This window comes from Ambystoma mexicanum, chromosome 9, assembly GCF_040938575.1.
Source record: "Ambystoma mexicanum isolate Mex_15411 chromosome 9, UKY_AmexF1_1, whole genome shotgun sequence".
Taxonomy (NCBI): domain Eukaryota; kingdom Metazoa; phylum Chordata; class Amphibia; order Caudata; family Ambystomatidae; genus Ambystoma; species Ambystoma mexicanum.
This window is the reverse complement of record NC_090931.1, coordinates 1,466,601,662-1,467,752,567: the sequence shown is the minus strand read 5'-3', so window position 1 is coordinate 1,467,752,567 and position 1,150,906 is coordinate 1,466,601,662. Positions and strand designations below refer to the sequence as shown.

The 1,150,906-nt window shown below is 47.0% G+C and overlaps 1 protein-coding gene and 2 long non-coding RNA genes across 3 annotated transcripts; 2 read left to right on the top strand and 1 right to left on the bottom strand.

Moving 5' to 3' along the window:
* Positions 1 to 218,211: 218,211 nt before the first annotated feature.
* On the bottom strand, positions 218,212 to 1,015,303 carry LOC138489231 (beta-galactosidase-like). The gene is made up of 17 exons (XM_069616908.1): positions 1,014,880 to 1,015,303; positions 1,014,290 to 1,014,482; positions 967,147 to 967,316; positions 908,388 to 908,538; positions 907,881 to 907,941; positions 811,969 to 812,063; positions 811,332 to 811,512; positions 757,755 to 757,813; positions 668,530 to 668,651; positions 547,777 to 547,817; positions 445,968 to 446,086; positions 438,986 to 439,060; positions 344,353 to 344,442; positions 343,268 to 343,381; positions 241,689 to 241,820; positions 239,112 to 239,345; positions 218,212 to 219,557 (listed from the first exon to the last, which is right to left on the bottom strand). The coding sequence occupies exons 2-17, from the start codon at positions 1,014,341 to 1,014,343 to the stop codon at positions 219,333 to 219,335; spliced, it is 1,923 nt and encodes a 640-aa protein (XP_069473009.1). The 5' UTR covers positions 1,014,344 to 1,014,482; positions 1,014,880 to 1,015,303; the 3' UTR covers positions 218,212 to 219,332.
* Positions 1,015,304 to 1,015,317: 14 nt separating this feature from the next.
* On the top strand, positions 1,015,318 to 1,087,351 carry LOC138489233 (uncharacterized). Its single transcript, XR_011274759.1, has 3 exons — positions 1,015,318 to 1,015,367; positions 1,059,512 to 1,059,585; positions 1,087,265 to 1,087,351. It is a non-coding gene; the product is annotated as an uncharacterized lncRNA (long non-coding RNA).
* Positions 1,087,352 to 1,138,603: 51,252 nt separating this feature from the next.
* Positions 1,138,604 to 1,140,000, top strand: LOC138489817 (uncharacterized). The gene is made up of 3 exons (XR_011274923.1): positions 1,138,604 to 1,139,105; positions 1,139,199 to 1,139,309; positions 1,139,790 to 1,140,000. It is a non-coding gene; the product is annotated as an uncharacterized lncRNA (long non-coding RNA).
* Positions 1,140,001 to 1,150,906: the final 10,906 nt, after the last annotated feature.

Genomic DNA, 1,150,906 nt, shown 5'->3' with positions numbered 1-1,150,906 from the left:
GTCACTGGACCAGGTGTGTCTGCATGCATTATATGTGTAGGCCCAACCTTTATTAACCCCTTACTTTGCCTTATCCGCCAACCCTGTCTCCGGCGTTTAAAAGGATTTTCTGAAACAAGTGCTGTGTGTGATTGATTTCTAACAACATCCATTTCAAGCTCAGGTATCTTCCCCTATTTTTTTGGGACAGGAATAACTATGTAGGGTCTAGGCCACCTTGTAGTTGCCACGCTCACCTTTTCCTTCTGCTCAGAAACATATACAGGAGTCTTGGCCCCATGTGCTCCTATATAAAATGCAGTTCTCACTGTCGGTGAAAGCAATATGAGTATAAATACAATGCATGTGTATATGACACAAAGGTATGTCACTTTGCATCTGCTTCTTGGTCAATGTGTGTGTCTGTCCTCATGGGGCAACACAACGTTACTGTTGAAATTCCCCATCTTGATCATTTGATGCTAAGGAAGGAAAAACAAATGTTAATGGCTCTGCATTTTAGATTGTTTTCTGGAAGCTGTTGTCTTCATTCAGCATTCGTCCTCGATCAACTATCTGCTTTCTGGATACATTAAGAAATGACTTTCTCTTTCTCTCTGGAACCAGTTTTTTCACCAGTCAGGATGCAAATGTTCCTTTATCATGAAGAAAAATGACCTATGAGTTCTGCTTCATATATCAGCTCCCAATCGATGCCTCGAATCTGCTTCAGTCCAGATGACATGTTGCCTCCCTGTCAGCATGAACAAAACGTTTTGTCTTTTATTCACTTCCTCGATCTGTCCCTCGGAGGAAAGTTTATACACCACTCTGTGATTTCTTTCAGAATAGATTCTCACCTGGATGATGATACCTTTCAAGATTACATTCAAGTTTGCAGTGTTTCTTGGATCTCTCAGAAAGGTTACCTCATCCGTGTGTCTTCCAACAAGATGCAGGTATTCTTCAATTAGACGAAAGAACATCACACTGACCAGTCTATGTGCTGCGTCGGCTGATAAGGGCATTTGTGTTTTCTTCACTGTACTCGGGTAACTTCAAGAGTTCTTCAGTGATGTTTGTAAGCAATCTTCTTATGATTTTCTCATTGTCAGGATCTCGAATGAAAGCTAGAATGCAGCAAGTTCTCCCCACCAGTGACGGATAAGAACGCAACACCAACTCAAAATACGTGAGTTTGTTCCTGCAAAGGTCATCACTGGGTAACACCATGAGTAGATCCAAACAAGAACACTGTTTGGAAAGAATCTGGGTATTGTACCCTCTTCCAATTGCTGTGTCCACGATCAGAATCTGGCATACTCTTATTCTTACTTCTTTAAACAAGAAAGAGAGATAAAAGGGTATGTGCCACCAGCATACCCTTAACATCAAGGGGTTCACCCTTAAGATTTTACGACAATAGAGCTGGTGCTCAGTGTTGCTACCCACTGGCTTTAGACCTATTGGCCCTAGACCATATTATTGTCCTATAGCCACTTTAGGCAGAAAGTCAGACTCCAGTAGACACAAGGTAGTAAAAAAAATCTATATTTTATTTTATCAATTTGCGCTCAAATTTAAGAACATCATCAGTGTCGGCACTATAATATTTGATAGTCCTTCACCAAACGTTTAAAACCAACAATTCATTGACAGAAACAAATGCAAAAGCTCATAGAATCAAATTCTAAAGTTGTTTAAGCTTATCAGAAAGATGTGCTGTGTTGTTTCAGGCATTCAACCATACGTCCGACCCCCACCGCATTTGTTTGTGGTGCCTGGGTGAGTCGCACGACACTGACGACAGCTCGAAATGGCAGTCGCTGACTGCAAAGCCTTGCGGGAGCGGAAGGGGATGCTCCAGCTAGTTAAGGGCTCGAAGCCTGTTAAGTCCCGGAATTCTGAGTCCAAGGGGGTTTCTACCGACGACTCCGGAGGAATGGGCGGCGTTTAAGAAATCCATGATGGCGATTTTTGAATCGCAGGACACGGGTCCGGTCGTGCCTTCTAATGAAGCTGGCCAGGATCGGTCTTGTTCCGTGGCTCGCACACCTTCGGGCTCGGGTTCGCGACGCGACACACATCGGGAGCCGTCGAGGTCCCGTACGGACAAGGAATCGAAAGGTTGCAAGAGACGTGTCTCTAGGTCTCGGTCCTCGTCGAGACCGCAGTTACCTACAGTGGGCTTGGTACCGGCGTCGACTCGGTCGGCGCTGGCGTCGACTCGGTCGGCGCCGTATCCCTCCGACTCAGACATCGATGATTTGCCTTCATACCAGCCCACGTTGGCGTCTGTGTCGACGTCAACACCGAAACCCTCGGCGATCACGACGTCGAGGTTGTCGACGCTATCGACGTCGAAGTCTTCAGGGATATTTTCTCGGAATTTGCCTCTGGAGTACCCGGATATTGTGGCTCCTCTGAGGAAGGCTACTGGGAATTCTACTGGGAATTCTGTGCGGCCTGTTTTCGCCTCCAGGTCCTCTTCTGTGCCCAGGCCTGGGTTTCAACTCCCACTGGATGATATTTATGAAGAGGAGGAATGGTCTGAGGTTGGGGACCTTGGTGACCTTGAGGATGCTCCACTTTTTTCTGGAGATAGTCAGTTGGAGGAGTTGCGCCAGACCCTCCATGATGCCAGTGGGTTCTCGTACAGGAGGCTCGTACAGGAGGCTCATGGCGAGGGTATCAGAGTACCTGGGCTGGTCCAGTCCTCCTGAAGACTTTGTGCAGGATGACCTGACGGATATTTTAGATCAGGGTCCGTCCTCTGACCCTGTTTTGCCATTTCATCTTATCTTGCAGAAAATGGTGGCAGCTGCTTGGCAGTCCCCGGAATCTCTTCCGGCTGTGAATAAAGCTCTAACTAAGAAATACCGCCCTTCCGTTAGCGACCCCAGCTATCTGTCTACTCACCCCACTCCTGAGAGTTTGGTGGTTCAGGCGGCTACGGCCACCTCGAGGCAGGCCGCGTTCCCTACCATCCCTCCGGATAGGGACGACCAGCGCTTCGACGGTTGGGTCCGGAAGGTATTTTCTGCTGGGAGCATGGCCTTCAAATCGGCCAACTCCATGTGTGCCTTGGCAAAGTTTTCACACACTCTGTGGAATTGTGTTTCTTTGGCGGCTGAGCATATTCCCGAGGGGGAAGAAAGGGATGGGTTTCTTGATCTCATGCAGGACGGCAAGGATGCCATGTGCGAATCCCTTCAGTCGGGTTTGGATACGGCTGACAGTGTTAGCCGATCCATGGCTGCGAGCACCGTTATACGCAGATTTGTGTGGTTGCGGAAGTCGGGGTTTGCTCCGGATATGCAGACCCGCCTTCTCAACATGCCCTTTGATGGTGCACATTTATTTGGCAGCAAGGCTGACGAGAGCCTTGAGAGGTTGCAGACCTCAAAAGCGGCGGCAAAATCTTGGAGCGCTGCGGTGCGTCAACCTCCGGCTTTTCGTCCTAGGGCACAGCAGTGGAGGGGAGGTTCTTTTCGTTACTACTCCTCCTTTGGTAGAACGAGAGGGACCACCAGTCAAAGGAGCCAACGAAAAAGTACCCGTGGTGGTCGTGAAAATCGCGGTGCCAGGGCCGCTCAGGCAGCTGCCTCTTTGCCTTCAGGCACTGCCGCAGCCGCTTCCAAACAGTCATGAGGCCATGTCCCATGGTTCGCCGGTTACAAGCAGACTGTTGCAGCATCTTGAAGAATGGCAGGCCATTACTTCAGATGCGTGGGTGTTGGATAGCATAGCCCACGGCTACTGTCTTCCCTTCCTTCAGAGGCCTCACGACAATCCACAGGGGAAACATCTTTGAAGCTTCCGGATCCGCTCCTTGCGCAGGAAATTTTGTCCCTGCTGGAGAAAAGCGCTATAGAACTGGTGCCTATAGCGGAGAGGAACAAGGGATGGTATTCCCCTTATTTTTTCATCCCGAAGAAAGACGGGGGATTGAGACCCATCATGGACTTGCGTTGGTTGAACAAACTCCTCAGGAAGGACACGTTCAAGATGGTCACTCTTTCTCAAGTCCTCCAGGCCCTTCAACTTCAGGATTGGTTGGTCTCTCTGGACCTCAAGGATGCTTACTTCCATGTGCCGATCCATCCCGCACACAGGAAGTACCTGAGGTTTGCGGCTGGCGACTCGCACATTCAGCTTCGGGTCCTGCCGTACGGATTGACCTCCACCCCGAAGGTCTTCACCAAGCTCATGGTGGTGGTGGCAGCGTACCTCAGGCGAGGGGGGATTCACATCTACCCCTACCTGGATGACTGGCTGAACCGGGCACGCTCTCTCAAGCTAGCTTTGGATCATCTCAGTGTCACATGCCGCACCCTCCACAGGCTGGGCTTCTCCCTGAATTTCAAGAGGTCGCACCTGACACCTTCCCAACAGCTCCAGTACATCAGGGCTGTCTTAGACACAGCCTTGGGGAAATGTTTGCCTCCCAAGGTGAGGGCTCATCACATTGTGCAGATGGTGGACAAGTTTCAACATGCCCAGAGTCTCCCGGCTTTCGAATTCTTAAGGTTGCTCGGCCTCATGGTATCCTGCATTTTTCTGGTGCCAGAGGCCAGACTGCGGATGAGATCTCTGCAATGGGCTCTCAAGATGCAGTGGTCACAGTTCTCCGGCAAGATGTCGGATCCTGTTCTGATTCCACTCTCGGTCTCCCAGGATCTTCTCTGGTGGGCCAACGAAGGGAACCTGATGCGGAGGGAACAGTTTTGGCAAGCATGGCCGGAGGTGACTGTAGTGACGGACGCTTCCTTCACAGGATGGAGCGCTCATGCCAACGACTTGACCGCCAGCAGTTGTTGGTCTCCGTCGGAGTCCAGACTCCACATCAATCTGTTAGAGCTGAGAGCCATCAGGCTAGCTCTGAAAGCTTTTCTGCCCTCTGTACGGGGGAGGAGTGTCCTGATCATGACTGACAACACAGTGGCCATGTATTACCTCAACAAAAAAGGGGGGGTAGGGTCGCTCCCGTTGTGCAGAGAGGCGATGCAGCTCTGGTTCTGGGCCATCCAGCAGGAAATTTCGATCTCGGCAGTTCATCTGGCCGGAGACGAAAATGCAGCGGCGGACGCTCTGAGCAGACAAAGCACAGTCTCTCATGAGTGGGAGCTGGCTCAGGAAGTCCTTCAGGAGATTGTTGCCCTTTGGGGAACCCTACCAAGTGGATCTCTTCGCCATCAGTGTCAACCGGAAGTGCGTGAGATTTTGCTCAAGGGCATTTCCTCCAAGAGGAGCCTTAGGAGACACGTTTGTGGTGGATTGGTCATTCCCGCTGCTTTACGCGTTTCATCCAGTCCCCGTCATTCCTCAAGTGTTGCAGAGGTTACTGAGGTTCGGTTCCCACATGATCCTCATTGCTCTGGATTGGGCCAGGAGAGCGTGGTACCCGGACCTTCTAGACCTGTCCATCTGCCCTCCTCGTCGTCTTCCCTGCCGAGAGTATCTGGTCTCCCGGGCGGGGGGGGGTCGGGGTTGTCCATTCAGAGGTCAAGACTCTCAACCTTCATGCTTGGTATCTGAAAGGTTGAGGTATAAGGATTGGGACCTCCCGGATGACGTGATTGAGGTGTTGCTTTCGGCCAGGCGGCCTGCAACAAAATCCCTGTACCGTTACCGTTAGTTCTGCGGCTGGTGCAGAGATCACAATGTTTATCCTTTTCAGTGCTCCATTCCTATGGTTTTGTCTTTTTTACTTTCTTTGGCCCACAGGGGCCTTCAAGTGGGTACCATTAAGGGTTACCTGGCGGCACTGTCTGTCTTTAAGCGCACGTCTGAAGAATGTTCTTACTTTAAGATTCCTTTGAGTTCTCAGTTTCTTAAAGGACTGACTAATGTATTCCCGCCGTCCCCTTTCCAGGTGCCGGTTTGGGATTTGAATTTGGTTTTGAGATTTCTCATGGGTGTTCCGTTTGAACCTTTGCACTCTTGTCCTTTGAGATTACTGTCCTTCAAGACTGTGTTCTTGGTTGCGGTTACTTCCGCTCGCAGAGTGAGTGAATTGCAGGCACTTTCATCTAAGCCACCCTTTACTGTGTTTCACAAGGACAGGGTTGTACTGCGAGTACGTCCCTCTTTTCTACCTAAGGTAGTCTCGGATTATCATTTGAGTCAAAAGGTGGTTCTTCCATCTTTCTACCCTCCTCCTCATCCTGGTAAGGAAGAGGAGCGTCTCCATCGGTTGGATCCTAGGAGAGCTCTTAGCTTTTACATATCCAGGGTCAGAGTGGACGATCAACTCTTTGTAGGATATGCTGGCCACCGATTGGGCCAGGCTGTTACCAAACAGACCATGTCCAGGTGGATTATCCTTACCATTACGGAGTGTTACCGGTTGGCGGGTAAAGACCCTCCTGAAGGGTTGAGAGCTCATTCCACTAGGGGCGTGGCTATTTCCGCCGCCCTCCAGCGGGGTGTTCCTATTAGGAATATTTGTGATGCCGCTACTTGGACTTCAATCCATACATTTGCAAAACATTATTCCCTGGATACAATCCATGGTCAGGATATGGCCTTTGGGAAGGCGGTTCTTTATTCCGCAATCTAATTGGGTACTCTAAATTCTTTTCCCTCCTCCATTTACTGCTACTGCTTTGGGAGTCTGCCAAAGATGTGGAATGCGTTAGAGGACACAATCCATTCGAAGAACAAGTTACTTACCAACTGGTAACATTCTTTCGACTGGATGTTCCTCCAACACATTCCACATCGCCCTCCCAGCCTGCCCCTCAGGAGAATTTCCTATGCGATTGCAGCTTCCGTTTCCGCAAGGCTAAGTGCAGTCCAGCAGGCATCAGACTGGTGCCACACGTTCTGGGGAAAAAAACATAAACTGAGGCTACGGGCGCCGTGCATCCTATTTATAACATCCTGTGACGTCGTCCTCGACAGAGGCCTTCGAGGGACATGGACCCGACGCCATCGACGCAGGACACCCTCTGCCGAAAAAGTTTCCGAAGTGCATAGCTGTGGACATTACATGTCAAAGATGTGGAATGTGTTGGAGGAACATCCAGTCGAAAGAACGTTACCGGTTGGTAAGTAACTTGTTCTTCTCGCACTAAAAATGTTGCTGCACAGGTAGAGTCTGGGTGTGTGCATGGACCTGCCTCTATCCTTCTTGAGAAAGGACACACTACAAAAAGCAAGTATCTATATCCATTGCATACTTGTATCATGTCGATATGCAAGTGCTGAAAAGGGCCATTGGGTCTTGGAATGACTCCCCTCACTATGCGCAGTGTATGCCCAGCCGTGAATTGTTGGCAAACAATACAATTTACCATAAAAAATGCAACATATGTTCCATTAGGTTCGGCACCAACCAATCCTCAGCAATAGTTACAGCAAGATTCTCCCTAGTTGTATGCGCTGGGTAGTGTAGCTGTTCCAGCGCCACCCTTAATAAGGCTATAGGCATCACTGGTTTACCGGTGCTGTCTTGTCGCCACAATGCTTCAGAGGGGTTTAAAGAACACCCTCTTCGCTTCCACAAATTCTTTTCCTCTTGCTGTGCCTCCCATTGGAGCTCCATTATCTGTGTTTTAGGCATATGATTATATCTTTCAACCACAGTCATCATTTCATTCATCCTTTCATTCACATCAAGGGTCTCAACATTCATCATCCCTATATCTGTATTTGATAATCGCTTGGCTTCAGCGTCTGCTGCTTGATTTCCGCGCAAGATAAAATCTGTCCCTTTCGTGTGAGCTGCGCATTTAACGACTGCTATGCCCACTGGGAGTTGTAGTGCCTTAATAAGCCTGTCCAATAAGGCTGAGTGCTGTATTGGTCGTGCCGTCCGTTCGGAGGTAGCCCCTCCTTTTCCAGTGCGCTAATCCTGCGTGCCCCGTCGACACCACATAGGCGGAGTCGCTGTACACAGTTACTTCCTGGTCTGCGTGATTCTCGATCGCGAGTATCAACGCCAATAATTCTGCAGCTTGTGCTGAATAATGAGATGGCAATCGAGTACTAACGAGCACTCGAAATTCTCCATTTGCCAGTTGTTTCACCACAGCGGCACCTGTGTATCTTTGTCCATCATTTTGATCGATTCTCGAAGACCCGTCAATGAAAAAAATCTCTCCCTCTGCTAGTGCATTCTCCTTAACTCTAGGGATCTCATCACAGAACTCTTGATAGTTTGCACAATCGTGCATGGGCTCTCCTTCTGTGATTGGCTCAGCTATAAACATAGCTGGGTTCACTATTTTACATCAAGCTATTTTAATTGCTGGATTTGATATGACTACCTCATAGGCAGAAGCCTGTTGAGAAGTCAACGTGCCTTTCGGTTTTTCCAAAATGGCAAATAGTGCGTGTTCACAAATAACGTCATAGAACATCTCATCACTATGCTTGTAGCCTTTTCTATGGCGAACGCGGTGGCTGCCAAACTTTCTTCGCATGGAAAGTGACCTCTAATTACTGGGTCTAAGATTCCACTGTAATAGGCAAGGGGCGTGTACCCCAATGTGGTTTTCTGTGTGAGTACTGCTGTCATAAAAGTACCATCTGTATGCAAGAATAAAAATAATTCCTCTGCATAATTGGGGATCCCTAGAACTGGGGCTGTGCTTTTTTCAATTCATCAAACCCTTCTTCCATTGCTTTAGTCTACATGATTTATTCTTGTGTTTCCTGTGCTTTCTTCAAGGCCGTGTATATGAGCTGTAATCAAAGACCCATGCCCTGACATAATTACATAGTCCCAAAAAACTCTGCATCTGTTTTATCGTGTGTGACTTAGCTGTTTTTTAAAATGGCCTCAGCTCTTTCAGGGGTGACCTTCTTTCCCTCATGTGAAATTAATTAGCCTATGTACAACACTTCTTGTTGACAATATTGTAACTTTTCTTTGTCAACCTTCTAATCATCAGCTGAACAGAATTGCGTCTGCACTCTTCTTCTGTGGTGCTGCAAACTAAAATGTCATCTACGTATTGCAGCACAACGCTTTCTAAGGCAATATTGCTCAAGTCTATCTGGAGGATTCTGTTGAAAATTGATGGAGACTGCAGCCTTTTGCTTTTTAATAGCACTTGTCTAAAAGTAAACAATGTCAAATCTTGTGAGTCTTTGTGCAATGGGATTGAGAAAAACGCACTTTTTTAAGTCATATCACCGTGAAATATCCTGCATCAACAGGTATATTACATAGAATTGTAGATGGTTTTGGGACTAAAGGGAACTCAGCCTCTACAATTTCATTTATTGGTCTCAAATCTTGTATTAGTTTCCAAGACTCCCCCTTAGATTTCTTGATAGGATAAACTGACGTATTACAGGGTGATTCGGACGTCACTAAAATACCTTGGTCCATCATGGCGGAAATCGTCTTGAAAAGGCCTTCATCTGCCTCTCCATACATGGGATATTGTCGTGCTTGAGGTTAAATTGCTCCTGGTTTCAATTTAATCTTCACCTCCCCAACCCCTTTCAGTAAGCCTACGTCATAGGGGCCAGTGGTCCATAATGAAACTGGCACTTTCGCCATATCTTCATAAAAATATTCAGGACGCTTCTGTGCTAGCATCATTCTCTGCGGAACTGCTCTCTTGATCGCCTTTACCCAATAAGTAATGCACATTTCAAATATCACAAAATCATCAGATGGGTAATCTCCAAACAATTCCTCATCAGTTACATCTGTCACTCTGCAGCCTTCTTCGATGGCAATTATTGTGCTACATTGTCTACCCTTATCATCAGTTGCATCAAGTAAAGCCATATTTCCTCAGACTATAGCTGCTTCTATGTCTAAGGGAAAAATCTGCCCCTCCTCTTGATCCATGGGTATCTGAGGCCCAAATAGAAACTCATATGGTATCCTCATGGTTCTACCTACTAGACCTGGTAGCCATGTTGACGGAATACGTATCCCATAATGGAACACCTCGGGTTCAAGCGGTAATGCCATGATCATTTCGCACACGATTGAATAATGCATTCCCGGTGTTGAGCATACTATGCCTTTGTCTGTAAATGAAATGGTCATATTCAATTTTGTCATCAAATCTCGTCCTAATATGTTGACAGGTTTTTGCCTCGAATAAAGCAGTGGCACCTTCATATTGCATTCTCCTATGTAGACTGGTAATTCCTCTGTGAAACCCTGAGTATTCATCGCATTGCCAGACATTAAAAATGTGCCCTCCTGTAAAAACGAGCGCATTTCACCCGTGTCCACTAAGAAAGAAAAAGCTTTGCTGCCTATATTTACGTCTATCCTCGGTTCCTCATGAGGATTCAGCGTTATAGATAGGACTGAACACAGATCTCCCAGTGAGCTGTCCTATTGCGGGTACAGTCTCACTCCATCACTCGTGAATGGATTTCCTCCATCAAGAGTGATACCTCCTATTCTACAAGTCATTGGCGGTTATGTGTTTGTGTTCTGCTGAAGTTGCATATGAGATTGCTGCAATTGTCCTTGCAGTTGGTTACCTGCCATTTGCTGTGATTGCAAACCTTGCTGCACTCTCGGCGCTTGCTGCTGCACTGTTTGATTTTGCGCAAATCAATTTCCGCTATCCTGTGAATATGCAGGTGGATTTGGCATTCCCTGTCTTGAAAACTGATCATTTTGCACCATCCCTTGGCTTCTACACATACGAGCCATGTGCCCCGTCATTCCACATGTCCAACATATGACTATTCTGCCAATTCCCTGGATTACCTTGCCAACCTCTTCCTCGATATCCCCTTCTTCGCAGAGCATATCCACCATTTGTCTGATCAAACTGTCTTTGGTCATTCACTTGTGGCATGTTCACTGCCTGCTGCGAATTTGATCCGTCTACGCTAGTTAACATTGCCCCTTCAATGGCATACTTGGAAAGATTTTTCTGAACCAATTTTGCTTCCTCACCTTTTCGAGTATTGTCTTTTTTGCAATTCTTTTCTTGCAGGAGTTTGCAGTAATGTGCAATGGTTAACTGGATTTCCGACCACGGTTTGGCTTCTATACTCACTAATTTCTTGAGCTGCTTCTGTACTTGCTCTGGCAGCCCTTGGCATAATATATGATGAAATACAGGTATAGATTTTCCCCAAGCCACCCTAGTCTCGAGCGTCCAGGTGTTTTGGGAATTATGAATGTAAACTAACGGATCATCTCCTTCCTTCATCTTTTTTGTCATTATAGCTCCCATATCGGACGTGTCCGGATATAGTACTTGTAGCGCTTTCCAAATTGCTTCTCTGCAGTTATTAAATGGCGCTCCATCATGCGCAGTGTTGACTATAGTCACACCAGGGTTGCCTGCCCGTGTCCATACGTCATCAGCTCTCACCAAGTATGGTGTTGAGAAGACCTTTAATATCCCCTATCGCTAATGTATTCCCTCCCGTCATTTTTTCTAACTCATGTATCCATTTTCCAGCGCCGTAAGTTAAACTCGGGAGTTTGCACTTTAAATTGTCTGTCCATCTGGGGCCACAGTATGTAGTGCGGCCTGGCCGCTCCCTTTTCTAGCTAGGGGAATTGTGACGCCCCAAACTCATTCTCATCTCTCATCATTTGTCTATCTACTGTCGGGGTAATATTCCCACATCGCCGCCTACCTGGCAATGATCTTAACCTGCTTACATAAGGTTGGGACTCCCCCTCTGATCGTGGGGTTGCCCCTTATGTCGGTCTGACTGTGTCAGTGGGTCTGGTGCCTTAGACGTAGGTATTTTTAAATCTGACCACCTTACTCCCTTATCCATAGCCGAATATCCCTCTGGACCACCTACATTACTTCTCTCTTCCCTTTGGAAGGTTTCCCTTTCTTTGTCTGATACTTCTTGTGCCCAACTCGTGTGACTTCTCTCATCATCATCTCTATTTAATGTTAGTCTGTCTAAAGACAGCTCCTTGTGTCTCGCACTACAGGAGGCTTCCTCCGTATCATACAACTGAGTGCTCTGGAGACGATCATTTTTTCCCTTCCCTTGTGATTCTTTCTGGGCTTGCATTTCGTGGTATACTCTATCGATCGCTTCCCCAATACTCCGCGAGTCAAATTCATCTTCTAGATTTACTCTAGACGTGCCTGGTAATGACTCAGTTTCCTCTGTCTTCCCATGCTACTTGTGGATTGGGATTTCTTACTTCCCTTTCCAAATAATTGAGGTCGCATGCTCTCTGCCTTCTTTTGCGTTCCATGTCGTCATCGACTTCTTTGCGCTTTCTCGCTTCTTCTCTCACTCTGTCTTCCTCTTTCTTTTTCATTTCCTTTCGTTCATCGGCCCTTCGTATCTCCTCATCCCTTTGTCTCTGTATTCTTTTCTCTATTATCCTTTCCTGTTCATCATCTTCTATTCCTTTTCTTCCTAGCCTTTCCTGTTCATCGGCTGTTCTTTGTCTATTGTCACGTTTTCTTTGCTCTTCTGCTCTATCCCGTTCCCTTTTTTGTTCATCTTGATATGACTGTTCTCGTCTTTGTCTATCCTTTCTTTTCGCTCCCTCATCTTTCAATCGTTCCTCTTTTTCTTTGTCTTTTCTGTCTTGTTCGTCTTGATGTCCCCTTTGTCTTACATCTTTGATACTTTTGCCATCGAGTTTAAGTAAAATCTGACCTCCCATCCATTTGTTCTGTTTTATCCTTGTCTCCTTTCCATCTCTTTATTTCTCTCCTTATATCTAGAGATGTACTTGCTCGATCACTTCTCTCCTTATCCCTCGGGACTTTGGAGGTTGTATCTTTCTCGGTATCTTTTTTTGGTCACTCGTCACTACTTTGCGTAGGTGACTCATATGACGGATTGCTGTATCCCATCACTGCATTAAGTTCCCTTAATGGGTATAACCCTTCGTCATTCTTAGTTTCGTCTTTTATTTCAGACAGGGCGGGCGGAGCAGAAGGCTCTTCACACCCCTCTTTGCATATGTTGAGTATCCAATCTAAAGGAAGCTCCTCCTCCTTTTCTTGTTCATACATTTTCCAAAGTTCTGGACTCGCGAGGCGCTTTTCTAACTTTTTCCTGTATACGATGCATGCAAATATGTCATCATATGCTGCAGAACTGCCTTCGATAATGATCCGCCTAGTGGCCATGGCATAAACATTTTATCTTTGGTTCCTTTAACCCATTCTGCACTGTATTGTTTAAGTTTAAGCGCATGCTTCGGCAGCTGTTTGCAAAGATGCACTAATGGAGTAACTTCCATTTTTAACCTTAATTTTTCTCTTTGCTACCACTCGCTTATGCTTGAATTACAGTTTCCAAATTAAGTCTGAATCAAGATACACTTATGAGCGAGCACCAATCGTTGCAAGCTCCAATCTGGTCAAAACACAATTTTTTACTTTAATCTTGCTAAAAAACAGCCATCAAAGTTCAATTTTAAAACAATCAATTTTCGTGTCTCAACTTCACGCTTCTCTATTGCATAAAAATGTGTCTTTCATCACACCTTTCAATTACATAAAACAAACAGACAGACTTGACCGACCACATGTACTGTTCACGATCTTCTTCTTAAGACTTGACTTGCCCTCTAAGATTGCTCCGATTGGAACTTAAACCGATCTCTTTCTGGATCGTCTTTAATCGATCCCGTCTCCTACGTCATCCACTTATGGGACTCTAGATAAAAGGTTTCTGCTAGCACTCTTCAAAGTCTAGGAACAGGGCGTATTCTCTTATCGTGGCCTCACTCACGACTATTCTTCTTTATATATTGCTCGGCCACACTCAAATCAATATCTTGTTTCCCATATACAAATATATTACACTCTTACTCATGTGTTACTCTCCGTTATTTACTATATACGCATCCCTTTGCCACACTCTTTGGTCTATTTACTCACCGTTCACATGTTTTTCACATGTTTTTCTTTTTCAGACCCTCGGGATCACCGCCTTCGTTACCGCCTCTTCGAGCCACTCTTCGATCCGCTTTTCGTAGATGTGGGAGGGGTTTCTATCTGAAAATAGGGGTCCCGTCAAACCGTCCCTTGCAAGGGGTTGACTATTCTATCCAGTTCTACGGGGAGCTTCACGTCCTGTCAGCCAAATGGCAAAGGTCATGCAATATTGCAGAGACTCTAAAGTTACTTATGTCAACGGCCAATGGTTATCTTATCTAACCATCCAACTCTGCTACCAAGTGAGCTGGGTGTTCTCTCAGACAGCCCTTTAAGATGAGTAGCAATACCCTGGAGATGAATGGGGATGCAGATTTTATTCATACATCAATAATCAAGACAACACAAATAGCTTGGCAAAGTTTGTTTGTTTTAATATCAAGTATCTAAAACAGGGAGTACAACGAACATCATCAATCGCTCGATCCTCTGACTCTACTTACTTCATAAAAAAACGGGGCTTTTGTACCCAACATTGGTCATCATTGACGTTTTGACCTGCGTCATTACCAACGTCATCCTACGTGGCAAACTACACAAATCTAACAGAGGGTGTGATTGGGTCTAAGTGAAGTTCTAAATATAAGCTCTACATCTGTATGGAGTAACAAAAGAAGGTGGTAGGATAATTAACATCAGGTGGGGCAACTAAACCCTCCCCTTAAAAGGGCCACTATGAACGTCACTAAATGTACGACGTGCCATTGGCTACACAAGCTATAGGACCCCCAACTACGTGGTCCCCTACAATTGGTTAGCTCCCAACCCCCGTCAGTACTTTTCCACCTACGTCTAGCAGCACGCAGACTGAGCAACCAGGTGCGGGTGAGCTCGTCTTAGCACCAGCTTCCCACCAATTAGCACATCATCCATCATCACCTCAATGGTCCAGTGTCTATTAGTGCTTTGAAGTTGGCCTTGAGTCTGTACTGTTCTCTGAGGATTTTTAGGGAGTATGGGCACCAGCCGGCCTTTGTGCGTAGGTGTGATAATCTCGTTATCCAATTTCCCTCTATCATGTGACTGGACACCATGAATTTGAGCCTTTTCGTGTATTTGATTTTATTCTCCAATAGTCTTTTGTTTTTGCTTGACCTCTCTGTACAAGAGCCTCTGTTATTCCACATTAATTGTATCCAATGTCAGCCAATTCCAGTTTGATAAGACCTTGGCTTTCTTGGCTCAGTCAACTCCTTAGCTGAGCTTTATTCTGTTTAATTCAATTGCTTTTCTTAACTGCGACACTGAAATTAGGCCTTCTTGCTTGGTTCAGTACGGCTTATATGCGTAGTGGAAGCATCCATCCTTTACTTGCCCATATGTTTCTATATATGTGTATGTTGGCGCTTGCCGCGGTCTAACTATTTCAAAAGCATGTGGTTAGCGTCATGATTGCTTTTGCTGCTTGCGTTTTCTTGCATCTGTACACGTTTAACCCTTTAAGTGCCATGGGTATTTCCCCCCAGTGCCAGGGCCTTTTTTGGTGATTTCGGTATGTGGCCATTCAATGCTTTATAACTTTTTTGTTACATGAGATATCTCGGCCAAATTTTGCTCCTTTTTTTCCCACATGTAGGCGGTCGTAATGCCACCCAGGAATCCTAGGTTGCTGTAGGGGGGTGAGAGAAAATAAGCAAAAAGGGGGAAAATTTGGGTTTTTTTCAAAAAATGCCAATAAAATGATGTACAAAGAAGCCTCTGGTTTTTTCCTTGTAAGACCTAGGAACACATGGTTTGCTGTGCTGAATTCCCCAATTTCCTGGCTTTCAAGAACAGGTTGAGTGGAAACGAAAAGAAATTATTTTGATGTGGTTATCAACTGTTTTGTGAGAGGTAGACGATTTTTTGCCATTTTTGCCAATTGGACATGCATGGACGGAATGGAAGAAAAGGGTAGGAAAGCCGAATTGGAGGACAGAAAGGCATATATTTCTGAAAAGTAGACAAAATTCCAAGTTTAGGAAGGGGTGATTTGCGTAGGTCAGGCAACAACTAGGTAGGAGAAAATGCCATAAATTGGGGGAAAAGCGGGAAAATGACCCAAAAAAAGGTATGTGTTGGACATGGTTGGCTTGGTACGGCAATGTCTTCTATGAATTTTGAGAAAAGCAATGCTCCGCTACATTCCGCCGACTCCTGCAGTTAGGAAAGCACACATTTTTTGTAGTGTTTTACAAAACAAGCAATACCACAAGCCAAACACTGAGCCATGGTACACAGGAGTTTTACGCGCACGGCCTGAACAGACGCACTTAGCATGTGTAAATCGGGAAAACCAATGTGGTGAGGAACGTCAAGCATACATTTTTTGAAAGAGTACAGGCAGACCTTTTCAAGTGTAGGTGACTTGTGCAGGTTACAAAAGTGTATGGTGCCTAAAGCAGCGACTAAATGTAGGTCACATTTGGGAAATGAAAGGGTTGTGTGACAAACGGCACCAACAAATGGGTCAAAACGTTATGAAAACCACACAAACACAACAAATGTTATACCTTCCCGCGTTCCCACAGGTGTCCCGATAAAAACGGTACCTCACATGTGTGGGTGCACCCACCTGGGTGCCAATGGGAAAGCCTAAAACAAATAACCCCAAGTGTGTTTTGACACCTGAATTTCAGACTCTCTGCCGATCGGCACACCATACAGATATGGGCCTCGGGTGTCCAAGCCACCAAGGAAAACAGGGAACCCCATGCATTTCCAAAAAGAGGACACCCGTGGGAATCCGCAGAGGTATGATTTGCGCAAATCGGCCCAGAATTTATTACCCAGACACCCCCGCAAAGTCCAAAATGTGGGGAAAAAAACGCAGTTTACGCACATTTCGCTCGGCTCACCCATCGAAACACGCCCCCAACAACACATGGCCTACCGTCCCGCGTTCCCACAGGTGTCCCAATGAAAACGGTACCTCACATGTGTGGGTGCACCCACCTGGGCGCCAAGGGGAAAGCCTAAAACACAAGTAACCCCAAGTCTGTTTTGACACCTGAATTTCAGACTCTGCCGACCGGCACACCATACAGATATGGGCCTCGGGTGTCGAAGCCACCAAGGAAAACAGGGAAACCCATGCATTTCCGAAAGGAGGACACCCGTGGGAATCTGCAGAGGTATGATTTTGCGCAAATCGGCCCAGAATTTATTACCCAGAAGCTTCGGCAAAGTCCGAAATGTGCTGAAAAAAAACCCATTTTTCACTTTGTCGGGGGTTCTGGGTAAAACATTCTGGTCCGCTTTGCGCAAGTTGGACCTCTGTGGATTCCTACTGGTGCCCTCTTTTCAGAAATGCATGGGGTTCCCAGTTTTCCTTGATGGCTTGGGCACCCTGTGCCCAAATCTGTAGGTTATCTCCCCAAACCCTTTTCAGGTTATCAGTGGGTTAGCCTTTTCCCTTTGCGGCTAGATTGGTGAACCCACACATGTGAGGTACCGGTTTCGTTGGGACACCTGTGGGAACGCAGGAAGGTATGACATCTGTTGTTGGCAGCGTGTTTCGGTGGTTGAGCAGAGTGAAATGTCTGGAAATTGTGTTTTTTTACCCCCAAATTTGGAATTTGCCGGGGGTTCTGGGTAGTAGATTCTGGGCCGATTTGCGCAAGTCAGACCTCTGTGGATTCCCACGGGTGTCCTCTTTTGAGAAATGCATGGGGTTTCCTGTTTTCCTTGCTGGCTTCGACACCCTAGGCCCAAATCTGTAGGTTGCCCACATGAACAAATTGTGCTGTGGCGAAAGGCTTGGGGTTACCAGCGGGTTACCCTTTTCCTTTTGCGCCCCGGTAGGTGCACCTACACATGTGAGGTACCTTTTCCGTCGGGACACCTGTGGGAACGCGAGAAGGTATGACATCTGTTGTTGGCGACGTGTTTCGGTGAGTGGACACAGGGAAATGTCTCTGAAATTGGCTGGAAATGAAGACAATTCTCAAACATTTCGCTCTGGCCGCCCACCGAAACACACCGCCAACAACACACGGCCTACCTTCCCGCGTCCCCACACGTGTCCCGATGAAAACGGTACCTCACATGTGTGGGTGCACCTACCGGGGGCGCAAAAGGAAAAGGGTAACCCACTGGTAACCCCAAGCCTTTCGCCACTGATCATTTTGTTCATGTGGGCAACCTACAGATTTGGGCCTAGGGTGTCGAAGCCAGCAAGGAAAACGGGGAACCCCATGCATTTCCCAAAAGAGGACACCCGTGGGAATCCACAGAGGTCTGATGTATGCAAATCAAACCAGAATTTATTACCCAGAACCCCCAGCAAAGACCCACATGGGAGAAGGGTGCCCAAGGCCAGGGATATTACCGCCGACTTTGCTGGAGCCCCTGGCTGCCCTGCGTTACAGCTTCTCCCCACCAAGGAGTCTCAGCAGTGTGCCAATACCTCCCCGAAGGGAAAAGCTGCAATGCAGCCCAGCCGCAACTCCAGGACAGTTGGAGGTGATATGCCCAGACGGGCCATTCCCACCCACACCACCAACAATCCAGCCCCAGTCTCACCCACCCCACTGACAGTGGGCCCTAACCATAGAATAATAAAAAAAAACAGTACTCAAATAACGTTGCAGCTGCTCGGGTAGAAAAAGCTGGAAACAAAACAAAAAACATGTTACCTACGGTCACACCAGCAAAATGTAGCCCTCCCCGGGGGCAGATAAGGGGGGGGCTGTCCTGCACTCCTCCCTGGGGTCAGGCGTCCCTTCCTAGGAGCAGATATCTGGTCCCAGGGAGGGCTGCATGACATGGCACCCACTCCATTGCGGGTGGGGGGGGTCAACGCCCCATCCCATTAGAAAATTCCCCGACCCTTTGTGGTGCCCCACCACCCCAACCCCTAAAAAGCATTCCACCATTTTCACATTTTTCCTTTGGTAACCCAACTCCCCTTGGTGCAGAGAGGCCCATTGATGTGCCAATCTGGCCCCAGGGTGCCCAAACCTTACTGCCCCACCCACTGGGGGGCCTGTCCTACCATTTTTGCGGGCCCTCACCAAAAATGGGTGGCGGGGTACCTCATGCAGGTCTCCCTGGGCCTCCTACAAACGGCTGCGTGAGGTACACCCCCCTCTATTTGAGGTGGGGGGGGCCCAAAAATGGTGGGACAGGCCCACCAGTGGGTGGGGCAGTAAGGTTTGGGCACCCCAGTGCCAGATTGGCACACCAATGTGCCCCTCTGCGCCAAGGCAGGTATAGTAAACAAAGAACACAATTCAAAATGGCAGGCTGCCCTTTAGCGGGGGGCGGAGGGGCCCCCTACACCGCTGTGGAATTTTCTAATGTGAAGGGGGGTGCACCTCTCCACTCCCACCCCAATTGGAGGGGCGGTCCATCTCATGTAGCCCTCCCCAGGGGCACATAAGGGGGGGGGGCTGTCCTTCACTCCTCGCTGGGCTCAGGCGTCCGTTCCTAGGAGCAGATATCTGGTCCCAGGGAGGGCTGCATGACATGGCACCCACTCCATTGCCGGTGGGGCGGAGGGGGTCAACACCCCATACCATTAGAAAATTCCCCGACCCTTTGTGGTGCCCCACCGCCCCCCCTAAAAAGTGTTCCACCATTTTCACTTTTTTCTTTGGTAACCCAACTCCCATTGGTGCAGAGAGGCACATTGATGTGCCATTCTGGCCCCGCGGTGCCCAAACCTTACTGCCCCACCCACTGGGGGGCCTGTCCCGCCATTTTTGGGGGCCCTCTCACCCCAAATGGGTAGCGGGGGCACCTCATGCAGGCCTCCCTGGGCCTCCTACAAACGGCTGCGTGAGGTACACCCCCCTCCATTTGGGGTGGGGGGAGAGGGCCCCCAAAAATGGTGGGACAGCCCCCCAGTGGGTGGGGCAGTAAGATTTGGGCACCCCGGCGCCAGATTGGCACACCAATGTGACCCTCTGCGCCAAGGCAAGCTTCGTAAACAAAGAAAAAAATGGAAAAGGTACACTACACTTTAGGGCGGGCTGAGGGGCACCCTAAACCGCCAGATAATTTTCTAATGTAATGGGGGGTGACCCTCTACCCCCTACACCAAATGCAGGGGGGCATCTCATTCAGCCCTCCCTGGGGGCAGATAAGATGGGGGCATCTCATGCAGCCCTCCCTGGGGTCAGATGCCCCTTCCTAGGAGCAGATATCTGCCCCTAGGGAGGGCTACAAGGGGTGTCCCCATTTCCCCTTGGCGTGAGGGGGAGAGGGCCACCCCTCCTTTCTGTAAAATATATCCCTGGTGGCTAGTGGCCCCCCAATCCCACCCAAAATTCCCTTTTGTTATTGTCTCTTTTTTTTTTTTGCCTCCTTCCCTGGGGGCAGATGATCGGCCATCTGCCCCCAGGGGGGCTAACCTGCAGGCCCCATCCTTTGGGGGGCCTGCACACTAATTTCTGGTGGCCCACCCCCCAATTGGATGGGGGGCCACCTCATGTACTCCTGCCTGGGGGCATAAATCTGCCCCCAGGGAGGGCTACAAGGGGTGGCCCCCCTTTCCACTTGGTGGGGGAGGGCCACCGCCATTTCAGGGGACAAAAAAATCCCAGGCCCCCCCCACCCGCACCCCCATCCCCGTTGCTTTCTGTTTTTTTTGCCCCCTTCCCTGGGGGCAGATGATCAGCCATCTGCCCCCAGGGTTGTACACATATGTGCCCCCATGCTTTGGGGGCCGGGGGTGGTGAGGGCTGCTTACTGTAAGCAGCCCTCACCTCCCCCCCGCATTCAAAGGCATCCCTGGTGTCTAGTTGCCATTGCTGCCCGCGCATCGAGAATCGCCCCTTTCCAAGGACACCCTTTCCGAAAAAATCACTGGTGGCTAGGGCCCCTGAAACCCCCTCCCCCCTTCCCATCACTTTTTTTTGTTCCCGATTTTAGTTTTTTTTTATGCCCCCACCCCTGGGGGCAGATGGTCCCCTGTCTGCCCCAGGGGTCTTAATATATGGGCCCCCATGCTTTGGGGGTTTGGTGGCGGCGCTTACCTAGTAAGCACCCCCCTCCCCCCGCGTCACAAACGGATCTCCATTGATCCAGTGACATTGCTGCCCACGGATCGCGCGCCCTGCGCCCGATCATCCGTGAGCAGCAATGCCACACAATGGGTATCGTTTGAAAGGGGAGAATCTCCCCTTTCCAACGATACCCACCTCGATCTCCGGCTTGAAATACAGCCGGAGATCGAGGCTGACAAAGAAGGGCACTCACCTTCTTTCTTCACTGCAGTAGCCGAAAATAGCTGGTGCAGTGATTTTACTTTCAGTTTCACGCCGACTGAAACTGAAGGTAATCCAGCCCCCTGGCAGTGAGGGGGGACCTCCCCCTCACATAGCCCGGGGGTTGGATTACTGTTTTGATCGCTCAAAACAAGGTGCCAAAAAGGACGAGCTATCTCGTCCTTGGCACTGCACATGCAATTCCAAGGACGAGATATCTCGTCTTTGGCACTGAAGGGGTTAAACTAAGTATTTTCATCAGGTCTGTGGCATAAGCTTCTTCACCTTGAACCCAAGATGTCACTTATCCTTGGTATTTGTTTGTGTTTTATGAATCGTCTGCCTCTCTGGTCTGGTTATCTTTCTATATTGGTGTTGATTCAACTTTGTATGATGTCACCATTCATCTTTGCTACTTAGTTTCTCTACTTCTTCAGGAATCTCGTTCAAATGGCCATCATATTGTCTTGTATGCAGGTATGGTTTCCTGGATGGGTACTTTACCTCCCATATTCTCTTAGGTATAGGTATTCTTATGGGTACTGCACAGAAACCACGCTCTTCTCCTTGCTGGTTTCATTGTTCAGTATACGTCACATACTTTGGTTCATACTTTTCAGGTAATGTAGGCGGGGCAGTTGGAATGGGGGTACTTGGCTCCTCCTCTACACCATCCATTCCCAACGGATGGAATCAAATGCTTTTTCGGCATCCAGTGATAGGACCGCACAATCCTGATGCTTGAAAGTTAATGGGGGCCGGAGGGCAGATATATGCCTTCCCAGATATTCTGGATCCAAGACACTGTCCTGATAGTAATTCAACATTCTCATGGAGCTGTTCTATACAGGGCAGTAGTCGATATAATAGGCAATCCCCCTTGTTAGGAAGAGTCTTTTTACACCTCATTTATAGGGCCCGGATATATCAACCGATTTGGTTCAAAGGCAGTTGCTGAATCTCTGCTAGAATGGCCAGAGCAGTCAAGGCAACCCTCGGAAGGTTTGAACTGGTTTAAAAGTTCAGTAAATACATTTTCTTATCCAACCATAATAAAAGGTCCACACAATTTGTAAAAAAAATTTCTTTATTATAGCGTTGTGCATAGGAAATAGTAAATATGTATAGCTAAGTAAATCAAACGAATTTTAGAATATAGCAAAAACAGACACAAGTTCAGCACCTGCTCAGGTAATCAACAGACTTCTCTCTCTGCTGAACAGCCAGCAGCGGAGCCACACCATATCTTAAGCATCTGCAGTGCCTACCACACCGCCTGTTGTCCTGGTCAGACCAGTGGTAAAGGGCCCTCTCCATAGCCCAATGGAGATATCCACCGGGGTACAGGAGAGCTGCAGGAGGCTGGGGAAGGGAACCCATAGAACCAGTTACTTTGTTTCCGATTAAGTCAGCACCACCTTAGAACACTCAGGGTTGACTGGGCAGTCCTGTGTCGTCTGATGCAGCCATACACAGGCTGTTACCAGATTTCAGCACTGGAGACTGGGGGACTTTAGGTATTTATTGGGGGGGTATTTATTGAGCACAGACCTAGCCCGAAGAAGGTATTAATGGGTTAATAGGAATATAGGTAAGGTGCCACAAGCTGCAAGAGGAATGTGTATCATACAATGAATAAGTAATTAGCGGTGAGGAGAGCTCGTCGGCAAGTAGTATCTAGTGTGTCTACGGTGCATGAAGAAGGTGCTTCTTGAGGAGGCGGGTCTTGAGCTCCTTTCGGAAATGCAGGAGTATGGGTGCAAGCCTGTAAGGTTGATGGGTATGAGATTCCAATGCCAGGAAGTGTAGAAAAGGCTGGTTTCCTGTTTTCTTCGGGGTGTGGGGGATTTCTGGAGCTCTAATGTAGTCCTGTCCTGGCTTCTTGTGGTGTGTTGGCTGCCTGAGATGGTGACCTTGTTGGCTAGCTACTAGGGGGCATGCAAAGTGATGGCTTTTGTAAATGATGCAGCTGGCCTAGAAGGTGATTCATGCTTGTAAGGGCAACTAATGTAATTCCATGAGTGTGAGTGTACTGTGGTCAATTCGAGTAGGCCTTTGATGAGGCGGGATGAAACAAGTAGGACGTTTCTCATTGGTGGCAGGGTGGAGGTGGGTATTGTTTTTTGACGGTCCAGATGAGAAAGGAAGAGGGGCTATACTGTTGATCGTGAGTTATTGTCGGGAAAGAAGGGCTTGATTTTCTGGAAAAGTGAGTTGGTACAAAGCAGTCTGTGTTTTCTTTTCTGTGCACTTTTTGAAGGAGAGATGGGGGTCAGTGTGGAATCCCAGGGATGTGGTACACAGTATCAGAAGTCATGTGAAGCCCACTAAATTAATGGTCGGCAGCTAGGTCTAGATGTGGGTGTGTTCAGTGTTATTGGAGAGGTGGAAGAACTTGCTTTAGTGAGCCTAAATTTGAGATATGCGCTGACATCCAGGTTTACACCAGGATAAGGCAGGCATTGAGTTTGTGGATATCTTTAATGGAAGATATTTTGAGGTAGAATTAAATATTGTCTGTATTTGTGGATGCATCTCAGAGACTTCAAGTAGAGTTTGAAGGTCAAGGTAAGAGGGTGGATATTGTGGGATTTGTGACCAGATCATGCATATGACCCTGTAGAGGTTGAAGGTCAAGGTAAGAGGGTGGATATTGTGGGATTTGTGACCGGCTCATGCATATGACCCTGTCACAGCGGTCCAGGGGTAGGTGACTTACCAGGGCAGAGCCAGCCCTACACTATGGGTGCTGTGAGAGAGTTGAGCAGGACCCTGGTCTGACTCGCCTGCATTTTCTTTGTATTTGCTACCATTGTTTCCATCTATGTGCCTACTACCCTCTGTCCTAGCGATGTCTTTCTCTCTGTGTTAAAGATGATCTCACAGACCCATGGGGACCAGAGCTTTCCAGTATTACGTTGCTAGACCTCAAATGAGAAAGTACCACAAGTACATTGGTCCAACAGCCAAAGCCTTGATCAGAAAGAGAGAAATGGTTGCCTTGATGTTGGTGGTCTCTCTCCACCCATAAAGGAGCCAAATGGGATATGCAACACTTGCCCCAGGGTCCCTGAACTTGCTACAAGGGAACAGCGATGTCAAAGCTAGAACCAGCAAGGAGCTATACAGCAGAAGGGGAAAAGCAGGGAGCACTCCCAACACACTATGGGCAGTAACTTGCCTGAAACAGGACAAGGAGAACAGAGAGCAAATGACACCAAGAACAGCATGGCATGGTGGAAGAAAATGGAGGCTGAAAGGGGTGCAAGGCTAAAGGCCTTTATCCTTTAAGACACATTAGACGCATTCACTCGTACCTCTTCACGCTTAGACGAGTGTCAGTATACATTTATCAAGATTAATCTTGATTGTAACACCACCATTGGAATACTTACTCTTTATCGACCTCCCAAGACTACACCATTATTTGAGGAACAATTACTAATGATTATTGGATATTTTATGAAGTCTTCCTCACATCTCCTTATACAAGGTGATTTTAACTACGGGGCTTATCATGAAGATTATCATGAAGCTTGTTCTCTCCTTTTGTCCCTTCAGGCCACTGGGCTCTCTCAATGGGTGAAAGATTCTACCCACAAGGAAGGACATATATTAGATTGGGTTTGGCCTATAACACCACTGCTTGCCCGTGGTCCGATCATTATCTGGTCACTTTTTCACTCTTGCTTCCTTTTAAGTTAGCCAAAATTAATACTAATCCTAGAACTGTTACTAAAGTCAGGAATACTCTCAGGATTTCTCCTGAAGCTTTTTCAAACACAACCCACCCCTTGCTGAGTGATCTCATCTACTCTACTGAGATTTGCTCTCTTATGGAGCAATTTCTAGATGTCACCACCAATGTAATTGACATCCTAGCTCCTGTAGTGATCAAGAGGATCAAAACAGAAACCTTGGGTAAAACCTAGTTTTCTGACAATCTTCTTGAGCGCTGAAAGAGTTTGGCAGAAATCGCCTTGCCGATTGAATCTTACCACATACCACAACACGGTTGCTGATTACAAGAATTCTATTATTCCTGCCAAACGGCATCACTTTGAAGAAAGAATCTTATGTGCTAAATCTTGTCAGAAAGAACTTTTTTCTATCCTCAAAGAATTCAAGGGCAAGACTAGCACCTTCCTGTGGTTCTCCGAAATCCAACAAGGTTTTGCTTTTAAACTCAACTCTCATCGAGCTAAGAAGCTCAGATTATAAACCTAGATCACACGGACAAGGGTGGCAACAGTTCTGAATCCATTTAGTCAGCTGTGCCCCTCCAGACTGAGGAGTTTTCCTTCAGCAAAATCTCGGAAGGTGATCTAATATAGGTTGTCAACTATCTCAAACCCTCTTCTTGCCAAGGTGATGTATGCCCAGCTAGCATAATTAAGGATGCTATTGGCTGTCTGGCACCTTTTATCACCAAAATTGTTAATTCTTAATTTCTATCTTCGGTGATGCTGGCTATTCTTAAAAATGCATGGATTACTCCCAGCCTTAAAAAGGAAACGCTAGATCCTAAGATTCTGAGTAACTATCGTTCCATCACCATCATTCCTTTTTTGTTAAAATATTTATATAGAACAGCATACCTGCAGTTTCAGAATTACATTGAAAAATATAATCTCCTGGGATACTTGCAGTCAGGCTTTCGTGCCAAGTACGGCACAGAGACCGCCATGCTCGACTTTAGAGCCATCCTGACCAATATTGTGGACTCAGGACGGATGGCCTTGCTCATGCTGCTCGATCTCTCGGCAGCTTTCGATCTCGTTGATCATGCCTTGCTTCTTGAGAGATTAGACAAAAATGTTAAATGGTCTAAACCGGCATAATTGTGGTTGGCCTCCTTCATGGAACCTAGAACTGCCAGGGTAGCATCTGGAGGATTTAAGTCTCCATCGGAAGTACTCTCCTGCGGCATTCAGCAGGGAGCCTGCCTTTCCCCTACTCTTTTTAACCTATGCACCCTTCCTCTCTTTGACCTCCTGTATGCTTGCGGCATAAAATATACTAATTATGCCGATGATACTCATGTGGTCCTAGAGTTGACGGGTGATTATGACAGGGACTCGCAGACTATTGATCAGGCATATGACACCATCCAAAGATGGATAAATGCTAACTCTCTCACCTTAAATGGCAAGAAGACAGAGTTTATGCTAGTTCGCTCAAGCCAGCGCTTGTCCAAGCTTGCTGTTAAATATGGGCAATTTACTATTGCAGATTGTGTCATCAAAACAAGTTTGTGGGTTCAAACACTTGTCATCTTTTTGGACGACAACCTTAACATGAAAAGGCATGTAACACATGTTAAGGTCATATGTGCACATACTACTAAACTCATAAGACCGATTAAGCCATACCTGTCTGATGCTAATGTTGCAGCGCTTGCTACCGCACTAGTGAACTCAAAAATGGACTACTGCAATAGCCTCCTCGCTGGCACTTCTAAATACAATGTGAAGACGCTACAGGATGCCCAGAATAGCACAGTTGAAACGGTCTGCGGACTTGTGAGAGTAGACCATATCACTCAAGCTCGCAGATCCCTGCACTGGCTTCCGGTTAAAAACTGCATAACTTATAAAATACAGGGGGGGGTGGCTCAAGAGCCATGAGATAGGACGTGATTCCGAGAGCTCTGGCTGATCCTCCATGATCCTGAATGAATGCAGCAATCAAGAGAAGACCCAGCGTATAAAATTGGAAGAGCGTGCAGGCGAAGTAACAAGGAACACAATGCTTATAATGGCGCATTGACTTGAGTCGCGGCCCGAGAGAAGTAAGCCGGTGAAACAACGGAGCGTCTCATTAGAAACAAAGACAAGATGGCGGCTGGACCGCAACAAACGAATCGTTAAAGGATCAGTGAAAACGAAGGGTGCCACGAATGAGCTGAGGGAAGGCTCAACAAGCTGGAAAGCGTGGCTGCATGGCGACGGGTGATGGATCTGCAGTTGCGCGGTGATAATGGGCACCAGAGCCCCCGGTGACACTGGAGAGTGAATAGGGTGTTACGCGCAAGGAGAATAGACCCCGACGAGCAGGAGCTGCGTGTGCTCGAGCCTGAAGCTGCAGGTGGCCGGGACCGATGAGAAACGGCATGAAGAAACAGACGAGGAAGTTCGGCAGCAAGCAATGACGCAGAGCCTAATAGACACAGTTGTAGCAAGATACACGGCTACAGAGTATCCAACACACACGAGATTCATTGCAACAACAAGCAGGCTTGGAGACCGCAGATGCAGAGCACATGGAATTGAGTTTAGACACTTCCCTGGGAAACAATAAGCTCAGTGAAGATACTGTAAGGGCAAGACGGAGGTCAGCACACGCGGATCACGGGCTGAGTGGTCCGAAAGGAATAGTGATTAATCCGGAGGAAAAGAAACAAGTGCACACAATCCCATGAGATACCAAGGGAAAGCAACAAAGGAGGACATTTCCGCGGACGTGAGAGGGATAAGAAGAGGCGGAAACACAGAGCAACGGCTGCTCTCTGAGGAAGCGTAGATGCAGTAATTTAGTTGTGCTGCCCGGCGGCACCCAGGCAGGTGGCACTGACCGGCCTGGGTGGGCTCCGAGTGGTGAAGCGTCCTACCGGAGCTGAAGGGACAGTCCGGCGCTCTCAGTCTGAACGGACCTGGGCAGACAAAAGGACCCAGAAGTCAAAACCGAGTTCTCTAACACGCCGGAGGCATCGCAAGCACACAACAGCGCCACGGATTGGCATGATATGCTGAAGGCTAAGCAGACAACATAGTACCATACGGAGGGCTGGCTCAATAGCAGCTTAAAGGTAGAATTCTGCTACCACACAGGGACAGCGTGTGCCGAATCTGCAACATTTTCGCGCTTTGGCTGCAATCCTAAGGAGACGCAGGGGAGCCCAGCCCATGCAAAGGTGGAGTGCCTACAAGAGCTAACTAAGTGCAAGTGTGCATGGCTACAGGGCCACGTAGAAGGCGGTGCAACCTAGGTGCTCCTGCGAATCCAGCCCTAATCCGGACAATAAACAACACATGACACTGGCAAACAAGTCTTATAAATTACCCACGAAGGTGCGACCACACCAGAGATATAGTGGTGATATGCCTGTGAATACCTGCGGCACGACAACGGGAAGTGGACTTAGGTAGTTGGGGGAGCCCAGACTGCAGATAGAATGAAGACGGCGCTGTGAAGACAAAGAAGTGGTAAGGCAAGATCGTGTAGCCGTTTGCAGTGTCGACCCGCAATCTTAAGCGAGGCTACCACCCGCAGCAGCAAAGGTGAACCCCCACACTAGCAAGTCACTGGATGAAAACAGCAGGGAGCGCCGCATGAGACTGGACGGACAGGCATAGAGTTCTGAGTGAGGCAGTGCTGGTTATGAGGAAGAGAGACACCCAGATACTGTGCATGACGCAGACATTGGCCCTCCGGTGGACAAGATAGCAGATCAAGGCTGGGCGCTGAGAGGTGCTAACATACACAGAATTGGTCCACCCCAAGTAAAGATACTGCCCCTGGGTCCAATATGGCCTCCAAACTGGCCAAAGTAAAGGGGAAGCAGCCAACGATAGAGTAGTACACTAAATCGCCACAAACATCAGAGGTTGGCAAGTCCAAAGGGCAAAACACAAGGAGCAAAGCAGCCCCGACAAGAAACGATCAGCAGATACTTGAGGCAATTGCGGACCTGAAGGCATCATGGGAAGCTAAGCTTGGGACTGCGATGGCTGCGCAACAGACCTCATTGGTGTTTAAGATAGACGCGGTAAAGCTGGATGTCAATCTGCTACGACAGGATGTGAGGACACTGGCGGAACGCACAAGTGGTTTAGAGATGGAAGTGAAGACAAATACGGCCACCTGTGCGGCGAACACCACGGAAGTGCATACATTGCGTCAGCAAGTGCGGAACTTATGGGACCGGGCCGAAGAAGCGGAAGGGCGCGCACAGAGAAACAACATATGAATTGTGGGGCTCCCGGTGGGGAAAGAAGGACCAGACCCGACCAACTATATCGAGACCATGCTATTGCAGGAAATCGATGGTGGGGCCCTCACACAGGGATTATTCGCAGTGGAGAGAGCGCACAGAGCCCTGATTAGGAGGCTGTCACCGGGCCCCCCCCCCCCACATCCGGTCATTGCTAAGATGTTAAATTACAAGGACAGAGAGAAGATCCTGGAGAACTTACGTAAAGGGGGAACAATAAACAGAGCGTCAGCAACCATCACAGCATACCCAGATTACACTTTTCTGCTACAGCGACGGCGACTGAACTACGGGGCGATCAAGAGGAGGCTGCGTTAAGCAGGCTACAGATACATGTTGATGTACCCAGCGAAACTTAGTGTTTCATAACAATAAGGCCCTTTTTTTTTAGACTCCGGAGGATGCGACAGAGTGGTTGGACGCACAGAACTGTCCAGCGGAGCAGATGGCCAGACGGAGAGCGGAATGGATAAGTGAAATTGTACTTTCCTGTGCTGTTACGTTGTATGAGAAATAGACTTTGGGACTTGACTATAGCATAAGTTTAAAATAGTGCCGGGAGAGAAGCTACGCATAAAGATGTAATTTAAGCGGCAGACTGCTAGCTTAATGCAGGAGACACATATGCAGCGTAGTATAATCGGCGCTAAGGGACACACTATCACCCCCCCATAGGTAGTTTAGTTGAGATACTGGTAGTACGGTATCCTCCTGCTGGGCTCCGAGTAGCGGTTACACCAGGAAAGGGCTAGATGCGGGATAGCCTGAGATCCAGGGATGGAGCTGGGCAACAGTTGGGAGGGGCGGGGAGGGGAGTTGGGAAAGTTGGGGGGGAGGCTTGGGAAGGGCATCAGTTGGGGAAGGTGGGGTTGGGCAAGCGGGCGAGAGGGAAGGGAGATGGGGAGTTTGAGGAATTTGTAGGGAACGAGCTTACACCCACGCGCTACTGCGCATGAAGCGGAGGACAAGGGAGGACAGGGGCGGGACTGGGTATGGATGAGAGATGGGTGACCTTAAGATAGCAACCTGGAATCTCAGGGGCCTCAATAGTTACCTGAAGAGGAATAAGGTCATAGTGCCTAGTTACTATACAGGGTCATCTACAAATCACAGCTTTGGCATTTCCCTTCCAGTTATTCTTGGCATATCTCTTGTCACAGTTCCATTATTCATGGTAGGTAGTTTATATACAGGGCAAACAGTGCTGGGTCCAGGAGGCAGCCCTGCTTCACACATGTTGTACTAAAGGGCTGACTTTGCCTACCATGAAGAGAAATGTTTTTCGAGGGGATTGGGTCCTCCGACGTATTCCATATCTGACAGGTAATCACCACAGCTGTGCTGCTTCGGAAAATGTCCTGCGTCGATGACGTCGATACGCTGTCCTCGAGGGCCTCCGTTGAGCCGACGTCACCGAATGTTATAAGTAGGACGCACAACGCCCATAGCCTCAGTTCTGTTTTTTCCGCAAACGTGTTCGCTTCGGAGATCTCGGCGCGCCTCGGTTCTTCTGAGTTCTATTCTTTCGGTTCTTCCAACCTGTTCGTTTGTGAAGATATTCCATGATGTCTTCGTCTTCTTCTACCCCGCGGCCGGGTTTCAAGAAGTGTTGGGACTGCGGTTCCAAGATGTCGCTGACGGACCAGCACAACGCCTGCCTCTGGTGCCTCGGTGAGGACCACGCCACGGACGATTGTGACGATTGCCAGTTGTTAACTTCGAAGGCCTTGTGGGAGCGTAAGAAGAAGCTTTCTGTCGGTAAGGTGGCCAAGCCCCGAAAGTCCAAATCCACTGGGCTTTCGACTGACGATTCGAGGGGCGACTCTCCGCATCGTCGGTGTAAGTCCGGGGGGGTCTCGGTCCTGGAGTGGGTCCCTCCATTCCTCCGCCTCTTCGAGGCACTCATGGAAGCGCCGTCATCGGTCGCCTTCCCGTCCTCATCCGAAGACTCCGCCCATTGGCGGGTTGCTTGTTCCAACAAGCTTTCCACTCCTGCGGAATGGGATTAATTTCGGCAGGAGATGATGGCGATTTTTCAGACGCAGGGCTCCGTTCCGTCCGTGCCGTCGAAAGACGCCGGCCATGACCGTGCTACAGCCACCACTCGCACGCCTTCGGGCTCGGGTGGTCGGCGCGATCCTCGAGCTCCTTCGAGGTCTCGATCAAGGTGGATCGCTCTAGACATGCCCGCTCCAGGTCCCGGTCCTCGACGCCCTCGAGACCGTCTGAGCCTGTGGTCTTCGAAGGTTTGCCAAAAAACAAACCCTTTAGGCTCTCAACACAGATGTTACTCTTTCTCCTAAACTCGGCTCATTCCCACGTTATCTTCAGGAATGTCAACACTTTAAAAGCATAAATTTAAAGAAAGGCGAGCCTTTGCCTCCTTATATTACAGCCCCCCACTCGCTAGCACACTGGGGCTGGATCTCAATGTTTAAACACTATTCACAATTTGCATGACAATTACTCGTAACATTTTTCCTGCCCTCATGCCAAAATAGAGCGAGAACTTTTACTTTGCAATCCAAATTACAACTTTAACTGGGAAAACCGCATGAAGAAATTCTTTCCTAATTGAACATAAATCTTTCTTCACCATTCTTCGGAGCGCTTTGAACATAGCCATTTCCCGCTTCTTCATTGCTTCCTGCTCCCTAGCTTCATTCCCAAGCAGTAAGTCAGCCACGACTGATTTACTGAAGGGGAAAGTCTTAATCACACAAGCTATCGGCCGCGGCAGGCCGACGCATGTGCTGTCTTTTGGCTGTATCAGAGCTGCAGTGAGACGACCAAGGAAATGCGACAGCCTGCTCCTCAATCTGCACTGTGTTCTCTCACACAATTTATCATTTCACAGCAAGGCACTGCTCTGCACAAACCCCACTTCTGGTACCAAATGTCTTGAAAAGGGGAAAATCTTCCTCGGGACCAGCCCTTATTAGCATAAATTACCCAATTCAGCCCAAATTACAGGTCCTATCGCGCTGAGCAGTGATCTCATGCTAGTGAAAAATGACACCTTCAGAATAACTGTAGCATTTATTAGACAAAACGCATAAACAGTAAATTTAGCAGCACTTTGGAATTCAAGTTAGAGAACATTACAAAGCTCATTCTAGCAATCACAAAACATAGAGAAACACAAAACTTAGAGAAACACAGTCTTACGTCCCTTAATCAGCGCTAGGAGACCCTGGCCCTCATAAGCTAGCTGTTGCCAGCCCCGTTCAGATGACAGCGCTGCAGGGTGCCGACAGAGCATCAGGTTCCGGACACTCGCTCTTGCTTGAACCAAGTACACGGATCGATCTCCCGCCCAGTTCTGGGTGAGTGCACCTTTTGTGCTCTTGTGCCGTCAATCAACATGACGCACATTGCCAGAACCTTCCCTGTGCAAAATATAGGTTTGCCCATGGAAAAACCCAGCTCTCTCTGAGATGCTCTCTGCTCCTAGCCCTCCCTACTTGGAGCCCATCTGCGCGAAAGCACTGGAATGTTCTTATCAGCGTTTGGGCAAGGCCGTACCAGGCCTTCTCAGGGAAAGAGGATTTGTTTACATAGCCATGCAGAGCTACAGAAAGGCAGAATATTCTAACAGAAGCCGAGATGAATTAACCCCATGTGAGCAAGCTCTACCAGGCCTGCACTCCTAGCTTAGTGCCCATAGCGCTTCAAAGATCTAAGTGCTATATAGGTGCTATAATGCTCCAAACCCTCCAATAATGTCTCTATTAGCTACAGAACTGGGGCCTCCGCCCTGCCCGTCTATGCACAATGCATAATGTGACCTGCCACCTCTACTAGGCTTGCATATTCCTTGTAGCTCACTAAAGCGTAATGGAGGCGCTACCACACATTACTTTCAGCATTACTTTCAGCATTTAGCACATACTATTGGCTTTCAGCGGCTAATGCTGTCATCTGAAGCCCTAATTGGCAAATTGGCACTTTGTATTTCACGACAGATGGTGAACATCTTTTTGGCAGACGAGAGCCTTGAGAGATTGCAGACCTCCAAAGCTGCAGCAAAGTCGTTGAGCGCTGCAGTTCGCCAACCTCAGCCTTTTCGTCCTAGGGGACAGCAATGGAGGGGAGGTTCCTTTCGATATTACTCATCCTTTGGTAGATCGAGAGGAGCTGCAAATCAAAGGGGCCACCGTAGGAGTACCAGAGGTGGAAAGCAAGGTACTCGAGGTGCCAAGGCCGCTCGGGCAGTTGCCTCTTTACCCTCAGGCAATGCCGCAGCCGCTTCAGCTCAGTCATGGGCCATGTCCCATGGTTCGCCGGTTGAGGGAAGGCTGGCGCAGCATTTTTTTTTCAAACAATTTTTATTGATTTTATTTCAACAACCAACACAAACCAAACTTACAGCGTTCATAACAACATCAATACTCATCATTTTGTCTTGTCCACTGTATTTCACCCCTTCCCACCCTCCCCCAAGCCTACTTTCCTTTCTATTCTGTTTCCTCATCATATGGTAGGGTTTCTGTATCGATTACTTCTGGTGGGTCCTGGTCACTAGCCCAGTCCTTTGTGGGCCCAAATAATTCTGCAATTAGTTGTTTCCATGCCATAAAGGTTCCTGCTTCCTCCCCCCCCCCCCCCAACATTACTCGCCTCTTGCCATACTGTTTCCGTCTCTGCCCATTTTTGCAGATCCTTCCACCGCATTTTTATTCTTGGTCTGTGACATGCTTTCCATCATTGCAATTTTCCTTTTTGCTAGTACATACACCAGGTCTTTCAATTTGCTCACATGCTTTAGCTTGTGTGGTCTAGTAAACCCTCCCAGTAGGCATGCCCATGCTGTGTCTATCTCTACCCTGATCCCTTCATCTTCCATCCTGTGTGCTACTTCGCCCCAAAAACATTCTACTTCTGGGCATGACCAGAACATGTGCACCATTCCAGCATTTTCTTCATTATATTTGGGGCATGCTTGTCGCCCCGCATTTTTAAATTTAGCTATCCTTTGCGGCGTCATATACGCCCTATGGGTGATATATAACTGTATCTGCTGTAACCTAGCATTCCTTGACACTTTTTTGTGATACTGTTGAGCACACTCCCACATCCCATCACTCATTGGGGTCCCCACTTCTTCTTCCCAATCTTGTCTAAGTTGTGTCACTTCTCTTGCCACCTTGGTCATCCCCAGCTCATATAGTCTTGAGATTTCGTGGCCCCCCCTGCTATGTCGTATATCATGTCTATGGCAGTGTCAGGTTAACTCGATAGTTTGTCTTCCGACCACGTCTCTTTGATCCGCTGCACCACCCTGTGATACGTAATATACTGTCCTGCATGTACCCCTGTTTCCTCCACCAATCCCTTGAAATCCCTTATATTCCCCTCTTCCCATATGTCTCCCAGAGTTGCTATCCCCGCAGACTCCCAGTGCCTCCTGATCTGTAATCTGAGTTGTGTTTCTTTTCCCGCCAAAGCTACCAATGGCACCTGCATGGAACATGGGTAAGGGTCCTCCATCATTTTACAAGCTCTTCGCCATATCTCCCACCATAGTACCATCATCCTCGGGCGCCCCTCCAGGTCTACTTTAGGTAACCACATCATCTCTTTAAGGAAAAACAGGGCACAATCTTGTTGGAACAACCTGGTCTCCGAGGTCGGCTCTTCAGAAAGCCATTTAGCTACGTACTGGAGTTGGCTTGCTATATAATAGACCTCATAATTTGGTAGTTTGATGCCTCCCTTCTCGTATGAGTTTTGCAGTTTCCAAAGGGCCATTCTGTTCCTTGTCCCCTGCCAGAGGAATTCCCTGCATATACTGCTCAGCCTAGCAAAGAATTGCTTAGATATTAGGTATGGGATATTCACAAAGTAATGTAACAGTCTTGGCAGGACCACCATTTTAAGCATTGCCCCTCTGCCCATCATCGCCAGGGGGAGTTTCACCCAAAAACTCATACTATTTTCTATGTTTCGTACAGCCTTCTCCGTATTGTTCTGGTGCTCTGCTTCTACCGTATGATATATGTCTATTCCCAGATATCGAAACGTGTTGACCTCCCATGGTATCTGGAGGATCGGTAATTGCTCTAATGGGATCCCTTTATACCTCCCCAGTGGAAACACACAAGACTACTTGGGATTCACTGCTATGCCCGAGAGCCCCGCAAACCGGTCCAGCACTTCCAGGACATACTGTAGATTGTCTTCCGGGTAGCGCAGATACAGCAACATGTCATCGGCATACAAGGAAATTGAGTGCGATTCTCCCTTAATGACGATGCCTATTGCGTCATATTGCTGCCTTAAGAATATCGCCAAAGGCTCCAAGGCCAGGATATACAGCATGGGGGACCACGGGCATCCCTGTCTGGTGCCCCTACCAAGCCTCCACCTCTCTGATATAACCGACCCTGTCTTCACTCTGGCCAGCGGTTCACTATATAGCAATGTGGCCCATCTCAGATACCCCGGCCCTATGCCATATTTTGTAAAGGCGGCAATCAACCAGGGCCATTTGACCGAGTCAAAGGCCTTAATTGCATCCAGCGACACTATTGCCATTTCATCTGTCTCTTTGTTAGCATAGTCAATGACTCGGTGGAGTCGCCTAAGATTGTTGGATATGTTCCTATCAGGGACATAACCAGTTTGATCAGGATGTATTAATTTAGTAATGACTCTCCTCATTCTGTTTGCCAGGACAGCCGTCAATATTTTACTGTCCTGATTCAGCATCGACAAGGGTCTGTAGGATCCGCACTCACCGCCAGGTTTATTGGGTTTCGGGAGCGGTACGATTATCGCTTCTCTCAAGGATTCTGGTAACTTCGTATGATTCGTTAAGCATTTCCAGAAGTGGCGGGAGCACCTCATTTTTATACATTTTGTAGAATTCACTGGGGAGCCCATCGGCTCCCGGGGTCTTACAATTGGGTAGCTGCCTCACCACTTCTTCCAGTTCCTCTAGAGTAATTGGCGCATCTAGCTCCTCTCGTTCTTCAGCACTAATCTGCGGCAATCCTATATCCTCTAAAATGTTGCTTATTGCATTGTCACTATCCTCCACGTCTCCATACAGGACACGGTAATAGTTTGCAAATTCTAAATTCACGTCCTCCTGGGTATCTGCTATACTCCCGTTTTCTTTCACTATCGTCCTGATCACTGGTCTAGGAGTCTCGTTTTTGTATAACCATGCCAGAACTCTCCCTGGTTTATCTCCCCCCGCATGCTGTCTCTCTATGTATTTTTTATAGGTTAGATTGCATAGCCTTTCCCAGTATCCCGCGCATTTCTGTTGCAACCTAAGTATTGCTTCATTATCATCTTTGGTGCCACCGCCCCCTTTCAACGCCTCTTCCAGCTCCCTTTCCGCTTCTTGTAAATCCGTTATGATTCCTCCTTGCAACCCCTTAGACTTGGCTATTGCTATCCATCTCACCACTACTTTAAAGGCTTCCCAGAGAACCCCGGCCGACTTCACGCTACCTGTATTGATCTCGAAGTAGCTTATTATTTCCTCCCTCATGTCTTCTCTGAAGATGTTGTCCTTAAGCACTTCCGCTCTGAGTCGCCATGTCGGTATTTTCACTCTCGGGGGTCGATACTGCCATGTCAGTAGAAGCGGCGAATAGTCCGATAGGACCCTCGCTTTGTATTCTATCTGTGCTATCTCTGTCGTCAGCGCATGCGTGACAAACACGTAGTCTAATCTAGTGTGCAGTTTCTGGGGGGCTGAAAAATCTGAATATTGGCGATCTTGTGGGTAGTGTGCTCTCCATGCGTCCTCCAACCCAAAGTCTGTTATCAAGGACTTCAGTATCTTAGCTGCTGGGGTCGGTCTATCAATTTTAGAGTCTGATCTATCTATCCTTGGATCTATTACGCAATTAAAATCTCCCCCCCCAAATCACCGCCTCTCCCAGGCTTGCACTGAGTTTACTATATAGGGTTCTGAAGTATACCGCTGTATCTTGATTCGGGGCATAGGTGTTAATCACACAAATCTCCTTGTTTTCCATCAATCCCTTTAATATTACCATCCTCCCATCTGCCTCCACCGTAGATTGCAATAGTTGAAACGGTACATGCGGTGCCACCCAAGTGATTACTCCCCTAGCATACGCCGAGTATGTTGCCCCCACCACAGTCCCTCTCCACTTTTTCCGGACCACCTCCAATTTTTCTTTCGTCAGGTGCGTCTCTTGCAACAGGGCTATGTCTACTTTCGGTCTGCGCAGATACATCATAACCTTATTTCTTTTTAAATAGCTATTGAGCCCTCTCACGTTCCAGGTAACTATTTTGAGGTCTCCCATAGCATAATCGGGTCTCTCCCCTCCTTCCCCAGGTACCCTCCAGTTCCACCAAATCTCAGATATTCCCTTATTATATGCAGGCTTGTCCCAACTATTAACTTCCCCACGCCCCCCCCTCTTGTCCCCCCTGCCCCCTTCCCCACCCCAACTCGCTCCCCAACTTTCCCCCAACTCTCCCTCTTCCGCCCACCCTCCCTAGCCCCAACTCGCCCTGTTTCCCCAACTGTTGCCCAGCTCCATCCCTGGATCTCAGGCACCCCTGCATCTAGCCCTTTCTGGCAGTTGCCTTACTCGTAGCTCAGCAGGGAGGCATCGCCCTAGTGGCGGTCCTCCTAATCTAACTTTTGGGGGTAGGTTGTCTCCGTCCTTTGCTCCCTATTCAAAAATCAGGTTCATCGCACCTCCCCTCTCCTTACTTTCGTTACGCGTTCTATATTCCAGTCCAACATGTCCAAATGTCTCACGATATAACCACCCTCTGCCCCATTTCATTAATCTCGATATACTTGGCTAACAGGTCACTTATCATTACTTCCAGAACCCTGCTCCTCATTCTGCTCCGGACAGCCATGTGCATCCAACCACGCCGCTGCGTCCCCTGGGGTTTCAGAAAAAAGTGCGCTTTGTCTTAATAAAGGATCTTGAGCTTAGCGGGGTACAGCAACATATATTTCAATCCAGCCGTGCGCAGCCTTCTCTTGATTGCAACGTAACTGAAGCGTTGTTTCTGGACTAGCATAGTATAGTCGGGATATGCAGTTATGGTCGCTGATGCTCTCTTGATTGTCCCTCCTTTCCTGAAGAACTCCAAGATCTTTTCCCTGTCTCTGTAATTCAGGATCTTCGCTATAATTGCTCTCGGCGGGGTTCCGGGTTGCGGTTTTCTCATCAAGGACCTGTGCGCACGTTCCACCGCAAATCCTTGGGTGAGCCTATTTGCACCTATCTCCTGCAAGAACATGTTTTCCGCATAATTTGTAGGGTCCTGGCCTTCCTCTCCTTCCGGTAAGCCAACCACGCGTATATTGTTGCGTCTGGCTCTTCCTTCTGCTTCCTCCGCTCGACTCTCCAGGTTGGCTACCTGCTGCTTCAATATGTGCACCGCCTTAGAGTTGTCTTTGCTAGTATCTGCGTTAATTTTCACAGCACTCTCCAGGCCGCTGGTTCTTTCCGCCAGTGTTCTTACATCTTGCCTTAGCAGGTTGACCTCCACCCCAACCGCATCTATTTTTGCTTCCAGTGCGGTCCTTAATTCTGCCATTGTCGCCCCCCACGAGGCTTTCAGCTCTGTTATGGCTGCCAGAATCATATGATTGTCATTTGGCATTGCCGCTCCAGTGGGCGCAGTGGTCTCGCTGTGCGTGGGGGGGGTGGGCGAATGCTGCGATTTGGCAAAAATGTAAATTGTAGGCTGTTTGCCTTTAGCCTTGCCTTCTCTGACCGACATTCCCGCCTTGTTGGTTGTTACTGTCAGCTTGCGGGTCAGATCTCAGCTCTTGCCATCTCTCTTGCCATCTCTCGGTATATTAATTTCGGCGTCCCCGCCTTTCGCCACAGTTCTCAAGCCAAGCTGCGGAGGGTTAATTCAGGATGGTTTGCGCTCTCAGGCTCCGTGTCCCTGATGTGCTGTGGCTCATGATATGGCCTTCCTGTGCCTCAGCCAGCCTGCGGTTTTGTGTCCATTCTTCTTGAGCAATGCACTGTCCATATGTCACGGTCACCAGCCCCCTTTATTACACGTGTGCCCAAAGGTGTTGTACCACCGACCTCTCCTCTGGGCCCCCAGCAACCGGGTCCAGGGGGGGTCGGGGCACGTGGCGCAGCCCACGCTGTTTCCTGTGCTCCAAGTGGGGTGCTCCTCCTCCGTATCCCAGCCACAGGCGCTTCGGGCCTCAGCCTCACAAGCTCACACTATATCCCATCCAGAGCTAATATTGTTGTTTGCTGCCTCAAGCATTTCCACAATACAGGGTCAGGTGGTTCTGTTCCTTGTATCATTTGGGTCTTGCACTTTCAGGGGCAGCGAGGTCACGACTAGCCCTCCAGCATGCCGGACGTCTCTTTGTTTGGATGTCTGTGTGCTTTTCCGTGTCCCCATGAGCGCACTTATTCGTTTTGCCGTGCCACGTATCAGTTATATTTCTGTGCAGCTGCGTCCACGCTAATCACGTTGGCAGACCCACCGGGCGCTCCGTGTGCTCCTAGCAGGGAGCCACAGACCGCTTCGCGCACTCGTATGTATCAAAGGCGGGTCCGCCGGCGCCCGCAATGTCCTCCTCTGCGTTCAAGGAAGGTTGGGCCCCTCCACACCACGCTAGCCTCTCGCACACGCGAGCCGTCCTTCCCTCATAGACAGCCGCGCATCATTACTGCTTTGACACTTGTTATGATTGCCGCGATATAGGCTCCCAGAGATTTCTTTGTTCCCCCTCCGCCGCCATTTTGTAGCCAACCTTTTCTTCCTCGGCGGGGCTACAATGTGACAAAACTTCAAATCCCAACGTCTGATCCTGGCGTAAGGTGCTGCATTCAGCGCCGCTTTTCTTCTTGTAGATTCTCGATCGCTTTCCTTTCAAAGTTAGTTGCTGAGAGTCGTGCAAATCCACGGATCGATGGACGGATCTGGGAGCTCCGACTAAGAGCAGCCTGTTACATGGCTGCCAGGCCACGCCACAAGGCTGGTGCAGCATCTTGTAGAATGGCGGGCCATTACTTCAGATGTGTGTGTTCTGGAGATCATAGCCCACGGCTACTCTCTTCCTTTCCGGCAGAGGCCTCACGACAATCCACCAAGGAATCTCTCTTTGAAGAGTACTGATCCGATCCTTGCGCAGGAAATACAAGCCCTGCTGGAGAAAGGCACCATAGAACTGGTGCCTGTAGCGGAGAGGAACAAGGGATGGTATTCCCCTTATTTTTTTATTTCAAAGAAAGACAGAGGATTGAGACCCATCATGGACTTGCGTGGTTTGAACAAGCTCCTCAGGAAGGACAAGTTCAAGATGGTTACTCTCTCTCAAGTCCTCCAGGCCCTTCAACTTCAGGACTGGTTGGTGTCTCTCGACCTCAAGGACGCTTACTTTCATGTGCCGATCCATCCCAAGCACAAGAAGTACCTGAGGTTCGCGGTTGGCGACTCTTCAGTTTCGGGTCCTGCCGTTCGGATTGACCTGCACCCAGAGGGTTTTCACCAAGCTCATGGTGGTGGTGGCAGCGTATCTCAGGAAAGGGGGGATTCACATATACCCCTACCTGGACGACTGGTTGATCAGGGCGTGCTCTCCCGAGCAAGTCCTGGATCATCTGTCAGTCACCTGCCACTCCCTTCACAAGCTCGGCTTCTCCCTCAACTTAAAGAAGTCCCACTTGACGCCAACTCAGCAGCTCCAGTACATCGGAGCAGTGCTCGACACGTCCCTGGGGCAGTGTTTCCCTCCCCAGGTGAGGGCTCATCACATTCAGCAGATGGTGCAAAAATTTCAACATGCCCAGAGTCTCCCGGTGTTCTAGTTCTTGAGGTTGCTCGGCCTCATGGCATCCTGCATTCTTCTGGTGCCAGAGGCCAGGTTGCGGATGAGATCTCTGCAATGGGCTCTCAAGATGCAGTGGTCACAATCCTCCGGCAAGATGTCGGACCCCGTTCAGGTGCCGCCCTCGGTCGCCCAGGACCTTCTGTGGTGGGCCGTCGAAGGCAATCTGATGAGGGGGGCTCCATTTTGGCTACCCTGGCCGGAGGTGACGATCGTGACGGACGCATCCCTTATGGGATGGGGAGCTCATGCCAACGAGTTGACAGTCAGCGGTCGTTGGTCTCCGTCGGAGTCCAGACTCCATATCAATCTGTTGGAGCTGAGGGCCGTCAGGCTTGCCCTGAAGGCTTTTCTGCCGACTGTGCGAGGAAAGGATGTCCTGATTCTGACGGACAACACAGTAGCCATGCACTACCTCAACAAAAGGGGGGGGGGTCACTTCCTCTGTGCAGGAAGGCGATGCAGCTCTGGTTCTGGGCCATCCAGCAGGAAATTTCGATCTTGGCAGTTCATCTGGCCGGAGACGAAAACGAGATGGCGGACGCTCTGAGCAGGCAGAGCGCGATCTCTCATGAGTGGGAGCTGGCTCAGGAGATTCTCCTGGCGATCTTCGCCCTTTGGGGGACCCCACAAGTGGATCTCTTCGCCTCCAGTGTCAACCGGAAGTGCAAAAGGTTCTGCTTGCAGGAATTTCCTCCAAGAGGAGCCTTAGGGGACGCGTTCGTGGTGGTGTGGTCCTTCCCAGTGCTGTATGCGTTTCCTCCAGTCCCCGTCATCCCGCAAGTGCTACGGAGGTTCGGTTCCGGGATGATCCTCATTGCTCCGGCATCGGCCCGGAGAACGTGGTACCCGGACCTTCTTGACTTGTCCATCTGCCCTCCACGCCGTCTTCCCTACCGAGACGATCTGCTCTCACGGGAGGGGGGTCAGGTTCTCCATCCAGAGGTCAGATCTCTCAACCTTCACGCTTGGCTTCTGAAAGGTTGAGGTATAAGGATTGGGACCTCCCTGAAGACATGATCGAGGTGTTGCTTTCGGCCAGACGGCCTGCATCAAATCCCTGTACCGTTGCCGTTGGAGAAAGTTCTGCGACTGGTGCAGGGTCAAGAATGTGGATCCTTTTTCATGTGACATTCCTGTGGTTCTGTCTTTTTTGCTTTCGTTAGCCCACAAGGGCCTGCAAGTGGGTACCATTAAAGGTTACCTGGCAGCGCTGTCTATATTTAAGCGCTCGTCTGAGGAGTGTTCTTAATTCAAAATTCCTTTAATTTCTCAGTTTCTGAAAGGGCTCACTAATATGTTTCCACCGTCACCTTTCCAGGTGCCCGGTTGGGATTTGAACCTTGTTCTAAAGTTCCTAATGGGTGCTCCATTTGAGCCTTTACATTCCTGTCCTTTGAGACTGTTAACCCTTAAAACTGTATTTTTAGTTGCGGTTACTTCTGCTGGCAGAGTGAGTGAGTTGCAGGCATTTCTGTTAAGCCACCCTTCACGGTGTTTCATAAGGACAGAGTTGTCCTTAGGGTTCGTCCTTCCTTTCTTCCGAAAGTGGTGTCGGAATTTCATTTAAGCCAGAAGGTCATTCTTCTGCCATTTTATCCTCCTCCGCATCCTGGTAAGGAAGAGGAGAGGCTCCATAGGTTGGATCCTAGGAGAGCTTTAAGTTTCTACATTTCACGCATGTCCCGGGTCAGAGTGGACGATCAGCTCTTCACAGGTTACGCTGGAAGGTGTTTGGGACAAGCTGTTACTAAGCAGACTTTGTCTAGATGGATTATCTTGGCAATTTTTTAATGTTACCGCTTGGCGGGTAAGGACCCTCCGTTAGGTTTACGGGCCTAGTCTACTAGGGGAATGGCTGCCTCTACTGCCCTGCAGAGGGGTGTTCCTATTCATAACATTTGTGAAGCAGCCACTTGGGCTTCAGTCCATACTTTTGTGAGACACTACTCCCTAGATTCTATCCATGGGCAGGATCTGGCCTTTGGCAAGGTGGTCCTTTACTCTGCAATTTGATTGGGCATTCTAAATTCTATATTCTAAATTCTTTTCCCTCCTCCATACGTTGGTACTGCTTTGGGAGTCTGTCATAGATATGGAATACGTCAGAGGACCCAATCCCCTCGAAGAACAAGTTACTCTCTTACCTGGTAACGTTCTTTCGATGGGATGGTCCGACGACGTATTCCATATCGCTCCCTCCTTACCTGCCCCGCTACAGAATTTCTTTTGCGATTGCAGCTTACGTTTCCGCAAGGCTTTCTGTGGTCATACTGGCAGAAGATTGGTGCCACACGTTCTGGGAAAAAACTACAACTGAGGCTACGGGCGTCGTGCGTCCTACTTATAACATCCGGTGACGTCGGCTCGACGGAGGCCCTCGAGGACAGCGTATCGACGTCATCGACGCAGGACGCAGATGCCGAAATTTTCCGAAGCAGCACAGCTGTGGTGATTACCTGTCATAGATATGGAATACGTCATCTGACCATCCCATCGAAAGAATGTTACCAGGTAAGAGAGTAACTTGTTCATCTGTTACGTAGTGTCCCAATAATGAAACTAGGTCAAGGGGTGGCCACCTTCGGGTCTCCAGATGTTTTGCACTACACCTCCCATCATACCTAAGAAGGCAGAGAATAGACATTGCCCTATTACAAGAAACTCACCTCACAAGAGAAAAACAGGAGGTGATAAGGAAGAAATGGAAGGGGACCACCATAGGGGCAACGTATTCAGCATACGCCAGAGGGGTAATTACTTAGATAGCACCACATGTCCCCTTTCAGTTGTTACAGTCCACTGTGGAGTCAGATGGGAGGATGGTGGCAATACGGGTATTGATAGAAAATAGAGAGTTATGGATCATTAATACATATGCCCTGAAACAAGATAATGTGGCCCATTTCAAGACCTTATATAGCAAAGTTAGCCCGTACCTCGTGGGTGCAGTTATATGGGGAGGAGACTTTAATTGCACGCTGGATCCCAGGGTGGACAGATCAGACCGAAAGCTAGGTAGGCCTTCCCCTGCAGCCAAGACCTTGAGGACCCTGTTGGGAGACTTTCATCTGGAGGATGTATGGAGAAAGCACCACCCACATGAAAGACAGCATTCTAATTACTCGGCCCCACAAAACTTGTACACACGGCTAGACTATATGTTTGCTACTCCGGAGCTGACGGGGGAACTAGTGCGGTCGGAATACAAAGCGAGGGTCCTCTCCGACCACTCGCCACTGATCTTAACATGGCAATACTTGCCTCCTAGAGCTAGGATCCCAACGTGGAGGCTCAGAGCTGAAGCATTGAAAGACAGTGTTCAGAGGGGACTTGAGAAAAGAAATTGTAGAATATTTTGAAAATAACACTGGAAGCGTAGATTCGGCTGGCACTCTATGGGAGGCATTTAAGGTGGTGGTGAGGGGAGCAGCTATATCTAAATCCAAGGGTCTGCAAGGAGGTATAACGCAGAGGCGAAACCTGAGGCAATTATGCGTAGAGGAGAGAACTCCCTTGAGGAAGCCGAAATCCTAAGTCAATTGCAGCAGGAGTGTGGAGGGCACTGGGAGAGATTATGCAACTTGAATTACAAGAAACACATAGAGAGGCAGCATGCTGGTGGGGACAAACCGGGGAGGTTGCTAGCATGGTTGTATAAAAAAGAGACACCCAGACCAACAATCAGAGCAATAAAGGGCGAGAATGGTCAAATACTTGACACCCAAGAGGGCGTGAACGGCGAGTTCCTTGAGTTCTACCAGCAACTGTATGGAGACGTAGCAGGGGGTGAATGGAGTGAGATGGTCGAAACACTGGAGGATATGGGCTTGCCTAAATTGGGAACTGAAGGGAGGGAGAACCTAGAGGCCCCCATCACGGTGGAGGAACTAGAAGCAGTGATTAAGCTATTGCTACTAGCAAAGCCCCGGGAGCGGACGTACGGACTCCCCAGTGAGTTCTACAAAACATATAAGACGGAAGTGCTCCCCCCGTTACTGGCAATGTTGAACGAAGCGTTAGAAATAGGGATACTGCCGGAATCCCTGAGAGAGGCAATTATTATTCTGCTTCTCAAACCTGACAAGCCGAGCACGGACTGCGGGTCGTATAGACCGCTATCCATGCTGAACCAAGACAGCAAGATACTCATGGCTGTGCTGGCAAATAGACTGAGACAAGTTATTCACAAACTCATACATCCTGACCAGACCGGATATGTTCCGCACAGAAGCATATCCTACAATCTCAGGAAGCTCCACCATGTCATAGAGCAAACGGAAAGGGACACGCACGAAGTTGCAATTATTTCATTAGACGCGGTGAAGGCCTTCGACTCTGTCAAATGGCCTTGGCTGATGGCAGCCCTAAAAGAATATGGAATTGGGCCCGGGTATCTGAAGTGGGTGAAACTTCTGTACAGTAAACCACTAGCTAGAGTCAAGACGGGCGCGATCATCTCAGATAGGTGGCAACTTAGTAGGGGCACCAGACAGGGATTCCTTTGGTCCCCGATGCTGTTATCCTAGCACTGGAACCTCTAGCGATATATCTGAGGCAACAATATGAGGAGGTGGGGATCTACACGAAAGGAGGGCCACATTTAATATCAATGTATGCTGATGATATGCTGTTATACTTGAAGTATCCTGAGGAAAACCTGCAATATATCCTAGAAGTTATGGAGCGATTTGCGCTGCTCTCTGGCATTACTGTCAATCCTAAAAAATCATGCATATTCCCCCTGGGGAGATATTAGGGGATTCTGCGAGAAAATCTACCAGTACTACAAATACATTGGGAGACCAGAACCTTTAGATACCTAGGGATTGATATCTATCATACGGTAGAGGATGAATACAAGCATAACACAGAGAAGGCAGTGGCAAACATTGAAAATAGCATGAGATTCTGGGCTAAGCTCCCTTTGGCCATGGTAGGGAGGGTGGCATTGTTGAAGATGGTGGTATTGCCGAGGTTGTTACACTTTTTCGGGAATATACCATATATGATACCCAAGAGATTCTTTGTTAAACTTCGAAATATATGTAGAGGGTTCATATGGCACAATACCAGGAATAGAATAGCCCTGTGGAAACTGCAGAACATGTATGATAAAGGGGGCATAAAATTGCCCAAATTTGAGGTCTATTATTTGGCCAGTCAACTACAATATGTGGCTAAGTGGCTAAAGGAAGACTCAACATCGGAGTCTAGATTGCTGAGGTCTGAATGTGTTTCGTTCTTTTTGAAGGAATGGATATGACTGCCAAAACCAGAGCTAAAGGGTGTATGAGGATGTTAGAACTGGGATGGAAGATGTGGCGTAAGGCTTGCCAGGTCATGGAGAACCCGACCCTGTGTTCTCCGCAAGTGCTGCTAGTGGCATTGACCGGAGTGGACGAACAGCTGAGGAAGACAATTCGTAAGCACTGGGAACCGGTGGGCATTGCAACGTTGGGAGATGTATGGCAAGATGGAAAGGTAATGGAATTTAACGTACTGGTAGAGGAAACAGGTTTACACTCAGGGCAGTATATTACTTACACCAGACTGGTACGGCGGGTTAAAGAGACATGGTCTGAAATAGCGCTGGAAGACCAACCCGACACGGCCATAGAAACAATTTATGATATCTCAGAGAGGGGGAGGGGGGGCACGAGGTCTCTCAAATTTTGGAACTGCTGATGTCCAGGGTGGGGAAGGAGGTGACCCAGCTGAGACGGGACTGGGAAGAGGAAGCCGGGGAACCCATGAATGATGGGTTGTGGGCGAGGGTTCAGAGTTACCACAAAAAAGTGTCCAGGAATGCGAGGCTGCAACAGATCCAGCTATATGCTACTCACAGAGCGTACATGACCCCCACAGAGGATCGCTCAATTCAAGAACGCAGAAGTACAAACATGTCTCAAATGTGGGGAAGTGAACGCAGGGATGATACATATGTTCTGGGCATGCCTGGAAATTGGGAAGAAGCCCACCGCTTAACCGAGAAAGGGATCACGTTAGATGTGGAATCTGTGTGGGCATGCATGGTAGGGTGGTTTTCACTACCGCGCAAACTGAAACACGTGAGTAAACTCAAGGACTTGGCATATATACTTGCCAAGCGCAGAATAGCCATGGGTTGGAAAGCAAACAATAGACCAAATGTAGAGGTTTGGTGGCATGATCTCCAGAAATGGGCAGAAGTGGAAACAGCGGTATGGAATGAGGCGGCCAATAGGGGAGGGATGAGGAAGCAGAATCTCTGATGGCCTGGAGACACTTAGTGGCCACACTGTCTGAGTCCACCCAGCCCTGCCTAAACGAACATGATTCCTCCAAGAATACAGAGGGGGAGGAGCCCCTAGAGGAAACAACGGCGGACGGCGTAGTGGAGTAGGCTCGAGTTGGGGGGGGGGGGCAGGGTAATGGGGAAGCAGTGGACATGTCACGATATTGTATATGATGCTTGAAGTTATATGTTATGCACTGTTGGGTTCGTTTTCTTTTTTGTTGATTGGTTGTTGTAAAAGTTAATAAAAATGTATTTAAAAAAAAACAAACAAAAAAAACTTATAAAATACTATCCTTGAGCCATAAGTGCCTGGCTAATCAAGCCCCTGTGTATTTATCAAGGAGAATTCGGAAGGCTCGAATTACTCTATCTCTTCAGTCGAACAACCTTAAATTATTCCAGCCTCGCTTTAAGTTACAGAATTTTGGGGCAACCAGCTTTGATGCTTCCGCCCCCTGTCTTGAGAAATATTCCGGATTTTATCCATTTTAAGAGGGCTATTAAAGCCTTTCTTTTCAATTCAAAAGATTAAAGCGCCTTTAGTTTCCACTCTGACAGCGACCAGGTTTCTGACCCCTGACTTTTCTCTATGGTGTGTATGCTTTGTACCTGTGCGCACTGAGGCCTTTGGGCATGTTGCGCCTTATAACAAATTCATAATAATAATTGTGAAATCTCCCAGTGAAACTTCCATCCCACAAGAAAATATGGTAGAAGGGGTTTGGTTATAAAAGGTCAGGAGAGGCAGTGTTCAGGGAGAGGTTCGGTGAGGTTGAAGGAGGATCAAGAAGTCAGAGATGAGTGTGAAGTAGGTTGAAGGAGAGTACTGGCATGTATGGAGAGAATGAAGTTAAAGTGTTGGGATTTAGAGCATGGTAAACATTTGGTGTGAGAATGATTGAGGGTCATTTAGGAAGAAGAACAGGTAGGGTTTGAGTGTAGGAGTGTGAGAGGAAGAGTGGAGAATAGCGAGGAGGAGTAAGAGACAGAGTAAAAAGAGGATTAAAAGGAGGTGTGACAACAGCGAGATAAGAGGTGTAAAAGAGGTGAGATGCAGAACGATTAAGAAGAGTGGGAGGAGTTGCAAGAGCATATTGGAGTGGGAGAAGTATTAGGAGGAAGAATCTGTGAAGACTAGAGAAATGGAGGGAGAAAAGACAAGATTGAGAGGGAAAGGGAAGACTGTGAATCACCCTGAGGGGGACCATCCCGGTTAGGTAACGTAGGAATTCCTGGAGGGCGGGAGACAAGGCCACATCTTTTAGGCCGTCGTACAGATAGGGAAAGATGAGAAAGTACGTCAACCCTGCCTGTAATCGGTCAACCAGTGAATACCCAGCTGGTGATAGGTGGACCAGGGCTGAGGAAATGCGAGACCCAAATGTTGAGGGATAGATTTAGGGAACCACCCCTAGACCTGGTGCTCCACCCTTGTGTACAAGTAGCAATAAAAAGCATTTAACTATTGTCTTGGTCTGAATGAGTTATTGAAGACTAGTCACAGATTCCACAGCTGACGAATGGGGATGTGGGGGGTGTAATCTTGAGGTATCAATCTGGACAAATTTGTGACTCACTTCTAGGTATGAGGTGAAACACTGAAGGACAGCCTCACCGATTCTCATGCAGTTGTGTAGTATGCCACTGTGGGCTTGATGATCTACTGTGGAGAGATTGAGGTGTACCAGGAGGCAGGGATGGAGGAACCAGTGAGCATAGTCTACCACTGGAATGGTCGCAGTCTCTATCCTCGGTCTGGTCTAAAGCCAGATTGGTAGGTCTGTAGGGGGTTGTTGGTGTGGATATGTGCTAGAAGTTGAGTGGCTGTGGCTCTTTTGAGGATCTTTTTTTATTTTATTTATTTATTACATTTGTTGAACGCCCAAACTCTCGGGTATCACAGTGTTGTTACAGACATAATACAAATAACATAATTGCAAATACATCAAGAAAGCACTGATACAGAAAGTTCCATAGGTTAAGGCATTACATGGTCACTTACATCGTTTACTGATTCTGGTGACAATCTACCCCAAGGAGGCATGTATTAAGGCCTCGGGGCCATGACTAGGCAGCTGCTGCCATCTGCTCTGGAGCTTTGCCAAGGGAAAGGAAGATGTGTGATGAGATAGTTGCTGAGGTCATCAGGTTTTATTTTTTTAACAAGTAGAGTATTTCCCCCGTTTTGAGGGTAGTGGACACCTTTCCTTTTGTGTGGGATGCATTCACGATAGCCAGGAATGGGCAGATTTACATAGTAGAGACCCTCGGGTGAAATGACTGGGAATATGTGGAACGCAAGAGTAATGGACACCCCCTCAGACTGACCAGGTTTTAAGAGTATCACATAAAGGGCCTGATTCATGGAAGTGTTTTATAATGGCATAATCCCATAGGAAAACGTTCCATGAATCGGGCCCAAAATCTGTTTGGTGATGTTGCCACTCTGAAAATCATTTTTAAGAGGTTTTGTTTTTCATTTGATCAGTGCAAGTGTGTTCCTTTTTTAAAATGTTTGATTTTAGCATGCTCAGAGTTGTTCTGTAAGTGAAACAAGCATTGGAAAAGTCAATAGGTTTAACGTTGTGAAGGTAGATGGTAGGATTCTTTTTGCAAAGCTCCCAAATGACACAGAAGGGTTGCACTATTTATTTGAAGAGTTAGACATATTGACGTGGCCTATGCATACTATTGTAGATGTTGCCCTTGCCAGATTGCCAGCCTTATTCTGTCATCCTCATCTTCCTCCTCTGCCCAACCTCGGGGCCCCTCTACCACCTGCGCAGGGTGTACCTCAAGCCTGTACCCCTCCACGTAAGTTTTTCGAATGTGGCAACCTGCTCTACGTCGCTACTCTCAACTCTCGTTCTGCTGTCAAACACTCCATCAGACACCTCCTCGAAGAACTCGACCTAGATGTCCTTGCTCTCACCGAGACATGGTTTACGGGCAGTACTGTCACGAGTTTTGACACTCTCCTTCCTGTGGGCAACAAGATCATCTCTGAACCCAGAACCAACCAACCTGGAGGTGGAGTGGCCCAGATCTTTCCGGAGTCGGTCCCAGCGTCTGTCATCCCTACGCAGGCCTACTCCTACTTTCTCTATCTCTCCTGGCCTCTCTCTAACTGTAGCCACCATCTACAGGCCACCTATCCAGGTCGTCCTCTTCCTCTCTGAATGGGCCGACCTCTCCTCTTCTCTACTTGCCTCTACTTCTCAACTTCTCCTCCTCTGAGATCTCAACATCCACCTGGATGCTTCTAATCCCTCCTCTGGGCTTTTCCGCAACCTCTGCAACACTCTCTCTTTCCATTCTGCCCTCTGGCCCGACACGCTCTGCCGTACATACTTTGGATGTTCTCACCACCTCAGACACCCCCCTCTCTAACCCTCTGACCACTCCTCTGTCTTGGACTGACCACTTTCTACTCTCCTCTCATCTGAAACTATCCCTCAGGCAAAGCCACCTTCTCGGCCATTCGTCCCATGAAGCGTGTGTCAGTGGATGCTTTTGCCTCTACTTTCTCTGCTCCTCCTACTACTGTGGCTGACTTACACCATGACACAACTCTTCCTAAGCTGCATCATTCTATTTCCAACAACCTGGACATCCTTGCCCCCATCATGATAATCCGGCTGAAGCCTACCTCCAAGTGCAACTCTTGGTATGATTCCGACCTCATCATCCTGAAACGCAAGTGCAGGTTGGCTTAGAGGAAGTGGAGGGCTTCGGGCGCATCCTGTGACAAACTGGTCTGCCGTCTGCTCCAAAGGCAATGCAGACTCTCTATCCTGTTCAAGAAGAGAGCACACATTCAAGCCTGCGTCTCTGCGGCCTTTAACAACACGGCCAAACTCTTTCAAATCTGCAAGGAACTGGCCAATCCTGTTGCAGTCTCTACCTCTCCTGTTCCCTCCAAGGCCCTCTGTATGACTCTGGCCTATCACTTTTCTGCTAAAACTCAGGACATACTGTCCTCTATCTCCTCTTCCTCTCCCTCTTCCTCTCTTGGCCCCCTTTGCCCATCTCCCCTTCTCCTCCTTTCTCCTTTGTCTCTCTGACAACACCTGACCAGGTTTCTAGACAATTCCAATCTATGAACGTGTCGTCCAAACAGGTGCTCCCCTGCTCCTCCAGTACCACCAAGGACCATATTGACACCATTGCTCCAGCCTTGGCTGATTTCTGTAATCACTCTTTCGCCACTGGAACTTCCCCTTTCTCCTTAAGCACTCCCTTGTGCACCCCATCCTCAAGAAGCCATCTGCCGATCCTACCGGCCTGGCAAACTATCTCCCAGTCTCCATCACCCCTTTCCTGGGCAAACTCCTGGAAAAGCTGGCCATCTCCCAGCTTACTCGCCACACTGAATCTGTTGGTTGTCTCCATGACCATCACTCTGGCTACAGAGCTGCCAAAGGCATGAAAACCTCTCTCCAGAACACCCGTGAAGATCTTCTCTCTAACCTTGATTCCAGCATTCCTTCTTTCCTCATCCTGCTTGATCTTTCTTCTGCTTTCGACATGGTCAATCATGCCATCCTGATCAATCGACTCCGTGAGAACCTGGGCATCACGGATCAGGCCTTGGAGTGGCTGACCTCCTTCCTCTTGGACCGCCCCTCCCAGGTCCAACTTGATCCCTTTCTTTCTGCCACCTCTCTCTCTACCTGTGGCGTTCCCCAGTGCTCTACCCTCTCAAGCTGGTTTTTCAACCTCTACTTGGCCCCTTTGGCCCACCTGACCTTTACCTTCTCTAACTTTCAGTGTTATGCGGATGACACTCAGCTTGGTTTGGAGTGGTTTGTTCGCCTGATAATTGGTTGCGGCGAACTGTTCGAAATAAAACTGCTTGCATGCGAACAATCATCAGATGAACAAACGTAAACCAAAATGCAGCTCGCCCCCCTCCCCTACTTACATGGTTGCTCGCTTCACCCCTGCAGCGGCAGATCCGTCCCACTAACGCGGGTCGGATCCGACCCCGCAGGGTCACTTTTTCTTTTTTTCGGTACCCCGCCTCACATGTTGAGGAAGTGCAGGACACCCCAGCAACCCCCGCTCCACATATTCACATATTCGGTATGTATTAGCCTAATTGTTTATAATCGATCAAATAGTACTGGCTGAATTCGATCAATTAAAAACTAACTATTAGGATAATACCTTCCTTCAGGCTTCCCTCAGCCTCCTCTCCTCTCTCGCTCATTCCTGACTGTCTATCCACGATTCATGATTGGTGCGCCTCCAACGATCTCTGCCTTAATGCCAGTAAGATGGAGATCCTTCTCTCCTGCCCATGCTTTCCCTCTCTCACTCTGGCCATCTGCGTTGGGCCCTCTTCCTTCGCCTTCCTGCGAGACAAAAAACCTTGGTGTCATATTCCACTCCACTCTCTCTTTCTCTCCTCAAATCTCGGATGTCGCCAAGAAGTCCCACTACCAGCTGCGCCTCCTCAAAGGGACTCTTCCCTTTCTCACTTTCCCTCAGAAGCTCACGGTCTCCAGAGCCCTGGTTCTCTCTAGGCTGGACTGCTGCAACAGCCTCTTTCTCAATCTGTCTTCCTCTACTCTCCGCCCTCTGCAACTAATCCAGAACAGGACTGCAAGACTTATCCTTGGCCTCAAGCCCAGGGACCATATCTCTCCAGCCCTGAAATCTCTCCACTGGCTCCGAGTTGCTGCAAGGATCAAGTTCAAGACCCTTTGCATTGTCCACAAGACTTTCTGGGGCCTGGCCCTGCACTACATCCACCACTCTCATCCAAAATACCTTCCTTCTCGAGCCCTTCGTTCAGCTATCTCCAACTCTCTAAGGCCTAGAATCTTCTCCAGGTAGAGCTTGGGGGGTAGATCTCTCTCCTCTGCAGATGCCTCCCTCTGAAATGGCCTTCCTGCCCCTCTCAAACTTGAGCCGGACCACCTGAAGTTCCGGAATCAGCTCAAAATGTTCCTCTTCTCCTCTGCTTTCTCTTTCTCCCTTCCCTGCTGACCTACCTGTCTGCTGTACCGACTGGTTGCTTGGCTACGCTCAGAGTCTCACTGGGTACCAGGCTCTTTCTTGATCAGTCACCCTTGCACTGCCTCCGGGTCTACCACGCACTTAGGGGCTGTAACTGTAACCTTACAGTCCCTTGTTCTCCTTGCACTACCCAGAGCTGCACTGCCTTGCCTGCACTTACTCAGAGCATTGCTGCCCTGATTTCCCCTCCTTGCACTTCCCCCCTCCCTTTCCCCTTGCAGTTCTCGTATGATTTGAATGACACAAGGCCTAATAAGATAGTTTGTCATGTCCTCACTTTGTCTTCTCTCCCTTGTCTTGTCGCGCATAGAAACACTTGTGTACAGGCGCGTTATAAATGACTTATCATAGCATTTGTATTTTCATTTCTCTGACTAGCAACTAGTGTGCGTGTTCCAGAAATCATGTGCATACCCATGAATCCATGTTGTTTTCTAAATGCCCACGATACTAACAGAAACTGGGGCCCGCTACATCCCTTCTAGAAACCTGTGTTGGGCCAAACTAAGTTCAAACAACACAAATGTGGTCAAATGTTAGGGGTAGCAGACCTTAAATCAACCAAGCCACTAAATAAACTCAAAGTAGCACAATTCGGAGAGGCTTTTTACCAATTTAGCACTGAGACGGTATTCCCCAAAATGGATCGGCTCGACCCTGCTACGCAAGTTAAGAGCCTGAGCGAAGTGATGTTCTCTTAATGCTGGTGGTAGTGGTATTAGGAGATGCTGTCACTGCTGAGCCCCTGTTTTAGAAAGACTGTGTGTGGCAGTAGAGGTGGCAAATGCAAATAAACATACAATAATACTAAGGACCAATGGGGTATAGGAGCAGTGATGCTTCACTGCACTGTTCCTTCAAGCAGGAGCCAAGAGAGTTCCTCACCCAACAAATCAACACTGTCTGAATGTTACAAATGAGTTTCTAATGTACTTGCTCTCTCGCGTACCCAAGGTTGAATGGGGAGGGTGTCACTTAGTAATATATTTTTGACTTGATAAAAAATCTAGTTTTATGTACCCCTTTCTTGTGGTCACGTTTGGAATAAATGTTGCCTTATTCTCATGCTAGATGTTCAACCTAACTGATGCACTCGTGTGTCCCTTAGGGCATGGGTCTCACATGTGTGCCTACGCAGAGCACATGTAAAACTAGTAACTGCATTAGGCTTAAAAATGATGCTCCATGCTAGAATTGCAGTTCCTGTTTCCTCTGAAAGCTCTGGATAATACACATCATGAAATGAAGCTCTCACCCCTTACAGAAACCTCTATCCTAGAACCCTACCTTAGCAAATCAGGGCCTGCCACCAGATTTCTCCCACCCTGTCAGGGATGCAAACATAGGGAGTACCTAATAGTGCCATCTCCTTCTGACACTCCTCACAGGATGCATATCACGGCCATGCCTGCCCACTAGGAGGGAATGCCCATGACGCCCCTCACTCATTTTAAAGAAGCAGAGCCCAGTGTAATCTAGCCGCTGTAGGGAACATCTGATTTTCCCCCCACAACTAATTGTGTGTGCTGCATGCAGCAATGTAAACGATTTAGAGTGCCCCCCAAATGGTTCCAATAGTGCGGTGACCCCAGGGAAATCGCCAGACCAGTCGCACTGTCTGTCCTGCTCATTAATAAAAATGGATCGGATGCGTAACCACTGGTGTACTCTGGCCTCCGGCACCGAGAACATGAATGGTCATTGCACAGAATCAAAAGCATTAATTTGGCAAATGCCAGCAGCTGCTGATACAGAAGTGTCAACACATTGAATAACCCTGACTGGTCAGGCACCATTCTTAATGATAGTAGTGGCAGGAGCTGGTGAGGCAGTACGTTGACCAGGATTTACTGTTTAAATTAAGTAATGGCAGTGGATGGTAGGGTTGGTGTTCTCCTTGCTGGGTTTCAAGAGTTCTGTTATTAGGTCCTCTGTGGTAGACAGTGGATGGACCCCATTTGTGAGGGCCTCCTGTTAGCGCATTTTTAATTAAGGTGCTGTAACCTGAGCAAACGCCTTGTAAAACTCTATGGTAATTCTATCCGTCCGAAGGGCCTTACTGGAAGCAAAGTCACAAATGGCATCTAATATTTCCTTGACCGCCATGGGTGTGTTAGGAATTTCTCTGTACGAGACATCCAGGCAGAACAAGTTGTGGGCTACATTGACCCACTGAACAGAATTTCGCCAAAACCAAGCTGCATTTGCGCAGAAACAGCAAAATGGTTGCGCTGACTCCTGTGAGCACCATGGCATTAAAACTGCGTTTTGCAGCAACAAAAAGATGCCTGCACCATCTTGCCAAGCATACATTGGGCAGGATGGACCAAGAGGACACACTGAGGGAGCGGAGCGTGCCAGTGTGTTCTGACATATACAGATGGAATAAAGTGAAAAGTCAGCACTGCTTTGCTGAAAGCCCAAAATCCCCATTAAAAAGGAAACTTTTTCACCTTTAAAAATGCTGCTCTGACGCGGTTTCCATCTGTTCTTCCTTAAACCACCATGATTAATAAGGCCCTGCCATGCCCAGTATATCTCATTGTGCTTCAGCAAAACCAGGCATCATTTCTGAACGACAGGCTGTGTCAAAAGAAAACTCAACAAAGAGCTTCACTTTTCCCGCACGGGGAAACGCGTTCATTTTCTTTACAATGTATCAAAGCTCAGTAGTTCAAAGAAACTCCAGCTATCTGAGCCATGTCAATTTTAATACATCTGTGCTTCAAACAAAACTCCTGCATACAAGGAAACAACTATAGCTGAAAGACAGTGTGGGAATCCAGAGGGAGATGCAAAACCGAATTTAAAAAGAAATGCCAGCTTTTCACCACACATGTAAAATGGGCTTTGAAAACTCAAGGAGAGAAAGGCCTGTTTTAAAAGTAAACTGTTGAATGAAAGCCTGCCATTATCTAGCAATGTGAAGGGCGTTGTTGCTGGGGAAAATACACACATGGGTTATTTTATTCAACTGGCTTGTTTAATTCAGAACCAAATATAAGAAAGTAAAACTGTTAAACTATATTGACTGGATTTTGCAAGTCCCAAAAGAAAAATCGGTTTTCTGCTTGGGGGGGATGCTACCAACAAAGGGGCCTCTCTCAGCAGATACTAACACCACAGTGATAATTATTAGGTTGGACAGAATCTAGTCTAGGCTGAACCCACTGACAATGGGACTTCCAGGACAAGAAAGTGTGAAATGGGGAAGGGGCAGTAAACCTTCAATCCAGATGGGAAACCCCCACCTTGCTCTGGAGGAAATGACAGTTGGTGGCAGCTGAAGAAAGAAAAGAATGGCCCAGTGACAAAGGACTGCCATTTGCTTCCAAAGACCATTTATGAATAAAAATGTAAAGACGTTTATCTCTGCAGCAAACTTTGTAAAAATGTAAAAATGCAGTTTAAAAGTGATTTTTTGGGCTTTCATTTAAGACGTGGTAGAATTCACTGACCCTTTGGGAATGGAAATGGCAAAGAATCAGGGATTACAAGGAAAGTATCCATGATGCCAATGCAGATTTTTATACTTGCATCCCTTATGTTAATCCACACGTGTATAAAGTATTGGAATTGTAGGCTGAATCGTTCATACTCCAAATTACCAAAAAGTATTACAAGGGCGAAACAATGTTGCACGGATTGCAGAGTTGGAGTGTTATGCTCTACATAAAATATGTAGCCTGTGTATATAATTTGCTAAGAGATTTCCACTGTATAAATGTACCATTTGTGGCAAAATCGGATTTTGGCTAAAATAACTGTAGGAGGTTTTTTGAACATTGTAAACTCACACCATAAATCTGCCCTCCTGCTTTGAAATCCAACCAGTTGAGAGCGAGGCAGAGACTAGCTCCCCTGGCCAGTCCCGTCAGTTAGAGGTGTGCTTAGCTAAGCCTGCCCAGCCATATACTTGGATGATGTAACTGTGTATTATAAATAAGAGTCCCTGACAAGACTCTAGACAGACACACTCTTGTTGATTTTCCTGTGCCGGCGTTCCTGTCCATTCATCCTGCTGACTCCAGATCCCAACTACAAGGCCAAAGCATTGCTGACCCTACTCCAGGGCCCACTGCAAACCCCAAGCAGTGCTGATCCTATTCCCAGCAAGGCCATTGATCCAGAATCAACCCACTAATCTCCCATTAAAAAGCGGAAAGCTGTGGTACCTTTTGCATCCTGAACCAGCCTGGCCCACTAACTGCTTGCCCACTAACTGCATCCAGAGGTACCTGTGCCATCCAGTGACCAGAATTACCATCCAGTGACCCGACCCTGCCCAGCTGTCCTTTGCCAGGCACTGCCGTGTAGTGACCAGAACCATTGATGGTCCAAAATCCCAAAACTAAAAGTGAACTATAAGTATAATCCCTACCCCATAGAAATCCGTAGCCTACCTTGTTTTGCATTTGTCCTTATCCCAATCTCTAAGCCATCCTATTCTTATCCGGGTAACTTGTTAAAACTGTCAGAATTCTCTGTGTTCTTGCCCTTGATCTGCAAGCGTTAGCGCCACTTTTCTCTTCATTCCTGTCTTGCATAGATCATAAATCATTAGCGATATTGTGTTTAAATAAATTAATTTGCCCTAAAGAAAAGGGGTACACTGCGTGAAGGGTTACATCTGCAGCGTAACTTTCATATTCACGGGTGGCGTTCCTCTTTTCTTAGCCATTAAATCTAGTTTAAGTAAAATTTGCCTTTCACTTTTTAAAAAACGAGTTTCTCTTTTTCACTGCTATATTTTCCTAAAAACGAACCTCACTCTACCTTCCAAATCTCTCTCAATTCACCAGATAGAGACCTATTTTCACCTCTATGTTGTACCTGTGATATATATCTATCCCCAACCCAAAAACCGCACTCCAAATCAGAGTATTTCACCCGTTTTTATAAAAAACCGTTTGAGTAAATTTACACGGAAATCGAAAGAAAATGCAACTTTTACACGTGTCATTTTGCTGCAATCTGCTTTAAACTTTCTACTTAGTTTTCAATTGTATGCTCTTTGTAATCCATTGCTGGTGATTGTTGGTGTCTATGCATTGTTGCTTTAGTGAGAAATTGCATTTACCTTAAAGTTTTTAACACACATTAATTAATTATTTGTCTATTTCCGAGTGTCATTTCATAACATTGCAAGGGGCTTAAAATCCGTTTTCCACTGTTATTTGGTGAGGAAAGGTCAGATTTTGATTCCGTTTTCTGCCTCTCATTCCTGATTACCTGCTGTGTCTTTCTATCCATTCAGAATTGATTATTTGTGGGTTGAGGGAACATTGCAAGAGGAAATCCTAACTTGGGTGCTATCTTTCCTAAATCCAAAAGTGCTCCTATTCCCTGGTGTTTTGTATAGGTTCCACTAGAAGGTTAAATCAAGTGTATTGCTTACATCCTCATTGTAATTATCACCCCATTGGTGATTGCTGCCCCATATTACATTTTTTTTTTATGATTTCTTTTGAATTTTAAAATAAATAAATATTGCATTTACCAACTAGCCTGGTTCATGGTCCATAGTGACCCGGGGTATTTGAAAAGGGTGTGTGATGCGAGTTGTGTACCATCTCAAATGGAATCTGCATAAAATAAGGAGTAAAGCATCTCAGTTGTGCGCTACATACTAGGCCGAGACCAAGGTGTGTGTCGCCTGATTGAAATCCTTAACACATCTGGGGGATTGTGCCGGGGATTCGAGTTTGGTTGTCACCCGTGACAGTCTAACACAGCAGACTAACCTGCAATGTATTGATACTTTGTGGTTGGAATACTGTGTTACACTGTACAAGCGCCTCCCAAAAACAAATACTCTAAGTACCAGGCCTGGTTCTAAAAGTAAAACTAAAATCGACCCCAAAATAGACAGAAAAGCAATAGAATACAGGTTACCCTTACATAAATAAATAAATTAATAAAGAAAGAACATGTCCAAAATAACTGTAGTAGAAATCAATATGGCTAGGGAGCACCTTCTGCATAAGCTATTTGTCAGAGGTGAGTGGCCAGAACAGGATGAAAAAGTCTGGCTACAAGAAATAACACAACAGGTCACCGCCATGAACCCGGACATGTGGCAGGACGGTGGCCTATTACACCATGCTTTGAATGAATTATATATGACCCAAAAAATTAAAGAGGAGCAAATCAAAATTGCCAGAATCACAGCCTAAATGTATCTCCACATGGGAGTGATGCGGGAAAGGCATGAGGAAAACACGACTCTTGGGCAGAATCAAGTTGAACTATTAAATAAAACCAGACTGATCTGAATTTAGCAGAAAAAAAATTACAGAAGAGCCAAGAGTTGGAGGTAGAATCTGGAAATTATGTCATAAAATTAAAAGATTTGGCTCTATAACAGCAAAATAATGCAGATCAAGAGACCCAATTAGAGGCATAGAAAGAGGAGTGTAAGGAAAAGGTTGACTCTCTGCACGAGAGTCAACAGAAGTTAAATCAACAGATACATTTTAATAGAGCTTGCACAGAGCATATAGTTACCCTACAAGATCAGATAGAGAAATTGAAAGAGGAAAATAACAAATTCATTATGAGAAACCTCCACTCTCAAGCAGAATTTGATCAAGAGCGCCAGAAATTCAATACCGTCAAGAAACAAAGGGATGACCTGGCTGAACAGAGGGACACCCTAAATCAGGAGAAAGACGCCCTAAACCAGGAAATAAGCAAGTTAAAAACAGAGTTACAGGGAAGTGAGGTAGCCCTCCAAAAACTAAATGAACTCAAAACAGAGTATGGGCATCTACTGGAACACGCCTGATGGGTATGTTTATGTTTATTAGGTTTATATAGCGCTTTAATCCAAAGCGCTTTACAATATAACAACAAGGTACAATAATGAAAGAAGCATATTTACATTCATGAAACAACCTGTGAGACAATATTTAGAACAATTTACTTAGATGGAGGAGGAGAGGGAAGGGTGAGGAGGAAGGGAGAGGAAGTAGTCAAGGGAGGGAGGAACAATATTTCAAATAACTGATGCAATGCAAGTGGGTGTGAGAAGGAAGGGGAAGGGAGGGTAGAAAGGGGATAGGAGGGGAACATGGAAGCTGGAGAAGAGAGATTGTAGGGAAGGAAAGTCAGGGGGGAGTGGAGAAGAAGGGCCTTCAAGGAGGTGCGGAAGGAGGTGTAGGTGGGGATGGAGCGGATAGAGAGAGGTAAGGAGTTCCAATGTAGGGGGGCCAAGAGCCGAAAGGAACGGAAGCGTGAGGAGGCACATGGGGACGGGTAGAAGGTGCTCTGGAAGAGAACACCCAAACCAAAGATGCACAAACTCAGGAGGTGAGTCTCCTGCAACAGAAATCGTCTCATTATTCTCAAACCATACTGGAAGTGCAGAGAGACAATGAGGCCCTCTGTGAAAAGAATGATGGGCTGCACAAACAAGTGGCAGCGCAAGAGCAGGTCATAGAGGCCAGAAAAGCCCTGATAGCTGAGCAAAAGGCTAAGATCTGTGCTTATTATCAAGAAATAGGGGCTGAGAAGCAGAACCTAGCAAGGTTGGAAGAAGAGGGTGCTAGGTTTAATCCTAACTGGAGGGACCCTGAACAGGTAGAAGGGGACAGGGCAACCCCTGATCATAGCATAAGGACCTCTGTACTAAGGGACTCAAACCCATTTAACACTTTCTACACTGCTGACTTCATGGCTGCCGGTTCACATGAGCCGGAAACCATGAGGCCATCAGAATTTAATAGACCAAGCATGATGGAAATGACAGGTCAGCGCCCCCCAGAAATGGATGGACGGGCGTCCCTGTATAGATACCCAAACATTAAGGCTGATGTCTCTGACAAGGAAGTCTCCTATGAGGGGAGAGTCAGGGAATTAGATCCATAGAAATACTACTTTCCAAGGGACCAGTTGGTTCAATGTGATGAAAAACCAAAGGAAATGAGACCCAAAAAGAGCATCCTGAAGACCTCTACCCATTTAGGGCAGTAGGGGGATACTCTGCCAACCCTGGGAGCATGGAAGAGTCAGAAGACTACTCTCCTGAGCACCACAGGAATGGAGAAACTAGGCCCGACCATTCTGCGAGCCCCTCTCAAGCTCACAGAATCATGGAGTGCCTAGATGATCATGAGGGGACCTCAAGTAGTAGCGCCTCTGAGTCTGAGGACGAGTGGACTCGGGTGACTAGGCCAAAGAAGGCAAATAAACTCGAGAGTTATGACAAAAGACCCCATTAGGCAGATTAAGGCCATTAGGAGTGTCATAATCCCATACCATAAAAACGCAAAATATTCTGTTTGAGAACACTTGGAACTCTATGAGCAGATGATGGACACTTAATCTAAAAGACAACCAGAACTGCATAAAGTGTGTAAAATGAACCTTCTCCCCTGAGTACTCCAGCGTCTTTGCTGGAATGGAGGACCAGAACCATTCAGATGGTCCACCTACAGGGCGGTCATCTTGAAACACTTTTCCGCCCACAGAAACCCCCAAGAGGCTTGCAAAGCGGCCTACAATCTGCAGTGCGGGGAAGATCAGGCCCCACGAGAACTTGTGCAGGAGCTGAAACGCGCCAAACCACTAGGAGGGTGCACACGGATAGCAGGGAGTTTATAACCACCTTCTTTCATGCACTCCCCAAGTATATCATGATCCAGCTGGTGAGGGATTTCCATGACAAAAGATCCCTGGACTGGGTCATAGAGCAGGCGACCCGCATTTATGAGGTCCAAAAACCTGCAGAAATAAAAAATCTGGCCAAAAACCCCAAACCAACCAACAGCTGTGCTGCTGCTACGGTGAAGAAGGTGAAGATTGCCCCCATTTTAGACCTAGAGATGGGCGGCCCTAAAAATGTACCTACCCAAAATCAGCGAAATCACAGGCCTAGAAGGCCTTCAGGGCAATCTCAAACAGGTGGCAGTCAGGGAGGTAATCCCACTAATGGGACCCCTACATCCCCTGATTATATCAGTCCCCGATACAAGGGCAACCGACCAATCTTGGGGAACGTATGGACTCCCCCAGCCCAAGGGGGGATCCCATCAGGTAAGTACTACCCCAGGAAACCTCCCTCCTAACTTCCCCCAGGAGGGCAGTAATTCCCCAAATGCTGGTTTAAGTTTCTTCCCCCGATACTCACAAAACCCCAACCTGCAGGACAACCCTCCTTTTATTCCCCGATTTCAGGAACCCAGACAACCCACTCCGGGACAGGGGAGGCCAAGGGCAGGGAGAGCGGAGGCCAAGGGTGGAGGGTTAGCAAAATTCACCACATTCAGGGTACTACGGGAGAAGGGATAGTTACCCTTCCCGTGATCCACCTAGATTGGAACAAAGACCCCCGTACCAGCCGGAACGGGTGTCCCAACTGGAGCGCCAGGCCAAGAACCTAACACAGGATCTGGGTTGCATGTTGAGGGCTCAACAGAACCCTCAGATGAACATGGCGGCTCAGAACCCCACAAACCAAGGGTCTGGTACCCTAGAAAAATGACGGGGCAAGAACCCTGTCAACTCACCGGTTCCAGAGGAGGAGGCATGGGGGAAGGGAGGTGTAAAGCCCTCGAGGAAGTTTCCTTCCTTACTCGTGAAAAGTCCCTGGGCACCCAGGATCCGGAACAAAAATCTCCTACCCCCGAAAATCTGCGACCCAAGGAACAGAGGGTGGGTCGGAGAAATAAAGAACTCAAAAAGGCCCATTTTGTGGAAGAAGTTAGTGTCCTCCAATTTGAATGGGAAGAATCCTTAGAGGATTCTGGGAAAAAGATCTTCTCCTTCAAGGACAGGGGGACTCCTCCCAAAGACAAATGGGTCCCAAGAGATCTAAATGAAGACTGGGTGGGTGTGGGGACTGAGTTAGAATCGCCCATCCTTGAACCCCGCGAAGGAGCATCCAGGAAACCCAATAGTAACAGAGGGATCCCAAACCTCATTCTGATGACTGCCTCCAAAAAGAGGGGGGCAGCCCAGAATCAGAAAAAGTGGATGCCCAAATATCCGAATGTAAAATTTTTCTTTCAGATCCCCAAACTCCGACACAGAATTATGCCCAAACTACACCTGTTTCGTAGTCAAAAATAAGAAAATTGACCACCCAGCTTGCCCAAAATGCACATTACCTTTGCCCATTGGAGGAGAAAGAGGGTAGATTTTATGCCCCGGTCCAGGTGCAAGGGCAATGTACATTTTCGGCGCTGGTGGACACTGGATCCCAAGCTACTCTTCTGTCAAAAAGGGCCTTTGAGCAGCTAAATTCAGGAAGGGGGGAGAGATACCAGATCCCTCTCACCCCTCTTCCTGGACAACTCCAGAACTTCGATGGGAATGAAATTCTTGTCGAGGGGACTGCGGATTTGGAAATAAAAATTGGGCGACACAAAGTGAAACACCCGGTCATAGTCGTGACTTCTGAGGGCACACCCTGTCTACTACGTAATGACATCCTGCGTAGGTTGTCCCCCCTAATAGACTGTGAACAAGGTCTTCTGGACTCAGACTAACAGGCCAATAAAATTGAAGCAGAGTGTCAACGATGTTAGTTTAAATGGCACATGCCACATGGTTGAACAAAAACCTATTCATATTGAGTTTCATTTCCAGAACAATCAAATACCTGACATGACAGTAATTGCTGTAGGACAACAAACTGGTGATAGGAACTCCTCTCCATTCCTGAAAATCAACCTTCCTTCCAGTTTCAAGTGGCATTCCACACTGGAAGGAAATACTTTGAAATTCTATACCAATTCACAATCTGAAAATACCAATTATATAGCCAAAATTGATAACAAACCAGCACAAAGTGTAGCTGGCATTCAGAAGAAGGGCAAACAGCTCTTCTTCCCCATTCAGTTAAATGACGTGAAGGAGTCTGTGCTCGCCTGAGTTGACTTGAATAGCGAAGAAAGCTTCATCAGCGAAGTATTATTCAGGAAACTCCCAAAAGACCAGACCCTGCCCGCTGTGGAGTCAGTTTATCAGTGGGTATGGGGCCTGGAAATTCCCTGCTCCAAACATCTTCTGCTTAGCAGTTGTATGATAAAAATTTCTATAGTTGACAAAAGCATAGAACATCATTGTTGGGTCGTGCAAGGTGTTCCTTCCGCCTTTTACATGGGCAGTCATATCCTCAACCGACTCGAAATTAATTTGAATCCGAGTTATTGCCAAGCCTGGTCCCAGCTGCAGAGTAAATCTCAGGGCCCTGGCAGTCCTAAAGAAAGCCTTCCGGTCAGCCCCATTGTCCCCGTAGGCAATTGAAGTTCAAAAATGGAGAAGAGGTCACCATCCCAGGACTAGCCTACAGATTCCGCATCCCCAAAGGCGAATTGACAGAAGAGAAATGGGTCCATGTTAATCAGCTAAAGAGTTGTCACCATAGGCACACTTTGCAGCAAATTGAGGAGCCAAGAGAGAATCAAATAGAGGAGACATCTGAAGCATGAAAATAAGAAAAAGAAGAATCAGAAGGGAGCGAGGGAGTTATAAATATAATTATGTAACAGGGAGTATTTTTCTTCACTATCTATTGTCATTATTGAATGCATGTGTGTCCCACTGCTGTCAACCCTATTGGAAGGCAGTTAGTGGGAAAATTAAGTAACCAGTTTTGATTTATTTAATAGATTCGTGCTGGTTGTGCCGATTCAAAGACGAAGGAGGACCTTCCCGGCGACCTGGAAGGGAGAAATCAGAGAAAATCTGGGAGTGTCGCTCAACACCATAAAGGAAGATCCATGAGAAAGCTGGGGGTGTCGTTCCACACTCCAACGCGAGACAGCGAGAGGATCAGGGCGTTCCGCTTTCTGATGGAATAAGGACTCCTGGCTGATGAAGCCCACCTTGCCCGACTCTCCCTCTACAAGGATCTCAGAAAAGTCGGTAGTGGGGGGGAATCTGTGGGCTACATTGACCCACTGAACAGAATTTCGCCAAAACCAAGCTGCATTTGCGCAGAAACAGTATGGTTGCGCTGGCTCCTGTGAGCACCATGGCATTAAACTGCGTTTTGCAGCAACAAAAAGATGCCTGCACCGTCTTGCCAAGCATACATTGGGCAGGATGGAACAAGGGGACACACTGAGCGTTCCAGTGTGTTCTGACAAATACAGATGGAATAAAGTGATAAGGCAGAACTGCTTTGCTGAAAGCCCAAAATCCCCATTAAAAAAGAAACTTTTTCACCTTTAAAAATGCTGCTCTGATGCTGTTTCCATCTGTTCTTCCTTAAACCACTGTGATTAATAAGGCCCTGCCATGCCAAGTATATCTCATTGTGCTTCAGCAAAACCAGGCATGATTTCTGAATGACAGGCTCTGTCAAATCAACTCTGAGACAACTCAACAAGGAGCTTCACTTTTCCCGCACGGGAAAATGCGTTCATTTTCTTTGCAATGGATCAAAGCTCAGTAGTTCAAAGAAACTCCAGCTATCTGAGCCATGTCAATTTCAATACATCTGTGCTTCAAACAAAACTCCTGCATACAAGGAACCAACTATAGCTGCAGGACAGTGTGGAAATCCAGAGGGAGATGCAAAACCAAATTTAAAAAGAAATGCCAGCTTTTCACCACACATGTAAAATGGGCTTTGAAAACTCGAGGAGAGAAAAGCCCGTTTTAAAAGTAAACTGTTGAATGAAAGGCTGCCATTATCTAGCAATGTGAAGGGGTTTGTTGCTGGCGGAAAATACACACATGGGTTATTTTATTCAACTGGCTTGCTTAATTCAAACCAAATATAAGAAAGTAAAACTGTTAAACTATATTGGCTGGATTTTGCAAGTTCCAAAAGAAAAATAGGTTTTCTGCTTGGGGGGGGGGGAATGCTACCAACAAAAGGGCCTCTCTCAGCAGATACTAACACCCCAGTGATAATTATTAGGTTGGACAAAATCTAGTCTAGGCTGAACCCACTGACAATGGGACGTCCAGGACAAGGAAGTGTGAAGTGGGGAGGGGGGCAGTAAACCTTCAATCCAGATTGGAAACCCCCACCTTGCTCTGGAGGAAATGACAGTTGGTGGCAGCTGAGGAAAGAAAAGAATGGCCCAGTGACGGACAAAGGACTGCCATTTGCTTCTAAAGACTATTTATGAATAAAAATGTAAAGACTTTTATCTCTGCAGCAAGACTTTGTAAAAATGTAAACATTTCACAGTTTAAAAGTGATTTTTTGGGGCTTTCATTTAAGACGTGGTAGAATTCACTGACCCGTTGAATGGAAATGGCAAAGAATCAGGGATTACAAGGAAAGTATCCATGATGCCAATGCAAATGTTTATACTTACATTCCTTATGTTAATCCACCCATGTGTATAAAGTTTTGGAATTTTAGGCTGAATCGTTCATACTCAAAATAACCAAAAAGTATTTGACGGGCGAAACAATGTCGCACGGATTGCAGAGTTGAAGTGCTATGCTCTACATAAAATATGTAGCCTGTGTATATAATTTGCTAAGGGATTTCCACTGTATAAATGTACCGTTTGTGGCAAAATCGGATTTTGGCTAAAATAACTGTAGGAGGTTTTCTGAACATTGTAAACTCACACCATAAATCTGCCCTCCTGCTTTGAAATCCAACCAGTTCAGAGAGAGGCGGAGACTAGCTCCCCTGGCCAATCCCGTCAGTTAGAGGTGTGCTTAGCTAAGCCTGCCCAGCCATATACTTGGATGATGTCACTGTGTATTATAAATAAGAGTCCCTGACAAGACTGTAGACAGACACACTCTTGCTGATTTTCCTGCCCCGGCGTTCCTGTCTATTCAGCCTGCTGAGTCCAGATCCCAACTACAAGGCCAAATAATTGCTGACCCTACTCCAGGGCCCACTACAAAACCCAAGCAGTGCTGATCCTATTCCCAGTAAGGCCATTGATCCAGAATCAACCCACTAATCTCCCATTAAAAAGAGGAAAGCTGTGGTACCTTTTGCATCCTGAACCATCCTGGCCTTGCGGCCCACTAACTGCTTGCCCACTACCTGCATCCAGAGGTACCTGTGCCATCCAGTGACCAGAATTACCATCCGGTGACCCGACCCTGCCAAGCTGTCCTTTGCCAGGTTGCTGCCGTGTAGTGACCAGAACCATTGACGGTCCAAAATCCCCAAACTAAAAGTGGACTGTAAGTATAATCCCTACCCCATAGAAATCCGTAGCCTACCTTGTCTTGCATTTGTCATTATCCCAATCTCTAAGCCATCCTATCCTTATCCGGTTACTTGTTAAAACTGTCAGAATTCTCTGTGTTCATGCCCTTGATCTCCAAGCGTTAGCGCCACTTTTCTCTTCATTCCTGTCTTGCATAGATCATAAATCATTAGCGATATTGTGTTTAAATAAATTAATTTTCCCTAAAGAAAAGGGGTACACTGCGTGAAGGGTTACAACTGCAGCGTAACTTTAATATTCACGGGTGTCGTTTCTCTTTTCTTAGCCATTAAATCTAGTTTAAGTAAAATTTGCCTTTCACTTTTTAAAAAACGAGTTTCTCTTTTTCACTGCTATATTTTCCTAAAAATTAACCTCTCTACCTTCCAAATCTCTCTCAATTCATCAGCTAGAGAACTATTTTCACCTCTATGTTGTACATGTGATATATATCCCCAACCCAAAAACCGTACTCCAAATCAGTGTATTTCACCCGTTTTTATTAAAAACCGTTTGAGTAAATTTACACGGAAATCGAAAGGAAATGCAACTTTTACACCTGTCATTTTGCTGCAATCTGCTTTAAACTTTCTACTTAGTTTTCAATTGTATGCTCTTTGTAATCCATTGCTGGTGATTGTTAGTGTCTATGCATTGTTGCTTTAGTGAGAAATTGTATTTACCTTAAAGTTTTTAACATACATTAATTAATTATTTGCCCAAATCCGAGTGTCATTTCATAACATTGAAAGGGGCTTAAAATCCGTTTTCCACTCTTATTTGGTGAGGGAAGGTCGGATTTGGATTCCGTTTTCTTCATCTTCTTCCTGAGTACCTGCTGTATCTTTCTATCCATTCAGAATTGATTATTTGTGGGATGAGGGAACATTGCAAGAGGAAATCCTAACTTGGGTGCTATCTTTCCTAAATCAAAAAGTGCTCCAATTCCCTGGTGTTTTGTATAGGTTCCACTAGAAGGTTAAACCAAGTGTATTGCTTACATCCTCATTGTAATTATCACCCCATTGGTGATTGCTGCCCCATGTTAAAAAAAATGGTATGATTTCTTTTTAATTTAAAAACAAATAAATAAATATTGCATTTTACCAACTAGCCTGGTTCATGGTCCATAGTGACCCGGGGTATTTGAAAAGGGGGTGTGATGCGAGTTGTGTACCATCTCAAATGGAATCTGCATAAAATAAGGAGAAAAGCATCTCAGTTGTGCGCTACATACTAGGCCGAGACCAAGGTGTGTGTTGCCTGATTGAAATCCTTAACAAATTCCACTCGATGCGGATCGGTCTCTAGCTCTGCCACAAAATAATGTGCTCTGAAGGTATAGAGAGTCTGGCGGTATAATTTTGAATACATCATTACCCTCCCTGCTGCTCCTATATCTAACCCAATCTGGTGGAAGAACCCCATCAATATCCCCACCTCTTATCAGGGCCTGTTAAATATGTCAACCGGAAGGTTATGGCCAGGAAGTACCAGCCAAGAGATCGCTGGTTGATCCCAAGGCTGGTACTTCCTGGCCATAACCTTCCGGTTGATATATTTAATTTCCTCGGCAGCTAATTTGCAAACTGGAAGTAGCTTTTCTTTAATCTGGGCAGGAATCACTGCTCTGCTTGTGGTTTCAAATTGTATCTATGGCCTCCACAGGTCTGACTGCAAGCAGTTCAATTCCATGAGGATCACTCGAAGTACACAGACATCCTTTGAAATGCTCTTTCCCCTCGGAAACACCTATAAGGTTTTCCAGACAATAAGGTTTCCCAGAACATGGAAAACTCTGGAACTCTTCCCTGCATTCGTCAAAAACCATTATGGTTTTTCCTCTTTCAACATGGGCAGATCTGCCAGTGTGTCAGAGGTAAGCCTCCATCTGCTTATGCCGGGATGACATCTACCTAATGCTATGTTAACAAGTGATGGGGAGTGATCGGATAGTTCACTGAAGAATTACTGGTTCCTTAGTGAACTGTAGAATTCCCAAGACAGCTCAACCATGGATTCAGTCTAGAAGACATGTCTTGAACTGTCAAGTGATGAATTTCTTTTTTAAAACATGCTTCCTCACATCTTCTAGTCGCAAAAATACCAATTTTTTTCTGATTTACTCCGGTGAATTGTACAAACCCTTATCAATGGACATATTAAGTATAGTTTTGGAGTCCACACTTCCACCTAATATCCCGTACCAAGAAGCGTGTTGCATCTGGTAAAGACTGCTGTCTAAATTTAGAGAGAGTCAAAGTTGAGAGCATAGACTTTCACAAACGTAATGACGACACACGCTTTCATCCATGAGATGATGACATATCGGTTATGGTTTTGTACCAGTGGAACTGCAGATTGCAATGAACAAAGTTGACGCCCTCTCCCATAAAGTATGAATAATAACTAGAAAACCACCTTTCAGTATCACATCTTTTGGCAAAATAATAAAAACTTCTATCCAATAAAGGAGTTTTCTGTAAGCATGCCAATTTAATGTGATGCATATCCATATCATTGCAGCCATATGTTACCACACAAGACTTTGCTTGAACGTTGAGCGACCCCACCTATACCGCAGGTGTGATCTGATCGTCAAGCATTGTGCTTGTGATTACATGGCTTTCACTCTAGCTGAAATATCCCTCATATGCCTTGCCCACCTTGTACCACACTGGCAAATCCCTAGTGGGCTGTACCCAAGCACAATACACCAGTCTCTATAAATCCTGACATTACACAATGTGAGGGAACCCTGAGAACCCCCATCCACCCTTTTAAATCATATTAACTTGATGCTTGACAATGTAGGTACCCCATGTCACAAACTGATTGATGGATGAGATCTGAGCCCCAATAGTGGAAAACTGTAGCCACGATTGGGTGAGGCAGAAGGCATGGGCATGGATGGCGGCCCAAGGATCTAGGCACCTGTTCAATCTGGAAATGAGCAGAGAAGACAGATTTGCTAAGAGGGAAAGAAGCATCTTCTCAAGAAAAGTTTCCATGAAGTCTGAGTGGATTTTGGAAGTGTAAAAAATTATGATGTTGAATTCCCAGGGCCTGTTTTCGAGGTCCCCCCCATTCTTGGATCGAGCTACCTCCAAATCCTTCCATAGTGCCAAAGCACTATTTATTTCTAACAGCTGCATTGTTTACTTGTACATCTTGTACATTTGTAACCTCTGCTCAGATTCTGTCATCAGTCCACCTAGTTGCTCGATCTTGTTGTGTGACGAGTGGAACTTGTAGTAATGGCATCTAATTTATGGTCAACGGTGGTCATATTTTTCTGGAGCAGCAGCATAATTAGTGGCCAGTCAAGTTGTGGAGTTTCCTTGAGCCGTGGGCCAGGGGTCTGCTGATCACTCTCACCTTTCGATGTGTCCATCTTCAATGAGCCCCTCTATTTGTATTTCATTAGATTTATCTAGCCCTTTTGCCAAACGCTGTACAATATAAAACATTGGTACAAAAGTATGAAATGGCAATAAATGAACAATTATAATGAATACAATTCATAGGTCAGAGACAGAGGAAAGAAGATGAGATGTTATGTTATGATCATTTGTAGAGCGTGCATTTGTCGCCAGGATGCGGCATGGCGCTAGAAACAGCCATCAGCCCAGAGTGTTAAGATGTGAAAACAAATGGGTTTTCAGACCCTTCCTGAATAGCAGAACATTAGATAATGATTTTATACATAGTGGGAGAAGGTTCCACAGCTGTGCTGCAGCAATAGAAAAGCCTGCCCCCCTACTCGGGTCAATCGAAAACAGTGACACAGAGCATGGCCGTATTCGCTGACCGCAGGGGGCGGTTAGGGACATAGCGCACGAACTTTGCGACCAGATATTCAGCTCCCTGGTCATGGAGAGCACAGTGAACGATACGCAGTGCTTTAAATTGAATGCGCTGGGCCACTGGGAGCCAATGAAGGGAACGCAAAAGAGGAGAAATGTGGGACCCATAAGGGGTACCCGTTGCCACCCAGGCCACCAGATTCTGGAGACGTAGCCGGCCGACCAAGCCCTTAGGCTTGGCAAGATAAAGGGAATTACAGTAGTCCAGCCTGCTCAGAATCATGGAGATGTAGGAGGAGCGCATAAAATAGCAAAAGATGGAGAGGACTGAATAGTTAGTGACAGTTCATTCCAGTCTTTAAGTGCAAAAAAAGAGAGAGTGAAAGCAAGATTGAGCACAGGGTGGTAGGGGGTGTGGGGAAGGTTTAGGGACAGGGAGGAGTCTTGAGTGAAAACGAAGCAAACAAAAAGATTGATAGAGGGTGACCATGGAGGAAATATAGAGTGGGGCGAGACCATGGATAGTTTTATACACTATGCATAGAAAGGTAAAAAGGATACAGGCGTGGAAAGGAAGCCAAGAAATCAAAATGAGAGAAGAAAACAGGAGTACGAGAAGGAGAAAAAATGACGTATGGCAAAGTTAAAGACTGAGCAATGTGTGTGTGACAGGAAACCCGATTAAGAGAGCAGAACAATAGTCACGTTGGTAGAAGATAAGTGAGGAAATAAGGAGGTTATCACCATTAAAGAGAGAAATTGTCAAGCTTTGTGGATATTAGGAAACTGGAAGAGTGGAGTTGAAGAGAATGCCAAGATTATAAGCGGTAGTAGAGAAGGACAGGGAGGAAAGGAAAGAGCAGGAGGAGGTAAGGATGGAGGTACAGATGAGATGGTAAAGAATAGCACCTTGTTTTTAGCACGGTTATGGTGAAGAACATGGAAGTTCATCCAAGACTGGATAGCAAGAAGGCATTTAAAGTAACAGAGAGAATTAGAAAAGAAAAGTAAAATTTGGGAGTTGCCAGCATAAGAGTGGCATGAGAGATGAGAAGAAATAGGGGCGGTGAGGGGAATAGTGTAGAGCGAGAAGAGGAGAGGGCCAATGACAGAGCCCTGAGGTACCCTGAATTGGAGAGGAAGAAAAAAGAAAAACGTGCCAGCCCAAGAAACTGAGTAGGCCCGCCATATCATTTAAGTAGGGGCGAAACCATCAGAGAACAGATTATTGTTATTATTAGGGTATTTATTGAGCACGGACCTACCTTCGGGAAGTGACAGAGCACTTTACAATCATAGGGGGAATAACACAGTGAGGGAAACCGAAAAAGAAGCGGAGAGCTAACTGGGGAGGGTGGGCAATTGGCAGCATGGGGGAGGACAGTGGGGAGCAGATCAGAGTCTCTGGTAGGGTGAGGAGTGCAGGGTGTATGGACCTTGGTCTTAAGGAGGTTCCAGTAGATCTGAACCTCAAAACTGCAATGTTCAGCCAACTGCATCACGCATCTCACCTGAGGCTGTTCCTGATATGGGAATTGAGGAAGCAGTGTTCCTGTTGTATCCCTTGAATGGCCCTCACGGCATGAAACCATTCAGTATCTCCTCGCACATTTTTCCCGCTCTTTTCTGAGCTTGCCCACTGTTTACAATATTTTGAAAACAATACTGAGATAGTTAAAGCCAAGTGAAAAGAGTTCAAAGGAGGGTGAAATTATCGACAGTGTTAAGAGCTACAGGGTGGAATAATCAACAGTGTCAAGAGCTGCAGAAAGGTCTAAGCGAATGAGAATAGGAGATCATTTAGCCTGATGAGCTAAGAGCAGAGAATTTGTGATGTGGAGTAGAGTTGTTTCAGTGAATTGAAAAGGATGCCATCCAGACTGGTAGAGAGGGAGAAGGGAGTGTTGAACCAGGAATGAGGAAACCTAAGCATAGACCACACGCTCGGGCACTCTGGAAAGACAAGAAAAAAGAGAAATAGGATGGTAATTAGCAGGAAGATTAAGGGCAAGAGAGGTGTTTCTTAGCACAGGGAGAACAATGACATGTTTGAAGATAGAAGGAAGATGCAGTAAGGTGAGTCCTTGATCAGAAAGCAGCAGTGTTGGAATAAGAAAGAGGCGAAAAGGAGGAGGATGGGGAGGGTGAAAGAGAGAAAAGCAGAACATCCGAGTGGGTAGAGGAGGAAGCAAATGACGAGCATAGAAGAGGAACTCGAGGTAAAGCAGTAGCAAAATCAAAATAGGAAAGTGAATAAGATGAAGGATTGGGAAAAGGACGTATACAATATGACTGAGGAGCTGAAACAAGTGCTGGGTGTAAGAGGAGAGAGACAGAGCAAGAACAGGGAAACAGTGTGTTTAGCTGGAATTAGTAGGGAATCATCGGAGGAAGGAAGGAAGGGTGAGATCAGGAGTTGAGTTGAGTTTCCTACTGCCTTTCAGCATGAGTGGTAGCCTGAAGGATGGAAGAGCAGGAGAGAGCCAGGTTTGAGGAGATTTCCAGCAGGAGTAAAAGTTCAAGAGGAAAAGAGTGAGACATGAATAGAAAGAAGTCCGGAATACTAGGGTGAAGTAGCCAAGTCGCTTGCAAGAAGAGAGAAATGATTGGGTGACGGGAGTGATGGGTGAAGGAAAGTTTTGTGTGGTCAAAGTGACGTCGATTACAATGAGAAAAAAATGAAGTAGAAGGAAGGAGCAAGGGGAGAAAGAAGAAAGCAAATAGTGGTCTGAGGAGCAAATTGTGAAGGCCGAAAAGAAAGAACAAAAATGAGGTTAAGAGTAGAAGGAGATTGAACAAGATGATAAGAGTCGAGAAGAGAGAGAAAATGAGAATAACAATGCAGGCAATATTCTGATATGGAAGCAGGGAGCTGTTAAATTGTTTAACAAGGCCTCCCAGACTGTTGTGATGGGTTTGTCCGATGACTAACTAAAGATCTTCACCTCAGAACCACATTTCTATCGTGGGAACCTTTAAATACAGCACAATTCCTCCAGATACAAGATATTGCTGGGAACTTTAGGCCAAAGAGATCTGCATTCACTAAAAAGGCTAAACTACCAGAATTTGTTGAGGTACAGTGACTAAAGCAGATCTAGAAGAATTGGCTAAAAGATCATAAAATGAGTCTATCAGATTGAAGGAGAGTTGATGGTGCCTACTTTGATGACAAAGGATCCTAGAGCTTTCTGGAAATTATTAAATGATGATTCTGGTTTCCAGAAATCTTCTCAAGTAAACCCAATCTCTTAGAATGAATGGATTGGCTATTTGACTAGTATGTATTTTTTTTATTTTTTTTTATTATACTGACATATATTCAGGGAATGCCTGAATTTTATCAAAGTTTCCGTTTCTGTTAAAATGTCCTGCTGTCGGGTTTCACAGAAAAAGCTTCCTACTGATCTTCCAAAACCTCTGCGCTGGTCAGAAAACACAGTTTTCTCAACAAAACCGGGTCTATGTGAGCCTCTAAATCGTAGTAGAGAGGGTGGAGGGAGGATGCCTCGTTGATCTGTTCGAATGCTAGTTCGATTAAATTTGCCATGTCCACCGTCCACCTGGTGGTTTCTCCAGATATCAGTCTATTCCATAGATCATCTTCTTGGAACATCCACGGATTCAAAATCAGAGGTAACAGGTAGGTAGATCTGTTTTGTTTGGTGTTGGGGCAGCTTACGACCAGATGTTTGTGTTTCCACCACCTCTGTTTTTTTGCAAAGCCGGTAACCCTGTTTGCCTACGTACCCTCGGATTGTTAGAATTTCTTGTGTTAGGAGTACGTTTAATCTTGCTTTCATAAACAGGATTATTTTCCTTTTATCTGGGAATTTGTCGGCGTATTTCAGAGGCTTTTTCACTTTGTTAAACGTGGGAGGAAGGTGGGTTAAAGGTTTATTTTCTACTGCTTTCTGTATCATGCTGATCCAGTCCATTTCTTCGATTTTCTGTTTGATTCTGTCCGGGTTTTCTTTTAGATCAATGTCTGTGCATACTATTTCGGACAACCTTTCTTTTCTGATTTTGACCCACTTTTTGAGTGCTTCACATTTACCGTTTTCCAGTTCTTCTTTGATGATGGTATAGGCAGGTAACGAGTCTGCCAGGATTATTTTTCTGTAAAGTCTCATGGCGCTTTGGTCAACTATCGAGGCTAGGGAAACTAGACCCAGTTCTCTTTGAATAGCCGCCATTGAAGTTGAGTTCGGTAGGCCGAGGACGGCTTTCCAGACCTTCCAACTTGTTCCATAATGTCTGGGGGATGAAGAGTGAAGCCTCCATTCCATACGCCAGCGCTGGTACAACTTTTGTCTTGTAAAAGTTGATTGCAAGCCTTAGTGAGAACTTACCGAACTTCCTATCAACAGTTCTCATTTGCGATGTTAGTCTTTTTGCTCTCTCCCAGAGCAAGCCTTGCATTGCCATGTCCGTTCGTGAGTTGTCTATTTGCACACCCAGGTATCTGATATTTTTTATCTTTTCGATCTTAGTATTATCTAGATGCCACGACTCCTGTTTCGAAAGTTTGTTCGGGAGTTTCTCAAAAGTCATGATTTTTTTTTTTGTTTTTGTTTATTTCAAGGGGATTTTCATCGATGAATTTTGCCAGGTTCGTTAATTTGCGCTGGAGTCCGACTTTCGTCTGGACAATCAGTATGACGTCGTCCGTGTACAGCAGTCGCGGTATGAAGGTTTTTCCTATTTTCGGTGGAAAAGTCCTGATGTTGATTTCGGAGTGTTGGAAATCTCCCAAGAATGCAATAAAGAGCGCAGGGGCCAGGGGGCAACCCTGTTTAACCCCCCCTTTTGACATTGATTTCCTCTGAAAGTGTTCCTTGTTGATTTAGCTTCACTCTTATGGTGGTTTGCGAGTGAAGCGCTTTGAGAGGGTCGAGTACTGCTTGAGGGCAATTCCAAGTTTCGAGTTTCGACCACAGCATATTACGGTCTATCTTATCAAATGCTTTCGACAAGTCAACGAAAGCTAAATAGACCTTTGGTGCCCCTTCCTTGACTTTTGCTTTGAGGATGTTGATTATCAGGATGTTGATTGCTGTGGTGCCATTTTTTTGGAACCCTGTTTGCAGAATGTCGTTGCATGGGCCAGTTTTTTCCCAGGCTCTGAAATGGTCCAGTAGAAGAGTTGAGAACATTTTTCCTATAATATCAAGGAGTGGAATCAGCCTGTAGTTTTCAGGGTCTTCCCGGCTGCCCATCTTATAAATCGGGACGATGACAGCTTTCTGCCATGTCTCGGGAATTTGATGTTTTCTCTCACATTCCCCAAAGATCTTCCCGATCACGGTTGACCACTCTTTCGGGAATTGTTTGAGGTTAATGTTTGTCAGGCCATCCGGCCCCAGAGCTCTAGATGTTTTAAGATTTCTAATTTTTGTTTCAATGTCTTCCGAATTCGAGACGTTCACCCAGGACTGGTTAGCGTTACGTTCCGTCTCGCCGAGAGTTTCCTTTGGGTCGTCGAACTCATTCGAGAAGTACTCTATCCATTTGGCTTCTGAAACTGCATTGCTCAATGTTGTGCTCGATGTGGGGTTGGTGTTTTTTATAAGCGACCAAAGTTTGCTTGATTTCTTGGTTGCCAATCTTTTCATCATTTCTTCCGCGTCCTGTTGGTATGGTGCTGCTCTTTGTTGCTTCCGCCAGCCATCGTATCTTTTTTTTTCCCCGCTGCCAAGATGACCAGTCTTCTTTGGTGTTTGTTTTCTTGGCCCTTCTTTTTAATTGTCGCCCAAGTTTCCTTTGCTCCACCAGATCTTTATTGTACGCATGGTTAGGCTGGTCTTGTCTCATCCATCTTCCTACAGCTGGTTTCTGGTAAGGTAATAGGAGCGGCAGGTAGTTAGGTCTCTCATTTGCCATGCTTGACTGGTTATACAGAATTTTTTCGTCCCAGGACGCTTTAATTTTCAAGATGTCTGCTTCTGTTAAGCTTAGCCGTGTTTGTTGGCAGTTTACTTCGGTGGCGACAAGATAGGCTGCTTTTTCTGGTCTCCGTCCTTGCCAGGTACATGCGAGTAAGTTGTGATCGCTATTAGCCGTTTTTAGAACCTTGAAGCTCACAATATTGGGTATGAGGCCTGCTGTGATGAATATATAATCTAAGGTCGCTTTCGAGGAAAAGCGTTCCCAAGTAGGGATGTTTGTTTGTTTCGGAAAAAGTGTGGCTATGTTTTGTATGTTTCTTGAACTGATTAGTTCCATCCATGCTTTCCCACGTTCCCAGGTTGCGTTCCATAGCTCATGGTGTTGTTTGGCAGTAGACTGTCCCTGTTGGTCTTCGTTACAGTTTGCGTTGAAATTTCTGCATACCATGATTTCAATTTCCTCAAACTCTCCATAGAGATGGTCAATGGTCGCTCCCATGGTTGAGCAGAATGCTTTTGATGTCGTCCGTTGGGGGTTCCAGTAGCAATTTATAATTGCTAAAAGGTTCAACCGACCTCCTTGTTTCTTCCAGGTGAGTTGAGACCATGTTGCCAGGATCATCAGCATTTCGTAGGTTTCCTTCCACTTCCGGGGTTCTGCAAGACCAAGGCCTATTTTAATGGCTGTTAATAGGCCCGACGACGGTCTTCCTAGGATGCCCTTGACCGCTGGAGAAATGTCTACAGAGAAACCGTCAAGCGTAGGTTTGTCTAACAGCCATGTCTCTTGGAGACAGTATATCATATTCGCCTAAGTTCACATCTCCAAAAGTTGTTAAATGCATATGACCTCTCGTGTTCCAAGATCCTAGGATAAACTTATCCTTGTCATGTCGCTCCTCTCCGCTCAATGCAACGGTGAGTTTCTTGAGGGCCGGCCCTGGTCGCTGCTATTTAACGATTTTCTTGGTCCAGGTCGATGTGAACCAATCCCACAGGCCTTTCAGCTGTGTGGAATCTGATGTCTTTGTGATGGTCTTTGGGTCGGAAACTTTTGAAGTGAAATCGCTTCTTAGGTGGGGTTCCTCGTCTTCCTTTCTTCTAGTTCTTATGGATCGATTTTCCTGGTCATGATACTTTCTTTCTGAGGCACGCCTTTGCCAAATTTTTTCGCCTTTATCTTTCCGAATACGATCGAATTGTCGATTATCATTTCTTTGGTCATGCAGGGTCCCTCCCCGAGCTGCTTCATCCGCCCTTGGCCTTTTCCATCGATTGTGGCGATAGAGGTCTTCTGTTTTGGAATGATAGTGCGATTCATGCTGTCTTGGTCTTTTCTTTTCTATGTCTCGCTCATTTCTTTCAAGCTTGTTTATTTCAGTCAAGCGGAATCCCATCAGGGCTAGTTCTTTGAATGCCGACTGGTCCATTTGTGTGATTCCTGCTGCTTTTACATGAAGGTATGTTTTGGCCTTATTATCCTTATGGTATGGTTCCACTAACTTGAGGTCCTCAGTTCTTATACACCATAACGATTTGGCTCGCTTCATTATCTGCAAGACTGTTGGTCGGTTTAATATTAGATATTCTTTTTTTGAGTCCAATTGCTCGAGCTTGAATAGGCGGGTCTGTTTGTTTCTTTTGGAGTCCCTTTTCTCCATTTCTCTTGATGATTTCTGATGACCAGGGCTGCCTCTGGGTCTTGACCTTGCTCTTGGGATTGTCTGTTGTTCCTCTTTCCGGGGTTCGCGGCTGCTCTGATCGACATCCCCTTTTTTCGTTGCAGTCGCATTCCGGTTCACGTTTTGCCAATGATCATTCTCTTTGATGGATTTCATTACTTCTCCAGCGTTTTTTTTTTTGGGTGTTAGGTTTGTTGGACATCTTTATGTCATCTTCTTTTGCTTCTGATGGATTTTTTCCCCAATGTTGTGATAAATTCATTAACGCCGAGTTTGTCAAAAAGTCCTCCACTGTTCTCAGTGATCTTAGAGAGATGTCCTCATGTGGAGTTTCTTCGTCGAGAATTTGGATTTCTTCTACATGCGACCCTGTTTTCTTGAGTTTTAGCACTGGTTGCTCCCTTGACGTCATATGACCCGCCGGTGGCTTTTTGGTTGAGGTGGTTGGCAAGTCCTTTATTTTATTTTGAAGAAGTTTCTCTTCATTTTTCTCAACCGTTATAGCCGGTATTTTGCTTTCTTTGTTCGCCATCTGGGGTTGTGCTTCGTACTGTTTGTCTAACTGCGAAGGGTGGGGTGTTGAAAATGTTCTGGTCAACAACTCCATACTTTCAATTTGTCTTTCGAGGGCTTCGATTTTAGTTTCCCAAGCTTTTTGAGGGATACTTTTGTGGTCCTCCACGGCCGTAATATAGCTTTCTACATGTGACATTTTTGATATCATATTTGTAAGAATTGCCGTATTATCTTGGATTTCTTCTTTTATGGCTTCATACAGTTTGCAAAATGGTGCTAGTACGATGGACATCGCGGACATGATTGCGATCATGTCCGGCTTCTTGTTTGGGGAGTCTTTCTGTATGGTTGCGGCTATGTCACTTAAGCGGCGATTTTTTGGGTAAGTGTGAATTTTCTCTGGTCTTTTTGAGATAGCTGAAATGCCCAAAGCCGCACGGTCCATTGAGGAGCTTAGGTCCTGATCCGTCCCTGGTTGAACCGCCGAGGATCTTTGGTTCGTGTGCGGGGAATCTCGCTGACGTCCATCCTCCTTCCCAGACTTTGAAGGAGGCGTAGTTAGGAGACCCGTCACCAAGTGGTGCTTTGTCCATGCGAGTCGATGCTCATTTTCTCTCACGGCACTGTCCCACCGTTGGGCTTCCTCCAGTGGTTGGATAGACCGTGTCGGATCTTTTATGTCGGCTAAGTTCGTCTGCGCCACCTTTTTGTTCGCTGTGAGTATGTCTTTTGACACTATTGCTTTCGGGGCAGAGACGTTTTCTGTTATGCCGGGGGCCGATTGCTCATCCCCCCTTTTCTTTTTAGGGGTTAAATTTTCACCCATAGTGCTTTTGTTCAAGTTTCCTGGGTGTTGGATCTCTTCCTCCGCCGGTGTTACCTTTGGGGTCCAAATAGAGTCCATTTTCCTCAGTTTTAACCCCGGCAGGTTTTCTTGTGCCACTTCAAGCATTTCTGCATCAGAAACCTCAGTTTCTGCCATCAACTTTCGTTTGTATTGTTGGGTGAAAAAGGCCTTTAGTGGGCACGATAGTAGTGGAGAAGACAGGTTTCTAGGCATAGATCCTCTCCTTTTTATCACCTTTACTCCATCCCTCCACCTGTCTTTCAGATCCTTACTCAACAGTTTATTTTCTTGGTTCGGATTAGTCTTTGTTGGTTTTTGCCCCTTTTTTGTTTTAGTTCTTTTCTTTCTTTGTTGATTCGCTGACAACTTTAGTTGCTCCCCCTCCGTTTCCTTATTAGAATCCTCTGGTTCGCTAGCCGAGATACCCTCTGAGATTTTGTCTCCATCTTCAAAGACGTCATCGTTCTCTCTTTCTGAATTAGATTCACTTGTGTGAATCTCAATGTTCTTTTTGTTTCCCTTTTCCGACTTTTTCTCCTCAGCAGCCACTTTGGCCCTGTTCGGAAAATAGGGGCCTTGGCATTTGCTGGCAGAATGAATCATCGCCTTGGTTTTGATTGTCTTCTGCATGACCTCCGTGGTATCTGTAGATTCCAAAGGCGTTGTTGCTAAAAATGTTTTTGTTTTATTTTGATGCTGCGGGCTTAACCTGTGCTCTAAAAGTTCGCCGCATTTTATTCCCCTTTGCTGCCCTTCTTCACTTTAGTCCAACAAGTGTGGGCTCTCTTCTGGGGTTGCCTGTCCCTCTGATGTAGTTGGTTTGCTGAGGGGTTTGCTGAGGGTGGGAGGGAGGAGGTCTCCTTTTCCTCGCCCATCCGCTGGGGTGCCGGCAGGGGTGCCGCATTGGCGGCGGTGTCCTCCCTCCTTACCTCCCCGGGTTCGACTCCTGCAGTCCCGTCCTTCCCACTCTCCCCACTGCCGAGGTTCCGCTTAGATCCCGGCAAGGGCCGTCCTTCGACAGCCCTAGCATCGGAACCACTCGTCCCAAGGACGGATGGCGGGGTACCCACGGCAGCAGAGGTAGACGAGGTGGGAGTGGGGCGCGGGCCTCTTTCTTCTGCCGCGAGTTCTTCAGCGGCGCTGAACTCCTTGCGCTCGCGGTCGCAGGCCTCCGCCTGCGCCTGTGCTCCCGCTCCAGCCCCCCGGCTGTGATGGTCCTCCCCGCCGGCGACGTTGGAGAGCTGGGGGGAACCTTCCGTGGGACTTTCGCTGATGGCCACAATGCAGGTAACAACTGTCTCACTTGGTTCTTGGCTCTAGGCCCTCCGGGCACTTCCATATGGGAGTCCACTGCTTCCCGGGAGCCTTCCTGGTTCTTGGGTTCGATGAAACTTTTACTCGGCGGCGGCTTCTTATTCAGGCCCAGTATGTATTTATCTTCGGTGCCTACAGTAATGATGGCCAGGCAGGGGTCAGCTTTGTGGATACTCAAATTTGATAGAGATGACTTGGAGCAACTCATTAGGAAGGCTAAGCCTTCAAGAGCTGCAGGACCGGATGGGGTGTCCAATCTGGTTTTCAAAGCTGACCCTCCACTGTGGTCTGACATCTTGGACTCAATCTTTAAGAACATAATTGCTAGCAAGATCATTCCAGAATCTTGGAGGACTGCCATTCTGGTCCCTATTTACAAGAAGGGCGATAGGCTTCAACCAATCAATTATTGGCCTATTGCCTTTATTGATTGTAGTCGTCAAATATTCGCCTCTGTAGTGTTAAAGGCGTTGAGTGAGTGAACTGTTGAGGCCATGAAATATGAGTGGCAATCTGGTTTTATAAGGGGTCTGGGGACGCAATTGAATGGCTTCACTGTTATGACCCAAGACGACCTTTCCTCCCTCTCTTCCACACCACAGCATACACCAACACCGGCGCCTCCTTTGCCCCCTCCCCCACATACCCTCTCCTCTCTCACCCGTCACACCTGATGAGGTCACCAGACAAGTCCAGCCTCCAAGGCCTCATCCAAACAGGTGGGCCCCTGCCCCTCTAAAACCATCAAGGACAATATTGACTCCTTCCCCCCACCCTTGGCTGATCTCTGCAATCTCTCCTTTTCCACTGGAGTTTTCCCAACTACGCTTAAGCACTCCCTTGTGCACCCTCTACTCAAGAAACCCTCTGCCGACCACTCGATTCTGGCAAACTACCGCCCTATCGATATCACTCCCTTCCTGGCTAAACTGGAGAAGTTGGCTATCTCTCAGCTGACCCCCCACGCTGAATCTATTGGTTGCTTCCATGACCAGCAGTCTGGCTTTAGAGCATCCAGAGGCACAGAAACTGCTCTTCTGAACACCCATGAAGAGCTGCTCTCAAATCTTGACACTAACACTCCCTCTGTCCTCATTCCCCTTGACCTCTCCTCTGCCTTTGACATGGTTAACCACAACATCCTGATCGCACGTCTCTGTGACACCCTGGGAATCACAGGTCAGGCTCTGGCATGATTAACCTCCTTTCTCTCTGACCGCCCATCCCTGGTGGAACTCAGTCTTTCTGTCAATTATAGCTCTTTCAACCCCAGGGATCTAATCTATCCCCCTGCTTCTTCAACGTCTATATGGCTTCCCTGGCACTTGTGGTTGCCACTTTCACCTCTAACTTCCAGTGTTACGCGGATGACACGCAACTATCTTTCAGGCTACCCTCAGCCTCCTCCTCCTCGCTCATTTCCGACTGTCTGTCTGATATTCAGTCATGGTGCGCTGGAAATTACCTCTGGCTCAACGCTAGTAAGACTGAGATCGTTCACATTAGGACCCCTGCTCCTGCTCTCCCACTTTCACTCTGGCTGGCCTCCCTTGGCCCTGCGCCCACACCCACATGCGAGGCAAAAAACCTTGGGGTCATCTTCGACTCCACTCTCTCCTTCTCCTCTCACATTTCTGACATCTCTAAAAAGTCTAACTATCAGCTACACCTCCTCAGAGGTACTCTACCTTTTCTCACTTTCCCCCAACGGCTCACTGTCTCCAGAGCCCTGGTTCTCTCTAGGCTGTACTATTGCAACAGCCTTATCCTCAACCTTCCTTCTTCTGCCCTGCGCCCTCTGCAACTCGCCCAGAACAGAACCGCAAGACTTATCCTTGGCCTCAAGCCCAGGGACCGCATCTTTCCGGCACTGAAATCCCTTCACTGGCTCCCCGTGGCTGCAAGGATCAAGCTCAAGACCCTCTGCATTGTCCACAAGGCTTTCTGGGGCCTGGGACCTACCTACCTAACGCTGCCTACCTAAACACTGTCCCTCATGAGCCCTCCGCTCCTCTACCTCCAACCTTCTGCGAGTGAGCCGGTTCTCCAAGCAGAGATTTGGAGGGAGATCCTTATCCTCAGCAGGTACCTCCCCTTGGAACAGCCTCCGTGCTGCCCTCTGTCTTGAGCCTGATCTTCTGTTTCGGAAACTCCTCAAGACCTTCCTTTTCTCCTCTTCCTTCTCTCTCCCTCTGTCCTGCTAACGTAGCTAATGACTCTTTCCCTCTCTCCCTCCCCCCCTAACAGCTTGCTGACTGGCCGCCTGGTGTACCTCAGAGTCTCACCGGTCCCGGGCCCCTCCGCCAGTCCACTCTCGCATTTGCCTCAGGGCCCTACACCCCACCCACCTTCACTGCACTGGAGAATAACCCAAGAGAGTGGATCTCTCTGCACTTACTCCAGTCTCCACCGACCGGGTGCACTTGGACCTCCCCCTCCCAGTCACTGTCTGTGTACTTGCACAATCAGAATGCACCGTGCCTGAAGATTGTCTGTCTGTTCTCTCTGTCTTCACCCCTAATTGCACTGTTAAAACTGCAGAATTGCCTTGAGGCCTATTTGCTGTGAGTCAACTTGTTAAAAATGTATTATACGCGCCTACTCTGCCTGTACGGTTTATTATCGTCTCAGAATTTCAAGGGCTCTGAGCGACTGTTGTTTTTACCCATGTTCCCACCCTCCTTGAGCGCTTTGAAACACTTGCCTGTGTATAGCCGCTATATAAATAAACAATACCATACCATACCTACCATGCTTATAAAGGAAATTAAGTTAAAAAGGAAGCCGTTGTACTTGGTGCTCGTTGATCTATGCTCCGCCTTTGATGGGGTAAAGAGAGATATTCTCTGGGGCAAATTAAAAAGTTGGGGACTACCAAATTCTGTATTGGACATTCTGATTGCTCTCCATGCAGGCTCGACAGTAAGTGTTAGGTTAGATGGTAATGGCACCCTATCCGGTCCAGTTAATACTGGGTGTGGAGTTCAGCAGGTGTGTGTGTTAGCACCTCCTCTATTTAATCTTTATCTTGCAGATCTAGCGGTCTGGCTATGCTAATGCTTTTCCCCAAAATTGGGCTCTACGGTGATATTGATTTTGATTATTTCTTACCGCACCAAGCAGAATAAACTGCATTCGGGCGCAGCTGTTAACTATGATTCGACTTTTAACTGTGAAGCGCTGTTCTCGCCCCTACCTCTTAGGTTCACTTAAATAGGAAAGTTTTAAGTTCCTTTCTAAAGCCTTCTAATGATGGACGGTGTGTCAATATCGTGCATATGCAGATGACCTGATTATATGCGATCAAACTCCTGTGGTTCTCCAGTGGTCACTGAACACTCTGAATGTTTTTATGATCAAGCACATCAACATTTTCAAAAATAAGGTTATGATTTGCGGCCCAAAAAATGATGAGGCATTCTTTTGTATGGGAAATTAACAATAAGCTGGATGTTGTAACCCAGTACAAGTATTTCGAGTCCACTCCATACGTCTCTCTCCCCTGCTGCCCCATTGAGCTCGGATGAGCCTGTCATCCAGGGCCGCAAACACTGTCTGAACCAGTGTGTTCCACACTGTCACATCACTACTGACCCCCTTTGTCCCCTGTACACCGCCCTGTGCCATAGCACCGTCCCGGCTTCTGCCCATTTCTTTAAGTCTCCCAACCATACCTCAATGCGGGGTCCCTCCACTGACTTCCATGCTAGCGCAATTCGTCTTTTGGCCAAGACACAAATTAGGTCTTTCATTATAGTCGGGTGTGCTTCCCCCCCTCTGCCATGGGAACAGGCATGCCCCAGGTGACCACACCCGCATATCTATCCCCCCTCCCTTGACTCTTCCTGCAATGTTCTGCCAGAAGACCCTAATCACCGGACATGACCAAAACATGTTTAACATCCCTGCCGAGTCATTTGCACATCTGGGACATCTGTGAACCTCGACTCCTGGGAATTGTGAAATGGCTTGTGGGGTCAGGTATGCTCTATGTGGGACTTGTAGCTGTACCTGTTTAAATCTAGTGTTCCTAGACACTTTCCTTGTGTATACCAGCACCCTATCCCATTCCCTGTCTATGAAAGGCCGCTCCAGGTCTCCCTCCCATTGAGTTCTCATATAAGGCTCTGTCTGACCAAGTGCATCTAGTACAATTTCGTAAAGCTTTGAAATTGTGTGTCCCCATTCTGCCACATCGTTAAGTGCATTCAGCATGGCGTCCCCTTCCCCACCCTCGGCCACCTGTTTTCAGCAGTCTTCATTACCCTATGATACAAGAAAAATTCACCTTCCTCCATAGTCTGCTCCAAATTATCCGTCCCAGAGTTATAAGTGCCTATGTCTCCTGCAGACCGATGTCCCCGACCCAGAGTGCTTCCCTCGAGTAATATGGTCCGAACTCGCCCCGCAGCAGCCCTGTACCCAGTGAGCCTTCATCCGCTAGCCAAGTCGTAATGAACAGCAGTTATCCTGCCAGGTAGTATGCCTCGAAGTTCGGCAGTCTGATTCCCTCATTCCCATAATCTCTGCTCAGTTTGCCCAGCAATATCTTGCACCTCCCTCCTCCCCAGATGAATCCTCTCGCCAATGAGTTCTGCCCCGGGATATCACACAGTATATTAACAAAATGTATAGCAGGTGTAGCAAGCACAGCAGTACCACCATCTTTAGTACCGCAGCTCGGCCCATCATAGACAACGGTAGACTCTGCCAGAATTCCATAGATTTTCAACCTCCTGTAGCACCCTAAATGTGTTCAGTTCGTGTTCCTTCTCAGGGTCACAGTAAGCATCCACTCACAGATAGCTAAAGGTCTACACCGCCCACATCAGACCCAGATTCGGTAAGCGCTTTTGCTCCAGCCCTGCAAGGCCCGCTAATGGGAATAACCTTGACTTCTTCTTGCTGATGATTATGCCTGACAACCTTGCGAGCCTGTCGAGGAACTCTACCATGTATGGTAGGTTTACCTTGGGGTTCTGTATATATATATAGCAGCATGTCGTCCACATACAGCGGGATCACATGCACGTGCCACGCTTTCATATACCCGCTTCCTTAAAATCCACCCTATGGAGAGCTGCCAAGGGTTCCAGTGCTAAGATGAACAACATCCGAGAAAGTGGACACCCCTGTTTGGTTCCCCTGCCCAGTTCCCATGCCTATGAGATGTGTTTTCCCACTTTTACCATGGACATTGGTCTCCTGTATAGCAGTTGCACCCACCGTAAGAGTCCTGGGCCAGGGCAAATTGTTTGTAAAAAATTTCCGAATGCGTGATTTGGCCAATTTTCAGCCGTTCCAAAATTCCGAACGGCTGAAAAGTTTGACCAGATCACGCATTCGGTGCTGGGGGCTGCAAGGGTGTCCCCCGCACCATTGCTCACTATATTTTGAGCAGGGGTTTTCGGGGTGTCCCCCGGAGCCATCCCAACAAAAAAATGAAAACAAAACAAAAAAGACAGCAGGCGCTGCGGGGGACACCCCTGCAGCTGTACCGCAGTTGAGAAAAAGAAAAACAAAAAAGGTCTGCGGTTGTGTCCCCCGCAACCTCTGCTCGCTATACTGTGAGCGGGGGTAGCAGGGGTATCCCCTGCTGCTGCCCCGCAGTCACAAAAGAAAAAAAAGGAACGGGCCCTGCAGCGCCCGTTCCCGATCATGAAAGTAAAAGGGAACAGGCGTTGCAGGAACACAGCACGTCGGAATGAAAGATAAGTAGGGAGGTGTGGGGTGGGGGGTGTTGGGGGTATGGGCGGGGGTGTGGCAGGGGATGGCCAAGTGTGAAATGTTCAGGGGAGAAAAGATGGAAGGTTATTTCGAACAAATAACCTTCAGTCATTTCTCCCTCGAACATTTTTACCTCGGTCACTCAACCCCAAATCCCTCAACACCGCTTGCAACCATTCCCACTGCACTCAAATGCTTTAATCACATCTAGCAAAGCCCCCACATACAATTCCTTTCCCTCCCTGGTTTTGTCAATTATGTGATGTAATCTGCGCAAGTTCCAAGATGTGCATCTTCCGGGTACATATCCCGTCTGGTCAGGATATATCACAGCATTAATCACTCTGCAGAGACTGTTTGCTAAGAGCGCAGCTAGAACTTTGCAATCCTGGTTTATCATAGAGAGCGATCTGTAGGAGCCGCAGGCAAGCAAAGATTTGCCCTGTTTTAGTATTGGAACAATAGTCGACTCTCGTATACTCGCAGGAATCAGACCCGTTTCAAATGCCTCTTCCAGCTCACTCACATATTCCCTGTAAAATTCTGCCTGGAGGCCGTCGGCCCCCATCGTTTTGCCAGTGGGCAGCAAGAGTATTATTGCCCTCAATTCCTCCTCTGTCAGCGGTGCATCTCTGCTTGCTCTATGTCCACCTGGGTCTCCTCCATTTCCAGCGGCGTCCACTCCCCCACCCGCGTTGTACTACTGCTGATAGAATCTGCCAATGGTTGCCTTAATTTGACTCTGGGCCTGCTACTCCTCTCCACATTCATCCCTGATGGAGCTGATCATTTCCCTCTTCCCCTCTGTGCGACACAGCCAGGCCGCTACCCTCCCGGGTTTGCCCCCACTTAGAGTTAGCCTCTCCCAGTATCTAGTGTAATCATGTTTTCCCAACTGCTCCCAATGCGTTATGCAAGTCTGTCGAAGCCTAGTGAGTTCTTCCTCGCACCCCCTGGATGTTCCTGCCCCTCTACTAGTGCCTCCATATGCGCCTCTATGCTGGCAATACTGTGCAGCAGTTCTCTACAGATGCCCCCCATTTGACCAATCGCCTCCCCTCTCATCACCACTTTAAAGGCCTCCCACATGTCTGTCTATGCTCCCCGGGTTTTGGGCAAAGAACTCCTCTATCTTCTCCCCCATGTGGGCTCTGAACTGCTCGTCCAGTAGCGCTTCTGCTCTCAGCCTCCGCGTCGGGTTTGGGGGCTTAATCACAGCGGTGCATGGTCCAAGAGAACCCTTGCTTTGTACTCTGAGGCAACAAACTCTCTTAGTGTTTCATCTCCCGTAAACCTATAATCTATGCGTGTGTGCACACTTTGCGGGCTCGAATAACAGGAGGAGCCCCTGCCTTCTCCATGCTGCTCCCTTCATATGTCTCGAATGCCCAGATCCCTCAATGTGGTGCTCAATGCTTTTGCCTGTGGCGCCTGTTTCTTGTGCCTATCGTCCGATCTATCCAAGGTAGGATCTAGTGTACAATTGAAGGACCCCCCCATATCCACCTGGCGCCTCTATACAGGGCCAATCTGGGGCCAAGTGCCCTGAAAAGTGCAGTAGCATTGTGGTTTGGGCCATACTTGTTAATAATGCAGTTCTCCCTCTGCTCTAGAAACCTGTGCAAAACCACCATCCTGCCCTCATTGTTACGCTTACATTTCATCAGTCTGAAGGGCACTGAGGGGGCCATCCATATAAGAGTCCCCCGGGCATACATGGAATAAGTTGAACCATACATCTGCCCTCCCCACTTCTTGGTGATCGTGGCTTTTCTAGCTTCTGTGACATGTGTTTCCTGCAAGAGGGCTATGTGTGCCCCTTTCCCCTTCAAATATGTGTGCACTCTGTTCCTCTTCTGAAAACTGTTTAGTCCCCTAATATACCAGGTGATGACTGTAATATTGTGTATTCCTGGCATCAGCTCCCCCCTATCCGAAGGTGTCCCACTCGCCTTAACCCTCTTTCCACTTCTTCCACCTCCAGACCGGCAGGCCCAATCCGAAACCACCTCAGTACAACTTTGGGCCTCCCTTCTCTTTGATGAGCTTCAACCCCTGTGCCCCCCTCTACCTATGTGTGCCCTATGTAGCGGTGGGGCTGTGTGGGCCCGTGTGGGCCCTTCAGCAGTTTAGCATGCATTGTGATTTAACAAGCAACTGAACTTCAAACTCCCCCCAACTCCCCAACATCCTAAGGATTGCCCAACAACACTCGGCTCGTTCAGGCTCGGCCGCATCTCACACTCCACCGGTCGTCCCCCCACCCATCGGTCTTGCATGCAGAGGCTGGGTGTCTACAACTGGCATCTTGAAGAACTCAGAGGCTAAAGTGTGGATATATACACTGATTACTGCATAGCCGCTAATCCCATCTCTGCATTGTCAGTCTGTCACCGTCTCGGCCTCCCCACTGAACATCTACGCTCCCCCTCTTGCCATTTGTAGAACTCATACGTCCCTACCACATGCCTCTTCCAGGCCAGACTCCTCGTCTCCTGTCAAGTCTCTGTGCCGCGTCTCCCCTGGGGGTGGGGGGTTACTACTACCAGAGTGTCCATCCAGGTGTGCTCTCCTTCCGTATTGTCAAAAAAGTGAGAGGTGCTGTTGTGTATGACCTTGAGCTTTTCAGCGTAAATAAACATATATTTGAAGCCAGCATTCTGGAGTCTTGCCTTGGTGGGGCCAAACGCTGTACTCTGCCTCTGAACCGTCAGCATGTAGTCGGGGTATACCGCAATCTTGGCAGACCCTCTTTCAATGATGACTCCTTGTCTTGAAAACACAAGGATTTTCTCTTTGTCTCTGTAATTCAGGATTTTCGCTTTCACTGGTCTCAGTGGTGCCCCTGGCTGGGGTTTTCTGGCGAGGGACTTATAGGCCTTTTCTACTGTGAAAGCCTGCGATAGGTTGCCCGTCCCTACCTCCTGTAACAGCATATTTTCCACAAAGGCTGTGGGATTCCTGTCCTTCAGGCAGGCCCAAAATCATGATATTGTTCCGACGCGCCCTTCCTTCAGCGTCTATTCTAACCTTGTCTGTCTTCTCCTCCAGAGTTGTTTGGAGCGCTGGTATGGCCTTCAAAATTTGATTTTCTTTGGTTCTAGTCTCTGTTTGCTCATTGCTGCTCTCCTGCGATGGTCCGCCATGCTCTCTCCCTTGCGTGTGAAGGCTTCCATTCTGGTCTGCCTAGTCTTCCCCTTGTACAGTTTATCAGGCATGTGAGCGGAATTCCACCCTTTGCTGTTCTGTACTCGTCCCCTATTTCGTGTTTGGGCGCATGCCCTTGTGTTCTTGCCTGCTTGTACACTCTGTAGGGTCATACGTCTCCTCCCTGGGCGGGGCAGCCTCTGCGCAGAGTGCAATTTCTTTGCTTCCTCCCCTACTCCGCCACAGTCAGTTGTACCTATTTCTTCCCCTCTGCGTGTAACTCGCCCAAGGCTCACCCCCACCTCAGTATAGTGCTTGCTGGGGTTTGTCTGGTGGCCCCTGTGGTGGTGTTTGTCCTGTGCAGCCGGTCACTCCTGCGGCACCCAGCCCCTCCTGGTGTGCTAGGCTCCCCTGCTGACCTGTACTTCGGCTTATCCCACAGTGCTGCTCCAGCTTACCAACCTACAACCGCTGCTGTGAACTTCAGTGGTGCCGGCCTCTTGCCCAGTGGCGTTCGCTGTCTGCCCTGCGGTGCAACTCCTCTCTCCTGCCACCTTTACTTCTCCTTTGGCGTCCAGCCGAGGTATATTGCCTCCCAGTAGCCAGCTGCTAATGCGTGGCCACAACTCCCCTCTGCACACCTCTTCCAGAACCTTCCGGCCTCTATGTGGCAACCGCCTCTCGTTCCCTTCTGCCCAGGTGCTGGCCTCCACTGCATGTGCCGCTATGGGTTTGCACTCTGCTGCCAGCCTATGTCTTCCTCAATCGCCTGCACGCCAGGCCCCCTCTTACTTATTTATGGTACAGGTCCTCCTGCTCCAGCCTTAGACCACCTCTTTCCTCCAGCTCCTCATGGCCCATGCCCAGGGGTTTTAATTCCCCTGGCTTCCCGATTGAAGCAGGCTGTATCCCTGCACTTCTGCTTCCCTTATTGCTGGCACTCATGCTGCTGAATTCCAGCAGTCTTTTAGTCTGCCCAGTGAAGCTTTGCCGTCATCCTCTGCTCCTCTGATCTCTGCAGCAACCCATGCCTGTCTGTCCATTTCCCTGTTGCTCACCACAGGGGCTGGCTCATCCCTTGCATTCCCAGCTGCTGTGCCGCTCACTGCCTTCCTCCGCACTGTAGGCGGCGTCCTGGCCCGCTCCGCTGGGCCATTCTGCCCCCTGCTGGGTGCTCCGTCACTCCGCTGCCTCTCAGCCGCAGCAGCACACCGGCAACCCCGGTCCCCGGCTCTTGCACCTGGCTTTGCCTCTTCACATCGCTGCCGGCCTCTGCATTCAGCAGCGCACATCTCTCCCCGGCGGATGGCCAGTTCCTCTGGCAGCTCCCACTGCGCTCGCTTCACTTCCAGGCGGCATTTTCCTGCTGCGAGCTCCGCTCTCGTCCGGCCCAGCTTTCTCAGCTCCCCCCATGGCTTCCACATTACGCCTTGCAGTAATGGGGGTAGGTTAATTTCCTGCTGCTTATAGCGGTTTTTCCCGCTGTAGGGCTTATCTTTATTTACGGATCCAGCGGGAGCGCTCTGGGCTCACGTCTTCACAGCATGGCCGCTGGAAACAGCCCCTACGAGGGGTATGTACTAGTATGGAAAGAGTTAAGAGAATGTGTAAATCTGTTGAGACATTAGAACATCTTTTAACATTGTGTACCGATACTCTTGCCCAGTGATGTAAATATTTCATAACATTTTTGTATGAAAAAAGTGTGAAGAATTGGAGATGATTATCCCCAGAAATCTGGTCTGGAACCCTACTCATGTGGCCAGGGAAAGGCAGACACTTCCTGACCATGGCGGTGGTGTACTGCGGGAGGATCACATGGGGAGGGGGAACAGACCAGGTAGACTGGGATGACCCCCTATTTAACTTTCCCCGTAATCCCTCACTTTTAATGGCTATTTGCCAAACTGCAGAAGTTGAAACACCTAACTTAGAACAAACTACAAGTCCCAGAATCCTAGAGTGACTGAGGCCACTGAAGAGGCATGAAGATGTAGCATTCAGGCACCTAAGCCTAGTAGCCATGGCAGTAGTCCGGCAATTGAGGCTAATATCCCACACCTGAAGTCAATTACTAAACCTGAGAGGCATAAAAGCCCCCCCAGGAAAAAAGGAGTAGAAGGAGCTGGAAGGCTGGCTGTAGTAGTAGTAGCAGAGGAGAATCACGGGGCTGGCAAATAACGAGGAAGTGGGAGCACAGAAGGGACACCGGAACGTGGAGACAGCAGATTTCACCTGCAAGTTCTGAGACAGTCCTGTTCTCCCAAAACCTGAATTGAAGAGGCTGTGCAGCAGAAGACATGCTGGAGTTTTCTCTACATGAGCTGTGTTGCTCTGATTGCCAAGATGAGAACGCGCAGGAGACTTGAAAGGTCTCGGGAGGAAAAAGGAACTCCCAATTGAAGTTGCCGAACTGGAGAAACCTGTGCTGGAAAAGGGTGTGGATCCCCAGTGAGCCAGCAGTAGTAGCAGAGGTCGAGGAAGTAGGGAAAGCAGTGCAACCTGCAAAATCAGTGTCCCTGAAGCCAGAGAATGAAGAACAGCGTTCAAATAAACTACGCAAGCCTTGCCAGTAACTAGCCAGCGCCTAGTGGCTTGTATATTGTCTAGTTTAAGGAAAAGCTGTTCGTTTACCTGAAGTTCTATTCACAATGGAATAGTAGTACTCGTGTATATTATAAAAGACCTGATACTCACGTGAGAGCTAAAGTCATTAAAACTCCATTGTTGAATTCTTTAAAACTGTTGCTGCCTAACGGAAAGGTCGAGTGTCCTCAATTAAGGAAAAGGAACGCCTTGTAAACCATTACCGAATACCTAACGCTGACCATATATAAGTTACAAGTAACAAAGAGTGAGAAACTACATCAGGGGAAGGCACGTGTGTGCCCAATTGTGTTTCCCAAAGAAAGTAAGGGTTCATCCTTTAGCGTTACATGGAAATACAATGCTTTCTCTTACTTTAAACTTAAAAAATTCTACTTGAAAGGAAGGTTGCGTGTGCCCAATAGTGTTTACACTTGAAAGACTGAATCCTATACTATATCCAGAAGTAACATTCTTACCATTTCTAAGGATTAAATAGTTTAAACTGGTTAAGAGAAGAACAAGCATTGCCCAAGCTAAGAGGCGCCTCCTTTGTAGAGTGAAATTCGCCTTGCCAAGAGTTGAAGAGCCATCTTTCTCCGGCTCTACCAGAAATGTCGTCAGGCCTAGTACGGTAGTCGCATGTCTGTTCCCATTTCCTTCTCACTCTCCCCCTCCCTTCCTTATCTATGTCTTAGGTCTTGCACTATCTGAAATGTCCTCAGGCCGAGTACGATAGTTTCACATCCTTACTCTTCATGGCCTGTAAGAATGTCATTGTATTTTCCCTTGTTTTCTCCCTTGCCTTGAAGCGCTTTGAAACACATTGTGTATAGGCGCTATATAAATAAACTATCATAAACTATCATAAACTATAAAGTTGTCAACAGTCAAGTGGCCTAATATACAAGTGTTGCATTATTATCTGAAGCTGAAAGAGTGGCACTACTGTGTCTGGGTAATTACCTGGGCTTATGACTGGTGAAAAGGTGTGAGCAAAGCTGGAGAAGGGGAGTTAATTGCTTGTGAAGAATATTCTGAAGCTGTAGTTGTTAGAAGACAGGAGAGGCAAAGAGGCTGTCCCTTTTGAGGAAGCCATCAAAAGGAAGAGTGCCTTGCCTACCGTAAGGGTAGTATAGCTCAGTGGCAATGCGCTTGTCTTGCAAGCAAGACAAGGCAGAGCACCACAGGTTCGAGCCCGGGTCTGCGCTTAAAAGCTCTTTGTTATTAAGCTCGTTATAAATAACCAATAATAATTAAGAGGTTGAAGTGTATCCTGTTGAAGCCCGTCTGACAATTCAAAGTACTGAGCTGTAGTAATAACATTTAAACTGTGGTGGTATAAGACGTTGTCAGTAGATGTCACATTGAAGTGGTATGAAGTAGTAACGTACTGTGGGACAAAGGAGACTGTTCTCATGGTACCAGCAGTAGAAGGGTGGTTGCTGAAAGAGAAGCAGCAGCCCAAAGAAAGCATCCTGATAAATATACCAATGTACAGTTGTAACTAAAGTTGATCTGAAGAAGTATTTTAAATAATTGTTTACTATTGTCATTGAGGAAATATTACACCTTCTTTTGAACTGTTATAAGTGGTCTGGAAGCAGAGACAATTTATCATAGCCAGCATTACCATTGGTGCTATTTCTTTTCTGGAAACTGGAAGAGGATCTTGCATCCAGGAATACAGATGTACTACCAGTGGATTGTTGTTTGATGTCATTTTTCTTTAACTTGGAACTATCAAGAGGTGGTTCAAGACTTACCTTTTCCTTTGAAGGACATTTTGAGTCAACTTTGAATCCTGGGGAAGGGATTCTACCCAGAATAGAAAAGGTCATTTTGACATTGAGTTAATGTTGTTTATTTCATAGTGTTGCTATATAATTTCTTTGTATGTTGTTTAGTGTGAGGGCCAGTTTGCCCATGCTAGAACTGCCCCCTTAGCTTCTAGACTAGGCAGGGACTTCCTCACTAGAGTAGTGCAAGCAGGGCTTTATTTTCAATTAATTACTTTAATAAAATGGCATATTTGGAAAAATCTAAAAGCAGTTGTCCGCCTCGCATTACTGACCCCTTAGAGAAGGTTTTATAATTCATCTGATTTTTGGAATGAAATGGTGCTTGGGGACCAAATACCCCTGATGATTGCAGCTACTAGATGTGTTGATAAAATGTTAGACTTGTCCTGACTAATTGGTGCTAGCTTTTATCCTTGTGATTGCTGCTGGTTGTATTCTTGATGTATACTCTCAACTATGAATTGATAGTATTTGTTATTTTGTTACAATTTGTTTAATTGTTGAATTGATGGTTATTTGCTATTTTGTTATTTTGTAATAATTTGCAGGCTTATTTGTAGCCATGTGCACAAAAATAACAAAAATTAAAATTGAAAAAAAGAATGAGAATAGGAATGAGGGCGAAGGCGGCTGACACCATGGGGGTCATTACGAGATTTGCGGTAAAAAAACAGTTTTTACCGGCATGGAGCAAATATCGTGTCCGTGTAGCAAAGACGCCGCTAACAGCTGCCAATTACGAGTATGCGTGCACGCGCGTAGCGGCATGCCGGTATCGACAATACCGGCTTGCCGAAAAAAAGTCCCAAAAAGCCCCCTTAGCGGCATCATGGGAAGCGCAGACAGCACTACCGCCGCCGTCCACCTCTAAATAACGGGCACAGCATCAATGGATACGGCATTAGCGGCCACCGCTATTAGCGGGCACCGCTAATAGCGGAACCGGAAGTAACGTCATTGCGCCGGAACAGGAAACGGCACAGCGGCCATCTTGAAAAACACAATCCATTGCCATCCTCACTACACAGGAACTGGAGCCTCAATCCGACACAAGAAAATCTTCTACTCCACCAGCATCATGCCAAAGGCAGTTAAGAAAGGGGCATCCCAGCAGCGGAAAGAGCGGTTCGCGGAGGATGAACTGACAATGCTTGCAGACACTCTTGCTGAAAATGCTGAGGTGGTCTTTGCAAATGACCTGAAAAGAGCAGCCCAGCTAAAGAATAAAGAGATTTGGGAGCAAGTAGCCCATAAAGTGAGTGTGGTTGGGAACACTCCCCGCACAGTGAAGGACGTCCGTAAACGTTGGGACGACCTGCGCCTCAGAGTGCGCAACATCTTGTCGGCCAACCGGAGCCAGGGCCTGGCTACTGGCGGTGGCTCTAGCTCTCCAATAAAACTCAGCCGCTGGGTGGAAACCTGCGCCAGCACAATCGCCATTGAGTCGATCGAAGGTGTGGGCGAGATGGAACATGGAGCCATGTCATCGACAGATGGAGGTGAGTGTCCTAAGAAAACACTGTAATGCAAAGTATGATGATAGTCCACCAATGTGACCGTGCCATGAGGCAATGCATGGCCCCTTACACACACATGGACACATCCCTGCCTAGATGCCATCCTCAGCACTGACACATCCACATGCATGCAGCATGCCAATGCCATACCTGAGACACACCCCACAAACATGGAAACGGCATGTGTCACACTGCACGCAGTCCACAACAGAAAGGCATGTCACACAGCATACACCACCTCAAGCATGTGTGAACCTGACGGATGCCTGCATGATCCCCCCATATAGCAAGCAACCTGAATGTCAAAACTCCAATACCGAATCCCCTCAAATGTGTAGAACTGCAACAATAACAATGTATGCATGATGCATGCAGAACCATCACTGATGCCGTCCCTCTCTGTCCCCCACAGGCTCAGATCCTGACAGCGAGGCCCGGGACTCTGCGGCACAGGCAACGACTCCCAGGAAGAAGGGCAGGGAAGAAGGCAACAGGCCTTCTACATCAAAAGGCCTAGGCAAGGCACAACTGCCACAGAAGGCGAAGGCACCCCAGGATGCTAAATCACTGGGGCGGCTAAGGGCCACTGCCACAGCAACAGTGCCCACAACAGCTGTATCCACTGCACAGGAGCCAGTGGCCGATGGGGCCCTTTCTGCTGCCAACAGCTCTGTCGGGGAGGCGGCAGCTACGGCATCACAGAGTGACGATGAGGTACAGAGCCAAGGCCAGGTGTGTGTCCCTGTGGAGGACGTGTCATCAGACCTACCTGGCACACCCAGCCCCACACCATCACCCCAGATCACCCCATTCAGCACCACCAATGACAGCACACAGGAGCAGTCTGGAGGGGAGCCAGGGCAAGGGAGCTGGAGCCCCATAGAGGACCCACATGATTTGGGACCCTTGCCACATGCAGCATCCACCTCCACTGGTGTCCGGGATGGGGAGCAGCAAAGGGCACTGACGGAGCAGCGCCAGGAGGAGCTGACAGGTCTAGTCAGACAGTTTGTATCTGATGGTGCCCAGGCAAGGCAGGAGGGCCGGGACAACACAGCGTCCTTGAAAGTGGCCATTGAGGCGAGCACAACTCTCATCTGCGAGGAGTTGTCTGCAGTGAGGCAGGTCCTTTGCCGAATTGCGGATGCCTTGGAGGCACAGCGTCCTGCCCCGAGACTGGAGCAAGCGGGCACGGCCTCCTCTTTGAGCTCCACACAGACCAGCCCCCTGCGCAGGTCTGTGCGCACCTTGGGGCGCTCAGACATGCTGCCACCAGAGGCGGGAAGTGGCCAAAGGTAGCAGGGGCAGCCTGAATATGGCAATTGATGCAGAAACCTGCAGCATTCGATTGCACACCATGTGTGGGGGAGTTGTGGGGGTAGGGGGTGGGGGGAGAGGGTGTGTGGGGGAGTTGTGGGGGAGGGGCGAGAGGGTGTGTGGGGGAGTTGTGGGGGGAGGGGGAGGAGGGAGAGGGTGTGTGGGGGAGTTGCGGGGGTAGGGGGGAGGGGGGAGGGGGGAGAGGGTGTGTGGGGGAGTTGTGGGGAGAGGGGGGAGGGTGTGTGTTTGAGGTGGAGGGTATGAGCACTTTTTACTTTTTACTGTTTAATACACCCGTTGTGTACCAGAAAAAATACTTGACTGGACATTCCTTATTGTGTATGTGTCATTTATTGGTTTACAGTGCATAGTGTCCATCTACTCGCACACCCAGTGCCCTCAGTCCCACATTCATGGCACCCTCTGCACCCATGTGTCTTAGAAATATTGGCCAATCACAGACTGGCGCACAGCACGTCCCTCCTGTGCATCGCCACCGCGATGATGTGCGCCCACATCTTCTTCATCTTCACCTGGTGGTTGCTGTTCAATGTCAGGGGGCAGGGGCACATTCCGTCGAATGCACATGTTGTGCAGCATGACACATGCCATGATGATCTTGGCCACCTTCTCATGCCTGTACGGGAGTGCCCCACCCGACCGGCTAAGACAGCGAAAACGTGCCTTCAACAGGCCAAAGGTCTGCTCAATGACCACACGGGTACGGGTATGGGAACGATTGTAGTCCTCTTCGTGCCTGTTCTGCAGGTTCCGGACAGGGGTGAGGAGCCACGTCTTCAAGGGATAGCCACTATCACCTGCATGGGTGCAAAATAAGGTATGTGTTAGTCAATTCATGATGGACACCTGTACTTATCACACATGCCTGCAGATATTTGTGGTTCACGTGCACATGTCCCTGGTTGTATGCACACATTTTACCTTGCCACAATGTGTGCAGTGCCATGGTCTTATGGTGTGGATTGCGTCTTCAAGATGATACACGGTGTACACTGCCTTGATGTTGCTCATGCACTGTGGACGCATACCGCTGTGTTTGTTTTACATATGTGATGTGTAGTGATCAGTATGCTCGTCTCTGCATTATTTATCATTCAGCGCTTATTATTCTCATGGTGACATGCTGCGCTACTGTGGTGGGGGCCCTGTGACAAGCAGTGGGCTCCCTTGGTGGTTTTGATTTGTGCACTCTCATGGATGCTTGTCCTGTGTAGTGAATTGCTGTAGACATTTACATTGTGCATACTCACAGCATGTTGCTGGATTGCGTTACGGAGGGTGAGGTCTGATGATGGGTGGCAGACGTGTTGTGGGATGTGGGGTGTTGTAAGTTTGGCATGTTGTGATTGGTGCGCAGCTTCCATCATTGCTATGGGAATTGGTTGTCATGTTCAGTTTGGGATGCTTTGAGGCACAGTGTTTCGGATGTGGACATCGTGCTGTCACCACAACAATGACGCCATAGTGGTGTGTGCATCTCTCCCCCCATTACACTGCCATGTGCCTGTCATGCAATTTACCAAACAGCCAGGCACGTTGTCCTGCATGTCGCTCCATGTAGCATGGTAGCATGGAGTTGCGCAGGACCATTGAGTCATGAGTTGATCCGGGAAATCGGGCACAACAATGTGTGATGATCTTGCTGGAGTCACATACCATCTGTACATTGATGGAGTGATATAGCTTACGATTGCGGTACAACACCTCCGTTGCATGCGGGACAACCAATTCCACATGGATGCAGTCAAGTGCACCAATACAATTTGGCATGCCTGCCACTGCATGGAAGCCAACTTTCGTGTCAAAGATCTCCTGGGCAGTCCGTGGTAGGGATATGTAGTTCCTGGAGTGCTTCAGGAGGGCATCCAGCACTTGGTTCAGCATGCGAGAAAATAAGGGTTGTGTTATGCCATGCATGTGCCCCTGTGTGCTGGTAGGTGCCTGTGGCCAGGAAGTAGAGCACAGACACTACCTTCAGTAGAGGTGGGATGACGGTGCGGATTTCAATCAGGCTGACAATGTCGTTGTGTATCATGTCCACAATGGTGGTGATGGTGTCCCGATCCAGACGGTACAGGGTGTGGATCTGCTCAGGGGTTAGGTTGAATGGACTGGCTCTGATGCGAGGGATTGGGGGCTGCCTGCGTGGTACCACTGGCTGCACTGGTGGGGCTTGCTGGGCCTGTCACACCCTCCTTCTCCTCCTGCGTCTCCTCTGTGGTGCCTGTTGTTGTTGCTGGTGTAGCAATGCAAGCATGTCCTCCAGCCCCAGTATTGCTACTACAAGTGGAATCATTTTGGTGTGGTAAGGGGTGTGGTGTGTGGGTGTGCTCCTTTTGTGCTGGGCCAGACTCCATTGCCTCCACCTGTGCTGATTGTGTGCACCTGTGGCAGTTGGGAACACTGCACATTGCTGTTTGCGGGTGGTTCGCGATGCCGGTATTGCCGGCATCCCTTATTATCGCCTTCATGATCCCAGTATTTGCATGTCCGCCTGACTTGTGATGTCCTCCTGTTAGCGCCATCCCGGTATTGCCGGGCCCAAGGGCCGCGTGCCCGCGCGCATGCCAGTACGGGGGAGCATGGTATCAGCGGTGGCGCTAATACCGGGTTGTTGAGTCAGAATAGCCCGGAGCGGTGTGCGGTGCCGGTAATCCCTTACCGGCATCGTTTTTCCATTACCTCCAACCTCGTAATGACCCCCATGTCTCTGAGATGCCCTTGATGCACTCCAGCCTTATCTGCAGTTATCACCAAGAAGAATGGACTATAATTCTCAAAATGACCCAAGGTACCAGAAGGAGGTCTCAAGGACTTTAAAGCTCGGACCAACATGTTCTACCAGTAACCACTGCTAGAAATTGTTCTATTGGTAGGCACTGCAGGGTATGTGTGTGGTTTTGCAACTTTCATGGTTTGTCAAATAGTAGAAAGGTCTGCCTTTCTGTGAAAACATCAGAACAGGCCATTCAATTATCTAGGCAACATGGCTGTCTGTTCAGTAATAAATGGCCCGGTTTTCAGGGCTGTATCTGGCTGTCTTTGCGGTGTGTGATGTTGTAACAAGTGGCTTGACCTGGCTTCCTCTGAACCACCACCTTAACTCAGCAGAAATGGATGCTGGTTGGGGGTTAAGTGGACCCTGGATAGTATGGAAATCCAGGCGGGGGACGGGGTCAGGATGATATTACTCAACATCTGGTGCCATGACTCGGCGACTGGAATTTGTAATGGGAACTGCATCAAAACACTGCTAAGCTTCCTTTTGAATGATTATGTAATATTTGATATTCTGTAATGGATAGTATATATGGAAGTAAGATACGTTCTGAAATCCTGGGGGGATTCAGAACGCTTCTTGCTCAACATATGATCCCGTGACCCAGTGAGTGGAGGTCCCTCCTTCCAGTTGTAATGGGAACTGCGCTCCGAAACACTCTAAGCTTCTTTTTGAATGATTATGTAACGGATAGAACATCAGGAAGTCTCAAAGAACACCTCCATATTATTCCTGAGACATTTTGAATCCTAATTGGTAGTCAATGCCACTGGTAAGGGATGACTGATTCAGATTACAGACTTTCCTAAAGCAAAGGAGAGCATACCTGCCTAGGAGCTGGTAGCTGTTACGGGCATGCCCCCAGATTCTGGAAGACTGTGCCATAGAAATATGTACAAAACTAGGGCGAATAGAGGATATATTGCAGGGTGCATATTAGAAATGGCCTGTGTTAGACTACTCTCCAAGTTTATTTTCATGACATACCTTATGAAGCATGTTACGCGAGTGTCCTGTGGGCGACTCATTTCTTAGAAGTAGATGCGCTTAGTGGGTGAGGAGTGGGCGATTGTCTTGAGTCACGACGGAAGGGGTTAATAGGATGCCCTGATTGAGTGAAATTATTGCATGATGCCCAGATGGAATGCAAAGAGGTCTGCAACTGTTATGGGCCGACGTTCACCTCGTCCTGTGCGGAAGGCCCTGCCACCTGCATCCTTAGCAGTTCAGCTTCCTAGTGCAGTCGGTTTCCCAAGTACGGCTACCAGGAAGGTCAGGAGGGTTGTAGCGCTCCCCAAAGGGATACGGCATAATGCTGCTCCATTCTATGCAAGGTGGCAGCTACCGTGGAAATTAGCAACACGAAACTACACTTCCCAGAAAACCTAGCTCTGTGCGGTAGTTCGGCTGTGGAGCCTCGCATTGGCTTGCCCCGCCTCCTTCACTGATGTACTCCGCGGTTGCAGCCAGGACGCTGCTTCTGTTTACAGCTACTCCCGGCAACTGTAAGTTCCTCCTTCAAGTGCCAACCCTTGATTCTTTACGGTATCGACCCGGATTTGTTTACTGGACTCGTTATTGGATTTCTCTGGCTAACCTGTCTTCCCATGTACCGGACCTTTGCTTATCTTCCTGGAACCCGCACTAACGTTTTGCCATTGTTCCTGTACGTACGTGTACCGAACCCCTGCTTTGCTTCCACGGACTCCGCAAGAAAAGGTTCTGTCTTTGTTTTTTGCCTGCACGTGTACCAGACCCCTGTTTGCTCCCGGACTGCTCTTCTAAACGTTTTTGCCATGGTTGTTGCCCGCTAGTGTGCCAGACCCTGCCTCCCTTCGACCTACCTTTCTTCTTGAACTACCATTCCGTCTGGTTGTTACCTTCATTCTACAGTCACCAGTGGTAAGACTATTCTGCTTTGCAAACCGAACTTTTGGATTGAACTTTGTTTTGCTTGTGCACTTAAGGACGCTCTTCAGCTGTGCACCATCCCGAAACCAGTGCGACCCTCGTGCCGCCCGGGTATTAGTATCCTACTAACATTTCCCTTTTTCTTATTTTATCCCTGCCGTTGTTTTCTGATCTCCTCCAATCCTTCAGTCCTTCTCCACTGGTAAGATCCTGTCCACCTCCTGCTTTATGTCATAGCTTAATCCAGTTAGTTTCTAAGTCTTGTTATTTTCCCAGGTGATTCCCTGTATTGTGCCATACTTTCCATACAACGGGGGAAACGCTCAGGTATTCCATTGGCTAGTAAGACTTTCAGGGGATAAGTGCTACCTCCAAAATACTTACTTGTTGTTCTTTCCTTTGCAGCCTGGTTCGTGGCGGTGCGTTCTCCCCGCTCTTTTGGGTGATCGGTCCACTTGCCTGGTTTTAGACAGCAAGAGGTCATATCATTTAGAAGGTCTTATTCCCTCACAGAAAGGAGGCTTGGGTGGAGGCTCCACCCAAAGCTCTTCAAGCAACTTCCCGGTTGTCGGTTCTATTCTCCGGTTTCACGCACTCATCTCACCGGTGAGTAACAAAAACAGAAGCCATGGAAGAAGCCGATCCTTTGACCGCCTTGTTTCGTTTAGTGTCCGAGTTACAGTCTGACATGACGATGGCTCATGACGCCATGCACCAGAGGATCGATAGTTTACGGAGTGTTCAATCTCCGCCAACACTGGGGGTAGACATGGCGGGCGCGGCCGCATCAGGTTCTGGTTTACCTCCAGCTTCTGCTTCAGGGTTTTCTACGGCCCCGGTTTTGATGGCCACACAATTCCTGTTGGCCCCTCCTGAACGCTTCACCGGAGACCCAAAGCAATACCGGACTTTCATAAACCAATGCAAGTTACACTTTTTGTGTCGGCCCACCGCTTTTCCAAACTCCACCACCAACGCAGCCTTTATTCTTTCCCATCTCGGGGGTACGGCGGCTGTGTGGGCCAACCCTTTGCTTGAGTCTAACAGCTACGTCCTCTATGACTGTGATGAACTCATTTCGGCCATGAATAAGGTGTTTGATAACCGCTATAAGTCTCAAGCATCAGACCTGGAGTTGCTGAGTCTACGACAAGGCACGTCTTCTCTTTTTTCTTATCTCACCAGATTCAATCAGCTAGCTGCTGAAACGGACTGGCCCGAAGAGAAGAAATCAGCCGTATTTTACAAGGGGTTGTCTGAAGAATTAAAAGACATCCTAGCCACAGTTCCGGTTGTCCCAACCTCCTTCGGTGAACTGTTAGACTTGGTGTTACAAATAGATGCCAGAAGGTCAGAAAGAAGAGGGGAACGTAAAACCCCGGTCCTTACCCCCTCTCCAGTGGACGTAGTCACCCCTCCTACTCCAACTCCAGAACCCATGCAGATAGGAGCGGTGAGGGGCCCTCTGACTCCCGCACAACACGAATATCGACGTTCACATGGTTTGTGCATGTATTGTGGGTCATCAGAACACCAGTTGAAGGACTGTCCTAAAAAAACAGTCAAAAAGGCGGCAGACGCCAAATCCCGGCGATAGAGTCCCTATGCCGGGAGTGTTTTCTTTGGACTCACATGGTGTTTCCTCTGCTCCTGTCAGTCTTCCAGTGTTCTTTGCCACGACGAATGATGCTACATTCTCCTCTTTGGCTATCATCGATTCAGGAGCTACAGGGAACTACATGGACTATGACTATGCTGCAAAAAACAATATATCCATACTACCCAAGGCACAACCCGAGAGGGTTCATACAGTGGATGGTACATCTCTGGTATCCGGCTTAGTTACACAGAATACTTCCCTTGTCAGTATGAAAACCGAAGACGGACACATTGAATCGATTTCGTTCTATTTAATTAAGGCTCCTCAATACCAGGTCATATTGGGTATTCCGTGGTTACAACACCACAACCCTGCTATTGATTGGGTAAAGAAGAGCGTTGGCTTCCCTTCTTTGGAGTGTAATGAACACTGTTTTCAGGACACGTGTGTATGCCTGGAGTCTTCTTGTCAGGCTCTGGTGGCTTCCTTGTCTATTATAGGCAACATCACTCATGACGCCAGTATAAACATTCCTCCTGAATACGAATCCTTTCGGGATGTGTTCGACAAAGGTAGGGCAGATCAATTGCCTCCTCATAGACCCTATTATTCCCCTAGACCTGTTACCAGGGGCCAAGATACCAGCCGGCAGAGTCTATTCCCTTACCTTACCTGAGGACAAGATTTTGAAGGAATACATAGATAAAGCCCTGGCCACAGGCTTTATTAGGCCTTCAAAGTCCCCTGCGGCATCTCCACTTTTTTTCGTCCCTAAGAAGGAGGGGGACCTGCGCCCTTGTATAGACTACAGGGCATTGAATGCAATTACTGTAAAAAACCAGTACCCCCTTCCGTTGATATCAGTGCTTTTGGATCAACTTCGTTCGTCAGTGGTGTTCACTAAACTTGACCTTAGGGGTGCCTATAATCTCGTTCGGATTAGAGCGGGTGACGAGTGGAAAACTGCCTTCAAGACACGATATGGGTTATTTGAATACCTAGTGATGCCGTTCGGGCTCTGTAATGCCCCGGCCACCTTCCAGGCATTCATGAACGACATCTTCCGTGACTGCCTGGACCAATTTGTTGTGGTTTATCTGGATGATATCCTTATCTACTCATCCTCTATGAAGGAACACAACGAACATGTACGTTTTGTGTTGCAAAGATTGAGGGAGAACCACCTATACGTCAAGGCAGAGAAGTGTGTTTTTAATTCCACCGAGGTGGAATTCCTTGGTAATGACTTGACCAGCCAAGGCATTCGAATGAGTCGCTCCAAGGTTAGAGCAATTCTGGAATGGCCCATCCCTACCTCTGTCAAGGCGTTGCAGTCCTTCTTGGGGTTCTCCAACTTTTATCAGCGTTTATCCATTCATTTTCATCAATCTCTGCTCCTTTGACGGCACTGACCAGCTCCAAGAAACCGTATGCGTGGAATCCGATGCACAGCGGGCCTTTGGGACTCTGAAGGCTGCCTTCTCGACGGCACCGGTCTTACAACACCCGGACCCTCTCCACCCTTTCCTAGTGGAGGCGGATGCCTCCAGCTCAGCTATCGAGGCAGTGTTGTCACAGGAGTGTCCTGATTCGGGGGAAATCCATCCAGTTGCATATTTCTCCAGGAAATTGACCCCGTACGAACGCAATATCCTATTATAGAGCGTGAGTTATTAGCCATCAGAGACACCTTTGCAGAATGGCGTCTCCATCTGTTGGGTGCCCGTCATCAAGTCACTGTTTATTCGGACCATCACAGCCTCCTTGCATTTAAATCAATGAAATGCCTTGCGGCCCGACAAGCTCGGTGGCATCTCTTCTTTTCCCAGTTTAATTTTGTCATCACATACCGACCGGCCCGTCTCAATGCCTGTGCTGACGCTCTTTCAAGGTTATTCCAGGGTACTTGTCTTTCTAAGGACGATCGTCCCCTGTTGTTACCTAAGAGGGTGGTTTGTGCTTGTACTCCTCAGCCTTCACTTCGTGCCCTTATCTCGTCCTGGGTGACATCAAATATGAAGGAATGCGACTTATTAAACCTCGACATTGTGCAGGGCTTACCTTATATCCAGGGTTGTCTCTTTATACCTCCTGGGGAAGCACGTCTTCGGGCCCTTGCCTGGTCACACGATTCCCTGATGGCGGCCCATCCAGGGCAACAAAAGACGCTGGGCGCATTGCGCCGCTGGGCTTGGTGGTCATCAATGTCCAGGGATGTTATCGATTATGTGGCCTCTTGCTCGGTGTGTGCTCAATGCAAAGTCTCTAGATCCAAGCCTATGGGCCTTTTGCGTCCCCTTCCGGTGCCACACAAACCATGGTACATGGTCTCCATGGACTTCATTGTGGACCTACATCCTCTAAACGGTTATGATACTGTCTGGGTAGTCATCGACTACTTCTTTAAGATGGCTCTGTTTGTTCCCTGCTCGGGTTTGCCTTCGGCCCCCGTCTTGGCTTCTTTGTTCCTCAAGCACATCTTTCGTTTCTTTGGGCTCCCTTCGATCATTGTTTCAGACCGCGGCCCTCAGTTTACGTCTCGCTTCTGGAGGGCTTTGACTTCTTCACTTCACATTGACGATCGTTTCAGCTCTGCATATCATCCACAAACAGATGGGCAGACTGAAAGGGCTAATGCCACTCTTGAGCAATTCCTCCGATGCCTTTGTCTCCAATTTCAGTCTACCTGGTTGGAAATGCTTGCCCCTGCTGAATTTGCCTACAATAATTCGGTGCACTCTGCGTCGGGTGTGTCCCCGTTTTTGGCCTTATATGGATTTCATCCACGGTCTTTGCCTTTGGATCCGGCGCTCCCCATCGACAACCCGGCCGCTCAGGCTTATGTGAGAGAATTGGAGTCAGTCCGTATGGCGGTTCGATCCCACCTTCTGCTTGCCCAGGAGAGGGCCAAAAAGTACGCTGACCGACATAGGGTTGCAGCCCCGGAATACAGAGTGGGCATGAGAGTTTGGCTGTCTACGCGTTATCTGCGCATTCCTGGCAAACGTATGCTGCTGCCAAAATTCGTGGGTCCTTTTCCCATTACGGGCGTTTTGAATCCTGTGGCAGTGCGTCTTTCTTTGCCTGCTTCATGGAAACTACATGCAGTGTTCCATGTCTGTCTCCTCAAGCCTTGCCTTCCCTCTACGCGTCTACCTGCGTGACCTCGCCCTGTTCGTGTGGATGGCGGGGACGAATATGAGGTTGCTGATATCTTGGACTTTCAACTCCGCAGGGGTCGTCCATTCTATCTGGTCGACTGGAAAGGGTATGGTCCCGAGGACAGGTCTTGGAAACCCTTGGGCAATATTCACTCACCAATGCTCCTGCGCCGCTTCCACACCCGCAGGGGGTTGTCGCTGCCTTTGGGGGTGGATGCTGTTATGGGCCGACGTTCACATCGTCCTGTGCGGAAGGCCCTGCCACCTGCATCCTTAGCAGTTCGGCTTCCTAGTGCAGTCGGTTTCCCAAGTACGGCTACCAGGAAGGTCAGGAGGGTTGTAGCGCTCCCCAAAGGGATACGGCATAATGCTGCTCCATTCTATGCAAGGTGGCAGCTACCGTGGAAGTTAGCAACACTAAACTACACTTCCCAGAAAACCTAGCTCCGTGCGGTAGTTCGGCTGTGGAGCCTCGCATTGGCTTGCCCCGCCTCCTTCACTGATGTACTCCGCGGTTGCAGCCAGGACGCTGCTTCTGTTTACAGCTACTCCCGGCAACTAGAAGTTCCTCCTTCAAGTACCAACCCTTGATTCTTTACGGTATCGACCCGGATTTGTTTACTGGACTCGTTATTGGATTTCCCTGGCTAACTTGTCTTCCCGTGTACCGGACCTTTGCTTATCTTCCTGGAACCCGCACTAACGTTTTGCCATTGTTCCTGTACGTACGTGTACCGAACCCCTGCTTTGCTTCCACGGACTCCGCAAGAAAAGGTTCTGTCTTTGTTTTTTGCCTGCACGTGTACCAGACCCCTGTTTGCTCCCGGACTGCTCTTCTAAACGTTTTTGCCATGGTTGTTGCCCGCTAGTGTGCCAGACCTTGCCTGCCTTCGACCTACCTTTCTTCTTGAACTACCATTCCGTCTGGTTGTTACCTTCATTCTACAGTCACCAGTGGTAAGACTATTCTGCTTTGCAAACCGAACTTTTGGATTGAACTTTGTTTTGCTTGTGCACTTAAGGACGCTCTTCAGCTGTGCACCATCCCGAAACCAGTGCGACCCTCGTGCCGCCCGGGTATTAGTATCCTACTAACATTTCCCTTTTTCTTATTTTATCCCTGCCGTTGTTTTCTGATCTCCTCCAATCCTTCAGTCCTTCTCCACTGGTAAGATCCTGTCCACCTCCTGCTTTATGTCATAGCTTAATCCAGTTAGTTTCTAAGTCTTGTTATTTTCCCAGGTGATTCCCTGTATTGTGCCATACTTTCCATACAACGGGGGAAACGCTCAGGTATTCCATTGGCTAGTAAGACTTTCAGGGGATAAGTGCTACCTCCAAAATACTTACTTGTTGTTCTTTCCTTTGCAGCCTGGTTCGTGGCGGTGCGTTCTCCCCGCTCTTTTGGGTGATCGGTCCACTTGCCTTGTTATTAGACAGCAAGAGGTCATATCATTTAGAAGGTCTTATTCCCTCACAGAGAGGAGGCTTGGGTGGAGGCTCCACCCAAAGCTCTTCAAGCAACTTCCCGGTTTTCGGTTCTATTCTCCGGTTTCACGCACTCATCTCACCGGTGAGTAACAGCAACCAGTGGTTCTCCATATGTTTTGGACTACGGCTCCCATGATCCCTCACCATTGACTAGCCTGGCTAGGGTTGATCGAAGTTGTAGTTTAAAACTTCTGGATAGTCAAACATTTCAGCCCCTGGCATAGGGTATAATATGCGTCCAAGACAGTGAAGAATATGTTCGTGTTCTCCGATGTCACAGTGACATACAAATCCATCCAGAACAAAGTGTATTACTTTAAATCACTCATATTTAAAATTGCAAAATGTATGTGGGGATGTAAAAAGAAATGCAATCATTTGGGACCATGTAAAGCAAGATTTTCTTGGACAAAGAAGAAATATTTTGTTCTGTCCTGCATTGGAATAATGTATATTTTAATAGGCAAAACGTACAAAAATGCTAATATGACAATTTGGTTTAAAACTTACATTCTACATAAATGTACATTTCCATGAATACATCCTAGATACTGTTAACGCTTTATTTTCTGTTACTGTTCCTCTTTTCAAGAATACCAACGAACAGATTAAAACAAAATTATGCACTGCCTTCTAGGATTATAGGATAGGGAAAATACCAGAGTCAACCCATTCAAGTCCTACTAGCTGCCCTTCTGTGAAAAATATAGCACTGCGGCAAGGGGTGCGTTAGCTTTATAAGCAACTCTGCCCCGTGTGCATTGTGTGTACACTCTGACCAAATTCACTGAATAGAAAGAAAGAAGCCGCAGATCAATGCATCGAGAACGTACAGACACTTTAGTACTTACCTGTTTTGAAGCTTTTAAATCACTTCTCAAAAGGTAAGTGGTAAAAATGCAATTCTTTATGCAACATAAGTGCTTCAAAGGAAAATAAAGGCAAATGAATGATGGAGAGTTTTTTTGTAAACATTTACAAAGTGCCTAATTTAGGGTGGGTGATTGAGATAGCCCAATGGGTTGGCCACTGGCTGCTGGGATATTTGTAAAAGAGTGTGTGAAGAGTCGTGCATAGCTAAACATTACAATATGAACAGTTTTCGGGTCCTTCCAGGCACAACAGAATTGTCTAGTTGTGAAACCGCACATGCATTCAATCTGTATCTAAGAGCTCACAATTTTATTAAATGGGAGAAGCGAGCAAGTACAAATTAGCTGCTTGCCCAGAATCACACCAAAGGTGCTCAAGCAGGGATGATGGGATTTTGGCAAAGATCCTTTGGCTCAGGTTTGCAACTTGCATATTGTACCACACAGCTTTGCCACCTGTGCTACCTGCAAGTCACAGGTTCAAGTCCCGGCAAGTGCATTTCCCACCTGATCATTCTACTGTAGCGTGAACATCTACACTTACCCTACCTTTGTGGCCATACCATCAGCTGGATGGCTTCATTGCATGTCTCTGGTACCTGTTGATTAGTTAAAATACACCTCCTTTCCATACATTAAGCTGATGTTTATTATGACATGACACAGTAGTCGTTAAGGTTTTTTTGACTATAGAATTAAATTTAAGAACTTTGTTCCTTTACTCACAGATACTATTTGAGTTCATAGCACCTGAAGAAGAGTCAGATACTCGAAACGTGTAGTGATAGCACACCTTTCAACAGAACTACTTTCCATACACGGTTCAGGACCATCTTTTAAATGGACTCATATTATCCCTTGAGGTTTCCTTTAACCTGATGAATAGTCAGATGTCTGTTTATGTTAGATAGACACATTATGTGAAGACAACATATTTTGTATTAATGAATTAGGTGAATTTGTATTACATTGTGTTGTATCATGTGAAATATGAACACAGATTATGATTTGTAATGTTTGTTTGTTTAGTATTTATTATGCGCACCAGACCCTGGAGTATAAGGGCGCAGAAGGTAAGAAGATGTACAGCTTAGAGCACGGTTACAGGTTACAGGTTACAAAGGTCATTGGTTACAGGCGTGTAATACATGTGACAGGTAACAGTCAAGTGGGAACAAGTTCATGCATTCATTTAACATTTGTTGTCGTCAACCAGTTGATCACATTTTGCCTGAATTTGGTAAAAGATTGTTCTAGCCTCACAGTGATGGGTAGTTCATTCCACAATTGAGCAGCTTTGACTGCGAAGCTAGCTCCGCCTATGGTGGCAAGTTTAAATCGGGGTACTTGGAGGCGGTTGGTGTTGGCTAGTCTAGTTTGTCTGTGGAATGTGTTCTGGTGAATCTGTCCTTTAAATATTGTGGGGCTTTATTATGAAGTGATTTGTGTGTGAGGGATACGGTTTTGAGTCTAATTTTCTCGTGGGTTGAGAGCCATTTATGTTTCCTTCTTGTTTCTGAGATGTGTTCTCTCTTGGGAATGTTCAATGCAGCTCGGAGGGCATTGTTTTGCTGTATCTGAATTTCGTTAATGGTGGATTTGGTCGCTCCTATGTACAATGCATTACAGTAGTCTAATTTGGAGATGATTAGGGCTCTGGCTAATGTTAGACAACTGTGCTGGGATAAGAATTGTTTTCCTGCTCTAATTAGTTTACATGTGTAAGCTGTTGATGAGGCTAGGGAGTTTACCTGTTTGGAGAATGATAAGGTGGAGTCAAGGTAAATACCTAGCGTTTTTACTTCTTTGGCTACTTGTATGCAGTTTCCATCGATGTAAGTTTGTACTTAGTTTATTAATGAGGGAAGCGGTACCTAGGATAAGAAGCTCAGTTTTATCATCGTTCAGGCATAAGCCGTGGGTTGCCATCCATGCCTGAACGATGCTGTAAATTTTGTTCACTTGTGTATAGGCGCGTTACAAATACCATATCATATCATATCATATCACTAGAGCTAAATCCTTTTCGTAATCCCCTGTGAGTGGTAGGAGGATCTGGGTATCATCGGCGTAGTTGGTATACGTGATACCCAGATGGTTCAGGTCATCAAACAGGGGCTTAGTGAAAATGTTATATAGCGTTGGTGAAACGCACGATCCCTGTGGCACGCCGCAGGTGATGGGGATGGGGTCTGCAGCTGCTGTAGGTGAAAAGACCCTCATGGTACGGTCACTAAGGAATGATTGGATCCACACTATAGCCTCAGTGGAGAAGTGTGCTGCTGTATCTAAGTGGTTACACAAGACTTTATGATCCACTAAGTCAAATGCGGCAGATAAGTCTAATAGCAGGAGAAGTGCTGGTTTTCCAGAGTCTCGTACTTTGTCTATTTGGGCTTTTAGATCAATCAATGCAGTTTCTGTGCCGTGCAGTGGACGGAAGCCGGATTGACGGGAGCCTAGTAGTTGGTTTTGTTCCAGGAAGTTCTGGATTTGGATATAAGCCACCTTATCCATAATCTTCAAGAGGAACGGTACGGTAGTAATCGGTCTATGATTAGTGGGTATAGCCAGGTCTAAGGTTGCCTTTTTAAGGAGAGGGAGCACCCAGGACTCTTTTAGGTTGCTCGGGATGGTACCCGTGGTAAAGGAGGTATTAATCAACTTTGTGATGAACGGTGCTAGGTCTCGTGCAGCATCTTTGATGAGTTATAGTTATTATAACCGATTGAATTGTGAATCCAGACACCATCCATTAAATTGATCATATTATTTATTACACTTCACAAACTGTTTATTAATTCTGTCCTCAAATATTCACTGAGGGATTCTTTTCCCTCTTTGTTGAGTGCACTGCAATTTGTCTGATTAACTTCAGATGACACACCTTTTGTACCAGTTGATTAGTTCCCTTAAACCATATGAAATTCCCCATGAAACTCGATACCAGGTGCTTCTTTAGGGCATTGACTATAATGTGGCTTTTGGGAACTACAACTGCCCCTCATGCTTTTTTGGGGGGAAAGCAGATACATGTTGACGAACATTAGTGTTATAAAAAACTAATTATTTTCATATGAATTTAACATTTATGTCCATTTGAAAAACAAATTTTAAAGATTGTCACATCATAAATGTGATCACATGTTTCCAAACAGTTGCAAGCAAGGTAAAATAAAATGACATAATCACATGCATTTATTTTTTCCTACGGTTGGATATATAATTAGATCTAAAAGCAGAAGTGTAGTGCTGGCCATGTCTCTTCAATGTTCCCAAGAGTAGTATCTGCCAGGCTCTAGAAAACTGGAAAGACGGGTATCAATTGGTGGGGAGTGACTGAGCTGAAGACCAAGCAGAGAATACACGTTTGGGTGTGGGGGTGTCTGTCTGAAATATAAATATAGTAGTAGGGAATAGGTTTCTTTTTTTTGTACGTTGGCATTCTTTGCAATACACATTTGATGGTATGGCAACAATACCTCCCTCGGAAAAATATATTTAAAAAAACTTGTAAGCTACAGCGACCAGTGCTGCTTTTTAGTAGCCGCTGGCTCCTGAAATAAGTGGTCTTGATAAGTCATGTGGAAATATGAATCATAACCTTCTATTCCAAATGTATGCGTGATATCAGGTGTGATGTGGAGGCATTATTTCTGGATTGGCCTTGCCACAGTGCATGTCTTGTGAAGGAGCCCTGTGATCTGCATTCTGGCATTAGTGTTTTAGTTTATAGGAACATCTCACATAGCTCTGTTCAGCTCAGCAGCCTCTCCCAGTGCCTTTGTGGGGTGCCTTGAACATGCCCTGGTGAGATCAATATGAACCTCAATTAAATTCTCACCACCGCGCATTACCTGTGGACCCATTGTGTGATAGATTAATGCTTGGAAGACATTCCCTTTCAATTAGAAGTGTGATGATAATGTCTGAACAAAGGCAGAGCTGGAAGCTGTGTATTGACTGCTATTACAGCAGCCTTTGAAATGAGCAGAGTTAATGGATATGCCAATCTACTAAATATATGTATAGTATATATTTGATTTAATGGTATGTAGTTTTCTGCTGCTCTTACCCATGCCAGCTCCGCTGCTGGCCTTGCACCCTTCTTGCAACTCCCAGGGTGTGGCCCCTTTGTACAGTGCTCTCTTGCATCTTAGCTAGGTTTGCGCTTTTTAATTCCCATAGATACATATGGTATTTCCATGGATGGAGAATGGCATTATACTATGACACTGATGAGCAGGGAGACGTTTTTAAAAAGACTGTGTTCCACCAGTTTAAGTATAGTGGATATATGTATGTATAGGCATATATTGCATACATTACCGTAATTGTATTTCTGATGCTTGTATCTGCTTAGATGCACATGCTTTGCATAGGCCGACATCTAGTGGTAGGTGCAGAGTATTTCAGGACTTTCATGACTTGTTTTCGAAGTTCGAAGTTCGAAAAGGGACGTTGACTGGGTGCGTTTGTAATACTATCTTTAGTGTGATGTGTACTGTACCCATGGTCCTTCACGCAACAAGGTCCCTCAGATTTTATTTTTATTTCTGACATAAAGTGTATGTGTGAGAGCAGAGAGTACAGAGAAGAAAAAGAAAGGTGTATGATGTCTGTGTACCTTCAACTGCATGTCTCTGGTACCAGTTGATTAGTTAAAATACAACTCCAAGATATGATATGTCATTTATATTGCGCCTATACACAAGTGTTTCCAGGTGCGAAGGCGGGAGAAAGGGTGGGCAAATCTGAATCTAAGCAGATACAAGCATCAGAAATACGATTATGGTAAGTAATGTATGCTTTGCATAGACTAGCAAGCAGTACCTGGAGAAGGTGGTGGGTTGTTTGAAGGTACAGTGGCAAAAAGATGTATTAACACTGCTTGTCCCACCTGTGAATCGTAGTTTGAATGTGTATTTAAGGAGTAGTGTTGGGTGAATGTGTGAATTCAGCACCAAGTAGCTGCTTTGCAAATGGCATCTAAAGGTACATTTGCAAGAAATGCTAGAGTAGCCCCTATACCTCGAGTTAAATGTGCTCTAGACGTGAAAGTTAAAGTTTTCTTGGATAAAGAATAGCATAATTGAATGCATCGTATAATCTACTTTGAAATAGCTGATTTAGAGACTGTGTCACCTTCTCTTCCAGTAGCTATGGATACAAAGCACAGGTCTCTTTTCCTTAGTGGTTTTGTCTTGTTTAGATAATGCATGACCGCCCTTATGACATCTAGTGTATGAAGGCATTTCTCAGCTGAATTAGTAGGATTTTGAAAGAAAGCTGGCAGTTCTATAGATTTGTTAACAGGCAACTTTGAGATAAATTTAGGCGAGAATCGTGGATGTGTTCACAGAACCACCTTGTCCTTGTGAATACCTAGAATTGGGTCTTGAACTGAAATGACTTGCAGTTCACTAATTCTTATAGAAGTAATTGCCATGAGAAATGCAGTCTTGTAAGTGAGATGTAAGACTGGTTTTGTGCATTGTCTCAAAAGGGTGACCCATAAGTTTGGTAAGTACAATATTCAAGTCCCAGCCGGACGTTATTTATTTGTTTATTTTATTTATTTATTACATTTGTTACATGGCCAGACCCTGGGGTATCACGGCGTGGTTACAGCCAACTTTGGCATTAATATTCAAATACTTACATGTGGATAGATAGTAATATACAAAGAAATTACAGAGCTATTTACATACATAGGTTAAAACAGTACAAGAATCATACGTATTTACATTTTTCTGGATCGGGCCTCCGGTGGGGAGGCGACTTTCTGGCCTTGAGAAAGCAGACTAGTGTTGGCCATAATGTCAATTTACTAAAATTGGTTAAATAACCAAGTTTTTATCAATTTTGTTAAAGCCGTGGAAGGATTCCTCATTTTTAATGTTAAAAGGGAGGGAGTTCCAGTGTTCAGGGGCCAAGACTTGAAAGCTGCTACCCCCAGCTCTGGTATTTTTGTAGCATGAGATCACATGGAGCAGATTGTTGTTGGATCTCAGCGATCTGATGGGGTCTTTTTTATTTATGGCGTTATTCAAATAGATGTTTTTTTTTGTAGAGGCATTTGTAGGTGATACACAATGTTTTAAAGATGATTCTAGCTTTAATGGGTAGCCAGTGGGACTCCCTCCTAATGTTGGAGATATGGTCAGACTTTTTTATTCCTGTCACGCTTACCTCTGGTGCCCTGCAGGAGTGCCTGGTTCGGTCTGTACCGATGCATAGCCCCCTCGCTGGCTGCCTTCACCCTGACGCTCCTTCCCCCACTGGTCGACAGGGGATTAGCTCCCAGGGGACTGTGAGGTTGGGAGGGACCTGGGTGGTTTCAGGACTTTGGGTCTGTATCGTTCTGGGGGTCAGTGTGACCTAAAGGTAAGTGCAGGGTAAGTATAAGCGCAGTACCTTCCCTTCTGCCCCTCCCCTCCAGACCCTGGGTTGTCTGGCTGGCGCGAAGCAAGTGCTGCTCACCGTATTGTTTGCGACTACGGTCGCGATCCTCAGGTCTGTATCGTCCTCCAAATACTTCACTAAAGGTGCATGGTCCGGGCCGGCTGTGACACACAGGATACGATGGTGAACAGGTAAGTCTTGATTTAAACTTGGGAACAGGTAAGTCTTGGTTAAACATGAGTGTCCAACTTGCTGTTCTTGCAAACTTGGTCTGAGCTTACTTTCACAATGTCTTTGTCTTTCTTCTTCACAGGAGCTGAGCGACTGAAGGCCGACACCGCAATGAGATGCTGACGGAACAGAGCTGGAGTCAATGCGCAGGTGAGCACACTAGGCACTGGGACGGGCGGAGTTCGAAGAACGGAATGGGATCTCTCACGCTGTTGCTTTGCCTTTCAGGTCTTTGGATGCTGTGGGATGACCCCAGTCGGAGGAACGAGGAAGAACCAAGATGAGTGGTGATGAAGCACCTATGTCCAAGATGAGCAGGAGATGAAGAACCAATGTCAAAGATGAGCAGGAGATGAAGAACCAATGTCCAAGATGAACAGCCCCACCGGTAGACTCCGAGTGCTGTTCGGAAGAAACAAAAATGAACACAGAGACCGAGCCTTTACGCAAGAGCGTGGATCTTCGTTTCAGGTAAGTTTCCTCAGGTGAGTTTCCCATCCATGTAAAGTTGTCAGTAGATGCACTGAGAGCAGGAGCGGTAAGCGAGACACTGTTCTTGCAAAGACCAGAAGAAACGCTAAGCACAGGGTGCGGTCCGGGGCGTGGTTTTATAGCCTTGAGCCACGCCCTGTCAGCGTTAGACTGCCAGGGGCGTTGGTTCTTCGCATGTGCTCTGCGCTCCTTTGCACGTGCTGGGCGTTCTCTCTCTCTCTCTCTTGGTAGGTGCGTTGGTGCAGATTGTGGCCTCGCCCCATTCTACCCGCTTACGCCACCCAGCAACCATACTTGTCCACCACCTCCCTACTCTATCACGGGGGAATACCCTTCTCCCTTGGGCCCGACCGCACTGGGTCTGTAATGGGATTGTGACAGCACTCCCCTCCAAAGCCCCCCCAAGGAGGACCACCCCGGGTCCTGGCTTGTTGGGATGGTTGTGGTGAAATCGGGCTACTAATTGTGGGGCATGAATGTTTTCTTCGGGTTCCCATGTGTTATCTTGGGTACTGTACCCTTTCCAATACACTAGGTAATATAAACGCTGTCTGCCCATTTTGGAATCTAAGATGTCTTTTACTTCATATTCCTTTTCCCCCCAGAGGACCTTTATTGGAGGAGGGTTAGTCAAGGAATTTTGTGTGCCTGGGTACACGGGCCTGAGCAGTGATACATGAAAGACTGGGTGAATTTTCATTGCCGATGGGAGTTCAAGTTTGAGTGCAACAGGATTAATGATAGCTGTGACTGGGTACGGACCGATAAATTTGAGGTGGAATCTTTTTGGGCCTTTTAATCGAATGTACTTGGTAGAAAGCCAAACCCTGTCGCACACCTGGTACTCTGGTGCCTCCTTCCTTCGTTTGTCGGCAAATAATTTTTGGGCGTTCTTTGTGTCGCGTAGGGTTTGGATGGCTTTTTGTAAGGTTTCTTGGATGTTGGCATGTAACGATGTGACTGTGGGCATTTACAGAGCCGTGGGTGGGTCGAGGGCTGTGGTCTGTGGGTTTCGTCCATAGAGGAAGTAGAAAGGTGAGAACCCCGTGGAACTATGGATGCTGTTTTTGTAGGCATATTCTGCTGCCCAGAGAAGATCTACCCACCCATCGTCGGCTTGAGGAAACATACACAGCAAATACTGTTCCAGGGTTTGGTTCGTTCTCTCGGTCTGTCCATCCATTTGCGGATGGTGACTGGTGGACAGCCAGATATCAATTTGGGCCTTGGTGCAGCAGTGCTTCCAAAATTTCAATATAAATTGGCTTCCTCGATCCGAAATGATGATTGAAGGGAAGCCATGTACTTGCACTATGTTTTTTAAGAAGGTCTGCGCAAGGGTTCCTGCATTTGGTAGGCCCTTCAGTGCTATGAAGTGTGCCATCTTGGTCAGCAAGTCCACAACCACCATGACGGTATTGTATCCATTACGCGGGGGAATTCTGTGATGTAATCCAGGGAAATGGTGTGCCATGGGGCCGGCGGTATAGGTAAGGGGTGGAGCAACCCTCAAGGTTTGGTTTTAGGCGTCTTGCTGCGGGCACATACATCGCAAGTCTTGATATAGCGAATCATGTCCTTTTGCCACGTAGGCTACCAATAATATTGCCAAATCTTTCCTAGGGTTTTGGTGATTCCTGGATGACCCGCTGTAAGGGTGTCATGGTAGTTATGTAGTATTTCATCTTGCATTATGGGCTCCGGGACATATAACCTTCCCTGGTACTAAGGGAGCCCGCCTTCGATGGTTCGTTGTGGATCTTGGGTAACCCATTCCTGCCATTGTTCCGGGTTCAACGATAGCTGGATGTCACGATGGAACTGGTCTAAGGGCGGTAACGTGGAACTGGTCAAGCCCAGCAACTTGCTCCCTGGGATGATGGACACGGGTTCTGGAACTGCGTAGGCATCCCTTCCCTCTAGACTCCATCCGATGCGCAATAGGGCACCTGCCTTCCCATTCTTAACCCCCGGGCGGAGCATTACGACAAAGTCGTACGGCGAGAGAAATTGGGCCCACCGGAGTTGACGTGGGGACTGGGCTTGCGCCGTTTGCAGGTACTGCAGATTCCGATGGTCAGTATACACCATGATGGTATGTCGCGTGCCTAACAGATGGTTACGCCACTCCTTGAACGCTGGCTTGATGGGCAGTAACTGTTTGTCGGTTATCAAGTAATTTAGTTCTGCTGGTGAAAACATTTTTGACCAAAATGCCACGGGATGTAGGTGAGTGGTCGTCAGGTCCCTTTGAGACAACACTGCTCCCATCGCAACACTGGAAGCATCTGTTTCAACCAAGAACGGTAGCCCTGGGTTTGGATGCTTCAAAATGGGTGCTGTCGTGAATTGCGAAGATAGCGAAGCCCAGGAAGATTGGCACGGTCTTGAGCGATGTAGGCGAAGACCAGTTCAAAATTGCCTCCACTTTCCTATTATCCATTTGGATGCCATGTGGGGTTAGTATAAAGCCAAGGAACTCCACTGTGGTTACGTGAAAAACGCATTTCTCCAGTTTTGCGTACAAGTGATGCTGGTAGAGCTTTTCTAGGATGGCCCTTACATGATGTACGTGTTCCTCTTCGGTCGCAGAGTAGATTAATATATCGTCGATATAGACCATAGCGCAGATGTCCAATAACTCCCGCAGTACATCCGTCATGAAGAACTGAAAGGCCGCCGAGGCATTACATAGCCCTAAGGGCATTACAGTGTATTCAAACAGCCTGTACTTCGTGCAGAAGGCCATCTTCCATCCGTCCCCCTCTTTAATACCGACTAATTGGTATGCCCCACGCAGATCAAATTTGGAGTATATTTTTGCGTCCTTAAAGGCATAGTCAAGTAAAAAAATGTATTGTCCCTACGGGTTGGCCATGTTTTTTTAAGCCTAAGTGGCTCGATTTTAGAAAACTTTCCTATGGACCTTACCCGAGTTTTCGTCCATTAAACGCACGCGAAAACAGGCACCAGGGAGCTGCCATTTTGTGATAATCCTATCACTTGCTGCATCGCCCTGGCTGACCTGCTTCTGCGGCACTAAATTAATTCCCCCGCCCCTGAGCCTGTCATCAGAAGACTCGTACCGGCCATTTTCCAACGCCAAAGCATGTCTTGTGTCAACATTCGCTGCGCTTCAGCTAATGACGTGTCGCCATGGAAATGGCAGGACGCCTCTTTCCTCAATAAGTATAAACGGACCATTTCACAACACACAGCAGCAGATTTTCAATTCCATTCCTCTCTCTGTGTTAGAGTATTTTGTGACTCATTTCTGTGCTCTGGTCAGCTACCTTTGCCGCTTGTAGCCCGTGTGAACACCTGTACCATCTCGGTAAATTATTTTACTTTGTTTACCACACAATGGCTACAATAATGCCCTACATGTACGAGCCCGAGTATACCGAGGAGGAACTACTGGAAAGGGAAGCACGCGAAAACGATGGGGTTTCGGATGGTAGTTGGCAGGACGAATCAACAGATGAAGAGCCTGGGCCTAGTCGCATGGACGGCGTCTCCACATGGTGCACATGCAATCGGTGCGAGCTAATGCCAACCGAGGAGGAGAACTGCTGCTGCCGAGAAAACTCTGGATGCCTGGCCTACATTTCAGAAGGCGAGCCACGACCGCAATGCATCACCGAGCTGCCAGACTTCAGGGCAGCCTGCCTCACACGGGCCGTGTTGAGAATAATGATGGTGCTTATGCACGAACTTCGCGCAACTGTTCGTCCTCGTAATCCGAGTAACGAGTAAGTATACTCTGCCTGTCATGCCACTCCTATTTCATGTTCTTCTACTATATCCAAAATTATATATTCATATCATAGTAACGCATGAAAGTCGTTCAATAGTGTGCATTGTCTAGATAGCATTTGTCCGTGCAGAATGCCATTAGTTACAAGAGTTGTCATTGACAACAAACGTTTATTAAACTTATCTTGGTCATTTAAAAACAGTTTGTTTCATTCCTTTTCACAGGTGGTACAGGCTTGTGGCCTATCGTTCCTTTACATGGTGGCTCCACGGGAGGCTTGGACACCGCGTTCGAAGACTGATACCCGCCTGTGCCGTTCGTGCCATAAGAGAAACGTTCCCGAGTGACAGCGGTCAGTACAGGGGATTTTCTCTCGCTGTGCTGCAACCTGACCTGTATAATCTTTAAAGTCTTGTATTTTTGTGTCATGAAAATAAGATACAAAATAAAACACCACATATATTTTAACAACGGTTGTTTCGATTTTTTAAATGAATCAAGTGTGTCTCCATTCAAGGATGGACGTCAGACATCTATGCTCCGAATGGGTGAAGGTCTAGTTGCTGTGAAGCAGGGTGGTCACTATCTATCTAAGCTAACATAACATATTCTCGATAATGCATGCACTAAATAACACTTGTTCAAAGTCTTTCAGTAGGTTATGTCTCTATAAAAGTCACACATATATCTATACTAACAATTACCATTGCATTATACAGGCCTTAGGGTCTTGACCACTATAATATACCGGTTGAAGTGTGGGTCTGTGCTCACAATAATCTCCGGTATGTGGCATTTGTTATTGATAAGCAACGATATACTATCAAAGGCGGTTCGCGCCAGTGGATGAGCGCTGGCATGGGGGGCTGTCACGGGCGCGAAAGGCCAAGGTGCCAAACTGCATGTACACTTCAAAAGGTATCCTACACCCAGGGGCCATCGGTCACATGGCCTCCTCAGACCCCGTGTCTCCAGCCAGGCCTCCCCTTGAAGCAGGCCGCCCCCCTGCAATCCACATAAGTGTGTCTCCATTCAGCAGTCTTCCTGTGCCTTATCTGCACGCCCCAGGACCCTCCATCCCACCCACCCTCTATCAAAGGCGGTTCGCGCCAGTGGATGCGCGCTGTCAGGGGCGCGAAAGGCCAAGGTGCCAAACTACATGTACACTTCAAAAGGTATCCCACGCCAAGGGGCCATCGGTCACATGGCCTCCTCAGACCCCGTGTCTCCAGCCAGGCCTCCCCTTGAATCAGGCCGCCCCCCTAATACCACGACATACATACGTCATTCATTCACAAACACACCCCTGTTTCTAATACTTTACAAACCACTTGACATGTCTCATGAGAACATCTTTGTGCTTTGCAAGTCAACTCCTGAACGTGCTACCTGGCAACCACTGAGATCTACGCTAATCTGCTCGTCGTCGTGCTATCCGTGAACTTCTGTGACCGCTTAGAGCATACCCATCAGTGCGCTACCTGTGGCCACCCACCTATTCTCCTGCAACATACTGCTCTGCTTGCTGAATCCAACTGTTTGTTGGTCAAGGTAAGGCCATGTATCCTAGTCATATTTCGCAGATTTTTAAATTTCTATCGATTTGCGAGTAGAGTACACAATAGTGCTATGTTCATTGGTCTCATTGCTATTGACTTGAGTTTCCATTGCTATGCTATCAATAGATCTATTTATTTTCATCTGTGTCTATTGTCATCGAATTGCATCCTTCGGGGGTCCAGTCTATAATGTAAGCATGTTTCCTTCTCGTGCAAGACAGAACATCCAAGGGACGAGTCACATGTTCAGATTTTAGTCACATCATTTATACATTTCTGCAATTTATGCAAATACTAAGCCGCACATAATGAACTGGTATAGTTCCTGCGACCAAAACAAACCTTGCATTGATCATTGTATGATTCATTTACTTTTGTATCAAATCTTTATTCTTGAAGATTTTATAATAATGTTGATATTTACTTTTCAGATTTACCAACAATGCCTGCCTGTTCGATTAGCGGTTGCCCTTCGAAGAACCATGCGAAATCTGAAGGCACTACAATGCATGTATTCCCGAAAACTGTTGATCGAATAAGAGAATGGGTCAGACATTGCGGATATCCACTGGATGAGCTGGAAAGTAGAGTCCAACAAGTCTTACAGGACAAGAGGGGTGATCGATACCGCATCTGCAGCCGGCACTTTTCCTTGGACATGTACACAACATCTTGGGTAACAAAGAAGAATAAACGACGAATGACACGGAAATTGCTCAAACGCTATTCCCACTCTATTCGTCCACATTCCGCCACCGGTGAATCAGGTGCCCGGATTTAGCTTTTGGCCTTGCTGTAGTGTGTAGGTAGCCGAATGGATTAATTGATATTGTAGGTGTTCTATCCCTTGTAATAATTGATATTGATATGAGTGTATAGTTTTTTGAATAATGACATTTATCAATATATTCTTTTTCGATTTCATAACCCACAAACGCAATGTATATATATGGGAACAGGGAACTGTGCTGTATTGAGCATTTTTCAAGTATTCTGTCGCCTTACATGGCTATTTTTAATATTGGCATTTCATTATCAATCATTAATTTACCTTTACAACTTCTTGACTATCCCTTGAATCTGAAGCAAGAACATTCTACATCCTTGACGTGGTCGCAGTTATCAACCACTTCTAGCGCGTATCAGGTAATCTTACTAGGCTAATCCGCTACAGACTTGTTTTATGCATGTCAAGTAATAGTTTTATTCTAGCGTGTAATTATTTTACTGAATGTTTGGTTAGTGCTTTCCAATTGATATACACCTTAGTTATCGTCCACTGGTGTTTGTTTTCAGTTATAATTAGTGTTATCCATACTAATGCAAGTACTGTCTTTCAGGGAGATGCTGAAGCATCCGCCACATCTACAACATTTCTAGATGTTCTTCACCCGCAGGAGGTATGGATACTGACAGCTCCATCGAGCGTCATCATCAGAGCTGGAATTCTTGTCGTTTGATTGTTCTACACAATGTTTCATTCGTGGTTAGCCGTTGCTATGTACCTGTGCTGTCGACCCCAGGTGTGTGTTATGTTTTCACTATTGTAATCCTCACTAATGCAAGTACTATGTTTCAGGCAGTTGATGGAGCGTCAACCCCTGCACTTGATGCAGAGCCTGACATTCAAGTAATTCCAGGGGAAGTGGAAGCGGGACCATGCGTATACGAATCGGCGCAACAACTTTTGGAAGTGCGCACTACATTTGCAACATCCATAGATATTCTTCAGCAGCACGAGGTATGGATACTGACAGCTCCATCATGCGTGATCATATAACGTGATTCCATTTGCTATACTTTCTTCCTGATTAACGCAAGTGCTGTGTTTCAGGGAGACGACGGAGCTTCCACTACAATCACAACATCCCATTTAGATGATGCAGATGTAAATAAATCGGAGAAATAAGTCAATGAAATGTGATCATATTTAGATTTTCCTTGATTCTTTTAGACAATGCATCATTTGTGGTTATCTCTTTATATGTACCTGTGCGTTCGACCCCAAGTGTGTGTTATGTTTCCAATATTGAAAACCATACTAATGCAAGTACTGTGTTTCAGGGAGACTTCGGAGCTTCCACTACAATCACAACATCCCATTTTGATGATGCAGATGTAAAGGAATCGGAGAAATAAGTCGATGAAATCTGCATATTTATATTTTCCTTGATTGTTTTAGGCAATGCATCATTTGTGGTTATCTCTTTATATGTACCTGTGCCGTCGACCCCAAGTGCGTGTTATGTTTCCAATATTGAAAACCATACTAATGGAAGTACTGTGTTTCATGGAGATGCTGATGCCTCCTCTCCAATACAACCATTCATGGCAGTCCATGCAGAGCCAGAGGTATGGATACTGACGGCTCCATCGAAATAGATCATCACTGGTCGAATACTTGTCGCTTGATTGTTGCACACAATGTTTAAATCGTGTTTGGCTATTGAGATGTACCTGTGTGTTCGTCCTCGCGTGTGTTTTATGCTAACAATATTTTGATACATAGTAATGAAAGTACTATGTTTCAGGGAGACGATGGAGCCTCATTCTGTGCTGTCTATGCGGATACAGAAAATATAGTCGTTGCAGCGCAAGAGGAAGGGAGGACATGCGGAAATGAATCGGAGCTACTGCTTGCAGATGTTGAAGGTAGAGTCAAAAAAGTTGCAAAGAAAAAAAACCAAAAAAAGGTTAGTTAAAAACAGTTCATAACTTTAAAAAAATGTTTGTGCTGGGGACTATTTTATGTTTTTTTCCAGTCAATTGGACTACACTTTATCTTGTGTTTAAACTGAACATCCCTTTTCCAATCTCTCCTCTAGTTACCCGTGGGTGTCAGAACTATACATACACAGACAGTGAAGCGAATGAGAGATGTTGCTTGCCAGACCATGTACACTATGGAGGAACTATTAATTGAGGCGAGGCGTGTTCAGGCTCGAGATGCTCATGTCCAATTGCCAGAACATGAATTAACTGTGTTTGGAGAATACAGCAAAGTTGCATTGGACCATTGCTACAGTGCGACCGCACCACCACAAGAAGATGATATTGAATGTATTGAAGATAGCTCTGAAGTAGCTGCAGATAAATTCACACAATCTACACCCGCCAAAAAATTGCCACCCAAAAACCTGTCGACATTGTTGTGTTCTCCCATCAATGTTGAAGTAACAGATGTCGAAATGACAGAGAATGAACCAGCCGCAGCATCCATAGACGCATCAGAACTTGATATCAGCGATATTACTTTCCAATGTGTTGAAATCTCCGCAACGTCACAGGCCGAAACAAGGTTGACGCAGGATGACAGTCTAATGAAAGAGAGCAAATACATTGTATTCGACAGTTGTTTGATGGAAATTATAAGTATGCTGAAATGTGTGCATTCCGTTAGAGGGAAAGTATGTGGGAAGCCATTGATTAATGTGACTCGTCAAATAAAAGGCAGTAACGTCAAAATAAATGCCGCCTGTAGATTAAATCATAGGTTCTCATGGTCTGCACAAACGATGCTGGGGAAAATGCCAGCAGGCAATCTACTGTGTGCAGCTGCATCACTTTTTAGTGGCTCCAGTTTTAGAAAGTTAGAGGCTTTCTTTCAGTTTGTGGGACTCCATTTCATTTCTAAATCACTGTACTACATATACCAACGTGATTATCTATTTCCGGCCATTAGTGATGCTTGGAAAATTGAACAATTGTCTCTAGTAAGTACATTCGAAGGGAAACGTTTCAGGCTAGCTGGCGATGGACAGTGCGACAGCCCTGGATTTTCTGCCAAGTACTGCACCTACCACTTTCAGGACATGGATAGTAAGAAAATTGTGAGTTTGGTGGTCGTGCAGGTAACACAATGTACATCCTCAGTGGCCATGGAGAAACTAGGATTTATAAAATCAGTGCAATATCTACAATCAAGGGGAATGCACATCGACCTCATAGCCACGGACAGACACGTTTCAATTGCCAAGACAATGAGAGAGCAGTTCCCACATATTAATCATCAATTTGACGTATGGCATCTTGCTAAATCAATCAGTAAGAAAATCTCGGCTGCAGGAAAAAAAAAAGGTTTTGAAAGTATTTTGCAGTGGTCCCAGTCTATCACCAACCATCTTTGGTGGAGCTCAAAAACTTGTGAAGGGTCAGTGGAAATACAACTTAAAAAATGGCGGTCACTGATGCACCACTGTACCAACGTTCACCGCTGGACAGAAAACCAACATTTCCACTAATGTGAACATGGCCCTTTGTCCCCAGAGGAGGCACGGAAGAAGAAGTGGTTGATTCCATCTTCACCGACACACAAAGCCATTGAGAAGATTGTTTTCGACAAAACTCTATCAAGAGATTTGAGAGGACTGACAGAATTCTGTCACACAGGAGATTTGGAGGTGTTCCACAATATGTGCCTAAAGTACAGGCCAAAGCGCTTGCATTTTAGCTTTCGGGGCATGAAACATCGCACTCTACTAGCGGTCTTGGCCCATAACTGCAATGTCGGACGTGAACAATCTAGGACTGGGGCAAAGTAAGGATGCCTCGCTACACTAAGGTGTTTTCAAAACAAAGTAAGCAATGGGTGATCAAACCAGTCTATGATGAAATGCAGTTCGACTTTGTGAAAGGCCTTATTGTTGCTGTGTTAGAGAAGCACAGATATGGAATTTTGGACGTTTCTGTGCAGAGCAGTGATCCATTGCCACCGAACATTGCAACTGTGCCATGTCCACCCGAAGCACAGCTGGTTGTGAAGTACAAATCCCGTTTTAAATAATTGCAATAAGATTGTCTTTTTGTAAATAAATGTTATTGTACAGTCTACCTGTAACCCTAACCCCTACCTTCACCATCATGGGTGGCGAACAAGCTGGGTGTCATCTTTGAATTCTCTCTATTCACCTCATATATGTGTATGTATATATTTTTCTCATGTCTCATCTCATGTAAATATAAATGCTGCGCACTGTTAACGGAGGGGAGGCTTGCGTATTGCAAATAATAAAACAAACAAACAATAAATCTCACTTTTAACTCAACTCCTGTGGTACTTTATACTTTCCCTGACCTTGCGTCAAAAATTAAATGTCTCCATAGTTATGATTTTTTGGGGCTGCAAAGCTCGCAGACAACGAGGACAAAATTGGGGGCCTTAGAACGCACCAAGAGGGCCGTGGCATTTGGGAGAGAAGCCAGTTCGCATTTGCACATTGAGACACACTACATAGAGGGATTCTAAACTTCAAGTTCTCACAGATACCTTTACTACGTGATGTTGCAAATAAAGAATGCGAAGGACAGCGGCTTTGATTTGCAGCTCGCGCCCAGAAGAGGCCCACAAGTCGCACTGGAAGTATAAGGGTCTATTGTTTTTTGACCTTGAGACAGGGACCATGCCGAAAGAACTACATTTGAAGGGGGTGCCCAATAACGTAAGAGACGATAAGGCAGAAAATTCAGAAACTAGACCGAGTTTCATTTTAGTTCAGTATACGAAAAACCGTTGTCAAGAGCACGGTCCGTTTTACAGAGTGCATTACGAAGAGACACAATGGAAATTTCAAATATAATGTGAGTAAATCTTTAGAGGCTTTTATACCATAATGAAGAATTAATGAATGGATGCATGAATAAATGAATGAATGAAGAGCTAGGAAAAGCAAGGAAAACGTGTTCGTAGTGGGCACATGGTCATGCAGGTCCACTGGTCTCACCGATCTCGGTCCTTGGCCCAGCCACTTTTCCCTGCACTGCCTACCTGCACTACAGGACAGTCTCTGTATCCTTCAGCCCCTTCTCCCGGCATTTACCTTGCACTTGCCACCAGCTGGCCCTATTATTTATCTTGTATTCGACTAACCCTGTACAGCACTTTTACCCCCCTTCCCCATGCGCGATCTGAAAGACACCTGGCCTAGTAGGATCGTTGTCTGTCTGCCCTTGTTCCCCCCCTGCCTCGTCGCACCTTGAAACACTTGTGTATAGGCGCGTTACAAATGCTATATCATATATCATATCATTCCACACGCATGTAGACTAACTGTCGTTTATCATTGTGTGTTGGCCTCGATTTATTTAGTTACTTTTCGCATTGATTTTAGAGCCGAACATACTCCATTGAACTATCCTTGCAAGCAAATAGTTTCTGATCGGCCGTAATAAATAAAATGAGTAATATTAATGAAGATCGGCTGGCGAGACTAATTGTAATTTTTTTGTTTTCATAACAGGTATTTGCTCCCCTTCTGCTACTGTCATCGGTTTGAGACACCGGCAGACGGTTTTTTCGTGAGACACCTGCAGCTTCGTGTGAACAACTGGAGCACACTGACAATTTTATGGGACGATCGCCAAGGGCCCACATGCCCTTACGCTGGACTAGTGGCTAGAAGCAACATATCAACCTTTACGATGGACTAGTGCCTAGTTGATGGAACAGCCTTGCGGTTCACCGTGCTTCCAAAGTGCTTCTTTTAACGAAAAGCAACACCCTGTGTACCATTGCGGATACAGATAAAAGAAAATAAATGGCTTTCAGAGTTCATATGGCAATTGCTGAATATTCTCTAAACATTTAATGTCAAATAAATGTACTTTACCAAATGTACCATGTTGCTGTTTGATTTTAAAGTACAGTTTCATATTCCGAATTGTGGCGCGCTGTGTTGTGAGATGGTCTGTGTGGGTTTCTGGGTTCTGTGTGGAGTCGCGTAGAAGACGACTGGGCGCGTTTGCCTCTGCAGCACAGTAACGTCACGGAGAGAGGCGGGGAATGTGAATGTTTTGTTAATTTCAGGTTCAGGGGCGGGGGAATTGATTTAGTGCCGCAGAAGCAGGTCAGCCAGGGCGATGCGGCAAGTGATAGGATTCACACAAAATGGCGGCTCCCTGGTGCCTGTTTTCGCATGCGTTTATTGGACGAAAACTCGGGTAAGGTCCATAGGAAAGTTTTCTAAAATCGAGCCACTTAGGCTTAAAAAAACATGACCGACCCGTAGGGACAATAAAAATGTTTACTGGACTATGCCTTTAACTTGGTCCAGTAGTGTGGGAATTAACGGTAAGGGGTACCGGTTCTTCACAGTGATTTTATTGAGCCCTCGATAGTCGATGCACGTCCTGAGGTCCCCTTTCTTCTGTATGAAAAACAGGGCGGAGGATGGCGGGGACTTGGGCGGCCGGATAAACCCGATGGCCAGATACTGGTCTAGATATTCCCCGCAGATGTTGGTTCTCTTTTTCTGTGAGCGCATAGATGCGACTGCACGGAGGCTGTGCCCCTGGTATTAGATCAATTTGGCAATCATACGGTCTATGGGGTGGAAGGGTGTTGGCTGATTCTTTCCGAAACACGTCCTCAAATTCTTGGTACCTGGGAGGTAATTGTCTTGCCATGCTGGGGAAGGCAGCTGCTCCTAACCTTTGCGCTCTATGGACTGGTGGTAGGTACGGGTAACAAGTGCGCAGGCATTCAGATGGAAAAATCACTGTGTGTGTTTTCCAATTAATGACGGAATTATGCCGTTCTAGCCACGGCATGCCAAGTATGAGTTGAAAAGGTGGGGCACTAATCAAGTCGAAAGTAATGCGCTCTCGGTGGCCGTCTTTGCATAATAATTCCACTTCTTCTGTGCACTGCATTACGGGTCCAGATGACAGTGGAGACCCGTCTACTGAAACAATGTTGTCAATCTTCCCCTTTGGCTGCCCCGATATGCCCAGCCTTCGAGCTACTCCGATATCAATGGAGTTGCCGATGGCCCCGCAATCAATATGAGCCTCAAGGGCGTGCATCCGGTGAGGTTGTCCTGGCCTGATCAGAATGACAGGAAAGGTTAGTTGTGACACCGTGGTTACTTTAGTTTCCCTCGACAAGCCGATTCCTACTCTTGTCGAGTCCAGGAGTTTTACGACAGCTGTGTGGGATCCTCTGGACTGGTCACTGCCTCCCCCAATGGCACTCAGGGCCCGTTTATTCAGCTTACTAGGGCAGTCTTTCAGAAAGTGGTCCGCCTTGCCACAATATAGACACAATTGTTGCTGCCGGCGTCTCTCTCTTTCCTCCTTCGAGAGTGGTCCCCTCGCACTGCCCAACTGCATGGGTTCTGGGGTATTTTCTTTGGGACGCACTTGTACTTCACGTGGGCACACATAAATGGGCCGGGCTACCGCCCTTGTTCGATCTGCCTTTCTCTCTTGCAAACGATGATTCAGCTGTATCACTAAGTCTATATAGTCTGCACAGCGTACAGGTGGGTTGACTACTTGAGCTAAAACGTCTTTCAGCTCACCCCTGAGGCCTTGATAGAAGAGGGTGGTTCTTTTTTCTTCCGCCCAATTTGTTTCAGCCACGAGCTGATTGAATGTCGTGATGTATACCAATAGATCTTGGGACCCTTGCCGTAGGCCTAGCAGTTCTCTGTCTAAGGCTGCCCCTTGATTTCTACAGGCAAATAGCTTGTCCAGCTCTTGCTGAAATGCGCCAAAGTTATGTAAGACTGGGGCATCTCGGTTCACTAGCGGTACCGACCAATTAGTGGCGTGACCCCCCACCAGGTAAGACAAGACAAAGGCCACCTTGGCTTGATCCGAGGGAAAGGCTCCTGGTCGGCACAGGAAGTGCAACTTACACTAGTTCATAAATGTGGCGTACCTCTGGGGGTCACTTAGGAAGCATTCAGGAGGGGCTAAGGGAACAGAGGGGGGTGGTGTTGTGACCTGAATTTGGGGCACCCCCTCTGCTACTCTGTCTGAAGGACCTGGTAGAGGAACCTGGCCGGCCTGAGTGACCAATAGCCACTTGGCCAAATCCTCAGTCTTCTCTCTATTGACTACCACCTCCCTCCTGATTGCATTGGTCTCTGAGCGGGCCTCGTGCACCTCGGCCCGCAATTACCCCAAAAGAGTGGACAACTGGTCTACCCCTGGATCCATGGCACTCGGGCAGGGCTTGTGACGTGGTCTTAGCGTTTTGTCATGCTTACCTCTGGTGCCCTGCAGGAGTGCCTGGTCCGGACTGTACCAATGCATAGCCCCCTCGCTGGCTGCCTTCACCCTGACGTTCACCCCAGCCACTCCTTCCCCCACTGGTCGACTGGGGATTAACTCCCAGGGGACCGTGAGGTTGGGAGGGACCTGGGAGGGACCTGGGTGGTTTCGGGACTTTGGGTCTGTATCGTTCTGGGGCTCAGGGTGACCTAAAGGTAAGTGAAGGGTAAGTATAAGCGCAGTACCTTCCCTTCTGCCCCTCCCCTCCAGACCCTGGGTTGGCTGGCTGGCGCGAAGCGAGCGCTGCTCACCGTATTGTTTGCGACTACTGTCGCGGTCCTGAGGTCTGTATCGTCCTCCAGTTACTTCACTAAAGGTGCATGGTCCGGGCCGGCTGTGACACACAGGATACGACGGTGAACAGGTAAGTCTTGATTTAAACGTGGGAACAGGTAAGTCTTGGTTAAACACGAGTGTCCAACTTGCTGTGCTTGCAAACTTGGTCTGAGCTTACTTTCACAATGTGTTTGTCATTCTTCTTCACAGGAGCTGAGCGACTGAAGACCGACACTGCGATGAGATGCTGATGGAACAGAGCTGGACTCAATGCGCAGGTGACCACACTAGGTACTGGGATGGGCGGTGATCGATGAATGGACTGGGATCTCTCACGCTGTTGCTTTGCCTTTCAGGTCCTTGGATGCTGCGGGAAGACCCCAGTCGGAGGAATGAGGAAGAACCAAGATGAGCGGCGATAAAGCACCAATGTCCAAGATGAGCAGCCCCACCAGTAGACTCCGGGTGCTGTTCGGAAGAAACAAAAATGAACACAGAGACCGAGCCTTTATGCGAGAGCATGGATCCTCGTTTCAGGTAAGTTTCCTCAGGTGAGTTTCCACTGCTTCCCATCCATGTAAAGTTGTCAGTAGATGCACTGAGAGCAGGAGCAGTAAGCGAGACACTGTTCTGGCAAAGAGCAGAAGAAACACTAAGCACAGGGTGTGGTCCAGGGTGTGGTTTTATAGCCTTGGGCCACGCCCTGTCAGCGTTAGACTGCCAGGGGCGTTGGTTCTTCGCACGTGCTCGGCGCTCCTTTGCACGTGCCGGGCATTCTCTCTCTCTTGGTAGGCGCGCTGGTGCAGATTGTGGCCTTGCTCCATTCTACCCGCTTACGCCAGCCAGCCACCATACTTGTCCACCACCTCCCTACTCTATCATGGGGGAATACCCTTCTTCCTTGGGCCCAACCGCTCTGGGTCCGTGATGGGATCGTGACAATTCCTAAGGCTGCCCGTAGTGCTTTGTTTTGCATTAGTTGTAATTTACTAAGGTTGGTGTTGGAAGTCCCTAGTAATAACGCATTACAATAATCCAACTTTGACAAGATCAGTGCCCTGGCCAAAGTAATACAGTTAGTGGGTGTGAGAAATAGGCGGCTTAAGGCAATTCATTTAGAAGTATACGGTGTGGACAATGAGAGTTCACTTATGTGTTTAGTCATTGTGAGGTTGGCATCTAAGTACACTCCTAAGGTTTTTACTTGTTTAAGTACTAGAATCAACATACCATCAATGTGGATTGAGGAGTAGTCTGAATGGAGGGCACCTATTTTAGTTTGGGATCCCACAATGAGAATCTCTGTCTTCTCATCGTTAAGGCAGAGGCTGTTCAAAGCCATCCAGTTTTGGATTATAGCATACATTTTATTGATGGTCAAAGTGTCCTGGTCGTAGTTCCCTGAGATTGGGATGAGGATCTGAGTTTCATCTGCAAAGTTGGTGTAGATGACACCCATGTCGTCTAATGGCGAGAAGAGAAGCTTTGTGTAAGCATTATAGAGGGTTGGTGAGAGACAAGACCCTGGGGTTACCCTAATGGGGTCTGGTATGGGATCGGCAGCTTCTTTCCCTATGGATACTCAAGACGTGTGTTCGGCTAGGAAGGATTTCAGCCAAAGGGTGGCATCTTTAGAAAAATTGAAATCATTATCTAGGGTAGTGCACAATTTGTCGTGATCCTCAAGGTCGAACGTTGCAGACAGGTCTAACAGCAGAAGTATGCAGAGTTTCCCTAAGTCCCTAATGGTATCCATCTGGATTTTCAGGTCAAGGAGTGTTATTGGTCGGTAGTTCGTAGGCACGATTGGGTCAAGGGTTGTTTTTTTTTAGAAATGGGGTAACCCAGGCTTCTTTGATACTGGCCGGGACCATGTTAGTATTGAAGGAAGCATTGACAAAATTGGTTATAATAAGGGTGAGGGTGGGTGCACTAATTTAACTAAGTGAGCTCGGACGTTATCCCCTTTACAGTTAGAGGCTTTTAATTTGGAGATAGTATCAGTCACTAGTTCTTGTGTGACTGGGGTGAAGTGGAATAGTAAATTAGTATTTTCATTAGATTTTGTGAGGGTGTTGTTAGGGGCATTTTTTTCAGCTAATATTTGTCTTTTAGTGATTATTTTGTTTTGTAACAAGGCAATCTTGGAGGCTAAGGCATCTTGAATGGTGATGCACCATTATTTGCTGGAATTTGCAGGGGCCGTGACTTGGGTGGGGTTTTCCAATTCTCTAAGGATGGAGAAACGCTCTTTAGAGTCCGACGAGGCGTTACTAATGCGAGTGTTATATGGATTAGCTTTGTGGGGAATAATTGCTGCTTTGTAGGTTTTGTTTGCAGCCTTAAAAGCATTTGCAGAATCTATAGTGGGAAGTTTTTTGTGGGTGTGTTCAAGAGATCGTTTAGTTCGCCTTAGCGATACTAGCTCTTCGTTGAACCAGAAGCACAATCTTTTTTCAGCATGTCGTGTTTTAGTTGTTAAAGGTGCTACCGCGTCAATAGTGGCAGTGAGGCATTTGTGGTAGGAATCTGCAAGGAGGCATGGGTTGTCACTGGTGACCAAATTAGTTTCTAGTGCTTTGCTAAGGATAGGGTTCAAAATTCTCAGCTGTGAGCCTGCAAGTGTTTCTGACTTCGTAGGTGTCCATTGTTTTGGTCTTAGGAGGGCATGTTTCATTACACGTAAGGGTGAATTTTATACTGTGGTGGTCCGTCCAGACAAGGGGTGTGATTGATTCAATAACTAACGTAGTGTTAAGTGAGAGAATCCAACCCAGTGTTCTGCCATTAATATAGGTTGGGGCATTCACAAGTTGTGTGAAATTCATATCCTTAAGTGCTGAGTGTAGGGCTTCTGCTTTATGGTCTTGGTTGTCATTGAAGCCTAAATTCAAATCACCAAGGATAATGCATTTAGTGTTTGGTTTAATGAGCGGGGCTAGTAGCAAATGTATATCTACTTCTGGATAAGTATTGGGTGATCTGTAGATCACCACAAAGTTAATTGTGGTTTTCTTATTCGTTGCGAATTTGACTAGTAGGAGTTTGTAGCCCGCTATATCTTCGAGGGGCAAGATCTTAATTGTAAGTTGGTTTTAGCTACAATGGCTACACCACCTCCTTGAGTATTGATCGATCGGTCCTAAGGATGGTGTATTCTGGTGGGATGGTGAGAGCTAGCAAAGATCCAGATGCTTGGTGAAGCCAGGATTCTGTGACTACTAGAAGGACCAATTGTTGTTCAATAATGAGGTCATGTATCTCAATGGCATGGGCTCCTAGAGATCGGGCGTTGATAAGGGCACCTTTAAAGTTAGTTGGCGGCTCAAGTTCAGATGCAGCAGAGGTAGTGGGAATCCGTACGTGTGAGGCGCTGGGAGCTTGTTTGGTGATCACTGCCATAGGTGTCTTGTACTTTTTGTTGTACAGGTAAGCTTTAGGCTTGGGCAGTTTAGGTGTCACAAAAGCTGGAGTGTGGTAGTGAGGGCGTATTGTGGTACGTGATCTCAGCGATAAAGTCGTGTTGCCCTGTATAGGATAAGTATGAGGGTCTGTAGTATTTAGAATGTGAATGGGAGCCGTCATGTATGAGATGGTGGTTGGCTCTGGAGTAAGAGTGCTTCTAGTAGAACTGGAGATATGGGCATAATCTTGAATGGGCGGAAATGGTGACTTAGATGGTAGGAATGGAGTGGGGCAGGGAATGGGGTGATGCCGGTAACAAACCAGTCTAGTAAGCCCATTTCTATAGCTAAGGAAAGGGCTACCTGTACAGGGTAGGCAGTTTTGTACAACACAGAATGGGAACATGGTGATGAATAGCCAGCCTAACATGACTATGTTCAATGTGGGATGTGGCTAAAGTCGTTCTAGTACCTAAGGCACTTGTAGCATCAAAAGCCCCTTATGAAAATAAGCCGCTATACAATGCTAGGAGCATAGTATGGCAGACTGAATTATGAGTTAGCTTTTCTTTGGTGATCTGCGCATAAATAATGCGGCATAGTACAATTTAAATAAACATTGACCATGCAGCGCAATACATTACGAGTTATCAGCAGTGGTAACCATATGTATAGTGGGATCAAATTGTCATGCCCTTTTACAACTTACAATGAGTGAAAACACTAGCGTTACACAAATGTCAATTCTAAAACTTTGAACTAGCATGGTGCAGTTTGGCACAGAGCAGATAGTAGTTAGGTATTACAGGTTCCATTTGGTATGACTTAGTAATGGTGCATTGTGCAAAATAATAGTGAAAAACAGGCAGTATTATGAATCAAAGAACACGTGCATTTATAGTATTAGCAATATGGTTAGGCAAAACAAACTCTGTAATAAATGAGCGTTATAGAGATGACGAGTGCATCATAAGGGTCATACGGTGGTCCTGCAGTACGCACAGTGTATAGCACAGTAATCTGTGGGTATTTTATGAGGCAACGTTAATGCACTGAGTCATTAAATACACAGTAATAACAATAAATGTGTGAGTAAATCAAGTACGCGGGCCCAGAACCCTTACAGAGGCAATGGGCTGAAAGATGGTACATTCAGTGCTATCTTAGTTCACTATATACAATACGGTACACCTGAGTATGCCACGACCTTGTGTTCCACCGAAAGGTCAATTATGTTTCACCGCATCGGGCAGTGACTTGCTACTGATAAGGGTCATTGATGCTGGATGGACCTGATTGCAGCGATGGCAAACCGCACACAGATAAAAAGTCACCAGGGTAGTAGAGGTCCGAACATTTTATTTTTGGTAATTTAATTAGGCATCATTGGATACTAGATGTTGCATAATATATATGTAAGATTAACACAATATGGAAGCTACAAATAGATAGAGCAGAGCTCACGCAGTGTACTCACAATTGTGAATGCGAGGAGATGGTAGCAAAATGACCAGGCAACGGCCCGTCACAGACAGGCACAGACAGGCCCTTTTCAGCGGCCTTCTCCGAAAGGCCGGGATCCGCCTCCCGGTTCGGGTAGTGGGCGGAAGTAGTAGCGGGCAGCCAATCGGGAGCTGCGCCGCGATCATTCAAAGATGCGTGAATGTCTGACACGGCCATTACACATGTTACCAGTAATGGCGCCTTGCGGATCAGATGGTTGCGACACCGGCTGTGTGTCGTTTTAGGCGCTGGGGCGCTTCGGTAGCACTGTTAGAGTGCTTCTCTGCTCAAAGTAGAATTAATCAATTAAAAATAGCAAAGGCTCCTGACTCCAGTCGGAGATCACTATCTCACCATGTTGTTAGTGGGGTGCTGATGGGACTCCTCCGTAGTATGCAGTAGCAGGACGGTTGGGGAGAGAAGGCTCCTGCCCTCTCCTCCCGGCTGCTGGGCTGAATGAGATTTTTAGGTTGGATTTGCCATCGGGGGAGGGGGTCATATTTTAACCTCTTCCATAAAGGCTTTAACTACTGGAACCTTCCACCAAGAAGCCTTACTTTTGAGAAGTGGTGTATGCAGAAAGTGCTCCCAGATGAACTCTAAGGGAGTTAAAGACTAACCCTGAGTCTAACAGATAAAGTACTATGTGGGATTGTGAGCAGTCAGTAGGATTGATGCTGCATGTCTTTCAACAAATGACAAAGCATTTCCACTTGTTGAAGTAGCAATGTCTCGTGTTGGGTTTGCTTGCTTCTTTGAGGATGTTCATGCTAGGCCTTTACTTAGCCAATGTGGCTTTTACCTGAGATAGTGTGCACCCTGTGAGAGATGCGTCTGTGGATATAGTGGCTTGTACCTCAGGAGTGTTGAATGATTTCCCCATGAGACGGTTTCCTCTTGTCCACCACTGCAGAGATTGAACAAGGGACTACGAAACGACCACTAGATCATCCCATGCTTGTACCATTGTTTCGCTAGCCATTCTTGTATCGGACACATGAGCTAGGATTTTACCTGTGGCAAGTTTAAATGTCCAAACTCTATGAGCCAAGCTGCCAAGTTCAGTGCTTGAAGACGTGGATGAAGTGTCATTCCCTGATGCTGAGACAGCATGTTGTAAGGGGATGGAAGTTTGACTGGTGTGCAAAGAGACATCTTGAGTAGGTGGAAAGACCATGGTTGACGAAGCCCACATTGGTGCTATTAGAATACATTTTACTTGTTCCTGGTGCATCTTGTGGACTATTTTCTTCAGAAGTGGTGTTGGGGGGTGGGGAGAAAGCTTATGCAAATCTCCCTGACCAGTTCATCCACAGAGCATTCCCTTTGGACTCTGTCTGGGGATTCCGTATGTGAAGTCTGGGCATTGTGCGTTTTCTTGTGCTGTGAAGAGATCTATGTCTGCTTGACCCCAGTTTGTGAAAGCGTCATCAAGGATGTCTTTGTGCACCATCAATCTGTGCTCTGAAGGAAGCAGTAAGTTCCTACTTAGCACGTCGGCTAGACAGTTGTGTTCTCCTAGAACATGTTGAGACAGTAGGTATATGTTGTGACAAAGTGCCCACAGCCATATGTTCTGGGCTGGTTTGGACAGACATGGAGTGTGTTCCCTCCTGTTTGCTGATGTAGTACATCGCTGTGGTGCCGTCTGTGGGGACTAGAACTGTCATGTTCTGAAGTTGGTGTTGAACGTCTTTTAGGGCCTTGAACACTGCCAGTAGCTCTAGAACATCGATGTGCTTTTTTGCCATAGTTTGTGTCCACACTCCGTGTGCGGTGTGTTGGAGATAGTGTGCAACCCACCCTGTGAGAAATGTGTCTGTGGACAGAGTGGCTTGCACCTCTAGAGTGTTGAATGATTTCCCCTTGCGAAGAGTTTCTCTTGTCCACCCTTGCAGAGAGTGAACCAGGGACTGCAAAATGACCACTAGATCATCCCATTGACCGTTTGCTTGTGACCATTGTTTCGCTAGCCACTCTTGCATAGGGAACATGCGCAACCGAGAGTGTGGCACCAGGTAAATGCACAAGGCCATCATCCCGAGACGACCCATTGCTTTTTGTATGGTTACCTGACGACTGGCTACATATTGTGGGATTTGGAAGAGCATGTTTTGTACCCTCTCGGAGGGGAAGACTAAAGCGTCTTCTGATCTAATGAATGCCCCGAGAAATTGTTTCACCTGGCTTAGGACAAGACTTGATTTCTTTCTCGTTGATTGAGAAGCCTGGTTTGTAAAGCAGATCAATAGTCTGTTGGGTATTTTGTAGACAAGCTTGTGGCGTGCCTCCTGTTATCAGCCAGTGGTCGAGGTAAAGGTACACTGGGATTAACTGCCTGTGCATGTGTGCTGCTACAACTGTGAGCACTTTGTAGAATACCTTGGCACTGAGGCTATGCCGAATGGTAGCACCCTGAATTGGTAGTGTGTTGTTCCTAATTTGAACCTTAGATATTTTATGTGTGATAGCAACATTGAAATATGAAAGTATGCATCTTTAATATCCAATGTTGCCATGTATTTGTATTTATTGTTTTTATAGAGCTCTTTAATCCAAAGCGTTTTACAGTTTAACAACAAGAATACATAAAACATGAAACAGTAGAAGCAATAACAGTATATATGAATCAAACCAGTAAAACAGCATGTAGAACAATTTGCATATGAAGATGAAGGATGGAGGAAGAGGTGGGGAAGGAAAGGAGGAGGGAGAAGGTCAAGGGGGTAGGATGAGGCAGAAGGAAGAAGGAAAGAGTTAGGAGAGAAGGGCGAAGGTAGAGAGAGTTAAGATAGGGGTAAAAGAGGGGAAAGGGAGAAAGGTGGAAGGGGTAAAGGTGTCAGGGGGGGATGTAATCCCCTTGTTTTAGAAGTGGGATTACTTCCTGTAGCGTAGCCATCGTGAATCTCTGTGGTTTGGCATACCTGATTGCAGGATGCGCATCTAATACATGGTGCATGGTTAGGTGCTTTTTGGGTACAAGCAAGTACACTCAATAGATACCCTCTTGAACAGGGATGAGTTCTATTGCTTCTTTTTGTAGTTAAGTTCTATTTCCGCTTGTGGGATGAGCTGGTCTTCTTGTGACATTCTTCTTGCTCTTGGCAGATGGTGTCGTGTTTTGTGAAGGAATTCGATGGAATATCCATTGGCGACCATTGTTAGCACCCACTTATCTGATGCTACCTCCTCCATTGTGCGGGTGAATTGAGTAATACAGCATCCTACTGGGGATGCGTGGGAGGGGACCCTGACGGGTGAGTCATTTGATGGTGCTGGCGCTTCTACCCCAATCTTTTCCTCATCTAAAGCCTTGCAGTTGGGAGGTTTGGAAGTGAGATGATGCTACCTGTGATGAGCACCTGGGAGAAGAGCCAGAGGAGAACCCTCTTTGGGTCTTGGGAAAGCATTGGAACAAAATGGCCGGCAGGTATTCAGTACCCTGTGTTGGACATATGGTTTGTTGGAGATGTGTCAATGTTTTGTGTTCTTTATTAGCTTTTTCTAAGGAATCGTCTACAGCTTTACCTAAAAAGACTGATTCGTCTACCGGCATATTAATGAGGGGGGGGCCTGAGTTTCTATTTTAAAACCGGAATTACAAAGTCATGAGTGCTGTTTTGATAAAGTTCCCAAGAATGCTGCCTGTTGTCTCCACAGAATCAAGAGTGTTCTTTAAAATATTGTGTGTGACCTAACTTCCTTTTTTAACGATCTTTAGTAATTGAGACTTTGTTGGCTTGGGACATTGCATAAATTGTCTTGAAGGAATCCCCACTGAGCGTTATTATAACCAGCTAAAATAATATTATTTGCAATGCGCGTAGAGTAAGCAGCATATGTTGTTACTCTTTTCCCTAACGCGTAAAGCGTTTTACAATCTTTATCTGGAGGTGCTTCTGCATTTCATAAAGAGACCCCTGCACATTTTTTTAGTAGTTGTAACCACTAGAGAATCTGATTTAACGTAGCCCCGGATGTAAAGAGGGTCTGAAAGTGCGGGGTTGAATAAGGTGCAATTCTCTTTTTAATGGTATTCAACAAAGGAATCGATTGGCTGATGGGCCTTTTTTCTTTCAGAATGGCATCAACAAAATTAGAGTCTGGTACTGACTCTTGAGTTTGAATTTGGAAATGTTCAGCTGCCCTTTTAAGCAAGTCATTAAAAAGAAGCTGGTCATCTATAGGAGATGTGTTGCTGGGCTGATCTATAGGAACATCATCCCCAACAATTATTTCTGGCTCACCTGCATCCTCATGAGTGGGAGTAGCTGGCCATGTACCCTGACCATCATCCCCCTGGTCTCGTTGCAATTGTTCATAATAATGGTAATCTTGGTCATCCAGAAATATATTGGACGGCTGATCTGTGATAGGAATAACTGAATGTCTAGGAGATAACTGGAGTCTAGGTGACTTTGGAAGTGGGTTACCCTCTTTCAGAAGAAGTGTTTACTGTTTAATTGGGAATTTATCCATACATGTGTCCATGGTTTGCTCAAATCTATCTCTAGTTCATGTACCTGTATTAGGGGTATCTGGAAGGGGAAAACCATTTCTTCTGGGTACACAGCTTTTTTCTTGTGATCTAGAGACTGAGACATCATTTATACCCAGGAGAATTTAATGGTGTAGTGAAAGACTGTGATTTAGGGGACCCAGTAGCCCCAACACATGTAGGAAGTTGTTCTGGTTTCTGTGTGTTTTTCCTTTTGTTTTGGATGAAAATGTTGTTTCGACAGCTGTTTCGGCAGCATGGAAACAGGAACCGTCGAGATGTTATGGGCGGCAACGTGCATTTCTTTTGTTTTGGAGTCATGCGCTGGACATGAGTGCGGAAGCGCAGCGGGCTCAGAGCGTCAGGGTTCTGAAGATTTCGTTGAAACCGCTGCTGCAAGAGCCTTTTTTGACACAACCATTGAAGATTGCCATGGGGTTGTGTGCTTATTATGCATACCTCCTTGTGTATGAGAGTGAGTGTCCCTGTTGCCAGAAGATTTCCCAGTGGCAGAGCGTTTGGCTTGCCTTGTCGGGCTGGGGACTGACACGTGGGAGTCTACCGACTCCTCTATTATGTCATCGGCCTCCGAAAAGGAGCCGCTGCTGCCTTGTTACTCGTCTTCTGAGGCATCAGCACCAGTGGGAGACATGGATTCGGCCTGCATAGTGTAGGCTGCCTACCATTTTGTGCGTCACTCCTTGAGCGTCTTAGGGCGAAAGAGCCTGCACGACAGGCAATGTTCCTGAGAGTGATCACAGGGAAGACAGTGGTTACAGACCCGATGGGTGTCTTTCCATATGAACATTTTGTTACAGGAGGGACCAAACTTAAAGGGAGTCCTTTCCATGATGGTAAATGAATATTAAGGCAGCTAGACAAGAGTAAAAGCAAGTGGGAAAAGGCATTCTCTAATGAAAATGTAAGAATGTTGAAAACCCCTAATCTCCATACTGTAAGGCCGAAGCCTGGTGTAGGCCGCAGCCGGTAGTTGAGGAATTCGTTGAGATGTTCTGCTGGCGATGGCTTCCGTCGAGATATTTGTCGAAGAAGCATCTGTCGAAGGCCGAACAACACAAAGAAAGTTAGGATTATAGGCAAGATTAAGTAGCAGCGCTACGAGCTCTGCATAAAGTGACCGACCACTATGGCAGAAAAAAACAATCTGAGGGACCTCAACAGGTGAAGTACTATGCGTACAGTACACGTCACATTAGGGATAGTATTACAAACACGCCCAGTTTATCTTCCCTTTTCGAACTTTCAAAACAAGTCATGTAAAACGCAGCACCTACCACTAGATGTCGGCCTGTGCAAAGCATGTGATTCTAAGCAGATCCACAAGCCTCAGAAATATATATTATAGTGCAGTGACCACCGCACTATAGTGAGGTGAATAGCATGATCCATAAGAAACCCGAAAATGGATTTGCTAATAACTTTTGACTTGCATGACAGATTGGGCTGATATTTTGCAAACAAAAAGGTTGTCCCGGGCTCCCTCCAAACTCCCCCCTCCGACTGGGAATTATGGGAATTATTAGTTAAAAAATGAAAAACTTATTAAGAAATAATTAATTAAGAAAGCAAATAAATGCTGTTTTTGACCTACTCCCATTCATTTTCCCATAGATACATTCCAAATATTGGCACAGCACAGAGCAAAAACCGCTGCACGGAATTGGACAATTCAGGCATGAAGTGTTGAATCAATTTCCCGAGAGGGGTTTGGAGTTATTCTTTCCAGCAGTTTATAAAATATTTGCTGGGGAATGGGATGCCCCCATTTCCCAAAATTATAGCTATATCACCCATGGTGCTTTGCAGCTGAGAGGCTTTTCATAAATGTAAAAGCAAACATTTTTTCCCAAAGTTCTATTGCTAATAACGTTTTGATGACATTTTCAAAACCAAACGTTTGCCAAACTGGACATTTTCGGAAAAATACATTAAAAAATGAAAAAGCTGTTAGAAAACAGAACACCACTATTTTCAGCCCATTCATTTTCTCATGTAGAGGGGCAGTTTTTAAACCATTGTAGACAGAAAACCGCTGGGTAGATTTGGACCAAATAAGAAACAACTTGGGCACAAAGCATTGATGTAATTTCCTTGGCTGGTCTGGGGTCCATCCATCCAGTAGTTTTAAAAATATTAGACCGATACCCCCGCTCCATAAAAACTTGATATCTGCTTGGTGCTTTGCAGCAGAGAGGCTGAGCGAGGCAAATAAAATTTGACTTGCTGGATGGATTTGGGTGACATTTTCCAAACAAAAAAAGTTGTCAAGCCCCTCTGCCCCAAGCTGAAAATGTTGGGAACAATTTATATACTGCTGTATACATGTACTCCTGCAATAATCTAATAACCTGCACCGAATGTATACCCTGTATAACATGCACCAAGTGAATATCCTGTAACAGCGCCACAATGCCTCCGGGCCGCTGGGCGCTTTATAAATCCAAATAAATAAAAATAAATAAATTGAAAAAACATAAAAATACAGTTTTCAGCATACTCCTATTAGTTTTCTCTTAAAGGGAAAACGTGCAGTTTTTGAACAGCCGTAGCATAAAAACCACTTGACAGATTTGGACCAAACTTTGGAATGAACTCCCCCATGGCCTTACAGAGTCTAATAACATTCTCGACATCAGAAAGAGACTCAAAACACTTCTGTCTATGTAGTCACTCCTAGGGGAACACTGACTTGAACGGCAGCGCCTAAATGGCCTGGCTGTAATACCAATAGCAATCCCAACAGGCTAGAAGTCGGGAGTGGGAAAGAAGACACCATGTTAAGTTGGAGATTTGGGGGTGGGTTGGGAAGCCAGTTACGGGTAGACATTTTTCAGTTTATCAGGGGAAGACTGTGTGAATCTCACAAGATTACAGCGGAAACGCTGCAAGATGCGCTGTGCATCACACGAAGAGATGAGTGATAGGGGGTAATGGGAGAGGGTTAGGGAGGGAAAAAGCAATTGAGTGAGGGGGCCTGGAAAATAGAAGGGGGACACATGTTGAGCACATGTGAGGTTAATTCTGAGCAAGTTTTCCCGTTATTGCGGTAATCAGCGAACCGCCACCCTACCGCAGGAATTTCTGTTGTTGGAAATGATTACTGTGAAATTATTGCAGGAATAAGGAGTTTGAAAAAAAGGTTTAACATCTCCAATACGTACATCTACTGGGCAGGGGGCAATTGGTGTTTGGTAACAAATTAATAGTGTGACATGGCCAGTGGCTATGGCTAGTGGGCCCAAAAGAAAGCTATTGGTGCAACACGCCCAGAGGGCACGGCCAAAGGCCATAGCTAGTGAGACCTCAGAAAACTATGCAAGATGTTCGGCTGTGGCTGAAGGCCATGGCTAGTGGGCCCAAAAGAAAACTATTGCTACAACATGTACAGTGGCCAAGGCAGAAGGCCATGGCTAGTGGGCCCAGAGGAAACTAAGGTATAACAGAACCCTTGAAATTCAAAAACCATTTGTTAAGAGAGAGTTAAGGTGATCAAATTTAAAGCAATAAACTCCCTGAAATTCAACACTTGCATTTCAATCAAGTCCACCTCGGAGAAGAAAAGGCGTCACACGAACCAAACAGTGATGGGAGATAATGGCCAGCAGTGGGCCAGGGAGACAAAAAGCAATTTAGGAGACTGGGGGACCAATGGAAATATGTGGGGGGCGCTTGGTTAGTGCGTGTGAGCACAGGGAAGAGTTTGGGATTTTCAGTCGTTGTCGGGGGAATCCCGTGGGCATGGGTAGTTCAATGCCGCTGTACGCGCAGTTCGTTGCCATTATTGGGGATCCCACAGGAATGGGGAGAGCGTGAACAAAAAATGTATTTATCACCTACCGTGATCACATATCCTAGGCAAGGAGTAATGGGTCTCTGGGCCGAAGGTAATGGCTCCCCAAAGAAACCTATTGTTCAACATGTGCAGAGGCCACGACCAAGGGCGGTGTCCAAAGGCCATGGTTAGTGGGCCCCAATGAAACCTATTGGTGCAACATGGCAGAAGGCCATAAAGAAACCTATTGGTGCAACATATACAGCGGCCACGGCCAGTGGCCCCGAAGAAACTATAGTATAACAAAACCCTTGAAATTCAGTGAAATAACTTTACTTAGGAGTTGTGGTGATCAGATTTAACGTGAAAAATACACAGCAACCAAACCCTTGAAATTCAGTGAGAAAAACCTTGGTTGAGAGAGAGTTCCCATTTAGGAAAACAGCTGGAGAAGAACTACAGACTCAATGTGAATTCCATTTTTTATGTAGACCAGAGTTCTTCCTAATTGAAGTGTCCAAGATGGGGGTTGTTCCATCTTGCGTATAGGGCAATAGGCCCAAAGCCGAACCAAAAACTCAAAATGCTGGCGTAGGCCAGTTTTTTGGGTCAAAGTAGCCAATTTTTTGGGCCAATTTGGGCCAGTTTGATGAGCTAATTCACTCTGTGGCTAATAGTTTTGACCAGTGTTGCTGAAAAAATATTCTTTAAAATGCACAATTTGCATCACACTTTATCAAAAAACTCCCCCTTGGTTACTGTTCAAACAGTGTCACAAAAGGAATGAATGGCTAGTGGCCCTCAAAGAAACCTATTGGTCAACATGTACTGAGGCCACGGCCAAAGGCTGTGTCCAAAGGCCATGGTTAGTGGGCCCCAATGAAACCTATTTGTGCAATATGAACAGTGGCCATGGCTAGTGGGTTCCAAAGAAACCTATTGGTGCAACATATAAAGCGGCCACGGCCAAAGACCATGGACAATGGCCATGGCTGAAGACCATGCTACTGGGCCCCAAAGAAACCTATCAGTGCAATATGTACAGTGGCCACGGGCCAAAGGCCAGAACTAGTGGGCCAGACAAAACTATAGTATAAAAAAAACTTTAAATTCAGTGAAAGAACTTTACTTAGCAGTTGTGGTGTTGACAACCTGGTTCTTATGGGCTGGACGGGATGGTCGTCCTTCCCCATGTTTTCTGAGGACATGGTGCTTGCCGCCATCCTTAAGATCAAATCTTGCGCTCCTTCGGATGCAGTTCCTTTGGCGATTATGAAGAACATCTCCCCTGACATCCTGATAGAGATCACAGCAGCGATTAATGATTCTTGCCAGACAAGGCAGGTTCCGATAGAGCTCAAATCTGCTTTGGTTATCCCTCTTCTGAAAAAGCGATCACTAGACCCTTCCGTTCTGTCAAATTTTCGTCCCATCTCTCTGCTTCCCTTCCTCACTAAGCTCCTGGAGTCCACGGTATCACCCCTACTCTCCACGTATCTAGAATCTTCTCTCCTCTTGGACCCTGCCCAGTCGGGCTTTAGTCTCTGTACAGGACGACATGGCCAGGCTGGTGGACGAAGGTGGGGTGGGCAGCTTGATTTTGTTAGATCTGTCAGCGGCGTTCAACACTGTTGACCACCCCATCCTGCTGTCCCGTCTTGCCCAGATGGGTATATCTGGGCAGGTACTGGCCTGGTTCTCCTCGGTCCTGGCGGATTGTACCCAGGCTCTCTCTATGCCCCCGTTTCTATCCACCCCCTGCAATCTGAGCTGTGGGGTGCCGCATGGTTCCTCCTTGTCTCCGATTCTTTTCAATATATACATCTGGACACTTGTGTGTCTCATCCGCTCCTTCAGCGTCAGGTGCTACTCTTATGCCGACGACACCCAGATCCTGATCCGTTTAGATCTTGATCAGGCTGAGGTGTCATTTTGCCTTCAGAGGTGCCTGGTGGCCGTGGGTGAGTGGATGAACCACAAATGGGTAAAATTGAACGGAGACAAGACAGAGGTTTTGGTGGTGTGCTGTCCCCCTGATCCCTCACTTTGGGTGTCCTCGTTTTAGCCTTCCTCTCTTGGCCCACTTCCTGCTCCGGCGGTGAAGGTGAAAAACGTGGGCGTTGTCCTATCAGTGTCCCTGTCTATGGATGCCCAAGCTGGACATTTTCAGCTTAAACTTCTGAAAAAAGCACTTCCCATGATGCCTGCCGCCATCCGTCCTCCGGTGGTGGCCGCCATGTTGCTTAGCTTAGTTGTCTTGACAATTGCAACTCCCTCTACCTGGCCCATACTAAGGGGTTGATTCTACGACTTCAGCGCCTACAAAATTTATCAGCGCGTGTCGCTACAGGTACGCCTTATGAAGCCCATATCTCACCGGTGCTGTTGGCCCTGCATTGACTCCCAGTGGCCCAGTGCATTAGGCTCAAGGCTTTATGCATTGTCCATCGAGCAACTGCATTAACTTGGTGCGGAATATGTCCGCACAGAGTTTACTCGGTACTGCCCTAAACACGGTTTTCGATCCGCTTCTGCCAACCTGCATTGTGTTCCTTCCTTCCGTCGCATGCGGATTGGGGGTTGAGCCTTTTCCATAGCAGCGGCTCAGCTATGGAACAAGCTCCCTCTTTCCATAAAAGGTCTTTCTAACCATCTGGCCTTTAAAAAGGCTGTCAAAACATATCTGTTTTAATTGCGGGGATGCTATGGCTGTGGCTGTTTGCCTTGTTCTCTCTAGCGCCAAGGTACCTTCGGTTGGCCGTGCGCTGTAGAAATGTTCATAACATCGGATTTTACGTGAAAAATTCAAAGCAACAAAACCTTTGAAATTCAGGGAGAAAAACCTTGGTTAAGAGAGAGTTAAAGTGATCAGATTTAACGAAAAACAAAACCGTTGAAATTCAGCAACTGCATTTCGAGCAAGTCCACCTTAACTATGCACCCCCTGTTGCGCAGCATATGACCACAATGATGACATCACTGGTGACATTGCTAATTACATCATGCAGGACATCACTTATGTCACTGGTTTGATTAATGACATTTTGAAATATGACAACTATTTATCTGTTTTTTAACATAACATATATGTACATAATTCATACTTACTTAGTACAATGTATTCTGCCCTTTTTCTTTAAATGTAACGTGCAGTACACAATTATGTAGTACAACTGTTTTTTGTGTGCATTTTAACCAAACTTTGAGTTCTTAGATTATATATGATCACAATGCACACAGGCACATACTTTCTTTTCTATGCGATTATTGATTTTAATAGAACTTGCCATTTAGAAAAGAATGTGTTCATGTAATGTTATTACAGTGAGAATTGTAACTTTAAATGTGAACATTGACTATTTTCATAACACTTACTGAACATGTTTCTACTGCTATTTATTCTTATTTTTCTTTAATAGTACATACACTCATATATATTATGTTAGAAATGCCTGAAATAGATTTACCAGAATCGGGTGCTTTCCCTGCAATGAAGTATCATAATCGTTTACTAATACATAAAATTCAAGCCATTTGCAGAACATTACATATTTTTCTTTTAAAGTTTATACGTTGAGAAGTACTACAAATGAATGCACCACAAGTAATCGTAGCAGACTTATGTATCAGTGTATTGTTCCATGTCATGTTATTGTTATTGCTAACTGTAATGAGAGAACACATGTATCAAGAGGTCAACACAAATATTCTAGCTTATTTAATCAGTAATGTCACATTTGATGTAAATATTGATCTCATCGCTGATGTCATTCATGTATGATGTAATTGGTGATGTCATCATTGTGGTCATATGCTGCGCAACAGGGGCCGCATGGTTAAGGAGGACTTGCTCGAAATGCGATTGCTGAATTTCAGGGTGTTGTATGCATTACATCTGATCACCTGAACTCTCTCTTAACCAAGGTTTCTTTCACTGAAAGAAAAAAGAGATATATATGTCTATGATTTACATTTCCAAAATAAAACGGTGTGAGGTGGTTGATGAGCCTAGCATTGCATTGATTGATCAGCCTCCACAAGACCAACCAGAACACAACACGCAAACACGCTCACAGTCCCCAGAGTTAAGAGGGCCCGAGCCGGGGGTGCTAGCTTCCCTTACCTTTCAGCTCTGCAATGGAACACACTACCACCACCCTTAAGAGGCGAAATCTCCCACCGAGCATTCCGCAAAGCCATGAAAACGGTGCTCTTCACTTAAATCCTGCCCAGACGCAATGTTCTGAAAGACAATTGCACTAATCCCTATATATATATATGGATGATGTCAGGAAGTACGTCCCCTGTATTATGTTCCGCTTGAGTATGCTATGCCAAATGCATTGGCAATTGTATTGTACTCCGTGTGAATTTTGTAACTAAGCATGCCACAAGTAACAGCGCCGCAATGCCCTCGGGCTGTATGTGCGCTATAAAAATGCAATACATAAATAAATAAATAAATAAATACATCGGCACACTGTCTGGAGACATGCTGGCACAGCCCACACAGTTCAACAGGTGAATTCCTCTTTCTGAACATAAGGGTAAAGCAGCAATGGAGTAAACACTCACAGTTCCCAGAAGAAACTGGATATTGTGCAGGGCATCTGCTGTGCATCAGGCCCGCGCATGAACAAGTTACAGTGTTTCCACTGGGCAATGCCTGCAGAGGAAGTTTCCCATTTAGGAAAACAGCTGGAGAAGAACTACAGACTCAATGTGAATACCATGTTTTATGTAGACCAGAGTCCTTCCTAACTGAAGTGTCCAAGATGGAGGTTGTTCCATCTTGCGTCACAGGGTATGCAGTTGCTTGGTCTGTGCTGTTGGTGACGCATTTTAAAGGATGTTTCTTTTTTAAGAAAGATTTGGAAAGATGTTTGATGGGTGGCAGGTTTCCCAGGAGGTGGACGGGGAGTTATTGGAATTAAAGCAGGGTAATAGGGATTTGGTGGGCCACATAACTCATTTTAATTCCCTGATTCTGGGGTGTGTGTGTGGCCAGAAGAAAAGAGGGCGTTGTTGTACTACATGGGTTTACGGGAAGATTTGCAGAATGCCTTGACTGTTGTTGTGAAGGCCAAGCTCTTCCCCTGAGTGGATGCAAGCAATAATGCATAAGGGTTTACTTAGATGCCAGAGCTAGCCATAGAGGAGGGAACTTTAAAGGGGTGTTGGGAGTAAGGGAGTTCAGACCCACCTTCCCCACCGGGGGAGTAGAATCTCAGGCTAGGATTAGCGGTTCGTTGACTAAAGAGAGAGAATAGAGATAAGAATATCTTGTATATATATAGAGGCAAGGAAGTGCATTTTCTTGAGGATTGCCCCAGAATATTCTTCAATCCCCAGTAATTCACATCACAGCAAATATATCCTGGTGTGATCAACTGTCGGGCCACTTGGAATTTTACTGTGTGGGTGTGTCCCCGGGATGCGCCAGACTTTCCAAAAATGTTTGTCAGAACCATGATTGAGTGCGACCAAAAATTACATTTATTGTAGGTGAGAACAGACACTTATTACGTTGTCATAAGTGCCCATCACATTATGCCCACATGTTAACACGTGTTTCGGCCTTACTATGACCTTTCTCAAAACAGGACTAATTGTAATATGCCCACATAATTTGCGCAATACATGAGAAAATAGGTAAAAGTAAAGAGATGCAAAGTGCAATGCAAACATGCAACGTGAAGAACAAAACGTAAAATAAACAGATGAACATATAGTCACAGAGATCAGAGGGTTGGATAATGGGAAAATTGGTAGTTAGACGAGAGAATCAAAGGAAAAAGCATTAAGGGTAAAACACATCTTATATATATATATTCGAGGCATGAGTGCCTAACAAGGAATGTACTAGCCCCATGCTAAACAAACGTTGTTATTAAAACGTATCTTGCAGGTTTAAAGAGCATAAGTGCCTGACATGCAGTCCAATCGTCTCATGCTGCTCACAAGTAGTTATTGTGTACCATATTTTAACCTGACATCCAACCATATGACATATTGTCTCAGAACCACTGCCGTGCCCCCCCCCTCCCCCCCCCCCCCCCCCTCTGCTGTTCACATGTTGGGAATAAGAAAAAGAAAAAGCTCCCCAATATCTCTTCATTTCCATTAAGAAAAGTGTCTGGTCACCATCATTAGGCGTTTCTTCCGTTGCACATGCATTAGTCAAGGACAAGAGCGTGGAGATCCCAGAGTGTGGTATTACCCTCTACTGGAAATATTCTGCCATACACTGCTCTGCATGCATGCTTACCTTGTATATTGAAAACGGTCCTAAAATGGTTGTAGTGCAAATGCACAGACTGCAAATAAATCCGGGATTGTTCCCTTCTCCTAAACAGAACACAATTCATAGTGCTCTGTAGCTAAACTCTCTGCCTTCTTAGAAAATACTGCCACTCTATCCCATCCGTTATGAAAGAGGCAACAGCATGCAAAACTCTGGGTGTGTGGCCCCCAGGAGGGATACATCTAGAGAAAACACCATAAACCATTTCTTCAACCTTACTATATCACACGGTTAGGAAATTATACAATGGTATACAGTCACCCACCCGATGTGGTGAGCTCAGCCTCCCTGACTCACAAACAGCTTGCCACCAACCTATTAAGTACATGAATTACATTGTGCCCACATGTGTGAAAAGACAGATGACCTATACCAGGGGAGACCTAGACCGTCCCAATTCATGTTGGAATATTGTACTCTCCTTCCTACATGGAAATGACACCTCTTAGCGGTGGTCCGCATGCGCGTTAGCGTGCGATCACCATTTTGTATTCTAATTAAATAGTATAAACAATGGCTGATGTCATGCGTCGTACGTGTGACATAAGACGCAATGTGTCTATTGCTGCCGTCCCGTTAGTCATTAAGAGGCCCCCGTGTCTCACATTAGTATCCATCTGTCTTACGCCCCATAGCTTCAAAACGGGATTATTTGTGTCTAAATGTTATATGTGTTTATATCAAATACTTGGAATGAAATATGTCTCTATTAATTCTGCTTCCCCGATTAGGTGGGTAATTTTGAACATGCCCTGGATGCTGATGTGGCACCTGTCTAGAAGTGGGAAGACCATATTGGAGTGATGCATGCTGAAGTCATCTAAAACGTCATTTCCAAAAGCTACCTGTCCTCCAGTAAAAAGCAAAATGTTGTATCAGATATTTGAAAAGTGCATGAGTGGTGCATATATAGTTGGTGCCCAGGTCATTTGGACTGCCCTTTAGCAGTGCCAAAGCGATACAGGATTATTCCACTGATGAATCATTAATGACATTACAATGCCTCAAAGGAAAATCCCCATCTCATGGTCTGTGTTCAAACCAATTTCAGTTGCTCGTAGTTTACAGATCATCTTGGCCTCCATCTGTCTGAGCTTCAACTCTTTGTTGCCTCCCCTTTTGCTCAGGGAGATCTTTTGAGACTTTTTCTTATCTTCCATTTGATGGGTTTTTTGCATGTGTACAGCCAACGGTAATCTAGGATCCTGGCTGTTAGGCAGAATCATATGCAGTACCCTTTGGGAACACCACACACAATTAAGACTACAAGTGACAATACAAATTCACCTTTGGTACAAGCCTGTACTACACAGTAAAGTGGTAGCGGTGGCTGAGCAGCCAGACTTATCTCAAGAGCAAGTGAGCAGTACCAATAGTTACACAAAGTACAGCAATCACTATGATTCAAACAAACACTGACTCGAGGTTTCTGAGTAAAAGAATATACATTTATTTACACATCAGTTGTAAAACATTTCACTAAAGTAAGGCAGTTGAAAAATCACACTCTCAATACACCACACCACTCCCAATAGATTCTGGACAAGTTAAGCTCAAAAATGAAGTATGAACAAAATGGCACTCCAATAATTTAAAAGGGAGGGAAAGACAAAGTTAGACTGAAATTGACCAGCACCAACAGGTAAGTAAGCAGGGCAATCTAGAAAGAGGAACTACAGTGAGGGAATCAAATCAAAAAGGCTTAGGGCCAAAGTCAATAGGACAAAAGTCTTTTGCTCAAGATCACACAGTTCAGGGTAGTTTGCGGTTAAGTCTTTGCCAAGAGTTCCGGACGAAGTTGGTCGGCAGAATAGTTAGTTTAAAGAGTAGAGAAGGACGAGCCTCCGGATTGGCGAAAGGTTTCAAGCATCTTCGCCGCGACTCGACGAAACGAACAACCGGATTTGCACAGTACCTTTAAATGGAGAAGAAGCTGTAGCTGAGGCGGACGTTCCTGGCAGGTCCTGAAGGCTCACGGTTCCTGAAGCGTCTGTCGGACTGACATGAAGTAGGAAGACTGGAGGGTCCTGCACTGCCCAGGGAAGAAACCAGCAGCAGAGCAAAGCAACGAATAAAGGATGCGCTCCTTAAAACCCAAGCAGGGTCTGTCCTTCCTGGCTATCCGGTTCACTGTAGCTCTGTACAGCAAATTAGACCAGAGGAGGGAGTCCTGGCTTACAGTTTGGGCAAACCGGTTGGCCCCACCAGCTATGGGGAAGAAGATTCCTGGTAGATCTTCTCTGTCGTTGGAGTCTGAAGATTCGGACCTGCAGCAGGGCTTCACCGGGCAGTTCAGTCATTGTAGGTGTCCTCTTCTGTCAGCTCCTCGTCGGTTCTTTCGTTCCAGTGGCGACTCTGCCTTTCCAGTCCCAGAGACCTGCTTTTTATGCAGTTTTCCCCCATTCACACATCCTGGCTGTCAATCACCCAGCAGGGTGACTGTCCCGATGGGACAGTCACCTAGCCAATCAAACAGGAGTGCAACTTGGGTTACCAAGGGAACCCAGGGCAGGGTTCCTAAAACCCCTCCCTCACATCCTGCCTACCCAGACTTTCAGGCGCCTAAGGAGGGCTTCTGTGTAGAAGGCAGTGAAAGGACGGTGAACAAAGGAACCAAACCTGGTTTGGCGCGCAGAGTAAAACACGAGAAAGACATTTTCAAAAAGAAATGGCGAATAAACCCAGCCGGAACCGTATAAAAACGTATATATGGTCTAGCGGGCTTAAGTTCGAGGCTACCAAGATAGCCTAAAACAATACCAAGTTTATTTAAGATAACCGCGGTAGGAGAACTAGGGTAGTTACCACTGCCACCAGCCAAGTCTTGATGAAAAGGGAGCGAAACAGTGCTCCAAGAGAAACAGACAAAAAGGGATAAGTATTAACCCTTTTCAGTACTCAATGTAAGATAGTTTGTACTGGGTCTGTGGATTTAAAGAGACTAATAAAGTCAATGGCAACTTTACATGTTCTGGGAGACAGTAGTCAGTCCCAGAAAATGGAGTCTGAGTTGGGAAGTCTAAAAGACAACCCTGTGTCACTGCACTGAAGGTGCTGTGTAACACACAGTAAAAAGATGATGCCTGGGGAGTAGGTGAGGCTCCACAGTCTATGAACACAAATAATGTAATACACACATAGCAAAACACATGTAAGAGTGGGAAAAAAGGCTCACACTCTTACCAGGTGAAAAAAAGAATTCCTAGAAATCCAGCAAAGCTGCTGAGGGACTTAGTAGGTAAGGGAAATTAGCCATTCTCCATTCTGGAGAATTCTCCCTAACACTCGCCCCCACCCCCAAGACTAAGGGACAGGAGGATTTAATCCACTCCTGGATGAATCTCTACCTCTAGTCGGTAAAAAACATCCTAGAGATACCATCAACATTTTGGTGGTGACATCCTACTCTGTGCTCAATGGTGAAATCAAATCCTTGCAGGCAGATTGACCATCTCAGAAGTTTTGGGTTTTCCCCTTTCATTTGCATTTACCATCTCAAGGGTTGGTGGGCTGTCTGAATCACAAAAGTAGATCCATACAAGTATGGTCTAAACTTCTTCAGAGACCACACAATGGCAAAACATTCACGCTCTATGGTTGCCCACCTTGTTTCTGGTTCCTTCAGTTTCCTACTGATGAAGCAAATGGGGTGCTCCCTACCTTTCTCATCCATTTGACTAAGGACTGCACCTATACCTGTATTGGAGGCATATGTCTGCACAATGAAGGGTTGGTGATAATCAGGAGCTCTTAGGACTGGAGCTTGACAAAGGGCTTTCTTCAGGCTTTCAAAGGCTTGAGTGCACTCCTCATTCCATCTAACCTTTTTAGGGAATTTTGGAGAGGAGATCACATTCAAGGGAGAAGCTATGGTCCCATAGTTCTCTATGAAATTCCTGTAGTACCCAGTGAGACTTAGGAAAGCTCTCACTTGGGTTTTAGTAGTAGGGATGGCCCCGTTTTGTACAGCTTGTACTTTGCAAGGCAATGGCCTTATTTCACCTCCTCCTACCTCATGACCAAGGTAGACCACTTTGCTCTGACCAATTTGACATTTGCTTGCCTTTATGGTGAGATGGGCCTGTTCAAGAGCCTGCAAAACATATCCTAAGTGGTCAATGTGTTATTTCCATGTAGGGCTGAACACTGCAATCTCATCCAAGTATGCCATGCAGAAGTCCTCCATCCCATTCAGAACTTGATTGACCATGTAGCAGGTGCATTCTTTAATCCAAAAGGCATAACCTTGAACTGGTAGAGGCCTGCTGGGGTTGAGAATGCAGTTGTCTCCTGGTCTGTCAATAGCCTGAGGTAAGGTCAAATGTACTAAGGTACTTGGCTGAACAAAGCCTTTCCACCAGTTCATATGTCCTTGGCAAAGGATGGGCATCAGTCTTAGTGACTGCATTTAGAGCTCTATAGTCCACACAGAATCTCAACCCCTTGGATCCTGCCTTAGATACTAGCACAGCTGGACTAGACCATGGACTGGTAGAGGGCTCTATAACCCCGAGATCAAGCATCTTGTTGACCTCTCCTTTGATGTGGGATCTCACATGTTCTGACATTCTGTAACCTCTGCTTTTCACAGGTAGACAGTCACCAGTGAGAATATCATGCTGGCCCCAAGGGGTCAGGCCTGGTGAAAGTGAAAACAGGGGAGAAAACTGATTTAACAGAACTTTGCACTCCTCTTGTTGTTCGGATGTCAGTTGAGAAGAGAGATTGACTCCTTCTATTTTCTCATCCAAAGGTTGGCCTCTGAGGAGGTCAGGTAGAGGTTCGCTCTCCTCCTCCTCATGAGCTGAAGCTAGAAGCACAGCTCCCACTTCTGGTCTCGAGACATATGCCTTCAAACGGTTGGTGTGAAAGACTCTGGGAGCCTCCTTAGGTCTGCCTAAGTCCACCAAATAGTTCACCTCTCCAAGTTTGCCCACAACCTTGAAGGGTCCTATCCATTTGTTCTGCAAGGCCCTCTGCCTTGTTGGCACCATAACTAATACAAGCTGGTCTTGAGTAAACTCAACCATGCTGGCCTTCTGGTCATGCCAATGTTTGACCAGAGCCTGACCTGCTTTTCAGTTATCTCTTGCTTCTGCCATCATGTGTGACATTATCCTCCGGAGACCTATCACATAGTCAGTCACTCTGACTGGCTTGGGGGATGGAGCACTCTCCAGTCCCTCCTTAATCAGGGCCAATGGACCTCTGACTGGATGGCCATAAAGAAGTTCAAAGGGACTGTAACCAACTCCCTCCTGAGGGACTTCTCTATAAACAAAGAGAGGGAATGGCAGTAGAAGGTCCCACTTCCTTTTAAGGGGTTCCTATAAAAGCACCTATCATGCTCTTCATAGTACGATTAAACCTCTCTACCAGTCCATTTGTCTGTGGATGGTAGGCTGTAGAGAACTTGTAAGTGACACCACAGTTTTTCCACATGGCTTGCATGTAGTGGGACATACAATTGGATCCCCTGTTGGATATCACTTCCTTAGGAAGCCCTACTCTGGTAAAGATACCAAGTAGAGCCTTAGCCACAGCCTGAGCCGTAACAGTTCTCATAGGTATGGCTTCTTGGTATCTTGTAGCATGGTCTACTACAACCAGGATAAACCTGTTCCCTGAAGATGTGGGAGGGTCAAGTGAACCGACAATGTCGATGCCCACCCTCTCAAAAGGAACTCCCACCACTGGGAGAGGCACCAGGGGTGCCACATTCTTGGCTCCACTCTTGCCAGAGGTTTGGCAAGTGTGACAGCTCCTACAGAATTTGTCAACTTCTGAACCCATTTTAGGCCAGTAGAAGTATAAGGAGAGCCTTTCCTTGGTCTTTTTGAAACTCAAATGACCAGCCAAAGGTATCTCATGGGCTAACTGTAAGAACTGGAGTCTGTTGGCAAGGGGCACTACAATTCTTTTGCAGTCCCCAGGGATAGACTCAGTCGGTTTGCTGTAGAAGAGGCCATCTTCCCAGCTTAACCTATGCTTTCCAACTTCTTGCCCATCAAGTTGATTAGCAGCCTGTTGTCGAACACCCTCGAGAGTAGGACACTCTCGTTGTCCTCTGCTGAACTCTGCCCTGTTGGGTCCACCTTATGCCAGTAAAGACTGCAGCTCAGGATGGTCAACAGGGTCAAGATCTCCAACCAAAACAGTGTCTTCTTCCAGATTTGACTCTTCAGAAACTTGCTCAACCACACAGGGTTGTACCTCACACTCTGCCTCAGTAGGTGGAGGGATCACAGGTGTGACCTTGGAAAATCTTGGGGATGTCCTTGTTGGTAGCACAGGGGTGCTATCTGATTTTTTCCTCGAGGTCTTGGGTTTCCCCTTTGCCTCTTTCTTTCCAGAAATAGCAGTGAGCAACTCCTGTGGAGTGGGTGTGATAGTTTCCTCTATCAACTCCTCTGGAGAGCGAGCCTCTCAAGGTCCTCTCCCTTGCAGGCCTATTAAGTTCCTGTCTCCTCTTACTGGGAGGCCTGGGGGTACTTGACACAACTCCAAGGGTTTTCAGGTCATTACCCAATAGAACTCTCCCAGGCACTTCACTCTGCACACTAACAGGTATTTTGACAGTCATATCATTACACTGGATGAGAGCTGGTAACTGGGGAAGCATTTGCACAGGGCCTCCAGCTAACTTGGTGAGGTGTTTGGGTGCCTTAGCAACACCGTCCACCTTTAAAAATGATTCATCCACCACAGTTATGCTGGCTCCAGTGTCTCTGATGGCAGGGGTCGCCTGTCCATTCACAAGAACACTATCTTTATAATACTCTTTAGTATTATCTGGGATGGAATTATAGACCTCTAAATTCTGTTGTTCCCACAAGCCCATGGACACTAAAGAAACACTAGCTGAGACTCTCATGGGTTCATTAGCCAGTAGGTGAAAGTTTCCACTTGCCATAGGTACTTCTTCCTCTGGGGAGAAGGCTAAGGAGACAGTGTGGACCCCTGATGGTTTACCCTTACATCTGGGATCCCCTTTCACATGGTCAGTTGACCCACAAACATAACATTTCCCAAATTTCTTGATGAATGGGGGTTTGTTCTGACCTCAATCTGGTTTGGGTCCAGATGGTGCACTAGCCTGATTCAGTTTTCCCTGTGGTTTACCCTTATGTTGCTGTTTGTGGCCCTCTTTTGGATTGGAGGTATTATAATTCTCCTTGTTATCTTTCTTTGTCTGCTTTCCCTCATCCTTCTTCTGAGTTGCCCCAGAATCCTTGTGAGTAGCCCTGTTGGCAACCCACAAGTCAGTAGCCTTAGCTAACTTTTTTGGATCTATCTTCTTTGAATCAGCCAAGTGCTGTCTGAGCTCAGGAGAGCAGGCATCATAAATTGACTCCAACATAACAAGATTCCTCATACCTTCATAAGTGTTTACTCTGTAACCCTTAACCCAACCATCTAAGTCTTTCAAACATTCACACACCCAGGTAGCCCAAGGAGTACCATCATGCTTTCTAAGGGTTTTAAACCTCTTAAGGTACTGGGAAGGGGTCTTCCCAAATCTAGCAATTAAAGCTAGCTTCACACACTCATAATCCATCCTATCCACCTCCCCCAACTCCATCACAACATCAGATGCAACAGTGGGTAGCCTAGAGAAGAGCCAGGGAAGCAAATGATTCCCTGTAATGTCTTGAATCCCATGGTTATATTCAAACATTGCCAACCAATCCAAAATATCAAGCTTAACCTCATACATACCCACAATTTCTTTAGGCATACGGGGTCTCTTAGGACTGGAAGACCTAGAAGACTCTGGGAGAGAAGCATTTTCAATAGACAACCTTTTCATTTCTAAGGCATGGTTCATCTCCATTTCTCTGAGCTTAAGTTCTTGATGCTTTTGTTCAGTTTGAGCATTAATTCGTCTAAGTTCCAATTCAAGCCTCATCTTTTCTAGATGAATGAATTCAGGACTGAGTGTATGACCTGGTGTGGTCCCAGTGGACAAGGGTTGAGGTTGTTGAGCAGGCAAGGGAACAGTGAGGCCTACATTATGAGACACATCTGTCTCTTCCAACTCATCAGTAACAGACATATTATCATCCTCAATACTTTCCACATTTGCTGAAGGGTTAGGTATTTCAGACCCATCCTCCAGACTTTGGTTCTCTAGCAACCTTTCAATCAATTCAGACGTTTTGCCCTTAACAGAGAAATTCCCATTCCTACACAGATTTTTCAGATAATCCACAGTGTAACTAAGGAGGGTCTCCTGACTGTAGCTTTTCATATCAGACATGATTAATATTGCTTTTTTTTTTTAAACTTTGGTTTTTATTAGCATTTTGTAAAACATAAAAACAGAAAACGGGGCCTAACTGAGGCCCCCCTGCCCCCCCTTTCACGGCCCTCCCCCTCCCACCCCCTCACCATATCCAAACCAAACATAACAGCAAAAAAGAGAGCAAACTTTCACATATTTTCCTAGGTCTTTGGAGCGCCGCAACATGTGACCCATTCAGTTACTGGCCAGAAGCCGACATCGCCCCAGGCCGTGGGGACCCCCCGATTGGGTGCTGTCCTTCACTGCGGTGGTCGTGCCCCGGCCACCCGGGGACACGATTTCGGGACTAGTGGACATCCCATCCCCATGCCTGCTGGACTCCGTACCATTCAGCGAGGAATGAGCTTGAGTCATTGTTCACCAATGCAGTCAGTTTGTCCATCAGGAACATGTTCTTAAGTTTTTTGGTCCAGTCGTCTTTGCAAGGTGTTTCCGGGCTCTTCCACCTCTGGGCCAGGGCTACTCTACCTGCTCTCAACATGGTTTCCCACATCCTAGGGTACCGGTGTATTTCCGTTTCCTCCGGGGGGGAGGCCCAGCAGCATGGTCAGCGGGTTGAGGGGTAGAGGGTCGTCAGTTACCTCTGCTATCCAATCTCTCACCGCTTCCCAATAGGTTTGTACCTTCGGACATAACCACCACATATGACTTCTAGTCCCTAACTGGCCGCAGCCCCTCGGGCATTCAGGGGATACCCGTGCAAACATTTTCGAGAGTTTTACTGGATCCCTGTGCCACCCCTGCAGGATTTTAAAGTTGTGTTCCATGTCTGAGGTAAAAAGATTGCCATGAAACGATATCTTGAAAATGCGAGCCCAGGCGTCCTCAGATATCTCCTCCCCCGCCAGGTCACTCCAAAAACCCCGGACTCCTCGCCTAGCCTGGAGGTCATGAGTATTTAGGACAGTGTACATGCGGGAGACCGCTCCCTTTCTAGAGGTTGCTGAGTCAAGGAGTTTCTCGAAGGGCGTTAGTTGTCTCCGCAGGTTAGGGCCCCACACGGGGTCGTTGAGGATGCCCTTGAGGCAGAGGTATTCGAAGATGGAGAGGGTCCCGCCTCCCAGTCCCTCCCGGAGGTCCTCATAACTCAAGAATTCTCCCTCCCTGAACAGCTGGCCCGCCCATTCCATTCCCGCATCTGACCAACTCTGGGATTGTCTGAACCCTCTGCTGCCCAATTTCAGGGACGGCCATGAAGAAAGATGTGCTGTCCGGGGGCACTCCCTCCAAATGTCCCAGAGAACACCCAAGGTCGGGTGGGATAGAGCTTGCTTCGGGATCGACCTGCGAGGAGCCCACAAGAGGTCACAGACTTTTAGAGGGTGGACATCCATGTCCTCTAGGTATGACCAATATGTCCGTAAACCTTCCTTTGTGTTCTAGAAGGACCCGCAGTTGCGCTGCGTGATAGTACAGTTGGAAATCTGGGAGACCAAAACCCCCCTCCTCTCTCGGAAGCGTCAAGGTGGCCCTGCCAACCCGCGGGGTTTTCCCCTGCCAAATGAAATCTCGGACCCCCTTGTGTAGGTCTATAAATGTTTGAGCGGGTACTCGGGTAGGGAGGGCTTTAAAAAGGTACAGAAGCCGAGGCAGTATGTTCATTTTGACTGCCGTCATCCAACCGTACCATGAGAGGATCATTCCTCCCCATCTTCTCACATCAGCGGCGATCTCAGATAGCATGGGTTCATAGTTGGAGGACCCTAGTTTTGTTAAATCCCTAGTGAGGAGAACCCCCAGGTATTTTATTTTGTTTTTGCTCACCGCTATCCCATGAAACCTAGTCATCGGGTCTAGTACCGGGTCCACCAGTCGCGTCGGAAGGAGGACAGACTTGGCAGTGTTTATTTTTAGGCCTGAGAACCTCCCGAACGAACCAACCAGGGACAGGAGGGGAGGGACCGAAGAGCCCGGGTCCACCAGATATGCTAGGATATCATCCGCAAATAGGAATAGCTTGAATTCCACCTCTCCCCTTCCGATACCCCTGATGTCTGGGTGGGACCTAACCGCTATGGCCAAAGCTTCCATCGTGAGGACATACAGGAGGGGGGAAAGAGGGCAGCCCTGTCTAGTTCCTCGAGTAAGGGGGAAGGATTTTGACAGCACTCCATTCACCTGGACCCTTGCTGTAGGGGCTCTGTAGAGTGCGGCGACCCAGCTCAGGATGTGCGACCCAAAGCCCATTCGTTGGAGAAGGAGGGTCATGTATCTCCACTCTACTCTGTCGAAAGCTTTTTCCGAGTCTAGGGACAGGATGCATGCCTCAAGATCAGAATTTTGGGCGAAGTGAACCAAGTCTATCGTTTTGCGGATATTATCCGAACCCTGTCTGCCCCTAATGAAACCCACCTGGTCCCTGTGGATTAGCATCTGCATTATCCCCTACATCCTCCTACCCACCACCTTAGCCAAGATCTTGACGTCGATATTGAGCAGCGATATGGGTCGGTAGGACGAACACTCCCTTGGGTCTTTTCCTTCCTTGGGAAGGACCACTATATTGGCTCCCATCATGGTGTCGGGGAGAGTGCTCCCCCTCCAACACCGAGTTGAAAACTTTCGCCAGGTATGGAGACAGGGTGGATCGGAACCTCTTATAGAAATACACCGAGAAGCCATCCTCCCCCGGGGAAGTCCCCACCTTCATCCCATTAATCGCCTTCTCCACTTCCTCCTCGGTCACCCGTCCCTCCAGCCCCTCTGCCTGATCTCGTGAGAGGGAAGGTATCTGTATGGAGTCGAGGAACTCTTCGATATGGGCATCGCCGCCGTCGTATTCGGAGGTATATAGTGTCTCATAATATTGACGGAAGGCTTCGCTTATATGGGGGGTGTCAAATCCCATTGTGCCCCTGCTGTCCCTCACTCCCTTCACCATTCTGCTTCTCTGGACCTCCCTCAGTTTCCAGGCCAGGATCCTGTCCGCTCTGTCCCCCTTCGCGTAGTATTTCTGTTTGACCATTTGGATGTTTTTCTCCGTTTTATGGAGGAGTAGGTTTTTCAATTGGAGCCTGTAATCCTCCAGGGTGGCCATGCGGTCACGCTCTAGGGTTCGTGCCGGGGAGCCCCCCGGTTGGAGGCGCGCTATTTTTTCCCTCAGAGTTCTCTCCTGGGTCTCCCTTTCCCTTTTATGTCGGGAACCAATTTTTATGAGCACTCCTCTTAGTGTTGCCTTAAAGGCGTCCCAGAGAGTATGCGTGCCCACCTCCCCATTATCGTTAAGCTCGAAGAACTCTGTGATGGCCTCCAGAACAGTCTGGGCATGGACCTCGTCTCTCAAGATGTCGTCATTGCATCTCCAGCGTCCCCTCCGTTCTTTGCACCAGTCCCCTGCCAAGGTCACCCTGACCAAGTCGTGGTCTGACCATGGGACGGGATCTATCCTGTAACCCGCTATGTGTGGTCGGAGTACCTCATCTGCAAGGATATAATCTATTCTGGAGAAGGCTTTGTGTGTGGAGGAGTAGTATGAGAAAGAGTGAGTCCCCTCTCGGGGGGTGGGTAACGTGTCCACCAGGTTCAGGTCATCATTCAGGTCACAGGAAGGACCCAGCAGCCAAATCCCTTGACTCAGCCCTCAAGGCTCTAGGGAACAATAACACCATATTTAGCCCAACCCACACCCAGGGCAGAACCCTTTACTGGATTGCGCAACATAACTGCCCACTCATCATCACTGGAAACTCTCCCACCCCATGGTCAGACCACCACATCATCACCTTCAGCATCCTCACCACCTGCTCCACCACCCCCCCACCCCAGCCACTGCCACCCTGCCTTGCCAGAAGCTCCCGCCAACTCACTAAGGAAAAGCTACTGCCTTTCCTCCAAGGCCCAGCCTTCAGACCCCCTTTCTCCACAGACCCAGAAACATTCGCAACAGCCTACGAAGTTGCCATCAAAGCAGCCATTAATTCCATTGCCCCCCTTAAACCCTGTAAGTCCAAACCCACCACCCACTCCAACTCCTGGTTCACTCCGGACCTCCTCGCACTCCGTATTGAAAAAAAGGCCGCTCTCACTCAGTCCGACAAAAACAAGATGACTTTTAAATCATGCTCCACTAGATATAAAAAGCAATCACCCTAGCTAAGGCCAAATCCTTTGAATCCAGAATCTCTGAAGCACAATCCAGCACTAAAGAAATCTTTGCCATTTTTAGGGAGCTTGAAACACCTACGCCCGCTCCCCAGAACTTCACCAAAGACAAGGCCTGGTGTGATGATATACAAACAGCCATGAAAAATAAATTAAGCCTGCTCCAAAACAAAATACTAGCCACAAAGCAAGCCCTACCCAACACACACACCCCTGTCCCACCACCAGCCCCGGACCGCCCCCAACCTTTCTCATTCAAACCCATTCTAGAAAAAGACATCACCAACATAATGAGGAACATCAAACCCTCCAATTGCAAAGGTGATGCATGCCCAGCCACCATTATCAAAGACTGCGCCGGAGCGCTAGCTCCTTTCCTTACAGCCTTTGTAAACGCCTCCTTTGCTACTGGGAAAGTCCCTGCCTCCCTCAAGGAAGCCTGGGTCCGCCCTCTCCTAAAAAAACCTACTCTCGACCCCACATCCCCCAACAATTATAGACCTATCACCACTGTCCCTTTCCTCCTCAAAATACTGGACAAAGCAGCCTACCTGCAGGTTCAACACTTCATTGAAGAGAACAAACTCCTAGGACTCCGCCAATCAGGCTTCCGCCCTAGACACGGGACTGAAACCGCCCTACTTGACCTGAAAAAACAAATGGAGGATGCCAGAGACATGGGCAAACCAGCACTTCTCTTACTTCTTGACCTATTCGCGGCTTTCGACCTCGTGGATCATGACGTCCTATGCCACCACCTCTCCTCTACTGCCAAATTCTCCCCTGAAGCCACAGCATGGATCACCTCCTTCCTACAAGACAGAACCATGCAAGTATTCTCGGATTTAGCATCCGCATCACCAACCATCATTCTCTGCGGTGTGCCCCAAGGCTCCTGCCTTTCACCCACCTCTACAACATCTTCACACAACCACTTTTTCTCATCCTCGATGCGATGGCATTTCATACACTAACTACGCCGACGACACACAGATCCTCCTCACTCTCACTGGCAACTATGACACTGACTCCATGACCCTCAACAACCTCTACAACACCATCCAAGCCTGGATGGCAGACAATGGACTATGCCTCAACTCAGACAAGACCGAACTCCTTCTGGTAGGCTCACCCGACACGCTGAAAAATCTAGACTCTCAATTCAGTCATTTCACCATTGACTCCATCAAAATACCTGTCTCAGAATCAGTCAAAACCCTTGGTGTCTACTTGGATTCCAACCTATCCATGGATAAACAAGTCAACGCTATAGCCTCGGCAGCTGCATACCATGCCAAACTTATCAACGCAGTCAGGCCCTTTCTCTCCAGAGAGAACTGCACTAACATAGCCAGAGCCATCACTGGATCTAGGCTTGACTATTGTAATGTACTCTTTCTAGGCACCTCTAACAAAAACCTAGAGAGGCTACAAATCATTCAGAATAGTGCTCTCCGGGCAGCCCAAGGCATTGCCAAAAGAGAACACATCTCGGAGGCTAGAAAACTAGCACACTGGCTCCCAATAAAAGAAAGGATCATCTTCAAGACTCTGACACTGACCCACAAGTGCATTCACCTTACTGCCCCTGACTACCTCTCCCAAAGGATCCATCCCGTCTCTTCTACGAGACCAACCAGATCACCATATACTAACATGCTCTCTGTGCCATTAGTAAAAAAAAGTCAGAGCGGGCGGATCCAGCTTCCCATATCTTGCACGCACTCACTAGAACGCCTTACCCCCCACAATCCGAGGTGAGGCCTCCCTCAGCACCTTCCGCAAAACCATGAAAACCATCTTATTCACATAAGATGCCTCGCACCAGTCGAATACATCTCATTTGTAACTAATGCATAAACTGTACTGTAATGACCAACTGTACCAACCAAAATGTCAGCTCTATGCTTTGTCGAATGCATAATGTACCACTGAATGACTCTATGCCTGTAACTAAGCTCTTGCAAGTAACAGTGCCTCAATGCCCATGGGTTACTTGCGCGCTATATAAATTTAAATAAATAAATAAAATAAATTCACCCATTGGAAGCAGCGAGACGTGGCGTCTCCAGCGGGTCTGGGGCTTGGAGCACCTACCCGTTGTCTATCTCTGGATGGGTCTAAGACCATATTAAAATCGCCTCCCACCACCAATGGGCCTAGGACAAAGGTTTTCAGTCTTTCCCCCGTTCCCTCACAGAATTGGGCCTGGCCCTCGTTCGGGGCGTATACAACCGCCAGGGTTATGGGTGATCCTTGTAGGGAGCCTCGTACGAAGAGGTAACGGCCTTCGGGGTCCCTTAGGATGGAGTCTTTCTCGAAATTCAGCCCCCTTGCAATCAAAATTGCAACCCCTCTTTTCTTCCCTTTGTGAGATGCATAGAATATCTCTTCAATTCCACCACCCCGCAACCAGGGCTCCCTCCCCCTCGCCCAGTGTGTTTCCTGCACAAAAAGCAGGTCCAGCTTGGCACTCCTAAATTCCCTACTGATTAGGGATCTTTTCGTGAGTGTGTTCAAGCCCCGCACATTCAAGGTTCCCACCGCTAGGGCCGGTCGGTCGTCAGCCATAGTCGCTGTCGCCTTTCCCCTTGGTCACCGGTGTCGCAAGGGCGCTCCCTCCCTGCTTACTGTATTTTCTTGTTTGGATCTCTTTGAAACGTTTCCCCAACATTCCCCCCAACGCATTCCCCACCCTAAAACCACCAACATGTGAACAAACCCCCACCTCCCTCCCCGGCGTCCAGCCATGTAGTTCTTCCATTCCTGGGTTGTTGGCTGGACCACCAGCCGATGCCCCCTCAGCCAGGCGTCAGATCCCAAGCTCGCTACCTTGAGCCCCGGCCCCCCTCTCTTCGCTCCCCCGGACCTCCTATTTTAGTTACTCTCCCGGGCCTTGGTTGGTGCATCACTCGGTTCCCACAGTTATGGTCCCCTCTATGCCCCCTTATACTTGCAGTTCAAGGGGGTGCAGCAAACCAGGCATCTCCAGTGTCATTCTGCATTCTAGGCCCGATGATCTCCGTGGGGTCGCTGGTGTCACCCCTCTGAGTCGGCCCGGTCATCCTCCATTGGCGTTGGTGGTGTGTTCAGTTTCTTGAACTTTCTCGCGCCGGTTTTTCTCCTTCTGGGGTTGAGCTGCCCGGGGGTGCCCCCTCTGAGCACCTCCGGACCCACTGGTTCCCTCCGGGGGGTGGGTTCGCCCACATAATCTTGAATAGCGCCTTTAATGTCCTCTTCGGTTACCAGCGTTGTGCGTTGGCCAGAGTATTCAAAGGACAGGGAGAAGGGATATCCCCATCTGTAGCGGACCCCCTTCTCTTTCATTTGTTGTGTTAGAGGGCGGGACATCCTCCGTTTGGCTAGGGTGTAAGCAGAGAGGTCTTGAAAAATGGCGATCTGTGCGCCGTTATAGGTTATCGCCCCCGCTTTCCTCGCAGCCTCTTGAACTTTGGCTTTCTCCGTGTAATAGTGGAAGCGGGCCAGAACCGTTCTGGGGCCCCCCGCTCTTCCCCCGGCCCTGTGTACCCGGTCAAACGTGAGTTCCGTTGTCATTTCCTCAGCAAACAAGAGGGTGATGATGTCTCTCACCACTCGAGTCAGATCTCTCTCCGTCTCACCCTCCGTCTCCGGAATTCCAAAGAACCTTAGATTGTTCCGCCTTTCCCTATTTACATAGTCGTCCATGATCCTGGCTCTCTCTTCGTCCCTCTTCTCCAAGGCTGCAAGCCGTGTGTCAAATTGGATTTCTTGAGATGTGGAGGATGTTTGATAGTTTTCCATTTGTAGGACCCTATCCTCAATTTTGTCTACCCTTTGGTCCAGCTTCTCGAACTTCTGGGCAATGTCGGATCTCATTTCTCTGATCTCCTGAAGGATGGAGGCAAAGCCCTTTTCCATCGTCATTGTGGGTTGGCCCGCGGGTTCCGTGTGGGCCATAGCGCCGGGGACAGTGGGGACCTCAGTCGTGTTTGGTGTTTCTTGGAAGCAAAACGTTTGTAGGGCCTTCTTCCAGCTCATGGGGTGTCGTTGGTCCTTTGCGCGGGGTCCGCTGCAGTCCGGGGGGCCCTAGGGGGGAGTGCTGTGCCACCCTTGGATCAGTCCGTAGTGCGTCACGCCCGTGAGTTTTGTGGTCGTTGGGATGTCCCCTGCGGGGGGCTGGGGTAGCCCTTCAGGCGGGCACACGCCCTGCCAACTGGGGACGGGGACCTCTCACCTGGGTCTCGGGCAGCCTGTGAGTTCAAGGTGGGCCGGGGGTGCAATGGTGCGGTGGACGCCGGGGGTGTGCGTCAGTTCACTCGGGCGGCGTGATCGTGGGTTCTCCCTCCGGGGCTAGTGTGTTTATTGCCCCCCAGCTGCTTGGTGGGCCCCTGAGGGTATGCTGCGCTGACCCGGGATGTTGTGGGTCTCTGGGGCGTGGGTTCCGGTCCTAGTTTAAGGTGGGGCAGTCCCCCAATCGGGCCTGTTGAGCGGGAGGGGGCCTCTGGGCGGGCACTCGCCCCACCGGGTCCCGGCGGGGGCCACACACCCAGGTTAGCCTCTTTAGGTGTTTCGGTCCTGACAGACTGCCTCGCGGTGTCTGGGGGGTCTTCTCTGGGTGGGTACACGCCCGGTATCCTCTGGGCCTCCGCCACACTCTTAGGTCCTCCTTGCAGGGGGAGGTGGGCTTGGTCGCCGTGCGGTGGCAGGTGGCGGGCCCGACCAGCGCCCGCCGCCTGTAGTCCTCCCTGGCGGTGGGGCTGGGGGTCCAAGGCTGGCGGGCGGGAGAAGGTTGGGAAGCCGCCGCCTCCCTCGCGGGTGATCCGCAAGCCTCCCCAGGGGGCCTGTGCCGGCACCCACGCCTCTCCGGAGGCCGATCGGGGCCGGCGCTCTCTTTTTCCGTTCTGGGCGCGTGTCACACGCGGCCCGCGCCCTCTTCGCCCGGGGGGTGCAGGCGGCCCAAACCCCTAGGCGGATTCTCTGGATTCCCCCTCCGAGCGCCACCTCAGTGGGGGACGGCACGCTGCAGTGCAGGAGGACAAACCCACCCGTCTCCAACTCCTGTGTCGGTGGGCTGCGATTTTATCTTCCGGGTTTACGGCCGCCCGGGTCCTCTGCGGCGCACCCGCTGACAAGTCCACAGCGCCTGTTCTCCGCTCTCCCGGGGTCCTCGGACCCTGCTGTTTCGATCGGTGGGGGCCCCGGGGGTTCCCCCGCACTCCAGCTTCCTCTCTTGCTGAGGGGGGGTGTCGGGGGGTGCTCAATCCCTCTTGCGACCCGGCTGTTGGAGGAGCACGCGAATCAGGCAGCCATTGCCTGCGCGCCCCCTGGTGGCCTCTCCCTAATATTGCTTTTTAGTGATGTTTAGCCTTGTGGTTAGTTGATCGAAGGTAATAGCAGCACTCTAAGTGTAATCACTATACTTGATCCTCACCGCTGTACACCAGTGTTAGGCAGAATTATATGCATTACCCTTTGTGAACACCACACACAATTAAGACTACAAGTGACAGTACAAATTCACCTTTGGTACAAGCCTGTACTACACAGTAAAGTGGTAGCGATGGCTGAGCAGCCAGACCTATCTCAAGACTAAGTGAGCAGTATCAATAGTTAGACAAAGGACAGCAATTTCTATGATTCAAACAAACACTGACTCAAGGTTTCTGAGTAAAAGAATATACATTTATTTACACATCAATTGTAAAACATTTCACTAAGTAAAAACAGTTGAAAAATCATGTTACCAATACACCACACCACTCCCAATAGATTCTGGACAAGTTTAAACTCAAAATGAAGTAAGAGCAAAATGGCACTCCAGCAATTTAAAAAGGGAGGGAAAAACAAAGTTAGGCAGAAATTGAGCAGCACCAACAGGTAAGTAAGCAGAGGAAATCAGATCAAAAAAGGCTTAGGGCCAAAGTCAATAGGACAAAAGTCTTTTGTTTAAGATCACACGGTTTAGGGTAGTTCGCGGTTAAATCTTTGCCAAGAGTTCCGGACGAAGTTGGTCGGCAGAAAAGTTAGTTTAAAGAGAAGAGAAGGACAAGCCCTCGGATTGGCAAAAGGTTTCAAACACCTTCACCGCGGCTGAACGAAACGAACAACCGGATTTGCACAGTACCTTTTAAATGGAGAAGAAGCTGTAGCTGAGGCGGACGTTGCTGGCAGGTCCTGCAGGCTCACGGTTCCTGAAGCGACTGTCGGACTGACATGAAGTAGGAAGACTGGAGGATCCTGCACTGCCCAGGGAAGAAACCAGCAGCAGAGCAAAGCAACAAATAAAAGGTGCGCTCCTTAAAACCCAAGCAGGGTCCGACCTTCCTGGCTATAGGGTTCACTGAAGCTCTGTACAGCAAATTCGACCAGAGGAGGGAGTCCTGGCTTGCAGTTTGGGCGGACTGGTTGGTCCCACCAGCTCAGGGGAAGAAGATTCTTGGTAGATCTTCTCTGTCGTTGGAGTCTGAAGATTCGGACCTGCAGCAGGGCTTCACCGGGTGGTTCAGTCGTTGTAGGGGTCCTCTTCTGTCAGCTCCTCGTCGGTTCTTTCATTGCAGTGGCGACTCTGCCTTTCCAGCCCAATAGACCTGCTTTTTATGCAGTTTTCCCCCTTTCACACAGCTTGGCTGTCAATCACCCAGCAGGGTGGCTGTCCCGGCGGCACAGTCACCTAGCCAATCAAACAGGAGTGCGACTTGGGTTATCAAGGGAACCCATGGCAGGGGTCCTAAAACCCCTCCCTCACATCCTGCCTACCCAGACTTTCAGGCGCCTAAGGAGGGATTCTGTGTAGAAGCCCGTGAAAGGACGGTGAACAAAGGAACCAAACATGGTTTGGCGCGCAGAGTAAAACACGAGAAAGACATTTTCAAAAAGAAATGGCGAATAAACCCAGCCGGAACTGTATAAAAATGTATATTGTCTAGCAGGCTTAAGTTTGAGGCTACCAAGATAGTCTAAAACAATACCAAGGTTATTTAAGATAACCGCGGTAGGAAAAATAGGGTAGTTACCACTGCCACCAGCCAAGTCTTGATGAAAAGAGAGCGAAACAGTACTCTATGTAAGATAGTTTGTACTGGGTTTGTGGATTTAAAGAGACTAATAAAGTCAATGGCAACTTTACATGCTCTGGGAGACAGTAGTCAGTCCCAGAAAATGGAGTCTGAGTTGGGAAGCCAAAAAGACAACCCTGTGTCACTGCACTGAAGGTGCTGTGTAAAACACAGTAAAAAGATGATGCCTGTGGAGTAGGTGAGGCTCCACAGTCTATGAACACAATAAAATGTTAAACACACAGCAAAACACATGTAAGAGTGGGAAAAAAGGCTCACACTCTTACCAGGTGAAAAAAATAAACCCCAGAAATCCAGCAAAGCTGCTGAGGAACTCAGTAGGTAAGGGAAATTAGCCATTCTGGAGAATTCTCCCTAACACTGGCTCCCAATAGATGCCAGGTGTTCCCGTAGCCTTGTTCTGAGTTCTCTGATAGTGCTGCCTGAGTAAGACCTTCAGCAGACACATTTAATTCCATAAATCAGAAATTTAGATCTCCAATTTATGTTTTCTGATATTCGAATTGTGGTGCCTCCTGAGTCGAATTCTTGTGTGTCTGAATGTGCGTATTTGTACATTCTGCAAGTCCCACACTTGGCAAAACCCTTCCTACGGTGCTCCGGGGCTTCTCGTGTGATGTTCGGTAAGAACGAGGGGCTAAGCCTGTTCTTCAAAGTTTGTGCACGAGTAAAGATAATTTGTGGTTTAGGATCAAGATGCTCTTTCAGATGTTTGCCCAAGTGCAGCAGGTGCCAGTGTTTGTTCGATATGTTGATGATACATTTATGATGTTTGCAGAATTTGGTAATCAGTCTGGTCTTATTAAGGCCTATGCGATCTTCCCTGGTCCTCTGTTCTATGGTTGTATTCCTTTCCACATTAAAGCTATCTTGTGTGCTCTCGATATACATTTTGGGGAGCACCCTTGAGGAACCTGGAGGAAAGAAGATTGCACTCTTAAGTGAAAGCCATTTCATCCTCACAATTACGACTGGCTGGAATAAACTCCCTGGTGGGTAGGTTGTTCATGACCGATGGATTGTGGCAACTGCTGGCAAAGAGGGTTGAGTTCAGCCCATCGGTTTCCTATAGGTACGTGTGTTTTTTAGTTTCCCATCAGCCACATAGATTGTAAGCTCAACGAAGTCGCGCATTCGACAAGTGCTCGCAAGTGCTGCTTTGATGCTCACTCTGCCTGGAGTTCAAACTGAAAATGCATTTGATTCTGTGTTATTGCTTTTGGATATTTGCTTGTTTTGAACATCTAAGCTCCGCCCACCTACCCAGCACCCTTACTTAATCCATGCACGCACACGGCTGCTTTGCTGCTCTCTCTGCCTGGAGTTCAAACAGAACATGGATTTGGTACGCTTCATAAACCCTTCCTGCTTGGATTTGGACTTTTGAAATTGCTCAAATAGCAACTTTGGGGTGTTTTCTAATTGCATATGTGTGCTTTTCCTTTGTTTTAGATTCCGTGTTATTGCTTTTGGATATTTGCTTGTTTTGAGCATCTAAGCTCTGCCCACCTATCTACCCATCACCGTTACTTAATTCTCGTGTGCACGCGCATCTGAGAAGTGCTCGGAAGTGCTGGATTGCTGCTTCGCAGTGACTAGCGACTTCCCTGCTCCTCTATTAACCTCATAATCAGGCAAGTGCACATTCCTTTATTCTATCTCAAAACGTAATACACAAACTCCTCACAGCCATCTGATCAGTGGTTGTTAGCAGATTCTCCACCTTGAGCATGCTGTCAGGCGTATATACACTTAAAACTACCATGCCCTCTCATAAAGATATACATGCCAACATTCAGAGCCACCTGGGAGGGAGATTTCCACAGGGAAATCGGGAGACCTACATTTTCCCATAGGAATGCATTGAGGCTACAGTAATTTTAGGTGGGAGAATGTGAAAAATAATTATATTTTTCACCGAAGAATCGGGAGTCTCCCGTCTAAATCGGGAGGGTTGGCATGTATGTAAAGAGACCAATAAACTCTCCAGGTCTCTGAAACGTACACCCCCTAGGAGTACTTCTACGCTCAACTCTGTGAAGGCCCATCTTGCTTCTCTTCGAACACGAGCACATTCGCTAACATCTGACATCCAAGATTTCTACGCTCCTGAAGCCACAGTCACCACAATGCCAGTGTGACTCACGGGCGAGCAGAGTCAACTTCCCTTTTCCAATCCATCAACTAATATAAACATACATGCCAACATTCCGACGCACCTGGTAGGGATATTTTGTCAGGGAAATCGGGAGATGTAAATTTCCCCATAGGAATGCATTGGGGCTACAATGATTACAGACGGGAGAACATGAAAAATAGATCAATTTCTTACTTAAAAGTTGGGAGTCTCCCGCCTAAATCGGGAGGGTTGGCATGTATGTATAAATGACACTGCCTCATTCACAAATGACGTCATGTCCCTGCCTGACTCCTTTAATGGTGGCTGACTTCACGACGACGTCTAGGGATCCGCTCTTGTCATTGACTGCAATGCCAACCGATATCAGTTCAGTTACTGAGAGCCAGGAACTGATGACCACAGCCAAACCTGTGCCCACAAGCACTTTGGCGACAATCCACAGTGAGCCCTGGGTGCCTACTCCCCCGTGAGGTTTTGCCTCGTCCTTCTGTTGATCAGGATGACGTTTTATTCATTCATTCCAATTCAGGCGACATCCAGGAACCGAGGCAAGTTTTAGACCACTCGAATCCCCCCCCGGGATTAATCACATGAGTCCTCTCACCACAGTGATTACAGCGATGCCCTGTATTCAGAGCTCGCCCCCTCTTCCATGCGCCACTAACCTCTCACAATCCCAATCATATTTGCCCACTCGACACACAATTCGTCTGCATTATCTTTATCTTTTGCTCATCCGACACCTAGAAAGTTAGCTAACCTTCCTACCATGCAGTGTGCAACTTCACCACAGCTGACTATAACTTCTGGACATAACCCTCACTGCCATGAATACAGCATTAATGTCCTTAACCAAGTTGTTTACGAGTATGGATAACAAAATAAACCACCAAACGTCCCTTATCTCACAACTCGTGTACAACGAGGCAAAAACTCAACAAAAATCTTAAACTCCAGCACAATCTTATAACTCGTCGGCCCACTTTAGATTCCTTTTCCACATCGTATAGTACACAGACATCTCCACCACAAATAGAACACCCTCACAGAACTGCTAACTTAGTGTCAGTCTGGTTAGAGTCCACACAAAGTAGCAAACACGGCTGCAGATCTTCCAACCTCAACCTGCACTTTGGACAAGCCCACTTTCACCATATTCTCGCACGCCAAGAAAAAATGCGGGAAACCACCCCTGGCAACCAAAAAGCCTAAAAACATAAAATCAAGTGCCATGCAAGTAGGCTTGAGTTCAAAGCGGTTTATTCGATCGATATCTACACCTAACAAGCAAATGGAAATAGCAAAGACAGCTGTCATCAATAAATATGCAACGTTAGCATTTAAGAAAAAATCCAACAGTAATTCAGTCTGAGTTGCCGCGCAAAAATATAAGCCGCGTGATGATCTTGTATATATAGCCTCAAATCAACAAGAGTCAAACTTGCCTCTCATGATCTCCTCTCATTCGTGCAAGTTACTAGGTCCAGAAATCCTTCCCACAATACTCCATCCAGAGAGATATACTAATTTCCTAACATTGGAGCAGAGACATGAGAAAATAGAACAATCAGTTGCTCTTTACGTCAGCACGTCACAAAATTCAGCCTCCAACTTTCAGAGGAAACGCAGCACAATCCTTTTACCATTTCAGGATGAGCTGATCCATCCCAACAGCAAGAATGCCACTTCGGTTCTTGCCTTGCTCACAAAGCGACACTCGTTCTGCGAGTAGAGATTTGAAATCTTCTATTCCACTGCATCCCCAAAATGATATTCTACACTCTATGCAAAACAAGCACCAAGCTCAGGGCGCACACTACCATCATTTAACTATACAGTGCCATGCAAGCCTGTACCCGACATATGATTTAAACAGATCAAGCATTCTCAACATCTTTGCGGATGTTCCCAGTATAGAAGACATTTCTTCATTTGATATGAACAGAGTTGAATTTCCAAAAGACACAGATCGGTCATTAGCAAGACTATAGATACAGTCTGGAGTAGTCCTTAATACAGTGTGGCAAGCTAGAGCAACTATTTTTGACCTGGGGTTCTTACTTTCACAAGACTGTTCTGTTTCCACACCTACAGACTCAGAATCAATTAACTGTCACAAACTACCATCAACTTTACCACCATCATTAAAAATAACATGTATAACCACAGCCCTTCGTCTGGTTCTTGAATTGGACACATCTGCTAATAACCCAAATAATAGCCCAAATCGCGCATTCACCAGATTCATGACCAATAATCATAATGGCTCTGCTCCAGTTCATTGCGGAGAACTCATATTTCCAATTCCACAACAAGTTTTTTCTACAAGTCTCCGGGACATCTATGGGTGCCACCATGGCACCGTTTTATGCGAACTGCTTTATGCATAAATTTGAAATGGACAATATACTTCAAAAGCATGAATGGAACAAGTACATACACTTGTGGACACGATACATCGACAATGTTTTTGGAATTTGGACAGACACAGAAGCTACTTTCAATATTTTCTTCGAATATCTGAATACCATCGACCGTCGGATCCAATTTACCAGCGAAATATCCAAAGATATGATCACATTTTTGGACGTCCAAATAACAAAGAGTGGGATCTGTTACAGTACTACACTCTTTCGCAAACCAACGGATTGCAATAATTTATTGCACAGATTGAGTTTCCACCAACCAAGTCTTCTAAGGAACTTGCCATATAGCCAATTGCTGCGTGTTAAAAAAATTGTGAGTGATCTAGAAGATTGCTTAGCCCAACAATTGACAATGAAGGAGAAATTTCTAGCTGGTGGCTACAAAAAATCAGAAATAAACTCAGCATCTCAGAAAGTGAATGCCCAAGACAGTAGCACCTTGCTATCTAACACTGCTAAATCCCCAAGGGAACTCAAATCACCAGTATATATTTCAAGATTCTCTGTTCAAAGCAATAAAGTTAAAAATTCAATCAAAAAACATTGGAACATCTTCAAAAACGATGTAAGAGTACAGAATTTGTTTGATCAACTACCGGTTTATGCATACCAGAGGAGCAGGAATTTGCAAGGTGAACTTGTTCATACACGACCCTCGTTGAAAGAACCTATCACCCAACGGACTGGGACATATCCCTGTCTTCACTGTGCCAACTGCAATCTGGTGTTGAAGGGCAATATGATATACCATCCACGTACTGGCCAGAAAATTTTTCTAAAGACATTTGGAACTTGCGATAGTACCAACATTATATATGGTATTAAGTGCCCCTGTGGGAAGTATTACGTAGGCCAATCTACAAGAACAGCAAAAGCACGTTGGAATGAACATCGCTCCTGCATCCGTAATTCTAATCCAAATTCAGCAGTGGCTCGCCATTGGAATGAAAAGAGACACAACCTTACCCAAATCAGATTCCTGATCCTAGAAGTATTGAACAAAGTCAACCCACATGAAGATTTGGGCCAACGACTGAACAGGAGAGAAACTTTTTGGATAGATAAACTGGGGAGCCTGTTTCCTAATGGGCTCAATGAAGAAATCAATTACCATTGCTACATTTGAGTCTTAGATCGTGATATCATGTATTGGTTTTACAAATACTCAAGGCTTCGAACACTGTGGACTCATGATGTGGTTTTCCTTAGGTTTTTGTCTTTAGGGTCCGATGTACCACGCTTTTCGTAAGACAGTGGTATACTGTCTATGTTACTCAAGTTGTTTCATAATGATTTGACTTGCCGACTGGGATTCTAGGTGGCATCCACCATATGCCACCACCTGAGACATTGTTGCATGTTTATATATCCACCATGTTGCATCTTTCTGTTTTGTATCTCCATTACTATTCTCTGTTTCTTACTTACTCTGCATTTACATTTCAATTTTATTTCATATACCATGTTGTTGCTAAAAAAACATCCCAGACTTGCTGTCTGGGTCCCAAGGTGGCATCCACTGTATGTCACTATTTGCGTATTTCGCCTACTTTGCATGTACAGTTCAATACTATATTACATACCCCATGCTGTCGCACCTCCCGGACCTCCAGTCTGGGACCCAAGGTGGCATTTACCTAATGTCACCACTTGCGACATGTTCAATCTCAATTTCCCTTATTGTTGATTGTCTGCATAGTATCATTTTTTCCTTTTCGTCTTTTTATTTATTTTTGTTGCACCCATTGAGTATTTCTTTTATGTTTATGGTTTTTTTGATTTCCAGTTTTTCGTTGTTATCATCCTCATTTTTACTTATTGACCGTTGTTAGGTCATATAAATATTTTGTTTACATAGCATCAGTCCCATTCCTCTGATTGCAGAGATACTCTCTATCTTCCCGCATCGCGCCTCCCCTAGACGCGATGCGGTCACGTGGTTATTTAAGTAACCGTCTCCCTAGCAACGCCTCAACACGGCGATGCTAAGCGGCGTTCAGACGGCTCCCCTGCCGGCCACGCTGCTGAAACAGGTATTCCAACGTTCTGTCATGTCTCCTTCTGTAACTCAGTTCACTTGTGTTCATACAGGCGATACATTTACTGAATCCTATTGCTTTCAGAACGCCAACAATTAATTGTCCTTTAATGGACTGTGTGTGCTTTCCTCATCAACACGCCTGCTATTGAAACGGCTACCCTTGGCTACACATCACGTTAGAGGTACTTTTTAGCCCTACACTTTCTTTGTACCACCCATCTTCGTTTTCTGTTAACTCACAGCACTTTTCTTGTTGTTTTTTCTCCATTATGTATCTCAACGTTATTTTGAACATCCCTACATCTTGGTATGTGTTTATACTTTATGTACATTTGTGATGTTTTTGCAATTGTGTTCATGTTTTGCATTTTTATTTATGTGATGACATTTCATTATTACATTGTTACTATTTAGACTTGCCCTGACGGCATTTAAAGTCGATACTCACCATGAGATGTGTTAGCCGCATCCACACTAAGATTGTATTAGTGTTTGGTTTTCATTACTTTTCTTGTTGATAAATTACGATTCAACTCATCTCAAACTTGGATTATCTCTGAGCGTTATTTTGAAACTGGACATTGGTTACTCCTTTTGATACTATAACATTCTGGAGGAATATTTCACTAAATCACACAACCCAGATTGGGTACAACGGAGAGCGGCTGTGTGACTAAGTCGGCCAAAACTTAGTCTTCTGCTTCACTTCATGACCCAAGCATAACCCATCAGTGATAACAGAAAAGTCTACCAACTCACAAATAATCTAAACGACTATGAGATCGTAGCCCTTCAGAAGATATGGCTATGCTATCCACCAAGCTGGGATGGTCATGATCTCTTAATAGTGCCGGCAAAAACTCCTCACTCGGGTCGACCAGTGGTAGGAATGTTAGTTGCAACAAAATTTGCTATCGGTCTCCATCTAGAACCCTGGGCAGCCCCAAACGCTTATATGCAGCTGGTTAAGATTAGAAGCCCGACGAACACAATCGCCTTAATCAATATTTACTGGAGTCATGCAGCCCTGGATACGGATATGTTCTTTCGTGATCTTGAAACCATTTTAGATCTTGTTACTACACAAACATCTAAAACACATACCATATTATTAGGTGACTTGAATCTTCATTGCTTTTCTGACGTCACGGGTATAGAGCACATGACTAAACAACGATTGCTTACACTTATGAAGGATTGGCATCTAGTGATGCTTAATAGAGTGCTACCCGGTGACATACCACCTCAAAGCACCTGGCGACGACACTCCCAGGATGCCATAATTGATTACATATACACTGACGAAAGCCTATTTTCTGTAGCAAAATCTCTTGAAGTCAAAGTGCAAAATTACAGCGACCACAAATTATTGTTTTACTTGGAGATGGCAAAATCAGTCATCCCAACCAGTTGCAGCCGCCTACAACAGTAACATCATTGTATCTGGGGGAACAAATCGCTTCCGATGGACAGAGAAGGCTTTAAAAGAACTAAATGACTGTTTAGTAGCAAAGCCTGCCTCCAAAGCATCAACTAAAGCTTGTTATGTCACAGCTTTACTGATGTTCAGCCAACAGCCTTCCATGACAACAAGAACAATTCACAAGCATAAACACACACATATGATCACGAAGTACAAGACAAGAAGGCAGCTTATCGCCGAGGTAAGAGGAAGACTGCCTCGCTGCCCTTCCCTTTAAGAGCTGCTAGTCTCAGGCAGCTTAATACCCAGTATAAAAACTGGATCCGAGCAAGAAAAGCGTTAATATTGCAGAAAGATGGAAAATGCATGCTTGCAGCTATAGTGACCAAAAACTTGGCTTCCATATGGAGCTTACTAAACAAGGAGACCCACAATATGCAGGTTCCGGTTCAGATAAACGCTGTTTTCGAACAACAATGGTGCAATCACTACACTGCATTATATGCCCCTACCTCTGACAGTACATGCCCTCATGCTAACCATATAGCCACTAACATTGACCTCAGATTTGATGAAGATGAAATCATACATTTTATTTCAAAAGCAAGTTCCTCTAGAGCCCCAGGACCTGATGGTCTTAACAATCGCATGCTCAAAGAACATCCCGACACTTGGGCCAAAAGGCTTGCTTCTATATTTGCACATATATTAACTACGAACATCATTCCTCCTTCGTCGTTGAAATCGTTAGTCGTCCCTATTTTCAAAAAAGGTGATCGGCAATGTCCAACCAACCATAGACCAATTGCCCTTTTGGATGCCCCGGGCAAGAGTTTTGCTCGTTTCGTCCTACGAGACTTTAATCGCTGAATAAGTGATCATAATTTACAAGATCCTTTTCAAATAGGATGTGTCTCTGGTCTGGGCACCGGAATCAATTTACTTATCATCCGTGCTATCAAAGCCCACAATCGCTCACAAAAGCAGCCTATGTACATGGCCTTCAAGGACTTTAAAACCGCTTTCAATTCGGTACCCAGAGAACTGCTTATGACTAAGCTTATTGAGGCTAGTTGCCCCTGTTCTATCCGTACCTTAATTAACCAGCTACATACAAATACAACCATTGTAATCCGTCTTTTGCTGGATGGGAAATTATCTGTCCCAATCCCGACTTATCAACGCCTCAAGCAGGGATGTATCCTTGCCTCCTCCCTCTTTAACTTTTTCATTTCTGATCTTGGGAAAAAACTTGGGCTTTGTGCAGATTCACCTAAATCGGGAGAGCCCTTGATCTCATGGCTGCTCTACGCGAACGATTTAGTTCTGCTATCAAATACCCCTAGAGACCTAAAGACGCTCCTAACTGCTTTAGGAGAATATGCTCAAGAAAAGAAGCTATCAATGAATATAAACAAAACACAAATCGTGCACTGCGGGAGGAGGCACAATGACAAGGACTCCTATAAATGGATTCTCATGGTTCATGAATATCGTATTCTGGGTATCACTCATGGTTCATGAATATCGTATTCTGGGTATCAACATGAATGATCACATTTCTGATTGCCCGTATATTACAGAACTAAATCTAAAATGACCACAGCGATTTCACAAGCTCGAATAATACATGCCAAATATGGCACATTTTCTTGCATACTGGTTCTAACTTTTTACAATCAGAAAGTTGTCCCAACGATTTTGTATGGTGCTGAAACCAAAACATGGAGATAGGAATCATTTTGACTCAAACTCGAAGGAATGTTTTGGAAAAGTGTTTTGCTGCTCCCTGCAAGCCACCCGATGCCCATAATCGGACATGAACTAGGAATATTGTCTTTGTATAGTTTATATGCCTGGAAACTGTGCACCTTATACCGGAAATGTTTATTGTCCGCAAAGTCAGGATCGTTCCTATACATGCTATCTCTTTATGTGAAGTATTCAAGTCACCAGTTCATATTGACATGGAAGTCCAAAACGCAAAACATCATGAACACAGCAGACATTTCAACTGAACTCCTATTGAACAATTCAACTCGCGCCAAAGAGAAGCTCTGGTGACAAGATTGGATTAACACCAGACAAATGTGTCTACGATACAAAGACTTTAAGACAAATCCCTTTGCTCTGAAGAAGTATAGTACTCTCGAAGCGTACTTGGTAAAATCACCATGTCTAATCCTAAAACAAGCATTCCTACGATTCAACCTCAATATCTGGTGCACAAAGGAAGTACTAGAAAAGGGGAAACTCATTGGCAAATAGGATAATATGTGCAGATTCTGTCAACAATCAGACTAGCCTGAAACCTTAAGGCATTTAATTACAGCTTGCCCTATGCTGATCCGCGCACGTCACTTTTATTTGAAGATACATTTTAAAGATTTTAAAATCTTAACACCTGAGATATTCTGGAATTAACTATTTTGCACTAGAAGAACAACTGTCAGGATTGCAATTATCAAATTTCTTTTATCGCTGAACATGAGTGAAGCTTGTTTTTAATTCTAAACCTTTTTCATGCAATTGGCTAAATCTTCCATCTAAATGTTTCTTTTTATTTGTTTAACAATTGCTGTTTCTCTTCTTGTGTATATATTTTCTCACTTTTCCATTTAGATGAAAGTGCATTCTTTGGTAACCATGTTATTATTGTAGATGCTAATTGAAAGATTGATGTTGTTGTATGATCAACCATATCAGTAAAAAGAAATGTTAAAAAAAGAACTCTATTTCCTTATCATGAAGGTTGAAAATAAATCATTGTGATTCAAGGTGGATACAAATTGCTCCAAACTGTGGAGGGTTCGCCTTTCCATATTAAGAATATATCATTGATATATCTATACCATGCTATTGCATGTTCAGCGTAAAATTGATTTCTGCACACCACAGTATCCTCAAAATAGCCCATAAAGAGGTTTGCCAGTGCCTGTGCATATTTTGCACCAATGGCGACTCCCATTGTTTGCTGATAATAGACCTTGTCAAATATGAATTTGTTGTGGGTAAGAGTGGTCTGAAGCATTTCCTTGAGCATTTCGACATGTTGATAATGGGAAGCTCAGCTTTCCCTAAATGTGTATTCAAGAGTTTTGATTGCCAAATCGTGTTGAATTGATGTATATAGAGACTTGACATCCAAGATTACCAACTTAAAGTCTGATTCCCAACCAATATCTTTGATAATTCTCAGAACCTGCATTGTGTCTTTAATATAGGACAGAAGCTTCAGAACAAAACGGCATAAAATATTGTCTATATATTCGGAAAAATTGGCTCTGTGACCCACCCATGCCACTTAGAATCGGTCTAGCTTCAGGAATTGTCAAAAACTGTTTATGAATCTTGAGTAAGAAATACATAGTAGGTAGTATGGGTTCTTTGACCTGTAGAAATGCCTTCTATGTGTCTGTCAGGAGGCCTCGCCTATGCCATTTCAGAATATGGTCGCTGATTTCAGATGCTGCTTCCTTTCTTGGATATGTTGGTAGTATCTCATAGCAACCTGGTATTTCTAAATGTGTTAGGGCCATTGTAATGTAATCTTGGCGATTCATAATCATGATGTTGCCCCCCCTTGTCAGCTTCTTTGATCACAATGGATCTGTCGCTAGCCAAATTGGTGCATGCTTGAAATTCTTTCCTTGACAAGTTGTCTTCTTTGTCTGTGTTGCTTCTCCATAGCCTTGTTTATATCATTGACTACTGCTTTATTAAAGGAGTCGATTACGTTCTCAGTTGGCATCACTGAAATGAACCTTGATCTTGGTTTGAGATCCTTCATCTCTAGATTCCGTGGTCTAATGTTTAATTCATGTTAAATATCCCTCACTTCAAAGGAGTCACCTTTTTCCAAAGACCTCAGTAAAAGCAAATTTTCAACACCTGATATAGTGAGTGCACTGGGGTATAGTCTATGTCCTGGTTCATCGCTCGAAGTTGATGTGGTAGCAAAACAACTTTTCTAGCTTGAGTTTTCAGATGAACTTAAATAAATCTATTTGTAATTCTATTGGATCAAAGCAGGTTGTTAGTCCTAAGCTCAAGCCTCTGTTTAATAAAAAAAATCTCCTTCAATGTCATTGTTCTTGATGATAAATTAATGACCAAGTTGTTGATATCCTGATTTAGGTGCATACCTTGGTGCTCGCTCTGGTCACTCTCCTTGTTGAATCAATTGATTGATTTGGGTCCACTAGGCCTCCTGTCCCCACTTCCATTTGCTGGAATTGTGATAATTGGGTTGCTGGGTAATTGAAAACAGACCTGCTTAAATGGTATACTCTTGTTACCTTTTTTAAAACGTTTAATTTGGTTCATTAACCCTTTCCTTGCCTGGGGTTCTGGTCCCCGATTACGATCAGTAGCACTTATAGCTCAGTCTGGTTCAGATTCAACATCATAGCTGCCCGGTGATGAGGCTAGAGTGCTTTCCTTAGATGTGGGACGAGATGGTTGGTTAAATGTATCCTGAAAGGTATACACACGGTCTTCCAGGAAGTCTCTGTCATCAGGAAATAATGTCCTCATTTTCTTCAGTATTACCTCATATTGGTAGTCTTTTAAGATGTCATACATTTTTTGATAGTTACTGCACTTGGAATTTTATGTTTTGGAGATTGGCTATATCTATGGGAATTCCTTTCTCTCAGAAAATCAGAATAGACCATATTAGGGCAGTAGATGGTTCACAACTCTCTTCAGGACCAATTATGCATGAGACCCTTTGATGTCGGCGCTAGCAGGAGGGCATAGGGAAAAGTTGGTGCTTGAGTTGATGGATGTCCCCAATTGTTGATTTTAGTTGTACCGTGCCTTACTTTACATAACCCTAGTATAGATCGGGAGAAGAGGGCAGTAAGCTTTGATTCTACCTATTGTACTGGGAATTGTTTTGTGAAAGATCCCTCTAGCCAGATGGAAATTATTGGGTATGAGGTAGGAATTTGTTTGGTGCAAGGACAGGAACAATCCCATTTTATCAGAGCAGCGGTGGATGTTGCTGGTTTGTTATCAGGAGTTCTGTGACATATTTGATGAGTTTGAGATTGGGGAGCTTCCTCCCCACCAGCCTTATGATTGTAAAAGTGATTTAGAAGTTAGAGCCCCTATCCGTTATATCTAGATCTACACCATCACTGAGAAAGAAAATGAACACCAGAAAGAATAGTTGAGGGAAAACTTTGCTAAGTTCCATTTGCTGCTCTCAGTAACTGGTGGCCTCACCACTATTCTTTGTGCCTAAAAAGGATGGATCTTTGTGGACTTGCATCGACTATGAAGCCTACAATAAAATCACGATCAAAAACAATTACCCTCTTCCTTTGCTATTGGTAATGTTGGATCAAATTCAAGGTGTCACCATTTTACCAAGCTGGATTTACAATTGGTTTACCATTTAATTTGAGTCCGACTAGAGGATGAGTGGTAGATGACTTTCCATAAACATTTTGGAATTTCTGAATTCCAAATGTTTCCAAATGACTTCCTCCAAGAGTTGTGGATGCAATTGTGTACATTGATGATATGTTGATTTGTTTTCCCCTCCAGTATCTCATACAGCATCAAGGCTAGTACTGCAGAAACTGAGAGAGAACCATTTGTTCGCAAACTTGGAGAAGAATACATTTCACACTGAGGTCATAGAGTTCCTTCTGGACACAATATCACCTAAAGCGTTGAAGATTGATACCCATAAAGTACAGGTGATCCGAGATTGGCCTTTTCCCTCCAGAATGCAAGGGGTACAGAGTTTCTTGGATTTTGCGCAGAAGGTCCCTCCATTATGAAACTAGCTATGTTGGGGGTGAAGTTTTGTTGGACAAAAGAGGCTGAGTCAACATTCAAATTGCTGAAGAACGGTTTTATTTTGGATCTTATTTTGTTTCACCCGGACGTTACTCAAACCTTTTTTTGTTGAAGCTGATTCTTCTAATCTCGCTTGGGGATGGTGCTCTCTCCTAGACATCGGAAAACTGGTCCATTGCATCCTGTGGCGTTTGTTCTAAGATGTGGTCTCATGCAAAAATCGATTATACCATCAATGATCCTCAACTCCTACCATTCAAGAAGGAAGGCACTATCTTTTGGAAGTCAGACATACTGTGACAGAACTTGTTCTTGAAACCCGCAAAGACCTTGACACCACAGCAATTACATTGGAACTTATTTCTTCCAAATTTTAATTTGTAATAATGTTCAAACCAGGGTGGCAGGATTGGAAAGCGTATGCTCTTTCTCATCCATTTCCTGAGAGCCAGAAGACAAGAGTAGATGGTACAGTACCCTTGATTTTGGAAGAGTACTGCGTTTCTACAGCATTCTATGAGGTGGATTATTAGCAGAAGGTTTGACAGAGTAAGATGTTGGCCCAGATGTTGGTTTGGTTCAAAAATGATAAGGTGCATCAGGTGAATGAAAGCCTACCACTGGTTGATACAATGTAATTTCTACCTACTGATGAACTTAGTGAAGCAGTGCTTAAGGAATGTCAAGAATCCTTTTTAACCGGAAAGGTCAGTCACCATCAGATCTTGGAGCTAGCATGCAGATGTTTTTGGTGGGAGGGCATGAGGAGCTGACATTTTCGTACAACATGCGAGGTCTATGCAATCTCTAAGGCAAATAGTGGAAAAAGTGGGTCTGTTAACCCCATTCTGAAAACACCTCATCCTTGGCACACTATCTCATTAGATTTCACTATAGATTTACCCAAGGATCAGGGGTGTTCCTCGATTTTGGTGGTGGTAGACCATTTATCGAAAGTAGGGCATTGTATTCCTATGACAGGAGCGGTAATAGCCGCAAGTCAGTTGCAGGTTTTTTTTGAAGGGAGTAATGCATCTTCAGAGTTTGTCTACTCAGATAGTTTCACATCGGGGTCTCAATTAGTGTCCAGGTTTTAGACAGCATTCTGTAAAGAGTTGTCAGGTCTAGCAGAGGGTCAGTGGTGGTACATATCAGGACTGGTCACAAGTGTTCCACAGGAACTGATGCTGACCCCACAGACCCTGGTGAGCATCTCGTGTGCCACTGAAACTTTAAGTATGCTGTGTAATTCGGGAAAGGGGAATTGGAGATAATAACAAACTCAGACATTCCTCACCTCTTGAACATCTGTACCAAAAAGAAGAGAACAATTAGTTCTTATTGTTCACTGAATTAGCCCACATACTTTCTTTTTTCCTTCTTTCATCTACCTAACTTGCTCCCCTATTTACCTGAAGTGTCTCTGCTAAACACCTTGAGACCATGAGCAAAGGTTTATTCTATTCTTGTACTCATTACTTCTCAGTTGGTTGCTGTGACGTTGTCCATTAAAGTTAATTGGTTCTAATATGCAACATAAATTCCTGTCTCCTTTACTGAAGAGTACAGAAACCTTTCTTTTAGGTTCATAACTGTTCTTCTTTGCTTCTTTTTGAGATTAACTATTAATTTCTAAATAACATTTTACAAGAGGATCATGTGTATTTATATGTATATATACACAGAATATAGCCTTATCTAATATTGTTCAAATGCTTTCTACTATAAATCAGTCTTTCTGGATGAAAGGTAGACTAGAGTTTATTCCTCACAATATTGGGCCTCATTACGAGCGACGGTGTGGGAAAGATAATCGGTGGGAATGAGGTGCTAATTCAGTTACCACTGCATTCCCGCATCGCTGAACTACGAGATTGGCGGTAGGGGGTCGGATTTACCTCCAACAAAAAGCTGGAGGTAAATCTGACCCCCCTACCTGCAATTATAGCAGAATTACCTTGGCAGAACTACCGCTGGTGGTAGTTCTGCCAAAAAAAACCTGGAGTCCTACGAACTCCGAAAATGGGGATTTACAGCACCATGCCGCCACTTGCAATCCCATGGTAAACCTACAGGACCAAGTGGAGTTAATGGTAATTGATTTTGGCAGTAGTTCGGGGGAAATACTGCCGAACTACTGCCAAACTTGTGATGAGGGTCGTGTGCGAGAAATGCCGGATGTGCTCTTTCAAGTACAGCTTAAGTCTAGGAGTATTCAAGCGCTATTTTCTTCTGAAAATTCTTTTCTACACTAAGCGCTTCTACCAGCAAACTATTAGTTCAAGTTAAACATCACAATAGCACATAAATAACTTCTTCTACTTCATACATTGTTACAATTAATTTCCACTTTGCTAATGTTTTTCAGTGGCTCTTGCTGTGTCTTCATCAAAGTCCTCATGGGCATGTCCCTCATAGAAACCTAGCTGATGTCAGTCTGTTGGATTCCTGAATATTTTGTATCTTCAAATCTCCTTACTGAATTCAGGAAAACATTACCATTTCCTGATCTGAACTAGACAAAAGGCAGTTTAGAACCCTGCTGAAGGTTCCATGTTGCCTGCCTTAACGCAGGACCAGTCAGTTGTCAAAAACACCCCCACCATCTTGGGTCTCTGGAGAAAGGTAATTAAGGAAAGAACCTTAGAAGTAAAGGAAAACACCTAACAACTAATCCACTGACAGTACACAAGATTGGGGATTTTTTTCCATGGAATTATAGGATGAGAAGGAATCTATGTATATAAAATGCTTAGGTATGTTTCCTGATGCAATTTATCAGTGTTAGGTTGCCCTCTGTTGTCCAAATGCAAATGGCAAAATGCACCTCTGTGTGCTCTTTCAATTCAACAACAGCTATCATTTTATTTATTTTTTGTGTTATTGGTTAATTAAACCTTTTAAAATGTACACAATTTTTATACAATATGAATCATCAATTTTTAAAATAAACGTTCATTTTTTTCTAAAATACATGAAATGAAATAGCTATAATAACTCAATCAAAAACCTAAAATCCCAGTTCCACCTTAAAATATAAATATAAAAATCCTACCATCAATTACCAACACATATAATCACAATTATGTACACGTTTTTCTCGATCAACAGATAAAAATCACATTCAATCAATTTTATCAGTAAAAAAATCAATTCCTAATATCTTCTAAAATCAATTTTCTCATAAATTCAATATCTTACATGCAGTTCGTTCACACATATGAAATAACACAACATTTAAAACAATGCTTTCTCCACAGTATGTATGGCTCCATATTTGGTCTGTTTGGTAGTCATCAATTTGGTATCTTAGGTTTGAAATGGCTTTTATATGGATATCTTGTACTTTAATACATTTTGTAAGGTGTCTAGATGTCTCAGCCTCCTCACCACACAATCTACACAGTCTGTCCACATAGTTCATATTCATCCATGCCCCTGTACAAGATAATGTGGGTAATTGCTCCAACCTTTACAGAAGGATAAATCTTCTCACCTTACGATTAAAATGTTTTGTTAGGTATCTACATGGTGTGTCTGGCAGAAATCCCTGTTTAACATAGCACTTATATTTCCTTAATTTTCATAATTTTGATAGTGTAACATTTCTGTTCCACACATTTGCAATTCTTTTTTAACCTATTCTCATTTTCTGAGATAAGCAGCTCATTCTTAAATTCGTAACCTATTTCTTCAAAGAATGCATTCATTTCCATTACCCATTTTCTCAGGGCATTTCCCACATCACAATATTGTAGCATCTCTTTAAAATTTGTAAGTATAGATTCACTAGAGACATTGGGCCTCATTATGATACTGGCGGTATAATCTTTTTTTCCGGCGCCCGCGAATGGGCAATTACCGGGTCATTATGGCCTTGCCAGACCCAGTAATTGCCCATTTGCGGGCGCCGGAAGATATTCTTCCCCATTCCCATTGAGCCCTATAGGGCTTGAGCATGCTGTCAGGCGTATATACACTTAAAACTACCATGCACGCTCATAAATAGGGCTCAATGGGAATGGGTAAGCCGGATGTACTGTCACCATTCGTGAATGGAGCCGGTGCATCCGACATGCTTTGCTCGCGGCTGCCGGTATGCCCGCCAGGTCAGACCTGGTGGGTGAAAAGGCACCCGCGAGCAGAACTCGTAATTTGCCGGTCCCGTAGTAACGGCGCGGGCAGCTTACCGGCGCTGTTACAACCGGACCAGCAAACTTATAATGAGGCCCATTGTCACTTAGCCTAATAAGAAAAAAATCCCCTCGAGATCTTACATTGTGTGGTTAAGTAGATAGTTCCCAATTCAAAATGTATAGCCTCCATTGAGGTACTTCGAGGCAATCCCAGAACTCTTTTCCAAAGTTTGCCTTCAATTTTTTAAATCCACTCAGTTTCAAGAACCCTTCTATTGAATACCCACCTTTACTTTTGATGAAATTCAAAATTGTAATGAAACTTCTTTCTAATTTCAATGAAACATATCTCTCAATTTCCTTAATATTCATTGAATCTGAGATCAGCAAGCCTAGGTATACGTAAGATCCCACAATTTCGATATTTTTCCTTTCACCAAGTTGGATTACCATCATTTCATTTTGTTTTCTGATGATTTATGATAAGACTTTTTCCTTGAGTACTTGTTTAATGCGTCCATACTCCGATGTAGGCCTATTTGTGTCTTATCTATTAATAAGGTATCATCAGCGTAACCCAGCCAGGAAATTTCTTTTGCTCATTTATTTTGGGGGGGAAAGTTATGGCAAAGATCCAGATAAGGACCCATATCAGAAACATGCAAGTTATATAGGGTTGGTGCTAGCGGACAACCCTGCTTTAAGCCGAAGTTTCTATCATTTTAACAAACAGAATGCGAACGGTTCTACTCGGTCACCTTCACCTTTCACTATCGGAAACATTCGGAATATTTTCAAGTTACTTCTTTCCACCCCCACTTCTCTTCACACAGGGCACATCGATTCCAGTGTCAATGAACAGTTCATTAGCGGAACAAAGTTTCAGTCTCTAAAGAGCGTAACGCTGTAGGACGAATACCTGCTCATGAACTAAAACTGAAAGTAGGTGCTGTAAATATGCTACAACGCAATCTTATGCCATCACAGGGACTCTGCAATAGAACAAAGACAGATCATTGAGGCCTGTGTAATCGATGGAACTTGGATACTGTTCTTGTACCATGCATACCTCTCAGTCCATCTGGTACAAATATGCATTTCAAATTCAAAAGAAGACAGCTACCTATACATTTAGCTGTTTCAATGACCATTAATAAGTCACAGGGACCTACGCCCCCTTCCTGGAAGCAATCAGTGGTAATTCCGATATTTAGGAAGGGGGACAGTAGTGACCCTATGAATTACCGACCAATGTTGACCTTTAAGATATGCTAGAACTATGTATGTCATGCCGGGAACGGCTAGTATTTTATTATTTATTTTTCTTTAACTATAGTTATCAGAGTTTCAGGTGGGCCCAGTCCAAGATGGAGGGAGAAGCCAGGCCCAGATAGAATGTAATTCCTTTTGGGATTCTTTAACTGCCTTTCATCTGATGTGTTGGACCAGCAGGACCTGTTTGTGAGGTGCTCTGTGAAAGGAGGCCACAACTTTGAAAATGAAAAGTGTTGGGAAGTGGGGGCGATCGTCCCAGGCCCACAAGTGGTTTTGGATGAGGCAGAGGCCTGAAAGAGTGTTGTAGGGGTCCGGTAGAGGTGCTAGGAGGAGGGAGGTGTCCATAGAAGCCGCATTGTGGGTAGGTTAGTGCAGTATAGATCGCACTGGGAGTGAAACGGCATCTTACAAAATAGCAACCATATTGAAATAGAGGCCTAACGCTGTGCTGCAGCCAGGGCAGTAGGCCCAGGCCATGAACGTGGAAATAAGGGTGTGCATGCAGGAGTAGGTTGCAAAATGGGCAGTAGTGAGAAGGACCAAGGCCACAAGAGATTCATAAACCTTTAATTGTCTCATACTGTCAGCATTCGTATTCTAGAAGGAGAGAGCTCCCTGCGAAAAGTTATCCCACGAGAAGGAGGGCACAGGCCTCATACCTTCCCCAGTCCCAACCCTAAGTTATAGCACCAAAATGCCCCAGCCCCAAGGCCCCAGAATTCCAAGGTACCAGCCAGCCCCAGACAACCGACCATAAAGGTGCCCCCACCATTGGGTCATGTGATTTGTACTGCAAGGTGCCAGGAGGAGAAAAGCCACAAACCTAAACCCAGGGTGGGAATATTTGGAACAGCGCTGACACATCTGGGATCGAGCTGGGGTTTGTACGTTATAGTGACCTCAAAAGTATCCTCTGCACCCATGTCTGCAGTACCAGGTGCACCTCAGGCTGTAAATAGAGAATGCAATGTTTCTATGCTTCTAATTGCCAATTAGGAACTGTGAGCCCGATGACATGCAACGAAGAATCCCACGTGGAAGAAGATGGGCGAGAGAGACTCGGACCAATGACCTGGCATCCCATATGGAGCAGATCACACCAACCTGCTACGTGTATATGTAACCTATGTAATGTACGTCAGTTGTGACGCTTTACACCTTTATAAGTTATCGTCCATGTTGATTTCCATGTCCTTGGCACGTTTTTGTCTTTTATGGAAATAAACCTTGTTTTCCTTGCAAGAGGTGTGCTGGACCTTTTTCCCTAGCAGGTTGTATTTTTTCTTGTGTGAGCGTTGAGGGGCTACTCTACAGAAGAAAAGACTTCAGTCTTAATTTATCATAGAAAAAGAAGCTTACGGTTGGAGCGCAGGGTTCATGTGCTAGCCAGGAATAAGAAACTTTTAAGACTAAGTATTAAATAAGAGATTGGAGCAAAATAGTTTAAAGCTGTAAATAGTTTCTTTTAGATGGTTACAATACTAAAGTTGTGTATATAAATATATATTGCATCTAAGTCCAGTTAAGAGTGAAACTAGAATTTAGACAAGAATAATAATCCTCACAAAGGAAAGGAAATGTGCTGTGGAAATCTTAATAAGGAGTCAAATCAGTGTATATCATAGTTTCACTCTGGGGCAGTTACCAGAGGGGGGAGGGTGGTGGGGGTGCGAGTGATACCAGTAGGTAAATAGCTATGGGTTAGCTGCAAAACCTGCTATTTTAATGTTGTGTTAGAAGTCTCAGTATTGAACCGTTGTTCGGGGTGGGAGCAGCAGCTTCAGCTTGCGATAGGCGAGTCACGTCTAGCAGGACCAGCGATGAGAGGGAGGCAATGCAGCAGGGTTTGCGCACGTCCAGGGGAGTAGTGTTGTGTTGATTGAAATAAACCAGGAAGTGAGGCAGCAGCACATAACAGGAGAGCTGTGCAGTTCAGATACAAGAGAAGACATCTGTAAGAGAAGACTACGGGGGTCATTACGACCTTGGAGGTAGCCATGCCGCTATTTGCGGCATGGCTACCCCCATTCCGGGTACCGGGTCCGGGTTCCTGGAATGGGGAAATACCGGGCCATTCCGACCTGGGAGGGCCCGGTATTTCCCCATTCCAGGAACCCATCCCCATTCCAGCCCCCATAGGGCTCAATGGGAATGGGGAGCATGCTAACAACGGGCCCGTTAATAACAGGCCCGTTGTTAGCATGCTGGACCGCTCGCGGAACCCGCTAAGGACGCCTGGTAAAATTGGGACTCGTAATGCGGCGGTAGGGGGTTAACAGGGCCGGCAGCTCTACCGTTAACCCCCTACTGCCAGGGTTGTAATGACCCCCAATACCACAGGGGGAAAAGTGTGCGCAAGCGGGTTCACTTGAGAAGGAAGTCTCTAAACACTTATTTACAATTGAAAGGATCAGACCTTAAAAAGAAGCGCACAGCAAAGAAAAAGGCTGAGGATACATATACATAAATATGACAAATATTACATACATGCAATCGTCTTTCTGATGCTTGCATCTGCGTAAATTCACATGCTTTGCATATGCCGAAATCTAGTGGTTGGTGTGGAGTATTGCATGATTTTTTTCCAAATTCAAAAAGGGACATGTCTGTAATACTTTGCCTGCTGTGCAGTGCACTATACCCATGGACCTTCACACGTCAAGGTCCTCAGATTGTTTTGTTTCTGACATGAGGATGCATGAAGTGTGTGTTGGAGTACAGGAAAGTGATGCAGGTGTACGTTGTCTATGTACCTTCAACTCCCATTGAGGGGACGAAGAGTGGTTGCATGTGAATCTAAGCACATACAAGCATCAGAAAAATGATAACAGGTATGTAATATTCGTCTTCTGATGCCTGTATATCTGCTTAGAGTCACATGCTTTGCATAGCTGTACCAGGAGAAGAAGGTGGGTTGCTAGAAGGAACAGAGGCAAAGAGATGTTTTAACTGCCTGTTCCACCTGAGAATCGCTTCTTGCTTGAGTATTGCAAGGATGCAGAACTAGACCTGGGACACAAAGGTGGCATGTTTGTTGGCAGTCTGAGTCACTGCCCTGCAGCTGCACAGTGGAGGATCGTTTCTCTCTGTGTATTACAAGATTGGTTTCCTTGTAAGCACGAGTGGATTTTCTCCATGCCTTTGTGCATAATGTCATTTACAACCCACTGCTGAGTGGGCATGAACGCAGGACGTTCTGTTTTTCACCACTGACCACACCAATGAGACTCGCCCTGATGAAGGAAATAATTTCCGAAATGCATTGGCTTTTTTAGTCTAATACATGTGGATTGTGGCAACTGCTTCCTCACTAAGGATTATTAGTGATAGCCTTTTGTTTGAACTGCTATGGATAAATCATTTTTGATATGAATCAGAAAGACTCATCTTCCTTTTTCTAAGAAGTATGGTATATTATGGATACTTGAACATATTGTCGTGAACCAGATATAAATACGTGCCCATCTTGGGCCCCATATGAGAGCGGTTGTGTGACCCAGTATTATTACTTGGTCTCCAGCGTGTGTTGCAATTATAAGTCCGGGTGTCTCCAGACTTGTCACAGCCAGCTCCTTTTCAATTGGATGTATATTCTTTTTTTGAAACATTTGATTTTTGCTTGAATATTCTGAACATTTTTGAATACGTGGTGGTGCCCACTCTCTTCTCTGTATGTTTGTTGGCACACACATTTAATGAACAGAAAATAAGGAAAACCCCTAACTGTGCCTATAACTAAGAGGGGTTTCCCTGGCTCAACCAAAACTAAGGATAATGTCAGAATGCCCGTCAAAAACAAATAGTCCACTGTCCTATGTCCCAAACCTATTTCTGTCCCTTACACTTCAAAAGAAACCTATAAAGTAGACTACACCCTGGTTATAACAGGATGACTTCCTTCTTCGGGTTGTTTTAGGCAGTTCATAAATGATGGGTGAATATCCTTCTTCCCCTGGCCTTTACTAGGCTTTTCCGTATTGTTCCCCACAGACGGGGAGGAGGTCTCTCTCTCCAAACCTCCTCAGGTGGTTTGTCCAAGTTCCAAAACAAGATTGGGAAGGTGTCTCCCTTCTCCCAAGCCATTCGCAGGTCCCTTCAAACTGCGTCAATATTATCCATCTCTTGCTTAAAGTTCCAAATCCCAGAGCTTCTCAGGTGGTTTGTTAAAGTTCCAAGTTCTAAAACAAAATTGGGAAGGCATCTCCCTTCCCCAAGCCTTTCTCAGGCCCTCTTTCAACAGCCTTATCGTTGTTCAACTTTCTTCCAAAGGATATAACTTCCTTCCTCTGGTCTTCTCATAACTTGTGCTAAAGGATCTCTTTTTCTTCCCCTGGACTTCTCATGAGTTCTTATGTCGGTCTCAGACCTCCCTTCCCAGCTCTGTAATGTCTCTTGTTAAAGCCTGGTTCGCAATCCTGCCAGACGTTACCTCGCTTGTGCAACTCCGTTTCTCACTGCTCAGGTCCCAGACCCCTCTCTCAGCTTTATAGTGGGCCTCATCACGAGTTGGGCGCTATCCTGGCAGTATTACTGCCGGGATACCGCCCAGGCTAGTAGCGTTACCGCCACTCGGTCCGGCGCTATTAGCACCAGATCAAGGGATGGGCTGTAATGGGTATTCCCCATTCCCCTTTGGGTCCATTGGCTTAGAGCTGGGGGTAAATGCTGCCAGACTCGTAATTGGGTGGACCCTTAAATGCGGCGGTAATAGCGTTACGGCTGCATTTAAGGACTACCACCCAACTCGTGATGAGGCCAGTGTCTCTTAACTAGGCCCGGTTCACTATTCTGCCAGACCTCTCTTAGCGTCTCTTAAGGGTGCTCTCTCCCCCACTGTATTCTCAACTGTTCTCTCTGTTTGGTCCTAGTGGGCCGAGGAAGATGATTCTGCAACCCCTCCCAACCACAGCCTCTGCAGTTCACCAGTGTCTTCCCGGACCCCCTCCGCTTATCTTTCCACTTGGTCCGCAAGGGTTCTGTCCTCGGCAACATTGGTAAGCTTCTGCACCTTCCCATGGGATCTTGTGTTCTTCCTTTGGCTTTCGGCAGCTGCACCACGCAGGTTTCTCCCTGCACGTCAGGTCTCCCCTGGACCACTCGGGTTGTTCCCGTTCTGCCACCGGATGTCAGGTTCCCCAGCTTTCAGGTAAGTTGTGGCTCTTATCCGCCTTCTAGTTTCCAGCCTTTCCCTTCCAGGCGTGCGGGTCTGCAGCACCTCCTCTCCATGCAGTTTTGTTCTGCAGCGTGATGCTCCTCTTGGGCAGGACTGACATCGAGGAGAGTCCTTCGTTAGTTTTTATGGCGGATTGACTTTCTAGCTTCAAATAGCTACTATGTTCGTATCAGTTCCGCGTAGCGCTCTTCATCGCCCTGCTCTTCTTCGTGTCCGTACTTTTGAAGTCATCCATACTCACTCTTCTTTCACTGCTCCTCGTCACAGTATCATCTGCCTGATATACATAGCTGCTATGTATGAGGAAATTAGAAAAAAAAGGAGACAGAGAGGATGGGCTGCTTGGGCCCTACTCATATGGTTGGCTGAATTATGTCTGGCAGCATGGTGGTGTACATACCGCGCTCTCCCTCGATAGATCCTCCCGCTGAGTTTCACCCCCAGGGGGTTTATCGGGTAGTGGCCTCACCTCCCTGGCACCCTGGGAGGGGTACACCTCCCAGGTAGAAGTGACATCCCCAAAGCACTCGCCACAGTATCCACACAGTAATGTTGAGTCTCACGAGCCAAGCTGATAAATTGAGTGTCTGGGTGTGGATGGAGGGTTGCTCCCTGATGCTGTGTTAACATGTTGTAAGGGCTTGGTAGTTTCATTGGTGGGCAAACTGACATCTTGAGTAGGTGCGAGAACCAGGCTTGTCGCACCCACATTGGAGCTATTAAGATCATAGTCAGATGTTCCTGAAGTGGTGTTGGTGGAAAATGCAAATCTCCTTGACCAACTGATCCACAGTGCGTTCCCCTTGGACTTCCAGGGGAAACCTGGATGCGTAAACGTGGCATTTTGCGTTCTCTTGTGTTGTGAACAGATCTATGTCTGGATGCCTCCATTTTGCAATGACCATGGTGGTGGGACATGTCAGGCATACGGCTCTGGTGTTAGTCCATTGTCGCTCACGGTGAACTGTCCATGAGAACATTTTCGTGTCCGGAAAGGGGGTGGGGGGTTGAGTCTCTAGGTATCCTGGTAGGATGGGGAAAAGGTGTTACAGTAAAGGGGATATCGCGTCTCACCCTTCTGTGTCCCACTTCCACTCCCCAAAGACCCCTCATCCAGGTGATCCTCCTGCATTGGCCACCCCCAGGAACTGGTTCCAATAGCAATGGCCGTGTCCTGGCCACCTGGATGACAGATCCCCGGGCACTAGCAGGTGAGACACCTTCAGGTTTCTCACAGGAAGCCTGTGAGGGAATCTGTATGTGTGAGTCATTGCTTTGCTGGGGTGGCTAAGCCTTTAGTGGCTTGGCCTCTGCCCCAAGCCTATCCCCTTCTAAGGATGAGGGTTGCCCCTGACTGTAATAGTAGAGGTAGTACTTGGGGAAGAATTTGACTGATGCCAATGAATTCCTTGTCCACAAAAAGTACAACGGATATTAAATGTTCCCTGTTGCATACATGGCTTGTTGGAAATCTGTTCTAGGAACGTAAGGGTTTCCTGCTCCTTCTTTGCTGTCTCTAGTGCATCGTCAACAGCCTTCCCAAAGAGTACACCACTCTCAATAGGCATGTTGATCAAGGTGGCTTGTGTTTCAGGCTTAAAGCCTGAATTTATAAGCCAGGAATGACACTTAATGAGCTCTGCCAATATCCTTCCAGCTGCGTCTGCCACATCAAGGGAATTCTTGATGATAGCATTGGCAGTTTGTTTGCCCTCTGTCAATGTTTTCAGAATCTGTGACTGTAAGGGTTCAGGTACCCCATCTACTTGTTCCACCTGGTCCCACTGTGCCCTGTTATAGCTTGCCATAACGGTGCTGTTATTCGAAATTCTCAATTGGAAAGCAGCGGACATCGCCACTTTCTTCCCTAGAGCGTACATCTTTTTGTTCTCCTTATCGGGAGGGGCCTCTGAGGTGGCTCAGGGAGTGTCTGCCCTCTTACGTGTAGTTGCGATTACCAGAGAGTCTGGTTTAAGATGACCTCTATCAGTTGGAGCTGGTATAAAGTGCTTTTCTATGTGCGGATTAACTGGCTTGGTAAGAGCGGGAGTAGATAGAGTTGGTAGCTGGCGCTTTTTGATTGACTGTAATAATGGTATATATTGGGCCACAGGCTTCCTCTCATTCAAAATATCCACAAAGTCAGTGTCCTCCTCTGACTGATGCATATTTATTATGATCAAAAGCTCTCTTTAGCAAGTTGTTATAGAGTAGCTCATCAATTGGTGAGTTAGCTACTGTCTCCTGGGGAACATCTGGAGGCTGAATAAAGTATTCTTCTGGGTCATCTAAATCTGTCCCAGGATCATCTTCAATGAAGATGTCCTCTCCCTCTTCTTCATCCAGTGCAATGACAGATTAATCATATGGGTACGAGGCATCTACACTAAGGGTTTTAGCTGGTGGCTCTCCCAGCCCCTGGGAAATGTATTTTTGTTTAATAGGGTGTTTCCCTAAAAAAACCTACAAATGATGCCACTTTGTCCACAGTGGTCTCGAACATCTCCCGGGTCTATGACCCTGTAACTGGGGTGTTTTTAAGTGGAAAATATATTTCCTCTGGGTTGGTAGTGTAAGAGCTCCCATGTGATGCCTGGGACAATGGGCAGGTAAATCTAGTATTTTGTGATCCCTGACAAACTATTTCTGTCTGCATTTGTGTATGTGTCTGTTCCGGCACAGGTGCCTGTTTTGGTGTTTGTTTCGTCATGGGCGTCTCACTAGATGCCAAAGATTTTAACACAGTACCAGTAGTTGTTGGTCGTTGTTTCGTCTTTGAGACAAATGCGTCGAGGGCAGAGCAACAGGTGCAGAGGTCATCTTTAGCGGCGAACCGCTTGCCGAAACGGTAGGCTCGGGTACCGTGGATCTACTTTTCACTGGTTTCGCTGAAGTATGGCTAGGGCCACTAATGTGTGTGGCGTATTTGTGGTGTGTGACCCCCATGCTGATGTTTGTGAGCGAGTGTGCTACTGGCGCCAGGGGATGTCTCCATAACAGTGCGTGACGCCTGACCTTCGGAGCTGGGGACGAGTATGGAGGAGTCTTCTGGCTCCTGCATACTGTCTTCAGCATCACTACTGGTGCCGATGATGTCCCATTGTACATCAAACTCCTCCACACTGGCGGGGTAGTCTTAAGAAGCCTCCGCCTGCATGGCATAAGGCCACCCAACATTTCAACTGCCGATCCTTCGTCTTGGAACTAAAAAGCTTGCCGGCTTTACACCGCATTTCCTGGTGATCCCGAGGGAGACAATGATTACACACCTTGTGTGTAACTTGGGGTTACAGGATGGAAAGAACTTAAATGGAGTTCTCTCCATGGTAAATGTCGAAAGACAGCCAGATAGGGAGTAAATGGGGAAAGGTGAATGGAGACATTCTCTAAAAGTGAATCCAGTATGTGATTTCCCCCCCGCCCCCACTCCCCAATCTCCCTACTGTGTAGGCGGAAGCCTGATGAAGGGCCTTTGAAGAAAGGCCGTTGAGAAGGCAGTCCGCCCGGACAGCTATCCCTTCATCGAGCACTGGTGAATAGGTCCAGCGTCAATGCAGAGCATCGAGGCAGTGGCAGTAATAATCAATAAAGTATAATATTAACAATCGGTTAAGTTAGCTGGTAAAGCTAAGAACTCTGCGTAATGCGACCAACGCTGATGGTGGAAAAAAACTATCCGAGGACCTAGAGACATGAAGGATCATGCAAACAGTGCACATCACAGTAGGGATAGTATTACAGACACTACCTGTCGACGTCCCTTTTCGAATTTTGAAAACAAGTCATGCAATACTCACTAACCACTAGATGCCGGCCCATGCAAAGCATGTGATTCTAACCCGATCCACAAGCCTCAGAAAGAAATACATATATATATATATATATATATGATAAAAAAGAAACTTGATGTAAATAGTTGTTGAGGAAAAACAAAATAGAAGTTTAGTTCATCTAGCCAATTAATAGGAAATAAGAATATTCAAATACAAGAACAAGGAGAACAAGTTCAGACAACTCAGTTACTTACAGGAAGCAAGGAGAAAGCAATTCAGTCATATGGCATTTGGAGTAGAAAACTTGTCAAACGTATTTTGGACTGAACATTCTCCTCTAGGCATCAGCAGAGGAGTAGAAGGTAACACAGGGACTACAGAATGGGGAGAGATATTAAGGAAGTAGGTAGATCAGGAATCAGAGAATTAATTTGGGATTTATAAAGTGCAATTTAGACCCGAGGGTTATCTTGGCACTGAGGGCAAGATGCACAGTGAGGGACACAGAAAAACTGATCACCCGAAAAGGAAGAGGTTTTTGTTCGCCTACAGAAAAAGAAACATCTTCAGCTCATTCCTGAAACCTAGATGATCAGGGATGGCACACAGAGAGTAGGGCAAAGAATTCCACAGTGTGGGAGCGGCCGCCGAGAAGGACCTTCCCTCCTACCGTGGCCTGGGTGAAGCAGGGCACAGATAGCAGTAGCTTGTTAGCCGAGCGCAGCTGTCTCGAAGTAACATATTTGACAAATGTGTCACAGAGATAGACTGCCCCGGTGCCCCAATAGGCATGATGACCCCTACACAATGATTTAAAGGAGATCTGTGCACCCACTGGGAGCCAATGTAGGTTCCGTAGTACAGAGGAAACATGGGCAAATGTAGGTAAGCCCATAGCCAAGCACTAAGCAGCAGCAGAGTTCTGTAGTACTTGTAGGTGCTGGATCAAAAACGTTGGCTGGGCAAGTAGTGTGGAGTTGCAATATCCAGTGTCCCTGAGATAGTTGCAGATAGCACAGCACTACACAAATGGGTCGGGATGAAGTGAATCATCTTTCTCAGAACTCGCAACTTGAGATGGCCCGACGCACACCTAGCACTAACTTGCGGTAATGGGGAGAGGGAGGAGGCAATCTTAATTCCAAGATTCTTAACCAGCGAGACCGGGTAGGTGGTGGGCCAGAAATCAGAGGTCCACAAAGATTGAATATGTGCAGAGCGGCTGAAAACCAGGACCTCGGTCTTCTCAGCATTTAATTTCAGCCAATTGGCATTCATCCAGCTACCCACATCAGTGGGGCAATTCCTGAAGCGAGATGCTGCAGCATCATTCTCACGATAAATTCTCAATATCAGCTGCGTGTCGTCATCGTAGGCATAGAAAAGACACGCGCAAGAATGAATTAGTCTGGCAAGTGGTGAAACATAGATATTGAAAAGCATTGGAGAAATGGCTGAGCCCTGTGGAACCTCAAAGGTAACAGGAGAAGGAACCCCAAAAAATAAAGGAAAAGTATGTGTGTCCTATTGGTAAGGAATTATTGAAGCCACCCAAGAGCAGATCCTCCAATGCCAATTTCCTCGAGGCGAGGACACAGATCGAGAGGGTCAAATGTGTCAAATGCTGCAGAAAGATCTAACAAAATATAGCATGCATACTCGTCCCTGGTCCGCCATCATAGTTAGGTCATCTATGACAGAGACTAGCACGGATTCCGTGCCCATTCCAGGTCAAAACCCTAACTGGAATGTGTGCAGAGAATTGGAATCTTCAAGAAAGTCTCAAAGCTGGGGCATAACAATCGCATCCAATACCTGCATTAAAACCAAGAGAAGGAAGATTGGTCTGAAGTTGGCCAGCACTTCCGGATCCAACCTCTGTTTCTTCAAAATGAGAGAGACGATGGAGCATTTCAGGTCTGATGGGATGGCTCCAGTAACCAGTGAGTGGTTCAAGGCAACCGTCCGTATTGGCACGATATCAGCACCTACCTCCTTAATTGTGTTCAGAGGTATGGGATCTAGAGGAGATGAGGACCTAAGTTGTGTGATAATATTTAGAACTTGGTCTTCAGTAGTCTGGTGGAAGGCGGGCAGTGGTACCGCCACCTGACTAGAAGTACTTTCTGAAAACACAGGGAGGCAGAGAGGGTCTTGTGTGAATCCAGAAATATTTCTCTGAATATTAACTATTTTCTCAATCAAGAAAACCGAAAGAGCGTTACATAAAACTTGGGTTGCTGGGATGGCTACCGTGGCAGATGCTGGGGTAAAAAGTTTCTGAGTGACCACGAAAGGCTCTTTGGACTGATTACTTGCTGACAAAATGCTGGTTGAAAAATAGCAAATGTCTGCTTCCGTAACAGCCATGTGATGGGTCAGGTGACACATTTTTAAGAATGCTCTATGTTGATCAGAATAGAATCGCCGCCACCCCTGCTCTGCCTGCTTATTTTGCACTTTGAGAGCCTTTAAGTGGGTAGTGAACCAAGGGGCAGAGCAACAAACAGGTTTTTATATCATTTATCAGTGGCTAACCTGAAAGCTGTTTGCAGGGTGTAGAGAGGGTCTGTGCCGGGTACAGCAAGTGCTGATTTAAAATTGTGAGAGATCGATGTAGCCAGACTGCTAGGCTCCATCCGGTTCCATGCTCGAGAAGATTAGAGCAGAGGCTTGCGGCAGGTAGTTGCCCTAGGGATAAGGCAGGTAAATGGGACAATATGGTGGTCAGACCATTCCACAGGAATTACAGGATGTGCTATCATACTTCCAGCCTCAGCAACAATTGGGTCCAGAGTATTCTCTTGTAGGTGAGTTGAGTCAGAAGATAATTGGTCAAGCTCAAGGTCTGCCATGGTACTCAGCAAGTAAGCTGCTAAAGCCTCAGTAGGGTCTTTCACCCACAGGTTAAAATCCCCTGCAATAAATAAACATAGATATTTCAGTAGCAGTGTGGCAACAAAGTCTGCAAAAGCTACCGAAAAAAAGAAGGGTCGTAGGAAGGGGGGCGGTAAATAACAAAAAAATAGTCATGATGGGGGAAAAAGAAATCCAGACTAGAAGAGATTCCATTTTAATTGCTGAAACAGTACATTCCACATTTTGTTTAAAAACAAATGCCACTCCTCCACCCAGGGGAACTGAATCTCTGTTGGCTCGTAAAATTGCAAATGGTGCAGGTATAGCATGGGGCAGCTCAGGGGTAGAGGAGTCCCCTAGCCATGTATCTGTGATACAGAGAAAGTCTGGGTCCTGGGTATCTAATAAGTCAAGTCATATATGTGGAACTTGTGTCGCACCATAGAGCGACAATTGCACAGGAGACCATATAAAGGCAACTTGCCTGAAAAGGAAGCAGGAGAATGTGACACAACCTCTCTTCCAACCAACAGGCTAGTTCAAAGAAGGGGGATCCAGGTTACAGAGAAATTCTCTAGAGTATGCAATTATTCCAGTTGTTGAAAAAGTATTAGGTGCCCAAGCCCCGGCCGGGGCCCGAACAGGCGCAGACAGGGTTACCTTTTGAACGCTTTTGGTGCACCTGCAGGCGTGGCCGCTGTGGCCGTCCGGTGTGCGGGTGGTCCCTCCAGCACATAAAAGCCAGGAGGAGAAGGAAATTAGAAGAACACTAATAGACTTTTCACTCTTCTCTAATCTGCATGTTTATAAGTTTGAGAAAATAGAAGGCGAGCCTGTGTTCTTTATTATTTTGTCAATTTCCCCCTTTCCCATTGTGGTGAACCACATTTAGTATAATTTTGAGCCTAAAGGTGGTGTGCTTTGAGGAGGTAGCAGGGCTAGCAGCCCCTATGGATGAAGAAGCCGGGTCCTGACAAGTTGGGAATGGGAGTAAAATTATCATTGGCATATCACCCACCGATCAATGGGCAGAAGGAATGGGTAAATCAGGAATTGAAGAAGTCAGTGAAGTGTTTTTTCAGGCAGATGGTAGTTTGGTGGATCTAGTCTGGTTAGCTCAGTTCTGTAGTAACAATTATTATTATTTCTTATTTTATTTTTAATTGTGTATTTAGTTGAATAACTTTTACACAAAAGAAACTTACAATCTTAAATATTAATCATAAAAATACATCATCAATTTACATCTTATAGTACATTTAAAAAATCAAATCTGTTTAAAAAATGCCATAAAAAGTACATACAAAATTATATTTCATTATATATCCACTTCCTCAAACAATTAAGCGAGTATTCTCAATACGATTAATTATAGACACCTACTCTCATTCTAGAATCAGATAAGATTGAATTCAACTAATTTAGGCGCAGCAGCTTTCCAAACCTGGACAATAGCTATTAACAATCCTCTTCTAAAACCAAATTTTGATCACTACTGATCTCAATTATATGCTCAACATGTGTACCATAATAAAGGAGATCAGATGAATACATGGCTAGGCATTTGTGTCGTAACATGCCCGATTTAATCTATCTTTTGCTCGTCATCGCATAATCGACATGTACGTTTCTCTTTAGAGATACCAAGCCATGCTCCTCTATTATCTAAAACTTCAAGTTTGTTAAACCTAAGTAACATGAAGAGTCTTCTAGTAGTAGGTGATGGTACAAGTGTAATGTAATCTTGGGATTATTTTAAGATAAAAAAACATTTGTTCTAAAGTAATGAGTGAACGCTTACTGGCAACTATTTCAAGGATATTCAGAGTCCCATTTTTCAGCTGACTTTTTGAATAGTTTCAACAAAGCGCCCAGGCCGTGTGCCCATGGGCGGGTCCAGCCAATCAGTCAAAATAACTCTTCATTTAGCCTTTTAAAAGGATTGTAATATGCCGTTATTATGGCTCTTCAATGCGGTCTTAACAATGCCCAACAATATTTCCTCATTTACAAACATTATTTTAATTTAAAGTCTACCCTTACATTACTTGGGACTGTATCTGTACCCATACCATCCCCCATTCCCTCATTTTCTTCTTTTTATGCACTTATCAGACTTACCCAGTTCTGCTGCCGTAAACACAGCACTTGCCACTTGCTGGCTACACTACCCCTGTTAATTGCTCCAGTATATATTTTATTTGTATTTATTATTATTTATATGTTTATCCTCTGCTCTGCACTTTCCACTCTCCCCCATCCATGCACTTTTCTCCTTTCCCTTTCCTATGCACTTGCACGATCTCAATGTCACTGGGCCTAGTAAGATCGTTGTTTTGTTCTCCCCTGTTCCCATCCCTTGCCTTGTTGCGCTCTGAAACACTTGTGTACGAGCGCAATACAAATAAAATATCATATCATACACCCTGATTACTTTCTACCATGGTAGGCAGTGATATCAACCCCAGCTCTAGTCGCGCAGCTTCAATTGGTGTTGAATTCGTGAGTCCCATTACTTTCCTCCATATTGCACCCTCAACTCTTTTTGCCTAAGTGGTATAGTCATTAAATGATGATTCTAGAGCATAGAGGAGACAAGTTTGTTTGTAAATATTAACAACACCGATTAAGGTGTAACCAGCTGTGCTTCTTGAGAACTGTCCAGTAGCTGCCATAATGGACATGTCCTTAGAGCGTTTTTTCCTCAAGAGTATATGAGGGAGCCTATCTACTTCAATCTCAGGGCCTAGGTAAGAATAGTTCAGCACTCTCTCTGTATGACCTTATGCACATTCAATCTGATATCTAGCAGCACATTTCTCACCAACCCCCATCAGTTGTGTTTTTTTCAAACTCACAGTAAGACCATTATTTTCAGCGTACAACAAGATGACTCAGGTACTGCAAAAAATACCCATATAGGTATTGTCAAAAAAAGAAAAGTGGTCAGCATACATGAGCCAGCCTATTTTAGCGTGGCCTAATTTAGGGGGTGCATTGTTAACATTCTCCAGGGCTTGACCCAAATCCGATGCAAAACAATTAAAAAGTAGGGGAGCCAAGACACATCCTTGTCTTACTCCCCGCCTACTGGGGACCAGATTAGAACGTCCCCCCCAGACTATTCAGTTTTAGACAGGCCTTATTATCTTGGTATAAAAGGCATAACGCAAACCAGGAGGAAGACCCATTCTTTACAATTTGGTCCACAATGTAGGTCCGTCTATTGCATCAAATGCCGATGAAAAATCTACAAACAATATATATAATGGTAGAACGTTTCGATGAATGTATTTACAACAAGTATGTTCACACTGATTGAGAGCCACTTCCTAAAGCTGGTATGTAAGCAGCTAAGAGCAGGGTTATTCTCCAGCCAATCATTTAGTCCCCTTGACAAAAAGGTTGGGAACATTTTACTGGCAACATCTGACATAGCCAGTAATCTGTAGTTCTCAGGATTATCTATTTTACCCTTTTTATAAATGGGAATAAGATGTGTTTTTCTTCATGAATCCGGAACTACACCCCAGGCTACTATCATATTAAATAGGACTGAAAGGATACCTGCCCAAAGTAATGGGTTAGCTTTTAATACAATATTACAAATCCCATCTGGTCCTGGATCCTGTGATTGTTTCAAGCCCTTTATGATATAGACCAGAGAACAATGAGAAAATGTAAGATTAAACTTTTATGAATAGCAGGCTGTTCATTTCTGGAAAAAAATGTTAGCTAAAAAATTAAGCCAAATTTCTTCACAAAGGACAGGCTGTTTTTTTCGCATGATCTTCTTAAGGACCAGAGTTTTTTAAATTATCACCAGCAATCAAATCTTTCAACATATTTTGCCAAACAACATTCAGTGTGCATGGTATTTATTTACTGGGCATCTATGAAAGATGTCCAGTTAAAAAAAAAAAAAAAAACATTTCTTACCCCAGTGCACCACAGATACACAATTACATGCATCGTGTGTGTGTGTGGGGCACAGGGGGCAGGCATGGCATTTTTTACTTTGTATGCCCAGTAAGGAATGCCAGCCCAGTCTGCTGGGATTCCTGGTGCCTCACATGCATTGTCAAGCATGACTCCTGGGCCCCCTCAGCGCCTTGCATGTACACACAATTGATTATCTGTGCATGTGAGACGCTGGAGAACAATGAGGGAAAAATGCCATTTATTAATGGGTATCTGATAGATGCCCAGTAAATAATACCATCACTGGGCCCCCAGCACCTTGCATGCACACAATTAATGTGTGCTGTGAGGCGCTCGGGGCCTCAGGGGGAGGACGTGGCAGTTTTTCCTTGACATCGATGCCCAATAGAAAATGCCATGACTGTACCCTGTGACCCCTGCTCCTGACACGCATCTGCCCTCTGGTCCCCCCAGTGCCTCGCAATCACACATAATCACATTAATCATTAATGTGATTATGTCTGACTGCAAGGCACTGGCACACCATCGAGCAGGCATGGCATTTTTTACTGCGCCTGGTTGATAAAGCAAGCATGATAAGTGCTATGATGTACCTAGGCTTGCATTTTTATGCAACTAGTCTACCCATTTCTTACGAGGCATGACATTTTGTATTGGGCATCTTTGATAAAAACAAGCAGAATCAGTGGAATTATTCTTACTGTGGCATGACATTTTGTATTAGGCATATTTGGTAAAACAAGCATAAGTGTTATTATGTAGCTAGAATGGCATTCCAATGCAGCCAGTCTAGCCATTTCTTAATGTGGTGTGAGATTTTATATTGGGGTGCTTTGATAATGCAAGCATGATCAGTGGTATTATTCTTTCTGTGGCATAACATTTTGTATTGGGCATCTTTGGTAAAGGAAGCATAAGTCTTATTATGTAGCTCGACTGGCATTTTAGTACAGCCTGTTTGGACATAGTATCATATTTTGGCATGCATTTCTAATGGTAATGCCAAGTGGAGTACGTTCTCACGTGGGGATACTGCCATATATTGGCAGAACAAACACAGACATGTTTTCTTATAGTATCATTACTGGCATTATACACCAAGCAAACATGAGTATGTTCTTATAAGGGAATAATAGGGTATAATGGTGCAGTCAGCATGGAAATGTATGGGCACAGCCGGTGTGAAAATGTTTTATACTGGCACATATTGTGGGACAAGGCATCATGAAGATGTGTTGGAGAAATGCTCTTGTGCGTCATTGGTGACTTGCATCTATTGGATTATTTTCATGAGTTACCCTACGAAACCCAATTGCAAACTGTTTGGCTTGTTACCCAATATTTCAAAGAAGTGAGCTCTAAAATGCACAAATTTCACCCATTATTTAAAACACATTCGGGGTGGGGGGAGGGTCCACCCAAAACCCCCCTTGAGTGGAGCGGGCGCCCTCACAATGCTTGGTCGCTCTGGCATATCTGGGACAAATATTTACACGCCTCCAGTAAAACAATTCACCAGACGCCACTGGCCTTATTGAGCTTTACCCAGTTGACATGCTTGTTCCTAACCTTCTTAGGAGCAACTTTTCTCTTTCCAGAATTTGCAGTCAGCGTGATGTCACAAAGTTCTCGACGCATTGATCTCTTAGCTTGCCATATCTTTTTATCAAATACCTTCCTAGAATGTCTTCCTTCCTTCCTTGGGGAAGTTAGTCACCCATGGCAAGGAATTTGAAAGCAATTGAGGTCATCCAGATTACCAGATCATTTGAGGTAACAAAATATTTATAGTCCATCTAGGCCTGAAAACATGAAATTGTTGATCTTATCAAGATTTTTGTCCGTCCAACACAACCTATTTTCATCAGAATTAACTTTAACCGCACACACGTTATCATACCTCTTGGATCTTAACCTAGGCAGCTCACAATTTAAGGTTAAGATGGCATGCCCACTAAAGTTAGTGAAGGACGAATTTAGTTCTACCATAGCCCCAAGAATGTTATCACAGCCAAAGTTGTAATCTATTAGTGTCATTTTTCCACGTAGGTGCAACAGTAATATCCCCCTTCACTATACCAACAAGCATATGTAACACAAGGTCTTGGAAGAATTGGGCCCATGTAGCAGCATTTTCCTTTCTAATAGATCTCAGTCTGAATCTTAAGCCATTAGACAATGTATCATTCCTAAACATAGGAGGTAAGCAGACAACATTCAAGTCACCACAAATAATGGTTCTTTTGTCTTGGTGCAGAACAGTTCTAGAACACAGCATTTCATAAATACTATGTTGTATACATGGGGTCATCTTACTCCACCGGAGGATCATAAATGTTCACAATTAGTCATTTGCTTTGATCTGTAATAGCCACTTCAACCATTCAAACATTTGCATTACCACTCTGAAAAGAACCTCCTTAGACTTTATTCTATTGGAAGATAAAGTGCCGAGGCCGCCAAACGGGCATCTTCTCTCCCCCTTTTGTGCGTTATTTAAGTAGCATGTGTAACCATCAAACACTCCTCTCCTAATAACCATGTCTCCTGGAGTAATAGGAGGTCTGCTTGTAAAAGAGACTGAAATGATCCATCTTATCTAAACAGATGGGAATGACCCGTAATATTCAGGATTTTGCAATCATAGGTGGGAGAAAAAAGCATAGCCAGCCCCAATGGGATTTTGAAACAGGATCACAAACTGCAACTGAGGTTGTTGCAATGGCCAGAGCCGGAGCAGATTGTTTGCGTTAACTTTTCTTTAAACATGTCAGACTGATTTCCTTTTGTTTTCCAACTACGGAGGCAGCTTATCGTCCACTGCACAGTCTAGATCGAAGCCCCCACTTAAGTTTGCTCGACCAGTGAGGCTACTTTGGTAGAGCGACAATGCACTCCTGTTATAGGGATTGAACTTAACGGTATTTGTTCCACAAAGTTGAAGTTTTCGCTTTTCAAAACACAGAGCGGAGGAACATGACCTAATATGTTCAACAATCCACTACGGTTGATGGGGATCTTGTTGCCTTCAAAGAGGTTAGATATGGTAAATGTAGTGGGTGGTAATGTCTTCATATTCACTGGATGCTGGTGCGCAGCGGGGCTCGTAGAAGGGCATTTAACATTCACAATGTCACTGTCATTGACTGATAGACAGGTGTTATCATGTGTAGAGAACTCTGAGTGACTCTCTTCATGAATTGGAGCATGGGCGGAGCACGCCTCTTGCTGATGTTTAACAGTAGACCCTCTTTTCCCGTTTTGCTCATGTGCCAATACGTTAGGTTACCCACTTTACTGGTTGCTCCCTTCCTTGCTTTCTTGGAGCCAGATCGTTTTTTAATGTTCTGATCATTAATTTGTTCTGTACAGCTTACTTCATTTTGGGAGAACCTAACTATGGCTGTTTCAGGATTTTGGCTTTTTTAAGTTCCTCCTTTTTTTCTGGACGATAGGGAACTCTCAACACTGTTAGCACTGACCTTGAGAACATCTACTTTTGTACATTCCAAAACATCATTACATTGTGCTACTCGGGCAGTCTGGTAATATAGATGTATTCAGATACGATGCACCGTGGGAGTCTGGTCCCAACGCAACATCATTCTGTGCAACAGCACAATTCATGTTCACCAAGTCCTCCAACAATATTGAGTTTGGTTGCACTGGGGTATTGATGTTATGCAGAGCTTTAGTAGGATTTTCAAGGCAAAGTTAGTAACCACATTGTGTGCTTCCAAGGCAGCATTAATACCGTTGGTTACTGTTTGGCCACGGATCGCTTCAACAGTCCTCGACTGCGAGTCAGGAGAGGTAGAGTGAGGGGGAGACGGATTATCAACCAGGCCCGCAAGGCAAGACGAGGTGTACCTGACAATCTCTCCATGTGTACATTAGACTGGTCACATGTCGTGGTTACCATTTTTTCTATGACAGAGGGAACTTCAGTTCTCTCCACATCAGGTCCTCAACACCCTGTACCTCACTCTGGAGGCAATAACATAAATTAAGAAGAGAGGTGTTATTATCTACGCTGCAGGACTGCAAATGAGGTTCAATGTTATGAACATGGTGAACAGGTCCAGTTGCAAGGCCATTGAAAGAGTTGCTAATCTTGCCTCGTTTTACAGAGGGCACAGGGTGCACTGCCGGCTTAATGTAAAGCGCAGTCTTTCCCACGGCAGCCATTGTCTGTTTGGGAACATTCCAAAGGTTATATATTTTTGTTTTTAACCTTACCTGGCATTCTGCAATTCACAAACACAGCGATGGGCACTAAAGACCCAGGGATTCAAACTTGCAAGGAACCGTCAGTTCTCAGTCTTTTTCGTCGCGCTTCTTCGAGTGGGTAAATAACACCACCTTACAGCACTACACACCGCCACAGACCACCGATAGGTCCTGTGAAGGCAACTCTATTGGCGGAACTGCCGGGCTGGACGCCTTCTCTCCACAGCGAGGAAAAGCTTTTCGAGGCACTTCACCAATTTATTTTGACATTTGGTAAGCGCACTTAGACCATGGGCATCTAGGCGCTAGTTACAGAAGCGTGCTGGTTACAATATTTCCATAATACCTTAGGTTACAGTCAGTGCAAGTTACATGAAAAGACAAGTTAATCTACAAGTGTTACAGGTTACAAGGTACAGGCTATGAAGTAGGATGCCAAAGAGCATTTGAGGTGCGTTGGGCAGTAAGGTACAGGCTATGAAGTAGGATGCCAAATAAGGTACAGGCTATGAAGTAGGGTGCCAAAGAGCATTTGAGGTGCGTTGGGCAGTAAGGTACAGGCTATGAAGTAGGGTGCCAAAGAGCATTTGAGGTGCGTTGGGCAGTAAGGTACAGGCTATGAAGTAGGATGCCAAAGAGCCTTTGAGGTGCGTTGGGCAGTAAGGTACAGGCTATGAAGCAGGGTGCCAAAGAGCATTTGAGGTGTAGGGTGCCAAAGAGCCTTTGAGGTGCGTTGGGCAGTAAGGTACAGGCTATGAAGTAGGATGCCAAAGAGCCTTTGAGGTGCATTGGGCAGTAAGGTACAGGCTATGAAGTAGGGTGCCAAAGAGCCGTTGAGGTGCGTTGGGCAGTAAGGTACAGGCTATGAAGTAGGGTGCCAAAGAGCATTTGAGGTGCGTTGGGCAGTAAGGTACAGGCTATGAAGTAGGCTGCCAAAGAGCCTTTGAGGTGTAGGGTGCCAAAGAGCCTTTGAGGTGCGTTGGGCAGTAAGGTACAGGCTATGAAGTAGGATGCCAAAGAGCCTTTGAGGTGCGTTGGGCAGTAAGGTACAGGCTATGAAGTAGGATGCCAAAGAGCCTTTGAGGTGCGTTGGGCAGTAAGGTACAGGCTATGAAGTAGGGTGCCAAAGAGCATTTGAGGTGCGTTGGGCAGTAAGGTACAGGCTATGAAGTAGGATGCCAAAGAGCCTTTGAGGTGTAGGGTGCCAAAGAGCCTTTGAGGTGCGTTGGGCAGTAAGGTACAGGCTATGAAGTAGGGTGCCAAAGAGCCTTTGAGGTGCGTTGGGCAGTAAGGTACAGGCTATGAAGTAGGATGCCAAAGAGCCTTTGAGGTGCGTTGGGCAGTAAGGTACAGGCTATGAAGTAGGATGCCAAAGAGCCTTTGAGGTGCGTTGGGCAGTAAGGTACAGGCTATGAAGTAGGGTGCCAAAGAGCCTTTGAGGTGCGTTGGGCAGTAGTGGATGAGGCTGCAGCAAGTGGGGGCGTTTGTATGGACCATGTGCTACTCGTTACCTTGGCAGAAGAGCCAAATTGTAAATAAAATAAAAAAGCAATAGAGGTGTATAAGTTGCTCTTCTGAACAGGCGAATGCTGATAGTAAAGTAACAGGTGGGGTCCATGCAGCTGGTTTTTATTTAATGAGCCCTTTTACCTTGATAGAAGCACCACATGTCCAAAAGCACAGCTGTTGAAGCCGCTTAAAAGAATATAGGGTGAATCAGATCCAGTTGTATTGCGGCAAAGAAAACCGTTGTCTCCCGATACCATGTAGGTTCATGAATGAAAAAAGTCAAAGGAGACAGGCAGTCAAGTGCGACGGATGTAGGCCTTGTTTAATAAATGCCTCAGGAAAGCCAATGTGTTGCAAACACACAAAGTCAGCTTCACTGGTACTGGCAGAATCGTACACTATCAAAAGCAGTGACGGCTAATGAAGGGATGCATTTTCATTGAGTAAAAGCTTAAGATAAATTAAATTGCTGCTGGTTTCAGTTGCAGTCTCATGCGAGATACAAATGGCATCAGTCACTGCTCCCCGCCGACTTCAGATGGTGTTCTCACGGCGCTGAGGGACAGAGACCTGCATCCGCTTACCAGATGTCCCTGCAAGGGACCCCCGCCCCCACCCAATTTCTTCCTCCTCTGTTGAACTACCGCACCCGAGTATACCCTGCAGGTTCTTCTGAGGCGCTGGAGCTCGGAGCAGCGGTCTTCAATCTGCTGCAGCCTCTCCCGGGCTTGATTAGAGAAAAGGTTGTACAACGTTCTACATAACAATTTCTTTTTTTTTTTTTTATAGAGGAAAAGATTCTTTTTAGTCGCAAAAATCTCGACAGTCTAGGCTCTTCTGTTTACACAGGGTCTTCGGTAGGCTGGGCTTCATTTCCTACTTTCTCTGTACAAGATGGACTATCTGCCATAAATAGGCTAAAAGCTGCTTCCCCCTTGGACCCTAGTCCTCTTTCAATTCTGAAGGATATCTCTGTCAATATTGGCCCCTGGATCACATTGGCAATGAATGACTCCCTTGCCTCAGGTCGTATCCCTAATGATCTAAAACACTCTCTGGTGATTCCCCCACTGAAGAAGCTCTCTCTGGACCCCGCAGTGCTCTCGAATTTCTGTCCTATTTCTCTTCTACCGTTCACTATGAAGGTGCTTGAATCTCTTATTTTCCCACTTCTTGGCAATTTTCTAGAATCGTCTCACTTTTGCGATCCTTTTCAGTCTGGGTTTCGCCCTGGTAGAGGAACTGAGTCAGTGCTTGTGGTGGATGATCTTAAACGGCTGGTGGACCAGGGTGGGGTTGGAGCACTGATTCTTTTAGATCGATCAGCAGCCTTCGACACAGTTGACCACCCCACCCTGGTTGCCCACCTCTCCTCTGCTGGCCTATCTGGCACAGTGCTCAAGTGGTTCACCTCCTTCCTCGCAGGACAATCCCAATCAGTCTCCTTGCCCTCTTTAAAATCCAAATCTACACCTCTGTCATGCGGAGTGCCTCATGGCTCCTCAGTATCCCCTATTCTTTTCAACATTTGCATTCAGCCTCTTCTTGGTATCATCCAGTCTCACGGCTTCCTATGCTACTCCTACGCCGACGACACACAGATTCTCCTTTGGCTCGATCTTTCCTGCTCCGACACTGCTATTCGGCTTAGGGGCTGCTTGTAGGATGTGGGTGAATGGATGTCCAGGAATTGGCTGAAGTTAAACACTGATAAAACGGAGGTACCGGTTGTGGGTACAACGGATCCCTCACGGTACTGGACCTCTGAGTTTTGGCAATCTAATTCGGGCCCTTTTCCTTCTCCGTTCTCCTCGGTGAAGGATATAGTATAGGTGTTAACATTTTTAACACCTTATCAATGTCCGAACAGATATCAGCCATTTGAAAACCTGGTAATTTTAAGCCGATGGTCCTCCATAAGGTTCTTCCTTATATCCCTGCACATTTACATGCTCCTGTAGTCTCTTTTTTGGTAATGAGCAAAGGTATTTGGCACAACCTGCCTATCTATTACGCCAACTTAAGCTACTACAAAACATGGCTGCTAGAGCGGTCACCCACCCTCCCTATGGTGCGCACATGTCTCCTCTTCCTCATCAACTGCACTGGCTTCCGGATGAGAAGAGTGTGTTGTTCAAGTCTCTCTCTATTGTGCATAAAGCCTTCTACAAGCAGGGGGCTGCATAACTTCAGGCTACATTTCTCCACAAAACTCCATTTAGAGCACTCCACTCTCAAACCTCTCTGACTATCCAAATTCCCCAGACCAAGCTCTCCTGTGTTGGTGGAGGCGCATTCTCTGTGACGCCCTGCCCTACGTTTTACGTGAAAGGGAGGATCATTTTCCTTTTCGTCGAGCGTTAAAAACCTATCTTTTCTAATCTTTCTACTACTCATTATGCTCCCCATCAGCTCTCCTTTCTGGTCAGCGCCAGGATGCCCTCGGGTGAACGCCACACTCTACAAATTCCTATGACATAATTATATGAAGAACCCAAACACGTCCCCATACTTTTTCCACCAAGTTAATCAACCTAGTTTCCCATGAACATAAATGAGCAAAGAAGTTTCCTGCTCCGAAGTGGAGAGTAGATTAAGAACTATTAAAGACAATCTGTAGCACGCAATCATAGCCTTGCAAGTGAGTAAATAAAAGATGAAGAGATGTGCGGATCATTCTAGGCGTCGGGAGTCAGCAGCTTTGTGGGCGAGAAGGTGTGGTTGTCCACTAAGCATCTCCCATTGAAGGAGAGGAATCTATTTAGCCCCTGGTAACTAATGAGGAGGGTTCTGGAGAACATGAAGGTAGGACTATTTTGGATTCCAGTAGGTGTAGGGGACCCAGAACCCTCCTGGGGGAAGGTGGATGGAACAGATAAATTTAAAAAACACAGCTTCTTCATATTGGTCATCTAACTCACTTCAGAAATCTGCAGCAAAAAAGGGTGAACAAGAGAATTCAAATAAGAACACAGTTACTGTAGCCTTTCGAGTTGTGTCCCTTACTTCTCAACCAACCTCTCCCTCCAGGCCTTCCAATGACCTGTGTTATTCCGGTTGAGTGATAATATTCTATATTTTTCTTCTTTCCTTTAGTAGTTCTGTCAGTATATTGTGTGTACATCTCCATGTATTCTTTGGTTTTCCCTATGGCAATGCAGAAAAAACGATCTAAACGTATATACAATATTCATTCTTACTTGTCTACTGTACAGTTAAACTATGAAAACAAAATTTCTTTATAAAACTGATTCTTTTTCCTAGGCATTCATTTTTTCAGAATAATTAATGAGGTTCTTTTTGGGGATGGCGAGTTTCAGTTGTCTCACAGGAATGAATGTCCCTTTCTTTACACAAAGCGATTGGATCTCTTTGCAGCGCTCAGCCAGTTAATTCTCTTCTCTGCATTTCTGCGCGTGTGCACCAAAATCAAATATTTAAAAAACGAACTCTAAAGACATGCGCACTTTACTCAAAGTTCCTTAGCTCCTCCGCAACCCAATGCTCACCGTTTCCAAGTAGTGTCACCAGGAAGTCCCTCTATAGTAATCGAGCCCTTGTGGAAACGACCGGCAGTCTTTGAAAAAGAAATAGAGTCTCCGATGGTGAAGCACGAGCACATGACCTTGAAGACGCTTTCTGAAATGATACGCGGCTTGACCGACCTTCAGGTGTTTGTAGTAAGCTTTACAGAAAAAGTCAATGTTTTCAGCAACCTTGCCCCTTCAAACATCAATTAATCATTTCTTTAGTGCTCACCCTCTCTGGTATAAAGCGAGTATAGAAGACCACTTCTAGCTTCCCATTACGCTACGCTCCCACTGTAATCTCTTCCGAGATGATTTCCATGACGAATTTCACTCACCAATGCTATAATTCCTCTTCCTTACTCAGCTTTTCTGTGAATATCTTCTTAAGGGGGCTCTTCTTCAGGAGCCCAAAAGAAGCTGGATCAAACACTATGATGAGAGGCAGTTTAGAATTCCCCACCAACAGTGTTCTTTCCTGCACACTGTTCCAGTATCTTAAGCAGTATCTTCAGAGCTCTGGATTGTTATCTACATTTTGGATTGGGAATTGGAATCCCTCCTGAAAGATGGTTAAGGAAAAACTCTAAAGTACTTTTCAAAACCATCTCTAAACCACCTTTCCAGAAACCTCTTTCCCAAGCAGTATCACTTTGTTCTCCTAAGGGTGAAACATCCCCCCCTCTGTACCATGACTAAATCCCTGCAGGAGCTGACACTAGTTTCCTCGCTACTATAACTCACCCTCTCTTATGTCTGCCCTTCATTAAAGTGACTGCAGTAATTACCACCCTAGTGTGACTTTCCTTCAGCAGGCAGAGCATCCCCTCCTCGCTCTTGGAGCACACAATTACATAATTTGGATCAAGACTTACCAAGGTTAAAGGCAGTCCATGGTGATTGGAACTGCCATGTGGCCAAAGTACAAGGCAGCTGCTTGGGGCGTCAGCAAACAGACTGTCAGGTCCTGCTAAAGTCAGATCACAATAGTTATGCTAAAGTCAGGTCACAATTTTTATTTAAGGTGGTGGGGGAGTTGAGCGGATATTGAATTTGCTGTGCAATTTCTATATTTGTATATATGTATGTATATCTTTATATAGAGATTGTTCCTTAATAACCTGTCAGGAGGATTTCCAGTCCCCAATTCAAGAGGAAGGGGACAATACAGGAGTGTAAAGGATTTGCAGAATGAGGCAGGAAGGAACATTGTGAGCATTCTAAGCTTTCTTTCATCTTAGCCTGTTAATGGGAAGGCCCTTTTTCCTTGGGGCCCCTACGTGGGGCTCCTACGTAGGACTCAATTGAAAGGTTGAAGAATAATGCAGACCAGAATTAGAGAATTGAAAATAAGAAGCACCTCAGAAGCGTTGGACGCACCATGGGACATTGCCTGGAGAAATCACAGTTGATGCACAGCTAATTTTGTTGCTGTTATAACTGTGAACACAGCGCATGGAACTCCATGAGATTGCGCACGATTCATATTGCCTTTCCAGAAGTGAGGAAAGAGAGGTCTGACTAGAGAACCATGTGTGTTCGTATGATACTTTCACGACAGGTTCAACTGCGGGAAATGCGTTGCGCCTCAGTGTTTGGAATAGCATCACAAACACACTCCATTATCAGCGACAGTCTCTGTAGGAGCGAGCATCACATTAGATTCAGATGTGGCACTATTGCCAGGACGCTACTCTTATGCTTGTCATAGCGATGAGCAGCCAGAACACTGTTCTCCAAGTGTGTATTCCGCTCTGCAGCGTGTGTCTGTGTGCGTGTGAGGCACTGAGAAAACATTCATCTTGGTGTATATTTAAGAGATCACAGAAGGGAATTTTAAATCTCACCAGTAGCCGCACATTAGTCATCCAATCTACTAGCAGTACACTAGGCAAGAACCCAAAAGATTCTAGATCTTGGACAGTTTGTTTAAAAGAAGGTCATACATCCACAAACATTACCAGAGTGGTTGATTCCTGAACTAAATGTGCTTCAGAATGTTGGTAACAAAACATACATTGGTGGAAACAAGATGTTGCACATAGTTAACAAGTTGACATGAACTAATTGAAAGCAAAGAGGTGTTGCAGGACGTATTTTTCTTGGACAATATCGGGAATCATAAGAGACAGTGTCAGATTGCAGGAATTATAATTCTGATGAGATATTACTCCTGTAGATGTTTCGAGGTGTAACACATGTAAAAGAAAATAAGGAGAGGGTTAAAATAGCACAAGAGAAGTAACTGTTTTGTTTATTCATCATGTTCCCCTCTACTTACCTGTAGGTCTCAAGCTAAGAGAAAAAAGAAAATCCTGGGTTCCTTTTTTATTTTGTCCCATTCCCCTTTCCCGAGGGGTGTTGAGAGGACAACTGTTCTCATTCACCTGTAAATTCAACATCAGTGAGAGTTTGTGGGGTTCAGCAGCTCCTGCGAATTCAGGCAACTCAGGATCTTGCACAGACTCAGCAGTTACATGTTTGCACTACACTTTTCAGCATGGAGCATTATGAAAGTAAGTCTGATTAGCAGAGGTCCCTTTCAGCTGCAGAATTACTAGTGTCATTTTCAATTAACAATCAAAAAGGTCCAGGCTAGTTTGCCCACACAGATGGCATTCTGTCATAACTATCAACACCATGATCTCTACCTCACTGATGTCTGTAGAAGCAGCAGCTTTCAAATTAAATAAAGTATGGATGCATACAATTCAGCATGGGGATCTTGGCATCAATGCTACCACTGGTGATGGGTTTCTCAGATTTGGGGGCTCCATAGATGCCAATGCGTTCCCGAGACCAGTATCCCTCTCTCCATGTCCTTGGCAACAACGTCCTCCTCATAACTGATGTCAGATCTGCTGTTGGCGGGTTCTAAACAGCTGTTAATTTCAGTGACCATAGATGATCAGATTTCGAAGGTTTCCTCCAGAAAGGTTGCTTTTCCTTGGACCTTTGCCCGCTTCACCATTAATTTATTTGTTAGTATTTTATTACCCTTTTTTTCACCTTTGGGATTATGTAAAACAGCCAACACACTCCTTTTTCCCTATATGGTTCTTAACAGGAGAACAACGTGACAAAGGTAACAGGCATCTGCATCACGCAGGCAAAGACACTAAATACAATTTTCATATTGGTGGTTTCCCTGACTGAGACAAAAGACTCTGTTCCGGCATTTAAAGGTGTCTGCAGAGCATTCAACAAAAATTAAGTGTCCTAAAAATAGCAATATTCTGAAGAAAATGGACTGAGAAGAAGCGCTGTGTAGTGGTGCCTCTTGCTAAGGGATGAACAAGGATCTGTTAGTTGGGACCTCAGGTGACCCTGTGATTGGAGGTGGATAGGCTGGCATGAGTTCATAAACCTATTTGCATGCATAAAACGTATTTAAACATATTTTGTTGTAACAGTATAGTTTGCAAAGTTTCAAGGGATCCCAGCCTAAGAGATGGGAATATTCAAATTATGTGAACTTATAAAAGACCCAATACTGGGGATGACGTTCTGGAATTATTTTATTCTATGTAAAACAGAGAAACTCTGCAGGTTAACTGCAAAGAGGCACATTAGTCACTGATTGTCTTCTTCTCCAAGCTCACAGGAAAGACTCCAATAGAAACCATGGGGCTGTGGTTTTGCCCCAGTGTGTCCTGGTTTTTAAAAAGTAGAGAGATGAGAAGAAACAAGCTTAACGTTTGAATCCCCAGGGAAAAAAGACAGAGGGATCTCTTCTAAACTCAGACGAGAAGAAAAGGCTTGGTCAAGAAAAGCCACAATCGACGCAAAAGGGGAATCAACAGGTACCCCACTTTTGTAATTAACTGTGTGCAAGCAATAAAACATTTGAGAGTATCCTGACACACCCTACTCTGCCCATCAGTTGCAATACAGTCATGGAAAAACAGTTTTTAATTAAACCTTTATTGAACTGCTTCGGAATTAGTCATAGCAATGTTCTAATACAAAACAGCATAAATGGCACAAAGAGATAATTATTGACACAATTTTGATCACGATCACGCAACGAGTAGGTAACCAGCCTAATGGGCAGTGTTGTGTCGAAGAAAAGAATGCAACTGTGTTCTAATGTTCAGCCAACGATTTCCATTGTCCGAGAAGTCGTGGAATCACCCAGCGTCCAGGACCGGAGGGCATAAAGGGGCTGCACTGTAATCCTGAGCAAGCAACTTCACTGTTGTGTACAGTAGCAGAGCAGGGTGCATACACAAACATTCAGAGGAGGATCTGGTGAGATTACATTATCCTTGTACACATTAACAGCATTCTCCGCCCGCCCCCTCCCAGCATTCCAGGTACGTACCCACCTATTCTCATGGATTTGACTGGAAGTGGCTCAACCACAACCGCCTGATCTAGAAATGATGCAAGAAACCTCTATAACCATCCAGTGAGATCTGCTGCTACTCCCCTGGCAGTCGAGGGGGCCCTGGCTGACTCTAGACTGGAGGGCTGTGATGTCATAGAATCCGAGACAGACTGCACTGTAAATAAAATCAAAAGGAGGTGCACCTGTGCTCCTGCCCCATATCCGATATCGGAACCTTAGTTTGCTCCTAATCCTCCACATGCACTTGGTGGCTCCTGAGTGGCTCATACAGTGGGAGAGTTATTCATTTACATTGAACGATCACTCATCCGAAGGGCCTAAGTTGATCTCCTGGAGTGCACCATAAAACCTCTGCCACAATCTGCTATATGTCATCTTAGGAGGCCTGCCCCAATGTTATGTCACAGATTTTGGAGCATTTGTGTTGCACAGCGAGGACCCTCTACAATGTACAGGATGATGGGCGATCAGTAAGAAAAATTGTGACAGTATTGTATGTTTCATGCAGCAATGTTGGAGCACGTGCTATGATAGTGCAGTCACCTGCATTTTAGAGTTCTGTCCCCTAAAGTCTTGGCAAATCCAATCATAGGTGCATTTGGTGGCTGTATTCTTCCAGGCAGACATTGAGTGCTTGCATTATTAGCTCCTTCCCCCATGCTGATGCCTCATTGTTGCTCAGTTAAGCACTATGGTAACTGTTCTTTTAGTCCCAGTTCCGTTTAGAATGGGGCGGTCGATAAAGAGAGCCCAACGTTTGGCCGGAGCCTCCATTAGCTCAAGCAGGGTGATGTTATTTGGGCGACTGGCTTCCAGGAGAGTAGCTGGCACAAAGAGGGTCTTCTGTGGACCTTTGGCTGGCCAGTAACGTCCAAGGTTAAAACCGTTTATCCAGACCTGGCCCTATTAGAAAGAGAAGAGGAGAACAAATTAGCACAAATTGGTCATTGGCCATTGTAGCATTGCAGGTGAGGAGCCCAACTGCCTCTGGACCACAGATTAAACTCTGAAGAACAGACAAGACACCCTGCATCCTAGAAAGCGTTAATAACCTGTGCACCAGAACTATGAACTCAAAGCAGTGCATAATAACGCTTTAAGACAGACAAGTGGCCCAACACCTAAACAATGATCCATAAATAGACCTCATGGCATGGCTCCCAACACATGAGACTGTCTGAACCACCTATGCTCCAAACACTGAGCTCAAGAAATATAGAGCACTATCGAAAGTTAGCCCAATTCCTAAGAACACTCAACAACTGATGCCTCCCATAATCCGCTCACTGAGTTCAGTCACTTCCAGAGAACTGCAGGACAAGACCGAAACACCTGAGTGGAGTGAGCCAACAACTGCTTCAGGGGCTAATGAAACCATGACTTTGGAGAACTACAGTGCTGAAGGAAGGGAACTCAACAATAAAGATATCCACCTTAACACATTCTGCACCACATACTAAACTCTCTGGTCCCAGAGCATCCTGGGATAGGATTCGCAACACGTTATGTTATAATGTTTTTGTACTGTGCCAGTCGCTACCATAGTAGTCTGACAATGCTGAGGCTTGTCCAGGAGGTGGCAAATTGTACCCCTTCAGCGGTCTTCAAACCTTTGATGCAGAGGAATGGAGAAGTAAATAAAGGGGTTATAGGGGTAGTGGGGTGGTAAGTGAAAGCAGGAATTTAAACTGACTTGAGAGAGTTGTAAACATACTAAGATGGAAGAAAAGTAGGGGTATAGTTTGTGATAGCTTGCACACGTGAAGAAACGATCAGGGCAAGAAGCTCTACGGGAGAAAGGCTCACTCAAGGAATTCCAGAGAACGAGAGTTGGCCAGTAGCGCAGCCTCCAAGTACTGAAAACCTAGAAAGTAAATGTGTGTGTGATGGATTGCAGTTGTGCTCAAGCAAACCCCTAAAGTATGAGGGCTTATCAGTCGGTAAAGTGTTAACCGTAACATATTAGACCTCCATACTGAGAATCTCAGGTTTATATATTTTTTGTTTTCTTGTTAGGCGCTTATACAATAAGAAAATACTGTTTCAAAGTGCTCACAGGGCAGGGAGGGAGCACGGTTGGGAAATACATTACAACCAAAATATTTAAGAGCAGAGCAGGGAAGTGATGAACCTACTATGCCTTGTGAGTACTCAGAACATGCAAGTGCAGAGGGAAGAGGGGGTAAGTGCTGGGGGATCCTGGCTCGTGGGTGAGCCATAGACGAAGTGCTAGGAATGTTGAGTGCTACATGGCCTGGGCCGCGGGAGGTATAAGTGCGAGCTTCCAGGGCGGAGGGTGTGCAGATGCAAGTGGTGTGGATAGATGGGAGCTGGGCAGAATTGGTATTGGAGGTCAAGGAGCTGAGAATGCACAAGGGCCCAGGACATTGATCGCAGCAACTGTGGGACTATCAGAGGAGAGAAGAAGAGAAGGAGAAGGAAAAGAGGAAAGTCTTAAGGCGCTTCCGGAATTTGAGAAGATCCTGCTCAAGGCGCAGAGGGAGGGAGAGGCTATTCTAGAGGAGGGAGCCCGCAGAGGAAAGTGAGCAAGCCCCTGCCCTCTGTTTAGCAAATCGTTTTATACACAAAGAGTTGGTGCCAGAGGAACGAAGTGGTCTAGAGGGAGAGTATTTAGTGAGATAATGTTGAAGATAGTGTGGTCCCCAACTGGGTTGCCCAGCCAGCTGCGCAGTGTGAAAGTTGAGTGTGATGCTTTCCTCCATCATGCTCAAAGCCCTTCTTGAGCATGACCAGCTGACGATCTGCAGTAGAGAGTGAGCTTGCCCTTAGAAAAGAGAAGGGGATAGATTTCAGAGACTAGTTAAGACACAAGGGACACAATAGCAGTCTCCAGTTAAATAGAGGCAGGGTGATGCAGCAAGTGTTCTCGGCATCAAAGGACTCTAACAATAGTTTTGAAGTTCACCAAGTTACAGCAACTTGGAGCATCTAATAATGGCATTCTGCATCCCATGGTGATGTGAGCTGCCAAGAGCTGCACAGAAGGCAAATGATCGTTGAGTTTGGTCTATTGGCATCTTTTCTCTCTCCTTCGAGTCCATCTCAAACTACCTCTCATGAAATGTCCACCTTCCCCATAGTTCTGCTGCCAGGGCATGCAGAGACATGGAATGTCCACGTGTGGACCCCAGGTCCCGCCATAACTCAGGGAATCCCAAATGGTGGTTCCAGGCCCCAACACATTTTAGTGCACTGCAGGAAACGACCAAAGCCAGATGTGTGACAGGCAGATGTGGCCAATATCTCACTACATAATGGTTGTGTTGAGCTATCCCTTGATAGTGCGCCGAAAAATAATGGAATGGCAAGTAGTGATGATTAATCAATTCCTGTTTATTTTTGTGATGTTAGAGCCTTTGTGGATGACACGTGTTTCGGCAGAGCTGCCTTTATCGAATCCAGGCTATATAGATAGCTCATAAGTCACTGCATAATGCATAAAGGTGCTGAAGTTCACAGGGATGAATCCCTCCTGATACAAAGAAGTCCTCCGTATGTCAGTGTCATCCACAAAGGCTCTAACATCACAAAAATAAACAGGAATTGATTAATCATCACTGATTAATCATCACTACTTGCCATTCCATTATTTTTCGGCGCACTATCAAGGGATAGCTCAACACAACCATTATATATTGTCACAAACGGAGTGGAGGGACTCTAAGTCTCCGTAGTAGCTAAACCTGGTGCGACGCAAGATCTTTAACATCACCTCAACTCTCATGGACAAACCCTTTTAATTTAACGGGGCGCGTAGGTACTGCAGCAGGTGTCATCACAAACAGTCCCTCACCAAGAATGCAATATCTCACTACATAAACAACCCAGAGCGTGTCCAGAGAGATCTCAAAACCTGACATGCGACAGGTGCGCAGGTCTAATATTCAGGAGAATGGCCCCAGAGCTTTGAAGGATGGAGTCCTACACCTGAGGGAAAATTCAACAATCTCTGCACCCTTAACTCAGCTCAACTATCCGGAGAGCAAACCAGCCCCAGCACAAGGGGGCGCAGATGGAAGGATAACAGCAGATCATGGTGCATCACAGACCTGTGTTACTTAAAGCGGGCACTACACAGAATTATCCACTGACTCCACTCCTCACCTAAACACTAGCAAAAACTCTCAAGTCCTAGGGACCTGAGAATTTAGCTCAGTGAATTACTCTGCAACTTTTGGACACACTATCATCCCCAGCACCCTAAAATAATCTGAATGATATTTAGTAACTGCAAGAAGTGCCCCTGCCATGCCAAAAACTGAGGAAAATCCCAAACTGCCTTGATTGCAAGATGAATAGCCCACCCCTATGTTTAAGGTGTGGGGGTACCAGGCAAACTGGCAATACCAAATCTTTCCTTGGTTTGCATTCTGGTACAGTGGTCGCACTATCAAGGGCAACTCTTAAGAGTGTGATGGACAAGGACACAAGATAACAGCAGTTCACTAAATAAAGGAATGTCCACTGTGATGATTCACCTACTCTCATCACTTCTCCCCAAAGGAGAGCCCCCTTCCATGAAGCTAGGGTGGTGAGGCCGCAAACCGATAGTCCCCCTAGGGGTGGTAAAAAGCGGCAGGACCTCATGGAGGGGAACTTCCCTCCTGGGGACAAGGACACATGTCTGGGGCAAGGCCTTGTAACACCCCAACCCCACAGGCCAATAATAACACCAGATCCTGATAGGGGTAAGAATTCCCGTCCCATGATGGACCCTAATCGCTCTTTCACGCTTGAGACCCTGAAGCTTATAAGAACAATGAAAAGCTCTTCCGAATGTGCCAGTGTAAACTGTTGCCATATCCTTTCTTCTAAGTCTGTTGTTCATAATGCTATTAGGAAGCCTAAGATAGAGCGTTTAGCTAATTCTAGCTTTTTTGTTAACCGTGCTTGGCACCATGCAACACAATGGACTGGAAAGAAGAGGAGTGACTAAACAACACAGTTATTGAGTGTAGAAAAGTCTGAGATGAACAGCACAAACCCAGTACAAGAAAGCGTGAAGAGGGCTTTCACAGCGCCTGACAATCCAAACAACGTTACGCAGGGGAGGTCCAATCTATATATAGTAAAGACTGTGAAGGGACAAAAGAGTAAAGGAGAAAGAGGAAAGAGAGCAGTGTGTGGGTACAACCATCCGAAAGGTTCAAGCCTGGGAGCTGGAGTCTCAAAATCAGGATTACTGTGCAGAGGGACTGGTGTCTCACCAACTCAGCTCAGGAACCTGTAACACCGAGCTGGGGAAGTCCCAAGTGGATCTCAATCCTTTGGAGAGTGAAGTTGGAAGAAGGAGTTCTTAGTCATCCTCTGACCAGTCCAGCAATGGCCCGTGCGGTTCTGGCAAGCCGGAAGCTGTGATACGACCAGCAGGAGAACCAGGCAACCAAAGAGGCCTTAGTGAAACCTGGAAATATGAGGCAGGCCTTCGGGAGACTACAATGAGGCTCCTCTCCAAGGCTTAGAACAGGAATAGCTTGACACCCGACAAGTGTCTTGCGAGTCGGTTGGGAACCGGCGTGATAAACCTGCAGAGACTGAGAGGTGGTGGCACGCCCTGTTGTGGGTGGACGGGGTGGTCCAACAACGGTGCTGAGACTGCCTACCGCAGTCTACGGGAGAACCGCGTAGGCGATTATTAGGAGAAGGCGAGGGACCGTGGAGGAGACGTAACCTGTCACGGCGGGACCGAGGGTTCCGACAGCTACGCCGAGGCAGTTCACAACAATTCGAGGTGGAGAGAGATGAGAAATGGAGGACTACTAAAGGAAGAAGTTGATGTAGGAATAGGAAACCTGCGACCTCTGGCGAAACCAGTGAAGTTCCCCAGGAGAAGATAACGGGAACACGTACAAGTCCGGGGGGCCGGGAAATTATGAAACTGTAAACCATAAAGAAATAGAGAGATAACGGGAACACGTACGGGTAGCCGGGAAGTTATGAGACTGTAAACTATAAAGAAATAGAGAAATAGAGAGAACAGTAAAGCATTTGGTGATACAGTTCCCAGGTCGCTTTCACAAAAGGGTGATAATGGAAAGTCAAGAGGTACTCCAGGAACGGCTTCATTGTCCCAGTGAGGGCGGTGCAAGAGGGGCAAAACCCAGAGATGGTGAAAAGCGCCATAATGGAACTACAAACCTTTTTGAGAACTGTGGAAGACATTGGGGAACCAGCTAGGAGAAGGGAGTCACTCTCCTAGGCCCACAAGAACTTTATGTAACTATTTGATTTTCTGTTGGGTTACAGAGAACCCAAACGTTTGTGGAACATTTGTTTTGAACAACTCAGGAGTCGTTTTGGTGCTTTGCAACCAGGAGAAGGGAGCCATTCTCCTTGATTACAAACAGTAGCTGGACTTTATGGTGTTTTATTGTAAAGACAGAGTAGGAGCATTTGTGACTGGGACGGTACTTTTTTGTTTTGACTCACACAGACTTCCTGACGAGCACCCGAGTTTCTTAGGGAGATCCTCTTAGAGTTATGGATAGATCGGTTTGGTTTTTCATTTAATGAAGGTCTATAGCAATCACTATGGCACCACTTGGTCAGTCTCTTCATTCCTTGTCGCCAGACCACACAGGGGTATAAGGAAAACAGATTTGATCTCCTGTAAACGTATGCAAGGTGCTGATGTAAAGAAATTTAAATTCAGAAATGTTCTTAGGATCGCTCTTAGGTCTTGGCCATATTTGTTACGGTCTACCAATAAATTAAATCTATGTTAAAGACTAGCCCATTCTACAGAAAGGACTTTGCTTTTAGACCACCCAAGCACCTGTCCGATGGTGAGCTGAGTGGTGGGAGCTTACCGGTTTGGTATCTTTGGCAATTTCCAACTGCTGCCAGTGTCTGTTCATGTTCTGAGGGAAGGCTGGTGGTGGTGGTTCTGACTGTCTCGTGATCCTGCACTGGTTCTACTTCAGCCTAAGAAGATATTTACACAGGACAACTGTGGAATCACTAGGGATTTAACTCAATCGATGAAGATGAAGAAATGCTGGAATGGAGGTGCAGTGCAGCGGACAGGTTCGTTGAAGCAGCCCCATGTCAGAAGGTGCAGACAGTATCAAGCGGAGGCTGTTTAGGTACAAGATGTACATCAAGAGCACCAAAGTTAGAGTTTCTTCTGGGTTATAGCTTCGTTTTTTCTTTTGTAGAAACCGCAGTTTGAGTTGTGCACTTGGTGTCCGGTGCCTCTCTTTTGCCATGTAGGTTTCATGCAGAGACTGGTCAGCAAAGATGCTGGGAGCATGGAATCAAGACAGCTTGCGACTTGCCTGGTCACATCAGATCAAGGGGAGGTACCACTACTTCTCAGTCTCTCTCCAGTAACGGGAGGTCTGGTAAAGGTGGTAATGTCATGGAAGTTCTCCATCAGGAGGGGTCCTAGAAGGTTGTAGATTCAGACAAAACTCCTTAATCAGTCTGGGAGTTGGAGGCTTCAATTGTGCTTCAGACTTGGCCCTTGGGGGTTAGTATACTAAGGGTGTAGACCCTCATCATTAAGGGTTATTAGAGTTACGTTGGGAGCCTGTGTCTCAATTACAGGTTTTCTCGCATTCAAACACTTTGGCGGCCATTTTGACGGTCACCCCATCAGTTGTGTCTGCCACATTCAACTTTTTCTGCCTTTCACTTAGTAATCAATTCAGGTTTGAACCTCAGACCACATTCACTCAGTTGGTCAGATCTGGTGCTGGCAACTGAATCCCTTGCTCTTGAAGGCAGGCTGTAGACATGGCCCAATATGGACACACATATTTCCCACATACACTCTAGTAGGAAGGAGGTCTGGCCATTGTACTTGATACTGGATAAACACGGAGGTCCACTAGATCCCTGCCTAAAGTCTCCTCCCAGGTGGCCAGTGTTAGGCAAGAATAGATGTAGTAACACTGTGTGAGACTACACAACACTTGTCTACTTGGTATTAGGTAACCCACCTTTTGGTATAGGGCTGGACTACACAGGTTGTTAGTGTGACTGAGCAGCCAGGCTCAAGAGGGGTAAATGTGAGCTGTAGAAACAAAATTTGCAAATACAAGTAACCAAGTAACACTTACACTCAAGGTTTCAGTTATAAATAGTTATTTATTTTTTTAACATCAATTTTTAAATAAGCGTTCGTTCAAAAGGGCAAGATATGTAACTATCAAATATACTTTTCCAGAATCAGCACAATTTTGGTGGGTACTCTTTGGATGAACAAGTTACTCTCTTACCTGGTAACGTTCTTTCGATGGGATGGTCCGACGACGCATTCCATATCTATGACAGTAATCACCACAGCTGTGCTGCTTCGGAAAATCTTTCGGCGTCTGCGTCCTGCGTCGATGACGTCGATACGCTGTTCTCGAGGGCCTCCGTCGAGCCGACGTCACCGGATGTTATAAGTAGGACGCCCGACGCCCGTAGCCTCAGTTGTAGTTTTTTCCTAGAACGTGTGGCACCAATCTTCTGCAAGTATGACCACAGAAAGTCTTGCGGAAACGTAAGCTGCAATCGCATAAGAAATTCTGTAGCGGGGTAGGCAGGGAGGGAGCGATATGGAATACGTCGTCGGACCATCCCATCGAAAGAACGCTACCAGGTAAGAGAGTATCTTGTTCTTCGAGGGGATTGGGTCCTTAAACGTATTCCATATCTTGACAGACTCCCAAAGCAGTACCAACGTAAGGAGGTGGGAAAATAATTTAGAAAATACAAATTTAGAATGTCCAATCAAATTGCAGCGTAAAGGACCGCCTTGCCAAAGGCCAGATCCTGCCCATGGATAGAATCGAGGGAGTAGTGACGTACAAAAGTATGGACCGAAGCCCAGGTGGCTGCATCATAGATGTTACGAATAGGAGCACCCCTCTGCAGGGCAGTAGAGGCAGCCATACCCCTTGTAGAATGGGCCCGTAAGCCTACCGGAGGGTCCTTACCCGCCAAGAGGTAACATTCAGAAATTGCCAAGATAATCCATCGAGACAAAGTCTGCTTAGTAACAGCTTGTCCCAAACGCCTTCCAGCGTAACCAATAAAGAGCTGATTGTCCACTCTGACCCGGGACATGCGTGAAATGTAGAAGCTTAAAGCTCTCCTAGGATCCAGCCTATGGAGACTCTCCTCTTCCTTACCAGGATGTGGAGGAGGATAAAATGCCGGAAGAACAACCTTCTGGCTTAAATGAAATTCCGACACCACCTTCGGAAGAAAGGAAGGACGAACTCTAAGGACAACCCTGTCCTTATGAAACACAGTGAAGGGTGGCTTAACTGAAAGTGCCTGTAACTCACTCACTCACTCACTCTGCGAGCGGAAGTGACCGCAACTAAAAATACAGTTTTAAGGGTTAACATTCTCAAAGGACAAGAATGCAAAGGCTCAAATGGAGCACCCATTAGAAACTTGAGAACAAGGTTCAGATCCCAACCGGGCACCTGGAAAGGCGACGGAGGGAACACATTAGTGAGCCCCTTCAGAAACTGAGAAATTAAAGGTATTTTAAAATAAGAACACTCCTCAGACGAGCGCTTAAAGATAGACAGTGCCGCCAGGTAACCTTTAATGGTACCCACTTGCAGGCCCTTGTGGGCCAAAGAAAGCAAAAAAGACAGAACGACAGGAATGTCACATGAAAAAGGGTCCACATTCTTAACCCTGCACCCGCAGAACTTTCTCCAACGGCAACGGTACAGGGACTTTGTTGCCGGCCGTCTGGCCGAAAGCATCACGTCTTCAGGGAGGTTCCCAATCCTTATACCTCAACCTTTCAGAAGCCAAGCGTGAAGGTTGAGGGACCTGACCTCTGGATAGAGAACCTGACCCCCCTCCCGTGAGAGCAGATCGTCTCGGTAGGGAAGACGACGTGGAGGGCAGATGGACAAGTCGAGAAGGTCCGGGTACCACGTCCTCCTGGCCCATGCCAGCGCAATGAGGATCATCCGGAAACCGAACCTCCGTGACCTCTGCAGCACTTGCGGGATGACGGGGACTGGAGGAAACACGTACAGCAGTGGGAAGGACCACTCCACCACGAACGCTTCTCCTAAGGCTCCTATTGGAGGAAATTCCTGCGAGCAGAACCTTTCGCACTTCCGGTTGACACTGGAGGCGAAGAGATCCACCTGACGGGTCCCCCCAAAGGGTGAAGATCTCCAGGAGAATCTCCTGAGCCAGCTCCCACTCGTGAGAGATTGCGCTCTGCCTGCTCAGAGCGTCCGCCGTCTCGTTTTCGTCTCCAGCCAGAGGAAATGCCAAGATCGAAATTTCCTGCTGGATGGCCCAGAACCAGAGCTGCATCGCCTCCCTGCACAGAGGAAGTGACCCTGCCCCCCCCCCCTTTTTGTTGAGGTAGTGCATGGCCACTGTGTTGTCCGTCAGAATCAGGACATTCTTTCCTTGCACAGTCGGCAGAAAAGCCTTCAGGGCAAGCCTGACGGCCCTCAGCTCCAACAGATTGATATGGAGTTCGGACTCCGACGGAGACCAACGACCGCTGACTGTCAACTCGTTGGCATGAGCTCCCCATCCCGTGAGGGATGCGTCCGTCACAATCGTCACCTCCGGCCAGGGCAGCCAAAACAGAGCCCCCCCTCATCAGATTCCCTTCGTCGGCCCACCACAGAAGGTCCTGGGCGACCGAGGGCGGCACCTGAACGGGGTCCGACATCCTGCCGGAGGACTGTGACCACTGCATCTTGAGAGCCCACTGCAAAGATCTCATCCACAGTCGAGCCTCTGGCTCCAGAAGAATGCAGGATGCCATGAGGCCGAGCAGCCTCAAGAACTCGAACGCCGGGAGACTCTGGGCATGTCAAAACTTGTGTACCATCTGTTGAATGTGAAGAGCCCTCACCTGGGGAGGAAAACACTGCCCCAGGGAAGTGTCAAGCACTGCTCCGATGTACTGGAGCTGCTGAGTTGGTGTCAAGTGGGACTTCTTTAAGTTGAGGGAGAAGCCCAGCTTGTGGAGGGAGTGGAAGGTGACAGACAGTTGATCCAGGACTTGCTCGGGAGAGCTTGCCCTGATCAACCAATCGTCCAGGTAGGGGTAGACGTTAATCCCCCCTTTCCTGAGATGTGCTGCCACCACCACCATGAGCTTGGTGAAAACTCTCGGGTGGAGGTCAATCCGAACGGCAGGACCCGAAACGGAAAGTGCGAGTCGCCAACCGCGAACCTCAGGTACTTCTTGTGCTTGGGATGGATCGGCACATGAAAGTAAGCGTCCTTGAGGTCGAGAGACACCAACCAGTTCTGAAGTTGAAGGGCCTGGAGGACTTGAGAGAGAGTAACCATCTTGAACTTGTCCTTCCTGAGGAGTTTGTGCAAACCGCGCAAGTCCATGATGGGTCTCAATCCCCCGTCTTTCTTGGAAATCAAAAAATAAGGGGAATACCATCCCTTGTTCCTCTCCGCTACAGGCACCAGTTCTATGGCGCCTTTCTCCAGCAGGGCTTGTAATTCCTGCGCAAGGAGCAGAACCGGACTCTTCAAAGAGAGATTCCCTGGTGGATTGTCTTTAGGGCTCTGCCAAAAAGGAAGACAGTAGCCACGGGCTATGATCTCCAGAACCCAGACATCTGAAGTAATGGCACGCCATTCTACAAGATGCTGCGCCAGCCTTCCCCCAACCGGCGAACCATGGGACATGGCCTCATGACTGAGCTGGAGCGGCTGCGGCATTGCCTGAGGGCAAAAAGGCAACTGCCCGAGCAGCCTTGGCACCTCGAGTACCCTGTTTTCCACCTCTGGCACTCCTACGGTGGCCCCTTTGACTTGCAGCTCCTCTCGCTTTACTAAAGGATGAGTAATAATGAAAGTAACCTCCCCTCCATTGCTGTCCCCTAGGACGAAAAGGCGGAGGTTGGCGATCTGCAGCACCCAATGACTTTGCTGCCGCTTTTGAGGTCTGCAACCTCTCAAGGCTCTCGTCACCCTTGCTGCCAAAAAGATGTTCACCATCAAAGGGCATGTTGAGGAGCCCGGCTTGCACATCAGGAGCAAACCCCGACTTCCGCAATCACGCAAACCTGCGTATTACGGTGCTGGACGGTATTTTCACGGCAAAGACTTGCTCACTGCCGGGAGACTCTCTGGGGCAGTCCAAGCCGCTGCCACCCTTCTATGCAAGGCCATATGGAAAGGCAGTATCGGGTCAGTCGGTGGACCCTGGTCGAGGATATCCGTCAGGTCATCCTGGACAAAATCCAATGGCGGGGCAGACCACCCCAAGTATTCCGTGACCCTCGACATAAGGCGCTGGTACGAGGACTCGGCATGGGTCTCCGGAGAGGTGTCCAGACCGTTGGTGTCGTGCAGCGACTGACGCAGGTCCTCAATGTGGCTAGGACCAGAAATAATGTCGTCTGGTACCGTGTCAGGAACCAATCCATCTTCAGAACCCTCATCCACCTCAGAAATATAATCCAGAGGCTGGAAAGTGGGCACAGAATAAGGGAGAAAGAAATGTTTTGCCTTGGCCAGAGCCTTTCTAGGGTGGTTCCACCGTGCCACGGGGTACCTCCGACAGAACAGCCTCAAAAGGCGTTGAGGGTGTCGACGGAATCGGCGTCGACGTCGAGCGCGGCACCGACAGCATCGACGGCTTCGACACAGGCCTCGAGGGCGGAGCCCCGAGCGTGTCTCTTGACAGCCTAGGCGCCGACGACTTCCTCAGAGGTGGGGCCTCGAGAGAGTCCATCGACGACCTCGGCGCCGCAGGCGTCGATGTCTTCTTCGAAGACTTCACAGGTTCACGCGGTCTCGAGGGCGTCGAGGGCCGGGAACGGGCATGACTAGAACGATTCCCCTTGTCCGAGCGGGACCTCTCCAACGAATCGTGCCGACCACCCGAGCCCGAAGGCGTACGAGCGGTGTCTCTAGTACGGTGATGGCCGACCCCTCTCGGAGGCGCGGATGGACAGGAGCCCAATGATTCAAAAATCGCCAACATCTCCTTACGGAAGGAAGCCCATTCCTCAGGAGTCGAATGCTTGGTGGGACAAGCAACCCGCCGACGGGCGGCGTCCTCAGAAGAGGACCGGGAGGGCGACCGATGACGGCGCTTCCGTGAGTGCCTCGAAGAGGCAGAGGAATGGCGGGACCTACTCCGGGACCGAGACCTCTCAGACTGACGACGACGACGCTGCTGAGATTTGCCCCTCGAATCGTCCGTCGAAAGCCCAGAGGACCTCGACTTACGAGCCTTGGTCACCTTACCTACAGAAAGCTTCTCCTTACGCTCCCGCAAGGCCTTCGAAGTAAGCGACTGGCAGTCCACACAGTCCGTATCGTGGTCCTCACCGAGGCACCAGAGGCAAGCGTTGTGCGAATCCGTTAACGACATCTTGGACATGCAGTCCCGACACTTCTTAAAACCCGGCCGCGGGGCAGAAGAAGACGAAGACATCATACGATACTTCACAAACGAACAGGTTCGAGGAATCGAAAGAACAGAACTCAGAAGAGTCGAGGCGTTCGCGAAAAAAACTGAACTGAGGCTACGGGTGTCGTGCGTCCTACTTATAACATCCGGTGACGTCGGCTCGACGGAGGCCCTCGAGGACAGCGTATCGACGTCATCGACGCAGGACGCAGACGCTGAAAGATTTTCCGAAGCAGCACAGCTGTGGTGATTATGGTCATAGATATGGAATACGTCGGAGGACCCAATCCCCTCGAAATGCTTATTACACACTTCCTACACCCGCGGGGTGATTTAATTCACAAGGACAGTAATGGCATTTATATATCACTAGTTATACTTTGCAGATTCTGAGGTTGCAGAACGGAAAAGTAAAAGGAAGGAAAAAGGTTAAACAGGTTCTCAGGACATGTGAGTAAACTTACATCTTCCAATGAGGTCTAGACAAGCCTTTCTCAGCAATAATAGTTTAAAACAGGTTACCACCTATGAGGGAAAGAAATATCAAAGTCAATGGACTAGAAGAGTCTGCAGGGAGCCAGGACAGCCAAAGTCAATTGGAGCATAGTCTTTGGAGCTGAGGCACTTCTTGGGTAATAAAAGTCTTGCAAAGTTAGAGGGTTTGTAGAAATCACTTGTAAGGTCTCAAGCTGTTACGTCTGTGAAAAGCAGAGTTGGAACAACTCTAAGGGTAAGCCAATGCAAGTCTCAACTGAGAAAAGCACAGCTCAAAGACACTGAGGTAAGTACCCCAAGTCTAAACAGTAACTCTGGTTTGAAGAAGAGTGGTCCAGCTGGATTCTGTCCTGTTGCAGCAGTGCAGACCCTGGGTTCATGAGTCTCAGTCGTGGGGACAATAAGGAGGACGTCTGGAGGGCTCCTGTGGCGGCAATTCGGAGGTCGTCTGCAGCTACGGCCTCTTTTCGGATCAGCGCCACTTTGCGGTTTCAGCGCTCTATAAACAGCACCACCGCGGATCTCGGATATCGGTTGGGCTTCCTTCACTCCCTGGGACCTGCACTCTGTTGAGGGGACTCGAGCTCTGGCCGTCCTGCTTCTGGAGGGTCCTTAGGAGACTCGTGGAGCTTCTAGCCGGACTACAGATGTTTCACTCGAATACGGATTTCTTGCAGCAGGGAAGAAGTACAGCCAATCGGGGAGATGGTCCAGTGGAGTTCGTCTCGGGGTTAGTTGGTCCCACTAACCCAAGGTGAAGAAGTCGTCCGTTCCGGAGCTTCTCTTGTTGATCAGAAAAAAGAGTTTCAGCACCGCAGCAGGGCTTCACCAGGCAATTCAAAGGTCCAGGAGAAGGCAGCAAGCTCCGTTCACGGTTTCTTTTTCGGGTGTTGTACCCAGTGGTCGACTCTGCCTCTAGTCGCAAAACCCTCGCCTTTTAAGCAGGTTTCTCCCATTGATGCACAGCCTAGGCTGTTATTCACACAGCAGGGTGGCTGTCCTGAAAGGACAGCCAGCCAATCAGGACCGGTTGCATTCAGGCATTCCTAAAGACAAAGGACAGGCGAGTTTCGGGATCCTCCATCACATCCTGTCATCCCAGACACACTGGAGCCAGAGGCGGGTTTCAGTACTGAAGCCCGCCAATGGCAAAACGAACAAAGGGCTCAACTCGGCTTTGACGCACAGAGTAAAACCCAAGAAAGACCTCACAAACAGAAAATGGTGAAAAAAGAAGACTCGGGCCAGCCAACCCATGGGTGCTGTACTGCACCTGAGGATTCAGCCTGTGGTAGAAAAGCACAATGGTAGGAAAATTAAAACACTGCCACCAGCCATTTAAATTAGTGAGGGTAACATACAAAATGTTACACGAGAGAGTAGGATAAGGGGCTACTAGGTAACCCCCCAGCACTCCACATAAAACGGTGCGTGCTGGACCTACAAAAGGGAAAAGGAAAGGAAAGTCAATTTCACTTAACTATTCTTGAGAAGTTCACACAAGAGAAGGTATTTAAACCTTATGAAAAATCTAAAGGATTTCTCTGTGACACTGCATTGAAGGTGTTGTGTATCAGCATACAAAAAGTAGATGCCTATTGAGCTTGTCAGACTGAAAAACAAAGGAAACACATAATCCAAACCAGGTCAAAACACATGAGAGAGTGAGAAAAAGGGCTCACTCACTTGAGGGTGAAAAGGAAAAAGTCCTAAAGTCCAGCAAAAGAGCTGGGGGTCCAGGGCTTTAAGTGGGCCGGGGCCTGCTGGGGCTGGGCCCCGGCAGGCTCCGAAATTTCGTTTTGAGGCGGGGCACTGCCGGGGCCCACTAATCTCCCCTGGCAGCCCCAGCCAATACATGAAAAGGCTTTTTTTCTACAGCCTGAAGCTCTCGCTCGTGTGCGAGAACTTCAGGCTTCAGAAAAAAATGCCTTTCAGCCATAATGGTGGCGCCGCACCTGCGAGGCATCCCTTTAATCAAGGGATGCCTGTGGGCCGGCGCCACCATTATGGAGAAAACGTGAGGCCGCTGGAAGCAGAGACTTTGCTTTCTTAATACTGAAGCGCCCGCGGATTCGCGGGAGTTTCAGTATTTAGGTAAAAAGGCCTCTGCTTCCAGTGGCCTCACCCTTTCAGCCTTGATGGTGACGCTGCCCCTCCCCAGCTGGCGAAGGGCAGCGCCACCATTAAGGCTGAATAGGCGAGGTGCTGTCCCCTGCTAGGCAAGCCTATAGAAAATAAATGCAGAGATCAGCACCCTCTCCCACATGGGGAGAGGGTGCTGATCTCTACAAAAGGCTGCCTGGCAGGGGTGCCAGTAGCCCATTGAGCCGAGGCTTGTCAATGGGGCGTGGCCTCACGGCCCAGCAGGACCCCCGCTGTTAGGCCACGCCCCCTCGATGAGCCCTGGCTCGATTTGTAGTGCCACTTAAGGCACTGTGGGGGTCTCAAAAGGTTGAAGGGAATTAGCACAGAAATGAGAATGCTCCCTAACAGCCAGGTAAATGCAGACACTTTCTGATCCTGACCTTGGCGTGGTGTCCTGCGGGAGGATCACCTGGGAGGAGAAAAGACCCAGGGAAACGAGGGGACTCTGTGGGATGAGACACAGTATTTTTTTTCCCTTAGGAAGGATGTTTCCTCAATGTCAAAATATGTAATGGCTTGTTTTGTTCTGAAAAAATACACATATAATGGGGGTGAAAACAATCACAAACTCCTAGACCCGGGGAGAAATACAAATCCTTCCAAAATCCCGGAAACTTGTAAATCAAGTGCAGGCAGCCCAGGCAGAAGCTGGAGGAGAGAGAAGACGCTGGGACCACTGTTTGGCAGATATCAGCTGCCGGTCCTGAGATTGTCTGTGCCTCCCGAAATCTGAAGTGCAGAAATTTTGCAGCGGGAAGCATGCAAGGGGGAAGCTTGCCCTCTGGAGATCTGTCCTGCAGAGGCTGCGCAGCGGAAAGCAAAAGCGAAGGAAGCTTTCCTTCCCAGAAGGCTATCTCCGGACGCTGGCATGCAACCGAGGGCCTCAAGGATATCTCTGATGGCTGTATTGCACCAGGGAGCCTCAGGAGCAAAGGGAGCTCTGGTAGCAGGAGGCGCGGGCAAAGGCGGACTAAAAGAAGCAGTCTGTCGAGTCGCGAGGAGCCACAGAAGCAGAGGTCCTTTGCACGCCTTACCCGGTGAGTTCACAAACAAGCAGTGACCCTGGAGAGCTCTGCACCCGTTCGCGTGTTGAAGGCAGGCATTCAGCAGGTGAGCAGCACTCGTGTATGAAAGTCGTTTTGGAAGTACTTTTGAATACCTCGCGTATGAGTGAAAGTGGGTCTCAAAGCATTTCTGAATACCAAACTGTTGAAAAGCAGCGAAGCCCATATATAACAAAACCAAATGACTGTAACTTTAAACTTGTGAGTCTGTATAAAACCCAGAAACCCAATGGTGCAATATCGTTAAGAGTCAAGACTTACAACAAGCATTGCCCAAGTCGAGAGACACCAAGATCAAGGCAAATACTATCCAGCAGATATTGCCAATGGCAAATAGGGGTTAAGGAAAGGTCCCAAAGTTGTGAAACCTGTTGGCCATACTTTGCACAACATATGATAAAAGCTGGTGTAAACTCACACTGCCAAAGTCAAGGGAGAAGCAGAATAAGACTCTATGCTAGTCAGTATTTGGTTAACGGAGCAGTGGGGAAACAAAAGTGTCAGAAAAGCTGCCTTGTGTAAAGATATTCAGAGGGAGAGGAGCATTATTTACAGGAGAGTATTAAAGAGCACCAATGCAAATCTTGTTGTCCCTGAAGGGTTGTCAAAAATTCTGAAGCTGCAAATTGTTGAATACTATGACATTGTTTTGAATCATTTGTCAGTTGATTTTGACCACAAAAGCACGTGTTGGTGTGAAACGATGTTCGGGCAGGAGAGTATACCCGGGCAGCAAATCTGTGGAGAAGAGAGGCCTGGCATGGGAGTAAACCAGGTGGAAGTTGAAGAAATTCTACAAAGTGGTCTTGACAAATAACTATTTATATTGTTTGTGGTGCTGAAAGAAGAACGGTATAAAGCTGTTACAAAGAAGTTGTATTTCTGTACAACTTATCGGTTGTGGCCATTCATCCTGACTAAGACAATTATTGTTGCTATTGATGAACTGCGAAAAGTTCCTTTTCCCTAGGAGAATAAATCACATACTTGTTCAAGGAAGAGGAAGAGCCTTCTATGGTCTTTGTTGAATGACTGGAGTATTGGAACTTTCTATTGACGAGTTGCAGTTGCAAAAGAACTATGATGGAACTTTCTATTGATAAGTTGAAGTTGCATAGAAGTGTGTTGGAACTTTGTTGCAAACCAGGATTTCCTTTTTTTTTTTCTCTTGAACTGTCAAGCAGTTAAATCTCCAACTTAAATCTGGAGAAGGGGAATTTGCCCAAGTTATCAGGAGAGAGTGTGGTTATATTACAAATTCAATCATTAATGTTTTGAACTGCCATGCATATCCTTGTTTCTTTATTATATGTATAAGTGTGAGGGACTGACATCCTTTTTTAGAGTGTTTCCTTTAGTTTATTTTAGGCAGGGAAATCCTTGTCTGGGTAGGGATAGTGAGGCGTTTATCCAACCTTGTGATTTAATAAAATAGCATTTGTTGAGAAATCTTTACAACGTTGTCTGCCTCCCATTTCTGACCCCCTACAGTGCACACCTAACAGCAGCCATCAGGCTGTACCCCACCAGAATCATACAAAGGCTGCCACCAACCAGTGGCGAAAACACCTCTAGCTAGAGAAAACAGGGTCCTAAGAGGATTTAGGGTACCTAAGAGAGCACAGCTGTATTTGCTGATGGGGCCTCAGTTGAAATATCCTCTGGAAAAAGCAGGACAACCTAGGTAGGGAAAACCAAAAACACTCACTCCTCTTGCGAGAGGGACAGCATGGAACTTTTGGTCTCAAACGTGGCACCCACAATTCCCCACTAACACATGGGCAAAACCCCATCCTTAATGCCCAGTTTACAGGTTGTGAGCGCTATTGAAATCGGGGGGAACTCAACAAGGACACCCAAGGGGTAACCTAACAAGGGCCACAGCAAGAACCAGCTGCAGACAATCTAGATCATCTGTGTGAAAAGGCTGAGCCCTTGTGGGACATTTAAACTCTGAGCGAGCACAAGGTACACTTAAGCATCTCTGGATACTAAACACTGGGGATACGCCCCGACAACCTATGCATCCAAACACATCTCAATAAAGCGGCTATGATTGATAAGTAAACAAATGTGCCTCTTGCATAGATCCGTGTGTAACCGTCAGGTCGGAGCACAGAATCCAAAAATGGCTGACTCTTTTATACTTGCCACACAGTACTGACTCTGCCTCAGGAATATATGCCTTTTAGAGGCACCACCATGTAAAGATATAAGACAAAACCTTCCCCCTCAAAACTGAGGGCTGGGGGACTGCTACTCTGATGAGCAACCACACAAAATATTGCTCAAATGTTCAACCCAAGAACATCATTGCTGCAGAATTTTGCCAATGTAGACCTAGATTCCCTGATGAGCCTAACAAGTGGTATAACAACAGACAAGGTATTGGTTCAACCGCTGCACATAGACCATTGATCAATCCTCTACTTAATATACAATTTTATCATAGGTATCAGTATTCTTTCCAATTTTTCGCAAATGAGTTTTCAACAGATTCTTCACGTTCAAATTTAATTTCAACTGGTGATTAATATGCTCCTGCCAACACGTGTTTCGACCTTACAGAACACAGGTCTTCTTCAGGGCCAATGTATCATCTTTCTCGTGTGGAGCAGACCACTGCAGGCATCATCAACACACTATTGGAAGCATTATAAAAGATTAAGAAGCACAACTCCAATCCAAGGAGAAAGAATTGTTTTTCTGAATAAACAAAGGGGATTCGATCTCTTAGTCCAGCGAGCAAGTTATATGTAAGCTGCTGGACATTGTTCAATCATTTAGTTAGAATATTTAAACAGTAGAAAGGTGATACATTGGCCCTGAAGAAGACCTGTGTTCTGTAAGGTTGAAACACATGTTGGCAGGAGCATATCAATCACCAATTGAAATTAAATTTGAAGGTGAAGAATCTGTAGAAAACTCATTTGTGAAAAATTGGAAAGAATACTGGTACCTACTGATAAAATTGTATATTAAGGAGGGGGTTGATCAATGGTCTATGCGCAGTGGTTGAACCAATACCTTGTCTCTTGTCATGCAAAGATATAGCTCACTTTCGCTATAGGTCAGTCCACCTCTGCCCTCCCTTTTATATAGAGCACCATTCTATGCACGCATTGCCATTCTGCAGTGGGTTGTGTTGGTGAATGTAGTGTGGTGCATGCACTGCGGGTCGATTAGCTTACTGATTAAGAGACGGGGTAAACTTCTCACTAAACATTTATGAAGAACAGAATTAAGGGTTGACTGGAGCTGGTAACATCTGTTCAGCTTCATTAGTGTCATATAAGCTCTAGCAGTACAAACCTGGGGACCCCCAGCCTTTGTCGTCAAGCATCGCCCTGGCCTTACCTTGGTCCAGTTCGGGAGCTTCAAGAAGGTGTCGTGGTTGGGCCCTGGAAGCTGAAAGCACGCGGTGTAGAAGGCAGGCCCTGTGGAAGCCACAAGGCTGTGTTGCTTCTTCTGTGGCTTATCCCGTATCATGGACTGGATCCACCCCATCCTGACGGGGCCATCGATATCCAAGGAGTAAATCTCCCAGCCCTCCAGAATGATGGGGCCCAGAGAAAGATTTCGAACCAAACCCTGGAAGAAACATACCAGTAGATATCAAAACACAAGCAGATGGCCGGCATATAAAGTGGCCCAGAGGGAGTCTCGTCGAGGGGACAAGGGACCTCAATGCATCCCTCTTCAGCCGAGCATTTTATACAGTGAAACAGAACCATTGGGGATTAGACTCCCCTTACAATTCTAGAGACAGCTTATAGGGCCTTTATTGATGTAGATCTAGCATAAATCCATGCCATAATGATTGATTTTGATTTTGAATATTTCTTAAGCGCACCAGGCAGAATAAACTGCATTCGGGCGCAAATGTTAACTATGGTTTGTACCTTGATCAGCGTATAGCGACTGTGATATCAATCACCCAGGTTCACTTAAATAGGAAGGTTTTTAGTGCTTTTCTAAACCTTTCCAATGATAGCAATGGACAGATAGTCAACGGTAGTTGGTTCCATAACTTAGGACCAAAGACCGAGAACCTCCTATCTCCCTTTGAGATCAGTTTAGTCCGGGGTATAGTCAACCCCAGTTCAATATAATGTGAAATGTATTTTGAGTAGCTGCCCAAAAATAAAGATCTTTTTTGCAGAGTGAAAATATTATGATGTTGGTGACTCAGTTACGTTTGAGATGCACCTATTTGGTATGCTGATGAAATCGGAGAGGATTTAATAACTCCTATGTTTTAAATGAATTAAATGATTGGGCAAATGTTTAGGAAACTGAGTTTTAGAATCCCTGTATATGGAGGATATCCCTTCTTTATTGTTAAACCTATTGATGAGCCCGGCAATTTTAAATGTCCTGCTGTTTTATCAGTCCATGGAGACACAGTATCGCAGAATGGGGTCTTGTTTACAGCCCCAGCCAGTCTACATACATATAGAGGTGGTTAATAGCATGTCTAGGGCCTCAGAATGTTTACTATCATCACTACACTCGCAAAAATATAACAGACTAGATCTTTTTGCGCTTGTAAAATGAGCAAAGATCCCTTTCACGGTAGCGTTGATGTGATCAGGGAACTGGGGTGGATTATCTGTACAGCAAACACACACACTTTCTTCTAGACTTTCATAGCCATTGGCAAAAAAGGTAAAGAGAGTGGAAGAGTAATCAGTCATTGGCTCGCTCTCAAGCTTTACTGATTTCAGTGGCAGTCGGCTGCCTCTCGCCCATAAGATATACTAGGAGAGAAGCAGATAGCCAAGTGTCCATATTTCGTTGGCTGACAACGATGAGTGTGGTCTGCGCAGGCCTAGGGAGGTATGACGGCTATCCACTTGAGGAAGAACTGTGGAGCATGGCCGGCATACTGGTATAGACACCCGCCTTAAAAAAGCTTCTCAAGTGGTTGTATATTCCAGACCAACCACTAAATTGCGGCCTATGCACAATATGTGAATCTGAAATCGATCGACCCTGCAAAACTGCAAATGTCTGACAGAAGTGGCCAACCCTGAAGCGCTCGACTTGTAAATGCGGTGTTCTCTGTTGCTCAAGAAACAGCAAAACAAATGCACCCTGGCAAGTGCCCTAAGATCGCCTTTGGTGTGCCCTAGGAGCTCCACATGCCGTGATGCAAAGGGCAGTGTTGTGGTGCAAGATTTTGGTTTTCTTTTTGTTAGGGGAGGTAAATCATTCAGTCTTTCTGGTGTCCTGACATTTTTTGGTCAGCAGTGAGACTCTTTGCATGGTCTCACTGAAGACTTCAATTCACCTTTTAACATCCTACACTGACTGGCTTTGCTTTTCAGTCTGAACGGTTGAGGGAGCACACAGCTAGACAGGGGGGCAGGGGGAATTTCAGATGCAGGGGGGTGCCTGGTGAATGACCCACCAGAATGGCTTTGAGAGGAGTGTGGAACCCATACACCTTTTCAGTCTGATGTAAAGCATTCACGTTATAGGGACACAATGCCCTCAAGTTGGTACCTCACTTCCAAAGCCTGCAACTATGCTTTCATGAGTAGTATTAATGGGTGTTACCAATGATAAGATATGATAGGTTATTTATAATGCGCTTAATACCCAGAGGTTTCTAAGCGCAGACCCGGGGATCGAACCTGTGCTGCTCTATGTCGCCTTGCTTCCAAGGCGAGCACATTGCAACTGAGCTATCCTCCCGAGACTGCAACAGGCGATGGCTATGCCAGAAGTGCGGTGGTGTGCCAGCACTTGGAGACCTCCAGCAGATCCCCAGAAACATCCAATGTCAACGAGACTCGGGGGCTGCCGGTGATAGGGGGGCCAGATCTTATGACACTCCGCAGCAATCCATGGCACATTCTGATCACCTGACCATAAATCTAATGAAGGGATTTTCTTCAAATGCCGTGCACAATCCTTGCTTTTCCTTACCTTGAAGTCATTGAAGTCTGCACCAAAATTGAGCCGCCCCATGTTCTCCACCAGAATGTCCAGTGTGTCTCCAATTCTGCCTGTGACGTGGATGACGAGGGACTCCTCTCTCTCCAGCACCCCCACGTACTCCTGGGGAAAGGGAGAAAACAGTCTTGGTGAGTCTCAAACCCATCATTAATTTAAAAAAAACACTGGTTTGAGGGAATGTTAGCACTCAAGTGAGACAGGTGAGTAAAATGAAGAGAGAAAAGTTGTGCCATCCATTAAAACATTCGCCTAAAACAGAAGTTTGGAGATCTGGAGAAGTAGGGAAGAGAGAGGGGTGGGCGGGAGTAGGAAGGAGAGGAAGGGGAAGGAACGGCACAGAGGAAAAGTACAAGTTGCTCATTGTTGGGGCTTGTGTACTCCTCATCTCCCAAACTCATAGGATATCCGATACCCTCTGATCTGAGGCAGAGAACCCATTTAGGAACTGCACAAGCTGAATTCAAGAAATTATCTGATACAGAGAATGATGGTCTCCGCCGGGATCATCTAGCGAATATTCCGATGTTTTACTTGGATTTATGTGAAGGCCTGGCCTGGTCTTCCATGAACACTGGAAGGACCATTATCAACAATGAGGAATCTAGGGTGGGCATAGTTATACATTGCGTCACTTTTAACATGGCTAACTGGACTCAACCGATGGAATAAGCCCAATTTAGCTTTAGGTCTTGGTTGATTTCCTGAGAGTCCATTCTGAACTTTATCTTTTGCCTTGTGCTATATTTTGTTCAATGTATTTTGTTGAGTTTCAAATTGTAATGTATACAACTCCCAAGCCATCAAACAAATGTCAAAAGCAGGAATTCATTTAACCCCACTCCTACCCACACCTCTGCCACCATACCCCTGCTTAAATATAAAAGCATGACATAATCTATAACAAACATTATGAGGTTAAAAGACAATTAAAGAACATGGGTAGGAGCATTATAGAAGTTGCAGTAAACATTGGGCATGCTCATTACATATATGACGCAACAAATCTTGAGAGCCATTTTGTGCGGCAGCGTTGGCAAAATGATCCAGGGTTCTCTCAAGTCCACTTGGCACAGCAGCACACGGTCCTGATTGAGAGAGAAACGAAAACAGTGGAGGCCATGCATCATGGCATTTCTGGGATTACTCTCTGATGTTTACAGTGAGGAGTTCCATTGCCATTTGCCACAATTTCAGAAACCATAGGCCAGACCTTGGTGCCTTCTATTTGCCCCACAGTACTGCAATTGTGAGTTTGGCCCCCATTAGTGACTTAGCGGCCAGCCCGTGTATCACAGAGGTATCCTGATCATCACCGCTCGTGGGCATACCCAGAACTCCTCCTCCCTGATCCCGCGAAATTGTGACATTCAGAAGGCTAGCTACTGTATTGTGAGGCCTCTTTCCAAGAAGACTCAACCCAATGGAAGGACCACCAGATGTGGAGACGAGGGCGTAGACCCTGCATTCTCTCTAGACATCTAACTAAACTAACAGGGTCAACCGCCCTAGGCCTTGTTGGTTTGGCATACCCTATACATTAAGGGTCTGCGCGTTTGGCTCTGCAGATATTTTGAACTACTGCTCCCATCAGCCTTTTCCAGCAAATTAATGGTGAGGGATAATGGAACTTTTAGTACAGGACATCTGGAGAGCCACAGGTTTTGTCATGATGCCTACCTCCAAGGAGCCAGGTCCGACCCAGCAACCCCAGAGGCAGGCATCATTTCCACCAGGGGAGTGCCAGCGGGCCCAAGCTGGGGCCCTTTGGACGCAGTCCTGGCGCCTTAGGCGCCAGGCTCATGTTGGACCTCTGTCCTGGCGCCTTAGGCGCCAGGCTCATAAAGCTAGACATGTGTTCAAGTGTTTTAATGTGCACTTACCTGATGCAGAGCATGCTGCCACATCCAGGCCCTCTTGAGGCCTGAATAGGAACTACTTTACCTGTGGGACTACTTTCCACCCGGGTGTGGTCGGGGGAAGGATACATACCTGATCGGAGGAAGGATACACACTTGGAACTTCTTCCAAAGCTATTTAAACCACACCCGATCAGCAACTCACGCTTTGCGTTGTTCTGCTCCTCGCAGCTGGACGCTCACCGTGTCAGCTCCTGCATCTGGACTTCAGCCACGCCTGTCAGCATCCTGGGTCACCTGCAAAGGAAGACAAGAGACCTTCCAGCTAATCTGAACCACAGAGACATCACCGACGATCCTGAAAGGGAAGACATCATTTTTAAAAGCATTTCGTTACGATCGCTGCAGCGCTGCATTTCACTCACCTTTCCTGGGTTCCTCCATCTTCAGCAGCGATCATCCGGATACACAGCCACTTCCCAGAGCCTAGAGAAAAAGACAAGAATAAGAGGTGAGAGAAGGAAGGGAATAGGAAAAGCTCAGTTTCCTTCTAAGACTTACCTGTTGGGTCATTCCCATTTCATTTCGGGTCTTGCTGCTTCCAAGCATTTTCCGGACCCCGGCCCCTATGGGGAAAAAAGACAAAGACATTAGATGAGCGAATGCAAAAACATTACCTGAGCGCTCATCTAGGACTTACCAGATCTTTACTGGAACTGCACGTTTCACTTCGGGTCGGCGCCATATCTCCGGCATTCCGAACCCCGGCCCCTATGGGGAAAAGACATCAACATTAGCGCTTTGTTGCAAGAAGTCTCCAAAGGAATCTTCATTCATCACCTGAAAAAAGACAATGAACATTATTATTTAAAGCTTGAACTTTTGAACTTGCAACAGAACTTTTAAAGCGCCTTACCAGTATAATCAAGCTTACCTGAACTCCCATCCAACCTCAATCCAGTGAAGTAACTGGGTTCAACGCGCCCCTGCGTCAGAAGCAGGATGGAGAGCTCGTCCATTCAGACCCTAAGGTGAGACTTCACGGGGAATCGTGGAAGGGTATCGTGGAGGGTTGGAAGAGAGTGGGAGGCTTGAGCATAACTCAGTCAGTAGGTAATACTCCCTTTTCACGCACAGGGGTATATTCCTACGAGCCGGAGAAGCCAGAGTAGAGGGCCCTTCCTGTCCATCTTCAGAGTCCTGCGCTTCACCATTGAAGAAGCATCAGCACTCGAAGCCAGACCTGCGCCTCTGTGGGAACCAGGTGAGCATTACAGAACGCGAAGCCTACCCACAATTTCCCACCCGGGCGCTATGGGGACTTCCGAGACTGACCAGCTGGCCCAGCTTTTGGGGGAATTACGGGCAGAGGTGCACTCAGCCCGCCAGGAGACTAACGCTCTCAAAAGAGAACTGATCTTATCTAAGGAAAGAACTGATGACCTAGCCAAAAGGTTATTACAGGCCCAGGCAGGGCACACTCCTTTACCTAATTCTGGAGACATTTCCACATCAATGGGTTTGAGTAACCCGGTACAAATTAATCTACTTGGACACATGCCTTTGGCCCCGCCTGAACGTTTTGCGGGGGATCCCAAGAAATATGCCGTCTTTATGAACCAATGTCGTTTACACTTTCTATGCAGACCTGGAGTCTTCCCTAACGACCAGACCAAGGTAGCCTTTATACTATCTTACCTCAGTGGCAGTGCTGCTGATTGGTCTATTCCATTGGTAAATCAGGATGATCCCATTCTCCAGAATTTTCAGGGCTTCCAGGCCAGCATGGAAAGATTGTTTGCTCGACACTCTCAAGGACAGGCCCTTGATAACGAACTGCTATCCTTACGACAAGGTAATCAGGATCTTCTGTCCTACATAGCCACCTTTAACTGACTGGTTGTGGAAACTGGATGGCCAGAAAGCAAAAGGATCACATTGTTTCATCGAGGCCTGCGCGGAGAGCTTAAGGATGTTCTAGCTCAGATAGTAAACCCACCCCAGGTCTGCGCAGACTACATTGACTTGGTGGTTCAACTTGATCACAGACTTCAAAATAGAAAAGCAGGTCGGTTCAAGTATGAAAACCGAGCACCGATCAAAACCCACGCTACCTCCAAGAGTACCGACGTATCTGAACCTATGCAAATCGGTGGTGTTAAAGGACCATTAACGCAGAAAGAACGAGAGAGAAGGCGGCAAATGCAACTTTGTCTGTATTGCGGGACTTCCGGTCACTTTCTTCGAAATTGTCCAGTTAAACCACTTAAGAAGGTGGTTGGAGCTACTGATAACGAATTAGTGACACCTGTTTCGGGAAACGACCTAGCCCGGCAAGCGTAGGGGTCCGCTTGCCGAGCTTGAAAACTAACTCTTTGACCTCGCATTTCGTCATGCCAATGGTGCTCGTGGACCCAAAACAGCCCCAGCAGTTGCATGCTATAAAAGCATACATCGACAGTGGAGCTATTGGAAATTACATAGACCGTGAATTGGCTTCCAGGATTAAGCTTCCTCTCCGCCCGAAAGTAACCCAAGATGTCATTACTACAGTAGATGGAACCGAAATAGCCTCAGGGCCTGTAACGCATTCCACTGTTGAAGTGACACTGGTGGGTCAGGATGGACATCGGGAAGCAATCGTGTTTGATGTGATCGAGGCCCCACAATTTCAAGTAATTCTTGGAATTCCTTGGTTAGAAACACATAATCCCAGAATTGACTGGCGAGCAAAGAAGATAGGTTTTCCTGATTGTGAACCAACTTGTTATCCAAGAAATCCAGCTATGGGTCTAGCCACAGCAACTTCCACCCCTATACAGCTACAGTCTGAATACCAAGAATTCCAAGACGTTTTTCAGAAAGAACAGGCTAACACGTTACCTCCCCATCGGTCTTATGATTGCCAGATCGATCTGGTACCCAATGCTCAACTACCTTGTAGTAGGATTTATGCTCTTACGGAACCTGAGAACCTGCATTTGCGTCAGTATTTAGATCAGTACCTAGCCAATGGTTTTATTCGCCCGTCCAAGTCACCTGTCTCTTCAGCTCTGTTCTTCGTGCCAAAAAAAGAAGGCGACCTTAGAACGTGTATAGACTATCGTGCCCTAAATCAAATAACGATTAAGAATCGTTATCCTCTGCCCTTGATCCCTGAGCTTATCGACCAGGTGAAAGACGCTTGTGTGTACACCAAGTTAGATCTCCGAGGAGCTTATCACCTGGTGCGCATAAAAGAAGGCGACGAATGGAAGACTGCATTCCGCACCAAATTTGGGCTCTTCGAATATCAGGTGATGCCCTTTGGTTTGTGCAATGCACCTGCCGCCTTTCAGTACTTTATGAATTATGTTCTTCGGGAACTTATCGATGTCTGTGTCATTGTTTACATTGACGACATCCTGGTGTACTCTTCTTCAGAATCTGATCACAGAAAACATGTTAGGGCAGTTCTTGAGAAACTGCGCCAGCACAGACTATTTGCAAAACTCGAAAAATGCGTTTTTCATACCACAGAAGTTGAGTTTCTCGGATTCATCCTGACACCTCAAGGAGTCCGAATGGACTCGCGAAAGGTGGACGCCATCCTCAAATGGCCATCTCCAAGCTCGGTGAAGGGAGTTCCGAGCATGCTCGGCTTTGCCAATTTCTATCGAAGATTCATCCCGGAATTTTCCCGAACAGTCCAACCCATCACCGCTCTCCTAAAGACATCCTTTGGATCGCAGAATATGCATACAACAATTCAGTGCATTCTGGAACCGGACAAACCCCCTTTTATACTTTGTATGGTCACCATCCTCGGACCTCTGACCTAGATCCACCTCTGACCCTGGAAATGCCCGCAGTAAATCATCTGCATTCCACAATAACCGAGCCTTCAAAGAAGGTGCAACTCATTTACAGCAAGCCAAGAAAAAGTATAAAGAAAACGCTGATTTGCACCGAAGTAAAACTCCTCCTTACCAAGTAGGAGACCAGGTATGGCTAGCAACTAAACATTTACCCCTCAAGGGCCCGCGAACCTTCAATCCCAGATTCATAGGACCTTATCCCATCAAAGCTATAATCAACCCAGTGGCCTTTAAACTGGATCTACCGTCCAACATGCGTATTCATCCAGTTTTTCATGCATCACTTTTGAAGCCAGTACAACCAGGAACCCGATTGTCCAAGCCTCCAGATCCAGTTCAAATTGAAGGGGAATTAGAATTCGAAGTTAAAGACATTTTAGACTTCAAGGTGGTAAAGTCGAAACTCTTCTATCTTGTTGACTGGAAGGGATATGGACCTCAGGAGAGATCGTGGGAGCCTAGTAACCATGTCCACGCACCTCGATTAGTACAAAGGTTTCACCGGAGATTTCCGAACAAGCCCAAACCCCCGGAGGGAAGAACCTTGGGAGGGGCCTTGAGGGGGGGTACTGTCATGATGCCTACCTCCAAGGAGCCAGGTCCGACCCAGCAACCCCAGAGGCAGGCATCATTTCCCCCGGGGAGTGCCAGCGGGCCCAAGCTGGGGCCCTTTGGACGCAGTCCTGGCGCCTTAGGCGCCAGGCTCATGTTGGACCTCTGTCCTGGCGCCTTAGGCGCCAGGCTCATAAAGCTAAACATGTGTTCAAGTGTTTTAATGTGCACTTACCTGATGCAGACCATGCTGCCACATCCAGGCCCTCTTGAGGCCTGAATAGGAACTACTTTACCTGTGGGACTACTTTCCACCCGGGTGTGGTCGGGGAAGGATACATACCTGATCGGAGGAAGGATACACACTTGGAACTTCTTCCAAAGCTATTTAAACCACACCCGATCAGCAACTCACGCTTCGCGTTGTTCTGCTCCTCGCAGCTGGACGCTCACCGTGTCAGCTCCTGCATCTGGACTTCAGCCATGCCTGTCAGCATCCTGGGTCACCTGCAAAGGGAGACAAGAGACCTTCCAGCTAATCTGAACCACAGAGACATCACCGACGATCCTGAAAGGGAAGACATCATTTTTAAAAGCATTTCGTTACGATCGCCGCAGCGCTGCATTTCACTCACCTTTCCTGGTTTCCTCCATCTTCAGCAGCGATCATCCGGATACACAGCCACTTCCCAGAGCCTAGAGAAAAAGACAAGAATAAGAGGTGAGAGAAGGAAGGGAATAGGAAAAGCTCAGTTTCCTTCTAAGACTTACCTGTTGGGTCATTCCCATTTCATTTCGGGTCTTGCTGCTTCCAAGCATTTTCCAGACCCCGGCCCCTATGGGGAAAAAAGACAAAGACATTAGATGAGCGAATGCAAAAACATTACCTCAGCGCTCATCTAGGACTTACCAGATCTTTACTGGAACTGTACGTTTCATTTCGGGTCGGCGCCATATCTCCGGCATTCCGAACCCCGGCCCCTATGGGGAAAAGACATCAACATTAGCGCTTTGTTGCAAGAAGTCTCCAAAGGAATCTTCATTCATCACCTGAAAAAAGACAATGAACATTATTATTTAAAGCTTGAACTTTTGAACTTGCAATAGAACTTTTAAAGCGCCTTACCAGTATAATCAAGCTTACCTGAACTCCCATCCAACCTCAATCCAGTGAAGTAACTGGGTTCAACGCGCCCCTGCGTCAGAAGCAGGATGGAGAGCTCGTCCTTTCAGACCCTAAGGTGAGACTTCACGGGGAATCGTGGAAGGGTATCGTGGAGGGTTGGAAGAGAGTGGGAGGCTTGAGCATAACTCAGTCAGTAGGTAATACTCCCTTTCCTACGAGCCGGAGAAGCCAGAGTAGAGGGCCCTTCCTGTCCATCTTCAGAGTCCTGCGCTTCACCATTGAAGAAGCATCAGCACTCGAAGCCAGACCTGCGCCTCCGTGGGAACCAGGTGAGCGTTACAGGTTTCAGATAAATACAATAACTCATATCCTAGCTACTTGGGCTGTCTGCATACAGGTGCTCACTCAATCCCTACCCAGAAGCTTTCCTAAATTTTAGAGGGAATCTGCTCATCTTCCCAGTTTGACATGTACTTCAATTTTTGATCAGCTGATGGCATAGCACAAACCCCGTATTTGGTACAAATGGTACCCCAAGGATCAGACATATGTTTTAAAGTGTTCTCGAATACGTGTTAGGTGCCTGTTGGTTGCTTTCCTACTGTGAGACTATTACCCCTGCTTCCAACATATCAGTAAACCTTATACAATCTCCAATTTTCCATCTGTGGAAAAAACCTCCACCAGGCAGGCAAGGAGGGAGTGAAGTCTGGGATTTATGTGAAGCAGAATGTGTGGTGATGCAAAGGCTGCAAGCATCCTATTCTCCACGAGGCCATCCCATACCTTTAATAGTGACTAATGGACCAAATTAATATAGAGGGTGGCTGGTCTATGCGGTTCATGAAGCCATACAATCTTCCATAATTACCTACCTGCCATCCATTTCCCAACAACGCGTGAAACATATCCTCCTGCACCACTCCCCCAGAAACCTTAACTGGGCAGCCTGGAAATAGGTGTCACTATCTAGGCATGCTAAACTCCCCACTCCTCCCCACTTTTTAGGTAAGCACAATAATTGTATGAAATAAATTGGGATAGTTTGCCTTATAAATACACAACAAGTTGTTGTTAGGGATATTTAGACCATATTTAATATTTTTTCCCTACTTAAACAGGCGCATTAGGGGAGTTGTGGATAACCTGTGGCCCTGCAGCTTCTTTGGCCTACGACTCCCATGGTCCCTCACAATTGAATATGCTGGATATGGCTAACGGGAGTTGTAGGCTAAAACATCTGAAGGGCTGCAGATTGCCCATCATTGCATTAGGTCCTAGAAAGAAGTGTTGGCATCCACAAGGAGTCCAGCATATTGTCTGCACCCTGACGGAAAATGGTTCCATATACAGGCCAATGGTTTCATGTACAATCAAAAAAAGGAGGGATGTGAGAGGAAACCCTACCATGTTTCTTTTATTGAAAAGATTTACAGACAGCCATGAATTCCTATCCTCAAGGATGGGGAACGGCATTACCGAAAAGCGATCTGCATATTGTGGACCCAGAATTCATCCTGTTCACCAAAAACCACCATTCAACCCAATCAAACGCCTTTTGGCAGAGTGAAGCTCCAACCAGTGGGCCTTCAATAAATCTCATCATTTTGTCAATAAAATGTATTGTCTTTCGCACCTTGTCAAATGTTTGCTAAACCATTGTTAATCCAGTTTGATCAGAGTTGTCTAGACACACCAAGAGTTTCTCTACACAAGCACCTTTGAGCATAACTCAGCACGCAGGGTCAGCAGCACTATTGGTCTGTACTGACTGGCATTCTTAAACATCTTTACCTGGCATCAGCCCTGAGCTAATGATTGCATCAGCCACAGAGTGTGCAGTCCTACCAGTTTATACAAAGGAGTTGAAAAGGTCACACAAAGGCTGTTGCAAGAAAGGGAAGATTGTTTATAAAACAAAGCAGTAAAGCCATCCAGCTCTAAAGCCCCAGGGAGCCAATTACAAGTAGACATTTCTTGCATGGGGGTTTCAATCAACTGTAACAAGTCTTGCCTTAGTTTGTGTAACTCAATTGCATCTAGGCAAGTTGCCTAATCTTTCTCTTTAAGGTAATCCAATTTATATAAGATGCTGTAAAAATGCCTAGATTCAAACAGCTTTTCCCTATCGTAGAGATGACCCCCACAATTTTCCCTTGTTGCAGGCCAAGCGCCAGGAGGCTGCCTGTTATTTTAGTTTTGGCTATTAACTGGTGCTTAGCGCCACCTATACGCTGTGCATACATTGAGGTACAGCTAGGAGGGAGATGGGATATGAAGAGGGACACAAAGCTTGTTGTTGGTGTTTTTATACCCACTCATTGACTGCCCATGGCAATGCTATTCCTTTTGGACATTCGCTCCAACTATTTCCCCCATCCTCCCCAAAACATCATCCTGGGATCTCTTTGAGCTAGCTTCATCAAGCATTAATATTAAACATTGGGTTTGCCTACCAGTGTTATTGCAAAGCTGTCTTCTGAGAGTTAATAGCTTTATTGGAGCTGTAAATGTGCTACTGATGTAATACAAATGTCTTAACCAAGGGTGCCTTCAATTATTTGCGTTATAAGCAGTATGCATGTCCTTCACTGAAGTCCAATTAAAAAGAATGTGGCTTGTGTATTAGACCGGCGTTTGCAAGGGACTCCTATTATATGCCCAGTGGCAAGGGAGTTTTTGTACTACCCTCTGTTGATGATGCTACAGCAACCAACCTTAGGGGGAAGGATAAAACAACTGACGAGCAAGGGAAGCCAAATCTGTCTTATACACGCGTATCATGGGCAGAGCGACAAGGCTCGTCTCTCAGGTAGGGGTATGAGGTTGATACAGAGGTACAATTAGCCCACACCCATAACTCCAGAAAATATAATACACTGATCTACAGAAACATAAATACTTTATTCAAGTAACCAATATGATACTATCAGGTCAAATAAGTCTTCACATATTATTACAAATTAATGCATATGTTATGTTAAGCTGTCTTATACTGCGCACTGTTAACATTAGTATGGTCTCCAAGCATTTGCGTGGCTCTGTAAGGAAGAGGGCGGGGTGGGTTAGTGAGGGATGAGGGCTAGTATAGAGGTTGTGCTCTTCTGTTGATGCTTGCAGAACATTGCCGTTGGTGCTCATCGGCTTTCTACTTGAGTTTCGACTGTGTCCACTGGCTTGTTGTATCCAATTGGGTAAGGTCCAGTGTCTGACATTGTTTGTTGTATATTATGCTGGGTGTGTGTTTGGTTTGGCTGTCCCATAGGGCGTGTGTGGTACTTGGGAGGTATGGGTGCCTTTGTAGAGAGTGCAATAGTGAATGTAAATGAAGGTGTGAGTGACTGGTGGGTGAATGAGAAGTGGTGTGATGTGTATTTTTGAATGTTCTGGGTGTGTCGAGAATTCAATGAGTGAATGTAAGAGAAGGTGTGAGTGACTGGTAGGTGAATGAGAAGTAATGTGATGTGGTGTGTGTTTTGGAATGTTCTGGTTAGGTGGGTGTATGCCTGTGTAGGGAATGCAATGAGTGAATGTAAGAGAAGGTGTGAGTGACTGGTGGGTGAATGAGAAGTAATGTGATGTGGTGTGTGTTTTGGAATGTTCTGGTTAGGTGGGTGTATGCCTGTGTAGGGAATGCAATGAGTGGATGTAAGAGAAGGTGTTAGTGACTGGTGGGTGAATGAGAAGTGATGTGATGTGGTGTGTGTTTTGGAATGTTCTGGTTAGGTGGGTGTATGCCTGTGTAGGGAATGCAATGAGTGGATGTAAGAGAAGGTGCGAGTGACTGGTGGGTGAATGAGAAGTGATGTGATGTGTGTTTTTTTAATGATCTGGGTGGGTGTGATTGTGTAGAGAATGTAATGCATGGATGCAAGAGAAAGTGCAAGTGACCGGTGAGTGAATGAGTGATTACACAGAATCTTGTTGTTGACAATGTAGAAGGCAGCGTAGAGATCAAGGAGAAGGAGTTCCAGTTTTCCCTCATCCCTATGTCGTCCATCTGATTTTTCAGGTCGAGCAAAGTGGATTCCTTCCATGTCCTGGCCTGAAGCCAGACTGACGCATACCCAGAATATGGTAGGTCTCTAGGTAGTGCTAGATCTGAAGGAATGCTGCTCTGTCCAGGATTTTAAAGAGGAATGGGACTGTGGTAATAGGACGGTAATTATTGGGGGTTGTCAGGTCGAAGGTCGTTTTTTTCAGCAAGAGGCCTATCCATGCTTCTTTGAATCTGGAGGGTATGCATTGGTTGTGAAGGAGACCTTGATGAAGGAGGCTATAAAGGGGGCTAAGGTCTCGGAACAGTGCTTGATGATGGGGCAGATATCACCTTTGCATTTCAAAGGTTTCAGGCTTTTTAGTAAGGCATTCACCTCGGTTACTGAGGTGCATTTGAATTGAAACAATGGTGTATTCAAAAAGGGAGTGGGGTGCTGAGGTGAGTGCTTCAGGAAGTTGTCAGGTTTGAGGGTGGCTTGTTTGAGGGTGATTTTGATGTTTAGGGAGTCGATTTTATGAAGGAGGGCTTTCTGTATGTTGGAGCCAGCCTCATCTTTCAGGATGATAAAAGGGGGAGGTGGTGGTGCTTATAATTCTCTGAGAATGGAGACGATTGCTCTAGTATTGGATTTAGCATTCTCGATTGTAGAATTGTATGTAGAGCCTTTAGCACATATGGTCTGCTTGTAGCGCTTGGTTGCGGTGCTGAAGTGATGTTTGTGCATGTCAGAGGGTGCTTTTTTCCATTTGGACTCTGCTTTTTGTTTTCTGGTGCGGAGAAGTGTACTATAGGTTTGGGTTTTCGCTGGGTCAGTGGGGCGATGGTGTGAATGGCTCCAGAAAGGGTCTTGATGTATGCACTGGCAAGCTCATTCGGGTCAGATGTGTTAGGTAGGTCAACTGACTGGAGTGAGCTAAGTAATGTTAGGATTTTCTCTTTGGTGAGGTTCTTGTGGCTACGTGTGAGTGTAGGGGGCAAAGCAGTGGTGGAGGACCTAGGAGTCTAGTGGGTTACATGGTGAAGGACAATACATTGTGATCAGACCAAGGGACGGGGTATTGGAGGAGATGGTAACTTTGCAGTTAAGATCTGCAATCCAGTCTAAGATTCGTCCTTTGGAATGGGTGGAGGTATTGATGCAATGTTTGAAGCCTAATGCGCTGAGGAACATTGAAGCCAAGATTAAGATCTCATAGGAGGATGGATTTGGAGGTTGCTTTGATGTTAGAGCCCAGTGTATGTAGTAGGTTATCTTCGAAGGAGAGGACTGGGCGTGGGGGGCTGTAAATGACATGGACAGTGATAGTGTCAGTGTTAGAGATGGCCTGTTTAGCTCTGAGGAGGTCGCAGTGCGAAACGTGGTCTGTATAGGTTTGTCTGAAAGGGAGTGTGATCTTAGTTATCAGAGCAACTCCACTACCTCTGGCATTGTGTCCGTCACTCCTGAGGATCGTGAAGCCGGGGGAAAGGCCAATAGGTAAGGCGGGACCAGGCGCAGCAGGAAGTCAAGGTCGTGAGTTGAGATTAGGTCACAAATGTCTAGGGCATGTGCAGGTATAGACCTTGCATTCACTAGTGCGCCTTCGAGTGGGGGGAAAGAAGGCAGGTACAAGGTGTATGTGGATGTTGTGAGGTGGCTTTCGTCGTCGACTTTTCTTTTTGGCATGCTGTTGGTGTTAGTGGGTTTCCTGGTGTGGTTAGATAAGGGGAACGCTAGAGCGGGCTCCTACACACAGATTTCAAAGCCTTGGGGCTCTGGTGTTCGATTTGGGGAATGTGTGTTTTTTAGTAGGCAGTTTGGGTGTCTGATGCGAGACATGGCCGTACTGAGAGGGTGCCACTTTGATGGAATAAAGATTAGATTTCCTTTGCAGTAACCAGGGTTTAGGCAATCCTGAGGTAGGTGCTGTGAGCAGAGGTACGGTGGCCACGAGTGTTTGTGCTTTCCGACGCGTCATCGGGCTAGAGGGGGGTAACATGGATTTGGCGAGATTCCAAACAGAGGGAGTGCGTGTGCAGAGGAGTCTGTTTCTTCAAGACGTTGAAGGCGTGTAGGAGGAGGCATGATTGGGAAAGCTGTGCTGTTGATGGGACAGCAGTAAGCTGGCAGGGATCACACTGTGGTGAGTGGAATAATCATCATATAAAGGAGCATTATAGTCCTGGCGTGTTTCGTGGACAAGGTATGATCTTGAGCGCAGATAGTGGTTTCTCTGTGCCGAAGTGGCAGGGCGGGAGGAGACACCGGGGGTGGAACTGGTTGGCGATAAATGGGGATTTGGCAAAGTGGTTTTCCAGATGGATGGCAACCCAGCTTTGGTGAATTCACCAGAGCGGATACTGGTTGAAAGGCTATAGGTGGTGGGAACGAGTAGGACAATAGGTGGTATGAAGCGGGCCGGAGGAACAAGCTCCGATCGAGGGAGGCTTAAAAGAGACCTTAGGTAGTACGGGTACAAGGCTACTAGAGCCGTGAACATACCTTAGGTCACTCGGCGTAATGTGTCCCTCTTGTCCCGGACAGGCCCAGACAGGCATGTCCTGTGGCCTTACGTGTCGGCCGTGGGTTTGTTTTGGACGGCCAGCAGAGGCCATTGGCCATCTTTGTGAGCCCCACGGGCCAATCGGAAGCAGGCAAAACGAAGGCTTGGCGCCGTACACCAGGGCCAGCCGAATTTGGAGCTTGTGACGGCGGCCATGTTATTATGGCCGATCTCCTGCTTTTGGGGAATAATCTGAGGTACACAAACAGCGTTGCAGAGCAAGATTACTTCAGGAGGGGTCAATTTGTTGAACGTCACTGAAATTAAAGGCTGCTTCCATGTCTCAAGTTGAGCACATGGGACTATTCTGTTTTGTAATCCCTGCTGGATAGCTGTTCGATGACGCAGCTGCGTCTGCTGGAAGCTGTTTATCTTCTGGGCTCAGGATTAGTCTTCAATTCTCTTAAAGTTAATCTAGCTGCACTTTCAGATTACACCTCCTATCAAAAGTAAAGTATCATGGTGGAGAGTTCCAGTGGTTAAAGCCTCTGTGGAGGCGGTTACAAGACTATACCCCCAATTTCAAATCCAACTCCCAGATGGCACTTGAATGTTGTCCTTACCAAACTCATGGGACCCCCTTTTGAGTAATGCACAAAACCAGTCTTAGACATCTCACTTATAAGACTGCTTTTTCTGCAACCATCACCTCAATAAGGAGGGTCACTGAACTCAAGCCCTTTCAGTTCAAGAAGAACAAGTTACTCTCTTACCTGGTAACGTTTTTTCGATGGGATGGTCCGACGACGTATTCCATATCTATGACAGTAATCACCACAGCTGTGCTGCTTCGGAAAATCTTCGGCGTCTGCGTCCTGCGTCGATGACGTCGACACGCCACCCTGGAGGACCTCCTCCGACGTCACTGGATGTTATAAGTAGGACGCACGACACCCGTAGCCTTAGTTGTAGTTTTTTCCCAGAACGTGTGCCACCAGTCTTCTGCCAGTCTGACACACAAAGCCTTGCGGAAACGTAAGCTGCAATCGCATAAGAAATTCTGTAGCGGGGAAGGTGGGGAGGGAGCGATATGGAATACGTCGTCGGACCATCCCATCGAAAGAACGTTACCAGGTAAGAGAGTAACTTGTTCTTCGAGGGGATTGGGTCCTCCGACGTATTCCATATCTATGACAGGTTACCAAAGCAGTACCAATGCAAGGAGGTGGGAAAAGAATTTACAAAATAGAAATTTAGCATGCCCAATCAAATTGCGGAGTAAAGGACTGCCTTGCCAAAGGCCAGATCCTGCCCCCGGATGGAATCGAGGGAATAGTGACGTACAAAAGTATGTACCGAAGCCCAGGTGGCTGCATCACAGATGTTGCGAATAGGAACACCCCTCTGCAGGGCAGTAAAGGCAGCCATACCCCTGGTAGAATTGGCCCGTAAGCCGACCGGTGGGTCCTTACCCGCCAAGCGGTAACACTCAGAGATAGCTAAAATAATCCAGCGAGACAAAGTCTGTTTCGTCACAGCCTGCCCCAAACGCTTTCCAGCGTAACCAATAAAGAGCTGATCATCCACTCTGACCCGGGACATGCGTGAAATATAAAAGCTTAACGCTCTCCTAAGATCAAGCCTATGGAGCCTCCCTCTCCTCTTTCTCATCAGGATGTGGAGGAGGATAAAATGCCGAAAGAACAACCTTCTGGCCTAAATGAAATTCCGACACCACCTTCGGAAGAAAAGAATGATGAACTCTAAGGACAACCCTGTCCTTATGAAATACAGTGAAGGGAGGCTTAACTGAAAGCGCCTGTAACTCACTCACTCTGCGAGCGGAAGTGACCGCAACTAAAAATACAGTTTTCAGAGTTAACAGTCTCAAAGGGCATGAATGCAAAGGCTCAAACGGAGCACCCATCAGAAACTTGAGAACAAGGTTCAAATCCCAACCGGGCACCTGGAAAGTGACGGAGGGAACACATTAGTGAGCCCTTTCGGAAACTGAGAAATTAAAGGAATTTTAAAATAGGAACACTCTTCAGACGAGCGCTTAAATATGGACAGCGCCGCCAGGTAACCTTTAATGGTACCCACTTGAAGGCCCCTGTGGGCCAAAGAAAGCAAAAAAGACAGAACCATGGGAATTTCACATGCAAAAGGATCCACATTCTTAACCCTGCACCAGTCGCAGAACTTCCTCCAACGGCAACGGTACAGGGACTTTGTTGGGGGCCTTCTGGCCGATAGCAACCCCTCCATCACGTCTTCAGGGAGGTCCCAATCCTTGTACCTCAACCTTTCAGAAACCAAGCGTGAAGGTTGAGGGACCTGACCTCTGGATGGAGAACCTGACCCCCCTCCCGTGAGAGCAGATCGTCTCAGTAGGGAAGACGATGTGGAGGGCAGATGGACAAGTCGAGAAGGTCCGGGTACCAAGTCCTCCGGGCCCACGCCGGAGCAATGAGGATCATCCGGGAACCGAACCTCCGTAACCTCCGCAGCACTTGCGGGATGACAGGGACTGCAGGAAACGCGTACAGCAGTGGGAATGACCACTCCCCCACGAACGCGTCTCCTAAGGCACCATTTGGAGGAAATTCCCACGAGCAGAACCTCTCGCACTTCCGGTTGACACTGGAGGCGAATAGATCCACTTGAGGGGTCCCCCAAAGGGCGAAGATCTCCAGGAGAATCTCCTGAGCCAACTCCCACTCGTGAGAGATCGCGCTCTGCCTGCTCAGAGCGTCCGCCGTCTCGTTTTCGTCTCCTGCCAGATGAACTGCTGAGATCGAAACTTCCTGCTGTATTGCTCAGAACCAGAGCTGCATCGCCTCTCTGCACAGAGGAAGTGACCCTGCCCCCCCCTTTTTGTTGAGGTAGTGCATGGCCACCATGTTGTCCGTCAGGACGAGGACATTCTTTCCTCGCACAGTCGGCAGAAAAGCCTTCAGGGCTAGCCTGACGGCCCTCAGCTCCAACAGATTGATATGGTGTCTGGACTCCGATGGAGACCAACGACTGCTGACTGTCAACTCGTTGGCATGAGTTCCCCATCCCATGAGGGATGCGTCCGTCACGATCGACACCTCCGGCCAGGGCAGCCAAAATGGAGCTCCCCTCATCAGATTGCCTTCGACGGCCCACCACAGAAGGTCCTGGGCGACCGAAGACGGCACCTGAACAGGGTCAGAGATCCTGCTGAAGGACTGAGACCACTGGAGCTTGAGTGCCCATTGCAAAGATCTCATACGCAACCTGGCCTCTGGCACCAGAAGAATGCAGGATGCCATGAGGCCGAGCAGTCTCAAGAACTCGAACGCTGGGAGTCTGGGCAAGTTGAAACTTGTGCACCATCTGCTGAATGTGATGAGCCCTCACCTGGGGAGGAAAACACTGCCCCAGGGACGTGTCGAGCACTGCTCCGATGTACTGGAGCCTCTGAGTTGGTGTCAAATGGGACTTTAAGTTGAGGGTGAAGCCCAGCTTATGGAGGGAGTGGCAGGTGACTGACAGATGATCCAGGACTTGCTCGGGAGAGCGTGCCCTGATCAGCCAATCGTCCAGGTAGGGGTAGACGTGAATCCCCCCTTTCCTGAGGTGTGCTGCCACCACTACCATGAGCTTGGTGAAGACCCTTGGGGTGGAGGTCAATCCGAACGGCAGGACCCGAAACTGAAAGTGCGAGTCGCCAACCGCAAACCTCAGGTACTTCTTGTGCTTTGGATGGATCGGCACATGAATATAAGCGTCCTTGAGGTCGAGAGAAACCAACCAGTCCTGAAGTTGAAGGGCCTGGAAGACTTGAGAGAGAGTAATCATCTTGAATTTGTCCTTCCTGAGGAGTTTGTGCAAACCGCGCAAGTCCATGATGGGTCTCAATCCCCCGTCTTTCTTGGAAATCAAAAAATAAGGGGAATACCATCCCTTGTTCCTCTCCGCTACAGGCACCAGTTCTATGGTGCCTTTCTCCAGCAGGGATTGAATTTCCTGCGCAAGGAGCGGATCCGGACTCTTCAAAGAGAGATTCCCCGGTGGATTGTCTTGAGGCCTCTGCCGGAAAGGAAGACAGTAGCCGTGGGTTATGATCTCCAGAACCCACACATCTGAAGTAATGGCACGACACTCTGCAAGATGCTGCGCCAGCCTTCCCCCAACCGGCGAACCATGGGACATGGCCTCATGACTGAGCTGAAGCGGCTGCGGCGTTGCCTGAGGGCAAAGAGGAAACAGCCCGAGCGGCCTTGGCACCTCGAGTACCTTGTTTTCCACCTCTGGCACTCCTACAGTGGCCCCTTTGACTGGCAGCTCCTCTCGCTTTACCAATGGATGAGTAATAACGAAAGGAACCTCCCCTCCATTGCTGTCCCCTAGGACGAAAAGGCGGAGGTTGTCGAACTGCAGCGCCCAACGACTTTGCTGCAGCTTTGGAGGTCTGCAACCTCTCAAGGCTCTCGTCAGCCTTGCTGCCAAAAAGATGTCCCCCGTCAAAGGGCATGTTGAGGAGCCGGACCTGCACATCAGGAGCAAACCCCGACTTCCGCAACCACGCAAACTTGCGTATCACGATGCTCGCCGCCATGGACCGGCTGACGCAATCTGCCATGTCCAAACCCGACTGAACGGCCTCACACATAGCATGCTTGCCATCCTGAACCATGGCAAGGAAACCATCCCGTTCATCCCCATTGGGAATATGTTCAGCCGCCAAGGAAACACAGTTCCACAGAGTGTGCGTGAAACGAGACAAGGCACAAATGGAGTTGGCCGCCTGAAGCGCCATACCCCCTGCAGAAAACACTTTCTTCGCCCAGCCGTCAAAACGCTTGTCGTCCCCATCAGGATGGATGGTAGGGTACGACGCCTGCTTTGCCGGGGCCGTAGCCGCCTGCACCACCAAACTCTCCGGAGTAGGGTGCTTGGAGAAGTAGCAGGGGTCACTACTGGCTGGGCGGTATTTTCGCGGCAAAGACTTGCTCACTGCCGGGAGACTCTCCGGAGCAGTCCAAGCCGCTGCCACCCTTCTTTGTAGAGCCATATGGAATGGCAGTACCGGGTCAGTTGGCGGACCAATGTCGAGGATATCCGTAAGGTCATCCTGAACAAACTCTCCTGGGGGAGCAGACCATCCTAAGTACTCGGTGACCCATGAAATAAGTCGCCGGTACGAAGAATCGGCATGAGTGCCAGGCTCAGGCCTACAAAACTCCACCTCCAGAGAGGTGTCCAGCCCACTAGCATCATGCAAGGACTGCCTCAAACTGGCTAGGGCCCGAGAAAATCTCGTCAGGCACCGTGTCAGGCACCATGCCATCATCAGAGCCCTCATCCACCTCTGAAATGAATTCCAGATGGCGGTAAGAAGGCACAGAACTGGAACCAAAGCCATGCTTGACCTTGGCCAGAGCCTTCCTAGGTGGTTCCCCTGAGCCACGGGGTACCCCCATCGACACAGCCCCGAAAGGCATCAAGTGAACTGGCGCCGACGTTGAGAGAATCGGCGTCGACGACAGACGCGGCGCCGACAGCATCGACGGCGTCGACACAGGCCTCGAGGGAGGAGCCCCAAGCGTGTCCCTCGACATCCTGGGCGCCAACAGCGTCGACGACTTCCTCAGAGGTGGAGCCTCGAAAGTCCGTTGACGACCTCGGCGCCACAGGCGTCGATGTCTTCTTCAAAGACTTCACAGGTCCACGCGGTCTCGAGCGCGTCGAGGACCGGCACCTGGACCGGGCATGCCGAGAATGATTCCACTTGTCCCCGCGAATTGTGACGACCACCCGAGCCCGAAGGCGTGCGAGCGGCGTCTCTTGGCTGATCTCGACTGACCCCACTCGGAGGCGCGGACGGACCAGTGCCCTGCGATTCGAGAATCGCCACCCGAAGGAAGCCCATTCCTCCGGTGTCGCATGCTTGGTGGGGTAAGCGACCCGCCGACGGGCGGAGTCCTCGGATGAGGACGGGGAAGGCGACCGATGACGGCGCTTCCGGGAGTGACTCGAAGAGGCAGAGGAGTGGCGAGACCGACTCCGGGACTGAGACCCACTGGACTTCCGACGACGACGCGGAGAGTCGCCCCTCGAGTCGTCCGTCGAAAGCCCCGCAGACCTCGACTTCCAGGGCTTGGACACCTTACCTACTGATAACTTCTTCGTTCGCTCCCGCAAGGCTTTCGACGTGAGCGACTGGCAGTCGACACAGTCATCTGTGTCATGGGCCTCCCCGAGGCACCAGAGGCAGGCGTCGTGTGAGTCCGTGACCGACATCTTGGACCCACAGTCCCAGCACTTCTTAAAGCCCAGACGCGGTGTGGAAGACGAGGTAGACATCTTCACGAAGAATAACTTCACAAACGAGTCGAGGTGTACCGAGATTCACGAAGCGAACAAGTTCACGGAAAAAACGGAACTGAGGCTACCGGCGTCGTGCATCCTACTTATAACATCCAGTGACGGCCGTCGGAGGAGGAGGTCCTCGAGGGCGGCGTGTCGACGTCATCGACGCAGGACGCAGACGGCGAAGATTTTCCGAAGCAGCACAGCTGTGGTGATTACTGTCATAGATATGGAATACGTCGGAGGACCCAATCCCCTCGAACCTTTGGTTATTATTCACAAGGACAAAGTAGTGTTATGTACACATCCACTTTTTTCTCCTAAATTGATTTCAAAGTTCCATCTCAATCAATCTATAGAACTTTCAGCTTTCTTCCCAAACCCACAGAATTCAGCAGAGAAAAGCCTCCATACACTAGACGTCAGGAGGGCTGTAATGTACTACATAAACAAGACTAGGCCACTTAGGAAAACGGATCAATTCTTTGTTTCCCTAGCCTCAGGAAGACAAGGGGATCCTGTCTCGAAATCTGCCGTTGTAAAATGGATTATCAAGTTATTTTATTCTCTGTATAAGAGAACATTAACATACACGCCCAGAGCACACTCAACTTTAGCTTTCATTGCAAACGTTCCATTAGATGCTATTTGCAGAGCAGCTACTTGCAGTTCAAGGAAAAGGGGAACTTTTCCTTAGAGAAAGTGTAAAAACTTAAACGCATGGAGAAGCTCAAGTGAGAGGCCAGGCTGTTACGGTTATCCCCCTTGAACAAATGGAAAATGCGACCAAGTGACCTGTTAATTACCAGAAGAAATGTAATGGGAAGGGAGTCCCCTTTTCCTGGTGTACCTTTATTTATTTCTTTTCTACACTTTCGATCTTTCTGTTTGGAACTCTGAAGGAAATCTACAAATACATAGCTTATGGAAACCCCCCTTGTGCACATTATATTGAGTTTAGAGTTTAGAGTGTAATGGTTAGTTCAGGGTTTGGACACAGGATGGAGGACAAACTTTTTGTTAACATCCTGACACAGACGTTCTTTAGTTTTGTTGAGGCAGGGAAACCCATCTTAGAGTTAGGGATAGATGGGAATCCCCCCAACTGGCTTATTATTTTTAAAATAAGTCTATTATCAACATTCAACATTCCACTGTGTCCGAGACTTACTCTTGATCCCTTACAACCCGCTGTATGGAAGTTGGGTGCAGGGCAGGAAAATAGCCACTGATTCGGACATAGGCACACATCTAGTCCATAGCTACGAATTGTAATTAGTGCATATCTGGGGCATGGCCAATGTATCGCACTAAGAAGATTTTACCACGATAGCTAATGTGTTGCACTAAGAGGATTTATAAGGGTTGCCAACGTGGTGTACCTAGAAGAGCCCATGAGGGTGGCCAATGTGTTGCGCTTGGAAGATTTTATGGGGTTGGCCAATGTACTGCACGAAGATTTCACGAGGGTAGCTAATGTATCAGACATGGAGGATTTATAAGGGTTGCCAATGCGTTGCACTTAGAAGATTTGTGAAGGGTAGCCAATACACAGCACCTAGAAAAATCTTCGAGGGTGGCCAATGTATTACACTTGGAAGATTTGTGAAAGTTAGCCAGTGTATCACACATAGACGAATTTTGAAGGCTAGCCAATATATTGCACTTAGTAGCCAATTCACTAACCACCCCAGCTCCTGTTCCTCTCCAGCATATCTCCCACGGCAGCCAACTTCTCTCCTGAGGCCACGGCCTGGATTGCTTCAGATCAATCAGTCTTTGCTGACAATGCCTCTGCCCAAGCGACTCCCATCTTCTTTGGGGTGCCCCAATACTCCTGTGTTTCCCCCACCCTCTACAAAATTTTTACAAAGCCCTTATTTTTCCTTCTAGACGCCATCAGCATATCATACATGAATTATGCCGATGACATTCAAATTCTCCTCCCGCTCTCAGGCAACTACAGACAGGACACAGAAACCCTAAACTTAGTATACCTGACCATCCAGGCTTGGATGGCCACCCACTGCTTGTGCCTGAATGATGATAAGACTGAGATCCTCCTAGTAGGTCTGGAAGCAGGGATCAAAAATCTTAACCCTTGCTACTCTTCCTTCATTACTGACGGAATCTCCATCCCAGTCTCCCCAGGGTGAAGACACTGGGTTTATACCTTGATGCCACCCTCACCTTCACCCATCAAGTGAACGTTATTGCCTCTTCTGCCGCCTCCATGTCAAAGTTGATCAATGCTGCCATACCCTTTCTCACTGAGGACAGCTGCCTGACTATTGCGCGTGCAGCCATAGGCTCAAGACTTGACTATTACAATGCTCTGTTTGAAGGTAGTTCAGCAACCAACACTTAAAAATGCAAATCATACAGAATAATGCCCTCCCTGCAGCCCTCAACATCCCCAGGAGGGATCACATTTCAGCAACCAGAAAATCTGTGCATTGGATCCCATTAAACTAATTATGTTCAAAACCTTATCTATAGCACATAGATGTTTATCCAATTCGGCTCCTCCTTATCTTTCACAGAGGATCAGCAAAGTCCAATCCACTAGGCCTACCAGATCAGCCTATGCACACCGTCTTACCCTGCCTAAAGGCGGCAAGGCAGGTGGGTCGGGTTTCCCCGCCATGGCAGCCAAACATTGGAACACACTCCCGCCCGCCATAAGGGCTGTACCCTCATACTGGGTTTTCCGAAAGAGCCATCAAAACATGGCTGTTTGTGTAACTTGTCCCTAAAGCTTCCTTCCTGCCTCAACCTGCAATCTATTCTACACTCTTTGCACTGCAAGTAACTTGGCTGTTCCATGTAACTTATCCAGGTTGTTGTCCTCGTGCCTCAAGCAGCAATCTCTTATGCATTCCAATCATTGTGAGTAACATGTATGTTTTCAGCACATTGATGCCCCTGGGCTTAGCACGCTTTATGAATGTAAAATCAAATAAATAAAGCAGATAATGTACTATATATGAAGGTGAGCAGTCAATGGGGTTGATGCTGCATGTTTGCAACATAAGACAAAGCGTTTCCATTTGTTGAAATAGCAATGTCCAGTGTTGGGCTTACATGCCTCTTAAGATGTGAACACATCTTTGGGGAAAAATTCTAAGATTTCAGGAGCCAAGCTGCCAAGTTCAGTGTTTCTGGACATGGATGGTGCATTGTCCCCTGATGCTGGGATAACGTGTTTTAAGAGCACAATAGTCTGAATGGCATTTTCAACAGGTGTGAGAATCACGTTTCGCATGCCCACATTGGCACTATTAGGATCATCTTTCTGGTGCAATATTTTGGATTACTCTGTTCAGAATGGTGTTGGGGAAAAGCGTCCCTCACCAATTCACCCACAGTGTGTTTCCCTTGCACCCTGTCTGGGGATACATGGATGCGTAGTCTTGGCATTGTGCATTCTCTAGTGTTACAAAGAGATATATGTCTGGATTGCCCAAGTCTTTGCAGAAGTTGTGTAGAATGTCTGAGTGTAACTGCCATTCGTGCTCTGAGGGAAGTTGCATGTTTCTGCTTAGCACACCTGCTAGACAGTTGTGTTCCCCTGGAACATGTTCTGACAGGAGAAACATGTGTTTGAGGGCCCAATTCCAGAGGTTCTGGGTTAGTTTGAACAGACCTGGAGAGTGTATCCCGCCCTGTTTGTAATACATGGCTGTACTGCTTTCTGTCAGGACTAGCACGGTTTTCCCTGGTAGCTGATTTCGAAACGCTTGTAAAGCTTTGAATTTTGTTAATAACTCTAGCAGGTTGATGTTTGTTTGACATTGCTTACGTCGACACACTACACGATTTAAAGGAGAAAGTGTGCTCCTCACCCTGACAGCAATATGGCCTGCTGGACTGGTAAATAATTTGCCATTTCAAAGATTTCACTTTGTCCACCATTGCAGTGATTAAACGAGAGGTTGTGAAACCACCACTAGATCGTCCCATAGACCGTTTGCTTGCAACCATTGTTTGGCTAGCCACTCTTGCGTAGGACAGATGTGCAATTGTGCGTGTGGTACCAGTTAGTGCATGAAGTCATCCTTCTGAGAAGATGCATGGCCTTTCGTATGGTTATCTGATGGCAGGCTACATACTGTGGAACTTGAAATAGCATGATTTTAACCTCCTCGTTGGAGGGAAAGACTATGGCGGCGTCAGGTCCTGCAGGTGGCCAATAGTGTTCCTTAGAATAGGACTATGTTTTGGCAGGGCTAAGTGCAAAAGGTGGGGAATGTACAGGTAGAGTTTGTGCATTGTTTCATTATTTCCTTTTCATTAACTAAAGTTAATGCAGGATGCCCAAACCAAGATGGAGAAGCAGTGACCTAAGCGGATTGTCTCAGTGAACAAAGCAATGGAATGTACTTTGAAATCTCCAACTGCCTGTTATTTAAAGCTCCTTAATTTTAGGGCCCAATTTAGTAATCTGATGGAAATCACCTGAAGAAAGAACACTGTAGCAGTAAGGCTATCACCCAGAGACTCTGAATATTCAGGTGGGAGCGCAGAAGTTAGTGGGACTGTGTTTGATATTAACTTTGGTACTGTCATTTGTTTAGCAGCACCAGTGTTTGCCACTGAACTGTAAATAATTAATTGATACTCTGCAAGGACTTGCCCAAGCAAGCGGAAGCATGAAACAAAAAATTAGCATATGAAAAGTTTAATTTCCATGAACTTTGTGGTGACGCTCTTATCCACAAATATTACCGGATGTGAGCGGCACCCGAGTCATCTGACAAGAGAGACTTTTCCGATCGCAGGAGAGTGTGCTCAAGCTGATATGTTCCGATCAGCGAATAGAAAGACAACGAAAACTCAAGCTTTCTCGTCCGGCGAGAGAGAAGGCGTTTGCAATATCGAAACATCACGCATGTGTGAAAATGCAGAAAGCACTCGGCCCTCTTCAACTCAGGTGCGAGATGGCTTGAGCGAAAAGGACTACTCGTCACAGTGTTTTACTTTTTTTTGGAAAGTAAGGAAGGAAAAGTGCACACAAGCAGGAACTAAGTCACAGGAATAAAAGAGTGTCCAGTAAGAAATAAGTACACCAAGAAAGAAAAGAAAGGGAAGAAGATAACATTAAAGAATACAGTTTTTTGAATAATTTAAGAGTTTGGAAATAGAGTAGCTCAGGGGCAACGTGCTCGCCTTGTTAGCAAGACGAAGCAGAGCAACACAGATTCAATCACTGTGTCCACGCTTAGAAACCTCTGGGTATTAAGCGCGTTATAAATAACTAATTAAATTAGTTAGGTATAGTTGGCATAGGAACTTCAATACGGAGTGAAAATTAAGAATTCAAAGTTTGTTTGGCAAACGAGAGGGCATCAGTTTCTCTCAAGAAATGCCTCTCAGCTTCAAGCAGAGGCAAAACAGGTAAACAGTGAATAATTGTAGGAAGGAGAAAATTATGTATGTGAAATTAATTCTGAGTTTGTTCTATTTCCACTGCATATCCCATTCCAAGAGTCCAGGAGTGAGGAGTGTCTGTAGTTTATTACTTTATCCACTACCTATTGCGCTTACCTGGGGTTGCCAAATCCGCTGTAGAATCAAGGAGGGTTGAGTTGGGAACGTCCAGAGAGGCTCTGTGGGTTCAGCAGCTTGTGCGGAGTTGGGCAAATCGTACCTGACAGGATGAAAGGCCCACGATAAAATATCCACCTGAGCTGTGATGGATCCCACAGAGGCCTTAGCTGGTTCTTTGGGAGACTTGATTAGAGAACTTAAAGAGGAGATGCAGGCTTATAGACGGGAAAATCTTGCATTGAAGGCTGGAGGAGTTGAATTTAAACATGTACAATTTACAAGCTGAAGGGGTAGCAGAAGCGTCTTTACAAAGTGAGGAGAACCTGGTCCTTGAACCTCCGGAGTTGGTTAGAACAGATTTAATAGGAAGCGCGGAACAAGGGGAAAGTAGCAAATGGAGAATAAGGTCACAGCTAGCTCCTAAGCTTCTAGCACCCCCAGACTGCTTTGGAGGAGATGTTAAGACCTGTCAGATATGCCTAACTCAGTGGGAGCTTCACTTCCTTTGCAGACCAGAGGCTTTTGCTTCTGAGATGAAAAACAGGCCTCTTTGTTCTATAGGGGCCTTAAAGACGATTTGAAGGATGCCTTAGCCACTATTGCAGATAGACCCATTGAATGAGAGGCTGCGATTAATCTGGTTATGCAGGAAGATTATCGCCTTGGAGAAAGTGAAGCAGATCGTAGAAGAGGGGCTATTTAGACTAGAGTCTTCAGTAGAAGTGGGAGGGATAGAGAAAAGGTTGGAGGTGTATCTGAGGTCAGGGATTTGCAACCAGGGAACCTAGAGGTATCAGGCAAATTTAGAGGCCCATTGTCCAAGGAAGAGAAGGAGCGGCATAGATAGAATAAAGTCTGTATGTCTTGTGGGAAGACAGGGCATTTTGTTGGAAATTGTCTGTGGTGCCCTAAAACCTTTCAGTCATCAAGCTCAAGATATCAACAAGTAGCCAACACCATTCAGGCGGCTGTTACTCACATCACCCTTAATGTATCCTTATCTGTAAAGGGAGTATTGAAAGGAGTGGTCCAGTAGTGATAGACTCAGGGGCTACCAGGAATTCTATGGACTGGAATGAGGTTAGAGCTATGAATATACCTTTTGTTCTCAAGGAAAGGGCAGAGCAAGTTAGAGCAGTCAATAGGTTGCAGTTAACTTCAGGTCTTATTACCCATGAAACAGTAATTGTAGAAATTGAAATGCCAGGAGGTAATTGGGAGGAACTAATCGACACTCCCCAGTTGAAGGTACTTTTAGAAATGCTCTTGTTGATTTACCACAATCCCAGAATAGATTAGGGTAGAAGGGTGGTGGAGTTTTCTTCAATCTTCTGCAATGAATATTGTTTGAAAGAGAATTAAGAGCAGGACAATTCAAAGGGGTCTACTGAAGTGGTGATCCCAGTCTCAGTAGCACATATGATAAGAGCTGCTGTTGGAATCTTGCCAGTGTTATCAAGAACGTAGTGATGTTTTTGGTGAGATTTAGACCAATGAATTACCACCTCATCGGGATTATGATTCTAAGATTGACCTTGAACCCTGCATTGTGCACAAGGATTTCTGGGGCCTGGGTCCAAAATACCTTCAGCTATCCCTCCACAAATACCTCCCCTCTCGAGCTCTTTGCTCCTCTACCTCCAACTCCCTCGCGGTCAGTCGTTTTTCTAAGAAACGAGCTGGGGGTAGATCTCTGTCTTCGGCTGGGGCCTCCCTCTGGAACAGCCTCCCTGCCACTCTAAAACTTGAGGAGAACCATCTCCGGTTCCGGAAGCACCTCAAGACCTTCCTCTTTTCTTCTGCCTTCGCTTCCCCTCTCCCATGATGATCTGTTCTCTCTTGGCACCATGCACCTGGCCACTCTCTGTCCTTTGGGCCCAGGTACCTGCTCATCCTGCCACCCTCCCGCACTGCCTCCGGGCCACCCCTTGCACTGTGGTCTGTATCTGTACCCATACAGCCCCCCTTTTTCTTCCTGCACTTATCAGACCTACCCTGTCTGCTGCCTTAAACCTAGCACTTGCAAATTGCTGGCTGCATTACCACTGTTTGTTGCCTTTATTATTTATTTATTGTTATTTATCTGTTTCTCCTCTGCTTCGCATTTTCCACCTCTCCCCCCTTCCATGCACTTTTCCCCTCCCCCCTCTCCCATGCACTTGCGCATTCTCAATGTCACTGGCCTAGTAAGATCGCTGTTTTGTTCTCCCCTGTTCCCCTCCCTTGCCTTGTCGCGCTCTGAAACACTTGTGTACGAGCGCCATAAAAATAAAATATCAATCAATCAAAAAAAAAAACAGAGCCCAGATTCCATGCAGTCGTATTTACGATCTGATGGACAAAGGAGAATAAGCATTTAAAGGAATACATTTAGGAAAATCTAGCTAAAGGATTCATCGGGCATTGCCAGTCTCCCGCAGCATCCCCATTGTTTTTTGTCCCTAAGAAGGAAGGAAACATTATTGATTACCGAGCTTTGACTAAGATTACCATCAAGAACAGATACCCGCTACCACTAATCTCTGTATTATTGGATCAAATTCAAGGAGTTACATAATCACCAAGTTAGATTTGCGAGGAGCTTATTACTTGGTTAGTCAGCGGGATACATGGACGACAGCTTTCCATACAAAATTTGGTTTGAATACCAGGTTATGCACTTTGGCCTGTGTAATGCGCCAGCAGCAGCTCCATTTTTTATCAATGAAGTGCTGCAAGAGTTTTTAGACATTTATGTTGCAGTATACATTGACGACATTTTGATATTTTACAAAGTCATCATCAACATAAGGAACATGGTCGGCTAGTGTTACAGAGATTGAGGGAGTAGAAACTATTCGCCAAGTTAGAAAAGAGTCAATTCCACTGTGAAAATTGAGTTTTTGGGATTCATAATCTCACTAAAAGGGATGGAGAGAGACTCTTGAAAGGTTAAGGCAGTGAAGGAGTGGCCGTCGCCCACGTGTGTGAAGGATGTTCAAAGTTTCCTTGGCTTTGCAAACTTTTACCATAGATTCATTAAAGACTTCTCACAGACTGTAACACCTATAACTGCACTCTTTAAGAAGGAAGCCAAGTTTGGTTGGACGCAATAAACTGAAGAGGCCTTTTTGAAGTTATAAGGAAGTTTCATTTCTGGTCCGATTCTTTTACACCCTGATCCCTTGCAACCTTTTTTTGTGCAAGTTGATATGTCTAATCTCGCCATTGGAGCCTTACTTCCGTAGAGATATATTGAGACGGGACAATTATATCCAGTAGCCTACCTGTCTAAGAAGTTGCTTCCAGCTGAAACGAACTATACAATCACTGACCGAGAATTTCTAGCAGTTAAGGCGGCTTTTCAGAAACTGTTTTACTTGACAAGGGAACAAGATTAGATTTTTTCTTGTTGATTGAGAAACCCAACTGAAATAAGAGGTTGATTTCTTCTTCAGTGCTCTGTACATTTGAGGTGTATCCTCTTTTATTAGCCAGTCAGTTAGACAAGGGTACACTGCAATGGACTGCCTGGGCAAGTGGGCTGCAACTACTGCGAAGGGAAGAACTTAGAATTGGTAGTAAACTGACCCTACCTTGAACCATAGGTATTTCCTGTGCACTGGCAACATTGAAATATGAACGTATGCATCTTTCATGTCCAATGTTGCCATGTAATTTATTTATTATTATTTGGTTTTTTTAAAGAAGGTGGATTATTTCCTGCATGGTTGCCATCCTGATTTGTTTCTATTTGACATACATGTCTACAGGACGCAGGTCTAACACAGGGTGCATAGTTAGATCCTTTTTTGGAACAAGGAAGCAAATTGAATACATACCTTTGTTTACCTCTAGAAGTGGAACCAGCTCTATTACTTTTTTCTGTAGAAGTGTTTGAATCTCTGCTTGTAGTATCAACTGATGCTCTTGCAACATTCTTCCTGATCTTGGCGGATGGTGGCAAGGTTTTTCTAAGAATTCAATGGACTATCCATTGGTAACTGTTGACAACACCCACTGGTCTGATGTTATGCCCTCACATTCGAGGGCGAAAAGAGTAATGCGATCTGCTACTGGGGATACATGGTAGGGACGTGAACGAATGTGCCATTTGTTGGAGGGGGCAGTGGAGCCTCTTGAGGCTGCACTTCTGCCGCAACCTTTTACCTCGCCGAAACCCTCTTTGATTGGAGGATTGAAAGGTGGTTGATTGACCTTGAGTTGAGTACCAGAGGCAGGAGGCTGCTCCAAAACCTGACTGCGTGGACCATGAATGACCTTGGGCGTAACGTTTATTGGATAATTGACCTAACATCTTTAAAGTCTCTTGTTCCTCTTTTGCAGTTTCAAGCGCGTCATCAACTGCTTTACCAAATAGGACAGAGTCCTCTATTGGCATGTTAATTAGGGTGGCTTGTGTCTCTGGCTTAAAGCCGGAATTACATAGCCAGAAGTGGCGTTTTAGTAGGGCACCCTGTACTACTCTTCTGCCCGCAGTTAAGGGTGCTTTTAAGAATAATATGAGCCACCTGTTTCCCCTCATTAACAGTTTTAGGTAACTGTGACTTGAATATAATCCAACTTGTTTTGCACTGAGTCCCATTGGGTACTATTGTAGCTTGAAAGCAATGTAGAGTTATTAGCAAGCACATACAATAGGCTGCTGACATAGCTACTATTTTCCCAAGGGTGTAACGTTTTTGACACTCCTTATATGGAGGGAGCTTTAGCATTAGACACAAGGACCCCCGCGCTCTTCCTGGTAGTGGTAACGACCAATTAATCTAGTTTTAAATGGCACCTAACATAACATGGGTCTGTAGGTGCAGGTTTAAAACCTTTTCCACTTTAGGGTCTACCGCCCTTTTAAGGGATGGTGTAGTCAAGGAAGGTTGGATATGTTTTTTTTTATAGAATGTAGCAATGGTATTGATTGGCTAACCAATTTATTTCTCATTTATAATACTATCTACAATGTCTCTGTCTTCCACAGACTCATGTGAGTTTTGAAATGATCTGCAAGTTTTCAGGGCAGATCATTAAATAAATGTTGGTCAGTGTTAGGCAGAAACCTGTGCAGTTTCCTTAGGGACCACTGCAAAAAGTTTAAGACTACAGGAGTAAGCAGTAAACCCAATTGGTAGCAGTCTGCACCACCCAGATTTACCTGGTAGCTGTGGCTGAGCAGTCAGACTTCTCTCAAGAAGAGTTAGGCAGTATATAGAGTATACACAATAGGGCTAAAAATACAGTAGAACAAGCAAACACTGACCAGTACTTTGGTATAAAAGTATGAAAATACACTGGCACTAATATATCAAGCAAGTTCAAACACAGTCACTATAAGTATATACCCCTCCCTAGTTAATTATTCGACAAGCATAGGTTAAGACACCACTTATTTAGCAAAACAGAGGTGAGCGCGTAACCGTAGATGGCACTACAATAATTTGTTTAAAAAGGGAGAGAAAAGGCAGAGTATGGAAATAACACAGTACCAACACTTTTAAGAAACCACAGCAAGTCAAGAAAGGCAGGGTCTACTGTAGAGCCAAAAGTTCATAGGCCATGCCCACTCTTGGAGAGAGCAAGGCGGAATGTGCCCAAGATCACACAGTGGAAATGCACTCAAAGTCTTTGCAGAAAAGTCAAAAAGAGGTTGGATCGGTTCAGAAAGGCAAAGTTAGCAGGTCTGAGGTCTACCCAGTTAGAAAGTCAAGGATTTACGGGACACCTTTGGACAATCTGTTGCAAGGGAGACCAGGCGGGACACAGTACCTGAAATGGTGAGAAAGCTCCAGCAGTGGCAGTTGTTCCTGGGAGCGGGTGCAAGTCATGGCTTCGACCAGAGGAAGAGATGATCTCGATGAGGAAGAAAGCTGGAAGTCGTTGCACTGCCAGGGAAGAAACCAGCCGCAGAGTTCCCGATTAAAAGGTACGACCCTTTTATTCACGGTAGTGGTGAAGCGTGGCTATCCGGCCGTCAGGGTGCTTGGCACGGGCGATTCGATCACGAGACATCTAGGAAGGCGAAAAAGGCGAGCTGGTTGGTCCCAATAGCTCAAAGGGAAGAAGACTCTCCTGGAAGAAGATCTCCTCTGTCGTCGGGGAAGTGGTGAGTTCGTACAGCAGGGCTCCACCGGTGGTGTCGTCGTTGTAGATGGCTCAGCTTCTCCCCTCTTCGGATTCTTTAGGTCCTGTGGCGACTTCTGAAGTTCCAGTCCCCAAAGCCCTGCTTTTATGCAGAACAACCCCCATTCAACAGCCTAGCTGTCACTCAAACATGGTAAGTGGTGAGCAGGGCGGCTCACCACTGGGCCAATCACGCAAGAGTGCGACTTGAGTTGCCAAGGCAACTCTGTCCAGGGTGCCTAATCCCCCTCCCACACATCCTGTAAACCCCAGACAGAGTGGCACCATTTGGAGGGCTTCTGTGCAGAAGCCTGCCAAAAAGTGGAACAAAGGGCTCGACTTGGGTTAGAGTTTAAGAGGCGAACACAAACGCCATTTTAAAACCGAGTCCTGGCAAAAAGACCCAACCGGGGATTAAATATTAAATAAATAACCCGGCGGTATCTTTAACATTGCACCAAAAAGTGGTGTGTTTAAAATCAATGGGAAAACAGACCAACGGGCAATCGAATTACCCCTACCAATACTTCCACAATATGATGGTTTGTACTGGTTCTGTTCACAATTTGAGACTAGTACAGCCAATGGTGACTTTACATGCCCTGGGAGACAGTAGTCAGTCCCAGGGTATGGAGTCTATGTTTGGGGTTCACTATGACACCCCTGTGTTCCTGAGGGTGCTGCGTAACACACATACCGAAAACACATGAAGCCCTATGGAGTAAAAGACCCCATAGCCGATAAAACACATTTACAGTCAAAGGACATTCTCAAATCATGCCTAAGAGTGGGAGAAAAAGAGTCTCACTCTTAGCAGGAGAAAAAAATAAACCCCAAAAATCCAGCAAAGCTGCTGGGGGACTGGGGGACTCACTAGGTTTGGGAAATTAGCCTTAACATAGAATTCTCCCTAACAGTCATCAATAGGAGAGCTGGTTCTAAGATCCACTGTGACTTTGGGAGACTGCAAGATACAAACATCAGGGTCATAGTAGGTGGGATCACTAGGATCATCATACCATGTACCCTGGTTATCAGTGCCCTGAACATCTTGATCATCCTGAAAGGTGTCATGTTATGCGTCCTCAGTAACATCAATAATGTTGTGAGATGGCGATGTATGCATTGTGTATTCTATGGGACTTAGCTGGTGGTTCCCCTTCTGTTGTATATATAGACTTTTGTCTTACAGGGTGAAGTTCCATAAAAGTGACAAAGGAGGAAACTTTATCCATTGTCTCCTCAAAACAGGCTCTGGTCCATGTTCCAGACCTGGGTGTTACTGGTAGTGGAAAAACTATTTCCTCTGGATTAACAGTAAGTTGCTTTTTTTGAAGAGAAAAAGACAACGGGAACTAGCCTTACTGTAACAAAATTAACAATTATATTCAAGGTGTCAGTTATAAATAGTTATTTATTTAACGTCAGTTTTAAATAAGCATTCTTTAAAAAGGGAAATTTGTTGGAAGAATTCGTTGTAACAATTCAGACACTTCAAAATTACTTTTCAGAGTCAAATAAAGCCGGTGGATAATCTTTGGATATGCTTCATACACTACTCCTGCACCCTGAGGTGACTTGATATGAAAGGTTATTTATAACGCGCTTAATACCCAGAGGTTTCTAAGCGCGGACCCGGGGATCGAACCTATGTTGCTCTGTGTCATCTTACTTCCAAGGCGAGCATGTTGCCGCTGAGCTATCCTCCCGAGACTTCAATCATAAGGATAGTATTTGCATTTATATATCAAACCAATACTCTTTTGTAGACTCTGAGTTGCCGAAAGGAAAGGGTTAGGGAAGTAAAAAATGTTAGAACAATTTCTCAGAAATTGTGAGACAACTGAATCCTACAATGAAGTCTAGATAAGTCTTTCCCAGCAGTACCAATATACAACAAGCTACCACCCATGGAGGGACAAACAGTATCAAAGTCAATGGATTTAGAACAGTGCCTTTAGTGAGCCAGGACTGCCAAAGCAACTTGGACACAGTCTACGGATCTGATGCACTTCTTGGAGAAAAGTCTTGCACAAAGTTAGAGTTCAGAAAAATCACACCTGTTAAACTTGTGAGAAGGGAGTTGAAATCAACTTGAAAAAGGTAAGCAAAGGCAATTCCCCAGTGAGAAAAGCATGGCTAAAGGCAACAAGGTAAGCACCCCAAGCCTAAACAGTACCTCTGGTTAGAAGAAGAGTGGTCCACCTGTCTTGGTACAGCGAGGAAGACTCTGGTTCCTGAGCCTCAGTCGTGGGGACAAGAGGGAGGAGGTCTACAGGGCTCCTGCAGCAGTACTCTGGAGGTCGTCGGCAGCTAGGAGCCCTTTTGGGTTCGGCAGCACTTTGCGGTTTCAGCACTTAGCAAACAGCACTGATGCGGATCACAGACACCGGTTGGACTTCCTTCACTCGCTCGATCCTGCACTCTGGTGAGGGGTCTCTGGAACTGGAGGTCCTGCTTCTGGAGGGTCCTTTGGAGGCTCCTGGAACTTCTAGCCAGATTCGTTGCGCGGCAGACATTGCACTCGATTACAGACACTCGACCACAGGCATTGGGCTCTCGCAGCAACAGAGGCACAGCAAGTTGGGGATGGTGGTCCAGTGGAGTTCGTCTCGGGGTTAGCTGGTCCCACTAACCCAAGGGGAGAAGTCGTCCCGTCCGGAGCTTCTCTGTTGAGGTGAAAAAGGAGGTCAGCACAGCAGCAGGGCTTCACCGGGCACTTCAAAGGTCTTGGAAGTTGCAGCAAGCTTCGTTCACATTTTCTACGTCGGGTGTTTCTCCCAGTGGTCGACTTTGCCTGTAGACCCAGAAACCCTCGCCTTTTAAGCAGTTTCTCCCTTTCATGCACAGCCTAGGCTGTCAATAACACAGCGTGGTGGCTGTCCTCCAGGACACCTAGCTGGCCAATCGGGACTAGTTGCATTCAGGCATTGCTAGAGACAATGGATGTGATCCTCCCTCACATCCGGTCCTTCCAGACACACTGGGGCGGGCTTCAGGGCTGAAACCCGTCAAAGGCAAGACAAACAAAGGCCTCAAACCTGTCTCAACGCACAGTGTAAAACCCAAGACAGACCTCACAAACAGAAAATGGCAAAAAAAGGTCACCCATGAGTGCTGTACTGCAGCTGAGTGTTCAGCCTGCGGTAGAAAAGCACAATGGTTGGAAAAAGTAAACCACTGCCGCCAGCCATTTTAAGTAGTAAGGGTAACATACAAATGTAATGTAAAAAGATGCCACCACGCAGTCCGCGCCAGTTTAAATACGATTGTTTTTTGTTGTAACCTGTTCTAAAAGCGCCCTTTTACCTCTGTGTCTGGAGCACTATATACATAAAATAAACGAACAAACAAACAAACAAATACGTTTCATTCGCTGATCCAAATGATCATGTCCAAAATGTTTAGTACATAACAGGTATCCAGTCGATTGACACGTGTTTCGGCCTGTAGCCTTCTTCAGAACTGGACTACAAGTAATTCCAACATTGTCAACCCTTTATACCATGAAATAATGGCATCATATAAATCATCACAAAAAATGGCAATTGTAAATGCATTGAATCATAGAAAAAATAGAGACAGAGATTGAAGGGTTGGGCAAGGGTGGGATATGTTGGGTGACCAGAGAAACACTAAGACAAAAGAACAAAATAATGAATCACCACAGAAGTGACAATGTGGTGTTAAAAACATGAAATCATATGTAAGTACATGTTCTCTGGGTATTACCGATGGATGGAATTCTGATATACAGGACTCATGAGAAAATCAATTGCATGTTCCAATATATCGTTCTCTCTTTGCCACTTAATGTGAGATAACACTTGTTCAAATGGTCGTCAAAGTCTGTTTGATAATAGTATAATACACTAGCCTCTATGCGAATTAGTTTAATTGCTTTATTCCCTCATTCGAAGTGGGTGAATGATCTATATGTGAGCCTGTGACACGTTGTGCTATTAAACAGTACATACTTATGGTCAAAGACGCAAACTTACCAATATGGGCATTAATGAGACCACCTTCAGTCGCTAATATCAAATTCAGTGTTCAGGTGTATAATCACCATATCTGTAAATGTAATCAAGTAATCAAGAAAAATACTACTCATAATACAATTTCTGTATCTAGTTGGCAGTTGTATGAGCAGGGCTTGCCTAGTGCCGTTTTCTACTGGTTGAGTCCAAGAAATTCAAGCCATCCCACTTTGGAATAGTTGTAATGGTTATTATTAATTGGATTTGGTGAACCCTAATTCTGACTGGCATTTCCTCTTTCAACTTGTTTAAGTGCTACCTGTGCGGAAAGCATAATATAATTGGAAAACTCGGAAAATCTGTTTGTGAGGTCCTAGACGTATAACTGATACTGATAACAGCACGGCCCGTGTCGCATTCTGTCAACAGTGCATTGACTGTGTTCTAATTCAGCAGGGGATTCCTTCTGAAGCACGGTCTACCCGTGAGAAATGTTATTCCGTAAAAATACTTGTCACGGATAGATTCCTAACAAACCCGATAAATTAAGTTAAACGTTTGTTTCGCCAGATAAACATATTCTGCTCATTTGAGCATTGCACTAAATTAGTCATGGGTAAGAATGAAGTTAACCGCATTTAAATGTTTTCGGAAATCTAGGGCTTAATGCAATATGTTAAGGCCTCACCTAGTTCATGGAGTTCCGTTCTCCTCGCTTGTGGTTTGGAAAAAGAGGTTTGCGGCGGCCTTGCCTAAGTATAAAAATAGAGACACACCTTCCTCTTGATTGTTTTTTCCTCTGAGGGTTTCAGACCAATCAGTGAGACTGAGTTGCTCTGTTGCTGGGATACGCGGTTCATGCTGTCTATGTAACTGACGAAGTGTGTGTTTAGTGAAACATTAGTATTGCTCTGTCTGATGAACAGCCTGTAATCGTTGCCACTGAGTTTAGAGGTTGCATTAGTTCTTTAGTTAGTTAAAGTTCAATAGTTAAACATGACGCCATTGCGAGTTACATAGTTTGAATAGTTCTTTGTAAATGACTTATGTGCCACTAAGAAATTAAAGCACATGATAATGCTTGTGTAAAGTACATTCTCAGGTTTTTTCAACACCTATGAAGACGCATAGTCATTGATGAAAGGCACATGTAGCCTGTGACACTTACAAAACTAGTTAGCAACTGAAACGTTTACACTCTGAGCCTGTAATAATCACTTCTGGTTTGGCAGAATGCGCTATTTGTGTCTACTTATAAGTTGGAAATTCCAAGAGAAAGACAACTTTAAATGATCAAAGAGGTCAATAATTTAAAACTCTGAATAAACTTGTCAGTTAGAACCCCTGTTTTTAACAATACATCTACGGAAAAAAGAATTTTTGTGAACAAAATGTACTTTCCCCAGTTTGCATACTCATAATGTATTGACCACAAAACATATTTGATGCAACATAACCTGTGTTATAAATGTGATTTGAACTTGTTGTAAACCATTCCACTTGAAAGAGTACTGATGAGAAGAACTTCCTCAGTCAGAATACACACATTGACTTCACCATAAATCCAATTACAATTTCAAAGGAACAACCATATCTCATGATCAGAATTTAGACCCATTTCCGTTGCTCGAAAGTAGCAAATTAGTTTTGCTTACATTTGTCTAAGAGCACGTTCAGTGCTAACCCCTCTAACATTCTTCTTGACCTTTTTTAGTCCGATGAACCTCTAGCTGTCTTTGTTGTGCCATTGATGTTCCCGTTGCCAATGCATTGACTAGTTGACTCCCTTCTTTCCACTTGTAATTATTCAAAATATTGAGTAAACCTATTCAATCCTTTAAATAGGATCTGGTTTTAGGAACATGAGGTGCCAGTAGTTCATCTATGTATTGTGACATAGGGCCTCATTACACGGAAGGCGGTAAGGTAATGATACCGGTGACCGTTAACCCTTACCACCTTACTACGAGGTCCCTTTGCGGGTTGGTACTTTAACGCCTGCAATTTGCGGTACCGTAATTAGCACCTTCCCCATTCCCACTATGCCCTATGGGGCGGAATGGGGAAGGGCAATGGGGGAATGGGGAATTACCGCCCTGCCAACCTTGGAATAGGGCGGTAATTCCCCTTTCCTCCAAGGCGGTGCAGTATTTTACCGGCATGGACCAAGGTGCTAATAGCACCTTGGTCCACCGCCTACCGTGTAATGAGGCCCATAGGCTCTGTGGCCCAGCCTATGCCACTGAGTATTGGTCTTGCATCTGGGATCCGTACAAAAGGTTTATGTAGCTTGGGTAAAAAGTACACAGATGGTAATGTTGGCTTCTTAATGGCTAGGAATGTTTTTTCCTCCTCTGAGATCATACCTTGTCTGTGCCATTTTAGTATTGATTCTTGTAGGATGATGACCACCTCCTTTGTGGGGTTGGTGCGTAAGATCTGATAATACCCGGGGGTCTCAAGATGTTTGTGTGCCATCTGTATGTAGTCTTCCCGGTTCTGGATGACTATATTGCCCCTTTGTCGGCTTCCTTAATCACGATTCCTGGATCGTATTGGAGTGTCCTCAGAGCTAAGCTTTCATTCCTGGTTTAATTTTAATGAAGTTTTGGACTTCATCCTGTCATGTTTCCAACTTGTACTCCGGACATTGATGTCTTTGGTTACAGCGTTGCAAAAGGTATCTATAAAGTTCTCTTGACTCAGTTGTGGTGTGAATTTGGAGTTTACTCTTAATTCTCACATGTTGATGTTAGAAGGATTGACCTTTAATTCACTTAGAAGATTCCGCATTTCATAGTTATCTTCTTGAATTGAACTTAAGAGAAAAGTGTTTTCTGTATCTGATATTGTTAGGTGACTTCCTTGCTAGTTTCAACTTTTGTTTCAAATTTCTTTTTCAATGTTATCTTCCGGGTGAATTTGAAAAGGTCCATTTTGAATCTCTATTGGATCTAGTGACGCACTGGGTGCAAAAGAGAAGCCCCTGTTGAGCACATTGCGTTCATCTATGGTAAGTTCTCTGTTTGATAGATTGTAGACCAGATTGTTCAGCTGCGTTGGTTGCCCAGGAATTTCGTGTTTGCCCTCATCAATCTTTTGTTGGTTTCTGGTTCGTTTCCTGATTTTGTTAGGGTGCTTGCACCCCCTCCTTCCTCTCCTCCTACTAGTAGAATTGGTGCGGTAATAGGAGATGGTATCTGAAAACGGACTTGCTTGGTCTGAGATGCCCCATTTCCTTTTTTATACCTTTTAATTAGATTCATGAACCCCTTGTTAGGGACCAGAATGATGTTGCTCCCTGAGGCAGTACTTCGGGATCTGATTCGACGTCTTCGCTTGCTGCTGAGACATTCGGGGTGGTTGCACCTGAGCCCGTTAGTACTTTGGAATTGTATTTAGACTGAAAGGTGTAAATGCGGTATTGCTGGTAATCACGGTAGTCTCGATAGTATTTTCTAATTTTCCTCATTTTTACTTCGTCCTGATGTTCTTTCAGCATTTCATACATTTTGTTGTCGTTTTTTTCTTTGGTTGCTTGCGAAGATTTCATTTCAGCAATCTCTTTATTTAGGACTTCAATTTGGTCTTATGTTCCCTGGTTGCATGTTCTATCAGCAACCCTAGCATTACCTTTGAACTGGTATTTAAATTCTCCTCCAACTTGTCGGCGCAATCGGTGTCTTCACCATTATGGAAGTCTGGAAAAATTAAGATCCTTAGACCTCTTGGGATTTGGTTGAGTTGGATATAATGCTTCAATGAGACCATCTTCCAATATCTGTTAATCTCTCGAATTGATGCGCTTTCCAATTTGATGAATTTGAAACATAAGTCTTCTCTAATTCTAGTTGGAGGTCTAAAAGCATGATCAGTACTGCCTCTGGGCGTAAATAATTTGTCTGCATTCTCATCTCCGGATAGGAGATATTCCGCCATGGTCAACTGTGTGTGCACTGGGATCCTCTTTCCAATAATGAGGAGAAATGTGCGATGATTGAGAGGTATCTTAGCGTGACATGATCCGTGAGACGAATTTCACTTGTCGAAAATGTGTCGAGAACGTTTTTGTCGAAAGACGCATCAAATATAGATATTAACTTGAAGTTACAATATCAAAAGTAGCGAAAAGCTATGTGAAGTCTGCATATGAGCGACCGACGATGGAGGAAAGAACAATCTGAGGCCCTTGACGCGTGGAGGTCCATGGTTACAGTACACGTCACACAAGGGATAGTATTACAAACATGCACTGTTGACGTCCCTTTTTGAACTTCGAAAACGAGTAATGCAATACTCTGCACCCATCACTAGATGTTGGCCTATGCAAAGCAGCTGATTATTAGCAGATACACAAGCCTCTGAAAAAACATATATACAGTCACAATACATATACAAGTCATATACAATGCATACAGTTCACCAAATACCAAAAAGGAAAGGTAAGTAGTTAGGCAATTGTATCAAAAGTCCATACTTTAAAATAAAAGTGCAACCCTAAGTTGAATGGGGCTTTGTGCCCAAATGTTTACAAAGTACCTTTAGAAGTTGGGACAAAAATAGGAAATGCTGCCAAAGTCTTTCAAAGGGATTTACATCTAAGCAAATTACTTTTCTTAGCTTCTAGAGCAGCTTTTTCAACAAACATTTTAAAAGCAACGGAATGGACTCCGATTTTCCCAAAGGATTTAGCAGGTCGAATGGGGGTCGCTGGAGGTAGGTTTTCACGCCGTTGGGTCCGGTAGAAGATGCACAGGAGCTGCAGGTGCAAGGAAGTTTGCAGCTGGGCCCAGGAGCTGAGTGGAACCTTTTCCAGCGAAGAAATGCAGCAGGCCCCTATGCAGGGCTCTTCAGGACACTCTACCAGACGGGGGATGGCCAGTTCCAGTGACAGTCACCGCGCATGGGTGACAGCAGGCGACACAGCAGTCGCGAACAAAGAAAGCCTTGCAGAACAGGACTGGTCGAAGCTGGGACGCTGAAACTTGGCAGGAAGGCGACTTGCAGGGCTAGCTGGACCCACTGACTGGTGGCACTTCTAGCACAGTAGCCCAAAACGGAGCTGGTCAGTCCACGTGGTGGTCCAGGGACACTTACGATGGCTCCAGGTTGCAAGATTGTGAGACAGCGTAGCGACTGGTTGGTCCCACCAGTCCAAAACTTCGAAGCACCAGCAAGGGTCTTCTGTGATCAGATAGTCCAGAAGGGCTTCACCGGGACAGCAGCTTCACCGGTTGCCAGGCCTTTTCAGGATTCATTCTCAGGTCTTCTGTCGTCTGCAAAGCTACAGAGGATACTTGGCTCTTCTTCTGATCTGCAGTAATGGCTGCAGGACTTCTCTTCTTGTTCTAAATTCAAGTGAGTGATCAAACTCATCTCTCCAATAGCAAGATCTGCCCCACACATGCACACGAGCTGTGGTCCAATCAGGGACCACCGTGGGGCTGACTCATGCATGTCCACTAAACATACTGGCACCACTATGTGTAATGCGACGATTCTAAACAAAAATGATCAAGGCCTATGTATCAGACAGACCAGGCCAGGCATACTACACACACAACTACCCCATAATTGTTACTTTATTGATGTTTACCTAATATTTAAACCATATAAATACAAATTTCCTTTTGACACAAACAATGCACATTATTCAAACACCACTAGTCAAAAGGATTTGAAAAAATGAAAAAAATGAACAAACGTTAAACAGTACAACACTAATACATAGTGATACCTATAATACAAAACAACGGCCAATATATTATTTACATCAAAAAAATCATGACAATCAAAAAACAGTCAGGATGAAGGGAACACACACAACTTAAATGTTTTACAATTTACCTATTAGGACAAAACACCCCTTCTTACCTGGGGGAGAATACTTGATAGAGACGATTCACAACACCTGCATCCTTTTACCAATGTGTATATATATGGACAAAATTGCAATCAGAAACATAATGACTGATATACCGTGTCTACGAGACACACCATATATTCCAACCTTTTTTTCCGCATTGTGTAGAGATTCTCTTGGTAGATAATCTGGCAGGCAAAAAAGGTGGTTTGAAACTCACACAGTTCTCTGGAACTAGTCTGCGATATGCACGGACACGGAAGGTCCAACAATGCACCTCTAACTAGTGCCCTTCCCCTTCTAACAGTCCAGATTCAAAGGTGGAATATATACACACCGCCTGCCTCACACACATATTTATCACACATGTTTCCGTTCCTTCAACATGTAAGTGAATGCTTTCTGACTTACTCGAACAATGCTTACAGCGAGGCGTTCGCAGGGGCCAACTGAGCTCACCAGTCATATGAATACTGCGTAGGAACTGCGATATGGGCCAGAATGATGAACAGCCCTCACTTAATCCCTCTTCCATCGATTGCGAAGACGGACTGTGCTAGACTACCTGATTCAAACGAAGTAATGACGGACTATCCCGTCATGATGTAACAACTAAAAAGTATATTTTCATACGCCTCCGTAACATACTAAATGCATTACAACTCAGATTAGTAGACGCTCCTCGAGCACAAAGCGTAAGTGTGGACAGGCGGCGCAACTGAACAATACTTGCCATGTTGAGTCATTAGAGCACGCCTAAAGGGCAGATTGCTGATAACCTACACATGGCTTGCACTCAGAGCTATTACTGAGTGAAGGAAACACTTATCCTTATTGTGACCACCAGACACGCCAACCAAGATAGCTGGACCACTCCAGGGCAGGGGAATTAACATATAATTGATATAGAGCAATGGAGGGGAGTCTATGTAATCACCTCACCCTGAGTCCAAGATCTAATTGTTCCACTCCAAACAAATATTTAATCTCGGATTAACTGTATCCAACCGGTAAATCCATCTTTGTTCCAGTTTGTACAGCTCTGTACCTTTATCGCCACCCTGAGGAGGTGGCCTTAACATCTGAAGTATAAACTATTTAAGATCTTTGTTGTCATGTCCTTTAATTTTGTAGTGGTCGGCAAGAGGATTATCACAGACATAATTGCGGATACACGATCTGTGTTACGAAATACGTTGTTTTATGGAGCAAATAGTTTTACCCACACATAGCAGATTACAGGGACACTGATGTAAATCACTTTTCTGCTCTTACAGTTAGTGTGCTATCTTAACTCCCATTTAATCCTGCAATATTCAAAAAGATGGTTTGTCTCTGAAATTACATGCAACTTTTACCACACCTATGATGTCCCGTAACAGGAGGCAGACCGCACAGTGAAAGGACTGTGCGTGCTCCTACAGGAACTTTGTATGTGTGCACTAATTTCTGTTTTAAATTGAATTTGTTCTTAAATGCAAACAAAAGGTTTCTTGTTAAGTGTACCTTGGTATTTCACCAAGTGCCAGTGCTTTTGAATAATACTTTCAATTTGATTGCTCACGGGGCTGTACGTGGTCACGCATACTAATCTGTCTACTGGAGATGTAGGGGGTGATGTCAAACATACCTCTCCGTTAGTGTTAGCTCCTCTTCTCAAATTACTTTTAAGCACTTTTCTTGACTGTCCCAGCCCACTTCAAGAGCCCATACACACATGGCAAGCACAGGCCCGCGAAAACAGCAGCTTTTCTGGCCAAATGCAGGAACATAAAAGGGAACTCCTGACCTGAGAAGGCAGGAAGAAGTACAAAGATCAAAATGACCAGAGAACAAGCAAATAATGTTGTGGCACTGCCACTGCCATCGTAGGACACTAACCACTGTTAGTAGCTAAACATGGTAAACGTGAATGAGCTACAAATATAGCAAAAATGATAGAAATATAACTGCTGCCACCAGCTTGTCTTCAGGCACATTTAAAAGTAACCAAAAATCCCTTTGGTGTGTAAGTTTAGGGCGATACAAAAGTATCCCATTGCACTGCATTGGAACATGCTGTGCGCAATATAAAAAACAATCCCAAACTGGGAACATGACAAAAGGGAAACATAGTTTCCCAGTACTGACAGTCTCAAGGACTCGTCAGTTTCCCCATGACAAATGAGCAAAACGCCAGTTCTACAAAAACTCAGGACAAGGTGTAAAACAAAAGCAAAATGTTTAGGGGTCCATAGACTATGGAGGGAAAGTTGCCTAAAAGAGGAATCTTTCCTAACATGTGGGGGTTAGGGAAGAACCAGGAAACCATAAACCCTAACAAGAATGTAAGAACCCAGTAGTCTGCACAACTAATTATAGTGTCCCAAATACACCACCCAACCCTAGTACACGTGGAAGGTTCCAGAGCTGATGGTCAGCGTCTTACACTCTTTATTTTCCACAATAGGGAGGTGAGTCCAGAGTGCAGCTTTAATCCGCTGCTGTGCCCATATACTTGCTTTTTTTTGTGGTAGTTTGTTTGAAAATCGCAGGCTTTGTTCCTTTGAATAACGGCTTTTACCTGCTCCAACCTCCTGTCCCCACTTCCTGATTCACCTGCCCTCCCGCCTCCCTCCCTGCCCACCCCATCCCTGATTGGTCAAAATCTCCCTGCCCTGCAGGCCTAGTCCTCTGCAGCGGCCCACGCTCGCTTCTTTTTCCACAATAGCGAGATGAGTGCAGAGTGCAGCTTTAATCCGCCGCTGTGCCCGTAAATGTGCTTTTTTTTTTGTCGTTTATTAGAAAATCGCGGGCTCCGTACCCTTTGAATAAATGCTTTTACCTGCTCCAACCTCCCGCTCCCACTTCCTGATTCGCCTGCCCTCGCTTCACCTCGCTCCCCGCCCACCCCATCCCTGATTGGTCAGATCACCGGCCTTAACCAACTCTCCCAGGGCAGCCCCCTGCCCCTGCAGCTGCTGCGGCTAAGGGCCCTGTGGCAAAGGGTGGCTCACACAGAGGCGACTCCTGATCGTGTCTGCAGGTGTCAGCAGGGGAAGCCAGTGGCCAGCCGTCAACCAGCAACGACCAACAAGGCAAGTGTAGCTGAGACGGCTCTCTCCTTACAAAATGTACATTCCCGTTACATGTTAATCTATGCCAAAACCTCCTGAACCACCATGTATTAAAATAATATATCATAGACTCCTAGACCATACCCTCCTAACACTTGTCTCACTTCTAGATTGTGCGCTTAAAAGTACTGTGTGGTATTCCTCCCTCCTAGAACTGCCTCACATCTAGATTGTGCTCTTAAAGATATCTGTGTTGTATTCTGCCCTCCTAAGAGTGTCCACTCAAAGATTGTAATGTTGTCATCTGCCCTCTTAAGTATGTCTTGCATCTAGACTGTGCGCTAAAGAGTACTGTGTTCTATTGCACCCTCTTAGACTTAATCACATCTAGATTGTGCACTCAATGACTACTGTGTTGTATTCTGACCTCTGAACTCTGGCTCACATCTGGACTGTGCATACAAAGAGTACTGTGTTGTATTATACCCTCTTAAGATTGTTCACTCAAAGATTTTAATGTTGTATTCTGCCCTCTTTAGACTGTCTTGCATCTAGTTGGTACACTGAAATTGACTGTGTTGTATTCTAGTCCCCTTTGTGCGCTCAAAGAGTATAGTGCTATATTCTCCCCTCTCAAGACTGTCACACATGTAGATAGTGCGTCCAAGACTACTGTGTTGTATTCTGCCAGTCTACCCCCTTAGCCTGTTCCACACCTAGATAGTGAAACCAAGATATAACTGTGTGGTTTCTACCTCTCACTCATACTTAGAATCGTTGCTCCTTAGCTACTACTGTTTCCTGCCAGTCTAAAAATGCCTATCCATAAAGTATTCCTATTAGCCTATCCAACTCCCTGACTAGTAGATTCAGGACCCTTCAGGACCTCCACTAGCTCAACAATCCCAGCTTCACAACACCAAATGGAGACCCCAGCTGACAAGAACCCCCCTCTCGCATCCACCCTGATTCCTAGAATCCCCCACTCCCCCTCCTCACTCATTCCCCTTGTCCCCCGATCTGCTCTCTAGCACCCACCTTCTCAGACCCCTACACCGTCCCTGCCCTGAGCTCAATCGTTGAAACCCACCCACGCCCTTCACCGCAGCCCAAAGTGACTCGCCCACTCTCCTACCATGACTCGCCCACTCTCCTACCAGCACCCTACATCCAACTCAAAACTCAGAGGTGCACTTTGGCGCGCAAAGGACCTCCATCTGCAGAAGCATATTCCCCTCCACCCTTCTCATCCAAACCCATCACCCCCCCAATCTCCCTCTGACTGCTATTGAGAACTCCCTAATACCCCACCCCAAGACACCTCGCCCCCTAGCAAACTCCCAAACCAGAGGAGCCCGCTGGCGCTCCAACCAGCCCAAACCCGCACCCTCTTCCACCCCTTCCATGCACCCCCATCGAACATCCCTCCCTCCCATGCACCCACCTTACCCCCAAGTCCCCCTCCCCTGACCCACCACAGAACCACCCCCCTTAACCCCTCACCGACCCCCATCTCCCATAAAGCACCTCAGAACTACCCACTATCGACCCCCACCAACTACCTCCCCCCTCATATCCTTTCCCCTCTCTAATAGCAGCAAGTCTTGCCCTCGCACGAACAGTAGCTTCATCTCCATCACCCTCTGTCCCCCCACCATCTCTCACACACCCATTGCTCCAAAACCTGTGAAAAGTAGGAAACTAGCGTGGTCCCCCTCCGCAACTGTTTACTCCTCACCACTTCTACCTCAACCCAACCTCCCAATCTCCCCATCGCCTACTCCATCACATTCCCCCTCGCCCTGCTTCCACCCCCTTACCCTTGACTTCTCTCGCACACCAGACCCCCCGAGCCCCACTCCAATCCCTCCCTCCTGAATCTGCCTCACACCCACTGACCATCTGTCCCCTCGCCCTGCCCTACTGGACTCTATCCTCACCCCTCACATATCCTCCTCTGCCCGCCTACTATTCCCAGCCTCCGCCGATGTAACCAATCTAACGCCACGGCCCACCACTCAAATTGTGCGGGCACCGTACCCCCTCACTAACCCACCAGGCTCAATAAATCAGAATGTCCCACTACCCCCCTCCCACCCTCAAACCCCCCAAGCTCCTCCAGCTCACATCCTGATGTCCTCCTACATGACCACAATGCACACTGTAGTTAACTGCATCCTCTTTAATGCCCTCTCTCTAACGAAAAACAGACGGCATCTTCGACCTCCTCTCCTCTGACAAACCAGACCTAGTCTTTATCACCGAAACCTGGTTCTTTGATGACTTTGCCCCTGTTGCACATGAAGCATTCCCCTCCGGCTACTCGCTCATCCCGCTCAATAGACCTTCCAGAGGAGGCGGCGTGGCAGTCCTTCAAATCTCACTTCTCTGTCTCACTTGTAGAATCTCAGACATGCATTGCATCATGTGAATCCCTTCTAGTTCAACTCTCGCTACTTCCGACTTTCTGCCACAGCTTCCTACTCATCTACAGACCCCCCAGTTACGACAGACATTTCTCAAACAACCTCTGTGATTCTGTAGCCACCATTCAAGTAAATCACCCCTCTCTAACTCTCCTAGGTGACTTCAATATCTGGCTGGACATTCCCACCAACCCCATGACCCATCCACTGGTCGACAGCCTTGACGCGTTCAACCTCTCACTGCTTCTGAACGGTCCAACCCACTCTAGGGGGCATCCCCTTGATTCAATCTTCAGCTCCCATGACCTGATTCATCTATCCCCCCATACCCCTCATCTGGTCTGACCACTTTGCCATCCCTTACTCCATCCTCTCCCCCGTCCCTCCCGCTACACCACCACTGGCCTCCCCCGAGACCTCAAATGCTGGAATGAAGTAAAGATCCTCCCTGATCTAGCCGAAGCCCTACTTCTTAGATCCCCTACAATCCCCCCCCGCAGACAGATCCCTAACCATCGACTCCTTTGACTCCTGGCTCAATGAATCATTAATTCCTCTCACCCGCTTCCTCCCGCAATGGACCATTTCCCAAATGGTTGACGTCTGAACTAAAACGCCAAAAAACAAAAACTTCTGGAACGCAAGTGGCGAGCCTCAAAGACAGATCTCAGCAGATACGTTTTTGCCTTGCAGCATCGCAACTACAAAGCCAAAATCCGGAATGCCAAAAAAGCCTATTACAACAAACGAATTCTCAACCGTGGAAACAGCAGTAAAGAACTCCATAGAATAATTTCTGAATTCCTCAAACCCACTTGCACCTCTACCCAATCTGCCCCATCACAATCTCTCTGTGACACACTATTGATACACTTCTACACCACCGTTCTTGACAAGACGACCGCCTTTAACAAGAAACTGTCCCTCCTCCCCCCTCAATGACCAAGCAACCCTACAGCCCCCCACCCTCCTCCACCCCAACTCCTGATCCACCCACCTCGAACTCGTTCAGACCCATCTCCAAAGATGAGTTTCTTGACCTACTATCTGCTAGAAAACCCCCTTGACCCCTGCCCCGCCTCTGTCCTAAAAGAAATATTCTCATCCACCTGCGCAGGAGAACACGCGAGAACCATATTGAATGATTCTCTCACCTCTAGCATCTTCCCCGATGCCTTCAAAATTGTGCATGTCAAGCCTCTTCTTAAAAAACCATCCCTCGACCCCCTTGACCCCAAAAACTACAGACCCATCTCGAACACCAGATTCCTTGCAAAACTCATCGACCAAACAGCGTACTCCCAGCTAAAGGCCTTTGTTGAATCCAACAACCTCCTCGGCCACGCACAATCAGGCTTCGGCCACAATATGGAACTGAAACCATGCCGACTTCAATTTAAGATGACCTTAAGATCACTGCAGACTCTGAAGGATGTGCTGCACTAATTCTCCTCGACCTCTGCAGCCTTTGACACTATTAACCACTCAATCCTCCTTGACCATCTCCACTCCCTTGGAATCTGTGGCACCACCTTCAAATGGATTGCCTCCTTCCTCAGCAATGGAAAACAATAACCCTCCTCTCCCCTTATATCTCAGTTGCTCGCTCGGTTAATACTGGAGTACCGCAAGGCGCATGTCTATCTGCCCTCCTATTCAACCTCTATATGTCCACCCTTCCTGGAATCATCCTCCCACACAACATATCGTGCTACAACTACGCTGATGATACCCAAATCATCCTTAAAATCCACAACTCAGACACCAACCCCCAGCCCGACCTTCAAGCTTGTCTCCTAAATATCGACCGATGGATGACAATAAACCACCTCCTCCTAAACCCCACAAAAAACAAATTCATGGTGTGCAGAAACACTGCGCTTCTACCGCATCCTCTCCCTTGGCCCCCTTCCCTGGGCCAAACCCCTCCCCCTCCGACACAGTAAAAAACCTAGGCTGCGCTATGTACTCTGGCTTAACCCTCTCCCGGCAGATCAACAATGTGTCTAGCCACTACCATCTCAAACTTCTCAGACGCATCTTCCCCTACCTCTCCTTCCCAAAAAGACTTGCCGCAGTTATGTCCATCATAATATCGAGAATGGACTATGCGAACTCCCTATACCTAGGAGTCTCGGCATACCACCTTAAACTCCAAAGAGCGCAAAACGCTGCTGTGAAGCTTCTCCTCACCCTAGGCCCAAGAGACAACACCTCTCCTGCTCTCCGAACCCTCCACTTGCTCCCAGTCGGAGGAAGAACCACTTTCAAGATCCTGTGCATCACTTACCGTGCAGTGCACAAGACCAGCCCATTATACCTGCAAGAAAAGCTAAAACCTTACCTCCCATCGCGCACCCTAAAATCAAGCACTGCCTTCCTTTTAGTGATCCCTACCACTGTCAGGATTGGAGGTTCTGCTTTCTCAGTCTTGGCCCCAACTCTGTGGAACTCGCTTCCCCCACAAATTCGACACACCCAAGACTATTTGACATTCCGCAAAGTACTAAAAACGTGGCTCTTCCCATAACAAAGACCTCATCCCAAGAAACGATTGAATTTCCAAGACACTGAGAGACTAAATACAATGTGACCCAACCATGGGCCTCATCACGACTTTGGCGGTAACCCTTAAATCTGGCGGTAGCGCTATTACCGCCGGATTTAAGGGTTCGACAAATCAGGACTTCGGTGGATTTCCCCCCAGCCCTTGGCTGGGGGGAAATCCGCCAAAGATTCGCGCTATTACCGCCGGCGGGAAATCCGCCGGCGGTAAGAGCGCGAATTTTCCCCATTGAGCCCAATGGGGAATGGGCTCAATGGGGAATGGGGACTCCCAAGTCCGCCAAAGTCGTGATCCCGCGCTATTAGCGCCGGGGGCTATGGCGGTCGCGCTAATAGCCCCCGCGCTAATAGCGTTACCGTTACCGCCCAAGTCGTGATGAGGCCCCATGTCAGCAAAGAACACGATTATCGACTCTGCCATAGACATCACTATCCCTGAAAACTGAATAATGGATATCCTTAGATCATCACTCCTCCAAAGCTGTGTACTCCAGCCCATTTGACCCGTCCCATCACTCTATGCCCCCGCCCAGGATCCCAGTGATATCACCCGGGATCATCGCGTGATCACTGTGTAGCCCTACCCAATACTGCCGCTACACACACCATCCGCCCCAGCGGACTGCGTATCACTACGTGCCCCTTAGTCGCTGTGTCTCACTCTCCCCACCCCTAAGCCCCCGTTTTGTCACTGCACACCCCACCCTCACTCAGGTGAATGACTATGTACCCTCGTGCTGTCATAAAGTGCTCTAGCCATTTACCTCTCTCTTTCCCGGGATATCGCTGTCTGCCCAACCATCTAGTCCCGTGATGTTCGATATACCCAGCCCATTGTCCCTGTACTGCCTGTGTCCCCTGCCCACTTACTACCCCATATTCATTGTAACCAAACCCATGCTATTGCTATACACCCAACCCCTCCATGCCCCTCAAGTCGCTTCAACACACCTAGCCCTGTGATCTCGCATTGTACCCTGTGTGTCGCTGTATACCCCTACCCCCTGCTGCCGTGATGTGCTATGCATTCGTCTGTATTGCCTTCCCCTCCAGTCCCCGTGATGTTGCTGTATGCCCACAGCGCCCGTGTGTCGCTTTGTTCCCTGCCCTCTTCCCCACATCGTTATATATCCCTCTAGCCGTTCCGTCCTATCACTACCGCCTAGCCCTCTTGTCTCTGTGTGCCCCTCTGTACCCGTTTGTCGCTATGTACCCCTGCCCTCCAAATCCTGCAATACCGCTATATATCCCTCTGTGTCGCCCACCCCTCTAGTCCCCATAATCCCACTGTGTGCCCCACTGTGCCTGTGTATCGCTATGCACTATGCCTTTATGTTTCCAAGATGTCGCTATGTACCTTTCTCACCCGCCCGGTCCAATCGCAGTAAGCTCAGCCATCCGCTGCTGATGGCCCAGTGTGTCGCTGTGTTCCCCAGCCCTCCTACTCCCGCGACATCGCTATATTTCCCCCTGAAGTATCCCATTGCCTCAAGTTCCGGCGATGTTGCTGTATCACCCACAGCGCTCCTGTGTCTCTTGTACCCTGGCCCCCCGTCCCGGTGCTGCAAGCCCATCCTTCCAATCACTGTGTATCCGTCTGGCACCATGCCCTGACACAATAAACCCAGTCCTCTAATCCTGCGATGTCCCTGAGCACCCCTACCCCACAGCTCCTGCGTTGTTGCTGTGCACGCCTGCCCCACAGGCCCGCCCTGGACCCCTCTGGACCCTGTGACTGTACACCCAGCCGCTAGTCCCTGCGAAATCCCTCTTGTGCCCTACCACTCCAGCCTCCGGGCCGTTGATGCACCACCTCCTGTGATATCTCTGTGCACCCATACCCCTCTCCTGCCCCACGTACTGACGGCCTGCCCAGGCCTCTAAAGTCCCCTTATGGCACTGTATACCCAGCCCTTTCGCCCCCGGTATCCTTGCCCCTGCATGCTTACCACACCACTTGCTTGAAGCGCATTATCCTTAGGCGCCTCATGCATGCACCTTCATATCATATCAACAGGCTTACTCTCTTCTCTACACCACCACTCAATTAAAGTACAGCTATACCCCTCGATAAATACAGCCTAGCTGCTCACATACGAACACTACCCCACGAACACCTCATCACTCTTAATAAAACGCACCTATATCCCATGACAAACCGGCCTAGCTGCTCACGTAAGCGTCCTACAGGCATAACGCAGCCAGAACCCAGTCCACCCATCCAGACTGCACACATTCACCTGATATCTCCACCACCACACCTAATGCTAGAATGCAGCTATCATCAGGCCATTACACCAGCTGCACACATAACTGGTGCACCCACGCACCCTACAACACTAACTCTCTCTACTCGCTCTACTGACCTTGACTGTGGCCCCAAGGGCGTTCAACCTACCAGCGCTTTGAGGTCATACCAATGATATATAGAGCGTTATATAAATGCCAAATAACATAACATATGGCAGGATATAGAATTAATAATGGAAACGCAATTTTATCCAAGGGCAAATGGGGTAAAATCCCTAAGGACTAAAACACAATTCACTGTTAGGACTGATTTGCTATGATCTGGCCCGGTGGAGAGATGTATAGAAGGCCAACCTATATTGTGACAGGGACAACTCTGGGGAGCTGTAGCCAAACCAGTTCAGGTAGCAGTGACGGGCGGTCTATACCACGTTCTTCAGAGGTGCTGATCTTGTAAAGGGTCCACAATGAGTTCACACAATGGGAATCACAGATTACACTTAGACAGGATGCATTCGAATAGTTATTATTTATTGGCCAAAACACACTATAGAAAGAAATGACTACTGGCAAGTAGAGTTATCACACAACACTGATACAAATCGATATATATATACATTCACATATTATAGGGCATAATACATATCACAAACTCCTGAAAAGGAAAGGTAAGTTTAGTATTATGCACTTAAGAATGACCCCTAATTTAAATTGTCTAAGTTGTCTGGGGCCTTTTGCCCGATAGTTCAGGTAAAAGTTCCACAGAAACTTTGAAGCAGGAATAAATGCAGGTAGGGTCTCTGGGGTCCAGTGAAGGGTTCTTATGGTTATAGTACAACTTAAACTAGCTAACAGAAGTAGCCCCAACTTTCAGAAGTCTTGCACAAGCAAGTAATGGCAAAGCCAAAAGTGTTACAATAAAGTTTATTATAAGCCCATTGGCTTATAATGGGAGTATAGGGGTAGGTAGGAAGCTCTGTAACGTACCCCCGTACTCTGATTCTTCCCCAGACTTGGCAGAACAAAGGAAGAGGGCCTGAGGTTGCTTTTCCCACCAAAAGTCGCAGTCCTTGATATTATTATTAGAAACCCCCATCTCTTTTTGCTGGACTTTAAATTTCTAACCTGGAGGGAGTGAGACCTTTTTCCCACTCTCTCGTGTATTTTTCTGATTTGGACTCTGTGTTTCTTTTGACTCTGGCGTCTGACAAACTCCATAGGCATCATCTTTTACATTGTGATACACAGCACCTTCAGTGCAGTGGCACAGGGGAGTCTCTTAGATTTCCCAAAGGTTTAAATACCTTCTCTTGGTAAAACTACTGTTTCCAAGAGCAGTGAAGTGAAATTGACTTTACTTACATTGTGTAACTTTCTAGACCCAGCACACACTATCTTACCATAGGGTACTGGAGGGGTTACTTAGTATCCCCTTTGTCTAGTTTCTCATGTAACATTTTTCTATGTTAGCCTTTCTACAATTAATGGCTTGTGGCAGTAGTTTACTTTTTCCTACTATTGTGTGTTTCTACCGCGAGCTGCAATTGCAGCTGGAATAAAGCACCCATGGGTGCTCCTTTTGTCAAAATGGCCTGGTCTTCTTTTTTCGCCATTTCTTGTTGGATATGTACTTCTTGAGATTTACTCAACTAGCCAAACCAGGTTTGGTCCCTTTGTTTGTTTTGTCTTTGGCAGGATTCACGAGTGAAGCCTGACTCTGGCTCCAGCGTGTCTAGCAGGGCAGGGCAGGAAGCGAGGGAGGTGCCTGAAACTCCCTGTGCTTAGTCTCCTTGGTTACAGGAATGCACCCAAGGCTGATTGGTTGGAGGGCTGTCCTCAGAAGACCGCCACCCTGCTGTGTGAGTGACAGATAGGCTGCAAATTAATGGGAGAAACCTGCATAAAAGGCGAGGCTTTTTGCTTGGAGGGCAGAGTCAACCACTGGACGAAGGAATCCGAAGAAGAACTTGGAAGTGACGCCTGATGCAACTCCGGGGCCGTTGGTTTGCCCGGTGAAGCGCTGCTGCAGTGATGAAGCTCCGAATTTGCCTCGCCTAGAGAAGTCCTCCAAAGGACGACTTCTTCCCTTGGGTTGGTGGGACCAATCAACCCCAAGACAAGCTCTTCTGGAAATCCTCTCGGAGCTGGCTAGCATTGCAGCTGCAGGAACCAAAGTGCTAGGGAGAGGAACACCAGAATCGAGTGAGTGTAAGTTGGATCCGAGCTCCAGGAAGATCTTCCGGACTCCCAAGAAGCAGGACTGACCAAGCCTGAGCCCATTCAACAGACTGCTGGACCCCAGATGCGAGGAAAGTCCAAAGTGGTATCCGAGAACCGCAGTTTTGCTATTTGCATGAGACGCGAGGAGCTGAAACCGCGAAGCGCCACTGATCTGAAGTTTGCCCATTGCTGCCGCTGACCTTCAATTCGTAGTGCAGGAGTCCCCAGACGTCCTCCCTCTTGTCTCCATGACTGAGGCCCAGGAACTAAAGGATCTGCAGACCTACACAGGAAAAGGAGCCAACTGCAACCAATTTCTTCTAACCAAAGGTACTGTAAAACTAAGGGGACTTACCTCTTGTCATGTAGCCTTGCAAGTTCTCAGTTGAGACGTGTCTTGGTTGCTTTTGCAGAGTTGATTGCCGCTTTGCTCCTCACAAGCCTCCCAGCTTGTGGCCCTACAGTGATTTTTTACAAAGACTTCTAAAACATTGTGCAAGACTTTTACTTACCTGCAAGAAGTGCTTCAGCTCACCTAGACTTTTGCTCAATGAACATTGGCTGGCCTGGCTCCCTGAAAGACTCTTGTTACCTGTTGTGCTTTACCTTTCTTCCAGGAAAGGGTTAATTTACTTTGCATTGGGGGGGGGGGGTTAAAAAGTACTAACCTGCTTCAGAATATTTGTGTAAGGAACAAGTTACTTACCTGTAACTGTTGTTCTCCAGCATGGGTCTGGCATGGATTCACATGCTCATGAATATTCCCTGTCGTAAGGCCGGGAATCCTCGGTAAAGAAAAAAATCAGTATCAGTTTAGTTTCTGATCTGTCTTTCTTCGTAGTAACCAATTACTGATCTCTGGGTCATACTGCCCCCAGCCAATGACTGCCCTCTCCCTAAGCCCCTCCCCTGGCAGCCATCCTCAGATTTGGTAGCACGTAAAGTTGCAGTATGACCAAGTGAAGAGCCGCAGAGGGGTAGGAGGGAGGGTTCGCATGTGAATCCATGCCAGACCCATGCTGGAGAACAACAGTTACAGGTAAGTAACTTGTTCCTTCTCCAGCATGGGGTCTGGCATGGATTCACATACTCATGAATATAAGAATGCATAGCAGTACACACATGCACAACCACGGGAGGTGGCAAAGGCTCAACATTAAGCATTACATAAACTCAACATTAAGCACTCTTACCTCCTCACCAGGCCCACCTTCAGGCGAACAGGTTGCGCAGCACTGCTTGGCCGACTCAGGACTCCTCCCTGGAATCCCGGTCGACGCAGTAGAATCTCGTGAAGGTGTGCGTCGACCCCCACATAGCAGCCCTGCAGATGTCCAGCAGGGGCACACCAGACAAGAATGCCGTGGTAGCAGCGATCGCTGCTCAGACGGCCGGGCAACGGTCGGTTTGCTAACCGGTGACGGTGCATGATGCAGCCGGAGAGCCATCTGGAAATGGAAGCCTCCGAGAGAGCCTTCCCTTGGTTCACAGGTCCAAAGCTCACAAATAGCTGTGACGTCTTCCGAAAACTCTTTGTGCGGTCCACGTAGAACGTCAGCGCTCTAGCCACATCCAGCGAGTGGAAAGTCCTCTCGGCCGACGACAAAGGCGACGGGAAGAAAACTGGTAACACCAAGGGCTCGTTGAGGTGGAAGAAAGACAGCACCTTGGGCATAAAGGAGGGGGGCGTCCTCAGCACCACCCTCGTGTCGTGAAAAGTCAAGTATGGAGGCTTGCAGGATAGGGCCTGGATCTCTCCCACTCGTCGTGCGGAGGTGATGGCCACAAGAAATGCTGTCTTCCACGACAGGAACTTCAACGGCGCCGAATGCAGAGTCTCAAATGGCACCCCCATGAGCCTAGACAGCACCATGTTGAGTTCCCACGCCGGGGCAGGAGCCTTCACCGGCGGGAACGATCGGAACAGTCCCTTCATAAATTCCTTCACCAGGCGATGAGACCACAAGGACGCCCGTCCCGTAGTTCTGGTGATCGGGAGATCGCAGCCAGATGTATCTTGATGGAAGCGTGAGCTAGTCCAGCCTTGGCCAGCGACAGTAGGTACAGCAGTACTTGAGGGGCCGTAATCCAAAGAGGATTAATCTTATGTGCACGGCACCAGACAGAGAACCTCTTCCACTTATGTCCATAGCACTTGAGAGTTGAGGACGCCCTGGCCTTTGCAAGAACCTCTCTGCAGTCAGCAGGGATATCGTACCCTCCGAACTATAGTGCTGCAGGAGCCAGGCCTGCAAGTTCAACGACTCCGGGTCGTGATGAAGGATGGCGCCTCCTTCTCTGGAGAGAAGATCTGCGTCCGTCGACAGCATGACTGGTGGGGACGCTGACAAGTCCAGAAGGTCTGGGAACCAGATCTGTCTCGGCCACGCCGGTGCGACGAGGATCATTCTGCACCGGGACCTCTTGAGCTGGTCGATGAGTCGGAGCAGCAACGGCAACGGAGGAAACGCATATAGGAACAGGCCGTCCCAGGGGAACGAGGAAGCATCGCCCATGCTCCTCGGTTGGGGAAACCTGCTGGCGAACCTCTGGCACTTGGAGTTTGTCGCTGTCGCGAACAGGTCGATTTGGGGTTTGCCCCATCGCTGAAAGAGTCGGTCCACTTGATCCTGGCGTAGTTCCCACTCGTGGCACGAGCACAGCTCTCTGCTGAGTGAGTCGGCAATGGTGTTTTTTATCCCTGCCAGATGAAACGGCACTAGAAACATCCCTTGAGCAACGGCCCAATGCCACAGGTCCTGGGCTTCCTTGGATAGGGCAGGGGATCTGGTTCCGCCCTGCTTCCGGATGTAGAACATCGTGGTGGTGTTGTCGGTGAAGATCCTCACCACCTTGCCCTTGAGGGAAGGGAGAAAGGACCTGAGGGCCCAGAACACTGCACGGAGCTCCAGGATGTTGATGTGGAGCTGCTTCTCCTCCGGGAGCCAAAGACCTCTCGCGTGAAGATCTCCGGTGTGGGCTCCCCACCCCTCCAGGGAGGCATCCGTCGTCCCTGTCGCCTGGTGGGCCGGGGTCTGAAAGTCTGTCCCCGCCACTAGATGAGCGCGGGTGCCCCACCACCGGATCGCTCGTCGGAAGGTCTCGTTAAGAGGGATCCTGTCCTCGAAGCTGCCCGTCGCTTGAATCCAGCGGGCGTCGAGGAACTCCTGTAGAGGGCGCATCCGAAGCCTGCACAGGCGCACGAGATACAAGCAAGATGACATCATCCCGAGGAGGGACTTGATGGACCTCACTCTGGCCACGTCCGTGGCCAGCAGACGCAGCACCTTGCCTAGGATGGCCTTTGTCCTTTCCTCCGACGGCGAGGCCAGACGCGCCACTGTGTCGAGCTTAGCTCCCAGAAACAGTGCGACTTGAGACGGGACCAGGTGGGACTTGGGGAAGTTGATGGAGAACCCCAGGTCCGTGAGCAGCTGGACGGTCTTCGCTGTGTGTTCTACGGCGAGCTCCCTTGTCCTTGCGCGGATGAGCCAATCGTCCAGGTAGGGGTAGATGTGGATCCCCTGCAGGCGCAGCCGCGCCGCCACTGGAGCTAGGCACTTGGTGAAAACCCTGGGTGCCGACTTCTATCCGAACGGGAGGGCCTTGAACTGGTAGTGCCGCCCTTGGAACACAAACCTGAGGAACTTCCGGTGCCCTTTTAGAATGGGATTGTGAAAGTATGCATCCTCCAAATCCAACAACAACAGGAAATCGCCCTCCTCCAGCTGTCCCAGCACGTGCTGAAGGGTGACCATCCGGAACTTCTGTGCCTTGATGTACTTGTTCAGTCGTCGCAGGTCTATGATGGGTCGCCACCCTCCTGTCTTCTTTTTCACGAAGAAGTATCTTGTGTATACTCCGGAGCCCTGGAGCCTCTTTGAGACGAGCTCGATGGCACCTTTCTTGATCATCGCCCTTACCTCCAACAGCAGTTGAGGGACATGGTTTTCTTTCCTGGCCACGGAAGGAATGCGGAGGCACTTTTTTAGAAATTCGACGGCGTGCCCCTGGGCCAGGGCGTCCAGCACCCACGGTCGGTGGAGATGGACTCCCACACGCTGACGAACTTCGCCAGCCGGCCTCCCACCAGGGTGCTTCGTTGGGGGCCCCGACGCCACGATCGGTTTAATCTTGCTTGGAGGACGCTTGCCGCCTTGGCCTCCCTGGCGACGACAGTGGGATCCACCCGACTTGCCTCGTCCTCTATAGGCTTCCTGCGACGAGGAGCGGGCCGCTTGGCGGTACGTAGAGGAGCCACCACCGAATCCCTTGGAGGCACCCTGCTTGCCTCCAGAGCTCCGAAAGGACGGCCTTCGTTGCTGGAGAACTCCCAGGGCCTTAGCTGTCTCCGTGTCCGCCTTGATGGCTTGGAGGGACTCATCCACTGTTTTCCCAAACAGGTTGTTCCCGTTGAACGGCATGTACAAAACCTTGGCTTGTACGTCCTGGTGGAAATCCGTCGCCTCGAGCCACCCTCGTCGCCCCCCCCCCTCTTTTTCTGCCGGAGTCTTCACGGGGGTCTTCTTGATGGGCCTGAAAGAGGCTTCCCTCCGCTGTGGCAGGGAAACTCTGGGCCCCGAGGTCGTCTCCACTGGTGTAGCCTCCTCAGGCTGCGCCAGGGCCGTCGCGACTTCCTCAATAGAGGCATTGGTCGGGTGAAACAAGGCCTTCACCGCCTTCTGCGGGCCTGTGGCCTTCACCTTGGGGGGAGGGTTACCGCCTTGGTCCCCCTCAGCTGGATCCTTCGAGATCGACCGGGGCCTCTCCAGAAGCTTCGCCGGGGTCTCAGCCTTCCTCTTCCCTGAGCCAGAGCGTTGGCTCGTGGTTGATGGCGCTGGAGAGGATGCGCCCTGCCTGGCAGCCGAGGAGCCCGACCGTTCAGAGCTCCCGGTGCCCACGGACTCGCAGTGCTTTGCCTTCTGTTGGGCCCCCATCGCCGGGGCGCCCTCACAGGACTTAGAAGACCGCTCGGACTTCTTCTTCTTCTTCTCACCTGATGGGCTCTTTCTTTCCAGACAGTTGGAGAGACGAAGGTGCCGGTCCCTGATGGTCCGTTCCGACATGTCCCCGCAAAACGCACAGTCCTTCTCCACGTGCGTTTTGTCCTCATGAAGGCAGTAGAGACATTTCGAGTGCTCGTCCTCCTTGAACACGTTCTGCAGCTGGAATCCAGGGCAAACCCTGAACAGCTTTCCGGGCGTCGAACTTCCTTTCTCCTGGGCCATGTCCAGGTAGGCCGCAGAAACTTCTGGACTCCTCCAAGAAGCGTAACTCGACGAAAACTTCACCCTTGAGGGGCGTAGAAAATCCGAAACAGGTCCCCGTTGATCGGATGTAGACACGGTGGAGCTTGAGGCTCTATTTGACCGAAAATGAGAAAATCTCTTTGAAAAAGCGCGAAAACGCAGCAAAAGCTCGAGAGCTAAACACGAGGACTCCCAACACTTCAGCATGCGGTAAAAATCTGAGGATGGCTGCCAGGGGAGGGTCTTAGGGAGAGGGCAGTCATTGGCTGGGGGCAGTATGACCCAGAGATCAGTGATTGGTTACTACAAAGAAAGACAGATCAGAAACGAAACTGATACTGATTCCCGGCCTGACGACGGGGAATATTCATGAGCATGTGAATCCATGCCAGACCCCATGATGGAGAATCTTTGTTTTATTCCCAAACCTTTTTGACACCAAATTCAGTATTGCTCTAAATGTACCAGTGATATATTAATGCCCACAATGTCCTAGTTATCTAAGTCACCTCAGGGTATAGGAACCATCTGTGTGCCATCACAAATGGGTACTTGCTGATTTGGAGAAACTATGAGTGTGTATCCACATATTGGCACTTTGAAAAGATGGGTGCATTTACATGTGCAAATCCAATTTCACTACCTTGTAGATGTTTGTCATTGCCAGTTTCCTATTATGTGCAGCTCCCTCAGTTGACTATCTCTAGTTAGACACTATTTATTCCTTCCCCCACCCCTTCTCGTTTCCAGTCTGGCTTCTGCTCCACTGTCTATTCCTGTATTCCCAGTGTAGAACTGTCCCCATCTCTGTCCTGGCTCAAACGCAGATTCCCTGGCTCACTATATCCTCTCTCCCTATAGTCCCAGTTACACTCTTCCCTTGTTCCTTCTCCCTCACTAGTGCCAGTTATGCTTTCCCCTTGTTCTCGCTTTCACCCTAGCCGCAGTTACTCTTCCCTAGTTTTTGCTCTCTCTCTAGACATAGTTACGCTCTTCCCTTGTTCTCTCTCTCTCTAGTCCCAGTTGCCCTCTTCACTTGTGTTCTCTCTCTCGCATCCCAAATACACTCTTCCCTTGTGTTCTCCCTCTCTCTCCCTCCCTCTCTCTCTCTCTACCTCTCTCTGTTTCTCTGACCATTCCCTAGTCTACCCCGGCCTAGTCATCTCGTTCTTTGCATTTACACTAGTCTACATCTTTCTATGTGTGAATGCTCCACCTGCATTCTCAATCTTTAACTCCTCTTTCTCTCTAACCTGTTAAATCTAGAAATAAGATGTGCTGTTATCAACCTTCCAGGTGCCTACGATCTCGGAATCTGCTGCTTTTGACCGTTCCTCCATCAATATGTGTATCGAGAAGAGACAGAAGATTTGCAGTTGATATGATATGATATTTATAATGTGCTTAATACCCAGAGGTTTCTAAGCGCGGACCCAGGGAGCGAACCTGTGGTGCTCCGAGTCGTCTTGCTTCCAATGTGAGCACGTTTCCCCTGAGCTATCCTCCCGAGTTTCCCAAGTTTTTGGTCCAAAGTTTTGGAACTGCATCCTGAGAGAAATTAGGATTCCTGAGACATGATATCAGTTCCGTAGAGCACTTAAGATGTTTCTGTTCAAATAGAGGGGCAAAGAGATGTTGTGAGAAGGCGGGGAGGGCAACCTTTTAAAAAATGGTCTTTGGTTTATACATTGCTCTGGTGATTTTCTATTAACAGCTGCTCTGCTATACAGTAAAGTCTGTCATGAGCGCGTGTTAAACAGCAGGCAAGACAGGCGGTAAGAGTTAACCAAAAAGACCTTTATTCAGGTTCACCGTCACCTCCGTGACACAAAGAAAACGAAAAATCAATTAGCAGGAGGAAACTTGACGTTGCTCAGCCTGTCGTCACTTCCTCGTTTGAGCTTATCAGGGGTTTGAGCATACAGTTTTCCTTTCACACGGCTCTCCGCTTCCTAGTATGCCCAGTGAAAACCTTTGTCTTCTCTCCACTCTCAGTCGTTGGTCGTGGCTGGTTCTTTCGAAACACAGAGAACAACCTCCCATCACTCTCTGCTAGTTTTAACACACACACCCCTCCTCCCCTTTCATCCTCATGTGTTCCTAATCCCCACAGTTGCTCCTGACCGAGCCCCTCCCTCCTCAGTCCTCTGCACCGTAGCAGACTTTCTGATGTTTTAACTGAGGTCTGACAGTGCCCACCCCCGGACCTTGCTTCTCCATAACCTCTGGCATACGGTAGGAGCTTCGGTCCATCACTCCAGGCCACCCTCAGCTCCTCTGTGCTGCTCAAAAACAGGAACCAGGAAGCTGGGAGAACTTCCTGGTTCCTGTATATGAGCCGTGAGTAATACAGAGGAGAAGGGGTTGGTGTTAAACATGCCACAATCAGTTCCAACCTCTACTGTTCCCCCGGCCCAGCCTTCACCCTGGAGGTTCCGATGAAAAATATTTTGTCCCCAACAAATTTAATTTGGCAGCATGACAGCACAGGAAAGGTGGTAACGCCGGAAAAAGTGTTGAAAGTGGCAGTAGAACAGCTTCACTACCCTGCCCATGTTTCGAACGAGCATTCGGCTATAGGTATAAGTGAAGATTGGTTTGTGCCAGTGTATACGAAAATGTTTCTGAATTTGTAAATAACTGCATGATATGCCAAAATTCCTCTCAGGTCATGCTTGACAGTTGTGAGGGGAAGGCTGCAGCGCCCAGATGGGCCCTTCCGGCACGGCACTTGCAAATCGACTATGTCGATATATGCACAAGAGATTTACCTCTTACAGGTATATGCTTGTAGTTGTATGTCTATTCTCACGTTGGCTTGGGGCTGGTCCCTGTGCCCATAGTAACACCCACTGCGCAGCTAAATTCTTGGTGAGGGAGGCGTTCCCATGGTGGGGTTATCCCAGAGGAAATGTGTTCAGACAATGGTCAGCATTTTGCAAATGATTTAATTAAAGAAATCATAGCCCTCCTGGGGATAAGGCATACATTATCGATGGTTTACCACCCACAAGCCAACGGTTTGGTAGAAAAGATGAATGGCCTGCTAAGAATGCATCTAGCTAAGCGTACGCAAATGCTTGAAAAATCCTGGGTGCATTGCTTGCCTGTTGCACTTTTCGTTATTCATCTGAACAAGATCACCATCTCCGTACTCATGAGATTGTTACAGGGTGGATAATGCATGCGCTTATACCTCCACCATGTACAATCTCTGACGCTCAATCATCTTCAAGTGTTCTGGGGAGAATTTGATACATATCTCACAGAAATTGCTTCAATATATATCAAGGTAGAAAAGGCACAGAGCAAACGAGTGATCAAAGAGGGCAATTTCCACAAGTGGCACTTCTCTACCCAGGAGATAGGGTATACATCAAAATTCACGCCAGAAAGTGGAAAGAAGAGCCCTTCACTGGGCCCCACACCGTAACATACTCAATACCGATGCCGTAAAGATGGGTGGGTCCACATCACCGACATGCGGAAAGACAAGAGCACCACCTCCCATTGACAAGAGAAGCAGAGCACAGCATAATGGGAAGTATTTACAAACTTTCATTAACATTTTTTTCAGCAGTCAGATGTTACAAAAAGCCAGCAAAAGAGGAAGGGGAGAATGTTTTTAAAGACAATGTCATTATGAAGAGACAACAAAACATTTCGACAATGTAAATAGTGAAAAGAGGAGATTAATGGTTGAAGAGGGTTTTCACAATGACACTGAAAAAGGTCAAAGTTTATCATCTGGAAACGTTTGGTATGTCTGTTGACTCATCCCACATGAAATATGGGCGCCCAAGCTTTTCCTGCAACAGGGTGTGTCTTATGAGGAAGCAGGATGCCGAATGCACCTATCCCCCTGCAAAACTAGAGGTTTATTTGAAGGAGCAAATGTAACAGTACAATCGGTAGAAGAAGAGGAAAATGTATATGCTGACAATTACGTGAAACTAAACAAAATGGCTGAAAAAAGAGACCAAAACATATGATAGGGCAATATATAATGGAAGATTCTAAAAGGAGCTAAAAATAAGTGAACACAAAAGACTGCAGAGCATAAATAAGGAATGTCAAATTATTCCTTGGTGTCACACAAGACCATTTATCATAATAAAAGGGGTAGTGTGGTATCATGGGCATTGGGAGGCGGGAATAATGCAATGTTGTGTTGAAGGGTTGGTGAGATATGAACAGAGCGTGGCAGTCAAAGTGAATGACAGTTGTAAGGCAATTTGGGGAAAATATGTACATCATTGACCTCATCAGTTAACATAAAGAGCTTTACACGATTTACTCCATGTTTGAGGTCAAGTGGGTCTATCTATCTGGGGACTAACACAGGCTGCGCCAAAGTGATGAGGGGTGATGCGCTGATGCAGGGGACTGCAGCTGTAATGGACGTGTGTTGGGCCTGTGGATCGAAGGCCTATGTCCAGCTTCCGTCCGATTGGAGTGGGCTCTGTGCAACCGTCACTCTGCACAGCCCTGCCCTGGTGGTGCCTTGAAACATTACTGCTGTGGAACTTGCACTGCAGGAAAAATTGGCACTGCAAAGTGAGAAGCAAAAATCACTGAGCAGAAGGAAAAGGAAGAATAATTATTTTTCAGAAAAGAGTACTGAAAATCTGGTTGCTTTCCCTGACAAATTCCGCTTATTCTCCAAGGCTGCAACATTCTTCACGTCCCTGTTGCTTCCAGGTGTGCAGGCTGCAACTAACGCAAAACAGCTTCAATTCACTTGCTATGCGATGCTGCAGCTGGCCAATTCAACAGCAAAAGGCCTAGATGCAATAAAGGAAGAGATGAGGGCACTACGTTTGGTGGCCCTCCCAAATCGTGCTTGGCAGTTTAACTGCTATTGAAGGTGGAGTTTGTGCAAACTTTAAAAGCACCTGTTGCAGCGTAATACCCGATGGAAGGCTTTGAATGGAACATTGAAAGCAGCTATAAGGGAAATACAGACACTACAAAAAAATGACGCTAATGGAGTGCAGTCAAGTAACTGACTGGACAGCATTTTCAAATGGGTGCCCACCTGGCTTTCTGGAGTATTTCAAGTGACTGTCACCAGTGACTGTCACCACGTTGGTCCTCATTTTAGTCACCTTCTGCATTGGCAAACTTCTTTTGTGACTTTATACCAACGAACAAAGAGGACCATTTATGTGTCATGATCTCTGCTTCCAAAAGGTCAGGGTTTTCCCAACTCCCTTGGAAGCAGATCCATAACCCAGCTTCCGAGTGCCAACCAGTCCCAATTGGGACCTTTTGGACCCAGTCCTGGCGCCAGTGGCACCAGGCTCATAAATATGCCCAGTCCCAGCGCTGGAAGCGCCGGGCTCATAATGCTTGGGTGGACTTACCTTCAGCAGACCATGCTGCTTACTTGCCTGCCAGTTGAGCCTCTGATCCTCTTCTGTTTGGAACTACTTTTCCTGTTGGGTGGGGCTGGAGCCACTCCCTAGATTCAGAACACTGGAACTCTTCTGGAAGGCAGGAACTCTTTTCTTACCAGGAACTCTTTTCTTACTTAGGCGTGGCTGTGGAAGGAGACACCTAAGCACTACAGGAGGCTATTTAAACCACACCCGGTGGATGAATCTTGCTTTGCGTTATTCTGCAACCTCTGCAGCAGAACGCTCATCGTGTCTTCTGCATCCGGTCCTGGGCCTAAGGAAAAAGGCTTACCATCCTGAATCCAGTCTTCAGCAACACCTATAAAGACAAGAAAGAACAGGTTAGCATTCCGGCATCTGAAAGGCAAAGGCTTACCATCCTGAATCCAGTCTTCAGCAACACCTATAAAGACAAGAAAGAACAGGTTAGCATTCCGGCATCTGAAAGGCAAGTTTACCAACTCTTCGCACGCTCCGGAGGCCTTCGGCGCTGCATCCCGCATCTGAAAGACAAAACAAGGTGCGTTTAAAGACATTGGGGAACTTTAATACTCACGTGCCATTGCTCCTTTCCACATCTAATCCAGTGGGTATTCCGGCACCCTGCAGCCGCTCCGAACTCGTACCTGCAAAATAAAAAGACAGTTAGAGCGCATAGTGAAGCAGGCAACAAGCGCTTACTTACGTGCTTCCAGGCGCTTCTATTCATCACACGGGCTCCATCTTCAACTCACTTCAGCCCGTCATCCGCCATCGCCGGAACCCTGCAAAACAAGAGACATCATTACTAAAGACTTTAAAGACATTTGAATGACTCGAAACTTACCGTTCGTGCAGTAAACGACGGACAGCAGTCCTCTGAAGTCAAGAGGCCTGCGCTACCTATCCAGTGAAGAAACTGGTTACAGCACCCTGCCCCGAGGCAGATGGAGAGCTCGGCATTCACTTACCTAAGGTGAGAGCGTTAACCTTTGGGGGTCTACAGGAGAGGAGAAGAGGAAAGAGATAGGGACACCCCAATAACCCCAGTTCATTAACCCCATATTTTCTATCTGCAGACATCTTACTCTACACGTCAGGCATACAGTGCACAGAGGTCCAGCCCAAAGAGCCAACCGGGTGCTACACATCACCTTTGAAGATATGGTAGTCGCCCAGTCAAGACCGGCGCCTCTGCGAGAATCAGGTGAGCGTTACATTATGTTGCCCATGAGCAAGTAGCAGAAAGGGAACAGGAGTAGGAAATGATTATGATTGGTGATTTATGACACGCTTAATACCCAGAGGTTTCTAATCGCGGACCCGGGGATTGAACCTGTATTGCTCTGCGTCGTCTTGATTCCAGGGCGAGCGCGTTGCCACTGAGCTATACTCCCGAGACAAAAAAGAGTTAGTTATTGATTGTCAGTGCTGCGGGCTGGAATAGGCCTGTAGTGATTCACAGGATAGGAGGTTGTCTCTTTAAGAGTTGGTTTTCCAAGTTAAGATAGAGGAATGCTGAGCTAATCTGATTGGCTGGGAGAACAATGGTTTGGATATTTGGTTAGTGTGCAGGATTCTACAACTGCCTTTCATTCCCTAGAACCTCAGAGACAGGTTGTGTGTTAAAGTTTTCCTCAATATAAGGCCTTACCCAGAGACCAGAGAAAGCATCAGAAGTAAGAGGCTATGTTATTTTGGGCAGTGCGAGAGAAAAGCGCGTGTGTTTTAAGTGCGCATGCTTCATCTGAAGTTGAGCGCGAGTTCGGAACAAAGTAAATGCGCGTGTTATGAAGCGCAGTGTTTTGAAGCGCAGGAATTTTTGGGCCGTCGCAAGTGCGAGGCTAGGTTATTTGTGCAGCACGAGAAAGAAGCGCGTGTATTTTAATTGCGCGTCCTACATCTGAAGTTGGGCGCGAGTTCAGAGTAATTGAATGCGTGTGTTTTGAAGCGCATGGATTTTTGGAGTAACTGCGAGCGAGAGGCCACGTTATGTTGACAGCGTGAGAGAGAGGCGCGTGTAAATGGAACATTTTTTAAGTAGCATGCGATTTTCTTGTGCGCGCGTCTGAGAGGATTTGTTTTGCACACGTTCTACTTTTCCACGGAGTATAAACATTACATGCAAATGAATTCTCATATACTTTATTATCTTGCTAAAACTGCTACTTTTCTAAAGCAGAGCAATAGAAAGAGGATAGCAATTCTAAAAGGAGTTTCTTATTCTTAAAAGAAAAGGTTTAAGTGACATTACTTATTCATTTACCAGAAGAGATGTTAAGCAGAATACAAGAGTTCATTCAACAGAAGTAGAAAACAAAAAGAACTTTGGCTGTTCAGCATAATGAGCAAAAGATAAGTAGAGTATTCAATTTCTACTATCTCAATCTGGTTGTAATGCACAGTTACAGAACTGATCCAGTTTGTTGATATTGTGTGTATAGAGTCAAACCTTTGAACTCATAATTTCTAGTAGAGAAGAAACAGGAAACTCATTTTTCACATGTTAAAAGTCTAAAGTGAACAATTCAGGCTCTAAGCAGTTAGCAGAGGCTCAGCAGGAAAACATCTTTCACTTAAGTAAAATTTACCCAAAAGATATTAGTTACACAGTATAATTATAACCAGGTACATATTTAACTACAGATTCCAAGTACTGCCAGGAGGTTGAGAGTCTGCAGTTTTCTCGTTTGTTATTTTCTCCACTACTCCGTTCCCTTCCTAGGGGTTTTTCCTCTCAGCTACATTTTAGTTAAGTTGAGCAGGGAACTCTTTGTGAGGGTCTGTGGGATCAGCATCAGCTTCTGCGGAATTACGTCACGCCAGTCATGACAGAATAAAAAGCCCACAATAAAATTTCTGCCTGACCTGAGATGGATCCCACAGAGGTTTTAGCAAGTTCCATTAGGGACATGTTTTCAGAATTAAAGGAGTGAAAATCAGAACTTGCAAGTATGCTTTGAGGAGTTGAATGTTATAGTTACATCTTTAAGTGGTGAAGGAACATCTCGGGTGACGAGGGATCTGGAGAATCCTAGTACTAGTAGAGAGTTACCAGTATTGGTTAGGGAAGATTTGGTTGAGGGCGCAGGTGTTCAGGAGGAGAACAAGGGAAGTAATAATACATTTAGGTACAGTTCCTTTAGCACCAGGTGAATGTTTTGGAGGGGATGTAATTTTTTTTGAGTCAATGCGAACTTCATTTTCTTTGCAGACCAGAGGCTTTTAGCACAGATACTACCAAGATAGCTTTAATGTTTGTCATATTTCACAGGGGAAGCAGCAGCCTGGTCTGTATTACTAGTTGGTCAGGGAAGTTCGATTTAAAGGATTTGTCAGCTTTTAAGCTAGAATTTAAGAAGATGTTTGATAGACGTCAATTGTCGCAAGAAGTTGATGGCAAATTATTAGAGTTGAAACAGCAAACTGAGTAGTGACTTATATTAATCAGTTTAAATCCTTAGTATTGGAGAGTAGTTGGCCTGAGGAGAAGCAAGCATCTCTGTTTTATCGAGGACTGAGGGAGGAGTTAAAGGACGCTTTAGCTACTATAGTACATAGGCCTACCTCTTGCGAGGCTCCGATTGATTTAGTAATGCAGTTAGATTATCGCTTAGGAGAGCGTAGAGCAGAGCGTAGGAGCGGAGGAACTGAGACAAGAATCTTTTCTCGAGTGGATAGAAGAAGAGGGGAACAGATGGTGAATAGAGAGTTAAAACCAGGGAGTGTGGAAAGGGTTGGAAAACCTAGAGGTCCTTTGACCAAAGTGGAAAAGGAGAAGAGAAGGTTGACTAATGTAGGCATGCATTGTGGCAAGTCAGGACATTTTGTAGGTTATTGCCCTTGGTGCCCAAAGACCCCTTCATCAACCAGCAGTTCTCGAAATCAGCAAGTGGCCAACACAATTCAAGCAGCCATGCCACATATTACCTTGAATGTATCCTTGTTTGTTGAGGGAGAATTAAAGGGTACAGGTCCAGTGGTAATTGACTCTGGAGCTACAGGGAATTTTATGAATTGGAATGTAGTTAAGCCAATGAATGTACCATGTTTTAAAGGATAGGGCCGAGCAAGTGAGAGCAGTGGATGAGTCACAATTAACTTCTGGTTTGATTACCCACAAAACAATTCAATTGAAGATGGAGATTACTGGTGGGCTTAGAGAAGAAATTGTTTTTGATTTAATTGACACCCGACAGTTGAAGGTGATTCTGGGAATGTCTTGGTTGATGCATTACAACCCTCGAATAGATTGCAGTAGAAGAATTGTGGAAATTAATTCATCATTTTGTACTGAAAATTGTTTAAGGAAGAGTTCAAGAAAGTAGCTTAAGTAATTGTTCAGTGATAGTACATGGTTTGGTGGACATGGGTGCAGTAGAGCATTCAATAGGAGTAGTAGTTGGAGAATTACCAAGTTGCTATCAGGATTTTAGCAATGTCTTCAGTGAGAAGGAAGCCAATGAGTTACCCCGTCATTGTGATTATGATTGTAAGATAGATTTGGAACCAGGAGCTCCTATTCCTTGTAGCCGCATGTATGCTCTGACAGAGAAGGAAAATTAACATTTGAAGGATTATATTCAAGAGAACTTGGCAAAGGGATTTATTAGACACTCCCAATCCTCTGTGGTGTCTGCATTATTCTTTGTTCCTAAGAAAGAAGGCACTTTACGGACTTGTATTGATTATAGGGCTTTGAATAAGATCACTATCAAAAACAGATATCCATTGCCATTGATCTCCGTGATGTTAGATTAGATCAGTGTTCACAAAACTTGATCTTCGCAGTGCCTATCATTTAGTGAGAGTGTGTCAGGGGGATGAGTGGAAGACAGCATTTCAAACAAAATTTAGACTGTTTGAATATCAGGTTATGCCGTTTGGGTTGTGTAACGCCCCCGGCGGCTTTCCAAATTTGTTATTAATGAAGTGTTAAGAGATTTTCTAGACATTTTTGTAGTAGTGTATATAGATGATATTCTCATTTTTTCTAAGGATATACAGCAGCATGAAGAGCATGTTAGAAGAGTTTTACAGCGATTAAGAGAAAATAAGTTATTAGCAAAATTGGAGAAAAGCCAATTTCACACTAAAGATGTGGAATTTTTGTGCTTTATCATCTCACCTAAGGGGTTGGAAATGGATGAGAAGAAGATCAAGGCAGTAAAAGAGAGGCCATCACCATCGTGTGTGAAGGATATTCAGAGTTTCCTCGGTTTTGTGGATTTTTATAGGAGGCTCATTAAGGATTTTTCACAAATTGTTCCACCCATTACCAGGCTTTTAAAAAAAGGAATTCAATTTGAATGGACACAAGAGGCTGAACAAGCTTTTGGAAGATTAAAGGAAAAGTTTATTTCAGGACCAATTTTGTTACACCCAAATCCTTTACAACCGTATTTTGTGGAGGCTGATGCTTCCAATTCAGCGATTGGAGCAGTACTTTCTCAAAGGCATCCGGAAACGGGGTAATTACATCCAGCGGGCTATTTGTCTAAAAAATTGCTTCCATCGGTGATGAACTATATGATTACAGACTTCTGGCTATTAAGAAGGCTTTTCAAGAATGGAGGCATTATTTGTTGGGAGCCAGATTTACAATAACAGCTTTGACTGACCATAGGAATCTCTTGTTCTTAAAATCAGCCAGAACTTTGTCGCCTCAGCAATTGAGATGGTCATTATTCTTTTCGGACTATGATTTCATAATACATTTTAAGCCTGGTCGGTTGAATGGAAAAGCTGATGCTTTATCTCGACTGGGTTCCTCAGAAGAGACAGACGGCAAGTTTGTTTTTGAACCAGTAATTGCGGAGAATAGATTCATTTTAAGTATCACAAGGAATGATGATTTGTTTTTGAAGAAAAGTTTGAAGGAGTTTCCTGAGGAAAAGGTTCAATCTTGGCTTGCAGAAAAACCAGGCAGACAATTGATAGATGGTTTTCCATGTTTTGATTCCAAAGTGTATCTTCCCATTAAGGAGTTACAGGTAGAGATTTTACAAGAATGTCACGAATCAGAGTTTGCAGGTCATCCTGGGATTAGTAAAACAATAGAAATGGTGGAAAGGAAATTCTGGTGGGAAGGAATGCGACAGGATATTGAAGATTATGTGAAGACTTGTGAGATTTGTGCTAGATCCAAGTCGGGAGGGGGGAAACCATCTGGATTACTCATTCCGTTGCCAGTTCCTCCCAGTCCTTGGTTTACAATATCTATGGATTATATTGTAGATCTTCTTAAGGATCAGGGCTGTTCTGCAGTGTTGGTGGTAGTGGACTTGTTGACCAAGGCTGGGCACTTCATTCCTGTAAAAGGGGAAGCTTCAGCAAAGAACTTGGCATAAAGTTTTCTACAGGAATGGGCAAACAGAACGGATAAATCAGGAGTTTGAGAAATACATAAGGGCTTATTGGCAGGAAAAGAGGTGTTGGTATGATCTTTTGTGGTTGGCTGAGTTTAGTTATAACAATTCAGTTAAGGACTCTACTAAGTATTCTCCCTTCTTCAGTAATTATGGTTTCCATTCCTGATTTTTAAAGGAAATTGTACCTTCAGAATATTCAATTCCAGAAGTAGACCAACGATTGACTAGCATTAGAGAAGGGCTAGCAAAGGTCAAGGGAGCTCTTGAAAAAAGTAAATTGAGGTATAAGGCATTTACAGATCGGAAGTGTCAGAATGGTCCACAGTATCAAGTAGGACAAAAGGTTTGGTTGTCTACAAAGAACTTACATCTGAAAGGGAGAACGAAATTTAGTCCAAGGTTTGTTGGTCCGTTTGAAGTTGAAAGAGTGATTAATCCAGTGGCTGTCAGATTAAAATTGCCTCCTAACATCAGAAGTCAACCTACTTTTCATGTGAGTTTATTAAAACCCTGCGTGAAGGGAGTTCGTTTTAGGCAAACCTCCACCGGCTGTTATTACTGAGGACAATGGGGAAGAGTTTGAGGTTAAGGAGATTCTTGATTGTAGGTTGGTTAGAGGACATCTTCAATATCTCATTGATTGGAAATGGTATGGGCCGGAAGAAAGATCTTGGGAAGATCAGGTAGATGTACATGCCCCTCGGTTGGTGAGAAGATTTCATAGAAGGTTCCCTACTAAACCATGTCCTGGGACAGGGCTTTGTGGAGGGGGTACTGTCAGGGCTGGGGGCTGGAATAGGCCTGTAGTGATTCACAGGATAGGAGGTTGTTTCTTTAAGAGTTGGTTTTCCAAGTTAAGATGGAGGAATGCAGGATTTCCCAAGTTAAGACGGAAGAATGCTGAGCTTATCTGATTGGCTGGGAGAACAATGGTTTGGGTACTTGGTTAGTGTGCAGGATTCTATAACTGCCTTTCATTCCCTAGAACCTCAGAGACAGGTTGTGTGTTAAAGTTTTCCTTAATTTAAGGCCTTATCCAGAGACCAGAGAAAGCAACAGAAGTAAGAAATCAAAAGTAGCTGAGGCAATCGTTTTTCTGAAGACTGCAGGTGGGAGCGTTACTTTTTGAATACAAATAAATCCGAGGAAGTAATATAATCTCACTAGCTGTTCAAAGTAAATTTTAAAGTATAAGAAACTGAATCTATATTTAAAAGAAGTTAAGCTGAGAAGTTTGTGGTCGGCAGCTTACGCTACTGTAAATACGTTATTTTGGCAGCGTGAGAGAAAAGCGCGTGTATTTTAAGTGTGCGTGCTTCATCTGAAGTTGAGCGTGAGTTCGGAACAAAGTAAATGCGTGTGTTTTGATGCGTGTGAATTTTTGTGCCGTCGCGAGCGCAAAGCTACGTTATTTGGGCAGCGCGAGAGAGAAGCGCATGTGTTTTAATTGCATGTGCTACATCTAAAGTTGGGCGCGAGTTCAGAGTAATTGAATGCAAGTGTTTTGAAGTGCGTGGATTTTTGGAGTAATCACAAGCACAAGGCTACGTTATGTTGACAGCGCGAGAAAGAGCCGCGTGTAAATGGAACATTTTTTAAGTAGTGTGCGGTTTTCTTGTGCTTGCGTCTTTGCGAGGATTTGTTTTGCGCGCGTTCTACTTTTCCACAAAGTATAAACATTACGTGCAAATAAATTCTCATATACTTTATTATCTTGCTAAAACTGCTGCGGTGGTGTCAATTTTCAATTCACTTTCAGTCTTCACTTATTTGAGTTCCCTTTAATTTGTAATCTGTTTTCAATGTTAATTGATGTTTATGCCTAATATTCCCCTCATATTCCTTAACTATCTTTTTATCAGAGGGAGAGTGTCCCAATCTAGCATGGTGGGAAGGAAGGAGGGAATCAATCAGGGATCTGATTGGTAGCCAAGATGATACATTGTGATTGGAAGCTAAGGAGACATGGGAGCAGTTTCAAGGTTCTAAACTGCCTTTCATTGTCCAGCCTTCATCAGGAAGGTCCTGTATTTAGCTATTCTGAGTTTTGGTTAAAGTTTAAATTATTTAAAGAACATAAAACTTCTTATGTAGCAGGTTTGGTGTTTGATCTTCGAGGGATAAAACATGCAGAGTTTTGGTGGGAGCTCAGCGCTCAAGTCAATTTAATAAGACAGTAAATCTGTTATTTGAAAATTTCATTGAACTCAAGTCAAGTTAAGGATAAACATTTTTAAGCGCTTTCAATTTGACACTACTTTTAGATATTTAGCTAGGTGATTAGATTCCTGAAAAATACTTTGAATTCTGGTTTTCTTCAATTGAAAGTAATTTCAGCTTTGTTTTTTTTCAAAGTTTAAGCAACTGAAACCTGATTCGGAATTAATATATTTCAAAGACAGTTCCTTACTGCTTTAATGGGATTTATTGTTAAAGTCTTCAGGTGTAAAATATAACAGTGTTAAAATATATTTATTGCTAAAACGCTAATCTTTCGCGCATGCTAGATAAGGAAAGCGTATTTTGACTAAGCGCGATTAACTTGTGAACTCAGAAGTTAAAATGTATTTATAATGTGAATCTGTTGACGTTATTTCCTGTAAGTACGCATGTCGCTATCTTCCTGTTCTGAAACTGTTCATTAGCACATGCTCGGAAGGGAACAGTTATCCGAGTATGCGCAGAGAAGAAGTGTAATGTATTAATGTAACTGCATACTCTTAGAATTATATTTTCACCCACCGCGGTGATAAAAGTGGAATCACTCGCATGTGCAGTGTATATTTGGTAGAAATCTGCTCATTTAAAATAAGTTAGCGTTACAGCATCGAGTGTTGGGTTTCACTCGCCATGGACATTACGCTGGTCCTGCACGCATGCGCAGTCATTCTTGGAAACAAAACTTTCAATACGCAAGCGTATGTTCAGTACAGAAGATGTCCACACACATGCGCAGTTTATATTTAAGTTAAGAGAAAGTGCAAAGAGACAGTATCCTTGAAATTTATGAAAAGAAACTTGCTAAAGACTTTTAAATCAAAGAACGGCATTATCTTTTAATCTTCTTTTCTAAGCAACAGCATTGTTTCAACCTTCCAAGACTAAAATTGAGAAAGAGACACTTTTAAGTAACATGTTTAAAGAATGCAGCATCTCATTCTGGTAATGAAATCAAAAGTTTAAAGAAACAACTGCAACTTGAACTATTTAGGAGAAATCTCGTGAACTTTTATTTGAAGAGTCATGAAAAGTAAAATCTCAGAATACATGCATTCTGAAGTTTACTACAGTTTTCATCATATCATTCTGAGGTTATAATATTTCAAGCCTTCCAGCTCTTCAGGGAGGCAATACAGGTATATTAATTTATTTATGGGGGTTGGAGAAAGAACAGTAAAGAACAGTATTTAGTTTATGTGAATTAAATGTATTTTCTTTACACTTTGCAGGTTCTCGACATCAAGAAGAGTTACCTGTGTCTTTTGTTATTTTCTCCACTTCCCCCTTTCCCTTTGATTTGTTGAAATTTATGCTGTTTTAATTCAGTAGTTGACTGTACAGCTCGGGGGGTTTGTGGGGGCTCAGCAGCTTCTGCAGACACAGGTACAGGACCGGACAGGTGGCAAGATACTTTCTAAAGGATTCTGCAAGACTAAGAACTTTGAAAGTAGAGCAATAGAAAGAAGACAGAAATTCTAAAATGGGTTTCTTATTGTTAAAAGACATTACTTATTCATTTACCAGAAGGGATGTTGAGCAGAAACCAGAGTTCATGCAACAGAAGTAGAAAACAAAAATAACTTTGCCTGCTCAGCATAATAAGCAAAAGATAAGTAGAACATTCAATGTCTACAATCTCAATCTGGTTGTAATGCACAGTTACAGAACTGACCCAGTTTGTTAATATTGTGTGTATAGAGTCAAAACTTTGAACTCATAATTTCTAGTACAGAAGAAACTGGAAACTCATTTTTCACATGTTAAAAGTCTAAAGTGAACAATTCAGCCTCTAAGCAGTTAGCAGAGGCTCAGCAGGTAAAAGTCTTTCACTTAAGTAACATTTACCCAAAAGATATTAGTTACACAGTATAATTATAACCAGGTACATATTATTTCACTACAGATTCCAAAGACTGCCAGGAGGTAGACAGTCTGCAGTTTTCTCATTTGTTATTTTCTCCACTACCCCTTTTCCCTTCCTAGGGGTTTTTGTCAGGGCTGGCTGGAGCAGTAATCGGGAAGAGTTTGTACATAGAATTAACACTGTGGTTGCCCAAGTCAAGATGGAGAGAGAGAAACTTAAGCTGATTGGTTAAAGGAACAATGATATGTTTGGTTTGTCTGATTGGTGGAAATGATAATGGGTTGGATTCTTGGGAGGTGAGCAAGATTCTAAACTGCCTTTCATCCATAGTAATTCAGTGGCTGGTTGTATTAGTTGAGCTCCTTAAGTAAGGCCTTTCACAGTTCAGAAGATTTACAAAAGAAGTAAGAAAATCGTTTGCTGAGCCAGGGTGAATAAGAAGACATGAGGTGGGAGCGTTCCTTTTAAAAGCTTAAAGATTTTCACAGTGAACTTCCATTTTTCTTATAAGAAACTTAAAGTGTTCACAAGTTTTAAAGTTTACTGAGTGAAAAGACGTTTTATAGTTTTATTACAACAAGGAAACAAGTGTAAAGACTGGGCACTAAAGTTTAAAAGTTGTTAACTGCGTGAAATATGTTTCAAGACTGTTCAATGCATGCGCGAGTCCTCGTGACTTCGTTAACGTCATTTTGGGAGTGCGCGAGTATGCTGAGCGATAGAGCGCGTGTCCTAATGAATAGCGCAAGTAGTTTTTAGTGCGTGCACAATTTTCACGTGAGTGATGTTGCGTAAGATAGCGCGTGTTGGGTTGCGATAGAGCGCGAGTCCATTTTAACTAAGCGTGAGTTGTTTTTAACGCGTGTGCAATTTTCACGTTAGTGACGTTGTGTAGAACCGCGTGTGTTCAGTTGCGATAGAGCGCGAGTCCATTTTTAACTTAGCACAAGTTGTTTTTTGTAGTGCGTACACGTGTTTTCACGCGTGCGTGTATTTGTTAAGATGCGCGTGTGATTTTTCTACGCGAGGACAATTTTTCACGTCTTGTGATTTCGCGTGTTAATCGCAATGGCGCGTCAAAAAAGTAACTATACGTTCGTACGTGTAAAAAGGAAAAGGTTCACACGCAGAAGGAGAGCAGCATTCAAGGAAGTTTATGAGTTTCTACTTAATGTAATTTTCACGCAAATGGGAATTCAATACTTCAAAGAAAGACTGCATTTTGCAAAAGCATTTAAAACTCAAACTTCATAGAGTTAAATGAACTTTAAAAGCAAAGAAGAATATCTATGTTTGTAAGGTGCTTGCAAGGGTCATTACTTAGGATTCTAAGAGACTTGAATGGCCAGAGACAATATGCACTAAGCATGATAATAGTTTACCAGCTATTCCATACAGATAATTAACCTCTAAGTCTTAAACGGAGGTTTGAGAGGTAAAGAAGTTAGAGTTTGTTTAAAAATAATTTAAGAAAAGAAGTTTGCATTAACATATAAGTAACCAAGTGTATTTGTTTACTACAAATACCAGAGCCTATGTCAGGTTCCATAGTAAATAGGTGGTAATTAAAGAATTATTATCCTTATGTTCTTTGTTTATTTCATTGTTAGGTTTAAAAACTAATTATAGTCCTTTCACTGTTAAAATGTTTGGGCCTTAACTTCCATATTCAGAGTACTGCAGATACCCCAAGCCAAGATGGAGGGCAGAGGCAGGAGTTCTGATTGGGTGGCAGGTTGACAATGGTGTGACTCCCAACATTCTAAACTGCCTTTCATTAGTTTAGTTTCCTGAGCTGGTCATGTTTCTGTTTATCTCCTATGTTTTGGGCCTTGGAAAACGCTTAAGAAAATATCTTCAACACTAAAAGAAAAAGAAACAACTCATTCAAGTTACATCTACTCTAAAGAAATTAATTTTCCCTGTGGAAGAAAATTCTGAGAGGTCTTCTAAAGCAAAAAATAAGCTAAGTACTCTTTATGTAAGTAATCTAAATGAACTGCCAAAGTTAGCCTTATCTTCTGTTATTTTCTCCTCTGAAGTGCAAGGATTAAAAGATGTGTTGTGAAGCCAGTGTTTTTACATGGCAAACTCATTCATCAGAGATTAAGTCATGAAAACATGATATTTAAAGGCTATTAAAGTTAATAACTGCACAGGCAACCTTGTTTTTTAAAAGCAGCACCAAGAAGGATATTTATTTTTGGGCCAAGGTATTTTTAACAAAGAGGAAAATATATAAGACTTGTTTACCATATTATATGAGGAATCTTCCAAATGCATCTCATTACATGCAAAGACGTTTTTGAGGAATAACTTACTTTAAAACAGCACTCAGCATTAGATGGTATTTCCTTTGGTTGTTGAACTATTTCCATAAAGAGAGGTAAATGAAATGGAATGAACTGATTAAGGAAATAGTATCATTTTAAGGAAAACAAAAGATTATTTCTGTGTTTTCAACTATTTTTTCAAGTGTGCTTCATTCAAAAGACTCATCTTCTTGAGACATTCTGGAGTTTGTGTTCACAGTTTTATTGACATTGTTTGGAAACACATTTTCTTTTCTTCAAGTTCATTTATTTCCACAAGGAACCTCCATCAGTTTAGTCACTTGTAATGACATTCAGTTCATTGGTTTTCAGCAGCACAGTTATGAAACATGACCACCAAAGTTTGCTTTTAGGGTAAAAGAGTTGGAGTTATTTCAAAACTAAAAATAATATATAGAAATAATTATCATCCTCTGGGCTTTTTGCAGAGGGTATTCAGGTAGGATTGTTGATATTCATAAAATAATAGTTATTTAGTTTTGTTATATTATTTAATGCTTAACAATTTTCATTCATGCAGAGACCGGATGAAGATAGAAGATCCAGTGTCTGATTTGTTATTTTATCCACTTTTCCCCCTTCCCCCAGGGGTGTCTAGTACTCAGCTGTTCAGTTTAGTTGTGAGCTAGACATCTTAGTGGGATCGTGGGACTCAGCAGCCCCTGCGTTGGATGTGGATATTACCAGCCTGACAGAATGAAAGGCCCAAGTAGTTAACTTCGCCTGAGCTGCTGAGACCACTTTCCAGAATAATTATGGAAGCCTTGGGGGATATGATTAAGGAGTTGAGGGAAGAATTAAGGGTTTCTATAAATGAGAATGTCTTTTTAAATAAAAAGATTGAGGAGATAAATATTAAGGTAACACATATTCAGGAAATGCCAGAAGAAAGGTTGGTAGGTAGGAGAGAAGAACAGATTTTGGAACCTCCAGTTCTGGAAAGGGAAGGTTCTAGACAGAGAGGAAATTCTGGGTTAGGAGCAATTGGAGGTTTAAAGTCTTTAATTTTACCGGTGCCTCTGGCACCACCTGAACGTTTTTTCTGGTGAGGATAAAAGATTTCAAACATTTTTCACTCAATGTGAATTACATTTTTTAAGTAGGCCGGAAGTGTATTCTTCTGCTATGTCAAAGATAACATTTATGATATCTTATCTTTCAGGGGAGGCTGCTAGTTGGGCAGGAGTGTTGGTTAAACAAAAAGATTTAGCTTTGTATGATTTTAAATTATTTAAGGAGGAGTTCAGTAAGTTATTTGATAAACGTCAGGAATCCTTACAAGTTGATGGTGAACTGCTTGAGTTAAAACAGGGGAATCGAGAGTTAGTAAGTTATAATACCCAATTTAAGACTCTAGTTGTTGAAAGTAACTGGCCAGAAGAGAAGAGAGCATCCCTTTTTTACAGAGGTTTAAGGGATGAATTGAAAGACGCCTTGTCTGGGGTGGTAAATAGACCAACTTCTTGTGACGCCTTGATGGATTTAGTTGTACAGTTAGATTTTCGCCTCTATGAAAGAAGATTGGAGCGTAGGAGGGGAGACAATAAACAAGAGAATAAATCTAATCCTAGATTTGATAGACCTAGGCTGGAGTTTGTAAATAGAGATTTTAGGTCAAAAAATTCAGAACGTTCAGGAAGAATTAGAGGACCTCTTTCTAAGGAGGAAAGAGATAGGCAAAGAAATAATAATCTCTGTCTTTATTGCGGAAGGAGTTGACATTTTCTTGGGAACTGCCCTTACACTCCAAAGAAAGTACAAAATCCTGACGGCAAGAATCATCAAGTAGCCAATACTCTTCAGGCGGCAGTTCCTCACTTAACAATTAATGTATCCTTGATTTTTTAAAAGAAATTGGTGGGTAGTGGTCCTGTGATTATTGATTCAGGAGCAACTGGGAATTTTATGGATTGGGGAGTAGCAAAGAGTTTAGGTATTCCCTTAGTGAAGAAGGTTTTATCTGAGCAGGTTAGTTCAGTGGATGGATCAGAATTAACTTCAGGACCAATCACACATGAAACCTCTCCCTTACTAATGATTATGGCAGGGAACCATGGAGAGGAGTTGATTTTTGAGATTATCGATGCTCCACAATTGAAGATTATTTTAGGCATGCCCTGGCTTACACATCATAATCCTTTGATTGATTGGGGCAGAAGGGTGATTGAATTAAATTCCAATTTTTGTAAGGAACATTGTTTTGAAGGTAAATCCCTTGAAGATACTCAGATTGATGATGTTAAGGGTGCAAGGTTCTTAGGAGAGGTTGGAGCTCTTTTTCACTCTCATACTATTGGAGCTGTTATGGGAGAGTTACCTGATTGCTACAAAGAATTCAGTGATGTCTTTGATGAGGTAGTGGCAGGTGGTCTTCCTCCTCATAGACCATTTGATTGTAAGATAGAACTTGAACCAGGAGCCACTTTACCTTGTAGCAGGGTTTATGCACTTACTGAAAAGGAAAACGATTACCTTAAGGAGTATTTAACTGAAAATTTAGCAAAGGGTTTCATTAGACATTCCAAGTCCCCGGTGGCATCTCCTTTATTTTTTGTGCCTAAAAAAGAGGGAACATTGAGGACTTGTATTGATTATAGAGCTCTAAATAAGGTAACCATCAAAAACAGATATCCACTTCCTTTAATTTCAGTTATGTTAGATCAGATACAAGGAGCTGAAATATTTTCTAAATTGGATTTGAGAGGTGCTGATCATCTTGTTAGAGTAAAAGAGGGAGATGAATGGAAGACAGCTTTCAAGACTAAGTATGGATTATTTGAATATTTAGTGATGCCTTTCGGATTATGTAATGCCCCAGCTTCATTTCAGTTTTTTATTAATGAAGTTCTACGTGAGTTTCTGGACATTTTTGTTGTAGTCTACATCGATGATATTTTGATTTATTCACAAGATTTGAAACATCAAAGTCATGTAAAATTGGTCCTACAAAAATTGAGAGAAAACCATTTATTTGCAAAATTGGAAAAAAGCCAATTTCATACTTCTTCAGTTGAATTCCTTGGTTTTGTGATTACTCCTGGTGGGTTGGAGATGGATTTAAAGAAAATTAAGGCTGTCAAAGACTGGCCATCTCCGACTAAAGTTAAGGAGGTGCAGAGTTTTTTGGGCTTTGCCAATTTTTATAGGAGATTTATCGAAGGATTCTCTCAAATCATTACTCCTATTACTAAACATCTTAAGAAAGGAGTAAAATTCATTTGGAGTGAAGAAGCTGAAGAGGCTTTTCAGGTTTTGAAAGATCGTTTCATTACAGGACCTGTGCTTTTACATCCTGATCCTTCTAAGCCTTTTTTTGTTGAGGCAGACGCCTCCAATCTGGCTATGGGAGCGGTTTTATCTCAAAGGCATGAAAACACTGGACAATTGCATCCAGTTGCTTATTTTTCCAAAAAATTTTCTTCAGCTGAAATCAATTATACCATCATGGATCGTGAGCTTTTAGCGATCAAGGCAGCCTTTGCGGAATGGCGCCATTAATTAAATGGAGCTAGACACACTGTGACAGTTTTGACTGATCACCAAAATCTTTTATTTTTAAAATCAGCTAAAACTTTAACACCCAGACAATTAAGATGGTCATTATTCTTTTCAGATTATGATTTTGTAATTACTTTTAAACCTGGAAGTCAAAATGGAAAGGCAGATGCTTTGTCTCGTCAGTTTCCTGGTAGTGAACAATTGAAGGACATTGATCAACAACCTGTGATTTCCTCTGAACATTTTATTGTGGCGGGAGTTTTTGATGAAGGAAGTTTTTCTAAAGAAATTCAAGACTGTATGACTTCTGAACAAATGGATGAATGGGTGAGACAGGACCCAGTGAGAAAAATTAAAAATGGTTTACCATATTTCGACACTAGATTATATCTTCCTTCAGAGAAGCTCTGTGAAAAAATTTTGATTGATTGTCATGAATCAAAACTCTCAGGTCATCCAGGGTTTAGAAAATCTTTAGAGTTGGTCAGGAGGGAATTTTGGTGGGATACAATGAGAAGTGACATTTTAAACTTTGTTAAGACTTGTGAGACTTGTATTAGAGCCAAGTCACATGTGGGTAAACCAATGGGTTTATTAGAACCTCTTCCAATTCCGCCGCATCCGTGGAATACTATTTCTATGGATTTTATAGTTGATCTCCCTAAGGATCAGGGTTGTTCTACAATTTTGGTTGTTGTTGATTTACTTACTAAAGAAAGTCATTTTATTCCAATTAAAGGGGAAGTTACTGCAGAAAGTTTGGCACAGCATTTTTCTCAAGGCATTGTTCGGCTGCATGGTTTACCTAGTCAGGTGATTTCCGATAGAGGTTCTCAGTTTATTTCAAAATTTTGGAGGGCCTTTTGTAGAAGTCTTGGTGTGGAAGTTAAATTAACATCTGGATATCATCCCGAGACTAATGGTCAAGTGGAACGTGTTAATCAAGAGTTGGAAAAGTACTTAAGATGTTACTTGCAAGCAGGAGACAGTTGGGTAGATCTAATTTGGATAGCAGAATTTGCATATAATAATTCTATGAAGGATTCTACTTCTATGTCACCTTTTTTCTGTAGTCGTGGTTTCCATCCTCGTTTCCTCAGAGAACAGATAGAGAAAGACATTGGTAGTCCAGCAGTTGAGATTAGATTACAGACTATGAAGGAAAATTTGGTACGAGCAGTCAAGGCACTTCAATTGAGTAAGGCTAGTTATAAGAGATTTGCTGATGTTAAACGCAAGCCTGGGCCAGAATTTTGTGTTGGGAATAAAGTCTGGTTGTCTACCAAGAATTTGAAAATCAAGGGTCGAACTAAATTTAGTCCAAGATTTATAGGTCCTTTTGAGATTGAGACTGTGATAAATCCAGTTGCAGTTAGATTGAAACTTCCCGAAAATTTAAAAGTACATCCAACATTTCACATTAGTCAGTTAAAACCATTTGTTGATGGAACTAGATTAGGAGTTCCTCCTAGTCCAGTTTTAGTGGAGAATCAATCTGAAGAATTTGAGGTCAGAGCAATTTTGGACTCTAGAAGAAGTCGTGGAAAACTTCAGTATTTAATAGACTGGAAAGGTTTTGGGCCTGAGGAACGCTCTTGGGAATTTGCTAGTGATGTCCATGCTCCAATTTTTGTCGCCAAATTTCATAGGAAGTATCCTTTCAAGCCTGGTCCGGGAGGGAGGGCTTGGACAGGGGGTACTGTCAGGTTCCATAGTAAATAGGTGGTAATTAAAGAATTATTATCCTTATGTTCTTTGTTTATTTCATTGTTAGGTTTAAAAACTAAATATAGTCCTTTCACTGTTAATATGGTTGGGCCTTAACTTCCATATTCAGAGTACTGCAGATACCCCAAGCCAAGATGGAGGGCAGAGGCAGGAGTTCTGATTGGGTGGCAGGTTGACAATGGTGTGACTCCAAACATTCTAAACTGCCTTTCATTAGTTTAGTTTCCTGAGCTGGTCATGTTTCTGTTTATCTCCTATGTTTTGGGCCTTGGAAAACGCTTAAGAAAATATCTTCAACACTAAAAGAAAAAGAAACAACTCATTCAAGTTACATCTACTCTAAAGAAATTAATTTTCCCTGTGGAAGAAAATGCTTAGAGGTCTTCTAAAGCAAAAAATAAGCTAAGTACTTTTAATGTAATTAATCTAAATGAACTGCCAAAGTTAGCCTTATCTTCTGTTATTTTCTCCTCTGAAGTGCAAGGATTAAAAGACGTCGAGTTGTGAAGCCAGTGTTTTTACATGGCAAACTCATTCATCAGAGATTAAGTCATGAAAACATGATATTTAAAGGCTATTAAAGTTAATGACTGCACAGGCAACCTTGTTTTTTAAAAGCAGCACCAAGAAGGATATTTATTTTTGGGCCAAGGTATTTTTAACAAAGAGGAAAATATATAAGACTTGTTTACCATATTATATGAGGAATCTTCCAAATGCATCTCATTACATGCAAAGACGTTTTTGAGGAATAACTTACTTTAAAACAGCACTCAACATTAGATGGTATTTCCTTTGGTTGTTGAACTATTTCCATAAAGAGAGGTAAATGAAATGGAATGAACTGATTAAGGAAATAGTATCATTTTAAGGAAAACAAAAGATTATTTCTGTGTTTTCAACTATTTTTTCAAGTGTGCTTCATTCAAAAGACTCATCTTCTTGAGACATTCTGGAGTTTGTGTTCACAGTTTTATTGACATTGTTTGGAAACACATTTTCTTTTCTTCAAGTTCATTTATTTCCACAAGGAACCTCCATCAGTTTAGTCACTTGCAATGACATTCAGTTCATTGGTTTTCAGCAGCTCAGTTATGGAACATGACCACCAAAGTTTGCTTTTAGGGTAAAAGAGTTGGAGTTATTTCAAAACTAAAAAAAAATATATAGAAATAATTATCATCCTCTGGGCTTTTTGCAGAGGGTATTCAGGTAGGATTGTTGATATTCATAAAATAATAGTTGTTTAGTTTTGTAATATTATTTAATGCTTAACAATTTTCATTCATGCAGAGACCGGATGAAGATAGAAGATCCAGTGTCTGATTTGTTATTTTATCCACTTTTCCCCCTTCCCCTCAGGGGTTTCTAGTACTCAGCTGTTCAGTTTAGTTGTGAGCTAGACATCTTAGTGGGATCGTGGGACTCAGCAGCTCCTGCGTTGGATGTGGATATTACCAGCCTGACAGCCTACCAGAAGGTTGCAGGGCTGCAGTGTCTCTGTTGTTATTTCTCCAAATTCCCCTTTACCTTTCTTGGGGTTCTCAGCTCAGCTTTTACTTTAGGGTTGAGAGGTGAACTCCTGGTGAGGGTCTGTGGGGCCAGCATCAGCTCCTGTGGAATTCAGTCGAGCCGGACCCTGACAGTTTTCTTCTCAGCTACATTTTAGTTAAGTTGAGCAGGGAACTCTTTGTGAGGGTCTGTGGGATCAGCATCAGCTCCTGCGCAATTACGCCACGCCAGTCCTGACATTGATAGATCAATAAAAGGGGGAATAATGTGGTAAAATTACAAGTTCAGCGTGCTAAAAAGGTGCTAACTTACCAGCTGCGGGAGCAGCACTCTGAACGGCGAGGGGGCTTCCTTTATAGCCATACAGTGATTTGAACTAGGCTGGAGAATGCCCTAAATAAACAGTGTCTCACGTTAAACAAACAGACAATAAAGATGGGTCACAGATAAGTTCATAAAATGTAGCATTAGGCTGAGGCGCTGCAAACAGGCCTCAAAGTATGCTTTTTCAGAAACATCTGCTCGTTTCATTGAATTGCTAGAAGCTGCAGTAGTTAATAGCAGATTGCAAATCCCACGATCCAGGATCACATGGTAGAAAGTAAACAACGTTGGTTACTTTCGAGGTCATAAACCAGAGCTCACGGGTCCCACCGAAAGGCATTGAATGCACAGCCATTTTATAATTCAGTGTATTTAATTTACAAAGCCTGATCTACTGACAGTTTCAGAAAGCCGTTGGCGGTTTCAAATTGCCCCCGACTTCATTTCTACCTGGGAAGAAGGGCCAATAGTTCTCAATGTGCTACAGTTGCACTGTAACTTGTTCTTGGCAAAGGCTCGGATAGTGCGATGGTAGAAGGCTTTCTCATGAGAACCAAGATGTGATGACCGGGACAGATAAATAAAGTGCAGCTGGCCATCTCAAATGTGTCAATAAATTTGCACTATGATGTGGGAATTGGAGGTTGGATTGTGACATCACAGGGAAGAACCAGGGGTGGTGTGGTAAGGTCTGCGGGACCCAATCATAGAAAGTAATGTATGCCCTTCTATAGGGGTTTGTTATGCAATCACCAATCAGCTGCTTGTGGGGAGACTTTTCATGTTGCAAAGTGACTGATGTTAATTAGCTTAGGCGATTATAAAAGCTTTTGATTTAGGGGCGTTTCTTGGACAGTGCCTTTTCATGCAGTTCTGTTGCGCCTTCTGTTTGAATATTGCTGTTCCAGCTGCATCTGGGGCCCTGAATTAAATTGCGATACTTCTTGCCTGGCGTACTCTGCTTTTTGACTACTTTTGTAATTTGTTACTGGTGAGTTTCAAGGCGACCCCCTGAACAGCACGATGAAAGCTTTCGAACAGCCCTTCAGTAGATAACGGGTATCCCACTACTATGCTTGCTGTTTTCCTAGAGGTGCGCCTTAGAAGGGAGTGAGGGTTTAGGTCATTCAAATGCCCCCATTTTTCAATATTTGAAACAAACAAGCATTGTCTTTTTCTTAGACGGTACACAAATAATACGACTAAAATAGGTTCACCAGACGTCCCTGTTATTCCGGGAATGACGCAGAATCCGTCCCTCTGCCCCCACTCCCCAGTCTGAGGTTTTTTCATTTAAAAACCTGATCCCAGTTTTGGGGAAAGGGAAGGTGACAACTTAACCACAGCAATTATAAACTTAGTAAACACTGCAATACTTTCAGAAGGTTGCCATCGCAGGATGGGCTCAAACACTCAACTTTTCAGGTACCAGCTTCATGAGTTAACTGACTGTGACACAAAGACCGGTTGGGAAGCGAATATACAGCAAAGTCTGTCATATAAAATAAGAGCAAAAGATCCTTTTTTATTAACATACTTACAACCAGTCAAAACTGCACAATTTAATGGGGAAATAGTACTAGAAATAACGTGGGCTCTCAGGAGTGTGGGGGCGGGTTGAGTGGGGTAGTCCTTTTATGTTGTTGGCCGTCCCGGTTTTGCATCTTGAAAATCTGGTCACCATACTATAAAAGTGACAAACATTTACTCTTTGCAAGAGTCTAGAGCTCAGATGGTCAGTTATTGCCTCCTTTGCTCTGAATATTTCATCTCACTGCAGGGTGGTGTGAGGGGTCAGTAATGTGAGACTCACAACTGTTTAGTCAAGGTTCGACATTTTTCTTTTAAACAAAATAAACCCTAACTAAACGTACTCTACCAGGGGATTCCCTTCCTAGTCTAGGATCTAAGGGAAAACCACCTAGCATACACAAAACTAACCCTCACACTAAACAACTGTAATGAACCAGGAAATCTTCAAAGTTATCACTAGCCTTAAACCTTCTAGGTGCCAAAGTGAACTGTGCCCGGCCACTGTTATTAAGGACTGGGCCCTAGAACTCACCCCATTGAGCACAAGCCTAATTAACGCCTCATTTGCCAACAATAATGTCCCCAAAGACCTTAAAAACGCTTGAGTGCACTCCCTCCTACAAAACCTTCCTTGGACACAAATATACCAACCAACTACAGCCCATCACCACAGCGCCATTCTTACTGAAAATATTAGACACGAGTGGAATATCTAAATACAAAATTGTCTGGAAGACATTAACCTCCTTCGCAAATGACAATCTGGCTTCCGCCCTAGACATGGGACGGAAACAGCTCTCTTGGACCTATTAATCTAGCTCTACTGCTCCTATTGGACCTATCTGCAGCATTTCATCTTGTTGACCACAATATCCTATGCAGACACCTAGCGCCAGCGGCTCACTTCTCGCCTAACGCCACCCAATGGATAAAATCATTCCCTTTCAGACAGAACCACAAGAGTTTTCTCCCCTACGGCAGAAGCTCAACCACCCCAATCACATGCGGAGCAACTCAAGGCTCCTGCGTCTCGCCAACGCTATACAACATTTTTACCAAACCTCTTTTTGACCGTCTTGATGATTTGGGTGTCACCTATAACAATTATGCAGACGACACCCAAATCCTCATCCCCATAACAGGCGACCATGACTCAGACTCTGCCACACTCAACTCCATTTATATGACCATCCAAGCCTGCATGGCTCATCATGGTCTATGCCTTAACGACGATAAGACTGAGTTGCTCTTCATAGGCTCACAACAACGGCTCATTAAACTAAACAACGCCTGTAGAACTTTTAACATTGATGGTAACATTATAAAAGTGTCCAAGGAAATGAAAACCCTTGAGTTTATCTCTCACCCTAGCGAAACAACTGAACGTCACTGCGTCAGCAACAGCCTACACTTGTCATTAACGCATGAAGACCCTTCTTGTCATCGGATAGCTGCATTACTCTAGCCAGAGCCCTCATTTTAACTACACTGGATTACCTTACGCAGGTACCAACTCCCAAAACATAAAAAAACTTCAGGTTCTTCAAAACAAAGCCTTGAGAGCGGCACTCAACATTCCCAAAGCCACCCACACATCTACTACTAGACATAATGCTCATTGGCTACCAGTGCAAGAACCCATCGAATGCAAAGCTCTCACCTTCACACACAAATGTCTGTCCAAAACAGCACCCAGATATATTGCAGACAAAGTGGCCACATCTCAGGCCACGCGGTCAGCCAACCTGAACCTACTAACCAATCCCAGATTCAAATTACAAAAAGCAGGGGGTAACAGCTTCCCCGCAATAGCAGCGAAATAATGGAATGCCCTACTGATACAGAAATGTGCTACTTCCTCTCTACCTTAGAGACCCTCAGCACTTTTGCTGGACTCTAGGACTTTTTCATTTTTAACCTGGAGAGAGCGAGACATTTTTCCCCACTCTCTCATGTATGTTTATGTGATTTTGAACACTGTGCTTTCTTTTGGTTGTGGAGTTTGACAAACTCCATAAGCATCATCTTTTACATTGTGTTCCACAGCCCCTTCAGTGCAATGGCATAGGGAAGTCTTTCAGATTTCCCAGAGATTTAAATACCTTACTCTTGGATAACTACTATTTCCAACAGCAGTAAAGTGAAATTGACTTTACTTACATTTTTAACTTTCTAGACCAAGCACACACTATCTTACAAAAGGATGCTGGAGGGGTTACTTAGTATCCCCTTTGTTTAGGATACCATGTAACAATGTTATGTCACCCTTTCCTCGATGAATGGCTGGTGGCAGTGGTTTACTTTTTACTACCATTGTGGGTTTTTACCGCGGGCTGCGTTCGCAGTCACAGTAAAGCACCCATAGGTGCCATTGTTGTCAAAATGGCCCTGGTCTTCTTTTTTCGCCATTCCTTTGTGGAAAGGTCCTTCTTGAGATTTACTCTGCGAGCCAAACCAGGTTTGGTCCCTTTGCTCATTTTGTCTTTGGCAGAATTCACAAGTGAAGCCCGTCTCTGGCTCCAGGCTATCTGGCGTGGGCAGGAAGCGAGGGAGGTGCCCGAACTCCCTGTGCTTAGTGTCCTAGGAGACAGGAATGCACTCTTAGGTGATTGGCCGGCTGGCTGTCCGGTAAGGACAGCCACCCTGCTGGTAGATTGACAGCTAGGCTGGAATAAATGGGAGAAACCTGCATAAAAGGCAAGGCTTTTGGCTTGGAGTCGACCGCTAAACGAAGGAATCTGAAGAAGAACTTGGAAGAGACGCCTGCTGCAACTCCTGCACCTTTGGTTTGCCTGGTGAAGCCCTGCTTCTGTGCTGAAGCTGCAAATTTGTTTCGACTAGAGAAGCCCTGCCAGGACGACTACTCCCATTGAGTTGGTGAGACCAATCAATTCCAAAATAAGCCACCTGGACATCCTCTGAAAGCTGGTTGAATTTCCACTGCAGTCGCTGCTGGAACCGAATAGCCAGGGAGAGGAACACCAGATCATGTGTGTTGCTTTTAAGCTGGCTAAGAGTTCCAGGAATATCCTCCGGACTCCAAGGATGCAGGACTGACCGAGCTGGAGCCCCCTCAACAGAATGCGGGACCCCAGAGGCAAGGAAAGCCCATCTCGACAGCCAGTCGCCGCGTTGGTGCTATTTGCGGTAGACGCGAGGAGCTGAAACACTGAAGTGCCACTTGCTTGAAGATTGCCGGTTGCGGATGCTGACCGTCCCGTTGCAGAGCAGGAGTCCCCAGAAGTCCTCCCTCTTGTCCCCACGACTGAGGCCCAGGAACAACAGAATCTGCAGAGCTGCACAGGAACAGAAGTTGCCTGCTGCACTTTCCTTCAACCTAAAGGTACTGTACAGTCTAAGAGAACGTACCTCTTGTCTTGCAATCTTGCTTGATCTCAGTTGGGACTTGCCTTGGTTGCTCCTGTAGTTTCTTGCATCTTCTACTAACAGGCATAGCAGCTTGTGACCCTACATTTGAGTCTACTTTTTCTACCAAGATTTTCTAAAAACATTGTGCAAGACTTTTACCCACCTGCAAGTGCTTCAGTTCACCTTGACCTTTGCTACCTAAACATTGGCTGGCCTGGCTCCCTGAATGACTTTTCTCTCCTCTGCATATGTGTTTTTCATTCCTTCCAGGAAAGGGTTAACTGACTTTGCATTGGGGGGTTACTGAAAGTACTTACCGGGTTAAGAATAATTGTGTGAATACTTGTTTTATTCTGAACCCTCTTTTCTTTGACACTCCTCTCAAGATTATTCTAAATGCAACAGTGATACATTAATATCAACAGCACCCTAGCTATTGAAGTCACCTGAGGGTATAGGAAGTGTCTGTGTGCCATCCCAAATGGGTATTTGGTGATTTAGAAAGCTAAGAGTATGTATTTTTAAAGTATATTTTTGTGTTGCTTTACATTGCTCCCTTCTGAAGAAGGCTTATTCTAACTGACTGTTAAATAAATGAATACTTGTTTAATCAAGAAACCTTGTGTGTAATAGTTTATTTAAATAGTTGTCACTGTGAATCTCTGTGTAACTCCCCTATAGCTCACATTGACCTCTCCTGAGATAGGCCTGGCTACTCGACCACACTACCAACCTGTGTAGTACAGACTTATACCAAAGGTTGGGTTCCTATTGCCAGGAGGTCAGGGTTGTTGTAGTGCACCCAAAAGGGTACTGCATACAATCTTGCCTAACACCTACCCACCAAACGAAGAGCAGAAAACTCATTCTGGACCTTTCGCAAACAACTGCGAACGCACCTCTTCACTCAGGGGATCTGCAACTAAATCACCCCCCTCACCTTACACCTCACTTTTTCAGTGTTAACAAATTTGTAAATAATCTATGATAATGATACAACTTGTAACCTGCTACCATGGTGCTGGACTGCAACTCTTTGCAATTAGCAACAAAGCATGGTGTTGGCAGATCTGTAAATAATGTACGATAATGTTGCAACCTGTAACTTGCTACTACTGTGACGGACTGCATTTGATTGTAACTCTATGTATCAAGTACCAATTTAACCAATTTCTTAAGCTAAATGCGCTTAGTTACCTCAGGGCTTTGTGCGCTATATAAATGACAAAATAAAGAAATAAATAGAAACATTTAAAGCAACATAGAAACAACATAAATGAAAGGTTACTAAACAACTAGTGTCTTGGATGACTTCTACTTGTCCTGGCAAGATCTTGCTCCCCAAGAATGTCACAAAGTCAATTTCTTCTAAGAAAATAAGTCTTAAATCAAGTCTTGCAAAGTGCCAAAGAAACAGATCTTTACACAAATAAAAATCCACTGGTAATAGTTCCTTCTTTGCCTGGTGAAAAGATTCCTTTTCCGTTCCACAAAGAAAACAGTACCAATGGTATTCCTGGATAACCTTCCAGGAAAGAATAGGTCAAGATTAACACAAAGTACCACTTCTGCTTAGCAACATCTCTTCTTCTTGCAACTTCTGCAGCGTCTTTAAATACAGTGGTCAGGATGCTTCTGCTTAGGGGTTGCTCCTTCTCTAGCAACTCCCATCTGCCAATGATACTGTGAGAGGAGACTCCCTTACTCCACAGTCGACTTCTGCTTCTTCTACATTCAATTGATACAGATCTGACAAAGGTATCAACCACCACAGTTCTACAGCTGCTTATACTTTTAGGCAAATTCCACAAGACTCTTCGAACTCTATAGGTGGGCAAGACACTCTTCTCTCTTGTATGGTAAGAGAGGGCAGTCTCTTTGCCTTTCCCTTGGTATTGCAGATGGTACAACATCTGTATTTACTTCAAGCAACTTAATCTGTCTTTACTTCAGGCAACTTCACCAAGACTCTTCGACCTCTACAGGTGGACAAGGCACGCTTCGCCCTTGTATGACAAGAGAGGGCAACCTCTTTGCCTTTCCTTCTGTCTTGCAGCTACCGGAAAATCTGTCTTTGGCTTCCAGACTGTTTCTTCTCGACTTAAATAGTCTCAGCTCTGCAGATTGTATTAAATGTCATATCTTTTTCCTCCAGTAGTTGCCCCTCAGCTGTAGTGCTGTTACACTTACCTGGTATCCACGGGGACGCCACCCAGCCAGTTGGTCGCTGGTATCCTTCTCAGTGATTCCCTGGTATGGTTGGCAAGCTCTCTGTCCTGCTTTCTGGGCAGGGGTGTGTTGTCTTTCGTGGGCGTGTGCGGTCCAGTTACTTCACTGACAGCGGCCCAAGTAATGGCTTTCAGGTACGTCTTATTGCTGTTTATTAAGTTGTTATTCTTGCATGCCTTTCTCTGTTTGATCATGTCTATTTTTATCTCCCTTAGATGTGCAGAGCGTCCGCATGGTGAACTGGCTAATCTGGGCCTCGCCGGTAAATGATGGCGCACAATAAGTGCTATGATGTGGTAAGTAAGCGCTTTGCGCAGCTCTGCGATGTCTTGTCTTCGCTGACCTGTGTTCTCTCCCTTTTTTCGTAGGTCGCGGTGTGCTCCCAGCACGTGTGGATTCCCGGAGCGATGGCGGCCGAAAGGCGATCAGCCAGGTAAGTCTTTTAAGCAATTTGTGGTTGAAATGTCTCTAGTACTTCCTTTAATTATGTCTTTTCTTCCTTTTTCAGGTCCTTTGGTCCGGGCGGAGCGCAGGTCCAACAGAGCTACACAGGGGCTGCGAGCAGTGAAGGATGGAGAGCACAGGTAAGATGCTGCTGCTAACGATGTCCTTTTGTCTTTCTGCAGGTTCTGATTTCCCAGGCTCGTGAGTAAGCTGGACACGGTGAGCGCCACGTTGCTAGCTGCAAAGTAACGCGAAGCGTGTTGTCTTGTTCGGGTGTGGTTTAAATAGCCTCTGCAAAGTAGTCCAGGTAAAGTAGTCCCTAGGCCACCACACCCAAAACACTATACCGCATAGCTTGGTTCTTAGGAATCAAGCTATGTAGATGCCTCCATGTTGGATGAAAGCCTAAATAAAGTAGTTCCCTGAGCAGATGTCTTTCAATGTGTAGATGCCAGGCCTTATTTGAGATCTGAGTCCTGATTCCACCTGGCCAATGGGCTTGCCAGTGGGGATCAGGGCTGAGGGTCATGACAGCACTCCCCCCAAGGCCCCTCCCACAGTGTTTCTCCTGTCTGGTCCAGGTTTAGTTAGGAAGTTCCAATGAAACTTCCTGATCAGACGTGGTGCGTGGATGTTCTCACTGGGCTCCCAGGATCTATCTTGGGGTCCAAATCCCTTCCAGTCGACGAGATAGTATAACTTGGCTCTAGAGTATTTAGAGTCCAGGATGCCTTTAACTTCGAATTCAGGTTCTCCATCAATAAGTATGGGTTTTGGTGGTGTCTCAATTCGTGTACCGGGTTGCATTGGTTTTAAGGGGGACACATGAAATACCGGATGGATTTGTAGATTAGGTGGTAAGTCCAATTTGGCGGCTGCCGGGTTGATAATGGCCTTGATGGGATAGGGTTCTAAGTATCGTGGATGGAAAATTCTGGTTCCCTTTGATGGGTACAAATTTTGGAGGCTAACTAAACCTTGTCTCCCAATTGATAGTCTGGGGCCTTTTTCCGACTTTGGTCGGCGAAGTGCTTTTGCTTTTCCTTAGCTTGAATGAGATGTTCCTTCGCCTTTCTGAAAGCCTGAGTGATGGTTGTGTGGAGAGTCTTTACTGCAGGCATTTCCAAGCTGGCTGGAAAATCGAGTTCTGAGGTACGTGGATGCCTGCCATACAGGGTGTAAAAAGGTATTTGTCCTGTTCTAGAATGTACGGAATTGTTTTATGCATACTCGGCTATCCAAAGTAAGTCTTTCCAATCTCTTAATTCATGGTGCAGCATGCACCGTAAATACTGCTCGAGGGTCTGATTGGTCCTCTCGGTTTGGCCGTCCGTTTGGGGATGGTGACTGGTAGATAACCGGACGTCAATCTGCGCCATTGCACAACATTTTCTCCAAAAGTTGGATACAAACTATACAAACTGGCTGCCTCGATCAGAGACCAGAACTGATGGGAAGCCATGTAGCATAACAATGTCCTCCAGAAACACTTTTGCTAAGGTGGATGTGTCTGGGAGGCCTTTGATAGGAATAAAGTGTGCCATTTTAGAGAATAAGTCAACGACTACAAGAATGGTGTTAAACCCTTGACTGGGAGGCAGATCAGTGATTAAGTCAAGGGAGAGACTGTGCCATATGTCCAATGGTTGTAGGAGACCCGATGGTTTTTGTTTTTGTGATTTATTTTGTGCGCAGACACCGCAAGATTGAATATACTGGACGACGTCCTTACGCCAGGTAGGCCACCAAAAGTTCTGTTTCACTTTAGCTAAGATTTTGGCGATCGCAGGGTGTCCTTCTTGGGTACATATGGCCAGTCTCTAAAGAAGGGCAATTGATTCTTGATGCAATATTGTTCTCCTTGAGTTGCCATGCGAGGAAAGCATCAGAGTACATCGCCCGTCGAATTTTGTTTCGTAATTCTGCTTGTGTTAAGGCTGTCGTGATGCCCAAGAGTTTGTCTTCAGGTATGATAGGTACTGGGTCTGGGGTTGTATATACCGTTTCATTGATGCCCATAGAAGATAAGACATCAGCCTTTCCATTCTTGATCCCTGGTCGAAACGTGATTACATAGTCATATTCGGCAAAGAAAAGGGCCCACCGCAACTGGCGCGAGGACTGGGCCTTGGCTGTTTTGAGATATTGCAGGTTTCGGTGGTCTGTGATGACTGTAATGGTGTGTCTAACCCCCAGAAGATAGTGTCACCACGCCTTGAAAGCGGATTTGACGGCCAGGAGTTCTTTGTCCATGATGGCATAATTAATCTCCGGAGGCGAGAACTTTTTTGACCAGAAGGCCACAGGATGCAGCTGGCCAGTTTCTGGGTCCCTCTGTGAAAGGACAGCTCCCATTGCCATACTGGAAGCATCAGTTTCCATGACATAAGGGAGGTCTGGACGAGGATGTCGCAGGATTGGGGCGGAGATAAATCTTCCTTTCAGTTCCTGAAAAGCTTTTTCCGCTTCTTCGGTCCAAGCAAACCTTTTATTGTTTTTTCGTAGCAGTACAGTGATCGGATGCACAACCTGACAGAAGTCTGGGATAAACCGGCGGTAGAAGTTCGCAAAGCCCAGCATGCTCTGTATCCCTTTCAGAGATGTTGGTGATGGCCATTTTAGAATGGCGTTTACTTTGTGAACATCCATTCTGATGCCTCCTGGCGTAAGGATGAAACCAAGAAACTCTACTTCGGTGACGTGAAAAAATCATTTCTCAAGCTTTGCATATAAACGATGTTGACGGAGCTTGGTGAGGACTGAACGAACATGCTTGATATGATCTTGTTTCAAGGCTAAGTACACTAAGATGTTGTCTATGTACACTAAGGCGCAAACGTCAATCCATTCTCTCAAGACGTCATTCATGAAATATTGAAATGCTGCGGGAGCGTTGCACAACCCGAAAGGCATGACTTGATATTCATACAAGCCATATTTGGTACGGAAAGCGGTTTTCCACTCAACTCCTCTTCTAACTCGGACCAGATGGTACGCTCCTCGAAGGTCCAATATGGTATAAATCCGGGCATCTTTGACTTGGTCAGCATTTCAGGGATAAGTGGCAAGGGGTAGCGGTTCTTCACGGTGATCTGGTTTATTGCGCGGTAATCAATACAGGTTCTCAAGTCCCCTCCTTTCTTCGGTACAAAGAACAAAGGACTGGCTGCCGGGGACTTTGATGGGCAGATAAATCCGTTTGCAAGGTACTGGTCTAAATAGGATTTTAAATGAAGGTTTTCTGGTTCGGTGAGAGCGTAGATCCTGCCGCAAGGGATTTGTGCACCAGGAACAAGGTCAATCTGACAGTCATATGGCCTGTGCGGCTGCAATGTGTTAGCCTGGTCCTTTTGGAATGCATCCTGAAAATCGTGGTATTCATGTGGCAAGGTATTAGTTACTCCTAGAGATACAGAAGTCGGGTTCCGGCTCTGGATAATAGCATGCCGGGGAGCAGTTGCCGGGGAAGGTTAATTTCCATGCCCACCAGTCTATCAAAGGGTTGTGAGCAAGTAACCATGGCATCCCTAGTATTAACCGGAACTGAGGTGCCTTAATGAGATCGAACGAAATACACTCCTGATGTCCATCCTGGCACAGCAAGGTTGGACCGGAGGCGATTTATGTCCCATCCACGGTAGTTACCTTGTCCCTGGTTGACTTGCAACATAAAGGAAGCCCATCTCTGCTGCCAGCTCTTGATCAATATAATTGCCAACTGCTCCGCTGTCGATGTACGCTTCTATGGCATGCATCTTTGATGACCGTTGGTGGTTTATTAAGATCACTGGTACTGCAAAGTGCGAGGTCGGTGGCTCTTTCTTCTCACTCGACAAACTGACCTCTACGGTTGCCGAGCTTGGTAGTTTTCCGATTCCTTAACTTCATCCTTTTCTGTGGCCCAGACTGTTCTCCTTGGGTGTTTTACTAGGCAGTCCTTCAGGAAATGTCCTGGTTTTCCACAATACAAACAAAGTTGTTGTTGTCGTCTTTTATCCCGCTCTTGTTTTGTTAATGGAGGTCGTATCCCTCCGATCTGCATGGGTTCTACAGCGTTTTCTGGTACCCGTGGTGCGTTGTCCCTTGATCGAACATAAACCACGCGAGAGTCTGTTTTGGACAGGTCTGCTTTTCGGTCCTGCAACCGGTGATCTAGCTGCACGACCAGATTTATGAATTCGGTACAGTCTCTGGGGGGGATCAACTACCTCGGCTAAGACGTCTTTTAGTTCGCCTCGCAACCCTTGATGGTATAACGTGGTTCTTTTGTTTTCTGGCCACCTGGCTTCGCAACCAGTCTATTAAAGGTAGCAATGTACGTCAATAAGTCCTGATTCCCCTGCCGGAGGGATAAGAGTTTGTTGTGAACTGCTTGTTCCTGGATATGGCGAGCAAAAAGTGTTTCCACTTCTCTCTGGAACCCCCCATAGTCATGTAACAGTGGATCATCATGGGTCACCAACGGCACCGACCAATCCACTGCGCTTCCACTCAAGTATGATAAGACAAAAGCTACCCGAGCTTGGTTGTTTGGAAATGCTCCAGGGCGACAAAGGAAATGAAGGCGACACTGATTTATGAATGCTGCATACATCCGTGGGTCGCCTGAAAACCTTTCTGGTGGTGCCAGGGGAACTGTTCCAGGTAACGTGATCTGTACTGGAGTAGGGGTAAAAGATGAGGAGGTGGGATTTTGCATCGATGGATTTCCCCCAGGCAGAGGAGTCTGTCTTGCCTGTGATTGCAAGAACTGTCTACGATCTCCTCGGTGCGATCTTTGGTCACTATTAGGTCTCTTCAGAGTGCATTAGTCTCTTGCCGGGCAGAATGAACCTCGGAACGAGGGTCCCCGCACAAATGGGCCAATTGGTGAATTTCCGATGTCTCCATGGCGCCCGGGTGGATTAGTTATGGTAGGCTTCGTGTTCTGTTACGCTCAACTGGTATCCACGGGGACGCCACCCAGCCATTTGGTAGCTGGTATCCTTCTCAGTGATTCCCTGGTATGGTTCTCGGTGGAAGTTCCGCCTTGTTGTAGAAGTTGGCAAGCTCTCTGTCCTGCTTTCTGGGCAGGGGCGCTTTGTCTTTCATGGGCGTGTGCGGTCCAGTTACTTCACTGACAGCGGCCAAAGTAATGTCTTTCAGGTAGGTCTTAATGCTGGTTATTGAGTTGTTATTCTTGCATGCCTTTCTCTGTTTGATAATGTCTCTTTTTATCTCCCTTAGATGTGCGGCACGTCCGCGTGGCGAAATGGCTAAGATGGGCCTCACCGGTAAATGATGACGCACAATAAGCGCTATGATGCGGTAAGTAAGCGCTTTGCGCAACGCTGCGATGTCTTGTCTTCACTGACCTGTGTTTTCCCGTTTTTTCGTAGGTTGCGGTGTGCTCCCAGTCCGTGTGGATTGCCGGAGCGATGCCGGCCGAAAGGCAATCAGCCAGGAAAGTATTTTAAGCAATTTGTGGTTGAAATGTCTCTAATACCTCCTATAATTATGTCTTTTCTTCCTTTTCAGGTCCTTTGGTCCAGGCGGAACGCAGGTCCAACAGAGCTACCCAGGAGCTGCGAGCAGTGAAGGATGGAGATCGCAGGTAAGATGCTGCTGCTAATGATGTCCTTTTGTCTTTCTGCAGGTTCTGATTTCCCAGGCTCGTGAGTAAGCTGGACACGGTGAGCGTCACGTTGCTAGCTGCAAAGTAACGCGAAGCGTGTTGTCTTGTTCGGGTGTGGTTTAAATAACCTCTGCAAAGTAGTCCAGGTAAAGTAGTCCCTAGGCCACCACACCCAAAACACTATACCGCATAGCTTGGTTCTTAGGAATCAAGCTATGTGGATGCCTCCATGTTGGATGAAAGCCTAAATAAAGTATTTCCCTGACCAGATGTCTTTCACTGTGTATGAGCCCAAGAGGGCCTGAGAAGTAGATGCCAGGCCTTATTTGAGATCCGAGTCCTGATTCCACCTGGCCAATGGGCTTGCCAGTGGGGATCAGGGCTGAGGGTCGTGACAAGTGCCGCTGTTTCAGCCTTGGACAACCTTGTCCCCCTTGTCACCCTCGTATCAGAGGACCTGGGGTTACAATAGCATTAGCGACTTTAAAATAGTGATGTTTCGTTCTTAAATGTGCTGGTTTCACTTTAACCGAGTTTGGTCTACTGGCTTCAGTAATACTTGCTCTTAATTCAGCTTCAGCCACTTCTACAACAATCTTCGGTATATTACAAGTGGCAAGTTTCTTAATGGAAATAAAATTAGGTGTACGCAATTTCGTTCGGATGTTGAAATTCCACTTCAAAAGGATAAGCGTTGCCACCTTTCGGTCAGCGTTAAGCTTCCAAGGCAATCGGGAACACTGTTTCATGAGCGACCTCTTCTGATGTTGAATATATTTGTAATACTGCAGGAAAGAAAAATTTGGCTTCATTAGGGTTACCAGCAACATTTTCTTCTTTAACGAGAGACATGCAACAGCTCTGTAACAGGTTATATCTAACACTGGGGAAAATAGATGCTTCTCTTCACGCGCTTTGTTTATATACGCGTGTGATACAATTCCTTTGTTAGAAGGACTTCCCACTTCTCTTAACAACTTTGACTCGCTTTTATGTGCATGCAAGTATAAAATAAACTGGCTACAGTTACCAGCAAGATATTCTTGATGGTGTGGAGTACAGAGCTTGCCTTTACCGACTCCACAATCTTCGCGACTGCGGGCTGCCTCTGCTTCCCGGCTTGGTTTCTTCTACTGCTACTGCTACAGCTATAGGCACTCTTGGGACCCCCACCCCTCTGCTGCACGGGTGTTTCCGAGTCAGCCTCATGAAAGGAGAGCCTTCCAGCTTCCCTTCAGCTTTCTTCTGCACACGGAACTTGGGTGGATGCACAACCTCAGTTCTGCATTCACAGCAATTAGGCGCACCTGGAAAGACTGCCTGTTTCTTCCAGCCTCTTCCAATGCTGCCACAGCCAAACTGGGTTTGTGAGCACAGGACCAACTCAGATCCTGGAGGTGAAATATGCTCTTATTCTGCTCCGGCGTCCCTTCTGTGGTCACACTTCCTAGTGAACTGCCAGCCTCGTGGTCTGCTTCTTCAGCTTCTGCCAACCTTCCAGCTCCTGCTTCTTTCCACAGCCCCCTCCTGCTGCAGCTTTTTATGCCTCTCAGGTGAGGCAATTGGTTTCAGTTGCAGGCCCTTAGTGTTTATTGCCTGACCATGCCAAGGGCTGTTAGGCTGGCCTGCCTGTCCTTTAACCATACATGCCACTTTGGGCCTCTCCTTCGTCACAGTCCATGAGGGATTCAGGGACATGTAGTCTATTTTAAGGAAATTCAGTTGTCCTACTTCTTTACTATTTTGAACAGTGATTTTATTTCCTCTGATGTTGTTAAAAGAAGGAGTGTAGGGTTGTAGGGTTTAACCTTTTTAGAAATAGAATAGAAAAGGCTGCATTCCTGTCATTCGGTTTGGTATACTTATGGCGTTGGGGGGGGGGGTGATATTTGATTTTAGAGGTACCAAATACCTTTTCTTTGAATACAACACTTTGTTGGATTATACCTTTGGAGTGTAATTATTCCATCCTTAATAGGAGGTTGAGCTATATCAAAATGACAATAAGCCAGTTCCTCCTTCATCCCAGTGGTAAGAGTATCCCTCTCCAAGGAGAAATACGGTGTCTCACCCTGCAAAGTCTGCCCACTACCCTGGGCCTTGTCTCCACCGAGGTGATCCTCCCGCAGTACCCACCCCTCCCCTGGATTGGGATCAGGGAGCGTCTGCCCTCTCTTGGCCCCCTGGGAGGAGACTCTAGGTAGGATTTTAGTGGGGGATCCGCAGGATTCTCCACAGAGTTCACTGAATGGAACTGTTTTTAGAAATGATCAGCACAGTGACTCAAGGGTTAGCCCAAGTGTAGATTTTGAATGAATATGTGATATTGCCATTATGTGGTTCTGTTGAAAGTGAGGTTGCACTTTCCATCTTGACGGAAAGGGGAGTGCATGCAGAGTGTGTGTGGGCTTAAGTGCTGTTTTCACTTTCTAGTGAGAATTCAGCAGAGAAAGTTTCCAGAAGGGTCTCAAGGAAGGCGGTGCCCACAAAAATGAACTGTCATCTGAGTGGGATCTGAATGTATTCTGAAAACAATTAGGTTTTACCTTGCTGCTGGAAATCAACAGTGGCCACCAGATACTAAAAGAAAGACATGAAGAGCAAACTTCCATCAACTCTTAATATAACAATATCACTTTTTTATGAAGCACTAGTGAAGTAATTCCTCTCACTGCTAAATGCTGTACTGATTTTATTTGTACCCAATTAAACATTAGCCAATGTATCGGCAGTGAAGGAAAAGGCTGTCATTCAAACCTGTAATTGATGGTGTACACAAATACTTGAAGTGAAAAGTCCAATAACCTGAGCTGTGTAAGTAATGTTTAACTGGCTCTGGGACCCAGAGGGATTGGTGGAGGATAAAGAAGCACAGAAATAGGGAGGTGGGGAGAGGTATGTGGAGGCAGATAATCTCAGAGAGGTAGGGAGAGGGATGGAAAAGGTGGAGCAAGGAAAGAATCCCAGAAAGAGCGGGATATTGTTGACTACAGAAGAGAAACTGAGGACCTATAGGGAAAGGATGGTGACATCTGGAGATCCACAGAGACGCTGTTTCCATGCAAGGAAAGAATATAATAGCCCAAGTGAGAACCACCAACTATATTACCCACACTTTACCCATTCTGCTCAGCTCACCCATGTCATTGTTCCCATGCCCATACACCACACTGTCTCTCATGTCATATCATAATCGACATACCTTAGCATGTTCACTATGTATTGCACTATTCACAACACAACAGACAGTTTGGTGTGCCATGAATAAATGTAGTCAACTCTCCCATCCCCCCTGCCTTCTCATGTTTGCACATTGTACATCGTTCTCTATGCCTTGCCCAATCACCATTCTTCTCCCCGATACGCATGGTGTGACTAGCACTCCTGCCCTTATGCCCGTCACCCGCCATTTCCCAGTCACCAGACTTTACTGCATTCACCATACACTTCCCTGTTCACCATTACTTACGTGGATTAACATGACATCCACTCTGCATTTCTCCGCTGGATATGTTGTTCATAGTGAACCATGCCTTGGAATTATCAGTGTGACTTAACCAATTCACCCAGCCTTACTGCGTACACTGTACCTTCATCAGGCCCTGCCCTGCTCACCATATCATTTTCAGTTACAATGCCTTACCCCTTTGACCATCACATAGCCCAGGTCATGCACCGCATTGCGTGGGGCCATCAGCGGTGTGGGCTTGAGGACATCTAGAGGGAACCTGGTCCGGTATAGTACGAATCCGAAATACTGTAACAGAAACAGAAGTGCAAGTCAGATACCGGTCTCCTCAGACAACACTGGTTAGCCCTTAGAAGCAGCACAATGACATCAACCACATGGCAACAGCGCCCTAAATTATGAGCTCACCCCACAAATGAAATGCCCCAAAAAGGGAATACAGGCATGCAAGGTGGCCTTCTCCAGACTAGGTGGGGAATGCTAAGCGGCAGAGCTGTGGAAATGGAAGCCAGGCATGTTGTTCCCTGAGCTTTTATGTCCAAGAGTCAGCCCATATTGAATCTAGGTGGGCAATTACACTTCCATTTACGGTTCCAAATATAAATCCCTACACGCATGCTACTTTCAAGATCACAGCGATTGCCACCATTCATTGACCCAATGACCCCCCCCCACCCCCACATCCCCTTTAAATCTCAGCATTCTTATAGTGAACTATGGGACCCACAATGGGTGCAATACAGCTTCACATAATAACTACAATTCTTATCTACAGATATTTTAAATTTAAAAAACAAGTGTATACCATCTTCATCTTGCAAGGATATAGCATTCTAAGCAACATAGCTACATTCCTCAGGCACTTATTGAAGACATTGCTGCTTTATAGACCGGCAGTCTATGTAATAATGCCAGCATGTTATAGGAAAGGAAATATATTGCTTGCATGAATAAGGAGGAGCAACTTGCACGCAACATACAGATCAATTACCTGCAAGAAAGAGCAAGTGTGATGGAGATTGTCTTATTGTGAACCTTACTGCAGCATAATGGGTACACTCTTTTGTAACAGGTAAATTACATGGGGTGCAGAATTCAGCAGTTGCACACTGTTCTAGCTAACATGGTGCCCCAGCAATTTTCAATTCTCACGTACAGACCTAGTTTGACTATTCCTTGCACTAGATTGGCTTCTTCCATAATTGGACCTGCAGCGCCCTCCCTCCTCCGCCTCACTGTGTAGTAATTACTACACTTACCTGCTTCAGATGCTCAAAGGTCAGAGGGAACACCGACACCACTGGAGGAAAAGGTGACAACACGTCTAGGAATTCCAGGAGAGCTCCATTCTATGGAAGAACAAATCATCAACCTCACAAAGATGAATTAAGACAATTTTTGGGGAAAACTGACAATGACAGCCTATAGTATGGGATGGAGGCCAACTCCCAAACCAGGAAATAATGACACCTCCTTCGCAAAGCAACCTCCATCTATTGCCAGATGTTCAGTGTCAAGCCTTTCGCGCTATCCTGATGAGGTGAATAGCAATCAAGCGGAGTAAGCAGGGCTAGGGCCAGGGGTAATGTATGCAGCACCCTCCAGAGCACAAAAGAGGAAAAACAAGCAACCAGCATAAAGGAATAGTCCGTCTTCACATGTTTTTCACTTCTTCATATTAATACTGCCAGGCTCCGCCCACCTGCAGGATCTGGCATTATAAACCTGAAGAAGAGACTCAGAGAAATAGTGGCAAGAAGCTTGAGCTTCTGCGTGAGATGTACGGGATAATTCACATTCATTTAATTTTGTTTCTATAATAAAGGTTGCTTTTTTAAATGTCGATATTGCCCAACTGAACATTTCATTGCTTTTAGAAAAAAATAGATACTGACATTTGTTATACAGGGAAAGAGGGTGGGCAAAGACCTCTCAATCCAGTCGTTGTCAATATTTAACATAAGGGAGTGTTAAGAATCACAGTTGGGTCCATCTTCGTTTTTAGGGTTTACACACATTATACAATTCAATTTTTACATTTAAGTTCAGATTGTTAAGACCATGCACATTGTTTCTATGTCATGCTCAATTTCACAGCTTATTTAAGTATACCTGTGTTAAGAAAGACTATCTTTTTGCTGCTCTCGCGCCAATAACATGCATTAAGCACCCAACATTTTGCTGAACTTCTCCTGACCTTTGGAGGTATGTAAACGTTCACTTCTAAGCTCATCTGTTTGGAAGGCACTGATCAGTCCCCATTACTATCGTGTAGGGGGACTGTGTCCTACATTGTGAAATTCCTTATTTATTTTAAACTGCACAGATCACCTTAGATTGAGGTGTGGTAGGGATATGTTGTGTCCCTTTAACGCTGTCTTTCACAACTTTATGGTTACTTGCATCATATGTCAAAGATGGGCTGGAGTTTTCTTTACATTATTGCATGCACTTTTACAACATAATGCCTTTTAGAGTACCATATATTCTAGAATGGCCGTGCCACAAGACTTTGCCTCGTCCTTTGGCCATTTTGTCATTTAGCTTTCTTGCTGTCCTCTTAGGGCTGGATTTGCATATTTATAGTCATTTCTTTTTATTTTTTATTTTTTTCATTTAATGAGCTAATTTTAACAAAAACCTTTTTTCATTATATAGCATGAATCTGTTCCAGGTGTTAAAATCAAGACGGAAAAAAAGGAAATAAAGAAAATAAAAAACAATTTAAGTTATTCTGTGCGATCTAATGAAATAGTTTTTCTGTTTCTTCATTCCGAATTCCTCAGCTTGATTCCCACTTGATAGAGTCATTTCACATGCAAAGCCTCTGCTTTCCTGGTGTCAGGTCTGATAAGATGGGAGGGTGTTTCAGATACAGGGGGGTCATAGTTAGGGATTTTATGCCCTTATGGAAGTTTATTTCTCACATGTGGATTGAATAGGGGAATCAGGAATTTAGGAAAAAATATAAAATCTTAAGCAGTCTTGCGCAGGAACAGGAGGCCTTCACAAAGCAATATGGAGAAGGAGCACATTCCCATTGATAGGCTAAGACCATATGTGAGGCTTTTCTTCAGAATTCTAAACTGCCTTTCATAGCTGATTCCAGACAGGAAGGTTCAGTGTTTAGTTTCCCTCTACAGGTTAGGCCCCATCGACTATCTGGAACCTTGAAATTCAAGTTTGGGCAAAAAGAGCAGGTTTGGAGCCTTCATGGGACAGCAAGAGTGTTATGGTGGGAGAACAGCGTTTTCTGGCAGTGATCTTTTAGAACTTTCTAGTCAAATCCATATAGAAGTGCTCTGACCATACAATTCAGCATTGTGAAGATGTATGTGAACAGTTGGACTGGGTGTGCTAAAAGTGAACACTGCAGCACATTTATTGTTGGTCCATGAAAGAAAGGAGCTTGCTGTGAACTTTTCATGTTGGAGCTTGGATGCTGATGGGCCTCATCACAAGTGTGCCGGTAAGCCTACCTTACAGCTCACATTGACTCCTCTTGAGATAAGCTTGGCTGCTAAGCCACACTATCAACCTGTGTAGTACAGACGTATACCAAAGGTTTGGTTACCTATTGCCAGGAGGACAGAGTCGGTGTAGTCTCCCAAAGGGTACTGCCCCCAATCTTGCCTAACAGGGAGGATCACCTGGATGGGGGGTCCTTGGGGAGTGGGAAACTGACTGGTGAGACGCGGTATCCCCTTCCTTTAACACCTTTTCCCCATCCTCTCACGTAGGACATTCCAAACCACTGCCACCCCCCCTTTCCAACACGACACTTCGCACAACACAAAGGACCGGGGGAATACCAGAGCCGTTTACTTGACATGTCCCAATAGAAGGGTCAGGCAAAGTCCGGCAATTGATCAGAATCACACACACACCTGATGGCCCGTTCCCTTCCCCACTGGGCTAAAAGGGGGAGCCAGTGTTAGGCAAGAATTGGAGTAGTAACCCTGTGGGAGACTACACAACACTTGTCCTCTTGGTATTAGGTAACCTACCTATTGGTATAGGTCTGTACTACACAAGTTGGTAGCGTGACTGAGCAGCCAGACTTATCTCAAGAGGGGTAAATGTGAGCTGTAGAGCTGTAGCATTAAAATCCACAATTACAAGTATCCAAATAACACTTACACTCAAGGTTTTCTAGTAAAATAATTATTTATATATTTAACAGTCAGTTTTAAATAATCAGTCTTCAAAAATGGCAATGTGCAACAATAAAAACACAGTTCAAAATATGTTCTTAGAACCAAGATAAGCGAGTAGACACTCTTTAGAGATGTTTAATACACACTTCCTAATCCCTGAGGTGACTTCACTAACTAGGACAGTAATGGCATTTATATATCACTTTTGTACTTAGTATATTCTGATGTTGGTCAAAAAGGAAAGGTTAAAGGAAGGAAGGTGGTTTACAGGTTCTCAGAGGATGTGACCACTTTTACAATCTCCCAACAAAGTCTAGATAAAACCTTATCCTAGCAATATTAGTTCAAAACCAATATATCACCTATGAGGGACAGTTAGAATCAAAGTCAATGGACTAGAAGAGTCTGCAGGGAGCCATGAAAGCCAAAGTCAATTGGAGCAATGTCTATGGAGCTGAGGCACTTCTTGGGTAGCAAAAGGTATTGCACAAAGTTAGAAAGTGTGTTGTAGAAAATCACTGTTGGGTCACAAGCTGAGTTATAGCTAGAATAACTCTAGAAAGGCAGCTACTGCAAATCTCAACTGAGACAAGCAAGCTACTGGCAAAGAGGTAAGTACCCTTGAGTCAGAACAGTACCTCAAGGTAGAAGAGGATCCAGCTGGCTTCTGTCCTGGTTGCAGGTTTGCAGATCCTGTGTTCCTGGGCCTCAGTCGTGGGGGCAAGAGGGAGGACGTCTGGAGGATTCCTGCACAGCACTTCGGAGGCAGCTACAGGCTCTTTTCAGTTCAGCTGCACTTCGCGGTTTCAGATACTGGCAAATAGCACCACTGCAGATCTTGGACACTGGATGGGCTTCCTTCACTCCTTCAGTCCAGCACTCTGGTGTGGTGAGTCGAGCTTGGGTTGTCCTGCTTCGGGAGGGTCCTCAGGATCTTACCTGAGCTTCGGTCTGGCTTAAAGGCATTCCACTCTACTACAGATTTCTCAAACCCTGGCACTCGGTTCCAGCAACAGCAGCAAAGTAGTGCAGCGAGTTTGGGAAGGTCTTCCAGCAAAGTTCGTCTTGGGGTTAGTTGGTTCCACTAACCCAATGGAAGAAGTTGTCCTTTCCAGAGCTTCTTGTTGGGAAGGAGCCTAGTGCTTTCCTACAATTCCAAACTTTCCTAGCGCTTTAGAATTAGGCAAGACTTCTGTTAACTGTTTTCTAAGCACTACAAAAGTCCAGTGGGGAGGAGGGTCACAAAATAAAGATAGTTAGGATTAAAATTCACACAGACACCGGCATTACTGTTTTCAGTTGATGCCGAAAAAGCATTCCACCGGGTTGAGTGGTCGCTGCTGTTTAAAACCTTAAAAAGCATGGGCTTCGGGGACCAGTACATAGCAATGATAAGAGCCAACTACAATACTTCGACAATCAGGATTGCCATCAATGGGGAGGTCTCAGGGAGGGTGGATATCTCGAGAGGTACGAAGCAGGGATGCCCGCTTTCCCCTCTCCCATATGCAATATTCCTGGAACCATTCTTAATTAAACTGAGAGAATCCACGCACATTAAGGGAATAGAAATGGCAGGCACACAGCACTATGCGGATGACATGCTAATAGCACTAGGAGATCCGGTGAGGGCACTGGCGGCTACAGTTAGAGAACTAGAGTCTTTTGGGGTAATCTCTGGTATCAAAATCAATAGGAGAAAATCAGAAATACTGATTCTGGCTGGTAACCGAGAAGAGGTAGAAAGGGAAGCAGCAGCTTTAGATCTCAAGATTGCAGACATAGGGATCAAATACCTAGGAATAACACTAACACACCGGGTAAATCTCCTGTACAATGCCAACTATCCCCCATTCTTAGAACGTATAAGGAGGGACCTGGAGAGATGGAACCCCCTGACAGTTTCATGGTGGGGCCGAATACAGTCGATCAAGATGAACATTCTCCCGAGGCTATTGTATTATTTCCAGGCACTCCCAATCAGGGTTCCTCGATCGTTCTTCAAAGCACTATTGAAAGCGGTAGCATCCTACATTTGGAAAAGGAAACCCCTGAGGGTCGCCAGGGCGGTTCTCACAGCACCTACTCGAGAGGGGGGGTTGGCCCTCCCCCACTTTCAGAAATACTTTCAGGCGGCGCAGCTCAGGATCCTTTGGGAATGGATGGGGGATGATCCTCAAACTATCTGGGCAATACAATATAGAGCAGTCGCCAGATCCCCGCTGGTGGAGCTATTGTGGTAAGCTAAACAGCACATGCACCCGAACCTCCAGATCAGTGAAGTTATGAAGACCACAATAGAGGCTTTGGATGACCAAACGTGAAGGGGTATAATGTCCACGGTGGAAGGCCCCTTCACACCCATCTGTCGGAACCCCCTTATTCCACCCGGAATGGAGAAGGGGGCCTTCGAGAAATGGGAAGCAGCGGGGTTCACAGAAATCGGGGAAATGTTCCAAGACGAGGAAATTAGATCATAAGAGGCATGCAAATCCATTATGAACCTCACTCAGGGCGACAAGTACAAATACGACCAACTCAGGCACTGGCTGGGGTCACCTGCAATTAAAACGGCGACAACAAGAAACCTATGTTACTACCAACTCAGGGGCTAAGAAATGGGTCTCAACGCTATACTCCTTCATAAACTCCCAAGACGAGGAGATCAAGTGGGCATACATGTCAAAGTGGGAGAAAACACTGGGGGAGGAAATCCCAAGGCATCAATGGGTAGACTTGTGGATTCAAATCCAAAAAATGACCCGCTCAGCCGAAACAAGGGAAATGTGGGTAAAAGTTCTAACCCAACGGCATTATACCCCAGAAAGACTGCACATAATGTACCCACAAGCTTTGGACCAATGCTGGAGAGGGTGTGCAGAGTTGGGAACGTGGAAACACATTTGGTGGGACTGCAAGGTAATCAGTGGCTTCTGGGCGGAACTGAGGACGGAGATGGGGAAAATGTTTCCAGAAGCAGAACAGTTGGGGGAAAAGGTATGGCTTTGTGGAATGAAAGACAAGGCAGGAAATACACAAAGTCACAGTGGAGGAGCGTTATGGGCCTACTTATTGCGGCATGGACAGCAATTGCCCAAAATTGGAAAAAGCGAGACCCACCACTAGTTTTCACTTGGCTCCAGAAGGTATGGTCCCATATGGCAATGGAAAAGCTAACCCACACAATTCAAGGCACAGGTGGATCCTTCACAAAGGAATGGGGGATGGTCCAAAACTACCTGTAGTCAGACTACATGGAGCAATGGAGCACAAAATTAAAATTACAGAGATTTTCAGTGCATAATGTTCCCCCATTCAGAAAGACTCCAACATCCTTCCGGGGAGGGGAGGGGGGAGGCTTTATGTTTGATGTTGAGTATTATGTCTGTATTTGAAAACAAACATTTATAAAAAAAATAAAAAAATAAATTCCTTAAAGGATGAAATAAAAGAAGAAAAAAGAAATATAAGGTGCAAATAACTATTTAGGTAGATATATTTGTAAAACTGTTAAATTGTACTTATAGGCAGGCTGGCAGAGAGCACGAGGTAACTCGGCAGCTTTTCCTGTTCATCAATAGCCCAACCAGACTAAGAATAGGAGTGTACAGAGTCAAGGCACGTCATACAGAATTATGAAATCAGGTTTAAAAGAGATTGTAGGACCTCATACAAATATGAGTAAGATGTGTGGAGTATGAATACAAATTAGTTATAAAAATGTAAATCTCCAGGGCAGCAGTGTGCGTCTATGTAAGGTATTCATATGTTAAGTAGCATGGCTGCCAGGAATTGCTCATGATGAAGAAAGGAAGACTTTGCAGAATCCCTTGTATGGCAAGAAGAACAGTTTTGGATGTGTTCTGCCGGTATCCAGTAAATAAGTCAAGAGTATTTAAGCTCCAGGCACAGCACCAGTCTTCAGGGCCTGAGAGCCAGCCACGGACGACAGAATGCTGGTCGGAAATGGCAGAGTCCTCCGCCATTCCCCCAATCCTCATGATCTGTAAAGATTAAAATGTGTCATCTCTTGCAAGATAGACTAATGAACCTAATTCCCTAGAAGGGTGTATTCATTCTGGTTTGAGCGTGATCAGGGGGTACCCCAAAATAATAAAGGGGTGCTCCTGTAAGTTGGGGTTCACTTTCAGTGGTGATGACCCGAGTTGTTACTTAGTTTCTTGCCTTCGTACTTTGCAAAGCCCAAGGCAGGTCAGCCACCCCCATCTGTAGTGATCAGACTCCTAAATAAAAAAAAAAACATGTATCCTGAGTGACTTTTGTAGAAGCCATTTTAAAAAATTATTTCTGCTCACTGGAGCAGGGCGTGGCTCCAGAATTACAGGCCAGCATCGGACTTCGTAACGGAGGGAAACTCAAGCGAAGCACGCCCAGGTGACGATACTCTTGCAACTGATAACAAAATGGGAACAGGTATGTAATATATGGTGATGTGAACAAAATATTTGGTTATGTGAATGCTACTATGATGAAGTAGAGGATGTTGTACAAGGTCAATGGAATAGATAGAATAGGACTTGGTGATGTATTATGGCATAGGACTTTTGGTGATGTAGTATTGGTGATACAGTATAAATTAGGACTTTTGGTGATGAGGAATAAGATTGGATTTCAGGTGATGTGTAAAGGAGTAGATTGGATAAGAAGTGGGTCATGTATTGAAATTGTCACATATTTCTGTTTTTCTACTTTTTATAAAGGGAAGGGAAGGGATCCCCAACTTATAAGGACTGGGAGGTAAGGGTACCACACATTATTCTTCTTATGACGATAAAAGCACTAAGTGGTATTACAAAAGTAGTGGCTCGGTATAAGGAATGAGCCTTGATTTTAGTCCATTTTTTATATTTTCTCTTGCTGTCTTTTGTGGTAAAAAAGGAAGGAAGGTGGGTGAGTCGCGGTGTGTGTGGATGAAATCCAAGTGTGAAAAAGTAAGGGGGTGGGGGAAAAAGTAAGCATGTGCAGCATAGGGACGCGCGCAACATTATGGAGGAAGAAACTCCAATAAAACACATGCATACCACTGTATTGTGACAGAATAAATAAACAATGGATAGTAGAAACAAAGGAAGGGGGGAATGTCCTGCTCCTGGCCAGAGCAGAGTTCCATAACAGAAACATGCTAGAAAAGATGTCCATCTTTGTAGCAGCAAAATATGAAGGGAACAAGTCCCAAAAAATAGAAGAGAATCTAGATCTCTGGCAATTAGTTGAGGATATGGAAGATCTGGAAGGTGAAAAAGAGATGCAATGTTACAAGAACCTGAAGCAGTATGACCAGAAATAAGGGCACCGGTAAAGAAAATAGGGGATTGGCAGTCAGGAGATTTTTTGGTTAGCTTTAACCCTGGGCCAATAAAAAATGTTTGTGTTGAAAATATTGATAGGTAGAGGGCATGGGCGGTCCTGGGACAAGAAGTAGATCAAGCAAGGCAAAATGGAGGGGAAGATCATTATTTCTACCACCTTGAAGAGGTAGGGCAAGAAGGAGATCAAGGAGAGGAGGCAGTGAGAAACCCGTTCCTGCCACAAGAGGTAGTGGGGAGGGACAGACCAAGAAATAGACCAGATTTAATCATGGTAGTTCAAGATCAGCAGAAGAATACTAAATGGGTAGAAAACAAAATAGGTATACACATGCCTCTAATACATAAAGAAGTAGGGATAACGCAGCATGTGCCACAGCCTCAAATGGACAAAAATAATTTGATGAAAGCTCTCCCCCAGTTTACAGCCGGAGCTAGTAAATGGATCTATGAATTTGAAAAACAAACAGCAGGGGTGGCCTTAGCACTAGGAGACTTTAAGAGTTTACTGGTCACCATAGTCAAGGACCAGGCTGGGGACATATGGGCAAGGGCTGGGGTAAGTCTTGCAGATAATGAACATGATGGAGCAGCCTTTGGTGAGGTAAGGGCAAGGGTATAGGCTGCCCTATGAAGGATGTACCCAGATACCCCCTACTTACATTCTTTAATGCAGTGCACAATGGGTGATGATGAGGACCCAGTTAGGTTTATTCTTAAATTACAGGAAATGTGGAGAGTTGAGACGGTACAATTTTTCTATTTTATTGTAAAGAGGGGACTACCAAAAGAGGTCCAGAGGCACTAGATAAAATTGTGGGAATTGAAGCCAAAGTGTAGGCAGAGATACAAAGTATAATAGTCCACAATTGTAAGAGAATCAAGGAGCAGGGAGACAACCCAGAGGGAGCAAACTTACGAGGCAAAACTAGTGGAAAAGAAACTAAACAAGGTTGTCGTTCAAGCACCAGTGAAGGCACCGGCTCAGGGGGAAAGGACAGGAGATACTCAACAAATTGGGAATGCAACAACTGCGGCACTATGGGGTGAAGGAGGACAGGGACAATGGAGTGGGGTGGCAGTACCCCAACCCACAGTGGCAGTGTGAAGGAGCACCAAGGGGAAAAGGAGGTTTCGAGGAGCAAGAGCCGGAGGCTTTGGGGGATAGGGCCCCCGGGGAGGAGGATTGGGAACATCACATTGCTGGTGTTGCGGGAAATGGGGGCATTTTTCAGGGGAGTGCAGGAACAGGCCTGGCATGAGATTTAATTATGGACCATCACCTCCAGGGCAGGGATCCCAAGGGCATCAAGAAAGGAGACAACAGCAATTTGGGCGAGGGGGTCAAAATCTATTCTCCTATGGGGCTGATAGGTAAGGGAAACTACAGCAGGGTGAGGGAACACAGTTTAACAGAATGGCAGGGGGAACAGGCGCCCCATTGCAAGGAGTTACAATGACAGAGGCGGCGAGGATAAATACATATTCTGATTAGGACAGTCCACCAAGAGCACTTGCATGTCCAATCCTATTGATAACTGCACACTCTGAAGAGGAGCCCTTGGTGGAGGAGGAAATAGGAAACAGGCAATTTATATTTATGGTTCATTCAGGTGCAACCAAATCATGCATCATGGAGGGGAACTTGCCATTATCAGGTAAAACTCTTTACATGCAGGGATTCTCTGGGACTATTTCTACAGTTCCATACACTGAGGAGCTGGATATAAAAGTGGGAAGGTAGGTAGTACAAGCCCCCTTGTTATATTCAGAGAGTTCCCCTGTGAACTTGTTGGGCAGGGATCTGCTCAGTACAATAAATATAACTATTATTCACAGCTCAAGGGGTAGTGTGTTCCACTCCATGGATGTGTGTAACTCAAGATGAAACATCAGGGTAATTCAAAAATAACAAAAATAGGACTTCTTTCATTCCATAGCCATTACATCAACACTGTTGTATCACAATACAAACGGTTCTTAGGAGAAACAATTTACAAGCTCATATCATAAAGCAGCGGCTTGGGTAAATGAAGGTGGGGACAACAACATGTTGCTATCTAACCTTGTTGGAAGAACACCCTGTCCTAAACGAGGGTGACGCCTATCTAATAGGGATAGGATTGGAGAGAAACTGGAGAGTTAACCAAATGTGTGGATCTCTCAACCTGCTTTAATGCTTGTTTTTGAAATGAAAAGCCTTTCTAAAATAGAGCAACCAGCAAAAACACCCCACAAATCCTGTGTTTCTTGTGCGACAGGACTGGTTATTAGATCACTGTCAAACCCAGATAAATAGCTTGCATGAGCATTTAAATAACCATAGGATTTTCTGTCCGTATTTTATTCACCCTAAGGAGATTTAGTTTAACCTCATGCTGGAGTAGTGGATGTTATTAACATCTAAAAAGGGCAATAGATTTTTTATATAAGTGCCCGTTATAACGCTATAAAAGGCTCACAACATGTGAGTAATACACTGGTGTTACATTTCTTATGGGATATCACCCTCACTGTTGGGGATATCTGAAAATGGTCATGGGACCACCCATGACCAATAAGGTCGACCGGTTTCGATGGAAAAAGGGAATTCAAACCATCTTCTACAGGACCATCTAATCTATTGTGCAATGAGTCTGTCTTCCATCCGTACCCATGTCTAAAGGCAGGCGATGGACTGTCTGCTCCGTCTCCTGCAGAGGAGACAAAAGCAGATACACCAAAGCAGGGTGTAAATAAACCCCTTTGGCTATCTCAAAAACGGTGGGGGGAGGGAGGGGAGGGCCAGGGGGAAAAAGGCAGGAACAAAATCCCAAAAATCAGGACATAATAAACTGGATAGTGCAAGAACTGAGTATAAAAAATATATAATGATGATAAAAAAAGAAGCCAATTTTGGCAGTGCCTTGCCAAAGGGAGGAGAACCAAAAGTCATAGAATGAAAAAAAGAATGCAACAAAAGGGGGGGGGGGGGGAATGAAGCGCATCAGTGTGTATTATACGGATCCGTACGGTCAAAAAGGCAGATCGCAAAATACACTAATGGAATGGCGCCAAATGAGTCCTAGGGGAAGACGGCAGTGGATTGGTGGTAAAGCAGATGATTGGAACCCATCAACGGGTAATTTGCAAAAAAGCACAAAGATGTGCTGGTCCATGGCTGCGGTGGAAAGGTGGCATAAAGATATATATAAATATAAAAGAATGTGGATGTAAGAGGCACACAGTGAGGCTCATGATGCCAAGCTGTAAGTAAGGTTCATCTGATGGACTAAGATGCCTGCTAGGGAGGAACCATAGGCGGTCCGGTAAGGGCTCAATGTGTGGGAATACCTGAAAGATTTTATTTGTTGTAAAGAGGACTCCCGGGTCGTAAAACGGGGGCGGTTATATAAGATGGGTTTTAGCATCTTATGACCGCCAATTCTTGCCACTGGATGCATTCATTAACGACTTTGTGGCAAGTGTCCAATTTAAAAATCCACTTCTGTTATAACCTGAACAAGATGTCATTGGAATTACCCCCTCGTATGGGTGGGTTGACTTTTTCTAGTATAGTCCATTCGAATGTATCTGCTGTATGCTCCTCGGCTATAAAGTGTGAGACCAGGGGTGCAGTTATTTTCCCTGTTCTAATGGAGGACCGATGTTCAATCATCTTTATTTTGGATGCTTGGGCTGTCATTCCTGTGTATTTCAACCCATATGGGCACGTGGTCATGTATAGGACACCTCTACTGTTGCAGTTGGTAAAATGCTTCTGCACCCAAAGGGTGTGCCAACCTATATCGATGGTCGTGGTTCTTCTAGTCTGAGCGCACATTAAGCATTGGCCACAGGGTGCATGTACTGTCGGTGGATTGGAGTTCCATAGTCTGGCCTGTGCCAGAGGTGATGGATTTGGTGAGGGAAAGCTTTTAACTAATTTATCCCTAACGTTTTGTCGCCTCTTTAGTGCAAAACGGGGCTCGGGTAGAATACATTTCCCCGTGTTCAGGATGGGCCATAGTTTTTGTACTTCTCTTTTGATTTTATTTAAAAGAGGTGAGTAGCTAAAAATGGCTGTGATGACCATATCGTCCTCTGCTTTGCTGTGCTGTTCAAGGGTGACTGATCTGGGGATGTTCTTAGCCCTTTTATATGTTTGCTTCACAATCCTAAGGGGGTAACCTCATGCCGCAAGTTGTTTTTGTAAACCTTTTGCTTGGGACGTGTAATCGATGGTGTTAGTACACAGCCTCTGATAGCGAAGGAACTGGCCAAAGGGAAGATTGTCTTTAAGGGCCTTCGGATGATAACTTGAATAACTCAGTAACGAGTTTGTCTGTTTTTTTCTTGTAAACCTTGGAAATTGGTTTTATTAATTACAAAGCCAGCGCGAGTGAAGTGTACATAGATCTGGAACAACTAATACTCATTGGACACCAGATAAACTCAGGATTGCCCTCCAGATCAAGAGAAAACAAGAGACACAACATTGGCGCTTACAATGCCCAAAGTGTGAAGTCGAGCCCGCACTGGGCTAATAATCAATTTTTGACTACAGAAACACAGAAAGGCAACCCTACAAAAAGAGAGAGTAAGGACTAAAGAGGAAACAGAGCCTAATGATTACCTAAGATTTTGAATATAAATCTGGACACTGAAGGTTTCCACTAGAGAGATACTCATTACCACCAAGACATCAAAGAATACAGAAGCCATCCATAATAAATCAGACTCAGACACCGGCTAAAAAATCTCTCAAGTAAACCAGAGAACCACCTGGCATTACACAAAACTTGGGGATATTACAGACCGAACAAGAAACAGGTCGGTAATACTGCATACTAGCTGAACCAGACCACCGATGAAAATTCCTAATTCTTTAGGGCATACCATCTGCCAGAGACTAACTTCACGCTCAATTACACCATACAGACAAAATGAACAATTCTCAACCACAAGAAAAATGTTTGATATAACTGTGTTGAACTGTATGTTTTAATGTTACCACAACTAATGTGACCAATCTCCTGACGAATGTTCCGATATCTACAAAAGAGAACAGAAACATGCTGAGTTTTATGTTCTAGTATATAGGTGGACTACAAATAGATAATAGACTCTATTTTAGAGTATGACAACTGTATATTAGCATATGCTTTGAATGCTGTCTAAAACAAACTGTTTATTAACTCAACACAAGCTCTCACTTTTGAGGACATATAGTCACTATTAGGATTGTTTTTTAGTGTGTTTTACAATAATACTGACAACTGAATTGATCTTCGGGTCATTTTTTATACCCATGATTTTTTGAATGAAGTTAATATTTTGTATTGTGAATGTATATAAACTAATTGAATCATTTGGTCTAACTGTTGAATGATTTGCTAATTACCTCCCATAATATTTAATGCCTAACTACCCCAAAATAAGGTAGAGCGTCCACTTGAAGTGGGCTAATTTGGGGTTTCCCCATAATATATGGAGCAGTATAGGGAGGTATAGTGCCCCCTGGTGGCAGTGGTAACTCAGATGTTTTTATTTTTGAGGAGGACATGCGATATGTGCCAGCACAATTATGGACTGTTAATCCACATGACGTTGGGTTACTGAGAGATGTGACCCCAGTACAGATTACATTGAAGTCAGGTGCTTGGCACAATCATCCAGTATATGGATGATCAGTTGGTATGTAGTAAAAAGGGTCATCAGTGCAGGAGGGGTTATGTTGAATTTTTGCAATTGCTGGCACACAAAGGGTGCAAAGCAGATAAAAAAGAAGGTATAATACAGCCAACAAGAGGGACTATACTTGGGACAACACATTTTTGTAATGGGGAAAAAAATATCAGATAGGGCGGCGGCAGTACGCAACGTCCCTAGGCCCAGTACTGTGAAGGAAATGTATGGTTTTTTTGGGCTTATGTAATTAATGTAAGGCATGGATCCTAGACTACGCAGTCTACACTGGGCCACTGTTACAAAGTCTCATGGAAGGACAGAGGACTTAAAAGTACATTATCATGGATTGACAAAATGATTAGACAATTTGAGGACTTAAGCTGTTTGCACGGCCTCTGTTTTAGCAACTCCGGATTATTTACAGGAGTTTTATTTATTTTCCCACTCTGTTGAACGGCTCATGCATTGAAGGAAGGATACATATTATATGCTGATGGGTCATAAATAATTGACCTGGGGACTGGACGGAAGCACACCAGAGCGGTAGTGGCGTGCGGTAAAGGGGGCCGGGGGAATAGTGACCACCCCTGTAGAAAACAAGACCATAGTTCCATACACAGCATTGCCCATATTACAACTGGACCATTATTATCTGGGGAACTGATCAGCCCTGGGTTTAAAGGTCCATATGAGGTGGTGTTCTGTACTCCTCTCGCTGTCCGTATGAAGGAGTTCGATATTGGGTGCATCTCTCGGATGTCTGAAGAGCACCCGAGACAAGGCAAAGTTTAGTAAGGGCATAGCCAAAGAAGAGACATTTTTGAAGATCCATGCCAGGGTGGTGTGCAGTGGCACACACCTGATTTTTTTATTTTTTTTTATTGTTTTTACATTTTTATCTTTTTTTAATTTACTTTTTGATTTTTCAAAGGTCCAGGCCCCGGTCGGCCCTGATGGAAAAAGTGTCTCCCTCTCCCTCTCTTTCTTTCTCTTTGTCTTGCTCTCTCTTTCTTGATAACCTTTTTTATCCTCTCCAGGAATAAGCAAAGATGGCTGACCGACCTCTCTGTTATGTAGGGATTAGATTAAGACAAAAGTAATTTGTTCTAGGAACTATGTATTATATAAAGTACTATGTTGCTTTGTATGACACTGGTTGTGGTTGTTGGAGTGGATGAAGGTATGTTTGTTATATGGGGTGGGCATATAAGGGGGGGTGGGCAGTTGGAAAATAATGCTAGTATAAATATATCTATGAGACAAACACACAATCACAAAATGTCTCACTTTTTGCCGGCCACACCTACAAGTTTTCTTAGACGAATGAAACGGGAAGTATGAATGACGTATGATTTATATAAGGAGTTGGGTTTTGATATTATTTCTGACATCCAGCATTTAGAAACATTGAATAGCTAGTACTCTGATATGCGCATTGCTGGAAGGAATGTAATCAATGAAAGATGTTACCTGTGTGCACTTATCCCGCACACATCAGGGGCTCCTAAGGTTTTTAGTTCCACATCCAGTCCCAATTACTGAGGCACAAAGCTTGGCACATCTTGCACTATAAGGGATAAAGGGCACATTTCAGGAGCACGCTGTGCAGTTGAGGAGCATTGATCTATACCCAGCATTATGAAATGGCAACACAAAATACCGCCAGTGTCTACAAGAACCATATGTCTCCTTGGGAGGTTACTCAAATGACAACGACAAATGGCACGGCACCACAACGATGTGCCTGGCAGATGGGCTGCTCGAGTACAGTGGAGAAGCGATATCCCAAATAGAGACTATGTGTGGGAAAATATGGTCCCAACACATCAGAAGGCTGACAGTGCGAATAAATAGAGCCAAAAATGTTGAACTTTATTTTAGCAATGAAGGAACAGTTCCTGGTGGCGCAAAAACGCAGTGCAACCACACTCTTGTGATCCCTTGTATGACAAAAGGTACAGCAGCAGTGATGGATTACTACTGGGTTTGTGGCAAACAAGCCTACCTGCAGCTCCTACTATCTTGGAGGGGCAAGTGTTAACTGGCCACACTGAACTCCGTGCTACTAGTAATCCTGGAGGAACACCTGAAGGGAGAAGAAATGCCCGTTGAGGTGCCAACAGCCACTCTAGCACCTAAAGAAGCAGAAAGAAGCTTGCAGATCAGACAACAATTTGGTATGCTGCCAGAAAAAGGACGATTTCAACGACGGGGAAGAAAGAAAAGCTCAAACTGTCTCAAAAGACTGTTCCGTACTGCTCAGAGGAATACCTGACAAGTATTGACTTTTTAGCTCAGCAGAGACTTTCTTTTTCAACTTTTTTGGCTCCTGGGTTACAAGCAGCTGCTACACTTTTCTACCCCCGGAGGATGCTGAGAATGGGTCACTATCCCACGTCATCATGGCCGTGCACAATCTAGGTGTTCAAATGAAGAAAGAAGGTGAAGTTCAGAACACAGATTGGCAATTGCTTCCCTTTGATTGGGTCCCGTCATGGCTGGGGGGAGCAGTAAAATTACTGATTCCTGTGATCGTGTTCTTCTTGGTTCTCCTCTGCACGTGCCAATGGGGTCTCCTATGATGTGTTCCTATAGTCCCTAACAGGGCAAAGATGATGCTATCAATTGGGGGGTCTAAAACACCTTGCCATTCAATAAACAGCGTAACTCAAACCAATATTTCTGGGGTTGTAGATATGTGGGGTGGGGATGAGTTTGTTACTGTAGAAGTAACGAAAGGGGGGAATGTTGGGAAGGAGCCTAGTGCTTTCCTTAATTTCTAAACTTTTCAAGCGCTTTAGAATTAGGCAAGACTTCTGCTAACCGTTTTCTAAGCACTACAAGAGTCCAGGGTGGAGGAGGGTCACTAAATAAAGATAGTTACGATTGAACTATAAGGTGCAAAGAACTATTTAGATGGATATATTTGTAAAACTGTTAAATTGTAGTACGTTTTGCTCAAAGTACACAGTGAATTCAGCCTGTGCTAGAAATAGACTATAGGCAGGCTGGCAGAGAGCACGAGGTAACCCAGCAGCTGTTCCTGTTCATCAATAGCCCATGCAGACTAAGAATAGGAGTATACAAAGTCAATGCACGACATACAGAATTATGGAATCAGGTTTAAAAGAGATTGTAGGACCACATAAAAATATGAGTAAGATGTGTGGAGTATGAATGAAAATTAGTTCAAAAAATGTTTTTACTGAGGGCTACGCCTCAAAGTTTGTAAAAATCTGCAGGGCAGCACTGTTTGTCTATGTAAGGTATTCATGTGTTAAGTAGCATGGAATTGCTGATGATGAAGAAAGGAAGACTTTGCAGAATCCCGTGTATGGCAAGAACAACAGTTTTGGATGAGCTCTGATGGTATCCAGTAACCAAGTCAAGAATATTTAAGCTCCAGGCCGAGCACCAGTCTTGAGGACCTGAGAGCCAGCCACGGACGACAGAATGCTGGTCGGAAATGGCAGAGTCCTCTGCCTTTCCCCCAATCCTCATGATCCATAAATATTAAAATGTGTCATCTCTTGCAAGATAGACTCATGACCTTAATTCCCTAGAGGGGTGTATTTATTCTGGTCTGAGCGTGATCAGGGGGTACCCCAAAATATTTAAGGAGTGCTCCTGTAAGTTGGGGTTCACTTTCAGTGGTGACGACCCAAGGTGATATTTAGTTTCTTGCCTCTGTAGTTTGCAAAGCCCAAGGCAGGTCAGCCACGCCCATCTGTAGTGATCAGACTCCTAAATAAAAAAAAACATGTATCCTGAGCGACTTTAGTAGAAGCCATTTTAAAAGAAATCCTTTCTGCTCACTGTAGCAGGGCGTGGCTCCAGAATTACAGGCCAGCATGGGACTTCGTAACGGAGGAAAACTCAAGTGAAGCACGCCCAGGTGACAATACTCTTGCAAGTTATAACAAAACGTGAACAGGTACGTATGATATGGTTATGTGAACAAAATATTTGGTGATGTGAATGCTACTATGATTCTCTTGTCGATTCGGAAAAGGAGTTTCATCACAGCAGCAGGGCTTCACTGGGCAGTTCAACGGTCCAGGAGGATGCAGCAAGCTTCTCTTCATGATTCCTTCATCAGATGTTTCGTCCAATGGTCAACTCTGTCCTCAGTTCAAGAAGCCTGTCCTTTTATGCAGGTTTCTCCCATTCATGTACTGTCCGGTCCTGGCGTCTGCGTCTGCAGGAGATGCTGAGCCCCACAGATCTCTCAAGAACGTTTGATCAACAACTGTCTTAAACCCAGTTGAAGAACTAACACTCCCAAGGGAAAAGGGGAAGTGGAGAAAATAACAAACGACAGACGCCTACTTCTGGTGGGCTGCAATCTGTAGAAGGAGACATTAATGTTTATTAAATAATGAAGACATGCATTAAATTAACTCAATCTCTAAATATCAAATAATTTAATATCTAAACCCATACCTGTCCAATCTCCGAAATAACCTTGGAGATTAATTAACTTCTTTTTCACAAAGACCCATTGAGAATGTATCTTGCACAGTCAATGTTCAATTTCAGAAGGGCAATGTGAATTTAAGAATGCATTTTGTTCCTCAACCAAAATTGCTCAAAATAATGAGTTCAAGAATATGCAATCTTCTTAAATTAAACAGGAAATCACTTTCGAGTGTTCATTCATTCAATTGCATTTCATCCTTTCTCAAGCACATTGTATTCCTGTTCAGATGTTCCTTCTACTTTAGTAACAAATGCGCAATTAAGAGTTCAGATGGTATTTTAAAACTTTTAACAAGAACAATAAGAATGAATTCAGATCCTGTTCAATCTTTGAAGCACATGCGCAATGCTAATGGAATCCGAAGCTTTGCTTTTGACTTAAGCACTGTAAATGAGTTCAGATGCTGTTTACCTTTTGAGCACATGCGCAATGCTAACGAAGACAACTGCTTTTGCCTTTGACATGCGCACAATAGACAAGTTCAGGTGCTGCCTTATCCTTCAGAAACATGTGCTATGCTCATGAAATCAATGTGTCTTTACTTTCCACATGCGCACAGTGAATATTTTTAGATGCCACCTTATATAATGGCGCGCAAGCGTAATTAAAAGCCTTATGAATTCAAGTTAAACAACATCAAAAACTTAGGCTCAGGTATTTTCCTTAAGCAATCTTCACTCACGCAACCGTACTGAAACTGACAGACTTGAAGTCAGATCAGATACGAGACACAGCAGTAAAACAAGGACACTTCTCCTTCGCGCATGCGTGAAACAAAAATGAAGGCTCTGAAGCACTGATCTAAGAAAACTGCGCAGTTAAAATTCCAAACGCTTCTTCCTTCAGTACAACGTCAGAAATTCAAAACCGTGTCAATTACACGGAGTCATAAAAAGTCAAGCAGATTTTTGAAGTAAAATGAAACAAATCTAAATACCTACTAAATAAATACCTAACATGAATAAAGTGATAAAAATAAAGCAACTTTTCTCCAGCTTGAGAAAAAGCGACGCTCCCACCAAATTATCAGCTGAGCTTGTCCCACGTTGACCAGCTTCTCAGGAAACAATATTTATCTTTGTAAACTTCACCAGAATCTCATCAAAAGGCCTTGACGCAGGAACTTAATCAAAACAGGACCTTCCTTCTTGAAGGTGAACAATGAAAGGCAGTTTAGAATTGTATGGAAGGTCAGAGGTTCATGAAACTTCCAATCAGGAACTGGCACTACTGCCACCATGTTGGTTTGGGGAGTTAGCACTCTGATGAACAGAAGTTAAGATCAACAACCCAAAATCAGATTAAAACAATAAATTAATTAAATCTATAATCTAATTTCATTTATAAAGTACACCTACCTAACCTGGGACCTGACAGTACCCCCTCCTTAAGCCCTGACCTCAGGGCCAGGTTTATTTGGATTTCTTCTGTGAAACTTAGATACTAATCTTTCCGCATGAATATCAGATTCTGACTCCCAACTTCTTTCATCAGGACCAAACCCCTTCCAATCAATAAGATATTGAATCTTTCCCCTTACTTTTCTAGAATCAAGTATTCTTTTAACCTCAAATTCTTCTGAATTAGTTTCCAAAACAATTGGTTTAGGAACTGGTCTCATTCTGATTCCATTTGACACTGGTTTTAATAAACTTACATGAAATACTGGATGAATTTTCAAATTAGTAGTCAATTTACGTTTGACTGATACTGGTCCTATCACTTCCTCAATCTCAAAAGGACCCAAAAACTTAGGACAAAATTTATTTTTTCCTTTCAATTTAATATTTTTTGCTGATAACCAGACTAAATCACCTTTAGCATAACTTGGGACTTTTCTTTCTTTTAAAATCTGCAAATCTTTTATACTCAGACTTACTTTTTTGTAACATTTCTTTTGCTTTAGCCCAACCTTTCTGAATTATTTCAGTTATATCTTTCACAGCTGGACATGTCTCATTTACTCCATCATTCTCACATAGAAACCGAGGATTATAACCTCTTCCACAAAAAAAAGGTGACATGGAAGTAGAGGTTTTAGTAGAATTATTATATGCAAATTTCGCTGTCCACAACAAATCCACCCACTCAAACTCTCCTTCGACAAAACATCTTAAATATTTTTCTAATTCCTGATTGATTCTTTCTACTTGACCATTAGCCTCTGGGTGATATCCTGATGTTAATTTTATCTTCAAACCCAATCTCCTACAAAATTCCTTCCAAAATCTCGACACAAATTGAGACCCCCTATCTGAAATAACTTGACTGGGAACTCCATGCAATCGTACAATTTCTTGAATGAATTTTTTAGCTAGACTTGAAGCTGTAACTCCTCCTTTCATGGGAATAAAATGACTCTCTTTAGAGAAACAATCTACCACTACCAGAATTGTGGAGAATCCTCTATCGTTAGGTAAATCTACAATAAAATCTAAACAAATTGTATGCCAAGGCCGAGGAGGAATAGGCAAGGGTTCAAGAAGTCCAGCAGGTTTTCCAGTCTCATGTTTTGACTTAGCACAGACTTCACAAGTCTTTACATAATTTAAGACATCTTTCTTAATACTTTCCCACCAGAAATGCCGTAGAACTAAATCCAAAGTCTTATGAAAACCTGGATGTCCAGCTAAAACTGAATCATGACAATCTTGTAAAATTTTCTCTCTAAGGTCCTCACTCGGGAGATACAACTTATCCTCAAAATAAGGTAAACCATTTTTAATAGTTCTTTTAACATCCAACTGTGCCCATTCTTTCATCTTCTGAATATTCAGATTTATTTTAATTAACTCCTGCAAATCTTCTTTTTTAGAAGAGTTAGCTGAAACAAAATGTTCTTCAGGAATTACAGGTTCAGGTCTTAACTCCAATTCTTTTTCACAACCAGGAAATTGTCTGGATAAAGCATCCGCTTTACCATTTAATTTCCCAGGTCTGTATGTCACTACAAAGTCAAAATCTGCAAAAAATAATGACCAACGTAACTGTCTGGGAGTAAGAGTCTTAGCTGACTTAAGAAAAAGTAAATTTCGGTGATCAGTAAGACTTTTTTTTTAAAAGTCTAGTGATAGGAGGAATAATGGATGAAAAATCTTTGATAAATCTCCTATAAAAATTAGCAAAACCTAAAAAACTTTGCACTTCCTTGATCTTAGTGGGAGTCGGCCAATCTTTCACTGCTCTGACTTTTTTTTTATCCATTTCCAACCCTTGAGGAGAAATCACGAAACCCAGAAACTCCACCACTTCAGTATGAAATTGACTCTTATCAAGACTAGCAAAAAGATGATGATCGTGTAACTTCTTCAAAACTTGTCTTACATGTTGATAATATTGCTCCAAATTATGTGAAAAAATCAAAATGTCATCAATATAAACTACGACAAAAAGATCTAGAAATTCTTTCAAAACATCATTAATAAAGAATTGAAAAGCCGCTGGAGCATTACATAATCCGAATGGCATCACAAGGTATTCAAACAAACCAAAACGTGCTTTGAAAGCAGTCTTCCACTCGTCTCCCTCCCTAACCCTAACCAAATGGTAAGCTCCTCTCAAATCCAATTTAGTAAAAATGGTTGCTCCTTGAATTTGGTTTAACATTTCTGGAATCAATGGCAAAGGATAGCGATTCTTAACAGTGACTTTATTCAAAGATCTATAATCAATGCAAGCTCCGAGCTTCCCTCCCTTCTTGGGTACAAAAAACAATGGTGAAGCTGCAGGAGATTGTGAGTGTCTAATAAACTCTTTTTTGAGATTTTCCTCAATGTATTCCTTCAAGTAATAATTTTCCTTCTCGGTCAAGGCATACACCCTACTACTAGGTAAGATTGCTCCATCCTCTAAATCAATTTTGCAATCATATGATCGATGTGGAGGTAACTCCCCTGCTTCAACCTCATCAAACACACAAGTAAACTCTTTATAACACTCAGGCAACAAACCCATCACAGCTCCAATAGAATGTTCTTCAAATCCATTTTGAGCTAAAGCCACCACTCTTCCACTTTCAATACTCTCATCTCTGATCTCATACTTACAATTGAAACAATGTTCCTTACAAATTTCTGATCGAAAATCTAATATTCTTCTTCCCCAGTCAATTGTGGGATTATGATTAGTCAACCAAGGCATTCCCAAAATGATTTGTAGCTGAGGAGCATCAATAAGTTCAAAGACAATATACTCAGAGTGATCTTTAACCAGTGTCATAAACAAAGGAACAGTTTCATGAGTGATGGGTCCCGAGGTTAACTGAGAACCATCTACTGCTCTTACTTGCTCTACTGCTATTTTTTCAACTAATGGAATTTTCATAGACCGAGCCAATCCCCAATCCATAAAATTACCAGTTGCCCCTGAATCAATCATGGCTGGTCCTGATCCTTTTAAAACATCATCCAAGAATAAGGATACGTTAATTGTTACATGAGGTACAGCCGCTTGAAGGGTATTCGCCACCTGTTGAGATCGAGAAACATTGGACTGCCCTCTTTTGGGAGTGTAAGGACAATTCCCTAGAAAATGACCACTACGCCCACAATATAAACACAAGTGATTAGCTCTTCTCCTATCCTTCTCCTCTTTAGATAATGGTCCTCTTATTTTGCCTGACTGTTCACTGACTTTACTCCTTTCTTCCATTCTAGGTTTTTCAAAACGCTGACCCACCTTGACCTCTCCAAAACCCTTTCTACGTTCATTTCTTCTTTCTCCCAATCGAAAATCTATTCGCATAACTAAGTCAATTAAGGCATCACAAGAAGTGGGACGATCAACCATGGTTGATAAAGCGTCTTTAAATTCGTCCCTTAAACCTCTGTAAAATAAGGACGATCTCTTGTCCTCTGGCCACCCTGTTTCCAAAACTAGAGCTCTAAAAGCTGTTACATAACTCACTAAGTCCTTATTTCCTTGTTTTAAATCTAACAGTTCCCCATCTAACTCTTGTGAAATCATTCTTCTTCCAAACATCTTCCGAAACTCTTCTTTAAATAGAACAACATCTTTCAAAATTGGATTCTCTTGAGCAACCAAAAGAACTGCCCAAGATGATGCATCCCCAGTTAAATAAGATAACATAAATGCAATTTTAGCCATGTCAGTTCTAAAACTCTCAGGACGACACAAGAAATGTAACTCACACTGTGTAACAAAAGTTGAAAATGTTTTAACATCTCCACTAAAACGTTCTGGGGACGCTAAAGGAACTGATGTCTGACTCAAAATGTGTCTTCCTACTCTATCTTCATCTCTCCCGTCTGCTCTTTCCAGAACTGGGGGTTGTTGTTCACTGTTCCCTGTAGCTCCCAACTCCGAAGACAATCCTTCCCCAGAATACCCTACTCTCTGGGTTCTAGATTCCCCAATGGATTCTTGAATCCGAGTCATCTTAACTCCCAACTCCTCCACCTTTTTATGTAATTTTGAATTCTCTAAATGAGAAACTCTTAATTCTTCTCTCAGTTCTTGGATTACTTCTCCCAACTGTTCCATGATGAAATCTGTGAGACTCAACAAACCAGGCAGACTATTTTTAGGCCTTTCATCTGTCCGGTCCTGGAGTCTGCGTCTGCAGGAGATGCTGAGCCCCACAGATCTCTCAAGAACGTTTGATCAACAACTGTCTTAAACCCAGTTGAAGAACTAACACTCCCAAGGGAAAAGGGGAAGTGGAGAAAATAACAAACGACAGACGCCTACTTCTGGTGGGCTGCAATCTGTAGAAGGAGACATTAATGTTTATTAAATAATGAAGACATGCATTAAATTAACTCAATCTCTAAATATCAAATAATTTAATATCTAAACCCATACCTGTCCAATCTCCGAAATAACCTTGGAGATTAATTAACTTCTTTTTCACAAAGACCCATTGAGAATTTATCTTGCACAGTCAATGTTCAATTTCAGAAGGGCAATGTGAATTTAAGAATGCATTTTGTTCCTCAACCAAAATTGCTCAAAATAATGAGTTCAAGAATATGCAATCTTCTTAAATTAAACAGGAAATCACTTTCGAGTGTTCATTCATTCAATTGCATTTCATCCTTTCTCAAGCACATTGTATTCCTGTTCAGATGTTCCTTCTACTTTAGTAACAAATGCGCAATTAAGAGTTCAGATGGTATTTTAAAACTTTTAACAAGAACAATAAGAATGAATTCAGATCCTGTTCAACCTTTGAAGCACATGCGCAATGCTAATGGAATCCGAAGCTTTTTGACTTAAGCACTGTAAATGAGTTCAGATGCTGTTTACCTTTTGAGCACATGCGCAATGCTAACGAAAACAACTGCTTTTGCCTTTGACATGCGCACAATAGACAAGTTCAGGTGCTGCCTTATCCTTCAGAAACATGTGCTATGCTCATGAAATCAATGTGTCTTTACTTTCCACATGCGCACAGTGAATATTTTTAGATGCCACCTTATATAATGGCGCGCAAGCGTAATTAAAAGCCTTATGAATACAAGTTAAACAACATCAAAAACTTAGGCTCAGGTATTTTCCTTAAGCAATCTTCACTCACGCAACCGTACTGAAACTGACAGACTTGAAGTCAGATCAGATACGAGACGCAGCAGTAAAACAAGGACACTTCTCCTTCGCGCATGCGTGAAACAAAAATGAAGGCTCTGAAGCACTGATCTAAGAAAACTGCGCAGTTAAAATTCCAAACGCTTCTTCCTTCAGTACAACGTCAGAAATTCAAAACCGTGTCAATTACACGGAGTCATAAAAAGTCAAGCAGATTTTTGAAGTAAAATGAAACGAATCTAAATACCTAAACTAAATAAATACCTAACATGAATAAAGTGATAAAAATAAAGCAACTTTTCTCCAGCTTGAGAAAAAGCGACGCTCCCACCAAATTATCAGCTGAGCTTGTCCCACGTTGACCAGCTTCTCAGGAAACAATATTTATCTTTGTAAACTTCACCAGAATCTCATCAAAAGGCCTTGACGCAGGAACTTAATCAAAACAGGACCTTCCTTCTTGAAGGTGAACAATGAAAGGCAGTTTAGAATTGTATGGAAGGTCAGAGGTTCATGAAACTTCCAATCAGGAACTGGCACTACTGCCACCATGTTGGTTTGGGGAGTTAGCACTCTGATGAACAGAAGTTAAGATCAACAACCCAAAATCAGATTAAAACAATAAATTAATAAAATATATAATCTAATTTCATTTACAAAGTACACCTACCTAACCTGGGACCTGACATGTACAGCCTAGCTGTCATTCACACAGCAGGATGGCTGTCCTTGCAGCCAGCCAATCAGGACTCGATGCATTCAGGTAACCAAGGAGACAAAGGAGAGGGGAGTTTCAGGCACCTCCCTGGCTTCCTGCCCTTCCAGACACACTGGAGCCAGAAGTGGGTTTCAGTACTAAAGCCCGCCAAAGGCAAAAAAAACAAATGGCTTAAACTTGGTTAGCCGCGCAGAGTAAAACCCAAGACCGACCTCACAAACAAGAAATGGCAAAAAAAGAAGACCGGGGCCATTTTGACACAATGGTCGCGCATGGGTGCTATAATGCAGCTGAGGATTCAGCCTGCGGTAGAAAAGCACATTGGTAGGAAAATTAAACCACTGCCACTATCCATTAAAAGTAGTGAGGGTAACATAACATTTTTACATGAGTAAGTAGAAAAAGGGGTTACTAAGTAACGCGCCAGCACTCCCCATGAGATGGGGTGTGCTGGGTCTACAGAGAGAAAACCCAAGTAAAGTCAATTTCACTTTACTATTCTTGGGAACAGTGGTTCTCACACAAAAAAGGTACACAAACCTTATGAGAAATCTAAAGGATTTCTCTGTGATACTGCACTGCGGGTTCTGTGTGTCACCATACAAAAAGTAGATGGCTATGTCAGACTCCAAAAACAAAGGAAACAGATGATCCAAATCAGATCAAAAATACATGAGAGAAAAAGGGCTCACTCTCCAGGGTGAAAATTAAAAAGTCCTAAAGTCCAGCAAATGGAGGTTGAAGGGAATTAGCACCGAAATTAGAATTCTCCCCAACACTCGTCCTCCCCAGACTAATTGACAGGAGGATGTAATCCACTACTGGATGAATCTCCTAATCCAGTTGGTAATACTTTCTGGAGTCACCATCAACATGTTGGTAATTAAGCTCTGACATGTGTTCTATGGTGAAATCAAACCTTTGGAGAACGATTGACTACCTTAACAATATTGGATTCTCACCCTTCATCTGCATTGACCATCTCAAGGGTTGGTGGTCTGTCTGAATAACAAAAGTAGAACAATAAAAGTATGGTCTCAACATCTTCAGAGACCACACAATGGAAAAACACTCATGTTCAATAGTTGTCCACCTTGTCTCATGGTCCTTCAGTTTCGTACTGATGAAGCAGAGTGTTACCTGCCTTTCTCCTCCAGTTGACTCAAAACTGCACCTACAATGAAGGATTGGTTGTAGTCAGGAGCTCTCAAGACTTGAGCTTGACAAAGGACTTTCTTCAGTCATTCAAAAGCCTTAGTTCACTCCTCATTCCACCTGACCTTCTTGGGGAATATGAGTGAGGAGATCACATTCAAGGAGAAGCTATGGTCCCAAAGTTCTCTATGAAGTTCCTGTAGTACCCAGTGAGACCTAGAAAGGCTCTCATTTGGGTCCGAGTAGTAGGGGTGGCCCAGTCTTGTACAGCTTGTACCTTGCTAGGCAATGGCCTTATTTCGCCTCCTACCTTTTTATTTTTCTTATTTTTTTATTTCTAACGGTTGAATTAAATCAACCTTTCAAATATAAAAGATCATAAAACAAAATTACATTAAAAACTATTTTAAACAATATCTATTAAATAAACAAGACTGTCGATCATGAATAGACAAACATGCAACCACAAGATAACACTATACATGTCACCATGGATATACATTAATGATGAGCATATATATGGTGTCCACAAAATTGCAGTATAGATATCACCTCTAAACAAACAGCCCTTTTACAAGAGGAGGTAACAACTCAAAGTTATTAAAATATATTGAACATAGTGCACTATTTAGATATCAGTAAGATGTTAAAATAACAGAAAGTAGGAGATTATTCAGGATGTCATACCGCTGTGTCATCTACTCCATCTTCTAATTTTAAACTAGTCAAGAAATTGATAGTTGCTATTTGCAGGGGCATATTGCCTGAACTTAGAATAATGGACCAACATTCCTGTTGTGCTACGCTCCCCAAGTGCTTGCAATGTCTAGTGAAAAAGATCTCTCTCATGGGCCGGAGGATGCTGCACTCAGTGATCAAATGTGCTAAAGTTTCTCGAGTATTACCATCTAAGCAGAAACGACAGATGTTACTATAAGTTGGCAGAAGTCTGAGCTTTACTTTTATGTCGTTGGTAATCCAAAGATTAAAGCGTAGACGTAGTATGTCAGTGCATAATTTAGATGAGGGAGAACGTACCAAATATGGAGGTAGAGTGCAGACTTTTTTTGGGGGGAAACGAATTACATCCCCATCATGGTAAGTTAAACATATTTCTCTAGTTTTGATCCAATCTACCTGGTGGATCTTAAACTTGGCTTTGTCCGGATTACCGAGCAGTAGCTCGAGAGAGATCTCTGCTTCAGATTTGATAGACTTTCCAGAGCCAATTACTTATAAAGGTGTGATTCACTGAAAACATATTGAGATAGTATTTTCAAAATAACATTCAACTCTGCTGATAACAAGCATTTCTTGAATAGAGAGCACAGTCGCCAATTATAGTGCGCCTGGAGCGAAACCAGCCCGAGCTCATATCTAATCCAAGCCGCAGGTGTACATTGAGGCAGATGTAATACGTTTCACCAAAATGTGGCTTCCCACTTTATAAATTGAAAGGGAGAATCGCTAGGCAGGGTTTCCAATCCATACAGAAAAGATGGTACAATTTTCATGTTCCAGAAATGCCAAGCAGGCATGATCGAAAGGTTTTCATATCTGTACATGATGATACGAGCTTTGGAAGTAGCTGAGGATAGTTTGGACTCCACACGCTCTAGCTGATCCTGTGCCTTTGTCTTGCCCTCAAACAACATTCCCAGATAGTTATAGTGTGGTACTACCATAACTGGGGACTGATTGATGGCCCAGACGTGAGCTAGCGGCCCAAAACGCCTGGGCGAGTAGTGTACAATTTTTGTTTTCACTATGTTGGTTTTTAACTCATTCAACTGTATGGAGTCATGAAATAATAACAAGGTCATCAGCATACATTAACATTTGTATCGGGTGATTATTGAATTTAGGGGAATCTGACACGACATTAGATAATGATGCTCTAACGTCATGGATAAAATAGTTACAGATGGCAGAGGCCAACGAACAGCTCTGCTTCAAACCTCATTCAGTGAAGATATTCTCTGAAAGTAGACCATCCATTGTGATGCGAATTCGGATGGAAGTGGTTGAATGCAACGAGTGAATGATATCATAGAGTGTAGATGGACAGTGATCCCGCCGTAGTTTGGACATAAGTAAAAGGCAGCTAACTGAGTCAAATGCGGCGTGAAGATGATGAACGCAAAGAAAACTTGTTGCTTTTGCATCCGACATTGGGCTTTGATGGCATTGAGGGCAAGTAAGCTGATATTGGTGCCCATACCAGCCACAAAGCCAGTTTGATTAGGATCACGTAGATGACATTTCATAGGAGTAGGATAGCTTAACGGCAACATGCGCGCCTTGGAAGCAAGACGACACGAAGCAACACAGGTTCGATCCCTGGGTCCGCGCTTAGAAACCCCTGGGTGTTAAAGCGCGTTATAAATATGCAACTAAGATTAACAAAAAGAATTATGCAACTAAAAAAACAAACAATTCCTGTAACAGAGCCTCGATGCCTGTGGGCTGTGTGAGCGCTTTAAAAATGCAAATAAATAAATAGTCCAAGCATTAAAGTCATGCAAAACCAATTTGGTGAAGATCTTGCCCGCAGCGTCCAAAAACACAATTGGGCGATAGTTTGAAGGGACGCTCCGGTCACTCTTTTTGAAAATGGGTATAATGATAGAGGTTTTCCAAGAAGGCGGAATGAGTCGCATATATAATATGCCTCTGAAGATGGTTTCAAGAATATGCGCCCATTCATGGGTATTTGTTTTTAACATATGATTGGATAACCCATCAGAGCCCATGGCTCTAGAAGCGCTAATCTTCAATATGAGAGCATAAATTGTATCATAGCAAGACTCAATCTGCCATGATGTAGATACTGGCTCATATTGAAGCTTTGCATATTGAGGGTCGGCATACAGAGCCGTGAAATGGGTAATCCAATTTCCTTCTTGCACACCGTGAATTTGAGAATCACCTTGCTGATGATAGGTATGTTTGTTTAAAAGGTGCCACATACCTGCAGAATATTTGTTAGACATTGCAGCTGCCATAGATTCACTATCTTGTTGACATATGTGAGCTCTCCGACCCCTTAACTAATTTTTGTACCTGCATTTGGCAGTTTTAAGATCTTGCCAACGGGACGGAAGGGTGGATGCAAAAAGCTGTTTTTTTATTTTCCTAAACTCAGCTCTGATGCGATGGGTTTTCTGGATCAAAGACGTGAGAGTGACAGATTTTATTGTGATATGGAACTGTGATTGTTTTTACAAAAGTGTGCAATAATTTTGAGTACTGTTCAGGTTGAGCTGATATGGAGTTATAATCAACCACACTCTTAAACGTGTTTAAAGATTTCACATTCCAACGCATGCGAGAACGTACTGAGTTTACAATGAGTTCAGACTGATGGAAATATTTTTTGTCTGAGAAAAATTCCAGTCAAGCTGTAATGTCAAAAGGCTATGATCACTATGCAATTGGTCTCTTACAGTTAGTTTTTTTTACATTCTGGAAGAGATTGTGATCAACATATATGCAATCAATAATGCTGGAGCTCAAGCCACAATGCCACGTATAATGCAGAGGCGGATCACCCGGTACTGCACCATTAACCATATGAAGGTTACCTCCTCCTACCTCATGTCCAAGGTAGACCACTTTGCTCTGACCAATTTGACATTTGCTAGCCTTTATGGTCAGATGGGCCTGCTCAAGAGCCTACAAAACATATCCTAGGTGCTGAAGATGCTCTTCCCAGGTGTGGCTGAACACTACAATATCATCCAAGTATGTCATGCAGAAGTCCTTCATCCCATTCAAAACTTGATTCACCATCCTCTGAAATGTAGCAGGTGCATTTGTGAGTCCAAAAGGCATAACCTTAAAGTGGTAGAAGCCTCCTGTAGTAGAAAATGCAGTTTTCTTCTTGGCACGGTCTGTCAGAGCTATTTGCCAATACCCTGAGGTCAGGTCAAATGTACTGAGGAACTTGGCTGAACCAAGTTTGTCCACCAGTTCACCTGTCCTGGGTAAAGGATGGGCAGCAGTTGTGGTGACTGCATTAGGAGCTCTATAGTACACACAGATCTCAATTCCTTGGTTCCTGCTTTTGGCACTGGTACAACTGGACTAGCCCATTCACTTGTACATGGCTCAATAACCCCAAGATCAAGCATATTCTTGACCTCGTTCTGTATGTGGGATCTTACATGATCTGACATCCTGTAACCCCTGCTTTTGACAGGGAGACTGTCAACAGTGAGAATATTATGCTGGACCCAAGGAGTCAAGCCTGGTGTCAGTGAAAACAGGGAGGCAAACCGATTTAACAGAGCCTTGCAATCCTCCTGTTGTTGCAGAGTCAGATCTGAAGAGAGTTTCACTCCTTCAATTATCTCATCTGATGGTTGTCCCCTGAGGAGATCAGGGAGAGGCTCACTCTCCTCCTCCTCTTGATCAGAGTCTAGAAGCAAAGCTCCTAGTTCTGGCTTGGAAACTTAAGCCTTCAGACAATTCGTATGATAGACCCTAGGAGGCCTCCTTGGGATTGCCTAAGTACACTAAATAATTGGCTTCTCCAAGTTTACCCACAACCTTGAAGGGGCCAATCCATTTGTCCTGTTAGGCCCTCTGCCTTGTAGGTACCATAAATAAAACAAGCTGGTCTGGAGCAAACTCCACCATGTTGGCCTTTTGGTCATGCCAATGCTTGACCAGAGCCTGGCCTGCTTTTAGGTTATCAGAAGCTCCTGTCATGAGTGTCATTCTCCTCTAGAGACCTAGCACATAGTCAGTGACTCCCACTGGCTGTAGGGAAGGAGCACTCTCCAAGCCTTCCTTGATCGGGCCAAAGGGCCTCTAACCGGATGACCAGAGATCAGTTCAAAGGGGCTGTATCCAACCCCTGCTTGACTGACTTCTCTATAAGCAAAGAGAAGGCATGGCAGTAGAAGGTCCCACTTTCTTCTAAGGGGTTCCTCTAAAGCACCTATCATGCTCTTCATGGTTCTATTGAACCTCTCCACCAATCCATTGGTTTGGAAATGATAAGCTGTTGAGAACTTGTAGGTCACTGTACAGTTTTTCCACATGGTCTGCGTGAAGTGAGACATACAATTTGACCCCCTGTCAGAGATGACCTCCTTAGGAAAAGCTACTCTGATAAAGATACCAAGGAGGGCCTTAGCCACTGCCTGAGCAGTAACATGCAGTATGGCTTCAGGATATGTGGTAGCATGGTCTACCCCAACCAATATAAATCGGTTGCCTGAAGAAGGTGGACCAACAACGTCTATCCCCACCCTCTCAAAAGGGACGCCCACCACAGGGAGGGGCACTAAAGGTGCCACATTCTTGGCTCCACTTTTGCCAGAAATCTGATAAGTGCGGCAGCTCTAACAGAATTTTTCCACATCAGCCCCCATCTTGGGCCAGTAGAAATACAGAGATAGCCTCTCTTTGGTCCTCTTGAAACTCAAGTGGCCAGATAAAGGAATATCCTGGGATAACTGTAAGAACTTTTGTCTCCTGGGGCACTACACGTCTCCTGCAGTCTCCTGGCTTAGACTCAGTAGGTTCACTGTAGAGGAGGCCATCCTCCCAGTACAGCCTGTGCTTCCCTGGCTCTGGCCCTTCCAGCTGGGAAGCTGTCTGTTGGCGAGTCTGCCCTAGAGGGTCCACCTTCTGAAAATAAAGTTTGCAGCTAAGAATGGTCTTTAGGATCCAGATCTCCAACATAGGGAAGGTTTTCTTCCAGCACTGTGTCACCAGAAGCTGACTCTTCTGAGTTTGGTTGGTCCTCTCACTCAGCCTCAGCTGGGGGAGCGGTCACTGGGGTGACCTGAGACTGTCCTCTTGGGGATGTCCTTATCCTAAGAACAGGTTTAGGCTTAAGACCTTTCTTTTCCCCTGAGACCTTGGGTTTCCCTTTTGTCTATTTCTTTGGCTTGGTAATAGAAGATTGTCCTTCCTGTAGACTGGGGGTATTGTAACTCCACTGGGAGTCTCTCAATGCAGCTTCTCTAGCCAATCTTGTTTGCTCCTGCTTCCTTTTACTGGGAGGCCTAGGGGTACTGGATACAACTCCAATAGTTTTCAAATCATTTTGCAACAGGACTCTCCCAGACACTTCATTCTGTACACTGACAGGTATTCTAACAGTCATAGTATTGCACTGTATGAGAGCTGGCAGAATAGGAACCATTTGGATAGCGCCTCCTGCAGAGTTAGTGAGACCTTTGGGCACCTTAGCTACATCCTCCGGTTTGAAGAAACTTTCATCAACCATTGTAATGCTTGCCCCAGTGTCTCTAATGGCTGGGGTCTCCTGACCATTTACAAGTACACCGTCCTTATAATATTCCTTTGTGTTATCTGTTATGGAGTTGTACACATCCAAATTCTGTTGTTTCCACAGACCCAGGGACACTAAAGAAACACTGGCTTGAACTCCAATGGGGTCTTCAGCCAGTAATTAAAAGTTGCCACTTGCCATTTGAACTTCTCCCTCAGGGATTGTTAGGAAAGATTGTATGTAGTACCTGTGGGAGACTGCACCAGCCTTGTCCTCTTGGCAATACTTAACCCAACCTTTGGGATAAGCATGTACTACACAAGTTGGTAGAGGGACTGAGCACCCCGGCTTATCTCACAAGGGGTAAATGTGGGCTGTAGGGTTGTAAAAGAGTTTTGCAGTGACAAGTATCCAAATAAACACTTACACTCAAGGTTTCTTGATTAAACAATTATTTATTAATTTAACGACAGTTGAAGGACAAGTTACTCACCTTTAACTGTTGTTCTCCAGCATGGATCTGGCATGGATTCACATGCTCATGAATATTCCCCGTCGTCAGGCTTGGAATCCTCGGTAAACAAAAGAAATCAGTTTCATTTCTGAACTGTCTTTCTCCTAACAACTAATCACTGAGCTCTGGGTCATACTGCCCCAGCCAATGACTGCCCTCTACCTAAGCCCGTCCTCTACCTAGGCCCCTTCTCTGGCAGCCATCTTCAGATTTGGTAGCAAGTAAAGTGGAAGTAGGACCAAGAGAAGAGCCACAGAGGGGTAGGCGGGAGGGTTCTCATGTGAATCCATGCCAGACCCATGCAGGAGAACAACAGTTACAGGTAAGTAACTTGTTCCTTCTCCAGCATGGGGTCTGGCATGGATTCACATGCTCATGAATAAAGAATACATACCAGTACACACATGCACAACCATGGGAGGTGGCAAGGCTCAACAGAAGCAATCTCTTACCTCCTCACCAGGCACACCTTCAAGCAAACAGGTTGCGCAGCACTGCTTGGCCGACTCTGGGGTCCTCCCTGGAATCCCTGTCGACGCAGTAGAATCTCGTGAAGGTGTGCGTCGACCTCCACGTAGCAGCCCTGCAGATGTCCAGGAGGGGCACACCAGACAGGAACGCTGTTGTAGCAGCGATCGCTCTGGTGGAATTGGCTCTCGGGCGGCCAAGCAACCATATGTTGGCCAACCGGTGACAGTGAGTGATACAGCCAGAGAGCCACCTGGAAAAGGAAGCCTTGGACAGGGCCTTCTCATGGTTCACAGGACCAAAGTTCACAAAAAGCTGAAGTTTTCCGGAAACTCTTTGTGAAGGCCACATAATACTTCAGCGCTCGAGCCACAGCCAGCGAATGCAAAGTCCTCTCAGCCGATGACGAAGGCGTCGTAAAAAACACAGGTAACACCAAGGGTTCGTTGAGGTGGAATTCCGCCAGAACCTTGGGAATAAAGGAGGGGTGCGTCCGCAGCACCAACCTCGTCTCGTGAAAAGTCAAGTAAGGCCGCTTGCATGACAGGGCCAGGATCTCACCTACTCTTCTTGCGGAGGTGATGGCCATGAGGAAAGCTGTCTTCCACAACAGAAACTTGAGCGGAGCTGAGTGCATAGTAATAATAATAATAATAAAATTTGGCATTTAATAATAATAATTTAATCATAATAATAATAATAATTTAATGATAATAATGAATAATTTAATAATAATAATTTGGCATTTATATAGCCACATTATGATTAAATTATTATTATTAATAAGCCATAGGTCCGAATGGGGCCCCCCATGAGCCTAGTCAGCACCACATTGAGTTCCCATGCCGAGGCTGGGGCCTTCACCAGCAGGAATAAGCGGAACAGTCCTTTGATGAACTCCTGAACTAGATGTTGCAACCACAGAGAAGACCGTCCCAGCGACCTGGTGTAGCGGGAGATAGCCACCAGATGTACCTTAATGGAGGCATGAGCCAGTCCCGATTTAGCCAACGAGAGTAAATACGGAAGTACTCGAGGGGCCGTGATCGGCAGAGGGTTGATCTTCTGAGAACGCCGACAAATTGCAAAGTGCTTCCATTTGTGTCCATAGCATTTTAAAGTAGATAGGTTGATCTTCTGAGCACGGCACCAAATTGCAAAACGCTTCCATTTGTGTCCGTAGCATTTTAAAGTAGAGGACGCCCTGGTCTTGGCAAGAATCTCTTTGCAGTCCGCCGGAAGATAGTAGCCACCGAACTCTAATGCTGCATGAGCCAGGCCTTCAGGTTCAGAGACCCCAGGCCGTGGTGTAGAATGGCGCCTCCTTCCCTGGTGAGAAGATCTGCGACCACTGGCAGCTTGACTAGCGGTGATGCGGACATGCTGAGAAGCTCCGGGTACTAGATCCGCCTCGGCCACGCAGGTGTGACGAGGATCATCCTGCACTGGTACCGTCTGAGTTGATTAATGACTCGAAGAAGAAATGGCAACTGAGGGAACGCATTCAGAAACAGGCCTTCCCAAGGGAATGAGAATGCGCCCCCCATGCTCCCCGGCTGGGAGGACCTGCTGGCGAACCTCCGGCACTTGGTGTTCGTCGCCGTCACAAACAGACTGATCTGGGGATTGCCTCACTTGAGGAAAAGACAGTCCACTTGATCCTGCCAAAGCTCTAATTCGTGGCAAAAGCGTAGTTCCCTGCAGAGGGAGTCGGCGATAGTGTTCTTTACTCCTGCCAGGTGAAAAGGAATGAGGAACATCCCCCGGGCGACGGCCCAGGGCCACAAGTCCTGTGCCTCTTTGCATAGCGGATCCGGTGCCCCCTTGTTTCCAGATGTAAAACATTGTGGTGGTACTGTCTATGAAGACCCTCACCATCTTGCCCCTAAGGGATGGCAGAAACGACTCGAGGGCCCAAAACACAGCCCGCAGTTCCAGGATGTTGATATGTAACGTCTTCTCCTCCGGTAAACACAGGCCTGGCATGAAGAAGGCCGGTAAGGGCTCCCCATCCTTCCAGGGAAGCGTCTGTCGTGACGGTCCCCTGGTACGTGGGGGTCTGAAAGTCTGTGCCTCTGGTTAGATTGGAGCACATGCCCCACCACCTTATTGATTTAGGATTCTAAAGAGACTTGAGTGGCTTGGACTATATGCACAACACAAGATATATTTACAAGATATTCCACACAGATTACTAGCCTCTAGATCTTTTACTGAGGTTTAAGAGGTAAAGAGTTTAGAGTTTATTTAGAATAATTTTAGAAAATAAGTTTTTCTTATCATATAAATAACCAGGTGTATTTGTTTACCACAGATACCAGAGCCACCAGACGGTTGAAGGGCAGCAGTGTCTCCGTTGTTATTTTCTCCAAATTCCCCTTTCCCTTTCTTGGGGTTTTCAGCTCAGTTTATATTTAAGGGTTGAGAGGTGAACTCCTGGTGAGGCTCTGTGGGGCCAGCATCAGCTCCTGTGGAATTCAGTCAAGCCGGACCCTGACAACGGCAATGTATCTTGATCTGGCCCGGATGAGCCAGTCGTCCAATTAAGGGTAGACGTGGATCCCTTGCAGTCGTAGATGGGCCACCACCGGCGCCAGGGACTTGGTGAAGACTCTGGGAGCTGGGCCTTGAATTGCTAATGCTTCCCTTGAACAACGAAGTGCAGAAACTTGGAAGTAGGCGTCCTCTAGGTCCAACAACAGAAAATCTCCTTCCTCCAGTTGGCCGAGCACGTGTTGAGTGACCATTCTGAACTTCGGGGACTTTATATATTTGCTCAGTCGTCATAAATCGAGAATGGGCCTCCAACCCCTGGTCTTCTTTCGTACGAGGAAGTACCTTAAGTAAACTCCTGGGCCCTGGACCCCCATTTGGAACTAGCCCTATCGCCCCCTTCTATAACATGGCCGGAACTTCCAGCCAGGATGCATTGGTGGGGGCCCGACGTCCTGGCCGGCTCATTCTTGCTTAGAGGTCAACGGGCCGCCTTGCAGACTCTCACAACGATGGTGAATGCCCCCGGAGGCCTTGGAGCTGCCCCTGTTGACTTCCTGGGTTGAGGAGCGTGACGGTTGGCGGTAAGAGGCGGAGCCCCTGCCAAAACCCCTTGAAGACCGGCTACACTTTCCTCCTGAGGAATAAAAGGACGGCCATCGTTGTTGTAGCGTGCCTAGGGCACGTGCCATCCCTGCGTCCGCTTTGATGGCCTGGAGGGATTCATCCACAGCCTTTACGAACAGGTTGTCCCTGTCAAAGGGCATGTCCATCACCCTTATCTAGACTTCCTGCCTAAAGTTGGTGACCTTGAGCCAGCCACGACAGCGAAGGCAGATGCCATTTCCCATCTGTCGGAATCCACGTCCACAATGTCGATGGCCATCGTGATGGCGTGATCCGATGCCACCTCGCCTTCTTGAAGGATTTCCAAAGCCTCAACCAGCTTGTCGTAGGGCAGAAAGACCAGAAGCGGAGCTAGCTTAAACCACAGCTCCCGATCGTATCTGGCCACGATCGCGAGGACGTTGGCAGCCTTGACCGTAGTCGCTGCAGGGTAGATAACCTTTCTACCCATCAAATCCAATTTCTTCCCCTCATTGTCCAGAGGGGTGGATGACGCAGAAGACGTCAAGCTTGACGATTTCTTCCTGGCGGCCACCGATACCGAGTCCGGAGACCGTTGAGACAGCAAACACTTGGGTGCAGAATCCGGCACCCTGTACTTCTTCTCCAGCTGGTCTCTTCGCTGGGGCTGTAGAGGGGTTCTTCATCAGAGCCAGCCCTTCATCCTAAACAACGTCCAGGAACGGGACCGAAAGGATGGTCTTCCTCTTCGCCTCCCAGCGCTGATATAAGAAGATATAAGAAGCCTTCCTTCTTCTTTTCCTCTGGCGTGAGCTGAAAAAGCTCTGATGCTCGGGTGATTATTACATGGAGCAATCCTATCTTGTCCGGAGGAGAGGCTCTGGGCGGAGGCGACAGGAGGTCCCCCAGCCTGCCGTCGGCATCCATGCCCGTCGTCGCTGTGTCCGATTCCGTCTCCCTTGGGGGGGATAAGGGGGAGAGGGTGGCGAAGGGTGGCATGGCGGCATCAGGGGTCGCAAGAGGAGCGGATGGCGGGGTTGCCGGTATCCTCCTCTGTAACTCCAACACCAGCGAGTTAAGGACCGAGAGGATGTCCAGTGAAAAGTCTCTAGGTGGCATCTGGGGGTGTAGGGGTAGGGCCTGGGCCCCCGTTATCTTGGGGCGCCCGTCATCTTGGGGCCCCTCGTCGTCGCCTCCATCGATGGTATCCCTGTTGTCATCACCATCGGCGTCACCCTCATTGTGGGGCGAGTCCCCGGTGTCTCCTTCGTCGTCATCGCCCTCATAGACGGTATGGACGGAAATGATCTCATCATCATCAGCCGAAGAAATATCTCTCCCTGAAGGCCTTCAACGCCCCCCGCCCCCTTTCTTCGGGTCCAGAGCGGTCAGTCTCGGGCTGCGGTCCGTCATCCTCTTCTCCGAAGTCTTTTCAACCGGGATTGTCGCCGGGACATCCTGCGGGTCCGCCCCTACAGCCTTTGAAAGTGACAACGCCACCACCACCTCGAGGGAGGGTGAACATTTCGCCTGGTGCACCTGGGCCTTCACGGAGGGCCGGGCCCCTTGTCCTGCTTGGCCTTGCCCTTCAAGGCCGGATCGGAGGTCTTGTCCTGTTTGGCCTTCTCCTTCAGGGCCGGACCCTTTGTCTCCTTTGGCCTTCTCTGTCACAGGTAGGTCGGGACCCGTACCCTGCTTGGCCTTCTCCTGCCTGGTCTTCTCCGGGTTCTCCCTTAGTTTACCCGGGTTATCTGACTTTCACATGGATGAGCAACCACAGCGTTGACTGGAGATCGACCAGATGGGTAGGACGGCCATGCCCTGACCGTCGCAGGACCCACAGCAGCAGCGACCCCGACGGAAGCGGACTTGTGGTGCTTGGCCTTGTGTTGGGCTCCCACAGGTGGGGCGCCCTCAAAGGCCTTAAAAGCCTGCTCAACTTTCCCAGTTCCGGGAGAGGCATGCCGCTGGGTACCACCCAATGCAGAGGCATTGGCCTGCAGCCACGCTTGCAACCGTTGGTGTCAGTCCTTCAGCGTACGCTTCGAGAAGCCACAACAAAACACACAATCTTCCTCCTTACGTGTCGGGTGCAAGCAATTGTCAGGTCCCTGAGTAAATGGATTGGTAATAAAAAGCATTATTAATATTACGTTCTTATTTTATTTTATTATTTCAAGTTTTATGTTTAGTAATTGTCCTTTTCATTTTTAGATTGGTTTGGGCCTTAACCTTTATTTTCAGAGTGCAGGAGGGACCCCAAGCCAATATGGAGGGCAGAGGCAGGAGTGTTGATTGGGTGGCAGGAAGACAATGGTCAAATCCCAACATTCTAAACTGCCTTTCATTTGTTATGCCTTCAGTGCAGGTCATATTTTTGTTTCTCTCCTGAGTTTTTGGCCTAGAACCTCTTAAGAAAACATTTGTTATGTAGATTTATCATCACAGGCAAGTTACAGCTCTTTAAGAAGAAAACTTCTAAACCGTAATGAATAATTGTCAGGTACTGTTAGGATACAGTGACATAATCTGAGACATTAGGTCTGGGGAAAATTAGTATAGAAAGGTTTTTGGAAGTTATTATGAGTTTAATTTTAAAACAGCCAATTTTGCCCTTAACATTCATTGCAGTCTATGGAGAATGCCCCAAGCCAAGATGGAGGTCCTCAGTCTAAGTTCTGATTGGCTGGTGATTGTTTATAGGGAAGACAATGAACATTCTAAACTGCCTTTCTTCGTCTTTGCCCAGCTGAGAGGTCGCGTATTAAGCTGCTCCTGCTTAACTTGTTCAGGGGTTTCAAGTTTCAAGCGGTCGAGCGGCTTATTTGGAAAAGCAAACAGGAATCTTGCGGAGATTCATTTTGGCACTGAACAGGAGTAAGAAGATTTCGTGTTATCCAAGAAAAAAGAAAGGTTTCAAAGACTCTCCACAAGATAAGTCCTTTTAAAACTCAAGACTCTTTCTATAATGTCATTGTAGAAGATTTAATCTGATTTTCAAGTTCATATGAAAAATATTTACTAAGAACTTTATTGCTGTCGCATGTTTGGCTTTGTTACGCTACGTTTTCTATCAAGCGCGTGGTTTTTTCGTTAACAGAAGCCTGCGCGTGAGAGACTTCGCTTGAGTATCTAGCGCGAGCTCTTTGGTGTCGCGTGATACTCTAGTGCGTGTGTTTTTTACCCGCGGTTGAACTTCAGCGCGTGTGCTCGCATATTGGATTAAGCGCGTGTGGATTTTTACCCGCGGTTTGTCGTCAGCGCGTGTGCTCGCATATTGGACTAAGCGCGTGTGGATTTTTACCCGCGGTTTGTCGTCAGCGCGTGTGCTCGCATATTGGATTAAGCGCGTGTGGATTTTTACCCGAGGTTTGTCGTCAGCGCGTGTACTCGCATATTGGACTAAGCGCGTGTGGATTTTTACCCGCGGTTTGTCGTCAGCGCGTGTGCTCGCATCTTGGACTAAGCGCGTGTGGATTTTTACCCGCGGTTTGTCGTCAGCGCGTGTGTTCGCATCCTGGACTAAGCGCGTGTGGATTTTTTCCCGCGGTTGAACTTCAGCGCGTGTGCGTGCTTTCGTTTAATCGCGTGTGGATTTTTTCTGTGGTTTAATCTACAGCGCTTCAACGATCTTCACTCAGTTTGGATCCCTATGCGAATTCAATAGATTTCTACGTGAGATTTTTGACGCAAGTTTCAAGAACTGTTAATTTAAGTAAAAACACTCTAAAAAGAAATTTATAAGAAGAAATATAAATACTTTCCAGAAACACTAGAACTTCCATTTACTTTCAATGAACTTAAGACTTTGTTCAAGCTTCTTGAGTTTAAAGAAGATTACCTGCAAAGTTAATTTCACATTCATGGACCTACTAAGAAGGCTGAATGATCGTTGAGATTCAAGTCAACTAGTAAGGAAGTCTAGTCAGCTTATCACTTCTCTGGGCATATTGTAGAGAAGTTCCAGGTATGGTTTTTACTTTATTTGGTAAAGGATATTGATACTTAAGGTTAGTATAGTGCCTCATGAATAACAAGGTGTATTATATGTTTATGTTTTACCACAGGTGAAGAACCAGCTAGTCTTAGCTTCCAGCCTGGTGTTTGTTAATTTGTCCCTTCCCCCTTTCCCCTGGAAGTGAGGTAAACTGAGCAGTTTATAGTATCAGCTCAGAGTGCCACATTTTGGGTGGATTGTCGGGGGCTCAGCAGCTTCTGCAGACACCAGGATCTCAGCCTGACAATAATATGCTGACAAGTCTTCAACTTCAGTTTAAAAGCTAAGTATTCAAAAAAGTTGTAAATATACTTTGTACTTACTAGTTTCAATAAGCTATTTCAAGTTGCTGTTTCCTGTTTTAAACTTTTCTCCAGATGTGCTGGGGTTAATGCTTCATCTGTTTTGGAAACACTAATGAGAAGGAATGCTACGTCCTAAGTGAAATGATCGCGCGCGCGTGTGTGTGAATCTTTGCTAACTTATTAATGCTTACCCTGTTAGTATCGTCGTGTACGGATCCCGTAAGAGGACGGCTGCAGCGTCGCGTTTCGTTTATCCTCCGAGGTGAGAGATGTTCCCGCGGTGATCGTTTTTCTTCGCACCTGCTAGATAAGAAAAGGAGATTCGTTTCCTTTGCATCTTGAAGGTGAGAGAGGGAGATTCTTTTCATGTGCCCATCCGGAACAAGGTAAGCTTACGAGTTTGTTTTTGTTGCTTTGTGTTGTTTTTCCGGTTTCCTGATTGCGCGGTAAAACTTTTAAAAGACTAAAGCTTTACAAACTTTAAAGGCAACAAGGTCTGTATCAGCACAAGCACGTATTATATGTGGAAACTATTTTTCAGTTAAAGGAACGTTTTGAACATGTCTTGCATCAACAACATTTTTTCCACATTTGTAATGTATATCATTCCATGTAAATAACGTTCAACTTTCAACATCATTTTTTCTCGTACGTTGAGCAAGCATCCATTTAAGAGATTCAAATCTGGAGTGAACTTGTAAAGATTCTAAAGGTTAAAGGAGAGTAATTATTTAAAAATCCAATTTAGCAACTCATCTGAAAACTTAAGAAAATAGGTTCTTCATAGGTCTCTCAGAACACAATCTACAGTGCCTCAGATGTTCTATGTGTTCAAATAAGGAACTCATTCAATTGAGACTTCAAAGGTGACTCTTAAATGAACTCTGGTTCCTGCTGCACATTTAAACAAGAGTTTGGTATTGGGTTTGAAGAGGGTCAGGAGGCAATCAGTTTTGAACACATTAAAGAATAAAGTTTATTTCCTCTAAGCTATTGCAGAGGATAATCAGGTAGGATTGTCAGATGTTAGTTTAATATATATGTTTGGTAAGTTAGAATAATATATATTTAATGCTTCACGAATTCTCATTTATGCAGAGACCGGATGAAGACAGAAGATCCAGTGTCTGAGTTTATTATTTTCTCCACTTTCCACCTTCCCCCGGGGTGTCTCGAACTCAGCTGTTTTTAGTTCAGTTGTGAGCGCGACATCTTAGTGGGACTAAGAGACCGTGGGACTCAGCAGCTCCTGCGTTGGATTGAGGACAATGCATGACAGAATGAAAGGTCCAAGTAATTAACTTCACCTGAGCTGCTGAGACCACGTCCCAGATTTTATTATGGAGGCCTTGGGGGATATGATTAAGGAGTTGAGGGAATAGTTGAGGGCATCAATAAATGAGAATGTTCTTTTAAATAAAAAGGTTGAGGAGTTAAATATTAAGATAACACACATGCAGGAAAAGTCAGAGGAAAGGTTGGTTGGAAGGATAGAAGAACAGATTTTGGAACCTCCAGTGTTGGAAAGAGAAGGGTCCAGGCAGAGAACTAATTCTGGGTTGGGAGCAATAGGAGGTTTGAAATCTTTGACTTTACCGGTGCCTCTGGCACCAACAGAACGTTTTACTGGTGAGGCTAGAAAATTCCAAACATTTTTTACTCAATGTGAACTACATTTTCTGAGTAGACCAGATGTTTTCTCTTCTGACACTTCAAAAATAACATTCATGTTATCTTACCTTTCAGGGGAAGCTGCAAGCTGGGCAGGATTGTTGGTAAAACAAAGAGATTCTGCATTGTATGATTTCAGGTTATTTAAGGAGGAGTTTAGTAAGTTATTTGATAAACGTCAGGAATCTTTAGAGGTGGATGGTGAACTGCTTGAGTTAAAGGCTATGTCCCTGCAGGAGCAGCGGACCCACGGAAGAATACACATGCCCAGCTGTATTATACATGATACTCGGTAAGCGCTGATGTCTTCCGCGCAACGGATCGAAAAAATGCCACAATAGCCCCTGTTTTACTGCAGGCGAGCTCCCTCTAAATTTGGAATGCAAAAGGCTTTATTTGCATCATTCTTTACCCTGAAAGGCTAAAGTAAGCCCCTCGCCGCCATTAAGGTACACGAGGTACCTAATCATTTGAAGATGGCCGCCCGCCTGATGCCTGCTGCCCTTTCTGCCTAACCAGCCTTCCAGTAGCCAGCTGATTGGCTTACTGGCCTATCTTTACTCCCATTGGCTGCCGGCAGGTGAAGCCGGCCCACTCCCTCCAAGGCCCACAGGAGGCAAGGCTGTTACCTGTTTCGAACCTGTTTGGAGCCGTGACTGCCGTCTGCCAGACCCCCTGGCCCTCTTCATACAAGGTACACTTCCACCCCCCCTGAGCCGTTGCCCTGCCATAACGGTCTAACTTTGCCCCACTGTACGTATGTGCGACCACTTTCACAAAGAACTGCTGGTCTATGCAATAACTGTCTGCTCTGACCATGCCTCCAGCCCGAGTACCATTATCCCTTCCTTATTCATCCACCCCACTGCCTAAATGTGCGTGCACAGTCCCCCCACCATCACCTCCAGTGACTAACTAGACTCTGAGCACATTGCTGCTTTTGCTTTTGCTTCCCCGATTCGTGCCTCACTGTGCATGTATCTGCCGTTCGTACCTATGCATGCCCTTATGTCTGAAATGATGTCTACTGCGTGATTTACAGACATACTGCATTTTGCACTCCTGCAGCCAACTGAACGTGCCCATTCTTGCATTGCACTAGCCTCCATTGACTACTGCCTATGAGTAAATACACCTGTACTAATCCCACATTGACTCTGTTACTGCCCTAGCACCCTAACCTAACTGCGCCACCTAAACCCTGGCGTTGCTTTATTGTATCATAGCTAAACTATGTTAAGCACCTGGTTTATCTTGTCTTATTGCGCCCAGCTAGTGCCCACTGCTCATCACATTATTACATTATGTATTCCACCTAATGTGTCTCACTATGCTCAATTGCTGTATCAACGCATTCCACCCAAAGGTATAATTTTGCATCTAGGTGCTACCCATTACACTATACCTAACTATGCTCTCTCAAACTTAGGAATTACGCCTCTGCATTTTAGCCAGTGCATAACGCCATTGCATTTGTGTTTTGCACTGACTAGCTTAGATGTGCCCTGCGCCTACAACTGCATTTAGCCTATCTGTGTTTTGCACAGACTAGCTTAAATATGCCCTATGCCTACAATTGCATTTAGCCTATCTGTGTTTTGCATTGACTAGCCTAGATGTGCCCTGCGCCTACAATTGCATCTAGCCTATCTGTGTTTTGCACTGACCAGTTTAGATGTGTCCTGTGCCTACAATTGCATTGAGCTTATCTGTGTTTTGCCTTAACCAGCCTAGACGTGATCCAACTACAACTAGTATCTCTTAGGTATAGCACAGAAAGACTAGCTTAGATGTGCCCTGTGCCTACAATTACATTTAGTGCCTATCTGTGTTTTGCACTGACCAGTTTAGATGTGCCCTGTGCCTACAATTGCATTTAGCCTATCTGTGTTTTGCCTTAACCAGCCTAGATGTGATCCAACTACAACTAGCATCTCTTAGGTATAGCACAGAAATCCCACCACTCCTTCATCTACACTGAATTAATCACTTAAATGTTAGTATGACCTCAGCATAGTTTGACAATGACCTCTACCTACTTAACTAAACCAGCCCAAACGGCACTACTTACCTGTGCCATCATAATTATTATGGCCACTGCCATCTTAACAACCCCCCCTAAGGATAGGAACCTGAGACTTAGGACTAGACTGTCCCCTATCTACGAACCTTATAGAAACCTACCCAACAACGCAAATAATCAAACTATTACCCAGACTAAGAAGCCCTCTTCCATATTAACGCAAACCACCAATACCACTGACCAAACTCCCCCCAAAAATGACACCTCCCGAGATACCCTTTCTCACAAAATATCGCCACCTGCCAACCCTGACAGTACTCTAATGCTAACAGGGTCCCTCATAAACTCTAGATCAGTGGTAGCCCATGCTACTGAAATTGCAGACATTTTAAACAATGATAATCTCGATTTACTGGCCATAACAGACTTGGCTACATGAGGCCGCAGGACCAACTCTCGTGTTAGCAGTACCTGACAACTACCAAATCATTAGAGTGGACCGGCCTAATGCCAGAGGTGGTGGCCTAGCCATCATCTTCAAAACAACTCACCCCATTAGACTTGCCACCACAGCTCCCTTCACATCCTGTGAAGTACTTACTGCCAAATTGCCCCTCTCCAACAACCGTACTCCAACTATCCACTTGATATATAGACACCCTGGGCGTCTAGGCACCTTCGAAGATGACCTAAACAGCCTTCTAGCCAACAACACCAAAAATCACTCTCAAACACTACTGTTGGGAGACTTCAATCTAGGCTTTAATGATACTGACAACAAACATGCTGAATCTATTGCAACCCTACTAAACGACCACGGCCTTACGCAAAAAGTCCTCTCAGCAACGCATATCAAAGCAAGGACCTTTGACTGGGTATACAAACTAAACTGCAATCTCAGCATCACTGATACTGTCCTACAATCATGGACAGATCATCACTTAATAAACTTCTCCGCCGCATTAGACCTCCTTAGCCCCAAGCCTAATAACATGGCACCACCTCTCCCCACCAGAAGTAAGAAGGATATTACTGCTGTAAAACGTATCCCCCTTCTCCTCCCTGCCATCTCTGGAATGGAAAATAACCCCGACGCATTGGTAAATACCATCAACAATGCTATGACTATGGAACTGGACTTGATTGCCCCTGTCAAACTGCGCAAAGCTAGGCAAGTAGCGCACCTGAATGCCTGGTTCACCCCCCCAACTTAAATACTTAAGATCACAAAAAAGGAAACTCCAATCTACTTGGCGCCACTCCCCCTTTGAAAATAACAAAAACAACCTAACGGATTTTGCAAAAATTTACAAAAAAGAAATAACTAAAGCCAAAAAGAATACCTTCAATGATAGGATTGAGAAAGCTAAATACAACACTAAAGAATTATTCTCCATCCTCCGCGAACTAGAATCCCCAATCCAACTGGTAGACAATGCCCCAAAGGATGAAGTATGGTGTACTAATATACAAAATGCCCTATCGAATAAAACTTCGGCATTACAATGCAAAATTGCTATAAAAAAAAAGGCCTCATTACCACTCACTGACCAACAAACTACTTACTCAACCCGCAGTGACTAGGACAACCACACCCTTTAGATTCAAGACCATCTCCATTACTGAAACAGAAAAAATAATACTCTCCCTCAAACCTTCTAATTGTAAAGGCGACACGTGCCCAGCACAGATAATATAGGATGCAGCTAGAGACCTAGCCCCGTTTATCTCCAAGTTGATAAATTCCTCATTTAAAACTAATACAGTACCAGCCAACCTTAAAGAATCTTGGGTTCTACCATTACTAAAAAAACAAACTCTGGATCCCTCTATCCCCACCAATAACAGACCCATCACCCCTCTGCCATTTCTTCTTAAAATCTTAGATAGAGCTGCTTACATACAAATTCAGGACTATCTGGAAGCCAACCACTTACTTGGCTCATGACAATCAGGCTTCCGCCCTCTCCATGGCACTGAAATAGCGCTGCTAGACCTTAAGACTCAAATTGAAGAATTAAAGGACAATGGAAAGATAGCTTTGCTACTCCTACTGGACTTGTCGGCAGCGTTTGACTTGGTGGACCATGCAGTGTTATGCAACCACCTCCAATCGGCCGCCAACTTCACCAATGATGCTACAACTTGGGTCCAATCCTTCTTAGCCAACCGGACCATGAGAGTCTTCTCTACTTCAGCCTATGCCGACCCCATTAAAATAACCTGCGGGGTCCCACAAGGTTCCTGCGTATCCCCTACTATGTATAATATCTTCACCAAGCCTTTGTTTGACAATTTGGATAGACTGGGTGTCACCTACACTAATTATGCAGGTGACACACAGATCCTCATACCCCTTTCGGGCAACTTTGAGGCGGACTCAGCCTTGGTGAACAAAATATACACCCTCATTCAGGCATGGATGGCATCCCATGGCCTCTGCCTGAATGACGAAAAAACAGAGTTACTAATCTTAGGCTTATAAGTCAATATCCAAAAACTCAGCCCAAACTACACATCCTTCAACATTGATAACAACCCTATCAAGGTGATGTCTGTAGTTAAAACTTTAGGATTCTATTTGGACTCCTCTCTTACTCTCAAAAAGCAAGTCAATTCCCTTGCCTCATCCACAACGTACACCTGCAAACTTATCAGAGCCTCCAGACCTTACCTCTCGAGAGCGGGCTGCACCACACTAGCCAATGCTCTTATTATGTCAAGATTAGATTACTGTAATGCCCTGTACTCAGGAGCCAACAAATATATTACAGACAAAATTCAAAGACTGCAGAATAACGCCCTGAGGGCAGCATTGAACATCCCCTACAGAGAGCATATTACCAAATTCAGGAAAGAGGTTAACTGGCTGAAAATAACGGACAGAACTCTCCTCAAAACAGCATCCCTCACCTCCAAATGCTTGAATAACTTAGCACCTCCATACCTAATGGATAAAATTACTAGGAGAACAGCTACCCGCCCTACGAGATCCGCCAACTCATTTATGTTGGAGGTTCCGAGGTTCAAATGCTCGACAGCAGGAGGAACCAGCTTCCCTGTTAAAGCTGCACAATGTTGGAACAAACTACCCGTCGACCTCAGACTAGTACAACTCTACCCTAAATTCAGACACAAGATACTTAATTGGCTACACAACAATGACACCTAACTGACGAAGTACACTTCCACCTCTCCAGCCCCTGCACGATCCTTTGTTTCCATCAGACCACACCGTAGCTTGGTTAACTGTGCACGCAGTGTATATGTAGGCGTGTTTATACTGACACTCTTGATAATGCTTCCTTGACCTACCAAGACTATTGCTTTGTATTTAATGTATCTTTTACCTTGTACCTGGTTCCTATTGCAATCACTGCTCTATGTATTGCTACCTTTGCACTGTAACTAAGTTTTAAGACTTCTTCTTGTTTCTGTTGCGCCCGTCTACCCAAGGGTTTGGTGCGCATTACCAAACAAATAAACAAACAAATAAACAAACAAAACAGGAAAATCGAGAGTTAATAAGTTATATAACTCAATTTAAAACTTTAGTTATAGAAAGTCACTGGCCAGAAGAGAAGAGAGCATCCTTATTTTACAGAGGTCTGAGGGATGAATTAAAGGACGCCTTGTCGGGGGTGGTTAATAGACCAACTTCTTGTGATGCCTTGATGGACTTAGTTGTACAGTTAGATTTTTGTTTAAATGAAAGAAGATTGGGGCGTAGGTGGTGGGACAATAAACAGGAGAATAAATCTACCCCTCGATTAGATAGACCTAGGTTGGAGTTTGTAAACAGAGACTTCAGGTCTAGGAATTCAGAGGTTTCTTGAAGAGTTATAGGACCTCTTTCTAAGGAGGAAAGAGAGAGGCAAAGGGCTAATAACCTCTGTCTTTATTGCGGAAGGAGTAGACATTTTCTTGGAAACTGCCCTTACACCCCAAAGAAGGTTCACACTTCCGATGGCAAGAATCATCAAGTTGCCAATACTCTCAGGCAGCAGTTCCTCATATAACCATTAATGTATTCTTGATTTTTTAGAAGAAATTGGTGGCTAGTGGTCCGGTGGTTATTGATTCAGGGGCCACTGTGAATTTTATGGATTGGGGAGTAGCAAAGAGTTTAGGTATTCCTTTGGTGAAGAAGGTTTTGTTCGAGCAGGTTAGCTCAGTGGATGGATCAAAATTAACTTCAGGACCTCTTACACATGAAACATCCCCCTTGTTAATGATCATGGCAGGTAATAACGGGGAGTAGTTGATTTTTGAGATTATAGATGCACCACAACTAAAGATTATTTTAGGTATGCCTTGGCTTACTCATCATAATCCTTTGATTGACTGTGGAAGACGTGTAATTGAGGTAAATTCCAATTTTTGTAAATAACATTGTTTTGAATTCAAGACACTTGATGGTATGCAGATTCCAGATGATAAAGGTGTGAGAAGTTTAGGGGAGGTAGAAGCTCTTTTACATTCTCATACTATTGGAGCTGTAATGGGAGAGTTACCTGATTGTTACAAGGAATTCAGTGATGTCTTTGATGAGTTGGTGGCTGGTGGGCTTCCTTCTCATAGGCCATTTGATTGTAAAATTGAACTTGAGCCAGGAGCCAACTTACCTTGTAGCAGGATTTACGCCCTTACTGAAAAGGAGAATGATTACCTTATGGAGTATTTGGCTGACAATTTAGCAAAGGGTTTCATTTGACATTCACAGTACCCGGTGGCATCCCCTTTATTTTTTGTACCTAAGAAAGAGGGCACACCTAGGACTTGTATAGATTATAGAGCTATCAACAAAGTAACCATCAAGAACAGATATCCACTTCCTTTGATTTTTGTTATGTTAGATCAGATACAAGGAGCAGACATTTTTTCTAAATTGGACCTTAGAGGTGCTTACCATCTTGTTCGAGTAAAAGAAGGAGATGAATGGAAGACAGCTTTCAAGACTAAGGGCCTCATCACGAGTTTGGCGGTAACCCTTAAATCCGGCGGTATCGCTGTTACAGCCGGATTTAAGGGTCTGCCAAATCAGGGCTTCCGCTGATTTTCCCCAGCTGCAAGCTGGGGGAAATCTGCCGAAATTTGAAATCCGCCGGCGGTAAGAGCACGAAATTTCCCCATTGAGCCCAATGGGGAATGGGGCAAACCCGAATGGGCTCAATGGGGATTTCCCGTTCCGCCAAACCCATGATCCGGCGCTAATAGCGCTGGTGGGTTTGGCGGTAGGGCAGATAACGCCAGCGCCATTAGCGTCGGCGTTACCGCCCAACTCATGATGTACAAAGTATGGATTATTTGAATATTTAGTGATGCCATTCGGATTATGTAATGCTCCAGCTTCATTTCAGTTTTTTTATTAATGAAGTACAATGTGAATTTTTGGACATTTTTGTTGTTGTCTACATTGATGATATTTTGATTTATTCACAAGGTTTGGAAAAACATCAAAATCATGTTAAATTAATTCTAAAGAAATTGAGAGAAAATCATTTATTTGCAAAATTGGAAAAGAGCCAATTTCATACTACTACAGTAGAATTTCTTGGCTTTGTGATTTCTCCTAGGGGTTTGGAGATGGATTCAAAGAAGATTCAAGCAGTTAGAGATTGGCCATCCCCGACTAAAGTGAAGGAGGTGCAGAGTTTTTTGGGTTTTGCTAATTTTTATAGAGGATTTATTGACGGATTCTCTCAAATTATAACTCCTATTACTAAACTTCTGAGAAAAGGAGAAAAATGTGTTTGGAGTTCAGAAGCTGAAAGTGCTTTTCAGGTTTTGAAAGATCGCTTCACTACTGGACCAGTGCTTTTGCATCCTGATCCCTCCAAGCCATTTTTTGTGGAGGCGGACGCTTCCAATCTGGCTATGGGAGCGGTGTTATCTCAAAGACATGAAACCACTGGACAATTGCATCCAGTTGCTTTTTTTTCTAAGAAGTTTTCTTCAGCAGAAGTCAATTATACCATCATGGATTGTGAGCTTTTAGCTATTAAATCTGCTTTCGAGGAGTGGGGTCTTTATTTAAATGAAGCCAGACACACAGTAACAGTTTTAACAGATCTTTTACTTTTAAAATCAGCTAAAACTTTAACACCCAGACAATTGAGATGGTCATTGTTCTTTTCCAATTATGATTTTGTAGTTACTTTTAAACCTGGAAGATTAAATGGAAAGGCGGACGCTTTGTCTCGTCAGTTCCCGGGTTGTGAACAAGTGATGGAGATAAATCAACAACCTTTAATCTCTTCTGAACGTTTTATTGTGGCTGGAGTATCAGAAGAAGGAAGCTTTTCCAAAGAGATTCAAGACTGCATGACTCTTGATCAAATGGATGAATGGGCGAGGCAGGATCCGGTTAGAAAGATAAAAAGATCTTCCATCTGAGAAGCTTTGTGAAAGAGTTTTGATAGATTGTCATCAATCAAAACTCTCAGGTCATCTAGGGTTTAGAAAAACTTTAGAGTTGGTCAGGAGAGAGTTTTGGTGGAATACTATAAGAATAGACACTTTAAATTTGGTTAAGACTTGTGAGATTTGTACTAGAGCCAAGTCTCAAGTGGGAAAACCGATGGGTTTTCTAGAACCTCTTCCAATTCCGCCTCATCCGTGGCATACGATTTCCATGGATTTTATAGTTGATCTCCCAAAGGATCAGGGTTGTTCTACTATTTTGGTAGTTGTAGATTTACTTACTAAAGAAGGTCATTTCATCCCAATTAAAGGGGAGGTTACTGCAGAAAAATTGGCACAGCATTTTTCTCAAGGCATTGTTAGACTGCATGGATTACCTAGTCAGGTGATTTCTGATAGAGGTTCCCAGTTTATTTCAAAGTTTTGGAGGGCTTTTTGTAGGAGTCTTGGAGTGGATGTAAGGTTAACATCTGTATATCATCCCAAGACTAAAAGGCAAGTAGAACGTGTAAATCAAGAGTTGGAAAAGTATTTCAGATGTTATTTACAAGCAGGTGACAGTTGGTTGGATTTTATTTGGATAGCAGAGTTTGCGTACAATAATTCCATGAAGGATTCTATTACCATGTCACCTTTTTTCGGTAGTCGAGGATTTCATCCTCGTTTTCTTAGGGAACAGATTGAGAAAGAGATTGGTAGTCCAGCAGTGGAGATTAGACTACAGTCAATGAAGGAGAATTTGGTACGAGCGGTCAAGGCACTTCAAATGAGTAAGGCTAGTTATAAGAGATTTGCTGATGCTAAGCGCAAGTCTGGGCCAGATTTTAGTGTTGGGGATAAGGTCTGGTTGTCTACAAAGAATTTGAGAATCAAGTGTAGAACCAAGTTTAGTCCACGATTTGTGGGACCTTTTGTTGTGGATACTGTGATCAATCCTGTTGCTGTAAGATTGAAATTACCTGAAAATTTGAAGGTGCATCCAACATTTCACATTAGCCAGATAAAAACATTCCTTGCTGGTACCAGGTTAGGAGTTCCTCCTAGTCCAATTTTAGTTGAGAATCAATCAGAAGAATTTGAGGTAAGAGCGATTTTGGACTCTAGAAGAAGTCGTGGAAAATTACAGTACCTAATAGACTAGAAGGGGTTTGGGCCAGAGGAACGTTCTTGGGAACTTGCAGGTGATGTCCATGCTCCTATTTTAGTCGCCAGATTTCATAGGAGGTATCCTTTCAAGCCTGGTCCCGGAGGGAGGGCTTGAAGAGGGGGTACTGTCAGGTCCCTGAGTAAATAGATTGGTAATAAAAAGCATTATTAATATTACGGTCTTATTTTATTTTATTATTTCAAGGTTTTATGTTTAGTAATTGTCCTTTTCATTTTAAGATTGGTTTGGGACTTAACCTTTATTTTCAGAGTGCAAGAGGGACCCCAAGCCAAAATGGAGGGCAGAGGCAGGAGTGTTGATTGGGTGGCAGGAAGACAATGGTCAAATCCCAACATTCTAAACTGCCTTTCATTTGTTATGCCTTCAGTGCAGGTCATGTTTTTTTTCTCTCCTGAGTTTTTGGCCTAGAACCTCTTAAGAAAACATTTGTTATGAAGATTAACAGTCAAGTTACAGCTCTTCAAGAGGAAAACATCTAAACCGTAATGAATAATATCAACTTCAGTTTAAAAGCTAAGTATTCAAAAAAGTTGTAAATATACTTTGTACTTCCTAGTTTCAATAAGCTATTTCAAGTTGCTGTTTCCTGTTTTAAACTGTTAGTATCGTCATGTACGGATCCCGTAAGAGGACGGCTGCAGCGTCGCGTTTCGTTTATCCTCTGAGGTGAGAGATGTTCCCGCAGTGATCGTTTTTCTTCGCGTCTGCTAATAAGAAAAGGAGATTTGTTTCTTTCGCGTCTTGAAGGTGAGAGAGGGAGATTATTTTCATGCGCCCATCCGGAACAAGGTAAGCTTTTGCGTTTGTTTTTGTTGCTTCGTGCTGTTTTTCCGGTTTCCTGATTGCGCGGTAAATCTTTTAAAAGACTGTCAGGGTAATTCATAGAATTTCGCAGAAAAGTGTCGCAAGCGGCTGGCGCAGAGTGTCCGCGTGCGATTGACTGCGCCAGGCACGTGCGCTAAAACCGATTTCCGCGCACAGCGTATTCATGGATTTTAGGCTTCCAAACCAGCCGTGGCGCAGAGAATCGCAGCGAACATGCAGCATCGCCAGTAACGCCCCCAAGAACGCCCTCGCGCAAGGAAAAGCCATCAAAATCGCTAAATCATCGCAAAGGGCTGCGCTAACCCTGGACCAGTTCACCGGGCTGGCAAACAGCAAACGCCAAGCGGGGAACGTGTATTGCAGGGGTGCGCGGGAAGTTCCACACGCGATTTCAGCAGGGTACGTGTATTTCAGGGGTGCCCGGGAAGTTCCACACGCGATTTCAGCAGGGTACGTGTATTTCAGGGGTGCTCGGGAAGTTCCACACGCGATTTCAGCAGGGTACGTGCATGTCAGGGGTGCGTGGGAAGTTCCACACGCGAATGGGCCAGTGCGAGCAGGGTACGTGTATTCCATGGGTGCGTGGGAAGTTCCACACGCGATTTCATCAGGGTACGTGTATTTCAGGGGTGCGCGGGAAGTTCCACACGCGATTGTCCCAGTACGAGCAGGGTACGTTTTTTTCAGGGGTGCGCGGGAAGTTCCACACGCGATTGTCCCAGTGCGAGCAGGGTACGTGTATTTCAGGGGTGCGCGGGAAGTTGCACACGCGATTTCAGCAGGGAGTGTATTTCATGGGTTCTGGGGAGTACTACACGTGAATTGGCCGTGTGGGTCCTCCCAGGTGTACACTCCACAACCTCCACGGCCCCTGCAGCAAGCCCACACCACGGGGGACTACCCTGCACCCATGCTCATGTCCCGCAGGCAGCCCATCCACATGGGCATGCCCCACAGCCAACCCACATGTCACCTTGCACTACTGATCAACAATGCATGTCTCCACCCACCCCCACCCCCCTGCATCCAGGGTCACCCTCCACCAGGCCCCCACTCATGTCTCCCACCACCCCCACCCCCCTGCCACCATGGCCACCCTCCACCAGGCCCCCACTCATGTCCCCCTGCACCCCCACCCCCCAGCATCCAGGGTCACCCTCCACCAGGCCCCCACTCATGTCTCCCACCACCCCCACCCCCCCCTGCCACCATGGGCAGCCTCCACCAGGCCCCCACTCATGTCTCCCACCACCCCCACCCCCCAGCAGTGCAGGGGCACCCTCCACCAGGCCCCCACTCATGTCTCCCACCACCCCCACCCCCCAGCAGTGCAGGGGCAGCCTCCACCAGGCCCCCACTCATGTCTACCCCCACCCCCACCCCCCAGCATCCAGGGTCACCCTCCACCAGGCCCCCACTCATGTCCCCCACCACCCCCACCCCCCAGCAGTGCAGGGGCAGCCTCCACCAAGCCCCCACTCATGTCTCCCACCACCCCCACCCCCCAGCAGTGCAGGGGCAGCCTCCACCAGGCCCCCATTCATGTCTCCCACCACCCCCACCCCCCAGCAGTGCAGGGGCAGCCTCCACCAGGGCCCCACTCATGTCTCCCACCACCCCCACCCCCCAGCAGTGCAGGGGCACCCTCCACCAGGCCCCCACTCATGTCTCCCACCACCCCCAGCAGTGCAGGGGCAGCCTCCACCAGGCCCCCACTCATGTTTACCACCACCCCCACCCCCCTGCCACCATGGCCACCCTCCACCAGGCCCCCACTCATGTCCACCTGCACCACCACCCCCCAGCATCCAGGGTCACCCTTCACCAGGCCCCCACTCATGTCTCCCACCACCCCCACCCCCCAGCAGTGCAGGGGCAGCCTCCACCAGGCCCCCACTCATGTCTCCCACCACCCCCACCCCCCAGCAGTGCAGGGGCAGCCTCCACCAGGCCCCCACTCATGTCTCCCACCACCCCCACCCCCCAGCAGTGCAGGGGCATCCTCCACCAGGCCCCCACTCATGTCTCCCACCACCCCCACCCCCCTGCCACCATGGCCACCCTCCACCAGGCCCCCACTCATGTCCCCCTGCACCCCCACCCCCCTGCATCCAGGGTCACCCTCCACCAGGCCCCCACTCATGTCTCCCACCACCCCCACCCCCCTGCCACCATGGCCACCCTACACCAGGCCCCCACTCATGTCTCCCACCACCCCCACCCCCCTGCCACCATGGCCACCCTCCACCAGGCCCCCACTCATGTCCCCCTGCACCCCCACCCCCCAGCATCCAGGGTCACCCTCCACCAGGCCCCCACTCATGTCTCCCACCACCCCCACCCCCCTGCCACCATGGGCAGCCTCTACCAGGCCCCCACCCATGTCTCCCACCACCCCCACCCCCCTGCCACCATGGGCAGCCTCCACCAGGCCCCCACTCATGTCTCCCACCACCCCCACCCCCCAGCAGTGCAGGGGCAGCCTCCACCAGGCCCCCACTCATGTCTCCCACCACCCCCACCCCCCTGCCACCATGGGCAGCCCCCACCAGGTCCTCACAATCCCCAATCATGTGCGTAATGGTCAGCCTCCACAGCCAAAAAGCCCTACCAAGTAACCCATTCACCCACATGGAAATGGAAATCACATGTTACACCCCCAATGTTCATGAAGCTAATGAACCCATGTCCGTCACACACAATGGTTGCAATTGAATGGGAAAACACCCAACATGACATGCATGAAACCAATGAGATGATACCACACAGTGAAGTATGGAAACAAAATTGTATTGAAAAAAATAAAGAATGCTAAAGAAAGGAAACAAACTACAATGTGAATGAGAAAAAAAAAGCTGCATGTCCGTATAAAAACACAAAACTGCAAATCAGAATCCAAAAAAATGTTGTCCAAAGTCAAATGTAAAAAAATCTCCATGCAATAAAGAACTATGTAAAAAACTACCAAGGGTCCATGAGCCCAACTGAATAAAGGAAACCTACTAAAAAACCTACCTAAAAATCAACTATATACAAAAAGTGGAGCAGTGTCCGTCGTCTCCAAATCATAATAAGAAACAAAGGAAACCTAAAACAAAAGAACTATATACAAAGGCGGCGGGCAAGTCCAGCGGCTCACTCCGTGGTGTCCCGGGCCAGGGCATCATCGAACTCCTGTTCGATGTCCCGGAGGCGGTCCAGTTCCACGGCCCCGAGGGTCCGCAGGGATGACGCTGTGCCCTCCTCCAACCCCCTGCGGATTGCCTCGAGGCACTCGGCCCGCCTCAGGGCCCTCCGCATGGAGTTCTCCGTCCTGACCATTGTGAGCCGCGTCTCTTCCGCCCGCCGCCGCTCCGCACCTATGGCGTGGCCCAACCGCTGCCACACGGAAGACACTCTCTGTCCTGGGTCCCCCTCCCCTCCGGCCGATGCCTGCCCCTCCGATGTCGAAAGCCCCGAGCCTTCATGTCTCCCACCATGTTGCTGCTGCTCTGCCTCTGCCCGTGCACTGCCTCCTGCTGCCTGCACATCCTCCGCCGGCTGGGGTGCAGTTGTTGATGTGGCCACCCCTGCTGGACCTCCGACTCCCGACTGTGGCAGGGATGCCTCCTCCACCAGCCTGGCCGCACCGTCAGAGGCAGCTCCACAGGGCACCCAGGTGACTGATGGGTGGGAAGATGGCACAGAGGACGACTGGCGCGTAGGGAGTCCAGTTGAGGAGGGGGTCGGAGCAAGCCCCATCAGACGGCGGAATCTGGCCTGGTTGACCTGTCCCAGCAGGCTGACGTGGTCAACGAGCCATTCGAGATGACGTGCAGTCTCTCCATGAAAAGACTGCAGGTCACCTCGCATGGCCCGTTGACGCAACGCCACACCAGCCAGGACAGGCTCAACCCGGACCTGGATGGCCACGTCCGCAGGCAGAGGAAGGCCAGTTGACGTCAGCTCATCCCCTGCCTGAAAACGGGTCTGGACGTAGGCATCCCTGCTGGTGCAAGATGATGCGGGGACAGGATTGCACACAGGCACCTCCGCGGCGGCCTGTGCTGCCTCCTGTCCCTGGTCCTGCACTGCACCACTAGCACCAGTGGGATCCCCACCTCCAGACCCCGTCTCTGGTGCTTGCACGGCCTCCTCCTCCACCAAACCCCCCACCAACCTGGATGACTCCGTGCCATCTTCCCCTGTTGGGCCCTGTGGGGTCCCAGCTGCCCCTTCTGCTGCCGAGGAGTCCAACTGCAACCTCCGCCTCTTGGACCTCCCCCCGGCAGCTGCGGCCTGGGACGCGGCACTGGACTCCTCACTCCCCGACGAGATGACAACACGGGAGGGGAGCCGGGCCTTGCGTCTCCGGCTGGCGGTCGGATCCCCGCCGCTGTGCTCCACAGCATCTTCTCCGCCCTCTTCATCAGTTGACGCTGCAGACAGGGAGAAACAAAACACAGGCATCAGGGCACTGTACAATGGACACATACACACATGACAGTTGCACATGAGTGGCATTGGCAAACCTCAGACATGTCATCACAATCCCCAACACATATGTCATTGCAACTCGCACACATGAGCCATACCACAGCCATATCGCAACTGCCACCACCATCCCTACACATACAACAGCATCAGCAGCCAAAGGGGAGCCAGACATCACATGCAACACAGGAAGTGCACCACACATGTACACACACCACCACACTTGCATGCATGTCTACACCTCTGCCAAGTGTCGCACTGTTCAGACGGGCATCCATGTCACATCTGCCAATCAGGCTTCCACATACCTCTGTCACATGCATCCATGTTGCATCACTGTTGCACCCTTGTCAAATACACACACATGCACATGTACACAGTGCTCATACATGCAGCCGAAAACAACATACATGCCTGACATCACGGACATGTCTACTTACATACACATTCATCCAAACATGTGTGCACGCACAACTGCATTTGCCATGCAAGCCCACACACACAAGCACCATCCATGTCTCACACATTACAGCCCTCGCATGTGTCAGCCCCACGGCCCTGTACACCCCCACCCATACTCGACCCCATACAAACAGATGTGCAACCTGCACAATACCGAATAATCACCACACGCACTGCTCACAATCAGGATGCATGTACACTCACTGCTTGACTCCAGACGGGTCTGCTTCTCTAGGACCTGGACGTGGAGCGCTGGGGATATGCGTTCCAGGACCCCCATCTGTTCTTCCAACAAGTGGCCCCGGCGCCCCTTGGCATCCGCTGCCTTCAAGAGGCGCCGGGCCTTGTTCAGGGTCCTGGACCTGAAGTCCTCCCAGCGCTTCCTGACATGTTGTAAGTCCCGGACTGCCACCCCCTCCGCGTTGATGGCAGTCACGATGTCAGTCCAGATCCGAGTCCGTCCTTCCTTGTCGGCGCGGGAACTTCCGAAGAGGGCATCATACTGCCCCAGGACTTGCTCCACCAGGACACCAACTTCGGTGGCACTGAAGCTGGTGCCCCTCTACCTCTCTGGCCGGGGGTTGTCAGTGGTCACAGATGGTGTTTGCCCCGACATGACAACCCCAGAGGCAGGAGTGGGTGGGCAACTGGGTCCTGGGGCTGGGCTGTGGAGCGATGGAATTCCAGTCGGGAGTCTTCGGTTCCAGCAGGGGTGGTCACAGCAACAGCACCCCTGGCTGATGTGCAGGCAGCAAATGGCAGTGCACGTGGGCAGCAGGCAGCAGCAGATGGCAGGTGGGAGCGTGCTCGGGGCTCTGGGGGGCAGTAGTTCGGGCTTCTGGGCAGGAGCGTGGTCTTCCGTGTGCTTGCGCGTGGCCAGCTTGGTACGGAGTGATTTGGCACGTGAAAATCCTGCACGTCAGCGTGAAAATCGAGGAAAGGCCCTTAGCGCGTAAGCGCGTCAGCACGCATACGCGATTCTATTGGACCAAACGCCCTCAGCGCGTAAGCGCGTCTGTGACGTGACCCGCACGGGTGTTTCCCACACAGCACGTGATGACAGAGCACACGTGGAAAGACTGCACGTCAGAGTGTCATTGCGTGTAATTGGACAGCACGTCAGAGTCTCATCGCGTGTAATTGGTGGAAATGGCCCTACACGCAGAAGTGACAAAGCGTGTAATTGGTGGAAATGGCCCTAGCGCGTACATGCCGCTTAAGTGACGCTGGACGTGTGGGCCTGTATAAAAGGTACGTGTAGAACACCATTTCCTTGTACGTGCTTTTCGTGGAGAGCGAGTGGGTGAATTCTGTACTTCTTGTCGTTTCACACGCGATTTACTTCATGGCGTTTCAAGTTAGTATTCCCTGTTACCTCTGACAGCTTTTTCTCTTTTTTCTCTTATACTGGTTTACCTGGGCCTGTTCCCTCAAACAGTGTTCCCTTCTACTGTTGTCCTGTCTCCTCAGACAGCGTACAAATCTTCTTTTGGCGGGGGTGTTGCCAACCAAACGCGCTCCTTTTTCACGCTCTTTTACCTGGCAGACGGTGAGTCACGCACGTATCGAACATCTGTGCTTGCCCCGTGTGTAGCCTACCCCTTCAGAGGTCATTCTAGGCTGCGTGTGACACGCATACGTTCATTCTTGTGTTACTGGGTGCCACAGCGTAGTGCAGGTTTTTCTTTCTGCACACGTGGTCTAGGAGGGGTTGCGTGTACGTCATCTCCCTTTTTTGGGGCTCCTGTGCGTAGCGTGACCCGTCATCTTTCCCCAGGGGTTACAATCAGCCTTGCAAGAGCACTAGGGTACAATTACCATCTGGTACCCAACCCCTTTGACCCCCAATTGCCCAGGACAATAGTTTACAGCCACTCCCATACGCACATTTACATCAGTGCCATGGCTGGGAGGCGAGGATTCCGTAAGGGTGGCAAAGGTGGAAGAGCCACAAGTGGTGGTCGTGGTGGATCCGGTAGGGGACGTGGTCGTTACTTGCAGGGTGAGCCTGTCCCCCCATGTGTGGAGGACCACTCAAGGGCACCCATAATCCCCCCCCTCCCGTTGAGGCTGATGTGGCTGACACCATCCATGCTCAGCCCTTGTTGGACCAGCCCATTGTGGCACCAGACCTGGCTGACTCCATGGCTGACTTCCAGGTCAGCAGCCCTATGACACGTGCGCTGGTGCACGTTGATGTCACCATGCCACGTGCATCTGGGGCAGCAAGGTCATCTGCTGCACCAAGTAGGCAGGGCGGAGAGGCTGCAGGGGCAGCTGCGGCTCCATCCACCCCAGCCCTCACACACCCAGCCAGGACAGTGTCGGTCCTAGTCCATGCTGCTGACATTCCCCCTGACACCATCACACTAGAGCCAATGCCTGCACCAACTCCCATGCTGAGTGTGCAATCCCACACTCCTGATACAGAGTCCACCAGGGCTCCTGCCCCTAGTGTCCAGACCGGCGCAGGACACTCAGGATCACCACCACCTTCCAAGCGGAAGAGGAAGAGTGCTCGTCCGGCACAGGCTGATGCCCCAGACACGGCTACACAGTCCAGCCCGTCCAGGAAGCCCAGCTTCACGGATGACGAACTGAATGCACTTGTCGAGTATGTGTCCGCACATGACAAGGAGATGGTCATTGTTGCAGGATCCAAGACCACACCTGCACAACGCCAGGCAGACCGTTGCGGACATCGTAAGTGCCCTTGGAATCGTGAGGCGCACAGCCAATGATTGCTATAAGCGCTGGAATGACCTAAAGCGCAGGGCAAAGAGTAAGCTGGCCTCAAGTCATGCCGCAACTCTAGTGACTGGAGGTGGGTCTCCAGTAGTAGACATGGAACTCACTCCACATGAGTCAGTCGCTGGGACCTACGTCACGGAGGAACAGATCCAAGGCGTGGGAGATCTGGCTGATTACGAGGCATTGTCCGGTGAGTGCACATGCATGTGTGTGTCATCCATGTGCATGGTGTGTGTGTGAGGGCTTCTGTTTGTGTGCCAGGTGAGAGTGTGTGCGCCTGAGTCGTATGGGTCAGCCATGTGCTTCATGCAATACATCCTGCGCAGCTGCATTTGGCCATAGCAGTATCCCTTCTGCCAACAGTAGACATCTAGCCCAACTGCACGCCAGTTGCCCTTGAAGTGTCACCTTGCCACAGCATTGTTGCTTATTTTTCACTGTTCATTCAGTCAGATTGTTTGCATTCCACCACCTTTACTAGGCATGTTGCAGTCCACTAGTCACATGTCTGGCATGGCTATGGTAAAGTGGAGTGACTTTGTTACCTGGATATCATTTGTTCACACATGTCCCTGTGCAATTGGACCATTTCAGACTGGCAGCTCCAGGTGAAAAATCTGACCTGTTAGAATTAGAAAAGCTATTACATGCGGGAACTGGACTGAATGAATAGGTGCTGCCCTCCTCTACATCTTCACTCAATAGCAATGGTACATGCCATCTGTGTGATGGCATGTGTGTTTCACCTGGCAATCACAGGCCAATGTGTGATGCCACTGCCAGGCAGCATGCAGAAAATGTGTTCATCTTCCATCTTGGTGGCATCAGTGTGTGCCATTTGACTGCCCTTCATATGCATTGAGGGTGCATGCATGGGAGGGTTTTAGTCATGTGAGACATGTGTCAATCAAGTATTGGTTCTCTTGCTTCTCAGCCCTCATTGTGTGCCATGGTGCTAATTCCTGTTTCCATTTCTTTGTTTTTATGTCTTTAAAGGGGAAGACGCACCTAATACTGCTGGGGTTGTGGAGATGGTGCAGACCCAGGAGGGGTCCGAGGGCCAACCAACCACCAGTGAGGGACGTGGGTGAGAACCCACAAGTGCTGCAGGTCGTGCTCTCAAGGGGTGTCTCTGGCTGCACCTCCCCCGAGCTGTACTCAGGTGTTGATTCGGATGAGACCTACGTGCCGTCGCAGGTGAGTGTTCCAGGGAGGGAATCTGTTCTGTCCCACCCACCTGCACCAGGGTCAGAACCCTCAATGGGGATTTCAGTGTTGGCAGCAACGCCTTTGGTGGTTACGGATGCAGGGTCACACCCCGCGACATCTGATCCTGTTCCTGGGCCAGCAGATCAGAGGGGGAATGCAGTCCTGCAGCCTCAGGCAGTGCCGGCACAGCAAGGCGCAGTTCGCCTTGCCCCAGACAGGTGTGGTGCCCGTCGACGTGGTGGCCGTACGCCACCTGGCAATACCGCATGGGAGCAATCCATTTACGGTATGGCAACACAACAGGCAGCATCATCCGAGATGATGGCTCAGGCCATGGATAGGGTGGCCACTTCCATTGTCCCCCCTGAAAGGCTGATGGAGCGACTAGAGCAGGCAACCGACTCCATCTGCCAGTCACACAGGGAGGACATGTTGGGGTCCAACAGGGACAGGCGGGCGGCACTGGCGACTCTGCAGGAGGCCATCTCCATTGAGTCCCAGGCCCACAGGGAAGCCCTGAGGCAGGAGCTCCTTCACCTCAGGACGACTCTTGTTGAGCTTGAGGCTTCAACACACCAAAGGACAGAACAGCAGCTGGAGCGTCTCACCCGTACGCTCTCAGCTGAGATGCAGGCAATGAGGGCGGAGGTCCGGGCATCCCGTGAGTTGTTGCATGGGGACCTCCGCACACTCATCCTCCAGAACCAGACCTACCACACCCGCATGCTTGCAGCCATTGAGGAGCAGACTAGGGCCTTGCATGGGCTGCCTCCCATAGTGCAACCACCTCCGGATGCAGCTGCACAGGGTGATAATAGCGACAGCAGTGATACTCCCACAATAGGGTAGCCGTGTGGGCCATGAGCCCATGGAGGTGTTTTTATTTTTTCCCAGGACCCACACAGGTGGGTTTTGGTGTGCACCCTGTCCTCGGACCTCCTGGGTGGCCTCCCAAACCCCCCCGGGCCCATCAATGGCCATTTTTGATTTTTATTTTTGTTTTTCATTTTTATTTTTATTTTTGATTTTTATTTTTGATTTTTATTTTCTAAATATTTTTCCCCTATTTTTTTGGGACAATTTGTTGGCTTCCGTGGTTCCTGTGGGCATACGCAGCATTGTGGCTGGGCACATGCAGGCTTGTCATGTATTTGGTTCAGATGCTTGGGTTTGAGTCACACACACCCCTCCTGCTTCCCGTTTCCATGGGCTTGCAAAGGGTGTGCCCAAGTGACATTGACGTACATGGTGACATTGGACTCCCACTACATGTGTGGGTAGTCTAGTCAATACTGTGTATACATTCCTAGTGCATATTGCTGTTGTGTTGTACACTGCATGTTGCATTGATGTGTAACTCATCATCTATGTCTACCTCCCAATTTGCAGGTCCCTTCCTCATGTCTACACAAGGCCCTCTAGTCTGGAGATGGGGTCCATGTTGGCAGCAGTGCACCTACAACTCTACATGGCGCCAACACTGCACAGTTGGTAGTGGTGGGAGTGCAGGCATTTCCAGGTGGTGAGACTACTAATATATAACATTTGTGATGTCATGTTAATGGTAGTACCTGCTCAAGTTTGTTGTTGGTCCTGCATTACTGTGAGCATTTCAGGTGTTGCAAGTTTCAATTAGGGACACTCTACATTGTGACACTAGTGTCATGTTGTGGGGATTACTTTGTTTACCTGCAAATGGCATGACATGGCACGGTGTGTCGTGTGGCGGTGCTGGGGATGGGTTGGCTGACATGGCACTGTCCTCTTGTTGCATTTTGCAAGTGGGTATTCATTTTAGCTGCTTGAATGTGTTACTTCACAAAACTGCATTGGTGGTGACTGTGTGGGTAGGGATGCACACATTGTGACACTTCCAGGTGAACAATCTCAGGCTGATATGGTTTTCACGGTTCATTCTCCAGACATTCAGGATCAGTGTCAGGTTGAGTCATCATTGATTGTCAGATGGATTGTGCCAGGGCAGTGTGCACTCCACAGGGATGTGATTCCTATGTGAAGTAATTAGCCACTAGCTGTGTACGGGCTGCCCCCCCCGTGCCCTTTCCCCTCCCATGCGCAGCAGCTGTGCATGTGGTTGGGGATGTGGGGCCACCACCATGTCCACGGCCAGGCCCCGGCGTGTTGCAACGGTGTACAGGACACATGCTGCCACTATGATCCTGCACACTACTGGGGGAGCGTACAACAGCTGCCCGCCAGAACGGTCAAGGGAGCGAAAGCGTGACTTCAGCACTCCGAATGTGCGCTCCACTATGCCCCGGGTTGTAATGTGGGCTGTGTTATATCTTACCTGGGGTGGCGTGGTGGGGTTCCGAATTGGCGGCATCATGTGGGGGCTGAGAGGGTAGGCACTGTCCCCTGTGGAGGTGGTGATTGGTATCATTGGTGGGGTTGTGACCTTGCTCAGTATCTGACATGCATGCATGTGCAGTGGCATTCATACTCACCAAGCAGCCATGTATCGCCATGCCGCCCAGCTTCTAGGTCCCGGCTTAGGGTGGACATTCGGTAAATGAAGCTGTCGTGGGTTGACCCGGGATAGTTGGCATATACTGAGGTGATGATTCCCTTGGCATTACATACTACCTGCACGTTGATGGAATGCCAGTGCTTGCGGTTCCTATAGATGTGCTCAGATGCCCTGGGGGGACGTAGAGCCACATGGGTGCAGTCGATGGCACCTAGCACTTTGGGGAATCGTGCCACAGTGTAAAAATCCAGGGCGGCAGCATGCCTTTCTGCAGGGGTTCTGGGCAGGTATATGTGCCTGCGGACTGATGGGCGTGCAGTCATGATGTTCAAGACCTGGTGTAGGCAGCGTGACTGGGTGGCCTGTGATACACCACCCACAATGGCACTTGTCCGCTGAAATGATCCAGTGGCTAAGAAGTGCAGTACATTGAGGACCTTCTCCAGGGGGCTGAGTGCTTGGGAGCACAGGGTGGGTGATGTGAGGTCATCCTCCCACTCACTCACCAGGTCCAGTATGATGTGTGGTAGAAACCTGTACCTCCCATGCACCTGGTCATCAGGCATCCTGAAAAGGCTGGTTCTGGGTGTGAATATTCTGGTCCTGACTATCCTCCTCCTCCTCCTCCTCCTCCTCCTCCTCCTCCTCCTTTGGTAGGCCACGCCCACTGCTGCTAGGAACGGTATGTTCATCCTGGGTCTGAGCTTGTTATTTTGTTAGCGGGCAAATTAATGCGTTGCGCGTGTTGTAGGCGAGCGTGTGACCCGCGCACCCCTGAAATCCAGTACCCAGTCCAATAGCGTGTGGAAATTCCCGCGCACCCCGGGAAACAGGTGCGCTGACGTACTTGCGTGTGTAAGTGTCCGCGCACCCCTGATATACACGTACATAGGCCAATCGCGTGTACGCGCACTTTTGTCCAATTACACGCAATGACATCATGACGTGCTGTCCAATTACACGCGATGAGACTCTGACGTGCTGTCCAATTACACGCGATGACACTCTGACGTGCAGTCTTTCCACGTGTGCTCTGTCATCACGTGCTGCGTGGGAAACACCCGTGCGGGTCACGTCACAGACGCGCTTACGCGCTGAGGGCCTTTGGTCCAATAGAATCGCGTATGCGTGCTGACGCGCTTACGCGCTAAGGGCCTTTCCTCGATTTTCACGCTGACATGCAGGATTTTCACGTGCCAAATCACTCCGTACCAAGCTGGCCACGCGTAAGCACACGGAAGACCACGCTCTTGCCCAGAAGGCCGAACTACTGCCCCCCAGAGCCCCGAGCACGCTCCCACCTGCCATCTGCTGCTGCCTGACTGCCTGCTGCCCACGTGCACTGCCATTTGCTGCCTGCACATCAACCAGGGGTGCTGTTGCTGTGACCACCCCTGCTGGAACTGAAGACTCCCGACTGGAATTCCATCGCTCCACAGCCCAGCCCCAGGACCCAGTTGCTCACCCACTCCTGCCTCTGGGGTTGTCATGTCGGGGCAAACACCATCTGTGACCACTGACAACCCCCGGCCAGAGAGGCAGAGGGGCACCAGCTTCAGTGCCACCGAAGTTGGTGTCCTGGTGGAGCAAGTCCTGGGGCAGTATGATGCCCTCTTCGGAGGTTCCCGCGCCGACAAGGAAGGACGGACTCGGATCTGGACTGACATCGTGACTGCCATCAACGCGGAGGGGGTGGCAGTCCGGGACTTACAACATGTCAGGAAGCGCTGGGAGGACTTCAGGTCCAGGACCCTGAACAAGGCCCGGCGCCTCTTGAAGGCAGCGGATGCCAAGGGGCGCCGGGGCCACTTGTCGGAAGAACAGATGGGGGTCCTGGAACGCATATCCCCAGCGCTCTACGTCCAGTTCCTAGAGAAGCAGACCCGTCTGGAGTCGAGCGGTGAGTGTACATGCATCCTGATTGTGAGCAGTGCGTGTGTAGATTATTCGGTATTGTGCAGGTTGCACATCTGTTTGTATGGGGTCGAGTATGGGTGGGGGTGTACAGGGCCGTGGGGCTGACACATGCGAGGGCTGTAATGTGTGAGACATGGATGGTGCTTGTGTGTGTGGGCTTGCATGGCAAATGCAGTTGTGCGTGCACACATGTTTGGATGAATGTGTATGTAAGTAGACATGTCCGTGATGTCAGGCATGTATGTTGTTTTCGGCTGCATGTATGAGCACTGTGTACATGTGCATGTGTGTGTATTTGACAAGGGTGCAACAGTGATGCAACATGGATGCATGTGACAGCGGTATGTGGAAGCCTGATTGGCAGATGTGACATGGATGCCCGTCTGAACAGTGCAACACTTGGCAGAGGTGTAGACATGCATGCAAGTGTGGTGGTGTGTGTACATGTGTGGTGCACTTCCTGTGTTGCATGTGATGTCTGGCTCCCCTTTGGCTGCTGATGCTGTTGCATGTGTAGGGATGGTGGTGGCAGTTGCGATATGTCTGTGGTATGGCTCATGTGTGCGAGTTGCAATGACATGTGTGTTGGGGATTGTGATGACATGTCTGAGGTTTGCCAATGCCACTCATGTGCAACTGTCATGTGTGTATGTGTCCATTGTACAGTGCCCTGATGCCTGTGTTTTGTTTCTCCCTGTCTGCAGCGTCAACTGATGAAGAGGGCGGAGAAGATGCTGTGGAGCACAGCGGCGGGGATCCGACCGCCAGCCGGAGACGCAAGGCCCGGCTCCCCTCCCGTGTTGTCATCTCGTCGGGGAGTGAGGAGTCCGGTGCCGCGTCCCAGGCCGCAGCTGCCGGGGGGAGGTCCAAGAAGCGGAGGTTGCAGTTGGACTCCTCGGCAGCAGAAGGGGCAGCTGGGACCCCACAGGGCCCAACAGGGGAAGATGGCACGGAGTCATCCAGGTTGGTGGGGGGTTTGGTGGAGGAGGAGGCCGTGCAAGCACCAGAGACGGGGTCTGGAGGTGGGGATCCCACTGGTGCTAGTGGTGCAGTGCAGGACCAGGGACAGGAGGCAGCACAGGCCGCCGCGGAGGTGCCTGTGTGCAATCCTGTCCCCGCATCATCTTGCACCAGCAGGGATGCCTACGTCCAGACCCGTTTTCAGGCAGAGGATGAGCTGACGTCAACTGGCCTTCCTCTGCCTGCGGACGTGGCCATCCAGGTCCGGGTTGAGCCTGTCCTGGCTGGTGTGGCGTTGCGTCAACGGGCCATGCGAGCTGACCTGCAGTCTTTTCATGGAGAGACTGCACGTCATCTCGAATGGCTCGTTGACCACGTCAGCCTGCTGGGACAGGTCAACCAGGCCGGATTCCGCCATCTGATGGGGCTTGCTCCGACCCCCTCCTCAACTGGACCCCCTACGCGCCAGTCGTCCTCTGTGCCATCTTCCCACCCATCAGTCACCTGGGTGCCCTGTGGAGCTGCCTCTGACGGTGCGGCCAGGCTGGTGGAGGAGGCATCCCTGCCACAGTCGGGAGTCGGAGGTCCAGCAGGGGTGGCCACATCAACAACTGCACCCCAGCCGGCGGAGGATGTGCAGGCAGCAGGAGGCAGTGCACGGGCAGAGGCAGAGCAGCAGCAGCAGCAACATGGTGGGAGACATGAAGGCTCGGGGCTTTCGACATCGGAGGGGCAGGCATCGGCCGGAGGGCAGGGGGACCCAGGACAGAGAGTGTCTTCCGTGTGGCAGCGGTTGGGCCACGCCATAGGTGCGGAGCGGCGGCGGGCGGAAGAGGCGCGGCTCACAATGGTCAGGGCGGAGAACTCCATGCGGAGGGCCCTGAGGCGGGCCGAGTGCCTCGAGGCAATCCGCAGGGGGTTGGAGGAGGGCACGGCGTCGTCCCTGCGGACCCTCGGGGCCATGGAACTGGACCGCCTCCGGGACATCGAACAGGAGTTCGATGATGCCCTGGCCCGGGACACCACGGAGTGAGCCGCTGGACTTGCCCGCCGCCTTTGTATATAGTTCTTTAGTTTTAGGTTTCCTTTGTTTCTTATTATGATTTGGAGTCGACGGACACTGCTCCACTTTTTGTATATAGTTGATTTTTAGGTAGGTTTTTTTAGTAGGTTTCCTTTGTTCAGTTGGGCTCATGGACCCTTGGTAGTTTTTTACATAGTTCTTTATTGCATGGAGATTTTTTTACATTTGACTTTGGACAAAATTTTTTTGGATTCTGATTTGCAGTTTTGTGTTTTTATACGGACATGCAGCTTTTTTTTTCTCATTCACATTGTAGTTTGTTTCCTTTCTTTAGCATTCTTTATTTTTTTCAATACAATTTTGTTTCCATACTTCACTGTGTGGTATCATCTCATTGGTTTCATGCATGTCATGTTGGGTGTTTTCCCATTCAATTGCAACCATTGTGTGTGACGGACATGGGTTCATTAGCTTCATGAACATTGGGGGTGTAACATGTGATTTCCATTTCCATGTGGGTGAATGGGTTACTTGGTAGGGCTTTTTGGCTGTGGAGGCTGACCATTACGCACATGATTGGGGATTGTGAGGACCTGGTGGGGGCTGCCCATGGTGGCAGGGGGGTGGGGGTGGTGGGAGACATGAGTGGGGGCCTGGTGGAGGCTGCCCCTGCACTGCTGGGGGGTGGGGGTGGTGGGAGACATGAGTGGGGGCCTGGTGGAGGCTGCCCATGGTGGCATGGGGGTGGGGGTGGTGGGAGACATGAGTGGGGGCCTGGTGGAGGGTGACCCTGGATGCTGGGGGGTGGGGGTGCAGGGGGACATGAGTGGGGGCCTGGTGGAGGGTGGCCATGGTGGCAGGGGGGTGGGGGTGGTGGGAGACATGAGTGGGGGCCTGGTGGAGGGTGGCCATGGTGGCAGGGGGGTGGGGGTGCAGGGGGACATGAGTGGGGGCCTGGTGGAGGGTGGCCATGGTGGCAGGGGGGTGGGGGTGGTGGTAGACATGAGTGGGGGCCTGGTGGAGGGTGCCCCTGCACTGCTGGGGGGTGGGGGTGGTGGGAGACATGAGTGGGGGCCTGGTGGAGGATGCCCCTGCACTGGTGGGGGTGGTGGTAGACATGAGTGGGGGCCTGGTGGAGGCTGCCCCTGCACTGCTGGGGGGTGGGGGTGGTGGGAGACATGAGTGGGGGCCTGGTGGAGGCTGCCCCTGCACTGCTGGGGGGTGGGGGTGGTGGGAGACATGAGTGGGGGCCTGGTGGAGGCTGCCCCTGCACTGCTGGGGGGTGGGGGTGGTGGGAGACATGAGTGGGGGCCTGGTGGAGGCTGCCCATGGTGGCAGGGGGTGGGGGTGGTGGGAGACATGAGTGGGGGCCTGGTGGAGGGTGACCCTGGATGCTGGGGGGTGGGGGTGCAGGGGGACATGAGTGGGGGCCTGGTGGAGGGTGGCCATGGTGGCAGGGGGGTGGGGGTGGTGGTAGACATGAGTGGGGGCCTGGTGGAGGCTGCCCCTGCACTGCTGGGGGGTGGGGGTGGTGGGAGACATGAGTGGGGGCCTGGTGGAGGCTGCCCCTGCACTGCTGGGGGGTGGGGGTGGTGGGAGACATGAGTGGGGGCCTGGTGGAGGCTGCCCCTGCACTGCTGGGGGGTAGGGGTGGTGGGAGACATGAGTGGGGGCCTGGTGGAGGCTGCCCATGGTGGCAGGGGGGTGGGGGTGGTGGGAGACATGAGTGGGGGCAAGGTGGAGGGTGACCCTGGATGCTGGGGGGTGGGGGTGCAGGGGGACATGAGTGGGGGCCTGGTGGAGGGTGGCCATGGTGGCAGGGGGGTGGGGGTGGTGGTAGACATGAGTGGGGGCCTGGTGGAGGCTGCCCATGGTGGCAGGGGGGTGGGGTGGTGGGAGACATGAGTGGGGGCCTGGTGGAGGCTGCCCCTGCACTGCTGGGGGGTGGGGGTGGTGGGAGACATGGGTGGGGGCCTGGTGGGGGCTGCCCATGGTGGCAGGGGGGTGGGGGTGGTGGGAGACATGAGTGGGGGCCTGGTGGAGGCTGCCCCTGGTGGCTGGGGGGTGGGAGACATGAGTGGGGGCCTGGTGGAGGCTGCCCATGGTGGCAGGGGGGTGGGGGTGGTGGGAGACATGGGTGGGGGCCTGGTGGGGGCTGCCCATGGTGGCAGGGGGGTGGGGGTGGTGGGAGACATGAGTGGGGGCCTGGTGGAGGCTGCCCCTGGTGGCTGGGGGTGGTGGGAGACATGAGTGGGGGCCTGGTGGAGGCTGCCCCTGCACTGCTGGGGGGTGGGGGTGGTGGGAGACATGAGTGGGGGCCTGGTGGAGGCTGCTCCTGGTGGCTGGGGGGTGGGGGTGGTGGAAGACATGGGTGGGGGCCTGGTGGGGGCTGCCCATGGTGGCAGGGTGGTGGGAGACATGAGTGGGGGCCTGGTGGAGGGTGCCCCTGCACTGCTGGGGGGTGGGGTGGTGGGAGACATGGGTGGGGGCCTGGTGGAGGCTGCCCCTGCACTGCTGGGGGGTGGGGGTGGTGGGAGACATGAGTGGGGGCCTGGTGGAGGCTGCCCATTGTGGCAGGGGGGTGGGGGTGGTGGGAGACATGAGTGAGGGCCTGGTGGAGGGTGCCCCTGCACTGCTGGGGGGTGGGGTGGTGGGAGACATGGGTGGGGGCCTGGTGGAGGCTGCCCATGGTGGCAGGGGGGTGGGGGTGGTGGGAGACATGAGTGGGGGCCTGGTGGAGGCTGCCCCTGGTGGCTGGGGAGTGGGGGTGGTGGGAGACATGAGTGGGGGCCTGGTGGAGGCTGCCCATGTTGGCAGGGGGGTGGGGGTGGTGGGAGACATGGGTGGGGGCCTGGTGGGGGCTGCCCATGGTGGCAGGGGAGTGGGGGTGGTGGGAGACATGAGTGGGGGCCTGGTGGAGGCTGCCCCTGCACTGCTGGGGGGTGGGGGTGGTGGGAGACATGAGTGGGGGCCTGGTGGAGGCTGCCCCTGCACTGCTGGGGGGTGGGGGTGGTGGGAGACATGAGTGGGGGCCTGGTGGAGGCTGCTCCTGGTGGCTGGGGGGTGGGGGTGGTGAGAGACATGGGTGGGGGCCTGGTGGGGGCTGCCCATGGTGGCAGGGTGGTGGGAGACATGAGTGGGGGCCTGGTGGAGGGTGCCCCTGCACTGCTGGGGGGTGGGATGGTGGGAGACATGGGTGGGGGCCTGGTGGAGGCTGCCCCTGCACTGCTGGGGCGTGGGGGTGGTGAGAGACATGAGTGGGGGCCTGGTGGAGGGTGCCCCTGCACTGCTGGGGGGTGGGGGTGGTGGGAGACATGAGTGGGGGCCTGGTGGGGGCTGCCCATGGTGGCAGGGGGGTGGGGGTGGTGGGAGACATGGGTGGGGGCCTGGTGGAGGCTGCCCCTGCAGTGCTGGGGGGTGGGGGTGGTGGGAGACATGAGTGGGGGCCTGGTGGAGGCTGCCCATGGTGGCAGGGGGTGGGGGTGGTGGGAGACATGAGTGGGGGCCTGGTGGAGGGTGCCCCTGCACTGCTGGGGTGTGGGGTGATGGGAGACATGGGTGGTAGCCTGGTGGAGGCTGCCCCTGCACTGCTGGGGGGTGGGGGTGGTGGGAGACATGAGTGGGGGCCTGGTGGAGGCTGCCCATGGTGGCAGGGGGGTGGGGGTGGTGGGAGACATGAGTGGGGGTCTGGTGGAGGGTGCCCCTGCACTGCTGGCGGGTGGGGTGGTGGGAGACATGGGTGGGGGCCTGGTGGAGGCTGCCCATGGTGGCAGGGGGGTGGGGGTGGTGGGAGACCTGAGTGGGGGCCTGGTGGAGGGTGCCCCTGCACTGCTGGGGGGTGGGGTGGTGGGAGACATGGGTGGGGGCCTGGTGGAGGCTGCCCCTGCACTGCTGGGGGGTGGGGGTGGTGGGAGACATGAGTGGGGGCCTGGTGGAGGGTGCCCCTGCACTGCTGGGGGATGGGGGTGGTGGGAGACATGAGTGGGGGCCTGGTGGGGGCTGCCCATGGTGGCAGGGGGGTGGGGGGAGACATGAGTGGGGGCCTGGTGGAGGCTGCCCCTGGTGGCTGGGGGCGGTGGGAGACATGAGTGGGGGCCTGGTGGAGGCTGCCCCTGCACTGCTGGGGGGTGGGGGTGGTGGGAGACATGAGTGGGGGCCTGGTGGAGGCTGCCCCTGCACTGGTGGGGGGTGGGAGACATGAGTGGGGGCCTGGTGGAGGCTGCCCATGGTGGCAGGGGGGTGGGGGTGGTGGGAGACATGAGTTGGGGCCTGGTGGAGGGTGCCCCTGCACTGCTGAGGGGTGGGGTGGTGGGAGACATGGGTGGGGGCCTGGTGGAGGCTGCCCTTGCACTGCTGGGGGGTGGGGGTGGTGGGAGACATGAGTGGGGGCCTGGTGGAGGGTGCCCCTGCACTGCTGGGGGGTGGGGTGGTGAGAGACATGGGTGGGGGCCTGGTGGAGGCTGCCCCTGCACTGCTGGGGGGTGGGGGTGGTGGGAGACATGAGTGGGGGCCTGGTGGAGGGTGCCCCTGCACTGCTGGGGTGTGGGGGTGGTGGGAGACATGAGTGGGGGCCTGGTGGGGGCTGCCCCTGCACTGCTGGGGGGTGGGGGTGGTGGGAGACATGGGTGGGGGCCTGGTGGAGGCTGCCCCTGGTGGCTGGGGGGTGGGGGTGGTGGGAGACATGAGTGGGGGCCTGGTGGAGGCTGCCCCTGCACTGCTGGGGGGTGGGGGTGGTGGGAGACATGAGTGGGGGCCTGGTGGAGACTGCCCATGGTGGCAGAGGGGTGGGGGTGGTGGCAGACATGGGTGGGGGCCTGGTGGAGGCTGCCCATGGTGGCAGGGGGGTGGGGTGGTGGGAGACATGAGTGGGGGCCTGGTGGAGGCTGCCCATGGTGGCAGGGGGGTGGGGTGGTGGGAGACATGAGTGGGGGCCTGGTGGAGGCTGCCCCTGCACTGCTGGGGGGTGGGGGTGGTGGGAGACATGGGTGGGGGCCTGGTGGGGGCCGCCCATGGTGGCAGGGGGGTGGGGGTGGTGGGAGACATGAGTGGGGGCCTGGTGGAGGCTGCCCCTGGTGGCTGGGGGGTGGGGGTGGTGGAAGACATGAGTGGGGGCCTGGTGGAGGCTGCCCATGGTGGCAGGGGGGTGGGGGTGGTGGGAGACATGGGTGGGGGCCTGGTGGGGGCTGCCCATGGTGGCAGGGGGTGGGGGTGGTGGGAGACGTGAGTGGGGGCCTGGTGGAGGCTGCCCCTGGTGGCTGGGGGGTGGGGGTGGTGGGAGACATGAGTTGGTCCTGGTGGAGGCTGTCCCTGGTGGCTGGGGGGTGGGGGTGGTGGGAGACATGAGTGGGGGCCTGGTGGAGGCTGCCCCTGCACTGCTGGGGGGTGGGGGTGGTGGGAGACATGAGTGGGGGCCTGGTGGAGGCTGCCCCTGCACTGCTGGGGGGTGGGGGTGGTGGGAGACATGAGTGGGGGCCTGGTGGAGGCTGCCCCTGCACTGCTGGGGGGTGGGGGTGGTGGGAGACATGAGTGGGGGCCTGGTGGAGGCTGCCCCTGCACTGCTGGGGGGTGGGGGTGGTGGGAGACATGAGTGGGGGCCTGGTGGAGGGTGCCCCTGCACTGCTGGGGTGTGGGGGTGGTGGGAGACATGAGTGGGGGCCTGGTGGGGGCTGCCCCTGCACTGCTGGGGGGTGGGGGTGGTGGGAGACATGGGTGGGGGCCTGGTGGAGGCTGCCCCTGGTGGCTGGGGGGTGGGGGTGGTGGGAGACATGAGTGGGGGCCTGGTGGAGGCTGCCCCTGCACTGCTGGGGGGTGGGGGTGGTGGGAGACATGAGTGGGGGCCTGGTGGAGGCTGCCCATGGTGGCAGAGGGGTGGGGGTGGTGGGAGACATGGGTGGGGGCCTGGTGGAGGCTGCCCATGGTGGCAGGGGGGTGGGGGTGGTGGGAGACATGAGTGGGGGCCTGGTGGAGGCTACCCATGGTGGCAGGGGGGTGGGGTGGTGGGAGACATGAGTGGGGGCCTGGTGGAGGCTGCCCCTGCACTGCTGGGGGGTGAGGGTGGTGGGAGACATGGGTGGGGGCCTGGTGGGGGCCGCCCATGGTGGCTGGGGGGTGGGGGTGGTGGGAGACATGGGTGGGGGCCTGGTGGGGGCTGCCCATGGTGGCAGGGGGTGGGGGTGGTGGGAGACATGAGTGGGGGCCTGGTGGAGGCTGCCCCTGGTGGCTGGGGGGTGGTGGGAGACATGAGTGGGTCCTGGTGGAGGCTGTCCCTGGTGGCTGGGGGGTGGGGGTGGTGGGAGACATGAGTGGGGGCCTGGTGGAGGCTGCCCCTGCACTGCTGGGGGGTGGGGGTGGTGGGAGACATGAGTGGGGGCCTGGTGGAGGCTGCCCCTGCACTGCTGTGCTGGGGGGTGGGGGTGGTGGGAGACATGAGTGGGGGCCTGGTGGAGGCTGCCCCTGCACTGCTGGGGGGTGGGGGTGGTGGGAGACATGAGTGGGGGCCTGGTGGAGGCTGCCCCTGGTGGCTGGGGGGTGGGGGTGGTGGGAGACATGGGTGGGGGCCTGGTGGGGGCTGCCCATGGTGGCAGGGTGGTGGGGTTGGTGGGAGACATGAGTGGGGGCCTGGTGGTGGGTGCCCCTGGTGGCAGGGGGGTGGGGGTGGTGGGAGACATGCATTGTTGATCAGTAGTGCAAGGTGACATGTGGGTTGGCTGGGGGGCATGCCCATGGTGGATGGGCTGCCTGCGGGACATGAGCAGGGGTGCAGGGTAGTCCCCCGTGGTGTGGGCTGCCTGCAGGGTCCGTGGAGGTTGTGGAGCGTACAACTGGGAGGACCCACACGGCCAATTCACGTGTGGTACTCCCCAGGACCCCTGAAATACACATACCCTGCTGAAATCTTGTGTGGAACTTCCCGCGCACCCCTGAAATACACGTACCCTGCTCGCACTGGGCCAATCGCGTGTGGAACTTCCCGCGCACCCCTGCAATACACGTACCCTGATGAAATCGCGTGTGGAACTTCCCGCGCACCCCTGAAATACACATACCTTGCTGAAATCGCGTGTAGAACTTCCCACGCACCCCTGAAATACACGTACCCTGCTCGCACTGGGCCAATCGCGTGTGGAACTTCCCGCGCACCCCTGCAATACACGTACCCTGATGAAATCGCGTGTGGAACTTCCCGCGCACCCCTGAAATACACATACCTTGCTGAAATCGCGTGTGGAACTTCCCACGCACCCCTGAAATACACGTACCCTGCTCGCACTGGGCCAATCGCGTGTGGAACTTCCCGCGCACCCCTGCAATACACGTACCCTGATGAAATCGCGTGTGGAACTTCCCGCGCACCCCTGAAATACACATACCTTGCTGAAATCGCGTGTGGAAATTCCCACGCACCCCTGAAATACACGTACCCTGCTCGCACTGGGCCAATCGCGTGTGGAACTTCCCGCGCACCCCTGAAATACACGTACCCTGATGAAATCGCGTGTGGAACTTCCCGCGCACCCCTGAAATACACATACCTTGCTGAAATCGCGTGTGGAACTTCCCGCGCACCCCTGCAATACACGTACCCTGATGAAATCTCGTGTGGAACTTCCCGCGCACCCCTGAAATACACATACCTTGCTGAAATCGCGTGTGGAACTTCCCGCGCACCCCTGAAATACACATACCTTGCATGAAATCGCGTGTGGAACTTCCCGCGCACCCCTGAAATACACGTATCCTGCTCGCACTGGGCCAATCGCGTGTGGAACTTCCCGCGCACCCCTGCAATACACGTACCCTGATGAAATCGCGTGTGCAACTTCCCGCGCATCCCTGAAATACACATACCTTGCTGAAATCGCGTGTGAAAATTCCCGCGCACCCCTGAAATAGACGTACCCTGCTCGCACTGGGCCAATCGCGTGTGGAACTTCCCGCGCACCCCTGAAATACACGTACCCTGATGAAATCGCGTGTGGAACTTCCCGCGCACCCCTGAAATACACATACCCTGCTGAAATCGTGTGTGGAAATTCCCGCGCACCCCTGAAATACACATACCCTGATGAAATCGCGTGTGAAACTTCCCGCGCACCCCTTAAATACGCGTACCCTGATGTAATCGCGTGTGGAACTTCCTGCGCACCCCTGAAATCCACGTACCCGGCCAAATCGCGTGTGAAACTTCCCGCGCACCCCGGTATACACAAACACGTATTTTTTGTCTGCGGTTGTCCGTGTTTGTGGGTACCCCTTTGCACGTCATTTGTCCTGGAGGGCCGCAGTATAGGACATTCATCATGGCAGTATATAGGTGCTATTTGTTGGCGCACCTTTTGGCGCACATTTCTTACAGCCGCAGAGATGCTACCGCCTGTTTTCTTTTGGCGGTCGTGTTTGTGCCTGTGCGCTGGTTTGACCGTGCGCTTTTTTGCCCTATTCAATTCCATGAATACGTGTTGTAGGCGAGCGTGTGGGCGTTCCGCGCACTTGTGCCCTGTACTTCCCCCGTGACGCCCACGTTTTGGCAAGTTGTTCCCCATTCCGAGTGTTACGCCCGTGTTCCGCCTACTTTTGTTGCGTGCGCCGCGCTATGTGCGATTTTCGCTGTGGCCTGTGCGATTTTCGCTGTGACCTGGTGCACGCAGTTAGATGGCCTGTGCGCCAAAGTGCGCCGCGCACTTTTTTATCGCACATCCGCTGGTTTTCTCGCACACGGCCTTCCATGAATCGATGTGCGCTGCTTTTCGTGCGATTTTCGCACTTGCACTGCGATTTTCGCTATTCCACTGCGATTCGCACGTTTTTGCCCACTTGCGCCGCGCTAATTATTCCATGAATCAGCCTCTAAAGCTTTACAAACTTTAAAGGCAACAAGGTCTGTATCAGCACAAGCACGTATTATAGGTGGAACTATTTTTTCAATTAAAGGAAAGTTGATTTCAAAGTCAGTGTCAGCACAAGCACGTATTATATGTGGAACTATTTTTCAGTTTAATGAAAGTTGATTTCAAAGTCAGTGTCAACACAAGCACGTATAATGTGTGGAAACTATTTTTCAGTTAAAGGAAATTTGATTTCAAAGTCAGTGTCAGCACAAGCACGTATTATATGTGGAACTATTTTTCAGTTTAATGAAAGTTGATTTCAAAGTCAGTGTCAACACAAGCACGTATAATGTGTGGAAACTATTTTTCAGTTAAAGGAAAGTTGATTTAAAAGTCAGTGTCAGCATAAGCAAGTATTATATGTGGAAATATTTTTCAGTTAAAGGAAAGTTGATTTTGAACATTTCTTGCATCAACAACATTTTTTCCACATTTGTAATGTATATAATTCCATGTAAATAACGTTCAACTTTCAACATCATTTTTTCTCGTACGTTGAGCAAGCATCATTTAAGAGATTCAAATCTGAAGTGAACTTGTAAAGATTCTAAAGGTTAAAGGAGAGCAATTATTTAAAAATCCAATTTAGCAACTCATCTGAAAACTTAAGAAAATAGGTTCTTCATAAGTCTCTCAGAACACAATCTACAGTGCCTTAGATTTTCTATGTGTTCAAATAAGGAACTCATTCAGTTGAGACTTCAAAGATGACTCTTAAATGAACTCTGGTTCCTGCTGCACAGTTTAAACAAGAGTTTGGTATTGAGTTTGAAGAGTGTCAGGAGGCCATCATTTTTTAACACATTAAAGAATAAAGTTTATTTCCTCTAAGCTATTGTAGAGGATAATCAGGTAGGATTGTTAGATGTTAGTTTAATATATATGTTTGGTAAGTTAGAATAATATATATTTAATGCTTCACAAATTCTCATTTATGCAGAGACCAGATGAAGACAGAAGATCCAGTGTCTGAGTTTATTATTTTCTCCACTTTCCCCCTTCCCCCCGGCGTGTCTCGAACTCAGCTGTTTTTAGTTCAGTTGTGAGCGCGACATCTTAGTGGGACCGTGGGACTCAGCAGCTCCTGCGTTGGATTGTGGACAATACATGACAGCAATACAGACACTGTGAATGCTTGTCGTCTATGTATACATTCTGCAAACCGCATTCGGAGCACAGCTTGAAGAGGGAAGGATTGTCCTTCTTTTCGTCCGACATGATCCACGCAGTGTAGGCCTGAAGAATCTTCTGGGAGCCTACAAGAAGAACACTCGACGAAAACAGCCCTTGAGGGGCGTTGAAAAATCAGAAAACGGATCCCCGTTAGTTGGAAGGATGATTGATGGAGCACATGGGCTCGATTGACCGAAAAATAGAGGTTAACTCTCAAAAAAGCGAAAAACGTAGCAAAAAGCTCGAAGAGCGAAGCACAAGGAATCCCAACACTTGAATGTGCTGTAAAAATCTGAAGAAGGCTGCCAGAGGAGGGGCTTAGGTGGAGGGCAGTATGACCCAGAGCTCAGTGATTGGTTGTTAGGAGAAAGACAGTTCAGAAATGAAACTGAAACTGATTTTGTCTTTTACTGAGGATTCCCAGCCCGACGACCGGGAATATTCATGAGCATGTGAATCCATGCCATACCCCATGTTGGAGAATAAGCCTTCCTTAGAATGGAGCAAAATATGTAACAGAAAAATATACAAAAATATACTCTCAGTTTCAATAAATCTGTACATACCCATTTGGAATGGCACACAGACACTTCCTATACCCTGAGGTGACTTAAATAACTAGGACACTGTGGACATTAATATATCATTGGTACATTTAGAGTAATACTGATTTTGGTGACAAAAGGAAAAGGATAGGGAAGAAAACTACGGTTAACAAATATTCTTAAGCAGGTAAGTACTTTTGAACCCCCCAATGCAAATAAATTAACCCTTTCCCAGTTACACAAGTTATAGAATGTGTGACCATTGGAGGGATAGTTAAAGCACAAAGTCAGAGGTTAGAAGAGTCTTTGAGGGAGCCAGGACAGCAATGTCAATTGAGCAAAAGTCTAGGTGAGCTGAAGCAGTTCTTGAACGTAAGTAAAACGTCTTGCACAATGTTTTAGAAATCTTTATAGAAAATGAAATCACTGTTGTGCCACAAGCTGGGGGGCTTGTGAGGGGAAAAGCTGCAAGAAACACTGCAAAAGCAACCAAGACAAGTCTCAACTGAGAGCTAGCAAGGCTACACGACAAGAGGTAAGTACACCTTAGTTTTACAGTACCTTAGGTCTGAAGAAATTGGTTCCAGCTGGCTTCTGTTCCAGTTGTAGTATGGCAGATACTGTTGTTGCTGGGCCTCAGTCATGGGGACAAGAGGGAGGACGTCTGGGACTCCTGCACTATGAACTGAAGGTCGCAGTTTCAGCTTCTCGCGAATAGCACCACTGCGGTTCTCGGATACCTTATGGGCTTTCCTCGCATCTGGGGTCCAGCACTCTGTTGAGGTGGCTCAGGCTCGGTCAGTCCTGCTTCATGGGAGTCCGAGGATCCTCCTGGAGCTCAGGTCCGACTTAAAGACACACTTGATTCTGGTGTTCCTCTCCCTGGCAATCGGTTCCTGCAGCAGCAATGGAAGTACAGCCAGCTCCGAGAGGATTTCCAAGTGAGTTGGTCTTGGGGTAGATTGGTCCTGCCAACCCAAGGGGAGAAGTATTCCTTTGCAGCTTCAGCACTGCAGCAGGGCTTCACCGGGCAAACCAACGTTCCAGGAGTTGCAGTAAGCGTCTCTTCCAAGTTCTTCTTTGGATTCCTTCGTCCAGTGGTCGACTCTGCCGCCTTCCTTGCAAAAGACCTTGCCTTTTATGCAAATCGTTCCCATCAATTTGCAGCTTAGCTGTCACTCGGACAGCCAGCCGGCCAATCACCTTTGGGTGCATTCCTGTAACCAAGGAGACTAAGCACAGGGAGTTTCGGGCCCCTCCCTTGCTTCCTGCCCTACCAGACACGCTGGAGCCAGAGACTGGCTTTATCAGTGAATCGCGCCAAAGACAGTACGAACAAAGGGACCAAACCTGGTTTGGCGGACACAGAGTAAATCTCAGGAAGGACCTTTCCAACAAGAAATGGCGACAAAAGAAGACCTGGGCCATTTTGACGAAATGGGCACCCACGGGTGTGTTATACAGTAGCTGCCATGGCAGCCTGCGGGAAAAACCTCACAATGGTAGGAAAAAGTAAAGAACTGCCACCAGCCATAAATTGTAGAAAGGGTAACATAAAAATGTTACATGGGAAAATAGACAAAGGGGATGCCAAGTAACCCTTTCAGCAGTCTATGGTAAGATAGTATGTGCTGGGTCTACAAGGATAAAAATTTAAGTAAAGTCAATTTCACTTCACTACTCTTGGAAACAGTAGTTTATCCAAGAGAAGGTATTTAAACCTTAGCAGAAATCCAAATGATTTCTATGTGACACTACACTGAAGGTGCTTTGTTTCACAATGTAAAAAGATGATGCCTATGGAGTTTGTCAGACTCCAAAACAAAAGAAACACATGGTTCTAATCAAGTTAAAATACATGAGAGAGTGGGATAAAGTTCACACTCTCTCCAGGATGAAAATTAGTCCTAAAGTCCAGCAAAAAGTGCTCGGGGGTCTCTAAGGTAGAAGTGAATTGGCAGATTTCTGAGAATTCTCCCTAACACTCAGGAAGAAGTTTTTTTTTCTAAAATATATTTTTATTTGAGTTTTTGTCAAAAAAAAGTTTATTTAACATACTGTGGGAAATGACGGGTGCATGAACATAGTACTGCGGAGCGGTGAGTGTGCACAGCAATAGTTATGTTTGCAGTTGCTTCGTTATAGCGTGGAAGTCCCTGCGTAGGGTGCAAACCCACTAAGAAAAGTGCCTCCATAAAAAGCACATGAAAAATGCAAAAAAGGACCTTGGCCAACGGTGTGGGCTGCACTCCCAATATCCACATAAGTGGTTTTCAATTCTTTAAAATGTTTAATAATTAGTAACTCAATTCTTCCAATGATATCTCAATGTATTTGTTAATTGTAGTCGTAAATGATTATTCTTTCCCATTTTCTGCGCAGATGCGTTATAGGGCCCAATGCCTTTCGGACATATGTGTCCTTCATCAGGGCCTGTTGGATCCTCTATTTAGGTCAGACATTTACAATTCATTGTCCAATCACAGAGTCAACATTGTTTCAAAACAACAATTCGCAATCAACAATATCATTCCAATTTTTAACATCTCAGAAAACAAATTCATTATGAAATTCACAACAGTCATAAATTAACCATGAATCAGCATCGACATCCATTGCGCATGTACCACATGTAAATATATTCAATTGATAAACAAATTGTGAGACAACAGTAATCAGATGTGATATGATAATATGTACGTCATGTGGAATTTTGGTGAGCGGATAGTGGAACAGAAATTGAAAAAGGGGAGAAATAAAACCTCAATTAGATTCTATTCGACTCAATGAGTAATAGAAAATCACGTAATAGAGTGCTAACTGACCTGCTGGCGCTGCTAAGTGCTTGATCATTTCTGTGAACATGAACAGTGCAGCGTTTTATTAATTAGATACTCAATTGGTACTCAAAGGGAAGAAAGGAGGGTTGTATGCAATTCCTTACCAGTTTAGAACCCTGTAATCTCACAATGAAATACGTTGCGCGTTAACGCCATTATTCGAATTCAAAATATAATTGTGCTGCAACTGTGTAAAGAATTGTGTAACTCATTTTAGTGTATTTGCGCGACAGCTGTACATACTAATATCCTTAACGATCAAAGTAAAGAGCCTTACCAGTTGTGTAAACTGTGTGCAGGCGAAGCGAGTCGCTTACAGTAGTTCTGCGTTTGTGTGTTTTACACGTGTAAATAGGCCGAGTAGCTGCGGCTGTACAAAAAAATGATATTATTCTACATGGTACTCGATCTCTTAGATTTTCATATGTCTGTCGAGAACCGCTATGAGAGCAAAGCCAATGCCTTACCTAAAATCATAAGTGAAGCAGCAACAAGTGAATCCCGTGGAACCCGCTACGTCTGTTCTGGGAAGGTAATGACAACAAGCGGTTGTCATGGAAACTTAAAGAAAGCTTTCGCCTGAATAGCGGTCGGACATGTTGGAATGGGGTAACTTGTTTTATACTTGAACGCAAATGGACATTAATTTAATGCATACTAAATGAACAAGAGGATAACTGCTCTATAATGTTACAATGACATCCTTGTGCAAATGTATTAAAGAGGATGACATTAACGGATAAAGAATACGTAGCTCGATAGCACACGCAAAGCAAAATCTGTTTGAATGTTGAGAATTATACATATAGCTTGCCAGTTATATGTGCTTGTTTACTCTGGTAGGCGCTAGGAACCAAGCTTTTGTTGGGGAGGAGCGATCGCCTTTGGATAGCACCTTGCTGCACCCCTCAAGCGTTTTACAATTAGTCAAGACTTCTAAGCACTATAGCACTGGGAAAGCTTCTTTCATGCAAAAATAATCACACAGAGGAGTGGCCAGTCACTAAATAAAGATAGTTATTTGCATCTTATATTTCAATCCCAACTATTAGTTGAATTAATTTGTAAAACTGTTGTACATTGTAAAATAGCTTTGTTTAAAACACACGGTAGAGAGCAGGCTCTCTGCCAAAGAGGAATGTGCTTGCGCTAAGAATAGATCGCCGAGCTCGTGAGCGGTGTTGCATCACTGAGTCTAAGGCTTGAACAGAGAATGTGGCTGATCAACTGGTCCTGTCAATCACAGGCCAATGGAGACTAAAAAAAAAGATTCAAGGCACGACAGAATACTATGGGAAAACAGGTTTTTTGTAGGAATTGCTGGACCACATCAAATATAATTTTATAGAGTTAATGTTGAGAGAATGGTGGAAAGATGTGTTTATGTATGAATATTTATAACATAGTAAATTATGCTAAACAAGAACCACAAATTAATCCTGCTAATGCAGCATTATGTTAAGTAGGGAACATGGCCATGCAACACTGGAGCCTCTGCAACATCCCTTGTATGGCAAGAAGAACAAGTTTGGAGAAGCTCTGCTGGTATCCAGTGACCAAGTGAAGGGTATTTAAACCCCAGGCACAGCAAAGCATCCAGAGGACCTTGGAGGGAGCCAGCGACGACGGCAGAATGCTGGCCTAAAATGTCCTCTGCTGTTTCCCCAATCTTCATGATCTGTAAAGATTAAAGTCTAGTCATCATCTGCAAGACAGACACATGGCTGTTGATTCCCTAGACGGGTGCATTTACTCTTGTTTATGGTGATTATGGGTCCCCTGTATTTAAGAGGCGCCCCTGCAAAATGGGGTTCGCTTTCAATTTATCAAAATTATATTCCAAATGGATATAGTTGTCTTTCACCTGGGTAACCAGTAATTCTTTCTAAAGCTGAATGTAGAAGTGTCTGAATCTGAGTGAGAAAGGGGAAGACACAAAAAGGAGGAGGAATCACTCATATGCAAAAATGGTTCTTCAACAAGCACTCTACTAACCGTTAGGGAGAATTCTCAGAAATCTGCTAATTCCGTCTACCTTAGAGACCCCGAGCAACTTTGCCGGATTTTGAGGACTTGATTTTTTTTAACCTGGAGAGAGTGAGAGCCTTTTTTCCCCACTCTCTCATGTATTTTAATGTGATTTCTGAACTTTGTGTTTCTTTTAGTAATGGAGCCTGACAAACTGCATAGGCATCATCTTTTACATTGTGTCACACAGCACCTTCAGTGCAGTGGCACAGGGAAGTCTTCCAGATTTCCCAAAGGTTTAAATACCTTCTCTGGGATAAATGACTGTTTCCCATAGCAGTAAAGTGAAATTGACTTTACTTACATGTGTAACTTTCTAGACCCAGCACATACCATCTTACAATAGGGTACTGGAGGTGTTACCTAGTATTCCCTTTGTCTAACTTCTCATGTAACATTTTTATGTTACCCTTTCTTCACTGAATGGCTGGTGGCAGTGGTTTACTTTTAACTAGACTAGTGTGCATTTACAGCAGCTGCAGGAAAGCACCGAAGGGAGCCATTTTTGTCAAAATAGCGCCAGTATTCTTTTTTCAACATTTCTTTGTGGAAAGGTACTTCTTGTGATTTACTCTGCGCACCAAACCAAGTTTGGTCCCTTTGTTTGCTTTGCCTTTGGCGGGATTCACGAGCAAAACCCGTCTCTGGCTCCTGGGTGTCTGGTGGGGGCAGGAAGTGAGGGAGGTGCCCGATACTCCCTGTGCTTAGTCTCCTAGGAGACCCAAATGCACTCTGTAGTGATTGTCCGGCTGACTGTCCGGTAAGGACAGCCACCCAGCTGGGTGACTAACAGCTAGGCTGGAATGATTGGGAGAGAACTGAATAAAAGGTGAGGCTTTTGGCTTGGAAGGCAGAGTCGACCACTGGACGAAGGAACCGAAGAAGAACTTGAAGAGGACGCCTGCTGCAACTCCTGGACAGTTGGTTTGCCTGGTGAAGCCCTGCTGCTGTGCTGAAACTCCAAATTCGTGTTGACAGAGAAGCCCCTGCAAGGACGACTTCTCCCCTTCAGTTGGTGGGACCAATCAACTCCAAAGTAAGCCACTTGGACATTCTCTCAGAGCTGGCTGCCTTTCCACAGAGATGCTGCTGGAAACAGAATAACCAGGGAGAGGAACACCAGATTTTGTGCGTTGCTTTTAAGTTGGCCAAGAGCTCCAGGTAGATCCTCCGGACTCACAGGAAGCAGGATTGAACGAGCCTGAGCCCCCTCAACAGAGTGCGGGTCCCCAGAAGCAAGGTAGGCCATCTCGACAGCCAGTAACCACGGTGTTGCTATTTGTGGTAGTCACGAGGAGCTGAAAAACCGAAGTGCCACTTGTTGGAAAGATTGCCGGTTGCGAGCGGTGACCGTCCCATTGCAGTGCAGGAGTCCCCAGAAGTCCTCCCTCTTGTCCCCACGACTGAGGCCAAAGAACAGTGAGATCTGCAGAGCTGCACAGGAACTGAAGTCATCTACTGCACTTTTTCTTCAATACAAAGGTACTGTAAAGTCTGAGAGAACTTACCTCTTATTGTAGAGTTGCTTGCATCTTCTACTACTCACAAGTCTAAACAGCTTGTGGCCCTACATTGATTCTTCTAATTACCTACCAGAAGTGCTTCAGCTCATATAAGACTTTTGCCCATTGACTTTGGCATAACCTATTATAACTGAATGACTCTGCTTAGGGGATCAAAAAGTATTTGCCTTCTTAAGAATATTTGTGATATCTTGTTGTTCTAGTAACCTTTTCCTTTAAACAATTTCTAAGACTATTCTAAATGCTAGACTAAGATATTAATGTCCCCAGCACCCTAGCTATTCAAGTCACCTGAGGGTGTAGGTTGTGACCGTGGGCCATCCTAAAAGGCTCTTCACTGATTTAAGAATATTAAGAGTGTGTGTATGAGGGTTACTATTATATTTCTCCCTTCTGAAGAAGGCTTACTCTAACTGACTGATAAATACATTAATAATTGTTTATTCACAAAACCTTGTGGGTAAGTGTTTTTTTGAATACTTGTCACTGTGAATCTCTCTGTAACTCCCCTACAGCTCACATTGACCCCTCTTGAGATAAGCCTGGCTGCTCAGCCGCACTACCAACCTGTGTAGTACAAACCTATACCAAAGGTTGGTTTCCTATTGCCAGGAGAACAAGGTTATTGGAGTGCACCCAAAGGGTACTGCATATAATCTTGCCTAACACTGGTGGCAGGCGGTGAAGATATATTGTAGAGTTGTTACACTAAGAATTGACTTTGCTTTTGTTCAACTAAAAACCTTCACAAGGCTGAGCTCCACTAGAAAAGCAATTGTAACATGCCAGATATGGATAAGAAAAATAAACTAATTGCAAGATTGTTGAATAATCAAAGTCTGGGTAGTAGGCCTGTAACACCTACTAACCCAGGAAATATGGAAAAATGATAATGATGAAGATAATTCAGAGTCTAACTCTAATATTGTTTAAGAGTCGGAAGGGTCAGAAGAGTCTCAGGAAGAGAGTCCCTCTTTACCTCAACAGGCCCTTTTGCCTCAACCTTCAGCCACTGGGACCCCACAAGGTCCATCATTGAGTCCAGAATGTGTGTCTTTTGAGAAAATGAGACATGAGTTAGAGTTCAAAAGATTACAAATCCAAGCTGAAACCAAACATCAGGACATCAAAGTAAGGGAAATGGAAATGCAATATGCTCTTGAAATGAAGAAATGGTCTCTTGAAAATGTTTCTATCAGTCTTCCAGGTCTTCCAGTACAAACAGACCTTGCATGCCTAAAGAAGCAGTGACTATGTATGATGCAAAGCTTAATATTTTGGATTGGCTGGGTGCTTTTGAATACAACTATGGGATTCAGAGTTTTGCAGGGAATCAGTTGATTCCTTGGCTTTTGTCTGGGCCCCCTCGGGTTGCAACTGATGCTGTAATGGACGGGGGGAACTTGAAAGATTGGAGTATGAAAATGTGAAGCTAGCTTTGATAGCTAGATTTGGGAAACTCATTCCCAGTACCTTAAGAGGTTTAGGACCCTCAAAAATACTGATGGTACCCCTTGGGCTACCTGGGTGTGTGAATGTTTGAAAAACTTAGATGGTTGGGTTAAGAGTTACAGAGTGAACTCCTTTGAAGGAATGAGAAATCTATTTTTGTTGGAGTCTATTTGTTAAGAGATTGATCCCAAGAAGCTAGCAAAAGCTGCTGACTTGGGGTTGCCAACAGGGCTACTCACGAGGATTCTGGGGCCACTCACAAAAAGGATGAGGGGGGAAAAAGCACAAGAAAGATGACAAAGAGAATTCTAAAACCTCCCATCCAAAAGAGGGCCACAAACATAAGAAGGGTAAGCCATTTGGGAAACCAGATCAGTCTAGTGAATCCTCTGGTGCCAGGAGGTCAGCAGAAGCCCCCACTTGTCAAAACATTTGGAAAATGTTATGCTTGTGGGTCAATTGGCCATGTGAAAGGGGATCCCAGATGCAAGGGTAAACCTTCAGGGGTCCACACTGCCTCCTTAGGTTTTCTCCCTGAGGGAGAAGTACATACGGCAAGTGGACACTTTCAACTATTGGCTGAAGACCCCATTGGAGTCACTGCCAGTGTTTCTTTAGTGTTCCTGGTTATGTGGGAAGAGCAGAATGTAGATGTGTATAACTCTATTCCAGATAACACAAAAGAATACTATAAGGACAGTGTACTTGTAAATGGTCAGGAGACCCCTGCCATTAGAGACACAGGGGCCAGCATTACAGTGGTGGATGAAACCTTTTTCAAACCTGAGGATGTTGCTAAGGCACCCAAAGGCCCCACTAAGCTTGCTGGAGGCCCTATACAGATGGTTCCAATACTTCCAGCTCTCATCCAGTGCAACAATATGACTGTTAGAATACATGTCAGTGTACAAAGTGAGGTGCCTGGGAGAGTCCTGCTGGGGAATGACTTAAAGACGCTTGGAGTTGTATCAAGCACTCCCAGGCCTCCCAGTAAAAGGAAGCAGGATCAGACTAGGAAGGCCATAAACCTCACTTTAAATGACTCTGAGTGGGTTGTTACAGAATAACCTATAACACCCAGTCCAATGGAAGAGCCAACTTCTATTTCCAGGAAGAAAGAGACAAAGGGGAAACCCAAGGTCTCAGGAAACAAGAAATATAGCACTCCTGTGCATCAAACCAGGACATCCCCGAAAGGACAGTCCAAAGTCACTCCTGTGACTACTCCACTAGCTGAGGCTGATTGTGAGGTTCAACCAGATGATGAATCAGCTACTGATGACACAGAGCTGGAGAACGACCTTCCTCCTATTGGAGATCTGGATCCTAAAGACCATTCCGAGCTGCAGACCTTGCTGGCAGAAGGTGGCCCATGTAGGGCAGACTTCAGCACAGGTCAAAGAGAGTATCCTACTCTTGAAGGACTTTGCCAACAGGCAGATTCCCAGCTAGAAGGGCGAGAGCCAAGGAAGCACAGCTTGTACTGGGAGGATGGCCTCCTTTACAGTGAGCCTATAGAGTCTACACCAGGGGACTACAGAAGACTTGTAGTGCCTCAGGAGGTGAGACCTCAGTTTCTATAGTTGGCCCATGAGATTCCTTTAGCTGGTCACTTAGGTTTTAAGAAGACCAAGGAAAGGATTTCTCTTCATTTCTACTGGCATAAAATGGGGTCTGATGTAGATAAATTCTGTAGAAGCTGTCACACTTGTCGGACTTCTGGCAAGAGTGGAGCCAAGAATGTGGCACCTTTGCCACCTTTTCCAGTGGTGGGAGTTCCTTTTGAGAGGGTGGGATCGACATTGTTGGTCCCCTAGACCCTCCCACATCTTCAAGTAACCGATTTATCTTGGTTGTGGTAAAGCGTGCTACCAGGTATCCTGAAGCTATACCTATGAGAACTGTTACTGCTCAGGCAGTGGCTAAGGCACTCCTTGGTATTTATACCAGGGTAGGTTTTCTTAGGGAGGTTATCTCAGACAGGGGGACCAATTGTATGTCCCACTACTGTGGAGTGACCTACAAGTTCTCAACAGCCTACCATCTCCAAACCAACGGGTTGGTGGAGACGTTTACTAGAACTATGAAGAGTATAATAGATGCTTTAGAAGAGCCCCTTAGAAGGAAGTGGGACCTTCTACTGCCATGCCTTCTCTTTGCTTATAGAGAAGTCCCTCAGGAAGGGGATGGATTCAGTCCCTTTGAGCTCCTCTATGGTTATCCAGTTAGAGGTCCATTGGCCCTAATCAAGGAGGGGTTGGACAGTGCAACTTCCCACAAGCCAGTGCGAGTCACTGACTATGTGTTAGGTCTCCAAAGGAGATTGACCCACATGATGACAGAAGCTTCAGATAACTTGAAAGCAGGTCCGGCTCTGGTGAAGCATTGGCATGACCTGAAGGCCAACATGGTTGAGTTTACTCAAGACCAGCTTGTTCTAGTTATGATACCTACAAGGCAGAGGGCCTTACAGGACAAATTGATTGGACCCTTCAAGGTTGTGGGAAATCTTGGAGAGGTCAATTATTTGGTGGACTTAGGCAACCCTAAGGGGGCCCCCAGTGTCTTTCCCACCAAACGCTTAAAGGCCTATGTCTCAAGACCAGAGCTAGGAGCTTTGCTTCTATCCTCTGCTCAAGAGGAGGAGGAGAGTGAACCTCTTCCTGACCGCCTCAGGGGACAACCTTTAGATGGAAAGATAGGAGTTAATCTCTCTTTTGATCTGACACTGGAACAGCAGGAGGAGTTCAAAGCTCTGTTAAATCAGTTTGCCCCTCTGTTTTCACTATCACCAGGCTTGACCCCTTGGGGCCAGCATGAGTTTTTTCTCACTGGTGACTGTTTACCTGTTAAAAGCAGAGGTTACAGAATGTCAGACAGTGTTAGAACCCACATAAAGGAAGAGGTCAACAAGATGCTTGATCTCGGGGTAATAGAGCCATGGTCCAGTCCAGTTGTGCTAATGCGAAAGGCAGGATCCAGGGAGTTGAGATTTGGTGTGGATTATAGAGCTCTTAATGGGTATCCAGTCATTGCCTCGACAGTCAAACCATCGACAACCATACCCTTGAAAAAAATGCATTGAAAAAAACCCCATCAAATGCATTTTTTTAATGGTAAAGGGTTTTTTTTAGCAAAAATGGGTTTAAAAACTGCATTTGATGGTTTTTTTGTCGATGCTTTTTTTTCAAGGGTATGGTTGTCGATGGTTTGGCTGCCGAGGCAATCACTATAAACCCTCTTAATGTAATCACCACGACTGATGCCCATCTTTTACCCAAGACACATGAGCTGGTGGACAAACCTGGTTCAGCCAAGTACCTCAGTACATTTGACCTAACCTGAGGCTATTGGCAAATAGCTCTGACAGACCATGCCAAGGAGAAAACTGCATTTTCAACCCCAGGAGGCCTCTACCCGTTTAAGATTATGCCTTTTGGGCATAAGAATGAACCTAGTACATTCCAAAGGATGGTGAATCATGTTCTGAATGGGATGGAGGACTTCTGCATGGGATACTTGGATGACATTGCAGTGTTCAGCCCTACTTGGAAGGAACATATTGCCCACTTAGGATATGTATTGCAAGCTCTTCAGCAGGCCAATCTGACCATAAAGGCACGTAATTGTCAAAATGGTCAGAGCTAAGTGGACTACCTTGGACATGAGGTAGGAGGTGAAATAAGACCATTGCTTAGCAGAGTACAAGTTGTAAAAGACTGGGCCACCCCTACTACTCAACCCCAAGGGAGAGCCTGTCTAGGTCTCACAGGTTACTATAGGAACTTCATTGAGAATTATGCGACCATAGCTTCGCCCTTGAATGTGATTTCCTCACCCAAATTCCCCAAGAAAGTCAGGTGGAATGAGGAGTGCACTATGTCATTTGAAGGACTTAAGAAAGCACTTTGTCAAACTCCAGTCTTGAGGGCTCCTGACTACAACCAATCCTTTATTGTGTAAACTGATGCTTCCAATACAGCATTATGTGGAGGGCTGAGTCAGCTGGATGAGAAAGGCAGAGAACACCCAATCTGCTTCATCAGTAGAAAACTCAAGGACCCTGAAACAAGGTGGGCAACCATAGAACGTGAATGTTTTGCCATTGTGTGGTCTTTGAAGAGGTTTAGACCATACTTGTATGGATCTACTTTTGTAATTCAAACAGTCCACCAACCCTTGAGATGGGTAATGCAGATGAAGGGGGAACATCCTAAATTGTGCAGGTGGTCAATCAGCCTCCAGGGGTTTGAGTTCACCATAGAACACAGGTCAGGGTGTAATCACCAAAATGCTGATGGTCTCTCCAGAAAGTATGACCGACTGGAGCAAGGAAATTCATCCAGGGGTGGATTAAATCCTCCTGTCCCTTAGTCTGGGGGGCACAAGTGTTAGGGAGAATTCTCAGAAATGTGCTAATTCCCTCTACCTTAGAGACCCCGAGCAATTTTGCTGGATTTTTAGGACTTGCTTTTTTAACCTGGAGAGAATGAGACCCTTTTTCCCACTCTCTCATGTATTTTAATGTGATTTGGTACACTGTGTTTCTTTTTGGCTGTGGAGTCTGACAAACTCTATAGGCACCATCTTTTACATTGTGTCACACAGCACCTTCAGTGCAGTTGCCCAGGGAAGTCTTCCAGATTCCCCAAGGTTTAGATACCTTCTCTGAGATAAACTACTATTTTCCAGAGCAGTAAAGTGAAATTGACTTTACTTCCATTTGTAACTTTCTAGACCCAGCATAAACTATCTTACAATAGAGTGCTGGAGGGGTTACCTAGTATCCCCTTTGTCTAGCTTCTCATGTAACAATTTTATGTTACCCTTTCCTCACTGAATGAATGGTGGCAGTGGTTTACGTTTTACTACCATTATGGGATTTTACCGCGTGCTGCGTTTGCAGCCACGGTAAAGCACCCATGGGTGCCATTTTTGTCAAAATGGCCCGGTCTTCTTTTTTCGCCATTTCGTGTGGAAAGGTCCTTCCTGAGATTTACTCAGCACGTCCAAACCAGGTTTAGGCCCTTTGTTCACTTTGCCTTTGGTGGGATTCACAAGTGAAGCCCGCCTCTGGCACCAGGGTGTCTGGCGGGCAGGAAGCAAGGGAGGTGCCCGAAACTCCCTGTGCTTTGTATCCTAGGAGACAGGAATGCACTCTTAGGTGATTGGCCAGCTGGCTGTTCAGCAAGGACAGCCACCCTGCTGGGTGACTGACAGCTAAGCTGGAATGAATGGGAGTCAGCTGCATAATAAGGCAAAGCTTTTTGGCTTGGAAGGCAGAGTCAACCACTGCACGAAGGAATCCGAAGAAGAACTTGAAGAAGACACCTGCTGCAATTCCTGGACCGTTGATTTGCCTGTTGAAGCCCTGCTGCTGTGCTGAAACTCCAAATTTGTATCGACAGAGAAGCCCCTGCAAGGACGACTTCTCCCTTTGAGTTGGTGGGACCAATCAACTCGAAAGTATGCCATCTGTACATCCTCTCAAAGGTGGTTGAGTTTCCACTGCAGTTGTTGCTGGAACCGGATAGCCAGGGAGAGGAACACCAGTTTGTGTGTGTTGCTTTTAAGCTGGCCAAGAGCTCCAGGAAGATCCTCCGGACTCCCAGGAAGCAGGACTGACCGAGCCTGAGCCCCCTCAACAGAGGGCGGGACCCCAGACGCAAGGAAAGCCCATCTCGACAGCCAGGAACCGCAGTGTTGCTATTTGCGGTAGACGCGAGGAGCTGAAACACCGAACAGCCACTTGTTTGTAGTTTGCCGGATGCGAGCGGTGACCGTCCCATTGCAGTGCAGGAGTCCTCTCTCTTGTCCCCACGACTGAGGCCCAGGAACAGCGAGATCCTAAAGGTAAGAGAACGTAGCTCTGTTATGTAGCCACTTGTCCTCTTTGGTTGCATGTGTAGAGTTGCTTGCAGCTTCTTTACTTCACACGCCTAAACAGCTTGTGGCCCTACTTTGATTGCTTCTATTCTACAAAGACTTTTTTAAACATCGGAAAAAAGACTTTCTACTTACCTGCAAGAAGAGCTTCAGTTCACCTTGACTTTTGCTATCTTAACATTGGCGGGCCTGCTCCCTGAATGACTCTTCTCTCTTCTGCTTATATGTTTTGCCTTCCTTCCAGGAAAGGGTTAACTAACTTTGCATTGGGGGTGGGGGGTGTTTTGAAAGTACTTACCTACTTGAAAATAACTGTGTGAATACTTGTTTTATTCTGAACTCTTCTCTTTGATATGATATGATAGTTTATTTATATAGTGCCTATACACAATGTGTTTCAAAGCGCTTCACGGCAAGGGAGGGAACAAGGGAAAATACAACGCCATTCTTACAGACCATGAACAGTAATTATGTGAAATTAACTATCGTACTCGGCCTGATGACATTTCAGATAGTGCAAGAGCTAAGACATAGATAAGGAAGGGAGGGGGAGAGTGGGGAGGAAATGGAAACAGACAGACGACTACTGTACTAGGCCTGACGACATTTCTGGTAGAGCCGGAGGAAAACAAAAGATAAGGGAGAGGGGTGCAGAAAGGGAGGGGAGGAACAAAACAAGTGACTATTGTACTAGGCCAACTTGGCAACATTAACACTACTCCCAGTAATATTCTAAATGCAACAGTAATATATTAATGCCAACAGCACCCTAGCTATTGAAGTCACCTGAGGGTGTAGGTAGTGGCTGTGTGTCATCCCAAATGGGTATCTGCTGATTTAGATAACTAAGAGTGTGTATTTTTGGAGTGTATGTGTGTGTTGTTTTATATTGCTCCCTTCTGAAGAAGGCTTACCTTGCGTGTAAGAGTTTATTTGAATACTTGTCACTGTGAATCTCTGTGTAACTCCCCTACAGCTCACACTGGCCCCTCTTGAGATAAGCCTGGCTGCTCAACACGCTACCAACCTGTGTAGTACAGACCTATACCAAAGGTTGAGTTCCTATTGCCAGCAGGTACTGCATACAACAAACAGGTAACAAAGGGTACTGCATACAATCTTGCCTAACACCTTTACTCTAAGTAGTACTGTATTACTATGCATGTATTCCTACCACTGCAGCCCCTAAATGAGCTAAGGGAGCTAAAGGATACCCTACTTGCCTAGATTTGGAAAGAGCCTGGGGAAATTCATATGGCCATGATCCTCCTAACACGGGTGGAGGAGTTATGCATAGGTGTCTATTTCTCCGAAATACCTTTCTCCCTGCCTGTCTCTCACCCAAAGACAGACAAGTCCTGGGACAGCAGCCAGTTAGAGGAGCAAGGAATATTTAGGCAGAAGGAGCATGGGAATGACCTTGGGAATGGTTCATTTCTATATAGCGAGAAGGCTACTGGCTTCTCTCAACAGAAAAGGTGAGGATGCTGACCTTGAGCAATGGAACGTATCCGTAGCCTTCTTTGATGGTGGGCGGAGGCATTGGGCCCTGTGGGATATCTTTAAACTGGGGAGAGAAATGAAAAAACAGTTGTCAGAAGAGAGAGACATGACTTTCAAAAAGAAAGAAGGAGCAGAGAGAGATTGCAAAGGATACATGTACACACAGTGTCAACAGGGGCAGATGCAGAGTGAAACGGAGACATGCCGTAGGAGAAGATTATGAGCACAGAGAAAATAGGCATCAGGCCCAGCAGAACAGGTTGAAGAAACAAGCAAGATTGCACTACAATGTATCAGAGTGCAGAGTACAGGGCAGAGCCAAAAAAGTGTGGAGTTAACCAGTGAGACGTGGGTACAGTACACAAATATGGGATACTAGGAAGGGTTCAGTTTACAGGTGTGAGATAAGGTGAACAAGTACAGGTGTGAGAGCAGAAAGCGTATATCGAGTACTTGTTTAAGGAATAAGGATAATTGCAGCATACAGGCAAAAGACATGACTAATGTGCTGTGTAAAGGCGTAGGGCACATCAGGATGATTGTAGAGTGCAGGTGAGAGAAGTCTTAGTTTCTTACCTGTAACTGTATTTCTCCAGCATTGGTATCTTTCAGAGATTCAAATGCTTGAAAACTCCCAGTCATCAGACTGGGAATCCCCGGTAATTTAAACATTTTCCATATAAAAGCAATATTCATTGTTAATGAAGCATGAAAGGCATTCACTTGTGTAGTCGCTCCACCTCATTTTGGCCCCTTTTGTCACTAACCAATGAGGTGGCAGGGCTTAAGCTCCACTCCAAGCAGACATCTTCAGATCTTAAGCCCTTCATAGTGACTGTTTGATGACTGCCACACCGGGAAGGGGCAGGCGGACGCATGTGAATCTATGAAAGATACCAATGCTGGAGAAATACATATACAGGTAAATAACTAAGACTTCTCCAGCATTGAATCTGTCATAGATTCACATGCTTCAATAGAATACCAAGGTTGATTGTTGCCAGAAATTCGTCCTTTTGGAGCCAAGGCAGTACCTATTGAAGTGTGCTCATTTTGAACTTTATGCGCTTTATGTATTTGCGTAACGTGCGTAGGTCTAGAATCGGTCACCACTGTCGGTTCATTTTCTTTACCAGATAAAAGCAGTAGAAGAATCCTTTCCATCTCTGACTGAAATGTACGATCTCTACAGCTGATTTTTATAGCAGTTTTACCACTTCCGGCTTCAGCGCGACCATGTGATATGCGTTGCGTGCATGCAGTGGTAAAGCCGGCAGGCGTGTGAGGAACTTGATGGTGTCTCCTTTGCTTACTATCTCTAGCACTCACTTGTCCTAAGTGATCTTTTACCACTGATGTAGGTGGTGGCTGAACGTCTCTCCCACCGGGGCGCGATGTGGAAGGGGATGGCACTTCACGTCAATTTTATTCTTAAGGAGAACTGCTGGTATCTATTGGACGACTGATTTGCTGAGGTGGACCGCTGTGTGGAATAGGGTCTGTTTTAAGATCGAAACCCCCACGATCCTCCTTGAAAGGAGCGAAAGGTATGCTGTTCCTTGTCCCTCCGTGAGCTGATGGCCCTGGTTGTATCAGTGTCCGTTTTGATTCCCTTCAGGTGATCGTCCACCTTTTTACCAAACAATTCTTGGCCACTAAATGGCATGTCAATTATTTGTGCCTGCACCTCTGGCCTAAAAGTTGGTAGCCTTCATCCATGCCTGGTGCCTAAGTACCGATCCGTGAGCCATTTGTCTGAATCTCACCTCTGCTGCATCGACTACTGAGTCTATCGTGGTCAGACATCGATTCCCCGTCCCCAATGATGATCCGCTACATCCTGAAATTCGGCTGGCAGGTGGTCCATGAACCTGGACAACTTGTGCCACAATTCCGTCATTTCTCACTGTCATAGCGAGGGCATTCGCTGTTCTGATGGATAACAATGCAGAAGCTGCTACCTTCCTGTCTATGGCTTCAAGTTTCTGCATTCCTTGTCAGGCGGAGCCGTTAGTGGGCGAAGCAGGGTTTGCGAGGGCTTTTTCCTGGTGGCCACAGTGATGACTGAATAGGGGTTTTGGGTGCCCTTGCACGCACAGTGATGCGTCCTCTGGGTCCTTGTATTTCTTCTCTGGCCTGGCCACTGTAGCGGGAACAGATAGTGGGTTGACTAGGATGTTCTCTCCGGCTTCCCATTTGGCAGCGGTATTCAAACTGTGGGGCGCGACCCCTCAGGGGTCCGCGGGTGCATCCCTGGGAGGCCCCTGAGAGCTCAGCATGAAATATTTAAAAATTAAAACTTTTTTTTTTTGGATTGTAAGAAATGGGCAGGGGTGGCTCACATGGTCGGGCTGAAGCATTAAGCTGCCTCAGGCAACAATGAAAAAGTGTCCCGCAGTTGTAAATGGATATCATTCCTTTAGTCACAGACTGGGCCTCATTACAACTATGGCGGTACGGTAACAACGGTGCTGGTAAGCTACCGGCAACGTTGCTACCGTACAGCCATAGTAAGTGCCGGTGCATCCAAGCTCCCCATTCCCATTGAGCCCTATGGCCCACTGAGCCATGCAAGTGCTGGGGTGTTTTGCTTCGCCAGCATTGCATAGCTCATTGGAAATTCTGGCTGGGGCACTCCATGTCTGTATGTCCGAGGGGGACCACCTGCGCCTCCTCGCACATACGGACATAGCAGCCTGGAGCAGGGCGTTTCAGCACCCACACGCAGGCCAATGCAGAAGGTACGTTTATGTTCATTGTTTTTATTTAAACATGTGTATGGATGCGTGTATGCTTATGTTATGAGGGAGTGTATGGTGATGGATGCTTGTGTGAATGATAGAGTGATTGCTGTATGAATGTGCAGCGCCTTGCATGCACACATAATCATGTTGATTGTGTAAGGCCCAGTGGGGCCCAGAGGACAGGGATGGTATCTTTATACTGGAAATCTATCATAGTAAAAAATGTAATGCCTGCCCCCTGGGCCCCCCAGCACCAATTGCAAACTGTTTGGCTATTACCCATTTTTTTGTTAGAAGTATGCTCTACAATGCAACATTTTAACCCATTATTTAAAAAAAATTCACAGGGGGAATCCCCCCGCGAACCCCTTTTATTGGTTCGGGCACCCTCACTATGCTCGGTCGCTATGGCATTTTTGGGGGAAATAGTTATGCCCCTCCACTTACTTAAAAAAAATCACCAGCCTCCACTGCCCCTCAGACTGTGTTGGGAATGGGATGGGGGGAACCCAGGGACTATGGTGTTAGCACAATGGGTGGGAACCATGGGATAGTGGTGGGAGCAGAGTGGGGAGAGCCCAGAGTGTGTGATGGGGTGGGGAGAGACCAGGGACTGGGCAGGAGTGGGATGAGGGAGCCCAGCGACAGGGATGGGAGCAGGTGACGGCACACAATATATACTGTTCATTTGCCATTTCTGGGGGGCCCTGACCTGCCCAAATTTTGCTCAGGGGGGCCCGGCAGTGCTCCAGATAAGATTTTGAGGTGGGAGTATTTTACTCCCTATTTTTAAACTTTGAGCATAAATGTGATTTCAAGAGAGTAAAAATGACTTTTCTCCTTTGCAAGAGAGTAAAATGTATGTGACATCCAGCCGACGTATGGAAATCATTACTATGCGGCAGCCTTCTGCATTGTGACAGAATACACCTTTCCTCATTTCTCTAATGTTTGGCCATTTGATCTCTCCTGTATATATTTAAATGTTGAAAGCGTTCTGGCTTCTGTCAAGTAACCTGACCTTTGCACTGCCTTCTGCACTAAACTTGTGTGTAAATGTACACAGGAAATTAATAAAGCTGTCGTATTTACAAGATTTTCATGTGTAAAATGGCCTCGTACGCACCTTATCTGGAGGCCTGGGGCCCGGCCAAAAATGTTTGAAGACCACTGTCATATGGTATCTAGAATGGGTCTAGCTGTAACAGTCCTTCTCTTGTCTCTGTGCTCATAAAGCACAGACTTTTTCTCTGCACGCGATACTTCACTATTGAACATCGTTGTCGCCTTTGCAATGATTGAATGGAACAAAGCAATATCATCCAGTGGTGAAGAGCTTCCAGGGGAGTCTCACCTCTTGTTTCTCACTGGTGTAATACTCTAATTAGGCAATATCCTGTTGAGGTGAGTCTTGAGGAATCTCTCCCTCTTCAGGCTTGTTGGCTTGTGTCTCTGAACAGTTCATGTAAGGATCATCAACTAGGTCCTACCAATCAGTAAGAGATAGCAAGGATGGCACCCTGACGGACAGTGGTGGGGAGGTGGGTCTTTGTCGTTGGGCAAGGAGATGCTCCTCTGCTTCTTGGGTGGTACCTCATGAGTAGCGACTGGGGATCTGCCGTTATCTACTGTGATGGTGGTAGAGAAGTATGCCCTTTGCCTCCTTTGAAATTCGCCCATGATATATTTAAGGGACTGCATTAACGAGGGTTGAAAAGGTTCAGAAGTGTCTTCCGAGGGTGACAGCCAGAGGGGGGCTGTACTCCTTGGGTACCGAATGAGGCCTGTCTGAGGCTTCTTCCAAGTCAGAAAATTATTCTTGAAGAATGTCACGAAGCTTAACCATTTCCTTTTAACATTGGAAACTGAGATTTGTGGCACTGACAGTGTGTGTTTATCACTCTGTTCCATGGACGGGGGGGGGGGTAGTTGGGTTACTACTGTTTTTCCCATGGATGGGAGGGTTGTCGTGGACAAATGGCTGGTGGACTGTGTTTTTCCCGTCAATGATATATTTGCCGTCAACTGTTTCCCGGCCATCCACGATGCGCTGGTAGTCATGGACAAGGGGTCTCTAGAACAAGCTGTGGACGAGGTGTCCTTTGTGCTAGTTGTGGACGAGGGATCCCTTTTGGTAGTTGTGGACGAGGGTTGCTTCGTAGACGGGGGGGTTAGCCGTGGACATTTCCCAAAGGCAACTTTGTTGACGAAGACGGTTTGCGTTTCCTTGATTGGTCCTTCATGGATGAGGCACTTTTCGACAGCGATTTAGCCATGGACGATTGAGCCGTGGACAGTGATATGCCTGCCCTGGAGGGCCTGGTGGACGATTTGTCCGTGGACGTTCCCTTGATAATAGTCCTGGATGAGATGGGGGTCTTACCTGTCGATTTTGGTTTTTCTTCTTTTTGATTTCGGGAGTGCTTCAAAAGGTGACCCCAACTCCTTTTCCCCCTTCTTCCTTGCTTATGCAGGTGGTGCTGTCCCTTCTCTCCACTGATAGAGCATACTTCTCAGGGGTCCTGTTGTGAGTGACAGGGCTGTCTCAACAGATTCCATATCAGAGGAGCGGCACTTACTCTCCAGATGTAGATGTAGCCTCCTGTGCTTGTCCTGTAGGGTCTTCTGTGTGAAGGTTTGACAACTGTGACATCCTTGAATGTCATGAGGGTAAATACAATATATGCACTCCTGGTGAGGGTCTCATATGAAGACAATCTTTTTGGAGCACCTTAGGCAATTCTTGAAGAGTGAAGGGCCAGTGCAGGATCTTCCCTCAACGATTTGGAGGTCAAAACAAACGTTTCCTGTACTGCAGAACACAGCCTCTGTAAAGCAGAGGAAAAATGCTCTACTTGTGAAAGAATTATTTGAAAAGACTGAATTATAATGACAAAGCTGAGCGAGCTGTGAAGGATTCCCTAGTCACTAGACTGCAGTGAAAAATCTGAAGATAGCTGGGCTGCCTGGAGCCCTGCCACCTCATTGGTTAGTGACGAAAGGGGCCAAAATGAGGTGGAGGGACTACGCAAGTGAATTTCTTTCAGGCCTAATTAGCAATGCACATTGCTTTTCTATGGACTCTTTTACAATTACCAGGGATTCTCAGGCCCGATTCTCAAGTTGGTAAGTATCGAAAAGGGCGTTAAAAGGCTTAACGACCTTTTCGGTACTTAAGACCTATTCTGAAGTTGGCGCATTCCTCCGAAGTCAGAAGGAATGCGCCAATTTCGGAATATATGTGGCGGTTGCTGGGATGGATTGGAAACCAACCTATCAACCGCCACATTCGTAAACTGGCTTTTTGGAAGCCTATTCTTGTGGCACTCCTCCAGTTTAATATGTGCGCTAAACTAGCGCACATTTACGGTACCCTTTTGGTGCCGTTAAACTGGAGGAGTGCCACAAGAAGCCTTGTTTGGTGTAAATGGAAGTGTCCATACACTCGTGTTGTATATGGACACTTTCATGTACACCAAAGCGAGCAGCTTCAACGTTGCAGGATGCAACGTTGAAGCTGCTCGCTTTAAATGAAAGTGTTCATATACACCACACGGGTGTATATGAACACTTTCCTATACACCAAAGTAAGCAGCTTCAAAATCCTGCAATGTAGAAGCTGCTCACTTTGGTGTATAGGAACTGTGTTCTCGGTAGCATTTTTGTAGAATAACGATTCTCTCGTTATTTAACAAAAATGCTGCCGAGACTCTGCAATCCGCCTGTTTCCTTCGGAAACAAGGCGGATTACAGTGAAAGCACCGTCGTGCTATGCGAAGACGCCCAGGCCCACATGAGAATATCAGTGGTGCCTGGGCGTCAAGAAATGGTGCAGTGATTCGTGCTATTTAGCACGCTCACTGCGCCAAGATGAGAATCGGGCCCTCAGTCGGACAACAGGGAATATTCAAGCATGTGAATCTATGAAAGATCCAATGCTGGAGAAATTATGTGTGCTGTATAAAGCTGTCAGACACGGGGGGAGATTACAGTGTACTGCCATGAGACAGGAGGTTAGGTTTAATCTACAAGAGCCAAAGGTAATTTGAGGGGTGGTGCAGTGTTTATGTGTGAGAATCCAGAGACAGTGCAGTGTACAGTTATAAGACATGAAGGAGGTGCAGTGTACAGGTGTAAAACATGGGTGAGGTACAGTGTACAGGTGTCGGACATGAGGGAGGTTCTGTGTTCAGGTATAACAAACACAAGAGGGTGTATTCTTCTTACCTGGCTGATAACAGTCCTCAACGCATAAAGTTTTTCTGTAGGGTCCCCAGCTTCTGACAAGGGTGCATCATAATCATAGCTAGTCGTGACTGGTTTAAACTTTTTTTTATAGTCGGCACCTGCAGGAAAAATGCAACAGGTGAGGCAGAAAATGTTCACTAGGGTCTGAAAAGAGTCAGGCAGTCCACAGTGGAACCCCCAGAGACTGCTCTAAGGGTGAAGGAAGAGGAAACAAGAGACACAGTGTGAGGGAAACGGGCTGCGAATGTGCCTTAACTATGTTAAACATCTGGGTTGTACAAAGCATCTATATTGTATCAAGCAACTGGACTCTGCTGACGATCTGATCAACGCTAAGTGTCTAGACTGTACAGAGAATTGATTCTGTACCAAGCATGTGGGCTGTACAGGGTCCTGGGTCTTTGCTTTGCATTTAGGCTGCCAGATTACCTAGGTGTAGACTACACCCAACTTTGCTACCGTGCTGTGTTTTATTTTTTTCCTCTGTTTTTTGTTTCACCACAGCGCAAAGAGATGCAAGTGTCATAACGGTGCATACTTCCTGAGAAGTGCTAACACATTGTTTGGGAAGAGAGGTCCCTTTGTAATAACTTGAGGAGCAGTTTGCTCCTGCTGGCTGTTGACTAATGGGTGGTCTTGCTAGATACAGTTTTATATGAACCTATAGGCGCTGTCCCAGATGAACATTTGGAATTTAACAACCCATTGTGCCATCACAGTGCACCTAGACGTCTCTCCTGTTCAACACAAGCTTTCCAGGAAGGACCCCATTGCATTTGAATTGTCAGGTTGTATTGCTTTGCTAATGTCCTTAGAAGATTCTGACAGCTTTGAGGGCAGACCGCCCACTTTCATAGTCCGATGTCTTTTACTATCTAGAGTGTTGCTAAAGTATCTTCTTGTAATTAAACACAGAACAACAGTTTCATATGGCAGGGGGTCAGGAAGATTAAGATGGGTCACCTTTGGACCTACCTAAATCTCGCTGATGTCAAGCTTGTTCTTGCAGCTTAAGCTAAAATGAGCAGCATCTCCTGCTCATCGGAAGCTCCCCATTTTAGTCTAGCATTAAGCCTAATTTGGGATATGCAAACATAGCCCATGAATCTTGTGAAGCCAGGTTTTGTACAAGCCTTGATGGAGGGCTGCATGAACACTACCCTTAAGGGGGCACAGCATCCATCTAAAAAGAAAGCCTAAGCGTCATTTAAAATGTGGAGTGGCAGAGCAGTCAGACTTAACTTCAGGAAGGGGATGTGGGCTGACACAACGGTGCAATTAGTCCACACATTTATGCATAGAAAATACATCACAGTGGTATACTGAAAAATAGACACATTTCTTATGTAACATATATATACCGCTACTAGTTGAATAAGAACTTTAGTAAACATGAAACACGCAGTAAAAATACTGCATGTACTATAAAAACAGTAAATGTCATTTAAGACATCCAACACCCTTATACTAAAGGATAGGCACACAACATATTGTAAGAAGGGGGAACAAAGATTATAACACATAGAAAAAATAACTAGTGCCTTTACAAAAACAGTGCATTATCAAAATGTAAAAAGCACAACCCACTCTTGGATTATATTATACGTCCTCTATCTGGTAAGGAATAAGTTACTTCCCTGTAACGCCGGTTCTCCAGCATTGGTATCTTTCATAGATTCACATGCTGTGAATATTCCCCGTTGTCAGGCTGGGAATCCTCGGTAACAGAGCAATTTAAACTTAAATTGAAAACTTTCAGTCACTTTTGTGCTCCATCTATATGTTATATGTTACGTCCTGTTCCCTGTACGTTTTTGGTTCCTTGTCTGTATGTTGGCACCCTGATGCCTGTGGGCTTACGGCGCGGTATAAGCAAATCAATAAATAAAACAAAAAATAAATATTAGAGTCATTTTGGGTCTTACTGCTCACAGCCAACAGGAACACCTCCCTTAACTTCTCCCATGTCGGCCATTTTTAGATTTGGCAAGCGCACGTGAGTGGCATTGAGAGCCAAAAGACCAGCCATGTGGGGTAGGTTGCAGGGTCGCATGTGAATCTATGAAAGATACCATTGCTGGAGAACTGGAGTTACAGGGAAGTAACTTATTCCTTCTCCAGCATTGGATTTTTCATAGATTCAAACGCTGTGAATAGATTACAAAGCAAGCAGTATTACAACAATACATATGGGCAGAGGCAAGCCCCCAGCATAATTTACCACTGGAGACTTACTAATCTCACACAAAAAGGTTCTGCAGAACCGACTGGCTGACTCTAGACTCTTCTGCAGAATCTCTGTCGAAACAGTAGATCCTGGTGAATGTATGCACCAATCTCCAGGTGGCTGCACAGCAGATATCAGGCAGTGGAATTCCGGAGAGAAAAGCAGTGGTTGCAGCCACTGCTCTGGGAGTGCGCCTGGGGCCTGCCGGGAAGCGGCCTGCCAGCTTGTTGATGGGAGAATGAGATGCAGGCCCCAATCCATCTTGAAATGGAGGACTTTGAGAGAGCCTTCCTGGGCCCAGAAGGTCCAAATGAAACAAACAGTTGATCTGCTGTACGGAATGACTTGGCATAGTACTTGAGGGTACACAATACATCAGGCGTATGCATGGTTCATTCTGCTGGAGATGTTGATGTGCCAAAGAATATGGCAAAACCCCCTGCTGATTGAGAAGGAGAGAAGATGGCACCTAAGGCATAAAGGTCGGGTTAGTACGTAGAATAGCCTCGTCCTTGTGAAACATCAAATAGGGCGGTTTTGAGGAAAACCTGGATCTCATCCACTCGCCTGGCCAAAGTTATGACCACCAAGAACGCTATTTTCCAGGAAAGATGTTTAATGAATGCTTGGTGCATGAGTTTTCGAACAGCGACTGCATGAGCCTTGCGACTAGAACATGGTGTGAATCCTACCCTTTGGATTAGTCTGCACCAGCACTTAGCCTGAGGCCTCCTGTTTGGTACCCTTGGCACGTCCCTCCCAGGCACCTACCAGCACTTGTCCATCCCCCCCACCACCCATCCCTATCTCTTGCACTTCTTTTCACTGCACTTGCACGTCCGAATGCCACAAGGCCTACTAGGACCACAACGGTATATTTGCTGTTTTGCCATTGTTATTAATACCCCTTGTTTCCTCCTCATTAGCCTTGTGGCGCCTCAAAACACAATTCTGTTGTATAAGCGCCTAACAAATGCTCAATAATATTTTTTTTAATGTAGCTCCCACGCTAGCGCTGGGTGACGGACAGTTCTAAAAGACCGGAACAGCCCACGCAAAAACTCCTTCACCAGCTAAGGGAAACACACGTATGGCACCCCTACAGATCACCGCCAGGTGCACCTTAATGGAAGAATGCATAAAGCCAGACTCAGCCAGGGAAAACAGATAAGGCAACAGATCCTCCGGCCGGATGGTCTGAGGTTGCAGTCAATGGTTTCTGCACCATAATTGAAAACGTTTCCACTTGCTCTTGTAGCACTTCAAGGTGGACGGAGCTCTAGCCCTTGCCAGGACCTCCTGGCAATCTTCTGGAAGGGACAGGGCCCCGAACTCTAAGAACACAGGAGCCAGGCCGTCAGATTGAGAGAGGCCGGGTCGTGGTGCTGGACACGAGTGATTGGTGCAGGCGCAGCTTGATCGGCGCCGCTGACTAGTGGGCAAGGACGTCGGAGTATCAAAACGGTCTCGGCCACACACAGGACACTAACATGAGTTTGCACCAATACAGTCTGAAGGTGTGTAGGACTCGAGGCATCACAGGAATTGGGGGAAATGCATACAGAAACTTCCCTTCCCCTGGAAATGCAAAGGTGTCCCTCAAGTTCTCTGAATGGGGGAAAAGGCTGGCAAAGACCCTGCAGCGACTGTTGTCCTAGGTGGCAAAAAGGTCGATCTCCGGATTGCCCCAATTCTGAAACAACAGGTGAAGCTGGTCGTCATGCAGTTCCAACTCGTGACAAGAGCGCACCTCCCTGCTGAGGGAGTCCGCCAGAGTGTTCTGAATCCATGGTAAATGAAGGGGGATGAGAAACATGTTGTGCTGTACAGCCCAATGCCACAGGGCTTGGGCCTCCCTGGAAAGCTGTGGGGACCTCGTTCCTCCTTGCTTCCGGACATAAAAAATTGATGTTGTGCTGTAGTGTGGGTGACAGCGACGCCAGTGACAATGGCAGTGGTAACAATCCTTGAACAGGCTCTTCCTCGTGGATTCAGCCATGAGGTAGGCCCAATGGAGCAGACAAAGCTTTGTCGAAGATCACCGCGGGCGAGAACGGTCTACGTAGCTAGCACTGTCGCTGCCAACGCCGGTCGTCGAGGAGACGTCGAAAAAAATATGCATTTTTCACGGAAATGTTAAAATCCAAAATTATTTGTAGAAATCTGGAAGAGATTATTTTTTTAGGACTCCTTACACTAACGTATGGTAAAACATATCAAGATGGCTTACAGGGGAGGAGTTAAGGGAGATGTTCCTATTGGCTGTGGGCAGTATGACCCAAAATGCTGTAATAAAGCACAAAAGTGACTGGATGTTTTCAATGTAAGTTTAAACTGCTCTATGTTACCGAGGATTCCCAGCCTAATGACAGGGAATATTCACAGCATGCAAATCTATGAAAGATGTAATGCTGAAGAATAGGCAGACAACAGAGACACGAGGAGAGAAAAGAAATTAACCAGACATTAAAATATAGTTAAAATAGCCATACAGGAGCCCTAGTGCTGACATACGTTGGAGGTAGCCTTGGCGCTATTAGCACCATGGCTGCCTCCAAAATCGTTCCGACTCCGGTCTGGTGGATGGAGAAATTACCGGTCCATTCCGAGGTCGGAGGGACCGGTAATTCCCCATTCACCAGAGCCATTCCCCATTCCCATTTGAGCCCCCATAGGGCTCAATGGGAAGGGGGAAGGCGGCAATAACAGTACCGCGAATTGCGGTACCGTTATTGACCCCGGTATCCCTTGGCGGGTCCCGTCCTTAACGCCTGGTAGAACCAGGCGTTAAGGAAGGACCCGCAAAGGGAACTCGTAGTAGGGCAGTAAGGGATTACCGGCACCGGTGCCCTTACTGGTGCCGGTAATCCCTTACCGCCCACCTCGTAATGAGGCCCATAGTATTACAGAAAAACAAATGTGCACCTCACAGTTAATGAAGGTTCTAGGGGAACAATTCTAAACCATAACCAGAGGCCCCTCGAAAAATTGAGACACACTTTAGCAACAATTAGCAAAGTTATATATTTCAGGGAAAAATAGTGTTGCCAAAACAAGTTAAAGTGTAAATATGCATTCACAGTTGAACAAGAGTAGGGCATAACTTTAAAAATACATTTAACAACCCAAAGGCTAGCACTAAAATTCCAGTGGCCTAAATCACACTAGATTCAAACATGATTCTGAAAAAAAGGTCCAGGGGCAGTTAAGCACCCACAAAGCCACGTTTGAAGAGTATAAGATTTGATTGAAAGATCTCACAGAAGCCAAAGGTTCAAAGTCAGTAGGGAATCTGTATATATGAAGAAAAATGTATGCAAGTCCCGGTTCTACCCTACAGTTGCAGGTGTAAAGCCCTGTTATGGAGAATTCTCAGAAATGTGCTAATTCCCCTCTACCTTAGAGACCCCCAGCTCTTTTTGCTGGACTTTAGGACATTTTATCTCTAACCTGGAGAGAGTGAGACCCTGTTCCCACTCTCTCATGTATTTCTCTGATTTGGACTGTGTGTTTCTTTTGACTTTGGAGTCTGACACACTCTATAGGCATTATCTTTGCATTGTGACACACAGAACCTTCAGTGCAGTGGCACAGGGAAGCCTCTTAGATTTCCCAAAGGTTGAAATACCTTATCTTGGTTTAACTACTGTTTCCAAGAGCAGTGAAGTGAAATTGACTTTACTTACATTTTGTAACGTTCTAGACCCAGCACACACTATCTTAACCTAGAGTGCTGGAGAGGTTACTTAGTATCCCCTTTGTCTACGTTCTCATGTAACCATTTTATGTTACCGTTTCTACAATTAATGGCTGGTGGCAGTGGTTTACTTTTTACTACCATTCTGTGTCTTTACCACAGGCTGCAAAGCAGCTGCAGTAAAACACCAATGGGTGCCCATTTTGTCAAAATGGCCCCGGTCGTCTTTTTGCGCCATTTCTTGTTGGAAAGGTCCTTCTTGAGATTTACTCTGCGCACCCAACCAGGTTTGGTCCCTTTGCTCGTTTTGTCTTTGGCTGGATTCACAAGTGAAGTCCGCCTCTGACTCCGGTATATCTGACAGGGGCAGGAAGTGAGGGAGATGACCGAAACTCCCTGTGCTTAATCCCCTTGGTTACAGGAATGCACCCAAAGGTGATTGGCCGGCCTCCTGTCCGGCAAGGACAGCCACCATTCTGTGTGATTGACAGCTAGGCTGGAATGAATGGGAGAAACCTACATAAATGGCTAGGCTTTTTGGCTTGGGAGGCAGAGTCGACCACTGGACACAGGAATCTGAAAACAAACTTGGAGGCTGCCTGCTGCAGCTCTTAGACCGCTGGTTTGCCCGGTGAAGCCCTGCTGCTAAGCTGAAGCTCCGAATTGACCTCAACTAGAGAAGCTCTGCAAGGACAACTTCTCCTCTTGAGTTGGTGGGACCAATCAACTCCAAAGTAAGCCCGTATGGACATCCTCTCGGAGCTGGCTGTACTTCCACTGCTGCTGGAACCGAAGTGCCAGGGAGAGGAACACCAGATTATGTGTGTTGCTTTTAAGTGGGACCCGAGCACCAGAAAGATCTTCCGGACTTCCCTGTTGCAGAACTGACCAAGCCTGAGCCACTGCAACAGAGTGCTGGACCCCAGAAACAAGGAAAGTCTGAAGTGGTATCCGAGAACAGCAGTGTTGCTATTTGCTGTCAGACGCGAGGAGCTGAAACAATGAAGAATCACTGAATTGAAGTTTGCCCATTGCTGCCGCTGACCTTCCCATTGCAGAGCAGGAGTCCCCAGACGTCCTCTCTCTTGTGTCCACGACTGAGGCTTAGGAACAACAGGAGCTGTACAGGAACAGAAGCCAGCTGGAACCATTTCTTCTAACCAGAGGTACTGTAAAGCCTAAGAGAACCTACCTCTTATTGTATAGCCTTACTTGCTCTCAGATGAGACCTGTCTTGGTTACCTTGCAGAGTTGCTAAAGCTTTGCCCCTCACAAGCCTCTCAGCTTGTGGCCCTTCAAGTGTTCTATTTTCTACAAACATTTCTACAAACATTGTGCAAGACTTTTTACCTACCTGCAAAAGAAGATCTTCAGCTCCCCTTGACATTGTGCAATTAACATTGGCAGTCCTGGCTCCCTGAGTGACTCTTCTTACCTCTGACTCTGTGCTTTATCTTTTCCCTAGGAAAGGGTTCATTTACTCTGCTTTGGAAGTTGTTTAAAAGTACTTACCTGTTTATGAATAATTTGTTAACCTTTGTTTTATTCCTCTATTCTATCTTTTTTTTACCAAACTCAGTATTGCTCTAAATGTAATGGTGATAAATCAATGTCCACAGTGTCCTAGCTATTTAAGTCACCCGGGTTGTTTTGAAGTATATTTAAATTATACAAGTTTTGCTCCCTTTCTGAAGAAGGCTTATATAACTGACTGAAATAAATTAATAATTGTTTTATCAAGAAACCTTGAGTATAAGTGTTTATTTGGATAACTGTATGGTGAAACTCTGTCACAACATTACTGCTCACATTGACGCCTCTTGGGATAAGCCTGACTGCTTGACCACACTACCAACCTGTGTAGATCAGACTTATACCAAAGGTGGGGTCCGTATTGCCATGCGGTCAGGGTTATTGTAGTGCACCCAAAGGGTACTGCATATAATCTTGCCTAACAGAGTTGTTGTCTGCACTGCGCTCCTTCCCTCTTAATATTTGTCTCTTAATATTTTTATTTTTGTGTATTGGCAAGTACTTGCTGACACGTCCACTATGGCTATGTAGAACCCCTGTGCAGTGGGCCTTCCCATAATGAGAAACGACCCCGTAGCCCTTTCGCTTTGAGTGTCAACACTAAAAAGTCCTTGTGGTAAAAAAAAAAAGCCAAAATGATCCCTATTTGATGGCCAAAAAAAATGATTGGCTTTTTGGAGAATGCAAAGCCACTGGTTGAAGCGGGGGAGAGTGAGGTCCAACCACTCCCTGGGGGTGCCCTGAATTTAGGAAAAAACGCTCTTCCCAGGTGCCTGCTCTTAGACAACAAAAAATCTCTTCTAAACATTTGCCGTACTTTGCAGAGCAATTCATTGGGATCTACTCAACTTGGTCATGACAATATTATTGGTACCAATCTCTCCATCAGCAATGACCTCGAAAAGCTGGCCTCTTCCTCTAAAGATACACACAACGGGAGCGACGCTGACAGTTGTAGGGGAGGCATGGTATCACAAGTACGACACTGACATAAAAGATACCATTTCTAAAACTTTTATTAAAGTTTCTGGGTTTGGAAAAACTCCTACTTTGCCCTTTAACCAGGATCCAGTAGTCTCGACCATCAAATAATAAATGAAACAGTCCAAGTTGAGTCTGTCAAATCAAAATGGCCTATACTAACAAAAACCGAATGCCTGCCTTATCTCTTGTACAAAAAGTGTGTGAAGGAAATATGTATGTAAAGGAAAATCAGTGTTCCAACATTAAGAATAAATGTCGCTGAGTCAGCTCTCCTCCGCACGTTAGACAGTACAGAGTAATGTGGTGCCTGTAGGCAGGATGACACACTCTGGCTCGGATCCTTAACACAATAGCAGTTCAAAACGTGGATTGAGGCCCGTCTGGCCTTCCACTTTAAAGTTTTTCTTTTCAGTCTTCCAGACAACGTTCAACAAAAGTCCCCCTCTGTCGAGCTCAGACCTCTTGAAAACAAAAGTTTGCGTTGGTCATCCTCAGTCGGGCTCAGACCTCAAAACAAAATTTCAACAATACTTGCAGGGGGCTACCGTCACCAACCTTATTTAATATCCTTTAGTGGGGTCCCTTCTCCTAACTTATTTCACTTCAGGTCTCCCTCAGTGGGCTCAGACCTTTTCCAGAAGTCGAAGACTTTCGAATGTGCGTGGCTTTCTCTACAGATCTCCAGAGGACCACTTCGACTTCAAGTTCTGCTTTTCACTCTCCCTTTTTCTTGAGGTTAATTTTGATCACTTTGTTTTTACAGTTCATTCACTTTATCGTTACAAACAAGTCACCTTTCACTGAGATTTCTGAGTGGGCTACTTCCTTTTGCCAGACCACTCCGTTACTCGGTATCACTGGTTGGTTTCATAGCTATCCTTACTTCGAAGTTAATTCACAGGTCTGCCTCTCTTCGCGTCTCATCAACAAGCATGCAGCCTTCACTTGCGATATAATGTTGCAACTTCAATCTTTTCTTAACACACCAGTCTCTCAGGTCGCTCGCCAACACACCGGCTGTGTGCGTTTCTTTCTTTTTTTTACAGTTTTCCCATTCAAGAGTCAAGGTTAGTACCACAGACTTGGCCTCGCCTCCCCAACTCTGCCGTTCACCAGGGAGGGTTGCTGGCATCCTTGAAACACAATGCAGCCTTCTGCATTTGGATTTGGCCTTCTCCACATGATTTTTGTGGCCTTCTGGAGGCAGCAACCTCCTGTAGGGAACTCCTAGGGTTCTGGACTCGCTGCTCTCGTCTCTTGGTCCATCGCTCTGCTCCTGTAGGGTCGCTTTTGCCCCTAAGTTCTGCTCTTACTCGTGTTCCACCTTGCTCAGAGTGTGTCTCTATGTTCTGCTTTTTATCCATGTGAGGAGAGCTAATTGGTATCAGACGTATGCACTTGAAGTCAAGTGCCTGACCTGATTAACGGGACATCTCCAGTGCGATGTAGGATGTAGAAGAGTTAGTCTTGTTACTCTCAGTCAACCTCTTCCTCTGCCCAGTGTTTGTTTAGAAAGGGAGGGGGAGGGGGAAGTTGGGAAATCAGAGAATCCTAAAAAATAGGATGGGTTAGGTGTACAAAAAAGGGGGGAATACCGCGTCTCGCCATTGGCGGTTTCATCTCCACTCCCCGAAGACCCCTCACCCAGGTGATCGTCCCGCACTGGTCCACCCTCAGGGTCTGGATACAAAGGAGATGGCTGTGCCTGAGAGAGAGATCCCTGGGGACTAGTTGGCGAGACACCCTTTGGTTTCTCACACAGTGTTATTGTGAACCCCATACGTGCCATCAGTATGTCGATTTTATCTGATACAGACACTTCGAGTCTCAAAATGAAACATCCTTATGTCGAAATTGGACGCTCTCCTACTATTATGTACCAATTTGGCAGAGGACCAATGTGATCTCAAGAAAACCTTGGCAAGGGTGGTCGATGTCATCCTGGGTTGTAACCCCGATCTCATCCAATCTTTAGGGAATTTGGAGCACCCTAGTGCCTCAGAACTATCATCCAGGGTCCCATTAACCGCAGCCTCTTCCGACAATATTCACATGTACCAGGTCTCTGTGACAGTAACTGCGGAAACTAAGGAGCACGCAATTGGTACGTTACGCAATAAACTATTGATGATGGAGAGCCCCCTTTGGGCGGGCAAAAGGAAAAAACAGCGACTAAGCCGCCAGCCCACAAACAAGTATGCACAGCCAGCTGCCCTGAAGTAAATGTGTCTACCGCCCCTCGGCCCCACCCTAACCCGGTTCCTCTTGTAAACCTTCTTTGATCCCTTGAATATACATTGCTCACCAGAGACCAAGGTGACGGCAATACTAGACAGGTGGTTCTGCATGGGCCCATGGAGAAATGGCTCCAGCCAGACGTTATTACATTGGCCTCACCTGTGATGGCGCCATCCCGAATGGTTCCAAAGATCGGGAAGTCATTGCTAAACCAGGAGCCACTGCAGTGTGCCCCCTCTCAGCTCCCTACCACGTTAACTCGCTCAACGCAGCCCAAGGACTCATTTCCTCTTTTAACCACCTGTGTTAATTCGAATATACCAATTGTGCCTGGAAGACCTTCCTGTAATGAGTTTGGAATTGCGCTATCATGGGGGCGATTAGTCAAACTTGAGGAAGTGGATCCGACAGCTGAGAGCCCGTTCCTTAATAGATCTTTTCCGTTAGCCCTATGGAAGCAGCTTCCAGGTCTCTCAGCTATCACAAGTGCAGATATTTGAAAGGTAGGCCATACTTATAGGCCCCCTTAAATATATCGGGGTACCCCCTGACCACCCTCACACCAGAGTAAATGCACCCCCATAGGGAATTAAGGCCACAAGTCTATCTTGCAAGGGATAACAAACTTTAATCTTTACAAAGATGAGGATTGGGGGGAATGGCAGAGGACTCTGCCATTCTGACCAGCATTCTGTCTTCCTTGGATGGCTCCTGCAGACTAGTGTACAGCAGGTGCCTTTATATAATCTTCAACCTGGTTACTGGATACCGGCAGAGCTCATCCAAAACTGTTCTTCTTGCCATACAAGGGATGCTGTAGTCTCAAGTGTTGCATGGCCAGGTTTACATTTTGACCAATCCTGCTTAACATACTGCTGCCTCTGCAGGAATACATTGTAGCTCTTGCTTAGCATCATTTGCTACGTTATTCAACATTAATACATAAACACATCTTCACGCCATATCAACACTTCACTCAATAAATTATATTTTTTCTGGCCCAGTAATGTCTACAAAAAAAATAACTGTTTTCCCATAGTACTCTGTCGTGCATTGAATCTTTTTTAGTCTTCATTGGCTTGTGATGGACAGAGAACAGCTGCCGAGTTACCTTGTGTACTCAGCCAGCCTGCCTGTAGTCTATTTTTAAGACACAATGCATTCTTTTTGGCACAGGGGATTCTGCTGTTTACCGTGCTTTGAGAAAAGCTAACTACCCTTTAACAGTTTTACAAATATATTCAGCTAAATAATTATGTGTGCCTCATATTTAAAACCTACCTATCTTTATTTACTGACCCTCCTCGCCCTGGAATTCTTGTAGTGCTTCGAAAACAGTTAACAGAAGTCTTGCCTAATTCTAAAGCACTTAGGAAACTTGGGAATGAAGGAAAAGCACTAGGCTCCTTCCCAACATCCCCCCCTTTCGTTACTTCTACAGTAACAAACTCATTCCGACCCGACATATCTATAATCCCAGAAATGTTTATTGTATGGTAAGGTGTTTTAGACCCCCCAATTGATACCATATTCTTTGTACTATTAGGGACTATAGGAACACATGTTCAGAAACCCCGTTGGCACGTGCAGAAGAGAACCAAGAAGAACACAATCACAGGAACCGGTATTTTTACTGCTGCCTCCAGACATGACGAGACCCAATCAAAGGCAAGCAATAGCCAATCTGTGTTCTGAACTCTACTTTCTTTCTTCATTTGAATAGCTAGATTGTGCACCGCCTTGATCACGTGGGATAGTGACCCATTCTCAGCATCCCCCGGGGGTAGAAAACTGCAGCAGCTGCTTGTACCCCAGGAGCCGAAAAAGAAAGTCTCTGCTGAGCTAAAAAAGAGCAGTGTGGAAGAGTCTTTTGAGTTTGATCTCTTCTTTCTTCTCGCCATTTAAATCATCTTTTTTCTGGCAGCATACCAAATTCTTGTGTGATCTGCAAGCTTCTTTCTGCTTCTTTAGGTGCTAGAGTGGCTGTTGGCACCTCGACAGGCATTTCTTCTCCCTTCAGGTGTTCTTCCAGGATTACTAGTAGCACTGAGTTCAGGGTGGCAAGTGAACACTTGCCCCTCTAAGATGGTAGGAGTTGCAGGTAGGCTTGTCGGCCACAAACCCAGTAGTAATCCATCACTGCTGCCGAACCTTTCGTCAGTGATTTAAATAGGTTCCAAAAGATCACCCCTATTTTTCACTATCTCTACCATCAGGGGATATATAGATCTATATTGATTAACCAAGAGATAGGAAACCAAACACAAATGAACAATTGTAGGTATCCTCTGGGAACACAAACACCTCTCTAAACGATGTTCCGGTACTTATATCTTGAAAAAATAAAGTACAACAAGCACTGATGGGAGGGGGGGGTACTATTATCAGGGACCTTTGTCCCTTTAGAAATGTGAATGGGAGGGAGTGATAAGTGTGCAATTTGGATATTTTGTACCACAAAGTTATTTGCCACTTGCTTTACTTATGGCTACTTATTCCATCAATCAAAACACTTGTGATGCTGCTGAATGTTTTTGTCTAGCCTAGCCCAGAGTTTGGGTGCCTGCAATGGCTAGTGTGAATCCTGAGAGGGCTCAGCACAAGAGTTTGTGCATTGCACAATTTATTTAAAACCGGGCAGGTTGCTCAATACCTTCTGGGACCTGGGACATCTGTTCATAGTTGTGGCAACTCTGCGCAAAAGGAGATCATGTTGCAAGCTGTTCCATTTAAAGTTATTATGATATGTTCATGATGTTTTGCACTGTGCCAGTCGCCAACTTACTTGGTTAACAGTGATGAGGTTTGACTGAGAGATGGCACATTGTGCCAACACCTGGTGTCTCCAGGCCTTGTCTGCATTGGATTAGAATAGGAAAATTGAGTTAGTTGCAGAGTGGGGGGGGGGGGCATTAGCGGAAGTGGGATTGGGGCAGATGAGAAGGGGAGGATTTTGTGATAGATTGGATGCATGAGGTGCCTCCAAGTATCAAAGATAATGCTCCTTGCAATATCCTTTTCTGTGAAGTCATTTCTGTTGGTGCAATCCATATGCAAATAAGGAGGTTTGTGTGTATTTTGTCCCAGATACCATATCATCTAATGGCTAAATTATAGACTTTAGGATTAGAAGGTCTGGATTATAAACATGGCATCATTTTAATGCAGCATTTTCTGCAACCATGTCACTGTGTTGTTCCCTCCCCCATGATTTAACCGTTCTGGTCACTGGTCTGTTACCAGTAATTACGCCTCTAGAGTTTGGAAGTTTTAAGAGCTGACTGTCTGTGTCTGTGATCAATCATTGTTTATTAACATGATGCAACCTGAAGTTTCCAATACATATTGTTAAAGCCTACACCAGCTTGTCATGAGGATCACTGGATGTCCATTCCTGAGATGTCACTCAAGGGACCACGGCACTGTGATGGCTCTATTGTGACCCATAACATTTAGGTCAGACAATGCCGTTGAGTCTGGCAACTACCTTTCCTTCTAATCCTAGACTTTCTTATTGGACAAATGTGAAGATACTCAGAAATAAATCCACTGGACACTAGTACATGCTAGATCACATTTTTTTTAAAAAGGCACAGAGTGGAAATAGATAGGTTGTAGTGAAGTACCAACTTGCAGAACTTGTAACCAGAAGAACAGGCTTCCCTACTTGATCACAGTGGTTTGTTCTTGTTCAAATCCTGATATTCTCCTGTGCTCAGTTTCCTAATAAGCCAAATGTTTTAGTTTTTTCCATGTAAAAATCACATTAATCCCAACATTATCCATTCCGTTAGGAAGACACTCGTCCAATCCTGGTGTTAAAGTTGCATTCTGGGACTTGTAGTCCTGGATTTCACAGTTAAAAACTTGGTACTACAAGTCCCTAAATGCAAGTTTGAAATCAAAAAGTGTGTTAGGTCGACTGTTGGAATAACAGAGGCCTCTATAGATGAGATTCCTGCATCTGTAATGATCTGGCAGTTTGATTTTTTTGTTTTGTGTTAAAATGCCATCTGCCACAAATGTTACCAAAAAAGTAGATTTGGACATGGGTGGCCGGTTTGGGGGTGCGAATGAGACCTATGGAATTGCACGCACTGCATTTGGAGGGGAAAGTAACAGGACGTTTTGTTCTGGCTCTCCCCCTGACCCCATTCTTGCAATGCTGGATACTCCCCTGCTGAGGACACCTCCCAGGTCCGCAGATGGAAGTGACACAAGTGACACGGAGAGGCCAGGGCAATAGGTGAAGGTGAAATACATCTGCTTTTAATCAAGACATTGAATTGCGTGAAGAATAAGAGACCCTGAAAAAGTATTGCACGAGTTATTACAATAATTTTGACCTGTAAAAATGCTAGCGATTACTGGATTAATATGAAGTGTTTATTACATCTTGCGCTGAGAAATATTACCCTACGTATGTACGCTATTAAACTAAAAAAAACATATGTGTTTACGCTGGAAATAACAGTTATCTGCGATGTTTTTAAAGGGGCAACCGGGAAATCACTGATAAACACAGATTCGGCCATTTTTTGGCAACACTGGAAAAAAAACACGGAAGAAAAAAAATAAATAAATAAACAGGAAACCCTGCTTATAATCCTTGCATGGAAGAGAGACTTTACGCTGGGTTCCAGACCTCACTTGCACGGATAAACAATGACAATCCAACCTTCTTGATTCCGTGCAGTGGGCACGCTGGAATACCGGCAGCTATCGCTCTCCTTATTTAGAGCAGTCTGTTGGCACTCCTCCTCCCTAAGCGTGGCTCCCCTATCGCACAAAGCTTGGTTTACCACCAACTTGCACACTGATGGCCACAATACCTGCCACTGCCATGGTGTTCAAGTTCCCAAAAGCTGCCCCGTGAATATAGCGTCTGTGGGGTTGGATGACAGTCCTGGGGCCTCCGGTTGCCTTAGACTCCTCTCATGGAACATTCCAGGGATTTGTAAACACCTGGACGACCAGGATTAGTGTTCTTTTATCCGCAGGTTTCACATAGTTGTCATTCAGGAGACCTGGGAGTTCGACCCTGTCATGTTGCAGGGCTACCTCCCTCTTTCTAGCCCAGCTACCAAGGGTCCAAAAGGGCAACCATCGGGGGGGGACTCCTGATCTGGATTGATGTGTCACTAGATTGGAGGTGAGAGGACGTACAAACTAACTGTATAGACCTCCAAATGCTGCTCATTTGGGTTGGTGATAAAGAACTGCTCTGCCTAATTCACGTTTATAACAGGCTACGGCTATCCCATGTTATGTCAAAACTTGCAAGCCTGCAGGATTTAATCAACACAAAATTTGTACCAATAGCGGCCAAGGAAATATTTATCATCGTGGCTGGGGACTTTAACCTACAGATGGAACCCGTAAGAGAGCTGGCAGGGTTTTGGGACAACCAGGATTTACCCTGGGATATCCCTCCCCTGAAGGCCAATGATCCAATTAGAAGACACCATCTTGGAATTGAGTCCTCTTGCACAATGTTTAACCTAAACCTCAAGGCCTGTAATGGGCGGTTCCCAAATCATCAGCCTGCCCACCCCACATTTAATCGTCACAATGGCTGTTCGACTGTTGACTATATTTTCATTTCAGCCAGAGACTGGGCCAGAGCTAAACACTTTTTGATTCACCAGAGAACAGAAAGTGACCACTCTCCTTTAGAGTCTCTATCCTAATGTCTGAATTTCCACGTTTTAGATTCTGTACGGCTTCTGCTCTCCATGGCCTGCTCTCCGTGGCTTTTCCAATGCCCGAAAAAGCATTGCAATGGGCTAAATTAGTTGACCAAAATGTAAAACCTTTAATGTACGGTACAATCTTCCCCATCATGGAAACAATTACGGCAGAGAAGAACAAGTTACTCTCTTACCTGGTAATGTTCTTTCGATGGGCTGGTCCGACGACGTATTCCATATCTATGACAGTAATCACTGCAGCTGTGCTGCTTCGGAAAATCTTCGGGGTCTGTGTCCTGCATCAATGACGTCGATACGCCGCCCTCGAGGACCTCCTCTGCCGGCCGACGTCACTGGATGTTATAAGTAGGACGCACGACACCCGTAGCCTCAGTTGTAGTTTTTTCCCCAGAACGTGTGCCACCAGTCTTCTGCCAGTCTGACACACAAAGCCTTGCGGAAACGTAAGCTGCAATTGCATAAGAAATTCTGTAGCGGGGAAGGTAGGGAGGGAGCGATATGGAATACGTCTTCGGGCCATCCCATCGAAAGAACGTTACCAGGTAAGAGAGTAACTTGTTCTTCGAGGGGATTGGGTCCTCCGACGTATTCCATATCTATGACAGGCTCCCAAAGCAGTACCAATGCAAGGAGGTGGGAATTTAGAAAACAGAAATTTAGCATGCCCAATCAATTTGCGGAGTAAAGGGCCGCCTTGCCAAATGCCAGATCCTGCCCCCGGATGGAATCGAGGTAATAGTGACGTACAAAAGTATGTACCGAAGCCCAGGTGGTGCATCACAGATGTTGCGAATAGGAACACCCCTCTGCAGGGCAGTAGAGGCAGCCATACCCCTGATAGAATGGGCCCGTAAGCCGACCGGTGGGTCCTTACCCGCCAAGCGGTAACACTCAGATAGCCAAAATAATCCAGCGAGACAAAGTCTATTTCGTCACAGCCTGTCCCAAACGCTTACCAGCGTAACCAATAAAGAGCTGATCGTCCACTCTGACCCGGGACATGCGTGAAATATAAAAGCTTAACGCTCTCCTAGGATCAAGCCTATGGAGCCTCTCCTCTTCCTTACCAGGATGTGGAGGAGGATAAAATGCCGGAAGAACAACCTTCTGGCATAAATGAAATTCCGACACCACCTTCGGAAGAAAAGAAGGACAAACTCTAAGGACAACCCTGTCCTTATGAAATACAGTGAAGGGTGGCTTAACTGAAAGTGCCTGCAACTCCCTCACTCTGCGAGCGGAAGTGACCGCAACTAAAAATACCGTTTTCAGAGTTAACAGTCTCAAAGGGCATGAATGCAAAGGCTCAAACGGAGCACCCATCAGAAACTTGAGAACAAAGTTCAAATCCCAACCGGGCACCTGGAAAGGTGACGGAGGGAACACATTAGTGAGCCCTTTCAGAAACTGAGAAATTAAAGGGATTTTAAAATAGGAACACTCTTCAGATGAGCGCTTAAATATGGACAGCGCCGCCAGGTAACCTTTAATGGTACCCACTTGAAGGCCCCTGTGCGCCAAAGAAAGCAAAAAAGACAGAACCATGGGAATTTCACATGCAAAAGGATCCACATTCTTAACCCTGCACCAGTCGCAGAACTTCCTCCAACGGTACAGGGACTTTGTTGCGGGCCTTCTGGCCGAAAGCAACACCTCCATCACGTCTTCAGGGAGGTCCCAATCCTTATACCTCAACCTTTCAGAAACCAAGCGTGAAGGTTGAGGGACCTGACCTGTGGATGGGGAACCTGACCCCCCTCCCGTGAGAGCAGATCGTCTCGGTAGGGAAGACGACGTGGAGGGCAGATGGAGGACAAGTCGAGAAGGTCTGGGTATCACGTCCTCCGGGCCCATGCCGGAGCAATGAGGATCATATGGGAACCGAACCTCCGTAACCTCCGCAGTACTTGCGGGATGACGGGGACTGGAGGAAACGCATACAGCAGTGGGAATGACCACTCCACCACAAACGCGTCTCCTAAGGCTCCGTTTGGAGGAAATTCCCGCGAGCAGAACCTCTCGCACTTCCGGTTGACACTGGAGGCGAAGAGATCCACTTGAGGGGTCCCCCAAAGGGCGAAGATCTCCAGCAGAATCTCCTGAGCCAACTCCCACTCGTGAGAGATCGCGCTCTGCCTGCTCAGAGCGCCCGTCTTCTCGTTTTCGTCTCCTGCCAGATGAACTGCCGAGATCGAAACTCCCTGCTGGATTGCCAGAGCTGCATCGCCTCCCTGCACAGAGGAAGTGACCCTGCCCCCCCTTTTTGTTGAGGTAGTGCATGGCCATCGTGTTGTCCGTCAGGATCAGGACATTCTTTCCTCGCACAGTCGGCAGAAAAGCCTTCAGGGCTAGCCTGACGGCCCTCAGCTCCAACAGATTGATATGGAGTCTGGACTCTGACGGAGACAAACGACTGCTGACTGTCAACTCGTTGGCATGAGCTCCCCATCCCGTGAGGGATGCGTCCGACACAATCATCACCTCCGGTCAGGGCAGCCAAAATGGAGCCCCCCTCATCAGATTGCCTTCGTCAGCCCACCACAGAAGGTCCTGGGCGACCAAAGACGGCACCTGAACAGGGTCCGACATCCTGCCGGAGGACTGAGACCAATGGAGCTTGAGTGCCCACTGCAAAGATCTCATCCGCAACCTGGCCCCTGGCACCAGAAGAATGCAGGATGCCATGAGGCCGAGCAGTCTCAAGAACTCGAACGCTGGGAGAGTTTGGGCAAGTTGAAACTTGTGCACCATCTGCTGAATGTGACGAGCCCTCACCTGGGGAGGAAAACACTGCCCGAGGGACGTGTCGAGCACTGCTCCGATGTACTGGAGCCTCTGAGTTGGTGTCAAATGGGACTTCTTTAAGTTGAGGGAGAGGTCCAGCTTGTGGAGGGAGTGGCAGGTGACTGACAGATGATCCAGGACTTTCTCGGGAGAGCGCGCCCTGATCAACCAATCGTCCAGGTAGGGGTAGACGTGAATCCCCCCTTTCCTGAGGTGCGCTGCCACCACTACCATGAGCTTGGTGAAGACCCTCGGGCGGAGGTCAATCCGAATGGCAGGACCCAAAACTGAAAGCGCGAGTCGCCAACCGCAAACCTCAGGTACTTCTTGTGCTTCGGATGGATCGGCACATGAAAATAAGCGTCCTTGAGGTCGAGAGACACCAACCAGTCCTGAAGTTGAAGGGCCTGGAGGACTTGAGAAAGAGTAACCATCTTGAACTTGTCCTTCCTGAGGAGTTTGTTCAAACCGCGCAAGTCCATGATGGGTCTCAATCCCCCGTCTTTCTTGGAAATCAAAAAATAAGGGGAATACCATTCCTTGTTCCTCTCCGCTACAGGCACCAGTTCTATGGTGCCTTTCTCCAGCAGGGATTGAATTTCCTGCGCAAGGAGCGGATCCGGACTCTTCAAAGAGAGATTCCCCGGTGGATTGTCTTGAGGCCTCTGCCGGAAAGGAAGACAGTAGCCGTGGGTTATGATCTCGAGATCCCACACATCTGAAGTAATGGCGCGCCACTTTGCAAGATGCTGCGCCAGCCTTCCCCCAACCGGCAAACCATGGGACATGGCCTCATGACTGAGCTGAAGCGGCTGCGTCGTTGCCTGAGGGCAAAGAGGCAACAGCCCGAGCGGCCTTGGCACCTCGAGTACCTTGTTTTCCACCTCTGGCACTCCTACAGTGGCCCCTTTGACTGGCAGCTCCTCTCGCTTTACCAAAAGATGAGTAATAACGAAAGGAACCTCCCCTCCATTGCTGTCCCCTAGGACGAAAAGGCGGAGGTTGTCGAACTGCAACGCCCAACGACTTCGCTGCAGCTTTGGAGGTCTGCAACCTCTCAAAGCTCTCGTCAGCCTTGCTGCCAAAAAGATGTTCCCCCTGTCAAAGGGCATGTTGAGGAGCCGGGCCTGCACATAAGGAGCAAACCCCGACTTCCGCAACCACGCAAACCTGCGTATCACGGTGCTTGCCGCCATGGACCGGCTGACGCAATCTGCCATGTTCAAACCTGACTGAACGGCCTCACACATAGCATGCTTGCCATCCTGAACCATGGCAAGGAAACCATCCCGTTCATCCCCTTCGGGAATATGTTCAGCCGCCAAGGAAACACAGTTCCACAGAGTGTGCGTGAAACGAGACAAGGCACAAATGGAGTTGGCCGCCTGAAGCGCCATACCCCCTGCAGAAAACACTTTCTTCGCCCAGCCGTCAAAACGCTTGTCGTCCCTATCAGGAGGGATGGTAGGGTACGACGCCTGCTTTGTCAGGGCTGTAGCCGTCTGCACCACCAAACTCTCCGGAGTAGGGTGCTTGGACAAGTAGCAGGGGTCACTACTGGCTGGGCGGTATTTTCGTGGTAAAGACTTGCTCACTGCCGGGAGACTCTCCCGAGCAGTCCAAGCCGCTGCCACCCTTCTTTGCAGAGCCATATGGAATGGCAGTACCGGGTCAGTTGGTGGACCAATGTCGAGGATATCCGTAAGGTCATCCTGAACAAACTCCCCTGGGGGAGCAGACCATCCTAAGTACTCGGTGACCCGTGACATAAGTCGCCGGTACGAAGAATCGGCATGAGTGCCAGGCTCAGGCCTACAAAGCCCCACCTCCGGAGAGGAGTCCAGCCCACTAACATCATGCAGGGACTGCCTCAGGTCCTCAAACTGGCTATGGCCCGAGAGAATCTCGTCAGGCACCATGCCATCATCAGAGCCCTCATCCACCTCTGAAATTAATTCCAGACGGCAGTAAGAAGGCACAGGGGGAGCCACCAGGGGGCGCTGAGATGTGCTGATGCTTCTCAGCCGATCTCCTCCCCAGGGCGCTGCATTTATGTGCTAGGAGCCCCCCCCAGCAATCATGTAGCCTGGCCAAACCCCCCTGGAGGCATCTGATGGCGTCAGGAATAGTCAGAGTGAAAACCTGGTGGTTTTCGGTCCCGAATTCGTGAAGATTGCAGGTTCGTATCTGAAGACGCTCGGAGCCTGGTGAGCGTCCCCCGTTGAGACCCACGCAAGCCTAGCCTGCCGCGCGGTGGGGGAGGAGCAGAGACCTGTTGCTTGCCGTGGACATTTACAACGCCAATGGAGACTTCCACCAAGCGCAGTTGTGAGCTTTAGCGGGAGGTCCCCCGCACTGCAGGAGTTGGATTAGGCAGCTGGAGGCTGCGAGGTGGCCAGGCGCGGGAAGAGCCTGGGGGAGTTCGGTCCTCGGTAGGCCCGCGCTGTCGCCCGCTGCTTTGGAACTTGGAGCCTTTGGCGTTCAGCAGCGGCAGGGCGGGTGTTGGACTTTCTGGAGCAGAGGATCCCCGAGCTTCTGGCGGGGTGTGAGTTTGGGGGCCGCTGAGGTGAGCACCTTACGGGGCCGGAGTGCGGAGTGCAGTGGGCTCAGTGGCGGCCCTCAACCCCCCCCTCCGGCGAGGGCCTGTGGTGGGCTGCACTCTGTTGCTGCCCTCTGGGGGGGCCCTTGCCCTGCAGTGCGTGCGGCTGTGCGACAGTGAGGGACCCCTGGATTGTGAAAACTGTGCGTCTTCGTCGGGCCTGGGAAAGGAGTTTTTGGGCCCGGCGCTGGCGGAGATCCTGCTCTGCGGGGGACGCTTTGGCTGGAGACGTGCGGTCTTGCAGGCTGTGGCGTGCTGTTGTCCCCCTCCATTGCAAGGCACCGAGAGCCCTATGAAGTGGATGCATTGTGGTGGATAGGGGCTGCTTTTACCCAGAGGTGCTCACCCAATAACTCTAAAGGGCCCGGGCTGAGTGAAGAGGACCGGCTTTGACATCTGTGGGTGATTTACATCTGGGACTGAAGGGCGCCATGAGACATTTATTTTATTGGAAGTTGGATATATGTTGATGGTTGCTTTGGCAGCATCCTCCCCCCCCTTGGAACACAGTACCGCTGGGGAGATTGCAGGATTGGCCAGGCCGGTGTCCTTCTTGACTGTTAGTGCACCGTTGACGCAGCTCCGTATTCCCTGCTGGTTGGAGGGGGACCCGGAGCCCCTCCATAGCCCCCTGGGATCGCGCCTCCGGTTGCGGCAACTGGGTGTTCATCCGCCCTCTGTGAGCTGTGGGGGCTCCTGAAAGGTATTGAGTGCTAGGCCTTGGAGGGTGGGTGGCTCGAGGTGGGCCTTGTGATCGGATGTGCAGAGGGTGAGTGACTGAACCCGGGGTCGCTTCCGCGGGGAACCCGAGGGGCTAGTGCTTGTTGGATTGGAGGCTGCGTTGGAATTAGATGCTTGGGGTGCAAGCGCTACAGAGTTCCTCTCCCCAGGATACCATTCCCACCATGTAGGAGGCTAGCTAGCCTGGAACAATGGACACTTCGGACACGAGTCGTAACATGGTGGCTTTGTTGGAGGAGATCCGCAGTTTTCGCGCAGATATAAGCAAGAGACTGGACTCCCTTGACAAGAAAGTGGACGATGTGGAGGACCGCGTTCAGGCTCTCAAAGCCAACCAATCTGCTGCCGACATCTTTGAGACACAATTTGATCTGCATCTTGTTGATCTGGAGAGAAGAGAGGAAAAGATTTTGCTCAAACTGGATGATTTAGAAAATCGAGAGCGGCGCTCCAATCTCAGATTCTTTGGGGTGCCGGAACAGCAGGGGGAAACGCAAGCCGACATTAAGCAAAAGGTCAAGGAAGAAATAAGCTCTTTATTTGGGGGTGAGAATATTGATGTACCTACCATCGATAGAGCTCACAGAGCTAAAGGTCGCAGGGGCGACCCTGGCTCGATTCTGGTGAAGTTTCATTACTTTGTTGAGAAATCCCAAATACTGGAGCTGGCCCGTAAGGGGGGTCAGATTGACTGGAAGGGTGCCAAGATATCTATATATCAGGATCTGTCAGCTTTCACTTTGGCACGTCGGAGACTGTGTGGCCCCTTGATGAAGTGGTTGCAGGGTAAAGGAGTGTGATATAGGTAGGGGCATCCCTTTTCGCTCTCTTTTGAGTTTAATGGTGAGAAATATGCTCTTGTATCAGAAGCAGACATCCAGAGGACGATGGGTGAGTTGTTGAGCGACCTCCCTATGGAGCAGGAAGCAGTTGGGGAAGGATCCAGCGAAGGTCTTCGTAAAGAATCATCGGGATTCCTGGGGCGGCGACGGGTCCGGGGACACAGGAAATATAGAAAAATTACACCTCCCTCTCCGGGACTTTCAGGGACCTGATTGGGGGGGTCCTGCTATTTCTGTGTCTTCTCGTTCCTCCTTGGAGGGCTGTGACGCTGTGTCTGGGTTTGTAACACGGATCTTGAGTTGGTAAAGGCGGTTTGGCTACATGTTAGGACTGGAGTGTTTTTATTTTCTTTTTTTCAAGCTGGGGGGCTCTGGACAAGATGATTTTTCTATGAGGTTTTTTCGCCCTGGTGGGAGCGGTCAGAGGTGGCCTGAAGGCTCGACGTGGCGATGTTGCAGCCTCTTCAGGCGCTCATAGGTTGGGGTGTTTGGGTTGGGGGTGGAGCGGGGGGGAGGGGAACTGTTTCAGCTACTGAGGTTGTGAAGTTGAACCGGTTTCACATTGTTTGGATGTTGTGCACAGGGGTTCCCGAGCCAAGCATATATCTCTGCCTCCAACAGGAGGTGGGTGGAGTATTTGGCTGCTCCTATGGGTGATTCTATCCATTCCCTGTCGGTGGGGTCCCTAAACGGGCGAGGTTTGAACTCTCCAACAAAGAGGTCATTGATTTTGAGGGAGTTTACCAGGCTCAAGCTGCACTTCTTCTTGGTTCAGGAATCACACTGGATTAAGGGGAGGGAACCTGTCTTCAAATCTAGGGCAATTCAGTATATGTTCGAGCTGCCTACGAAACAGAGGAGAGGGGTGGTTCTTTTGGTCTCCACAGATGCACATTTCACTCCCAGGACACACAGGGTAGATCCAGAGGGACGTTTCATCATGGTTAAGGGGGAGGCGAAGGGTTGTTTGTACACTTTTGTGGGAGTTTATGCCCCTAATGAGGCCCAAGACGTGTTCTGGCAGGGGTTGTGGAGGAGGATTAGAGATTTTGCTGAGGGGACGATAATAGTTGGGGGAGATTTTAATATGGTGTTATCTCCAGACAGGGACAGGAAATCGACTAGGCCCTGCCCAGACCTGAGAGCTCAACAGAAGTTAGCGGATACGTTTGCCCAGGTGAACGAGGAGTTGGGATTGGTCGACGCTCATCCTGCTGGTGGTACTTTGGACCCTCTCTACACTTATTACTCCTCTGTGCATCAGTCCTTTTCCAGGACAGATTATGTGCTAGTAGATTCCTCAGTTAGGGAGTACATAACGGATTTTAGAGTAGGGACAGTCCCAAGGTCCGACCACGACCTAGTTAGAGTCACTTTGGGCGTTCTGTTGATTGCTCATAGAGCGTCGCGATGAGTATGCAATGACTCCCTGTTAATGGACAAAGGGCTGCGGAAATCTCTCCTAGCTTCCATCAGTGAATACTTCACTTTAAACGATACTGGTGAGGTTGATGCTAGAGGTGTGTGGGATGCTTTTAAGGCTACCATCAAAGGGGTCCTAATGAAAATGGGGACTAGAAGAAAGAGAATTCGGTCTAGTGAGGAGCGTAAATTGAGGGAACAAATTCTTGCTATTCAGCCGGGAGGCAAGTTAAAATCACAGATAAGTCCAGTTCAGCGCGAACGCCTCCAAAAACGTAGGGCAAAACTGTCTGCACTTCTTGTTGGACAGACGGAGAAAATATTGGTGTTTTTGAAACAGCGCTACATGGAAAAGGGAGAGAAGGCGGATAAGATTCTGGCCTGGAAGTTGAGGGAACTTCGCAAAAGTAGGAAAGTCTCCCGCATTGTCGATCAGCGAGGGGTAAAATGGCTGGAAGATGGCCAAATTGCAGAGCAGTTTAAAATGTATTATGAAGAGCTTTATGCCACCGAGTATTTGAGTGATGGCTCCGATGTGGACCGATTTTTGGGCTCTCTCCCCCTTCCTGGTCTTTCCCGAGAGAGCATTGCCTCCCTAGAGTTGTCCATCACCCCACAGGAGGTGGTGGATGCCATCGCTTCTCTGAAGAATGGTACGACCCCAGGGGATGATGGGTTTACTGTCCGATTTTATAAGACGTTTCGGTCCACTTTAGCCCCGTTTCTAGCTAGGGTGTACGATGGTGCGTTGGAAACAGGTTGTCTTCCTCCATCTATGATGTCGGCCCTCATTGTAGTCATTCCTAAGGAAGGGAAAGATCCCTCGCTTTGTCCATCTTACAGACCTATCTCTCTCTTGAACGTCGATGTTAAAATTCTTGCTAAACTTCTGGCGAACAGGTTATCTGGTTTTCTCCCCACTTTGGTTCATGGTGGCCAGGTAAGTTTTATCCCTGGACGACAGGGATCCGATAACATCAGGAAAACTCTGGGCTTGATGTATGAGGTGTCCAAGCGAGAGTCAGAGGCTTAGCTCCTCTCGCTGGACTCCCGATAAAGCATTTGATCGCATTGAGTGGCTATATATGGTGAAAGTGCTCCAGAGGCTGGGTTTTGGTGATAACTTCTGTGGTTGGGTGTCAGCCTTATACAACGGTCCCACTGCTCGGGTGTCAGTAAATGGCTGTATGTCATCAAGTTTTTCGCTATCCAGAGGAAGGCGTCAGGGGTGTCCTCTCTCCCCCTTGTTGTATGCACTGGCTATGGAGCCTTTTGCCACGGCAGTCAGGGCGGACGAGGGAGTGTCGGGGGTTCACTTTGGGGACTATGAGTTCAAATTTTCCCTCTTAGCGGATGATATTCTGGTGTACTTGACGGACGTCTATGCTTCCCTTCCGCGGCTGTTGGAATTGATTCGCTGCTTTGGGACGTTCTCGGGGCTTAAGGTTAATTTCTCCAAGTCTTGCATTATGCCCATGGGTGAGAAGGACCAAAATATTATGGGCGAGACTGAAGTACTTGGTATGCGAGTCGAGAATATCAGTATTAGATATCTGGGCACTAACTTACCGAGGGATTTGAGTAAGATTTATGAGTTACATTTTCTTCCCCTGCAGGCTAAGCTTTTTGAAGATCTGGTGAGATGGGCTCCCCTCACGCTGTCATGGTTTGGAGGTATGGTCTCGATCAAGATGAATGTTCTCCCCAGGCTTCTCTATCTTTTCACCTCTATCCCTTGTCTTATTCTGGATTCCTTTTTTGTGTCTCTCCGATCGCGGATTCTCCGCTTTGTGTGGGATGGTAAGAGAGCTAGAGTTAAGTTTGGTACCTTAACCCTTCCTAAGGCGCTCGGAGCGTTCGGCCTCCCTGACTTTCAGTTGTATTATAAGGCAGCTAAGTTGCGGATTATGTTAGAGCATTTGCGAGAGGACCTTAGGACATACTGGTCATATATAAAGGATGTACAGGTTCACCTCTATAAGGTCAGGGACTTGCTATGGTCCCTTCCACGCTCTCGTCCAGTAGCTGTATGAACCCACCCGATTCTATCGGTTCTATGGGCTTTGTGGAGACCAAACAGGGAGAACACTATGCTCTCATCTTGGCCTTCCCCCCTATCCTCCTTGTGGGGTCCTCCACTCATCTTACGGAACAAGGGTATTAGAGGGGCACAATCGTGGTCGGACCAGGGGATTGAGAGGGCCGCCCAATTGTTTGCTCAGAGGAAGTTTATTGATTTTGTTCAACTAGCGGGAATGCTGCCGGAAAATCCCCCTTCCATTTTTGATTATTTGCGGATTAAGGGCATGCTTACTAAGGCTGACTGGGGAACGTCCCTTTCCCGTCCCCTGACTCCGTTTGAATCAGTGTTTGTGGAGGCAGAGTCTAGGAGGAGGTCTCTCGCTAAGATCTATGGGGTGCTGGTTGCAGCTAATCCAGAAGGAAGACAACCATTTAGACAGGTGTGGGAAGAGAGAATGGGGACACCCATTGAGGAGTCTACATGGGGCTCTGTTTTTGGGTCTGTTTTTAAGGGGGGGGCTCTACACAGCAGCAATGGAACATAACTTTAAAATTCTCCACTCCTGGCATCGGTCTCCTGTTACACTGTCCAAGATGTATCCCAACGTGTCTCCTATGTGTCCTAGAGCCTGTGCTAGTAGATGAACTTGGTTCCATATGTGGTGGGAGTGCACGGTCATACAGGTTTACTTAGTTGGATTAAGGGTATCCGGGAACATGTCCCTCCCTCCACCCTCTGGAGATCCTTTTGGGTACTCCTTTACCGGAGAGTAATGATTTGCCTTTTTCCAGAGTGGGGGGGGGGCGATGTTGAGGGCTGGGAGAATGGCCTTGGCTCAGAAATGGAAGGGCCCTCAGGCCCCTAGGAAAGCAGAATGGTATAATAAGCTCTTAACTATTTTTACATATGAGAAGTTAGCCGCTATCGCCAATGATAATATGTCTTCCTTTTTACAGGATTGGACAATTGTATTATTGAATGAGGACTGTACAGCCTTAACGCTCTAGCTGTTTTTGAGCTCTGCCCAGAGTGTATAAATGCAAAGATGGGGATTAATGCGGGGTGGTACTACGGGTCTCGGCAGTTCTTGGGGACTTCGCTGATAGAAAGGAATTTCTGTTATGCCTTTTTTGGTATAATGCTTTGGCTCTTCCTCTTGTGCACTGTAGTAATTTTGAAACCTTGCTTTTATTGGTCTGTTGATTCCTCTGTAGCTCTTTGGTTGGGGGGAGAATTGGGGGAGGGTTTTTATTGTATATTGATTTGGTTGTGTTGGCTTACGTTTTTTATGATACTTCTGTTGTCATTGAAAAAGTTTCAATAAATACAAAGTGGAGAAAAAAAAGAAGGCAAAGAACTGGAACCAAAGCCATGCTTGACCTTGGCCAGAGCCTTCCTAGGTGGTTCCCCCGAGCCACGGGGTACCCCCGTCGACACAGCCCCAAAAGGCGTCGAGGGCGTTGAGTTAATCAGCGCCAACGTCGAGAGAATCGGCGTCAACGACAGACGCGGCTCCGATGGCGTCGACACAGGCCTCGAGGGAGGAGCCCCGACCGTGTCCCTCGACATCCTTGGCGCCGATGGCGTCGACGACTTACTCGGAGGCAGAGCCTCGAGAGAGTCCGTCGACGACCTCGGCGCCACAGGCGTCGATGTTTTCCACGAAGACTTCACAGGCTCACTCGGTCTCGAGCGCGTTGAGGACCGGGACCTGGACCGGGCATGCCGAGAACGATTCCCCTTGTCAGAGCGGGACCTTTCCCGTGAATCGTGACGACCACCCGAGCCCGAAGGCGTGCGAGCGGCATCTCTTGGCTGATCACAACCAACCCCACTCGGAGGCGTGGACGGACCAGTGCCCTGCGATTCGAGAATCGCCAACATTTTCTTCCCGAAGGAAGCCCATTCCGCCGGTGTTGCATGCTTGGTGGGGTAAGCGACCTGCCGACGGGCGGAGTCCTCGGAGGACGACGGGGAAGGCGACCGACGACGGCGCTTCCAGGAGTGCCTCGAAGAAGCAGAGGAGTGGCGAGACCGACTCCGGGACCGAGACCCACTGGACTTCCGACGACGACGCACAGAGTCGCCCCTCGAGTCGGCCGTCGAAAGCCCCGCAGACCTCGACTTCCGGGGCTCGGACACCTTTCCTACCGATAACTTCTTCTTGCGCTCCCGCAAGGCTTTCAACGTGAGCGACTGGCAGTCGACACAGTCATCCGTGTCATGGGCCTCCCAGAGGCACCAGCGGCAGGCGTCGTGCGAGTCCGTGACCGACATCTTGGACCCACAGTCCCCGCACTTCTTAAAGCCCGGATGCGGTGTGGAAGAATAACTTCACAAACTAACAGGTTCGAAGAACCGAGATGAACAACAGAAACCCCAAAGAGTCGAGGCGTACTGAGATTCACGAAGCGAACACGTTCGTGGAAAAAACGGAACTGAGGCAACGGGCATCGTGCGTCCTACTAATAACACCCAGTGACGTCGGCCGTCGGAGGAGGTCCTCGAGGGCGGCATATCGGCATCATCGACGCAGGACGCAGACGCCGAAGATTTTCCGAAGCAGCACAGCTGTGGTGATTACTGTCATAGATATGGAATACGTCGGAGGACCCATTCCCCTCGAACACTGACGATAATGCAGTGCTTGCTTGATTCGAGATAATGATGGCTAAAATTCGCCCCTTGGTTACTGCTCCGAATAAGTGGTAAGTAGAATCCTGATGGGAAAGGTAGGATGATATGATGATGCCTGCCACCTAGCAAAGAGAGAGATAGTAAAACGTGTAGGGCACAAAGTAGGGGTGGATAGGGACAGGTTACGTTTACTAAGGGCTAACTACAAATCCCTGTAGTGTCAAAAAAGAAAGAATCTGCATCTGAGCATTGGAGGGCACTGCATAATGCTCATAAAGCAGGGAATATTTCTCTAATTTGGAAGTTGGTCTCCAGTGGAGACCTTAAATCAATCTTACCGGTCCTGGTCACGCTGTATCAGCGGCGAGCTGTGGAGATCTCACTTTTCAGGCAGTTCCTTTGCTTATTACTGTGGAGGAGGCAGAAGTAGCTCTGGACACGTCAAAATGGGGGTAAAGCTGCAGGTTCAGATTTAATTCCTTCAGATCTATATAAAAATGAAATTAACATCTGGGCCCGGTCTTATCAAAGGTTTTCAATGCTATTTTAACTAAGGGAGTTTTCCCCGATTCCTGGCGGAGAGCAGTCATCATCCAGATTTATAAAAAGGGTGGTAGAGAGAACCCTGCAAACTACAGCCCAATTCCTTTACTCAACCGTGTGGGGGAAGTTATTTAGTAAAATCATTCTGAAGCACCTGCAAGACTGGGCAGACTACAACAATATAACAACCGATTTGCAAGCAGGGTTTAGGAGCAACAGGGGCACAATGGACCAGTGTTTCATTCTGTCCCTGTTGACCCAAAAGTATACATGCCTGTGGGGAATTCATCTTTATGTTGTATTCCTTGACTTAAGCACCGCTTCTTTTGATTCAGTTTCCATGGGAATGCTGTGGCAAAACCTTTTAATTGGAGGGGCTCTGTTAAATCTGATTCATATTTACATTTTATTGTTATTCAAAAACGAGAGCTGGGCCGGGTGTAGTCAATGGATACGTTTGAGGTATCCATGGGTTTAAGACAAGGCTGTGTCCTGTTCCCGCTACATTTGAACACTTACATGCATCCGTGCAGGACCGGAAGGAAGGAAGCTTATCTCCTAATCCTCGGTTCGGATGGAGCTGGTAGAGGTTCTTGCCGCTATTGAGGCAGCCAGCAACATCTTTATTCCTCATGACCGAAACCTAACGTCGGATGTAAAAGTGAGTGCCGATGGCCACGGTTCTGTGAACTTGTGCGCCGGTGTACCAGATCCTACTTCCCTCCCTTCTACAATTAGCAATTCCATGGCCTCTTTCCAACTCTCCAGCATTATGCCATCAGAGGAAATTGAATCCTTGTTGCTCACTACCTCTCGAAACAATGTTCGGCGAAATGGGGGCTTTTCAGTTGCATGTCCCGACATAGCAGCCAAGCCCACTCTGCCCATGTCTTTGTTACCAGGCTTAATTCTCACCTTGCCGCCTCTAGTTGAAGCAGATATTCCGATTCCCGATTTCTCTTGTGACATTGCTCGGGGAGTCAATGGTCCCCTGGACGTGAGCTCCGATGTGGCAATTTCTTTAAACCTGCCAAGTCTTAATCCATCGGATTCACTGGTGAACTGGCATAGTTCCATGGTTATCACATAGGCATTCACCTATGTGATAACCATGGAACTATGCCAGTTCAAAAATTGGTCTGCGTGCTTGTTATTACCCGATCATTGGTCAAACACGCTACAGAAGTCGCAACTTATATAGAAGATATGAATATAGACATTTGCGCAATAACCGAAACTTGGGGACATAGGCAGCTGGCCCCTCTGTCAACATGGCTATCCCGGATGGTTATAATATGCTAAGACAAGACAGAGAGGAAGGCAGGGGGTAGAGGTGGCCCTGATTTATAGGTCTTCTTTAAATATTTGGGAATCAAGAGGGTCAAGCGTGAACGGCATTGAGTCTCTTCATGTTAAAATAGGTCTCAATACGGAATCCACAATGAATTTAATTCTTATTCATAGACCCCCATCTTTGTCGGAAGACTTCACGCTAGCACTTTCCAATTACTTGTTGCCTATTTTAAAGCCTAACTCAAGCTTTTTACTTTTAGGGGATTTTAATTATTGGTTGGGTCTCAAGAAGGCCCAGGCAGCTGCGGAACTTGAGTCAGCGTTGGCGAATCTAGGTTTTGAGCAACTGAACCGTTTGCCAAACCACAATCTTGGTCACACTCTCGATCGGATCTCGGCCTCTAAAGTCATGACTAAGGACGTTCACGTAGTACCTTGTCCCTGGTCAGAGCATGCTTTTTTGTATTTTACTATCCAGGCTGACTTCCCTATGATAATGAAGAGTAGAGTGACTCAGGGCCTTCTAAGTAGAAACTCCAAACAACTCACGCGTCAAAGAATTGAACCCCTGCTTAGTCCTTCTATTAACTTCACTTCCTATGGCTCTTCCACTGTAATATCCAAATTGCTCAAATCCAAACCTGAGGTGATTACCAAGTCCCTAGCCCCTCTTAAACGTAGAAAAGCCAGGGATGGGGCCCGAAAGAAATCCTGGTTTTCATCAGCCTTGAAAAAATGTAAATCATCCACCTCGAAGAAATTATTCTATAGCTGGAAAACTAGCCCCATGCCCTATCCACTGGCGAGCTACAAAAGTGCAGCTAAAGCCTACAAATTGACTATTGTGAAAGCTAAGAAAAACTTCTTCACATCCTGGATCTCCAATGCCCAATTTGAGGTCAAAGAACGTTTTAAGATACTCAAAGAGCAGGAAGTCACGTGTTCCTCTACTACGAGCCAACCAGTTAAGGATGCTGTGTGGTGTCAGGAATTCCAGGACGGCATAGTTAATAAACTAAATGGCATCAGGTTAGATATAACGCACAGGAAAGAGGTTTCCCCTGAAGGGCTCACTGACCTGGGGACTGATTCATTTAAAAGAAGTCCGTCCATTTCACAATTCAACTTTTCTATTTCAGAGGATGAGCTCTCAGATATTGTTAACCAACTTAAAGTCACGTGTTGTAAAGGTGACACTTGCTCAGCCACAATAACTAAAACCTGCCCACCGGCTCTTTTGGCGGCCATATACAAGTTTGTTAATGCTTCATTGACTGAAGTTCATGTGCCTGTAGACCTTAAACAAACCTGGGTCACTCCCGTCTTTAAAAAACCCGGCCTACCCCAGGAGGTACCACTTAATTACAGGCCCATCACAAATACACCTTTTTTATGTGCTTAATTCTCGCCAATCCGGCTTTAGTGTCAGCTATGGTACTGAAACAACGTTATGGGAACTTAAATCTAGGCTACTGGAACGGATAGATAAGGGCCTTGCCTCTAAGCTGATGCTCTTGGACCTTTCAGATGCCTTCGACCTGGTGGACCATTCTATATTGGTCACCAGGTTGGAGGCAGTGGCTAACTTTTCTCCAGTAGCGGTAAGCTGGACTGCCTCTTTCCTTAACAACAGACAAAGTAGAGTCTTCTCTGGGAAAGCGGAGGCCTCTCCGGTCTCCGTTGATTTTGGCGTTTCCTCAGGGGGCCTGCATTTCTCCCTGGCTCTATAGTATATTTATGGTGCCTTTCTTTGCTTTGTTGGATCAGGAGGGCATCATGTTTACCAACTACGCAGACAACACTCAGTGCATCGTCCCCGTGGTTGGTACTCATACTAGGGACCTGGCAGAATTGAATAGAGCCTACACCACCATCGAGAATTGGATGGTTGAGAATAATTTAGCCTTGGATAGGGGCAAGACGTAGCTCCTGATCGTAGGTTTACAGTCAATACTTTCCAAGCTAAGCCCCACATATGACAGTTTCCAAATCGGCAAAGTCAAAATAACCCCTTTAAGAAAGTAAAAACTCTGGGTGTTATTCTAGACCAATAGCTCACCATGAAGTTCCACGTGGGCAGTATTGTTCATCAGCTACCTATTACAAACAACCACCCACTAACCAAACCACACCCCTTAATATCACCACACATAATACATCAGTCACGTCCACCACCCTCACCTCCACAAACAAACCCTGCACACCTCACATCAAATGTGCCCTCCTCAATGTACGCTTCCTCCCAGCTCATGCATCTGATATTCATGACCTCATAACCAATAATATTGACCTACTAGCCATCACAGAAACATGGTTACATGAAGCATCAGGCCCAGCCGTCACGCTTGCACTACCACCTGGCTTCACCGTACTCAGACAAGACAGACCTGAATGAATAGGAGGCGGAATAGCCCTCATCTACAAGGAGAACCTTCAGCTCCAACTTGTTAGTCACTCCTCGACCAACAACTCTGACCTCTTATCGACCAAACTCACACGGTCACCCAACAGCACTATCAACATTCACCTACTATATCACCCCCCAGGCCTCACCCCTGACTCTCAGGAAAACATCATCCACATCCTCAGCAATAATATCAAAAGCTCCACCAAAACCCTTCTTCTAGGAGACCTCAACCTGGGATTTAATGATGCTAAAGACACATCTGCAGTCGCCCTCTCCAAGGAACTTAGTGACCTAGACTTCACCCAAAAAGTAGAAAGTCCCACTCACGCCAAAGGCCGAATTCTAGACTGGATCGCAGACCATAACTGTCTCTCCTCTATCACCTCTATCTCATCACTGCCATGGACCGACCACAACTGCATCGAATTCTCGATTCCTATCACCAAAAACCACAAAATTCTGATCCCTGCTATCGCTGCACAAGTCAGAAGTTCTAAAAAACTCAAAGAGGACAACCTGCGCCCCCACCTCAACACCCCCAAACCAGCACCCCCTTTCGCTAATGACCCCAATATTCTGGCAGACATCTACAAAGATGTTGTCACTAAAGCCATCAATGAAATAGCACCACTCGAATGGAAAAAAGAAAAGAAATGACTACACACCAACTCCTGGTTCACTGAAGAACTGCACTCAATGCGTTCCCACAAAAGAACAGCTCTAAAAAACTGGCAATCCAACCCCTACAGCAGTACCAAAATCGAGTTCAACTTAATCTCCAACCAATACAAAACAGCCATCACTGCTGTTGAAGCCAACGCATTCAACAACAAATCTCTAATGCCAAATCGCACTCTAAAGAGATCTTCGCCATCTTCAACAAGCTCATCCCCCCCCCAATACACTGGATGAACTAATCAAAGATGAAGCTTGGTGTGCCAGCATTCAAACTGCCATGCTACACAAAACTGACCTTCTCCAAAAGAAAATCAAAGACCATTGCAAAGCACTATCTCAACAGACAGGTACCAAGCTTACTAACCCCCCACCCTCCTCGTCCAAGCCCACCATATCTGAATTCTCTTTCAGGGACGTCACTGAAACAGAAGTTATCAACCTACTAAAAAATCTCAAACCCTCCCCCTGTAAAGGCGATATTTGCCCACCAAAACTTGTCAAAGACTGCGCAGACTGCTTTGCGCCGCTCTTTACAGCTTTCATCAATGCGTCTTTTAAAACAGGCATTATCCCTGCTAGCCTCAAGCTAGCTTGGGTCTGGCCCCTCCTAAAAAAACCTACCCTCGACCCCCTAAAACCCAACAACTACAGACCAATAACCACAGTGCCATTCCTCCTGAAATTACTGGACAAAGCCGCACATTGCCAAATCCAGCACTTTCTGGAAACCCACTCCATCCTTCGGACTAGGCAATCAGGCTTCCGTAAAGGACACGGCACAGAAACAGCCCTGGTGGACCTGAAGAATCAGATCACCCAAATCATGGACAAGGGCAAGCCAGCTCTTCTGCTCCTTCTAGATTTCTCAGCCGCTTTCGATCTAGTTGACCACAAGACCCTCACTTCACACCTCGCACACTCTGCCAACTTTTCTAAAGAATCAGCCCTATGGGTCACCTCCTTCCTAGAGGGAAGCGCCATGAAAGTCTTCTCGGACATCGCCAATGCCACTCCCACGACAATCCACTGCAGGGTCCCTCAAGGATCCTGCACTGCACCCACACTTTACAACTTGTTCACTAAACCTCTTTTTGACAAACTCGACTCATACGGCATCACATACATGAACTACGCGGACGACACACAAGCACTTCTACCCCTTTCAGGTTCATACCACGACGACGCAAAGGCACTCCACTCGATCTATGCCATCATCCAGGCCTGGATGGCAGTACATGGCCTCTGCCTTAATGGAGACAAGACTGAAATCATGATATTAGGTCAACAGAGCACCCTAGACAAACTGGACATACTGTACGCCAACTTCTCCATTGACAACTCCATCATCCCCGTCTCCACAGCGGTAAAGACGCTGGGAGTATACATAGACTCCTCTCTATGTATGAACAGACAAGTAAGCGCAATCACCTCCTCATTTGCGTGCGCATACCACTAAACGCATAAACGCCATCAAGCCATACCTCTCCAAACCCAACTGCCTCTCCATAGCCAGAGCAACCATTGGAGCCAAACTGGACTATTGCAATGCCCTCCTAGCGGGCACATCAGCAAAAAACCTAAACAAACTCCAAGTCACACAGAACAATGCTCTCAGATCCGCTCTTAGCATCCCAAGAAGAGAGCATATCTCCCATGCCAGACATTCAGCCCAATGGCCCCCGGTCAAAGAACGGATCACACTCAAAATCCTCACCCTCACTCACAAATGCCTCTCTCTCTCCGCCCCGTCCTATCTATCAGAGACCATCTCCAAACCCTCCTCTGCCCGTCCCACCAGGACGCAATACACCAACTTACTCTGCATCCCACGCATCACAATAGCCAAAGCCGGTGGCCTAAGCTTCCCCTACATTGCTGCCAAGACCTGGAACGCTCTTCCTGCAGACATTAGAGCAGAAAACTCGCTCCCGATTTTTCGTAGGAAACTGAAGACCTCTTTCCTTGCACGATAATATGTGACCCCCGCGAATCCATGTAAATATACTGCATTGCTATTTGTACAAATATCATATCTGCCACTGTAAATAATGTACTCTTTGTTAATATTGTATTATTTGTAACCAAGATATGTCTAACAAGCGCCACGATTCCCCCGGGCTGACGTGCGCTCTACAAATCTGAATAAATAAATAAATACATTAAACTTTAGGACCGCCTTAGGCCTTTTATCACCCAGGCTAACGCCGAGACAATTGCCAGAGCAATTGTTGGAGCAAAAATTGATTACTGCTGCAGCCTCTTGGCTGGCCTTCTTAAAACAGGGGGGAATAGACTAGAGGTCATCCAAAACGGGGTCGTAAGGGATGTGATGGTGCGATCCCGTCGTGCCCACGTGTCAGCCGCCAGAAGAGGTGTTCACTGGCTCCCGGTGGAGTCCTGTGTGCGTTATCGTCTTTTAGTTATTACCTTTAAGTACACACAGGGCGTCATGCCCAGCTACTTGCAACATCTTATAGTGGAAAAAACTCAAAATAGATCTCTTCGATCGAGAACCAGAAACTCCTTTTGATTCCTAGATGCCGAACCAGAAAGGTCGAAAGGGGTGCTTTTTACATCTCAGCACCTAAAGCTTGGAATGACCTCCCCCTAGATATCTGGTGTCAGCCTAATTTGGTATCCTTTAAAAGGAAGTTGAAAACGTGGCAGCTTGCTTAACTTGTGCCTCCGGCCTTCCCCGTTACAGAATCTCCCACCAGTCCCCCACCCACCTCTTGTTTGTTAGCGCCCTAATGCCTCGGGGTCCAACGTCTGCGCTTTATAAATATTTAAAGTCACGTATATACAGGAAATAATTGTTGCACTAGTGACTGGGAGTCAGGACTGCCCGAAATTAGCCTCATGTAAATACCCAGCACTTTTCTACATGGATGGCACAGTACTAATCTCAACCACTCCACAGGGCCTAGAAAAAGCTCCATCTATTTTTCTGGCTAAGTGTTCTGAGCTTCACCTAAAAGTGAATGTGGGTCAATAAAAATCAATGGTGTTTAGTCCCCAGCCCTCCAAACATAGGGGGATCAATTTGTTTATTTATTTATAGTGCGCTCCAAACCCGGAGGTATCTGGGCGCATTGCAAGGATATGCATTGTCTTAGTTACACAGTAGGCAAAAGGCAATATACAGTAAGTCAATACAATAAAGGCATACAGTTAGTTACACAATAGGCAATACACAGTAAATTACAGTAACGGCATATAGAAATTTTCTTTACAGAGGCAGTCTATGCTGTAGACATGCATGGTTTCTTAGGTACAACATGAGCATACCGTATAATGATATATGATAATATTGTCAAGGAGATATGGGATATCAAGATGGCTGCAAAAAAAACAAAGACAAAAAAAAGAAAATGGGGGGTATAATACAGAGGACTGGAGATAACGTTACTATACATGCTTCGAGTTTGAGGGTGGCTATCAGGGTCTACTGAGGTGCATCTTTGGAGATGAGCCAAAGTTTGGTATCTTTACTAAATTTGTAGAAGGACTGGTCGTCTCTTAAGGTGGTGGGTAGGGAGTTCCAGAGTTGAGCAGCCATAATTGGAAAGCTGCTACTGCCTGCTTTTTTAAGTCTGAATCTGGAAACTCTTAGGCAACCAGAGTTAGTTGTCCTAGTAGGCCGGGTGGGATTGTTTTTGGTGAATTTGTCAATAAGGTACTGAGGGGCTGAATTGTTGAGACATTTGTAAGTCAGGGAAGCTGTTTTAAGTTGTATTCTCTCCTTAATGGAGAGCCAATTGTTTTCACGTCTAGTCGCTGAGATGTGTTGTCTTCTGTATATGCCCAGGGCAGTTCTGAGTGCATTATTCTGCAGGATCTGGAGTTTATGGATGATGTATTTACTGGCACCTATGTACAGTGCATTGCAGTAATCGATTTTAGACAGTATTAGAGCTCTGGCCAGGGTGGTGCAGCTTTTTGTGGAAAGAAAGGGTTTGCAGGTGTGAATGAGCTTGCAGGTGTATGCTGTCACCGAGGCTGTTGCACAGACCTGTTTGCGCAGACTCAGGGAGGAGTCTAGGTAAAAACCCAGTGTTTTTACCTCTTTTGCTACCTTAATGTCATTTCCATCAATATTGAAGGAAAGGTATTGATTGCTCAGTTTTTTCATATTGATGGGTGAGGCTAAGAGGAGCAGCTCAGTCTTCTCATCATTCAGGCAAAGACCATGTGTGGCCATCCAGGCCTGAATGATGAGGTAGATTTTATTAATAAGAGTGAGGTCTTCGTCGTTGTCGCCTGTCAGGAGTATGAGGAGTTAGGACAGTTTTTCTTAGTAAAACCATTCAACTGAGACAGTACAAGACTCCACTCCTAGTATAAGGCTGTACCACCTGAGTACATGGTAGCACAGACAGAGCAGCCAGGCTTATCTTAGGAGAGAGCGAGGGCTGTAGAATCGGTACAAATGAAATTGTAATAGAAATGATCCAAAGAAAGACTGAAACACTTTGTATTGTAAAAATAAAGCATTTATCTAAATACAGGTAGGCCCAGATACATCTAGCGGTAAGTAAGCACTAACACATTATATGAAATCACAATATAAAAACACAAAACTATACTTGAAGGTACACAGACCAAAGTATAAACCTTATTTGGAACCCCAGACAGTAGTTCTAGGGAAGGCAACACTTTTTCATACACATTCAGTATAGGTCACACCTATTCTTGGGGAGTAAAAACCAATGGTAACTTTCATGATTACATTCAATAATGCAAGGGCAGTAGACCCTACCAGTTATACACTGACTCTTAGTACAAATCACTTAATCAGTCAACAGGAAAATATACTTTTTGAGAATAGTGGAACACTTATTCCAGGTGCAGTAAAAACCTATAACTACTTTTGTGATAACACACAGTTATACTAGGTGAGTAAAACCTAAGGGTGTAATATTCAATTACAGGTGCTTGTGAGATCAGTGAACCACAGATAGAGATAAGCAATAACTCTTGTAACTTATTTTTGGATGGCACATAGATAACTTAAGGTAAGTAAATCCCACATACTTTGTTTAACCTCACAATGAGGGGGAAAGTAAAACCCGATGTTACACTTTACTGAATGACTCAAAGTTATTCTAGGTAGGCAACAACCTAATGCAGACTTATTCTGGACAGGCTAGCAGCAAGTCAGGGGAAGCAAGACCCAGTTGGGGGACACGCATCTGATGATACCAACAGTTGGATGACACTCGTACAATTACCCTGCAGGAATAATCTGGTGGAACCAACACTTTACATTTGGAAAGAGACACACCCTAATCACAGGAGAGTAAAATACCTTCACATCCACTTTCTATTAGAATGGCAAAACAGTTTCTAAGGAAGAAAATATGTTAATCATACTTTTGAGAATAATACATTACACATCCAAGGTAAGAACTTTTGTAACTGTTCACTCTTGGAGTTACAGTTACCAACTAACTCTTCACAAGTAAGTAACTTTGAAAAACGTATTTTCTTTTCTAGGTAAAAGTCTTTCCCTTTTTCTTGGAGCATGAGTGTTCTCAGTGACAGAAGGGGGGGATCACTAGGACTAGTGACAAACAGGCAGTGTCAGAATAGGTTCTTTAATAGCAAAAGTCAGAGTTCCTTAGAAAAACTGGGAAAACAGGTGAGTACTTTATTTCTGAGTTAGAAGAGGGCCCAGGGGCTTCGTAGAAGACAACCTAGCAGGATTCTAGTAGTGGGACTGGGTGTACTGGATGAGAGACCTACCCATCACAGAAAACAACCCACAGCTACACAGAAATTCTAAGAGACTTAAGGTAAGTACATACCCAAGCCAACACAGTACCTCAGCAATGAAGAAGATTGGAGGACTTCAGGGTCTTCAGCCAAATATCCGGTCAGTGGATTCCTTGTCGTGGTGACTGAAAACAAGACCTCAGAAGGAACTTTGCAGCAGGGATCGATGAAGTAGGGTCTCTGCAAGGTTTCCCTCGCAGCCGAATGCGGTTCTGCAGATTTGGGGCCTTTTCAAGGAGCACAAAAGGTTTCGGACTCAATTTGTGTCTCTGGAGATCCACCAGGATGCCCACGAAGTTTCAGCGAGATTCGGAATTTCGGAAGACTGTACCGCACAGTGGCTTGAGGTCCCAGGGTATTGGGGTATTGCAACAACGCACGGTCGTAGCAACGCGTTGGATGGCTCAAAATGTAGGTCTTCTTGAGTCTAGTGGGTCTCACCAGGCTCTCGGTCGAGGTCGTCGTTTTCGGAGTCCCCAGGTCGATTGGAAGGAAGGGCTATAGCAGGCCCCGGTTACACAGCAGGCTCTCCGGTCGCTGGAAATCGTTTCAGCCGCTTTTCCTTCATCCTCCTCTTCGGTTTCAGTTCCAGTGGTCGACTTTTCTTCAGCATCCAGGTTCACAGTATTTATCAGGAACTACAGCACAACCTCTGCATTCTCTCCCAGCATTTTACAAGAAGGGGCGGTCTGGTTGTCTAATCAGGACAGCCAGCACCCCACTGGGATTTGTCCCCATTCAAGCAAGGCGTAAGACAAAGGGCTGTGGAGTTTTGGACTCCTCCCTCGCTTCCTGCCCTCACAGACAGACTGGAGCCTGGGCGGGGAGTCCAGGGGACTTCTGCCGAAGATAAAAATCACACAAAGGAATTTTCCACCCTTGATATCAGGGGAAGGAACATGAAGCGACAAGAAACACTAAAATGGCAAAAAAAGAAGACAGGGGCCATTTTGGGAAAATGAGCACCCTTAGTTGCCTTTACTGCAGCTGTGAACACAGCCCGCGGTAAAGGTGCACCACATTAATACTGGGTATCACTGCCAACAGCCACTGAAGGTAAGCTTGTCCCTGTAACAGAATTGTTACAGTTTTAGTGTGAAAGGGGATACATTGTATCTCCCCAGCACTCCATGTAAGGTGGGGTGTGCTGGCTTCACAGAATAAAATGTAAAAGGCAGCCAAAGATCCATTCTATCCTGGGAAACTGTAGTTCTCTCAAGGTTAGCAAAAGAAAGTTAAGAGGGGAGCCAATAAGTTGTTAAAGAGGATAACTTTAAAAAGACTATGGACAGTCTTAAAAATGGCACCCATAAAAACAGTTAAAGATTATTTGAGTGTGGAAAAAGGTTCCCATACACTGAGGTATTAAGGAAAAATATCCCACTAGTAAAGCAAAAAGTTCTGGGGTTGACCCGGGTCAGGAAGATTTACCAGTTCTGTGAAAAATGTAGGTGCCTTTCCCCGGCTTACTACGTGAGAGAAAAAATAAAATAGCAGACACAACTCCTTGTCGGGGAAAGAGGCACTGAGACCCGGCTGCAAGAGTTCAAAGGATGGTTTATTTCTCCAGCTAGGAAATAACCCAAAAAACTCTCCAAATCTCATTACATCATACTTGTATTTATATTAGTTAAAGTAACTAACAAAAAATGCTTAATGGACCCAATTGGCCAGACGGTGTGGTGCTGTAGGTGTGGGTAGCATCTGTTCCTCCTGGTTGGCTGAGTAGCTGACAGACGTCAAACATCTTGTGCTCCATGCAGGCCAGGGTCCGGTCACTGTGGTCACTACCTAAGCTAATATGTTACACACTAAATAACAAATTATTTAAAACATTTTATGCTACTTGTTACATTTCTACATAAGTCACACACAATGATTATTGTCAGTACAATTGGGTCATTCGTGGCTTTAATTGAAGGCCTTGACCTTATTGTGCATGTAGAAGAATCAGGCTGTGTTTCGCATCTTTTCCTAGGTTTCAAACTCATTAGTGCAAGTAAAAGCATATATAGTAGTAAAAATGCTTAAGGTTACTAAGGAGTGTATTGGGTGGATTTCGCAGCACAGGCGAGGGTCTTGCACTTGAAAGAAATACCTTACAGGGGGTGCAGGGTCAGGATGGCAATAAATTGTTCTAATGGGGGTGGGTGGCTTGCACGTTTATGAGGACGAATCGAGCAGAAAGTGCTTAGCTCATCCTGGTTCACATGCCGGTTCTCAGACGAACAGTGATCTCAGAGGAAGAAAACTGTAGCATATTTATTGATTGAACTTTCTCCAGCTTCAGCGTGAGAATGGTAGCGCAGAGCTTTCCTTCGCAGGGGGAGTGCAAGGGTGGGGGCCGGCCAGCTACCTGCGCGCCTTGTGTGTGTGTCTCTGGCTTGGCTGCTGCGGTGGAAGGGGAGCTGAGCATTGCTGTACTATCGCAGTGAGGCCTGTTTACCCAAGATGGAGTCGAAAGGGGGCACAAAAGATGGATGCCCCGTGTCTTGCTCAGTAGTCCCCATCTATGTAGCAGTCAACCGTGGTTAACTTTACATAAGGGCAAGGGGCAATCCCACTACCGGAGGCATGTAGTCCAAGCCTTGTACTGAGGAGCGTACGATGCGAGGGGGCCTGAGCACCCCTCGCTCCCATACATTCCCCCCTTTCGTTACATCTAAAGTAACAAACTACTTTATTTCGTTCTTTCCGTTCTCCCTTCGGTAGCGTTCAGCTTCAGCCACAGCCTCATCCGAAGCCGGTGTATCGTTTATTGGCATCCATGCTTTGCACACACTTCTTAAGCTGTTACCTCTTCTTGCATATTCTTCTGGGGTGACCATTAAGTATATCCCACCATCCCCATCTAAATCTATCCAAACCTCGTTATACCACAGCAAGTTTTTTGATTCTCTAATGGTAGTGTAATGTAGATTATCGACCACGTCCCCATACTGTCTATAGATGGCAGTCATCCTATACTGTGGTGTGGTGTATTCTCCGGTTTGTACTTGGGCATCTATCATGGTAGCCACCGTTGTCTGTCGTCCCACGGTTACCATCATCATTGCTGAATTAGGCATATTATTTTCACAGCATCTTAATCACAGTTGGCACACACAGAATGTTAGGAGAAGAAAGACTATGATGGGAATGAGTATCTTCGCTGCAATGTTCACCCATGATGGTATCCAGCTGAACAGATCGTAGAACCATGTATTGTTGTCTACTCCACCTTCTGCTCTCCTTCTTTCTCCTAAATGATGCACTGCTGTTATCACATGTGACAGTGTCCCGTTATCAGCATCGGAAGTTGGTACGAACGTGCAAGACACCCCCCCAATTTTTTTGCAAACACCACCGTCCATCACCGTGATAAGATCTGAGGCATATCCGTTTTTGCATCGTCATTAGGCGCAGTGCACGGAGCTCTATTTTTATGATGTTGAATCCTTCTTCAGTGTCGTTGGCCAGCTGGATGAGCTCCCAGCATGTTATCTGCAGCCATTTCGCGTTAGCCCTTGCTTGAACGGATCTTTTACTGCGTGACAACTTGGTTTTCAAAGTTTCTTCTGACAATAGTTTGTATGCTGAGGGGTCCGTGATTGTCTCATTGGGCGCTGTCGATGGTTCAGCCGATTGCCCTACCTCCGATGTGTCAGTCGATTGGCCTGCTGTCGATGTGTCAGCCTAAGGCCTTGCTGTAAACTGGACGTGGCTCTCTGGTATCACCATTAGTGCTGAGTGAAGTGTGGCTAGGGCAAAAGTGCCCCTCCAGGATGCTGGGAGATGCAGCTAAGCTCGTTTGCCACAGATCCAGTATATGTCCATTAATGCAGCAGTGCCTTTTTTCATAACTGGCATTATTAAAGTCTTATTGCACTGCCGTACGGTTCCCATGTTCACCTTCCCTTCTCCATGGAAGCAAAGTTTGTGCAGTATTTCCTTTTGAATCTTTATGGGTCTCTCCAGGGGTGTGACCCATGTCAGCTTGGTGATATGCTGTGACCAGATGGGGATGCACGTTTCTTTTGCCCATTCGTATGTTTCATCTGGCAGCCCTCGAAGCCCCTCAGCTTTGCATTCAATCGTTTCATCATGCCACTTGTCATCTGCATATCTTGTCCCTTTTATAATGAAAAATGGCTCCTGGAGGCAGATTACTCCTTGTCGTCTGCTGGTGCAAGTTTGTTCATTTTCCAATTTTTCCATAGTGACTGTGTGTGCTTGAAATGTCTTTTATTCTACACAGCATCAGATGAATCAAACATTGGGCCTCAGACAAGGGTACGCCTGTAGAATTAACATTTTTGGGGTTCCAGTTGCGTGAGGAATAAGTGAGCACACGTAACAACTTTCATTACTTGCTTGCTTTTCTGCGGCGCTCATGTCTGAATACCATTTGTTTGATTGGTCAGGGTGTCGGGGGGTCCTCTATTTCATCTAGCCCTAGGTTATGATAAATATTGTATCTGTTTTTTCCCACCCCCCTTTTTCTCCTCCTGTTTTTTAATTGGGTACCAACTCGTGGATATTGCAGCGGGAATGTTCTAGACCATGCTTCATCTATGTTGTTCATGGTGACGTGTGTATTCAGTAGTGGTTTCTGGTGCAGTGTGTGTACGCATGCTTGTATTTCTGGAATTAGTTAACCAATAGTAATCATCATTTACATTCCATCCAGGCTCTATTTCCTTGGCTCCAATATTATTCAACAATAGAATAACAGTTTTGTTTACATGCAGTTGTTCAAGGGGCAACGTTATATTTTTACTATTCAATTCAATGTTATAAGTGTACTTCAAAATAGCCGTTGCTTCAGTCCATATTAGTTTAGACCCTGGTTTTGTCATATCAGTTCCGCTCCCCCCATGTTCATTTCATTTGCCACATATAAAACAACATTATAGCAAATAAGATAAAACATCATTATTGCAAATAGTATGGCAGCATATTTTATAACACATTCCAAATTATTTAGTCTACTGGCCCTAGTGGCATCCCTATTTCTATCTAACATTTCCGCTTGCTCAGCCATTTAGTCGCGTTGGCTCATGTTGAACCTATGTGGCCGAGACAAATTTGTTAAGTCATATGAAAAGAAACATATTTGCAATTGTTCATTCTTTTTCATTTGTTTACTCAGTTAGGCATTTAACAATTCCTTTTCATTTCATCATGGAAATAATGAGGAAAAATAGAAAAAACAACACAATTTATATGAGAAGAAGAGAGAGAGAGAGAGAGATAGAGAGAGAGAGAGAAAGAGAGAGAGAGAGAGAGAGACAAAATATGTAAAACCTTTGCTTTTTCCCCTATACTTTCCCTGTCTAAGTTGCAATTTTCATCATATCAACCTGTGCCAGTGATGGCATCCACACAGTCGGTTTCATTTTGGGGAGGTGCAACACTGGGTGCCCTTCTCACGTCTGAGAGGTGCACCCAGTACTTTAACCCCGTAAGTTTAACTTCAGTTGGGGTACTGTGTATGGACCATGAAATCTTGGTGAATTACACCTTCTTACAAAATTTCTGACAAGAATCTGCTCCCCTGTCATTAAAGGCCCCTCCGGGCTGTCTGCTGTCGGCATGGAGGTGTCTGTTGCTACATCTTCAGTAAATGGTGAAACAATTTGTTTTGCTATGCTGCGTACTGCGCGCGTTAGCTGTGTTAGGTATTCCTTAAACTCTTCTCCCAGCACTGTGGCAGCCCTGTGAGCATCAGACGCCCTCCTAACAGGGGAGAGCGGTGTGTGCATTCTCCTTCCCGTCACAATTTCGTGCGGGCTTAAATGATGATTCTTGCATGGTTGATTTGAGTTGGAACAGTGCTAGGGGCAGACAATATACCCAATTTTTTTTCAACGTGCTGCATAATTTCGATAAATTGCTTTTGAGCAGCCCGTTGATCCTCTCCACAACTCCATTGGCCATTGGATGATAAATCAAACATAGTTTGTGTTTCACCCCCAGAAGGGAGGTCACTTCCTTGAAGAGGTCATTCACAAAGTGCGTGCCGTTGTCTGAACGGATCACGTCACAGATTCCTCACCGCGAGAATACTTCTCGCACAAGGAACTTGGCAGCACATTTTGCATCAGGATGGGGACATGGGCCGGCTTCTACCCACCGTGAAAAAGGGCATACCACCACAATCAAGTATCTTGCTCCATTACATCTTTCTCCCCACGCAGAGTTCATAATGTCATTCCTGAATTGTAAGTTTGGCATGTAGTACATTCAATCACAAATTTAGACAAGTATTCGTGTAGATTAGGAACAAACCAATCCTCTTGAATATCTGAGGCAATGTGTTGTTTTGCAACGTGAGCTGGGAAATGCAGTTGTTGGAATGCTACTTCTAATAATTCTACAGGCATCACTACCTTGCCTGTCGTCTCCTGTCTCCAAATGAGATCTGTGGCTGATTGCTTACACCCTTGTTTGCCCCACAACTCCTGCTCTTCTGGTGGGGCCCTTCTCTGGAGTTCTATCAACTATGCTATGGGCGTGTTATTGTATGCTTCTGCTGGTTGTTCTGCTGTGGTTGTTTTTACAATGTACACTGATGTTGGTGTCTTATTGAAGTACAAGGCCTCCTTTGCTGCTGCGTCAGTTGCCGCGTTCCCCAATGAGACGGCGTCTGTGTTATTGGTATGGGCTTGGCATTTAACCACCGCTACTACAGATGGTTCTGCTAAAGCTTCTATTAGTTCATTTAGCAATGTGGCATGTTGTACAGGGGACCCGTCTGCTCTTCTGAACCCTCTCCTTCGCCAACGTGATAGCCCTGAGCGAACTGTGGTGGTGACATAAACTGAGTCTGAATATATTGTCACGGCACAATCTTTGGCTGTGTGTAACGCACTGATTAGTGCAGTCAGTTCGGCTGCTTGTGCAGAGTAGTGTGAAGGGAGGCGTTTTTGAACAATCACTTCGTATGTGTCTTCTTCCATGCGCACTACCGCCATCCCCACATGTTTCTCTCCTGTCTGAGTTTATGGATGCTGACCCGTCTATAAAATAAATTTCTCCTTCTGTAAGGGCGTTTTCTCTTGCTTTGGGAATGTCATCGCCCTCTCCCTCATATGTGCTACAATCGTGTTCCTGTAAATCCTCAGTTGTGCATGGCTCTGTATTGAATGTGGCTGGGTTCACTGTCTTGCATCTGACCACATGTACATTTGGACTTGATACTATTATTTCATAAGCAGAGGCTCTCTGTATTGTGAGGGTAGATTTTGATCTTTCCAAGATAGCAAATAACGAGTGTTCCGCATATAGCGTCACTTAACATCCCATTACGATTGTGGCACTTTTCTCAATGGCGAAGGCCGCTGCAGCGAGGGCCTGTTCGCAAGCGAAATGTCCCTGCATTACTTGGTCTAATATTCCACTGTAGTATGCCAATGGTTTGTGGCCTAGCGATGTCTTTTGTGTCAATACTGCTGTCATTAATATTCCATTGCTGTGTGAAAACAGGAAAAATTCCCTTTCATAATCTGGATTTGCAAGGACTGGGGCGTCTGAAATAAGGTCTTTTAATCGAGAGAATTGGGCAATTGTCTCCTGTGTCCATTTTATTGGGGCTCTGTTCTTTTGTGCTTCTTTCAGTGCTTGTAGCATCGGCCGTGTGTATGCTGCGTAATCGAGGATCCACGCTCGGCAATAGTTACATATGCCAAGAAATTTCTGCATGTCCTTCACCGTTTTTCGTAAAATAATGTGTCGAATAGCCGCTGCTCTGTCTGGTAGTATTCTTTTTCCATCTTTAGATATCTGCTGGCCAAGATGCACAACGTCCGCAAGGCAGTATTGTAACTTTCCTTTGTCCACCTTGTATCCCTTGGCAGCCAATACGTTAAGCAGTATTATCGAGTCTTCTCTACACTCTTCTTCTGTTTTGCTGCAGACGAGTAAATCGTCTACGTACTGTTAATGGTGCTCCCTACATCTATGTTGCCAATGTCTTCTCGTAGTACTCTGTTAAAAATGCTTGGGCTCTCGCAATAGCACTGTGGGAGTCTGCGATGTTCATATCTGCTGTTTCCTAATGTAAAAGCTGCAAGGTACTGCGACTCTGGTGCGAGTGGTACAGAGAAAAAGGCATTTTTCAGATTAATGACAGTGAAGCAAGTTGCCTCTTTTGGTATACTGCACAATATTGATGCCGGGTTAGGCACTAAAGGTAACTCTTTTCGGATGACGTCACTGAGTGGGCGGAGGTCCTGGACCATTCTCCACGCCCCTCCTTTTGCTTTCTTAATCGGAAAAATCGCTGTGCTGCATGGGGAAGTTGATGGCACTAAAATACCTTGGCTTAGGAGTGCATTCACTGTTTCTCTAATACCTTCCTCTGCTTCTTTTGATATTGGGTATTGTTTCACTCTGGGTGGGAGGGCACCTGGTTTCAGTTTAATTTTTATGGGAGTTACCTCGTGCAACAATCCCACATCGTGTGGTCCTGTAGTCCAAATTTCAGGTGCTACCCTGGCCATGTCTTCTTCAAATATTGTCAGTGGGACCTTTATGTTAGCCATGAGTGGGTTGCGTATTTCTCTGTATTGAATTATTATGTCACATGGTATGCTTATTTCCATTATTATTTCTCCATCCCCTTCGTAATCAGTAAACAATTCTTCATCAGTTACATCTTTTAGCATTATGTTTGGCTCTATACATAGCACACTTCTCCACTCGCGTCCTTGCGTGTCCAGGCCTATGACCACAATGCGTTTGTTGGAAACTTGAACTGCCTCAATGTCTATAGACATAATTGTGCCTGGCACTACATCTGTTGGTGTGATTGGGCGGAATATAAAGTCGGATGGTATTCTCCACTCTTTTTGTGTTATTTCAGGCACTACTCGGGCTAATACCTGTATTCCATAGACGAACATGTCCATGTCAATGGGAATCCCTCTTACTGCCACTTCCTTTGTAATCGTGCTTATTATCAAGAGTGCCCGTACGGGGCATACCCCTGGCGTCGAGCACACTATTCCTCTTTCAGTAAAGGCTATGGTCATGTTCAACTTACTGAGCAAGTCTCGTCCCATCAAATTGATTAGCGCGTCTTCATAATACAATAAGGGTGCACGCACTGTTTTTCCCCCCACTGTTACATCAAGATCTTTTGTATAAGAAAATTTTAAAATAGCCCCAGAGAACCCCTGCGTCTCCAAATTTCTTCCCGAGAGCTGAAACCGCCCTTCTGTGAGGCGTGATTTTTCTGCTCCAGAGTCTACCATAAACTGCTTGTTTCCTATCTCTGCTGCCACTAGTGGTTCCTCATTTGCACTTTGTGTGGTGGATAGGACTGGACACACAAGTGCTCCCTGTGGGCTGTCCTAGTCTTGGTATCTTTGCTGACCTGGCATTGAAAAAACGTTGTCACCCACGACCGTTACGCCGCGGAATGGTGCAGGGGCACCATTTGCGGCCGCTGCAAAAGGGTTATTGTTTATGTTCCCTACTGGGTTTTGTCTCGCCATGGGCTGTAGTGCTTTTTGCTGTTGTGGCTGCTGCTGCTGTTGCTGCTGTTGTGGGGCTTGCTGTCTCTGTTGCATTTGGGGGTCACAGCAGTATTGATCCTGTTGTCCCCCCCTCCCCATTGGAGCTCCACAAGGGCTACCTGGGTGTGGGCAGCCCCACCCCTGTTCATTGTTCATGGGCTGTTGTTGCTGCCCTTGAAAATACCCTGCTGGTCGCATTCTACAATCTCGTGAATAATGTCCCCATCTTCCACAATTCCAACACGACCCCTGTTGTCCTCCTCTTGGTCCTTGCCCACCATACCCTCTGTTTCCCATTCCTCTGTATCCTCCCCTTTGCCCGCGGTACCCACCTCTTCCTTGGGCCGGCCTGTTCTGCCACTGCGATCCTTGGCATGGCATTTCCTCTCCGTTCCACTGTCCTTGGTCCTCTCCAACCCACTGTGCTGCTATCCCAACGGGCCTTCCTCCCGCGTTTTCCTCTCCTTCGTTTCCTCTGTCTGCTGTTGCACTGGCAGTAATGGCGGCGACCTTCACTAATTTCGTCTGTACTAATTTTGCTTCGTCAGCCAGCCTCTTTTGCGTGACCTCCTTTTCCTTCTCCTTGATCCTCCTCCAGTGGTGTACAATTATGCTCTGAATTTCAGGCCACCCTTTGGCTTCGATCCCAGCTATTTTGTCCAAGGCCTTCTGCACCTCTTTCGGCAACCCCTTTTTAATGATAAAATAGAATAAAGCTGTTGATTGATTCCATGCCGTACCAGTTTCGCTTCTCCATAATTCTTGCACTCGCAAAATGAATTGCGCAGGGTCCTCGTTCTCCTCCATCATGCACTGCATCACTGCATGTAAATCTGGAACGTCTGGAAATGCACGCCGCAATGCATCCCACACTTGTGCTCGAACATTGTTAAATGGTGATCCATCGTGTCGGTCACAGCTCATCGTTACTCCCGGGAACCCTGCCCTTTCCCAGATTGTGTCTGCTTGGTCCCCGATTGCTGAAACTACGACTTTTTACATCACCTATAGCTAACGGCACACCTGCCTTGTTATTCTCAAATACATGTATCCACTTACCTGCCCCTCCCGTCAGCGGGGGGAGGAGTTTTAACAAGTTGGTTTTGTCCATTTGGGCCCACGGAATGTAGTTTGGCCTACCTGCTCCTTTATGTATTAGTGGCATTTGTAGTTTCTGTTTCTTTCCCGTTCTGCTTGTATTCCCTTTTTTAGTTTTACTTACCAATATGTTTCCTATCCTCCCTGTTCGTTGTCTTAATCTACCTTGCCATAATGGTGGCGATAGTGTGTCTGGGTAACGGCGGTTTGGTAGTGGGGACCCCTCTGCAGCAGCTGCCTCTTTGTATTAATCTAAATCGTCCCATATTTCTTCTATTTCTGACTGTAGCTCGTTATTATCCTCCCACTTTTCCTTAGGTTCACTTCCTTGTCTTTCACCCAGATCTCCACTTTGTTGACTCTCTGGTGTATCTGGGCGTATAATTCTCACTGGCTTGTTATTCAATTGGAACAGGAACTGTCCTGACTGCCACTCTTGTTCTTGCCTCTGCTGCGATGACGTCCCTTGTGATACTATTGACTGCCCGGATACCGAGGCTGCTGGGGTTGCATTGCTTGCTGTCCCGATCGGAGGTGTGAGATCTGCCAGTGACAGCGGGGGTACCTCCCCTCCCCCTGGCAGCATTTGCCCTTTGTCACATAAAGATCTTAACTGTGTTATTTCCATTTGTGCGTGTGCTAGCTGACGGTTCAAATCACCTGTTAAACGTGCTATATCCACAGGAGGCGCGCTCGTGGGGCCATATAGGCCTCCTTTGTCATATGGTGAAGGTTCGGTGGCTATTGCCCCGCCTTGGGCAGTGGCGGTGGGTGGTATATACAGGGGTTCACTAAACCCTACCGCTGGCCTAGTCATTAAGGGATAGATTTTTGTTACTTCGTTTTCGGTTGTAGTTGTTGAGCATTCCCCTTTTGGTGTCCCGCCTACTTATTCAGGGTTTTTCTGCTTTTCTGTCATTCGGCTTGTACCTACCTATGCCGTCGGGGCAACTTCCTCAAACATTCGCCATAAATCTAACACTTCTCTCCGGTTCTGTAACTGTTTCCCTTTGTATCGCGCTACTAGCAAATGTGTTGATACTAGGTCCAACACTCTTTTGTCAAATGATCCTCCTTCTGGCCAAATTGGTGTGACCCCGTCTCCCTTTATCTCAGTGATCCACTGATCGTGATACTTCTGTATCATGTCGCTACATAATGGAAGGTGCTGGCAAATATGTGCTAGTGGTGTTACTCCCCCCATGGCAATGTTTCTTTTCCTTTCTTGTGTATTCTGGTACCCTTGAATCTCTTCCCACCTCCAACTTGGTATGTCAGTTACAATATGTGGAAATAATATGTTCTTTATCAATGCTCACAATTACCATATGTCACATTAGCTTTCTGAGAGGTGTTACCTGATCACCCCTCACAGTTTATTTCTTCTGCTTTACCTTATATCAATCACAAATTACTTGTATTAAAATACTTAAGCGTGTTCAACAAGACATACATAAAAGCAGACCAACAAACATATAATCATGCAACATACACATGCACTGCCTGCAGGCGTTTGTTCTTTCCCTATTCCCGTTACTGTCCCTTTTTTTTTCTTCTTCCCTAAACTGCCTACTATTTCGCATTCACTCCCCACCTCTTTCACCTTTATTGTGTCTCAAGATTTCTTACTTCCACGGAAAAAGAATATTCTAAAAACTACTCTGAGCCTACACGAGACCCCTACTATTTTTCTCTTTACCTCTATTCTGCACTTGGTCGGGACAAATGCTACGCGGCGCCGCCTTCTACCCCCTACAGGCCAGGATACCACTTCTCTTCTTCTTCTCACAACACCTAATGGCCATGTAAAGGATAGATCAGAAAAGCCTCACCGTCACTCACGCAGACCCTATTCTTGGCTACCTTCCCTTTGTTGCTAATTCCCTTCTTCCCGTATTTCCCCTTACCTTCCTTTGGGGTCTTTGCAACCGGGACTCCACGTGTTCAGTCAGGTACTCTGAGGGTCGCCGCTCACGGCCGGACCTCGCTCAGGTCCGTCCCCCAACCAAGCCGTGGCCTGCTTTGGCGAGCAGCTTTTTTGATCGGGTATTCGTCAACCGGGAACCCTTGACCCTTTCTTCTTGGTGTGCACAGTCTGGTCAACCACAGAGGCGATGGTTCTGCTGGGGGGCACCCTGGATCTCGCTGCCGGGCGGCGCACGCCTCAAGGCACCTCTCTAAATCACGTTGCGGGGTCACCAAAAATGTAGGTGCCTTTCCCCGGCTTACTACGTGTGAGAGAAAAAATAAAATAGCAGACAACCCCTTGTCGGGGAAAGAGGCACTGAGCCCCGGTTGCAAGAGTTCAAAGGGTGGTTTATTTCTCCAGCTAGGAAATAACCCAAAAAAACTCTCACAAATCTCATTACATCATACTTGTATTTATATTAGTTAAAGTAACTATAACAAAAAATGCTAAATGGACCCGATTGGCCAGCCGTTGTGGTGCTGTAGGGGTGGGTAGCATCTCTTCCTCCTGGTTGGCCAAGTAGCTGACGGACGTCAAACATCTTGTGCTCCATGCAGGCCAGGGTCCGGTCACTGTGGTCACTACCTAAGCTAATATGTTGCACACTAAATAACAAATGATTTAAAACATTTTATTCTACTACATAAGTCACACACAATGATTATTGTCAGTACAATTGCCAGCTTTAATTGAAGGCCTTGACTTATTGTGCATGTAGAAGAATCAGGCTGTGTTTCGCATCTTTTCCTAGGTTTCAAACTCATTAGTGCAAGTAAAAGCATATATAGTAGTAAAAATGCTTAAGGTTACTAAGGAGTGTATTGGGTGGATTTCGCAGCACAGGCGAGGGTCTGGCACTTGAAAGAAATACCTTACAAGGGGTGCAGGGTCAGGATGGTAATAAATTGTTCTAATGGGGGTGGGTGGGTTGCACGTTTATGAGGACGAATCGAGCAGAAAGTGCTTAGCTCATCCTGGTTCACATGCCGGTTCTCAGACGAACAGTGATCTCAGAGGAAGAAAACTGTAGAATATTGATTGTTGCAACTTTCTCCAGCTTCAGCGTGGGAATGGAAGCGCAGAGCTTTCCTTCGCAGGGGGAGTGCAAGGGTGGGGGCCAGCCAGCTGCCTGCCCGCCTTGTGTGTGTGTCTCTGTTGTCCTTGGCTGCTGCGGTGGAAGGGGAGCTGAGAATTGCTGTACTATCGCAGTGAGGCCTGTTTACCCAAGATGGAGTCGAAAGGGGGCACAAAAGATGGATGCCCCGTGTCTTGGTCAGAAGTCCCATCTATGTAGCAGTCAACCGTGGTTAACTTTACATAAGGGCAAGGGGCAATCCCACTACCGGAGGCAAGTGGTCCAAGCCTTGTACTGAGGAGCGTACGATGCGAGGGGGCCTGAGGACCCCTCGCTCCCATACACAAACTTACCTAAAATGATGATCTAGGGGTCATCTGCATAATTAGTGTAGGTGACACCCAGATGGTCCACATCATCAAACAATGGTTTGGTGAACACATTATACATGGAAGGCGAAACACAGGATCCTTGTGGGACAATTTGAAAGTGGGAGGTGGCATGATTGAACAAGTGGACCGTTTCCATTATCATGGGGTGAGATTCCAGGAGCATCCGGGCTGGGTTGCCCAGGTTGATAAAGCAGCAATCAATCTGGTGAAATAAAGTGGTTCTGTTAGGTGGTATTTTTGCAGCCATGGCAGTTGTGCCATGTCCGTGTTAGGGGAGTTTTCGTAAAGTCCTACTGGCAGTAAGACTTCAGTAAGCTATCTCAGTGGTTTGTAGATCTCAAACTTTTAGTATCAGTCTGTACTAACTCAGGACCTTGGTACAGTGGCAGATCAGTCAGGCTTATCTTCAGAGGAAGATGTGAGCTGCAGGTAAATACACTGAACCTTAGTTAGACATGCACACCAAAGAAAGGTACACATGGAATTTATATAAAATTATATATTTATTATATATACACCAGAATCACTTGAAATACTTTAGACTTTTACACTAGAACACTTGGGAATACTTGAGAAAAACACTTTCATGTTGGTGCAAGGTTGCATTTGTAGCAACGTTAGAAAGGGAAAAGACAATGTTATCCTTTTCACCTGTTATTATGTGCACTTGCGGTTTCTAACAGTTATAGGGTAATACATTTACTCTGCAAATACATATAGTAAAGTGACTTTAAGAGAGACAAATGGTTAGTTAGTGAGACATTAGGTTGGTTCAAGGTTCTAGAGAGGGTTTCTTCCAAGTCAAAAAAGCAACCCTAGCGAAAGGCAGTTCGGAGAGGGCTCAAAGTCTTGACAAGCAGCAAAATATGAAGAGTTTGAGGAGTCCTTCCGGTCTCTAGCGTTATAGATGCAGCAGTTAACAACTAACAAGGGAGACCTGTAAAAAGGCACGATGAAGGGACACAAGCAGCAGCTGAGTTGGAGGTAAGAGTTGGGTGACCCTGGACACCTCTGGGTGCACTCCAACGCTCTGGAGCGACTTCTTGGAATCAGGTTCAGCAATACCTTTTTCCACACACTACCTTAAGTTTGAAGAAAATGTTTGTGATGAATGCTCTGTGATGTTGCAGCTCTGGACCCAACCTCTGGATTCCTTGGTCTGATGACTGAAGGTAGGACAATGGACAGGGTCTCTCAGCAGCAGTCTCGAGTGAGGACCTTGGGCATGACTTTCAGCAACTTCTTGGTTCACTCTGCTGTTTTGGCATCTTTTCTGCAGCACCAATAAAGGACACAGATCGTCCGGTCAATCTTCTTTGCTTCTTGCAGTCCCGCACTCAGGTTAGGGGGTTTGGGCGAGTTGGATCAGATCTCTGGAGGGTCCTTAAGGGTTCAGCAAAGATTTGGACGGATTCGGCCTTTCCACGACAATGCACTCAAAATGGGCAGCAGGCCTCCTGGAATTGGGGTTCTGCAGCTCTGGAATCGCCCAGGACTTCGGGAGATGGCTTGTTTCAAAGTTCGCCTTGGGACTGGTTGTTCCCACCAGCCAAAGGGAAGGAGCCGTCCTCTTCGGAGCTCCTCTGTCGCTTAGAAAACAGGATCAGGACAGCAGTGTTTGCTTCACAGTGTTGCAAAGGGTCTGCAGGGGTCTCTGGTCATCGTCTTCTTTGGTTACTTCAGCTTCCCGTGGTAGACTTGCTTTGGTCTCCAGAAGCCTCACCTTTTATACAGTTCCAGCACACACTCCTTTGCAATCTTGCTCAGCATTTTACATAAAGGGGCGTTTGGCTGTCCAATCAGGACAGCCAGACCCCCTGTGGGAGCTGGTCCCATCAGGCACTCTGACTTACAAAGCACAGGGGGGTGGAAGACTCCTACCCCACTTCCTGCCTGCCAAGACACTCTGGAGCTGAGGCAAAACACACACACTGACCTCCACCTCCAAGAATGGTAGAAGAAGGGCTAACAAAGTACAATCACAATAGTAATGTAAAAAAAAGAAGGGAGGCCCCAAGTTGGTACTTGGGTGCCCCTATTGTGCACTACCGAGGCTATGGACATAGCCTGCAGTATATAAATTACACAATTGTTGGTAGAACACGTCCATTGCCACCAGCCATAACTAGGAGATTGTCTATGTGACTAAAACGTCACAGGAGTAGGGAGAAGGGGGATACTAGGTATCCCTTTGGCACTCCACTGAAGGTGGTGTGTGCCAATCTCTCATACTATAGAGTTTAGGGAGAGATACTATCATTAAGAACTGTAGTTACTTGAGGATATAGAAAAAGAATATTATTCAAGGAGGACCCTAAGGGTCCCTAGCAACACTGCCCATAAGGAGCTGTGTGCTGCAGTAGTAAAAACACAGGTGCCTTTTAGAGCTATGGAGCAGACAGACTCCATAGTACAGGTAGAATAGAAAGAATAGAGTTCCAAAAGACAGAGCCCATAACAATGAATGAGAGGGAAAAGGTTCCACTCATTCAGGATTGAAAGAAAAAGGTCCGGAAGTCCAGGAAAAGTGCTGGCAGTCTCACTAGGAGAGGGGATGAAGCATAGAAATGATATATCTCCCTAATAGTCCGCGGCTCTGGACCTACATAGAAAGCAAGTTCAGCCTGCAGTGCTCTATGGGTCAGTGCTGTGGGGCCATGCAAAGGCTTGCCAACTGAACATAAAAGAGAAAACATTTTTAAAACAACTATTGCTTCTTCCCAGGAGTGCTCCTTCTGCCCCGACTAACTTGGAGTTTGACATAATTCCCATGGGCACCCTGGCCATGTTCAACCCAGTCTTCTTTAGGATGAGAGTCTGGTCTCAACCGGGCCTGGAAAAGAAAAGTGTAGGGAGGCGTTTTCTCCCCTTATGTCGCTGAGTGGAGGCAAAAGCCTCAAATGGTTTGCTCACATCAAGAAGATGCTGCATAGGCTGGGTGTCAGTGAACTCTGGAGTGATCCAAGAGGGAGTAGATGCTCAGCCTTGATTAAAGCAAAGATCTCTGCTAGGCGGATTGCAATGGAGCTTCTTTTTGAGGACGGCACCAAGTGTAAGCTCGGTCGTGTCTATATTGCCCACTTTAGTGAGCCAGGCTTTAGGCAGTACCTGGATGAAATCTCGCCCCCCATTCGATAGATCTTTGTATATGCGTCTGCGACTGGGCATTTTTCCAGTCGCTGTGTGGACCCAGGGTTGTTGCCCCTCAGCATCTGATACCTGTTCTATGTGTAGCAGCACAAGAGAAACAGTGCCACACTTCTTTCTACTCTGTGAAATGTCTAAGAGGCCGAGACTCCTGCTCCTAAAGCTGGTTCTTTTTTTTGATAACACATTTTATTACATTTTGTGCAATAATACAACAGTTTACTAACTACAACCGTAAAGGTTTGCATACAGGTGGAAGAGCAGCGCGAAAGGACATAATTGAGCAAGATGAAATGTAAGCAACCAGAGGGGGACACACGCCACAAGGCATATTGGCAGTGGTTACAGCGAGCATTTGCAAGTCCTGGTACTACTCGGGACGCCCCAAGGGTTAGTATTGGCACATACAGTTAAACAGAATTACATGATGGTATACAATATTCATAGTACAACAGTGTTATAATGTCTGTTCCCATTTTCCCCAGATCTTGTCTGCTTTGCCTGGGAAGCCTCTAGCTTGATAGACTTGGCGTTCCATTAGGATGACAGTATCTACATCAGTTACCCAGTGATCATATTTCGGGGTGTTTTCAGAGCCTCACAACTGCGCAATATTCCTTTTGGCAATTCCCGTGACAGTCGAGACAAGAAGTTTTTCAAAGCGTGAATGCTGTCAATGCCCAAGAGGAAGAGTTTAGGGTCTGTCGGGATTGAGCGGCATAAGACTTTGGAGAGCCTCGCGCTGCATTTATGCCAGAAGCGTTGAATACGTGTGCACTGCCAGAGAATGTGATAGAAGGTCCCCTCCTCCTGTTTGCAGCGTAGGCATCTGGGGTCGGTCGCTCTGTTCCAATTATACAGGGCTATTCGGGGGTAATAAATCCTATGAAGTATCTTGAGTTGAACCAGTCTGATCCGAGCAGAGATTGCACATTCTCTAGGGTACATTAGAGTCGTAATCCAGTCTTCAGGTTCTATAGGGCCAATATCACTTTCCCATTTTGTCTTCGTGGCAAATGAGGAAATAGCGTTGTACATGGTGGATGTGACTTTTTTAGTTACACGGTCAATAACTATATTCCTTTCTATGGGCGTGCATTCCGGCATATCTGCCAGCTGGGCTCTATGCATAGTGAGTGCGTGTTGTAACTGTCCATAGTGATAATGCTCAGACTCAGGGAGGTTGTGTGCTGCAACAAGCTTGGGAAAGTGAATCAGTCGATCATTCACGATTATCTGCTGAATTAGCTGTATCCCAGCTGTAGCCCAGTTTGGCCACTTCGGAAGATTGCATAAGTTTGGGAGGTGAGCATTGTTCCAGATGGGCTGGACTGGGGTAATTTTATTGTCCCAGCCTAGGTGTTTGTGTACTTCTCTCCATATCCGGGCTATGTGCGATGCTATCGTGCATTCTGATGAGCGGGTCGGTTTACAATAAAGGCTTTCAATCGGAGACATTCCATGCCTCGCAGCTAGTTCAGCTCTTATATGAGGGGTTAGCGGGTCTCCGTGCAATATGTCGTTGACTGTTGCCATCTGTGTCGCCCAATAGTAGATCTGTATGTTCGGAAGTCCTATTCCTCCCTCCCAAACCGAGCGTTGTAGGGTTTTGAGGGCAATTCTCGGTCGTTTCCCACCCCATAGGAGTGTGCGTGTTGTGCCATCAATTCTGTGAAACACTGCGGAGGGGATGTGAAGAGGGGCGTTTTGGAGGACATATAGAAATCGGGGTAAGGCCAACATCTTGAAGAGTGCCGCCCTGCCTAGCAATGTCATTGGTAGTGCATGCCAGTGGGCTGCGTCTTGCTCATATCTTTTAACTAGTGGGTGGAGATTTTGTTTAACGTAGTTATCTAGTCTATTGGTGATTAGGATGCCCAGGTATCGAAATTGCCTGTTTTCAACCATGTATGGGGATCCTGTCGCCGGTATGCAGTCCACACCTTTTACCGGGAACAGCACAGATTTGGACCAGTTTACTTTTAGTCCGCTAAAGGTTCCATATTCTATTAGAATCTGTGTGACCACAGAGCAGGATGTTGCTGGGTCGCCCAGATATACCAGGAGGTCATCTGCATATAGGGATACTCTGTCTTCCCAGTTTGGCCCCCATCTGAAGCCAGACCATGTGGTAGAGTTTCTCAAGCGGACTGCTAGTGGTTCTATAATTAGCGCAAACACCATTGCCGACAGCGGGTAGCCCTGTCTGGGTCCCTTCCCTAAATTGAAAGTGCGCGATGACCACCCATTTACTCTAACCTCTGCAACTGGATTATTGTATAGCAGTTGTACCCATTTTATGAATGGTTCCCCGAAATGCATCCTACGCATTATGGCCCATAATGCCTCCCAATGCAGTGAATCGAAAGCTTTTTCAAAGTCTACGGCCAGTAGAGCTAGTGATTGCTGCAGGGTTGGTGCTCTCTCCAGCGCCAGGTGCAGTCTACGAATATTCATTCTGGTCGACCTTTGGGGCATAAAACCACAATGGTCCGGGTGGATTAATGACGTGATGACTTCTTGCAATCTATTGGCTAGTATTTTGGCTAGTATTTTGGCTTCACTATTGATGAGGGATATGGGACGATAGGAGGTACATTCCTCTGGGGGTTTATCTTTTTTGGGAATCACTATAATGGTGGCTTTGCGGAGATCTGGTGGAAGCTCGCCTTGATTTAGGGAGTGCTCAAACACGGCGAGTAAGTGAGCAGGGATATCTAGATGGTTTAGCTTTTTACAGATGTCAAGTGAAAAGACATTCGGGCCCGGAGTTTTGCCTGTCTGGAGTTGCGCAATGGCGGTCGTTATTTCGTCAGTAGTTATTTTGCTGTCTAAAGTACTGGCCTGCTCTGTGGTGAGAGTTGGAAGGGCTATATCAGCTAGTAAGGCGCTATTTATGGCGTCGGCGGGCGGTTTATATAGGTCCTCATAGAATTCAGCAAAGCGGTCCGCAATCTCAGCATCGGTATGGACAAGGTTAGTGTTCAGAGTTCTAATGCACTTCACCTTCTGTTGTCCTTCATCACGCTTTTCTAGCCACGCAAGCATTCTGCCCGCTTTGTCTCCTGTTTCGTAGACACGCGCCTTCATGGCAGCATACGCTTTTTAGGCGCAGTCTAGGCTAAGATTGTGCAACTTCTTCTGTACCAACACCAAGTCTCTATTCGTCTCCGGAGTGTCTCTGGTGATGTGCGCCAGCTCCTTGGACAGGACTTCACTTTCGATTTCTTTAAGTTTCTTTTGATGCTATTTTTTCTTATGGGATGTCCAAGATATGATTGCTCCACGTAGGACCGGCTTGTACGCCTCCCATAATGTACTGGGATTATCAACTGAAGCTGCATTAAGTTCAAAGTAGTTGACAGTGGTTGTCTCTAGCAATTCTTGGAATTCCGGGAAGCCCAGGTAATAGGAGTTCAGCCTCCACGAGGGGGGCGGTCGCAGTCTCTCCGTTTCCAGTTCTAGCAACAATGAGGAGTGGTCGGAGATTCCCCGTGGAAGGAAGGAGGCATTGCTTATTTTGGCACTGATTTGGTTTGGCAGGAAGAAGTAGTCTATTTGTGACATCGAAGCATGGGCTCCCCAGTGGAAAGAGTACTGTCGAGACTCAGCATGTAGGGCCCTCCATGCGTCGCATGGGCCTAGTGCTGACGTAAAGGAAGCCAATTTGGTCGTGGCTCTCAGGTGTGTGCGGTCCAGGGTATTATCCATGACCTTGTTAAAGTCTCCCCCCAACACCCAGGTATCTGCCGGTCTTGCTGCCATGATGGGGGAAATTTAATTTAGCAGGTCATTAAGGAGGGGAGGCGGGGAGTATACTGCCATGAGTGCTAGCGTTTGGTTCCAAAGAGTTGCTTGAATATATACAAATCGGCCTCCTCTGTCTTGTATGGTGTGAGGACTCCCCTCGCTCCCATGGAGAAGCCAGCGTGTACCGCGGTGCGGTAGTTTGATCTTTGAAAGAATTTGCATTTGTTTCCAGCTAAATGCGTTTCGGTCAGAAGGGCTATATCTGGGGAATGTCTATTTAGATGTTGGAGAACCAGTCGTCTCTTGATGCTGGCGCCAAGCCCATTCACATTCCAAGCCAAAAGTTTGAGCTTTCTTTGGGACGGGGTGGTCTCAGCTGCTATTGACGTTTTGGGATTTACTTTCGCAGGTGTGTGTCCCCTGTTGCACATGCGGAGATCCCATCGCGTTTGCCCTACTCTGCATGCTCAACAGGTCCCTGTATCCTAAACATTGAATAAAACCAAAGAGTCCAACTCCCCCCTCCCCATACTCCATCCCCAACTGAAGCATCTGTCGTCCCAGCGTTAACTTCTCAACAATTTAACTGAATTGTACATCTGGTTGCCCTGAGTCTATCCGATTCTAGAGTACCAGTATGCCAGGTGGTGTGGCACAGAAAGAAACTTAGGGCAGGGAGGCGGAGCTCCGCTTTGCGTAGCTTCGGGTGTTCTTTCCGTTCAAGGGGGGGGCCAACCCGTGGCCGCCAGCCAGTTTTCTTTTGTTTCTACGTTCGTAACAAGCAGCATAACGCATATGCGGCATATTAGGAGTGGTCTGGATGACTGGAGTAGTGTCATTATTTTTAAGCCTCTGCATTCTGTGGGTTCACAATCTGGTGTTGCGGTTGTGGATCCATATCAGGTGGTCTCTATGGATGTGGTCTGTTCCGTTCTCGTCTCCCTCTTCCCACGGTGCTCCAGTCGCCGTCTATGTGCCTTTCAGCCCAACTCCACGCCTCTCTAGGATCCGTGAAGTGCACGGTTGTATTTTTGTGAAATATTTTAAGTTGGGCAGGAAAGATTAGTCCATATTTCACACCCATTGATTGCAGGCGTTTAAGGGGATCAAAAGATTGGCGTGCTTTCTGCACTTCCCTGGTGAAGTCCGGGAAGAAAGCAATTCTAGATCCATTGTACGTAACTGTTCCCTTAGATCTCGCTAATTGCAGTACTGTATCTCTATCTCTGTAGTTAAGGAACCTTGCGATGACTGTACGTGGCGGTGCTCCTGGTACGATCCTGCCTGTGGGGATGCGATGGGCTCGCTCAATAGAAAAGAACTTAGAGAAGGACTGTGAATCGTATATGTCCGCGAGCCAACTCTCAAGGAATAGCTCCATACAATCTCCTTCTGCTTTTTCTGGAAGGCCGAGTATGCGGACGTTGTTACGTCTCGATCTACCCTCACTGTCATCTGCTCTTGATTCCAAGAGCTTTATGCGTGCCATCATGCCAGACATCTGACGGTTCACCCCGCAAAGATTATCTTCTGTTTCGGAGATCCGCATCTCCGCTTCTCCTGTGCGTGAGGTCAGCTTCTGCAGGTCATGTCTTAGCAACGATACATCTGCACCTATACTGTCCATCTTTTTCTCCATGGAAGTTCTTGAACTGGCAATGGCACTCATGATGTCTCTGAGGGAGATGTTCTCCTCCATGTAGTCAGTGTCTTGTTGCAACGGCCTCTCCGGGGAACGAGACATTGGTGTGGACACGTATTGTTCGATCCTGCTTTGCGTGGAGGTCTTCCTGGGTTTCTCTTTCCCCATTTCTGATTTTCTGGTAGGGTGACTGCGAAGATCCAGGTTGCTTCTGGTGGGATATGCCAGGTGGAGGGCAGAGGAGCAAGAGTTATTGGATGGAGGGGGAAATTTCCAGGTATGATCACCTCGTATCTTCAGGGCCGTGAGCCGTGGTGGTTGCCGCTTTGGTGTAACAGTGCATCACAAGGAGAGGAATGTTTCCAGGCTATAGGCCCTCGTTTGGGTTAGTGAGGGGGAGAAGCCCACTAATATCTGAATCTGCCATAGGTCAAGCAAGCCGCACACCGTGTCGGTATGGATGGTGCACCCAGCGCAGCTCGTATTGTTGAGTAGTTGCCCTTAGAGCGCACACTAGGAGGAGGATAGCAGAAGTGCGCGCTGGTATGGGCCTAGAGGGTGATCGGCAACAGTTCGCCACAGGCAGCGGAGGGACCCAGGAGGCATCCGTGGATGGCTCGGCTGGCGCAGTGTGATGGTTTCAATTCTCCATAAAGCGGCTAGATTGGCATAGTGTTGTTCGTTGTGGCTTGGTAACAATTATCTCAGTGGTGGTACCCCTCCGGGCTATAAAACTGATCTTGGGTTGTACTACGCCTGTGCTGGAGGTCGGAAATTTGGGCGTAGTACAGCGAGTTCGCAGTGAATACTTGTGTGGAGCCTGGGGACGGCGCCCATGGGAGCCGACTTCAGTCAGACGTCCCCCCCGCTCCTTACCGCCATTTCGGTCCACCATGATCAGGCCAGGGAAGTGGATAGAGTCCGCACACAGGGGATATCAGGTGCTCGGCGACGTGCAGGAGATCCGCGGCGCCGCCGCGACTCTCCGCAGCACGGTGGGGTTGCTCCTCCCCGCTTGCCGCCGTCTTCAGTGAGCCACGGGCTCGGCAACGGTGGAAGGCAGCCGCTCCATGCGGTCGCAGTCGTGGATGGATGATGGAGAGCCCACGTGCTCCCACCACGCACGGGTGCACTACTGGGTAGGGAGATCCCCCGATCTCGGGGAAGTGTCGGGCGGGAAGCGGGGAGTCTCCGGTCGGGGCCCGCTCGGCTCCAGCCGAGCAGGAAATGTTGCCGGGGTCAGCACACACGTCACCGCTCGTACCGCCACAGCCGTCACGGGGGGCTTCTCACTCTCCGGGGCGTCGCGGGTCCACAGGGCGGGCACATTAGTAGAAAACGGTACCCATCGTGGGTCCGCGATGTGCGGCGGCCATTTTGTTGGTCATACGGCGCCTGGTGCCGCCGCCTTCAAAACCCTCAAAAGTGCGTTTCTGCGCACCGATTTCCACCGGGAATTGACGTGAAGGTGCCTTGCCGGTTCCCACAGCAGCGAGGCAGTTCAGGTGGACTCTTACGAACGAAGGAAAGGCAGGATTCTTTCAAGATTTAGCTGGCGGCACGGGAGCAGTGAGGGCTCACGTCTGCATCAGCCGCCTGCTGGCCACGCCTCTGGAATGCACACAGTTAATCAGGTGATGGTGTTTTGAATCTATTCTCTCTCCCCTACTGTGACATTTGCAACAGCTCAATACAGCCACAGGGTATGGTTGATGAGAAAGACATTTTGGGCCAGCAACTAGGAATATGGTGCCTTTCCTCTTTTCCTTTGTATGTGGCAAGGCCCTCCTTGTTTTAATAATTGGTGGAAGACACAGACTACTGCAATGTATTGCTTTTAATGTTGTTGTTTTTTTAACAAAACAAAACTTTGTTTTTACTAATTATGTACTTTGTAATATTTTATGATGCTATTGATGCTTTTTGTAGCAATGAATTATGATGACATTGCATTCTTTTTAATGTAAATTGATTGCTTGTAAATGTTGGTTTTATGGCCTACGGTGAATAAAACTCTTGTTGTTGTTGCTAGGACCACAACATTTCCCAGAGCTAAGTATTATAGGACATGCTGAGGATTCCCCAAGTTCCAGTCCTCAACGTGGAATGGCGACGTCTGCAGCGTGGTAGCCAGAACTCAGAGCTGGTCAGCCACAGGGCAGTCCTGGGGCACTTCCGAAGGCTTTTCTTCGTAGGACTATGAGCTGACGTCCGGAATGGATGTTCCCTCCACTCAAAGGCTTGCAGCTCCTTTGCATGACTGCTGGAGATCTTCCACAGGACAGTGCTCTACCACGGCAGCAGCAGAGGTTGGTTGCCAAGCCTTCTTCCAATGAGTCCACGATCTCCTTGCAAGTCTTGTAGCTGGACAGTCTTGGCTCCTTCAGTTTCTTCCAGGACCTCTCTAGAGTGGGTGCAGGGGTCCTCTTCAGCCACAGCTAGTAACCAAACGCAACAAACACAGAAAATCCCCTAAAAATAGGAAACAGTAACTGCTGCCACCAGCTTGTCTATTTAGCACACCGAGATTAACCAAAAATCCTCTCAGTGTTAGTCTAGGGCAAAACAAAAATGTGTACCCCATTGTACTGCATTGTAAAATGCTTTGTACAATGATAACAGTTACCACAAGTGATAACAAGTTACTAAAAGTAGTAACAAAGTAACAAGACTGAGGGAAACAATGTTTCCCAGTACTGACAGCCTGAAGGACATGTCAGTTTCCCCATAACAGATGAGCAAAGGTCAGTGTAGTGAAGCTTAAGGCTTCACTGCACTGTAAAAAGAACAGATCAGATTAACAAATTAAAGCAAAACGTTTGGGGGTCCATAGAAATGTAAGGAAATGTGCAGTAAAGAGAATCTCTCCTAACATACTCCACTTCTACACAGACTTTCTGTATAGTTACGGATTGGACTTTGAAAGCGTCAGAAGCTCTGAAAAGTGTCTCTATATAATTAAGACTTGCTGCTTTATGTAAAACCAACCTTTTTCCTTCTTAAAGACTTTATCTCATGTGGTTTTGCTTCATTAGTGTCAAAAGCTGTAACAAATGTAACCGCGAGCAACTACTATTGAAGTAATCACTGTTGAAAAGTATTATTAAGAATTCCTATGTGTGTTGGTTAAGTGAATCAGTATTTATCTTCTTCTGTGCAAATAAGAATAAATGTATATTTTAATATAACATTTACTGTGTAAGAGTTTCTTTGAACCATTGTCTTTACTGGGTTAAGTGTACTTGCCTGAAAACTGCAATGCACTGAAACTGCACTGGTTACCTGGCTACCCTCTGATCTCGGGCCCAGGTCCCCTCCCCACCAGTCGCACACCTGCATTGCCTTCCTGGCAACCCCCACACTTGGGGACTGTTTCCTGTATCCCTACAGTCCCACTACCAGCACCTGACACCTGCACTTACCCTTGCACTTGCCGCCAGCTGGGTGCACTTTTACTGTTGTCCAGTCAAAGGATCGATTACAAAAGGCTTGAATGCAAAAGGTGAGAGTCAATAGGGTCGAAAACCAAAAGGTTCAAATTTTTTAAAATTTATTTTTGGGTTTCCGTGTAGGTAAAAAAAGTGTTTTTTACCACAAAAACGGGGGTTGGAAGGGGACCGCCCCCCAAAAAAAAGAATTTGAAGCTTTTGTTTGAGACTATTGACTCAAACCTTTTGTCATTCAACCCTTTGCAGTCGATCCTTTGACCTATAACCACTTTTACTTATTGTTATTTATTCTATTATACCATGTACTGCACTGTCCCCTCCCGCTCCACCCTGCACTTCTCCCTCACCCCCGTTCCCATGCACTTGCGCGATCTGAATGACACCTGGCCTAGTAGGATCGTTGTCTCTGTCTCCCCTCTGTTCCCCCTCCCTTGCTTCGTCGCGCCTTAAAACACTTGTGTATAGGCGCGTTATAAATGCCATATCATACCTGCAGCTCGCATCTTCCTCCTATGATATGCCTGGCTGCTCTGCCATTCTACCAGAATCCCTTGGGTAGCACAGACCTATACTAAGAGTTGGGTACCTGTACACCTAGGGATAGTTTTATGAAGTCTTACCCCAAGTGGACTTAAGAAGAACTCCCCTAACAGCGCGTCAGCCTCAAATTCAATCTTACAGTCGAACCGACGATGCAGAGGCAGTTCACTAGCCTACTGCTCATCAAACACGCCCTGAAAATCAGAGCAACTCTCCGGATGTTCTCCCATCACTGCCCCAATCAAATGACTGTCCCGAACACCTCCCGCCAAACAAGTCCCTATGGTGGTTTCTACCTCCTCCGGGATCCCTAATTCCCTTTCCTTCATACATTCCCTGACACAAAATTCAGAATGAAATTCTACTCTTCTCCATCCTCAATCAATTTGGGAGGATAGCTCAGGGGCAACTGCTCGCCTTGGAAGCAAAACGACACGGAGCAACACATGTTTGATCCCCGGGACCACGCTTAGAAACCTCTGGGTATTAAGTGTGTTATAAATAACCTATCATATCATATCATATTTGTGGATTACGTAAGGTTAGCCAGGGCATCTCTAGAATGAGTTGTAACCCAGGAGCATGTATCAATTCAAACAAACTCCTCCCTGTGCACTCCTGCTATTTCCATTCCTACGGATTGAGTCTCATGAGTTATGGGCCCGAGAACAATTGGGTTCCGTCCACTGCTCTCACCTGTTCAGACAATTCCTTGATTGAAATTGGAACCCCTAACGAAGCAGCCAAGGTCCTGTCCATAAGGTCCCTGTTGCCCCAGAATCAATCTTAGCAGGCCCACAACATCGCAACTTGCCATTCCAAATCAATTATACGTTCAAGGTAATGTGAGCTACTGCTGCTTGTAACATGTGTGCCACCTGTTGACCACTAGCTACGAAGGGGGAACTCTTCTAGGCGCTCAAGGACAGCTTCCCACATAACAATTACCATCGCCACAACACAGACGCACATTTTCTCTTCTTCTTTTCTCCTTTTCCTCCTTCGTAAGCAGCACTCTTTAATGTCTAGTTTGTTCATTACATCTAACCCCTCTTTCACCAGCCACCTCCAACTTAGCCCGCTCACTCTTAACCCATGTCCTTCCTTCTACACTCAGACTTCCTTGCAATTAATCTTGCATCGAACTGCATCAGTAAGGAAATTAAATCTTCGCAAGCAGAGGGTCTGTCTGTTATAACCGCCAAGGCATCCTTCAATTCCTCCTTCATGCCTGCATAGAAAAGAGATACTGTCAGGTCCCAGGTTAGGTAGGTGTACTTTGTGAATGAAATTAGATTATAGATTTAAATAATGTATTGTTTTAATCTGATTTTGGGTTGTTGATCTTAACTTCTGTTCATCAGAGTGCTAACTCCCCAAACCAACATGGTGGCAGTAGTGCCAGTTCCCGATTGGAAGTTTCATGAACCTCTGACCTTCCATACAATTCTAAACTGCCTTTCATTTTTTACCTTCAAGAAGGAAGGTCCCGTTTTGATTAAGTTCCTGCTTCAAGGCCTTTTGATGAGATTCTGGGGAAGTTTACAGAGATAAATATTGTTTCCTGAGAAGCTGGTCAATGTGGGACAAGCCCAGCGGATAAGTTGGTGGGAGCGTCGCTTTTTCTCAAGCTGGAGAAAAGCTGCTTTATTTTTATCATTATATTCATGTTAGGTATTTATTTAGTTTAGGTATTTAGATTCGTTTAATTTTACTTAAAGAATCAGCTGGCCTTTTTATGACTCAGTGTAATTGACACGGTTTTGAAGTTCTGATGTTGTACTGAAGGAAGAAGCGTTTGGAATTTTAACTGCGCAGTTTTCTTTGATCAGTGCTTTAGAGTATTCTTTTTTTTTTCACGCATGCGCGAAGGAGAAGTGTCCGTGTTTTATTGCCGTGTCTCGTATCTGATCTGATTTCAAGTATGTCAGTTTCAGAACGGAAGATTGCTTAAGGAAAACCTGAGTCTAACCTTTAGATGTTATTTAACTTGAGTTCGTAAGGATTGTAAATTCATCATTTTTTCGATCTCTGCGCATGCGCGCCATGAGATAAGGTGACATCTGAATTCTTTCACTGTGCGCATGTGGAATGTAAAGACAAATTCATTTCATGAGCATTGCGCATGTTTTCTGAAGGCTAAGGCAGCACCTGAACTTATTTACTGTACGCATGTCAACACCAGAAGCAGTTGTTTTCTGTGTTCTAAAGAATAAGGCAGCACCTGAACTTATTTACTGTGCGCATGTCAAAAGCAGAAGCAGCTGATTTCATAAGCATTGGGCATGTGCTCTAAAGGTAAAACAGCATCTGAACTCATTTACAGCGCTCATGTCAAAAGCAAAGCATCGGATTCCATTAGCATTGCGCATGTGCTTCAAAGGTTAAGCAGGATCTGAATTCATTCTTATTGTTCATGTCAAAAGTTTAAAATAGCATCTGAACTCTTAATTGTGCATTTGTTTACTAAAGTTGAAGAAACATCTGAACAGGAATACAATGTGCTTGAGAAAGGATGCAATGCATTTGAATGAATGAACACTCTAAAGTGAATTCCTGCTATTCTTAAGAAGATTTCATATTATTGAACTCATTATTTTGAGCAATATTGTTAAGGAACAAAATGTATTCTTAAATTCGCATTGACTTTCTGAAATTGAACATTGACTGTGCAAGATAAAAATCTCAATGGGTCTTTGTGAAAAAGAAGTTAATTAATCTCCAAGTTTATTACGGAGATTGGACAGGCATGGGTTTAGATATTGAATTATTTGATATTTAGAGATTGAGTTATTTAAATGCATGTCTTAATTAATTAATAAACTTTAATGTCTCCTTCTACAGATTGCAGCCTACCAGAAGTAGGCGTCTGTCGTTTGTTATTTTCTCCACTTCCCCTTTTCCCTTGGGAGTGTTAGTTCTTCAACTGGGTTAAAGACAGTTGTTGATCAAATGTTCTTGAGAGATCTGTGGAGCTCAGCATCTCCTGCAGACGCAGACACCAGGACCGGACAGATGAAAGGCCAAAAAATAGTCTGCCTGGGTTGTTGAGTCTCAGATTTTATCATGAAACAGTTAGGAGAAGTAATCCAATAATTGAGAGAAGAATTAAGAGTTGCTCATTTAGAGAATTCAAAATTACATAAAAAGGTGGAGGAGTTGGGAGTTAAGATGACTCGGATTCAAGAATCCATTGGGGAATCTAGAGCACAGAGAGTAGGGTATTCTGGTGAAGGATTGTCTTCGGATTTAGGAGCCACAAGTAACAGTGAACAACAATCCCCAGTTCTGGAAAGAGCAGATGGTAGAGATGAAGATAGAGTAGGAAGACACATTTGGAGTCAGACATCAGTTCCTTTAGCGTCCCCAGAACGTTTTAGTGGAGATGTTAAAACATTTTCAACTTATGTTACACAGTGTGAGTTACATTTCTTGTGTCGTCCTGAGAGTTTTAGAACTGACATGGCAAAAGTTGCATTTATGTTATCTTATTTAACTGGGGATGCATCAGCTTGGGCAGTTCTTTTGGTTGCTCAAGAGAATCCAATTTTGAAAGATGTTGTTCTATTGAAAGAAGAGTTTCAAAAGATGTTTGGAAGAAGAATGATTTCACAAGAGATAGATGGGGAACTGTTAGACTTAAAACAAGGAAATAAGGACTTAGTGAGTTATGTAACAGCTTTTAGAGCTCTAGTTTTGGAGACAGGGTGGCCAGAGGACAAGAGATCATCCTTATTTTACAGAGGTTTAAAGGACGAATTTAAAGACGCTTTATCAACCATGGTTGATCGTCCCACTTCCTGTGATGCCTTAATTGACTTAGTTATGTGAATAGATTTTCGATTGGGAGAAAGAAGAAATGAACGTAGAAAGGAGAGGTCAAGGTGGTTCAGCGTTTTGAGAAACCTAGAATGGAAGAAAGAAGTAAATCCAGTGAACAGTCAGGCAAAATAAGAGGACCATTATCTAAAGAAGAGAAGGATAGGAGGAGAGCAAATCACTTGTGTTTATATTGTGGGCATAGTGGTCATTTTCTAGGGAATTGTCCTTACACTCCCACGAGAGGGCAGTCAAGTGTTTCTCGATCTCAACAGGTGGCGAATACCCTTCAAGCTGCTGTACCTCATGTAACAATTAACGTATCCTTATTTTTGGATGATGTTTTAAAAGGATCAGGACCAGCCATGATTGATTCAGGGGCAACTGGTAATTTTATGGATTGGGGATTGGCTCGGTCTATGAAAATTCCATTAGTTGAAAAAATAGCAGTAGAGCAAGTAAGAGCAGTATATGGTTCTCAGTTAACCTCTGGACCCATCACTCATGAAACTGTTCCTTTGTTTATGACACTGGTTAAAGATGATTCTGAGTATATTGTCTTTGAACTCATTGATGCTCCTCAACTACAAATCATTTTGGGAATGCCTTGGTTGACTAATCATAATCCCACAATTGACTGGGGAAGAAGAATATTAGATTTTCAATCAGAAATTTGTAAGGAACATTGTTTCAATTGTAAGTATGAGATCAGAGATGAGAGTATTGAAAGTGGAAGAGTAGTGGCTTTAGCTCAAAATGGATTTGAAGAACATTCTATTGGAGCTGTGATGGGTTTTCTGCCTGAGTGTTATAAAGAGTTTACTTGTGTGTTTGATGAGGTTGAAGCAGGGGAGTTACCTCCACATCGATCATATGATTGCAAAATTGATTTAGAGGATGGAGCAATCTTACCTAGTAGTAGGGTGTATGCCTTGACCGAGAAGGAAAATGATTATTTGAAGGAATACATTGAGGAAAATCTAAATAAAGGGTTTATTAGACACTCACAATCTCCTGCAGCTTCACCATTGTTTTTTGTACCCAAGAAGGAAGGGAAGCTCAGAGCCTGCATTGATTATAGATCTTTGAATAAAGTCACTGTTAAAAATCGCTATCCTTTGCCATTAATTCCAGAAATGTTAAATCAAATTCAAGGAGCAACCATTTTTACTAAATTAGATTTGAGAGGAGCTTACCATTTGATTAGGGTTAGAGAAGGAGACGAGTGGAAAACTGCTTTCAAAACACGTTTTGGTTTATTTGAATACCTTGTAATGCCATTTGGATTATGTAATGCCCCAGCGGCTTTTCAATTCTTTATTAATGATGTTTTGAAAGAATTTCTAGATCTTTTTGTCGTAGTTTATATTGATGACATCTTGATTTTTTCACATAATTTGGAGCAACATTATCAACATGTAAGACACGTTTTGAAGAAGTTACAAGATCATCATCTTTTTGCTAGTCTTGATAAGAGTCAATTTCATACTGAAGTGGTGGAGTTTCTGGGTTTCGTGATTTCTGATCAATGTTTGGAAATGGATAAAAAAAAAGTCAGAGCAGTGAAAGATTGGCCGACTCCCACTAAGATCAAGGAAGTGCAAAGTTGTTTAGGTTTTGCTAATTTTTATAGGAGAAATAAAAGATTTTTCATCCATTATTCCTCCTATCACTAGACTTTTAAAAAAAGGTGTACCTTTTCTTTGGAATCAAGAAACGGAAGAGGCTTTTAACACCTTGAAGAATAGATTTATTTCTGGTCCTATTCTTTTAGACCCAGATCCAACACAACCATTGCTTGTAGAAGCAGACGCTTCTAATTTTGCAGTTGGAACTATTTTATCTCAAAGACATAAAGAAACTGGTCAGCTTCATCCAATAACATTCTTCTCAAAGAAATTTTCTTCAGCAGAAAGTAACTATACAATAAAGGATAAAGAATTACTCGCTATAAAAGCTGCATTTCAAGAATGACGTCATTTTTTGATGGGTGCCAGAAATCCTGTCACAGTGCTTACTGATCATCGAAATTTACTTTTTCTTACGTCAGCTAAGACTCTTACTCCCAGACAGTTACGCTGGTCATTATTTTTTGCGGATTTTGATTTTGTAGTGAAATACAGACCAGGGCAATTAAATGGTAAAGCGGATGCTTTATCCAGACAATTTCCTGGTTGTGAAAAAGAATTGGAGTGAAGACCTGAACCTGTAATTCCTGAAGAACATTTTGTTTCAGCTAACTCTTCTAAAAAAGAAGATTTGCAGGAGTTAATTAAAATAAATCTGAATTCTCAGAAGATGAAAGAATGGGCAGGGTTGGATGTCAAATGAACTATTAAAAATGGTTTACCTTATTGTGAGGATAAGTTGTATCTTCCAAGTGAACACCTTAGAGAGAACATTTTACAAGATTGTCATGATTCAGTCTTAGCTGGATATCTGGGTTTTCATAAGACTTTGGATTTAGTTCTATGACATTTCTGGTGGGAAAGTATTAAGAAAGATGTCCTAAGTTATCTAAAGACTTGTGAAGTCTGTGCTAAGTCAAAACATGAGACTGGAAAACCTGCTGGACTTCTTGAACCCTTGCCTATTCCTCCTCGGCCTTGGCATACAATTTGTTTAGATTTTATTGTAGATTTACCTAAAGATAGAGGATTCTCCACAATTCTGGTAGTGGTAGATTGTTTCTCTAAAGAGAGTCATTTTATTCCCATGAAAGGAGGAGTTACAACTTCAAGTCTAGATAAAAAATTCATTCAAGAAATTGTACGATTGCATGGAGTTCCCAGTCAAGTTATTTCAGATAGGGGGTCTCAATTTGTGTCGAGATTTTGGATGGAATTTTGTAGGAGATTGGGCTTGAAGATAAAATTAACATCAGGATATAACCCAGAGGCTAATGGTCAAGTAGAAAGAATCAATCAGGAATTAGAAAAATATTTAAGATGTTTTGTTGAAGGAGAGTTTGAGTGGGTGGATTTGTTGTGGACAGCGGAATTTGCATATAATAATTCTACTAAAACTTCTACTTCCATGTCACCTTTTTTTTGTGGAAGAGGTTATAATCCTCGATTTCTATGTGAGAATGATGGAGTAAATGAGACATGTACAGCTGTGAAAGATATAACTGAAATAATTCAGAAAGGTTGGACTAAAGCAAAAGAAATGTTACAGAAAAGTAAGTCTGAGTATAAAAGATTTGCAGATTTCAAAAGAAAGAAAAGTCCAAGTAATGCTGAAGGTGATTTAGTCTGGTTATAAGCAAAAAATATTAAATTGAAAGGAAAAAATAAATGTTGTCCTACGTTTTTGGGTCCCTTTGAGATTGAGGAAGTGATAGGACCAGTATCAGTCAAACTTAAACTGACTACAAACTTGAAAATTCATCCAGTATTTCATGTAAGCTTATTAAAACCAGTGTCAAAAGGAATAAGAATGAGACCAGTTCCTAAACCAATTGTTTTGGAAACTAATTCAGAAGAATTTGAGGTTATAAGAATACTTGATTCTAGAAAAGTAAAAGGGAAGATTCAATATCTTATTGATTGGAAGGGGTTTGGTCCCGAGGAAAGAAGTTGGGAGTCAGAATCTGATATTCATACGAAAAGATTGGTATCTAAGTTTCACAGAAGAAATCCAAACAAACCTGTCCCTGAGGTCAGGGCTTGAGGAGGGGGTACTGTCAGGTCCCAGGTTAGGTAGGTGTACTTTGTGAATGAAATTAGATTATAGATTTAAATAATGTATTGTTTTAATCTGATTTTGGGTTGTTGATCTTAACTTCTGTCATCAGAGCGCTAACTCCCCAAACCAACATGGTGGCAGTAGTGCCAGTTCCTGATTGGAAGTTTCATGAACCTCTGACCTTCCATTCAATTCTAAACTGCCTTTCATTGTTTACCTTCAATAAGGAAAGTCCTGTTTTGATTAAGTTCCTGCTTCAAGGCCTTTTGATGAGATTCTGGTGAAGTTTACAGAGATAAATATTGTTTCCTGAGAAGCTGGTCAACGTGGGACAAGCTTAGCTGATAAGTTGGTGGGAGCGTCGCTTTTTCTCAAGCTGGAGAAAAACTGCTTTATTTTTATCATTCTATTCATGTTAGGTATTTATTTAGTTTAGGTATTTAGATTCGTTTCATTTTACTTCAAGAATCAGTTGGGCTTTTTATGACTCAGTGTAATTGACACGGTTTTGATGTTCTGATGTTGTACTGAAGGAAGAAGCGTTTGGAATTTTAACTGCGCAGTTTTCTTTGATCAGTGCCTCAGAGCATTCATTTTTTTTTTTTGCACATGCGCGAAGGAGAAGTGTCCGTGTTTTATTACCGTGTCTCGTATCTGATCTGATTTCAAGTATGTCAGTTTCAGAACAGACGCTTGAGTGAAGATTGCTTAAGGAAAACCTGAGTCTAACCTTTAGATGTTATTTAACTTGAGTTCGTAAGGATTGTAAATTCATCATTTTTTCGATCTCTGCGTATTCACGCCATGAGATAAGGTGACATCTGAATTCTTTCACTGTGCGCATGTGGAATGTAAAGACAAATTAATTTCATGAGCATTGAGCATGTGTTCTAAAGAATAAGGCAGCACCTGAACTTATTTACTGTGCGCATGTCAAAAGCAGAAGCAGCTGATTTTAATAGCACTGCACATGTTTTCTAAAGGATAAGGCAGCACCTGAACTCATTTATTGGGCACATGTCAAAAGTAAAAGCATCTGATTTCATAAGCATTGGGCATGTGCTCTAAAGGCAAAACAGCATCTGAACTCATTTACAGCGCTCTTGTCAAAAGCAAAGCCTCGGATTCCATTAGCATTGCGCATGTGCTTCAAAGGTTAAGCAGGATCTGAATTCATTCTTATTGTTCATGTCAAAAGTTTAAAATAGCATCTGAACTCTTAATTGTGCATTTGTTTACTAAAGTTGAAGAAACATCTGAACAGGAATACAATGTGCTTGAGAAAGGATGCAATGCATTTGAATGAATGAACACTCTAAAGTGAATTCCTGCTATTCTTAAGAAGATTTCATATTATTGAACTCATTATTTTGAGCAATATTGTTAAGGAACAAAATGTATTCTTAAATTCACATTGACTTTCTGAAATTGAACATTGACTGTGCAAAATAAAAATCTCAATGGGTCTTTGTGAAAAAGAAGTTAATTAATCTCCAAGTTTATTACGGAGATTGGACAGGTATGGGTTTAGATATTGAATTATTTGATATTTAGAGATTGAGTTAATTAAATGCATGTCTTAATTAATTAATAAACATTAATGTCTCCTTCTACAGATTGTAGCCCACCAGAAGTAGGCGTCTGTCGTTTGTTATTTTCTCCACTTCCCCTTTTCCCTTGGGAGTGTTAGTTCTTCAACTGGGTTAAAGACAGTTGTTGATCAAACGTTCTTGAGAGATCTGTGGGGCTCAGCATCTCCTGCAGACGCAGACGCCAGGACCGGACAGATACCCGCTTGTCCTCGGCCCAGCTACTCGCTAGGACTAATGCATGAAATCCCTGTTTACACTTTGCGTTAACAAGTGATGGTGGAACATCTTACCTAGTTCAGCCTTAAACAAGTGTAAGCTCTGTAACTCTGAACCTCCTCTAGTCACCAACGGAACTGACCATGCCACTGCATCTCCAGACAGATAAGACAATACAAATGCCACATTAGGAGTCTCAGTTGGGAAAGCCTCTGGTCCGCAAAGGAAATGTAATTCACATTGCATCCAGAAAGTTCCAAGTTTTCCCTGGTCTCCACCAAAAGGTTCTGGTGGGGCTAGGTGAGTAGCTAAAAAAGAAATTCCACCTCTACTCTGAACCTGACCCACGCCCTTGTCCTTCCTAGATGGTACCGCCAGAGGGCCATTGTCCAAATCAACTCCTAAAGGCACCTGTTGCCTAGGATTCTGAGCCTCTGTCACCTTCAGACTGAGCTCCTCCAATCTTGTACGCAATACTAAAGTTTTTCTACAGGACAAATTCAACTCCTCCCTCATTTCGCCCAGCATCTTCCCTAACTCACTCAGAAAGGGTTCTTGATTAGAATCCATCTCCAACCCAGGCAGGAATCAATTTCGTGGGCGTTTCATCCTGTAAGGTGCAGCCTACCTGGTCTGCGGAGATTGAATATGTACCCACTAACCCCGACTGGACTGTACAGACAGAGGATTCTTAAATCCACTTCAGGCTGGACACCCCTGGGGGGACAGGGGAATTGGACAAAATAGCAAACTTCCAGACTTCAGCTCTACCCATGGTCTCTGCTCTCAGGGATGTCTTTCCGGGTGTCTGCTGATCAGTGGAAACACACACACAACTTTAGTGTCCGTTCTGTTACTCTTGTAAACAGAATTTCTTCCCACTTCCCTAACCTTACTTTACCTGAGTGCCTTTGCTTGATGTTTGAAGGCTAGTTAGGTTTCTACTGTATCTTCTCAAATAACTGTCATGGGAGCACCAAGTTAAGCTTCCTTTAGATTCATTACAGAGTATTGTCTCTTTTCTTGTTTCAAACTGTCTTTAAAGAGCATTCTCTATTGTCTCTTTCCTTGTTTCCTCTCTCTTTTATCTCAGAGAAGTCTTTTTACCATATTTAGGAATTCACTGCACTTTAGCTATACACTGCTTCACACTGTGCATCTGCGCATTTTATGCTTGACCCACGCTCAGAAAACTGGCCACCGTGCTCACCGCGCTCCTGAATCTTGACTCGACTCTTCCTTTTCCAAAATCTAATCACTGTGCTTCACACGCTCCTTGAACTCATCACTGTGCACCCCGGGCACTATAACCTATCGCCTCGCTCTCACCTACCCGCCGCTTGTCGCTGGCTCCGATGCATTGCTAAGGAGACTCTGAGTTTCCACTCGCACTACACGACGCTGGGTCCTTTTCTCGAATGGATTGGCACACGTCTGAGCCTTCACAGCCGTTCTGAAAAGCCAGTGCTGAAGACGTGACTGACAGTTTAGCGCTCGTCACAAATCGCAGACGATCTTCAATATTTACATCTATTCACAGAAAATAGTTCCTGTCTAGCATTACGGTAGATTGCTAACATGAATCAAACTGGACCCACTGTATTCCTTTAAACTTTAGGTGAGTCAAATTATAATTTGGAACACACTGCTTTACTGTAGTTTAAATCCCAAACCCGTGGCTCTTGTTGTCTTGCTGAAAAAGTTACTGTGACTTCCCTCGTTGGTTTCTTAGGATGAAAGGCAGTTTAAAACTCCTGTGAAGGTTCTAAATAGTCAAAGGCTGCCCCTCAGCCCATCACTGTGAAATCCTGTCCTCACCATCTAGAAATGGGATGATCCCCTTGTCCTAAAGAGCAAGGGTAAGGAATAACAATCCAGGATCTTTGCACTCACTTCAAACATACCAAGAACTACCACACACAGAACTACTCTTTCCCAGATCCAAATCCTCTTATTTCTGGGCACTGATCTGACATTCCTGGGCAGAGATCTGACAGGAGGCCGATGAGCAATAACTAGCTACAGACCGGCCTGCAACAGCACTACCATTGCACTGGGAAAAGGGGTCGGAGAGGCCCAGCGACATCCACACACAGTTTACTTGTGTGTTTGATGAGGTTGAAGCAGGGGAGTTACCTCCACATCGATCATATGATTGCAAAATTGATTTAGAGGATGGAGCAATCTTACCTATCATACCATGTAGTAGGGCCACATGGTATGACAGCAACAGGACCCTTAGGAGCAGTTGCCGACAACGGGAGCGAGGCTGGGTGAAGCAGGGTCACCCCAACATTCAAAAAAAGTCTCCAATCGGGACTAACTTGTGGCACGCTTATCGACTGGCAAATGGGTTATCTCTTCTAGCTAATTTAGAGGTCTAGGCCTGGGGGAAATTAATCGATGCCAAAAGGCTGCCCAAAGACCCAAGGCAACAACTCAGATGCAGGGATCCACTGTCAGGCTGAGAGGTCCTGTGTCCGCGGAAGCTGCTGAACCCCCAACGATCGCCCTGAAATGTAATTCCCAGAACTAGATTTCAATTCAGCTCTGTAAACTACACCCCAAAGGGAAAGGGGGAAGTGGATAACAAAACAACACCAGGCAGACTGTGTCAAGGCTAACCAGAGATGAACCTGCAGAGGATATAAGAAAAGCAGATACAATTCCTTTATTTACTTACTTAACCTTAGGAATGGGAAAGACTTTAAATCCTTAACTAATAATTAAGAATCATACCTGGCTCTTCTCTTGAAATTTCTTAGAGAAGCTTGTAAAGAAGCTGAAAATCTCTCTTACTTGAGACTCTTGAAATTCACAGCAACTTCTTACTTTGGGCAAATCTGGAAAGTTTAGTTCATTGTCTCTTTTCCAAAATGCACTAGATGTCCAGTTAAATTGTCTTTATTTATTCTTTCCTTTTCTTTCAAACTATTTACAATTCCATTGAGTTTGTAAATTCTTGAAGAAACACGTGTTAAACTCACACGCGGGTTATTTCCATACAGATGAAGTTCACGTTGAAAACTTCCTGCGTTGAAGAACACGCGCACGGAAAGCAAAATCCACGCGCAGACAACACACGCGCAAGCCTAAACGCGTAAAGTAGAATTCACGCGCAAACGAGAACACGCGCAGAAAAAACACACGCGCTAAAAAATATCTGTGTTGAAGAACTTCCGCGCCTATTCACACGCACCTTGTAATCCACGCGCAATGAGTTCACTCGCGATCGAATACACGCGTTTAAAAAGACAAGCGCTGGAAACACACGTGCTTTAAAGTTCTCACGCGACAAATGAATCTCACGCTAGGAACACCCGCGCTGGAAAACAAACGCGCTCTTGAGTTCTCACGCGACAAACATATTCTCGCGCTAAGGAGCACCCGCGCTGGAAAACACACGCGCTCTTGAATTCTCACGCGACAAACATATTCTCGCGCTAAGGAGCACACGCGCTGGCAAACACACGCGCTCTTGAATTCTCACGCGACGAACAGATTCACGCGCTAAGGAGCACACGCGCTGGCAAACACACGCGCAGTTGAATACACTCGCACGCGCAAAGGTCCAACGATAATTTCAGATTACAAGTAGTGCGCGTATTTTCAAATAGCGTTCAAGCGCACTCAGGAAGTTCAATAGCACAAGTACAAAGATAATTTTTTACGAATTTTCAAGGAAATGTCATTAAAATGAACAGAGCTGCAGTACAAACAAAGTCACTTATCTCCAGAGTGAATTCATAAGGATCTTCAGAGTTTCCTGTCTTCAAAAACGAATTCCTGACAACTGATAGCTTCTCCAAGAACCCCCAAGAAAGTAGCCGCTCAACTGCTAACACCTGAAGGATAAAATCCACCAGGCCCAAGTCTAAAGCAGGAGCAGCCACTAAACACGTCCTCTCAGCTGGGGTTTAGATGATGAAAGGCACAGAGTGACAGTTTAGAATGTTCATTGTTGTTCTGCAGTGTCTTCTAACCAATCAGAGCTGTCACTGTGAGACTCCATTTTGCCTTGGGTCAGAACCAGGATTCTGAATCAGCAAGTTAAGGCCAAACCAACTACAATAGAAAACTTCCCACCCAAATAAGGCTAATCTAAAAAAGGATAATAAAGAGAAATAATGAGAAGGAAACTTGAATAAGGGAAAATAGCCTGAATAGGGGAAGGAAACCTGACACCCACATGGCACCTTGCGCAACATATGGGCCCCTGGGGACCCTAAAACAAGCGGCAGATCACTAAAGGAGATGGCGTCCTCGAAAGAAATGGCTGCATCGCCCCAGGCAGAGGGCCTAATCAGGCAGGACCTGCACAACGACCTCGGAGACCTGCAGAATTCACTTACAAAGGCATTGCAGGAACAATTTCAGCTCATGAAGTCAGACTTCAATGTGGCTGTGGCAGAGTTAAAAAAAGAGGGCCAAGTAGCGGAACGGACTGACTCTTGGAAAAGGGCCTCCAGGACGTGGTGGTGAACTCCAAAGACCACAGTGAAGCGAGTGAATATTTGAGCAGGACCACACAGAACCTGGAACTTCAAGTGGAGGATCTTGAAAATAGATCAAGGATGTCCAACATCTGGATCAAAAATCTATCTGAAGCTGTGAAGGACCAGGAACACAAGGCTGAGGTACAGTCATTGTTCGCAACTATCCTGGGTATCGGCTGGGTCCATAGAACAGAGGGGGCTCGAAGTATGCCCTAACCGCAGACCACGGGATACCCAGACTTTGGAGGGACATTCCGAAGATGGCGACATCTTCTACAAGGGATGTGTTACAAGATCCTATGTAGATGGCACTGTATTCCGGTCAAGCTTAAGAGGATCTATCTCAAATCCTCACAGGACTGTTGGAGGGGATGCAGGGGAGTGGGCTCTTGGTCACATATCTGGTGAAGTAGTCTTTCCTGGACTGACAAGCCAGTGAACGCGCTACCAAGATTTTTGAGCATTTTCCTCACCCCTACTGGCCTCAGCAATTTATGAGCTTTCGCTTTAATCTGTTTTGACTGGGTAAATAAAAGCCATTAGATCTGTGACCCCATCCAGGTGATTTGGTTTATAACCTCAGTAAAATGCCAGGCTCGAGCCAAACTAGACAACGGAGTACTGATTGTAATGCTACAGAAGATTTGAGGCTAAAGTATTTTCTCAGATCTGTGGACAAAGAAGAGTGGCAGCAAACAGATTAATTGTTTGACAGAGCCACAGAAGGATATGATGTGGCCATTACAATCACCTTGGTGAAATTTCTGGGAGATATAAGCAGAGTTTCTACAAAAGAACAATGAAAAGACTTTCTTTCTTTCTTTTCCTTTCTTTTATTCTTCTTCCTTTTAATGAATTGTAATGTGAAATGATGTTGTGAATTAGTGAATAGATGTGTTGAATCAATAAATCGATGTATGAATAATGTGTTGCTTTTATCTTATTAAATGTTTACATTCTTTTTACATGTTTATGTAAGAACAATTTTGTTGGTTTATTCATCATTTTAAATACAATTGTTTTAAAAAAGAAGGTGTCCTAAACTAGAAGCCTTATGGGAGGAGGTGCAGGAGATGCAAATGTAGGTGTTTGGGGAAGGGTTCATGACATCACCTGAAGAAGCGTGGTTGGGAATTGAGGAAGGGACCACTAAGGCAAAGCGCAAAGCTCGAATAATATTGGTTCATGATTGGATGGCAAGAAGACAGGAGGTCAAAGTAGCATGGATAGAGGAGTAAAGGCCAGAAAAGGATAACAAAAGCTGGGTGTCATCGGCATAGAGGTGGTCGGAGAAAGCAAAGGATGAGATGTAAGTGGCAAGAGGAGAGGTGTAGAAGGAAAAAAGAAGCCGGCACAAGACAGAACCCTGATGCACGCGTGGTGGAGGGGGAGGGTGGGAGAGTATTTGGCAGCCCAAGAAACAGAGTAGGTACGATTAGACAAGTAGGACGGGAACCAGTGTAGGACAGCCACAGAAAACCCAAGATATAAGAGGAAAGAAATAAGAAAAGCGTGATCAACAGTGTCAAAAGCGGCTGACAAATCAAATAGGATCAAGAGGGTCAGAGTGTTTTGCATAGCGTGCGGAAAGGACTGAATCACAAACAGAGAGGAGGGCAGTCTCTTTGGAATGACCAGGGCAGAAGCCAGATTGGAAACAGGGTAGGATAGAGTTAGTGGTAACAAAGGAGGAGACTTGAGAATAGACAAGATGTTCTAAGAGTTTAGAAAAGTAAGGGAGAAGTGAGATAGGGTGGAAATTGGAAGGAAGAGAGAGGTCAAGTGACTTTTCCGGACACTGGAAATCCATATAAGGATTTTCCTGGCCTCACAGGCCAGGAAGAAGGCTAAAAGACAAGATGGCCAAAGGACATGCTAAAGACCTGGTGGCATGGCCATGTTTGGTCACTAGCCACAGTTAGTAACCAAACACGGTAAACGCGGTAAGGCTAAAACAAAAAGCACCAGAAAAATGGTAAAAAGTCACTGATGCCGCTAGCCTGTCCATTTCGCACACCTAGAGTAACCAAACATCCTCGGAGTGTTCGTCTACAGCCAAAACAAAAGTGTACCGTATTGTAAGATGCATTGTACAATGATAAAAAAGTTACCACAGTGATAACAAGTTACTAAAAGTAGTAACTAAGTAACAAGACTAAGAGAAACACTGTTTTCCAGTACCAACAGCTTGCAGGACATGTCATTTCCCCTATAACAGATGAGCAAAAGACAGTGTAGTGAAGCTTAAAAAGTACACGTCAGGATCAAAAATAAAAGCAAAAGGTCTGGGGGTCCATTAAAATGGAAGGAAAGGTACAGCAAAGAGAAATCTTTCCTAACACTAGGTTACATAGAGGGGTGTTCGTCCCTAGGCCATCACAACCATCAAATCAGTGCTTACACAGTAGGGGTTACTGATCTCTAGTGGCCATCCTGGGGTTGAGGGACACCTATAATAGGAAGGGAACTGCCTAGCGTAGACAAGAGAGGGAGAGATGGCTCTTTATTTCATTAAAACCCTTGAACTGCCTTGGAGAGTTGGTGTGTTCTTGAGATCATCTTTAATAGTGTATATCAAAAATTGTAAATGACCAGTTAAGCCCTAACCCCCTCCTTCCTCTAAAACATAAGCCCCATTCCTGGTGGTAGAGATGATACATATAGCCTTATTAGGGTTACATGTGATTTTACATAATTAAAAAATAACAAAAACGTTTTTAACTAAACATTTTTACTGAAACACATACCATTTATTTTAAGTCCTCCATTTCCCTTCGTTTATAATCCCACCCCAAACCCAATCCCACCCGTTTTTACCCCTTACCCCAACCCCCATATGGGATACATTACTCACCGTAATCGTATTTCTGATGCTTGTATCTGCTTACATTCACATGCTGTGCATAGGCCGACATCTAGTGGAAGCTGCAGAGTATTACAGTTGTTGTTTTCGAAACTCGAAAAGGGCCAGCGAGAGGGCGTGCCAGCAATACTATCCCTAGTGTGACGTCCACTGTACCCATGATCCCTCACGCGTCGGGATCCTTCAGATTGTTATTTTTCTGACATGAGGTAGCATGAGGTGTAGCGGGAGTACAGTGGTATCCAAGCAGATACATATTAGACAAGCTCATAAGCATTCATGCGCCTTCTCTCCAAGGGGAGGAAGGGTGGGTCGCATGTGAATCTAAGCAGATACAAGCATCAGAAATACGATTACGGTGAGTAATGTATCCCTTCTGAGGCTTGTGGAATCTGCTTAGATCACATGCTATGTATAGATTAGCGAGCAGTGAAAGAAGATGGAGGTGGGATGTAAGAAGGTTCATGAGTGAATAAATGTCTTATAACCGCTTGTCCCACTTTTGTATCGGTCTTGTAATGGGTATCAATGCAGTAGTGCTGAGTGAAAGTATGTACAGAGCTCCATGTAGCTGCCTTGCAAATACTGTCTAAGGGGACATTTGAAATGAAAGCCAGAGTGGCTCCTGTAACTCTTGTGGAGTGAGCCCTGGGCGTAAAAGGCAGTGTTTATTCTGATAATGAATAGCACAGTTGGATACGTCTGACTATCCACCTAGAGATGGCATTCTTAGAGATACAGTCACCTTCTCTGCCTGGCGCTATGGAGACAAACAATTGATCTGTTTTTCTTAGCGGTCTGGTCTTGTCTACATAGTAGAGGACCACTCTCCTCACATCTAGTGTGTGGAGTTTTACCTCAGCTGAGCTGTTGGGTTCCTAGAAGAAAGCCGGTAACTCCATTGACTGATTTACATGACATTTGGAGATGAATTTAGGTGAGAACCTAGGGTGAGTACGTAGAACTAGCTTGTCTTTGTGGAAAACAAAGAAAGGATCCTGCACTGACAATGCTTGGATTTCACTAACCCTTCTTATGGAAGTGACAGCCACTTAGAAGGCAGTTTTATAAGTCAGGTGTTTGAGACTAGACTTGTGCATAGGCTCGAAAGGGTGTCCCATGAGCTTAGCGAGTACCACATTGAGGTCCCAACCTGGCGGCGGGTTAGAAATTGGAGGGTGGAGTCTCTTTACTCCTTGCATAAATGCTTTGATGACCAGTACTTTCCACCATGAGACCTTATTATGAAAGGTCGTGTAGGCTGACAACGCCACCAGGTGGACCTTTAGGACGTTAAATACTAACCCTGCATCTAGCAAATTGAGCATATAAATTAGAATGTGGGATGGAGTACATTCTATGGGATTGATCTGTTTAACCTGGCACCAAATTACAAATCTTCTCCATTTGTCAAAGTAACAGTGCCTAGTGTTTGGTTTTCTTGATTCCTTCAAGATATCCATGCATCTCTGTGGCAGGTTGAGATGTCCGAACTCTATGACCTTAGGAGCCATGCTGCCCAGTTCATTGAGTGTGGTTGCGGGTGCACTGTTAGTCCCTCATGCTGGGTGAGTAGGTTGAACTGGCACGGGAGTTTGATGGGATCGCACATCGCCAGTTTGCGCAGATGTGGATACCATGGTTGTCTTGCCCATGTAGGAGCAACTAGGATAAGCGTCATCGGTTCCTTGTGTATCTTGTTCACCACTTTCCTCATGAGAGGTCCTGGGGGAAAAGTGTAAACAAATTTCCCTGACCAGTTCATCCATAGGGCTTTCCCCTTGGAGCGTGGTTGGGGGAACCTGGGCGCGAAGTCTGGGCGTTGACTGTTTTCACTTGTGGCGAATAAGTCTATAGTTGGGAAACCCCATTGAGAGAAGAGGTGTTCTACGACTCCTTTGTGTAGGCGCCACTCGTGTTCTTCTGGTAGGGGAACTCTGCTCAATGAGTCTGCTAGAGAGTTGAGTTCCCCTAGAACATGTTGTGACGACAGGTACATCCTTCGTTTGAGTGCCCATTTCCAAATTTGCTGTGCAAGTCTGGACAGATTTGGAGAATGTATAGCCCCCTGTTTGTTGATATAAAACATTGCTGTAGTGCTATCTGTTAGGATCGGCACAAATAGGTTTGTTAAATGGGGTTTGAATGCCTGGAGGCCTTTGAATACTGCCAGAAGTTCCAGCAGATTGATGTGGTTCTGAGTTACAGTGCGAGACCACAGACCCTGAGCTGTGTGGTGAAGGTAGTGAGCCCACCACCCTGCCAGTGAGGAGTCTGTCGTGACAACCGCCTGTACCTCTGGATCGTAGAAAGGTTTTCCTTTTGTTAGATTTTCTTTCGTCCACCAGCGAAGATTTTGTACAAGTGTTGGCAAAACGACCACTAGATCGTCCCACTGACCACTTGCTTGAGACCACTGTTTTGCCAACCACTGCTGCATGGGTCGGATGCGGAGGAAACAGATAAATGAAAGATGCCATCAAGCCTATTAAACGCATAACTTTGCGCACCCTTATCTGGCGGCCGGCCTGATAATGTGATATTTGCCGTAACAAATGTTTTACTCTTTCCTCTGATGAAGACCAACTTTAAGACAGCTCCTAGGAACTGTTGTGAAGTGCTTGGCATTAGACTCGACTTTTTCTCGTTGATGGAGAAGCACAATTGAAAGAGGAGGTTGATTGTTCTCTGAATGTTTTGCCTGCAAATCAGGGGTGATTCCCCTGTAATGAGCCAGTCATCCAGGTAAGGGTACACTGGGATTGCCTCCCTGTGCAAGTGCGTTGCCACCGCCGCCAGTACCTTTGTGAATAACCTTGGAGCTGAGGCTATTCCTAAGGGCAGCGCCTTGAATTGGTAGTGCTGGTTCGCTATCTTGAAACGCAAGAATCTTCTGTGCTCTGGGAACATTGAAATATGAAAATAGGCATCTTTGATATCCAGTGTTGCCATGTAATCCCCCCTTTTTAGTAGAGGGATTACCTCTTGTAGCGTAGTCATGCAGAACTTTTGTGGCTTGACATACTTGTTTGCAGGGCGCAAATCTAATAATGGGGGGCATTGTTAGATCTTTCTTTGGCACAAGTTAGTAAGTTGAATAAATATCCCCGTTTACCTGGTTGGCCGGGACGACTTTGATGGCGTTCTTTAATAGAAGTGTGGCTATCTCTTCGAGAAGGATACGCTGATGTTCTTCTGAGAGGATCTTCTGTCATGGGGGGTGGTTGTGGGGACGTTGGCGTAGTTCTATACAGTATCCGCCTGCTACTGTGGACAGCACCCATCTGTCTGAGGTGATTCCCTCCCATGCGTGGGTGAAGCTGGAAATGCGTCCTCCTACTGGAGAAGCATGGTAGGACACCTGAAATGGAATGTCACTTGCTCTGGGGTGGTGTGCCACCTCGAGCAGGGCCTCTGCCCCGACCACGACCTCTGCGCTGTCCTCTGGGATAGCCCTTGGAGGATTGGCCTTGATTTCCCCAGGAGAAACCTTGACCTTGATTGTAGCTGGATCCTCGTTGAGAGTTTTGTCCTCTAAAACAGTGAAAATTGCCATTACCCCTCTGTCCTGCAGGCTTGTTAGTGAGTTGACCTAAAGTTTTTAGCATGTCATACTTGTCATTTGCTGTTTTAAGGGTGTCTTCTACAGCCTTACCGAAGAGCACATTAGGCTCAACCGGCATGTTTATTAGAGTGGCTTGCTTTTCTGGTCTAAATCCTGACTGGCGCAGCCATTCATGCCTTTTAATAACGGTCCCTTGCGCAATGGCTCTCCCGGGATTGTCTGCCGCGTCAAAATTGGTTTTAAGGAGACAGCTAGACACTGCCCTCCCATCTGCAGCCACCTGTGTTAGTTGGGATTTGAGTGGCTCTGGGGCAGACGAAAGTAAAGCAGACATTTCCTCCCACTTGTGGCAGTTGTAACTAGCCAAGAGTGTTGCGTTGTTCGCTATTCTAGTTTAACAGGCCGCAGATGAGGCGACCTCTCTGCCCATGGCGTCAATCGTTTTGCTCTCCTTATCGGGTGGAGCCTCAGAGGAAGCAAGGGGTGTGCCTGCTCTTTGTCTAGTTGTAGTCACAACTAAGGAGTCTGGTTTCAGTTGCCCTCTAATATATAATGGATCTACAGGTGCAGCTCTGAATAATTTCTCAACACGTGGGTTTACGGCCCGTGTGAAATTAGGGCTTCTAAATTCTGCGTGGCACTGATTTCAGTAGTGGGATAAACTGGGCTACTGTCTTTTTGTCTCCAAGGATTTGTTCTGCAAAATCTTTATCCTCCTGTACCTCCTGGGTGTCAATCTGAAAGTGCTCAGCCGCCTTGGCTAGTACTTCATTAAGGAGGGGTTGATTATCAATAGGAGAATCGACAACTGGAGTGTCTTGGTTAAGAGGGGAATCTATAGAGTACATAGTGGCCTCTTGCTCTGCCTCTTGGTCCTGGTCATCCCCATAATAAGGGTCCTTTGTATCCTCATCAAAAAACGTATGGCCAGCTGTCTCTACAAAGGAGACATCTCTTTGGTCCGATTCATGTTAAGAGAGATCTATGACTGTACTTTGTAAAGGAACATTTGAACAAGACATCTTAGAAGGGGGTTGAGTAGGTAAGGCAGAGGCTTGAGAACCAGATGGAGCTGTGGTGGGAGGAGTGGAGTTGAAGCTCTGAAGGTAATCAGGGTTCGTTTCGAAAACATTGGCCATAAAGGTAATTCTTCTCATCTCTGTCAATATCTTGTGACGACCATTCCTTAGAACTTGGATTTACCACAGATTGAGGGGAAAGTCCTAAGTCCTCATCTGTGGGAGGTATCACCTTAGGCCTAGATTCTTTAGGTTTTTCTATGGGTCTGGATAGTTTAGTGTTTTCCTTCTGAGGTGTTTTTCCCTAAGATGGCTTTTGTCCCTATGAGGGGTCTTTGAGGTCTTTTGTGATGCCCCCACGGGGCCCAGTGGTGTGTTTTACAGACTTGTTAGGGCCTGCCACCTTATCTGATGCCGAGCGTCGGATTTCGGATGCGGGTAGGGCCAAGGCCTCATCCGCGGACGATCGACCTTCGGAGGGAGTTTTGCGAGCAACACCCTTGCCGTCTTTCGACGGTTGGGCTCTGTCGTGGGGCGATCTCGAGCGAGATTGCCTAGAGGACCGGGACTCAGCTGACCTTTCCCTGGGTGTCAAACGTTGACGATCACTCGACCCATGTGTCGAGTCTCGACCTGGGCTTATGTGCTTAGTGGTGTGTGTCTTTGTAGCGCTACCACCGTCGGGTGTAGTCCCCACAACATGGCTGCCATCCTGTCCTAGGGGGCGGGGGCTTGCGCTTGAGTAGCTGTAGCTACTCCACTGCCCTCGCCGTCCAAAAGGACGGCGTCGCTTCCATCGCTAAAGGTGCCTTTCACCTCCATGGCCTCTAGCGGCCTGGCATAGTGGGCCCAGGGTTTCATGGAGCGATCCTTTAATTTCTTTGGCTTGAAGAGCATGCATGCTCGACAAGACATTTCGCTGTGGTCTCTTGGAAGACACAAGTTACAAACAAAGTGTTTGTCTAACCACAAGAATTTGCAATTACATTTGCGGCAGAATTTAAAAGGTGTATATTCCATAATGATAGGTTACGGCAGCTGGGCGAACAAAGTGTCGGAAGGGGAGTATATGCATCCTAAAATGGCCGGCCCCCTCTCTCCCTACTGTCTGGGACGAGGCCCAGGGCGGCCTTCCAAGACCGAACGGTCCTTTGCCGTAGTCTTCGACAGACAGTTTCTGTGTCTTCACCGGCGTGGTGTTTCGGAGGTCGGTGAAAGGATAGAAATACTATCGCTAATTGTAAATAGTCAATGGCTTTACGCCGAAAGGAATTTCGCTATATGCTTCTGTGATAGGGAAACAGTAGCGGCCGTCCTAACAAGGGAGGACGATACAGAACAGAGCAGCCTGGAGGGGTATAAGCCAGCAATCCCATATGACAAAATAATGTTAAATATGAGTGAAACGAGTGAACGAATAAAGACACGAACTACATATCCCAGAATGCCTCAAGAAATACCTCATCAGTATAAAAGCCAGAAAATGGGAAAACAAAGTAGACAAGGGAGACGAAAAACCACGTTTCCCTATTCAGGTGGAATTCCACAGTCAGTGTTTAAAACTAAAACTAACTCCACGAGGATTAAGCAGGGAGGAGGGGAATTAGCATCAGGTGTGATGAAACCGGGGATGGGAACACCCAGCGTTAATTACCAAGGAGGAGGGGCACACGGGTTAAAAGCCTCACAAAACGACTCAACATGTCTCTCGTTTTGCAGGAGTGGAAGGAGGCTGACGGCGCAGGCACGGAGTGGAACGAGGCCAGTCCCCAATACCGGTGGGCTTATTAGTGAGAAGAGGAACACCCGCCGGTGTGCGCCTTATCTGCCCTGCAGTCAAGTCCGTCTGCGGAAGGGAGGAAAGCGCCTAAAGTGAAAGGAGCTTGCAAGGGTGTGAAAACCGACTCCAGGAAGTTTTGTTTATTTGGTGATTCGATCCCGAGGCGGCAGGGCTGTGGACATTTGTGTGATTAGACGGGCGTGCAGAGGAAAACGCTCGAGCCGTTGAATACTGCATTTATTTTGAAGGACGGCTGTAATCCCTGGTTTCACCTTAAGAACGGCATTTTGTTTGAAGTACGGCTGCCATCCTTATGAACTGCATTTACTTCAAAGGACGGCTGTAATCCTTGTTTTCACCTTATGAACTGCATTTTGTTTGAAGTACGACTGCCACCCTTGGTTTACACACTACAAACTGCATTTATTTCAAAGGACGGCTGTAATCCTTGATTTCACCTTAAGAACTGCATTTTGTTTGAAGTACGGCTGTAATTCTGGGTTCACGTGTTGCGTTCTGCATTTCATTGAAGGGGGACCCATGAAGCTTGTTTTTGCCTTCCGAACTGTAACTGAAGTGACTTGAAGGGGAGAAGACCCTTCGCCCAACGAACATCGGTGAGCTGTACAATAAACCTTATTTGTTACCTCACCTTATAGTCTCTGGCTCGCTACTTAACAGCGTCTGTCTAGAATAGCAGGAAAAAAACAATCTGAGGGATACTGATGTATTACTGGCACGCCCATGTTGACGTCCCTTTTCGAGTTTCGAAAACAACTGTAATACTCCGCAGCTTCCACTAGATGTTGGCCTATACACAGCATGTGATCTAAGCAAATTCCACAAGCCTCAGAAATATATATTAAAAGAATTCAGTATTTTATTTCAGCAAAAATGTTTAGATAAAAAAGTTATTAGTTATTTTTAATTCAGTAACATCACTGCATATCTTTACACCAGAGTGTATCACACATTTATAAATCCCTAATAAATCAGGGAAGGGATCTAAATATCCAGTGCTTGGTGAAGCACTCCAGGGACCCTAGGGGAATCCAAGATAAGTGCCACAGTCCAGGTAGGTACCTTGCAGCATTTGGAGGAGTACAAGTAATGGGGAATGTGCCCCATTTCAAACAACAGGACAAAGTATGTGGGCTGACCACCGGATATGCTAAAAAGACAGGCAAGTTCCAGTGCCTTCTCAAAGGTACACAAAAGAACACAGCTAACCCCAGTGGAAACCCAGAAGAAGAGATCCAGTGGTGGGTTTGAGTCCAGGCAGAACCATGACAAGAGAAGCAGAACAGGATTCAGCCCCAGTAAAGGGGGTGATCTGCAGAACCCGACGACCACAGGGATGCTTGAGGGTGAATATCTCAATACAGAGTTTGTTTCCAGAAAGTCAGTTCTTACAAGGTGAAACAAACGTGTCAGTAAAAGCTTGTTTTTAAAAGGGGAAATGAAGGATCCGGCCATCCAGGGCCTTGTACCCTGATCCAATGAGGCCCACAATGGCCAAAAGAAGAACAATCGTCCTTCACATGAGTTGTATCCACCATCCAGAAGTGATTTCAATTATTGAGATGTCTCCTGCAGGTCAAAGGAAACTGCACACAGCAGACCCATGCGGCTCAGCAGGCAAACGCATGATTTGTATGGTTCAAATGTTGATGCCACCGTATCGCACTATGCCTTCTAGACTCTTAGCTAGCCAATGTTCTTATTATTTACAGACTCGCGTGTCCAGAATACAGTTCTTCAGCAGCTTAGCACAACACGCCAAACTCGAGTCTCACTCCTCAGACACTGTTAGGGAGAATTCTCAGAAATGTGCTCATTCCCTCCACCTTTGAGAGACCCCCAGCAACTTTGCTGGATTTTGAGGACTTGCTTTTTATAACCTGGAGAGATTGAGACCCTTTTTCCCACTCTCTCATGTGTTTTAATGTGATTTTTAACTCTGTGTTTCTTTTTGGTTATGGAGTCTGACAAACTCTGTAGGCATCATCTTTTACATTGTGTCACACAGCACCTTCAGTGCAGTGGCACAGGGAAGTCTTTCAGATCTCCCAAAGGTTTAAATACCTTCTCTGGGACAAACTACTATTTCCCAGAGCAGTAAAGTGAAATTGACTTTACTTACATTTGTAACTTTCTAGACCCAGCACACACTATCTTACAATAGGGTGCTGGAGGGGTTACCTAGTATCCCCTTCATCTAGCTTCTCGTGTAACATTTTTATGTTACCCTTTTCTCACTAAATGGCTGGTGGCAGTGGTTTCGTTTTAACTACCGTAGTGTGCATTTACTGTGGGCTGCGTTCGCAGCTTCAGTAAAGCACCCAAGGGTGCCATTTTTGTCAAAAAGGTCCCAGTCTTCTTTTTTCGCCATTTCTTTGTAGAAAGGTCTGTCTTGAGAATTACTCTGCGCGCCAAACCATGTTTGTTCCCAATGTTCGCTTTGCCTTTGTTGGAATTCACGAGTGAAGCCCGCCTCTGGCTCCAGGGTGTCTGGGGTGGGTAGGAAGTGAGGGAGGTACCCAAAGCTCCCTGTGTTTAGTCTCCTAGGAGACCCAAATGCACTCTGTAGTGATTGGCCGGCTGACTGTCCGGCAAGGACAGCCACCCTGCTGGGTGACTGACAGCTAGGTTGGAATGAATGGGAGAGAACTGAATAAAAGGCGAGGCTTTTGGCTTGGAAGGCAGAATCGACCACTGGACGAAGGAACCAATTAAGAACTTGAAGAGGACAACTGCTGCAACTGCTGGACAGTTGGTTTGCCTGGTGAAGCCCTGCTGCTGTGCTGAAACTCTAAGTTTGCATCAACAGAGAAGCCCCTAAAGGACGACTTTTCCCCTTGAGTTGGTGGGACCAATCAACTCCAAAGTAAGCCACCTGGACATGGAACTGGTTGAATTTCCACAGAGTTGGTGCTGGAAACTGTATGGCCAGGGAGAGGAACACCAGATTGTGTGTGTTGCTTTTAAGTTGGCCAAGAGCTCCAGGAAGATCCTCCGGGCTCCCAGGAAGCAGAACTGCCCGATCCTGATCCCCCTCAACAGAGTGCGGGACCCCAGAAGCAAGGAAAGCCCATCCCAACAGCCAAAAACCTCTGTGTTGCTATTTGTGGTAGTCCAGAGGAGCTGAAACACCTAAGTACCATTTGTTGTAAAGATTGCTGGTTGTGAGCAGTGACCATCCCATTGCAGAGCGGGAGTCCCCAGAAGTCCTCCCTCTTGTGCCCACGACTGAGGCTCAGGATCAGTGAGATCTGCGGTGCTGCACAGGAACAGAAATCATCTGCTGCACTTTATCTTCAATAAAAAGGTACTGTAAAGTCTGAGAGAACTTACCTTTCATTGTAGAGTTGCTTACATCTTCTACTACTCACAAGTCTAAAAAGCTTGTGGCCCTACATTTGATTCTTCTTTTTTTCAAAGACTTCTAAAAACCTGTGCAAAGACTTTTCTACTTACCTACCAGAAGGGCTTCATCCTATATAAGACGTTTGCCCATTGACCTTGGCTTAGCCTGTTAGACTGTATGACTCTGCGTAGGGGATCTAAAAGTATTTGCCTGCTTAAGAATATTTGTGGTCTCTTGTTGTTCTAATAACCTTTACCGTTTACCAAACATCTAACAGTATTCTGAATGCAAACAGTAAGATATTAATGTCCCCAGCACCCTAGCTATTGAACTCACCCGAGGGAGTAGGTTGTGTCTGTGTGCCATCCCAAAGGGGTCTTTACTGATTTAGAAACTAAGAGTGTACAGTATTGGGGTGTATTTGTGGGTTACTTTTTTATATTGCTCCCTTCTGAAGAAGGCTTATTCTAACTGACTGATGAATAAATTAATAATTGTTTATTCAAGAAACCTTATGTGTAAGAGTTTATTTGAATACTTGTCACTGTGGATCTCTGTTTAACTCCCCTACAGCTCACTTTGACCCCACTTGAGCCAAGTCTGGCTGCTCAATATGCTACCAAACCTGTGTAGAACAAGCTTATACCAAAGGTTGTGTTTCCTATACCTGTAGTCAGAGTTGTTGTAGTACACCCAAAGGGTACTGCATACAAACTTTGCCTAACAGACACCATCCAGATTACTGGCACAAACACCCCCTTCCCGGAGCTGCAGGACCGAGACACACACACACAGCTGAAGCCAACCAGATCGGGCCACAGAAGCCCCACGAACAGCTGTGTGTGAAAAGGGGGTGGGCACTAATGTTTTAACAATATGTACGACTATAACACGGCCCCCGGGGAAAGTGTAGGGGTAGTTTGGCCAGAGCAGTAAGGTGTTATTAGGGACCAATGGGAAGGGGGAGATGGCAGAGAACAAGGAAGGTCTGAGTATAAAAGACCAGCACTTCCAAGCATTGCTGAATGGTGTTTGGAGGAGGTCAGGAGGAGAGTTGGTGGACCGAGAGACCAGGTAGAAGGTGGAGTGGAGTGCTGATGAGGTGCTTGAAATACTGGATAAGAATACAGATAAGGTATTGATACAGTATTGTGTGCGAGAGTGGTACCAAGCTTGGCGGAGTGATTGTTGTGAGAGTGGGTGTTACATTGAGTGATAGTATAGAGAGGTGGTGGGAGATAGGAGAGAGTGGGACAAGAGGGTGAAGTTAGAGAGTGCGAGGGGAGATTGGTACAGAGAGAGAGAGGTAGGGAAAGAGTGTAAGAGAAAGGGAGGAGACCGATTTAGAGGGCAAGGTTGGAGAATAGGAGGGAGCAGCAGAAGGGGATAGAGAGAATGGTGGTGAGTGGAACAGAGGGATAGCGAGATAAAGAATAAAGAAATAGGAGAGTGAGAGACGGGAGGACAGTGGGAAAGACCTGAGCAAGGAATCGAGGGGGATAGGAGGTAGAAAGTGGGGGAAAGAAGACAATAGGATGCAAAGTGAGAGAGAGGAGACAGTGGCAGAGAGTACTCTGTAACAGCGCCACGATGCCCCAGGGCCGATTGTGCGGTGTCCAGTTAAAGTACCTGATGCAAAAGGATGGCATGACAAAGGGTGGACTCAATTTGACCTAAAACCAAAGGGTCGATTTTTTTATTTTTAAATATATTTTTTTTGGGTTTCCGTTTTTGAAATAAAAGTGGTTTTACCACGAAAAAGGGGGTTTGGGTGGGACCCCCCCCAAAAATTATAATTCGACACTTTGGTTTTAGGTCCTTTTGATTTTTACCGTTTTGGTATTCGATCATGTTAATTCGAAACTTTGATCTGTAACTGTCATGCCTGCCTGCCCCCGGAAGACCAGACCAGGCCCAGCAGCCCCGGAAGCAGGCATCATGCCACTTGGAGCATGCCCAAAAGCCCCAGTTTGGGGCTTTTTGGGTGAAGTCCTGGCACCGTGGGCGCCAGGCTCATTATTGATAACTTACCTGAATTAAGGGCCGAAGTGCATTCCGCCCGCCAAGAAACCAATGCCCTCAGGAGGGAACTGATAGTGTCAAAAGAACGAACTGATGAGTTGGCCAGACAACTATTACAGAGCCAGACTGGACAAACACCTCTACCAGGACTTGGGGCAAGTCCAGCTCCTGTACCATCGAGTAACCCGGTGCAGATAAATTTCCCTGGAGCCGTTCCTTTGGCTCCGCCTGAACGCTTTGCCAGAGACCCAAAGGGTTTGCAACATTCATGAATCAATGCCGCTTGCACTTTTTATGTAGACCTGGAGCTTTCCCAAACGATCAGGCCAAGGTAGCTTTTGTACTGTCATATCTCAGCGGCAGTGCGGTGGATTGGTCCATTCGACTAGTTAACCAAGATGACCCGATTCTTCGAGATTTCCAGGGTTTACGAACAAGCATGGAAAGACTATTCATCCGACACTCCCGAGGACAGGCTTTGGACAACGAACATTTATCCCTACGCCAAGGTAACCAGGATCTTTTATCTTACATTGCAACTTTCAATGGATTAGTAGTGGAAACCGAATGGCCTGAAGCCAAGCGAATCACATTATTCCATCGAGGACGTCGGGGAGAACTCAAAGATGTTTTGGCCCAAATCGTGAACCTGCCTTAAGACTGTGCTGAATATATAGATCTAGTGGTCCAGCTCGATCACAGACTTCAAACCAGGAAGGCTGACCGAACCAAGTTTGAGAACAGGGTGTTGGTTAAAACCCACGTAAGCTCCAAGGGAGTAGATGTCTCAGAACCTATGCAAATCGGGGGGTTAAAGGACCCTTAACCCAAAAGGAGAGAGATAGAAGACGGCAACTGCAATTATGTTTATATTGTGGAACTACTGGTCATTTTCTTCGGAACTGCCTTGTAAAACCACCCAAGAAAGTTATAGGAGCAGCAGACGAAAACCATGTGAAATCTGACTCGGGAAACGACCACGCCCGGCAAGCGTAGAGGTCCGCTTGCCGAGCTTAAAGAAGGACACTCTGACCTCGCATTTCACCATACCCATGGTCCTTGTAGATCCAGAGCAGCCATCACGCATGCACACGGTAAAGGTGTACGTAGACAGTGGAGCCATAGGAAATTACTTGGACTGGGAATTGGCTACCAGGATGAATCTATCTCTCTTAACCGCAAGACCACGGCCGATGTTGTCACCACTGTAGATGGAACGGAAATTGCCTCTGGACCCGTAACTCATTCCACTGTAGAGATGACATTGCTGAGTCAAGATGGGCATCGTGAGGCTATGATGTTTGACTTAATCAAGACCCCACAGTTTCAGCTGATACTGGGGATACCTTGGTTGGAAAAACAATCCTTGTATTGATTGGCGAGAGAAGAGACTAACCTTCCCAGAATGTGCTCACACCTGCTAGGAAAACTCAAAACTCAGTCCTGGCCCCAGTAATTCCAGTAGCCATACAATTACCTGTTGAATACCAAGACTTTGAGGATGTCTTCCAAAAGGAACAGGCAAACACCTTACCACCTCACAGATCGTATGATTGTCAAATAGATCTTGTACCTGGAGCACAACCACCTTACAGCAGAATCTATGCCCTTACGGAACCCGAAAATCTCCATTTGCGCCAGTACCTAGACCAGTACCTTGGTAATGGCTCCTGCATCTTCAGCTTTGTTCTTCGTACCGAAAAAGGAAGGCGACCTTAGAACATGTATAGACTACCGCGCACTGAATCAGATAACCATCAAGAATCGATACCCACTGCCTTTGATCCCAGAACTACTAGACCAGGTGAAGGACGCTTGTATATACACGAAACTAGACCTTCGGGGGGCATATCATCTGGTACATGTCAAAGAGGGTGACGAATGGAAGACTGCTTTTCGCACCAAGTACGGACTATTTGAGTACCAGGTGATGCCCTTCGGACTATGTAATGCACAAGCAGCTTTCCAGTTCTTCATGAACGATGTCCTCCGAGAGCAGTGTGGTCGTTTACATCGACGACATCTTAGTATACTCTTTATCAGAATCTGAGCATGTAAAACACGTCCGAGCAGTCCTAGAGAAGTTACGCCAGCATAAATTATATGCTAACCTGGAAAAGTGCATCTTCCACACTACGCAAGTGGAATTCCTTGGATTTATTCTGACCCCGAGAGGAATCCAGATGGATATACGAAAAGTGGATGCCATTCTTAATTGGCCTTCGCCAAGTTCAATCAAAGGAGTTCAAAGCATGCTTGGCTTTGCCAATTTCTACCGCAGGTTTATCCCGGACTTCTCACACATCGTACATCCCATTACAACGCTATTGCGAAAAAACAAACGCTTTGTGTGGACAGGGGAAGCCGAGAACGCCTTCCAAGAGTTAAAAGCTAAATTCACATCTGCTCCCATATTAAGACACCCGCGCCCCGAGCTTCCCTACATAGTGGAAACAGATGCATCCAGTTCAGCCATGGGAGCAGTCCTTTCCCAAAAGGATCCCGAAACTAACCAGCTTCACCCAGTGGCGTTTTGGTCAAGAAAATGTTCAGCCCCCGAATTAAACTATGCCATAACCGACAAGGAGCTGCTGGCCATCAAGTCCGCCTTCAAGGCTTGGCGGCACTATCTACTGGGTGCCAGACATACCATCACGGTCATCACCGATCACCGCAACTAACAATACCTAAAGACAGCCAAAGCCCAATCTTCGCGCCAACTCCGTTGGGCATTGTTCTTCGCCGAGTTTGATTTTGTAATAACCTATCGACCAGGTTGTAAGAATGGTAAAGCAGGCGCCTTGTCCCGGATTGGAATGGGAGAAGCATAAATAACTTTAGAACCCGTACCCATAATTCCAGAACAGAGAATCCTTGGCCTGACATCCATACAGACACTGGAGGACATTCAAAACAAGATCCACCAACTCTTTGATTTCGTTGCCCTACAGGACTGGGCAAAGAAAGGTCCAGAGTACTCTGTCATCGATGATTTACCTTATTACCAAGGCCGGCTATTTTTACCACAAAAGGAACTACAGGAACTTGTCATTTCCAATTACCATGACACCTTAATAGAAGAGCATCCTGGTATTGCAAAAACCGAAGCTAAAATTAGGAAGCAATTTTGGTGGCCCACCTGGCGAAAGGATGTCAAGTCATTTGTCATGTCTTGTGGCATTTGCGCACAAAATAAAGGACAAAAGAAAAAACCTGCTGGATTATTGCAACCATTAGACATACCACCTACCCCTTGGCATACCTTGTCATTAGACTTCATCACGGATCTATACCCGTACCAAGGTTACAATACCATTCTAGTTATTGTAGATCTTTTTTCTAAAATGGCCCACTTCATTCCTTTAAACGGGATACCTTCAGCTTCAATCCTGGCCAAGGAATTCCTTGAAAATGTTGTCCGCCTGCATGGCTTTCCTTCAGTGTTAATTTCAGATCGGGGCAGTCAATTCATTTCACATTTTTGGAGGAAATGCTGCCAACTGGCACAAATTGATTTTAGGCTTTCGACCAGTCACCACCCTCAGACCGACAGTCAAACGGAGAGGACCAACCAGACTCTCGAACAGTACCTCCGTTGTATGCTACATCAGTCTGAGGGGAATTGGAAAGACATTCTGTGGATCGCAGAGTATGCGTACAATAATTCCGTACACTCAGGAACTGGACAAAGTCTTTTTTTTACCATTTATGGGCACCATCCTCGAACCTCGGATTTGGACTCACCCCAGCATTTAGAGATGCCCGCACTGGACCATCTCCACGCTGTTATTACACAAGCCTTTAAAGAAGCAACCATCCATTTGCAAAAGGCTAAGAAATAAAACAAAAAGGATGCGGATCAGCACAGAAGTGAAGCTCCTCAATACCAAATAGGGGACCAAGTATGGTTAGCCACTAAGCACTTACCATTCAAGGGGACTCGGACCTTTAACCCCAGGTATTTGGGACCTTTTTCTGTCAAGGCAATTATTAACCCAGTGGCCGTCAAGTTGGACCTACCTGCTCATATGCGAATCCATCCCGTCTTCCACGTGTCTCTTTTGAAGCCAGTGCAACCAGGAACTAGGCTAACCACTCCACCTGAACCTATCCTCATAGACGGGGAGCCCGAGTTCGAAGTCAAATATATTTTGGACTCAAAAAGAGTGAGATCAAAACTCTTTACCCTAATTGACTGGAAAGGTTACGGTCTGCAGGAAAGGTCTTGGGAACCTAGTGACCACGTGCATGCGCCTCGTTTAGTGAAGAGGTTCCATCGGGAATTTCCAGACAAACCACGGCCAAGGGAGAGAACGACTTTAGGAGGGGCCTTGAGGGGGGAGTGCTGTCATGATGCCTGCCCCCAGAAGACAAGACCAGGCCCAGCAGCCCCGGAAGCAGGCATCATGCCACTTGGAGAATGCCAAAAAGCCCCAGTTAGGGGCTGTTTGGGTGCAGTCCTGGCACCTATGGCGCCAGGCTCATAAAGATAAAGTCAGTCCTGGCGCCATGGGCGCCAGGCTCATTATTGATAACTTACCTGAAGCAGACCATGCTGCATACTCACCTGAGGCAGACCATGCTGCATGAAGACTCAAGCCAAATGAGGCTTAGGAGGGACTATTTTACTGAAGGGACTGTTTGGTTACTTGGGTGGGGCTGTGGAAGAATACTTACCTGGATATTCTTCCAAGGCTATTTAAACCACGCCCGGACAGCCACACGTGCTTCGCGTTTTTCTGCTTGCTGCAGCATAACGCTCACCGTGTTTTCAGCAGCTCCAGTCTTCAGCCACGCCCGCTTCAGTCCTGGGACTCCTGAAACAAGAAGAAAAGAAGGATAAAGGTTAGAACAGGAGTTTTAACTTTAATCCTTACGTGAATCCTGATCCATTTCGCCACGGAACTGAAAGACAGAAGTCTTTGAAGCATCGCTTCGCATTCCTACGGCGCCGCGCTGAACTCACCTGCTTGGCGGTACTTCAGCATTCCATCACGCGCTCTCATCTCGCGGCCGCCCTCCGACACCTAAGGAGACAAAGACAGCAAGGTGAGCAAGGGGACGCTCTAAGGCTATACAAGCTACCCCCAAGGACTTATCAGATTTACCACGGGAGGTACTCACCTCATCTCGGGTCGGCGCAGTCAACTCTGCTTCATCGCCGTACCCCGGCCCCTAAGGGGAAAAACCACAATAGACTTACCTGAATCTTACCGAGTGCATTTGGAAATCTTCGAGTGGATTAATTCGGCAACCTGCAAGGATTCGGACAGAGTGAAGATCAGACATTTGGACTCTTATGAACAATTGGACTTTAGAGTCAATACTGGAACTCGCCAATTCCTCTACGCCAGTGAAGTAACTGGCCATCAACGCGCCCCTGCGGTCGACGCAGGATGGAGAGCTCATCCTTCCAAACCATCAGGTGAGACTAAGGAGGGGACATCAAGAGTGATCTGTGGGAAGACAACGGGAGTGGGGCAGGTGGGTTGACACTCAATTCCACAGGTGGTTAATTCCTCTTCTCCTTTGCAGAAGAATATTCTTGCAAGCCAGACAAACTAGGCTGAGCGGGCCAGTCCAGTCAGTCATCTCGGCGCTACACGTCACGCTGGTGGAAACAACAGCGGCCCAGTTCCGGTCGACGCCCCCGTGGGAACCAGGTGAGCGTAACAATAACCCTGATGTGCACTTTACAATGCAAATAAATAAATAAATAGGAGGAGAAACAAGGAGAGAAGGAGGGGACGAGCAGGGAGAGAAGAGAGAATGAAGGGGTGAGAAAAAGAGAGGTGTGTAACATCTGGAACATCACTTGTTAAACTGTGGGACATCAACAGACTGGGGACTCCTTAGAAATTCCTGGAGGTATTAAGCTAGATACGGCAATGGCCTTTAGGTCTGCATAGGAAGCCCAGCATAGTACCAGACAGTAGGGGTTACCCATCACTAGTCTCACACTCCATTCACCTGAGGAATAGGGAAGCCTGGGCTTGTAGGGCGGGAACACAGGGGAGGTTGATGGGTAGATCAGGGACCCCCGCTCCGCCTCCCTAGTCTGGCCGCAATCCATCATCAGCCAAATTGTGAAATCTAACAATAAAATATCTACCTTGCATAACCGAATACTCAAATTATTGAAACCATCTGTGTCAGGCCCACTCAATATTCCTGCCAAAAACAAACAAATCAGTGATCCGCCTTCACTGATCTCCTCGAATTCTGAAGTTGTATTCATGAAACTATATTGAAAATATTTTTGTTCAGCCAACACCATTAAAAAAAGAAAGAACAAATAAGAGCATAAACGTCCAAAAGGATTCCATTAGTAAGAACGACTTAAGAAAATGTACAGTACCTAGACAAGAAATACATTACATGAAGAATGGACACAGCAGAAAAGGCATCAAATCCATGATAAATTGATGTGTATAAGAAATAATAGTTGCAGAATTGCCCAGAGCGTAGAGTAAATGGAATGCGTGTCAAATCATTGAGGTCACATGAATGCAGACTCTGAGATCCTGCTAACGATAGTTCCAGACAGGAGCAGGCTGCCAAGATCAGTTAAGGAGAGAGAGGCAGTGGGAAGGTCCATTGCAAGCTGTGTTAAGTGTCTGGGCTCTAAATAGAGTGAGTGGAAGAAAATGAAGATTCTGGACTCACCACTCCAGTAGCCAAAGTTGGTGCCACCTTCAAACATGTACCTGAAAGAGAGAAAATACATAGAACTGATTATGGAAAAACCATGGTGCCTCCAGAGTGATCTCAGAGCAAGTGGGACAATTGAATGGTCCACAGAAACCAGGCTGTGCTGTAAGGGGGATACCAGAGCAGTGGGATGATTGTACAGCCCAGTGAAATACAGAATGTTTGTAGAGACCCAGGAATAGACCGGGTGCCCCAAAAATGTGGGAACAAAATACATATCATGGAGCTAAATAGTAGGATCATTAAAAGGTCAGTCCTCACAAAAGGGGAATGACCAAAGTGGCCAAGGAAATGAACAGTGTGTCCAGTTCAGGAATTATCATGGGTGTCTAGGCTAAATGGTCAAGAATGATCACGAGGCCCAAACACTGATGAGTGGCCTGGGAAATTAACAGTGTGTCCAGGGATTATTATTGTGCTCTAGAGGGAATGTCACAGTGACCCAGGCAATGGTCAGAGTGCTTCAGGGGTGACTGGAGTGTCCCCAATGGTCAGAGTGTTCCATGCATTAACAAAGCGTCATAGGTGAGAGTTACAGTGCTTCAGAAAAGATCAGAGAGCCGCAGAGTATGATATGAATGTTCCAAGGAATTATCAGGAGCCCCAGGTTCTGGCCACGGGCTGCAGGGGATGATAGCAAGTCTTAGGGGGGTATTTAGAAGAACGAAAAGATGATATGATTTCCTAGGGCAATAAACACTCTTCTTTTGAGGACTATTACAGAATACCAGTAAGTGCACAGGTCAGATGACAAAGAGAAGTGCTATGAATGATAAACCCTGGGATTTAGGCCTACAGACGATGCTTACATGCCCTCTGGATAATATTGCTGGGCTGAGGTACAATCATGGGAATAGGGAGTGACCTCGATAGTAACAAGACCAACAACTAGACCGCTCATGATTCTTCATCCAGTCTGTCTTCTGTGCTAATGGTGGCCTCCTCGTCCCAGTACCTAAGTGATGTTCATCTGAGATAGAATTTACAAAGAGAAAATGTATGCCTCCGGGTTGTCTCTTCCTCGTCCCAGTACCTGCCTGATATTCATTGGAAGATGATTTATGGATAGAATAGGGAAGGATTGATAGTAACCTATAAAGGCCTGGGGGATGTTGGGTTTGCTGCAAAAGGGAAATGGGGATACCGTGTCTCCTCCACCCAGGTGATACCCTTTGCATATCCACCCCCTGGCCACCTGGGAGGGGGATATTTTGGGGAAAGAAGTGAGGACGCCCTCAGATTCCTCACATAGCCTTCCTCCATGAATATGGCCTCCCGAACAAGGGACATAATCTGATGGAATCTCAGGGGGGTGACGGAGGAGGTTGCTGAAAGCTTATCTGACTAGAGGACCCACCCCAAACAGGATTTTTCGGTACAAGCGGTTCTTCTTGCCAATGTTGGAAAGTAGAGAATTTGGAGGAACGTGGACTAACATCTTGTATCAACTATGGAAAAGTTGTGAAATCTGTACCAGTAATCATCTCTTCTGGTAAACCTGGAATAATGGCTGATGGAATAAAGGTAGTTTTTCCTTGCACATGGATGGGAATGGCAACCTTAGGGTAGAACTCTTGGTCCCCATGGACACAGGTGATTCTTAGTAACTAGGAATTTTTCAATTTCTCAGGGGGAATCAAATCGGTTCGAACTGCCATTTGTCTACTGCCAGAGTCTACCAAGGGTTGTTCCAGGGATCCCGTTGACTAACGCTGTTTCATGAGTGAACCCTTACAATGTTCTGCAAACAAAAATACTTTGTGCTTCAATAGTATCATACTGGTCTGGATTTTCCCATTCTTCCCCCACCATACATCCAATCTCCATGGGCTCTTCCTTTTTATTTTGGGGGCAATTTCTTGCTAGATGTCCCAATTCTTTACAGGAAAAACATTCAGGAACTATTGGCTTAACAGGCCTGCCCTCCTATTTCCTTATTTTTTCTCAAACTCTGGTATCAGGTTTTATACCGGTTTTCTCTCTTTGCCCGCTATAACATTCCTTAGACCTAGGGGTGATTCTTTCCCTTGTTTGCATATTATGGAGAGGAGGCCTCTGTTTTCCCTTCTTTCATCAGTTTGTTGTAACAGATGTAAATACTTATTGGGCTCTGCAAACTTTTGGGAGATTTCAATGGCGAAGGCCAGTGTTGGTTTTTTGAGTTGTAAAACCACTGTTTGAAGGAAGGGAGGTAGGGAATTGATAAATTGCTCCATTTGCTGAGCTTCAACAACTTCCAGTAATGTTTTCTTCCCCAACCATAAAGAGATTGGGCCTCATTACGAGTCCGGCGGTAGCTGTGCTGGAAAACCCGGCAGGCTGCCGCCAGACCCGAAATACCATTCCGCCTCGGTGATTGCCGGAATCACCAGGGCATTACAACCCTGGTGAACCGGTAATTCCGGAAGGCGGAATTCTGTAAATCCCCATTCCCATGGAGTCCCCTAGGACTCCATGGGGATGGGGACAATGGAAACACTGGTTCCGTCTATGACGGAGCCAGTGTTTCCATTTCCGCCTGCAGGCGGGTGGTATTACTCCCACCAGGTCAGAACTGGCGGGAGTGACACCTCCCGCCTGCAGAACTCGGAATCAGCCAGTCCGGAAACAACAGTGGCAGTGGATTTACCGCCAACGTTGTTTCTGGACCGGCAGACTCGTAATGAGGCCCATTGTGTTTTTAACTCGCTCCTCTAATTCTATTGGTAGGACATAAGTCATTTATAGCGTGCCTTTACACAAGTGTTTCTAGGCACGACAAGACAAGTAAGGGAAGTCAAAGGGAGGACAAGATGTACAATCTTACTACGTCTTGTGGCATTCAGATCGTGCAAGTGCGTAACACAAAGTGCAGGGGGAAGGGAGAGGGGAAGTGCCAAGGTGAGGGAAGGGGGATGTGCAATCAGGGCAGCAATGCTCTGAGTAAGTGCAGTCAGGGCAGTGTGGCCCTGGTTAAGTGCAAGGAGGCAGGGGACTGTACACTTACAGTCCCCGAGAACGCTGTAAGCCAGGAGGCAGTGCAGGGGAGACTGATCATGGAGGAGCCTGGTAGCCGGAGGGACTCTAAGGGTAGCCAGCAACTAGTCGCCGCAGCATACAGGTAAGTCAGCAGGGGAGGGAGAGAGAGAAGCAGAGTAGAAAAGGAATGTACAGGTGATCCGGATCAAGTTTGAGGATTTGGTGTTTCCCCAGGGTTCAATTTAAGGTTTCTGAGCCTCTGTCAGTAGCAATTACTAGTTTGTCCCACTCTTGTAAGAGACCCTCCTTGATTTCAGAGGAAGTAGCTATTCCTGGGAGATTCAATAACTGATAGGAGGTCTGTAACTCCACTTTCAGTAAAGGACCTAAATAACATAGCTTCAACACATCACCCCACCGGAATTGGGTAGCCAACCTGTTAAAAGAGAAAGAACAAATCTGAGATTGGTAGGCAAGATTGTGTGCAGTACCCTTTGGGAGACTACAGCAACCTTGACCTCCTGGCAATAGGAACCCAACCTTTGGTATAAGTCTGTACTACACAGGTTGGTAGTGTAGCTGAGCAGCCAGGCTCATCTCAAGATGGGTCAATGTGAGCAGTAGGGTTTTTACACAGAGATTCACAGTGACAAATATTCAAATAAACTCTTACACTCAAGGTTTCTTGATTAAACAATTATTAATTTATTTAACAGTCCGTTATATAAGCCTTCTTCAGAAGGGAGCAAACCATGTAACTTCAAAATATACTTTAAAGCACACTCTTAGTTTCTCTTATCAGATGATACCCATTGGGGATGGCACACAAACACTTCCTACACCCTCAGGTGACTAAAATAGCTAGGACACTGTAGACATTGATTTATCACTGGTACATTTAGAGCAATACTAAGTTTGGTGCAAAGGTTAGACAGGGCAATAAAACAAAGGTTAACAAATACTTCATAAACTGTAAGTACTTTTTCAACCCTCCAATGCAAAGTAAATGAACCCTTTCCTAGGGGAAAGGTAAACGCACAAAGTCAGAGGTAAGCAGAGTCTCTCAGGGAGCCAGGACAGCCAATGTTAGTTGAGCAAAGTCTAGGGGTGCTGACGATCTTCTTTGCAGCTAAGTAAAAGTCTTGTACAATGTTTTTAGAAAGGTTTGTAGCAATAAAATCACTTGAAAGGCCACAAGCTCAGTGCAGTGGCACAGGGAAGTCGCTTAGATTACCCAAAGGTTTAAATACCTTCTCTTGGTGAAACTACTGTTTCAAAGAGCAGTGAAGTGAAATTGACTCTACTTACATTTTGTAACTTTCTAGACCCAGCACACACTATCTTACCAGACGGTGCTGGAGGGGCTACTTAGTATCCCCTTTGTCTAGTTCCTCACGTAACATTTTTATGTTACCCTTTCTACAATTAATGGCTGGTGGCAGTAGTTTACTTTTTACTACCATTGTCTGTTTTACCGTGGGCTGCGTTCGCAGCCATAGTAAGGCACCCATGTGTGCCCGTTTTCATCAAAATGACCCTGGTCCCTGGTCGTCTTTTTTGCCATTTCTTGTTGGAAAGGTCCTTTCTGAGATTTACTCTCCGCGCCAAACCAGTTTATATCCCTTTGTTCATTTTGTCTTTGGCGGGATTCACAAGTGAAGCCCGCCTCTGGCTCCAGTATGTCTGGCAGGGGCAGGAAGTGAGGGAGGTGCCCGAAACTCAGTGTGCTTAATCCCCTTGGTTACAGGAATACACCCAAAGGTGATCAGCTGGCTGGCTGTCCGGCAAGGACAGCCACCCTGCTGTGTGAGTGACAGCTAGGCTGGAATGAATGGGAGAAACCTCCATAAAAGGCTAGGGCTTTTGGCTTGGAAGGCAGAGTCGACCACTGGACGAAGGAATCCGAAGAAGAACTTAGTAGAGACGCCTGCTGCAACTCCTGGACCGTTGGTTTGTCCGGTGAAGCCCTGCTGCTATGCTGAAGCTCCGAATTCTTCTCGACTAGAGAAGCCATGCAAGGACAACTTCTCCCGTTGGGTTGGTGGGACCAATGAACTACAAAATAAGCCCATCTGGACATCCTCTCGGAGCTGGCTGTACTTCCACTGCTGCTGGAACCGAAGTGCCAGGAGAGTGTTAGGCAAAGTTTGTATGCCGTACCCTCTGGGACCACTACACACAACTCTGACTACAGGTATAGGCAACCCAACCTTTGGTATAAGCTTGTACTACACAGTTATCGTACCGTGTTGAGCAGCCAGGCTTATCTTAAGAGGGGTAAATGTGAGCTGTGGTGGAGGTACACCAAGATTCACAGTTACAGGTATTCAAATAACCTCTTACACTGAAGGTTTCTTGCATAAACAATTATTCATTTATTTATCAGTCAGTTATAAAGCCTTCATCAGAAGGGGGCAATAGAATAGTAACACACAAATACACTTCCATACTGTATACTCTTAGTTTCTAAATCACCCTTTTGGGATGGCCTACAGACACAACCTACACCCACAGGTGACTTCAATAACTAGGGTGCTGGGGACATTAATATCTTACTGTTGGCATTTAGAATACTTTTAAAAGTTGGTAAAAGGCAAAAGGTTATTAGAACAACAAGAGACCACAAATATTCTTAAGCAGGCAAATCATTTTAGATTTTCCTAGACGAGTCATTCAGTTCAATAGGCTAAGCCAAAGTCAATGGGCAAAAGTCTTGTATACGATGAAGCACTTCTGGTATGTAACTGGAAAAGTCTGCACAAGTTCTTAGGAGTCTTTGATGAAAAGAAGTATCAAATGTAGGGCCACAAGCTGATTAGACTTGTGAGTTGTAGAGGTTTCAAGCAACTCTACAGTAAGAGGTAACTTCTCTTAGACTTGTTTTACAGTACCTCATAAATGAAGAAAAGATGCAGCTGATGACTTCTGATCCCGTGCAGCTCTGCAGATCTTGCTGTTACTGGGCCTCAGTCGTGGGGACAAGAGGGAGGATGTCGGGGGACTCCTGCAATGAACTGGGACTGTCAAAACTTGAAACCGGCAAACTTCACTTTCAGTGGCTGGTCAGTCTTTCAGCTCCTTGCGTCTACCGCAAATAGCCACAGCGTGGTTCCTGGCTGTTGAGAAGGACTTCCCTTGCTTCTGGGGTCCCGCACTCTGTTGAGTGGGCTCAGGCTTGGTCAGTCATGCTTCTTGGGAGTCTAGAGGATCTTCCAAAAGCTCTAGACCAGCTTAAAAGCAACGCACACAATCGGATGTTCCTCTCCCTGGCTATACGGTTTCCAGCAGCAACTCTGTGGAAATTCAACCAGCTCCAAGAAGGTTATCCATGTGGCTTACTTTGGAGTTGATTAGTCCCATCAACTCAAAGGGAGAAGTCGTCCTTGCAGGGGCTTCTCTGTCGATGCGAACTTTGCGTTTTGGCACTGCAGCAGGGCTTCACCAGGCAAACCAACGATCCAGGAGTTGCAGCAGGCGCCCTCTTCGCGTTCTTCTTCGGTTCCTTCGTCCAGTGGTCGACTCTGCCTTCCAAGCCAAAGGACTCGCCTTTTATTCAGTTCAATCCCATTCATTCCAGCCTAGCTGTCAATCACCCAGCAAGGTGGCTGTCCTTGCCGGACAGTCAGCCGGCCAATCACCACAGAGAGCATTTGGGTCTCGTAGGAGACCAAGCACAGGAAGGCTAAATGAACAAAGAGACCAAGCTTGGTTTGGCGCGCAGAGAAAATCTCAAGAAGGACCTTTCCACAAAAAAATTGTGAAAAAAGAAGACCGGGTGCCATTTTTACAGGTTGCTTTACAGCAGCTGTGAACGCAGCTCGCAGTAAATGCACACCATGGTAGTTTAAACAAAACCACTGCCACCAGCCATTCAATGAGAAAAGGAGAACATAAAAAATCTCACATGAGAAACTAGACAAAGGGGATACAGGTCATCTCCAGCTTGCTGGCCTCAGAATTTTTTTTTCAGTAGAGGGTGCTGCGCGTCGATGTCCCTCGAGCCGATGTCCCTCGACAGCTTCCGTATCGGCGCCGACGTCATCATGCGTATAAATAGACTCGCGCAGCGTCCGTTGCTCAGTTCCGTTTTGAGGTTAACAGTTTTACATGAATTGGGTTAGTGACCCAGAAGGAGCGTAAGATGTAACCACAAGGGAAGTTTTACTGAGGGGATGGATGGGAGGGGCGATAAGGAATACGTCAGAGGAATATCCCATCGAAAGAACATTACCAGGTAAGAAGTAACTTGTTCTTCGAAGGGATTGTGTCCTCCGACGTATTCCTTATCTTGATAGACTCCCATAGCAGTGGTGTGTAACTGGAGGTGGGAGTAAAATTGCCATGTTTCCCTTCAAGAGTGAACAGAGTGCAACACAGCTTTGCCAAATCTAGTCTCTTGGCTAGAGGAGGAATCCAGGTTGTAAAATCTTGTGAAGTTATGTGCAGATGACCATGTGGCAGCCGCACATATGTCTCGAATCGGTACCCCTCTTTGGAGGGCCGAAGAGGCTGCGATACCCCTGGTTGAATGAGCCCTAAGATTTTGAGGAGGCTCTTTCCCTGCCAGTTTGTAACATTCCAGAATGGCTAAAATAATCCATTTGGAAATGGTCTGTTTTGTTATCAGTAATCCCAATTTGTGCCCCGAGTAACCTACGAACGGTTGGTCTGCTTGCCTAATCCTAGCAAGTCTGCTGATGTAAAAGCTCAAAGCTCGCCTTGGGTCCAGCCTATGCAGCCTTTCTTCCTCTTTCCCCGGATGGCGAGGGGGATAAAATGAAGGTAAGGTAATCTTCTGAGTGATGTGGAATTCAGAAACCACCTTTGGGAGAAAATTAGGCTTCACTTGTAGATCAACTTTGTCTTTATGAAAAATTGTATGAGGGGGTTTACAAGATAGAGCTTGTAATTCGCTCACCCTCCTAGCAGATGTCAATGCCACTAATAAGACAGTTTTAAGGGTGAGAAAATTTAGTGAACAAGAGTGGAGTGGTTCAAAAGGAGTACCCATCAGGAAATTTAAGACTAAATTTAAGTCCCATAAGGGAACTTGGAATGGTCTTGGAGGATAGACATTGGTTAATCCCTTTAGAAATTGTATTACTAAGGGTAACTTGAAATACGATGGTTCCTCTGCAGTGCGCTTTAAGATCGATAGCGCTGCGAGATAGCCCTTGATAGTGCCAACCTGAAGGCCCAAATTTACCAAATAGAGTAGAAAAGATAACACCGTTGGTGTACCACATGAAACGGGGTCGATATTCTTTTCTCTACACCAGCTGCAAAATTTGTTCCAGCGGCAGCGGTATAAAGTCTTTGTTGCTGGCCTTCTTGCCGAAAGCAACCACCTCCATGTCGTCATCTGGGAGGTCCCAATTCTTGTATCTCAACCTTTCAGATACCAAGTGCGAAGGTTGAGGGTTCTGATGTCTGGATGGAGAACCTGACCTCCCTTCTGCGAGAGAAGATTCTCCTTTAGTGGAAGACTAATTGGAGGGCAGATGGACATGTCCAGAAGGTCCGGGTACAACGTTCTCCTGGCCCAGTCCGGGGCAATTAGGATCATGGCTTTCTGGAACCTTCTCAACCACCTAATCATTTGAGGAATGACAGGGACTGGAGGAAACGCGTACAGAAGTGGAAACTCCCGGTCCACTACGAACGCGTCCCCTAGAGCTCCTCTCGGACTAAAGATGTTCCTGTACAGGTTAGAGCAGTGGATGGAACTCAGCTCAGGACTTATAACAGAGACTACAGAAGTCGTTGGGTTGAAGATAGCTGAAGATCATAGGGAGAACATCGTTTTTGAATTAATAGATGCTCCTCAATTGCAAATTATATTAGGTATGCCTTGGTTGACCTTGCATAATCCATTTATAGATTGGGCAAAAAGAACAGTGGAATTTAGATCTGAGTATTGTTCTGAACATTGTGTTGCTGATTTGGAAGAGTCTGATGTCGGAAAAAATGAGAGTCTGGGAGAGTTTTTGGCTAACGGGGTAACAGAAGAACAGTTCATAGGGGCTGTGGTAGGAATTTTACCTGAATGTTATCGTGAATTTGCAGATGTGTTTAGTGAGAGTGAGGCAAATTAATTACCACCGCATCGCCCTTATGATTGCAAAATTGATTTGGAAGATGGGGCTCCAATTCCTTGTGGCAGAATCTATGCATTAACAGAGAGAGAGAACGAACATTTGAAGAATTATTTACAAGAAAATCTCGAGAAAGAATGTATTTGTCATTCTCAATCATCAGCAGCCTCGCCATTATTTTTTGTGCCCAAGAAGGATAAGAGTTTGAGAACTTGCATAGATTATAGGGCACTTAATAGGATCACAATCAAGAATCGTTATCCACTTCCATTGATCTCAGTCATGTTAGATGCCATTCAAGGGGCTAAGGTGTTCACTAAATTAGATCTTCGTGGAGCTTATCACCTAGTAAGGATCAGAGAAGGTGATGAGTGGAAGACAGCGTTTCAAACTCGCTTTGGTTTGTTTGAGTATCAAGTGATGCCGTTTGGACTTTGTAATGCGCCTGCAGCATTTCAATATTTTATCAATGAAGTCTTGCGGGAATATCTAGACGTTTTGTGGTAGTTTATATCGACGATATTCTAATTTTTTCTCGGGAAGAGGACCAACATCAGGAACATGTGCGAAAAGTACTGTTGAAGTTGCGGGAATATCATCTATTTGCCAAGTTAGAAAAGAGCCAATTTCACACGACCAGAGTGGAATTTTTGGGTTTTGTAATTTCACCAGCTGGATTGGAGATGGATATCAGTAAAATAAAGGCAGTTTTAGATTGGCCAACACCTACCTGTGTGAAGGATATAGAGAGTTTTATTGGTTTTGCCAATTTTTACCGGCGATTCATTCAAGACTTCTCGTCAGTTGTGTCACCTTTGACTCGATTGTTAAAAAAAAAGGTGTACAATTTCTTTGGGAGAAAGAAGCGGCGGAAGCATTCAGATTTTTGAAGGAGAAGTTTACCTCTGGGCCAATATTATTGCATCCCGATTTAGAACAACCATTTTTTGTTGAAGCAGATGCTTCGGATTTGGCCCTTGGAGCAGTGCTTTCGCAGAGACATCCAAGTACTGGACAATTACATCCAGTTGCTTTTTATTCTAAAAAGTTTTCAAGTGGCGAAAGAAATTACACCATTTCTGACAAAGAACTTTTGGCTATAAAAGCAGCATTTGGAGAATGGAGACATTATTTGTTTGGAGCTCGCCATAAGGTTACTGTTCTTACAGATCATCAGAATTTAACCTTTTTGCGTTCAGCTAAAACATTAACACTGCGTCAATTAAGATGGTCTCTATTCTTCTCAGATTTCGACTTTGTGATTACCTTTAAGCCCGGAAGACAAAATGGCAAAGCGGATGCTTTATCCAGATGTAATCCAGGAAGTTCTAATGAAGATTCTTTGTCTCCAGTACCATTGCTTCAAGACAATAATTTTGTGATTGTAGAGCTATGATATGATAGTTTATTTATATAGCGCCTATACACAATGTGTTTCAAAGCGCTTCAAGGCAAGGGAGGGAACAAGGGAAAAAACAATGACATTCTTACAGGTCATGAACAGTAAGGATGTGAAATTAACTATCGTACTCGACCTGACGACATTTCAGATAGTGCAAGAGCTAAAACATAGATAAGGAACGGAGGGAGAGGGTGCGAAGGAAATGGAAACAGACAGGCGACTACCGTACTAGGCCTGACGACATTTCTGGTAGAGCCGGAAAAAAAACAAGAGGTGAGGGAGAGGGGTGCAGAAAGGTAGGGGAGGAATAAAACAAGCGACTATCGTATTAGGCCTGATGACATTTCAGATAGTGCTGGAGGGGGGCTGGGGAGGAAAAAACCATTAAGGGGAGGGAGGAGGAGAAAGACGAGGTTGCTATCAATCTAGGTCCAGGGACAATTCTGATAGAGTAAGTGGATAGAAGAAAGTAAGGGGAGGATATAGGAAAAGGGAGAAGGGAAAGGAGGAGAGAACAGAGAGTTAGCAGTCAAAAGAGTGGAGAAGCAAGAGGGGAGAGTGAATACAATTGCAGAAGTCAGTAGTAACACATAATATTGCAAGACAGGATACAAGATGAAGATGGGAACAGCATGATTCAGGGCCACCATGAGTACAAGATGCAAAAGAAGTTCAGCATGAGAGTTGAGAAAGGGTGACGCACCATGAATGAATGAAGTCCATAAAAGTCAAATCCAGCATTGTCCACAAGACGGTGATGGTGAAACCAGAATGCATCAGGACAGACTCCTGCAGAAGTAGGCTTGAGTGGGGTGAGGGGGGAGCAGGGTAGAAGAATCAAGCAAAACAGGCGAGAATGGGGGGGCACAAGGGAACATCATGGGGGGACCAGAGGGATTAACACATGTTGGTGCATGCCTACCTGCTGTCTGAGCAGGGGGTCGGGCTCTGGGTCCTCCTGGTCCAAACAGGTCCAAACAGGAATTCCCCTTTTCTTCATCTGCCCTTCGCTTAGGACGCCCGGGCGAGAGACGCCCTTGATCTAATAGTTAGGAGCAGGAAGGAAGAGGCAGGGCTAAGAAGGTGGGTGGTGCTTGCTAAGTGGTGAAAAAGAGCGTCAAACAGGAAGGCACCAGGTGGGCGGGGCTTGCTAAGTGGTGAAAAAGAGCAGCAAACAGGAAGGCACCAGGTGGGCGAGGCTTAGGCCAGGTGACCTAGATCCACTTGCACCTGCTTCCCATCTGCAAAGGAAAAGAGGCTGGAGGGCTCCTTAAGTAAGGAAAAAGAGCAGCAAACAGGAAGGCACCAGGTGGGCAGGACTTGCTAAGTGCTGAAAAAGAGCGGCAGGCAGGAAGGTACCAGGTGGGCGGGGCTTAGGCCAGGTGACCTAGATCCACTTGCACCTGCTCCCCATCTGGAAGGATTCACGAGGAAGTTCTTCGACAGTGTCATGATTCTGTTTTGGCGGGACATCCAGGTTTTAGGAAAACCTTAGAGTTATTACGTAGAGAGTATTGGTGGGAAGGAATGCGTAAAGACACTTGAAACTATGTTAGAACGTGTGAAACCTGTGCATGAGTGAAGTCAGTGAATCAGAAACCAGTGGGATTGCTGAACCCTTTACCCATTCCTCCTCGTCCATGGCACACTGTCTCTTTAGATTATATTGTAGAGTTACCTTTAGATCTGTACCACAATTCTGGTAGTAGTAGATGTACTTTCTAAGGCAAGTCATTTTATTCCAATCAAGGGTTCAGCTACAGCTACTAATTTAGCGCAAGCATTTTTACAACATGTAGTAAGATTACACAGACTTCCTACACAAGTAATTTCCGACAGGGGTTCTCAATTTGTGTCAAGATTCTGGCAAGCATTTTGCAAAGAATTGAATATAGAGATTTGTCTAACTACTAGTTTTCATCCAGAGGGAAATGGTCAAACCGAAAGGGTGAACCAAGAGTTAGAAAAAAACTTGCAATGTTACCTTAAAACAGATAAACGTTGGGTGGAGTTAATTTGGGTGGCAGAATTTTGTTACAATAATACCACTAAAGATTCAACGAATATGTCAGCATTTTATTTAAATCAGGGATTTCATCCAAGGTTTCTTAGAGATGTGAATCTTGATGAAGTTGAGGTTCCAGATGTTGAAGGGAGGTTGAGAGCTATGATTGAGAATGTTAAAAAGGCTGTTGAGGCTTTAAAAAGAGTAAGTCTGACTACAAGAGATTTGCTGATCGTAAGCGTAGGGCAGCTCCAAAATATCAACCTGGTTATATGGTTTGGCTTTCAAGTAAGAATATATCTTTGAAAGGTAAAGACAAGTTTAGTCCACGCTTTTTGGGACCATTTGAAATTGATAAGGTTCTTTCCCCAGTCACTATCAAATTGAAATGACCAACTGTATGAGGTTCAGGACATTCTGGATTCTAGAGTGGTTCGAGGTAGACTTCAGTATTTGGTAGATTGGAAGGGGTATGGTCCCGAAGAAAGATCATGGGTTTTCAAGCAAGATGTTCATTGACCAATGTTGGTTAGGAGATTTCATTTACGAAGAACAGAGAAACCAGGCCCTGGGGCAGGGATTTGTCAGGGGGGGGGGGGGGTACTGTCAGGTCCCTGGGCAACAGAAGGCATTAGGTACTGTCAGATCCTCTGGGCAACAGATGGCATTAGGTCAGACCATAATGGGTTGGTTGGTTAAACTGCACAAAAGATATTTCCTTAATCTAATCATCATTATCCAGCCAACAACTTCTATCCCAGCTCAAGATGGTGGTGAACTTCCTGATGAACAGTGATTGGATAAGGACTACTGTGATGCAGTTTGGAACCTAAAGAAAGGTTCTAAACTGCCTTTCATTCAAGATCTACATGAGAGTGGTCACAGAGAACCAGAGCTCCTGAGGAAAACTCTAGAAAACTACATAAATAATCCTTCAAGATATTGCCAGAGACAGTATTTCAGATAAGTGTTCCTGAGAAGTAAATGAAAGAATGTTTAGTTTTAAAAGGACAGTATATACAGAATAGTAGAAGATAAAAACTGTTTTTGAATTTAAAAAAGAGGTTGCATATAAAAGTTACAGATTCAAGGTTAACATTGGATTGTTTATATGTTTAATTGTTTTGGATATTTTAAAAGCGCACGTCAACAGTAAAAGAGTGTTTACAACGTTGTGCCGGCTCGCGCGTGTAATTCTTAAGCATTACAATGCTGGACAATTGTAGCTTCTACGTGTCTTTTTAATGCGCATCATAGAATATAGCAACGTTCGTGTTTGCGTGCCTGCGTCGTGAGTTGAACGTTAGAAGAATTCACCTTAAAGCGTAACGCAACGTGTCCAGGAAGTGAAGGCAGTCGTCACGTAATTGTTTCTTCCGTTAATGGAAATTCGTTTGAAAGTGAAGATGTGCTGTGAAATTGTACCGATCGAGTGAGCGCACGCATCACAAGCGTAAGCAAGATGTTTTCAGACTACAGAAAAAGAATATCGCCATCCGTGTGCGTGTAATTCAGCTCCTGCAAGCCGTGCTCAGTCTGCATTTATTTAAATAACCGTGAATTACGATTGCATTAAGTGTGCAACCGCAGCAGTGAAAACTACAGAACTTTTAGTAATCTGCTCATAAATTAGTCATCATTTACTGGGGTAGTTCAAATAATAAAATAAGGCATGAACTTTCAGACAGAGTGAATCTACAGTAAACAATATTATCAACTGATGTAGTATTTTATATCACAAGCAAACAAAAGAAAGTATTCAATGTGTACATATTTGAACTAAGCAACTGCAAGTAAACTCAATACAAGGAAATCCATTTAATACAAAAGAGGTTGAAGTAAAGGTCATCCCATCGAGTAAAGTATTAATGAAGATAATTTTCCTAAAGTCTCTCAGTAAATAAACAGAGACCGTCAGGTAATTAAGGGGTTTTGGGAAATATATGGGATACATTACTCACCGTAATCGTATTTCTGATGCTTGTATCTGCTTAGATTCACATGCTGTGCATAGGCCGACATCTAGTGGAAGCTGCGGAGTATTACAGTTTGTATTACAGTTTGTTTTTCGAAACTCGTGACGTCCACTGTACCCAAGATCCCTCACGCGTCTGGGATCCTCAGATTGTATTTTTTCTGACATGAGGAAGCATGAGGAGTAGCGTGAGTACAGATAATCCAAGCAGATAGACAGAAAGGTAAGACTACAAGCAATCATGCGCCTTCTCTCGGAGGGGAGGAAGGGTGGGTCGCATGTGAATCTAAGCAGATACAAGCATCAGAAATACGATTACGGTGAGTAATGTATCCCTTCTGAGGCTTGTGGAATCTGCTTAGATCACATGCTGTGCATAGATTAGCGAGCAGTACCCGAAGAAGGAGGTGGGATGTGAGAAGGGTCATGAGCAAACAGGTGTCTTAGAACCGCTTGTCCCACTTGTGTATCTGTCTTGGAATGAGTGTCAATGCAGTAATGCTGAGTAAAAGTGTGAATAGAGCTCCAAGTAGCTGCTTTGCAAATGGTGTCGAGGGGAACATTTGCAATGAAAGCCAGAGTGGCACCAATGCCTCTAGTAGAATGGGCCCTTGGCGTAAAAGGCAGAGTCTTTTCAGAAAGAGAGTAACACAGCTGTATACAGTTGATAATCCACTTCGAGATCGCGCCTTTAGAGACGCGATCCCCCTCTCTGCCTGTAGCTACGGAGACAAACAGTTGATCTGTTTTTCTTAGCGGTCTGGTCTTATTTACATAGTAGAGGACCGCCCTACGCACATCAAGGGTGTGTAGTTTCACCTCAGCCGAGCTTTGCGGGTTCTGGAAGAAAGCCGGAAGCTCGATGGACTGGTTTACATGGAATTTAGATATGACTTTAGGTGAGAACCTAGGGTGTGTGCGTAAAACCAGTTTGTCTTTGTGGATAATAAAGAAAGGATCTTGCACTGACAGAGCCTGAATTTCACTGACCCTTCTTATGGAGGTAATGGCTACTAAGAAGGCCGTTTTATAAGTCAGGTGTTTGAGACTACTTTTATGCATGGGTTCGAAAGGGGGGCCCATGAGCTTAGCTAGCACCACATTGAGGTCCCATCCTGGCGGTGGGTTCGAAATAGGAGGGTGAAGTCTCTTTACTCCTTCCATGAAGGCTTTAACTACTGGTACTTTCCACCACGATACTTTGTTATGGGATGTGGTGTAAGCCGAGAGGGCTGCCAGGTGTACTTTCAGAGAGTTAAAAACCAAACCTGCGTCCAGCAGGTGGAGCATGTATGTTACCACGTTGGAAGGAGTGCAATCAACTGGGTTGATTTGTTATTCTGGCACCAAATAACAAATCTCTTCCACTTGTCAAAGTAACAGTGCCTTGTGTTTGGTTTCCTGGATTCTTTTAGGATGTCCATACACCTCTGTGGTAAATTGAGATGCCCAAACTCTATGACCTCAGGAGCCATGCTGCTAGGTTCATTGAGTTGGGTTCTTGGTGCACTGTTAGACCTTGTTGCTGGGACAGTAGGTTGTACCAGGCTGGGAGTTGGATGGGCTCGCACAGCGCCATCCTGCATAGGTGTGGAAACCATGGTTGTCTCGCCCACATGGGAGCAACTAGGATGAGCGTCATCGATTCCTTGTTCATCTTGTACACCACCTTTCTGATGAGAGGGGTTGGTGGAAAAGCGTACGCAAACATCCCTGACCAGTTCATCCACAGGGCGTTCCCTTGGGAGTCTGGCTGGGGGAACCTGGATGCAAATCCTGGGCATTGTTTGTTTTCGCTTGTGGCGAATAGGTCTATAGTGGGGAAACCCCACTGAGAGAAGAGATCTTCTACGATCTCTCTGTGAAGGACCCATTCGTGTTCTTCTTGAAGGGAGTCTCTGCTTAGGGCATCCGCTAGGGAATTGAGCTCCCCTGGAACATGTTGTGCTGATAGGAAGATGTTCCGTCTGAGTGCCCATATCCAGATTTTCTGGGCAAGCTTGGACAGATTTGGCGAACGAGTCCCTCCTTGTTTGTTCAGATAGAACATGGCGGTCGTGCTGTCCGTCCGGATCTGCACCGACAAGTTTAGTAGAAGGGGCTCGAACGCCCGAAGCGCTCGGAATACTGCCAGAAGCTCTAGCAGGTTGATGTGGTTCTTGGCTACTGAGTGAGACCAGAGACCCTGAGCTGTGTGGTGGAGATGGTGAGCTCCCCACCCAGTCAGGCAAGCATCTGTAGTTACCACTGCTTGTACTTCGGGATCGTAAAAGGGTTTTCCCCTTGCGAGATTCTCCTTTGTCCACCAGTGTAAGCTCTGTACGAGTGTTGGCAAAACGACCACTAGATCGTCCCACTGACCACTTGCCTGAGACCACTGTTTCGCCAACCATTCCTGCATGGGACGCATGCGCAGACGCGCGTGGTGGACCAGGTAAATGCATGACGCCATCATGCCCAGTAACCGCATTGCTTTGCGTACCGTTATTTGTTGACCTGACTGACAATGTGGAATTTGCAGTAGTATATTCCGAATTCTCTCTTCCGAGGGGAAGGTCAACCCTTTCTGAGTATCTAGGATTGCTCCTAGGAACAGTTTTGAGGTGCTTGGCACCAGACGTGACTTCTTCTCGTTGATAGAGAAGCCTAACTCGTGGAGGAGGTCGATAGTCCTCTGAATGTTTGACCTGCAAATTCTTGGGGTTTCCCCCGTTATGAGCCAGTCGTCCAGATAAGGGTACACTGGGATTGCCTCCCTGCGTAGGTGTGCAGCTGCCACCGCCAGTACCTTGGTGAATACCCTTGGTGCTGAAGCTATCCCGAAGGGCAGTACCTTGAATTGGTAGTGGCGACTGTCCACTTTGAAGCGCAAGTATTTTTTGTGCGCCGGGAGCATGGAAATATGAAAATAAGCATCTTTCATATCAAAGGTTGCCATGTAGTCCCCCTTTTTTAGGAGGGGGATTACCTCTTGTAGCGTGGTCATACGGAATTTTTGGGGCTTGACATACTTGTTGGCAGGCCGTAAGTCCAATACTGGGCGCATTGTCAAATCTTTCTTTGGCACAAGGAAGTAAGTTGAATAGATACCCTTGTTTACCTGGTGTCCTGGGACGAGTTCTATCGCGTCCTTTTCTAGCAGAATGGCGATCTCCTCGAGAAGGATCTTCTGATGTTCTAAGGAGTGTATTCTTTGTCGTGGAGGGTGGTTCCGGGGACGCTGCAGTAATTCTATACAATATCCTGTGGACACTGTTGACAGCACCCATCTGTCTGAGGTGATCCCTTCCCAAGCCTGGGTGAAGTTGGAAATGCGTCCCCCTACTGGGGTTGCGTGAGAAGGGACCCTGAACTGAGCGTCACTGCTTTGGCGGAGGCGTGCCACCTCCCTTGTTGGGGCTGCCTCTGCCTCTTCCACGACCTCTCTTGTTACCTTTACTGTAACTTTGGGTAGACTGCTGGTTGTTGTTCCATTGTGTACCCTGTCCTTGGGCATAGTTGCCTCTTTGTGAATTTTGGCCGCGTGGGCGACGAAAATTACTGTTCCCCCTCTGGTTCGGGGGTTTGTTGGTAAGCTGGCCAAGGGATTTGAGAGTCTCGTACTCGTCCTTGGCATTTTTAAGTGCGTCTTCGACCGCTTTCCCAAACAATAGATCTGGTTCCACCGGCTTGTCTATTAATGAAGCCTGTGTTTCTGTTTTGAACCCCGACTGCCGTAACCACGCATGTCTCTTGATAACAGTTCCTTCTGCTATCAATCTTCCTGCGTTGTCTGCAGCGTCGAAAGTTGCTTTCAATATGCAACCAGACACGGCTCTCCCTTCTGCCGAGATCCGAGCCAACTGGCCCTTTAACGGTTCAGGAGCAGAGGCTATGAGCGCCGCGACCTCTTCCCATTGATGGCAGTTGTAACTTGCCAACAGGGTGGTGGAGTTTGCAATCCTTGCTTGGTAGGCGGACGTTGAGGCTACCTTCCTGCCAAACCCGTACAGTCTTTTGCTCTCCTTGTCGGGAGGAGCTTCTGACGACGATAAGGGTGTCCCAGCCCTCTTCCGAGTGTTGGTAACCACTAGGGAGTCTGGTTTAAGATGACCTCTTATATAAAGAGGGTCAGACTGGGCTGCCCGAAAAAGTTTTTCGACTCTGGGGTTGACGGCTCTGGTGAGGTTAGGATTCACCAGGGATGGATCTATTCTACGTTGGATGGATTTAAGGATAGGGATGGTCTGAGCGACCGGCCTCCTCTCTCCCACCAACTCTTCTGCAAAGTCCCTTTCCTCCTGTACACCGTGGGTGTCGATGTGAAAATGTTCTGCTGCGCGAGCAAGAACTTCATTAAGGAGGGGTTGGTTATCAACTGGCGAGTCGGTAACTGGGGCTTCGCTCTCTACCGGGGAATCTACTCTGTAAATTTCCTCATCTTCTACCTCCTCCAGGTCCTCATCCTCCGCATAGTATTCAGACCCGGTTCGTTCCTCCATAATTGAAAACTCCTGGTCCCCTTCAGGGAAAGGTTGTCCTTGGTAACTGGGGTGTGGAGTAGAGTATGGAGTAGAGTAAGGCTGCACCTCGAAGGGGTCAGGTCTTTCGACCCGGGCCTTTTTACTTAGGGGGATAGGATCAGAGGAGCCTGAGGGTGTGGCCCCTTGAGGGTCATACGAAAGGAAATGTTCTGGGTTTTTGTCATAAAAATCCGCTAAGGAAGACATCCTTGACATGACCCTGTCTATGTCCTCACTGGACCATTCTTTGGAACAGGGTATGACTTTAGTAGTCAACTTAGAGGACTTATCAAGGGTACCCTTGCTGGATGTTGATGTCCCAGTAGATTTATGTTTACCTGTCTGCTTGGGGTGGAAGGATGGTCTTACAGGAGTGGAAGGCTGAGCTTTCCGCTGTTTCCCTCCCTCCCCGTGCGTGGAAAAATGTTTTCCCTGCCCTTTAGAGGCCCCAGAGACTTTCGACGCCTGGCGCCGAGGGTCGGGAGAGGTATCTTGTTTCGCGCGTGGGGCCTCGCTGGTGTTAACTGCGCTCTCGGTCTCTTGGAGCGCGGCCTGGGGGTGGAAGTCGTCTTCGTCTTCCGACGATCGAACTTCCGTTAATCTAGGGAGCGAGGCACTCTTGGCAAGAGTGGATGATTGCCTTGCGTCATGAGGCGATCTCGATCGAGAGCGCCCAGAGGACACCGAGTCGGACCGTTCTATCCGTGCCTCTTTCCGAGAAGTCGACGTCGTCGAGGTTCGGTTGGACTTAGTGTGCTTAGTGTGTGTAGGTGTAGCGCTTGCGTCGCCGGGGGTCTTCCCCATAGCCGCCCTGCCGGACAACCTTCCGAGGTCGGGGACCTGCGCTCGGCAGTCTTTCGACGCCGTAATGCCCTCGCCGTCCGAAAGTACGGCGTCGCTGCCATCGCTGAAGGCGCCCTCCGCTGCCATGGCTGCCTGCCTGGCGTGGTGGGCCCAACGCTTTGTCGAACGGTCCTTAAGTGTTTTAGGTTTAAACCTACTACACGCTCTGCAGTTCGCTTCGGGGTGGTCCCTCGGCAAGCAGAGATTGCACGTGGCGTGCCTGTCGACCCAAGGGTATTTGCGATTGCACGTGGGGCAGAATTGGGAAAGGGGTACCCTCCATACGCACCTTGAGGCAGCGGGCTGGTAAGTGTAGGAAAATATAGTGTACCTATATACCAAGAGTGAAGAGTATGTACCACCCCCCACTCTCCCTACTTGCAGGGCCGAGGCCAGCGGCCTACTAGGCCCGGGCCGAGGCCAGCGGCCTTCCGAGGCCCAGATCCGTCGTGCAGCAGCCGACGGTCGATGTCTTCTCCAGCCGTCGTCGAGATCGATGTTCGACGTTGGGGTGGGGAAGGATGTTAATAAATAATTTTAAATTGCAATAATAGCAAAAGTATGGCTAAGGCCAGGGGACTCCGCAAGATGCTTCCGACCAGTATGGCGGAAAAAAACAATCTGAGGATCCCAGACGCGTGAGGGATCTTGGGTACAGTGGACGTCACACTAGGGATAGTATTACTGACACGCCTGTGTCGACGCCCATTTTCGAGTTTCGAAAAACAAACTGTAATACTCCGCAGCTTCCACTAGATGTCGGCCTATGCACAGCATGTGATCTAAGCAGATTCCACAAGCCTCAGAAATATATATATATTATATATATATTTCTTTAAGAAAAGGTTAGTGAAGTTAACTCAGAGTTATTTGTTGTTATATCTTTGCAGATATCCAGAGTTCCATGGTGTTAGCAATGAGGGCTCCTGTGTGATCCTGACCATTTATTATTTTCTTCAATTTCCCCCTTTCCCCCATTCTGGTCAATCCAATAATTGTAAACTAAATTGTTGGTTATACTAGTTTTAGGAACTGGGTGGGCTATTCATCTTCTCCTGCAGGTGATCTTCGCTGGGACCTGACATTCAGGCACTCAAAGAAGCGCAGAAGGAGAATACAGAGATACAGTGGGACTCAGAATTATGTGATGCATTCACCTCACTCAAAGAACTCATCTCAAGCGCACCAGTACTTGAGAACACAGATTATGAACGCGGGTTCTACCTGTTCTCGCACTGCAAGGGAACACTCATGACAGCAGTCCTAACACAAAAGACATCACTAGGTCACAAGCCTCTGGCATACTACAGTGGGACACTAGACGCAGTAATGCAGGGACACTTCGCGTGCGAACAGGCCCTCGCAACAGCCGTATTCGCCATTGAGAAAAGCGCTACCATAGTAATGGGGTGTTCAGTAACACTATACGTGGAGCATTCCTTTTTCGCCATATTAGAAAGATCAAAAAGCACACTGACTACACAGAGAGCCATAGCTTACATAAACACGTAGTGAGCACATTGACTACACAACATACACGTAGTGAGATGTAAGGTGGTCAACCCTGCTAGATTAATTTCAAAGCCTTACACTGTGGAAGACATGCAAGCGCACGATTGTGCAACATATCAAGGAGAAGAGAGTGGGGCAGTGACTGAGTGAGAACACACTAGCTGAAGGTGAAACATTTTTCATAGACGGGTCAGCCTCCGTAAATTCAGAAACAGGAGAAAAGCATGTGGGGGTAGCTGTCGTGGGGTTAGAAGAAGGTGAATACGAAGTGCTAATACAACAGCGCCTGCCCGCCCACTTTTCAGCATAAGCGTCAGAACTTATAGCACTGATCGAAGCCCTGCATGCTGCAAAGGGATGTGCAGTCACAATTTACACAGATTCAGCACACAGGACCACAACAGTACATGGAGGACTTGCCAGGTGGGGATGGAGATTCAACAGAGCTGACGGGTCACCCGTGCAACATGCAGAACTCTTGAAGGAACTCATCGAAGCATTGAAGGATCCCACTGTGGTAGCAATAGTGAAATGCCAGGCCCACACCACTAATACAGATTTCATCTCTTTGGGAAACGCGGCAGCGGACGCTGCCGCAAAAGAAGCCTCCTATTTGGTATGATGATAGGTTATTTGATAGGTTATTTATAACGCGCTTAATACCCAGAGGTTTCTAAGCGCAGACCCGGGGATCGAACCTGTGTGGCTCCATGTTGTCTTGCTTCCAAGACGAGCACGTTGCCTTTGAGCTATCTTCCTGAGACTGGTAAAAGAAAGAACAGGTGAGTACTTAGTGAGGAAGCAAACAGAAGAGGACATCCCGGATGGTTACAACGCTATGCCTGTGTCACAAATATTAGGGCTGCAAGAAGGAGCAACAGCAGACGAAAAGAAACTGTGGGAAAAAAGGGGATGCAGCCAGTCAGCAAATGATCTGTTATGGTGACAAAACAACACAGGAAAGGTGGTCATGCCAACTAAATTATTAGAAATAGCATTTCAGCAGTTGCATTTCTCAGCACACAACAACACATTGCTGCAGAAATACAAGAACACTGGTTCATACCTGGGTTGCAGGAACAACTTTCAAAACTGGTGATGGAATGTACGACGTGCCAGATATACAATTGAGGCATGACTCTAATAACACAGAGGAACAATACCCAAACCAATAGGCCCCTTCAGGGAGTTGCATATAGACTATGCAGATATGGGGAAAAGGTGCAATGGAGCAAGTTACATGATAGTGGTAGTTTGCCCCTTTTCCAGGTGGGTAGAGGCAGGACCATGTGCACGTCCAGATGCAAAATGCGCTGCAAAGTTCTTGGTAAGGGAGGTATTCCCCCGCTGGGGAATTTGTGACGTAATTCGCTCAGACAATGGCACGCACTTTGTTAATGATCTCTTTAAGGAAGTAACATCAATGTTGGGTATAAAACACAAATTGTGTTTGATTTATCACCTGCAAAGCAACGGTGTGGTGGAAAAAATAAATGGCCTGCTGAAGGGTAGACTGTCAAAACTTTGCTTCACTCTCAAAAAGAACTGGGTGGACTGTCTCCCCTTGGCCTTGTTCGAGCTGAGAAATAAGCCCAGCAAGGACCACCATCTGTCACCACATGAGATTGTGACAGGAAGACGAATGCACACAGCAAACTCACCCCTTCGCTGACATTCTGACGCCCACGCCCACAGGAGCGCAACTGTACTAGGAGAAGCATTCAATGAGTATCTGACAAAACTTACTAAAGCTACCCGCATTATAGCGAGACAGCTCGCACCACCATTCACAGGCGAGAGAGAAGCAGAAGCATCGAACACAGAAAAGGAAAACCCGACAGGTCAGATAGAGCCAGGGGACATGGTTTATGTCAGAAGTTTTGTACGTAGGTGGAGTGCCGCAAGATTTCATGGCCCATATGAGGTAGTGTATTGCACACCCACAGCAGTAAAGGTAAAGGGCCTGAGGTATTGGATACATTTGACAGACGTCCGAAGAGCTTATGACAGCGTAACTCAAGTAAACAGCACAGAAGATAATAATGTACAAGAAGCACAAGAGTAGGGCAATGGCAGAATAGCCACACTGAATGTAACGTCATTATGTACAACTATATTGAATGACAATATATGACAAAGATACCTTTTCTTTCTATATTCCACTTCTTGCCTATACTATCAAAAGTTAAGAAATGCAAATTTCAATATAACTGTATGCTTAATACGCCTTTATGTTTTAATATGTAGGAGAAACAGTTAGAGGGCAGTTAGAAGAACAAGTTACTTCTTACCTTGTAACGTTCTTTCGATAGGATGTTCCTCCGACGTATTCCTTATCTATGATATTTGTATCTCCTGCTTGCTAGCCTCGGAAAAAAAAACATCCCAGTAGAGGGCGCTGTGCGTCGACGTCCGTCGAGTAGGTGCTCCTCGACGGCCACCGTATCGACGCCGACGTCATCATGCCTATACATGGCCACGCGCAGCGTCCGTTGCTCAGTTGCGTTTTGTAGAGTAAAGTAGTTATTGTATGAATGGTTACTACCCTTGAAGGAGCGTAAGCTGCAACCACAAGGGAAATGTTACTGCGGGGATGGATGGGAGGGGCGATAAGAAATACGTTGGAGGAACATCCCATCGAAAGAACGTTACAAGATAAGATGTAACTTGTTCTTTGAAGGGATTGTGTCCTCCGACGTATTTCTTATCTATGATAGACTCCCATAGCAGTGGTATGTGATTGGAGGCGGGAGTAAGAGATGCCATATTACCCTTTAAGAATGAACAGAGTGTAACACAGCTTTGCCAAATCTAGTCTCTTGACTAGAGGAGGAATCCAGGCTATAAAATTTGGTAAAGGTATGTGCGGACGACCATGTGGCAGCCGCACATATGTCTCTAATTGGTACCCCTCTTTGAAGAGCTGAGGATGCTGCGATACCCCTGGTCGAATGAGCCCTTAGATTTTGAGGGGGCTCTTTCCCTGCCAGTTTGTAGCATTCCAGAATGGCTAAAATAATCCATCTGGAGATGGTTTGTTTGGTTATTGATAATCCTAACTTATGTCCTGCGTAACCTACAAAGAGTTGGTCTGTTTGTCTAATTTTAGCAAGTCTACTGATATAAAAACTCAAGGCTCGCTTGGGGTCCAGCCTGTGTAGTCTCTCTTCCTCTTTCCCCGGATGGGGAGGAGGATAGAATGAAGGTAGAGTAATCTTCTGAGTAATGTGAAATTCCGAAACTACCTTTGGGAGGAAGTTAGGCTTCACCTGTAGCACTACTTTGTCCTTATGAAAAGTTGTATGAGGAGGTTTACAAGACAGGGCTCGTATCTCGCTAACCCTTCTAGCAGATGTTAATGCTACCAATAAAACAGTTTTGAGGGTGAGAAACTTCAATGAACAAGAGTGGAGTGGTTCAAAAGGAGCACCCTTTAGGACGTTTAAAACTAGATTAAAGTCCCATAAGGGAACTTGGAATGGTCTTGGAGGGTAAACATTAGTTAGACCTTTCAGGTATTGTATTACCAATGGAATTTTGAAAAACGATGGCTCCTGTGCAGTGCGCTTAAATATCGATAGCGCTGCGAGATAGCCCTTAATAGTGCCAATTTGAAGGCCCGAATTTGCCAAATAAAGTAAGAAGGATAACACCGCAGGTGTACCACATGAAAAGGGTTTGATATTCTTTTCTCTGCACCAGCTGCAAAATGTATTCCAACGGCAGCGGTATAGAGTCTTAGTTGCTGGTCTTCTGGCCGAAAGCAACACCTCCATGACGTCATCTGGAAGGTCCCAATCCTTGTACCTCAACCTTTCAGATACCAAGCGTGAAGGTTGAGGGTCTTGATGGCTGGATGGAGAACCTGACCTCCCTTCTGCGAGAGAAGATCCTCTCTGTACGGTAGACGAATTGGAGGACAGATGGACATGTCCAGAAGGTCCGGGTACCACGTTCTCCTGGCCCAATCCGGGGCAATTAGGATCATGGTCTTCCGAAACCTTCTCAACCTCCTGCTCATTTGAGGAATGACAGGGACCGGAGGAAACGCGTACACAAATGGGAACTCCCAGTCCACTACGAACGCGTCTCCTAGAGCTCCTCTCGGGGGAAATTCCCTTGAGCAAAATCTGTCGCACTTCCTGTTGATACTGGTGGCGAACAGATCCACTTGAGGGGTTCCCCAAAGGGCGAAGATCTCTTGAAGGACTTCCTGAGCTATCTCCCATTCGTGGGAGACTGAGTTCTGCCTGCTCAGAGCGTCCGCTGTCAAGTTCTTCTCTCCGGCTAGGTGAATTGCCGATAGAGAGATTCCTTCCTGAATTGCCCAAAACCAGAGCTGCATCGCCTCTCTGCACAGTGGCAGTGACCCTACGCCGCCTCTTGTTGAGGTAGTGCATGGCCACTGTATTGTCCGTCATTATCAGGACGTTTCCCCCCCGTACAGACGGCAGAAAAGCCTTCAGTGTCAGTCTGATGGCTCTCAGCTCCAACAGGTTGATGTGTAGTCTGGACTCCGATGGAGATCAACGACCGCTGATGGTCAAGTCGTTGGCATGGGCTCCCCACCCCGTGAGTGAGGCGTCTGTGACTACTGTCATCTCCGGCCATGGTTGCCAAAACAGTTCTCCTTTCAAGATGTTCGCTGGAGAGGCCCACCATTGAAGGTCGTGGGCTACCTTGTCCGGAATCCGGAGGAGATCTGTCATCCTCCCTGAGAATTGTGACCACTGAGTCCTCAGTGCCCACTGAAGGGATCTCATTCTCAGGCGAGCCTCTGGCACAAGGAATATGCAGGATGCCATGAGGCCTAGCAACCTCAAAAAGTCGTAGGCTGAGAGACGTTGGGCATTTTGAAACCTGGTGACCATCTGCAGAATATCTTGAGCCCTCACCTCTGGTGGCAAGGCTTTTCCCAGGGAAGTGTCCAGGACTGCTCCAATGAACTGGAGTCTCTGTGATGGTATCATCTGTGACTTCCTTAAATTGAGGGAGAAGCCCAGCCTGTGAAAGGAGTGGCAGACATAATCTAGTTGGATCCGAGCTTGTTCCGAAGAAACTGCTCGGATCAACCAATCGTCCAGGTAGGGGTAGACGTGAATCCCTTCCCTCCTTAGACTTGCAGCCACAACCGACATTAGCTTGGTGAAGACCCTCAGGGCGGAGGTCAGCCCAAATGGCAGAACTCGAAATTGATAATGAGAGTTGCCAATTGCGAACCTCAGGTACTTCCTGTGCTTGGGATGGATAGGCACATGGAAATAAGCATCCTGAAGGTCCAGAGATACCAACCAGTCTTGAAGCTGGAGGGCCTGAAGGATCTGAGAGAGAGTTACCATCTTGAACTTGTCCTTCCTGAGGAACTTGTTCAATTCTCGTAAGTCCAGGATGGGTCTCAGTCCTCCGTCTTTCTTTGGTATGAGAAAGTAGGGGGAGTACCAGCCCTTGTTCCTGTCCATTACAGGTACCGGTTCTATGGCACCTTTCTCTAGCAGGTCTACAACTTCCTGCAAGAGGAGCGGATCCGGCACTTTCAGAGAGCTGTTCCCCGGTGGATGTCTCTGATGGATGGGTAGGAAAGGCAGGCAGTAACCTTGGGCAACTGTCTCCAATGCCCAAGCATCTGACTTAATAGCCTGCCATTCCGTCAGATGGTGAGTTAACCTGCCCCCTACAGGTGTCTTGTGATGGGAAACCTCAGAGTGGTTTGGGAGCGGCTGATGCAGTTGCCGAAGGTAAAGCGGCTCCTGCTGATGCGGCTTTCTTTCCTTTACCCTGTCCACCACGGGTAAATTTTCCTTGGCCTCTTTGAGTCGGCCGTCCTCTGTCACTTCCATATGAGGAATAATAGCGAAAGGACCTTCCTCTCCAAGAGGATCCTGAGGGACGAAAATTAGTTTGTCGGATAGCAGCTCCTAGCTAGTGACTTAGCTGATGCATTAGATGTTTGTAGTTTTTCCAAACTGTCATCCGCCTTTTTACCAAATAGGGAAGAACCGTCAAGGGCATATTTAAAAGTCTGGCCTGTACGTCAGAAGCAAAGCCGGACTTTCTCAACCACGCATGCCTGCGGATTGTGGTACTTGCCGCCATGGCTCTGCTGATACTGTCAGCAGAATCAATGCCAGTTTGAAGGGACTCACACATTGCATCTTTACCATCTCTGATGATATTTAAAAATGCGTCCCTTTCTTCTCCTTCCGGTATGCAGTCAGCCGCCGATGAAGCACACTCCCAAACAGTGTGGCTGAACCTAGCGAGCGTACAAGTTGCATTAATAGATTTTAAAGCCATGCTACAGGCTGAGAAGACTTTGTTAGCCATGGCATCATATTTTTTATCATCCCTATCCTGAGGAGCAGTGGGGTAAGCAGAAGTACTGCCTGATGAAGTTGCAGCCTGGACCGCAAGACTCTCTGGAGTAGGGTGCTTAGATAGGTATTCAGGGTCAGCAGCAGATACCCTATATTTCGCTGACAACTTCTTGTTAACCGCAGGGACAACTTCAGGAGTTTCCCAGTTAGTTAAAATCTTTCTTTGTAAAGCAGAATGAAAGGGAACCACGGGATCCTCCTGTGGACCTTTATCCAGAATATCTGTGAGGTCATCCTGTGGAAAAACAGGTGAAGGCGCAGACCAACCCATGAACTCCATAATTCTTGACATTAGGGTTCTATAAGGGTTATCAGCATGTTCCCCTGGGTCTGGTTTGACAAATTCCACTTCTGGGGAAGTGTCTAGGCCACTTGCTTCCTGTAATGCATGTAACGCTCACCTGATTCCCACAGAGGCGCAGGTCTGGCTTCGAGTGCTGATGCTTCTTCAATGGTGAAGCGCAGGACTCTGAAGATGGATAGGAAGGGCCCTCTACTCTGGCTTCTCCGGCTAGCAGGAATATTCCCCTGTGCGTGAAAAGGGAGTATTACCTACTGACTGAGTTATGCTCAAGCCTCCCACTCTCTTCCAACCCTCCATGATACCCTTCCACGATTTCCCGTGAAGTCTCACCTTAGGGTCTGAAAGGACGAGCTCTCCATCCTGCTTCTGACGCAGGGGCGCGTTGAACCCAGTTACTTCACTGGATTGAGGTTGGATGGGAGTTCAGGTAAGCTTCATTATACTGGTAAGGCGCTGTAAAAGTTTTGTTGCAAGTTCAAAAGTTCAAGCTTTAAATAATGATGTTCATTGTCTTTTTTCAGGTGATGAATGAAGATTCCTTTGGAGACTTCTTGCAACAAAGCGCTGACGTTGATGTCTTTTCCCCATAGGGGCCGGGGTTCGGAATGCCGGAGATTTGGCGCCGACCCGAAGTGAAACGTGCAGTTCCAGTGAAGATCTGGTAAGTCCTAGATGAGCGCTCAGGTAATGTTTTTGCATTCGCTCATCTAATGTCTGACTTTTTTCCCCATAGGGGCCGGGGTCCTGCTTGGAAGCAGCAAGACCCGAAATGAAATGGGAATGACCCAACAGGTAAGTCTTAGAAGGAAACTGAGCTTTTCCTATTCCCTTCCTTCTCTCACCTCTTATTCTTGTCTTTTTCTCTAGGCTCTGGGAAGTGGCTGTGTATCCGGATGATCGCTGCTGAAGATGGAGGAACCCAGGAAAAGTGAGTGAAATGCAGCGCTGCAGCGATCGTAACGAAATGCTTTTAAAAATGATGTCTTCCCTTTCAGGATCGTCGGTGATGTCTCCGTGGTGCAGATTAGCTGGTAGGTCTCTTGTCTCCCTTTGCAGGTGACCCAGGATGCTGACAGGCGTGGCTGAAGTCCAGATGCAGGAGCTGACACGGTGAGCGTCCAGCTGCGAGGAGCAGAACAATACGAAGCGTGAGTTGCTGATCGGGTGTGGTTTAAATAGCTTTGGAAGAAGTTCCAAGTGTGTATCCTTCCTCAGATCAGGTATGTATCCTTCCCCGACCACACCCGGGTGGAAAGTAGTCCCACAGGGTAAGTAGTTCCTATTCAGGCCTCAAGAGGGCCTGGATGTGGCAGCATGGTCTGCATCAGGTAAGTGCACATTAAAACACTTGAACACATGTCTAGCTTTATGAGCCTGGCGCCTAAGGCGCCAGGACAGAGGTCCAACATGAGCCTGGCGCCTAAGGCGCCAGGACTGCGTCCAAAGGGCCCCAGCTTGGGCCCGCTGGCACTCCCCTGGGGGAAATGATGCCTGCCTCTGGGGTTGCTTGGTCGGACCTGGCTCTTTGGAGGTAGGCATCATGACATGCATCCTGAAGGTCTTTCAACCTTCTTTCCTCAGAGGCAAAAGTCTCTGGTTCAGGTAATGTGGTCCTCTGCAGCCCAAAAGGCCTTTCTTGATCAGAATCTTCCCTTTCTTCAAAAATTGAAGTTAAGGGGGGGATGCTCTGGTCTGTGAAATGGTATAAAACCCCTCTCTAAGGCAGAGGGAGCCATCGTCAGTGGCCTTGAAAAGGTCGATGTCGTCGATGCTGATGTAAAAATCCTCGAAGGCGCCGACAAAGGCGTCGAGAAAACTGGAAGAGGCCTCGAAGAACTCGAGAGGATTGGAATCCTACTCGAAGATGTCGACAACGTTCTCAACGTCGTGTCGGAGGCTCTCGGTGTAACCGTTGGCTGCGGAGTAACCATAGGTCTTTCTTTTATCGGCGTCGATGTCTGCGTCAACTCAATCGACGGATGCGTCGAAGAACCCTTCGATAACGGCGTTGATGGCGCCGATCTATGCTTCGAAGGGGCTTTCGACAATGGCGTCGAAGATGCTTTACTTCCCGATGGCTCATGGCGCTTTCGGGTCGACTCTTTCGCCGGGTGCTTCGACTCGCGGCGTTTAGATTTGTTGGGCTTTTCACCCGGGGTATCACCCTCAGCTGACTTTGAGGGGGACAAGGCCGCTTTCTCGAAGACGCTTAGCATCTTTTTTCTGAATTCCTCCCACTCAGCTTGAGAGCTGTGTTTAGTGGGGCAATTTACTCTTTCAAGGGAACTAGAAGACGATAAAGGGGATCTTCTTTGTCTTTTTTTCGAGTGTCTAGACCTCGACGAGTGGTGGAAGCCACTTCGAGACCTAGACCGAGAATGCTTTCGACGGTGAGGAGACGAATGTCTCGACTCTACCGCGGAAACTTTCGAGGAAGTTAAAATTGACTTAACTCTCTCGAGCTTCCCCTTACGCTCCTTCAAGGCTTTCGCAGTCATGGATAGGCATTCCTCACACTCCGAACACTGGTGTTCGATTCCCAGACAGGAGCCCCCGGTCAGCAAAGGTCAGTCGAGGTGAGGAGTTGAATAACTTTTTTCCTGAAGCAACGGTAGGGCATGTCTGCTCTCAGGTCTTGTGGTAGAGAATTCCAAGTTTTAGCCGCCTTTACTGGGAAACTGTTTCCTCCGATAGTGTTCAGTCTAAAGTTCGGTATTGTCAAACAGTTGAAGTTACCAGCTCTGGTGGGTCTGGAAGATGTTCTCCTATGGAGTTTGTCAGACAAGTAACTAGGGGCAGAGTTATTGAGGGCTTTGTGGGTCAAGGATAGCATCTTGAGTTTTATTTTGTTCTCTGTAGACAGCCAGTTGCGATGTCGTCTGGTGGACGAGATATGGGACTGTTTGTTAATGCCTAGTGCCGCTCTCAAGGCATTATTTTGTAATGTTTGTAGTCTCTGGGTTATTTTTTTATTAGCTCCAGAGTATAGGGCATTACAATAATCTACTCTGGAAAGAATTAAGGCTCTGGCCAGGATTAGACAACTCTTGTTGGAGAGGAAAGGTTTACTGGCTCTAATCAGTTTGCACGTGTAGGCCGTGGAGGAGGCAAGGGATTTTAGCTGTTTGTCAAAAGATAGGGTAGAATCAAGATAGAATCCCAGGGTTTTAACATCCTTGGATACTTGGATGATGTTCCCGTCTATGTTGAAGGAGGCAAATTCCTGTCCTAGTTTTTTGATATTGGCTCGGGTACCTAAGATGATCAACTCTGTCTTATCATCGTTTAGACAAAGGCAGTGAGTGGCCATCCATGCCTGGATGATAAGGTATACCTTGTTCACCAATTCCGTGTCCTTAGCATGATCCCCAGAAAGCGGGAGGAGGATCTGTGTATCATCTGCGTAGTTAGTATAGGTGATACCAAGATGATCCAGATCGTCGAACAATGGCTTGGTGAAAATGTTGTATAGAGTTGGGGATACGCAGGAGCCCTGAGGGACACCACACGAGATCGGGGTGGGATCTGCCTCCGCGGAGGGAGAGAAGACTCGCATCGTTCTCTCGCTCAGGAAAGACTTGATCCATCCAATAGCTTCTGCCGAGAAATGAGCGGCGGAGTCCAGGTGGCTGCAGAGGACTCTGTGATCCACCAAATCAAAGGCCGCTGAGAGGTCCAGGAGTAGTAGGAGTACTGTTCTCCCTTTGTCTCTTAGCTCATCGATTTGGGACTTCAAGTCTATAAGGGCAGTTTCTGTTCCGTGTAGGGGTCGGAAGCCCGATTGTCTTTCTCCTAATAGGTTGTGTAGTTCCAGGTGCCTTTGAATTTGGATATAGGCAGCTTTATCCAGAATCTTAAGGAGAAACGGTACCGTCGTGATAGGACGGTAGTTAGTAGGGATGAGAGGGTCTAATGTCTGCTTCTTTAGGAGAGGGAGAACCCAGGACTGTTTAAGGTTGGCCGCAATCGTACCTGAAGCGAAGGAAGCGTTGATCAGTTTAGCAATAAAGGGGGATAATTCTCTGGCAGCGTCTTTTATCAGCTGTGCTGGGCAGATGTCACCTTTACAGTTTGAAGGTTTAAGCGACAGGATAACTTTTTCTACTTCCAGGGTGGTCATTTTGGAGAAGTGGAAGGTGTTACTATGCCCCAATGAGTTCTTGGTATGAGGCGGATCCTGAATTTTGAGTGCATTTTTTTTTTGCTTGATTTTATTTTGGAGTGTGATGATTTTATTGGTAAGGGCTTGTTGGATATCCGTACACCAAGGTTTGTCCTTGGTGCAGGTGTCCTGAATGGCAATGGGGGACTCAAGTTCCTTTAGAATCGAGAAGAGCTCTTTCATACTGGAGTTGGATTTCGCTATGCGGTCATCATATGAATTACGTTTTGCCTGGCAGACTTCTTTTTTATACAGTGAGGAGAGAGTGGAACGTTTGGCTTTGTTGTCCGCTGATGGGCAAAGCCTCCAAGCGGTTTCACTCTTTCTTTTTAAGATACGTAGATCTTTTAACTGTGGAGTAAACCATTTGTTTAGATGAGCTTTCGGCTTACTCGGTCTAAGCTTGAGAGGGGCCACTTTGTCTAAGGTAGTGAGCATGATGGTGTTAAATTCTCGCACTAGGATACTGGGGCTTAGGTTCTCTGATAGCGCATTAAGGGTTGGTAATATAGCTGGGATTACTTTCTCTAGGGTGATGCATTTTTTATTTCTTGTTAAGCAAGGAGGTGCTGGTGGGGGGGCCGTGGGGTTGGGTCTGGCGGTAACTAAATTAAAGGACACCAGGGAATGGTCTGTCCAGGGTAGGGGCATTATAGATGAGATAGACGTTGTACAGTTACAGTCAGCTATCCAGTCCAAGGTTCTTCCCTTCAGATGCGTAGGCTTATCAACTCTGAGTTAAGCCGAGTGAGTGAATAGAATTGGCTACCAGTGTAGCATTAGTATCTGTAGTATCATGGAGGCCTAAGTTAAAGTCCCCAAGAAGGATCGATTGAGAGCAAGGTTTAAGGTTATTTGTAAGTAAGATGTGGAGGTCATCTTCGAAAGTGCCTAATGGACCAGGAGGTCTATATAGGAGGTGGATGATGAGGGTTTGGTTATTATTTAGTTGGAGTTTAGCCGATAGCGTCTCACAAGAGTGAATCGATTGGGTGGGTACTAGTCTAAGAGAGAGGCTTATTTTAGAGATTATCGCAATGCCGCCACCTCTAGCTCCTACTCGGTCGTGTCTAACTATCGTATAGCCATCAGGGATGGCTAGCATGAGCGCTGGTCCTGCTGCATTATGTAGCCAGGTCTCAGTGACAGCGAGAAAATCAAGGTTGCCTTCTATTATTATGTCGGCAATGTCTAGGGCATGGGCAACAAGCGATCTCACGTTGAGGAGTGCTCCCACAATAGTTGGGGTTTTAGTGACCTCTGTGGCTTGAAGAGGTGGGGTAGTAGACCTATTAGGTGTGTTTAAGATATTACATTGAGTTGGAATAGGTTGTAAAGGTTGTCCGGTATAACACGGTTTGCCAGTTTGCTTGAGGTTGGTTTTGATGTTGCTAGAGGGCAGGGATCTGCGGGTGGGTTCATGCAATTTCGAGAGTCTAGCACGGAGTCTTACGTTCCTACAGGGAGTGTCGCATGGGTGCGATATCACAAGGGGCTCATGACTCGAGCATACATAGGAGTCAGGAAGGTTAGTGTTGGGGTGTACTGTGGGCTTAAGAGGTGGCAAGGAGTTACATGCGTTGGAATTCGGCATGGTGAGTAGTTGTAGGATAGTCCTCAGTAAGGTTGTGTAAATAGCTGGTAGATACATAATTGTATGGAGGTAACCTGTCTAAGGTACCACGTTAGTAATTACAGACTAGGCAGTACAGGCAATCAAAGGCTCAATGATGCAATACTCAGGTGTGACAGGCTAGGCAGTACAGGCAGTCAATGGCTCAGGATGCAATACTCAGGTGTGACAGGCTAGGCAGTGCAGGCAATCAATGACTCAGAGAGGCATTGCTCAAACATAGTTGACTATGGAGGTCCACAAACAGACAGTGCATGCACTCATGATTCAAGAAGGCATTGCTTAGGTCTGGATAGTTCAGGGCGTGCAAATGCAGGCATTCGGAATCAAGGGCATTACTCACATGCAGATCGGTTGTGTGGTGGATAGTGGATGGTGGATAGATAGCTGCAGTGACCAAAGTATTAAGGGCCAGTGGCAACTTGACTGGGCAGCTTGGAAACGTTAGGTGCACTTATTAAACAGGTAGTGGTCTTACCCGATGGTCTAAGTCACTGGTAGGCACTCGGGAGTGGACCTGTGGAAGCAGGACCTTCAAGCTGGTGCTTTCGTTAATGGGCCAGGGGGACTGGCAGAGGCAGAATCGGCACGAAACAGGCACCCAACAGGCCTTAGAATGGCCTTCGAGCTGGCCGCCGGCGTAATCCGCCTGCCGGCGGATCCAGCTGATGAAATTGAGGCTCAGCCTCGGTTTCACGCCGCGCTGCGCCCGGCATGGGCGAGTCAGGCGCCTTTGCTGACCGGGGGCTCCTACTTCCTACGAGCACCTTGACCCCCTTGAACTTGTATACTTGCTGTAATTACTGTATGCCTGATCTGTCTAACCCAATGTAATTTTAATGTACATTTTGCCATGATGTAACCTGTAAGTTTCGCATTTCCTTGCCACTGCGCCCTGTTACCCCTGGGTCTGGCGCGCATAAAAAGTGAATAAAACAAACAAACAAACAAACAGACACCACAAACAGATCCTGTGAGGATCCGTCAACGACATTTTCTTCCCACAGTCTCGGCATTTTTTGAAACCAGACCGAGGAGTCGTCGGGTCGGAGGAGGAAGCCATCGAGTACGAGTCAGTTTTCTCGAGGAAATATGAATATATATCGACTGATGAACTGAGCAACGGTATTCCGAGGCACACGATGCGCGGAAAAACGGAACTGAGCAACGGACGCTGCGCGTGGCCATTTATAGGCATGATGACGTCGGCATCGATACGGTGGCCGTCGAGGAGCACCTACTCGATGGACGTCGACGCACAGCGCCCTCTACTGGGAAAAAAAATTTCCGAGGCCATCAAGCTGGAGATACAAATATCATAGATAAGGAATATGTCGGAGGACACAATCCCTTCGAAAAGTAAATTATGTATTAGGAACAAGTTACTTACCTGTAACTGTTGTTCTCCAGCATGGGTCTGGCATGGATTCACATGCTCATGAATATTCCCCGTCGTCAGGCTGGGAATCCTCGGTAAAGAAAAAACCAGTTATCAGTTTCGTTTCTGATCTGTCTTTCGTAGTAATAACCAATCACTGGTCTCTGCGTCATACTGACCACAGCCAATGACTGCCCTCTACCTAAGCACCGCCTCTGGCAGCCATCTTCAGATTTGGAAGCACGTGAAGTGGCAGTATGACCAAGTGAAGAGCCGCAGAGGGGTAGGCGGGAGGGTTCGCATGTGAATCCATGCCAGACCCATGCTGGAGAACAACAGTTACAGGTAAGTAACTTGTTCCTTCTCCAGCATGGGGTCTGGCATGGATTCACATGCTCATGAATAAAGAATACATAGCAGTACACACATGCACAACCACGGGAGGTGGCAAAGGCTCAACATTAAGCATTACATCAAACCCAACATTAAACAACCTTACCTCCTCACCAGGCTCACCTCAGGCGAACAGGTTGCGCAGCACTGCTTGGCCGACCCTGGACTCCTCCCTGGAATCCCGATCGACGCAGTAGAATTTCGTGAAGGTGTGCGTCGACCTCCACGTAGCAGCCCTGCATATGTCCAGCAGGGGCACACCAGAAAGGAACGCCGTGGTCGCTGCGATCGCTCTGGTGGAATGGGCTCTCGGACGGCCAGGCAGCGGTCGGTTTGCCAACCGATGACAGTACATGATACAGCCGGAGAGCCATCTGGAAATGGAAGCCTTCGAGAGAGCCTTCCCCTGATTGACAGGTCCAAAATTCACAAAGAGTTGTGACGTCTTCCGAAAACACTTCGTGCGGTCCACGTAGAACTTCAGCGCTCTAGCCACATCCAGCGAGTGCAAAGTCCTCTCAGCCGGCGACGAAGGCGACGGGAAGAACACAGGCAACACCAAGGGTTCGTTGAGATGGAAGTCCGACGGTACCTTGGGCATGAAGGAGGGGTGCGTCCTGAGCACTACCCTCGTGTCGTGAAAAGTCAAGTACGGGGCCTTGCAGGAAAGGGCCTGGAACTCTCCCACCCGTCGTGCGGAGGTGATGGCCACAAGAAACGCTGTTTTCCATGACAGAAACTTCAACGGGGCCGAGTGCAGAGGCTCGAACGGAGGTCCCATGAGCTTGGTCAGCACCACGTTGAGCTCCCACGCCGGGGCCGGAGCCTTCACCGGCGGCAACGATCTGAACAGTCCCTTCATGAACTCTTTCACCAGACGATGAGACCACAAGGACGTTCGGCCCGTGGTCCTGGTGTATCGGGAGATCGCAGCAAGATGAATCTTGATGGACGCGTGTGCCAGTCCAGCTTTGGCCAGCGTCAGCAGGTACGGCAGTACCTGGGGAGCCGTAATCCCTAGAGGGTTAATCTTCTGTGCGTGGCACCAGACAGAGAACCTCTTCCATTTGTGTCCGTAGCATTTAAGAGTCGAGGACGCCCTGGCCTTTGCAAGAACCTCTCTGCAGTCGGCCGGTATGTCGTATCCTCCAAACTCTAGCGCTGCAGGAGCCAGGCCTGCAAGTTCAGCGATTTCGGGTCGTGGTGGAGGATGGCGCCTCCTTCCCTGGAGAGTAGATCCGCGTCCACCGGCAGCCTGATTGGGGGGGGACGCTGATAAGTCCAGAAGGTCCGGGAAGGAACAAGTTACTTACCTGTAACTGTTGTTCTCCAGCATGGGTCTGGCATGGATTCACATGCTCATGAATATTCCCCGTCGTCAGGCTGGGAATCCTCGGTAAAGAAAAAAACCAGTATCAGTTTCGTTTCTGATCTGTCTTTCGTAGCAATAACCAATCACTGGTCTCTGCGTCATACTGACCACAGCCAATGACTGCCCTCTACCTAAGCACCGCCTCTGGCAGCCATCTTCAGATTTGGAAGCACGTGAAGTGGCAGTATGACCAAGTGAAGAGCCGCAGAGGGGTAGGCGGGAGGGTTCGCATGTGAATCCATGCCAGACCCATGCTGGAGAACAACAGTTACAGGTAAGTAACTTGTTCCTTCTCCAGCATGGGGTCTGGCATGGATTCACATGCTCATGAATAAAGAATACATAGCAGTACACACATGCACAACCACGGGAGGTGGCAAAGGCTCAACATTAAGCATCACATCAACTCAACATTAAGCATCTTACCTCCTCACCAGGCTCACCTCAGGCGAACAGGTTGCGCAGCACTGCTTGGCCGACCCTGGACTCCTCCCTGGAATCCCGGTCGACGCAGTAGAATTTCGTGAAGGTGTGCGTCGACCTCCACGTAGCAGCCCTGCATATGTCCAGCAGGGGCACACCAGATAGGAACGCCGTGGTAGCTGCGATCGCTCTGGTGGAATGGGCTCTCGGACGGCCAGGCAGCGGTCGGTTTGCCAACCGGTGACAGTACATGATACAGCCGGAGAGCCATCTGGAGATGGAAGCCTTCGAGAGAGCCTTCCCCTGATTGACAGGTCCAAAGTTCACAAAGAGTTGTGACGTCTTCCGAAAACCCTTCGTGCGATCCACGTAGAACTTCAGCGCTCTAGCTACATCCAGCGAGTGCAAAGTCCTCTCAGCCGGCGACGAAGGCGACGGGAAGAACACAGGTAACACCAAGGGTTCGTTGAGATGGAAGTCCGACGGTACCTTGGGCATGAATGAGGGGTGCGTCCTGAGCACTACCCTCGTGTCGTGGAAAGTCAAGTACGGGGCCTTGCAGGAAAGGGCCTGGATCTCTCCCACTCGTCGTGCGGAGGTGATGGCCACGAGAAAAGCTGTTTTCCACGATAGAAACTTCAACGGGGCCGAGTGCAGAGGCTCGAACGGAGGTCCCATGAGCTTGGTCAGCACCACGTTGAGCTCCCACGCCGGGGCCGGAGCCTTCACCGGCGGGAACGATCTGAATAGTCCCTTCATGAACTCTTTCACCAGACGATGAGACCACAAGGACGTCCGCCCCGTGGTTCTGGTGTATCGGGAGATCGCAGCAAGATGAATCTTGATGGACGCGTGTGCCAGTCCAGCTTTGGCCAGCGTCAGCAGGTACGGCAGTACTTGGGGAGCCGTAATCCGTAGAGGGTTAATCTTCTGTGCGTGGCACCAGACAGAGAACCTCTTCCATTTGTGTCCGTAGCATTTAAGAGTCGAGGACGCCCTGGCCTTTGCAAGAACCTCTCTGCAATCGGCCGGTATGTCGTATCCTCCAAACTCTAGCGCTGCAGGAGCCAGGCCTGCAAGTTCAGCGACTTCGGGTCGTGGTGGAGGATGGCGCCTCCTTCCCTGGAGAGTAGGTCTGCGTCCGCCGGCAGCTTGATCGGCGGGGACGCTGACAAGTCCAGAAGGTCCGGGAACCATATCTGCCTCGGCCACGCAGGTGCGACGAGGATCATCCTGCACCGTGACCTCTTGAGCTGGTTGACGAGCCGGATTAGCAGAGGCAAGGGAGGGAACGCGTAGAGGAACAGGCCCTCCCAGGGGAACGAGAAAGCATCGCCCATGCTCCTCGTCTGGGGAAACCTGCTGGCGAACCTCCGGCACTTGGTGTTCGTCGCCGTCGCGAACAGGTCGATCTGGGGTGTGCCCCACCGTCGGAAGAGGCGATCCACCAGATCCTGCCGTAGTTCCCACTCGTGGCACGAGCGCAGCTCCCTGCTGAGTGAGTCGGCGATGGTGTTTTTTATCCCTGCCAGATGAAACGGCACCAGAAAAATCCCTTGGGCGACGGCCCAATGCCACAGGTCCTGCGCCTCCTTGGACAGCGCTGGGGACCTGGTTCCGCCCTGTTTCCTGATGTAAAACATGGTGGTGGTGTTGTCGGTGAAGATCCTCACCACCTTGCCCTTCAGGGACGGAAGGAAGGACCTGAGGGCCCAAAACACTGCACGGAGCTCCAGGACGTTGATATGCAGGGACTTCTCCGTCGGGAGCCAGAGTCCCCTCGCGTGCAGATTTTCGGTGTGCGCTCCCCACCCTTCCAGGGAGGCATCCGTGGTCACAGTCTCCTGGTGGGCTGGGGTCTGGAAGTCCATGCCCGCCGTCAGATGCGCGCGGGTGCCCCACCACCGTATCGCTCGCCGGAAACTCTCGTCGAGCTTGATCCTTTCTTCGAAGCTGCCCGTCGTCTGGATCCAGCGCGCATCCAGGAATTCTTGCAACGGGCGCATCCGGAGCCTGCACATGGGAATGAGGTAGATGCAGGAAGACATCATCCCGAGGAGGGACTTGATGGATCTCACTTTGGCCGCGTCGGCCACCAGCATCCGTTGCACCTTGCCCAAGATGGTCCTGGTCCTCTCCTCCGACGGGGAGGCCAGAAGGGACACTGTGTCGAGCCTCGCTCCCAGAAACAGTGCGACTTGCGCGGGCACCAGGTGGGATTTGGTGTAGTTCACGGAGAATCCCAGGTCCGTGAGGAGTTGGACGGTCCTTGCCGTGTGGACCACGGCGAGCTCCTTCGTCTTGGCGCGGATGAGCCAGTCGTCCAGGTAGGGGTAGACGTGAATCCCCTCGCGGCGCAGCTGCGCCGCCACCGGTGCGAGGCACTTGGTGAATACCCTGGGTGCCGACCGCAGTCCGAAGGGAAGGGCTTTGAACTGGTAATGACGCCCTTGGACCACGAACCTGAGGAATTTTCGGTGCCCCTTTAGGATTGGAATGTGGAAGTAGGCATCCTCCAAATCCAACGACGACAGGAAGTCTCCTTCCTCCAGTTGACCCAGGACGTGCTGTAAGGTGACCATCCGGAACTTCTGCGCCTTGATGAACTTGTTCAGCCGTCGCAGGTCTAGGATGGGGCGCCATCCTCCCGTCTTCTTCTTCACGAGGAAGTATCGCGAGTAGACTCCGGAGCCCCGAAGCCTCTTTGGGACGAGTTCGATGGCGCCCTTTCTGAGCATCGCCTTTACCTCCAGGAGAAGTTGAGGGACGTGAAGTTCTCTCCTGGCCACGGGGGGGACGCGCGGGCACCTTCTTTGAAACTCGAGCGCGTGGCCCCGGGCCAGGGCGTCCAGCACCCAACGGTCGGTGGAGATGGACTCCCACACGCTGACGAAGCCCGCCAGCCGGCCTCCCACCGGGGTGCTTCGGTGGGGGCCCGACCCCACGGCCGGTTCAATCCTGCTTGGACGCGGCCTTGCCGCCTTGACCTCCTTGGCGACGACGGCGGGGTCCGCTAGACTTGCCTCGTCCTCTGTAGGCCTCTTGCGACGACGAGCGGGCCGCTTGACGGTAGGAAGCGAAACCGCCACCGGAACCTTTGGAGGCGCCCTTGCCTCCGCCGCTCCGAAAGGGCGTCCGTCGTTGCTGCAGGACTCCCAGGGCCCGGGCCGTCTCAGTATCCGCCTTGATGGCCTGGAGGGAATCGTCCACCGTCTTCCCAAACAGGTTGTTCCCGTCGAAGGGCATGTCCAGGACTCTGGTCTGGACGTCCTGCCGAAAATCCGTAGCTTTGAGCCATCCACGACGTCGAAGGCAAACGCCGTTGCCTAGCTGGCGGAACCCAGCGTCGGCGATGTCCGTCGCCACGGTGATGGCGTGGTCCGAAGCCACTTCACCTTCCTGGAGGATCTCAAGGGCCTCAGCCCTCTTGTCGTCCGGCAGAAAATCCAGCAGGGGAGCCATCTTGTACCAGAGCTCCCTGTCGTAGCGGGCCACGATAGCCAAGGCGTTGGCCGCTTTAATCGTCGTCGCTGCCGACTCTACGTCCCATAGCATCCAATTTCTTTCCCTCGCCGTCCGGCGGGGAAGTCGATGTGGAGGCCGCACCCCCCCCCCGCTTTCTTCCTGGCCGCCGCGGAGACGACGGAGTCCGGGGTAGGCTGCGCCCGGAGGCATAGGGGGGCCGTGTCCGGGACCCGGTACTTCTTCTCGTACCGGTCTCTTCTAGCTGGCGTCGTGGAAGGGTTCTTGAGGAGGGAAAGGCCCTCATCCCAAATGTCGTCCAACAGAGGCACTGCGAGGACCGTCTTCCTCTTGGCCTCGCGCCGCTGATAAAGGAAGCCTTCCTTTTTCTTCTCCTCGGGGCAGAGTTGAAAAAGCTCGGAAGCCCTGGAGATCATGGAATGGAAAGATCCGATCTCGTCGGGCGGAGAAGCCCTGGTGGGGGGCGACGACGGAAAATCCTCGTCGTATGCCTCGTCGTCCGTACCCGTCGCTGCCGTGTCAGTCCCCGTATCATCCCCTCGGGTGGACGGGGAGGAGGGCTGGACGGGGCGCGACGGTTGAAAAGGAGGTGGAGGATGGATCCTTCTTTTCTTGGCAGGGGGAACACCAGAAGGTCCCGGTTCTGGATCCCCCGACGGGAGAGGTTCCTCCGTCGGTAACGGTAGCCTCGTCCTTATCTCAGTGCATAAGGACTGTATGGCCAACAAAATGGCCGCCGAGTTGTCTCGCGGCGCTGGCAGAGGGGAATCCGACGGGCGAGCAGGGGCCCCGTCGGCATCCTCGACGATGTCGTCGTCGTCGCCTGCGTCGGGACCCATTCCGACGGGCTGGTCTTGTTCCACGCCTAGGCCGTGGCTTAAGACCTCGACCAGCTCTTCTTCTGAGGTTGAGGCCGAATCTACGACGACGCCCTGCCCCCCCTTCTTCTCCACGGAGGGTTTCACGGGGGTCCTATCGATGGGCATAAAAGAAGACTCCCTCCGAGGAGGCAGGGAGATTCTGGGCCCTGAGGTCGCCACCACTGGAGTAGCCTCCACAGGCTGGGCCAGGGCCGCCGCGACCGTTTCGATAGAGGGCTTGGTCGGATGGATCAAGGCCTTCACCACCCTAGGTGCGCTCACCGCCTTGTCCTTGAGGGAGGGGGCACTGCCACGCTCCTCCTCTGCCTTCGAGCTCGACCGGGGCCTCTCCAGGAGCTTCGCCGGGTGCTCGGCCTTCCTCTTACCCGACCCAGAGCGTTGGCTCGTGGTTGATGGTGCCGGGGAGGGTGCGCCCTGCCTGGCGCCCGTAGAGCCCGACCGTTCGGCGCTCCCGGTGCCAGCGGACTCGCGGTGCTTGGCCTTATGTTGGGCCCCCGTCGCCGGGGCGCCCTCAAAGGTCTTAGAAGACCGCTCGGATTTCTTCTTCTTCTCGCCAGACGGGCTCTTACCCTGCAGCCAGTTGGCGAGACGTTGATGACGGTCCTTCATGGTCCGTTCCGACATGTTGCCGCAAAACGCACAGTCCTTCTCCACGTGCGTTTTGTCCTCATGAAGGCAGTAAAGGCAGAAAGAGTGTTCGTCCTCCTTAAAGACGTTCTGCAGCTGGCATCCAGGGCAGACCCTGAACAGCTTTCCGGGCGTCGAGCTTCCCTTCTCCTGGGCCATCTCCGAGACCGGGCCTGAGAAGCTTCTGGAGTCCTCCGAAGCGTAGCTCGACGAAATCTTCACCCTTGAGGGGCACAGATGAATCCGACACGGGTCCCCGTAGATCGGATGTAGGATCGGTGGAGCTTGAGGCTCTTTGACCGAAGAATCGAAGTTTTTGTGAAAAAAGCACGAAAAAATAGCACTAACGCTCGAGAGCAATAGCACGAGGATCCCAACACATGAACGTGCGGTAAAAATCTGAAGATGGCTGCCAGAGGCGGTGCTTAGGTAGAGGGCAGTCATTGGCTGTGGTCAGTATGACGCAGAGACCAGTGATTGGTTATTGCTACGAAAGACAGATCAGAAACGAAACTGATACTGGTTTTTTTCTTTACCGAGGATTCCCAGCCTGACGACGGGGAATATTCATGAGCATGTGAATCCATGCCAGACCCCATGCTGGAGAACCATATCTGCCTCGGCCATGCAGGTGCGACGAGGATCATCCTGCACCGTGACCTCTTGAGCTGGTTGACGAGCCGGATTAGCAGTGGCAAAGGAGGGAACGCGTAGAGGAACAGGCCCTCCCAGGGGAACGAGAAAGCATTGCCCATGCTCCTCGCCTGGGGAAACCTGCTGGCGAACCTCCGGCACTTGGAGTTCGTCGCCGTCGCGAACAGGTCGATCTGGGGTGTGCCCCACCGTCGGAAGAGGTGATCCACTAGATCCTGCCGTAGTTCCCACTCGTGGCACGAGCGCAGCTCCCTGCTCAGTGAGTCGGCGATGGTGTTTTTTTATCCCTGCCAGATGAAACGGCACCAGAAACATCCTTTGGGCGACGGCCCAATGCCACAGGTCCTGCGCCTCCTTGGACAGTGCTGGGGACCTGGTTCCGCCCTGTTTCCTGATGTAAAACGTGGTGGTGGTGTTGTCGGTGAAGATCCTCACCACCTTGCCCTTGAGGGACGGATGGAAGGACCTGAGGGCCCAGAACACTGCACAGAGCTCCAGGACGTTGATATGGAGGGACTTCTCCGTCGGGAGCCACAGGCCTCTCGCGTGCAGATTTTCGGTGTGCGCTCCCCACCCGCAGGGAGGCATCCGTGGTCACTGTCTCCTGGTGGTCTGGGGTCTGGAAGTCCATGCCCGCCGTCAGATGCGCGCGGGTGCCCCACCACCGGACCGCTCGGCGGAAACTCTCATCGAGTGTGATCCTCTTCTCGAAGCCGCCCGTCGTTTGGATCCAGCGCACGTCCAGGAACTCCTGCAACGGGCGCATCCGGAGCCTGCACATGGGAATGAGGTAGATGCAAGAAGACATCATTCCGAGGAGGGACTTGATGGACCTCACCTTGGCCACGTCGGAAACCAACATCCGCTGTACCTTGCCCAGGATGGACCTGGTCCTTTCCTCCGACGGGGAGGCCAGAAGGGACACTGTGTCAAGCTTCGCTCCCAGAAACAGTGCGTTTTGCGCGGGTACCAGGTGGGACTTGGCGTAGTTCACGGAGAATCCCAGGTCCGTGAGAAGTTGGACGGTCCTTGCCGTGTGCTCCACGACGAGCTCCCTCGTCTTGGCTCGGATGAGCCAGTCGTCCAGGTAGGGGTAGACGTGGATCCCCTCGCGGCACAGCTGCGCCGCCACCGGTGCAAGGCACTTGGTAAATACCCTGGGTGCCGACCGTAGTCCGAAGGGGAGGGCTTTGAACTGGTAGTGACGCCCTTGGACCACAAACTTGAGGAATTTTCGGTGCCCCTTTAGGATGGGAATATGGAAGTAGGCATCCTCCAAATCCAACGACGACAGGAAGTCTCCTTCCTCCAGCTGACCCAGGACGTGCTGGAGGGTGACCATCCGGAACTTCTGCGCCTTGATGAACTTGTTCAGACGTCGCAGGTCTAGGATGGGGCGCCATCCTCCCGTCTTCTTCTTCACGAGGAAGTATCTCGAGTAAACTCCGGAGCCCCGAAGCCTCTTTGGGACGAGTTCGATGGCGCCCTTCCTGAGCAACGCCTTTACCTCCAGGAGAAGCTGAGGGACGTGAAGCTCTTTCCTGGCCACGGGGGGGACGCGCGGGCACCTTCTTTGAAACGCGAGCGCGTGGCCCCGGGCTAAGGCGTCCAGCACCCAACGGTCGGTGGAGATGGACTCCCACACGCTGACGAAGCTCGCCAGCCGGCCTCCCACCGGGGTGCTTCGGTGCGGGCCCGACCCCACGGCCGGTTCAATCCTGTTTCGACGAGGCTTTGCCGCCTTGACCTCCTTGGCGACGACGGCGGGGTCCGCCAGACTTGCCTCGTCCTCTGTAGGCCTCCTGAGACGACGAGCGGGCCGCTTGACGGTAGGTAGAGAAACCGCCGCCGGAACCTTTGGAGGCGCCCTTGCCTCCGCTGCTCCGAAAGGGCGTCCGTCGTTGCTGTAGAACCCCAAGGGCCCGGGCCGTCTCAGTGTCCGCTTTAATGGCCTGAAGGGAATCGTCCACTGTTTTCCCAAACAGGTTGTTCCCATCGAACGGCATGTGCAGGACTCTGGTCTGTACGTCTTGACGGAAGTCCGTAGCCTTGAGCCATCCACGCCGCCTAAGGCACACGCCGTTGCCCAACTGGCGAAACCCAGTGTCGGCGATGTCCGTCGCAATAGTGATGGCGTGGTCCGACGCCACCTCACCTTCCTGTAGGATCTCCAGGGCATCCGCCCTCTTGTCGTCCGGTAGGAAGTCCAGCAGGGGAGCCAGTTTGTACCATAGCTCCCTGTCGTAGCGGGCCACGATAGCCAAGGCGTTGGCCGCTTTAATCGTCGTCGCTGCAGACGAGATGACCCTGCGTCCCATAGCGTCGAATTTCTTTCCCTCGCCGTCCGGTGGGGAAGTCGATGTGGAGGCCGCACCCCCCCCCCCCGCTTTCTTCCTGGCCGCCGCGGAGACGACGGAGTCCGGGGTAGGCTGCGCCCGGAGGCACAGGGGGGCCGCGTCCGGGACCCGGTACTTCTTCTCGTACCGGTCTCTTCTAGCTGGCGTCGTGGAAGGGTTCTTGAGGAGGGCGAGGCCCTCATCCCAAATGTCGTCCAGTAGAGGCACCGCGAGGACCGTCTTCCTCTTGGCCTCGCGCCGTTGATAAAGGAATCCTTCCTTTTTCTTCTCCTCAGGGCAGAGTTGGAAAAGCTCGGATGCCCTGGCGATCATGGAGTGGAACGATCCAATCTCGTCGGGCGGAGAAGCCCTGGTGGGAGGTGACGACGGGAGATCCTCGTTGTATACCTCGTTGTCCGTACCCGTCGCTGCCTTGCCAGTCCCCGTATCATCCCCTCGGGTGGACGGGGAGGAGGGCTGGACGGGTCGCGACGGCTGAAAAGGAGGTGGAGGGTGAATCCTTCTTTTCTTGGGCGGGGGAACACCAGAAGGTCCCGGTTCAGGATCCCCCGACGGGAGAGGTTCCTCCGTCGGCAACGGTAGTCTCGTCCTTATCTCTGAGCATAAGGACTGTATAGCCAACAAAATGGCCGCCGAGTTGTCTTGCGGCGCTGGCAGAGGGGAATCCGACGGGCGATCAGGGGCCCCGCCGGCACCCTCGACGCTGTCGTCGTCACCTGCGTCGGGATCCATCCCGACGGGCCGGTCTTCATCCGCGCCAAGGCCGTGGCTTAAGACCTCGATCAGCTCTTCCTCTGAAGCCGAATCTACGACGACGCCCTGACCCCCCTTTTTCTTCCCCGCCGGGGATTTCACGGGGGTCCTATCGATGGGCACAAAAGAGGACTCCCTCCGTGGTGGCAGGGAGACTCTGAGCCCCGAGGTCGCCACCACTGGTGTAGCCTCCACAGGCTGAGCCAGGGCCGCCGCGACAGTATCGATAGAGGGCTTGGCCGGATGGATTAAGGCCTTCACCCCCTTAGGTGCGCTCACCGCCTTATCCTTGAGGGGTGGGGACACTGCCTCGCTCCCCCTCCGATGGGGCCTTCGAGCTCGACCGGGGCCTCTCCAGGAGCTTCGCCGGGTGCTCGCCCTTCCTCTTACCCGACCCAGAGCGTTGGCTCATGGCTGAAGGTGCCGGGGAGGGTGCGCCCTGCCTGGCGCCCGTAGAGCCCGACCGTTCGGCGCTCCCGGTGCCAGCTGACTCGCGGTGCTTGGCCTTGTGTTTGACCCCCGTCGCCGGGGCGTCCTCAAAGGTCTTAGAAGACCGCTCGGATTTCTTCCTCTTCTTCTCGCCTGACGGGCTCTTCCCTTCCAGCCAGTTGGCGAGGCGTTGGTGGCGGTCCTTCATGGTCCGCTCCGACATACTGCCGCAAAACGCACAGTCCTTCTCCACGTGCGTCTTGTCCTCATGTAAGCAGTAGAGACAAAAGGAGTGTTCGTCCTCCTTAAAGACGTTCTGCAGCTGGCATCCAGGGCAGACCCTGAACAGCTTTCCGGGCGTCGAGCTTCCCTTCTCCTGGGCCATATCCGGGCCTGAGAAGCTTCTGGAGTCCTCCAAAACGTAGCTCGACGAAATCTTCACCCTTGAGGGGCGCAGACGAATCCGACACGGGTCCCCGTTGATCGGATGGAGAGTCGGTGGAGCTTGAGGCTCTTTTGACCAGAATAAACTAAGTTTTGAGAAAAAAACGTGAAAAAATAGCACTAACGCTCGAGAGCAATAGCACGAGGATCCCAACACATGAACGTGCGGTAAAAATCTGAAGATGGCTGCCAGAGGCGGTGCAGGTAGAGGGCAGTCATTGGCTGTGGTCAGTATGACGCAGAGACCAGTGATTGGTTATTACTACGAAAGACAGATCAGAAACGAAACTGATACTGAGTTTTTTCTTTACCGAGGATTCCCAGCCTGACGACGGGGAATATTCATGAGCATGTGAATCCATGCCAGACCCCATGCTGGAGAAAGTGGTGTAGATATTCGTATGAATGCGGCCTGTGTGTGCTGTTTTATTGTTTACAATGATGTTTGGTCTCATTACGTACTGGTTCATTTCATTCATCTCTATCGAGATGAATGATGAGGGATGGGGGAACAAAACCAACACGGACAATGCAACCAAGGTGGTCAAAGAGGGTGATTACTTAATATGGGATGGATTTCAGCTTGTATGGGGCTATGGTACAATCCCACCCAAAGCTCAGCCCTCAAATAATATCCATAGCAGCTTGAGTATAAACCCAACCACACTGCCAAATGTCTCAGAATATAATGTGTACAGTTTAAATGACCGCAACCCTTCTGTCATGTCATGGCTATATGATACTCCTGCCACACCACCCTCATTAGAAACTACTCCCACAACAGACATTACAGTACCTATAGGAGAAAAGGAAGAGAATGAAGAAATGTCAGAGAAGTTTCTGTCTCTATATGATGAATGGGAAAAGGGGGGTGCAGGGAAATGGGGACCAATATCACACATAGCCCGAGAAGCAAGGGGCTACCTTCGAAGTAGTAGGAGGAAGAGGGAGGTGGGGAGGAGAAAATATGAGTACTATGGTCTGGGTCTAGACACAATAGAAGACCCCAGACACCCGCACAAATCGAATAAGTGGTATGCAGACATGAGCTCCACGGCAAGGCAAACAACTAACGAGAGTGGTTATGTGTGCTTGTTAATTCCCCATGCCTCAGGCACACCTAAGGTCTTGCTGCCACAAGAACTGCCTCTTACAGATGCCCAATGTCTCCTTCATCTTACTCTGTGCAGAATTAAGAACACCTTCCAGGCAGACAGTATCCTTCGAAATGATCTAGAATAAGAAAACATGTTACTCGAGAGCCAAAGGAGTGGTGTGCTTGAAAGAATCTTTTTTCATCATAAAAGGAACACTGTTCCCCGAAAACAAATGGAAGGATGACGTGATAACATGCAAAGCAGAGGCACTGCGAGGGTTGCCAGCAGAGAAATTGCAGTGGATCGAGAAAACCTGCGCCCCGGTCTGGGCAGAACATATCTCCAAACTAACATGGGTGAGCACCATCGAAAAACCATTCAAACTACAAAAAGAAATAGACTCTGAACTATGCTTCCAGGGGGAAGGAAAAATGGACATGGGGAAAAACAAGAACTGTAACAAAACACTCCCGATTCCTGACATGAGAAAGGCGGCGGCAGCTCTCATGGACACTTACTGGGTGTGTGGCAAACGGGCATACCTGCACCTCCCACCATCTTGGAGGGGTACATGTTCCCTGGCGACGCTGCACTCTGCTCTAATGGTAATCCCGGAGAGCCACATTGAAGAAGGACGAATACCAGCAGCTCGAAACACAGAAAAATGCACCACCCACTGAGGAGCCACTGCTGTATGCCCTGTCAAAGGACAACAGTCAAGGGGTCGTATCCAGGAAACGAAACGAAGGTCGTCAAACTATATATCCAAGGCCTCTTCAGAACTACTGGGGCAAGTCCCAGACCGAAACAGGTTGTTCAGCTCAGCCGAGACTTTCTTTGCCTCCCTTGTCCCGAGCATCCCTGCACGAGCGAACGCGAAGTGGTTACAAATAACACGCTGGGAGCTGATCCAACTGGCCAAGGACACTGAAGAAGGGTTCAATGTGATCAAGGTGGAGCTCAGGGCTCTGAGACTGATGACAATGCAGAACAGGTATGTCCTAGACCTTTTGACAGCAATGGATGGAGCGCGTGTTGCACATTTGTGCCTTCTGAAGACGCAGAGAATGGTACACTATCACACGTCATCACTGCAGTGCACAACTTGGAGGAACGCATGAAGAAGGAAGGCGGTGCTGAGTCAAGCACCTGGTTCGACAACATTTTTTCATGGGTACCTTCCTGAATGGGACTCGCCGTCAAAATACTGATGCCCCTCATCATGTTTTTTCTCTTAATTTGTTGTGTGTGCCAGCTGGGTCTTCGCTGCTGCGCAAGCGCAGTCCCGAATGGAGCAATGATGATGGTGACAGTGGGCAACGCCAGAGGAGTGGCACGAATGCAACAGGAGATACACTTGCAGACTGGTGAGAACTCTGAGCCAAAGTTTAGAATGGTGCCAATATACTATGATGGGGATATAGTGGAAAGGTAATATCATACAACGATAAAAAAGAGCCCCTGGAACTAGAATGGTACACAGAGGTATGGGTAGACCTGGAGGGAGATGGGGGAAGTATATATATGACCTGCACCCCAGATGAATATGCTAGAAGGGGGAAAGCCTCTGGGGAGTCTGTAGAGCGTGGATGCCAATAAAAGGGACACCGGCATGGGAAGAAGCAGTCATAGATGAGAAGGAACGCGAGCGGTTGGGGGAATTATGGTATTTGTTACTTAAGTAACGAAAGGGGGGAAATGTAGGGGAGGGCAGGTCAGTAGGACCCCCCCTCACCTACATCTCCTACCCATGTGAAGACTTGTGACTCGTCGGCAGCCCCCACGCCCCAGGGCCCAGGAGGCGGGATGGCTGCGGATCGACACGCGAGGGTGCACAACCACATATATGGCATAGAATAGAATTAGATAACTCCATTTTGTTAAAGGCACTAAAACCTAACAAAGGCAGAACAACTTGCATACACAGAAAGCTGCAGCCTGACCCCTGCTTGACCGCGCTCGCAGAGGCCTGCACCTCTGGTAGATCTGGTATTTCTGTGTATGCAAGTTGTTCTGCCTTTGTTAGGTTTCTCACGAGCAACCAGACAGAGTTAGAAGAAGTGGTGAGGCAGCTGCCCACGTGTAAAACCCCGGGAACTGACAGACTCCCGAGTGAATTTTTTAAGGCATATAAAGCAGAGATTCTCCCCCCACTGCTGGAAATGCTTAACGAAGCATATGAAGTTGGGAGACTACCGGAATCACTGCGCGAAGCAGTTATTATACCACTCCCCAAGCCCGACAGACCTGGTAGTGACTGTGGCTCCTATAGACCCCTATCGATGTTGAACCAAGATAGTAAGATTTTAACAGCAGTGTTAGCAAACAGATTGAAAAAGGTCATAACCAAATTAATCCACCCTGATCAAACAGGATATGTCCCAAATAGGAATATTTCGAATAATTTGAGGCGACTCCATCGAGTGATCGAACATACTGAAGGGAACACTAGCGAAATGGCGATAGTGTCGCTGGATGCGATCAAGGCATTTGACTCAGTCAAGTGGCCCTGGCTGAAGGCGACACTAGCAAGCTATGGTATGGGACCAGGATATCTTCACTGGGTAGAACTCCTATATAGTGAGCCATTAGCGAGAGTGAAGACAGGAACTGTGATTTCTGAAAGGTGTCAACTTGGTAGGGGGACAAGACAGGGATGCCCCTGGTCCCCCATGTTGTATATTCTGGCTTTAGAACTCCTGGCGATTTATCTGAGGCAGCAATATGACGCAATAGGCATTGTTGTTGGGTAAACATCACATTTAATTTCTCTATACGCAGACGACATGTTATTGTATTTGCGCTACCCAGAGGAAAATCTGCAGTATGTATTAGAAGTGATAGATAGGTTTGCTTAACTCTCGGGCATAGCCGTGAACCCAAGTAAATCCTGTGGGTTTCCGCTGGGCAGATATAGAGGGCTCTTGGCGGAGAATTTGGCAGTACTCCAGATACCATGGGAGACCACAACCTTTAGGTATCTTGGGATAGATATACATCATACAGTAGAAGCCGAACATAGGCATAATACCGAAAGAACGGTTCAGAAACTGGAAAACAGCATGAAGTTCTGGGCAAAACTCCCCTTAGCAATGATGGGACGAGGGGCGATGCTCAAGATGGTGGCATTGCCCAGACTGTTGCATTGCTTCGTGAACACCCCATACTCCATACCCCGGCAATTCTTTACTAAGCTGGACAGTATATGCAGGGAATTCCTATGGTACGGGATGAGGAACAGGGTAGCCCTATGGAAACTCCAAAACCCACATGAGAAAGGAGGCATTAAGTTACCTAACTGGGAAGTATATTATGTAGCGAGCCAGTTGCAACATGTAGCGCCAAATGGCTCTCTGCGGAGTCCACCTTAGAGCATAAGCTGCATCAAGGAGATTGCACCCCAAGCGGGAGCTGAGAGGTCGCCCGGGGATATTGGGTCCTGGATGGGGGATATGGCAGAGGGCGTGCCCGTTGATGGATAAGCCGGCCCTCTGCTCTCCGCAAATCCCACTGGTAACAATGATGGGAACAGAAGAGCAACTTTGGTTAATGATCAGGAAGTATTGGGAACCGGTAGGAATAGCAACACTGGAGGATGTGTGGCAAGAGGGGAAAATATTGGAATTTGAGGATCTGGTGGAACAATCGGGGTTGAGCTCTGGGCAATATATTACATATCATAGGATGGTGCAACGAATTAAAGATACCTGGTCCGAAGTGGAACTTGCAGAGGAACCGGACACCACACTAGATGTGATATATGATATAGCAGAAGGTGGGCATGAAACATCTAGAGTGTATGAGATGATGATGACTCAAGTGGGTAAGGAAGTGGTGCAACTCAGACTGGCCTGGGAGGAGGAAGTAGGAGATGTGATGAGTGACGGGATGTGGGAAAGGGCTCAGGGGTATCATATGAAAGTGTCGAGAAATGCCAGGCTGCAACAAATACAGTTGTATATAACGCACAGAGCATATCTGACGCCGTTAAAGGTAGCTAAATTTAAGAATGCTGGAAGCCAGGTGTGTCCCAAATGCAATGAGGAAAACGCAGGAATGGTGCATATGTTCTGGGCATGTCCACAGATAGCTGAATATTGGAGAGATATAGCACAGAAAATGGAAGACAAGGGAATCCACATGAAGGTGGCTACGGCGTGGGCTTGTTTGTTGAGAGGGTTCCCCAGACCGCGGAAGCTTAAACATGTGAGCAAATTGAAAGATCTGGCGTATGTACTGGCGAAGAGAAGGTTTGCAATGGGATGGAAAGCGTGCCATAAGCCCAAAGTGGAGACATGGTGGAGGGACTTGCAGAAGTGGGCGGAAGCAGAAACAGTAGCATGGCAGGAAGCGTGCAAAGGAGACATGGAGGGTGAAGCCGGAGCCCTAGAGGGGTGGAGACAGCTAATAGCAGAGCTATATGCGCCCAAGTATGATGGACCAAGTGATGATGATTCAATAAACGCGGCAGGAGAGGTCTCCCCACCACAGGAGGTGGAGACTAACAATGGGAGACAGTAGGCTTGGGGGGGGGGGGACGGGAAAAACAGTGGGCAAGAAAGTAACAATGTATGTGTATTTACGAGCAAGATATGTAACCACTGTATGTTGAGTTGGGTTTGTTATTTGTTGTTTGAATAAAATCAATAAAATTGTTTTTTAAAAAAACAACTATGTGCCCCCTATAGCTAGTTTAGGAGTGACGTATTTTTCTATAATAAGTATGACTGTCTTTGCTATTGTCAGACAGAGCGCTCTCGGAGTTTGCAGAGTCCTTTGTATGCCCTATATTGACTTAGATAAAAACCCTTTTGATCTCACGCGCACTTGGTCCTGGTCTCATTCCCCTCCTGGGGTGTGTACTTTATTGCCTCTCACTAAGGGGGGTGCGTTTTTGGGGGACGCTTACATTCAATTCCAACCACCCAAAAGAGGGCCACAAACATAAGCAGGGTAAACCATATGGGAAACAGGTCAGTCTAGTGAAACCTCTGGTGCTAAACCAGAGGGAAGTCAGCAGAAACCCCCATTCCAGAAAACATTTGGTAAATGCTATGCTTGTGGGTCAACTGACCATGTGAAAGGGGGTCCCAGATGCAAGGGTAAACCTTCAGGGGTCCACATTGCCTCCTTGTTTTTCTTCCCTGAGGGAGAAGTACATATGGCAAGTGGAAACCTTCATCTATTGGCTGAAGACCCTATTGGAGTCTCAGCCAGTGTTTCTTTAGTGTCCCTGGGTCTGTGGGAACAACAAAATGTAGATGTGTATAACTATTTCAGATAACACAAATGAATATTACAAGGACGGTGTACTTGTTAATGGACAGGAGACCCCTGCCATTAGAGACACTGGGGCCAGCATTACAGTGGTGGATGAAACCTTTGTCAAATCTGAGGATGTTGCTAAGGCACCCAAAGGTCCCACTAAACTTGCTGGAGGCTCTCTCCAGATGATTCCAATACTACCAGCTCTCAGCCAGTGCAACAATATGACTGTCAGAATACCTGTCAGTGTACAGAATGAGGAGCCTATAGAGTCTACCCCAGGGGACTACAGAACACTTGTAGTGCCCCAGGTGGTGAGACCTCAGTTTCCCATGAGATTCCTTTAGCTGGTCACTTCGGTTTTAAGAAGACCAAGGAAAGGATTTCTCTTCATTTCTACTGGCCTAAGATGGGGTCTGATGTAGATAAATTCTGTAGAAGCTGTCACACTTGTCAGACTTCTAGCAAGAGTGGAGCCAAGAACGTGGTACCTTTGGTGCCTCTCCCAGTGGTGGGAGTTCCTTTTGAGAGGGTAGAGATTTACATTGTTGGTCCCCTAGACCCCCCACACCTTCAGGCAACCGATTTATCTTGGTTGTGGTAGACCGTGCTACCAGGTATCCTGAAGCTATACCTATGAGAACTGATATTACTCAGGCAGTGGCTAAGGTGCTCCTTGGTAGTTTTATATGGGTAGGTTTTCCTAGGGAGGTTATCTCAGACAGGTGGACCAATTTTATGTCCCACTACAGGTAAGCCATGTGGAAAAACTGTGGAGTGACCTACAAATTCTCAACAGCCTACCATCTTCAAACTAACGGGTTGGTGGAGAAGTTTAATAGAACTATGAAGAGCATAATAGGTGCTTTAGAAGAGCCCCTTAGAAGAAAGTGGGACCTTCTACTGCCATGCCTTCTCTTTTCTTATAGAGAAGTCCCTCAAGAAGGGAAAAAAAGTGTTCCTTTCCCTACGGCTGGTCTTCCGCCGGGAAAACAAATGCTTGACTGTTACTGTTGGTGCAAGTCTCCACAAGTCCCTCAAGAAGGGGTTGGCTTCAGCCCCTTTGAGCTCCTCTATGTTCACTCAGTTAGAGGTCCATTGGCCCTAATCAAGGAAGGGTTGGAGAGTGCTCCTTCCCACACGCCAGTGAGAGTCACTGATTATATATTAGGTTTCCGAAGGAGAATGACACACATGATGACAGAAGTTTCAGATAACTTAAAAGCAGGTTGGGCTCTGGTCAAACTCTGGCATGACCAGAAGGCCAACATGGTTGAGTTTACTCAAGACCAGCTAGTTCTTGTTATGGTACCTACAAGGCAGAGGGCCTTCCAGGGCAAATGGGTTGGAGCCTTGTGGGCAAACTTGGAGAGGTCAATTATTTGGTGGACTTGGGCATTCCCTAGGAGGCCCCCAGGGTCTTTCACACCAACTGCCTAAAGGCCTATGTCTCTAGACCACAACTAGGAGCTTTGCTCTTAGCATCTGATCAAGAGGAGGAGGAGGGTGAACCTCTACCTGACCTCCTCAGGGGACAACCTTTAGATGGAAAAGTAGAAGGAGTTAATCTCTCTTCTGATCTGACTTTGGACCAACAGGAGGAGTGCAAAGCTCTGTTAAATCACATCTCAGTTTCAACAAATCAGCAAACACACATTTGGGATGGCACACAGATACTTCCTACACCCTCAGGTGACTTAAATAGCTAGGACACTGTGGACATTAATATATCACTGGTACATTTAGAGCAATACTGAGATGAGTGTTAAAGTAAAGAGATTTACTGAGATTTATTCTGAAGTAGGTAAGTACTTTTGAACCCCCCAATGCAAAGTAAGACACAAGCAGAGGAGAGAAGAGTCATTCAGGGAGCCGGGCCAGCCAATGTCAATTGGGCAAAAGTCTAGGTGAACTGAAGCACCTCTTGCCCGACCGCTACGTGGAGGTGCCGCCAGGATAGAGCACCGCGGGAGCCCACACCATCGAGGTCAAGGCCCGGCGGGAGGCCGAGAGAAAAGAAGGAACATCACTGAAAGTGGGACCCAGGCCCAGGGGGTGAAAACCGAGCTCCCCAGGGAGGCATTGACTTCTAACCCCGACACAGGGTGGCGACAATCCACTGAGACCCGTCCCGAGCCACGCTGTGGCCTGAGAGCTATGCAAACACTCAGAGGCCCGAACTCTCATTGAACACGGGCAAGGCAAGCGACATCCACCTGGGAGGGAGGCCTCTCACTGGATTCAGGGGATTGCACTGGGGTTTGCAGTTGGGACACTCGCCTGGGCGGAGGAGGGGATGAAAAGATAAAAGAGGGGAAAAGAAAAACAAAGAAACAAGAGAGCACACACCCCACGGTGGAGTGGGGAGAGGTGCCAAGAATGCAGGGCCGGCCAGAGGGAAGGCCGGAGGCTTCAGTGTCTTCCTGGAGGACACCGAGGAGGGTGCTGAGCGGCAACTGAAGGGAAGGGTTGGAGAGTGAGCCGGAGCAGGGGCGCAGAGCCCCTACAAGGATGTGAACCTAAGAACTTCCTAGAGGACGTCTGCGTATGAAGCTCCAGGACAAGTCCACCCTACACGAGGTGAGCGGCACCAGGGGGTGAGGCAAAACACTGCTAAGTACAGTGAGGGGGTCGGGGGACATCGTGTTCTAGGGTCCTCCGCAACCCCGGATCTGTGGGTAGTTACAAGGCCCAGGGCAGAAGTGGGTGCGGGGCTCTTCTGGTTGTGTAACAGGACGTTGCCAAGTTGGAATTAAGGGCCCCACACCCACACAGTTTGTGAAAAATGCTGCATCAGTGCTGTACACGACTGTGGGGGATAAGCATTCCCGAGAGGGTTAACTTACAGTTGTAGCCAAGTCTAAGCGAAGCGAGGACCCAACTTGGGTGTGAGTACCTTCCACACAGTTGAAGTGAAACCGACGGCAGACGCCCAAGTTCAAGAACAAACTCCAATAGGTGGCCCCACTCTGGCTTTGGACCCTGGAACAGTTCGGAGACAGACACACAAGACCAGGTGAAGACGCCCAGTCCTTGGCGGAACGCGGAGAGCCATCGACTGTGCCCTCCACACTTAAGTGCTATCGCCCACAAAAGAAAGGGGGCTACACCCCGACGGAGAATCAGGGAGAGGCCCTGGAGGAGACACGGGGATGGGCCGCAACCACAAGGAGGACCCCCCACAGGGGTTCTGTCTCTGCAACGCTTTCGGAGAATGCCAGGAACCACACAGGGGGAGACCCCCTCCAGTTCTCACGAGATGGCGAGCGGAGAGGACACTCCTGCCCCCGCTTTGACCAGGGAAGACCTGAAGGACATATTTCATGAGATCAAAGAAATTAGAACGGACATACAAGCATCAATCTGTGATCTCAAGGGCAGTGTGGACAAATTGGAGGACAAAAGGGAGGGAATGGAGAACAACTACTTCCAAACGGACGTCCTCGACATGAAATATGAGGCGGGTCTAGCTGACCTTGAAATGAGGGAAGAAGAAACGTTGTTGAAGCTGGACGACTTTGAGAACAGAGAGAGATGCAATAACCTAAGAATTCTCAGAGTAAAAGAACAGAAAGGGGAGTCTGTTGGACGGAAGGTACAGGGCCTGATAAACCAATTGTTCACTCTAGAAGGGGGCAAAAAGGTGCAGCTGGAAAGGACCCACAGAGGCGGAGGGAGTAAGGGCCTGAGGTCCATAGTGATCCGCTTCCTCAGATACAAGGAGAAGATGAAAGTTCTTGAAAAAGCAAAGCGCCTGGAAGGCTTCCTTTATGAAGGTGATCTGATTAAGGTGCTCCAGGACCTCTCAGCCCCGACGTTGGCCCGTCGCAGAGTCTGCGTCCACTCAGGCAATGGCTCTACGACAATGGCATCAGGTACCAGTGGTCCTTCCCCTTTGACCTAACATTGGAACGCGGAGAAGTGGACTACCGAGTAACCAGTGGACAAGATGCTCTCCAGGTCATCAAGAGCGAAGAGGTGACAAGGGATCAGGAGGGGAATATGGCAGCACCTTTGGAACAACGGCAGAGGCCCAGCGGACCTCAGGATACAAAGAAGAAGATGCAAGGTGGCAGAAAATTCAAGAAGTTGAATACCCCCCTCATAAGGCGAGTGGGGATGAGAGATGAATAACAGGAAGTCACGGCTTATCAGACAGGGGGTGACTGAAAGTGCAGAATCCCCACCGGGGGGAGGTGAGGTGATAAATTGGTCAACGGAGGAGTTGTGTTTTCTTCCTTAGTGGCACACCTTAGGGTGGGCGTTTCAGAAAGCGTAATGTTTAGGGGGAGTGAAGGGGAGAAGAGGGTTGGGATAGACTAAGGGATCTACACATGGATAGACAGATCTAAGGTACATAGGGGAGACACTGTACTCCTTAGCACCGAGTGGTCAGGAGGAGAACTCATGGCGCTTGATGGTGCACCCTGATATTGAAGGCTGGGTGGAGTGAATGAATGTGAATGGCCTTAATTCCCCCACAAAACATTCCTTACTGGGAAAAGAAATGAGAAAATGCAATCTAGACGTACTCCTGGTGCAAGAAACCTGAATGGTACTTGAGGAAGAACGGCGCATCCCGTGGGCACATTTTGGGCAAGTCTTCTGGGCTTCAGGGTCCCTTAAAAAGGGAGGAGTGGAGATTATACTGAATCAAAGGCTCAGACTCACAGAACCGGTGGTCTGGAGTCGAACGGATGGGAGGGTACTGGTGGTTTCAGGGACCATAGAAAATAATAGGATAACCATAGTGTTTGTTGGCCAAAATGCAGTTCTTGAGAGAGGCCATAGGAGAGGTCCTAGACAGAACGGAGGACCTCCTCATTACAGGGGGAGACTTTAACATGTGGGCGAACATGGAAATGGATCACAGTGGTGGTCAGATGCCCTCAGGAAGCAGGGGGAGATCTGCAAATAGAGGACTACATGTGGAACCAGGGGCTAATCAACGTGTGGAGGGACTCCCACCCAACAGTGAGGGGCTACACCTTCTACTCATCAGTCCATGGTTCCAGAATAAGAATAGATGACCTGTTCATGGAACAACAACATATTAATAGGGTGGGTACATGTGAAGCATTTCCCAATCAGTTGGTCGGACCATGACTTGGTGGAGATGAAGGTAGTCCTGTCAGGTTTGATATCCAGAGATTCTCTCTGGCGATGTAATGACCTCCTCCTCAAGGACACTGTTTTTGTGGAAGAAATGAGACAGGCTATTGAGGAATTTTTCTGACTCAAGACACGGGAGAAGTTGAAAGGGGCATGGTATGGGAAGCTGCAAAGGCAAGAGAGGCCTCTTCATTAGGGAAAGTGCTACCAAGAAAAGAGTCAGGACCCTGTTGTCCCGAAACCTCAGAGGAGAGATTCGCCTCTTAGAGAGGATCGAGGGTAAGGAGGCAGGGGAGAGGGAAGAGGACCTTAAGGTGGCAAGAGGTAAACGTCAGGAACTGAGAGACAGAGATGGGAAAAGTATTGTTCAGCCTGCAATATTTGAAACAGAGATACTATGAGAAGGGGGACAAGGCAGACGCACTACTGGTGGCGAAACTCAGGCCAGAGAGCAGAAAGATGGGTAACCAGGATTCGGAGATAGGGGGGGGTCAGAGGTGCTCAGGAGCAGGGGCAGTGGCAGGGGAATTCACCGCATTCTACGAACACCTATATGGGAAAGAAGGGGTCTCTGACGATGATACACTGGGGACATACCTTGCAGGAGTGGCACTCCAGAGTCTCTGTACTAGGGAGAGTCTCGAACTACACAAGCCCATTACACAGGAAGAAGTGTTGAAAGTGTTTGGGAGAATTCTCTTATAAGGCTAATTTCCCAAACCTAGCGAGTCCCCCAGCAGCTTTGCTGGATTTTTTTTTTCTCCTGCTAAGAGTGAGACTCTTTTACTCCCACTCTTAGACATTATTTGAGGTATGTCATTGACTTGTTATGTGCTTATGAGCTATGGGGTTTCTTTTTACTCTATATGGTATCATCTGTTTTTCTGTATGTGTGGTACACAGCACCCTCAGTGCAGTACCACAGGGGTGTCACAGTGACCCCCAAACATAGACTCCATACACTGGGACTGACTACTGTCTCCCAGGGCATGTAAAGTCACCATTGGCTTTACTAGTCCAAAATTGTGAACAGAACCAGTACAAACCATCATATTGTGGAAGTACTGGTAAGGGGTAATTCGACTGCCCCTGGGTCTGTTTTCGAGGGGGCACTGTCCCGTCCCCCCTTGTCGAGTTTCTGGCTGGTGGCAGTGGTTACCACGCGAAATATTCCACCAGAATATTCTCTATGGGATTTTCCCCGGTACTAGTGCCATAGACGCAGAGAAGGTCTTCGACCAGGTAGACTGGGGCTTTCTTAACGGGGTACTCCGGAAATTTGGCTTCGACAGGGGGATCCAACTGGGCATCCAGGCTTTGCACGAAAGTCCGTCGGCCAGGGTTACAGTCAACGGGCGATTGTCCTGGACTTTCCCACTCCAACGGAGGACGAGGCAGTGGTCTCCATTGTCACCCCTGCTGTTCGCCCGAACGATGGAAATATTGGCTGAGTATCTGAGGAGATCCCCACAGGTCAAGGGCATTAGGGCTGGTGATAAAGAGTTTAAACTCAGGCTGTACACAGACAACGTCATGCTGCACCTGAAGCATCCCGCCCGGTCCATCCCCGCGGCCATGAATGTAATCAGAGAGTTTGGGTTTGGAAGTTTCTCAGTAGTCAGTAGTCTTCCCTTTTGCTTGTGATTCTGCCAGAAATATGGAAGAATTGGAACCCTTGATGTTGCAGATCCAGTTGGAGGGGGTAAAATACCTCGGGATAAATACTGTTCGACCTGGACAGGACCTGGGCCAGGCCAACTATCCTGCCGAGTTTGATAGGTTATTTTCCAAAATGGAGCCATGGGGGAAGGGACAGTTGTCATGGATAGGGAGGCTCAATGCGATAAATATGAATCTCCTCCCGAGGGTACTATATTTGTTCCAAATGCTTCGGATCCAGGTACCGGATGAGCACCTGAAAGAGGCTAAGCGACTATCACAAGGTTTGTATGGCAGGGTCAGAAGCCCCGGGTAGGATATGGGACACTCATTCTACCAAAGGAAAGGGGATGGGTAGGCCTGCCAGACCTGATGACGGTCATCTATAGGGCAGGACATCTTATGGCAATGGTCCCACACTTGAGGGAGAACCCGGATAAACAATGGGTATTCCTGTAGAACCAATACATTCTCCCTGCAACGGTGGGGGAATGGCTCTGGGTCCCAAGGAACAACCTCCAGAGACGTTTTAGAGATCATCCGATCTTTGGGGTCCTCTGGAAAATCCTGGCTATGGCGGTAAAGGGGAGAGAATCACCACTTGGCCCTCCCCCATGAGTCACATTTGGGTACCACCGGTATTAGCTAAGATTTTCACAGAACTGGTAAATCTTCCTGACCTGGGTCAACCCCAGAACTTTTTGCTTCTTTAGTGGGATATTTTTCATTAATACCTCAGTGAGTGGGAACCTTTTTCCACACTCACAGAATCTTTAACTCTTTTTATGGGTGTCATTATTTTGACTCTCCATAGTGCCTTTTTAAAGTTATCCTCTTTGACAACTTATTGGCAATAAGTGCTTGTTGTTGCTGGGTTACCCTAGGGGCTCCCCTTTTAACTTTCATTTGCTAACCTTGGGTGAACTACAGTTCCCAAGGGTAGAAAGGATCTTTGGATCCCTTTTACATTTTATTCTGTGAAGCCAGAACACCCCACCTTACGTGGAGTGCTGGGGAGATACAATGTATCCCCTTTCACACTAAAACTGAAACAATTCTGTTACAGGGACAAGCTTACCTTCAATGGCTGGTGGCAGGGATACCTTGTATTAATTTGGTGCACCTTTACCGCGGGCTGTGCACAGCTGCAGTAAAGGCACCTAGGGGTGCTCATTTTACCAAAATGGCCCCTGTCTTGTTTTTTTGCCATTTTAGTGTTTCTTGACGTTTCTTGTTCGTTCCCCTAACATCCAGGGCGAGAGATTCCTTTGTGTGATTTTTATCTTTGACAGGAGTCCCCTGGACTCTCCGCCCAGGCTCCAGTCTGTCTGTGAGCGCAGGAAGCAAGGGAGGAGTCCAAACCTCCACAGCCCTTTGTCTTAGGCCTTGCCTGAATGGGGACAAATCCCAGTGGGGTGCTGGATGTCTTGATTGGACAACCAGACCGCCACTTCTTGTAAAATGTCAGGAAAGAATGCAGAGGTTGTGCTGTAGTTCCTGATAAATACTGCAAACCTGGAAGCTAAAGAAAAGACGACCACTGGAAATGAAACCGAAGAGGATGATGAAGGAAAAGCGGCTGAAATGATTTCCAGCGACCGGAGAGACTGCTGTGTAACCGGAGCCTGCTGTAGCCTTTCCTTCCAATCGACCTGGGGACTTCGCAAACGAGGCCCCTGACCCTGAGCGTGGTGAGACCCACCAGACCTAAGAAGACCTGCATTTTGAGCCATCCCACGCATTGCTTCGACCTTATGTTGTTGCAATACCCCAATACCCTGGGAACTCAAGCCATTGTGCGGTGCACAGTCTTCCGAATATCGCTGAAACTTCGTGGGCATCCTGGTGGATCTCCACAGACAAGAATCGAGTCCGAAAGGTCCCTTCAACAGAGTGCTGGATCTTTGTAACGATGAGAATTCAAACGCGATTTGCTGTCTTCTTGAAAACGCACCAAATCCGCAGAACCGCATTCAGCCACGAGGGAAACATTGCCTAGAGCCTGCTTCATCGATCCCTGCTGCAAAGTCCCTTCCAAGGTCTTGTTTTCAGTCACCACGACAAGGAATCCACTGACCGGGTATTTTGCTGTAGACCCTGAAGTCCTCCTGCTTCAAAATCTTCTTCAATGCTGAGGTACTGTGTTGGCTTGGGGATGTACTTACCTTAAGTCTGTTAGGATTTCTGTGTAGCTGTGGGTTGTTTTCTGTGATGGGGCGGTGTTAGTCAAGATTGTATGCAGTACCCTTTGGGTCCACTACAACAACCCTGACCACCTGTCAACAGAAACCCAACCTTTGGTATAAGTCTGCACTACACAGGTTGATAGCGCGTGGAGCAGCCAGGCTTATCTCAAGAGGGGTCAATGTGAGCTGTAGGGGAGTTGCACAGAGAGTCACAGTGACAAGTATTCAAATAAACTCTTACACACAAGGTTTCTTGATAAAAACAATTATTAATGTATTTATCAGTTAGTTAGAATAAGCCTTCTTCGGAAGGGAACAATATAAAACACCACACAAATATACTTAAAAAATACACACTCTTAGTTATCTAAATCAGCAAATAACCATTTGGGATGACACACGAGCACTACCTACACCCTCAGGTCACTTCAATAGCTAAGGTGCTGTTGACATTAATATATCACTGTTGCATTTAGACTATTCTTAGGAGTAGTGTTAAAGAGAAGAGAGTTCCGAATGAAACGAGTATTCACACAGTTATTCTCAAGCAGGTAAGTACTTTCAATACAACCCCCCAATCCAAAGTCAGTTAACCCTTTCCTGGAAGGAAGGCAAAACACATAAGCAGCAGAGAGAAGTGTCATTCAGGGAGCCTAGGCCAGCCAATGTTAAGTTAGCAAAAGTCAAGGTCAACTGAAGCACCTCTTGCAGGTAAGTAGAAATGTTCCAATGTCTAAAAGAAGTCTTTGTAGAATAGAAAAAAATCAAAGCAGGGCCACTAGCTGATTAGGCTTATGAAGTAAAGAAGCTGGCAGCAACTCTATGCATGCAACCAAGCAAGTCTCCAACGAGAACCAGTGGCTACACAACAAGAGGTAAATTCTCTTAGACTTTACAGTACCTTTAGGTTGACGAAAAGGTGCAGCAGATGATTTCTGTTCCTGTGCAGCTCGGCAGATCTCGCTGTTCCTGGGCCTCAATAGGAAGGATGTCTGGGGACTCCTGCACTGCAATGGGACGGTCACCACCTGCAACCGGCAAACTTCAAACAAGTGGCTGTTCAGTGTTTCAGCTTGTTGCGTCTACCGCAAATAGCAACACCGCGGTTCCCGGCTGTCGAGATGGGCTTTCGTTGCTTCTGGGGTCCGGCACTCTGGCACTCTGTTGAGGAGGCTCAGGCTCGGTCTGTCCTGTTTCCTGGGAGTCCGGAGGATCTTCCTGGAGCTCTTGGCCAGCTTAAAAGAATGCACACAAACTGGTGTTCCTCTCCCTGGCTATCCGGTTCCAGCAGCGACTACAGTGGATACTCGACCAGCTTTGATAGGATGTCCAGGTGGCTTACTTTGGAGTTGATTGGTCCCACCAACTCAAAGGGAGAAGTCGTCCTTGCAGGAGCTTCTCTGTCGATGCGAATTTTGGAGTTTCAGCACAGCAGCAGGGCTTCACCAGGCAAACCAACGGTCCAGGAGTTGGAGCAGGCGTCCTCTTCAAGTTCTTCGGATTCCTTTGTCCAGTGGTTGACTCTGCCTTCCAAGCCAAAAGGCCTTGCCTTTTATGCAGCTTGCTCCTATTCATTCCAGCCTAGCTGTCAGTCACCCAGCAGGGACTGTCAGCCGGCCAAGCACCACAGAGTGCATTTGGGTCTCCTAGGAGACTAAGCACAGGGAGTTTCGGCACCTCCCTCAGTTCCTGCCCCTGCCAGACACCCTGGAGCCAGAGGTGGGTTTCACTCGTGAAGCCCGCCAAAGACAAAATGAACAAAGGAACAAAAGCTGGTTTCGCGCAGAATAAATCTCAAGAAGGACCTTTCCACAAAGAAATGGCAATAAAAGAAGACCAGGGCCATTTTGACAAAAATGGCACCCATGGTTGCTTTACTATGGCTTAGAACGCAGCCCGCTGTAAAATCCCATACATAATGGAAGTAAAAAGTAAACCACTGCCACCAGCCATTCAGTGAGGAAAGGGTAACATAAAAATGTTACATGAGGGGGGGGCGCTGTTGCGCCGAAGCAAGATGGCCGCCTGAGTGCGTAGCTACGGACTACGAGGGCCCATATCCTTCGATATAACCTCGTAAAATACATCTGGAACATCCACTGTTGCCGTGGCTGCAAGATTGAACTGTATGCTACACTCGAGCTAAATTTGGGTTCCGGAGACCCCCTGAGAACCTCGCTATCACCACCGACTACGAGGCGCGGCTAATGGCTGCTTTCGCCCCGGGACAGAGCTCCGTGGAGCTCGGACCAGTGAAGCCACCCGAGCCCCCGGCGCGGGCAGCCTGTGTGGTGGAGGGGCATCGAAGCGCGCGTCCCGCGCTGAACAACTGCGCAGCCCAATGAATCACCTGGCTTACCTGCAACTGCTCTGTTCCATCGCGGGCTGGTGCCCGGAGCCTGTGACCTGTGCTCTCCCTCTCATTCGGAGCCGGAGCTGCGAACGACCGGAGCTGCCGCTACTGCCCCGCGCCACAGTGCGGCCCGTCTCCCTCGCTCCCCCCCTCCTGCGGCGCTCCGGCCACGGTCTGACATCAAGGTAAGGAGGGCGGGTGACGTGGAGCGGGCTCGAAAGCAGGGATCCTACTCCTGTCTCCTCCCCAGACAGTGTGCGGATCTGCGGCGGCATTCAGCTCTCCCACCGCAGCTACTTAAGCCACCCACAACTCGACTGCCCCTGATGAAGCGACTCGGGGCCTGAAGCCCTTATCACCCCGGACACTGTGGGGGTCTCCACTCCCCCCCACCTCTTCATACCCAACATACTAACGTTACACTGAAGGACCAACCGGGGCATCCCTGATAGAGCGCTCTCTACCCACTCTAAGCCATGGCCACTGTGCCTGCACCTTATGCACCAACGCTGCGGTGACTCTGTCACTCACCACACGCCCCCTCGGGCTCCAGCGCATGCCTTACACAGAGCTGACCCGGCTATTCGGGACTATCAGTGCCTTAATCCCCCACCGACTCTGCCTTAGGTGTCGCTCACCCACGAGTCCTGCACATTCGGGGACACATACTAAGCTTAACACCTTGCTGCAAACTGGGCACTGACCCTGACGCACAGGGCCGAAAAGCTATTGTGGACTCTCACTACCTCTAAGTGCCTACTTTAGTCCGGGATTCCGGACCCTGATCCTGACCCTCAACATGACCAAGGGTGCTTTAGTGCTGCGAAAAAGCAAGGCTCATTAAACATGTTCACTAAAACACCATCCAAGCCTGTCCCAGAGGACCACGAGGGGCAACCTACTACCTCTGCCCCATCGGCTTCAGATGACTCGCAGAAGATGCTAGAATATATTCGGGATGACTTCACTACGCTCCATACAAAACTAGATGACATGAATGGGACCATCTCCTCCATTAAAGCCCATATCGAAAAAACGGATAAAAGAGTCGCTGAGGTCGAAACCAGATTGGGAGTTGCCGAAGACAACCTGGGCTCTTTACGCACTGCAGTCTCCACGCTCACCAACCGAGTGACAGCGGTGGAGAAGAAAAATGATGACCTCGAATCCCGCTCGAGACGGAACAATTTGCGCATTATTGGAATACCAGAGGACAATATCTCAGAGTCCATGGAGGATTATGTGGAACGCATCCTAATGACACTCCTTGATGCCCCTAAACTCTCCTCGCAATTCGCCATTGAGAGAGCACACCGCTCCTTGGCTACAAAACCCAAACCTGGCGCACCGCCGCGACCCATAATAGCCAGTATTCTGAATTTCCGGGACCGCGATGCCCTCCTACGAGCGGCCAGGATCAAGGGAGAACCTCTCCTTGGTGCAAATAGGATCCACCTCTACCCGGACTACTCAGTGGCGGTGCAACGGGAGCGCCAATCGTTTATAGCTGTAAAAAAGAGACTTCGAGACTTAGGAGTCAGGTACTCAATGCTGTTTCCCGCAAAATTACGCATTGAACACTCCAACAAAACTTTCTTTTTTACGATCCCGGAGGAGGCCTCTAGGTTCCTCGATGAGCATTTCCCTGGCTAATACACTGCTGCCACAGGCCCAACATGTTATAGTACCTACTTGATGAGTTGGGGCAGTGATGGGCCACATTTAAACTCACTCAGAGGTTCTGAACCACGCACTTCTACTCCGAATGTACTTTTGATTATTCCTGTTAGATTGACTCTCCGTGCTTTGACCTTCCCTAGGAGAAGAATCTCACTTTGTTTAACTATTATTGATACCCTACGGTCTCATCTTTGTAACAATGAGAATTCAAACGCGATTTGCTGTCTTCTTGAAAACGCACCAAATCCGCAGAACCGCATTCAGCCACGAGGGAAACATTGCCTAGAGCCTGCTTCATCGATCCCTGCTGCAAAGTCCCTTCCAAGGTCTTGTTTTCAGTCACCACGACAAGGAATCCACTGACCGGGTATTTTGCTGCAGACCCTGAAGTCCTCCTGCTTCAAAATCTTCTTCAATGCTGAGGTACTGTGTTGGCTTGGGGATGTACTGGGCCGGCCCCCCTGGAGGGGAGCCGAGCTCAGCAAAATGCTTGCAGGCATGATGTGTCATGGCTGGAATCATTGGTAATGCATAAACATGTTGCGGGGACCCACCTGTCTTTACCATAAATCCTCCACTCACGTAACCTAAGCTGAACGCACTTGCTACTCCTACTGTATTTTGTACTATCCTCACCCTCTTCCAGTCCGTCGCGCCACGGTTAGGACTGCTAACAGCCCCCCAGGCGCTGATGCCGAATTGTTTGTTGGTGATTTGTTGGGTATTGGGTTTCATTCCTCAAGTTTGGGGGAGGGATGTGGGCAGGGGTGGGGGGATCGGGAGTTATGTTGGAAAAATCTTGGCAACCACCAGAGAGGACACGTGACATAATAATACTACACAGGACCCCGGATGGGGTAACGCATGGGCCTAAGCCGAGAAGGCGTGGACCAACACGAACCCACAGTACAAACTTCAGACCACCACTCCACGCAGATGGCGGATAACACTATAACCTTCATGAGCTGGAATGTTAGGGGTCTAGGCAACTACAGAAAGATGTGACAAATACAACTCTATGCTGAGCGTCATGGTATCCAAGTCCTATGCTTGCAAGAAACCCACGCTCGCTCCGAAATATGCGAGAGATTCGCTAAACAATGGGGACCCCAGAGGTACTACACAAATTACTCTACTCAAAGCAGAGGTACCCTCACCCTAATCCATAGGAACCTTACATTCAGTTGCTCCCATTCGCATGTTGACCCCCTTGGGAGATATGTACTCATTGTTGGTAAGTTACAGAATCAAGAGGTAGCCATTTTGAATATATATGGGCCTAACATAGACGACCCTGAATTTTACCTGCAACTTGCCTCGATTCTTGAAAGTTACCCCCAGACCTCGATCATATGGGGTGGAGACTTTAACACGATTTTAGATGTTACCCTAGATAGGTCGGGCTCCAGACCCCACCAGCTTTCAAGGGCAGCCTACACGATCCTCACAACTTTACCCCGACTGGCTGTGGTCGACGCTTGGCGCTTGATGTACCCAAACTCCCGCACGTACACCTATTACTCATCGGTTCATGATTCACATTCAAGAATAGATAGATGGCTAGTGTCCGACATACTAATAAGGTGCCTGTCCCACCTGGCAATCCTCCCCAGAACGCCATCCGATCACTCCCCGGTGGTAGTCTGTCTAATTTGGGGACATGACTCTGAAAAAGCGAGACAATGGAAAATGAGGCCCTATGCCCTCCCAGACCATACTTTCGCTTCTGAACTCGAGTACTCCATTGAGGAGTTTTTCGAGGTGAACACAGATTCAGTACCCTCACTAGCCACCCTATGGGAGTCATTCAAAGTGTACGTCAGGGGTATAGCCATATCTAAATGTTGTGGCATTCTAAAACGTATTCGAGAGGATATCGCTGCCTGTGAATCTTCCCTGGCCGACCTGGAATCCCAATATTCTCTGAACCACTCTTCCACGGCGCTTGCAGCATTGGGTCAGGAGCTGGATAGGTTCTGCAGCCTTGCAGAGCGGGTAGTTAAGTTCCTCGACAATCCCCGAGCAGTTAGACGGTATGGGGAAGGCGAACGGCCGGGCCGAGTACTGGCCAGGCTAATCCGACACGAGTTAGGCGCTCCCAACATCCCGGCAAATGAAAGGGCCAATGGTACTCTAGCTACCTCATCGCAGGACATCAACACAGAGTTCCTCACATTTTACACATCTCTGTACTCTAAAGTCGATGAGCCACATTTCTCAGAAATCAACACTTACCTAGAGGAACTCCCTCTTACGGCCCTATCCTTTGATGCCTCCACTTCCCTAGATAGACCTTTCACCGTCGAAGAGCTAACCAAAGCCATCGATGCACTCGCTGCGGGCAAGGCCACTGGTCCTCACGGTCTCCCTATGGACTTTTACAAGCGTTACAAATCTATCCTGACCCCACATTTACTAGCAGTATGGGAAGAGGCCTGCCGTGAGGTCATGATAACAGTACTCCTCAAACCCGGCAAACCCCCCCACCCAGTGTGGCTCATATCGCCCCCTTTCCCTAATAAACTGTGATGTTAAAATATTTGCGAAGCTACTGGCTAACCGCCTAGACCCACTCATGCCTCACATCATACATCCCGACCAGTCAGGTTTTGTCCCAGGTAGATCCACATCCCTAAATCTTAGGCGGCTCTTCAATGTGATCAGTAGAATTAATCCAAACACACAGGCGGTAGCAGCCACCCTGGACATGCAGAAAGCATTTGATTCGGTGTCCTGGGAGTACTTGTGGAGAGTCATGGTAAAATGTAGGTTTGGCCCCAACTTTCAAACCTGGGTCCGGCTCCTTTACACCAACCCAGTGGCCAGGGTCCGCACCGAGGATAGGCGTTCCACCCTCTTCCAGATAGCCAGGGGGACGCGACAGGGATGTCCTTTTTCCCCATTATTTTCACTATAGCAATTGAACCCTTTGCTGACATGATGCACCAATCACATTCTCACAGGGGCTTACGCACAGCGGGGCAAGCTGATATCGTTTCCTTATACGCTGACGATGCTTTGCTCTACATCCGCTCCCCAGAAGCCAACCTAGCTCCAATCCTACATGACGTGACCCGATTCGGTCAGATATCCGGACTCAAAGTAAACTACTCTAAATCGACCTTGTTTCCACTCACGGACAACACACAACCACCCACCGACCTCCAGGGGTTCACGTGGTCCCACTCCACCTTCACCTACCTGGGAGTGGCGGTCTCCCGGCACGTAGAGAAGTTGCGCACCGATCATTACCAGAATTACTTCGCAAACCTAACGATCAAAACTGCAAGTTGGGCTAGACTCCCCATTTCCCTAGCTGGTATAATCGGTATCCTTAAAATGGTTGTGCTGCCCCAACTCCTATACCGCTTTACAAACATCCCACTATGGCCAGGCGACAGCTTCTTCAAGAGGCTACGCAACATTACCAATACCTTTTTATGGTACTCCGGTGCAGTCCGGCTCAAACTGGCTACGCTCACCACTCTCAAAGGATTAGGCGGGTTCGGCGCCCCCGACTTCCTCAGAACCTGGGTAGTTGCTCAATCCCAATTCGCCTCCTTTTGGTTCAGCACAGGGATCCCCCCACCTCATGTCCGACTTGAAAAACTAAAGGTTGGCGAACGCACGATAGCTTCTCTTATTCTTAAGCCCGTTCCACCTGATCCCGACTCACCGACCCGGTGGTTAGCACATCACTTGCACTCACAAAAATATGGGTAATGGTTGCAACACCTAATCCGTTCCATGGTGACCTCCCGCTCTGGAATTTCTTTCCTGATGTTCTATATATTTCTCAAACTATAGTCTCCCGCTGGTCGGAATCCGGCTTCCTGGCCCTGCGAGATGTATTTGGCTGGGGCAACTTCCTGGAGTGGTCGGACCTCCTTCCACTCCTTAGACGCAGGCCATCAGCGTGGCTGCAATATTCCTCGCTCTGGATGGTTCTCAAAGCTAAATATCCTGAGTTTCCTGCAATCCCTCCAGATGACCCCATAATAACTGAACTGTGCTCTTCCGATGCCTTCAGAGGGAAAATATCCAGACTTTATAACTTGCTGCAGAATAGAGCTGCCCTCTCTTTTGTCAAGCTAAAACTCAAATGGGAGGAGGACCTCGGAGACGAGATCACTGAGAAGCGCTGGTCCAGAATGTGCTCGCGTACCCAGGAGGTGTCCTACAATTCCAGGTTTAAATTAGTACAGTTCAAGATACTACACAGGTATCACCACACACCAGCTAAATTACACTGCATGTTCCAAGAGTATTCACCTCACTGCCCCAGATGTGGAAGCGACCAGGCTACTTATGCTCATATGATCTGGCACTGCCCACACCTTACACAATACTGGCAGGACATATGCTCTTCTTTGTCAGTCATACTAGACTGTTCCATAGATCCATCTCCCATGCTCTGCCTCTTTCATGAGCTACCTGGTCTGAAACGGGACGCCAGGAAATTGGCTGGACTATGTATGTTGCTGGCAGTGCGCTGTATTTTGTTGCGCTGGCTTCGCCCCAACGCGCCCATACACTCCCAATGGCTCCGGGCAGTCACCTGGGCACAGGACACAGAGGAGGCCTGGGAGGCTATGCAACACCCTCACTCCAGACCTAGGGATATCTGGAGACGAATTCGCGAATACATGTCCGCTCTGTCCTCCAGCTCAGACTCAGGAAGCCCCCCCTCCTTCCCACTCTCCTCTGTAGCTCTTTGCGGGATTTGCCTCTCTCTCAAACCCTGGCGTAAGCCTCCCTTCAGTATCCGCTCTAAAGCTTTCATGTAATAATGTTTCATTGTATTGTGGAATCTGCTATGTATGAATTGCCGGCTGATGCCATGATGTACCTTTTCTGATCAGTTCTGTGTCATGCTTTTGTTGTCTCCTCAATGGGTTGTCAAGTTGAATAAATAAAGTTTAAAAAAAAAAATGTTACACGAGAAGCTAGACAAAGGGGATTCTAAGTAACCCCTCCAGCACCCTATGGACAGCAGTTTATCCCGGAGAAGGTATTTAAACCTTTGGGAGATCTGAAAGACCTCCCTGTGGCACTGCACTGAAGGTGCTGTGTGACACAATGTAAAAGATGATGCCTATGAAGTTTGTCAGACTCCACAACCAAAAGAAACACAAAGTACAAAACCACATTAAAACACATGAGAGAGTGGGAAAAAAGGTCTCACTCTCTCCAGATTAAAAAAATAAAGTCCTCAAAATCCAGCAAAGTTGCTGGGGGTCTCAAAGGTAGTGGGAATTAGCACATTTCTGAGAATTCTCCCTAACACTCGTCCCCTCACCCCCAGACTAAGGGAGAGAAGGATTTAATCCACCCCTGGATGAATCTCCTTACTCCAGTCGGTCATACTTTCTGGAGAGACCATCAGCATTTTGGTGATTACACCCTGACCTGTGTTCTATGGTAAAATCAAACCCCTGTAGGCTGATTGACCATCTTAACAATTTAGGATTCTCCCCCTTCATCTGCATTAACCATCTCGAGGGTTGGTGCCTGTTTGAATTACAAAAGTAGATCCATACAAGTATGGTCTAAACTTCTTCAAAGACCACACAATGGCAAAACATTCACGTTCTATGGTTGCCCACCTTGTTCCAGGTTCCTTCAGTTTCCTACTGATGGAGCAGATTGGGTGTTCCCTACCTTTCTCATCCAGCTGACTCAGAACTGCTCCTATACCGGTATTGGAAGCATCGGTTTGTACAATAAAGGAATGGTTGTAGTCAGGATCTCTCAAGACTGGAGCTTGACAAAGGGCTTTCTTAAATCCTTCAAAAGCCTTAGTGCACTCCTCATTCCACCTGGGGAATTTGGGTGAGGAGATCACATTCAAGGGAGAAGCTATGGTCCCATAGTTCTCAATGAAGTTCCTATAGTAACATGTGAGACCTAGAAAGGCTCTCACTTGGGTTTGAGTAGTAGGGGTGGTCCAGTCCTGTACAGCTTGTACCCTGCTAGGCAATGGCCTTATTTCACCTCCTCCTACCTCATGTCCAAGGTAGACCACTTTACTCTGACCAATTTGACATGTACTTGCCTTTATGGTCAGAATGGCCTGCTCAAGAGCCTGCAATACATATCCTAAGTGGTCAATATGTTCCTTCCAAGTAGGGCTGAACACTGCAATGTCATACAAATATGCCACGCAGAAGTCCTCCGTCCCATTCAGTACATAATTTACCATCCTTTGGAATGTAGCAGGTGCATTGTTTAGTCCATAAAGCATAACCTTAAACTGGTTGAGGCCTCCAGGGGTTGAAAATGCAGCTTTCTCCTTGGCATGATCTACCAGAGCCATTTGCCAATAGCCTGATGTTAGGTCAAATCTACTGAGGTACTTGAAGTAACCAAGTTTGTCCACCAGCTCATCTGTTCTAGGTAAAATATGGGCATCAGTCATGGTGACTGCATTAAGAGCTCTATAGTCCACACAGAATCTCAATTCCTTGGATCCTGTCTTTGACACTAGTACAACTGGACTAGCCCATGGACTTGTAGATGGCTCTATTACCCAAAGATCAAGCATCTTCTTGACCTCTTCCTTTATGTGGGTTCTTACATGGTCTGACATCCTGTAACCCCTGCTTTTGACAAGTAAACAGTCACCAGTGAGAATCTCATGCTGGCCCCAAGGGATCAGGCTGTTACACTCACCTGGTCTATGCTGGGAGGTTGGGGCACGGTTGCAGCCCTCCCTGGAACTGGCTCCCCTGGGTCAGGCTTCTTCTCCTGCTCCTGTGTTGTGGACTGGGCTGGTTGTTGGTACTGCCCCTGCGAGAATACGAGAGGCCGTGAGAATGCTGTGATATGGCTGTGGTTTCCCTCTAACCCTTCTTCCCAGAATGTGGTGAGCATGCATCTACCCATATAGTCTCGCCTGTTTATTTATGATGGTGAGCTCTCTGTCCTGCTTCTCACTGCAGGGGTACCTTAGATCAACCTAGTTTCTTCACTGGTCCATGTGCGTGGCAGCCCAGACCGCTGTGGCTGAACGACTTCAAAGGTAAGTGTTCTTCAACAATGATTATTGTCCGTATTCTTTTGTAATGTCTTTTTTCCGTGATTATTGTCCGTATCCCTTGTGATGTCTTTCCTTCTCCCCAATAGGTGATGAGGCCCAGCGGAATTGCCGTGCTGTAAGCGAGCCCCAATGGAGGCCCGAGGAGTTTACGATGTCCCAATAGGTGGTAAGCTTGGTTCTAAGATCAAGCGCGAGGATTGTGTTACACGCGACCTTAGCGTAATGTCTTTATGTTGTTTCTAACCTTGTTTGTCCTTTTCTCTTGCAGGGATGGCCTGGCGAAGTCAGACGGGTCTGCTGCTATCAGAGGATCTGCCGGCAGGTGATGGATGCCTGGATCCGCCAGGATGCTGGCCTAAGATGGGCTCCCGAGAAAGTGTTGGAAACCGGGAACAGGTAAGGATGCGCCCCAACTGCAGTGGCTGCTGGAATCAGGTATGGATGCGCTGCAGGCGATGGTTATTGCTGGAATCAGGTAAGATGTGCTTCAGGCGATGGTATTGCTGGAATCAGGTAAGATGCGCTTCAGGCGGCGGTGAGCATTACGCTGCTATAAGCAGACTAACACAAAGCGCTTGCATGCAGGCGGGGCATGCTTAAATAGCCTGGTCCCAGCCACGCCTCTGCCTTGTATCCCACCCTGCCACTCCCAGAAGATGCTGTACATGCAACCCAATGTATTCCTATGGCCACGCCCGGCCTGGATGCACGTGGAGGCCCTGCAGGGGAGGAATTAGCACGTACACCAGAATAAAAGTGTGCAGAGCACATTTTCTCATGAGCCTGGCTTGTGGTCCTTGCTCTGTGGTCATGACAGCACTCCACCTCAAGGCCGCTCTCACGGGTGCTCTTACTCCTGATCCTGGTTTGGTGGGGTTGTTACGATGGAATTGTCTGATTAGTAGTGGGGCATGGACGAATTCACTAGGCTCCCATGTACGGTCCTGAGGTCCATAACCCTTCCAGTCTATAAGGTAGAACAGTTTAGATTGCACTATCATGGAATCCAGAATGGTTTTGACGTTGTATTCCGGTTCTCCTTCTACGATGTCAGGCTCAGGTGGTGCCTCAATCCGAGTATCTGGTTTCATTGGTTTCAAGAGAGAAACATGGAACACTGGATAGATCCACATATTAGCTGGTAAATCCAATTTCATGGCAGCAGGGTTAATGATGGCTTTGAGGGGTTAAGGTCCCAGGTACCTGGGACAAAAGGCTCGGGGTATTTTCAAGGGAATGTTCTTTGACGCCAACCAAACCTTATCCCCGACTCGATAATGCAGAGCCTCTCTTCGATGTTGTTCTGCACATTTTTTCTGTTGTTCTTTGGCTCTGGTCTGGTTTTCAGCTGCTTCTTTGAGGGTTCGAGTGATAGTCTTGTGCAATGTTGTAACTGATGGCATTTCAAATTCGTCAAGTGAATCAAAAGTGGACGTTTTAGGATGCCGACCGTGCATTGTGTAGAATAGGGTCTGTCCGGTGCTAGTGTGGATGGAGTTATTGTAGGTGAATTCGGTCAACCAGAAGATGTTTTTTCAGGACTCCTCAGTTTGTTTTAACATACACCTCAGGTATTGCTCCAAGGTCTGGTTGGTCCGTTCGGTTTGGCTATCGGTTTGTGGATGACGACTTGTGGATAACCGGAAGTCAATTTTGGCTAGTGTTAGGGAGAATTCTCTGTTAAGGCTAATTTCCCAAACCTAGTGAGTCCCCCAGCAGCTTTGCTGGATTTTTGGGGTTTATTTTTTTCTCCTGCTAAGAGTGAGACTCTTTTTCTCCCACTCTTAGGCATGATTTGAGAATGTCCTTGACTTTGTAATGTGTTTTATGGGCTATGGGGTCTTTCACTCCATAGGGCTTCATGTGTTTTTGGTATGTGTGTTCCACAGCACCCTCAGTGCAGTAACACAGGGGTGTCACAGGGACCCCCAAACATAGACTCCATACCCTGGGACTGACTACTGTCTCACAGGGCATGTAAAGTCACCATTGGCTTTACTAGTCTTAAATTGTGAACAGAACCAGTACAAACCATCATATTGTGAAAGTACTGGTAGGGGTAATTCGATTGCCCCTGGGTCTGTTTTCCAAGGGGGTACTGTCCAGTCCCCTCTTGTCGAGTTTCTGGCTGGTGGCAGTGGATACCACGTGAAATATTCCACCGGAATATTTCCTATGGGATTTTCCCATTCATTTTAAACGCACCACTTTTTGGTGCAATGTTAAAGATACCGCCAGGTTATTTATTTAATATTTATTCCCCGGTTGGGTCTTTTTGCCAGGACTCGGTTTTAAAATGGCGTTTGTGTTCGCCTCTGAAACCCTAACCCAAGTCGAGCCCTTTGTTCCACTTTTGGCGGGCTTCTGCACAGAAGCCTCCAAAAGTGGTGCCACTCTGTCTGGGTCTACAGGATGTGTCGGAGGGGGAAATAGGCACCCTGGACTGAGTTGCCTTGGCAACTCAAGTCGCACTCTTGTGTGATTAGCCCAGTGGTGAGCCGCCCGGCTCACCACTTAGCATGTTTGATTGACAGCTAGGCTGATGAATGGGGAATTTCTGCATAAAAACAGGGCTTTGGGGACTGGAACTTCAGAATTTGCCACAGGACCTAAAGAATCCGAAGAAGGGAGAAGCTGTGCCATCTACAACGACGACACCACCGGTGGAGCCCTGCTGTACGAAACTCACCACTTTCCCGACGACAGAGAAGATCTTCTTCCAGGAGAGTCTTCTTCCCTTTGAGCTAGTGGGACCAACCAGTTCGCCCTTTTTCGCCTTCCTGGATCGTCTCATGGTCGAATCGCCCATGCCAAGCACCCTGCGGCCGGATAGCCACGCTTCACCACTACCACGAATAAAAGGGTAGTACCTTTTAACCGGGAAACTCCGTGGCTGGTTTCTTCCCTGGCAGTGCAACGACCTCCAGCTTTCCTCCACGTCGGGATCTTCTCTTCCCCTGGACGCAGCCCCAACTTTCAACCGCTGCCAGGAACAACTGCCCCCGCTGGAGCTTTCTCACCATTGCCGGTACTGTGTCCCGCCTGGTCTCCCTTGCAACAGACTGTCCAAGGTGTCCCGTAAATCCTTGACTCTCTATCCTGGGGTGACCTCGGACCTGTTAACATTACCTTTCTAACTTGATCGAACCTCTTCTTGACTTTCCTGCAAAGACTTTGAGTGCATTTCCACTGTGTGATCTTGGGCACATTCCGCCTTGCTCTCTCCAAGAGTAGGCGTGGCCTATGAACTTTTTGCTCTACAGTAGACCCTGCCTTTCTTGACTTGCTGTGGGGTCTTAAAAGTGTTGGTACTGTGTGATTTTCCTATTCTGCCTTTTCTCTCCCTTTTTAAACAAATTATTGGAGTGCCATATATGGTTACGCACTTACCTCTGTTTTGCTAAATAAGTGGTGTCTTAACCTAAGACTTGTCAAATAATTAATTAGGGAGGTGTATATATTTCTAGTGACTGGGTTTGAACTTGCCTGACATATTAGTGCCAGTGTATTTTTACAAGTGTGTTTTTAAATATATAATTATATACTTTTATACCAAAGCTCTGGTCAGTGTTTGCTTGTGGTACTGTATTTTTAGCCCTATTGTGTATACTCTATATACTGCCTAACTCTTCTTGAGAGAAGTCTGACTGCTCAGCCACAGCTACCAGGTAAATCTGGGTGGTACAGACTGCCACCAATTGGGTTTACTGCTAACACCTGTAGTCTTAAACTGTTTGCAGTGGTCCCTAAAGGAACTGCACAGGTTTCTGCTTAATAGCTATTTTGCAGCACCTCCTCCAGAGAGCTGAGACTAATTGTGCTCCGCGATCTGAAATGAATACCGATGGGAAACCATGTAACTTGACAATTTGCTCCAAAAACACAGTGACAAGGGCGGAAACAGTGGGAAGCCCCTTCAATGGAATAAAATGGGCCATCTTAGAGAATAAGTCTACAATAACCAGGATTGTGTTAAACCCGTTGGAGGGACGGAGATCAGTGATAAAGTCCATAGACAGCGTATGCCATGGTGCTGGTGGTACAGTCAAGGGATGTAGTAAGCCTGCGGGACTTAACTTCTGAGATTTGTGTTGCGCGCAGACACCACAGGTCGCAATGAATTGGGCAATGTCTTTTCTCCAGGTTGGCCACCAATAGCCCTTTTGAATTTTAGCCCGAGTCTTGGCAATCCCTGGGTGTCCTTTCACTAATGATTCATGGTAGTTTGCTATTATCTGGTCTTGTAATTTCTTGTCCTGAATATATAGTCTCCCTTGAAAATTGGTTATATCATTTTGATGGTGTATTGGTCTCCACTAGCGAGCCACTCCTGTTGTGCTGTTTGGTTCATCCGAGATCGGAGATCGGTTTTCAAGTCATCCAGACAGGCGGCTGCAGCGATTTGGTTTTGGATCCGTTCTTCGGGAATGATGGCCACAGGCTCAGATGTTGTGAAAGCTTCTTTGTCCTCACCCACGCGTGATAGGGCATCTGCTTTCCCATTGCGTACTCCAGGTCTGTAAGTAATGACAAAATCGTATTCTGTAAAGAAGAGAGCCCAGCAAAGCTGGCATGAAGATTGGGCTCTGGCAGTCCTCAAGTATTGCAGATTACGGTGATGTCAGGCTGAGAGTTCCTGTGTCCGCGGAAGCTGCTGAACCCCTGACAATCCCCCTGAAGTGTAATTCTCAGAACCAAAAACACTACTCAGCTCTGTTAACTACGCCCCTATGGGAAAGGGGGAAGTGGATAACATAAAAACACCAGGCTGACTGCGTCAAGACTAACCGAAACTGAACCTGCAGAGAATACAAGAAAACAGATGCAAATCCTCACATTACTTACTTAACTTCACTGATTAGAATTGACTTTAAAATCCATAACTAATAAGTTAAGAATCATACCTGGTTCTTCTCCTAAAACGTCTTAGAGAAGTTTGCAGAAGTAGCTGAAAATCTTTCTTACTTGAGTCTCTTGAAATTTACAGCAACTTCTTATTCATGGCAAACCTTAGAAGTCTTGCTCTTGCCTTTTCAAAGTTGACAAATTGTTCCAGTGAGATTGTCTTTAGTAATGTCTTTGTTTTATTCTTTTCTTAAGTTCCAAACTATTTACAAAACAATTGAGTACGTAGATTCTTGAAGAAACGCGTGCAAAGATGCACACGTGCTGAAGAATACCCGCGCTAAAATCACACGCGCTTGAAAACACAGGCACAGCAGAGTACCCGCGCAGAAACACACGCGCTTGAAAACGCACGCACAGCAGAGTTCATGCGCAGAAGGATTCTCACGCTAGGAAACACGCGCTGGTAAACACACGCGCAGCAGAGTTCTCACGCGCCGAGGAATTCTTGCGATAGGAATCTCACGTGCATAACACACTCATGCTTTCTATGTACACGCGCAGACAAATTCTCGCGCTAAGAAACACACGCTGGTTACACACGAGCAGTAGAGTTCTTGCGCAGAGGAATTCTCGCGATTGAAAGCCCACACGCATAACACGTTAAACCTCGCGCTTACTTTCAAACGAACACCAAAGTTCACGCACTTAAACAATTCAAAGTTAAAGGCTCCAAGAAAACATTTTACGAATTCTCTCTCAAACGACTTCAAGATGAAGGCAAAGCAGTTCAATAAAAGTCTCAAAAGATAGTCACTTATCTCCAAAATGATTTCTAAATATCTTCAGGATTTCCCATCTTCAGATAACTTTCCTGGTAAACAAAGATCTTCTCCTGACACCCTCTAGAGAGTAGCCGCTCAACTGCTAGCGCCTGAAGGATAAAATCCACCAGGCCCAAGACTAAAGCAGGAGCAGCCACTACACACGTCCTCTCGGCTGGGTGTTAGATGATGAAAGGCAAAGAGTGACAGTTTAGAATGTTCATTGTTGTTCTGCAGGGTTCTCTAGCCAATCAGAGCAGTCACTGAGAAACTCCATCTTGCCTTGGGTCAGAATCAGGATTCTGTATTAAGAAGTTAAGGCCAAACCAACTACAATAGAAAACTTCCCACCCACATAAGGCCAATTTAAAAGGTATAATAATAATAATAAAGAGATAAAGGAAAAGAAACCCAACAAGTGATCTGTGATAACCATGACCGTGTGTCTTGCTCCCAGAAGATAGTGTCTCCATGTTTTGAAGGCTCCGTTGATTGCCAACAGTTCCTTGTCAGTGATTGCATAGTTGAATTCCGGGGGGGAAAACTTGCGGGACCAAAATGCTATGGGATGTAATTGCCCCCTGTCCGGGTCCTTTGTGATAATACTGCTCCCATGGCTACGCTGGAGGCATCTGTTTCAACCACATATGGCAGTTCGGCTCGAGGGTGCCTGAAGAACTGGTGCTGAGGTGAAAGCAAGTAATTGGATGAACTATTTGTGAAAATCTTGGAATAAACCGTCGATAAAAATTGGCAAATCTGAGCACACCCTGTACTCCTTTTGTGGATGTTGGTGAAGGCATCCACCTTGCGTGTGTCCATGTGTACTCCTCGTGGGGTAAGCATGAAGCCCAAAAATTCAACTTCTGTGACATGGAAGAAACATTTTTCCAATTTAGCAAACAGCCGGTGCTGACAAAGCTTTTCCAGAACTGCTCTTACATGGCCAACATGATCCTCCTTGGACGTTGAGTAAATAAGAATGTCGTCAATGTAGATGAGAGCGCAAACGACCAATAATTCGTGAAGCACATCGTTCATGAAGAATTGGAACGCAGCCGGGGCATTACATAATCCAAAGGGCATGACCCGATAAATCCATATTTGGTTCGGAATGCCGTCTTCCACTCGTCCCCCTTTGTAACTCTCACAAGGTGATATGCTCTTCTTGGTCCGGTTTTGTGTAGATTTGAGAATTCTTCACCTGATCTAGCATTTCCAGGATGAGTGGCAGAGGGTATCAGTTCTTTACTGTGATTTGGTACAGCGCTCTATAGTCTGTACAAGTTCTTAAGTCGCCCTCTTTCTTTAGTAAGAAAAAGAGAGCCGAGGAGGGAGGGGACTTAGATGGGTGGATGAAGCCGTTAGCTAGGCACTGATCCATGTAAGACTTCAGATGCTGGTTTTCTTGCTCTGTTAGAGAGTAAATTCGACTGCAGGGGATTTGTGCTCTGGACACCAGATCGATCGGGTAGTCGTAAGGTCTGTGTGGAGGCAGGGTGTTCGTTTGCTCCTTCTGGAACACATCCTGGTAATCCAGATATTCAGGGGGTACGGAACCAGAGAGCCCCAGGATAGATTTCCTCTTGAGTTCCTGGCTCTTCATGCTCTTGTGGTAGCAGATTTTAGCGCATTCTTGAGGAAAGGTCTGCACTCGTGTTCGCCAGTCGATCCTAGGGTTGTGGGTTTCCAGTCAAGGCATTCCTAAGATCATCTGGAACTGAGGAGCCCCAATAAGATCGAAAGAGATGTCTTCCCGATGACCATCCTGACACATCAGCATGACTTTGTCGGTATGTTGCGTCACTTGGCCGGATGACAACTGAGAACCATCCACTGCTGTGACGTTTTCCAATTTTAACTTTTGCTGGAGAGGAAGGCCTATTAGTGAAGCCAGATCTTGATCAGTATAATTTCCCACCGCTTCGCTCTCAATATATGCCTCCAAAGCATGTACCTTTGATGGTTCTTGGTGGTTGACCAAAAGTACCGGGATGACCAGATGTGAGGTCTGTACAGATTCCTTCTTTTCGCTTGACAAGTGGGCCCCTACGCTTGTCGGGCTGTGGAGTTTTATGGGTTTTGTTCCTTTTCTTCGTTGCCATTGTCCGTTGCACCTACTATCATCTTAGGGATTTTACCAGACATTCCCGGAGGAAATGTCCTGCTCTTCCGCAGTATAAACTGAGTTGTTGTTGTCTCCTCTTTTCTCTCTCCGGCTTTGAGATAGGAGCCCCTAATCCCCTGATCTGCATAGGCATGGTTGGTTCATGGGTTTTGATTTGATTGTCCCGGGGTCGCATATAGACCGACCTCCCTTCAGTTCTTGTGCGATCCATTTTTCGATTCTGCAACCTGGGGTGAAGCTGCAACATCAGATTGATGTACTCCGCACAACCTTCAGGTGGGTTAACCACTTGGGCTAGAACATCCTTTAGTTCCCGACGCAATCCCTGATAAAAGAGTGTGGTCCTCTTCTCTTCTGGCCAATTTGTCTGTGCTTTGAGACGATTAAAAGTAGCGATATAGGTCAGCAGATCTTGGTTTCCCTGCTTGAGTGACAATAGTTTGTTATCCAGGGCTTGTCCTTGGGTATGTCTAGAAAACAATTTTTCCATCACCCGTTGGAATTCCCAAAGTTTCGGAATAGAGCATCATCCTGGTTTACTAATGGTATCGACCAATCCGCTGCACTGCCTCCTAAATATGAAAGAACAAAGGCGACTCTTGCGCTATCGTTAGGAAAAGCCCCAGGCCGGCACAGAAAGTGAAGGCAACATTGGTTCATGAATATGGCATACTTATTGGGATCGGCGGTAAAGCGTTTGGGCGGGGCCAGTGGCACTGCACCTGTAAGCACCACTTGAACTGTTTGCGATGGCTGCGACATAGGAGGCTGTGCAATCCCAGGTAATGGAACCTGACCTGCGTGTATCTGAAACATCTGTCTTGCCAAGTCATCAGTTTGTTTTCAAGCTACAATAAGGTCCCATCTCAAGGCATTGGTTTCTTGTCTGGAGGCATGAACCTCAGCCCGTAGTTCCCCCAGTAGTTGGGCCAACTGGTCAGTTTCCGAGGTCTCCATAACGCCCAGGCAGAGATTCAGAGAGGCTTCGCGTTCTGTTACGCTCACATGGTCTCTGCGGGAACGTTGGGGCACGGTTGCAGCACTCCCTGGAACTGGCTCCCCTGGGTCAGGCTTCTTGCCCCGCTCCTGTGTTGTGGACTGTGCTGGTTGTTGGTACTGCCCCTACGAGAATACGAGAGGCTGTGAGAATGCAGTGATATGGCTGTGGTTTCCCTCGAACCTTTCTTCCCAGAATGTGGTGAGCATGCGTCTACCCATATAGTCTCACCTGTTTATTCATGATGGTGAGCTCTCCGTCCTGCTTCTCACTACAGGGGCGCCTTAGATCGACCTAGTTTCTTCACTGGTCCATGTGCGTGGCAGCCCAGACCGGCTGTGGGTGAACCACTTCAAAGGTAAGTGTTCTTCAACAATGATTTTTGTCCGTGTTCTTTTGTAATGTCTTTTTTCTGTGATCATTGTCCGTATCCCTTATAATGTCTTTCCTTCTCCCCAATAGGTCATGAGCGGAACTGCGGTCCTGGAAGCGAGCCCCAATGGAGGCCTGAGGAGTTTACGATGTCCCAATAGATGGTAAGTTTGGTTCTAAGGTCAAGAGCGAAGATTGTGTTGCACCCAACCTTAGCGTAATGTCTTTATTTTGTTTCTAAACTTGTTTGTCCTTTTCTCCTTGCAGGGATGGCCTGGCGAAGTCAGACGGGACTACTGCTATCCGAAGATCTGCTGGCGGGTGATGGAAGCCTGGATCCGCGAGGATGCTAGCCGAAGATGGGCTCCCGAGTAAGTGTTGGAAGCCGGGATCAGGTAAGGATGCGCTCCGACTGCGGTGGCTGCTGGAATCAGGTAAGATGCGCTGCAGACAATGGTTATTGCTGGAATCAGGTTGGATGCGCTTCAGACAATGGTATTGCTGGAATTGGGTAAGATGCGCTTCAGCCGATGGTATTGCTGGAATCAGGTAAGATGCGCTTCAGGCAGCGGTGAGCGTTACGCTGCTATAAGCAGACTAACGCGAAGCACTTGCATGTGGGCGGGGCAGGCTTAAGTAACCTGGTCCCAGCCACGCCTCTTTGCTCTGCCTTGTGGCCCCACCCTGCCACTCCCAGAAGATGCTGCACATGCAGCCCAATGTATTTCTATGGCCACGTGCAGCCGAATGTATTCCTATGGCCACGCCCGGCCCAGATGCACGTGGAGGCCCTGCAGGGGAGGAAATAGAATGTGCACTAGAATAAAAGTGTGCAGAGCACACTTTCTCATGAGCCTGGCGCCAAAGGCTGGACCCTTTATGTGATGGAGCTTGTGGTCCTTGATCTGTCGCCATGACACAAGCCTGGTGTTAGCGAAAACAGAGGGGCAAACTGATTTAAAGAGAGCTTTGCACTCTGTTGTTCCAGTGTCAGATCAAAAGAAAGATTAACTCCTTCCATCTTCCCATCTACAGGTTGTCCCCGGAGGAGGCCAGGTAGAGGCTCACTCTCCTCCTCATCCTGAGAAGAGGCTAGAAGCAAAGCTCTGAGTTGTGGCCTAGAGACATAGGCCTTTAGGCGGTTGGTGTGAAAGACCCTGGGGCACTCCTTAGGATTGGCTAAGTCCATCAAATAATTGACTTCTTCAGGCTTTCCCACAACCTTGAAGGGTCCAATCCATTTGTCCTGTAAGGCCCTCTGCCTTGTAGGTACCATAACTAGAACTAGCTGGTCTTGAGTAAACTCAACCATTTTGGCCTTCTGGTCATGCCAATGCTTCACCAGAGCCTGACCTTCTTTCAAGTAATCAGAAGCTTCTGTCATCATGTGTGTCATTCTCCTTCGGAGATCTAACACATAGGCAGTGACTCTCACTGGCTTGTGGGAAGGAGCACTCTCCAACCTCTCCTTGATTAGGGCCAATGGTCCTCTAACCGGATGACCACAGAGAAGCTCAAAGGGGCTGAAGCAACCCCTTCTTCCGGGACCTCCCTATAAGCAAAGAGAAGGCATGGCAGTAGAAGTTCCCACTTTCTTCTAAAGGGTTCTTCTAAAGCACCCATCATGCTCTTCATAGTTCTATTAAACCTCTCCACCAACCCATTGGTTTGGGGATGGTAGGCTGTTGAGAAGTTTTAGGTCACTCCACATTTTTCCCACATGGCTTGCATGTAGCGAGACATAAAATTGGCCCCCCGTCTGAGATAACCTCCTTAGGAAAATCTACTCTGGTAAAAATACCAAGTAGGGCCTTAGCCACTGCCTGAGCAGCAACAGTCCTCATAGGTATAGCTTCAGGATACCTGGTAGCATGGTCTACCACAACTAATATAAATCGGTTGCCTTAATCTTAAGGAGGGTCTAAAGGAACCAACACAATCCTACCCTCTCAAAAGGGACTCCCACCACTGGAAGATGCGCCAGAGGTGCCACGTTCTTGGCTCCACTCTTGCCAGAAGTCTGATAAGTCTGACAGTTTCTACAGAACTTATCTACTTCAGACCCCCTCTTGGGATAGTAGAAATACAGAGAAATCCTTTCCTTGGTCTTCTTAAAACCGAAGTGACCAGCAAAAGGAATCTCATGGGCCAACTGTAGAAACTGAGGTCTCACCTTCTGAACGCGCTACAAGTCTTCTGTAGTCCCCTGGGGTAGACTCAATAGGTTCACTGTAGAGGAGGCCATCCTCTCAGTACAACCTGTGCTTCCCTGGCTCTTGCCCTTCCAGATGGGAAGCTGCCTATTGGCGAAGACCTTCAAGAGTAGGATACTCTCTTTGACCTCTGCTGAAGTCTGCCCTACAGGGGCCACCTTCTGCAAGCAAAGTCTGCAGATCAGGATGGTCGTTATGATCCAGAACTCCAACAGGGGGAAGTTCTTCTTCCAGCTCTGTGTCATCAGTAGCTGATTCAACCTCTTCTGGTTGAACCTCACACTCAGCCTCAGCTGGTGGAGGAGTCACAGGCGGGACTGTGGACTGTCCTCTCGGGGATGTCCTGGTTTTGGGCACAGGAGTGCTACTCTTCTTGTTTCCTGAGACCTTGGGTTTCCACTTTGTCTCCTTCTTCCTGGAAGTAGAATGTTGTCCTTCCTGTGGACTGGGTGTTATAGGTTTTTCTGTAATAACGCACTTCAAGGTGAGCTCTCAGGCCTTCTTAGTTTGTTCCTGCTTCCTTTTACTGGGAGGCCTGGGGGTGCTTGATACAACTCCAAGAGTTTAAGTCATTCCCCAGCAGGACTCTCCCAGGCACCTCACTCTGAACACTGACAGGTATTCTTACAGTCATATTGTTGCACTGGATGAGAGCTGGTAGTATTGGAACCATCTGAATAGGACCTCCAGGAAGCTTAGTGGGGCCTTTGGGTGCTTTAGCAACATCCTCAGGTTTAAAAAAGATTTCATCCACCACTGTGATGCTGGCCCCAGAGTCTCTAAGGGCAGGGGTCTCCTGACCATTTACAAGTATACTTTCCTTATAGTATTCTGTTGTGTTATTTGCTGTTCCCACAGACCCAGGGACACTAAAGAAACACTGACTGAGACTCCAATGGGATCTTCAGCCAATAGATGAAAGTTTCCACTTGCCATAGGTACTTCTCCCTCAGGGAGAAAGGCTAAGGAGGTAGTGTTGACCCCTGAAGGTTTACCCTTGCATCTGGGATCCCCTTTCACATGGTCAGTAGACCCACAAGCATAACATTTACCAAATGGTTTCTGGAATGGGGAGTTTCTGCTGACCTCACTCTGGTTTGGCACCAGAGGTTTCAGTAGACTGACCTGGTGTCAGGTTCCACTGGCTAGGAGGGGAGATTATTTTATTGTCACGCCTCCTCTCTGCCACACCATTGCCAGACAACCTTCCAGACTCACGTCCACCACCCCTAACCATGCACGCTTCATCCGGCGTGCTCCCCATAAGATTCATCGCACTCAGCAATTGAATTTCCAAGGACGGCTACGACCTTTCCTACATTGGAATCTGCCATGGCGCCTATCTCCGGGAAGGCACCCGTCCACGGGCGCCCGCAGACTACGATCCAGCGCACAAAGTACTTCCGATCAGGTGACCAATCGCCGGCAGACTCCCCGTGCAGCTTCGAGGGTCACGTGACGTGGACCCGCGTTTCCCTCGTGACTGTATCACGTGATTAATTCAACGCATTCAAAAAGAAGGGGAAACGCAGAACAAACGCTTCACGGATGCTTTTCGGAGTGCTGCACAGCGTTTTTGGATCTCGCTTAGAATTCGGATTTCTTTGAACACGGAACGTTTCACGGATTGCTCTTGGTCTCTTCCTCAGGCTTAGGCGAACTTTAATCTTCAGGCTTCACGACCTTTGGCTTTGCACAAACTTTGGAACTTTGGATATTGGACCTTGGCTATTGTTTTCTTGGCTTTCGACCCTGGACTGTTAACGGATTGTTTACGGATCATCCACTGGCTATCTGACCTACAGGTGTATTCCATCAAGAGTGCCCACAAGGACCCTTCTGTTCCCCTAACCCTTTGCGGCATCCTGACCAGCACATTTGGGTAAGCCCTTTAGCTTCTTCCACCATATTGCATTGTGATCATTGTGACTGTCTGCCCTAATCATTTATTGCCTTACAGTGGTCAGGGGGACCTTCCGGTGTTCCTGGTTCCAGCTTGACGGCACTCCACACCTGTGGCCTCAAGAATTGCATTGGTAGTGATATTATTTCTATCAGTGTGGTACTTGAGGACGGAGGTATCTTCATCTACATGAACATCAAGATCATAACAGACTGAAGCCTTTTTTGGTCGTCCAGATGGATACTTCTGCCGGGGACCCAGTGGCCGCTTTAATGCAAGCAGTCACAGCCCTTAGGACTGATATGGCCACAGCTACCACTGCTATTCACCATAGATTGGATGCCTTAAACAGCGTCCAACATCCTTTACCCGTTGATACCGAATTTGGGGACGCTGCCCCCCAGAACCCTGTTCCTCCCACAGTTCCTCCGGCTCCCTCTCTGCCCCCTCCTTTGGTACTCCCTAGCCCCATTCCCCTGGCAGCCCCCGAAAGGTTCCATGGAGACCCTAGAAAATATCGCACTTTCTTAAATCAGTGCAAGCTCCATTTCTTGTGCCGGCCCTTGGCATTTCCTGATTCCGTCACTAAGGCGGCTTTTCTACTCTCGCATTTGTCAGGAGTGGCAGCCACTTGGGCAAACCCTTTTTTAGAAAGTGACCATCCTGCCCTATACAACTTCGACCTCTTGGTTAATGAAATGACAAAAGTCTTCGACACCAGATATAGGGCACAATTCCAGGTCTTGGAGCTTTTGGACCTCACTCAGGGCAGACAGACGCTTATAGAGTACATAACCAGCTATCTGCGGTGACGTCTTGGCCTGAAAACAAAAAGGCGATTGTATTATATAGGGGTCTGAGTAGCGCCTTGAAGGATGCCCTCTCAGTCGTCCCATCCCTTCAGGCTATCTATTCAGATCTGGTTGCTCTGGCTTTACAGGTGGATGCCCGAAGGACTGAGCGAAGGGCAGAAGCAGGTTTTTCCGGTCATCACACTTCCCCCTCAACTGATCAAACCCCAGAACCCATGCAAGTAGGCGGGATCCGTAGCCCCATTACTCATACTGAACGGGAACGTAGACGTACTGACAATGCTGGTTTCTACTGTGGTATCAGCGGCCACTACGTAAAAGAATGTCCTTGCCGATCCAAAAACAAAAATCTGGGTTTTCAGAAGGCGCGTCCCTGAGATCGGGGGTACGGGCGAGCATTCCACTAACCCCCTCTGATATCGCTTTTGGTCCCATTAAACCAGTGGTGGTCCAGGCTACGCTGATCCCAGCCCGGGAATGCATGCATTCGGTTCACATTGTTATCGATTCAGGTGCCACTGGCTGTTTTATTGACATCACACTGGCCCAACAACTCAACTTACCATTGATCACCAAAGAATGTCCTGAACCAGTACAGGCCGTAGACGGCACTTCCCTCGCTTCCGGCCCCATCAAGCAACAGACTGCTCCTCTGGAAGTCATAATCCAAGGTACCCACAGAGAAACATTAACCTTTGATCTGATCACTACCCCTCAGTTCGTGTCATGATCTCTGCTTCCAAAAGATCAGGACTTGCCCGACTCCCTTGGAAGCAGACCCATAACCCCGGTTCCGAGTGCCAGCCAGTCCCAATTGGGACCTTTTGGACCCTGCCTGGCGCCAGTGGCACCAGGCTCATAAAGATGCCCAGTCCCAGCGCTGGAAGCGTCGGGCTCATAATGCTTGGGTGGACTTACCTGCAGCAGACCATGCTGCTTACTTACCTGCCAGTTGAACCCCTGATCCTCTTCTGTTTGGGACTACTTTTCCTGTTGGGTGGGGCAGGAGCCACTCCCTAGGTTCAGAACACTGGAACTCTTCTGGAAAGCAGGAACTCTTTTCTTACCTAGGCGTGGCTGTGGAAGGAGACACCTAAGCACTACAGGAGGCTATTTAAATCCTAAGCACTACAGGAGGCTATTTAAACCACACCCGATGGATGAATCTTGCTTTGCGTTATTCTGCATTCTCTGCAGCAGAACGCTCATCGGGTCTTCTGCTTCTGATCCTGGGCCTAAGGGAACAAAGGCTTACCATCCTGGAATCCAGTCTTCAGCAGCACCTGTAAAGACAAAGAAAGAACAGGTTAGCACTACGGTCTTCAGTGGCAGCGCATCTCTTACCTGGTCCATCGACTGTCACCAACGCCTCGCGCTGCATTCCGGCATCTTAAAGACAAAAGCTTACCAGCTCTTCGCACGCTCCGGAGGCCTTCGGCGCTGCATCCCGCATCTGAAAGACAAAAGAAGGTGCGTTTAAAGACATTGGGCAACTTTATTACTCACATGCCATTACTCCTTCCCACGCCGAATCCAGTGGGTATTCCAGCACCCTTCAGCTTCTCTAAAGCTCCGAACTTGTACCTGCAAGATAAAAGGGACAGTTAGTGCGCATCGTGAAGCAGGCTACAAGCGCTTACTTACGTGCTTCCAGGCGCTTCTATTCCTCACGCGGGTTCGATCCTCAACTCTCATCAGCCCGCCATCCGCCATCGCCGGAACCCTGCAAAACAAGAGATATCATTACAAAAGACTTTTAAGACATTTGAAGTGCCCAGAACTTACCGTTCGTGCAGTTAACGACGGACAGCAGTCCTCTGAGGTCAAGAGGCCTGCACCCTTATCCAGTGAAGAAACTGGTTACGGCACCCTGCCCCGAGGCAGATGGAGAGCTCGGCGTTCACTTACCTAAGGTGAGGGCGTTAACCTTTGGGGTTCTACAGGAGAAGAGAAAGGGAAGAGGAGAGAGGCACCCAATAACCCCAGTTCAATAATCCCATATTTTCTATCTGCAGACATCTTACTCTTCGAGTCAGACATACAGTGCACAGAGGTCCAGCCCAAAGAGCCAACCGTGTATTACACATCACCTTTGAAGATACGGCATTCACCCAGTCAAGACCGGCGCCTCTGCGGGAATCAGGTGAGCGTTACAGTTCGGGATTATCCTCGGGATACAGTGGCTGAAACAACACAACCCTCTGATCAACTGGAGTACCGGACAAGTGTTTTTCGAATCTGAGGTCTGCCAGCATTTTTGCCTGGTAGAGTCGGAATCTTTGTCCAGTCCCGCAAGAGTACTAGGAGCCTTGGCTTCCCTAACCTTGGAAGAAGGTATCCCCACAACCACTGCCTCTTTATCTAATACTGTTGGGGCTGTCGGGATACCCTCAGTATACCAGGACTTCCACATGGTGTTTGATAAAGCCTCAGCAGAGGGCCTACCGCCTCACAGACCGTATGACTGCCCCATCGACTTAATACCGGGAGCTCCGGTACCGAGGGGCCGCATATACTCACTGTCCCAATCAGAAGAACAGGCCCTCAAGTATTTCATCCAACAGGCCTTACGGTTAGGTCACATCCGCTCCTCTTCTTCCCCAGCAGCAAGTCCCATTTTCTTTGTTCCGAAGAAAGAAGGTGATCTGCACCCTTGCGTCAATTATCGGCGGCTAAATTCCATCACCATTAAGAACAGATACCCCATCCCGCTCATTTCCACGTTGTTGGACAGATTGTCTCACGCATCCATCTACACAAAACTAGACTCACGTGGGGCTTACAATTTGATCCGTATGCGAGAAGGGGACGAGTGGAAGACGGTGTTCTGCTCCCGACAAGGACTGTATGAATATACGGTGATGCCCTTTGGGCTTTGCAACGCCCCAGCCACCTTCCAACATTTCATAAACGATTTGTTCAGTGATATCCTAGATGTATATGTAGTGGTTTATCTAGACGATATTCTGATCTTCTCCCCCAATCTGGAAGAGCATGTCATTCACGTCAGAGAAGTCCTATCTCGTCTCAAAAAGAACGCACTCTTTGCTAAACCTGAAAAATGTCTGTTTCACGCCACCGAAGTTGAGTTCTTAGGATTCCATATAACACCCGGGGGCCTCTCCATGAACCAATCAAAGGTCCGTGCTATTACGGACTGGCCCGTCCCTGTTACACTCAAACAGCTGCAGTCTTTTCTTGGTTTCGCGAACTTCTACCGGCGTTTTATTGCTGGTTTCTCCTCCATTGTTGCGCCTTTGACTGCACTAACCAGCCCTCTGGTCCACTATCATTGGACACCGGAACATCAAACGGCGTTTGATACCTTGAAGGAGAGGTTCACCACTGCCCCTGTTCTTCAGCACCCCGATCCTGAACGCCCTTTTGTTTTGGAAGCAGACGCTTCATCGTTTGCATTAGGTGCAGTTCTTTCTCAAACCTGCCCTACCACGGGTCGACTGCACCCGGTAGCTTTCCATTCACGGAAATTCACTTCATCCGAAGTGCATTATACCGTGACGGAGAAGGAACTATTGTCCATTAAAGATGCTATGCAGACATGGCGGCATCATCTTCTAGGGGCTAAGCACCAAACCACCATTTATTCAGATCACAAGAACCTACAGGATTTGGCTTCCCTGAAATGCATGAATAGCCGTCAAGTACACTGGTGTCCGTTTTTTGCTGCATACGATTTTGTAATAAAGCACCGACCCGGGGTGGTTCATGGTAAAGCAGATGCTCTGTCCCGCTCCCCAGGGGGGGAATCCCTTCCTTTGTTCCCAGATACCTTGCTAGGAGAAGGCCATGTTATCTGTGGCTGCACCCCCTCACCGTCCATGTTAACTACCATACGCCACTGGGTTGTTCACAATAGACATGCAGTGAATGGGATCTGATAGTTCAGGACGGCTTGCCGTTTATACATGGGAAACTATTCCTGCCCACAAGTGACACGCGCACCCAGGCTCTGAACTGGTCGCATGACGCTGCGATCAATGGCCATCCGGGACAACGCCGTACTCTGGATATATTGAAACAGTGGTGTTGGTGGCCATCGATGAGACGGGATGTAGAGAGTTATGTGAATACCTGCTCAGTATGTGCCCAATGTAAATCCCGAAGGGGTCGTCCTCTAGGTCTACTTCAACCACTACCCATACCTCCGAAGCCATGGCACACGGTTTCGATGGACCTGGTTACGGACTTACCCCGCGTACAGGGGTACGACACCATTTAGGTGGTGGTGGACTCTTATACCAAGATGGCCCGTTTCGTGCCGTGCACAGGGATTCCCACGGCACCAGCACTGGCCCGATTGTTTTTCAAATCCATCTTCTGTCTCTTTGGCCTGCCACAGGTTATAGTGTCTGACCGGGGTACCCAGTTCACTTCTCGTTTTTGGCAGGCTTTGACCAAGTTGCTGGGCATTGATGTGCATTTCTCTTCCGCTTACCACCCTGAGAGTGATGGTCAGACAGAAAGGGTGAACCAATCCCTAGAACAGTACTTGCGATGCCTTACCCTCTAATATCAGGACACATGGCTAAATCTCTTGCACCTGGCGGAATTCGCCTATAACAACGCTCTACACTCTTCAACAGGCTTCTCTCCTTTCGATTCCCTTTATGGCGAACATCCTCGTACCCTTCCTTTCCCTGATTTCACACCTACGGCCACCCCTGCTGCCAATGCCTGTGCTGGCGATCTAGTCACTGTTCACGCCCAAACCCTTGTCCATTTGCGGGAATCTCAGGTCTCCATGAAGAAAGCGGCCGACAAGAAACGGTTGGTTGCTCCAGAGTATCGGGTGGGGGAATCGGCTGTGGTTATCTTCACCGCATTTACACATTCCTGGTTCCCGTAAGCTGCTCCCTCGCTTTGTCGGTCCTTACCAGATCTCCAAAGTCATTAACTCAGTGGCTTTTTGCCTCTCTGTTTCCGCCTCATAGCGGATCCACCCAGTGTTTCACTCTTCCCTGCTCAAGCCCTGCCCTGCTCCTACCCGTATCATTACACCGCCTGCTCCTGTTTTGGTGTCATCCCCTGATGTGTTTGAGGTCAGTGTCATCTTGGGTTCCCGTCTCTGTAGGGGCCAGTTGCAGTACCTGGTGGACTGGATGGGGTATGGTCCTGAGGATCGTTCTTGTGTTTCCTCTCGGGATGTACAGGCCCCGCTTTTGGTTGCTCGTTTTCATCGGGACCATCCTTCCAGCCCACGGGGTCGTGGGCCGTTGGGGGGGGGGACTGTCACGCCTCCTCTCTGCCACACCATTGCCAGACAACCTTCCAGACTCACGTCCACCACCCCTAACCATGCACGCTTCATCCGGCGTGTTCCCCATAACATTCATCGCACTCAGCAACTGAATTTCCAAGGACGGCTACGACCTTTCCTACATTGGAATCTGCCATGGCGCCTCTCTCCGGGACGGCACCCGTCCACGGGCGCCCGGAGACTACGATCCAGCGCACAAAGTGCTTCCGATCAGGTGACCAAACGCCGGCAACAGGTGGCCAATCACCGGCAGACTCCCCGTGCAGCGTCGAGGGTCACGTGACGTGGACCCGCGTTTCCCTCGTGACTGTATCACGTGATTAATTCAACGCATTCAAAAAAGACAGGGGAAACGCACAACAAACGCTTCACAGCTGCTTTTTGGAGTGCTGCACAGCGTTTTTGGATCTCGCTTAGAATTCGGATTTCTTTGACCACGGAACATTTCACGGATTGCTCTTGGTCTCTTCCTCAGGCTCAGGCGAACTTTAATCTTCAGGCTTCACGACCTTTGGCTTTGCACAAACTTTGGAACTTTGGATATTGGACCTTGGCTATTGTTTTCTTGGCTTTCGACCCTGGACTGTTAACGGATTGTTTACGGATCATCCACTGGCTATCTGACCTACAGGTGTATTCCATCAAGAGTGCCCACAAGGACCCTTCTGTTCCCCTAACCCTTTGCGGCATCCTGACCAGCACATTTGGGTAAGCCCTTTAGCTTCTTCCATCATATTGCATTGTGATCATTGTGACTGTCTGCCCTAATCATTTATTGCCTTACAGTGGTCAGGGGGTCCTTCTGGTGTTCCTGGTTCCAGCTTGACGGCACTCCACACCTGTGGCCTCAAGAATTGCATTGGTAGTGATATTATTTCTATCAGTGTGGTACTTGAGGACGGAGGTATCTTCATCTACACGACCATCAAGATCATAACATTTATTAATTGCATAATACAGACACTTTGGCATAACACACAGTCAACTGTTTTTTATTACCTTAATTTCTACTATTCCTCAGGAATATTCCCCCAAGCCATCATGGAGGTCAGGAGACAGGGTTCTGATTGGCTGGGAACATTCTGCAAGATGATTGGAGGCTTAGTGCGCTTGGAGACAGAGAATTCTAAACTGCCTTTCATTGTCCTACCCTTAACAGGAAGGTCCTGTTTCTAGTGTCTCTTAAGTTTAGACCCTAATTACCCCTTAAATTTGGCCAAGTTGATCCAGGACAGGTTGGTGAATGCTAAAGCTACGTGGGACAAGACAAGCTGATCTCCTGGTGGGAGCGCTGCACTATAGTTAGCAGGAAATGAAAGTTAATCTTTTAAAAAGAACCGATTCATGAAAGACTGCTTCAAAATATTGTTTCATTTTGTTTAGTTTGTTTAGGTAATTAGTTAGTTGAGCGTTCATAAGGATACTACTGATCCGTTGCAAGGGAGTAGAAGGAAGACATCATTGTTCACCTGAGGTCTTCCGAACACTTATTCCCAATTAGTCAACAGGATTCAAGATTAAACCAACTATGAAAGTTTGAGTTACTGTTTCACGCTGTGTGGCAAGCATAGATCAATTTCTTTAATTTTTGCACGTTTGTTGCCTAAAAATAACGTCTAGTTCACGTAATAATTTCGGTTTTGAAAAAGAAAGGATTGAGAGAGAAGCGAGACGAGCTTTGACGACTTTAGAAGTCTTTCAGAGTCGATTGCAGGCATGTGTGGGGAGTTAGTGAGGTTTTCACGTCCATGTGCAATAATGAAGAAATAAAATATACGTGCACATGTGCTGACGAGAAGTGAGAATCTCCAACACACGCGCGATTGCCTTTTGAATACAGTACGTGCTACGCATGTGCATTCTAGTGGAGTTAGGCAGCGTCTGCTCAAGACGAACTGAAGCTGCTGTTGAATGTAGCGCGCATATACAAAAGAGATAACTTTCTCTTTTGGTTATAAGCACACAGAACAAGTGTATTCTTTAAATAAACATACTAGTGAGTTCTTACAAGTAGTCATCCATCCAGTTTAATTTAAGAATCAGCATATGGAAGAGGATTAAAGTTATAAAGTCTTCAGAATAGAAACAATACAAGTAAACGAAAGAGATCAAAGATTCTTGACGTTTTCTTGCATGCAAGTGGGAATTTCAGGTACATTATTTTAAACAATTGAACTTCAACTTTTGGAAGAGACAATTCCAGCTACAGAAAAGACCATAAGGAGATTTGCTTAAATAAGAACAAATTAAAGATAGAATTTCAAGAAACAAACTTCCAATTTCACCTTCCAGATATCCAGGAAAGTTTAACAGGTAACTTGCTAATCGAAGGGAAGTAGAGGAGGTTCTTGTTTGTTTGTTTTCACTTTCTCATCCTCTGCAGGTGGAGCTCGGTTGGTTTGAGAGGAGGAGCAACCTGTGTCCTTTTTTATTTTATCCACTTTCCCCTTTCCCTTAGGGGTGTGAAGATTTCTGCTGTTTATATCAGTAGTTGCCTACACACAAGGGGGACTGTGGGGCTCAGCAGCTCCTGCGGATCAAGACTCAGGACCGGACCCCTGGTTTCCCATGGTATTTACTCTTATGTTTGTGGCCCTCTTTTGGATGGGAGGTTTTAGAATTCTCTTTGTCATCTTTCTTGTGCTGCTTTCCCTCATCCTTTGAGAGTGGCCCTGTTGGCAACCCATAAGTCAGCAGTTTTTGCTAGCTTCTTGGGATCAATCTGTTTTGAGTCAGCCAAGTGCTGTCTCAGCTCAGGAGAGCAGGCATCAAAAATAGACTCCAACAAAAACAGATTTCTCATTCCTTCAAAAGTAGTTACTCTGTAACCCTTAACCCAAAAATCTAAGTTTTTCAAACATTCACATACCAAGGTAACCCAAGGGGTACCATCAGTCTTTGAGGGTCCTAAACCTCTTAAGGTACTGGGAAGTTGTCCCAAACTTAGCTATCAAAGCTAGTTTCACATTTTCATACTCCATTCTTTCAAGTTTCCCCACCTCCATTACAGCATCAGTTGCAACCTGTGGTAGCCTAGACAAATGCCAAGCAATCAACTGATTCCCTGTGTAACCCTGAATCCCAGAGTTATATTCAAAAGCACCCAACCAATCCAAAATATCAAGCTTTGCATCATACATAGTCACTGCTTCTTTAGGCATGTGAGGTCCCTTTGGACTGGAAGACCTAGAAGACTATGGGATAGAAACATTTTCAAGAGACAATTTCTTCATTTCAAGAGCATGTTGCATTTCCATTTCCGTTAGTTTGATGGGCTGATGCTTGGTTTCAGCTTGGATTTGTAATCTTTTGAACTCTAACTCAAGTCTAATGTTCTCAAGAGACACACATTCTGGACTCCGTGATGGACCTTGTGGGGTCCCAGTGGCTAAAGGTTGAGGTAAAAGGGCCTGTTGAGGCAAAGAGGGGCTCTTTCTCTGGGATTCCTCTTCCTCCTCTGACTCCTCTAAGACATTAGCGTTAGACTCTGAATTATCATCCCCAATATCATTTTCTACATTTCTTGGGTTAGTAGGTGTGACGGGCCTACTACCCAGACTTTGATGATTCAACAATCTTTCAATCAATTCATTTTTCTTTCCTTTAACAGGGAGACTCCTGGACTTAGATATTTCTCTCAGTTGCTCTGCTGTTAGAATGACCAGGGCTTCCTGACTGAAGTTATCCATATTTGGCATGTTATACAAGTGCTTTTCTAGTGGAGCTTAGCCATGTGAAGGTTTTTAGTTGAACAAAAGCAAAGCAAATTCTTAGTGTAACAACTCTACAATAGATCCTCACCGCCTGCCGCCAGTGTTAGGCAAGATTGTATGCAGTATCCTTTGGGTGCACTACAACAACCATGACCTCCTGGCAATAGAAACCCAACCTTTGGTATAAATCTGAACTACACAGGTTGGTAGCGTGTGGAGCAGCTAGGCTTATCTCAAGAGGGGTCAATGTGAGCTGTAGGGGAGTTACACAGAGATGCACAGTGACACGTATTCAAATAAACTCTTACACACAAGGTTTCTTGATAAAACAATTATTAATTTATCAGTCAGTTAGAATAAGCCTTCTTCACAAGGGACCAATATAAACCACCACACAAATATACTTAAAAAATACACACTCTTAGTTATCTAAATCAGCAAATACCCATTTGGGAGGACACACAGGCACTACCTACACCCTCAGGGGACTTCAATAGCTAGGGTGCTGTTGGCATTAATATATCACGGTTGCATTTAGAATATTCTTAGGAGTAGTGTTAAAGAGAACAGAGTTCAGAATGAAATAAGTATTCACACAGTTATTCTCAAGCAGGTAAGTACTTTCAATACAACCCCCCAATGCAAAGTCAGTTAACCCTTTCCTGGAAGGAAGGCACAACATAGGCCAGCCAATGTTAAGGTAAGTAGAAAGTATTTTCCAATGTCTAAAAAAGTCTTTGTCAAATAGAAGAAAATCATAGTAGTGTCACAAGCTGATTAGGCGCATGAAGTAAAGAAGCTGGCAGCAACTCTATGCATGCAACCAAGCAAGTGTCCAACGAGGACCAGTGGCTACACAACAAGAGGTAAGTTCTCTGAGACTTTACAGTACCTTTAGGTTGAATAAAAGGTGCAGCAGATGAGTTCTGTTCCTGTGCAGCTCTGCAGATCTCGCTGTTCCTGGGCCTCAGTCGTGGGGACAAGAGTGGATACTCGACCAGCTTTGAGAGGACGTTCAGGTGGCTTTCTTTATAGTTGATTGGTCCCACCAACTCAAAGGGAGAAGTCGTCCTTGCAGGAGCTCTGTCGATACGAATTTTGGAGTTTCAGCACAGCAGCAGGGCATCACCGGGCAAACCAACGGTCCAGGAGTTGCAGCAGGCATCCTCTTCAAGTTCTTCTTTGGATTCCTTCGTCCAGTGGTCGACTGCCTTCCAAGCCAAAAATCCTCGCCTTTTATGTAGCTTGCTCCCATTCATTCCAGCCTAGATGTCATGTACCCAGCAGGGTGGCTGTCCTTGCTGGACAGTCAGTCGGCCAATCATCACAGAGTGAATTTGGGTCTCCTAGGAAATTAAGCACAGGGAGTTTCGGGCACCTCCCTCACTTCCTGCCCCGCCAGACAACCTGGAGCTAGATGCGGGTTTCACTTGTGAAGCCCGCCAAAAGACAAAACGAACAAAGAGACAAAACTTGGCTTGGTGCGCAGAGTAAATCTCAAGAAGGACCTTTACACAAAGAAATGGCAAAAAAAAAGACTGGGCCATTTTGACAAAAATGGCACCCATGGGTGCTTTACCGTTGCTGCGAACGCAGCCCGCGGTAAAATCCCATAATGGTAGTAAAAAGTAAACCACTGCCACCAGCCAATCAGTGAGGAAAGGGTAACGTAAAAATGTTATATGAGAAGCTAGAAAAAAGGGGTACTAAGTAACCCCTCCAGCACCCTATGGTACAATGGTCTAGAAAGTTACAAATGTAAGTAACATCAATTTCACTTTAGTAGTTTATCCCAGAGAAGGTATTTAAACCTTTGTGAAATCTGAAAGATTTCCCTGTGCCACTGCACTGAAGGTACTGTGTGTCACAATGCAAAGATGATGCCTATGGAGTTTGTCAGACTCCAAAACCAAAAAACAACACAGTGTTAAATCACAAAGAAAATACATGAGAGAGTGGGAAAAAGGTCTCACTCTCTCCAGGTTCAAAATGAAAAACTCCTAGAGTTCAGCAAAAGGTCTGGGGGTTTCTAAGGTAGATCGGAATTAGCACATTTCTGAGAATTCTCCCTAACAGTCTTTAGGACACACTATTGTTCTTTGTGAATTTTAACTGTTTTATTAGACTGCCTTGTTCCCTTTTCTCCCCTTGCCCTCACTATGTGTGGTGTGCCTATCTGTGATAGCGAGCCCATATTAAAGTATAGGAGAGTTCTCAAAGGGCCCCGATTAGGGGTTTACTGGCAGAACACACAGTAATTGCTGTTACTGGGTATTTTACTGCTCTGCCAAAGTATGAGTTTGTTACAAAAACTCCTTTTCCAGCAGGTTTTGTGTGGTGGATTTTACCGCCACACAAGCAGTTATTAACAGGTGCAGCATTACTGCATGCAGTAATTACCAGATTCCCATGGGACTCCAAAATAGAGGAAAACGGTATTGTCCACATGACTCAATAATGTGGATCTACTAGGTGACCCCTGTTATTATCTCATGCAGTAACAGTAAACAGGTTTGGAGGTATTACCAGGAGTAGTACCTTCAAACTTATAATCCGGCCCACTGTGTATTTTTAATACTGTGCATCCTGTGACCAAGTACTTATTTGAACAAATAAAGATCTACATAGTAACTGTATATTAGTGTGGTGTATGTTTCAATGATAAGTGCGTGGACTAATTGTACCTTGTGTCAGCGTGCTACATCTACCTGAAAGTTAGGCCTTGCTGCTCTGTTCACAATACCTACTTTAGGAGAAGTTTGGCTTCCCTTTTTCATATGTGTTAGCCCCCAATAAGGTCAGTGGTCGTAGATCCCTCAGAGGGTTGCACTAAAACTGCCTTAACACTGATACACTTTTATTTAAAACATCTTTTTTCTTTCCCTATTTTCCATTTGAAACACTATTTGGGGTGATTGGATGGATTTCATATAAATCTAAAACAGATACAAGATGAAAACCACAAACATCAGTCATGAGGTGGAGAACACACTACAAACCAAGAGTCACTACATAACTGCCTGTGAGTGAAAGTTCCTAAACTCAGAGGAGCTCATGTTCAATAGTGGCGTAACGTTAATGAAATGCGCAAAAGCCTTGAGTAAGGCTTTTACGCTTTTCATTTACTCCATGCCACATTTCAATAATTCGTATTGCGGAGAGGAGATACGGAACGCAACGTGCGTTTCTGCCGCCTTCCTTTCTCTCCGACTTACAAATGCTCCAGAATTTGCGTCGGCAAGATTTTGCGTGCATAGTCAGCAGAGTTTACGCATTTTGCACGGCAGAGTGCAAAAGTGCAGGGCAAAAGGCGGCATGCAAACTTATCAGGTCCCTGCCGTCAAATTACAAAAGCAGAGCAAAATTAGCTCCAGAATAAGTGTAGACATCTATAACTAGAGTGAGAGAAAGTAAAGGATAGAGGTGACTTTTGGCCATGAAAGCCCTGCATGGTTAGCCAGACAGCATAATCCTCCATCTGTCTGGGCACCAGACACAAAGGCTTCCTCACAGGAGCAACCAATTTATCTCTTCATCTAAGATGCTTCCCGATTTGGCCTGATCCTTGAGATAGGTCCCAAATATGAAAGGACACAGGATGAATGCCCTTCACCTCTGCTCTGTTCCTGCCTCTGAATGATGGCATTATCTCAGGATTTCTCCTGTTAACTCAATCCCTCACGTAACTGAATTGCCATTTAATTACCTAATCTCCCCATGTGATCAAATACGCACCAAGAGGCTGAATGCTGGAGAGTTACCAAATGCCATTCTGGATAACCAAACTGCACTCTGAATGCCCAAACTCCAATCCTTTCACTCCATGGAAACCTCAAATTCTTCCCCACGACACCAATGTTTGGACAGCTTTTCTGAAGTCCAACTAAGGATTTTGTAAAACTATACAACTAAGAACAGTACAAAACTCCACTCCTAGTATAAGGCTGTACCACCTGAGTATTTGGTAGCATAGACAGAGCAGCCAGGCTTATTTTATGAGGGAGGGAAGACTGTAGGAAGGTAAAAAGAACTTGTAGCATACCAAGGGATCAACAAAAACACTTATAACCAATAAAATAATTGTTTATAATAAATTTAATTAGGCCACGTTAAAGTCTTTGGGGGGGGAAGTACTTTGTCATAGAATCAAACACATTATAAAAACACAACACAATACTTTAAGTACACAGACCAAAGCATAGACCTTGTTCAGAAAACTAACAGTATTTCTAGGGAAGTCAGACCTTATCAAACACATTTAGTATAGGACACACCTATTCATGGGGAGTAAAACCATCAATTATTTTTAGATTACTTTACAGTAAGTCAAGGGTAGTAGACCATGTCAGTCATGCAGTGGCACTCAGTTAAGGAATCACTTAGTAAACCAACCCGGTTACCGGAATACTTTTCTGAATAGTGGAACACAGATTAAGGGAGAAGTAGAAACCTGTAACTACATTCAGGATAACCCATAGTTATACCAAGCGAGTAAGACCTTTATAGTGTAATATACATTACAGTTACTTTTCAGATCAGTGGAACACAGTCTAAGGTAAGCAATAACTTTCTACACTAATTTAGGATTGCACCAGGCAGACCAAGGTCAGCTATACATACAGAACACTTTAAGAACGGCACATAGCTATTCAAGGGAAGTAAAACCTAAGGCAGACTTATTCTAGACATGCTTAACAGCAGCTCAGCGGTAGCAAGACCCAGTTGGTATACGTTTACATTTATCCTAAAAGAAATATTAAAGTGAAGCCAACAGCATTACTTTTGGGAAAGAGGCATAACCAATTCACAGTTGAGTAAAATAACCTTACATATACATGGCAGAACACATTCAAGGCAAGTAACTTTTGTAACTATTCACTCTCAGAGTTAGTTACCAACCAACTCTTTCACAAGTAAGTAACTTTTAAACACTTGTTATACTTTTCAACGCAGAATCCTTTTCTTATCCAGTCCTTCCCTAGTCTATAGCATGGTTTCACTCAGAGGCAGAAGAGAGACCCTAGTGGTCTAGGTGCCAGCTCTAGGCAGGGTTAGATAGGGTTCAGTTGCAGGCAAAGTCAGATTTCCTGGGTCTCTTCAAACAAGTAAGTAGTTCACTTTAAAGTCAGATAGGGTCCAGGGACTTCAAAGAAGACACCCTAGAAGGATTCCAGCAGTGGGCCTGGGTGAACTGGATGAGAGGCCTCCCAATCACAAGAAACACCACAAAGCTATACAGGCATCACAAAAGGCTTAATGTGAGTAATACCTCAGCCAACACAGTACCTCAGCAAAGAAGAGTTGCAGCAGCAAGACTTCAAGATCTGCAGCCAAAAACCTGGTTGATGGATTCCTTTGTTATGAAGACAGAAGTAAGCACTTTGGAAGGGATTTTGCACAAGGGATCAACAGAGAAGGCTGCAGGCAAGGGCTCTGTGGTTTTTGGCACCCTTTTCAGGAGCCAGGAGAAGACTGAATATAGCTGGTCGGATTCTCATCTCTAATCTAGTCCAGCCATCTGGTGAGGGGACTTCAAGGACTTAAATTGTGTCTCTGGAGAGCCAGGAGGAGGCCACCAAAGTTTCAGCTCGAGTCGGAATTTGGAAGACCATGCACCGCACGATGGCTCAAGGTCACAGGGTATTGGGGTATTGCAACCCCGCAAGGTCACAGCACGATGTGGGATGGCTCAAAATCCAGGTGTTCTTGAGTCAAGTGGATCACACCTGGCTCTGGGTCGTCGTTTTCAGAGTCCCCAGGTCGCATGGAAGGTAGGGCCACAGAAGGCTCTTTGGAAATCGTCCCTGGCGCATTTTCTCCATCTTCCTCTTCGGAGTCAGGTCCAGTGGTCGACTACCTCTTCAGCTTCCAGGATCAGACTTTTATGTAAGAACCCAGCCAATCAAACGGGCGTGCAACATTCAAACTTGGAAGTGGGACGGGGGGTGAAAGTCCTTTTAGGACAGCCAGCCTACCAGTTTATTTATTTTTATTTATTTAATATTTATATTGCGCCGGTAGCTCGCGAGCCTCGGGGCGCAGAAACAAGGACACGAGAACGGACGGAACAGATAGTGATTAGACAGAGCAGACGGGACAGTCACATAGAATTAAGCTAACTGAGGCATATGCCGTGATGGCCGTTTATTTGAAGATATGGGTTTTTACCTGTTTGCGAAAACGCGAGTAGTTGGCTTCCAGTCTAAGGTGGTCTGGTAGGTTGTTCCAAAGGTTGGCTGCAAGGGTTGGAAAGGCTCTACCTAAGCCACTTTTGAGTTTGTGAGGTGACGTAGCAATTTTAACAAGTTGGGATGATCTCAGTGTTCTATTAGGAACGTATGGTTTGATCCTAGTTTTTAAGTAGATTGGTGCCTTTCCGTAGATGCATCTGTGAACGATGGTTAAGGTTTTGAAATGCACCCTATCTTCGATTTTCAGCCAATGAAGCTCTCTTCTGGAGTTGCTGATATGTTCTGTTTTAGTTTTGAGCTTGACAATTCTTACCGCGTTGTTCTGTACAATTTGGTAGCTTTGTAGGCATTGCTTGGAGGCACCCAGGACTAGAGCGTTGCCATAGTCAAGGCGCGATAAGATGGTGGCTCTTGCTATGGTCGCACAATTTTCCTCGGATATGAAAGGTCTGATGGCTTTTATTAGACGGAGGTGGTAGGCACAGTTTTTTTTGATGAACTGTACTTGGGCGTCCGCACCCAACGATGCTTCTAGCAGCATACCTAGGGTTTTAACCTTGCTTAGGACCGGAATGGGGGTATCTTTAATGTGGAAGGATGTGTAGGATGAGGGTAGCTTAGCACAAGCAGAGGATGAGCCGAAAATCATGAGTTCCGTTTTTTTTCCGTTTAGGCACATCCAATTGGAGTCCATCCATTGCTCCACGTGGTTGTATATCGTGGTAAGTTGCTCGCTATCTTTCTGATAATTGCCACTTAGTTCGAATACAAGCTGTGTGTCGTCAGCATAGTTAGTGAAATAGGTGTTTATGTGGTCTAGAACAAGGCATAGGTATTTTAAGTAAAGATTGAACAGTAGGGGTGACATACTGGCCCCTTGGGGGAACTCCACAGAGGATTTCTTTTTCAAGGGAGAACTTGTCCCCCCAGTGCACTCTGGATATTCTGTTTTTTAGAAAGGACATTATCCATCTGATGGCTTCATCAGAGCAGTTGGTGGTCTTTTTTAGCGCATTCTGGAGTAGGTTATGGTCGAGGAGATCAAATGCGGCGCTGAGGTCGAGTAGAACGAGGAGGCCTGTCTTACCCTTGTCAATAATACCGAGCATTTTGGTCTGCAGATCTAACATGGCCGTCTCGGTACTGTGTGCGGGGCGAAAACCAGACTGCTGTGGGTGGAGGGAATTAGATTCCTCTACGTGTGCCTGGAGCTGCATGGTGGCGATCTTATCCATGATTTTGAGGATGAAGTTGCAGTTTGTTATGGGTCTGAGATTGTTCGGATCGCGTTGGTCGAGATTGGGTTTTTTTACCAGAGGGGTTACTGTGACTTTTTGGATGGCATTAGGGACTTCCTGATCTCTAAAAGAGGCATTAATGATCTTTGTCAGGATGGGGGCGAAAATGTCTATGTTGTCCAATATTATCTTAGGTGGAATGATATTCTCTGCACAGGTAGTGGGTTTCATGGTCGCCAGTACTTTGATCATTTCGCTGTTGTTGATCTCTGTGAACTTGAAAGTTCCAATACCTGCTGTTGCAGTCTCAGCTGGCAGAGTAACTGTCGTTTTTTTGTTGGTCAGGGAATTTATGATGGCGTCCCTGGCTTTTGAAATTTTGTTGAAGGCGATCTGGGTGGCATCGCATTCTTCTTGAGAGGGTGGGAAAGGAGGGGTAATGGCTTTGGGTTTTTCTATGGATTTGAGGATATTGAATAGTTTGCTGGTGGAATTGGTGGCTGTAGAAATCTGTTCGTTATAGAAGTTTTTTTTGGCCTCGGTTATCATATGTTTATATATTATTTCGCTTTCCTTCCAGCGGGCTTTATTGGCTGATGAAGGATTTTTTAGCCATACATTTTCTCTGTTTCGTTTGTCCTTTTTTGTTCTGCAAGTTCTTTGGAGAACCATTGTGGTTTTTTTTGGGTGGGTCTAGTTGATTTAGTTTGAAGGGGGGCAATTTGGTCCGTGAGTTTCTCGAGGTGACTAAGTAGATTTGCTAACGTTGTTTCGCAGGAGTCATTCTCGGTTTGGTTTTTATCCACCTCAGCTAGGCATTGTATGAGGTGGTTCCTATCAATGTTTTTGTAGTTACAGTGTGTCGAGAGGGTCGGGCAGTTAGGGGTTTTGGGTTTGGGAAGAGGCAGGGTGATGTGGAAGGATATGCTATGATGGTCTGACCAAATGCAGGGTTCAGTCTTAAACTCTCGGGTTTCGAGGTTGTTAGAGACGACCCAGTCAAGAAGATGGCCGTTGTCCATTGTGGGCTCTTGGTTGTTGATCTCAAAGTCAATGTTGTTTAGGGATCTTTGAAGTTTACTAGTTTCTTTGTCTTTTGTATCGCCAAACCAGCGGTTAAAGTCACCCATGACTAGTGTGGCTGTGTTGGGTCCTTTAAGCATATTGAGTTGATGCGTTATTTCGTCGTTGGAACCGGATTCTCGCAGGTAGGCTGGAAAACAAAGGGCTGCATAGTCTGACTCCTCCCTCGCTTTCGGCCTTCACTGACACTCTGGAGCCTGGGCTGGCTTGACTGAGGGCTCCTGCCAAAGATAAAATCAACACAAAGGGCTTTCCCACCCTGGAGGCTAGGGGAAGGATTGGAAAAGGACAAGGAACACTAAAATAGTGAAAATAGAAGACAGGGGCAATTTTGGTCAAATGGGCATGCATGGGTGACTTTACCGCAGCTGTGGAAACAGCCTGCGATAAAGGTTCAACGAATTAGTAAAAAGGTTCACTGCCACCAGCCATTTAGGATAAGCGTGTTACAGTGAGAATGAGAAAGGGGATACACTGTATCCCCCCAGTACTCCACATAAGGTGGGGTGTGCTGGTCTCATCAAAATAAAGTTTAGAGAGGATAAAATATCCGTTCTAGCCTTAGGAACTGTAGTTCTCACAAGGTTAGCCAGAGAAAATTAAAAGGGGAGCCCAAAGGGCAACCCAGCAACAATAGGCTGTAAATGCCACACATTGTCAAAGAAGATACAATTAAAAGGAAACCATGGAGAGTCTTAAAAGTTGACACCCATAAAAAGAGTAAAAGTATCTGAGTGTGGAAAAAGGTTCCCACTCACTGAGCTATAAGGAAAAATAATCCACCAGTAAAGTAAAATGTTCTGGGGGTCTCACAAGTGAGGGAGATTTAGCACTAAACTTAAAGGATAGTTCCAGGACTTTTTTTTATTGTCCCTACGGTTCGGCCATGTGTTTTTAAGCATAACTCGGTAGATCGTAGAAAACTTTCCTATGGACCTTACCCGACTTTTCGTCCATTAACGCACTCGAAATCAGCCGCCATTTTCTGATAATCCTATCATTTCCCCCCATCGCCCTGGCTCACCTGCTTTTGCGGCACTAAATCAAATCCCCCGCCCCTGAGCCTGACATCAGCAGACGCGTACCGCCCATTTCCCAACGCCAAAGCACGTTTCGTGTCAACAATCGCTGCGCCTCAGCTAATGACGTGTCGCCATGGAAATGGCAGGACGCCTCTTTCCTCAATAAGTATAAACACACTGTTTCACAACACACAGCAGCAGATTTTCGATTCCATTACTCTCTCGGTGTTACTTTGAGTATTCTGTGACTCGTTTCTGTGCTCTGGTCAGCTACCTTCGCCGCTTCTAGGCCTTGTGAACACCTGTACCATCTCTGTAAATTATTTTACTTTCTTTACCACACAATGGCTACAATAATGCCGTATATGTACGAGCCCGAGTACACCGAGCAAGAACTACTGGAAAGGCAAGCACGCAAAAACGATGGGGATTCGGACGGCAGTTGGGAGGACCAGTCAACGGATGAAGAGCCTGGACCATGTCGCATGGACGGCGTCTCCACCTGGTGCACGTGCAATCGGTGCGAGCTAATGCCAACTGAGGAGAACTGCTGCTGCCGTGAAAATTCCGGGTGCTTGGCCTACATTTCGGAAGGCGAGCCAAGTCCGCAATGCATCACCGAGCTGCCAGAGTTCAGGGAAGCCTGCCTCTCACGGACCGTGTTGAGGATGATGATGGTGCTTATGCACGAACTTCGTGGCACTGTTCGTCCGCGTAATCCGAGTAACGAGTAAGTATACTCTGGTTTTGATGTCAGTGATGCCACTACTATGTCATGGTCGTCTCCCACATATAAAATTACATCTACATATCATTCGAATGCATGTAAATTGGTTCCATATTGTGCATTTTCTAGATAGAATTTTTTTCAAAGCAGAATGACATTTTTTACCTGAATCGACAGTGATAAGAAAGTTTTGTCATTTTAATACAGTTTGCATCTTTCATTTTCACAGGTGGTACAGGCTGGTGGCCTATCGTTGCTTCACTTGGTGGCTTCACGGGAGGCTCGGACACCGCGTTCGGAGAGTAATACCTGCCTGTGCGGTACTTGCCATTAGACAACATTTCCCCAGCGACAGTGGACAATACCGCGGATTTTCCCTGGATGTGCTGCAACCGGAACTTTACAATGTGTAATGTTTATTATTTATGTTCAATTGAAATTAAGATCTAAAATAAAACCCAACATATATTTTAACAATGGTTGTTTTGATTTTTTAAATGAATCTAGTGTGTCTCCATTGAATAGTCTTCCTGTGCCTTGTCTTGTCACACCACATGTCTCCGGCCAGCATCCTCCCTCACGCTGGCTGCCCACCTTCAATCCACATAACCGTTGAACCCATATGCAGCAGACATACATATGTTATTTTGCGGGTTGGCATCAAGCCTCCCGGCCTTGCCTCCTCCCCCAAAAATACTTACCACACCACTTTGTTCAAGCGTTGGCAATAAAAGGAAGGCCGTTGGATTTTATTGATACAAAACATGGTTATAGGTAAATAATCAATATGGTTGATCATAATAAATCATCCTTTTGGGCACCGGGTACAGAGATGACCCCCTCTGGCCCGTGCCGCCTTGCCACCACAGGCCAGCCTGCTGCTGACTAACTGCCTAGGCATCCAGGGTCTCCAGGGTGAACTGCACCCATATATTCTCCTGGGAGGCTGAGGTATTTATAAACTCACCCCCCTGCCTTCCATGTACTAGATCCTTCAGCCTGCCTCTTACATGCAGTTAGATGGCCTCTCCTTGGTGAGGCCCTGCGGCAAACGAGTCTTGTCTGCACGACCAGCGCCCTAATCCACACCCCCCCCGCTCTATCAAAGGCAGTTCGTACCGGGGTACTTGCGCTGCCAAGTGGAGCTGTCAGGGAGCGATAAAGGCCAAGAGGTGCCAAAGACCATGTACACTTCAAAGTGGTCTATTGAGCATGGGTTGTTGTTCCCATGTCTACCTCCAGACCCCGTGTCTCCTGCCAAGCATCCCCCCTCACGCTGGACGGCCCCCTGCAATCCACATAAGTGTGTCTCCATTCACGAGTCTTCCTGTGTCTTGTCTGCACGACCACCGCCCCAATCCACCCCCCGCCCTATCAAAGGCAGTTTGCACCGGGGTACCTGCGCTTCCAAGTGGAGCTGTCAGGGAGCGATAAAGGCCAAGAGGTGCCAAAGACCATGTACACTTCAAAGTGGTCTATAGAGCATGGGTTGTTGTTCCCATGTCTACCTCCAGACCCCGTGTCTCCTGCCAAGCATCCCCCCTCACGCTGGACGGCCCCCTGCAATCCACATAAGTGTGTCTCCATTCACGAGTCTTCCTGTGTCTTGTCTGCACGACCACTGCCCCAATCCACCCCCCGCCCTATCAAAGGCAGTTCGCACCGGGGTACTTGCGCTTCCAAGTGGAGCTGTCAGGGAGCGATAAAGGCCAAGAGGTGCCAAAGACCATGTACACTTCAAAGTGGTCTATAGAGCATGGGTTGTTGTTCCCATGTCTACCTCCAGACCCCGTGTCTCCTGCCAAGCATCCCCCCTCACGCTGGACGGCCCCCTGCAAACCGCATAATGCCACGACATATACACGTCATTCATTCACAAACACACCCCTGTTTCGAATTCTTTATAACCCACTTCATATTTCTAATGAGCACTTCTTTGCGCTTTGCTAGTCAACCCGTGAAGGTGCTGGTTATCTGCTCTTCGTCTCTGTGAACTTCTGTGACCACTTCGAGGAAACTCCTCAGTTTGCAACCTGTGAACTGCTCCCTGTTCTACGACAAGAAACTACTCTGATCCCTGCATCTAACTGTTTGTTCGTCAAGGTAAGGCCATGTACCATAATCATTTTGCGTCCAATTTCTTTTCGTTCAAGACAGTACATGCAAGGAACTAGTCACATGTTCTGAGTTTTCATTGGTATTCATAGAGAATTGTTGATCTTTACTTTTCAGAACTTTCCACAATGCCTGCCTGTTCCATTGGCGGTTGCCCTTCAAAGACCCATAATAAATCTGAAGGTACTATAATGCATGTTTTCCCTAAGACAATAGATCAGATAAGAGAATGGGTCCGATATTGCGGATATCCACCGTCTGAGCTTGAAAGTAGAGTCCTAGAAGTCTTTGCGGACAAGAGGGGTGATCGATACAGCATCTGCAGCAGGCACTTTACCTCTGACATGTACTCCACATCAACAGGAAGGTTGGGCAAAAAAAAGCCAAGTGGGACACTGCGCTTGCAGTCTTGGTTAGTGTTAGATGGAGGGCAGCAGGTGACTGGGTTGTGTGGGTATATTGCCCATATACACCACTGTGAGGTAAAGTTAAGGAGGAGTGTTTCCAGTCTCACTGCGCCAACACATACAAATTTAAGACACTGCTTGGTTTGCAGTTTTATTAGGTGAGTATGGTACAGCCTAACACGTGTTTCGAGCAACACTGCTCTTCCTCTGAGGCTTGTACATCAAAATTAAAATTAAATTAAATATTGGTCAACCATATAAGGGGTTGTAAAGGTAACAAAATAAATAACGAGAAAAACATAGAAATAAATGCAAAGCAACCATAAAGTGCAAATTCATGGATTTCAAAATTTAAGAAGTACCATGGGGCAGTAGGGATGATATGACCCCCAATTTTTAAGATAAGTAGGTCACATTTATGCCCCCATTAGTTAAGAGGCGTGAGTAAAATTATATAAGGCAAAAACGTTTTAAGTCCAAAAGTAGCAGAAAACACCGCAAACAACAGAAAATCAGTTCGATTCCAAACACCTATCGCTGCCAATATGCCAATCCCAAACATACCACAAGGGGCACCAGGGGTGGCAATCAACCCCGGCGGAAACGCCCCTGCCGTGCCACGCAGGATGACAAGAGCCTATCATCAACAACAATTGATGAACCAGAACCGCTGAATCTTGTTTGTAATTTGAGTAAGCATTGTCTCTCTACTGCTGAACATGCTGTGCTCAATAAAGGTTTGTCTTTTGCACCATCCGGGCTCAATAACTTTGTGGATATTCAAATTGACATTTTCAAGTTTATTCGCAAACTTAAACTCAAAAAATTCTTTGCCACTCAGATCAAAATCTTCAAACCTCAAACATCAGCACCAGTTCCATCAGACATCACGCTCCAAACAATGCTCAATACCCATATACTTATGACCCTGGAAGATGCAGACATACAGTCAGAATCAACAATTTCTAATATTTTAAATGAACTAGACATAGATCAACAGAATCTGTCGATTAAAGAACTTAGTTCGAAATCTAAATTTACACCTACATTTGCTCAAGATAACATTATTGACACCTTTCATCAAGCAGTAATCAAGGATATCCATTCTACGATTGACAAACAAACTATTTCTTTCAAGAATAAATCGAAACAGAATCTAAATCTAGCGGAACGTGCCGCTCTCCGGGAACTGGCAGACAATAAGGACCTCATCATTAAGGAAGCAGATAAAGGCGGAAACGTAGTGATAATGAACAAGGTAGATTACATCACCATGGGACTTGCTCACCTTAATCAGGCAGGCTGCTATCTACAGCTACCATCTAATCCTATTCGTCAAATTCAATTAGAGATCAACAAAATGATCTTAGAGTGGCACAAGAAAGGAGTACTATCAGACACTGAACGACAATTTTTAATTTCAGACGGTCCAACCATGCCAACCATTTACTTTCTGCCTAAACTACACAAAAGGTATACTAGTATACCCGATGGCAGACCAATAGTGAGTGGAAGAGGAGGTGTTTTGGAACCCCTTGCGCTATATATTAATCAATGTTTGTTACCTGCCATGCTCACCACCACGGCATATATTAGAGACACAATGCATGTCCTACAAATCCTAAATGACTTACCTTTTCAACAAAATTTATTGATGGTGACATTAGATGTCAAATCATTATATACATCGATTAAACACGATATGGCTATTCAAAGTGTGGAATACATTTTCCGTAATACCTCAGCATCTTACTATGTGCATATTGAAATGCTTAAGCAATTTATTATGTTTGCTTTGGAGAACAATGTGTTCCTCTTCAATGATGTGTATTTCAAACAACTCATTGGGATTGCTATGGGCGCTAGCTTCGCCCCAGCATTAGCCAATATCTTTATGCATAATTTTGAACAGCAATTTGTGTTCTGCACACATGCCTACACCTCATTTATTTACCTTTGGAAGCGTTATATAGATGATGTATTTATGCTTTGGACAGGTAACTTAGAACAACTCGAGGCTTTTGTGAATATGCTTAATTCAAACGCATGGGGCATACAATTCACTCACTCTTCCAGCGCCACTACTATTGATTTCCTGGATCTCACTATCCGCATTTCGGACTGTGGCTTCACAACCAAAACCTTCAGGAAAACTACTGCAGTTAATTCAATTCTGCATGCTGACAGTTGTCACAAAAAACATGTGATTTCAAACATACCTAAGGGAGAACTGATTAGAGCACGTCGGAATTGTACAACGTTGAATGAATATTATCTTGAAAGTCAATCAATACAAAATAGATTTTTACAAAGGGGTTACTACCAACCTAAAATAGCTGCCACAGCCCGTCAAGTCAGCTTGTTAGAGAGAGATACCTTACTCCATCCCAAACAAATGAATCATCGACAAGGTCCAGACAAGATTCGACTGATTACTCGATATAATTCGGATAGTCATGTACTATACTCTATCATGAAGAGACATTGGCACTTACTGCAATTGGATACGGATATCAGTAACTGGATTGACCCATTTCCTAATTTTACTTTTAGTAAAGGAAGGACTCTAAAAAATTTACTCAGCCCATCATTCATGCCTAATGAAGATCGCCAAACAACATGGCTCAACCAAGACAAATTCAAAGGCTTTCACAAATGTGGCAGCTGTTCCATGTGCCCATATACATTAGAAACTAATAATGTTTTGTTTAATCCTGGGCAAACACATCGGATTGAGTCATTCATTAATTGTAATACCAAATACACGGTCTACTGCATCATTTGTGTCTGTGGTAAGAAATATATTGGGAGTACGATCAGGCCCCTCAAAACCAGAATTCGTGAACATCTGTCGACCATTGCTAGCCAGGATGCCAAATTCCCGCTAGCATCACATTGGCAGAAATTCCATCAGCTTGATCTCAAACAAAACATTAGATTTGTAGGGCTTGTAAAAGTGACATTACCACAAAGAGGCGGTAACCTCACTCTGATTCTCCGCCGATTGGAAGCACGCCTCATATGCCAATACAGAACAGTAATTGAGGGTCTGAACACGGACCATGAACTTTCAGTCTTTCTATAATAATGTTTCATTTAATTTGCTCAGACTATATCGAAAGCCCTTCTATTATTGCCTAATTTAGTTTTAAGTTTCTCCTCCTATTGTCTTTCCTGGTCTGGTTCTATATCCAATTGTGTTCGTGTCTTTCACATAACATTATTTAACTTAGTCTTATCCTATGACTATATGAAATTTTAGCAATCGCTGTGCACAAGGTTTAGGAGTGGGCAAACAGTTTTAGACAAACAATTCCCGGAATCCATCAATTTAGTAGAGAGCGAGTCCGTCTTATCACCCTTGCCAAGAGTTGTAATCTACCTCTTAGCTGCTCAATGCATTTATATCTCAAGGTATACATATAGTTGCCAATCATAATTTATCAATTTGGCCCTCTATAACACTTTACATCACCATATTGGAGAGATGTATTTGGTCTCCATGGCAACCTGAGATTTTTATTGGAACACCATTTAGAATTCTGTTATTTCTCCATAACTTTCAGTTGGACAATTGCTTAAATGAGTTTCAATATATTAGGTTTTGAAAATATCATGCACTATTTCGCGCGAGGCGTCTCTTTATCATTTTTCCAATTGAAAGTAACAGTATTTTAACCCTTCCAAAATGGCCGACATGAGTTTAGATGGGGTTCGACCATTTTGGAGTATACAGCGATAAGCAGGTCAATAAAAACAACAGTTCACACAGCGCATGCGTGGGGAATAGATCGTTCAGTCAGGACCACCGGGGTAAGTAACTGTCGCCGGTCCCTAGAACACCCTTCAATATGTGTTCGCATGCCCACCTGTCTATAATTAGACAAGCGGCTAGCGCTCTAACCTAATGATTTACCTCTCTTTCTTTTACGGCTTTGCTCCAATGGAATGCTTATTCGGATCAACTGTTTTGTTACATCTACAGTCGGATATATTAACTGGGTAGCTTTCCGCAATTGCGAGGAATATAACAAGGTATGCCATAATTATTTTAAATTGCATAATTTAGCAACTCCAAATTGATTAATTACGACCAATGCCATAATCAATATCATTTACTTTAGGTTTGTACCTTCAGTACAACTACAACACGTAATCACGTATGTTCAACAATCAATCCAAGGTACCTTATATTTAGTTTTTTTTAAATTAAATTAAACCTTACATTTTTTGGCCACTGTGAATACACTGCAATTATGCACTAACAGTTTTCCCATTGTTTTGTCTCTCTCTTTTTCTCCGCTCCTTCTCAACTCTACAACTTTGTTTCCAAACTGTTTATGCAATTTGAACCCACCATATTAACACGGTGGGTTTCCTTATTATCTGGTTGACAATGCTAAATGTATACAAATGGATCTGTGGGATCACCCACTAATGTATTAATTCCATATGCATTGCATGGTATAATGTTTTCTGCTACTTTTGGACTTAAAACGTTTTTGCCTTATATAATTTTACTCACGCCTCTTAACTAATGGGGGCATAAATGTGACCTACTTATCTTAAAAATTGGGGGTCATATCATCCCTACTGCCCCATGGTACTTCTTAAATTTTGAAATCCATGAATTTGCACTTTATGGTTGCTTTGCATTTATTTCTATGTTTTTCTCGTTATTTATTTTGTTACCTTTACAACCCCTTATATGGTTGACCAATCTTTAATTTAATTTTAATTTTGATGTACAAGCCTCAGAGGAAGAGCAGTGTTGCTCGAAACACGTGTTAGGCTGTACCATACTCACCTAATAAAACTGCAAACCAAGCAGTGTCTTAAATTTGTATGTGTTGGCGCAGTGAGACTGGAAACACTCCTCCTTAAATGTACTCCACATCATTGCTAATAAAGAAGAACACACCGCGAGCGAGGCGAAAATTGCTCTCAACCGCTATTCCCACTCTATTCGTCCACATCCCTCCACTGGTGAGTCAAGTTTACGTATTTATCTCTCGGCCTTGCGGTAGTGTGTAGTATTAGCTAACAATAATTTCCCCATTTATGTATCCACTCAATATGAAGGCGGAAGATTCTCCATCCGTGTCGTTATTGCAGTCATCAGCCACTTCAAGCGCCTATCGGGTAATCTTACTTGGCTATTCTGCCACTGACTTGTTTTAGGCATGTAAATCAATAGTTTTAATTTATCGTGTAATTATCTTACCTAATGGTACACCCTTGTACTCGTCCTCTAGTCTTTCTTTTCAGTTATAATTATTGTTATCCAAAATAATGCAAGTACTGTCTTTCAGGGAGATGCTGAGGAGTCCAACGTATTGACGACTACCGTTGATGTCACTCAGATGCTCGAGGTACGTTTCCGGACAGTTCCATCGATGGAGATCATCAGATCTTGCATTCTTGTAGCGTGATTGTTACACACAATGTTTCTTTCGTTTTTAGCCATTGATATGTCCTTCTGTCGTTGCCCTCCTATGTGTCTTCTTTTTTCAATATTGTGTTCATTACTAATGAAAGTCCTATGTTTCAGGGAGTTGATGGAGCATTAGTCCAAGAAGAAGGGGGAGCATGCAGTTACGGGTCGGCGCAACAGCTTGCAGAAGTGTGCACCGCAGTTACATCGTCCCTTGATGTTCTTATGCATTTCGAGGTATGGATCCTGACAGTTCGATCAAGCGAAATCATATGACGTGATTACATCCGCTATACTTCCTTCTTTATTAACGCAAGTACTATGTTTCAGGGAGATGACGGAGCTTCTTCTACAAGAACATCACCCCTAGTAGTTGATGCAGATCTCTGGGTGGTGACACTTCCAACGATCGAGCAAATCGAATGATATTTAGATATCCATTATTTATTTTAGACAACTGATCATTTGTGCAGGTCTATTTAGATGAGCCGTTGACGCCTGCACAAAGTTTCTGTTCTTTTTATCAAAATAGAAAACCATACTAATGAAATTACTGTGTTTCAGGGAGTTACTGAAGCATCATCTTCAATAATATCATCAATGGAAGTCTATGAGGAGCCCGAGGTATGGATCTTGACAGTTCCATCTAACTAGATCAACTATGCGTGAATAATTGTCGTTTGAATGTTCTACACAAAGCGTTCATTCGTGTTTTGCTATTGAGATGTACGTGGGTATTGGTCCCCAAGTACATTTTGTGTTTTCGATATTATTATACATATTAATGAAAGTTCTATGTTTCAGGGAGTCGATGTAGCGTCAGTGCGTGATGGATGTGCTTATCATGAAAATATAGTCGTTGCAGCGCAAGAGGAAGTGGAGACATGCACACACGAGTCGGAGCAACAGCGTCCTGATGTTGAAGTTCGAGGCAAGAAAGTTTCAAAGAAAAGAAAGCAAAAGAAGGTTAGTGTCCTGGTCACTATATTATGTTGTTTTTCACTGTTAATAGTTCAATACTGTAAGTTGTGTTTAAACTGAACATCCCTTTTCCAATCTGTCCTCTAGTTGCGAGTGGGTGTACGAACTAGATCTACACAGACAGTGAAGCGAACGAGAGATGTTGCTTGTCAAACCTTTTGGCAGGGACTTGAGACTGGAGATGCATCGTGCCAATGGGAAGAATATGAAGTGATTGACAACGGAGCTATACCACATCCAGCCATTGATAGTGAATGTCCTCCTGGTAGTTCGGATGCAGTCGGAGATCAGTTCACAGAATCCACACCCGCAAAAACTAAGACCGCGAGAAAGTTGAAGAAATTGTCTTATTCACCCATCGCCGGAGAAGGAACAGATGTTGCAATGGAAGAGAATGAAGTGGACGACAATGAAACACCATCAATATCACTGAACATAGCGGAAGACGATATCAGAGATTCTACCTTTCATGTGAGTGACATGTCCTCAACGTTACAGGCCGAACCAGCTGGGATGCAGAGTGACAGTATAAGGAAAGAGGCCAAATTCATTGTATTCGATAGTTGTTTGATTGATATTATTATTCGGATGAAATGTGGGCATTCGGTTGGTGGGGAAGTATGTGGGGAGCCATTGATTAATGTGACTCGTGCAATTCGAGGCACTAACCTTAAAATACATGCCACCTGTACAAAATATCATCCTTTCTCATGGTCTGCACAACCCATGCTGGGGCAACTGCCAGCAGGCAATCTACTTTGTGCAGCGGCTGCACTTTTTAGTGGTTCAAGTTTTAAAAAGTTAGAGTCTTTCTTTCAGTTTGTGGGAATCCATTTCATTGCGAAAACTCAGTTCTACAAATACCAAACCGATTATCTATTTCCAGCCATTAGCGAAGCTTGGAGAATGGAAAAAATGTCTATTGATAGTACATTCGCGGGCAAACGGTTCAGGCTAGCCGGTGATGGACAGTGCGACAGCCCAGGATTTTCAGCCAAGTACTGCACCTACCACTTTCAGGACATGGAAAGTAAGAAAATTGTGAGTTCGGTGGTCGTGCAGGTGTCACAAAGTACATCCTCAGTGGCCATGGAGAAAGTTGGCTTTGTAGCATCATTGCAAGAACTACAATCGCGGGGAATGGTGATCGGCCTGATAGCCACGGACAGACACGTTTCAATTGCCAAGACAATGAGAGAACAGTACAAAAATATAAATCACCAATTTGACGTTTGGCATCTTGCAAAAACAATCAATAAAAAAATGTCGGCTGCAGGTAAAAAAAAAGATATGCAAGGTATTTCACAGTGGTCCAAGTCAATCAGCAACCATCTCTGGTGGAGCTCAAAAACATGTGGAGGGTCGTTGGAAATTCTACTGGAAAAATGGCGGTCAGTAATGCTACACTGTACCAACGTTCACCGTTGGAACACAAACCAACATTTCCACAATTGTGAACATGGCCATTTGTCCACAGAGGAGGCACGGAAGAAGTGGTTGATTCCTTCATCACCCACTCACAAAGCCATTGAAAAGATTGTATTTGATAAAACTATAACAAGAGATTTGAGGGGACTCACGGAATTCTGCCACACAGGAGATTTGGAGGTGTTCCACAATATGTGCCTAAAGTACAGGCCAAAACGATTTCATTTTGGCATGGAGGACATGATAAATCGGACTCTTCTAGCGGTCTTGGCACATAACCATAATGTTGGCCGTCAACAAAGTAGGACGACCGGAACTTTAGGGACGCTTCGCTACAATAAGGCCTTCACTAAAAGAAGTAAACAATGGGTGATCAAACCAGTGTTTGAGGATATGCAATATGAGTTTATTGAGAGACTTATTGTTGACGTCCTAGATAGGCACATAAATGGAGTTGTGAACGAACCTGTGCAGGGACAACTGCATTGCCACCCAACATTGCCTCTGTTCCATGTCCACCTAAAGAAGAGCTCATTGAGAAATACACATCACGGTTTAAATGATTGTAATTTGATTGTCTGTTCTCTCGAGTCTCCTCATGTCGCAGGCCCATTGAATATGTGTATCTATGTAATGTGTAAATAAAAGTGATTGCTCAGTGTACATGCAATGTGTCTATCCAACCTTGTTCATTTGCGCATTAAATTAAACCAAACAGTAATATAAATCATTTTTCAAAAAATATAGAATGTCTCCGTATTTATGGTTCTCTGGGGCTGCAAAGCACGCAGACAAAATGCAAAGATGGAGTGTAAATTTCAAGTCCTGTGAGATGGCCTTGCACTGAATGTAGCTAACTACGAATGTGTGCTCGTTCAAAGTGAAGGTCAGCTGCTTTGATTTTTTGCTCGGGTGCCGGAATGGCCCACGACTCAGTATAAGGTTCTATTGTTATTTGACCTTGACAGGCCGGGACCATTCCGAAAGACTTCTTTTTGGGGGTGTGGGGCAATAACGTAAGAAACGATAATGAATATAATTTCAGAAACGAAAGCCATTTCATGTTCGTTCATTAGAAGAAATAACGTCGGCATAGAAGGAGTGGTATTTCGGGGCTGCCCTACGCACAGACACAATGGAAAATGCAAATATAATGTAAGTAACTCTTTAGATGAGTTTATACCGCAATTTAATTACTATACAGTAGCTTTAAAGACGGGTTAAGTTGTACTTGTTCGTTCTATGTGGCATATTGTTTTGTACCGCGCACTATCTTGAGGAGAACCATCTCCTTTTACGGAAGCACCTCAAAACCTTCCTCTTTGCTTCTGCTTTCTCTCTCCCTCTCCCCTGCTACAACTGGTCCACTGTCTGCGACCTCGGTCCTGGGCCCTTCCACTCTCCACCTGCACTGCCTCCCTGTCAACCCCTGCACTGGGGGACTGTCTCAGTATCCTACAGCCCCCCCTTGACGTATAATACCCAGTTGCACTGTCCTAGCTATGAAATAATTTCCCGACCTAATATATAAAATGAATAATTTTAATAAAGATCTGATGGTGAGACTAATTTCATTTTTTATGTTTTTCAAACAGGTACATCATCCATTATTGCATGTGTCACGAGTACCAGACACCGGCGGATGGGTTTTTTAACCGCCAGTTGCTTCTCTGCGTGAACAACGTTACCACCCTGACCATTTTATGGGACGATCGCCAAGTACAAGTATGCCCTTACGCGGTACTAAAGGCTAGATGCAACATACAGACAGTTGTGGTGGCCTAGTGCCTCGTTGTTGGAACAGCCATGCGATTATCAGTGCGACCGAAGAGCTTATTTTATCGTAAACCAACACCCTGTATACTGCACACGAACATCGCTTGCCTCAAGACGAACTATTTTGGATCGAGAGCAAATGAAAATGCAAATCGCTGAATATTCTCAAAACATTTGATGTCGAATAAATGTACTTTGCCAAATGTACAATCTTGCAGTTTGCTTTTAAACCACAGTTTTATATTCCGAATTGTGGCGCTGTATTGTGAGATGATCTAAGACCCTGTGTACAGCAAAGGAACATCGCGTGCCTCAAAACGAACTTTTTGGAACGTGAGAAAATAAAAATGCAAATCGCTGAATATTCTCAAAACATTTGATGTCAAATAAATGTACTTTACCAAATTTACAATCTTGCGGTTTAATTTAAAAGTACAATTTCATATTCCCAATTGTGGCGCGCTGTGTTGTGTGAGCTCATCTGTGTTGATTTCCTGGTTCTGTGTGGAGTCGCGTAGAAGACGCCTGGGCGCGTTTGCCTACGCAGCTCAGTCACGTCACGGATAGAGGCGGGGAATATGAATGTTTTGATAAAGTCTGTTTCAGGGGCGGGGGATTTGATTTAGTGCCGCAAAAGCAGGTGAGCCAGGGCGATGGGGGGAAATGATAGGATTATCAGAAAATGGCGGCTGATTTCGAGTGCGTTAATGGACGAAAAGTCGGGTAAGGTCCATAGGAAAGTTTTCTACGATCTACCGAGTTATGCTTAAAAACACATGGCCGAACCGTAGGGACAATAAAAAAAAAGTCCCGGAACTATCCTTTAAAATCTTACCCAACAACCAAAAACCCTCAGCATGTCGCAATGCAATGGTGACATGTCTTCCAATCCTCTCTAAGTAACTCAAACATAAATGCTCATCCACGTATGCAGACTTAATAGAATCTGATCCAATTGTCCACCCCAAGTGACCTTGTGTCTGCACTTCCTCTACCCCTCACATTCGATAATTATCTGCGTCACTTTCTTTGGTTAGCATTTTGATTTTTAGTTTCCTTTTTTATCTGTTCTTGTCAATCGCTCTTTATTAGTCTGTTAATTATTCTTCTTCTCCCACTCTTCTTTTTACTCTCTCTGCTTCTTTTTCCTTCATAGAAACGTCGCTCCTTGCCCCTTTTTGCACCCAAACTGTGTAATGTGCTCTCTGTGTTTGTACTCCTGCTCTCATCTATCGGCAGTTTTTCAAAATATTTTTTTTTAGAAGACTCACTTGCAAGGTTTATCCATTCTGACTGCTTTACCATCAGTTAATCGTAATGTTATTCACATAAAGCCTTGTATGTAGAGCCTCCTTAAAACGCAAATAACAGAATATAATTACCAACCGGCCCCGATGCTCATCAGGTGACTCTCAAAGTGACTCAATCCCTCCTTGAGTCGGCCAATCCTTCTGGATCCAAACTTTACTCCCATTCATCAAATGATACCCAAGTCTTTCTAGCCCCCTGAATCCCATTACCTAGAACTTCCCACTCCTGATTTGTGGATTCATCCACCAAATCGCATTTTCTCTGGGAGACGGCATATTACACTAAGTCACTCTATGCACCTGCATTTTCTATGCCTAAATCACTGACTTCCCAGAGCCCCCTGATCTAGATGAGCAAAACATCACTCAGTAGTCCCAAAAAAACCAGATTCACTATTTCTTTGGTTTAACTTCTCTCCCTGAACAACTCATTTCGGATAATTCCCCCTATTGCACCAAGTCACCTTATCAACCTAGGTTGTCCTGTCACCTTATCCAAATGAGTCAACCCAGCCCCCCGCTCCCCGCTCCCCCGATTAACCTCATCCCTTTGCCACTTACATGTTGACATTGGCGCCAATCGTCAGCATGTCCTGCAGGCATTTGGCCACCATCGCAGTGTCGCCAGTAGAATGATTCCCTCCCCAGTAATCAAGCCAACCAGTGTAATACTCCGAATTCACCTGTGGAATGAGACAAAGAGAAAACAGAAGATTGAGATGGAGGGATAATAGGAGTCAGATAGAGAATTATAAGAGGTGAGATACAGATTGACAGGGTTTTGATAGAGAATAATAAGAGACTGGATGGTGGATAATAGCAGGGCTGAGATGCAAATGACTTGATAAGGGATAACACAAAGTCTGAGATATAGGGATAAGAGAAGTTCGAGAGAGCATAATAAGAGGTTAATCAAAGCAATGAGATGCAGGATGAGAGGAGTTTGATAGAGAATGATAAGACTGCCTTGACTGGAACATAGGAGAGCTGAAATACAGGATGAGAGGGGTATGTAGAAGAAAAGAAGAAGTGTGAGGCACGGGATAAGAGGGTTTTTTACAGAGGAAAACAAGATGGGTGAGATAAAGGATGAGAGGGTTTTGATAGTGGATATAAAGAAGGATGAGATACAGGATAAGAGGAGTTTCCTAAGGGATAAAAAGTGAAAAGATACAAGGTTACAGCGGTTTGATAGAAAATACTAAGAGGAGTTTGATAGAGGATATTACGAAGGCCGAGATACAGGATAAGAAGGATTTGTTAAAGGATAACAGGAGAGCTAAGACACAGGATAAGAGAGTTTCAATAGAGGCTAATAAGAGTTTGATAGAGTATAATAGAAGGACAGAGATAAAGGATCATGGGATTTAATAGAAGACAATATGGGGGTTCAACAGAGCATAGTATGAGGCGGATAATAAATGTTAGAGAGGTTCAATCGAAGATAATATGAATGCTGGGATAAAGGGTGAGGGGGTTCAATAGAGAATAATACGAGGTGCTTGACAGATGATACAAGGAAGGCTGAAATAAAGGATAAGAACTTTTGATAAAGCATGACAGGATGGCTGAGTTACAGTATTAGAGAACTTTTGCATAGGATAACAAAAGTCAAATATGAGTGTGAAAAGCAGACAAGGCTGGCCTTTGTGAAAAGCAGTGGGAATGGGATCTTACACAAAATTCAAGATTCAGTCAAATGACTCAGACAATAAACAGACTATTTACAGCATGACAATATAACACTACACACAGCACTGGAAATAGTGCAAACCTCAATGCTCTAAGCCAAAGGGTTCAAAATCTGTATCAGTTTGAACGTACAACACAAAGTTCTATTAAAGAGCAATTGAAGTATGCTAGTATGGCCTTAGTGAGGAAAGTAATTAACCCACGTTAGGAAAGATTTCTCTTTAGGCAACTTCTAATGGACTCCAAACTTGTTGCTTTTGAACATGTCCTGACTTTTTACAGGGAGACCACCTGCTAATTTTTGTCATGGGGAAACTGTTTCCCTTTTGCCTTTTTATCATTCTGGTAACCTTTTTGCACGCAGCATCGTACAATGCAGTGCAGTGGGGATGACATGCATTACTCACCGTAATAGCATTTCTGATGATTGTATCTTCTTAGATTAACATGCTGTGCATATAGTCCGACATCTAATGGTAATCGCAGAGTATTGCATCTTTCTTTCGAAGATCGATAGGGGGCGTCGACATGGGCGTGACTGCAACACTATCCCTAACGTGACGTGTAGTGTACCCAAAATCCCTCACACATCAAGCTCCCTATTGTTGTATTTTTTCTGCCTTGAGGGAGCCTTATAGATAGCGTGAGCAAGTACAGAAGAGCAAAGGTGTAAGATGTCTATGTTCCTTCTAGACAGCGAGGGGAAGAAGGGTGAGCGCATGTGACTCTAAGCAGATACAATCATCAGAAATGCTATTACAGTGAGTAATGCATGTTTTCTGATGCTTGTGAATCTGCTTAGAATCAAATTATGTGCATAGACTAGCTTGCAGTACCCAGAGATGGTGGTGGGATGTGTGAAGGAACAGTAGCAAAGAAATGTCTTAGCACTGCCTGTCCCACCTGAGAATCAGACCTAGAGTGTGTATCTAGGCAGTAGTGTTGTGTAAAGGTGTGTGCAGCACTCCAGGTTGCTGCTTTGCAAATGGACTCGAGTGTGTTGGGAAGAATTCTCATAAATGTGCTAATTCCCTTCACCTTAGAGACCCCCAGCAACTTTGCTGGATTTTAAGGAATTGATTTTTTACCTGGAGAGAGTGTGCCCCTTTTTTCCTACTCTTTCATGTATTTTGAATGTCTTTTACTCTTGTATTTTCTTTGGTTATGGAGTTTTAGACAACTCCATAGGCATCATATTTTCGTATGTGTCACACAGCACCCTCAGTGCAGTGGCACAGGGAAACCTTTTCAGGCTTTCCCAAGGTTTAAATACCTTCTCTGGGATAAACTACCGTTTCCCAGAGTAAGTAAAGTGAAATTGACTTTACTAGTCCTTTCCATTTCCTAGACCCAGCACACCCTATCTTACTATAGAGCGCTGGAGGGGTTACCTAGTATCCCATGTGTCTAGAAACTCATGTAGCAGTCAAATGCTACTCTTTCCCCTCGAAAGGGCTGGTGGCAGTGGTTTTACAACAAACTACCATGATTTTTCCCAACCGCGAACGCTGGTAGCGTTAAATCGCAGGATCCATGTTTTTCAAGATGGCGTCTGAGCCCCCTTTGTTTAAACAGGTCCCGGTCTTCTTTTTTCGCCATTTCTTTTTGGAAAGGTCCTTCTAGAGTTTGTCTCTGCACGCCAAACCAGGTTTGGTCCCTTTGTTCTTTCGCCTTTTGCGGGCTTCAGGACTGACGACCGCCCCTGGCGCCGGAGTTTCTGGGGTGGGCAGGAAGTGAGGGAGGTGCCCGAAACTCCCTGTGCTTAGTCTCATAGGAGACCCAAATGTACTCTGGCGTGATTGGCTAGCTGACTGTCTGGCAAGGACAGCCACCCTGCTGGGTGAGTGACAGCTAGGATGGAATGAATGGGAGAGAACTCAATAAAAGGCGATTCTCTTGGAAGGACGAGTCGACCACTGGAACGAAAAAACCGAAGACGAGCTTGAAAGGACGGCTGCTGCAACTCCTGGACCGTTGATTTGCCCGGTGAAGCCCTGCTGCAGGTCCAAATAGCTAAGTTCACCTCGATAGAGAAGCCCTGCAAGGACGACTTCCCCCTTTGGGTTGGTGGGACCAATCAACCCGACACTAAGCCACCTGGATACCATTCTCTGAGCTGGTTGCATTTCCCTCAGAGTGCTGCAGGAAACCGAATAACCAGGGAGAGAGATAACAGCTTTGGTGCTTTACTACAGCTACCGGAATCAAAGATTTGCCAGTTGCCAGCTTTGCAATCAGTCCCAGTGCAGTGCAGGAGTCCCTCGACGTCCTCCCTCTTGTCCCCACGACTGAGGCTCAGGAACAGCGAGATCTGCAGGAACTGCCAGGAACAGAAGTCTTCAGCTACACCTTTTTCTTCATTTGTAAGGTACTGTGAAACGAGACAGAGTACTTACCTCTCGCTGTGAAAGTGCTTGAAACTTTCCCACCTTGTAGGCCTAATCAGCTTGTGACCCAATATATGATTCTTTTGTTTACAAACTACTTCTGAGAACTGTGCAAAGACTTTTCTGTTTAACTACCGGAACTGCTTTATCCTATACAAGACTTTAGCCCATTGACTTTGGCCTGACTTATTAACTCCTCTGGTGAACTCAAAGTATTTGCACTGTCTAAGAGTAACTTATCTTCTTTTTATTAACCTATGTCTTTTTGCTCCTACTTCAAAGTAGTAAATTCCTCAGAAATGTACAGTGTAAAGTACTGAAGTATATTTGTGTGTAATATAGATTGCCTCCTTCTAGTGAATGTTTTATAACTTACTGTGAAATAATTAAGTGTTTTACCAAGAAACCTTGAGTGTAAGAGTTTATTTGAATACTTGTGATTGTAGACCTCTGTGTAACATCATTACAGCTCACATTCCCCTCTTGAGATAAGCCTGGCTGCTCAGCAACGCTACCAAAACTGTGTAGTACAGACTTATACCAAAGGTTGGTTTGCTTACACCTGTAGTCCTAGTTGTGTGTAGTGGTCCCAAAGTGTACTGCATACAAACTCTGCCTAACAGAGAGGAACATTTGCAATGAATGCCATGGTAGCCCCTGTGCCCAGAGTAGAGTGTGCTCTAGGCGTGAAGGGCAGGTCTCTCTTGGCAAGAGCGTAACAGTGTGATGCAGTTTATTTTATTTATTTATTGCATTTATTTTACGCCCAAACCCAGAGGTACCACGGCGTAAGTTACAGAGTACTTAGTCTTAAGGTTTACCTAAATTAGTAGAGTACTATTTACAGATACATAAAAAAGGTTACCTATATACATGCATATATACATTTCTTGGCACGCTAACAGCAGTAAGATGCACACATGTTGGTCTTTGGCAAGTTAAACAGTGGTAAGCTTGATGCAGAAATGTGACTCGTGGGTGGTACAGTTCTCAATGTTGATGAGAATGGCAGGTAGGCTTCATGGTGGATCAGATGGGCGGAGGAGATGATAAAGGTATATTGTGGGGTTAGAATTTGTTAAAGAGCCATGTTTTCAATAGTTTCTTAAATTTGTTGAATGTGGGCTCGTTATTAATGTTGGGGGGGGGGTAGTGTTCCAAATTCTTGGTGCCGCTGTTGGGAAGTTGGTGTTCTTAAAGCGAGGCATGAATAGGTGGAGATGGGCATTAAATTGGAGTGTGCGATTGGTTGTTTTCTGGCTTATGCAGTGGTTGAGGTAACTTGGTGCCTTTCCAGCGATACATTTGTGAGCCAGGGTTTTCTGTATTATTCTTGCTTCGATTGGGAGCCAGTGGGCTTCTCTTCTGTGGTGTGATCTGTTCTCTTTTTTTTATGCCTAAGGCTGCTCTTAGTGCTTTGTTTTGAATGAGCTGCATTTTGTTTATGTTTTGTTTGGAGGTGCCTAACAGCAGTATGTTACAGTAATCGATCTTGGATAATATAAGTGCTCTAGCCAGAGTGATGCAGTTGTGTTGTGTGAGGAATGGTCTGCTTAGTGAGATTACGGTCCACTTTGAAATAGCTGATTTAGAGACAGGGTCCCCTTCTCTACCAGCTGCCACTGAAACGAAGAACAGGTTCGTTTTCCTCAGCGGCTTTGTCTTTTCCAGATAATAGACAACCACTCTCCTCACATCTAGTGTGTGAAGGATTCTTTCCGCCACATTAGTGGGGTTCTGGAAAAATGTGGGTAGTTCTATGGATTGGTTTACATGGAACTTAGAGATAAATTTAGGAACAAAGTGTGGGTGTGTGCGCAAAACCACCTTATCTTTGTGAAAGGGCCTGAAGTTCACTAATTCCCCTTATAGAGGTGATCGCCAAATGGAAGGCGGTCTTGTAGGTGAGTGCTTTAAGGCTGGCCTTGTGCATTGGTTCAAAGGGAGGCCCCATTAGTCTGGTAAGAACATCCAGGTCCCACCCGGAAGCTGGGTTGGAAATAGGGGGATGAAGCCTTTTTACCCCTTCCATAAATGTTTTAATTACTGGAATCTTCCACCACAAAACCTTGTTCTGGGACGTAGTGTACGCCGCTGAAAGCGCAGCTAAGTAGACCTTTAGAGAATTGAAAACCAGACCTGAATCTAACAGATGAGTTGGGTACAGGACAATAGGACTCATTCTGAGCCTGCCGGTCTGGAAACAACGGTGCTGCGTTGTTTCCGGACAAGCATATTAGAGGTCTGCGGGCGGATGCCGACCAGGCACCCACCTGCAGAGTTCTCATGGAAGCACCGGCACCGTTCAGTCCAGTGCTTCCATGGTCCCTGATCAGACTCTATGGGAATGGGGACTTAACAATTTAACGGCGCCCGACTTTCCGGTCCACCAGGGTTGTAATCCCCCAGTGTTACCGGGAAGTCAGGCGCATGTACATCATTACGGGTCCGGAGACAGCCCGCCGTTATCACCGGCAAGGTTACCGCTGGACCCGTAATGAGGCCCAATATGTTTAGGTGTGCATTCAATAGGATTGATGCCCTTGCCAATACACCAGATGACGAAGCTCTTGCTTTTGCTGGAGAAGCAATGCCTGGTGTTAGGTTTCCGTAGTGGAGGTGCCGAACTCTATGACCTCAGGAGACAAGCTGCTAAGCTGAGATTTGAGTGTTTCCCCCTGGTCTTGAGACAGCAAGTCCTAAGGGCATGGCAGCTACCTGGGGGGAGACAGGGTGGGAAACAGACATTGTCATGAGAAGGGAGAACCAAGGTTGGCGGGCCCACATCGGGGCCACCAAAATCATCCTGACTGGCTCTTGGTGCATCTTGTGCACCATTCTGTTGAGCAGGGGAATCAGGGGAAAAGCGTAGACAAATTTGTGTTTGAGAGCCCACTTCCATATGTTCTGGGAAAGTTTGTACAGCCCTCGAGAGTGAGTGCCCCCTTGTTTGTTTAAATAATACATGGCCGTAGTACTGTCTGTGAGAACTGTGTGTTTGGAAGGCCTTCAGGGCCTTGAACACTGCTAGCAGTTCCAACAAGTTTATGTGATCGGATGCTACCGCTGGTGACCACATGCTGTGCGCTGTCTGATGAAGGAGGTGAGCTCCCCACCCTGTCAGAGATGCATCTGTAGTGAGAGTGGCTTGTACTGCGGAGGTGGTGAAGGTTTTCCCCTACAGAAGGCCACCACTGCAGAGACTGAACGAGGGCTGCCGCAACAACCACTAGATCGTCCCATTGTCTGCAGGCCTGACACCATTGGCTCGAGAGCCACTCTTGCATGGGGCGCATGCGCAAGAGAGTGCGTGGAAATAGGTAGATCCAGGAGGCCATCATCCCCAATAGTCGCATGGCTTTGCGTACGGTCACCTCCTAACTGGCTACAAAGTGAGGGATCTGAAACAGCACGTTTTGACCCCTTTCTTTGGAGGGAAAGGCAAAGCCATCTTTGGTCCGAATTAGAGCCCCCATTAACTCTTTGACTTGGCTGGGGTGTAGACTGGACTTTTTCTGATTGATCGAGAACTGTAAGGTGAAGAGGAGATCTGTCGTCTTCTGGGTATTTGTTAGGCATGTTCCGTACGAATCCCATGTTATGAGCCAGTCGTCGAGGTAAGGATAGACTGGGATGGACTGCCTGCATAGGTGAGCAGCTACTACAGCCAGTACCTTCGTGAACACCCGCTGAGGCAATGCCGAAGGAAAGAACCTTGAACTGATAGTAACCTTGGGTACCTTCTATGGACTGGCAACATTGAAATATGAAAGTATGCATCTTTCATATCCAATGTGGCCATGTAGTCCCCCTGCAGCAACAGTGGGATTACTTCCTGCAGTGTTGTCATTCAGAAGTTTTGAGGTTTGTCATACTTTCTCGCTGGGCGCAGGTCTAGCACAGGGTGCATTGTGTGATCCTTATTGGGTATAAGGAAGTACTCTGAATAAGTATCCTTGTTTACCTGGTGAATGGGTACAATTTCCATGGCGCCCTTTTCCAGAAGGATCTGCACCTCTTCCAACAGGATGTGCAGGTGTGCTGGCGACAGGCGCCTGCTCTTCGGTGGGTATCATCGAGGTGGTTGGTGAAACTCTATGCAGTAGCCATGGGCAACAGTCTTTAACACCCACTGGTCTGATGTGAGCCCCTCCCAAGCGTGAATGAATGACAAGTGACCCCCGACCGGGGAGGCGCAGGAGGGGACCCAAATTGATGAGTCACTTTGAGGTGGAGGCCGGGGGGCCTCTTTAAGTAGATTTCCTGCCTCTACCTTTACCTCTACAAGGAACTCTCTGCTGATACTGGCTGTTACCGGAAGAGCCTTGGCCGGAGGACCAGGCGGTACTTCCAGAGCCATATTGTCTATGGGGAGACCGGGAAAGAGTGTCCACAAAATGAACAGCAGTAGTTAGAGCCTCCCCGCTGGTGGAAGGGCTTGGCCGTGATCTGGCCGAGTGATTTCAGTGTTTTGTGCTACTTCTTAGCAGTCTCCAGGGCATCATCGACAGCTTTACCAAAGAGGTTCTAGTCCTCGACTGGTTTATTAATAAGAGCGGCCTGAGTTTCTGGTTTAAAACCTAAATTCTATACAGTGGGAGACCACCAGGGGGCGCGGAGCATGCAGGACGTGTAAGCATTGCGCTCCTGAAAGCACCGCAGGACCTAGTGGACTTTCCTAGTCCCCAGCCTGGAGTACGAGACTGAGTGTCAGGAACCAGGATTGGAAATGTTGGAGTCGATGGAAGTTCCGAACCCGTGGATCTGTCTAGTCCTCATCCAACATGGCGCTGTGCCTTTAAAGGCAGTCTCCGCCCCCCTGCTCGGCGCGTTGTATCTGTTGCTGTTTCATTCAACGCTCCGAGTGCTGCTTACTCGTATCTTAGTTCCGTGTTTCCTGCTCCTTCTACAGCCCTCCCGTAGCAAGCCTGTACTACGATCGTTTCCTTTCCTCTCTTACCTATCTATTCTTTTTGCTGTGTTTCCGTTTCCTTACTTTTGCCTCCCCAGTTTACTTTCACATTCTACTTTGTTGCTGTTGCTCTGTACTGTCAACAATACTTTCGTTTGCTTAGAGCGCTTTCCTATCAGCCAGCAGTTTTGGTTCTACTTCCTACCTTTTGAACGCAGTGCCAGCTCTTCGCACCGTGTTCACTATTTTTTTTCTGCTGCCTTTCGTCCACTGCCAACTCGGCAGCTCCCTTCTTACGTGATTCTGTACCCCCAGTTTTCGCTCACCTCAGCGAAGTTTATCTAGTTTACCATTGGATTGTATTTCATCTCTCTGGATCCACAACAAGAGCTGCTGAGCATCTGTGCCATCTCTTCGACCCATCATCAAGACCATCTATGAACTAGGGTTTTTTCTGCCTCGTGCTTTTTCCCTAGACTGGAGGCTGGCCCCCTGGGCTTCCCCTAGGACAGGTCTTTGCCTCTGTCAAGGTGGCCTCCGGAGGGGCTAGACCTTACCTGCACGAAAAGAAGCTTCGAGCACCCAAGGGCAAGGGTGCAAGGATTAAAAAGAGACTCCAGAAGACAGAAACCGGCCGTCAAGAATCCACCTCAGGAGAGTCAGGTGAGGAGAAAGGGGAGGTAGAATCAGATCCTGACAGAATACAACGCCCGTGCAATACCATGGCCTCCTTTGAACAATACCAAGAACTAGTGGCAGCTATGCAGAACCTAACTGCAGAAGTCCAAGCGCTGAGGACTGAGAATATCGCCCTCAGACAACAGGTGGTCTTACACCGTGACGACCACGGGGATCTACCCGCTATGCCCCTTTCTTTTGGCAAGTACGATGGTCACCCAGGGGGATTAAAGGACTTCCTCGACGCCTGCAATGTTTATTTCGCCTTTCGCACCCATGCCTATGAAACCGCCAAGTCCAGAGTCGGATTTATTATTGCCAACCTCATAGGCAACGCTCTGGCTTGGGCTACTCCCCTGGTAGCCAGAAATGACCCCTCCCTGAACGACTATGATCGTTTTGTGGAAGCCTTTAAGGATAAGTTTGACAGACCAGAAGTATTCTACTCTTCACTGGAAGCTATATTGGATGTCACACAAGGGAACACAGACGTCCAGACCTACATATCCCGCTTCCAGAGATTGGCGGCTAAGGCAGATTGGCCGGACTCTGCTCAACAAACAATATTCCGAAGAGGGCTACACGATGAAATCAAGGATGAGTTAGCTTGTGTAGCTCGACCGGTGTCCTGCCAAGGATTGATGACTCTATCTCTACAGATCGAATTCCGTTTATCTGAACGGAGACAAGAAAGAGAACGAATCAGAGGTACCCCTCAGACTGTCGGTCTACCTGCTCCTTCTCCCTCATCCAGGTCAAACCTCACTCCTGAAGAACCTATGCAAATAGGAGCCACCCGAGGGCCTCTCACACCTGAGGAACGCAGACGAAGAAGAGAAGCCGGATTGTGCATGTACTGTGGTTCCTCCAAACATTTACTAAGAAACTGTCCAGAAGTTCCTCCTAGGCGGAAGGAAAACTACAGCCCCCGATCTGCCGCAAGGGAAGTCTCGGGGGAATTGCCAAGTGCCCTTGCAACTCCTCAAGAACCATAAATAACCCCAAGGAGAACAGTCTGATGGTGTTCCGAGTCAAATTATGGCTATCTGACTCGAGTCCCACCGAAGTTCTTGCTATGTTAGATTGCGGAGCAGCCGGAAACTTTATGGACTCCAATTGGGCTAAGGAACATCAGGTGTCCACTAGACCAAAGACAACTCCCATACCTGTAGAAGGTGTGGATGGGAGGCCTTTGTCCTCCGGACCTACTACTAAAGAGACTATACCCCTGAAGATGGAATTGAGTCACCATTCTGAATATTTGGTGTTCGATCAGATCCGAGCTGCTCACTTTCCATTGGTCATAGGTATCCCTTGGTTAAGACGACACAATCCTCAGATCAACTGGAAGGACAATAGAGTGAGCTTTAATTCGCACTTTTGTAAGTCCACTTGTATGAACCAGTCTATCGGCTTGACTCACCATGGCGGGAGGTGGGGTCCTGCTCCAAGTCCGGCTATCATCGCTTTGATTCCAACACATTACCAAGAGTATTCGGAGGTGTTTTTAGACATCCAACCCCGTGAGTTACCTCCTCACAGGGCAGAAGACTGTGGTATCGACTTACTTCCGGATGCTGTAGTTCCGTTTGGACGGATGTATCCCTTGTCTCTCCCTGAAAGAAGAGCTCTACGGAATTACCTCGACTCCAATCTTCAAAACGGGCTTATCCAAGAGTCCAGATCTGCTTGTGGTGCCTCCTTATTCCGAAGAAGGATAGTGCAGAATTACGTCCATGCATAGACTATAGAGGTTTAAACAAGGTGACGATTCGGGACAGGTATCCCATGCCTTTGATCCGAGATATTCTGGAGGCAGTACAGGGGGCTATTTACTTCACCAAACTGGATTTAAGGGGCGCTTACCACCTCCTAAGGATAAGAAAAGGGGACGAATGGAAGACGGCGTTCCGCACCCCATTTGGACTTTTTGAGTACAGGGTGATGCCGTTTGGCCTTGTCAATGCCCCAGCCATTTTTCAAAGATACATGGACAAGGTATTCGCGGACATGTTGTTCGTATCGGTTGTAGTGTACTTGGACGACATCCTGGTATTCTCCCAGACATTACCAGAGCATAGGTGTCAGGATTAGTCAGGCGAGTACAAAGGCAGCGAATATGGCAAGGGAAATGTGCACTAAATCACACAGTGAAGAGCTTCAAATTAAACTACGTGCACACAGGAACAACGACTCATGTATGCTAGAACCCAGGAGTGCAAATAGAGTGTGACAACAAAACCAATATATGAAAAGGGATGTGGGGTAAGCACCTGACCGCGAGGAAAGTCGGCAAGCGCCTTACCCCCAATTGCGGTTACAGGTACTGACAGCGCTAAACCCACGTGGAGGGCAAGCAATGACAGGATCTGTGAACTAACACTCTTGATGGTATTAAATAAGCGAACTAAAGAACTGTACTCACGAGGACGAGATAAACCTCTTGAATGTCAGCTAGCCCACGAATCCTGTTGATGAAACTGGGACCCCGAAAGGCTAGAACAGCAATGGGAGGAAAACTAAATACCTAAGTTGGAATAGTGATTACAAATTAGTGAGGAAAACATAAGCATTCACACAGGAGCCAGCTACAACCGCACACCACACCTAATAATCAAATGGGAAATAAATGCAGAAGTGCAATGGAAAACATGGAATGGATCCCAATAGAAAGTAAGGATCAGGAGCAGGGAAAAAACGAAATAACCAATGCAAACTTCTCCCTACCCCTCCAAGGAAAAGACAGGAAGCTAATCTAAGAGGAAGGCTAAGGCATACAGGTTTACAGCAGCAAAGGACAGAGTCAAAGAAATATAGAACACAGACAAACTGGGCTGCATCTAAAAGGGGAAAGCACTGAGAAATGCTGCCTGCAAACAGAGGAAGACAAAAAGGGAATCAAGGGAGCAGAAATCAATTAGCGCATGAATCCGAGATTCAGGGCGGAGGAACAAGAAAACAGGAACTAGGTACAAAGGCAAGGAACAAGGGACTAGTTACAACAGGAACACGGCAAACGATGACCAGCGCTGGACTGAAGTAAGACACAGGCTTTTAAAGCTGCTTAACGAGCACACGCCTCAGGTGTGCCGATTGCTGCACCTGCAGCCACAGCTGATACCTATCCTCCACCCAACCTTGTCCTGCAGGGGTGGAGGTGGAACAGTGGGCCAGGCATTCTGGGAAGCATAGTCATTTGGTTAAAGAAGCATGCTGGCTGCCAAAAACCTGGAATGGATCCGGAAGGGAAGTAGCTTGAAAAATAGGGATTTAGTGCTCCCAATTCATCACAGCACTGTAGCATAAGGTTCGGAGGAAAGGTCCAGTAGGGAATAAACCCCAAATCATGCCCCCAAGTGTGGGAACGGGAGCGAAGGGAGCGAGTCGTGACAATAGGGTACTGGTTAAGAGAGTACTGCAACGTCTTCAAGAACACCAGCTATTAGTTAAACCGGAGAAGTGCCAATTCGAAACCACCTCAGTATCCTACCTAGGATTCCTTTTGTCGGGAAGAGGCATAGAGATGGATCCAGGTAAGATTAAGGCCATCAGGGAATGGAGAGAACCCGACACCGTCAAGGAGCTACAAAGCTTCTTAGGGTTAGCCAATTTTTACAGGAGGTTCATTCCCAACTTCTCCAACCTAGTGCTTCCTCTTACCTCCCTGCTAAAGAAGGGGGTCAAGTTTGCCTTCGGAGAGGAACAACAGAGGGCTATTCTAACCCTTAAGGAGTGTTTTTCTTCTGCTCCAGTTCTAGTACAACCAGACCAAACCAAGCCTTTCATTTTGGAGACTGATGCCTCGATAGGAGCGATAGGTGCTATCCTATTGCAGAAGGCCGCGGATGATTATGAACACCCAGTGGCATACTTTTCTAAGACCCTCACCAGCAGCGAACGCAATTACTCTGTTCTGGAAAGAGAGCTGTTGGCCATCAAATTAGCCTGTCAAGAATGGCGACATCTCCTACAGGGCGCTACCCATTGTTTTGTGATCGGAACTGACCATCGTAACCTTCGGGTTCTCCAACAAATGGAGTGTACCAATGCCCGACATGCCCGGTGGGCTTATTTCTTTTTGCAATTTGATTTTGTGTTAACCTACATTCCCGGTTCTGAAAATAAGGCGGCGGATGCCTTGTCACGAAGCATCGGGGACAGCTCAGGGAATTACGAAGGGCATGACCGTATTTTCCCAAATCTTAAGGTTTTAGCAACTACTGTCTCCTTCCTCCAAGACCTGATACCTCAATATCAGGCTTGCACAGAACTCCCTTCTTCGGTCCGCTTAGGTAGTGATGGGTTGTACTACCATGAAGACGCACTATTCATTCCCACTAAAGGTCTGCAGAAACTCATTCTTTCCTGGTGTCATGATTCTCCCTTGACAGGACATCCCGGTATCCGAAAGACCTATGAATTGCTGCAACGAGGTTTCTGGTGGCCAAGGTTAAGAAAGGATGTGCACCAGTATGTCACTTCATGCTCTATATGTGCTTCTAATAAATACCGCACTGGCAGACCACTCGGTCTCTTGCAGCAGCATTCCTTACCATCACGACCATGGGAACACGTGTCTACAGACTTCATTGTTGATCTCCCTCCTTCTAACAACATGACAGTAATCATGGTCATAATAGACTCCTTCAGCAAGCTGGCCCACTTTTCTGCATTCAGGCAGATACCATCCGCCTCTGAGACCGCTGAGGTCTTTCTTCGAGACATTGTCCGACTGCATGGATTACCCCGGACTATAGTATCGGACTGGGGACCTCAGTTCACGTCCAAATTCTGGACTTCACTTTGTCAGACTTTGGGAATCCACCGCGCTCTTTCCTCGGGTTACCACCCTCAGAGTAACGGGCGGACAGAAAGGCTGAATGCCAGCCTAGAACAATACTTGCGGTGCTTCTGCAGTCCACAGCAGGAAAGGTGGTACCATTTCCTCTCGCAAGCAGAGTTTGCATACAATAACACTCTGCATACCTCTATCCAAATGAGCCCCTTTTTGTGCACATATGGGTATCATCCTCAACATCTACCGGGCCTTAGTTCTCTAGCCACAAAGATCCCTGCCTTGGACGGTATCTTACAGGAAATACATGAAATACATGGTCTTGCCAAGAAGGCACACCAGGCCAGTCTACAGACTCAAAAGAGATGGGCAGTTAAGAAACGGGGATCTAATCCCAACTGGGGTGTGGGACAACTGGTCTGGTTGTCAACCAAATTCCTACCTAGATGGGTTCATGCTGGGAAGTTTTCCCCTCGATTTATTGGGCCGTTTTCTATCCTTCAACAAATCGATCCGGTAGCCTACAGGCTCAGACTTCCGGACTACCTCAAGAGAGTTCATCCGGTTTTTCACATATCCTTGCTTAAGGAGTATAAGGAAGATCCGTTCCTTAGACCCATCCACAAGGGTCGCGCCCAAGTACGATGTGTTCCGGAGGAATACGAAGTGGCTTACCTGGTGGATTCCAGATACCGCAAGGGCAGACTCCAATACCTGGTACACTGCAAGGGCTATCCAGTGGAAGAAAGGTCCTGGGAACCAGTTAGCCACATCCACGCACCCAGACTTCTCAGGATGTTCCATAGTCTCCACCCGGGCAAGCCTGGGGGTCCCCCGAGAGGAAGGAGGTATACTGTCAGGAACCAGGATTGGAAATGTTGGAGTCGATGGAAGTTCCGAACCCGTGGATCTGTCTAGTCATCATCCAATATGGCGCTGTGCCTTTAAAGGCAGTCTCCGCCCCCCTGCTCGGCGCGTTGTATCTGTTGCTGTTTCATTCAACTCTCCGAGTGCTGCTTACTCGTATCTTAGTTCCGTGCTTCCTGCTCCTTCTACAGCCCTCCCGTAGCAAGCCTGTACTACGATCGTTTCCTTTCCTCTCTTATCTATCTATTCTTTTTGCTGTGTTTCCGTTTCCTTACTTTTGCCTCCCCAGTTTACTTTCACATTCTACTTTGTTGCTGTTGCTCTGTACTGTCAACAATACTTTCGTTTGCTTAGAGCGCCTTCCTATCAGCCAGCAGTTTTGGTTCTACTTCCTACCTTTTGAACGCAGTGCCAGCTCTTCGCACCGTGTTCACTATTGTTTTTCTGCTGCCTTTCGTCCACTGCCAACTCGGCAGCTCCCTTCTTACGTGATTCTGTACCCCCAGTTTTCGCTCACCTCAGCGAAGTTTATCTAGTTTACCATTGGATTGTATTTCATCTCTCTGGATCCACAACAAGAGCTGCTGAGCATCTGTGCCATCTCTTCGACCCATCATCAAGACCATCTATGAACTAGGGTTTTTTCTGCCTCGTGCTTTTTCCCTAGACTGGAGGCTGGCCCCCTGGTGTTCCCCTAGGACAGAGAAAGAAAGGGTTTGCTCTCAAACTGCGCACACACATAGAATAATAAGCAAATGCAAATTAAATGAGTGGTTTTAATCAGAACTGGTGCAGCCTGACACGTGTTTCGAGCTTCCCGCTCTTCTACTGAGGCTGCTTGTGCAAAATTATAAAACATTGATGTACAACGAAAACATTTGTTAAGCATGATTCAATAGCAAAACAAACCAGTCCCCAGACCCAGGGCAAGGAGGCAGTTAGGGTTTGCCAAACCAACACATTGAGTATATGGTTTAAAGTAACAGACAGTTGCACCGAATGCACATATCAAATCAACCCAATTCAAAGAAAGGAAATTAAAAACACAAAAAGTGCGTAATTCGGTGGAAAAAATATATCACATTATAAAACAATGAGAAGAGGGGGGAGAGAGAAAAAAGACAAAAGAACAACAAAATTATTCAGTGAGAGAAGATGCTCATGGTAATCAGCCAGAAATACATGTATAAGGCCACTGACTGTTAAAATTGTACCTTAATCTTGGCTAGTGTGTATTTTGAATACTAGAGAAAAATGCAAAATTAAAAAATGTTTTATCAAGTGGCAACTTAATGAATCGAATACGATAAAAAGAGGGGTTGCAAATATGTTGCGTCATAGAAAATTGTTTTAATATTATATATATAGTTTTATCCCACTTACCAAAGGTAGAAGTTGAGTAATCTGACAAAGTTAGGCGTGGGCTCCCTATAGAGCAAAAGACGGGATGGTTATTTATATAGGAATCTGACTGACTAGATTTCCACCTAGCAGTCATTTGAAAATAAAGAAATGACATACCATTATTTTGCAGTTGCACGAATGAATTTTCAGTAAATTATTATCTTGCTCCAGCACGGGCAGGAAACGAAGAATGCAGGTGCGGCAAGAGCCAAAGAAAACAAAGCAACAAGAGGTCAATTAGCTAATTGAGTAGTTTATCTCTGTGGACATCTGAAGCAGCAAGAATTCTCGCTGGAAGGGTCCGTGTACAAATTGTCAACGTTGACTCACCAGTACGTTCACTGCTATGTGGGGAACTGGAGCCAAACGGAGACCCTCTGTGTGCCGAGTGTAACTCGGAGATGTGAGGGAAGCAACAGTGAAAACGCCCGTGCACAGGCGAGTCACCACAGAATTAATGGGAAAACAAGAGCGCCATGATGGACTAGTGTAGATATCATGTAAAGAAAATCATTAAAGCTACTCAATATAGACAAGGATATGTTTGAGGTGTGCGTATGCCGGAAATAAATTGCGCATGGTAAATGCACAAATAGAATTGGAATTACAAAAAAAAAAAAATAAAAAAATAAAAATGTGCGAGACAGAAGGACATAGATCCGGAAGACATTAGTTAATTAATTGGAGTATGAAGTCACTTGAGCTGTCCACGGATGGCAGTAGTGTATTGTAAAACACCTGTGCTTGCATCTATAATAAAGAGTGTTGCATGTGCTGAAAAAAATGCTAAATAAAGGAAGTGCGCCTCGACCTGACTAGATATGCAAGGGTTGTATTAAAACGGTTGCGCCCATGCTAGCAAGTGTATTCATTAAAAAAAAAAAAGGGGGGGGGGTGGCGCTGCACCCGGGTAGATAGCATAATAGTTGAGTAATGACATGTAGATAGCGGCTGATTACCATTGACATCCATACAAATAATCGGTACCTATTGGCATGACATGTGCGAAGACCTTAAAAAACACACGTGTACCATAACTTTTAAACAACATGTAATAACAAAAAGACAGATAGTTCATGGTCTGTGTTCAGGCCAAACTCTACAGTACGGTATTGACAAATCAATCGGGCTTCCAATTGTCTAAGTTTGAGTATCTGGTTGCCTCCACGTTGTGGAAGTGACACCTTCATCATCCCAGCAAATTTGATCATTGTCTTGTTATCCATTTTATGGGATCTTTGCCAATGCAAAGCTAGGGGATATTTGGAGTCAGATTGAGTAATTGAGTACAGATGTTCCCTGATACGAATTTTCAGCGGGCGTATAGTACTGCCAATATAGAATAGGCCACAGACACATTTAATACAGTAAATGCAGAATTTCGAATTACAATTAATAAAAGACAAAATCTTATGTGTACCTAAGTGTCCGAAGTCGATGGAGGTAGTCTCCAGTGCATGTGAACACGTGGAGCAGCCCCCACACTTGTAAAAACCAGGGCGTGGGGGCTGGTGTAACCAAGTATGTTGCTTGGGTGGGATTGACATGAATGAAGGAGAAAGTATGTTCTTGAGGTTGTGTTCTAAAGTGACTTCCAGGCTTCTTGGGATTACTTATATGTTTATTACAAGTACTTAAGTCACAGTTACATGAAGTTATATACATAAGTGGACAGGACATAACACTGGCTCCCATCACCCAGGGTGGGGAGATCTAACTGGCTGGGTGTGGAATCCTTGGGTAAACAATTCGACATTCACAAGGCAACACTCCACATGACATCACCAGCTTTCACATACAGAGACAAGCACATCACAACACATCTCCTTCCTTTACTGATAAACATTACAAACACACTCAGGCACGATATAACACATCTCCTTCCTTTACCGATTCACACTGCACCCACACAGATACATCAAATAGACACAACATATCTCCCTTCTTCTCAAACGTCAACACACACGGACAAACACACCACAGCATATTCCCCTCCTTTCCACCTCCATCACCAGCATGGGGAATATCAATTCTGAGGGACACTCTGCCTACTTCTGTAGGCCACTAACCCTACACATCCACCTACACCTTCAAGCATCTGGGGTGATATCTCCAATCGCACTGGTGGATACGCTACCTTCAAATACTCTAGCAGATTCGCTACACGCTACCTCAAAATACTCTTGCGGAGGCGCTACCTTCAAGTATTCTGGCAGAGCCGCTACCTCCAAATACTCTGGCAGGGTGCTACCAAATGACACAAGCAGAAGCGCTACCTACACATACTCTGGCCCTACCCCCAATTACACAGGTGGAGGCGCTAGCTGCAATTACTCAGGCGGAGGTGCTACCTCCAACTACACTGGGACCCTGGCGAGGCGCTACCCAATTCCACTGGCGGAGGCGCTACCTCCAAATACACTGGCAGAGGCGCTACCTCTAATCACACTGGTGGAGGCGCTACCTCCAAATACTCAGGCGGAGGCGCCACCTCCAATGACACTGGCGGAGGTGCTCCCTCCAAATACTCTGGCAGAGACGCTACCTCCAATCACACTGGTGGAGGCGCTACCTCCAACTACTCTGGTGGAGGCGCTACCTCCTATTCCACTGGCGGAGGCGCTACCTCCAAATACACTGGCGGAGGCGCCACCTCCAACTACACTGGCGGAGGCACTACCTCCAAATACTCTGGCGGAGGTGCTACCTCCAATCACACTGGCAGAGGCGCTACCTCCAACTACTCTGGTGGAGGCGCTACCTCCTATTACTCTGGCAGAGGCGCTACCTCCAATTACACTGGCAGAGGCGCTACCTCCAAAAATACTTTCAGGCTCCTCATGTGGGAGGCGCTACCTCCACTGTACTCGCGGAAGTGCTACCTCCACTATAGTCACGGAGGCGCTACCTCCTCACTTCATTGTAGCACATCCACAGGCTACACACACTATGGGTGCTGCCCCATTTCACATCTTCTCGGACTCACTCTCGCTCTCACCTCACTTCACCCATTACACTATTTCATAACATCCCAAACCTCGCATCTCTCAAAAACCTCCCTTTTAATGGAGAATGGTACTCCGCATTAATCTCCTAATCTACACTCATAAAGCCACACTGGAACAATGAGGGAACATGAATGCATCTTATTATGGAGCGATGAAAACTTACATAAATCCCCACTGTTATGCTTGTAAATGCTACCTCCCAAATCACATACATTCTCACTGCTATGCTTGAAAGGGAAGTAGAGTATGCTTGGAGGCGCTACCTCCCAGCAACACCTGTGGTATTCCGCAACACCTGTGGTATTCCTAACCACACACACCTCTAACATACCCAAATGGTCACGCAGGCTCTCCACCTTTGCCCTGAACAACTGGATGTACTACCTTCCAGACCGGTGAGGCACACTCACCACGTTTTTCTAGTTTAATGGCGGCGCTACCACCCATACAGCTGTGGTTTCACTCAACCACACTCATACTTACATATACACTGGAGTCGCTACCGCCAAACCCGTGTGTCACTTTCACCCACATACAATTCATATTCTGGGTGCTACCCAACACTCGACCTCTTTGACTCTTAGCAAAACACATGTTTTACCCATGTGCACCCATTTCATACATGAGTCACATAACATTTTCCATTACCATTTTGCAAAAATTACTATCCTAATAATCCATGTTGCACAATAAATATACTTCTTTTCTCACCATTAAAGCAATAGCAAACTATATAATTACATTTCCTAAAATTCATGGCCAGTTTATGTACCACCCTGCATCTTTGTGGCACTCACACACAATCACTCTGATACACTATGTTCTTGCACCTCTGTGGCACTCACCCACAAACACTTGTGTCTACACTGCCTAACAACTCAACTTCATAGTGACATTTGCGTACACAGCCCTTATGGCGTAACCAAGAAATATGCGCATTTATTCCTACATGTCCATGTTGGCTGCAGCCTACCCTGCAATCCCTCAATGGTTACTCTAACCTCTCTCACACCCTACTTCTGACTTGCACACATCTACGCATATTGTGCATGTTCAGAATGTCCAAATGAGTCCTTTTGAACCTGAAATTCCTCAAATGCGTTAAATCTAATACATTTTAGCTTTTAACCTCACTTCCTGCACGCATATATCCACACACAAACTTCTCGTGCACCTCCCATGCTTGTCAATCCTTAATCTGTTACAAAACTTGGTTGGTACCACAAACTTAATGCATATGCATATTGTGCATGTTCAGAATGTCCAAATGGGTCCTTTTGAACCTAAAATTCCTCAAATATGTTAAATCCAATACATTTTAGATTTGAACCCCAATTCCTGCACGCATATATCCACACACAAACTTCTCATGCACCTCCCACGCTTGTCAATCCTTAATCTGTTACAAAACTAGGTTGGTAACACAAACTTAATGCAAAAACAGTTAAAGGATACACGTTGCTGCTCCTAAATGTCCAACGTTATCTTCTGAAAGACCAGATTCGTGACCATCATAATCACTTAAACATAAAATGATACACTGCAGCCATTACTTCAAATGCGGTCCTTGTGCCTCCTCTGCAGTCGCAGCACCTTGATGCACCATAACCCGAATTTGCCTCATTCCCTTCACCAGGAACGACACTCATGACGACAATAATGACATCCTTGGCAAATCCGATATTGGAATTTGGATTTCCTGCTGCGCTCTTATTCCTGTCTGATTTTCCGACTCACCGACGTGCTCAGCAGCGCTCTACATCTCTCAGCCGGATAATACCCATAAAATCATAGGCTCACTGTGAAGATGATTCGTAAGGGGGTCTCTCCTCTCACCCCACAATGCACTTAGGCTTATTCACTCATCTTACGGCCCAATGCCTTCAGCTCTCCTCTTCCTGTGCACGGCAATGCACATCGCAGGGTTCTTTCCTCATAACATCGTTTATTTTATTCTTCATCCTGCCTCGGTTAACGGCTTCAGCTACCGGCTGAAATCTGGCATGGTGAGTGCATTCTAATACGAACATAATGCTTGAATCTGGCGTTCTATGGCATCGCCGACTGCCTTAGACCAGCTGTGATGTCACCAGTCACACCTCTGTCTCGGGGCAATGCTGATCTTCATAAGCCAAACGTCACTCATACCACGTACCTCGACCCAGCGCATGTCACCCTTCAACTTCAATATTTAAAAACGGTTCACTGCTTCCAAAACACGATCTGCTTTTGATCCTTGAAAACAAAGTGGCACGCAGGCAGTTTTCCCTGCATCCCTTTCCCTGAGCATACGCTACCAGGCTAGCGCTGCCTAGGTCTAACCTTTAGTTCACATTGCGCTTGGGACATGCAGAGCCAGTACTCACGGCTCACTCCAGACTGTCACTTCAAAATCTTCCCTAACATCATAGTGGCTCGTTGGGGAACCCCTCAGCTCACTGTCCGCAGTCTCACATCCTTCAAGTCCCACTTATGAACTCAAAGCAGACTTACACTCCTCAACGGGAGGATGCTTACTGGGCTTCATACTTTCCCCAAATCTTACTTTTGGTTTCATATGAGTGTAAACAGCATCACCTCCCTGCGCTGCTTGACTGGGGAATGATACTTTGACTGGTGAATGGAAACATCACTGCAGAGCTTTCTTCTTCAACCCTCAGTACTTCGCACTTGCAATGCAGTCTCTAACAGGCGACATCTTCGCCCAGAACACCATACCACAGGAACAACTTCCTATCACAAAGAGTTGCTGCTGGTCATGACATCAGCTGTCTTCTCTTGCCCACAGCTCCTTAGCTCCTCCTTCTCTCATGGGAGTCATCTTCACTACGAGCTTTGTTTAATCTACAGGTTTCTTAAACTAATGGGGCGGGATTCCTTCTTCAGTTTAAGGGCCCAGGTGTCATTTTAAGCTTCCTTTTTTCTTCACTTAACAGACAACACTTCTGGTTTTACTTTAACAGGCTTGACTTCTTCACACCGATTTCTTCATCTTAAAGGCCTAGCTCCCTTCTTGAGCTTCCCTTCAAGGCCCTGCTCCTCTCTTCAGCCCCAGGACCAAGCTCTCCCTCCACCTTATGGGCAGCTTATCCTTCCTATATAGGGCTTCCTTCCTCCCTTTTGGTGCCCTGGGTGATGGGTTTTACTTGTGTTTTGGGGCAGTGTTGTCTTTCTTTTCCAACTTCTTCCTGCACCCCCAGCAGCAGCCTTCTTACACTTTCTTCAGTTTCTTGCTCGCATGTTCTTTTTAAGACCAACTCGTCGCCAATGTTTTAAAGTGACTTCCAGGCTTCTTGGGATTACTTATATGTTTATTACAAGTACTTAAGTCACAGTTACATGAAGTTATATACATAAGTGGACAGGACATAACACTGGCTCCCATCACCCAGGGTGGGGAGATCTAACTGGCTGGGTGTGGAATCCTTGGGTAAACAATTCGACATTCACAAGGCAACACTCCACATGACATCACCAGCTTTCACATACAGAGACAAGCACATCACAACACATCTCCTTCCTTTACTGATAAACATTACAAACACACTCAGGCACGATATAACAGGTTGTTTGCCTTAGTATAGATAAAACTTGGTGAGTTGTCCACCCAAGGAGTAATATCACGATCGTTTTATCTATACTAAGGCAAACAACCTTAAGAACATACTTTCTCCTTCATTCATGTCAATCCCACCCAAGCAACATACTTGGTTACACCAGCCCCCACGCCCTGGTTTTTACAAGTGTGGGGGCTGCTCCACGTGTTCACATGCACTGGAGACTACCTCCATCGACTTCGGACACTTAGGTACACATAAGATTTTGTCTTTTATTAATTGTAATTCGAAATTCTGCATTTACTGTATTAAATGTGTCTGTGGCCTATTCTATATTGGCAGTACTATACGCCCGCTGAAAATTCGTATCAGGGAACATCTGTACTCAATTACTCAATCTGACTCCAAATATCCCCTAGCTTTGCATTGGCAAAGATCCCATCAAATGGATAACAAGACAATGATCAAATTTGCTGGGATGATGAAGGTGTCACTTCCACAACGTGGAGGCAACCAGATACTCAAACTTAGACAATTGGAAGCCCGATTGATTTGTCAATACCGTACTGTAGAGTTTGGCCTGAACACAGACCTTGAACTATCTGTCTTTTTGTGATTACATGTTGTTTAAAAGTTATGGTACACGTGTGTTTTTTAAGGTCTTCGCACATGTCATGCCAATAGGTACCGATTATTTGTATGGATGTCAATGGTAATCAGCCGCTATCTACATGTCATTACTCAACTATTATGCTATCTACCCGGGTGCAGCGCCACCCCCCCCCCCTTTTTTTTTTTTTTTTTTTTTTTTAATGAATACACTTGCTAGCATGGGCGCAACCGTTTTAATACAACCCTTGCATATCTAGTCAGGTCGAGGCGCACTTCCTTTATTTAGCATTTTTTTCAGCACATGCAACACTCTTTATTATAGATGCAAGCACAGGTGTTTTACAATACACTACTGCCATCCGTGGACAGCTCAAGTGACTTCATACTCCAATTAATTAACTAATGTCTTCCGGATCTATGTCCTTCTGTCTCGCACATTTTTATTTTTTTTTTTTTTTTTTTTTGTAATTCCAATTCTATTTGTGCATTTACCATGCGCAATTTATTTCCGGCATACGCACACCTCAAACATATCCTTGTCTATATTGAGTAGCTTTAATGATTTTCTTTACATGATATCTACACTAGTCCATCATGGCGCTCTTGTTTTCCCATTAATTCTGTGGTGACTCGCCTGTGCACGGGCGTTTTCACTGTTGCTTCCCTCACATCTCCGAGTTACACTCGGCACACAGAGGGTCTCCGTTTGGCTCCAGTTCCCCACATAGCAGTGAACGTACTGGTGAGTCAACGTTGACAATTTGTACACGGACCCTTCCAGCGAGAATTCTTGCTGCTTCAGATGTCCACAGAGATAAACTACTCAATTAGCTAATTGACCTCTTGTTGCTTTGTTTTCTTTGGCTCTTGCCGCACCTGCATTCTTCGTTTCCTGCCCGTGCTGCAGCAAGATAATACTTTACTGAAAATTCATTCGTGCAACTGCAAAATAATGGTATGTCATTTCTTTATTTTCAAATGACTGCTAGGTGGAAATCTAGTCAGTCAGATTCCTATATAAATAACCATCCCGTCTTTTGCTCTATAGGGAGCCCACGCCTAACTTTGTCAGATTACTCAACTTCTACCTTTGGTAAGTGGGATAAAACTATATATATAATATTAAAACAATTTTCTATGACGCAACATATTTGCAACCCCTCTTTTTATCGTATTCGATTCATTAAGTTGCCACTTGATAAAACATTTTTTAATTTTGCATTTTTCTCTAGTATTCAAAATACACACTAGCCAAGATTAAGGTACAATTTTAACAGTCAGTGGCCTTATACATGTATTTCTGGCTGATTACCATGAGCATCTTCTCTCACTGAATAATTTTGTTGTTCTTTTGTCTTTTTTCTCTCTCCCCCCTCTTCTCATTGTTTTATAATGTGATATATTTTTTCCACCGAATTACGCACTTTTTGTGTTTTTAATTTCCTTTCTTTGAATTGGGTTGATTTGATATGTGCATTCGGTGCAACTGTCTGTTACTTTAAACCATATACTCAATGTGTTGGTTTGGCAAACCCTAACTGCCTCCTTGCCCTGGGTCTGGGGACTGGTTTGTTTTGCTATTGAATCATGCTTAAAAAATGTTTTCGTTGTACATCAATGTTTTATAATTTTGCACAAGCAGCCTCAGTAGAAGAGCGGGAAGCTCGAAACACGTGTCAGGCTGCACCAGTTCTGATTAAAACCACTCATTTAATTTGCATTTGCTTATTATTCTATGTGTGTGCGCAGTTTGAGAGCAAACCCTTTCTTTCTCTAAATTCCAATTTCTAGTGGGAATTTGGCAGGCTCCTACTCAAGCTCTCAGCCGCAGCCCTATCACAGCCACATATGTTGCCGTTCTATGCGCTGTATCCTGCTAGCCTTTTCTGCCACTTTTTCTTCTTCCCCTAGGACAGGTCTTTGCCTCTGTCAAGGTGGCCTCCGGAGGGGCTAGACCTTACCTGCACAAAAAGAAGCTTCGAGCACCCAAGGGCAAGGGTGCAAGGATTAAAAAGAGACTCCAGAAGACAGAAATCGGCCGTCAAGAATCCACCTCAGGAGAGTCAGGTGAGGAGAAAGGGGAGGTAGAATCAGATCCTGACACTGAGCCAGAGAAGACCTGTCCCCTGATCAGAGGGCCCCACCCTGAGAGTACCGGGGACCGGCCGCTGAGACCCGCCGCGGCGTGGCCCGGGGTCCTGGCTATGGAGGTGTCCTGAGAAAGTGCACACGAGCGACACTGGACGCCGCCGCCCCTGCGGCCCCGCGAAGAGGACCCCCCTGTCCCAGAAGCTTATTTCGCGGAGGTGAGCTGGGGGACACACCGCACCGTGGGGGACCTGCAGTGGGGCACATACGGAAGCGGCCCCCACGGACACAGTGAATCCTACGAGAGCCGAGGACCAAGGAGGACACGGCCCGGGCTTCCCGCCCGCTATCAGCGCATCGGAAAAAGGTGCAGCACAGAGGGGCGCCCCCCAATATACCGGGGCCTTGAGCTCGTTCCTGGCCCACACCCAGCGCACGGAGGCCCCTGCGACCGGCATCGGCCCCGTGGATGCCCTGGAAGCGCCTTGGCCTACCCGGCGGAGCCCAGCACAGTGACGGGGAGCAGTTGGAGGTGAGGAGAACGTGGGGTGGCAGGGACAATCGAGTGGACGATCCACCTAGGGGCAGCCCCCCCCCCAGGGCCTTCTCCTTGGTTGCATGCAGGTACGCCACCCGGTCGGGGCGCGACGAAAAGAGCCCGGGGCCGCCTGAATTCGACGGATTCTACTAGGCCCATTATCGCTGAGACTCTTCCCAGACCAACAGGCCCCACCTAGGGCACAGCGCCACTCACGGATCCACGTGCCCTCATCGTCTGAGTATCCAGTGGTCCGGCCACTGTGGGGGCCCTGGACTGTCGACCCTGACAGCGGCCCTCATAAGGGGTATAGCGGCACCGCCCTGAGGTGCGCCAGAAGTCTCGGACCCTGGAGCGACCTCCAGTACCCAGGGCGATCTCATCCCTCCAGCGCTTCCGCCGACGCCTAGTGGCCAGGGGTGCGGCAGGGACGTCATAACCACCATGCCAGTAGGTGGCGAGCCCCTCCCCTCCCGCAGCACCCACCAAAGAGAATCTCAAGGACATTCTCCAAGAGATTAAGGCGATTCGCACAGACATTCAAGCCTCCATAGTGGATCTCAAGGGGAGGGTGGAGACCCTGGAGGATAAAATGGAAGGCATGGAAAATAATCACCTTCAGGCAGACCTGCTCGACATGAAATACCAGGCTAGGCTAACGGACTTGGAAATGAGAGAGGAGGACAACATTTTGAAGATGGACGATCTTGAAAACAGAGAACGCCGAAACAACCTGCGCATCATGGGTGTGTCAAGAGAGAGGTGAAACTGCGGCGGACGTGGGGAGGAAGGTCCAGGGCCGGATAAATCAGCTTTTTACTCTGGAGGGCGGCAAGGAAGTCCAGCTGGAATGAGCGCATAGAGGTGGAGGGGTTGCGGGCGGGGGACCGAGGTCCATTGTGGTGCGGTTCCTCCATTATAGAGAGAAAATGGAGGTCTTGGAGAAGGCAAAAAGACTGGGGAGCTTTATCTTTGAAGTCGACACAATTAAGATATTCCAGGACCTATCCTCCCTCACGCTCACCCGCAGAAGAGATTGTCGTCCACTCACCCAGTGGCTCACAAGCCAAGACATCAGATATAGATGGTCCTTCCCCTTCGCCCTATCCTTTGAACGGGCCGGGGTAGACTATCGAGTAATTAGTGGCAAAGAAGCCTCACAAGTACTACAAGTGCTCAAGGGGGACGCCCCGGAAGAGGGAAATATGATGGAGACCCAAGAACCAGGCGATACTGTGAGAGAACCAGCAGGTCCCTTTTCCACGAAGAAGAAAACAAAGGGCAGGAGAAAATACAGGAAACCTAACACACCGACGTCAGAGGCTGAAGGGGTCTAGGAGTGTAAAGAGAGTTTATCGAAAAGATTAAGTCTGGCTCGTAGGTGACCCCGGCTGGGGACACAGAGTTTATCAAGAGAACTGCGGTGCAGGAACATGCACATACCCTGGTGGCTTGCCCGTTGGCAGGCGTCTTGGACAAAGGAGGGAGGAGGAAGGGGGGATGGGGGGGAATTGATGTTCAGGGGCTCGGGACACGATATCCACCACACTTCAAATGGGCTCAGGGCAGCCCCGACATGACCGGGAGGACAGGATACTTAAGAAGGGAAAGCAATGGCAGTCAATGAAAAAAGGGGCCGGGTCGAGTCACTCAGGGTGGGCTTGTTCAACGTCAAGGGGCTCAACTCGCCGACGAAGCGCTCCCTTCTCGGGCGGGACATGAAAAATGGAAAGGTGGATATCCTGTTTGTTCAAGAAACCAGAACAGTGAGGGGGTAGGAGAGGGCCATCCCAGGATCTCACATTGGTCAGACCTTTTGGCCATCAGGTCATGTAAATAAAGGCGGAGTGGGCATCCTACTCTAAAGGAACCAGAAACTGACAGAGTTGTCCCAGTGGGAGAGGGAGGATGGAAGAGCCTTGGTAGTGTCTGGCAACCTACATAACTCCAGAGTCAGCCTAGCAGTGATATACTGCCCTAACGTGGGCCAGAGGGAATTTGCTCAAGTGGCCTTGGAGGAGGTGATGGCTAAAACGGAAGGGCTCTTGATCCTGGGCGGGGATTTCAATATGTGGGCAGATCGAGAGCTGGACCATAGTGGGAGTTCGGCCACATGAGGCAACAGAGGAGCTGATCCTCGTGGCGGGTTGCGGGAATTAATGTGGGAGCAGGGATTGGTAGACATATGGAGGGAGCTGCACCCTAGAGTAGGGGATACACCTTCTACTCCGCAGTCCATGGCACCAGGACTAGGATAGATTACCTTTTCATGGGGAGTCAGCACATGAGCAGAATAGAGGCCTGTGACATCCGCCCGGTCAGCCGGACAGACCACGACATGGTCTGGTCAGATGTCAGCATAGCGGGGCTGAAACCCAGGGAGTCTCTTTGGAGGTGCAATGACTTCCTGCTGAGGGACGCGGTCTTCAAGGAAGAAATGTCCCTCGCAATTAAAGAATTCTTTGAGCTAAACGACACAGGAGAGGTGAGCCGGGAGATGGTGTGGGAGGCAGCTAAAGCGACTTGGAGGGGAAGGTTGATCAGCGAAGGGGCATCCAAAAAAAGAATTAGGACCCTCTTGACCCACAGGTTGAGATCTGAAATAGCTCGGAGGGGAAGGCGGAGACAGAGAAAGAGATGGACCTGAGCATAGCGAGGGAGAAGAGACTAGAATTGAGGGAAGTGGAGATGGGGAAAATTGTAGCGGGGCTCCATCATCTAAGTCAGAAATACTATGAGAATGGGGACAAGGCTGACGCTATGCTGGCAGCAAAATTGCGAGGCCAAAGGGCTGATAGATGGGTGGCAAGAGTGGTTAGCGCTGAAGAGGGGGAAAGATCTGATCTGGAGGGGATAGTCGAGAGTTTTGCTTCTTTCTATGAGAAGCTCTACGGGAGGGAAGGGGAGACAGAGAAGGAAGAGAGAGAGGTCTATCTCAACGGGGTCACCCTCCCTTGATCCCTTAGAAGCGTCGGCCCTAGACGCCCCCATAACTGAGGAGGAGGTGCTTAGAGCCATATCGGGACTTAAACCGGGCAAGTCCCCGGGGGAGGACGGGTTCACGGCAGGTTTCTATAAGGCTTTTTCGGGCCTCCTGGCGGGGTTCCTTGCGGACCTTTTCTCGAATATTATGAGAACGGGGAGGGCACCCCCTTCCTTTGGCAAAGCGCTGATCAGGGTGATTCCGAAGGAGGGGAAAGACCCTGCGGATTGCCGCTCCTATAGACCCATCTCCCTCCTGAATGTAGATGCGAAGACATTTACCAGGATTATCGCCTCGAGACTGGACAGCTACATGCCGAGGCTAATTCACTCAGATCAGGTGGGTTTTATACAGGGAAGGCAAAGTGCAGATACACTGCGCAAGACGTTGCACCTGATGAGAGAGGCAGCACCGAAGGGTGGGAACCCCGTCCTGGTGTCCATTGATGCTGAGAAGGCATTCGATCGGGTTGACTGGGGGTTCCTTCAGGGGGTACTCGAGAAGCTGGGCTTCGGGGCAGGGATTAAACAAGCCGTCAAGGCCCTATATGTGTCACCAACCACCAGAGTTACAGTCAACGGGCGTCTGTCACGAATCTTTCACCTCCAGAGAGGTACGAGGCAGGGTTGCCCCCTTTCCCCTCTCCTCTTCACCATGACAATGGAGATTCTGGCGGAGTACCTCAGGGGGGCCTCAATGGTGAGAGGAATTGAGGTGGGCGAACGCAACTTCAAATTAGGCCTCTATGCAGACGACATCCTGCTCCACCTGCGGGATCCGGCAAGGTCGGTCCCAGCCGCTTTGCAGGTGATTCAACAGTTTGGCCACTTCTCCGGGTTCAAGGTAAACGTAAGCAAGTCCATGATCTTTCCCTTCGCACCTGATGCGGATAGAGACCTGGCGGAACTCGTCCCACTGGGCCTCCGAATCTGTTTGGAGGAGATAAAACACTTGGGGATCAACATATTCCGTCCCGACAGGGATCTAGGCCACGCAAACTACCCCCCGCTCTTGACAAACTATTCAGGGACATGGAGGCTTGGGGGAAAGGGCAGATCTCCTGGATGGGAAGAATAAACACCATAAAAATGAATTTGCTCCCAAGGGTGTTGTACGTCTTCCAAATGCTCCCCTTGGAGGCTCCTGAATCATACCTTAGAGAAGCCAAGAGGCGTATAGTGAAGTTCATATGGCAGGGCCAGAGACATAGGATTGGGTACGAGACTCTCACCCTCCCCAAGGATAGAGGAGGGGTCGCCCTCCTGGACCTTAATGCCTACCATAGAGCAGCCCAATTTAGGGCCTGGCTCCCCACCTTAGAGAGGACACCAATAAACAATGGGTATACATTGAACATTTCTACCTACGCCCAGTTACTGTGGGGGAATGGCTATGGGTCCCACTGAAAAAGCTCCCCAAAAGAATTAGGGACCACCCAATACTGGGAACAATGTGGAAAGCACTAAGAAAGGCTCTAGCGAGAAAGTCACCACATGGCCCTCTCCTCTGAGCCACATCTGGTCAACGCCAGTCCTGGAAGAAATACCGGGCCACGAACACTATCAGTCATGGTTTGACGCGGGCCTGTGTAGGGTAGGCCAATTGGTATGGGAAGACACATCCATAAGTATCCAGGAACTCGAAGCGGCTCTGGGAATCGGCAGGCTCTCCCCGCTCCTATACCTGATATGATATGATATGATATGATATGGTATTTGTAACGCGCCTATACACAAGTGTTTCAAGGCGCGACGAGGCAGGGAGGGAGGGAAACAAGGGGAAAACAGACAAACGATCCTACTAGGCCAGGTGTCATTCAGATCGCGCAAGTGCAGAGGTAAGGGGAAAAGGAGGAAGTGCAGGGGGGAGGAGGTGGGGGGGAAGTGCAGTACAAGGTAAGTAGCGTAAAAAATAATAAATAATAAATAAAAAGGGCCAGCTGGTGGCAAGTGCGAGGTAAGTGCAGAGCAAGTGCTGGGAAAGGGGCTGTAGGGATACAGTGACAGTCCCACAGTGCAGGGGGAGCCAGGGAGGCAGTGCAAGTGGAGAGTGGCTGGGCCCTGGACCGAGGTTGCTGAGAGTGGCCCAGATGCAGGTTTAGTGCTGAATTCAGTGGGGAGTTAAGCAGGATTAGCAGGGGAGAGGGAGAGAGAAGGCAGAAGCGAAGAGGAAGGTTTTGAGGTGCTTCCGGAACCGGAGATGGTTCTCCTCAAGTTTCAGGGAGGCAGGAAGGCTGTTCCAGAGGGAGGCCCCTGCTGCGGAGAGAGATCTACCCCCAGCTCGTTGCTTCGAGAAGCGGCTGACCATGAGGGAGTTGGAGACGGATGAGCGAAGGGCTCGTGAAGGAAGATATTTAGGAAGAGAGAGTTGGAGGTATTTAGGTCCCAGGCCCCAGAAGGCCTTGTGGACAATGCAGAGGGTTTTGAACTTAATCCTCGCAGCCACTGGGAGCCAGTGAAGAGATTTCAGTCCTGGAGAGATACGGTCCCTGGGCTTGAGGCCAAGGACAAGTCTCGCAGTTCTGTTCTGGATAAGTTGCAGAGGGCGGAGAGTGGAGGCAGGCAGATTAAGATAGAGGCTGTTACAGTAGTCCAGCCTTGAGAGAACCAGGGCTCGAGAGACAGTGAGCTTCTGGGGGAAGGAGAGGAAGGGAAGAATACCTCTGAGGAGGTGCAGCTGGTAGTGTGACTTCTTAGAGACGTCAGATATATGAGGAGAGAAGGAGAGTGTGGAGTCGAAGATGACCCCGAGGTTTTTAGCCTTGCAGGTAGGGGCAGGAAGGGCCTTAAGGGCGTCCTAATGAAACCTAAACTAAAATCATGCTTACAAAGAGGGCTGACCCCGGTTGGGAAAATCTTAGACTCCCACACGGAAATGAAAGGCCTCATCTCCCTCCTTTACAGAGCACTGTTAACCTCCTGCGAGGGAAATGGGAAAGGGACCTGGGCTGTACCATCGGGGATGGGCTCTGGGGGAGGCTATGTAGCAGGGCATTTAAGACTTCAATCTCATGCCAGTACAAGTCCCACGCCATAAAGCTTCTCCATAGGTGGCAGTACGACCCGATCTCCCTCTCTAGGATGTTCCCAGACACTGTCCCATTGTACTGGTACGGATGTGGGGAAAGAGCCGACTACTGGCATATGTGGTGGAAAGTACAAGTCTATTGGTCAGAAGTGCTCAGCTGGTTCGAGGAGGCGGGAGAGGGGGTTTACCCATCAGACCCATAGTTATTAATATTTGGTCTCCGCTACAGGAACGAGCACTGGGAGAAACTCCCGGACCTGACACACTTCCTGCTATTGGCTGCCAGAGCTGTACGGGCCAGGACTTGGAAGAGAGCATCTCTCCCCTCGAAGAGGGAATGGGTGATGGTGGCCAAAGACATTTATTTCATGGAGAGACTAACATCAGCAATACACTGCTCCTGCACGCAGGAAGCATTCGCCAATGTTGTGGACGATACAGGAGCTTAACTGATGTACCCCACCCGGCCCGAAAACTGGTTGTGGTAGGAGACTCATTGCACTTCCTCAAGTAAAGTCCATTTATGTTTATTCCTTGTATGCCCGATTGGAGCTGCCCGAAACGCTTACTCATGGAGATGTGGATCGTGTGCCCCATCATTAGGGGTCTTGTGCGGGAGGGGGGAGGGAGGAGGGAGGAGGGAGGGTGTATACAGCAGAGTTGTACGTTTTTCTAATCGAAGTTGGCTCGGGCCGGTGCCCGGTTGCCATTGTTTGTATTAATGCTTTGTTGCCTTGAAAAAACAATAAAATTGAATAAAAAAACCCTGAGTTCTTCAGCCAGGCATGTCTCTTAAGTAGGGTCCCCTGGGCTAGAGTGCGTCCAGCAGTCTCATCAGCGTCCAGAGTATTTTTTTTATATGTTGTGGGTCACCTGTCTGCCCTCAGTCGCAACCGCCAGAAGGCGTGATCGCGTGGGCTCTGGGACCTCTTGAAGGCCTTCCTGGAGTAGGACGTTCCCATTGGAGGTCTCTGTAGCTAGCCAGGAGAGTAGTATTGGTATGCAATCCTGGTTGAATAGGCCCACCGAGCTTGACGACTATTCCTACATTCCATTGATTGTAGGACCTGTAGGTTCCGATGGTCAGTTCGTACCAGTACTGGGAACTTAGCACCCAAGAGGAGATGATACCATTCCGTGAAGGCTTGTCGAATGGCGAGTAGTTCTTTCTCCAGGACCGAACAGTGTGTTTCACTGGGATTCAACGTCCGGGACAAGTAAGCAATGGGGTGTTCTTGATTATCCTTGGATTCCTGTTTTAATTCTGCCCCAATCGCATACTGTGAGGCATCTGTTTCCACCAGGAAGAGTTTGGTTGTGTCAGGGTGAGCCAGGATGGGTCCTTCAGTGAACTTAAGTTTTAGCTCTTGGAAGGCGGATTCCTGATCAGCAGACCAGTGAAAGGGAGTGTCTTTCTTTAGCAGGGAAATAATAGGTTGTACAATGGAGGAAAATGTAGGAATTAATTTTCTATAGGAATTAGCAAGTCCCAGGAATGATTGGACTTGTTTAACTGAGTTAGGAGCAGGCCAGGAAAGGATAGATTCAACTTTGGTTGGATCCATTGCTACTCCTTGAGGATTTAGTACAAATCCCAGATAACGCACTGTAGAGACATGAAAGATGCACTTCTCTGGTTTGGCCAGTAACTTGTTCTCCCGCAAATGTTGTAAGACCAAGGTAACGTGTTCCTGATGCAAGACCGGGTCGTTTGAATAAATCAATATGTCATCCAAATAGACAATAACAAAAAGGAATGACATGTCCGAGAAGACTCGATCTATAAAGCGCTGGAATACCGCGCAGCATTAGCGAGACCAAATGACATGACCAGATATTCGAAGTGTCCAAAGGGAGTTCTGAGGGCTGTCTTCCACTCATCGCCCTCTTTTATGCGGATCAGATGGTAGGCACCCTGCAAGTCTAGCTTGGTGAAGATCACAGCACCACGTACGGCTTCGAATATGTCGAAAAAGAGTGGTAACGAATAACGGTCCTTCAGGGAACACTGATTAAGACCCAGGTAGTCCAGACATGGTCGGAGCTCTTTGGTATCCTTTTTGGGGACAAAAAATAGAGAGGCCCCAGCAGGAGACTTGGAAGGACGAATGGTTCCATTGGTTAGATTGGTATCGAAGTATTCTCGTAAGGCTATTTTATATCAGGTTCTGAAAGAATGAACATCCTTCCAAAGGGAATGGCAGCACCTTCTTCTGTGTCGATAGCATGATGGGGAGGTAGGGACTGGACAATGGCTGTAGAAAACACATCTGAGATTAGTTGGTAATTTTCAGGTACCTGAGTGATGTTGGAAACAGTGATGAGTTGTTGTTCCAGGATCTTGTTTTCCGTGGATAGGGTTTGTAAACTCTTCCGTGATAGACAATGTGAAAGGAAAAATTCTGATCCTACGAACAGGGATCCAGCAGCCCAATTGATGTACGGGTTATGTCTCTGAAGCCAGGGCATGCCCAGGACCATTGGGTAATGAGCTGCTTTTATTATATCAAATTGTAGAAGTGGTGATTGTGTATAGAAAGCAAATGTTCTGTGGTTTGTTGAGTTATGGGTCCTGATGATAACAACTTCTCATCTATTCCTTTGACTGCCTGGATGACACCTGTGGATTCTCTCGGATCTCGTGCTTCAAGGCCCACTCGTGGTCCAGGAAGATGCCCATGGCACCACAAACCACCAGGGCCAGGACAGAATGGCTTTCTCTGTTGGCGGTCGTCAGGAATACCTGTAGTATCACCAGGGAGTTCTTCGGATTAGGACCCAAGGAAAGAGAAGAGTCGGAGCAAGGACCAGTCTCCCGAAGCTGGGCTCTGTTCAAGATCGGGAGCTGGCGTTTCCCGAACGATGTGGATGGGCTATTGGGCAGTTTCTTACCAGGTGTTTGTCAGGGGCACAATACATACAGAGTCCAGTGTTGATCCGACAAGTCCTTTCCTGAGAAGAGATAGGCCCCCGCAAGGGGCCTAACTGCATGGGTTCAGGTTCTGAGGAGTTAGAGGTTGCAGGCTCTTTGGGGCTAGGGTATTCTGAACATGTTTTTTGTAGTGGGGTCATTGTCTTTCTCTTCTCTGCCTTTCTTTCTTGAATCCAAAAGTCAATTTGTAAGGACAAGTCTAAAAGGGCCTGGAAGGAACCTGGACGGGCCACTCTTGCTAATTCATCTTTGATCTCTTCATTTAACCCACGACGAAACAAGGTAAAGCATGCCTCAGGGGTCCAATCAGCTTCTTTAGCCAATTGTTTAAAACGAGTTACATAGGACAACATATCTTGACTTCCTTGTTGAAATTCCAAACGTTTTTCTTGGGCACTATACACTTGTTCAGAACGGTCAAACATGGCCTTAAAGGAGTCTATAAATCTGTCGTAATTGTCAAGAAGAGGATCTCCTGCAGTCACCAAGTGTGTTGCCCAGGCTAAAGCATTTCCGGAAAGATGGGAGATTACAAAGCCCACCTTAGCCCTGGGTGTAGAAGAATAGTAGGGTTTAAATGTGAAGTGCACCAGGCAGGAATCAAGGAAAGAGCGCAATGCTTTGGAGGTCCCATCGTATTTGTCCACAATGCCTCCTACTGAAGCACTCTCCTGAAATGCTGAATCCCTGGACAAAATTAATTGTTTTAGTGCTGCGTTTTCAGCCTTGAGGTTCTGGACCTCTGTCGATAACTCCTGCATTCCTCTCAAGAGATCCGGTGTAGCGGTCTCCATATTGGTTTCATTGTTACGTTGTTGGCGTCTCAAACTGTCACACTCGTACTCTTGGCTCACCTGTTTACTTTTTGGAGTCTTCCTTCTGGTGTTCGAAGGACTCTCCTTCTTCCCGATTGTTCGAGCCTTGTCCAGAAAGGGATGCGTCTCTTCCGTCGCCAGTATGCATGTGGGTCGATGCAGTTCGGGCTCCAGCCTCGGAAGGAGGAGATGGCTTGAGAGCGTTCAGTGTTGCATGGGGATACCCCAGAAGAATCAGGTAAGTCCCGGAAGGGAAGCAGACTAATCCAGGAATGACCAAGGAACTCGCACGGAACCGCGAGGCGGAGAATGCGAGGAGGGGTTCAGAACAGAATACCAGGAAGGAAAGAACGGCTACCCGCAGGGAGACTAGACCGTGAGTTTCCCAGCGGCGTCGGCCATGTTGGAAGTACACTGGATGCAATACGACAGTGTTTGAGAGACCAAGTTGTCCAGAAGGGGCAGAATCGGGGATTCATGACAGCAAGAGGCTTATGGGTGTTTGCAGGGTTGGACAAGTGGTTCATCCGTTTATCCCTCAGATCGAGAACATGGGCAGCATTTTTTAAGGGGAGGAGGACTGCTTGCAGCAGGACCCCTGAGAGGTTCCAAACAGATCCTGACAATGGGGCCAAAGAGGAAAATAATCAACAATCGTTTAGAGTACCAAAGATGAGCTGCTGGACAACAGGAGCCTAAAGTCTGAAGTGTGGGTGGAGGGTTTGCAAAAGAACATTGCTGCCTCCCTGCACCATGGATGCTATGCCCACACTAGGCAGGCTTACTTGTGACTAGAGGTTTCTGCACCCATTCCCAGGATTTTAAAAGAGGCGAGAGATCAAAAGATGTTCTGCCTTGTTCAGAAGAGTGTCACTCCTGTCATACATCTTAGGGCTACAAGGGGACCATTGCAACTCATGGAGGTCAGAAGCTTTGCCATCAGTCTTAGGGTGGCGGATCCACACACTGCCAAGCAAGCTGTCCGAGAGGTACCCTACACAGTGCAGCAAGTGAGGCTTTGCGTACAATAGAGCCTTTCATGCACAAATCATTTAGACCATGTAGGATTTATTTATGATCCAGACATTGGTGTTTTGTCATGCGGTGTAAATGCCAGAAAAATGGACAGCAGCGCCCTCCCATTCAACGTGGCATACATTTAATAGTTACAAAACCAACACAATTAATTGCATCAGTGACCCACAACTATACACTCCTGGACATCATCTTATGGCAACAGTGCATACTTACACCGCAGAACTGTGGATCTCCCTATAAATGTTGACTGGACCACACACGATCGCTCCACAAAAAACCCTCTGTGCCTTAGTGAATGACCTTTGAAACAGTGTGAAAAGAAACCAAAAGCCCAGTACAACAGACAGTCTTAGAGAGGGGACACTGCGCACCCAAAAATACAATTCAAACAATCGGTATCCTTTTAACAGGATAACAAGAAGGGGCGAGATAAAAACTGGGGAAACACAAAAGGGGAAATAGAGAATATTAGCACATTTGTTTTCATTATTGTCCTACCCTTAGGCAATCAGAATGTTGAGAGAGCAGCCAATAACTACTGGTTTCCAGCCATCACCTTTTGGTTTTCACGAGTGGGACGGGTATGTCCAGAACTGGGTCCCCGAGCCTGCAGCGCCTAAACACCCAAGCTACTCCTCACTATTGATGCCCAAGGAGGCCAAAACATGTCAAGGCGTGTTTGTGGTCTCATGCAGAAGGGATGTGATCTAGCAGTTCGGGCTGGTCTGCCCCTTTTGTGGTGAGGCCAAGCTTGATTTGCATATGGTTGTTATGCAATGGCTTAGCAGGTTAAAAATGATTGTCTGGAGGGCTGCCCAGAGCTGTGCCCCTGGTTGTGATTGATTCAAAACATTTTAGCCATAACCTTTTGGTTTTGCTTAAATCAACTTCAGAGGGACAGGTATGCCCAGGCATGGGCCTAGAGACCCAAACCACTCCTCATTGTCAGGTCACACAGAGGTTCAGAAGTGATCCACAGGAGTCTGATTTGATGATAAAGAAGGTTTAAGGTGTGTTAGTGGGACTTGCTGATGGGGGCCTTCAAAATGGTTGGGAGGTGTTTTACATTGGTGAAATCCCTTAACTAGTTGTATTCAGGAACAAGGCCTCTCCCCAAGCCAGAATGGTGGGAGAACACGTGCATGTTGTTAGTTCAGGAATCAGCACTGATGGAGGAACAGTCAACATTCTAAACTGCTCTTCATCTGAGTTTCTATACAGGAAGGTCCTGTAAGCTTTGGCTCTGTGTGAGGGTCCTACTATATTTGATGCCTAAGCCCCACCCACCTTCTTAGCCCTGCCACTTCCTTTCTGCTGTTAACTTGTAGATCATCCACCATTACACACCCATTGATGCTTGCCAATGTCCGCTCAGCAATCAATCATCAGCGGCCTCATCATCACACATGACTTGGATGCCATCTTCATTATTGAGATCTGGATGACATCCACCGCCATCCACATCCTAGAGGTCCTCACCCCCAACGGCCACAGAATTCTACAACTAGACCATCCAAACAAGATCGGCGGCGGCCTCGCCCTCATTCACAAGGTATCATGGCCATGCGCACAACTGGACGTCGCCACCATTGCCTCTTTCAAAAACGTATCCTGCCACTTCCTGCTCTCCCAAACTGACAAGTCAGTTTTCATCTCATCTACAGACCACCCAAGCCCAACACCTTCTTCATCGAGGACTTCAAGGTCACCACCATGTCTCTCACGCATGCCAACAACATCTTTCTTGGTGACTTCAACATATGTGGCAACCAAGCAACCAAATCAATGAAGAAGGATCTCCACTGCCTACTCGACGCACCGAGGAAAAAACCCTAAAAGATGGAACCACTCACTGCAGTACAGTCACTTCCTAATTTAACATTAAATGGTCATATTACCTTATAATTTAAGAAAAACAATAGCTCAAACACACTTATATATTATGAATGTTTCCCAAATGTATCTCATATTAAACATTTGAATCATAACAGTGCAATATATTCATGCTCAGTTCACCATAATTTACTTGACACACCGTACCTCATACAGCACACTACAGAACCAACTAACAGGAAAGGTCATATCCTCAACCTCATCCTCACCAAACTGCCCACTATTCATCACAGCTCTCCTATTCAGCTTGATTGGTCGGACCATCCGGCACGCCCCTTTGAGATTAGTCACACCACACATCTCAAGCCAACCCATTGGAAACCAAGCAATCAAGCCTTCAGATCCTTCAAGAACTTCCCAGTGGCGGCTCTCACAGAAGAAAGACCTCACCAAACTCCACTTCACATGGGCCGATGTACCTCTAACAAACCAGGACTGCAACTCGCCTCTCCAAGGATTCAACACCACCCACACACACTTCAACCGCTATGCCCCAGTGAAACGACGCACCCTCAAGCCTAAACCTTCAGCACCCTGGTATACTGAAGAACTCAACCTCAACAAACGAACCATCAGAAAACAAGAAACACGTTGGGAAAATCCTGCAGTGGATCCGACCTCGCCCTGCTCAAGGAACTCTGTGCTACACGCAGCAATTGATCAACACTGCCAAGGCCAACTACTACCAAAACAAAACACCATAGTCAAGGCCAACAATTAAAGTAGAGCTCTCTTCAAAGCTATCAAGCACAGCATCAACCCTCTGCCCGAACCACCCGTTGCACACTCCATCAAAAAAAATCCACTGCCATCAACTCTTTCTTAATCAACATCAACATGATCCGCCAACACATAGACACCAATGCCACAACTGAAAGCACACTAGACATCCCATCTTGTAAAACCACCACTACCTGGACAACTTTCAAGACACTAACTATGGAAGACCTCACTGCCACATCATATGCCGATGACATCCTCCCTACCTCCTTACTCAAGACCCTGCTGACTGAAACACTCCTCCCTTACCTGACAATCATCAACAGCTCCCTAACTAAAGGCACCTTCCCCTCGACCCTCAAGACCGGACAAATCCTCCTGCTTCTTAAGAAACTAACAATGGACACTGACGATGTCAGAAACTACTGCCCCATTACCCATCTTCCCTTTCTAGGTAAGATCCTTGAGAAAGCGGTAGCCGCACAAGTCCACCACATCGAAGCCAATAACCTCCTTCAGCTCTACCAATCTGGCTTCAGACCCAGATGCAGCACAGAAACAGCTACAATCAAGGTGATCAACGATGCCCTTAAAATCCTTAATAAGGGCCATCCTTGCCTCCTAGTTCTCCTTGACCTCTCAGCAGCATTTGATTGACACAGTAGACCACCAAGTAGACCACCAAACACTCACTGACAATCTACATCGCTACATGGGGATCAGAGAGATTGTTCTCAGCTGGTTCAAATCTTACCTTGCGAACTGCCAACAGTTAATTCAAATGGATTCTTCTAGATCACCAACTCTACCCATCACATGTGGAGTCTCGCAAGTATCCATCCTGCCCCCTGTGATCTTCAATCTTTACATGGAATTGCACTGAAACCTCCTCTCGGATCTATGTGATTACTGCGACTCCCAGAATGTCATGATGCCTATCCCCGGGCATCCGGATCAAGTCCATCAGCCCCGGGAGCAGGCATCCAGATACTCATTAAAACCCCAACAGCCCCGGCTGGGGGCTGTTTGGATTCAGTCCTGGCGCCTTTGGCGCCAGGCTCATCATAGAAATCAGTCCTGGCGCCAGGCTCATAGACTTTACTTACCTTATGCAGACCATGCTGCAAATGAGTCCAAGCCAACGTGAGGCCTGGATGGGACTATTTTATTACAGGGACTATTTTTTACTCGGGTGTGGTTCTGGGGAACTTCTTACCTGGGACTACTTTGCAGGCTATTTAAACCACGCCCGAACAGCAGCTCATGCTTCGTGTTATTCTGCATCCAGCAGCGTAACGCTCAGTGTCTGCAAGTCAGCATCCAGTCTTCTGCCACGCCCGTCTCGAATCCAGAGCTCCTAGACAAAAGGAAAAGAAAGGAGAAGAGGTTAGATCACAGACATTATTTGATTCCTTACCCGATTCCGGACCCAGCACCTCTCCGAGCCTGGAAAGGACATTATTTCAGCACGCGTTGCTTCACCAGCAGCAGCGCCGCATTATACTCACCAGTCCACCTCATCTTTCAACTCGCGCTGCCTCCATCATTTTCTTCGTTGAAACCCAGCACCTGGGGGGAAAACAAAAGGAATAACAAGGTGAGCCGAGAAAAACAACAAAGACAATCTCTTTGCCACCATAGGCTTACCTGCTTTACCACCGGAGGTATTATCCTTTAATTCGCTGCATCTTTCTATGCCGCACCTATAAAGGGAGAGAAAACAGCAAGTTAAACTCATGCAACCTTTACTGGACAGTGTTTGGTAATACAGACTCTTACCTGAACGCCATCAGCTACCTCCAGGCAATATTCTTTTGGACCCAGCTGCAACCTAACGAAGGAATGGAACAAGAGTGAACATCGGACATATTGAACTCTTTGAACTTTATAGTGTCAGGCTGAGAGTTCCTGTGTCCGCGGAAGCAGCTGAACCCCCGACAATCCCCCTGAAGTGTAATTCTCAGAACCAGAAATACTACTCAGCTCTGTTAACTACACCCGTAAGGGAAAGGGGGAAGTGGATAACATAAAAACACCAGGCTGACTGCGTCAAGACTAACCGAAACTGAACCTGCAGAGAATACAAGAAAACAGATGCAAATCATCTCATTACTTACTTAACTTCACTGATTAGCATTGACTTTAAAATCCATAACTAATAAGTTAAGAGTCATACCTGGTTCTTCTCCTAAAACTTCTTAGAGAGGTTTGCAGAAGTAGCTGAAAATCGTTCTTACTTGAGTCTCTTGAAATTTACAGCAACTTCTTATTCATGGCAAACCTTAGATGTGTTGCTCTTGCCTTTTCAAAGTTGACAAATTGTTCCAGTAAGATTGTCTTTAGTATGTCTTTGTTTCATTCTTTTCTTAAGTTCCAAACTATTTACAAAACAATTGAGTACGTAGATTCTTGAAGAAACGCGCGCAAAGATGCACACGCGCTGAAGAACACACGCGCTAAAATCACACGCGCTGGAAAGTCCACGTGTTGAAGCGCACCCGCGCTGAAGAATACCAGCGCTAAAATCACACGCACTGAAAAGTCCACACGCGCTTGAAAACACACGCACAGCAGAGTACCCGCGCAGAAACACGCGCTTGAAAAACGCAAGGAATTCTCGCGATAGGAATCTCACACGCATAACACACTTGTGCATTCTATGTACACGCGCAGACGAAATTCTCGCGCTAAGAAACACACGCGCTGGTTACACACGAGCAGCAGAGTTCCCGCGCAGACAGGTTCTCGCGCCGAGGAATTCTCGCGATTGAAAGCCCACGCGCATAACACACGTTAAACCTTGCGCTTACTTTCAAACGAACACCAAAGTTCACGCACTTAAACAATTCAAAGTTAAAGGCTCCAAGAAAACATTTTACGATTTCACTCTCAAACGACGTCAAGAAGAAGGCAAAGCAGCAGAATTAAAGTCTCAAAAGATAGTCACTTATCTCCAAAATGATTTCTAAATATCTTCAGGGTTTCCTGTCTTCAGATCACTTTCCTGGTAAACAAAGATCTTCTTCTGACACCCTCTAGAGAGTAGCCGCTCAACTGCTAGCGCCTGAAGGATAAAATCCACCAGGCCCAAGACTAAAGCAGGAGCAGCCACTACACACGTCCTCTCAGCTGGGTGTTAGATGATGAAAGGTAAAGAGTGACAGTTTAGAATGTTCATTGTTGTTCTGCAGGGTTCTCTAACCAATCAGAGCAGTCACTGAGAAACTCCATCTTGGGTCAGAATCAGGATTCTGTATAAAGAAGTTAAGGCCAAACCAACTAAAATAGAAAACTTCCCACCCACATAAAGCCAATCTAAAAGGCATAATAATAATAAAGAGATAAAGAAAAAGAAACCTGACATATAGACACTGGAGTCAATATTCCTCCGGAACTCCTCCAGTACCTTCAAACCAGTGAAGTAACTGGTATCTACGCGCCCCTGCATGCCATGCAGGATGGAGAGCTCATCATTTAAAAACAATGGTGAGGTTACCAAGAGGGGATATCGGAGGTGATTAGTGGGGAGAACGAGAACAGTTGGTGGGGGCTTCACTAAAGTCCACGGGTGGCTAAATCCCTTTCTCCACTTGCAGGAGAATACTTCTACGAGTCCAGCAGAAAGATTAGGCGGGCCAGTCCAGACTGTCATCTCTTCACTACGCATCACGTTGGTGGAGACCGCAGCTGTCCGGGTCCGATCGACGCCCCTGTGGGAACCAGGTGAGCGTAACAGAACACGAAGCCTATCTACAAATCCCCACCCGGGCGTAATGGAGACCTCAGAAACCGAACAACTAGCCCAATTGTTAGGAGAACTTAGGGCAGAAGTGCACTCTGTGCGCCAAGAAACTAATGCCCTCAGGAGAGAACTGATTGTGTCAAAGGAGCGCACTGATGATCTTGCCAGACAACTGCTGCAAAACCAAGCCGGGCAAACACCACTACCTGGACTTGGGGGGGGATTCAACCCCCGTTTCATCAAGCAGCCTTGTGCAAGTGGTTCTACCAGGGAGCATTCCTTTAGCTCCACCCGAACGCTTTGCTGGGGACCCGAAAAGGTTTGCCGTGTTCATGAACCAATGCCGCTTGCACTTTTTATGCAGACCAGGAACTTTTCCAAACGACCAAGCCAAAGTAGCCTTTGTACTGTCATACCTTAGTGGCAGCGCAGCGGATTGGTCAATTCCATTAGTCAACCAGGATGACCCTCTTCTTGAGGATTTTCAGGGTTTTCAATTGAGCATGGAAAGACTATTCGCCAGACATTCACAGGGACAGGCCCTGGATAACAAACTTCTATCTCTACGTCAAGGAAACCAGAACCTGCTAACTTATATCCCAACCTTCAATAGGTTGGTGGTGGAAACCGGATGGCCAGAGGTAAAGCGAATTACATTATTTCATCGTGGACTTCGGGGTGAACTCAAAGATGTTTTGGCCCAAGTTGTGAACCCACCTCAGGATTGCGCAGAATATATAGACTTAGTGGTCCAGCTAGACCACCGACTTCAGAATAGAAAAGCTGATCGAGCTAAGTTCGAGAATATGGTATTGGTTAAACCCAATGTTACTCCTAAAGGAAAAGGAACAGATGCATCAGAACCAATGCAGATCGGGGGGGTTAAGGGACCCTTAACTCAAAAAGAAAGAGAAAGGAGACGACAGATACAGTTGTGGGGCCTCAGGACATTTTCTACGGGATTGCCCTATAAAACCATCCAAGAAAGTAGTCAGAGTTGCTGATAGAAATCAAACAGAGCCCAATTCGGGAAACGACCATGCCCGACAAGCGTAGAGGTCCGCTTGCCGAGCTTAAAGAAGGACACTCAGACCTCGCACCTAATCATACCAATGGTCCTTATTGATCCAAGGCAGCCATCACGTATGCACGCAGTTAGGGCATACATTGATAGCGGGGCCGTAGGAAACTATGTGGACCACGAATTGACTTCAAGGATGAATCTACCTCTCTGCAAAAAGACCACTTTGGATGTCATCACCACAGTCGATGGAACTGAAATTGCCTCTGGGCCTGTAACTCATTCCACCACAGAGATGACACTGTTGGGTCAAAATGGGCATTGAGAGACTATTGTGTTTGACTTAATCAAAGCCCCGCAGTTCCAAATAATACTGGGGATACCTTGGTTGGAAACACATAATCCTTGTATTGATTGGCGAGAGAAGAGAGTAACCTTCCTGGTGTGTGCACACACCTGTTACCCGGAAAAAACCTTGAACAAAAGCCTGGCCACAGTCGCTAATCCAGTCATGCAGTTACCTCAGGAATATCAAGAATTCCAGGATGTTTTCCAAAAAGAACAGGCAAACACCTTACCACCTCATAGATCATACGATTGTCAAATCGACCTCATACCCGGTGCACAACCTCCATGCAGTAGGATCTACGCCCTTACGGAACCCGAAAAACCGTCACCTACGACAATACTTGGACCAATACCTTGCTAATGGCTTCATTCGTCCATCTAAGTCCCCCGCATCTTCAGCTTTATTCTTCGTGCCCAAAAAGGAAGGTGACCTCAGAACATGCATTGACTACCGCGCATTAAACCATATCACGGTGAAGAACCGATATCCATTGCCTCTGATCCCCGAACTAGTAGACCAAGTAAAGGATGCTTGCATCTACACTAAATTAGATCTCTGAGGGGCATATCATCTGGTACGTGTAAAGAAGGGCGACAAACGGAAGACCGCTTTTCGCATCAAGTACGGATTATTCGAATATCAGGTGATGCCCTTCGGGTTGTGCAATGCACCAGCAGCCTTCCAGTATTTTATGAACGATGTCCTTCGTGAACTCATTGACGTCTGTGTTGTCGTATACATAGACGATTTCTAGTGTACTCCTCCTCAGAATCAGACCATGTTAAGCACGTTCGTGCAGTCCGTAAGAAACTACGCCAGCACAAGTTATATGCAAAATTGGAAAAATGTGTTTTTCATGCTACAGAAGTTGAATTCCTTGGATTTATCCTGACTCCAAAAGGAGTCCGAATGGATTCTCGAAAGGTGGATGCAATTCTCAAGTGGCCATCACCCAGTTCAGTTAAAGGGGTGCAAAGCATGCTTGGATTTGCTAATTTCTACCGCAGATTTATTCCTGACTTCTCATATGTTGTACACCCCATCACAGCACTTTTGCGAAAAAACAAACGCTTCTTGTGGACCGTAGAGGCTGAAAAAGCCTTCCAAGAACTTGTCACAGTTTAGACAAACTTTATAAAAGGATACAGCCGTGTAAAGGATACAGTCAGCATCCACTTTCGGGGAGCCCTTCCGCTCTGGGGTATCTTGAACGTGCAGCAAACCAGATTCTTCCGGGACACCTTGCGCGTGATGCTAAACAAGACTTCCCCCCCAAGAGCATAGCCTGTAGGAATTTAACTATAACTAACAGGCCAGGGGCTAGAGCGAAAAGGCAGGAGCAGCGACAACAGAGCTAAGGGAGCAAACAAAACAATGATTCAAAAGAGTAACTAAGGTTACCCAAAATGCAGCGACCAGCCACCCACAATTACCCTCTCTTACCTGCTTAGCCAGAAAGAAATCCCACAACCTTATGTAAGTCCAAACACACCACAGCAACCAGGTGATGCAGGAAGAAAGTCCCAGTTGGTAGAAATTAGTGCAGAGATTCACCTAACCCGAACGGCACGAGGGCGCAGCTAGTGTCCAAAAAGCAATCCCTTATTCAATTCAGCAAAGCGTCCCTGAAGTGAAGGTAAGCAATCCAGGTAGTGACCAGTAGAATCAGGAGAGCGTTCATATAGTCACCTTGATGCGTGGAGTGATGTGTTTTGTGACAAAATGAAAAGTACCATTAAACAATCCAGAATGCGTAGAATAATGAAGGGGGATTAGGAAGTCCGTGAAGATAGCAGCCAGAGGGGACAAACAGCTTAATTGGAAGTTCAGTGATGGGGAAGCAAATCCGAAAGCGTCACAACAAACAGGAGCAGGAGAGAGCAATCCGTATACAAAGCCAGGAGTTCGATTACCAAAGGGAAAACAGTCGAGGGTTTTGGCGCCAGAAATGGTAAGGGAGGAGACGTACGGAATAGTCCTTAAAGCATGAGCCGGGTCCAGGAGATTCAGAAAACAGGATAACGAGAATCGGGCACTTTAACTAACTGCTTAGTTTTAGGAGCACCCGTTGCATGGACAAGCTGAGTTAAGTACGATTATCTTTCCCAGGACGTGAGACGCGTTGCCGGCGTGTCATGTGATCGCAAAAAGGGGAAATGTGTCATGATGCCTACCTCTAAGGAGCCAGGCCGGGCCCAGCAACCCCAGAGGCAGACATCATTTTCCCCAGGGAAGTCTCAGCGGGCCCAAGTCGGGGCCCTTTGGACTCAGTCCTGGCGCCTTAGGCGCCAGGCTCATAGCGGACCCCAGTCCTGGCGCCTTAGGCGCCAGGCTCATAGAAGAGGATATGTGTTTAAGTGCTTGGGTGCACACTTACCTGATGCAGACCTTGCTGCTTCATCCTGGCCCTCTTGAGGCCTGAATGGGACTACTTAACCCGTAGGACTACTTCACCACCCGGGTGTGGTCGGGGAAGGATACATACCTGATTGGTGGAAGGATACATACCAGGAACTTCTTCCAAGGCTATTTAAACCCCACCCGAACAGCCACACATGCTTCGCGTTGTTCTGCACCTAGCAGCTGGACGCTCACCGTGTCAGCTCCTGCATCCTGACTTCAGCCACGCCTGCCAGCACCCTGGAACACCTGCAAGGGGAGAAAGGAAGAGAATAGGAGAAGAAAAGCCCTTACCTGCTAAAATTTCTCCAACGGCCCTGAAAAGGAAGACATCATTTTAAAGGCATTTCGTTTCGATCGCTGCAGCGCTGCATTTTACTCACCTTTGCAAGGCGCTTCCATCTTCAGCAGCGATCTTCCGGATTCAGCTACGCCCCGGCGCCTAGAGGAAAAAAGACAAGAACAAAGGTGAGAGGGAGAAAAGGAATAAGGAAAGCTCAGTTTCCTTTGAAGTCTTACCTGTTGGATTATTCCCACTGCATTTCGGGTCCTGCCGCTTCCTGGCATCTCCGGACCCCGGCCCCTATGGGGAAAAAAGACAAAGACATTGAATGAGCGAATGCAAAGACATTACCTGAGCGCTCATCCAGAACTGTTTCACTTCGGGTCGGCGCCATATCTCCGGCACTCCGAACCCCGGCCCCTAAGGGGAAAAAGACATAAGCATTAGCGCTTGCTGCAATTAGACAACGAACATTATTATTAAGCTTGAACTTTTGAACAGAACTTTTACAGCGCCTTACCTGAACAGTCAAGCTTACCTGAACTCCCATCAATCCTCAATCCAGTGAAGTAACTGGGTTTCAACGCGCCCCTGCATCAGAAGCAGGATGGAGAGCTCATCCTTCCAAACCCTAAGGTGAGGCTTCATGGGGAATCGTGGAGGAGGTATCGTGGAGGGTTGGAAGGGAGTGGGAGGCTTGAGCATTGTTCCACAGTTGGTAATACTCCCTTTTCACGCACAGGAGGGTATCCAACGAGCCAGGGAAGCCAGAATAGAGGGGCCCTTCCTGTCCATCTTCAGAGTTCTGCGCCTTCGACGCCGCGCCTCCGTGGGAACCAGGTGAGCGTTACAAAATGCTGGGAAATGTAGTGCGGCGTGTCCCGCGACTTGGAAATAGTCGCCAAGGCAACTTCCACATGGAAACGGATGACCCTAGTCGTCCGTGTGCAGGAACGCGGGGCATGACAGTACCCCTCCGCAAAGAGCGACTACCCCTGCGGGCACGCAATCTTTCCAAAAAAAAGGCACGCAAAAGCCGGGGTGCATGCACATTTGAGGCCGGTTCCCAAGTTCTATCTTCAGGGCCGTAACCTTTCCAATCAATCAGGTAAGACCGCACTCCGTGACGCAGACGAGTGTCCAGAATAGCATGCACTTCATATTCGTCTTCCCCCTGCACATCGATGGGAGCGGGAGCAACAGAAAGCCGGGTACCAGGTACAAAGGGGCGGAGGAGGGAAACATGGAAAACAGGGTGAATCCGCCAACGAGATGGAATGTCCAAACGGATTGCAACAGGATTGAGACAATGCAGTACCTTATAAGGACCTACATAGCGAGGCAAAAGCTTTCGTTTACCCCGAATGTTGAGATGCTTGGTCGAGAGCCAGGCACGATCACCCGGTGCATAGGAGGGGGCAGGTGAACGATGCCTATCCGCTTGTGTTTTTGTCCGGGACTGCGCAGCCAGTAGATGAGACACAATCGAATCGCGTATAGCAACCAATGTGTCTCTTGTAGATTTTGCAGCAGGGATCTGGTCCAATGAAGGTAGGACATGCGGAAGAATCCTTGGGTGTAGACCATACAAAGCGTAAAACGGGGAACAACCTGTTGAAGAGTGCCGAGAGTTATTATAAGCAAATTCTGCGGTTCCCAGAAAGGACAACCAGTCGGTCTGATGTTGCAAGCACAGACAACGAAGGTACTGCTCCATGGTGCCATTGGTGCGTTCGGTTTGTCCGTCCGTTTGAGGGTGGTAGGATGATGAAAGCCGTGCATCTATGCCCAAGGAATGGGTAAGGGCTCTCCAGAACCGTGAGGTAAACTGGGTGCCCCGATCGGAAATCATGATTGTAGGAAGACCGAAGAAACGCACCACATGATCAAAGAATAGTTTAGCCAACAATGGAGCAGTAGGTAGACCAGAACATGGTATAAACCGTGCCATCTTTGTGAAAACATCCACTACCACAAGTACAGTTGACATCCCCCTGACCAAGGGGAGTTCCACCACGAAATCAAGAGTAACCGTATGCCACGGATGTGGTGGGAGAGGCATCTTCATCAATAGACCGAGAGGTTTCCCAGGTTGTCTCTTGCATTGAATACACACCGCACACTTAGATACGTATGAATCAGAATCTTTCTTCATGCCCGGCCACCAGCACCATCGGTGTAACAGGTCATAGGTTTTAAGCTGACCCGGGTGCGCAGCCAACGGGGTATCATGTGCCAATTCCATGGCCTTCCGTCTGGCTTGGTAATCAGGTAAATACAAAATCCCATGAACATAAGGAAGACCCGTAACGATTTGGGCATCCAAAGTATTGAGAAAAGAAGCATGATCTTTGGTCCACTGTCGTACTCGGTCAAGGAGTGAGGCGGAGACCGAACAGACACATACCACAGAACCCGAGGGCGATATAGGCGACACCGAGTCCTGGGTGTTAAAATCGGTACCGACACGGGATAGGGCATCCGCCTTCCCATGTAGAAGGCCAGGGCGATACATAACCGTGAAATCGAATATTGTGAAGAACAAATGCCAACGTATTTGGCGGGCATTGGTACATTTTGCATGTGAAAGAGCTTGGAGGTTCCGATGGTCAGAGTACACCGTTATGGTGTGTCGAGCACCCAGGAGATGGTGCCTCCACTCCTTGAAAGCCGCTCGAATTGCCAGAAACTCTCTCTCCATGACGGTGTAGTTGCGTTCAGCCGGGGACAGCTTTTGGGAGAAATAGGCCACCGGATGCAACCGCTGTGTAGCAGGGCAGGTCTGAGACAGGATGGCCCCCACCGCTATTGCGGAGGCATCAGCCTCCACTATAAAAGGGAGAGAGGAGTTTGGGTGTTGCAGAACAGGAGCTGTGGTGAAGGCCTTTTTTAATGCCTCAAAGGCCGACTGGGCTTCGTTGTCCCAAACAAAGGGGACTTTGGGACTAGTGAGACGGGTAAGAGGTGCCACTATTTCAGAGAAGCAGGCAATAAAGCGTCTGTAAAAATTTGAAAAACCCAGAAAAGACTGGAGCGCTTTTACAGAGTCCGGAACCGGCCAGTCCATCACAGCTTTGACTTTGGAAGTACACATGAGCACCCCTTTTGCCGATATTTGGAACCCTAAGAACTCGACTGAGGCGGCGTGGAACACACATTTCTCTAGCTTAGCATTGAGGGAGTGAGTACGTAAACGCCGCAGCACGGAGCGGACATGCTGGATGTGTTGAGTGAGTGAATCCGAAAATATCAGGATGTCGTCTAAGTAGATCACTACATAACAATCCAGCATGTCTCCAAAGATGTCATTAACGAAGTGCTGAAAAGTGGCTGGGGCGTTACAGAGCCCAAAGGGCATGACACAGTATTCGTAGAGCCCAAACTTCGTCTTAAAAGCGGTTTTCCATTCATCACCGCTTCGCATTCTAACCAAATTATATGCCCCTCTGAGATCTAATTTGGTATAAATGGTGGAAGATGTCATCTTGTCAAGTATTTCCGTTATGAGGGGTAGCGGGTACTGGTTTTTTATTGTTATCTTGTTCAAGGCCCTATAATATACGCAAGGGCGTAGGTCCCCCTCCTTTTTTGGCACAAAAAATATGGGAGAGGCAGCAGGGGACCGGGAAGGTCGAATATGTCCCAGACGCAATGCTTTATCCACATACTCTTTTAGATGTTCCTCTTCTTTGACGGTTAAGGAGTAGACACGACCGTGAGGCACCACTGCCCCAGGCACTAAGTCGATGGGGCAGTCGCAACAACGGTGTAGAGGGAGTTTCTCTGATAGTCCTTTGTCAAAGACATCAGAAAAGTCCTTGTATACCGTCGGCAGTTCGGACGTTGGATCCCTCCGTGTGGCATTAATGGAGGGGACATTAGCCACCAAAGCCAAACAAGGAGAAACAGACGTCATATCTGGGTTTTGAAGACAATGTTGGGTACAAAACACAGAAGAAAAATGCACCGTCTGTTGGATCCAGTCGATTACAGGGTTGTGAGTCCGAAGCCAGGGGAGACCAAGAATGATCCCAAACTGAGGGGCCGAAATAAGGTCAAACACTATATGTTCAGTGTGGCCTTCTGTGGTGGACATGCAAAGCGGGGTTGTCTGTTCCGTTACCCATCCGGATACCAGACGAGAACCGTCTACAGCATGCACCTCCTCAGGTCTAACCTTAGGAACTACCATTAAACCATGGCACCGAGCCAACTGTATATCCATAAAGTTACCGTTAGCCCCCGAATCAATCATGACTGGATTGGTGAAAGGCTCCACACCAGGGATCACAACATACATGGCCAGGTAGATGTGTGAGGAGGGGGAACATTGTTCCGAGCCATCCGTTTGGTGACTCATCCTTAGGGCTCGGCTTAAGGACGAGTCTTGGCGTTTCCCGCCGTCTTGACAGGTCGCCTAGGGCATACACGGATGTAGTGGCCTGACTGGCCACAATAGAAACATAGATTATTAACCATACGCCGTTCCCGTTCGGCTTTGGTTAATGGACCTCGGATAGCCCCTATTTGCATCGGTTCGACCTCCCCTGGAGAGGTAGAAGAGGAGGTTTCTGACTTGGTTGGAAGACGAAGATCAGGGATACGCTGTTCGCCACGTCTCTGTCGTAGCCTAGCATCGACCTGTAAAACCAAGTCTACCAGTTCCGGAAAACTGGACGGTAGAGCCGGTACCACTGATAGAGCGTCTTTTAACTCTTCCGAAAGTCCCTTATAGAAGACGGCTGCTTTCTTCTGTTCGGGCCAGGTAGTTTCCGCTGCTAACTGATTAAAGCGGGCAAGGTAGGATATAAGGTCCGTTTTACCCTGGCTGATAGCAAGGAACTTGAGATCGGAAGTTTGTGCCTTGTAACGCATGTCGAATACTCTATTCATGGATTGAATAAGGGTATCAAAATCATACAAGGCTGGGTCGTTGGCTTCGAGTAACGGGTTAGCCCAAGCCGCTGCTGTTCCTCCCAAATGGGAAAGAAGGAACGCTGCTTTAGTAACAGCATCAGGAAATGCCAGTGGCCGACACAGAAAATGCAGACGGCACTGATTTATGAAGGTCCGATATGTTTTTGGATCTCCAAAAAAGCGTTCCGGAGGGGCCAAGGGGAAAGGTCCAGGAAGCACAATGGGGGCTGAAGCAGGAGGCTGAACTTGGGGTGTAGGAGGAGCTGCTGCTGCAACAGCATCACCAAACTCCTCATCGGGTGGTAGTGGCTGCATGAAACTCTGTAGGACATCCATGCGCTGATGGAGGGTCGTATGTGCTGATGCCATGTCGGTACGCAAAGCCGCAAAGGCTTGAATCAAGGCAGCCATTTGATCAGCTCCGGTGTCCATGACCGACAGGCAAAAAAAGAAAAAAAATAGGCTCCTAAATCTGTCACAGTTTAGACAAACTTTATAAAAGGATACAGCCGTGTAAAGGATACAGTCGGCATCCACTTTCGGGGAGCCCTTCCGCTCTGGGGTATCTTGAACGTGCAGCGAACCAGATTCTTCCGGGACACCTTGCGCGTGATGCTAAACAAGACTTCCCCCCCCAAGAACATAGCCTGTAGGAATTTAACTATAACTAACAGGCCAGGGGCTTGAGCAAAAAGGCAGGAGCAGCGACAACAGAGCTAAGGGAGCAAACAAAACAATGATTCAAAAGAGTAACTAAGGTTACCCAAAATGCAGCGACCAGCCACCCACAATTACCCTCTCTTACCTGCTTAGCCAGAAAGAAATCCCACAACCTTATGTAAGTCCAAACACACCACGGCAACCAGGTGATGCAGGAAGAAAGTCCCAGTTGGTAGAAATTAGTGCAGAGATTCACCTAACCCGAACGGCACGAGGGCGCAGCTAGTGTCCAAAAAGCAATCCCTTATTCAATTCAGCAAAGCGTCCCTGAAGTGAAGGTAAGCAATCCAGGTAGTGACCAGTAGAATCAGGAGAGCGTTCATATAGTCACCTTGATGCGTGGAGTGTTGTGATTTGTGACAAAATGAAAAGTACCATTAAACAATCCAGAATGCGTAGAATAATGAAGGGGGATTAGGAAGTCCATGAAGATAGCAGCCAGAGGGGACAAACAGAGCTTAATTGGAAGTTCAGTGATGGGGAAGCAAATCCGAAAGCGTCACAACAAACAGGAGCAGGAGAGAGCAATCCGTATACAAAGCCAGGAGTTCGATTACCAAAGGGAAAACAGTCGAGGGTTTTGGCGCCAGAAATGGTAAGGGAGGAGACGTACGGAATAGTCCTTAAAGCATGAGCCGGGTCCACGAGATTCAGAAAACAGGATAACGAGAATCGGGCACTTTAACTAACTGCTTAGTTTTAGGAGCACCCGTTGCATGGACAAGCTGAGTTAAGTACGATTATCTTTCCCAGGACGTGAGACGCGTTGGCGGCGTGTCACGTGATCGCAAAAAGGGGAAATGCTGGGAAATGTAGTGCGGCGTGTCCCGCGACTTGGAAATAGTCGCCAAGGCAACTTCCACATGGAAACGGATGACCCTAGTCGTCCGTGTGCAGGAACGAGGGGCATGACAGAACTGAAATTGAAATTCACGTCGGCACCTGTCTTAAAGCATCCACGCCTCAAGCTCCCATATATAGTTGAAACCGATGCATCCAGTTTAGCCATGGGGGCTGTCCTGTCCCAGAAGGATCCGGAAACCGGTCAACTTCATCCAGTATCATTTTGGTCCAGAAAATTCTCGGCCCCCGAATTAAACTATGCGGTTACCGATAAAGAGTTGTTAGCCATCAAATCCGCCTTCAAGGCTTTGCAGCATTATCTTCTCGGTGCCAGGCATACCATTACTGTGATCACCGATCACAGGAACTTGCAGTATTTAAAAACAGCCAAGGCCCAATCATCGCGTCAACTTCGATGAACCTTATTCCTTGCCTAATTCGATTTCGTGATCACTTATCAACCAGGTTGTAAGAATGGTAAGGCAGACGCTTTATCCCGAATTGGGATAGGAGAAGCATATTCGAACCCGGAACCAGTGCCTATAATTCCTGAACAAAGAATTCTTGGGATAACTGCTCTACAGACCTTAGAAGATATTCATTTAAAGATCCAACAACTTTTCGATTCAGCAGCCCTGCAGGACTGGGTTAAAAAGGGCCCAGAGTATTCAGTTGTCAATGACCTACCATACTATCAAGGGCGTCTACCACGCAAGGAACTACAAGAACAAGTCATCTCCAATTACCATGAAGCTCTGATGGAAGGGCACCCAGGTATTGCAAAAACTGAAGCTAAAATTAAAAGACTATTCTGGTGGTCCACCTGGCGAAAAGATGTAAAGTCATTTGTACTGTCTTGTGGCATCTGCGCCCAGAACAAAAGTCAAAAGAAGAAACCAGCTGGTCTTTTACAACCTTTAGATATTCCACCCACACCATGGCACACTTTGCCTTTAGACTTTATTACAGATCTACCGCCATGTAATGGATTCAACACCATTCTAGTTATTGTGGATCTTTTTTCCAAGATGGCCCACTTTATTCCTTTAAAAGGATTACCTTCTGCTTCAATCTTGGCCAAGGAATTTCTCGAAAATATTTTTCGAATACATGGTATTTCCTTCCGTATTGATCTCTGACCGAGGTAGTCAGTTCATTTCGCAATTCTGGCAGAAGTGTTGTCAATTGGCACAAATCGATGTAAGGTTATCAACCAGTCACCATCCCCAAACCGATGGTCAGACGGAGAGAACCAACCAGACTTTTTAACAATACCTATGTTGTATGCTCCACCAAACCGAAAGTAATTGGAGGGACATTTTATGGATTTCTGAATACGCATAGAATAACTCTGTACATTCAGGAACCGGACAAAGCCCCTTTTATACCATATATGGACATCATCCTCGAACCTCAGAACTTGATTTGCCCCAGCATTTAGAAATGCCGGCAGTAACTCATCTGCATTCTACTACACAAGCTTTGAAAGAGGCAACAAAACATTTGAAACAAGCAAAAGAGAAATACAAGAAAAATGCTGATCAACATAGAAGTGAGACCCCACCATATCGAATCGGAGACCAAGTTTGGCTGGCTACAAGAAATATACCTTTGAAAGGAACTCAGACTTTTAATCCTAGATATTTGGGACCTTACACCATTAAGGCCATTATCAACCTGGTGGCCGTCAAATTAGAATTACCCTCTAATATGCGGATTCATCCTGTCTTTCATGTTTCACTTCTAAAACCAGTTCAACCCGGGACAAGATTAACCAAACCACCTGACCCCATCCTAATAGATGGAGAACCTGAATTTGAGGTAAAAAAACATCCTGGACTCTAAAATGGTTAAATTAAGACTTTTTTATTTAATCGACTGGAAGGGTTACGGACCACAAGAAAGGTCATGGGAACCTAGTGACCACGTACATGCTCCTCGATTGGTGAAAAAAGTCCATCGGGACTTCCCAGACAAGCCAGGGCCAAGGGGAAGAACAACTTTAGGAAGGGCCTTGGGTGGGGGAGTGCTGTCATGATTCCTACCCCCGGGCATCCGGATCCAGTCCATCAGCCCCGGGAGCAGGCATCCAGATACTCATTAAAACCCCAACAGGCGCCAGGCTCATCATAGAAATCAGTCCTGGCGCCATAGGCGCCAGGCTCATAGACTTTACTTACCTTATGCAGACCATGCTGCAAATGAGTCCAAGCCAACGTGAGGCCTGGATGGGACTATTTTATTACAGGGACTATTTTTTACTCGGGTGTGGTTCTGGGGAACTTCTTACCTGGGACTACTTTGCAGGCTATTTAAACCACGCCCGAACAGCAGCTCATGCTTCGTGTTATTCTGCATCCAGCAGCGTAACGCTCACCGTGTCTGCAAGTCAGCATCCAGTCTTCTGCCATGCCCGCCTCGAATCCAGAGCTCCTAGACAAAAAGAAAAGAAAGGAGAAGAGGTTAGATCACGGACATTATTTGATTCCTTACCTGATTCCGGACCCAGCACATCTCCGAGCCTGGAAAGGACATTATTCAGCACGCGTCGCTTCGCCAGCAGCAGCGCCGCGTTATGCTCACCAGTCCACCGCATCTTTCAACTCGGCGTTGCCTCCATCATTTTCTTCGTCGAAACCCAGCACCTGGGGGGAAAACAAAAGGAATAACAGGGTGAGCCGAGAAAACCGACAAAGACAATCTCTTTGCCACCATAGGCTTACCTGGTTTACCACCGGAGGTATTATCCTTTTATTCGCCGCATCTTTCTATGCCGCACCTATAAAAGGGAGAGAAAACAGCAAGTTAAACTCATGCAACTTTTGCCGGACAGTGTTTGGTAATACAGACTCTTACCTGCACGCCACCAGCTGCCTACAGGCAATATTCTTTTGGACCCAGCTGCAACCTAACGAAGGAATGGAACAAGAGTGAACATCGGACATATTGAACTCTTTGAACTTTATAGACACTGGAGTCAATATTCCTCCGGAACTCCTCCAGTACCTTCAAACCAGTGAAGTAACTGGTATCTACGCGCCCCTGCATGCCATGCAGGATGGAGCGCTCATCATTTAAAAACAATGGTGCGGTTACCAAGAGGGGATATCGGAGGTGATTAGTGGGGAGAACGAGAACAGTTGGGGGGGGCATCACTAAAGTCCACGGGTGGCTAAATCCCTTTCTCCACTTGCAGCAGAATACTTCTACGAGTCCAGCAGACAAGATTAGGTGGGCCAGTCCAGACTGTCATCTCTTCACTACACAACACGTTGCTGGAGACCGCAGCTGTCCGGGTCCGATCGACGCCCCTGTGGGAACCAGGTGAGCGTAACACAGAAGATGTGACATTTGAAAATGCAGACTTTTTTCAACCTCCTTTACACCACATACATATGCGGGGGGGAGACCCCCCCGCACTTTTATTATATTCCATACCCCCCACACACATATATATACACATATATATGTGGTATAAGGGTGGTCGGGGAAAAAAACAAGTCGGAATTCTCAGCAGTCGGAATTCTGGAGGCGACATTTTGGTATATTTCCCTCCTCTCTCCACACAACATCCACATTCACCAATATGCAGATCTACTTCAAGATATCCTCCATCTAAGACATCCACAGGCTCTAGGTCTGCCTCACATTGATCCAGTCCTGGATGTCCAGTGCTTACCTGAAGCTCAACCCCTCCAAGACTGAATTTCTACTGCTGATCAACAACACCGAACACCCTGACATCCAGACCTGGCTCTCTGCTATTAACCTCAAGGGATTCACACCCCAGCTGGCACCCTGTGACAAGTCCATTGGGTTCCACATCGACAGACAACCGGTCAGGTTTCCACAGGGGGCAACCAGACGTGGTCTCCCTCTCACTGTGCTTAGAGAGGCATCAGCTTCACCTCACTGATGATCCCCAACAAGGGTGAAACATGTGTATGGGGTTGCTGGTAGTACTCTCGTTCACGATGGAATTGCCATAGCATTTCGGTGCTGGACTGCCCTTGGGCAGGACAAAGACTGATATGCAAATGGATATTTCCCATCTGTGAAAGGCACAGTGAGAAAAAGCAGTGGCTGCGAACTCTCAAGTGGTTAATAACCACTGAACAGGTTATCAAGCCTTGTTCTATCGAGGGAGGGGCGCCCGCTACCTTTGCAAACCAGCTTTCCACATTTTGTTCTTCACATTTTCAAGGGTATTAAGAAAAGTGGGCGTTTCAAGCATTCATTCTGGAAAAGTAGTGGAAGAGTTTTGCATTAGTACTAGTGTGAGTCTGTAGTAGTTTAAGGGTTAAGATTGTTTTCCTTAACTGTTCATCATTCAGAATGATGTAACTTCCCCAAGCCAAGATGGTGGAAAAGCTTTTCAACAGTGATTGGTTCAAACTGGTGTAGCTATCATTGTTTTGTCACTTGGACAATTCTAAACTGCCTTTCACTATAGTTATCCTCTGAGTAGGTCATGTAATTGTTAGCGCCAGCAAAATAAAGTTAAAAGATTCCATTTTATAGTTGTAGATTATTTGACTGTATAGTAATAGCCCAATCTCAGTATAGTAATCCAGTAAGAAGTCTGCAGCAGAAGATGAACCAAAGTGAACCAGAACCAGATTGCTGAGCAGCAGTGTTATCCTGTCCACAAGATTCAGACTAAGCTATGTGATATTAAGGATCTTCAGTTATATATAGTTAAAATTTGTGATAATCTGAATTTCGCAAATAAGCTAAGAACTGAACATTGAACTGTTAATATTGTTTTATAGTTTTTGAGAAAAGAAGCATTTTAATTCTCAGAAAGAATCCATGAACTTTCAAGGAAATACTAAGATAGTTGTGTATCCTTCAAAATACTTTTACTGCGTGTAATTTTTGCTTAAATATAACTAGCTGGGTGTGCGGTACAGAATCGCTGTGTTGTTAACATTTTAAAAAACGAATATGAACTTACTAACGTTAGTTTAGCTTTTTGTTACGGGCGCAAGGCGCGAGCATACGCACGTACAGTGCATTGGATCTGATAAGCACGCAGTTAGAAAAAAGGACCTTACGACATCACGCGTAGTCGCAGCCATTTTGGATTTTCATGCGATATGTTTTTCATTTTCTTCGTTGCGCTTTGTAACGAGAGAATCCTTATTAAAAGACATTCTCGGATGAGATGATTGTTTTTGAATTTCGAAATTAAAGGCAGTCACAAACAGATACATTCATCTTCAAGTACAGCATCAGAGGTATTTTTAAAAAGAAAAGTTATTAAGAAGGATTACACTGAGATTGACATTACCAAGGATTAGTATTAAACTGCACTGTCTCCCACTGCAAACCTGTGCCATCTTCAAATCCTGTTGCATCATCTACACGGCTGTCATTGTGAAGTCCCCAAGCTACCTCGCTGAGAAACTCTGCATCTCCAGAGACCAGCAATCCACCAGAATTAAGGAAATGTGCAGACCTGAATTAACACAGTGCAGAAAGGAAAGAACCAGAACACAGGCCTTCTCCGTCTACGTTCAAAGACTCTGGAACCGCCTCCTCATCAACATCAGACTTGCCCCATCACTTCTACAGTTTAGGAAAGAGCTCAATACCTTCCTCTTCAAGTAAAAGCTCCTCCTTAACAGCTAGGTTCCACACACCCTGCACTTCCCACCCAACCTGAGACTCTGATCTGCTCCCCACTGTCTTTCCCCATGCTGCCAATTGCCCATCCTCCCCTGTTAGCTCCCGCTCTTTTTTTCTCTGCTTCCCTCACTGTGTTCTTCCCACTATGACTGTTAAGTGCTCAATTGCTTCCCAAAGCTAGGTCTGCGGTCAATAAATACCCTAACAATAATAATAATGATAATGTGAAACTAGAATTCTGATCCTGAAGCTTAGTTTGGGCTGCTGGAAACAACGCGGGACAAGCTACAATTACGGTGGGGGGCAGCGAGTCAAAGAAATAGCTCAAATACCTTTTCCAAAAGGTTTTGTAGCAAAGACTTTATAGGAAATAAGGGAAAGTGTCAAGAGCGCAGCTGTATTGGTGAACAAAAGCCTTTAACTGGCCACAATAAAAAGTATTATTTACCACGGGTCCCCCAGAATCAATGTTTCCGGTTAGACGCAATTCGTTCAAAGCTTTAGGAAGATTTGGGAGGCTGCACAGCAGCACAGAAGATACACGCAGGAGGAATAGTGTCTCGGCATTGCGCAATCATATTAGCGTGTACTGGGACACTTCTCTCCTGTCTAGAAGTAAATGCAGCAGTGCTGTGTAGCTACGCTAAGAGAGGAAGCGTCACTTTTTATGGAGGAAGACTTCATGTTTAAATAAAGGCTGATGTGTTAAGCAGTATGGTGCACAGAATATAACATATTGGGGGACAAAGCAACATAATAATGGTTTCATGTTGTTTTCCAACAGAGAGTAACTTACTGATGCCTGTTAGGTAAGATTTTAGAGCTAAATCTACCTCCCTTGTGAGAACCCCAGAACTTTTTGCTGGACTGGTAGATTATTTTTCCCTATACATCAGTGAGTGGGAACCTTTTTCCACACTCACAGATTCTTTTATGTCTTTTATGGGTGTCATGTTTAAGACTCTCGATAGTGTCCATTTAATTTTATCCACTTTGACTATATACCTTTTCATTGTTACAGGGTTGCCGATGGGGCTCCCCTTTAACTTTCTCTGACTAACCTTGTGAGAACTAAAGTTCCCAAGGGTAGAAAGGATATTTCTATCCCTTCTACATTTTGTTAGGTGAAACCAGCACACCCCACCTTATGTGGACTGCTGGGGAGATACAATGTATCCCCTTTCTCACTAGCACTGTAACAATTCTGTTACAGGGACAAGCTTACATTAAATGGCTGGTGGCAGTGAACCTATTTTACAAATTCGGTTAACCTTTACAGATGTGGTAAAGGCACCCATGGGAGCCCATTTTACCAAAATGGAACCGGTCTTTTTTTTGCCATTTTCGCGCTTCTTGTCCCTTCTTCGATCTTCCCCTGCCCTCCAGGGCGGGAAAGTCCTTTGTGCGATTTTTGTCTTCGGCGGGACACCTCAGTCAAGCCCACCCCAGGTCCAGAGTGTATGTGAAGACAGGAAGCAAGGGAGGAGTCCAAATTTCTGCAGCCCTTTGTCTTCCAGCCTTCCTGCGAGAATCCAGTTCCACCTGGGAGGCTGGCTGTCCTGAAAGGACTGCCAACCCCCCAGGACTGAATGTTGCATGTCTGATTGCCTGGGTTCCTGCTTAAAAGTCTGATCCTAGAAGCTGAAGAGGTAGTCGACCACTGGAACCAAATCCGAAGAGGAAGATGAAGAAACCACGGCTCAGGTGATTTCCAGCGACCGGTGAGCCTGCTGTGTAACCAGAGCCTGCTGTAGCCCTTCCTTCCCAGCGGCCTTGGGATTCAGAAAACGACAACCCCATCCACTAGGCTCAGGATGACCTGCATTTTGAGCCATCCCACTTCGTGCTGTGACCTTGCAGGGCTGCAATACCCTAATACCCTGGGGCCTCGAGCCATCGTGAGGAGTATGGTCTTCCGAATTCCAAATCGAGCTGAAACTTTGGTGGCCTCCTCCTGGCTCTGCAGAGCATGATTCCAGTCCTTGAAGTCCCCTCACCAGAGTTCTGGACCAGATTAACGACGTAAGTCCAATCAGCTGCGATATTCAGTTTTCTTCTGGATCCTGAAAAGGGCACCAAAACAACATAGCTACATCATACCGTGAAGAAACTCTTGCCTGGAGCCTTCCCCGTTGTCCCCGCTTTGAAGTCCTTTCTTCTGTATTCACAACAAGGAATTCAGCGACCAGGTTTTGCAGCAACTGGGTTTTTGGTTGCAGATCCTGAGTCCTCTTGCTGCAACCTTGTCTTCAGTGCTCAGTAAATCATGTGAAGAAACTCTTGCCTTGATCCTTCCCTGAGATCTCTGCTGCAAAGCCCCTTCCAGTGTCCTGTCTTAAGTCTTCATGACAAAGGAATTCTATCAACCAGGTTTTTGGCTGCAGATCCTGAAATGCTCTTGCTGCAAACTCTTCTTCTGTGCTAAGGTACAGTGTGGCTGGGGTATTTACTTAACTTACGTCTGTGATTTCTGCATTGCTTTGGGGTGTTTCTTGTGATTGGGAGGCCTCTCATCCAGTTGACCCAGGCCCACTGCTGGAATCCTCATAGGGTGTCTTCACATAAGTACCTGGACCCTTTCAACTACTATAAAGTAAAATACTTACTTGGTTGAACCATCTTCCTTAGGAACTCTGACTTTTGCTACTTCTGTGCCTATCCTGAACTGTCTGTTGGACACTAGAGACCTTGTGACCCCCCCCCCCTTTTTCCGCTGAGAATACTCATGCTTCACGAATAAGGAATAAGGATCTAAGGATTGGGTTTGTTGCCTAGGAAAGAGAACAAGTATCTAAAAGTGTACTTACTTGTAAATGAGTTGGTTGGTAACTAACTCAGAGTGAGCAGTTACAAAGTTTCTTACTCACCTTGAATGTGTGTTGTGCCATTCTGAAATGTATATGTAAAGTTGTTTTACTCGCCTTTGAATTGGTTGTACCTCTTCCCAAAAGTAATGCTTGACTTAACTATTTCTTTCAGAATATTAGTGTGTAAGTGTAAAGACTGGAGGGGAGTGTCTGCACTTCTGCTCTCGATATGGTAGATGAGAGGCACAGAGGACCCCAGCCAAGATTCTCTATTATTGGTACGTGGTCGAGCAATCAAGGCCTAGCTTCTCAGGAGGTGATGCAGGCTGGTTCTTAAGTACAGTGTAGTCCCCAAGCCCCCACAAATGAATGTCCACCCACTATATTAGTTAAAACACAGTCTTTATATAATTAATATTAGAGGTTATATACACTATCACAATAACGCACTTTGTGCTTAGAAAATCAACAATGGTAAATATATACAGTTCTAAGTGGTACCATAATTATTAGCAGATCTCATTAAAGTGCATCAACTGTACTCAGGTTAAATGTCACACAGATCAAATTAATAAGGAAACCAACAATCGAAAATAGGAAGAAAGCAGTTGGTTGGAGCAATTGGCAGAATACTGGCCCCACTACCTAGACACAGTTCTGTGTGGAGATCCCCCCACCCGGGCAACCTGTAAAGCAAAGATGTATCACAAGCCCACTTCATATATTGTTCTATGAGTCTTATTTCCTTCTACAATAGTTCTACAGCCCCAATGTGCCTGGAATTGTAGCGTTCGTCGATGGGAAACCGACGGCCCTTCTTGAGTGCCCTCCCTTTAAGGTAGGAGTCACGGGTCGTCGAAGGGCCGACAGAGAACAGGTTGAACTACGGCAGTGAAGTGGCAGCTTCTTTCCTAGCAGTGCTCATCGACAATGGAGCCTTGGCGTCCTGCAAGGAAGAGGCGTGCGGGGCACCTCAGTGACGATAGTTCTGGACCGCAAAGAGATGATGAAGAACTGTGTCCCAGCAAGGGCGTTGAGTCGTCGGCGTCTCTGCGGTCTTGAGGTGAGGGGAAACCCACCGGCGGACGCTCCTTGGCGCGTCGACGGTCCGGCCTTCTCCAGCGGGATAAAATGGGCGGCGATGCAGATGAGAGCGTCCTTGGATCAAATGAAGTTCTTAGGCAAACGGGAGCACGGCGGCTCCAGTCGGCGACAGCAGTCGTCGACATTGGCGGACAACAGTCCGGGCGCTTCTCTTTGGGATTCTGCAGCAGACCCAGTCTCCGGTCGGCAGCCTGTCGTAGATCTGTCTACCAGGGAGCTTTGGCAAAGATCAGCTGGTTCACGATGGTTCCTCGTAGCTCAGGAAGAGGGCGCCTTACCAGGTCCTCTCTGAGTCAGTCCTTGGAGACACAGCAGCTTTCAGATCGACAAAGTAGAGCAGCAGCAAGACTTCTCTTCCAGCAGGGTTTCAAGGTTAAGCTTCAGTTTCAACTCCAGTTACTCTCAGCTTCTGAACACGAATTCTAGCAGTGAGAGGCCCCCAGATATACTAGTTGATGTCTCATTCATTCTGCTGGGTCACACTCAGGCAACCAATCGGTCAGAAGGGCATTCATGTAGGCAGGCAGCCAATCAGGTGCATAGTGCATTCAGGCCATTCACTTCTCTCCAGACACTCACAACAAGTTATGTGTATTGGGACAAGTACCCAGCCATTCAACACTCCACACTGCATTCATACCAGTTTCGGGCTTGGCTATCTCAGTCATTGTGTCAAACACCAGAAACTAGACATCCACAACACAGAATGCGTATTCGTCACACACTCCATTCACCCAGGTCCCACCCACAGGGTGTACACACAACATACGGTCACTGGGAAGGCTCCAGCCAGTCTGGCCTGGACTTCACAACAACCCCATATATGGAACTTCCACCCAACAGCCAGTCAGGGGGAAGGGACAGAGTCAGGGCTTCCCAGGACTTTGGGAAAACAAGGTAACAGGTAACAGAAAGCAAGAAGCCAGGGGGGCCATCTTGTTTCCTATCAGGAATCAACTGATCCCAATGGCAGGGCCTGGGTATCCCAAATGAAGGATACTCAGAGCACCTGTCAAATTCAGCATGGAGCTGCCACCAGCCCATACCCTGCTCTGCGGGCCACACACAGGTGCCCATAAAAATACACTAGGGGCACAGGGTTGTACCCCCACCCATGGGTGCCATAAGGGTATCCCATGGGTCTGTACACCAAACCAAAAGAGAGAGCTGCACCGCCAGGAGTCCCACATGAACTCCTGCGCAGAAAACACAACAGAGCACACGATAAAAAGCAGTCAAGGACAAGGCTACAGAGGCCCTGTCCCTCCGATGTATTTCCAGCATCACAGTAAGTTCACCAACTGGGTTTTGGATTTACATGGTCTGTTTTATACAGATTCTAAAACAGGCTTAGGTTCGTACATACCTTTAAGTTGCTGGTAGCTCCTTTAATAAATATATGGGTTTTACTTACCTTAAATAGCTGTGTGCCATCCTAAAATAATTGAAAGAGGTATTGCTTACCGCAGTCTGTGTTCCACTGTCCTGAAAGCAACTGTAATAGTATATTACAACATTAGGTTTTACCTGCCTAGAATAGCTGTGTGCCATTCTTAAAAAGTGTTCTGTAGTTGTAGCTGACCTTGGTCTGCCTGGTGCAATCCTAAATTAGTGTAAAGAGTTTTTGCTTACTGTAGTGTGTGTCCCACTGAGCTGAAAAGCAACTAATTATATATTACACCAAAAGGTCTTTCTCACCTAGTATAACAGTGTGTTATCCGGAATGTGGTTATAGGTTTCTACTGTTCCTTGAATTGGTGTTACGCTATTCAGAAAAGTATACTTGCAGGTTGGTTTACTAAGTGATTTCTCAACTGTGTGTCATTACACAGCTGCCAGGGTCTACGACCCTTGACTTACCATAAAGTAATCGAAAATAATGTATGATTTTACTCCTCATGAATAGGTGTGTCCTATACTAAATGTGTTATATAAGGTCTGACCTGCCTAGAAATACTGTTAGTTTTCTGAACAAGGTTTATGCTTTAGTCTGTGTACCCCCAACGATTGTGGTGTGTGTTTTTATAATGGGATTATGACAAAGTGCTTACCCCAAGACTTAACTTGGCCTATTTGTATTCATAATAAACCCTTATATTGTATAATACTTCTGGTTTTAAGTGTTTCTATTGAATCCTTGGTATACTGAAAGTTCTTTGTATCTTCGTACAGCCCTCTCTCCCTCCTAACATAAGCCTGGCTGCTCTGTCATTTACTCAGGTGGTACAGCCTTACACAAAGAGTGGAGTTTTGTACTGTCTCAGTTGTATGGTTTTGCTAACCCTTAGTTGGACCTCAGAAAAACTGTCCTAACAATGTCCTCTTCTTTAAGCAGTCTCTTTTCAAGGTAGTTATTTTTAGTTAACAGTTAAATAGGGAAAGTGAGTTAGAAATAGGTAGATAAGTCAAAAAGAAGAAAATCAGAAAACAAGACTTTTGGAAACAAAGAGACGACAACTTGAAAATGAATAGCCTCATTACAAGTTTGATGATATTTCAGCGGCAAATCCACCAAAATACCACCAATTGATTTATTGTTACCGCCACATGGTCTAGAAGAATTACTGCCCATGAAGATAGCAGCCAGAGGGGACAAACAGAGCTTAATTGGAAGTTCAGTGATGGGGAAGCAAATCCGAAAGCGTCACAACAAACAGGAGCAGGAGAGAGCAATCCGTATACAAAGCCAGGAGTTCGATTACCAAAGGGAAAACAGTCGAGGGTTTTGGCGCCAGAAATGGTAAGGGAGGAGACGTACGGAATAGTCCTTAAAGCATGAGCCGGGTCCACGAGATTCAGAAAACAGGATAACGAGAATCGGGCACTTTAACTAACTGCTTAGTTTTAGGAGCACCCGTTGCATGGACAAGCTGAGTTAAGTACGATTATCTTTCCCAGGACGTGAGACGCGTTGCCGGCGTGTCACGTGATCGCAAAAAGGGGAAATGCTGGGAAATGTAGTGCGGCGTGTCCCGCGACTTGGAAATAGTCGCCAAGGCAACTTCCACATGGAAACGGATGACCCTAGTCGTCCGTGTGCAGGAACGAGGGGCATGACAGAACTGAAATTGAAATTCACGTCGGCACCTGTCTTAAAGCATCCACGCCTCAAGCTCCCATATATAGTTGAAACCGATGCATCCAGTTTAGCCATGGGGGCTGTCCTGTCCCAGAAGGATCCGGAAACCGGTCAACTTCATCCAGTATCATTTTGGTCCAGAAAATTCTCGGCCCCCGAATTAAACTATGCGGTTACCGATAAAGAGTTGTTAGCCATCAAATCCGCCTTCAAGGCTTTGCAGCATTATCTTCTCGGTGCCAGGCATACCATTACTGTGATCACCGATCACAGGAACTTGCAGTATTTAAAAACAGCCAAGGCCCAATCATCGCGTCAACTTCGATGAACCTTATTCCTTGCCTAATTCGATTTCGTGATCACTTATCAACCAGGTTGTAAGAATGGTAAGGCAGACGCTTTATCCCGAATTGGGATAGGAGAAGCATATTCGAACCCGGAACCAGTGCCTATAATTCCTGAACAAAGAATTCTTGGGATAACTGCTCTACAGACCTTAGAAGATATTCATTTAAAGATCCAACAACTTTTCGATTCAGCAGCCCTGCAGGACTGGGTTAAAAAGGGCCCAGAGTATTCAGTTGTCAATGACCTACCATACTATCAAGGGCGTCTATTTCTACCACGCAAGGAACTACAAGAACAAGTCATCTCCAATTACCATGAAGCTCTGATGGAAGGGCACCCAGGTATTGCAAAAACTGAAGCTAAAATTAAAAGACTATTCTGGTGGTCCACCTGGCGAAAAGATGTAAAGTCATTTGTACTGTCTTGTGGCATCTGCGCCCAGAACAAAAGTCAAAAGAAGAAACCAGCTGGTCTTTTACAACCTTTAGATATTCCACCCACACCATGGCACACTTTGCCTTTAGACTTTATTACAGATCTACCGCCATGTAATGGATTCAACACCATTCTAGTTATTGTGGATCTTTTTTCCAAGATGGCCCACTTTATTCCTTTAAAAGGATTACCTTCTGCTTCAATCTTGGCCAAGGAATTTCTCGAAAATATTTTTCGAATACATGGTATTTCCTTCCGTATTGATCTCTGACCGAGGTAGTCAGTTCATTTCGCAATTCTGGCAGAAGTGTTGTCAATTGGCACAAATCGATGTAAGGTTATCAACCAGTCACCATCCCCAAACCGATGGTCAGACGGAGAGAACCAACCAGACTTTTTAACAATACCTATGTTGTATGCTCCACCAAACCGAAAGTAATTGGAGGGACATTTTATGGATTTCTGAATACGCATAGAATAACTCTGTACATTCAGGAACCGGACAAAGCCCCTTTTATACCATATATGGACATCATCCTCGAACCTCAGAACTTGATTTGCCCCAGCATTTAGAAATGCCGGCAGTAACTCATCTGCATTCTACTACACAAGCTTTGAAAGAGGCAACAAAACATTTGAAACAAGCAAAAGAGAAATACAAGAAAAATGCTGATCAACATAGAAGTGAGACCCCACCATATCGAATCGGAGACCAAGTTTGGCTGGCTACAAGAAATATACCTTTGAAAGGAACTCAGACTTTTAATCCTAGATATTTGGGACCTTACACCATTAAGGCCATTATCAACCTGGTGGCCGTCAAATTAGAATTACCCTCTAATATGCGGATTCATCCTGTCTTTCATGTTTCACTTCTAAAACCAGTTCAACCCGGGACAAGATTAACCAAACCACCTGACCCCATCCTAATAGATGGAGAACCTGAATTTGAGGTAAAAAAACATCCTGGACTCTAAAATGGTTAAATTAAGACTTTTTTATTTAATCGACTGGAAGGGTTACGGACCACAAGAAAGGTCATGGGAACCTAGTGACCACGTACATGCTCCTCGATTGGTGAAAAAAGTCCATCGGGACTTCCCAGACAAGCCAGGGCCAAGGGGAAGAACAACTTTAGGAAGGGCCTTGGGTGGGGGAGTGCTGTCATGATTCCTACCCCCGGGCATCCGGATCCAGTCCATCAGCCCCGGGAGCAGGCATCCAGATACTCATTAAAACCCCAACAGGCGCCAGGCTCATCATAGAAATCAGTCCTGGCGCCATAGGCGCCAGGCTCATAGACTTTACTTACCTTATGCAGACCATGCTGCAAATGAGTCCAAGCCAACGTGAGGCCTGGATGGGACTATTTTATTACAGGGACTATTTTTTACTCGGGTGTGGTTCTGGGGAACTTCTTACCTGGGACTACTTTGCAGGCTATTTAAACCACGCCCGAACAGCAGCTCATGCTTCGTGTTATTCTGCATCCAGCAGCGTAACGCTCACCGTGTCTGCAAGTCAGCATCCAGTCTTCTGCCATGCCCGCCTCGAATCCAGAGCTCCTAGACAAAAAGAAAAGAAAGGAGAAGAGGTTAGATCACGGACATTATTTGATTCCTTACCTGATTCCGGACCCAGCACATCTCCGAGCCTGGAAAGGACATTATTCAGCACGCGTCGCTTCGCCAGCAGCAGCGCCGCGTTATGCTCACCAGTCCACCGCATCTTTCAACTCGGCGTTGCCTCCATCATTTTCTTCGTCGAAACCCAGCACCTGGGGGGAAAACAAAAGGAATAACAGGGTGAGCCGAGAAAACCGACAAAGACAATCTCTTTGCCACCATAGGCTTACCTGGTTTACCACCGGAGGTATTATCCTTTTATTCGCCGCATCTTTCTATGCCGCACCTATAAAAGGGAGAGAAAACAGCAAGTTAAACTCATGCAACTTTTGCCGGACAGTGTTTGGTAATACAGACTCTTACCTGCACGCCACCAGCTGCCTCCAGGCAATATTCTTTTGGACCCAGCTGCAACCTAACGAAGGAATGGAACAAGAGTGAACATCGGACATATTGAACTCTTTGAACTTTATAGACACTGGAGTCAATATTCCTCCGGAACTCCTCCAGTACCTTCAAACCAGTGAAGTAACTGGTATCTACGCGCCCCTGCATGCCATGCAGGATGGAGCGCTCATCATTTAAAAACAATGGTGCGGTTACCAAGAGGGGATATCGGAGGTGATTAGTGGGGAGAACGAGAACAGTTGGGGGGGGCATCACTAAAGTCCACGGGTGGCTAAATCCCTTTCTCCACTTGCAGCAGAATACTTCTACGAGTCCAGCAGACAAGATTAGGTGGGCCAGTCCAGACTGTCATCTCTTCACTACACAACACGTTGCTGGAGACCGCAGCTGTCCGGGTCCGATCGACGCCCCTGTGGGAACCAGGTGAGCGTAACACAGAAGATGTGACATTTGAAAATGCAGACTTTTTTCAACCTCCTTTACACCACATACATATGCGGGGGGGAGACCCCCCCGCACTTTTATTATATTCCATACCCCCCACACACATATATATACACATATATATGTGGTATAAGGGTGGTCGGGGAAAAAAACAAGTCGGAATTCTCAGCAGTCGGAATTCTGGAGGCGACATTTTGGTATATTTCCCTCCTCTCTCCACACAACATCCACATTCACCAATATGCAGATCTACTTCAAGATATCCTCCATCTAAGACATCCACAGGCTCTAGGTCTGCCTCACATTGATCCAGTCCTGGATGTCCAGTGCTTACCTGAAGCTCAACCCCTCCAAGACTGAATTTCTACTGCTGATCAACAACACCGAACACCCTGACATCCAGACCTGGCTCTCTGCTATTAACCTCAAGGGATTCACACCCCAGCTGGCACCCTGAGACAAGTCCATTGGGTTCCACATCGACAGACAACCGGTCAGGTTTCCACAGGGGGCAACCAGACGTGGTCTCCCTCTCACTGTGCTTAGAGAGGCATCAGCTTCACCTCACTGATGATCCCCAACAAGGGTGAAACATGTGTATGGGGTTGCTGGTAGTACTCTCGTTCACGATGGAATTGCCATAGCATTTCGGTGCTGGACTGCCCTTGGGCAGGACAAAGACTGATATGCAAATGGATATTTCCCATCTGTGAAAGGCACAGTGAGAAAAAGCAGTGGCTGCGAACTCTCAAGTGGTAAATAACCACTGAACAGGTTATCAAGCCTTGTTCTATCGAGGGAGGGGCGCCCGCTACCTTTGCAAACCAGCTTTCCACATTTTGTTCTTCACATTTTCAAGGGTATTAAGAAAAGTGGGCGTTTCAAGCATTCATTCTGGAAAAGTAGTGGAAGAGTTTTGCATTAGTACTAGTGTGAGTCTGTAGTAGTTTAAGGGTTAAGATTGTTTTCCTTAACTGTTCATCATTCAGAATGATGTAACTTCCCCAAGCCAAGATGGTGGAAAAGCTTTTCAACAGTGATTGGTTCAAACTGGTGTAGCTATCATTGTTTTGTCACTTGGAATCTTCAGTACAATTCTAAACTGCCTTTCACTATAGTTATCCTCTGAGTAGGTCATGTAATTGTTAGCGCCAGCAAAATAAAGTTAAAAGATTCCATTTTATAGTTGTAGATTATTTGACTGTATAGTAATAGCCCAATCTCAGTATAGTAATCCAGTAAGAAGTCTGCAGCAGAAGATGAACCAAAGTGAACCAGAACCAGATTGCTGAGCAGCAGTGTTATCCTGTCCACAAGATTCAGACTAAGCTATGTGATATTAAGGATCTTCAGTTATATATAGTTAAAATTTGTGATAATCTGAATTTCGCAAATAAGCTAAGAACTGAACATTGAACTGTTAATATTGTTTTACAGTTTTTGAGAAAAGAAGCATTTTAATTCTCAGAAAGAATCCATGAACTTTCAAGGAAATACTAAGATAGTTGTGTATCCTTCAAAATACTTTTACTGCGTGTAATTTTTGCTTAAATATAACTAGCTGGGTGTGCGGTACAGAATCGCTGTGTTGTTAACATTTTAAAAAACGAATATGAACTTACTAACGTTAGTTTAGCTTTTTGTTACGGGCGCAAGGCGCGAGCATACGCACGTACAGTGCATTGGATCTGATAAGCACGCAGTTAGAAAAAAGGACCTTACGACATCACGCGTAGTCGCAGCCATTTTGGATTTTCATGCGATATGTTTTTCATTTTCTTCGTTGCGCTTTGTAACGAGAGAATCCTTATTAAAAGACATTCTCGGATGAGATGATTGTTTTTGAATTTCGAAATTAAAGGCAGTCACAAACAGATACATTCATCTTCAAGTACAGCATCAGAGGTATTTTTAAAAAGAAAAGTTATTAAGAAGGATTACACTGAGATTGACATTACCAAGGATTAGTATTAAACTGCACTGTCTCCCACTGCAAACCTGTGCCATCTTCAAATCCTGTTGCATCATCTACACGGCTGTCATTGTGAAGTCCCCAAGCTACCTCGCTGAGAAACTCTGCATCTCCAGAGACCAGCAATCCACCAGAATTAAGGAAATGTGCAGACCTGAATTAACACAGTGCAGAAAGGAAAGAACCAGAACACAGGCCTTCTCCGTCTACATTCAAAGACTCTGGAACCGCCTCCTCATCAACATCAGACTTGCCCCATCACTTCTACAGTTTAGGCAAGAGCTCAATACCTTCCTCTTCAAGTAAAAGCTCCTCCTTAACAGCTAGGTTCCACACACCCTGCACTTCCCACCCAACCTGAGACTCTGATCTGCTCCCCACTGTCTTTCCCCATGCTGCCAATTGCCCATCCTCCCCTGTTAGCTCCCGCTTTTTTTTTCTCTGCTTCCCTCACTGTGTTCTTCCCACTATGACTGTTAAGTGCTCAATTGCTTCCCAAAGCTAGGTCTGCGGTCAATAAATACCCTAACAATAATAATAATGATAATGTGAAACTAGAATTCTGATCCTGAAGCTTAGTTTGGGCTACTGGAAACAACGCGGGACAAGCTACAATTACGGTGGGGGGCAGCGAGTCAAAGAAATAGCTCAAATACCTTTTCCAAAAGGTTTTGTAGCAAAGACTTTATAGGAAATAAGGGAAAGTGTCAAGAGCGCAGCTGTATTGGTGAACAAAAGCCTTTAACTGGCCACAATAAAAAGTATTATTTACCACGGGTCCCCCAGAATCAATGTTTCCGGTTAGACGCAATTCGTTCAAAGCTTTAGGAAGATTTGGGAGGCTGCACAGCAGCACAGAAGATACACGCAGGAGGAATAGTGTCTCGGCATTGCGCAATCATATTAGCGTGTACTGGGACACTTCTCTCCTGTCTAGAAGTAAATGCAGCAGTGCTGTGTAGCTACGCTAAGAGAGGAAGCGTCACTTTTTATGGAGGAAGACTTCATGTTTAAATAAAGGCTGATGTGTTAAGCAGTATGGTGCACAGAATATAACATATTGGGGGACAAAGCAACATAATAATGGTTTCATGTTGTTTTCCAACAGAGAGTAACTTACTGATGCCTGTTAGGTAAGATTTTAGAGCTAAATCTACCTCCCTTGTGAGAACCCCAGAACTTTTTGCTGGACTGGTAGATTATTTTTCCCTATACATCAGTGAGTGGGAACCTTTTTCCACACTCACAGATTCTTTTATGTCTTTTATGGGTGTCATGTTTAAGACTCTCGATAGTGTTCATTTAATTTTATCCACTTTGACTATATACCTTTTCATTGTTACAGGGTTGCCGATGGGGCTCCCCTTTAACTTTCTCTGACTAACCTTGTGAGAACTAAAGTTCCCAAGGGTAGAAAGGATATTTCTATCCCTTCTACATTTTGTTAGGTGAAACCAGCACACCCCACCTTATGTGGACTGCTGGGGAGATACAATGTATCCCCTTTCTCACTAGCACTGTAACAATTCTGTTACAGGGACAAGCTTACATTAAATGGCTGGTGGCAGTGAACCTATTTTACAAATTCGGTTAACCTTTACAGATGTGGTAAAGGCACCCATGGGAGCCCATTTTACCAAAATGGAACCGGTCTTTTTTTTGCCATTTTCGCGCTTCTTGTCCCTTCTTCGATCTTCCCCTGCCCTCCAGGGCGGGAAAGTCCTTTGTGCGATTTTTGTCTTCGGCGGGACACCTCAGTCAAGCCCACCCCAGGTCCAGAGTGTATGTGAAGACAGGAAGCAAGGGAGGAGTCCAAATTTCTGCAGCCCTTTGTCTTCCAGCCTTCCTGCGAGAATCCAGTTCCACCTGGGAGGCTGGCTGTCCTGAAAGGACTGCCAACCCCCCAGGACTGAATGTTGCACGTCTGATTGCCTGGGTTCCTGCTTAAAAGTCTGATCCTAGAAGCTGAAGAGGTAGTCGACCACTGGAACCAAATCCGAAGAGGAAGATGAAGAAACCACGGCTCAGGTGATTTCCAGCGACCGGTGAGCCTGCTGTGTAACCAGAGCCTGCTGTAGCCCTTCCTTCCCAGCGGCCTTGGGATTCAGAAAACGACAACCCCATCCACTAGGCTCAGGATGACCTGCATTTTGAGCCATCCCACTTCGTGCTGTGACCTTGCAGGGCTGCAATACCCTAATACCCTGGGGCCTCGAGCCATCGTGAGGAGTATGGTCTTCCGAATTCCAAATCGAGCTGAAACTTTGGTGGCCTCCTCCTGGCTCTGCAGAGCATGATTCCAGTCCTTGAAGTCCCCTCACCAGAGTTCTGGACCAGATTAACGACGTAAGTCCAATCAGCTGCGATATTCAGTTTTCTTCTGGATCCTGAAAAGGGCACCAAAACAACAGAGCTACATCATACCGTGAAGAAACTCTTGCCTGGAGCCTTCCCCGTTGTCCCCGCTTTGAAGTCCTTTCTTCTGTATTCACAACAAGGAATTCAGCGACCAGGTTTTGCAGCAACTGGGTTTTTGGTTGCAGATCCTGAGTCCTCTTGCTGCAACCTTGTCTTCAGTGCTCAGTAAATCATGTGAAGAAACTCTTGCCTTGATCCTTCCCTGAGATCTCTGCTGCAAAGCCCCTTCCAGTGTCCTGTCTTAAGTCTTCATGACAAAGGAATTCTATCAACCAGGTTTTTGGCTGCAGATCCTGAAATGCTCTTGCTGCAAACTCTTCTTCTGTGCTAAGGTACAGTGTGGCTGGGGTATTTACTTAACTTACGTCTGTGATTTCTGCATTGCTTTGGGGTGTTTCTTGTGATTGGGAGGCCTCTCATCCAGTTGACCCAGGCCCACTGCTGGAATCCTCATAGGGTGTCTTCACATAAGTACCTGGACCCTTTCAACTACTATAAAGTAAAATACTTACTTGGTTGAACCATCTTCCTTAGGAACTCTGACTTTTGCTACTTCTGTGCCTATCCTGAACTGTCTGTTGGACACTAGAGACCTTGTGACCCCCCCCCCTTTTTCCGCTGAGAATACTCATGCTTCACGAATAAGGAATAAGGATCTAAGGATTGGGTTTGTTGCCTAGGAAAGAGAACAAGTATCTAAAAGTGTACTTACTTGTAAATGAGTTGGTTGGTAACTAACTCAGAGTGAGCAGTTACAAAGTTTCTTACTCACCTTGAATGTGTGTTGTGCCATTCTGAAATGTATATGTAAAGTTGTTTTACTCGCCTTTGAATTGGTTGTACCTCTTCCCAAAAGTAATGCTTGACTTAACTATTTCTTTCAGAATATTAGTGTGTAAGTGTAAAGACTGGAGGGGAGTGTCTGCACTTCTGCTCTCGATATGGTAGATGAGAGGCACAGAGGACCCCAGCCAAGATTCTCCATTATTGGTACGTGGTCGAGCAATCAAGGCCTAGCTTCTCAGGAGGTGATGCAGGCTGGTTCTTAAGTACAGTGTAGTCCCCAAGCCCCCACAAATGAATGTCCACCCACTATATTAGTTAAAACACAGTCTTTATATAATTAATATTAGAGGTTATATACACTATCACAATAACGCACTTTGTGCTTAGAAAATCAACAATGGTAAATATATACAGTTCTAAGTGGTACCATAATTATTAGCAGATCTCATTAAAGTGCATCAACTGTACTCAGGTTAAATGTCACACAGATCAAATTAATAAGGAAACCAACAATCGAAAATAGGAAGAAAGCAGTTGGTTGGAGCAATTGGCAGAATACTGGCCCCACTACCTAGACACAGTTCTGTGTGGAGATCCCCCCACCCGGGCAACCTGTAAAGCAAAGATGTATCACAAGCCCACTTCATATATTGTTCTATGAGTCTTATTTCCTTCTACAATAGTTCTACAGCCCCAATGTGCCTGGAATTGTAGCGTTCGTCGATGGGAAACCGACGGCCCTTCTTGAGTGCCCTCCCTTTAAGGTAGGAGTCACGGGTCGTCGAAGGGCCGACAGAGAACAGGTTGAACTACGGCAGTGAAGTGGCAGCTTCTTTCCTAGCAGTGCTCATCGACAATGGAGCCTTGGCGTCCTGCAAGGAAGAGGCGTGCGGGGCACCTCAGTGACGATAGTTCTGGACCGCAAAGAGATGATGAAGAACTGTGTCCCAGCAAGGGCGTTGAGTCGTCGGCGTCTCTGCGGTCTTGAGGTGAGGGGAAACCCACCGGCGGACGCTCCTTGGCGCGTCGACGGTCCGGCCTTCTCCAGCGGGATAAAATGGGCGGCGATGCAGATGAGAGCGTCCTTGGATCAAATGAAGTTCTTAGGCAAACGGGAGCACGGCGGCTCCAGTCGGCGACAGCAGTCGTCGACATTGGCGGACAACAGTCCGGGCGCTTCTCTTTGGGATTCTGCAGCAGACCCAGTCTCCGGTCGGCAGCCTGTCGTAGATCTGTCTACCAGGGAGCTTTGGCAAAGATCAGCTGGTTCACGATGGTTCCTCGTAGCTCAGGAAGAGGGCGCCTTACCAGGTCCTCTCTGAGTCAGTCCTTGGAGACACAGCAGCTTTCAGATCGACAAAGTAGAGCAGCAGCAAGACTTCTCTTCCAGCAGGGTTTCAAGGTTAAGCTTCAGTTTCAACTCCAGTTACTCTCAGCTTCTGAACACGAATTCTAGCAGTGAGAGGCCCCCAGATATACTAGTTGATGTCTCATTCATTCTGCTGGGTCACACTCAGGCAACCAATCGGTCAGAAGGGCATTCATGTAGGCAGGCAGCCAATCAGGTGCATAGTGCATTCAGGCCATTCACTTCTCTCCAGACACTCACAACAAGTTATGTGTATTGGGACAAGTACCCAGCCATTCAACACTCCACACTGCATTCATACCAGTTTCGGGCTTGGCTATCTCAGTCATTGTGTCAAACACCAGAAACTAGACATCCACAACACAGAATGCGTATTCGTCACACACTCCATTCACCCAGGTCCCACCCACAGGGTGTACACACAACATACGGTCACTGGGAAGGCTCCAGCCAGTCTGGCCTGGACTTCACAACAACCCCATATATGGAACTTCCACCCAACAGCCAGTCAGGGGGAAGGGACAGAGTCAGGGCTTCCCAGGACTTTGGGAAAACAAGGTAACAGGTAACAGAAAGCAAGAAGCCAGGGGGGCCATCTTGTTTCCTATCAGGAATCAACTGATCCCAATGGCAGGGCCTGGGTATCCCAAATGAAGGATACTCAGAGCACCTGTCAAATTCAGCATGGAGCTGCCACCAGCCCATACCCTGCTCTGCGGGCCACACACAGGTGCCCATAAAAATACACTAGGGGCACAGGGTTGTACCCCCACCCATGGGTGCCATAAGGGTATCCCATGGGTCTGTACACCAAACCAAAAGAGAGAGCTGCACCGCCAGGAGTCCCACATGAACTCCTGCGCAGAAAACACAACAGAGCACACGATAAAAAGCAGTCAAGGACAAGGCTACAGAGGCCCTGTCCCTCCGATGTATTTCCAGCATCACAGTAAGTTCACCAACTGGGTTTTGGATTTACATGGTCTGTTTTATACAGATTCTAAAACAGGCTTAGGTTCGTACATACCTTTAAGTTGCTGGTAGCTCCTTTAATAAATATATGGGTTTTACTTACCTTAAATAGCTGTGTGCCATCCTAAAATAATTGAAAGAGGTATTGCTTACCGCAGTCTGTGTTCCACTGTCCTGAAAGCAACTGTAATAGTATATTACAACATTAGGTTTTACCTGCCTAGAATAGCTGTGTGCCATTCTTAAAAAGTGTTCTGTAGTTGTAGCTGACCTTGGTCTGCCTGGTGCAATCCTAAATTAGTGTAAAGAGTTTTTGCTTACTGTAGTGTGTGTCCCACTGAGCTGAAAAGCAACTAATTATATATTACACCAAAAGGTCTTTCTCACCTAGTATAACAGTGTGTTATCCGGAATGTGGTTATAGGTTTCTACTGTTCCTTGAATTGGTGTTACGCTATTCAGAAAAGTATACTTGCAGGTTGGTTTACTAAGTGATTTCTCAACTGTGTGTCATTACACAGCTGCCAGGGTCTACGACCCTTGACTTACCATAAAGTAATCGAAAATAATGTATGATTTTACTCCTCATGAATAGGTGTGTCCTATACTAAATGTGTTATATAAGGTCTGACCTGCCTAGAAATACTGTTAGTTTTCTGAACAAGGTTTATGCTTTAGTCTGTGTACCCCCAACGATTGTGGTGTGTGTTTTTATAATGGGATTATGACAAAGTGCTTACCCCAAGACTTAACTTGGCCTATTTGTATTCATAATAAACCCTTATATTGTATAATACTTCTGGTTTTAAGTGTTTCTATTGAATCCTTGGTATACTGAAAGTTCTTTGTATCTTCGTACAGCCCTCTCTCCCTCCTAACATAAGCCTGGCTGCTCTGTCATTTACTCAGGTGGTACAGCCTTACACAAAGAGTGGAGTTTTGTACTGTCTCAGTTGTATGGTTTTGCTAACCCTTAGTTGGACCTCAGAAAAACTGTCCTAACAATGTCCTCTTCTTTAAGCAGTCTCTTTTCAAGGTAGTTATTTTTAGTTAACAGTTAAATAGGGAAAGTGAGTTAGAAATAGGTAGATAAGTCAAAAAGAAGAAAATCAGAAAACAAGACTTTTGGAAACAAAGAGACGACAACTTGAAAATGAATAGCCAGGGGCGTGGCCAGCGAGCACGGGATGAGGACGTGATTCCTCGGAGCTCCCGCGGCCGCCAGCCAAATCCTGAAAATATCCTGATTATTTGGGCTTCACGACGGCAGAAAATAGACCCGGGTGCAGCGGAACCTCGGAGGATCGGGTCGCTGTGCTACCGACCCGAATCGTAGCACCGAATGGGCGCAAAAGGTCTGGGAAGCCCGAGACGGTGATAATAGACAAGATGGCCGCCGGAGCGACGGACTAGTACTGGACGTGCAATACGGCGCCAACTGCGGGAGACCGACACCCTATCCCGCTGATGCCCGGAGTAGCCGCGTGGGACCACGGCAGACAGAGGTGGGAAGAACAGAGCCCGTGAACTCCTGCCGGGCGGAGCGGGTCGCACACGCGGGAGCTACCCGCGACTAAGAAGGAGGGCGGGCCCGCTACTGACGGCACATCCTGCTGTGTGCCGCGGACACACACGAAACTGTCCCCCGCGGCCCCCGCGGGTGCGTTTGGCCGCTGGAGCAGGCCCAACTGTAGGAGATAGACACCCTGACCAGCGGGTGCCTGAAACAGCAGTAACGACAACACCGGAGGGCGGAAGGGAGAGACGACCCCGTGAATTCCCGCACAAGAGAGAACCGCTGACGAGTGTGAAGGTACGGGGGCCCCGCTGCCGGCAGACACATCCTACCGTGTGCTTTCGGGCACACAAGAACTTGTCCCCCGCGGCCCCGCGGAGGCGTTTGGCCGCCGAAGCCAATTGAAGGAGGCAGACACCCTGCTCAGCGGGTGCCTGGAACAGCCACACAGGAACATAGCGGAGGGCGGGGGGGAGAGAGACGAGCTTGCGAACTCGCTCAAGCGGGAGCTGCCCGCGAATGGAAGAGTAGCAGCCACATCCTGCGCTGTGCTCTCGGGCACACACGACCCCGACCCCCACGGCCCCGCGGAGCCGCTGTCCCGCCGGAGACAGGCCGGACTACACAGAGACTGCTCTGGGGAGAGGGAGAGAGCTGCTGGAGGCTTGAGGCCCCGCGAAAGGTACGGGAGAGAGCGGCAGAGTGACGCCTGAAATGACGCATTAAGCCACAATACCAAGGGAGGACCATCAATAAACACGGCACGAACAGCGACTGAAGTGCCTGCAGACTTGTGGTGACCTGGGACTGGGTGCTTGGGACATAACTGCCTCTCAGTGGTGCCACAACTAGGGCCAACTACCACACACATATCGCTACACAAAAGGAGTAGAACCCTCCCGGTGGAACCATACGGAACGCACAAGGAGAGGGGGTACGGCGATGAAAAGGGGAACAATCTCCAAACGCACAAACCATCCCACCCAGCAAGCGTAGGGCGCCAACAAAACCTACCCTACCAACTTCGGAACTGCACCTACCCGCTCCGTAAATCGCCCTAGAGACCGTAGGTTGCAAGCCCTATAAACAGTGCAGGAGTGGGGCCGACCTGCCACGGACCACGGACCACTGACTACTTGCAGATATGGGGAAGGACAAGGCAAGAGGCATGACAACGCAGAGTAAAATAGAGCAGTATACGACCCCCGCCCAAACCCCCCCACCAGAGCAACCCGGTACTAGCGTAACACCAGAAGCAGAGGAGAACATCTCGCTGAAGGATGTCATGAACGCCATAGCGAACTCGAGGACCTCCATGGAAAAGAAAATGGATAGCATCAGCGCAGAGGTATCATTATTGCGCCACGACCTCCAAAAACTTACAGCCCGCACCGGAGAAGCCGAGGGTCGAATATCCGAAACAGAGGACAATTTAAGAACAGCGAACCAGCAAATGTCAGGAGCGCTTACCCGCCTCAAAGCTTTGGAAGAAAGGGTGGAAGAGGCGGAGGGCAGGGCAAGACGAAACAACATTCGGATCCTCGGCCTGCCAGAAAAAACGGAGGGAGCAAGTATGGAACTGTTCCTAGAGCAATGGCTCGCAGACATCTTTGCCCCTAAAACCTTGTCGAACTTCTTCTCCATTGAACGGGCCCATCGAATGCCAACTGGCAGGCAAATCCCAGGTGCCCCACCCCGCACAGTGATTGTGAAACTCCTTAACTATAGGGACCGGGACGCAATACTCCAAATGGCCAGAACTAAGGGCACCATAATGTTCAACGGCTCTAGGAAAGGTTTCTTTCCGGATTTCACCAGGGAGGTGCAAAGAGCTAGACAATCCTTTGGCCCCCTTAAAAAACGCCTCCAGACCCTCAACGTGAAATACGGGCTCCTATTCCCGGCGCAGCTGAAAATATACTTTAATGGAACAACGGTGCACTTCACGGACCCAGCCGAAGCATGGAGCTGGGCAGAAAGACACCTGGAGGGTGATTGGAGGCCAGAAGGAAGACAAGGGAACGGTAGGAATCGCCCGAGACGAGACAGGATACCTCCTGAACTCCCGCAACACCAACCCCAGGCACAACCAAACAGAGATAATGACTGAAATGGAGTATAAGGCACCCACCCGCAATTATGCTTTGAGATCCGGCACCGTGCTACTAGACCATGCTAACAGTGAACTAACTGAGAACCCGATGTCTGTATAACTGGCGGCCCGGAACGCGGAGCACCCCACGGTTGGAACAAGGCAACTTAAGAATAGTTCTTGGTTGATGAGTTGACTGCCCTTTGCCAGTCTGTTCTTGTATGTTTGGGCGACAGGTACTTCAAGTTGGGGTGGAGTATAGGGAGGGGGATGAAAGGGAAAGTTTTAAGGTTGCTTTGTTAGTTTGGATTTATAGCATGTTCAACCGCAGACCCAAATATAACCCGTTGAACATTACACCCTGCAGCGCTATGTATTGGGACCATGCTCCCGACAGACACACCAAGGGGAGACTACTCTCCCGACCCATGTATCCTGCGTACCCTCCAACAAGAAATTCTAGATGACCCACCCACAAACACACCCCCCTCCACTCGATCGCCCCAGATCCCTTAAGCTGCTTAATTGGAACGTGAATGGAATGGGCTCTGGGATTAAAAGGTGTTTGATTAAACAACTATTGAATAGGCACGCTCCGGACTTGGCCCTCCTATCAGAGACACACCTAGCGGGAACTCACTGCACCTTTTTCCAGAAAACAAACTACAGGACCGCGTTCCATGCAGGGTACACGATGGGATCCAGGGGCACCCTTATTCTTATACACAAGAGGCTCCCGTTTTCCCCTCATGCGGTGGAACTGGACCCACGGGGTCGCTATGTACTCATTTTAGGCTCACTCTGGGGTGAAACACTGGCCATTGTGTCCATATACTCCCCACCCGGACTGGGCCAGGGATTACTGGAGGATCTCACCACTCTCCTTGGGAAGCACCATCCAGATCGCTGGGTCCTGGGGGGAGACTTTAATGACGTCATGTGCAATACTATGGACCGTACCCACCTTAGGGGGCGCAATCCTGATATTCCCACGAAACTCTCTAACTTTGTGTCCGCCCTAGGCCTCCGAGATGTATGGCGAGAGCTGCACCCCCAAGATAGAGGCTACTCGTTCCACTCTGGAGCCCATGGCTCCCTCTCTAGACTCGATTATCTTCTCGTCCCGAACACAGACCTGCACAGGGCAATATCCGCAGAATTCCTCCCCCGTGGAATCTCAGACCATTCCCCCTTACTAATTGAAATACGAACACAATCGGTGATCCCCCCTAGAACATGGAGGCTAAACAACTACCACCTTGGATTCCCAGAATTGGTAGACAGCCTCACGGAGGTGTCCGACGAATACTTTGACATAAATATACCAGCGGTGGATGACCCGGTGGTGGTGTGGGAGGCTTATAAAACGGTGTTACGTGGGGAAATCATCTCATGGGTAGCAAACAAAAAGCGGGAGAGACTCCAAAAAATAGTAGAGGCGGAAGCCGAATTGATTCAGGCTGAAAGCACGCATGTCCTTGACCCTACCCCGCAGACTCAGAGGTCCCTCACATTAGCCACAGAAACCCTCAGAAATACCATGCTAGACAATGCCAGACAGGCCCACTGGGACACCAGAGCGAGGATATACGAGCTGGGGGACAAGGCAGGCAAAATGCTGGCCTGGTTGGAGAGGAGGGAGGAGGGGAGGCGTCATGTAAGGGAGATTGTTGCCCCGAGTGGGGTTAGGTACCAAACGGATGCTGAAATAGCAGAAGCCTTTGCCCAGTTTTACGAGGAGCTCTACCGGGTCCCGACAACACCCTTCGACCCGACCCTACTCGATGAGATTGCTCTCCCAACACTGACACCACAACAACGGGAGGAGTTAGAGTCGGACCTTTCTGAATCCGAAATAAGCAGAGCCCTAGCGCAACTCCAGACGGGGAAAACACCGGGCCCTAATGGGTTCCCTGCCGAGACCTGGCAAAAACTTGGAGGGAACAAATTGGCGACCCCCCTTTACAGGATGTTTCTTGGTGCCCGCGACCAGGGCACCCTCCCACCTGACTTATGTAAAGCCACCATTGTGGTCATCCCCAAACCTGACAAGCCCCCGGAACAGTGTGCTTCTTATCGGCCTATCTCTTTAATTAACAGCGAGGCCAAGGTTCTCGCCAAGCTCCTTGCCAACCGGCTGCAATCAGTGACCCATACCTTGATCCACCCGGATCAGTGTGGCTTTATGCCACACAAATCGACACGTATGAACCTGCGCCGGCTCCATCTGGCTCTGGAGCGGGCCCCGATCATTGACACCCCTCTCGCCCTACTGGCAGTAGATTTTGAAAAAGCCTTCGACTCGGTCAGGTGGGACTGCCTTTGGGAAGTCATGAGGCGTATGGGGTTCGGGGACAGCTTCCTGAAATGGGTGAAACTACTATACACTAACACTCGGGCAGAGGTCAGAGTGAATGGTTGGCCGTCCCGGTCCTTCCCGTTGGGAAAGGGCACGAGACAGGGCTGTCCCCTCTCTCCCCTTCTCTTTGCCCTGGCGATTGAGCCCCTGGCCCTCTGGCTTCGCCAGGACGCTGCATGGACGGGGTTCAGGTGGCCTGAGGGACATGAGGACCGTGTCTCCTTGTACGCGGATGACCTTCTGATTTACATGAGGGACCCAACTCGGTCTTGCCCCAGGGTGACACAGATGCTTACCCGTTTTGGTGAACTTAGTGGGCTTAAAATCAATTGGGGAAAATCAGTTCTCTTCCCGGTGAAAGGCATCGTGCAAGCTGACCCTCGGGAATGTCCGTACCGAATAGAACCCCATGGTTTTCGATACTTAGGGATCTGGGTGACCACAAACCTGAGCGAATACACACTACACAACTTTCAACCGGTCCTTGACCGTTTTGTCAATGACGTCCACCACTGGAGGCTTCTCCCCCTTACACCCATGGGAAGAGCGGCACTCTTCAAGATGATGACTCTCCCAAGGTTTCTCTATGTCTTACAAAATGCCCCACTAAAGATCCCAGACTCCGACTTTAAGAGGGTTGATTCCCTCTTTCGGGAACTAATATGGGGGGGAGGTCAGCCGAGGATAGCGCTAACCACGCTCCAGAGATCGGTCTGGGAGGGTGGGATAGGAGCCCCACGCCTCCAAACATATTATTGGGCCACACAGTTGGCAGTGGTCAACGACCTGCTTCATGGAGACAGGGAGCTCCCCCACATCAAAGCCGAGATTGCGACCATGCACGATACCGAACCTTGGCAGTTACTATACCACACTACTCCGAGACCTCTCCCACCAACGACCACGGCTCATACCATCATGGTTTGGAAACAGGCACACAGATTCGTTGGGTGGGAAAACAGTGTAACGGTGGCACAACCCCTGTGGAGAAACTGTAACCTCCCTGAGATTAAGAAGCTTCAACCATGGCCCCGATGGGTAAGGGCTGGGATCCTGAGGGTTGGGGACATTCTTGGTGAGAGGGGGGTAGCATCGTTTGAAACTATCCAGCAAAAATTCCAACTCCCGGGCACTGAGCGATACCACTATGTACAACTGGCCCATGCCCTAAGAAACCATATACCTGCAGGCACCAATATCCCGGAGTACACACCCATAGAACGTAACATACTACCAGCTCTCATCCCCTCCAAATGCACCTCCATCCTATACAACGCTATTACATCCTTTGCTACGCCAGAACTCACGACTTTGAAAGCTAAATGGGAGGTGGATGTAGGGGTGATAGATCCAGAGGACTGGATCCAAGTACTAATGCACCCGAGGGAGGTGGCCATTTCTTCCAGGATCCGGCTGGTTCAACTAAAAATCCTACACAGGGTTTATTACCCCAGAACGGTACTATATAGATGGGAGAGAGCCTTGAACCCAAACTGCCTCCGCTGTGGGGAGGAGGAGGGAACATTCTTTCACATCCTGTGGGCATGCCCCCAAATCCGCACCTTCTGGAGAGAGTGTTGTGCGGTACTGGGCAATGTTTTGGCGTGCCGTATACCACTAGACCCGAAGATTCTCATTTTGGGGGCTCCGGATGAGATTGAACTTACTAAATGGGGCAAATTGCTACTGAACACGGCAACGGGATTGATGAAGCGTAATATAGCGCAAAAATGGGGAGCCCCGGAGTCCCCAACGATGGAGCAATGGGCAACAGATATGAACATTTGTGCCACTATAGAGCACCGAGTATATACCGCCAGAGGATGCCCTACTAAGGCGAACAAAATATGGGGGAGGTGGGAAGAGGATGGACCCTAGAGCCGGCTGGGCTCGGCGGTGTGCTCTGAGGAGGATATGGTTTAATCGCACAAAACCAGGGGTAATGTCATGGGTGATTGTCAATTGATCTAACGAGATTTGAATTTGGGAAGAACATGCTAATCCACAAAAGCTGATGTTGTGTTCTTGTGAATGTAAAACAATAAAAAATGTTTTATCAAAAAAAAAAAAAGAAAATGAATAGCCTCATTACAAGTTTGATGATATTTCAGCGGCAAATCCACCAAAATACCACCAATTGATTTATTGTTACCGCCACATGGTCTAGAAGAATTACTGCCCAATTACAATCTGTCAGGCTGAGAGATATCCTGTGTCCGCGGAAGCTGCTGAAACCCTAACAATCCCCCTGAAATGCAATTCTCAGAACCAGTTTATACTCGGCTCTGTTAACTACACCCCAAAGGGAAATGGGGAAGTGGATAAAATAAGAAACACCAGGCTGGCGATGTCTAGACTAGCTGATGCGGAACCTGCAGTGAATACATAAGAACACACAAAATCCTCAAATTACTTAACTACCTTTTGATTTTGAAAACTCTATATCCTTAGCTAAAATGTAAAGAATCATACCTGGTTCTTCTCTTTAAGGATCTTAGAGAAGATAGGAGTAATTGCTGATAAAATCTTTCTACCTTCTTTTTGGCTTTGAAAATCTTGAAAATAACAGCAACTCCTTATGAGTAACGTAGCCTTAAGAACCTTGACTCATGCCTTTTAAAACTGTATAATGTTCCAGTTATGATGGGCTTAAAATGAATCCTGTTCTTCTTTCTTAATAAAGTAAATAGTTTAAGAACTTGCAAACTTGTCCACACGTGCAAAGATTTACACACGCAGAACACGCGCTGAAGAAAATATGCGCCGGAGAAAAAACACGCGCTGAGGAACACACACGCTATGAAAACACGCGCTGAAGAAATCACGTAGAAGTCTTTTCTCACACTCGCGTACACGCGCTATAAACACCCGCGCTATGAACACACGTGCTGTAGAAATCACGTAGCAGTATTTTCTCGCGCTCACGTACACGCGCTATAAATACACGCGCAATAAACACACGTGCTATGAACACTATAGAATTCACGTAACAGACTTCCGTTGCTCGCGCGTGTTTAAGAATAGCCGCTCGACTGCCAGGATTTGAAAGTTCAAATCCACTAGGCCCAAGACTTCAGCAGGAGCAGCTACAAACACGTCCTCTCAGCTGGGGTTACGACGATGAAAGGCAGAGAGTGACAGTTTAGAACGTTCATTGTTGTCCTGCAGTTCTCTCTAGCCAATCAAAGCTTCTATTGTAAAACTCCATCTTGCCTTGGGCCAGAGCCAGGAATCTGTATAGAAAAGTCAAGGCCAAACCAACTGCAGTAGAAAACTTCTAACCCACACAGAAATTAAGGGGAATAATTAAAGGAAACCGGACAGATTACAAGTGGTGGTAGGCGATGTTACTCCCCATTTATTGGAGTCCATAGGACTGCATGGGGATTTCGCCAGAATTACCACCAGTGGTAATTCCCCCAATGGTAATTCTGCCAATTTTGAGGTGGTAAGGGGGTATATTCCTCCAGCTTTTACATGCCCCATCCCACCAAATTTACAGTAAGGTGGTGCAGTAATGTAGTGCTAACATAGTCGCCACTGAATTACCACCGTTTTTTCCCATACCGCCGTACTTGTAATGAGGCCCTTCGACTTGAATCAAAGGTAACAAATGTTACAAGGAGTTTATCAAACAAATCAACAGTGACATATTAAAAAATCCTACCCTCCCAGCAGCCAGTGTAGGGGTGCAGGTAAACTGAGGGATGGATATGTAGGAAGGTGGTGATAATGTGGGTAAAGGTGTTAATATTTATGTCTCACTTGATCTTTCTCTCACTTCACACATCCCTGCAGATCTGAAATCTGTTTGTTTTTCTCTCCACTTCCCCTTCCCCCCTGTGGTGTTTCAGGTTCAGTTGTAGCCAAGACGCCCTGGTGGGTCTGTGGAACCAGCAGCTCCTGTGGATCAACATTAGACACGACCAACACTCAGTGATGACACCTAATGAGGCCGAAACATGTCTGTGGATGCTTGTGGTTTCATGTATAAAGGATGTGACCTAGCAATTTGGGCTTGACTGCCTCTGATGGGATGGGACCCAGCCTGATTTGTATATGGTCTTACCCCTTCAGTAACGGCTTGGCAGGCAAAGAACGATGGTCTGGAGGGATGCCCAGAGCTGTACCCATGTTTATGATTGATTTGAAACCTTCCAGCAATCACCTTTTGGTTTTGCTTTGACTGCATTCTGAACATTTTGTCTACAAATGTAAACAGGGCAACAACATGCCAGGCGCCGTTTGCAAACTCGCAGAAATTGCTATGCCCCAAGAAAACTTTATGGTGTCCAGTCTAACACGCTATTTTAACAGTGTCAGCCTAGAGCCCATGGGGGAAAGGGAAAGTGGATCAAATAAAAAACTCAGGCTGCAGAATCTTCACCTGAGGGATTCTTCTTCACGGCCAAAACCTGTAAAACATGGTTTCAGTGAATACAGAACTCAATCAATAACCTGCTCCCCAATTCCCAACCCCTATTCCACTCATACCTGAGGGTCTCCTCTGTAATGCCTGGAGATGTCTTGGAAAGCAAGTATGTCATCATACAACTCAATCTATTTTTCTTAATTTTTATGACACTGTATGCTAAACAGTTTTTTTCCTGTAATTAACTAGTAAAGATTTTGAGGTTAGATTTTTTTTCTAATTTCTAACCAGTGTGTTTAGCTTGCTACTGTTTGGATTTTTTCTTATCATAATTTCTTTGTCTTTATTTTTCTTCTACTAAGAAATTGAACAAAGTGAAAAACGGAAATCTTATTTTAAACTGTTCAGTCGTGTTACTCTCTACACTGAATACCTGAATCAGTGCAAGGCTTTATTCTTTTTCTTTCACATGCCACGCCACTGCAATAATCCTCCTCAAGTGGTCCTAACAAAACGGCAGTAACACACAAGGCGGTACTACGGAAACCCTTCTTCATACGAGATACGCCCACAGATCCTTTCCTCTAGTGTGTGCTCTCTGCTTAAGTACACTGTCCATACACGCATGTTGGCCCGAGATATGGGACAAGTTCCTTCCCGTAACCGCGCTCAAGGAAAAAGCTGTGACAGAATTCCAATTCCTTAATTAACCTAGAGAGCTGCTACATGAAGTTACATTAGCAAATATACTGTCTATAAGCATTTCAAACTAACTTTTTGAAGAGAATAAACTGCTTAAAGTCAATTCAACTATATACAAATTGGAAAGCTCACACCACATTTCTTCTTAGGTAAACTACCTCCGCCTGAGAACATGGTTCCTGAACTCCTCTCCTGGGCTCTTCTTTTTTCTTTAAATTTCCCAGAAACTGGAGGACCTGATATTAGCTAGCTCCTTTCTGACCTGAAGCTGTTCATGAAAGGCAGTTTAGAATTCTCTCTACATTCCAAACTGCAACCCCACAGATTCTCAGCCAATCATTGTTCTCCATTCCTACTTCCTACTGGAATGGGATATTTGTAGTATCCTAACTGGAAAACTAGTTAAGGAAAAGAGTAAAACACAATCATCACATAATCCCAAGGTGTCTATTTAAGCAGCCTGATTTCTTGTCTCAGACACACCCACATAACCTGGTTTGACTGTAGACCTGACGCAGACACTCCCAGACCTGACACAACAATGCAATTTCCTGGTGAGATTTTATTTTCAACAAGACTCATTCACACCATTGCAGCATCCTTTTTAATACAAGAGAAAGGAGAAAAACAAGGGAGAATGCTTTCATTTTCTTACAGAGAAATCTTTTATTGTTACATGACACCTAAACACGCTCATATTAAACCCACTCCACTATATCCACGTTTGCAATTAAATGCATAACTTACAGAGACAAACGTACTTAAATACTACAAAACAAAACACCTTTAATTTACTAACTCAGTTTGTCTATTTACTTTACTCACTATTAAAGTAACTTTTTCACTTCACCACCAACACTTCAAAACATGTATGGCTATGACCACAATGTGCTAACAGAATTATAGACCTCCGGAGGGGTAATTATCAATTGAGATAATGACCATTACCCCACTAACATGATGGCAGGCTATTATCCTGTGATAATGACCCCTCCCTCTGTATATAAGGCTATATTAAGAATGGTTTGGATAAGAGACATCAATATGATGAAGGGTAAAAATGTTGAGATATACAGGATAAAAAGTGGGGTGAGATGCAGAAGAAAGAGTGATGGGGTGTGCTTACCAATGGCCCTTTGGGTTCAATTTGACGCTGCGCTTGAAATTCTTTAGTAACATTGGAACCTGAAATAAAGGAAAGAAACATTATCCCCAGGGAATAGAGTGTACCCCCTCAACTCCCATGCAGGCCTGCTAACCCTTCTTTCAATCAAGAGCGAGAATTAGCCCCTCCTCCACAACCATGGTGCTCGCTATTCCTGCTATCAAGCAGCCTGTGGCTGAACAAATCTGCACGATGCAGATAGACCACAACAAAAATGGGCAGAGCTCTGACCGCTCTAGATTGCTGAATGCAGCAATGCAGGTGCAGGGTAATAACCCTGCACCTGCTACCACATGCTCAAAAGGCACCCACAAATGCTAAAAGCTGTGCCCACTCCTCTGAGGGTAATATATACACAATTGTATATTTTACTATACAAAAATATTTACAAACCTAATGAAAACGCTGAAACAAAGCAGCAGAGCGATCGTTTGAATGGTGCTATTTTTACCTGGTCTCTTTGTATTCCCACAGCATTTTGAAAAATCGATGGGCTGGTAGATGACAGACCACCCACATTTGCAGAGGTGCTGTCAATGTAAAGGGACAGGCATATGCTACTGCCACGTGGACCTATAGTGCTCTTCTCTCGAGCCGAAGGCTTATCCGTAGACATGTTCTTCTCACTAGTGGTGCCAGTAGTAGGATTTTAGCCTATTCAGCCAGATGCAACTCATAGCAAGAGCAGAATAACTGAAAGCTCAACTAAAGATCATCTAAAGGCTGAGAATGGAGAACCCTCACACTGGCCTTCAAGAGCAGGACTGGGCTGTTCTGGTAGAAATGCTACTTAATGATGTAGTGAGGTGGCATTGCATCTCTCTGTGCAGGAAGGGAGGTTCTGCAGGTTAAGTCTCTCAGTGAGTAGAGCTAAGGAGACTGGTGTGTAAGGAAACCAGAGCAGAGAGCGATGACCAAGCTAACCATTGCGCAGTCTACACTAGAACCTGGGCACCGACTGAGAGATGAGGGAGGCCTACAGTGTAATCCCACACTCCAAGTGAAAGAAGGGCAGGGCATTGCACTTTCAAAAGTAGTGAACAGCACATCTAGGAAAGAATGCCAGTACATTTAATTGTTCCGACAGGCGTAGTCACTTTTCCCATCATGGGTCCTAATGTACGGCTTCCTCAGGGACATGACACTGAGGCATGTCCCTGATAGACCCCTAAGCTCAGGGTTAGGGTGAGCCCAAGACAGCCTGATCCCTGTGTAAGCAACCTTGCACAGTTGGCCGCATTTGTTCCAGAGAGGGATGGGCTTCTATTGGGTATGTGCACAGTTTATCTGCTGTCCCTGGGTGTGTCTCTATTGGCAACCCCCATATGAAATGCAGTACTGAGTTCAACAGCTATCTTCTATTCCTACAAAAGAGTATGTGGGATATGGATGTAGCCATATTCGACCATTGAGAGGGCCAAAGTCCTAAACTGCACCAAAATCCAGAATCCGTAACTAACATCCACTCTGCCGACCAAACAGATGGAATCTGCCTGTTTTCTGTAGCTGTGAAAAGTAGACCGATTCCATCAGACTATGTAAATGCATCCCACCATGCACAGATGCACTAGGCCTTTATGTTTGCATGCATTTTGAGGTGTAACTATGAAATATACGCAAGTACTAAACATTGGATAAGCAGAACTAAATAGCAAAAGGTCTCTAAAATACACATAACAATTATAAGTATGCACACAATGTTTAAAATAAGTAACTTTTCAATACTTTGCCCTATTCCAGTCATGAGAGGAACTGCCTAACTCTTTATTACAAAGACCACAGCAAACATTCTGTCATAGGTGAAAGATAAGCAAACATTAGCCTAGTACAGGGGGAAGCTGCTGAAGAAGCAACCTTCAAATAGAGGACCTGCAGACCCAGACTTCAGGGCAAAACCTGAAAAGCAAGATTGCAGAGATTTATACAGGAAGAAGGCAGACAGATTTGCAGTGGCGATACCAGGGAAAAGGGTTGGCAAGCAAATCCCCAAGAACTGAAGATGCGACCAGCAATAGATTTGGAGGAGGAAGACCCATAAGAAGTGGAGCAGGCTGCTTGGGTATACTTAAGAGACCCACATGACTCTGGTGCAGAGATCAGTTCTAGAGGTTACGGTACAGCTCTCTGTGAACAAGAAATGCAGGCAGCCCTCAAGCACTGGGAGACCAGGACAAAGGGTTGGAGGACTCACATGAAGCAACACCACATCAGCACATCAAAGACACAGCAGCATTAGAGAGATGGCACCATGTTAACCCTTTGGGAAAAGGGCCATCTAGGCTCTGTCTGGGACTGAAGAACTGCAGGCAGGACAAAAGATGATCCTTTGAATAAATAACAATGTACAATGTAAACGTCTGGCCAAGCAATCTTAAGATGGAGCAGCTCTTCAAGACAGTAGGAAAAATGCAGTCTAGTCTCCATTAAGTCAGCGCAGCTCCCACTTCTGTATCAATCCAACTCTTGGTCCTTGGGCTTCATGCAAGCACACATAAGCTACTGAGGAGAGCTGTCCCAATGCATCTGCCAGATCAGGGGAGTGAGGGGTGGCAGCATGCAGGAGGTTCCCTCTAGCATAATGGGCCACAAGCCATTGGCTTATTATAGTGGAAAAATCGACTTAGTCATGCAGGGACAGTTCGCGTGCGAACAAGCACTCGCAACAGCTACATCTGCAATAGAGAAAAGTTCAACGATTGTCACGAGGTTCTCAGTTACCTACTTTGTGGAACATTCACTATTTACCATTTTGGAAAGGTCTAAAATCGATCTTGACGACTCAGAGATTCTCTGCATATGAGATTATAATATCCAAACCTCATATTCATATAATAAGGTGTAAGACGGTGAATCCCGCCACACATTTTTGACAGAGGCATCCACTGATGATGACCTGAAAACGCATGACTGTGCTACATACGAGGGTGAAGAGGAGGGTAAATCTAAAGCTAGAGACAGTCCATAGATGGAAGGAGATACACTATATGTTGATGGGTCATCAACAATTGACCAGGAGATGGGACGGAGGCACACAGGGGCCGCAGTGGTGCGCGGTAAAGGGGGAGCATGAAGTTCTGATCATGAAACGATTACCTATTCACTATTCAGCTCAGGCAGCGGAACTTGTGGCTCTCATAGAGGCATTGAGAGCCTCTCAAGGGCGGGGCGGCGTGTCACCATCTACTCAGACTTGGCATATGTCACAACAACAGTCCATACGGATCTGTCTCGGTGGAAGAGGAGAGGATTTCAGAGGACAGATGGCTCTCTAGTGCAGCCTGCAAAGAACTGATTGAAACCTTATCATGGCCGTCTGCTGTGGCAGTCGTCAAATGCGCTGCCCATACTAATGCCACGGATGAAATCTCGAAGGGCAACGCAGCTGCGGACCAGGAGGTTAGGTTGGCAGCCTATCTCCCAGATACAATGTTAGCAGACTGTATAGTCAACACCTCTGTAGAAAGCGAGACCACAGTTCCATACACCGCATTGCCCATATCACAGATTATAGAGTTGCAAAGGAAAGCCCCCGAGGTGGAAAAGGAGCTATGGTTGCGGAGGGAATGCAAACAGTCTCCCACTGATTTATTGTGGAGACAGGAGAGTTCTGGGAAGGTGGTGATGCCCCAAGAATTACTCTCTCTGGCATTTGAGCAGCTACATTTGCCCTCCCACAGCTCCAAACAACATATTGTGGAAGATATCCAGGAGGACTGGTTTGTGCCAAACCTCCAGGAGAGCATTTCGAGAAAAGCAATACTGTCTGACATGCCAATGTTTTAGCACAGGGATGACATTACGGACATTAAAAGTTACATTGCCTCACCCTATGGGGTTGTTCTGTGAATTGCATATAGATTACGCAGATATGGAGGAAAGGTGCAATGGATATAGGTACCTTACTGTGGTGGTTTGCCCCTTTTGAAGGTGGATGGAGGCAGGACCATTTACACACCCAGATGCGAAGTGAGCAGCACGGTTCCTGGTCAGAGAGGTACCTTCCTGCTTGCTGCTCTTTTTCCACCACTTAGCAAGCCCCGCCTACCTGGTGCCTTCCTTCACCATCACTGTCTTGTGGCCACTGCTGGATTTGACTTGTATGGATTTATTCACGGTGCGTCACTCTTTCTCAACTCTCATGCTGGACTTCCTTTGCATTGTGTACTCATGGTGACCCTGAATCATGCTGTTCCCATCTTAATCTTGTATCCTGGCTTGCAACATTATGTGTTACTACTGACTTCTGCAATTGTATTCGCTCTCCTCTCTTGCTTCTCCACTCTTTTTGACTGCTTAATCTCTTTTCTCTCCTCCTTTCCCTTCTCCCTTTTCCTATCTCCTCCTCTTACTTTCTTCTATGCACTTAGTCTTTCAGAATTGTCCCTGGACCTAATTTGATAGCAACCTCGTCTGTTTCCTCCACCCTCCCATTACTGTCTTTTTCCTACCCCCCATCCCTCCAGCACTATCTGAAATGTCGTCAGGCCTAGTATGATAGTCGCTTGTTTTGTTCCTCCTCTCCCTTTCTGCACCCCTCTCCCTCACCTTTTGTTTTTCTCCGGCTCTACCAGAAATGTCATCAGGCCTAGTATGGTAGTCGCCTGTCTGTTTCCATTTCCTCCCCACTCTCCCCCTCTCTTCCTTATCTATGTCTTAGCTCTTGCACTTTTTGAAATGTCGTCAGGCCGAGTACGATAGTTATTTTCACATCCTTACTGTTCCCTCCCTTGCCTTGAAGCGCTTTGAAACACATTGTGTATAGGCGCTATATAAATAAACAATTATATCATATCATTTCCATGATGGGGCGTGTGCATATCATGGCTCACATTTCTTTAAAGCGGTATTTCAGCATGTTGCAGTGCTATTGGCCATAAAACATCAAATGTGCTCAATTTACCACTCTCAAGCTAATGGCCCTGTGGAGAGGATCAATGGGCTCTTGAAAAGTTAACTGTCAGAATTGTGTTCCACATTGAAGAAAAACTGGGTACACTGTTTGCCCTTGGCACTCTTAGGTTTACGCACACAGCCTAGTAAGGACCACCATTCGACACCACATGAAATAGTCACGCGCAGGAACATGCAAACCCCCATATCCCCTGTGAGGAAAGCATCAGTTGCACATCAAGCAGCGACAGTACTAGGAGAGATATTTAGGGAATATTTAACAGCACTAACACATGCTATCAAATATATCTCTCGTCAGATTGCACCACCCAAGAGCGAAGGACAGAGTAACTGCAAACATATCTGCCACAACTGGACCATTATTACCTGGGGAGCTGATCTACGTTAAAAATGTTGTATGTCGATGGAACAGTCCTAGGTTTAAAGGTCCATATGAGGTGGTGTTCTGTACGTCTCTCACCATCCGTGTGAAGGAATTACGATATTGGGTGCATCTCTCGGATGTCGGAAGAGCACCTGAGACAAGGTACATTGCAAAGTTCAATTCACTGATAAGGACATAACTGGTGAAGATGATGTTAAGTAAATGATACATGCCAGGGTGACGTGCAGTGGCACACCCCTGATTTTTCTTTTTTTTCTTTTAAATTTTTTATTGTTTTTTTATTTTTTATCTTTTTTCTATTTTTCAATTTTTGAAGGTCTAGAACCCGGTCAGCGCGGGTGGAAAAAGGATCTCTTTCTCGCTCTCTCCATGTCTCTCTTTCTCTTCCTCTCTTTCTTGGTAACCTTTTTCTCCTCTCCAGGGCAAGGATGCCTGACCGACGTGTTCAAACCTCTCTGTTATGTAGGGATAATGTTAAAATGAATATAATTCGTTCTAGGAATTCTGCATTATGCTTTTTTGATAATATATTGTTTTGTATGACACTGGTCGGGGATGTGGGAGTGTATGAAGGTATGTCTGTTATATGGCGTGGCCATATAAAGGGGCGGGGGAATGGACAGTAACATATAAAGGAAAATAATGCTAGTATGAATATGTCTATGATAAATAAGAATCGAACAATGTCTCACTTTTTGCCGGCCATCCCCACAGATTTTATTAGACAAATAAAACGGGAAGTAAGAATGACATAATTTATATAAGAGGTTGGGCTTTGACACCATTTCTGACATTCAGCATTCATAGTCGTCTAATAGCTGGTACTCTGATATGCGTACTTTGGGAAAGCTGAATGAAAGCCGTTATGTGCGTGCACTTATCCCGCATGCGTCATGGGCTCCTAAGGTTTTAATTCCACGTCCAGTCCCAATTATAGAGGCACAATGTCTGGTACATCTTGCACTATGTAGGATAAAGGACACATTCCAGGCACACAGCGTGCAGTTAAAGAGCCTTGATCTAGATCCAGCACTATGCAATAGCAGTACAAAATACAGCAAGTGTCTACAAGCACCACATTTTTCCTTGGGAGGTCACTCACATGTCAACGACAAAAGGCAGGGCACCACAGTGACGTACACAGCAGATGGACTGATCGAGTACAGCAAAGAAACAATAACCCAAGTAGACACTATGTGTGCACAAATATGGTCCCAATACATCACAAGGCTGACAAGGATTGCAACAATGGAGAAGCCAGTGCAAATACATAGAGGCATTGATGTTGGGCAGAATTGCAGCTAGTACCCTCTGGGAACACCACACACAATTAGGACTACAGGTGTAAGCAAAAACCAACCTTTGGTATAAGTCTGTACCACACACTTTTGGTAGCGAGCTGAGCAGCCATGCTTATCTCAAGAGGGAATGTGAGCAGTAGAAGAAGTTGCACAGAAGTATCACAATCACGTAGAGTAGACACTTACACTCAAGGTTTCTTGGTAAAAAATACTTAAGCATTTATTTACACAGTCATTTAGAAAACTTTCACTAGTAGAAATTAACTCAATATTAAACACCAATATACTACAGTATCAAACTAAGTTATAAAGACAGTTTGTGCTCCCCTGAAAAAGGAGCCAAATGGCACTTCAGTACTTTTAAATAGGAATAAAAAGCATAGGTTTGTACAAAAGGTTAGAAAACGCTACTTTTAGATAATGCAAAGGGTCAATGTATCAGGAGGGCCAGTTAAATTCAATAGGCCAGGTCAAAGTCAATAGTCTAGTGTTCTTGGATAGGACAGCCCTATCCCTTTCCCTACAAGGGACACACTATTTTAGCCCTGCATGATGTTCCTAACCCTGGAGAGCGCTGATGCACCGACTACAGGCGGGGAATACATGGGGACTATTCTCACCCTATATCAATTTGCAGTGGGATGGTTTCCACGAAAAGTTTCCACAGTAAATTTTGTACACACAAATTACATACAACTATGGGTAGTTAGCCCAAACAGGTTAAAATCAAAGCAGTTGCGGGAAAACCATTTCCCGACTGCACCCTTGTTCAAACACATCTGATACACAGGGGGACTATGTGGGATGTCACCTCATTTAGAGTGACACAAGTGGACTTATGCATTTTTAGAAAGAATTGTTCGAATTAATGTTATAGAATTTGCGTTTTCTTTTATAGATATGTCATGCACTCTTGCACAGTTGAACTGTCTATGCACTGTAAAGAAAGAGTTTAGTATTGAGTGCATGTTGTGACGAGAGTCTCTTGCGACACTTATACTCTTGAAAAATGTTTTAGAAATTACTCCTGGGTTAACCAGACACACCTCACGGAGGGCAATTAAATTGTCAGATTACCTGACGTCGAGTCCCACGTGACCTGCTTGTTTAACCCAAGAGTGCAGTCGGGAAATGGTTTTCCCGCAACTGCTTTGATTTTAACCTGTTTGGGCTAACTACCCATAGTTGTATGAAATTTGTGTGTACAAAATTTACTGTGGAAACTTTTCGTGGAAACCATCCCACTGCAAATTGATATAGGGTGAGAATAGTCCCCATGTATTCCCCGCCTGTAGTCGGTGCATCAGCGCTCTCCAGGGTTAGGAACATCATGCAGGGCTAGAATAGTGTGTCCCTTGTAGGGAAAGGGCTAGGGCTGCATTAATGGCACAATAAAGTAACTAGCTCTAGTGAAGCTTCTGTTTCTTATTCTGTTTTGTGCGTTATAGTATTTCTGATAACAGAAAGGACACATACCCGTTGTTAGAGGTAATGTGCATTTTAATAAAATCCCTGTGTGTTAGTTGATCTTGGATAGGACAGCACAGTTCTGGTACAAATGGAGAAGTCTTTGTAAAAATGTTTATAAGTAGTTCAGATGATAAAGAAAGATATGCTGGGTCACAAGCTGATTAGGCCTGCGAGTTGGGAAAGTTTCACGAACTTCCACCGCAAGAGTTAGGATTTCTCAACTGTATGGCGCAGTACCTTAAAGTGGAGCAAAAAGATGCAGCTGAAGACGTTGGTTCCTGGCATGTCCTGCAGGTCTCGCTGTTCCTGAGCTTCAGTCGTGGGGACAAGAGGGAGGACGTCGGGGGACTCCTGAATTGCACGGGATCGTCATTGAAGCAAACAAAATGGTATCACTTCAGTTCAAGTAGCCGTGGCTTTCAAACACAAACTGGTGTCCTCCCCCCTGGTTAACCTTAACCAACTCCAAGAATGGTATCCAGGCGTTTACTGAGTTGATTGGTCCCACCAACTCAAAGGAAGAAGCCGTCCTTGAAGGAGCCTCTCTGTTGATTGGCGATTTGGCAATTCGGGGTTGCAGCAGGGCTTCACCAGGCAAACCAACGGTCCAGTGGTTGCAGCAGCCGTCCTCTTCCAGCTCGTCTTCGGTTCTTTCGTTCCAGTGGTCGACTCTGCCTTCCAGTCCTGGAGACTCGCCTTTTAAACAGTTTTCTCCCATTCATTCCAGCCTAGCTGCCACTCACCCAGCAGGATGGCTGTCCTTGCCGGACAGTCATCTAGCCGATCACGTCACAGTGCCTTTGGGTCTTCTAGGAGACCAAGCACAGGGAGTTTCGGGAACCTCCCTCCCTTCCTGCCTACCCCAGACACTCAGACGCCATGGACGTCCTGAAGCCCGCCAAAGCTCACAAACAAAGGGACCGAACCTGGTTTGGCGCGCAGAGTTAAACACCAGAAGGACCTTTCCACAAAGAAATAGCGAAAAAAGATGACCGGTGTTTGCGGTCGGGAAAAATCATGGTAGTTCGTTATAAAACCACTGCCACCAGCCATTTCAATAGGAAAGGGTACCTTTTGACAGCTACAAGAGTGTTTAGACATAGGGGATACTAAGTAACCCCTTCAGCACTCTATAGGAAGATAGTTTGTCTCTCCAGAGGTGGTTGTAGAAGAAACTATAACACCCAGCCCACCGGAGTTTCTGACTGCATTTTCAAAAAAGAAAGAGCCAAAGGTGAAAACCAAGGTCTCAAAGAAGAAATCAGAAAGCACTCCTGTGCTACCAACAAGGACACCCCCCGAGACTGTCCAAAGTCACACCTGTGACTACTCCACCAGAGTAGTTTGTGCTGGGTCTATGAATTTAAAAAGACTAGTAGAGTCAATTTAACTTTACATTCTCTGGGCAACAGAGGTTCATCCCAGAGAAGGTATTTAAACCTTGGGGAGTCCAAGGGACACCCCTGTGCCACTCCACTAAAGGTGCTGTGTGACAACAATAAAACAATGATGCTTTATGGGGTTATCTAAAACTCCATGACCAAAGAACACAAGAGTACAACACACATCAAAATACCTGAGAGTGGGAAAAAGGCTCACACTCTTTCCAGGGGAAAAAAACAAGTCCTCAAAATCCAGCAAAGTTGCTGGGGGTCTCTAAGGTGAAGGGAAATAGCACATTTCTGAGAAATCTCCCTAACAATGGACTATGAACTTTGTTTTAGCAATAAAGGAACAGTTCCTGTTGGAGCAACCACACCCTTCTGATCCATGATATGACGAAAGGTACGGCATCGGTGATGGATTACTCCTGGGTTTGTGACCGACAAGCCTACTTGCATCGAAAGAGGGGAATTTTGGGAAAGAGAAATGTTGGAAAGAGAAGTAACGAAAGAGGGGAATGTTGGGAAGGAACCAGGGTCCTTCCGGACACCCAAGCGCTTTAGAGTTAGGCAAGACCTCTTTTAGGGGCTATAATGGAGTAGGGGGGGGGCACTGGGAAGGCTCTCTCTCATGCAAATGTAATCATATACACAGACATGGGCAGACACTGAAGAAGGCAGTTATTGTTTAAATACAAGGCGCAATGAACTATTAGCTGGATAGATTTGTAATGTCAGATCCTAGCCGTTGTAAAATCTTAGTACTATAGAGTCGTCAAGCTCCTTCCCAGAAGGAATGTGGCCTATGAGATTCTAAAAATGGACCACAGGCACTCATGCAGAGTTCATCACTATGGCCAAGCAATGGCAGCACACGAACCTACACACCAGCTATCTACTGTCCGTCAAGGTTCCATGCAGGTTAAAAATAGGAATTACATGTTCTGTGCGACAAAATGCAGAATTGTACAAATTATAACAAAGTGTGAAAGAGACTACAGGGCGCAGATAACGTTAACAGGAGGAGTGAAATATGGATAGAATGAATGAGACTACATTTTGCTAATGGATGCTGAAGCAGATCCGCCAAAACCTTTGGTCTGTACAACAGAAAGAATGATCTAGATAAATTCAAATGTAAATGGTTAAACTTTTTTTTGGCAATGTTATAGAAGAGCATGTCAACTACATTTTTGTTTAAAACCAATAAACATTAATAAAAAAAGGTAGAATGAATGAATGTAAACGTTTAGGTGGTGAGAATGGAAATAAACACTTAAAAACTGAGTAGGTGGTATTTTTTAACATATAACTTTTATTCTTCCTTTTCTATTATAGGAAAAAGGATACGTATGGTAGGATAGTCTGCAGGTCAGCAAGAAGAGACTTCCTCAACAGTAGGTATTCAGGTAAGTGACTAAGTTCACTCTGTTTTCATGGTTTCCCCTTGGTTTATAGTCTTTAAGTTTTAATACTCAGTTCTTCTCCTCTTCTTGTTATTATTTGTTACACTGCTTTTCTTACATCATCTACTTCTTTCCTAATATCTTTTTTTTTTAAATATCTTTATTGGTTTTTCAACAATTAGTGACCGACAAGGATCATAGATAAATCAATGCAATATGCACAATCCAAAAAAAAAACAACATAACATTCCCAACTTTCCCGCCCCACCCCCCTCCCTCCAAGACCTCAGGTACATCAGTTTTATCCTTCTGGACCTCGCGTTGGGCCAGGACTGTCCAACTGACCGATGTGCTATCTGGAGCCACAGGGTGGAGCAGTGGCACTGTCAACGCCACCCAACAGAGTAGTTCATCACTGGAGTCCAGCCTCTGTACCTGAATCGCTGTCTCCCAAGCTGCGGTCTCAGCGGCAATCCATCTTTTGAGATCACCCCACCAAAGGGCCTCGCTTAGGCCTCCGGCGCTGTTCCATCCCATGGCTATGCGTCTTTTCGCAGTGATGTATATCAAGTTTTTTAGTTTATTTAGGGGCTTATTCTTACTGTCTCGTGTATACCTTCCCAGAATACAGGCTGCTGGTTCGTGAATTTCCAATTCAATCTCCGCGTTTGCAACCCTTTCCTTCACCTGGGCCCAGAACCTCTGGACGGTCGGGCAGCCCCAGAACATGTGGGTCATTCCCGCCCTTGGCTCATTGCATTTGGGGCATATCTGGGTTGTGGCTCCTTTGAACCTTGATATGGCATCAGGTGTGAGGTAGGCTCTGTTGGTAATATACAGTTGGATGAGTTGGAGGCGGGCATTTCTGAAATTTTCTTATGGTAGTGGGTTACTCTCTCCCATGTTTGTCCTCAAATTCAAGGCCCAATTCCCTCTCCCACCTCTCTCTGCATTTAAGTTCTTTTTTGGTGGTGCCCTGCAGTAGGGCTTCGTATAGTCTGGAGGTTGAGTGGCCCCCCTCAGCAGTGTCCAACATCGACTCAATGGTATCGTTCTCCATGATTTGGTCGGTGGCCCCCGGCCATCTGTCCTTCATGGCCTGTGTCACTGCTCTGTGGAGCAGAAACTGGCCTGTGTGCAGGCCTGTGGACTCGCTGAGGTCACTAAATGTCATGAGCTCCTGTTCGTACATGAGGTCTCCTAATCCTGCCACCCCATAGTGTTCCCATTGAGTGTGTTTCTTTCCTCATATCGTCACCTCTCAGGTTTACTCTTTTAAACTGTCTATGAAGACCTTTTCACTTTACTGTAAAATCTTCACAAAAGTCTCAACATAACTTGAACTTTCTTATAGTTGCTTTCACACTTTCAATGGGAGATGCCGGATTATGGTTTGGTCTCCTCTTAACACGAATGCTCTGCGGACATCAGCACCAAACGTTCATCTCACAGAGTAGATCGGACTACTTTAAACGTCCGCTTTGTTGGCGGCATCTATGTTAGCCGACAGGGTAGGGTATTCAGGAACGTGCCTTCATCTATTCTTTGTTTATACAATTTTCCTTGATGCTTCCTGTACGATCGCCCCTCTTTAATTGCTTTGTTTCTTTCCAACTTGTCAGCGGCTTCGGTAAGCGTTCTTCGACTCCGCCTCCACTTCAAACTACGGCTCGGTCTCCGAGTGGGCCGCCGTATTCAGCTGTTCCCCACCTGACTGACACGTCCCCCTTTCTGTCGGGGGAACGGACACACCTTCTTAATGCCGGCTCATACTCTGGCGTAATACGAGGTAATACAGATTTCAGCTCCTCCTCAAAGCTGCACTTCAGAGCGAACGCTCTCTGTATAATTTCATTAACGTCTCACTCAGCGCAACGGCGCAACTTCTTAAGGCAACAAAACTATATCTATATATTCTTCCGTTGAGGTTGCTCAATAGGCCCACTCGTAACTGACTCCTTCTATCTGTTCGCCTACATTCTCCTAGTAACGGAGCATAAAAAAATATATATATATTTGTTATGAAGTGACTTGCAGGCTCATCTTGGGTTACATCTTAAGTTTATTCCAGGCACTTAGGTTACAGTTACATTAAGACAAGTACATGAGAGTATGGACTGAATCAGCACTGGCCCCATCACCCAGGCAGGGGAGTTCTAACTGCCTCAGTATGGAACCTTCAGATAAACATTCCACCATCCACACAGTGACATTCCATGTGACATCACAGGCTCACAGCAAGACAGCATTACACAGACAGCCACTACATAACAATATTCCATTAGGAGAAAGAACTCAAGTGCTTCAGAGTGTCTCTACTATTGGAGGTAGAGACTGTCCATAAAACATCCTGGTAATGCCTCTTTAGAGTTAACCCTTTGTAGAGCCGTATAACCTGGTATTGCCAGAGTCTGTTTTGAAACTGACAGATTCTGCTTTCATAGGAAAATCGTCACATACCCCCCCCCTTCTGGGCCCTTCGTTTGGGAAGGGAAGTATTGCGTGACAAAAAATCAGCCTGAGCCATCAATCTACCTGGACGATGGACCGTTTTGAAGGAGAAAGGTTGGAGAGATAGAAACGATCGTAGAACTCTAGGGTTTGTGTCTTTATTCCGGGCAAGCCATACTAGAGGGGCATGGTCTGTCATTAAGGTAAATTCTCTCCCTAGCAAGTAATACCTTAATGCCTCTATGGCCCATTTCACTGCAAGACCTTCTTTTTCAATCATTACATAGTGCATCTCATTTGGAAGCAACATTCTACTGATGGATAGAATTGGTCTTTCAGACTCACCCTGATTCTGATACAACACTGCCCCTAACCCCGTTCCTGACACATCCGTATGTAGAAAAAAATGGGGCGGAGAAATCCGGACAGTGAAGAACTGCTTTTTCTGTGAGAAAATGTTTAAGAGAATTGAAAGCTCTCTCTGTCTCCTCAGTCCGCCACTCTTTGTTCGGCGAGGCTGACGTCTTCAAAAGATTAGTTAAAGGTGTGGCCAGGGATGAAAAATGTGGAATGAACGTCCTATAATATCCGATGAAACCAAGAAAGGCTCGAACTTGTTGGGTATTCATGGGAAACTGTAGTCACTGAATGGCTAGTCTCTTGGGGTCTAATAATCCCCTGACCTACAAAGTACCCCAGATATTTTGTATGAAAGTTGGCGATAAACGTCTTTTTAGGATTTATGTGAAGACCGGCTTGTTGTAAAGCGTGGAGGACGGCTTCCAGATGTAATGAATGTTCTTCCCAAGACTGACTAAACACAATAATATCGTCTAAGTAAGCTCCAACATATTGTTCATGTCCTTTAAGGACTGAATTAATCAATCTCTGGAAGGTCGCCGGGGCCCATGTAAACCAAATGGTAGTACCGTAAATTGGAACAATTCTGAAGGATTGGCAAAGGCCGTCTTCTCTCTATCGGGTGGATGTAATGGCATCTGCCAATACCCCTTTGTGAGATCAATAGTCGTCAGATATTTTGCCTTACCCAATTTATCTAACAAATCTTCTATTCGGGGCATGGGAAACGCATCAAATTTTGAGATTTCATTGAATTTTCTGAAACCCATGCAAAAACGAGACGTTCTATCCGGCTTGGGTACTAGCACCACTGAGATGACGGTTTATAGTCATAATGTCGAAACAAAAACGTCGAAAGAAAAATGTAGAAAACAATAATGTCGACATCCTATACATATAATGTAAAAAGTCATTTTTTAGAAAAAAAAATGTCGACAAAAAAATGTCAATTAGAACTATCAACACCTCACCCAACACCCCCCTGCCATCCCCCCCACCACCCTCTCACCCCTCATACTCAACACATTCTAATTATATATTTATTTATTCAATAAACAAAAAGAGTATCATTTACTATGGGGGTGTCCCCACCAACCCCCCTCACCCAACACCCCCTGCCACCCCCCCACACCCCCCACCACCCTCTCACCCCTCATACTCAACACATTTTAGTTATATATATATTTATTTATTTATACAATAAATAGAAAATTTCGAAAAAATATTGAAAAAATGTCCACATTATTGTTTGTCGACATTATTTTTTTCGACATTTATTTTTCGAAATTTTGACTGACCACCGGAGATGACCAATCACTGCGTGAAGGCTCGATTACCCCATGCTCTAACATCTCTTGTAATTCTTGATTCATTGACTGCAACTTTGCTTCAGGTATTCTATAAGGTCTTAGTCTGACAATAGATCCTGGTTGAGTGTTTATATGATGAGCTAGATTTGTTCTTCCAGGTAGGGACGAGAATGTTTCAACATATTTATCTATTACTCTTGATAAGTCCATCTTTTAAGTATTCGACAAGCTCTGATTTACATTCAAAGCTTCTTTTCCCAATTTTTCTTGCATCTGTGGGAACTGTTGCAACTGTACGTCCCTCGTATTGATCATTGCTATTGCTGTAGACGGATCCACCGATTTTTTAAGTAAATTCACATGATAGGTCTGTAACGGTATGTTCTTATCTGGTTGTCTCACCTTATATGTCAACGGGCCCAAGACCTCTTCTATTACATAAGGTCCCCTCCAGGCTGCTAACATTTTATTCTCCGATGTTGGCACTAGGACTAAAATCTGATCTCCCTTTTGGAATGTTCTTAATTGGGAATTCCGATTGTAGTATTGCTCTTGCTTTCCTTGTACTTGTATCAAATTTTCTCGAGCAACGGATTGCAACTTCTCTATTCTTTCCCTGAGTTGATAGGCATATTCTGTGAGGGAGATGTCTTGAGTTGGTTGCTCTTCCCAATTTTCTTTTAACATGTCCAACAAAGATCTCACAGGTCTTCCGAAGAGCAGTTCAAGTGGTGAAAATCCTGTCGAGGACTGTGGGGTGTTTCGTAGCGTAAGTAATATCCAAGGCAACATTCGGCCCCAGTTCCTTTCTCCTGGGTCTATAGTCTTTCGCAACATCTGTTTGATAGTCTGGTTGTATCTCTCAACCAGACCATCGGTTTTAGGGTGATGAACCGCAGTTTTCAAGTGGTCAATTTGTAAAATTTCACATACTTGTTTAAGTACAGCCGACATGAAGTTGGTTCCTCTATCAGTGAGGATTTCCTTTGGAATGCCGACTCTACTTATGAAAGGGATTAGTACATCGCAAATTTGTTGTGCATTAGTAGTCTTCAGTGGGAATGCCTCGGGATAACTAGTAGCATAATCTACTATCACAAGGATACTTGTGTCCTCTTGAAGAGGGATCCAGTGGTCCCACAATATCCAGGCCAATGCGATTAAACGGTTCGAGAACAACTGACATTGGTTGTAAGGGTGCTTTTTTAACATTTGCTCTATTATTTTTCTGACATTCTTCACATGCCTGACAGAATCTGGCTACTTGGGCGTAAACTCCTGGCCAAAAGAATCTTGCCAGAATTTTCTGAGTTGTCTTTTCAGTCCCCAAATGTCCTTCTCCTACTTGTAAATGGGCCACCTCTAACACTGCTCTGTAATACTTACTGGGTACCAGTAATTGTCTCAGGGTTTCTCCCCCTGTATCTTTAGTGACGCGATAATACAAATCCTTTTCTTGTACAAAATAGGGTTCCTTCCTATGGTTATTCTCCTGTGCATTGGACCTGGCATATTTTAGAAGAGGGTCTAATTCTTGGGCCATTCGAAAACTATCGCCCCCTTCATCAATCCTCCAGTCAACAGGGACTGGTAAAACATTTCTTTCTCCCCATCTTCCTGACAGTGGCTCTACTTTTTTTCTCTTTAATCATAAGGGTGTGAATGTCTTGATTGTAGAAAGGGGCACCTTTTTAACCAATTCTCTTCCAACCTCCTTACTATTTGAGTAAACTGGGGCACGTCAGATCCGATCAAAAGAGGCTCTGGCAATACCGGCATCACAGCTGCCCTAATCTCCAATTGTTCCCCAGCCACCTTCACTTTTCTCTCTTTGGTAGGGTAAGTTTTTACATCCCCATGTACACACTTGATAGGAATTTTTCTAGACAAATCCTCTTTTTCATTTACCAGATCTGTACTTACTACAGTTTGTAAGCTCCCTGAATTGATCATGGCTCTGGTTGGTTTTCCATGGACTTCAGCCTCACAGGTATAGACATAAGAAAATCTGGGTGAGTGCGAAAGTTCTTGAAAATGTCCACCCTTAGGTACTTCAATTGATCCTACGTCCATTGGTTCGGGTTTGGCACGTTTAGGGGACATCCTGGCTAAATGGCCCCACTCTCCACACTCAAAACACTGGAGTCCCTTAGGAACAGCACCAAGAGGACGAGAACCAGCAGGAGCTTCGCTAGTCGGAAGTAGCCTATTACTCGGTCAAGATCCGAGTTGCCCACATAGTGTAGTGTACGAGTTCTTCCACCTGATGCACCCCTCTGGTCCTGTAATCAGACAACCAGAGCAGCAAATCAGAGGAAAGAAATGATACCAGATGAGACCCAGATGTCGCAATAGGAGACAGCTGCCACAGGATCGAGGCCGTAGAAGCCGGTGTCAAGAAGGCAGGACGAGATGCGTAGGGCAGGACACACAGTGAATCTACAAGCGAAGTGTGAGGTTAATCACAATGTGTATATGCAGGGCAACCACTCTTTCAGAAGGAAAACAAAGTTTAACCAGAGTATACAGTTTTGGACTGGGCGTGTGAAACGTAGTGTTTATATGCTGACCTTAATCAATCTATCTTAGCCCCCTCCCCTTATTGAGATATACCACAAAAGGAAACCCCTTGCGGGCTTACCATATCAATGGAATTAGGGTCTTTGGAAGTTCCAAGCAGAGAGGCAAGGTGAGGCAGGTCCGGATTCCAAGGGAAAAACAAAAGCACACCCTAGCCCGACGGCACAAGGACGCCTAAGTACACTGTGGCAGTCTCTAGTCCGTGTACATAAAGTAAAGAGTCACAGTTCCCACAAAATCCTACGATCCAAGGTAACCCAAGATTTCTTGGTTTTCCATATCCGCAGCAGCAAATGAAGAAAAGCACCGTTCAGGAACGGCTGGGTTCATGAAGAGCAGCACAACAATCGATGCAAGGCAGTTCCTTTAGCGGTCCAAGGTCATAACATGAATCCGGCAAAAACGTAGCAAAAGGCAATCGAAAAAACAGAATCCAGTACTCGGTCCGGGTCAAAGGCACAAGACAGTTCCGAAGACAAGGTGGGGGTCAAGGAGGAAGGGTGCAGGTACGGAGGGTCCGGGGACAAGGAAGTAACAAGGGCAAGGAAGCAAAAGAGAACAAGAGCAATTGAGCAACTCTCCGTAACGCCACTAATTTCAAATCAGAAGCACCGGACAGCAAGTGGGAGGTGCTTAAATACGCATCACGTGACGACGTTACGTGTTGCGCGACATTGGTGGTACCAGGAATAGGGAAGGTCGGGACGCCAGCTTTGCCATGCCAACTTCCAGGCACCTGGCTGCAGCGCTCTTAAAGGGCTATATGCGTACGGTCGGGGAATGATCGTACGCGTAGACATGACATACTCTCCCAATCTGTCTTTCTGATCATTGAGTTAGGCCAACATTGAAGATTTGACGTTCTATTGAAGGTGGTGGAGATACTGGTGGTGGGTTTCACACTCCCTGTATACGTTACTAGTCGACCTTGTCCTACCTTCCGATAAACTGAAGCAATGTTTACGGCTTCGATGAGACTTGGACGGTGATGTTGACGCACCCACCTTTGTATGGGTGGAGGTAGTGCTTCAATAAATTGTTCTAGTACGATTCTTTCAGCCATTTCTTGAGTTGTGGTTGTAGCAGTTTGTAACCATTTATCCCCTAATTCCTTCACTCTGTAAAATAGTTGACGGGGTGTTTCATATGATTGTAACTTAATCTCTCTGAATCTTATTCTATATGCCTCTTCATCATGTGTTAGGCGTTCAAGGACTACCCGTTTCATGTCAATATAGTTTGTATCGCCCATTGGATTAGCTGCCTGGTAGGCGCTTTGTATCTCACCTGTCATAAGCGGGGCGATATAATGGTACCATCCATCATTGGGCCATTGGGGATTTCTAGCGACTCTTTCAAAATTCACAAAGAAATGTGCAGGATCTTCCCCGGCAGCATACTTTTGAAGAACTGAGGCTGGTACTTGGGAGTGTCTTCTAACATTGGTAGCTTCAATCAATTGTGCTTGTTGCACCTGTAGAGCTTGTTGAAAGGTCTGCCTATCCGCTTGTGCTTGCTGGCTTTGTAATTGTAAAGCCTGTTGTAATAGATCTTGTCCTTCACTTAGCGTTTTAATTAGGGCTTCCATGGTGTCCACTTTTATCCCACCGCTGCCACCAAATGTAAACGTTTAGGAGGTGAGAATGAAAATAAACACTGAAAAACTGAGTAGGTATTATTTTTTAACATATAACTTTATTCTTTCTTTTCTATTATAGGAAAAAGGATACGTATCGCAGGATAGTCTGCAGGTTAGCAAGAAGAGACTTCCTCAACAGTAGGTATTCAGGTAAGTGACTAAGTTCACTCTTTTTTCATGGTTTCCCCTTGGTTTATAGTCTTTAAGTTTTAATACTCTGTCCTTCTCCTCTTCTTGTTATTATTTGTTACACTGCTTTTCTTACATCTACTTCTTTCCTCATATCTTCACCCCTCAGGTTTACTCTTTTAAACTGTCTATGAAGACCTTTTCACTTTACTGTAAAATCTTCACAAAAGTCTCAACATAACTTGAACTTTCTTATAGTTGCTTTCACACTTTCAATGGGAGATGCCCGATTATGGTTTGGTCTCCTCTTAACACGAATGCTCTGCGGACATCAACACCAAACGTTCATCTCACAGCGTAGATGGGACTACTTTAAACGTCCGCTTCATTGGCGGCATCTATGTTAGCGGACAGGGTATTCAGGAACGTACCTTCATCTATTCTTTGTTTATACAATTTTCCTCGATGCTTCCTGTACGATCGCCCCTCTTTAATCGCTTTGGTTCTTTTCAGCTTGTCTGCGGCTGCGGTAAGTGTTCTTCGGCTCCGCCTCCACTTCAAACCCTGGCTTTGTCTCTGATTGGGCCACTGTATTCAGCTGTTGCCCAGCTGACTGACACGTCCCCCTTTCTGTCGGGGAACGGACACAGCTCCTTAATGGCGGCTCATCCGCTGCCGTAACATGACTTAATACAGATTTCGGCTCCTCCTCAAAGCTGCACTTCAGAGGAAACGCTCTCTGTATAATTTCATTAACGTCTCACTCAGCGCAACGGCGCAACTTCTTAAGGCAACAAAACTATATCTATATATTCTTCCGTTGAGGTTGCTCAATAGGCCCCGTCGTAACTGACTCATATCTCTTCGCCTCCAGTCTCCTAGTAACGGAGCATACAAAAATATATATATATTCCATTAGAAGAAAGGACTCAAGTTCTTCAGAGTATCTCTACTATTGGAGACTGTCAAACATCTTGGTAATGCCTCTTTAGAGTTAACCCTTTGTAGAGCCGCATAACCCGTTATTGCCAGAGTCTGTTTTGAAACTGACAGATTCTGCTTTCATAGGAAAGGCGTCACACATGTCAACTACATTTTTGTTTAAAACCTATAAACATTAATAAAAAATAAAATTAAAAAAAAGGTAGAATGAATGAAAATTGTTTATAAAAATATTTAGTTTTTCCCTTGGGCTAGGCCTTTAAGGTTTGTAAAAGTCTGCAGAGCTGCTGTGTGTTTTTGCATAGGAGGAAAGCATGAGCTACAGTGTGTTCTTGAAGAGCTAGCCAAATGTAGAATAGCACGCCCTTACAAAAACCGCTCACAACGAAGAAAGGCGGCTTTAGAGCATCCTTATTATGGAAAAAGAATGGATGGGGATGAAGCCATGATCCATATCCATTGACGCCACCATAGCAAGCCAGGAGTATATAAACCTGCCTCAAACCACTTTGGCAGGAAGGAACGGAAGAGGGACAGGAGAAGACGGTTCAGGGAGCAGAGTCCTTTGCTACCATCCACATTTAGTAAGATTAAACTTGTTATCCTTACAAGATCGCTTTCTGGCCTTATTCCCCTAGAGGGGTATATTTATTCTGGTGTGTGAGTATTTAGTGACACCCTTACATCTGCAAGAGCAGGAAGTGAGGGAGGTGCCCAAAACGCCCCTGTCTTTTGTTTCCAGGGAAACATGAATGCACCCAGTCCTGATTGGCTGGCTGGCTGTTCTTGGAGGACATCCACCTTGCTGTGTGAGTGACCGCTAGGCTGTGCATGAATGGGAGAAACCTGCTTAAAAGGCGAGGCTTCTTGGATTTAAGATAGAGTCGATCACTGGGAAGAACAACCCGAAGAAGAACCACAAACACATTTTGCTGCATCCTCCTGGACTGTTGAACTGCCCGGCGAAGCCCTGCTGCTGTGCTAAAACTCCTTTTTCTGATCGACAACAGAAGCTCCGGAAGGGACAACTTCTTCCCTTGGGTTAGTGGGACCAACTAACCCCGAGACGAACTTTGCTGGAAGACCTTCCCCAACTGGCTGTACTTCGTTCCTGCTGCAGGAACCAAGTGCCAGGGGTCAAGAAATCCGTAGACGAGTGCAACATCTGTAAGCTGACCAAAAGCTCCAGGACTCTCCCCAGGACCCTCCAGAAGCAGGACAACCAGAGTTTGAGTCACCTCAACAGAGTGCAGGACTCAAGGAGTGAAGGAAGCCCAACCGGTGTCCAATATCCGCGGTGGTGCCGTTTACCCGTGGCTTAAACCGCGAAGTGCTGCTGATCCGAAAAGAACCTGTAGCTGCCGCCAACCATCGAAATGCTGCCGCAGGAGTCCCCAGACATCCTCCCTCGTGTCCCCACGACTGAGGCCCAGGAACAGGATCTGCATCGCTGCAACCCGACAGAAGCCAGCTGGACCCTCTTCTTCTAACCAAAGATACCGTTCTGACTTTGGGGTACTTACCTCATTGTCTGTAGCTTGCTCTTATCAGTTGAGACTTGCAGTAGCTGCTTTCCTAGAGTTGATTTCAGCTCTAACTTTCAGAAGAATAACAGCTTCTGACCCTACAGTGATTTTTCTTTAACAAACTCTCTATCTTTGTGCAAGACTTTTACTATCTAAGAAGTGCCTCAGCTCCATAGACTTTGCTCCAATTGATTTTGGCTGTCCTGGCTCCTTGCAGACTCTTCTATTCCACTGACTTTGATTCTGCTGTCCCTCATAGGTGATGTATTTGTTTTAAACTAATATTACTGGAAAATATTTTTATCTAGACCTTATTGGAAGATTTAAAGTGCTCACGTGCTGTGAGAGCCTGTTTAACCTTTGGCCTTCCTCGAAACCTTTATTTCTGCCAACCTCAGAATGTACCAAAGTGTACAAGTGATATATAAATGCCATCACTGTCCTAGTTAGTGAAGTCACCTCAGGGTGTAGGAAGTGTGTATGAAGCATCTCTAAAGAGTATTTACTTACTTGGTATTCATTCTGGAAAGTATATTGAAGTGTATTATTATTGTTGCATACTGCCCTTTTTTAAGAATGTTTATTTAAAAATAACCGTTAAATAAATAAATAAATATTTAGTATGAGTGTTATTTGGATACTTTTTTGGTGGATGTCATTGCTACAGCTCACATGTACCACTCTTGAGATAAGAATGCTGCTCAGCCCTCTTCTGGGCGCTGACCCTTCTCAATTTTTAGCCATAGTTCACGTAGAGTGATTTCTTCACCCCACAGTTCCGATCAGTCTTAAGGCCTTCAGTGGTTTTGCCTTCTGGTTCCGAGGGCCTGATAGGTTTATACAAACAACAAACATACACAACGTTCGATTCTACAAATGCTTTGGGTGATGGCTTCACCCCTGGTGCCCCTCATCTGGGCACTGACCCCTCAGACACTAATTTGGGTGATGCTTCATCCCTGGATCTCCCTCGGCCGGCTCGGACCACAAATGCCAAGGGGGACAGTGTCCTTCTCCTGGCCTCTCTTTAGCGAATTCATTTCCCTTGGCTTTTCAATGTCTTTTCAAACAGTTCACAGTGGACATCCCTCGGCCGGGTTCATTCTTCGTCAGCACACTGTTTCCTGGGACTTTAGACTTTGCCCCCTTCTCGTCAGCATCCCTCGGTCGGGCTCACTCTTGCTAACTTCACATTCACGAATGGTTTGCGGGATTAAATTCCCTTGCTTTCTCATATGGGGGGATTCACTTCCCTTCTTTCACACAATTTGTAGATAAAAGTCTTTCCATTGTACAGGCATTTTACTAGACCTCCTGTATGACCACTTTGACCTCTTTTGGCGATTCTCCTACAGCCTTCTAGTACCTGTAGCGTCACTCCGCTGTGGATCGACCAGAGTCTCTTGAGTTAGCACCCACATGGTACCAGTTTCCCTCTGCAGCTGGTCTCCCCTTAACACTTTTTACAGTTCTTTCACAGTTCACTGAAACTTGGTTCAAAGTTGCCACTCTACGATTCACACCCAACACAGACCAGTTATCGGTTCTCTCCTCGACTCACCGGCTGTGCTGAACTGCTTGGCTTTCGGCTTTACTGGAGTCAGGGTCGGTACCACGGTCGTAGGAGCTTTCCTCCCTCCTGCTTATCGGTGTAGACTTGCCCCGGGTACGTCGACACCTGCTGCAAGATACTTGTGCTATTGTTCGTGGTCTTAGGCTCTCTTCCACTAAGGTTCCGCAGGCCTGGGATGAAAAGGGAAAGGTCACTCCTCTCCTCGTCACCCTCTCAATTCCTGCTGCCTTTCTCCTTCTCTTGAACTGCTGCGCCTGATTAGCCATCTCGTCGTGCTGTCTGCCATGCTCGCCTTCCTTCCCCAGTGCTTTCTTTCACCACCGTTCATCTCTGTGGGCGAAGGGAAGGGCCGTCAGGTGTGTGTAACTTACGTCAATTGCCTGACCTTGCCTGACCCTTGTATTGGGACATGTCAGGTAAACAGTTATTACAAGTCCATTGTAAACCAGTATTCATGTCGGAAGGGAGAAAAGTGGGGGTATCGGAAATGATAGTCTTTGTATTGGGAAGGGGTTGCAATGTTAGAGTATCCTACGGGACGGGATAGGGAAAGTTTGTGAAATGGACGTGAATGGCCAGGATGGAGAACAGAACATAAGGGATTTTGGGAACTGTAGTAATTTCTCTGAGCAGGTTGGGAGTGCAGAAAATAATAATCAGAGGGACGGAAAGAAGAATGATTGGGAGTACTGGGATTTGGAACAAGAAAACAGAGCTTCTGACAGAGATGGTTTCTGAATACAACGGGGTCGGGATCCTAGGGAATTTGTTGTTACATACAGAGAGGATGGTAGGTTTGGGTAAGATAGATTCAACGGGAGGAAGGTTGGTAAATGTATTAGAACCTCCAAAGGCCCCAGGTATATTGTCGTCCTCTACATCTTCCCTGGTAACATACCGCATCTCACCTGGGGCAATTCACCAAGAATGACCTTGGTTCCCTTACCCAGGTGATCCTCCCTCTCTCGTCCACCCCCAGGGTTGGGATATGAGAGTGCCAGCCCTCCCTGGCCACCTGAATAAGGGTTTCCTGAGATCTACTTAGGGGAATACCCTCTGGTTTCTCACAATGAGGTTATGGTGAAAACTGGTGCAAGTGTTAACTGAAGTGAACAAAGTTGTGCCACTGAAGAGGTGCAATTGTGAGAAAATTTGAAAGAAAGGTGAATGTTACAGAAAGACCTGAAAAGAGCATCAGGCAGTGAAACCTTTTTGAAAGGATACCTGGCAGGAGAGTACACCAAGGTTATTCCCGGCAGGAGAGTAAACCAGGAGATCCAGAGTTTTCAGTTGAGCCTTCTTTGGGAAAAGATACCTGGTTACTTATACTGTATAGACCTAAGCATAGTAAATACAACTGTAGTCATTAAAACTATTACCTGCTCGCCTGTGCTAATTGCAAAGAGGCATAGTTTAGTCACAGTAAATGTCTTTTCCAAAAAATGAATAACTCCCGAGAACTAAGAGTATCAATACTGGGATATGAGTGAGTACTAGTCTCTTACTGCAACAATTATTTAGTGACTGTTTACTTCATTGTCAAACTTTTCAAAAAGATTCTTGCACCTTTAAAACAAGAGTGGAAACACTTCTTGACACAAGCAATGAAGAGCAAACATAGTATTTTCCACTCACAGGCTTTTGATAGTTCAAATAAACTTTTAAACATCTAACACCCGCTTATTGCGTAAATGTGTTATTTACATTGAACCTTGCTTTCTTTGAAAATGGTCTTTTGCACTTCTCTTGCAAAAATGATATTCCGTTTGTGCTCTTTACTACAACACTGTGAAGCTAAATAAAGTGTTCTATCTTGTGCCAAGTAGTCCTCTTTCTATTTTCATGAAACACTGATTGGTCTTTCTTTTTGAATTGAGTCCGTAGATTGCTAAGTACTTTAACTGGCTCAAACACGTTGCTGCCTGGATGCCAGAATCTAAACACGTAAGAGGTTAGTGTGAAACGATCATGTTAGTTCCCATGCATTATCTTATCATGACACGCGCTTTACTTTTACCTCGCACTTTACTTTTACCTCGCGCTTAGCTACCATAGCGGACCGCGCCTGAAGATGCCCGTGCGCTGCGCTTTGCAATGTCTGCTTATTATCTTCCAATGCACCACCATCCCGCGCTGATATTTCAATTGATTTGCACGCATGAATCTGTCTTCTGTTCCCAACGCGATATTAACACAACGCTCTTTGCAACGAAAGGAGCTCGCACCACGCTAGGCGTCCTACGGAACAACGTACTTTTCAAAGATGAAAGACTTGCGCTCACAAACTTGCGATTCCCTGCGCGACTCAGCCCGCTACTGAGTTAACCTTAAATAAACACTACCGCACTCGCAAGGATTAGTAACAGCTCGCGCTTAGTGTGCTAAAAGGTTCACCTTGACTCCTTTTTCAACTTCTATGATGAGCTAACATGCTTTTCAACAAACACTGTTTACATAGCAGTAAGCTGTGCTGTTATTTTTGTTTCTAAACACGGAAATCTCATTTCTCTAACTACTTACATGACTATATACTTTTATACAGTTCTACTGTTCAATCACTTGCAGTAACTTCCTTCTCTGCTTGTATTCTTTAACTAAACACACTGTTCTTTAAGTCCTTGCACTTTGGAATGCTCTGTTACTTAGCTTTAGTGGTTTCTCTAGTCCTTGAGTCTTGAATTGGAACGCTCCCACCTGTGATCTTCAAAGGAAGTGCTTCGTTCAGCAACTGATGTCTTACTTCTTCCTAGATGAGCTTTCAGGACTCTGGGTAGGGGCTAAATTAAGGAACTAAATAACATACAACCTGTCTCTGAATTTCTATGGATGAGAGGCAGTTATAGAATCCTGCACACCAGCCAAGTGCCCAGGCCATTGTCCTCCCAACCAATCAGATAAACCCAGCATTCCTCCATCTTAACTTGGGAAACCTACAATGTTTATTTTTTAAAGAAACAGCCTCCAATCCTATGAACCACTACAGGCCTATTCCAACTACCAGGCCACCTGTTCAGGCCAGCCCTGACAGTACCCCCTCCACAAAGCCCTGTCCCAGGGCCTGGCTTGGTAGGGAACCTTCTATGGAATTTTCTTACCAACCGAGGTGCATGCACATCTGCCTGGTCTTCCCAAGACCTTTCTTCCGGCCCATAACCCTTCCAATCTATAAGATACTGAAGATTTCCTCTAACCAACCTGAAATCAAGAATCTCCTTAACCTCAAATTCTTGCTCATTCTCCTCTGTGATGACAGCTAGTGCTGGCTTTCCCAAACAAGTTCCCATCACACAAGGTTTTAACAAACTTACATGAAATGTAGGATGGCTTTTGATATTGGAATGTAACCTTACCCTGACCACTACTGGATTAATCACTCTTTCTATCTCAAATGGACCAATAAATCTTGGGCTAAATTTCGTTCTCCCTTTCAGACGCAGATTCTTTGTGGACATCCAAACCTTTTGGCCTACCTGATAATGCAGCCCACTTTCACGCTTCAGATCTGCAAAAGTCTTAAACTTTAATTTATTCTTCTCTAGAGCCACAGTAACCTTTGCTAGTCCATTCCTTATACAAGTCAATCTGTGCTCTACCTCAGGATTTGAATATTCGGATGGTACTATTTCCTTAAAAAAATCAGGGATGAAAAGCATAATTACTGAAGAAAGGACAATAATTAGTAGAGTCCTTAACAGAATTGTTGTAACTAAACTCTGCTAGCCATAGTAGATCAACCCAGCTCCTCTTTTCCTGCCAGTAAGCCCTTTATTTTTCCAGCTCCTGGTTTACCCACTTCGTTTGCCCATTAGTTTGCAGATAATAGCCCGAGGAGAGCTGTACTTCAATTCCCAACTCCTTGCAGAGAGCCCGCCAAAACCTAGAGATAAACTGTGATCCCCGATCAGACAATTTGTGTAGGTACGTTTTAGAGGAGATTTATCAAGGATTTTTCGCAAACTGTTTCTCTAATTACCAAACTTCTTAAGAAAGGGATCAAATTCAATTGGACAGATGAAGTGGAACAAGCATTTCAGAAATTGAAGAGAAGTTTTACTTCAGGACCAATATTATTACATCCAGATCCTCTTCAACCATTGTTTGTGGAGTAAGACTCTTCCAATTTGGCAATTGGAGCTGTACTTTCCCAAAGACATCCGGAGACAGGACAACTACATCCTGTGGCTTATTTGTCCAAGAAATTACTTCCAGCTGAAAAGAATTACACAATTACAGATCGAGAGCTCTTAGCGATTAAGAAGGCTTTCCAGGAATGGAGACATTATTTATTGGGAGCAAGATTCACAGTCACCGTTTTAACTGATCATAGGAATTTATTATTTTTGAAATCAGCTAAAACGTTATCTCTGCAGCAGCTTAGATGGTCGTTATTCTTCTCCGAATATGATTTTGTTATTACCTTCAAACCTGGACATTTGAATTGCAAAGCTGACGCTTTATCTCGATAAAGCTCTTTGGAAAAGGCAGAGTGCCACAATAGATGAGGATTTTTTCGCAAGAGGATTTGGGAGGAGTTGCCTGAGAAAGAGATGCAGTCTTGGGTTGAAGAGAAACCAGGGAGAGATTTGGTAAAAGGGCTTCCGTAGTTCCACTCCAGAATTTATCTTCCTGGATGTACACCAGGGGATCTGTATGAGCCAAAAGGAGGATATTCCTGCCAAGGGCATATACCAGGAAAATCAGTTTTGTGTTATAAGAACAGGTTACTTCTTACCTGGTAACGTTCTTTCGATGGGATGTTCCTTCGACGTATTCCTTATCTTTGATAGATCATCTCCAGCTTGCTGGCCTCGGAAAAAAATTTCAGTAGAGGGCGCTGCGCGTCGACGTCCCTTGAGCCGATGTCCCTCGACAGAACTCCGTATCGGCGCCAACGTCATCACGTGTATAAATAGACTTGCGCAGCGTCCGTTGCTCAGTTACGTTTTGACCTTAACGAGTTGTTTTACATTAATTGGTTATTGACCTTGAAGGAGCGTAAGCTGCAACCACAAGGGAAGTATTACTGCGGGGATGGATGGGAGGGGCGATAAGGAATACGTCGGAGGAACATCCCATCGAAAGAACGTTACCAGGTAAGAAGTAACTTGTTCTTCGAAGGGATTGTGTCCTCCGACGTATTCCTTATCTTTGATAGACTCCCATAGCAGTGGTGTGTAATTGGAGGTGGGAGTAAAAACGCCATGTTTCCTTTCAGGAATGAACAGAATGTAATACGGCTTTGCCAAACCCAGTCTCTTGACTAGGTGAGGAATCCAGGTTGTAAAATCTTGTGAATGTATGTGTGGACGACCATGTGGCAGCCGCACATACGTCTCGAACCGGGACCCCTCTTTGGAGCCGAAGAGGCTGCGATACCCCTGGTTGAATGAGCCCTAAGATTTTGAGGAGGCTCTTTTCCTTCTAGTTTGTAACATTCCGGAATGGCCAAAATAATCCATCTGGAAATGGTCTGTTTTGTTATCGGTAGTCCCAATTTGTGCCCAGAGTAACCTACGAACAGTTGGTCGGCTTGCCTAATCCTAGCAAGTCTGCTGATGTAACAGCTTAAAGCCCGCATTGGGTCCAGCCTATGTAGCCTTTCTTCCTCTTTCCTCGGATGGGGAGGAGGATAGAATGAAGGTAAGGTAATTTTCTGAGGGATGTGGAATTCAGAAACCACCTTTGGGAGGAAATTAGGCTTCACCTGTAGGACAGCTTTGTCTTTATGAAAAATTGTATGAGGGGGTTTACAAAATAGAGCTTGTAATTCGCTCACCCTTCTAGCAGATGTTAATGCCACTAACAAGACAGTTTTAAGGGTGAGAAATCTTAGCGAACAAGAGTGGAGTGGTTCGAAAGGAGTACCCATCAGGAAATGTAAGACTAAATTTAAGTCCCATAAAGGAACCTGGAACGGTCTTGGAGGGTAGACATTAGTTAATCCCTTTAGAAATTGTATTACTAAGAGTAATTTGAAATATGATGGCTCGTCTGCAGTGCACTTGAAGATCGATTGCGCTGCGAGATAGCCCTTGATAGTGCCAACTTGAAGGCTTGAATTTGCCAAGTAGAGTAGAAAGGATAACACTGTTGGTGTACCACATGAAAAGGGGTCGATTCTCTTCTCTACACCAGCTGCAAAATGTGTTCCAACGGCAGCGGTATAAAGACTTTGTTGCTGGCCTTCTGGCCGAAAGCAACACCTCCATGACGTCATCAGGGAGGTCCCAATCCTTGTATCTCAACCTTTCAGAAGCCAGGCGTGAAGGTTGAGTGTTCCGATGTCTGGATGGAGAACCTGAACTCCCTTCTGTGAGAGAAGATTCTCCTTGAGTGGTAGACGAATTGGAGGGCAGATGGACATGTCCAGAAGGTCCGGGTACCACGTTCTCCTGGCCCAGTCTGGGGCAATTAGGATCATGGTCCTCCAGAATCTTCTCGACTTCCTGATCATTTGAGGAATGACAGGGACTGGTGGAAACGCGTACAGGAGTGGAAACTCCCAGTCCACTACGAATACGTCCCCTAGAGCTCCTCTCGGGGGAAATTCCCTTGAACAAAACAGATTGCACTTCCTGTTGGTACTGGTGGCGAACAGATCCACTTGAGGGGTTCCCCAAAGGGCGAAAATCTCCTGAAGGACTTCCTGAGCTAGTTCCCACTCGTGGGAGACTGTGCCCTGCCTGTTCAGAGCGTCCGCCGTCAGGTTCTTCTCTCCGGCTAGGTGAACTGCCGATAGAGAGATTCCTTCTTAGATTTCCCAAAACCAGAGCTGCGTTGCCTCTCTGCACAGTGGCAGTGATCCTACGCCTCCTCTTTTGTTGAGGTAGTGCATGGCCACTGTGTTGTCCGTCATTATCAGGACATTGTTCCCCAGTACAGCTGGCAGAAAAGCCTTCAGCGCTAGTCTGATTGCTCTCAGCTCTAACATGTTGATATGTAGTCTGGACTCCGATGGAGACCGACGACCGCTGATGGTCAAGTCGTTGGTATGGGCTCATCACCCCGTGAGTGAGGCATCTGGGACTACTGTTATCTCCGGCCATGGTTGCCAAAACAGTTCTCCCTTCAAGATGTTTTTCTGGCAGGCCCACCACTGAAGGTCTCGAGCCACCTTGTCTGGAACCTGAAGGAGGTCTGTCATTCTCCCTGAGAATTGCGACCACTGAGTTCTCAGTGCCCACTGAAGAGATCTCATTCTCAGACGAGCCTCTGGCACAAGGAAGATGCAGGATGCCATGAGGCCTAGCAACCTCAAAAAGTCGAAGGCTGGGAGACGTTGGGCATTTTGAAACTTGGTGACCATCTACAGAATATCTTGAGCCCTCACCTCTGGTGGCGAGGCTTTTCCCAGGGAAGTGTCCAGGACCGCTTCAATGAATTGGAGTCTCTATGATGGTATCATCTGTGACTTCTTTAAATTGAGGGAGAAGCCCAGTTTGTGAAGGAAGTGGCAGACATAATCTAGCTGAATCTGAGCCTTTTCCGGAGATACAGCTCTGATCAGCCAATCGTCCAGGTAGGGGTAGACGTGAATCCCTTCCCTCCTTAGACTTGCAGCCACTACCGACATTAGCTTGGTGAAGACCCTCGGGGCAGAGGTCAGCCCAAATGGCAGAACTCGAAATTGATAATCAGAGCCGCCAATTGCGAACCTCATGTATTTCCTGTGTTTGAGATGGATTGGCACATGGAAATAAGCATCCTGGAGGTCCAGAGATACCAGCCAGTCCTAGAGCTGGAGGGCCGGAAGGATCTGAGAGAGAGAGTTACCATCTTGAACTTGTCCTTCCTGAGGAACTTGCTCAATTCTCGCAAGTCCAAGATAGGTCTCAGTCCTCCATCTTTCTTCGGTATGAGAAAGTAGGGGGGAGTACCAGCCCCTGTTCCTCTCCGCTCCAGGTACCAGTTCTATGGCACCTTTCTCTAGCAGGTCTACAATTTCCTGCAAGAGGAGCGGATCTGGAACTTTCAGAGAGCTGTTCCCCTGTGGATGACTGAGGAATGCGTAGAAAAGGCAGGCAGTAACCTTGGGCAACTGTCTCCAATGCCCAAGCATCTGACGTAATAGCCTGCCATTCCGTCAGATGTTGAGTTAACCTGCCCCCTAATGGTGTCTTGTGAGGAGAGTTCTCAGAGCGGTATGGAGGCGGCTGATGCAGATGCCGAGGGTAAAGAGGCACCTGCTGCTGCTGCGCCTTTTGTATTTTTAACCCGTCCACCTCGGGTGAATTTTTTCGGACCCCTTTGAACCGGCTGTCCTCTGCCTTTTCCGAATGCGGAATAGAAGCGAAGGACTTACCTCTCCAAGAGGTTCCTGAGGGGCGATATGGTGTCTGATGGATTGCAGCTCCCAGGGATTTTGCTGCTGCCTTTGATGTTTGAAGCTTTTCTAAACTGTCATCTGCCTTCTTACCAAACAAGGAAGAGCCGTCAAAGGGCATATTCAAGAGTCTGCTTTGCACATCTGGAGCAAAACCAGACTTCCGCAACCAAGCAAATCTCCTGGTTGTTGTACTTGCCGCCATGGCCCTGCTGATGCCGTTAGCAGAATCGATGCCAGTTTGAAGGGATTCGCACATTGCCTCTTTACCATCCTTAATGATGTTTAGAAACGCTTCCCTTTCTTCTCCCTCCGGGAGGCAGTCAGCCGCTGATGAAGCACACTCCCAAAGTGTGTGGCTGAACCTTGCGAGCTTACAAGTAGCATTGATGGATTTTAACGCCATGCTACATATCTCTTGTCATCCCTTTCCTGTGGAACAGTAGGGTAAGCCGATTTACTACCTGATGAAGTTGATGCCTGCACAACCAGACTCTCCGGAGTTGGGTGTCTGGATAAATATTCAGGGTCAGCAGTAGACACCCTATACTTGGCTGATATTTTTTTGTTAACCGCCGGGATAACCTCAGGGGTTTCCCAGTTTGCCAATATTTTCCTTTGTAATGTCGCATGAAATGGCACCATAGGATCCTCCTGTGGACCTTTAACCAAAATGTCTGTGAGGTTGTCTTGCTGAAAAGCAGGCGAGGGTGTAGACCACCCCATAAACTCCATTATCCTTGCCATCAAGGTTCTATAAGGGGTTTCGGCATGTCCCCCTGGGTCTGGTTTGGCAAATTCCACTTTTTGGGAAGTGTCCAACCTACTTGCTTCATGTAAGGATTCTTGGAGGTCCTTAAACCTACTTTCCTCTGAGGTAAATGCCTCTCGTACAGGAGTTGCAGATCCCTGCAACTCAAAAGGTCTCTCCTGATCCGAATTCTCCCCTTCTTCATAAATAGATGCTAAGGCTCTGGAATGATCAGATCTTGGAAATGGTATAAATCCCATTTCCAGAGCAGAAGGGGCCAAATTCGTCATAATTGGCTGAGAAAACGTCGACGACGCGGACGTTAAAGGCTTCCAAGCCATCGAAAAAGGCATCGAGAAAGTTGGTAGAGGCCTCGAGGAACTCGAGAGTATCGGAATTCAACTCGAGGTTGTGGACGACATTCTCGTGATCGAGGCTCTGGGTATGACCACTGGCTGTGGGGTGGCCGTGGGTTTGTCCTTTCTCGATGTCGGCTTCGAAGACGGCGTTGAATCGACTGACCTGTGCGTCGAAGAACCCTTCGATAATGGCGTCGAAGATGCCGATCTATGCGTCGAAGGGATTTTCGACGACGGCGTCGAAGACGCGACTTTGCCTTTACTCGAGGGTTCGTGACGCTCTCGAGTAGCTTCTTTCGCCGGGTGCTGCGACTCACAGCGTTTTGATTTTTCGGGTCCTTCACCCAGGGTATCACCCTCAGCAGTCTTTGAGGGGGTCGAGGCCGCTTTCTGGAAGACGCTAAGCATCTTCTTCCTGAATTCCTCCCACTCAGCCTGAGAGCTATGTTTTGTGGGGCAGGAGACCCTTTTCAGGGAAATGGAAGAAGAGGACGAGGAAGAGGATCTTCGACGTCTCTTTTTTGAATGCTTAGAGCTCAAAGAGTGATGGGAACTGCTTCGAGACCTAGAAGGAGAATGTCTTTTATGATGGCGAGGAGACGAATGTCTCGACTCCGCCGAGGAAACTTTCAAAGAAGTTTTAACTGCATTACCTCTCTCGAGCTTCCCCTTACACTCCTTCAAGGCTTTCGCCGTCATGGACATGCAGTCCTCGCACTATGAACAATGGTGCTCGACTCCCAGGCACCACAAACAGATCCTGTGAGGATCCGTCAACAACATTTTCTTTCCACAGTCTCGACATTTTTTTCGGTTCGGATGAGGAAGCCATCGAGTACGAGTCGGTATTCTCGAGGAATAATGAAGTATATTTGACTGAAGAACTGAGCAACGATATTCCGAGGCACCACGAAGCGCGGAAAAACGCAACTGAGCAACGGACGCTGCGCAAGGCTATTTATACGTGTGATGACGTCTGCGCCGATACGGAGGCTGTCAAGGGACATCGGCTCGAGGGACGTCGATGCGCAGCGCCCTCTACTGAAAGATTTTTCCGAGGCCAGCTAGCTGGAGATGATCTATCAAAGATAAGGAATACGTCGGAGGACACAATCCCATCGAAAATCGTTTTTTGTTCTATTGCATTTTTTTTGTTGTTCAGTAAAGGAATTCCTGGCAGGGGAGTACACCAGGAAATCCAATGTTCTATTGAAGAATTGTAAAAGACTGCTAAATTCCAATTTGTTTTGAAGAAACTCTATTATATCAAGCCTTTGATGAAATTGAACATTTTCCTTTGCCATCATAAAGACTATAAAAGACTGTCTTCCAATTTATTTCAAGCTGCATTGTAGGAAGAAAATTATAATTGTAATCTTTAGGGGAATGTCAGGTCTCCCTACTTAAGTTTATATGAGTAGATATGTATAGTGTATTTATTTCATTATTTTCAGTGTAATTTGGGTAGTCAGGCCTTAACTGGAACTATTCAGTGTGTCGACACTATCCAGGGCCAAGATAGTGGTTCTAACCCCGCGTCCGGATTGGCTAGGAAGTGCATATGGTCAGTTGCTGGACATTCTCAACTGCTTTCATTGTCTTCTGCCTAGCTGGAAAGGTCAGGCATTAGGAAGCTCCAGGGTAAAAGGGCTCATCCATTTCAAGAGGCCCATCAGGAAGATTAAACTGAAGAATCCTGATTGACTGAGAAGAACAAGTTACTCTCTTACCTGGTAACCTTCTTTCGATGGGATGGTCTGACGACGTATTCCATATCTATGACAGTAATCACCACAGCTGTGCTGCTTCGGAAAATCTTCGGTGCTGCATCCTGCGTCGATGACGTCGATATGCCGCCCTCGAGGACCTCCTCCAACGGCCAACGTCACTGGATGTTTTAAGTAGGACGCATGACGCCCGTAGCCTCAGTTGTAGTTTTTTCCCCCAGAACGTGTGGCACCAGTCTTCTGCCAGTCTGATACACAAAGCCTTGCGGAAACGTAAGCTGCAATCACATAAGAAATTCTGTAGCGGTGAAGGTAGGGAGGGAGTGATATGGAATACGTCGTCGGACCATCCCATCGAAAGAACGTTACCAGGTAAGAGAGTAACTTGTTCTTCGAGGGGATTGAGTCCTCTGACGTATTCCATATCTATGACAGACTCCCAAAGCAGTACCAATGCAAGGAGGAGGTAAAAGAATTTAGAAAACAGAAATTTAGAATGCCCAATCAAATTGCGGAGTAAATGACCGCATTGCCAAAGGCCAAATCCTGCCCACGGATGGAATCGGGGGGAGTAGTGACATACAAAAGTATGTACCGAAGCCCAGCTGGCTGCATCACAGATGTTACGCATAGGAACCCCCCTCTGTAGGGCAGTATATGCAGCCATACCCCTGATAGAATGGGCCCGTAAGCCGACCGGTGGGTCCTTACCCGCCAAGCGGTAACACTCGGAGATAGCAAAAATAATCCAGCGAGACAAAGTCTGTTTCATCACAGCTTGTCCCAAACGCTTTCCAGCTTAACCAATGAAGAGTTGATCATCCACTCTGACCCGGGACATGCGTGAAATATAAAAGCTTAACGCTCTCCTAGGTTCAAGCCTATGGAGCCTCTCCTCTTCCTTACCAGGATGTGGAGGAGGATAAAACGCCGGAAGAACAACCTTCTGGCTTAAATTAAATATATGTGAGACACTACAGCTATGATACACATCGTTGCCAGTCTACACCCAGGGGCCGATGACATCTTGGTCACCCTGGATGTAGAGTCGTTATACACTAACATCCCCCAAGACCACTGCATTGAAGTATTACATCAATATCTAGAGACAAGAGCTGACCGTACAGTGCCATCCAATTTTATCATCAAATGCGTGAGGCTGGCACTGACAAAAAACTTTTTCTTGTGTAATCAAACCTTTTACCAACAAAGGCAAGGGACCTCAATGGGTGCTCCATTTGCACCAGACTTAGCAAATTTATACATGGATCACTACGAATCTAATTTCATCTACACGGCGACTAATCCCTTCCATGAACACATTAGCTCATGGCATCGTTACATAGACGATGTGTTCATGCTTTGGCACGGAAGCCAGGACCAACTAGATCTCTTTTTAATATGGCTCAACAGCCAAACTTTAACCATCAAATTCACCATGTCATCAAGCACTGACAATATAGCCTTTCTTGATCTGAAAATCTTCAAAAAGGAAAACCACCTGGGTACTATATTCTTAAAAAAACCCACAGACAAGAATACGCTTTTATTGTTCAGCAGCTTCCATCCGTCTAGTCTGTTTTGGTGTCTGCTTTTTCCGCCCATTTGTGTTTCTACAAAATAACAAACGCTGGAAATAGGTTTTTTATGTTGTTTTACCATGTTTGATATAATAATTAAAATATGCTAGACACATTTCTTTGTCTATGGTGGGAGATATAATCCTATGAAATTCCTACTGTGAGGTAAATTTCTGACAAGTAGCCACCTTTCAGTGTGTTAGAGGTGGGTAGCTAGTGGTATATGTACGTTTTTTTCTGTATTTTATTTTTCCTGTTAAATGAAATTCCGACACCACCTTCGGAAGAAAGGAAGGACGAACTCTAAGGACAACCCTGTCCTTATGAAACACAGTGAAGGGTGGCTTAACTGAAAGTGCCTGTAACTCACTCACTCTGCGAGCGGAAGTGACCGCAACCAAAAATACAGTTTTAAGAGTTAACAGTCTCAAAGGGCATGAATGCAAAGGCTCAAAAGGAGCACCCATCAAAAACTTGAGAACAAGGTTCAAATCCCAACCGGGCACCAGGAAAGGTGACGGAGGGAACACATTAGTGAGCCCTTTCAGAAACAGAGTAATTAAAGGAATTTTAAAATAGGAACACTCTTCAGACGAGCGCTTAAATATAGACAGCGCCGCCAGGTAACCATTAATGGTACCCACTTGCAGGCCCCTGTGGGCCAAAGAAAGCAAAAAAGACAGAACCATGGGAATGTCACATGCAAAAGGATCCACATTCTTAACCCTGCACCAGTCGCAGAACTTACGCCAATGGCAATGGTACAGGGACTTTGTTGCTGGCCGTCTGGCCAGGAGCAACACCTCTATCACGTCTTCAGGGAAGTCCCAATACATATACCTCAACCTTTCAGAAACCAAGCGTGAAGGTTCAGGGATCTGACCTCTGGATGGAGAATCTGACCCCCTCCCGTGAGAGCAGATCGTCTCGGTAGGGAAGACGACGTGGAGGGCAGATGGACAAGTGGAGAAGGTCCGGGTACCACGTCCTCCGGGCCCATGCCGGAACAATGAGGATCATCCGGGAACCGAACCTCTGTAACCTCCGCAGTACTTGCGGGATGACAGGGACTGGAGGAAACGCGTACAGTAGTGGGAATAACCACGCCACCACAAACATGTCTCCTAAGGCTCCTTTTGGAGGAAATTCCCGCGAGCAGAACCTCTCGCACTTCCGGTTGACACTGGAGGCGAAGAGATCCACTTGAGGGGTCCCCCACATGGCGAAGATCTCCAGGAGAATCTCCTGAGCCAACTCCCACTCGTTTTCGTCTCTGGCCAGATGAACTGCCGAGATCAAAACTTCCTGCTGAATTGCCCAGAACCAGAGCTGCATCACGCACAGAGGAAGTGACCCTGCCCCCCCTTTTTGTTGAGGTCGTGCATGGCCACCGTGTTGTCCGTCAGGTTCAGGACATTCTTCCCTCGCACAGTCGGCAGAAAAGCCTTCAGGGCTAGCCTGATGGCCCTCAGCTCCAACAGATTGATATGGAGTCTGGACTCCGACGGAGACCAATGACCGCTGACTGTCAACTCGTTGGCATGAGCTCCCCATCCCGTGAGGGATGCATCCGTCACGATCGTCACCTCCGGCCAGGGTAGCCAAAATGGAGCCCCCTTCAACAGATTGTCTTCGACAGCCCACCACAGAAGGTCCTGAGTGACCAAGGACGGCACCTCAACAGGTTCCGACATCCTGCCGGAGCACTGAGACCACTGGAACTTGAGTGCCCATTGCAAAGATCTCCTCCGCAACCTGGCCTCTGACACCAGAAGAATGCAGGATGCCATGAGGCCGAGCAATCTCAAGAACTCGAACGCTGGGAGACTCGGGGCAAGCTGAAACTTGTGCACCATCTGCTGCATGTGATGAGCCCTCACCTGGGGAGGAAAACACTGCCCCAGGGACTTGTCGAGCACTGCTCCGATGTACTGGAGCCTCTGAGTTGGTGTCAAATGGGACTTATTTAAGTTGAGGGAGAAGCCCAGCTTGTGGAGGGAGTGGCAGGTGACTGACAGATGATCCAGGACTTGCTCGGGAGAGCGCGCCCTGATCAACCAAGTTGACGTTGAGGTAGGGGTAGACGTGAATCCCCCCTTTCCTGAGGTGCGCTGCCAACACTACCATGAGCTTGGTGAAGACCCTCAGGGCCGAGGTCAATCCGAACGGCAGGACCCGAAACTGAAAGTGCGAGTCGCCAACCGCGAACCTTAGGTACTTCTTGTGCTTTGGATGTATCGGCACATGAAAATAAGCATCCTTGAGGTCAAGAGACACCAACCAGTCCTGAAGTTGAAGGGCCTGGAGGACTTGAGAGAGAGTAACCATCTTGAACGTGTCCTTCCTGAGGAGTTTGTTCAAACTGCGCAAGTCCATGATGGGTCTCAATCCCCCGTCTTTCTTGGAAATCAAAAAATAAGGGTAATACCATCCCTCGTTCCTCTCCGCTACAGGCACCAGTTCTATGGTGCCTTTCTCCAGCAGGGATTGAATTTCCTGCCCAAAGAGCGGATCTGGACTCTTCAAAGAGAAATTCCCCAGTGGATTATCTTGAGGCCTCTGCCGGAAAGGAAGACAGTAGCCGTGGGTTATGATCTCCAAAACCCACACATCTGAAGTAATGGCGCGCCACTCTGCAAGATGCTGCGCCAGCCTTCCCCCAACCGGCGAACCATGTGACATGGCCTCATGAGTGAGCTGAAGCGGCTGCGGCGTTGCCTGAGGGCAAAGAGGCAACAGCCCTAGCGGCCTTGGCACCTCGAGTATCTTGTTTTCCACCTCTGGCACTCCTACGGTGGTCCCTTTGACTGGCAGCTCCTCTCGCTTTACCAAAGGACGAGTAATAACAAAAGGAACCTGCCCTCCATTGCTGTCCTCTAGGACGAAAAGGCAGAGGTTGGCGAACTGCAGCACCCAACGACTTTGCTCCAGCTTTGCAGTTCTGCACAAGGCTCTCGTCAGCCTTGCTGCCAAAAAGATGTTCCCCGTCAAAGGACATGTTGAGGAGCCGGGCCTGCACATCGGGATCAAACCCCGACTTCCTCAACCACGCAAACCTGCGTACCACGGTGCTCGCCGCCATGGACCGGCTGACGCAATCTGCCATGTCCAAACCCGACTGAACGGCCTCACACATGGCGTCCTTACCATCCTGAACCATGGCAAGGAAACCATCCCGTTCATCCCCTTCGGGAATATGTTCAGCCGCTAAGGAAACACAGTTCCACAGAGTATGGGTGAAACGTGACAAGGCACATACGGAGTTGGCCGCCTGAAGCGCCATACCCCCTGAAGAAAACACTTTCTTCGATCCAGCCGTCAAAACGCTTGTCGTTCCTATCAGGAGGGATGGTAGGATACGACGCCTGCTTTGCCGGGGCCGTAGCCGCCTGAACCACCAAACTCTCCGGAGTGGGGTGCTTGGTCAAGTAGCAGGGGTTGCTACTGGCTGGGCGGTATTTTCACGGCAAAGACTTGCCCACTGCCGGGAGACTCTCCGGAGCAGTCCAAGCTGTCGCCACCCTCCTCTGTAGAGCCATCTGGAACGGCAGTACCTGGTCAGTTGGTGGTCCTTGGTCGAGGATGAGCAGACCATCCCAAGTACTCGGTGACCGTGGACATAAGGCGCCGGTACGAGGAATCGGCATGAGTGCCAGGCTCAAGCCTACAAAACTCCACCTCCGGAGAGGTGTCCAGCCCACTGGCATCATGCAGGGATTGCTGCAGGTCTTCAATTTGGCTATGGCCCGAGAAAATCTCGTCCGGTAACGTATCCGGAACCATGCCATCATCAGATCCCTCATCCACCTCCGAAATAAACTCAAGCTGGCGGAAAGAAGGCACAGAATGCGGAACAAAGCCATGCTTGGCCTTTGCCAGATCCTTTGTAGGCGGTTCCACCGAGCCCTGAGGAACCCCTGTCGAAACAGCCTCGAAAGGCGTCGAGTGAAGGGGCGCCGACAGTATTGATGGCACCGACACAGTCCTCGAGGCCAGGGCCCCGAGCGTGTCCATCGACAGCCGGGGCACCGATGGCGTCGACGACTTCTTTGAAGGCGGTGCCTCGAAAGCGGCCGTCGACGACCGAGCGCCACGATTCGACGTCTTCCTTGAAGACACCACAGGTTCACACGGTCTCGAACGCGTCGAGGAGCGGGACCTGGAACGGGCATGCCGAGAACGATTCCCTTTGTCCGAGCGGGACCTCTCCCGCGAATCGTGACGACCACCAGAGCCCGAAGTCGTGCGAGCGGTGTCTCTCGACCGATCACGACCAACCCCACTCGGAGGCGCGGACGGACCAGTGCCCTGCGATTCGAGAATCGCTAACATTGTCTTCCCGAAGGAAGCCCATTCCTCCGGCGTTGCATGCTTGGTGGGGTAAGTGACCTGCCGACGGGCGGAGTCCTCGGAAGAGGACGGGGAAGGCGACCAATGACGGCGCTTCCGGGAGGGCCTCAAAGAGGCAGAGGAGTGGCGGGACCGACTCCCGGACCGAGACCCATTGGACTTCCGACGATGACACGGAGAGTCGCCTCTCGAATCGTCCGTCGAAAGCCCCGCAGACCTCGACTTCCGTGGCTTAGACACCTTACCTACCGATAACTTCTTCTTGCGCTCCCGCAAGGCTTTTGACGTGAGCGACTGGCAGTCGACACAGTCATCCGTGTCATGGGCCTCCCCGAGGCACCAGAGGCAGGCGTCGTGCGAGTCCGTAACCGACATCTTGGATCCACAGTGCACGCACTTCTTAAAGCCCGGACGCGGTGTGGAAGACGAGGTAGACATCTTCACGAAGAAAGACAATACGAAACAAGTTCGAAGAACCGAGAAAGAACAGGAACTCCAAAGAGTCGAGGCGCGCCGAGATCTCCGAAGCGAAAACGTTCGCGGAAAAACGGAACTAAGGCTACGGGCATCGTGCGTCCTACTTATAACATCCAGTGACGTCGGCTGTCTGAGGAGGTCCTCGAGGGTGGCATATCGACGTCATCGACGCAGGACGCAGACGCCGAAGATTTTCTGAAGCAGCACAGCTGTGGTGATTACGGTCATAGATATGGAATACGTCGGAGGACCCAATCCCCTTGAAAAGGACTTCTCAGGAAAAGTAGAACAGGACTTCCAGAAACAAAGCTAAGTGAATACCTTTGTTTAGTCATTGTTCACCAAAAAGTAATTTTTGTGTGGCTTCATTTTTGTGGAAATATTTTCTTTAGGATTTGTGTTAGGGGAGTTTTCCTAAAGTCGTACTGGTAGTAGGACTTTAGTAAACTATCCCAGTGGTTTGTAGATCTCCAACTCTTAGTATCAGTTTGTACTAACTCAGGACCTTGGTAGAGTGGCAGAGCAGTCAGGCTGATCTTAAGAGGAAGATGCGAGGTGTAGGTAAGTACACTGAATCTTAGCTAGTAATGCACATCAAAGAAATGTATAATTTATATAAAATTATATATACACCAGAATCACTTTAAATACTTTAGATGTTTACACTAGAACACTTCAGAATACTTGATAGTACACTTCAAAGGACACTTTCTCTTTTGTGTTTGTTTGCGGTTACATTTGTAGCAACATTAGAAAGGGAAAAGACAATTACCGTATTATCAGTTATTACGCGCACCTGTGGTTTATAACAGTTCATATGGTAATACATTTACTCTGCAAACACATATAGTAGGGAGCAAAATGGTTAGTTAGTGTAACATTAGCTTGGGTCAAGGTTCTAGAGAGGGTTTCTTCGTAAGCCAGTCTTAGAAGTCCAAAAACGCAAGCTAGCTAAAGGCAGTTTGGAGAGGGTTCAAAGTCTTGACAAGCAGCAGAATATGAAGAGTTCCTGAGGATTTCTTCCAGTCTCTAGTGTCATAGAAGCAGCAAGTTAACAAGTAACGTGGGAGATCTGTAAAAGGACTAAATTAAGTCAGACAAGCAGCGGCTTCAGTCAGAGGTAAGAGGGGGTGACCCTGGACACTTCTAGGTGCACTCCAACGCTCTGGAGAGACTTCTTGTAATCAGGTAAGCAATACCTTTTTCCCCACAGTACCTTAGGTTAGAAGAAAATGTTCATGCTGGATGCTCCGCGATGTTGCAGCTCTGGACCTGACCTCCGGAGTCCTTTATCCGATGACTTAAGGCAGGACAATGGACGGGCTCTCTAAGCAGCAGTCTCGAGGGAGGACCTGTGTCACGACTTTCAGCACTCTTCGGTTTTGGCGCCTTTTCTGCAGCACCAACAAAGGACACGGATCGTTCTGTAAATCTTCACTTCCTGCAGTCACGCACTCTGGTGAGGGCGTCTGGGTGAGCTGGACCAGATCTCTGGAGGGTCCTTACGGGTTCAGCATAGATTTGGACGGATTCAACCTTTCCACAACGATGCACTCGAAAAGGGCAGCAGGTCTCCTGGTATTGGAGTTCCGAATCTCTGTAAATTCCTAGGACCTCTGGAGATGGTCCAATTCTAAGTTTGTCTTGGGACTGGTTGTTCCCACGAGCCAAAGGGAAGGAGTCATCCTCTTTGGAGCTCCTCTGTTGCATAGAAAACGGGGTCAGGTCAGCAGTGATCGCTTCACAGTGTTGCAAAGGGTCTGCCGGCAGCTCTGGTCATCTTCTTCTTCGGAAACTTCAGCTTCCAGTGGGCGACTTGCTTTTCACTCCAGAAGCCTCACGTTTTATACAGTTCCAGCACACTCTCTTCTGCAATCTCTCTCAGCATTTTACAGAAAGGGGCGTTTGGTTGTCCAATAAGGACAGTCAGACCCCCTTTGGGAGCTGGTCCTATTCAGCCAACCTGGCAGAAAAAGGACAGGGGGGTGGAAGACTCCTCCCCCACTTCCTGCCTGCCCAGACACTCTGGAGCCTAGGCGTAGATACCTAAGGGTTCTGTCACGATCCATGCCCCTGACCACCTCAGGTATAACAGCCCCCTGGCAGCAGTGGGGCTAAAGCCCTTCACACTGGCACCAAGTGCCTTAAAACTCCATCAGAAACATACATGGAGTCAGTCTTGACGCCTTTGGCGCCAGGCTCATTATCAGGAATAAAGCAATACCAGTTTTGGACCTTAATCCAACATGGAGGCCTATTACACAGCTCAGTTCTTTACAATCAAGCCATGCGGTCTAGTATTTTGGGTCAGCTGGGCCTGGAAATACTTGGCCTGGAACTACTTTACCTGGACTATTTAAACCACAACCAAACAGCAGAACACGCTTCGCGTTATTCTGGACTCCTGCAGCATAATGCTCACCGTGTCCAGCTCCTGCTCATCTTCTTCTCCGGCGGCCTGATCCTGAAGCCCTAGATCCGGATTCCATTAATACCTGGAAGAACAAGAACAGCGTTAGCGAGCAAGAAAACGTACCTGTGAAGTAACCAGTCTTGAATCCATCCTGCGCTTCGCTTACCTCGCCCATCTCCGGAGTTCGCCACAACTTGCAAAGGTAAAGAAACAAGGACAGCATTAATAACAATTCTTACCTGGGCAAGCAGCGAGTCCTAGCAGCACCTTGCGATTCTCTTAGCTCGCCCATCTCCGGGTTTCACCGCAACCTGCAAGGGAGAAGGAACAAGGTCAGCATTAACAAATCACTTACCTGGGCAAGCAGCGCTTCGATCGCTCACCACTGCGGAACATCACTACAACGTGTTCAAAGAAGGGAAGAGAACACAGGTTAGCAATTAACACCAATAAACAGCGTAGCGCTCCCCGCATCAATAACTCACCATGGTCTTTGCCATCAGCGCAGCAACTCCGAGATCGCAACCAAAGAGACATTGTTAGGGAACAGCGTAGTGGAGCAAGACGCCGAGAAGACAGAGAAAATGGAGGGAAATAAAGACAGAAAAGACATTATATCTCACCTGGAAGACAGCAAGCAGAGTCTGAGTCACAGCCGGTATGGACCTGACATAAGGGCACACGGACCAGTGAAGCAACTAAGTCCACGGAACGCCCGCACCAACCATGCACCCCTGCACAAAGACGCATATCGGAGAGTTCAATGCACAAAAACCTGCACTACCCAACGTCTGGCACATAACCAAGCAGAGAGGGATCCAGGATGGCGCTTAGACCTGCATCCAGTATCGTGTGGTGCCCCCGTGGATACCAGGTGAGCGTAACAGGTTCCCGCAAATGGCAAAACACACACACTGACCTTCCCCTCCCAGAATGGTAGAATACAGGCTAACAAAGAACAACCACACTAGTAATGGTTAAAAAAGAACAGAGGCCCCAAGTTGGTACTTGCGTGCCCCTATTGTGCACTCCCGAGGCTATGACCATATTTCTGAGAATGTAAGGACTCGATATCTGCGCGGGCATATCAGTGACCTGTTTTTGTGTGAAAGGAGACAGAGTGAGTGCGAGTAACATGGTGACAAGCCCAAGCCACAGAGACACTATTATTAGCGCGGGCAGCGGGGTGATGCAGGTGTGGTTGCCAGGAGTCAAGTTATAACTTGGGGCAATCTGCAAAAGAGACGTTTGGGAACTTTCGGGAGGATAGCTCAGCGGCAACGTGCTCGCCTTGGAAGCAAGACGACACGAAGCAACATAGGTTCGATCCCTGGGTCCGCGCTTATAAACCTCTAGGTACTAAGCGCATTATAAATAACCTATCATATCATTCAACTCTGTTCAGAGAGTACGAGTAGCAATTTTCTTTGTTCCTACTAGTATTTTCAAATTCCAAAGTAAAGGTTTAGAAAGCTGTGCCTGGAAAGAAGTTAACATTTTCTGGGATTGAATGCTGTGTAAATGTTACTACTTCCAAGAATGTGGAGTTGGACAGGAAGAATAATTTCCAGAATTCCAATGTCAAGAGAAAACAAAATCCAGGGAAGATAATATAACTCCTCAAGGCTGAACCCAGAGGAGATTCAGGTACTTGAGTTTATTCTGATACTAGAGTTTTTGGGAACAAAGGGAAGGCAGAGTGAGGATATTGATATTAATTATGCAAGCATCTCCTTCTTCTCGCCCATGAGATTTCCAAATGAATGCTGAAAGAAATCTGTTTTTTCATTGTATCCACTTCCCCTTCCTCCCTCCCCCCACCCGGGGTGTTTCGTGCTCAGCTGTGTATATGGAACAAGTTACTTACCTGTAACTGTTGTTCTCCAGCATGGGTCTGGCATGGATTCACATGCTCATGAATATTCCCCGTCGTCAGGCTGGGAATCCTCGGTAAAGAAAAAACCAGTATCAGTTTCGTTTCTGATCTGTCTTTCGTAGTAGTAACCAATCACTGGTCTCTGCGTCATACTGACCACAGCCAATGACTGCCCTCTACCTAAGCACCGCCTCTGGCAGCCATCTTCAGATTTGGGAGCACGTGAAGTGGCAGTATGACCAAGTGAAGAGCCGCAGAGGGGTAGGCGGGAGGGTTCGCATGTGAATCCATGCCAGACCCATGCTGGAGAACAACAGTTACAGGTAAGTAACTTGTTCCTTCTCCAGCATGGGGTCTGGCATGGATTCACATGCTCATGAATAAAGAATACATAGCAGTACACACATGCACAACCACGGGAGGTGGCAAAGGCTCAACATTAAGCATTACATCAAACTCAACATTAAGCATCTTACCTCCTCACCAGGCTCACCTCAGGCGAACAGGTTGCGCAGCACTGCTTGGCCGACCCTGGACTCCTCCCTGGAATCCCGATCGACGCAGTAGAATTTCGTGAAGGTGTGCGTCGACCTCCACGTAGCAGCCCTGCATATGTCCAGCAGGGGCACACCAGAAAGGAACGCCGTGGTAGCTGCGATCGCTCTGGTGGAATGGGCTCTCGGACGGCCAGGCAGCGGTCGGTTTGCCAACCGATGACAGTACATGATACAGCCGGAGAGCCATCTGGAAATGGAAGCCTTCGAGAGAGCCTTCCCCTGATTGACAGGTCCAAAGTTCACAAAGAGTTGTGACGTCTTCCGAAAACACTTTGTGCGGTCCACGTAGAACTTCAGCGCTCTAGCCACATCCAGCGAGTGCAAAGTCCTCTCAGCCGGCGACGAAGGCGACGGGAAGAACACAGGCAACACCAAGGGTTCGTTGAGATGGAAGTCCGACGGTACCTTGGGCATGAAGGAGGGGTGCGTCCTGAGCACTACCCTCGTGTCGTGAAAAGTCAAGTACGGGGCCTTGCAGGAAAGGGCCTGGATCTCTCCCACCCGTCGTGCGGAGGTGATGGCCACAAGAAACGCTGTTTTCCACGACAGAAACTTCAACGGGGCCGAGTGCAGAGGCTCGAACGGAGGTCCCATGAGCTTGGTCAGCACCACGTTGAGCTCCCACGCCGGGGCCGGCGCCTTCACCGGCGGGAACGATCTGAACAGTCCCTTCATGAACTCTTTCACCAGACGATGAGACCACAGGGACGACCGGCCCGTGGTTCTGGTGTATCGGGAGATCGCAGCAAGATGAATCTTGATGGACGCGTGTGCCAGTCCAGCTTTGGCCAGGGTCAGCAGGTACGGCAGTACTTGGGGAGCCGTAATCCGTAGAGGGTTAATCTTCTGTGCGTGGCACCAGACAGAAAACCTCTTCCATTTGTGTCCGTAGCATTTAAGAGTCGAGGACGCCCTGGCCTTTGCAAGAACCTCTCTGCAGTCGGCCGGTATGTCGTATCCTCCAAACTCTAGCGCTGCAGGAGCCAGGCTTGCAAGTTCAGCGATTTCGGGTCGTGGTGGAGGATGGCGCCTCCTTCCCTGGAGAGCAGATCCGCGTCCACCGGCAGCTTGATTGGCGGGGACGCTGACAAGTCCAGAAGGTCCGGGAACCATATCTGCCTCGGCCACGCAGGTGCGACGAGGATCATCCTGCACCGTGACCTCTTGAGCTGGTTGACGAGCCGGATTAGCAGTGGCAAAGGAGGGAACGCGTAGAGGAACAGGCCCTCCCAGGGGAACGAGAAAGCATCGCCCATGCTCCTCGCCTGGGGAAACCTGCTGGCGAACCTCCGGCACTTGGAGTTCGTCGCCGTCGCGAACAGGTCGATCTGGGGTGTGCCCCACCGTCGGAAGAGGCGATCCACTAGATCCTGCCGTAGTTCCCACTCGTGGCACGAGCGCAGCTCCCTGCTGAGTGAGTCGGCGATGGTGTTTATTATCCCTGCTAGATGAAACGGCACCAGAAACATCCCTTGGGCGACTGCCCAATGCCACAGGTCCTGCGCCTCCTTGGACAGTGCTGGGGACCTGGTTCCGCCCTGTTTCCTGATGTAAAACATGGTGGTGGTGTTGTCGGTGAAGATCCTCACCACCTTGCCCTTGAGGGACGGAAGGAAGGACCTGAGGGCCCAAAACACTGCACGGAGCTCCAGGACGTTGATATGTAAGGATTTCTCCGTCGGGAGCCAAAGGCCTCTTCGTGCAGATTTTCGGTGTGCGCTCCCCACCCTTCCAGGGAGGCATCCGTGGTCACTGTCTCCTGGTGGGCTGGGGTCTGGAAGTCCATGCCCGCCGTCAGATGCACGCGGGTGCCCCACCACCGGATCGCTCGTCGGAAACTCTCGTCGAGTGTGATCCTTTCCTCGAAGCTGCCCGTCGTTTGGATCCAGCGCGCGTCCAGGAACTCCTGCAACGGGCGCATCCGGAGCCTGCACATGGGAATGAGGTAGATGCAGGAAGACATCATTCCGAGGAGGGACTTGATGGACCTCACCTTGGCCGCGTCGGCCACCAACATCCGCTGCACCTTGCCCAGGATGGTCCTGGTCCTCTCCTCCGACGGGGAGGCCAGAAGGGACACTGTGTTGAGCCTCGCTCCCAGAAACAGAGCGTCTTGCGCGGGTACCAGGTGGGATTTGGCGTAGTTCACGGAGAATCCGAGGTCCGTGAGAAGTTGGACGGTCCTTGCCGTGTGAACCACGGCGAGCTCCCTTGTCTTGGCTCGGATGAGCCAGTCGTCCAGGTAGGGGTAGACGTGGATCCCTTCGCGGCGCAGCTGCGCCGCCACCGGTGCGAGGCACTTGGTGAACACCCTGGGTGCCGACCGTAGTCCGAAGGGGAGGGCTTTGAACTGGTAATGACGCTCTTGGACCACAAACCTGAGGAATTTTCGGTGCCCCTTCAGGATGGGAATATGGAAGTAGGCATCCTCCAAATCCAACGACGACAGGAAGTCTCCTTCCTCCAGCTGACCCAGGACGTGCTGGAGGGTGACCATCCGGAACTTTTGCGCCTTGATGAACTTGTTCAGACGTCGCAGGTCCAGGATGGGGCGCCATCCCCCCGTCTTCTTCTTCACGTGGAAGTATCTCGAGTAAACTCCGGAGCCCCGAAGCCTCTTTGGGACGAGTTCGATGGCGCCCTTCCTGAGCATCGCCTTTACCTCCAGGAGAAGTTGAGGGACGTGAAGTTCTTTCCTGGCCACGGGGGGGACGCGCGGACACTTTCTTTGAAACTCGAGCGCGTGGCCCCGGGCCAAGGCGTCCAGCACCCAACGGTCGGTGGAGATGGACTCCCACACGCTGACAAAGCTCGCCAGCCGGCCTCCCACCGGGGTGCTTCGGTGGGGGCCCGACCCCACGGCCGGTTCAATCCTGCTTCGACGAGGCTTTGCCGCCTTGTCCTTGGCGACGACGGCGGGGTCCGCCAGACTTGCCTCGTCCTCTGTAGGCCTCCTGAGACGACGAGCGGGCCGCTTGACGGTAGGAGGAGAAACCGCCCCCGGAACCTTTGGAGGCACCCTTGCCTCCGCTGCTCCGAAAGGGCGCCCGTCGTTGTTGCAGAACTCCAAGGGCCCGGGCCGTCTCGGTGTCCGCTTTAATGGCCTGAAGGGAATCGTCCACTGTTTTCCCAAACAGGTTGTTCCCATCGAAGGGCATGTCCAGGACTCTGGTCTGAACGTCTTGACGGAAGTCCGTAGCCTTGAGCCATCCACGCCGCCTAAGGCAAACGCCGTTGCCCAACTGGCGGAACCCAGTGTCGGCGATGTCCGTCGCCACGGTAATGGCGCGGTCCGAAGCCACCTCACCTTCCTGCAGGATCTCCTGGGCCTCTGCCCTCTTGTCGTCCGGCAAGAAGTCCAGCAGGGGAGCCAGTTTGTACCAGAGCTCCCTGTCGTATCGGGCCACGATAGCCAAGGCGTTGGCAGCTTTAATCGTCGTCGCTGCAGACGAGATGACTCTGCGTCCCACAGCGTCCAATTTCTTTCCCTCGCCGTCCGGTGGGGAAGTCGATGTGGAGGCCGCACCCCCCCCCCGCTTTTTTCCTGGCCGCCGCGGAGACGACGGAGTCCGGGGTAGGCTGCGCCCGGAGGCACAGGGGGGCCGTGTCCGGGACCCGGTACTTTTTCTCGTACCGGTCTCTTCTAGCTGGCGTCGTGGAAGGGTTCTTGAGGAGGGTGAGGCCCTCATCCCAAATGTCGTCCAATAGAGGCACTGCGAGGACCGTCTTCCTCTTGGCCTCGCGCCGCTGATAAAGGAAACCTTCCTTCTTCTTCTCCTCAGGGCAGAGTTGGAAAAGCTCGGATGCCCTGGCGATCATGGAGTGGAACGATCCAATCTCGTCGGGCGGAGAAGCCCTGGTGGGAGGCGACGACGGTACATCCTCGTCGTATACCTCGTCGTCCGTACCCGTCGCTGCCGTGTCAGTCCCCGTATCATCCCCTCGGGTGGACGGGGAGGAGGGCTGGAAGGGGCGCGACGGCTGAAAAGGAGGAGGAGGGTGGATCCTTCTTTTCTTGGTAGGGGGAACCCCAGAAGGTCCCGGTTCCGGGTCTCCCGACGGGAGAGGTTCCGTCGGCAACGGTAGTCTCGTCCTTATCGCTGAGCATAAGGACTGTATAGCCAACAAAATGGCCGCCGAGCTGTCTCGCGGCGCTGGCAGAGGGGAATCCGACGGGCGATCAGGGGCCCCGTCGGTACCCTCGACGATGTCGTCGCCACCTGCGTCGGGATCCATCCCGACGGGCCGGTCTTCTTCCACGCCGAGGCCGTGGCTTAAGACTTCGACCAGCTCCTCCTCCGAGGTTGAGGCCGAATCTACGACGACGCCCTGCCCCCCCTTTTTCTTCCCCACGGGGGATTTCACGGGGGTCCTATCGATGGGCACAAAAGAGGACTCCCTCCGAGGTGGCAGGGAGACTCTGAGCCCCGAGGTCGCCACCACTGGCGTAGCCTCCACAGGCTGAGCCAGGGCCGCCGCGACAGACTCGATAGAGGGCTTGGCCGGATGGATTAAGGCCTTCACCACCTTAGGTGCGCTCACCGCCTTATCCTTGAGGGGGGGGACAGTGCCTCGCTCCCCCTCCGCCTTCGAGCTCGACCGGGGCCTCTCTATGAGCCTCGCCGGGTGCTCGGCCTTCCTCTTACCCGACCCGGAGCGTTGGCTCGCGGTTGATGGTGCCGGGGAGGGTGCGCCCAGCCTGGCGCCCGTAGAGCCCAACCGTTCGGCGCTCCCGGTGCCAGCGGACTCGCGGTGCTTGGCCTTATGTTGGACCCCCGTCGCCGGGGCGTCCTCAAAGGTCTTAGAAGACCGCTCGGATTTCTTCCTCTTCTTCTCGCCGGACGGGCTCTTCCCTTCCAGCCAGTTGGCGAGACGTTGATGGCGGTCCTTCATGGTCCGCTCCGACATGTTGCCGCAAAACGCACAGTCCTTCTCCACGTGCGTCTTGTCCTCATGTAGGAAGTAAAGACAAAAAGAATGTTCGTCCTCCTTGAAGACGTTTTGCAGCTGGCATCCAGGGCAGACCCTTAACAGCTTTCCGGGCGTCGAGCTTCCCTTCTCCTGGGCCATGACCGGGCCTGAGAAACTTCTGGAGTCCTCCAAAAGCGTAGCTCGACGAATCTTCACCCTTGAGGGGCGTAGACGAATCCGACACGGGTCCCCGTTGATCGGATGGAGAGTCGGTGGAGCTTGAGGCTCTTTTGACCGAAAAAAACAAAGTTTTTTGAGAAAAAACGTGAAAAAATAGCACTAACGCTCGAGAGCAATAGCACGAGGATCCCAACACATGAACGTGCGGTAAAAATCTGAAGATGGCTGCCAGAGGCGATGCTTAGGTAGAGGGCAGTCATTGGCTGTGGTCAGTATGACGCAGAGACCAGTGATTGGTTCCTACTACGAAAGACAGATCAGAAACGAAACTGATACTGTTTTTTTCTTTACCGAGGATTCCCAGCCTGACGACGGGGAATATTCATGAGCATGTGAATCCATGCCAGACCCCATGCTGGAGAAAGTTTAGTTGAGTGCGCTCACTTTTGAGGGTCTGCCGAGGTTTAGCAGCTTCCGCCGACGTTCTTGTAGACTCAGTCTGCCAGGGAATACCCGGGAAAGAGACATTTCCATCACCTTTAATATGAACTTTGTTGTAACAGAGTATTTCAGATGTGTTTCCCTGAAATAGTTCAGGTGAAGGGAAGATAAACCCTGGAGACAAGAATTGTTCTGCTGAAATATCTATGGTTTTACACAACTTGGTTGGAGTGACAACAGGAATTATATTGTACCTTTTGCTTGTGTATGCTAGTCTGAGGGACATGTGTATTTTGGACACAAGGCCAACTTTCTTTAGTTTTAGTTCTACTGGTAGATACATTTCATTTTGGTTAGGGCAAGATGGGCCTTTTTCCACACCCATTTTCTTTTAATAAATATGGCTACTGTTGAGAATCTTGCAACTTAGTGTCCCCCCTCTGATTGTTGACCCCTCACAAATCCCATGCAGAATAAACTTCCATCTTCAGTACTAACCAGAAATCTAAAATCAGTGACTACAACCTACTGAGCTTTGAACGGTATTCCTGCAAGTTGACGTTGTATAAAATTATCAAATAAATTAAAATACTGTGCAGGCCTCATCCACAAGTAAATCCTATTAATTCTTCAGCACTTGGATAAGACATTGTAATAACTAGAAGACATTACTCCAAGACACCACCAAAACCGACAACCTTAACAAAGCGCTGCAATATTGCCTTTCTCGCCAACTAACCAAATCCACCTACTCTCATCCAGATTCAACAGCGCACCTAAGGACCAAGCAAATGGCATTGGTGTGCTGTACTAATCTTAATAACATTACAAGTAACAGTTAGGAACTCATTTGTTCATACACAAGGATCTTAGATCTACTCTACTGAATTCCCAGAAGAGTATCTTCCATGCACGTTCCATGTCCCAGTCACTCCCAGGTACTATCAAGGACTCAGACATAAGTAACGTCCAGGTACTGCACCTAAAAACAACTAACTCCCCAGAACTAGGAATGCAAAGCACACAGGTATCCCCCAGCTATGATTCACAACTCAGACAATAATTAACCGCTCCTCTCCAGACCTCAGGCACGAGTAACTAAGTTACTGTCTATGTTTTACATCTCATTGAGATCCCACTCACTTTGCAGGAGAATCCTGTCAGGGTCTGGCTTGTCAGGATTCCATAGGAGCTGATGCTGGCCCAACAGACCCTCACCAGGAGTTCACCTCTCAACCATAAAGTAAAAGCTGAGCTGAGAACCCCAAGAAAGGGAAAGGGGAATTTTAAAGAGACTATAGTGGCAAGTTTCATTAAGAGAATCAAAACAGTTTTTAAGTGTTTTCAACATAAATATATAACCTCTATGCCATAACAAAGGTTAAAAAAGGTAAAGAAGTTAGCATATATTAAAAGATATTTTAAGAAGATAATTTTACATAATGCATAAGTAACCAAGTGTATTTGTCTTATCACAGATACCAGAGCCTACCAGAAGGTTGCAGGGCAGCAGTACCTCGTTTGTTATTTTCTCCACTTCCCCTTTCCCTTTCTTGGGGTTCTCAGCTCAGCTTTTACTTTATGGTTGAGAGGTGAACTCCTGGTGAGTGTCTGTGGGGCCAGCATCAGCTCCTGTGGAATCCTGACAAGCCAGACCCTCACAGGATGAAAGGCCGTTTAGAATCTTGCTGACCTCCCAAGAATCCAACCCATTATCCTTCCACCAATCAGACAAAGCAAACATATCATTGTTCCTTAAACCAATCAGATAAGATTTCTTTCTCTTCATCTTGACTTGGGCAACCCACAATGTTTATACTTAAGTAAACAGCTTCCTATTCTATGTACAGGCCCCTTCCTGCTCCCTTTCCTGCTACCAGACCACCTACTCCAGCCAGCCCTGGCAAATCCATAGGCCTCCAACAACGTGAATCACTCGCAGTGTGCGCTACGCCACCGTCTAAAAGAAAGAAAATGGAGAGAGAGCACCTGCCCGGGAAAAAGAGATCAGAGTCTGGTCCTGTCAAACAAGGGAGAGGGCACAGCTTGGTGGAATCCAAAGAGAGAAGGTGCATGCCCCCCACTGAGAGAATACAATGAGTTCCAGGTCAAAGAGTGAAAGAACAGAGCTTTGGTCTGTCGAAAGAGGGAAAAGTGAGCACACGCCAATCTAAAAGAGATCAAGGAAGCAATGGGTGCATATTGAAACAGTGCTATGGTTGAGTTACTTGGTCCGAAGTCCACCGTGGCATACATGCCCTCCAAGGTGCCACGCCTCAGCTCCTTTTCCGAGTTGCCATCAGTGGTGAAGAGAACAACCTCCTTCCCGAGAATGGACTCAAACTTTGCCTTTAGGTGTCGCAGGTAGTTGTAATCGCAGGCAAAGTAACTACCGTATTCATTTTCCACCTGCAGGGGAACAAGGTGTTGCATTGAAATACCATTTAAATCTCTCTCCCTCTCTCCCTCCCTCCCTCCCTCCTTCCCTCTTTTCAATATTGGGGCCCACACAGTTCTGACAATGAACCTTATTCATGATTTGCATTAACTCTTTATTGCTGTACTGGGACACTCACACAGGTCTGCCAATGAACTTCTACCATAACCTTAATTACTACCTTATTGCTGTACTTGGATGTATGCACATGCCAGGCCTTAAACATCCCTCTACCTGCTTTCCAGTATTGGGCTCCACATATCTCTTTGCCAAAGCACCTCAATCCTGATATGAGATACTACTGCTGCTTAGGGTAACACATTCCCTCTCTGCAAATATACTCATCATGACTCTTTGTACATGATCCTCAACCCTGACCTCCACCATCCGGCATATAGACCAATACACCATGGCTCATTTCTCCGTACCTGGACGCTGATGATGTTTCCACCATTCTGGTATAACCATGGCTTCATTTTGGGCAAGAGGACATCCAGCCATGAGTCGACAGCCATCAGATAATCTGCAGCACCAGAAACAGAGTAGAGCCCACATAAATCAAAAGAGAATCGGCTTTCAGTAAATCAGAGAGAACAAACATTTTACTTGTAACTATAGTTCTCCATCACTGGTACAGTATAATTCACAGATTAACATGCATTGAATATTTCTCTGTCATCAGTCTGAGAATCATCGATAAAGTTTTAAAACAGCAGTTAAGAATAAAATTCTGCCTTTAGGCTGCCTAATTCATGCAGTTCACACTTGCGACACGTCCTCGGTTTCTTCCTAAAGTGGCCTCAGACGAAGACATTAATCAAGAAGTTAAATTACTAGTGTTCTTTAAGGATCGTTCTCCTACAGTGAAGTCCTCATTGCGTGTTCTGAATGTAAAAAAGTTCCTCATCTATTACATAGGGAGAACTGAAGATGTACTGTTCTTTGCAACTATTCGTTGTCTATCGTGCAGTGAAGAAACAACTGTTGTCTATAAAGTGTCTATAATCAAACAAACTGCTTGCGGCCTGTATCAAATACTGCTATGCAGTAGCATAAAGACAGTTGTCTAGTATGGTGACTCAATTTCATCAAAGGGAGCAGCAAAAATGGCATTCCCAGAAAATTTCTTTAGGAGACATCAGCAAGTCAGTGACCTGGAGGCTGATGAGGTTGTTCTACAAGCACTACTGTTTGGGCAAAACAGCAAGATCAGATACTCTGGTGGGCCAAGCAGTGTTAATAAATCTCTTGAAATGAAGCCAACCTCTTGCCCTACCTAAGACAAAATGATTGCAAAATCCTGCACACACAAGTGTTCACCAAGGTTCTGGTGCCAGTGGCGGAACATGTACGCAGGGAAGGATTTAATGTCTACCCTGGCCTGGGCACTTTTCCATTTTGAGACAGCAGTGAGCAACCTTTGTGTCTAGCCTTCACAGAAATGCCTGGTCCAGTGTCTTGAGTTTTGCAACAAAGAAGGGCTGGCTCTCTTCGGTACAAAAAACACACAGCATCCAGTTCCTGGTAGTCATGCTGGATGCTGCAAAGAACACTGTCAAGGAACTGGACAGCAGAGTTGAAAATATTTGCGGTATGGCAAATTTGGTTCATTTCAAAACATCAGTTATGCCCAGGCTGTTGAATATGCTCTGGGTCTGATGTCCTCTTGCATCCCCTTGTCTGGGTGCTCCGAAGGGTACTACCTATATTCTCATCACTTCAAGTCAGAGCAGCAGTGGCACCAATTGTTCTCCAGTTTTGGCTTGTTTTAGTCAAGATGAATTTCCAAAATCAGCCGCATTGTATTTTGGGAGGCCACCCTATCATGGTGAACAGAAAGACACTCAGAGGTTAGCCAAACCCAATCAAGGTATGGTAGCAGAGAAGCAATGCTTAGTCTCAGGAAGGGTGCGAGAGTGCTCAAGGGCTACAGTGAGTCCACAGAGAGCAACACCAGTAATTCCAGTAAGACAGGCAAGCATAAAAATACAATTATTAATTAGGCCATTAGTTTACACACGAAGCAAGTAAAACATTTAGTCAAATATCACAAAACTTTATAAAACACACAAAACCTTACAAAACAGATATATACATTCACTCTTAGCTCAGGAGAAATAGAACAGAATTTGATGCAATGACCAGTGAAACACAGGTAAGTACTCAGATGCATAGAAATAGAAAGAACTCTTTAGAATAATCACAAAACAGCTTCCCTAACTCTTATAAAGTCCAACCCTTGTATGGTTTGCGGCCTTGTGTCCAAGTCACCAGTTCCAAAAAAAGATACTTTTCAGGTAGGTTTATAGAGATTTGTAGTTCCAGTGGTTTTGATTAATAAGTCATAAAATGTTAGATAAAGCTCTGACCAGGACTCAACCAATCCAACACATTAGAATATGTTAGGAAGGGATCCCTAACCAGGTTCCACCACCAAGAGTCGGGTAAGAGCGAATTAGGGTCAGGACTTCATGCTCTTGTTATCTTATGGGAAATGGGGTTGGGCCGGAGGAGGGCAGTAAGGAGCAACTGGTATGTAGACTTTCCACCCACCCCCCGGCTCAGAGTTTTACAGATACCTCTTGTGGAGGTTCCAGACTTTGCTGCTTTCTTGTTCTCCTGTCTTGGTTTCTTTTGCGAGGGTCCTCTTGACAGCAAAGGTTACTCAGTCGTGGGATTTCGTTTTGGTTGGTCACGGTGCTTAGGAATCGGTTCCAGACAGATTCCTGTAAAACGCTCAAACGAAGAACGGTGAAGACTTCTGCAGGTTGGACGGCTACAGGATGGTTCTATGTGATATTTTTGAATATTAAAGGCTGCATGCAAAATCACTTTTCAGCCGATTTGGTGCGGCCTTTAATATTCAAAATATATCACTATTCAGCCTCCCACACCACCTTAAAAAACAATCTCCCACTTGCCCTCACGCTTGAAAATCAAGGTATTTCTCCTCCCAAACTCTATTTAATCCCAGGCACCTTCCCTGCCATAACCATGCCTGCCTACCCCTGCCCACCCGCCAAACAGAGAGATACACGCACACTCACACAAGCGGAAGCACAGTTACTCGCCCAACTGACCCCTCCCTTCCACACAACAAACACTCCTCCACACAAACACACACCTTCTCCCCAACCCCATCCCCTCGACACAACAAACATTAACCAACAACATGCACGCAGGCATGCAGATACTCACCCAATAGCTGACATCCGTCTTCCCCTGTCCGTCTCTTCAGCACCTGTCAGATCCTGCGCGCACTTGTGTGCGGCAGGGGTGTGACAGTTAGATTTAGAAAGACGGCTCTGAGTGGTCACAGAGGGGTCTTTTTAATTTTCGACAATATTAAAAAGACATTGTGCCTCATTACGAGTCCGGCGGTAACCGAGCCGGAAAAACCGGCAGGTGTAAGGTTTCCTCTAATATTTCCCTTTTTATTTCTGTGTGGGTTAGAGGTTTCCCTTTTTATTTCTGTGTGGGTTAGAGGTTTTCTACTATAGTTGGTTTGGCCTTGACTTTTCAATACAGATTTCTGGCTTTGTCCCAAGGGAAGATGGAGCTTTACAATAGAAGCTTTGATTGGCTAAGAGAGAACTGCAGGACAACAATGAACATTCTAAACTGTCACTCTCTGCCTTTCATCTCGTAACCCCAGCTGAGAGGACGTGTTAGTAGCTGCTCCTGCTGTAGTCTTGGGCCTAGTGGATTTGAACGTTCAAATCCTGGCAGTCGAGCGGCTACTTATTCAGGGTTGTTTCAGGAGAGTATCCAGGTTCACAGGAGAGTTTTCGGAAGTTCTTTTGGAAATAACATTCTTAAGCTAAGTGACTTTATTTGGATATGTAAACCTGTTGCTCAAATTAATTAGTGACATTTTGGAGAAAGTTAATGTAAATTCATAACTAGAACTGTGATGTTAAACGTTCAACTTTTAATTCATAAACGCGAGTGAGCTACGGAAGACAGTTACGTGTCACCGATAGCGCGTGTGTTCATAGCGCGTGTATTCATAGCGCGTGTACGCGAGCGCGAGAAAAGACTGCTACGTAATTTCTGCAGCGCGTGTGTTCACAGTGTGGGTGTTCATAGCGTGTGTATTCATAGCACATGTACGCAAGCGCGAGAAAAGACTGCTACATGAATTCTACAACGCGGGTGTTCATAGCGTGGGTGTTCATAGCGCGTGTACGCGAGCGTGAGAAAAGAATGCTTTGTGATTTCTACAGCGCGTGTGTTGATAGCGCGGGTGTTCATGGCGTGTGTACACGAGCGCAAGAAAAGACTGCTACGTGATTTCTTCAGCGCGTGTTTTCATAGTGCGTGTGTTTTTAGCACGTGTTTTCTCCTGCGTGTGTTTTCTTCTGCACGTGTTCTGCGCGTGTACATTTTTGCACGTGTGCGCGAAAAGGTTTCTACGCACTTTGGACAAGTTTGCAAGTTCTTAAAGAGACTATGTACTTAATTCTCACGTATGTTGGTTTAAAATTCATCTTTAAAGAAAGAAGAACAGGATTAATTTAAGCCCATCATAACTGGAACAATATACAGTCTTTTAAAGGCAAGAGTCAAGGTTCTTAAGGCTATATAACTCAAAGGAGTTGCTGTTATTTTCAAGACCTTCAAAGCAAAAAAAGGTAGAAAGATTTTATCAGCAATTACTCCACTCTTCTCTAAGATCCTTAAAGAGAAGAACCAGGTATGATTCTTTACATTTTAGTTAAGGATATAGAGTTTTCAAAATCAAAAGGTTAGTTAAGTAATTTGAGGATTTTGTGTTTTTTTTATGTATTCACTGCAGGTTCTGCATCAGCTAGTCTAGACGTCGCCAGCATGGTGTTTCTTATGTTATCCAATTCCCCCTTTCCCTTTGGGGTGTATTTAACAGAGCCGAGTATAATCTGGTTCTGAGGATTACATTTCAGGGGGATTGTCGGGGGTTCAGCAGCTTCCGCGGACACAGGATTTCTAAAAACCAATCTCCCACTTGCCCTCACGCTTGAAAATCAAGGTATTTCTCCTCCCGAACCCTATTTAATACCAGGCCCCTTCCCTGCCATAACTATGCCTGCCTACCCCTGCCTACCCGCCAAACAGAGAAATACACGCACACTCACACAAGCGGAACTAGTTACTCGCCCAACTGACCCCTCCCTTCCTCACAACAAACACTCCGCCACACAAACACACACCTTCTCCCCAACCCCATCCCCATCCCCTCGATACTCACCCAATAGCTGACATCCGTCTTCCCCTGTCCGTCCCTTTCGCACCTGTCAGCTCCTGCGCGCACTTGTGTGCGGCAGGGGTGTGACAGTTAGATTTAGAAAGACGGCTCTGAGTGGTCACAGAGGGGTCTTTTTAATTTTCGACAATATTAAAAAGATATTGGGCCTCATTACGAGTCTGGCGGTAACCGAGCCGGAAAAACCGGCAGGTTACCACCGGACTCGTATTACCATTCCGCCTCCGTGATTCCCGGAATCACTGGGGCATTACAACCCGACCCGGTAATTCCGGAGGCGGAATTCGGTAAATCCCCATTCTCATGGAGTACGATAGGACTCCATGGGAATGGGGGAGTGGAAACACCTGCACCATCTCGTGATGGTGCCGGTGTTTCCACGTCCGCCTGCAGGGAATGACACCTCCCGCCTGCAGAACTCGAGATCAGCCGGTCAGGAAACAACGGTGGCGGCGGGTTTACCGCCACCATTATTTCCAGACCGACTGACTCGTAATGAGGCCCATTTTCAGTTAATACCCTACGGGACACCTCAGGGACACCAAACCTACAAGATTCAACAAACGTCACCACGACCAGGCGGCGACAGGCTTGTTCAGTGGCAAACACAGAAGCAGGCCTAGCACAGCTTCCCTTAATGTGAGGCAGCTGTAAATGCAGGAGCAGGCGACTTGTAATGCGAGTTGAAGATCTGCAAAGTTCTGAGGCTCTACTCAGAACAGTGACGGATGCAGTGAGGAAGCCTAGGAAAGAGCTAGTCAGTCCACCATTTGGTCCAGGGATACTTCCGAAGGCACAGATCTTTGAGCAGGGGTCAAGACTGGTTGCTCTCACTGGCCCAGCCGTCAAAGCACCAATAAAGGCCTTCTTGAAATCAGCACAGAGAAGCAGCGATTCACCGGGACAGCACTGGAGTTGATGCTTGCCAGCTGCAGGGGTTGTCTTTGGGTCATCAGCGGGCTGCTCTTCTTCATAGCAGTCTTGGCTCCAACAGTGATCTGTGAAACAGCTGCAGGAGCCCTCCTTTTATCCAAGTTTCAGGCTGGAAGCAAGCCCAAACCCACCAATGGTAAGGATCTGCACCACTCAAACTGGCAGTGGCTATCCAATAATGGATAGTCCCTGGCCACAACATTTGCCCAACAACAGACATTCAGACACCAGGAATGTGGATTGAGACTAGACACTCCCAGCCCCTTGCTCTGGCCACAGACAGTAACCTCCCTTTTGCCCTTCGTGGCATGGCCATCTTATTGTGCTAGCCACCTTCAGTAGCCATTAACGGTAAATGCAAAAGTGCATGAAAACCAGGGCCTTTGCTAGCTTTATGTCCAAACAGTTGTCACCAGTTGCCATCTTTCCTGTTGACACTCAATTTTGAAACTGTCCGTCTAGAGAACTTCAAATAATAAATAAGAATCAAATATATGTTTAGGACGTACATAAGAGCTCTGCGTCACAGTAATCATAAAACTAAATATTTTCATATTGAAAAAAGAAATGCGAATCAATATAAAAATCAAATAAGACTGCCTAAAAAAATCAATTACTCAGAAAAATAGAGCATGGGGCTTATATCAGGTTGGCTGCCAAGTCAGGGTTAGCCGGCTGATATTCATTAGACATTGCAGCTGGAGTGGTTGATCCAGGCTACAGGGGAGAGTTACAAGTGGTCATGTTAAGGTAGGCAAGGCTCAAGAGATCCTGGAGCAGGCTCTAAGCCCGATCTTATCGATCATCCTCCGTTACCAGACTTGGTTTTTACCCATAAGAACCCAATTCTTCTACTTGTAACTGTCAGGTGAGTCGCTCCATTAGGAGAAGGGGCCGTCAGGTGAGTCGCTCCCTTAGGAGAAGGGCCGTAGTCAGGCAGGAGCATTCATTTTCATCCTTTATCGAGGAGACACTGGGAGTGAGATGGCTTTCCCTGAACCCAATTAGTGGTACCCCAAAGTCACCAGCAGATAGTCTTAGAGTTGGCACATTCCCATCTTACGGCTGCCCATCAAGGGATAGGGAAGAATCAGAGACAGGTAATCCATAGGTTCTATTGGCCCGGGGTGTATCTGGATGTGAGGAATTACGTAGCAGCTTGTTTTAGGGAGAATTCTTAGAAATGTGCTAATTCCCTCCAACTTTGCTGGATTTGGAGGACTTGATTTCTTTTACGTGGAAAGAGTGAGACCCTTTTTCCACTCGCTCATTTTAATGTGATTTCTGAACTTTGTGTTTCTTTTGGCTATGGAGCCTGAAAAACTCCATAAGCATCATCTTTTACATTGAATCACACAGCGGCACAGGGAAGTCTTACCGATTTCCCAAAGGTTTAAATACCTTCTCTGGGATAAACTACTGTTTCCCAGAGCAGTAAAGTGAAATTGACTTTACTTACGTGTGTAACTTTCTAGACCCAGCCCACACTATCTTACAATAGGGTACTGGAGGGGTTACCTAGTATCCCCTTGGTCTAGCTTCTCATGTAACAATTTTACGTTACCCTTTCCTCACTGAATGGCTGGTGGCAGTAGTTTCGTTTTTACTACCGTGGTGTGCATTTACCGCGGGCTACGTTCGCAGATGCAGTAAAGCACCCCAGGGTGCAATTTTTGTCAAAATGGCCCCGGTCTTCTTTTTTCGCCATTTCTTTGTGGAAAGGTCCTTCTTGAGATTTACTCTGCGTGCCAAACCTGGTTAGATCCCTTTGTTTGCTTTGCCTTTGGCGGGTTTCACGAGTGAAGCCCACCTCTGGCTCCAGGGTGTCTGGGGTGGGCAGGAAGTGAGGGAGGTGCCAGAGTGCTTAGTCTCCTAGGAGACCCAAATTTACTCTGTAGTGATTGGCCGGCTGACTGTCCGGCAAGGACAGCCACCCTGCTGGGTGACTGACAGCTGGGCTGGAATGAATGGGAGATAACTGTATAAAAGGCAAGGCTTTTGGCTTGGAAGGCAGAGTCGACCACTGGATGAAGGAACCGAAGAAGAACTTGAAGAGGACGCCTGCTGCAACTCCTGGACCGTTGGTTTGCCCGGTGAAGCCCTGATGCTGTGCTGAAATTCGTATCGACAGAGAAGCCCCTGCAAGGACGACTTCTCCCCTTGAGTTGGTGGGACCAATCAACTCCAAAGTAAGCCACCTGGACATTCTCTCGGAGCTGGTTGACTTTCCACAGAGTTGCTGCTGGAAACCGAAACGCCAGGGAGAGGAACACCAGCTTGTGTGCGTTGCTTTTAAGCTGGCCAAAACCTCCAGGAAGATCCTCCGGACTCCCAGGAAGCAGGACTGACCGAGCCTGAGCTGGTTAGAGGTCCATTGGCTCTAATCCAGGAGGGGTTGGAAATAATTGACTGCTCCAAGCTTTCCCAAAAAGGGTCCAATCCATTTGTCCTGTAAGGCCCTCTGGCTTGTAGGTGCCATAACTAGAACTAGCTGGTCTTGAGTAAACTCAACCATGTTGGCCTTCTGGTCATGCCAATGCTTGACCAGAGCCTGACCTGCTTTCAAGTTATCTGAAGCTTCTGTCATCATGTGTGTCATTCTCCTCCGGAGATCCAACACATAGTCAGTGACCATCACTGGCTTGTGGGAAGGAGCACTATCCAACCCCTCCTTGATTAGGGCCAATGGACCTCTAACCGGATTACTATAGAGATGCTCAAAGGGACTGAAGCCAACCCCTTCCTGAGGGACTTCTCTATAAGCAAAGAGAAGGCATGGCAGTAGAAGATCCCACTTTCTTTTAAGGGGTTCTTCTAAAGCACCGATCATGCTTTTCATAGTTCTATTAAACCTCTCTACCAACCCATTGGTCTGGGAATGGTAGGCTGTTGAGAACTTGTAGGTCACTCCACAGTTTTTCCACATGGCCTGCATGTAGTGGGACATAAGGTTTGATCCCCTGTCAGAGATAACATCCTTAGGAAAACCTACTCTGGTAAAAATACCAAGTAGGGCCTTAGCCACGGCCTGAGCTGTGACAGTCCTCATAGGTATTGCTTCAGGATACCTGGTAGCATGGTCTACCACAACCAATATAAAGAGGTTGCCGGAAGACGTTGGAGGGTCTAAGGGACCAACAATATCGATTACTACCCTCTCAAAAGGTACTCCCACCACTGGGAGAGGCACCAAAGGTGCCACATTCTCGGCTCCACTCTTGCTAGAAGTCTGACAAGTGTGACAGCTTCTACATAATTTATCTACATCAGACCCCATCTTAGGCCAGTAGAAATAAAGAGAAATCCTTTCCTTGGTCTTCTTAAAACTTAGGTGACCAGCCAAAGGAATCTCATGGGCTAACTGTAGAAACTGAGGTCTCAGCACCTAGGGCACTACAAGCCTTCTGTAGTCTCCTGGGGTAGACTCAATAGGTTCTCTGTAGAGTAGGCCATCCTCCCAGTACAACCTGTGCTTCCCTGGCTCTTGCTCTTCCAGCTGGGAAGCTGCCTGTTGGCAAAGTCCAGAGTAGGACACTCTCTTTAACCTGTGCTGAAGTCTGCCCTACAGGGGCCACCTTCTGCCAGTAAAGACAGCAGCTCAGGATGGTCTTTAGGATCCAGATCTCCAACAGGGGGAAGGTCTTCTTCCAGCTCTGTGTCATCGGTAGCTGACTCAACCTCTTCTGGTTGGATCTCACACTCAGCCTCAGCTGGTGGAGTAGTCACTGGTGTGACTTTGGACTGTCCTCTCTGGGATGTCCTGGTTTGATGCACAGGAGTGCTATCTTTCTTGTTTCCTGAGACCTTGGGTTTCCCCTTTGTCTCTTTCTTCCTGGAAATAGAAGTTGGCTCTTCCTATGGACTGGGCGTTATAGGTTCTTCTGTAACAACCCACTGAGAGTCAGTTAAAGTGAGCACTCTGGCCTTCCTAGTCTGCTCCTGCTTCCTTTTACTGGGTGGCTTGGGGGTGCTTGATAAAACGCCAAGAGTTTTTAAGTCATTCCCCAGCAGGACTCTCCCAGGCACCTCACTTTGTACACTGACAGGTATTCTTACAGTCATATTGTTGCACTGGATGAGCGCTGGTAGTATTGGAACCATCTGGATAGGGCCTCCAGCAAGCTTAGTAGGGACTTTGAGTGCCTTAGCAACATCCTCTGGTTTGAAAAAGGTTTCATCCACCACTGTGATGCTGGCCCCAGTGTCTCCAATGGCAGGGGTCTCCTGACCATTTACAAGTACACTGTTGTGTTATCTGATATAGTTATACACATCTACATTCTGCTGTTCCCACAGACCCAGAGACACTAAAGAAACACTGGCAGAGACTCCAATGGGGTCTTCAGCCAATAGTTGCAAGTTTCCACTTGCCATATGTACTTCTCCCTCGGGGATGAAGGCTAAGGTGGCAGTGTGGACCCCTGAAGGTTTACCCTTGCATCTGGGATCCCCTTTCACATGGTCAGTTGACCCACAAGCATAACATTTTCCAAATGTTTTGATAAATGGGGGCTTCTGCTGACCTCCCTCTGGTTTAGCACCAGAGGTTTCACTAGATTGACCTGGTTTCCCAAATGGCTTACCCTTCTTATGTTTGTGGCCCTCTTTTAGATGGGAGGTTTTAGAATCTCTTTGTCATCGTTCTTGTGCTGCTTCCCCCATCCTTTTTATGAGTGGCCCCAGAATCTTTGTGAGTAGCCCTGTTGGCAACCCACAAGTCAGCAGATTTTGCTAGCTTCTTGGGATCAATCTCTTTAGAGTGCTGTCTCAGTTCAGGAGAGCAGGCATAAAAAATAGATTCCAACAAAAACGAATTCTTTCATAAGAGTTCACCCTGTAACCCTTAACCCAAACATCTAAGTTTTTCAAACATTCACACACCTAGGTAGCCCAAGAGTTACCATCAGTCTTTTTGAGGGTCCTAAACCTCTTAAGGTACGGGGAAGGTGTTTTCCCAAATCCAGCTATGAAAGCTAGCTTCATATTTTCATACTCCAATCTTTCAGGTTCCCCCACCTCCATTACAGCATCAGATCCAACCTGGCGGATCCTAGACAAAAGCCAGAGAATCACCTGATCCCCTGTGAAACCCTCAATCCTTTAGTCATATTCAAAAGCACCCAACCAATCCAAAATATCAAGTTTCACATCATACATACTCACTGCTTCTTTAGGCATGCAAGGTCTCTTTGGACTCTGGGATAGAAATAGTTTCAAGAGACAATTTCTTCATTTCAAGAGCATGTTGCATTTCCATTTCCCTTAGTTTGATTTCCCGATATTTGTTTTCAGCTTGGAGTTGCAATCTTTTGAACTCTAACTCAAGTCTCATTTTTTCATGAGAGACAAATTCTAGGTGCAGTACTGGACCTGGTAGGGTCCCTTTAGCTAAAGGTTGAGGCATAAGGTGCATAAGGGCCTGTTGAGGTAATCTCTTCCTGAGACGACTATGACTCTTCAACAATATTAGAGTTGAACAAGTTACTTACCAACTGGTAAGGTTCTTTTGACTGGTTGTTCCTCCAAATGTATTCCTCATCTTAGAGATATTCCATCCAGCTTTGGCTGCTTTGGAAATTTCTCGCCAGAGGGCGCCATGTGTCAATGGCGTCGAATCGAGGTACCTCAAAGGCCTCCGTTGAGGGCGACGTCATCGGGTATACAAGTAGCACGCGCTGCGCCCGTTGACCTCAGTTCTATTTTTCCCCTCTTGCTCTGCTGTATACATCGTGTAGGTAGCCAGGTGTCAGCCTTGCGAGAGTTGAAGTGGTAATAACACCAGAAAATCTACACAGAGGTAGGATGGGGGGGTGATGAGTACGTTGGAGGAACATCCAGTCGAAAGAACGTTACCAGTTGGTAAGTAACTTGTTCTTCGAATGGATTGTGTCCACCAACATATTCCTCATCTTAGATAGACTCCCAAATCAGTTCTTTGGAGGAGGGAGTAGATTTTTAATAGTATATAGCAGAATACAGCACTGCTTTAGCAAAAGCAAGCTCTTTAGAGTGGGAAGCATCCAGATTATAGAATTTAGAAAAAGTGTGCAGCGAAGACCAAGTCGCTGCTTCACAAATAGATTTGATGGGACCAGCTCTTTGAAGGGCTGTCGAAGAGGTTATGCCTCTGGTTGAATGGGTCCTCAAACCTTCTGGTGGATCTTTGCCCGCCAATCTGTAGCATTCTGAAATGCAAAGCACAATCCAACGTAATAGGGTTTGTTTTTGACACCGACTGACCAAACCTCCTTCCGGGGTAGTCAATGAAAAGTTGATTATCCACTCTAAGCTTGGAGAGCCTAGAAATGTAAAAGCTTAGAGCTCTTCTCGGGTCCAGCCTGTGCAATCTTTCCTCCTCCTTGCTGGGATGAGGTGGAGGATAGAACGCGGGCAGAATGATCTTCTGATTTAAATGGAAATCAGACACAACTTTAGGTAAGAACTAGGGTTTAACCCTCAATACAACTCTGTCCTTGTGGAACACAGTATAGGGTGGCCCAGAAGACAGTGCCTGCAACTAGCTCACTCTTCGTGCAGATGTTAAAGCAACCAAGAAAACGGTTTTCAACGTTAGTAATCTTAAATGGCATGTGTGCAAAGGTTCAAAAGGGGCACATATCAAAAACTTTAGAACCAGATTAAGGTCCCAAACTGAAAGAAGAAGGTGGAAACACATTGGTGAGTCCCTTTAAGAATTGTACTATCAGAGGAATTTTAAAATGGGAACAATCTTCCGAAGAGCACTTGAAGAAGGAAAGCGCTTCAAGATAACCTTTAATGGTCCCAACATTGAGACCTATATGTGCCAATGATAAGAGGAAGGATAATACTTCTGGAATAGGACAAAGAAAAGGATCAACATTCCTTTCCCTGCAACAGTTGCAAACCTTCTTCCAGCGGCAGCGGTACAAAGATTTTGTTGCTGGCCTTCTCGCCGAAAGCAACACCTCCATGACGTCATCCGGAGGGTACCAATCCTTGTATCTCCACCTTTCAGATACCAAGCATGAAGGTTGAGAGTCCTGACCTTTGGATGGAGAATCTGGCCCTCCTTTTGTGAGAGAAGGTCCTCTCTCTGAGGAAGACTTAACAGGGGGCAGATGGACAGATCTAGAAGGTCAGGGTACCACGTTCTCCTGACCCAATCCGGGGCAATTAGGATCATGTGGTTTTTGAACCTCCTGATGACTTGAGGAATGGCAGAGATCGGAGGGAACGCGTATCGCAGTGGGAAGTTACTCTCCACCACGAACGCATCCCTCTAGGGCTCCTCGGGGTGAAATTCCATTGAGCAATACTTTTCGCACCTCCGGTCGATTTCAGTTGCAAACAGGTCTACTTGAGGGGTTCCCCAAAGGGTGAAGATCTCCTGAAGGACTTCCTGAGCCAGTTCCCACTCGTGGGACATAGTACTCTGCCTGCTCAGAGCGTCCGCCGTCATATTTTTTCCCCCGGCTAGATGAACTGCTGATAAGGAGATTCCTTCCTGAATTGCCCAATACCAGAGCCGCATTGCCTCTCTGCACAGAGGTAGTGACCCTACACCTCCTCTTTTGTTTAGGTAATGCATGGCCACTGTGTTGTCCGTCATTATCAGGACAGTTTTTCCCCTGAAAGATGGCAGAAAAGCCTTCAGCGCTAGTCTGATTGCTATCAGCTCTAAAAGGTTGATGTGTAGTTTGGACTCCGATGGAGACCAACGACCGCTGATTGTCAGATTGTTGGCATGAGCTCCCCACCCCATGAGTGAGGCGTCCGTCACTACTATAATCTCCGGCCACGGTTGCCAAAAATGTTCTCCTTTTAGGATGTTCTCTGTGCAAGTCCACCACAGAAGATCCTGCCGAACCTTTTTAGGAATGTGAAGGAGATCCGTCATTTGTCCTGCAAATTGGAACCATTGAGTCTTTAGAGCCCATTGAAGGGATCTCATCCTCAGGCGTGCTTCTGGCACTAGAAAAATGCAGGATGCCCTGAGGCCAAGCAACCTCAAGAAGTCATAGGCCATGAGATTTTGGGCATTTTGGAATTTGGAAACCATCTGAAGAATGTCTTGAGCCCTCGACTTGGGAGGCAAGCTCTTTCCCAAGGATGTGTCTAATACAGCCCCAATGTACTGGAGCTGTTGGGAAGGTGTCATTTGTGACTTCTTGAAATTGAGGGAGAAGCCCAGTCTGTGGAGGAAGTGGCAGGTGACTTTCGGATGATTCAGGGCTTGCTCGGCAGAACGCGCCCTGTTCAACCAATCGTCCAGGTAGGGGTAGACGTGAATCCCTCCTCTCCTGAGGTGCGCTGCCACCACTGCCATCAACTTGGTGAAGACCCTCGGGCGGAGGTCAACCCGAATGGTAGGACTTGAAACTGATAATGCGAGTCGCCAACCACGGACCTCAGGTATTTTCTGTGCTTGAGATGGATTGGCACATGAAAATAAGCATCCTGAAGGTCCAATGACACCAACCAATACTGAAGTTGAAGGGCCTGAGAAAGAGTTACCATCTTGAACTTGTCCTTCCTGAGGAGCTTGTTCAAGCCTCTGAAGTCCAAGATGGATCTCAGTCCTCCGTCCTTTTTGGGGATCAAAAAATATGGGGAGTACCATCCCTTGTTCCTCTCCGCTACAGGTACTGGTTCTATAGCACCTTTCTCTAGCAGGGTTAAAACTTCCTGCTGTAGGAGCGGGTCCGGAAGCTTCAAAGAGTGTCTCCCCGGTGGATTGATTTGAGGTTGCGTTAGAAAAGGAAGGCAGTAACCTTGGGCTATTATTTCTAGAGCCCAAACATCTGAAGCAATGGCTTGCCATTCTTGCAGATGCTGTGACAGCCTGCCTCCTATAGGTGTCTTGTGATGCAAGTCGTCAAAGTGGTTTTGTGGCGGTTGCTGCACCTGCTGATGGTAAAGAGGCTGCAACTGGGGCTGCCTTAGCACGTTTACCTCGTCCACCACGAGTGGTTTTTCTCTGGTCTCTTTGACTGGCCATTCCTCTCGCCTTTCCATATGAGGAGTAATAACGATAGGATTGTCCCCTCCAAGATTGTCCTGATGCACGAAAAGGCTGAGGCTGCCTAATGGCAGCTCCTAAAGATTTGGCTGCTGCTTTCGAGGTTTGTAACCTCTCAAGGCTCTCTTCAGCCTTGTTGCTGAAAAGGTGAGACCCTTCAAAAGGCATGTTCAAAAGACGGTTTTGCACACCTGGTGCGAAACCCGACTTTCGCAACCACGCAAATCTGCCCATCACTGTGCTAGTGGCCATGGACCTGCTCACCCTCCCTATCTGCAGTGCCCAATCCAGATTGAAGGGATTCCAGCATGGCCTCCTTTCCATCTCGAACGATGGCTAGGAATCCTTCCCTTGCTTCCCCTTCTGGTATGTGCTCCGCCACCATTGCAATGCACTCCGACAGTGTACAAAAATGTTGCCAAGGCACATGTGGAGTTGTCTAATTTTAATGCCATTACTCCGAGCTGAAAATACCTTGCGTGACCAACCATTCACACTTTTGTCGCCCCTATCCGGAGGGATGGAAGGGTATGCCACATTATTTGAAGCTGTGGCTGCCTGGACCACCAGACTCTCACATAGCCGGGGTCACTACTGGAAGGGTGGTATTTTGACGTGAGGGACTTATTTACAGGAGGAATTGAGTCTGGGGTCTCCCAATTTTTGGCCAACCTATTTTGTAAGGCTACATGGAAGGGTAAAATCGGATCTCCGGTGGGGCCATGATCCAATATGTCAGTCAGGTCATCCTGGATGAACTCAGTTGGTGGTCTAGCCCATCCTAAATAATCCACCACCTTTGTCATCCGTTGTCTGTATGAGGGACTGGCATGTTCCCCTGGTTCTGGTCTGCCAAATTCTGTCTCAGGTGATGTGTCTACTCCACTTGCGTAAAGTTTTCCACTAAATCCCTCATTCTGCTTTCCTCAGAAATTAGACATTCTGGGACATTAGGCGTGCCATACTCTAGGCCAAAAGGAACATTCTCCTCGTCAGACCTTTCTTGTTCTTCAAATATTGACGTCAAGGATTTAAAATATTCCTTCCTTGGTAGAGGTTTATACATTTTGTCTGGGGGATCTGTTACAGTGGAGGCTGAAGGTTTTGTAGGATTTGCAGCTTTTTGTTTTGCTGCTATTTTGTCAGTTTCTGGCTGAACTGGATGGAGTCTTTGAAACTTTTGGCACTGAGGGCTTCGGGGTCGACGATCGACAAATGCGTTGATGGCGTTGACGAAATGGCAGTCGTCGACGGAGCTGGCTTCGAGGGCGTCGAGATGCTCTTCGAAGGCTCGTCCTTCGAGGTGTGTCAGGTTCCGGACAGTTTCAATGACCTTGAGCGGTCGACTCAACTCGAGCGATTTTTATCACTATGGGTCCTGGAAGGTTCCCGATCTTTCCTCCTTCGATCACCCGGGCTCGAAGGCGTGCAAGTGTTGGAATGGTAACGCTCTTGGCCGGCTTCCGAGGAAGGCACAGACCAAGGCTTAGCCTTTTCAAAAACCTCCATCATTTTAACTCTAAATGCTTCCCCATTCCTCGGAGGAAGAATGTTTTGTGGGCCATTTCATTTTCTTGAGGGATTCGTCAGAAGACGAGGTGGAAGGGGACTGGCGGCGTCACTTTTCAGACTTATTTTTTATTTTTTTTTATTTTTTATTGGTTTATAAAAAACCTTTAAAAACAAGAAGGACACAAGTCCTCCATTTCCACGTTCAGAAACATACATGAGATCACGTTTCAAGATCCAGACATGAGAAAGCAGGAGTCCACAGCGAGGGCCAAGGTGACCTTGACATATGACACTGGTTGAACTTTATCTGATATCAAGCAGTACGAGCCTGTACCGTCAGCCTTCCTCTTCGGTATTCGCCGAATCAAGGATCTCTTCAATTTCCTGCAAAAACACGGTTAGAACCCTTGTCTGTTTTGTGTTGGAACCAGAAAACATCAGCTGCCACCATTCTTCTGCATTCATTAATGCGTGCTCAGAAACTATTTGTCCCATATGTTTAGTTCTTTGTGGTTTGAAGAATGGGCAGAATAGGACAAGGTGTTTAAGTGATTCGTCGCAGATTTTGCAATACCTACATACAGTGTTCGAAGCAACTTTTCCTATCCAGTTCTTTGTCCGATCTTTAGTTCTGAATAGATTTAGGCGAAATCTCATGTATGTGGCCCTTTTTGCGTTGTCCGGGAACAAGACTACGTAGTTTTGTAGTGTGTTAAATGCTTGTGCCTCAGCTGGGGCATCCTTCATTGCTTTTGTCATTCTTCTGTCTTCACTAGTTTGAATCCAGTCTGCTTCCCAGATCTTTTTCTTCACCAGTTCTGGATTATCCTGAAGAGTTTTAATATTCGTTCCATAAGTGGTTAACAGTTCTTGGCATCTTTTGTACCACCGGGCTAGGAGACAGTCTGGCTTGGCATTGCCAGGATTGCTTAATATTTTAAATTGAGGTGCTATTACAGGCATCACAGTTTTCCTGAATAAGGCCAAGGTGTTCCACGTGATCCGAGCTTCAAGCGAGATCATGCCTAACTCGTAGCGTATGCAGGATGTGGGAGTACTATTCGGAAGATGTAGAATTTTTACCCAAAAAATGTGTTCTAGTGTTGACCAGAATTCAGCCGAGCATCCAAAGGCATTCTCTGCACCGTATATCAGGGCTGGAACAACCTTCTGTTGATAGAAAGCTATCACTGGCTTGAGTGAAAACTTTCCATATTTTTTGTTTAGAATCGATGCTTGGGAAGCTAATTGTCGACATTTCGTCTTCGTGATCTCCGTCCAGGGGCTATCATTTATGTTTGTGTTAATTTGCATCCCAAGATATCTGGTGCTTTCCACCGTAGTAAGTGTTTCCTTTCCCAGGTGCCATCTGAATTTGTTATTTTTCCGGCAGCATCCAGTTTGCAAATTCTGTAGTGTTAATATTTCGCTTTTTAAATTGTTAATGAGCAATCCGTTTTTTTCCACGTAACGTTCAACTGCATTTATTTTGCGCTGGAGGCCGATTGGAGTAGAGTCCAGCAAGATCAAATCATCGGCATACAACATCCAGCCTAATGCAGAGCCGTGTAGCATGGGGGAGAAGGATCGTGGCTCATTAATTGCGAAACCAATGTCCGAGAGAAAAAGGTTGAAAATGATCGCCGCCAAAGGGCAACCCTGCTTGACACCACGAAAAGTGTTGATTTCTTCTGTGAGCAGTCCACCTTGGTCAAGGCGCACTCTGATGGTGGTGGCAGAGTGGATTTCTTTGATGGCAGCTAACAGACTCTCAGGACACCCCCAGTTAGACATTTTTGTCCAAAGTAGTTCTCGATCGATGGAGTCAAACGCCTGGGAAAAGTCGATTAGAGCAAGATAGACCTTACTCCCAGCTCTAATGGCTTCCATTTTCAACAAATTTATCAGCAGGAGGTTAAGACCACAGCCGACCCCCTTTACAAAGCCTGTTTGTCTTTCATCAAGGTGACCACTGTCAACAATCCATTGTGAAAGTTTTCGTTGCAGCATGGTTGCATACACTTTGCCCAATACATCCAAGAGAGCTATTGGTCGATAGTTTTTTGGCTCAAGCCGATTTCCTTTCTTAAAGATGGGCACAATTATTGCTTTCTTCCAAGACTTTGGAGATTCACGTCTTCTACAGATTCGAGTGAAGAGTTCCACACAAAAGTCCGCCCATAGCTCTGGGTTTTGTTTTAGGGTAAAGTTAGTCAGACCATCAGGGCCAGGAGCCCTTGAGGCACTGGCGTTCTTAATTATCTGTAATATGTCAGCTTTAGAGAAGGTCAGGTCCCATTTGATTAAAGTTGGTGTTACAGGGGCCTGCCAGGTACCTTTTTTGCTGTACAAGTTTTTGAAATGTGATGACCACCTTGCAGCTGGTACCATATTTGACATCAATGCGGATTGAGGAGCCCCTTCGTTGTTTAGAAGTCTCCAGAATTCTGCCGAATTTTTGTTATTCATTTTTTGCATCATTAGTTCTGCATCGTTTTGGAACATAAGGGCTTTATGGGATCTTATCCAATTTTTGTATTTCTGTTTTGCGACACGTTTTTCTCGTGCTGAGTCTATAGAGTCTCTGAATCTCAGGAGTCTGATAGAGGCACGTAATTCTCTCTTTCTTCTCATAATCTCAACATCGAATTTGTGTTTGTTAGCAAAGCCATGGTTTCTCAATCCCTGTTTTTTTTCCACAAACAGATGTAATAGATGTGCGTATTCGACTCCACAATCCTGTTTGATGAAAGTTTCCGAAATTGTGGAGACTTCCGCAGAGAGCAGTGTTAGCCTCACTCTGTTTGGCTCAGCCAGTATCCGATGTTCCCATCGTTCTTGGGACGGTTGATTTACGGCTGACAAGGTGAGAATTACCATGTCGTGATCGCTTTGAGGCATCGGTATTACCTCAAGCGACTTGATGGATTGTTGTATCTTTTCTGAGGCGAAGAAGTAGTCCAAGATGGAGTTCTGATCTGCTCGTCGCCACGTAGGTTTAGCTGGTATGTCGCCAACCGAATTTCCGTTGAGCATCGCTAGATTTCTAGCTTCCATTTCCCCCATCCATTTTGAAGCCATGTTGTTAGATACGTACACGACTTCGTAGTTTTTCATTCTTGTTGCCAGACAGTTGATATTCAAGTCTCCACAGATTATTATGTTTGTTGACTCATTCTCAAGTAACAGTTCGTCGATTTTAGATGAGACTAGATCTATGAAGGAATTTGACCCAGCCTGAATGTGATTCCAGTATATATTAAATATATGGAAAAGAGTCGAGTTGTCAGTTCGGGAACCATCCAAAGCTATCGTTGACAGTAGTATAAAAGGTGATAGGTTCAGAGAGTTTGTAATACGACAACCCGAACTCTTTTTTACAATTGTCAACAGACCTGCCATTGGTCTTCCTCTAGTTTTTTTAAAGGCTGGGTTGAAGGCCACTTCGTAGGCATCTACAGTTGGGCAACTCGTCATCCACGTCTCTTGAAGGCAAACCACATCTAGCGCGTCCGGCCAGGGTTCTACAAATAGGTGGGAGAAGCCCCTGGTGTTCCAGGATCCGATATTAAGTTCCCGTGGCTCCTCTACCACTTGGCGTTACCGTTTTTTAGGATCTGCCTAATGCTTCAGCCAGCCAGGACCAATCCTTTTGTGTTCCGCTTTGGTCTTGGGGGCTTTGCGAATCACCAAGGCTCGGATCCATCATGCCAGCTCCTTTAATGGTGATTTTGATGGTATCCTCTGTGGGGAGTTTTCCTGGTATAGTCTCGGAGGAAATACTGGCCATTGTCTTTTTCATGCTTCCAGGGCCAGAATGCAAGTGGCGTTCTAACAACGGTTCCACGTTTCGGGGAAGCTCATTTTCCACGGTTTTGTTAGAAAACAGTGGTTCCTGATAGAATGAGTCACATTTAGTTTTTTGAGAGTCCGCTCTGTGGTCGAAATCAGCTTGCTCAGACACTTCTGAGATGTCGAAACCCATCGACATGAGAGCGGAGCCCGCATCCAGTACAATGTTCCGAACAATTCTGGATCTAAAGTGAAGGATGATTTTGTCGTCTTGGTCCTCATTTTCGAATTCCACCGTCTTGATGTCCTCTGATCGTATCGTTCTGAGAGAAGGCACATGTTGAAAAAGGCATAGAAAGTTTGAGCGATTTAAGATGAGTTTCTCTCCATTTTCTATACGTTCTAGCCTCACCTTGTGGGAAGTTTGGCTTTTGTCGCCAGCGCTATTATCCGTCTTGTTCGTTTTGCGCCATTCCTTTCTCTCTCGGGGAAGCCGTGTATCGAAGATCTTGTTTCTAGCCAGACCTACTCTGTTTACGTTGTCTTTGATGTAAGCAAGGCCATCCGAAAAAGTATCTTTTGATTTAATATGAGGCCACAGGCCCTCTTTCAGAGCAAGCTTCCTTTCTGACGATGGTTTAGACAGCATCTGAGATTGAGCGAGGGCTTTTCGCCTTTCTTCCAATGTTTTAAATATGGGACTTGAGGGATTTGTGTGATGTTCGTCTTGTTTAGGATTCTTTTCGAAAAGAGTACATATTCTTGCAGCGCCAGCTGGTATCCGGGTAAGCACTGAGTCATTTCCGTCACTTGGAACTACTGGCTGTGCATCCGCAAGTAACGCATCTTCAGAACCCATCTCAGAAACCTTATCCTCTGATTCCAAGTCTTCATAGACAGACAGGTTGATTAAGTCGATGGATTGATCCTCGGTAGGTTCAGGGAGAGGGACAGTTTATAGAGGCTTTGCAGATGTGTTTGCAATGTTAAGGTCTTTTTTCTTTGTTGGATCCCTGTCATCTGTCCGAGTGTTATTAACAGTTACATTGACAGTTTAGATTCCGAAGGAATTTTCTTGAGTTGTTGCCAACGCTTTGGTTTTTAGTTCTTTGATTTTTAGTTTTTTTCAACTGTCCTGATTTGGGGCCCTTGTGATGTGCTTTCTGGGTTACAGTTCCCTTGAATATATCAAATATTTAATTTTTGGGCTTCGTTGTTTCTGGAATTAATATCACCTCAGGTATGCAAGGGGCGCCCGTGTCATTCAGGGTTGCCAAAGAGGAAGGTTTTTGAGGATCCAGTGTTGCCAGATTTTAAGGACCCTTACTACTTTCCAGGACGCTAGCAAAGCTCATTTGAGGAGATGCTTCGGTTGTTGTTCTTTCATGGCTCGGGCCCATGCTCTCGTGCATAGGTTTTTCAGACTCAGGTTTTGAGCCTTGGATACCCAGAGTATCAGGCACTGAGGGAACCGGCGGACTTTTTTCGCTACTCAGGTAGTTGGTCTCCTGACAGTTCTGAATTATTGGTGCAGATTTTAGTGCTTCTGTAGTTCCTCTAGGGTTGTTGATAGTGTCCAGTATCCCCATGGTAGAGTGAAGCACCAAGGAGCCAGTGTCTGTGTCGGAGTTTCTCATTGAGGTATAGACGGGATGTTCCATGGGAATTGGCCCCTTATCGGTTTGTTGACCAGCAGGGTGCTCCCGGCTAGGTTGCCGATTTGAATCCTGTGTCGTCGTATTTCGATGCCTTAGCACACTTAGAGCTTCTTTCGCAACCTCTGCAAGGAGCTTTTTATCCAATTTGTTGTTTTCTTTCTGTTCTGTTAGTGTTTGCAAGGCAGAGGTCAAGTTTGTTTTTATTGCTCCGTTATCCTTTCTTTCAGCGCGTAAATCTTTTTCCATATTGATTATCTTTGAGTTCATAAGCGCCACTAAGGTTGTCAGGTCCTTCACATTGTCATTTAATTGCTCGTAGAGCTTTAGAAATGGAGCAAGCGAGATTCCAGTTGCTGACATTAAGACCGATTGTAGGTCTTTGGTGAAGTTCGCATCAAGCCTGACTTCTGAGTTGCGGTCTTTTTTATGTGATTGAATTTTGGATCTCCTAACTTTTGGAAAGTCACGTTCTATGATTGAAGAAGCAGTTGAACAAGTCTCGGAGGAGGAAGAGGTGGAAACGTGAGAGTCACGCTCACAGGTGTTATATGCAAGATTTTGTTTAGCACTTCTGAAGTGGATTGGGCGTATTGTCGCATTTGCCTGTCTTTGAGGGGCACGAGCCTGGGAACAGGATATACGGGGTGAAGCCGGACAAACAACATTTTCTTCATTTTGCAGAGCGATTTTCCAATTACGCAGAGCATCAGATTTTGTGCTAGACCATTCTGCCCCTGGCTGAGTCTCATGGTTGGGCGCCGTAGGCGTCTGCTGGTTAGTTATGCTACGGTCTCCTCTAGATGTGAGATTGCAGGCTTTGTTTATTTGGGGAAACTCTTGCGAAGTTTTGTTTACAACTTCTATCGAGGCTCTACTGTTTTTAGGGTGTGCTGGAGAAACACATCCCTTGTTTAGAACATGTAAGTGCTTGTCGAGAGGGCAAAATACTTCATCTTCCAACGCCGAGTTGGGCATAACAGGGTCCAGTTCATCCATTCCGTGTATAGAATGGCCGTGTGGTTTCATGGTGGGCGGGAGTGATGAGGTACGCAGCTCTGGCAGAGGGGCCTCTTTCCAGATTGGATCCAGGCAGTCGTCACAGCTACCGTTATTAGAGCATCCTCTCATAGTGTGTGCGCGCCACGCCAAAACCATCAGTTTAGGTAGTTTGTTTGAAGAAGAGTTTAAGGAGTGGGCGTCAGTAAGGAGCGCCGCGTTTCGAGAACTTGTACACGGCCTAGCCGCAACCTCAGCCTCTGTGTCACAGGCGTCACACTCGGTCGACACAGCGGGCGTGATGACGGGCACACAAGAATCCACTCCGCGTCTTGCCTCTCTCTCAGAGCACACAGAGCTGGCAGTTGGATCAGGCGCCGTCGTGCTGACAAGAGAGTCAGTCGAAGGCTCGAGGTGAGAGGGACCACTCCGAGGGTCGCCCACAGGCGAGGAGGCCCCGACCCCCACCAGAACTGACCCACCCTTTCCCAGGAGGGATGGGATCCCCGATCCCACACGCTCGTCCATGAGGCCACCAGCCCCAAGGCCGCCAGGCGCACACTCCCTCTCACCCCGCTCGGCTCTCCCATCACTCGCCGAGCATAGTGACGTCACACTCGATGTGAGCTTGCTCGCATCAGTCGCCAGTTTGTGTGACACGGGGGGAGACAGGTATGGGGGATCGAGGGGTGAGACGGGCCCTGCTAGGTGATTTTCAGTATTATCAATATTTGACGAGTCCACCTGCAGGGTAAAGGAGGCTATTGGAAATATAGAGGATGTAGAAGGTATAGAGACTGTCATTGGAGTGGCGGCATGTACTGCGTTTCTCCTTGCACTTTTATTCTTCAAGCACGTCAATGACAATCCTACGTCTTCAGGATCTCCCACAAAAGTTCTGGTAAATTCACTTACGGTGTCATTATGTCTAATCAGTTTTGTACTTACTCGTTGGCCAAGGCTCACGTCAGTCAGATTAGATGCTGAGGCGGAGACGGAGTTCCAACGTCGCAGTTGCAGCCTTGTGTGGGGTGGGGAAGGCAAGCGGTCTCCGCAGGTGCCTGTTTTCCCGCGTTTATGCGATGATCCATCCATTATGGCAGGCCCGCAGGCCCTCGCCCGAACACCAGAACACCAAAACACACTGCGCACACCGCGCGCTCCGCGTGTGCTAGGGGTTTTATGCAACTTCCTCCTGGAAGCAGTAGTGGAAATAGAAAACAGACTTCCAAGTGTCCCAGAAACAGCAGCAGCAGAAAGAGCCTGGGCAGTCTCAGTCTCACCAAAACACACTGCGCACACCGCGCGCTCCGCGTGTGCTAGGGGTTTTATGCAACTTCCTCCTGGAAGCAGTAGTGGAAATAGAAAACAGACTTCCAAGTGTCCCAGAAACAGCAGCAGCAGAAAGAGCCTGGGCAGTCTCAGTCTCACCAAAACACACTGCGCACACACTTATTCGTCGAAGACAAAGAGTGGTGGGAACCACTTCGGGACCTAGACCTATGTTTTCGCCTTTCGCGTCAAGGACATTTCTCCTCATGCGATCTCGACTCGACGGTTGAGGCTTTTCGGTCAGGCTTTCGACCCTGTAGCTTTGCCTTCCTCTCTCGCAAGGTCTTGCCCGTCATTGCCTAACACTTAGTACAGGCCTCCATGTTGTGGTTTTTTCTGAGGCACCACAGACATTCTCGGTGCAGATCCGTAATCGACATTTTGGAACCGCAGGTTTTACATTCTTTGAACCCCGAACGCGGGGTAGTCGGGGTCGACGTCAAGGACATCTCGAATTTCTTCTTCCACAATAACTGCGTCACAGAACTATCGAGGCGCGCCGAGTCTCTGAAGCAACACGTACTGCAGAAAAAATTGAACTGAGGCCAACAGGTGCTGCGCGTACTACTTGTATACCCAATGACGTCACCCTCAACGGAGGCCTTCGAGGGACCTCGACTCGACATCGACATCGACGCACAGCGCCCTCTGCCGAGAAACATTTTCCAAAGCAGCCAAAGCTGGATGGAATACATCTAAGATGAGGAATACGTTGGAGGACACAATCCATTCGAAATCCTCATTATCATTTTCCACATTTCCTGGGATAGTAGTTGTAACAGGCCAACTATCCAGACTTTTGATTATTCAACAATCTTGAAATTAGTTCATTTGTCTTTCCTTTAACAGGGAGATTCCTGACTTTACACATTTCTTTCAGTTGCTCTACTGTTAAAATGATCAGGGCTTTGATGGCTCTTGACACCACCAAAGCATTTGACAACGTGGATGTCATGATGCCTACCCCCGGGCATCAGGGCCAAGGCCCTCAGCTCCGGGAGCAGGCATCCAGACATTTGTTTAAACCTCAGCAGCCCCGGCTAGGGGCTGTCTGGGTTCAGTCCTTGTGCCTTAGGCGCCAGGCTCATCATAGAAATCAGTCCTTGCGCCATCAGCGCCAGACTCATAGACTTTACATACCTGATGCAGACCATGCTGCAAAAGAGTCCAAGCCTACATGAGGCCTGGATGGGACTATTTTGTTACAGGGACTATTTTTTTTACTCGGGCGTGGCTCTAGGGAACTTCTTACCGGGAACTACTTTGGAGGCTACTTTGGAGGCTATTTAAACCACACCCGAACAGCAGCACATGCTTCGCGTTATTCTGCATCCAGCAGCGTGACGCACACCGTGCCTGCAGCCAGCATCCAGTCTTCTGCCACGCCCGCGTGCCTGCAGCCAGCATCCAGTCTTCTGCCACGCCCGCCTCGAATCCGGAGCTCCTAGAATAAAGAAGAGGAAAAGGACAAGGTTAGAAAACAAACTTATTTCAAATTCCTCACCTAATTCCGGAACCATTTTATCTCCGGACCTGGAAAGTACATCAGTCCTGCACGCGTCGCTTTGCCAGCTCCAGCACGGCACCATACTCACCAGTTCTCACAGCACCTTTCGATCCATCATTTCTTCGCCGTAATCAGGCACCTACGGGACACAAGAAAAAACAAGGTGAGCCAAGGGAATCAACAAATACAACCTCTTACCACCATAGACTTACCTGATTTACCACCGGCAGTATTATTCCATAACTCTCCACATTTTCATATTCCGCATCTGTAAAGAGGGAGAAAAACAACACGTTAACGCATGCAATAGTTACCGGAGAGCGTTGGGTAACACAGACTCTTACCTGAATGCCAGCAGCAGCTACGAGACCTTCTTCTCACGAACTCAGTTGCAGTTTAAGGAAGGAAGGGGACAAGAGTGAACATCGGGCACATTGAACTCTTTGAACTTGATACTTACCAATCCCGCCAGGGACTTCAGAGTCAATACTTACCGGAACTCTCCCAATGCCTTCAAACCAGTGGAGTAACTGGTATCTACGCGCCCCTGCAAGACACGCAGGATGGCGAGCTCATCTTTTACGAACATAAGGTGAGGTTACTAAGGGGATATCGGAGGTGATTAGTGGGGAAGAGCGAGAACAGTTGGGAGGCCATCACTAAAACCCACAGGTGGTTAATCCATGTCTCCACTTGAAGGAAAATACTTCTTCGGGTCCAGCAGACAAGACTAGGCGGGCCAGTCCAGACAGTCATCTCTGCACTACGCATCACGTTGAAGGAGACCGCAGCTGTCCGGGTCCGATCGACACCCCTGTGGGGTCCAGGTGAGCGTAACAGTGGACTGGTCCTTCATGCATCTTACTTTGGAGGCCTTTGATTTGGCCCGGCATTCCAGACAATGGTCCTGGCTAACTATAAAGCGCCAAAAACTCTCCTCAGAATTAATCGCTCATTATCTGCCCCGATCTCTCTGACCTGCGGGACCAGACAAGGCTGCCCCCTATCTCCACTGCTGTTCGCGCTCATCATGGAGTCGTTCGCCCAAAGGATCAGACAGAACAGCTATATCAGGGGCCCTCACTCCAATCTGTCGCAGCATAAAATTGCCCTATACGCAGATGATGTGCTGCTCACGATCTCGGAACACTGCACCTCATTACAACATGCCATATCCAAAATAGCCAGCTACGGCGAGGCTTCGCCATTAACTTTACCAAATCGGTGGCCCTGAGCATAGGTCTCTCCCCAGAGGAGCGGGAGGCCCTGATCCTAATGTGCCCAATTGTATGGAAGAGAAAGTCCATCCCCTACCTAGGGGTCCAGATCTCGGCAAACCCGAGGGACACATTTCAAGCTAATTTCCCAAAGCTCTTCAGAGAATTCGAAGATGACTTGAAACGCTGGGCATCTCAAGAAATTTCCCTAATGGGTCGCATAATGGCCTGTAAAATGAACCTTTTACCAAGATTCCTCTATGCCTGTCCATCCCTCCCAGTAGCAATCCCAACGCCTGACCCAAATGAGTTACAGAAGAAGATGCTCCAGTTCATCTGGAAGGGCAAAAAAGCCAGAATCTCCCAGAAGACACTAGTAGGGGATGCAAGATTCAGGGGTCTGGGGGTCCCCTACCTGCAGGCCTACAGGGCGACAGCACAACTAGCTCACGTCCGCGCCTGGCAAATAGTCTCTGACCGCCCAAGATGGGTGGAACTTGAGCAATCACGGCTCCCGCTCCCCCTCAGATTCCTTCCGCACATCCCACCCGCCCTCAGAGAACACGGGAAGGGCCTCCTGCTGGCAACCAAACACATGCTGGCCTCCTGGGATTGGGCATTGAGACATAAGGGGATCCCAAGGGAACTGAGCCCCCCATCTCCAATTTTCCATAACCCAGCCTTTTCACTCGGGACGCATCCGCAAAACTTCCAGAATTGGATAGCGGGAGGCCTCGAAACTTTGGACTAACTATATGAGGATGCCGTCCCCCGCAAATTTGTGCAATGTAAGGATTGTTTCCAACTTCAGGAGAGGGACAGGTTCACATACTGTCAGCTACGCCACTGGTTTTCACACCCGCAAACCCTCCAAGAAGTCCTCGAACTAACCCTCAAGGACCTCCCAGCTCGTGGCAGAATATCCACCCTATATAGATGATTTTTGGGGGACTTCTTGGCCACAAAGACCCGGCCCAATGAGAAGCGGGCTTGGGACACCCGCTGGAAGACCAGGCCTGGGTGGACATTTGGAAACTAACTCACGCAGCATCCACTTGCGTCACCAATAGAGAATGCGCGTATAAAATTCTACTGCGCTGGTACTAATCCCCTCTCAGGCTCCATCACATGAGCCGCTCCCTCGACCCCCTTTGCTGGAGAGGATGTGGCCGACCGGGCTCTTTCTTTCACATGTGGTGGGCGTGCCCGAAGGTCCAACAGTTTTGGAAACTATGCCTAGCGGTCATCGAACAAATCACCCGGACTCCACTCCCCCCTCGAGCTTGGGCCCGTTCTCCTGGGGACCCCGATCCCAGGGATTTACCCACGCTCTGGAAACAAAGCCAAACTACTGACCCAATGCCTCCTGGCGGGGAAAACAGTGAGCGTCCGCTTCTGGAAAGCTCTGGAAGGCCCCTCGATGATCCAATGGTGGGGGAAACTATGGGACATCTTGATCGCCGAAAAGGTGACAGCGGCAAAAGCTGGAATCCTTCACCGCTTCCAAAACATCTGGGCCCCCGTGCTGGAATATGATCAGAGATTCCCCGCTCTAACCTTCAAGCCCACTACGGCCCGGCGAGTCCTGGGGGACCACAACGCCACCTGAAAGGGGAAGCATGATCAAGGTAGACATAACGAAGCACAAACTTGTGGGAAGCATACCTGTATCAAGGGCAGGGGAGGGTGAGGGGTGGAGGGACGTCGAGGTGAATGAATATGAGCCATGTTACATGTTGTACTTATCGTAAGCTTGTTATCTTGCCTTGGTTTAAAATAAACATATATTTTTTTTAAATGATCAGGGCTTCCTGCCTGAATTTATACATATCTGGCAAGGTTAATATTGCTTTTCTAGTGGAGCTTAGCCTTGTGAAGGTTTTTAGTTGAACAAAAGTAAAGCAAATTCTCAATGCAACAACTCTACAATATATCCTCACCGCCTGCCACCGGTGTTAGGCAAAGTTGTATGCAGTACCCTCTGGGACCACTACACAACTCTGACTACAGGTGTAGGCAACCCAACCTTTGGTATAAGCTTGTACTACAAAGTTTTGGTAGTGTGTTGAGCAGCCAGGCTTATTTCAAGAGGGGTCAATATGAACTGTAGAGGAGTTACACAGAGAATTAAAGTTACAGGCATTCAAATTAACTCTTACACTCAAGGTTTCTTGCATAAACAATTATCAATTTATCAGTCAGTTAGAACAAGCCTTCTTCAGAAGGCAGCAATATAATAGTAACACACAAATACACTTCAATACTGTACACTCTTAGTTTCTAAATCAGTAAAGACCCTTTTGGGATGGCCCACAGACGCAACCTACACCCAGAGGTGACTTCAAGAACTAGGGTGCTGGGGACATTAATATCTTACTGTCATTTAGAATACTCTTAAAAGTTGGTAAAAGGCAAAAAGGTTATTAGAACAAGAGACCACAAATATTCTTAAGTAGGCAAATAATTTTAGATTTTCCTAAAAGAGTCATTCAGTTCAATAGGCTAAGCCAAAGTCAATGGGCAAAAGTCTTGTATAGGATGAAGCACTTCTGGTAAGTAAATGGAAAAGTCTTTGCACAAGTTCTTAGGAGTCTTTGATGAAAAGAAGAATCAAATGTAGGGCAACAAGCTGATTAGACTTCTTAGTTGCAGAAGTGGCAAGCACTCTACAGTAAGAGGTAAGCTCTCTCAGACTTTTTACAGTACCTTAGAAATGAAGAAAAGATGCAGCCGATGACTTATGTTCCTGTGCAGCTCTGCAGATCTCGCTGTTACTGGTCCTCAGTCGTGGGGACAAGAGGGAGGACGTCTGGGTACTCCTGCAATGCACTGGGACGGTCAAATCTCGCAACCAGCAAACTTCACTTTCAGTGGATGTTCAGTGTTTCAGCTCCTCGTGTCTACCGCAAATAGCAACACTGCGGTTCCTGGCTGTTGAGATGGACTTTCCTTGCTTCTGGGGTCCTGCTCGGTCAGTCCTGCTTCCTGGGAGTCCGGAGGATCTTCCTGAAGCTCTAGGCCAGCTTAAGAGCAACACAAACAATCTGGTGTTCCTCTCCCTGGCTATATGGTTTCCAGCAGCAACTCTGTGGAAATTCAACCAGCTCCGAGATGGATGTCCAGGTGGCTTACTTTGGAGTTGACTGGTCCCACCAACTCAAGGGGAGAAGTCGTCTGTGCAGGGGCTTCTCTGTCAGCAATGCAGCAGGGCTTCACCGGGAAAAAATAACGGTCCAGGAGTTGCAGCAGGCGTCCTCTTCAAGTTCTTCTTCGTTCCTTCATCCAGTGGTCGACTCTGCCTTCCAAGCCAAAAGACTCGCCTTTTATACAGTTCTCTCCCATTCATTCCAGCCTAGCTGTCAGTCACCCAGCAGGGTGGCTGTCCTTGTCGGACAGTCTGCCGACCAATCATCATAGAGTGCATGTGGGTCACCTAGGAGACTAAGCACAGGGAGTTTTGGGCACCTCCCTCACTGTCTGCCTACCCCAGACACCCTGGAGCCAGAGGAGGGCTTCACTCGTGAATCCCGCCAAAGGCAAAATGAACAAAGAGACCAAACCTAGTTTGGCGTGCAGGTAATTCTCAAGAAGCACCTTTCCACAAAGAAATAGCAAAAAAGGAGACCGGGGGCCATTTTGACAAAGATGGCTCCCGTGGGTGCTTTACTGTAGCTGTGAACGCAGTCCGCGGTAAAGGCACACCCTGGTAGTTCAAACGAAACCACTGCACCAGCCATTCAGTGCGAGAAGGGTAGCATAAAATATTTTACATGAGAAACTAGACAAAGGGGATACTAGGTAACCCCTTCAGCACTCTATTGTGAAATAGGGAGTGCTGGGTGTAGAAAGTTACAATGGTAAGTCAATTTCAGTTTACTGTTCTTGGAAACAGTAGTTTATCCAAGAGAAGGTATTTAAACCTTTGGGAAATCTGGAAGACTTCCCTGTGCCACTGCACTGAAGGTGCTGTGTGACACAATGTAAAAGATCATGCCTATAGAGTTTGTCAGACTCCATAACCAAAAGAAACAGTGTTCTAAATCACAATAAAATATATGAGAGAGTGGGAAAAAGGGTCACACTCTCTCAAGGTTAAACAAAATCAAGTCCTCAAGATCCAGCAAAGTTGCTGGGGGTCTCTGAGGTGGAGGGAATTAGCACATTTCTCCCTAACAACCGACCTCTACTAAAAGAAACTATTTGCCAAAACTGGTGTATCACGATCAATGGTTTATCTCGCCATAAATCCTATAGTGAGTATGGAAAGAGATTCTTCTGAAATGTATGTATCTGATTCCTATTCATAAAATACATGCAGCATACATCCGCTTTCGTCTTAATCATTATCCCACCTTAGAGATGGTAGGTACTTGATATTTAGAGGCAGGGTCCATGTTATATTGTAGATTATGTGAGGTTACGTCCATTCAAGAAACCTTGAAGCATTTGGTCTTGGATTGTACTCGGCTAGAGGCAATAGGAACTAAATATTTCAGCTTAGTAGTTCCCACTGATTGCAATTACTGGGGGGAGACTTTCTGGACCCAGTTGATGTGGTGTGACTGTATATCACTCATAATGGCACTACACAGCTTTCTGGTGGAGACGTTCAGCAGAATAGACGAAATTAGTCAGGGAACATGAATGTGTTACAATGTACAAATCATTTTAAAAAACAGGAACTATTGAGTATTTATATTGTTATTACGATTATGATTTTTTTGTTAATTTTTAAAAAATATCTTTAGCTGTTTGAATTTGTTATGTTTTCTCTTGTCTTGCAAATGTGCAATGTGAAAGGTTTGTCTAATAAAAAAACCAATAACAAAAAAAGAACAAAAGAAGAGAAACCCCTTTTAGCAATAGGGATAGTGAGGCATTTACTTTTAAATTGAACCATGTCCTCTGCTCCGGGTCTTACTTCTGGTTCGCAACACAGGTCATGCCGTTTGAGCTCTGCAATGCCCTAGTGGCTTTTCAGTTTTTTATAAAAGAGGTTCTGTGTGAATAGCTGGACATTTCTGTGGTGGTCTATATCAACAACATCTTGATTTTCTCTACTAAAGATCTAGCTCAACATGAAGATCATACCTGGAAGGTGTTGGGGAAGTTAAGAGATAATCAGTTATTCGCTAAATTAGAAAGAGTCAATGTCACACAGAATAAGTGGAATTTGGGATTTCCCCAGAGGGCCTAGAAATGGATACTAGTAAAATCAAAGTAGTAAGGGAGTGGCTAACACCCACATGCGTCAAAGATATCCAAAGCTTTTTAGGCTTTGGTTTATCATCAGTTTATTCGCGAATTCACTCACGTTGTAACCCAATTACCAGAGTGCTGAAAAAGGGGCTTACATTTGGTTGGATTGCCAAAGCAGAAGAGGCTTTTCAATTTCTCAAGAGCAAATTCCGTACAGGGCTAATGTTACAACATACGGATGTGTTTTTTTGTTGAGGCGGATGCTTCCGATGTGATAATGGGAGCAGTGTTATCACAGAGACATCAGGCCACCGGTCAACTGCATCCAGTACTTCTTTTTCAAAGTAATTCACTTCAGCCGAAAATAATTATACGATTTCGGATTGAGAGCTGTTGGTGAAAATGACCAGCATTCGAAGAATGGAGGCACTTCTTGATGGGAGCTAAACATAAGGTGACAGTATTAAGTGATCATAGAAAGATGACATATTTGCGCTCAGCTAAGACCTTAACCCAGAGGCAACTTTGGCAGTGCTTGTTTTTTGCTGAGCATGGTTTTATCATCACTTTTAAACCTGGGTGCCAAAACAGTAAGGCAGATGCCTTATCTAGATGTCTGCCTAGTAGTGAAAAGGTGGATCCATTTTCCCCAGTTTCTTTATTGGGGGAAGTAGAGAAGACAACTGACATTGGTGATAAGATTCCTCGACTAATGACTCCCGAACAATTAGAGATCCTACTAGACAGAAAAAGGAGAACCTTCCTTATTTTGATACCAAATTGTATTTACCCACAGAAGATTTGACAGAAGAGGTATTAAAACAATGTCATGATTCTCCTTTTTGCGGGAACTCCATGATATAGAAAAACATTAGCACTTCTACAATGGAGCTTTTGGTGGGAAAGTCTGAGGGTTCCTTTACCAATTCTACCTCGTCCCTGGCATATGGTTTACATAGATTTCATTGTAGATCTTCCATTGGATAAGGGGTGTACAAACATCCTAGGGGTTGTGGATGTTTCAACCAACGCTGAGCACTTCATTTATGATTAAGGGCTTAGCTACAGCAACTTCTTTAGCTCAATCATTTTTGCAGAATGTTCTTCGACTACATGGCTTGCCGAGTCAGGTGATCTTGGATATGCACCTCAAATTTGTTTCCTGTTTGCAGGTTCTGGCATGCTTTCTGTAAGGTGTTGGGAATGGGGGTGAGTTTGACCACGAGCCATCATCTCGAAGCAAATGGGTGATTGGAAAGGAGTAACCAAGAACTGGAGAAATATTGGCAGTGTTACATAAAATCTGGTGAAAGTTGGGTGGACTTAGTAGGGGGGGGGAGAGAGGAGAGAGAGAGAGAGAGAGAGAGAGAAAGAGAGAGAGAGAGAGAGAATTTTATTTTCCCCAGCGACAGTCAGGTTAAAGTTACACGCTAGTTTAAAGATTCATCCAACGTTTTCATGTTAATCTCATAAAACATGCGCTAAGAGAGCCCATTTCAGGGAACTCCTGGTCCAGTGGTCACAGAAGGTCCAGGGAATGAGTATGAAGTACAGGCAAATCTGGACTCCAGAGTGCTTAGAAGGACATTGCAATACTTGGTGGATTGGAAGGAGTATGGTCCTGAAGAAAGATCATGGGAGTTAAAAGAGAATGTTCATGCCCCTCTGTTAACTCGATTTCCTCATCTAAACCCACAAAAGCCAGGCCCTGAAACAGGGCCCTATGGGGGGGGTAAGGGGCAGTGACAGATTTTGACAGGGAAGGAACCCCAAAAGGCAGGCAAGAGGGGTTCACAGAGGGGCGGTGGAAGGGAGGTGTTAGGCAGAATTGCATGCAGTACCCTCTGGGACCACCACATACAATTAGGACTACATGTGTAAGAAAAACCAACCTTTGGTATAAGTCTGCACTACACAGTTTTGTGGTAGAGAACTGAACAGCCTGACTTATCTCAAGAGGGAATGTTAGCAGTACAAGGATGTTACACAGAGGTCTAACAATCACAGTGGTTCAAGTAGACACTTACACTCAAGGTTTCTTGGTAAAACACTTATTAATTTATTACACAATCATTTAGAAAACATTCACTAGAGGGAGGCAACTTAATATCATACACAAATATACTTCAACACCAAAACAATTTGTTTCTGAGTAAATTAGGCTCCCCTGAAATAGGAGCAAAATAGCATTTCAGTCACTTTAAAGAGGGGGGCAAAGGCACAAGTTAATAGGATAAATCACAAATACTTTCTTGGGCAGTGCAAAGAGTTTCAGTTCACTAGAGGACTCGATTCAGTTCAATAGGCCTAGGCCAAAGTCAATGGGCTAGTGTCTTGGATAGGAAAGAGCAGTTCTTGAAGTAAACAGTAAAGTCTTTGCCAAATTTCTCAGAAGTAGTTTGTACGAAAAAGAATCATATGTCGGGTCACAAGCCGATTAGGCCTTCAAGTCGGGAAAGTTCCACAAACTTTCACCGCAAGAGTGGCGTTCTCTCAATCGGGTTGGCACAGTAGACCTTAATATGAAGCATAACATGCAGCTGAGGACATTGGTTCCTGGCAGTTCCTGCAGATCTCGCTGTTCCTGAGCCTCAGTCGTGGGGACAAGCGGGAGGACGTCGGGGGACTGCTGAACTGCACGGGATCGTTGGAAAAGCTGACAAAATGGAGTCACTTCAGTTTGAGTAGCTGTAGTCAAGCACACAAGCTGGTGTCCTTCCCCCTGGTTAATCCTAAGCAGCACTGAGAATGGTATCCAGGTGGCTTACGAGTTGATTGGTCCCACCAACTCAAAGAGAGAAGTCGTCCTTGAAGGGGCTTCTCTGTCGAAAGAAGCTTTGGCAATTCGGACCTGCAGCAGGGCTTCTGCGGGCAAACCAACCGTCCAGGAGTTGCAGCAGCCGTCCTCTTACAGCTCGTCTTCTGGTTCTTTCATTCCAGTGGTCGAGTCTGCTTTGCAGTCCTAGAGACTCAACTTTTAAACGGTATCCTCCCATTAATTCCAGCATAGCTGCCACTAACCCAGCAGGGTGGCTGCACTTGCTGAACAGTCAGCCAGCCAATCACGCCACAGTGCATTTGGGTCTGCTAGGAGACTAAGCACAGGGAGTTTCGGGCACCTCCCTCACTTCCTGCCCACCCCAGACACTCGGCGCCAGAGGCGGTCTTCAGTCCAGAAGCCCGCCAAAGACATGAAAACAAAGGGACCAAACCTATTTGGCGCGCAGAGACAAACACTAGAAGGACCTTTCCAAAAAGAAATGGTGAAAAAAGAAGACCGGGACCTGTTTAAACAAAGGGGCTTAAGGTGGCATCTTGAAAAACATGGCACATGCGATTTTTAGCTACCGGTTTACGCGGTCGGGGAAAATCATGGTAGTTCGTTGTAAAACCACTGCCACCAGTCATTTCGATAGAAAATGGTAGCATTTGACTGCTACATGAATTTCTAGACATAGGGGATACTAGGTAACCGCTCCAGCACTCTATAGGAAGATAGTGTGTGCTGGGTCTAGGAATTTAAAAAGACTAGTAATGTCAATTTAACCATACATCCTCTGGGAAACAGTAGTTTATCCCAGGGAAGGTATTTAAACCTGTGGGAAGTCTAAAAAAACCATCCCTGTTTCACTGCAGTGAAGTTGCTGTGTAACGCACATGAAAAGATGCCTATGGAGTTATCTTAAAACTCCATAATCAAAGAACACAAGAGTAAAACATACATCAAAATACATGAAAGAGTGGGAAAAAAGGCTCACACTCTTTCCAGGTAAAAAAATAAAGTCCTCAAAATCCAGCAAAGTTGCCAGGGGTCTCAAAGGTGAAGGGAATTAGCACATTTTATTTTTAATTTTTCAATTAATTTTATTCAAACCGAACAACAATACAAACTATCCCAACACGCAGTGTAGTTTACAACAATTCCATTAAACACCATTTGTATTTCCATTTTGCCACTGCTTCCCAGGTCCCACCCTCCATTATGAGCCTATTTATACTTCACGTTCAACATCTGCTACATGTGGCTGGGTCTCACTATCATCGGATTCCGTCGGGTCCGATATAAATTTCCATGCCATCAAGGTACCTACTTCTTCCTCCCCACTCATGCTGCTCGCCTCCTGCCATACTAGCGTTTCGGCCTCCGCCCATTTCTGTAACTCCCTCCACCATACCTCCACCCGTGGCTTGTGGCACTTCTTCCATCCCATGGCGATCCTCCGTTTTGCTAACATGTATGCCAAGTTTCTCAACATGTTTAAGTTTCCGTGGTCTGGGGAACCCTCCCAGCAAGAAGGCCCAGGCCGTATCTATGACAAGCGTGACCCCTTTTGTCACTAATTAGTGTGCCACTTCCCCCCAGAAACATTTGATTACTGGGCATGACCAAAACATGTGTGTCATGTCAGCATTTTCCATGTCGCACTTAGGGCACTCCTGTCGCCCAGCGTTTCGGAACTTGTATATCCTCAGAGGGGTCATATATGCTCTATGCGTTATGTACAGCTGTATTTGTTTAAGTCTGGCGTTTCGTGACACTTTTTTTGTGATATCCCAGGGCGCGTTCCCACATCCCATCTCCCATTGGGGCCCCCATCTCCTCCTCCCAATCAAGTCTCAAATGTGTCAATTCCTTCCCCACCTTGGTCATTACCATCTCATACAATCTAGAAATCTCATGCCTCCCTTCCGATATGTCATATATTGCCCCCACAGTAGCATCTGGTTCTTCTGCCAACACTGTTTCAGGCCACGTTTTCCGAATTTTCTGAACCATCCTATGGTATGTAACATATTGGCCAGTATGTAATCCCACCTCCTCCCCAAGTTCTTCGAAATCTCTAATGGTCCCCTCTTGCCAGATGTCCCCTAACGTTACCAGCCCCACCGATTCCCAGTAGGTTCTGATAATCACCCTCAGCTGCTTGTCTCCTCCTGCTAAAGTGACCAGCGGTATTTGCGGGGAGCACGGGAATGGGTCCTCCATCATCCGACACGCTCGACGCCACATTTTCCACCCCAACATCATCATCATCCTAGGGCGCTCCTTCATATCTGTCTCAGGCAACCATATCATTTCCCTTAAGTAAAATGGGGTACAAACCCGCCCAAACAACCTATGTTCAGGGGTCACTTCATCGGAGAGCCAATTGGCCACATATTGTAATTGACTTGCTATATAGTAGACCTCAAAATTGGGCAGCCTGATACCCCCCTTTTCGTAGAAGTTCTGCAACTTCCATAGCGCTACTCTATTCGGGTACCATGCCATAGGAAGTCCCTGCACACACTATTCAGTTTAGCGAAGAACTTCTTGGGTATCATATGAGGGATATTACTAAAATAATGTAAAAGCCTAGGTAGGACCACCATCTTAAGCATTGCCCCCCGTCCCATCATAGCTAGGGGCAACTTCTCCCAAAACTTCATGCATTTCTGGATTTTCTCAACAGCTACCTCGGTGTTGTGCTTATGTTCTTCTTCTGCGGTGTGATACACATCTATGCCAAGGTAATGGAAAGAACCAATCACCCATGGTATCTAACACCAGCAACCTTTCCTCCGGGGTCCCCTTATAGCTACCTAGCGGGACTATACTAGATTTTTGAGGATTTACCGTTATGCCGGACAACCCCGCGTATTTCTCCATCACTTCAAGGATATATTGAAGATTCTCTTCCGGGTATTTCAAGTATAGTAATAAATCATCCGCATATAAGGATATTAGATGCCGCTCCTCCCCAACCTCAATAAATATCGTATCGTATTGTTGCCTGAGGTATATCGCTAGGGGCTCCAGGGCTAGGATGTAAAGCATCGGGGACCAGGGGCACCCCTGCTTGGTACCTCTACTAAGCTGCCATCTCTCGGATATCACTGATCCCGTTCGAACTCTGGCTAACGGCTCACTGTATAGCATTTTCACCCACCTGATAAAACCCGGCCCTACTCCGTAACCTCCCAGGGCCGCCAGCAGCCATGGCCACTTAACGGAGTCAAAAGCTTTTACTGCGTCTAGGGATACAATCGCCATTTAGCCTTCATTTCTATCCGCCCATTCGATCACACGGTGGAGTCTCCTATGATTATGGGTTATATTCCTATTCAGGACGTAGCCCGTTTGATCCGGGTGGATTAATTTACTAATTACTCTCTGCAATCTGTTTGCCAGGACAGCCGTCAGTATCTTGCTGTCCTGGTTCAGCTTCGACAAAGGCCTGTAGGAGCTACAGCTACACCCCGGTTTGTTGGGTTTAGGGAGCGGTATTATGCTTGCTTCTCTGAGTGACTCCGCCAACCTTCCCATCTCAAACGCTTCGTTAAGCATGTCTAGCATTGGGAGGAGCACTTCTTCTCTATATACTTTATAAAATTCGCTAGGGAACCCATCTGCTCCTGGGGTCTTACTGGTGGGCAACTGCCTCACAACCTCCTCCAACTCCTCCAGGGTAATTGGCGCATCAAGCTCTTCTCTCTCCTCATCACTTATCTTAGGTAGTCCTATATCTTCTAGTGTTTCGGTTACTCCCCTCCTTGTCTCTGTATAGCACCCTATAATAATCCGGAAATTCCTTGTTGACTCCTTCTTGAGTGTCTACTACATCGCCATCTTCTCTAGTTATTGTCCTAATCGGGGGTCTAGGGATCTCACTCTTGTACAGCCACGCTAAAAGCCTACCCGTTTTATCTCCTCCCGCGTGCTGTCTTTCTACATATATTTTATAATTGAGGTTACAGAGCCTTTCCCAGTGTTCCGTACATTGCTGTTGTAATTTAAGTACTAGCTCAGTGTCCACACTGCCACTTTCTAATGTTCTTTCTAGTTCATCTTCAACTCTTTGTAGGTCAGCCAGTACCCCACCTTGCAGGCCCTTTGACTTAGCTATGGCTGCCCCCCACATCATCACCTTAAAAGCTTCCCACAGTGTACCCGCCAAGACAACACTACCAGTATTTGTTTCAAAATAATTAATGATCTCATCTCTTATGTCCTCACGAAAGACCGGATCTTTGAGTGCCTCCGCTCGGAGGCGCCATGTCGAGATCGACGCCCTCGGGGGGCAGTATTGCCACCCGAGGACCAGGGGCGAGTGATCTGAGAGGACCCTCGCCTTGTATTCTATTTGAATGCTCTCCGCAATTACATCCGGCGTGGCAAAAACATAGTCCAATCTCGTGTGTAGCTGCTGCGGGGCAGAATAATGCGAATATTGCCTATCATTGGGATGTTTTGTTCTCCATACATCTACCAAGCCAAAATCATCTAGTAACACCTGCAATGCTTTGGCCGCTGGGGTGGGCCTGTCAATCCTGCTATCAGATCTATCCACCTTGGGGTTCATTACACAATTGAAATCCCTGCCCCAAATAACCATGCTTCCCACACACATACTAAGGTTGGTGCACAGATTCCTGAAGTATGCCGCCGTGTTATGGTTGGGGGCGTAAATATTCACGATGCATACCTCTTTATTCTCCAACAGCCCTCTCAATATAACCATCCTCCCGTCAGTCTCAGCCACTTCCTGTATTAGCTGAAACGGGACATGAGGCGCCACCCAGACAAGCACTCCCCTAGCGTAAGCAGAGTACGACGAACCCACCACAATCCCTTTCCATTTTTTCCCAACTAGCTCCAGCTTCTTCCGCGTCAAATGCGTCTCCTGTATCAATGCAACATCTATCTTTTGCCTTTTCAAATACAGCATGACCTTATTCCTCTTCATATAACTTAAGTCTCCTGACATTCCACGTCACTATGCTGAGATCTCCCATAGCGCTCTGATATCTTCCTCCCACATTTCCAAACCGAACCCTCCCGGTCATGCTATGCAGATACAACCCTTCAGCTCTTCCATGTAGGCTCATGTTTAAACTTAAACTCCCCAAAACTATGTACACCCCAAACTTCCCACCTCCCTTCCCTCCCCCCACCCAACCCTTCCCCAACAACGCCCCCTCACACTGTTGCCCAGCTCCATCCCTGGATCTCAGGCACCCCCACATCAAGCCCCGTCCAGCACAAACTTATGCTCAGGGCTCAGTAGGGTAAAGTCGCCCTAATGGCCACTTAACTATTAGTATTTCGGGGGTGGGTTGCTTCCATCCTATTGCTCCTATTTCCAAATTTATTACGCATTGTGTTAACCCTATGCAGTTTCCAATTACAATTTACCTACTATATTCCAGTCCATGACAGGCACAAGGCCCGAATGCTATCCAGTGTTCAACCAGTCTCGCTTCCCGGTATAATCCGATACCCCCAATGTCCGTGGCACCAGTTTTTCAGCCGTCCTGTTCCTGCCGGTCACGGTCCACTTCTTGTTCCGGGCAGCCTTGCAGATCCAGCCACGTTACCACCTCCTCGGGACTGTCAAAGAAGAGCGCTCTGCTCTTATGTAACACCTTCAGCTTTGCCGGGTACAGGAGCATGTACTTGATGCCTGCTGCTCGAAGCCTCCTCTTGACGGCCACGTAGCTGTATCTCAGTCTCTGCACCAGCATCGTATAATCCGGGTATGCTGTAATGTTGGCGGATGGTTTCTGTATTGTCCCACCTTTACGGAAATATTCCAGGATCTTCTCCGTATCTCTATAGTTCAAGATCCACGCGATGATAGGTCTCGGCGGAGCCCCAGGTCGTGGTTTCCTCATCAAGGCTCGGTGCGCCCGCTCCGCCATGAATCCCTGCGAAAGCTTATCTGCTCCTATTTCTTGTAGGATCATGTTTTCCACGTAGTTTGTAGGGTCTTGGCCCTCCTCCCCTTCCGGCAGGCCGACCACCCGTATGTTATTTCTCCTGGCTCTTCCCTCCGCTTCTTCCACCAGATTTTCGAGGTTAGCAACCTGCCGTTTGAGCACATGAACTTCCTTTGCATTATTTGTGCTGACATCAGTATTGGTCTTTACGGCACTCTCCAGCCCACTTGTTCTCTCTGCCAGCCCCCTGACATCTTGCCGTAACAGGGTAAGTTCATTTTGGCCATTTTTCCCTGCAGGGCTATCCGTAAGTCCGCCATTGCCGCGCCCCACTTGGTGCTCAGCTCCGATATAGCCTCCAGGATTTGGTGCTTATCTCCTTCTGGAGCTTCTTCAGCAGTGGTCTCGGACGCGCTCCGCTCCGATGTTGTGGGAGTCCTCTGCGCTTTCGCGAAGACCTCCATTGTGGGTTGTTTGGTCTTGGTTCTCAGACTTTTCACCGACATGATGCAACCTTGCCCACGTGTCTAGCTCCGGCCCGGTGCCGCTTAGTTGTTGGGGTCTCTGTATATCAACCTACACCAATTGTTACACATGAAGTTGCTATTCGGGTGGATTGTAACTTTCCGCGTCACAATTACCTTTCAGTGTCAGTGCCCGTTATCAGCAGGGTGCTGTCTTCTGCGTCTTTAATGCTTCTCCCTGGTCTCTGCACCCATCAGAGGCCGATGGTTCATACAAGATGCATATACTCATTTGCTGCGTCCCAACCCTTACGAGGCCGCTTCACGGTCCACCAGTGTAATCCTTTGTTCAGGATCGGTCGCCATTTTGTTTCAGGCGGTACAGGTCTCGGCGTCACTTATTGTGTCCGTATTCGCTCATCCACTCCTCGGTGCGGCTTCGGGATGTAATCCCTGCATGCTCGACGCTTCCAACCTATTGTGGGAACACTGTCATTCTTCTTGTCCGTTTCGTGTATACATCGTCCTGGTCTAGTGGGAGCGCCAAGGACATGCCGCCTATCTCATGGCCCGGTGGCCCAACGCTGTGTACATCCTCTCGGGCTATTCGTTGTCTTCTCTCCGGTAGTCGGCTGCTCACTGTTCCATCTGCCGCTGCACGCCTGCAGTCCATTCACTGCCCGCTTGGCACCCGATTTCAAGTGCCGCTGGGGGTCCCTTTGTGTTGGCAAGCCACCATCTTAGTATCAATTGCGCCGCTCCCGGATCAGGACACAAAGTGGCCTAATTCCATCTGCTGTGTCCACTTTCTCCCGCCGATACGCTCATCTGCTGCCTGAAATATTCATCCAGATGCAGTATCTTTCTTCCGCTGGAATCAGCCGTCAACACATGCGTTTTGCTTCGAATCAATAAGTCGGATCATGGAGCTCCAAGGAATCGCAGCCTACTCTATGGCTGCTTTGCCACGCCCCCCGGGAATTAGCACATTTATGAGAATTCTCCCTAACAGGAGGTTGTGCTTTAGACATTTTGAGGGGGTTGTTGAGGTGATGAGTGAGCGAGAGCCTGACTGATGTACAGTAACTTCCTTCTCTTTCCTTAACTTAGATTCCATCAGGGAGGTGGGATAATCCCTTTCCAAGATGGTGGAGACCCTTCTCAAAACTGATTGGCAGAAAGGAAGCAATGAGGTAGTGAAGAATCTTGAGGTAGATTCGAAACTGCCATCCATCCAGGACATTGACTAGAGAGGTCATTTTCCCAGAGCTCCACGTGACTGAAGAAAGAAATTGAATAAGAAAAGATATGGCTGAAGATCAAAGACGACAGACAAATTCCACACTATCAAAGAGAATTGAAAACTCAAACCATTACTTCTGTTAAGAGACTAATGTTCAGTAACAAATTGTACAATGTCTATTTGAGTCTAGTTTTATGAGGAACTACGTAACCTGTTTACCTGCACAAAGTTGCAACTTTGTAAACAGCATCTTAAGCTGGCAATTCCTTGAATGCGTGTTTTTCCATTAGCGCGTGACAACAGGATTGGCGCATGTGGTGTCATTCTCGGGGAACCCACGGGTTAGATTCGGAAATAATAGCTCTAGTGAGTTTGCTGCATGAGGTGAGCTACGAAGAAGAGTGTGTTGGCACACATTAACGCGTTGCTTAGCAACTAAAAATACAGCGCAGAACCATGCAAGATAAAAGCACGAGAGCCGGTGGGAGCACAGTGAAGTCAAGACAAGTTCTGGTGCTAAAGCAAAGGTAGCGTAGTGAAGATGTGTAAAAATTCATAACAGCATTAAGAGTGGTGAACTAGTGGCATGAATAAATCTTAAGACTTAGAGAGGTAGAACATAACTTGTTAATGAGCTACAAATCAAGACAGTATCATTTGGGGAATTACATAATTCACTGCAGGAAAAAACCTAGTTCAGAAGACAGTTTTGCATTAAAAACAAATTAGAATTTAGCCTTCTAGCGTTATGAGGAAGTAACCAGGTAACATAGGAAAGAGGAGTTGTTATAAAGACTGGAGGGGGCATCTGTACTACTGTCCACTATATGGTTGGGGTAGAGGCACAGTGGCACCCCAGCCAAGGCTCTAAAAAGGCAATGGATGAGCAGCCAAGGTTGAGACTCAAGGGAGGTGATGCAGGCTGGTTCTTAGGTACAGTAAATCCCCAAGCCCCCCACAAAGGAATGTCCACACACTATGTTATGAGCTAACACAGTTCTTTTTATTAAAGAATAAAAAGTCAGGTGGATATATACAAATGAATAAGACTCACTTTGTACTTCAAAATCTAATCAAATAGTTAACTCAATATATACAGTTGTATGTGGTACCACAGTTACCCTTATATTCAGTTATAATGCACCAACTGCGGACAGTTATTAAAAAGCATTACAATTATTAGGCAATGTTTAACAGCATAGGCATTAAAGTAGAAATGTAGGCAATACTTGGAACATTGGCAGAATGCTTGTTTTGAGAATAAAAATACAATACTGGCCAAGGATCCCCCACCTGGGCAACCTGCAAGAAAAGGGTAAGTTGCACTTGGCTTTAAAAAAAATGCCCAGTCCTTATATGTTCAGTAATTGTCTGTTTCTTTATACAGATCCTACCAACCCAAAGTATTTGGGAAGTAACAGGAGAGCCGGGTCCAAGATGAATCTGGGACCCTTAGATGGAACCTAAGGGAGGAAGCTCCTCTTCCTCGTCACAGTACCTTGGGTGCCTTGGAAGGCAAAGTGGTGGAGTTTCTCGGTTTTACTTGACAATGCCCATCCAGGATGGATGCCTTCTGGTGTCAAGCAGGAAAAGGGAACCAAACAGTGTCGGAAAGGCAGCAGTGGAGGTCTGACGCAGTAGTCTCCTTGGTCGGATTGTTACGCCGGCTGTGGATGTCCCACAAAGATAAAACTTGCTGTGGACCTCGACAAGGCTTGTAAGGTGAAGATACATTCTTTGGTTTCCATGGATAACCTTCGGTGGCAGCGGGTTACGTTTTAAGAACTTCTAGAGCGCAACTGTGACCTGCAGGAAACCTGGTGCTATTAAAAGATCCAAAACAAGGAAATACATAACACCATGTGGTGGGTGCAGTGGCAGAAGTAGGTGTTGGGTGTCTTCAGTTTGCGGTTTGTCACAATTCGGTTCTTCGGTGCTGCAGCCGCGGCACGGATGACAGAATGGCTTCTGGTGAGTTGGACCCTAGCACTGGACTGGTCTACAGACCTCCCTAGAGAGGCAGTTGTACGCGTTATTTATAGAGCCTAACCCCTCACCTCCATCATACTGGAAGAACAGCAATAAAGCACAGTGCATGACACCTGGTATTATCTCAATACCACATCGAAGATATGAGAGACGTTATGCACTCAGACAACCTTATTGTATGTATGCTCGAACTGATGTGGTAGACATAAGCCTGCAGACACTACTGGATATAGAAGAATTATAAGTAAAGTCTGACATATGAAGAGTGATGCCACTGAAGAGAGAAGATACGTGGACACACTAAACCTGATGTATGGATATCTTAAGAATGAAGACGTAATGGAAGGAACGAAGTGAACACATATGTGAATGAAAAGGAAAACCATATATACTAAGAAGATAAGTGACAAGATATGTAATAGATGAATATACGCAGAAACGCAAGGTAGACAAGACCACGTAGAAGGTTTTGAAAACAGAAAATATAACATGAGTAAAGCAGCCATGTTGCAAAAATGGACGTCAGCATCGTATAATAGTACACGAGAAGCCTTGAGAAGGGAAACAAGACTTTAGTGCTGACAGGCACTGAAATACAAATTTGTGCAACAAAGGAAATTTGTTTGGCTCAGAATCAAGGATGCTGCAACAAGAGCAACTACATGGCTCAAAAGGATTATGCCCTACTCTGGTGACTGTGTGCATGCAATCTATTGTTAGTGCGTCTGATACTTCTACCTTTTAGTAGTCATTTTTCATAGTGATATTTGGCCCTAAACAAATAACTATTTGTATACATACTATCTAAGTGTAATCTGTGATTACCACAAGCTCACGACCTCTTGAGACTTAGCCTAGACCTCTCGTCAGTGCTACCTTGAACTGGTTTGGCTACAGCTCCCAGAGTTGTCCCTAATATAGGTTGGACTTCTATACATCTGTCAGCAAGGCCAGAGTATAGAAAATCAGTCCTAACAGTAGGCTAATTAGCTAAGAAAGGTAGTTGTCCAACGTTTTTCCCCAAGCACCTGGGCTTTGTTGTTTACGTGCTGCCAATGAGTCGAATGTCTAAAGCTGGTAAGAGACTGCCAACCAATCATGAGGGCCTATGTAATGGTGGAACATATATTGTTGCACAGGCCTATCCGCTGCAATTATTACATTATCTGTATTTTACACAGTTCGAGGTAGTTCAAGGCGTGCCTATGAGATAAGGGGGATCCAATGATGGTACTAACACTCATATAAACTATATGTATACATTTCCCCTAATCAATCAGCCGCGTAGGATGATGTCATAGCTGACGTATGTCGAGGTATAAAACCTTGTGTAACTGAAATGCATTGCGAGTGTGTGAATTGATATCCGTTTGTTCGTCAAGTTTCCCTACTTTATTGAACTGATAATAACGTAGTATTTTCCAATATTACTTGGGTGCCTATTTGAAGAAATGTCTGTGTGGTCCCCACAGGCGCCCCACAGACTGAAGGCGAAGCGGTTGATTGGGGAAGAGTCGATACCGAAGGGCTTGAAATGAGGAATGGACGCACGTAGGACATCGACAGTGGCAAATAAAAGGGGAGGGTTTGTATTACATGTGTAGATATATATAGTGGGGAAACATAACAGGATTTGTCTAAGAGGGAAAGAATAACTCAATACCTATCCTCAAGGAGATAGAAAGGAATGCATCACACTCCAAATTGGGTTATTAAGGTAGGGGATTCCTGCGGCAAGGCCAAAGAAGGATGTGTTTCACACTCCAAAATAGAGTAAAATGGAGGGGAGATACTTTTACTAGAGAGAGTAAAAAAGACGATAATAGAAATTGTTGTGCATTTTGTTTGGGGTTATGAATATGTTAGTGTAAGAATTTGATTTGTTTAAAAAAAGACATGTTTTTATTAGTTGTGATCATTTAGGTTGTAGATTAAAAATATAGAACGATAATAATTTGACGGTTTATCAGACCCTAAAAACAATTGGCACCAATCATAGCAGGGTAATAGTTGAGGGAAGATATATGGCAAAATAAGATTCTTAGATTGTCAAAGATAGAAAAGCAGGGCAGTGAGAATTGATAGAACTGTAACGAAGATGCAAAGAGAATATTGTATAGGCTTGGACATCGTTTAAAGAGTTGTGTTTTTGAGAAATGGGTGGCGATTGATGGTGTTTGCCCGAATTGATTGCTGTGGTATATGAAGTATTGTGACAGAAGGAAAGAATATCATTAATATATTATTAATTAAAGTAATAGCAGAATAAAAGGCCTGGTAAGTTTTGACAGTTAAAAACGACTTGTCGTCATGGAGGACACTCCTCTTCTACACTTGTGCAAAACATTACTGAGGTACACACCTGTTAGGCAGAAACCTGTGCAGTTCCCTCTGGGACCACTGCAAAAGATTTAGGACTACAGGTGTTTGGCAGTAAACCCACTTGGTAGCAATCCGTACCACACAGATTCACTTGGTAGCTGTGGCTGAGCAGTCAGACTTCCCTCAAGAAGAGTTAGGCAGTATACAGAGTATTCACAATAGGTCAAGAGAACACAATGGAACAAGTAAACACTGACCAGGGCTTGGTGTAAAAGAGATATAATTATTTATTTAAAACCACATCTAGAAAAACACACAGGCACTAATAGTAAGCAATTCAAAAACACGGTCACTAAAAGATATACACACACTTAAAAGAATATTAGACAAGTCTTAAGTAAAGTCCCACTTATTTTCAGACAGTGGTGAGCGCTTAACGTAAATGGCACTCTAATAATTAGTTTCTAAAGGGAGAGAAAAGCAGAGAATAAATTGAAACAGATCCCAACACTTTTTCACAAACACAACAAGGGATGAAGGCAAAGTAACACTAGGAATTCAGAGTCAGTAGGCCTGATCCGCTTAAGAGGATCCAAACGAAATGTGTCCAAGGTCACACGGTTGCAGTGCACAAAAGTCTTGTAACGGTTCAAAAAGGAGTTGGATCAAAGAGAGGGACCAGTTAGAGGGTCAAGGCGGCCAGCCCAGTCCAGAAGGTTAAGGAGTTATTACCTTGTAGCAATCTTTAGAAAGGGAGGCCTGGCGGACACAGTACCTTAAAGTGGTGAGAACACTCCAGCGGGGGCAGTTGTTCCGGGCAACGGATGCAAGTCAGTGCTTCGTCCGGGGGAAGAGAGGATCTCGTCGGGGAGGAAGACAGGAGTCTGTTGCACTGCCAGGGAACAAACCAAACCAGCCGCAGAGTTTCTCAGGTACAAGGAGCGGTCCGTTGATTCGCACCCCAGACCGGTTTGTGGTCAAACTGCCCGTGCCAAGCACCCCGGCAGCCGAATAGCCACTCACCACTGAACCGCGAATCAACGGACTGCACCTTGTACCTGAGAAACTCCGTGGCTGGTTTCTTCCCTGGCAGTGCAACAGACTCCTGTCTTCCTCCCCGACGAGATCCTCTCTTCCCCCGGAGAAAGCATCGACTTGCATCCGCTGCCAGGAACAACTGCCCCCGCTGGAGTGTTCTCACCACTTTTTTTTTTTTTTTAACAACTTTATTTTCTTCTCATGGAGTCTTAGTTACAAACATTCAGGTAAGGAACAGTATACTTACATTTCAGTATTGTTCTCATCCCTCTTTCCCCCCCTGTCCGTTTTCAAGTTTGTAGTTCGTCCATGAGTTTTAACTTTTATAACTCCCCTGCTCCCTCTTCCTTCGGATTCCGGTATATTTCCCCTTTCACTCCTCCCTCCCCCCTAAAAGAAAAACAAACACAAAAACAAATTCAACAACAATAGAGCTGGGATCGTTCCGCTTCCGTCCACTGTTAAGCAGTTTTGTTACAGTCCGGGCCTTGGCGGCGTATGTTGGCTGGAGGTGTGGGCCTCCTCACGTTTCCTCTTGGTCCAGAGCCTTAGTTCATGATTGATCTCAGCAGGTTGGGTCTGTGGAAGTAAGCTTCCCTGTCTGTGACATAGTCTATGAATGGGTCCCATACTGCCCTGAATTTCAGATATTTGTTATCCTTTAGGGCCCCTATTTTCTCCATCGCTAGAATGTGCCATACTTTGACCCACCAGCACGCGACTATTGGGCCTTTGGGGTTCTTCCATCCCTGGGCCAGGGTTGTTCTCACCGCGTTTAGTAGTTGAGTAATCAGGGCAGCGTTGTTGCCCGTTTCTGCATAGACCCCTTCAACTGCGGTCCCCAGGAGTATTACATTTGGGTCGTGTGGGAGCATTTTCCCCGTGATCTCTCTTATGTGTCCCAGTATCTCCTTCCAATATATTTCAGCCTTGGGGCAGGTCCACCACGTATGGTAGAGATACCCCCAGCTGCTACATTGCCTCCAACAACTAGGAGGGTAGGCTAGATTCATTCTGTTTAGCCTATGTGGGGTTAGGTACCATCTTGTGAATAGTTTATATGATGCCTCCTTGATTGTGGTGCATTTGGATGATTTCTGGGCCCTTTTCCAGATCTGGCCCCACTCCTCCTCCGTGATTGGGGTCCCTAGATCCCTCTCCCAGTTATCTCTATAGGTTATTCGGTCTTCTATTCTTGCCTTGTCTAAGAGCTTATATATCCTAGTTATAGCTTTATGGGTCTGGCCTTCCTGCAAGGTGAGCTCGAGTCCTAGTGGCCGCCCTCTTCACCCCTCCCTGGGAGATCCAGTGCCTGATTTGTATATACTTAAATCTCTCTCTTTCTCCTATGCCAAATTTCCGTTTGCATTCTTCAAATTGTAATGGGGACCCTTTGTGGTAGAGATCTTTGAGGTGGGTCGGACGTGTCGGCCCCCAGCTTGCCCAGAAGCTATGTGTTCTCACCACTTTAAGGTACCGTGTCCGCCAGGCCTCCCTTTCTAAAGATTGCTACAAGGTCATAATAACTCTTTAACCTTCTGGACTGGGCTGGCGCCTTGACCCTCTAACTGGTCCCTCTCTTTGATCCAACTCCTTTTTGAACCGTTACAAGACTTTTGTGCACTGCAACCGTGTGACCTTGGACACATTTCGTTTGGATCCTCTTAAGCGGATCCGGCCTACTGACTCTGAATTCCTAGTGTTACTTTGCCTTCTTCCCTTGTTGTGTTCGTGAAAAAGTGTTGGGATCTGTTTCAATTTATTCTCTGCTTTTCTCTCCCTTTAAAAACAAATTATTAGAGTGCCATCTACGTTAAGCGCTCACCGCTGTCTGAAAATAAGTGGGACTTTACTTAAGACTTGTCTAATATTCTTTTAAGGGAGTGTATATCTTTTAGTGACCGTGTTTTTGAATTGCTTACTATTAGTGCCTGTGTGTTTTTCTAGATGTGGTTTTAAATAAATTATATCTCTTTTACACCAAGCCCTGGTCAGTGTTTACTTGTTCCATTGTGTTCTCTTGACCTATTGTGTATACTCTGTATAGTGCCCAACTCTTCTTGAGGGAAGTCTGACTGCTCAGCCACAGCTACCAAGTGAATCTGTGTGGTACAGACTGCTACCAAGGGGGTTTACTGCCAAACACCTGTAGTCCTAAATCTTTTGCAGTGGTCCCAGAGGGAGCTGCACAGGTTTCTGCCTAACAACACCTAAAATTAGGAAATCCCATGCTGAATGGGTAAAAGGAACGGCTGACAAAATGCTCATGCCTCAGCCTCAAGAGGGTTCCCTATCAAGAACAGTATTACAACACATGACAACATACTTACATGCTCTATACACAGGGAAAAATTTACAAAAAAGGTTAGCTATTTTAGAGCTATGCAAAATGTCACAGAGCGAGAAAGAAGACCCACCGAGAAGGAGTGGATGCTTAATCAGCATGAAGGGGAGGGCACAACGCCCTTGGCTCCTCTTTCTCTCGGGAAGAAACAGGCAAACAGGGTTTGTTATCCTCTAAAGGAGTTAAAAGCAGCGGCAGGGTATATTAATCTGATATATGCACGCCCCGCTTATAGTAGTGAAGATAGTACAGAAGAAAGTAAGATTAAATAACGCAAATATATGTACGTAGTATAATAAACATAGTAAATAGGAGGAGCGTAACAAGAGAAGGGAAAGACTGATATAGATAGACTGTTTTAGGGAGAGTTCTCCGGAAATGTGCTAATTCCCTTCTACCTTAGAGACCCCCAGCTCTTTTGCTGGACTTTAGGACTTTTAATTTCTAACCTGGAGAGAGTGAGACCTTTGTCCCAGTCTCTCATGTATTTTTGATTTGGACTCTGTGTTTCTTTTAACTTTGCAGTCTGCCAAACTCCATAGGCCTCATCTTTGCATTGTGACACACAGCACCTTCAGTGCAATGGCACAGGGAAGTTTCTTAGATTTCCCAAAGGTTTAAATACCTTCTCGGTGAAAATAATGTTTCCAAGAGCAGTGAAATGAAATTGACTTTAGTTACATTTTGTAACTTTCTAGACCCACCACACACTATCTTACTATAGGGTGCTGGAGGGGTTACTTAGTATCCCCTTTGTTTAGTTTCTCATGTAACATTTTTATGTTACCCTTTCTACAATTAATGGCTGGTGGCAGTGGTTTACTTTTTACTATCACTGTTTTTACTACATTTCGCCAAAATGGCCCTGATCATCTTTTTTCACCATGTCTTGTCAGAAAGGTCCTTCTTGAGATTTACTCTGCATGCCAAACCACGTTTGGTCCCTTAGTCCGTTTTGTCTTTGGTGGGATTCACGAGTGAAGCCCACCCGCCTCTGGCTCCAGTATATCTGGCAGGGGCAGGAAGTGAGAGAGGTGCCCGAAACACCCTGTGCTTAATCCCCTTGGTTACAGGAATGCACCCAAAGGTGACTGGCCGGCTGGCTGTGCGGCAAGGACAGCCACCCTCCTGTGTGATTGACAGCTATGCTGGAATGAATGGGAGAAACCTGCATAAAAGACGAGGCTTTTTGGCTTGGAAGGCAGAGTCAACTATTGGATGAAGGAATCTGAAGAACTTGGAAGAGACGCCTGCTGCAACTCCTGGACCGTTGGTTTGCCTGGTGAAGCCCTGCTGCTGTGCTGAAGCTCCGAATTAGTTTCGACTAGAGAAGCCCTGCAAGGACTACTTCTCCCCTTGAGTTGGTGGGACCAATCAACTACAAAGTGAACTTGTTTGGACATCCACTCGGAGCTGGCTGTACTTCCACTGCTGCTGCTGCTGGAACCGAAGTGCCAGGGAGAGGAACACCAAACGGAGTGCATCACTTTTAAGACAGACCCGAGCTGCTGGAAGATCCACCGGACTCCCAGTAAACAGGACTGACCAAGCCTCAGTCACCTCAACAGAGTGCTAGACCCCAGATGCGAGGAACGTCCAGAGTGGTATCCGTGAGACTGCAGTGGTGCCATTTGCTGAGATGCGAGGAGGTGAAACCGCGAAGTGCCGCTGAATAGAAGTTGGTCCTATTCTGCCGCCGACCGCCCCCTTGTGTTGTAGGAGTCCCTAGAAGTTCTCCCTCTTGTCCCCATGACTGAGGCCCAGGAACAACTAGATCTACAGAGCCACAGAGGAACAGAAGCCAGCTGGAACCATTTCTTCTAACCAAAGGAGGTACTGTACAGTCTAAGAGAACTTACCTCTTATCTTGTAGCCTTACTTGATCTCAGTTGAGACTTGTCTTGGTTACTTCTGTAGAGTTGCTTGTATCTTCTACACCTCACAAGCCTCCCAGCAGCTTGTGTCCCTACATTGATTCAACTTTTTCTACAAAGATTTCTAAAACAGTGTGAAAGACTTTTACTTACCTGCAAGAAGTGCTTCAGTTCACCTAGACTTTTCCTCAATTGACATTGGGCCTCATTACGACTCAGGCAGTAAGGGGTTTACGGCGGCGTAAACAGCGCCGACCCTTACCGCCTGATTCCGAGGTCCCTTAGCGCCATGGAGGATTTAACACCTGCTTTAAGCAGGTGTTAAAATCCATGGCGCTAAGGGACCTTGATGTTAATTACGCCACCGTAATTTACGGTCGCGTAATTAACGCCTTCCCCACTCCCATTATGCCCTATGGGGCAAAAATGGGAATGGGGAAGGGTAAATGGGGATTGGGGACTTACCGCCCCGCCAACCTCGGAATGGGGCGGTAAGTCCGCCAACCACCATGGCGTAAACTTAGTTTACGCCATGGTGGTAAAGGTACGACCCAGGCGGTAACTTACCGCCTGGGTCGTAATGAGGCCCATTGGCTGGCCTGGCTCCCTGAATGACTTCTCTCCTTTGCTTGTGTCTTACCTTCCCTCCAGGAAAGGGTTCAATTACTTTGCATTGGGGGGTTCAAAAGTACTTACCTGCTTCAGAATATTTGTGTGATCGATTGTTTTATTCTGAAACCACTTTACTTTAACACTCATCTCAGTATTTCTCTAAATGTACCAGTGATATATTAATGTCCACAGTGTCCTAGCGATTTAAATCACCTGAGGGTGTAGGAAGTGTCTGCGTGCCATCCCAAATGGGTATCACCTGATTTAGAGAAACTGAGTGTGTTTAGAAGTATAATTGTTACATGTGTTGCTCACTTCTGAAGGCTCATGTAACTGACTCTTAAATAAATGAATAATTGTTTAATCAAGAAACCTTGAGTATAAGTGTTTATTTAAATAACTGTCACTGTGAAACTGTGTTACAACCCTACTGCTCACATTGACCCCTCTTGAGATAAGCCTGGCTGCTCAGCCACACTACCAACCTGTGTAGTTTAGACTTATAACAAAGGTTGGGTTCCTATTGCCAGGGCCTTGCATGCACTTGCACGTTCTCAATGTCACTGGGCCTAGTAAGATCCTTGTTTTGTTCTCCCCTGTCCCCCTTCTTTGCCTTGTCATGCTCTGAAACACTTGTGTATGAGCGCGATAAAAATAAAATATCAATTCAGGAGGTCAAGGTTGCTGTAGTCTTCTAAAGGATACTGCACACAATATTGCCTAACAGACGGAGTGACCAAGAGACAGAAAGGAGAGAACGATCGAGTCAGTGAAGTAACAATTGTACAGAATGAGTGGCTGGGAGGACAAATATTGCCCAAATTAGACAGAAAGGGTATCATTGATGTTAAAGAAAGAGAAGAAAGAGAGGAAAAGGAACAAGAATTGGCATACAAAGATGAGAAGGTTATAAATAAGGGAAGAGGAAGAAAAGAGAAAAGACGAGACGAGAATGAAATGAGAAGGAGTAGAGGACAAAGGGGTGACGAAATAGATCACATTGTTAACAGATGTGGAATACCAGTTAAAGACCGGGAAAGATTGGAGGAAGAGAGAAGGTCGCAACAGCCCTGCAGGGAGCTGCATGAGGTACCTAGAGCACAGACATGGACAGATGAGCATGAGGCAGAAGGCATAGGGAAAAGGATTGGGGAATTATATAGGTAGATGAGGAAATAAGATGGCTATGAGACCAGAGGGAGTATCAACGGATCTCCACCGAGTGAAACAAGAAGTAGATCAGATGATGTAATGTTGGACAAGCATAGAACGCTGTCCATAAGCAGACTAGATCTTGATGACGAGGAAAGGGATAATAGCCATACCAGTTGGGGTATAATGATGTCAGACGAAGAAAGGGGAGAAAACGAGAGAGCACGCGGAGATGGTGCATGTGGCTCTTCGACAGATCCAAATGTAGGAAAAGGGGTGAAATGGTCAGATTTAGGAGAACCAGAAAGAAAAACACCAAAACCTATATCATATCCCGAACGACCACAAGGACGGTCGCACAGTGTAGGGAAAATGTCCCTGCCTTATGCAAGTAGATTAAGGTCATTTCCAGGACAAAGATGAGTGGGGGAATCTAGCCCCACCCGAAAGACAAGAAATGTAGGTGGATACGATTGTGGAACCGGATTTACACAATTTCTGTTATTAGAGAAAGGGTAGGGGGACCACGATACATACCGTGGTCGCAGATGGATAAAGACAATTTGAAATTCAAATTACCTAGTTTAAATTCAGGAGCAAGTAAATAGATGTATGAGTTAGAAAGAATGACAGTGGGAATGACATTAGCAGTGGGTAAGGTAAAAGGCCTACTAGCAGCTATTCTAGGGGAGAGAGCTGATGACATTTGGAGACGAGCGAGATATGCAAGTGTGATGGCCCAAAATATGACGCATGATGCAGCACCATTTAATAAATGCAGAGCAGACATATGGAGGCGACAGTGGACTACAGTATCTTGATACAACAGATATGGGCGTGATTATGACACGGAAAATGGGTGAAAACGAAGATTATGTTGCTTACATTCAGGAGATTCAAGAACGTTGGCGTCTTGAGACGAGGGAACTGTGGGATAAAATCGTGGCGTTATTTGATCATACCTTATGTGAGGGACTTCCCGAGCCACCGCAAAGGCACATGAAAAAACAGGTAGGGATGGAAGCGAAGTCATGCCCAGAAATACAGCTGACTATCATACATCATTGTCTATTATTACAAGAGAAGAATAAGAAAAAGCCCAAGAATAGGAAGCTTGAGGAACCAAAGTTAGTCCAGAAAAGGGTAGCAAAATTTGCCATAGAACGAACAGAATTGACAAGCGGTAAAGGAGTGGTCACACAAGAATTACGCCTACACAGCCAATCAATGCAAGGGACCCCGTAGATCAGAGCAGGTACAATCATTGGCCACGTGGTAAAAATAAAGGATTTAGAGGACAAGGAGGCAGATTTCAGAATCCTCAAGGGAGCGGGGGGTTTAATGGAGGATAGCCGCAACAGTGCTGGAATTGTGGGAGGTGTGAGAAACCTGAAGGTGTTAGGGAGAATTCTCTGTAAGGCTAATTTCCCAAACCTAGTGAGTCCCACAGCAGCTTTGCTGGATTTTTGGGGGTTATTTTTTTCTCTCCTGCTAAGAGTGAGATTCTTTTGCTCCCACTCTTAAACATGATTTGAGGTGTTCCTTTAACTTTCCATGTGTTTTATGGGCTATGGGGTCTTTTACTCCATAGGGTCACATGTGTTTTTTTGATGTGGTTTACACAGTACCCTCCGTGTCGTAACCCAGGGGTGTCGTAGCGACTCCCCAACATAGACTCCATACCCTGGGACTGACTACTGTCTCCCAGGGCATGTAAAGTCACCATTGGCTTTGCTAGTCCCAAATTATGAACAGAAACCAGTACAAACCATCATATTGTGGACGTACTTGTCGGGGTAATTCGATTGCCCCAGGGTCTGTTGTTCGAGGGGGCACATCTCCGTCCCCCCTGATTGAGTTTTGGCTGGTGGCAGTGGATACTACTTTTTATATTAGACCGCAAATATATCTCTATGGGATTTTCCCATTGTTCAAAGCTACCAACTTTAATTATTTAATTCTTATAGCCTTGAACATACCGCCGGTTTATTTATTTAATATTAATCCGCCGGTTGGTAATTTTTGCCAGAACTCGATTCTAAAATGGCGTTTGTGTTCTCTTCTGTGATTCCAACCCAAGTCGAGCCCTTTGTTCCACTATTTGGCGGGCTTCTCCACAGAAGCCTCCAAAAGTGGTGCCACTCTGGGTACCACAGGGGGTGCGGGAGGGGGTTTAGGCACCCTGGACTGAGTTACCTTGGTAACTCAAGTCGCACTCTTGTGTGATTGGCCCAAGTGGTGAGCCGTCCGGCTCACCACTTAGCATGTTTGATTGACAGCTAGGCTGAGTGAATGGGGGTGTGCTGCATAAAAGCAGGGCTTTGGGGACTGGAACTTCAGAAGTCGCCACAGGACCTAAGAATCCGAGGAGGGAGTAGCTGAGCTGGCCTGCAATGACGACACCACCGGTGGAGCCCTGCTGAACCGTCTCACCACTTTTCCCAACGACAGAGGAGATCTCCAGCCCGGAGAGTCTTCTTCCTTCGACTGGTCGGGATAACCAGTCTATCTTCTTTTCGCCTTCCTGGAGCATCTCGTGGCGGTCTTGCCTGTGCCAAGCACCGCGGCAAACGGGGTACCACGTATTCACCACTATCGCGAACCGAAAGGGTAGTACCTTCGTACCGGAGAACTCCGCGGCTGGTTTCTTCCCTGGAAGTGCAACGACCCTCATTCTTCCTCCACGACGAGATCTTCTCTTCCTCTGGACGACGCTGCGACTTGCACCAGCTGCCAGGAACAACTGCCCCCGCTGGAGGATCCTCTCCATTTAAGGTACCGTGTTCCGCCTGGCTTCCCTTGCAACCGTTTGAACGGGGTGTATTAAATCCTCGTCTCTCGAACCTGGGTTAGCCTGGGACACCTTAGCTAACTTTTCTGCACTGAACTAAACCTTTTTAGAACTACCTCCACAAACTTCGAAGACTCTGTGTAACTGTCTTATCTTGGGCATCTTCTTCCTGGCTCCCTTGAAAGTGGGCCTGGCGCCTAAACTTCCATGCTCACCAGTAGACTGTGCCTTCCTAACTTGCTGTGGTTCTTTAAAAAGTGTTTAGTGTGTATGCTTCCATAATTCTGCTTTTCCCTCCCTTTTTATTTAACTTGTTGGAGTGCCATCGAACGTTAAGGGTTCACCTCTGTCTGGAAATAAGTGGTGTTAACTAAAACTAGTCCAACAAGTAATCAGGGATGTACATATGATAATAGTGATTGTGTTTTGAACTTCTTACCAATTTAGTGCTAGTGTGTTTTATAAGAGTGTGTTAAAATAATAAGTATATACTTTTACACCCAAGCTGTGGTCAGTGTTTGCTTGTGCTACTGTATTTCTGTACCTATTTTGTATGCTCTGTATACTGCCTAACTCTTCTTGATGGAAGTCTGACTGCTCAGCCACAGCTACCAAGTGAATCTGTATGGTACAGACTGCTACCAAGTGGGTTTACTGCAAAACACCTGTAGTCTTAAATCTTTTGCAGTGGTCCCTAAGGGAACGGCACTGGTTTCTGCCTAACAGAAGGTGTCTCACCTGCAAACTGTCATGCTGAGAACCTGGTGTCTGCAGAAGCTGCTGAACCACCGACAATCCACCCAAAATATGGCACTCTGAGCTGACATATATATAACTGCTCAGTTTACCTCACTTTCAGGGGAAAGGGGGAAGGGACAAAGAAACAAACACCAGGCTGGAAGCTATCAACTCGCTGGTTCTTCACCTGTAGTTAAAACAAACATGCAATACACCTCATTACTCAATGGGTTACTATACTAACCTTATACTCTGTATCCTTTACCAAATTAGTCATAAACCATACATGGTACATCTCTTCAGTATGCCCAGAGAAGTGATAAGCAGACAAAACTTCCTTACTTGTGGACCAGAATCTTATAGATCATTCAGTCTTCTCAGAAGGTCCATGAATGTAATTTTTAACTTTGTAGTTCGTCTGCTCAACCCTAAGATTCTTGAACAAGATCTAAAGTTCTTCAAATAAGTTTTAGGAAGTTCTTTTAAGTTCTTGTATTTGTTTTTATATTTTCTTTGTAGAGTGTCTTTTACTCAGGAACGCATTTTTAAACTTGCAATGAAATCTTCACATGGAAAGCCAGCACACGCGCTTTAATCCAAGTCGAGGGAAATACGCACACACGCTGAAAATCCAAACCACGGGAATAAACACACGCGCTCTACTCCAAGTCGCGGGAAATAAGCACATGCGCTGAAAATCCAAACCACGGGAAAAAAACAAACACACACGCTTTTCTCCAAGTCGCGGGAAATACGCACACGCGCTGAAAATCCAAATCGCGGGTAAAACGCACACGCGCTAAAGTCCAAGACGCTACAAAAACTCACTCGCGCTAAAGTCCAACCCAGGAAAAAATACGCATACGCGCAAAAACCAAATCGCGGGAAAAAGCACACAAGCTTTTATTTTATCACGTAGAAAAAACCCTTGCGTATATGAACAGTAAACGCGAGTCCAAAGTTCACGCTCACGCTTCACTCTCACGCGCAGAGACACACGCGCAGGCTCAAAGTAACGGGAAAAACTCACGCGCTAGTTTGAAATGACCCGTAGAGATGAAAACAAACGTACGCGCTTCAATTCCTTAGATACAGATTTGCGAATTCAATCCCTTTAAATTAATATTACCTTTTTACAAAGTTCATCAAAAATGGAAAGTCACTTATCTTGTGATTGAGACTTGAAAACTTCTTTTCTCAGAAAATTGGAAATTTCTAACTCCTGTTCTGTGTCTCCACCAAACTCCATACACGACTCCTGTTATACTTTCAGATATTCCGCTCAACTGCTTGAAACTTGTCACCCTTGAACAAGTTAAGCAGGAGCTGCAAGGCACACGACCTTTCAGCTGGGCAAGGATGATGAAAGGCAGTTTAGAATGTTCATTGTCCTCCCTATAAACAATCTCCAGCCAATTAGAATTTAGACTGAGAACCTCCATCTTGGCTTGGGGCATTTTCCATAGACTGCAATGAAGGTTAAGGGCAAAATTGGCTGTTTAAAAATATAACCCATAATAACTTCCCAAAACCTTTCTATACTAAATATGTGTCTCCCCTGACCCAATGTAAATGAGTATATGATACTGTATGTAAAGAATATGTCGCTCCAACCTGACAGTACCTGACAAGTCCCCGGGGATCTGTCATCTAGGTGGCCAGGACACGGCCATTGCTTTTGGATCCAGTTCCTGGGGGTGGACCGGTACGGGAGGATCACCTTGGTGAAAGGTCTTCAGGGAACAGAAGTGTGACAGCGGATGGCGAGACGCGGTATCCCCTTCCATATAACACCTTTACCCCATCCTACCAGGTAGGATACTTAGGAACTCACCCCCCAACCTTTTCCAACACAAATACTTTCTCACAGACAGCTCACTGTGAGAGAAAACAGACTAACACCCGAGTCGTATACCTGACATGTCCCAATACAATGGTCTGGCAAGGTCAGGCAATACTGTTCATTACACACACCTGACTTCCATCACACTTCCCCAACGCGGATAAAAGGCAGAGCACGAAAGAACACTGTGACTCAGGCAACGCACATGAGGAAGCGCAGCAGTTCCAAGACTGCAGTTAAATACAAGTAGAAAGACGGCAAAACCGAAGAGGATTGCAAGGATGGAAGTGCCCTTGACTTTTTCTTTTTTTTTTAAACTTTAGTTTTTATTTGCATTTTTTATGTGACAAACAACAAAGAAAGAACTGAATGACCCCTCCCCCCTCCCTTAGTAGCCCCCCCCTCCCCCCTCCCCCCCGTGTCCATTCCGGTTATTTGTCTTTGGGAGACTCCCTATGTGGCTCCGTCTCTTGAGCCTCGAGGTCGATGCGATTTGTGACCGCGTCTTTGGTTGGCTTAATGCCTCCGTACCCCCGGACGTGGGGACCCAGTCCGTATTGTTCTGTCTTGCTGGGCTAGACCCGTTCCTTTCTGGAGAAGCACCTTCCCTTACGTTCAGTGGACATCCCATCCCCAGGACTGCTGCACCCCGTACCAGTCTGTAAGGAATGAGCTGGTGTCATTATTCACCCTGGCGGTTAATTTGTCCATCAAGAACATGTTTTTTACTTTTTTCAGCCAGTCCTCCTTGGATGGGGGTTCGGGACTCTTCCATTTTTGGGCCAGGGCTACCCTGCCTGCTCTCAGCATGGTTTCCCACATCCTTGGGTATCGGTGGAGCTCCGTGTCCTCCGGGGGGAGGCCCAGCAACATCGTTAAGGGGTTTAGCGGCAGACTATCCTCCGTTACTTCCTCTATCCAGCCCCTCACCGACTCCCAGTAGGACTGTACTTTCGGGCAGTGCCACCACATGTGGCTTCTAGATCCCGTCTGACCGCAACCTCTCTGGCACCTAGGGGACACCCCGGAGAACATTTTGGACAGTTTTACCGGGTCTCTGTGCCACCCCTGTATTATCTTAAAGTTATGCTCCATGTCTGAGGTGAATAGGTTTCCATGGAATGCTATCTTAAATATTTTGGCCCAGGCGTCCTCGGAGATCTCCTCGCCCGCCAGGTCGTTCCAGAACCGGCGGAAGCTCCTTCTTCCTTTGAGGTTGTAGGTATTCAGTAGTTTATACACACTGGACACTGCCCCCTTCCTGGACGTCGCAGAGTCTAGCAGCTTCTCAAAAGGGGTCAACTGCCTACTCAGGTTTGGGCCCCATGCTTTGGCGCAAAGGATGCCCTTCAGGCAGAGGTACTCGAAGATGGAGAGTGATCCCTGTCCGAGGGCAGCTTTCAAGTCCTCATAAGGCAGAAATTCGCCTTCTCTGAACATCTGCCCTGCCCACTCCAGGCCCTTATCTGACCAAGTCTGAGAGTTCCTGAACCCCTGCCCTCCTAAATTGATAGGGTGACCCCAAAGAGAGGACATTGGAGAGGGCCATGTAGTAAGATGAGCGGTGCTGGGGCCCTCTTTCCAGATGTCCCAGAGGACTCCCAGGGTCGGGTGTGATTTTAAGTGTTTCGGGATCGTTTTGCGTGGGGCCCATAGGAGGTCTCTGACCTTTAGGGGGTGAGCGTCCATGTCTTCCAGGTAGGACCAGTACGTTCCCAGCCCCTCTTTCATGTGCTCCAGGAGGACGCGCAGTTGGGCCGCGCAGAAGTATAGGTGGAAATCCGGTAGCCCAAATCCCCCCTCCTCCCTTGGCAGGGTCAGCGTAGCCCTTCCGGTTCTCGGGGTTTTCCCTTGCCATACAAAGTCTCGTACCCCGTTCTGCAAATCTCTGAAGCTCTGTGCTGGACTCTAGTCGGGAGTGCAGTGAAGAGGTACAGGAGCCGAGGAGTACGTTCATTTTGATTGCGGTCATTCGGCCGTACCAAGAGAGGATCATCTTCCCCCATCTCCTCAAATCTGAAGTGATCACCGCAATCATGGGGTTATAGTTGGCTGCTCCTAAATTCGCTAGATCCCTGGTGAGAAGTACCCCCAGATATTTTATGGCAACCTTACCCACCTTAATCCCGTGAAACCTAACCAAGGGGTCTAGCACTGGGTCTGTTGTTCTCATTGGTAGCATGACGGATTTCCCCGTGTTAATTTTTAGGCCTGAAAAGCGACCAAACGCAGAGATCAGGGCCAGGAAGGGGGGGAGTGAGGAGCCCGGGTCCACCAGGTAGGCCAGGACATCGTCCGCAAATAGGGAGAGCTTAAATTCCACCTCGCCCCTTTTGATACCTCTAATATCTGGGCTGGCTCTGACCGCTATTGCCAACGCCTCCATCGTAAGGACGTATATCAGGGGAGAGAGTGGGCATCCCTGCCTTGTCCCGCGGGAGAGGGGGAATGATTCAGACAATGTCCCGTTCACCTGTACCCTTGCCGTTGGGGCCCGATAGAGGGCGGTTATCCAAAGCATAATGTGAGTACCAAAACCCATCCTCCGGAGGAGGAGCTCCATGTAGCGCCACTCCACCCTATCAAAGGCCTTCTCGGAGTCCAGGAAAAGGACGCAGGCATCCAAGTCCGATGATTGGGCGAAGTGGAGGAGGTCTATTGTTTTGCGGATGTTATCTGACCCCTGCCTTCCTCTAATGAAGCCCACCTGGTCCCCGTGTACTAATTTCGGCATGATACCTTCCATCCTCCTCCCCACCACCTTGGCCAAGATCTTGACGTCAATATTTAATAGTGATATGGGGCGATAGGAAGAGCAATCCGCTGGGTCCCTTCCCTCTTTGGGCAAGACTGCTATAATAGCTCCCATCATAGATTCTGGGAGGATGTCCCCCTCCAGCACCGCGTTGAAGACCCTTGCAAGGTAAGGGGCCAGAGTGGAGCGAAATCTCTTGTAAAAGAGGACGGAAAAGCCGTCCTCCCCAGGGGTAGTGCCCACCTTCATCCCACTAATCACCTTGTCCACCTCATCCTCGGTTATCGGGCCCTCCAACCCCTCGGATATTTCCCCGGAGAGGGACGGGATCCGTATGGAGTCCAGGAAGTTTTCTATCTGGGTGTCATCCCCTTCGTATTCGGATGGATAGAGGGTTCTGTAGTATTGCCGGAAAGCCTCTCCTATGTGCGGAGAGTCACATCCCATGAGTCCCCGGGTGTCCCTCACTTCCTTTACCCTCCTGCTTTTCTGTACCTCCCTTAACTTCCAGGCGAGGATCCTGTCCGCCTTGTCCCCTTTCTCATAATATTTTTGCTTAACCATTTGAAGACTCCTCTCCGTATTGTGTAGGAGGAGGTTTTTTAGCTGGAGCCTATAGTCCGCCAGTGCTGCCACCCGGTCGCGGTCTAGGGGTTGGGTCGGGGATCCCCCCGGTTGGAGACGGGCTATCTTTTCTCGCAGGGCTTTCTCCTGGGCCAATCTCTCCCTCTTCTTTAGGGCACCTATTTTTATGAGGACTCCTCTTAGGGTTGCCTTGAAGGCGTCCCAGAGCGTGTGCGTGGTCACCTCCCCGTTGTCATTAAGCTCAAAGAACTCCGTTATGGAGTCCAAGACCTCCTGAGCAATGACCTCATCCTTTAGCAGGGCGTCATTACATTTCCAGCGCCCTTTGCTTTCCCTATTCCAGCCTATTGTGATACTGATGCGGGCCATGTCGTGGTCCGACCAGGGGACTGGGTCTATCCTGAAGCCTGATACAAACGGGCAAAGACTGTCGTCTGTTAGGATGTAATCTATCCTGGAGAATGAATTATGTATGGCTGAGTGGTAAGTGAAGGAGGGGATCCCTGTCCTGGGGGTCGGGATAGTATCTATCAGGCCCAGGTCCTCATTTACTCTCCGGAAGCTCTGTGCCATGGCCTCTTCTATGGGCCTGGGGTTGAGGGGGCCCATCCGCTTCCTATCCAAGGTGGGATCCAGGACCATGTTGAAGTCACCTCCCACCACTAGTGGGCCCTGCATGAATAGCCTGAGCTTGTCCCTGGTTTCCTCCCAGAATTGGGCCTGGTTTTCGTTCGGGCCGTACACCACCGCCAGGGTGATGGAGGCCCCCTGTAGGGTGCCCCGTATCAGCAGATAACGGCCTTCAGGATCTTTCAAGATCGCCTCCTTCTCGAACCCTACGTTCCTTCCTATTAATATGGCCACCCCCCTTTTCTTAGACCTGTGGGAAGCGTGATAGACCTCCTCAATTCCACCCCCCTGCAGCCTGGGCTCCTTCCCCCTAGCCCAGTGTGTCTCTTGGACAAACAGTAAGTCTAGTTTCGCCCGCTTAAACTCTCTACAAATCAGAGATCTTTTTGTGGAGGTGTTCAGCCCCCTCACGTTCAGGGTGCCCACTCCCGGGGCCGGATGGCTGTCAGCCATAGTCAATGTTTCCTGCCATACTGGTCAACAACTTCGCATCGGTTCTCCCTTTTCGCTCCCCTTGATTCACCGGTTGGACGCTATTGAAATGAACCCCCAACAGCCCCTCTAACCCTCTCCCCAACAAACAAACCCCAACTTGGTCATAAACCCCCACCCCCTCTCCCGGCGTCCAGCCAGATAGTTCCGCCACTACTGGCTTTTTGGCCGGACCACCAGCCTGCCCCTCTCGGCCAGGCAATCATTGTGGAATCTCTTTCGTGTGAGCCCCCCCCCCCCCCGTTTTCTTTCCCGTAATTGCCCCCTTTTGTACTTGCTGTTCAGCCTGATTCTGGAACCGTTCTTGCCTTTCGGCGGTCCCCGGGTTACTGCCTTGTAGTTAGTCTGCTAACTCCGGTCATCCGGGAGACCGGTCTTTCGCGCCAGTGCTGGCTGGGACCCCTTGGTAATCATCCCTCCGAGTCATTTCGCTCTGCCTCTTTCGCTGGTGAGGGTGTGTTCATTTTTCTAAATTTCCGTGCCCCAGATTTGTTTCTCCTTTCGCTCGCCGGGCCCGGGCCGCTTGCTCCGCCCGTCACCGGTCCTGATGGCTCCCTTCGGGGGGGGCGGGTCCACCTCATAGTCCTGGATGGCTCCTTTGATGTCCTCCTCAGTGGTCAGCGTCGTCCGTTGCCCTGATATTCGAAGGTCAGGGAGAAGGGGAAGCCCCATCTATATCGTACTCCCTTATAGCAGCTGTGTGAGGGGGCGGCACATCCTGCGTTTGGAAAGAGTGTATGCAGAGAGGTCTTGAAAAATGGAGACCTGCGAGTTATTGTACGTTATCTCTCGAGTCTTCCTGGCTGCTTCCAGTACCCGTGTTTTCTCTAGGTAGTAGTGGAACCGGACCAGGATCGAGCGAGGGCCCCCTGCTCGTCCTCCCGCCCTGTGTACCCGGTCAAATGTGAGTTCAGCGGTCATCTCCTCTTCGAAGAGGAGGGCTATTATGCTCCGCACCATTCTGGTAAGCTCTCTCTCCGTTTCCCCCTCTGCCTCCGGAACTCCAAAAAACCTGAGGTTGTTTATTCGTTCCCTATTCTCGAAATCATCCATTTGTCTGGACCTCTCCTCCTCCTTCTTCTCCAGAGCTGACAACCTCATGTTAGTCTCTATCTACAGGGTTGTTGAGGTGGATTGGTTGGATTCAACCTGCAGGAGTCTGTCCTCCACTTTGTCAACCCGTCGGTCCATCTTCTCAAACTTCTGGGCTATGTCGGAGCGCATGTCTCTAATTTCTTGCAATATGGATGCAAAGCCCCTCTCCATTGCCTCCGTTGCGTGGGTAGTGGCCTCTGAGTGGGCCATCTCCCGGGCACAGGCCGGGTCTCTTCCGTGTGGGCTTGGGTCTCGGTAGCAGTATTTCTGTAGATTCTTTTGCCAGTCCATTCAGTCTCCCCCTGGGCGCTCCGTTGGTTGTACTTGGGCTGGGGGGGAGCTCCTGGTGGGTCACTTCGCGGGACCACCTGAGATCATGGAAGGGCAGGCACACGCCCCGCCTGTCTCGGGCGGGGGCCTCACACCCGGTGACCGCCGGGCCTTCTGTGCCCTCTGTGTCTTCCTTGGGGGGGGGCTTGCTTGCCCTTATGTCGCGCTGCTTGGGCCCAGAGCCCTCTCCGGTGGCGGGGCTGGGGGGCCGAGGGGATCCGTCACTTCTTTCTCCTCTCGCCTGCTTCTGCCGTGCCTGGGGGACCCCTCAGGGTGGGCACTCGCCCCGCCGTTCCCCGGCGGGGGCCTCACACCCGGCGTCTTCCGGGCCTTCCTTGCCCCTTGTGTCTTCCTTGCCGCGGGTGGGGTGCCCGACCGTTGAGGCGGCCCGCTCGCGTTGTTGGCCGTGGGGGCGCTTCCCCCGCTGACTGTGGGGGTGGGGGGGGCGGGGAGGCTGCAGTCCGCCCCGTAGACAGCCCGCTACCCCCACCGGGGGTCCCTGAGTCTGCCCCGGGGCTCTCACCTCTTCGTGGCCTGTTCGGGCCGATGCTCCTCTCCTACTCCACTCCCCGGGTCGGGCGCGTCTCCCACGCGGTCCCCGCCTTCTCCGTCGGCGGTCCTCACCCCCGGGTGGGTCCCACCGGTTCTCACTCTGCGTTGGCGCCGCGGGGGATGGGTGGTCACCGCGGCGTCAGAGGTCGGCTCTCCCTTGCCTGTCTCCAGTGCGATGGTCCTCGGCTCCGACTTTCGGCTACGCGCCGCCCGGGCCCTCTGACGCACCTCCGCTGCTGGTCCCGCGGCCTTGGATCCGCGGCCCTGAATCTCCGCTTTTCCTGGGTCCTTTGACCCCGCTTTTTTCGCTCCACGGGGGCACTAGGGGTTCACCCCGCTCTACCACCCGTTCTTTCGCCTCGGGGGGGTCTATGGGGGGGCTCAATCCCGAGTCGGACCCGGCCGGTGGCGGAGCGCAGAAATCAGGCAGCCATTGCCTGTGCGCCCCCTGGTGGCCTCCCCCTTGACTTTTTCAATGACAGACTAACTTTCATGCACCTTTGAGAATAGGAAACTTAAGACCAGGAATCAAGGGTGAAGAATCCTGCATTGTGTGTCGGAGGTACCTGGGGCTCTCCTGCGTCGATAATCAAGGCGGAAAGAATCTTTTGTTGCCGTGGTATGGTCCTTGGCTCCTACAATAAATCAGCGCCAGTGAAGTCAGCACAGCTGGTGAGTTGGGGAGACTGATACCAGACCAGTCTGTGTTGAAGCCAAGGTTGCAAGCGGCAACATTGTATAGTGAAAACTGAAGAGAACAGTGTATGAAACGTATGTGGCAAGTGCTGCATATATAATTATACAGCGAATGAGTGTTTGAACTTTGAAGCCAAGATACGATACCGTAGACAGAGTGGTCAGGTAACACGTGGGTGCCCATTCGAAAGTCTCTGTTAGGTATCCAACTGAAAGGTAGCAAATGTGAAGTGTGATAAAGAATTCTGAAATCCAAGTGGTCCTGCAACGGGTCAAGCTAAACCCTGTGCACATTGAAAGGTCTTTGATAATTGATGAAAGAGTATATGAAGTTGATCTGAGCCCTCGTCGTCGTTCCCCACGTGCTCCAGGACCGTGTGAACGGACACAGGTGCTCCTCGTCTGAGGAAGAAATATCCGTGCCCTGGAGCACGGTTGAGGCCCCCACTTAACCCCCCGCCTTTTTGCGTCCTGAGGTCGCTCTCGGGTTTAGGGATGGCCTCCTCTTCTCTGGCGTTTTCTCCACCGGCTTGGCCTCCCGCCTCGGTGGGAAGGCCACTCTGGGCGCCGCTGGGGTCCTCTCGACCAGGTCAGCCTTTTCACCTCGGAGAGGGCGGCCGCCACCAGCTCGATCGTCGAGGATGACTTTGCCTGGACCACCTGGGCCTTCAGGGGCAGGTCAAACACTTTTCTCTGCGCCTTGATCTTCTCTGGCTTCTCCCACAGCTTCTCTGGGTTAGCCGATTTCCTCTTCGAAGAGGAGCTAGAGCGATGACTGGAGTTGGAGGCAGACAGTGAAGAGGAGCGCGCTGTGCCCATCGCGGGACCCGCTTGCGCGGTGACCCCGACAGAAATGGACTTGCGTGCTTGGCCTTGTCTTGGGCCCTCACAGATGGAGCACCATCAAAAGACTTAGACGCTAGACCACTCTTCTTCTAACCAAAGGTACTGTTCCGACTTGGTGTACTTACCTCATTGTCTTTCTCTTTGCTCTTCTCAGTTGAGACTTGCAGTAGCTACTTTGCTAGAATTGATTTCAGCTCTACCTTTCACAAGTGTAGCAGCTTGTGACCTTACAGTGGTTTTTCTTCAACAATCTCTCTAACTTTGTGCAATACTTTTCTATCTAAGAAGTGTCTCAGCTCCATAGACTGTGCTCAAATTGACTATAGCTGTCCTGGCTCCCTGCAGACTCTTCTAGTCCATTTGACTTTGATACTTACTTTCCCTCATGGGTGATAACTTGGTTTTCAACTATTATTGCTGGCAAAGGTTTTTATCTAGTCTTTTGTCACATGCTCTGAGAACCTGTTTAACCTTTTTCCTTCCCTTAACCTTTCCTTTCTACAAACGTACAAAGTGTTCTAGTGATATATAAATGCCATTACTGTCCTAGTTAGTGAAGTCACCGCTGGGTGTAGGAAGTGTGTAAGTAGCATCTCTAAAGAGTTTCTACTAGCTTTGCGTTGATTCTGGAAAAGTATTTTAAAGTATATTTTATTGTTACACGTATTGCCCTTTTTAAAGAATGCTTATTTAAAAACTACTGTTAAATAAATAAATGTTTATTACAAAAATTCCTTGAGTTTAAGTGTTACTTGGCTACTTGTATTGGTGGATTTCATTGCTACAGCTCTACAGCTCACATTTACCCCTCTTGAGATAAGCCTGGCTGCTCAGTCACACTACCAACTTGTGTAGTACAGGCCTATACCAAAAGGTGGGTTATCTAGTACCAAGAGGACAAGTGTTGTGTAGTCTCCCCCAGGGTTACATCAATTCTTGCCCAACACCAGAGAAAAGCTCTAAGATCTCTTTTGATCTTGGGAGTTGGTGTATCTAAGACGGCTTTTACCTTCTCATGTTGAGGTTGTCCATTCCCGTTTCCTACGAAGAAGCCAAGATATTTTACGGCTGATTGGGCCAATATGCACTTAGCTGGATTAGCAGTTAGGCCAGCGTTTCTGAGAACTTTCATGATGGTCTAAGAGATGGTCCTCCCAAGTTTTACTATAAATGACGATATTGTCAATGTAAGTGTTAGGGAGAATTCTCATTCTATGGCTAATTTCCCTCACCTAGTGAGTCCCGCAGCAGCTTTGCTGGATTTCTGGAGTTTATTTCTTCCACTTGGTAAGAGTGTGCCTCTTTTTCCCACTCTTACCTGTGTTTTGTCATGTGCATTTCTACTTGTTGTGTGATCTTGGGCTCTGGAGCACACCACTACATGAGTCCAACATGTTGTGTGTGTGTTACACAGCACCTTTCAGTGCAGTAACACAGGGTTGTCTCTAAAGACTTCCCAATTACTCCTTTTTCTGGGGCTGACTACTGTCCCCCAGAAACAGGTAAAGTTGCTATTTAACTTTACATAGTCAAATAACCACAAATCCGGTACACCCCATCTTACATGGAGTATTGGAAGGGGTTAATCCTTAGCCCTTTTTATCTGTCCCTCCTTGAGCATTGTTCTGCTCTTTGAACATTTAGACTCGGCTGTGGCAGTGGTATCTACCCTAACTTTTCTACCGCGATTATACTATATAAATGTGGTATTGTTTTAGGCTATTATATTAGCCTTGAACATAAACCCGCTTGACCAAATAGTCTTTCTTTAGGCTCCGGTCAGGTTTATTCGCCATTTCTTTTTGTTAAAGTCCTTTTTGTGTTTTACTTTGCGCGGCAAACCAGGTTTGCCTTCTTTGTTCACCGTCTTTTGGCGGGCTTCTGGGTGTCTAGGTGGACTGAATGTGAGGGAGGAGTGTAGTCACCCCCTGCACAGGGAATCCTAGGAAACCCAAGTCGCACTTTGCCATGATTGGCTGAGGTGGTTGTCCGAGCCGGACAACCCCCCTGCTGCGTGAATGACAGCCAGGCTGTGTGAATGGGGGATTTTCGCATAAAAGGCAGGACTCTTGGGCTGGAAGTCAGAGTCACCACTGGAACTACAAGGAACCGAAGAGAAGCGGAGAAGAAGATGACTGCTGCAACTACCTCGTCCCAGTGAAGCCCTGCTGCAGTCCTGAGCTATCTACCCTTCGACGACCAGAGAAGATCCAGTCCGGAGTCTTCTTCCCTTGAGCCTGGTGGGGTCAACCAGCTCATCTTCCACAGCCAGAGGATCCTCTTCGTGGTCGAAATCACTGCACAATGCTGTAGTGGTCCGGATAGCCATCTGAAGAGCCTCTCGTCTATTAAAGGAGCGCACCTTTTATTCACCGTCGCTGCTGCTGACTTCATCCCTGTGTGGTGCAGACCCCTCCAGACGTCCTCCTTCTCGTCTCCACGACCGAAGCACCAGGAACCGTGGGTCTGCCGGAAACTACAAGGAACAACTGCTGTGGCACCAGCTTCTTCCTTGAATAGGGTACTGTGTTCTGCTTCGAGGAACTAGGGTGAATCCCTTTGCTCCTCATCCAAGACTTGCCCTTGTCTTCCCTCCTTCTTATAACTTTTGCTTCCTCTGTTGACAATATCCAAGTACTCCTGGCAACGGTGAATCTTGAACTGTCTGACTCTGTGATCCTCGAAAACAGGAACCCGGTTCCACTTGACACTGGCTCCGGCCTATTGACTTTTGTATTTCTGTCAGTGAGTGTTCTCTGATTCGGTCTGCCTTCACAAAAGTATTGCCTATGATTTTTGCCCCCCAACTCTCTCTGGTTAGCCCAGGTGCTGAGTGTGTTTTTGCCCCGGTAGCATTTCTTACTGGGGATACGCATTTCTTTAATACGACGGAGCTGTCAAAAAATGATCGCATATGCATTCCCGGTAACGTCTTTTGTTTCACAACACCGGTCTGCCAAAACATAAGGTACTTACCTTGGGTTATTCTGTGCCAAGAGAATTGCTTGTGTGTAGTGTATTTTACGTGCGTTTTTTAAAAAAAATGTATAGAAGTGTTGTGTTTTACTGATGGTTTAAAAATAAACGTACTTTTATTTTTTTACCTGAAACCTTGAGTCAGTGTTTGCTTGAGTCACAGTAATTGTGGTCCCTTTGTGTAATCACTGCTACTGCTCATATACTCTTGAGATAAGCCTGGCTGCTCCGCTACTGCTAACACTTTAACATAGTAGTACAGGCTTGTACCAAAGGTGAACTTGTATTACCACTTGTAGTTTTAATTGTGTGTAGTGGTCCCTAAGGGCACTGCACAGGATGTTGCCTAACAGTAAGCTCCACAGAACTCAGAATAGGGTTGCAGGATTTGATCTATGAGGCTTTGGAAAGTGGCCGGTGCACTGTGTAGACAGCAAGAAAGGACTTTAAATTGGAATAATCCTAGCGGCATGTAAAACGCTGCCTGTTCCTTATCTGGTCCATACACAGGAACTTGCCAGTACCCCTTAGTTAACTCTAGGGTTGATAGAAAAAAGTGGCTGCTCTGAGTTTATCAATTAGATTGTCGATGCGTGGCATGGGATAGGCATCGAAATCTGATATGGCATTAACTTGATGGAAATCTATACAGAAACTCCAGGAACAGTCAGGTTTATTGACAAACATGATAGGAGAGGACCATGGACTGGAGGAGGGCTCAATGATGTTAGCTTTCAACATTTTGGTGACTTCCTCGATCACCATCCGATTACGGGTTTCCGGAAGTCAATATGGTTTTAAGTGTCACACTTTACCTTTAGGTGTTCCAATATAGTGGTATGTACCTTTTACTCTTCCTGATTTTTCTGAGAATACATCAGGGAATGCAATTATTACATCTTTTAGATCTTGTTGGTGTTGAGTGGATAACTCAGAAGGAATTAAGTCAAAGTTATCTATATCTTCGGGACCCAGACAGGCTAATACTTTGGCATGGGTGGCTGAGGGGTTATCTTTCCACTCTTTCAAGAGATTTACATGACATAATTGGATTTTCTGTTTTCTATCCGGGTGGGCTACTCTATAAGTACAGGTTCCAGTTCTTTCTACTATCCCATAAGGTCCGTACCATTTGGAGACAAGCTTGTTCTCTGAGGTTGGTAAGAGGTCCAGTACTTTCTGTCCTATGTAGAATGATCTTCAATTCACTTTCTTGTCATAAGTGGTCTTTTGTTGGCTCTGGGCTTTTTCCATATGAGTCGAAACTAAGTCTCGGACCATTTTCACAAGTTCTCGCATTTGGGGAGTGGTTTGTGAGATGGGAATAGGGGCCTCCTCGCGTTCTTCCCAGTTTTACCGGAGCATATCCAGGTGGCAACAAGTAAGACAGACACAAGTGATGACATTTCAAAGGTGTTTACTGAACAATGAACGCTGTATGCAGGTTGGAAAAATGCCTATTCTAAACCTAAATCTAAGATGGGAGCAAGCGTTGACCATCAAATGAAAAATAAGGCAATCCTAGTGGTGTCTAAAAGGGCCTATACTAAGAAACCTATTGCCAAACCTCAAAACTAGCACAAAAAGGGGCGGGGTATAGTTCTCAAATAATATGTCAGCATGCGATAGATTGGGTCTCGCTTCCCCACGTTTTAGACAAAGGGTAAAATGGGAGCTTGGAGCACAGTACAGTCTGGGGCTTCTCCAGCATGAGACAACAGTTCTAAAGGCAGCTCCCAGGACACATTCGCGAGCTTCCAGCTATCAGGCCGTCGTTGGCCAAGTCTTGTTTCACTTGAAAGTCTCTTGCCTTTGAGGACCTGACGTATTCAAATACCAAAACGAATACCTTTAACAAATAAAAAGTTTGTTTGCAATGTTCACTGGGTGATAGCTTCACCCTTGGGTCCCCCTCTTCTGGGCGCTGACCCTTCTTGTATCGTAATCCACAAATCTTAATGTCTTTTTATATAGTTCCAAACACACTGTTTCTTGGGACTTTAGACTTTGCCCCTCTTGGGATTCGCTTCTCTTGTTTCTTCTCACTGCGGGATTCACTTCCCTTTCTTTCCCTTCGTTTGTAGATCAAAGTCTTTCGATTGCACAGGGATTTTACTAGACCTCCTGTATGACCACTTTGACCTCTTTCAGCGACTCTCCTACAGCCTTCTGGTACCCGTAGTTTCGCTCAGATGGGGATCAACCAGAGTCTCTTGAATTAGCACCCACATGGTGCCGGTTTTCCCTCTGCAGCTGGTCTCCCCTTAACACTTTTTACAGTTCTTTACACAGTTCATTAAACATGGTCTAAACTTGCCACTTTGCCCTTTTCATTTCAACACAGCCTGGTTCATATCTATTCTCCCCTCGACTCACTGGCTGTGATGAACCGCTTGGCTTTTGGCTTTCCTGGAGTCACGGCCGGTACCACAGCGCAGGAGATTCCCTCGGTACGGCTTATCGGCATAACCTTGCCCCGTGTACCGTTGATATCTGCGGCAAGACACTTGTGCTATTATTCACGGTTTTAGGCTCTCTTCCACAAAGGTTCCGTGGGTTTGGGATGAAAAGGGCAAGGTCACTTCTCTCCTCGCCACCCTCTCAATTCCTGTGGCCTTTCTCTTTCTCTTGCACTGCAGCGCCTGCTTAGCTGTCTCATCGTGCTGTCTGCCATCCTCACCTTGCTCGTACTGTGCTCTCTGGCTCCACCTTTTATCCCTGTGGAAGGGAAAGGGCTGTCAGTTGTGTGTGTGTGGTTCTGGTCAATTGCCTGACTTTGCCTGACCCTTGTATTGGGACATGTCAGGTAAACGGCTCTGGTGTTAGTCTGTTGTCTTTCGTGTTGTGCGAAAGTGTTCCTATCGGAAAGGGCGGGGCAGTATTTTGGAATATCCTACATGATAGGATGGGGAAAAGGTGTTGAAATAAGGGGGATACTATGTCTCATCCATCGGTGTCCCACTCCCACTCCCCAAGGACCCCCCATCCAGGTGATCCTCCCTAACTGGTCCACCCTCAGGAACTGGATCCAATAGCGATGGTCGTATCCTGGCCACCTGGATGACAGATCCCAGGGACTAGCTAGGGAGACACTTTCAGGTTTCTCATAGCCGAGTCTGTCAAATCAAAATGGCCTATTCTAACAAAACCTAATGCCTGTCCTATCACTTGTACAAAAAAGTGTAAAAAGGAGAAATGTATGCAAAAGGAAAGAATCAGTGTTCAAATGATAATGTGGCTGAACCAGCTCTCCTCCCCACGTCAGGCCTTACAGAACGGAGTAAGGCGATCCTTGTAGGCAAGATGACACACTCTGGCTCGGTTTCCAACACAATACACAGTTCAAATCTGTGGATCAAGGCCCGGCTGGCCTACCACGTTAAAGTCTTTCTTTGACTTCCAAAATAATATTTCAACCAAAACATTCACAAAACATCCCCCTCTGCCGGGCTCAGACCCTTCGGCACACAGTTCTCAGAGGTCCCCCTCTGCCGGGCTCAGAGCTCTCACGATAAAGTTCAACACAAACTTGCAAGGGGGCTCCATTTATAAAGCTTATTTCACTTCGGTTCTCCCTCTGTCGGGCTCAGACCACTTTCGAATGTGCGTGGTTTACCTTTTAGACCACTGCAGAACCACTTCGACTGAAAGGTCACTGTTTTACTTTCACTCTTCCCTTCTATGGGAATTAACCTTCTTTATTTCACTTTTGCTGTTCATGCGCGTTCTCGCTTTAAACAAAATACCTTTCACAGAGACTTTCGAGTGGGTGACTTCCTTTCACCGACCACTCCGTTACTTAGTTGCTAGTTTCACAGCTGTCCTTTACATCAAAGTTCACTCACAGGTATGCCTTTCTTAGTGTCTCATCCACACACGTGCAGCCTTCACTTGAGATATGATGTTTCTTTTTCGAACTTTAACACACACCGGTCTCTCAGGTCGCTTGTCAACTGATTTCTAATTCATGAGTCAAGGTTAGTACCACAGGCTTGGCGTCGCCTCCCCAACTCGGCCTTTCACCCAGGAAAGTCGCTGGCGTCCTTGAAAGACAATACAGTCTTCACTTGTGGGATCTGGCCATATCCATGTGTCTTTTGTGGACTGTCAGAAGCAACAACCTCCAGTAGGGAACTCTTGTGGTTTTCTACCCGCAGCTCTCATCCCTTGGTCCGTCGCTCTGCTTCCAGGCTTTGTCCCGGAAGTTCTGCTCGTACTCGTGCTCCATCTTGCTCAGAGTGTGTCTTCAGGTGTTGCCTTGAAGTCAACTTCACCTGATCCGATTAAGGGGACAAGTCCAGTACGATGTATGTCTTGTTACTCTCAGTCACCCTCTTCCTCAGCCCAGTGCTGGTGTAAAAGAAAAGGGGTGGGGGGGAGTTGGGATCTCGGAGTATCCTAAAAAATAGGATGGGGTAGATGAACTAAAGGGGGGGAATACCGCGTCTCACCATCAGCTATCTTACCCCCGGTCTCCGAAGACCCCTCATCCAGGTGATCCTCCCACACTGGTCCACTCCCAGTAACTGGATCCAAAAGCGATGGGCGTGTCCTGGCCACCTGGATGACATGTCCCAGAGGTGCTCCTCTGGGACATGTCATCCAGGTGGCCAGAACACGCCCATCACTAGTGCTGGTGAGACACCCTTTGGTTTCTCACACTAGTTTCACACCACAAAATGTTCGTCAATTGCAATGTGTGGTGCAAAAGTAAAGGGCAAAAGGTAGTGTACAAGCTTGTATGGCACCTTTTGCCATCCACATTTGCACGCTGCAGTGCAAAGTGAGTACATTTTTCATTGTGAGCACCGCTATGCTCACAAATTAAATGAAACCCTGTCAGGGAGGGTTTAATTTCAACTGGAAAGTCTGCATACTATGCACGCATGGTAAGCACTGTTCCCAACTGCAATAAAAACTTCAAGGGTTCATATCAATTGTACACGCTCCCTGCCATGCAAGGTGTACAATGGATCCCTATGGAGTCCACCTGCCTTATACAGGTGCATCAAGCTGGCGGAACCCATAGGGATCTCCAGGATTTGCACCGTCATAAAAATCCATGCTGGTGAAGATGCTGGAGCATTTGTATGGTGGAGAGGAAGGAGGTGGCGGAAACGCAAGTTGCGCTCTGCCCCTCCTCTCCACCATACAAATGAATGCAAATGGAAAATGTGGCATGGTGTAATAGAAATGCGTAAAAGCCTTACTGAATTTCAATCACGTTACACCACTGACAAACGTGAGCCACATAAGGTTTTTATAACCCTCATACAGGCCTCCACATAAGGTGCGTAGCTGTCCTTTCTACGCACTTCGTTCTTGTGAATAGGGCACCTTTCTTTTTCCTGTTTGTATCCATTTTGGGGCTATTCTTGGCAGCACCCCCATAAATCATGGCGTTCACTGCTGACATCCAACTGGTTTGAGTTATGATCTGTTTATTTAACACTTTCCTGTGTTGGTCATTTCATCTAGCGAATACAGAGTCTGTAAAGTGTAACACTTGGAAATAAATTAGTGTGTGTTTTTCACTTTGTTCAAATGCTTTGATTTTCTGTGTTACAATGTTATTTAAGAATTTTGCATCACTAATGTGCATTGCAAATTGCTTTGACACTTTAGGAAGTTTCATTAGAATTGTCATTCTGATTGAGCCTGATTTTAATGATTGGAGTAGTACAGTGTAAAAGTGTGATCTAGCAAGAACTGCATTTTTGTGCTCATCGCCGCTCTTTTCATTGGTTTTAATAGAGGCTGTTCTGCTGTGATTTATACGTGATTTGCATAGGCATCCTCTTCATCTCACAAGCACACCAGTTGCATTTAATTTGATGTGTTTTAGTTTTATGAGAGCCTCTGAGCAAGCAGCTGTTTGGCATTTCTCATTATGAAAGGTTGATGTTAAATTAGTGGATATGTTTGGTATAGTATTAAAATATTGCAGGTGTTTGCATGTCTGTGTGTGAGTGCATGCATGCATGAAAGGGCACATTCACTTGGTAGTCACAGCAGAGCGAACAAGGAACGGCTGAACACGTGGTCTGAATGTTACTTTCACTACCCCACTGCCCCCCTGAGCAGGTCAAACTCATACAGATAAGGAGGGTGAAAAGCTACCAACAATTCTTTGATGGACTTTTACATAATTTTAATGGGACATCAGCAGTCCTTCGCCCATCAGGACTAGGTATTATTATTTTCACTTCAACATTGCTGTATATATTTTTAGTATGGTTGACTGCACTAGTACTTCTCAACAGTTCTGCTATACATTTAAGCACAGTAACCTAGTTGCTCAGCAGAGCTGCCATATGAGACAATTAACTATTCACTGCAGGCCTAAAAGAACATGTTGTGGCATCATAACCAGATTCCTTAACAGGACTGCTATGTTTTCGAAGAGTACCTTAATTATTCAACAATGGTATTGTATTTGCAATACCAACATATGTTTGCAGTATCAGTATGTAGCTAAAGCACTGAAGAGAAACAGTTTCTAAGCACTCCACTCAATTTTCCTGAGGTGCTAGTATGCACACTAAACAGTGAGAGATAAATTGCATTGCTTTGCTAGGCTTCAAGCCATCCTGCTCTCAGTATTGCGCTTTTCCTAACTTCTGATTCTCCCATGTCTGCCAAATCTTAAGTACCCCTATACATCTCCTGCTTCATGTGTAGGATAGTTCATTGAAAGAGGCATGGAGCTTGGGACGAGCCAGTTATGTCAGGTAAGCCATGCATGGGACTGCTGATGCCCCAACCCGACAAGCCTTTCAGACAAGTTTGTTTCCTGACCAAGCCTGTCAGGAAACTTAATTCAGTGGGTTGATAAACACAGATCAATGTTTCGCCTGCAAATTCCAAACCTGTCAAAAGCTTGGTAAGCTCATGCATCTGCATGGAGTAATTTGGGGTTTAAGATGAAGATATAAGGTATGAATTGTAGCATAACTGACTTAGCTTTCCAGAGGATAAATGTTTGATGGTTCAGACTCACACATCTCATCAGTGCTGCTATATTTGGCATTCAGGGCAGGTAAAGCATTTGCTTCGAAACACAAAAAGCATCTGCTGATAGGAAAACTAAATCTGTAATTTCCAGCCTAACTTCTAAAAGCAAGTCTGCATACATTTAAAAAGGTACCACACCCTAATTTTCAACCTAAACTATTTTTACAGATGGAAAATGTATTTGCACCTTGTATCACTTATTATTGCTATGATAAATTCCAAATAAAAAGAAGAGAGGAATAGCAATTACGAACCTAGGAGACACCGGACAACAAAGGGCTGAAGTTGGAGCAGACAGAACAGAGAGCGTAATGGGAAGGAGGGGGAGCCAGTGTAATACAATGTAAGTGAAAACGGAGAAATTAAAGGAATGGTTTGGTCAAAAATGTATATTGCCCCTACGGGTCGGCCATGTGTTTTTAAGCATAAGTCGCTCGATTTTAGAAACATTTCCTATGGACCTTACCCGAGTTTTCGTCCATTAAACGCACGCGAAAACAGGCATCAGGGAGCTGCCATTTTGTGATAATCCTATCATTTCCCCCATCGCCCTGGCTGACCTGCTTTTGCAGCACTAAATCATATCCCCCGCCCCTGAGCCTGTCATCAGCAGACGCGTACCGCCCATTTCACAACGCCAAAGCACGTCTCGTGTCAACATTCGCTGCGCTTCAGCTAATGACGTGTCGCCATGGAAATGGCAGGACGCCTCTTTCCTCAATAAGTATAAACAGACCGTTTCACAACACACAGCAGCAGATTTTCGATTCTATTCCTCTCTCTGTGTTACTTTGATTATTCTGTGACTCGTTTCTGTGCTCTGGTCAGCTACCTTTGTTGCTTGTAGCCCGTGTGAACAGATACCAGTACCATATAAATTATTTTAGTTTGTTTAACACACAATGGATACAATAATGCCCTACATGTACGAGCCCGAGTATACAGAGGAGGAACTACTGGAAAGGGAAACACGCGAAAACGATGGGTCTTCGGACGGCAGTTGGGAGGACGATTCAACAGCTGAAGAGCCTGGACCTAGTCGCATGGACGGTGTTTCCACCTGGTGCACATGACATCGGTGCGAGCTAATGCCAACCGAGGACGAGAACTGCTGCTGCTGTGAAAACTCGGGATGCGTGGCCTACATTTCGGAAGGCGAGCCACGACCGCAATGCATCACCGAGCTGCCAGACTTCAGGGCAGCCTGCCTCACACGGTCCGTGTTGAGGATAATGATGGTGCTTATGCACAAACTTTGCGCAACTGTTCGTCCTCGTAATCCGAGTAACGAGTAAGTATACTCTGCTTGTCATGCCACTCCTATTTCATGGTCTGCTACTATATCCAAAATTACATATATATATCATTGTAACGCATGAAAGTCGTTCAATAGTGTGCAGTGTCTAGATAGCATTTTTCCGAGCAGAATGCCATTAGTTACAAGAATTGTCATTGACAACAAACGTTTATTAAACTTATCTTGGTCATTTAAAAACAGTTTGTTTCATTCCTTTTTACAGGTGGTACAGGCTGGTGGCCTATCGTTCCTTTACATGGGGGCTTCACGGGAGGCTTGGACACTGCGTTCGAAGAGTAATACCCGCCTGTGCCGTTCATGCCATAAGAGAAACTTTCCAGAGTGACAGCGGTCAGTACAGGGGATTTTCTCTCTCTGTGCTGCAACCTGACCTGTACAATGTTTAAAGTCTTGTATTTGTGTGTCATCAAAATAAGATACAAAATAAAACCACATATATTTTAATAACGGTTGTTTCGATTTTTTAAATGAATCAAGTGTGTCTCCATTCAAGGATGGACGTCAGACATCTGTGCTCCGGCTCGGTGAAGGTCAGGTCGCTGTGAAGCAGGGTGGTCACTATCTAAGCTAATATAATATATTCTCAATAATGCATGCACTAAATAACACGTGTTCAAAGTCTTTCAGTCGGTTATGTCTCTATAAAAGTCACACATATATCTATACTATCAATTAACATTGGATTATACAGGCCTTAGGTTAAGGGTCTTGACCACTATAATACACTATTTGAAGTGTGGGTCTGTGCTCACAAGAATCTCCGGTATGTGGCATTTGTTATGGATAGGCAACGATATACTACAGTAGGGGTCTAATGTTAGTTGGGGATCTGCTAGGTGGGCATCATGGCGTGGTCAGTGGCCTGGCACATGAAGAGAATACCTTGCAGGGACACAGGGTCAGAATGGCAGTAAGTTTCCACTGGCGAGGGTGCGTGGGCAAGGACACGTTTGTGGAGATGAACGAGCTACGTGCTTAGTTCAGGCTGGTTCACATGCAGGACAGTGATCTCAGAGGAAGAGTGATGTGTTACATTTATTAGCTGTTGCAAATACCTCTGGAGTTTTCCAGTCAGAGTGGGAACGAGGGTGGGGGCCATGTGCTATGCGCAGTGAGGCCTGGTCACCAAGATGGAGTGGAAAGGGGGTACACAAATGGATGCCCCGTGTCCTGCTCAGTGGTCCCATCTACGCGAATGTCAACCAAAGTTAATATCACATAAGGGCGAGGGGCGAACCCACTACTGGAGGCACATGGTCCGAGTTTCTACGGAGAAGTAAAGGATGAGAGGGGCCTAACGGCCCCTCGCTCCCACACACTTGCCTGCATACCCACCGGCCCATCCATCCCACCCCTCTATCAAAGGCGGTTGGTTCGCACCCAGGCATGAGCGCTGGCATGGGGGGCTGTCACGGGGGCAAACGGCCAAGGTGCCAAACAGCATGTACACTTCAAAAGGTATCCCACGCCCAGGGGCCATCGCTCACATGGCCTCCTCAGACCCCGTGTCTACAGGCAGGCCGCCCCCCTGCAAACCACATAATACCACGACATACACACGTCATTCATTCACAAACATACCCCTGTTTCTAATACTTTATAAGCCACTTGATGTCTCATGAGAACATCTTTGTGCTTTGCAAGCCCAACTCCTGAACCTTCTACCTGAGAAGCACTGATCTATGCTAATCTGCTCGTCGTCGTGCTATCTGTGACCGCTTCGAGCAAACTCGTCAGTGTGCTACCTGTGGCCATCTACCTGTTCTCTTGCAACATACTGCTCGGCCTGCTGAATCCAACTGTTTGTTGGTCAAGGTAAAGCCATGTATCCTAGTCATATTTCGGTCATTTTTACATTTCTATCTATTTGCGATTACTGCACCCAATAGAGCTATGGTCATTGGTCTCATTGCTATTGACTTGAGTTTCAATTCTATGACAAGACTGAAGCAGTTCAACAAAACATATATAAAACCATAAAAAAAGTGTAGAACAAAACTTTTCTCTTTTCAAAACTACAATATCCATGAGTCTCTGTAGTTCATGCCCTTTCCACCAGTCACAACCCACTTCCTGTGCTTGGGCTCCTCCTCTTCTTTTACTGCTCTTCAAGCAGATAAGTACCATTTCTTCCCTCTCCGCATGTCAATGTTGTAATGACTGGGTTTGAGTGGAAGATTAAGATTATTCCTAGCACAGTATGTGTGTGAAAGAGAAGATTCATTTATGTAGCATACAAAAAAAAAAAAATAATAATAATAATTTCTATAATAATTATCCAGAGTGTTATAGGCGCGTAGTTTAGTAACACGGACGCGTGCTCTTGCGAGATTAAGTGTTTTTATCGTAGCTACGCGTCGGAGTAGATTCCGCAAAGGTTTCGTGAGGCAGAGATTGCGTTCGCGAGGCTGACGAACCCGTGTCGTAAAACCGGCACTCCAGGGGTTTAGTCAGCCTCGCGAAGACACGCAGCGTCAGCCGCGCTGGCATCCGCTAGCCGGCCCCCACCTTTGGGGAGGTGGAGCCAGCGCCCGCCAGGCTCAGAGCGCGGCCGGAGAGCTCGCGAGCAGGCAGCCCCCACCCGTGGGTGGTCAGAGCTACCGCGAGACGTGTGTAGGCTCTACGCTCCTAAGCGTTAGCCCCCACTCGGGGATGGGAGGAGTTAGGCGCGTTACTCGCGCATCAGGACGCCGCATTTGTGTGACGTGAGAGTTTTTGCTTACACACCGGCAGCAGAGCGCTCGGAAGAGCGAATAGCTTACATGGGCTTGATCAAGGCCCTGATACCAGCGATCATACGATCGTGAGCGCTGTTGCTCCAGGAGAGCATATTAGGAGACTGCAGGTCCACGTGGAGAGAGCTGCTGAGCCAAGACACTGCAGATCCCTTATACTGTTACTCAACAGAAGATTGGCGCCCTAGAGACAAAGGCTTACTAGAGCCTCTGAGCTAAGGACATAATGTGCAGCCACTGAAAAAAAAAAGAACAGAGTTAAGAAGTAAAAAGGACTTTTACTGACTCTGATTTATCAATCAAGAGCAGTGGGCGTGCTAAGAGACCTGTCTAAGGTATATTAGGCACACAGCACTTCAGAAAATGTCAGAGTTCGAGTGGAGCGAGGAGGAGCAGTCGCAGGACCTCGCTGCCAGCTTTAAGCAGGTGCTGGGGAGCGCTCTGGTTGATGCAGTGGCAGAGGGCGTCAGGCCCCTACATGAGAGGCTGGAGACACTGGAAGCTATGCTTTCGCAACCTAGTAGCAGCACCAAGGACTGGAAGCGCACGCCCACAGACCCCTTAAAAGGGGAACTCAAGGAGAGTAAAACAGCCCTCAAGAGGAAAGCCTCGGACGACCCCCAGGGCGCTTTGGAAGGGGCAGCGAATAAGGCCCCATAGGTGCCTGACGCGTTTGCTAAGCTGAAGGCTGGCGGTGCCGAACCTCATGACCCCCTCTCCAGAGGATGAAAATACAGGAGATGACCCCAGCTCGGAAGATGAGCAGGCTGACTATCAGACCTCGCAGGAAGACGAGGAGGTCGAGGAAGAAGACTGGGCCAAACCGAGTGGGGGCAAGAGAGCACATAAGGAGAAACACCTTCTGGAACCTCAGGATGATATGTTTGACCCGGAGAGCATCCGGAACCCGAGGTCCACCGAATGGCAGCCATCCCCCGAGTGGCACAGTATACGACAGCAAGACTATGCAAGCCTTCGGACAAGGAGGTGAGACAACGACTGCGAGCAGAATGCCCGCGTCCAGATCTCCCGGGGAAAGTAGCGGAAGCCCCAGAGCTCAATCCGAAGATGCTGACCTTTGTGTCAAAAACCAATAAAGACCCCCGTAAGGGTATCGATAGGTCCTGGAAAAGTTACCAGGAAAAGGTTTTAGATTTGGTAGGCCCTCTCGCGAAAATCATGGACCTCGCAGAGAGAGCAAGGGACAGAGGAGAAGAAGTGGACCCCGAAGCTCTCGCGGGATGGGCCCAGAGAGCAGTAGGTCTTCTTGGGAACGCCAATTGCGCCATCGCTTCGGAGAGGAGGAAGGGCCTTTTGCTCAAGGTAGATTCGAAACTTAGCGACCTCTCCTCATTTGAAGCGGGAGAAGGAGCCCAGGGCCTCCTGTTCGGAGAGACCTTTGGGAAGGAGATGGGCCGGTTTGTCGGGACATACACTTCCCTCGAGAAGGCTCAGGCATCGATTCGGAAAATATTTCCAAGTAGAGTTTTTGGAGGGACCGGCCGCTTCAGAGGTCGTGCAGCCGGTCGCAGTCAAGGAGGCAGAAGACCTCAGAACCCCAGAGCGCAATACTGGGAAAACAAGAGCCAGGATACATTCTTTCCGTCCAGAGGGAGATTCCCGAGAGGTCGCAGATCCAGGGGATCAGGACGAGGTCAAGGATTTACGCCAGGTGAGAGCGATTCAGTATCCTCCTGTAGGTGGGAGGACGCGCATGTTTTTAGAGAGTTGGCGCAAGCTTTCATGCGATTCCTGGATATTGCAGACCGTCAGAGGGCTGCAGCTAGATTTCATAGGGAGCCCAGTTCAGCGGAGCAGACCACAGAGTCAGAGGCTAGCGCAAGCGGAACAAGCATGCTTAGAAAGCGAGATAGCGCAGCTTGCCCGCAAACAGGCGATAGAGAGATGCGAGACGGCCCCCAAATTTGTGAGCAATATGTTCCTAGTGCACAGGAAGGAAAAGGTGCGTCCAGTCATAAATCTCAAATAGCTGAACGGATGGATAGTATACCGCCACTTCAAGATTGAGGGCATACATCAGCTCAGGGACTCTCTAAGAGAAGGAGACTGGCTAACGCGTTTAGATCTGAAGGACGCCTACCTCACAGTCCCGGTCCTCAGAGAGTACAGACCATACCTAGCTTTCCGCTGGCAAGGACAATTCTGGCTATTCAAGACAATGCCATTCGGGCTTGCTTCAGCACCCTGGGCATTCACGAAGCTGATGAAGCCAGTAGCGGCAGCAATCAGAGAGAAGGGCGTCAGACTTATCATCAATCTGGACAACCTCTTACTCCTGGCAGAAGATCGAGAGGTGTTAGTATACCAAACGAGATGGGTACAAGAACTTCTAGTCTCACTAGGATTTCTGGTGAACACAGAGAAGTCAGATACCATACCAGCACAGAGATTAGACTTTCTGGGGTTCGTACTAGACACAAAGAAAGCGACTCTGGAGCTGCCAGCTCGAAAGCTCAAAGATATAAAGAGGGAGATAAGGTTATGTTTAGAGAAACAATGGATATCCCTCAGGACATTGGCGAGGATAGTTGGGCTGTTAGCAGCATCTATTCAGGCCATATTCCCAGGGCCCCTGCACTACCGGGCTTTATAGAGGTTGAAGATAAAACATCTACAAAAGGGTCTCAAGTATCACCAACAGGTGCCTCTAGATCAGGACTCCATTACAGAACTAGAGTGGTGGTTAAAGAATATGGAAGCTTGGAATGGGCGAGCCATATTCGGAGACCAGCCGGATCTGATAATAGAATCGGATGTCAACCTGAAGGGCTGGGGAGCCAGATGTGGGACCCTACAGACCGGAGGCAATTGGAGCGAAGAGGAGCTCCGTCTTCACATAAGCTGTCTGGAGCTCCTGGCAGGATCATTCACGATCAAGGCCTTCACAAGAGGAAGGGTGAAATATTGTGTACTGCTGAAGATGGACAACATATCAGCAGTAAGGTACATAAACCACCTAGGCGGTACAAGGTCCAAGATGCTAGCAGAGCTAGCGAAGGACTTCTGGCACTTTTGCCTACGGACAGAAACGTCAGTGACTGCAGAGTACTTACCTGGCTCGCTGAATGTGGTAGCGTACTGGAATTCTCGTTACCTGACAGACCCCAGCGATTGGAAGCTGGATCCAGCAGTGTTTCAGAAGCTGGACAGGAGATGGGGACCATTACATATGGACCTCTTCGCCTCTCGGCTCAACGCACAGACGAGCCTCTATTTCAGCTGGAGGCTGGACCCGGGAGCGCAAGGAACGGATGCTTTCCTGCAGGAATGGGCAGGAGGCCCGCATTACGCTTTCCCTCCCTTCGCGATGTTGAGCAGAGCGCTAGCGAAGTGTTGGAGGGAGAAAGCAGAACTGGTATTAGTAGCACCTTTGTGGAAGTCACAAGTGTGGTTTCCAACACTAATGGAGCTAGTAGCGGACGTTCCCAGAGTCCTCCCCGAAGGAGAGAGACTGCTCATGGACCCAGTTGGGTCATGTCATCCACTGAGAGTGAGAGGGACACTCCCGCTAGTCGCTTGCAGGATATCAGGAGACGCTAGGCACTGCCAGGAATTTCGGCGCAGGCTGCTCAGCTTATCGCTGAGTCCTGGGCTCCATCCACTAGGAGGAGCTACGACGCAGCTTGGGCAAAATGGACAAGCTGGTGCAAGAACAGAAGTGTTCATCCCCTTTCAGCACCTGTAGTGGAAATACTGAATTTCCTGGCGCACTTATTGCAGAACGGGAAAGATTTCCGGACAATAGGAGTATACAGATCAGCTATATCAGCAGGGCATATGCCAATAGAAGGGGTACCGGCAGGGGAGCATCCCGCGGTAGTGAGGCTCATTAGAGGAGCGAGATTCAGAGTGCCGCCAGGGCCCAAATATAGTACAACATGGGACGTGGCGACGGCATTGCGATTATTATCTGATTGGCCATCAGATAAATACCTTTCTCTTAAACAGCTATCAGGTAACCTAGCTATGTTATTATGTCTGATTTCATGCAAACGAGTGTCAGACGTTAGAGCGCTAGAAATTAACAGACGGTCCTTCGGTCTGGAGGGAGTCACATTCTCCATAGGCAGGAGGACCAAGACAGGCACCTCCACAGTGCATTATCCGTATTTTCCGAACAATTTGAAATGGTGCGTTGCACGGTGTATTAAAGAATACGAGAATAGAACAGCAGAGAATAGAGCAGTAAATACTACTCAGTTATTGATAGCGCGCAGGAAGCCTTATCACGCAGTGGCATCAGCTACCACAGATAGATGGGTTAAAGAGGTCATGCAGGCAGCAGGTGTGAATGTGGACACGTATGGAGCTCATTCAGTGAGAGGAGCAATGGGATCGTCAGCCGCAAGAGCGGGAGTGCCTTTGTGTGAAATAATGCTAGCAGCAGACTGGTCAAGTGATCGTACTTTTAAAGAGTTTTACTTTAAGCCAGCAGAGGGTTTGGCTAGTGAGGTGCTGGGGAAGCTTTGAACAAGCATAATGCTCGCCTCCAGTCTTGTCATAGAATGAAGATTACCCCTGCTAGCTGCGCAGGGAATATTAATTCTATTAAAGACTAAGGAGGCGAGCATTAAATTCCTACCCGAGTACTGTAATTTATATAAATGTTGATGCATTATATGATTGAGGACAGTACATACACACCGCCCTAGGATCTCTTATTATGTTTTCATAGGGGAAGATTAGAAGAATAGCTGAAGGCAGTGTCGTAGCTGAGGGTATCAAGAGTCCGGGAGAGCACCGGCAGTTGAGTTTAAAGTTCAGAAGACCCTCTGCACCGTTGGCGAGGATCAGTTAAGGAACATGAGTAACTGTCAGAGCGAGTAAAAGCAGAGGAGGAGCCCAAGCACAGGAAGTGGGTTGTGACTGGTGGAAAGGGCATGGACTACAGAGACTCATGAATATTGTAGTTTTGAAAAGAGAAAAGTTTTGTTCTACACTTTTCATGGTTTTATATATGTTTTGTTGAACTGCTGAAGAGTAGAAATAAATGAAGATGAAGCTTAATGCTCGCCTCCTTAGTCTTTTATAGAATTAATACTCCCTGTGCAGCTAGCAGGGGTAATCTTCATTGTTATGCTATCAATAGATCCATTTATTTTCATCTGTGTCAATTGTCATCGAATTGCATCCTTCGGGGGTCCAGTCTATAATGTAAGCAGGTTTCCTTTTCGTGCAAGACAGAACATCCAAGCGACGAGTCACATGTTCAGAGTTTAGTCACATAATTTAAAAAATGTCTGTAACTTATGCAAATACTAAGCCGCACATGATGAACTGGTATTGTTCCGGCGACCAAAACAAACCTTGCAAGGAGCATGGTATGGTTCATTTACTTTGACATTTTTATTCATCAAGATTTTATAATAATCTTGATATTTACTTTTCAGAATTTTCAACAATGCCTGCCTGTTCGATTAGCGGTTGCCCTTCAAAGACCCATGTTAAATCTGAAGGCACTACAATGCATGTATTCCCGAAAACTGTTGATCGAATAAGAGAATGGGCCAGACATTGCGGATATCCACTGGATGAGCTGGAAAGTAGAGTCCAACAAGTCTTAAAGGACAAGAGGGGTGATCAATATCACATCTGCAGCCGGCACTTTTCCTCGAACATGTATGCCACATCTTGGGTAACAAAGAAGAATAAACGGCGAACGACACGAAAATTGCTCGCAAACGCTATTCCAACTCTATTCTTCCACATTCCGCCACTGGTGAGTCAAATGTCCGGATTTAGCTTTTGGCCTTGCGGTAGTGTGTAGGTAGCCGAATGGATTAATTGATATTTTAGGTGTTGTGTCCCTTGTAATACTCCCTTGTAATACTTTCGACATTGATATGAGTTTATAGCTTTTTGAATAATGAATTTTATCAATAGATTATTTTTCGATTTTATAACCCCCAAAGGAAATGTATATATGGTCACAGGTAACTGTGCTATATTGCGCATTTTCAATCGCATTACTCTCAAGTATTCTGTCTCCTTACATGGCAATTTTAAATATTGGCATTTCATTATCAAACAAAAATTTACCTTTACAACTTCTTGACTATCCTTTGAATCTGAAGCAAGAACATTCTACTTCCGTGACGTGCTCGCAGTTATCAACCACCTCTAGCGCGTATCAGGTAATCATACTTGGCTATTCCGCTACAGACTTGTTTTTTGCATGTCAAGTAATAGTTTTTATGTATCGTGTGATTATTTTACCAATTGTTTGGTTAGTGCTTTCCAATTGATATACACCTTAGTTGTCGTCCCCTGGTGTTTGTTTTCAGTTCTAATTAGTGTTATCCATACTAATGCAAGTACTGTCTTTCAGGGAGATGCTGAAGCGTCCACCACATTGACAACAGCCCTAGATGTTCTTCAGCAGCACGAGGTATGGATACTGACAGCTCCATCGACCGTGATCATCAGGACTGGAACACTTGTCGTTTGATTGTTCTACACCATGTTTCATTCGTGGTTAGCCACTGATATGTACCTGTGCGGTCGACCCCAAGTGTTTTCAATATTGTAATCCTTACTAATGCAAATACTATGTCTCAGGCAGTTGTTGAAGCGTCAACCCACGCACTTGATGCAGAGCCTGACATTCAAGTAATTCCAGGGGAAGCGGGACCATTCGGATACGAATCGGCGCAACAGCTTTCGGAAGTGCGCACCACATTTACAACATCCATAGATATTCTTCAGCAGCACGAGGTATGGATACTGACAGCTCCATCGAGCGTGATCATATAACGTGATTCCATTTGCTACACTTTCTTCCCTATTAACACAAGTACTGTGTTTCAGGGAGACAATGGAGCTTCCACTACAATCACACAATCCCATTTAGATGATGCAGATGTAAAGAAATCGGAGAAATAAGTCGATTAAATCTGATCATATTTAAATATTCCTTGATTCTTTTAGACAATGCAACATTTGTGGTTATCTCTTTATATGTACCTGTGCCATCGACCCCAAGTGTGTGTTATGTTTACAATATTGAAAACCATACTAACGCAAGTACTGTGTTTCAGGGAGTTGCTGATGCCTCCTCTTCAATACAATCATTTGTGGCAGTCCATGCAGAGCCAGATGTATGGATACCGACAACTCCATCGAACTAGGTCATCAGAGCTCGAATACTTGTCGTTTGATTGTTCCACACAATGTTTAAATCGTGTTTGGCTATTGAGATGTACCTGTGTGTTCGTCCTCACGTGTGTTTTATGCGAACAATATTTTGATACACAGTAATGAAAATACTATGTTTCAGGGAGTCGATGGAGCCTCATTCCGTGCGGTCTATGCGGATACAGAAAATAAAGTCGTTGCAGCGCAAGAGGAAGGGGAGACATGCGGAGACGAATCGGAGCAACAGCGTTCAGATGTTGAAGGTCGAGTCAAAAATGTTGCAAACAAAAGAAACAAAAATAAGGTTAGTTACAAACAGTTCATAATTTTTTGTGCTGGGGACTATTTTATGTTTTTTTCCAGTCAATTGTACTATACTTTATCTTGTGTTTAAACTGAACATCCCTTTTCCAATCTGTCCTATAGTTAGCCGTGGGTGTCCGAACTACACATACACAGACAGTGAAGCGAATGAGAGATGTTGCTTGCCAGACCATTTACACTATGGAGGAACTATTAATTCAGACGCCGCGTGTTGAGACTAGAGATGCTCATGTCCAATGGCCAGAACATGAAATGAATGTGTCCGGAGAATCCAGTAAAGTTGTATTGGACCATTGCTACAATGCGACCGCACCACCACAACAACATAATACTGGATGTATTGAAGATAGCTCTGAAGTAGTCACAGATCAATTCACACAATCTACACCCGCCAAAAAATTGCCACCAAAAAAGCTGTCGACATTGTTGTGTTCTCCCATCAATGTTGAAGTAGCAGATGTTGAAATGACAGAGAATGAACCAGCAGCAGAATTCACAGACGCATCAGAACTTGATAGCAGCGATATTTCTTTCAAATGTGGTGATATATCCTCAACGTCACAGGCCGAAACAACTTTGACGCAGGATGACAGCCTAATGAAAGAGGGCAAATACATAGTATTCGATAGTTGTTTGATGGATATTATAAGTATGCTGAAATGTGGGCATTCCGTCAGAGGGATGTGGGAAGCCATTGATTCATGTGACTCATCAAAAACAAGGCAGTAACTGTTAAGACGGATTTCTGAACTCTGTCCTGGTGGCGCAGAAGTTCAGAAGGCCAACCTAATTACTTGGAACAGGGTAACCTCTGGACGAGCCAGACCAATCAAGGTAGCGATCGCGGCGGTCAAGACTAGGTCTCAAGAGGGGTGAGGGTGACTGAAAGCCCGCAATGAGCACACAAAGCAAGAGCGCTTACAAACTACTCCAAACAGTTGTTATATCAAAAATAGATACACATTTATTTTAAGGCCTTTAAAATAATGACCGTAGCGAGAAAATCACAATATCACAATACTAAACCAACACATACCATATCAACACAATATATATACAAATACACAGTCGCAAGTGTTTAAAGCACGAAATATGTAGTCCACCTGAAAGGAAAGGAAAACAGGCAGTGCGATAACGCTTTAGACTCAGTTCGCCTTCAGAGGCACCTAACTAGATGGAAGTCCGAGCCCTGCGAAGAGTGCAGCCTTGTGCTCAAAGTACCTGCCACGCCGGTGCCAACGGGCAAAAGGGGAAGCTCTTCGGAGGAAGTCAGGCAGTTCGGGTTAGTGCACAGCAGAAGGAGAACAGGTTCCGCAACTCAAGCGCAGCCTCCACAGCGGGCAGAAGCAGAGCGCGAGTACGGCCAAAAGGGTGCTGTTTTTACACAGCAGGGAAAAGCAATGGGATACTGCAGGAGGGCGACCAGATCCTAGCTAAACTACTCACCGGTCCCCGAAGCAAGCAGACCCAGGCTTCTCCACGTTAGTTTCAGCAGCTGGCAGGTTCAGAAGAGCAGGGAACGCCTCGTAGTCGTGTAGAGCAAAAAGACGTCCCAATCGACGAAACCAGCACAGTTTGTTGCCGCAGCAGGACAACGGAGCGGCCGTGTGTATTCGAGCCAAATGTACACTCCTCCCTTCAGACTTGGGAACGCCAAGTGTACGAAGCGTGGGAGAGTGACAAGGACTCGGAATACAACACAACCTGGCGACGGTTACAGAGCAGGACTCCCTTGTAAGCTGGTCAGTCAACTGGATGGCCCAGAGACATTTCCGAAGGCTTACTTGGCAGGAGATGATGAAGTCGCCGGGAATAGCTGTTCCTGCTATTCCAAAGGTCGAAGCACCAGTACAGGCCTTCTGGTTCAATCAAAGGAGGAAAGGGTTTCACAGGACGACAGCAGTGCAAAGGAGGATTCCTTCAGCGGGTCACCAGCGATTCCTCGGTCCAGCCTCTTGGTTGCAGGATACTTGGCTCCTGTATTCCTTCGTTCGTGAGAACTCAGGAGATCGACATGGTAGTGGTGTTTCCAGCTCCCTCTTATCCACGGTTCCCTTCGCGCCAAAACGGGGGGGAGCCAATGGGAGATCCGCACATCAACACACATACCATACGTGGACCAATCACGGACCACGGTGGTCCCAGGCATTCACACCACCCTAGACTCTCTGGCACCCAGGATGTGTATTGGGACCAGACATCCCAGCCCACACCCTGGAGGCACACAAACGACATGTAGAAGCCCGCGAAAGCAACCACGTTTCGCGGGAAAGTACATGCCCAAATAAGGAAGGCCCCGGGTCGCTCGACCTGGGGAAGGTGAAGGGAGCAAGACGGTCAGTGGACAAGACAAAGGAGCCTTGTGGTCTGGCCATTTTGGGAGCCAGGCCACCATTTTGGGTTCAGTGCGAAAAACGTGCTCAGAACGCCAAAAGGAGCTCAAAATAAACAAAACGATCGCTGCCACCATTCGAGTCCCTGAATGACTTGCACCGATCAAATACCATCCTAAAAGAGTATCTAGGGCCTGTAGAAGGCTAGAGACCCAAGAGAGCTGTAACTTAGCTTACAGTGCCCTCTTGTGTCATGTTGCACTAAAGCCGCAACACGATAAAAGAAACTACGGGAAACAGCGTTCCCCGGTACTGACTGTCTTAAGGGCATGTCAGTTTCCCCGTAAGAAAGGAGCGAAAGCCCAGAGAAGTGCGGCAGAAGGCTGTACTTCTCTGGCAAAGTCAAGAACAAGGTTAAAAACAATAGCAAAAAGTTTAGGGGTTGCCACATGGAAGGAAAATTACCTACAATTATGAAATCTTTCCTAACAGTAACGTCACAATACATGCCACCTGTAGATTAAAATCATACATTCTCATGGTCTGCACAACCGATGCTGGGGAAACTGCCAGAAGGCAATCTACTGTGTGCAGCTGCATCACTTTTTAGTGGCTCCAGTTTTAGAAAGTTAGAGTCTTTCTTTCAGTTTGTGGGAATGCATTTCATTTCAAAAACACAGTACTACAAATACCAACATGATTATCTGTTTCCGGCCATTAGTGATGCTTGGAAAATTGAACAATTGTCTCTAGCAAGTACATTCGAAGGCAAACGATTCAGGCTAGCCGGCGATGGACAGGGCGACAGCCCTGGATTTTCTGCCAAGTACTGCACCTACCACTTTCAGGACATGGATAGTAAGAAAATTGTGAGTTTGGTGGTCGTGCAGGTAACACAATGTACATCTTCAGTGGCCATGGAGAAACTAGGATTTATAAAATCTGTGGAATTTCTACAATCGAGGGGAATGCACATCGACCTCATAGCCACGGACAGACACGTTTCAATTGCCAAGACAATGAGAGAGCAGTTCCCACATATTAAACATCAACTTGACATATGGAATCTTGCTAAATCAATCAATAAGAAAATCTCGGCTGCAGGGAAAAAAAAGGTTTGGAAAGTATTTCTGAGTGGTCCCAGTCTATCAGCAACCATCTTTTGGTGGAGCTCCAAAACTTGTGAAGGGTCAGTGGAAATACTACTTGAAAAATGGCGGTCACTGATGCACCACTGTACCAACGTGCACCGCTGGTCAGAAAACCTACATTTCCACCAATGCGAACATGGCCCTTTGTCCCCAGTGGAGGCACGGAAGAAGAAGTGGTTGAATCCATCTTCACCGACACACAAAGCCATTGAGAAGATTGTTTTTGATAAAACTCTAACAAGAGATTTGAGGGGACTGACAGAATTCTGTCACACAGGAGGTTTGGAGGTGTTCCACAATATGTGCCTAAAGTACAGGCCAAAGCGCTTGCATTTCAGCATACAGGGCATGAGACATAGGACTCTACTTGCCGTCTTGGCCCATAACGAGAATCTCAGCCGTGAACAATCTAGGACTACGGGTAATGTAAGGATGCCTCGCTACACTAAGGCCTTTTCAAAAAGAAGTAAGCAATGGATGATCAAACCAGTCTATGAGGAAATGGAGTTCGACTTTGTCAAAAGCCTTATTGTTGCTGTATTAGAGAAGCACAGATATGGAATTTTGAACGCTTCTGTGCAGAGCACTGATCCATTGCCACCCACCATTGCCACTGTGCCATGTCCACCCAAAGGAGAGCTGGTTGTGAAGTACAAATCCCGGTTTAAATAATTGTAATACGATTGTCTTTTTGTAAATAAATGTTATTGTACAGTGTGCATACAAAGTACGCTAACCCTAACCCCTGCCTTCACCATCCTGGGTGGCAAACAACCTGGGTGTCATCTTTGAATTCTCTCTCTATTCACCTCATATTGCTGACCTTGTCTATATGTGTGTGTATATATTTTTGTTGATGTAACTAATTTTCGCAATCTCATGTAAATGCTGTGCACTGTTAACTGAGGGGAGGCTTGCGTATTGCAAATAATAAAACAAACAAACAATAAATCTCACTTTCAACTCAACTCCTCGGGTACTTTATACTTTCCCTGACCTTCCCCAAAAAATTTAAAGTCTCAATAGTTATGGTTCTTTGGGTCTTCAAAGCTTGCAGACAACAAGGACAAAATTGGGGGCATTAGAACGCGCCAAGCGAGCCTTTGCAGAGGGGAGAGAAGCCAGTTCGCATTTGCACATTGAGGTGCAGTACATAGATGATTCGAAACTTCAAGTTCTCACAGATGGCTTTACTACGGGATGTTGCAAAGAAAGAATATATGCTCATTTCTAGTGAAGGTCAGCGGCTTTGATTTTCAGCTCGCGCCCTGAAGAGGCCCACAACTCGCAATGGCAGTATAAGGTTTTATTGTTTTTTGACCTTGAGAGACAGGGACCATGCCGAAAGAACTTCATTTGAAGGGGGGGTGCAATAACGTAAGAGACGATAAGGCAGAAAATTCTGAAACTAGACCGAGTTTCATGTTAGTTCAGTATACGAAAAATCGTTGTCAAGAGCACAGTGGGATTTACGGACTGCATTACGCAGAGACACAATGGAAATTGCAAATATAATGTAAGTACCTAGACGCTTTTATACCGGAATGAAGAATTAATGAATGGATGCATGAATAAATGAATGAATGAAGAGCTTGGAAAACGTTTGTGGGATCGTCCTTCTAGCGGGCACATGGGCATGCAGGTCCACATTCCATACGCATGTAGACAAAAAGTCGTTTCTCATTGTGTACTAACCTCGATTTATTTCGTTACTTTTCGCATTGATTTTAGAGCCGAAAATACTTCATTGCACTATCCTTGAAAGCAAATAGTTTCAGCTCGGCCATAATAAATAAAATGAATAATATTAATAAAGATCGGCTGGCGAGACTAATTATACATTTTATGTTTTCAAAACAGGTATAGCCTTCCCTACTGCTACTGCCACCAGTTTCAGATACCGGCAGATGGTTTTTTCAACCGCCAGCTGCAGCTTAATGTAAACAACTGCACCGTTTTGATGATTTTATGGGACGATCGCCAAGGGCCCATATGCCCTTACGCTGTACTAGCGGCTAGAAGCAACCTATCAATCTTTACGCTGTCCTAGTGCCTACTTGATGGAACAGCCTTGCGGTTCAACGTGCGACCAAAGTGCTTCTTTTAACGAGAACCAACACCCTGTGTACCATAAAGGAACAGAGCGTGACTCACGATAAACTTTTACGGATTTGCGGATAGAGATAAAAGAAAATAAATGACTTTCGGAGTTCATATGGCAATTGCTGAATATTCTATAAACATTTAATGTCAAATAAATGTACTTTACCAAATGTACCGTGTTGCTGTTTGATTTTAAAGTACAGTTTCATATTCCGAATTGTGGCACGCTATGTTGTGAGTTGATCTGTGTTGGTTTGCCGGTTCTGTGTGAAGTCGCGTAGAAGACGACTGAGCGCGTTTGCCTACGCAGCACAGAAACGTCACGGAGAGAGAGGCAGGAAATATGAATGTTTTGATAATGTCAGGATTAGGGGCGGGGGATATGATTTAGTGCTGCAAAAGCAGGTCAGCCAGGGCGATGGGAGAAATGATAGGATTATCACAAAATGGCGGCTCCCTGATGCCTGTTTTCGCGTGTGTTTAATGGACGAAAACTCGGGTAAGGTCCATAGGAAATTTTTCTAAAATCGAGCGACTTAGGCTTAAAAACACACGGCCGACCCGTAGGGGCAATAAAAAATGTTGAACGAACCATTCCTTTAACACGAGCAAGAGGCACTGGAGTTACAGCAATGGAGACAGCAAGACAGAGGAGAGGCACTGCAATAATAGTATTCCGAGAAAGGATATGCAGAGCGATACAGAGCATGAGACCACAATAACAAGCATGGAAACCCTCAATAGTGAGAGGTAGAGCAACAAAGTGGGAAACAGGGAAGAAAAGTAGCAACAGGAAGGACAGAGCGAAAACATGAGGAAGAGGCCATGAAATATAGGTAAAGAGGCAGCAGCAGTCAGAGGGGAAATGCATGGTAGTGATGCTGGTAGAGAAAGGGACCTTATTTATGAATACCCAACTAGTTGGTATATGGTTCTGTAGCTATAGTAAATTCTGAAGAGGTCCTGTTTCCTAATGTCATGAAGATGCTGCTGGATAGCACACACCGACAAGTTATTGCGTGAGAGCATTTTAGAGCAAGTGTAATAAATACGTTAAAGCCAGATAACATGAAATACGACTATATTGTTTCTTGTATTTCCCAAATGTTTAACTTTATGCACTCATTGGATGGATGTCCAATACCTTCTAGTCTTGCAAAGGTGAATATTCCTTTGTACGCTCTTGAATTTGGATTTACTCTTCAAATCTCAAAATATGGAGTAAAATACTCCCACCTCAAAATCCAATCTGAAGCACTGCCCTCATATAATTCTCAATTGTGAGAAATGAACACAACTAAGTGACCTTGCTCATGATGTTGCACAATTCAAAACTATATGGGCATTCACCCCCAAAATTCCAGTGATTAGCCCATTCTCTATTGGAGCCTGGTGGGAATGCTGTTTCTGGCCGTCAGTGCACTCTTCCAGGGACTGGAAAGGGGACATCAACACATGCTGTTTGCTTGTTATTTTTATGATGACCCTTAAGAGGTCAACTCTTTGCATTTTGACGAGACACAAGAGTCCTTTTCCTGCCTCATACCCACCAGAGACATAAATAACCATGCGGTCTCAGGCAATCCCATGCACTCTCCTGCATGTTACAGGATCACCCTTCACTCAATCTGCTCGGAGGGACCTCTTATGATCGGTTTGCACTTGAACACTCCCCTCGCTGTCTGCCTCTGCAATAGGTCACTAACTCCCCACCACACCACACCACTTTCAAATTCTACCTTCAGCCTTACCTGGATCCGAAGATCTTAGGACGATGTTGCGTTTCTGCAGAAGCCAGGCTGGGAGGCCACCCTGTGTGAGAAGAGGACAAGGACGAATTGTGAGTGTAATGGAATAAAGACATCAAGAAAACAAGGTAATGCAATCACAGAGGAAAGAGAAATCTATAATACTCCACCAGATATGGCAGAGCCCATTCGACATCCTCCACGGAGGGAAGAATCTTCTCAGTCACAACACACCATACGGTACAATTTCCTGCATCTTCTTACCATGCCACCATACAGGTTAGACCCCCTCCCCCACCCAGACAAGGCAAAGCCACCTTCACTTCCTCCACCAAACTGGAAAGGTTGCCCCCCCCCACCCCCACCCCGTACCTCACACTAGCCAAGGCAGCCACCCCTCCTTCTACCCATCAGACGGGGCAGAAGCCCTTACAGTGCCCCCAGTCTTTCCCATATACATCCCTGGTTCATTCATCACCCATCCCTAGTATTCGATATGAGTGGTCTCACCATGTCCCACTCTGCACAGATGTACGGCCCAGGCCGCAGGATTACCAGGAGGCCAATCTGACCTGCCAACTCCAGGAACTGCTCCAAATCCCGGTCGCCCTGGAAATTGTACACGCCAGGCGTCGCCTCGTGGAAGTTCCAGGGAATGTAGCTAGGTATAAAAACACCACGTAACAACATGAAATCTACACATACTGTCTTTGTGCATAGAATACATGGGGCATTCACACTTGTGAACCAACAGTGTCACCATCTATCATGCACAGTATGAGCACAGGTGCAAGACTGCCCTTGCTCCTATACAGGGAAAATTAGTCTCTCTGCAACACTCAATCCTACATCTTCATCAAGCAATGCCCGATAGAGACATTTCATCCATAAACATTGCTGTTATTTGTCCAGTGAATAGCAGAGGGGAAGGAAAGAGAATTCATTTGAAGAGCTAAGCCAAAGTGTGTGGCTTGGCTCCAAGTGCCTAACATGGGCAGAGCAGGAAAGGGGCTCATACTTGACGTTGTGCCGTGCCACCCCCACATCATATAACCCATATAATGCGGCAAAATAACATGATTTGCCCTGGATAACATACTGTGATGAATCAGAGCTGATCATCCCAAAAACCATGGCATGGACCCCTTCTCATGTGGCCAGGGAAAGGGAGCGGCTACCTGATCATAACCCGAGGGGTGGTATTATGCAGGAGGATCACATGGGAGGGGACTCGGGTCAAAGAATGGGACAATCCCCTTTATAATTTCCCTGATGATCCTACAGTCGTGATGGCCTATTGCAAAGTGAATGATTCTTTTTTTAAAAACTTTATTTATACATTTAATATTACACATTGACAACAAAATGGAATACAACAACACAATGTTCAAAGAATACTTGTGCAATTCCATCATATTAACTTTATCCATAAAGAACAATCAAGAATTGAAATTAAAATTAGAGAGAAAGGAAGAAAAGAAGAAAAAAATGATTCTGCATTCAAAACAACTAGCAACATTGTGGAATTCAAGTCCCATAATACTCCTAGTACTGGGAAGAGGAAGAGAGGTCTAGAGTTTGTAAAGTGTATTGTGCGGTCTAGCTGTTATAATGATCCACACCTGAGTGGGACCTTTAAACAAACCTTTCAGGTGTAGACCATTAAGAGGAAGCAGAAGAGGGAGCAGCAGAAGAGAAAAGAGGTCGGCGCTGCCGCTTTTCTAACACTGGGATGCCGAGCAGCTAAACTTGTGGAGGTGGTGGTGCCCAGGGGATGCAGAGGACGTGCAGCGGGAAGCAGTGTGAAGGGCAGCTGTCCTGAAGGAGAGAGACACTTTATGGGTCCTGCAAGAAGCTATAATCCAGTTGTGTTAGAAGTCAAAAGACTTATTTAAGAAGCCGGTATTAGTTCCACCTTCCCTATTGAACATTGTAGCAGTATTAATAGGAGTTTTATCCTGGCAGGCGAGTATACCAGTAAAGGGACAGATAGTGGTGACTCCTGTTCTTTCTGCCGATTGGAGTGGTCACGTTTTCCGAAGATGCCTGGCTCGACCTCCCCTCTATCCAATCAACCTCTTCTTCTCTCTCCTGAGGGTATCCCCCGCCTTCTGCCAACATGGAATCTCCCTCTTTTCTGACAATTTCTACCTTTTGCCTCTCTAAAGTAATACCTCTTTCTCCCGGAAGGAATTTACGATTCCTAGCGCATCCCCCAAGATGATCTCTCTTCTACTGCCCTGACAAAATATCCCACTCCTTGCATTCCCAGGTGATTGCTGTCTCCCTCATCTCCAAGGTGATATCGCTGTTTTTCTGTTTCAGGACAGTGCGCCTCATGTCAAGTTTGCTGGTCTGGAAATAAGGGTGCTGGTAAGCTCACCGGCACCCTTGTTTCTGGAACAGCAAACTATGGGTTTGCTTGCCGGAGCCGCAGTGCCTAACAGGTTTGAACCTGCCGGGTGCAGCGGTCACAGTAAGTAAAGCCATCATGAAAGCACCAGCACCGTTAAAAACGTCAGCGCACATGAAGGGCTTCCAATTTAAATGGGCTGTCATTAACAGAGGTCTTTTAAAAGTGCTTTGGATGACCTTAAAATCAGGAGCAAGGCTAAGTGCCGGAGATGGGACAAGACTTTTTCCTTACCAGCACAAGCTTGCTCTCCTTGGCTTTTGTTTTTGGCAACAACCCTGCCTCACCCACCCACACCTAAGGTGTAAGGTCAAGGTCATAACTTGTATAAAGGAGAATTTATGATTCTGTTTTCCATCTAATTTTGGTTGGTCTATAAGTGTTTTTAGGTGAGTGTATCGAAAATGGTTGTCATCACATGTTCAATGCAACATATGCAACATGAACCCAGTCTCTGGAGCTGATGAACTGAGCATTGTGAACGTATAGATTAAAGCACAGCATGTATTCACTTTCTTGTGAATGGGTAGCGTGGCATTTCATTTTGGTTTTCCCCAATGCTGTTTGTCCCTATAATGCTCCTTCTACCAAATCTGAGACATTTCACATTACAACCACGAAGTAGGGGGGATGCTGGAACCGGTAAAGATGGTATAGCAAAGTGAAAAACGTAAGCGATAAGTGGGATAAATTAAATAAGAAAGTGATGCGTATGATTGCCCCGTGAAGAAAACCATGGATGTGTTACTCGAGAAAGGGATTGATGTTCTGAGAGCACTTGATTAGTGAGAATTAGTAGATTACATGTATTGACCATTTCAGTATATTAGTTTTGTTGGTGCAATACAAGATTTTAGCACATCCAAATAATCAAAAGACTGCAGATAATGATAACATCTAAACAGAGATGCAGGCACGAATGATGAACCGCAATAATTTAGCAAGATGGAGTTCTGGGTGTATGTGTGTTTTGAGGGATTGTCAAAAAAAGGTTACTTGCAGTTCTTTTCATGATGGCTGCGGTCAACAAGTCAAGCTTGCTGGCTCTCATCAGAGCTGATCTCGGCATCCCATTTGACAAAGCTTTGATATGGGTGCACAAGATGTTGCAGTGGTCAAGGCCAGGCATTAGCACCTGAGACTAGCCATAGGCCTTTGCCCCATCGTATCCTCTACTGGAACTGGAACTGTTGATCTTGGGTGTCAATGTGACTGGGCTGCATAAGTGAGCTTCATGCAAAGCTTACTATGTGACCAACGATGTTGCAGAACATTGCTTCTCAAGTGCTGCAACATGTTTGGGTCTTCAAGCATGCCAGCCTACTTTGCACAATCTGCACCAGTTACCGGTAGTATTATGGGCGAAATACAAAAGGAGACATTAATCAGGGGCAAGGACCCACTCAAGTTTGGGGGGTGGGGGAGTCCTTGCCCCTGATTAATGTCTCCTTTTGTATTTCGCCCATAATACGCTGGGAGGCCACACTCCCTCAAGTGCAATTTCAGAGGTTTTGAATGCTCTGCTCTCTGCTAAAAGAAGCACACCAAGGTTGTCCCTGTTCCACACTCATTGCAAAACCCATACTTTCCTGCATGGCCTCCCCCCCTCCCTATACCAACAATACATAGGTGCTATTAAAATTTAAACAAAGTCCAATACAAATGTATACAGGCAGTTACATGTGATTTTAACGAATCCAAAATAAGTAATACCATTATAACAAATTCCAAAATAAGATTAATTTTTTGTTGTTTTGGGGAGTGGGGGCATCCACCTCCCAAGCTCTGCCTTTTTTTGTTCCTAATACTTTTCCTCCACCCCCAAAACCACTATCCCCACTCCCAACCCTTTTTTTATTTATTTCCCAAATGTGTTATTTTGGAATTCGTTATTTTCGGTTCGTTGTAATGGGATCAGTTATTTTGTTGTAATCACTGCATACCATAGATGCAGGTTGGTCAAATATAAAGCGGATAAGAAACTGAAAAGAGTGGAGCTTGACCAATGTCCTCCAGCTCCAGGAAGTTCTTTTTCCGGTCCTCAATCTAATCTATGCAGTAATCCTCACAAGCCTAAATTGCAGAGAAGGATTTCACACCCTGTCACTTTTCTTCTTGGGCTCCGAGTTTGCGAAGGAAGGGATCTCTGACTGTTTGCTACAGTGTGTGGCTCTTAGTGCTGGGTGGTCTAAAATAAAATGCTAAAAATAATAAAATCTATTTGCTACATTTTAGAAATCGCTACACGTCAGATTGATGTGTGAACTAGAACGTGTGAATCGACTAAAGTGATATTGCATGATTAGTCTTAAGAGAGACTACGCCCAATTCAAGTTGTATGTCCAAGAATGATGTCGACTTTTCTAGACTTGTCCGGGGGTCTGTAACTTTCAACTCTCCTAATGTTTTGGACTGCAACTTTCAGTAGCCGCAGCCAGCAAAATCAACAATAAGTGATTATGGGAGTTGCAGTCCAAAAACATCTGCAGACCCTAGAATCTAGGATGCCAAAATGATATTTAGTTTTAAGGTTCCAAATTTCACTGGCACATATCATTGCACCCACTTGAAGTCCATATAGCTTACCTCTAAATGCCAAAAGGGGTAGTGACTTCTGAACATCAGGAAGGATAGCATTCCACAATTTCAGGGCCTGGTTAGTAAATCAGCCTCCCGCTTTCCAAGAACAGTTTAAAGAAGGGACATTGAATTGAGGCGTTGACTCAAATCAAGATCTTCATCTAATCACTCTGTCTATGTCTCTGATCATGCCCTCTACAATAACCGTCTTACCTCTGCTAAACGTGACTATTTCTCGGAACTCCTTCACACTCAATCTGCCCCCAGTTCAATCTCTGCGTCAAGACATTCTAAACTCTCTTTCCGCAACCACTGTATTCTCACCCCATTCTACTCCATCTGCTTTTATCTCTAGTTTCTCTCCAGTTTCTAACTCTAATGTGCTACTTCTGTTAGTCAAAGCTCATCCCACTGCTACTCCTACTGATCCTATTCCATCTGCTCTTATTCCTAAGGTGTATCCTCTTCTTATAACATATCTTGTTTCTTTCTTCAACATCTGTCTTAGCACCTCTGTTTTTCTGAGTCTTCAAACATGCAACTATTATCCCTATACTGAAAAAGCCCAATGCCAATCCTCTTATTGTTTCTAATTTCCGAACCATCTCTCTCTTACCCTACCTTTCTAAACTCTTAGAGCGTCTTGTTTATTCCCAGATTTCATCTTTCGTCACTGATCTATCTCTTCTTCCTCGCTTTCAGTCTGGTGTCCGTCCTCGTCACTCCACTGAGACTGCTCCGATCTGTGTACTTAACTCCCTTCTCTCAGCTCGCTATTCTAATCACTCCTGACTTATCTGCCGTGGATCATTCCTTGCTCTTGGAATCTCATTTTTCTTTTGGTCTTAGGGGTTCTTTTCTCTCCTGGTTTTCCAGGGTTTATGGTCTGTCCATCAAATTTTTTGCATTGAGGGACATTTCCATACATTTTTTGCATAGAAAGACTTTGCATCGAATGCATTTAAAAAAATATAATTCTAATAATAATTCTAATGGGGGGTTCCCCCCCACACTCCCTGTTTTTTACCCTTTAAGACCCCTTTCAACCCTCCCCAAAAAATGTATTCCCTTTAAAAACATGCATTTGATATTTACTAGATACTGTTTTCCTCCTATCTTTCTAATAGAACTTTCTCTGTCTCCTGGGCTGGCCAGACCTCCTTACCCTTCCCTCTTGAGCACAGAGTTCCCCCAAGGATCAGTCTTGGGTCCTTTTCTCTTCTCTCTCTATACTTCTGAACTCTCAACCATAATTTCTTCTTTTGGTCTTTCTCATCACTTCTATGCTGACGATACACACATTTTTCTATCCTTTTCGTCATTCACTTGTGAAATTCTTCACACTCTCACAGCCTTTCTGCTATCAAATCTTGGATGGCTTCCCACTTCCTCACTCTAAATGCAGGGAAGACTGAGGTGTTAGTCTTCCCTGCTAACATTCTTCCTCCTCACCCACCGCCTCTTTTCATATCTTTTCCACCCGCTAGTCTCATTATTTCTCCCACAGCTCGTAATCTTGGCCTTTACCTTGATTCCAATCTTTCTTTTGTTAACCATATCTCTCTTACCTCTCGGTCCTGTCGTTTCCATCTTTCCAATATCCGCAAAATGCATCCCTTTCCCTCTACTAAACTTCTTATTTCTTCCTGAATCTTCACACGAGTCTTCTATTGTTCTAGCACTCTTTTCGGTCTCCCGTGTTCTCGTCTTTCTCCCTTGAAATCAATCTATAATTCTTCTGATCGTCTACTCGGTCTTCTCTTTTATTGTGATTCTATTTCTTCATCACTTGCCTCACTTGGCTGGTTACCTTTTCACTCTCAACTCAAATTTCACTTTCTTAACTAGTCTTCAAATCACTTCACCAGCTTGCACCTGACTATCTTGCTTCACTTTTATCTTTCTACAGTCCATCTCGCTCCCTTCGGTTCTACTGGCTCTTCAGATTGAATGTTCCACATCTACCATGTGCCCAGTCCCGCTTCTGGTCCTTTCAGCTTCCTGCTCCCCTACATTGGAATGCCCTTCCACTGTCCATTTGTTCGATCTCTATTCAGTCTTTCTTTGAAAACACATCTCCTACATAGTCCTTGATTGTCTGCTACCAGCATTGATGCACTGATTTTTTCATGTTTACTTACCATTATTTTTGTACCGTACCTTGTTTTTAAATTGTACAGCGCTTTGGGTTAAAGCGCTATATAAAACACAAAATACAAAAATACAAATACATTGAAGGAGGAATGGACTAGAACTTCTAAGTGCATGGATGGGAACAAAACAAATGGTCCCTGACCAGGCTTGACAAGTCAATTTAAATGTAATTCAATTGGCTAGGCTCAACCAATGGGGAGATGCATTTCTTGCTCGACATGCCCTTTTCTTTTATGCACACCACAGAGTATGTGATCCGCATTTTGAGCTCTGTGGAGCTTGCCAACCATGAGAGGGAAGACCTGCATACAGGGCGTTTGCATAGTGTAGCCTTGAATCACCTACCAGCTGCTCCACCAATCAAGGCCTTGTGTTTAGAGTCTAACTGGGAACATTTGTTTTGGGTACTTGGCTGATAGCAGCTGCTGATCAGAGACTTCACCTGACTAAATGAGAGCATATGTTCATTAATAACAATTACAAATATATGTTCCAATTGGTCCGGAACTATATGTCACAGAATGCATTGTAGATGACCCCATTTCAGCACTCTAGTATCATGCTCACCTTATTTAGACCAACCATAGCCGGCATGCCCCACTCAAGCACGCCACTGGTAGTCTAATACACACATTATTTGTATGCCACCCACTCTGCAGAGAAGAGGAATGAATACAATGGAATACAGAACAGACAGGGTGTACCAACACTGGATGTGCAGAGATACGCGCACGACTGTTGCATTCAAGTCTCTAAGAGTTGAAACTCTAGGCTTCCACCTAGCTTCCTTATTAAACTCTGATGCACATGTAAATCAGACTGAGAAACTGCTCCTACTACCTCCGACTGCTGAAGAACTTACAACCTTTCCTCTCGGAGTCCAACTGTGCATCTGTTGCTCGCACAACTATTCTATACAGGTTGGACTACGGGAATGCCCTCCTAATCGGCAACAACAAAAAATAACATACAGGCATTGCAGGTAATACAAAATAATACAGTCAGCATTGTCAAGGGAAAATCCAGAAGAGACCATATCTCGCTTTTTCGAAGACTGGCTCCCTCACATTGCCTGATTACAATTCAAGACAGCAACTCTTGTCCATAAATCCTTATACAGTAACCTTCCACCCTACATTAAAATTCTTGTGCCTACTTACGAGCCCCCCGAGGAGTTTACGTTCATCTACACTCGCTTTGGTCACAAATCCCAATCCCAATTTTAAACTTTCAAATAGCTTGGGAAGATCATTCTGTGTTCAGGCAGCCAACAGTTGGAACTCCCTTCCATTAGACCTAAGCTACTAAAAGAATTTAAAAGATTAATTCTGTCGACAACTGAAAACTTTATTATTCCATTAAGATTCCTCACCGTCCTTTGTTAAGTCCCAGTCTGAACCTTTCACTTTGTCCCGTTTATTACTGTTGTACCTTGTGTTTTTGTTATGGCGCCCCGATGCCCGTGCAGACATGCCCAACACACATCCAACTGATTGCGCTGTGTCCGATTGCAGCTAGTATTGGGCTTGCTCATTCTCACTTGGCTTCACAGTCCAGCCCCTACCCAGGATGAAAAGAGCAGCAACTGCTTCAAGGCTGGTGCAGAGCACCTATGCACTATAACACAGCAACATCCACAACCAGGGACAATGAACCAAATAGATATGGACAACAACTAGTGTCTAGTATCTACTACAGACCATGCTCATTACTGGTCAATGGGATATGAAAATAACATCATTGCAGCCTTTTGACCATTTTAAGTTGTCTAGAGGAAATGAGAGGAGGGACAGGACTGGGTGTAGCCCCTTTGACGTAGCTATTCATCAGAGGAAGAAAGAATTTCGAAAAGATAGGGCAATAGTCATAAAGTCTGTACCTACTGCATATTTAGTATTATTAACTACCAAATATAAAAATTGGGTGCGTTAACATCGTAGCCCTATGCACAGTGCTAAGTAGAGACTTATGTTTAAACTTCTCCATACCAATGACAACAGAAATGTTTGGTCTTTCTTTAGGTCTTATCTGGCTTGTTTCTCTGTGCAAGAACTGAATCCTATTTCTGAGGCATCTTGGTTATCATACCTGGGATGCCTGTACTATGACCTTTCAATAATGCACTCTTTGACCTGCTCTAGATCTGACCATTGGAGAATATTGAAGGGTTTTGAAGCGGATGATATTGAAGTGGTAAATAAGAACTTAAAAACATCAAGGGCGGAGGCCACCAAGAGGGTGCAGGCAAGATGGCTGCCTGAACGCAGAACTCTGTCCACAGCTGTGGAGTTAATGAGGAGTTTGTGTGACTAGCAATCTCTGAATCACCTAAGGTGCTGCAATCTACATGTTTGAGCCCCCCACATCCGAGGGGTCCAGGAGCAATAACTAGGGGTGGCCTGGGAGCCCCGGACCAGACCCGGCGTGGGCCAGAGCGTTTCCTCGCCGCACCTGCCCTGGGAGAGAAGCATTTCTGGCACCCCTCTTGGCTTCGAGGACTCTGCTGACGCCTCGCCTGCAGAGGTCCCCTGGCCGATGTCGGAGCACCGGCAGCCCGGAAAGCTGATGGGGACCGGCTGGAGGTGAGGAGTGGAGGCCCCCCCCGCACTGTGGATCATTGACTGCGCCGACGTGGGAGCGTGCCCAGCCCTACAGCATCTGTAGGGGAGAGAGTGGGTTCCGGCGGACAGAGGTTAGAGCGGTTGGATGCTGCGAGGAGCGTAAGAAGCCAGCGGAACCCCCAAGCCTGCGTGTGGATTCTTGAGGAGCGGCCCCTGTGTATAGGTGAAGAGGACACCTGTGCTTCACAAGGCCTCAGTCATGCGGCGCCCCCTCCACCACACGGTGGGGCTAAGACAACAGAGACTGCACCAATGGGTGCACCAGTTACCCACTGCTCCCCCATATACCAACTCTGTCAGAGGAAGGATCACAGGGGCAACACCATACGTGGCTGCAGGGGGATAACCCGCAAGCCCTTCCAAGAGCCATTTGTAACGTCTGGCAATAAGTTGAGTCGGGCCTGAAGTGTGGGGCCCGCTGCACTAGAGCAGCCTTCTCAGGCACCCACGAGCTACCACCATCAAGAGGGAAATCAGCACCCCAGCTAAACAGGGTGAAGAGGGGGCGTAGGGCCCAAAAGAGCCTGGTTGCTGAGGCTGGCTGGTGGTGGGCGGCGCCGCGCAGCAGGGCCAGACCCCAGGCAGAGACAGTTCATTATATAGGAGAGGGGGAGACCGGGTCCTGGAGTTGGTGCCTGGGCCCTCGGCCCATGGATATCCCCTGTTCTTAGGAGAACAACAGACTAAACTCGCTCTGGGCAGTGAGAGGTGGGGACTACCTGCACTGGGAACGACTACCTGCTGCCCTTCTCTAGGGGCGTGGAAGCTGAGTCTGGAGACAGTCTTAGAAGTGGGAAGCCCATACTGCAACCCCTGCGCACCTCAGCTCAGTCGGGCGACACCGGTCCCCCCAACCCCTTTCCAAATAACCTTGGATGTCACCTTGAGTATGTTAGGAAAGGTTTGTATGAAGTACCCTTTGGGAACACTACACACCACTATGACTACAGGTCTAAGCAAACCAACCTTTGGTATAAGTCTGTACTACACAGTTTTGGTAGCGTGTTGAGCAGCCAGGGCTATCTCAAGAGGGGAAATGTGAGCTGTAATGGAGTTACACAAAGATTCACAGTTACAGGTATTTAAATAGACTTTTACACTCAAGGTTTCTTATATAACAATTAATAATTTATCAGTTTAATTATAAAACACTTATTAGAAGGAGGCAATCATATAGTAACACACAAATATACTTCAATACTGTACAGTCTTTAAAAAGTAAGTAAAAGGCAAAGGTTATCAGAACATGAAAGACTCAAATTATTCTTAGACAGTGGAAATACTTTGAGTTCACCAGAAGAGTCAATTCAATTCACAAGGCTAGGCCAAAGTCAATGGGCTAAAGTTTTGGATAGGATAAAGCAGTTCTGGTAGTTAAACGGAAAAGTCTCTGCACAAGTTCTTAGAAGTAGTTTGTAAAAAGAAGAATCATATGTTGGGTCACAAGCTGATTAGGCCTTTGAGTTGCAAAAGTTTCAAGCACTTTCACAGTGAGAGGTAAGTTCTCTCCATCTTGTTTTACAGTACCTTACAATGAAGAAAAAGATGCAGCTGATTACTTCTGTTCCTGGTAGTGCCTGCAGATCTCGCTGTTCCGGGGCCTCAGTCGTGGGGACAAGAGGGAGGACGTCGGGGGACTCCTGCACTGCACTGGGACTGGTCAAAGCTCGCAAATGGCAAACTTCAATTTCAGTGGCTGTTTCGCGTTTCAGCTACCGCGCTGGTATCAACGCTGGTCCTGACTGTCAAGGTGGACTGTCCTTGCTTCATCAGAGGTCCTGCACTCAGCTAATGAGGGTCAGGCTCGGTCGGTCCGACGTTGTGGGAGTCCGGGGGATCTTCCAAACGCTTTTGGCCAGTTTACAAGTAACGCACACAATCTGGTGTCCCTCTCCCTGGCTCTGCGGTTTCCTGCAGCACTCTGAGGAAATGCAACCAGCTCCGAGATTGGTGTCCAGGTGGCTTACTTGGGAGTTGATAGGTCCAACCAACTCAGGGCTTCTCTGTCGATGCAAATTTGACGATTCGGCTTCACCGGGCAAATCAACAGTCCAGGAGTTGCAGCAGCCATCGTCTTCAAGCTCTTCTTCGGTTCCAGCAGTCGACTCTGCCTTCCAAGCCAAGAGACTTGCCTTTTATTCAGTTCTCTCCCATTCATTCCAGCCTAGCTGCCACTCACCCAGCAGGGTGTCTGTCCTTGCCAGACAGACAGACAGCCAACCAGCCAATCATCACAGAGTGCATTTGGGTCTCCTAGGAGACTAAGCATAGGGGGTTTCGGACACCTCCCACACTTACTGCCTACCCCAGACACTCTGGAGCCAGAGGCGGGTTTAACTCCTGAAGCCCGCCAAAGTCGAATGAACAAAGAGACCAAATCTGGTTTGGCGTGCAGAGGAAAACTCTAGAAGGACCTTTCCACAAACACATGGCGAAAAAAGAAGACTGGGACCTGTTTTTAGCAACGATGGCTGGGCACCATCTTGAAAAGCATGGCTCCTGCGATTTAACTTGACCGGAGCTACGAATAGTTTGAGGTCAGTAAAAATGATGGTAGTTTGTTGTAAAACCACTGCCACCAGCCATTCTGAGAGGAAAGGGTAACATCTGACTGTTACATGAGCAATTAGACATATGGGATACTAAGTAATCCCTCCAGCACTCTATTTTAAGTTAGGGTGGGCTGGGTCTAGAAATGTACAGGGCTAAGTGAAGTCAATTGCACTCCACTGTTCTGGGAAACAGTAGTTGATCCCAGAGAAGGTATTTACACCTTGGGAAATCTGAAAGACTTCCCTGTGTCACTGCACTGAAGGTGCTTTGTGACACAATTGTAAACGATGATGCCTATGGAGTTGGTTAGACTCCATAATCAAAGAAAATACACGGGTAAAACACATATCAAAAAACATGAGAGAGTGGGAAAAAGGGTCACACTCTCTCCATGGTAAAAAAATCAAGTCCTCAGAATCCAGCAAAACAGGTTCATCCCTGTTCCTCCAAAACCATCAAGGACCACATTGACTCTCTGGCTCCTGGTCTGGCCGACTTCTGCAACCACTCCTTTGCCACTGGAGTCTTCCCCTCCCCCCTGAAGCACTCCCTTGTGTACCCTCTTCTGAAGAAACCCTCTGCCGACCCGTCCTGGCCGGCTAACTATCGCCCAATCTCCATCACTGCTTTCCTGGTGAAACTCTTGGAAAAGTTGGCCATCTCCCAGCTTAATCTCCTCACTGAAGCTGTTGGTTGTCTCCATGATCATCAGTCTGGCTTCAGAGCTGCCAGAAGCATGGAAACTGCTCTCCTGAACATCCATGAAGACCTGCTCTCCAACCTCAATTCCAACACCCCTTGTGTCCTCATCTTACTCATTAACCATGCCATCCTGCTCGACCGCCTCCGTGATAACCTGGGTATCACCGGACAGGTCCTGGCGTGGCTGACTTCTTTCCTCTCTGATCGACCCTCCCAGGTTCAACTTGCGTCCTTCCTCTCCTCTATCTCTATCTGTGGTGTTCCCCAGGGGTCTAACCTCTCTCCCTGGCACTTCTTATTTGCTGCGCTCTGCCTCAACTTCCAGTGCTATGCGCATGATACCCAGCTCATTTTCAGGCTACCCTCAGCCACCTCTTCTCCCTCTCTTATCTCAGACTGACTGTCCGCCATCCAGGAGTGGTGTGCCGCAAATTATCTCTGCCTTAATTCCAGTAAGACAGAGATTCTCCCCATCGGCACGCCCACTCCCTCCTTTTATGTATTTAGTTATTCGGATTTGTAAAGCGCGCAGCAGCCCTAAGGCATTGTGGGACATGTTACATACATAGCTTAGTTACATATACATGATCATACATAAGGTTACAGGCAATGTGATATTGTACATATTTACAGAGATGGTTCGAAGATAGTTACATTTTACTGCGCAAGGAGTGAAGTCTCGAGTTTCCTACGAAATGCGGGGAGTGAGTTTTCTGCTCTGATGTCTGTAGGTAGTGCGTTCCAGGATTTGGCAGCAATATATGGGAAGCCTAAGCCACCAGCTTTAGCTCTATTGATACGTGGGATGTGGAGTTGGTTAGTGTATTGTGTCATGGTGGGACGTGTAGAGGAGGATTTGGAGATCTCAGATAGGTATGAAGGTGCATTTATGTGTGAGTATGAGGATTTTGAATGTGATGCACTCTTTGACCGGGAGCCAATGAGCTGATTGTCTGGCCTGGGAGATATGCTCCCTTCTTGGGATCCTTAGGGCGGCACGGAGAGCATTGTTCTGCGTGACTTGAAGCCCGTTTAGGTTTTTTTGCAGATGTGCCTGCCAGAAGGGCATTGCAATAGTATAGTTTTGCTCCAATGGTTGCTCTAGCTATTGATAGGCAGTTGGGTTTGGAGAGGTATGGTTTTATGGCGTTTATTAGTTTGGTGGTATGCGCCGAGGAGGACGTGATAGCGCTAACCTGTCTGGTCATGGTTAGTGAGGAGTCTAGGTATACTCCCAGCATCTTGACGACTGCAGATACAGGGATAATGGAGTTGTTAATGGTAAAGTTGGCGTACAATTTGTCAAGTTTGGCTAGGATGTTCTTTTGGCCTAGTATCATGATTTCCGTCTTGTCCCCATTGAGGCAGAGGCCATTTACCGCCATCCAAGCCTGGATGGTGGAGTAGATAGTATGGAGTGCCTTGGCATCTTTGTAGTATGAGAGAGGTAGAAGTACTTGTGTATCGTCAGCGTAATTCATATACGCGATACCAAGTGAGTCAAGCTTGTCTAAGAGGGGCTTCGTGAACAAGTTGTATAATGTGGGTGCTGTGCAAGATCCCTGAGGGACTCTGCAATGGATTGTGGTGGGTGTAGCATTTGCTATATCCGAGAAGACTTTCATGTCTCTTCCTTCGAGGAAGGAGCTGACCCAGAGAGCTGCTTCTTTGGAGAAGTTAGCTGAATGTGTGATGTGAGAGTCTAGTGGTCAACCAGATCGAAGGCGGCTGAGAGCTCTAAGAGAAGCAGCAAGGCTGACTTGCCTTTGTCCATGATTTGGGTGATCTGATTCTTTAGATCCACCAGAGCTGTTTCAGTGCCGTATCCTTTCCGGGAAACAGATTGCCTGGTCCCTAGGATGGAGTGGGTTTCCAGAAAGTGTTGGATTTGAATATGAGCGGCTTTGTCCAGTAATTTCAGGAAGAATGGCACCGTGGTTATTATCGGTCTGTAGTTATTTGGTTGTAGAGGGTCGAGAGTCGGGTTTTTTTTTTTTAGGAGTGGGCGGACCCACGCCTCTTTGAGGCTGGCCGGGATAATACCCGATTTGAAGGACGCATTGATGAAGGTCGTGAAGAGTGGTGTGAAACGGTCTGCGCAGTCCTTGATGAGCTTGGGTGGGCATATGTCCCCTTTACAGGGAGAGGGTTCGGAGGTGGTTCATAACTTCTTGTTCAGTGATGTCCCTGAAAGAGAACTCAGGCTTGGTAGAGTTGGTTGAGGCGGGAGTTGAGTTGGTTTAGTCCCCGTCTGTGGTGGTAGGGCTTTGCAGTGGTCCTTAATTTTCTTTTGGAGGAGGTCAATTTTGTGTAACATGGCACTTTGGATACTAGCACACCATGCTTCGTCTTTGACTATTTCATCAGGTGTAATGGGTGGGGAGATGAGCGGATTGAAAATGGAGAACATTTCTCTAGAGTGCGATTTAGCATTGGAGATGCATGTGTTGAAAGCGTTAGCTTCGGCTGTGGTGATGGCTGCTTTGTATTGGTGGGAGATTAAGTTGAACTCGTTTTTGGCACTGTCACATGGATTGGTTTGCCAGTTTTTCAGTGCTACTCTTTTGCACAAGCGCAATAACACCAGGAATTGGTGTGTAATGAATACTTTTCTTTTTTGGATTTGAGTGGTGCTATCTTGTAATGGCTTTAGTGATAATATCCTTGGTAGTGTCAGCTAGGGTGTTAGGGTCGTTGGCGAAGGGGGGGTGCTAGTTCAGGGATGTTGAGGTAAGGGCGCAGGTTGTCCTCGTTGAGCTTCTTGGAGCTTCTCACTTGCGCTGCGGTAGCAGGGGTGAGAGTTTTGTGGCTTTTGGCGATCGGTATAGTGAATTCGATACAGTTGTGATCCGTCCATGGCAGTGTGGTGTTAGAGGTGATAGTAGAGAGGCAGTTATGGTCCGCTATCCAATCTAGGATGCAGCCTTTGGAGTGAGTGGGACTTAATACTTTTTGGGTGAATCCTAAGTCATTAAGTTCCTTAGTGAAGGTATTAGCATGTTTGTCTTTCTCATCATTAAATCCTAAATTGAGGTCTCCAAATAGGAGGTTCTTGGTGGAGCTTTTGATGTTATTACTGAGTAGGTGGGTGAGGTGTTCCTGAGAGTCTAGGGGGAGGCCTGGGGGGAGGTACAGTACGTGAATGTTGATGGTGCTGTTGGGGGACAGTGTGAGTTTAGAAGATAGAAGGTCAGAGTTGCTGGTCCAGGAGTGACTGACAAGTCAAAGGTGGAGTCTCTCTTTGTAGATGAGGGCTACTCCGCCTCCCACTCGTGCTAGTCTATCTTATCCGAGGATGGTGAAGCCTGGAGGTAGTGCAAGTGCGACAGCAGGGCCAGAGGCTTCATGTAGCCAGGTTTCTGTGATGGCTAGTAGGTCAATGTTGTCGGTTACAAATTCGTGAATCTCAGATGCATGGGCTGGGAGGGAGTGTACATTGATGAGAGCACATTTGATGTGGGGTGTGTGTGAATTTTTTGTGGTGGTGTAGGTGGAGTCTGGTGTGTTGTGTGTAGTGGCAGTGTGGGGCCTGATGTGGTTGGTGGGTGACTGTTTGCATGTGTGAGTGTTCGAGGCGAGGGGTGTGTTTGTGGGTAGAGCGGGAGCCTAGTCTATCGTTTCTGATTGCAGTGGAAATGGGTTGAGTGCTGTATTCTGCAATCAGTGTGCAAGTTCTGATTCTTTCTGGTCTGCACATAGTTGTGATGCATGGTGGTGCAAAGCATGTGTCTGCTAGTGATGGGTATGTTTTTAGTGAGGTATCCATGACAATAGGTTGAGTGGGAATTGTGGCAGGGCTTAGCGGTGTTCGTTTTGGATGGGGGAGTATGGTGGGAAGCGAGAGAGCAAAGAGTGCGATAAGGAGGGTGAGCAGCGTGGTGGGAGTGGCGGAGAGTTTACTGGTGGCTATGGCATTCTATGCAGGTTGGCCTAGAATCAACAGTAGACAGATTCGAATTTAAGCAGTGTGGCCTAAAGTTAACAGTAGGCAGATTCAAATTTAAGCAGTGTGGCCTAAAAACAACAGTAGGTAGATTCCGATTTACGCAGGGGGCCTATAACCAACATTAGGCAGATTCAAATTTAAGCAGTGTAGCCTAAGATTAACAGTAGGAAGATTCAAATTTAACCAGTGTGGCCTAAAAACAACAGTAGGCAGATTCAAATTTAAGCAGTGTGGCCTAAAATTAACAGTATGCAATAAATAAGTAAGGTACAGCCAACTGGTGGCGAGTGCAAGGGTAAGTGTAGACATCAGGTGGCAAGTACAAGGGTGAGTGCAGACACAAGTGTAAGTTCTGCTAGTGGGACTGTAGGGATACAGAAACAGTCCCAAGTGCGGGGGTTACCAGGAAGGCCGTGCAGGTGTGCGACTGGTGGGGGAGGGGACCTGGGCCAGAGAAACAGAGGGTGGCCAGGTAACCAGTGCAGATTCAGTTGAGGTGTTTCCGGAATCGGAGATGATTCTCATCAAGTTTCAGGGGGGGAGGGAGGCTGTACCAGAGGGAGGCGCCAGCCGAAGAAAGAGATCTAGCACCAACCCCTTGCTTGGAGAAGCGACTGACCCTAAGGGAGTTGGAGGTGGATGAGGGAAGATATTTAGGAAGAGAGAGTTGAAGGTATTGAGGCCCTAGGCCCCAGAAGGCCTTGTGGACAATTCAGAGGGTTTTGAACTTTATCCTCGCAGCCACTGGGAGCCAGTGCAGAGATTTCAGTCCTGGAGAGATACGATCCCTGGGCTTGAGGCCAAGGACAAGTCTCGCAGTCCTGTTCTGGATGAGTTGCAGAGGGCGGAGAGTAGAAGCAGGCAGATTTAGAAGGAGGCTGTTGCAATAGTCTAGACGTTATGAGAACAGAAGGCAAATTTCACAGACTCATTTTCGACGTGACAGAGCTGAACCTTCCTAAAGGACGGACAGGAACGACCGGCATGCTCAGACTTCCACCACAGGCAGTATTTCCGCCAAACGCTACTAGCTCTCAGGCCAGGTTGAGCCACATTATTGCTCACTAATATCATGAACACCAGACGCTTTTTACATTTACTCCAAGATAATGAACTGACAAAAGGAAACCTTAACTTAATCTGTCTGCAAGAGACTTGGATGCAAGACTTGGACAAAACCTACGTGCGAAGGATACACTAATATTAAATCCAGCTAAAAAAAACGCTACTGGTCGTCCGTTCTCAGGCCTCTTGACTATGGTAAAAAAATCATTCAGGATGGGGAATAGACAGAATAATGCACCCAAACATCTTCGTGCAAGGAACCATCATAGAGATTGTAGCCGAAGACTATCTCGCCACTAGTTGGCTGTACCTTACTTATTTATTCTAGTATCCTATGTACTGCACTGCCCCTTTCCCCTTCCCATGCACTTACGTGACCTGAATGAAACCTGGCCAAGCAGGATCGTTGTCGGTCTTCCCTCTGTTCCCCCTCCCTTGCCTCGTCGCGCCTTGAAACACTTGTGTATAGGCGCGCTATAAATGCCATATCATATCAAAGTTGCTGGGCGTCTCTATAGTGAAGAGATTTGGCACATTTTTGAGAATTCTCCCTAACAGAGTAGTGGAACTTTCTGTGGGTGGTCTAGCCCCATAGAAGGATCCGGCACTGTAGAGGGTGCTTCTGAGCCAGAGGAACCAAGGCTGGGACTTTCTGTGAGCGCAAAAGGTGGGGAGAGGAAGCCTTATGAGCTGGAAGGGAGCACCTACACCCCCGGTTGAAATGGCCTCCATAAAAACGGACATACAGACCATCTTGGAAGAAATCAGAGTTTTGAGAACGGACATGGGGACAAAACTGGCCAACCTCACAGTTAAGGTGACCACGCTTGAGGATAGAATGGATAGGGTTGAGGCTAACCAAACGTCTACTGGGCTTTTGTAAACACAGATGGAAGCCCGCTTTATGGAAATGGAAAGTCGAGGGGAGGGCGAAACTCTGGCAGTCTTGGAACGTAAGGTGCAAGACATAATAAGGATGGTCCTAGGGACGTAGGAAGGTGAAAGGGTCATGATAGACAGAGTACACCGGGCTGGCAGAGGTGCCCGAATTCCTCGCTCGGTGCTAGCACACATGCACTATTATGGAGATAAGGCAAGGATCCTCGAGAAAGCAAAACGTTTAAAGGAAATAAACTATGGTGACTCAAAGGTGGCCATTTTTCAAGACCTCTCGGCCCACAAGCTGCTCAGGAGGTGGTTGCAGGAAAGGGGGGTAAAATACCGCTGGGGCTACCCCTTCTCGCTAGTGTTCGAGTGGGAGGGGGAAAGACATCTTCTGGTGGCTGAAGAGGACATACAAACGGTCACGGAAGACTTGGTTGGCAGCCGTGAGGGTCCTACTTCGGAGCATGGTGAGCAGGGACTTGATCCCACTCAGAGACCCAGGGGTCCGGAGTTGCTGCAAGGAAAGCAAAGGGCGAAAGGAGGAAAGAAGTATCAGAAGTTGAACACCCCGCCACCACGGAATGATGACACCTGAAGGGGTGAACTGTGAGACTACAGTTGAATACCTACACCCTTTGTGCGGTACTCTGATCCCACCCAAGGGCTTTGACAGAGACAACTTCCAGTAGGGGGGATTAAAGTTGAGTTGAGTTGTGATGTTTCAAGATGTCAAGAGGGTGGTCAGCTGTACAGTTTGTTTGGGATTTTAAGATAAGAACTGGAGAGACTGTTTAACACGATGTCCATGGCAGGGGACGATTCCCTGATGGTCCGATAGCCTTATCCAGCATGACTGGGGGATGGGGTGGGACGCCTCGATCTAGGGAGGGGGTCGGTGGGACGAGAGGATGGGGGTGAGTGGCAGTGGGAAGGGGGGGATGTAGGGGTAGGGTGGAACATGCTATGGACATTGTGTGCTGAGGAGGCCTCAAGCCTCACGGGACACAAGAAGGTCAATGGGAGATGGGTGTTAAGGGACAATGGTTGATGGGATGGTTGGTACACTAAATGTTAAGGGTTTGAACTCTCAAAACAAACGATCGCCGACTGAGCATAAAGGGTATGTACAAAGGAACACGAATCACGCCACCCTAAGGGTGATTGGGCGGAGGGAGCGACACTGCTGGGGAGGGGATTTAAATTTGATATTGGACCCCAAGTTGGATTGGTGGTCTGCAAAGAGCCTGGGGACGAGAGGGGTGGCAAGAGATCATCTCTCCCTGCAGAATCTTCTGCAGGATCATTTTTGGGTAGATGTATGTCGAAGGGCCTGGCCATGGCCCGGGTGCTACATGTTTCCCCCCCGCAGCATCAGTCTTACACAAGGATTGACCTCCTGTTCATACCTAGGGAACAGGAGGGTGAGGTGGGGGCCCCCGAGGGTAGAGGCTATTACATGGTCACACCATGAACTAGTAGTGGTAAATTGGCGGCTGACGGAAGTCCCGAGGTGTTATAGGTGGAGATGTAACGATACCCTGTTGAGGGACCAGGTGTTCAGGGACTTTCTGAGGGAGGAGATACAGGCTTACTTTGACCCCAATGACAATGGGGAGACAGGCATGGCAACAGTGTGGGGGTGGCCAAAGCCACCTTTCCGGGGTTTACTGATTGCTGAGGGAGCCCCTAAGAAACGTGAAAGACAGGGGGGCTTTACTGAGTGATATGAGGGATAAGAGACAGGAACTTCACACGTTTCTAATTGGGGAAGTCGTTAAGAGAATGAGATATACCCAACAGATAATATGAGCGGGGTGACACAGTGAGGATACTCCTGGCAAATAGGGTGAGGGGCCGCAGAGTTGAAAGAAGGGTGGAGGGAATCAGAGTTGCAAGGGGACGGGTCCAGAAAGGAGGGGTGGACATAGCGGCCTGCTTTGCAACTTTATACAAGGAATTATACGCTAGGCCGATGGAGGAATCTGTGGAGGACATGCAGCAGTATCTAGCCGAGCGAAACCTCCCTAAGCTTACAGGGGCGGAAAGGGATGCGTTGGAGGGAGAGATAACTGGGGAAGAGGTGCTGGGGGCCATCAAAAGGTTTAAGGTAGGGAAAGCCCCGGGAGAAGACGGCTTTACAGCTGACTTTTATAAGCAGTACCAACCCCTCTTGATGAAGCCTTTGGCCAAGCCGTTTCACCGGATAGTAGGGTGCGACACGATACCACCATCATTCCTCCAGGCCATTATAGCTGTCATACCAAAACTAGGGAAAGACCTAACTGATTGCGCCTCCTACAGGCCTACCTCCCTCCTAAATGTGGATGCTAAGATCTTTGTCAGAATCATGGCAGCGCATTTGGAAGCGCACCTCCCCCGACTGATTCACCCGGATCAGGTAGGGTTCGTGCTAAATAGGCATGGAGCGGACAGCATGCGAAAAACATGCTGGTACAAGGGATGAGTATGCAGATGGTACGGGAGGAGGGGGCGCTCCTGATATCCCTGGACGTCGAGAAGGCATTTGACTGGGTGAGCTGGTCCTTCATGAGGGAGGTCTTTGCGACCCTGGGAATGGGCCCAAGATGGATGGGTTGGATATTGATCCCAAGGCTAGGGTCCTGGTCAACGGGAACGAATGAGGGTCCTTCCCATTGTAGCGGGGTACACATCAGGGATGTCTTCTCTCCCCGCTGATCTATGCGTTGGTTATGGAGCCGTGAGCGGCGTCGGTCAGGGATAGTGAAGGGATCAGAGGGGTTACAGTAGGTGGGGTACACTGTAAGAAAAGTCTCTTCGCAGATAATGCACTACTTTATGTCACCAGGCCGTCCCAATCGGTCCCTCATGTGTTGACCAGTTTGGAACAGTATGGGAAGTTGTCAGGCTTTAAAATAAACGCAGGGAAATTGGTGTTCTTTGCAATCAGGGGGGCTGTCAGAGGAAGAACAGGAATACGTGGATGGGCTCCCATTCAGAGTGCAGAGGGAAATGTTTCGCTATTTGGGGATCCAGGTCACACGACACCATAGGGATCTCTCCTATGGTAATTTCCTTCCCCTTTGGACAGCGGTGAAACGAGATATGGAAAGGCAGGCTGGACTGGGGTTGTCCTGGATGGTGCGGCTAAACTCTATGAAGATTGTGGTTCTCCCCAAATTCTTATTCTTGCTCCAAATGCTGCCAGTGCCCAAATCCGTGTCTTTTCTGTCCGGGGTAAAGCAATACACGTTGCTGTTCCTCTGGGCGGGGAAGAAGCACAGGATCTCCTATGGGATATTAACTCGACCAAAGGAGGAAGGAGGAGTGGGGTTCCCTGATTTAGCAACATATTATAAAGCGACCCAGCTACCCGTCTTGGTGGAACACTTTAACCCGGGATCAGGGAAACAGTGGGTGGCAATGGACATTGAGGTATTGGTCCTGGTCACGTTGGACGAGTGGTTGTGGGTTCCCAAAGCTCGCATCCCGAACAGAGTCCTGCGCCACCCCTTCCTGGAGGCTCTATGGTCGATATGGAAAGAGGAAGGGGATAATTGTATTTGTGCTTATACCGCGACAAAGCCTGCAGGCTTCCAGGTGCAGAGAGACAGATACAGTGACGAAAAGCTACTTGCAGAGATTCACGCTAATTGAAAAGATACGTTTTCAATTGTTTGCGGAAGGTGAGAAGGTTCCCTGTCTTAGGCAGTGATACAGGCAAGGCATTCTATGCCTTGGCTCCTTGGGTATGAAAAGCCTGTCCGAATCCAAGAGCTCGTTTTACCCGGTGCTGTACCAGTAAGGTGTCTTCTGCTGACCTTAGATGTAATGATGCCTACCCCCGGGCATCCAGACCAAGTCCATCAACCCCAGAAGCAGGCATCATGTTACCCAGAGAAAGCCCAGCAACCCCTGTTAGAGGCTATATGGGTACAGTCCTGGAGTCTATGGCGCCAGGCTCATATGGGGGATCAGTCCTGGCGCCATAGGTGCCAGGCTCATATGTTAAAACTTACCTGATGCAGACCATGCTGCAAGCGATCCAAGCCCATGTGAGGCTTGGAAGAGATTACTTTACCTAGGGACCATCTTGTTACTTGGGTGTGGTTGTGGAGGAATACTTACCTGGGACTACTTTGGAGGCTATTTAAACCACGCCCGAAGAGCAGCACACGCTTCGCGTTATTCTGCATCCTGCATCGTAACGCTCACTGTGCCTGCAGTCAGCATCCAGCCTCTTGCCACGGCCGCCTCGAGTCTAGAGCGCCTAGAAAGAAGGGAAAGAAGAAGAAAGGTTAGAACAAGAACATTATTGGGTTTCTTACCTGATTCCGGATTCATCGCACCTTTGAACCAGAAATATACTTTATTTTAAACACGTTGCATCGCCAGCAGCAGCGCTCGCAGCATCGTTCCTCGCAGCATCTATACGATCCGGCACTGTCTCCATCATTATGTTGCTGCATTTCAGCACCTAAGGGGGACAAGAAAACAACAAGGTGAGCCGAGGGAACAAACCAGGACAATCTCTTGCCACCATATACTTACCTGATTTTACCACCGGAGGTATTATTCACCAGCACGCCAAATCTTCTTACGCCGCACCTGTAAGAAAAGAGAAAGCAGCGAGTTAAACTTTGGCATCATTTAACGGACAGTGTGGGATAACACAGACTCTTACCTGAACGCTTTCAGCTGCCACAGGACGATATTTTGGGTCTAAGCTGCAAGATAAACAAAGGAATTGGACAAGAGTGATTATTCAGACATTTTTGAACTCTTAAGAACTATATACTTACGGTCCTTCGCCGGGAGGTTTGGGGCCAAGATTCGTCTAGAACTCTTCCAATATCCTCAAGCCAGTGAAGTAACTGGCCATCAACGCGCCCCTGCGTTCCTCGCAGGATGGAGAGCTCATCATTCAAAACTATAAGGTGAGCTTTGTGAACGGGAATATCAGAGGTGATAAATGGGGACGCGGTGAGGGGCTATTACTCAAATCCACGGGTGGCTAATTCCCTTTCTCCGCCTTTAGGAGACTACTTCTACGGGTCAAGCAGACGAAGCTAGGTGGGCCAGTCCAGTCAGTCATCTCTGCACTACGCATCACATTGATGGAGACCGTGGCTGTCCAGTTCCGCTCGACACCCCTGTGGGGACCAGGTGAGCGTAACATTGGATTTCTTTTTGGCTGATAAATGCTAACGTCCTTCAGATAGACAGGTGCATTGCCAAAGATGCATTTATGGCATATGGTTAGCAGTTTGAACTGAATTCTGGCTTCCACAGGGAGCCAATGTAGTTTTTTTCTGGCTGCGGATGTGGGTTCCGAGCGCTTCATCTGAAAGATGATGCAGATGGCTTTGTTCTGACTTTTTCGTATTTTTTGTAATTCTTGGATATCAGCTTTATTTGCACCACCTAAAAGTGCATTGCAGTAATCCACTCGTGGCAGAATGACGGCTCTCACGGGTTTTGTACAATTTTCAACTGAAACCAATGGTGCGACCTGCCTAAGTACTTGGAGGTGATAATTAGTACTAACAGTGATGGCTGCAACATGAGCTTCACAGTCTAAGCTGTTTCCCATATATGTGCCAAAGGTCTTTACTTTCTGCACAACGTTAATATAGCTATCATCTATCCTGAAACCTGAGTACTCCTGTCCCAGCTTAATTTGTGCCTGCCGGGGGCCAAATAGCATGAGTTCAGTCTTTGTAGCATTAAAGCAGAGCCAATTTGTGGACATCCACTGTTTTATCAGTTGATACACCGCATCCGCCATGTGTTGGTCCCCATCATGATCACCTGTGATATCAAGAACCAGCTGAAAATCGTCAGAGTAGTTACAGAAAAAGATCCAAAAAAGATTTAACTGGTTGCAGAGGAAGAAAATATAAATGTTAAACAGGGGTGAAAGACATGCCCCGGCACTCCACACGTTATGGTTTGTGACTTAGAAGCACTATTCCCCCAATGCACCTGTGACCGGCGACCTTCCAAGAAGGATCTCATCCAGGTAATGCCATTAACGGAGAGGCCCCCAACGGTCTGCATCCTATCAAGTAGAATTTTATGATCTAGCAAGTCGAAAGCTGCTGACAGGTCCAACAACATCATCAGCCCTGACTTGCTATCCTCTAATTTAGAGAACATAAATGTCTGCAGGTCCAGAAGGGCACTCTCCATGCCATGGTGACTTCTGAACCCCAACTGTTTGGCGTGTAGTATGACGGCTACGTTATCTATAAGTTTAAGAAAAAAACTGTGCGTTAGTGATTGGTCTTAAATTGGCTGCATCGGTGGGTTCTAGTCCCACTTTTTTTCAGCAAGGGAGAAACTGCTACATTCTTTATCGACTGGGGAATGACACCCGTCCGAAAAGAGGCGTTTGCAAATCTACAAAGGAAAGATGCAAACAGTTCCTTATGTTCAAAGATGTGTTTGGATGGAAGCAGTTCTCCAGGACAATTTGTTGGGCGCATAGTTTTAAGAATATTTATCATTTTAACTGCGGTAGATTCCTTAAATATAAAGCCTGCTGCTGGCCCCGATAAGGTAGCAGTTTCAGATGTAAAATTCAACTGAGTATTTAAGGAATTAATGGAGATATAAGGTGTCTCAATGGGCACTGAAATAGGTGTTGGTTTAGGCAATGGGGATGCCAGTGCTTCTTGCTTGATTGTATCTTTAGCTTTGAATAATTTATCTGCAAAAGCTTTCTGTACACAATTACAGTCTTCAACTGTGGGTTTTATGGGAGGACGGCAAGCAGTGTGTTTTTCCCAGGATCTAAAAAGGCGGAAAAGTTCCTTCGTCTGATCTCCAGCTCAACTGATTTGGTTATTGTGATAGGTTTTCTTTGCCTCAACAATTTCGGCTTTATAATGCTTCCCATTGCATTTCCAATCTGCGAAGTTAGTAGTAGAGCTATCCCTACGTCAGGTATGTTCGGCCTGCCTTTTACTAGCCCTGAGTTCTGCCAAGGAAGGAGAGAACCATTTATGACGATTTGGTAGGTCTCTGACCAATTAATCTTTCATTGGGGCAAATTTGTCAAGCATTTCTGTGGTCTCCTTGTTATAGTTGTTTATAAGCGTCTCAGGATCGTCGGAGTCATTTGTTTTGGTCATCAAAGTTTGCATATACTTGACTAAGATGGGAGTGGTAATGCTCTTTAGGTTTCGAGTTCTAACTGTGTGCGCGGGTTCATGCACTCTACATCCTAAGGCAGGAATCCTCACTACACACGTGACAAAGGAGTGATCAGACCAGATACATGGTGTGGTCATGATGTCTCCAACCTGTATGTTTCCACTGCCAATCCAATCCAGTATATGGCCCTTGTTGTGGTAGGGTCCATATCATGGATTATGACGTGGTGGTTCCCTAGCATTTTTTCCAATGCCAGTGCTTTCTTATCCCTTTTATCACCTTTCCAGCGGTAAAAATCACCTAGGATAACCAATCCAGTATTGGTGGTCATCATGTGTGTAACGATGCGGACGATGTCTTCATTAAAACTATCAGAATCATCAGGTGGTCTATAAAGAAGAACTAGATTCAGGGTAAAGTTTGGGTTAGATGTCATTTTAACATGAATAATGTCACTCCTTGTGCATACAATTTTAATCTCATAAAATTAAAATAATAGGTGGCTCACAACGTGGCCGTCACTGCTGAGTTGTATATGGGCACCCCCACTTAGGGGCGGGATCGAGGCACCTCTGGCATTCCAATCCTGGTATGAAGCAGGGCTCAGCAGGGCGGGGCAGTTATGGGTAGGAGAAGCCTTCATATCCCTGAAGGGACTGGAGGAGGCCATGGGTCTGCATAAAGTATCGCCCTTCCATTTCCTCCAATTGAAAGGGGTCCTGACCGAGGAAAGGTGGGGGGGTAAAGAGGGAACTGACAGACTTTGAGCAATTTCTGATCACACAGAGGCGGTCTAGGGGGCAGATAGCTGGGCTATATAAAGTGCTTCTCTCAGCGATTCCGGGGGAGCTTCCTTCTTTGAGAGTCCAATGGGGGCAGGACCTGGGCAGAGTTATCGAGGATACACTGTGGGCCCAGATGTACAGATGGGCCCATCGCTCTACCACGTCACTACAATATAGATATCAGGCCCTCCAACTGCTATATAGGTGGTATTGCCCCCCCAGTGAAAATAGCCCCGATGAGGGACGGATACGACCCGCACTGTTGGAAGTGTCACAGTAAAAAGGGAGAATATATCTACATGTGGTGGGGTTGTCCCAGGGTGCAGACATATTGGAGGGAGGTCCTTTCTTGGATGAAGGGGATGGATGGAATTTAGAGGGGCCACTCTCCATGGCTTTTTTCGCTTTGGAGTGCGCACAGATGAGGAGCCTGAAGTCCACATTATGTTGGTAGCAGCAAGGTGTTGCCTGGCCCAATTGTTGAGGAACCCACGAATGCCAGGGGAGAAGGAATGGATCTCCAAGATCTGGGCCATATATGATATCGAATACCTAACCCACCTCTTGGCCGAGTCCAGGACCAACACCGAGGGTGTGTGGCTTCCTTTCTTTGAGAAATATGAGTGGGTAGATGGGAGGGGCTGAGGAAGAGGTAGAGATGGGGCGGGAAGGGGACTGTCTGCCGATCAAGGAGTGACACAGATGGATTTGTGATTAACAATGGGGAGTGAGGGAGAGGTTCACTTGCCCTGCGTTTGGGCGTACCCAGAGGGAGAACCCTGACTTTGAGAAGAGAAACCATTAAGTGTCCAATTTCTGGTGGAGTTATGTGAAAGAATCCATAGCATGGGGGCAGTGGGAGGGGTATTTCACGGTGGAAATAAATAAATGCATTGTTGTTGTTTCGTGTTGTTAACTAAAATGTCAATACAAATTTGATTTTCAAAAAAACATCAAGGGCCCCAGTCCCTGACACTATACCCAATGTAGTGTTCAAAGCAAATCCATCTTCTTGGGTGGAGATACTGGCTCTCTGGTTTAGAAAGACATTCATATCGGGCCAGATCCCTGATAGTGGAGAGAGTCTATATTGGTCCCCGTTTATAGAAAGGGTGGTGCAGCAGACCCCTCCAACTATAGGCTTCTTGCTATGCTCGATATAAGTGCCAACATTTTTGCGAAACCTTTGCAAAAAAAAACTCAATGCATGGCCAGAAAATACGGGTGGTCTACATAAATGCCAAATTGGCTTTCGGAAGGCCCATAGCACAATACATTACAACTGTGCATTACAGTATTTGTTCTCCGATGCAATTTGTCATAAGCAAAACCTCCATTTAGGTTTTGTAGACTTTTCTAGGGCTTTCAACACGGTTCTCGACTGAATCTTTGGCACAAACTATCGCAATAGGGCCTTCATCCTGTCTTATTACATTTTATGAAAGCATTGCATTGTGATATGGTGGTGTCTATTTCACTGTCTCAAGAGGGAATACTACACGCCAAATTAAAACCAACATTGGTCTAAAACAGGGGTGGGTACTTGTACCCTTGTTATTTAATTTCTACACCTCTGATTTAGACTCATATTTGGCTGGTGTAAGACATTTCCCTCCACGTATTGGAAAACATCTAATGCTTTGATTAATGTATGCAGATGACACGATCCTTATGGATTGTACATTAGTCGATCTTCAGCGTTCTATTGATGCTTTAGGCATATATGATAGCATTCATAACTTGCCCATCAATTCATCAAAAATTAAAGTCATGGTAGTAGGTAGTAGTTGTATGGAAATTGAATGATGTCAAGTTGGAAATTGTTGGCTTATGTATATTTAGGATTTCGTACCTGTGCCTCTCCAACCCACTTCTATTGCGTTGATTACATTTCAGGGCGAATATTTAAGAAATGGCAATTAAAAAGCAATTGGTAACAAGTTCTGGTGGAGACAACTTGGCAGGTTTGATAAAAAATATACCAAACCGGTATAATCCCTGCGCTGACCTTTGGTCTTCAACTGCTATCAGAGGCGTACGTGGGTTGTTTGGACAGGTTCCAGGGGAAGATCCTTAGATCTATATTAAATGTCCCCTAGGCAACTCTGGTAGAGACCCTTTGTTGTGAATTGGGCCTACATTCACTGCATGCTCATTGGTTATTAAAGCGTTGTAAGCTACACTGCTCTTTATCATCAAGACCTTCGGATGACAATATGCTAATGGGCCTTGTGGTGGCAGATTATGTATAGCACCTCCAAATTCTTTTCTGCGGACACTGCAAAACAATGTTCTTCGCCATTGTGATAACATTCATTTTTCAATGGATATGCTATCTGAAATACCAGACTACATAAGTCAACTCAAGAAGAAGACTTGGGCATGGGACAGAGCTGACTCCATTCAAAAGCTAAATAACAAAAGGCGTTTGATTATACCCAGCAGGGTTTCATTACAGATGGGCCCTGCTCCTATTTGCTTAAACCATGTAATGGGAACATGAGGGAATTTATCATCTACCTTGGAGTGAACATCTTCCCCACATATAAATATATAGGAGGATGGGTTGGTGTCACATACGAAGACCGAATATGTCGATTGTGCCACCTCTCTGTGGAAACGAATCCGTCATATTCCAAGGCAATGCCCTGCATTAAAAGTTCAAAATCATAAGGCAAATACTTTATTTGTAACCAAGTTTGAAAATATACAGACAGATCAATTTTGGAATGCATTATATGGAGCAACATCAGTGGTTATCAATGGAGCACATTTTTATGTATGGAAGGAGGCTATGAAGCTTTTGCTGGGTCACTAGCGGGTGACTCAAGAAATTGTGCACCACTAGGGTATTTTAAATAAGCAGTTTGGGTTGGAATGCTGGCTGATCACTATTTGGAATGACCGTACTGTTTGTGCTTTTGATGAATTGGTCATATTTTATAGACCACCTCTCCTTTACCTACCAAAGAAATTACCTGACCTGCTGTGGCCTCTCTTCCTGCCCCCTGCCCCATATTTTCTTGGACTTTGTGCTGCACCAAGTATAACATCCATCATCCTGTGCGTTGCATTGCACTGCATTACAATGCCCCACTGAAGACACATTCTTTTTGATAACATTACTGAAATATATAAAATGCTATCTCTACTGTGCAAATGCCACCGACAACAAAGTAAGCTCTGTTTTAATGTTACTTTTGGATATGTTTCTGGAAAACTGTCAAGCTGTTTGGGTGTGTTGGGTAAGGGCACAAACTATGCTCTACCCAGACAATGCCTGTAAAAGTAGCAATCATGTTCTACAGGGTTTGCTATTACTGCAGAGACCCACCTTTCAACATAAAACGTGGATTATAGTTCCCAAAGTACAACTTGGTAACCTATAGAGCCTGGTTGTGCAACCTGTGGTTGACCAGGTCTTTTGAACTATGGCTTCAATGGTCCCTCACCATTAACTATGCTGATTAGAGTTGATAGGAGTTGAGTAAAAAACATCTGGGGAAAATCAAAGACTGCAGCGCCCTGACATAGAGTCACTGTGATTGATAGGAATGTTGTCAGTGATACAACTGCTTGCATTTGCATTGTATAAATGTTGGTGCATGGATAGGGGAGGAAGAAGAATGTCAGCTTTTGCCAGTGTTTGAAGTGTGTTCTTTTCTCATTGAGACTGGGGCCTCATTACAAGTGTGGTGGTACGGAAAGAAGGGTGCCGGTCGCACAGTACCGACACCCTTTCCGGACCCCCACACTACAACTTTGCGGGCAGGGGGTGTTGCGCTTGACAGGTATGACCTGCCGGGCGCAATGGCACCCACCCGCTGAGTTTTCACAGAAGCACTGGCACCATTATCAAGGGTGTCAGTGCTTCCATCTCCCCACTACCACGTCCTATGGGACTCCACGGGAAGAGGGAACAATATTTTCCAGCGCTTGACATCGCAAGTCGCCGGGACTCGTAATGTCCCAGTGGCACCGGGATATCAGAGGCCGGCAAACTGTTACGAGTCCAGTGGCGACCCACCAGTCGCAACAGCAGGTTACCACCTGCCTCGTAATGAGGCCCATGCGTTCTATACACACGCATAGATATATATGCATGTTAGGCAAGATTGTATGCAGTACCCTTTGGGTGCACTACAACAACCCTGACCTCCTGGCAATAGGGACCCAACCTATGACTACAGGTGTAAGCAAACCAACCTTTGGTATAAGTCTGTACTACACAGTTTTGGTAGTGTGGTCGAGCAGCCAGGCCTATCTCAAGAGGGGTCAATGTGAGCAGTAAGGTTGTGACACAGAGTTTCACAGTACAGTTATCCAAATAAACACTTATACTCAAGGTTTCTTGATAAAATAATTATTAATTTATTTCACAGTCAGTTATATAAGCCTTCTTCAGAAAGGGAGCAAAACACGCAACACTTAATTATACTTCAAAAACACACTCTTAGTTTCTCTATATCAGATGGGTCACGCGCCCGCTGTGGTGGAGCTTGTGGAGCCGGTGGAAGCTGCAGCGCCATTGAACATTGCCATCACGTTCAACGCCGCTCTCGAGTTAGCGCTCTAGTCATTTCCAAGATGGCCGCCGCCGGGTTGCCTTACCAGCCGGCACCCGGCGCGTTACAACCCCTCGATGTAGGGCTGACGCTAGGTTGTCCTTGCGCTCTCTGCTTCGCTGAGCGCTGTGACTTGCTGCTTTCTCTTTGTCTTTCTTTCCCCTGCCATCCCCACACGGCACTGTCTCCTGTGCTCTTGGGCATCTCTTCCTCCCCTTTCCTGTGCTGTTTCTCGCTCTCTCAGAGCCTCGGCTGCTTGCTGCGGGGTTCCCTGCTTCCTGTCTTGGTTGCCTGTGGAAGCCTGTTATTCTCTGCCAGACCCCCTCTGCTTGTCTCTCAAGACAGGGGCATTCCCTTTCTTCCTCTATGCTACACTGGACACACCACCTGGGGTATCCATCCTTCCGTGTATGGAACTAACCTCTGCATGGACTACCTGCTGCACACTGCTTGCCAGAAAGGTTACCACCCTACAGGACAACTGTATACCCGCTCTCAAGAGGTTTTTTCAGCTGGACTACGCTTTTTCCTCTTGTTGGCTTCCTCGGGGAAGGGGCCACTTGCCCGCCCTGTTCATCTAGGCAGGCATAGTGGCTTCTCTCCGAGGGAGACCATACCTCTTCAGAAAGGAGCGGTTTTCGTGAAGACGAAGGGATAAAGATTCCAGACAATCCTCCAGCGATTCAGTTGAGGAAGAGGAAAATCTTTCTGATTGAGTAACATAGCGAGTGAAAGTGACAATCCTGTCAGGATGGCACACAAACACTTCCTACACCCTCAGGTGACTTAAATAGCTAGGACACCGTGGACATTGATTTATCACTGGTACATTTAGAGCAATACTGAGTTTGGTCGAAAAAGATAGAATAGAGGAATAAAACAAAGGTTAACAAATTATTCATAAACAGGTAAGTACATTTTGAGACCTTTCAATGTTCAGTAAATTAACCCTTTCCTGGGGAAAAGATAAAGCACAGAGTCAGAGGTAAGAACAGTCTCTCAGGGAGCCAGGACACCCCATTGTTAATTGCACATTGTCAAGGGGAGCTGAAGATCTTCTTTGCAGGTAGGTAAAAAGTCTTGCACAATGTTTGTAGAAATGTTTGCAGAAAATAGAACACTTGAAGGGCCACAAGCTGAGAGGCTTGTGAGGGCCAAAGCTTTAGCAACTCTGCATGGTAACCAAGACAGGTCTCAACTGAGAGCAAGTAAGGCTACACAACAAGAGGTAAGTTTTCTATGACTTTACAGTAAAATCTTTCCAGCTGGCTTCTGGTCCTGTGCAGCTCTGCAGATCTGTTGTTCCTTAGCCTCATTCGTGGGGACAAGAGGGAGGACGTCTGGGGACTCCTGCTCTGCAATGGGACGGTCGGCAGCAGCAATGGGAAAACTTCAATTCAGTGGTCCTTCTGTGCTTCAGCTCCTCGCGTCTGACAGCAAATAGCAACACTTTGGATACCACTTCAGGCCTTATGGGGTCCAGCCCTCTGTTGAGGTGGCTTAGGCTTGGTCAGTCCTGCAACAGGGAAGTCCAAAGGATCTTCCTAGCACTCGGGTCCGACTTAAAGCAACGCACACAATCTGGTGTTCCTCTCCCTGGCTCTTCGGTTCCAGCAGCAGCAGCAGTTGAAATGCAACCAGCTTCGAGAGGATGTCCAGACGGGCTTACTTTGGAGTTGATTGGTCCCACCAACTCAAAGGGAGAAGTCGTCCTAGCAGGGATTCTCTAGGCGAATTTGGAGCTTCAGCACAGCAGCAGGGCTTCATCGGGCAAACCAACGGTCCAGGAGTTGCAGCAGGCGTCTCTTCCAAGTTCTTTTTTGGATTCCTTCGTCCAGTGGTCAACTCTGCCTTCCAAGCCAAAAAGCTTCGTCTTTTATGCAGGTTTCTCCCATTCATTCCAGCCTAGCTGTCAATCACACAGCAGGGTGGCTGTCCTTACCAGACAGCCAGCCAGCCAGCCAATCACCTTTGGGTGCATTCCTGTAACCAAGGGGATTAAGCACAGGGAATTTCAGGCACCTCCCTCACTTCCTGCCCCTGCCAAACATACTGGAGCCAGAGGCAGGCTTCACTTGTGAATCCCACCAAAGACAAAATGAACAAAGAAACCAAACCTGGAGTAAATCTCAAGAAGGGCCTTCCTGAGAAGAAATGGTGAAAAATGAAGACCAGGGCCATTTTGACAAAATGGGCACCCATGGGTGCCTTACCGTGGCTGCGAACGCAGCCCGCGGTAAAACACACAATGGTATTAAAAAGTAAACCACTGCCACCAGCCATTAACTGTAGGAAGGGTAACATAAAATTGTTACATGAGAAACTAGACAAAGGAGATACTAAGTAACACCTCCAGCACCCTATGGTAAGATAGTGTGTGCTGGGTCGTGAAAGTTACAAAATGTAAGTAAAGTCAATTTCACTTCACTGCTCTTGGAAACAGTAGTTTTACCAAGAGAAGGTAGTTAAACCTTTGGGAAATCTAAGAGACTTCCCTGTGCCGTTGCACTGAAGGTGCTGTGTGACACAATGCAAAGATGATGCCTATGGAGTTTGTCAGACTCCAAAGTCAGAAGAAACACAGAATAAATCACATAGAAATTACATGAGATAAAAAGTCCTAAAGTCCAGCAAAAAGAACTTGGGGTCACTAAGGTAGAAGGGAATTAGCACATACCTAACACTATATATATATATATATATTCAATAAAACCGTCAATGACATTTGTGATGTCACCTTTGATGTCCTGTGTGTTAGTTTTAGCAATGCACGTAGGTGGCGCGAGTTATGGTTGCTTAGCTTACCATAATTAGCGAATGTCAAGTGTTTTTCGGTTTTACTGTGAACCATAACGTCCCTTTAACAAAGTTTTTTTTTACTGAATATACATATATATATATATATATATATGGCAGTGAACAAAAACAAAGGGGCTACACATGTGATATCATCAGTGATGTCATCAATTACATTTGTGATGCCACCTTTAATGTCCTGGGTGTTAGTGGTAGCAGTGCACAGTGGTGTGGGAAGGTATGGATGCTTAGCCTACCATAACTGGCGAATTTCAAGGGTTTTTCGGTTTTAATTTGAACCATAATGTCACGTTTGTAAAGTTTTTTTAGTGAATTGCACAGGTTTTTAGAAGGGGAACTTAATCATAACATCTCGTTAATAAAGATTTTTTACTGAATATACACTTTCATCATGTGATTTTGGGAGATATGTAGTATAATTTCCTTACTTTATATACATGTAACATAGAACATACTGAACCCCCTCGCTAATGATATTTGAAAGGCACGGACTGAGCGCCTGTCTGCGGACGTGCGCGGACGAGGTCAACAGTACCCAAACAGTCAGGGGGTATTTGAAATTGTACTATTGTGTTATATGAAAAATGTACAACTTTGAACACGGACACATAAAAGACATTATAAGTACCAATAAATAAATAGGTAAACCTAAACGTCTGAAACAATAACCATGCATTTAATGACCATGTAGAATGAAATGGATTATACCATAACAAAAAAAAGGTATGCCTCCAACGTAATTACCTGACAGAAACTGTGCAGCCGGGAGCGACAGTAGATGCACACAGTACAACGAAGACAAATTACAACAAAATAGTAAGTGAACTTCATTTTTCTTATATGTGAGTGTACTTTTTTTGTACGAGGGGCAGAAAAAATAATTTATTTCTGTTGTTTTGACACAGAAATGTGCAATACTTTGGAGTGGCTGGAGGAGAATTTTCCGATTGGGGAAATGTCTGAAGATAGCGACAATAATGGTACACACTACTCTGCATAAGCAAATTAATGGTCAGCATTTTATGGGCATTTAACATATATATATATATTTATTTTTAACAGACCAGATAAAAAAAAGAAGAAAGGCCAACAAACGACACAGAGGAAGACAGGCTGAAAACGATAGAAGTGAAAATGGACATACTAAATGACAATTTTAACAGTTTAAGGCAATTTGTAGAGGAATATGTCAGAGGAAAAATATGATATCCCTGTACCTGCCCCCTTCTTCATTTCCTAGTGAACCATCCCCAAACCTTCAAGAAGAAAATAAACGTTTTGATGAAACATCCATCCCTTCATCCCCTCACAAATCATCCCCTCACAACCAGCCCGTGTTAAACCCTAATTCGCCTATATTTGTTTCAGTATCTGCTCCCCCCCTGTATTTCTCTTGATTTGATGTGTGTGTGCGTGTGTGTATTGAAAGTTTTTTTTTATGTTAGTTGTAGAGGAAGGGTTTGAGGCTAAACATTTTTTAAAAAAAGAGTTAAAATATCCGCGGACAGCGCGCCTGTTCGAGCTAGCCGTATGCAATAGAATATGGATGTTCTAATGGCAATACACCTACCCGTACCAATGGCAACCAAGATGGAACTGATCTTACAACGCACCATCTGTTCAAGTTGTGCGTAAATGAACAGAATGTGGCGTCATAAGGACATTATACCTCTCCATACCGCTCACAAACGAGATAAAACATGTTCTTAGAACACACCAGGTGTCCGGGATGTCTGTACATGATCAAAATGGGAGTGTCGTAAGGACACTATACCTGTCCGTACCGTCCGCAGCCAAGATGGAACCGTCCGTAGAACAGGCACGGTGGCCGGCATGTCCGTAGTCAAACAAAATGGAGGTGTCCTAAGGACACTGTACCAGGCCGTACAGTCAGCAGATCATGTACGCACATGCGCACTACACCCACAAGTACTGCGAACATCGCGCCTGTCCGTAACTATCCTCGTCACTTGTGTCGCACTTTTAATTAGTTTTAGGACCCGAACACGAGGGAGACCTGGTGCGTAGAGCTTTGGTACAACAACCATGAAGCGACACTCAACTTCGTTCCACAGTGCGGACATTCACAAGGTGGTGCCATGTGAAGAACGTAGTAGATTGAGTTCCTCCACAGCATCCTCCGTATCCGATCCTGTCACCACAAGAGACACTACTGTGGGGAGCGCATCCCTCCAGCTGCCTCACAAGCCATTCGCGATGCTGTTGATCCTTACCTTTCGAGGGTCACAATATTGTGTATGTACTGCGACGCAGTACTCTGCAAGGGGGAGTCTTCTAAGTGCTTTTGAGGCTACGGTCACGAAGCACCAGAAGAACTGCCCCCTACCTAAGTAAAGCCCACCCTACATCTTTCTCTCTCCACCTGCCCTTTCTTATCCCCGTGGCTGGTGTCCCTTCCTTACCCTCCTTTGCCCTCTCCTAGTGTGTCGTGTGCTCAAAAGCATATAACTGGAAAACAACAAAAATTACAAAAAAGGCTCTTTTCAGAGCCGCCTTTCTCAGTTTAACAACAGAACTATCAAGTGAGAGTTGTAGGCCCCCGTCCATTTTTCAAAAAGTCCGCGGACAGTCGTAGGACGCACAAAAATGGAGGGTGCAAGCAGAGCAAAACCAATGCACTTTTCACTGGGAGTAAGTGGTGGCTCTGAAAAGAGCCTTTCGGTGGTGTTTTGTGTGTTTCAAAAACTGTAGATTGGAAAAAACGGATTGCCAAATAGGTGACTATGAATCCAAAAAAGGTTGCAATGCATTTTGTACATTGCGAAGAAAAATCCGATTGCCAGCATATGTGAGATGGACGCCATCTCTGCGAAAAATGAAAGTGCTGCGAAACAAAATGTTTTCATTGTGGAATGAGGACATGCCAACAACTCTTAGAAAGGCACAAACAGCCTTATTGACATTGCGCCTCGCTTTCTCCATTTGTGGACCAAAAGCAGAAGAACGCAGCCATATTTGTCTTTGTGCAATACGGGAAAAAAATATTTGGCAATTTGTAAACATGTCCATGACCTTCGCAAGTCCTTCCTTCATTACAAATTGCAAAGAAATTCCCGATACATGGCCTAAACTGTTTCCTCCGCAATGAATGATAAGTATATCAGGATGATGCTCTGTCTGTAAAGTAGCACAGAGAGGTACCACGTTCAGCCACCTCATTCCACGCACGACATACCAGTGCACTTCCACATGAGGAAATCCAAGATCTGCAGATAGACCACAACTTTCTGCATGTACCTTCAACCAATGTATCCATGAGTCTACCAAAGTCCAGATAATCTGTTTGAGCACACAGAGCCATTGCTGTCTGGTCTCCTGTCAGGGAAAAGACCTTCTCACAAAATTTCTCTGTTCAGAACACACCCACTGACCTTTACTGACCAATCACTACCTTCGCACATTCTCATTTGCATGCATCTCCACCCCAGAAACTCCGTTGGTAATACTCGCTGCCTGCAAACTACCGCCATGTCCGCGGACAAGTAGAGGATCAGAGCGTGACGACTGTACATTTAAATATTATTCCCCTTTTCCCCTTTAGGGTGGGCTCCAAAAAGAGCCGTTTTTTGTTTTTTTTTAAATATTTTTTCTTCTTACTTTACTCCTACAACCATTACAGAACCTTCTCCAAAGCAAGCCTTACATTCCAAAAGAACATGGCATGTCCCAAAGAAGACAACGCAACAGCATCTGCTTCAAAATAAGCCGCATTACTAGGAACAATGTTCTTGTGGCTGCAGAAAAACATACCAGCTCGTAACATGAAAACACGCATGCCGCGATTGATGTTACACCTCCCAATACTTTGATCAGGACAGAAAACAAAACTGTTGTCCCATTTTCCTCTAGGGAGTAACCCAGAAAAAATTACTTTCGCAGTTGGAAAGATGTTCATGACTGCTTGAACCAACTGTTCCAAATCTTCAAAGTATGTGAACTCACGGAGCCCAAATGGCAAGCACAGTACTGCAAAAATTCCACATGGGGAGTGGTCATCCTACGCATGTCTCTGCAAACTTGGAGAATTGCAGCAACACTGCGATCAGTCTCAGTGCTCCACACCACCTCCACTCCTCTCACATCGAAATGGTGTGCCGCATGCCTATTTTCGGCACAGTGCTGTAAACCATGGACAAAAATATCTCCAAGCACCAAAACTCTCCACCTCTGCCATTTTTAATATACGCACCGTCTTTCGACACAAAAAGAGCAATGTGAACATCGGAATGGCTGATGCCTACAGTCCCCCTTCCATGCTGGATTTGCTGTAGAACCCTGCATATGACACGCCCTACCCACGGACAAGCGTTGTCTACGTGCGGCACGTAACTCTTAGCCAGTCCTTCTATCCTTTACACATCACTCGCGAATCCATTCCCTCATTGGACACAGCTAAGCAGTCACACAACCATCGACCAATCACATTCAACATCTCTACATCCAACTCTGTCATCAAAATTTTGCACTTCAAATGTACTATTGATCACTCTGAATGCAAGTCGCATATCATTGCAAAGCACCTACTTCAAAAACTACTGTGCAAGTGTCGCAGATTTCTACATACAGCTCCATGCATGCGCACATGCATCGGTATGAAGTACAGGTATGCATATTGTAATCAGAGAACATGTGCAACCCTTATGATTTCGTTTAAACAAATTAATGCCACTAAATCTGCATAGCCAATACATACCAACGCTCCCCCTTTAAGTGCAAGATGTCCAATTTTTCATCGACAAACCGCACTACTTCTTACTGTCTCCCGCATAACCTATACATACGTTACAACCCTCCCTATTTAGCGCGAAACTCAATTTTTCATTAGAAAATGTCAAAAAATGTAACTGTGTACTGCCTACATTAATGCTACTTCAATGCGATCGTATGAGAAAAATAAACGCTCCCGATTACTTTGCTGACATCCCCCTCTGAGAGTCTCCCGATTTTTCAGATTTGTACTTATAATATGAAAGTAGTGAAATTGTTCCCAACTACTATAATGACCTATCACTTACAAACCTCTCTGCTATGGATAACACAGCTTAAAAAAACCAAGGCATTTTCATAACCTGAAAATTGTACTCATTTCTGAATCACGTGCAACTAACATACTGCAAATAACATACAAAGGCAGCACATAGTGAAGTGAAATGCACACATGCACTGTTTTGAGATATCAAAGGAGAATACTCCGACGAAAGATGCAAAATTCACGTGTACAGTACCATCACTGCTTTAAACACACAAAGTTACTAACTTCTTTTTACAATCACAGTGAAGACTACTCTCCTGAAAATCAACAGCATCTACACTGCAAACAGCATATCCGAAGAAAGCTGGTCATTCCGCAAAAAAAAGTAAGTACAGTACTACCTTTATATTCTTACTGTTCCTCAAAGAGACACTGTGGGTTATTTATTTAATTTGCGCACCAAAATAAACATTGATTTCTGAACCATTCTGCCCACAAATCCCCATTTATTAAACAAAGAATAACAGGCAGAATGTCTCACAAATCCCTGTGTTTTTGCAACTCAAATAACATACAGAAGCCTTAGAACGTTAGTACTAGAAAACAAATAGCTGTTTCAATGTTATGCCATTACGTTTACTATTAATGCTTCTCCTCACCACTAGCTAACTTTGTACTCTCATCTGAAGCACATTGTAGTAGTATACAAACAGGAAAAATAGCCTTCCCAAATCATTGTAACAGCCCAATGCACATTCACACACCACCACAAAGAGCTTCCCCATCAAACTCGTGTACGCATGCACACAGCACACATACATTGTACAACAGATCAAACCATGCCTTCTTTTTTTTCAACAGACCCCAAAGAATGCCTACCAAAAAGCAAGTCCGTTGAAAGGAACACAGAAATAGAGCACATGAAAATAAGTGTCCAAAGTAAGCATCCATCTGTAGCAGAGTTTGTAGAGAACGTTGGAACAAAACAGCTAATACAGTCGTTTTACGAAACAAAGGAAGCTTCACCTACCGAAAGTTTACCTCCTCCATCAAAATGTGGCACGAAACACAAAAAAATCGGTTACAAGTACTGCTAACAATGCTCCTATTAATCCTGATATAGTAACAAGAACCCATAGTAAAAAAAGTATTTTAGCAAAAATGTTCTCGCCACACAGTCCTTCAGAATCTAATAAAAAGAGGACCAAAATCATCCTCAACCCTTAAAACCTACAATTAATCCTACAAGCTCTTGTGTACAGTGAAATTCTTCTCAAAAGGAACTTGTTTATATTAGTGTTAAAGGATGAAACCACTAACAAAACTAAGTACTAAACTACAAAAGAAACTTATCAATAAACAGAATGTCAACAAAAATTACTTCTTACATATTTGTGGAGGTGAATGGAGTCACAGAACAACCACAGAACCATATTTTAATGAAGAAGCATACAAACAAAATCAAACAAACACAATTGCCATCCATAGCAGTGGACGAGGGTATGAAAAATTCAATCACAGCATCATGGAACAAGAAACACTGCTTAGAAAAGTATCCCATGAAAACTCAGAATGACCTCTCGATTCGACTGAACCAGACCGTCCAGTATACAAATGGCCGTGCACGTCAATGTGTGCCATTCCTAACAAATCTTTCAAATCTTTATGTCAATTCCTCAATCAGTATGTGAAAGGTAAAGACAAAATTAAAATGAAAGTGCTGCAAAATATGGATATCTGTCCAGTGCGCAAATACACAGGACTACAAGGACCTTCATTAGCCTGCATTTCAGGACCTATTTGCAAAAGCACCTTGCATGATATCAAAAGGATATCAATACATCATTCAAATGTAAGAAATCTAGTGTATAAAATATACTATGCTAAAAATTCAGCTTTAGAATTAGCCAATTTAAATAACACTCTTCTGCATGGTACACCCAAATACCTACAAGAAGAAATTGACAGTATCCAGAGAATATATTTTGGAAGTGAAAGCCACTTACAAAATGCAATACTTTTAGAACAGACTAGCAACAATTCTGCACATAGCAACCTTCTATTACACACATACAAAAAAGAAATACCAAAATTTAAAAGTGCATCGGCTGAAGTGCCAAACCATGTGTGTGTGTGTTGTCGCAGAACGTTCTACAAAAGGTACACAAAAAATATAGACATAGCATACAAAATAGAAGACAATGAAGATTCCAAATGGTTTGAATTAGCTCTCTACCTTTTAGCAGAAAACAAATACCAACAAAGTGAACCCCTAATATATTGCAGTTACTGCACTACAAAACTAGACAACAACCAAACTCCTTCACGTGCTATCACACTACCAAAACCCCTGCAACAACTCAATTTGTATGAGAGCATTATAATTCAAACAGTTCACCCATTTCAAGCAATTATACGCCTTCCACCAAAAACAGCAAAATCACCTCCCTCTGAATTGGTGTAAGGCATTTGTGGCAAAGTAGTTTATTTGCTATTAGTACTAACAGATAATGTACACACTCTAGGAGTGCAACGTTCAATAGAGCATTCTTTAATTGTCTTGGTAAATGGTGTACAAACAAAAGACAAAAACATTTGCCAACAACTGGTGGACTTACATAAAGTTAGATAAGCCTTGCAATATCTAAAAGACAATAATGAATACTACAAGGAAATACATATTGAAGAAAGCTTAAGGGAAACAACTGAAATAATTCAAGAGTCATCAGAAACTGGATAATTTGAACTACTGGATCCTGCTGCAGTATCCACTCTTTTGGACCATTACATAATTCATCCATTGCATTCCAATAAAAGCATAGATGATGCACTAGAAACTTACCAAATGCGACAAACCAAAGGGTCACAAATGAGCATATGGGAAAAAAGTATAGAAGCACGTGCTTTTCCACTGCTATTTCCTAATCACAAAGGCGGAAGATACGATGATAGACCCACTCAAATTATGGCATTAGAATACCGCTCATTCCGAATGTATTCGCAAGATCCCAGATTTAGACAAAATGTGCAACATATTCCACCTACTCTTTGAAAGTGAACTAGCAACCCTATGTTACGGAGTTGCACACATTTTGAAATCTGGAACCCACTTTCAAAATATGTCAGCTATGCAATTAATACAAAAAGAACAAGAAAAAGATGAGGTTTTACAATCAAGTATAACAAATCTGTTTGCAAACATGCATGGTACAAAAGAATACTGGTTCCGACGGCACAGAGACGTACGTTGTATGATCAGAAACCTTGGACCACTGTATGGGAGCGAGGGGTCCTCAGGCCCGCTCACGTCGTACGCTCCTCAGTACAAGGCTTGGACCGCGTGCCTCCGGTAGTGGTATTGCCCCTTGCCCTTATGTAAAGTTAACCACGGTTGACTGCTACATAGATGGGACTACTGAGCAGGACACGGGGCATCCATCTTTTGTGCCCCCTTTCGACTCCATCTTGGGTAAACAGGCCTCACTGCGATAGTACAGCAATGCTCAGCTCCCCTTTCCACCGCAGCAGCCAAGGACAGAGACACACACACAAGGCGCGCAGGCAGCTGGCTGGCCCCCACCCTTGCACTCCCCCTGCGAAGGAAAGCTCTGCGCTTCCATTCTCACGCTGATGCTGGAGAAAGTTGCAACAATCAATATGCTACAGTTTTCTTCCTCTGAGATCACTGTTCGTCTGAGAACCGGCATGTGAACCAAGATGAGCTAAGCACTTTCTGCTCGATTCGTCCTCATAAATGTGCAGGCCACCCACCCCCATTAGAACAATTTATTGCCATGCTGACCCTGCACCCCCTGTAAGGTATTTCTTTCAAGTGCCAGACCCTCGCCTGTGCTGCGAAACCCACCCAACACACCCACTACTAACCTTAAGCATTTTTTATTATATATGCTTTTACTTGCACTAATGAGTTTGAAACCTAGGAAGAGATACATAACGAAACATAGCCTGATTCTTTTACATGCACAATAAAAGGTCAAGGCCTTCAATTAAAGCCACGAATGACCCAATTGTACTGACAATAATCATTGTGTGTAACTCATGTAGAAATGTGACAAGTAGCATAAAATGTTTTAAATAATTTGTCATTTAGTATGAAACAATACTAGCTTAGGTAGTGACCACAGTGACCAGACTCTGACCTGCATGGAACGCAAGATGTTTGACGTCCGTCAGCTACTCAGCCAACCAGGAGGAGGAAATGCTACCCACACCTACAGCACCACACCGTCTGGCCAATCGGGTCCATTTAGTATTTTTTGTTAGAGTACTTTAACTAGAATAAAGTTGGCACTGATGTAAAGGTGGTAGAGTATTTTTTTTGGGTTATTTCCTAGCTGGAGAAATAAACCATCCTTTGAACTCTTGCAGTCGGGTCTCAGCAGGAAACGCCCCTTGTCGGGGAAAGAGGCACTATTTTATTTTTTCTCACACACGTAGTAAGACGGGGAAAGGCACCTACACCACCAACTTGGTTTGTTACACTAAGATGTGCAGAATATGCATGGGAAGATTTACATGAGTTCCTACGCATATCAAACAACAACAAAACCAACATAGATATATTAACACCTGGAGAACTTTGCTCTCTAGATCCAGTTAATGTGTCAAGATATTTCCATCATTGTTTCATTGCAATGCTACACTTTATTTGCAATAAAACTGTTCCTCCCCTCGGAGAAGTGCAACACTTCTTTTGGAGAAAAGAATACCAAGCGAGAGGAGCACCACATATTCACATGCTTTTATGGATCAAAAGGTGCACCTAAATTTGGTCACGACAGTGATGCCACTGTTTTGCAGTTCAACCAAATATATGTCACTTGTGAAATCCCTTCACAACGGACATATAGTGACCTGCATGGGCAGATTTTACAATTTCAAAGACACAAATGTGGCAAATATTGTCGTTGCAAATACAAAAGCAAAGGGAAATTCTACACCAAATGCCGCTTTGGTTTCCCTAGACCAGTTACAGAAACAGGTGAAGTGAACAACTTCATGTCTTCAGTTCAACTTAGTGTTAAAGGTAAATCACCTAAGAACACGTATTACATAAAAAGAACAGAAGAATCAAAATATATCAATGATTACAATGCAATCATTGCCCTCTTATGGAATGCAAACATAGATGTGCAGTACATTGCAGACAATTCCACTGCTGTTGCACGATATGTTACAGCCTACTTAACAAAAGCAGAAAAAACAAGAGTTTCAAGACCTCTGGGATGACCTATCATCAGACAGACAAAACACTATCTCAGAAATTGTACAGCCTAGGCATAAAAATGCTCTCTCATAGGGAATGTGGTGCCTATGAAGCGGCTGATGTTTTAACCGGTACTGCTTTGTATGGAAAATCAGACAACATAGTATGGCTAAGTCTTGGTCATGCTAAATCTAGAAAAATAGCTCTGAAATCATATGAGGACATCGAAACAATTGCCAGAAATGATCCCAACAGCCAAGACATTTTAAAAAATGAATTTACTGGACACATACTATCCGAACAGGAGTAGCACTTTGGAAAGCATGTGTTTATACCACATAGCTCAAAACTTTGCATACAAAAATAATATAAAACCCGGTGAAAGCAAAGGTAGATATAGAGTGACAGATTGTGAAGGCAGCTTAGTGAAACTTACCAAACGAAGCTTAATTAATCATGTCAAATTGTCATTAAAAACTCCTCAACAGAAAGAACTATTACATGTCTCTGCTACAACTTTTTATACCATGGAGAAAAGAGGAAGAGATACTAGATAACTATGACTGCTATGAAGATGCTTTCAAAGCAAATGAAATCGCTATCACCGATGTTAACTTTACGCAGTACAAAACAATGTTGCACAATCAACAGCAAACGGAAGAACTACTTCAGGCCCAACTAGATAAGGACACTTCCGACAGTACTCAACCTTCTGCAACAGGAAGCCAAGAACCACTAGGACAGCCACTAATAGCAAATGAGACAGAATTAGCTATGACAGAAGTGGAAAACACCATGTGTCACTAGCAAGAAGATATAGAAGACTTAACTGTACAACAAGCAAAACTTAAAGATCAGCGCACCATTTTTGAAGACATAACAAAACAAATTGCACATAGTGTACAACACGAAAATAAAGAATGTACCTGCCAAAATTACAAACCAACACTGCTGTACGTCAGTGGTGAAGCTGGGTCAGGAAAAACATTCTTAATCAAAATCATCAGCAAGTTCCTTCAACAATTGACAAACAACAAACACTCAGCTGTTGTAACTGCCCCCACAGGTTTAGCTGCCTACAACATAGGCAGTGTCACTTTACACTGATTACTACTCCTTCCAGTAGAACACCAAAACAAATTAGACTATTACAAACTTTCTGCAGAAGCTGCAATGGAACTACGCAGAGTACTAAAACAAATGAAAATGCAGCTAATAGATGAAGTGAGCATGGTCTCCAACCTAATTTTGGCTTTGATTCATCGCAGATTGCACGAAGTACTTAAAACAAACTACGGAGAACTCTTTGCAGGGAAACACATTATCATTTTCGGAGATCTTCTACAAATGGCACCACTGAAAGGTGAACCTATTTTTAAAACCTTAGGACACAAACTCTGCCGTAAAACTGTTGGCAGCATAGGAAATGTCAACCTTTGGCAACATTTCCAATACAGAGAATTAACAGAAAACATGCAGCAATCTGCAGATCTCACTTATGCCAACATTTTTAAAAGTATTAGAGTTGGTGTACTATCTCAAGAAGCACAAGCAATATTGAAAAACTGGCACATTTATGCACTTTATGGCGATAACGCATGTGCTACTGATGTTATGGAAAAATTAGCGCACAAAAATGTCAATTGTATGGGCTTAATGCCAACTCTTGCAAGCTGTTTCAAATTCAATGAAACAATGTTAAAAAAAGAAATGCAACCAATAATGGAAATTTGCGCCACAGACAAACTAGACGCACTTGGTATGACACTACCCATGTATGAGCAAGCCACAAAAAGACTAAATACCTTATAAAATTCAATCTCCAACCCAGCTGGGTTGGAAAAAATATTAAAATTATCCTTAAATTGTAGAGTAATGCTTAAACGTAACCTTGACGTGGAGCAAGGGCTAGTTAATGGGGCACTGGGTACAGTTGTTGGCTTTCAAACATACCCATGTGACAACAACATTCAGTTTGTCAATATTCTCTTTGACAAACTTTCAGAAGTGAAAAGGATGGGGCGCTCAAATGCTCGATTCCTTCTCTTCAAAGACAAGTATGTACGTAGAGAACAATTTTCTCTAACTCTTGCATATGCAGTCACCATTCATAAATCCCAAGGTCTTACCCTAGACAAAGCATTAATAGATATAGGAAACACAGTCTTTAAAGAAGGCATGAGCTACGTAGCACTATCACGCTTATGTACAATTGACGGTCTATTTCTAATCAACTTTGATGCAAATAAACTGAACGCTGATATTCCTTGCATTCTAGCATAAAATAGACTGCGTTCACTGTACACCCCCCGTCTGAAACAATATCCTGTTCCAGAAAAAGTAAAACGTGCTAAAAGAAAACTAAATCAAACAGAAATGCAACCGAATCTGACCGTAAATCCTTCAAAGAAAACAAAAGAAGAACTTATTAGGGAAAGTAAATCAGGTACTTCTTCAAAGAAGGAACAGAAACTCTGAAAAAAGCACTTAAGAGACAGAACTAGCTGGTCCATTCAAATTTTCAAATGAAACTGGTGTAAGTTGCTATGCAAATGTAGCAATGAATATTCTATTTCAATTGCCACCAATTCTTAACAATATTTACTTACACAGTACAGACCAATTGTGTTTGCAAATTTTAGTCCTTCATAGAAATGCAACAAACAATCCTGAAAACATGTACAGGAATAAGACAAGAATTGGCCTACTGCACTAGAATGGTGAGATTCACTATAAACCCACAAGAAGATCCACAAGAATTTCTAATGTACTTACTACAAGTACTAGAAAAAAAACATACCTATAAATCTTCCAGATTTCATACATGTGGAAACATACATGCACTCTCTGTAACAATGTGATACAGGAACAAATCCCAAATGAGCGATTTGTGTATGTATCCATACCTAATTGTGAATCCATCCCATTTCAGCAACTTGTACAGAATGCAAACCATGGCAGATTATGTACTATGTGCAATTCCGAAAATCGCTCCACCTTACTGATACAAACACATAGTAACTACATAATACTTATGCTTCTACGTTATAATGCAGATGGTACCAAAAACAACTGCAAGCTGACTGGATTCACACACGGTCAAGTTTCACTTGGAAAGAAAACCTTTACAACAATAGGTATAATCTACCATGCAGGAGCTACAACCAATGCAGGTCACTACACTGCATACATTAAAAAGAAATGTGGATGGTTCGAATGAAATGATAGCACCATTACTCTACAGCAGAGATTGCCAGCTAATCTTACAAATGTGTATTTAATCTTCTTAAAGCCAAAACTTTATAACTAATGTGTACTTCAACATTACCAAAAAATCAAGTAAAAGACTATAAACAGTTAGAATACGCCAACAGGTATCTAACTGCCCAAGAGTGTATAACAACCACACAGATAAATGAATACCACAGATCCGTAACAACAAATTGTCAGGTTTCGTGGGATTTGGATGAATGAGGTGGAATGAGGATATGATTAACATAAAGTATGGTTTGGGCCTTAACTTTCTGTGCAGAGTGTGGAGAGCTTCCCAAGTCAAAATGGAGAATTCCAAAAGGATCAGTGATTGGCCAGAAGTAAAAGAAAGGCATTGTTGGAACATTCTAAACCGCCTTTCATTGTCAGAAGCCCAGCTGGAAGGTCTTATGTTTGAAGCTCTTAAGTTTTAGAAAACTTTAGTTAGGCCCTTGTGCCTAATATTAGTTATTTGGACCAGGAAAGTGTTGGAGATTTAAAAAAGAAACTTAGAAAACGTTCCGGTGAAAGAAAGAAGCAAGCTAAGTGATTTCATTATCTTTTATGGAATTTTATGATTATCAATCAGGAGTTAAATATCAAAACTATTAATTAACTTGTTCCTGTTTTTCTTAGTAGTTATATAGTAGTTCTTTTTGTTCTTTCAAGAATTTATTTTTGAACTTCTGTCATGTCACGCGGGAGACTGGGGACTGCCGCTCCCATTTCCTCCTGGCGAGTCTACCCGCGCGTTCGCGTCTGGGGACTCGCCGGGAGGGGAGCAACGGATTACAGGGCCGGCGGCCTTCGGCGCATGCGCGGAGGTCCTCTCTCTCGGTTCCGCGCATGCGCCGTGGGGGCTTGCCTTCCAAGCCTCGTTCTGGGTTCGCCGGCGCCCGGAAACGGAACGGTTTGCGTTCCAGGCCTCTCGGGCGCCGGCGGCCCATAAAAGAGGCCGCTAGTCAAAGCTGCCCGCGTCTCAACGCGGTTTGCTTCGCTTTCCTCGTTGTTCCTGCCCAGCCTTACCTGTGGCCTGTCCTGGGCCTACCTGCCTCCAGCCTTACCTGTGGCCTGTCCTGGGCCTACCTGCCTCCAGCCTTACCTGTGGCCTGTCCGGGGCCTACCTGCCTCCAGCCTTACCTGTGGCCTGTCCTGGGCCTACCTGCCTCCAGCCTTACCTGTGGCCTGTCCTGGGCCTACCTGCCTCCAGCCTTACCTGTGGCCTGTCCTGGGCCTACCTGCTTGCCTCCAGCCTTACCTGTGGCCTGTCCTGGGCCTGCCTGCCTCCAGCCTTACCTGTGGCCTGTCCTGGGCCTGCCTGCCTCCAGCCTTACCTGTGGCCTGTCCTGGGCCTGCCTGCCTCCAGTCCTTACCTGTGGCCTGCCCTGGGCCAGTCTGACTCCAGTTCTTATCCGGGTCCTGTCCTGGGCCTGCCTGCCTTCAATCCTCACCTGGGTTCGGCCCTGGGCCAGCCAGCCTCCAGCTACTACCTAGGTTTTGCCCTGGGTCAGTCTTCCCTCAGCCCATTCCGGAGTTCTGTCCTGAGTCATCATTGTGTAGAGGGGACTTATCCCACACTAGCCTGCATTCCCCCTGTTCCATCTTGGGCACGTTCCTACAGTTCTCTAATTGGCCAGACAACTAGTTCCAACTGTCCTCACTCTTTCCTGTCTTGCCTGACTCCGAATCTCATCCTGTGTACCATTGGAACTATCTGCACCAGCCAAGCTCCTTTGCCTACTACGAATACCTTTCTGCTACACTGGTCTATCTATCAACTGTCGCTGCACTGAGGTTCTTGGAAGATTCGGACAACAAGCTCTACCTGGACTATGGTTCCCTCCATCTGAGCCTACATCCTCTTGTCACGCTTACCTGGGAGAGTGCCTTTGTGACATTGGGGGTTGGTCCATCCTTCACCCAGTTCCTCATTTGGGTGGTGGAGAGGCTGATTCCTCGTGCCGCTATCTCATCAGTTCCTGGACTCCAGACTGGCGACCTCTGCGAGACCAACCACCAAGACTACAGGTACGCGGTCCTCTCGGGCCAATCAGCTTGACAGATTGAGACGCCTTCCTCCTGATTCAGAGATGGATGAATCGCAGGACATGAGGAACGAGTTGCTAGCGCTCAGGGCCGAGATGACCGCCCTGCGTCAGGAGAATCAAACATTACGACAAATGATAACGCAAGGAGCACCTAGTACCTCTCAAGGAGAGGGATCATTGGCTCATACAACACCCATCAAATTCGACGGAGACCCTAGACGGGTGGCGGAGTTTTGTAACCACTGCAGAATACACTTTCTCTTCAGGTCTACCTACTTCAACACTGATAGGGCCAAGATTGGTTACATCTTGGGGAACCTAACTGGGAACGCATTAGCTTGGGCAACTCCGTTTGTGGTTACGAACAGTCCTATTTTGAATGACTTTGCTGCCTTTGAAAAGGCCTTTCTTGAGGTATTTCAGACGCCGAACCTGGCCTCCGTTGCACAGAATCAATTGATGGACTACAAACAGGGAAGCAATGACGTCATCACCTACATCAGCCGTTTCCGACTTTTGGCTACTGACTCCCAGTGGCCCGAAATTACACAGAAGACACTGTTTCGTCGAGGCCTGAGAGAGGAGTACAAGGATGAGTTACTTCACATCCCTGAACCAGAGAGCCTTCAACTCTTGATCGATCAAGTACTCCGTATTGACCAAAGGCTAGCCGAACGAAAGGCTGAGAGACGTCGGCTTGACAGAAGCGGTCCCCGGACAACCAACACACCTGCTGGTTCGTTTGGGTCGACCGAGTCCGGACCTGAGCCCATGCAAGTAGGAGCCATGAGGGGACCTTTGACGGAAGAAGAGAAGAAACGAAGGAGGTCTTTGCGTTTGTGTCTTTACTGTGGAGCAGCTGGACATTATTTGGGTACGTGTCCTTTGCGTCCGCAGAAGAAGAAGTCGGGAAACTAGGAGACCTGTCGTATACAGGAAGGGCAACGACAGGTCCCATTCCTTCCTCAGACCCTTCTGTTATTTGTTCTATACGTCTGCCCATGCAACCAGCGGTACTACAGACCCTGAAGGTCCGAATTAAACTACCAGACAAGAACCTGGAAGTATCCGGTCTACTGGACTGTGGGGCTTCCGGCAATTACATCGACGAAACGTTCGTCACCAGACATAAGATACCACTCGTTTCCAGACACACGCCTCTGTCGGTGGAGCTTATTGATGGTACTCCCTTGTCTTCTGGACCCGTTAGTCAGTTCACAGTTGGACTGGCCCTTCTGATTGCTGATCATTACGAGGAACTAGCCTTTGATGTTATCAAGTCACCGAACTACAAGATGGTTTTGGGATTACCTTGGTTGCAACACCACAATCCTTTGATAGACTGGAGAACCCAGACCTTGACCTTTTCATCCGAACGGTGTGCTCAAGAATGCAAGCTACCCGTTCCCACCAGGACCGTCTCGACTTCTCTAATAACGGACAGCAATGGGGTTCATCTATGTTCCACGTCTCTGGTCCCACAGGAATATTCCGAATTCAAACATGTGTTTTCTGAACCTGGCAACATACCCCTTCCTCCACACCGTTCTTTTGATTGCTCCATTGACCTGCTACCGGACCACGTTATTCCCCATGGGAAACTATATGCTTTGACACGTGACGAGAAGCTAGTTCTTCAGGAGTATTTGTCGGAGAGTCTAGAAAAGGGGTACATTGTGCCATCGAAATCGCCTGCAGGATTCCCCCTGTTTTTTGTAAAGAAAAAAGAAGGTACATTGAGACCCTGTGTCGACTACCGGCAGTTGAATGACATAACAGCCAAGGACCGGTATCCTTTACCCTTAATTCGCAGCATCCTTGAAACCCTGCATACTGCGCGAATCTTCTCCAAATTGGACCTCCGCGGAGCTTATCATTTGGTGCGCATCAGGAGTGGGGACGAGTGGAAGACAGCTTTCAAGACATCTTTTGGGCATTTTGAATACAGGGTTATGCCTTTCGGCCTATGTAATGCTCCCGCTGTTTTTCAACGATTCATGGACTACATCTTTGGTGACCTGTTAGGGTTATCCGTTTGGGTTTATCTGGACGACATATTGATATTCTCTAAATCCTTAGACGAGCATGTGGAACATGTTCGTGAGGTCCTTCATCGGCTGTCCGTCAATAACCTGTTCGCCAAAGCGGAGAAATGTAGCTTTCACCAACCCAGCATTGAATTCTTGGGATTTGTTATCAATCAAGAAGGCATTGGGATGGATCCCAAGAAGGTGCGAGCCATACAAGAATGGAGACATCCACACGATATCAAGGCTCTCCAACGCTTCCTGGGATTCGCAAACTTTTACAGGCGCTTTATCCCACAGTTCTCACAGATCTCGGCGCCCCTCACCAGGCTAACCAGCAGCAAGATCACGTTCGAATGGGATCTCGTGGCTTCCCGGGCTTTCGACGTATTGAAGTCGGCCTTTATGGCTGCCCCGATCCTGCGCCATCCCCAGGAAGAGTTGCCTTACATAGTGGAGGCCGATGCTTCCAGCTTTGCTGTAGGGGCAGTCCTTCTTCAGAAAGATCCTATCACGTTGGTAGAACATCCAGTAGCCTATTATTCTCGCAAGTTGAGTCCCAGCGAACGAAACTACGCGGTGATTGAAAGGGAACTGTTAGCCATCAAGACCGCATTCGAGGAATGGAGACATTTTCTCCTCGGAGCACGCTTTTCTGTGGAGGTGCGGACAGACCATCGCAATCTGCAATATCTTCGCTCTCTGCAATGTCGGACTCCTCGTCAAGCCCGGTGGGCCTTCTTCTTCTCTCCGTTTGAGTTCCATGTTACTTATATCCCGGGAACCTCCAATACGAAAGCGGATGCGCTTTCCAGGTCCCTGGAAAACGTAGATGGGACGCCCTGTCCAGAACAGCCACTGATTTCTCCTCGCCATTTTCTGCTGGCCTTGTCCTCTCACCTTAAGTCCATCGCGGAAGCCACTCGGTCGGATCCAGAAAGAACGTCCCTTCTTAGTCGGCAACTAGTATCAGAACGAGACGGACTGTTGTTTTTTCAAAGAAGACTCTACATACCCAGAGGAGCCATTAGAAGGGGCATTCTACACGGATTCCATGATTCACCCATAGGAGGACATCGCGGGGTCAGAGCCACTCGAGAGTTGATATCCCGACAGTTCTGGTGGCCTGGTTGGGCGACCGAGGTCCAGAAGTACATTGACAGCTGTCCAATATGTGCCCAGTGCAAGGTTCCCAGAAGACGACCATTGGGTTTGTTAATGCCCACCGAAGTGGCTCCCTATCCATGGCATACCATCGCCACCGATTTCATTGTGGATTTGCCTCCATCTGAAGGGTACACCTGTATAATGGTGGTTGTGGACAGCTTCACCAAACTGGCCCATTTCATCCCATTCCGGAAAATCCCTACAGCTACTCAAATGGCTTCAGCGTTTCTGCACGACATCTACCGGTTGCACGGCCTACCGGAGAAAATCATATCGGATAGAGGTACCCAGTTCCTTTCATCATTTTGGAGACAGGTGTGTGGTCATCTGGGAATACATAGAGCTCTAAGCTCAGGCTATCACCCACAGACAAATGGGCTAACCGAAAGGACCAATCAGACTTTGGAGGGGTACCTCCGCTGTTTTGCCAATGCCACACAGTCTAATTGGAAAGGTGGGCTAGATCTGGCCGAAGTATCCTACAACAACACTGTTCATGCCTCCATTGGAGTCAGCCCATTCTTCTGTTCCACTGGTCTACATCCTCGGTTAATGCCTTTTCAACCAGTTCCGTCTAGTACTGTTCCCTCTGCTGATGGTCTGGTCTTACACATCCGGGAACAGCAAGAACTTGCACACAAGATCTTAAGTGAAGCCAAGGATCGGATGAAGAGACAGGCAGACAGGAAGAGGAGTGCAGAACCTAATTTCCAGGAGGGCGACAAGGTGTGGTTGTCCTCAAAGAACCTGCCTCTCCGCAATCTGCCCGTCAAACTGGCCCCTCGATATTTGGGACCCTTTGTTATCACCAAACGGTTGTCCTCTGTAGCCTTCCGTCTTCACCTACCCTCTTCCTGGCGTGTACATCCCGTTTTTCACGTGTCCCTGTTAAAACCCTATGTGGTCGATGATTATGGCCGCACCTCTCCTCGTCCGGCCTCTGTTTTGGTACAGGGGGGCCCTGAGTTTGAGGTACACGAGATCTGTGATGCCCGGTACCGTAGAGGGGTGCTCCACTATTTGGTTGACTGGAAGGGGTACCCGGCCTGTGATCGTACCTGGGAACCGCGCCAGCACGTGCATGCTCCCCGGCTGATACGTGAGTTCTACGTACGGTTTCCCTGGAAGCCTGGGGCCCCGGGTCTTCCTGGGAGGGGGCATAGTGTCATGTCACGCGGGAGACTGGGGACTGCCGCTCCCATTTCCTCCTGGCGAGTCTACCCGCGCGTTCGCGTCTGGGGACTCGCCGGGAGGGGAGCAACGGATTACAGGGCCGGCGGCCTTCGGCGCATGCGCGGAGGTCCTCTCTCTCGGTTCCGCGCATGCGCCGTGGGGGCTTGCCTTCCAAGCCTCGTTCTGGGTTCGCCGGCGCCCGGAAACGGAACGGTTTGCGTTCCAGGCCTCTCGGGCGCCGGCGGCCCATAAAAGAGGCCGCTAGTCAAAGCTGCCCGCGTCTCAACGCGGTTTGCTTCGCTTTCCTCGTTGTTCCTGCCCAGCCTTACCTGTGGCCTGTCCTGGGCCTACCTGCCTCCAGCCTTACCTGTGGCCTGTCCTGGGCCTACCTGCCTCCAGCCTTACCTGTGGCCTGTCCGGGGCCTACCTGCCTCCAGCCTTACCTGTGGCCTGTCCTGGGCCTACCTGCCTCCAGCCTTACCTGTGGCCTGTCCTGGGCCTACCTGCCTCCAGCCTTACCTGTGGCCTGTCCTGGGCCTACCTGCTTGCCTCCAGCCTTACCTGTGGCCTGTCCTGGGCCTGCCTGCCTCCAGCCTTACCTGTGGCCTGTCCTGGGCCTGCCTGCCTCCAGCCTTACCTGTGGCCTGTCCTGGGCCTGCCTGCCTCCAGTCCTTACCTGTGGCCTGCCCTGGGCCAGTCTGACTCCAGTTCTTATCCGGGTCCTGTCCTGGGCCTGCCTGCCTTCAATCCTCACCTGGGTTCGGCCCTGGGCCAGCCAGCCTCCAGCTACTACCTAGGTTTTGCCCTGGGTCAGTCTTCCCTCAGCCCATTCCGGAGTTCTGTCCTGAGTCATCATTGTGTAGAGGGGACTTATCCCACACTAGCCTGCATTCCCCCTGTTCCATCTTGGGCACGTTCCTACAGTTCTCTAATTGGCCAGACAACTAGTTCCAACTGTCCTCACTCTTTCCTGTCTTGCCTGACTCCGAATCTCATCCTGTGTACCATTGGAACTATCTGCACCAGCCAAGCTCCTTTGCCTACTACGAATACCTTTCTGCTACACTGGTCTATCTATCAACTGTCGCTGCACTGAGGTTCTTGGAAGATTCGGACAACAAGCTCTACCTGGACTATGGTTCCCTCCATCTGAGCCTACATCCTCTTGTCACGCTTACCTGGGAGAGTGCCTTTGTGACATTGGGGGTTGGTCCATCCTTCACCCAGTTCCTCATTTGGGTGGTGGAGAGGCTGATTCCTCGTGCCGCTATCTCATCAGTTCCTGGACTCCAGACTGGCGACCTCTGCGAGACCAACCACCAAGACTACAGGTACGCGGTCCTCTCGGGCCAATCAGCTTGACAACTTCTAGAACTGTATTTAAATTAATTGAACTGCGTCACATTTTTTTTTTGCACCTGGCAAGTTGGAGTGTGGAGGTCTGTTATTCATTTAGCGTCGTGTGTTTTTTCGGCCGTATTAAAGTTTATTGAGTACTGTACCTTTTGTCGGTAACAGTGCTTTTCTTAGCGTCGGACTAGCGTTAGAAATCTTACACTGTCTGCGCAAGTGACAGTGTGGTAGCCACGCGACTCCGAGGCGTTATATTTAATTTACTAACATTCGAACCTGGCGCGTGATCTTCACTGGGCTGCCTCTTCAAGGATTAGTCTCCGGAACTGAGGAATTTCTCCTTTCATGTTTGAGCAATTCATATTAAGAAGAGTGGAAGACTATTCCTTTACGCATGCGCCCAAGCCAGTTTCATTTTTGAACTCAATTCCTAGTTCATGTGCGCTTCCATTTTAGAAGGAGTAAACAATATCTTCACGCATGCGCATATTCTGGTAAAAGGCACGCTTCTTTACGAGCGATCTTCTTTGCAAGCAAAAGATCCAATTAATGAACACTTTTACACATTCAGAAAACAAACAATTTTAAATTGAATAGTTAGAGTGTCATTCTTGGAATTTGTGTTGAAGCTAGACACCAATACAAACTACATGTATAATATTTCCAGCGGGTTGTTTGGGTAAAAGACAGTTGAACTGCTTGAAGACAAACTCATTAAACTGAGAGAGATTAGCAGTTTTTTGCAAAACCGAATTGAAGAAATCAGTAAGAGCATCTAAGACTCTATTTTTATGTTTTCTTCAGTAGAATTCATACACGTCCTCTACGTTATTCAGAGGATAATCAGGTTGGCAGATAAAGAAGCTGAGCAAAACCTGAAGTTTATTATTTTGTCCCATTTTCCCCCTTTCCCTTGGGGGTGCTCTCAACTGAACTGTTTGATACCAGTTAAGAGGTTAGCATCCAAAGGGGACTGCGGGGGTTCAGCAGCTTCCGGGGACAACATCAGATTTGAGAAAGCCTGACACAAATGCACAGTAAGATCTAACTGTTGTTAAAAATCTGCAACAAGTCAACAGACATAACATTGATCAGAAAGAACAAGGAAACACTAAAAAAAAACAAAGAAATAGTTTGTAGCATAGCAAATAAAGGTTTTTTTTACCCCAGACCCAAGAATTTGAAAAACAAACACAGAGACTGAGCAAAATGCACAGTACACTGGTTTGTAAACCAAATATGAGGATCAAAAAAAAAAATCTGAACAATTATACAATGTAATAAGTCTTCATAAAATACAAACACTAACATGCTTTTTTCTTTTCTCACAGAAATTAAAAGAGGATATTTCCGCCAAGTACTAAAGTCATGTAAGAAATATATGGATTCTCAACAAAGTAAACAGTAAGTATAATTACAGTCATGTCATACATATTCAAATCTACACGTCTAATCTATGGCAGTAATATGGTGCAGTGGCTGTAGGCTGGGCCTAGCGTCTTGGATGTATAACTTACCACCTACACCCTACGGCCAAGCAACCAAGACTATAGGTCCTACCCACAACCATCGCAGCATATCAAAACCATGGTGCTTGCAATTTCACTACTTATAAGTGTACTCTTGGGTGCATGGTCTGCAGCCATGCACCTAAGACGCTAGGTCGTGCACACAACCACCGCACCACAGCACACCCATGTTCACTTATAACCTCACTGCTTATGACTTCAGTCTTGGGTGCATGGCCTTTGCATGACTGCAGGCCCTCCCCACAGCCACCTGAATGAGGTTCAATACTACAGGTGTATCTATAGGTGTGGTATGCTGCAGTGGTTGTGGCCAGAGGCTAGACTCCTAGTTGTATTCCATAGATATTGTAATGTATGGGTGTGCAGTGGCTTATAACTCCAGTGCTTATAACTTTGTTCTTGGGTGCATGGCCATTGGCCATGCACCCAAGACTCTACACACTCCCCACAACCATCTGATCGATAAGCAATACTACAGGTGTATCCATAGCTGTGACATGCTGCGGTGGTTGTGGCCAGGGCCTAGAGTCTTGGAAGTATGGCCTTCGGCCTATGGCCTACGGCCATGCATCCAAGACTCTAGGCCCTGGCCACAACCACCGCAGCATGTCACACCCTTGGCGGCGTACAAATCAATAGCACACCCATATAATTTATTTTTTTTAATTACGGCATGTACTCAATTTCAATGTTCGCTAACACCACGCGTGTCCTTAGAACAGTTTCAAGTTGCCTGCGCACAGCACGGACTGAAATACTACCCTTATGAGACCCCTCATTTTCTGTACTTACAAACATCCCGAACAAGGCGGGCATAGGGAATACATCATTAACACCTACTGCCTGAACAAAGACAGTTTTTCACCCATCTCTTACTGTCTGAACCTCCCCAAGCACTCTGACACAGCACAACAGTTTTCGAAATAGCATTTTGCTGGTCGCCGCTGCGCTGTCGGCGGACCCAAGATGTCGGGCGCATCCAAACAATCTGACGCAGAACACGGCTCACTGCAGCCAATCGGCTGCGACGTCGCGTGTCCGCGGTCATGACGCCAGCCCCTTAGCCAATCGGTATCTTGTCCGCGGAGCGAACAGGGAAGTGTGACCGCGGAGCGGACATAGATATCACTAATTTTTTTAAGACCTACTTTTTGGTTATTTTAAAGAAAAGTACTGCACGGATTGTCACCAAATTTACAAAAGCACGCTTTAGGGACCAAGCCCCTGCCGCAAATTTGGTGAAAATCCGTCCAGCGGTTTGGCTTGTAGCCGTGCGCAAAGTTTTTCCCCCATTCAGTCTATGGGGAATAAAAGACGTTTTGGGACCCTCCCTATAACTCCTCCCCCCCCAGACCAAACATCACCAAACTTTGCAAACAAATTCAGAGTGGCCCATATACTTTTTTTGCAAAGTTTGGTGAGGATTCTTCCAGGGGGAGCGGAGTTATAGGCCACCCAAAAAGTGCTCTTCCTATGGAAACAGCAACCTAACCATAACTACACAGCCACTACCGTGGCTGTGTAATATTTATTTATTTATTTTTCTATATATACATACACCTTAGAATCGTGTGTTTTGCTCATGAGACACTGGCCAAAAGCATTTGATGACATTTAGCCAGGAAAGCAGAATATAGCCCATAAAACCGCCAGGGTGGTGTGTGCATTCAGTGCTCCAGATAAGATTCGGAGGTGTAAGTATTTTACTCCCTATTTTTTAAAGTTGGGAGTAAAATGATTTTTCAGGGAGCAAAAATGTAAGTCCAATTCCCAATGACAGTATTTTATAAGCGAGTAAACATTTTTACCTGAAAAACAGAAATATGTTTTAATATTTATTTCTTTGCATATAGTTATTCATGCACATTAATAGATACATATTTACTTCTTTCAATCAGGCAGTTAAAATAGTAGATTCTCCTTGTGGTGCTACGTGCACTACTGGTCCAAACATATCCATGGAGCTGTGAGGGTGAAAGCAGGGACGCACATTTCTACATGTCTCTTTCCTATTTTTTGTTGGAGTATTTTTACTCCCTATTTTTATTTTTTTAAGAGTTTTTGCCAATTTTTATGGAGTAAAAGTGTCCAATACACACCACCACAATTGCCCACATAAGATTATTTTTACTTCTTTGTGTGTATGCAGTGTTGGGCTTTTTGCCCTTTCTCCTGCCCTTGTTGTCACTCACCACTCTTGGCATCAACTCCTTCCACCCCCTCTACTCCATCCCGTTCTCCCACGACACACACGCACACAAACACAGATGCCCTTACATTTGGATGGCGTTCAGCCCTGCCATGTACATTTTCAGGAGCCGGTCCTTCCAGTACTCTGGTGGGATACGGAAGTAGTGAATGCTGCCAGACACGTAGCGGAACACTTGGCCATCCTTCCTGAAGCAGTTATTCTCATAGTCGATGTGGAACGTGGGGCTGGTGGAGGCCTGAGGAGAAGGAACACAAGGCCAGATGTAGATCATAAACTTGTCTGTCGAAAGGTAAGGTCAGTAAGCATGTGGCTGCTCGGCCCAGATAAAGAATCAACACCCAAACAACATTCTAAGAACGGAAACAGCAGACTAAATGATCACTAAACTATCACTACTCACAATAAACTTGACAACCACATCACTCGGACTTTGCAGCAAAGGCCCTTGAATCATTTCCTACCCAAAGTTACAAAATACATGCATATGACAGACTATTTTGTGAGAAGGAGCTATCCAACTGGCTCATAGAAGCACATTAAATATTCAATGGTAGGTCATTAATATGCCTTCTTAGGCTGTGACCTCCATATCTCACACATGTTGTGTCGTCCCACACTTCCTTCTGGCAGCTACCAGCGCCATGATAAATAGTTAGTCCCAAGAACTGCCAGTACACTGTCAGTGGAAGTGAGTGAACGGCGCGCTCGCCTGTTTCCAGCAGGTTCGCAGAGGCAGTCACTCGCATAATGGAATTGAGATGACACAGTGCGTCTGTCTTTTATCTGACGAAGCCGACACACGCAATAAATACATGCAAGTGAGAAGGGAATGTGTACTGGCCCTGAGGAAGGCATGTGTGCAGGCCCCACCCACTCTCAGTTCTGATGGACGCTGCTCTAGGAGCGTAGCAAGAGTGTCACCAGCCCACTCAGTGAACCAGGACGGAAGTGGCTGGGCACTTATAGATTCTGCTGTAGATCTATAGGTTAGCCTTTGTAACACTAAGATATATGCAAGTATACTTGATAATGCACTTAGAAGATTCATGAAGATAGCCCATTGTCGAACTTAGAAGCTATATAGCAAAACTATAAGGGTAGCTAGTCTATTGCGTTTAGAGAATCCTGATGTAGCATCACGTCACGGACATACACGACACTCGCCATAGTGTCGTGCATGATCAACTTTGATTCCACGATCTTATTGTGGCTTGTCTGTTCATGCCTAGAAGATGTACTAAAATAGCCGGTCTAGTGCGCTTAGAAGACTAAGGATAGCTGGTCCATAGTGCCTAGGAGAGCCTATGAGGATCCCTTCTCTTTTCACAGACGGGATGAACACACAGCGAGATAAAAAGGTAAGATCCATCACTTCGGTTGACATCTGCCATAGGCACGGCCATCCATCCACACGGTTAGGTAAGATTTTAACTTAAGGGCTAAATCTACCTCACTTGTGAGAACCCCAGTGCTTTTTGCTTTAGTGGTGGATTATTTTTCCTTAGACCTCAGTGAGTGGGAACCTCTTTCCACACTCACAGATCCTTTTACTGTTTTTATGGGGGTCATTTTTAAGACTCTCCATAGTGTCTTTTTTTATCCTCTTTGACAACTTTTGGTATATACCTTTTTATTGTTACAGGGTTGCCTTTATGCTCCCCTTTTACTTTCTCTGGCTAACCTTGTGAAAACTACAGTTCCTAAGGCTAGAACGGATATTTTATTCTCTCTAAACTTTATTTTGATGAGACCAGCACACCCCACCTTATGTGGAGTGCTGGGGATATACAATGCATCCCCTTTCTCAATAGCACTGTAACAATTCTGTTACAGGGACAAGCTTACCTTAATGGCTAGTGGCAGTGAACCTTTTTACGAATTCGGGGCACCTTTGCCGCTGGCTGTTTTCACAGCTGCAGTAAAGGCACCCATGGGTGCCCATTTCGCCATTTTCTTCTTGGTCTTTCCCCTACCCTCCGGGGCAGGAAATTCCTTTGTGCAATTTCTATCTTCGGCTAGAGACCTGTGCAATTTCTATCTTTGGCTAGAGACCTCGGTCAAGTCCGCCCAGATTCTAGAGTATCTGTGAAGGCAGGAAGCGAGGGAAGAGTCCAAGACTCTGCGGCCCTTTGTCTTCCAGCCTGCCTGCGAGAATCCTTTTTAAACTGGGAGGCTGGCTGTCCTGAAAGGACTGGAAACGCCCCAAGTTTGAATGTTGCACGTCTTTTTGATTGGCTGGGTTCCTGCATAAAAGTCCGATCCTGGAAGCTGAAGAGGTAGTGGACCACTTGAACCAAATCCGAAAGGGAAGATGAAGAAAATGCGGGTGAGATGATTTCCAGCGACCAGAGAGCCTACTGTGTATCCAGAGCCTGCTGTTTCCCCTGGGGACTCAAAAACCAAGACCCCCGGCCCAAAGCCTTGTGAGATCAACTGGACTCAAGAAAAATTGCATGTTGAGCCATCTCACATCGTGCTGCAAACTTGTGGTGCTGCAATACCCCAATACCCTGGGACCTCGAGCCATTGTGCATGCACAGTCTTCCAAATTGAGCTTACACTTTGGTGGCCTCCTCCTGGCTCTCCAGAGACGTGATTCCAGCCCTTGAAGTCCCCTAATCAGTGTGTGTTAGGAAAGATTTCTTAATTGTAGGTAATTTTCCTTCCATGTGGCAATCCCTAAACGTTTTGCTGTTGTTTTTCACAATGATCTAGACTTTGCCAGAGAAGTGCAGCCTTCTGCCGCACTCCTCTGGGCTTTCGCTCCATTCTTACAGGGAAACTGACATGCCTTTAATATAGTCAGTACCGGGAAACGTTGTTTTCCGTAGTTCTTTTATCATGTTGCAGCTTTTGCGCAACATGGCACAAGAGGGCACTGTAACCTAAGTTACTGCTCTCTTGGGTCTCTAGTCACTCTACAGGCCCTAGACACTCTCTTTATTGTTAACGAACGGTGCAAGTGAATCACGGACAGGACTGGTGGCAGCGATCATTTCTTTGTGTTTTGAGCTCCTTTTGGCTGTTTAAACGCGTTTCTCGCGCTTAACCCAAAATGGTGGCCTGGGTTCCAAAATGGGCAGACCACGAGGCTCTTTGTCCTGCCTGATGACCGTCTTGCCTCCTTCACCTTCCCCAGGTCGAGCCGACCCGGGGCCTTCCTTATTTGGGCATGTACTTTCCCGCGAAAAACAGATGCTTTCGCAGGCTTCTACAGGCCTTGTGTGTGCCTCCAGGATGTGGCTGGGATGTCTGGTCCCAATACACATCCTGGGTGCCAGAGAATCTAGTGTGTCTTGAATGCCTGGGACCACCGTGGTCCGTGATAGGGCCCCGTATGGTGTGAGTGTTTTGTGAGCAGATCTCCCATTGGGTCCTCTCCGTTTTGGCGCGAAGGGAACTCTGGATAAGAGGAGGCTGGAAACACCACTACCAGGTCGATCTCCTGAGTTCTCACGAACGACGGATGCAGGGGCCAAGTATCCTGCAACTACGAGGCTGAACCGAGGAATCGCTGATGACCCGCTAAAGGACTGCTCCTCTGCACTGCTGTCGCTCTGTGAAACCATTCTGCCTCTGATCGAACGAGAAGGCCTGTAATGGTACTTCGACCCTTTGGAATAGAGGGAACAACTATTCTCTGCATCTTCATCATCTCCTGCACGTAAGCCTTCGGAAGCGTCTCTGGGCCATTCAGTGGACTGACCAGCCTACACAGGAGTCTTGCTCTATTACCGCCGTCAGGTTGTGTTGTATTCCGAGTCCTTAGCACTCTCACACGATTCGTACACTTGGCATTCCGAGGTCTGAAGTGAGAAGTGTACCTTGGGCTGAAATACACACGGCCGCTCCGGTGCCCTGCTGTGGTAACAATCTGTGCGGGTTCACTGCGTTTGGGACATCCTCAACTCTAACTTCTGCTGCTGCGGAATCTACACGACGCCGAGACGTCCCCTGCTTGCATCTGAACCTGCCAGCACTGAAACTGACGCGGAGAAGCCTGGGTCTGCCTGCATCGGGGACCGGTGAGTAGCAACACTAGGAACTGGTCGCCCTCCTGCAGTAGCCCGTAGCTTTTCCTCGCTGTGTTAAACAGCACACCTTTTTCGCACTCTGCTTCTGCCTGCAAGTGGAGGCCGCGCTTGAGTAGTGGAGATCTGTTCGCCCTCCTTTGTTCACCACTCTGAACTGCCCGACTTCCTTGAAGAGAATCCCCTTGGCCCATTGGCACCAGCGTGTGCAGATACTTTTGAGCACAAGGCTGCACTCTTCGTATGGCTCGGACTTCCTTCTAGTTAGGTGGCCTCCGAAGGCGAACTGGGTCTAAACGATTACTTGCACTGCCTGTTTTCCTCCCCATCAAGGTGGTCTGCATATTTCGGGCTTCTAACTCTTTAGACCCTTCAGTAATTGTATATATATTGTATTTGATTGTGATGTGTTGGTTTACTTGAGTTTTATCGTGATTCTTTACTATGGTCAATATTACAAAGGCCTTTTAATAAATGTGTCTATATTTTTAATATATCACCTGCTTGGAGTAATTTGTAAGCGTCCTTGCTTTGTGTGCTCATTGCGGGCTTTCAGTCACCCTCACCCCTCTTGAGACCTAGTCTTGACCGCCGTGATCGCTACCTTGATTGGTCTGGCTTGTCCAGAGGTTACCCTGTTCCAAGAAACTAGGCTGGCCTTCTGAACCTCTGCCCCTCCAGGACAGAGTTCAGAAATCCATCTTAACAAATTGGTGTACAGCGGTGGGATACGACTGAAGGTATCCAGTGTTGCGCACGAGCAAAGGCATTTCAAGTTATTCCTACCAGGACACGAAGTGAATTGTCGTAGTATAACTTTTAAAAGACCATAGTCCTATCTAACAGTATGGAAACAAATACCTTGTTAACTTTAAATGCTTCTAAATCCGAAACATTGAAAAAGATGTGTGCAGAGAGAGGTGTCTCCTCTCAAGGCACCAAATTGGATATGATCCAAAGAATCGTGGCGTGGCAAGAAGCTCAGCTTGACGCTATAACTTCCGAGTACAGTGCAGAAGGAGGTGGGGCTGCTCTCACTAGTAGAACTGACGGTTCTGCCGCTGCACTGGTCCACCGCGACCACGAGGTCAGGGAGGATGAGATGTCTAATGTTTCCTCTGCCAGTGTCGATGGGGAGGCCATGCTTGAATTCAAGAAGCAAGAGCTGCTGTTTAGGCAGAAGGAGCTTGATTTCAACATGGCCAAACTAAAAATCGAACAGGCAGAAAAACAGAAAGACAGGGATCACCAGTTGGAACTGGCCAAGCTTCAGGTTGCAAATGGATCCAAGGGTCCTGGACATGGGTCTGGGGCCTCCTCTCATCCAAGGTTTCCAAAAGATCTGCTCAGTGTGTATGAGGAAAGGAATGACATTATGGACTGGCTGAATATGTTTGAGCATGCATGTGAAGTTCAACAAGTTGCCAATGCTGATAACATTGCCTGGTTACTTAGCAGACTGCCCCATTCTGGCTGCAGTGCCATTATGGAAATGTCAAAGGCTGAGCGAGCAGATTTTGAAATGTTGAAGCAAACTCTCATTTTAAAGTTTGGAAAGACTCCTGCCCAATATTTAAAACGATTCCGAGAGTATAAGAAAAAAAGAAGGTGGTACTTGGGTATCTTATGTAACGGAATCCTTAAAAAACTTGGACTGGCTGGGTCGAAGGTTATAAGGTTTCTACCTTTGAAGGCATGATAAGTCTTGTCATGCAGGAACATATTTTTGCATCTTCTTCCCCGGAGCTTAAGCAGCATTTGGCGGATTCTAAGGAGATAGATCTAAAGAAACTTGCCATTGCAGCAGATTTATGGGTGTCACATCGAGTGTCCCATAAGGACAAAACTCATCCTGCTAAGCAGGAGGAAGGGAAAAAGTCCAAAGATAAGGAGGGTGGAGAATCTGATAAATCTTCTCAAAAGGGCCACAAAAAGAAAAATAAGGGTAATACACAAGAGAACTCACAGGGTAGTGGAGGTCAGCCTCCGAAACAGAACTCTGGTTACAATAAGCCTCCCTATGTAAACAGACCCAATGGATCTTGTTTTGCTTGTGGAGCAACTGACCACATGAAGGGGGATCCCTGGTGTAAGGTTAAACCTTTGGGGGTCCACTCCGCTAATCTGGCCTTCTCCTCCTACGAGGAAGAAGAGATTACAGGAGCATCCTTCTCCTCAGACTCCTTCCCAAGTGGGATAGAAGCTCAGGTAGTTTTAGTTTCCCTGGGTTCCTGGAAGCCTAAAGTTGCAGAGGCTTATGCTAGGAGTCCAGATAATACCAAGCACTACTTCAAAGGCAGTGTGCTGATCAATGGAGTAGATACTCCAGCTCTTAGGGATAGTGGGTGCAGTCGAACTGTAGTGGATTCTACCTTGGTAGACTCAGAAGAAGTTTCCAGAGCTACTCTGATGCCCACTAAGTTGGCTGACGGCCCACCTCGCATGTTTCCAGTAATACCTGTAAATCTTACTTTAAATGGTACAGCAGTCAGGATTCCAGTGAGCATTCAGAGAAACGTTCCAGGAAAGGTCTTGTTGGGCAACGATCTCAGAGCTTTAGGGCTCGTAGGAGACACTGCTGACAGACCCTGCACACTGTCTCAAACACGGGCAGCATTGGCCAAGACCAATACCCTGCCCCAGCCAAAGGGGAAACCCAAGGCTAAAGGAGTACGAAAACCAAAACGAGGGAAAGAGAATATTCCCCCGAACTCGCCTACCACTGCAGTGGAGGAAGTTGGTCAATCGCCCGGGCCTGACGAGGAGGTGGCGATGCCTGAAGTATTTGACCCCAATGACCATCCTGAACTAAAAGACTTGTTAGTAGAAGGTGGTCCTGACAGGGAAGAATTCAGTAAAGGCCAACGTGAGTGCCCATCTCTGGAAGGCCTAAGGAGACAGGCCTTCTCCCAGCTTGAGGGTGAACCTCCTGGGAAGCATCAGATTTATTGGGAAGGTGGACTCCTGTATAGTGAGCCCACAAAGTCTACAGGAGACCATCGGAGGTTGGTGGTTCCCCTTGCTGTAAGACCTTTCCTCCTGCAGCTGGCGCATGAAGTGCCCCTTGCTGGTCACCTTGGTATTAAGAGGACCAAGCAAAGGTTATCCATGCACTTCTACTGGCCCAAGATGGGGGTGCAAGTAGAAAGTCACTGCATGAATTGTGCCTCCTGCCAGTTTTCTGGTAAGAGTGGTTCAACAATTCAAGCTCCATTGGTAACACTTCCAGTTGTGGGAATACCATTCGAAAGGGTAGGGATCGACATCGTTGGTCCCCTTGACCCACACACATCCTCAGGCAATAGGTTTATCTTGGTGCTAGTCGACTATGCTACTAGATATCCTGAGGCCATCCCATTGAAAACTGTAACTGCCAAGTCATTTGCAAAAGCTTTACTTGGCATCTTTACTAGGGTTGGCTTCCCTAAAGAAGTTGTGTCTGACAGAGGCAGCAACTTTATGTCAAAGTATATGCAGGCTATGTGGAAAGAATGTGGGGTTACCTACAAGTTCTCTTCTGCATATTACCCCCAGACCAATGGTCTGGTGGAACGTTTCAACAGAACGTTAAAGAGCATGATTGGGGCTCTGTAAGAACATCAGAGAAGAAAATGGGATCTTCTTTTACCATGCTTACTGTTTGCCTACCAGGAGGTACCACAGGAGGGTGTTGGCTTCAGCCCCTTCAAACTTCTGTTTGGTCACCCTGTGCAGTGACCCTTAGCCATAGTCAAGGAGGGATGGCCACTCCACCTGTTACTACCAACGTAGTCGACTATGTGCTAGGGCTCAGAAAACGGATGGTACTTCTGATGGGTCTAGCTAGTGACAAGTTGAAGGCAGGACAAGCGCTGGTGAAACATTGGTACGACCAGAAAGCTTCCCTCATCAACTTTACACCTGGTCCTGATCATGAATCCCATAAGGCCTAGAGCTTTACAGGACAAATGGTCAGGCCCTTACACAGTGGTGGAGCCCCTGAGTGAGGTTAACTATCTAGTGGACCTTGGAAGTCCTGGACAGGCTCCAAAAGTGTTCCACGTAAATATGCTGAAGGCTTTCGTCCCAAGAGTCGAAATCGCAGCACTGCTACTGGCTTCAGATGTTGAGGAAGAGGAGTCTGAACCTCTCCCCGACCTGTTCCAAAGCGGTCCTTCAGATAGCTCCTTTGAGGGTGTCCGAGTGGCCCCTCACCTGACTTCTGATCAGCAGGCTGAGGTGAAAAGTTTGCTTAAGCACATTTCCCCCCCCCTGTTTACGCAGTCCCCTGGTTTGACACCTTGGTGCAAACATAACATAGACACAGGAGACAGCGTTCCTACCAAAAGTAGAGGATACAGGATGTCAGACAAAGTACGGTCTTACATTAAGACAGAGGTCAACAAAATGTTAGATCTTGGGGTGATTGAACCCTCTAGTAGTCCTTGGTCCAGCCCTGTGGTTTTTGTTCCAAAAGCAGGCACTTCTGAATTGAGGTTCTGCGTGGATTACAGGGCTCTGCATGCTGTCACCAAGACATATGCACACCCCTTGCCTCGAACAGATGAGCTGGTGGATACCTTGGGTGCCTCCAAGTACCTCAGCACGTTTGACCTCACTGCGGGCTATTGGCAAATAGCCTTAGCAGAACATGCCAAGGAGAAGACAGCGTTTTCCACTCCAGGCGGTCTTTACCGATTCAGGGTAATGCCGTTCAGGTTGAAGAATACACCTGCCATTTTCCAGAGGCTTGTGAATCATGTGTTGAATAGGTTGGATGAATTCGGTCTCGCATATCTGGATGATATAGCAGTTTTCAGTGCCACCTGGGAAGACCATGTGAAACATCTCGGGATTGTGCTACAGGCTCTTCAGAAAGCACACGACCATAAAGGCTAGTAAATGCCAGATTGGACAAGGCTCAGTGGTTTACCTTGGACTTGAAGTAGGTGGAGGGAGGATACAGCCTCTTCCCAGTAAAGTACAAGCAGTACAAGACTGGCCTACCCCCACTACACAGAACCAAGTGAGAGCCTTCTTAGGACTCACGGGGTATAACCACAACTTCATGGCAGACTATGGCACCATAGCTGCCCCTCTGACTGCCCTAGGCACTCCGAAGAAACCCAAGAAGGTAACTTGGACCGACGAGTGTGAGAAGGCCTTCAACGGCTTAAAAAAGACTCCTTGTGCCAGGCCCCTGTCCTCAGGGTCCCTGATTATCAAAGACCTTTTATTGTGCAGACAGACACCCCTGACACTGGGATAGTAGCTGTACTATCACAAGTAGATGAGAAGGGTAAGGAACACCCTATTGGTTTCATTAGTCGCCAGCTTAAGGACAGAGAGCTCAGATGGTCCGCAGTAGAGAAAGAATGTTTCTCTTTTGCGTGGGCCCTACGGAAGCTGAGGCCCTATCTCTATGGGACCCACTTCACTATGCAAACCGACCATAAGCCCTTAAAGTGGCTGATGAACATGAAGGGAGAGAATCCAAAGTTACTTAGGTGGTCCATAAGTCTACAAGGCTTTGACTTCACTATTGAGCATAGACCAGGTGTCCAACATAGCAATGCTGATGGGTTGTCCAGAATGTTTAACCGACCTGAGCAAGAGACTCATCCAGGGGTGGATTAGTTCCCCCTGTCCACAGTCTGGGAGGGGCGAGGTTAGGAAAGATTTCTTAATTATAGGTAATTTTCCTTCCATGTGGTAACCCCTAAACTTTTTGCTGTTGTTTTTCACCATGATCTAGACTTTGCCAGAGAAGTGCAGACTTCTGCCGCACTCCTCTGGGCTTTCGCTCCATTTTTACGGGGAAACTGACATGCCCTTAAGACAGTCAGTACCGGGAAACGTTGTATTCCGTAGTTCTTTTATCATGTTGTAGCTTTCGCGCAACATGACACAAGAGAGCACTGTAACCTAAGTTACTGCTCTCTTGGGTCTCTAGTCACTCTACAGGCCCTAGACACTCTCTTTGGATTGTTAATGAACGGTTCAAGTGAATCACGGACGGGACTGGTGGCAGCGATAGTTTCTTTGTGTTTTGAGCTCCTTTTGGCTGTTTAAGCGTGTTTCTCGCGCTTAGCCCAAAATGGTGACCTGGCTTCCAAAATGGCCAGACCACGAGGCTCTTTGTCCTGCCCGCTGACCGTCTTGCCCCCTTCACCTTCCCCAGGTCGAGCCGACCCGGGGCCTTCCTTATTTGGGCATGTACTTTCCCGCAAAACACAGATGCTTTTGCAGGCTTCTACAGGCCTTGTGTGTGCCTCCAGGATGTGGGCTGGGATGTCTGGTCCCAATACACATCCTGGGTGCCAGAGAGTCTAGTGTGTCTTGAATGCCTGGGACCACCGTGGTCCGTGATAGGTCCCCGTATAGTGTGAGTGTTTTGTGAGCAGATGTCCCATTGGGTCCTCTCCGTTTTGGCACGAAGGGAACTCTGGATAAGAGGAGGCTGGAAACACCACTACCTGGTGGATCTCCTGAGTTCTCACGAACGACGGATACAGAGGCCAAGTATCCTGCAACTACGAGGCTGAACCGAGGAATTGCTGGTGACCCGCTGAAGGACTGCTCCTCTGCACTGCTGTCGCTCTGTGAAACCATTCTGCCTCTGATCGAACGAGAAGGCCTGCACTGGTACTTCGACCCTTTGGAATAGTGGGAACAACTATTCTCGGCATCTTCATCATCTCCTGCACGTAAGCCTTCGGAAGCGTCTCTGGGCCATCCAGTGGACTGACCAGCCTACACAGGAGTCTTGCTCTGTTACCGCCGTCAGGTTGTGTTGTATTCCGAGTCCTTACCACTCTCACACGATTCGTACACTTGGCATTCCCAGGTCTGAAGTGAGAAGTGTACCTTGGGCTGAAATACACACGGCCGCTCCGTTGCCCTGCTGTGGTAACAATCTGTGCGGGTTCACTGCGTTTGGGACATCCTCAACTCTAACTTCTGCTGCTGCGGAATCTACACGACGCCGAGACGTCCCCTGCTCGCATCTGAACCTGCCAGCACTGAAACTGACGCGGAGAAGCCTGGGTCTGCCTGCATCGGGGACCGGTGAGTAGCAACGCTAGGAAACGGTCGCCCTCCTGCAGTAGCCCGTAGCTTTTCCTCGCTGTGTTAAACAGCACACCTTTTTCGCACTCGCGCTCTGCTTCTGCCCGCAAGTGGAGACCGCGCTTGAGTAGCGGAGATCTGTTCGCCCTCCTTTGTTCACCACTCTGAACTGCCTGACTTCATTGAAGAGACTCCCCTTGGCCCATCGGCACCAGCGTGTGCAGGTACTTTTGAGCACAAGGCTCCACTCTTCGTAGGGCTCGGACTTCCTTCTAGTTAGGTGGCCTCCGAAGGCGAACTGGGTCAACGATTACTTGCACTGCCTGTTTTCCTCCCCATCTAGGTGGTCTGCATATTTCGTGCTTCTAACTCTTTAGTCCCTTCAGTAATTGTATATATATTGTATTTGATTGTGATGTGTTGGTTTACTTGAGTTTTATCGTGATTCTTTACTATGGTCAATATTACAAAGGCCTTGTAATAAATGTGTGTATATTTTTAATATATCACCTGCTTGGAGTAATTTGTAAGCGTCCTTGCTATGTGTGCTCATTGCGGGCTTTCAGTCACCCTCACCCCTCTTGAGACCTAGTCTTGACCGCCGCGATCGCTACCTTGATTTGTCTGGCTTGTGCAGAGGTTACCCTATTCCAAGAAACTAGGCTGGCCTTCTGAACCTCTGCCCCTCCATCTTAACAGAGTGCCAGATTAGCGACACAAACCCAATCAGCAATATTCAGTCTTCTTCTGGCTCCTGTAGAAGGGTGCCAAAACCACAGAGCCGCATCCAGCCACGAAGAACCTCTTGCCTATAGCCTTCCCCGTGAGCCCTGCTGCAAAGTCCCTTCCAGTGTCCTGTTGTCAGTCTTCATGATAAAGGAATTAATCAACCAGGTTTTTGGCTGCAGATCCTGAAGTCTTCCTGCTGCAACTCTTCTTCCGTGCTAAGGTACTGTGTTGGCTGGGGTATTTACCTACCTTAAGCCTTTGTGATTCCTGTGTAGCTCTGGGGTGTTTTCTGAGATTAGGAGGCCTCTCATCCAGTTCCTGCAGGCCCACTGCTTCTAGGGTGTCTTCTCAGAAGTCCCTAGACCCTAACTAACTTCAAAGTGAAATACTTACTTGTTTGAAGAAACTTCCACAGGAATTCATACTTTTTCTGCAACTGAACCCCATCTCACCCTGCCTACAGCTGGCTCCTAGACCACTAGGGTCGCTCTTCTGCCTTTGAGTGAACTCATGCAATAGACTAGTAAGGACTGGATAAGTAAAGGATTATGTCTTGAAAAGTATAACAAGTGTTTAAAAGTACTTACTTGTGAAAGAGTTAGTTGGTAACTGTAACTCAGAACGAGCAGTTACAAAAGTTCTTACCTTGAATGTGTGTTGTGCCATTCTGAAAAGTATATGTAAGGTTGTTTTACTCACCTGTGAATTGGTTGTGCCACTTCCCAAAAGTAATGCTGTTGGCTTCACTAACTATTTCTTTCAGAGAATAGGTGTATATATTTCCCAACTAAGTCTTGCTTCCCCTGACTTGCTGTTTGCCTGTATAGAATAAGTCTGCCTTAGGTTTATACCTACCTTTAAGCTGCTGACAGCTCCTTTAAAAGGTATACAGGTGATTCCAAAATGATGGCCGGCAGAGGAGGACGTGCGTAGGAGTCTCTCCCCGTCGGGCCGCAATCATCAGCACATCAATTAAGCCTTTTGGGGTGTTTCATCACCCGAACAACAAAGGAAACTCAGCGCTCTACAGACACAGAAGCAAAAGAACATAGCAGGCAGAATTCCTGCAAGGGATCAAACCAGTTGTTACAGAAACGCAGCCGGAGCAAGGGCGGACCCTACGACGCACCGGCAAGTCGGGTCACCAACCAGCAGCAGAGGCGGGCCAGACATGCCGCTGTGAGGGCAGGCACCCCAGGGTCTCCCCCTACGAGGTGTTGGTGGTCAGAACGAGCTAAGAAACACAAGCAGAGATCAGTCGGAGCACTCAACTCTCAGTGCGCACCAGCACGAGCGGGAAAAGAGGAAGCAGCGGCAGGGAAAGAGAAGCAATGAGGGCCGAGAGAGGGTATGGGACACCCCCCAAACTCCCCCAACACAAGCAACGTGCAAATGGAGTATGCGCTGAAGATCTAGCAGTCCACAGCGGGGAAAACGAGAGGAACCGGCCATGGCGAGCCCCCCCCTCCATCCCTCCGGGACGCAGCCAAAGCAGAGAAGGAAAAACATCCACGGCAATCCCGGAGAGGGGATAAAGGAACCTCCAGGCAGTGCCCGCCGACAGGCATAGCGAGGTGAAGTCCCTCAGGCAACGCAGGACACATCATAGCACCCCGCAACCACTGAAAACAGACCACGGCCCGGAAGCCAAAGAAACGAAGGATAAACGGTGTGCGGGAGAATAACAAGGAAGGTAGCAGCAGCGGTCGCGTGTAACCATAGGAATGCATTGAGTACGCCACGCACCAGCGAAAGCCCCAGCCTTCCACCCCAGAAACACAGACAAGCAACTGAACACCACGCCTCGAATATGCGTGGAAATGTATGAAACATGAACAGTCCAGTTTAGTGGGGGCAACCCACACAAGCCAGTACACTCAGTGAGGAGCGCAGGCCCACACACCAGCTGCAAACTCAGGGCGAATAAAAGGGGACACAGCAAAGGTCCACCGACAGAGCTTCATTTACCAACACCAGCCATAAGGGAGCCGACAAGAAAAGGAAAAAGCAGACATCTGGACAGTAATCAACAACAGCCCGAGCAACAACAGCCCAACAATTTACAAATCGCAGGGACAGGGGAGGTCAACGAAAGAGGAGACTCCGGCAGTGGGCTGTAAATCACGACCAGTAAATCAGGAACGAGCCCTCCGAGGCCACGAAACAATATCACATCCTATAAGAGACAAAGGACAGACTCTCGCATCAGGGCAAATTAACCACTGGGAGGTCCAAAAATGGGAAAGGGTCCAATCCTGAAGAGGCGTAACCAGCGGGACACATAGAATTAGCGTCAGGACACGATGAAAAAGAATCCAGAAGGGAAACCACCCTCCCCAACCAAAAAGGGACAGATATCTCTTCCAACCTCACGGAACACATATAGCCATCACGACAACTAGAGGAAAAGACACCGTCACAGCGAAGTCTCATCACACACAGAGGAAACAGAAAAGGGAGACCCACCGGACGCCCAAGTGTACACGACTAAACATATAAATAAAGACCTGAGCACAGAAAAAGGTGCACTGTGATAGAACCATCACTCTAGCATTGATGTCACAATCTAGAGCAAAAACCATGACCCCAGCTCAGTCCCCCCCAAAGAAAGCAGAACAAAAGCCTGAAACAACTTTGGAGTGCGGACACCACCACGTGAACGGGGGAACTCTCATGAGACGAACACAATAAAGAACGGCAAGACATGGGGGATAATACAATGACCAAAGAGGACATGGAAAACTGCTTCAAGGAACTACAGAGTCAATTTTTACTCTCCATCCAGGAACAATTCCAGACACTAAAAGAAGACATGAAGCAGTCCCTCCAGGAGGTAAAGAATGACATTGCAAAATTGCAAGAGGACTGACACACTCGAAAAAGCAGTTCAACAAGTAGAGGAGGACACACAAAAATCAGACGAGGTGCTTGAATCTCTAATAACCTCAAACTTCAATGTGAGAACTTAGAAAATATATCGAGAAGATCAAATATTAGAATCAAAAACGTACCAGAATAAATCGAGGACAAAGATTTATAGGGAACAGTTATCCAGCTCTTTGCGGAAGTGCTAGCGGAGGACACGGAGCCGCAGATACAGTTAGATAAACTGCACCGAGTAGGAACAAAGAGAGTAACCGAACCAGGGGCAAGACCAAGGGACGTGCAGGCAGCTGTTTCCTCCTGCATTCAAAAAGAGCAAATACTACGAAAAGTAAGATATGCAGGCCCGATGTGGATAAATGGTCAAGAGGTACAGCTATACCAAGATCTAGCACAGTTTACATTACTGAAGAGAAGGAAAATGGGCCAACCAGGTCAAATACAAATAGACCGTCCCGTTTGGACTTCTCTTCACCTGGGAACGCAACCAGCACCAGATAACATCATGCAAAGAAGGAGAACAGATCCTGGGACTACAACAGGAAGACGGGGATGGGAGCAAGCTGGAAGGATGGGAAACTGTAATGAAGAAAAGCAGAGGAAGGAGGAAAAGAGGAGGCCCATCGAATCCCAGACGCAGTAGAAGGGAGAACTTAAAACGACTAGAGCAATAGCATAGGTCTAAGGGGCGATGTCGCAGCCGGAAATCCACAACACAAGCCCAAGGGTGAAGGAAGAAGGGCTTGGATGGAATCCAAAGTGGGGTTTAGGATCCCACACAACTTGAACCTTAGGTGGATAAGGGGCCAGGCGCGGTGGACATTTCGTTCGGACGCTCATAGGAACCTAGCCCCCACCCCCTCAGTGGGGAAGGGAAGTTGGGGAAGGGAGGGGGGAGGGGACACAGCAAAGGGAGTGGGGAAGGGAACAAAGGCTGCAAGGTTGGTGGGGAAGGCACTGAGCAAGAAAACATAATAGTAAGGGGAGGCACCAGAAGAGTGATGGACAGGAAATAGAGGATCATGGATATCGGGACTTTGAGACAGATAAAGATCCTGACACAATATCAGGGGGATGAACACCCCGATCAAAAGAAAAAAACTTGAGCGACGGGCCTGGAGAATAAAGGCAGATGTTATTATGTATAAGGAAACCCACATAAAGAAGGGGGACAAAACACAGGTCAAGATAAGGGGGGCCTCACAAACCTATCAGGCCAATGCGGAAGGGAAGAAAGTGGGAGTGCTCATAGCTATACAAGATAGGCTCAAGGCACATGTCCAGAAATCGATGGCGGATAAAGTGGGGCGCTACCTCTTTCTAAACGTAAAAATAGAAGGCAGACATCTCACTCTAGCATCGATATATGCCCCAACACAGGGCAAGACTGATTCCCGAGAGAGACCCTAATGGTACTAGAAGAATTTGCCACAGGGGAGATTATCATGGGGGGCGATCTCAATATAGCGTGGGACCCCAGATTAGACAGCAGTTCTAAGACACGGGCGGGTACAAGCGCGCCCTCTAAGGCACTAAAGAAAGCCTTCGAGACTATAGCTCTCCATGATATTTGGCGCGCCAAGAAAGGGCACCCTCTTCGCTCATATTTCTAATTCCCATTTTAGAATAGATTACATCTGGGCTTCCACAGGCTTAGTGGGAAAGCGGCAGACATACAAATTGGTCTGATCACCCTCTCGGATCATGCTCCGATAACAGCAACCTTCAACATCAAACAACCCGGGGGAGGGGCGGGTGTGGCCCTGGAGATTCCCACGGATATTCCTGATATTCTCCATTCTCCAAGACAGCCTATTGGTGGAATCAATAAAGGGAAAGATTGAACTCTATTTCGCAGAGAATGATACAGGCACAACCCCACAGGGAGTGATATGGGACGCTTTCAAGGCAGTATTGAGTGGAGAACTAAAAGACTTAAAGGCACAAAGAGATAGCTAGAACAAGAGGAGAAACTGTCGGGAGTGTAAAAAGAACTAGTGAATAACCCCAGCAGGGAGGTGAAACTGGCCCTGAAACACATACAAGGCCAGTTAGGGATTTTACAGGACAAAAAAGCCGAGCTAGCACGCTTAAGAACGAAACAAAGGTACCACATCAGCGCCAACAAGGCAGACAACCCCCTGGCAAAACACCTTCGCGAAAAGAGTTGCACGACAGCCATTTTGAAACTAAGGGACACGCAAGGTCACCTGAAAACTACCAATGAAGAAATGGGGGAAATAATGAGAACCTACTATCAGGCCCTCTATAAGTCAGAATGTCCGGAGACAGATAAGCAGAAGGCCTATCTAGACAATAACACCCTACCCCAGATATCAGAAACAGACAAAAAGATACTGGATAGAGACAATCAAATAGAGGAAGTCCTACAAGCAATCAAGAAACTCCAGAGAAATAAGGCACTGGGCCCAGATGCTACTCAGAGGCTTTCTACAAAAATATTAAGAAATACTGGCCCCAAGACTGACCAACCTGTTTAACAACTTCAAAACACAAGGAAACATAACAAATTCAATGAACGAAGCGGAACTGGTCATATTCCCCAAACCAGGAAATGATCCAACCCTCCCGAACTCATACCGCCCAATAGCTTTCATTAATTTGGACGCTAAGCTCTAAACGAAGATTCTGGCGGAAAGACTCACCCGGCTGCTACCAACAATCGTGGGCCCAGACCAATCTGGATTCATCCCCAGGAGACAAACGGCAGACAACACACGTAGGGGTGAGTCATCCGATTGAAAAAGTTGAACACACCCATACCTCAGCGATTCTTCTTGAGCTAGATGAGGAGAAAGCATTCCATAGAGTAGAATGGACGCAGTTATTCCACACAATGGAATGCATGGGCTTCAGGCAGACCTTCATGCAGATGATCAAAGCTAACTATAAAACACCCTCAATGAGGATTTCACGGAATGGCACCCTATTGAACCAAGTACCACTGACTAGAGGCACAAAACTGGGTTGCCCACTCTCACCTCTGCTATACGCAACATTCCTGGAGCCGTTGATGATTAGAATTCGAGAGACACAGCAAATAAAAAGCATAAAAATGGGAGGAGAGGAACACAAAACGATGGCTTTCGCGGACAACATGCTCTTAGCTCTGTCGAGCCCGGAACATTCCCTCCTGGCGCTTCTGAGGGAACTAGACCACTTTAGGTCCATCTCCGGTCTAAAGGTCAACAGGCACAAATCAGAAAACCTGAATCTGACGGCAGACCCAGTAATGGTAGACAGTCTTGCTCGAACAACCCAATTGAACAAAGCCATGGACAGCATAACATATGTAGGGATAAGGCTAATACCCTCAATAGGGCAGCTATACAACGCCAACTACCCAAAGCTCCTAGCGAAGCTGAAGGCAGACCTAGTGAAATGGAACCCCCTCAACATTTCATTGTGGGGCAGACTGATGGCCATAAGAATTTCGGTCATTCCGAAACTGCTCTTTTACTTCCAGACGCTCCCGAAAAAAATACCAAGAACATTCTTCAGGGCGCTCAACAAAATGGTGTTCACCTTCATATGGCAACACAAAACACCAAGAATAGCGATGGCGACTCTGACAGCTCAGAACAACGAAGGGGGACTCACGCTCCCTCACTTCCGAAGATATTATGAAGCAGCGCAACTGCACGTCATAAAAGAATGGGTGGAGCAGTCCCCCCAAAAAATCTGGGCGCAACAGGACAGCACAGTTTCCAGCGCCCCCAAATCTGTTATGGCTGCATAAACGCTACAGACATCTGATTGCTAAAGTAAGTGAAGTGATGAGATTGGAATTCACAGCCTGGAACACAGCAATCAAAAGAGGGGCCCTCACGGCATACCCATCACCCTTCACCCCAATATTTGGGAACCCGGACTGCCAACCTGGAATGGAACAGCTAGATAGAAGCAGGGTGCACCAAAATCTGCAACATGTACAAAGGCCAAGCCATTATGACACTTCAAAACTGTACACAAGAGGTGGGGATAAAACCCACGGAGGAATACCAATAAACACAGCTAAGACACTGGCTATTGATCCCCCCTAATAAGGAAGCAGCCACAAGACAGCTAATCCTGTTTGAAATATACATGACAACAGACACAGGTTCCCACAAGCTGATCTCTATACAAACTTTTAAACAAACAAGAAGAGGAAATCCAATGGAAATACATGAAGAGGTAGGAGAAAACACTGGGGGAGCCAATAACACAGAATCAGTGGCAAGACTTATGGAATAAAATTCCCAAGTTGACACGCTCCATACAGCTGAGAGAAATGTGGCAGAAAGTTGTTCTCCAATGGCATTATACCCCGTAGAGACTTCCTGCAACGTTCCCTGCTAGAAGCGACAGATGTTGGCAAGGGTGTTCTGCAAAAGGAGACTGGAATCATATTTGGTGGAACTGCCCATCATAACACACTTTTGGCAAGAGATAAGAAGACAAGTAGGGAAAATGGTACTTGGAGCAGACGGTTTGGAAGACAAGGTTTGGTTGGCGGGACTGTGGAACCCGAACCAGAGGACATATACATAAACCCAGCAGAGGGGAGTTATGACACTGATCATAGCGGCATGGTTCGACGCTGATCATAGCGGCATGGTTGACAATCGGGCAACATTGGAAACAAAAGAACCCACCTATGATATTTGACTGGCTCCAAAAAGTGTGAAGATTCGTCTCTATGGAATGGATGACATACAGACTACAGGGAACCCCGGAAATCTTCCGCTCAGACTGGGGTAATATCTCCTACCTGCAAAGTGACTATATGCTTCAATGGTGCCCGCACAATATCAGAATCATGGACATTTTGTGAACCAGCACACACCACAACACCAAGAGCCGAAGACCGCCACCTGAGGGGGGAGGAGGGAGGGCAAGAGGGAGTTAGTTGGGGGGGGATGTTGTTGCTGATATAAAGACATGTAAAACCAATAGAAATATATTTGAATAGCTGTGCGCCATCCTAAAAGAAGTTATTGCTTACCTCAATCTGTGTTCCACAGATCTGAAAAGCAACTATAATTGTATATTACAACATAAGGGTTTACCTGCATATAATAGATGTGTGCCATTCTTTTTTTTTTTTATATTGCATTTTATTGAATTTAACCGACAACACAATCAACGAAAACCAAAAGAAAAATAAGATCAAAACATACGCATTCAAGGAACGAATCAGTAAGTGAAGGCACGATAATAGTCAAATGATCTCCATTTGTCGCCCATTCCATCTACAATTCAGTCTAGTGTCTTAGGGCATCATGAAGTTACTGGGATTCTCTCTCCACCCATTTGTCCCAAATCTTAGAAGCTTTGGTCGGGCAGCCTCTTGCTTTATAAACTCTGTGCTCTAACATTGCAAGTGTGTCCATATCGTCTGCCCATTGTTCCAGTGTTGGGGACTCTGGGGCTCCCCATTTTTGTGCAATGTTCCGCTTCATCAGTCCTGCGGCCGTGGATAGGAGCAGTCCTTCCCATTTATCAGTAGTGTTCTCATCGGGAGAGCCCAACAACAACCCTTTGGGTCCATTGTTATATTGCGGCCTAGCACCCTGGATAGTTCATTGCAGCAATTCCCCCAGAAAGTCTGCATCCGCGGACATTCCCAGAGGATGTGTATGAATGTACCAACCTCTCCCCCACATCGGAGGCAGTTCGGGTTTGGGGCTCGTTTCCAGCCATGCATCATAGTTCTTGGGTAGTATATTCTGTGGAGGATTTTTAGTTGGACCAAGCAGAGTCTGGGGGAGATGGCAATCTCCATGGGATGCATTAGGATCTGGATCCAGTCCTCCGGGTCTATGGCTCCCACATCGTCCTCCCATTTGGATTTAAGACGAGGAAGTTCCGGAGTAGCAAAGGAGGACATGGCATTGTATAATATAGAATTGACTCTAGTAGGGATATGTGTTGGGAGCATATTGCGTTATATGGGTGTGTACTCGGGAATAGCGGGGTCCAACTGGATGTGTGTTCGTAGGGCGTGAGTCAGTTGAGTATGGTGATAGCGTTCGGTTGCTGGAAGGTGGAATTTCTGCTGCAATGCTACAAAGGAGGCGATTTCCCCATCTATCAAGACATCCCCGATCGGTGTGATTCCAGCCTCCTCCCATTTGGGCCATGGTCTGAGTTTCCCCAATTCGGCCAGGTTACTATTGTGCCACAGGGGTTGTGCCGTGGTGATCTTGTCTTTCCATCCCACATAGGCGTGGGCCCGTCTCCAGACCCTTGAGACATGTGTTGCCATTGTTTGGGGTAGGGGTCTGTGGAGGGGCTGGTAGAGCAGGTGTAATGGGTCAGTGTCATGGATGGCTGCAATTTCTGCCTTTATGTGCGGGAGTTCCCTATCCCCATGTAGTAGGTCATTAACCACCGCCAGCTGGGAGGCGCAGTAGTAAGCTCGGAGACAGGGCACGCTGATACCCCCCCTCCCAAACCGATCTCTGGAGTGTAGCCAGTGCAATACGAGGCTGTCCCCCTCCCCATAGGAGTTCTCTAAGGAGGGAGTCAAGGCGGTCAAATTTGGCGTCCTGAATCTCCAGTGGTGCGTTTTGTAGTACATAGAGGAATCTGGGCAGGGTAATCATCTTAAAGAGGGCGGCTCTACCCATTAGTGTCAGGGGGAGAAGCCTCCAGTGGCGGACATCGTCTTTAAAATGGTCCATGATCGGAGGTTATGGGCTGCGTAGCACGTCAGGTCCTCCGATATCCAAATCCCAAGATACCGGAAGCCTCTTGGTTCCACCTTGTATGGGCATTCCTGGGGGGTGGCCAGTGTACCGCCCTTTACCGGGAAAAGGATAGATTTGTCCCAGTTGATTCTCAGCCCACCGAATTCACTGTATCGGATGAGCATTTGCGTTAGTATGGGGCAGGTTCGAATCGGGTCACCCAGGTATACCAAGAGATCGTCCGCATACAGAGACGCCCTGTCTTCGTGCCCCTCCGGCCACCTGAATCCCAACCAGTCCTTGCTCTGGCGGAGCCACAGGGTGAGTGTCTCTATGGCGAGGGCAAAGAGAAGGGGGGACAAGGGGCATCCCTGCCGTGTGCCCTTGCCCAGGGGAAAAAGTTCAGAGGGCCACCTATTTACCTTCACCTCTGCTTGTGGGTCTGTGTAGAGAAGTTGTCCCCAAATCCCATTCTTCGCATAGTTTCCCAGAGGCTGTCCCAGCGAACCGAGTCGAACGCCTTCTCAAAATCTATGGCAAGTAGTGCAAGCAGTTTGTCTATGATAGGGGCCCTTTCCAGCAATAGGTGGAGGCGCCGCAAATTCATACGTGTCGATTTATGTGGCCCACATTGGTCCGGGTGGACCAGGGAGGTAATTACCGCTTGCAACCGGTTGGCCAGGATCTTGGCGAGGATTTTGGTTTTGCTATTGAGTAATGAGATAGGCCTATAGGAGGCACATTGCTCGGGTGGTTTACCTGGTTTGGGAATAACGACTATCCTGGCTTTGCGCAGGTCCGGCGGGAGAGCGCCCTGGTCGCGGGCCCCGAGAAACATTTTGTGAAGGTATGGTGCCAGTTTCTCCCCACCCAGTTTCTTCCAGGTCTCGACCGGGAACCTGTTGGGGCCCAGTGTTTTCCCCAACTGCAATTGAGCTACAGCCTCAGCAATCTCTGCTTCGGTGAGAGCCAAGTCCATTTGTGTCCTCTGTTGTTCCGATAGGAATGGTAGGGTGATGTTGTCTAGTAGGGAGGGATCCAGAGGGGACACTAGGGCGGCGTACAGAGTAGCATAGAAGTTAGCGAAAGCCTGTGCTATATCCCTGTCTGAGTGGCATTTCCCATTCTGCGGGGTTATAATCTCTCTAACGTGGCGTTGACCCTCATTTCTTCTCTCGAGCCAGGCCAGCATTTTCCCAGCTTTGTCCCCGTGTTCATAGACCCTTGCCCTGGAGTCTTGGTGGGCTTGCCTGGCGTTGTCTAGTTCGATATGTTGAAGGCGTTCTCTAGCACCCTTAAGGGATCTGAGAGACTCCAGGTTTGGGTCACGAACATATTTGGCTTCCCAGTCGCCCTCATCAGTTTCTGCCTCCAGCAACTTCCGAAGTCGCTCCCTCTTCTTACCTGCTACCCAGGAAATCGCCTCCCCCCTCAGCACCGTTTTGTATGCTTCCCATATCGTGACTGGGTCATCGACCGTAGGGTATTAACTTCAAAATATCCATTAGTTACTTCCGTGAGGTGGTCAACAAGATCAGGGGAGCCCAGATAGTAGCTATTCAGCCTCCATGATCGGGGTGGGGTTTCACTTTGTATGCGCAGTACCGCCATGAGGGGTGAGTGGTCCGAGATGCCTCGGGAGAGTAGGTCTGCAGCGGCCGCCCTATGTATATCGGTGCCTGGGAGGAAGATGTAGTCCAGTCTGGACATGGACCCGTGTGCTCCCGAGTGAAATGAGTAGGCCTCATCTACAGGGTGGAGATGCCGCCACACATCTCGAAGGCCCAGGGCCAACGCAAATTTTGCTAGTTTGGTGGGAGTGTTCGGGTTGCGGTCCCTGATGTGAGTGCGATCTTTTATATTGCACATGACGTCATTAAAATCGCCCCCCAAAATCCACGTATCAGGTTGGTGTTTTGCCATAAGGCTGACCAACTCATCCAGGAGTTCCTCTCCCAGTCGTGGCGGGGAGTACACTGACGCAATGGCCAGTGTTTCTTGTCCCAGTGTTCCTATAACCACCACATAATGACCCCGGGGGTCTTGTTCAACTGTTAGCGATGTGATTGGGACACGTTTATGTATCAGGATAAGAGTCCCTCTGGATCCCATAGTGTATCCTGCATGTAGGGCCAATCGGTAGTTGGTTCTACGAAAGAAAGTGCAGCTGGTCCCGGCTAAGTGTATCTCATTTGTCAGGGCGAAGTCGGGAGAGTGTCTGTTCAAGAATTGCAGAACAAGACGTCGCTTAATTCCAGACCCCAACCCGTTCACGTTCCATGTACTTATTTTGAGAGATCTGGGGCGCTCAGGGGTTGGTGCGTGGGTCAGTGTGGTCGCCATTTATTGTGTACAGTACCAGGTTTGCAGACATTATGGGTTGTTTCATGGAGTTGTTATGTGTCGGGTGTGTTGGGTGGTGTGATTCATTAATTTCGTGAATGCGTAATAAACGTGTATTAATACTAAAACAAGAACAACATAAACTCGCCCATCCCCCCCTCCCTATACTCCACCCCAACAAAAAGTACCTGTCGTCCGAACATCGTTGACACTCGGAACTAGAGTGTCAGCTCAAACTTGGGGTCCTGACTGGCAGGCGAACAGAGGGGGCCCCCTCGGGTCCGCAGCTCCTACCGCCTTTGAGCATTTCGTGGTTCTTAGGGTTCAGGTATGATGTTGGTCTCTCCTCGGTTCGGTATTCCATCGCTTCTTAGTGTTCGTTGGTTTCCCTCGCCTTAGTTGGCGGGATTTGCCGCCTGTTCCTGGGCATCCGGGTGCCCCCCGGGAGGGGGACGACCCGCCCCAGGCCAGGGTCTCCTTCCCCGATCCGTCGGTCTTGCCGTCCAGTCCCCTTCAATGTGCGCTTCCGCCCATCTCCAGGCCTCCTTCGGATCCGTGAAATGAACTGTGGTTCCCTTGTGGTGGATCTTGAGTTGGGCCGGAAACAGCAGTCCGTATCTTACTTTCATGTGGAATAGTTGCCGCTTCAGCGGTTCAAACGACTGTCTCGCCCTCTGCACCTCCCGGGTGTAATCAGGGAAAAAGGTGATTCGGGAGCCGTTATGGGTGATTGTACCCTTAGAGCGAGCCATCTGAAGGAGTGCATCTCTGTCCCGATAGTTAAGGAATCTGGCTATGATCGTTCTGGGTGGTGCGCCTTCTATAGGCCTGCCCGATGGCATTCTGTGAGCTCTCTCCACCCAGAAGAACTTAGAGAAGGGGTGAGGTGCATAGATGTCCACCAACCATTGTTCCAAGAAGAGCTCCATGCTGGGCCCTTCCTCCCCCTCCGCGAGGCGGAGGATGCGTATATTGTTGCGGCGCGATCTTCCTTCCCCCTCATCCACACGGGCCTCGAACATTTTCAGACGATTTAGTGTCTGTGAGAGTTGTTGATTAATGCCTCTAATGTTATCTTCAGTCCCCGAGATGCGTTGTTCCGCCTCCCCCGTACGAGCGTGCAAGTCATGGGGCAGAAAGGAGACGTCTGCCACTATACTGTCAATTTTCATCTCCATCGAGGAGCGGGAATTGGCAATGGCGGCCATCGCGTCTCTCAGGGAGAGGGCGGTCTCGTTGTCGGGGTGGGGGGGGTTGTGTCTGTGGTATGTGGGTCTGCGAGGCCTGGGCCTATGCCACCGCAAATTGGTCCATCTTGCTTTGCGTAGAGGCTTTTTTCAATTTGTCTTTGCCCATCCTTGGAGAGAGGTAGTTTCGCCAGTTTCGTGGTGGTATTTAGTCCCAGTGGCCGCGGGTTTCGCGGGATTGGGTGCGCCCGGGAGGGACCAAGGCTTGCTGTGGATCGGGTAGGTCAGCGTGTGTGGCGGCAGTCCCGGTCAGACGAGTTCTTCCGCCGAAGTCTACCGCAGGTGTGGCTCGGAGAGGGGCTTCCACCTCGGGTTTAATAGTGCGTGGGTTTGGGCTGGTGCCCGAGGCCACTCACTGGGCTCGCTGGATGTCGCGGTAAGAGAGTCTTCCGGGCCGGGCCGGGAAGACTCTCTTACCGCAACATCCAGCGAGCCCATCGAGGCGGGGCCACGATCCCTCACGGGGGGTTGACTCCTCATGGGCCAGAGATGGTCTGGTGTTTTGCGTCAAGTCTGCTTGCAGTACCGTCGCTCCCCGCAGCCCGACAGGCCCCAAACTGCATTACGCGCCGGCGGCGGCCATCTTGGGAGCGCGGGAGTCCTCTCCACTTCGCTCTTCACTCGCCTCTGGTTCGCTCTTGGGGCACCGGTTTTTCCTGAATTTTGCATCCAATGGTGCTCCAGTGCGTCAGCTATCGATGCAGGTATCAGAAGTGTATAGAACTCTCAGGAATCAGGCTATAAAAGACAGGATATTTGCAGCGGTCACGGAGCCGATCGAACTCACGTCCGCTCCATTGCGCTGCTGGCCACGCCCCGGCGTGTGCCATTCTTAAAAGGTGTTTTGTAGGTTTAGCTGACCTTGGTCTGCCTGGTGCATCCTTAATTAGCAAAGAGCATTTTTGCTCATCTTAGTCTGTGTTTCACTCATCTGAAAAGCAACTGTAATTGAATATTACAAACAAAAGGTCTTTCTCACCTAATATATCTGTGTGTTATCATAAACGTAGTTATAGGTATATACTGTTCCTTGAAACTGTGTTCCACTATTCAGAAAGGTATCCTGGTAACAGGGTTGGTGAATTATGTGATTCCTTAACTTGGTGTCACTGCATAACTGACAGGGTCTACTACCCTTGACTTACTGTAAAGTAATCTAAAAGTAACTTGTGGTTTTACGCCCCATGAGTGTACTATAATAAATGTGTTTGAAAAGGTTTGACTTGCCTAGAACTACTGTTAGTTTTCTGAACAAGGTCTATGCTTTGGTCTTTGTACTTTAAAGCATAGTGGTGTGTTTTTATTATATGTTTATGACTATATGACCAGTACTTACCCCAAGATTTAAATTGGCCTACTTGTATTTATAATAAACCTTTATTAGTTTATCATATTTCTGGTTGTACCCGTTTCCACTGAATCCTTGGTGTACTACAGATTCTATGTACTTTGCTACAGCCCTATCTGCCTCCTAAAATAAGCCTGGCTGCTCTGTCTATGCTACCATATACTCGGGTGGTAAAGCCTTATACTAACAGTGGAGTTTTGTACTGTCGCAGTTGAAAGGTTTTACTAAGCCCTTAGTTGGACTTCAGAAAAACTGTCCTAACACACACACATTAGAATGCAGCTACGATTATGACAAATTCAGTCTAGCTGGACACTTACGTCTTTGCCACCCTACACCAGACTTGCCTCAACACTTCTGCCATTAGAATACAGCAACAAGTAACCTATGATAAATCAGATCTAGCTAGACACATAACGAGTCTCTTGCACTAGCGCTCACTCTCGTGGCCCCCCTCAGCAGCCATGCACATTCCTGACCTCTTGGGTTGCTTACTGGAGCCCAGCCAGTCCACCTGGAGCCCAGCCAGTCCACCTAATTCCTAATCTTAGCCAAATGCACACACGCATTCCAAGCCTTTTTCTGAGAGGCTCACTGAGGGCGTTCCCACTAAAAGCGTGTTAAGGCCATGCAATGGGAAATGGTGCTAAATAAATGACGACTACTACTAGATAAAGCGGGAGAATTGAATTCTCCCATTGGTTTGCATTAGTGTATGACTTATTTTAGGTGGGAGAAAGTAAAAAACAGCAACATTTTTTATTTTAAGAATTCTCGAGTCTCCTGACTAAATCGGCAGGATTGGTGTTGCTATGGAGATGAGGACATGGTGTCCTCCAAAACCTGTGGTATGAACTCCAGGCCAGGCAGAATGGCATACCACTTTTCTTACATGGCATTTTAAGGCTCCAGAGTTTGAAGTGAGAGGTGTGCAACCATCACAAGGCCCCACGTAGGAACTGTGATCAAATTGTCTAGGCATCGTCTGTGCTGCAATACTCAAGTTGATGATGTTGCTAAGAAGCCCATGCCACTTTCTTTTGCGGGTGGGACATTAGACAAGATATATAAGACTCTGCCAGCAGGGGATAAATCATACTGTACTCAGTGTTTTTCTTATTTACGTAGCCAGTAAATGGGGGCAATTCTGCCTAGAATCTAAGAGGTTAAAGCATATAGATTAGATCCATGTGTGATGTGATATGCTGGGTGCTCATTGCTTGAGAGGCTCTGCACTGTGGTGGCAGTGGTTTGACAGTTGATGGCTGCCAGGGAGTAGCTGGTTCCCAGTGTCTGCATGAATGGCATTCGTCTGCACCAATCACTGTGAAGACCTAAAGGACAGGAAAGCAGGGGTGGACTGTGCGGAGATGTGCGAGGTAGTAAGTGATGCTATAAAAAAAGCCCCTTGCAGAGAGGGGTCTCACTTAGAATGTTCTCAGGTTCTTTCCTCCCCTTATCCAAACACGTAATGAGAGGAAACTGTGGCCGATCAGGGGAGTGAAGGGAAGGCGGGGTGACTGCCGACTGCCTCACATTGTCACTGCTTTCTTCAGGGGTTAAGCTTTTGCAGAAGGGGCCTGTACAGGTGATCTACCTGCTCTGTGGAAAAGTTAAAAAAAAAAAAAAAAACGCCCATTATGTGGATAAAGACATATTGTCAGAGATCCCTTGCGAGAGGCTAGCTCATATGCTTAGGCATGGCGCAGGCACGGAGGAAAGATACTGGACATCATTACGCACTGAAGACAAATTGACTGACTGGCAAAGCATGTGAAATAGTAAATCTCAACAGTAATGTGTGGAGAAGAGGAGGTATGGGATAGCAGAAACCAATACCTCCCAAATCATATTGGATACCAACAGAGTTGAGATATAGGAATATGTGTGGCAGCTTGCCACTTAGGTCAAGGTGCATCTATGCAGGAGCGTGTGTGCGCATGTGTGCGTGTGTTGCCCCTCAAGCAGAAAATACGGAAAAGTATTGATTTGTATTTGTATTTGATGTCTGCAATTAACTCCTCACCCAACTAGGTTAGGGTTAGGAGTTCTATTCTATTGAGCAAAAGAAATCAGAGGGAAGGGCCGTCTTGCAGGCATCCAACTAGGCATGATTATCACAGAAATCCTGGTTATCCCAACAGGTACAATGTGCAAAATAAAGGCAAAGTGTTTTTTACAGGCTTACTTTGTTATTCAGCTTCAACTGTATTCATAGGTGGAGATGTGCCATGTACTGGACATTCATACCATGTCGTCAATGCGCAGTTCTCTTTGAAGCAGAGAATCTCATCATTGAAGGGTGAGGTTTAACATCTTTTGATATATGATAAGTAATTTATAACACACCTGTACACAAGTATTTCTAGGCGCGTTTCTTCACCTCAAATCTAGAAATGTTCTGTAATCTTATTAATCCACGTGGTGTAAGTAAATAAATTTCCATTAAAGAATAACTGTTCTTTCATGAAACTAACGGGACATAGAAAAACGCCATACACACCCACTGTACCCTCTGTCTTGTTACAGGGTTGAGTTTCTGAATGCATTACATTAAAATGCATGTAGAGGGCCTAGACAGGGCATGCATTGATCAGTTGTGGCAATGCCCCCCGTTCCACATAGCGTTTCCCTAGTGCTGCGAGATTAGTTTGTATGATAGCACTTGTACTCACCCAGTATCCATGTTCATTGGCCTCTGTGGCTCTGCATGTATGCAGGCAGTTCTGCAGGACCATAGCATCATGTGTGGAACCAGGGAGGCTGGCACAGCAGTGTGTGATCACGAGATCAGCATCGCAGGTGAACTGGACATTCTTGGAGTGATACTGATTCCTGTTGCGGTATGCCTCTTCGAATGGCAGGGGGCGACCAATGCCACAAGGGTGCAGTCCAGAGCGGCAATTACGTTGGGCAGGTGGGCTGCTGTGTTGAAACGTGCCTTTGTGGCATTAATCTGTGCTGGGTGGTGGGCACAGGGATGTGGCAGGAGGAGGCATGGTGCAGGAGTGCTTCCAGCACCTGCCCAAGCACAATGAAAATGTGGACTGGGACATGCCATGCAGCATGCCCACTGTGTACTAGTAGGTGCCAGATACAAAGAAATGAAGGACCGACACAAGCGTTAGCAGCAGGAATAAGGCAGTTCTTATGTTAATTTTGCTACGTAGGTCATCAGGGAGAGTAGCTCTACAATGGTCTCCCATTCAGCAGGTACAGGGTAATAAGCTGGATATCAGTTAATGTCCAGAGTGAGGGCCTGGCCTGGGGAATGCACACTCGCCTTGTATGATGTCTCCTCCTCCTCTCTGCTGCTGTTTCTGCCTCTAAAGCTCACTGTGGAAAGTGTGTTCGGACCAGGTGCAGACCTTTTGTAGTCTTTCCGAGTGGATTGGGTGCACCTGTGATCTGCTTTCCGTCATCTGTATGCATTTACCACCACCTTTTCGGTGGAGGTAACTGCATTGTGTTTTCGGTGGAATTATTGCCCATTTTTCTTCAGTATTTCAACTTGTGATACAGCGGAAATATCATTTTGGATCTTGGCAGTAATTCGCAGAATTAGTACAGATAGTAATTCAACCTGATGCTGGCGGTAATTCCATCGGTGATAACTCTGTTTGGGCTAGTTCCGCCAGCGGGATTAGTGCCATCCCCTAATTTGGCAGTAAACCGGTTATCACCACGTTTAACGCATACCGCCCAACTCGTAATGAGACCCACCGTAATTTAAATTGCTGAAATATAGTTGGAGTTCAAAAGGAAAGTACAGAACTGCTTGTATATTACAAATGGACATTGAAGTCAGTGTAAATATTGGATCTATGTGATCACTGCGTGTGATGCTGGAAATGCATCGGAGGGACAGGGCATCCGTATCCTTGTCCTTTACTGCTTTTCATCATGTGTTCTGTCGTGTTTTCCGCACAGGAGTTCACGTGGGACTCCTGGCGGTGCAGCTCTCTTTCTTTTGGTTTGGTGAACGGACCCGTGGGATACCCTTATGGCACCCACGGGTGAGGGTACAACCCTGTGCCCGTAGTGTATTTTTTTGGGCACCTGTGGGTGGCCCACAGAGCAGGGTATGGGCTGGTGGCAGCTCTATGCTGAATTTGACAGGTGCGCGGAGTATCCTCCATTTTGGGATACCCCGGCCCTGCCATTGGGATCAGGTGATTCCTGATGGAAAACAAGATGGCCCCGGTGGCCTCTTGCTTTCTATTACCCATTACCTTGTTTTCCCAAAGTCCTGGGAAGCCCTGACTCTGTCCCTTCCCCCTGACTGGCTGTTGGGTGGAAGTGCCATATATGGTGTTGTTGTGAAGGCCCAGTCAGACTAGCTGGAGCCTTCCCGGTGATGTATGTTGTGGGTACCTCCTGTGGGTGGGACCTGGGTGAATAGAGTGTGTGACGAATATGCATTCTGTGTTGTGGGTGTCTAGTATCTGGTGGTTGACACAATGATTGAGACAACCCTGCCCGAAACCGGTATGAATGCAGCTTGGAGTGTTGAATGGCTCGGTACTTGTCCCACTACACATAACTTGTTGTGAGTGTCTGGAGAGAAGTGAATGGCCTGAATACCTTGTGTGCCTGATTGGCTGCCTGCCTGCATGAATGCCCGTAGTCGTGATTGGATGGTTGAGTGTGACCCAGCGGAATGAATGGGAGATCAACAGTATATCTGGGGACCTCTCACTGCTAGGAATCGTGTTCAGAAGCTGAAGTCCACTACGACGAGTAACTGGATTAACTGACGCTTGGCCTTGAAGCCCTGCTGGATGAGAAGAATTGCTGTTGCTCTCCTTCACAATCCGAAAGCTGCTGTGCCTCCAAGGACTGACCCAGAGAGGACCTGGTAAGGCGCCCTCTTCCCGAGCTACGAGGGACCATCGTGCACAGCTGATCTTTGCCAACGCTCCCTGGTAGACAGACCTTCGACAGGCTGCCGACCCGATACGGGGACTGCTGCGGAACTCCAAGGAGAAGCACCCGGACTGTTGTCCGCCACTGTCGACGACAGCCGTCGCCGACCGGAGCCGCCATGCTCCCGTTTGCCTAAGAACTTCAATTGATCATCGGACGCTCTCGTCTGCATCGGCATCCGCTTGTCTCCCGCTGGAGAAGGCCCGACCGTCGACACGCCGAGGAGCATCCACCGGTGGGTTTCCCGCCACCAACAGACCGCGGAGACGCCGACGACTCAACGCCCTTGCTGGGCCACAGTTCTTCATCATCTCTTTGCGGTCCAGAACTATCGTCACCGAGGTGCCCCGCACGCCTATTCCTTGCAGGACGCCGACGCTCTGTCATCGACGAGCACCGCTAGGAACGAAGCTGTCACTTCCCTGCCGTAGTTCACCCTGTTCACCGTCGGACGTTCGACGACCCGTGACTCCCGCCTTAAAGGGAGGGCACTCAAGAAGGGCCGTCGATTCCCCGACACCGAACGCCAAGTTCCCCGACACCTCTCGACGATCCGTGGCTCCCGCCTGAAAGGGAGGCACTCAAGAAGGATCGGTCGGTGCATCGTCGGAGAACTCTACTCCACCAGGTACATTGGGGGGGGGGGGGTAAAACCTTAATAGGAAGATGTAAGACTATCGAACATTATATGGACTGGGCTTGTGCTATATATCTTTATTTACAGGTTGCCCAGGTGGGGGGATCTCCACACAGAACTGTGTCTAGGTAACGGGGCCAGCATTCTGCCTATTGTTTCAACCATCTTACGTTCCTGCCTATCTCTATTGCTGGTTTACTCGTTATTGATCTGTGTGACATTTTAACCGTACAGTTGATGCACTTTAATGAGATTTGATAACATTAGTGGTACCACTCTAGATGTGTATATATTTATCATTACTGACTTCCAAGTACAAAGTGCGTTATTGTGATCATGTACATACCTTTGAATATTAATTATATAAAGACTGTTTTCATTAATACAGTGGACATTCCTTTGTGGGGGTTCGGGGACTACACTGTACTTAAGAACCAGACCGCATCACCTCCTGAGAAGCTAGGCCTTGATTGCTCGTCCATTGCTACCTTATAGAGAATCTTGGCTGGGGTCTTCTGTGCCTCTCCTCTACCATATAGAGAGCAGAAGTAAAGACACCCCCTACCAGTCTTTACACTGTGACCCCCAGAAGTCCGACGGCTGCAAATGCCGACTTTTATTTTCTTTTTTTCCCCCTTCAACCCCCCCCATTACACCATATACATATGCAGGGGGGGGGAAGACCCCTCACTCCCCTAATATTACTAGTATCCCATACCCCCCCCCCCCACATATATATGTGGTGTAAGGCTGGGTGGGGGCTGGGGCTACCGGAAAAAAAGACATTTTCGGGAGTCAGAATTCTGGGTGAGACATTTTGGTACATTTCCTAAATATTCATTCTTACGATCAAACCTTGGTGCTGAACTGTAAATAGAGATTTAAGGAGGTTGCCTGAATTAATGGTTGCCTATCATTCTGAGACCTACAGTTGCTTATGAACCAACAAACCTCTACTGGGGCACAGCAAGGTGGTGGCCATTACTGAATACAGCAGAGGAGCTGCCTCTGGTACGGACACTCAATAAGGTGTCAATGACTCACTTAGCAGTCATTCTCTGCGGGTTGGAACAAAGTCATATGGGGCCTCATTACGAGGCAGGCACTCCCGTAATGAAAGGTTCCAGTACGGGACCGGCACCGTTCATTACGGGACGCCCTATTACAAGGTTCCCTTGCGGGACCCGGTAAGGACGCCTGCAGGTCCCGCGAGGGGACCAGGGAGTTATTAACGGGCCCGTTATTAGCTCCCTCCCCATTCCCATTGAGCCCTATGGGAGCTCGAATGGGGATGGGTTTTTCCAATGAGGACTTACCGGGTCCTCCATTGGAGGAAGCCAGTACTGGAACCCGGTATGGAGGCAGCCATGCCCTTATTGAGGGCATGGCTGCCTCCATACTCGTAATGAGGCCCATGGTGTTATCAGCAACCACCAATTGTAACTTATTGCCTGAGGTCTCCAGAGTCAAAGGGCTAATCAAATTAGTCCTCGTCTCTAGTAAAAATGAGTCCACTACTAAAAGTGAATCCTGGAGTAACTGAATACTTGTCTCACTCCTGTCAGTCTGATAACAGTACTTTGATGCTTTCGTCTCTCCCATCTTCTCTAACTGCTACACTATCTCCTATATCCTATCTTCTCCCTCTCACAAAGACTGGAAGGAAGAGGTACAAGAGAGACATCCTGGTCTCCAACTCAGGTCTCCCTATCGCTGATACCTACATCAGTGCGTCCTCCAGACAGACTCTCACTGACATTCTCTTTGTCGTTCCCTCACCAGACCTATGGACCCTTCATATGCTCTCGTTTCCTTCTCCTATCTCTTCCTCCCTCATTAATGGTGGCACTTGGTAGGATGTGCTCTTGTCCTCCTTCCACTCCTCCAAGACCACCGTTAATGTCTATATAAATAGCACCGTCTTGGTCCAGGGCCCTCAACCCAATCTCCTCCTTTTCGACAGGCGTCTCCTGCATCTTATGAACTTCCTTCCTTCTCCCACTACTCCTACTAGCACTTCTGTGGCTCCTCGGCCACCTCTTGCTTCTGCCGCCTCTCTGGCACCTCCCTGAGCCCTGGCTACTATCCCACCTTCTACTACCGCCTCTACCCACTCTCGGCCCCTCTACCACTTCCGCTGGGTGCACCTCAAGCCTGTAACCCACCCCGGAAGACTTTCAAATGTGGCAACCTGTCCCACGTTGCTACTTACAACTCTCGCTCCGCTGTCAAACACTCCTTTGACATCTGCCACTTCCTTGAAGAACTTGACCTGGATGTCCTCGCTCTCACCGAAACAGTTCACGCCAGCTCTGTCATGAGTTTTGACACTCTCCTCCCTGTTGGCTACAAGATCCTCTCCCCAGCCCAGAACCAACCGTCCCGGAGGTGGAGTAGCTCTGATCTTTCCGGAGTGGGTCCCTGCTTCTGTCATTCCTATGCAGGCCTACTCCCCCTTTGAATGCCTGGTCTGCGAGGCTCTATATCTCTCTATGCCTCTCTCTGGCTGTGGCTACCATCTACAGGCCTCTTGACCAGGTCGCCCTCTTCCTCTCTAAGCGGGCTGACCTCTCCTCCTCTCTCCTTGCATCTACCTCGCAACTTCTCCTCCTCAGAGGCCTCAACATCCACCTAGATGCTTCTAATCCCTCCTCCGGGCTCTTCCAAAACCTCTGCAACAGTCTCTCTTTCCATTCTACTCTCAGGTCCGACACACTCTTCCGGACACACCTTGGATGTTCTCATCTCCTCTGACATCCTGATATCCCCCTCTCTAACCCTCTCACCACTCCTATCTATTGGACTGACCACGTTCTGCTTTTCCTCTCACCTGAAACTCTCTGCCCCTCAGGCAAAGCCCACCCCAGCACTGCCACCTACCTTCTTGGTAATTCGGCCCATGAAGCGTGGTGTCAGTGGATACCTTTGCCTCTACTTTCTCTGCTCCTCTAACTTCTGCGACTCACACTCCGACACAGCCCTCTAACCTGCATCTTTATATCTCCAATGCTCTGGACATCCTTGCCCCTGTCATGAGTATCCATCTGAAGCCTACCTCCAAGTGTAACTTCCTCTCGGCACCCTGAAACGCAAGTGCAGGGTGGCTGAGAGGAAGTGGAGGGCTTCGGCGCATCCTTTGACAAATTGGCCTGCTGCCTGATCCAAAGGCAATACAGACTCTCTGTCCTGTCCAAGAAGAGAATCCACATCCAAGTCCGTATCTCTGCGGCTTCTCACAACACAGCCGTACTCTTTAAAATCTGCAAGGAGCTGGCCAATCCTTCTGCAGTCTCTACCTCTCCTGTTCCCTCCCAGGCCCTCTGCACGGCTCTGGCTTCTCACTTCAACACTTAAACCCAAGACATCCTGTCCTCGCTCGCATCATCCTCCCCCTCTACCTCCTCTGCCCTCCTCTGGCCGCTTCTCCCTCTCCTCCTCCTTTCTCCTCTTTCTCCCGAACAACACCTGACGATGTTTCTAGACAAGTCCGATCTATGAAAGTGTTGTCCAAACAGGTGCTCCCCTGCTCCTCCAGAACCATTAAGGACCACATTGACACCCTCGATCCAGCCTTGGCCGATTTCTGCAATCACTCTTTTGCCACTGGATCCTTCCCCTCTCTCCTCAAGCACTCCCTTGTGCCCCCCCACCCCTCCTTAAAAAGGCTTTGGCTGACCCTACCTGTCTGGCAAACTATCGCCCAATCTCTATCGCTCCTTTCCTGGGCAAACTCCTGGAAATGCTGGCCATCTCCTAGCTTACTCTTCACACTGAATCTGTTTGTTGCCTCCATGACCATCAGTCTGGCATCAGAGCAGCCAGAGGCATGGAAACTGCTCTCCTGAACACCCTTGAAGATCTGCTCTCTAATTTTAACTCCAACCTTCCTTCTGTCCTCATCCTCCTGGACCTTTCCTCTGTTTTTGACACAGTAAATCATACATTCCTGATCAACCGACTCGGTGAGATGCTGGGCATCACAGGTCAGGCCCTGGAGTGGTTGACCTCCATCCTCCTAGACCGATCCTCCCATGTCCAACTTGCTCCCTTTCTCTCTGTCACCTCTCTCTCCACATGTGGTATTCCCCAGGGCTCTAAACTCTCTCCCTGGCTCTTCAACGTCTACGTGGCTCCTTTGGCCCACCTGTTCTATACCTTCTCCTCTAACTTCAAGTGTTATGTGGATGTCACTCAGCTCTCTTTCAGGCTCCCCTCAGCCTCCTCTCTTCTTTCGCTCATTCCTGACTGTCTATCTGTGATTCAGAATTGGTGCGCCTCCAACGATCTCTGTGTTAATGCCAGCAAGACGGAGATACTTCTCATTGGGACCCCTGCCTCTGCTTTCCCTCTCTCATTCTATCTGCTGTCCTTGGGCCCTCTTCCTTCACCGTCCTGCGAGGTAAAAAACCTTGGAGCCATCTTCGATTCCAATCCCTCCTTCTCTCCTCACATCATGAACCTTGCCAAGAAGGTCCACTGCCAACTGCACCCCATCAGAGGTATTCTTCCTTTTCTTACTTTCCCCCAGAAGCTCACGGTCTCCAGAGCCCTGGTTCTCTCTAGGCTGGACTATTGCAACAGCCTCGCTCTCAATCTACCTTCCTCTACTCTCTGCCCCCTGCAACTAATCCAGAACAGGACTACAGGACCTCGAGCCAAGAGACCTTGGGCCTCATTATGAGTCAGCCGGTCCAGAAACAACGGTGGCGGCAAATCCGCTGTCACCGTTGTTTCCGGACCGGCTGATTCCGAGTTCTGCAGGCGGGAGGTGCCACTCCCGCCAGGTCTGACCTGGCGGGAGTAACGCCACCCGCCTGCAGGCGGATATGGAAACACTGGCTCCGTTATAGACAGAACGAGTGTTTACATTGTCCCCATCCTCATGGAGTCCAATTGAACTCCATGGGAATGGGGATTTACGTAATTCCGCCTTTCGGAATTACCGGGTCACCGGGGTTGTAATGCCCCTGTGATTCCGGCAATCACGGAGGCGGAATGGTATTTCGGGTTCCGGCGGCAGCCTGCCGGTTTTTCTAGCACGGCTACCGCCGGACTCGTAATGAGGCCCCATATCTCTCTAGCACTGAAATCTCTCCACTGGCACCCGGTGGCCGCAAGGATCAAGTTCAAGACCCTCTGCATCGTCCACAAGGCTTTCTGGGGCCAGGGCCAGCACTAGATCCAACTCTCGCTTCCAAAATACCGCCCTTCTCAAGCCCTTTCGCTCAGCTACCTCCAACTCCCTGAGGGTCAGACTCTTCTCCAGGCAGAGAGTGGGGTATAGATCTCTCTGCTCTGCAGGTGCCTCCCTCTGGAATGGCCTCCCTGACCCTCTCAAACTTGAGCCGGACCACCTGAAGTTCCGGAAGCTGCTCAAGACATTCCCTTTCTCCTCTGCCTGCTCTCTCTCTGTCCCCTGTTGACCTACCAATCTGCTGCGCCGACTGATTGCTTGGCTACCCAGAGCCCACTGGGTGCCAGGCTCCCCCATGATCAGTCTCCCTGCACTGCCTTCAGGCCTACCGCACACTTAGGGGTTGTAACTGTAACCTCTACAGCCCCCTGCCTCCTTGCACTTACCCACAATTGCGTTGCCCTGGCTGCACTCAGAGCAATGCTGCCCTGATTGCACTTCCCCTTTGCTCTCCCTGGCACTTCCCCTTCCCCCTGCGTTTTACACTGTCGCACTTGCACGATCTGAATATCACAAGGCCTAGTAAGATCATTTGTCCTGTCCTCCCTCTGTCTTCCCCCCTTGTCTTGTCACGCCTAGAAACATTTGTGTACAGGCATGGTATAAGCCTATATCATATCAATCACAGTCTCAGGGATGCAGTTCTGGGGACATGCGTCCAGAGGCATGATTCCACGCTCACTCTCCCGGGGTATAGTGCCCAGCTCATTTGCTTGCAGTCCCTGGCCTTTCAGCTATCCAGACTCTTGGGCAACCAGTTTCTTAAGAACCAAAGTATTTTATTTTGCTTGCCAGGACACTCAGATCGAGCATAGTGTGGCAGTCCGCTCTTAGTTCAGCTGCTGTGAACTCTGGCTGGTGTGCGTGCTGTACTGGTACCTCTGTGGTTCCTGGCTCAATGTAGCCCCTTGCCTAACTGCTCCAGGCCTTAAGGACTTTACCTTCAGTGACAAATCTCTAGTGGCCTTGCATTGGTTGATCTGCTGGTTCGTTTGTGCTGAGCCTTCCGATAGGCTCTGGAACCCAACTGTGCCATTAGTTTCACCTGTTGTGTGTCCACAGCCCCACAACTTGAAAGGCCTTGGCAGCCACCTTTAGATCAGGTGGAGGTCCCGTCTTCCGCATCAGGCTATGCTCTTGCTGTCCACATCTTTGCTGGCTCTGGCAGCTCTGGTTTCTGGCATGGTTGACCAGATGCTTAACTCGAGTTCTGAGAGGCAAACACCCCTTGGTGTCCACAAGCTGTCTGCATGACATGTGCCAGAGGTGCACAGTAGAGTTCCCCTCCACCAGCCTAAGGAGGAGGAAGGAGAATCAGTCAATTATTCCAGTGGCAAATCCTCTTAAAATAACTTCTTCAAAGGATAGATAGTATGACCACTTGTAGAGGGGATCTTTGACCCTATATGGCATCTAGTGAGACGTCTCTGAGCTTAATATTGCCAAGTTTCTGCTGTTGATAGTCGGCATCATGGCTATGGCTCATGGGGGTGTGGCCTAGGGCTCATGGAGTGAAGACGTGCCTACGCAGAGCTCCAGTCTTGATCCTGTCCGTGATCCTGAATTTCCAAGGCAAAAGGTAGTGAATAATAATTACACTTACATCTAAGCAAAGAAGAGGCACTTCTACCTCCAAATCGCAAAGAAATTGAAGAAAAAAATCGCAAAGAAATTGAAGAAAATCAGAGCTTGCCGACCAACATTCGAGGCCCCTCAACAGGCGCCCCCTGCCCGGAAAGATGGCGGACGGAGCCGCGGCCCAGCAGTAAGGAAAGGAAGAGCCAATGCCCCACAAAGAGCCACAACACACCCATTGAAAGAAAGGAAGCCCGTGCCTCCCCCGGCCTGCGGGTGGCTTAACACCAGCATACCGCTGACAAAAGCGGAGGCGGGGGTTGGGGCGCCTGATAGTGAAGAGGCCAGAAAGAGCTGTGCCTGGGGCGCTGCGGCACCGCCGGGTGGCAGGCGCCCCAGACGGCCCCCGAAGTCGCCAGATACAGGTGGCCCTCCCCGTGGAAATGGGCTAACCGAGAAGACCAGAAGCAGCGCGTGAAGGAGTACGGGATCGAGCCACACACGAGTGGCGAAGGAGCACCCCCTGGGAAGTCTTGAAAGGAGGCGGCAGCAGCGACATTACAGGGTTGCAGCGGACCATGGAGGGCGGCCTGAAGCGGACCCTGCGATAGACCCAGAGTCTGCCAAGAGACGGACAGAGTGCTGCCAGGTGGGGAGAACGGAGCAACGAGCCACTAGGGCTATACCCCACCCACCGTATGATAGAAACAAGAGGAAAATTAAAAAGCCACCTGAGACAGCCTTCGGCTAACCTTGCACTGCTGAACCAGAGGAACACACAAGCAATACAGCGATACTGTGAGAGGAGCACTGCACAGGGCAGCACACTCCGCTGAAACACGAGGCAGCCCCGCTCACCTCACGGGCCCAGTGGCGACTGAGGGCATACGACCGATCCTGGGTCGCCACGAGAAGCAGCTGAAACAATTCTTACAGAACGGAGGCCACAGGAGATTTGACACTGCACAGCAGTACCCACGGGCACAAGCGACAGCGCTGCCATACCTCCTGGCTCTACGTACAACGGGCCCCAGAAGAGACAAAGAAGGGCTGTGAGTACCTCTTATTTAGTAAGCGCTGACAACTGCGAGACAACTATCCGTCATAGATAGAACTCAAGCTTAAGACTGGCTACAGGGGGCCGTGTGGGCTTTACACGGGGTGCCTACTAACACCAGAAGACATCAACCGGCAAATAGACTGCGCTGTGTGGCGCTGCTCCCCGCATACGCGTAATCTGCTCAAAGGCAACGGCCCATTGACGGGGACAACGGGAAGACCAAAGACCAGGGACGGGTCGTCACCTGACACTCCCGTGACACGGAGAAGGCTGCCTAAACCCTACCTAGGCAATTAATCATCCACCCCACGAAAGGACCCCGCCCCTGGGTGCAACGCACACAACGCTCCACCTGGGCACGGGACTGCTACAGAGGGTGCCACAGGTACTGACCAGCTTTAACATCAACGAGGGACCTTGCCACATCCTGAGATCACCGCTCTACATGTGGAAACGAAACAGAGAGCTATGGACCTGGCGGCCACACACTCAAAGAAGATAGAAGCCACGCCACGAAGCGCAACACATGTAAGGGCGCAATAGGGTAGACCACGATCCAGGGCTACCTTCCCAGACCACTTAAGCTTGATCACACACAACCTGGGGCAAAACTGCGCAACACGCATAGATCTGAGAAACGAAAAAAGGGAAAATAAAACCAAGCAAAGAGCGCAACGGACACTACTAGGCCCCTAGGGCACTAATAAACTGTAAGGGGCAGAGTTCGGCACTAGAGTGCACGAAGGAAGCACGGAAACCCTTAGACCTGAGGGCTGGAAAGACACCACCAAATAAGCACTCTCACCTGCCTGTGAAAAAGAATATGTACTACCGGAAAGTGCTGCGACATACCACTGAAAGGGTGAAGACATTATGCACGGCTAGGGCAAACACAAGAGCCCAGCTAGGCACGGCCTGGCTGACAACACCTGAGCTACGGTTCATTGTCGTCCAAGAGGAAATGCCTTCGACAAAAGAGAAGAAGACGACCACAATAATGGACTCGTTTACCGCGACTAAGGCAAGGGATCACCCCCAGACCAGCAATGGAGCCAAACCGACGCAAGAAACCACAAAAGAGCATTACAGAAAAGGCCCCCACTCGGGATCATATCCTCGCCGGATGATAGCCAAGATCCTGAACTTCCAAGACAGAGAAATCATACTGCGGTACTCAAGGGAAGGAGAAGAGATAAAAAAGAGATAATGCCAAAATCGCCAAATACCTGGACTACACACAGACAGTGCAAAGGGCAAGGAACTCTTTTGTCCCGATCAAGGCCAAACTATGTGAACTAAACCTCAAATACATGCTGATGTACCCATCGAGTCTTAAAGTGATATACAAAGGACGAGCTGTATTCCTGTAGAGCCCAGCGGCGGCCACCATGTGGCTAGAGCACAATAATCTCAACACAGGAGAGGAAGATGTGCAATAGCCTACACTCCAACACATTGAATAATGAACTGGCAACTGAGAAGAACAGACGGGCTGAATGGAGATGTTTTACACTGAGCTAACAGAAAACACTGCTGCCAAGAACTAGAATTTGAATATGATGGGGGCACTGCTGGGCCACTTGGGCTGGGCCGATTGACGCACCCCGCGAAAGGACTGGTGTTGGCCTGCTGCTGACACTACGAGATCCGTACACGATGACCCGGATGGGCCAAGAAGGCACGGGAGCGCCTGAGCGTTGCCTACACGGAGCAACTGCTGGGCGCAGTTGGTTAATTGTGTTCTACTGTTGTTGTTGTTTGAAAGGTTTTAAAGTCTTCATGATAATGAACGTATTGGAACAACGGGCACTTGACAGGGTGAACATGGGAGATTGGGACAAGAATGAGGTGAAAGCAAAGATTTGGTGGGAGCAACTTGGATGTGGGATACGGAAGCGGACAAACTAACACAACAATTGAGAATTACATAAAAGTGCTGGCGTGGAATGTTAGAGGGCTGTGCACCTATATGTGCAGAAACCAGATTAAATCCTTTTCAAAGCAAAAGAAAGGTGGCATAGCACTCTTTGCAGGAGACCCACCTCAATGCAGAGGGCAACAACAAAGTAGAGGAACATTGGGGGGGGGGGGACAAGGCTTTGGATTTGCATACTCCAAATACGCAAGGGGCATATACACATGGATCAGCGAAACGGTACCCTTCTGCCTACTAACAAAGGCGACGGACGCAGAGGGGAGATATTTAATAATCAGGGGAAGCATCGAACAGGTGGAGATTTGCATAGTGAACTCCTACCTTCCTAATTGCGGTACTTCAGCGTACCTGAAAGAGGTGAGCCTGACACTGGCCCCTTATCGGGACTGCTTTTTCATTTGGGGGGGCGATTTCAATAGTGTCCGCGACCCCATCCTTGATAGGTCTAACCCGCCACCAAAAGCGGTGGGGACGACTACATCGACATTAGACAAAGTGATAGAAAACCTAGACCTAGCGGAAGTATGGAAAGAACTGCATCCAGGGAACAGGGAATACTCTTACTTCTCATCGCCACATGGGCTATATACTAGAATAGACCATTTACTGAGAGGTAAGGCACACCTCCCCCAAATAAGAGTCAGCAAAATACCTGGTTAGGTCAATATCGGATCACTCACGACTACTCACACTGGAAAATGCAGGGCCCTAAGCCACCCATACCGCAATGGTGTATGCCAGTGGATGCCTTGACAGATGGTGCCTTTCGGGAGGGACTTCTACATAATATCGGAATACATAGATAACAATGTGGAGAGCATAGAGAGATGGAGCACAGTCTGGGAGGCAATGAAAGTTGTGGTGAGGGAAGAAGCCATTGCCAGCGCAGGAGGCATTAGAAGGTCGCTGAGGAATGACCTGGAGGCGAGTGAGGAAAAGAAGATGGAGGCCTGCACCCAGAAGACCAGGGAGGTAGAACAGGAACTATCGGCAACCAGAGATAGCTGCCTCGAAGCCTGGAACAGACTATCGAAATTTGACTACATTGCAAGGACCACTAGGACACACTCGGAAGGGGATAAACCTAGTATGCTGCTGTCGTGGCTGTGCAAAAGGGAAACTCTGATGCACCTGACTACAGTGATCAAAGACAAAATGGGTGCGGTGTACACATCGCAACTGTTAATAAACGATACCTTCTGAAAATTGTACTCCCGATTGTACACCCACGACACCCCAGTACCCCAGGGTGACATACTGGACACATTAGAAGAGATCGGGTTACCCACACTCAATAGTACACAGCGCGAAACACTAGAGGGGGAACTAGCGGCAGAAGACATAGGTGAAGAGATAAAGTCATTAGCAACTTGCAAGACCCCTGGGAGCGACGGGTTGCCCCTGAGTTCTATAAGGTGTATAGCCCGGAATTAATCCCGGTCCTACATGACGTATTTAAGGAGGCGTATAACAACAAGGTGCTGCCTGGGACCACGAGAGAAATATTGGTGGTCCCTATACCGAAACCTGGCAAGCCCACGGATGAGTGCGATTCATATAGACTGCTAGCAATGCTGAACTACGATGTCAAAATATTGACAACCATATTTACCAAGCGAGCTGTCTAGGGTCATTGGAACCATAGTACATGGAAACCAAAATGGGTTTATATCAGGTCGAAATACAGCAATAAATCTGCGACGATTACAACACATCATTGCACAAATGACAGGCTTGCAAGAACAGTACGCAATAGTCTCACTAGATGCTATAAAAGCATTTGACTCTATATACTGGGAATGGTTATTCGCTGTAATAAGGGGATTTGGGTTGGGGGGTGAATACTTTATTGGCTGGGTCAAAATACTATACGAAATGCCAGTGGCAAGGGTGAAAACCAGCAGAACAGTGTCAGCAACCTGGGACATCCAAAGGGGAACCAGACAGGGCTGTCCACTGTCGCTAATGCTTTACGTCTTGGGCCTAAAACCGATAGCTATATACTTGAGGAAACAATTAATTGACGCTGGAATCAAAGTGGGGAGGTGGATCATATAGTATCCTTATACGCAGACGATGTACTATTGTACCTAAGGAATCCCCATCTGAATCTGCCGGTAATCCTGGAGGTGCTGGAAAACTTTGCACGTGTATCAGGTATCTCCTTTAACAAAGGCAAAAAACAGAGGAAGATCTCCCGGCCATTGGGCTCCGGTGGCAGCTAGCGACGTTTAGATACCTAGGAGTAAATATCTGGTAAACACCAGAACTGATTCATGCGGGAAACGCTGCACGGACCAGTGACTGGGCTCAGGAAATCAATGAAATTCTGGTCCAAGCTACCGCTGTCGGTGATGGGCAGGGACGGCATAGTTAAAATGATAGTCCTGCCGAGTTTCTTATATTTCTTTCATAATGTTCATTTCTATATCCCGGCCTACTTCTTCCGCCTACTAGAAAAATTGCTGAGAGAGCTTCTCTGGGGTCCCACCAGACATAAGTTAGCACTGACCATACTCATGCTGCCGTACATGAAAGGAGGGGTCCAACTACCAGACCCAGAGAAATACTACTTGGCAGCGCATCTCAGCTTTGTGGCCAAGTGGCTCGCAGATGAGACTACAACGGAAACAAAGCTGATAAAACATCTGGTGGCGCCTGCAGATCTAAAGGAAATATTGTGGTTCCACCGGTGTGTTTGGGCAATGTCCCAATGATTGTAACACTGGACAGGAGGGTTTGGGGCAGGACCCTGACACTACTGGGACAGGAACATCCCTACTCACCTGAGACCCCAATTGCAGCCGATGTTTGCACATCCAGAGCAGATCTGGCAAATGCGAGGCACTGGGAAAGCTGTGGCATTTACACCTGGGGGTGATGTATAAGAGGAGGGAGTTTTCAGGGAGTTTACAACCATGGGAGAGAAAGAGGGGCTATCTAAAGGTCAATTTCATGGTACCAAAGGACTAGCAAGATAGCAAAAAAGAAATGGAAGGAGTGGCCAGAGCAGCCAGTGACAAATCCAGTACTAAAAGTGCTCCACAACCTGGGGGACGGGTGGAGGCGAGTATCCAGAATCTATAGTCAGCTAGTGGATAGGCCCAAACCCAAGAGTGAAGCACTGAAACGACAGTGGGACGCTGACCTGGCAACCAACATAACAGAGAAGGAATGGGAGAGGATATAGATGTACCCCAGGGAAGTGTCAAGAAATGCTTGATTCAGGTTGATCCAATTAAACATTTCGTACAGGACCTACATGGCACCCAGCAGAATAGCTACATTTAGTAACAGAGCACACCCAGTATGCCCTTGGTGCAGGTCGGAAAGAACAGGAATGTTGCACATGTTTTGGGATTGCCCGATGGTACAATGCTTTTGAACCAAGATAGAACAAACTTACAGGGAGGCCGGTGTGGTAAGATATAAGTGGACAATGAATGAATGCTTACTAGGGGCATACCCAAGAATAGGCAAATATAGACACGTGATCAAATTCATGGCTATGGTGTGCATATTGGCCAAAAGGTCCGTTGCAATGGCATGGAAGATGGTGGGGGCCCCGCAGTATGCCAGATGGCACAGAGAACTGGAACACTGGACAGGGGCAGAAACCAGAGTATGGTGAGACGGGGTATCAAAAGCCAGAGGAGATGCGAGCCCAGCATTTGAGGCCTGGAAAACGTTGATCTGGGACATGTTTCATCCATCGGATGACAAGCCCCCATGAGCGAATGGTCACCTACTTGTACCTGATTAACGAATAAATGCACACACCCTAAAACCCTGTTAAACCAAACGACGAGTGCCCCAAAACATGAATCAAGAAATGAAGACTGTTGTTGTTATAATACAACTTGTTGTTAAACTGTTATTACATGCAACTAAGACAATGATGGCAAATTGAGATGCTAAATATACATGTACATTATAAATACCAATAAAAACATTTTAAAATAAAATGGCAATGGCTCATTCTCTTCAGGATACCCTTTTTAATTGGGTTTAACAGCTGGTAGGCTTGCTGGTCAACAGATGGGCCAAATTATTAAACCACTGGGCTTTTCGCCACTTGTGGTTTCCACAACCCTCTTGAAATTGGCAAAGACAGCACTGGGTCTTTTCCAATGGAAAACACCTATAAGACCACAAACGTAAAGGGGAGTGCCCTACCTGGATGAATACGATTTCTTAATTCCGTCAGCATCTTCTGGTGCCTCTCTTTGGCCTTCAGCTGACCCTCAACCAAGATTTTCAATAAGCCCTCAAGCACCATTTATTATGTGGGCTGATGGTTTTAGGATGCCTCAAACCTCTCTGAAAAATAATGTCAGGATCAGACCTTACAAGACTTTGCTGTGCTGACGGGGAGTTTTCTTGATGGTCACGTCACAGGTGATGGCGAGGAATCGGCTACATATCCTAAAAGTTGACCTCTCAGACTAAGCCAGGGAAAAGATGGGAGTTTGATATTTAGGGGACTTTGCTCCTGATCATTCTACAATAGATACATTAATTGAGAGGGTACTTTCCAACTTTCCCTTTGTTCTGGGCCAGTTTGATGGATTATTCCCTCTAATGGTGGGGATGGATCTAAATCTATTGCGACCCCATGAGGAAAAGGTTTCAGAAAGGTACTCACAGTAACACATGAACAGGCATGTTGGTGGTCTCTCTCACACATGGGTTGATCCCACTGCTGACACCAAAATGTGGAGGACCAACAGAACACGTGACACAAAAGTGCAGTTTCAAGTCTCTTTTGGATCAGGATAGGATAGGGATTTCATATCTCACTGGCTCGTTTCAGCGTCCTGTAGCCGCCTGATCAAGGGGTGAGTTTGATACAAAAACCACAATTCAAATAATGAAATCCACTCCTTACTCAAACTTCAAATATGTTCAAATAACATCTAAACATTTTTCTTTGCTACGGCGTATCCCCACTAACACCCAAAATTCAAAATTCTTGTATTTCATCATAAACTATATAATAAAAGGCCAGATGTATGTTTGTCGAAGCTGTGTTTCACCTGTTGTACCCGCTAGAGGAAGCTGTTGCCCAAGGAAACATGTAGAGGTCGTACTGTGTGAATGAAAAACTAGGAGACTGCCCGAATGCACAGAATGCTGCAAGGTGTAGCTCGGCAGGCTTTTGGCTATTTCGGAAGGGATTCCAATGGACATTGAAGTGAAAGTGGGACTATGACTCCAAACGCCGAGGGAGAGAGCATCCCGTCACAACGGCGAAATGCGTCAGGTCAGGAGAAGAGGCGTGAGGAGCCTAAACGCCAGGTGGGAGAGAGCATTTGTGGCACTGGAGCAGAGAGCACCCGTGGCATGACACCAAACGCCAGGGGCACAGCAGGTCAGGTCAGGAGTATGTATACTACAAAACATATTGACACTCTGAACATTACTTTCTTTATTTACGCACTTCGGCCAGTGTACACAGGCTTGTACACTAGTGTTTTAATAAGCATATTCTTTGCTTGCAGAGGGCATTTTTAACATCACTGTACAGAGTCAACTCCAAGTAATTTCCTTCACTTACCATCACACTGAGGTACCCCAGCAGAAGCAAACGGATGCCATGCTGGGAGTCCATGAGTTCCGGTGTCGCCCACAGCTGTAGCACGGGTCCTCTCTCTGATTTAGGGCAGTATCCTGAACACTCTCAGTCCTGGCCCTGGATCTGCACTCGCTGTCCTGGGATCGGGATCGTATGACGAGTGCCACTCGCAGCCCTAGATGATAATAAGAAAATACTGTTTTTTTATATATATAGTGTTAGTTTCATAGAGCAGCAAATATTAGGCTACTTTTCTACCCGCCTCAATGGTGCTTGTTTTATGAATATTGGGCTTGACGCTCCCTGCATACATATAACGAACGCAGGCACAGATCTCTGTAGTCAGTGTGATGACCCACTGAGCTATATTTCTAGAGTTGGAGTGTGTGGACTATAGATTACACACGTGTCCCTGCAGCTGCTGCATTAACCGGCTGGGCTACTACTGGAACTGTAATCCTCAACAATAACTTGCAGGACTGTCTGTTTCTCTCAGCTATCTCGTCGCAATTGGTAAATGTGTTTTACAAACTGCACACGCATTCATCCCTGCAGCATGTGCATTGACTCACCAAGCGATCATATAGCCTCTGAGTCTTAGCGTTTTTTACTCCTTAGGGACTCTGATTGGACCGAGATTAGTTCTCTCACTGCCTTTGCATAAGATCCGTACTGTCAACCCTCACTTCGTTTTAGCCCCGCGTTCCTACCCCCGCCCCCACCCACTGGACGTGAAATAGAGCTTCTCCCTTGGGGCCATGGGACCTCCGGCCGGGCCACTCTCCTCCCCAGCCCCCTAGATTGTGGGAAGGAAGCTCTAGAGAGTGTCCGTCTGGACCCTGGATTTCCCGTCTCTGCCCCCTCTTATCTGTCTTGGAGCAGAGTACTGTCTCCCCTGGTCCTGAGCATAGGCCCCCACTCCCCCGGGCCCTATCGCAGTGGCGAGCAGCACTGGATGCTTCGCCGGGAAACTATTCCGAGCATGTGATTGCCTCTCAGGGCCGCCGCCCCGCGGGGTCCTAAAGGGGGAAGGGTTCGCCGCAGGGAATGGCGCGCATAGGTTTCTGCTGACTTTCTTTTTCTGAGTACTTTCTAAATTGTCTGCTCAACTTGAAACTAATGTTTGGTTACGTTGTTTACGTTTTATAAGTAATACAAAACTGACGTAACTTCGGAGAGATTCAACGGCAAAGTCAAACTACGAATACATCATTGCCGTCAAAGTAGGTGCGTCAGAACCTGAGTGAGTGACTCTGGACGGTCAGTTGGGCTGGGGCAGTGTTCGTCGCAAATCACCTGGGCCTCGGAAGTATCATTGGGGTTGGGGATAGTCGGTCACATAGAAGGTCGGGGCTGAGGCAGTGTAAGTCACCTGTCAGGCAAGCCTCTGAACGCTCCATGGGAAAATGTCAGTCACGTATAATGTCAGTACCTCTGAAAGGCCAGTAGTGCTTGGGTTGGGGCAGCGTCAGTCATGTGTCAGGGGCGTCCCCTGAACGGCCGGTGGGCATGGGGATGGGGAAAAAGTCACATATAATATCATTCCCTCGAAATGTCAGTGGGGCTGGGGCGGTGTTAGTCACTTGTCAGTCATGTAACGCTGGTTTAGTAGTGTTCACGTGTTACATGAGCCTCCGAAAGGCTAGTGGGGCTGGTTAGGAATTGTCACAAATCCAGTGCACCTGGAAGATCAATAGGGCTGGGGCAGTGTTAGTCACTGTTAAGTCGTGCTGTTGCCGGAGGCCCAGCACGAGGGGCTGGCTCCGGTCCAAGAGGCCGCATGGCCTGGAGCGCGGCCTAGGCAGGAGAGCTCACAAGAAACACACACACACGCTGGCTTAGCTTCGCCCGGAACTACCTCCCACTCAGGGGGCGGGGCTTTTATTAACTTGCCCTACGTCACCGCGCTGCGGGACGTAGGGCGGATATAACATTCCTCCTTTATTTCAAAATGACCTAACAACATCAACATAAACATGAACAGCAGGCTCAACTATAAACTTCTGTCATCGCTGCTGGAATTAGCATACATAGTCATTCAGCCTCGCAGGCGGTCTCGTGGCCTTTCTCAGACTGTACCGCTTCGCTTGGGGGCTGTCCCCGCTCGGTTCGTAAGTCTGCTCACCTTCGCTGCCTGTGTACTCACTGCTGGGCAGTCTCGGTGATTGCCAGCTGCAATCCCCCGCAGATTCTTCCTCGGGGTCTTGCGCCGGCCCGTCGCTGCTTTGTTGCTCGTTGTCGTCGTGATGTTCTTCGCCATCCGTCCAGAGGTGCTGGGGCACGGGCTTGAACCAGGACGCGTTCCTTGTTACTTCCCGACCTCCCTGTGTGACAGTTATCATGGTCCCACGCCGATTGCTGACGGTCCATGGCAGTTCATCATACCTGGTGTCCATCTTGGATTTGGTGGGATTACGCAACATGATGACTTGGTCGCCCACTCTGTGGTTTGAGGCCCTTGCTCTTCTCTTGGCGCTCATGTGAGCATTGGCACGTGTTCTCCTCGCTTCCACGCGGGCATGGTCGACGTCGTCAGGGGTTCTACTTGGATGATAAGGAATCGACGAGTTGATGACGGTTCCGAACATAAGGTCAGCAGGTGGTATGCCCGTGGTGCTGTGGGGGGTGACCCGATAGTTCCTTAGGAACCGGAATAGGTCGATCCTCCACGGGCTGGCGTTGGCCTTTGATACTCGGAGTACCTTGTTGATAGTCCTCATGAATCGCTCGACGTCCCCATTAGCTTGCGGCCACCTTGGCATAATATGGTGGTATTTGATGCCCAGTTCCTGTAGGTATGACCTGAATTCCTCCCCTGTGAATGGGGGCCCATTGTCACTCTTAATGGTCGTGGGCAGACCATGGGTGGCAAACATCTTTTCTATCACCGGGATGACCACCTCAGCGGCGGTGGACTCCAGTATCTCGACCTCTGGGTATCGTGAGTTTGTTTGTTTGTTTGTTTGTTTGGTATTTATTATGCGCACCGGACCCTGGGGTATAAGGGCGCAGGAAGTAAGAAGATGTACAGCTTAGAGCATAAATTACAGGTTACAGTTACATGTTACAGATAATTACAAGTTACAGATGCAAGTTTACAATACAAGTTTACAATCATATAGTATAGATGCTGTGTAGCAAAACAGGCGTGAGCATTATCATAATTTCAATTAGCAATAGCTGTCGTCAGCCAGTTAATTACAATTTGCCTGAATTTGGAAGGAGAATGTTCTAGCCTCGCGGTAGTGGGTAATTCGTTCCACAATTGAGCAGCTTTGACTGGGAAGCTAGCTCCGCCTATGGTGGTCAGTTTAAAGCGAGGTACTTGGAGGCGATTGGTGTAGGCAAGTCTGGTTTGTCTTGTGGAGTGTGATCTGGTGAATCTGTCCTTAAGGTATTGAGGGGCTTTGTTGTGTAGAGATTTGTATGTGAGAGATGCAGTTTTAAGTTTGATTTTCTCATGGGTGGAGAGCCATTTGTGTTTCCTTCTTGTTTCTGTAATGTGTTCTCTCCTGGGGATGTCCAAAGCCGCTCGGAGGGCCTTGTTTTGCTGTATCTGGATTTTGTTGATGATGGATTTAGTGGCTCCTATGTACAGTGCGTTACAATAATCTAGTTTAGAGATGATAAGGGCTCTGGCTAGTGTTAGACAACTGTGCTGGGATAGGAATTGTTTTCCTGCTCTAATGAGCTTACATGTGTAGGCTGTTGAGGAAGCTAGGGAATTTACCTGTTTGGAAAATGATAAGGTAGAATCAAGGTAGATCCCTAATGTTTTAACTTCTTTAGCAACTTGTATGCAGTTCCCATCTATGATAAAGGAAGAGTAATTTGTGCTTAGTTTATTGATGAGGGGTGCGGTGCCTAGGATGAGAAGCTCAGTTTTATCATCGTTCAGGCATAAGCCGTGGGTTGCCATCCATGCCTGAACGATGCTGTATATTTTGTTCACCAGTGCTAGATCTTTTTCGTAAACCCCCGTGAGTGGGAGGAGGATCTGGGTATCGTCAGCGTAGTTAGTATACGTGATACCCAGATGGTCCAAATCATCAAACAGGGGCTTAGTGAATATGTTATATAGCGTTGGTGAAACGCACGATCCCTGTGGCACACCGCAGGTAATAGGGATGGGGTCTGCAGCTGCTGTAGGTGAGAAAACCCTCATGGTGCGGTCACTAAGGAAGGATTGTATCCATGCTATGGCCTCAGTGGAGAAGTGTGCTGCTGAATCTAGGTGGTTACATAGGACTTTATGGTCCACTAAATCAAAAGCGGCCGATAGGTCTAGTAGCAGGAGGAGTGCTGGTTTTCCAGAATCTCGTACTTTGTCTATTTGGGCTTTAAGGTCAATCAGTGCAGTTTCTGTGCCGTGAAGAGGGCGGAAGCCAGATTGTCGGGAGCCTAATAGTTGGTTTTGTTCCAGGAAATTCTGGATTTGGATATATGCCACCTTGTCCAGTATCTTCAAAAGGAACGGTACCGTAGTGATGGGTCTATAATTGGTGGGTATAGTGGGGTCTAAAGTAGCCTTTTTTAAGAGTGGGAGCACCCAAGACTCTTTTAAGTTACTGGGGATAATGCCTGTGGTAAAGGAGGCATTAATTAACTTAGTGATAAATGGTGCTAGATCTCGTGCGGCATCTTTGATGAGTTGTGCTGGACATGGGTCTCCTTTGCAGTTGGACGGTTTTAGGCCGAGTATTACTTTTTCTACTTCTAGTATGGAGACTTTGGAGAAGTGGAATTGCGTAGTGGGTTTGAAGTTAGCAAGTGTCTTAGTAGGCGGTAATATATTGGATGCTAAGGTCTCGCGTTTTAGTTCTATTTTCTTTTGAAGGTTTCGGACTTTGTTAGAGAGAGCTTGCTGGATTGCAGAGCACCACTTTTTGTCTTTAAGACAGTTATCTTGAGGTGTTATTGGGTTTTCCAGTTCTCTGAGTATGGCGAACAGTTCTTTTGTGCTTGATTTTAGCTTGTGTAATTCTGTTATTGTAGGTCTCTTGTTTAGCTAAGATGATTTCTTTTTTATAATGAGAGGAGATATTAACTAGTTTTAGTTTATTTTCTGGAGTGGGGCTAATTTTCCACGTATTTTCCCATTTCCTTTTTTCTAATCTCAGAGTTTTTAGGAGAGGGGTGAACCAGTTGTTCAGGTGGCTCTGTGGTTTGCTGTTTCTGAGCTTGAGTGGTGCGATGTCATCAAGGGTTTTGTTCATGATGTTGTTAAATTCTTCCACTAGGCTGTTAGGGTTAAGGTTATCAGGTAAAGCGTCCAAGGTGGGCATGATGCCAGGGAGTAGTTTGTCTAGTGTCATGTTTTTTTTGTTTCTGGTAAGTGCGGGTGGTGCACACAGTTGTTGCAGTTTAGGGGTGACGGTGTCCAAGGAGAATGAGATAAGATGGTGATCTGACCAGATTTGGGGTGAGATGGTGAGAGTAGATATATTGCAGTTGTGGTCAGCAATCCAATCAAGGGTTCTCCCTTTGATATGGGTGGGCTCAAACACTCTTTGGGTGTATCCCAGTTCTGTTAGGGTGTTGGATGCTGCTGTGGCTTGTGAGTCGTTGATGTCATTGAAGCCAATATTGAGGTCACCTAGTAGTATTGATTGAGTAGTATCTTTGAGGTTTTCTGATAGGATGGTAGTTAAGTCTTCTATGAAATTCTTGATAGGACCTGGAGGTCTGTATATCAAGTGAAGGTTAAGAGTTTGAGAGTTAGCTGTTGATGTCTTGGTGGACATTATCTCACAAGATTCAATGGTTGGTGAGGGGGTGAGTCTCATCCCAAGTTTAGTTTTGACGATGATGGCTAGTCCGCCACCTCGAGCTCCGCACCTATCCGTTCTGAGGATAGTATAATTGTTGGGCACAGCTAGGGATAGTGCTGGGCCTGATGCCTCATGCAGCCAAGTTTCTGTAATGGCTAGGAAGTCGTAGTCTTCTGTCGAGATGACTTCAGATATTTCTATGGCATGGGCGACTAAGGATCTAGCGTTTATTAAGGCTCCTTTAAGTTTAGGTGTGCGGTTAGGGTGTGTAACAGTATTTATTGAGTGAGTGATCATCGATTGCCACCAGTAGATGTAGACCCTCTCTGATTTTGCAAAAGTCAATGCTGATCGCTTCCCATCGTGCCCGGCCACGCTCGGCCGATAGGATCGGTTCTGGGTCTGGGGGTCCACTCGTTATTTGGCAGGGCAGACATGTGTTTACTAAGTCCTCCACACGATCGTCAATTTGAGGGAACCATACCCTGTGTCGGATCCGTGCCTTTGTTCTCGCAAGCCCTTGGTGTCCTTCGTGCGCTAGGGCAACTATCCTGTCTTGCAGCCTTGGGGGTATGATGATGCGGTCACCCCTTAGCAGGAGTCCTCCCTCAGTAATTGAGAGGTCTTGTCGAACCGTGAACATCCCTGCTAGGAACGCCTTGGCCCCCTCGGTTCTGTTGCGGGTGTGCGACAGGAAGTCTTTCCAGTTGCCTGACAAAATGGCATCTTTTACCAGATCGCAACATGGGTCATTCTGGGTTTCTGTTGTAATGTCCTCGATGTTTATCGCTTTGGGCCTCATAGTGTGGACCACTTGACAGATGTGCTCCTTCGTCTCTTCGGCGACTAACACTTCCTGCTGGGTGGCTGGTCGTGGGTGCCTCGACAGGAAGTCAGCGGGGTTGCCGCTGCCCGGTTGGTAGACAAGTTCGAAATCATATTGCTGGAGGTGTAGCAGCCACTTGGTGATTCTGGCTGGTGGGTGTGCCGATGACCCAATGAAGATTGGTAGCAGGGGCTTGTGGTCGGTGATCGCCGTGAACTTGCGCCCATATAGGTACATGTGGAAGTGTCGACACCCCCATAGAACGGCAATTGCCTCCTTTTCTATGTGGGAGTACCTTTGTTCCGTTGCTGTGAGCGCCCTGGATGCATAAGCAATCGACCTTTTTGTACCCTCCTTCGTGACCTGCATCAGGATTGCTCCGAGTCCGACTGGGCTGGCATCCACAAATAGCACTGTCGGGAGGTCCGTGTCGTAATAGGCCATCTTGGTATCCGTTGACAGGGAGTCCTTTATGCTCTCAAATGCCTCCTGGCATTCGGGTAACCAGTCCCACTTGGTGCTGGCCTTTGTTAGCTCCCGCAGTGGTTCGGATAGGGTTGCTAAGTTCCGAATGAATCTGCCACAGTAAGTGGCCATACCCAGGAAACTGCGCACCTCGGTGGGAGTCGTGGGGGGGCTGGCAGCTTGTATGTCCGCCACTTTCTGGGGATCAGGCGATATGCCGGTGCGGTCGAACCTGTATCCAAAAAAAGTTATTTCTGGTTTTAGGAATTCGCACTTCTCACGATGGATAGTGAGTCCGGCGCTTTCCAGCCTGCCCAGTAGTGCCTTCAGTCTCACGATGTGTTCCTTGGTGTCCGGTGCATGTATCAGGATGTCATCGCTCACGTTCAATACCCCTGGTATGCCTCTGATGACCTCCGCGGCCGACGATATGCCGAAACTCAGGCGCTTATACCTCCTCAGGCCTAGGTGGGTTGAGAACGTGGTGATATAGCGCGATTCTCTGTGTAGCTTCAACTGGTGGTACCCCGCCTTTAGGTCTACCTTCGAGAACACACACGATCCCGTGAGGTCAGTGATGATTTCATCGATTGTCGGCGTTATGTGTCGCTCTCTCTTTATGGCTGCATTGGGCAGGCGCATGTCAATGCAGATCCGAACTTTCCCTGGTTGTTTGGGTTTCCGGGTGACCACCATCGGGGAAACCCACGGTGTTGGTCCCGTGACTTCTTCAATAATACCAGCGACTTCGAGTGACCTTAACTCCTTCTCGACTTGTTCCCTCATGTGGAAGGGTGTCCTTGGGTGTCTTACTGCGCGTGGTTGCACTGATTGATCAATGTGTAGTTTGATGGTCTTTCCTTTGAGGCAGCCTATTCCCGTCTGTAGCATGGGGTGTTGCCTGAGGAAGTTCTCGACCTCGGATGTGTCGTCAACGTGGCATATGAATTTGACCACGCCCAGGTCTTCAGCCGCATCTCCGCTCAACAGGCTTTCAATTCCCGCCTTGACGACGTAGATCTTCGACCACAACTTCTGTTCGCCATGCTCAAGCGTGGTGCGGAACCTCCCGATGACAGGTAGAGGTTTCCGACTGCCGTAGGCAAATAGGCGAGTGTCTGTGGATTTTAGCTCGGGTCGTGGAGCGAGGGTTCGGAAAACGGTGGTTGGCATGACGTTTACCGAGGCCCCCGTGTCAATGGTCATTTGTATGTCCTGGCCTTGTATGTTGACCATGCATTTTCGTCGCCTGGCGGTTCTTTTTGACTGTGCTGGCCCGTGGTTTAGTGTGGATACTAAGTACACCTTTCGGCCCTTTCCTTCATTCTCCGTGCCTGCTGTTTGTCGTAGGGCTGAGAGGTCATCTCCTTCTTCTTCCGTCGAGGAGTTGACTACTGCTACCCTCCTCGCGCTGGCTTGTTTCTTTTTCTTCGATGACCCTTTCTCCTGGGATCCTTGTGGGGGTTGCAGTGGCGCGTTCACGGATCTGCACACTTTCGCGTAGTGATCCTTCCGGCCACATGCTCCGCACGTGGTGCCTTGCGCCGGGCAGTTTCGCCTTCCGTGCCTTTGGCCACCACACCATCCACATTCGGTTGGTCCTGGTGCTCGAGGCTGCCACCTGTTCTGGGTGTAACCGCTGCCATTTTCGCTCCTCGTTGATTGTCTGTCCGAGATCTGAGCAACCATCGCTGTGGACAGTGACGGCTGGAGTTTTTGTAGGGTCACTTCCATGTTGGCGGCCCTGGAGTGGGCAAGCTCCCTCTGTCGGCCCAGTTCCAGGATGCGTTGTAGAGGGATGCCCTTTTCACTGAGCACGAGACGCCTCAGCTTCTCCGAGTGAATTCCATTTATGATTTGCCTCCTAATCTCCCTTTCAGTGTTCGTAAACTCACACGACATGGCCAGCTTCCTCAGCCTCGTGTGGTAGGCGTCGAGAGTTTCGTCGGTGGCCTGGATAGTCGTGCAGAATATAAAGGTTTCATAGTCTGGATTTAGTTGCGGGAGAAAATGTGCTGTTAGAGCGTCCTTCGCACTCTGGTATGCATCTTGGCCGTCGTCCACATCCAGGGAGTTAAAAATGCGCAGCACCTCGTCGCCCACACTGAGGAGTAGATGAGCCTTCATCTTTCTGGATGACGTGACGTCCTTACATTCCATGGCCATCTCGAACTTCTGTAGCCATAGCTGCCATCTGGGCCCACTGGACGATGGGTCTGTGAATGGGTCAAATGGTTGGATCAACGTCGACGAGCTTCCCTGCGTGCGAGGCGGTGGTGACGCCATGGACAGGTTTGCCGCCATTCTGGACGGTGTGGAGTGTCCCGGGGTAGATAGCCCAGTCGCCATGGTGTTGCGTGCGCTCGGTCGCCGAGTGTCTGCCCTTCGGGTTCGTGCGTGCCCTGTGGTGAGGCAGCGTCTTACCGGCACATGTGCTCCGATGGATTGATGCAGGAGACGACGTGCTGGTGGTGACCGGGACGATGCGTGAAAAAAAACTTTTCTTTTTTTTTTTTTTTTTTAACCCCCGAGGATGAGATGTGGAAGGGGGAATGAAAAAGAGAAGAGGTGTGTTTCTGACTATCTGGAGGTGCGCTTCACGAACGAAGCATTTTTTTGATTGCAGCCCATTCCGAGCCCAGCAGCACTGCGAGCCGAGCTCTTGCTGCTCCCCTGCTTCCTGGAGGAGGCGGGGCCTATCGCGCACACGTGCGCGATCACGTGACTGGATCCCAACATTTACTGCCGGCATATCCGCCCGAGTGGCGTGTGTTTCTGACTATCTGGAGGTGCGCTTCACGAACGAAGCATTTTTTTGATTGCAGCCCATTCCGAGCCCAGCAGCACTCCGAGCCGAGCTCTTGCTGCTCCCCTGCTGCCTGGAGGAGGCGGGGCCTATCGCGCACACGTGCGCGATCACGTGACTGGATCCCAACATTTACTGCCGGCATATCCGCCCGAGTGGCGTGTGTTACTGACTATCTGGAGGTGCGCTTCACGAACGAAGCATTTTTTTGATTGCAGCCCATTCCGAGCCCAGCAGCACTGCGAGCCGAGCTCTTGCTGCTCCCCTGCTTCCTGGAGGAGGCGGGGCCTATCGCGCACACGTGCGCGATCACGTGACTGGATCCCAACATTTACTGCCGGCATATCCACCCTTGTGGCGTTAAGCCCTGGAGGCTGTAAGGGCTGGAGACGCTGTTCTGCTGTTCGGCGTGGACGGCGATTTCCATCTAGTAAGACTCACTTTCCTCCGGACCTATTGATCTGCCGGGTTGCTCTCTGCGCACCGACATAATATCAACTATATTGTTACTGTCATTGACTATTTTTTTCTTTTAATAATAGGAAATTGTGCTCTTAGAGACAGTGGAGCTGCAGACCAATATCTCTCATACTAATTGCTATTTTTTTACATCCGGCCACACTTAGTCTTTGGTTTTCCAGATTTAAGATTAACTTAGTATTTTATTTTTGGGGGTACCTGGTGGCAAAGTTTTATTTCTATAACGTTATCTCATCGTTTAAACACTGATTTTATTCAACCCTACGATGAGATCTGGTTTACGTAGCCAAAAAGGCCCTCTATTTTTACCAGACGCTATTTTAGCTGATCCGGCTTTACAGGTTGACCCCACTTGTATCATGGCTAAGTGCAGATTATCTAATACTGTGTCCTCAATCACTTCTAAGTCTCTTTGCATTGCTCCATTCTCGGTGGAATCTACCTCTCCCTCAAATAATGCCATGTCCCGCACCCTCACTTCGTTAAAGCCTACTATTTTAAACACCCTGGAACCTAGTATTCCATTAGCCACGCATAAAGCTATGATTCATAACCCTGAGACCACAGATGTCACTAACACTGTTTCTATAGCAGGCGATATTGTAGTACATAAAACTCCTAGAAAGCCTAAACTATACCAACAAGTACTTGGGCAGACATACATGGACAAATATATTTTAAAAGCAACTTCAACCAGCACAGAAATAAAACTCCCTAAAGTTTTTAGAGGCAATGCTATGCTAGATCACTCAGCAATGTCCACACAAGCTTTTTTTGGTGGAAATAATAATATCACTGATCTTAGCATAATTGAGTGTGCGGATAAAGTGATGAATCTGCCATTTACTACTGGAATTCCGGAAATTTCTAGATCCTCTTCTCAAGAACCAGTGGCTGATAATACACCCACCGCCCTTACTAACATTATTGAAGACACTGAAAACAACATACTGGATTATGATCCGGACTTAGCTCCTGTGCCTACTGATCAGAACCTAGTAAATTCTCCACAATTACACCATACATTAAAAGATGTGGATGAACGGATTCGATTGACGCACCCAACAGTTTCAGCCCTTAACGTTGTTCTGAGCTCCTTTGTTGAGCTTTATGACAATGTTTGGTCCGAGCTCAAATCTATCAAAATTGCTATGACAGAACTTAACCTGAAAATCGACTGTATTGGTACAGATGTCTTAGTGGATATTAATAACAAAGTGGACTGGATCGGCACTGAGTTTTCTCAGAGGTGGCCGGTGCAAGCTCCACAGGGCGAAAGCTCTCCAACCTCCCCTAGTCAAATACCCACTGTTAATACCCAAATTATAGAGATATCAGATAACAACTTGCCAGTGGAACCCTCTAATATTGCTGCGGCTCATGCTCAAGATTTACCAGCAATTCCGGCTGGTCTTGACACTTTTGCCATTTCTACAGGTTTACTGGCCGATCCTATTCAAAGTTTGCCTACTTTGATCCCCAATCCGCGTCAATCTAACTGCACTCTGTCCCCAGTTACTATAGTAAATGCTACTGGTAAAGAAATTCTTTCCGAACCTACTAAGCCCACGTCATCGGCTTTTCCCCGCAATACTGCTGAGGACCTATTTAATACTATAAAATTTAATACTATAAAATTTACTCAGTTGACAGAGCCCAATCCTATAACAAGCTTGTTCCCAATTCAGGGGCTTAAACGTACACAAGATAATGCTACTAAGTATCCAGCCCTCAAGAAATTGACGGCCCCACGTAAAACGCGCCTTATTAAGCGGAACTTGGCTACAAAACAAACCAACTTTCTCTTCACTAAATCTATTGCAAAGGTCCCTACTCCCTCGAACACTGCCTCTATTCCTAGGGGTAATTCACCGAATATCTTTAAGCCTCCAACAACCAAATTGGTTGATTCCATGGCTCAAACCGATAGTTGTAACCCTCCAGTTACTCATGTTCTAGACAAGTGGCCAGGAAACCCTCCAAAATTCTGTTTGGTTCCCCCCAAACAGTCTATAAGTGAAACTCTTCACGTCTCCCTTACTCCAAAACTGTGCCCTCTGTTACCACCTCAACAGGGATGTGGTACAGGCAAATTTAGGTCCTGTGAGCAAACTTTAATGGTTCCAATGGTTGCACAAGTGGCAAACCCCAGCAAATCACAAACTGTAGCCGATACTAGTAAACTTAAAACTTACGAAGCACCTCTGTTGGCTCCTGGCGTGGCTCTAGCCAGTGATACTGGCAATTTTAAGATCCAAGAAGAACTTCCTATTATTCCTTCCATTCCACAAGGTGTAAAACATACCAAATTTCATCAGGGGTGTGGTATTGGAAAATTTACAACTTTTGAAGTAACTCCTCTATCTAGTGTTAAGATCCAAGATACTGATCTAAATTTCTCACAGAGTTTGTCGGCCTCAAGGCCCAATCAAATCCCGGTTAACTGGGGCCCCACTTATTTGCAACCTCTCACGAATATAATACCTAACCAGCCCCTGCTCCCTGCCCTCCCCTTGGACGTGGGATCGGAGAGGGGATTCTCTCAGTATACCAACTATCAGCCCGCCTCTACCCACCCCACAATCTCTGCTGGCATTCGCAACCTGGTGGATCGCCTATATAAACCACAGGACAGACCCTTGCCCCCTGCTGCTGCCAAACATCTTGATCTAACCATGAAGGGTTCTCAAAATCTACCAGCGGGCACTTTAACATGCCAAGAATTTATGAACAATAAGAAACCTAATTCTTTACACCTGATAAAGATTCAAAGCCTGCTGAAATTGGAAGAGCCTGTCTGTTTGAATCGGTGTAATTTATTATCTATCTTTTCTGAAATCCCAGCCCTTGCTCTTATCTCCTCTAAGGATATTGATAGAGTGGCCTTCCTTGATTGTAATTCTTTGGATATGAGCATGCTGTTCCTTGCGTCACCACTTGTTAAAGAACTGATTCTTACTCAAAAAGACTCTCTGAAGGAACTGGGATTCAGAGTTGAAGCGGCTGCAGCATGGGAACTGTCGACCAACGGGCCCCCTTTCCCACAATTACCAGTTAAACCATTAGGGGCCCACGCAGGTGGCCAGAATTCCCTGCCCATACCAATAACCTCATTGAATCAACAAAACAAAGACGTTGACTGGGCTGCCATCATCTCCACCCTGTGGCAAAAACTTGTGCCTTAGGCTTACCCCCCCCAAATCTGACCTCAGATACTCAGCCGACCTTCTGTATAAAATCTTGGAATTCCAGAGGCAATCAACATCTATTCTCGAATTTGGAGTGCCTACAATTGTTGAGAGTCGCAAATGTTATATGTATCCAAGAGACTTGGATGACCTCAACCCCTTGCTTAGATGGCTTCCAAATTTTCGATCAGCCGGCCCAATATAATTCGAGGGGTAGACCTTCGGGTGGTTTATTGGTGGCAGTGGATAACTGCTTTGGGCTAGCCGGCAAGGTTCTTTTGGGTCTCCCCTACGGGGCACTGGGGGTAGTTTTGAATTCAAGTACTGGCCAACTAAAATTACTAATTATCAACATCTACTGGCACTCAGGGGTTGGTGAAGTTAAGTTGTTTGTGTCTCTTATCTCGCAGATTATTTTGGAGTGGATGCTGGCTAATGATTCAGGTCATGTACTACTAGCTGGGGATTTGAACTGTGATTGTTTATTCAATTACTCTCCATGGGTATTATGTGATCCCCCTGATCGATGTGATAAAAGGAAAAAACTGGCTAGTCAAACTTGGTACACTGAATTGGGCAATCTAGGTTTACAACCTCTACGTGACCTCTCTCAACCCTATTCAAATCCTATTTGCTACACCTGGCGGCGGGGGTTGTCCACCTCTATGCTCGACTACATCTTTGTGGATGATTATCTTCTTACAAGATGCTCGAAGTTTGAAATCTTCCTGAATCCATGGAGTGACCATGGTATATTAACGGCAACTTTTAACATCTGCCTGATAAAGGGGCGGCTTTGCCATTCGACCGTGGTCTCTCCAAATTCATCAGGATCTGCTATTCGGTGGTCCCCTAAAAACATTGAAATTCTGAATGCTAAACTATGGGACATGCTTAATAAGACTACTCTGGACTGGAAATTGGCTACTTTTAATTCTGCAATGGTCACTACCCTAATACAAGTGGCAGTAGATGATATTGGCACTAGTCTTGTAAGCCGAATTCCAGTCATTAGGCATTTACATCAATATAACTCTGAGGTGGCAGCAGCAAAAACCATTAAGAACAAAAACATTAGGAAACTACAAACTACAATAAGCGACTTGTCCTCTCGCCTAATCCTTATTAAGAAGGTTAAACAAACCTACAAGAATTTTTGTAAAAGAATTAAACACCAGTTATTACAACAAGACTCGGAACTAATGTTACAGGTTATCGTGAAGGCTAATGTGGGAGCCTTCTGGCAGATCGTTAATGGACAGGATGGTAACCAGGCCATTGCTGAACTTAATCCAATTGCGGAACAAGGCTGGCTGGAGTTCTATACAAATAGATTTGCTCCTAGCCCCTTAGCGGCAATGACCAGCTTTTCGGACTATGACCCATCAGCCCCTTATCCTAAATGGGATCCTCCGTTAGAGATTGATACAATCCTGGAGTTAATCCACAGGTGTAAGCGATCAAGAGCCCCTGGCCCGAATGGGCTAACGAACAATACCTTCAAAGCAGACCCGAACCTTTGGGCCAATCTTTTATGTATGGAGTTTCGGGATATCTTGCAAACTGGGACATGTCCTAGCTCTTGGTCCACTGCACATGTGATCCCGATCTTCAAATGCGGTAGTAGGTCCGATCCCAAAAACTATCGGCCCATCGCTTTGATTGATGCGGACTGTAAAATGTTCTCTGCTTTTCTTCTCTCACACCTAAGGGATTGGGAAAAAACTAGCCATCCTCTGAGCCCCTTTCAAACGGGCTTCCGTAAAAACCACTCAACTAACATCAATGGACTGGTAGTTAAGTGCATTCAAGAGACTGCCTGGAGCTCAACTAGGGGACCTATTTTTATGGCCTCAGTGGATCTCTCAGCAGCCTTTGACTGTGTTGACCGAAATAGGCTTTGGCAAAAACTCCACGCTTGGGGCCTGCCAAGGGGCTTAATTGGCCTACTGGAGGGGGTATACAACAATTCTACCGTTCGAATCCGGTTAAACAAAAAGGGGGACATGTCTGATGCTGTTCGCACTCATCGTGGGGTTAGACAGGGTTGTGTGCTAGCCCCCTGGGTGTTTAATCAATATGTTTCAGACGTAGCAGAGCACCTTGTGAAAGAGGGGCTATTAGCGCCGTGTATTGGTACTTTGAAGCTTATTTGGTTGGCGTATGCGGACGATTTTGTTCTATTCGATTTAACCAAGGTGGGGTTACAGCGGTTGTTGGACGTATTCGCCAACTATGCCCAACTCAATGGTTTGAATATTAATCCTGCGAAAACCAAAATCCTTGCCTTATCTAAAGGGGTTGTTAGGAAGAAAACTAACCTCTGGAAGCTAGGAGGTGCAACTATAACCTGCTCCACTTCCCTTACTTACCTGGGCTATTATCTGGGAGCAAGTAGAGGCTCAAAAGGGCAGAACCTTCTTCTCCTGCATAAAGCTAAGGTATTGGCCAGTCAGGTCCTTAAAATTGACCGTAAATATGGCCGATTTTCCATTAGACCTGCTTTACTCTTTTTTGAGGGGAAAATCGCACCAAAATTGACATACGGCCTAGAGCTAGGTACTCGGCTAACCATCGCTAAATTGGATGGTATTGAAGGGGACATATGGAGACGGGTTTTACTCATCCCCAATGCAGTTCCCCTGGCTGCCATTCGTTTCGAGCTGGGCTATATCTCTTTAACAGCACGTGTTGATTGGAGGAAGCTGCTGCTTTATGCTAAACTGAAGGCCCCTACTGCCAACACGCTATATGAACTGGCTGGCAATAACATCTACCGATCTGGATTTTTATACAAATTTGCTATGCTTTGTGAAGATATTCTGGCCAATATCGGCTCAGATTTAGAGCAACTAATCACTAATCCCACTAAAACTAAAATGAAGCTGTGGGACTTTGACTGGTGCCGGACTGTGGATGCCTTTCATGCATATACTTCAATGTCACACTTGGCTCATGAACATAAAAAAAGAGGTATTCTTTCTTCAATTCTTAAAATCTTCCCAAATCGGGAACACAGACATACACTACTCAAACTACGGTGGAATATTCTACCTACTTTGGATACTAAACTGAGGTGGAAACAGATTACAGCGGCTAACAGTTTCTGCAGATTTTGCGGCTTAGTCCCTGAAACGGCTAAACACCTCATTTTGTTCTGTACCCATCTCCATGTTCTGAGAGACTCTTGTTTGAATGCCTTGAAATTACAACTCCTAGGCCTCTCGACTGACCTAGTATGGCAACGCTGTCTGTGTATTGGAACAAGTAGGGAGGGTTTGGCCTTATCTAGTTTTATTCGTAACCTCCATCTTGAATAGATATTTATCTGCTGTTACCATGCTGTCCCAAGATATAGGTTAAAGATATAGGTTAATTTGCTGCTACTGCGCTTGCTCTTGTTTGTTCTTGTAATTCTAAATACTCTCAACTCTTTGTAATACTCTAAATATGTAATTATGTAAATTTGTAATTGTGTATCTATTTATTTTATGTGCTGATTTTATGTGTTGATGCTCTTTGTAAAGGTTTAATAAAACCATATACAAATTAAAAAAAAAAAAAAAAAAGAAGAGAAAAAAAATTTTTTTTTTTGGGGTGGGGGTCACGTGGTCGTGGGGGCCCCCACCGGGTGTCCAAAAATGTACACGGAGCGACCGTGTGGTCTCCGCGTGCGAACTCGCGTTGGAGCGCGTGGATGCTCGCTCACTTCCTCGTCGCCATTGTTAAGTCGTGCTGTTGCCGGAGGCCCAGCACGAGGGGCTGGCTCCGGTCCAAGAGGCCGCATGGCCTGGAGCGCGGCCTAGGCAGGAGAGCTCACAAGAAACACACACACACGCTGGCTTAGCTTCGCCCGGAACTACCTCCCACTCAGGGGGCGGGGCTTTTATTAACTTGCCCTACGTCACCGCGCTGCGGGACGTAGGGCGGATATAACAGTCACAAGTCAAGTGAATCTCTGAAGGGTTGGTGAGGCTGCCACAGGGTCATACGCATATAACGCTGGTACTTCTGCAAGGCCAATGAGGCTTAGGCAGAGTTGGTAACATGAAATGTGAGTCTTGTGATAATCGTTCGTCCCCTGCACTTGGGAAAGGGACCGTCACAGAACGGTAGTACCCAATTTGATCGTTTCAAATTGATCGTATGGTACTTCTGGCTGAATTCAGCCCGTACCATTCGATCGATTGGAAACAATCAAAGTGGGTAATCGCTACCAAACACGGGGAGCAGGGGTATGCCCCGCTACCTATGTTTGTTAGTGATGGCCTTTGGGGGTAGCAGGAGTGTCCCCCACTTCCGGAAGTTTGGAGGCGGGGGGGGGGAGACGAAAAAAAAAGAGGGACCTTGCGGCATCGTATCCGACCTGCATAGGAGGGACAGAACTGATGCCTCAGGGTCAGAAGAAAACCGGACGTCAAAAAGTAGGTAAGGGGTGCTTGGTGGATGTATTGGGGGTTGTGGGGGGTTAAGGTTTGGCGGGATTTGGGCGCAACAAAATTGTCTTTGCCACGAAGAATTCTGCCACGGCCAAATCGTATACATCGCACAGGACAGCCCAGCTGAGTCTTACTTGGCCTCTCAGTGGACATCAAGACATCCAGAACAATTGGCAAAACCACTGGCACAAGAACTGTAACTCCCAGAAGTCCCCATCTTTGACAGAGGTAAACACTGGGCCGGATCTGTGATAATCATCTGCAGATTAGGAGGGAGGAGCACCCTAGGAAGTCCCCAGTCAAGTTCTGGAGCGTAAGAAGAACTCTGCAGTGCATGTCCCAAGTCCAAACTAAGCTGACAGACCAAACAGGGAAGTACTACATCCCAAGTACAAACTAAGCAGGCAGGCCAAACGGGGAAGTACTACATCTCCCATAATCCCACTTTTGCACAAGAAAAACCTGAAATGGCTCTGAGATCCTCAAATGCACAATCAAGCGCTGGAAGACTATGGGAAAGAACTCAGCATCACAAAGAGATGCTTCCTACACCCCAGAGCGGACGTACATTGGGACATGACACCCTGTTAGAAAAGAATAATAATATACATCTTTCTTAGCCCTAACCAAACCCCTTTTTGTGATCACAATCCTATTGTTTTAGTAATGTTCAAAAAGGGGTCGCATTTGTCAGTCATCGAGTAAAAACTAAATGGAAATGTGTTTGTTGCTTTTCTGTCAGTCATTACAAGAAAAGACTGGGTCTGTGTAAAGGGCATATTTTAGCCGCCTGGTGTTCACTGATAAATTTAGGTTAAACAACATTAAGGACATAACCTCCCATTCATCAAAGGAAGAAAAGCTGTTCCAATATGGTTCCGTTCTCTTAACTAAATGCTATGTAAATACTGACTGTACTAAGCAAAGGTTAGTTACACCCCGAGTCATAGTGTTCAGCCCTTCCATTTTTGTTAAACACACAAAAGGTATATTTTAAAGGTTGTGCAAAAAGGGTGACCATTGTTGGAACGAAGGGCAGGTGGATTCTGTGTTTAAGACCTCAAACATAAGTCACCATCCATCAACTGGGGGATAAAGTAGATGGTTAAGCTATAAACAAAGCAGAGATAGCAAATACATTCTGTTATAAAATGTGTCTGTGAACGGGCAGTTTACGGAACAGGTAAAAATCCAGAAGGGTACAAGACAAGGCTGCCCTTTATCACCCCTAATTCTTGCCATGGCAATGGAAGCATTGGCAGCCATGATTAGACAGGATCAAAACATCCTGGGAAAAGAAAGTATAGAAGAGACACACAAAATTGCTTTGTATGCGGATGACATCCTATTGTTTTTGAGAGACACAAAACGAACCCTGCCGCAAATGATGGCTAGATTACGAGAATTTGCAGCAGTCTCAGGTTTAACTATCAATTTCGATAAGTCTAAAACCCTTAACATAACAGATAACCAGAAATAAATAAAATAACTGAGTGGGGTCACCCGCTAACCTGGGAAGAGAAGGGAATAGAATATCTGGGAATAACATTAACAAAGGGGTACAAAGAACTATATAGAGCAAATATTCCGATATTGTGGAATCAGTTAACAGAAGAGCTACATAGATGGGACACACAGGAACATTAATGGTTCGCAAGAATAGCGGCGGTCAAAATGACAATAATACCCCGATTATTACATGTAATCAGCTCACTTCCTATAACCATTCCAACCCAGATAATAATAATTTTGCATTTATATAGCGCTACGAACCCTCAGGTATCTGAGCGCTGCTTATTATTACCCATGGCGTGTGGTGCTCATTTATCGACCTTGGAAGGATGAAAGGCTGAGTTTGGCCCTGCCGGGATTCGAACCTGCGTTAGCAAGCTCTGCACGGATGTCGAAGCGAGCGCTCTACTCGCTGTGCCTCTTGACCGGCACAGTGATGATTAAGACCCTGCAGAGAGAGATCTTCTCGTTCATATGGCATAAAAAGCAGCCTAGGATTTAGTGGTCGGTCCTCCTCCGCTCAACATGGATAGGAGGCCTGGGGGTCCCAGATGTGATATTTTGACAGCCCAAATAGTGCCCATGTTACATTGGTAAGAATCCGAATAAAAAAAAGGCTGGAGCAAACTTGAGCAGGAGGTGACCTCCATCTCCCTGGCGGCATTACAAGCAATGGAAAATGGGAATAGAGGAGCTGGAGTCTGATTATTAGAAGCAACAAAAAACTCACTCTAGGGATGGGATCAAGCCTTAAAATGGGCGGGAACAACCCCAGGATTAGGCCCTCATAGCCCAATGTGTTATAACGTGGATTTCACCGCTGGAAGGAAGGTAAAATACTGGGAGGGATGGGAAGGAAAGGATAAATTGAAATGGGAAGATTTCTATTTCAATGGAACCCCATTATTGTTCGAGAAACGCAAACAGAAATTTCACATAGGAGAGGGAGAGAGGTACAAATACATGCAAATCAGACATTGGATCTCCCAAAGGAATGTAAGGAGGGCAGGCACAAGGACACCACTGGGGTTGGAGTTAACCCTGCAGGAAGGGTCTACGGGTAAAGGGATATCAAGAATTTACAAGTTATTAGATAGACGCAATATACAGGGGACCTCCCCTACATGGCTAGATGGGAGGAAGACTTCAGGGTTACTATTTCGGAGGAAGAATGGGGACAAATATGGAGGAGAGTCCAAAAAAATCTAATTGTACAGCTATAAAACAGTCGGCATACAACATTTGTCACAGTTGATATCTGACTCTCCAATGGTTACAAGGAAAGAACATAAATTGCCCCCCCCAATGTTTGAGACAATGTGGGGCTATAGGAACCCTGGGTCACATGTGGTGGACATACCCCAAAGCCAGAATATATTGGAAAGAGGTGCTGGGACATATTAAACAGATCACAGGGGCCCAATTACTAGACTCACCAGTGGTGATAATGCTGGGTGCAGAAGTATACAGAACCTACGCCGCAAGTGGGGCAACAGCAGCACTTATCACACACCTACTCTCGACGGCGCAAATGACCTTGGCTCAGAATTGGAAGGTAGCAGAGGGTCCTATACTGGCATGTTGGTGGGTCAAAATCTGGGGAGTATTAGCAATGGAGAAGATATGTGCGATTAAAACAGGGACCTATGAGAAGTTTCTGAAGACGTGGCTCCCTTTTCATGAATATGCCAAAGAAAAAGAGCATCACTTCCATAGGCTGAAAATGCTAACAAACATGAGTGCATTATAGAGCTGAGAAGGGACTATTATATGGACCACCGCCTTGATAAGCACTGCAAGCCAGACAAAATATCTGTGAGAAGCCATATATTGTTGAGGTAATGGGAGGGAAAGAGAGTGGGCTGGGGGGGTGATAAGTTACTTTATGTTGGGCCGTCAGCCCGGTTTATTGAAAAATACTAAATGAGCTCACTGCGACATTCAACCACAATCGAAAAACCAAACGCTGAAAACGAAATGTATGATGAATAAAATACGTATATATTGTATGTAATGTATAACATATGGTGGCACAGAGTTATACAAAAAAAGTATAAAAAAAAAAAAGAAAATGCTATTTGTCCTGCCCGCTTGGATTTAGACATATTATTGTGTAAGCAGTTTAACCATATTTACATCATTATCTTTTGCAAATGAATTACAAATGACCTATGTTGATGCAGGCACCGTTGTTTGTATGAATAGTGCCATGGTGAACCATTCAGGCACTACACTTCTCCACTCTCCATGAAATACTTGTCGTGGATGAACCTGAAGTCTTCTCGAGTGTATGAGGTGCACAAAATAAATCTTACCTTGCAATTTTGAAACTCTATCTCAGATGCTCTACTTTGTTTGAATTACAGCGCTTATTGGTCTCAAAATGGCGCTCAATGTGGGGCCCCACCGAGGATGAGGGCACCTTGGCTAGACGTAACAGAGAGGAACCTGCCGAATGGACTGCTTGGTTTCAGGGAACCCTGCTATCATGGTCATTTTAATGGCGTGAGTTTGGCACGCATGTTTGTGGAGTTTAGTGGAGCTTGGCAGAGTGAAGGCTCCAATGGGCTCCCCCAATCGACCACAGCCTTGCACGCAACATCACACCTTGAAATCCAGATCCAACGAAACAGCTGGGAACCAACCCAATGCGAGCTGCACACCCACGTTATCTGACCCCTGTGTTTGGGTTGATGCGGCGGACTCGAATGAAAATCCATCTAACACAGCCATGGAGGTGAGTGTTCTGCTGTGTGAACCGCCGCACATTGAATGTAATAACACGATCTTCAAACCCTTAAATGGAACACAGGTTGCCACCAAAACAGAGACAGGGGTGGGACCAATGGTTCGTTTGAAAAACTCTGACAAATGTATGTTCGATTCCTTGTTTGGAACTAGAGATGTGTCACAAATCGAAGATGTTTATTTGCCCAACCTTGATGATTATTCATTTAATGGAAAAAACAATACCACAATGCGAAAATACTGTACACCTAGATTGCCTTGGCGATGAGATACTACAGCTACCACATTTAATGAATATTCGCAATCAGTCCCCCGTGACATCTGCATGTCATAGCATCCCGATGACGGAAGATATTTTTGCTCTTGTCCCAGGTGATGATATAAACGACTTGCTGGGCACGGTTGAGGACTATGTGAGGAAATTGGAAACAGAATCCAAATCAAAGGAATTCTATGTGGCTCCCATGGAGGATTTAAAAGTGCGTGCTGCAAATGCCAAACTGATTTGGCAACAAAAGTTTGCGTAGACGAACATCACAATAAATACTGCGGACCCAGTTCACCACCCAGACTCTCAACGCACGGTCTGATTATCTCTAGACATCACAGAAATCGAATAATTAATATTGAACCATGAACAAAGGAACCTAGTATGTGGTCACATGCTGACACATTTTCCAAGAAACTTAAAAGATAAGATGACATCAACTCCACTGCTACATCGCCCTCAATCATAATTTGATGCCGACACGTCTGCACACCAACATAAAAAACACTCTGAACCATCTTCCTGTCATGAACCGTCGCCTACGTCCTTTCTGGACTTCGTGGTCCCTGACACATAGGGGATTGAATGCAGTAATCCTTCCAACATGGCCGCCGGATACAGAGCGCTGTTTGCCAGTCCTCGCGTTCCACGCTCTGCGCTCTACTAAACAGACACGCCCCCGCGGCACTGCGCGTCTGAACGCTACCGCTTGCTGTAGATGGACGTGTGTTGCCAGAGTTCGCTCGGGGCTTTCATCTGCATCCTGTTTCCCGGATCCTTAAATTTCCCTTCCTTCCTTCCTTTCCTCAATACTTACCTTTAACTTCCTGGATTTTCGTCCGCACTCGGGTCACAGCGTTCCGTGTCTCCGAGCTCGGACATTGCTCCTTCCTGGTCTCCGTCCTGGACATCTGAACTTATCCTGGAGTTGGATTGCCATCCTCACGCTGGAATCCGAAGTCCAGCGCACGGGTCTATACAAATCCCGGACCGTGCGAAAGAAGTCACCAAGGAAGGTTGCAAGCAAACAACAAAAACAGGTGAGTAGGGGAGAGACTTGTGACAGATTGAGAGGCCTAAAAAAGATACAGGCACAGAGATGGAAGCCGCGGTTCAAGATATCATGCGAGGCATGCAGGAACTAACCACAGAAGTTCAGAATCTTAAGGCTGAGAATGCTGCATTAAAACAGCTAGTCTTGTCACGTGACTCTGCAACTAAGGAAAGTGTGTTATTGGGAGGAGTAGTGGACAAATTTGATGGTTCTTCAAAGACCCTCCAAGCCTTCCTTGATTCATGTTTGGTACACTTCACCTTCAAACCCTACTACTTTTCCACCCCTCGAGCAAAGGTGGGGTTCATGATCTCACACCTCTCGGGTAACGCCTTGACCTGGGCAACCCCCCTAGTCAATTCGGGCGACGCCCTCCTGGATAATTACGATGGGTTCGTGGAAGCCCTAAAGGCCATGTTTGATCGCCCAGAGCAGGTTTACAGCGCTCAAGAACGCTTACTTGAATTTCAACAAGGATCCCAGGATATGCTTACCTATGTGACCCGCTTTAAACAACTTGCAAAGGAAGCTGATTGGTCTCAAGAAGCCAGCTTCACCCTCTTCCGAAGAGGCCTGAATGAAGAAATAAAGGACGAGTTAGCCAGGGTAGCTCGCCCAAACTCCTTCCAGGCTCTTATGGACCTTTTCTTGCAAATCGACTTTCGAAACCAGGAAAGAAAGGCGGAGAAAAAGAAATCCAAATCAACCTTCCAGAAGGCAACCACAGACCACTCAATCAGACCAGAAGCCACAACTTCTCCTACCTCATATCCAGAACCCATGCAACTGGGGGCCTTCCGTGGACCCATTACCCCACAAGAAAGAATGCGCCGAATTCACACTGGCCTATGCATGTATTGCGCCTCCGATAAACATCTCGTGAGAGAGTGCCCTATTGCTCCTCCACGGTGTTCGGGAAACGCCAGCTCCCGATCCTAGGTGGGGCACAGTTTCGGGAGAAAGATGTCTGCTCCAGATCAATTCCTTCCTTGAACTCTCCTGGACAAAATAATCTTGTGATTCTACAGGCAGTCCTATCGCCTTCCAAGAAATAATCTTACCCCATCCTGGCATTAGTGGATTGCAGAGCCATGGGCATATTCATAGATCATGATTGGGTCACTTCTCACAACATTCCACATGAAACTCGAGAGACAATGCAACCTGTAGAAGCTATTGATGGGAGACCCCTGTCTACGGGACCCATAACCCTTCAAACTAAAGAGATCCTACTTTCCATAAACCAACATCAAGAGAGGATCAAATTTGACATCATAAGGTCGGCCCACTATCCAATGGTTCTAGGCAGGCCCTGGTTAAGCATAACCCCTACATCAATTGGACAGCAGGTTCCTTGTTTCTTGGTTCTGAACATTGTATGTCCCACTGTTTATCACAAGACACTGTTTATCACAAGACACCTTACCAAGGTCCTCTGAAGACTATCAAGAAACTCTGCAAATTCCAGTCAATGCTTCTAACATCATTCGGATTCCCAGGGCCTATCAGGCTTACACAGATGTATTCTCGACAGCCATTGTTCAAGCTCTTCCACCACACAGACCTGAGGATTGTGCCATTGATACTGAACCTTCAGCAGTAATCCCTTTCGGGAGAATGTTTATTTTGTCAGAACCTGAAAAAAGGGCCCTCCGGGAATACTTGGATACCAACTTGGAAAATGGAACTATACGACCATCCAAGTCCCCGGCGGGCGCTTCTCTATTTTTTGTCCCCAAGAAGGTTTCCAAGGAGCTTAGACCATGCCTAGATTATCGTGGCCTTAACCAGAGTACTCTCAAGGATCGTTACCGATTGTCTCTCATCTCGGATATCCTGGAAGCAGTCAGAGGTGCAGTCGTCTTCACGAAATTAGATCTCAGGGGTGCCTACCACCTTATTCGTATAAAGGAAGGTGACGAATGGAAAACAGCCTTTAGAACACCCTTTGCCCATTTTAAACACTTGGTTATGCCCTTTGGACTTGCTAATGCCCCAGCAATCTTCCAACGTTTTATGGATCGGGTGTTTTCTGATATGCTGTTCCTCTTCGTTATTGTATATCTGGACGACATACTGATATACTCCAAGGACCACCTGAAATATGAAGAGCACGTAAAGACAGTCTTACAACGTCTACATGAACACAAACTCCTGGCTAAACCCGAGAAGTGTCTCTTCCATGTATTGACTGTTCACTATCTCGGATTTTTTCTTAGCCCAAAAGGAATTGGAATGGACCCCTCAAAGGTAAATTCCATTCTATCCTGGCCTGTTCCAACCTCTGTAAAACAAATCCAATCTTTCCTAGGGCTTGCTAACTTCTACCGGGCATTCATACCAGCATTTTCTGAGATTGTGCATCCCATTGTTACATTGTTAAAGAAAGATATACGCTTTCGGTGGACCTCTGCCCAAGAGTCGGTGTTCCAGCGGTTGAAGTCGGAGTTTACACAAGCTCCCATCCTAGCTCAACCTGACATTGATCGACCCTTTCTTGTCGAAACTGATGCTTCCAATTACGCCATTGGGGCAGTCCTGAAACAGGAACTTGGCGACAAGTTAGAACACCCTATCGCCTATCTTTCTCGCACCTTGACCCCAGTGAAACTCATTATTCCGTCCTGGAAAAGGAACTGCTAGCCATCCGTCAAGCCTTCACTGATTGGCGTCATCTTCTTTTGGGAGCCAAACACCCGCTACAAGTCCGCACGGACCATCGGAATCTTCAAGTCCTGCAATCCCTAGAATATAGAAACAGTCGCCAAGCCCGTTGGGCCTTCTTTTTGCCCAATACCAATTTCAAATCCATCATGTTCCTGAAACACATAACATTATAGCCGATGCCTTATCCAGACGTCCTGATTATGAACCCCTTGGAGACCGGACCTTTCCTAAAATGTTTCCCCACACAATATTTGTTGCCCAAGCAATTACCCTCCTGGAGGATATTCAAATTCAAACCCAGTCCTCTGAACCTTGGAAGGAGTTTAAGAGAAACAATCGGTGGAATCTCAAAACAAAGGACAGATACCTGTTCAAGGACAATCGCTTAGTCATTCCCACTCCTGGACTGAGACAAAAGATCATAAGCCTATGCCACAATAGTTTTCATTCAGGGCATCGTGGCATCACCAACACTCTCCATCTAATACAAAGACAGTTTTGGTGGTCAGGGATGAAGGATGACATCAAGATCCATATCTGTTCTGATCTTGATGGTTGTGCAGATTAATGAATACCTCCGTCCCCAAGTACCACACAGGCAGAATGGCCAATCACTGCCTGTGCAATCTTTGAGGCCACAGGTGAAGTGAGCCGTCAATCTGGAACCAGGAACGCCGGAAGGACCCCCTGAGCGCTGTAATGCAATAGATGGTTATCAAACAAGGTGCAATGATGATAATGTCATATGAAAACAAGTTGTAATAAGGCTTGCCTAAGTGTAATGTAAACAAGGCTGCAAAGGATGGGATGTATCAGGGGATCAACAGCAGAGTCAATGGGTCGGTATCCAGTGAGGCTTGGATGACAGTTCAACACCTGGGTCAAGATGAATCTGCACAATAGTCCAGAATCCAAAAACAAGATAAAAAACCAGTGGTTGCAAGGCCAAAAAAAGTTCCAGGCAAATGGCATTCCGTTATGCATTCCGTTGAGAGTGTCCGAGGTCAATACCAGTAGAAACAGATCCAGGGCAATGGTAACAGATGCAAGGAGAAGGACGAAGACAAATCTGTGAAGCAGTCCGTGGTCGAGGTGCCAAAATATCCAATGAGATTCAAAACGCCAAACAGTCCTTAAGAGGCAGCTGAGAAGCACTGACTTCGTGGCTTCCGATGCTTTTAACTGCTAACAACAGTCACATGATGTGCATCACGGAAGAGTGAAGAAAATCACGTGCTGGCAGATGATGAATGTCATTGGTAGTCATTCACCTCACGTGATGCGTGAATCTCCGTGTTCCTTGGCGGCAATGCGTAAGTTTCCATGGAAGATGCCACAGCACTGAGGGTCGAAAAACTCCCGGAGTGCCAGTCAGCGCTCTCCGTTGTCGAGCGGAATGCCGTTTCTTTGCGCCATTATGAGAGGTGACTGTCGTGCCATGTAGGTACGGGCTGATCTGTGTAATTGTGGATTGTTTAATGCGTGGACTGGGAGACGTGACAGAGCCCCCCCTAAAGGCCCACAACCCCGTGGGTAGGAAGGATGGTCCCGATGGAAACGAGCAACTAGGTGCGGAGCATGGACATCCCGGGAAGGGACCCAAGAACGCTCCTCAGGACCGTAACCCAACCAGTCCATGAGGTACTGTAGTTGACCCCTACAAAAACGAGACCCCAGAATGGCACTGACCTCAAAGACATCAAGAGAGGAGACCGAGACAGGGGCAGGGGGTGAGATGACACGAGTAGCGGCAAGATAAGGCTTGAGCAGGAAGACATGGAAAAAAGGGTGTAAACGCCATACAGAGGGGATTGAGAGGCGTAGGGCCACAGGGTTCAGGACCTTGGCAACCCTGTAAGGGCCAATAAATCGAGGAAGCAACTTGCGGCAGCCAGGAATATGCAAATGGCGGGTCGATAACCAAACGCGATCACCCACATGATAGTCAGGGGCTGCCACCCGTTTCCTGTCCGCTTTCGCCTTCATAGACACTTGGGCCTCACGTAAATGGACAAGGGTTTGGGCATGAACCGAGACAAGGTCGCGGGCACAAGCATTAGCAGCAGGAGCAGCAGAGGAATCAAAATCTGGGAAAGGAAGGGTCCGGGGATTTCGTCCGTATAATGAAAAGAAAGGGGAGAAGCCTGTGGGAGAATGTCGGGAGTTGTTGTATGAGAACTCAGCAAGATGGAGCAAATTCAGCCAGGTGTCTTGAAACTGAAGGGTCAGGCAACATAAGTATTGTTCTAGGGCCTGGTTCACCCTTTCCGTCTGCCCATCGCTTTCCGGGTGGTATGCGGAGGAGAAGCGGGCATCAATAACAAGAAGTCTAGTAAGGGCTTGCCAAAAACGTGACGTGAATTGTGAGCCGCGATCTGATACTATGACCTGTGGTAAACCAAAAAGACAAAAAACTGACTTAAAGAACATCTGGGCCAGAGTAGGGGTAGAGGGTATACCGGTACAGGGTATAAAACGGGCCATCTTGGTGTAGGAGTCAACGACTACCCAGATTGTGTTATAACCCTGTCTGAGGGGCAGATCCGTGACTAGATCCATAGAAATAGTATGCCAAGGTCTGGGAGGAATAGGCAAAGGCTCGAGTAGACCTAGCGGACGGCCCCAACGTGATTTGCAATGGGCACATATAGAGCAGGTGTTTACGTAGGCCTCCACGTCACGCCGCATCAATGGCCACCAGCACCAACGTTGCAATAACTCAAGGGTGCGTAGCTGTCCAGGGTGTCCATTGATGGCGGCCTCATGTGACCAAGCAAGCGCCTGATTGCGTACATCAGTCGTGGGGAGAAAACGTTTTCCTTGATTGAATGGCAGTCCCTCCTAAAGTACCAAGTTCCATTCTGCCAATGAGTGTGGATATCGTGAAACCCACTGCCTGATGGTAGAAAGCATGGGTAAGGATGGAGTGCATATACAAATGACATGACCTTCACCTAATAGAGTATCAGGAAACAGAGGCAAGGATTCCCCCCCAGGAGAACGAGAAAGCGCATCCGCCTTGCCGTGGGTTGTACCCGGCCTGTACTTCACTACAAAATCATACGCTGCAAAGAAGAGATGCCAGCGTACCTGTCTGCTATTTAAGCATTTAAGAGAAGCCAAGTCTTGTAGGTTCTTGTGGTCTGTATACACCACGGTTTGATGTTTTGCCCCCATAAGATGGTGTCGCCATGTCTGTAATGCATCTTTAATGGCCAGTAATTCTTTTTCAGTAACCGTGTAGTGCATTTCTGATGATGTGAACTTTCGCGAGTGATACGCTATAGGATGCAGCTGTCCCGTGGCTGAACAGGGTTGAGAAAGCACTGCCCCTAGTGCAAAGGAAGAGGCATCTGCTTCCAGGACAAACGGGAGTTCCGGATCAGGGTGTTGGAAGTACAGGGGCGGTGATGAATCTGGATTAAAGGGCTTCAAAGGCTTTTTGATGCTCCACCGTCCAACAAAAAGGGACAAGAGGACTGGTCAGGGCAGTTAGTGGGGACACAATGGAAGAAAAACCAGCGATAAAACGCCGGTAAAAATGAGCAAAACCAAGAAAAGATTGTAACTGCTTGAGGTTGATCGGGGCAGGCCACTCTATGATAGCACAGACTTTTGACTGATTCATGGATAGGCCTCCAGGTGTTATGTGGAAACCTAGAAAATCCACCTCCTTAGTGTGAAATAAGCATTTTTCAGCTATCGCGAACAGGGCATTTTTCTTGAGGCGTGACAATACTTCTTTAACATGGACAATATGTTCCTCCAAGGAGGATGAGAATATCAGGATGTCGTCCAAGTAGACCACTACGTATATATCAAGAACGTCACTGAACACTTCATTGATGAAGCGTTGGAATGTGGCAGGGGCGTTGCATAAGCCAAAGGGCATCACAGTATACTTCAACAGGCCTTGTCTGGTGCAGAACGTCGTTTTCCACTCGTCTCTGCGGCGCATGCGGACCAGATTATACGCGCCCCGAAGATCTAATTTGGTAAAAGTGGATGCGCGCATCAATCTGTCTAGTAATGTGGAGATTAGTGGAATGGGATACCTGTTCTTTATGGTAATAGCATTCAGCCGTCTGTAGTCCACACAAGGACGTAAATCTCCTTTTTTCGGCGCAAAAAAGATGGGACTAGCAGCCGGAGAACAGGAGGGTCGTATATGGCCTAATCGTAAGGCTTCTTGGATGTAATCCTTTAAGGCCTGTTCCTCTGATTGGGATAAAGAATATATCATGCCCTTGGGTATCACTGCATCAGGGACTAGATCGATGGGGCAGTCGTAAGGTCTATATGGTGGTAAACCTTCTGCTGTGGCCTTATCAAAAATGGTGAGGAAGTCATGATATACATTGGGGATACCAGCCATTACAGCCCCCACAGTATGAGTGGTGGTAACAGTTGGGACTGATTTTTCCAAATGGGAAGAGGCCATAGCCCCAAGAATACTGGCAGGAGAGGAGAGAGTATCAGGTTCCGTCAGGCAGAAATGTTGGCACACCTCGGATTCAAAAGTGACCTGACCAGTTCCCCAATTGATCAAAGGGTTATGTTGTCTCAACCAAAGGAAGCCCAGAATGACACCGAATTGCGGGGTGGTGATAAGATCAAACAACATTGTTTCCTTATGAGTGTCCTGGATTACCACCTCCATAGGGGCAGTTTGATGCATGATGGGGCCTGAAGCAAACTGGATGTTCTTTCATAATCAAGGGTAAGTTGAGATCATGGGCTAACTTAATGTCGATGAAGCAGCCAGTAGCTCCAGAATCAATCATTATATGTACAGAGTGCGTAAGCTCCCTAACAGGTCTCAATGAGGTCTGGACCACAATAGGTCTGATGGGACCGAAGACGGGTTCTGTGGGGGTCATGGAAGTGCTCGCCCGTACCCCCAATCTCAAGGGCGAGCCTTCTGAAAACCCAAATTCTTCTTTGGGCGACAGGGGCATTCTTTCACATAATGCCCATTGATACCACAGTAATAACAGGCATTATCTGTTCTTCTGCGTTCCCGTTCAGCCTGAGTGATGCGACTCCGAATCCCACCGATTTGCATGGGTTCAGGATTAGAGGTCGCCAAAGCTGGGGATGATTGACTGGAAAAACCGGATTCTGCCTTACGCTCGGACCGGCGAGCATCTAACTGCAGCGTGAGGTCCACTAGATCCGAAAAAACAGAGGGAAGGGCCGGAACTACTGAGAGGGCATCTTTCATGGCATTAGATAGACCTCTGTAAAACACAATGGCCTTTTTCTCTTCCGGCCATGAGGTCTCTGCAGCAAGTTGGTTGAAGCGAGTTATATATTCGATAATCGTTTGCCTGCCTTGTGTGAGATCTAATAGTTCCAGGTCTCGAGATTGTGCCTTATACCTAGTATCAAATACCTTAGCCATTTCTGTTACTAGAAGATCGAAGTCATATAAGGCCGGATAGTCATTTTCCAATAATGGATTCGCCCAGATAGCTGCCACACCTGATAAATGGGAAAGAAGAAAAGCAGCCTTAGTGACGGAATCAGGGAAAGCCTGGGGTCGACATAAAAAGTGCAGTTTACACTGATTCAAGAAGTTTACACTGATTCAAGAATGTGCAGTACTTTCTGGGATCACCCTGAAATCTTTCTAGGGCACCAAGAGGAAATGAAGTTGGGAGTACCAAAGGAGTCATGGGTGGAGCGGGAGGAGGCTGGGTTGGAGGAGTGGCGTCTCCGAACTCGGCATCAGCGGGTAAGGGGTGGCGTGAGCTTTGTAAGGCATCGAGACGGTGGTGGATTGCCGTGGTAGCTGCGGCCATGTCGGTCCTAAGGTCCGCAACTGCCTGCATTAAGGCGGTCACAGGGTCCCCGGTGGAGGGATTCATAATCAGGACAACCAGTAGGCTTCTCAGTCTGTTCTGATCTTGACGGTCGTGCAGATTAATGAATACCTCCGTCCCCAAGTACCACACAGGCAGAATGGCCAATCACTGCCTGTGCAATCTTTGAGGCCACAGGTGAAGTGAGCCGTCAATCTGGAACCAGGAACGCCGGAAGGACCCCCTGAGCGCTGTAATGCAATAGATGTTTATCAAACAAGGTGCAATGACGATAATGTCATATGAAAACAAGTTGTAATAAGGCTTACCTAACTGTAATGTAAACAAGGCTGCAAAGGATGGGATGTATCAGGGGATCAACAGCAAAGTCAATGGGTCGGTATCCAGTGAGGCTTGGATGACAGTTCAACACCTGGGTCAAGATGAATCTGCACAATAGTCCAGAATCCAAAAACGAGATAAAAAACCAGTGGTTACAAGGCCAAAAAAAGTTCCAGGCAAATGGCAGTCCGTTATGCAGTCCGTTGAGAGTGTCCGAGGTCAATACCAGTAGAAACAGATCCAGGGCAATGGTAACTGTAACGCTCACCTGACTCCCACGGAGAAGCTGACCAGGTCTGGACTGCTGCGGCCTCTTCAAAGGTGATGCGCAGAACTCGGAAGACCGACTGGACAGGACCCCCAAATCTCGCTTGTCTGACTCGCAGGAGAATCCTTCTGCAGATGGAGAAAGGGGATTAACTACCTGCGGAGTAGCGCGTCGGCCTCCCACTTCCCTCTTTCACTCTTCTCAGACCACCTCAGAAATTCCCTGTTAACTCTCACCTTAAGGTTTGAAAGGACGAGCTCTCCATCCTGCTTCTGGTGCAGGGGTGCGATTATATCCAGTTACATCACTGGTGTTCGGATTGGTGAGGATCCAAGCTTACTTGACTTTCCTGGCAAGGTGCCGTAAGTATACTGTTGTAAAAGTTCAAGAGTTGGCCTCCTTTTCTATTTGCCTTTATATTCAGTAGTCCGTCTCTTATCCCTTTTATCACAGGTGCTGAGTGAAGGTTTCACGTAGAGGAAACAATTCGCCGAAGGTAAACTCAGGTGTGTTTATGATGGGTGGTTCCTTTAATGTCCTCATATTCACCCACTAATGCGTGTGTCTTTTTTCCCCATAGGGGCCGGGGTACGGTACTGCCGAAGAAGCGGCGTCGACCCGAGATGAGGAAAGATTCTCCCAACAATAATCAGGTAAGTCTTATGGCGAAAATCTGGCTTTCCTCAATATGTTCCTTTGGCTCACCTTTTGTTCTTCTCTTCCTCCTTAGGCGCAGGTATGCGGCGGATCGTGCAGATGGTCGCTAAGGAGCACGGAGATGCCTCGTGAACAGGTGAGTGGAACGCGGCGCTGCAGCGAGCAACGCGATGCGTCTTTAAAATAAATGTCTTCCCTTAGGATCGCCGGCGTGATGACTCCGGACTCCGGGTAGAAGCAGGTAATGTTCTTCTGTTCACCTTTTCCCTTCTCTTCTTTCCTTTCAGGTGTTTCAGGATGGAGGTGGGCGTGGCTGGAGTCAGGATGCAGGAGCAGACACGGTGAGCGTCCAGCTGCTAGGTGCAGAACAATGCGAAGCGTGAGCTGCTGTCTGGGCGTGGCTTAAATAGCCCCCAAAGTAGTTCCAGGTACGTATTCTTCCCCGGCAAAATAGTCCCACAGGTAAAATAGTCCCTTTCAGGCCTCAAAGAGGTCTGGATCTGGCAGCACGGTCTGCATCAGGTAAGTTCACATAAACACTCCTTTTATGAGCCTGGCGCCTATGGCGCCAGGACTGAGGTCCAAAATGAGCCTGGCGCCAAAGGCGCCAGGACAATGTCCAAAGGGCCCCTACTAGGGGTTGCTGACCTTTTCCCCGGGAACATGATGTCTGCTTCCGGGGACGCTGGTCCTGGACTGGTTCTCCGGGAGTAGGCATCATGACAGTAACAGATGCAAGGAGAAGGACGAAGGCAAATCCGTGAAGCAGTCCGTGGTCGAGGTGCCAAAATATCCAATGAGATTCAAAACGCCAAACAGTCCTTAAGAGGCAGCTGAGAAGCACTGACTCCGTGGCTTCTGATGCTTTTAACTGCTAACAACAGTCACATGATGTGCATCACGGAAGCGTGAAGAAAATCACGTGCTGGCAGATGATGAATGTGATTGGTAGTCATTCACCTCACGTGACGCGTGAATCTCCGTGTTCCTCGGCGGCAATGCGTAAGTTTCCATGGAAGATGCCACAGCACTGAGGGTCGAAAAACTCCCGGAGTGCCAGTCAGCGCTCTCCGTTGTCGAGCGGAATGCCGTTTCTTTGCGCCATGATGAGAGGTGACTGTCGTGCCATGTAGGTACGGCTGATCTGTGTAATTGTGGATTGTTTAATGCGTGGACTGGGAGACGTGACAATATCCAAACATGTGCAGTCTGCAATCAGAACAAACATGATAACAAAAAACCAGCAGGTCTCCTGCTCCAACAAACAATACCAACAAGACCCTGGGAAATCATTGCCACAGATTTTATCGTGGAACTAACCTCTTCCAGGGGCTACACAACTATAATGGTTACCATTAATGTGTTCACTCATATGGCTCATTTTACACCTTTATATAAACTGCCATCCTCATCTGAACTTGCTGGAATTTTCCTGGAACACATATTCCGGCTTCATGGGCTACCATCCAAGATCATTTCTGACCGAGGACCCCAGTACAGATCCCAGTTCTGGAAACAGTTATGTTGTATACTGGGAATCCAACGTGCCTTGTCTTCGGGTTATCACCCACAGACCAATGGAGCCACTCAACAAGTAAACCAAACCCGGGAACAGTATCTTCGTTGCTTTGCCACCAAGGTCCAGGATGATTGGCCACTCTTAATACCTGTGGCCGAATTCGCATACAACAATTCGGATCATTCAGCTATCAAAACCAGTCCTTTCTTCTGCAGTCAAGGATTTCCTCCTTCAGTTCTACCGTCCATTCTTCCACACCCTACCCCAGTACCTGCAGTTGATTCCTGGATTAAAACACTAATTAATGTGCACAAAGAAGCGAAAGAACACCTTGAAAAGGCCCGAAGAGACGTTAAAAATTATGCAGACTCCAAAAGAAGACCTGGGCCTTCCTATTCAGTATGCGATAAAGTCTGGTTATCCTCGGAACTCCTTCCCCATCACCTACGACCAAATAAATTGGCTCCCAGGTATTACGGACCCTTTTCTATAAAAGAAATAGTCAACCCAGTGACCTTTTGACTTCGTCTACCGGAATCATGGAAAAGGATCCATCCAGTCTTCCACACCTCTCTGTTAAAACCATATGTTCAGCCCTCTCGAACTGCTCCAAGATCTAACCCAGTGATTGTTAATGACCAACTCGAATATGAGGTCTCCAGAATCTGTGACTCTAGGTACCGACGTGGCCAATTACAATATTTGGTCGAGTGGAAAGGTTATCCTCCCAGTGAGCGCATTTGGGAACCCATTTCAAACATGAATGACCCCAGGCTGATTCAAAGATACCATCTTATTCATCCAGGCAAACCCAGAGGACCTGGGCTTCAGAGGAGGCATACTGTCATGAACCGTCGCCTACGTCCTTTCTGGACTTCGTGGTCCCTGACACACAGGGGATTGAATGCAGTAATCCTTCCAACATGTCCGCCAGACAAGGAACGCTGTTTGCCAGTCCTCGCGTTCCACGCTCTGCGCTCTACTAAACAGACACGCTCCTGCGGCTCTGTGCGTCTCAAAGCTACCGCTTGCTGTAGTTGGACGTGTGTTGCTGGAGTTCGCTCGGGGCTTTCATCTGCATCCTGTTTCCCGGATCCTTGAATTTCCCTTCCTTCCTTCCTTTCCTCAATACTTACCTTTAACTTCCTGGATTTTCGTCCGCGCTCGGGTCACGGCGTTCCGTGTCTCCAAGCTCAGACATTGCTCCTTCCTGGTCTCCGTCCTGGACATCTGAACGTATCCTGGAGTTGGATTGCCATCCTCACGCTGGAATCCGAAGACCAGCGCACGGGTCTATACAAATCCCGGACCGTGCAAAAGAAGTCACCAAAGAAGGTCTCAAGCAAACAACAAAAACAGGTGAGAAGGGGAGAGATTTGTGAGACTTCCTCACCAGATGAAATCCTAGTTCAGAGAGGGATTAAAGAAAAATGTAAATTGTCAAATGAACTAAAGGATGACGTGCAGCACAAAGAATTAACCCACAGCAAATACAACTGTATACAAACAAACCACAAACCATGTCCAGTGATCCCCACTACAATGATGGACCTTCAAAATCTATTGATGGCGGCCTCTACAATAGCACTCGCTCAATTCCTTCAGCTATATGAGACTGCTGTGAAGCCATGAAGACCATGCTTGCACTTATACACACCAAACAGATCCATAATGAGGCTTTTATCAACAAAATACAACTTCGATTGGAAGCTATTGAAACAAGGAGGAAATATGAAAAAAACCTGTGATGGAAGCGAAGAACATGAACCGAGCTGGACAAGATCAAAAAAAGTCCAAACCCCAAGACTAACGGAGAAAGTATCTGTAGATCTCTACAAGTTGAAAACAAAGATTGGATCCCTGGCATATTCAAGTTTAATTGATGTAGAAATGATTAAGACCAACTCTATAAAGCAATCCCTGTCTGCACATGCTACACCACCTCCACGAAAAGGGCCAATGAACCCATAACAAACATGGGTAGTGGAAGAATCCCCTTGGAAATTGTGCTCATGGAACAAACGTTCTGGGCAGTTATTTGTAGGTGAGAATCAGGACCTGAAAAACTATGATATCCTGTGGTTTCTAAGAAACGTGGATCAGCAAGCAACCCATTAGTGAAGGCTACACAACGTTTATGAACCCAGCCATCGTCAGACCTAAAGGACGTCCTTCCGCTGGCCTACTTACCCTCATAAAGCAGGGGGTAAACTTGGGGGTTATCGAATCATTCAATCCGAACCCGTTCATTCAAGTATTGATATTGGAACATATCCTTCCACCTTGTAATAATGATTATTAAACATCAAATATCCAAGCGTTAAAAATATAGGGATCATTAATTTATACTGGAACCCTGTGGCCAGCAACGATAGTACTTTCATCGATTGTGTATGGTCAAAAGAGATAGCGCAAAGAGATCTTGTATTAATAAATGACCAAACGAAATTCGACTCTCCAGCAATGCCTACCTGGAAAAAAAGTCACTCAGAGGCGCACTTGGATTATATATTCACCTCTTACTCACTGAGTACTGAGATTGATATGTTGAAAATTGCCCCGGCAGAGACCAGCGATCACCACAAATTAATAATGATATGGAAAACCCAACAAAAAAGATCTCCAACTCAGTCACAACCACTGAATGAGCTATCCCACGGTAACACGAGGTTCCGGATCTCAGAAATCCAATTGAAACAACTAAAACAAAACTTTGTGAACACACAGATGAATGAGAGAGAAAAAATAGATTATGAGTGGCTTCTCCTACCATTCAGGCATACAATGCAAGCTGCGACGACTCACCGGCTGACTCATAAACATGCTTATAGCAAAGAAACTGTTAATAGGAAAACACTGCTAAGAACTGAACTTCGGAAAGCTCAATATCTACCGGTGGAGCAACGCCAGACGCAAATAAAATCTTGCAAACTTTCATATAAAAATAGCTGCATAGTTCCAGGATCATCCGAGCACAAGATGATGCAGAACAAATGCTAAGGGAACTTGCAAGTCTGAATACAAGAAACCTGTGGAAGATCTTAAACAGTCAAGATACACATACAGATCTGATAACATCAAATGTTGCGGAAGCAACTTGGATCACCTATTTCTCCCAACTATTTGCAAAGAAAAAAAACACATAACCGAGACAGAAATGTCAACATCCATCAAATGGGATTTAACCTGGAAATATGAAGATCTACTGTCAAATATCAAACGCCTAAATCCTTCAAGAGTCCCAGGACCGGATTGTCTTACTAACCAAAACTTAAGAACAAATCCGGAGACCTGGGCGTAACTCTGTCATCACTTATTTGTATTGATCACAAACAAATCCCAGCAACCTGGCGATTGGCAACTCTGATTCCGATATTTAAAAAAGGTGATAGGTCGATACCTATCGCACTTCTAGACCCCCTTGGCAAGGTGTTCGCTCCTTTGTACTACAACGATTGACGGAATGGGCGAAGATGAATAATAGAAGAGATCCCAGACAAGCTGGTTTCATACAGGGAGTGGGAACCAACATCATTCTCTTGATCCTGAACTTATTCAAGCTTGAAGCTATTAAAACCAAAACAGGCATCAACGCTGTATTCATAGACCTTAAGCTTGCTTTCAATAGCGTAAATCGGAAAAACCTTTGGCAAAACTAAAACTGTGGAACTGTCCCACGGAAATTTTAGAACCAATCCAAGCCCTATACTCGAACACAACCATAAGAGTAAGATTATTAAGAAACGGTACACTATCAAAAGAAATTCCAACCTGGAAAGGGCTGAATCAGGGATGTTCGCTGACAGCATCTTTATTCAATCTTTACACCTCAGACCTTGCTTCGTCTCAGAACTTACTGACTGCTAACCCACCAATTCCAAATGGGACGCCTGTACCGTACCTGATGTACGCAAATGACCTAGTCCTACTGGACAGAACACAATTAAGGGCTACAAAAACGACTTTCTACTTTGAGAAATATGTAGAAGAAAACAATCTTAAAATCAACGTATCTAAGTCGCATTCCATGTCATTGGCTCGCCAATCTGGAAAAAAGCAGAGAAACTTGACGGTATTTCTAAGTGCAAAGAAACTAGATGAAGTCACAGCTATTAAATATCTGGGAATCTGGCTGAACCCAAGTATATGCGAAAAGGAATGTGCCGAACATCTGAGATCGAAAACAGAAGCCCTGGCCAGCAAGGCTTAATGTTACACAAAAAATATGGAAAGTCCTCCTTAAAGCCTCTCATCACATACTACCGCCAAAAAGTAGTAGCGATACTAACTTACGAAAGTGAAACCATGCTAAATCTACATTGGAAGACGTGGGCTCTATTGGAAGCAAATTTTTTGAGGAGAATTCTAGCCTTGCCTAAGTCTTTCCCCGTACAGAGGATCCGTTTTATACTGGCCTTGCAATCAATTAAATCAATCATGACATGCAGATCCTTGGACCTCTATAGAAAAATCCTGACAGATGATATTATCCCTCCAATTGACATCCTAAGATCCAGACCCAAAACATGACACAACACAATTCTTAGAATGTGGAAAGAAGCATGTGGTCAGATGATGGGTGGCTGCACGATGGAAACTCTGATAAAGCGACCAATGGAAATCAAGAGAAAAATTCAAAAAGCCTACTGGATTGAGACGATAGAGAAGAAAGCCTTGTATCAACTTGTAATTTGAGGAGTGATTGAAAATAGTGCGCTAAATCAACTCCCCTCATATCTTGCTCTCTTTCCTTGCCAACGGACTAGAGACCTCTTTCTCAGAATGCGGCTAAATACACTGCCTACAGGAGAGGTGCTAGCGACAATTAAACAATTTAGGGCTAATCTCATCACCTGTCCATTTTGTCAAAATAATGATCAGGTAGAGTCATCATACCATATCGTTATGGATTGCACTGCATTGGCCGATGAAAGACGATGATTCGCCGCCATGTTACATCCAGAGGAAATGATACTCTCCTCTGAAGACAGATGGACAACGTTGATGTTGGGCACTAATAAGAAACTGACATTTAGAGTCGCTCAATTCTGGACTAATTTAGCTAGAAAAGATTGGCTGACTTTGGTAGAGCCCCTTACATGGCCCATGATGGAATAGGTATAACCAAAACTGTCATGGACAACCATAGTGGAAAATCTACCTTTTACAGCTTATCGATCTGACTATGATGTTATGATTGTGTTCCTTTTTTTTTTTCTTTTTTGGTACTCATTTTACTTTTTGGAATTATGAAAATTGATGGAAGGATGTGATATAATGAAAATGTTTTGTAAAACAAACTAAATCATTTAATAACAAAGAAAATGAATTGCTCGCAGCTGACACTAGCCTCCATCAGCGGATGTTACTCACCGAGCCGGAAGGTGTACGTGACCCCAACCTGGATCGAGATGTCGGATGAGCCGTAGACGTCTCCGAAAACCCAGTTCCCCTGATTTCAAGAATCAGGCTTCCTCTTCGAGAGGGACTCTTTTTCACGATGTACCACTCTGCTATTTATGTAAGAAAAGACAGAGTAATCTATAATGCAAAAGAGCGGGATTGAGCGCACCGCCAGACCAATGCTGCAAGAGATACAGAAAAGGTTTTGAGTATTATGCCTAACTTGTTTCGTTTTAATTAATTCTATTAAACACAATAGAACTGCCGGTACCTGAGATATGATATGATATGATATGGCATTTGTAACGCGCCTATACACAAGTGTTTCAAGGCGCGACGAGGCGGGGGGGGACAAGGGGAGACAGACAACGATCCTACTAGGCCAGGTGTCATTCAGATCGCGCAAGTGCCAGGGCAGAAGGGAAGGGAAAAGTGCAGGGGGGGAAGCTAGAGGGAAAAGTGCAGTACAGGGTTCTAGCATACAGGATAAATTACAAGGGCCAGCTGGTGGCAAGTGCGAGGTAAGTGCAGACAAGTGCTGGGAAGGGGGGCTGTAGGGATACAGACACAGTCCCGCAGTGCAGGGGTTGCCAGGGAGGTAGTGCAGGGGAGAGTGGCTGGGCCAAGGACCGAGAACGGTGAGTGGCCCAGTTGCAGATTCAGTGCAGTTTCAGTAATTTTAGCAGGGGAGAGGGGGAGAGAAGGCAGAGGCAAAAAGGAAGGTTTCAGGTGCTTCCGGAACCGGAGATGGTTCTCCTCAAGTTTCAGGGAGGCAGGAAGGCTGTTCCAGAGGGAGGCCCCTGCAGCAGAGAGAGATCTGCCCCCAACTCATTGTTTTGAGAAGCGGCTGACCCTGAGGGAGTTGGAGGCGGATGAGCGAAGAGCACGAGAAGGAAGATATTTAGGAAGACAGAGTTGAAGGTATTTTGGCCCAAGGCCCCAGACGGCCTTGTGGACAATGCAAAGGGTTTTGAACTTGATCCTCGCAGTCACTGGGAGCCAGTGTAGTGATTTCAGTCCTGGAGAGATACGGTCCCTGGGCTTGAGGCCAAGGACAAGTCTCGCAGTCCTGTTCTGGATGAGTTGCAAAGGGCGGAGAGTAGAGGCGGGCAGATTTAGGTAGAGGCTGTTACAGTAGTCCAGCTTCGAGAGAACCAGGGCTCTAGAGACAGTGAGCTTCTGGGGGAAGGAGAGGAAAGGAAGGATACCTCTGAGGAGGTGTAGTTGGTAGTGTGACTTCTTAGAGAAGTTGGATATGTGAGGAGAGAAGGAGAGTGTGGAGTCGAAGATGACCCAGAGGTTTTTTGCCTTGCAGGTAGGAGCAGGAAGAAGGCCAAGAGAGGCCGGCCAGAGAGCTGCAGGGAAGTAGGGAGTGGGTGTGCCGATGAGTAGAATCTCAGTCTTACTGGCATTAAGGCAGAGGTCGTTGGCGGCACACCATTCCTGTATAGCAGAAAGACAGTCAGAGATGAGGGAAGGAGAAGAGGAGGCCGAGGGTAGCCTGAAAATGAGCTGGGTATCATCCGCATAGCACTGAAAGTTGGGGCAGAGAGCAGCGATGCGGTGGGCGAGAAGTGCTAGATACTGGTTGAACAGCCAGGGAGAGAGGTTAGAACCCTGGGGGACACCACAGGTAGAGAAAAAGATGTCAGAGAGGAAAGACCCCAGTTGGACCTGGGAGGGTCAATTTGAGAGGAAAGAGGTCAGCCAAGCCAGAGCCTGACCAGTGATACCCAGGTTATCACGGAGACGGTTGAGCAGGATGGTATGGTTGACAGTATCAAAGGCAGAAGAGAGATCAAACAAAATGAGAACACATGGAATGTTAGAGTCAAGGTTCGAGAGCAGGTCCTCACGGATGTTCAGGAGAGCAGTTTCCGTGTTTCTGGCAGCTCTGAAGCCAGACTGATGGTCATGAAGGCTACCAACAGATTCAGCATGGAGATTAAGCTGGGAGATGGCCAGTTTCTCCAGGAGCTTGCCCAGGAAGGGAGTGATAGAGATTGGGCGATAGTTAGCTGGGTAGGAAGGGTCGGAAGAGGGTTTCTTAAGAAGGGGGTGCACAAGGGAGTGCTTGAGAGGGGATGGGAAGACACCAGAGGCGAAGGAGTGATTGCAGAAGTCAGCAAGGGCAGGAGCCAAGGAGTCGATGTGGTCCTTGATAGTTTTGGAGGAACAGGGGTGGACCTGTTTTGACAAGATTTTCATAGATCGGACTTGTCTCGAAACCTCGTCAGCAGAAAAAAGGGGAAAGGCAGAGAAGGAGAGAGGAGGGGTGGCTGCAGAAGGGCCAGAGGAAGGGCAGGGAATAGAGGGGGGAGATGATAGGAGGAGAGTGAGGACAGGATGTCCTGAGTTTTTGAAATGAAGTGAGAGGCCAGTGCCGTGCAGAGGGCCTGGGAGGGGACAGGAGAGGTAGAGACTGCAGCAGGATTGACCAGCTCCTTGCAGATTTTAAAGAGTTCGGCCGAATTGTTAGATGCCGTAGTGATGCGGGCTTGGATAAGGGCTCTCTTCTTGGTGAGAACGGAGAGCCGGTATTGCCTTTGGAGCAGGGGACAGGCCAGTTTGTCAGAGGATGAACATGAAGCACGCCATTTCGTCTCTGCCACCCTGCACTTGCGTTTAAGGGTGACGAGATCCGAGTCATACCAGGAGTTACAGTTACATTTGGCTTTGGGCTTCAGGCGGATTCTCATGACAGGGGCAAGGATATCAAGAGTATCAGATATAGCAGAGTAGAGAGTGGAGAGGGCTGTGTCAGTGTGGGAGTCAGCCGATGGGGCAGGAGGGGGCGAGAAGGTGGCAGCGAAAGCCTCAACTGACACACGCTTCATGGGTCGGATGACCGAGAAGGAAGATGGCAGTGATGAGGGTGGCTTTGCCTGTGGGGTAGGGAGGGTGAGGTGGGAGGAGAGGAGAAAGTGATCACTCCAGGAGAGAGGAGTGGAGAGAGGGACAAAGAGGGGAAGGTCAGAAGAGATCAGGGCATCTAGATTGTGCCCTGCAGAATGAGTCGGCCATAGTGTATGTGAGTAGACCTGAGAGGAAATCCTGGACCAGTTTCAATAATGAGAACAAAATCCAAATGGTTGATGAAAACGACAGGAAAAAATAATAAATGGGAAGGTTAGTATAGGGAGGACAACCCGAACGGCATGAGGGACGCACTAGAGCGGGGTTGGTGCATGTCCTGGAAAGCGTCAGTAAATGCACTTCAGTAGAAAGAACAAACAGTTAATCAGGTAGTTGGAGTAAAGGAAGTCCTTGATAAGCAGCACTGGTAAGAATGGTCTTATAGTCCAAATAGATGATTCAGATAGAACAGGAAGAAAGGACCAAGCAATGTCACGCTGAAGAGGATCTCAGAAAATCGTAGAGCTGGAGACTCCAGATGGAAAACAAGGGCGTTTGTGCAAACGTAATATGAATGAGAACTGGAGTTCAGTTTTGAGCGGAAGTGAAGAACCGCAGAGCCCGTAGAAACTGAAGGTTGAGCGGGGAGGCTCCTGCGGTTTAACGGCAGTAAAGGAAAACTACTGTGGCAACAAGTCCTTAGGGTAATCCAGATAAACAGAATCAGAGTACAAAGCCGAGGTCTGGTAACGAAAGTTCAGAGTCAAAGGTTCACAGAGGGTAATCCGAGAAAGGCAAACATTGCCATAGGCGGGCTACGAAAAGGCACATAGTAACGTACAATTAGCAGCAACGAAGTTCACGTGGCTGAAGGCTTTAAGGGACAAGGGGGCGTGGCTTCCGTGTAAGCGAAGCACGTCCGATCAGCTGACTAGCACGTGACCTGAACAGTTTCCAAGGCAACTTGTAACGATGCCAAAACGGAGTCCATGTAGTGTAACAGCGGATTTCTCTCCAAAGACGCCCTCTTTTCCGGATGTAGCCCTTCGAACTGCACGCGATATTTCACCCAGAGAAACTGACACAGAACTTTGTCACCAAGTATAGCTGTTTGGCAGGTAAGACTTGGCTGGTGGGGTTAAACTGAAGATAAAACTGAAGATATTTGCAAATATCTTCTTTTGCCAGGAAAAATTTGAAAGTTTTTTATGATGCCTGGTCCCAGTAAGCTTCGTAAATGTTGATCTGGAGTTTGTTGCGTTCACTCTGCGAACGACTTAGAATTTGGTCAGCCTGCACCCCCAAAAGGTACCCCGGCATCTGAAATATATGTCAAATACGGGTTAGGAAAACCAACTTGTGTTCCATAAACATGCGCTGTCACATGGTGATTACAATGAGTCCAGTAAAGACTGATAACATTGATATTTTATATTTTATTCCATGGTCAATGGTGTATCTGCCTGCCGACATGTGTTTCGACCGATTTGGTCTTTCTCAAGGCAAAAAATACAAATCTCTCAAAGATGCGTTTTTTACTTGGCTGACTTTTAATGTGCGAACAAATAGCTTTGCTATGTTCACAACTGAAATGTCATGGCAGTCGTCATGTGTATGATCCACCTGACAAATTGTTTCCCACAAAAATAGTGCACAAATGTACGTCTTCATGTATATCTTGTATTCAGAGCTGCCTGAATTATCATGGCAGTCGCCACATGAATGATCCCATCTGACAAAATAATTTCCCACATAGTAAAGTACAACTGTACGTCTGCAAATAAATCTTGTATTCCAAGCTGTCTGATGTTTGTGAGGAGTTCCAAACGTATGGCACTCCTCACAAACATCAGGCAGCTCGGAATCGAAACTGAATTAGAAAGTGAAAAAAATACTTCTGAATATGTCCAACAACCTGTTATCATCAGAGCATGTAAAAAATCTTGTGTGTCAGATGAAGAATTACAGTTAATTAGATGTACCGCTCTTAGATGGGCCACCACTCTGACCACTTGTAATAATTCAGCTAAATGAACTTGAAGGACAAAGGAGTCTTATCCAATGAGTAGTTTGTATGGACTAAAAGAGAGCCCAATTCATTTATTAACCATTTTTCATCTTTTATCTCTAGATATACTGAAATGGATACGTCTTCTCATTGCCTTGGAATCTGCATCGATGGTTTAATGACTGCAGACAAAACAGGTAAGTTCTTTGTGGTCTTAAACTTTTTATATTGTTCTTTTTCCTTTACTGTCTATGTTTCTCTCTTTATTCTCTTCCAAGTATCTTCAACACTGGTTCTTCTTCTTTCCTGCTGTCTACTACTCATCTCTGTATTTCCCCTTCTCTTGTCTTGAAACAACTTGTCAGAAAAAAAAGTCTCTATCTCTTTCGTTAGCTGTCTGTCCCTTCGCTTGTTTCTGGGAGGCCGTTTTCTAACACAGCCTTCGCTCCAGCTGCTCTTCAGACACTCTCGATCATTCGTTATATCAGTAACGGCCTTTCATGTTTCCCTTAGATTTACGCTCATACGAACTACTTTCCCCCTCCCCATTAATGTGACTCAGATGACACGCCTCCACATCCTTCACTCATCTCATGAATACTTTACAGTTTCTAGTGCGGCGAAGTATCCGATTCCTCTTCACTTCCAACCTCACCAGAGACTTCGGTTCTGCCTCTTTCCTTCGTCATTGCGCAACGGCGCTCGTCCTTCTTCTTCCGGATACTGACAACGATCGTTCCCCTTTCGCTGGCACAGCGCAACGGCGCTACTTCATTATTTCCTTACTACGAGCGACAACGGTCGCCTTATTCTAATTACTTGTAGTCGAGCGCCACAGCGCTGCCTTTCCTGCTACACACACGGCGAGCGCAACGGCGCTGCCTTTCCTGCTGCTCACACGGCAACCACGATCGTCGTTAACCCTTCAACCAGACAAATTAGTATCGTAGTCCGCGCAACAGCGTAGACTTATTTCAATCCGCTTCACACGTTGTCAGCTGTTCGCCTCAGTAAGCCCAGCTGAAACCGTTGGGCTCGACCTCCTCCTCGTCAGCCCTGGTTTCCTAGCATACCAAAAATACAGATCTCATTAGAGGAAAGTCCATACAGGTGTTACTTCCTGCAACTATATCCATGCTTTAATAGGGCTTCCCAACTGTACAGAACATTTGTAGAAGCACGAACAACCCAGCACCTTGTCACCCCCCTCTTTCGGGCATTTGCAGTACTTTTTGTCAGTATGCACCCCAGATGCAGATGCAAGCTATGAAAGTAATGTTGGATGCAATTATGCAACAAAATGAGGAAGGAGAGTTAGAGAATTCTGTAGAGTTGCAACACTTGAAACTAATAGATAATGCATCAATAATGAGTATTCCAGAGCAACTCATCCACTTAACAGCACTTTTAAAATTACGAAAACCACCTAGTTGCCAGCTCCCTATGCGGGAGGCGCCACCTGTTTATATACAACAACATGCTACGCTTGATGCTCAAGGAGACCCTTTCCTTCATAATCAAGGGAAACCAATTATGCAGCCCGCTAAATATGATATCTGATTTGTTCACAGACCCTTTTCCAGGCAAGAATCAAATGCATTAAAACAAACAATCCCTGACATTAGGAAAAATCGAATGGGATCTTATAAAAAATTAGAGGCTGTTTTGAATAAATCTATCTTTAATAGTAGGGGTTTGGAGACCCTATTCTCAGTAATTTTACCATCATATATTTGGGCACCAATTAGAAATATCACTGACCCTGCGACTTTGAGGAGGACATGGGATGCACTTTTCCAGTTTGGCGCTAATATGACAGCTGGCGAAAGGCCCTCTCCCGCAGTACTTAACTTTCCCACTATGATAGCTGCACAGCTCAAAAGGGTGGTACCCGAGAAAAAGATTAATTGGTTATAAGCTGGCCGCATGTGTCCAGAATAAAATTGAAAGGCTAACAGAGGGCCTCATTATGAGTACGGCGGTAGCCGTGCCAGTAAAACTGGCAGGCTGCCGCCAGACCTGTAGGGATATACCAGCTCCAGACTTGCCGGAATTGCTGGGGCATTACAGTCGCGTTGATCCAGTAAATCCAGAGCCGGCATTCTGTAAATCCCCATTCCCGTGGAGCTCCGTAGGACTCCACGGGAATGGGGAAGTGGAAACACCGGCACCATGTTGTGATGGTGCCAGTGTTTCTGCGTCTGTCTGTGGCCGAGTGGCGTTACGCCCGCCATGTCAGACCTGGCGGGTGTACCACCACACGGCCACAGAACTCGTAGTTAGCCGGTCCGGAAAACAGTGCCGGCATGGTTTTACCGGCACCATTATATCAGGACCGGCTAACTGGTAATGAGGCCCAGAGTACTTTAATAAGTTTGAGCAAGTATTTATTGATTTTTCAGGAAAAGAATGACTACGCCGACAGGAAACAATTATTTGTAGATGAATTTGTCCGGCAATTGTTAACAGAATTTAGGGTTCTTATAATGCAATCAGAGAGTGCTTGGCAGACTAAAACCCTGTCAGATATTCTGCATATGGCTCAATATTATGAGAATAGAGTAAATGTGGAGAAACAGAAAGCAGAAAAGAAGAGAGTGGATCTTAAGACAATAGTGTTAATACAGCAAATACAGGGAACTAGGGGAGGGCCATTTATTGGCTCAAGAGGAAGAGGTGTTGGTCAATTGATACCATTTTCACCACAAGGACCTAATCAGTGTGCATATTGCAAACGGGAGGGCCACTATAGGGCACAGTATCCATCCTTGTTGAATAGGGGAAGTGAAATGTATCAAAGAAGGGGAAGAGGCCGTCAGGGAGGTCAGGTAGGAAGTAGGGGCGGATGGGTACCACCTGGGTCCACGGCTGGCACTGTGGCAACTACTACAGTGCCTATCAACTCCAATGTTTTCGATAATCCTAGCGAGTCTTTTGTTACTAATCAATACAATAGTGAGGATTTCTCTTGAGATATTACAGAATAGGACAACCCTCAAATGAAAATGGAACCAATTCCCATCCATGTGGATCAGACAGGACCCTACGTTCACATGAGAGTTGGTAGACAGGAGCTTCGATTTCTAGTAGACGCGGGAGCGCAAAAGAGCTCTATAGATCATGCTAAGGTTCCAGATATTCCTTTGAGTGGGCATACTAATATTTCAGTAGGGTTTGCTGGAACACTTGTAGTTAGTAAAGTATTGGTCGCAGGACATGTCCTTTTAGGACCAGCAGCTAGTGAGATACAGTTTTTATTAACTACACAGTGTGAAAAAAATGTGTTGGGGTTAAATTTGTTGAAAAGGTTGTATGATACAATTTATTGTACGCCAGACGGAGTACACATTACAGTATGCACAGACGACAGACTCCGGCACCGAGCTAGCAAGCAATGTAGGAAAAGATGCACCTAACCAGTAAGTGAACCTTAGCCCGAGGCTACACGCCATCTTCATATTTCCTACTAGCAAGTGAACTACAGTTTGAGGCTACACGCCTCCCTCTAAAATCTCTACTCATAAAACATCATAACCCCAGCCTTGATTAACACCCACTTATGGTTGAAACACGTTTCGGCACTTTTTGGTGAATAACACATTCTCAATAAAATCACAAATGATATGCAAAGCAAAACGTGTGAACTATACATAATACGCTTGAAAGTGAATGAAGTGAATGCATATAACTAAATGCACCAGTGCCATACGAGTAGAAACGCCAACCAGATTGCATAGACCTACACATTACAGTAAGCCCGTTGAAAATGAATCAGTTTTTAGCAAAACATGTGCCACCCTAGTTTGATAACATCCCTGATGCCTTATGGCAGTATCGGGTAATGACGTTGGTTTTATGGCTATTGCCCCAGTGAAACTGCAAATACGACAGGGAGCAATTTATCTACGCATTCCTCAGTACAAAGTATCCCCTGAATGTTATTCAGCCCTTCAAACAATTGTCTCAGACTTAATAAGACAAGGGATAGTAGAAGAAATAACGGGGAGTGTGTGCAATAGCCCCATTTTACCTGTTTTTGAAAAAGGGGACTCAAATCTACCATATCATCTTGTCATTGATTTAAGAGTGATCAACAAGATTGTAGTAACCAAGTATCCAATAGTTCCAGACATTACCACCATCCTTACCATGATACCCCCATTTGCAGAATATTTCTCAGTGATCGACTTAAAAAATTCATTTTTTAGTATACCATTACATCCAGAAAGCAGATTTGTATTTCCTTTCTCCCTCGATGGGAGAGCGTATACTATCACTAGAATACCACAAGGTCACACAGAAAGCCCAAGTATATACAGTAGGGCACTTAAGGAACTGTTGGATTCCTTGAAATTGCAAATCTGTTACATTGATTCAATACATTGATGATTTGCTTATAGCAGCTCCCACGGAGGAACTTTGTAAACATGCAACTATATTGTTATTGTCCAGAGGCGTTGCTAGGGGGGGTAAGGGGGCTATAGCCCCTGGTCTTTTGGTTGGAGCCCCGGATAGAATCTCAGGAGCTACATCCAAAAGGCTAGCAAACTGTCACTCGCAGTCACGGCCATCGCTGTGACTGGCGATTTCTTCCGCGTTGGAGTTTGAGGAGACGCAGAGGAAGGTTACTTTAGTCCCTTTTCTGTGTTCGCATCCGCCGCTCAAAGCGCGGGACGCAACACTGCCGGGAGTATTTAAATCCCCGCCTCCCGGCAGGTCGTTGCAACCCCCTCTGTTGTTTACCTTTCGACTCTGGGTCCTTGGCTCTTCCTCTGCACCTCGCTTTGGAATTACTGAGGAGTTTTCCCCGTGGTTACTTTCTCCGGTGTTCCTGTTCCCGGAACACCGCACTTTTTGTTTTCCGTTTCTCTCCGCCGCCTTCCCTGGGCGGCGCTAAGCTGTGCCTTTTTCTCCGGCGGTTGGGCTCTCTCTCTCTCTCTCTCTCTCTCTCTCTCTCTCTCTCGCTCTCTCACCCTTTTTCGTTCCCTTGCTCTTTCAGTCCAGACAGCGTGGGGTTTTCTCCCGTGCTTCCCCGCAGTGCTTTCTTGGAAGATTTACTACCTCCACCTCAGCCGTCAGCTGCTGCCTTCTCCGCCTGCTCTTCGGGCCTAGTGCTACCATTGGACTTGGACGTTTTGAGGGCCACTACCCTCAGTGTTGGAGATCCTTCGCTTCCTTCTTCATCTGTGAACAACTGGCCTTCTGAGACAAGTCTTGACACCTCTTATCATGGTTTTTTTTTCCCTTGCGGGTTTTTCCCTGTGTTTTCTGGCTTGATTCCGGAAAGGAGGTCACTGTGCCGCTGTTCTCACCCAGCGGCCACAATGGCTTCTCTCCGTGACAAGCCCACGCACCAGAAGAAGGAGAGAGACTACCTGGCACGTCGAGGCCTGCAAGATACCTTCGACTCGGAAAGCTCAGGTGAGGAGAGCGTGTGCACAGGGGGGACTCAGCCAAGGGTACCGTTCAAGTCACAGATTGCAACGCCAAAGAGTATCACGATGTCAGCTGAGGAACAGGTCCAAGAGCTGTGGAAGGCTTTCCAGGCCATGTCCCAGGAGCTACAAGGTGTCAAAACTGAGAACGCTTTGCTTAAACAAATGGTTGCGGCTAGGGAACCGACTCCCTCGGAATTGCCACCCATGGCGCTGTCCTCTGGGAAATTTGATGGCTCCCCCAAGAAGGTGAAGGAGTTTCTTGAAGCATGCTTGGTTCATTTCACATTCAGACCCCGTACCTTTGCTACAGATCAGGCCCGGGTGGGTTTCCTAATATCCAACATGACTGGAAACGCTCTGTCCTGGGCCACCCCATTGGTGACTAGTGGAAATGCCATTCTGCAGGACTATTCGGGGTTTCAGAATCTTCTCAAGCAGACCTTCGAACGACCAGAGCTCTCCTTTACAGCCTGCGAAGACCTGTTGGATGTCAGACAAGGCTCCCTAGACGTTTTGTCATACATCTCCTCTTTCAAAACATTAGCAGCCGGTGTCAGGAACCAGGTTTGGAAATGCTGGAGCCGCTGGAAGTTCCGACCCCGAGGATCTTTCTAGTCCTCATCCAACATGGCGCGGTGCCTTTAAATGCAGGCTCCGCCCCCCTGCTCGGCGCGTTGTATCTGTTGCTGTTTCTTTCAACGCTCCGAGTGCTGCCTACTCGTTTCTACGTTCTGTGATTTCTGCTCCTTCTACAGCCCTCCCGTAGCGAGCCTGAACTACGCTCGTTGCCTTTCCTCTTTTATCTATCTATCCTTTTTCTGTGTTACCGTCTTCTTACTTTTGCCTTCCTTGTTTCCAGTCTACTTTCACCCTATTCTAACTTGTCGCTGTCGCTCTGTACAGTCAACACTACTTTCGTTTGCTTAGAGCGCCTTCCTATCCGCTCGACTTCCAACCCAGCAGTTTGGTTCGACTTCCTACCTTTTGAACGCGGTGCCACTTCTATGCACCGTGTTCCGCTACTTCTTTTCTGCTGTCTTTCGTCCGCTGCCAGCTCGGCAGCACCCTTCTTACTTGATTCTGTATCCTCAGTCATTTCTGTGCTACTGCTTCGCTCGCCTCCGCGAAGTTTATCTAGTTTTACCCTTGGATTGTATTTTCACATCTCTGGATCCCACGACAAGAGTTGCAGAACATCTGTGCCATCTCTTTGACTCATCATCAAGACCATCTATGAACTAGGGTTTTTTCTGCCTTCGTGCTTTTTCCCTAGATTGGAGGCTGGCCCCCTGGGGTTCCCCTTGGACAGGTCTTTGCCTCTGTCAAGGTGGCCTCCGGAGGGGCCAGACCTTACCTACACGAAAAGAAGGTTCGAGCACCCACGGGCAAGGGTGCAAGGATTAAAAAGAAACCCCAGAACACCGAAACCGACCGTCAAGGATCCACCTCAGGAGAGTCAGGTGAGGAGAAAGGGGAGGTAGACTCAGATCTTGACAGAATACAACGCCAGTGCAATACCATGACCTCCTTGGAACAATACCAAGAACTAGTGGCAGCTATGCAGAACCTAACTGCAGAAGTCCAAGCGCTGAGAACTGAGAATATCGTCCTCAGACAACAGGTGGTCTTACACCGTGATGACCGCGGGGATCTACCCGCTATGCCCCTTTCTTTTGGCAAGTACGATGGTCACCCGGGGGGATTAAAGGACTTCCTAGACGCCTGCAATGTTTATTTTGCCTTTCGCACCCATGCCTATGAATCCGCCAAGTCCAGAGTCGGATTTATTATTGCCAATCTCATTGGCAACGCACTGGCTTGGGCCACCCCCCTGGTAGCCAGAAATGACCCCTCCCTGAACGATTATGACTGTTTTGTGGAAGCCTTTAAGGATAAGTTTGACAGACCAGAAGTATTCTACTCTTCACTGGAAGCTATATTGGATGTCACACAAGGGAACACAGACGTCCAAACCTACATATCCCGCTTCCAGAGATTGGCGGCTAAGGCAGATTGGCCGGACTCTGCTCAATAAACTATATTCAGAAGAGGGCTACACGATGAAATCAAGGATGAGTTAGCTCGTGTAGCTCGACCTGTGTCCTGCCAAGGATTGATGACTCTATCTCTACAGATCGAATTCCGTCTATCAGAACGGCGACAAGAAAGAAGACGAATCAGAGGCACCCCTCAAACCGTCGGTCTACCTGCTCCTTCTCCCACATCCAGGTCAAACCTCACTCCTGAAGAACCTCTGCAAATAGGGGCCACCTGAGGGCCTCTCACACCTGAGGAACGCAAACGACGAAGAGAAGCCGGATTGTGCATGTACTGCGGTTCCTCTAAACATTTACTAAGAAACTGTCCGGAAGTTCCTCCTAGGCGGAAGGAAAACTACAGCCTCCGATCTGCCGCAAGGGAAGTCTCGGGGGAATTGCCAAGTACCCTTGCAACTACTCAAGAACCATGAATAACCCAGAGGAGAACAGTCTGATGGTGTTCCGAGTCAAATTGTGGCTATCCGACTCGAGACCCACCGAAGTTCTTGCTATGTTAGATTGCGGAGCAGCCGGAAACATTATGGACTCCAACTAGGCTAAGGAACATCAGGTGTCCACTAGACCAAAGACAACTCCCATACCTGTAGAAGGTGTGGATGGGAGGCCTTTGTCCTCTGGACCTATTACTAAAGAGACTATACCCTTGAAGATGGAATTGAGTCACCATTCTGAATACTTGGTGTTCGATCAGATCCGAGCTGCGCACTTTCCATGGTCATTGGTATCCCTTGGTTAAGACAACACAATCCTCAGATCAACTGGAAGGCAAATAGAGTGAGTTTTAATTCGCACTTTTGTAAGTCCACTTGTATGAACCAGTCTATCGGCTTAACTCACCATGGAGGGAGGTCGGGTCCTGCTCTAAGTCCGGCTATCATCGCTTTGATTCCAACACATTACCAAGAGTATTCAGAGGTGTTTTTAGACATCCAACCACGTGAGTTACCTCCTCACAGGGCAGAAGACTGTGGTATCGACTTACTTCCGGATGCTGTAGTTCCGTTTGGACGGATGTATCCCTTGTCTCTCCCTGAAAGGAAAGCTCTACGGAATTACCTAGACTCCAATCTTCAAAATGAGCTTATCCAGGAGTCCAGATCCGCTTGTGGTGCCTCCTTATTCTTTATTCCGAAGAAGGATAGTGCAGAATTACGTCCATGCATAGACTATAGAGGTTTGAACAAGGTGACGATTTGGGACAGGTATCCCATGCCTTTGATCCGAGATATTCTGGAGGCAGTACAGGGGGCTATTTACTTCACCAAACTGGACTTAAGGGGCGCTTACCACCTCCTAAGGATAAGAAGAGGGGACGAATGGAAGACGGCGTTCCGCACCCCATTTGGACTTTTCGAATACAGGGTGATGCCGTTTGGCCTTGTCAATGCCCCAGCCATTTTTCAAAGATACATGGACAAGGTATTCGCGGACATGTTGTTCGTATCTGTTGTAGTGTACTTGGACGACATCCTGGTATTCTCCCAGACATTGCCCGAGCATAGGGTACTGGTTAAGAGAGTACTGCAACGTCTTCAAGATCATAAGCTATTAGTTAAACCGGAGAAGTGCCAATTCGAAACCACCTCAGTATCCTACCTAGGATTCCTTTTGTCAGGAAGGGGCATAGAGATGGATCCAGTTAAGGTTAAGGCCATCAGGGAATGGAGAGAACCCAACACTGTCAAGGAGCTACAAAGCTTCTTAGGGTTAGCCAATTTTTACAGGAGGTTCATTCCCAACTTCTCCAACCTAGTGCTTCCTCTTACCTCCCTGCTAAAGAAGGGTGTCAAGTTTGCCTTCGGAGAGGAACAACAGAGGGCTATTCTAACCCTTAAGGAGTGTTTTTCTTCTGCTCCCGTTCTGGTACAACCAGACCAGACTAAACCTTTCATTCTGGAGACTGATGCGTCGATAGGAGCGATAGGTGCCATCCTATTGCAGAAGGCAGCGGATGATTACGAACACCCAGTGGCATACTTTTCTAAGACCCTCACCAGCAGCGAACGCAATTACTCTGTCTTGGAAAGAGAGCTGTTGGCCATCAAATTAGCCTGTCAAGAATGGCGACATCTCCTATAGGGCGCTGCCCATTGTTTTGTGATCAGAACTGACCATCGTGACCTTCGGGTCCTGCACAAATGGAGTGTACCAATGCCCGACATGCCCGGTGGGCTTATTTTTTTTTGCAATTCGATTTTGTGATAACCTACATTCCCGGCTCTGAAAATAAGAAGGCGGATGCCTTGTCACGAAACATCGGGGACAGCTCAGGGAATTCCGAAGGACATGACCGTATTTTCCCCAATCTTAAGGTTTTAGCAACTACTGTCTCCTTCCTCCAAGACCTGATACCTCAATATCAGGCTTGCACAGAACTTCCTTCTTCGGTCCGCCTAGGTAGTGATGGTTTGTACTACCATGAAGACGCACTTTTCATTCCCACTAAAAGTCTCCAGAAACTCATCCTTTCCTGGTGTCATGATTCTCCCTTGACAGGACATCCCGGCATCCGAAAGACCTATGAATTGCTGCAACGAGGTTTCTGGTGGCCAAGGGTAAGAAAGGATGTGCACCAGTATGTCACTTCATGCTCTATTTGTGCTTCTAATAAATACCGAACTGGCAAACCACTCGGTCTCTTGCAGCAGCATTCCTTACCATCACGACCATGGGAACACATGTCTACAGACTTCATTGTCGATCTCCCTCCTTCTAACGACATGACAGTAATCATGGTCACAATAGACTCCTTCAGAAAGCTGGCCCACTTTTCTGCATTCAGGCAGATACCATCCGCTTCTGAGACCGCTGAGGTCTTTCTTCGAGACATAGTCCGACTGCATGGATTACCCCGGACTATAGTATCAGACAGGGGACCTCCGTTTACGTCCAAATTCTGGACTTCACTTTGTCAGACTTTGGGAATCCACCGCGCTCTTTCCTCGGGTTACCACCCTCAGAGTAACGGGCAGACAGAAAGGCTGAATGCCAGTCTGGAACAATACTTGAGGTGTTTCTGCAGTCCACAGCAGGAGAGGTGGTACCATTTCCTCTCGCAAGCAGAGTTTGCATACAATAACACTCTGCATACCTCTATCCAAATGAGCCCTTTTTTGTGCACATATGGGTATCATCATCAACATCTACCGGGTCTTAGTTCTCCAGCCACAAGGATCCCTACTTTGGATGGTATCTTGCAGGAAATACATGAATTACATGGTCTTGCCAAGAAGGCACACCAGGCCAGTCTACAGACTCAAAAGAGATGGGCAGATAAGTACCGGGGATCTAATCCCAACTGGGGTGTGGGACAACTGGTCTGGTTGTCAACCAGATTCCTACCTAGATGGGTTCATGCTGGGAAGTTTTCCCCTGGATTTCTTGGGCCATTTTCTATCCTTCAACAAATCAATCCGGTAGCCTACAGGCTCAGACTTCCGGACTACCTCAAGAGAGTTCATCCAGTTTTTCACGTATCCTTGCTTAAGGAGTATAAGGAAGACCCGTTCCTTAGACCCATCCACAAGGGTCGCGCCCAAGTACGATGTATTCCGGAGGAATACGAAGTGGCATACCTGGTAGATTCCAGATACCGCAAGGGCAGACTCCAATACCTGGTACACTGGAAGGGCTATCCAGTGGAAGAAAGGTCCTGGGAACCAGTTAGCCACATCCACGCACCCAGACTTCTCAGGAAGTTCCATTGTCTCCACACGGGCAAGCCTGGGGGTCCCCGAGAGGAAGGAGGTATACTGTCAGGAACCAGGATTGGAAATGCTGGAGTCGCTGGAAGTTCCGACCCCGAGGATCTTTCTAGTCCTCATCCAACATGGCGCGGTGCCTTTAAAGGCAGGCTCCGCCCCTCTGCTCGGCACGTTGTATCTGTTGCTGTTTCATTCAACGCTCCGAGTGCTGCTTACTCGTTTCTACGTTCCATGATTTCTGCTCCTTCTACAGCCCTCCCGTAGCGAGCCTGAACTACGCTCGTTGCCTTTCCTCTTTTATCTATCTATCCTTTTTCTGTGTTACCGTCTTCTTACTTTTGCCTTCCTTGTTTCCAGTCTACTTTCACCCTATTCTAACTTGTCGCTGTCGCTCTGTACAGTCAACACTACTTTCGTTTGCTTAGAGCGCCTTCCTATCCGCTCGACTTCCAACCCAGCAGTTTGGTTCGACTTCCTACCTTTTGAACGCAGTGCCACTTCTCCGCACCGTGTTCAGCTATTTTTTTCTGCTGTCTTTCGTCCGCTGCCAGCTCGGCAGCACCCTTCTTACTTGATTCTGTATCCTCAGTCATTTCTGTGCTACTGCTTCGCTCGCCTCCGCGAAGTTTATCTAGTTTTACCCTTGGATTGTATTTTCACATCTCTGGATCCCACGACAAGAGTTGCAGAACATCTGTGCCATCTCTTTGACTCATCATCAAGACCATCTATGAACTAGGGTTTTTTCTGCCTTCGTACTTTTTCCCTAGATTGGATTGGAGGCTGGCCCCCTGGGGTTCCCCTAGGACAGGTCTTTGCCTCTGTCAAGGTGGCCTCCGGAGGGGCCAGACCTTACCTACACGAAAAGAAGGTTCGAGCACCCACGGGCAAGGGTGCAAGGATTAAAAAGAAACCCCAGAAGACCGAAACCGACCGTCAAGGATCCACCTCAGGGGAGTCAGGTGAGGATAAAGGGGAGGTAGACTCAGATCTTGACAGCCGGAGCAGGATGGCCCGAGACAGTGCAGTATGCCATTTTCAGAAGAGGACTGAAGGAGGAAATTAAAGACGAGCTGGCCAGATCCCCTCGTTCTCCTACTGTAACGCTCACCTGATTCCCACGGAGGCGCGGGTCTTGGCAGGAAGGTGTCTGTAACACGAAACGTGATGTGCAGGATTCGGTTGGCTTCTGGGGTCGAACCTCTCCTCACTGTGTGTCGAACTCGAAGGGTGAGGTTTCTGCAGGTGAAACAATATGGGGATTAAAGGTCTGGGTTGTGAATGTCCCTATCTCTCTCCTCCCAGCTTGTCTGTTGAACCCCCCTCCCAGGTCAACGTGCTCACCTTAGATAGGTGAATGCTGGGCTCTCCATCTGCGTCTAGTGCAGGGTGCCGTTGCCAGTTCCTTCACTGGTGAAACGCTGGCCTCTTGACTTCAGAGGATGGGTACCGTCGTTGTCTGCACGACCGGTAAGTTTCTGGACACCTTTAGTCTTTATAGTCTTTTATGCGTGGCGGCGAAGCGCCTGGAATTGCGTAAGTATGGCAAGCGCTCTTTCTGTCTCTTTCTTTGTTTTTGCAGGCGACGATGCAGAATGAAGAAATCCGGAATTCGCCGCGTGCCGGTAAGTAGAATAATGCTGTTTATCTTTGTGCAGCGGCAGCGTGAAGAATCCGGAATGCACAGCGTGCCGGTAAGTAGAATAATGCTTTTATCTTTGTGCAGATGCAGCGTGAAGAATCCGGAATGCACAGCGTGCCGGTAAGTATAATAAGGCTGTTTATCTTTGCAGGCGAAGGTGCAGCGTTAGACAAGGCCGCTGCCGATGGATCAGGTAAGCAAGCACTGCGTGTGAAAGTTCGTTCTGCTAACCTGTTGTTTCTGGTCTTTTGCAGGTGCTGATGTTGCTCGGGTACCAGAATGGTAAGTATAATTCTTGCAGGTTCAGGATCCAAAGAAGAAAGGCTGGAACAGACTCGGTGAGCGTTCTGCTGCAGATGCAGAATAACGCGAAGCACGTTTCATCAATCGGGTGTGGTTTAAATAGCCTTGGAGTGATGAGGCGTCTTCTTCCACGGCCCCGCCTAGGTAAGAAAAGAGTTCCTGCTTCCAGAAGAGTTCCAGTGCTGTATCCAGGGAGTGGAGCTGCCCCACCCAGGTAAGAAAAGTAGTCCCAGTTCACCGAGGACTTTTAAGAGTCTGGCAAATAAGCAGCATGGTCTGCCGCAGGTAAGTCCACCCAAGCACCTTCACACCAATGATGAGCCCGGTGCTTCCAGTGCCGGGACCGATGCTTCTGATGAGCCTGGTGCCACAGGCGCCAGGACAAGGTCCAAAAGGTCCCTGTGGGGACCGGCTGGTGCCTAGGATCAGGGTTAGGGGCCTGCTTCCAAGGACGTTGGGCTGATCCTGGCTCCTTGGAAGCAGTGATCATGACAGTATCCCCCCTCAAGGCCCCTCCTAAGTGTGTCTTCTCCGGGGGCTTTGGCTTGTCGGGGTGATTCAGATGGAATCTCTTGACCAGACGAGGTGCGTGGACGTGTTCTGAGAGTTCCCAAGATCTTTCCTGGGGACCATATCCTTTCCAATCAACCAGATAGTATAATTTAGACCTGGAAATTTTGGAGTCTAGGATGTTCTTCACTTCGAATTCGAGTTCTCCGTCTACCAAAACGGGTTCTGGGAGTTCGGTCAATCGGGTTTCTGGTTGTACTGGTTTTAATAAGGAGACATGGAATACTGGATGTATTTTCATATGCGTAGGTAATTCCAATTTGGCAGCCACCGGATTAATTATGGCGGATATGAGGTAGGGCCCAAGGTATCTCGGGATGAAAGTGCGGGGTCCTTTTAAAGGCAGGTGCTTAGTGGATAACCAGACTTGATCTCCTACAGCGTAGTGAGGGGCCCCTTTACGGTGCCGATCGGCTGCCTTTTTGAATTGAGCTTTAGCTCTTTGCAGATGGACAGTGGCTTCCTTAAAAGCACAGGTGATCTCCGAATGCAAGTGATCCACAGCAGGTGCTTCAATTTCTTGGGGAGGATCCAGGTTGGAGGTTCTAGGATGGTGTCCATATAATAGGAAAAAAGGAGTCTTCCCGGTTCCAGAATGAGTCGAATTGTTGTACGCGTATTCAGCGATCCAAAGAATGTCCTTCCAGGGGTTTTCTGTTTGTTAGAGCATGCAGCGTAGATATTGTTCTAGTGTCTGGTTTGTCCTTTCGGTTTTTCCGTCAGTTTGGGGATGGTGACTGGTCGAAAGTCTTACATCAACTTGGGCTAGACGACAGCAACTGCGCCAAAAGTGGGAGATGAATTGACTTCCCCTATCGGAGACTAAAACCGAAGGAAAACCGTGTAAACGAACAATGTTTGCCAAGAATTCCCGGGCCAATACTGAGGCTGAAGGCAGACCCTTCAAGGGTATGAAGTGAGCCATTTTCGAGAATAGATCCACGACTACTAAGATGGTAGTATATCCCAAGCATGGAGGTAAGTCCGTGATAAAATCCATGGACAGGGTATGCCATGGACAGGGAGGGATGTCAAGTGGCTGTAATAGGCAGGCGGGTTTTTGCTTTTGACTTTTATTCTGGGCACACACACCGCAGGAGATTACAAAGTCTCTAATATCCCTTTTCCACGATGGCCACCAGAAATGTCTTTTAATCTTTTCCATGGTTTTGGTAATGCCAGGGTGCCCCTCCATTAGAGAATCATGATAACCGGAGATTACTTGTTTTTGTAGTTTCTCACAGGGCAAGTGCAATCGTCCTCGGAAATATGGTAGGTCTTGATCTACTGAGAAATCTTTTCCCTTTAATTGCCAGTCCTGCAAATCGGTCGGAGTTAGGAGCGATTTCACCGTGGTCTTGATGTCTTCAAAAGATTGAGTGCTGACCAAACCCAAAATCCTTTGTTCTGGGATTATGGGTATTGGATCTGGATTGATCAAATGTTCATCTACTCCCATCCGGGAGAGGGCATCCGCTTTTCCGTTCTTACTACCTGGTCGATAAGTAATTATAAAGTCAAATTCCGCTAGGAACAGAGCCCAGCGAAGCTGTCTGGAAGACTGAGCTTTGGCTGTCTTTAGGTATTGTAAATTGCGGTGGTCAGTCATTACGGTGACTGTGTGTCTGGCTACTAGAAGATAATGCCGCCAGGCTTTAAAGGCCGATCTGATGGCCAAAAGTTCCTTGTCTGTAATTGAATAGTTGATCTCAGGAGGCGAAAACTTGCGGGACCAAAAGGCAACCGGATGTAGTTGGTTTGTGACCGAATCTCTTTGTGATAACACTGCTCCCATAGCAAGACTAGAAGCATCCGTTTCCATGATGTAAGGAAGTTCTGGGCGAGGATGTTTTAAAACAGGTGCTGAAATGAATTTAGCTTTTAAGTCTTGAAAAGCTTGTTCCGCTTCAGAAGACCACTCAAAACGTTTGTTCTTTTTCAACAGAGCGGTGATGGGCTGGACTATCCGGGAAAATTCAGGAATGAATCTGCGGTAAAAGTTAGTGAATCCTAACATGCTTTGAACTCCTTTTACAGAGGTTGGTGATGGCCACTTGATAATTGCATCAACTTTCTTTGAATCCATATGGACTCCGTTAGGTGACAATATGAATCCCAGGAACTCAACTTCCGTTGCGTTGAAGACGCATTTCTCAAGCTTAGCAAAAAGACTATGTTGACGCAATCTCTCGAGAACTTTTTTAACATGTCTCTGATGTTCTTCTTCAGATGATGAATAGACAAGGATGTCGTCAATGTAGACAACTACACACACGTCAATGAGTTCTCTAAGGACATTGTTCATAAAATATTGGAAAGCAGCAGGAGCATTACACAGTCCAAAGGGCATCACTTGATATTCGAATAGCCCGTACTTGGTGCGGAAGGCCGTTTTCCATTCATCGCCCTCTTTGATCCGTACCAAGTGGTAGGCTCCTCTGAGATCCAGCTTTGTGTATATACAGGCATCTTTGACTTGGTCCAGGAGTTCAGGGATCAAAGGTAACGGGTATCTGTTTTTAACAGTGATCTGATTCAGGGCGCGGTAATCTATGCAAGTCCTAAGGTCTCCTTCCTTTTTCGGAACGAAGAACAAAGCCGAGGAAGCTGGAGATTTTGAAGGACGGATAAACCCGTTAGCTAGGTATTGGTCCAGGTACTGTCTGAGGTGAAGGTTCTCTGGCTCAGTGAGGGCATAGATCCTGCTGCAAGGAGGAGTTGTTCCAGGTATCAGATCTATTTGACAGTCGTAAGACCTATGAGGAGGTAGGGTGTTAGCTTGATCCTTCTGGAAGACGTCTTGGAACTCCTGGTATTCGGGAGGTAATTTGAGAATTTCCTCAGAAGAGATCGCCGCCAGTGAAACATCAGGTCGAGGATAACAAGTGGTAGAACACTCTGGAAACTGAACCGTCTTTGCTCGCCAATCAATCTGAGGATTGTGCTTCTCTAACCAAGGAATTCCCAGAATGATCTGGAACTGAGGGGCCTTGATTACATCCTATTCTCTCCCGGTGTCCATTATGACTCAACAGCGTCACTTCTTGGGTGGCATGCGTTACAGGTCCGGAGGCTATCTCCGTGCCATCCACAGTAGTGATGACGTCTTTTACTGCCTTAGGGACAAGGGGTAGATTCATCCTTGATACCATTTCACGGTCCACATAGTTTCCGATTGCTCCGCTGTCAATGTAAGCTTCAATTGCATGCAAACGATCCGGACGTTCAGGACTAATGAGGACCATGGGTATCACGAAATGCGAGGTCACGGGACAGATCTTAACGCTCGGCAAGAGGACCTCTACTCTTGTCGGGCGAGGTCGTTTCCCTGCTCAGAACTTGTGGTACAGGTATCCGCGGCTCCTACAGTCTTCTTAGCTGGTTTCACGTGACAGTCCCGAAGAAAGTGTCCTGAATTACCGCAATAGAGGCATAATTGCAGCTGCCTTCTTCTTTCCCGCTCTTTCTGGGTTAAAGGTCCTCTCATGCCCCCTATTTGCATAGGTTCCACAGTGTCAGCTCCCTTATTCGAGGTCTGTGGTTTGGAAAACACTCGGGTATCAAATCTGGAACGATCTGCCTTCCTGTTCTGTAGTCTATGGTCTAGTTGGACAACTAAGTCGATATAGTCTGAACATTCTTGTGGAGGATTCACAACCTGCGCTAGCACATCCTTGAGCTCTCCGCGCAGGCCTCTGTAGAAAAGCGTTATCCTCTTGTCCTCGGGCCATTGTGTTTCCACTATGAGTCTATTGAAAGAGGCTATATAAGTCAAGAGGTCTTGGTTACCCTGTCGTAATGAGAGAAGTTCATTGTCCAAGGCCTGCCCTTGTGCATGTCTTGCGAACAGTTTCTCCATGCTGGACTGGAAGGCTTGAAAATCGTGTAAAACCGGATCATCCTGGGTGACCAAAGGGATCGACCAATCTGCAGCTCTGCCACTGAGATAAGAAAGCACGAAAGCCACCTTGGCCTGGTCTGTTGGGAATGCAGCTGGTCGACATAAGAAGTGCAGGCGGCACTGGTTGATGAACACTGCAAATTTCTTTGGATCACCAGCAAAGCGTTCGGGCGGAGCCAAGGGCACATTACCGGGCAGATTGATTTGCACTGGATTTGAAGCTGATGCAGAAGGATAACTCCCTCCTGGAACGGGCAAAGGTGTCTGTCCTGCCTGCGTTTGTAACAACTGCCTAGCAAGATCCTCTGTTCGCTCCTTAGAAATGATCAGTTCTCTTCTTAGAGAGCTCGTTTCCTGGCGAGCTGCATGTACTTCTGCTCTTAATTCCCCAAGCAACTGGGCTAGTTGATCAGTATCTGAAGTTTCCATTGCGCCTGGGTAGGAGTTTAGTGGTCGGCTTCGCGTTCTGTAACGCTCACCTGATTCCCACGGAGGCGCGGGTCTTGGCAGGAAGGTGTCTGTAACACGAAACGTGATGTGCAGGATTCGGTTGGCTTCTGGGGTCGAACCTCTCCTCACTGTGTGTCGAACTCGAAGGGTGAGGTTTCTGCAGGTGAAACAATATGGGGATTAAAGGTCTGGGTTGTGAATGTCCCTATCTCTCTCCTCCCAGCTTGTCTGTTGAACCCCCCTCCCAGGTCAACGTGCTCACCTTAGATAGGTGAATGCTGGGCTCTCCATCTGCGTCTAGTGCAGGGTGCCGTTGCCAGTTCCTTCACTGGTGAAACGCTGGCCTCTTGACTTCAGAGGATGGGTACCGTCGTTGTCTGCACGACCGGTAAGTTTCTGGACACCTTTAGTCTTTATAGTCTTTTATGCGTGGCGGCGAAGCGCCTGGAATTGCGTAAGTATGGCAAGCGCTCTTTCTGTCTCTTTCTTTGTCTTTGCAGGCGACGATGCAGAATGAAGAAATCCAGAATTCGCCGCGTGCCGGTAAGTAGAATAATGCTGTTTATCTTTGTGCAGAGGCAGCGTGAAGAATCCGGAATGCACAGCGTGCCGGTAAGTAGAATAATGCTTTTATCTTTGTGCAGATGCAGCGTGAAGAATCCGGAATGAGTATAATAAGGCTGATTATCTTTACAGGCGAAGGTGCAGCGTTAGACAAGGCCGCTGCCGATAGATCAGGTAAGCAAGCACTGTGTGTGAAAGTTCGTTCTGCTAACCTGTTGTTTCTGGTCTTTTGCAGGTGCTGATGTTGCTCGGGTACCGGAATGGTAAGTATAATTCTTGCAGGTTCAGGATCCAAAGAAGAAAGGCTGGAACAGACTCGGTGAGCGTTCTGCTGCAGATGCAGAATAACGCGAAGCACGTTTCATCAATCGGGTGTGGTTTAAATAGCCTTGGAGTGATGAGGCGTCTTCTTCCACGGCCCGCCTAGGTAAGAAAAGAGTTCCTGCTTCCAGAAGAGTTCCAGTGCTGTATCCAGGGAGTGGAGCTGCCCCACCCAGGTAAGAAAAGTAGTCCCAGTTCACCGAGGACTTTTAAGAGTCTGGCAAATAAGCAGCATGGTCTGCCGCAGGTAAGTCCACCCAAGCACCTTCACACCAATGATGAGCCCGGCGCTTCCAGTGCCGGGACCGATGCTTCTGATGAGCCTGGTGCCACCGGCGCCAGGACAAGGTCCAAAAGGTCCCTGTGGGGACCGGCTGGTGCCTAGGATCAGGGTTAGGGGCCTGCTTCCAAGGACGTTGGGCTGATCCTGGCTCCTTGGAAGCAGTGATCATGACACCTACTTTCTCAGATCTGCTTTCTGCTGCCCTTCATATTGAGTATCGCCTTCAAGAGAGACGAGTTGAACGTCGTAAGCAAAGGACTCCTGGCTATACCTCAGACCCCTCTGTACCCGTTCTCCCTGGTCGCTCTACTAACATTATTACCGAAGAACCAATGCAGATTGGTGCCACCAGGGCGCCCTTGTCCACAGCCGAAAGACGTCGCAGAAGAGAGAAAGGGCTGTGTGCCTACTGCGGATCAGAGCAACATTTTCTCAGAGACGGCGTCAGTAGGGACAAGCGACCGAGGGTCTTCGAGCAATCTTCATCGTCCCTATGTCTCTCTGTCAGTGACCTCTTCCGAATCTAAGGAGGACTCCAGGCTGATGGTCATTCCAATACAACTCAACCTCGGAAACCATCAGGTGGAAACACTGGCTCTATTGGACTGTGGCGCAGCAGGGAACTTCGTCGACACCCTGTGGGCAGACAGGGTGGGTCTCCGTCGGATCCCCCGGGCAGAAGGTCAGAAGGTGGAAGGTGTGGACGGTCCGCCTTTGTCTTCAGGTCCCATCACCCATACCACTGAGGATCTCTCCTTGACGATCAACCAACATAAGGAAGTTTTGTGTTTTGATATCATCAGGGCTGCCCATTTCCCCATCATCTTGGGCATTACATGGCTCCGTCGACATAATCCTCTGATTAACTGGACCGAGAATCAGATTCGTTTCAGTTCCCCCTATTGCGCAACCAACTGTTTTTCACTGGAAGGTCGAGCTGATCTTCAGCCAGTCAAAGTGTTTCCCAACAACCATGTGGGTGTCCATGCTTTACCCAATTTCTGCTCTGGGTTTTCAGAGGTTTTTCAGGAATGCCTCCATGCCAGACTTCCACCCCATCGGCCAGAGGACTGCACCATCGATCTGGAGCCCAATGCCTTGGTTCCATTCAGACGGATGTTCGCTCTCACCCAAACCGAGAGACAAGTTCTTCGGAGATACTTGGATACCAACATGGAGAATGGTCTCATCCAACCTTCAAAGTCTCCAGCAGGAGCCCCTTCGTTTTTTATCAAGAAAAGAGATTCCGCCGACCTTAGACCCTGCATTGACTACAGGGGCCTAAATACAGTGACAGTCCGTGAACGGTATTGAGGCGGTGCAAGGTGCTCGAGTCTTTACCAAACTGGATCTTCGCAACGCATACCATCTGTTGCGGATTGCCAAGGGTGACGAATGGAAAACCGCATTTCGTACTCCTCTGGGCTTATTTGAGTATAAGGTTATGCCGTTCGGTTTGGTGAACGCCCCAGCGGTATTCCAGAGGTTCATGGACCGAATGTTCTCTGACATGCTTTCCATCTCTGTCATCATCTATTTAGATGATATCTTGGGTTTTTTCCCCTAACATGAGAGAACACATTGAACAAGTACAACGAGTTTTGGAGCGTCTTAAGGAAAACAATCTACTGGTCAAGGAGGAGAAGTGCAGATTCGCTGTACCTTCGGTACATTATCTGGGATATGTTCTGTCAGAAGGAGGGATCGCCATGGATCCTGACAAGGTGCACGTTATTCTTGACTGGCCGGCCCCGACCTCTGTCCGGGAGGTCCAGAGGTTCTTGGGTCTTTCGAATTACTACAGGAGATTCATTCCAAACTTTTCGGAGGTGGTGTTTCCCATCACCCGTCTACTCAAGAAGACGGCCTACCTTTCTCCTGGTCCACTGAGGCGGAAGGAAGTTTCTGTCACCTGAAAACCCTCTTCTGCTCTGCCCCGATTCTGCAGCATCCCAACCAAACTCTTCCATTTATTCTGGAGACGGACGCCTCTGCTATAGCTGTCGGAGCTGTGTTGCTTCAGTCCATCAACATGGTGGAGCATCCTGTCGCCTATCTCTCTAAGACGCTTTCTCCCAGCCAACTCAACTATTCGGTTCTGGAGAAGGAATTGTTGGCAATGAAGTTGGCTTGTGAGGAATGGAGGCACCTTCTCATGGGTGCCCGTCATCGGTTCCTCATTCGCACCGACCATAAGAACCTAAAGGCCTTACAGGACATGGAATGTTCGAACTCCAGGGAGGCTAGATGGGCCTACCTATTTTCGCAGTACGACTTCCAGATCACGTACATCCCTGGGTCTCTCAATCGTCTAGCTGACGCTTTGTCTCGCAAGGATTCTCACTTGGAAACGGTAGCTGTCAAGTCTGAACCATTGTTCCACAGAAATCGGATCCTAGCCACGGTGGGTTCTTTCCTTCAGGAAGTCAAGGCTGCTGTCGCACAAGAGGCTCCTCATATCTCTTTTTCCGCTGATTCCCCTTTTCAAATCAAGGACGGTTGGGTCTTCTACAAGAAGAGGTGGTATATCCCTGAAGGGTCGCTGCGCCGGAAAGTCCTAAAATGGTGTCACGACTCACGTCTAGGCGGACACAGAAGTGGAAATGGTACGTTGGAACTTATCTCGAGGTCGTTTCTTTGGCCCAACATCAGAAGAGACGTGTTCAACTACGTAAAGACCCGCCCGACTTGTGCCAGAGTCAAATATGCCTCGGGTAAGCCCCTAGGACTTCTCACCCAAGTGGAGATGCTGACTCGCCCGTGGGGACTCATCTCCACGGACTTCATAGTGGAGCTTCCTGAGTCTGAGTCATGCACATGTATCATGGTTACGGTGGACGCTTTATCCAAGTTAGCCCATTTCTCTCCTCTTCCGGGACTCCCTTCTGCCACCAAGATGGCAGAAACATTTGCCCGTGATATTTTCAAGCTTCATGGCCTCCCCGACAAGATAATATCCGATCGAGGAAGCCAGTACATTTCCAAATTCTGGACGGCTTTATGTACTCGATTGGGAGTGGAAAGGGCCCTTTCCTCTGGTTTTCACCCACAGACAAATGGCCAAACGGAACGACTCAACGCAACCCTGGAGCAGTACTTGCGATGCTTTATTTCCCAGCATCAAGATAATTGGGTTTCTCTACTCCCTACTGTGGAATTTGTTTACAACAATTCCAGGCACACTGCCACAGGCCTTTCCCCTTTCTTTTGTACCTACGATGTTCACCCGCGTTATTTAATGCCCGAGGTGCCCGGTTTCTCCAACTCTCCAACTGCTGAAGAGGTGCTAAGAAATATCAAGGAGGCCAGGGACAATGCATTGCTAAGTTTGGTGAATAGTAGTCAGCGGAATAAGATTGAAGCCGACAAACATCGCAGGGAAGCACCTTTATGGAAACCTGGGGACAAGGTGTGGTTGTCCACCAGATTCCTTCCCAGATGGACAAGACCTTCTAAACTGTCTCCACGTTTCTTGGGACCTTTCCCCATTCTCTCCAAGGTCAATCCTGTTGCCTATCGTCTACAACTCTCTCCATCTCTCAGACGCATACACCCTGTTTTTCACGCCTCTCTTCTTAAACCCTACTATTCAGATCCACATCGCCGGCCTCTCAACCGGAATCTTCCTGTCACTGCAGCCGACCAGGAAGAATACAAAGTTTCTGCCATTCGTGATTCTAGATTCCTTCGTGGTCGGTTGGAATACCTCCTGTCATGGAAGGGTTACCCGGTATCGGAGGATTCCTGGGAGCCAGCTTCCCAAGTACATGCCCCTCAGCTGTTGGCCAGGTTCCATCGCTTGCACCCGGGTAAGCCTGGGTGGTTGCACTCTAGGGGGGGTATACTGTCACTCGCAGTCGCAGCCATCGCCGTGACTGGCGATTTCTTCCGCGTTGGAATTTGAGGAGACGCAGAGGAAGGTTACTTTAGTCCCTTTTCTGTGTTCGCATCCGCCGCTCCAAGCGCGGGACGCAACACTGCGGTGAGTATTTAAACCCCCGCCTCCTGGCAGGTCGTTGCGTTGCAACCCCCTCTGTTGTTTACCTTTCGACTCTGGGTCCTTCGCTCTTCCTCTGCACCTCGCTTTGGAATTACTGAGGAGTTTTCCCCGTGGTTACTTTCTCCGGTGTTCCTGTTCCCGGAACACCGCACTTTTTGTTTTCCGTTTCTCTCCGCCGCCTTCCCTGGGCGGCGCTAAGATGTGCCTTTTTCTCCGGCGGTTGGGCTCTCTCTCTCTCTCTCTCTCTCTCTCTCTCTCTCTCTCGCTCTCTCACCCTTTTTCGTTCCCTTGCTCTTTGAGTCCAGACAGCGTGGGGTTTTCTCCCGTGCTTCCCCGCAGTGCTTTCTTGGAAGATTTACTACCTCCACCTCAGCCGTCAGCTGCTGCCTTCTCCGCCTGCTCTTCGGGCCTAGTGCTACCATTGGACTTGGACGTTTTGAGGGCCACTACCCTCAGTGTTGGAGATCCTTCGCTTCCTTCTTCATCTGTGAACAACTGGCCTTCTGAGACAAGTCTTGACACCTCTTATCATGGTTTTTTTTTCCCTTGCGGGTTTTTCCCTGTGTTTTCTGGCTTGATTCCGGAAAGGAGGTCACTGTGCCGCTGTTCTCACCCAGCGGCCACAATGGCTTCTCTCCGTGACAAGCCCACGCACCAGAAGAAGGAGAGAGACTACCTGGCACGTCGAGGCCTGCAAGATACCTTCGACTCGGAAAGCTCAGGTGAGGAGAGCGTGTGCACAGGGGGGACTCAGCCAAGGGTACCGTTCAAGTCACACAGGCCCCCAGTCCCAACAGTTCCGACATTAGCTTAGCCCCGGGTCTTTTTCAGACCTAGCAACACCCCTGTTATTGTCACATCTAGCCTGCCATGGTCATAAAGCATTTTTGAAGAAATGATAGTATTGTAGACAGGAGGTAGCATATCTTTTATCTTGGGTATTTCCTGTCTAAGGAGGGTAGGAAACTAGCACCTGATAGAATACAAGCGATTTCTAAAATGCCACAGCCAAAAACACAAAAACAAGTCAGAGCGCTTATACGCGCTGCCTCATATTGTAGGCAATGGATACCCAATTTCTCGCTTATTGTCAAACCAATGATGCACCTTATGACTAAAGATGTACAGGATCCAGTGCCAGGACTGATGAACATCAAGAGGCATTTGTTTTATGCTCCATTTCAGGACTTACACGGTTACTACTTTAAAAACTATAGTAGAGACTAAACAAACACCCTTTAATTCAGCACAAGCAGCAGAAATAATAGCTTTGACTTGTGCTTGTGAATTATCGGAAAACCTTTCTGTAAATATTTTTACTGACAGTCAGTACGCTTTCGGAACAGCACATCATTTTGGAAAACTATGGGCGGAAAGGGGATTCTTGACTTCACATGGAACTAAGATACAGCATGGTTCCGTAATATTATGACTGTTGTCATCTCTAACGCTACCAAAGAAACTAGCAATAGTTAAATGTGCTGCCCATTAGAAAATAGTGACTGAAATATATAAAGGAAATGATTTTGCTGACTCCATAGCTAAACAAACAGTGTTGGATTGTACCTCAGGATATATAATGTTGAGAATATGAGAAGGACTCAGAATTTAGGATGTATGGAGGAAACCTCTGTTAGCATTAAAGAGATACAAGCAATTGCCACTGAAGAGGAAATTAGGGGGTTGGAAAACAGCTTTGCTATACAGAAAGAAGAGGGGGGTTGGGTCACAAGGTCTAAAAACAGTGGATGTTACCCAACGCCTATGTTCTTCTGGTTGTGCATATGACCCACGGACCCGCCCACATACATGCTAAAGCTATTTGTAAACAATTGGAGAATGTTTGGTGTAATTAATTGATTACTGCAACAGCTGAGAATGTGGTTAGAAACACAGTATAATATGCCAAGGACATAATGTAGCCCGAGGGACTACGGTCTCTGCAGGACATTTTGATCCTCCTACATTGCCCTTTCAAGTTTTGCATTTTGACTTTATTGAATTAGAAAGATGTAATCATTTGAAATATGTGCTAGTGGTTATCTGTGCCTTTAGCAAATGGGTAAAGGTTTTTCCCTTGAAAGATAATACAGCCATCTCCACTGCGAAAGTCATGTTGAAAGAATATTTTTCAAGGTTTGGATTACACAGGGTAATCTGGTCTGACCACGGCCACCACTTTATTGCAGAAGTAATACGAAATGTGTGTAATGGCATGCAGATTAAAATGAAATTTCACACAGCTAACCATTCTCAAAGTGCCGGTTTAATTGAGCGCCACAATGGAATTTAAAAAAACAAAATAGCTTAAGTATGTGCGCACACAGGACTTAAATGGCCAGATGCTTTACCTTTAGCATTACTCTCTATGAGGACTACAGTTGCATCCAAATCAGGGCCATCCCCTTATGAAATTGCTATGGGCAGACTAGCTAATGTTTGGGGTGCTCTTAGACCACGATCATTGAAGGACATTGAGCACCCAATGCTTGTTGATTATTGTAACCAATTGACTGAACAATTACGTTCTATCCACCAGCAGGTGACGTATAGCTTGCCGGATAAACATTTGCGAGAAGGACATCGGGTAAAACCTGGTGACCTGATGATGGTCAAAAACTTTAAAAGGAGCACTGCACTGGAACCACGTTGGCTAGGACCATACCAATTGTTGTTGGCCACCCAAACTGCAGTTCGGGTAGAATGGAAAAAGCATTGGATCCACACTGCTCACATCAAATTGGTTCCTTTGCCCTCACCCTCTGATGGAAATCATCCTTCTTCATATGAAATGAAGTATTCTTGCACCCCTGCGAGTCTGTCAAAATCCGATATAAAGTCTTCAATACAGACACCCACTTTGTTGGAGGATCACGCTATCCCAAAAGTAGCTAGATACAATTTACGACCCAGGAAGGAATAGGATTGTCCACCATAAATCTACAAAGTACAGATCTGGTACTGGTGCCAGTCTGTGTCCACTGGAAGCCAATAAGTGCAAGTTTGATACTGGGGTCAACCTTGCACCTACGAGGTATCAATGTGTCCTGAACCCTATGCACACCAGGAGGTAATGAGGTATCCAAGGACTGTAAAACTACATTATGGAGTTGCATCCACTTGGTGATCAAATTCAAATGAAAAACAATGAAGTGACTTTACCTTCTTGCTCACAAAAACTATGGACAATGGAAGATCGAATAGTAATAGTGACATTCTGTAAGATTTTAGTGGTGGTACTTTCTGCCTTTTTCTGGTTCCTTGAACATGATTCTGTGCATCCTTTAAAGACACTTCGTCCCAATGACAATGAAGCCACTACCGAGTTCCCTTTTACCCCTCATTTCTTAACCCATACTCATCATCCCTTAGATGTGTTTCAAAGATATGTTTACCAAAATAATTCATATGTAGAGGTCTTGGAAAAAGTCCAAAAAGCTATTAATAGAACAAATTGTTGGCTTTGTTCACATGTTCCACAGAGTGGAGATGGTGTAAAGGATTGGGGATGGAAATTACTGTCTATATTGTTAGTGGTGGTTGGCTTAATGTTAGGTTGCTGTTGTTGTTTTCAGTGCAGTCCTGTATGTTGTTTCTTTATATCTCAGAGTTGTGTTAAATTAGTAAAAAGAATTAAGCCCCTCCCCAAGGATAGTCATAGAATTAATACTATGATGATGGAAGAAATACAAATTCAAAATGTAATGGACATAGATATTCAAAGACTAACTGATTTGGGTGAAAAGGACTAAGTTTATGCTAAAAGGAGGGTTTGTTAGAATATGATAATAATATGCATCTTTCTTAGCCCTAAGCTAATCCCTTTTTACGATCAAAATCCTGTTCTCTTAGTAATGTTCAAAAAGGGGTCGCATTTGTCAGTCATTCAGTAAAAACAAAATGGAAATGTGTTCGTGGATTTTCTGTCAGTCATTACAAGAAAAGACTGGGTCCATGTAGAGGGCATGTTTTAACCGGCTGGCCTTCACTGATAAACTTAGGTTAAACAACATTAAGGACAGGTCCTCCCATTCAGCGAAGTAAGAAAATCTGTTCCAATGTGGTTCCATTCTCTTAACTAAATGCTATGTAAAGACTGTGACTGCACTAAGCAGCGGTTAGTTACACACTGAGTCATAGGTTTCAGCCCTTCCACTTTTGTTAAACGCACGAAAGGTATCTTTTAAAGGTTGTGCAAATAGGGTGAGCATTGTTGGAACGAAGGGCAGGTGGATTCTGTTTTTAAGACCTGAAACATAAGTCACCGTCCGTGAACTGGGGAATAAAGTAGATGGTTAAGCTATAAGCAAAGCTGAGATCTGGACATAGCAAATACACTCTGTTGAAAATGCAATTTGTCATCCCCTCTTGCATTTAGGCATATTGTGTATGCAGTTTAACCATATTTATGTTATTATCTTTTGCAAATGAATAACAAATGACCTATGTTGATGCAGGCACCGTTTTTTGTATAAATAGTGCCACAGTGAACCATTCAGGCACTTCACTTCTCCACTCTCCATGAAATACTGGTCGTGGATGAACCTGAAGTCTGCTCGATTGTATCACATTCGCCAAAGAAATCTTTCCTTACAATTTTGAAACTCTGTCTCAGATGCTCTACTTTGTTTGAATTATAGCACTTAGAAGTCGCAACGCCTCTCCGATATGATGCCTGGAGTGGCAGAAAGAAGCATAGCTCTGAATTCTACACGGCTCAACATCCAGAGGAGACTTTCCATTCTCATAATACAAAGGGAAATGCCGAAAGAAGGCAAACTCATGCTTACAGCCACAGAAGAACAAGTTACTTACCCATGGTTTCGACTGGATGTTCCTTCCACGTATTCCTCATCTTATGATATCTCCATATCCAAGTTTTAGCAGCTCCAGAAAAATAAATCCAGCATGGGGCGCTGCACGTCAATGCCTGCCGACTAGATGTCCATCGAGGGACTCCGTTTCGGTGTCAATGTCATCGATGGTATACAGTGCGTGCAGCGACCGTTGGCTTTAGTTCAACTTTTATGTGTATTGGTTTATCCTACTCCCGACAGCTACTCACCCTGAAAGAGTGTAAGCTGCAATGACATGGAAATTCTACTGCGGGGTAGGTTGGCAGGGGCAATGTGGAATACGTGGGAGGAACGTTACAATGGATTGTGTCCTCCCACGTATTTCTCATCTTATGATAGGCTCGCAAAGCAGTATTAAGTTTAAAGGAATTTTTAGTGCAGTGCACTGAAGTGCATGTTTCAGCTGCTTCCTACACTTTCATTTTAAAACAAAACCAATCTGGAACCTTTTTTAAAAAAGAAAAAAAAAAGGTATAGGAACGGTAAAACTTAATTTAAAAAAGCAGTGAAGCACCGTTTCCAACCGCTCCCACCCACTTCAGCCACTGCCTATTGGTCTATGGGTACAGAATGCCTTCCCAAAAACACCTTCCCGGCCTGAGGAAGAGTCCAGACTATAATGCTTGGTCAAAGTGTGGACTGAGGACCATGTTGCAGTCACACAAATATCCTTATTTGGTACTCCCCTCTGTAAGGCAGTAGCCATGCCCCTGGTCAAATGTGCTCTGAGAGCCTCAGAAGGATCTTTTCCAGATAATCTGTAGCATTCCAAGATTCCTAGGATGATCCACCTAGATAAAGTTTGTTTTGAGATCGCCATACCCAACTTATGTATGGCCTGTGTAACCAACAAAAAGTTGATCGCCTTATCTTAATTTAGAAATTCTGAAAATGTAGAAACTAAGTGCACGTCATGGATCAAGCCTGTGGAGCCTCTCCCTTTTGCAGGATGAGGTGGGGGATAGAAAGAAGGTAGAATTATGTTTTAAGTTAAATGAAACTCACACACAATTTTTGGTAGGAAGGTAGGTTTAACCTTGAAGACCACTGTATCGTTAAAGAAAACTGTGTAAGGAGGCTTGCAGGACAAGGCCTGAAGTTCACTCACTCTACGGGCTGATGTAAGAGCCGACTAAAAGGATGGTCTTTAAGGTTAATAATCTTAAAGGACAGGAGTGGATAGACTTGAATGGAGCACACATTAGGAATTTCAGAACTAGGTTGAGATCCCAAACCGGGACTTGAAAAGGGACCGGAGGAAAAACATGTGTCAAACCTTTCAAAAACTATATAACCAGTGGAATTTGAAGAAAGATACCTCTTCAGAGGTGTGCTTGAAAATAGATAGCGCTGCCAAATACCCTTTAATTGTACCAACCTGTAGTCCCAGATTGGCCAGGTGTAACAAGAATGATAATACCATAGGTGTACTGCATGTAAAAGGGTCCACATTTTTATCCTTGCACAAGCTGCAGAATATGTTCCAATGGCAGCGGTATAAGGATTTCGTTGCTGGCCTTCTGGCCGAAAGCAAAATCTCCATTATGTCATCTTGGAGGTTCCAATCCTTATATCTCAACCTCTCAGAAACTATGCATGAAGGTTGACCACTGGATAGAGAATCTTACCCTCCCTCTCGCGAGAGAAGGTCCTGTTTGTTGAAGACGTATTGGAGGGCAGATGGTCATGTCCAGAATGTCCGGGGATAAAACCATTGAGGAGATTTACAGAATCAGTCTTCTATTGAGTGACCAACCAGTGGCAAGAATTAGAAATGATAGGAGAGTCCAAGATGACTTTATGGACCATGGATACTTCCAAGGTCAGTAAAATGCATATGTAAAGTGTCCCAAAATTCATTCTAGATATAGTGGTGTTTACTTTGCTATTGAGATAAACTTAGGACAAACCTGTGTTTTTGTGAAATTTATAGTAGGACACAGAGAATTGAATCACATCAGCACCTGAAGAAGGGGTCAAGATAACCCTGAAACGCGTAGTGGAGGAACATCTAGTGATTGTGATTGTGGGGGGAAAATAAAATCCCTTTTCCTCAAATCTGTATAGAAAACGAGAAATTTAGAGAATTTATCTGAATTATCTGTGGATGATACTGTTTTTTGTTAAGAACTTGTTTGCCTTCTGATTTGGCGAAGATTTTGATGTGAGAAGTTCTATAAACTTGTATAAACTTGTATAATGAAATCTATAATTCAGGTTATTAAGTACATTGTATGAGTTATGAATACAAATTTTCTTTAAAAGATACTTATGAATTGTGTTTTTCTTTGTTGCTGTTTGAGATTTTGATTTAAATGAAGTAACATTTCTTTGATCAGCACTGAATATTTTAGAAGAGATTTCTTCTCGAGTAGAGTGACCAGGTACATGTCTCATTGGTTTCTTGAGGCATACATTTTATCCGAAGGTCCGGGTACCACATCCTCCTGGTCCAATCCAGAGCAATTAGTATAATGGATTTCCTGAACTTTCTCAACCTCCTGATCACGTGAGGAAATGCGTACAGGAATGGAAACTCCCAGTCCATTACGAACGCGTCTCCTAGAGCTCCTCTTGGGAGAAATTCCCTGGAGCAGTACAATTCACACTTCCGGTTGACACTGGTCGCGAACAGATCCACTTGGGGGGTTCCCCAAAGGGTGAAGATCTCTTGAAGGACTTCACAAGCAAGTTCCCACTCATGGGAGACTGTGCTCTGCCTGCTCAGAGTGTCCGCCAATGTATTCTTCCTTGAAAGTACACTGCAGTCTAGTGTTCCATTCCAACATGGCCGCCATTATGTTTATACCGGCTTCAGTGTGGCTGATCGGTGCGTTGCAACCCTTGCATTTTGCTAGTTAAGATGCTCTGTAGTATTCGTTCCTCTCAGCCCGCTTTGGCTTCCCTTCCAGCTTTGTGTCTCTGCTCGTGGACCACAGAGCTCTCTCTCCCTCTTTCCCTCACTCTGCGTGGCCTCGGCGGCGGTCTGCTGCTTTTCTCGATCAGCGTGGTGCCTCCCTCTACCCTAGGCTGCTCCCGCTTCTGCTGGCAGCACTCTTCTTTTCATTCTACCTCCCATGGGCTGCCTTGCTTCAGTTCCTCCTCTTGTGCTCTTTCTACGGTCTCCGACCGCTCCCGTTACCTCTTGCTTGCCTGCACCTCTCACATTGCCTTTGCTTTCTTGTTTGGGGCATTCTTGTACTTGGAGTCCAGATTCTCTCTCTCCATTGCATTCTATGGGACTTGCTCACGCCCTGTGTTCATGCCCTGTGGATTTCTCGACCTGTCCATTGCTGGATTGATTTGGTGCCCAGTCTCCCGTGGATTCTAAGGACTCTCCACCCTCAACCAGGACTTACCTGTACCAATCAAGAACACCAGGGTTTTCTGCCTGATGGCTTTTCTCTGGGTGTAAAGGACCGGTAGGGGGTGTCTGTACTTCTGCTCTCTATATGGTAGAGAGGCACAGAAGACCCCAGCCAAGATTCTCTATTACGGTAGCAATGGACGAGCAATCAAGGCCTAGCTTCTCAGGAGGTGATGCAGGCTGGTTCTTAAGTACAGTGTAGTCCCCAAGCCCCCACAAAGGAATGTCCACACACTGTATTGGTTAGAACACAGTCTTTATATAATCAATATTCAAGGTTATGTACACTTATCATAATAACTCACTTTGTACTTAGGAAAATCAACAATGGCAAATATATACAATTCTAAAGTGGTACCACCCTTTGTATTAGATCTCATTAAAGTGCATCAACAATACTGTAACAATGTCACACAGATCAATAGAGTGAAACCAACAATAGAGAGAGGAGAGAAAATAAGATGGTTGAGCAATAGGCACAATACTGGCCCCTACCACTAGACACAGTTCTGTGTGGAGATCCCCCCACCTGGGAAACCTGTAAAATAAAGATATAGCACAAGCCCAGTCCATATATTGTTCTGCAAGTCCTATTCCCTCCTATAATGTTTTTACCCCCCCAATGTACCTGGTGGAGTCGAGTTCTTCGAAGAGGCGTCGACAGATCCTTCTTGAGCGACCCCCTTTCAAGCGGGAGTCACGGATCGTCGAGAGGCGTCGAGAAGCGTCGAGGAACTCGGTGTTCGGCGACGGGGAATCGACGGCCCTTCTTGAATGCCTTCCCTTTCAAGCGGGAGACACGGGGCGTCGAACGTCCGTCGACAAACAGGGTAGAACGGCATCGATGAGGCGGCAGCTTCGTCCGAGCGGTGCTCGTCGGCGTCGGAGCGTCGGCGTCCTGCAAGGCAGAGGCGTGCGGGGCACCTCGGTGACAATAGTTCTGGACTGCAAAGATTGTGGAGACGGAGGCCCAGCAAGGGCGTCGAGTCGTTCGAGTCTTTGTGGTCTTCGGGTGGCGGGAAACCCACCGGCAGGTTTCTCCTCAGCGCGTTGGTCGTTCTCGACTTTCTCTGGCAGGATAAAGCGGTCGAAGGTGCGGTTGAGGGAGTCCTTCGATTGGAATGTTCTTAGGCAAAGGAGCGGACGGCTCCGGTCGTTGGCGGCACGGCGTCAAGTGGTTCCCACGGCTGGGCAACACAACTTCGACGGGCCTCCAGCGGTTACACAAACCTGCGAACCCTGGTCGACGGCAATGGACTTCGACGGCGGCGATGTCCGGGTGCTTCACTTCGATCTCCTCGGCGGTCCCGTCTCGGGTCGGCAGCCTTTCGAGGGTCTGTCTTCCAGGGCGCTTCGGCGAAGATGGAGCGGTGCTCGATGGTCCCTCGGAGCACGGGAAGAGGGCGCCTTACCAGGTCCTCTCTCGGGTCAATCTTCGACGATTTCGGCAGCCTTCGGATCGGTCGAAGCAAATGCAACAGCAAGTCTTCTTCTTCCAGCTGGACGTCGAGGATCAGCAGTTCCAGTTACTCTTAGAGTGGAGACTCAGCTCCAGAACGCTTCTGAACGCTTCTGAACCTTTCTGAACCAATTACCAGTGGTGAGAGGTCCCCAGATATACTATTCTGTCTCTCATCCACACTGCTGGCACACACTCAGCAGCCAATCATACAGAAGGGCATTCATGCAGTCAGTCAGCCAATCAGGCACACAGTGCATTCAGGCCACACTCCTCCCTTTCAGACACTCACAACAAGGAATGTGGATTGGGACAAGTACCCAGCCATTCAACACTACACACTGCATTCAGGCCAGTTTCAGGCAGGGCTGTCTCAGTCTTTGTCTCTCATGCCAGAAACCAGACAACCACAACAAGGAGTGTATATTGGTCACACACTCCATTCACCCAGGGCCCACCCACAGGAGGTACCCACAACATACAGTCACTGGGAAGGCTCCAGTCAGTCTAGCTGGGCCTTCACAACAACACCATATATGGAACTTCCACCCAACAGCCAGTCAGGGAGATGGGACAGAGTCAGGGCTTCCCAGGACTTTGGGAAACAAGGTAACAGGCAATAGAAAGCAAGAGGCCACAGGGGCCATCTTGTTTCCTATCAGGAATCAACTGATCCCAATGGCAGGGCTTGGGTATCCCAAAATGGAGGACACCCAGAGCACCTGTCAAATTCAGCATGGAGCTGCCACCAGCCCATACCCTGCTCTGTGGACCACCCACAGGTGCCCAAAAACATACACTAGGGGCACAGGGTTGTACCCCTACCCATGGGTGCCATAAGGGTATCCCATGGGTCTGTTCACCAAACCAAAAGAGAGAGCTGCACTGCCAGGAGTCCCACATGGACTCCTGGGCAGAAAACATGACAGAACACACGATAAAAAGCAGTAAAGGACAAGGATTCAGAGGCCCTGTCCCTCTGATGCATTTCCAGCATCACAGTCGCCCCCCCCAGACTGAGGTGGAGGGTGTCTAATCTCCCACGGGATAGACACCCTCATCCAGACGGTCAACATACCTTCTGGAAAGGCCATCTGCATTCTCGTGACTCTTCCCTGGTCTGTGCTCTATGGTGAAGTCTAGCCCTTGCAGGCTAATGGACCACCTGAGCAATTTCGGATTCTCACCCTTCATTTGCATAAGCCACTTCAGGGGCTTATGATCTGTTTGGACCTTGAAGGTAGACCCCGTAAGGTAGGGCCTAAAACGCCTAAGGCTCCAAACTAGGCTAAAACACTCCTTTTCAACAGTAGCCCACCTAAGTTCTCTACCCTTGAGTTGTCTACTGATGAATATGATAGGATGTTCTCTCCCTTTGTCATCTAACTGGGACAAGACAGCTCCAATTCCGGTGTCGCAGGCATCCGTCTGGACGATAAAGGGTCGGCTGTAGTCAGGCGCACACAACACAGGTGCCCTACACAGACTTTCTTTCAAGCCATCAAAGGCCCTCTGACAGTCTTCGGTCAAATTAACCTTCCTAGGTTGTTTGGGTGAAGTTAGAGCTGTCAGGGGTGCAGCTATGGTTCCATAGTCTGCCATGAAATTGCGATAGTACCCAGTGAGGCCCAAAACGGCTCTCACCTGGGTTTGAGTAGTGGGAGTCTCCCAGTTCTGTACATCCTGTACTTTACTGGAGAGAGGTTGGATTTGACCCCCTCCTACCTCATGACCAAGATAGGTAACTTTCCCCTGAGCTATCTGGCACTTGGTGGCCTTGATAGTGAGGTTAGCCCTTTTCAAGGCCTGCAACACCTTATCCAGATGTGTCAAATGCTCTTCCCAGGTGGAACTGTAGACGGCAATGTCGTCTAAGTAAGCCACACAAAAGGCTTCCAGCCCACTGAGCGCATGGTTGACCAATCTCTGGAAGGTGGCAGGGGCATTCTTCAACCCAAAAGGCATGACCCTAAACTGGTAGAGTCCCTCAGGTGTTGAGAAGGCCGTCTTTTCCTTGGCATGGTCCGTCAGAGCTATTTGCCAATAGCCTGAGGTAAGGTCAAAGGTGCTCACAAATTTGGCAGCACCTATGGTGTCCACGAGCTCATCAGCCCTGGGCAATGGGTGCGGGTCAGTTTTGGTGACGGCATTGACTCCTCGGTAGTCCACACAGAACCTCCAATCCTTGGTACCCGCCTGGGAACTTGCCTTGGGGACAAGGACCACTGGACTGGACCAGGGACTGGTTGAGGGTTCAATAACACCCAGATCCAACATCTTGGCGACCTCAGCCTGGATGTGGTTCTTGACCGTATCTGACATACGGTAGCACCTGCTTTTGACAGGCACACTGTCACCAGTGTCAATTTCATGCCTACACCACGGTGTAAGGCCTGGCGTCAGTGAAAACAGAGAGGCATACTGTTGGAGTAAAGCCCTGCAGGCCCTCTGTTGCTCTGTTGTCAAATCCGGAGAGAGATGTACTCCCTCCACTGAGCCATCCTGAGGGTTGCTATGCAGCAAATCAGGAAGGGGCTCACTCTCATCCTCTTCTTGCCCTGAAGCTAGCAAGAGACATGAGACTTCTGCTCGCCGGTGGAAAGGCTTGAGCCTGTTGACATGGAATATCTGAGGGGCTACCCCAGAGGCTCCCATGTCAACCAGATAATTGACTTCGCCCATCTTGGAGATGATCCTGAAGGGTCCAGTCCACTTGTCTGCCAGAGCTCTAGGCTTGGTAGGCTCCATCACAAGGATTTCCTGTCCCGGAGTCCAATCCACTTGCGAGGCTTTAAGGTCATGCCAGTACTTATTCAATTCCTGGCTGGCCTTGAGATTTGCTGTTGCCTGACCCATCATCTGTGTCATCCTCCGTCTGAGGCCTAACACATAGTCCCCCACTTGCTTGGCGGGACCTGGAGGGGTGGCTTCCAAGCCTTCTCTGATCAAGGCGAGGGGCCCCCTCACGGGATGTCCAAAGAGTAACTCAAAGGGGCTGAAACCAACACCATCTTGAGGTACCTCTCTGTAAGCAAACAGCAGGCATGGCAGGAGGAGATCCCATTTCCTCCTTAGGGGTTCTTCCAAAGCCCCTAGCATGCCCTTGAGAGTTTTATTAAATCTCTCAAACAGACCATTGGTCTGGGGGTGGTAAGAGGTGGAGAACTTGTAGGTTACCCCGCACTCTTTCGACATGGTTTTCATGTAACTAGACATGAAGTTGGATCCTCTGTCAGAGACAACCTCCTTGGGGAATCCAACACGGGTGAAAATGCCCAGGAGAGCCCTGGCAACCACCTTGGCAGTAACAGTCCGAAGGGGTATTGCCTCAGGGTACCTGGTGGCATGATCTACCAAGACCAGGATGAACCGATGTCCACCTGAAGTGGGAGGGTCAAGGGGACCGACGATGTCGATGCCCACCCTCTCAAATGGTGTGCCAACCACTGGCAATGGCTGTAGTGGGGCAATGACACTACCTCCAGTCTTGCCAGACAACTGACAAGTTGGGCAGGTCCTGCAGTGGGACTCCACCTCTACTCCCATCCGTGGCCAGTAGAAATGGGCAGAGAGCCTCTGCTTAGTCTTCTTGGTCCCAAGATGACCAGCCAAGGGCACCTCATGCGCCAACTGCAGTAGGAAGGGCCTGTAAACCTGGGGTACCACCAACCTATTGAGGGCACTAGGTTCAGGCTTAGTGGGCTCACTAACAAGGAGCTCACCCTCCCAATAAATCCGGAAATTCCTAGGCACCTCTCCTTGTGCCTGGGCCAGGGCCTGTTTCCTCAGTCCCTCGAGAGAGTGGCACTCTCTCTGTCCCTTACAGAAGTCTGCCCGGGAGGGTCCTGTAACGCTCACCTGGTTCCCACGGAGGCGCGGTGTCGAAGGCGCAGAACTCTGAAGATGGACAGGAAGGGCCCCTCTATTCTGGCTTCCCTGGCTCGTTGGATACCCTCCTTAGGGTTTGGAAGGATGAGCTCTCCATCCTGCTTCTGATGCAGGGGCGCGTTTAAACCCAGTTACTTCACTGGATTGAGGATTGATGGGAGTTCAGGTAAGCTTGACTGTTCAGGTAAGGCGCTGTAAAAGTTCTGTTCAAAAGTTCAAGCTTAATAATAATGTTTGTTGTCTAATTGCAGCAAGCGCTAATGCTTATGTCTTTTTCCCCTTAGGGGCCGGGGTTCGGAGTGCCGGAGATATGGCGCCGACCCGAAGTGAAACAGTTCTGGATGAGCGCTCAGGTAATGTCTTTGCATTCGCTCATTCAATGTCTTTGTCTTTTTTCCCCATAGGGGCCGGGGTCCGGAGATGCCAGGAAGCGGCAGGACCCGAAATGCAGTGGGAATAATCCAACAGGTAAGACTTAAAAGGAAACTGAGCTTTCCTTATTCCTTTTCTCCCTCTCACCTTTGTTCTTGTCTTTTTTCCTCTAGGCGCCGGGGCATAGCTGAATCCGGAAGATCGCTGCTGAAGATGGAAGCGCCTTGCAAAGGTGAGTAAAATGCAGCGCTGCAGCGATCGAAACGAAATGCCTTTAAAATGATGTCTTCCTTTTCAGGGCCGTTGGAGAAATGACTCCGGGATGCAGATTTAGCAGGTAAGGGCTTTTCTTCACCTATTCTCTTCCTTTCTCCCCTTGCAGGTGTTCCAGGGTGCTGGCAGGCGTGGCTGAAGTCAGGATGCAGGAGCTGACACGGTGAGCGTCCAGCTGCTAGGTGCAGAACAACGCGAAGCATGTGTGGCTGTTCGGGTGGGGTTTAAATAGCCTTGGAAGAAGTTCCTGGTATGTATCCTTCCACCAATCAGGTATGTATCCTTCCCCGACCACACCCGGGTGGTGAAGTAGTCCTACAGGTTAAGTAGTCCCATTCAGGCCTCAAGAGGGCCTGGATGAAGCAGCAAGGTCTGCATCAGGTAAGTGTGCACCCAAGCACTTAAACACATATCCTCTTCTATGAGCCTGGTGCCTAAGGCGCCAGGACTGGGGTCCGCTATGAGCCTGGCGCCGAAGGCGCCAGGACTGAGTCCAAAGGGCCCCGACTTGGGCCCGCTGAGACTTCCCTGGGGAAAATGATGTCTGCCTCTGGGGTTGCTGGGCCCGGCCTGGCTCCTTAGAGGTAGGCATCATGACAGTACCCCCCCTCAAGGCCCCTCCCAAGGTCTTTTCCTCCGGGGGTTTTGGTTTGTGCGGGAATCTTCGATGGAATCTTTGAATTAATCGTGGTGCGTGAACATAGTTACTGGGTTCCCAAGATCTTTCCTGAGGTCCATATCCTTTCCAATCAACAAGATAGAAGAGTTTCGACTTAACTATCTTGGAATCTAAAATGTCTTTCACTTCGAATTCTAATTCTCCATCAATTTGGATAGAGCCTGGGGGCTCAGACAGTCTGGTTCCAGGTTGTACTGGTTTTAGAAGAGATGCGTGAAAAACGGGATGAATCCGCATGTTTGATGGTAAATCGAGTTTAAAGGCCACTGGGTTGATAATAGCTTTGATGGGGTAAGGCCCAATGAATCTGGGATTAAAAGTTCGCTGACCCTTGAGGGGTAGATGTTTAGTTGCTAGCCATACCTGATCTCCTACTTGGTAAGGAGGAGTTTTACTTCGGTGCAAATCAGCGTTTTCTTTATACTTTTTCTTGGCTTGCTGTAAGTGGGTTGTAGCTTCTTTGAAGGCTTGGGTTATTGTGGAATGTAGGTGATTTACTGCAGGCATCTCCAGGGTCAGAGGTGGATCTAGGTCAGAGGTCCGAGGATGGTGACCATACAGGGTATAAAAAGGAGTCTGTCCTGTTCCAGAATGCACTGAATTGTTGTATGCATATTCTGCAATCCAAAGGATGTCCTTCCAATTCAACTCGGATTGGTGTAACATGCACCGCAGATATTGCTCGAGAGTCTGATTGGTTCTCTCGGTTTGTCCGTCGGTCTGGGGGTGGTGGCTGGTGGATAACCGCACGTCTATTTGTGCTAGTTGGCAACATTTCTTCCAAAAGTGGGAGATAAATTGACTTCCACGGTCTGAGACTAATATGGAAGGGAAACCATGTAACCGCACTATATTTTTCATAAATTCCTTGGCCAAGGTGGAAGCTGACGGCAATCCTTTTAAAGGGATGAAATGGGCCATTTTGGAGAATAGATCCACTATTACGAGAATCGTGTTGTAACCACCACAAGGAGGCAGGTCAGTTATAAAGTCCATTGACAAGGTGTGCCAAGGTGCTGGTGGAATGTCCAAAGGTTGAAGTAGGCCGGCTGGCCTTTTCTTTTGACTCTTATTTTGGGCACAGATTCCACAAGACAACACAAATGACTTTATGTCTTTTCTCCAAGAAGGCCACCAGAAGTGGCGTTTGATCTTTTCTTCTGTTTTCGCAATACCGGGGTGTCCTTCCATTAATGATTCATGATGACGGGTAATGACAAGTTCCTGCAATTCTTTACTTGGCAGAAATAACCGCTCTTGGAAGTAGGGTAAATCATCCTTAACGGTGTAGTGAGGACCCTTTTGACTCCATTCCAGTAAGGCAGAAGAGTCAAAAAGCTGTTTTACTTGAGCTTGGATGTCCTCAATGGTTTGCAATGAAGTCAAGCCCAGAATTCTTTGTTCCGGTATGATTGGCACAGGTTCTAAACTCGAATTGGGTTCTTCCATGCCTATCCGGGATAAGGCATCTGCCTTACCATTCTTGCAGCCAGGGCGATAGGTAATTACAAAATCAAATTCCGCAAAGAATAAAGCCCATCGGAGTTGTCGCGAAGATTGAGCTTTGGCCGTCTTTAAATACTGCAAATTTCTGTGGTCCGTAATTACGGTGATGGTGTGTCTTGCACCGAGAAGATAGTGACGCCAAGCCTTGAAAGCTGATTTAATAGCCAGTAGTTCTTTGTCGGTAATTGCGTAATTGAGTTCAGGTGGAGAGAATTTACTGGACCAAAAGGCTACAGGGTGTAGTTGGTTAGTTTCTGGGTCTCTTTGCGACAGGACAGCTCCCATGGCCGAACTGGATGCATCGGTTTCCACGATGTAAGGGAGATCTGGGCGCGGGTGCTTCAATACAGGTGCAGAGGTGAATTTGGTTTTCAGGTCCTGAAAGGCTTGTTCAGCCTCAAGAGTCCATTCAAAGCGTTTGTTTTTCTTTAGGAGAGCTGTGATGGGTTGAACAGTTCGAGAAAATTCCGGGATGAACCTTCGATAGAAATTGGCAAAGCCAAGCATGCTTTGCACTCCCTTCACAGAGCTAGGAGATGGCCATTTGAGAATGGCGTCCACTTTCCGCGAGTCCATTCGGATTCCTTGAGGTGTCAGGATGAATCCGAGAAACTCCACTTCTGTGGTATGAAAAACGCATTTTTCGAGCTTGGCAAATAATTTGTGCTGGCGCAATTTCTCAAGAACTGCCCTAACATGGTTTCTGTGATCAGATTCTGAGGAGGAATACACCAGGATGTCGTCAATATAAACGATGACACAAACATCGATAAGTTCCCGAAGAACATCATTCATGAAGTACTGAAAGGCGGCAGGTGCGTTACACAAACCGAAGGGCATTACTTGATATTCGAAGAGCCCAAATTTGGTGCGGAATGCAGTCTTCCACTCGTCGCCCTCTTTTATACGTACCAGGTGGTAAGCTCCTCGAAGATCTAGCTTGGTGTACACACGAGCATCTTTTACTTGGTCGATAAGCTCAGGTATCAGGGGCAAAGGGTAACGATTCTTAATCGTTATCTGATTTAGGGCGCGGTAGTCAATACAGGCTCTAAGGTCTCCTTCCTTTTTAGGTACGAAGAACAAAGCGGAAGAGACTGGTGACTTTGATGGGCAAATGAAACCATTGGCCAGGTATTGATCCAAATACTGGCGCAAATGCAGGTTCTCAGGTTCAGTAAGAGCATAAATCCTACTACAAGGTAGTTGTGCATTCGGTACCAAGTCGATTTGGCAATCGTAAGATCGATGGGGAGGTAAGGTGTTAGCCTGCTCTTTCTGAAAAACGTCTTGGAATTCTTGGTATTCAGATGGTAGCTGTACAGGGGTGGAAGTTACAGAGGCTAGACCCATAGCTGGATTCCTTGGGTAACAGGTTGGTTCACAATCAGGAAAAGTTATCTTCTTTGCTCGCCAGTCTATTCTCGGATTATGTGTTTCTAACCAAGGGATTCCAAGAAGTACTTGAAATTGTGGGGCCTTGATCACATCAAACACGATTGCTTCCCGATGTCCGTCCTGACCCACCAGAGTGATTTCAACTGTGGAATGCGTTACAGGCCCTGAGGCTATTTCGGTTCCATCAACTGTAGTAATTACATCTTGGGTTACTTTCGGGCGGAGAGGAAGCTTAATCCTGGAAGCCAATTCACGGTCTATGTAATTTCCAATAGCTCCACTGTCTATGTATGCTTTTATAGCATGCAACTGCTGAGGCTGTTTTGGGTTCACAAGCACCATTGGCATGACAAAATGCGAGGTCAAAGAGTTTGTTTTCAAGCTCGGCAAGCGGACCCCTACGCTTGTCGGGCTAGGTCGTTTCCCGAACCAGGTGTCAATAACTCGTTATCAGTGGCTCCAACCACCTTCTTGGGTGGTTTAACTGGACAACTTTGAAGAAAGTGACCGGAAGTTCCGCAATACAGACAAAGTTGCATTTGTCGCCTTCTCTCTCGTTCCTTCTGCGTTAATGGTCCTTTAACACTGCCAATTTGCATAGGTTCGGAAACGTCAGTACTCTTGGAGTTAACGTGGGTCTTGATAGGTACTCTGCTTTCATACTTGAGCCGATCTGCTTTTCTATTTTGAAGTCTGTGATCAAGTTGAACCACTAAGTCTATGTAGTCTGCGCAGGCCTGGGGTGGATCTACTATCTGAGCTATAACATCTTTAAGCTCTCCGCGCAGGCCTCGATGAAACAATGTGATCCTTTTATTTTCAGGCCATCCGGTTTCCACAACTAGTCTATTAAAGGTGGCGATATAGGACAAAAGATCCTGATTACCTTGTCGTAAGGATAGCAGTTCGTTGTCAAGGGCCTGTCCCTGTGAGTGTCGAGCGAACAATCTTTCCATGCTGGCCTGGAAGCCCTGGAAATCCCGGAGAATGGGATCATCCTGATTTACCAATGGAATAGACCAATCGGCAGCACAGCCACTGAGGTAAGATAGTACAAAGGCTACTTTGGTCTGGTCGTTGGGGAAGGCCCCGGGCCTGCATAAAAAGTGTAAACGGCATTGGTTCATAAAAACGGCATATTTCTTGGGATCCCCCGCAAAACGTTCCGGCGGGGCCAAAGGCATGTGTCCAGGTAGATTGATTTGTACCAGGTTATTCGAACCCATTGTTGTAGTAATGTCTCCGGAAACAGGTAAAGGAGTGTGCTCTGCCTGGCCCTGCAGTAACCTTTTGGCCAGATCATCAGTTCTTTCCTTGGATAGGATTAGTTCCCTTCTGAGAGCATTAGTCTCCTGGCGGGCTGAGTGCACTTCTGCCCGTAATTCCCCTAAAAGATGGGCCAGCTGATCTGTCTCGGAAGGCTCCATAGCGCCCAGGTGGGAAATTGTGGTAAGGCTTCGCGTTCTGTAACGCTCACCTGGTTCCCACGGAGGCGCGGCGTCGAAGGCGCAGAACTCTGAAGATGGACAGGAAGGGCCCCTCTATTCTGGCTTCCCTGGCTCGTTGGATACCCTCCTTAGGGTTTGGAAGGATGAGCTCTCCATCCTGCTTCTGATGCAGGGGCGCGTTGAAACCCAGTTACTTCACTTGATTGAGGATTGATGGGAGTTCAGGTAAGCTTGACTGTTCAGGTAAGGCGCTGTAAAAGTTCTGTTCAAAAGTTCAAGCTTAATAATAATGTTTGTTGTCTAATTGCAGCAAGCGCTAATGCTTATGTCTTTTTCCCCTTAGGGGCCGGGGTTCGGAGTGCCGGAGATATGGCGCCGAACCGAAGTGAAACAGTTCTGGATGAGCGCTCAGGTAATGTCTTTGCATTCGCTCATTCAATGTCTTTGTCTTTTTTCCCCATAGGGGCCGGGGTCCGGAGATGCCAGGAAGCGGCAGGACCCGAAATGCAGTGGGAATAATCCAACAGGTAAGACTTAAAAGGAAACTGAGCTTTCCTTATTCCTTTTCTCCCTCTCACCTTTGTTCTTGTCTTTTTTCCTCTAGGCGCCGGGGCGTAGCTGAATCCGGAAGATCGCTGCTGAAGATGGAAGCGCCTTGCAAAGGTGAGTAAAATGCAGCGCTGCAGCGATCGAAACGAAATGCCTTTAAAATGATGTCTTCCTTTTCAGGGCCGTTGGAGAAATGACTCCGGGATGCAGATTTAGCAGGTAAGGGCTTTTCTTCTCCTATTCTCTTCCTTTCTCCCCTTGCAGGTGTTCCAGGGTGCTGGCAGGCGTGGCTGAAGTCAGGATGCAGGAGCTGACACGGTGAGCGTCCAGCTGCTAGGTGCAGAACAACGCGAAGCATGTGTGGCTGTTCGGGTGGGGTTTAAATAGCCTTGGAAGAAGTTCCTGGTATGTATCCTTCCACCAATCAGGTATGTATCCTTCCCCGACCACACCCGGGTGGTGAAGTAGTCCTACAGGTTAAGTAGTCCCATTCAGGCCTCAAGAGGGCCTGGATGAAGCAGCAAGGTCTGCATCAGGTAAGTGTGCACCCAAGCACTTAAACACATATCCTCTTCTATGAGCCTGGCGCCTAAGGCGCCAGGACTGGGGTCCGCTATGAGCCTGGCGCCTAAGGCGCCAGGACTGAGTCCAAAGGGCCCCGACTTGGGCCCGCTGAGACTTCCCTGGGGAAAATGATGTCTGCCTCTGGGGTTGCTGGGCCCGGCCTGGCTCCTTAGAGGTAGGCATCATGACAGGTCCCCCTTCAGCTAACAAGCATTGAAGGTCGGGATGATCCTCCGGGTTGAGAACCTCTCCCACAGGAGAGTCTTCTGTCTCTTCTCCCACAGGAGTTCAGTTTGGGTTTTCCACTGGACCCAGCCCGTCCGGAGCATGGATCCCAATGGGTGCTGTCGGAACAGCAGGAAGAGAAGGTGTTCCCTCCACAGAGGTGGCCTTCTTGGTCTTCCTTCTTCTTGACTTCGGCCTCGCCTTTGGCTCGGGTACCTGACCCACAGCCAGACCCGGTGTCACCTGTGACCTAGTGACTGCAGCAGCAGTCATGGGAAGACCATCCGAGATCAACCCCAACTCTACTAGATCATTTCCTAACAGAATGTTAGCAGGGACATTGTCCTGAACCAGGACAGGAAGCTTTGCTGTCTTGTCTCCAATCATGAGTGTGACTAAGGCTACAGGCGATACTTTGGGAGGCCCACCAGCTAACCTGGTGGTTCTCAGAGGAGCACCTACATAGTCCTCTGGCTTGAGCAGGGTCCTGTCCACCACTGTCATGCTTGCCCCAGTGTCTGTCACGCGGCGCGCTCGCTCGCGGGCGTCACTTACCTTTCCTGGGGTCCCTGGTCCACGGCCGCAGCGGTCTCCTCCTTCATAGAGACTGTACCCGCGGTGGCGTCTCTCCTCACGCCGACCCGCGGTCCGGATGGGCTCCGTGGACGCCGCCATCTTGCGAGGATCTGCGCATGCGCGGATCGTCAGTATTCGACGTCCCGCGCATGCGCAGCATTGGAACATGCGTTCCAAGCCTCGCTTTCACCCCGGACCTTAAAAAGGCACCGCATACGCAGGGTCAACGCGTCTCAACGCGGTTGTTACTGTGTATGCGCTGCTGGAGTCCTGGCGCTCGTGTCCCAGCCCTCCAGTTCCCTGTTCTGCCTTATTCTGCCTAGCCCTGCCTCATCTCCTTATTCCCTTCTTGCTCCTTGGTCCTCCTTACCCTTTCTTCCCTGTATTGCTGGTTAATTGCCTGTCCCAGGTTTAGGGTAGGGGAGGTCCTGTCTGGGTTCCTAGTTTCTTCTTATCTGCTAGGAAGTGGGGACTCCCCTGTCTGTACTGCTTTTCCTTGCAGTCTGTTCTCCTTTGCCTGTCTTGTGCCCTGCCGGTACCTGTGCCTTACTGCCTTCTTGGAAGTTCCTGTGTTCAGCCCCGTTGTCATCGGTGTCTTCATCAAGCCTTCTCAGCCAGTGGAAACACTGTCCCGATGTCACGCAAATTCTGAGAAGTGCCACCCGTGGCGTTGGGAGTTGGTTCAGTGCCGTCCTGTCTTATATCGTCAGGAGGGGATTGGGCTAATTTCTCGCGCTACCCATTCATCGGCTATAGATACATCGACATACTGGCAACCTCAACTCCACGGTCTACAGGAAGAAAAGGTAACCCACGGTCTCGTGAAGACTCGTTTAACAGATTGAGACGCCTCTCCCCCAGTCTCGACATGGACGACATGCAGGAACTACGTGAAGAAATGCGTGCCATGCGTCTTGAAATGACCACCCTCCGCCAGGAGAACAACACCCTCAGACAAGCATTGGACCGGTGTTTGGCTAATCCCGCACAACCAGCTACACCGCCTGAGAACTCCATGGCTTACACTACTCCGATGAAGTATGATGGTGATCCGCGTCGAGTGGCAGAGTTCTGTACCCACTGTCGGATCCATTTCCAGTTCAGGTCAACTCATTTTGCTCAAGACAAGGCTAAGATCGGGTATATCCTTGGAAACCTAACCGGCAATGCACTTGCTTGGGCCGCACCTTTGGTCTCTACCAACAGTCCTCTGTTGGGTGATTTCGCTGCCTTCGAGAAAGCCTTTTTGGACGTCTTTAAACCGCCCAATTTGGCAGCCATGGCCCAGAATCAATTAATGGAGATCAAGCAAGGGTCAGGTGACATAATCCACTACATCAGTCGGTTTCGACAATTAGCAACCGATTCACAATGGCCCGAAATCACTCAAAAAACCTTGTTTCGTCGGGGACTACGAGAAGAGTACAAAGACGAATTGCTGCACATTCCGGAGCCAGAAACGTTGCCTGCATTGGTGGAACAAGTCTTACGCATTGACCACAGGTTAACCGAACGACGGAGTGAACGTTGCAGATACGACAGGTATCAACCAGTTCTTCCAGTACAGAACCCCGGACCGGCTGTTTCTACCGATGTGGGCCCAGAACCCATGCAGTTGGGTGCCATCCGAGGCCCGTTGTCCGAGACTGAAAAGAAAAGAAGACGACAGAAAAGCTTGTGCATGTATTGCGGTGGTTCTGGCCATTTTCTAGGCACCTGTCCGCTACGCCCTCTGAAGAAACAGGAAAACTAACAGGCCTGTTGTTTGAGGCGAAGGCAGCAACGGGCCGCCTTTCTGAATCTGTCCTTCCTCCCATGAACTCGGTACCCTTGTTGATCCTGAAAATCGGTGTTGCCTGGCTAGGGAAGTGTATGAAAACCTGGGCCCTTCTGGATTGCGGAGCATCCGGCAACTACATCGATGCCTCGTTCGCGATTGCCAATGGGATCCGTTTACATAACAAGGAACGACCAACAGTGGTCGAGGTGATCGATGGTTCTACTTTGTCTTCTGGTCCGGTTTGCCAACAGTCCGATCCCTTGTGGCTCTCTGTGGAAGGGCATCTCGAACGAATCTCATTGGACGTCATCAAGTCTCCCTCATTTCCGGTGGTGCTGGGTTTACCATGGCTGTTATATGACAATCCTCAGGTCGACTGGACCGCTCGTTCCCTGGTGTTCTCTTCGACACGTTGTCCTCGCGACTGTGTACTTCACGAAGCCTTTCCTGCAATTTTGGAGTCCCTCAATCCTGCTGACGTATCTGCCCGTTTATGTGCCACTCAATCGGTTCCTCAAGAATATGCTGGATACCACAAGGCGTTCTCCAAGCCTGAGGACATTCCATTACCACCCCATCGGCACTTTGATTGTTCCATTGACGTCCTGCCTGGTGCGGTCATTCCCCACGGCAAGATCTATTCGTTGACTCAACTCGAGAAAGGCGTCCTACGGGAGTACATTACGGATTGCCTCAACAAGGGCTACATAGTGCCGTCCAAGTCCCCCGCAGGATTCCCGTTATTCTTCGTCAAGAAGAAAGAGGGCACTTTGCGCCCTTGTATCGACTACCGTCAACTAAATGAGATCACGAGGAAAGACAGGTACCCATTACCACTCATCCGGGACATCATTAAATCCCTGAAATCCGCACAAATCTTCACCAAGCTGGATCTAAGAGGGGCCTATCACCTGGTGCGGATTAAGAAGGGAGATGAGTGGAAGACAGCCTTCAAAACACCTATTGGTCACTTCGAGTACAAGGTGATGCCGTTTGGACTTTGCAACGCCCCGGCCGTCTTCCAGCGGTTCATGGACGATGTCTTTTCGGACCTTTTTGGAATATCTGTATGGGTATACCTTGATGACATTCTGGTTTTTTCTGACACTCGTACTACACACGTTGCGCATGTTCAGGAAGTTCTCCGTAGACTAACAGACAACGGCTTGTATGCCAAAATAGAAAAATGCCAATTTCATAAGGAAAGCATGGAATTTCTGGGCTATGTGATCAGCAACACAGGAGTACAGATGTATCCCGCAAAACTGCAAGCCATACGGGAATGGAAACCACCACATGGCGTGAAGTCGCTTCAAAGGTTCTTGGGCTTCGCCAACTTTTACCGACGCTTCATTCCACGCTTTTCTCAACTGTCCAACAGCCTAACCCGCCTGACCAGTACCAAGGTGCCGTTTCTCTGGGACACGCAGGCCGAGGAGGCATTTCTGGGATTGAAAAGATCTTTCATGTCGGCTCCTGTTCTTAGACATCCAGACGATGAAAAGCCATTTGTGGTTGAAACAGACGCTTCGAACTACGCAATTGGTGCGGTCTTGCTACAGCAAGATGCAATCACAGGAACAGAGCACCCGGTGGCTTACTACTCAAGGAAATTGTCAGTGAGCGAGAGAAACTATGCGGTAATAGAAAAGGAATTACTAGCGATAAAGGCTGCTTTCGAGGAGTGGCGACATCACTTGCTGGGTGGGAGGTACCCGGTGGTGGTTCGTACTGATCACCGTAATCTACAGTTCCTGCGCTCTTTGCAATGCAGAACCTCCCGTCATGCTCGTTGGGTCTTTTTCTTTTCGCAGTTTGATTTCACCGTCACGTACATTCATTGTTCCCAGAACACTAAGGCTGATGCCCTATCTCGGTCTCTGGAAGACAACGTTGAAGGTGCCAAGGAACCGGAACCTCTGATAGCGTCAAAACATTTTTTATCGATGGTGACTCCCCAACTCCAACAATTGATAGAGGCCACACGTACGGATCCCTTAAAATCACAGATGCTACAACGCGCTGACATCAGAGAACGTGACGGCTTGTTGTTCTTCAAGGACCGTCTGTACGTTCCCACCTTGGAACTCCAGAAAATCGTTCTACAGAATTGCCATGATTCCGTCGTTTGTGGTCATCGTGGAGTCCGCACAACACAAGAACTGGTTGCACGGCAGTACTGGTGGCCAGGATGGGCCACTCTGGTAAAACACTACGTGGACTCCTGCCCTGTATGTGCCCAGACCAAGATTCCTCGCAAAAGGCCCATTGGTCTCCTGAAACCCACACCTACGGCTCCGTACCCTTGGCATACCATCGCCACGGATTTCATCGTTGACCTGCCCCTGTCTGTTGGTTTCACGTGTATAATGGTTGTGGTGGACTGTTTCACCAAGACTGCTCATTTCTTGCCCTTTCCTAAGCTGCCCACTGCCTCTCCGATGGCACAACGTTTTCTACACGAGGTGTATCGTCTTCATGGTCTTCCGGAGAAGATTCTATCCGACCGGGGGTCTCAATACATCTCTTCCTTTTGGGACCAACTATGTCGGCATTTGGACATTCAGCGAGCCCTGAGTTCCGGCTATCATCCGCAGACTAATGGACAGACGGAACGCACCAATCAGACCCTTGAGCAATACCTGCGTTGTTATGCCAATGCTACCCAAGACAACTGGTCGGAATGGTTGGACACCGCGGAAGCAGCTTACAACAACGCTGTTCATTCCGCTACCGGACTCAGCCCCTTTTTCTGCTCCACTGGTCTTCATCCCAGACTGCTGCCAGTTCATCCTACATCTTCCAGTGCCGTACCATCTGCAGATGCCCTGGTGTCCCTGATCCGCGATCAACATCGTCTGGCGGCCGGTACCTTGGCAGTGGCACAAGCACATATGAAGGAGCGGGCTGACAAGAGACGGAGCCCTGAGCCTGTTCTTCATGTTGGGGACAGGGTATGGCTGTCCTCCAAGAATCTACCGGTACGCAACCTGCCTGTGAAACTAGCTCCCCGCTTTTTTGGTCCCTTTCGCATCATTGGGCGTATTTCGTCTGTTGCCTTTCGTTTGTCTCTGCCTCGTTCTTGGAGGGTCCATCCTGTCTTTCACGTCTCTCTTTTGAAGCCCTATGTGCCCGATGTTATGGGTCGTACCTGTTCCCGTCCTGCCCCGGTTTTGGTTCGGGGGGTTCCTGAATTTGAGGTGCAGGAGATATGTGATTCTCGCATTTGGCGGGGTGCTCTGCAGCTCCTGGTCAGCTGGAAGGGTTATCCTGCTTGTGACCGCACTTGGGAACCACGCTCCTTCGTGCATGCACCGCGCCTGGTTCGGGACTTCTATCTCTGCTACCCTTGGAAACCCGGTGCTCCGGGGTTGTCCGGGAGGGGGTATGGTGACACGCCGCGCGCTCGCTCGCGGGCGTCACTCACCTTTCCTGGGGTCCCTGGTCCACGGCCGCAGCGGTCTCCTCCTTCATGGAGACTGTACCCGCGGTGGCGTCTCTCCTCACGCCGACCCGCGGTCCGGATGGGCTCCGTGGACGCCGCCATCTTGCGAGGATCTGCGCATGCGCGGATCGTCAGTATTCGACGTCCCGCGCATGCGCAGCATCGGAACATGCGTTCCAAGCCTCGCTTTCACCCCGGACCTTAAAAAGGCACCGCATACGCAGGGACAACGCGTCTCAACGCGGTTGTTACTCTGTATGCGCTGCTGGAGTCCTGGCGCTCGTGTCCCAGCCCTCCAGTTCCCTGTTCTGCCTTATTCTGCCTAGCCCTGCCTCATCTCCTTATTCCCTTCTTGCTCCTTGGTCCTCCTTACCCTTTCTTCCCTGTATTGCTGGTTCCTTGCCTGTCCCAGGTTTAGGGTAGGGGAGGTCCTGTCTGGGTTCCTAGTTTCTTCTTATCTGCTAGGAAGTGGGGACTCCCCTGTCTGTACTGCTTTTCCTTGCAGTCTGTTCTCCTTTGCCTGTCTTGTGCCCTGCCGGTACCTGTGCCTTACTGCCTTCTTGGAAGTTCCTGTGTTCAGCCCCGTTGTCATCGGTGTCTTCATCAAGCCTTCTCAGCCAGTGGAAACACTGTCCCGACGTCACGCAAATTCTGAGAAGTGCCACCCGTGGCGTTGGGAGTTGGTTCAGTGCCGTCCTGTCTTATATCGTCAGGAGGAGATTGGGCTAATTTCTCGCGCTACCCATTCATCGGCTATAGATACATCGACATACTGGCAACCTCAACTCCACGGTCTACAGGAAGAAAAGGTAACCCACGGTCTCGTGAAGACTCGTTTAACAGTGTCTCTCAAACCAGTAGAAGGCTGGCCATTCAAGAGGACACTTCTCAAAAACCTACGGGTGTTCTGTGGGATAGTCGCCAGTGCTTCTGCATACTGGTCCCAGGCCCCAAGGGACACTAAGGAAATCTCTACTGGACCACCAAATGTGATCCCGGTAGAGGAGGGGAGGACAGTGGCCTCCACCTCAGACACGGGGTAAGGGTAGGTCAGGCTGACAGCCTGTACTCCAAGTGCCTTACCTTTACACTTGGAGTCACCCCTTTTGTGATCCAGAGCCCCACAGTCCCAACAAGCGCCAAGAGTGCGGGGTACGGTACTGGAACCACTGGGAGCCTGCTTTGCAGCAGGTGGACCACTACTCTTATTCCCACCCACAGATGACTTATCCCCACTAGATTTTTGGGTCTTGGGAGAGGAAGGTTTAGGTTTACCCGACTGTGACTGCTTGTGGGACTCCTCAGCTTTCTGAGAGGCCCCCTTTTCTTTGTCCTTGTCCTTCCCACTGGAGTCCTTAGGGGACACCCGGTGGGAGACCCACTTGTCAGCCAACCTAGCCAGCTTAAAGGGGTCCAAAATGTTCTGGTCAGCCACATACTGACGCAGCTCTGGTGAACAGGCTTCAGAAAAATGCTCAAAAAACAAGAGGTGGGACAATTCAACAAAAGTCTTAACCTTGTATCCATCGATCCACCCCATCATGTTCATGTGCGCAGCACTCACCCAGTCAACCCAAGACACATTCTCTCTTTTCTTAAAATCCCTGAACCTTCTAAGGTATTGGGTAGGTGTCTTGCCAAACTTGGCAATCAAAGCAGACTTCATACACTCATACTGACCCCTTTCTTCCACACTCAGCTTCAGAATACAGTCATATCCAATTTGAGGGACTCTGCTTAACAAACACTTAGCCCAATCTCTTTTATTAACATCATGAATCGCACAAGCCATTTCAAACGCTTCAATCCATTGGAGGATATCTGAACCCTCCACAAATACACCAACCAAATCTTTCATAAACTTGGTGGCTGGGGACCTGACACTCTCACTGGTTTTAACTGAAGTCTCCACTCTAGCTTTCTCTAGCTGGATTCTCTGACATTCAGTGTCCTGGCTCTTGAGTTCAAGGTCCTTATTTCTGAGTTCAAGATCCCTATTCTTGAGCTCCACTTGTTGAGCCAACTCCTCTTTCTTAAGTTCAGCACCTATTTCCAACTTGCGGTATTCAAAGGCCAATTTCATCCGTAATAACTCAAGCTCCAAGGAATTGCTGGGGTTTGGAACAGAGGCAGCAGGAATGGCGACATTCCCAGAAACAGATTCAGCAGAAACCCCAGGGGCAGAGTCCTCATTGGTTGCATTCCCCCCCTCATCAAGAGTTTCACCATCAGTCTGGTAGTCCACCAGGGCAGCTATCAGCTCAGCCCTAGACTTATCCACAAAGTCTAACTCCCTGGCTTCACAAGCACTCTGGAGAGCCTCCAAGCTCATCCGAGTCAATTTGCCATTTGCAATAGGCTCCATTGTTTGTAATGCAGTTATCTTGTACACAACTAAACCTTAATTTAATAAAGTGCAGATATCTTTTGTAAGTGGCACGGTTATACACTGATTCTTAAAACCATAAGCATCCCACCGCTGCCACCAGCTGTAAAGGACCGGTAGGGGGTGTCTGTACTTCTGCTCTCTATATGGTAGAAGAGAGGCACAGAAGACCCCAGCCAAGATTCTCTATTACGGTAGCAATGGACGAGCAATCAAGGCCTAGCTTCTCAGGAGGTGATGCAGGCTGGTTCTTAAGTACAGTGTAGTCCCCAAGCCCCCACAAAGGAATGTCCACACACTGTATTGGTTAGAACACAGTCTTTATATAATCAATCTTCAAGGTTATGTACACTTATCATAATAACTCACTTTGTACTTAGGAAAATCAACAATGGCAAATATATACAATTCTAAAGTGGTACCACCCTTTGTATTAGATCTCATTAAAGTGCATCAACAATACTGTAACAATGTCACACAGATCAATAGAGTGAAACCAACAATAGAGAGAGGAGAGAAAATAAGATGGTTGAGCAATAGGCAGAATACTGGCCCCTACCACTAGACACAGTTCTGTGTGGAGATCCCCCCACCTGGGCAACCTGTAAAATAAAGATATAGCACAAGCCCAGTCCATATATTGTTCTGCAAGTCTTATTCCCTCCTATAATGTTTTTACCCCCCCAATGTACCTGGTGGAGTCGAGTTCTTCGAAGAGGCGTCGACAGATCCTTCTTGAGCGACCCCCTTTCAAGCGGGAGTCACGGATCGTCGAGAGGCGTCGAGAAGCGTCGAGGAACTCGGTGTTCGGCGACGGGGAATCGACGGCCCTTCTTGAATTCCTTCCCTTTCAAGCGGGAGACACGGGGCGTCGAACGTCCGTCGACAAACAGGGTAGAACGGCGTCCATGAGGCGGCAGCTTCGTCCGAGCGGTTCTCGTCGGCGTCGGAGCGTCGGCGTCCTGCAAGGCAGAGGCGTGCGGGGCACCTCGGTGACAATAGTTCTGGACCGCAAAGATTGTGGAGACGGAGGCCCAGCAAGGGCGTCGAGTCGTTCCAGTCTTTGTGGTCTTCGGGTGGCGGGAAACCCACCGGCAGGTTTCTCCTCAGCGCATTGGTCGTTCTCGACTTTCTCCGGCAGGATAAAACGGTCGACGGTGCGGACGAGGGAGTCCTTCGATTCGAATGTTCTTAGGCAAAGGAGCGGACGGCTCCGGTCGTCGGCGGCACGGCGTCAAGTGGTTCCCACGGCTGGGCAACACAACTTCGACGGGCCTCCAGCGGTTACACAAACCTGCGAACCCTGGTCGACGGCAATGGACTTCGACGGCGGCGATGTCCGGGTGCTTCACTTCGATCTCCTCGGCGGTCCCGTCTCGGGTCGGCAGCCTTTCGAGGGTCTGTCTTCCAGGGCGCTTCGGCGAAGATGGAGCGGTGCTCGATGGTCCCTCGGAGCACGGGAAGAGGGCGCCTTACCAGGTCCTCTCTCGGGTCAGTCTTCGACGATTTCGGCAGCCTTCGGATCGGTCGAAGCAAATGCAACAGCAAGTCTTCTTCTTCCAGCTGGACGTCGAGGATCAGCAGTTCCAGTTACTCTTAGAGTGGAGACTTAGCTCCAGAACGCTTCTGAACGCTTCTGAACCTTTCTGAACCAATTACCAGTGGTGAGAGGTCCCCAGATATACTATTCTGTCTCTTATCCACACTGCTGGCACACACTCAGCAGCCAATCATACAGAAGGGCATTCATGCAGTCAGTCAGCCAATCAGGCACACAGTGCATTCAGGCCACACTCCTCCCTTTCAGACACTCACAACAAGGAATGTGGATTGGGACAAGTACCCAGCCATTCAACACTACACACTGCATTCAGGCCAGTTTCGGGCAGGGCTGTCTCAGTCTTTGTCTCTCATGCCAGAAACCAGACAACCACAACAAGGAGTGTATATTGGTCACACACTCCATTCACCCAGGTCCCACCCACAGGAGGTACCCACAACATACAGTCACTGGGAAGGCTCCAGTCAGTCTAGCTGGGCCTTCACAACAACACCATATATGGAACTTCCACCCAACAGCCAGTCAGGGGGAAGGGACAGAGTCAGGGCTTCCCAGGACTTTGGGAAACAAGGTAACAGGCAATAGAAAGCAAGAGGCCACAGGGGCCATCTTGTTTCCTATCAGGAATCAACTGATCCCAATGGCAGGGCCTGGGTATCCCAAAATGGAGGACACCCAGAGCACCTGTCAAATTCAGCATGGAGCTGCCACCAGCCCATACCCTGCTCTGTGGGCCATCCACAGGTGCCCAAAAACATACACTAGGGGCACAGGGTTGTACCCCTACCCATGGGTGCCATAAGGGTATCCCATGGGTCTGTTCACCAAACCAAAAGAGAGAGCTGCACTGCCAGGAGTCCCACATGGACTCCTGGGCAGAAAACATGACAGAACACACGATAAAAAGCAGTAAAGGACAAGGATTCAGAGGCCCTGTCCCTCTGATGCATTTCCAGCATCACACTGGGCTGGGGGTGGCTCCCCGGACTCCCCACTGCCTAGCCGATTGCTTTTAAGGCAAAGTGGCCTCCGGGTGAGCTCGCCCTTATCTTTTCCAGAAAAAGGTGAAAAAGACAGCTCCACGAAGAAGAAAGAAGAAGGACGAGTCACGAGACAGATCCACAGAAGAACCAGGTGAGGAGTCGGAGGAGGAGACCTACATTGTTACTGAGGGTGCACACACAGAATCTGAGAGTTTGCAATGCCAGGACAGAACTCTGGCAAGTTTGGAACAGTATCAAGAGCTTGTCACCACTCTTCAGGGACTCACCTTTGAGGTCCAAAATCTGAGATCAGAAAACGTGGCTTTGCGACTGCAGGCGAATTCCAGGGACAATCAGAGAGTTGATCTGCCTCCCTTGTCTTTGCCTTGTGGAAAATAAGATGGAAACCCTAGGAAATTAAAGGAGTTTGTCAACGGCTGCTTGTTGTATTTTACTTTCCGCCCGCGAGTCTATGAGAATGAGAGAGCCAGGGTTGGCTTTCTTATTTCCAACCTGGTGGGGAATGCTCTGCCCTGGGCAAGCCCTCTAGTGACAAACGTGGATCCCGCATTGAATGATTACACTCTGTTCGTACAACTATTCAGGGCCCGGTTCGAGAGGCCTGAGGTCCAGTTTTCCTCCTACGAGAGCCTGTTAGATATTCGACAAGGGACGTCTGACATCCAGACATATGTTTCTGCCTTTCAGAAGGTGCCAGCAGAAGCCGGATGGCTGGATACAGCCCAGCAAACATTGTTCCGACAGGGTCTTCAAGCAGAAATTAAGGATGAACTAGCCCGAGCAGCACGACCCATGACCTTGCGACAAACACCTTCTGAGAAACCATCCCAAGGTTCCCCCAAAGCGTCAGAGAAATGACAGACCCCAACCTTGACCAGGGAGAAGGAAGGGGAAAAACATTCAATTCCCTGCGACACCACATGATCTCAAGATCCCGCCATCGACAACCGTCTCATGGTATACAACGTACAATTGTACTTGGAAGGATGCCAACCCATCGAAGTCTTGCCATGCTTAACTGCGGGGCAGCCGGGAAGTTTATGGATGACAACTGGGCTAAGGAGCATTACATCCCACGTTAAGACAAGATCAATCCCATAATGGTGGAAGGGATGGAGGGCCCGCCTTTGATGGCCGGACCCATCGTTCAAGAAACCAATGGTCTGTACGTAGCCATGTTGTCACATCAGGAAACCATCATGTTCGATCTTATTCGAGCCGCCCACTTTCCAGTCATCTTGGGCATTCCATGGCTTACAAGGCATAACCCTTTTATTGAATAGACGTTAATACCATCCATTTTCAGTCTCAGTATTGCCTTCATCATTGCCTGAACTTGGGCTATGTAAAACCCCAAATAGGAATTTCTGTCTCTCTCCCGACTTCAGTGATAAACTTCATTCCCCCTCAGTACCACGAATTCATGGACGTCTTTGAGGACGTGCTACCTAGGAACAGGCCAATTTAAGCACTTATGGGGCCTTAGGCACGGACATCTTTGGGACCCACTCCAGCAAACCAAAGGAATTAAGTGATCAAGAATATCTGCCCCCACCCATCCCCCGCAGCATTCACAACCCATAGGTTGATATGCTGCCTCACAGCATTAAAAATAAGGATGTTTACTCCCTTTAAGTCCCCATACCCTCTTCATTTTTACTCTAACCAGAATGATAAACAAGTACCATTTGAAGGCCAACATTATCAGTCTATGAAGAGGTTACTTCTCTTCTAGCATAGATACATGAGACTTTTTATCAATAGAATTCAGGAAGGTATGCAGCCTGTAGTATTAATTCAGGACTGTATGTAAAAGGTACATGCAACCCAGAATAGACAGAGAACTCACATTTGCTTCCTTGCAGAATGCAAAAGTGCTCAAGCATGGATATAGGAGACCTGCTGGAAGGAATGGGAAAGCTACACATACTATAACATGGACAGTGGATGCAGATTAGAAATCGCCAGGAAGGTGTCTGTATCCAGACAGACTGAGATTAGAAGAGGGACATGGTTTTCAAATATAGTGTTGCCTTTAGAGATCAAAAGAATAAAGCGCCTGTGGGGTGCAATATATCAATGCTCACTATTATAGTGGAAGCAACACAATAGCCAGTGAAACCATGAGTGAGGCTGTTTTGAAGATCATACCCTGAGAAGAAAATCTCTCTGAATGGCTGACAATTTTGAAAGGTAAAGGGACTGGCAATTTCTGAGAGGCTGGGCAATACAAGATTAAATAAGATGCCCAGCATTACACACACTGGTTAAGGAGTGAATCTGGGATGCGTACCAACTCTGCAATTTCTGCATTTGAACACTTTCATTACCAGTTCTTACCATGAACTAAAATAATCTCCATTTTATAAAACTGACTTGGAAAGTACACCAATCACATTACCAAACATGACCATTTTTAAAAACAAAATATTATAGAAGGGTGTAACACAGAATGATTCTAGCTTCATTCTCTCCATCATCAAGAGAAGTATATAATTATCGGCATTCCAGTCAGTGTGGTTTAACAGATTTCATCTGGGTTGGTCTTTTGTATTTTAAAGCTTTACATACTTCCAAAACACTGGCTTGTGAAATTGTCATTTATAAACGTGCAGAAAAACCTGACTTTTACAAAAATGCAAAGCTTTTTTTGTGTCAAACTAGCAGACTTTAAAATATGCTTGCCCAAGTCCTTCGCCATCTGGTCCGCTGCCTTCTGTCTACCACCCCTTCCACTCAAATGGCCTACAAAATGTAGGGGAGGACTGGTCCAGGAGACCCCTCTCGCCTGCGTTTTCTCCCCAGGTGAGGGCAATGGCTCATTGGGCGTCCCCTCATGCCACCCGGGCCCAGGTGGTGGAGGGTTCACCCACTGGAGACATTGCCCACACGTATTGATTGCCCACACGTATTGATTGCCCACACGTATTGATTGCCTACACGTATTGAAAATTTAGCTAGGCCCAGAAACCATTTTGTCTGGTAAAGATGGTGTGAGCTCAGCGCACTGTAGCGCGACCCCCACCCTTGGAGAGTCTCAGTCATCCCTGTCGCCGCAGCACCCTGGCAGATCCGCTGCGAGCACGTTCCCACTAACAAAACGGACATGAGCTAGCGTAATACACTAACATTGTAACAGTTCACCTCCCGCAGTGTACCATCGCTCCCAGCATGACCCGGCCAGCAGGCCTGGACAATGAAAAGAATGGTAAAATGGTCATCAGATGGCAGACAGTCTTTATATATATGAATGTCAAGACCACTCGCAAAGTATGCTTTCTTCCACAAACCCTCTTATATTACAAAAGCCTGTAGAATGTATAAACATAAGAAAGCATGCTTCCATGATATAAGCAATGGCGAGCCCACACCATTGCAGTTGGACGCTAATAATAAAGGAGCGCTCCAGGGATCTGTTTGTTACGTGTATCACTGGGAAACCTACCCTCCATGGTTTTGCGCCATAACCAAGCTAATGCTGCTAGAGTACACGAGAAGACGAATGTAACTATACTATGGACTCATGTGAAGGATGCGCGAGAATGCACTCGTCATGTGTGTATGTCTAAGCCCCTTATGTGCCACCACCGTCACGTACAGTGGCGGGTCATTTTCTATGTACTCCACCAACCCGACTACTACCTCATTTACTGTAAATGTATATGCATGTAACTAAAATACTGTAGCTGTTAAGACATAGTGTACGAATACGGTGCTCAGACTGGGTATAATCGAGACACATCCAGCAAAGTTTAAATGCATGTTTTGAAGTGATTTGAATAAGTATTATAGAGAGTGTTCAAATGTTTGTGATGTCTTTACCTAAAATCGGCAACACACGAGGGAGATACCTTTGTGAATGCGTGCAAGGCCATTCCCCCTCCCACCCTGCGAAGGCTGCCAAGACATGAGAGCAGAGGCCCGCTCTGCGCTACTCCACCTCCCCCAACCAGACTGGAGCCGCTTCAAAGATTTGTAGCCCCCTCTGCAGCACCCAAGGCCGCGGCCCGCCACCTGCATTATTTACAGCACAGCAGTAAACCTCTGCCTGAACACACGCGCCCCCTCGTAAACCCCACAGCCCACCGGACCCTCTTAGACTTATGGCCCTGTGCAATCAGGACACCCAACACTTTGACAACACACAGCGGAACATCCATAACAACTTCTATCAAGGCAGAAAGACCTGTACCGCCCGTCCCAGGCCCTGAAGCTTAGCCCCTCGACCTATGGCCCCGGTCAACAGGACACGGGTAACCATGCCCCGACGTATTACCTCCAGACCCCTCACAAGGTGCATTCCTCCTGTGTTGCATTAACCTGTAAAATAACCTATTGGAAGATTTACTAAAGAGAATAACACTGTAATGACTGAATGACTGCAGTGTGCATGGCCGAGGGCAAATAAGTCAGGAAAGGCATTCATCTCTGCCACAGGCCGCATTGGCACACCAACACCGCCCGGATGAACTCAAGCCGACCTGCCAGGCCCAGCCCAACCCACGAGGCTGACCAGTGACATCTTCCAGCCAAGACCAACCACACCGCAGCAGCACCTATAGTTAGTCGTCGCCACCCAATCCCAATGAACTTGTGCCCCCTATAGTATGTAGGTTCTTATGATGTTTTTTGTAAATATATACGCCTGTCTTTGCTATTGTCAGACAGAGCGCTCTCGGAGTTTGCAGAGTTCTTTGCATGCCCTATTCTGATTGATAAACTCCCATTTACGCTCACCCGCACTCTGTCTTGGCCTTATTCCCATTTTTGGGAGAGTCCTTCATTGTCTCTCATTGCGGGGAGGATTGTGCTGTTTGGGGACGCTTGCTTTCAGTGGTGACCCCGATAGCGTGATTTTTATTTCTTCCTAACTCCTTATAACCGTCCCCTTTTGGCACGAGAATCTCCGGTCGAAAAGGGATACGCACGGTGAGCCGGCTCCGGGAGGCTGCCCGCCAACGGCGACCGGTACACTAAGAAGTGCGCACTCAATAGAGAGAGGGTACGGGATCCCGGTTGAAAAATCCCCTTTGAGTACCGCTCGCCGGAGCCGGGGCTGACTGTTGAGCTGACGGCGACACTGCCAGGACGGACCCAGTTTCGGAGACTATCGGTTCAAGACGGGCACGTGAGTACTGAGTGCGAGCGATTGTAAGGGGAGCGGGGAGAGAAGTGTAGGACAGGTAACGAAGAAGGGGTACGCAGATCTACTAAAGATCATCTTAAACTTTCTTTGCTTTTTCTTTGCATATGGCCATTAGGATTACGAGGTGAATAAGAGATAAAAGTGACGGGAACCTAGCTCCGAAAGGGGGTGGAAGGCGGCGCCGCATAGTGCTATCTTGACTAGTACTGGGAATATATGAAGAAGTGGAATATAAAATAAAAGTGTTCAGCAAAAGGGGGCACTGAGAGTACATTAGTGACCGCTATTACTTTTTTCCTTTCTTTTCTTTAGGGGTAGGGGGAGAATAAAAAGTGAGATTAGCACAAACTTAGGGGGAAAGTAAGAGAAAAAGAGTCCTACTAGAAGGGGGGGAGAGCAGGCTAATATATATATATATATATGCGCATCCATATATTCAAATAAGACGAACAAGGACAGCCGGCTAGGGAGGAAAGGGAGGGCAGCGTGAATGGTGAATTGAGTGGTGCCCAGAGGTGTGTGCACCTCGTATGTGCCAGAAGACATTTTGATGTTATGAATGTGTAAAACGGTTATAAATGTATAATAGTTAAATGGTCATGGTAAGTGTGATCGGATAAAACTTTTTTGAAGACAACGTCGATACAGTGAAGTGAGTGGGTACCTTTTGATTTCCAGGTTGACATTGTCAAAATAAATGATGGGTTGCTCTTGTATGTGCCCCCCAAAGAGAACAGAGTAGACACTGTGTACAGCCAGTTTTGTATTGTGCAGTCAGGGAGGGGGAGAGCCCAAAGGAGCCCAATATTGAATGTGAAGTAAAGTACGAAAGAATAATATTGATACTACATTTACATTGTAGTTGCAAACACACGGAGACACACCTGTACTAGGAGGGCACAGAGATGGGGGCGGAAACACCCTTATCACATATTTGTAAGAATCTCCCGGGGTACGCGGAGCGGATTAAAAAATATCACGACCAATGGGTGACCGAGCTAAAGGGGGAGGGGTTACCTCAGATTTGGCCCGAGGGAGGGTCATTTGATAAAAGTGTTCTGGATACGGTGGCCACATGCATTTTTCTAAAATACAAAGGAAAGCAGTTGCAAAATAGGAGGGAAATATTAGATCTTTGGAGGTTATTTGAAGAGATACCACCGCCTAAAACACCAGCATTAAATACTGATCTCCCATCCACCACAGACAATCCACTACTGATACAGAAAGATGTCAAAGAAGTGTCAAGTGTAGCGCCACCAGTAGAGGTAATAAGTTTGTACCCGATATTAAACAAGCCTGTGCCCGCAGAGGGGTACAGTGACCCCACTTACGTACCTCCCCCGACAGCTACTACACCCCACCGGCCCACGGCACCTCCGCCATATGAAAGCACGAGGGAGCGAGCCCAGGCAGGCACACAAAGAGTAGACATAGAGAAACTCACAGATGATTTAGAATCAAGACTGTCGATAGCAAAAGATGAGCTCTCAAGGATAAAAGACATATGCGAACGAACAGCACTAGATGCAACTAGACCAGGGCGTACGTCTAGAGCACCAGGTGAAAACAGAAAGCCCGAAGAGGGTTGGAAAAAGGGCGAGATCCTGTTTAGAATTGAGGAAGAACCAACGCGAATAATAGAAGTAGGGACCCGAGAGGAAGATGTTGGTAACGAAGAAAGGCTTGGGGGAATTAGAGAGGAATTACTATGTGATATAAGAGAGGAGTTAGAAGAAAGCGACAGGTTGAGTATGGCGATGGGAGGGGGAAGCGAAGGGGAGGAAGGTACATGTTCAATGAGAACCCTGGATGATGAGTGGACGGGGCGACTGAGGAACAGAGTGGGGAAAATGGCATCACTGGGAACATCAGCAGCCAAAACGGGTCCGGATGCAACGACGAAAGGAAGGCTACAGCTCCCGTTGATACATAGGGGAGGAGGGAGGCCTAACTATATCCCATGGGCACAGATGGATAAAGCCAATTTATTAAAGCTATTGCCCCCGTTATCAGGAGGGGCAAGTAAGTGGATATACGCCTTTGAGAAACATACTGCTGGGGTACCCCTAGCTATAGGAGATGTGAAAAGTCTGCTCGTATCAGCAGTGGGCGATCAGGCTGAAAGAGTATGGGTTAAAGCCGGTTTCCCGGGAGTAACGTTAGACTGTGACCGCCATGATGGGGCCTCCTTTAACACAGTGCGTGCTAGGGTGTGGGATGCCTTACGCGAAACATTCCCAGACACACCGGACTTACAGTCAGTGATGCAGTGTACAATGAATGACGGGGAGGAGGCTATGGATTACTTTTTTCGGGTCCAAGAGATGTGGAGAGCAGAAACGGGCACGCCCTGGTATCAATCGACATCTTTATTTTACTTCATTATAAAAAGAGGGCTCCCAAAGGAAGTGCAGAAGGCGCTTGACAAGATAGCAGGTATTGAAGCAAAGGGATGGCCAGAAATTCAGAGCATAATAGTACACCATTGTAAACGAATCAAGTAGAGGGAGAAGGAAGTGGCGCAGAAAAGATTGGCAGACGAGGCGAAGTTAGTACAGACAAAGTTAGTGAAGGTTGCAGCAGCAGTAGCCGCGCTCCCACACAGTAGGGAGGGAGATGATGAGGAGGAGGGGCTGATAGCACTACAAGGAAGGGTGGCAACTAATTGGGCGGGAACAGGACAGCGGCAGTGGAATGAGCAGGAGCAAGGCGGAGGTCCGCAGTGGCAAGAGTGGACCCCTCGAGGGGGACGAGGTGGGTACAGGGGCCGGAGAGGGGGTGGACAGGGGTACGGGGGAATGGGAGGAAATGGATGGCAGGGTCCCAGGGGCCCCCAGGGGAGTTGCTGGAACTGTGGACGATGGGGACATTACTCCAGGGAGTGCAGAAGTAGACAAAACAATGGGTTCCAGGAGGAGGAGAATTATGGTCATCCACACCCAGGGAGCCCATATGGTCTCCCAATGGGACAACAGCAACTAAGAAACCCAGGCCAGGGTAACACGGGCCAGCAACAGGGACCCCAGTACAGAACACAGAACCACCCACAAAACAATGACAGCGTGCAATATACGCCAGGTAACCCTTTCGCGGTACATGTAAACGGGGCCCCCGCGCCAGCACCTTACAACGGTATGTCAGTGGTTTCTGGAAGTGTATTTAATGAAGGGGGGGCAATGAGACACCCCGCATAGGACAGCCCACAGAGAAAACTTGCGTGTCCAGTTCTATCCACCACCTACAGTGCAGCAGAGGAACCATTGGTAGGGGCGCAGATAGGAGACAAGCAATTCATATTCATGGTTGATTCGGGAGCGGAGAAATCATGTGTCAGAGAGGGCCGATTCCCGTTATCTAACAGGAAGTTAGAGACGCAGGGGTTCTCTGGGGCTGTAATTGAAGTTCCTTACACAGAAGCATTGGATGTAACAGTGGGGGGTAAAACTGTAAAGGCACCCTTACTGTACTATGAAAACTCACCAGTAAATTTATTAGGGAGGGACCTCCTGAGTAAACTTAACATGACCATATCATTCACCGAGAGAGGAATAGTGTGGTCTACACCCGGGATATGCCCCTTGCGTGCGATGCTGGTAGTGCACGCCTACACAACCACACAGGAAATACGAGGGCTGCCACAAAATGAGGAAATGTTCATTGAAGGGCTAAAAACTTTGGCCCTCATAATTCCAGAGCTAAGAAGGATGGACTGGAGGATTCCAGCGGAATTCCTCTTCCGCCCCATAGTATGTCCCAACGCAGCACCAGGATCAGTGGTATCATTGGACTTGCACGCTGTACAGGTATCAGCGAAAAGGATCGCTGTGATTGGGGTGGACGGAGAAGGATGTGAGTGGCGCACAGTGCTGTGTACAAACGCCAACATCGCCCTACGAGAGGTAACAGATGAGGATCTCTTTTCTGACACAGAAGGGGATGGCGAGGTAGTGATGGAAATAGCGATGCCCTGTGACATTTTAATACAAGCCAGGGAGACCCCCGTCCAATTAATGACAGTGGTAGGAGCACCGCCGTCATTTTTTGATGACGACATGAGGTTCGTACCAAACAATTTATGGACAACAGGCCCCCATGATGTAGGGCTGTTGCACGGAGTACAACCTGTGGTAATAAAACTAAAGCAAGGAGCAATTTTACCGCGAGTTAAACAGTATCCATTGTCCCGTGAAGCTGAAGAAGGGATAAAAGAGACAATAAATGCCCTACTAGCACAAGGGATAATAGTGCCTTCAAACTCCCCATGTAACACATGTATTTATCCAATCAAAAAAGCGAAAGGAGGGTCTTGGAGGATGATACAGGACTTACGCCCCCTCAATGATGTAATTCAGAAGGAGTTCCCTCTAGTCCCGAACCCTGCATCGATACTATGCAGCATCCCGAAAGTGGCCTCACATTTCACAGTAGTAGACTTGAAAAACGCATTTTTCTCCATACCCCTGGCTGAAGAGAGTAGATACCTTACAGCCTTCACACTGGGGGGTAAGAGATATGAACACTGCAGACTACCACAGGGATACTGTGAGAGCCCAAGCATCTTCAACCGCGTATTACATGAAGACCTAGGAAACTTATCAGTCGGGAGCACCATAATTCAGTACGTAGACGATTTACTCGTCTGTGCACAAAACGAAGAGACATGCAGAAAAGATTCCATAACACTACTGACTTTACTGGCCAACAAAGGGTACAAAGTGGACAAGGGAAAGCTACAGTACTGTCTGACGGAGGTCCTATACCTGGGACAGCTAATTTCAAAAGATGGAAAGAGAATAATACCCGACAGAGTAGAAGCCATAAGATCAGTAGGAGAACCCACAACAGTAAAAGACATGCAGAAATTCCTGGGAATGTGCAACTACTGCCGAGCATGGATATTAGATTATGCGGCATACACCAGACCCCTATTACAAGCATTAAAGGTGGCCCAACAGGAGAACAGGAAAATAGAATGGACGGAAGAGATGAGCTCCTCTTTCCAAACATTAAAAGATTTAATTTCAAGCGCCCCAGTACTCGCAAACCCTGATTATGGACGCAAATTTTACCTATTCTCACACTGCAAGGAAACACTCATGACAGCAGTACTGACACAAAAAACGTCCTTAGGACACAAGCCATTGGCTTACTATAGTGGTACTTTAGATGCCGTGATGCAGGGCCATTTCGCGTGTGAGCAATCACTCGCTGCAGCCGCGTTCGCGATTGAGAAAAGTGCCACAATAGTAATGGGTTGCCCTGTGACATTGTTTGTGGAACATTCATTATTTGCAATACTAGAGAGATCAAAAAGCACACTGACCACACAGCGGGCGACAGCCTACGAGATTATATTGTCCAGCGCCAACATCCATATAGTGAGATGCAAGACAGTGAATCCCGCCACATTCATTACAGAAGCGTGCACACTAGAGGACATGCAGAACCACGATTGCGCAACCTACACAGGAGAAAGAGGGGAGGACACAGTGGTGTGTGAGAACGCTCTAAGAGAGGGGGAAGTGTACTTTGTGGATGGGTCTGCATCAATTGACGTGGACACGGGAGAAAAACACGTTGGCATGGCAGTAGTGAGGTTAGAAGACGGTGAGTATGAAACACTGGTACAATACCGCCTCCCATCACATTACTCCGCACAGGCAGCAGAACTGATTGCGCTCATAGAAGCACTACATGCAGCAAAGGGTTGTGCAGTGACAATATACACAGACTCAGCTTACATGACGACGACAGTACATGGAGGCCTAGCAAGATGGGGGCGTAGGGGATTTAGGCGGGCAGACGGAACACCAGTACAGCATGCAGAATTGTTGAAAGAGTTAATTGAGGCCCTACAAAACCCTACTGCAGTAGCAATAGTAAAGTGCCAAGCACATACATCCAACACAGATGTTGTGTCTTTGGGGAACGCGGCAGCGGACGCTGCCGCCAAGGAGGCTTCCTATTTTCAGAAATATGACACAGGTGAGTACATACTTAAGCACAAAAGAAACGAAGAGCCCCCAGAAGGATACAACATGATGCCCATATCACAAATACTAGAATTGCAGGAAGGAGCTAGTGCAGAGGAAAAATTAATGTGGACAAAACGAGGGTGCAGCAAGTCGGGAACAGACCTGCTGTGGCGGCAAAATAACTCAGGGAAAGTGGTAATGCCAATACAGTTACTAGAAGTTGCATTTCAACAGCTACACTTCCCTGCACATAACACCAAACAGCACATCGCAGCAGAAATACAGGAAGAATGGTTCGTGCCCTGTCTCCAGGAGCATGTGTCTCGATTGGCAATGGAATGTACAACATGCCAAATATACAATTCAGGAATGACATTACGCACTCTCCGGGGAACAATTCCTAAACCCATTGGCCCATTCAAAGAACTGCATATAGATTACGCAGACATGGGGGAAAGGTGTAATGGCGCGCGGTACATGATCGTGGTTGTGTGCCCATTTTCAAGGTGGGTGGAAGCAGGACCCTGCGCGCGACCTGATGCCAAAAGCGCCGCCAAGTTCCTAGTAAGGGAAGTGTTCCCGCGCTGGGGAATTTGTGACGTGATTCGCTCAGACAACGGCACTCATTTTGTGAATGAGCTTTTCAAGGAAGTCACTACATTATTGGGAATAAAACATAAATTATGTTCAATTTATCATCCTCAAAGTAACGGCGTAGTGGAAAAGATGAACGGACTGTTGAAAGGCAGGTTATCAAAACTATGCTTTTCATTGAAGAAGAATTGGATTTACTGTCTACCCCTTGCGCTATTTGAATTGAGAAATCAGCCAAGCAAAGACCACCATTTGTCCCCGCACGAGATCGTGACTGGGAGACGAATGAACACAGCACACTCCCCACTGCGCGAACACTCAGACGCTCACAGAAGCGCCGCAATATTGGGAGATGAGTTCACAGACTATTTAAGGAAATTGACAAGGGCAGCGCGCGTGATATCAAAGCAACTCTCCCCACCCTTCACTAGAGAAGAGGGAAATGTAACAGGATCTGTCACAGAGCCAGAGCAACAGCTACAGCTAATGCCAGGCGACTCGATTTATGTCAGAAGCTTTGTGCGTCGGTGGAATGCACCACGATTCCATGGCCCATATGAGGTAATATTTTGCACGCCCAAGGCAGTGAAGGTGAAGGGCTTGAGGTACTGGGTGCACTTGACCGATGTACGGAAGGCATATAGCAACGTACAAGAGGAGGTAGATGAGGAGGCACAGACAACAGCAAACGATGCAACTGAGCAGAATGTCTGAATATGAACTTGTGTGTGTGTGTGTTGGTACTGGACTTGAATAAGAGAATAACTGATAAGGATACTAAAAAAAAAAAAGAAAAAAAAAGTTTTATCTTTTCTCTTGTTGAGTATATATAATTAATTGAATGCCAAATTATGGCCTGTATACACCCTTGTCTGTGAATACCCCTCCCCGTATCCCCACCCGCTTCCATTCCCCGTCAAATATACATTGGCACTGATGGTGCTAGCAAAATGTTTACATGCATGCCCTTAATGCACTTTTATATCTTAAACAGGAGCTTCCATGGCATCTAACGGGCAGCCTGCAACGGATAGATTTACTAGAATTAGAGAGTGGTTAACTGAGAAATGCAGATATTCGTATGAATGTGGACTATCTGCGTGCATTATATTGTTTCTCACATTAATGTTTGGTCTGGTTACATACTGGTTCATAGCGTTCATCTCTATCGAGATGAACGAGGGGGGAGGGAACAACACAACTACTGGGACCAATACAACTGCAAGTGTCAATGCCAATACAAGGGAAGGTGATTTCTTGGTATGGGACGGAACTAAACTTGTATGGGGCTACTATACTACACCATCCAATGCTGTCATCTCACAAAATGGAAGGCCAGAGGGTAAAAGGCAAAATAACACACTGTCCCCACCTGAGATGTCTAATTACAATGCTCACAGCTTAAACGACCGAAACCCCTCCGCCATATCCTGGTTGTATAACACCCCTACCAGCCAACCTGCCCCCATGGCCATAGACACATCATCGGATAACAAAATGGAAGACAATCAAAGAATGAAAGCAACACATGAAATACTATATGATGACTGGGTGAAGGGGGGCGGGAAGAGGGAAGGGGGGTCTGTTTTGTCCCTCGTTCAGGAGGTTGGGAAGCACCAAAGGAACAAGAATAACAGACGGAAGAGGGAAGCAGGGAGGAGGAAGTATGATGAGTACTATGGGCTAGGTCTAGATAAGATGGAAGACCCACGACACCCCCACCAAACAAATAAGTGGTATGCAGATATGAGTGCCACAGCTAAACAAACAACAAACGAGAGCTGTTATGTCTGCTCCCTCATTCCGCACGCATCAGGTACACCCAAAGTATTGTTACCCAAAGAGTTGCCAATCATAGATGCCCAATGTCTCCTTCATCTCACGTTATGCAGGATTAAGAACACCTTCCAGGCACATGAAGTGACTTTTCAAATGCTGCAGAACGAGAAAACGTGCTACCCAAAACCGGCAGGGGTGGTATGTCTGAAAGAACCATTTTTTGTAATTGAAGGGACACTTTTTTCTGACAACAAGTGGAAGGATGAAGAAGTAATGTGTAAAGCTGAAGCACTGAGGGGTGTGGCACCGGAGAAGTTGCAATGGATAGAAGAAACGTGCACACCCGTATGGAAGGAACACATTTCAAAATTAACTTGGGTTACGCCCATTGAAAAGCCTTTCAAGCTACAGAGCGAAATAGACTATGAACTATGTTTCAAAGGAGAAGGGAGAACGTCCATGGGGACGAACAAGAATTGCAACAAGACCCTCACCATCCCAGATCTAAGAAAAGGGACTGCGGCCCTTATGGACACGTACTGGGTATGCGGCAACCAGGCATACCTACACCTCCCCCCGTCATGGAGTGGCAGCTGCTCAATGGCCACTCTGCACTCAGCTCTAATGGTGATACCAGAAAGCCACATCGATGGGAGCAAAAGGACACAGGAACGCATGCAACAGAGTGTGGCTCAACCAACTGCAGAGTCACAAATGTATGTCCTGTCTTCCGGAAGCAAGGGAGAGGTGCTAACCCGTAACAGACGAGCATCGAATTACATATCACAGGCATCATCAGAACTATTGGCTCAGATCCCAGACAAATATCGATTATTCAGCTCAGCAGAAACATTTTTTGCCTCGCTCGTATCAAGTGTCCAAGCAAGGGCAAACGCAAAATGGCTCCAGATAACCCGCTGGGAATTGATTCAGCTGGCAAACGACACTGAAGAAGGGTTTAACATAATAAAGGTGGAACTAAGAGCCTTACGACTGATGACCATGCAAAACAGGTATGTCCTGGACCTATTGACGGCGATGGACGGCGGTGTTTGCCGAAAAATAGGAAGTGCCTGCTGCACTTTCGTACCTTCTGAAGACGCAGAGAACGGCTCCCTGTCCCATGTGATCGAAGCAGTCCACAACCTAGGAGAAAAAATGAAAATGGAAGGTGGAGCAGAAGACAGTACATGGTTCGATAACATCTTCTCCTGGGTCCCCTCATGGCTTGGAACAACTGTGAAATTTTTGATGCCAGCTGTGGTGTTCCTCCTTTTAATTTTTTGCCTGTGCCAGGTGGGTCTTCGAGTTTGTGCTAACGCAGTACCAAATGGTGCAATGATGATGGTGACAATGGGCAACTCACACGGTACAATAAAAACGATGCAAGAAGCACAAGTACAAACAGGGATAGATAACACACCTAGGTACCAACTGGTGCCTATGTACCACGATAAGGATATTGTAGATAAGCTGTGGCACACCACCATCAAATAGCCCCGTATACTAGAATGGTACGAGGAAGTTTGGGTAGATTTGGAGGGAGATGGTGGATGTATATATCTAACGTGTACCCCAGATGAATACGCCAGGAGAGGTGAGAGCTTAAGGGGGGTGTGCAGAGCATGGATGCCCATCAAAGGAACTCCTGCATGGGATGAGGCGGTGATGGACGAAGCAGAATGTAGGAGGATAAAAGATTTAAAGAATTCGTTACTTAAGTAACGAAAGGGGGGAAATGTAGGGGAGGACTGGTCCAGGAGACCCCTCTCGCCTGCGTTTTCTCCCCAGGTGAGGGCAATGGCTCATTGGGCGTCCCCTCATGCCACCCGGGCCCAGGTGGTGGAGGGTTCACCCGCTGGAGACATTGCCCACACGTATTGATTGCCCACACGTATTGATTGCCCACACGTATTGATTGCCTACACGTATTGAAAATTTAGCTAGGCCCAGAAACCATTTTGTCTGGTAAAGATGGTGTGAGCTCAGCGCACTGTAGCGCGGCCCCCACCCTTGGAGAGTCTCAGTCATCCCTGTCGCCGCAGCACCCTGGCAGATCCGCTGCGAGCACGTTCCCACGAACAAAACGGACATGAGCTAGCGTAATACACTAACATTGTAACAGTTCACCTCCCGCAGTGTACCATCGCTCCCAGCATGACCCGGCCAGCATGCTGGACAATGAAAAGAACGGTAAAATGGTCATCAGATGGCAGACAGTCTTTATATATATGAATGTCAAGACCACTCGCAAAGTATGCTTTCTTCCACAAACCCTCTTATATTACAAAAGCCTGTAGAATGTATAAACATAAGAAAGCATGCTTCTATGATATAAGCAATGGCGAGCCCACACCATTGCAGTTGGACGCTAATAATAAAGGAGCGCTCCAGGGATCTGTTTGTTACGTGTATCACTGGGAAACCTACCCTCCATGGTTTTGCGCCATAACCAAGCTAATGCTGCTAGAGTACACGAGAAGACGAATGTAACTATACTATGGACTCATGTGAAGGATGCGCGAGAATGCACTCGTCATGTGTGTATGTCTAAGCCCCTTATGTGCCACCACCGTCACGTACAGTGGCGGGTCATTTTCTATGTACTCCACCAACCCGACTACTACCTCATTTACTGTAAATGTATATGCATGTAACTAAAATACTGTAGCTGTTAAGACATAGTGTACGAATACGGTGCTCGGACTGGGTATAATCGAGACACATCCAGCAAAGTTTAAATGCATGTTTTGAAGTGATTTGAATAAGTATTATAGAGAGTGTTCAAATGTTTGTGATGTCTGTACCTAAAATCGGCAACACACGAGGGAGATACCTTTGTGAATGCGTGCAAGGCCATTCCCCCTCCCACCCTGCGAAGGCTGCCAAGACATGAGAGCAGAGGCCCGCTCTGCGCTACTCCACCTCCCCCAACCAGACTGGAGCCGCTTCAAAGATTTGTAGCCCCCTCTGCAGCACCCAAGGCCGCGGCCCGCCACCTGCATTATTTACAGCACAGCAGTAAACCTCTGCCTGAACACACGCGCCCCCTCGTAAACCCCACAGCCCACCGGACCCTCTTAGACTTATGGCCCTGTGCAATCAGGACACCCAACACTTTGACAACACACAGCGGAACATCCATAACAACTTCTAACAAGGCAGAAAGACCTGTACCGCCTTCCCAGGCCCTGAAGCTTAGCCCCTCGACCTATGGCCCCGGTCAACAGGACACGGGTAACCATGCCCCCACGTATTACCTCCAGACCCCTCACAAGGTGCATTCCTCCTGTGTTGCATTAACCTGTAAAATAACCTATTGGAAGATTTACTAAAGAGAATAACACTGTAATGACTGAATGACTGCGGTGTGCATGGCCGAGGGCAAATAAGTCAGGAAAGGCATTCATCTCTGCCACAGGCCGCATTGGCACACCAACACCGCCCGGATGAACTCAAGCCGACCTGCCAGGCCCAGCCCAACCCACGAGGCTGACCAGTGACGTCTTCCAGCCAAGACCAACCACACCGCAGCAGCACCTATAGTTAGTCGTCGCCACCCAATCCCAATGAACTTGTGCCCCCTATAGTATGTAGGTTCTTATGACGTTTTTCTGTAAATATATACGCCTGTCTTTGCTATTGTCAGACAGAGCGCTCTCGGAGTTTGCAGAGTTCTTTGCATGCCCTATTCTGATTGATAAACTCCCATTTACGCTGACCCGCACTCTGTCTTGGCCTTATTCCCATTTTTGGGAGAGTCCTTCATTGTCTCTCATTGCGGGGAGGATCGTGCTGTTTGGGGACGCTTGCTTTCAATAAGAAGAAAGATCAAGTAATGGGCTAACCGATGCCACCAGCATGCGAGGAGGCAAACTTCACAGAAGACAGTACATTAATATACAAGATATTAGATGATTGACCAGGATCACTGTATTGTCTGCTGGCCAACCCAGGATACAAGCATCAATGCTTTGGTTCCAAATTCAATTCTTATTCATCTCTTGGACTAATAGTTTATGCTCATCATTGAAGGTGATTGGCTATGTTTTACAACACCCCATCTGTATAAACCAATTTGTAGACCTTCACCATAAGGATGACATGTTCGTTTTTATAGCAGCCCCTATCTGGTGCAGGTACATTGCTGATAATAGCACCTGTTGTGCTGCATGACCAAGTACATATGCAGGCAGGTTTACACATTTCAGACAGAGGAAAAACTCAGCCAGCCTTACAGGAATGTGCTATTCTAATATTGCATAGGAACAAATATCTCTGCAATGAGTGCTTAACACACAGAGCTAACTTCTGAAACATTGTGGCACTCAATTTACCAATATGCATTTCAAATTGGCTATTGCACATGATCAACATAATTCCCACAGGAAGGAACAAATGCTACAGGAGTTGTGCCACAAGGAATACACAAACTATATATACCACAGTGAACACAGAGAGCATTACATGATGAATTGATTGAGGCAGAATGTACTTGCCAAAACAGACAGGCAATAGGTTTAGAGCCTCAGCGCCATGCAATACAATATCCTGATCTGTGCTATTTAAGTGAGGTGAACAAAGGAATCTTACTTCTTTAGATCAGGCAGCCTTGTGGGACCCCCTCCAAGGTGGGGGCCCTGGACAAGTGCCCCTTTTTCCCTCCCATATAAAAGTCTCTGCCTATGAAGCTGCCACAACACCGCTCGCAAAGAAGATTGCGTTATAGAGCTCCAACCCGAGGCCACTGTCCCTTTTAGAAGGATGTTTCCATTGTCTCTGCCAGAGAAAAGAGCATGCAAGGAGTACCTTGAAAGTAATCTCCAGAGTGGACTTATTCGTGAGTCTACATCCTCAGCGGGTGCATCGCTCGTTTTCATCCTGAAGAAGGGGACATCAGCACTCCGCCCTTGTATCGATTACTGCGGACTAAACAGTCTTAACGTCCAGGATAGATACCCAATACCACTCATAAAGGGCATCCTTGAAGCAGTACATGGGGCCCATGTGTTCACAAAACTGGATCTGCGAGGAGCTTACCACCTCCTAAGAATTAAAGCAGGGGATGAGTGGAAGACGGCCTTTCGGACACCTTTGGGCCACTTCGAATACCAAGTCATGCCATTTGGACTTGTGAATGCCCCAGCCCAATTCCAATGGTTTATGAATAAAGTATTTGCTGATCTCCTTTTTTCTTCAGTGGTGGTCTACCTAGACGAAATCTGGTCTACTCATCCAGTTTATCCGAACATCTGACATGTCGCTAAGGTCCTCCTTCGCTTAAAGGCCGGCATCAGTTGTTGGCCAAGCCGGAGAAATGCACTTTTGAGTCTTCTACCGTCCCTTATTTAGGGGTTATCCTCTCCAAAAATTGAGTCCAAATGGATCCCAGCAAGATCAAGGCCATCCCTCAATGGCCATCTCCAAGGTCCATCAAAGATATTTAGCGGTTCCTGGGGTTGGCAAACTTTTATCAGAAATGTATTTCCAATTTTTCTGAGATCGTTCTACCCATAACAGCGCTTCTCAAGAAAGGGGCAAGATTTGACTGGGAAAGCAAGGCGGAAGGCACTTTTCGAGATCTCAAGAATGCCTGTGTATCTGCACCCAGCCTCAGACAGCCCGATCAGACCATCTTGTTTGTGGTAGACAGCGTCTTTGTTACAGAAAAAAGAAGACGGCTTGGAACATTCCATCGCTTACTACTCCCACACCCTTACCCCCAGAGAGAGGAACTATTCGGTTCTCAAAAAAGAACTCCTCGCTATCCAACAAGCATGTGAGGAATGGCATCACCTCCTCTAAGGAGCGACCTTATCTCGTAGCCTAGGAGAGGATTCTGGACCGTACAAAGGGCGTGAAAGGATCCTAGCACAGAAGAGGTTTGTCGGAGTAGTGAACACATTCCTACAACAGATCAAACAGGCCATCATCAATCATGTTCCCTACACTAACCAGCCCTTAGCTCTAAGGAAGGGTCTTCTCTTTAGAAAGGGTGCATTGTGCCTGCCCTCTAAAGAGCTACAAACTCAGGCGACCTCTTGGTGTCACAATCTTCCCACGGCAGGCCATAAGGGCCAGGCTGCCACCTTGGAACTGACGTCCCATCATTTTTGGTGGCCGACTATGAATAAAGATATAAGAGAATGGGGGCGTGGCCAGGTAGCCATGCTGTGAGGACGCCGACTCTGTGAGCTCCCATAGATCCAAAATCATCCTTGCCTGGAACACAGAGAAGTAGTTGGCTGAGGTGATTGAGGCACAAAAGTGGGAAGCCCCGCCGGAGACAAAGAGAACAAGATGGTGGCCGCGGCAAGGAACGGATGAAAAGAAACCAAAACACGCCACCCATAGCGAGGTAGCTGGGACAGCACGACTGGAGTCACCGCGAGCGAGCTGCTGGTTGCGGAGTGCAGCCGACCCAAGCACTGATTGCAGGAGGAGTGAAGACGGTAACAGTGTGACTCGCAGAGGCAAGAGGCAGGAGCGGCCGGGTTCCTGCAGCCCGCCTGCGCCGGAAATATAACAGCAGAGGGACCAGCTGCGGCACGAGAGGCCCTGCACCAGAGGGAGCGTAAAAGAAAGGATACCAATCCCCAGACGGCAGGTCCGTAGGTACCTCATTGTCAAGAGCGAAACAGTAGTTAGACGGATTGACCTCTATTTGGGGATACCGTAGGATTGCAGCTCTCACTGTGGTTCGCCTCCGAGAGGATGATACACCAGTCGAACCAGTGAGGGACTGTCAGGTCCCTGGAAAAATAGACACTGTTTGGTCCTTGGGATTATCTTTCAGTGAATTTTTAATGTTTAATTACTGACTATTTCCAGTTTGAATTCCTTGGATTGGTTTAGGCCTTAACTTTAGTCTTCAGGATGCTGATGGGAGCCCAAGCCAAGATGGAGGGAAGGAACAGGAGTCGTGATTGGGTGAAGGGAAAACAAAGGACTGTTTTTAACATTCCAAACTGCCTTTCATTCGAGATTTTAAGTATGCAGGTCATGTTTTAGTCCTGTTCCTAAGTATTTGGCCTAGGACTTCAAGAGAAATCATCTTTGTTCAGAAGAAAGAAGAAAATCAAGACCAGACTCTGTGCAGAAAGTTTCATGTAAAGCAAGAAAGGAATTTGTTGTAATCAAGCTCTGCAGCAGCTTAAGTTAAGTACATTTCCTACTCCAGCTTGTTTTCTAGAGCTATGTTAGTCTAAGGAGAAAAGAAACCCATCTGTATATAAGTTTTGAATCCAATAAGGTAGAACTATATAGACTTTCTGTGCGCGTATGAACGCGAGTCATTTCACGAGAAAACTCGTAGTGAGACTCCCTAATGTTCTGTTTGTCTACCTTGCCAGAAGCGTGCTGTCGCGGCTTCGGTATCCTCACGACGATCAGCAGCGACGGCATGATCAGCTGATTCCGAAGCAAAGAGAGTCCGGATTGTGTAAGTGCCAACAGCGGCGTGTTTCCCTGAGGAGACGTAGGGGAAGATTCATTCGAACATCCGAATATCCCCTCCGTGGCAAGTTAAGCGTTCGCATTTCTTTTGTTTTCCAGCACGTATGAAGTAATTTGTTTCTCCCTGTTTCCGGGTTGCGCAGCGACTGTGTGAACTGCAAGCGACTGTACAGAACTATTGATAAAAAGTAAAACGCGCGGTGACAGTTAGAACTGCAGGTAGCAGTCATCTAATTACAGTCTAAAGCAAGGTTCAATCTCTTAAAGGCGCAGCAAGTGTCACATTTGAAAGCATCAACTAAGAAGCTCTTTCCTTTGGATGGCAAGGTTAAGTGTTGACTGGCAAGAAGTGTGAACATACAATTTAGGTGTTCACCATCACTGGGTGTGCATTCAGGAGGAGAACTTTGTCAAGAAACTGTTACGAATGTATATTATTTAACACCAGAATTGCATGGACACTATTTCCTATGTGCCGGCTGTCTTCAAGGTGTGCATGCACAAGAGAACTCTTACTTAGGGGTATTTCAGAGTCTCCTTAGTAGCAGACTAAGTCCTCAATGAACACAAAATTCCTTTGGGAGCAGTATGAACATTTTGCCTCTGAACCAAGGGTTGTCTAGGTTTATACCCTCAACCTACAAGTTTCCACAATAGAACTGGGTAGTTCTCATTTGAGAGTTTAGGGGAGACAGTATTCCCTGGAAAGAAACAAGGTTGGAGTTTGGGAGACATTAAGACACTGCAATTTTAAACCAGGAGTTTATGGTGTCGTGAGCGAAATAAAGTATCCTGTAAGCTACTTCTCCTCTAAGCAGAGCAGAGGAGTTTTCAGTTAAAGGTAATTGGGTGGTTGTGGAGGGAGGTATAGTGTGTCCAGGTACGCATTGAAGTGTCTAGCCAGAATTTAATGACTTTCTTCCTATGCAGATACGCGAAGTTGGTTGGAGATCCAGTGTCTGAGTTTTTTATGTTATCCACTTCCCCTTTTCCCCCGGGATGTCATGGGCTCAGCTGTTTTCTGATTGGTTGAGTGCGATACATCTAGGTGGGACTATGGGGCTCAGCAGCTCCTGCGTTGAATTGAAGACAGGTTTTGACAGGGACGGTGCATGCAGCAGTGTGTTTGCACCTGATTCGGACAGAAGCTGCGGTCTCCCGGGGGGCCCGCCTACAGTGAGGGGCGTAATAGGGAAGAACCAACATTCACCCCCCCGCAGGGCTGGTCCGCGGCCCTCCCACCGAAGAAAGTGGAGCAGCAACGTGACAGGTGCAAAATGGATAAGAATCTGTGAGATCGCAGCTCTCTCTGTGGTCCGCCCCCTGGACAAAGGAGTACGCAACACGGATAAGCATCTGCAAGATTGCAGCTCTCGCTGTGGTCCGCCCCCTGGATAAAGGCGTATGTGGTGGGGCAGTGTGGGGGGGTGGAGCAGCGGGGTGATCTTGAGAAAACTAGCCTTGGGGAGACCGGCCTAACATAGAGGCATCTGGCGGAGGCGGGATGGAAGGGATCAAGGCCCGGCCTAGCAAAAAACAAATTGACTCTTGGCAAGGACATATGGCTGGTGTCTAAGGCAGTCTGCCCAGGGAAGCGGGCACAGCACATGAGGCAACGGAAGCAGAGGGCTGGTCGGGAGCAGACCGGAGCTGCGGGGTCCCCACTAGCGCCTGCCCGCAGTGAGACCGGAGGGCATGAAAATAAGGCAGTGAGATGTGGGTAAGACGCCACGTGACCACCAGAAATATTTAGCATTCAGGGCAGCAGAGTGTGTGGGAGAGCCAGTGAGGATCCACTGCAGCAATAAGCCCAGCAAACATGAAAAGGCAGTCAGCACAACCAGTAGATCGGCTTCTGCGGAAGCCAGGGGGAACTATGCTTGCGTGAACATAAACAGCACTGCAGCAACGGGCACAGGAAGGTTGGCGCCACGCTTCAGATCCTAACAAGCCCGGTCTGTGATGAGCAGAGAGCCACACCAGGGGCAATAGGGGGAGCAGGACCACGGCCAGCAGAGAGCAAAGACTATACAGAAACAACAGGCAGAGGCTGGTAGACGTGGGAGAGCACAACCCACTCGCAGAGCAATATAGCATCAGAGCAAGTGAGTGACACCTGGGAAGGCATTCAGCTGAGCTCCGTCTGGAGGGAGGGCCTGATTCAGGCAGGATACACGGCAGGCCCACCACCTAGGAAGGTCCACCACAGGGTCGACCAGAACTGACGCTTGGGCAGATCACACTGCCTAACTTAACGGACTGCTGTGCGCAGCCGGTGGAGGTCTTCTCCCTCCCACGAGGGGCCAATAACAGAGGGATAGCTGAGGGTGGGGAACCCACACGGGTGCAGGTGGACTTGTCTGCAAGGTCTACAGCTGCATGAGCACGTAAGAGGGACAGAGCGCCCCGCTGAACAGAGGGCGTCAAATACCAGTCCCCCAAGATAAATCAGCAAGTACATAGAGGGAACCCGGACAAGGTGAAGGAGGGGAAGGACGGCACAACGTCGCCCAGCAAAGAATGCCAAGTAAATCAAAAGGGGGAAGAGGCAAACAAACCAGCATCAAATCTTTTGCCAGGAAGTCTGACAAGAGCCAGTCCACTCCATCGGGTGCAATCATGGCCTCGTCCAGCACCGTAAAGCAGGGGGAGGGCAAGAGCCCGATATTGGAAGCCATAGTGGCCCTGAAAGCGTCTCTGGAAAGCAAGCTGGACAAGGCTATAGCAGCCCTAAAGGCGTACCTGGAAAACAAAATGGACACAGTTATGGTAGACGTGAGTCTCCTCCGCCAAGACATATGGACCCTGGCAGACCGGATGGGTACAGCGGAACAACGGGTGCAGCAAAACACCACCGACGTTGCAACCACCCAGACCCAAATGTCAGACGTGCTCTGATGGTTGAAGATCCTAGAACAGAGGCAAGAGGATGAAAAAGGGAGGGCACAAAGGAATAATATCCGGATTGTTGGACTGCCGGAGGGGGAAGAGGGTCAGGACCCCACGAATTATGTCGAGAATCTCCTGCTGCAGGAGATCGGGGCAAGGGTACTGTACCAAGGATTTGCAGTGGAGAGAGCCCATAGTGTCATGAACCACCGAATTCGGCCCTCTAGACTTCGTAGTCCATGATGCACCGCGGCATAAACTCAGTGACTCCTCCAAGATGGCCGTCGGCCCAGAAACGCTATGCTCTAGCCTTTGCGCGCAACACTCTGCTTCCTAGAAAACAGGCATGTCCCCGCAGCTCTGCACGTCTCAACGCAACTGCCTGGAGTTGCTAGACGTATGTTTCGAGTCCGTTCACTGTGCTATTGTCAGATCCTATCCTTTTTTTTCTCCCTTCCTGGAACCCCCTCCAGATTCTTACCTTACCCGCTAGCCTTATCCCACATCCCGGACCCCGTCTTGCGCTCGTACCGAGGTGTCTCAAACATCCTCTGAGCGTAGGACATTTGCTCCTCCTCCTTCCTGGATTCGTAGCTACATTCCTGGATACTGAACGCTATCTGGCTTAGGCAGTTGGCTACCACGCTGGAACCCGAAGACTCACGCTCCAACCTGTGCAAGTGTCGGACAGTGAGGAAGAAGGAAGTTGCATCCAAGAAGACCACAAGCAAGGAAAAACAGGTCAGAAAGAGAGAATCTTGTGACACATAGGGCCCATTCGTTCGAACCTTGTATGAGTAATAGGCTACATCGCAATCTTTTATCCCCTTGCCATTGAATTATACTTGTCTCACTATATAATGAGTAGCCTCATGACTCTACATGATTTGTTTTGGACTATTAAGAGTAAACTGCATGTACCATTTGTGTTATCTATCATGACTGTAACGATTATTGTACTATTCACAAATTTCTGTTCCATTAGAACCAAAATTATAAAATGCGTTGCGATGGTGAACACCAGAATTCTTATGTTTCATTATGGAACATATTAACTCTACTTTTCTTATTTATCCTGATCTCTGGTCAGTCCCTATGAGTACGCTTGCACTATGCGCCATTGCATGATGGCCTCCATATTCCTCACTCACCGGCTTCTATGCCCTTTTCTATGTTTATTATTTAGTTTCCTTTCTACGTCTGACGGCGTGTCCCCAGCACAGCTCATTCCCTAGGTTACGACCGAGCGGAGCCACTGCCTGCCGGTTTCAGTTTCCACTAACAGTGTTCCCCGCACTGTACAGGTAAGCTACCGCTACTTGGGTCCCTTTGCCCGGTTGGGAGACCCCAGGTTTATTTCTCTCCAGTATAACAGAAATGTATATGTCCCCACTTAGGTGCCAGCAGTACGTGTCTCTTTGCAGATGCCCTGCATCGTATAATTGTTTCGAATACTTGTTGACCACACGGATGCCCCTGTTGCCTTGGCTACTCGTCCCGCAACTCGAGTGAGTGCATTCTTTAAAACCAATTCCGGTTTATTTTAAGTATTATTTATTTTACTCAGTAGCGCTCTTTTGGAGTTATTCTTTCTCCGTCCACAGGAGGGGTATGGTTTTTTCTTAAACACGCTCCCCATATTGACTAAGCTTTTTCACTATTCAAGGGTGGTCCTTGCTATTTAGAACCCACTACCGCTTTTGGCTTATCTCGATCTGTCTGACTCTTCATCACGCCATTTTCTAGATCCCACCATGTAGGTGGATCTCACACAATACATCTCCTTTGTTATGTGTTTAGCTATTAGTATAGAGTGTTTCTCTTTGATCTGTTAGTTCACTCTTTTCACCATACTAGATCTCCAGTATTCTGCTCTTCACCATCTCGCTAGCATCCCGAGTTATGTACAGCTTGTCAGTCAGTCCTTGACTGTTATGGAAATAAAATAAAAGATTTTACTTTTTGTCTCCTTGAAATGTTGTCAACAGTTCAATTGGGCCCTTATGAAGAAGAGGTTACCCTCGAAACGCGTCGGCCACTCCACAATTGGACAGCATCACCTCTCCATCATTTATTGCTTCTTCGCAATTTGTTTTAATATGTTAAACGTCACGAATTACTTTGTACAACAGAATGTGCCTTTTGGCAAATTTTGTTTTCCTCTTTGCCAAATAAATTGTTATATGCTCAACTAACAAACTGCTGTTATATATCTATATCCATATATTTGAAGGCCCTATGTGGCATCAGTAAACAGTGTGCAGGGGACGGGAGGGCCCCACTTTTTGGGTCCTCTTCTATTTTCTCTTTTCTGATTTAGGCTTTGTGCCAAGGCCTTTTTTCCTCCCCCGCACCTTTAAATTCTTAAACCAGCTCTTCTGTACATATAATGATGATTTGAATTTCTATATCAATTGTTACCAGGTGTGCACCACTGTCAGCATTTTTGTTTTGCCCTGACCAGGAGGCCCCAACCGGGAGCCTCCCACCCCCCCTCCCCTGAGATCAATGATTCCAAGAATCATGAACTTCAAAGATCGGGACAAAATATTGACATTCTCAAGAGAAGGGGGGCTGATAACCAGGAATACCCAGACTATACCATCCTGGTCCATAGACAACGAGCAGGATATGGCCCTACCAAGGAACTCCTTAAAGCAGCGGGCATACGCTACATGCTGCTGTAGCCAGCAAAACTGAAGGTGATACGAGAGGGCAGATCGCACTTCTTTCAGACAACAGAAGAGGCCCAAGTATGGATGGTCCATCGTTGAAGGCACCTCTTACCTGAATCCAGCTACTCCACCACTGAAGATGCATCTTACCTACTTTCAGCCGCTCCATCGCTGTGCGCGCCTCTTACCTGCATCCCATCACTATCAGAGTCAGAGCCTTCTTCTCACCTGGTCCGGGCACCCAGCTACTCGGAGCTCCACTTCTTTTCTTCTCCTTCGCGGTACCTTCATTCTGCAACCGCAGAGCTGCGCCAAACATCCAGGCTTCGCTCTACGCCGCCGGCCTTCTCCTGCAAGGGAAAAAGAACACAACAGGTTAGAAATCATATAGATAATGAACGCTTGGCCGCGCCATACTTGAGACTAGAATTCCATCATAAAGGCCTACTTACCAGCTACTTTGGGAGCTCCATCATCCTCAGGGGAATCCCGGATTCGCTCCACGAATCCAGGCATCTTCACACCTATTTGGAAGAGATAAGACATTGCAAGAATGACTATTTATGATCAAGACAAAAGACATTATAATAAACAAACTATAATCATAACCAAAAGACTTAATTTCCAAGTGGATTGGTCACAGCCGGTCTGGATCAACACTTCCACGGACAGTGAAGCAACTAGGTCCACTCTACGCAGCCCTGCTATAAGAAGCAGGACGGATAGCTCAACATTACAACACAACAGGTGAGCTTGCATGGGAAAACGTTTGCGCACTTCATTTTGGCACGAGAGGGTCAAGGGAAGTCACAACACCACCACGCCATTCTCATTGCCTCTCATCTTCTCTCAGGGGCAATACCAGCATCCAGAACAGCAGGCTCTGCAGCAACAGGGAGAGAGAGGCGATCCAGGGGAGCCAAGTCGAGGGAGGGCTCCAACTGTGCCCCAACACCCCCGCAGAGACCAGGTGAGCGTAACAACCTGCAGACAAGCAGACAATCATACAAGAGGTGGGCAGATAAGGGAAGGAGACAAAATCCTCAGTGGGACGTAGGCTCAAGAGTTTGGTTGTCCACTAAATACCTTCCTAGGTGGGTCCATCCTGGGAAGTTCTCTCCTCGATTCATTGGGCCTTATCTCATTGAAGCAAGAATCAAATATGAAGCCTTTCGTTTGTAGCTGCCCCACCATCTGCGAAAAGTCCATCCAGTGTTCCATACGTCCCTCCTCAAGGCATATCTGCCGGATCCCTACTCTCGTAAGATAAGAAGACCCGGAAGCACACCAGACAATTCAGTTGATGAGTATGAGGTGTCCGAACCGATCGATTCTCGCTACGGAATGGACGGATTACAATATTTGGTTCACTGGAAGGGCTATCCAGAAACGGAGAGGTCATGGGAACCTGTATGCAACATCAAAGCCTCCTGGCTGATATGTCAGTTCCACAGATTCCATCCGGGCAAGCCGGGGGACCCCCATTGAAGCGTGGTCATACTGTCATGATGCAGCCTTAGAGGTTCTGGAGTCACAGGAGACTCCATTGATGTTCCTTGATGTTCCAACATGTTATTCCTTGAACGTGCCCTGCTGTCTAGTGTTCCATTCCAACATGGCCACCATTATGCTTATACAGGCTTCAGTGTGGCTGATCGGTGCGTTGCAGCCCTTGCATTTTGCTAGATAAGACGCTTCGAAGTATTCGTTCCTCTCAGCCTGCTTTGTGTCTCTGCTCGCGGAACACAGAGCTCTCTCTCCCTCTTTCCCTCACCCTGCGCGGCCTCGGCTGCGGTCTGCTGCTTTCCTCTATCAGTGTGTTGCCTCCATCTACTCTACACTGCTCCCGCTTCTGCTGGCAGCACTGTCCTTTTCATTCTACCTCCCGTGGGTTTCCTTGCTTCAGTTCCTCCTCATGTGTCTACAGTCTCCAACAGCTCCTGTTACCTCTTGCTTGCCTGCACATCTCCCATTGCCTTTGTTTTCTCATTTGGTGCATTCTGGTACTTGGAGTCCAGATTCCCTCTCTCCATTGCATACTCTGGGGCTCGCTCACGCCCTGCGTTCATGCCCTGTGGATTTCTCGACCTGTCCATTGCTGGATTCATTTGGTGTCCAGTCTCCCGTGGATTCTAAGGACTCTCCACCCTCAACCAGGACTTACCTGTACCAATCAAGAACACCAGGGGATTTCTGCCCAATGGCTTTTCCCTGGGCTGGGGTCGGCTCCCCGGAGTCCCCGCTGCCTGGCAGATTGCTTTGAAGGCAAAGTGGCCTGCGGGGGAACTCGCCCTTATCTCTTCCAGAAAAAGGGGAAAAAGACAGCTCCACGAAGAAGAAAGAAGAAGGACGAGTCACCAGACGGATCCTCAGAAGAACCAGATGAGGAGTCCGAGGAGGAGACCTACATTGTTACTGAGGGTTCACACACTGAGACAGAGATGCATTGCCACAGTGGTAGTGACCCTACGCTGCCTCTCTTGTTGAGGTAGTAGATGGCCACTGTGTTGTCCGTCATTATCAGGACATTCTTTCCTTGTACAGGAGGGCATAAAGGCCTTCAGCGCTAGTCTGATTGCCCTCAGCTCCAAAAGGTTGATGTGTAGTTTGGACTCCTATGGAGACCAATGACCGCTGATTGTCAGATCGTTGGTGTGGGCTCCCCACCCCATGAGTGAGGCGTCCATCACTACTGTTATCTCCGGCTACGGTTGATAAAAAGGTTTCTTCTTTCAAAATGTTGTCCTCGCAGGCCCACCACAGAAGGTCCTGTGCGACTCTGCTCGGAAGGAAGTTTAACATCATACCTGAGAATTGGGACCATTTAGTCCTAAGGGCTAAGAATGAGAATGGAACTTTTTGAAGAGTTTGAAGAGTTTGCAGTCGCTCATAATTTGATCCCAAACCTTTCAAAAACTGCTATTCTGAAATTTGGCACCAATAAAAATAGCAAGGGATATCGATGGGAGATTATGAAAACCCAAATTCCTAGTACCACTAGTGCGATTTATTTGGGTTACAATCTTTTATCTCAAAATTCAATCAAAGTTTGGACAGACTTAATTAAAAATAAGACTCGCCCATTACTGCCCCAACTGAAAATGATTTACTCAAAATTTTGTAAATTCTCATTAACACCAATGATTGATTTTTTGACGTTAAAAATAGAAAGTGTCATTTTATATTCTCTCGACATCTGCTTATGTGACATGAGTGCAACCTTAGACTGTATTCAGGGGTTGATGATAAAAAGTGCTATGCATTTACCGATGTCTGTACCAAATGCAGTGATCCGTCATGAGTTTGGGCTCGTTGCATTATTTGGACGCTGGAAATGGCGACAATTATGTCACTATGAAAAAAATCATTTTCCACCCAAAAATTCATTATATGAATATTTGCAAAAAATGCTGGATTCCACTAATTTGGCTTCCTTTTCTCAATTTCAATCTAAAATGCAACATCTACTGAACACCTTATGTATCTCAATTGAAGATGTCCATCAGCGTCCAGGTTATGCAAAAAAGAAGCTCTTTGAACAGGACTGGCGGTTAACAATAGAAAGAATATCTTCTTATAAAATGTATAGGGAGTATGGTGCATTTACCAAACAACATATACCAAGATTTGATAATGTTGTTTTATTCCCATGCAATCACACTAGAAAAGCTTACATATGGTACAGAATGAACCTATATCATACTAGGGAAAGAACTGCTAATTGGAGCAACAAAGACGAACCGTAACCAACTAAATGTCGTTTTCCCTTATGCAACAAGCCCTTAGAAACTATGAAACATCTTATTCTTGAATGTCTTCATTTCAAAGTAATGCGAACTAATCGCTTGATGAAATTTGTAAACATTAACTTTGAGGACTGTTCGCAACTCCTATGGGCCCGAATGATGCAAGGTACGCATAAACCTTTGGTTTTTTAATTGGTTGGCCTGTGTAAGCATATTGAAAAAGAACTTCTTAGTTTTAATATCTAGAAAATATCTATGGCGAGATGTGATGGTTTTCTTTTTATTTGTAAACATGAATGTAAATGTAAATATTTTATTGTTCTTTTTAGATTTTTTTGTAAAGGTTCTACATTTTGTAATTGAACCATAAACAAATAAAAATCTTTTTTTAAAAATGGATCTAATTCTCAGGTGGACTTCTGGCACCAAGAAAATGCAGGATGCCATGAAGCTTAGTAACCTCAAAAAATCAAAGGCCGGAAGACGCTGGGCACTCTGGAATTTGGTGACCATCTGCAGAATGTCTTGTGCCTTCACCTCGGGCGGCGAGGCTTTTCCCACAGAAGCGTCTAGGACAGCTCCGATGAATTAGAGCCTTTGAGATGGTATGTGGGGCTTCTTGAAGTTGAGGGAAAATCCGCGTTTGTGAAGGGAGTGACAGGTGGAGCTGAGATGTTACAGGGCCTGTTCGGGAGAACGTGCAATGATCAGCCAATCGTCCAGGTAAGGGTATACGTGAATCACCCCTCTCCTGAGACTCGCTGCCAACACCACCATCAACTTGGTGAAAACCCTCGGGCGGAGGGTAGCCCAAATGGCTGAACTCAAATCTCAACCACCAACAGCAAACCTCAGGTACTTTCTGTGCCTGTGATGGATTGGCACATGAAAGTAAACATCCTGAAGGTCCAATGATACCATCTAATCCTGAGGCTGGATGGCCTGAAGGATCTGAGAAAGGGTAACCATCTTGAACTTGTCATTGAAGTCTCTAAAGTCCAAGATGGGTCTCAATCCTCCATCCTTCTTAGATTAGAAAGTAAGGGGAGTACCAACTCTGGTTCCTCTCTGCTACAGGTACCTCCAGCAGGGTCAAAATCTCCTGTATAAGGAGCGGATCTGGAACTTTGAAAGAGCTGTTCCCCGGTGGATGATCCTGACGCCTTTTTTGAAAGGGAAGGCAGTAACCCGGGGCAACTGTTTCCAATGCCCATGCATCTGCAGTAATACCCCGCCATTCTTTCAGATGCTGTGAGAGTCTGCCTCCCACCAGGGGTTTGTGGAGTAAGACCTTAGAGAGGTTTTGAGGTGGCTGATGCAGTGGCTGAGGGTAAAGTAGCCGATGCCTGGGCGGTTTTAGCACCTCTTCCCCGTCCACCACGGGGGACTCTTCACTGACATCTTTGATTCTACAGTCCTCTCCCTCTTCCAACTGAGGACTAATAGCGAAAAGGGCCTGCCCCTCCAAGCTGTACCAATGGGGCGACATGGTTGTGGCTGTCTGATTGCAATGCCAAGAGATTTGGTTGCTGCTTATGAGGTGTGCAGCTTCTCCAGGCTCTCATCAGCCTTGCTGCCAAATAAATGTGTGCTGTCAAAGGGCATGTTAAGAAGTCTAGACTGCATATCTGGAGCAAAACCAGACTCTCAACCAGGCAAATCTGAGCATTACAGTGCTAGCCGCCATAGCCCTGCTGATACTGTCAGCAGAGTCGAGACGAGTCGCATTCTTACCCTTTGGGAATATGTTCAGCCGCCATCATTATGTAATCCCATAAGGTGTCATCTTTTTCACTAAATATGAAAGGTTTCTTGACAAGGAACCGAAGGGCACTGATATTCCGATGCAATAGCTCTTTCGGAAAAACGGAACTGATGCCAACGGTCGCTGCGCAAGCTATATACCATTGAGGATGTCCACACTGAGATGGAGGCCCTCAAGGGACATCGAGTCGACAGGCATCCATGCACAGCGCCCCCTGCTGGAATTTGTTTTCCGGAGCAGCTAAAGCTGGATATCGAGATATCATAAGATGAGTAATATGTGGGAGGACACAATCCATTCGAAGATGGATAGGCTATAACCTCTGCGCCCCATCTCAAAGTTGATGGGAAAAACAGGCACTTAATGCATACACTAGAAAAGTTTACTTTTAGCCCCCCTGCCCTCCAGAAGGATTGTACAGCATTTACCCTGACCTAGTGGACATAGAGTGGCAAAGAACAAACACCTGAGAGAAGGGAAACTGCAGACTGTAACCAGGACAAAAAACAGTCAATGCATTTTACCAGTCCCCAACAACCATTGAAAAGAGAATTAAAAATGGCAGCAGCACATGATATCACCTCATATCCTGCCCCATTCAATCACACATGACATTGGGCACATGGTCCAATCACAGACAACAGCCCAAAGCCCAACGCACCACACAGGAGAATGAGAGAGAAGATTTTAAAAGATAGCCAGCCCAGCCATTCAGTGTGTATACATGGGAGAGCTGGCAGGAGAAGTGCATTAGACCCTGGGAGACCATGCCAGGCGAGTGCGTTGGCAGAGATGAGAATGGAGGAGATCCTTCTCAATGCTTCTGCTTCCTTACCACTGGTTCATGGATAGGAGGCAGAATCATGGTGTAGAGAAGAGGGAAGAGATTGGGTTGGAGTAATTGCTTGTAGTGTTAGAGTAGGTGAATAATAGCTGGGTGGACCAGGGGTTAGGCCCAGGCCTCTTAGAGAGAGAAAGGAATTGCTTGGGAGCAGAGACAGAGGAACATCAACTTGGCGAGGAAAGGGAGGGGTAGCATTGGGAAGGAGGGGAGGAATATTGTTCAGGGGGAAAACGTTTCTGGGAGACAACAGAGGAGAGTGGTTTGTTGGAGGAGACTGAATTTAATATCTGCCAGGGGGAGTTAGGAGAGGGTTGGTGTGGAGAGGAGAGGAGAAAAGAGAAGACTTGGATGTAAGAGAATATTACAGTGAGAACGAGAGGGACCCGCAGAGCAAAGAGTGTTATTGGCAGGAGGAAGACAAGGGATCGGGAACTAGGGACTAAATAGCTTTAGCGGGGGACAGAATCGGGTCATGTTAGGCAGGGGAGAGAACAAGAAACTGCTCCCATATGTAGCAAGGAAAGGGAGATTCCGGAGGGCCATGTTGGTCAAGGGATGAGTACAGAGGCATGTCGACGTACAAGACGTCTTGACTACGTACGGGATGAGGAATGACATCACAGGACATCAGGGTAGAAAAGGGGTCCAAGGAGAATGCCAGGAGAAGTAGTAGGTGGAAAGTGAGTAGTGCCACACTTCCCCTCCAAATCTTACCAGCGCATACCAGACACACCCAAAAGCACCAACCTGAGGTGCAGCTTGGCAGGAGTCTTTTCAGGCCACCAGGCAAGTAAGTGCCCTAAAGAAACTCCATAGGGGCGGCAAGCAGGTGAGCCTCAAAAACATTTGGCAGCCCAAGAGCCAGGAGTCCTTGGCTGGGAAAAATCTATGGCCCGAGGCAAGGGTCAGAAGACTGAACAACTCCATCGGTCCAAACACCAGGAGGAGCAACAACATCCACCTTGAGGAGGTAATCATTTGTTTTGCCTCTTTATCTTTTGTTGGACTTGAAGGAACTTTTGGAACACTTTACCTTGCACCTGTTACCTGGCTTCGGTTTGATTTATGGAGGTTGATGAGACTGTGCATTTCCGCAACAAACCCCTTTGGAGCCAGAGGGAGAACCCCTATTCTATTGACTCCATTTTGATAGAAACTGTCCCTCCTTGTTTACTGAGTTTTGCCACAATTCTGACACATTGCATCCTGGCTGGAAATCTGGAAGCCATCTTGAGCATTTGGATGGCTCTCAAAGGGACATGTGACCATAATGTGACAGGAATTTCACATCTGAGGGCCCTGCCTGTAAAAGAAAGCGCCCTGTGCTAACAACACCAATGACCCTGCCTGCAAGTCTGGAAGCTGTTTCGACCACTCAGATTGGCTCCAAGAGGGTAATAGGACACACTTCCTCCTGTGTTATTTAGTATACCAAAGACATTCAGCTCGGGCATCTGCAGCTAATGGCCAAAAGTAGCAAAGGGCAACTCCCTGTATGGGCCTGCAATGGGCAGAAAGGGCCTGAGCTCCCCATGCTCATGCCAGGACTTCACAGTGCTCACCCTTTACTTGACTCCTGCTTCTACATACAAGAATCCATTGATCCGGTAACTGCCCATTCACTGTGTAGCTGCTGTTACTTCATAGGACCAAGGTACACCACTGTTTTGGGCCTATTACTATGTTTTGTTTACCCATGTGCTCATTATAGCCCAACTCCAACTTTACATCTACTTCTTCCTAGCCAATCTTTCCCCCTTCTCTTTCCACTTATCCATCTACCCTCTCTCTTGGGCTGCATCCGATCCTCACTTGCCGATTTCTTCTAGCCTCCATCATGCGCCTTGACTTCGCTCTGTTCAACTTTGTACTTCTCCCATACACTTCTCTGCCATTATTCAACTTCTCCCTTTCTATTGACCCTCTGGTCCTCTCAACTATTTGTTCCCTGATCTGAACATTCTCCTTGAGTAACTTACCACCTAATGTCCTACTGTTATGATGGGGGACATGAACCTTCCCAAGCATTCCACAGCCACCCTCAACTTAACTCCCTTCTATCTGACCACTCTTTTTACTTCCTCTATGACCAGCCTACTCAGTTTGGTGGGAAGTCTCTTGACCTTGTCCGTTTACTTGGTTCTCCTCCTCTGATTTCTCCATTGACCCCTCTTCCTCAGATCACTCAATAGCTGACTTTAAAATGTCAGTTCCTCCACCCACCCTCTACTCTTCCTCTTCCCTCTTCAGTGACCAAGAGGAAATTCAATCAGGATTCGCTTGCGCCTTACGTTGATGATGTGAGGAGTCTCTCTAGCCTTGTTCTACTATTCAGCCCTCTTCCATTGACCATGGTTTTTCTGACTTTCCCTAGCCACTTATGACTCCATTTAACTAACACTATCCTAAATGACATTCCTTCCTTCCCGTCCTCATCCCTGGATCATCTCTGGGACCCAAACACTCATAAATAAAATGCATTGTGATCTATGATGCTGGCACAAACCTTGGACCCCTACCCTACTCCCAGCCTACAGAATTCCTTGGCTGCCCTCACCTTTGCACTGGACTTTGCTAAATCCTCCTACTTCACAAGCATAATCTCCTCCCTTTGCAATCAGCCCCACAAACTTTCATCTGCCCTGCACCTATTTCTTCCATACCAAATTCGCACCTGTCCATCACTGTGCCAACCCATCTTACACTCCTAGCGACATGTTTGTTCCTCAAATGGTCAAAGACTTTGTCTCAACCTGCCCTTATCTACCTGCGCTCTTCAACCTCTCTCCCTATGCGGGCCTCTCCTCTACCTCCTTCAAATATACAACTGTCCTACCCCTTTTCAAGAAACCATCTGCTGATCCAAAGGTCCCTGTAAACTATCACCCATTGTCCTGCCTTCCCTATTATTCAAAGGTCCTAATGGTGTTGAAGATCCTCTTCAATCTGGCTTCACTGCACTGAGATTGTACTCATACATGTTTCCAGCTTTTTGTCTGATTCTCAATACTCCAAACTTTTCTATGCTCATCCTAGTGGACCTCTCTGGTGCTTTCAACACTGTCGGCCAATTCTCTCTCCTCCTCACTCTCTGTGATATTGGGTTCCGCAAATCTGCTCTTGCCCGGATTGTCTCAGCTCTGGAAGGTTGCACCTTTTGAAATCTCCTAGACTTTACAAACCTCTGACCCCACCCCTCTCCCTTTGGACATCCCCCAAAGTTCAGTGACTGGACCTCTGCTCTTCACCCTCTATACCTCTTTGCCAGGAAGACCTATCTTGTCCTTTAGCTTTCATCTTTTTGCTGATGACAATCAAATCTTTTTATCCTTTCCCTCATTCACCCAAGTCATCTCAGCACATGTTACTGTGACGAATCCAAGGTATTCTTCCTTTATCCCCAAGGGGGCGACTCCCCTTTCAGGCTAGGGAGGTAAGCCCGCTCCGCAAGACCCTCCCTAGGGGTCTGGGCAAGAGGGACCTCACTGGAGAGAGACTCCCCATTAGGGGAAAAGGACTCCTGTTCCTGTGAGAAACAATTTAGACCATCCACCATAATGGCGTCTATGGGATTATCAGATGTAAAGAAATTGTAAGCTCCAGGGACTTTGCTGAAGACAAAACTAAAATATCCTATTGTGCACAAAAAGGAGGATCTGTCTCTTTAAAGGAGAGACGTACATTTACCTGAGACGAGGTGGCTGGAGGAGGAAAGAACGCCGAGCAGAGGCAAAGTACGACCAGAGAGAGAAGAGCATAAGCAGGCAAAACCCCCTGATAAGGTGAGGCCTGGAGGAGGCGCAGTGAAGGAGAGCTGTGACTTTCATAGGAGTCCTGGGCAGCAGAGAGAAACGCTGGAAGCCTGACATTTCTGAGAAGAGAGCAGAGTAGAAGAAGGGCAGACCTATTCCTGTTATGGTGTGACCACAACAACGTTATGGTGGACAGTCTGCCCATTGAACTGTGCCAAAACCACTGAGTGAGGAAGTCCCTGCGACCTGTAATCCAACGCGGGTGCATTGGGATGGAGAACTGACTGAGATGTACCGATGCCAAGTAGGCACCAGAGGAAGAG

Coding starts and splice junctions, on each gene's coding strand:
- LOC138489231 (XM_069616908.1), bottom strand. CDS start 1,014,343: ATGGACTCCCAGCATGGCATCCGTTTGCTTCTGCTGGGGTACCTCAGT. Junction 811,513..811,968: donor GAAACATCATCAGCGTCCAG/GTACGGAGAAAT, acceptor GTTCCCCTGCAG/GTGGAAAATGAATACGGTAG. Junction 446,087..547,776: donor CAACTTTGGCTACTGGAGTG/GTGAGTCCAGAA, acceptor TTTTTCCTGCAG/GTGCCGACTATAAAAAAAAG.